The sequence below is a fragment of the Pelobates fuscus genome, chromosome 1 (genome assembly GCF_036172605.1).
Source record: "Pelobates fuscus isolate aPelFus1 chromosome 1, aPelFus1.pri, whole genome shotgun sequence".
In the NCBI taxonomy this organism is placed as follows: Eukaryota; Metazoa; Chordata; class Amphibia; order Anura; family Pelobatidae; genus Pelobates; species Pelobates fuscus.
This window is the reverse complement of record NC_086317.1, coordinates 262875084-263826825: the sequence shown is the minus strand read 5'-3', so window position 1 is coordinate 263826825 and position 951742 is coordinate 262875084. Positions and strand designations below refer to the sequence as shown.

At 41.6% G+C, this 951742-nt stretch overlaps 3 protein-coding genes across 3 annotated transcripts; 2 read left to right on the top strand and 1 right to left on the bottom strand.

Annotated features, from left to right (window-relative positions):
• The first annotated feature begins 27366 nt into the window (after nt 1-27366).
• On the top strand, nt 27367-750485 carry DOC2B (double C2 domain beta). Its single transcript, XM_063456994.1, has 9 exons — nt 27367-27897; nt 236871-236950; nt 410788-410862; nt 445912-446021; nt 540463-540589; nt 607141-607298; nt 737606-737687; nt 743498-743594; nt 750018-750485. Exons 1-9 carry the CDS (start codon nt 27579-27581, stop codon nt 750152-750154), a joined length of 1185 nt encoding a protein of 394 aa, XP_063313064.1. The 5' UTR covers nt 27367-27578; the 3' UTR covers nt 750155-750485.
• Nucleotides 36504-37884, bottom strand: LOC134612655 (eukaryotic translation initiation factor 5A-1). Its single transcript, XM_063457071.1, has one exon. It carries the CDS (start codon nt 37860-37862, stop codon nt 37398-37400), a length of 465 nt encoding a protein of 154 aa, XP_063313141.1. The 5' UTR covers nt 37863-37884; the 3' UTR covers nt 36504-37397.
• A 72129-nt stretch (nt 750486-822614) lies between the features above and the next one.
• On the top strand, nt 822615-887201 carry LOC134593451 (pinopsin-like). Its single transcript, XM_063444584.1, has 5 exons — nt 822615-823005; nt 858094-858276; nt 859025-859170; nt 885876-886115; nt 886961-887201. The coding sequence occupies exons 1-5, from the start codon at nt 822666-822668 to the stop codon at nt 887093-887095; spliced, it is 1044 nt and encodes a 347-aa protein (XP_063300654.1). The 5' UTR covers nt 822615-822665; the 3' UTR covers nt 887096-887201.
• Nucleotides 887202-951742: the final 64541 nt, after the last annotated feature.

The following is a 951742-nucleotide window of genomic DNA, read 5'->3' as shown; positions in this document are numbered from 1 at the left end:
CCTATGACTGAAGATAAAATATGGGTTTTAGGTAGAGGGCAGTAATACACATATTTCTTTAACCCCTTAAGGACACATGACGTGTGTGACATGTCATGATTCCCTTTTATTACAGAAGTTTGGTCCTTAAGGGGTTAATAATATACATTAGAGTGAGAAATCGATTTAAATTCAAAATTAATTTCAAATTTAAAGGGACACTATAGTCACCAAAAAAACTTTAGTTTAAGTAGTTGTGGTGTATAGATTATGCAATCTCATTGCTCAATTTTATCACATGACAGGAGGCTTCATATTTTGCTTTACTCTCTTTACTAAAACTCCACAGCAGTAAAGAACGTGAAAAAGTTTTAACCAATCAAAATGCAAATAGGGAGTATATTATCCCAGTCAACAGGCTCCTCCCCCTCTTTCTTTACTGCTCCATCGCAGACAGGTCAGAGTTTTTGGCTCTTCCCTATTATAACCTATTGAATGTTTATGCTTCTTATTTCCTTATACATATTTATACTTTATTACCTGTTTTTTTTTTCCAATTATCTATCTAGTACTAACTTCTATACCTCTACTGGGTTTCTCTAGTACTATCCTCGATCCTAGAGACCACCAGGGTTACTCTCTCCCTTGTGGTTATTCATTTGCCCCCTTTCCTGCCTACCTAGTTTTCTCCTTATTCCCCTTTTTCTCCACCTTACCGCCGCTCGGCGGCTTCTTTTTCCCGCCGAGATTTTCGTGGTTCTCTTTTCAGCCGCAGCCTTTTTCTTGCGGCGGCCATCTTTAATCTCGCGTCTCGCGAGATTACGGCCGCCATTTCGGATCGCCGTAAATTGCCGCGAATCTCTCAGACATCAGGCTAACGGATTCTAAACAAGCATACAGACGGTCTGCAAAGAGGTCAGTCAAATCTGTTAAAGGCACATCAGGTATTAACCTGTGCCTGACTGGGGTGCTGCCCTATACTGTGCTGCTAAGGAGGTCGCTTTGTGGCCACCTCTATCATACTGGGTGAGGCCCAGAACATACAAAAAAATCCCAACAAGTGGTCTAATTGCCCTGCTGGGGCTAAAGTGGAATACAGTGCCTGTTACCAAGCCCTTTGGCACTATACACCATGCTGGGGTGATTATATATAATTCTCATTATTACCCTGCTGGGACACAACCCCTGCAGACCACTACTCATACCCTGCTGGGGTATCATTTAATTACAACCCTGCTGGGGTTTATCTGGTTCATAACCGACCAGTTAATATACCATCTAGACCCTGCTGGGGTACTCGGTTTCTTATTAAACACCTACTATACCCACTGGGTATAATTATACAACTACTAACCCTGCTGGGGTTCCTATTGTACTCTATATAACTATCAAGGTTATTGCACCCTGCTGGGGTATTGCATAGAGACATCCATACAGTCTATATCGACTGAAATACAGCAGACTGACCTCTACCACGCCCTGTGCCAACAAACATACCCAAACATTATGGAGACCTCTCAAACCACAGATCTCCAAAATATGGTGAACGAGGCCGTTTCCGCCTCAATGGAGAAAGTCCTCTCCAAGATGATGGCCTCTTGTTCCGACAAGAGGAAACCATCCAAAGCCCACCCATCCCGCCATGACTCAGATTCTGAGGCACCAGAATCTCGCAAAAGCCCTGAAACACTCACGGGCAAACGCCATTGGAAAGGCGAAAAGGGCCACCCATATAAAGGCAAAAACCCCGCTAAACGCTCTAAACCCATTTCTGCCACCATCACGAGTCCTCAACACGACTACTCTTCGGATGAAGAAGAGTCCCAAACTAAACCCATGGCCATATTAGATGAGTGGCAAGCGGACGACTCAGACTCCAATGAAGATGTTTGGGGCTCAGTCTCCGGATCCCAATCATTTTTTCCGCAACACACATTCATGGGAGAACCCCAAGACCAAGATAAGGCGGAAACCCCGCAAGAGGATGAAGACACCATCCTTGACCCACTGGGACAAAAACTTTTTGACCCAAGAAAAATTAGACACCCTCGCTCAAGCGATTGGACACCACCTGACCACCTAGCGAGGTTTATGCACCTCTGGCTACGTAAGTCCATGGACAAGATGGTCCGCAACCGTTTGAGGTCAGAATGCCCACGGCCCTTTCTACCCGACCACGTTGCGGACACGCCAGAATTCGACCAAGTGATGACAACTTTTATGTCACGAGGTGGCCGTGACCCACGAAAAGGTGTGGAAAAGGGGTTTAGAGGGGTACAAGATAAACTTCTGGACTCGGTGGGACCACTATCCAGAATTATGTTCTTGGCTGACGATGCCCTAGCCAAAGCCGATCAATTTGACCCTACTATGGTGCGCGAATGGGCGCATGACATGCGGGAATGGGCTCAAAGGTGCTTTTGTTTTGTGGGTAATGCCAATGTCGCCTTATCATCTGAGCGACGCAAAGCAGCACTTCTCCGCATTGACGGGAAATTGGTGGAGTTGGGCACCAAGGAATTAGGTCCTATGGCACAGGGCAAACTTTTCGGAGAACCATTTCTTAAAGAATTAAGCAGACATGTTAACGTCTACACATCCCTGAACAAGGCTCAATCATCAATGAGAAGAGTCTTTAGACAAAACCCCTCTAGGGGTGTTTTTGGACGGGCTGGCCGCCAAAGGGGCCGTGCTGCCAGACGCTTCTGGCCCTCAGGCCCCAGAGCTACAAGACCACAGCCTTTTTACCCAGAGATGGGATACCGACCATCCTCCTACACACGAGGCGCAGACAGAGGTCGCGGACGACGCACTCGAGGCAGAGCACGTTTCTCCTCAGGTAAGCAACCAGCTCACTCATGTTTCCCTTCCAATGCATACAGCAGGTCGCATATCTCTTTTCTTCCAGGAATGGACCTCCATCTCCACGGACGCATGGATCCTACAGACAGTACGAGGCTACGTCATAGACTTCGTAGACCAACCCCGACAGACGGAACTACCACGTCCCATCAACTGCTCAAGAACAGACACATCTCTCATCAACGACGAACTACAAACCATATACTCAAAAGGCGCGATAGAACCCGCATCCGACCCTCGAGGTTTCTTCAGCAACATCTTCTTAGTCAAGAAGAAAACGGGCAACCTACGACCAGTCATAAACCTACGACAACTCAACCAATACGTCACTTACAACCATTTCAAGATGGAAGGCATACATCTTTTAAGAGACCTCCTACAAGACAAGGATTGGTTCACGAGACTGGACCTCAAGGACGCGTATCTATCAGTACCCGTCCATCAATCCTGCAGACAATACCTTCGATTCCACTGGCAAGGCCGTCCCTGGCAATTCACGTGCCTCCCCTTCGGCCTCAGTTCGGCCCCATGGTGTTTCACCAAACTGCTGAAACCCGTGGTCACACATCTTCGAGCTCAAGGCATTCGTTGCATTATATACCTGGACGACCTCCTTCTGTTCTGCTCAGACAGACTCAGACTGATACAACACACGCTACACCATGGATCTCCTATCATCCCTGGGCTTCACAGTGAACTTTCAAAAATCAGCTATCTCCCCATCACAAACAATGAAATTTTTGGGATTCGAGATAGATTCCACCTCCAGCACTCTACGGCTACCGTCAGCAAAAATCTCAGCCATTCGCAAGGAATTACGCAGGGCCATCCGCTCCCACACCATTCCACTCCGCACCCTCGCACGCATCGTAGGGCTTCTCTCTGCTTCCATTCAAGCTATATTTCCAGGTCCACTTCACTACAGGGCAATGCAACGCCTCAAAGCTTCCTTTCTCAGGGAAAACCCCTCATACGATCAGCCAGTCCCGATGACAGAGGAAGTCAGAGACAAACTCAGATGGTGGCTGGACAGCATGGAGGCATGGAACGGCCGAGCCATCTTCGGGAAAGCTCCCGACATGATATTAGAATCAGACGCCAGCCTCTGGGGATGGGGAGCGACGAGCGAAAATGTATCGACAGGAGGCGCTTGGACATCCCAAGACCTCAACTTACATATAAACTGCCTAGAACTCCTAGCCGGGTCTTTCGCGATCCGAAGCCTAGCAAAGGACAAGTCGGACTGCTGCATCCTACTCCGGATGGACAACATCTCCGCAGTCCGTTACATCAACCGCCTAGGCGGAGCCCGCTCACGTCTCCTGTCAGAAATAACGAAAGAAATTTTCGTCTTCTGCCTACCACGCAAGATCTCCCTCATGGCGGAACACCTCCCAGGAGAGACAAACCTCACAGCGGATTGGTTCTCACGCCACTGGCGGGACACCAGCGACTGGAAACTAGATCCACAAATCTTCAACTGCATGGCGGAACGCCTAGGTCCACTCCACCTGGACCTGTTTGCGTCCCGCAACAACAGACAAACGAAATTATACTTCAGTTGGCTCCCGGACCCGGAGAGCGCAGCAGTGGACGCATTCCTACAACATTGGCCGATCACAGGAGCCTACGCCTTTCCTCCCTTCGCCATGATAGCGAGGACCATACACTATCTGAAGAATCAGCAAACCTCACTAGTACTCATCACTCCACTATTGAGGGGACAACCATGGTTCCCAGATCTCCTAGCTCTATCATGCCACAATCCCCTTCTACTACCTCATCATCAATACATTCTAACAGATCCAAAAGGCAACCCTCATCCACTAATCCTAGACAACCATCTCCATCTGGTGGCTTGGACACTTTCAGGGGCTCCTGGCAAGTCGGCGAACTATCGCAGGCTGCTAAAGAACTGCTATGGAACTCATGGGCCCCCGGAACCAGAAGAGGCTATCTATCCGCTTGGAATTCCTGGTCCACTTGGTGTCTGGAACGGAACTTCGATCCATTTACGGCCCCTGTTTCAGCCATTTTGAACTTCCTTAATGTATCACTTAATGTAATTCGATCAGCTATTTCAGCGGCCCATGTCCCCATACAAGGGATTCCGGTTGGCAAAGAACCACTTGTATGCCGACTGAGAGGCATTCGATTACAACGTCCCCCAGGGCCCAAATATTCTCAATTCTGGGACGTCGACGTAATCCTCCAATTCCTGAAAGACTGGCCAACTAACGACAGACTCTCCCTCCGTCAATTATCAGCAAAACTCACAGTCTTGCTCTGCCTGGTCTCCTTCCGCAGAGTGTCAGACATTCGAGCACTGGACATAGACGCTTTTTCAATCTCTCCAGAAGGAGTTACATTTCGGATATCTCGCCGCACTAAGACGGACTCCACATCTGTGTTTTATCCTTTCTTCCCCACAGAACCACAACTCTGCGTTGTCTCCACACTACAACAGTACGTGGAAACCACCCTACCTCTCCGGTCTACACCATCAGGTCAACTCCTAGTATCATACGTCAGACCACATGTCCCCATCACTTCCACCACCCTGGCAAGATGGGTTCGCTGGTTACTATCACTAGCCGGTGTGGACACTACATTCGGAGCCCACTCAGTACGCGGAGCAGCAGCATCCTCAGCCTTCATGGCGGGTGCTTCCTTAACGGATATCCTACGCTCCGCAGATTGGTCTAGGGAATCTACATTCCGCACCTTCTATTTCCGTCCGAATTCCGGTGCTGCCATGTCTCTTATTCTACAGCGTTAAAAATGCAAAATATGAAGCCTCCTGTCATGTGATAAAATTGAAGATTATGCTAGCGCTAGTGTACTTATAATCTTAATTTTAATAATGACAGGAGGCGAGTATTTTCCCACCCTTCCCAACCGGGGAGGAGGGGAACCACTCTATTCATGCTCTAATCATACTTATCTACATTTCTTCATTTTTCTGTTTCTTCATAACTCCTTGAATCACATGTTGACATAAAGTATTCACTGTTGTCATTAGCCTATTTAACTACTAGTAGTCTATACACTGAATATACAAATTAAATTATTGCAATGTAATCAGATGGATCACTGTCATGACTACAAACAGTTTCAAGACCGGTGCCTAACCTTTCTCATATTCTCTTTTCAGTTTAAGTGTGAAAGAATTTGGAACATCTACGGCATGACCATAACTTTATTGTTCATCATATAAAGACCAAGCATCGGATGTTCTCCGGTTGGTGCCTGTTTTCCTACTCAACCCAAGAAGTTCATCATTCCCGTTGGATTCCATTTCTGATGTTCGTTACAGACTTTATCACTATTTTCTTCCCTGTTCCGATGTTCGCTTCCGAAAGAGGGGGAGGAGCCTGTTGACTGGGATAATATACTCCCTATTTGCATTTTGATTGGTTAAAACGTTTTTCACTTTCTTTACTGCTGTGGAGTTTTAGTAAAGAGAGTAAAGCAAAATACTCGCCTCCTGTCATTATTAAAATTAAGATTATAAGTACACTAGCGCTAGCATAATCTTCAATTATCTGCCATTTAGGAGTTAAATCACTTTATCTACACAGCTCTAGTCAAACCTCCCTGCATGTGACGTGCGCATGCTTCCTAAACACTTCCTATAAAAATAATCTTATGTTTACACTTCCTTTATTACAAATTTCTTATCTCCTGCTCTGTTTATAGCTTGCTAGACCCTGCAGGAGTCTCCTGTATGTAATTAAAGTAAAATTTACAGGCCAGGAGATAAAAACTTTCAAATTAAGTTACATCTGATACTCACAGCCAGGAGAAGCATATGGCTGTGAATTGAGCAGTGAAACTTCAGAGGCATGATTTATACACAAAAACTGTTTCATTAAGCTAAAATTGTTTTGGTGACTATAGTGTCTCTTTAAGGCCAAAATAGCTGATATGGAAAGATTCTCTCAGTTAGCTATGGTGTCAGTTTAGCTATACTGGCCTTAAAGGAACACTATAGTGGTAGAAATAAAAAATATGTATTCTTAACGCTATAATGCCCCTAGTCACCATTTAGGCCATAGAGCCTGTGCTGTCAGTTTTAAAAAGGTAGTTTACTTACCTTTTTTCCCTCCCAAACACAGTTCTCCTTGGTGTAGCTCCAGCTCTTTGGCTGAGACCTTCACTGTTGATTATTTCTGGCAATCCAATCCAATCCAGCAAAATGCCACTCTATGCCAATCAGATGGTCTCTATGAAGCCATCTGATTGAAATAGCATAGTTTTAAAATAGCAGAGTTCATGTCAATAATAGTTGCTAAAGGTTTATTATGATATCAGTAATAGTTGCTGGAGACTATTATGATGCCAGTAATAGTTGCTGGAGGTTTATTATGATGCCAGTAATGGCTGCTGGAGGTTTATTATGATGTCAGTTATAATTGCTGGATGTTTATCATGATGTCAGTAATAGTTGCTGGAGGTTTATTATGATGTGCCTGTAGTGCTCCTTTAAATATCCTATAGTGTTCCTTTTAATTTGAAATTCACTTTGAATTCTCGCTTTAGTAAATAACCATGTTTGTTCTGAAAAAAAAGTCCCATAGTGGACTATATATTTATAAACTATAAATATACAGGGTCGGTGCAGGATTTTTGCCGCCCTAGGCAAACAAAAATGTCCCCCCCTCATATGCTCTGCCCACCATGTAACATCACAATGCCCCACCCATATAATCTGCCATATGAGCTAACGCTAGTGCTGCACACAGTGTATTTTATCTAATAAGGCAGTGTATTTACATTAAAACGCCTGCAGGGGAACAGGCTATAGACACCAGAACTACTACATTAAGCTGCAGTGGTTCTGGTGACTATAAAGTCCCTTTAATGTGAGGTAAATTAGAGATTAGTGCCACTAATAATATACTGGATTGCCTACTTACCACCAGATGAGGACAAGAGGTTGATGATGGGCTCAGGCTGCAGTCTGACTCTTCCTGTCAGTCTGGCCAGGTACAGGAAGCTCCCTTTACTGTGGAACGCTCCGCTCTGCCACGCTACACTGAGTGACAGGTAGGAGGGAGCAGCAATGTGTGCTTCCCTCCTGCTGGGTCACTCGTATCTTGCGCCCCTAGAGCCAGTGCAGGGCGCACCGGCTCTGGGGGCGCCGTCCCTGGCTTTGCTGCCTGAAGGTGTGGCATAAGGGGCACTGTGCTGGCAGCGCAGGGCGCCTCCTTCAAACTGCGCCATGAGGTGACTGCCTAAGTCGCCTATTGGAAGTGCCGGCCCTTTATATAGTACACATTTAATGTGAAAAGGAGACACCGCATTGACAGAGCATCTACAGAATGAAAGTTAGACTTGTATTTCTTTTCACATTGCTGGGTACAGAAGATAATATTTTAATTTAATTCTAGAAACACTTACAGCAATCACAAATGTTGTGTTAGTGATTTAAGAAAACGTAAAAGCCATGTGCCGTGTTCTCAAGACATTTCTTACTTCTGCCTGTGTCAAATAACAGGATTGTAGATATCAATCATCTCTGTCTTGAATATTCTAAACTGAAAAAAAGGAAGAAATTGTCTTAAGAACTGATTCAGTGTTTTGAATGTGACTACACATTAAGGTCCATATTTAATTAAAGCCTATTTCATTTACATAATCTGCTTGGATTTCCACCAGTAAATTTACTGACTACCCCACAAAAAAGTAATTAAAATAATATGTTTAATGAATCAAAACAAACATACTATAAATACTCGTCTATAAGTCGATCTCTTCTATAAGTCAAGTGCAGTTTTTTGACCAACAATTGTGAAATATGTTATGACTCGTGGATAAGTCGAGGGTACTGCATTCAAATGGACTTGTTCCCCTTCTGTTCGGTTACCGTACTGCATTTGAATGGAATTGTTTCCCTTCTGTTCTGTTACCATACTACATTTGAAAGGGAAATGTTCCCCTTCTGTTCGGTTACGGAACAGACTCTGTGTGGTCCCCCTTGTTAACACCTCTCAATCACCGACCACCCCTGGCGGTTAACCACAAACAAACATTCCCTGGGTGGCTGCCATTCAGATATACAAACACACGTGTTCAAACAATCTTGTCTCCCGAACACAGGCAGCGGTACATGGTTGTCAACGGCATGGATCTCTGAGTCGGCTACACAAACCTGCGAACCCCACTGAAACTTGTACTCCTGCCCGTTCGACTTCCCGAACAGCTAGGAGAACGGCGTTCGGGAGTCGAAATTCTATCTAAACTAGCATAAGTCGGATAAGTCGGCTCTGCGTTTTAAAATGCAGTTTATGACTAAAATGTCTCAACTTATACACAAGTATATACAGTAGATTGCATGTATCTAGGCTGCCGTGAAGAACTAATTTGTACATTTTAGAAAATAATAGCCAAGGTGAAGAAAAAAGAAATTAGGAAATTCTTCCAAAACAACTGTTACGTCCTAGAATCTACACTTTCCTTTGTCTGTTCTCCACAATTCCTAATTTAGGTAACCTAGGTCTTGTTTTAAAAGGGGTTGCTAAAAATCATCTGCACGCTCAAAGGTATTTTCAGTCTGCCATTACAGATACTCATACCACACAATATTTCAATTGGGCAAAGTAGGACACATTCATTTTAGTTATGTGAGTGGGGGTGTGGCCAGGGGTGGGAGCAGTTCTGAGAAATTGTAGGTGACTTATTAATAACAATGTATGCAACAAAAATTTAATTTAGAACAAGAACAATGTATCTTATTTAAAAAGACTGATTTCTTAACACATAATTTGAAGTTTAAGGATAAATTACTGTGACTATTATTGCTGTGCAGCTCTTTTTTTATTTTTACATATTTAAACACAGCAACAATATGGTACTCCTAGAAAAAAAAGGAACATTGGGATGGAAAAGAGGGACATATGGACTTAGGCCCCAAAAAAGGACTGTCTCTACTACATACGGACACATGGAGGTATAGATACTGTCTGCTTCTGAGAGCTCAGCTATTAGGAACTTAAACTTAAAGCACTAAAACATGCACTTCCCAAGTCATCAATGTTGCAACCACAGCTGGACATGATAAAGGGCTCTTAGTCTTAGTCTCTTAGTCTGCACACTTCACCAGTAATTATCTGAGCATGCTGGTCATGGGATAGTAACAGTATTTTATATGTATCCATGTGCAGAACCTGATCAGAGGATTCTTCTACTGATAATTCATATATATTTCTTAATTAATTATGGGACATTAGTGTCTCTGTCCATTATAATTTACCATGCATAAATGCTTCCCTTCACGTTCATATTCATGCCATTTAGTCCCCTCCATGCTAAGACCTGACTATCTATATATCTCCTCCTTGGTAGTCAATCAGACAGGCAGGGAAATGTTCTTCTTCTTCTATTAACCCCACTGAGCTAAAAGAAGTGGCATGCGCACTAAGTTAAAGCGTGCCTGCCTTCCCCCCTTCTCAAAGAGCTGAACTTCCAATCATTGAGAAGCCTAGAAAAGCCTAATAGAAGCCTTTGATTGGTGTATTCCATGCCACAGAAAAAAAGACCGTGCCTGTAAAAAAGGGGCAAGCTTGCAGAGGCTGCATACAGCAATTCTGCAGCTTTTGAAAGCTGTTTTTTCATATAGCACCAAATAAAACAAGCAGAAAAAAAATGCATGCACATTTTATTCTGGTGTTTATCAAATTGTAAAATAAATAAAATAAATTAAAATATCTTTGATGTTTCAATGTTTTAATGTCTCCAGGAATCACTAGGTACAAATGTGAAGATTCTTATGGAAACAGCCACAACTCACTGATGCTATCTATACCTAGTGATTTGTTTTTTTGTCGGTAATTTAGTGACAACATTGGAAACCTTGCCGAATACCCTAGTAGTGTATATCTGCAGACAACAGAGTTCCTGTATTATAGCCATGGTTGTTCATGTATTACTAATTGCAGAAGATTAGTTATTCTTCAATCTACCATCCATCTTATCTATCCACCACCATCCATCTATCAAAAAGGAGCATTTTCATCTAAATCAATGTTTTTCAATTTGTACAATAACCTTCTATTTGTAACCTTTTCAATACAGATTCTGTTTACTATAACATCCTGATGCAAATGTCTACTGTTCTTCGTAAAAATAAAATGCGTTAATTTGGCTTGATTTTCCTTTTATAACTCATGCTGATTTTGACTAATGACATAGTTGTTAAAAATAAATTTCTGAATATTAATAAACCTACAACTAATTTCCCAACCACAGATGTTAAGCTCATGACTCTATAATTTGTGGGCAGATATTTCCATCCCTTTGTAAACACCTGGTCGACATCTGATTTTAAACCAATCTTTTGATACAATTTCCGAAAGGATAGAATCCTGCAAGATTAAAGGAACACTCCAAGCAACATAACCAGTACATCCCTCAGCTGATGCTCTAAGCTAATGAGTGTGGCTCAGTGAAGTGCCGCCCTTGAGACACTTTAAGGTGGCAGCATCATAAAAGAAAACTCAGCAGGACCATCATATCGAGCTCCACCCCTCCCCCCCCCCCACTACAGTACTTTCACCCAGACAATACTATTGCCCCTTATACTACAGACTTTATCAGCCCCATATACTACATTCCCCCACACTACAGTTGTAATCTCCCCACATTCTACACCCGCTATCTCTCCATATGCTACAGTTCAGATCCCCCCAGTATACTACAGTTCTTATTTCTCACAATATATAGCCTGTTTTCCCCACAGATACACTACAGCCCCTATCCATGCATACTCTGGTCTGCCTCCACAGACATTACACTTCAAGCAGAATTCTCCACAGACCAGGGCTGGACTGGCCCACCGGGATACCAGGAAATTCCCCTGTGGGCCGGTGCACCTGGGGCTGGCAGTGCAGCACATTACTCCTATTTTCATCCTCTGACTCTTTGTTTGTGCCTGGAGCCTGGGGCAGAAAGCTTGCTGGACGACCACAGTGAGGCTGCCAGAGGCCACAGGTGGCAGCTGGTTTTGCAGCAGAGAGGAGTGAGAGAGCACTGAAAGGTGACACCTAGTTTGCAGGAGAGAGGAGTGAGAGAGCACTGAAAGGTGACAGCTAGTTTGCAGCAGAGAGGAGTGAGAGAGCACTGAAAGGTGACACCTAGTTTGCAGCAGAGAGGAGTGAGAGAGCACTGTATGTCTCTCTCACTCTCTCTCTCTTACAAAAGCACCTTCTTAGTTTCTAGCTCTTCATGGACAGTCTGGCAGATCCAGCCCACGCACTGGAGCTCTGCCCCCCAGCCTCATACTGGTGACCTTTCATACAGAAAGTGGAAGAGCTTCATGAAAAAAAACTCATATTGCACCTGAAGTCCAGTTACAGTGAAGTTACAGGTACTTATATATCCACTAAGCAGCCCATGATCGATAGTGTGTGTGTGTCAGTGAGTTTGTAGTGAGCTTATGTGTGTGAGAGAGAGTTTGTAGTGAGCATGTCTTTACTGTGGTTGAGTGTGTGCCAGTGACCTTGTGTGTGTTTGGGAGCTTGTAGTGAGCTTGTGTGTGTCAGTGAGTTTGTAGTGAGCTTATGTGTTTGTGTGTGTGTGTGTCAGTGAGCTTGTAGTGAGCATGTCTGTACTGTGCTTGAGTGTGTGCCAGTGACCTTGTTTGTGTCAGGTAGCTTGTAGTGAACTTGTGTGTGTCAGTGAGTTTATAGTGAGCTTATGTGTTTGTGTGTCTGTGTCAGTGAGCATGTCTGTACTGTGCTTGAGTGTGTGCCAGTGAGCTTGTGTGTGTCAGTGAGTTTGTAGTGAGCTTATGTGTGTGTGTCAGTGAGCTTGTAGTAAGCATGTCTGTATTGTGCTTGAGTGTGTCAGTGAGCTTGTAGTGAGCATGTCTGTACTGTGCTTGAGTGTGTGTCAGTGAGCGTGTGTGTCAGTGAGTTTGTAGTGAACTTGTGTGTGTCAGTGAGCTTGTAGTGAGCATATCTACTGTGCTTGAGTGTGTGTCAGTGAGCATATATTGAGCTTGTGTGTGTCAGTGAGCTTGTGTGTGTCAGAGCTTGCATGTAGTGAGTTTGTCTGTAGTGAGCCTTTGTGTGTGTCAGTGCGCTTGTAGTGAGCATGTCTGTACTGTGCTTGAGTGTGTCAGTGAGCTTGTGTATGTCAGGGAGCTTGTAGTGGGCGTGTGTGTGTCAGTGAGCTTGTGAGTTTCTCTGTATTGTGCTTGTGTGTGTTAGTGAGCTTGTAAGTCTGTATGTAGTGAGCTTCTGTGTGTCAGTCAGCTTCTAGTGAGCATGTCTTTAGTGAGCTTGTGTATTGGGTGAGCTTGGGTCAAAGAGCTTCTGTGTGTGTCGGTGAGCTTGTGTTTGTCGGTGAGCTTGTAACAAGCTTGTGTGTGTAAGAGCTACTGTGTGTGTCAGTAAGCTTGTCTGTAGTGAGCTTGTGTGTATTTGTGTCAGTGAGCATGTCTGTAGTGTGCTTGTGTGTGTGTCATTGAGCTTGTCTGTAGTGAGCTTATGTTTGTGTCATTGAGCTTGTTTTTAGTGAGCTTGTCTGTGTCAGTGAGCTTGTCTGTAGTGAACTTGTGTGTATCAGAAATCTTGTCTGTAGCAAGCTTGTATTTAGGTAAGAGAACTTGTGTGTGTCAGTGAGCTTGTCTGTAGTGAGCTTGTGTGTGTCAGCCTGGATGGTGGCCATTACAGCACTGTAATACCCATGGATCATCTGGAATGAGTAGCTGCAGGTAAGAAACAATATAACAGCTTCCAAAGCACATTGATATAAAAAATACAAACACTATGTGACACGATAAAATATAGGGCTGGAATAATTTGTTTTCCAGTGCTGCTTTCAGTTCCTAGTCCAGCCCTGCCACAGACACACTACACTGATTAAAAATGTATATTTTGGTCAATATGACCCCCATCCATCTATAGGAAGGTTTAATATCTCCCATTTAACCCAAACCACCATGCCATGAGTGGTGGCATATCTGCTAAACAGTGATTAGTTGGTGTTTGTTAATAAAATGTGTGACTATGCAGCTATTACATAAAAACATAGAATGTGACGGCAGATAAGAACCATTCGGCCCATCTAGTCTGCCCAATTTTTTAAATACTTTCATTAGTCCCTGGCCTTATCTTATAGTTAGGATAGCCTTATGCCTATCCCACACATGCTTAAACTCCTTTACTGTGTTAACCTTTACCACTTCAGCTGGAAGGCTATTCCATGCATCCACTACCCTCTCAGTAAAGTAATATGTCCTGATATTATTTTTAAACCTTTGCCCCTCTAATTTTAAAACTACTCTTGTTGTGGTTGTGGCAAACCTAGCCACTTCTGGACTCTAAAGATTGAGTACATATGTGAATTCCATTTTCCGTCTGTTATTTATTTTGTGTCTGAGCTTGAGAGCATTTGTATGCTAGCAAAGCGAAACGGTGAGCATTCGTATGCTAGTTTCACGAACAGTATTGGAATACACTGTTCGTGAAACAAATCAAACTACCGAATGGGAGACCACACAAGGGAGTCGTGTGTCTCCCATTAACGATGTAGCAACAATGTATCTGTTGATAGTTAATGGTTTTGGATAGTTAAAGGGACACTCCAGGCACCCAGACCACTTCTGCCCATTGAGGTGGTCTGGGTGCCAACTCCCACTTCTCCTAACCCTGCAAGTGTAATTATTGCAGTTTTTTATAAACTATAATAATTACCTTGCAGGGTTAACTCCACCTCTAGTGGCTGTCTACTAGACAGCCACTAGAGGGAACTTCCTCCTTCACAGCACAGGAAACCTGTGCTAGAGCGTCGCTGGACATCCTCACGCTGTGTGAGGACCTCCAGCGTCGCTCATTTCCCCATTGGAAAGCATTGAAATAATTTTTCAATGCTTTCCTATGGGGAGCGCTAATGCGCATGCGCGGCATTAGGTCTCCTCGGCCGGTGGGCGGGATCGTCTCGCCCACTAGCCGACGCAATGCAGAGGAGGAGCGGCGCGGAGGAGGAGACAGCGACGAGGGACATCGCCGCTGCCTCAGGTAAGTGACTGAAGGGGTTTTCACCACTTCAGTAACCGGGGATTGGTGGGTGGGAGGGAGAGGGACCCTCCAGTGCCAGGAAAACGGATTGTTTTCCTGGCACTGGAGATTCCCTTTAATGGTTTTCGCCACGTATACCGAAAACGTGGCGGCGGCCATCTTTTTCTTCCGAAAGCCCAGCGGTGTTTGGTCATCGAGTGCCTGGAACCAAAATCGGCTACTCGACTTCACGAACACCGATGGACTTCCATGTTATTCGTTTAAAATGTTAATTCGAATTAATCAGCCACTGTCTATTAGAGCATTGTAACATGTGTTCGTATGACTTTTCATTCTAATGGCTTTCGCATTCTAGGTAAGGGATCTGAGCGGTATTTCACCAGATGATGCACTCAGATCCCAGCTATGCAGTGAGAGGTCGGCGAATTCCGAGCAATATTGCACCAGTTATGTATTTTTAAGTGAAAAATGTATATTTTGCTGTACAGAGAGATAATGTGATTAATAGTGTACTCTTGCGCAATCATCTCTCCTGTACAGCAGTGTATTATTGGAAAAAAACTTGCAGGCTAAGTTCCCCACACAGTCCACTTAAGTAAAGCCCCTGCAATGTCGGTTTGGAAACCCCTTGCATGGGCACTTGTATAAATATGGTGACATTGGAATAAAGGCTCAGTTGACTCCCAGACTATGTGTCGTCTAGTTCTTGAGAAAGAGGGATATTTACTATGCTACTTGTGATATATATGCTGATTCCTGACTACCAGCGGAGATACTGTGGATTGTACTACTACTCCGCTACAGTGGTAGTTTTTCTTCTTTCAAATATAGTCTCCTCCTTTACTGTGTTGATTCACTTTATGTATTCTAATGTTTTTTTATCATATCCCCCCTGTCTCGTCTTTCCTCCAAGCTATACATGTTAAGTTCCTTTAACTATCCCTTGTAAGTTTTATCCTGCAATCCATGAACCAGTTTAGTAGCCCTTCTCTAAACCCTCTCTAAAGTATCAATATCCAAGTTCTGGAGATACGGTCTTCAGTACTGCATACAATACTCCAAGTAAGGTCTCACCAGTGTTCTGTACAATGGCATGAGCAGCTCTTTCTACTTCTGATACCTCTCCCTATACAACCAAGCATTCTGCTCTGTAAACTCACATGTAACAAATGACTCATTTGTCCTTTTTCTTAACTGAGGCCCCTTCACTTAATTTTCATCTGTAAATACTGAACAAAGCCTCTTTCTGCCTAATCTTATAGATCATTCTGTCTCCCTCACTCAGTTTTTTTTTTAATAATTACTAAATGCTAACTTTTAGTTTTTTACTATTTTGGCCACATCTGCGGAGTACCACAGTGGTTTCTTGAATTTTTTGCTTTCACTGACAAGCGTAATGCAATTTTCTGTAGCCTTCAGCAGTGCAACTTTTAAATAATCCCATTTCTCTTGGACTCCATTTAAATTGCTCCAGTCTGATAATGACTCCTTTACACATATTCTAATTTTAGAAAAGTCTGTTTTTCTAAAGTCTAAAACTTTTGTTTTTGTGTGGTGTGACTCAGTCACTGTTCTTATATTAAACCACACTGACTGATAATGACTGATTCCTAAACTTTCACCTACAGTAATATCGGATACCAAATCTCCATTTGTTAACACTAAACCTAGTATGGCCTCTTTACGAGTTGGCTCCTCAACGACTTGTTTTAGAGACAATCCCAGTAGGGAGTTTAGAATATGTGTGCTCCTGGCACAAGCAGCTATTTTGGTTTTCCAATTCACATCAGGAAGATTAAAGACACCCATGATGATAACTTCCCCCTTAATTGTCATTTTAGCTATTTCCTCAACTAGTAGATTATCTAACTCTTCTATTTGTCCTGGGGGCCTATCAATCACACCTACACGAGGTACTGTGTGCTTACCGAATTCTAACGTAACCCAAACAGACTCTATGTTCGCCTCAATAACTTTTATTAAACTAGATTTTATGCTATCCTTCACATACAGGGCCACCCCTCCCCCTTTCTTGCCTTCCATGTCTTTTCTATATAAAGAGTACTCTGGTATTGCTATGTCCCAGTCTTTTTTCTCATTATACCATGTCTCAGTAACAGCGACTAAATCTACATTATCAGTTGCCATTATTGCCACAAGTTCATGGATCTTATTCCCTAAACTGTGAGCATTTGCAGACATGACTCTAAACTTGTTGTTTTTTAACACACTTGCTACAGGCACCTACTGTCCTTGTTTGGGGGGGCAATTGGATTGATGTTTTATCACCCTTTTGCCCCCCCCCCCACCCCCCCTCCCCCCTCCCCTTCTAGTTTAAATACATCCTAGCAAAACCTCTGAACTGCTCACTGAGAACATTTGTTCCCTTTTGAGACAGATGCATACAGTTTATTTCCATTCCAAACAGCTACCATGAGAAATAAAGCCAAATCCGTGCTCCTGACACCATTCACCAAGCCACAAGTTAAATTCCCTAATAGGCATCTGCCTGTCATTCTGAGTGTTATGCACAGGCAGCACTGCAGAGAATTACAGCATGGAAGCAATTTGCCGTATATCATTTGCAAAAACACTAAAAACGTCCTTTACCTCTGAAACTTCATTGCAAGCCAAGTCATTTGTCCCTAGATGGACATGTACATCCAATTCCCCTTCCTGCTTTGCTCGCTTAACAATATTACAAATATGTCTCCTGTCTTTGTGAGCAGTAGCTCAGGAAAGACATCTCACAAGACCACCATTATCCATCTCCACACCTCTTATGATAGGATCCCCCAACAACAACTGCTTTCTATTAGGCCTCGCAACACCACTACACTTGGTGCCTGAGCCTGTCTCCACAACACCACTACCCTCAGTGCCCGAGCCTGTCTCCACAACACCACTACGCTCAGTGCCTATCTCCATAACATAACACCTGGTGCCTGAGAATGTCTCCATAACACCATTACACTCTGAAAGTGCAGAAAATGCTCAGCTGCCAAAAAATGCCCCGTGTTAATGGGATGGGGCCAGTAAATCTGTGTGTATACAAAACTTTTGTACCATGCCATTGATATAAACACATTTTGAGCACAAGGAATTAATATTGCTTGCCATGCTTTTTTATGTTAGAGATTAACCATCTGAGTGTCAACAAGGTGGTACACTTGGTGCACACTTGGGTTTCCGCTTCACTAATAGTACAGGCTCTCTTCACCTTCTGTTCCCATCTGTCAAATGTGTTTTGTTAGAAGTGTTTGTCTTGGTTTATCTATTGTACAGTGCTGAAGAATATGTTGGTGCTATAAAATAATTGTAAATGTAGTTGTAATGATACCGGAGAAACTGACGGAAGCCAAGCACAGAGAGATGGACACAGGTTTCTTCAGGAAGGAAGAGATTCTTTATTGGATCACCGATCGGGACTCAGAGGGACTAGCGTCACCAAAATACAGCAAAGTCTGAGTACTGAATACATAGAGTACATTCCTTATATAGCACTATAGCTCCTCCCACAATTAACTACACCCACACATACCCTTAACCTATTTAATGAATAGAGTCTAAACTCATCCATCCGGTCTAACCACGTGGCTCATCTGATACAAAGGAGAGGGACGCGTAATTCCAGTTCTTACATTCCTGCACCTGGTCAGTACAGTGATGACAGTATCTTAGCTACGTGTTATTAACTAACTGATACTACAAACACATATACATACATATGCCTTGTGGCAATCTTAGCCTGCTAAACTTGTATTTTACTGGAATTACATCACATTCCCCCCTTTGATGCCTCTGATATTTCACAATTACTTGAGGCATCACTTAACCTTGGTTTGCATATACCTCAGGTTACCTGTTCTCGTAGTCTTAATGCATACCTCACAGCTAGGAGTGTCGGTACCTCTACCTTCCTGAATATAAAAACACATATAAATAAACACAATCAAAAGCACATCTTTCGCCGTCATCCTCAGTCTTCGTCCGTGCGATGGAACCTCAGCTTCCAGGATGTGAGGGCTGCAGGGAATGGAGTTCTGCTCGTCTTCACAGGTGTCCCTTCGAGACTTTCCTGGCTTATACACTATGTGTTGGTAAGCGGACAGGCTTTATTATGGCCTTCTCACTCACACCTGTAACAATAAAATTTGTAATCCACAATAATTCCTCGTTACTCCGACTGAGTAGTGCGTTTCAACCGGATCTTGCAGGGATTCTCTGGATCTGCTGTAATTTGCCAAGAATCGACTGCTGCTGGTTTAACCCTGGAGTGATGTATCCACGGAGTTACTTCGGCTACTTTTATCGCTGTAGGGGTAGACAAAAGAACAACATAAGGACCTCTCCACTTGGGCCCTAACGGTACATTATTCCACTCTTTAATCCACACTTGGTCTCCTGGATGATAACTATGAACAGGGGGATAAATATTCACAGGTAATCTATCTTGTACCCATTTCTGTACCTCCTCCATAGTCTTACCCAACTCTACAACCTGCTGCCGGGTAATTCCTTCTCCCAACTGACTCAAGTCCCCCCTTAAGTTACCAAGTACGGGAGGTGGTCGCCCATACATGATTTCAAAAGGAGAGAGGCCCATCCTTCTGGTAGGGGTACTGCGGATTCGCAATAAAGCTATGGGTAAGAGAACGTTCCACTTAAGTTGGGTTTCCTGACACATTTTAGCCAACTGGTTCTTTATAGTTCTATTCATTCTCTCTACCTTACCAGAACTCTGGGGTCTATATGCAGTATGAAGCCTCCACTTTATACCAAGCATATGAGTCAGTTGTTGTAGGCACTGATGAACAAAAGCTGGACCATTGTCCGATCCTATAGAACAGGGTAGTCCATATCGGGGTATTATTTCTCGTAGCAGGAATCTTACAACTTCTCCTGCTTTCTCTGTACGAGTAGGACATGCTTCTACCCAGCCTGAATAGGTGCACACAATTACCAGCAGGTAACGATGTCCACCCGATTTAGGCATCACTGTAAAGTCTATTTGTAGATCGGACATGGGGAGTCCCCCCATAAACTGAACTCCTGGTGGCTTTACTGGTCCTTGTCTTGCATTATTCTTAGCACACGTTACACATCTGCGTACAATGGCCTGAGTCAAGTTGGACAATCTTGGTATGTAGAAATGTTTTCTAAGAGATTCTTCAGTACGGTCTCTCCCAGAATGTGTCCCGTTGTGATAATTTTGGACAATTTCTACCGCTAGCGATGCTGGTATAACTATTCTTCCATCTTCTAGCTGATACCACTTGTTCTCCAGATACTTTCCCGGTTCAGTCTTTAACCACTCCTCTTCTTGAGCTGTATAAACTGGAGTCCATTGGGACAGTGGAGTTGGTATAAGAGCAGCTATATGCCCTACATACTCCTGTCTTCCTGATTCAGCAGCACGCTTAGCTGCACTATCTGCCATCCGATTTCCCTTGGTTACATCACCATCTCCTCTCAGATGCGCTCGACAATGTATGATACCGACTTCTTTCGGCTCCCACACTGCTTCCAATAGTTGTAGGATTTCAGCTGCGTACTTGATTTCTTTGCCTTCTGAATTCAGTAGTCCTCTTTCTTTATACAAAGCTCCGTGGGCATGAGTGGTTAAAAACGCATACTTAGAGTCCGTATAGATATTTACTCTTAAACCTTCAGCCAATTGTAACGCTCGTGTTAGTGCTATTAATTCTGCCTTTTGTGCTGATGTTCCTTTCGCCAGTGGCCGAGCTTCTATCACCTTGTCTATTGTTGTCACTGCATATCCTGCATAGCGGATCCCTTCTTTCACATAACTACTGCCGTCGGTGTAATATTGAACATCGGGGTTCTGGATGGGAAAATCACGAAGATCTGGTCTACTTGAGAATACTTCATCCATTACTTCCAAACAATCATGTTGACTTTCAGTAGGTTGTGGCAAAAGGGTAGCTGGATTTAAGGTGTTTACAGTCTCTAAATGCACTCTTGGGTTTTCACACAACATTGCTTGATACTTGGTCATACGGCTGTTACTAAACCAATGATTTCCTTTGTAATCCAACAACGTCTGTACTGCATGTGGGACTCGTACATAAAGTTCTTGACCCAGAGTGAGTTTATCGGCTTCAGCTACTAGCAGGGCGGCTGCAGCTACGGCTCTTAGACAAGGTGGAAGTCCGCTGGCCACTGCATCCAGTTGCTTAGACATGTAGGCAACAGGTCTTTGCCATGATCCCAAGTACTGTGTCAATACTCCCACAGCCATTCTTCTTTGCTCGTGTACATATAAGTAGAATGGTCGTGTGTGATCAGGTAGACCTAATGCTGGGGCACTCATCAAAGCCTTCTTCACATCTTCAAATGCCGTTTGCTGTTCTTGGGTCCATAAGAAGGGGTCGTGCTCTGTACCTTTGATAGCTGCGTACAGAGGTTTTGCTAGTATCGCATAACTGGGAATCCATATCCTACAGAAGCCTGCTGCCCCCAAGAATTCTCGCACTTGTCTTCTATTCTTGGGTATTGGTATTTGGCAGACAGCTTCTTTTCTCTCTGGCCCCATAATTCTTTGACCTTCAGAGATATGGAATCCTAGATACTTGACAGTTGGCAAACACAACTGAGCCTTCTTCCTGGACACCTTGTATCCTGCCTTCCAGAGAATATGTAGTAGATCGTGCGTTGCTTGCTGACATTTTTCTTTTGTAACTGCTGCTATCAACAAGTCATCTACATATTGTAACAATACACATTCTCCTGGGATAGACTCGAAATCCAGTAGATCTTGACTTAGAGCTGAACCAAATAGGGTAGGTGAATTTTTAAACCCTTGGGGCAGTCTTGTCCAAGTCATTTGGCGTTTTGAGCCCGTTACAGCGTTCTCCCATTGGAAAGCGAAAATACATTGGCTTTCTGCGGCAATTCGGAGGCAAAAGAAGGCATCTTTGAGATCTAAGACTGTGAAGTAAGTAGCCCCGCCCGGAATTAAAGCAAGCAGGTTATATGGATTGGGTACAACTGGATGTATGCTAACAACCGCATCATTGACTGCTCTTAAGTCCTGTACAGGTCGATACTCATCTGTACCGGGCTTTTGAACAGGCAGCAATGGGGTGTTCCAGGGGGAAGTACAGAATTTTAGGATACCATACCGTATGAACTTATCCAGATAGGATTGGATGTTCTTCTTAGCCTTCTGCGGAATGTGATATTGTCTTAGGCTCACTGGATAAACCCCATGTTTCAGTTCAATTTTTATTGGTGGAATATTGCGGGCCAGTCCTGGTGGGTTGTTCTCTGCCCAAACTCCTGGTATGTTAAACAATGTCTCATCACTCCTAGGGTTTTGGCTAGTCAACACTGTATAAAGTCGCCACTCTTCTTCCTTTGGTACGGATAAAGTCATAATACCTGAAGGTCCATTAAACTTTAAAGATGTTGTTCCATCTGGTAGGAACGTAATCTGCGCTTGTAATTTGGATAGCATATCACGTCCCAGCAATTGGACTGGACATTCAGGCATATAAAGGAATTGGTGTTTTACTACGTGGCCTCCCAATGTACAGAGTCGACTTTTAAGAACCGGTCTTTCAGCACTTCTTCCAGTTGCTCCTATCACAGTAATAGTCCTTCCAGATGGAGGAGCAACTAGATTAGTCACCACTGAATGTTCAGCACCAGTGTCGATCATGAACGCACTCCTTTTCCCCCCTATTGATACATCGACCATAGGCTCCGCTCGACCAAGGGGGATGGAGCCCGGTCGGTATCAATAGTCCTCCATGACCGTGTCAGCCAATCCTACAAAGTCCCTACCTTCTCTATCGCGAGACCTTTGCGCTGCTGGAATATACCTGTCTTCCCTAACACTTCCTCTGTTCCCATTACTCCCTCTATAACCATTACTCCCTCCGGGACCTCCTCTACCTCTCGCTCTGCCTCTAAAGTTTCCGTAGCCTGCCCTGGGTTGGTCTCTCTCGTACTGCTCTCTTTGCGGACATTCGTTCCTCCAATGCCCTTCTTCCTTGCAATACGCACACTGATCCCTACTCAAAGGCTCCCTACTCCATCTATTATTGCCTCTATCTGGGCCCCGTTTATCTACGCCTGCGATCGCTACCGCTAGCATATCAGCCTTTTTACGCATCTTGCGCTCCTCCTCTTTCTTGCTTTCTGTTTCCCTATTCATATAGACCTTATTAGCTACCTCCATTAGTTGGGAGATTGACATACCTGCAAACCCTTCTAACTTTTGTAGCTTGCGCTTAATATCTCCGTAAGCTTGGCTGACAAAGGCGGAGTTAACCATTCGGGAATTGTCTGCGTCTTCCGGATTAAAGGGGGTGTACAAGCGGTACGCCTCCAATAATCGGTCATAAAAGACACTGGGCGCTTCATCGCTTTTCTGGATCACCTCAACTGTCTTCGACATGTTAATGGCTTTCTTTCCTCCGGCTTTCATGCCAGCAATTATAGCGTCTCTATAGGCTCTGAGTTGAACCATATCAGCACCATTTACGTTCCAATCGGGATCGGTGTTGGGATAGTGTGTCGCGGCCCATGCTGCTGGATTGGCTTGGTTCAAAGCACGGGCTCTATCCTCTAATGCTTTAATGGCTGCTTGATTTATTCTTGTCCTTTTCTCATTGTTAAATAAAGTCATTAATAACTGCTGGCAATCAGCCCATGTCGGATTATGTGTCTGTACTATTGAGGTGAACAGATCAGTCATAGCTTGTGGTTTCTCAGTATACGAGGAATTATGGGTCTTCCAGTTTAAAAGATCGGTTGTGGTAAATGGGACATATACGAAGACTGGGTCAGCGTGTGCCATTTGACCTGCGGCATCGATATAAGCTGACCCGGGATTCAGACGAAGAGGCATCTGATAGTGCTTTAATTGTTGGGCACCAGTCAACTGTCGGGTTTGGATGGGGCTACGTAGAGAGGCGTCAGTCATGGGTTCCGGTCGGGGAGAGATAGGGTATGGGGATGTGGGAGGTCGGTTTTGGGAAAAGGTCGTAAATAAAACACTTCGAGCCGAGCTAGATGAAGCTTGACCGGAAGTCTGAAGTGGCGCCAAATCAGGATATTCGTTTCTAATGGGGGTGGATTCTGGTTCCGGAAGGGGAGATTTAGTACGAGGGGGGTGGATCCTGTACTGGAGGAGGAAGCGGAAGTGGATGAGGGTAATGAGGGGAGGGGTGCAGGACTTCCTGCGTTTGCGTCACTTCTTCTTAACGGAAAGTAAGGGGGCGGCAAAGGGATCTCGGACTCAGGGGGCGTGTCCAAAATGGGCCTAACACCAGTCCTAGTGGACGAGCAAGTCCTAGCTACCATGAGGCGACACTGCTCCTCGTGGCATGTCTGGAGCCATTTTGGCGAGTCATTTACGGCCTGTCTCCAACAGTCAATATAAGGAAACTGGCCGTAAAGTTCAGGCCTACCCGATACAGCCACGTGTAAGCGCTGTACCAGAGTTGGATCCAAACTGCCACGTGGCGGCCATGCCGCAACCAAAGTAGGCCACTCCCTAGTACACAAAGTGACCAAACGTACAGGAGACATCTTTACCCCAAAATCACAAACTTTGAATCCCTTTTTAAAATTCTTAACCATACATCCTAAGGGATCCGGAATCGTTGACTGCGACGCACCCATATTTAACAGTGGAACGTCGTCGACAACGATTACTATACACGCGTACTATTCAACAGTCACACCCGTTTCCTCTGGCAACAGCACCACGTGGTACGGTTACCAAGTGAAACGTACACAATAACAATAAACACTCAGGGAATTCCCGTACACACACAGCTGCTACACCAGTCACTATATAATCAATATTATGCCCTTTGGCGTAACTACACAGTCACCCACGCTATAATTCTCTATATACGAATTACCCGTCTATAACACACCCCAGTAACATCGTCTTTTACAAATAGCGGTTACAGTACGGTTAGCATAGGTCAAAGCACAAGTTAAGGTCACAATACAATTATTAGTGGTTATGGTGTTAAACATGCAATGGACGACAATGATTAGTACTTATTATATAATGTCAGTAAATATACAGGGTTATGGTACCGTGCACTATAATACAGCAACACACTATTAACACTCTCGCTAGACGGCTGAGCTCGCGCTATCTAACAAGATATACACTTTACTAAAACAATCGTTAACACATTTACAATTCCCAACTAAACTATTGGCCAGTACCTTGAATGGACTACCTAAAACTATATACACCCGTTTTGGTTAGCCACACTGCCCAATCACCACATATATAGCGAGCTAGAGAACCGAATTTACACAGGCGCCTCTTAGTCGCACTATCAAAAGTCTAGTGGGTTCCAAATTTACACGCCTTCCCACTTAGCCCAGATAGGATGAGAACTAGCGAACCGAATTTACACAGGCGCCGCTTAGTCTCCCGGTCCCTCCGACCTAGCGAACGTAATATACACCCTAGAACGCTAGTCTAGACAAGACACCGGTGTCCGGCTAGGGCTATCTTACACCAGGACCCCGCCTGACTAACCAAATCAAACGGTCTGACTAAAGAGCGTTCGATCGAGCGGTGCGCCTTCGCTCCTTCCCTCCGACAGAGGGGGCAGATACAGATTCAAAAACCCCTTTGGGCCTACCGCACAATCGGTATACCCCTAGCGGGTCCTGCCGTCTAAAACAGCAGTTATCTTACCTCCTCGTTCCTGAACCTGAGTTCACACTCATCGACGGGGACACCCCAGCACTTCTCACGTAGAGGCCGATGATCTCCTGGACAACAGACCAGTGGCGCCGAGACGAAGGGAGGTCCACGCAGAAGTTCAGGGGTGCAGCCGTAGAGAACGTGGGCAAAGATAGACCGTCTCACGCCTCTGCCTCTCAGCTACCGTTGAACGATGAGCTTCCCGGCCAATGCACCAAATGATACCGGAGAAACTGACGGAAGCCAAGCACAGAGAGATGGACACAGGTTTCTTCAGGAAGGAAGAGATTCTTTATTGGATCACCGATCGGGACTCAGAGGGACTAGCGTCACCAAAATACAGCAAAGTCTGAGTACTGAATACATAGAGTACATTCCTTATATAGCACTATAGCTCCTCCCACAATTAACTACACCCACACATACCCTTAACCTATTTAATGAATAGAGTCTAAACTCATCCATCCGGTCTAACCACGTGGCTCATCTGATACAAAGGAGAGGGACGCGTAATTCCAGTTCTTACATTCCTGCACCTGGTCAGTACAGTGATGACAGTATCTTAGCTACGTGTTATTAACTAACTGATACTACAAACACATATACATACATATGCCTTGTGGCAATCTTAGCCTGCTAAACTTGTATTTTACTGGAATTACATCACAGTAACTGCTTACCTTTGGAAACTATTTTGATAATGCCATCACCCTTTTATCATCAGCCAAAAGGTTAACCACGTTCTACATATAGTGCATGTGTTTGATCCAAATAAATATTATCACGTGATACAAATGGGTTGGTACTGGGGCAGCAAACAGCAACTACTTGAAACACAACAGATGAAGCGTCAGTTATCAAAGATAGATCTTTATTATTCTACCCGATAGCCACATTTCATACACGTGTTATTTTAATTGTATTCAATTTATTCAGTTCAAAGAAGTTTGCACTTTCCACCGGCTGCATTTGTCTTTTGTTTGCAAATAAATCTGTTTCATATATTCTCTGCCATCTAATCCATTGTGTACTTTCATTTTGCCTTGCATTGCTCACCTTCCTGACACTCTGTAGTTTGTTTTTGTTTGTTTGTGGTTTTTATTTCTTTTTGTATAATCTTATAATATTCATCTAAATGATCTAGCAATATATTATTTCTTTCCTTAGTAATATGCAGATTTATTTCTTAGAGTGAATTCTATAATCCAACGGCCACTTCCTGCATTGTTATATAAAACACAATCACTCTGTGTATTACATGCACAGTTAAGCCCAGCTAAACCATAAAAAAGGACTACACAAAAGCGCTGAAATGATGTCTCTCCATAGTAATTCAGCCATTGCTATTGATATGCAATATCATGTCGCTGAAATATTAACCCTTTCAGGCAACACACAGGGACTGATGATGCAATGTGTTGCTGCACCGTGGCTAGAAGAGGCTTGAAGAACAAGTACAAGAGAGCAAAAAAAAAAAAGATAACAAAAAACTCTAGATGACTGAATAATGAAAGGCACAGCAGGCAGTTTCAGCTATTGGCTTCGTATGGTAGCCTGGTTAAGAAATAGCATTGCCCCTTGCCTTGATCAGTTTGACAGGCAGTGTTTGTAATTATGATGCTGGCAGGTTGAAAAGTAGGGAGCTGCAGAGTGCACCTGACCCATCCCTCATTCCTTTGCTTCCTGCATTCTGCTTGGTTGCCAACAAGTGACATCATCCAGGGCACACCTCCCCTCCTGCCTGTCAATTCTTCTCTCCCTCACATTCATGCTTAGGCTCAGCAGCAACACTGGGAGGATAAAGACTGTTTGTGGCTGCCGGAGCTACAGGCAGTATGCAAAAGGTGTCTGAAAGTCTCAGAGAGAAAGAGACATAGTCATCAGGAGCCTGTTTGACCTTCCATTACAAAGGTTACATTGGCTTCTTTATGTAGCTAAACTTCAAGAAGCCACTGTCCCTGCAATCCATTCTCTGGTTTGGGTTTCAGAGCAGAATCGCATGCATGACACTCCGAAAAGGAGAGAAAATGACCATAAGCATCCAGGAGCATATGGCTATTGACGTGTGCCCAGGTCCTATCAAACCAATCAAACAAATTTCCGACTATTTCCCCCGTTTCCCCCGTGGTATTCCCGCGGCAGTTAGCCGTAGTAACTCCTTGAAATCGAATGTGAGCCAGCCTTCTGTCAGTCCTTCTGAAAGTTCCAGAGAGGAAGAGGAGGATGTGGACAAATTATTTGGAGCATACGGAGCAGCTTCCACTGCCCCTTCTAAGCACGACGAGGAAGTGGACCTTGATGGGTACGATTCAGATGATTGCAGTAAGTTATCTGGATTTCCACTTCATTAAATACTTTGTTGCTCGATTTTGTTGGCTGATATACATGACACAAACAAAGACGTATATCCCACTGTAAAGCGCTATGGAATTTGTTGGTGCTATATAAATATAATAATAATAATAGGTTGATCTGATCAGCAAGGTTCTCTTGCACGTTGTCACCTGTGTATCATTTGCTTTGCTGTGCATGCCTTCTATTCCAAACAGTTGCAATTGAAGATTCTTGCTGTGTAGATGCTATGGTACATAGCTACTCATCAATCAATGCATTGTATCAACTAACTTCCACAATTGGTTTTTAACCCTTGCTATAGCATGTATAGCACACCATCACTTGTGTATGTGAATCAAGCACAACTAAAAAAAACATGCTAAAAAAATTTCTTTAAAGCCAGTATTTTGTTAAATTTTCTCAATTCATAGCATCCTTGCAGCATCATTCCTAGAATCATGTAGGTCAACAGATTTGGCAACATCACTTAGTATTTTAGAATTGTATAGTAATCTTGGTTGATTGTGTGTTAAGAGTATGTCAAAGAAATACCCATGTAAAGGCAAAGAAGATACAAATATTTTAATTATTTTTGCAGTGTGATATTGTGATTAGCTAACGTTTATATGTTTTACTTCCTTGTTTTGTTATCTATAAAATCAAATGAAAAAATAATAATATATAAAACAAACCTCATACTCTTCTTATGGTAGAGATCACACAGACAGGCTCACAAGCTGTGGCAGACCCACCAGTTGCTGCTCATTCTTATGATAATGAGAAAAGGATGCCTGTATTTACCCCGGCTGCCGAAAGGTTTTCAATGTCACATTACAGCCGTCTTAAACCTGCTGATCAGCTAAAGGTGCTTGTCTGTCCTTTTCCGTATAAATCAGCTCTGCCTTGTCATACAGCAGGATCTGGTGTCTATTGTTGTGCTGCCTGAGCAGTATATTTCTATCAGCAACTGTTAAATGCCATGATAATAGATGCAGTGATAATTAGCTATTCAGATGGTGTTATTGGGATTTAAGAGTGATGTACGGTTACAAGGTAACAGAGAGATTAAATATGTCTAAGTTCTATTTTTCTCTCTCGTATTATACTGTCTCGAGGAAAAGTATATGCCTTCTTGACTTCTTGCCTGCTGACTAACATTTCCCTTTGCGAAGCAAGGCTTCACGTTCACTGCTCATTTGGAACCAATGCCTACTATGCATTTTAAGATGTGGGCTGTTCAAGGTAAACCTAAATATAGGCAGAGCTTTGTCGAATTTGGAGCTGGCAAATACTTGTGAGTGTTAAAGAGATGAATATATGTATTGACCTGTAAAATCTGAGCTATAGTTTCTGATCACGCTTTTAGAGAGTTGACTTCACAGTATCTGATGTGTTCACATTGCAGCATGAAGACTTTACTCATTGATTATATGGCCCGTCTATTCAATATGGGATTCTACACAGCATGCTTTCTCTCATTGCTTTTGAGGTGTATATATTCGAGAGAACAAGAAGGTTGTGATTTCGGTAGCTGAGATAGGGAGCCGATTCATCTGTCATTTTCTCTACACTTTGATCATTGAGGAGTTTTTGAGCCTGTGCCTGTACAACTCTAATATCTTCTTCTCTGTTAACCACTTTCTTACAGCACCTTCAGGATATCATAAAGGAGTTGGAACATATCCTAAGAGAGCTGAAACTATGGTTATGCAAGCTTACATGGGCTTCTTAATTTAGCTTCACAGACAGTCCTGCCCAGGATGACCTAATCCTAAGAAACTAAACTTACACATTTACTTCTACACTCAGTCATACTTGATTCTCCAAGGGCTTAATATTGTTATGAAGCATTTAATAATCCACATCCTTAAAGAGTATGCTGAACATTGTCCTGCCAAGCCAGGTACTTCAGTTCTTAAGGTCAATATCACTGATTCTGCACATTACTACATGAATCTCGATCATAAAGAAAAGAACAAAAACGTCATTGGTCCCAATGGCCCCAAATCGGCCCAGACTATGTTGCTTTTGGGGTCCTGTTCAACTGTTATGGGTTTGCTCCCTAATGTGCTGCATCTGGAGACACCAGGGAAATTTCACCAGCAAGAGTAAACACTAGATGCAATGCGCCAAATTCTCTCAGGACATTAAAATCATAATCAAAGTCCATCAAGACAACTCTGCCCTGAGTGGAACCAACTTGGCTATCAGCCAGTTAACATACATTGCTCATGCACACATACTTAGGGATACATATAACTTTGCCATAGTTATGAAAATGCAAGAAAAAGGTTGCCCTGCAGTATATATAATGCATATTCTGCAGGATTCTTAATAGCCTAATTACTTAATCTTATAAACCTTCCTTTGAATTCTACGTACTACAGGGAAACCCTTTTCATGTGCTGCCCATAAATATGCATATGTGATATGCGTCCCTGAAAACATGGTGGACCCGATAACCCTACACATTCCAAACGGATGCACCTATTTTTAGGTGGACAATCCACTTTTTTGGGTGGGTCAGACAGACCCTCATCCCCACCCCTCTGTCAAAATTAGGACTTATGAAACAGAGCACATTTTTACCTGAATATTATTCTAACATTTGATTTGATACTCAGAGTATAGTGCCTCTCCTTTTTGAAATGCAAACTGAACTTCATCCTCTTTCCCCTTTACTGCATCTGCTTAAATTATTCTATTATTCCATCTCTTATAAAATGCATGCCATTAGAAAATTATTCATGGAGATAATACAAATTCAGTACTGATTTATTTTGATTAAATGTCAATAACTTGACTGAGAGGCCCACCTAACATTGAATGCCATATAATTGCAATGCTATTTAACTAGGTCCCTTTAATTCACTTATAATTACATTGTTAAGGGTTGACATGATCAAATCTACTGGAGACAGAATAACTGAAAACAAATGGTCATTTAGGATACTAGGATCTACATCAACTGTACCCTGAGAAGGTTTTGACAGATACACCTAGGACTTGCAAAAAGATGGCTGGTGCAGTTTGCAATTACTTCCATGTCCCTAGAGCAGAGCTCTGCAGTGATCTCCATAGTCCTTTCGTGGATCTGCTTTTTCAAAAAGAAGATTATTTTTTTTTTTCACGGTGCGTTCTGTATCATTAAATAGCACTAACCAAGATACTTTAGGAAATATCTGTCGGTGAGCACAGCTATATCTCTTCTATGATTGTATCGCCCATGATTATGAGAATGAGATGGCTCTGTACACGGCAAGATTTGTATTTTCAACTCCCGGGTTTGTTATTACCTGAAGGCTCCTAACAGCTGAGCCACTTCTAGATGAAAGAATATATATTTTCATTACAATTTGTTTTGCCATTATTAATATTTTTTTCTTTTGTGCAAAGGAATAGAATCCCTAGGCTTTTCATACCTTCAAGCATAAATATCCCCTTTGGATCTTCACTTTCCCAGTAAACATTTGGTTTTTTATTCAGCTCAATGATTTGCCACTTGTTGAGTAGGTTAATCCTGGTTTAATAAGATAATGTATTGGAAAACATGCTGATAACAAATCTCCTGTTTAAATTGTACATCACCCAAAGATCCACATGTGGAGGGACCTGCAATGTATTGTGCCACCTGCCAGACACAGCAGTTATTATTGTCAGTTTGTATTGAATGTATTGTAGATGGTGGCAAGGACAGCTATGATTTTCCTGCCTATAATCATTCCTGGCCACAACATAAATACTTCTGTCTTTATGCACAGCACATTTAATTCGGTCGGCTGCATACACAATCAAAAGGTATTTAAACATTCTCACATTTATCGTATAGTAAAACATAAAAAAATAATTTGATTTAATAATCAAATTTATATTAGCATGTGTTTTTTTTTGTTATTTTTTAATTGCCATCAATTTTAATTCTTAAAAATGTCAGGTAGCACAGGTAGGCATCTAAATGCAAAATAGATAGGACAAACTGACACTTACAGAATATTGGGCATAACTGGCACTCGTCTGTGCCTTTATACTACTCTCATTAAGGAGAGCTCATTCAATATGTGAACCCCTAAAAAAAAACAAAAACAAAAAAACATAAACTACAATTTCTGGCTCATTTACAGTGTTATTTACTAAAGTGAGAACTAAAAATAAATTGTAAGGCGCTTAAAGTGCTGCCCCATTAACAAAATAAGAAAACAAACAAGCAAACAATATATGCGACATGTGAATGAATTTATCTGGAAATTGCAGGCATAAAACATCTAAAAATCATATATTGGTATTGATTAATAAATATGTGTGTGTATATTTGTAATGTGTGTGTGTGTGTGTGTAGGTTTGTATGTGTGTGCATATCTCTGCTTGTTATGTATTGGGTGTGAATCTGTGAGTATAGTGAGTGTATGCAAATATGGAAATGCATGCAGGGTTGAGGATAATGTTAGAAATTGGAAGGGAAATTGGAGTTTAAGGTTTGAGAGGGGTTAACATCACAGTTAGTTTACCTACAGTGTTTAGTGTTAAAAGGATTATAAGATTAATATGAGTTACTGTTGTATGAAGTGTGTTTAGAATGATTCAGTTTAGGATTAGAGCTGGGTTAAATTTAACAGTTTAATAACTGTTTAATGACAGATTCTTGCATTTGTGCCTGGAAGTTTATAATTTGGGTTTCAATTTAATATAATTATGAGTTTAGTAAATAGATTCTGGATGCGAACTCTTGAAGCTAAAGGTATATTTAATCTTTTACATGAAGGAGATAAAGAGGCTGGCAAAAGAGATGCAATATGCAGGAATTCGTAATCAGAAAACCATATATCAGAAATGAGCCAACCTTTAAATCGTCTATATTATTGAAGTCCTTTCTGTTTAAAATGTAAATTACAAAGAGCATATTTTTTTTATAGTTTCCCTTTAACTTTTCACGTGGATCAGCATTTTGAAAATCAATGCAAGCTGTTTGCAGCTTCTGGAAACACATTAATGAGAAAAACCAGACAAACAGATACGTAAGCACCAGCACTAAGAACAGTGACATAAACAGTCTCTCGCCAGTGAGCCAGCCCCTGCTAAAAAAACAAAAAAACCCTGTCCATGCTATTTCCACATTTGTAGGAATAAATCCACAAATGTATTGCACTCACAGAGTACTCTACAGACAGGACCATCAGTTAAAAAATAAACAAAAATATTAGTAATACACAAATAAACTAATACATCACGAATAAACTGTATAAAACATATGTAATAAGTACACATAAGAATGATATAGATAATGTAATTAAAATATGCACAATTTTTTTTTTTTTTTTTTTAAAACATTAGATTTAAAGAAAGATACTCACTGCCTTAATATTGTGCAAATATCCAGTAATTACATGATCTGCCCCAAGCTTTACCCTCTCCGGACATTGATTGGTCAGTCATCACACTGGTCTGTTAAGTCTGGCATTTTGGCACAGCACTGCAAGAGTTAAAAGGACACTATATGTCATTGTATGTCATGTCATTTAAGTGGACTGGATACAGTGTCCCTTCCCCTCTTAGTCCTGCAATGTAAATCATTGTCGTTTTTGAGAAAGTGTAATGATTACATTGCAAAACTAAGACTGCCTCTCGTGGCTTTCTATCAAACAGCCACTAGAGGCACTTCCTGGTGGCAAACCATTTTTTGGTCGCCTAACTGACGCTGGACATCATTTCGCTCTAAATGGAGACATCCAGCATCATTTAAATCCCTTAGGAAAGCACTGAGGCAGTGACAGCAGAGGAGGCAGAGCGCCGACCCAGCGCTGTCGGAGATTGGCGCAGGAATCGGGTGAATAAACAATGGATTTTTAACTCTTCACATGCTGGGGTAGGCTTGAGTGATGGGGCCGGGTAGAGTGAACTATAGTGTAAGGAATACCTTTAAAGTATACTGGAAGCTTCTGATTAGCAGAAATCAAAACTCTTTTTTTTCTCTGTGAAGAGTCTCTGTTCTGCTCAGTGCAGGTGTTTATATCGTTTGTAGTTTTGGTCTCGGCTTTTTGTTTATGTAAACTGTTAACTGAAGTGCATCTCCCTGAATGCTTTGATGTGCATCCCATTATATTTACAGCTGTGTTTTTGGAGTTAGGATTGGCTGCTTTATAGGTGCTAGTAAGAAAGAAGTATTGAAGAATAGAATAATTAGCAGAAAGGAGGCAAAAAATGAAATGGGAAATCTATATTGGAAAATGCATATTAAAAGAAAAGAAAAATCTCTTTTGACATTTTATTACCTCTTTTTTTTATCTTCTTCTCTGACTCCTTCAGGTTGTAGTACGTTATTTATTCAGCATTGGAATGACACGCACAGACAAACTATGTTGATAGACAATACTTGTTATAAATCATTTTGATAATTTCATACTTCTTAATGAAAAAAATAAATTTTAAAAAATGCATACATAATTGAATTGCATCTGGCTCCAATATTTTCCCTGGCATGTACATGATTTTGCTATCTGAAATGCACAATTCATGTTACAATTCACACTTTTTCCATATGCTCAATAAAAATGTTTTGTTTTTTTCCTCAAATAACATGCATTTATTTGAATGTATATGGGTTTTTATCGGTCCTAATACTCCACTACTTTCATTACACGGTTACCCCTTAACCACAGCAAAATTCATACACTACATCAGAACTCTGTTCATCAGACTCGGTCTTGACCCCACAGGATTTTCTGGACACTCATTCAGAATTGGAGCCGCTTCGGCGACTTCAAGCCACAATGTCCCAACTCACATAATTAAAAGATTAGGGCGGTGGAAATCTGCTGTATACACCACTTACATTCCACAATCAGAACAATAATTAAGATTAGCATTTAAAGGTCTAGCAATGTAACTCATGTTCAATAAAGTTATTTGTTTACTCCAACCTTTTTGCCCTCTTTTATCACAGGCCTACCCCCTACGTCGGTTCCGGCACACCACAACCGACGTTATATTCTTATGTACTTATCATACCTTACGGCTTTTGTCCCCGACTACAAATAGAAAGGCGTAGCCTGTAACCCGGCTATAAAAGCTCAGGCCCCCTTCTAATCAGAACCGGTATCGCTGGGTTCATCCCTCCCACCTCAACCCTTTATCACTATTTATGGGTAGGCCCTCTTTTATTACAAGCCGGTTCCGGCACACCACAATCCCACAATCGACTGTTATATTCTTTTTTTTTTTTTTTTTTTTTTTTTTACCACTTTAAATTTGTATTTACAAAACAAGTGTACATTTTATGATGCAAAGTAACTGTAGACCACAGAGGTAACATACATTAGCAAGAGCAATCATTAGCAAGAGCAACTTAACATTTAACTTGAATCTGAAATGTATGCAACAATCAAATAAGCATTTTAACAGTTACAGAATTAGCCATTTAAACCAACTTTCACATGGTTTGTAGGTTCTATGCTTAAGTGAAGCTGGGCAAGAGGGAAAAGCACAAATTAAAGTCACACAACACATCTGCTATAATCGTGTTGGTCATTTCAATCCTTATGTGCAAAGGACGGTCATCCCCCCAGAGTAGATCTATACATATTACTTTCTGCAAAATTACCAAGGACATCTAGATCACAACGGGAGACTAGAAACCAAAATGTAGCCAACAGATTGATGGCCATGCACAAAAAGAAAAAAAGTATAAGGACATAATGAGTAAAGAATTATTTTTTTAACCAGTTTCTAAGTAACTCCATGTTTTCACACAAGTTGACAGTTTAGAGAGACTTAAGCGGTTTCTTTTTGAAAGAACACATTGAGTGAATAATAGAATGGCAGTGCATTTTAGAGCAGTAACCAAACTCTAGCCCTTAAAGATCACCAATGGGTCAAAAACGAACCATTCACTAATGTGTACTCAGTTGGGTGAATATTCAGGTTTTCATTAAGAAGCGACAGATGAGTAGAAACATTTGTTTAGTGTCACTTTAGACTGCATATTCTGAATGCATGCAGAGAATAGAAGCCAGTGTTAGTCAGCACATTTACAATTTTCCTAAACCTTTCAAGAAAGTCAAAAGATTACAGTAACCAGCATTCCTGCACTAGGTGTCCTTCAAGATGAAATACACAAACTGACCAAATGTAACACTTAAAAGTTCACACAAAGTACATGAAAAAAATTGTGGGATTTCTACGTAGCGGTAAGAAGTGTACGCAAATTATCCAATTTAAGCCACATCTAGCTTTAAAGACATCAGAAAGATGTTCAGTTGTAGGGCAGGTGCTTAAAGTAAGTAGGCACAAGAGAGGAGATGTTATACGTCAATATTACACAGAAATGTTGTGCTGCACAAACTATGAAGATCTTACTTCCCAGAATGCATGTGAGGGAAGAGTGTTCCGCCAAGGTTGGTGGGCGAGGTAATTGGAGATTAAATCCAGAACTGTTACCTTACCAGCTTTAAAAAGGTACCTTAGATATATTAACACAGTTAAATACATAAGAGGGATTTGACAGCTTTGATAAAAGTACTCGACGATTGCATGATCATTGTCCACATTGTCACAAAAGGTAGAATCCACAAAATAAAAAATCACACTGGAAGCACTGCAAACCGATTCCCAGGTAGGTCTTTACTCAGTTTAATATTTCAAGATAAATACAAGGAAAAAAGCAACTGAACTGCATTTTTCTATTTTTATTTTTTTTTCAGTCTGATGACAAAGGCCTCAAGTGAAAATCTGTAGCGTTAACAACTCTAACTCTCATTTGTGCCATGTATGCCCACTATGTAAATCATACAACATACAGAGTGCCTGTCTAAACTTTAGGCAGGCTTTGACACCAGTTTATAAGGTTACAAAATGCAAGCCAACATGTTGGCATAGGAGAGTACAGAGGTAATACAATTTTGTTTGCACATGGCCATCAGGACTTTTAAATTTGTTTTATAATGATGGGACAGGGAAGTTGCAAACAAACTGGCATTTCTAAATCACTTAAGTTACTCAGTCCAAGCTGTGAACTTTGTACTCCAGACATAACATGCATAAGGCTTAAAACTTTATTTTTTAGTTTTAGAGTTCTAGGTATCATTTTGTTCTAAGATATACTAAGGGGTACTTTAAAAATCACACTGCCCAGTCAACTGTCCTTTTATCCTAGGTGTATGTAACCAGTATTTTTCATCAACACTTGATTTAAACTATGCATCTGGAGCAGATTTGATGCAACAAAACTAATGCCGTCAGTTCAGATGGACCTTCAAAATGAACACCTGCAAGGATATCAACACCTAAAGCATTCAAACTGAATCTAACTGCAGTGATTTGGAAAATAGCCAGTTAACCTGCATAGCCCATTTCCGCTTCGAGCAAACACATGAAAACAATTGGAAAAAAAAAAATAATGAGGTTTTGAAAAGGCCATATGCTTTGGTGACAATCCGAACCAAATTTAAGATCTGTTTATCTTGACCTGAGCACTTTGCTCGAGCCTGGGAATATGTTTATTTGGTCATGGCCTTGATGGCAACGGCACACTCCTCATTCATAGCACACAAGACGGAGATCATAATCTCTTCTCCGCCTTCAAATCTAGTTTCTATTTCTTTTCCCAAATCACCATCTGGCAGCTTAAGATCATCACGAACATCACCACTGTCAGTCAGAAGGGAAAGGTATTTGTCGTTGATCCCAATCAGTTGATAATCACTTCTTTTAATATTTGGAACATCCATGTTGTGGGTAGATGGACAAATATCTTCATACTTCTTACCACTGAAAATATCAATACCAACAAGGTGAACCTTGGCATGACCATGTTTGCCGGTCTTAGAAGTAGACATTTCAACAATTTTACAAGGACGTCCCTTCAGAACCACAAAGCCGTTTTTGCGCAGGGCAGAGCACTGCATGGGGAAAGTGGTGGAAGCTCCAGCATCTCCAGTGGTGAAATCGATATCATCTGCCATGTTGCTGGGTGTCTTGCAACAAAAAAAGCGACTGTTATATTCTTATGTACTTATCTTACCTTATGGCTTTTGTCCCCGACTATAAATATATATATATATATAGTTACTATGTAAAAGAAATAACATTTCCATCTCGTAAAAACCTTCAACTATCATTAGCTGCAGCTTCTGTAACTTCTGCAGCTGATGATGATCTGCTTCCTTTTTTTCCATGCATAAACTTTCAAATTAAAGCTGGGTATCTAGATGTAGAATTTCGACCATTTATGATGCAGTAAAACTATTTATTTATGAATGATTGTGCAAAAACTATACAAAATTGAATTTAAAAATATAGCTAATTATTTAGGACAAATGCTATAAAAACACAAAAGATGTGTTGGAGGTAAAACTATTGTAACACATTTTGCAAGCTAAAAATAAAATCACCAACATCAAGGTGTATGTCCATACATTTTAAGCTATTCTTTTATTTAAAAAAAATAATAATTTTTAGGTAACAAAAAAAGTATTTATCTGAGAAAATAGGTGCAGCAAAGAATATAAGGTTCAACGCGTAGGAACATGACTTGGAATGCATTAGTATTATTTTTAACATAGATATATAAAATGTAGTATCATATAAAACATACTCTGAAGTTAAAGGGCTACTCCAAGGACCATGACCAATTCAGTGACTTGATGTGGTCATTGTACCTGGAGTCTGTATGTGAAGCTTTTCAGGTGAACCCCTTCACTGTGCTTAGTTAGCCAGTCACTATTGTTCCGGGCTGGCTGTTGTCAATTATCTGCAAATTTTCATGTACAGCGTGCCATTTATTGTCTGAGCGCAGTCAAACTAATGGCAACTATTAGTAATAAACAAACTAATGGCAACTGGATCAGTTTCCAGATTCTGCAGCTCTGTAGACAGGGCCGCCATCAGTGCATGACAACCATGACGGTTGTCATGGGCCTGGAGGTCCTGGGGTGCCTGGACTGCTCTGGGAGTTCCGGGCCCCACATTGCCTATGTACACATATATATAGCGATTTTCGCTATATATATGTGTACTTGCGGGCCCCCAGCTACCTGTTAATTGCAGAGGGGGCCCACAGCACACTCTCACTTCACTTCCCAGCAGCTACCTTGTCTAAATCTCACGAGCCCCATGACCATCAGAGCGTTTACACAGGCTACCATGGCAACGCTCCCCGTGGCACGCAGGCTGCAAGAGTTAGACAGTGAAGCTGCTGGGAAGGGATGTCAGAGTGTGCTATGGGCCCCCTCTGCAGAGACCAGCGGCTGGCTGCAAACACCATGTCACTGACCACCAGGGTCTCTCCCACCTGGCCAGGTAAGAAGCTGGGAGAAGGTACTAAAACCAAATGTTAAAAAATACAATATTTTAAAAACATTTTTTTTAAAATAAAAATGCCCCCCCTCCCCCCATTTTACACATACACTGCATTCACTATACTATACACACACTACATCCACTGCACAAACACACACACTGCATTCACTATACACACACTACACAAACACACACACACACACTGCATTCACTACACAAACACACACACTGCATTCACTATACACACACTACACAAACACACACTCTGCCTTCACTATACAAACACACTCTGCCTTCACTACATAAACACACTCTGCATTCACTACGCACACACTACATCCACTACACAAGCACACACTCTGCATTCACTATATACGCCACATTTAATACACACACACACACACACACTACATCCACTACACAAACACACACTCTGCATTCACTATACACACCGCATCTAATACACACAAACACTACATCCACTACACAAACACACACACACACAACATTCACTATACACACACACACACTAGATACACTATCCAAGCACACACTCTGCATTCACTATATACACCACATTTAATACACACACACACACACACACTACACAAACACACACTCTGCATGCACTATACACACAAACACAACATCCACTACACAAACAAACACACACTCTGCATGCACTATGCACACGGCATCTAATACACACAAACACTACATCCACTACACAAACAAACACCCACTACACAAACACACACTCTGCATCTAATATACACCTCATACATTACACAAATATACAATCTGCATCCACTATACACACTGCACCCATTACATACACACACCGCATCCAATTTACACATACACTCTGCATCCACTACACACATTCCACATCCACTATACACACACCACAATCAGTACAGTCACTGCATCCTTGTGGGCAGCCATGTGGGCGGACTCGTTCGGGGGCCCCATGGGCGGACTCGGAGGCTAGAAATTGAGCTGTGTCAGGGCCCCCAAAATTCCTGATGGCAGCCCTGTCTGCAGAAGTGGGTAGCGTGTCACCAGTGCTGAAAGAAGCTAGATGGTTTGCCCCATTACCAGGAAACTGGGCAAGGGTACTCCTGGCATCAAATCTATTAGACAAATACATGATGTTTTAGAGTAAAACCCCTGTTAGTTCCTGCAGTCACACACAGTTACAGAAAGACAGTCACACGCACACAGTCACATGCAGACAGTCACACATACAGTCACAGACAGTCACACACACATTTACAGGCAAACAGTTACACACACAGTCAGTTACAAACAGTAACACACAGTCAGTTACAAGCAGTCACACACAGTCACCCTCCTGCACCTAAAAGGTAGGAAACAGGAGGGTGACTTAAACATTGTGTGTGTGTGTGTTTGTTTGTATGTAGGTGTGTGTCTGTATGTATGTGTCTGTTTGTCTGTCTGTGTGTGTGTGTGTGTGTCTTTCTGTCTATCTGTATGTGTGCCTGTATGTTTGTATGTATGAGTCTTTGTATGTATGTGTGTCTTGTGTGTGTGTCTGTATGTGTGTGTGCGTCTGTATGTATATGTATGTCTGTCTGTATGTATGTGTCTGTATGTATTTGTGCCTGTCTGTTTGTATGTATGTGTCTTTGTATTTGTGTGTGCCTGTCTGTGTATGCGTGTCTGTCTGTATGTATGTGTCTTTGTATGTATGTGTGTGTTGTGTGTGTGTGTCTGTATGTATGTATCTGTCTGTGTGCCTGTATGTATGTATGTGTGTGTGCATGTCTGTGTCTGTGTGTGTGTCTGTCTGTATGTATGTATGTATGTGTGCCTGTCTGTTTGTATGTATGTGTGTGTGTCTTGTGTGTGTGTGTGTATGTGCCTGTATGTATGTGTGTGTGTCTCTATGTATGTATGTATATGTGTCTGTTGGAGGAAGTGGGGGGAAGAAGGGAGGAGGGGGGCACAGATCAGTTTCACACAAGGGCCCCATGCGTTGTGTGTACGCCACTGCAAACAGAAATCACTATTTGGTAGATATACCCCTAATGAATACAAGCATGTATTTTCATGTACCGTATTTATTCGAGTATAACGCGCATTTTTTTTAACCGATTTTTAATTTAAAATTAAGGGTGCGCGTTATACTCGAATAAATATACCTTCCAGGACCGCCGGGCTCATTACAAGCCCGGCGGTCCTGGGGGGGTGGACAGCAAGCGTTTACTCACCTCCGTGCAGCTCCTCCAGCTTCCCAGTGTAAATCTCGCGAGACCCGCGGCCAGCTCTGACACTCTGACTTCGTCAGAGCTGGCCGCGGGTCTCGCGAGATTTACACTGGGAAGCTGGAGGAGCTGCACGGAGGTGAGTAAACGCTTGCTGCCCACCCCCCCAGGACCGCCGGGCTTGTAATGAGCCCGGCGGTCGGTATTATTTATTCGAGTATAACAAGCACCCTAATTTTAGATTAAAAATCGGTATAAAATTTTATACCGATTTTTAATCGAAAATTAGGGGTGCGCGTTATACACGTGTGCGCGTTATACTCGAATAAATACGGTATATATGCATTAAGGGTATATCTTAAAACAGTTTGCAAAAGCTGCAGTTCTTATAAACTGCAGCCTACACAAGCCCTTATATTTTTTCCATGAAGAGACTGAGTCTTCTCATTAAGAAGTCTCTGAAGCTCTGTGATCACTCTATGATCAGTCATGTGAGCCCCACCTGCATGGACATCTGCTGACAGTGATCCCAGCAAAGATTAAGACAGGCAATACTATATCCAATAGATGAGTAAATTGGTGGCGACACTTGATAAGAGATATTACACTATTGGGAGTTTCTACCTTGCAGATTCTGTATCCAAAAGACCTCTTAACCCCTGGAGTGCTGGGTATCACTGGAGGTTGTTATGTACCTGAATTTTGACTGTGATTGGAATTCCTATGTAACTCAGACTATTATTCTTGCACAGAACTAGCTCAAGTGTGATTTATATTAATATATTTTTTAGGGTATTTTTGATGGTTTATATATATATATTTACAGTGCATTATCTTAGATATTAATATATTTATTTTCTATACAGTACGCTAACTCACTAATGCAAAAGTGTAATTTCTGAATTATCTGGGGGAAAATTAGAGGACAGCAGCACTTTCTGTCTTATTATATCTGATAGTATTCTAGTGACAGTGTAGCAATTTAAAGGAAAAGCGCCTCAGATTTGAACATTAATCTGACTATTTGACTAACAGCCAGGGGGGTGTTTCATTAATCATTTATAAAAAGGAACATTTCTAATAGAAATAGACACGTTTATAAACTGTCATTATTCTGGGAGACTGCTCACCCACAAAGCATTTCAGCACGCTATAGTGCCATATGGGTGTTCAATGGTCCTTTAAAAGGAAACTGTGCCTTATCTGTAATTTACAACAAGGAATAATACAAACACTAAAAATCACCCATAACATGTTAAAAAAAAATTTCATGAGATGTATAATTTAAAAAAAAAAAGTATTTAAAAATGTAGCAAATTACATCAAATTTCAGTTCAAACAATGCAAAACAAGGACACACATTGCAAGTGAAGTGGAGAGATGGGTATTCTCTTCTCTGTATACATTCTCCATGCTGACTGCCAGGTGCAAAGCAAAGGGCAGCATTTGTAACAAAGATTGACATTGAGCTACGATGAAGGAGCCCATTTTCAGTGATTTTTTTTCCATACATTATGAACAATTATTTTTTTAAAGCAGCACTATGGCAGTATACAAACATGTATTCCTAGCACTGTAGTGTGATTGTACAAGGGTTTGAAGAGTGAGGTTTACATACCTTTTAGTCCATGCCGCACAGGTCTGCATGAAGACATCCATTCCTGTTTTTGCGACACATACAAGCTGCTGCAAGGACCAATTATTGAGGGATGGGGCAGGATTTACAAGTGCCAATATTGGAGAGAATGGGCATTCCATAAGAGCACCCACAGTTATATCCCCACATTCCTGAGTTATGTACATGTTGCTTCTAACAGGTAGCAGCAAAGACTGATCACAGAGTGGGAGGGAAGAGCGTTAGAAATGATGCCGCTACTGTCAATCAAAGCATCTACTGGAAGTGCAGCAGTAATGGTTTCCACACTTCATTTACTACAAGCCAGGGATTAAACGGACAATACAATGCCTAAATGAGCAAAAAAGTATAAATCACTGTTTATTAAATATACACTTAATTAATCTGTTGGCGCTATATAAATGGCAATAATAATAATAATAATAATAATAATAATACTACATGCATGTATTCGTCAAGGATATACAATAGCTTGCAAAGCTGCAGACTTTATGAACTGCATTCTTTGCAAGCCCTCCTTTTTTTCTCTGGGACTCTGGGAAGGGACTGAAATAACAAATCAGATGCTTCTCAATAAGAGGCACATCTGAGAGGTCTGAGAAGAAGCTAAAGATGAAGATCGGAGGTCTGAGGCGCACTCAAATAGAATGCGCCTGCCACTTCCGTTAGCTTGGGGGAGCTAACGGACGGGGGCAGCAAACTCCCTCGCTGTTTGATTGACAGCCAGAGGTGTTCGATAATTTATATATAAAAGTGCCGATATCTCATAGAAATCGGCACTTTTATAAACTGGGGTTAAAATAGGATACTCCTCACTCATGAAGCATTTGCAGGGCAGTGCTCAGCAGGACAGGGACACTTTAGATATAACAAACGTATTCTCTTGCCAACCACATCAAAGCTACAAAGTTGCCATGCTAAGAGTTAATATATCTAGCACTGCAGAATATGTCAGAGCAATAATAATAAATAGATAAACATACTGCATCGATACATGTTTGATAAATGAGATAGGTGATTAATATTTTCACATCTGTAACAGATGCACATTTTAGTTGGTGTATTGGAAAATTGTGACATTTAGGCCAGCAGTTTCAGCTATATCTTTCAGAAATCATTCAGCTAATTCACTTAGGGCATTAAACATTTTAACCTTAGCCATCCACTTTCATATCCATAAAAGTAATTTGTTCTTCTCCAGACTGTTTCTATTCTCTGTAACAATAGCCATGGTCTATTGAAATCTGAACAAAATCAATAGACCGTGGGCCATGTTCAAGAACACATACAGTTCCTCTCTTTCACAATATGACCTGCGTCAATCTGTTTTCTCCTGTCACCTGCTGTGCCTACTCCATTCTGCCTTACCTTCCTTCAAGTATCAAGGATGCAGCAAGCATATTATCAGCAAACCATGAGTCAGGAACAGACACCATGGCAAAGAAGTATGGGACTAACTTCTATTAAAAATGTAAAACGATTTTGCTTTTTTATTTATTTTATTTACTGACTCTTTTAAACACTTACATCAAGACTGTGATTATGTTTTAACTCACTATATACAAATGACATGTTTGCTAATATCCCAGTCTGGTCCATAGAGAACCTACAGTATATGAGCATAGAATATCCAGGTTGTTTGTTCTGGAATTGAAAGGTCTGCACAGCTCCTAGTTGTTAAAAAAAAATGGGATGTTCGAAGTAGATTCTTTTTGAAGACTAAATTGTAATGACATGATTATTCAATTGATAACCCTTAAAGGAACACTTCAAGCACTATAACTACTATGGTGCCCTGTAGGTTGTTATGGCTCACCAGGCATTGATAAAAAGCAAACAGAAGGATCAAATAGAAAAGAAAAGGCTGCAGCAAACCTAAAAGATGGGGTTCCCTCAAAGACCCAACATAAATAGAATAATGCAGCAAAACAGGGAAAGGTTGCACCAATTATGAACACATGGGTTTAAAATATAAAAAAACTAAACAAATAAACAAAGAACAAGTAGCAAATATAAAAGTCCAAAGTCAGCGTGCAAACCTGCAAAGGTAGCAGCCAAATCCCATTGAGGAGTCTTTTCTTCCTTTTCTATAGGGATACCGGATCCAAAGTTGATTGGGAACCATATAGATAAAACAAAATAAAAGAAGAAAGCCAATAGTGCAATATGTTCCAATATTTTGTGGTACTTTTAAAGTGTACGTCTTTTATGGTCCTACTTATGTTTTATAGAGCTAAGATCAGCTCTAGTATGATGGGCGCACAGTGGTATATTCCCCACTTGTAGAATACATGTAGTAGTGTAGTCAGCAGTGCAGTTTTCACAACAATATAGGAACCACAAGCCGAAAAATGAAAAAAAGTTACAACAATAGTTCTCACTGTGTACACTAAACCAGGAGTAATAAATAAAAATAAATATACTCACATTTAATTGAGCAGACACACCGCTTAATGAATAAGGTGTGAGTAGTATAATCCCCACCTTGGATTCTTTCGTGAGATCCTCTCTGGAATGATGAACAGGATGACTGGCAAAAATAAAAAAAAGCAATAAAAAGGAAAATGTCACAATCCTAGTACAAAAGTAGCCAGAATTACTTTACTTAAACAAGATTATTTAATAAATAAATAGTAAATAATGATTTTTATATATTGTATTTGCATTTGGGCAGTGGAGTGTCCTTTCAACTAGGTTTGCATCACCTGCAAGTGAATTATACATTATAAAAAACACATCTATATGAATTATAAAATACAAGTGAATTGGATATTACAGAGACTACAAATCTATGAAATAAAAGTTAAATCAGTAAACATAAAAATATTCACATTTGAATTCCCTTTGTATGTGCAAGAAGAGTAACTTGTGAAACCATATGCGCTACAAACATGTGAAAATGAACGGGTGCTGCCAACAATTTCTTAGGAAATAGTAACAAATTATTATTTGTTTTTCCATAACTGAGAGGTTGAAAGCGAGTTTATGTACTACAATACATTTCCCATAGACCTTTGCTGTGCTCCACTTGAGTGAGAAATACTATGAAAGATGTTATTAACAAAAATTGTTTGCTTTTATTTTGTTTAGTTTTGATAGTAGTGTAGCATTGCTCTCCAGATGTGAGTTAGCTAATGTTGAACTCGTATGAGCAGTAATCTGCCAATCTTTTTATGTCAGTTCTGGGGCTGATTTCAGAAATCCTTCTAACAGTGGTAATGGTGCGTAGCTGAAGCATGTGTTCTATGCTGTCAGACTAAAGTAATAGTTCACTGCAATATTTCCACTGGAAAATTCCCCTTGGCAAAGCCAATTAATAAATAATAAAAAAATAAAAAAGATTATTGTCTTTAACCCATGATTATTGGCCTATAAATATAAAGACACTTTGTTAATCTAATTAATTTGTCTATTGTCTGTGTAAAGAAACTGTCTAACCTATAATGGGCTTGCTATGTAAAACTGTCGCAATGTGGGGTTGGTTGGTTTCACTATCGTTCATGTAAAACATCTTTTTTTTTGTCATATTTATTGAAGCATTTTACAGGTAAAACATTACACAGTGTCTTTAACACACAATTATTAAAAGATGGTACATACATTAGTAAACATGAGTCACGCATAGCTTGATAATGTTATGCATCAGGGTATATTGGCATCACAATTCTTACAAGCAAACAGTGGAAAAGGCCCAAAGGAGATAACGCAGCTTAGCGGACAAGGGCACATGTATGAGTGTGGGGATGGATGATCTGTGATTGGCTGGAATGTTTGTGTGGGAGTGTTTGTATAGTATTATTGGTTGGTGGCTATTAGCTTACTTCACTACCACTTAGGATCCAGGTCAGCAACAGCTTCCCTTCCAGCCTCCCTTCTTTTTATGGGTCCTGGTTTGTTTTTGGCATGGCAGTGGTTTGATCATATGCAGTTGGTTAGTAAGATTGGCAAGGACATTTTTGATTACATTTTAATTAGGTTACATACGTTATAACACTATGTGTTATTTATAATTTAATTTATTGAACTGTTTGTTATATCTAAAAATTGATAAGTTAAGATATGTGTTATGCAGTATTCATATGCTTTAAAATGCTGTGGCCTGTTTCATCCAACGTTGGTGTCTGTCGTTATTGGTGGGTTTGCGTGTAGTTTATGGTAAAGACCAACCCCCAGAGCGAATAGGGAGGGAGGGGGGAGGGGGGCATGACTGCTACCCTGAGGGGCTGGCATAGCAACCAAATGGATACAGTTGGTTTGACAGGAAATTCTGGGAAAATTACCAGACTACTGGTGAACACGGCCTAAGGGAGCCTGGCAGTGTCTTTCCTGCCCACCCTCCCAAATTGTTCTGCCCTGGAATTGTTGTTTTGTGTTGTGTTTTCCTTGTTTTCTAATTTTGTCTCAGCTGCAAGTTTCCTGCGCCAGCAAGCTTGGTAAATGAATAATGCCCGGATGGGCTTGGGGAGTCGCAGCCTGAATTTGGTTGATGATGAAGAACAGGCAGAAGAGGGCCTGGAAGAAGTTTAATGTGTACTTGTCTGCTGTTGGTAAAACCAGCAGTTGATAGTATTTGGTTGTGCTGGTTTAAATAAAGCTGTGGCCGTTGCCCTTACCCACTTAACATGGTGTTGCGTTACTTATTGGGAATGGAAGGGTAACGGGATTTGGTGATCGAAGAAGTCAGCAGTCATGTGTATTTCATCTAGTGCCCACTACGTACATACATGTCCCAAGTGTCACAGAAACATAATAACAACCACATCTGATGAAATGCATTTTCAGAAGTGGAGTAGGATGAAGTGTTGGAATGGTACCTTGGGGTCCTCAATATAATAATAAAACAGGATAAAGGGGGGAGAAGGCAAACAGTCTCCGAAACCAGTCTGTGGGGGCACCCTCAGTGGAGGGTGGGGGCACCCTCAGTGCACTCTAGTGCCAGGAAACCGAGTATGTTTTCCTGGCACTAGAGTGGTCCTTTAAGGATAAGGGACTAAATGCCAAGAGCACATAATCAAAGCATATTGACAGTCTGCAATAGCATAATTAATTTGAGCCAATGTAACTTTATTTATAGCATTATGCCCACAATGAGAATTTATGTTTACATTTTGCAATGGGAATTTGTATACCAACAAACACCAGTGGATTCCTTATAAATGTCTAATCGACATTTTTCTTTTATTTTACTGGGTCAAACCTTATATAGGTAAGGTTTATAGGTATCACTTGACAGAAAGTATGTACACAAAATCAAATATCAAATTGCATATTATTTTCTTTGGCAATCATTAGTGTGGTGGGTTAACTTTAAACAAGAAAGTTAATGCTTAGATTTTCTGTCAAAATACGGACCTTGTATCAGTAAAGTTTACTAAGTGTATATGTAATTTACACATATATACAATGACATTCCTATAACTTGAATCTGAGAAAAGTCAGTGTTAGCATTGGTCACGACAAGTGACTATCACTCAGACAGCCACTAGAAGTGCTTTCTATTGCTGACTCACAAACATTGTGGGATTGATGTTCGGTGTCCTCACTTTCTACATGAAGACTCCCCATAGAGGTGCACCGAGCTAAGACTTTAAAAAAGGGATGCTGATTAGTGCAGCATGGCAATTGCCACAAATACACAGTATCCCCCAAATGCTCCCCTGTGGTAAAATATTGGATATGTTGAATTCATTGTGAGATGAGATGAGCCGTGGCGGTTTGGGATATAAGGTAAGTAAATGTTCTTTATTCAACTTTTTATAGTGTCCCAGTATTCTAAATAGTTAGGGCAACACTTTAATGTTAGAAACACGTTTGTTAAAATATTCCTTTACACCGGAACATTAAGCCTTAGGCAATTCCACTCTATAAATAAGTTTAACAAACACAAACTATTTGAAGATTGTCGGACCAGTTCATTAAATTTGCGTTTATACACATATATCTGTACAGATACAGTAAGTAAGTACCGCAGACTTTCTCTTAATATGATATTGTTTCAGAATGTAATGGTATTTGCCATTATGTATACTTCATGAATAAAATGTTTACATAAAAGGTACTTAGTTGGAAAAATATCCTGACAGGTTAAAAAAAAAAAAAAGCAAACTTTCCTGAAACAGTTGCCTTATTCCGGAAGATGCAACCTTCATTTTTAAATTCTACTTCACAAGAAAATCTGTTAACTAACCACCTAATTTGAGATAATGATCTCAACTATTTTATTATATACACCTCTGCCCTTATTCCCATTGCTCAGCAATTACAAAAGCCTTAATATCTAGTGCTAATTACTCTCATGGGTACTGTGTTAATAAATGTGGCAGTTGTCAAACAGTAATGATCTAAAGTGCATCTAAAATCACCTAACCATTAAGATAATTATTTTTTATGTCTATTATTGTTCATACCCTTACAGACTTACCTTTGGTTCTATCCACCCACCATTACGTCTGTCATCCTGTCCTTTCCATCCGTTTTTCCATACGTCTATCTTTCCGATGTTTTGATAACCGTCCGTTCACCCGTCTTATTTGTTTCACATAAACCACATGAAATTGCAAGGTTAGTCAATGTGCAACGTCTGAAAAAAAAAAACCTTTTTCAAACATTCTCCATTTAGTAAATATAATTCATGACATCAAAGTCAATTAATGTGGTTTATACATAGACAGCTGGTGTTTTTTTCCCAAAGATTCCAGCTGGTAAAGCGCATCTTACAGAATAACAGGTGTTGTTGGAGCAGTCAGTGGTAATTTACCAGATGTGGATGTTTTTCAGGACAGATATAGGTGTGTTGCTGCTGTTTACAACACTGGGTCAGCATTTGTTAAATTATAACCCTGCTAGCGCTATAGAGTATTAACAAGTCACAGCTTTACAACACAAGGTAGAACATACACGTCACCTATGATACAGTCCATACCTTATTAAAAAACTGTATTATATTATACGAATAGTTCCATTCATACATAGGGAAGTACTGTTATCCCAGAATTATTCTACAATAAAACCACATTCACAATTTTTATTGTTATTACTATAGTTTGCTAAGTTAAGTTCCAAAGAGAGATCTGACTGCCATTTTGGGGCCAAGAAGGCTTTTTTTTTCTAGTTTGTGCAAAATTGGAAGCGCTTCAGACTGTTTTTTTTTTTTTTTTTCACGCTGTTACGGACCGTTTCAGCATAAAAGGGGAAAAATCCGTTTAGGCGATAATCCCCTTTTCCCAAAAAGGCACAGCTACTGTAAGAGCACCAAAACTCACGAACTGGATATGGATGAATAAGGTAGCACTCCAGCTGGAACCTCACGAATAGCTGCTAGCAGACGAACAGGAAAAGCAGACATCAGCTTACACTCCTTAGCAATCAATCTCCAACAGCATACAGTGAATCCCCCCAAGAACGAGACAAGGCTCCGTGTTGAGGGTCAAGCAGTGGTCTGAGGTGCTGGGCACCCAGCCTGGTTTTTATTACATGAGTACACATACAGGCCACACCCAGGGGGAGGCATAAAATAACCAATCACATAGATGTTACCTCCCACACATCCCCTACCCTTAGTGTGACACTTAACCCCATTATGTGTACAGTTCCAAATATACTTTTCCATAACTTTCATAACTTTACAACCATACATCGCATCCACATAACAATCACATATTCGGACTCAGCATACTTTAAACATAACCACTCTCAAAAATCATACAGATCCCTCCAGTAAATAAAAAGTTACACAAAAGTCCTTTTATGACCGACCGCAAGCACCTTTTCTTGCCCAAAACAGTTCCATGGATTTGGGCTGTGCGGTCGGTCACTTTCTAGCATAAAAACGGCTAAGTCCCGTTCGAAGTATGGCCGGTACTTCGACTTTAGTCGAAGTGTCGAAATGAAGTCGATGGTACGGGTCGGCGGTGTCCGAGTTAAAATGGCCGCCGCCACGTGGTCCTTTGTCCGATGCCGGTCACTTCGACGACTTCGACAACTTCGGGAACTCCGGCACTTCGGTAACTTCGGCACTTCGGCTGCATCCGAAGTGTCCTATAAAAAGTGTCAATTCTTCTCCCATAGTAATAGAAGGGCCGAACACTGTTTGTAAAGGGTCCAATCTCCCAGGGCCATAGTCCAAAGGCAGCAGGCGGGCAACCAGGCTCCTCCAATACAATGTGGCGAGATTGGTTTCGTCACATCTCTCCCCCTTTCCAAAAAGACTAACAGGGTACCTGACCTCCTGCCGGTCAGTGCCCTTGTTAGTCCAGCAACCCACCCACAAAGCAAAGCAAACAGTACAGCCCACCCACAATAAATAGTTACTACACCTGGGTAGAGGAGAAGTTTGTCCATGTCCAGGTGCCTCACCACGGCTGTGTAGGGGACTGATAGGCTGCCTTGGTGGGTTGCTGAGTGGGCAGAGACCAGCGGTACTCTGTCCTGGTGCCAGCACTACCACCGGAGTAGTCTGGTTGGAGCCTGGTTGCTGGAGACGGACTGTCTCCCCCTTAGTTGCATAGCTCTGCTGCTGAGTGGGGAGACCGGTTGTCTCCCCCTTGGATACACAGCTCTGTCGTGGAGGGGTAGGACCGACCATCCCTACCCCCTGTGTGGCAAGTGCAGAGACCACGGTCCCATCTGCACTGGTGGGGGGTTTACAGTCTCCCCCTGGTACATTAAGCTGCCGCTGGGGAGAGGGGGTAACAAGCTCCTCTCCCGATAGAACACTCTGTACATTAATGATCCGCCGCTGGGGAGAGGTGGTAACAAGCTCCTCTCCCATACATACTTTCAGTCTTTGCGGAGGGAGACCGACTGTCTCTCCTCCCAATACAGAGTCCGGCTGCTGGGGAAAGGAGACAGGGCTCTCTATTCCCTGCTGGATACTCTGCTGCTGGGGACTGGAGACTGGGCTCCCAATTCCCGACCAATAACACTGCCGCTGGAGAATGGAGACTGGGCTCCCAAGTCCCGGCACATCACACTGCCGCTGGGGAGGGAGGACACTGCTCTCCTCTCCCTGTATTTCCCACCGCCTTCCTGGCATACCACTCTGCTGCTGGGGGGCAGGAACAACTACCTCTGCCCCTTGTAACTCAGCCTGCCGCTGGGGAGGGAGGACACTGCTCTCCTCTCCCTGCACTTCACATTGCCTTCCTGGCATATCACTCTGCTGCTGGGGGGCAGGAACAACAACCTCTGCCCCCTGTAACTCAACCTGCCGCTGGGGAGGGAGGACGCTGCTCTCCTCTCCCTGCACTTCACACTGCCTTCCTGGCATATCACTCTGCTGCTGGGGGGCAGCAACAACAACCTCTGCCCCCTGTAACTCAGCCTGCCGCTGGGGAGGGAGGACGCTGCTCTCCTCTCCCTGTAATTCACATTGCCCTCCTGGCATATCACTCTGCTGCTGGGGGGCAGGAACAACTACCTCTGCCCCCTGTAACTCAGCCTGCCGCTGGGGAGGGAGGACGCTGCTCTCCTCTCCCTGCACTTCACACTGCCGCTGGGGAATGGAGACTGGGCTCCCAATTCCCTGCCGGACCGGTGGAGAGACCTCGGTCCCATCTCCACTGGCCACCTGGGGTTCTTCCCAGTAAAACTGTACAATATCTTCCCAGCTGAAGGGGTCTGGATCTGGGTCTGCGCTTCCCTGCTGAGCCTTCTCACTGGAGTGGAACAGATTTTGGTAGCCCTGTTCCAGCTCCATCTCTCGGGTTACTAGGTGGACCAGGTCTTGCTCTATCTCCTGAGTGTCGTCCCAGTCATACCTGCTCTCCCTCCACTCAAAGAGATCACTGAACCGGGCTTGTGTGGGGCTCCCAAATTCCGGCTCTGAGAAAGACTCCCATAACAAGCCAGGACCATCCAACTCCTCTCCCTCTGGCTTGTCATGCTCGGCTGTCCAGGGCAGGTACTGTGCGACATACCACCAAAGCGCCTGGTAGGCATCCTCCAGCCACATCTCCTGCCATACTAGGTGTTCCAATTCTCTCACCCATTCCTCCAGGGGCTGCTCTCCCAGGAAGGGCATCCGCAGGGCTACTCGCTTCTGCAACCGCTGCTCTTCCTTGGGGAATCTCCCGTCCTGCTGGTATTCCACCATACCCAGTGCCTGGTACCAGATGCCTTTGCGTACTGCATCTCGGTCATCCATGTCACCCTCCTCGAACTCTACTGCTGGTTCCATGCTGGTGCTGTCAAATTGTAAAATCCAGAGCAATGGTGTCTCCTGTAGCTGTCCTTCTGGCTGTAGGAACGATCCCGCCGCTTGCCACCAATTGTTACGGACCGTTTCAGCATAAAAGGGGAAAAATCCGTTTAGGCGATAATCCCCTTTTCCCAAAAAGGCACAGCTACTGTAAGAGCACCAAAACTCACGAACTGGACATGGATGAATAAGGTAGCACTCCAGCTGGAACCTCACGAATAGCTGCTAGCAGACGAACAGGAAAAGCAGACATCAGCTTACACTCCTTAGCAATCAATCTCCAACAGCATACAGTGAATCCCCCCAAGAACGAGACAAGGCTCCGTGTTGAGGGTCAAGCAGTGGTCTGAGGTGCTGGGCACCCAGCCTGGTTTTTATTACATGAGTACACATACAGGCCACACCCAGGGGGAGGCATAAAATAACCAATCACATAGATGTTACCTCCCACACATCCCCTCCCCTTAGTGTGACACTTAATCCCATTATGTGTACAGTTCCAAATATACTTTTCCATAACTTTCATAACTTTACAACCATACATTGCATCCACATAACAATCACATATTCGGACTCAGCATACTTTAAACATAACCACTCTCAAAAATCATACAGATCCCTCCAGTAAATAAAAAGTTACACAAAAGTCCTTTTATGACCGACCGCAAGCACCTTTTCTTGCCCAAAACAGTTCCATGGATTTGGGCTGTGCGGTCGGTCACTTTCTAGCATAAAAACGGCTAAGTCCCGTTCGAAGTATGGCCGGTACTTCGACTTTAGTCGAAGTGTCGAAATGAAGTCGATGGTACGGGTCGGCGGTGTCCGAGTTAAAATGGCCGCCGCCACGTGGTCCTTTGTCCGATGCCGGTCACTTCGACGACTTCGACAACTTCGGGAACTCCGGCACTTCGGTAACTTCGGCACTTCGGCTGCATCCGAAGTGTCCTATAAAAAGTGTCAATTCTTCTCCCATAGTAATAGAAGGGCCGAACACTGTTTGTAAAGGGTCCAATCTCCCAGGGCCATAGTCCAAAGGCAGCAGGCGGGCAACCAGGCTCCTCCAATACAATGTGGCGAGATTGGTTTCGTCACACACGCCTTTTGGATTAACAGCAAAAACATATGTGAGAAAGGCTGAACTTGATGGACGCAAATCTCTTTTCAGCCTATGTAGCTATGTATGTATCTAAGTTGAGTATAAAGTCAAATAAAGTAAAATAGTAATTAGTTCTATACAAACTTACTATCCTGCGGTTGACAAACACAACACAAACATATACATGCTGACACTGTAGGATCATGTCTGTAGCAATAGATACTTACATGTGATCTCTCTTTCTTCCTTTGTCACTCTCATCCATTTCTCTTACTTTTATCTCTTTGTTAATTTTTTTTCTCTTTATCCAAAAAGGGTAATTGAGGTAATTGAAGCACAACCCGTAGAAAGAAAGGTTGAAGTGAGCAGTAGTGGCTGGTGAAATCGCAAGATGGTGGTGTGCTAGACTGTGCCCCAGAATTCCACTCTGCCCACTTAACCTTATGTACTGAATCCCTAACCCAGTGATAGTCCTAGAGTACAGGACAATGCACAGGCCTGTAGTTTATACTGTAGGGGATCTATTGATCAAATGTAAAATGGGTGAAACCGGAAATCTTGTTAGAGCAGGCTATATCTGAGGGGACAATACCCGAAAAAATTACCGTTAAGTTGTTGTTTTTTTGTTTTGTTTTTTTCAAATCTCCCAAAATGTTAACATAACTATTTGCTTAGCCTCTCAGCAACATCTCTGCCCATCAGTAAAGGGAGGGGGAGGACTTTGCCACACTAACAATGACAGACACAGCATGTTTTTTTTTTCTTATACACGCTTATCTCTAGAAAGGAAAACCGGAGGCTTCCCTGTCCCTGAAACTAAAGAAAGAATCAATGTTTCTTACCAGGTCCGCTTTGATCTTCAAAATCAGGTTCTCATCCTGAACGAGCAATTAAACAAGGAGTTGCCAGCTCCCATATTGGAAATTAATCATTAGTCCTTACCATGGTAGTAGATTATTATTATTATATATTGTTTTTAAATACAACAAAACCTGGTATTAGGCAGATACAGAATGCATGACAAATCAGGTTTGTTATCCTTTATAAATAGTTACATTAACCAAGTGAGGGGTCACTTAATTCAAATAAAACATACCAGCCTGCCGACGGGCCTAAGCAATTAAAAACTTGCATGAATCCTGAGATACATTATCCTTTGTTAACTGTATTAGGAATTAATACTCTGACCACGGCTTGTTCTTTATGACATAGTTGTTTAAATATGGATGTACGATGTGCAGAAATAAGTGTAGATTTAGATACCTTGCAGGTATAGATACAATAAGGAAATATTAATGGTCTTCTAGCCATCTGTAGCTATGCACATAGTTTAGGGAATAAACTCCCTGGACTAATTTCCATAATAGTGAGATCAGTGGCTAAAACGGAAAAGTTATAATGAAAATAATGGCTGGTATACTGGCATAGCCAGTTATAATGTTATAATTATCTCAGAAAGGAAAAAATAGAATTGGTTATTTATGTAAAGATAAAATAAGCAAACAAATAAAAAGAGAAAGCCAATGTTCATAAGTAAATCTATAACAATACAAGACAGGCAGATAGAAAGACCCACCATGTTTCCATCATATACCGCTAATACAAAGAATGCAGATGTTACATAAGGGAAATCAATTAATTTATCACTGAGATATTCTGCAACATTAACATAAAAAATGACACGTATACAGAAAAAAATGGTGGAAAGAAGACACAAAAAATAAAGTGGTGTCTACATTACATTTTTATAATAATAACATTAAAATGTGCAACATTAGAAGAACATTAGCATATATAAGTTCATTAAACAATTTAAAACAGTCGAGCTATTATAAGTTATTTTTTCTGCTCAGTTTTTATAGTTCTACATAAGAACTTAAATCAAAACAAGGAGCGTTTCTAATTAGGGAGAGTGAAACAATCTTTTCAGATAGTTTTAGAGCTCCTTAAATGAAATATAGATAAGCCTATGGTACCAGAGGGCCTACTCCTATTTAATATGCTAACATTTGAGCTCACAGCACCACTGGTTGACCTTTCTCAACCAATTCTTAGTACGGGAATAATATATATAATTTTTTTAACTTGATTGGACAAGTTGTGCCACTTAATAAAAACGATCATAGAGAACAGTCAAGCAATTACAGAAAAGTAAGACCCCTTTAAGGACAGAAGCCTAGCAAAACATGTAATTAACATAAAGCTACATAGGCATTGCCCAGTGTTACATTACTGTTGTCCCCTGTTATAAAAGATTTATTCGGTCCCATACTTTTGGTGCTTTGGACACTGTTCTGACGAATTTACAGTCCTCGTATGGTCCAGCCCGAACCCGCTATGTACACCTAGAGGTGGCCGCCATTTCGGGACTTTTGCACGTGGTCGCGGCCATCTTACCTACAATCAGCGGTGGTCGCCCAGAATCATCTGGAACCAAAAACGGAGACCCACCTAGGCGAACACCGCTGAGACCTCCAGGATCACAGAACTCAGTGTTGGACATACCGAACTATTCACCGTTCAGTAAAGCACTTGCCCTGCACCTGGGGATTACAGCGACCCCAGGAAGGACTACGGAAGACAAAGGGTTGTGGGGTTTTTACCGTCCGAACGAAGACCGACCGCAAGGCCTAAACGTATGGAACTATTTTCGGCTGAAAAGTCCGTGCGGTCGGTCTAAACTTTAGGAGCCCCTAACTCCCGAACCGCTCATTCGATCCGACCAGTTTTTGGATATGTTGGCCTCCAGAACAAGATCTATCTAGCGATGCAGGGTGTATGGGTGTACCCCCTGGTTTTGGGGTACATCCAGAATGTGGACAAAAGTATGTGTAATATAATTGTGTTACTTGGTTATCTGAGGGGAGGGGACATGTGGGTTGAACCCAATATATGATTGGGTATTTTATGCCTCCCCTTGGGAGTGTCCTCTTTGTATGTATTGCCAATAAAAAGCAGGCTGGGCATCCCAGTCCTGAGTTCTCATTTTGACCCTCAATTCGCAGCCTCGACTCGTTTTGTGGGGGGAAAGAATATCCTAGCTGCACCATAGCTAGGGGGAGATTCTACACTTACAGGTCTCTACCGAGTATCGCTCCATTCTACTCTTCAAGCCAGGAACCAGGACATCCAAGCGATCAACCCTCCTGCTAGACAGGGGGCAATCGTAACAATTGGTGGCAGCGGCGGGATCATCCTGGAATTCCTAGAAGAAGTACAGAACGGATGGAGAGGAACTACGACAAATTGAAACGCACCACGTTAAAGGACTTACTGGAGAGCCGAGGGGGACACGCGAACAGCCGCCCAAGGAGAGAGCTAATCGCGGAACTAACAGAAATGGACCAGAGCCTTACCATGGCCGAAGCCACTGCCACTTGCACCGATGAGAAAACCCGGTTGGTCCGGGAGAGGCTGCCCCTGTATGGGCCAAACCCCTCCCTGGAACTCATACGGCAATTGATGGCCGAGGCTGAGGCAGATGTCGAAAAGGCCAGAGCCCACGAACACAAAATGAAACTCGCCGGCCGAACCCCCCCGGAGACAACGGAAATCCCAAAGATTCCTTTTGCAGCATTTAAGCCGTTTGTGGAGAGTGAAATGGGGGTTGACGAGTTCTTGGCCGATTTTGAACGGCAATGTGCACTGCACCAAATCCCCACAACAGCTTGGCCCAAGATACTAGCCGGGAAACTGGCGGGTCGAGCTATGGAAGCTTTTCGGACTCTCAGCCCCGAGGAAGCGGAGCAATATCAGACGGTAAAAGACACCCTACTTAAGAGATATGCCGTAACCCCCGACACTTATCGCAGACAATTCCGCAACACCAGTAAGAAAGTAAATGACACCCATGCTGAATGGGCTCACCGCATGCGGAGGGCGGCTACCCACTGGATGAATGGGTGCCGTGCCGTTACCGCAACCGAAGTGTTGGAACTGTTTTTATTAGAGCATTTTTATGACGGGTTGGCCCCAAAGGACAGAGAGTGGGTAAAGGATCGGCGTCCGAGCGATCTCAATGCGGCAGCCCGACTAGCTGACGAACATCGGGACGCTCAAGTTCACGAATACTCCCACTCTCGAATAGCCACCCGGCCCGAACTCCGAGAAAACCCTAGACCAAACCCCCGACCCGAGTTTCGTACCCCAGTGCCGGCCGGACCTACTCGATATGCCGGGCCACCCAGCCAGTACCCCCAAGAGCGTACACGCCCCACTTGCCACAAATGCAAGCAGCCGGGGCACTTCATTTCCAACTGCCCCCTAAACAACAACCTCCCGGGTAACAACCGCCCCGCCCGTGCTTTTTGTGTAGACCAAGCAAATACTATGGAAGAGTATCTGGGACCATTACATGAAGCTAACCCTGTGTATGCCGCAACCGACAACCGACAGCACCATCGACAGGAGGTACTGTTGGAAGGCCGCCCGGCACAAGGATTGAGAGACACAGGGGCCACCATCACCCTAGTCCAGGGGAAGCTCGTACCACCACATAAACGCTCCACAGACACGGTGGCAGTCCGAGTGGCTGGAGGGGACATATACAAATTACCCACAGCAAAAGTACATCTTGATTGGGGTGCGGGAAAAGGACTTGTGAGGGTGGGGATCATGGACAGTTTACCCGCTGAGGTCTTACTGGGCAACGGCCTGGGCCCTATGACTTCGGCATTTGCCCCCTCCTATAACTCAGAGGCATATCCGGTTACCACCCGGTCCCAGGCAGGACGGGCTCGAGAGGCTTCACCGGTGCGGGAGACTCAGGTAAGACCGATCCCGACTGTACCTACCTTCCCCGACCCATTACCCTGGGATACCCCTACCGCCTTCGAGACTGAGACTAAAACTGACCCCACTCTCCAGAAATACCGAGAGCGGGCCGACACTGGGACGGGGGGATCCGACCAAGAGATATTTGTATGGGAACAGGGGAGACTGTACCGACAGACGGAAAAGAAAGGGAACCGTAGGAGGCAGTTAGTAATCCCTCACAAATATCGACGAGATATCCTCCGGATAGGCCACGACATCCCCCTAGCCGGACATTTGGCCGTAACCCGGACCCTTAAACGTATCACCCATACCTTCTTTTGGCCAGGGGTACATACCGATGTGCGTACGTACTGTAATACGTGCGAAGTGTGCCAGAGGGTCGGCAAAAGAGGAGACCACCCCAAGGTACACCTCATAAACATGCCCCTCATCGAAGAACCGTTCAGTAGAGTGGCCATTGACCTGATAGGACCCCTCGCCACTCCCAGCCCCTCCGGGAAACGGTATATCCTCACTATTGTGGATTACGCTACCCGCTACCCGGAGGCGGTGGCACTATCTAATATCCAAGCAGACACGGTAGCCAATGCGCTGGTCCAAGTCTTCTCTCGTGTAGGATTTCCCCGAGAAATCCTGTCCGACCGGGGCACCCAGTTCACGGCGGAACTAACGCAACAACTATGGCAGGTCTGTAAAATAAAATCCCTACTCAGTTCCCCATATCACCCCCAAACCAACGGACTATGCGAAAGGTTTAACGGGACCCTTAAGCAAATGTTAAAGACGTTTACCCAGGAATATAGGGACTGGGAACGTTTCTTGCCACACCTCCTATTCGCTTATCGGGAGGTGCCGCAGGAAACTACCGGATTCTCCCCGTTCGAACTGCTGTATGGGCGCAAGGTCCGGGGCCCCCTAGACCTGATCCGAGAGCATTGGGAGGGGGAGACGGAGAACACCGGAGTCCCCATCATACCATATGTCCTAGAGCTTAGGGACCGCATGGAGCAGCTAGCCAGGTCGGTCCGGGCTAACCTCCAGGCGGCCCAAAGGCGACAGAAGGTCTGGTATGATAGGGGAGCACGGAAAAGGAGCTTTGAGATAGGGCAAAAAGTAATGGTTCTTAAACCCGTTAAAACAGACAAATTACAGGCAGCCTGGCAAGGCCCCTACCAAATAATAGAAAAGAAAGGAGATACCACGTACGTGATTGCCAGCTGCCACGACCCAAGCTTAAAGAAACTGTTCCATATTAACATGTTGAAAGCATATCTCCAACGCCCCGAAGATGTGCTGGCCATATGTAGTCCCGCAGCCGAAGACCCCGATAATTTACCCATTCCCGACTTACTTACCCAGGACCAACCGGCCGATATAGTGGGCCAGGTACAGATAGGCGAGCGGCTTAACCCAGTAGAGAGGGAGCAATTGCAGCAATTGCTCCGAGAAAAACAAGCAATGTTCTCCCAAAAGCCAGGGTTCACCAACCTAACCACCCACCAGGTAGATACCCCTGGACAGCAACCCTTGAGACAGGCCCCCTACCGCATCCCCGAGGCGGTCAGAGCGGGTATGAAACAAGAAATCACGGAAATGCTGAACCTAGGAGTCATTGAGTCCTCCGATAGTCCCTGGGCATCCCCGGTAGTACTCGTACCCAAAAAGGACGGTACTACCAGATTCTGTGTGGACTATCGGAAACTTAATGATAAAACCGTGACAGACGCCTACCCCATGCCCAGGGTAGACGAGTTACTGGATCGCATAGCCCAGGGGAACTACCTAACCACCATTGACCTGTGTAAAGGTTACTGGCAGATTCCCCTGGCCAGGGAGGCTATCCCCAAGTCGGCATTCGTCACCCCGTTTGGCCTATATCACTTCAAGGTTATGCCATTCGGGATGAAGAATGCCCCGGCCACGTTCCAGCGCTTGGTGGATAGACTCCTTGATGGCTTCCAGGGTTTCGCCTGTGCGTACCTGGACGACATAGCGATCCATAGCGCGTCCTGGGAGGAACACCTAACCCATGTAGGGATGGTCTTAGATCAGATTCGGGCCGCCGGCTTGACTCTGAAACCAGAGAAGTGCCATTTTGGCATGGCTGAAGTGCAGTATCTGGGGCATAGGGTGGGATGCGGGAAACAACGACCAGAACCTGCCAAGGTAGAGGCAGTTGCCAATTGGCCCACCCCCACCACCAAGACACAAGTACTAGCCTTCTTAGGTACCGCAGGGTACTATCGGAAGTTTGTGCCTGACTATAGTGCCATTGCCAAACCCCTGACAGACTTGACAAAGAAAAACCTTCCTCGACAGGTCCTGTGGTCTCCCCACTGTGAAATAGCGTTTCAAACCTTAAAAACTGCTCTTGTGAATGCTCCCGTGTTGGCCGCCCCAGCCCCTAACAAACGTTTTATCGTCCACACAGACGCTTCCATGTTCGGGCTGGGAGCCGTCCTCAGCCAAGTAGGCGAAGACGGAGGGGAACACCCTATTGCCTACATCAGTCGTAAGCTCCTGCCACGCGAAGTTAGCTATGCCGCCGTGGAAAAGGAGTGCTTGGCACTGGTGTGGGCACTAAAGAAACTGACTCCTTATCTGTACGGGCAAGAATTCACTCTGGTAACGGACCACAATCCCTTGGTATGGTTAAACCGGGTCTCTGGAGATAATGGCCGGTTGTTACGATGGAGCTTGGCTCTACAACCCTTCAATTTTACCATCACTTATCGACCCGGGAAACAGAATGGCAATGCCGATGGATTGTCCAGGCAAACCGATATCAGCCCAGCCTAACCAGAAGTCTGGACAGCCTTAGTCTACCCCGAAAAGGGGTCAGACGGTGTCTGCCAGAGTGTTCCACAAGGAGGGAGCACTGTTACATTACTGTTGTCCCCTGTTATAAAAGATTTATTCGGTCCCATACTTTTGGTGCTTTGGACACTGTTCTGACGAATTTACAGTCCTCGTATGGTCCAGCCCGAACCCGCTATGTACACCTAGAGGTGGCCGCCATTTCGGGACTTTTGCACGTGGTCGCGGCCATCTTACCTACAATCAGCGGTGGTCGCCCAGAATCATCTGGAACCAAAAACGGAGACCCACCTAGGCGAACACCGCTGAGACCTCCAGGATCACAGAACTCAGTGTTGGACATACCGAACTATTCACCGTTCAGTAAAGCACTTGCCCTGCACCTGGGGATTACAGCGACCCCAGGAAGGACTACGGAAGACAAAGGGTTGTGGGGTTTTTACCGTCCGAACGAAGACCGACCGCAAGGCCTAAACGTATGGAACTATTTTCGGCTGAAAAGTCCGTGCGGTCGGTCTAAACTTTAGGAGCCCCTAACTCCCGAACCGCTCATTCGATCCGACCAGTTTTTGGATATGTTGGCCTCCAGAACAAGATCTATCTAGCGATGCAGGGTGTATGGGTGTACCCCCTGGTTTTGGGGTACATCCAGAATGTGGACAAAAGTATGTGTAATATAATTGTGTTACTTGGTTATCTGAGGGGAGGGGACATGTGGGTTGAACCCAATATATGATTGGGTATTTTATGCCTCCCCTTGGGAGTGTCCTCTTTGTATGTATTGCCAATAAAAAGCAGGCTGGGCATCCCAGTCCTGAGTTCTCATTTTGACCCTCAATTCGCAGCCTCGACTCGTTTTGTGGGGGGAAAGAATATCCTAGCTGCACCATAGCTAGGGGGAGATTCTACACTTACAGGTCTCTACCGAGTATCGCTCCATTCTACTCTTCAAGCCGGGAACCAGGACATCCAAGCGATCAACCCTCCTGCTAGACAGGGGGCAATCGTAACACCCAGTGTAGCCAACACCAGTGGCGTGCGTACCGCGGTCGCAGGGGTTGCAGCTGCGACCGGGCCCGGCACTCCAGGGGGCCCGGCCACCCTGCGGCCCCCCCCTGCGACCGGGTAGCAGCTGCCACGCTTTGCGGCCCCGGCCCGTGCGGCAAACCGCCGGGGCCGCATGTTAAGGGGTCCATCAGGTGGCCCATGCGGTCAGGGCCACCCGATGGACATGGATTTTAAAGGGGCCCGGTCTCCTCTGAGCGCTATAAGTGCTCAACCGGGCCCCCTGTGATGAGATCATCACACACTGGGAGGAAGTGACTGCACGTCACTCCTCCCAGCATACTGAGAGCCCGCGCGGGAGGAAACAGAAAGGAGGAGGGAGTCAGAGTGGGAACTCTGACTCCCATCAGGCTGAGCCACCACTGGACCCACACATGGTAGGAAACATTTTGTGTCTCTGTATGTATGTATGTATGTATGTGTCTCTGTATGTGTGTATGTCTGTGTCTCTGTATGTGTGTATGTATGTATGTGTCTCTGTATGTGTGTATGTCTGTGTCTCTGTATGTGTGTATGTATGTCTATGTGTGTATGTATGTCTGTGTCTGTGTCTCTGTATGTGTGTATGTATGTGTCTGTGTCTCTGTATGTGTGTATGTATGTATGTGTCTCTGTATGTGTGTATGTCTGTGTCTCTGTGTGTATCCATATGTATGTCTGTGTCTCTGTGTGTGTGTGTGTGTGTGTGTGCCTGTGTCTCTGTGTGTATGTATGTCTGTGTATTTGTCTGTGTGTGTGTGTGTGTGTATCTGTATGTATGTCTGTGTATGTATGTTTGTGTCTGTGTCTCTGTGTGTGTGTGTGTCTGTTTATGTATGTGTGTATCTGTATGTCTGTGTATGTGTGTCTGTGTCTCTGTATATGTGTATGTATGTGTGTGTCTGTGTCTCTGTATGTGTCTGCATGTGTGTGTGTATGTATGTATGTGTCTGTCGGGGGTATGTGTTTGTGTCTGTATTAATGTGTCGGGGGGAGGGGCCCACAGTCAGGGGGGAGAGGTTCATGGTAGGGGGGGCAAACAGATCAGTTTCGCACCGGGGCCCCATGGAGTGTGTGTACGCCACTGGCCAACACTGTGTAGATTTCAAGCATCTAAATGATCTGTGGGTTTAATCCCTGAATACTGAGTCTTAGTGGCTTGAGAAAACGAATTGCAAAATCTGGACAAAAAAAGCTGCATTGACAAAATGATCAAACCCAGCTAAAGCCATATCACAACCATAATAGCCAACATTTTACAATTCAGTTCTAATTCCAATACAACCTAGCTTTTCGAAAAGAATCTACCTTGCATGAATATGCCGTGTATATAAACTTACATAGGCTTATCCCTTTAAATGTTACCCATCAGAATAAATCTTTGTACTGGCAAGTGTAACTCCACATAGAAACAAAGAATGTGATGGCAGGTAAGAACCATTCAGCCCATCTAGTCTGCCCAATTTTCTAAATACTTTAATTAGTCTCTGGCCTTATCTTAAGTCTAGGATAGCCTTATGCCTATTCCACGCATGCCTAAACTCCTTTACTGTGTTAACCTCTACCACCTCAGCTGGAAGGCTATTCCATGCATCCACTACCCTCTCAGTAAAGTAATACTACCTGATATTATTTTTAAACCTTTGCCCCTCTAATTTAGGACCATGTCCTCTTGTTGTGGTCGTTTTTACTTTTAAATATAGTCTCCTCCTTTACTGTGTTGATTCCCTTTATGTATTTAAATGGTTCTATCATACCCCCCTGTCTCATATTTCCTCCAAGCTATACATGTTAAGTTCCTTCTATTGGGCAATACTGTTTAAGTACTTCCCAACAACATGCAAGTCCTACAGTTGTCCAGGAAAACGAAAACACGAGCAACTAAACAGGCAGTTCACATAATTTAATAAAAATAAAAAAAAATAAACGTGTGATACAGTAATATATAAGTAAGTAATAGGTATTAATTATGTTAATGTGTAAATTTATACCAATGTTTTCATTTTCACTCTCTGCCAGGCATTCATTTAGATGCTAGTTGGCTTCTGGATTTAATCATGCTTGCATATCACGCAGGCAAAGGTAGAAAGCTCCCTGCTAAGTTTTTCCATGTTTCCTACTTTATGTACGCTGGGAGGTGCAGAGACTTAGTCTGAGAGCTCCTTGTCTTCATTTTGACACGCTTGCCTCAGAACCCAGCAAGGATGTTTGCTGCTGAGCCAGGATGTCAGCTGTCTGCTTCACACGCACACAGCAGGTAAACCAAGTTTTAATGTGGATGTAAAAGCAGTGGGGTCGTTTTTTACATCACTAGTGTTTTTGTGTGAGGGTCAATATATTCATGTAATGGTCAAGACAATTCATGTGTTTGTTTAGGGTAAGGAGATTTATGTGTGTGCTTTGTTGTGCAAGACACTGTTTATACATGTGAAAGAGAGTTGTTTAAGAATGTATTTGTAGCTGAGAGAATTTTCTGTGCATGCTTGTGCACATTTCCCCTCCAAAAGTGGTGTATTTCACATGTTAGGTTTGTGGTCAGATCAGGTAAATTCAGGTTTAATATGGGGTGTTATATCATGAATATTTGAATTTATACATTTGCATTGAAGTATACAATTTTGTTTGTGTATTTGTGTATGGGAAAGCTATTCATGCTTTTGTCATGATTCTTTGTCGTTGCTAGTTTGGCACCAGAATTAAGGATGTTTTTTGTGTTAGAGTGTGTGATTGAGGCTAGGTGGCAGTTTTTATTTATGTTTATGTTGAAGACAGTTTTGATTTATGCTGTAGAGTTGTTTTATAGCTTCGTCACTTGGTATATTTTTTATGTAATTTTTGTTCCAAAATATACCTCTCACATATATTAAATGTACCTTCCTGACAATTTTAACTAGTTGCAGTTACAAGACATTGTGATATGTTTTCTTATGGAAACTTTGTATGCCTAAATTTTAAGACATGATTAATTATTTTCTGGGTTCTCCCTTTTCAGGTTCCCAATAGCAAAATGTAATTTTATTCTGGAGTCCCAGAAATAATTAATCATTAATACAGGGGACCACAAGGTGAAGATGCTACCTAAGTTTCAGAGTACTTTACGGCACACTCTTATATCAATGGACTTAAAGATAGACATTACCCCTCCAGTCCCAAGTCCTTTAATTTAAAAATATATTTGAAACATGTATAGCTAGAACATAAATTCTTATGGCATACCATAAAAGGTTACACTATATACATTTCCACAATTTTCTTTTTACATCCTGCACAGAAATATTAGGAGGATAGAATTTCTTCCGAGCCTTCAACAAGCAATGAATTCTTGTCAGTTATTCTGATAGCTCTGTGCCATCTCTTCCTTCCTCTGTATTGGCTGTTAAAAAGTAGCCATAAAGTTTAAACTACAAAGAGTGCTCTAAAATGTAGTGAATGGGATATCATTTGCTATCCTTTTCCATGTAAATGCTTGACGGGGAAACAAGAGAAACTTCTATGGAAGGGGAACCAGCAAGGATGGGTATAGATGCTTGATAAAGACCTAGTGAGGTCGAAACATTGCAAATAAATCTGCCTGGAAACTTTCACAGTGAGTGCCTGAGGTTTTTTCTTTTTATGCATATCTTGTGTGGTTTCTTGCTGTCCCATGCTCAGTAGCACCCTGGATTGAAATATTGTGGCTGAGTGCGACCCTGGCTTTTTTCTACTGGGTATAGATGGCCTAACATTTCTCTAAAGAGCAGCTTGATTTTTTTAGTTTTTTTAATTTTCCTTTTTTGAGCAATTTTAAAATGAAAATGAAAACTATAAGATTTAGCTCAAATTATGAAGGCTCTTTGATGTGTCCCTACCTGATTACATCTTTCATCTCCCAACTTGGCTAGGAAAGAAAGGGATTTCAGTTTGGAAAAATGCACAGGCATTTATAAATTGTATTCACTCCCACACAGACACTAAAAAGCTCTCTCATATATTCTCTGCTTTCTATTCTATCATTCTCCTTTGTATGTGCATATAAGACGTTTTTAGTGTCATAGGGAAATAGTACATGGCAGGAATAACATGGGATGTCAGAATTCTGATTTAAAAAATCATATAAGAGGCATATAATCCAAGTTAGTTTGTCTAATTGCATGCTTTAATATAACATTAACCCTTTTGCAAGTGATTTAACTCCTGTTTTCTAGCAGATAAAGCAGAGTAGGAAAATGTTTGACTGTGAAAGACATATGGGGAGCAAATGCCATTGAGTAAATATATTTTGGTAAATAAGGGTCAGAACAGCAATTACCTTTTAGTTTACTTGACTCTATGATTGGTGACCTTATATTTTACTTTTAGAGCTATTCTATAATGAATTTACTCCTTGGTACAAGCACTGCCAGACAAAGCACCATAAACTCTGATCTCTCCTTGTACAGATTGTCAAGGTGAATTTTATTACCTAGAAAAGCTGCATCAACTCTCTTGATGCTTTATGGACAATCTAAATACAATTGCTGTGCTAATGCCATTTACTGTGATGTCCCCGCATGTCCCAATGCTTAAATCCAGTAAGTGGCTTCTTGAGGACAATGATAACCGCAGAAATACTGATAATTATGGGCCTTGTGGTCCATCAGCTGCTGTGTCATGTGAGCTCAGCCCTGTTTTTATTTGGTAGCCAACTAATAAAGGCAATGGTGTTGTAGCTATTTTTCTGTCCAATACTTATGACAGTAGTAGCAGTTACTAAGTCCTGTGTTTTACTGTTCAATAGCCAAATCCATTTGTTTTGCCAGTTTTATTGTATTTTATTTGAGACAGAAACTGGAATGTCAGTACACTAATAAAACAGAAGCAGGGCCGGACTGGGGATACAAAACAGCCCTGGAATTTTTTTTTTTATGCCAGCCCCATAAGTCATTGCGCCATATATTGTCGCATGTAATATGTAAGGCTATGTCTTGCCACCCCAGATGATTGAGTAATTTTATATATATATCAAGTATATATTGCTTTTTCTGATATAAAATATTGGTCCTTTCAGAGTAAAACATTTACTTATACAGTAAGCATATTCACATGCAGTCAGACAATCTCACTGACACACACAAGCTCATTGATACACAGCCTCATAGACAAACAATCTCACTGATATACATAAGCTCATTGACATAAAACACAAGCTCACTCACTAGCAGGCACACACATGCAAGCAAGCTCACTCACTAGCAGGTGCACACACACACACAGCTTAATGTAGTGGTTCTGGTGTCTATAGCCTGTCCCTGCAGGCTTTCCAATGTAAACACTGACTTTTCAGAGAAAATCCAGTGTTTACATTGCTTCCTAGTGACAAACACTCAGACGGTCACTAGAGGTGCTTCCTGTGTCAGTGCTGCACAGTGTGTAGCACCTACATTCACAGCTGCACAGTGTGTAGCACCACACTCTGGAGGCGCTGAACTTTCCCCATAGAGATATATTGATTTAATGCATCTCTATAGACATAGAAACATAGAAACATAGAATGTGACGGCAGATAAGAACCATTCGGCCCATCTAGTCTGCCCAGTTTTCTAAATACTTTCATTAGTCCCTGGCCTTATCTTATAGTTAGGATAGCCTTATGCCTATCCCATGCATGCTTAAACTCCTTTACTGTGTTAACCTCTACCACTTCAGCTGGAAGGCTATTCCATGCATCCACTACCCTCTCAGTAAAGTAATACTTCCTGATATTATTTTTAAACCTTTGTCCCTCTAATTTAAGACTATGTCCTCTTGTTGTGGTAGTTTTTCTTCTTTTAAATATAGTCTCCTCCTTTACTGTGTTGATTCCCTTTATGTATTTAAATGTTTCTATCATATCCCCCCTGTCTCGTCTTTCCTCCATGCTATACATGTTAAGATCCTTTAACCTTTCCTGGTAAGTTTTATCCTGCAATCCATGAACCAGTTTAGTAGCCCTTCTTTGAACTCTCTCTAAGGTATCAATATCCTTCTGAAGATAGGGTCTCCAGTACTGTGTACAGTACTCCAAGTGAGGTCTCACCAGTGTTCTGTACAATGGCATGAGCACTTCCCTCTTTCTACTGCTAATACCTCTCCCTATACAACCAAGCATTCTGCTAGCATTTCCTGCTGCTCTATTACATTGTCTGCCTACCTTTAAGTCATCAGAAATAATCACCCCTAAATCCCTTTCCTCAGATGTTGAGGTTAGGACTCTATCAAATATTCTGTACTCTGCCCTTGGGTTTTTACGTCCAAGATGCATTATCTTGCACTTATCCACATTAAATGTCAGTTGCCACAACTCTGACCATTTTTCTAGTTTACCTAAATCATTTTCCATTTGGCTTATCCCTCCTGGAACATCAACCCTGTTACATATCTTAGTATCATCCGCAAAAAGACACGCCTTACCATCAAGACCTTCTGCAATATCACTAATAAAAATATTAAAGAGAATGGGTCCAAGTACAGATCCCTGAGGTACCCCACTGGTGACAAGCCCAAGCTTCGAATATACTCCATTGACTACAACCCTCTGTTGCCTGTCACTCAGCCACTGCCTTACCCATTCAACAATATTGGAATCCAAACTCAAAGATTGTAGTTTGTTGATAAGCCTTCTATGTGCAACAGTGTCAAAAGCCTTACTGAAATCGAGGTAAGCAATGTCTACTGCACCACCCTGATCTATAATTTTAGTTACCCAATCAAAAAAATCAATAAGATTAGTTTGGCATGATCTCCCTGAAGTAAACCCATGTTGTCTCTGATCTTGAAATCCATGTGATTTTAGATGTTCAACAATCCTATCCTTTAACATGGTTTCCATCACTTTCCCCACTACTGAAGTTAGGCTTACTGGCCTATAGTTGCCCGACTCCTCCCTATTACCTTTCTTGTGAATGGGCACAACATTCGCTAACTTCCAATCTTCTGGGACTACTCCTGTTATCAATGATTGGTTAAATAAATCTGTTAATGGTTTTGCTAGTACACCACTAAGCTCTTTTAATAGCTTTGGGTGTATTCCATCAGGTCCCATTGACTTATTTGTCTTTACTTTTGACAGTTGAAATAGAACCTCTTCCTCTGTAAACTCACGTGTAATAAATGACTCATTTATCCTTTTTCTTAACTGAGGTCCCTTTCCTTCATTTTCATCTGTAAATACCGAACAAAAATATTCATTGAGGCAGTCAGCTAGACCTTTATCCTCATCTACATACCTTCCTTCTTTTGTTTTTAATCTAACTAATCCTTGTTTTACTTTTCTTTTCTCATTTATGTATCTAAAAAAGGTTTTGTCCCCCTTTTTTAATGACTGTGCTATTTTCTCTTCTGTGTGTGATTTGGAAGCTCTTATAACTTGCTTAGCCTCTTTCTGCCTAATCTTACAGGTCATTCTGTCTTCCTCACTCTGTTTTTTTTTATAATTACTAAATGCTAACTTTTTGTTTTTTACTATTTTGGCTACATCTGTGGAGTACCACAGTGGTTTCTTGAATTTTTTGCTTTTACTGACAAGCCTAATGCAATTTTCTGTTGCCTTCAGTAGTGCAACTTTTAAATAATCCCATTTCTTTTGGACTCCATTTAAATTGCTCCAGTCTGATAATGACTCCTTTACACATATTCTAATTTTGGAAAAGTCTGTTTTTCTAAAGTCTAAAACTTTTGTTTTTGTGTGGTGTGACTCAGTCACTGTTCTTATATTAAACCACACTGACTGATGATCACTGGATCCTAAACTTTCACCTACAGTAATATCTGATACCAAATCTCCATTTGTCAACACTAAATCTAGTATGGCCTCTTTACGAGTTGGCTCCTCAACGACTTGTTTTAGAGACAATCCCAGTAGGGAGTTTAGAATATGTGTGCTCCTGCCACAAGTAGCTATTTTAGTTTTCCAATTTATATCAGGAAGATTAAAGTCACCCATGATGATAACTTCCCCCTTCATTGTCATTTTAGCTATTTCTTCAACTAGTAGATTATCTAACTCTTCAATTTGTCCTGGAGATGCTGATTGGTGTAGCGTTTTACATCCAATCCTATGGCAAAGGATTGGATTGGCTGAGATCCTCAAGCTTGATGATCTCAACCGGCAAGTCGAGGGGATACCAGCACGGCGGTGGAAAAAAGCTGAGTAAAAACACAATTTTTAAACACACAGACACACACATACACCATGACAGACACAGAAACACACATATACCATGACACACACACACACACACCATGACACACACATATACCATGACAGACACACACACACCATGACACAGACAGACCATGACACAGACACACACCATGACACAGACATACACACACCATGACAGACATACACACACACCATGACAGACATACACACACACCATGACATACACATATACCATGATAGACACATACATATACTATAAATAAAAACAAATACATAAAATACACATAACCCATTTCCCACAAATGCAAGTGTCACTCTGTAGCAATCTTGCCTGTCTCCCCTTAATGGACCAATGATGATCTATGTCCTGATAAGATTCAGCTCCCTACTAATCCTGTTCCAAAACTGAATGACACCAGGGCCACTTAGAGCTGATGATACTCAATAAGCAGGAATTCCCAGGCTAGCATAATCTCTTTATGGAGTAGATTGTGATGACAGTGAAGAATATAATTTGGCTTTAAGAGGTTAACAGTTCAACATTGGGTTGTATATGATATTCTTCAAAACCAAAGCTTTCTTATAAATGCAAATCAGCAAATTAGGAAGTTATATAGTACACTTCACACCAAACACATTGTGCATTAAAACTAATTCTTAACCCTTTTGAGTAATTTTGGCTTTAAAATAAATTATAGTAGTAGAAAGTTAGGATAACTATGTTAAATTGGGATTAATACATTTAGTAAAAATTATCAGGCTTATGTATATTTTCTTTCAGGGACACCTACAATGTTACAAATACATGTATCTACTAAGTGAGGAGCTACTCAGGAGCAAAGGGGACGTTGGGAATGTTTTGTTTTTTTTTCTCTAATTTTATTTTAATAAAAAAATAATTTTTCATTGCTTTGAAGTACAAAATGGCATATAGGAAGGAAGAGATATGTATCATTCTTTCAAATTTGCAAGACTAACAATGTACCAATGATTTGTTACACAATATCAATGCTGAAAATATCAAGCAAATAAATCAGATCTGAAATGGCTATTTAAATATATTTTTATATGATTTAATATGTTTGTATTATTGTATAAACAAATCAGCCACGTTTATGGAATTCTTGTTAATTAGTTCAATACCTACAATCAATATGCTTTATAAAAACGGGCTTGCGGATAATATATATATATATATATATATATATATAAAGCAGTGTATATGCTGTCAAGTAAATAATGGATTTTCAAACATTTTTGTTGTTCTTTCAATACGTTGTCAAAGATATAATCACTTTTGCACTGCAATTCAATCTTATATGTTCTATAAATGTATCTTTTAATAGGTTTTATGGAGGAGCTTGTAATTCTAAGTGTTGCCGATGCTATCTCAGTTGGGGCTTTTAGTGAATTGTAGTAAGGAGGGGAGGTTACAGCCTTTCATAAATTCCTTCTTATCAGTTGGCGCAAGTGCATTATTGGGCTTTTTATTGAAGAGGCATTTTGCAGGGGTAATTATCGCTGCCAATCTTCTGAAATGTCATCTTTCCGATTCTTCTAGTTCTATATCTACTGCAACATTTCATATGAACGTGGGTTAAAGGTCTTTTCTGTAGAATACAGTCTGTTTAGAGCAGTTATTTATGTAATGTTTGAAAGAGACTTAGCATGCACAGGATTTTTTTTTTTTTTTTTTTTTACAAGACATTTTAAAAGCAGAAGGCAGACCCAATAAATAGATAGTATAGTTCCTTTTTAATACACTTCATATTCTAAGTGGAACATGATTAATGGGTGAAGTGAATCTATTTTTATTCTTTGCAAGATGCTGATATTGAAGGCTAGAATTAATAATACTGCTAATATATCAAGTACTTATAAAGAGAAACATAAGTGTATATGTTTTTTTCTTTATTTTTTTAAAATGACACTGCAGGTACTATAACCATTTCATCACATTGAATTAATCAGTCCATGTCACTGCCTCTCCATTCCGTGTTAAGCCATTTTTATGCAGTTTAACAGTGAGTCAGATTCCATGGCTCCCTTATCCTAGCCTCTACTGGAGGGATGGCTAAGGCAGAGATTACACACGTCCTTCTAGCCATACCAATAAATTCCTTCAGTTGGCACTGTAATAGGCTGAAAGCAGTCCACTGACACTCTGAGATGATCACAGCCATCCATGCCCAATGCTTCATCATTAGTCCAACAGCATATTGAGGATGATGGGTTGATAGAGACTCTTGTTTAGTATGAAAACATTAAAAACTGTTTCAGATGTGAGACGTTTACATTTAATCAACTGTCTTTATAGATATTGTAATACTTAAAAAAGATTGAAATGACTCAACAAGTACATTTAGAAGGATAAGTAACGTTAAAACAGAGGTAATCCATCCATCTCCCCTGTACTGTAACAGTATATAAAAGCTAAGGCTTAGGATACAGGCATACAGACATTCTAGCATGTTGATAGTAGAAATTACAGCATATTGTTTTTTCAGACATCTGCAAATTTCAGATGTTGGGAGGTACATGAATCGTACTGCCTGGTGATATATAGAATTCACACAATGTCTGAAGGAAGCAAATAAATAATCAGACAGGGTTATTCACTGTTCAACGTGAATTCAAAGTAAATTTCTAATTTAATTCCAAAGTTGCCAAACTGGAATAACTCTTGTATGCATTGGAACAATTACAGTAACCATTCTCTTTCCATATATTCAAGAGTACTATAACATACCCCCTGGCATTCTCCACACTGGCACTGTGCGTACCCAACCAGAATAAAGGCTGGACTACCCAAAGAACTCATTTTCAGCCTAGTGTGATTGTCTGCAAAACTACCTGCCATTCATACACAGGCTAGCCCACTGAGGGCAGAGGGCACTGTTTCAGTGCTTTGTGCAGGTTCCTAGTGCCCTTAGCATGTCTAATGATAGGCTTACTCCAATGGCGTGCTACAGTGTTGGCAGGAGGGTGTTCTGCCCCAGATAGTAGGCTGCAGGGGGGGGGGGGGGAGCACAGTGCACCTACTCCTGCCAGACAGGCAACTACCTATCAGCACCTTGTTTGCGGTGGTGCCGTGCAGCAAGTGCCTGCTCTGGTTGTGTGTTCGTGGTACTTGCTGAGGCACCGACTAAGCTGCTGGTATCATTGTACACTGATTTTCTCATGTGCAGTGTACTGTTGCTAGAGCTGGAATATGCCATCATCCTACATCTGTCATCAGTAAAGAGCTGCAGGGAGCTGGGAAGTCAGGGAGGCTGGGTGGACTTCTGTGTAGCTTAAAAAACAAAAAAAATATTTCTTACTTTGTTATTTATTGAAATAAAAATGAATTGTGCTTCTGTGGATGTAATTATGAGCATGTGTATATGAATGTCTGTATATGTATATCCATCTGTGTGTATATTAATGTGTATATATGAATGTATGTGTGAGTCTGTGTGTATGTATATTAATTTGTGTCTGTAAATATCTCCGTGTATGTATATGCATGTATGTGTCTGCATGAATGCAAGTATGTTTGGATGTGAATGTGTATGTGCATATGAATGTCAGTGTGTGCAATTTCCCTAACAAAAGGTGTTTTGGAGTGATGCAGAGGGAGACCCAATAACGTTTTTTAAAGTTAGAAGATGGGGGGCAAAAAACATTACCATGCTGGGTGCCCTGTAAGCTAAATTCGCCTCTGCCTCATGTTATGCTTTTCCCTGTTGTCCCTAATAGCAGGACATCAAGAAACAAACCCAGGATGATGGGACAGATTGCTAATATTGTGACTATCTTGCCGAAAATTGGGATTATTGGGAGGCATGCTATGACTATGCATCAGATCTACATCATTCAAATAAAATAAAATAAAAAAAAGGGTATTATTATTATTATTCCGCTGTAGCAACACACAAAAAAGCATTGGGAAATACTTAGGAGCGATAGATAGACAAACAGATATTTAGATAGACAGCTGGTATTAATAAAAAAAAATGTGTTATGTTAGAATATGTTAATATGTTAAATACAACCAAATAATACTATCAATGTGGGTATTTTAATCATTGACATTTTATTTATTTTTGCTTTGGAGAATGACAGCAGTGTGTCATGAAGGATAATTTGCCTCTTATCAGTGGTGCCAAGTTGGAATTTTTCCCAGCATACACATTCAGACAACAAATCTGTAACAGGTCACAGTCTCATGTTTTAACAGGTGTCATATATTTCTATGTCTGAATAAATCTGACAAGTCATGCTGCAGGTATATTGCGATCCAGTCCACACCAGGTGGTTAATACGCATTACCCATCTTAGCTCTGTTCCAAATTGTGAAGATCCCAGTTATGCGAGTATTTCTAATTCATTCAGCCCCTGCAATGGGACTGCTTCCTCCGCCAAGCTATTTGGGTCTGCCTCTCTGACTTACTAGGAGTAAAAACAGCTTGAACAGCTTGCTATGCATGGAACTGATGGTGACTGATTCATTAAAATGCAAACATGCAAAGGATTAGCCTTTTACAGAAGCAAACGATTATATGCCATTAAAACACCCAGGTCTGCGGAGTTTTGAAACCTGTGTAATGTCCCTAGTATACTCAATGCTTCCCTATTGTCTAGCAGAAGTTCAGCCAGTGTGAGGATGGCAAGCAACAGGCCTTCTGCCAAACATGCTAATCCTTAAAGGTTGAGTAGGCTAATTGGTAATAATCCAGATGGATTTTTTTTTTTTTTACAAACACAAGGCATTTCCCAGTAGCTCAAATGACAATATTGTGTATGCACTCCTCTCTGCTGTACCAGTTATATTACAGACCTGAAACACAAAAGCATTCTGGGAAGTCTATTGTTTTGAATGGAAATTGGATTGGACATAGACGCCAATAAAACTAATTAATCCTCTGAGTGCCTAGTAGAGTGCTACATATATCCCTCGCCAATGGATAAATAATTCCTTGCTCTGCTAAGAAGGCAGATGCCAGTCTCCTGAGTTTTTATTAATCTATTCCGTATACTTAGAAAATGAGGGTTATTTTCCTATTTGCAAAATGGAAGATTGTCATAAACACAATTTAATATGCAGAGGGAAGATGTACTGTAGACTGAAAAAAAAACACAATTTATGCTGGCACGTGCTGGCAAAGACATTTGTTAGTGTGTGGGCAACAATGCCATGGATGTATATTTCCATATTTGCGTTATAATATATCTACATTTCTTAGTCACTTTGTGCAGTTGTAAATGCACAGCTTTTGCTAATTATATGTACTTATGCTTATTCACAATAAATATTCATGACTGATCATGTTTATATATGCTCATTGCTTCCTGATTATTATGATGTTGGCATATGACAATTACTTAGCAGATTGATGTGTGCAAATTAACAAAAACAGGTTGACACTTTGGGAGTTGTACATGTCATTTATGCTAAAAGTGTGGGAACAAAATTGTGTTTTGTTCAGTTTAGCTGACATTTACTTGCTAGCAGTCAAATTAAAGGAAATATAATGGAAAAGAATAAAAAAAAAAAATCACCTCGAATGGGGTATGGATTATCTCCCTAAAAAAACAAATAAAAATAAATAAATAATTAAAAGGCTGATAATGGCAGCAAGCATATTGTAATTTATTATTAAATCAATAGAAGAGTGGGGCTCCCTAAGAAAAAGCAAACTCTAAACATTAAGAAAATCAAAACTAAAATAAAGTGTAGGTATTTTAAAATGCCCTGAGTCCTCAGCCAATAGGAGTGGCTAGGATGTTCCAGCCAATCACATAGCTCTACTGATTTCATGCCAGTGACCCGTATCCCAGCTCCACACACCTTTCACACAACTTTAGGGAGGAAGAAGAACATAAGCTTGCTTTCAACTGCATAGTATGGTATCTTGGGGATGACTGCTAATATAAAACCCTTGGGGTAAGGGAAAAAGTTATGAGCTTCATGCTGTGTATTATATAAAAATCTCATTCCACTGCATATGAATTAAGAAGATACAAAACATCCCAAGAATCCCTGTTAATTTGTAGTTTGCCCAAGGGACCATCCACATTTATTGACTATGTCCTCTGTCCAATAAGCCATAATGATCTCAAACAAAATACTAAGTCAATATTGTATTTGCTCATGAATAGAAAGGTGACAGGTGAATGGCCTTCAGTGACCTAGCCAATGTCCAAACCTCATACCAATTAAAATCTCTGTCACTATTTCTCTAATCAGTCTGAACAAAAAAAAAAAAACTATTCTTTTTTTCTCATTAGCTTATTAGTCCAAATTATATATTTAGACATTCTGTGCATAAATACATAAATAAATCACAATCCCGATTATATACATTTTATTGTCAGGTTGTAAAAAGACAAAATGTGGACACATCCGAGAGAGAAAAATAATAATTTAAGGCACTGCACTTCAGCAGTGAAACAATAAAAAACATTTCCCTAAAGTAAACACATGAATTCATTAGCTTTACACCAAAATTCATACTGCCTTATGTACATGTTGTACGTTCTGCAAGAACATAGTGATTTTCTATACTTTTGGGCAGTGGGAAATGACTAGAGAGGGATCTATAGCCCTAAAGTGTGTTATTTTTTTTTTATTATTATTGTATAGGTCACAATATAGAACTACAGGGTTATTTACTAAAGTCAAAGTGAATTTTAAACTTAAGACAAGAATAGCAGAATGGAAAGGCATAGCTGACTTAGAGATTTTTTTCAGTTTGGCTATTTTCACCTAAAATGTGCAATTCTCTTTGAATTAACATAGAATTCTAACTTTAGTGAATAATCCTGACATAGATGTATTCCTTAGGGTGATATGATATGACATCTGAATGGCATGATTTCCAGAAAAAAATGTGAATTAGGGAATTTGTTTATATTACCTATTTGTCTACATAATTGTGCAATGCTGCTATTAATTTACTATGACACTCTGTTTAGTGCATATTCAACTCCGTATTTATTGCCAATGGGTGCCTTTGGGTTGTTTTTATCTTATTTAGATCAAAGGAAGAAAAATGGGTGTCTGTTCAAGCCTAAATTAAAGTGGCATTATGTACCATTTTATCTGCTCTGATTCTGTGTGATAAGGGGACTCAGATGACATTTACTGTAAAAGGCAGTGCTGGCTAGTTATGTTCAAAGTTAGTGGGGTTTTGACTTTACTCATGGCTTCACTCTGCCTCCACAGTTGTTGGGCTCTGTCAATTCCACCCTGTATACTAAACCCTTGAACCATATAAGACAGCATGCCCTCTTTAGCACCATAAACATAGAGATACACATATTTGGGAAACAACAACTATTTAAAAAAAGTCTAGCTGCACATCTTGATGCTGATACCTAATGGGAGAATTTGAAAAGAAAACAATACGTCTTTTAGGGTGTCCAGGACTTGGTGATCTAATGCAAAACCAATGGGCTATGTCACAAATCCTGGTAGAGAGCAGAAAATAAAAATAAAATACATCTTGTTAAAGAGGACAATGCATGTATGAAATATCAATACTCGGGAAATGGGATATTCATGGTTCATTTCTTTTTTCTTTTTCAAAAAACCCTTTAAATCTTGACATGATTAGTTGCCCTTTCAACAGCATCTCCAACCATAAACATGGTAGGTGATTGGACTAAACTGCAGAACTAATCATGGTGACACAACTTCCCTTTTTCTAACTCATATTATCATTAGTCCTTACCACAACATTAGTCAAGACTAAGATAAAATGACTGAACACAGAAATATTTGGATTTAGTATATCAAGAGCAGAACAACAGTGTTCATTTTTGTGATTTGGATTTAGGAAGCGGAAGGCTATATTTTAGCCGAGACATTTGATTACTCCATTACTCAACTTCCACGGACACATAGCAGACTGGCCTTGTTTGTCTGCTTGCATGGGACGTGTGATCAGCATCCTGATTTTATCTTCAGAACTTAAGAACGAGAGTTCCAGTGTAGGTGATAAGTACAATTTAAAGGTACTATTAATATAAATATAATATGAACACAATTATAATCGCTGCCAGTTATTCCTGGCAGTTATAATCATAATATCTAATAGGAAAGCACAATAAAACAAACTGGAAAGCATAGTATTAACACAACAGATGCTACACACAGTATTGTTATTGTAAACACCACACCACATGTATGTACGTAGTGGGCACTGGATAGCAATAGCGATCCTACCTTAAACTACCCGCAACCTCCTCCAATAACAACAGACACCAACTCGGATGAAACAGCCCACAGCATTTATTAAACATATACATCCTTTATTATAAACTTATAACTCTTTGTTAAATATAACAGCAGCAATAAATAACACAGTGTCATACAGAAAGACCATAATTAACCCCTGAAGGACACATGACATGTGTCATGATTCCCTTTTATTCCAGAAGTTTGGTCCTTAAGGGGTTCAACTTTAGTTAAACACCCTTGCCAGTCTCAAAACGACCAGATACATATGCTCATAACTCCCACCAGGTTCCCACCTCCTCCCCTTGTCCGACAATTTCCTTTTAAACTTTAATGCCAACCACTAGCTGACTTTTGGCTCAGTGGGCACGTCCTTTTAATGTCAACCACTAGCCACCTTTTGCTCAGTGAAGACGTCCAAATTGATAACCTCACCATTTACCATATGTTGACAGGGGAGATTGACACCTGGCCCTTCCATTCTTCAAGTTAACCCTCTTCCTGTAAACTGCCTCCCCACCTGGCTGGCAAGGACACACCCCCATCAGCTGTGACAAAGTTTAACGAGACCAGAGAAAACGGCAGGGTGGGATGGAAGCTGTTGCTGATGAGAAATCTAAAATGGCTCTAGGGTCAGTTAGACTAGCTACCACCCACTCATCTTACAAACCACTCCCCAACACACACCAACCAACCAATCACACATATCCATATATGTGCCCTTGTCTGATAAGTTGCGCTATCTCCCTGGGCCTCTTCCTCCATCCCAAAACTACTTTATAACTTTGGTCAAAAACTTCACTTCTCTCCTTTGGAAAGATCACATGAGAACAATATACTTAGTTTTTTTTAAAAGTCCTACATAATTTGTGTGTGAATTTCCACCCATTTGACTATTATGCATGTGAAATGTCTGCAATTCTTACTCTAGTAGTGGTCCCACAGTACATAAAAGATGCAAATCACTGGGTAATTTGCAGTCATGATGTGCCTTTTCGAATTCTCATTAACTAGTAAAAAAAATTCAGTGGATTCTATTTTGCATTTAAATATCTGTGAGCAGTAAAGCTGCCAATCTTGTCTATTTTACCTTTTGAGTCATTCCTAGTGTTTGCAGTCTACGCACTCTCCATCCTCCTCTCTCGACCCTGGCTGATAAACTTCAGCAGTAAACATTTACCTAAAATGTTGCAGAATAGTATGGGAATAGGTAGGGGGTTGCAGAGGAACGGATTAGAGGTCTGTTAGAGGAATGTGTTTCTCTGCAGTGTGAAAATCCCCAAGGTTTGTAGTCTATTATGTCTAGTGAACCATGATCAGGGCCAATGCAAGGTTTTTTGGCTACAAAGGTGAAGACACATTTTGATGCCTTCCAAAATGAGACTTCATGTTTATAGGCCTGTGTGATTCTTGACCTCCGTTTGCCCCTGTTATCCAACCTTTTGCCCCTCATGTTTTCCCCACCCCCTTTTTGTGTCTTTTTTTCTCCACTTGAGGATTGTTTCCTTCTGTTGTCATTGTTATAACCACTTTTGTGTTTTTATCACCATTTGTGGTCTTTTACCACCTCATTTGTTTCCCCCATTTTGGATGTTTTACCACCCTTTAGTACACCATGCCTTTTCGAATTCTCATTAACTAGTAAAAAAATTCAGTGGATTCTATTTATTTGCATTTAAATATCTGTGAGCAGTAAAGCTGCCAATCTTGTCTATTTTACCTTTTGAGTCATTCCTAGTGTTTGCAGTCTACGCACTCTCCATCCTCCTCTCTCGACCCTGGCTGATAAACGTCAGCAGTAAACATTTACCTAAAATGTTGCAGAATAGTATGGGAATAGGTAGGGGGTTGCAGAGGAACGGATTAGAGGTCTGTTAGAGGAATGTGTTTCTCTGCAGTGTGAAAATCCCCAAGGTTTGTAGTCTATTATGTCTAGTGAACCATGATCAGGGCCAATGCAAGGTTTTTTGGCTACAAAGGTGAAGACACATTTTGATGCCTTCCAAAATGAGACTTCATGTTTATAGGCCTGTGTGATTCTTGACCTCCGTTTGCCCCTGTTATCCAACCTTTTGCCCCTCATGTTTTCCCCACCCCCTTTTTGTGTCTTTTTTTCTCCACTTGAGGATTGTTTCCTTCTGTTGTCATTGTTATAACCACTTTTGTGTTTTTATCACCATTTGTGGTCTTTTACCACCTCATTTGTTTCCCCCATTTTGGATGTTTTACCACCCTTTAGTACACCATACACACGTTCTTTAGTGCATAGAACGATCATGTTTTAAGCTCTTAAGTGGACAGCTGAATCTCTTACTCAGTGAGACAGCCACTAGAGGCTGGATTAACCCTCAGTGTAAACATAGCAGTTTCTCTAAAACTGCTATGTTTTCAGCTGCAGGGTTAAAACTAGAGGGACCTGGCACCCAGACCACTTCATTGAGCTGAAGTGGTCTGGGTGCCTATAGTGGTCCATTAAGAGTCTATACACCAAAGAGCAGTATGGTGAGCTTACAATGATTTTCATAATCAAAGCCAACATTGATGGCATAGTAACATTATAGGCATATGTTTGCCTGTGGTTTAAAAGTCTTTTGTCAAATGACACAAATTGGTGCTCATTGAATAAAGCACTTAGTAAGTCTAAGCTCCTAATGTCAACACCCCTTAATTACCCTTAATTACATAGTTACATAGTTACATAGCTGAAAATAGACTTGGGTCCATCAAGTTCAGCCTTCCTCACATATGTTTTTTTGCTGTTGATCCAAAAGAAAGCAAAAAAACCCAGTTTGAAGCACTTCCAATTTTGCAACAAGCTAGGAAAAAATTCCTTCTTGACCCCAGAATGGCAGTCAGATTTATCCTTGGATCAAGCAGTTATTACCCTACATTGAAATATTATATCCTTGAATATTCTGTTTTTGCAAGTATGCATCTAGTAGCTGTTTGAACATCTGTATGGACTCTGATAAAACCACTTAATGCAAAATGTAATTCTGTAATCATCGACCCCTAAGGTAAAACATAATATATAAGCCTCATAATTATAGTTTTATTGTAGCCCAATAAAATATTTTTAGTTTTTATTGATTTTGATATGATTAAACCATTTGATGACGTCAGTGAGCAATACACACACTGGCATCACAGAGTCATTGCCTATGCTCTTTGTCAGAGCTAAAGTTGACATGAATAAAAAACAGACTGACCTGTGAGACTCTATAGGTTAGTAGCACACATCATAATCATTTCACAGAAACTACATCTGAACTGAGCTTCATGCAATATGCTTAAAAACTAATGGTAAAAAAAAATGTTCCCATAATTTTTATCATATTTTTTTCAGAAGGTTACATAACATAAGAGACGTTTCACAGGTGAAATACATCAAATAATGACTGTGGCAAAGAGAGTAAAAGGTAGACATGCAGTATAATTCACAGCACATGCAATAGCAAGTGACCTCCAAAGCATTACCCACTAAAGGAAATCTAATTATCATGTAAATCTGATTGCTATTGAACCTCTGTGACGGACCGCCTGGCACCCCGACCGGGTACCTCCGTCAATCGCTGCTTCCTAGTAATCCATGTGTTCCATAAGCACTGCACCAGACACCATAACCACCATAAACCCAACAAACCACAACAGCTTGGTTGGGTTCTCGCTGTCCTCCTCTTCCCACCCTGGACCGAAGACCAGGATCCAGCTTTCAGTGGGTAGACCTCTCCTTGTCCAGAGAGCAAAGCAGGATAGCTCTTACAAGAGCTAGTGATTATAATTCCAGGGAGTATAAGGAGTATAGCAATCCCCAGAGTGTGAATATAGCTCCCAATCCTCCAAACATGAGCCTAGACTTCATGAAGGGTAAAGCAAATTTCTCTAATGGCAGCCACAACTGGCCTTATATGCAGGTCCCCATGCAAGGGGCACTTCCCCCTGGGCCTGAGAGTAGACTATAGTAAACACATACACACGATTACATTGGCTCTCAGGTCCAGGACACTCCCATACAAAATAGATGAATCCCTCCCCTGTGCCTGGGAGATAAGTGAGTCAGCACTGTATTAATCTCAATTATCTCCAGGCACAGAAAACATAATTTTTTACAAAACCCACAAAACATCTTTAAACACACAAAATCCCCACAAAAGTTACACCCCCTGATAGTCCTGATCTGAGTGACCAACATATCCAAAAATCACCCAGATTGGTTAAGGGGTTCAGGAATTTCCTGGAAGTCATAATTTGACCTACCGCACCGATGGTCCCATGCCCAAAACATAGTTACATAGTTACATAACTGAAAAGAGACTTGTGTCTTCAAGTTCAGCCTTCCTCACATATGTTTTTGCTGTTGATCCAAAAGAAGGCAAAAAACCTAGTCTGAAGTGCTTCCAATTTTGCCACAAACTAGGAAAAAATTCCTTCTTGACCCCAAAATAGCAGTCAGATGTCTCCTTGGATCAAGCAGCTATTACCCCACTAATTAGAAATTATATCCCTGTATGTTATGTTTTTGCAAGATTTATCCAATTGCAGTTTAAACATCTGTAATGACTCTGACAAAACCAGAGAATTCCATATCCTTATTGCTCTTACTGAAAAAAAAAACCTTTTCTTTGCCTTAAATGAAATCTCCTTTCTTCCAGCTTAAAATGCGTGACCTCATGTCCTATGTATAGCCCTGTTTATGAATAGATTTCCAGAAAAAGGTTTGTACTGGCCCCGTATATATTTGTATAATGTTATCATATCCCCTCTCAGGCGCCGTTTTTCCAAACTAAACAGATTCAATTTTTTAAACCTTTCTTCATCACTAAAATGCTCCGTTCCTTTTATCAATTTTGTAGCTCGTCTCTGGACTTTTTCTAGTGCCATGATATCTTTCTTTAGAACAGGCACCCAAAATTGCACAGCATATTCAAGGTGTGGTCTTATCAGCGATTTATAAAGAGGCAAAATTATATTTTCATCCCGAGAATTTATGCCCCTATTTATACATGACAAAACCTTACTTACTTTAACAACTGCAGATTGACATTGCATATCGCTGCCTAATTTGTTGTCTATAACAATTCCCAAATCCTTCTCATGTGTGGTTATCCCTAGTTCACTACCATTTAGGGTGTAAATTGCTTGTGCATTCTTAACCCGAAGTGCATAACTTTGCATTTCTCTACGTTAAATTTTATCTGCCATTTTAGTGCCCAGTCCCCCAATCTATCTGAAATCCCTCTGCAGCAAAGCAATATCCTGCTCACATTGTATTACTTTACAAAGTTTGTGTCATCTGCAAACACTGATACATGGCTTTCAATGCCTATTTCAAGATCATTTATAAATATGTTAAATTGAAGTGGTCCCAAAACAGAACCCTGAGGGACACCACTTTTGTCCAGCCTGAAAATTGACCATTAATGACAACTCGTTGTACTCTATCCTTAAGCCAATGTTCTACCCAAGAACAAGAATAATCATCTAGACCAATTTCTTTTAGTTTGAAGACTAACCTATTGTGAGGAATCGTATCAAATGCCTTGGCAAAATCCAATTAGATCACATCCACTGCAACACCCTGATCTATACTTCTACTTACTTCTTCGTAGAATGCAATTAGGTTAGTTTGAAAACAGTTCCAGAGAATCAGGGCTTGTGGTCAATCTAGTTCGGCAGTTTAAAAACCGAACAAACTACTGAACACATTGAAGAGTCTTACCCTGAAGCTTGTTCCCCTTGTTCATGGGAACGTTTCCACCGAACAGTGTCTTCTTAAGTGTTAAAACACAGGTGATCATGGAAGCGTTCGGGAGTTTCAGTGTTCGAAAATAGTTCCATGAACTCGACGACCAAACACAGCTGCCTGTTTTCATGTGAATAAGATAGCCACCACCTCATGGTCGTCCATAGGAAATGCGGCCACCCAGACAAACACTTAGAACACTGCGGTGGAAATTACTACAAAAGTAGCAATTTGGCTTAACAAGCTTCAGGGTGGTCTCCGGATCGTGCGGCTGTTCGGTTCTCGAACCATATAGTCCAAATACACAAACAGAGACTTTTCAGTGTATATTACAGGGCCTATAGTCTGTGGGCAGGAGGCTGGCAAGCAGGCTCCTCCAGGAGCTCGTGGCAAACTCACTTGGAAAGGGGAGTTTGTCACAACCTCCATCCACAGAGAATGCAAACCTGCCATTAAATTCCAATTACATAGTATTGACACTACCATAATCAACCAGGAACTACTGCTGACACTGGTAAAAGAGGCATCACCAAAATCTTAATGAATAAAGAAAAAATGGTAATCCCAAATAACCCTACCAGGTTTAAACTCATCACCTTCCTACCTTTCATTGCTAAAATTATAAAACAAAAAACATCATCACAAACCGGTTCCAACAACACTTTGCAGATATCAACATTCTAGCTGCTTGAAAATCAGGATCCAGGGCCAAACATGCCACCAGATCAGTACTGGTAAAATCACTGTGACCTGTACAGTTTAAAATCTGTATTAAACTTCTTATTGCAGACTTCTTCACAGATAAAACACTATTCTTTTACATATCCCTTGACAACACGCACCTCTACATTGGAGTATTGAAGGATTATAAAACACATGCATTCACAGCCATATCCAAGGGCATCAACAAAACAATAATAGCAACGTTATTTAAGCTCAATGCTGAAATAATTGCACTAATAATAATGAACATATGATCACGACTTGCTCCCACCAGCATACATAACTGCTAAACTAAGGTCAGCAACAAGTAGTAAAAGCATGCAATCCATTTTTACAAACAGGTATAAACATATGACATATTCTACAACTAGTGGACCCCAAGTATAAGAAATCATGACCCTCTTTCAAGGATATTCTTTTAGGGAATGTGTGACAAATAAGACACAAACACAAGTGTATAACAAAATGTATTGTAAATATTAATTTAGGATACTTGTGGCGAAACCAACTTCGCCACTGTGAACTGGAGAAGCCTGGTTGCTAGCCTCCTGCCCTGCGACTATGGCCCCTGGACATATTTGGGGCATATTGTATTTTATCGTGCGACTGCTGGCCCTTTAAGTACAGTGAATGGTATTTTATTGTACTGCTGCTGGCCCTTTAAGAACTGTCTGGGGACCTATTGAGACTTTGGGTAACAATACCCTTTAAGACTATGGCCCCTGAAAATGTATGGACTTTTATTGGTGTGTATGGCCCTTTAAGAACCGTCTGGGGACATATTGTGACTTTGGTGAACAATGCCCCTTTAAGACTATGTCCCCAGACCTGTAAAATAACTTGTTCCTGGCTTTCCCCCACTTGGTTCAGTAAATAGGGCTTACTGAACCAAGTACCACACAGGCGGACCACCCAGAAGCTAAAGTGTGCAGGCAATTTACCTCCCAGGCTGTGAGGTTACTGCCGGTTAATTGCACGTGGCGGCGGCCATCTTTGTTCAGTCGAACGCGGTCAGCGGTGTATGCTAAAGATTCTGTGGAACTAAAATCGGCTACACATTCTGCCGAACACCGCTGACCCTTACCTTCTCCCATACGGAACTTGCAGCTCCAGAGTCCCGTTCGAAATGGGACTTAGTCGTTTTTTCGGCATGAAATTGACCGACCGCACAGCCCAAATCTATGGAATTGTTTTGGGCAGGAAATTGTGCTTGCGGTCGGTCATAAAGGACTTCCAGCTAACTTTTGATCCACTGGAGGGATTTGGCTGATTTTTGGAAGGGTTTATGTTTGATGTATGCTGAGTCTGAATATGCAACTTTTATTGAAATTGAATGTATGGTTTTAAAGTTACAGTGTGTGTGTAAAAACTGTATTTTTATTGTATGTAATAATTGGTTTAACTGTTAATCTAAGGGGAGGAAATGTGTGGGAGGTACATTCCTGTGATTGGTTAATTTCATCCTCCCCCTGGGAGTGTCCTGTATGTACTTGTTTGTAATAAAAGCCAGACTGGGTGTCCCAGTCCTCAGTTCCTGCTTAACCCTCAAAATGAAGTGTCGTCTCGTTCTTGGGGGGAATTGGATTGTAAGCTGACTGCCAAGAGTGTAAGCGGATTGTATGCTTTTCTTGTTCAGCTGTTCCAGTTCGGAGTGTTATTTCGTATCCAGATCGGGAGTTTGGTGTTCTGCAGTAGCTGTGCCTGTCTCTAGAAAAGGGGATTATCGCCTAAATTGATTTTTCCCCTTTTATGCTGAAACGGTCCGTTACAATTGGTGGCAAGCGGCGGGATCGTTCCTACAACCAGAGGGACAGCTACAGACAACACCATTCCTGGATTACAAAGTGAGGGCAACGCCAGTACCCGTACAGCGCCCCTATCTTCAAGGAACCAACTGCAGCAGAGCAAGCATGGCACCCAGTTACACTCAAGAGGCGTATGACAGAGAGGTCACCGCGATATTGGCTTTATGCGGACCCAACCTCTCAGAGGATATAGTACAGCGTGTGAAGAAAGCAGTGCGAGAGTACTTGCCGTGGGAATCAGAGAGGGCCAGGGGGTTTGCAGTCCTTCCTCCCCAGCGGCAGTGTGTAACCCAGGGAGCTGATGGTGTCGTCCATCCTCCCCAACGGCCGTGTGTGTCCCAGGGAGCCGAAGGTGCAGTCCTTCCTCCCCAGCGGCAGGCTGAGTTACAGGGGGCAGAGGTAGTTGTTCCTGCCCCCCAGCAGCAAAGTGATATGCCAAGAAGGCAGTGTGAAGTGAAGGGAGAGGAGAGCAGCGTCCTCCCTCCCCAGCGGCAGTGTGTGCCCCAGGGAGCTGATGGTGTCGTCCATCCTCCCCAGCAGCCGTGTGTGTCCCAGGGAGCCGAAGGTGCAGTCCTTCCTCCCCAGCGGCAGGCTGAGTTACAGGGGGCAGAGGTTGTTGTTCCTGCCCCCCAGCAGCAAAGTGATATGCCAAGAAGGCAGTGTGAAGCGAAGGGAGAGGAGAGCAGCGTCCTCCCTCCCCAGCGGCAGTGTGTGCCCCAGGGAGCTGATGGTGTCGTCTTTTATTGAAATTGAATGTATGGTTTTAAAGTTACAGTGTGTGTGTAAAAACTGTATTTTTATTGTATGTAATAATTGGTTTAACTGTTAATCTAAGGGGAGGAAATGTGTGGGAGGTACATCCCTGTGATTGGTTAATTTCATCCTCCCCCTGGGAGTGTCCTGTATGTACTTGTTTGTAATAAAAGCCAGACTGGGTGTCCCAGTCCTCAGTTCCTGCTTAACCCTCAAAATGAAGTGTCGTCTCGTTCTTGGGGGGAATTGGATTGTAAGCTGACTGCCAAGAGTGTAAGCGGATTGTATGCTTTTCTTGTTCAGCTGTTCCAGTTCGGAGTGTTATTTCATATCCAGATCGGGAGTTTGGTGTTCTGCAGTAGCTGTGCCTGTCTCTAGAAAAGGGGATTATCGCCTAAACGGATTTTTCCCCTTTTATGCTGAAACGGTCCGTTACAATTGGTGGCAAGCGGCGGGATCGTTCCTACAACCAGAGGGACAGCTACAGACAACACCATTCCTGGATTACAAAGTGAGGGCAACGCCAGTACCCGTACAGCGCCCCTATCTTCAAGGAACCAACTGCAGCAGAGCAAGCATGGCACCCAGCTACACTCAAGAGGCGTATGACAGAGAGGTCACCGCGATATTGGCTTTATGCGGACCCAACCTCTCAGAGGATATAGTACAGCGTGTGAAGAAAGCAGTGCGAGAGTACTTGCCGTGGGAATCAGAGAGGGCCAGGGGGTTTGCAGTCCTTCCTCCCCAGCGGCAGTGTGTAACCCAGGGAGCTGATGGTGTCGTCCATCCTCCCCAACGGCCGTGTGTGTCCCAGGGAGCCGAAGGTGCAGTCCTTCCTCCCCAGCGGCAGGCTGAGTTACAGGGGGCAGAGGTAGTTGTTCCTGCCCCCCAGCAGCAAAGTGATATGCCAAGAAGGCAGTGTGAAGTGAAGGGAGAGGAGAGCAGCGTCCTCCCTCCCCAGCGGCAGTGTGTGCCCCAGGGAGCTGATGGTGTCGTCCATCCTCCCCAGCAGCCGTGTGTGTCCCAGGGAGCCGAAGGTGCAGTCCTTCCTCCCCAGCGGCAGGCTGAGTTACAGGGGGCAGAGGTTGTTGTTCCTGCCCCCCAGCAGCAAAGTGATATGCCAAGAAGGCAGTGTGAAGCGAAGGGAGAGGAGAGCAGCGTCCTCCCTCCCCAGCGGCAGTGTGTGCCCCAGGGAGCTGATGGTGTCGTCCATCCTCCCCAGCAGCCGTGTGTGTCCCAGGGAGCCGAAGGTGCAGTCCTTCCTCCCCAGCGGCAGGCTGAGTTACAGGGGGCAGAGGTTGTTGTTCCTGCCCCCCAGCAGCAAAGTGATATGCCAAGAAGGCAGTGTGAAGCGAAGGGAGAGGAGAGCAGCGTCCTCCCTCCCCAGCGGCAGTGTGTGCCCCAGGGAGCTGATGGTGTCGTCCATCCTCCCCAGCGGCAGTGTCTGTCCCAGGGAGCAGAAGGTGCAGTCCTTCCCCCCCAGCGGCAGTGCGTGTCCCAGGGAGCAGAAGGTGTCGCCCTTCCTCCCCAGCGGCAGTGTGTACCCCAGGGAGCTGATGGTGTCGTCCATCCTCCCCAGCGGCAGTGTGTTCTGCAGGGAGCAGAGACAGTCAGTCTCGCACCCCAGCAGCCGGACAAGAGAATGAAAGGGGAGACAGCTGGTCCCCCTTTCCACCAGCAGAGAGAGTGGCAGGGAGAGGAGCCTGCTGACCCCCCTCCCCAGCGGCAGTTTACCGTCCAGAGAGAGGAGCTTGTTACACCCTCTCTCCAGCGGCAGCCTAACCCACCAAGGGGAGATGTTAAGCCCCACATCTGTGCAGATGGGACCGTAGTCTCTGCACTTACAGCACCAGGGGTAGGGACGGTCGGTCCTGTCCCCCAGCCACAGAGCGATATATCTAAAGGGGAGACAGTCGGTCTCCAGCAACCAGGCGCCAACCAGACTACTCCCGTGGTAGTGCTGGCAACAGGACAGAGTACCGCTGGTCTCTGGCCCCTCAGCAACCCACCAAGGCAGCCTACCAGCCCCCCACACAGCCGTGGTGAGGCACCTGAACCCGGACAAGATCCTCCCTCACCCAGGTGTAGTAACTACTTATTGTGGGTGGGCTGCTCTACTATTTCTGTTTTGTGGGTGGGTTGCTGGACTAACCAGGGCACTGACCGGCAGGAGGTCAGATACCCTGTTAGTCTAATTGGAAAAGGGGAGAATTGTGGCGAAACCAACTTCGCCACTGTGAACTGGAGAAGCCTGGTTGCTAGCCTCCTGCCCTGCGACTATGGCCCCTGGACATATTTGGGGCATATTGTATTTTATCGTGCGACTGCTGGCCCTTTAAGTACAGTGAATGGTATTTTATTGTACTGCTGCTGGCCCTTTAAGAACTGTCTGGGGACCTATTGAGACTTTGGGTAACAATACCCTTTAAGACTATGGCCCCTGAAAACGTATGGACTTTTATTGGTGTGTATGGCCCTTTAAGAACCGTCTGGGGACATATTGTGACTTTGGTGAACAATGCCCCTTTAAGACTATGTCCCCAGACCTGTAAAATAACTTGTTCCTGGCTTTCCCCCACTTGGTTCAGTAAATAGGGCTTACTGAACCAAGTACCACACAGGCGGACCACCCAGAAGCTAAAGTGTGCAGGCAATTTACCTCCCAGGCTGTGAGGTTACTGCCGGTTAATTGCACATGGCGGCGGCCATCTTTGTTCAGTCGAACGCGGTCAGCGGTGTATGCTAAAGATTCTGTGGAACTAAAATCGGCTACACATTCTGCCGAACACCGCTGACCCTTACCTTCTCCCATACGGAACTTGCAGCTCCAGAGTCCCGTTCGAAATGGGACTTAGTCGTTTTTTCGGCATGAAATTGACCGACCGCACAGCCCAAATCTATGGAACTGTTTTGGGCATGAAATTGTGCTTGCGGTCGGTCATAAAGGACTTCCAGCTAACTTTTGATCCACTGCAGGGATTTGGCTGATTTTTGGAAGGGTTTATGTTTGATGTATGCTGAGTCTGAATATGCAACTATTGAAATTGAATGTATGGTTTTAAAGTTACAGTGTGTGTGTAAAAACTGTATTTTTATTGTATGTAATAATTGGTTTAACTGTTAATCTAAGGGGAGGAAATGTGTGGGAGGTACATCCCTGTGATTGGTTAATTTCATCCTCCCCCTGGGAGTGTCCTGTATGTACTTGTTTGTAATAAAAGCCAGACTGGGTGTCCCAGTCCTCAGTTCCTGCTTAACCCTCAAAATGAAGTGTCGTCTCGTTCTTGGGGGGAATTGGATTGTAAGCTGACTGCCAAGAGTGTAAGCGGATTGTATGCTTTTCTTGTTCAGCTGTTCCAGTTCGGAGTGTTATTTCGTATCCTGATCGGGAGTTTGGTGTTCTGCAGTAGCTGTGCCTGTCTCTAGAAAAGGGGATTATCGCCTAAACGGATTTTTCCCCTTTTATGCTGAAACGGTCCGTTACAATACTGTTACAGATTTTATAAGGATATACACATTACATATTGTAAGCATATCCAGTACATAATCAAAAGATACATAGTAAAAGGGCAATACTTAGAAATTTAAATAAAGATCTTCCCCTTGCGCCCTTATCTTGGGTGGTCTGGGATAGTCTCTCTTTCAGTTCACCATGGCACCGGTGCTTGCTGCGCTGTCCTCTCCAAAAGAAAGAAAGAGAGGAGAGGAGCCCAACCTCCTTGGCTGTTGTTATTTTAAAGGCTGGTTCTTGCAGTCCAAGAATTTCTTTTCCCTCCCAAAAGTGGTTTATCCTGCCCTCTTTTCACAGAGAGTTTCATCTTTACACAAGTCCTTTTCTTTGATCTATTCCCTCCAGTTACACTACAACACTCTGTAAAAAGTGACCAGTTAGGGTTGGTTTCTGGGTAGATTGGACAGGATGGCTTGGGAAAACACAAACTTCATGGTTACACCTAGATATTAATTACTCTGAACTTCTGATCTCCTGATAACATGACCCTTGAAACCTTTATAGTAAAGATTTGTATTCTTTGTACCCATTGATGACAACCTAATTTAAAATGTAAATGGAATTCCATTGTGAAACCAGATAGCTTATTACACAAATGACCTTCACAAAACATATGTCAATATATTAAAATAGAAAATATCATTTTTAAAAACACCCCATTTCTTACACAAGCACATGAAAAGTACCATAAAATCCCATGCACTGTTGCAGCTTGACCAAAATAATCCATTTAATATTAGGATTCCTTAGAACCTTATTTCACCCCTGGAAGCTATGCAGAACACTGCAGCATGCATGATTCATGGACAATGGATGTCCACATTGTAGAATTACACTGGTCGTCTCTCAAATTCAGGAAGTCTACAAAGGTTTAACAAATTACTGAAGAGCACTCCTCACTGGCGGGCCACAATACCTATAGATGGCTTTAGGCCTTCAGAATCCAAATTCTTTTGGATTACGTTTGTTTCCATGATATAAAAAAAAATTGTAAACTGCCTTTGTGCAGAGAAGGCAGCACATAACACACTGCCCTTTAATAAATAACAAGGACCAATCCTACATTTGTGATAAAGTGAAGAGTTTGTTAGAAAAAGACTAATATTTGTTAAGGTGCATTTTGGGCTAGTACTAGCCCACGGACAGCTATTTAAAAAGTAATAAATATTTACATATGTTTTACATGATGAGGAGTCCACCTTTAAGAAAGTGAATGATTTAAATTTAACCAAAGAGCTCTCAGTCATGTGACTAAGAATTCATTTCTTTATGTGAACAAGATATGGTCCATGTGTATTTTCTAGCTTGTAAACTTGTTGGAAAAATAATCCTCTTTATTGTTAGCTGCAGAACCTTTGTTGTATACACGGATGTGTCAACTTTCCTGCACCCTGCATGGCTAATATTTACTTGTGACATAGGAATGTGGGAGATTAGGATATATTTGTTACAAGACTCTGAGATTTGTTGAGTTATAAGATGCATTTTATCCAAATGTGGGCCAATCAGGTGTTCAAATTTCCAAATTCAGGGACTAAATGTAATTGAATTATGAACCAAACAAACTACGCAATGGACGAGCATCTCTGTTTTCTTTGTTTTGAGCCATGATTATGAAAGCCTACCCATAGCATAATAAAAAGAGATGGAATAGATAATAGATAGATTAATGGAATAGAAGATGATTGGTGGTTAGGGGACCATCATCGAATGTTGATTTTATTAACAGATCAAGCGTAAAGAAACCAATAGAGGGGAAAAAGGAGATAGAGATTTTGTCTCCTCTTTTTTTTCTTTATTGGTTACTTTTTCTTGGCCTGTGAACCAAACGGCAGGAACAGACACCTATCCGAGTACTGTAAAATATAATAGAGATTTTCATGGGTGAAACATTTGTTTTGATTTTTTTTTATTCTCAAATTCGTACAAAACAAAATTCAGATACATTTTGAAAGTGAAAGCGAAAATATAGAAAAACAATTGTTCTGCCTATGTACCAGGGCCGGATTAAGAGCCCAGTGGGCCTGGTGCTGATAATTATGATGGGCCTAATTACAAAATCTTATTGACCAAAAACACTAAAACAGTCCTACCTCCTAAGCGTCATGTATCTGATGGAGATGATGCTGTAGGGAAACTCATAGGATGCAACTATGAGAAAACACATACCCTTTGCTAATCTCATGCTTTCATCTTTCAAGTAAACCCATACCCCCTAACAGCAGTGTCCAGTAAAGCAGGAAGTCTATGGATGCGGTAAAAGGGTGGGCTACTGACACAAATCACATAACCAGAACGTCCGAAAGGGCGAACATACACAAAAAGGGGGAATGTCTGTGTCCCTATGTCTCCCAGTCCCTTAGTGTTTGTGTCCTCATGTCTCCTAGTGTCCCCATGTCACTAGGGGACATTGAGAGACATTGGGACACTGGGAGACATGGGAACACAGATACTAGGGAACACTGGGAGACCTGGGAAATCTGAGACTCTTGGGGACACTGGGTGACAGACACGAGGGGACACAGGGAGACATGGGGCACTGAAATACTGTGATATATAGGGGACACTGGAGACTTGATAAAAACCTGGGTACAGGTCAAAATGTTGTGGTGTCCAATAAACCTGCTTAAAGCTATCACAGTGAGTGCCTGAGATTTTTTCTTTTATACTAGGGGACACTGAGACACTACGGGCACAGAGACACTACGGGCACAGAGACACTACGGGCACAGAGACACTATGGGCACTGAGAGACATCGGGCACTGAGACACTGATACATAGGGGACACTGATACATAGGGGACATTGGAGACTTGATAAAGACCTGGGTACAGGTCGAAACGTTGCGGTGTCCAATAAACCTGCCTAAATCTATCACATTGAGTGCCTGAGATTTTTTCTTTTATACTAGGGGACACTGAGACACTAGGAGACATGGGGACACAGAGACATTGGGAGACTAGGGGACTTTTGGAGTCTAGGGAACACTGAGACACTAGGGACACTGGCACACTACAGACACTGAGAGACACCAGGGACACATGGCGATACTGAGATACTAGGGACACTGGCTGGGAGACATGGGAACACTGCCATGTCTCCTATGTCTCAGTCGCCCAGTGTCCCCATGTCTCCCTGTGTCTCCATGCCTCTCAGTGTCCCCATGTCGCCCAGTGTCCCCTAGTGTTTGTATCCCCATGTCTCCCAGTGTCCCTTAGAGTCTGTGTCCTCATGTCTCCATGTGTCCTGATGTCACTAGGACACTAGGGGACACTTAGAGACATGGGGACACTGGGAGACATGGGGACACTGAGACACTAGGGACAGTGGCTGGGAGACATGGGGACACAGACTAGGGGCCACTGGGAGACATGGGGCCACTGTGTCCCTAGTGTCTCAGGGTCATGGGCATCCGAATGGGGGGGTAAAGGGGGTACTTGGCCCCCCCGGATTTTTCAGCTTGTGCTGCTATTTTTCGTTTTAGTGTGAGAATACAGTGCAATACCAGCGCTGGCCAGTAGGTGGCGCTGTGAATGGAGAAAGGCAGGAAGCTACATCCCTGCCTCTCTCTCATGACTGAAACCGCAGGGGAGCAGCACAGAGGCAGCCTACAGAGCAGGTAAGTGAGGGATGGGGGGTGGGGGAGACCGCATAGAGGAAGGTAAAGTAGAAGGAGCAGAAAGGTTCTGCAAGGGGCAGGAGGGGCCAGCAAGGAATAGAAAGGGGCAGCAAGAAGCAGGAAGGGGTCGAAAGGTTTTCAAGGAACAGGAGGGTAAAGTAGAAGGAGCAGCAAGGAGCAGGAGGGGTCAGCAAGGAGCAGAAAGGGTCTGCAAGAGGCAGGAGGGGTCAGCAAGGAATAGGAAGGGGCAGCAGGAAGGGGTAGGGACGGTCTGCAAGGAGTAGGAAGGGTCTGCAAGGAGCAAGAGGGGTCAGCAAGGAGTAGGAAGAGGCAGCAAGGAGTAGGAAGAGGCAGCAAGGAGCAGGAAGGGGCAGCAAGGAGCAGGGAGGGGCAGCAAGGAGCAGGAAGGGGCAGCAAGGAGCAGGAAGGGACAGCAAGGAGCAGGAAGGGGCAGCAAGGAGCAGGAAGGGGCAGCAAGGAGTAGGAAGAGGCAGCAAGGAGTAGGAAGAGGGAGCAGGGAGGGTCTGCAAGGAGCAGGAAGGGGCAGCAAGGAGCAGGAAGGGGCAGGAAGAATCAGAAGGAACAGAAAGGATCAGCAAGGGGCTGCAAGAAGCTGGAAGGGGCAGAAAGAAGCAGGAAGGGCAGTAAGAAGCAGGAAGGGTATGCAAGAAGCAGGAAGGGCCATCAAGAAGCAGGAAGGGCCATCAAGGAGCAGAAAGGGATCAGAAAGAGAGCAGAAGGGCGCAAAATAAGCAGAAAGTAGCAGAAAGGTAAAGGAGCAGAAGGAGCCTCAGAAGGCAAAGAAGACTGTGTCAAATGAAGGAGAAGAAAATGAGATTGGAGCACTTCATTCTGGACACCACATCATTACCACATCGTTACCACATCATCACCTTCTCATCTCTCCAGGTAAAAACAAACAATATCAGTGTTAATGTGTTCACTTTTATTTACTGAGTGTCAGGAAACACAGAGGGCCGCTGGGTAGGGGTGCCGCTGATTGGCTAGATGGGTCAGCTAGCACTCTACGCCAATCAGTAGCTCCCCATTCATAAAAACGTAAAACATTTTTATGAATCGGGAACTAGCGATTGGCTTAGAGGGTCAGCTGACCACTCTAGCCAATCTGCAGCACCCATGCCTGACGTCAATCTGCACTTCCTGACACTCTGTTTCAGAAGTTGAATACCACTGAGCGACCTGGAGATCTGGAGCTGAAGGAAGCCTTTGGGGGTAAACCATTTGAGAGCGGTTTAACCCCTTCAAAGAAAGAGCACCCAGGGGCCTCCTTGCATCACATCATTTTCATTTAGATAAAGTTGTTATGGTGACCAGAATGTTCCTGTAATTTGATGAAAGGAACACTATAGTGTAAGGAATACAAACATATATTCCTGACACCATAGTTGTGAAAACGCTATTCACCCTGGCTTTATGTGAAAATGACTATGCTCCTTCCCTTTCATGACACTGTCAAAAAGGGGCCAAGCATGGATGTCATTACAATTATGTCCCCCCTCCCCCCCCGGAAAAATTCCTGCGGACGTCCATGCTCAGGGTCCCCATGTTACCCAGTGTCCCAATGTCTCAGCGTCCCCATGTCTCGGAGCTGCTGTCTGGACTCTCTGTGCAGAACTGGTCCCCGCGGATCAGTGAGTAGAGAGATGCAGGGAGGGAGATGCCGTAACTTCTTATCACTGCCTCTCTCCACACAAACAGCGACCCCTACTGGCCGGCGCTGGTATTGCAGAATAAACTATGTTTATACTGAGACAGACATTTGTATTGCCGGTATTACTGCAATACCGGCACCGGCTAGGCAGCCTCAAATACCTGAGAAATACTTCTGAGAAATACCTGGCAACCCTAAGAAATACATGAGAAATACCTGGCAACCCTAAGAGTAGTGTGTAAAAAAAAAAAAAATGTAAAAAAAAAAAATGTTTTTTTTTTTTTTAAAACCAATGGGCCTATTCCATGGGCCTGGGCCTGGAGCTGCAGCTCCATCAGCCCCTATGTTAATCCGGCCCTGCTATGTACTGCGGCTAATGCCACTTACACCCATTTTGATTCACTGATTTATAATAGCTTTATTGATTTCAAAATATTTGTAATTTTTTTTTTTCTAGTAAAAGACAGCTTTGATTTGCAGTGTGCTTCTGTGCCTCTGTGTGTGCTTTGGGAAGATTTATTCTAGCCAGGGTGGAAGAGTTGAGTAAGTGTTCAATTGCCAACTGACTTCTTTTTTTTTTTACTTTTTGTACAAATCCCCTATTTTTTTTTATTGAAATTACTCCTGTTTACCGTTACGATCAATTATTATAAAACTAAGTTCTCTTACATCCTATTTTTTATTAATACAGATATAAAATAATCTAATTTTGGTAACACGGAATTGGCATTGCAAAAAAAAACTAATATTGCATACCTATTAGGCCAGACAAAAATTGTGCAGTTTTTGTGTGCCTGCATAGTCATGTGCAGCCTTTTTCCTGCTTTTGTAGCGGCCCAAATTGCCATACTAAATTTTTGGGGTACTGAAATTTTGGTCAAACCGAACAGTGGAAAATATGTCGTTTTTCAGCCGAAGTGGTTAAAAACTTAATTTTTTCACCCTGCACAAGTCTGATATTGGGTTTTGAGCTTTTATAAATAGAAGCAGGAGAGACATAACTTCTATGTTTGTTTGCCACAACACTTACTGAACAAACCTTTCATCACACCAAATTAAAAGAGGTTAATATATACAGTAGCATTCTTTACACTTTGGGTGAGATTGTAAAAATCAGAGATTTTATTACCACTTTTAATATATGAGCTGCTGTTTCACACCACATCTTCTTTTGCTTTGCTGTCAGTAAAGGAACCTGTGGTATATCACAGGTCACATGCAGGAGCAGATGCTGGGTAGTTATAGTCTTGTTGACAACCGATAAATCTAGATATCTAGATTTGTTCTTCTGATTAAAATATCATTAATATTGTTGTGTATTGGACAAATAATTTGGGAACATGTAGATATTTAAATTTAGTATATTCAGTTAATATCTCAGAAAGTGAAGGCTAAGTTTGAGATAAACATTTATACAGTTGTATGCAAATGTTTGGGCACCTCTAAAATAACATGTGTGAAAAGAAGTTAACACTCTCTCGTCAGTGAAAAATACAACAAACGTTACACTCTACATTTACTGCACATTTCAATCAACAATAGCTATCTATTTGCTAAACTGATTTTTTAAAAAAATGTACCAGTGATTATGACATGTGCAAAACTTGAGGCACCTTATCAGTCATACCTCTCAATTCTGGCATCCAGTGAATTGGTACGCTGGGGTTGGAGGTAAAGGGGGCGGACCAGTAACACGGTTACATCACTAGCCATGGCCCCAAAGTAGCTAAACAGCTCTTGAAAGCCATGCCGAATTATTGGCAGGTCACTGGTGCGTATGCACACCAGGATGCATGTCCATCACTTAAGCCAGCCCACTGAGGGCAGGGCTTGCATGGAGCCCTCTTACTGCAGGGTCCCAGTGCACTAACATAGCATGAGTGCGTCTAATGATGCTTGATGGGGAAAGTTTGTATGGGTGCTTACATACAGCTCATTTGACAGGAATCTCATCCTCCAAATAGGTTGTGTAAATTTTGTCTTTGCTTTAGGAAACACCTTCCCAACTTTACAAAATACTTCTAGTTCAGAAATATTTTTAGGTTGCCTTATGCACTGTATGTTTGAGACCAACCTGGAGATTTTAATAATTTTCAAGTCTGGGTACTGTGAAGGTTATTTCAAGACCTTAATCTATCATTTTTTTAGGATGTTCAAGGCTGATTTGGAGCTGTGTTTTGGATCATTATCTTGATGCAATATTCCTCCCTTTTTCATGAGTTTCTTCACTTGCTATGGGACATTAGCTTCCAGGATTTGCAGATATTTATCAGAATGAATTCTCCCTTCTACTTTAACAATATTTCCTGTACCACTGACAGACGCACAAACACAAAGCATAATAACATAAAATCAAAGATTCACGTGTAATTGCACATCTATATAAGTCTTTGCAGAGGTGGACTTTTTTAAGGGTATAACAATGTTAGCATATGTGAGTGCATACAGTAAAAACAAAAGAAAAAGTTACCTGCACTCTCCTTAATACCTATGTATATTTAAACAAATAGAGGTCATTTAGTTACTCCAATGGCCATTGGAAGGAATGCCCTCCAGCCAACGTCAAGGCAGACCCCCCTAGGCGGGTCCTACACTGACCTTTCACCTTGCTTCCTTGAGCTTCTGGCAAAGATATCTCTAATGAGACAGAGAGGGGTATTTTTTTTTTTATATACACCCCTATATACTTATCAACCCTTAATAGGGAACACATGGGATGGGCGGCAGCATTGTAAAAAAAGCTGTGTGAGGGGGGCGTGGCTTGGAGGTCCGAGAAGATGGCAGCCTAATCCGTGAGCTCCCCGCAGGCTCTGCACAATACCTCACCGATAGCACAGCCTAACACCCAAAATGGGGAAAACTCACCGCACATCAAATGCCCAGCGGTCAGTGGACACACCGAAAGGAAACCCGACCCCATCAGTGAAGCACTTCTTGGTGCCACAGGCGGACCTAGACCAACAGGCCTCGAGCGACTCCACAGCCTCCGGCCTTTCCCGCCCGCACTCACCGCAGGGAGAGCTGACACGTGAGGTCTCTCCCACGCTCACACCGGAGCTGATCTCGATGCTACAACAATTACCCACAAAGGCAGACTTGAAGACGGCGAATGCCGAACTTCGCAACTCCATAACCTCTGAACTACATGCCTTGCGTGAAGAGATTCAAGGCCTAAGCCAGAAAGTGGCCCAGCTGGAAGCAGACAGCGACCACATGGCGGCAGCTCAGACGGCGAACACAGACAGACTGCAAACCCAAAATAAGGTACTACAGCAAATGGCGTTACACATAGAAGATTTAGACAACAGGGGAAGGAGACAAAACATACGCTTAAGAGGGGTACCCGAGGAACTGGACAAGAGAACACCGATACAGACCACGCTATCTGAGTTATTCAATAAACTACTTGTCCGGCCACTCCAGACACCCATACAATTTGTGCGAGCACACCGCGCAATGAGGCCTCCGGGTCCCCCAGAAGGCCCAGCCAGAGACATCATCTGCTGCCTGGAGAGCTTTCCCCTAAAGGAGGAGATCCTCCGCAAGGCTAGGGGCGCTGACAAAATACTACTAGAGGGCTCAGAAGTACATTTGTTTCCAGACCTATCCCCTGCAACCTTAACATTCAGGAGGGCGATGAAACCTCTAACAAGACAACTACAAACAGCTAACATGAGGTACCGTTGGTGCTTCCCCACGGGCCTACAAGTCGCAACGCCCAATGGCCCCTTTACGGTCCAAAGTGAAGAAGACGCCGCAGCACTCCAGAGGGAGCTCCACCTGCCACCAGAGTCACTGCAATGGCCGAATCCACTGAACTTTTACGCCTTCGGCCCCAGGCAACAGGGCACAGGCCCCAGGCCTCAACGAATCAGACCCCCCCGCACACAAACGATCAGACCGGCGGGGACGCCTAACTGAACACCGCGGGTCTCCTCATTCTTGAGACCATACCCCCAGCAAGACAGACTATCAGACAAATACCAGCTGCAGTGAATTGCTTTGACTACACGGAAATGTTGAGACCCCCATAATTGTACTTTCTATGCTTCTGGACCCCAGTGACACTCTGACCCTGTGCCTTATGTTTGTTTATCTCCCCCACCTCCTACAGATGCAAGGAACATGCACGCTCCTGAAATTAAGGACACTCAACTGGCACACTACCACGGACTGAATGCCCGGTTACCCCCCCCTTTTTTCACAGCAAGTACTGCCTGGGCTAGGATCAGAAGGGAGGGAGGGGGGTGGGTGGCGCTGGGACCACTAGAACCCAGAGGGAATACCTGTAACAGTGGAAAGGGGCAAGCACTACACCGGGCTTCTCGCTGGGAGAGGGGAGGAGGGCGAGCAAAGTCTTGAACCATCCCGAGGGTAGTTATTGGATTCTAATAGGGGGTAAAACTCTTATATCAAGAATTGATGCTCGTAGTCGGGGGGAGGGGGAGGTGGGGGGGGGAGATCAAAGGGGAAAAGGGAAGGGAGGGGGGTAGGTAGACGAGCCTGTCACTGGCCCACTCAGACGAGGTACACAGGGGGTTATGTTATGTTATGTTAAATTATATTGTTTATGTTATGGCTACATACCATGTTTAATTACCGTTACTTTTGGTGAGGTTAACACATATGTTACATTTTAGATGGACCGAGCCATAAGTCGGGGAGACGGAAGTTCCTGACTGGGTGGAGCCCCGAGAGACCACGGTGGTCTGCGACGACCGATTTGCGAGCGCACTTGGTCCCCTGGGCTTTGCCCACTTAGGAATTCTTGGACTCCTTCGACGACCCTACCGGAGCGAGCGACGAGACTCAGGTGAGCGGTACCCCTCCACCCCCTTAGTGGAGAGGGAGTTTTACTGCCCCCCGACGCTCTTCTCCGAAATCGCTACACACAGCGGTTATTCTTTCGGGACTGTGTAACACAGCCCCAGACCTTCCCCCTCCCGGTTGCCCCACACTTTCCCATACCCTATCCCAGTCCTACTCTTAGATCCCTTGACTGACGTGACAGATCACAACCACATCCGACTATAAGACACTGACCATGTCTATTGCCCCAGCACCTATCACGATACTATCCCTTAATGCCAGAGGCCTAAATAAACCCGAAAAAAGGTCGGGTGCCATGAGAGAGTTCCTATCCCATAAGGCATCGATAGTATTCCTCCAAGAGACCCACTTCAGAGAAGGGTCGAGACCCACACTGACCAACCACCACTACCCCATAGGCTACTACAGCGACTTCCAGGGAGGCAAATCTAGAGGTACGGCAATTCTCATACACAAACATGTCCCATTTAAAGAGTCAGGAGTGCTGACAGACCCAGAAGGCCGCTACACGTTTATTAAAGGGGAGATAGCGGGCGCGGTATACACGTTCGCTAACATATACGTCCCAAATCGTCACCAATACCGCTTTATAGCTCGGGTACTTCGCACCCTCCAGCGCTTCACAGAGGGCGTCATGATACTAGGGGGAGACCTAAATGTGGCCCTGGACCCTAAATGGGATTCCTCCCTAGGACACTCCCATATACCTACACAACATATCACAGCGATCAAAACCTTATTGGCCAAGGCACAACTGGTAGATAGTTGGAGAGCACTACATCCAGACGAAAGGGACTACACCTTTTACTCCCATCCCCACAATTCGTACACCCGAATCGACTACCTCTTCATGACACAGTACCACCTTCCACTGGTGCTCAAAGCCGAACAAGGTACCGCGTCGTGGTCAGACCACGCGCCGGTGACCATCACTCTGAAATCCCCCCTCTTCCGGCCGAAGGTTTCCAAGTGGAGACTGAACGAAGCCTTACTTGCTAATCATGAGGTAGCAACAGAGATAGAAACGACATTACAAGACTACTTCACACACAATAACGATCAGACTTCTCCCACCATACGATGGGAAGCCCACAAGAGTGTAGTCAGAGGACATTTCATTCAAAAAAGCACCCTACTAAAGAGACGGAGGGAGGCACGGATGACCACAATACTAACCGAAATACAACACCTAGACACCCTTAATAAACGCACCCAACTCCCCACACATCAGGCATCGCTCCTCTCCCTACGGAGGGAACTGTCTTCACTTATACAATCCCAACATCATAGAGAGGTTCTGCGGCATAGGGCATTTTTTGCCATAAACGGTAATAAAAGTGGGAAACTCCTAGCACGCATGATTAATAAAAAACGCCAGGCCACATACATTGACCGCATACGAGACAAGGGTGGGACCCTACACAGACACCCCACAAAAATACAAGAGGTTATCAGAGCATACTACGCAGAGTTGTATTCTATACCGAGACCACAATCCACAACACACACCCACAAGCTCCACTCCTCCATAGACGACTACCTCCAATCTCACGCACTCCCTAGCTTACCGACAACTGCGGTGAATCAACTAGAGGAACCCATAACCACAGAGGAGTTAGCCTTAGCGATCAAACACTCTAAAATGGGGAAGAGCCCAGGCCCGGACGGACTACCCATTAAATATTACAAGAGATATGCAGACGTCCTCTATCCCCCGTTACTGGCCATGTTCAACAAAATAAAGGGAGGGACATGACATCCCCAAGCAAACATTGACGGCGCATATTACCATAATCCCTAAAGAGGGCAAAGATAGAGAGCAATGCGGAAGCTACCGCCCTATCTCCCTCATAAATAATGACATTAAAATGCTGGCAAAAGTCCTGGCGACCAGACTCCAGACGCACATACCCAGACTGGTCCACGCGGACCAGGTGGGGTTTGTGATGGGACGAGAAGCCAGGGATAATACAATCCGAGCCCTCACGCTCATGCATAGATCGACGGGGGTGGACGGGGGCCTTCTCCTGCTGTCCACGGATGCGGAGAAGGCCTTTGACCGGGTCTGCTGGGAGTATATGTTCAAGACGTTAGCGCACATGGGAATGGGACCACACCTCCAGGGCTGGATCAAAGCCCTGTACTCCCAGCCGACGGCGCATGTCCTGGTAAACGGGGCACTTACGGAAGCCTTCCCAATCTATAATGGCACTCGACAGGGTTGCCCCCTGTCCCCATTGTTGTTTGTCCTGGCCCTGGAACCCTTTCTAAACACTATCAGACACCACCCCGACATCAAAGGAATCCATACAGGAGATACACATCACAAAATAGCCGCATACGCAGATGACCTACTGTTTTTTATAACTAATCCCGAAGTCTCTCTGCCAAATCTATTACAGGCCTTCCACACGTATGGGCTAATATCGGGACTGAAAATCAACTTCTCGAAATCCAGTATCTTAAACATAAACCTGCCCACACAAAGGGCCACCCGACTAAAACAGAGCCACACATTCCAATGGGCCCCAGACAAAATAAGGTACCTTGGCACCTGGTTAACGACGAAGGCAGCAAATCTATACGCTGCAAACTTCGCCCCACTACTACTCCAGTTCCAAAAAGATCTAAGAGAGTGGGCCTTCCCCCACATATCCTGGTTGGGTAGAGTACAAGTTGTAAAAATGAATTTCTTGCCGAGGTTGCTATACCTCTTCCAAGCTATACCCATAGTGATCCCAACCTCCTTCTTCAAGGCACTCAGGGGGGCAATGGGGGCGTATGTGTGGGATGGCAGGAGACCTAGATTAAGATACACACTACTCACGCAACCTAAAGACAAAGGGGGACTAGCCCTGCCAGACTTCACACTATACTATAAAGCATGTCACCTACAGCGCATTACGGAGTGGTCCAAAATGGGGGTCACCAAACCCTGGAAGAAGGCGGAGGAGGACATGGCGGGCGTACCCGCCCCCCTTCTCCCATGGCTAAACGTGAAAGGGGAGGAGAGGGAGGGAAGATACTCAGCCTACACCAAAGCCACACTGACGGTGTGGAGAAGGAGTATGGGCCGACATGGCCTCTCCTCATACCCATCCCCACTGCTACCTCTCACACACAACATGGACTTCCCACCGGGCCTAGACCCGCGAGCCCTTCGGGCCCTCGTGGGAGACCCTCTACCACGACTAAGACACGTCTGCACTAGACGAGGACTGAAGGACCTGACGGAGATGTGCGGGGAGACCTCTCAACCCTTCCTCATACAGTTTAGATATGAACAATTGCGCAGTTACGTGAGACTCCTCCCACAAGGAGCAGCTCTGACCAGAGACCTCACTGCTTTCGAACGGTTATGCACAGACCCAGATCCACTACCACACGGGGTGTCCCACCTGTACTCCCTCCTCCAGTCACAAACACCAGGGGAACTACCTAAATTTATGGGGCAATGGGAAGCATCCCTACACCAAACTTTCAGCACCCAAGAATGGGAAAAGATGTGCAACATAATACATCACTGTTCGGTTTTTAGCAAAAGCCAAGAGACAGCTTACAAGTTACTCACACGGTGGTACTACACGCCAGCCACGGCACACCACATACACACTAGCGAGACTCGTCTCTGCTGGAGATGCGGCAAGACAATTGGCACACTCATACACATATGGTGGGAATGCGACCTCATACAGCCTTTCTGGCGCTCTATTCACACAATACTATCCCGATTCTCAGATAACCCGCCGCCACTGGAACCGGCAGCTATGCTACTCCACCACACGACAACCCCGATATCTAAGTATAAAAAATCACTCACGATCCGAATCCTCAACGTTGCAAAACAGACAGTCCCACAGTTCTGGAAGAAACAAGAAACCCCATCCATACACAAATGGTTCGCCCAAATGGAAGACCTCAGAGCCATAGAGGACCTTACCATGCACGCGGCTGGCCCGCAAAAACAGACATACCTAGATATATGGACACACTGGATACTGACAACCGCTACACCCGAATTTCAGACCCTACTGACCGCACATGCACCTAGAGACACACAACCCACTGACACAGGGACCGAAGACTGACCCATCCCTCCTTCCCTATCTGTACCTACCCCCCCCCCCAACCCTACCATGTTCCGGGATCACCTACCGGAGAGGTGGGGATCCACGGACATGACAAGGGAACGATCTCATTGACAGGTCAACCTGTCCCACAACACGGATGACGTGCTCACCACTATAACACTATGTTTATCATAATCTGTAATTGCCATGCAAAGTTATGCTAGACACGGATAGTACACATAGTACACGACATAACTGGCTCTAGACCCACCTAGCTGAGCAGGGATACCCTATGTCAAACAGGGACATATGAGCTCAGTAATAATGTGGGCACACAGGCCCAAATGTACGCTCTCTGTTTCTATCCTGCACATACTGTGAACTGCCTACTGCAATAAACTACTATGTGGGTCCAGATAACCCAGGGAGAACTGTTATGTCCTAAAGACATGCTGCATTGCTAAAGTGTGAATAAGAATATGAAAACGACATAGTGGAAGCTAACAGTTAACTAATAATAATATGATGACTTAGAGAAACTTACTAGGGACCTGCAAATCCAACGATGTTGTGGGCCTGCGCGCCCAACTGTATTATAAATTGTACAATGTTATTCCTTTATACTGATTTGACACATGTTGTGTCCTGACTACTTTATACAACTGATACTGGAGACCTGCGAGTCTCACTATGAACCTTTCACTCAATAAAAATCATATTTACAAAAAAAAAAAAAAAAAAAAAGCTGTGTGATACAAACAGTGAATACAAATACAAAAAGGTAAGTACTGCGCAATTTGCTAATAATCCAGAATCTGCATTAAGGCTTGTGGTTAAACTATCAGACGATTTAATTACTTGCAGAGGGCAACCTTTTACATGAAATATCCCACAAATCATGGTATATCTAGGATTACCAGATCAACCATGCTTTCAGCGATCCATATAATGTATAGATATTGATGGGCAGCACATGAAAAGGGTTGCCCTATAGTATGTTGAATTCATAATGTGTAAAAGATTAAGTAATTAGGCAATGAAGAAAAATATGACAAAATTATATGTGCCCCGAAAACATGGTGGATATGGTAATCCTACGTATGTCCACTAAACAGTAAGCAGAAAAGAGTAGCAAACCAAAGTAGACAAGTGTCATCCAAACACACAGTCAGATATAGTTTGACATTGGCAGTTCTCTCAACAAGGAGAGAAAAGGTGACAGGGGACCCAACCTCAGTGAGTTGGGTAAATGTTGTCCCATGTGGGAATGCACCATGACACTGAGTGGTTTTGAAATATAATTTGACTTTTTGTTAATTTTAGGTTTTTCAATATTTGTTTTCTTTGTTGGTTCTGATTGAAAGTCTATGTAAGATTTAGATCAGTAACTTGAGGTGATAAGGCCTTAGGGGCTAGTGTGGTTATATATTCTAGACAATGTCGATAGCTTTATGGATTGATATGATGGATTTTAGGTTGGATACTCAGAATGCCGCTTTGTTTCTGGAGAGTTTGGAGGCCTTCCTCCTCTCGCTAGGGTCTCTATTCCTGCAATCATAGGCAGGTCTTGTTCAGGGGGTCACATATATACTTTTACATATATGTATATGTCTCCCCACTGGATTACCAAGAGGGGTCTGTTCCCCATCTTGGAATACTTTTTATGTTTCATGTATTTTATAATGTAAATGTTTATTATTTTTTCTTTGTTTTTTTATTTTTTATTTCTTTGAGACTCGACCTGGGGCACAATCAGGACAATAGGTGTTATGATGGCACTTAATGTGATTTCATGGAATGTTCAGGGTTTGAATTCACCACAGAAAAGGGGAGCGGTCTATAAATTCCTAAATGAGAATGATATAGACATTGCCTTTATTCAGGAGACACACTGGATTAATTCTCCAGAGAGACTCTGGAAATTTAAGACATGCCTGTTAATATTTTCTTCTAACATGGAGGGGAGTAAAAAAAAAAAAAAAAAGAGTCACTGCAATTATAATCTCTAGTAGAATCAATTTTGAAATGATTCATCTAACTGGGGATCTAATGGGAAGATATGTGATACTCATTTCAAAAATGAACGGTATTATATATACTTTGGTCAATATTTATGTACCAAATTCGTGCCCGGGGGACTTTTTGAATGAAATCATGGCAAAGGTTGACGTACTAGCATGTGGTAATATTATAATTGCGGGAGATTTTAATTGTGTATTGGACCCAACACGAGGTAAAAGTCATAAAAACATTAGAGATTATAAATCTGCAAATACCCATATTTCTGACTTTTCTGAATTTCTAGACAGGAATTCTTTATTTGATTGTTGGAGGACTTTGAACCCCGGTGAGAGAGATTATACATTTTTTTCACATGTTCATCAGACCTATTCTCGAATAGACATGTTTCTGGTGAAAGCTGGGTTTTTAAGTTCTATTATTAAATCCAATATTGGATCTATAGTTGTGTCTGACCATGCACCAGTATTCATTAAGGTTAAGTTAAAAGGTGGTCTTAGATCAAGGACAAGGTGGAGACTTAACGAAAGCCTGTTGAAATCAGAGTGTAACATTGATTTTTTGTCTTCTGAAATTGAAAACTTTTTGATTACTAATGATAATGGAGAAGTCCCCACGGCAATGGTATGGTGTACCTTTAAAAGTTATATAAGGGGGTTATTGATTAAACTAGGTTCTGAAGTTAAAAGGAAGAAGGGAGAATCTTTGCAAGAATTAAGAATAAAATTGGCAAATAAGGAACGTCTAAATAAAAATAGGGTAAATAAAGATTTAATTGGAGAAATAGCTAACTTAAGGGAAACTATCAAAGACAGAATTTATGACACGGTCAATAAAAATATATTATTCCTTAAGCAAAGATGGTATCATAATAACAATAAAATAAATAAAGATCTTTCTAATAAAATCAAAAATAACCTTAAAGATAAATCTATAAAAAAAATTGTCGTAGGAGATAAACATTTAACATCACCGAATGACATTGTTAATGCATTTGCAGAATTTTATAAATCCCTATATAACTTAGAGGAGGTAGGGAAGAGTAGAGAAGAAATGGATACATTTTTGAGTAATCTTAAACTACCAAAAATTAACCAAAGGCGGTTGGAAATGCTGAATGCCCCATTTTTACTACCAGAAGTAACCGAAGCAATAGATAAATGAAAACTGAACAAGGCTACGGGCCCAGATGGGTTCTCAACAATGTTCTACAAAACTTTATCTAGACTTATTTCCCCTATCCTTTTAGAGATGTTTACAAAGGTATCCGTAGATACCCCCTTCCCTAATGAGATGTTGTTGGCTTCAATTATTCCTATACCTAAATTAGGGAAAGATCAAACACTTACTGCTAATTATTGACCCATATCTCTTATTAATTTAGATATGAAAATATTCTCTCAAATATTGTCCAATCGCTTTAGACAGGTAATTGGAGAATTGATTGATGTTGATCAGTCTGGATTTGTGAGAGGGAGAGGTACTACTGATAACACACGTAGGATATTTAACTTAATACACAGAATAAATTAGCATAAATGGGGATCCGTCATTATGGCCCTCGATGCTGAGATGGCCTTTGACAGAGTCAATTGGAGATTCCTTGACTCTGTCATGGGCCAATTTGGCCTGGAGGGTCAGTTTAGACACAAAACTATGTTGTTATATAGGAGTTCTACATGCAAAATAGTTAACTCCTTTGCTGAGTCTGACCATTTTGAGGTCAAAAACGGTACTAGACAGGGTTGCCCTTTGGCTCCCCTGCTATATATCCTTACAATTGAACCTCTGGCCACTCTGATCAGACAGAATACCAATGTAAAGGGGGTCAAGTCTCTCAACGGGGAAATCAAGGTTTCCCTTTTTGCAGATGATGTCCTCCTTATCTTGACGGATCCGATAGTTTCAATTCCGTCGGTATTGGATGCTATATCTATTTATAGTAGTTTCTCCAACTATAAGGTTGATATGAAAAAAAAACACAAATCTTAGCCTCTTTTTTTATCTGAGGCTCAGAAAGATCTTCTGACTGCACGTTTCCAACTTCTATGGGCAAAAGATACTATTGGCTACTTAGGGATCAAAATATCCTATGATATAGAGAGGATGATACAAACAAACTATGATAATCTATTAAACGATTTGCAACAACAGGCAGATAAATGGAGGAAGATTGAGTCCTCATGGATAGGAAGATTAAAAATGATCAAGGCATTTTTGTTACCTAAATTTATATATTATCTTAGGGCGATTCCTTATAGATTGGGGAAAAGTACTCTTAACCACTTTCAAATCCTGATTTCCAAATGTATTTGGGCAAATAAACCACCTAGGATAGTGTTTGATACTCTTCAAAGAAGCTATCAGAAGGGAGGAATAGCATTTCCAGATGTTGATAAAATTCATGAAGCATGTATGGCGACTCACCTTTTACAGTGGTTAGATAAGGACCAGGGAAACAAATCATGGCTTACTCTAGAACAGGAGGATAGCCCCAGACACAAACTGTCTGTTCTTTTTTGGATGGGTATGTTGAATTTAGGTGAATTGGATACCAAGCATATTTTGAATAGAATTTTGATGGATATGATTAATACTTCAAAATCCCTAAATAAAAAATTGAAGTTGGAAGACAAATTATTATATAGAGTTCCATTAGTGGTCCTACAACATGTAATGGACAATATAAATGTTCAATCTTGGATACATCTAGGCATATTGAAGATCTCTGATTTATGGGATGGATTTAAACCTATCCCATTTACACAAATGCAAGAAAAACATAATCTTTCCCCTAGAGATCTTTTTCAATATTTAAGGATTAAAAATGTTTTACTATCTCGGACTATATTTAAAGATCACAATGTTAATCCTCTTATTGTATTATATAAAAAGAAGGGGGGGATTTCTATATTGATTAAATTGTTGGAATCAATGGAACAAGATTCTCATGTTACCTCCTTTATTAAATGGGAACGAGATATTGGGGAATCTTTTCCACTTCTGGAATGGACTAAAGCTACACTCCTAGTTAAGCGTTGTATACACAGCGTCTCTCTCTATGAAACACATCTAAAGATAATATATAGATGGTATATGGTACCGGCTAGACTCTATAAAATATCATCTGTATATTCTAGGAATTGTTGGAGGTGTGGAACTGAGGAGGGCACTATTTACCATATATGGTGGGAGTGTCAGGGTCTTAACAACGTTAAAAAACCCTAATGCTTGGTCTCGTTAACTCTATTTTCAAGGAGATAAAATAAATTAGCCCTCAACTTTTCCTCTTCAATATTGGTTTCACAAGATAAATATCAAAAATATATTTTGACCCACATATTTTTTGCCATTAAAATATGTATAGCGAGGGCTTGGAAATCCTCAATCCCATTAATATGGCATAATATTATGGAGCAAATAGAGTATCAGCATAGGATGGAATCAAACCCCTTCTTTGGCACTAGAGATATGGTTAAACTATGGTTACCCTGGACAAATAGACAGTATACATGACAATAAAGACTGTGATTCCTTTTGAAGCCCCATGTCGAGTCTCAGAAATGTAATCTATTTTTATTATAATGTTTTTCTGGGGTTTTTTTGTGATTATATCTATCAATGTAACAGCTATACTATGGGAATCCTTGGCATGAATTATTTTGATAGCGGCTGGCATTAGACAAATGTAGCGTGATTGAAGGAAAACACAGCGTGTAGGATGGTTTTTATTGAATGTTGTACTCTATGTGGAAACTCTAGGTGTTTAACGCTATACAATGCCTATATTAGAATATATTGCCAGTACGCTTTTGCTTAAAGTAGTTATATTGATGTGTATTTCCTTTTCTTTTTTTTTTTTTGGTATATATTATTTATTTATTTAATTTACTTTTTTTTTCTGATATAAATTGTGTATGTTCTAACATGTGTTTAATTGTTTCAACACGCTGGAGAATTGCCTTTGGGGTATCTCACACATGAATGTTACAAACTTTCACATAATTTAAAATAAAGAAATATATTAAAAAAAAAAAAGAAAGTCTATGTAAGTTGCTATTGAGGAGTAGCTTTAGCAAGGTTTACAGAAAAAATATAAAGACTGATACCGCACTTCAATGATAGATGCTCAAAAAATATTTTAATTCAAATTATTCACCAGAAAAAAAGAACTCACTTCTATATGAATATATCTACCACATCTCTCCACCCCACAAAGGGAAAAACAGGTAAATATAATTCCTTATACATAATACTATGAAATATTCATGAATCGTCTTGTTGGAAAAAACAAACAGCTGAAAAATAGAGGGCTGTACAGGTATATATCCCTATCTAAACACCTTCTAGTTTCCAATGAAAAAAAAAATAAAAAATAAATTTAAAAAGAAAAAAAAAACAAAAAGGAAAAAAAAGAAAAAAAGAAAAAAATTAAGTCAATATTCTGAGTACTCAAAAAAATTGAATAAATGTACCGTAAGTAATTTCTAGATCTCACCATTTCGGGTGTGTGCAGTAGCTGGAGTTGCTTAGATGTGTATTCCTGTTGTAATCCATGCAGAGTTGTCCACGAGGTGTTCATACAAGTAAGAGGGTAATTGTTTTCTTATAGGATACTTCTCCAATAAAATGATGCTGGCTGCAGGTCTCCAAGGGTGCTGGAGTAGTCCTGTTGTTGCAAGTTGATTTCGGGGGGGTTAGGTCACCAGGGGGCTGCGCGCTGCGGATCACCATCCCTTCAAAGGCCCTGCGAGTGCCAACATGTATTTATGTTTTGATTTAGAGAGGTTTCTCTAATGTAGCATCCTTTATCGCACGCTGTGCATTCTGTCATGTATACTACATTTGTAGATGTGCATGCATATGATTTCTTTATGTTGTGTCTTTTGATATTGTGCCTGGATGTGCTGCTTATATACTGACACAGTTTGTTACAGTGTTCACCTTTATTCTGTATTATTCTGTATGCATATTCTGGAGGATAGTTTACAAGTGTTTGCCTTAGGCTGTTTAAAAGCTGATATGGGGGATGTAGAAGTATTTCTATAAGTGTGGGGTGCTTTGAAAGCGGTGATTGCAGATCTTTTATAATTTTGTATATTTCCTTAATGGTAGGGTTAGGTGTCTCTTCTAGAGAGGTTCTTGCTGTGGCTTTTTTCTCTCTGTATTGCACATGGTGCTTGCAGGGTATATTATTTTTTTTAGTAACGTGCTTGTATTTTAGTCTCTTTTAATGAGTGACACAGTGTTATTGAGGTGTTTATTATAATCTTCACTATCAGAGCAATTTATATGGTATTGGTATATGATAGCCTGGCTATAAAAGTTAGCTTGTTTTGTGTGATTTGGGTAAAAGCTAGAGCTGTAGAAGTAGCTTCACCTGTTGTAGTTTGTCAATGTTGGTCCCAGTGAAGGATTATAATCTCACAGCAGGGCCTTTGGCAGACTGCTGGTTTGGACCCCCCTTGTGTTTCACATAGGTATGGTGAATTTGGCCAAGCTAGCACTGGAACCTAGTCAGCCGCCTGTAGTCAGCTTATGGTCATAGATAAGCAGAGCTTTCTTATGCAATTGTGATGGAGCATCGACTGGATTCTAGTATTTCAGACCTATTTCAAACCTTTCTGACAATTCCTATATGTAAAACCTTCTCTCTCACACTCTTAACCAGCATGTACACATGCTTCCTAAGAAACATAAATACATTCTAATATCTAGAGTGTTCATCTTGTGATGGCATTTATTTCATTTCAATAACGCACTTACATCTGCGTGAAAATAAAATGCACTGCCTCTCCTTCCTTTAAGCGATGCGGTGTGCTTCAGAATTAAGCACATGCTATCAAACAAATTGCAAATCATTTTAGTAACTTCTGTCCAAATATATTTATCCATTAATCATGCCCCTCAGCTTATTTGTTGTATAAAACGTAATCCGGCCATATTTTAAATAATGCTAAAAAAAATCCCAGTAAAAAATAGGGGTTAGTTTCTTGCTGGAAAGCTTATTGACGTTTTTTGCTGGTTGCTGAGGTAAACATTGCATAGATGGTTCTGTTTTGTTGTAAACGGGCTAATGAAGGCCTAGATTTAATATCTTTGAATCAGCCTTTCAAGTTAAATATCATATAATAAGAAAATATATCAAAACATATTAAAATATATTTTTTATATGAAATAATTTTAAAGGTTTATTCAAAAATATCAAATTATTTGAAAAGCTTATCCAAAAATATTAGGGTTAATATTAGGCCATAGTCCTTTCTTAACAACAATATCCTACATTATTTACTTAACATGAAACTGTTGGTAACTGACCAGGGAATTTTCGATTGTCAGAAACAGTTGTTTCCAGTTCACATATTTGGGTCTAAAATTTTTAATTCCTTGGCCCATTCCTGACAATTTCCAGTTCAGTATTTAACCTTATGGGATTTATTCAAAAACAGTGAACTGGAGTGAACTGAAAGTCTAATAGCAAAAGTTAAGTCAAATAGTTAAGTTGAAAAAACTTTCTTTAGCTCAGCTAGAGTTACAGTATGGCTATTTTTTAATTAAATTTTCAATTCTGTTTTCAATTCACTGCTAGGCAAATAAACGTTCTGTATGTGTACACTTATTGAAACATGGGCAGAGTAAGTGGCTATTCTTCTACTGAGGCAAACATTTTCCATACTGCGCTTTCACAAGAACATTTGTTGATCTAAGTATGTAAAAGAAGTCGTTCAACTGAGATTGTAAATAAGAATTTACCTTCTATTATCGGAGTCATTCCTTATATATGTCGGTGACATAACAAAGTTAATAATTTTTTTTCACAAAACAAATAAGGTGTGCAAAGCACTTTATACTATAACCTCCCATATTTAGGTTTGAGATAAGGATAACTATTTGCTCAGGTGCTCAGGCTTAACTAGCCTACTTTTTAAAACCTTTATAATAGGTAAATAGCCCTCATACAAATCTAATGCTTGAGGGTGATTGCAGCCTTTGCAACCTTTTGCCACAATGGAATCTGAAAATTTGAGCCCAACTGTGAGAATTGTAATTTTAAAAAATCTAATAAAAATAAGTTAAAGGGAAACTCCAGTGCCAGGAAAACAATCCGTTTTCCTGGCACTGGAGGGTCTCTCTCCCTCCCACCCACCAATCCCCGGTTACTGAAGGGGTGAAAACCCTTTCAGTGACTTACCTGAGGCAGCGGCGATGTCCCTTGCCGCTGTCTCCTCCTCCGCGACGCTCCTCCTTGTGATTGCGTCGACCGGTGGGCGAGATTGATCTCGCCCACCAGCCGAGGAGACCTAATGCGCATGCGCGGAAATGCCACGCATGCGCATTACGTCTCCCCATAGGAAAGCATTGAAAAATCATTTCAATGCTTTCCTATGAGGTTTTGAGCGACGCTGGAGGTCCTCACACAGCGTGAGGATGTCCAGCGACGCTCTAGCAAAGGTTTCCTGTGCTAGAAACCAGGAAGTGACCTCTAGTGGCTGTCTAGTAGACAGCCACTAGAGGTGGAGTCAGGGCCGTCTTTAACGCGGGGCAAACGGGGCAGCTGCCCCGGGCCCAGTTACTCCTGGGGGGCCCAAAGCAGCTGCCCTGTGGCCCCGCCGCCCATAGCCTGCATAAGAAAAATTCCCTCCCTACCCATGGGCCCGCGGTGCTTGTATTGCGGCTGCACCGGGGCCCATATACTCTAAGGGTGCTCACCGGGTGGCCAATACACTTAGGGCCACCCGGTGAGCACTTTTCAGCACGGGCCCGGTCGGATGCTGTGGCCGTTTAACAGCACGACCGGGCCTCCTGCTTTACGGCAGCCTGGGAGGAAGTGACGTCCGGGAGTCACTTCCTCCCTCAGAGATGATGACCCGCGCGGGAGGGAGTCTGAGCCAGGAGGCAGCGAGGAGGGGGACTGAGCAAAGAGAGCCAGTCCCCAACTCCCAACCACCCAAGGCAGCAGACTGAACCCCAGGGAAGGTAGGAAACTGGAGGGGGGGCTTTACAGTTTGCCCATCAGTATGTGTGTGTTTATTTCTGTCAGTAGGACTGTGTGTGTCAGTCTGTCTGTGTGTGTGTCAGTCTGTCTGTGTGTGTGTCAGTCTGTCTGTCACTAGGTCTGTGTTTGTGTCTGTCACTAGGTCTGTGTTTGTGTCTGTCACTAGGTCTGTGTTTGTGTCTGTCAATAGGTGTCTGTGTGTGTGTGTTTCTGTCTGTCACTAGGTCTGTGTTTCTGTCTGTCACTAGGTCTGTGTTTCTGTCTGTCACTAGGTCTGTGTTTCTGTCTGTCACTAGGTCTGTGTTTCTGCCTGTCACTAGGTCTGTGTTTCTGCCTGTCACTAGGTCTGTGTTTCTGCCTGTCACTAGGTCTGTGTTTCTGCCTGTCACTAGGTCTGTGTTTCTGCCTGTCACTAGGTCTGTGTTTGTGTCTGTCAATAGGTCTGTGTGTGTGTCAGTAGGTATGTGTATGTGTGTCAGTTTGTCTGTGTGCCTGTCAGTAGGTCTGTGTGTGTGTGTCTGTCAGTAGGTCTGCCTGTGTGTGTGTCAGTGTGCCAGTATGTCTGCCTGGGTATTAGTATGTCTGTGTGTGTGTGTGCCACTATGTCTGTCTGTGTGTGTGTCTGTCAGTAGGTCTGTGTGTGTGTCTGTGAATGTATGTCAGTATGTCTCAGTATGTGTCTGTGTGTGTGTCAGCATGTCTGTCAGTGTATGTGTCGGTATCCATATGTCAGTTTGTATGTGTCAGTTTGTCTGTCTATATGTGTCTGTATATCTGTGTGTCTGTATGTGTATCTGTATGCTGTCTTTGTGTGTTTCGGTGTATCTGTGTGTGTGTCTGTGTATCTGCATGTGTGTATATGTGTCTGTATATCTACATGTGTGTCTGCATGTTTTTCAGTGTGTGTGTGTGTGTGTATAAATATCTATGTGTGTGAATGCGGAGATGTATGCACATATACAAACACTACATACAAATGCACCCCGGCATTCAAACTCCAACACTACGTACAAACACACACCAACATTATATGTAAACACACCCCTGCATTCAAAAACCAACACTACACACAAATACATGCATGCAAGTACGCCAACACCACATACATTCCATACAAAAACCTGTTTACATTCAAACACATAAAAACAGCTTAGTGCTAAATACAAACCTTCAAACATGGGTAAATGGTAGAGCCCCAGCTGTCAATGCATTGCTGGAGTTGCACGACAGATGGGGAACTACCTTTTAATCACCCGTGCGATAGGGAGGCTCAAAAAAATTCTTGCACCTCTCTACATTAGGACTGCCACTGCGTTGGGGTGGAGGACGGGATTGCACACCTGGGGAGAGGGTACCAGGGGGCCCAAGCAAATGCTTTGCCCAGGGTCCAATCAATATTAAAGACGGCCCTGGGTGGAGTTAACCCTGCAATGTAATTATTGCAGTTTATGAAAAACTGCAATAATTACACTTGCAGGGTTAAGGGTAGTGGGAGTTGGCACCCAGACCACTCCAATGAGCAGAAGTGGTCTGGGTGCCTGGAGTGTCCCTTTAAAGGAATAATTCAAGTGACACTTACTGTAGTGGTTATAGTACCAGACGTGCACTTGCACCCCCCTCTGTCTCTCGCCCACCCAAAGAAAGTAGTCACATATAGTTAGAACAGTTTGACTAATTGACTGGAATCTGCCGGGCCCCATTCTTCCCTCCATTTTTTATCAGGAATCTCTCTTTGACAAGAACATGTCACCTACATATTTTTTAGCATCATTACATTTATTTTTCTAATATAGTTGTTATATTAAGTATTGGTCGAGGGAGTAACCCATTTTTCCCCTCTAAATATTTGGATTGATTTTTGTTTAAATATTAATTATATATTTGTTCATGTTTTAATTTTTATTTGATTTTCAAAATACAGGGTTTAAGAACAAGTTACATAGCTTAAGGGTGATTACAAGATGGAAGGGACCCCTCAATAGAATTACAGTAGTATAAATTCATGTTCATCACCACAAGAAATTCAGTAACAGTGTGGAGAATTTTAATACAAAGATCTCATACATTGATTAGCCACAACATTAAAACCACTGAATGGTGAACTAAATAACATTTATTAGATCATTACAATGGCACCTGTCAAGGTATGGGATATATTAGGCAGCAAGTCAAAAGTCAGTTATTGGATATCATGCGTTGGAAGCACGACAAATGCACAAGCGGAAATATCTAAGTGGATTGGGCAACTGATAATCAGTGATGGCTAGATGACTAGTCTCCAAAATGACAAGTCTTGGGGGAGTTCCCAGCATGCAGTGGTTAATACCTATTAAAAGTGGTGAAAGTAAGAACAACTTGTTCAGGGGCGCTGAAGATTCATTAATGCACATGGGAAGCGAAGGCTAGTCCGTATGGTCAAATCACATTAAAGAGCTACTATTACTCAAATGTCTGAAAAATGTAATGCTGGCTATGACAGAAAGGTGTCAGAACAAACAGTGGATCACAGTTTACTCTGTATGGGGCAACATAGCCGCATACCCATCAGAAAGCCCGTGATGACCCCTGTGAACCTCTGAAAGTGACTTAATGGGGAGAGGAGGACCATGGAGCAACAGAAATAGTTTGCCTGGTCTGATGAGTCGCGTTTTATTTTAGATCAGGTGAATGGCTGACTGTGTTTGCGTTGTTTGACAGTAGGATGTGACAGTAGGATGCACTGTGGGAATAATATTGACTGCATTGGCATTTCACAGAGTTAAAAAAGCCAAATGCAGTGAGGATTCGATCGTTCCGAATATAAACTAAATGCATCCAGCAGAATGCACATTCTCAAAATATAATTCACTTCCTTCTTGCAAGTGAATTGATATTTTAAAGAACAATTACGTCTTTCTTTCAGTCTCCATTTTACATGCTTTGCCATAACACAAGGAGAAAACCAGGGAACCTCAGACACTGGAATAGAAAAAGTTCTTACCCAGAGCCATCTAATGGGTATGCTCGTTATCAGTTGTATTGCAAATGTACTTTTTAGTTTTGCAAATATAATGCATATTGCATAAGGCAAAAGAATCAAAGTTGAAATTGTCTCTAAGTTGCTTTGAAGTAAATTAGGGCTTGCCCTCTATATGCTATATTGCAAATTATTGTTTTTTGACTCTTAGTGTGACCTAAGAAAACAATTACATGATCAATTGAACTTTTAAACATGCAAACAGTATTTGTATGTGAAGTAGGTTGACATTGCGTTGTTTTAAAAATCTTTGTAAGCATATATAAACCTGCTTGACCTAACACGTATTGAAAGAAGGCATAACAAGGAGCACACCTAACCTCTCACTTTCCTGGACTTCAGAAACCTGTTATAAAACAAGCTACACAGATTTTAGTAGACACATGATGTGCAATGAATATAAAAAGGCTGTAAAAAGTGAGATAACGGAACCCAGCAGCTTATTAACTAAAACTCAGAGGAAATAAAACACTAAGCATTGTAATTTGTAAAAGAGAATGCAGTCCATGATGATGAATAAACCAAATGAGTGAATCCAAAAAGTGAAAACTATCTATCTGATCTATCGATTAGCCATATTGGTCCAGTAGACAAGATGCCAAAATACCAGAGTAAGCTTGTCTTTTAAGTATTATGTAGGTCCGATAAAAAAGGTATCACTGTATACTGCAATACTCTAGTATTTTGGCATCTTATATACTTAGTTTGGTGCTAAAGCTAAAGAGAAACAAGTATACATTCTCCTTGTCAAAAGGAGTTCCTTTGATCAACCTTGAGTCCATACTATTTTACCAGGAGTATAGCTAGTCCCATTCAAAGTCAAATATAATATCTACTGCTCTCATCCCTCTTAATAAAATTAGTCATGGCGGTTTTCTTAATTTTATTTTAAAGGGGCATGCAAAGCACCAAAATCACTTCATCTTAATGAAGTGCGTTTGGTGCATACCCTTCTAATTTTACAATTTAAATCATTGTTTTTTATGAGAAATGTAAAACATTGTTTTTATGAGAAATTGTGTTACAGTGCTGGTTGAAATATACCCTAGTTCTCATTTTCAACTCAGACTTCTGCAATTAAATTATGATAATATCCCTTAGAGAATTTTGTATCCTCCTCAATCACCCTCACGTGGCCCTCCAAAGCTGAAATCTCCTCTTGTATAGTAGATAAATCTTCTGTAAATATTGTGAGCAAGGCTTTAATATCAGCCTTACTTACTGGAGTTGAATTCTTGTACATGGGGTCTTTGGTCTGTATCAACATCAGAGGTAGGTGTACCTTGGATGTTCTTTTGATATAGGCCCCTATAAAGCTGAAGGGTTCACTCCCCTAATAGTGGACCCTGGATAGTAATACCCATATATATAGTAAGTACAGGTGGATTTTTACTTGAGAGGTTTGCATCCTTTTGTGGAAGAAGATTGTCTGGCTCTTCCATAGTGCTGTCTTCCGAGTACTCAGGTGAAGGCTCTCTCAGAGGTGCCATCTTTGTTACATCCTACCTAGGAGTTAGTCAGTTATTTTACAGAAGAGCGGTCTTTCACTATTTTATCTTGTATCCCATGTTGAGTAGTTGTCACTGTGCTGTACAGGAGCTCGGCTCCAGACCCGGCAGGCGCACTTGGTTGCCGCACATTCATATTAGGTTCGTTGGAAAGCTGCTGGATATCTGCCTTACCTCAGCAATGGCTGTGTCTGGACGCATTAGAGGCATGCTTCAATGGCTCCATAGATCTTCTGATGTCACACGACCACATCACAGAGCCCTTCTTAGGCTAGTTAAACTAAAAAAAACAATCTTTCAGTGTCTTGTCGTTGTTTCCTGTTATCTAAGAGTGTGTTATTTCTATTGATTTGTGTGTATTTTGACCTTGGCTTGTTCTTTGACTATTCTGACTTCTGTATCCCTTGACCTTTGGCTTGTCTACTGTTCACGTGCCTTCTGTTTGACTGACCTCGGCTTGTCCTGTACTTTTCTATATTGACATTAATACATTTTAGGGTTTTGATTAATGTATTTGTTAACTTAAGTTCTGCATATTGGGTATTAGACTATTCTGACAGTAGTTCTCAGGGGAAAAGGTTTTTTTTACTTTAAAAATAATATACATAATATACATTTATATATATAGTACATATATCTGCTTTGCTTGCATCTGCTCTCCCCACAGTACATCACAAACACGGCACTCCTAAAACACACATTGCATCACTCACACACTGCATATCTCACACACACATTGTACCACTCACACACACATTGTACCCCTTACATGCACCTAGGAAAACAAATACAGGGCCTTTTTCTCGTGCAAGAGCTCTCCAGCAGTGCTCTGCACATGGTCAGCCCAGGAATTGCATTGAACCAACATGCTCACTTAGAGACGGGGCATGCTTGTCATTATCATCTGCCCCCACCCAGGCCAATTTTTTTTCCTAATCGGGCCCTGACAGAACATGAATAGACTACAGAAGAATTGCTTACAGGTAGAGCCCCAGCTGTTGTTAAGGTATACATCTCCTGACACTTTCCTGATCAAGGCCAGCAATGCATCATAGGAGCTGTTGTACAGCAGCTGCAGGGATCCATTTTGGTCATGTTTGAAATACAGACTTTTTTAGTGGGAAGAAGTATTTTAATTTATAAAAACGAATTAGAAGCTAATAGTAAAGACCATTATAATAGCAACATAAACCAAATCTAAAGTTGAAGTGATACTCCAGACCCATAAAGCACTTCAGCTTGATGAAGTGCTTTATTTGTGAAAAGTGTGTCCTTTTTTTATTTAAAAAAAAGTGTTGATTTTAATTGAAATTTACACATTTATAAATTAACTTGTTACACCCGCTGACTGACAATTAGCCAACTGGTCCTGCTACTTCCTGGTTTGGTTAGTTCCGTGGAGCAAAATTCAAGAGACAGGCAATTGCTCAGAGCACCTGCCTTGCAAAGACTTTTCATTGAGCTTCATTAGGAAGTCTGTGATTGGACAGCCACAGAAAATCTGCGCTGGGTTAGAAGGGATATATGTACTAAACAGTGATTTTAATTTTTATTTGGGCAGTGAGTATCCCTATAAAAAAAACAACAAAAAAACGTACTGCAATACTATATCATTTTAAAGGAAAAGTTAAATCTTCACTCCCTGATCTCCTTGTCACAAAACCCATTTGGAGGCGATTATATTCAGGATAAAATCACAGAGGTAATAGCCTAGCCTTTAAGCCTAGGGTCTCTTTTTTAAGTATTCTTTATAGCTTTTCCCATACACCACTGGGTATAATAAATCAATGTTCTGAATGTACAGTGTACATTTGGTAATAGAAGAAGTAAAACTGGTTTTATTCTTGGTAAACTTGAATTGTAATGTATTCCAGTCACATCTGGTCTCCCTGCAGTTTAGGATCACAGTGAGGATCACAATGACAAATTCAAATTCGATTCAAGAATGCTCCTTGAAGTGGAGTTAATGGCATCATGAAATACATATATGGCTAAAGGGACTCACATACCTGTGAGATTCATTTTATTCAGTATTCCTCTTCAATATTATGTTAATAAACATTGAAACGACAAAAGCACGTTGAGCATTTTCTCTGCTGATTATAAAGTCTACTGCAGGACCATCGAGTGCCTCTCATTGAGCTGAGGAAATCTGTGCTTTCCGGGTAATACCTGGCACATTTCTCTGTGATAAAAAGGTAATTGTTTGATTACATGCAGATTGGTGATGTTCTTACACTGTGGTAAAGAGTAGTTCTGCAAATGGATAGAAGAAACACATTATGAGCAGATGGAAACCTGGGCAACATCATCACAAGGAATCCACATAATATATCTTCTTACGAGGCCATTGATATCCCTATTAGACATAACATCCTGTTCTTCTAAATAAATATGGAAATGGAAGACACACAAGACATGGAGGCATTTTTAAAAATCAGTATGTAATGGTCAGTGAAGAATGCAACCCCACTACCCTTTACGCTATGTTCCATAATCATCCAACATCCAATGATTGAATCCATAACAGACCGTTGATAATCAAACTTTAATGCTGTTGAGTTAACTTTTTGATTATTTTTTTTGTTTGCCTTTTCAATACAGAGTTTTTCAAACATCCCATGTACTTAGTAATGAGGTGTTACTTTGACATGAAATTCTACAGGTATTAGATTCTCATGCTGTGGTCCATGCACCCTATTGACTGCTTTTGAATGAACCGTTTCAATACAGGTTCTGCTGAATGTAAAGACACAGTGGCTATTTTGGATACATTCTGGAAGGTGAAAATAACTAAACACTGACTTTACAGTTGATCTGTCATCCACACAGATATATTTATCAAAGCAATCTGTGGTTTGTGCTGTTTGTATTTCAGTAGGTGTAATTGTTTTACAAATATTGTATTTACAGTTTGAAATCTGTTTAATTCTGCATCGATTGGTTCTGTTTAGTGGAATGTTGTGTACAATCTGAATAACTAATAACTTCACATCAGGAACAAATTTGCATTCTAGTGGGGCACTGACAGAACTTAATATTCTGCCCCTATTCTCTGAATTTACAACATATTAAAATGTGATGCAAAGTAATTGTCCATAAAAATATACATTATTCTTCCATTTGCCTCTAACCAGCCCCCCCTTACGCAGTTGCTGTCTTCATTATTTTTAGTAATATGATCATTAAGTGATTGAATACCCCATCACTGAGAGATTTGTTAGATATATCTGCCACTATTAGGGTCACTCAATCTAATTTAGATAAATTATTAATATACAGAAATGTTTTCTCCAAATTAACTTTAGCTTGAAAAATAATCCCATAGGAGTAACATTTTTAATAAACATGAAACACAAGGGTCATATGTAGGCTATATTATGGAGGCAATAGCCATTTACAGTAGATACTGTTCAGAGGCACCTGAAAAACAAACGATAACATAAGTTTATAGATAGATTTTTTTTTAAATTAATATAGCATGGCTGGTGACCTTGGAGAATAAAGAAACAATTACACGATATTTATTAATTGTTTGCACATTTACAGAATTTTGTACATGAACAGGAAGACTCCATAGAAAGACCAGATGAAAAACACATACGTAATATGATTAAGAGACTTTTATCCTCTTCACTTAGACTTCCATCTGGGAAGGATAAAGTGTTGTGAACAGTATTGTAACATTGTCATATTATATTGAAAACCTATAGATAAAAAGTCAATACAAATAAACAGAATACCAATTTTCAATCATACACTTAAATATATAAGTACATACAATATGATTGTAGGGATTTGCAGTTAATCTTTTCGTACATTTGGAACATCAGATTCTCACAATTCAGTAGAATGTAAACTCCTGCATACAATAAATACAGTTTTGAATTTATATTTCTGTGAAATTACAATGTTTAATGGGACACTATAGTCACCAACACTGCTTTATCTTAATGAAGCAGTTTTGGTTTAGAGATCATGCCCCTGCAGTCTCACTGCTCAATTCACAACCATTTAGGAGTTAAATCACTTTGTTTATGCAGCTCTAGTTACACCTCCCTGGATGTGACTTACACAGCCTTCCTAAACACTTCCTGTAACGAGTAATCTAATGTCTACACTTCCTTTATTGCAAATTCTGTTTAATTTATATATTTTTTTTTATCTCCTGCTCTCGTAATAGTTTGCTACACCCTGCAGGAGCCTCCTGTATGTAATGTTCAATTTACAGAGCAGGAGATTAACACTTTTAAAGTAAGTTACATGTGAAAATAAGACCATTTTGTGCCATGGGAGGTGTGGCTGTGGCTGCATAAACAGAAACAAAAATGATGTAACTCCTAAATGGGAGAGAATTGAGCAGTGATCTATACACTCAAACTTCATTAAGCTAAAGTTGTTTTGGTGACTATAGTGTCCATTTAAATTTCCCCTGTTATTTGTTTAGTGTCACCCTTATCTTCTTATCCCTTTGCCTATCTGCTACTCATGTTCACCTATAACTTAAGCCTTGCAGGACCCTGTACGCTGTGGTGGAAGGAAAATGTTTATGCCATTCACAGTCAGTTGTCAGCGCAAATGATTGTAGTACTGGTGAGTGTTAGAACTAAACAGATAGAAAAAGTAAACAAGATATTTTTTGTTTACTTTTGTATTGCATTCCGAAATTCATGGCACTGGGTATGAAGAATATAACGCAATGGATTCATCTTTAAATTCCTGTGACATTTAGTCAAACTGGCCCAAGGTAAGGTGGATCTTTAATGCATAATTATAGGGTATTTAAACATGTAAACAGCATTACATAGTTTATTAAGTCAACAGCAAAATCAGGCATAATTTGGAAAAGTCTCTTTAAATACACTATTGATCACACTAGGATTGCCAATAATTATCTTAGAACATCATTTGTATGCAAGTTGACTCTATTCAAATCCCTGTGTATTTGCATCTGTCTTTTATTTAACATTGTGGGGGAAAACATACATGGCTAGAGAACTACTTTGTGTCCTTCAGCCCACTTGCATGGCATTGATTTTTTTATATTCTAGTTATCTTGACAAAGATGTTTTGCGCACATATCTATATGAAGAATTATATGAAAATACAAGGCACACTTGATAGGTGAAAGAGCCAGCTATTCAAAACTAACCCATCGGGCAGCTCACTAACACAATTAGCCTTTAAGGCATGAAACAAAGGCTCATGCTAATCTCTCTCTCTTCTCAAAGAAAAGGTATCACTGTGATCCGTGATAACCATCCATAGCTCTCCACATACACATTACTTTAACCCCTTAAGGACACATGACATGTGTGACATGTCATGATTCCCTTTTATTCCAGAAGTTTGGTCCTTAAGGGGTTAAGGGAGCAGCGACAGGTGTAGGAACACGTGACTTTGCAAAGCTAATGATTAATGTGGCTGTGGAAGAGAGGGAATGAATGTGGCTGATGGGAGGCTAGGTGTTAATGTAACTGTAGGAGAGAGGGAATGCTGCTATACAGGGTGTGGAAGTAAGGAAATGTGGCTATTATTAGGTTAATATGAGTCTAAGAGAAAGGGAATGTGACAGAATGTGGCTTTTGGAATGTTTATGCAGCTGTGAGAGGAAGAAAATATGGTAATGCCTCAGACCTCTAGCACTAACGGTGTCCAGTAATTGATAAGTGCCTCTGATCCCAATATAAGCAAGTATTACGCTGTTGGAATTCCATTATTGATGCCATTTATGCCTTTATTTTCTCTGAACTCTAGCCTAATGTGTTTCATTCATATGTAAGTTTCTTTAATACTGATTACAATGTTACATGGAATTAGAGCTGGTTTAAGATCCCCCTGGGCCCTAGGCAGAAAACCAAATTGTCTAGGCTCATACTGGGGCCAGGTTACACCATCCAAAATTAATTCTCTTTCTGTTCTTCTCTCTCTGATACTGTTCCAACCTCTACCCTCTTAGTATTTTTCTCATTGTCTCCCTCATAGTGTATATCTCTCTCATAATGTATCTCCCTCTGTCTCCTTCATAATATCTCTCCCTACCCCCAAAGAGTCTCTGCCTCTGTCCCCCACAGAAGACAGACAGACAGACATATATTGTTGATGTCCTACTGTGGTATTTTTACTCAACAAGACACTGTATAGTAGGATTTTAATATTTCACAAAAACATTTTATAGGTTAGATGATTTAGAGAAAAATCTGATGTTGCTTCGACATGGAGTAGGCAAGAATGCTTAGCACAGACCATTATGACAATCCTCAGTGGAATGTTGTGGATACAGACAGAGAAAGTTTTATTAGCTTTTTATGGAAGCCTACCTGCTGGCGTTAGCTTTATTGCTATGGTGTACTGGCCAACAAACCATATGCTATCAAGGACAGTTCCATATGAAAAGAGTTATGCTCGTGTGCCTTGCAGCCGTGATGTACGGAATTTTCAAAAAACAGTTAAATTGATAAAGAGTATGTGAATGAAGAATGAAAGAAACGTGTTTCCAGTCCTGGAAAACTGGACTTCAGTTATTTCTTTTAAATTAGACATATAAACTGTGCTCTCTGGGCCTTTTTTTAGATAGAAGATTGAAATTATGCCACCAATTTTGCAGATATATTAGAAATCTATGAATGTGTTTTCAGATTTATTTTCAGAAGTTGGAATGCATATATTCATACTATCTGCACAAAAGTAAGTACTCACATACCTGAGAAGAGATGTTGAATTTATCAGACTTATAAAGTTGAGTAATACCCAGTAGTTAAAGGGTTATTCCAACCCTTTTTATATAAATCTATTTTTTAGTTTGAAATGTCATGTTAGGCTTCCCCAGTTATAAACCTTTAACGTAAGAATAAACTTACTTGGTGAAGATCCCGCGCTGGTTTCCATGTCTCAACTGACATTACTGCCTCACTTGCAAGGTCCAATCAACCCTTCTCATATTCTTCCTAAAAGCAGAAGTGGTCATGGAATGGTTGTTAGAGTAACAGTTTAAATAAAGAAATAAATATATAAATAAATACAATTATATATATCACAAGTTCAAGCTCTGGCTCTCCACCTAAATTAGTAAACCAGAATAAATCTGCAACCATGCTTGTGCGTGATGACCTCATACACATGCTTGTTCATGTGAAATAAGCTGTGTCCATTGGAACAGAGTTTCTATTCTCCCTGGTGATAAATAGTGTAGGGAACCATGAAGAAACTAACATGGAGGCGAAGATACCACACCAAATAAAGAACAACCACAAGAGCAAAGGAATAAAACACTAAACATTGGGATGGTGAAACAGATGTAGATATGTACAAAATAAAAAAATAAAGTGACCAGCACCCATGAAATGGACAAAAAAATATGAAGTAAAATAAATGAAATAAAATAAAATCAAACAATAAAAAACAGTAAATACGAATTAAAAACATACAAAAATAATGAAGTATAAAAAAATAAGTAAATTATCTTAATAGAGTGGGTTTCCTCTCTTACTAGGGAAACATACAGGGTAAAATATAATTACAGTTGACAAAAAAATCCCTCCAAATAAAACTTAACTTTTATTATTAAAGAAACACTATAGTCACCTAAATTACTTTAGCTAAATAAAGCAGTTTTAGTGTATAGATCATTCCCCTGCAATTTCACTGCTCAATTCACTGTCATTTAGGCGTTAAATCACTTTGTTTCTGTTTATGCAGCCCTAGCCACACCTCCCCTGGCTATGATTGACAGAGCCTGCATGAAAAAAAAAACTGGTTTCACTTTCAAACAGATGTAATTTACCTTAAATAATTGTATCTCAATCTCTAAATGTAACTTTAATCACATCCAGGAGGCTCTTGCAGGGTCTAGCAAGCTATTAAGATAGCAGGGGATAAGAAAATCTTAATGAAACAGAACTTGCAATAAAGAAAGCCTAAATAGGGATCTCTTTACAGGAAGTGTTTATGGAAGGCTGTGCAAGTCACATGCAGGGAGGTGTGACTAGGGTTCATAAACAAAGTGATTTAACTCCTAAATGGCAGAGGACTGAGCAGTGAGGCTGCAGGGGCATGTTCTATACACCAAAACTGCTTCATTAAGCTAAAGTTGTTCAGGTGACTATAGTGTCCCTTTAAGCAAGCTAAATTAGCACGAGTGGACTCACTAACCTGAACAGATGAGCGATTAGATGCATTGCTGATACAATGTATCAAACGAAACAGACCTGAAGTCAGACTTTCTACTGACACAATAATATCAATTGACACCATAACAGTGTAAATGTCTCTTTACTGACATAGTCTGGTTAATACATCTCTTTACAGGGTGGGACAAAACAGTTAAGTGAGGATTAATTAAGATGGCCCTTGAACTTAAATGGCCGCTATATATACTCCCATAATCCAAAACCTCACCATCACTTTCTATAGCCAAACCCCCACATTAACACCTCCTATGCCTGTCTCCTAGCCATGTCAAGGCCCATTCCACTTAGCTGCGCTGCTCCATGGGCTACACAAATTAATGTACTTTAATCTAGGCAACCCAATTATTATTTATTTTTAGAAAAAAAAGGATTTATTTTAAACTTTACAACAGTTATATTATGTTTACTAATCTAATGTTATATTATGTTTACTAATCTAATGAAAAATCTAAAAATATAAAATTAAATAACAATATCCTAAGTGCCTCCATCTTAACTCCCAGTCAATTATTGTTATGAACTCTGTTTTGTCTGTCAGACAGCAGAGAGAGCATGGGGGGGGGGGAGAGGGGGAGGGGAGGAGAAACAAAAAAATCATTATTTCTTCCAACTAGCCTCACTTATCTCTCCCTGTCTACCCCCCTAATGTTCCTAATTCCTCCCCTCCCTGATCCCATATTTATCAAACCATCAATTTCTCAGACTGTCAAAATGGTTGAACAGCTCTGAAAGATGTATGAAGACATGCCTAGTTCTTAGGCAACATCTTACTTCTTTATGCCCTGTTACTTTCCCCAAACGTTCTGCTTACTTTATTTTTTTACACTTTAAATGGTGCTGTGGAAGGTGTCTGCATTATTTATCCATATGAGGGGCGTCCAACACTAATTTAAAATAAAATAAAAATAGCATGTTTTGTTCAGTGTTTAATTTTATATTACACTAATCACATCATTATGTATATTGTGGTTTCGATTTTTTACATAAACACACACTTGGGAAAGCTCTGCAAGCAATTTAAAAATTGTGAGGAAAAAACATAATTAGATTTAACAGGAGCTCTGTTTTAGACATTCACCTAGACTAATGTTCATCTCTTGCTTTTCAGGTGAATGTAAAATAAACAATAATATATATATATAAATATTAGCATATTCACGCATTGTTCCAAAGAACATGTCTTATATTGTAAAATGTAATATACATTTATCCTATTGTAAAATGTAATATAAAATAGAAATACTTATATATTTGTATTTTACAAGCCATTAATATAATTAATTTAAAACTGCAAACTTTTTATTTAATGATCAGATTGATTTGGTTTATTGGTATTTCTACATGTTGGGCATTGCAGTTGTGTATTGAATAGAAAATTCTTCTAAACCTCTAACCCCCTCACTTTAGTCTCTAATCTCCCACTACAACCCCTATCCCCCAATACTGCCCCTAACCCCCAAATATTGCTCCTAACCCCCAATACGCCCCCTAACTGCCCACTACTGCCCCTAGCTCCTCACTGCTGCTTCAACCTCTCACTATATCCTTTGGTACCCCCACTACAGCCTCTTCTTCCCCACTACAGCTCTTAACCCCCCACTTAAGCCTTCCCCACTACTGCTCCTATCGACCCAATACTGCACCTTAACACCCCAATACTGCTCCTAACACACCAATACTGCTCCTAACCGCCCACTACTGCACCCCCAACTTCTCACTAGAGCCTCTGACCACCCACTTCAACCTCTAACCCCCAATTCAGCCTCTAATTCCCCATTACAGCTACTAACCGTCCAACTTTAGCCTCTAAATCCCCACTACTGTCCCTAATCCTTGAACAATGCTCCTAAACTCCAACTACTGCCCCTGCCTCACAAATACTGCTAATAAATCCTCACTGCTTCTTTAAACCCCTGCTGCAACATCTAACCCCACACTTCAGCCTCTACTTCCTCAATGATGTTTCTAAATCCCCACTTTTGCTTCTATATATGTATTTATGTGTTCTTATGTATGTATACTTGTGTATCTGTGTGAATGGGTCTCTATGTCTCTGAGGGTGCATTATACATCTATTTGTGTTTGTATGTGTGTGCATCTCTAAATGAACACTTCAGTGACTGATTTCAGTCTCTATATGTTCACACTTATGTGGGTTAGTGCAGACTTCTTATTTATATTATTGGAACCTGAAAGAAAAAGTTGCATTTGTAAATTGTGAAAGCAGGCTACAGTGCCATAAAATGCTTAGGTCTATTTTAACGCCCAGTTCATCCCTAACAGCTACTCACACATAGCCACACAAATCACTCACAGCTACCCACACACAGCAATACACATCAATCAGAGCTACCCACAAATCACACATTGTCACACATTGTCACACACATAAGCCCAAACTAATCTCTTGCAGCTACCCGAGCCTGCAAAGGAGAAGTTCTTGTCTCTCTGTTCAAAATTTGTCAGAAATTCAAATTGAATTTCAAAATGTAAGCCAAAATAGCCAAATTGGAGAAACACTCTAAAAATTCAATTATGACTTTTTATTTGGAATTCACTTTGCATTTCCAGTAATTCTGACTTTAGTAAATAATCTACAGATATTACAATCTTAGCAAATCTCAGCACAGGAATGCAGATAAAATACTACAGATATTACAATCTTAGCAAATTAAACATATGGCAGCCCACAGTACTCGCTTCTCCTCAAAATAAAGTCAGGAAGCAGAAATATGCTTGGTCCAATGTCATCAAAATCCTTGAAAGAAGGAAGTGCGATTATGTGGACAGACCTGATCTAAAGTTCACGGCAGGTGGTGAGATGCTGTAATCCAGATAACAAGCAAAGGATTATGTAAACAGTGAACAGAAAAACAAAGAGCAAGGGATACAGAAAACACAAACATATCACTAGTGCAGTTTCCAGCAGGCTGGTATTTTAGGTACAGCAGATCCAAAAAATTAAATTACTGAAATACAGTTTTGCTTGTTGGGATGTCTGGAATTGAAGTCTTATCACTCTGACCAATCACTAATATAATTATTCATTTTGATACAATCTCAAGAGAACATCGTTTTTACATTCCCATCATGACAAAAGTAACTTTTCAATATTTCAGATTTAATGTTTTATTTTGTTCTTTAGATGTTAATAACAATTGGAATACAAGTTGCAGAGTTTCAGTCCAGTAAGTGTAATTGTCTTGACAACATATCATGTACTACACAAATAATCTTGTCAGTAATACGTAGATGCCTTTATTGAGTTCTATTCTTGTGAGTAGCACTCTTTGGAGCCAAACATTGCATTTGTGCTAATGGAAACTTGCCTTTTACTTCTATTTATAAAGAATTGTAGTTCCTTAAAAAAAAAAAAAAAACATGCTCTGAAAATAACACTTTAAAGCTAACTTCCCCTCATCTTTCCAAAAATACCATCATTAGTTTCAAGGACTTCCCGTACTGAAGTTGTTGGCACAAGTTTAAATAAACTGAACACCTTTAATTTGAGCATTCCTTTTTACATTGCTATCAGTGCAATATCATGTACTGAGATTACTTGGAGAGGGTGAGAGACCTTCTGTTATTATTTATCTCCATAATGTAAACCTCCATCAACCTCACAACTTGAAAGGTCAGTATGTCAAATGGAATTGTGCCAATCCTGCCATTACTTCCATGACACTTATTATACATAAGCCTGATAAACAGCTTTTGGAAGCAGTACTCTTGGGTCGTGGATTAGTCTTTTCAGTAGCAGAGCTGTGAGCAGTCTAATTTACAGTCACTCGGTATCAAGGTCAATAAATTAGTTATTTTCATTAACTCAACCAACAACTACCCTAATCAAAAGCTCCATAATATAATACCTTATGATCACGTCTATTTCCCTCTGTCTCTCTTGCTTAGTTTAATGTGTTTTTCTTTATTGCTTTTGTTAGAGGTCTGTATGGAGAATCTGCTACCCTTTCTAAGATACAGTATTTTGCACATTGCCCTTCTGTCTTCCACTCATATATAGTAAGAGAACCGATACTACAATTGATGTTTAGGAATAAATTAACACAGTCCATTAAAACTAGATACTAAACAACCAGTTTTTGTCTAGTAGAAGATAAGCAGACTGGTTGCTAGAGAGAACATATGCAAATACATTTTATCCTATTGAATTGTGCTTTGACATTAACACATTATATTACCCAGACCAGGGGAGCTTATGTCCACGTAGAATATTAGAGCTACCATTGTTTCTGACTTTACTTTAGAAGCAGTAGGAATCCTGGATGTAGGAAAGGCTGCCCGATGAGAATATACAGGCCCAGAATACAAAAACCAATGTGTAAGTAAAGCCACAAGATGGCCACAATGAACCTCACGATCTCACGAGATCTAAGATGGTCACTGCATGTGCAGGGCCAGTGAGACAAACTCCCATGGACCTGATAAAGCGAGCAAAGTCAGATAGAAGCCGCCCAGTCACTCTGGTAACTGGAGGAAAAAGACCCTAGCTAAGTACAGAAAGGAAGTTAGATATCGCACCACTGGCCAAGGCACGAGAGGAGAAGAAAAAAATAGGCAGAGAATAGAATACATATACAGCATGCAGAACAATTTGTTTAATTCTCTATTTACAACTACTCTCTGCACTCTGCAATACAAACATGTATTCCTGACATGTATTCCTTTAGTAGCTGTTTAGGTTACCGGCCCTCCCTCTGATCACAGTCAAAAGTTGTAGTGGTTCTGTTGACTATAGTGTCTCTTTAAGCCAGTGTTCTATCAAATAACACAATTTTTCATCTAAACCAACTGATTTCAGTTTTAATAATAATCTTTTGTTTGAAACTGTATCCGTAGTATGTATTCTATGCAAAATTTCGGTAGATCACATGTACTTAATCTTTCAACTTCTTTACAGAATGCATTTAAGTTAGCATGGCATGACTTGTCTTTCACAAAACAATGTTGATTCCTGCTAATGATTTTATTGTTCAAAATGAATTCTTGAATGTTATCCTTTAACAGCCCTTCAAATAATTTCCCAACCACAGATGTTAAGCCACAGGTTTGTAGCTTCCAGGATGAGCTTTTGAACCATTTTTAAATATAGGCACCACATCTCTTTTCAAACTATTTTTATTGAACAGTATTTAAAAAAAAAACAAATAACGGATTTTACATTAATTTGGTGTATAAAGAAATCAACAAGTGTATATAAAGAAATAAGTAGAAATAAGAAGGGAAGGGCAAAAAATAATGCTCAAAAATCAACAAAAAAAGGGAGGGGATGGATACTATCCAAATGTATAATAATAATAATAATAATAATAAAATAGTGGATTTTTTTTCCAGTCAAAATATAATACAGAGAGTAATATAACCAATTGTATGTCCAAATATATTGTATATCAATATGTAACAGGGTGTGTGGAATTGTCTAAAGGAGAAACTCTTTACTGATGTCATTTTCCCAGGCGTCTCAATGAAACTGCTAATTCACTTTTTGAGATAAATCAGTGCTTCCTTAACCCCTTAGTGACCGTGGACATATCAGATACGTCCGACAAAAATTAGCCGTTAACGACCTCGGATGTACCTGGTATGTCCGCGGCACATTTGAGCGATCACTTCCAGGTTGCCCCAGCAGTGAGGCAGAGCATTGAAAGCCATCAGGCAGGCTTCCGATGCTCTACCTGTGGGCTGAGTTCCTTGAGGGGTCGAGGCACTCAGTGAAGATAAATTAATATAACCTATTTTTTTTTAAATCAATTTCAAAAAATTATATATATATATTCATATATATATATATAAATATCTAAATCCCTCCCCAGGACCTCGGATGTACCTAGTACGTCCGAGGTAATCCTATGTACTTACCCAATCACCGCCGTTTCCCCGCCGACGATCGGTCTTCTTCTCTACTGGAAATTAGACCCCCACGGGCCATGTGATCGCTCTGAAAGAGCGCTCACATGGCTGTAATATGGCTGCAATATATGAGAAATATACATATATTATATCTATATAGAATATGTATATATATATATATATATATATATATATATATATATATATATATCTTATATATAACGTCATAATACGTGTATTTTTTATTAATATATACATATATTTATTTATTTTTATTATTTTTACATTTTTTGTTTATTTTTAATTAATTATTATGACTCTTGCATATCTTCACAAGACAGTTATGAGAACAGAGCTAGCTTTTTAGATAAGAGCTATTAACCGCGCAGATCTGGCATGACATTGTTGGTAGAACTGGAAAGCCTGGCCAGCTGGAGGTCCAATCCAACACTTTTGCAAGGTCTTTGCTGGGCTGCACTGATAAGAAGATTTGGTCGGAAAATACAGACTATTCACCCCTTTTGATTATTAAGTTTCTTATAAAAGACGAGAAAACTTGGCACTCGTTTGGAGTACTTCGCACCTGTAATATGGATGCGTATTGCTGGTTCTGCTGATTTCCCAGTAAGAGAGGGTCCCCTTCAAGCCTGACTGCCAGAAGTTCTCTCAGTCGAGTGCAGCAAGCCTTTCTTATGGTGATGTATACTTAAAGGGACACTCCAGGCACCAAGACCACTTCTGCTCATTGGAGTGGTCTGGGTGCCAACTCCCACTACCCTTAACCCTGCAAGTGTAATTATTGCAGTTTTTCATAAACTGCAATATTTACATTGCAGGGTTAACTCCACCTCTAGTGGCTGTCTATTAGACAGCCACTAGAGGTCACTTCCTGGGTTCTAGCACAGGTATCCTGTGCTAGAGCGTCGCTGGACGTCCTCACGCTGTGTGAGGACCTCCAGCGTCGCTCAAAACCCCATAGGAAAGCATTGAAATGATTTTTCAATGCTTTCCTATGGGGAGACGTAATGCGCATGCGCGGAATTTCCGCACATGCGCATTAGGTCTCCTCGGCCGGTGAGCGAGATTAGTCTCGCCCACCGGCCGACGTAATCACTAGGAGGAGCGTCGCGGAGGAGGAGACAGCAGCGAGGGACATCGCCGCTGTCCCAGGTAAGTCACTGAAGGGGTTTTCACCCCTTCAGTAACCGGGGATTGGTGGGTGGGAGGGAGAGGGACCCTCCAGTGCCAGAAAAACGGATCGTTTTTCTGGCACTGGAGTTTACCTTTAAGCTGTTTTTATTAAGCAGTTTTTATTAAGCTTTTTCTTTGAGCGGTTCCTTTAAGCTGAATATCAAACTGTTTATTTAAGCTGAATGATTACTTATTAATTAAGTCTTTGTTAGTCAATAAAGTTACATAGTTACATAGTTACATAGTTAGATAGCTGAAAAGAGACTTGCGTCCATCAAGTTCAGCCTTCCTCCCATTTGTTTTTTGCTGTTGATCCAAAAGAAGGCAAAAAAAAAAAACCCAGTTTGAAGCACAATTTTGCAACAAGCTAGGACAAAAAATTCCTTATTGACCCCAGAATGGCAGTCAGATTTATCCTTGGATCAAGCAGTTATTACCCTACATTGAAAGATTATATCCTTGAATATTATGTCTTTGCAAGTATGCATCTAGTAGCTGTTTGAACATCTGTATGGACTCTGATAAAACCACTTCTTCAGGCAGAGAATTCCACATCCTGATTGTTCTTACAGTAAAAAAACCTTTCCTTTGCCTTAGACGAAATCTTCTTTCTTCTAGTCTAAACGCATGGCCTCGTGTCCTATGTAAAGTCCGGTTTGTGAATAGATTTCCACACAATGGTTTGTATTGGCCCCGAATATATTTGTATAATGTTATCATATCCCCTCTCAGGCGACGTTTTTCTAAACTAAATAGGTTTAAATTTGTTAACCTTTCTTCATAGCTGATATGCTCCATTCCTTTTATTAATTTTGTAGCCCGCCTCTGCACTTTTTCTAGTGCCATGATATCCTTCTTTAGAACAGGTGCCCAAAATTGCACAGCATATTCAATATGTGGTCTTACCAGTGATTTATAGAGAGGCAAAATGATATTCTCGTCCCGAGAATGAATGCCCTTTTTCATGCATGACAATACCTTACTGGCCTTGGCCACTGCTGATTGACATTGCACATTGTTGCATAGTTTGTTGTCTATAACAATTCCCAAGTCCTTTTCGTGTGTTGTTATCCCTAATTCACTTCCATTAAGGGTATACGTTGCTTGTGTATTCTTTACGCCGAAGTGCATAACTTTGCATTTTTCAACATTAAATTTCATCTGCCATTTGAGTGCCCAGTCCTCCAGTCTATCTAAATCCTTCTGCAGCAAAGTAATATCTTGTTCACATTGTATTATTTTACAAAGTGTTGTGTCATCTGCAAACACTGAAACATGACTTTCAATGCTGTCTTCAAGATCATTTATAAAAATGTTAAATAGAAGGGGTCCCAGAACAGACCCCTGAGGGACACCACTTGCCACCTCTGTCCAGCTTGAAAATTTACCATTAACGACAACTCTTTGTATTCTGTTTTTAAGCCAATGTTCTACCCAAGAACAAGCATTTTCATCGAGACCGATTTCCTTGAGTTTGAACACTAATCTTTTGTGTGGAACTGTATCAAATGCCTTGGCAAAATCCAAATAGATCACATCCACTGCAACACCCTGATCTATACTTCTACTTACTTCTTCGTAGAACGCAATCAAGTTAGTTTGACATGACCTGTGCTTCATAAAACCGTGCTGATTTTTGCTGATAACCATATTCTTCTCAAGGAATTCTTGAATATTATCCCTTAATAACCTTTCAAATATTTTACCAGCCACAGAAGTTAAGCTCACAGGTCTATAATTTCCAGGCAAGGATTTTGAACCCTTTTTGAATATAGGAACCACATCTGCCTTCCTACAATCCTCCGGAACACTTCCTGAAAGAAAAGAATCTTGAAAGATTTAAAACAGAGGTTCACTTATTTCTACACTTAGTTCCTTAAGTACACGTGGATGGATACCGTCAGGCCCTGGAGCTTTGTTTATATTAACTTTCTTTAGTTGCTGCAGCACATTGTCTTGAGTTAACCAATTACAATTATTCTGCAAGTTTTTAGTAGCAATCATTTGCACATCTATTGCCATGGGTTCTTCTTTAATATATACGGAGGAGAAATAGTTATTTAGAATTCCTGCCTTTTCTTGGTCTTCATTAACTAACACCCCCGTTTCAGTTTTAAGTGCACCTATACTTTGATTTTTGTTTTTTTTTTAGAATTTTTATACTTAAAAAATGCTTTGGGGTTGGTTTTGCTCTCTTTAGCTATCATTTTTTCATTTTGAAGTTTAGCAAGTTTAATTGCCTTTTTGCACGCATTATTTGCTTTCTTATATCTTTTATAAGATGCATCTGATTTGTCTGATTTAAATGCTTTAAATGCCCTTTTCTTATTTGTAATCTCTTGTTTTACTTCTCTACTAAGCCACATTGGTTTTAATTTGTTTCTTTTATATTTATTTCCCAATGGTACACACTGAGAAATGTACCTTTCTAATATTTGTTGGAAGATGATCCATTTATCCTCAGTGTTCTTTTCACTAAAGAGTTTATGCCAGTCAATATATTGTAAAGCTTCCCTTAACTTATTGAAATTGGCCTTTTTAAAATGATATGTTTTAGTATACCCCATGTGCTTTTGTTTTTTTGAGTTTATTTCAATGGACACTATATTGTGATCACTATTTCCCAAGTGCTCACCTACTTGAATGTTGGTCAAAAGATCAACGTTGTTTGTTAAAACCAGGTCCAGACAAGCGTCCATTCTAGTTGGTGCTTGTACAAGTTGTGACATGAAGGTGTCATTTAACAAGTTTAAAAACCTAATTCCCTTTGCTGAGCTACTAGTCCCTATGTCCCAATTTATGCTCGGGTAATTAAAATCTCCAATAATTAAAGTGTTACCAAGATTTGCAGCTTTCTCGATTTGCTCAAACAGCTGTTGTTCCTCGTCAATATTAACATTAGGTGGTTTATAACATATCCCAACCAATAGTTGGTTTCCCTTCTTTTCCCCCAAGCAGATATTTACCCATAAAGCTTCCACATTTTCCTCATCGCATTCAATTTGCTTAAGATTTGGCTTTAAATCATGGTTGACATACAAACATACCCCACCACCCTTCTTGTTTTTCCTATCCTTCCTAAATAACATGTACCCATTTAAGTTAACTGCCCAGTCATGTGTCTCATCCCACCATGTTTCAGTTATGCCTATTATATCATATTGTTTAGTGTATGCTAATGCCTCTAGTTCCCCCGTTTTGTTATTTAGGCTCCTTGCATTAGTAAGCATACATTTAATATCATGCGTCTTTTGTTTATTTTGTGAATTACCAACATTACATAGCTTCTCTGTTCTGAGCTTGCCCCTCCCCCCGTCTCCACCCTCCTTATACTGTTCTAAAGCCCATCTCCTTTCTGTCCTATCTCCATTTTGTAGATTGCTATGACCCTCCCCCCCTACTACTAGTTTAAAATCTCCTCCAACCTTCTAGCCATCCTATCCCCCAGCACTGCAGACCCTCTTCCGTTTAGGTGCAATCCATCACTACTATATAAGTTGTACCCAATCGCAAAGTCGGCCTAGTGCTCTAAAAACCCCAAACCCTCCTTCCTGCACCAAGACTTCAGCCACGCATTAACCTCTCTAATCTCCCGCTGCCTTTCCACTGTAGCACGTGGCACAGGTAATATCTCAGAGAATACCACCTTGGAGGTCCTTTTCTTGAGTTTGCTACCTAATTCCCTGAAATCATACTTTAGGACCTTCCATCTTCCTCTTACTTTGTCATTGGTACCAACATGTTACTTGCGCTTTCTCCTTAATCCCTATGTATATTTAGACAAATGGAGGTCATTTAGTTGCTCCAATGGCCATTGGAGGTAAGGCCCGCCTGCCAACGTCAAGGCAGACCCCCCTAAGCGGGTCCTAACACTGACCCTTCAGCCTGCTTCCTTGAGCTTCTGGCAAAAATATCTCTAATGAGACAGAAAGGGGTATTTTTTTTTATATACACCCCTATACTTATTAACCCTTAATAGGGAACACATGGGATGGGCAGCAGCATTGTAACCAGGCTGTGTGATACAAAGTAAATACAAATTCAAAAAGAGAAGTCCTGCGCTTAGTCCCATTACTGCTGGGCCAGCTGCAATGACTACAATACACATCAGCCCCAATATATAGTAAAAACCAAAGTAAAGAAAATGTTACTTGCGCTTTCTCCTTAATCCCTATGTATATTTAGACAAGGTTTTTACTATATATTGGGGCTGATGTGTATTGTAGTCATTGCAGCTGGCCCAGCAGTAATGGGACTAAGTGCAGGACTTCTCTTTTTGTATTGGTACCAACATGGACCATGACCGCTGGGTCATCCCCAGCCCCTCCCAATAATCCATCCACTCTGTCAGCAACATGCCGGACCCGAGCACCCGGGAGACAGAAAACTGTCCGGTTGAGCCGATCAGAGAGGCAGATTGCCCTATCTGCTCTCCTAATGATAGAGTCCCCTACCACCACAAAGTCTGTATTGATTGTTTACAAGTACTTGATGTCAGTGTCTTTCCCTTTTTCAAATACTGAATTCACTCATCCCGAATAGGGTTTTGGTGCCCACCAATATCTTTAAAACCTTAGGGTAATTGATTATTGCTTTTTGATATTGGCGCTTCATGAATTTAATAATTAGGCACAACATATATATATATATATATATATATATATATATATATATATATATAAATAAATAAATACAAATAATACGAAATATACATATGTCCATATACATAATTACATAATTTCGTAAGTATACACGTAGACTTCAAATATATAAATATATATATATGTATATATACATATATACATATATATATATATATTTAAATTCTACGTGCATACAACCCAGGCAGAAAGTCCAGAGAGTTTAATTTGCTAGCACTGAATTTAACCCTGGAAATTTTCAAGACACCCTAAAACCTGTACATAGGGGGTACTGTTTTACTTGGTAGACTTCGCTGAACACAAATATTAGTGTTTCAAAACAGTTAAACATATCACAGCGACGATATTGTAGTTGAAAGTTAGGTTTTTAGCATTTTTCACACACAAATGGCACTTTCACTGATGATATAATTGCTGTGATATGTTTTACTATTTTGAAACATTTATATTTGTATTCAGCGAAGTCTCCTTAGTATTACAGTACCCCCCATGTACAGGTTTTGTAGTGTTTTTGAAATTACAGGGTCAAATATAAGGCTAGATTTTCTGTTTTTCCACATTAAAATTTGCCAGATTGGTTATGTTGCCTTTGAGAGTGTATGGTAGCACAGGAATGAGAATTACCCCCATGATGGCATACCATTTGCAAAAGAAGACAACCCAAGGTATTGCAAATAGGCTATGTTCAGTCTTTTTTAGTAGCCACTTAGTCACAAACACTGGCCAAAGATAGCATTCATAATTTTTTTTTTGTATTTTTACATTTGGCCAGTGTTTGTGACTAAGTGACTTCTAAAAAAGACTGGACATACCCCATATTGAATGCCCTGGGTTGTCTACTGTAAAAAAATATGTACATGTGAGGTGTGATTCAGAGATTTATGACAGATAACAGTGTTACAATGTCACTATTTATACATTTTAAAATGATATATTTTGAAACAGAAATGTCCTACTTGTACTTATAGCTCTATAACTTGCACACACAAAAAAAGCTACGAACATGTTAACATTGGGTATTTCTAAACTCAGGACAACATTTAGAAACTATTTAGCATGGGTGTTTTTTTGTTTGTTGTCAATGATCAGTGATCTTACTTACCCTTCCTCATCCTTTGAGTAGTGAGAAGGGGGGCAATAAATATCAAACAAATTATATCTTATCATCTGAAGATGCATAAAAGATATTGGGGTCAGAGTTAGAAAAATGGTATATAATATGTGTAGATACAGTAAATGAGTAAGAGGAAAATTACATCTAAACACAAACACAGCAGAAATGTAAAAGTAGTAGACTTCCAATAACAAGGGATGATCTACGTGGCCGCAATAAGAATGTGGCCTACCATGATTCTTTCAAATTTACTTGATGTCTTAGGGAGATTTTTGAATAAACCTACCTCTGGAGAGAATGTAATAATTAATCAGTGAATGTATTCTCTGACAGAACGGTTGCAATTTTGCACATATATATGAAAGAGTACCAAGGCCTCCACAACCCCTCCAACACCTATCTGAATATTTTGTGTTTATTTTATGAAGTCTCGAAGGGGCCAGGTGCCACCGGTATATCTTTTTGTAGTGATTTTCTATATGGTTGGAACACTGATGCCTTTGAGAGATGATGTGAATGCAAGCCATTCCTCCAGGTCCCATTGCTGACCTAAATCTTTTTCCCACGCTAGAATATAATATAATATATATAATATAATCTGGTTTCGGATCTTGATCTGAAAAAAATAAGAATATCAAAAGGAGATCATATATTTTAGATTTTTGGGAAATAAATAAATTTTTTCAAGGTTGAATGAAAAGTTTTTAATTTTTCACATTTGTGGTAAAGATTGGGGATGTCAAATTGCTCTTGAAGGAAATCAGTAATTGCGGAGTACCGGGGGGCCCAACTATCGTCCAAATCATATTTAATTTTTTAAATTTTTAACGACTTTAGCAAATCATTGTTGAAAAAAACTATGAATATTGTTTATGAATTTGGAGCACCAATCAGTCAAATCTATTTGTGGATAATAATGATTTAGGATAGAAAGCGGCATAGCTCTTGACCAAGACAAATTGGGTTTTAAACTTTTAAACAATACATCCCAAGCTTTTAATTAGATTTTGTTGATGGAAATATTGCAGATAATTTAGGTCTTTTAGAAATAGGGATCCAAATTAATTATTTAATAGAATATGGCACCACATCTCTGGTATAATTACAGATAGAAAATAATCCTAAAAAATTAAAAAAAACAATGACATGGAAATGTCTACGCTAAGCACTCGAAGCACGTGTGGGTGAACACCCTTTGGCTCTGGGACTTTGCTCACATTTACTTTATTTAATTTCTGTAACACTTAACCAGTAGCCTGTTTGCTGCAAAGCTTTTGTAGCAAGGATGTGCAAACCTACCGCCATAGAGTCTTCTTAATTGATGAAGGACAGATTATTTCCACCCCCTGTCCCCACTAGTTGCCAGCAAGTGGTGATAAAATACAGTAAAGCTATAAAAAGAAAGCCACAAAATAAAATGGGGGGCGGGGGAGGGTGTCCTTATGTCCCTCAGCCCTCACCCGTGGTAAGTGAGTGGGAGCAATGATAATATTCAGGGCGGAGGGCCTGCCCACCTTGCCCCCAACCATTGGCAGCTAATCAGGGGGTATGACTTAATGTCCCCCCCTTAATGTCCCCCCACTAAGCCTACCCTCTTTAAAATTAATATAGGGCACTAACCCACCATTGGTGCCCTATATTAATTTTAAAGAGGGAAGGCTTAGTGCTCTCCATTTGCCCCACCCATTTGTGGCAGATGATGGCCCTAATTATAATATTCAGGGGGTAGAACCTAGTGTCCCCTCTAATACCCACACGGGTGACGAGTGGGGGCTCTAATTAATTAAATAAGGAGGGTGGACATGCTATTGCTCTCCCTGCCATAATAGTGGCAAGTCCACACCCTCCCCTCCCCCCCAAGAATTGGGGACCCTAGCTAACGCTATAAAAACATAAATGATCTTACTTACCCTTCCTCATCCTTTGAGTAGTGAGAAGGGGGGCAATACCTATCAAAAAAATTATATCTTATCATCTGAAGTTTTCTTTCTTCTGTTTCTTCTGTTCTTTTTTTTTTTTAAATTCTTTATTTTTGAGTGCATAGAGAAAAAACGGTTACAAGTGCGTTTGACATGCCCCAACAGCATGTGCTCGCTATTTAACAGTTAACATCGGTAAACAGAGGCATGGCATGGAAATACAATGCACATTTTTATATATTATGACATGAAGGCTAGTTGTGACTATAGATGGTTATGAGTTGAGAAAAGTAAATGTAAATGTAAATACCAACTTAATATGTAAGTAGTTAGCATGATACACAGATTATACCAGTTTGATTTTATGTATAGTAAGATGCCTGTCAGGTACAGCTGTCTAAGTATTAACAAACTATAGGCTGGCATATGCAAGAAAATAGGTTAAACAAGGTAAAACACTGTTTCTACGATGTCTACATGTTAGTTGCATCGCTTAATGTAAGATTGCTATGTCTGGACAAATATGGAGAACAAAGAATCATCTTAGCTTAATATGCGGTCCTCAATTTTGGCTACGGGTGATGGGATTGTGAAAATGAAAAACACTGAATTGGAGGTAGGCTGAACATGAGATGAGAAGTAAGAGCATAGTGTCAGCAGTTCAGGTAGGGTTTGATGCATGTCAGTTAGACAAAATAAATGCATAAAATAAAGCAATAACTGAAATACAGAAAAGTTCACCCTATCCCCAGTTTCGTCTTCCATCCTACTTGGCTGTTGAATGTCCCAGTGATCCATAACTTGACACTCTGTATGCTCCAGGCTTCATTGGGAACCCGGTTCAAGCTTGGCAGGCTGCGTGTATCTCGGATACCGGTATGTCGATGCGGTTTGGTGTTTGCTGGGACTTGAGGTTTCTCCCTCCGTAGGTGCGCTTTGTGCTTTGGGGAACACCCCTTTGATGCTCTCAGCTTCGTTGTGGTGCGGATGGTGAGCAAGTGTAGTTGGGGTCGGTTGTTCGCGCCCCTGGGCCTGGATTGAATCTCCCGTGAAGAGGTGGGTGTTTGCTTGAGGTTGGGGATCGTTTTCTGCGGTTTCCTCCTGCTCGCCGCTTTGCGCAAGAGGGGAGCGTGCTTACTTCGCCGTTGAGTGGTTGTAGGCCCCGTCTGAGCTGCAAGCTGGCGCTGAGGGCCGCGTGGCGTTTGTCGAGGCGGACGGCGTACAGTGAGTGGTCGTGGGGCGCTTTGTTGCAGCCTGATTTCGAGCTTGAGCCAGAAGTTTAGAAAAATCCTGTCAATGCTGGACAGGGCGCTTAGTGGTGTCGCATGGCTGTCTGCTGGCCGCCACGTGGTCTCCGCCATTTTAGGTTGGCCGCTCACCTCTCCAGCCCATGTCTCGGTTGTTTCTCTCGTGTTGGAGGGGACCCTCATGGGTGGTCCGGGATTACCCCCACCGGACCAAAGGGGGGGGTTGCGGGGTGTCCGCTCGTGGCAGTTGGTCTCCGGTTGGATCCATGCTGGGAGATCGGCCGCCTCTCCCGCCCGGTGCCCACCAGGCCACATGTCCTCACGGGTGCATTCTGCCATCTGTAGTCCGCTCACAGGCCGCGTCACCGGTTTCCTGTAAGGGTAGAGGACTGGTAAGTTGCTTGGGGTCCTGTGGTGTGGTTTGTAGCGGGACAGGGGTGCCCTTTCAACCATTTTTCCAGGATTAGTGCGGAGCTCTAGTTAGGCACGTCTTCCCTCCATGACAGTCAGGCCGTTTCTTCTGTTATTTAGGCCACAAATAGTCCAAATGAAAATCAATCATTTCTGACCCAGCTAATGAAAAAAAAAAAACTGTTTTTCAAAACAAAAAGGTTTATAAAATTATAAAACACGTCGCAATGGAAACAATCTATCTTCCCCATTGAGGGCTTCACACAAACTGAACTCTGAAAGCATGGGAAATCGCTTATTAAAGGGACACTATAGTCACCGGAACAACTTTAGCTTAATGAAGCAGTTTTAGTGTATAGAACATGCCCCTGCAGCCTCACTGCTCAATCCTCTGCCATTTAGGAGTTAAATCCCTTTGTTTATGAACCCTAGTCACACCTCCCTGCATGTGACTTGCACAGCCTTCCATAAACACTTCCTGTAAAGAGAGCCCTATTTAGGCTTTCTTTATTGCAAGTTTTGTTTAGTTAAGATTTTCTTATCCCCTCCTATCTTAATAGCTTGCTAGACCCTGCAATAGCCTCCTGTATGTGATTAAAGTTCAATTTAGATATTGAGATACAATTATTTAAGGTAAATTACATCTGTTTGAAAGTGAATTTTTTTACTCTGTCACTTTTGTATGTAATTTAAATTTTTTGGTCCCTGAGGAAGTTCCAGATTGTGAACGAAACGCGTAGGACCTCATTTTAAGCCTGTATTCCAACTTTTATTGCTGGGTGATGTTTCATCCTTAATAAATTGTTTTATTTTTTCCACCACCTTGGAAGTCCTGTTTTTTCACTTATCGTTTGGAGCAAGTGGAGAAAGGCATCAGCCCCCCATTATTGTCGGGGGAGGCACCCTAGAACGCTATCTTTCATCTATATCTCGTGAGTGCATTTCATGATCACTTACTAAATATCAAATGTAGATTTACACTATGTACACTTTTGTCTTTCAATTTTAGACTTCTCAGCCGTATCCCAAATATTCCTGTTGTCTTGTGTTTGAAAGTGAAACCAGTTTTTTTTTCATGCAGGCTCTGTCAATCATAGCCAGGGAAGGTGTGGCTAGGGCTGCATAAACAGAAACAAAGTGATTTAACTCCAAAATGACACTGAATTGAGCAGTGAAATTGCAGGGGAATGATCTATACACTAAAACTGCTTTATTTAGCTAAAGTAATTTAGGTGACTATAGTGTTCCTTTAATGCTTTCCCACACCGTGTCAGCTATATAAAATATTGTAAAGTGCTGCGTAATAAGTTGGCACTATATAAATGTCAAAAATAAGAAGAAGAATTGCAAAGTGGGGGAAAATTTCCCCCACTATGCAATATGAGCAAGATTGATCAACCAACCAAACCACTCTGATAGCCAATTCTCAAGAGAAGTGAAACATATATTGCACCCAACTGTACACTTTATATAATCACATGTACACAAGCACTTATTTAACTTTATCTTATTGAATGAAATACATGTTTGCATGTTCACTGTGGTGGTCATTGGTAAATTTAACATGATGATTATTTGATTGCAACTGAAGGAGTTGTAGTACAAGCTGAGAACTATTCATAGTAATAAAATTAACGCAGAGCCTTTTTCCTACCACTTACAGTTGACTGGTCTGTTGGAGTCACATGACCAGGAGATTGGCAGCAAGGCATTAGTGTGACTTTGCTAGTTGAAGATGATGGACAATTAATGGAAGTAGAGAAAGGCAGTGATGAGACCAAAGTGGTGATGTGCAGCTATACATGAAGATTAAAATAAATTATATTAAAATGTTATGGTGAACAAACCTTTTTACAGTTTTCATGTCCCATATCCTCAGCAATACCAATGGACCAATCAATAGAAGCGCGGACATTAACCAAAACACTGCACAAAAGTCGATCGTGAATTGGTGACTGGCATTTCCATTGCCAGCTTAAGTGACTGTTTGACAAATACTCAAGTTAAGCAAAGATTTCTTTAACGTAGACCTTGTATTCCATAATAAGCAATATATTATTATTTATATTTTAATTATTTAATCTTTTCTGTGTCTGAGTAAGGCAATCCCAAACTCCCAGAGCAACTCTGTTATATTGTAGAACAAATACATCCCCCTAGTCTATACACACACATTAAAATACCCAAAGCTATGTTCTTAGAAATGAGAGGCAAAAGGATACTCAGACACATTTTCATTTCACAATTACACAGACACCATTGATTGATAGAGAATACAGCCTCCATCAATCATAACTGTCTGGTAAAGTTGGTCTTGAAAAGTCATGTACATTTCAGCTCTACACCCATTTAGTTTGCATTAGAAAACTGTATATTTATTCCCATTAAAGTGTCATTGTTGCTGACATTGGTAATGCCCTCTGTCATCTGTAGGTATTTTCCCATAGCTATTTGCAGCTCTATCAACCTTTGTATGACAGCTTAGATATTGCTACATTTTAACTTTTTAGAAATGTAGCTCAAGTCCATGTAAAATATTGTACATATGTCTTGCTCAATGACATTGTAAGTCAGTTTGCCTTATTATACAATGTTTTTTTCACACAAACACACACACACTCACTCTCTCTCTCTCTCTCTCTCTCTCTCTCTCTCCCTTCTTTAGCTATCTGGTACCCAACTAACAATGTATGCCCATCTCTCATCCCTTAGGCCCTTAAAAATGTGTCTGAGCCCAAGTAACCCAAGTTTCATCAAACAAAGTATGTATGCTTTGATCTCATTTGCATTCATCATTTCCTCATTTATTAGTAAATTGCTTCCTTATACAACTATTGCATATCAGCTTTCACTGTCCCCCTTTGATATTTTTTGGCCACTCTTCTCGTTCTTTTCCATTGAATACTGCCTAATTGAGACTCCCTTTACGGATCTGCTTTAAAAAAGTTCTCGATGTGTGCTGATCTCACCAATAATTGTGACACACAGTTGTGACATCAGTGTTAACTACTGATCTCATGAAACATCAAGCTTGTTAGCATGCATTATTTAAGTGGGGCTCTTGGATTGATACTATTGGCTACTCTCTAAATAGTCACTGAGCTCAACCTCAGAGGTCTTAGCAAGCCCTGATAAATGATAAGTCTTGCTTATCCTCACCCTTGAGAAGCTGAATGTATATATATGTGTATATATATATATATATATATATATATATATATATATATGTATGTATATAGAGTTATTACATTCAATTTGTGTACAAGAAGTTCCAAATTAATTAATTAAGTGCTACAGATGTTGGTCTCGGAATTCCACCTGAAGATGCTAAAAGCTCCAAGATCTATTGTTTTGGATTCTGTCTCAACTGTATTTGCTGTGTGTGCCTCAGGAGGACATACAGAAACATATTTTTACACTGCAATAATCAAGGCTACTGTAAATTTTAGACAATCAAATTGACAACCAAATTGAAAAATATAGGGCTGACAACTCAGCTAATTTGACATAAACTTTCCATTTTTTGCTGTCAGTTCACTACAATTCAGAGTTTAGTGAATATTCGTACGTTAACCAAGGTAATAGCTGTCATAGCAAAGCAAAAATGTTATATTATCAGCTATGACAGCTACCACCTCGAAAGAAAACCTCAGTGCATATGACCCAATTAATGGCCAATGCTCTTGACGATTAGCAAATTGGGATGCCAGAGCTCATATCAAACGTTCTGAAGTATTTGTGACATGAACTTAATGATGTTCAGAAAATTTAACTGAATATTAATAACTATGGGCATATAAAAGTATGGATTTAGTAATAGCTTTCTCTAATGTGAGCTAGCATTTGTTTTTATCAGAGAAATAGTAATTATGTTATACTTCTTTAACCCCTTCATTATGGGTATTATGTATACACAATTTCAACAACTGCAAATAAAATGTGTTATTGTAAACACATTTTATATTCAATTGATGTTCAGACAGCAGAGCCAGCATTAGCGTTATAGCACCAGCTCTGGTCCCCACAACAACATCCCCCACTAGCACTAGCTACAGCTACAAGATGGCAGCTATACTCACTCAGACTGCACCCAGGCATATGTAACTCAAGATGAAAAAGTCCAGCTCCACTTAGCAAACCTAGTGGCGGCTGGAAGAGCTTTTGGACAGCTTCTGGGCTGCCTTGGAAGCATGAAAGGAGGCCACATTGTCTCATCCTCGGGCGGAGGCTCGGGAGCGCAGGGCTCAGTCGAAGGGGGAGCCTCCTCTGGATAATTACTCTCCACCAACTAAAAATACCACAACTACTAACCCACTCAGGCCAAGGGCCGAAGGGGGCAAGACCTCGCTGCATCACTCACGAAGACGGAGGTCCTGCTGCCACCAGCAGCAAAACAACATCAAGGCCTTCTGTTTCCACGCTCCTGGGCAGGACTTGGCTCTTTGAGCGCCCGAGTCCGTGGAAGGAAAATGCCGGCCTGTAACCCTGGCCTACACTTGCCTAACTGCTGCTTCCCAATCATGGGCATAGGATGACCTTCTGTCCATACTCTGGGGCAATACCACCGCGTGCATACTGGGACTTACCCACAGGCAGTTATAATTATTCGGCTTCACATAGCCTCCTGACCGTTACAAGCATTATCACCTATGAGTATTCTGCTTCTGTTTATCTAGAATATGTCTATTTCTTTATTTGAATTTTTTACTTCTTCTTATCCATAGCTAGATGCAGACACGTTACCATCACCCAGTGGTTCTCAACTCTTTTGCCTGCTCTGTACGTCTTGTTTAATTCTGCTGAGTATTATGCTTATAGCCTTGACGTGTTACATATCTTGAGTTCTTTAATTCAATAATATAAAAAGAACAATACATTTTGACATATACTATTAGCTAACACTATTTGTTTAACCTGCATAGCTACATAATGTTGTAATATATAAAAGAGGCTGTACTACACTGGAGTTTCAGCACTGACATTACCTAAATTATGCTATGTGTATATGATGTAGAATTATTAAAAACCTGTATTGAACCTGTGTTGAATTTTTGCACTAGCTCCATTTTAACTACATTACCTGACAGATCCTCCATTTTAACTACATTACATGACAGAATTTCCTAACAAGCATTTAGTATAATGAATAAAGACTGTATTTTCTAGAAAGACATGACTAACAAACCGGAATTATTGAGCTCCTGTAACATGCAACAATGTATAGCCAAGGCCATGAGAAAGCTGGCCTAATGAAATGTTCTATTCATAAAAAGGACCCTGAATCTGACCACGAGTCTGACATCACTAACTACCCAAAATTACGCCTAAGCCCCCCTTCCCACCGAGTAAGCCTCGTACTGGGTAAGATGGCGCTTGAGCCATCTGTCCACACCCGTGTCCAGAACAATACCACCTCCCGGTGGGAGGACACCTAGCTAACCACTTAGTTCTTGAGCCAATTAATAATATTGATGGGTGGACATTGACATAGCCACTTAACACTTAATCCAATTAATGATGTTTATTTACTGATATCTTGATATTCAATGATGATGTAATTTTGCTCTTATAAGGGTCTGCGAGACCGCTTTTAATCAGATGCCATTAAATTTTCTCTAAGTGCTTTTAACCTGAACTTACTTCTGCGTATACGCAATTTAATCATCTCAGATTTGGACAGGAACAGATAGACATTTAAACATATTTGTTTATTTCTAAATTAATCTACATCATATATGTGTCTCATATGCTATAACTCCCTGATTTATATTCTGTACTGAATTAACTCTTGCCTCAATAAAAAAATATAAGCCAAAAACAAACAATAACAGAAATAATTCTCCGCCCTAAAAAAATTGATATAAATTATATACAAACATCCCTTCATTCAAACACCAACACTACACACAAAAGCACACCTGCATTTAAAATAAATCACTATATACAAACACACCGCCTGCATTCACATGCAAACACACTACACACAATTATACCACTGCTGTACAATGGCAACAGTACATACATATGCACCCCATACACTATACAAAAACACGGTTACATTCAACAGCACAAACACTACTCAAAAATACAACCCTGCAAGGTTGGACAATTATAGATCCCCAGCTGACATAGCATTATTGGAGTAGTACGACAGATGGGGTCTAGCTTTTGCTCACTCTTGCACTAGAGTCCAAAAAAACGTTCTTGCACCAGGACCCCCTCTACATTAGTCGCGCCACTGTGTAGGGTGGCTGGACAAAGAAATATATCCTCCTCATACAGAGTGCCATAGTCACATGCACAGCAAGGGCCAGATTTACATGTCAATTGCCTCAACAACAAAAAAAAGACACATAAATCATGTTTATTGAATTCCATAGACATTGCATACATAAAAATTTCTAAAAAAACATATCTTCAAATCTGACAACTGCAAATAGGTATATATGTTAGACTTGGACATTTGTTTTTGGTTGGACACGTTTTTGTTCGTATTTCGGCTGTTCATCCATTCGTCCGAAAAATAAATGAACGAATAGAAATCACAACGAATTAAATAGAGTCCCAAGGCTTTATGATGAAATGTTGTCCTGCAATTGTTTTAGTTTATAACAAGGTGGGAGCTTCCAGATCCCTCCTTGTAATATTTAAAAATAGAAGTGTTCCTCCTAACCCCCACTCATTGGCAGCAGGTGGAGGCCCTAAATGATAATGGGGGGATCTACATGTACAGCATCACGAATGATAGTTTACATTATATGTCAGAATAGGCATTTACAGCCTTCACATATGAGGTTGATATTGCAACCCATTCATAAAAAAATAATTAACTCCTGTTTTGTGCAAACATGCTGGAAATAGCAGCCTCCCTTTAGATAATTCTCTGCTAGACTAATCACAATATGGTGCTTACAGAGAACACTGCCTGCCAACTGCATTTAAATAATACAATTGTATGGCTGTATAGGTACACAGAGACAATGGCGAATTTGCATACCATAGAGGAAAGTAGTTTAACAAATGATGATTTCATATTAACTGATGTGATTATTTTTTGTTATATGTTCACTTTAAAAGAAAAACACAAATGAGTTTATTCTCAAAACAGTATATTCCAGTGGGTTATTATCTTAATAACAAAATGTGTGCAAAATTAAGTGATTTCGGGAAACTTTTCCAACTCAGTCATAGTCCCGAGTATTTTAGCCTACTTTTTGTTGGATTCAATTTGCTGTAATTTGGAGCTCAGTAAATAAACCTACTATGTGAGTCAGTCTAATGAAAAATGTGTAGTCTTGAATAACAGCTATATTAGTGTGAAAGGGGGCGATTTCAGATAGTTAAACACAGTTAGTTTCTGAACCACATTGCAATAATAGTTTTGACACCTTTGTACTCCTTAGGTTAAGCTGATTTTACAATTTTATTTTTATCTTAATTATCCCATGTAATAGAGATGATGTGGCAAAGCCAAGAAGGAACATTTTAGGCTTTTTAAGTATTCCATCTTATATTTTGCGTACTTCTTACATATTTGTTAGGACCTGCAGTGGTGATGGTGCTGCGGTCCCTTGTTCCTTTCCCAGCTGCTGAGTATTAGTGATTATAGCTCCAGCAGGGGTAGAGATGAATACAGCTTCCCAGACAATCCTTCCCAGTAGATAGAGTATTCTTTCCCCAAACATGAGCCCAGACTTCATGAAGGGTGTAACAGAACTAAAGCTTTATTGAAACAGGCTGACTTTTATGGGGGATCCTCATGCAAGAGGACCTCCCAAAACAAACAAACATATTACCAATCACTGTACAGTATTTTCTTAATACACGCCCTCCCTCTGCCCGGGAGATATTGAGATAAGTTAAGGAGTAAATAAATTATCTCCAGGCAGAGGACACACATTTTACCCAAAAGTTGGAACACCCCTTTCCCCACAAGGTATCCCCACAAAATACATATCCCCTGATAGCCCCGATCTGGGAGGCAAACATATCCAAATTTCACCCAGATCGGTTCAGGGGTTCTTAAAAAGTGTGGAAGTCTTGTTTTACCGACCACACACGAGGCTCCTGCCCAAAACAGTTCCACGTATTCAGCGTGTGCAATTTACTTGGCATACGGGAAGAAAAAGTATGTTAGCACATACTCACATTCACACACACACACACACATTCATATGCAAAAACATTAATGTACACACTCACTTTCATACACACTCATATTCATAGACACATTGATTCACAGGCACGTACATTCATATACACACGCTCACAAACATACACACACACACTCATATGCATACACGCGATTGTTACTTATTTTGTCTTATTATACATTGAGGTCTACCCAACCCATCTCTTGTCTGCCCAACCCCCCTTTGCCTGGGGAATACCTGGAGTGGAGCCTTATCTCTATGGTCAAGTGGAGAGTAGCTGGGATCACTTTGTGCACTAACAATGTATGCATATTTAAGTGAGTGTAGTTTTGATAGTTTATTGTTTTGCAAGTATATATGTGTTTGGGAGTCCAGACCAGCTCCCTTTGTTTTGTACCCTTTCCTTTCACAGATGCCTTATTCCAGGGCCCTTTTTAAGCTTTAAGAACGGGGTACATTGAAGTTGATGCAATGTATGATCATATACTGTAACTAAACTCCCATAATTTTTGCCTAAGGCAGGTGTTTCTAAAACTTAATTAAGTGGGCTTTGAAGTTTGTTCATAGTTGAGTGAAGAAAATCTGAATGGTGTGTGAATCAATTGATGAAGCCATCAGCACCCTTATAATGTATATATGTTTCAGTGAGTTCAAGCTTCCTGCTTTGTGTGTGTATATATGTATAAAATATTTCTATTGTGCTTTTTTGGCTTTCTTAATCTCAATGCTTTGGGCAAAGGTATCAAAAAGAATAATTAAACCTTTTATGCGTGTAGTTTAATTTGTCAGGTTTTAGAAGCGTAAATTATTTATTATGTCTTTACAAAATAAGCTATATTATCCTAACAACCTTATTCATTTTTTCATTTTTTGCTTCCTTATAAAAATTTTATGAAAGAAATTGTGATACATCTGCTCTCAATCTGCAATCTACATTAGCATTTAATACTGCCTTAACCACAGTCTGCAACATACCACATTTACTTTACATGCTTCTTTATTTTTTTTTGTATAACATTTGATTGAACACTAGAATACAATACAGTGTAGAATATTTGTGTACTGTAAAGAGAATTCCACTAATAAAATGCACAGACATTTCTAATTTATTTCTGACAGGTTACCAACTCTTTGCTAGATTGACATTGATTTACACTATGTATAAATTGTATAGTGCAAATGAAAACAATAACATAACAGACTTCAGCTACTTCATCAGGAAGAATAATTATAATCTTTAATCATCAGCTCACTGACTTGGTAACATTATTATTATTATTATTATCATTATTATTATTAATATTATTATTATTTAAACATACACTGTTTTAATTGTAAGCACCTTTAGTCTTAATAAGGTAATGGACAATGCAAGAGACCAATTTTATACTTTATACATTTGTTTTCCTAATTCAACCTCCAGCGCATTTCCTTTAAATATTACCCCATCTAAAGCTACTCTGCCAAACAGCCACATTCTTAATTGATTCAAAAAATTGATTCTGTTAAAGTTATCATGACATTGTGTGTTGATAATTTCACATATCAATGTAATTGAAGTGGTAACATAAGAAGGCCACAGAATAGTCATATGGATGTTAACACAGTTCTGTTTCACTAAGTATTTCATAATCATTATATATTTTTTCAAATCCCCAATATTGCAACCTGCAAGACAATATATATATATATATATATATATATATATATATATATATATTGATCTATGTGTCCCTTATTGATCCTTATGTCATAATGGTTAGGTGTTTTCATGAAATTATATTATGATACAATGTGTCAATCAAGCTAGGAAAGTGCATTTTAATGCCTTTTAAATCAAACGTTTTAAGGTTAATAAAAAGGGGCAATTGTATAGAATAAAAATAAATTTGCAGTTTGATAAAAGTTTTTGAAATATATTCAATACGTTTAATACAAATAGGGTTGTAAATCTAGTTCTAGTACAAATGAAGAAGTAGGTAAGTAATTCATTACTCCCAAATTTGAGTTGGAGGCTCCACCCATTTTGTGACGTCATTGTGGCAAATATGTATTCCAATGACATCTCAAAATGAGCGGAGTTTCTGATGCGAGGAAACAGCGACTAAACACACAGCATCTGTTTCTGAATCTGAAATATGGTAAGTATGACTGAAACCATATTACATAGCAAGTTGAATGTTCTTCTCAGTTTCAAAGAGAGGAACACAACTTGAATTTAGGAGAATTAAATGTAATTTATCATAGAAGTTAATATATATATTAAGTTGTGGTGGGGAAAAACATGTGGATGAAAACCTCTTCCACCTGAAGTAAGTGGATAGGTAATACATTGCTAAACACAAATACACAACAGTCAAGCCATACAACTTGTTTTTTCCCACAGATATCTCACTTTAACAGTGCTCTCACTACTGCAAGGGATTCAATAGCAAGCCAGAAACCAACCTCATGCTGATGAGTGGCATTAACAACGAAACAGCTGTCCATGAGTGGTTCGCTGGCTTTGTTCCTCTTCCTGAGTTGTGTTTCAAAGCTGTTGTATACAGCAGACACATACTCAAAGGAATCCATGTATAAAGTAGAATTAAGAGGCAAAAATGTGGTTCTTTGTTGTGCTCATTTCCATACGCCTACCCAGAATCCCTTGCCGTAGTGAAAGTGGGATTTCTGTGGGAAAAGCAAGTCTTATGGCTCTTGACTGGTGTGTGTATTTGTGTTTACCAATGTATTATATATATATATTTTTTTTTTTATTATTGTTCAATTGTTTCTGTGTTTTCAGGTCATTTTTACCTGTCATTTGATCCTTAATTGTTTGTTGTACATAGAACATTATATTAACAACCAAGCACACCACCTGCTCTAATTTGTTATTACAAATATGTATATTTGTAGAAATGGTAAAAACTATAGGGTCACTTCTCTCCAGGCCTGTAAGAGCTACTTTGTACATTTTTTGCCAAGTTTGCATCATTTACGCAGGCCACTCATTGTCTCTTTTTACTGGTTAATGTGTAAGTTCTATGGACCTGAATAAAACATGGATAGCTGATTTTTTGCCCTTTATCTTCGTTGACTTTGTGGAGTAAATACATTTTTTAATATAAGCTTTGCCTTTTAATGTCCCATTGGAAGTATAACCCTGTTTTATGGTCTGAAATAATTCCATAATGTATCAAATATCAAGTTATCTATGTATACATTTAATATGGTCAGGCAGGTTATGTAAATTATTAGTCTATAAATGGAACATCTTTACATCTTAAAAAGTAAAAAGTAACCTTTAAATTCCACTGCAATGGATTTGCAAAAAAAAAAAAAAAAAAGAAATACAAAACAAATTAAATATCTGTAGGAAAAAGTTACCTTTCAGCAACTCATTGGTTGCTTAAAAATGTCTCTTTTATGAATCACAAGAAACAAATGATTGCACAAACTAAAAAAGCTGGTCAAGTCTGGAACTCAGGTCGAAAGGGTAAAAATACCACTATTCTCAGCCATCAGGATTATATCCATAGGGACGATTGCCAATATTTGTAGCCCAGAGTAAGAGTAATAGTAATTAGAGCATTGCTTGCAAGGCATAGGGGGTTAGTCTGTGTCTAACATACTCTTAACTATGAATGCGCCACTCTCCAACATTTATATCCGGTTGAGTGTGAAAGGAGTTAGAGTCATTTGCATTTTGTTTACATGTTTAGAATATTGACAGGGTCTGAGAGCAGGGAGGGCATATTGATCCTGCTGACTGAATGTGTGGCTTGGTGGATAAAATGCATATTTTATTTCTGATAAGCATTCTCTTTTCTGTTGTTATACAGAGGAAAGGAAAATAAGGAACCCTTCTTTCTAATGAAAATGTTAAAATATTACTTGTTCTTTATGTTATATCATTTTGTCAACACAAACTATATTATTTAAAAGTGATCATATTTTTTGGTAGCTAAGTTCACTTAATAACTAGATCTGTGATTGCATGAAGATAGTACTATTACCATAACTGTAATTAAAAAATCAAATATTTAATTAATTTCTATTGATTTATTTATTTATTTATGAACATTAAATTTATGTCTGGCACCCCCTTATTCAAACTAAAATAGACTAAAGATAGTAGATTATATAACAGAATTTTGCTTGTTAAGATGTTTTCTTGTTAAGAGAGGGGAACACATTAGAGGGGTCTGTAAGTCAGTATCATGTCTTCACCTCCTTTCTGCCACATGTTTGATTGATTGATAAAGGTATTCAGTGTTTCACCAGTCAGTTGAAGATTAACCACAAAAGTAGCCTATCATAAACTTTCCTCGAAAGTTATAAGACGATATATGTTTTCCTTCTAAAAAAGTCCTACGGAATAGTCACAAGTATACCCCCATAAAGTCTGTTTGAGTAATGCAGTAGCAAGTTATATATTTAGACATAAACAAGGAGCTTTAATACTAAATTTAATATTATATTATTTGTATAAGTTAATATGTATTAAAGCAGACTCAAAAAAGATCCATTGCATAATAAGAAAGCAGACTGATCCACTGTACGTGACATGAACTTTAAATATGAATATAGTATTGTATATATTTAGCAACTATTATATAATGATTATTAGAGGTTCTGGTGCCGTTTTATGTGTCTTCACTTTATATCTAAGTGTCAGATTAGGACTATAACTGCCTTGCTCAGCAGTTCTTCAAGGATCACTGAAAGAATCGTCACATTTCAATGGCGATTGTGTGTAGAGCACACTGCAGTCAATCGAGGCTCTGAGACACACATCGAACTGCAGTAATTTGTAAAACTCACTGCAGGTCTAAGATAACCTCTCAAAGCTGTCAATGTAATTTTTGCAAAATTGGGCTGAGCTTGCTCTTTGCCCTAGTGGAATAAGTAGGATTTAGTAATATTCGCTTGTGATACTTCTCCAGTGACACGTTATAATTTGGAGGCAAGCAGACATGATGCAACCGCTGTTTGGGCAGCTTTTTACAATCCTTTATGCCCCATTCAAACAGAATCTAAAACAACCCCCCTCCCCTCTGCTGGTATAAATAATCATTCTAAGGATGAAGCTTTCAGAAGAAAAATTCCTTTGGATTACATGGAAAATGCTCATGTCTTTGCCTATAATTAAACTTGTATATATCCTTTAGTATAGGTCTGGAATCCAGCCCAGGATGATATTAACAAGTTGTCTATCGCAACAACAAAGTGGCTCACTTACACATTAGCGGAAATGTGGCTGGATAGAAAAGGATGAATATATATACATTGTTTATCTATCATTTATTTCCTAGTAGATCAGAATTAGGGAGGTAATGAGTTAACCATTCCATCGCATATATATATATATATATATTATTGTAAATTTAAATAAACCAAATAAATGTGCAAACATCTTTATTATGCATATTCCCTATAGATTGGGGTTATTAATGCGGCACTGCCACCTTCTGGGGACTTTGCCGAATTCACAAAGAACCCCAAGGGTGACATCGCTGCTCGGGGTCCTGTGGCAGGAGAGGCAGGTAAGGGTGAGATTTACTTACCTGGACCTGTCGCACTCGGTCATATTGTTTAGTCTGCTCAAATATCACTGTTGTACTCTTGCACATGCGTGAGAGTACAGCATTGAGGTCTCTGAAGGATTCTGGAGGATCACCCTATGGATGATCATCCATCTCTTTCCTGGGTTGTAATTTCAGGGAAATTCTATCTCCGTCATAATGAGTATTTCATAAAGAGGGAGGGGAGGGGGGATTAACTGTGCCGCTTTAAGCATATGATTTACAAGTATTTTAATGATATATGGCATTATTGTAGTATTCTAATTGAATGCATTTTCTGTTTGCATTTATAGATTTTCTTTTAAACCAGGCATTAGGTCAGGCACGGAGCACTCTACAGATTTGTCTTGTTTTCATTGTGCATATAAATATCTGCAGAGGCAGTGGTTTTATTTTCAAGAAAAGGAAACAAATATGACATTAGGTGAATCATTAAATCCTGAGGCAGAAGCAATTTAGACTATAAATGTATCTGTATTTGTTGCCAGAGTAAATAAAGATGTTTGGATTGTGATAGTAAAAGATCTAAATAAAGGGCATAGATATCTCTGAAAGCAATTTGTATCAGGACTCAGGCAATTATAGAATATATTCATTAATTTGTTTTAAAGACTAATACTCCACCATTGCATATAAATGTGATAATAAAGAATATTTCACTGGAAATTGTATCACTCAAATTTCAAAAACACGGAGTACTTTCTCACAATAAGACCCTTAGGGGGTTGTCTAAATCCGAGATGTAATCATTTACGGGCTAAAATGATTTTTTAAAGTCATATCGCTTTTTGGCAGTTACGTAAAGATCACGTGCAGTTCCCAGAAATTTGTAAAATATATAAATGCTGTTTTTTTTTCTTCTCATTTCCAGACAGACTTGGAGGCCAAAAATAACTCCTATCTACATCGTGTTTATGTATTCACCATGCAAGAACATACGAATGATACTTTTGTAATTAATGTTTTTTGAATACTGTAATCCCTGTAACTTCTACATCATATTGTAGGTTCTTTACATGTAGTCTATGTGTGCAGTTTCACCTGCTAAACAGTTTTTGTGTGGTTTGACAAAAACTTTTAACGAAGCTCTACCAAAATCTGTCCCCTCTGCTGCCTCCATGATTGTATACATATTTCACTTGTGCATTACCCATCAAAGTTAAGATGTCCACAGAACGCCCAGCCTATTATTGCCAGCCAAACTTGTCTTCAGTCATGCCAGCAGCATAGGGGCTAGGCTTTGGGTGTTTCCACATTGTTTCCACGTTTGATCATACCACTCCACAATGGATTGACAGAAAAATGGAGATAAAGCATGCAAACATGTTTGCACTATAATCATTACAAAAATATGTAGTGGTTATGGTATGTACCATGTCTCGGATCTATGTTATCCAGGCTCTGAAAAGTGACTGTGATAACATGCTAAATAAGAACTGGTTCCTGCTGTGTAATACAATTCCCAGCAGGGCCGGACTGGAACGAAAATTCAGCCCGGGCAGTTAATGGCAGAGCAGCCCACTGTGAGAGGCGGGTCCAAAAGGGTGTGTGTAAATTGTGTGTATATACGTATATAGAGTAGTCTGTGTGTGTATGAATGCATGGGGGTGTGGTGTGAATGAGGGATATAGAGGGTGTAGTGTGTATTTATAGAGGGTGAAGTGTGTGAGTGCAGGGGGTGTAGTGTGTATTTATAGAGGGTGAAGTGTGTGAGTGCAGGGGGTATAGTGTGTATTTATAGAGGGTGAAGTGTGTAAGTGCAGGGGGTATAGTGTGTATTTATACAGGGTATAGAGTGTGTGAGTGCGGATAGTGTATTGTATGTTTAGGGGGTATAGCATTTGTGTACTGTGTGTATGTGAATGATGAGTGTGTGTATAAGGGTTTTAGAGTGTGTGCAATGTGTTTGTGTGGAAGTGCAGGAGATGTAGTGTGTCAATAGGGGGCAGGATGGCAGAGTGGGTTAATACAGGGTAAAATGACGGGTTTAGTGGGTTAATAGTGTGTAAGATGGCAGGGAGTGTAGAGGGCTAATAGGGGTATGATGGCAGGGGGTGTAGTGGGTTAATAGGGGGTAAGATGGCAGGGGGTGTAGAGGGTTAATACGGGGTATGATGGCAGGGGGTGTAGTGAGTTAGTAGGGGGTAAGATGGCAGGGGGTGTAGAGGGTTAATACGGGGTATGATGGCAGGGGGTGTAGTGGGTTAATAGGGGGTAAGATGGCAGGGGGTGTAGAGGGTTAATACGGGGTATGATAGCAGGGGTTGTCGTGGGTTAATAGTGGGTAAGATGGCAGGAGGTGTAGTGGGTTAATAGGGGCTGTAGTGGGTTACTAGGAGGTATAATGGCAGGGGGGTAGTGGATTAATACGGGGTAAGATGGCAGGGGGTGTAGTGGGTTAATAGGGGGTAAGATGGCAGGGGGTGTAGAGGGTTAACACGGGGTATGATGGCAGGGGTTGTCATGGGTTAATAGGAGCTGTAGTGGGTTACTAGGAGGTATAATGGCAGGGGGTAGTGGATTAATACGGGGTAAGATGGCAGGGGGTGTAGAGGGCTAATAGGGGTGTGATGGCATGGGGTGTAGTGGGTTAAAATGGGGTAAGATGGCAGGGGGTGTAGTGGGTTAATAGGGGCTGTAGTGGGTTAATAAGGGGTATGATGGCAGGGGGTGTAATGGGTTAATACAGGGTAAAATGGCAGGGGCTGTAGTTGGTTAATAGGGGTTAAGATGGCAGGGGGTGTAGTGGGTTATCACAGGGTAAAATGGCAGGGGGTGTAGTGGGTTAATAGGGGCTAAGATACAATAACTAAATTACTTATTGCTAGTGTCCATAAATATATATGTCCATTTAATTTTATATTTAGAATGCCATGCAGCTTGTCTCACGAGTGGTTGTCCATAACACTCTAGACAACTATTTAGTAGACTATATATCTTAAACAGAAGCGTTATTAAATAAAAAATAAATAAAAAAACAGGATAAAGGAGTGAAGACAAGGGTACTTACAAAGTGCCAATACCCCTACCTGTACTGTACTTGCAGATCATGCAGACAGTCATAGGGCAGTCTTGTCTGGGCTCAGCTCTGTCTTGCAGAGCGTTCTGCAGATCTGGCAAGATGCCACCGCTACGCTGCGCTCTGTAGCAGGTGTTCTGTCAGAACACCGGCCGCCGCGCATTTGCTACTCACATCCGGCTCATGTTGATGCTGTTCACATCCGGCGGGCCTCGGCCGCTGGAGCATTGGCCGTGGCTCGCTGTGCGGCTGCGACAGGATGAACCAAAACAGATTTTTTTTTCCTGGCTTGTGGATAGGTGCAGCCACGCTGAAAGCGGCCCCAGGGCAGGCGGCCTACCGGGAAATATCCCGGTATCCCGGTAGGCCAGTCCGGCCCTGATTCCCAGAGCATGGGGGTTATTACACCCTATGTGCAATAAATTTTCAAGGGCTAAAGACTAAAGTTGCTGATTAACTTTCAGGTAACACTTTGATATGTTGTATTAGCTGAGTTGATCTCCAGCAGATGCATTAGTGTAATCTACAAGAAGCTCCCTGACTTGACTTTGCTGTCATCATGGCTGTCTATATCAAGATAAAACATGTGCTATTCTGGGTGCACACAGCAAAATGGGTTGTTTTTGCTCTTTATGTAGCACGTTGCCCTAGTACCTGATTTTGCCCTGTTAAGTCTCCAAAAGGATATACATTTTCGTGATGATAATAAAAATATATTTTATTTTTTTTCAATATATAGTGTTTATTGGTTTTATACAGAAAATAACAAAACACGAAGTACAGGAGTATTGTACAAAATGATACATCATGATACATCAATCATTGCAGCGTATGACACGGATTAAAGGTTTGGAGCATGAAATTGAGTCGGCTGTAGCAAATAAGATAACATTGTTGTTACATTGTACAGTGATGCGACAATGGAACAGGTTTACAGTGTGTACCGAGACATATTCGATAAGGGAGTTGCAAAAAGTACGAGATGTACGGTTAATATAAACAATATTCCAATTTACGTGCTCATTACGATAAATATTGGAGTAAAGACAGATATGTTACAAGATGCATGTGAGTCTGCGGACCAAGCCTATGGCGTCCCTTCCCAAACCTGACGGTTGCCAGAAAACAGTTGGCATGTGTAGCCACAATGTTGATCATTCCGCAGAGCTCATTGCTTTGTCCTTTAAGCCCGTGGGCAATGTGATCAATTCCAATCAGTGTACACTAGGCTATTGAGTTGGTTTGGATAGTGAGCAATGACGTATCACATAAATAAAAATATAAGAGGAAATACTCAAGTAGTTGAAAGGTGTGAAAAGTTGAGAACTAGAAAGGAGAATGGGGGTTTGGAACGAGGGAGCATTTTACGCCAAGGATGTGTAAGTGATATGTTTATTCTGGGTTAAGTCATGTAATGTGATGTGGTGTGATGTGACGTGATGTGACCCCGCCCTGGATCGCAGCTGTTGGCCAATGTGATCAATTTTGTGTTAGATGGGAACAAGGGGTGTCTATAAGTGGGCAGGACCTAATGTGGTGTTACAGTCGAAGCCATAAATGGTTCCCAGTTTTGCCACCTGTCCAGGAAGATGTTCATATTGCCCCTCTTTGCCCATTCTCTCTCATGGTGGTATGTGGAGTCCGTTCTACGGAGCACCTCCGATATTGTAGGGCATGTGATGTTTTTCCAGTGGGCTGCAATGCTAATTTTTGCTGCTTGGAGCACATTTAGCATCGCGTCTCTAGCTGGTATATCTTTTAAGCCTGTAATGATATGAAGTAAACAGTTCTCTGGTGTCAATGGGAGTTTATATTTACATAGTGCGTGAATTGTTTTTCGAATTTCCTGCCAGAATACTCGTATTTTATCACAGTACCAAAATATGTGCTCTATAGAACCTTTTTCAGTATGACATCTCCAACATAATGAGGAGGACTCAGGATAAATTTTGGGAATTCTGCTCGGGACCAAATACCACCTCATCAACATTTTAAAGTAAGCTTCCCACAGTGTGACACAGTTTGATGACTGTTTTGTGTAGGTAATGGCTTGTTCCCACTCGTTGAGAGTAGGATCTATTCCCAAAGTCGACTCCCATTTATGCATATAGGGCAGTTTAGTGGATGCATGTAGGTCAGCCAGCGCTGAGTAACATAAGGAGAGAGATTTGCAAGAAGATTGGGTTAATTTTGCATTGTATCACTTAAAACCCAATTAGCTGATTGATAGCGGATTGATAAACTTAATTGATTCGGAAAGTAAGATATGTTTGATACGTAAGTATAGGAAGATATCTCTGGGCGGTAAGTTATATTCTTCCTGTAGATCAGGGAACGGGCGAATGCCATCTTTGCTGAGTAGCTTATGTACATGTGTTATTCCTAAAGTCAACCAGTGTCGTGTATGAAGGTCGGGGGATATGATAGAAAGGGCTGAGAGAGGTGCGAGGTAAAGTGATTCCACTCTGGACCACAATATTGTGCTCCATGAAGTCCAGGATTTGATCAAAAAGTGTGATGCTGGGAGCATGGAGGGACTTGTTAGGGAGGATCGTGTCCACAGGGTATCAGAGAGGGAATGTATACCTCCGCAAGCGGCTTCTAATTTGACCCAAACTGGATTGGATTTGCCTGTTAGGATATTAAGGCCCTGCGCCAGTAATGTTGCCCTATAATAATGTGATATGTTAGGGACACTAAGTCCACCTTCTTTGAATGGTCGCCATAGAGAGCGAAAAGCAACTCTTGGAGCTTTATTTTCCCCAGATATGAGCATTTATAGCCATTTGAAAACGTTTGATAAGAGAGTTAGGTAAAGCATGGGGAGTGTTCTGAATAGATAAATTATATGGGGTAGAATCATCATTTTGATATAGTTTATTCTACCAAACCAGGATGTGTATAAATTATTCCAAGAATCCATTTGTTTGGAAAGCTTGGCTAGGACAGCGATATGATTTTCTTTTATGGTTAGTGTTATGGAGTGTGTTAATTTGATTCCTAAGTAGGAGATTGCTGTGGATTTCCATTCAAAGGGGTAAGTACTTTTCAGATCAGACACTACTTGTCCATCGAGTCGTATGGGAAGAATTTGAGTTTTACTAATATTGTTTTTATAATAGGAGATAGCGCCGTAGTTAGATAAAGTATGTAGAAGATGTGGATTAGATTCTTTCGGATTTGCGAGGAAGAGGACTACATCATCAGCAAAGAGAGCTAATTTCTTCTCTCCACCCGGAGTAACAAGGCCAGGTAGCTTTGCATCCAGTTTTATGTTTTGGATCAGAGGTTCCAAACACAGAATGAATATCAAGGGCGATAAGGGGCAACCTTGCCTAGTGCCGTTTGAGATTTGGAAGCTTCTGGAGTTGAAGCCAGAGTTGAACACTTTAGCAGAGGAGGCGGAATACAGGGCCATAACACTATTAAGAAAGGTTTTGGAGAAACCGAAGGCTGCTAGCGTAGTGGCCATATACTCCCGATTCAGGCGATCAAATGCCTTTTCCGCGTCTAACGCCATTATGACGCCACTTTTATTTTGGCTGTTGGCCCAGTCAATTAAATCCATGCAATATCTTGTATTGACCCCCACTTGTTTTCCAGGAACAAAACCAGCTTGTTCTTCCGATACTAGTGTGTTTAGGAGGGGTTTAAGTCTATTTGCGATCAGTTTGGCATATAATTTTACGTCGGCATTAAGCAATGAAATTGGTCTTAGATTGCCACAGAGCATTGGAGGTTTATTTGGTTTAGGTAATGTAATTATGTAAGCTTCCAACATTTCTCATGGGAATTTGCCTGTTAGTCTAATTTTATTGAACAGGCTGGTAAGGTGTGGAGTTAGTTGTGTTGACATTTTGATATAGTAGTAATTTGAGAGCCCATCGGGCCTGGGGGCTTTGTGTTTGGGCAGGGAATGTTTTGCTAGGGCTACTTCTTCTTCAGTAAATAAAGCATCTAAGAGATCGTTTTGATGTGCCGTGGTTTGTGGGAGTGTGATTCGTGAGAGGTAATGCGATATTTCTAATGAATTCGGTATATGCGTTTATTTGTTAGCAGCAAGGTTATAGAGGTCCTCATAGTAGTGGGATAGTTCATCGACTATGCCGTTGGGATTGTATATTCTGATATTATCTTTGGAAGAGATACATGGGATTTTCGTTTGTAAGTATTTTGTTTTTAGTTGATTGCCTAGTAATTTGCCTGCCTTGTTACCTTTTATGTAGTATGTTTGTTGGGTCTTAAGTACTTGTTTGGCATAAGTTTGGGCATGAAGATTTTGAATGTCCCCCTGTATTTTAGCGATTTGTTGGGATAAGGACTTGGAGGGGGCTTTTTTGTTGGAATTTTCTAGAGTACGAAGCGTCTGATGAAGTGTAGAATCTTTGGTGAGAAATTGTTTTTTGGCGGTGGATCCCAATTTAATGAGTTCACCCCTAACGACCGCTTTGTGCGCCATCCATTGGGTTTCTACCATAGTATTGTCGGTGGTATTTATTAAAAAGTAAGTATTGAGTGTCGTGGAAATTTGTTGGCTGTAGGCGGGGTAATCTAGAAGGGATTCGTTTAGGCGCCATTTACCCCTTCGTTTAGTTGGGTATGGCACTGTCAGTGTGATCAGTATAGGGGCATGGTCTGACCATGTTCTAAGCCCTATGGATTGGTCTAAAAGATGAGAAAGCGTAGATTTGTCAATCAGGCACAGGTCAATGCGTGTATAAGTGAGGTGTACCGGTGAAAAATATGTATAGTCTTGTGCAGTTGAAAACAGATTCCTCCATGTATCATAGAGGTCATGTTCATGTATGAGTTGAGAGAACAATTTACTGTTGTGAGTGGATAGTTTGCTAGGGGTCTTGTTTTTGATACGTTGGATATCCAGCGAGGGATCAAGGGTACAGTTACAGTCGCCACAGATAATTACATGGCCGTGTTTGATGGAGGTTACCTTTTTGATTGCTTTGTTGAGGAAAGAAAATTGTGCTTCATTAGGGGCATATAGGGAAGCCACTGTCACCAGTACGCCATTTAGTTCTCCTACTAGTATCAGTAGCCTCCCATCTAGATCTGTAAATTATTTGCGCAACGTGAATACCCAGTCGGGTATTCAGGGAAGCCACTGTCACCAGTATGCCATTTAGTTTTCCTACTAGTATCAGTAGCCTCCCATCTAGATCTGTAAATTGTTTGCGCAACGTGAATACCCAGTCGGTGTGAAAAAAGATTGCTACTCCCTTAGATTTACTCTGGGAATAAGCAAAGTACGCTGCAGGGTACTTCGGAGATCGTATCTGAGGAGGGTTTTTCTTTGCAAAGTGGGTTTCCTGAACACAAACGATAGCTGCCTCAGACCTGTGCATGTCTTTTAGTAGTTGCTTTCTTTTATAGGGGCTGTTAAGGCCTTTGGCGTTAAGGGAAAGAATTTTTTATGTTTGAGGGGGCATGGCTGTTGTTCGGTTATATGGCGGTGAGATAGCCATTCGTGCCCTAGGAAATATTGTTGCAAACGATTACCTTTAGGCAGATAGAATATCAGCCCTTCTGGTGGCATACAGTCGGTTATTTCGTCCAAATGTGTCGTGACGGTGCTGTGGCATTTGTTATCCTTGGGTGATGGGATTACCTGGGAGGTAGCATAGTTAGTAAAGTCTAGGCGGAAAACAAGAAGGGGGAGAGGGGGAGAGCAAAAGAAAGAAGTACAACAATAACTAAAGTATATACAAACAAAACCCTTTCTAGGGTTACCGAAATCGGTCAACTTTAGGGTATAAAAGGTTATACCCATAAGTGACTCAGGGAGGGTCTTTGAAGCTCCTCCCAACCCATGTTATGCTTTCACAACGTTACACAATCTAAAAAATTGTAATATCAACAGAAACATAAAATTTTGAAAATACTTATAAACCACCCACTGGGACTGATAGTGCTGGGACACAATGTCTGCAAATGATATCCGTATCGAGTGAGAATTACGGAATAAATTTGGTTATTATTACGCCACCTATAATCGCGGTTGGTGAAATTTGACATTGGATTTGGATACTGCCTGGACACGCGGTCTCCGAGATATGAGCAGAACAGCAACTGATCATGTCATGATTGCTGAGCTGTTCAGAATATCATGTATAAGACAAGTTGCTCGTCAGCATTTCCCAAATAACTGAATTACAGTGCAAAACATATTTAACATGGTAAAAATATACGTGTTTAAAAACAGTAAATTATGTACAAGTCACACGCAAAATAGAAATAGGGTGCAACTGAAATAGGGGTATACCCTTTGGCTTGTAACATGTGCGATGATGGAATATATATTTATACGGAGGAGTTATACTGGTCATAAGCTGCGAAAGCCTCGAGCATTTGTCGCCGGTGGTCGCTATTTTCACCAGTACCGACCCATAAGGACTCTAAGGCATGAGAGGTGAAATAATGTTGCAACAGAGCAAGTGGACAAAATTAAGTAAAGAGCCGATCTTGCGATCAGGGCAGCCAGAGACTATCAGGTGCCACGGGTATAGAACATTTTCGCCGAAAACACCCTGGAATGCATCAACATAATTTAAAATGCGACATAGAGCTAAGAAACATACATAGACAGTGGCACATGTAAAGTAATGGCCACAATACTCATTTGTATACCAACACGACCTTCATGTAGATATGCACAGCGAGAAAGTTCAGGGAGTCTTGGCTGGAGATTTTGCCATTTGCCAGTCCGCTTGGAGTCGTCGTGGGGAGGCTTTTTCGGACGTATCCTGATGAGTAGGCGACCCTTTCCATAGTCCCCAAGTTGTGATCAGCTTCATGCCTTCCGCCGAGTCATTCGCAGTGTAGTTTCTGCCTTGTCGCCATATAATCAGTTTGGTGGGGTAACCCCATCTGTAGACCACATTATTGTTTCTAAGAGTCTTAGTAACTGTAATGAATTCCCTTCGTTTCTCCATCGTGGCCGCTGTCAGATCAGCAAACAATGCAACCCGTTGGTGGGGTTCGGGAAGTGATTGAACTTTCCTTGCTGCTACCAGTAAAGTTTCTTTGTGCGCATAGTAGTGAAACGTCACGATAACGTCCCTTGGGACTTCAGCAGACAAACAAGCAGGTCGTGGTAGCCTGTGCATGCGGTCATAGGCCCATGCGGAATCGGGTATGCCCGGGACCAGGGATTTGCATATAGAGAGTATGTGGGCTGGAAGAGCGTCGTAGGATACATCATCCAGAAATCCTCTAAACCAGACATTCTGCCTTCTCGACCTGTCTTCCATATCGGCAAGTTTAGTTTTTAGTAATGAATTTTCTTCAGACAGCTTCTGAATCTTGTCCACTACTTCATTGTGGGCCACACATAATTCGTCAGTTTTATTTTCCAAGTGGCTGGTTCTATCACCAATATTGGAAATTTCTTTCCTTAAATCCCCATTAATACGGTGGAAGTCTGCGGTTATGGTTGCTCTGAGCTATTGCAGCATCTTATGAAGGCTGCGCTCCGTTATAGGAGCTTCAGAATATTTGGAGGAGCTCGATTCATAGTCGGACTGACCGTCTGATAAGTTAGATGTTTCATCGCCATCTTGGATTTCCTTGCGGCGCTCAGACTTCTTCAGTTTAGCTGATTCGGACAGCTGTAGTTGTTTTGTAGGAGGCATTATGTGCCCCTATACCCCCAGGGGTGATTAGGGTATGTGATTTGGGTGATTTAGTCGCTAGTCACTGTGTATAAAGTTGCTTTAGGTCGGGTAGACGGCGGAGCTCCTAAGCCATGCGACCGCTCTCACTGGAAGCTGGATACGCCCCCATAAAAATATATTTTACAAGTGTAGCTCTATATATCTCTGTAAATGTATGTTGCACTTCCAATTTAAGTGATAATATCATTTTTACATTTTTCAGGTGAAAGTTATAGCTGGCTTTACTAGTATTGATACAATTGAAAATCAGTCTGCTCTGTTTGAGCAGATCTTGATTGGGCAATGTTCAATCCCCTGCCTGATTTCATTGTCAGAGTCAACAAGCAGACATAAGATAATTATCATGAGCAAATGCTTAATTGTCTTTGTGACACTCAGTCATGGAACTTATATCCAAAGTACAGAAATACATATACATTCAGTCAGAGTATGCAGTCCTTGATTATACTGGGGTGTCCAAAAGCTAATTTGTGACCCCTGTGGTCTGAAAAAAACATGATGTAGATTGGTGCCTAAATTACTGCATTCATATTGTTGAAAGGCTCTCTTGTTTCCATCGAAATAATAATTTCAGAGGAGTAGTGGGTTGTTTAAGTAGACGAAACCACTTGTGAGTGTTAAAAGTGTTTTTCAGTAATATAGAAAAAAAACTATTTCTACACATATTAGTTGTAAAAGGGGTCAATGAAAAACACGAACATACCAAATGTAAAATATAATTGGTTGTCTAATTTCAGATGGGTAATCTGAATTGATAAAGTAATAAACATGGGCCCATCAAAGACATCTGTTAAATATGGCTAATGAAATAGGCATATACCTAATCTTCACCAAAAATATTAAAAACATTTTATATGAGTTTTACTGTTCTCAAATGTTCTGGAATACAAATTATTTTATTTTCTGTATTTGCATAAATCAAACTTGTTGGATTTGCTGCAACAATGCAGACAGAGTGTAAACAATATAGAAAAAAAAGTATCACCAATTTCAGTAGAAATCGGTGGTAAAATGGTTACAGAAAAAAAATTGTAAAACCACGTCACATGAATTACCCGCAGTTGTCTGTTTTCAGATAAAACAGGCTACTAAACAGTCCTAAGCATAGATGAAACAAAGCAATATGTGAAAAGATTGAAAATGGCAATAGGCAGGTCCATAAAATGTCATCTAAAAATGTACTTTTATGGAGTTGAATACAAATCACAGTTTCTGTTGTTTTGGTTTTTTTCATGAAATCGTACGCATTCAGTTTCGAGAATAACACATATGTTCTGGTTCTGTGCCTAAAAATAGCCTTGGCATGGTAGAAACAATAAACACTGAAATTGAGGCAAGTGCGGCTGAAATTAAAACAGAGATCCGTGGCTTAGTAAATAGATTGAACATCCTGGAGGAAATGTTTGAGAATATGGAGGAGAAAAATGATGTCTTAAAAAACTCACCAGTCTTTGAACAAAAGGGAATTGGAGTTAAAAAATAGGTGACTTAGAAGATCGTGCAAGAAGTCAATAAATTAATAATTTATTTCTATCTCAGGCTTATTTTCACTAAAATAAAGTACACAGTTTACACTAAACCAGGTCCAGTAATTGCTTGTTGTGGGTGGGCTACTCGACTAACTCAGGTACTGACCGACAGAAGATGTGTGATGAAGGCAACTTCACCACTGGTTTTTGGAGAGGACTAATGGCCAGCCTTTTGCCTTGTGATTATGGCCCCTGTGACCTATTTGGCTTGTGGCAGAAATGCCTCTGCCATGTGTTCCTAGCCTCCTGCCCAAAGACTATGGGCCCTGCAAAAAGACATGTTAAAAAGCGACTTCCATGGAAAAACCAAACCACTGAACCGATCTGGGTGATTTTTGTATATGTTGGTCACCCAGATCAAGGCTATCCGAGGATGTGACTCTTGTGCTGTTTCCATGGATCTTGGGGGTACTTTTGGGGTGTTTGTAAATTGCGTGTTTTTCTGTACCTGTAGATAATTGAGTTTGTACAGTTCCTGACTCAATTATCTCTCAGAGTGTATTGCTTGTCTGTGCCTCTTCCCCTTCCCCTTTTTCTTGTCCTGTTGTTTCCCCAGCCGGAGTTGTCCCATGGACACTGCCAGACCAGTTTAAACTCGCTGCTTTGTCCCTCCTCAATCACCCATCAGCCCTTGCTATTGTCTGACCTCACCCTTCCTTGTACTATAGTGCTCTATGTAATCTATTGTATGTAAATGAGGATGTTGGGGGTTTAAATGTATGTATAAATTGTAAGGGCTTGCTTGAATTAAACAGACTTGTTCTACCCTTCATGAAGTTTAGGCTCATGTTTGGGGGATTGGAGAACTACCTACACTCTGGGGATTGCTATAATCACTATACTCACCAGAGTATTATCACTAAGCTCTTGTAAGAGCTGTTCCTGTCCCTGCTCTCTGGATTAAGAGAGGTCTGCCCACTGGAAGCTGGATCCTGGTCTGGTGTCCAGAGTTGGTGGAAGATGGCGAGACCCCAACCAAGCTGCGGCGGTTTGTGGGGTCTGCGGTGGTTATGGTGCTCTAGCGCAGTGCTTATGGTACTCGTCAGTACTAGGAAGCAGCGATTGACAGAGGTGCCCGGTCGGGGTGCAAGGCGGTCCGTCACAACTATGTATTGTATTTTTCTCTCACCCCTAGAGTTCTAAAGTGAGAGAAGAGAAGAACAGAAGTCCTCGTTTTTGAATTACATATTCTGCCTATTTTACACATATGTTTGTGAGTGTATCTTAGTTTTTACTTTTGTATGGTGTGTAATTTTATCTGCACCATCTGTGGTCATTCTCTGTTTTTATTTATTTTAGGTTGTGTACTTTTATACAGGATGAGGCACATGCCTGGTTAAAAAAACAACTTATTTAACACCTGTCTATGAGAAAAAATATGCTAGGCTTAACACTATTGCATCAAAAATTCCTGACTGAAAATTTGTTAATATTTTAGAAAAATGGTCACCTGGCTATGCAGTAAAAAAAACAAAAAAAACAGTTTACACTCGTCTGTATAAGCATCCGAATTGACCTCCTCAGTTCTATCTGCTGCCACTTGTCTTATACTGAGTTTTGACATTTTCATGTCCTTGTCTTTAATATCAATTATGTCCTCTTTTCTATATATATTAAACAAAATCAAGTTATTTTAATAAAGTGATTACAATTTGAAATACAAATGTTAGAATTTTGATCTTGAGTAGTGAAAATATCAGTGTTATTTTCTAAGTAAATTTTAAAATGAAAGCCAAAATTAGGTTTGTTAAAGGAGCACTATAGGGTCAGGAACACAAACATGTATTCCTGACCCTATAGGGTAAAACCACCATCTAGCCACCCTGGTCCCCTCATTCCTCCCTAAATGTAGTAAACTCTTACTTGTATTCATGTCTGCAGCTTCTTACTTTGTCCATGTACTCTTTAGACCTGCCCACTGCCTGCTGACATCATCAGAAGTGGTTGCCTGATCTAATAACAACGCTTCCACATAAAATTGGCTGAGACTGACAAAGAGGCAGATCAGGGGCAGAGCCAGCACAATTCAAACACAGCCCTGGCCAATCAGCATCTCCTCGTAGAGATTCATTGAACCAATGAATCTCTATGAGGAAAATTCAGTGTCTGCATGCAGAGGGAGGAGACATTTAATGTTTGGATGCATTTTAGGCAGCAATGACCCGGGAAGGATCTCTAACAGCCATTTTAGGAGTAGCCAGTGAAGTTATCACTAGGCTGTAATTTAAACCCTGCATTTTCTCTGAAACAAGCAGTGTTTACAGCAAAAACCTGAAGGTAATGATTCTACTCACCAGAACAAATTCAATAAGCTGTAGTTGTTCTGGTGACTATAGTGTCCCTTTAAATTCCCAAATAATTCAGCATTTACTGAATAACACTGTCAATCTTGCATTCTCTCTCATTCTCATTCTGCTTGGTTGGAGAGAAATGGAATAACATGGTTCTTGTACAGTTAGACAAATTAAATTAGATTTGTAAAAGCAAAGCAAACATAATACTGCCAAGCTGAAAAAGTACAATTACAATACATTCATATGAACAACTATAAAAAATGCTTTATTTTATTATTTTAATTGAATTGAATCAATGATTTGGGCATAACTGTAACTGCAAGTAAATGAAATGTCAAGGTTTATAATATCATTGTATTTGTATCTTAGATTATGAAATGATTTATGATTTTATTTAATGATACAATAGCTAAATCCCTTTTTATTAATACACACTGCTTTTGATCCGTCATCTCTTGAAGATATTGACATTTTAAATCAATATGTTCTCCTCTATTAACCATTTTCTTATTGAAGCATTAACAAACACGACTTAAGGAATACAAGACAGAAAGACAGAACATTTAGAATTCTAAGTAATAACAAAGTTGCTTAACTTGTTATAAAGAGATAGCCTCCATGACAGAGTCTTGTGAAGCATGCACAATAACATGGGTAGATGTGTACATTAAGAGTGTAGTGGTGTTATAGAGACAGGCTCAGGCACTTAGTGTAGTGGTGTTATGGAGACATGCTCAAGCACCGGTAAAGGTTTAAAAATAGTATCCGGAAGTATTACTTTACTGAGAGGGTAGTGGATGCATGGAATAGCTTTCCAGCTGAAGTAGTAGAGGTTAACACAGCGAAGGAGTTTAAGCATGCGTGGGATAGGCATATGGCTATCCTAGCTATAAGATAAAGCCAGGGACTAATGAAAGTATTTAGAAAATTGGGCAGACTAGATGGGCCGAATGGTTCTTATCTGCTGTCACATTCTATGTTTTTAGGGACCTATGTAAGGGGTGGCTATAGGTATGAACCCCCAAGTCACCAAGGAAGGGGCATAGATGGATGTTACTTATTTAAATGAATGCAGGAGGCTGGGCATCTCGTGAGCCCTTTTTTTTAAGGCTGTTATAAACTCCCCCCCAAAAAATTGGAAAAGTCCTGGCCCCTATTATGGAGCAGTTAAAGAGCAGAGGATACCGTACATCTCTTTAGCCCCATTTATAGTTAAAATGGGACCTGGGAGCCAGGGCATTTTCATGGCCTCTTTACCACCGAGCTCCTAGTGGGGGGAAGAATGCGGTAGGGCCTCTTATGGAGCCCCTTAACAGGTATTACAGGAGTCCAGGGGACACCACACTGTTTTTAAAAAAAAAAAAAATATGAATAATTGTAGTAATAGAGATGGGCCATCAGTTTTCTGTATGTGAGTCAATCTCATTTAAGTGTTAATCTCTGCCATATTGAACATTGACCTGAAGAAGAAAGGAAAACCACAGAAATTTTGTATTTTAAATATTATTTCAGTCCAATAAAACAAAAAATGTATAATTGCACACTGGAACACAATATATAAAACCTGCCAGGTCCCAAGACAGGTCCCTAAATTATAAATATGTGAAATATCATACATTTATCTGCTTTTGGAGTTGTTATATCATTACTTAACTGCAGCTCCACTTCTCTCCAGCTGTCTCTGAAACACACAAATGCTCTCACCGACTGACATACAAACTTATTGACACACATATGTGCTCACTGACACACACATTCTCAATGAAACACAAACACAATCTCACTGAAACACACACTCTCATAGAAACACACACATGATCTCAATGAAACACACAGTCACTTTCTCACACTCTCACTGACAGACACATGTTCTCACTGATAAACATGCTCTCACTGTAACACACACCTCTGACAGGAACACACACATGCTCTCACTGAAAAAACACATGCCCTCACTGACACACACACTCTCACTGACACGCACAGTCTCATTCAGTTAAGAACGGGTCCATCTTTAACACAGTGCAAATGGGGCAGTTGCCCCAGGCCCAGTAAACCCTGGGGGGTTCAAGGCAATTGCACCATGGGCCCTGGTGCCATCAACAATGTATTTGTATCCTTCACTAAGGAACCCCATCGGGTCTCCCATGCACTTAGGGCTACTTGTTGGACATTTGTCAGCAGGGGCCTGGTCAGAAACTGTGAGCAGCGTGATAGGGCCCCTTTGCTGTTCTGCAGCATGGGAGGAAGTGACGTCTGCAAGTCACCTTCTCCCACAGAGAACACAGAGCCGTGATCCTAATTCTCAACAGCCTCTGGCACAACCACTGGACCCCAGGGAAACCACCACCCTGTGTCTGTGTGTATCAGTATGTCTGTCAGTGTGTGTGTCAGTATGTCTGTCAGTATTTGTGTCTGTGTGTGTGTCAGTATGTATCTGTGTATGTCAGAATGTCTGTCAGTTTATGTTTCTATGTATCTGTATGTTGTCGGTATGTGTATGTGTGTATCTTTATGCAGTCAGTGGGTGTATATGTAAATCTGCATGTGTGTCAGTGTTTGAGTGTGTGTCTGAGTACCTGCATGTGTGCTGTGTTCTGTTTATCTGTTGTGTATCTGTTTTTCTGTATGTGTATCGGTGTGTCTGCATCTGCATGTATGTCAGTGTGTGTATATGTGTCTGTGTATCTGCATGTGTCAGAGTGTATCTATGTGTATCTGCATGTGTGGATGTGTGTGTGTGTATGGATGTGTATCACAAACACAAATACACCCCTGCATTCAAACTTCAACTCGACATACAAACACACTCCTGCTTTTAAAGGCCAACACTGTATACCAATACACCAAAATTATAAATAAACACACCCCTGCATTCAAAAGTCAACACTACACATAAATGCATGCTTGCATTCAAACTCCTGCACAACATACGAATACACCCCTTTATTTACACAAACACACTCCATACAAAAATATGCTTACATTCAAACACTGCTCAGTGTTACATACCACCCTGCAAACATGGGAACATGGTAGAGCCCCAGCTGTCAAAGCATTGTTGGTGTTGCACAACAGATGGGGCTCTACCTTTTGGTCATGCTTGCGATAAGGGGCCCAAATTTTTTTACACCAGGGCCCTTTGGACTTTAGTTTTGCCGCTGCATTAAATGGGAGGGCGTGATTGCATTTAGAGGGGGGGGGGGGGGGAGGAGCAGGGTTCTGGGGGCCCAAGCAAATGCTTGCCCTGGGTCCAATCACTATAAAATACAGCCCTAGTTAAAGATAGCGATACAATATATTGAGCAGGACTGGGTGTTTGTGCTTACTTTGCATTTATTTTGGTTCATGGCCACTAATGTTAAACGCATCAGATATTTGCTTTTGTTTTCTAGAATTTTATTATGAGTTTAACACAGGTGAATAAAGATCATACCTTTTTTAAAGCTTCAATGGACCTCTGCATTTATAATAGTTGGATTATAGTGTGCAGATTGTCTTACTGCAATACTTTGTATCCTGTGTTTATTTTTAATATGCATTAACATTCCTTCAAGAAGCAAAGCGCTCATACTCTGAACTTTTACAGGGTTATTCACTGTGTGAATTATCAGGAAGTGTGATACAATATCTGTTTGGAATAAATTCTATAAGTTAATTATGTTTTCATGGTTTTCTACCATAAAAATGGACATTTACTTATAATTCATTTGTTTCAGGCTATGTTAACAAATTCCATCTTTACCTGGTACCCATTCCTCCATAGTCTTCACGCAACCCTAAAGTCAGTTACATCACTGTTAGAGATAATGGCTCTCTGTGAGCGTCATGTTTCCTAATTCCAATGACTTATTTTAGTGTACTGACCTGTAAAATTATCTCTCTGGAGGTGAAAACTTGCTGTTACTCCCCCATGGCTTATTATTGGAATGTTTCCAATTTAAGTAGGAATAAATATTAATGTATTTTTGCACGGTATTTGTGATTAAAAAATAAATAAATCTTGCTTAATACATAAAAGCATAGTAAATACATCTAAATTATAAATATTGGTAACTATTTATTTCTTTAGACATACAATGTATTATATACGTTTTTCATGGCATTAAATGGTCAGTCCTTAATAGTAGTCTAGTACAGCACCTGTCTAATTTATTTGCACTTTAAGTGAAACCGTGTTTCCCATGGTTATGTTGCAGGCTGAGTGTAAATGCCAAGTGGGAATGTCAGACCTAGCCATAGCAGCTGGTCCTCGGCAGTAGCACCGGCAGCCCAGACAGTTTCTTTGGTATTGCCACATGCTAAAACTGCTGTCTCTGGGATTTCTCCAGTATTATGTCCTCTAGCACTTGTTGGATTTCACCTTGACTCGGATGAAATTCTGTTCTTTTTTAAGCCTTGTTTACTTGCATGAATTCTCAGAGGTCGTTATAAGTTTAAAATGGCGTGATAGATTAAAGTCATTCTGTCTAAATGGTGCAATCATTATCATAGCATGTAACACCGGTTATGCCTGTCTTACAATTTTCCCATGAATAAACTGGAATTTATTTGATCACTACTATAAAAGCATCTCTTATTACCTTTCCAATGCTCCAAAATGTGTGCCCAGTATTTTATACATTTGCTTAGCTATAGAGAGTGGTCAGTGGTATGGTCAATGCTTATTTATTAAAGGGACAGTTTGGATTCCTAAAGCACTTCCGTTTGCTAAAATGCTTTATGTGCGAAGAATCGAATGTGTTCTGTTTTTTGTTATATTTTACTAAAAGTACAGATATCAATAAACATTGGCACTTTTATAAATTAACCTTGTTACACCCCTATGGCTGTCAGTCCGACAACCGGTCCTGTTACTTCCTGGTTGTTTAGCTCATTGGAACTAAACTTAAGAGGCAGCAATTGCCCAGAACACCTGCCTTTCAAAGCCTCTTCATTGAGCTGCATTGGGAAGTCTGTGAAAAAGTTTGGGCGGGCTTAAAAGACGAGGGTTTGCAAAGGCTCCAGGCAAGAGATCTGCAGTGTCTGCAAGCTGGTTTTTAGACATACCCCCCAATAAAAAAAAAAAACATAATTAAAGGCATGCATGCTTTCATTGGAGTCTATATAATAAAAAGTTGTATGTTTTTGTTTGTTTTATGGGGCAGTGGAGTGTCCATTTAAGGAAAGTGGAAGCATTATTTTCTTATGTCATTTTTATATATTTTTTTCTCAAGGCTGGGGAATCATTAATTATCAAAATCACATTTTTCAATAATTTATTATTGCTTAAATGATAACAATAGTAACAGTCTAATTGCAAAAAACAAGAACTCTGAACAGAACTCAATGTTTCATCCTACTTTGGGACTTCAAGCCTATTTATCAAGGTTACAATCCTTGAGAATCTGATATATTTTAAAACAAGCAGGCTGCTTGTTATATGCAGGAAATATATTCACACGCCAAATCATATGTTCTAATATATACCAATTCATCTCCCAAATTCATAGATTCACATGGATGAAGTCACTATTAGCCAATATCAGCTTTATTTTCTGATGAGTAATATAAAAGATACAGTGTTTTAACTTATTTTAAACATTGATTTTTGGATTGGGTTACATAGTTACATAGTTACATAGCTGAAAAGAGACTTGCGTCCATCAAGTTCAGCCTTCCGTACATATGTTTTTTGCTGTTGATCCAAAAGAAGGCAAAAAAAACCCAGTTTGAAGCACTTTCAATTTTGCAACAAGCTAGGAAAAAAAATCCTTCTTGACCCCAGAATGGCAGTCTGATTTATCCCTGGATCCCTGGCAGTCTGATTTATCCCTGGATACCTGTTTTCACATTTCTGCAGTGTTTGTGTTTAGCTGTAATTTTACTCTTACTCATTTACTGTACCCGCACATATTATATACTGTTTTTCTCACCACTAAATGGTCTTTCTAAAGATACCATTATTTTCATCATATCATATAATTTACTATAAAAATTATGATGAAAAATTGAAAAAAAAAAACTTTTTCTAACTCTGATCCCCAATATTTGTTACGCATCTACAAATAACACTCATGCTAAATAGTTTCTAAATTTTGTACTGAGTTTAGAAATACCCAATGTTTACATGTTCTGAGATTTTTTTTTGTTCAAGTTATAGGGCTATAAGTACAAGTAGGACATTGCGGTTTCAAAATACATATTTTTTTAATTTATCAATCGTGACATTGTAACACTGTCATAAATCTCTGAATCACACCTCACATGTACATATTTTTTTTAAGTAGACAACCCAGGGTATTCAATATGGGGTATTTTCAGTCTATTTTAGTAGCCACTAAAGTTGCCAAAATTAGCATTTATATTTGTTTGTGTGTTAAAAATGCAAAAAACAATTATGAACGCTAACTTTGGCCAGTGTTTGTGACTAAGTGGCTACTAAAAATGACTGAACATTCCCCATTTGCAATACCTTGGGTTGTCTTCTTTTGCGAATAGTATGCCATCATGGGGGAAATTCTCATTCCTGGGCTACCATATGCTCTCAAAAGCAACATAACCAATCTGGCAAATTTCAATGTGAAAAAATGGAAAATCAAGCCTTATATTTGACCTTTCAAAAACACTATAAAACCTGTACATAGGGGGTACGGTTATACATGAGAGAGTTCACTGAACACAAATATTAGTGTTTCAAAACAGTAAAACGTATCACAACAATGATCATCAGTGAAAGTGCCGTTTGTGTTTGAAAAATGCAAAAAAAGTCACTTTCATTGACAATATCATCATTGTGATATGTTTTACTGTTTTGAAACACTAATATTTGTGTTCAGTGATGTCTTCCGAGTTAAACAGTACCCCCCATGTAGAGGATTTAGGGTGTCATAGAAAGTTACAGGGTAAAATACAGTGCTAGCAAATTAAATTCTCTGGGCTTTCAGCCTGTCAGGCAGGTCCCTCAATAAAATTACTTAATTATGTAAAAATATTACATATGCACATAGAATTTAAATATATATACATATTTATATATTTGAAGTCTACGTGTATATTTATGAAATTATTTATGTAATTATGTATATGGATATACGGATAGGGGGACTGTCTGACAGCCCAGGCCGTTCCCCCTGCAGGCAGCACAATGGACGCCTATTGCGGCCATGTTACCGCTCTATCAGAGCGATCACATGGCCTGTGGGGGCCTAATTTGACGAGGGGGGAACTTTCTGGGCTGTTAGACAGTCCCCCCATACCGGGAGGAACACCAATCACCGGCGGGGGAACGGCGGCAATCGGGCAAGTACTAAGGAATACGTCTGCGATCCTTAAGGGCGGTTTATGTCGGACGTACCTAGTACGTCCGCGGTCCTTAAGGGGTTAAACTCACTGCATTATGACTATATCTCTTTGTAGTTTGCATGTGTTAGGATACTAAGAATGAGAAATGGAGGGTTCTAGTTGATCTTCTAGGATAACAGAGACCAGCAAAAGTATTTTGAAGAGAATAAACTTTATTCAAGGCATTTAACCACATTTTTTTGTTTGGGGCTCATTGACTATATATTTATATTTTTTTTACAGAACTTTCCTGTATATGTCTATATTTTCTGTTTTTCTCTAACTAATTCCTGTCTGTCAGATTAATACTTGATACAAGGTACTCTGCAGTCTGCACACAACTACTTCAGGCACCCACAACACTATCTAAAAAAAGGGGTTTAAGTACACAAAAATTCAAAATTATTAATTGGAAGTAACCATTTATGTATACTTTCTATATATTTCTGTACATTTATTTATAAGTGCTATAATAAGATATTAGTTAATTTACCCATACCTCCTAAAAAAGGTTTTCTCTGGATAAAATGAATTAGTTACCTATGGCAGGGAGGTGTGTTGTACAGACTTAAGACATCCCAAAAAAACTGAAACTGTGTATACTCGTGAACAAGCAAAAAATATTGGGTGCTGTCACTCTGTGCACATGAACAAGCCAAATTTAACTTAGTTACAACATATGACACTTTACCTTCTATTACATACACTATCAAAGTTGTTCACTGAAACATGAATTGTTATTGCAATACTTTGCAAAAATTGGAGAAAATCTCCAGACTTGCAAATTTTCTCTACGAAAGCAATTTCCTGATGTGTGTCCAACAACCTATGGTTTAGTAAATGACCCTGTTTCTTATGCTCAAACCTTGAAATTTCTATAACAGAGCAATATTCTACTAACACATTCAGCTCCCTTTTCTTCTGCATTATAATGCCTAACTAGTGATCCATGACCTTTTAAATTTTCTCTGTGCTAAAGGATAAAATGTCTTTGTCACAGGTACCTATCACTCTTAGTTATATGCTTACGTGGGTTTCGCTTACACACATATATTTATGCATAATTGCCTCCATAGTTTTGTATTTTCACATTAAATTACCTGTGTCAAACTGTAGTTTAAAAATGTTACATTTTGATTGAGAGCTAATAATGTTCCACTCTTGGTTGAACTTTCTAATAAGCAAAAATAATTAGTGAATAGGTGTTTTTGGTGTGTTGATGTGTATGCATTTATGTAAATAAACAGTAGTATTTCAGTTTTTAATAAAATATATTATATATTGATTTGATGATATAAGAAATGCTTGGAATATATTGATCTATCTATCTCTCTTTCCGTCTGTCAATCTATGAGTGTACAAACTATAAAAAGTGTATAAACAAACTATAAAAGTGTATACTGCTTTGAGATTTTGTGAGTGTACAGTCTATTGAAGTTAGCTGAATAATTGAAATGTTTGTGGAACCTTTACTGGACCTTCCCAGCCTTTTCCTTTGTAAGTTCAATAAAGCATAACAGTAGATAAACTTACAACTGCCAAGAAGGAATACACCTGATTAGTCTTGATTCTCTGATACTTTTCAAACCTTTTTTTTCAACCCATGTGTTACTATAGGACATGATGAATACATGTGCATGTAACATACACGGTTATTAAATGCAAAGCAAATTTCAAATTTAAAGTCAAAATGCCTGAACTCTGAAAATTCTTTAAGCCAGCTATGCTTCCGGTACGGCTATTTTAGCCTTAAATTTGAAATTGATTTTGAATTCTCACTTTAGTGAATAACACTATTAGTATTTTGAAGATATGTGATGCCTATCAACATGAAACAGGAGGAATCAGGTGAATTGAGAATTTGAATGTCCATGAGTTTAGCACCAGGCCCTTATTTGTCACTTACTGCCATTATTATTGCCAGTTATTTAGCGCCACATTATTCTGTAGCTCTTTACCATTTTTATGTTTTAATATGCTAGTTGGATAACTGAACTGTCTCCATCAGTACATCCCACAATGCAATACTTTTGACCCATTGTTGTGTTTTGTCCTAGATCAGTCTTTGTCATTAAAATCTTTCACTGCTCCTTATTGCTGCCTAGCCTTACAGAAGCAGATGAGACTTAATAAAGTACTTTCTTTAAGAAGGTCGACGTCAATGGATATATAGATACCTCTAGCTGTCACTATGGCCCATGGCTACATAATATGCCAAATAGCCAATTTTTGCGTTTATATAAAAACTGTAGTGACCCCAAACTATTTGAGGAACAGGCACAGTTTTTAAAAACTAGATTGATAGAAAAAAATTATGATGAAAAAACTTTAGACAATTTTATTAATTTTATTAATAAAACTAAAGAAAAAGAACGAAAGGAAATTCTATCACATAATAAGACACATAATGCAAAAAAGAATGAAAAGTTCTCAAATATTCCAATCGTTTTAAATTATAACGAAAATGCCAAACAGATTAAACATATTATTAATAAATATTGGTACATCCTCAAATCAGATCCAACTCTTGGCAACATCATAGGAGAAAAACCGACCATAGTTTATAGAGGTGCAAAAAATTTAAAACAACATTTAACGACTAGTTTTATTAAGGAGAAAAAAGAAAACACAAATGTCTTTAATATTGAGCCGGGTTTCTATCCCTGCAAACTATGTGTCACGTGTAAAAAAACCCTATTTAAAAAAACAAAAAAACACCTCCTTTATCTCCCATCACAATCATCGGACTTTCCCTATCCGTCAGGTTCTGACATGCCATTCCACCAATGTCATATACCTCCTCTGGTGCCCATGTGGCCTGCAGTATATAGGGATGACCACTAGGGCATTAAAAACGAGGATTGCAGAACACATGGGCAACATCCAGAGGGGCTATATGAAACACAGTGTGTCAGCACACTTTGCTAAAAAACATAGAAGCGATCCATCTGTACTGTCGTTTATGGCTATTCTTAAGAAAGAGAAAAATTGGAGGGGTGAAAATAATGTAAAGGAGCTGGCAAAGATAGAAAGTAAATGGATCTTTGATGTAGACTGCTTATTTCCAAATGGGTTAAATTTAGATTTTGAGTTTTCTCATTTTTTAAATTAAAATATTTTTTCCATATACTATATTTTCTTTTCTGCCATATCTGTCTATATTATATATATTTTTTTGATTAATATTTGACTACATATCCTTTTCCTTTTTGTTCCATTTTGCCAGCTCTTCCATCCTATTTAGATGTATTTTTCCATATATTGACTTTTGCCAATAATTGTATAGATAACTGTTGACAGCTTCTGAGCCACTTATGTGGCCGTTTATCTATTGTATTTTGTTTTATTTACACTTTCTGTCTTTTATATCATGTATTTGCTCTAAGACATATATTCTTTTCGATTCCGGAAATGATTGAACGCCGTTTGCGTTCCACTATGCGTTCCAACTGGCAAAACCGGAAATGACATCGCTCGAAAATACCGGAAGTGACGTATGCGGAAGGAAAAATGCACACAGGTGATCAGAAATGCCGGGCGCATTTAAACAAGCCATGAGGACTTGAGAAACAGCACTGGAAGAAGGCTACCGAGCCGAAACGCGTTTGCTGCTATTTCCACATTTGTTTGTATTTTATATATTTGTTTTATACCACTCCTAAGGTTAATACTGTTCGGGTAAGTGGATACCCCCCTTTTTTTATATTATTTATATCAGGGTTCCACTCCCTTATAACCAGGAGTTCACTTTATATTTTTATCTTCAAATAAATATACGTTTTTTCTACTACGGAACCTGTCCAGCCATTTCTTGGAGTGTTGTCAGCCTGAATTGGCACCCTTGAGCTTATTATACAGAGCCTGGTACGGCTCTGCCAAATGTGAGTGGCAGTCCACCTTTATTTCAGCATATACTTGTATTATACAGTACACACTATGTTATGTTCTGTTTTTTATATTTTGTAGATTACATTTTGCCAGCTGCCTATGTTTCAGGTTGTATGTTATGATTACTTATCACCATTACATTTGTTTTTGGGACTTTCACTCCCTATGTGGTTTTTGATACACATTTTCTATCTATACTTACTTTGATTTAGTGTCTGGGAAACACTGCTGTATCATCCACTACTGCTGTATATCCATTTTTATTCCATTTTTGGAAGCGCCTACTCACTATTGTATACTTTATATTAATAAAGTACTTAACTTTAAAATGAGAAAACGTATTCCCTTCTATTTTGTATATAGGGGTGGTAAACTAAATTCTGTAGAATAGGCAAATACTTTACATACTTGGCACTTATATTACAAATGTTGTAGAATTTAGAATCTTGCCAAAGTTAAATGAACTCTAAAGCATTAGGAATACAAATGTGTACTACTAATGCTATAGTGTCTGAGTCACTATTAAGGTGACTGCCCACCTGCCCACAAGGGTTACAAAGGTACAATTTTTACGAACTCAATTCAGTCAATAAAAAAGCATTGGGAGGCTAATGATCATGCGCGTCAAAATCCTGCGCTGTACCAATCAGATGAGATCACCTGATTGAAATAGCAGAGTTTCATTCAGCTATTCCCTGCTTTGTAAGAACAGCAATTTTTCAGTTGTAGTGGTAAAATTAGAGGTACATGGCATACAGACCACTTCATTGAGATGAAGGGGTCTGAGTGCCTATAGCAGGGGTAGGCAACCTTTTGGTAGTACTATGCCAAAACATGAATTTGGAAGTACCTTTGTGTGCCTGTCCAATTTTTAAATTTGAGGTGTTTCTGCTTGTGTTATTTATGGGTGCTGCAGTTGCTTTGTAACGTAATATTTGTGCGTATGTGGGATATTATATTGTATATGTTCATGATTAGTTTGTGTTGTTGTGTATGATACCTATGAATGGGGGCTATTTGTGGAATTGTGCATCTGCATGATATGTCACATTGTGTGGGGCTGCTTGTGGTATTGCTTGAGTGGCTACTTGTGTGCTTGTATGTGGATTGTCAGTGGTGTTGTGTTTGTGGGCACTGTGTGTTTGTGTGTGGGCTGTTTGTATTTGTATAAGGAGGAGGCTTTTTCTGCAGCTCTGTGTATATCTACCAGTGTGGATGGCTTTGCTGGGGTCCAGTGGGGACCTGGTTGGCAAGGTACCAGTCAAGTGCAGGAGCTGTGATAGCTGCTGCAGGCTGCTCTACTCCAGTGCAGATTCCCATTCACAAGTGCTGGGAGGAAGTGATCTGAGATCACTTCAGATATGTGCTGCAATGCGTGAATTGAGTGTCTGACATCATGCAATCACTGCTCGGTTTGCAGTAGCAAATATCTGAAGTCCCAGTGGGACTTCTGATAGGCCAGAGCCTTTTTGTCTCTGGCCACCTCGAGTGCCGTGCCAGGACGCCTCAAGTGCCATGCATGCTATAGATGCTATAGGCTGACCCCTGGCCTATAGTGTCCTTTCAAAGGGACAATAGAGGCACAAATACACTTCCAATGTATTTGACAGGTTATGGCCTCATTAATATTGTGTACTTTTTTGCATGCTCAAATCCTTATATCTTTAATATTTTGAAGCTTGTTGCATCATTGACTTTTCTCTTTAACCACGCCCACTCATGCCAGACAGCCTTCCTGATCCCCACAGCTCAGCCACTGACAGTATTCAAAAATATTTTTGTGAAAAAACTATAAAGATTTGAGCATTGAAAATATTAATAAATTCAAAGCCTAGCAGTTTTAAAGCTTTATTTGTGCCAGTAGATTCCATTAAACGATTCACATAATTATTTTAAGCTTAATAAAAGGTTTTGAAAGCAGTAGTGCTTATTCTCATTCTGTTTGTTGATACATGAATGAACCATGTATTATGGGACATGATGTTGTCTAGTGGTTTTGTTTATACCATGAAAAAAGGGTCAAGAAACAAGTGGTTTATGAATATTTTAAGATCTCTACATTTCATTATTTTCAATTATCTTTTAAATTACATTTTTTGATTGAGGACTGAAGTAAGGGCTGGTAAGGGCTGAAAGAAAGATTTTTTTCATACGTTTGAACTCTCACAGTTCAAACCTTTGAGATTGAAAGTTGTAGAAGGACATTTAGCATTAACATTCACCATTCACTTGTAAAATAGGAACACACAAAAATAAGCCAGGGTTAAACTCCCGCTATTCAGTAATGGCTAAAGTATTCACAAGTTCAATTATTTAAACAAAGTAACCTATACACTATCTCACCATACACAATGAAACAACATAGGTTTTTAGTATAATTGCAATGGTCATTAACGTGTAAACTAACCTGCCAACGTAAAGGCAAAACTCTCATATATGTCCTATGCGAACAATTCACATTGATACCTTCTCTAAACCTGAAATCTCCGGGTTATGCTGCAGCTGTATTTTATTCTTAACTCCTTCCCCATCCATTGTGCAAAACGATTCTTATGCCCAAATGATTTTGCATACAAAGATATTACAATCTTTCTGGTAAAGTTGGACACATTCCAGTAGAAGGGAAGGACAAAATGTGTCTACAGTAAAAAAAAATAGCACCTCTTTTTTTATGCAAATGTGTATTGATATACATTTTAGAAAATAAAATAAATGATGGCCAGATGTTTCAAGACTATTCAAGAGGTTTTAATGGCCCTTCCTTTCTGCACTGCTACTGTGTAATTGCTATCTCAACACCTGGCACAAAGAGAGGATTTATCGTTTTTGTTCTAAAAATGGTGCAAACATTGAAATAGGAAGAGTCACCAGTGGAATGTCCCTGTTGGTTCCACTGGTTTCCATGGTGATTGCCCCACTTTTAGTGCATTAGACCTCTTTTTAGAACAGAACACTTTGAAAAATCTCCCCCATTCAATACGTTATTTCCATACATCCATAGCAACACAGTCCTATTTGAATGCCTGAGATTTGTACTATGCTGCCTGAAAGTTTGGAAGCTGTTTAATTTTCCAATTTATACTTGCTGTACATCACAAATACTTTGCTATACTTTGCATGCCTCGTCATATCAATTTAGTTTCATTCTACTTGGCACATTGTTGCTCAGGTTTGTTGAACTTTGCATGATGACTACATTCCTCAAAGAGGCATCCCCCCATGACATCATTGAATCTACCTAAGCCCTTATGCAGATAATCTCAAGTTTACCTGTGTTTAGGACACTCACACAGTGAGCATGAAGACTGCACGCAAACAAATTTGGCTAAATTAAGCAGTTTTTGTGTATAGAGTTTGAGTTCTCAATTCACTGCCATTTAGGAGTTAAATCCCGTTTGTTTCTGTTTATGCAGGCCCTAGCCACACCTCCCCTGGTTGTGAGTGACAGAGCCTACATGAAAACAAAATTGTTTCATTTTCAATTAGATATAGCTTACTTTAAAAGTTCTTATTTCCTGCTCTGTAAATTGAACTTTAATTACATACAAGGGGCTCCTGCAGATTCTAGCTAGCTGTTAACATAACTGGAGATAAGAAATTCTAAATTAAACAGAATTTGCATTAAAGAAAGTATAAACATTAGATGACTCTTTATAGGAAATGTTTATAAATGCTGTGTTAGTCAATTCTCTGCCATTTAGGGGTGATTTAACCCCTAAATGGCAGAGAATTGAGCAGTGAGACTGCAGGGGTATGATCTATACACCAAAACAGCTTCATTAAGCTAAGGCTGTTCTGGTGACTATAGTGTAATTGAGGGGGGGTCGTCAGGCCCCAGAACAAAAGGACAGGTAGGGCAGAAGAAGGGGTGCTCTGCCCTGATGCCAGCTCTTCTGCTGGGCGGGTGTCAGTGGAGGCCGTAGTTCCCTCTACTGCAGCCGGGACACGGTTGGGAATTGGGCACTGGGGAGAGGAATCGACTACCCCCTCTCCCTGGCATTCCCGCTGTGGCTAGGGAGGGATGACACCCAGGCTCTCACCCTGCTCATGGGAAATACTGCTGCTGGCATCCTCATCTTCCGCAGTTGGGGATCTGGGAAGGCTGCCCAGCATCCCTGTAAGGCTGGTGCAGAGACCTTGGTCCCATCTGCACCATCCATGCCAGGGGGTTTGTCTCAGGACAACGGGGGGTGGGGGGGATGGGACTGATTGTCCCCACTTCCTGTAATGCTCTCCCTTCATGATACACTGCCGCTGGGGAGAGATACCAACTGTCTCTTCTCCCAATAACGCACTCTGCCGCTGGGAGGAAGGACGACACACTTCTCTCCCTGTAACTCTGGCTGCCGCTGGGGAGAAAGACCATTTGTCTCCTCTCCCTGCTTGATAGAAGCCGCTGGGGAGAGAGACTGACCGTATCTTTTCCCGATAACCCACTCTGCCGCTGAGGAGGAAGGACGACACACTTCTCTCCCTGTAACTCACTCGACTATTGGGGAGGGGTCCCAAATGTCCCCACTCCTGACATCTCCATCTGGAGTTGGGGATCTGGGCAGGCTGCCCAGCATCCCTGGAGGGCCAGTGGAGAGACCTCGGCCCCATCTCTACCTGCCAACTGGGGGGCTTCCCAGGACTAGTCTGGGGCTGGTTGGGAAGTAGGTGGTACAGTACCGGGTCTCCGGATGACAGGCATAGCTGCTGGGGAGGAGGGACGAAACTCAACGCTCCTGGTGTGATACATTCTATAAGCCCCATCAGGTGGGAGACAGGTGATGTTACACTTTGGAGCAAACAGGAATAGTCCTGTTCGAGCTCGCACTCCAGGTTTACCAGGTAGGACAAATCCTGCTGTAATTCTGCCACCAATGTAAGTCCCAAGCTGTCTTCTAACTTGTCGCGGATGCACCTGTAGCAGGTACTGTCCAGGTTTTCAAACCCCAGGGGATCCTCAAAAGCCTCCCATAACAGCTCAGGCCCAACGTAGTCCTTTCCCTCGGGGAGCTGGTAGCACTGGGTAGAGGTGGCCTGCATGCCACTGCAAGGCCCGTTAGGATTCGTCCAACCATACCTTGATTTCGACCAACCACTCTAGTTCTCTTACCTACTTTTTTAGGGGCTGCTCTTCCAGAAATTGCATTCATAGGTCGAACTGGTCCCATCGGCGTTGGTTGGAATTTGGGAAAATTTCTCAGAGGACCCCTGTCCAAAGTTCGGTTCGGAGAGTCACCCTCCTTTTCTGTTGAGATAGTGTAATCCGAACTGTGCAGCACCTCCTGTAACTGCTGCTGAAGCTGGGTGTCGATGCCGAATACTGCCCAACGGTACTTGCCTTCCATCTTTGGAAGTAGTGCTGGTTTTCCCATGGCTAAAAAGCTATTCCACTGCTATCACCAATGTAATGGAGCTCCCTGTACCTCCGCCAAGGACTGCTTCCTTGCTGGAACAGGGGACAAACCGCAGCCCTTCTGCTTACAGTTGTTTAACTGGGGTCCTGGAACCACTCCCTCCCTCCAAATGGGGGACTCAATCTATCCACCCCCAGGCACTGGACAACACTTAGACCTGGGAGCTCCAATCCTTACAAGGACTTTCCCCGTTGAATCCTCCACACTGGAACAGTGATTAGTAATTAGCCCTTTCCCCTCACAGTAACCAGACGACACATAGTTCTGGGAGTACAAGCTAGAATGTTTTAATCTGGTCAGATGGCCTGCTTTTATACAATTTCAGACAAAGTTAAGCATGCCCCTGACACTCCCACTCAAACAGGATAATCCCTATCCTGGACCTGAGAGGGGACTAGTTACAAGTACAAAACTCCTCCTCTGTGCCTGAGAGATAATTGAGTCAGGAACTGAACTAACTCAATTATCTCCAGGCACAGAAAAACATACAAAACATTACAAAACCCCCCAAATACCTTTAAAACACATAGAAAATACCCAAATCACCCAGATTGGTTACGGATTTTCATGGAAGTCATAATTTTGACCGACAGTGCACATAGTCCTATGCCCAAAACAAGTTTGGTAGGTTAAAAAAACTAACAATTACCGAACAGAATCCATAGTCTCGCAGCTTCCCTGGAGCTTGTTCACCTTGTTTGTGGGAACGTTTCCACTGAACAGTGCCCTATTGAGTGCGATGATGGAAGACCAGCGGTGTTCAAGAGTTTCTGTGTCCGATTTAAGTTCCATGAACTCGATGACCAAACACCGCTGCCTGTATTCATGCGAACAAGATGGCTGCCACCTAGTGGTCGTTCATGTGAACAGTGACCACCCAGACGAACAATTAGAACACTGTGATGGAACGTGTTACAAACTATTAGGCTTAACAAGCTCCCGGGTGGTCCATGGTTTGTGCGCCTGTTTGGTTCCCGAACACAATAGAGAAAGGTCACGAACCAAGCCAGTTAACTAGTCTTTTACAGATTTCCCTGCATGGCCCATAGTCTGTGGGCAGGAGGCTGGCAACAAAGCTCTCTCCAGGAGCTTGTGGCAAACTCACGTGGGAAAAGGAGTTTGTCACATATAGTGTCCCTTTAAGGGTGTCCTCTACCTCCAATGCAGGCTTCTTAGCTTACAGGAGTTCAGCCTACTCACTGCTGTCAGTGGATGAGCTGTGTATGTACACTGATAAGGAAGTTTTCTGGAATAAGGCTTGGGTACTAAATTGTCCCATGATTTATATGAAAAAAATTTTTATTTCACATATCAATTACATATAATCTGATTAAGAATATAAAACATGTTTTAACCATTGAAGAAAGTGAGAGGACAGGTTTTTAGCCCTCTCGGTCATATGATCACCAGGATGAGACCACTTGGCAAGCGGCACACAGTAGAATAATAGACTATATTAATTATCAATCTCTGTAAGTATCAGAAGCTTGCATGTGGTGCCTACCTTAGCACCTTTGGTCAAATGTTAACAGCATAATTGGCTCACACTTTCAAATTTTCCCCAGGCCTAAAATGCTTTAAGAGATCCCTCTCTACACATCTCAAAACAGAATGCACCTGTCGTGGTTTATTATATATATTTCCTACCTGTTCAATGTTAAATGTTGTATATATTGTGTATTAATATTGTTTCTGTATTTTATTGTACCCTACTGTATCAATGAAATGTTTTGTGGACCGAGGACATACTTGAAAACGAGAGAAATGTCAATGTATCTTTCCTGGAAAAATATTTTATAAATAAATAAATGTTTTTTCATGAACACATCAATAATCATTTAATCAAAAATGATGTCACCATTCTCCAAAATAAAATACTGGTATGTATGGTTCCCATCAAAAACCCTGCAAAAAGCTCAGCTATGACCTTTAGAACGATGCGTAAATTTACATTTTAATCTGAACCTTTCGTAACTGATTAATTCTTCAATTTCACAAGAAGTTAAATAATTTATCAATACAAGCAGAAAACACGTATCCCAAATTTTATGTGAATGGATTGCTGATTTCCTTTGTTTCACTAAGCATGGTGTGCTGTACAGTACCGATCAAGACACCTCATAAAACCTAGACAAGGTAATTATAAACAGATCTATCACTTCTGCTGTGAGACTTCACCTCCATAAATTAGCTCCTCTCCTATTCAGTGTGACTATACTGTGTACACTTTCTTTTAGAACACAGTTTCGCAAAAACACAGATTTATAAATCATGTAAAATGCAATTAAAGCCAAACTACAAATAATGACGACAAATATGTCTTTATAAGAAATTCTTCTGACGTGTCCTCAGTCTTTTAATCAAGTGTAGTTGTAGTATTTTGAAAATTAGGCCAGGGACTAATGAAAGTATTTGGAAAGTTGGGCAGACTAGATGGACCAATCTGTTCAAATTTATGTTTCTATGGAATATCAGTACATATTTTACATGCCTATGCAAGAGCTTAGTTCATGCTCTAGTAACCTTATTGGTCTCCCCAGAAGCCGTACTGCCCCCCTACAATCTGTGATGAATGTTGCTGCCAGGCTGATATTTCTATCCTGTCGCTCCTCTCATACCTCACTCTTCTGTCCATCCTTACACTGGCTTCCTGTACCCTACTGGTGCCAATTTAAAATACTAACCCTTACCTATAAGGCCCTAACCAACTCTAGCCCCTCTTACATTTCTTCATTAATTCATAGGCATGCCCCCTCTCGGTCTCTCCGCTCTACTAGTGACCTTCTCCTGTCTGCTGCTCGCACCCTTACTGCAAATTCACGACTTACTGCAAATTCAAGACTTCTCACGGGCTGCTCCTTTATTTTGGAACAGTCTACCTACCCCTGTCAGACTCTCCCCTAGTCTTCAATTCAATAAGAAGTCCCTGAGGATTGCTTATGGCCTCTAAGAGTAACTTCTATCTCTCAAACCTTCCTCTTGCTCTCTCCTAAAGGGCCACACTCCACTCTCACCTCCAGTTCTGCTACTTTTTCACAATGTCTATTTGCTGTCTCCCTCAATACCCTTCCTTCATATTGTGTTTTTATACCCCACCTCATCTAGACTGTAAGCTTGTTTGAGCAGGGTCCTCATCTACCTATTGTTCCTGGTAAATTCCCCTCTTATTGTGAAGCGTGTGGAATAAGTTGGCACTATATAAATAATAACCAATAATAACAATAATATTAATAATAATAGTGCTAATAGATTTACATAGCACTTTACAGGTTACATTACAGTTAGTGGAAAATGCAATTTGTATAGTAGTTACTTTATATATGTACATATATAACGTGCGTGTATTTACTATTTACATACTTTTACTGGAGTTATATACTGTCTATATATTTATTTTACTAATACAGTTCTCACACAGATTACGTTACAGTGGAGGGAATGTACAGTAAGGGTCAGAATTTCCATTAGGTAGAATACCTGTCTACAGGTATCTGTCCATTAGGAGATGCCTGTTTCCAGCACTTATAACCAAGGACAGAATGGGAACTAAAAGCAGCCCTGGAAAAAAAAAAATTCTACACCAGCCCAATAATGCGTCGCACCAGCATAGTGTGCTGATAAAGAGGTGAAAAAGATAACTTAAAATTGAAAACTGTTTTGAAGTCTTATTAGTGTGCTCTTCACTTTGAATATGTTATTGTGCTGGAGTGTGCACCAAGCAACAAGACAAGCCCAATACGCGCTAATTACATTTATGTTTTATATAATAATAAAATTTATATGTGTATTATGTATATATACATGTATATTAAAATGTGTGTAAATATTATAGGCATAATTATATATATTACTAATACACACATTAATATACATTGATATATGGTGCATCTATTACTGTCAGAATCACATCAATTAAAAAGTCTATCTGTACCTTGTGTTAGCAGGATTGTTAGCAAAATGTATATATGGGAAGAAATACCTATTTATTAAGAGGTCTTTCTCTCCCCTGTCAATCAACTCTTCGACAAAGCTGTGCTGAAGAACTGAGTTACAGGGAGAGCAGGAGACACAGTCGAAGATGCATCCCCCTCCGTGCATTTTCTCCTGTGTTTCTCTCAACTCCCCTTTTGAATTTCTTGCCCTTTTTTCTGTTTCTTATCCCCTCTTTTGATTGTCTTACCCACTTTAATGTATTTTATCCTCTTTTTTCCCCTTTGTGTGTCTAATACCCATCTTGTGTGCCCCTTACAACCCCCTTGTGTATCTCTTTGGTCCTCCCAGACCTTTCGTTTGTCTCTTTTTACCCTTCTTCAGACCTACTGTTTATATTTCCCACCCCCAGACCCTTTTGTCTGTCTCTTAGCTGCAAGAGTACAGGACAGTAGTCCAGTGAGACCATGGGATCCCCCATAGATCAATAGATAGAGCCAATTGCATGTAGCCATCAAATGATTTACCCTTTTTGACAGCAGTAATCTCTACTTTACCTCAGTACCTGAGTATTTAAAAAAAAATTCTATCTTAATGAAATATTTATTTTGCTGGGGGGTTGACAGTGCCTCTTTGACTCTGCATGCACTCAATTTACTCACAGATTCAAACACAAAACACCCAGAGCATAAATAAGCATATACATACTTTTATACAGTTGTCAAATATGAATATCTGTATTTTTCAGATGTTTGTAGGTCTGCAATTTACGGTTAATAAATTAATTATAATTACTCTGTCTGCCTTTTTTGGGGAATTAAAGAATAGGGGGCACTTTAGATTGTGTGTCTACAGGCTCTGGTAGAGTACTCTCACTATATACAGCGAGATATATATAGTAGGATATCAATACCTTTCCTCTAGATATCACTACTTGCCTCTAGATTAAAATGTGCCAAAGGCAAGTTTCAAAGCAAGAAAAACAAAAAAATATCAAGAAAACAGCACAAGAATCCTTTCCAGAAAAAAATACAGGTGATAAATATAAATATAGAAAAATGATTGACTGGCTAAACAACATAACATAAGGCAGTACCATAGGTTCTGAAACTGCTTTTAAACTTGAGCAGTCAGTCCAGCAGTTCTTGGTAAAGACTGAATTACTTATAGAATTACATATAGATATACATATAGATTCTTGTTCTCGAAAGTAGTCATGTTACATATTTATATAGTTACATAGCTTAAAATAGACTTGCGCCATCAAGTTCAGCCTTCCTCACATATGCTTTTGCAGTTGATCCAAAAGAAGACAGAAAACCCAGTCTGTAGCGCTTCCAATTTTGCAACAAACTAGGACAAATTCCTTCTTGATCCCAAACTAGCAGTCAGATATCTCCTTGGATCAAGCAGCTAGTACCCCACTAATTAGAAATTATATCCCTGTATGTTATGTTTTTGCAAGTGTTTATCCAATTGCAGTTTAAACATCTGTATGAACTCTGATAAAACCACCTCTTCAGGCAGAGAATTCCATATCCTTATTGCTCTTACTGGAAAAAAAAACCTTTTCTTTGCCTTAAATGAAATCTCCTTTCTTCCAGCTTAAAATGCATGACCTCATGTCCAATGTATAACACTGTTTATGAATAGATTTGCAGATAATGGTTTGTACTGGCCCTGAATACACTTGTATAATGTTATCATATCCCCTCTCAGGCACCGTTTTTCCAAACTAAAGAGATTTACATTTTTTAACCTTTCTTCATCACTAAAATGCTCCATTCCGGGGGCGGAGCCTGGCAGCCATGCCGAGCAGTCGCATGCAACATGGGCTCCGAGGCAAAAATCAAAAAGCGAACAAAATATGCGAGACAAAGCCCTCAATTCTGCTCTCACGACAGCCCCAGCCTAAAGGGCACACCAAAGCGACGATACCAGCCACAAATTTTCACTGCCAGCGGCGGTCTCTTACCGGAGATCGACCTGAGGCCTACGGGAGGCAAAAGCAGGCGACGCGAGGGAAGCGGCCGATCCCTCTGCAGCAGCAGCCTCCTTGGACGAAGGTCTCCCCGGAGGACTCTGCCTCTCCCCCCCCCCCCCATGCCGGTGGGGGATATCCCGGCAAACGCAAACGACGACCCAGCACCAGAGAATCACCTTGAGACACCCGAGGTGGCCGCCACGTGTGAGACCCGACCCAGAATGGCGACTATCACACAGCCAGCAAAGACGGCAAACGAACAGCAAGAACCTGTCCTGCGCTCTGTAGACCGCTTGTTGCAGACTCTAAACGAGCACTTCCACCAGCTATGGGTCGCACTGGAAACTCACATACCCTATATGGCGCCGGCCCCTCGAGATGGCGGACGGGGTGGCAAGAACCGGAGAGCGAGGAGGACTCTCTCGGACCTAAAGCACTCAGACAAGCCTGCATTACACATTACTGGCCCACCTGGGCCGAGGGCCACCAAGGGTAAAACCCGGAAGCATCACCCACATGGACGGAGGGACGGCCGCCACAGAAGGCGGCAAAACATCAGCTCCCCCCGTTACTCCCTACAAGGCAAGGACCCAGCCCGAAGTGCAGGGGTCCGTGGAGTAAGGATGTTGGCCTTCATCCCGGCCCGAGGCTGGAGAGAGGACGCATCTCGCTCCCATCAACCAGCCACCTATGTACCCACACCTACTGCACGAGCAACCTGTAACGCTCAAGGGATAGTGCGGGACAGCAGCTCATATGGAACCCGCTACCAGCTCACCTTCTGGACTCTCAACGGCAGCAAATGTGTCTCACGCCATTCCCTCCACGCCACTGCTGCAAAGCGAGAAGCCACTAAACTGCTCACTTCACGGCATGCAGAGGGAGCGGACTCCCGGTCTAGAAGCGCACCTGTGATGAACACCACGGGCAAGACACAAGTAGCAGCAAAGGGCATCGGCTAAAATAGGACTAACTTGGTTCCTCATGAGCGGGCACACCTCTATGGGGACACTAAGCATCCATCAGTGTGACCTGCCAGTTTCCGTTCTGAGGGACACTACGGGACTTTTACTTTTCTGACCGTGCCTTTATGCCTATTTTACTGTCGTATCTAGCTACTCTCATTTCTCACATGCACACACTACTAGTTATAATACATACATCGACTTTTCAAACGGCAGTAAGTTACCAAATACACCTATATATTCGCACAAATTCCACTACCGTGGATATCGGCAAAAGCTATAAATAACCGTGCCATGCCTTGTTATGACAGGCTTACTGAATACACACGTGACAGCAAATGAAGTGATTACAGTCGCGCACAAGCTAGCATATATCTAAACAACGAGATTTAATTGTTTACCATAACCAGTCAAGCAATGACAAGCATAGCTGGAGGTTGTTTTTCATATGTTTTAATTTTGTTCTGCACTCGTCTACTCAATTTTACAATTGCTATTTTATACGTGTTAGTACCTTCTTGAAGACAGCTTGTTTAACATAAAATGAGGCTGCCATTCTTAGGTGATGTACTGTTGTGTTAACGTCTATTGTGAATCCTGTGTTTTACTCGCCCATGTGTCACCTGACGCCTGACTAACTTGACTTAGCGAGTTACCAATCCGGATCTTTTGATCCTTAGCTTGTATTTTCAAACTGAAGTTTAACTACAATATATATAAAAAAAAAATGAGGCATAGAAAATCTGGAAATGTAATCTGACTTTGCGTATTGATGTGCAAACCCTATACTGTAAATCGCTTAAACGTTTCCTCCAATTTCTCTTCTGTATCCCATACCATATGCCTTTAATAAAAGAAAGATTGACAAAAAAAAAAAAAATTAAAAAAAAAAAATAAAATGCTCCATTCCTTTTATCAATTTTGTAGCTCGACTTTGCACTTTTTCTAGTGCCATTATATCCTTATTTAGAACAGGTGCCCAAAATTGCACAGCATTTTTAAGGTGTGGTGTACCAGCGATTTATAAAGAGGCAAAATTATATTTTCATCCCGAGAATTTATGCCCCTATTTATACATGGCAAAACCTTACTGGCCTTATCAACTGCAGATTGAAGTTGCATAGTGCTGCCTAATTTGTTGTCTATAACAATTCCCAAATCGTTCTTGTGTGTGGTTATCCCTAATTCACTACCATTTAGGGTGCAAGTTGCTTGTGCATTCTTAACCTCGAAGTACATAACTTTGCATTTCTCTACATTAAATTTCATCTGCCATTTTAGTGCCCAGTCCCCCAATCTATCTGAAATCCCTCTGCAGCAAAGCAATATCCTGCTCACATGTTATTACTTTACAAAGTTTTGTGTCATCTGCAAACACTGAAACATGGCATTCAATGCCTATTGCAAGATCATTTATAAATATGTTAAATAGCAGCGGTCCCAAAACAGAATCCTTATGTTGGATAACAAGCAAATTCACAGAAGAATATATAATATATATATATATTCCCTAAACAAGGAATTCTAAGATGCTCAATTAGTAGGACTCAATTGCTAATTATAAGCATGCAACATATGTTGCACTGTCATTTCTGGAATTGAAATAATGGAAGCTTCTGCTAACATGTTGAGTTCCCATCACAAGTACCTGTAGGGAGAGATTTCTCAAGTTGCCTTCACCCCCGCGCTTTCAAAACAACAACAACAAAAACTTTTTTTTGTTTAACTAAATTAAAATATTGTTTTAATTAAATATTGTTAACTAAATTTAAATAGGTTTATATATAATGGGAGTGTATCTGTGTGAGCACATGCACATGTATGTGGATGCAGCAGTGTGGGAGAATGTAAACTGTAGATTTTTTTTTTTTTGCAGGAGTCAATTTTCTCCTGTTCACCTTTTTGGTTAAGAAATATCATCCATCGCTAGTATTAATACTCAAGACTTTTCTATCATTGACCTTCTTCCGAAGTCAGTCTTTTATAACGGGATCTCTTTTTAACCCCTTAAGGACACATGACATGTGTGACATGTCATGATTCCCTTTTATTCCAGAAGTTTGGTCCTTAAGGGGTTAATGTGAAAAAAAAAAGAACAGCAGTATAGCTGGCAAACCAAAGTCTTTCCCTGGTTTCATTGCATTTAATAACTGCGTACAGATCCTGCTCTTTTAATAATTGCGATAGTAAACTCTAATTCTAATGTATCTGTGCTGGATCTTGTGTGATGTATATATATATATTGATTAGTGCTGGCTTAATCATATGAATAGATGATGTATTTTTGTCTCTGTATCATAGTTATTAATTGGTAACAGTGCTCTGTTGTTGGTGTTTTGCTTTTTGTCACACTTTCAGTCTATATGGCTTAATGATATGATGTTAAAAAATAGGCTGTTTTGAGAAATTTCAGGTGACTTACTAATAACAATGTTTGTAATAAAACATGAAGAATGTATCTTATTAACACAGACTGATTTTTAAACATATTTATTGTAGTTTGAAGACACATGACTGAGTATTATTGCCCTGGTATACATACCAACAATATGGAGCTCCTAGAGGGGGATGTTAGGATAGAAAAGAGGGATAGATGGTTTTGGGCCCAAAATAAGGACACTTTCGAGGTTTCGAGTAGAGAGCGAGAGGGAGAACAAAAGTAAAGAACTACAAAGTATGCACACAGTTCCTGCATTTGAAGTCTCAAGTTGCAGACAGTGAAGGCTTATAAAGCAAACATATTTAATAGCAAAAATAATTAATATTTAAAAAACAAACAAGCATAAAAAAAAAAAAACAGCACAACTACTGGATCTACCAGAGTGCAGAGGTCGCAACTGCAAGTGGGCCTGGAATTTTGCCTGTCAGGACGTCCCAACGACAAAAGCAGCTCAGTTACATTGGTAGAGTCTGGAGACTCAGGACTTCTGCCGCTGCTCCTGCTACATCACTCCTATCAAGATTCTTCAGTGTCGGCACTGTGAGAGAGAGGATATGACTTTATTTTCTATCCCACCCACTCCTTCCAGCATCAGTCTTTTAGCTCAGCCACACTATGAAAAGGAAGGTGTGGGAAGAAAAGAATATAAAGAGAAGAACTAGGAGTGAATATAGTTACATAATTACATAGAAAAGAGACTTGCGTCCATCAAGTTCAGCCTTTGTCGCAATCGTTTTTTGCTGTTGATCCAAAAGAAGGCAAAAAAAAAAACTTCAAATGAAGCACTTCTAATTTTGCAACAAACTAGTAAAAAAATCCTTCTTTACCCCAGAATGTCAGTCAGATTAATCCTTAGATCAAGAAGCTATTACCCTACATTGAAAAATTATATCCTTGAATATTCTGTTTTTGCAAGTATGCATCTAGTTGCTGTTTGAACATCTGTACGGACTCTGATAAAACCACTTCTTCAGGCAATGAATTCCACATCCTTATTACTCTTATGGCAAAAAAAAACATTCTTTGCCTAAGACGAAATCTTCTTTCTTCCAGTCTAAACGCATGACCTTGTGTCCTATGTAAAGTCCGGTTTGTGAATAGGTTTCTACACAATGGTTTGTATTGGCCCCGGATATATTTGTATAATGTTATCATTATATAATATAGGATGCACACTATAACAACGTCAATAATAAGGTACAATACACCTTTATTAGTAAGAAAAATCATAATATCAGAAAAAAACACAAATAGATAAAGTAACAGAAATAGAGGCAAACAGTAATACAATAGTACTATACCAATAAACTCTTACAAACCCCAAGGCAGAAACACAAGTCACCAACTCCCCCAACGGTTTGGCACCAACTGGTTGCCTTTATCAAAGGTATCCTTACATAGAAACATAGAAACATAGAAACATAGAATGTGACGGCAGATAAGAACCATTCGGCCCATCTAGTCTGCCCAGTTTTCTAAATACTTTCATTAGTCCCTGGCCTTATCTTATAGTTAGGATAGCCTTATGCCTATCCCACGCATGCTTAAACTCCTTTACTGTGTTAACCTCTACCACTTCAGCTGGAAGGCTATTCCATGCATCCACTACCCTCTCAGTAAAGTAATACTTCCTGATATTATTTTTAAACCTTTGTCCCTCTAATTTAAGACTATGTCCTCTTGTTGTGGTAGTTTTTCTTCTTTTAAATATAGTCTCCTCCTTTACTGTGTTGATTCCCTTTATGTATTTAAATGTTTCTATCATATCCCCCCTGTCTCGTCTTTCCTCCAAGCTATACATGTTAAGATCCTTTAACCTTTCCTGGTAAGTTTTATCCTGCAATCCATGAACCAGTTTAGTAGCCCTTCTTTGAACTCTCTCTAAGGTATCAATATCCTTCTGAAGATAGGGTCTCCAGTACTGTGTACAGTACTCCAAGTGAGGTCTCACCAGTGTTCTGTACAATGGCATGAGCACTTCCCTCTTTCTACTGCTAATACCTCTCCCTATACAACCAAGCATTCTGCTAGCATTTCCTGCTGCTCTATTACATTGTCTGCCTACCTTTAAGTCATCAGAAATAATCACCCCTAAATCCCTTTCCTCAGATGTTGAGGTTAGGACTCTATCAAATATTTTGTACTCTACCCTTGGGTTTTTACGTCCAAGATGCATTATCTTGCACTTATCCACATTAAATGTCAGTTGCCACAACTCTGACCATTTTTCTAGTTTACCTAAATCATTTTCCATTTGGCTTATCCCTCCTGGAACATCAACCCTGTTACATATCTTAGTATCATCCGCAAAAAGACACACCTTACCATCAAGACCTTCTGCAATATCACTAATAAAAATATTAAAGAGAATGGGTCCAAGTACAGATCCCTGAGGTACCCCACTGGTGACAAGCCCAAGCTTCGAATATACTCCATTGACTACAACCCTCTGTTGCCTGTCACTCAGCCACTGCCTTACCCATTCAACAATATTGGAATCCAAACTCAAAGATTGTAGTTTATTGATAAGCCTTCTATGTGCAACAGTGTCAAAAGCCTTACTGAAATCTAGGTAAGCAATGTCTACTGCACCACCCTGATCTATAATTTTAGTTACCCAATCAAAAAAATCAATAAGATTAGTTTGGCATGATCTCCCTGAAGTAAACCCATGTTGTCTCTGGTCTTGAAATCCATGTGTTTTTAGATGTTCAACAATCCTATCCTTTAACATGGTTTCCATCACTTTCCCCACTACTGAAGTAAGGCTTACTGGCCTATAGTTGCCCGACTCCTCCCTATTACCTTTCTTGTGAATGGGCACAACATTCGCTAACTTCCAATCTTCTGGGACTACTCCTGTTATCAATGATTGGTTAAATAAATCTGTTAATGGTTTTGCTAGTACACCACTAAGCTCTTTTAATAGCTTTGGGTGTATTCCATCAGGTCCCATTGACTTATTTGTCTTTACTTTTGACAGTTGAAATAGAACCTCTTCCTCTGTAAACTCACGTGTAATAAATGACTCATTTATCCTTTTTCTTAACTGAGGTCCCTTTCCTTCATTTTCATCTGTAAATACCGAACAAAAATATTCATTGAGGCAGTCAGCTAGACCTTTATCCTCATCTACATACCTTCCTTCTTTTGTTTTTAATCTAACTAATCCTTGTTTTACTTTTCTTTTCTCATTTATGTATCTAAAAAAAGTTTTGTCCCCCTTTTTTACTGACTGTGCTATTTTCTCTTCTGTGTGGGATTTGGAAGCTCTTATAACTTGCTTAGCCTCTTTCTGCCTAATCTTATAGGTCATTCTGTCTTCCTCACTCTGGGGTTTTTTATAATTACTAAATGCTAACTTTTTGTTTTTTACTATTTTGGCCACATCTGCGGAGTACCACAGTGGTTTCTTGAATTTTTTGCTTTTACTGACAAGCCTAATGCAATTTTCTGTTGCCTTTAGTAGTGCAACTTTTAAATAATCCCATTTCTTTTGGACTCCATATAAATTGCTCCAGTCTGATAATGACTCCTTTACACATATTCTAATTTTAGAAAAGTCTGTTTTTCTAAAGTCTAAAACTTTTGTTTTTGTGTGGTGTTACTCAGTCACTGTTCTTATATTAAACCACACTGACTGATGATCACTGGATCCTAAACTTTCACCTACAGTAATATCTGATACCAAATCTCCATTTGTTAACACTAAATCTAGTATGGCCTCTTTACGAGTTGGCTCCTCAACGACTTGTTTTAGAGACAATCCCAGTAGGGAGTTTAGAATATGTGTGCTCCTGGCACAAGTAGCTATTTTTGTTTTCCAATTCACATCAGGAAGATTAAAGTCACCCATGATGATAACTTCCCCCTTCATTGACATTTTAGCTATTTCTTCAACTAGTAGATTATCTAACTCTTCAATTTGTCCTGGGGGCCTATAAATCACACCTACACGAGTTACTGTGTGATTACCAAATTCTAACGTAACCCAAACGGACTCTATGTTCGCCTCACTAACCTTTATTAGGCTAGATTTTATGCTATCCTTTACATACAGGGCCACCCCACCCCCTTTCTTGCCTTCCCTGTCTTTTCTATATAAAGAGTACCCTGGTATTGCTATGTCCCAGTCATTTTTCTCATTATACCATGTCTCAGTAACAGCGACTAAATCTACATTATCAGTTGCCATTATTGCCACAAGTTCATGGATCTTATTCCCTAAACTGCGAGCATTTGTAGACATGACTCTAAGCTTATCATTTTTTAACACACTTGCTACAGGCACCTTCTGTCCTTGTTTTGGGGGACAATTGGATTGATGTTTTATCACCCTTTTGCCCCCCCCTCCTAGTTTAAAAACATCCTAGCAAAACCTCTGAACTGCTCACTGAGAACATTTGTTCCCTTTTGAGAAAGATGCAAACCATCTTTTTTGTACAGTTTATTTCCATTCCAAACAGAGCTACCATGAGCAATAAAGCCAAATCCTTGCTCCCGACACCATTCACCAAGCCACAAGTTAAAGTCCCTAATACGCATCCGCCTGTCGTTCTGAGTGTTATGCACAGGCAGAACTTCAGAGAATGACAGTGTGGAAGCAACCTGCCGTATATCATTGGCAAAAACACTAAAAACTTCCTTAACCTCTAAAACCTCATTGCAAGCCAAGTCATTTGTCCCTAAATGGACAAGTACATCCAATTCCCCTTCCTGCTTTGCTTGCTTAACAATATTACAGATACGTCTCCTGTCTCTGTGAGTAGTAGCTCCGGGAAGACACCTCACAAGACCACCATTGTCCATCTCCACACCTCTTATGATGGAATCCCCCAACAACAACTGCTTTCTATTAGGCCTCACCATAGTCTTCAAGCCTCTCTGCACAACACCACTAGCCTCAGTGCCTCTCTGCACAACACCACTAGCCTCAGTGCCTCTCTGCACAACACCACTAGCCTCAGTGCCTCTCTGCACAACACCACTAGCCTCAGTGCCTCTCTGCACAACACCACTAGCCTCAGTGCCTCTCTGCACAACACCACTAGCCTCAGTGCCTCTCTGCACAACACCACTAGCCTCAGTGCCTCTCTGCACAACACCACTAGCCTCAGTGCCTCTCTGCACAACACCACTAGCCTCAGTGCCTATCTCCAGGACACCACTACACTCTGAAAGTGCAGAAAATGAATTATGTAGAACAACAGACTGTGCAATATGCCTTTTATCCACAACTCCAAGTCTACCAGATCCTACAGTAATCCATCTGCCATTCCTAGTATGTCTCTGCGGCAATGGCTTTGCAGCAGTTCCAGCCGGAATTTGTTTACCAGATAATTTACAAATCTCAGACTTCAAAAATACAATCTCCTGCCGCAAGATAGAGAACTGTCTACAGATTAGACAACAACCAAACCTCCAAAAAGTGGAACGTGAAACAAATGCAAAGCAACTATTACACTGAACTAAGTCTGCCATTCCAATGAGGCGAATAATTTAAATCAAACAAATTTTACCTTTTTTTTATTTATCCTCCTGAATACCTCAGATTACCTCCAGTTTATCTCCAGAATATCTCCAACCACACACACACTTAGAAGCAACACTCTCCAGAATATCTCCAACCACACACACACTTAGAAGCAACACTCTCCAGAATATCTCCAACCACACACACACTTAGAAGCAACACTTAGATGAAGCAACCAAGCTTATCCTTGATAAAGGCAACTAGTTGGTGCCAAAACTTTGGGGGATATTGTGATTTTTCTTACTAATAAAGGTGTATTGTACCTTATTATTAAAGTTGTTATAGTGTGCGTCCTATATTATATATAGATTCGGATATTTAAACACTTAAGAGAGTGTTTATATAGCTTGCACCTGGCTGATATAAATATAATTGTGTCTCTCCATGGGATTTTGGTTTTTATAATGTTATCATTATCATCAGAGAATGTGGAGATTTATAGATTGCAAGCTCTTTCTTGCATATTGTGGTAGTTTATATGCAAAAACTACAGGGAATGGCCCTAAATGCAAGTTTAGGTAAATATTATCAAGAGAAATGCAAACGAGTTAGAAAGCAAGCTCTTGGAATCAGTCTCTGCTTGTCCTGGTCTCCTTACGTAAAAGCTGCACAGAATAAGGCTAAGTGCTTGAAATCAAACTCAGGTTAGCATTTCTGTTTATAACCTTTACCTAAATGATTTAAGTAAAAAGTGCTAAGATAATGCTAACACATTTGATGTGTCATTTGTTGCAAAAAAGCCCCAACCAAATATAGTCGTATCAAAATCATGCTTTACTTTGGAGGGGGTGATTGGTCTTCATTGATTCTTGCACCCAGTCCCAGTTACTAGTTTTGCTCCTGTCTTCACACGTGTGGCTTGAGTGTCCCTGTGGCGAAACCGACCTCGCCACGTGTCCTTGGAGGGGGCTGATTGCCCGCCTCTTGCCTTTGGACTATGGACCAGACTTTATGGGAATGTGATACCCTAGATAGCCATACCATGGAGCCTATTCATATAATTAAAGACTATGGGAAAGACTTTAGCTCCATGGCAATTGTACTGTGTGAGTAGGATCTGCGCGCTATTCGGTAGTTTTGTGCGTGCAGATCCCAGCTATCTGGGGATAGGTGAAATGTCTGTGTGTTATGTGTAAATGTGACTTTATGTATTTTAAAGTGTTTTATGTTGTTTTGCAATCATGTGGTTAATGGAGTCTGCCTTTAGTCCTGGGTAATTGGATTACTTCTCCAATTAACTCCAGGGCAGAAGGGAGGAAACCAGGGTGCATTGTGGGGATGTTTTTCTGCCAGCCAGAAAGGGACAAAATATACTTTTAGTAACTTTTGAACCCCTGGTCTGATCCATGCCATTTTTTAATATGTTGTTCCCCTGAATGGATTGATTGTGGATATGTATTTTTATGTGAATGTGATGTATGGTTTTAAAGTTATGAAAGTTGTGTAAAAGTATATTTTACACTGTATGCATAATGGGATTATGTGTCACACTAAGGGGAGGGGATGTGTGGGAGGTAACATCTATGTCATTGGTTCTTTTATGCCTCCCCCTGGGTGTGGCCTGTATGTGTGAGTTGGAAATAAAAGCCAGGCTGGATGAGCCAGTCCAGAGTTCCTGTTTTACCCTCAAAGTGATGTGTCGTCTCATTATTGGGGGGAAGGATTTATGGCATGCTGTTCCAGTTGACTGCTAGGAGTACAAGCCTATTCGTATGGTTCCTATTCAATGGTCTACAGCATTCCTATGCTTGAGAAGGTTCATGTGCTGCATCGGTTCGGTGATTGTGGTGTCTGCCAGAGTGCTTGGAGTCCTCAGGAAGCACTAGGAGCATCCATTAACGGAGGTACCAAGTCGGGGTGCCAGGTGATCCGTTACAGTCCCTCTAATGGGAAGTGAGCTATTTGATTTTCATTGTTCTTTGTAATTTATCATATATTGAACTGAAGTGTAAAAGACTAAAACAGAAGCTTTAAATAAATACTCTGGAATTCATGGGACAATTTCATCAGATACTATGTACTGAAAATATTGAATTTTTACAGGGATTAATAAAGTCTATTCCTAATAATCAAACTGACTGACACTGGATATAAAAGTCTGTCTAAATTGGAAATAGAAATTATTGATTGGATTATCCTATGCATACTGAGTCTCTGCCAAGTCTGATTTATAACAGAAAATTAACTTAGGACACACTGAAGCACAGAACTTGATGGCAGAGATGAACCAAGCAGCTTTGATCATATTTTCTGTGGGCAGCCTTGTGAATAAGAATAAAGCTGGTTAACATAATCAGAGAGAAGAAACTTTTATGCAATTTACTTTTTATGGCATATCTTTATAATCTTAAATTGATCAACAACATATTGGAAGAAACAGTATGTAGTTGGCAAACACAGGTCAACTGTATATAATGTATGGCTTAATGTGTGGCTAACTAGTGAGCTATTGCATTGTTTAAAGGGACATTTTAGTAACTGTATCTGCTTATCACAGCACTCATTGCAGGTATGAATTGGTATTGTGCGAAGCAAGTGTGTAATTTCTGTGTTAGCCATACCTCCAGTAGCTTGACAAAGGCCATGTTGCTGGCCGAAACGTTGCTCTCATCTGCTCCAAAAAGCTGCTCACTTTGAATTTACCTTGAGTGCCTGGACCATCATTTATTTTTTTGTAATATATCTCCAATAAGGGCTGGGCTGTGGGTGGCCATTGACAATTATTTAGTGATTGACTCCCGAAAAGTGATTTGACCCTGAAAGGAGGTACAGTGCCCGGGGATTACGGGTGCTATTACCAATGTAATGAGGTTAAATAGTTATACTGCAAAAAGTGTCTCTTTAATGTTAATGCTTCACTGCTTCACTGCTTCACTTTGCAAAGATATGTTCACGCAATTTCTATATATTAACAATTCTTTACTCTAAATGCTGAAATGGCAACCCAGGCAGCCTCCCTGCAGAAACTCCGGCCCTCCAGTGCCATGTGAGCACAATAATCACATGGTTGCAATAGTAGACTTCAGTATTGCCTGCAGGGTACTGCCTGGGCTGTCAGTTAAAATCACGTTATAATAAAAGAATGCAATTAATATATTATACATATATTATATATGCATAATATATTTTAAAATAATATCAGGGTTTCTGACTAAGTGGCTACTAAAGTAGACTGGACATGTGTTTATGACTAAGGAGCTGGATTAACTGGACATAATCCATTTTGAATACCCTGAGTTATCTACTTTTACAAATGGTATGCCATGATGGGGGTGACTCATTTCTGGGCTGCTATAAGGTCTCAAATGCAACACAGGCCCAGCAAACCAACCTGGCAAATTTCAGTGTGTATAAACTGAAAAGGAGAAAGTCCTATATTTGACCCTATAACTTTCCAAAACCCCTTAAAACTTGTACATGGGAGATACTGTAACTCTATTTGCTAAATACAAATATGTGTATTTTATTGCAGTAAAAGCTAATTACAGTATTATGATATTCACAGTTAAAATGTCATGCAGAACTTAATTTCTCACACTTTTTTAGATTTTATTCATATTAAATTATGTTTCATATATAATTATTTCATGAAATGGAAGCTTTGTTTCTCCTGAATAAAATGATGTATAATAAGTGTGTGAGGTAATTATAGTTAAACAACACATAATTCCAATGTGTACAATTGCCTCTGTCCTTAAGGGGTTAAAACCATTGAATGGTACTTGCATTGATTGATTTGCTGCCTGGCAGTGTTAATTGTACTAGAGCACTTTTATTAAAGGAAACGTTTGGTGTTCTGAACAGCCATCTGTCCCTCTTCTATTCCTTGTCAAAACTGTCTAATCTATACTAATTCTCTATCACTCAGTCCATGTTGTCCTTATTACACCTTTACCTCCTTTTGCAAAGCTGTCTAATATGTTTAGCTATCAGCCCAATTCTTAGAAGCATTCTATTCATATTCTTCTATTATTTTACATGTGACTTTCCATCCCTCATATATTCCCCACTGTCCGTCTTTCCTCAAGTGGTAAATGCTATTATCTATATCTTATTCGCATACTCATTCTTCCCTCGTTATCTTTCAGTGAAACAGATCATTACAGTTTAGGTACTTCTACATACCTTGCCTTATACATTACAACCCAGATTTACTGTAGGGCCCTTCAACAAAAAGAGCTTATTATATTCTAATATAACACATGAAAACTTTCCCAAAAAGCCCTTCAACTCCTCTCTAAGCCATACTAATCATACTTGAAAAATAATTGAATGATGGAATAACGATTACAATTAACGTGAGGAGTTGACATATAGATGATGCAAGAAATATTATAGCTTTAGGGATTCCAGGTAAAAGAATTTCAACGGATTAATTATTTTATTGCATAACTTTTTCCACTCACATCTTTCACACGAACGAGCTCACGGACACGACAACCTAGTGCTCTTGTGGAAAACATGCACCCTAGCTGGGACCGGTCAGAAAGCACACAGACAGGGGGCACGATACTTACCTCTCTCGCACATACGCCGGCCTTCACTGCAGACACGGAGACCCATACACACACTCGGAGGGTGAGACAGTTAGAGTGGATGGACCGACAAAAAGGGGAGAAAGAAAGGGGGGAAAGGAAAGGGGAGATAGGACAAAAATAAATAACATAACCATAAAACACAACCAAAAAGCAACAGAACTCCGTATTCAGTGGCAACACACGCAGGCCCGTATATATCTGATGGAGGGTCTGGTCGCCACACAGAGCTCCTGAATAGACAACCTTATCGGCTCTGGCTCGGACCCTGATAGAATGTGACACCCCCACGACTGACACATGCGAAACACTCTGGTTTGCAGGATACACCCGCGACACGCAACACACTCTGAATTGGTCCAGGGTTATACACATTGAAGCTAGGCGGTGATATGTAATGATGCATAGTATAATGTACTACTTGTCGACCCATGTGCATGTGATTGAAACGACCGGTCTCTTCCAGTCTGGTGCAGTATTGTTAGTTAATTTATATACTAAATATCTGTATCCTTTGGCGGTTATGAAAATTGAGGACCTGCGAGTCCCTACTGTTGCCAATAATTGTATTGATTACTGCCGCATCTGACTTCTTGACACTTCAATAAACAGATTTAAAAAAAAAAACTTTTTCCACTCACTTCTAAATATATTTTATGATGGTGTTTAACAAAAAATAAAAGCAAAATATGCACTTTTAACATATTTATTTTACATTACCGATGTAACAAATATGGTAGTACCAGTGATCAGTGGTGTATCTTGGTTTTGTGCTGCCCTAGGCAGGACAAAACTCAGACACCCCCCCCCCCCCGCACGCGCGCGCGCCACCCCCACCCAACCCTCCCCCCCTGCCCCGCCTTCTAAATACACACACATTCACTGACAGATACGCATACACTAGCTAACAGACACACACAGTCGGACACACACACACACTAACAAACACACATAGTCGGACACACACACTAACAAACACACACAGTCGGACACACACACACTAACAAACACACACAGTCGGACACACACACACTAACAAACACACACAGTCAGACACACACACTAACAAACACACACAGTGAGACACACACACTAACAAACACACACAGTCGGACACACACACTAACAAACACACACAGTCGGACACACACACTAACAGACACACACTGTCGGACACACAGTCAGACACACACAGTCAGACACACACACTAACAGACACACACACACACACACACACTAACACACACAGTCACAGTCACAGTCACAGACACACACTAACAGACACACACACACACTAACACACACACTAACAGACACACACACACAGACACACACACACACACTATCAGACACACACAGTCAGAGACACACACACACAGTCACATTAACACGTTTTTTTTGTATTTACTCCCCCCCCCCTTACCTTTGGGAATGCTGGGGGTGGGGGGGTTCTCCCATTCCCTGGTGGTCCAGTGGCTGCAGGACGGCACTGGCAGGCAGGCTGGGCGGCCGGCGAGGGAGCTCTTCCCCTGAGCTCTCTGCTCAGCTCCCTCGCACGCCGCCCGCAGAGTGAGGCTGGGAGGCGGAGCCGGAATATGACGTCATATTCCGGCTCCCAGTCTCACTCTGCGGGCGGCGCGCGAGGGAGCTGAGCAGAGAGCTCAGGGGAAGAGCTCCCTCGCCGGCCGCCCAGCAACCAGCAACCAGCCCAGCCTGTCTGTTAGCCGCAAGGCTAACAAGACATTTGCCTTGGGCATTTGGGGGCAGCGTTTTTTGCCGCCCCCTGGAAAATGCCGCCCAAGGCAAATGCCTTGTTTGCCTCGCGGCTAATACGCCCCTGCCAGTGATAAAATTTTGATTTACCCTCTTTAAAATGAAATGCAAAGAAAATTTGTATTTATCCGAGTACTATTTTAAAGTTGTGCTTCTTGGATAGGGTATAGTGCAACGAGTTCACTTTGCACACATTTTCTTATAACTGTAGCAATTTGCAAAACCTATTTTACTCAAAGATATTACAGAGGGAAGTGTTAAACTATACCACACCACATCCTACACTAGCAGACTATTTTACAGCTTACTGTGAAGACCCATGAGCCTCTGCTTTCTGCATCTATCACCATGTGATTGTGTCTGAAAGCTCCACTCGCAAAACTATGACTGGGGATGTCTTTAAGTTGACAGCAATCACAGTACAGGTGCTGCAAAGCATGTAGACAGCAATTCCATTCATTTTGTCTGAGAAATGAGATTGCTGCCAAGTGCTAAGCAGTATGTCTCACAAACCATTGCTGTAATCTCCTCAATTTTTCAAAGGCTTACTGCAGGAGCTGCAAATTCCCAAAAGATTCCCCAAATGCAGGTTCAAATGTGAATATCATTACATTAAATGTTGTGCTTATATTTTTTGTTTGTTTTGCACATCATTTATTATATTGTTCTACACTGATCAGCCACAACACATACCGCTGAGAGGTAAAGTTAATAACATTACATTGGTTACAATGGAACCTGTTAATTGTTGGGTTATATTAGGCAACAAGTGAGCAGTCAGTTCTTGAATTTCATGTTTTGGAAGCGGGAAAAATGGAGAAGTGAAAAGATCTGAGTAACTTTAACAAGGGCCAAATGGTGATGGCTAGATGTCTGGGTCAGAGCATCATCAAAACTGCAAGTCTTGTTTGGTGTTCCCAGTAAACTGGCATTAGGGTCATGGGCACCCAAGTGGGAAGCAAAGGCTAGCCTTTCTGGTGTGATCACATAGAACTACTATAGCTTAATATGCTGAAAAACATGATAGAAACATAATAGAAAGGTGTGAGAACACACAGTGCATTGTAGTTTGCTGCATATAGAATGGCTAGGATGACTCCTGTCCACCTCCAAAAGCTCTTTCTATGGGGATGTGAGCATCAAAAATGGACCATAGAGCAATGGAAGAAGGTTACCTGGTCTAATGAAGCACATTTTCTTTTATATCAGGTGTATGCCTGGGCGTGTGTGATTTACCTAGGGAAAAGATGACAGCAGGATGCACTTTCAGAAGAAGGCAAGCTTGTAGAGGCAGGGTTATGCTATGGGCAATCTTCTGTTGGGAAACCTTGGGTCCCGGCATTCATGTTATTTGACATTTACCAACTACCTTGAGATTGATGGAGACAATATACATCCCTGTCCAAAAATAGTTTGAGGAATATGACAAAGAGTTCAAGGTGTTACCTTGACCTGCAAATTTCCCAAATCTCAGTCCAATTGAGCATCTGTGGGATATGCTAGAACAATTAATCTGGTCCATGGAGGTCCACTTCGCAACTTGCAGGATTTAAAAGATATGCTACTAATGTCTTGATGACAGATACAACATGACACATTTAGAGGTCTCGTGGAATCCATGCCTCGATGCATCAGAGCTGTTTTGGCAGCACGAGGGGGACCTACATGATATTAGTCAGGTGGTTTTAACGTTGTGGTTGATCAGTGTATAGAATACATTAATCAATGGAGATCATGTTGTGCAGCAGTGTCCCTTTGTCAAAAAAATCTCAAGATTTATTCTAAAATTGAAATTTTCTCTAGATATCTTAATATTTTCTAGAAATCTAAACAATGCAAAGATGAAAAACAATAGAATCATATGGAAGTTTACATGACCGCATTCCTTTTGGAGTTATTTCAAACTACATTTTCCTAATTACAAATCTTGTATTAAAGATTTCTTGCAAATTGAAAGGAGTCCACAGTTCTGTCTGGCTTTTTTAGCCTCACCTCCATATTAGCATTACTTTTCAGGTTTTTTTTTTTTGTCAAAATATAATTTCTGTAGTTTTTACATTAATTTTTAATCTATGCCACAGCAATCATTCTACTGTCTTATCTGGTTTCAATTATTCAAGAGTGGAGATCTATGCACATATTTCTAATCAAATTTAACTAAAGGAACACACCAAGCACTATAACCACTTCTAGTTCTCAGGAAAGGCAGGAAAGGCTGCTAAGCAGACTCCAGGTAAGAAGTCAAACTGTTCTGAAATGGTTTGACTCATTACAATCGGGGTGCACTAACACATATTAGCATGTTCTTTTAAAGAAAAAAAAACACAAGTCTGTTGTTGTTGTTGTTGTTTTTCAACAACTTTGGATTTAAATAATACCTTGATCATAATTAAGTTCCATAACACATATTTCAAAATATTAATACAAATGTTGAAGTGCAACTTTTATTTTAAACAACAAAGCCTTGTGATGTTATTGTGGTTATTATGTACTCTGAGTGCTTTTGACACTATGTGCAATCTCAATTAAATCATCTAGCTTGCTATGTTGGTACTTCAGGGCTAGGAGTCTCAAGAAGTGATTACTAAATCAGTGAAGTATTGTGTGCACCATAGAGAATAGAAATGGCAGTGGGAATATAGCCATACATTTCTGATTAGCATGCTACACCATGTCATAGCCACTTTCATAATTGAAACGTTAACCTGAGGGTACTTTTACGTTAAATCAAGGCTTGTTGTCAATGCCTCATTATAAATGATTAAAGACAGCACTGGATGAACTTGTCATTCTATAGGTCGGAGCACTACAAACTGTTATAATACATGGTGTGCAGTTTGGGTAGTGACTTCAATCTATAATGAGCAATAATCAGCTTCCTTCACAGTGATTTGTAAATATTGAGAAGCCATGGGCAATTGAACCTGGGTCTCCAAGTCATACCAGCCAGGCAATTATTTTTCATAAAAGGAACATATGTCTCACAGTGTGACAGATATATCTTGATGATATAGTTGTAACAAAGATAATGTTAAATAGTATTACATATTGTTAAGTAAAAACAGTTTTCAGCCATAACATTTAACATCAGAAAAAAAATGCATTCCATATTTTACAGCACACAATGGCCTGATGGCAAGGATATAAAATCAATCAAAATATATATTTAGTTTTTAAAATTATTGGTCTGCATCAATGCAATAGCAGATAGAAATATATGTATATATCAGAGATATATGTGTATGTATAAGAGATAAGATAGTATCAATACAATACACAATACACCAAAGACGAGGCAGCCTTTTAAGTAAAGACTATATCAGTTACTACTAGAAACATGTCATAATATGACATACACTGAACATGTCATAATGCAACATACACTGATCAGCCACAACATGAAAAATACTTGCCTAATATCATGTAGGTCCCCTTCGTGCTGCCAAAACAGCTTTGTTGTCCTGTGGTATCTGGCACCAAGACATTAACAGCAGATACTTTAGGTCCTGCAAGTTGCAAGGTAGGGCCTCTATGGGTCAGATTTGTTGTTTAAGCACATCCCACATATGCTCAATTGGATTGAGATCTGGGTAATTTGGAGGCCAAGGCAACACCTTGTCATGGCCCTCAAACCATTTGAGAACAATGTTTGTGTGGCAGGGTGCATTACTCTGCTGAAAAAAGACCACTGCCATTAGGGAACACCATTGCCATGAAGAGTTGTATGAGGTCTACAATAATCTCTAGGTAGGTGGTATGTGTCAAAGTAACATCCTCATGAATAGCAGGATCAAAAGTTTTCCAGTAGATCACTGCCTAGAACATAACACTGACTCTGCCGGGCTGCTTCATCCCATAGTGCATCCTGCTGCTATCTCTTACCCAGGTAAATGATGCACACAGCCATCCACCTGATCTAAAACAAAACATGATTCATTAGACCAGACAACCTTCTTCCATTGCTCCATGGTCTAGTTCTGATGCTCATGTCCCCATTGAAAGCGCTTTCGGCAATGGACAGAGCTCATCATGGGCAATCCGACAGACCTGCAGCTACGCAGCCCCATATGCCGAAAATTGCAATGCTCTGTGTGTTCTACCACCTCTCTATCATTGCCAGCATTACGTTTTTCAGCAATTGAGCTACAATCGCTCTTCTCTGTGATCGAACAGGAGGGACTAGCCTCCGCTCCCTGTGCATCAATGCGGGTGCCAATGACCTTGATGCCTGTTTACCGGTTGTCCTGCCTTGCACCACTTTTGTTAGGTACTAACCACTGCATACTAGGAACACCCCACAAGACTTGTTATTTTGAGATGCTCTGACCCAGTCATCTAACATAACTATTTTGCCCTTGTCAAAGTCGCTCAGATCTTTTTGGCCAATTTTCCTGCTTCCAACATATGAAATTCAAGAACCGACTGTTCACTTGCTTCCTGATATATCCCACCCATTGACAAGTGCCACTGGAACGATATAATTAGTTTAATTCACTTCGCCTTTCAGTGGTTTTAACCCCTTAAAAATGGTATAGAACACCTGCCGTCCTAAACACTATACTTTATGCTTACTGGCTCCCTGCCGTTCCCCCTCGATCGCGATCCCAGGCAGAAAGTCCAGAGAATTTCATTTGCAGATCTTGTATTTAACATTGTAACTTGCAAGACACCATAAAACCTGTACATGGTAGTACTGTTATACTCGGTAGACTTCCCTGAATACAAATATTAGTGTTCCAAATAGTAAAACATATCACAGCGATGATATCATCAGTGAAAAAGCTGCTTGTGTGTGAAAAATGCAAAAAACAAATATGAACGCTAACTTTGGACAGTGTTTATGACTAAGTAGCTGGACTAACTGGACATATCCAATTTTAAATACCTGGGTTGTCTACTTTTGCAAATGGTATGCCATGATCGGGGTATTTCTCATTCATGGGCTGCCGTATGGTCTCAAAGGCAACATGGCTGACGCAAACCAATCTGGCAAACTGAAATGGGCAAGCCCTATATTGACCCTGTAACTTTCCAAAACTTTCCAAAACACCATAAAACCTGTACCTGTACTGTTGTATTCAAGAGACTTTGTTGGAAACAAATATGAGTGTTTTAAAACATTAAAATGTTGGGTTGTCTACTTTTTCAAATTGTATGCCATGATGGAGTTAATTTTCAATCCTGGGCTGCTATACTGTCTCAAAGGCAACATAACCAATCTGACAAATTTTAATGTGCATAAACTGAAAATGCAGTGTGCTATATTTTAACTTGTAAGTTTTCAAAACACCATAAAACCTGTACTCGGGGGATATTTTTGTAGTCGTGAGATACTGCTGAATACAAATACGTGCATTTTATTGCAGTAAAAACTAACAGTGTTATGACATTCACAGATAAAATTCCATTCAGAACTAAAAAAAATAAAAAAATAAAAATTTCTAAAACTTTTTTAGATTTTATTCTTATCAAATTGTGTTTCATATATGAGTATTTGATGTGAAATAAAAGCCCTGTTTCTACTGAACAAAATTATATATAATTAGTGTGGGTACACATAATATGAAAGAGGTAAATTATGGTTGAACAGACATATAGTCAAATTCCAGGTTTTGTTTTGATTTTGTTTTGATCAGAACATGTAGAAATGCATCCATGCTTAGGGAGTTTATGTTGTAGCTGATAAGTTTACATATAGTAACAAGCAAAACAATAGACATGTTGTTTATATCTAAGACAAGGCTGCATGGTATGAGACCATTAAAGCACGTAGTAATCTTGAGATATATTAGGCACAGTGAAAAACGTAAAAGAATAACACAGCAGAAAAACAAGAAAGCCATATAAAAAGAATAGTTTACAATAGACTAAACATTCAGCAAATGCTGTAACTAGGCCACTTTGTAAAGCTAGCTCCAAGTCCACTCAGGCGAGCTTGGTCATCGCCATCTCTGCCCCATGCTGGAAAAGGAAAATGAATTGGTGTGTTGAGATCTGCAGAGTGGTTCCCCAATACCCCAACTCTCCAGACATAGGCTGTAGTGAGAACAATACCAAAAATACAACAATCCCTCTACTCCTGGTAATAGACATAGAGTCCCATATTGCAAAAATCCAACTGGGGATGTAAAGAGTCTGTAATAAATCCAACTGGGTTTCCAGCCCAGAGGGAGAGCTCTAGGCTGAGACATGATCTTGGGCCATCACAATGTTATGAAAAGATCTTGGGCCATCAATTTGAAAAGCAACCAATCACAGTGTTATGATTCAAATTACACAGCATGGAAAAATTCCAAATAACTTTCCCACGCTGTGTAAAATGACACAGAGCACTGATTTGTTGGATTTCAAGCCAACCAATCAGAGTACTGTGACAGGTAAATGTAGAGAGTAAGCTCCCTCCTTGTAATAAAGCAAATGAATGAATAAAGAGGTCTTTGTTAATTTGTTTGAAATTTCCATTCATTTATTCATCTGGGTTAAAAAAACAAAAACGAGATTTGGCCATGACAGTGTCGCTTTAAAGAGTGGATTTCCTCTATTACAAAGTCTGCGTCCGAGGTAAGTATGGGAAATATCTTGTCTTGTTGGTACTAGAATGGAGAAGCTACAGGGTAGTGCATCCATCTATCTTGGCCGTCAGGCCCTACCCCTCCCTTACACCTCCCCCACACAAAATAATCCGGCTAAATTCAGATAGACCTCATTAATCGTGTATGGTTCTCAATGGCATGTCTTATTTCAATTTAATTCTCTCTCCCCCTGGATGATCAAACCAATAAGGTTGTTATACAGAGGCATTTATCTTTCAAATATGATGAAAAAATGTGATTTTATAGTTTATCATACTCCATGCTCTGTGGTATATTGCATGTAATTTTTTGAATTCTAAAAATAAAAATCATAATGTTTATGCAATTTTACATTTATATCCAGAATAACTTAATATTTTACTTTAATTTTTAAGTGTCAATATATCAACATCTTGATATACGATGTCACCTAAAAAAAATTTTAATAAATGGGAGTGACTCCTTTTCTATAAACCCTAATATACTATTGCTATGCATTATAAGTAACCATGATTATATAGAGCCATCCCTGCATTTCATATAAACAAAGCCTGTGACAGCAGGTCAGGACTAGTTTACTTATATTGACTGCATTATGAGACCTCAGCATTATTTTGTGTAGTTGCTTTTAAGAATAACTTTAAGAACATCCCAATTACTCTTGAATTCCTTAATTACATTAGGCTGTGTTATATCTACTGCAATGCTATTCTGGCTGTGGATTACTCCATTGCTGGGCAAAAAAAAAAGTTCATGATACTTGCAACAGAGCATTTTTGTTGCACCTTTAGGTTTTGAAGTTTATAGAGTGTACTTGAAAGTACCGTTGTCAAGTTCCAAGTGGATTTTTTAGCTTGGTATTTTGTTATACAAATAGAAAGTTTAATGTGAAGCCGTGTGCATATTATTTATCAGAAAAACAACTTTTTTTCAGAAATATATCGAGGACAAAATGTCCTAATATAGGAAACATTAAGGTTTATGTACACTTGCTAAGATATAAAGTCATATACTGTGGCTTCAGTTGGAAAAGTCACTTGTTGGAACTTTTTTTTTTTTTTTACAAAGACCTCCATGAAGACCTTTATATTTCCATGTCAAGAAAATCCTCTATAAATGTTTTTGCTCACATGCAATGAGATTCCGTAGGCCAGGGTCCCCAAACTGCAACCTGACAGATGTTGCATCACTCCCATGATTCTCTGGCTATCCATTGCATTTAAATAATTTTGGGAGTTGTAGGCTATCTCCATCTGGAAGATCAGAGATCCTTGTTGTAGGCATTGTCTGTGGTTGATATGAGTTATCAAAGCTGCTTCAAATCCTTTTCCACATTTTGCCATAAATTGATACTTACATGAGACAAACAACTAGTCCCTATATCAGTTCATGTATATGTGTTGATTGTGTTGAAATCTCACTGAAATTGTATCTGTATGGAAAACTCAGACGTGACAGTGGAGTTTTAACCACAAAGATATCCTTTCCTGTGTATTTTAAAATTAGCCTACAAGGTACAATGACGTCTTTACAGGACATAAAATAGACAGCCTAACATGTCGTTTTAAACCAATTACTTATCTCATCCGATTAGCACAAAATGGCCTGACTCCCAATAAAGAGAAACGTAATTAGTAATAATGGCTAATCAAATCTATTGGGTGTATGCTTTACATTACAGACATGGTCTCTCATTTATAATGGAAATTGCAAAGTGTTCAGAGAGGCCTCATGATGCTTTCTATTTGCAATCAAAGTGATTAATTGGCCTATATGTAAAATTAGGTGTTTTAGCCTTGTGGCTACTAGCTAATGGTTGAAATTCAGCACGATGATGAATGGAATTGCCCTGAGGCCAATTTTTATTAGTAGTGACAAATTTTCCAAGTACATATATCTCCAAATTTGGCTTCATTATCTGAGCCAGAGGCATTTAATATTAATTTATGTAAACCGTTTTGGTACAATAAGTAAAAATATTAGCAATTAGTCATGATGAAAGTAAACTTCATATTTTGTTTCTTATTTGTTATAATACTTGCCTTTACAAATATGTAGTCGATTTAAACTAGGAAACAAATGTGCACTACAAATTCATCAGCTTTGACTGTTAGATTTTCTGTCAAACTGTATTTTCCCCGTTACCTATACCTGACCTCAGGGTCGGCGCTTCCTATATGTGTCTTAGGCCAGGAGCGCCGCCCCCCCTCATGCTGCAGCCGCCTGAGCGCTCTATAGAGAGCCTCAGGTGGCTGCAGCACTGCCTGGGCCGGCGCGTCCATGAGGGCACACCAGCCCAGGGCCGCAAGATATGAGAGATCAGCAGGAGGGAAGCGCACAGCGCTCCCTCCTGTTAGTCCCTCAGTGTAGCGTGGCCGAGCTCCGGTCCGGTCCGCGGTACAGGAGCTCACTTCCTGTCAGTCCGGCCGGGTACAGGAAATAGAAACTCCTATACCGAAGACCGGACTGGAGCTCGGCCACGCTTCACAGTGTAGGAGAGGGGAGGTGAGGAGAACGGGGGGAGAGATCACTAAAGGGGAGGAGGAGAGGATAGACCACTATGGGTAGGGGTTAGGAGATTTGACAATGAGGGGATAGAGGAGAGACCACAAGGGGAGGAGGTGGTGAGAGGAGAGACCACTAGGGGAGGGGGGGTGAGAAGAGACCACTAAGGGTGAGGGGAGAGGAGAGACCAATAAGGGGGAGGAGGGAGAGGAGAGACCACTGGGGTGGGGGGTAGGAGAGACAATGAGGGGGGAGAGGAGAGAATACTATGGGAGGAGGGAGAGAGAGGAGAGACCACTAATGGAAAGGGGGGAGGAGGGGAGAGATGACTAATGGAAAGGGGGGAGGAGAGACCACTGGGGGGGGAGGAAGAGGAGAGCAGAGACCACTAAGGGGGAGGAGGGAGAAGATAGATCACTAATAGAAATGGGGGAGAGGAGAGTACACTAAGGGATGCAGGGGAGGATAGTAGAGACCTCTGAGGGGGGGAGAGACCATTAATGAGGTGGGTGAGAGGAGAGACCACTAAGGGACAGGGGAGGAGAGACCACTAAGGGGCAGGGGAGAGTTCTATCGGGGGTAGGAGAGAGCATTAGGAGATAGGAGGGGAGAGCTCTAAGGGAAGGGAGGGGAGAGCAGTATGGAAAAGGAGGCGAAGAGATCACTAAGGGACAGGGGAGAGCACTAAGGGACAGGAGGGGAGAGCTCTAAGAGACAAGAGGGGAGAGAGGCTGAGGAAGGGGGGAAAGAGAAGCACAAAGGGGCTGGTAGGACTCAGCCCCTATCCTACCCCACAAACTCTCTCTTTCACACTACACACACAATGCTTCCCTATACATACACAGAAACACACAATGCATCCCTTACACATACAAACACAGATTCACACAATGCATCCCTTAAACACAACCAGAAACACACAAAACATCCCTTACACACAAACACACACTGCTTTCTATCCCTTACACAAAAACACACTGCATCCACTACACCCACACACACATTGCATCCACTACACCCACACACACATTACATCACCGACAAAAACTGGTATCCCTATTTACTACATTCCATAAGCACACACATTATATCCTCTACACTAACACGTAACATATCCCCTACACACTTCACTCCCTGTGAGCGAACTCATGTAGGTGGACTTATGGGGGGCCTTATGGGCATACTTACTGTCAAGCACTGGGGGCCCAGACCTTGAGCTGTGCAAGGGGCCCCAAAAAATGGAGCTGCTTCACGTACCCCAGAACATTACTTTTGTGGCCACAGTTACAAACAGCCGCCAGAGAGTCTGTTCTAAACAAGACCAGTGGAGCCAGACAGCAGCCAGAGCCTATCATCATCCTCATCTGGTTGTAAGTAGGCAATCTAGTATATTATTTGTGGCACTAATGTCTAATTTGAAAACAGTAGAAAAAAGGGGGAAAATGTAAGAAGTTGCTCAGAATCACCAAGTGTGTGTCACTCCAAATCACACAAAATACAGCAAACAAAATATAATAAACAATATGGTGAGAGCAAAGTAAGTGGTAAATAAACCAATAAAGGATAATATATAAAAGATGCAATTTTACCATCTGTATGTATCCTAGAAATATAAAACAAAAGACATAGTATAGCCTGAAAGTGGCTAAGACTATAAGCACCTTAATAAATAGATTGGAGACCAAAGTGCTGGAACCAGGATACAAAATGTCCACCGCAAATTCACCACTTCCCTTTTGGATAGCTTTCACAAATGCCAAACGAAGGGGTAGGTACAGGAACAAGTATCTTTAATAATTACATAAAATACAGCAAAATACTGGATCTCCAATAAAAGATGAACTGCACGAAGCGTCTGAGCTACTTTCAAACGGCACAGCACCACGTGAGTGAGATATTTTCTTCTCCATCATTTTTCAATTACCTTATACAGGCTATACTATGTCTTTTGTTTTATATTTCTAGGATACATACAGATACATGGTAAAAATTGCATGTTTTATATATTATCCTTGATTGGTTTATTTACCACTTAGTTTGCTCTCACCATATTGTTTACTAATCTCTAATTCACCTTACAGTAAAGGGACACTATAGTCCCCAGAACCACTGCAGCTTAATGACGTGGTTCTGGTGTCTGTAGCCGGTCCCTGCAGGCTTTTAAATGTAAACACACACTGTGTGCAGCACCGGCGTTAGTTCATATGGCAGATCATATGGGTGGAGCATTGTGATGTCATATGGGGGGGAAATTTTTATTTTGCCTGGGGCGGCAAAACTTCTTGCACTGGCCCTGCCTGACCTCTTTACAGAACATGGATAGTGCTGAATTGACACATCTGCATTATTCAAACAAATCAAATCAAATTTGGATGTCATCGATATACTCAAAGTGCTAGACTAAGCCCTATCACTCTCAGTTCAACAGTTTGAGGAGGGGGGGGGGGGGATTACAGATTTTCCTCATCTATTCCCTTACTATGTTTGATTGCAACTGGACACTCACTGGACTCTCCCCGACTGGTATTTGAAGGGATAAACAGCTATCATGCAAAATCTAAAACCCCATTCAGTACAAAGCCTCCAATTACACTCTATGTAATTTTAATGGCTGCCTAATAAAATCGGTTCATTTTCTGCAGTAAATCCAGGCAGATGGTGTGTCCTTTATATATCTTAAAAATTAAAAATAATAATGAGAAAAATAAACCCATTAGGCCTTTTCTCACATATAATATTAACGAAGAAGACCAGTACTATCCATCTCCCAAACTTGCTGTTTATATATTTTGTTTGTAGATGTGTATTGTGTATGGCTAAAGGCATTTACACATTCTGACAATTTATAGAGCAGATTATTAAATAAACAATAAGCCTGACTGGGTTGGAATTTCATTGACATATTGAAAGATGCCATAGCAATCCAAATATATTATAAGACAAAATAGAGACTACTTTGTCTTATGGACAAGACTGAGGTTGAAGAAAGGTGGAGCTTCACCATCAACTTTTGTTGAATCCCATCAGTCATCACAAGTGACGGCTATCGGATTCAGCATTGTCTTGCTTATTGTGAGATGTGATCTATGGATCCTCCATAGACCTTTGTGATGCAGCTCTTTGCTCGTGAAGCAACCAGCAGCTGAAGAGGGTCCCAGGATGAAACTGGTGAAAAATAGATTCAGGTAAGTACACCTATCTTACATTGCATCCTGGGGATCTTTGCAAAATATGCAAAGTCTCTTGAAAGTGACATATCCATTTTAAGGTTTAACTTTTCATGAAAAAATACGATTTATAAACTCTAATGATGAAACAGGTAAAGTGGATAATGTATAAATATCCTTTATTGAACATCAAAAGTAATATCAAAATTACAAAATATATTTCCAAAAATTACTAAATAGGCAGATATGTCAAAGATACATTAGCACCTATTGATGAACAGGTTAGGATTAGAGGCATTTCTAGGTTCCAGAAACACCTGGGGCTTGAACCCAAAGTATAACTGTGTATAGATTTTTCTGTATGTGTTTGTCAATGTGTGCAACAGTATGTGTTTGTTACAGTGTGGGTAGCAAAATGTGTAGTAGTGTGTGTTTGTGTTTGTGTGTGTGTGTGTGTGTGTGTAACAGTTTATGAAATAGCAGCATGTGTAGTAGTGTGTATGTGGACAGTGTGGGCAGTAATGTGAGTAGATTTGTGTGCGTGCATGTGTCTAATAGTGGGGAGAGCAGTGTATGTGTCTGTCATTTCTGAGTTGGCTTTCTGGCCCCAGTTCTCTATCCTCTCCCTCCAGGAGATCACCGTGGGAGGAAGGGCCATGCACAGCTCACTATGCTGCTAAATCTGGTTCTAATAGCTATTGAATCATAAGGTGTATTTCATTTTTCACATATGGCTTCTCTATTTTGACTATTTTTGTTAAATAAATCATGGCACAGTGTAATATGTCATGTGTTGTTGTTCATCTAAGGTTGTATTTACCTAATTTTAAGACCTGAAACAGATGATTGTCATTATGTCTTGATATGTAAAGCCATGGTATTCAAAGAAGGTGTACTTTCGTTTTCCCATGACTGTACTTAGTTCTACCAATAAAGATTCACAAAGATGACATAGTGAAATTCATTTTTGTCCCAAGATTCAGTGGTTAAAGTCTACTCCTAAATTATTTTTCTATCCTTTGCATGGTCTCTGTTCCTACTCGGTAACAGGACATCTTACATGTGCGATCATTCATAGTGGATGTGATGAGAGTCCCTCCAAAGTCAGCACACTGGAGCAGGTGAACTGCTCTAACATATGTGCAGCAGTGCACAAGCACATGCAGCACTGCCAGGTATTCAATGTGGACCCACCAAGCTACCTACCTAATAGAATGCTGTGCAGTAAAGTTTGATCCCCAGCTCCCCATCTATACAGTCACTTGGAGGGCACCAGGGCATCCCGTTATATAGCTTCGAGGCACACTGTGCTGCTGATTTTTCCAGCTGCCTCCCTGATATTAAAAAAAAACAAATATCCTTCTGTCCCACCACCAGTTGTGTAGATCCAGGTCTAAAAAGCCACACATTAAGGGTTCAGCCCACATCTGGTTAGCAACACATCTGGTTACATTATAATGAATGGGTTACAATATATTAAGCTTATAAACTGGATAACAATATAATGAAGGAAGTGATAAAATTGTCACTATCTTTGGTTATAATGTATTGGTTTGTCACATAGTCTATCAACCATTGAAATGTATACAGTGTAGGAACAAAGATTTGCCTTGTTCCTGAAATAAATGTGATTAAGTAAATATGTTATATTTGGCTACAAGGAATTGGTTTGTCATTAATCTTCCCCCTGGTGATCCATAGTGCAGAGTAATTTGGATTGGACCTCTATCCTAAATAAAGGTTATGATAGGTAAAATGAGTTTTTGTAACTAATAATTTGTAATCTTGTAATGTAATGTATATATTTCTCATTTTACATGGGGAGATCTGTTTGGATTGGTCTTTCTTGATGGGGACATATTGTTTTATTTTATTTTTTTATATTTTTTAATTTAGAATCTTAAAAAGAAGAAACTTATGTAAAACAGTAGGGCACCACTAAGCCACTATGGCAAACGTCAAGTGCCCAGTCGTAGCCTGCTGTTTAAAGTACCAAGTAGAGACTCCAGGTGTCTCTAGGGGCTTAACCCCAAGTGTTGAGTAACTGACATAGAGTAAAAAAAGGACGAACATTGCAGGTGGTCACAACCAAAAAATTGTATGTGACCCTCTGTATGACCTGGAAGGTAAAGTAGCCTAATAAGTTGAAAATATGTATATACAAAAATGTCTAGATACAAGAGGTAGGGTAGGGTATCTCTTGAAAGTGGTTCTCCATAGCAACATGATAGGGACAGAATAGTAGTCTCAAATAAAGAAATAATAAGTGTAAAAAATAATAAAAAGTAAAAGTAAAAATAAGATCCAAATGCTCCTATATATACAGGAGTATATAGATAATCAGGTAAATAGGTACTGTACAAATAGGTACTGTACAAAAAAAAGAAAATATATACATCAAAAAAGTAAATATATAGATCAAATCCTCCTCTGGATATCTAATCTTATACAAGATGCCGATATATCGGGGGAATGTTCCCTAGTATAGAGACTTAGTGTTATCCGAAAATCTCAAATGGTGTAGCATCTAAAATTACACCCAAAGTTACACTCTGTCAAAAAATTCCCAATTTTAAGGTAATGGGTACATATTATAGGTGCATTGTTAGACGGAGCTAGCAATCAGACAGAGGTACAGACCATTTTTTAGTTACATCTAGCAAATGGACATATCAGGATACATTTCTGTATCTATCCTCCCTCAGGATGCCCTTAGTATAAATACTTTGGATCCTTCTTCGGGATATTAAATGATAAAGTCGCGGAGGATATAGTCTGTCAGAAGATAGATAGTCTCAGGGTAAAGGGTGAAGATACAAAATAAACTGCTAGAAAAGCTAACAGTAAAGGATTAATTATGCAGCCTCTCTCCCTGGTAAACTGACTAGACAGAAATAGGAGCAAAAAAAGGTAGTAAGAAATCACATATTGGAAAGAAAATATGTGAGGCAAACTAAAGTGCTGTGTAAAGTGCCCATAGTCAAATGAAAGTAATGAACAAACGCCCGACGCCAGTTTCGGTGTTGTACAAGACGCACCTTCATCAGGGAAAAGCAAGCTACTGATTCAAAGTTTCTTATATACCCTATTTCCCCTTCGTGTGTGTCCCCTTACATCCAATGAGGTGCCTTCATCCATGGAGGGTGTGTGCATATCACACCTGGGGGTGATGATGAGCCACTCATGTTCTATTACGTAAAACCCAGTGTACTTATAGAATCTTAGCAATAAAAACTGGGTCAGCTTATCACATGAGTTATATTAGTAAAAAAAGAGCAGGTCATCGAAAAGATTTATACATTTAGGAAGTGATATATTAAGATGTTAATGAAAGAAGACGTTACATCTTAGATTGTCCAACACAGTCATTCATACTAGAAAAAAAAAAAACACGCTGATTTCAGGAATCAGTAATTATTTTCCTGTGTAACATGTTGTACATGTTTTCAATCTTTGATGCATGTAGGTGTTTGAACTGGATCAGGGAAAGGTTCATTCATTGTTAATGCATTGTTTCACATGTGAGTGTGTGTGTGTTTGAATATATATATACATGAATATTGGGCTAGTTCTGTATAGCTGCTGAGGAAGCATGCAGGAGAAATGTGGCATCGGATATGCATTGGTATGTGGTCTTTCCTATACCCCTACCCCATTTAGTTCTTAGATAACTTTGTGTCTTTGACATTTCCCCTAATATTTGTGATTTGAACTTATTTGAGTAAGTAATGATATACTTTTTTTTTCTTCAAATAAATGACTTTTTTTAAAGTTAATTACTAAAGTGAGAATTCAAAATTAATTTCAAACTTATCCATCCTCTCCCCCCACACCACAGACCCTCTTCCATTTAGGTGCAATCCATCATGGCTATAAAGAGATTGTACCCAAGCATATAATAAGCCCAGTGGATGTTTGCCTTGAAGTGGCAGGTGAGATTGCACATATTGGGCATTGGAGTGTCACTAAAAAAACTGTTATTAAAATATGCATAGGGATTTGAGATATCGCACACGTAACTCTTTTCTTTGATATATAGGTCAGATTAAACATAATGACATTATATAATATAGTAATGTAGGAAAACAAGCTTAAATGAAAAAGATACATTGGAATAACTGCTGCTGTCAGAGATATGCCACCCAGTATAGAAATTGACCACAGGAGAGCATCCCAAGACTTGCGCGAGCAAGAAGTAAATCTTGGAACATGCATCAGTCATTGGATCCAGAACGGGGTTGATATATCAGAAGCTATAAACATTCACCCGATGCCCAACCTGTTTAAGCTTAAGGTAGCGAAACTGAAAGCATAACTGACTTCAGCTATTTTGACCTTAAAGGGACACTACAGTCAACAGAACAACTACAGATTATTGCATTTGTTCTGGTGAGTAGAATCATACCCTTCAGGCTTTTTGCTGTAAACACTGTCTTTTCAGAGAAATTGCAGTGTTTACATTACAGCCTAGTAATAACTCCACTGGCCACTCCTCAGATGGCTGCTAGAGCTGCTTCCTATCTCAGTCTTGCCTAGTATGCATCACAACATATCAGTATCTCCTCCCTCTGCATGCAGAGACTGAACTTTCCTCATAGAGATTCATTGATTCAATTCATCTCTATGAGGAGATGCTGATTGTCCAGGGCTGTGTTTGACTCATGCTGGTTCTGCCCCTGATCTGCTCCTTCACAGTCTCAGCCAATCCAGCCATTCAGCCATTGTGATTTGCTCAGAATAACACTTGTGATGATGTCAGCAAACAGCTTGCTATTCCGCAGAGCCAGCAGCTTCAGGCTTGAATACAAGAAATATTTTACTATATTTAGGGAGGCAAGAGAGGGCCAGGGAGGCTAGATGGTGGTTTTAACACTATATGGTCAGAAATATATATATATATATATATATATATTTGTGTTCCTGACCCTATAGTGCTTCTTTTAAATTGAAATTCACATTGCATACTCACCTTAGATAATACCTTGTTTGTAAATTATCTACTTTTTTAGATTTCAGCCATGGAGTGCATACGCCATATTTTCTTTTTAATATGTTTACAGTATCTGTAACTATTATTGAAAATGCTCTTTTCACCTATGTAAAGCCCTAATACATGGTGTCAAGCAAACACTGGTAGAGAGACTGTTGCCGTTCAAAACAGGATCTGTAAGAATTACATCTTGGCCCATCTGCTAAATGTACCTCCTAAAAACAACAACATCACTAAGAACAATTATGTTTATAGTCAAGATGGGAGGACTAGACAACAAATAAAGGAGAATTACTGCTGCTTTTGCCTTGGAATGAAACCAAATTACAAAAAAAGAACTAATAAAAGTATGCCTCTTAGATAAGAGAATGTTCTGCTGGCATGTTACAACAGTCATTGCCTAATATTAATTATCCAAGGCTTAAAGTAACATTATCCTGACATTTCGATGTGAATTTGACATTGGCTCATTTAGAGTAGCCCACCCTAGAGGTACAGGGTAACAGCAATCGATTGCTGACCAGTTTCTTTGAGATTTCTAGCCAGTAGTGTTGCTGATATATATGTTCATTTTCTAAGCTTACATATAGATTTATAGATGGCCGGCACAAGGCATTCTTCAGTTTATGAAAAAATAATAATTCATTGCCTCAAACCATGTGCAGTGTGGTCAAAAAGGAGCAGGGAAAAAATAACAAACCCTCTTCAAAGAAGGTCACATCTTCTTTTTCCTGGAACATTTTACTCTAGGCTGGGTTCTTCTTAGTGTTGGGCATAATTCAAGAAGATGAAATGAGATGAAATAAATGAAAAAGATACATTAGAACAACTGCTGCTGTCACAGATATGCTAGCAAGTATCGAAATTGACCACCGTAGAGCATCCCAAGACTTGCGCGAGCAGGATGTAGATCTAGGAACATGCATCAGTCATTGGATCCAGAACTGGGGTTGATATATCAGAAGCCATAAACATTCACCCGATGCCCAACCTGTTTAGGAGTGGTACTGTTAAGTAGGCAGTTAGAAGTAGGATACTGCACCTTCTTCAAGGTAAAATAGGAGCATTCACCACAGATCCACAGACCCAATCACCTATGGTGTGGAGGTCCTTCCCCACATGGAGTCTGATAAGGAACCTGGTGAGCTGGAGGTTTCAGCATTACAAAGTCTTGCCAGGTGTTGATTTTGTGAGCAGGGTTTACCCTGTCTTTTTCTCCAGCCTGGTTATTTAGAATTTATTTGGATCTAATCTACTTTCCAATTGGAAAGGAAACAGACCCATAACAAGTTGGTGGACAGAGGACCAAATCCATTGCCGGGACATTCTTATTTGCTGCATATTGCAGGTCTTTTAGACCTTCTGATCATTTATAGCGGACCCATGTTTGGAAGTGCAATAATTTATCCTAATTGTATTAGTGGTGTTGGTTTTACACTATGTTATGTTTTTTATGTCTTTTATACAATATTAAATGATTAAAGATTTGGAAAGATGAGGAATTGAATCTTTATATATGTGATGTTCATGTGGATCCTGAGACACCAGATAGAATTTTAAGTACAATATTGTGATCCACCTCCACAAACCTGTCTATCAGCTCGTTATGGGTTCTTCCATGTGGCCCTCCAGGGTCGCCATTTGGTCTCCCAGCTCTTGCATCTCTTTGTGATGGTCTATTATAATAAGGATAAAATTTGCCTGTAATGTAGCTCTTGGGGATTACAGCTCCTTGTGGAGAGTGCATTTGCTAACTGGCAGGTCCAAGTGATGAGGCATATTGGAATCGGAATCAGGCGGTACCTCAGACAGTGGCGACGGGGATTCCACTGTCTCCTCCTCTCTCTTTTTGCATGCTATATGTTTCCACTGTGGTGCTCCAAAGTTGCACTCCCCAGGCATTCTGAGGGCTATGTGTGGAGCCCTGTCATTCTCCGGTGTATCAGATAAAGTTGTATTGCTATGTAGCTGATCTTATTCCTCGCCTGAACAGAGCTCAACTCACACGCGTCCAAATGCCATGGTAGTCAGGCAATGACCCATTTCTGATACTCTTTATCAAGACCAGCAATAATGTTTTTTTAATCAATTTTAGCTCTTCTCTATGTTTGGATCAGATGGGCTAGCCTTCGCTTGCCACGTGTATCAATGAGCCTTCAACGACCATGACCCTGGTGCCGGTTCATCGGTTGTGCTTTCTTGCATCAATGTTAGTAGGTACTAACCACTGCATACCAGGAACACCCCACAAGACTTGCCGTATTGACCCAGTTATCTAGCTATCGTTATTTGGCCCTGATCAAAGTCACTCAGACCTTTTTTGCTTGCCCATTTTTCCTGCTTCCAACACATGATATTCAAGAACTGACTGTTCATTTGCTGCCTAATATATCCCACCCATTGACAGGTGCCATTATAACAATATATTCAATGTTATTCACTTCACCTGTCAGTGGTTTTAATATAGTGGCTGATCAGTGAATGAATTATTTGTATATACTGTGAGTGAACTTGCAAGGAGAGGTCAGTATATGATGCCAGGAACAGCGGACAATTTTTCAGTGTAATTTAATAACTTACTATGTACTCACCATGTGTCCTTTAGCTATGGTAGATACATCACATATAACTATTCTATTTTTAGATAGAGAAGACAGAACATGTTTTAATTAAATAGGCCTGTTTTAGGTATTGTTTCCTGTAATGATTAAAGGTTTCTTTTAGTATGGACAAAAACAGGATTTATACCAAAAATCCTCCTCCATTATAATGCAGATTGTACAGGTTTGATCATGTCCCAATACAATGTTGTTGAATTGTGCCCCAGCCATTGTTTATTTTTACTGCAATTTCCATAATTCTCTTTTACCTGCAAGAAAAGCACACTATAATAAATTACAGTGGGGCTGTCATGTGGTCTGTAGTTTCACACCTCTGTTCTTGTGGGACGGGTTTGTGAACTTACAACCATACCTCACTATGTAATGCAACTTACTCCGTTTAACACATGGGATCCCAATGGCAATTCTCCCGTTCTCAGGACCTCCTGTCTCTTAATAATTCATTCCATCTCCTTGTGAGATAAAAAATATTTAGATTTAGTTGCTGAATCACCTTCCCCCTCTGACTATAAGAAGTTGAGCTTCAAATTTAAGAAAATGTTTTGAAGGATTTGAGTCAAAATGTATATATTCTTCTTTGAGAATATTTACTATATTTATTTTGGTGAATAATGCTTTTTGGTTCACTCTGTAATATCAAAGTACATGAAAATCCAATTGAAACACTCCTGATATTGAAAATTAATATACAAATACATTAGATTTCCTGTCCCTTGTTCTCTTATCCAATTAAATGCTATTGTACAGGCCAGTAATACAGCCGAGGTAAGTAAAATAAAAACACCTTGCCTTTCATTGATGCCTTAGGCACATTCATGCTCAATCTGCCAACTACAGAGTAATGATGTATGAGAGCATGCATGCTTGGAATAACACATTCTCCAGCACACCACAGGTTAATATAATTTAAATTCCTTTCCTTGGCTATGTCCAGACAGCCCTGCATGCCATGTAAATTAAGGTATAGAAAGTAGTGTGATTTTAAAAATATAAAAAACCCAAGCCGCAGATAACTTTTAATTAGCTTCCAGCTTTGGCGTAACTTTTTAGATGTGACAGTTCTGCTTTTAAAACCACATGAAGATTTAACTAAGGCCATAAACAAGCTTGCATTGCTCTAGCATTTCACATAACTATTGCAGACCTCTGTAATATATCTTATTTATGTTCAGTAGACAATACAAAATTACCTTTTTTTACAGAATGACTCTTAATAATCCAAAATAGTTTAATAAAAATCTGGGACCCCTGGCTAAATTAAGCATTGCTCATTAGTTATCTGCATGATTCCCATTTTAATTTCTCCTTCTCACAGCTCCATACATTGTGCGTCTACTGTGATTTTGGTTTTTTATTATGTTAATGTTACATGCTGAGTATTTAGTAAGGGGTTCACAGAACTGTTACAGCTATGCTGTGAGTCTCAGTGTGAAATCTTTTGATGCATACTAAAACTTACCCATTATAACACCTTGTCTATTATGTGATATTATTATATTATGATTTCTTAAGGAAAGTCCATTCATTAATTGTAAAAAGTATTTTTGAAGTTTCACATGCTGGTTAACCCCCCGTGCCCCCGCCTTCCCTCCCAGGATCCATTTCAATAGACATATATACAAACCGCACACTCCACTATTTCATTGGGAACTAGTTTAATATTTTCCATGAAAGAAAGCAGTACAGATTATACAAAAAATGTGAGCTGAATACAAATGTAGACATCAAGATAATGAGCTCATATCTCAATATCTCAATATCAATTTTCCTCTCCCATTCGACATTTGTACAAATGTAATTTATTAATTTAGGAATAAAAAATATGTATGTCTCGATAGAGCATCCCATTTACTGCCATTAAACATAACCACAGAGAAAAATTATAAATAAGTGAACATGAAATGTCAGACTATGATGGATAGATCCCAGATTAAAAATGTCAGACTGACCATGTGCTGACTACCAAGTAAGTAAACAGATAAATATTTGTCTATTTTCATAAATACATATATGCATTATTGGCATGTAACTTAAAAAATTGTTCTCAATTCAGGTTTCAGAAGCTCCCAATAGTCCCTTTCCAGAATCAAATTATCTCTAGATGAGGGAGCATCCATGGTTTTTAAAAAGGCAAAATATGCCCCCTTTCCGGTCAGCCATTGAGCACAACCATAGTGAAATGACATGCACGCATATTTCACTTTTAACTGTTAAATTGATTTTTCCTTCTATAATATAAGTACATATGTAAGTGCCATTTGAACATTGAAATTAAAGGACCACAAAAAGAACCCAGACCACTTCACCTCAATGAAGTGGTCTGGGTGCAGTAGCTTAGAAACATAGAATGTGACGGCAGATAAGAACCATTCGGCCCATCTAGTCTGCCCAATTTTCTAAATACTTTCATTAGTCCCTGGCCTTATCTTATAGTTAGGATAGCCTTATGCCTATCCCACGCATGCTTAAACTCCTTCACTGTGTTAACCTCTACCACTTCAGCTGGAAGGCTATTCCATGCATCCACTGCCCTCTCAGTAAAGTAATACCTCCTCATATTATTTTAAAACCTTTGCCCCTCTAATTTAAGACTATGTCCTCTTGTTGTGGTTGTTTTTCTTCTTTTAAATATGGTCTCCTCCTTCACTGTGTTGATTCCCTTTATGTATTTAAATGTTTCTATAATACCCCCCTTGTCTTGTCTTTCCTCCAAGCTATACATGTTAAGATCCTACCTAGATAGGTAAGGTAAAACTGTAGCATTAGAAATACATGTTTTTATTTCTAATGCTAGTTGCAGAACTACAGGGGTCGCTAAGGTTGTGAGTGTCCTGCCTGTCACATGGGGCCCAGGAGGTGGCCTTAGGAAATATATGGGCAGCTAGGGAGCTCTGATGTTTATAATGAAGTCTTTTCCAAGTGTGTGTAAAATTGCTATCCCTGTGTCCTGAGCTGTTAACTGCACAATATAGTAAAGACAAGAGCGTTTCCCAATACGCAGGCTTATGTCTCCCATACTGAAATTGTTCAGTTCAGTAAAAAATGGGATATTAATATTCTTTACCCAATTCCAATTACCAGAATGTAGCTAACTCTAGGTAATGTTTTGTGAAATATTTAATAAAACCTCAAAATAATGTTTGTACACTGGTCAAGCTATGAATTTATTATAACCGTTTTAACCAGTTTAAGATGGCAGCAAGATGTAAATGAGGAGGCAACGTTAGGTCTTTACAAAAGTCCAGAGTAATTTATATCCCCATGTGTTATTCATCTGATCCTGTGTGCAATGTAATTGACTGGTGGTATCCAATCATAAAGTATGTGTCTGTATTTTAAAATCTTAACCATGCAAATCAATGTGTGTGGGTGGGGAGTGGGGGGACGTTGAGCTGTTCATCTGCTTCATATCAGGAACTAGATGGCCATATTCCTGGCTACTGGGAGTTTCTGGAGATGCACTGAATACTTTTTTTTTAGATCCTAGTTACCACACATGTGACAGAGATAGGAGCCAGGAGCTCTGCCTGTAGTAGGACCTGGGGATATTTTGTTCTTTGTTTTAACCCCAGCTGCCCAATTGGGATGGAATTAGATAATGCTTTTTGGGGGTCTCTTTTGATTTTCATGGAAGCCAATACTTTAGTGCTCATTAGTTCTTAATTCTATTTTATATTTTTTGTTTTTGGAAGCGAAAACAAGAGATTAGGCTGCAGGCAGTCTACAGGCCTTTACTAAATGTCTATTTTATGCAGTGTCATTCTCTGGCCAAAATATCACAAGGCATCTGTCAAATAAAATTGCTCCGCTAACCTTCCAACAAATCCGTCATTTAGTCCAAATTTAGTTTTTTTTTAAAGATCATATTGTGCTGCATAAGTTCATCTGTAAGGCTGGTGGTTGGTGTTTGGAATAACCCTTCATTTTGTGAAAAGTTTAATGTTCTGGGGAACACAAAACTCTGGAAAACTTTATAAATACCATATAACATCTAAAAAGTAGATATATACAGGCGCTTGTGACTAGGATAGGGAGTAGAATAAAGTTGAAGTGAGTTCATTTATGCAATCCTTGATATACAATCAGGATTCATGTGGAACTTGAATTTTGTGCATCAGTGGCTTGAAGGGTCATGTCAGACAGTCAGCATGTGTTTGTGCATTAAAACTGACACGTTAAAGAGAATTTATTATACACTGGAGTCTATGGCTGTCAAACCTTCTGCTGAATGTTATGCTATATTTGTGAAATCAAAGTGTCACTGGCAAGAATATAAGGTTACACTGGGCACTGTTCCAGCTAATAATGCTATGAACTGGAAAGTAACCATTGATGTTTCAGAGTGATGTAGAATGAAGATAGGTAGGATTGAAGGACACATCCATGCTTAAAGGGACACTTTAGAAACAGTGCTTAGAACCAGTTTTGCTGTATAGATCATGCCTCTGAAGTCTTACTGCTGAATTTGCTGCCATTTAGGCATTAAGTCATTTTTGTTTCTTTTTATGCAGCCCTAGCCACACCTCCCCTGGCTGTGACTCACGGCCTTTAGGCTTCTTTTCTCCTGCTCTGAAAATGTAACTTTAATCACATATAGGCTCCTGCAAGGTAGTAGCAGAGTAAGAGATAAGAAATTCTAAATTACAGAATTTCCAATAAAAGAAGTGTTAGCATTAGACAACTCTTTACAGGAAGTGTTTAGGAAAGCTGTGTGATTCACATACATGGATGTGTGGCTAGTTCTGCATAAACACAGTGATTTAACTGCTAAATGACAGAGAATTGAGAGACTGGGGATATATACACCAAAAATGCTTATTTAAACTAAAGTTATTTTGGTGACTATAGCACCACTTAAATTTTACCAGTCAGGAAACCAGCAACACTGTATCTATCTGTAGCTAATGTTTGGCTGTCACCCTCCTAAAAGATAGATAGCATGTGACATGCGGCCCCGGCGGTTTGCCGCACGGGCCGGGGCCGCAAAGTGTGGCAGCTGCTACCCGGTCGCAGGGGGGCCGCAGGGCGGCCGGGCCCCCTGGAGTGCCGGGCCCGGTCACAGCTGCGACCCCTGCGACCGTGGTACGCACGCCACTGCCAGCATATGTTTGGTGAGTTTGCTTTTTAAAGAGAGATAGCATGCAATTGGTGAGGTTTCACTCCTGTTATCGATACATACTGATTTAACCTTTAACCGTATTAACCTTATATATGACATGAAATTAGGGATTTCCATTTTTGTCACATTTTATAACATCAATCTACTCTGTATAAGGACAGGATGGCCATCAAATGGTAAAAAGCAAAATGTACTTGTTATGCCTTGCTTTAACACCAATACTCTAGAAATCCCATTAGTATCCACGATGTCAGGACTGTCTCTATCCTTGGTCCTGAATGAGATTAATCGGCTACGGGGCTATAACAATAAAGCTGCAGAATCAGTTAAATAAAATCAGTAGATTTGTTTTCCAGTTTTTAGAGAGCTTTTTCGGTATAGCTGTTTGATAGCATTTTAGTGAATAATTTAGAGGGACTGTCTTTTTCCTGTGCACTGATGAATTTAAGGAAGCAATATCTGTGTTCATGTTTCAGTGACTGTTGCTTGACATCTCTCTTCCAAACGGTGTAGATGCATTAGTTTTCAGACATATCCGTCCTTGCCAAGTGCATTTGTTTTATGTGCACTATTAAGTACAAAATAATAGTTTTGTGGCTAAATATAATTATGTTTTCTTGTCTTTCTCAGCCACCCTGGGGACCCTGGATTTTAGCTTGCTGTATGATCAAGAAAACAATGCTCTGCACTGCACAATCAATAGAGCGAAGGTACGTTTTGCTCTGCTTTACATGAAGCATCAATTATTATTTGTCCTTGGGAAGGAGGCCTCAATTAACCCTCATACAGAACAGTTATTGTACACAGTGTAATACAATGTGGAAGTGCAATCATCTATTACCTTGGTATTTGTATTGTCACAGGTGTCAGATTGGCAAGAATCTGTTAACTGCTGTTACAAACTCCTTTCTCGGGTGCTCACCTACTTGTTTAAAGTTATCAATTAATGAAACATCGTAGGAAACCTCTACAACTATATGGCAAAGCAATGCCAAACTAAATTTACTCTATAAATGTATCTTCCACTTTTCTTAACTGGTGTTTTACTACTGTAGAAGACTACATTTCTCTATCAGGGCTCCACATGGATTGCAAATGGTTTTAATCTTCCCTTTTCCCTCAATATACAGTAAGTTTGTAGGTGACCGCCAAAAAACACCCATGCTAAATAGTTTCTAAATTTTGACCTGAGTTTAGAAATGCCCAATGTTAACATGTTCTTAGCTTTTGTTTGGAAAGTTATAGGGCAATAAGTACAAGCAGCACTTTGCTATTTGCAAACCATTTTTTTTTCAAAATTAAAGAAAGCTACATTGTAACACTGATATCTCTTAGGAATCCCTGAATAACCCTTCACATGCATATATTTTTTAAAAGAAGACAACCTAAGGTATTAAACTTGGGGTATTTTGACTCTTTTAATGCAACCATTTTACCACAAATCTAAAAAAAATAATAATAATTGGTGAATTTTTGACACACATAGCAATTTAAGAATACATGTACTGAGAACTGTAAGGGTTACTGCCAATGAACACCCCTATATGTGTTCAGCAACATCTCCCGAGTACAGCGATACCACTCATGTATAGCTGTGTCGGGTTCTCTGGGGGCTAAAAGACCTTATTTTGGAGGGTTTTCCATCTTGGAATTTTCACAGCTGGTCATCATGCACCTATGTCCTATTTGGGACATTTTTGAAGCCGGCCAATGTAATTTACCCCCAAAAAACCATATGTTTTTGAAAAGTAGACACCCTAGGGTATTTCAAATGGTGGTATTTTAACACTTTCCATGCACTAATTCTACCACCAGTCTTTGTCAAACATTAGGGTAGGCATGGTTTTGTGTTATTTTTCTCTAACATTGTACTTTAGGCATGGATTTGTAGTTCCTGTTATGTGTTACTGACAAAGAACACCCCAATATGTGTTAAGGAACATCTCCTGAGTACAACAGTTCCCCCAATGTACAGATGCTATGGGCTTTTGCAAACTTACAGGGGTCAAATGTGGGACCTTCCCCTTTTCCATGTTTGCACATTGAAATTTGCCAGATTGGTTTGCTGGACCTATGTTGCCTTTGAGACTGTATAGCAGCCCAGGAATGAAAATTAACCCCATCATGGCATACCATTTGTAAAAGTAGACAACCCACGGTATTCAAAATGGGGTATGTCCAGTCTTTTTTTAGTAGCCACTTAGTTACAAACCCTGGCCAAAATTAGCGTTTATAGTTTTTTTGCATTTTTCACACATAAACTGCCATTTCACCGATGATATTATCATTTTACATTTTACTGCTCTAAAACACTCCTATTTGTGTAGAGTAATGTCTCACAAGTACAACAGTACCCCTCAAGTACAGGTTTTATTGTGATTTGGAAAGTTACAGAGTAAAACGTAAGATTTGCCAATTTCTGTTTTTGTAAATTGCTATTTTCCATGTTGCCTTTGAGACGGTATGGCAGCTGAGAAATGAAAATTAACCCCACCATGACATACCATTTGAAAATGTAGACAACCCAGGGTATTCAAAATGGGGTATCTCCAGTCTTTTGTAGTAGCCACTTAGCCACAAACGCTTGCCAAAGTTAGCGTTCATATTTGTTTTTTGCATATTTTTTACACAAAACCTACACTTTTACTGGTGATTTCATCGTCGTGATAAGATTTACTGTTTTAAACACTCATATTTGTGTTCAGCAAAGTTTCCCAAGTATAAAAATACCTCTCATGTACAGGTTTTATTGTGTTTTGGAAAGTTACAGGGTCAATATAGGGCTTGGTCAATTCAGTTTGCCAGTTTGTTTTGCTCGGTCCATGTGTCTTTTTGTAACCATATGGTAGCCCAAGAATGTGAATTAACCCCATCATGTCATACCATTTTCAAATGTAGCAAACCTAGGGTATTCAAAATGGGGTATTTCCAGTCTTTTGCCACTTAGTCACAAATGCTGGCCAAAGTTAGCGTTTTTATTTTTATTTTTTAAACAAAACCTGCTCTTTTACTGGTGATATCATCGTCCGGATAAGTTTTACTTTTTAAAACACTCATATTTGTTTTCAGTGAAGTCGTTTGAGTACAACAATACCCCCATGTAAATGTTTTATAGTGTTTTGGAAAGTTACGGGGTAAATATAGGGCTTGACAATTACATTCTCTGGACTGTCTGCCTGGATTGTCCTTCGAATTATAAGTAATAAAATCAAATAATTATGTAGTTAATAGTTAAATATATAGTATAGTTAAATATATATGTAGAATATGTGTGTATAAAATTCCTCTTCCTGTCTCATCTGAGATTCTTGGCTGAAATCAGCAAATCTAATGGCTAGTGTAGGACTTTTGAGGCTTGCCTTGACGTGGCAGGTGAGCTTAAATTCAAATGGCCATTGGAATGAAACTAAAGAGCCTACATTTTGTTTAAATGCACATGTAGGGATTTGGGCAAGAGCGCAGGCAACTTTCTCTTTGATTTTAATATATATATATATATATATATATAAATATATATTTTTATTTTATATGAGATATATATATTATTTTTTTATATACACACACACAAACATATAATACGTGTGTGTATAATATGTGTGTGTGTGTGTTTGTGTGTATATGTATATACACACAGACACACACACACTTTTATTTCCTATATATGTATAATATATTATAAAATAAATAAATCGTCTTTGACAATTGTTTTTTTGTCGGACGTACCTAGTACGTCCGCAGTTGTTAAGGGGATACATGTAATTATAACGCCATTCTAAATGTTTTTAAATATATTTAAATATATATGTATATCGATATCAAAACACAGTTAGAACAAATTTAAACCTGTATATAATTTTTTTAACTTAATTAAATTTTTATTTTTATTTTATTTTTTCTATTTATTTATTGATTATTTTATATATATATATATATATATATATATATATAAAATTAATGCTATTCTAAGTGTACTTTAATATTTTATATATAAAATACATATATATATATATGTAATACACTTTTAATAATGATGTATGCATGTGCATGTGTATGTGCATATATATGTGTATATATGTTCATCAGGATAACATAATTATTAAAATAAGCAAGCTTATATAGGAAATATCTTAATTAAGGTACTTACGAATTCAGGTGATGTTATCCTGATGAAAGCTCCATGAGGAGCTGAAACGTTGATGTCCTGTATTGAATAAAGAAAACTGTAAAGATTGATAAAGTCCTGGAGTGCCGGTATTTATTTGGATATATCACTTTTGCTGCCAGAGCACCAGGTACCAACAAGTTTGTTTGGGTTGGAGTGCAAGAATCTTTTCTCATTTTTGTATATATATTTATTTATATATATACTGAGTAATTTTATTAACTTTTCTAAACTTTTGTTGAGGTTTTACAAACTTTGTAAAACAGTTCTGCAGGCATTAGGACGACTGCCTGAGAGCTCAGCCTGGCCCTCTTCAGGCACTGCACAAGCCGGATATTCCGGCCATGTGATCATGAGGACCTTGCGATCACATGGCCCCAGTTGGGGGAAGGGCAGGGGGGTGGAATAGACTGCCTGGGATGTCAGTCAAGTCCCCACATCACAATCGCTGACGGGGGATTGCCATCGATCAGGTATGTCCCTATTTGCTATCGGACGTACCAGGTACGTCCAAGGTCGTTAACAACCATTTTTTGTCAAACGAACGTGGTACGTCTGAGGTCGGGTAGGGGTTAACAAGTAGTGGTTCTAGAATAGGATGCCCATTAACAAGCAGTATAGAATAGCATGCTCCTTAACAAGTGGTGGCCCTTGAATAGCATGTTTTTTTAACAAGAAGTGGTTTGAGAATAGTATGCCCTTTAACAAACAGTATAGAATAGCATGCTTTTTTAACAAGTAGTGGCTCTAGTATAGTGTAGTGTGCTCTTTAACAAACAGTATATAATAACATGCTCTTTAACAAGCAGTGTCTCTAGAATATTATGCTCTAGTCTCTGTAACGGGTAGTGATTATGAAATAGAATACTTGGAGTCAGGTGACAGGGCGACATAGCACTGACACATTAGCCACCAGGGAGTTATGATAATTTGTGCAATAATCCCATCGGACTGGATGTCAAATCCTGCTAGTGTCAGTTAATTTAGGACAGCCATTCTTAAGCAACAGTCACTGGTTGATAGGAAGTCTTTTTAGACTTCTGATAGATGTGTTAAGGACATAATGAATTCTCATAGAGAATAAATGCAGAATAGTCAATATTCTTGGCAGATGGAGAACAGACAAATACAGAGGACATGTTGCCCATGTAATATAGACTATCTATGCTAACGATTTTAACTCCTTTCTTACAACAATGGTTACACACACAGAGATAATATATTAAAATGTAAGTAATAAAGACAGCCATGAATTGATATATCCAAAGCTCACGACTTGTTTTACATTTGTTAATATGTGAATGTTTTTCACAGTATCTTCATGATGATTGCAACCAACAGGGAAATGCTGAAAAAGTAACACATCAACAACAACAGCAATAATAATAATGCTTCAATATAATTAACCTTAATATTGTGGCTCAGTCCTCCAGGGGATTCCCTGGTGCTGTTCATACATGCCTTTCTTTCCCTGGCAGATTCTGTGCAATGCATAAACACAAAAGTAGCGAATGTCTTGAAAATATGGTCCATGAAGCCATGTCTACCTTTCTATTGGTTTCACATTGTTACTAAGGGCTGTCAGTAGACAGGCTCTATCTTTAGTCTAAAGTTTTAATGGGGATTCAATATTTACTTCCTGTAAGTTGCTGGTCTTTGAGGCTGTTAGTGTTTCTGTTAGATAGGCACACTGCTGTCTGAAGTGTTTATACCATTACATATTAACTATAAAGGAAGTGCTATTTTTTTTATAAGGTAAGAATAAAAATATGATAGGATATGGATTATTTATTTTATTCATTGTGGTTAATAAAACAAAATGCAGCACCTTCACACTGATTTGAATAGAGAGACAAATATTGTATCTTGCCATTTACAGAAACACTCTTCACACCATAACCATTACAGCACTCTGCAGTGATTATGGTGCCAGTAGCGCCCTGCACCAGAGCCCAGTGTCAGTAGTCCAGCTGTTTTAGAATGGTTTCACTTCCTATCTGGGTTCCACACTGGGTGATGCTCACCTCCTCTACTACAACTGACAGAGCTTTTGTTAATTATCCTGAGGTAAACCCTACAGTGCAGAGCTAGCTCATTGGCTGAGCTTCAGTGGATAGCTTTCTGACAATGAGTTAAGCCCTGTGCTCCTATGATTAACTCAAACAGAGAGCTTCTGGATCTTTAGAGGCTGTAGTTAACGTGGTCACTACTTGAATCATCATTACAACTTCAACTTTATTGTACATGTGATATTGCAGTGCAATACCATGAATAAAGAAAAGGTTTACAGACATAAATAGGAGGTATATTAGCTATTCAAATGTCAGAGTTCACTACCCCAGAGAGCTTACGAACAAAATTATGAATGAATACTGCAATTTAGAAAAAGGTCAGGTTCAAGCTATGGCACTTGTGATTAGATTACTGCATATTGTTCAAATAAATATCTTGCTCCAGAGCTACCTTTGGGATTTATGAAACTAGTTGAATACTAGTGTCAATGGACCAATATCATTTAACAATACAAATACATCAATATTTTTATTAGGAATTCATATTTGTATCGATAGAATGTTTTTCTAGCTCGCTGACTGATTGCAGCATAAAACTAAGTATTCAATAAATATTCATGTTCATAAATCAAATAAACTGCAGTTTTGGGACAGCCACATATTTGGAACAAAAACTAAAATTCCTACTTTTGCCGAGTTGAAGCATCTGGAGCGGATTTCCACCACGTTTTGGAAGAGTGTCTCGGGCCTCTCAACCAAGCGAGCCTGCAGCAGAAAGTAATTAATGGTTGCTGGGTCCAAATAAGCAGGAAAGCCTCCGAAGAAACTCTGATTAAAGGGTGGTATTAAAATCCAACATTTATTGCTAAATTCTAAATTTCAATATTGGAAAAATAGAAACAAAAATGGAACAAACATCAGTTACATTTTATGCCACATAGATCTGGCAACCATTTCTTCCTTGTTTTCTGGAGAACATTATCACTTTTTAGTTGTATTGTACTTTATCATGAGGTGATAGACATATGGTTATAACACTTCAACTTCAACAGAGAAAAAAACTAAAGTCAACATTAAGAATGAAAAACAACACTACATGAAAAACATACTACACAGGGATTATCATAAAAGGGTTTATAGTGAAAAAAAAATAAAAAAATAGTGATGTATCAAAGTGCTTCCATTGAGGTGGGGTTGACTCTAAGGGCTTCCAGAGTATATAAACTAATGTGAAAAGACAAAAGATGTTAATATATTTGCTTTTTAGCCAAGGATGCCTGTTGTATTAACATTCTCTGAGTATTGTGTTATGTGCTAACCACACTGTAGTAGCGGACATATCTGTATTAAGATTCAAGTGGAAATAACTCAAAACTCTGGGATCATTACCTCTCATCCAGGGCTATTCTTTAACCCCTTAAGGACACATGACATGTGTGACACGTCATGATTCCCTTTTATTCCAGAAGTTTGGTCCTTTTGTCCAATTGGACAAAATAAGGTGAACATGTCAGAATTCCGAGCAAAGTGCCAATTCTTATATTTACTAAAGCTAATTCTGGTTGGAATTCAACTATATAGAGATAGAATGCATCTAGCAGGATGCATATTTGCAAATTATCGTTTACTTGCTTTTATTCAAGTGAACAATAATTTGAAGTATAATTTGCCCACTAGCAACACTGGCAGCTAGCATGCAAATAGTTCAAAAACAACAAAACATTGACAGTGTGAGTGGTAATCATGTGGTGGCTGGCTAGTAAGTGGTGGCAAATTTATAAGTTTATTTTTTTTCTAAAGTCTATAGGGGTCAATATGACACTCACATTAGTAGAACATGGCACCTTACGGCAAAGAACTCTCTGAGGGTCTGAAAAAAAGAATTGTTGCTCTACATAAAGAAGGCCTAAGCTATAAGAAGATTGCCTGAAACTGAGCTGCAGCATGGTGGGCAAAACCATACAGCGGTTTCACAGGACAGGTTCCACTCAGAACAGGCCTCGCCATGGTCGACGAAAGAAGTTGAGTGCACGTGCTCATTGTGGCGAAACCGACCTCGCCACGTGTCCTTGGAGGGGGCTGATTGCCCGCCTCTTGCCTTTGGACTATGGACCAGACTTTATGGGAATGTGATACCCCAGATAGCCATACCATGGAGCCTATTCATATAATGAAAGACTATGGGAAAGACTTTAGCTCCATGGCAATTGTACTGTGTGAGTAGGATCTGTGCGCTATTCGGTAGTTTTGTGCGTGCAGATCCCAGCTATCTGGGGATAGGTGAAATGTCTGTGTGTTATGTGTAAATGTGACTTTATGTATTTTAAAGTGTTTTATGTCGTTTTGCAACCATGTGGTTAATGGAGTCTGCCTTTAGTCCTGGGTAATTGGATTACTTCTCCAATTAACTCCAGGGCAGAAGGGAGGAAACCAGGGTGCATTGTGGGGATGTTTTTCTGCCAGCCAGAAAGGAACAAAAGATACTTTTAGTAACTTTTGAACCCCTGGTCGGATTCATGCCATTTTTTAATATGTTGTTCCCCTGAATGGATTGATTGTGGATATGTATTTTTATGTGAATGTGATGTATGGTTTTAAAGTTATGAAAGTTGTGTAAAAGTATATTTTACACTGTATGCATAATGGGATTATGTGTCACACTAAGGGGAGGGGATGTGTGGGAGGTAACATCTATGTCATTGGTTCTTTTATGCCTCCCCCTGGGTGTGGCCTGTATGTGTGAGTTGGAAATAAAAGCCAGGCTGGATGAGCCAGTCGAGAGTTCCTGTTTTACCCTCAAAGTGATGTGTCGTCTCATTATTGGGGGGGAGGATTTATTGCATGCTGTTCCAGTTGACTGCTAGGAGTGCAAGCCTATTCATATGGTTCCTATTCAACGGTCTACAGCATTCCAATGCTTGAGAAGGTTCATATGCTGCATCGGTTCGGTGATTGTGGTGTCTGCCAGAGTGCTTGGAGTCCTCAGGAAGCACTAGGAGCATCCATTAACGGAGGTACCAAGTCGGGGTGCCAGGCGATCCGTTACATTGGTGGCAGCGGTGGGATGGCGTCCTAGTGCGAGGTAAAGCAGCTCGGAGACACAGTACATTTGGATTTACAAATTGAGGGCGACGCTAGTGTGCCTACAGCGTCCCTGTCTACACAAAGATTTGGGAAAATGGGGTTCGTAGACCCCTGGGCAACACACACACCTGAGGAAGAGAGTGAATTAGAATGGAGAGATAATGCCCGGAAAGAATTATGGTACGATGCCCTGGAGGAAGTCCAGTATCAACGGCAGCAGCGCCTTCCTGGTGTCGCATACCAGTTGGAGGAACAAATGGCCTGGCGGATGCCACTTCTGGGAGATCAACCTGGAGGGCAGCGGGTAAGACAACTCGAGTACCTCGTGGAAAGGGAACTGAGCCTGGACGCCTCATACCGGGCACTGTGGTGGTGCACTGTCCAGCCAGAGACGTGGAGGGCAGAGGGCATCCAGCCAGAGGGGGAGAACTACACAAGCCCTGGCCTGTTGTGGAAAGCCTTAGTGGAGGATGTCGACTTCGGCAGTCCAGCAGAGTCACGGTACTGGGCTTTCTTTCATTACCGAGGTGAGATGATACAGGGCCCGAGATCTATTGGACTGGGAGAAGACCTCCGCCGTTTCGCTGCCATGGAACGAGAGCTGGAGATGGACTATGTAAAACTATTAAATTCCTGCCAGCCGCAGAGCAGGGACGCAGACCGGGAAAACTGGGTGGCAGACCCAGACCTGCTAGCCTATAGCTGGGAAAACGCGGCAGAGGTACCCCCTGCTTCACTACCAGTTGCAGAAGTAGGGGACCTCATAGACTGGTCCTGGAGAGACCCACAGATGGCAGGTGGAGATGGGATCGAGGTCTCTCTACCGGCCCTACAGGGATGCTGGGCAGTCGGCCCAGATCCCCAGCGGCAGGTTACAGTTCAGAGAGAGGAGCTTGTTACACCCTCTCTCCAGCGGCAGCCTAACCCACCAAGGGGAGACCATAAGCCCCACACCAGCGCAGATGGGACAGTGGTCTCCGCGCCCAAGTTACAGGGAGCTGAAGGAGCCGTCCTCCCTCCCCAGCAGCAGTGTGATTTGTTGGGAATTGGGAGCCCGGTCTCCATTCCCCAGCGGCAGAGTATCCAGCAGGGAATAGAGAGCCCAGCCCCCTTTCCCCCACAGCAGGACTCTGTGCTGGGAGGAGAGACAGTCGGTCTCCCTCCGCAGAGACGGGAAGTATGCATGGGAGAGGAGATTGTTACCACCTCTCCCCAGCACCGGATCATTAATGTACAGGGAATAGAGAGCCCAGTCTCTATTCCCCAGCGGCAGAGTGTTCTAATGGGAGAGGAGCTGGTTACCACCTCTCCCCAGCGGCAGCTTAATGTACCAGTCTCTGCCCCCTCAGCAACCTACCAAGGCAGCCTACCAGTCCCCCACACAGCCGTGGTGAGGCACCTGAACCTGGACAAGATTCTCCCTCACCCAGGTGTAGTAACTGTTTATTGTGGGTGGGCTGCTCTGCTGTTTATGTCTTGTGGGTGGGCTGCTGGACTAACAAGGGCACTGACCGGCAGGAGGTCAAGTACCCTGCTAGTCTGGGGGGTAAAGGGGAGAAGTGTGGCGAAACCGACCTCGCCACGTGTCCTTGGAGGGGGCTGATTGCCCGCCTCTTGCCTTTGGACTATGGACCAGACTTTATGGGAATGTGATACCCCAGATAGCCATACCATGGAGCCTATTCATATAATGAAAGACTATGGGAAAGACTTTAGCTCCATGGCAATTGTACTGTGTGAGTAGGATCTGTGCGCTATTCTGTAGTTTTGTGCGTGCAGATCCCAGCTATCTGGGGATAGGTGAAATGTCTGTGTGTTATGTGTAAATGTGACTTTATGTATTTTAAAGTGTTTTATGTCGTTTTGCAACCATGTGGTTAATGGAGTCTGCCTTTAGTCCTGGGTAATTGGATTACTTCTCCAATTAACTCCAGGGCAGAAGGGAGGAAACCAGGGTGCATTGTGGGGATGTTTTTCTGCCAGCCAGAAAGGAACAAAAGATACTTTTAGTAACTTTTGAACCCCTGGTCGGATTCATGCCATTTTTTAATATGTTGTTCCCCTGAATGGATTGATTGTGGATATGTATTTTTATGTGAATGTGATGTATGGTTTTAAAGTTATGAAAGTTGTGTAAAAGTATATTTTACACTGTATGCATAATGGGATTATGTGTCACACTAAGGGGAGGGGATGTGTGGGAGGTAACATCTATGTCATTGGTTCTTTTATGCCTCCCCCTGGGTGTGGCCTGCATGTGTGAGTTGGAAATAAAAGCCAGGCTGGATGAGCCAGTCGAGAGTTCCTGTTTTACCCTCAAAGTGATGTGTCGTCTCATTATTGGGGGGGAGGATTTATTGCATGCTGTTCCAGTTGACTGCTAGGAGTGCAAGCCTATTCGTATGGTTCCTATTCAACGGTCTACAGCATTCCAATGCTTGAGAAGGTTCATATGCTGCATCGGTTCGGTGATTGTGGTGTCTGCCAGAGTGCTTGGAGTCCTCAGGAAGCACTAGGAGCATCCATTAACGGAGGTACCAAGTCGGGGTGCCAGGCGATCCGTTACACTCATCGTCATATCCAGAGTTTGCCTTTGGGAAATAGACGTATGAGTGCTGCCAGCATTGCTGCAGAGGTTGAAGAGGTGGGGGGTCAGCCTGTCAGTGCTCAAACCATACACCACACACTGGATCAAATTGGTCTGCATGTCTGTCGTCCCAGAAGGAAGCCTCTTCTTTTCTTTTTTTTTTTTTTCGATTTGTAGTTTTTTATTGGTTTATCACAGGAAGGAAAAGGACAGAAAGGAAAAAGGGGGGAGGAGGGGGTAGGCTGACATTCACAATTCGTGTTCATCATTTTGGGTTCATCATTACATGGTTAATATGCCAATTATCCACATCAAATCCAACAGTTCAGACTAGCTAACACAAATTGATCTATTCTTGGTTTTCCCGTTACATAACCTCACATAACCTTACAAGGATACTATACAAATGTTGTTCTGGTGTGTGCGTTATCTGACACATTGGTAATATGTTTGCGAAAGTGTACCTCCCACGGGTTAACTACTCTGGTGATGGGGAGTAGCGTAATAGTGGTTACAGAAACATAAACCTATATGTGTGACTATGTCCAAACAGACACTCTTTAAGTGTTACAAATCCCCACTATATGGCTGCTGTAGCCGTGTGAGAACCTTGGGGAAAACATGTAGAACGTGCACAGTATACATTAGATTAGACCACTTGGCTATCTCTGTTATGGTACAGGGTAACTTGGCTGTGCTAATATCTGTGCTTGACCTGTCTTTCAATGGACAATTGACACATTTTGACACTCAAGTGCGATATTCAATGTACCACATTACAGTTTTGCCTTACTGATGAACCATTGTTCCGTAGTAAAAGAGGATAAAAGGGGGGAGGGGGGGGCAACAAGGGTACAGAGATGGATTTGGAAGGAGGAGGGGAGGAGGGAGGAATGTTCAAGGGGAACAAACAGCTGTCATTCTAACTTGAGTCACCTTTCGGCGATGCTTAGGTGTCCTGTAAGCATTCCCTGTTTGTACTTAGAGCCTTTGTTCTCTATGGCCGCTCTCGGCCTATCATCCTTGTTATTATCTATAGGTATGCTCCATTGGGCTTTATCATGAATCGTGATCCTGCACACTGGCTCCCTTCTTTTTGTAACATTAAAACTATAAACTTTACAACTATGTACATGTGGGTTACTACTTTCAGTGGTCCACTATCCTCCGCATGGGCGGCAACCTCTTCTCATTATGTGTTTCACTCCCCCTCCTTGCCCACTCTTATCACCCATTGAGTATGGGCTAAGTTGGCAAATTTGTTCGAGAGACTTTGTCTGTTCAATCCCTTTTCGCATACCAGATTCATGGTAATTTGCTGAAGCAGGGCTTCTTTGGTGGGTGCAAGATCCTGCTTCCATGCCCTAGCTATTAGGGTATTTGCTGATATGAGGATATGAAATAGTAAATGGGAGTCCGTGTTGTTGAGCTCCTCTAAACCCATAAATAGGAGTCCGCACTCCGGAGTAATTGTGAGTTCTCTACTCAGGGCCAATCCCGCTATTTCCTCCACCTCCCTGCAGTATTTTGTCAATTGCGGGCATATCCACATATATGATACATTGTTCCCCTGTCTCCCTGACATCTCCGGCATAAACTAGAGGTATTTGGGTAGATTCTCGCCAATCAGTCCGGTACTATGTACCAGCGGTATTGGATTTTGCGCATCTGTTCCAAATGAGAGGCACAATTCGTCCTCTTTTTGTGTGCTACAAATGTTTTTCTCCATTGTAGTTCAGTGAAGGTCTTTCCTATGTCTTCCTGCCAAGCTACCTTAAATTTGTCTGGGGGGGTCTGTGTGCGCTTGGATCAACATATAAAAGGTGGATATCAGCTTTGTGGGCTGTTTTGTGGCTGTACACATCTGTTCAATGTGTTTTGTGTTGGCAGTTGCAGTGGTAACATTGGATCCCTGAAGCATGGACTTCAGCTGTAGGTATTGGAATATTGTGTTGTGTGGTAGCGTGTATTTCCATTGTAGGTCTGGGAAGTCAAGTAGTTTGTCGCTGTCATATAGGTGGCCGACCCTATTGCACCCCCTGCTTATCCAGGGGCGATAGTCAAAGGCTGGGTTTGCCAGATGAAGACTGTATAGGGGGGACGCCTGCACCCACCCCTAGTCTTGTCCCCATTGGTTCATGGAAGTGTCCCATGTTTTCAATAAAAGTCGTGTTGTGGGTGGCACGTCATGGTGAATTATTGTGTGTCTGTGAGGTATCCAAAATAAATATCTCAGTCCATTGGGGCATGCCCAGTAGGCCTCCATTTCTACCCACTGTAGTACTGCCTCACTGGCGTGTGTTTGTATAGCAATGGCCAGACAGCCGCTTTGTAATATTGTCTAACGTATTCTCTTGTGGCCTACACAGCACTTTCGCTGCTACTCTTACTTTTGAGTGTATGATTTCTCCGAGGATGTGTAATTCTCCACGTATCGTAGTGATGGTTTGTGTGTAGTAGGGTCTGGAGGGCCCTGCTCTGGCGTCTGAGGGTTTTGTATCTACCACTAGATCGTCTCAGGGTCGTGTCTATGGTCGGGTCAAAAATGTGGTTGAAGTCACAACAAATGAGTGTGACTCCTTGTAGTATAGGCGCTAGAATTTGAAATATTTTGTGTAGGAAGTTCCTCTGGTTTTGACGTCTGTGCCATGCTGTTTGAGCTCTCGGTGTAATAGGTGTCTCTTAGTGGGGATATTCAATCCCCTCACATTATGTGTGTATATTTTAATGGAGGGTCAGACAGGAAGGGTTGTGCTTTGCATTGAGAGTGTATGTTTGTTACAGGATGACCCGCTCCTCCCAGTGCCATCAAGCAGAGCGGGCCTATCTCTAATTTCTGTCCACGGGTGCCCTGGTAGTATGTGGTGTGTAGTGTTGCACCTCCGTGGATGAGAATGCGTGCTCCCTTGTGATCATTAGAACTGGGACTACCCACTCGGTCCCAATCCCAGTCCCCAGCGGTGCGGGCAACGGGCCCCCACCCACTGAGCCTTGCAACCTGAAAACATAACCAAACAACAAAGAAAGTATTTACAAGGTGGAACCATGCCCTGTTTAAGGCTCGGCACTTCATCCAAGCGCCTTGGGGGTAGAAGTGTATCACTTCTATGCCTGGGGGGGGTAGATGCGCTACACGCCGGCCTATTCGACTATGGCAGTATGCATATTTAGGTTAACAAAACGTTTTTTGTTTTTTTTGTAGAAATATTTAAGAAAACCTCAGTTGACCATTAGATTAGATGTCGGGGTTCCTATGGTTACCTCTTAGGGATCCCAACTGCGTCCCTACACAGGGTTAAGCCTCACATCTCCACCCATCATGCCTGCTCACTGGTGCTATACCCGCCCTGCTTACCGTACCCTCAATAAGGGAATTAACTAGGTACGGGCACATCCATGGGTAATCAATATTACAGTGTTATCAACATTAACTTAGCAATGATACTTGCGGCTCGACAAAGTCCGTGGTGTTAGGCCCTCTCAGGCACCTTGGGTATACAATCTATGTGTGTTTTGCACGTTTCCAGTCCGGTTTCAACCTTCTCGGCTCTGTTGACCGGTTGTTCTGTGGTCCTCTTTCAATGCCCCATTCTCTCAGTGCATCGGCACCTTCCTCCGGGGTTGTTATCACTTTGGTCTTTCCTGCTTTCTGCACCAACAGTTTAACTGGGTATCCCCAGCGGTATAATATGCGGTGTTCCCTTAACGCTGTAGTTATGTCTTGGAATTCTCTCCTTTTTTGAAGGGTGTATGCAGAGACATCCGCGAACAGCATGATGTTGTGGTAGTGGTCTCGTAAGTCCTTACGTGTTCTGCTGCTGTTTTTTAGAATAGCCTCTTTGGAGTGATAGTAGTGCATACACACCAATATGTCCCTGGGAGCGTCTTGGGGCAGGAACTTGGGTCTCGCCGTCCTGTGGATGCGGTCAAAGAGGAGCATGTCCTGTGGGATGTCTGGCACTATTGCTTTGAGGTAGGCTGTGACATGTGCAGAAAGGGCGGTTATGCCCACAGATTCTGCCACCCCCCTTAGCCGCAGGTTGTTATGGCGGCTTCGATCTTCTATATCAGCCAGCTTTACCGCCTGTGTTGTGAGGCGCTCTGTCAATTGCTGCAATCTGTCTGCTAATTCGTTATGCGCTTCCTCAGCGTCGGCCATTTTCTCCTCAATTCTAGAGGTTCTGGAGCCGAGATCCATGAGTTCTTTGCACAGAGCACCTATGGAGGTTTGTACACTTTTCATTATCTTGATCGACATTCCATCCAGCATGCTTTGCATTATTGCCTGGGTCAGAGGCCCCTGATCGTTGGGCGCACCAGGAGCTGCATTGGTGATATCGTCGGCGCCATCTTTTCAGTTTGTCTCTTGGTCTTGGGGTGAGACATTGTGGGTGTGGGATTTGTTTTCTGCCGTTCTTTTTTGTGGCAATTGCTCAGTTTAGGCCTGTTGGCGCGGAGCTGCATTCACATGCGACTGCTCCCGTCGGTGTCCAGGCCACGCCCCAGAAGGAAGCCTCTTCTAAAAACGATGTACAAGAAAGCCCGCAAACAGTTTGCTGAAGACAAGCAGACTAAGGACATGGATTACTGGAACCGGTGGTGCGAGTGTCATGGTCTGGGCCTGCATGAGTGCTGCCAGCACTGGGGAGCTATAGTTCATTGAGGGAACCGGAACCATGAATGCCAATATGTACTGTGACATACTGAAGCAGAGCATGATCCCCTCCCTTCGGAGACTGGGCTGCAGGGCAGTATTCCAATATGATAATGACCCCAAAATCATATCCAAGATTATCACTGCCTTTCTAAAAAAGCTGAAGGTAATGGTGATGGACTGGCCAAGCATGTCTCCAGACCTAAACCCTATTGAGCATCTGTGGGGCATCCTCAAATGGAAGTTGGGGGAACGCAAGGTCTCTAACATCCACCAGCTCTGTGATGTCATCATGGATGAGTGGAAGAGGACTCCAGTGGCAACCTGTGAAGCTCTGGTGAACTCCATGCCCATGAGGGTTAAAGGACCACTATAGGCACCAAGACCACTTCAGCTGAATGAAGTGGTCTGGGTGCCAGGTCCATCTAGGGTTAACCCTGCAGCTGTAAACATAGCAGTTTCAGAGAAACTGCTATGTTTACATTAGGGTTAATCCAGCCTCCAGTGCCTGTCTCATTGACAGCTGATAGAGGCGCTTCCGCGCTTCTCATTGCGAAAATCACAGTGAGAAGACGCTGCCGTCCATAGGAATGAATTGAGAAATGCTTTCCTATGGACTGATTGAATGGGCATGCGCATTCGGTGGATGATGTTGGAAGAGGGAGGAGAGTCCCCAGCCCCGAGGGAGACTGATGCTGGAGAAAGATAAGTGTTTAACCCCTTAACCCCTCTCGAGCCCAGCGGGAGGGGGACCCTGAGGGTGGGGGGGGGGGGGGAGTTTGTTTTCATGGCACTATAGTGGTCCTTTAAGGCAGTGCTGGGAAATAATTGCAGCCACACAAAATTTTTACCCTTTTTGGCCCAATTTGGACATTTCCAAATTGTACTCACTTTTGTTGCCAATGGCTTAGACATTTATGGTTGTGTGTTGAGTTATTTTGAGGGGACAGCAAATTTTCACTGTTATACAGGCTGTACACTTACTACTTTACATTGTAGCAGAGTGTCATTTCTTCAGTGTTGTCACATAAAAAATATAATAAAATATTTACAAAACTGTGAGGGGTGTACTCACTTTTGTGAGATACTGTATATATGCAATATTCAAAACTGTGAGTGGCAGTGTATGTAAAAGCCCCTTTATCCTTTCCATACAAGCAAACAATGAATAATAATACTCCTGCTTGTTAACTGAAACATCTCTCCCAAAATCTGCCAGAATCATCCTTTATTTATTAATTAATTTATTTATTTATTTAGAGCAGTAAAGAATAAAGCAACTCTAGATGAGTAACATTACATTTACACATACCTATCCTTTTTCTTCAGTAACTGTAATGTTCACCATAATCTTTTTTAGTAGCATACTATCACATCAGTTCTCTTATTGTTATGGGCTCTGTGAACATAACCAATAAATCAATTCAATTTTTTTTCCACAAGGCAAAACCATCTATATATTTTTCTGGCATGCACTCATTTTTATCTGGAAATGCAGTGTGATTATAACAATTTATAGACATATAAACTATGGATTAGTCACCGCAGAATAATTCAATTTTTAAGATTTACGAACAGAAGCATGCTTTCAGATATGATTTTAGCACCAAATTGTAAATGTATCACTATCGTATTCTAAAAACCTACACAACATTAAAACCACCTGCTTAATATTGTGTAGGTCTCCCTTGTGCTGCCAAACAAGCTCTGATTCATCAGGACCTCTGAACATGTTCTATGGTAACTGACACCAATACTTTAGCAGCAGATCCTTTAAGTCCTGCAAGTTTTGAGATGAATGGTATTTGTTGTTCCAGCACATCTCAAAGGTGTTCAATCAGATCGAGAGCTGGGAAATTTGAAGGCAAAGGCAACATTTTGAACTATTTTTCGTGTTCCTCAAACCATTTGTGAACATTTTTTCCAGTGTGGCAGGTTGTATTATCCTCCTGAAACAGGCCACTGCCATCAGGAAGCACCATTGCTGTGAATAGATGTATGTGATCTGCAACAATCTCTAGTTGGGTGGTACGTGTCAAAGTCACATCCATGTGAATGCCAGAACCCAAGATTTCACAACAGAACATTGCCCAGAGCATAATACAACCTCAGCTGGCCTGCTTTTTTCCCATAGTGCCCCTTACTGCAATCTTATCCACAGGTAAACGATGTACACACCAGACCATCCTCCTGATCTAAAAGAAAATGTGATCAGCCAAGAAACCTTCCTCCATTGTTCCATGGTCCAGTTTTTACACTCATGTCCCCTTTTGAAGGTGCTTTTTTTTTTCTTTATCGTTGTGTCTCTTTCTGTATCCCATGACCTTGGCTATTCCTGACTATTCTTTGGTACCTTAGTCCATAGTCCATACAAACATGTATTCCTCACCCTATAGTGTTAAAACTACCATCTAGCCCCCCCTGTCATCCTCTTGCCTCCCTAAATATAGGAAAATCGTACTTGTATTCAAGTTTGCAGCTGCTTACTTTGTCCCTGTTTCCTTTAGACCTGTCCACTGCCTGCTGACATCAGTAGAAGTGGTAGCCTGCTCCAATCACAATGCTTCCTCATAGGATTGGCTGAGACTGACAAAGAGGCAGATCAGGGGGAGAGCCAGCACAATTCAAAATCAGCCCTGGCCAATCAGCATCTCATCATAGAGATGAATTGAATCAATGCATCTCTATGAGGAAAGTTCAGTGTCTGCATGCAGAGGGAGGAGACACTGAATGTTTGGATGCATTTTAGGCAGAAATGACCCAGGAAGGTCTCTAACAGACATCTTAAAAATGGCCAGTGAAGTTATCACTAGGCTGTATGTAAACACTGCATTTTCTCTGAAACAAGCAGTGTTTACAGCAAAAAGCCTGAAGGTAATGATTTTACTAACCAGAACAAATTTAATAAGCTGTAGTTGTTCTGGTAAATATAGTGTCCCTCTAATAAAAAATGTCTCAAGTATGGTCTTAATCAGAATCAATTAAACTGAATATGGGAGACAACTCTTCTGGTGATATCCAGGTTGAAATAACAGGACATGTGTGCAGCTCATAGTAATGTCCATGAATGTGTTACATACAAATGCCACATAGTAGCTAACCGATGAAGCAATATGGGTGTATATACACTGAAGCACAATCTCAAAAATAAGAATACTTTAGGAAACCAACCTTTCCCAATACAAAAAACACCACTGGCTTAGAGTCATGTGTGTAGGAGTCAGTGTCAAAGATCAAGGATTGCTTGCCACAGTACAAGAAAACTCCCATTAGCCTCAAATCAGTTAATCTAGGATGCTTAACATTTAAATGGTATCCTTACTAAACGAATAATGCAATAATTAAGCATGGCTGTAGTATTCAGATACCCTAAACAGTGCCCCCAGTATCCCTAAGTAGTTCCCAATAAGTACAAGAAATAAAAAAAATAAAACATGTAATGTGCTCCAATAAATGTGTAAAAAAAATGAACAGACCAAATGCCCACTGCGGGTTTCGGCGCCAAATAATGCACCTTTGTTTGGGGCTTTAGGTAATACTCTGCTGGGTACCCAGTGGTCGTATGAAACAGGGAAGGGTGAGTTTTACTTCCCTGAACCTCTCCCTGCTAAATACAGTTAGCAGCAGAACCACCCCACCCCAACACTGGAGCTTTTGGGAGGAGCTCATAGGGGGCAATACATATTCTAAGGGGGTAAATTGTCCCACTCACTCCCCTGTAATGACAAAATGCTTCACATATACATACTTCAGGCACCATGATCAGTTCAAAACAGTGAAGTGATCATGGTGCTTGGAGTAACCCTTGGTTTTGGGCCCCACAGCACTGGGCCAGGTGCCTGTAAGATCATTAGTTCCCTGCAGCCTTCTGGGAGAAACTAAGTTCAAGTCACTTCCTCCCAGCAAAGAGCCACACAGAGGAGGAGAGGAGGAGGAGGCAGAGATAGGAGGTGGAGAGGGACTGAGAAAACTTGGTGCCTTAGACTCCCATGAGCCCTTGCTAGCCTGCTCCCACATTTTATGCACCCAAAACATTAGGAAACAAAACAATGGCTAATGTTTTTAGCAAATATTTAAATTGTGATATGTATTTGTGTGTCAGTTTTTGTATCTGTGTGTCTCAGTGTGTATCTGTTTGAATGGCAGAGCATACATCCCAATATTCAAACACCGACACAGCACACGAATACACCCATGCATTCAAACATCAACACTACACACAAATGTGAGCATAAAATAAAATCTTAACCTGGAGGCTGCAGGCACCCCAGCTTGCTGCCATACTTTTCGCATGCTTCTGATCTCTCCAGTAATTATTTTCATTTTAACATCTTTACTCTCAAAATTCACAAATATTCAAAGGATCAATCCAATTCCAAGAACTACACTTATCATACACCTGGATTTATCAAAAATGAATGGATGGCATTGCTAAACTGAGACACATAGCTGATTGAAATATAATTCCCTGGGACCTTCACCTGAACACCACAAACAAGATACATTGAAATTATAAAACTGACTTTCCTACATTTGTAAATTGGGTTATGGATTTAATCATCCTTTTAGCAATGCTCAGATTTCATTTATAAACATTCAGAAAACATATTGATGAAAAATATTTTGCTAAAGCACTTTAGTTTTAAACTCCAGTAAACTGACCTTCATGCATACTTTCTTACCTGTGTTATCTACAAAGCAGTCTGAAGTGCACAATTTCACACCTCACACAGGCATGCATTCTATAGAACATAGCAATGTGACCATCCTCAACTGCTAACATCCTTGCAAAACTCAGAAGCTATTTAAACCTCTTAAGTGTTGAGGGAATGGTCACCTATACTCCCTCATTATTATGTATTCTAGGCATGTGCATGGGGAAAATTTTCGGTTTGGTTCAGCATTCCGAAATTCAGAATTTTCGCAATTCGGGACTTCGGCAATTCGGAACTTCGGCACTTCAGCACTTCGGAACTTCGGCACTTCGGAACTTCGGCAACTATGGCACTTCGACACTTCGGAACTTCATAATTTCGGAATTTTGGGACTTCGGAACTTCGGGACTTCTATTGCAGCCGCTTAGTAGATAACTCCCTAATTCCCACGGTATTAGGGAGTTATCTACCAAAAGGCTGAAAGACCTAAATTGGTCTTTCAGACAAATGTACTAATAGTAAGTAAAAATGACTTAGTATTAGTAAATTTTGCCCCTACTCGCTATACCGCGAGTAGGGGCATGTCTAGTTAACAGTGAGCAGCCTGTGGCTGCTCACTGTTTTAAAAAAATAAATAAAAAAATAGCCCCCCCCACAGGTGGGGGCCCTTAAGTAAAATGATGGGGGGACCTATTGTCCTCCCCCCACCCCCTCCCCTGAGCAGTGGGTGGGGGCCCTAAATACTAATAAGGGGGGAGGACCTAATGTCCTCCGCCGTGGCCCCCACCCCTGAGCGGCGGGTGGGGGCCCTAAATACTAATAGGGGGGGGACCTAATGTCCTCCCCCCTGGCCCCCACCCCTGAGCGGTGGGTGGGGGCCCTAAATACTAATAGGGGGGACCTAATGTCCTCCCCCTTGCCCCCACCCCTGAGCAGTGGGTGGGAGCCCTAAATGCTAATAAGGGGGGACCTAATGTCCTCCCCCTGGCCCCCACACCTGAGCGGCGGGTGGGGGCCCTAAATACTAAAAAGGGGGGACCTAATGTCCTCCCCCCTGGCCCCCACCCCTGAGTGGTGGGTGGGGGCCCTAAATACTAATAAAGGGGGGGACCTAATGCCCTTTCCCTGGCCCCCACCCCTGAGCGGCAGGTGGGGGCCCTAAAAAAAATGTCCCCCCCAGGTGACTAGGGGTCCCCAAACCCCTAGTCACCACCTCACCCCCCGAAAAAAACATGATCTCCCTACCTACCCCCCTCACCCTAAAAATAATGAGGGGGGACCTTTAACTAAGAACCTGTAAAAAAAAAAAAAATAACTTACCATTCAATGTTTTCTTTCTTCTAAAAAACCATAATAACCAACGCAATAAAAAAAAAAATAATAATAATCCTTTTTCACCCATGGAGGGTTCCGCGCAGACTGAGCTCTGCAGGGCGGGGGGAGGCTTATAAAGCCTTGCCCTGCCCTGCAATTAGGCTCAGAGCACTCTGATTTGTGGGTTTAAGCCATCCAATCAGAGTGCTCTGACAGGTAAATGAAGAGACTGACAGGTAAGTCTCTCCATTTACCTGTCACAGCACTCTGATTGGTTGGTTTGAAATCCACCAATCAGAGTGCTCTGTGTCATTTTACACAGCGTGGGAAAGTTCTTTGGAATTTTCCCATGCTGTGTAATTTGACTCATAACTCTCTGATTGGGTGAAGAAGGATTTTGTTTTTTGCGTCGGTTATTATGTTTTTTTATTTGGCCTTTTTGGGGCTGAAAAAATAAGATTTTAGAAGAAAGAAAACATCAAATGGTAAGTTATTTATTATTATTTTTTTTACAGGTTCTTAGTTAAAGGTCCCCCCCTCATTATTTTTAGGGTGAGGGGGGTAGGTAGGGGGATAATTTTTTTTCGGAGGGGAGGGGGTGACTAGCAGTTTGGGGACCCCTAGTCACCTGGGGGGGACATTTTTTTTAGGGCCCCCACCCGCCGCTCAGGGGTGGGGGCCAGGGGGGAGGACATTAGGTCCCCCCCTTTAATAGTATTTAGGGCCCCCACCCACCACTCAGGGGTGGGGGTCAGGGGGGAGGACATTAGGTCCCCCCCTTTTTAGTATTTAGGGCCCCCACCCGCCGCTCAGGGGTGGGGGCCAGGGGGAGGACATTAGGTCCCCCTTATTAGTATTTAGGGCCCCCACCAACCGCTCAGGGGTGGGGGCCAGGGGGGAGGACATTAGGTCCCCCCCTTATTATAATTTAGGGCCCCCACCCACCGCTCAGGGGTGGGGTCCAGTGGGGAGGACATTAGTTCCCCCCCTTATTATAATTTAGGGCCCCCACCCGCCGCTCATGGGTGGGGGGCGGGGGGACAATTGGTCCCCCCTTAAGTTTAGAAGCATGGGTGGGGGCTTTTATTTTTTATTTTTTTTAACAGTGAGCAGCCAGAGGCGGTATAGCGAGTAGGGGCATAATTTACTAATATTAAGTAATCTTTACTTAGTATTAGTACATATGGCTGAAAGACCAATTTAGGTCTTTCAGCCTTTTAGTAGATTGCTCCCTAATACCGTGGGAATTAGGGAGTTATCTACTTATTCATTCATGTCATTACACTGACTGGCTAAGTAATTAACATTTTATATGAATGTATGTTACTTGATTGTTGTAAGTGTTGCAAATGCTTACAGGTGAATCCTAGCTATGTTTGTATACTTTTTTATTTAAAATTGTATACAATGTAACATTCTTCTTCTTTCACTGGGTAGATATATTAGTACTTAGGCAATACTGTGCTTCAGAACTTCGGCACTTCGGCACTTTGGAACTTCGACACTTCGGAACTTCGGCAACTTCGGAACTTCGGCACTTCAGCACTTCGGAACTTCAGCACTTCGGAACTTCAACACTTCTGAAATTCGGTAGTACCCGGATGTCCGAATTGCCCGAAATTCGTCCGAATACATATTCGGACCGAAACTAATTGCACATGTCTAATGTATTCCCTATGACCCCAAATAGCGGTCTCTCCACTCAGTGTCTCGAAAGTGGTTGCTCTAAAGTCACTTGGTATCTTTAAAGGTACTGGCAGAGGATGCCGTGAAAGAAAATTGAAACTTAAAGTCCAATCTCTTGATACTATCATTGCTGATCCACCACTTTTTATATCTGCAAACCCAAGTGAAGTGATTCAACCAAGAAGCCACATAAAGCACACAATCAAATCAAGGAAACATCTTTGTGTGATCCCCATAGGAAGAAACACCCTTTTCAAAATACAGAGCAAGAACTCAGGACCCCAAGACTGTCCTATCAGATCAGTCCTATTATCGCTGACCTTATTGAAACTTGTGAATTAGTGTGCATTACAGAAGCCTGGCTAGATGGCAATACAGGGCATATTCTAGAGGCAGCTGTTGAAGAGAATTATACAGTGTTCCTCCACCCAAGATAAGATTGCAACGGAGGGGGAATAATGATCAGTATCAAATCGTCCTTAAGCCCCAGGCCAGTATCAGGCCACTTTTGAATGCATGGCTGCCAGTGTCTGAATAGATAGAGGATTCCGGTTGTTGTTAATATACAGACCGAAATAAGATGGGAAGTGATTTCTCAGACCTTTTGACTTACACACCCCAGATGGCTTATATTGGGAGACCTTAACATATGGATAGATGATATACTATCCCAACTTGGGCAGAACTACTCGGCTGATAAGTGCTCTTGGCTTCATAAAAGTTGATGCTACTTCCACCAACAGAAAAGTTCATAAACTTGATATGGTGTTCCTGTCTGGACTAGAAGTGTAACTGTCAGTAACTGTAGTTCCAGCTGTTTTTTCAGACCATCACTCCATACACTAATCTATTCTATCACAATCAGCCAGACCCCAGCTTCAGAACCTGGTCAAGCACCGCTCATTAAAAGAAGTGATACCATTGGATGTAACATCACATATGGATCTAAGTGAACTAATAGGCATTTGTAAAGATCCCAGATCCTTAGTATGACTCTACAACAAAACCATGCAACCAGCAAACTTCCAAGATCCTCTAAAAGAAGTGGAGGTAAAACTCATACAAAAGAAACCTTCACTAGATTCAGACTATATGGCAAATTACAGAGCAGTATCCAACCTTTCATTTCTGGGGAAAATTGTTCAACAAGTAGTGACAACTCAACTGGAGGCCCATCTTTTAAGCTACAACATCTTTGATCCTGTCCAGTCAGGTTTCAGATGCTGCCACAGCATGGAAACAGCACTAATCCGCGTGATAAATGATCGGATTATGGTGATATACAAAGTTGATTACTCAATCATAATCCTCCTGGATAGCATTGACTATAGGAGTTTAATAGAGCATTTGCAGCATATCTGTGGTGTTGGAGGCTCAATTCTTAACTGGTTTAAATCTTCCCTCACTGGTAGATCACAGAGGGTGACATCTGGATCATACTCATCAGCACCAAGAGAATTGGCCTGCGAAGTTCCACAAGGTTCCATCTTGTCTCCCATGCTAATCTCAGTTTACTTGCTACCACTGGGGGACATCATCGGGCAACATGGTCTATGATATCATTGCTACACTGATGACACACAACTCTACTTCTCCTTTGCTCCAGATACTAAAGACCCAACATGCCTCATCATCAGTTACTTAGCAGAACTCATAGAGTGGATGAATGCCAGTTGGCTAAAAGAGAACCCGGACAAACAAAGTTACTTTTGAGAGGACCCTGGGCAGCAAAATACCTTGTGATAAACCAACTGGCCTCAAACGTGGAGGCTTTGAACTCATTAGTTCATAAGAGGTATGAGATCTGAGTGCTGATTGACTCTATGGTTTTATGGTTTTTTATTTGGCCTTGTTTGGGACTGAAAAAAGAAGATTTTAGAAGAAAGAAAACATCAAATGGTAAGTTATTTATTATAATTTTTTTTTACAAGTTCTTAGTTAAAGGTCCCCTCCTCATAATTTTTAGGGTGAGGGGGGTAGGTAGGGGGATCATTTTTTTTCGGGGGGGGGGAGGCGGTGACTAAGGGTTTGGGGACGCTGATTGACCATCATTTAAACAGCTAATTTCCTCCATAATAAAATCCGCCTTCTTTCATCTAAGAAACATAGCCAGGATACAACACGTATGACATGCCAACATTAATCCATGCATTTGTCTAGATTACTGTAATGTACTCTATTTGGGCCTCCCAGAAAAATAACTCCATTGCCTACAGACATTGCAAAACATTGACTTCCAAATTAAATGGTGAATATTTTTTTTTAAAATTGGCCTGCTGACCTTCAAAGTGTTAAACAATCAAGGCCCACAATACCTAAAAGAACTCCTGACACCGTATATTCCATCTCACTGACTTTGGTCAGCCAACAAATCCCTCCTGTTGGTGCCCATAATAAAGAACAAACTAAGGTTCCCAGGCATTCAGCCACTCTGCCCCTTGCCTCAATCAGAGAGGCACCATACTTACAGGCTTTAATAAAAAAACCAAAAAGCTTTAGTCAGGAATTCAGTCAGCTCATCTGACTATCATAAACTCTTAACTTATGTCTGCTTTATACACTTATAAAAGAGCTCACAGGGAGAAAAGCACTATATAAATTGCAAGTTATTATTGTTATTAACCTGATAAAGCTTTTGGCAGTGCAGAAAAATGCTCTTTGGTCATATGCAGACTTCATTATACTTTTCACAATAGACTTTTGTGACCTACTTTCCAATTAAAATTCCACTGGTTTTGCGAATATGTAATTCGAACTACAATAGTACTCCCTGCTCAGGGCCGGATTTGCCAGTAGGCATCGTGCATACATAGCCATCTACAGACTCCTGTCAACTATAGGCTTCTACTCTGAATACAAATGTAATTTGTTTGTTTTTTTGAAAATATTTTGACATATGTTTTGAATTTGATATGTTGTAATTGTGTTTTTTCCATACATGTAGGGTTCTTGTTTGCAATAGAGAACAGGGTTTTGGGGGAAAGAAGTGGTACCCGTGTGTTCTGTACTTACTGGGATGTAAATTCAGCTCTGCCTCTGCTGTATTGTGTGTTGTATGCTATTCTGCTGTTTGTGTAAAACAATTGAATTAGATTCAGACCTTGATAATTACTTTAAATCTCTATCATTATGTAGAACCAATAATGATTGCACAGGCAAATAGTTCTGGGAGTTCTGGCATCTACCTATTGCTCCTGTATTTTGTGATTTTTTTCTATTTATTGTAAAATTTCCCCCCTTTCATAATATTGTAAGGCACTGCGGAATAAGCTGGCTCTATATAAATACCAATAATAATAATAATAACAACAAAAAGGCTATTTTTTTTACTTTTTTAGTTTATGCCCATGACTAATTCAAAAGAGCTGAATGAATGATAGTATGAATATAGCAGTCGCCAAACAAATGACAGCAAAAACAGAACAGTAGCAGAAGGCATTGCCTCCATGTGGCCTGCCCCAGACTTTAGATCTTCATCGGGCATGCTCCACCACAGAAGGAAAGACTGGAATTTTAACAAAGCAATTTGTTTGTCGTATACATTTCTATTCTTGGCTGTCACACAGGCATGACTTCAAACGAATCCACAGAGAGGAGATAATCAGTAGGAGCAAAAATGTGAAACTAGTCCCAGAGCAATCAGCTTGAACAGTTTAGGGATTGAAGACCACATTTGTATAGCTGTTAGCTAATTCACATACTGAAACTAATCCAGATTTTTTTTTTTGTGAAGCCCACTTTCATTTTCACGTATTTGCTGAACCTTTTAAATTTAAATTTCCATACTTTGTATCACTATCAGTTTCCTAGTATTTTTTTTTTATTACTTTTCATTTTAAATGAAGCAAAAGTAAAAATAAAAATTATTTGCTTACTAATTCCAGTAAAATGGGAATTGCTTCTTTTTTAGACATATGGTGTTTTATTCTGATCACACTGACAATGGACTGACAGGTGAACGAAAAGACTGTGGTTCAACTAACAGCATCTGAATTATGCCAAAGTTAGTGTGTGAGACATTGACCTGCAGGATATTGCTAGCCCAGTGAGAGATTCGTTTTTTGATATTAACCCCTTTCTAGACACCTGGATTTTATTAGTGTAGGTAAAATAGAATTTACTATTGTCATCTCATTAATTCCTTGTTCTTTTAGCATAGGAAACTCTCCAAGTGACTTTTACCTGCAGTCGCTAGGCCCCAGATTTACTTATTTATAAGAAGTGTGTATTTTCACTGTTGGTACAGCAAAGGCACACTGGCAGTTTCTCTTTGATGAAAATAGAGTTTGTCTGGTGTATCTAATATGCAACAGGATTATTCAATAACGTGAGAATTCAAAGTGAATTCAAAGTGAATTTTAAATTAAATGCCAAAATTGCCCAACTAAAAAAAAAAATCTCTAAGTCAGCTATGCTTTCAGCTCGGCTACTTTGGCCTTAAATTTGAAATTCTCTTTGAATTCTCACTTTAGTGAATAACCCTATAAATGCTGTTAGTTTAAAGACTTTACACCAGGTCTTTCAGAAGAAATACAAGCGTAAATCTTCTTGTTGCTCAATCTGGCTTTTACATGCACTAATAAATCGAGCTGTAAATGTCTACATTGGATCCCTCTGTTAATTTCATGAACAACCAAGTCATTTACTAATCATAGCAATAAATGACTATCAACAATTGATCTCTTCTGTATATTTTATATTAAAAAGATGAAGTTATTCTGCTCAGAATAAAATGTATCTTTTTTTAAAAAAAAAGTAATTGTATCTCCAATTTACCTTGGTGAATCCAGTTTTCTTAGAGCAGGACTCACATAAGTTGTTTACCTTGACGCTGGCAGATATGCTCACACGTCACATTTTGTGTTGGTATTTAAATGGGCGTAGGGGTTTGGGATTGCGCACAAGTATATATTTTTAGTTTTTTTTATTTATATATTTGGAATGAATTCTATAGTTGTTGCTGCTGCCCAAGATTAGTTGGAGTCTGTGTGGTATTTTTTCTGTAACTGCAATGCTTTATTCACCCAAAAATGTATATTGTTATGAAAGTATGCATCCTAGCACTACTTTATTACTCTTTAATACCTATAAAGTGTGTTTGGTGGGGTGGGGGGTAGGGGGTGGGGGAGGGGGGTTTATTCACCAAACTCTGAGTTGTAGTAAATTGAAGAGTAAATTGCAAAGCTGTAGGAAAAATACTGTTGATTTTGAAGAAACTTCTGGCTTTGCTATAGTTACAGGTTAGCTATTTTAGGCAATTTGATTTCATTTCTCTATAATTAAGTTTTTAGTTAATAAACCTCAGAATGGTGGAGAGTACAGGATCTTTTTTTAAAAAAAATAAGCTGTGCTGTAAATTGTCTGTAGCTGGAGCCCTCAGGTGCTATTTAATTAATCACTCGGAATATGTGAGATTTCTTTGCAAATTCTTGTTACAACAAAGGCTTTTCTATCACCTTTTGATATTTATATACTCATTAACACATTTTTGTTAAAACTATTTTCCCAATTTATTTTTATACACCTTTCTATCTTAGCCATATGGAACAAATATTTTTATATGTACCTCCCAAAAAGCATAACAGAAATAGTGACTTTAACAGCTGTTTTTTTTTGTTTTTTTCATGGAATTTTGCATAAATTTTATTGTGTTCATTCTTTCTAACAGTCTGTATTGTACCAATTCCTTATGTTACTAGTGCTACATAGAGATCCACAGTGAGCTATTTTAGAAGATATATAATTACGCATTTAATTATGTTGTATAATTAAAGTGAGATTATGTATGCAGCCTGTGTACCAAGCTAAATACTGTTTTAATGGTACAGATGGGAAAAGTAGTAAATGCCTAATTTAGTTTAAGACTCATACATTTTACAGAATTATTTTGCTACTTAAGGTCTTTTTGAATAAAATATTACATATAACCTGGTTCTGCGTCTTTCAATACTGTAACCTGTCACCATAAAGTCCTGTATTGGGAGTGCACTCATGGGCATTCTCAATGTAAATGCTTACGAGTTTACTTAGTATACTCCCCTTGCTGTACATTTAATTTTCCAAACCTGTGAAATATGTGATAAAACTCAAGAAGTGTTTTCTTTGAACTTAGAATACTTGCTTAGTAAAGCAAATCATAGTATGCTTCCCTAATCCATAATAATAATAATAAAAAAAAAAAACGTGTCCTAAAGGAAAGGTCTAATAGTACCAAAATAATTAAGAACAGTTACATTTATATATCTTTGAGTCAGTGGAATGGGAAGCCTTAGGATGCATCGACTCTGAGGGTGCAATATTTGAGTGACCAGCAGGAAGGAAGCGCACAGCGCTCCCTCCTACCAGTCACTCAATGTTGCATGGCCGAGCAGAGTGGTACAGGAGGTTCTGATTCCTGTTACACTGAGTGTCACTGAGAGAGCACTTCCTGTCAGACTGGGTACAAGAAACAGAAGCTCCTGTACTGCAGTTCATTCCACTTGGCCACGCTACACGGGGGGGAGAGACACACTAAGTGACAAGGAGGGGAGACCGCTAAAGGACAATGAGAGGAGACCACTAAGGGATGGGGGGCACTAAGGAACAAGGAGACCACTAAGGGACAGGGAGCGGAGACCACTGTGGGACGGGGAGAGAGAGGAGACCACTAAGGGACATGGGGGAAAGAGGAGACCACTAAGGGATAGGGCGGGAGGGGTGATATCACAAAAGGGCCAAGACCAAAGTGGAAGAGATGACAAAGAAATGGGATAGGGGTGAAAAAAACACACACATGGGCTGATGGGGGAAAATGTGACACACAGAGGGGCCTGAGTGGGGAGAAATACACACAGAGGGACATGAGGGGGGATAAAGACATACAGAAAGGCCTGGGGATGAGAAAGCGACAAAGATGGACCTGGGGGTAGAGAGACACACAGAGAAGCTGGGGATATAAAAGACACACATAAGAGCCTGGGGAGGGGAAATACACACAGGGGCTGGGGGTGAAGAAGACACAGAGAGGATGGGGAGGAAATAGATGATCTGGGGTGAAAGACACTCACAAAGGAGATGGGAAGAATAAAATACACAAAGGGACTGGGAGAGAAGGAGACACACGAAGGGGCTGAGGGGAGTAAGACACGCAAAGTGTGGGAGGATGTAAGATACATACAAAGAGGGGGAATAAGAGACACACAGGGGGGTTGTAAGAGATACAATGGGGACAAATAGGGCATAACATACACTAAAAGGGGTAAGACATTTAAAAGAGGGGATAAAAGGGGGTTAAGAGGCACTCAGTTGAAGATGCTTTTTTTGGGGGGGGTGGGGGGAGACGGAAAAAGGCATCTTCGCCTGTGTAACTAAAATTCCTTGCACTGGCCCTGATAGGAAATACATCGTTAGATCTGTGTTAATTCTCAATCCATTACCTTGAAAACTAATAGGGATATTCACTAAAGTCTGAATTGCCCTGAGCGGGGCAAAACCATCCGACTTTATACAGAGTCATTTGGATTGCAAAATCAGGAGATTGTTCACGTTAATTAACAATGTCTGGATTTTGCTGACACGGCTCTGAAAAAGCCTGATTGACATCTAGTCCAAACACTGCTGGATGAAATCCAGAACCAAATATCTCAAATCTGGCACCGGATGTTTTAAAAAAATGTTTGACCTATTTGCTTATGGCTGTGCTAGCAGCCAGTGGGCAAAAAGTTCAAAACCCTATGTGATGACTGGCCATTACATAGTTAAATAAATAAATATAAAGCTTATGGGGGTCAATAAGACCCCCATATTACTTTAAGGGAGGTTTTAATTTTTTTCAAATGTGGACTAAAATTTGAAGAACTTGTGAACAATGTCTGGATTTTGCAGTCCGAATGCTTCATTCCGCTTGGACTTTAGTGAATAGCCCTGTTAGTGGCTGTCCCGTAGCCATCTTTTTTTTCTATCCGTCATCTCTTTTTTGTCACCATGGATGGAACTCCGAATCACAAATCAAGCTAACATGCTCATCTATTATGCAAGTTGTTTGTTCGATTAAACGTCCATAAATTCAAGCGAACTGCAATTAGTCTGAAAATGAATGCACAAATCTATTATTCATTGATTTTGTAGAAATATCACTAAATTGCTATGCAAATAAACCACATCTGCTATTCGTAAACAACTTAAACCTAACAACAAAATACATGCAAACTCTGTTCTCGAAGTTGGAAATTTCATGTTGGATAGTCCTTATAGCCAAACTCTGACTTGAAGAACTGTACATTTAAAAAGACAGCTTGAAGCTTTGGTAGATTGTTAAAAAAAAAATGGTAGATTTGAAAAAATATTCCAAGCTCTGCTTCACGTTCCCTTTGATCCTGTCTCATCTGACTTTTATTTCTCCTTCCACTTAGGGCTCATTATCATAGACTATAATGTGTTAGGTGAAAGTGGGAAACAAAGGGTTCAAGTCCCATCGGAAGTAAGTTTCCTGACACTCTGAGAGCATATAGATAGATGTCAAATGGATGTACATAGTGTAAAAAATGAAATGTTGGGGACCAGGCCTAACCACGAGATGGAGCAGACACCATTTCTCACAGCTCCGGCAGTACCCCTTCAAATTCTATGAAAAACACTATACTGCCCATCCAGCCGACATAAACCAACTACTCTTTTGAAAAAACGATTACTCACCTTCGGGCAGCTCCCAGTATCAGTACATGCCGTTCTTTCTGGGCTCTGGGTAGAAACAGCAAAGTAAAAGGTCTTCGGCCTACCAACTCCCTAAATGCCAGGGCCTGCATGAATTGTTGGGGTCTCCCCTGACACTGGGGGCACCGGAACTCGACACACGCTCTCCTACAGCTTACGAAACTCTGATATGGAGAGGCACTTACAGAAGCCACCACCAGGCACATCGGCCAATTCAAGAGACATTGAGGCTTAGCTCCAGCAGCGGGCCCAATCTAAAATGGCAGCCCAGGAAGACCAAGACACCCCTGCGGAATCACCGTACCCTCCACAAGATGACCCAAAGTCTCAGTCCCTGACACAGGAAGGGAGCTAATACCTCCTGGCTATCCAGATCTGTCAGTCCTTTCCTTTCTGATTTTTGGCAGACGCTGGCCACAGATATTGCTGCAATTCAAGCTGATGTGCAAATGGTAACAGACAGTGTAGGTGGCCACTGAGGAGGAAATCATAGACCTGAAGTGGGCTGTGTCCAATATGGGGGATTCTCTTTACAACATACAAGCTGCACAACATGCATTCACCACGCATCTTGCAGCACTGGATAACTGCTCAAGGCATAACAATGTAAAGATAAGAGGTGTACCAGACACCAATACTATAAAAGAGCTTCTACACTATGTGGAAACTCCCATTTGATGGCATCTTTTGCCTACCCAAGTCACCGGACGCACCATTATCCACTGTTAAGGATGTCGTAATTAGCTGTTAACTCTCTCACTACAAAAGTACATTCCTAGCTCCCTTCAAAGACAAGACACCATACTTCTTTGAAGGATCTGACCTCTCATTCTATCAAGACCTCTGCGGGTCCAGCCTGCAATGGCAAAGGTCACTTACTCCCATTACTAGCCAGTTGAGAACAGCTGGCATGGAGTATGGATGTGCGACACCGAGATTACTCACAGCATGGGACTATACACAGATTGTCTGCGGCCAATGACGAACAAGAATTGTTTCAGGCATTGGGACTGTCTGCACCTGACAGAGTACTGGGGAGATAAAAAGCCACCCATAGTTGGGATATGACTACAGTAGTCCCCTTCACTCTACGGAACCAGATCTGCAACACAATCTGTGACATTTCTAGGACCTGGATTGCAGAGAATGCTGGCAGCCCTGAGCTGCATGCTTCATGCATTACTCGTTTTGTTTGCAGTTTGAAATACTTGACAGGGTTTTCCTATATGTTATGGTTTCCACTAGATTGCACAAACCAGTGAGGCTCTTCTGCTGAGGCCTAGTTGGCTATGGTTCTGCTCCAAGTGAGTGCGGTATCGGCTAGGGGTAATGAAAGCAAGAGCCTTCCATTTTCCATCATGAGGTACTTCATGTTTGATGGCTCAAAGCCACATATCCTTGTAGCCTAGTCACATAAACTCAGATGCCCATACAGGATACATAACAACTCATAGCATGCCCAGAATTCCACTACGATAAACTTATATTTAGTTTTATTTTAGGACACCATGAACGCTCAACAGTTTAATTTGCCCTCTTTTCCTTGTTCCTCAATAACTACTGTGTACCTAGTTAACTCACATTGGTAGGCATGTTCCCAGTAATTTTCTAAGCAATCCCTGGTAACATCTGGCTATCATCACATGCTATAGTGGAATAGGATCAACATTATTTTAACTCTGTCCTCCTATGTTTACTTATGTTATTTTACTAAAAAACAAAAAAAAGAGGTATTCTTAGAGATGTCGCGAACATAAAATTTTCCGTTCGCGAATGGCGAACGCGAATTTCTGCAAATGTTCGCGAACGGGCGAACCGGGCAAACCGCCATAGACTTCAATAGGCAGGCGAATTTTAAAACGCACATGGACTCTTTCTGGCCACAATAGTGATGGAAAAGTTGTTTCAAGGGGACTAACACCTGGACTGTGGCATGCCGGAGGGGGATCCATGGAAAAACTCCCATGGAAAATTACATAGTTGATGCAGAGTCTGTTTTTTTTTTTTTTTAAATTCTTTATTTTTATTGTGCTTGGAATAACATAACACGCTTGTATTGCCACAATAGCAAGTACATGCTGAAGGAATAAACAAGAATATCAATAATCATGGCAATCAGTATCAGCACATTTTTTTTTTCTAAGACAAGAAGGATCAGGCTAGGTAGAATAATCTGCGACTTTACATGGCAAATATGGGCAGCTTAAACTTTCCGTCTGTGAGAGTTGTGGTACATGTTAATTTATTTAACATTGTTTAAACTAGTCTGTGGGCTTCACACCATATGCACATGAAGCAAGAATATTTTAGGCTGGTAGGCATATTTAGACATGTAGATTGCTCACTAGTCATAAATGCTTTAGGCAAAAACTATTTTTCGCATGGAGCAGTTGTGGGTAACAAGAAACATTAACAAGCTGGTGAGAGATCGATATTGGCATGGTATGCACGCTTAATGAAAACATCGAAATACAAAATAGAACACATGTCGTATGACTGCATAACATAGGCTGGTCACGTTTAAGAGTAAAGTGCTGCTAGGGGAACAACATAAAGGCTGAAGGCCTGTAGGTATGAGGCAGTAGAAACACAGGACTATGTTGATATGACACAAGGTGAATGGTAGGCATGCATCATAGAACTGTGGTAAAATAACAACTGGTTCTGCACATTCCTACCCTAGGTTATAGGCAACAAGCTAGGCACATATTAGCAGTAAGTAAACTGTGCTATAATTACAGGTTATTCTGGCATATCATGGTTGTAAAATCTTAGTGGATTAGCGGTCTAGTCAACCGATTAAAAGTAAGTAACTGCAAGTTAAGCTGGTAAGTACATCTTATACAAGCTAAAGATTCTAGCTAGATTGTCACCCTGGTTGATCTGAGTGTCCCAAGCCGCCTCAGTGTGAAAGCGTTGGTATCCTGGCGGGCTTAAGGCTTTTCAGCTAGGGTCAGTCCTGAGTGTGATCCGGTGCCTGCTCTGCTGTGTCTTATGTGCAGGGGGCAAGAGTCCTTCCAGGCAGGCGTCAAAGCTAGGTTTGTCCGTGGTTTATTCTGTAGATTTCGTTTGGTTCCCCAGTTTTGGCACTATATGTTTGCGGGCTTGCCTCTCTTGGTCATCCGTGGCTGGTGTCTGCTCTGATCAGGAGCTGGGTGTGTGCTGCTGCTCACCGGTCCGTCTTGGTGCAGGCTGGATTGTGGGTGAATGCCGGATCGGTCTCCCAGCAGAGGTGTTTGTTTGCGCGGTCTCTTCAGGCGAGTAGTTTCGTTTCTTTATGTGTCGTATGCTCAGTGTATCTGTTGTCTCCCGCGCACCTGACCCGTGCTGTTGTTGCCGACTCTCCGTGCGGTTCGAGTGGGAGGCATAAGCCACCTTGGTGGTTGTAAGTGCGAGCTGTAAGCCGGTCTTCCCTTCGCCGGATGCGCACATGGCGCCCGCCATTTTAGGTGCGGCGGTTGGGCTCTCTGGCCTCGATTGCTTGTGTAGGGCCACAGGGTGAGGACCGGGATCACCCCCACCGGTCCAAAGGGGGGGGAACGGGGCCGGGTTTGCGCCGGTCTGCACCCTCAGCTGGGTTCCGTGGTGCAGGATAGTGGGGCAGCGGCCGTCTGCCCCACTCACCGCAGGAGAAGGCCCCATTTAGGTCAGCGTGTTTTTCTCCCCCAGGGGACTGAAGCTCGACGAGCCAGCCTCTCCCCGGGTCCCTCAGTCTCTCAGCTCTGGGTGTCTGCAGTGTCGGTCGATTTTCGGGTGGAAAAACATGTTGTTTGGAGAGAATATTTAAGTTGGTTGCTGGAGCTGCACAGACATGCAACCGTCCAGCTCGGCGGTCCGGCCCCGCCCCCCCGCAGAGTCTGGTTTTAATCCATAAAGGGCGTAAATCACCTAACATTCCTAAATTGTTTGGAATAACGTGCTTTAAAACATCAGGTATGATGTTGTATCGATCAGGTAGTGTAAGGGTTACGCCCGCTTCACAGTGACAGACCAAACTCCCCGTTTAACGCACCGCAAACAACCGCAAACAGTCCATTTGCACAACCGAAACTCCCCATTTGCACAAGGTTGGATATCAAGCTAGCCATGTCCCGTTCCTTGTCCTCACTGATGTCATTGAAGGTCTCTTCCTCCACCCAGCCACGTACAACACCAAGCATCCCCGAAAGGTGACAACAAGCCCCCTGGGACGCCTGCTGTGTTTGGTCTTCCACCTCCTCAAAGCCACCTTCCTCCTCTGACTCCTCTTCTTCAGACTCCTCTCTCTGCATTGCCTCTCTCTGCATTATTATAAGGTGTGTTAAGTAGTACTATTCCAATCAGTTTAATCCCTGTTACGTCCCCTATCAGGGGACGTGTATATGGCATCGATTTTAGGAACCGAGAAATGGAAAAAGATGCTTGGTCGGTCCTCCTACTTCAAATTTGGGGCACTGCGCGTGCAATCTAATGTGCCACCAGATAGGAGTGGTGTGTTAAGTAGTACTATTCCTATCAGTTTAATCCCTGTTACGTCCCCTATTAGGGGACGTGTATATTGCATCGATTTTAGGAACCGGGAGATGGAAAAAGATGCTTGGTCGGTCCTCCTACTTCAAATTTGGGGCACTGCGCGTGCAATCTAATGTGCCACCAGATAGGAGTGGTGTGTTAAGTAGTACTATTCTTATCAGTTTAATCCCTGTTACGTCTCCTATCAGGGGACGTGTATATGGCATCGATTTTAGGAACCGGGAGATGGAAAAAGATGCCTGGTCGGTCCTCCTACTTCAAATTTGGGGCACTGCGCGTGCAATCTAATGTGCCACCAGATAGGAGTGGTGTGTTAAGTAGTACTATTCCTATCAGTTTAATCCCTGTTACGTCCCCCTCATCAGGCCTTTTTTAGTCGAATGTATCGCCCACTGTCAGTCCCTTCGGGATCCATCCCTCATTCATCTTAATAAAGGTGAGGTAATCTAGACTTTTTTGACCTAGGCGACTTCTCTTCTCAGTGACAATACCTCCTGCTGCACTGAAGGTCCTTTCTTTTTTTTTTAGTCAATCTTTATTTGTAAGTTTTTCAGAAACAAGCAATACATAAAGTAAGGTTCAAGGGATACGTTTTACATAAACATCGACAACATAGTTAAGGATAAACACTCGTCTCCCGGTAGGGTCTATTCCAGTATATGGTACAATTGTGAGGGGTAACCCCATTCGCCATTACATCATCCTTACATTTAGCGGTGTAAGACCCAAGATCGCATGGTTAGTTTATTTCACAAGCATGACAACAGAACCAAGTGAGTTAGCAGAAGTATCGGGAGGAAGTGTCAGCTTGGGACTATGGACAGCAGCGTAGGTGTCTCTCCGAGTTACCCATTCATCTGTCTTCCCATCTGTCGTCCCTGAGCTACACCCTTCTGTCCTCCTTCTTTATTGCTTTCCTATACTGAGGGGGGATAGTTGTCAGTCCGTAACTGATGTAACCTCATTGTGTTTGCTAAGTGCACCTTTGGGTAGCTAGCATTAGTCAGCGGCATTAGTACTTGTGTTCAGTTTGGGTTCACAGTCACCCTTCCCCCCTTCGTTGCCAGTGTTGTGGACTATAGGGTCTGAGCTTGCTAGCCGCCTGTGGGATGCATCAGTCTTGGCTGTTTGGGTAGTCGGTGGTGGTCAGCAGACAGTCTGTAACTTGTAAGGGTCTAGGATTCCTTATGCCTCTCTGCAAGCGCCATTGGCCCTCGTGTCCCTTGTACAGATAGCCTCTAGTCCCTGTTGTCCTCTATCAATTGTTCTCCCCGGGTCATGGTGTTTGTCCATGGTTCGGAGCTGATCTGTAGGGCCTAAGTGCGGCCCAGCCCTAACTTTTGCCAGGTGACATATAAGAGGTGAAAGCCTCGACATAGTATGTCTTAAGCCTGTACATTGCTCGAGGGAGCGGTGTGTTCAGGGGGAGAGGAGAGGGGAGGGGATGGGGTGGGCAGGGTGGGAGGGTGGTGGTGTGGCAGAGAGGGGGGAGGGGAGGGAGGGAAAGGCTCGTTCGCCAGCTAGGCCGGGGCCCCCCGCATTCCTCCGGACCGTCCAGCCGGGCACCCCTCCGGGGCCCGAAGAGGCTCCCCAAGGTTTGATCCCCAGGCACGTTCCTTGTTTCGATCTCACTTCGGGAGTCTGTGTTGGTATTTAGTGTGGTCTATTCGATATATACGTTATCCAGGGCATCCAGACATGCATGTATCTTTCTGTGGTGCCATTGAGAGCGGCGGTTAGCTGTTCCATCGCATGTATTTCTTCAACCCTGTCCATCCAGTGTTGCAGGGTGGGTATCTGTGTGGTGCGCCATCGTGTCGGAATAAGCGTCTTGGCAGCGTTCAGGAGGTGTTTGGTTAGAGTCTTTTTATATATCGAGATGGGTAGTGGTGTATGGTGAAGTAGCATCTGAAGTGGTTGCAGGGGGATAACTGTGCCCGTGATATGTTCGATCTGGGTGTGTACCTGTTGCCAGTATGGGGTTATCTTTTGGCACGTCCACCAAATATGGAGAGCTGTACCCACGTCATTGTTGCATCGCCAACATGTCGGTGATGAGTCCGGGATCATCCGTTGTATTCATCCGTTGTATCCGTTGTAAGGTATGATAGCTTTTCCTGACACCATGTAAAGGTATACTGTGATTTAAGGTGGGTGGTCATCGTATCGCCCGTTGTTATGGGAAGAGCCTCCGATTTGTCCGTGTTTAATTTTAGATTCGATATTTGTCCGTATTCCTCAAAGGCCCTCAGGAGACTAGGCAGGGAGACCAGTGGTTCGCTGATAAAGAACAGCATATCATCAGCATATGCCGCCACTTTGTGTTCCTGCCCTTGCATTGCAAATCCCCGTATGCCCCCATCCCGTCTGACCGCCCCCAGGAAGGGTTCCAGGGAGAGGGCAAACAGAAGGGGGGACAGCGGGCATCCCTGTCTCGTTCCGTTGCGTATGTGCACTGGGTCCGACAGTGCGCCGTTCACCCTGATCCTAGCAGATGGTATCGGGTATAAGGCGGAGACCCACGCCAGGATGTGTGGGCCGAAGCCCATTGTCTGTAGTGTCGCTAGCATATAGTGCCAGTCTACCCGGTCAAAGGCCTTCTCCGCGTCTGTTGAGAGGAGAAGGACCTTCTGCGACGACTGTTTTGAGGCGTGTATGATATTCAAGGCTAACGCGAATTTCTGCAAATGTTCGCGAACGGGCGAACCGGGCAAACCGCCATAGACTTCAATAGGCAGGCGAATTTTAAAACGCACATGGACTCTTTCTGGCCACAATAGTGATGGAAAAGTTGTTTCAAGGGGACTAACACCTGGACTGTGGCATGCCGGAGGGGGATCCATGGAAAAACTCCCATGGAAAATTACATAGTTGATGCAGAGTCTGTTTTTTTTTTTTTTTAAATTCTTTATTTTTATTGTGCTTGGAATAACATAACACGCTTGTATTGCCACAATAGCAAGTACATGCTGAAGGAATAAACAAGAATATCAATAATCATGGCAATCAGTATCAGCACATTTTTTTTTTCTAAGACAAGAAGGATCAGGCTAGGTAGAATAATCTGCGACTTTACATGGCAAATATGGGCAGCTTAAACTTTCCGTCTGTGAGAGTTGTGGTACATGTTAATTTATTTAACATTGTTTAAACTAGTCTGTGGGCTTCACACCATATGCACATGAAGCAAGAATATTTTAGGCTGGTAGGCATATTTAGACATGTAGATTGCTCACTAGTCATAAATGCTTTAGGCAAAAACTATTTTTCGCATGGAGCAGTTGTGGGTAACAAGAAACATTAACAAGCTGGTGAGAGATCGATATTGGCATGGTATGCACGCTTAATGAAAACATCGAAATACAAAATAGAACACATGTCGTATGACTGCATAACATAGGCTGGTCACGTTTAAGAGTAAAGTGCTGCTAGGGGAACAACATAAAGGCTGAAGGCCTGTAGGTATGAGGCAGTAGAAACACAGGACTATGTTGATATGACACAAGGTGAATGGTAGGCATGCATCATAGAACTGTGGTAAAATAACAACTGGTTCTGCACATTCCTACCCTAGGTTATAGGCAACAAGCTAGGCACATATTAGCAGTAAGTAAACTGTGCTATAATTACAGGTTATTCTGGCATATCATGGTTGTAAAATCTTAGTGGATTAGCGGTCTAGTCAACCGATTAAAAGTAAGTAACTGCAAGTTAAGCTGGTAAGTACATCTTATACAAGCTAAAGATTCTAGCTAGATTGTCACCCTGGTTGATCTGAGTGTCCCAAGCCGCCTCAGTGTGAAAGCGTTGGTATCCTGGCGGGCTTAAGGCTTTTCAGCTAGGGTCAGTCCTGAGTGTGATCCGGTGCCTGCTCTGCTGTGTCTTATGTGCAGGGGGCAAGAGTCCTTCCAGGCAGGCGTCAAAGCTAGGTTTGTCCGTGGTTTATTCTGTAGATTTCGTTTGGTTCCCCAGTTTTGGCACTATATGTTTGCGGGCTTGCCTCTCTTGGTCATCCGTGGCTGGTGTCTGCTCTGATCAGGAGCTGGGTGTGTGCTGCTGCTCACCGGTCCGTCTTGGTGCAGGCTGGATTGTGGGTGAATGCCGGATCGGTCTCCCAGCAGAGGTGTTTGTTTGCGCGGTCTCTTCAGGCGAGTAGTTTCGTTTCTTTATGTGTCGTATGCTCAGTGTATCTGTTGTCTCCCGCGCACCTGACCCGTGCTGTTGTTGCCGACTCTCCGTGCGGTTCGAGTGGGAGGCATAAGCCACCTTGGTGGTTGTAAGTGCGAGCTGTAAGCCGGTCTTCCCTTCGCCGGATGCGCACATGGCGCCCGCCATTTTAGGTGCGGCGGTTGGGCTCTCTGGCCTCGATTGCTTGTGTAGGGCCACAGGGTGAGGACCGGGATCACCCCCACCGGTCCAAAGGGGGGGGAACGGGGCCGGGTTTGCGCCGGTCTGCACCCTCAGCTGGGTTCCGTGGTGCAGGATAGTGGGGCAGCGGCCGTCTGCCCCACTCACCGCAGGAGAAGGCCCCATTTAGGTCAGCGTGTTTTTCTCCCCCAGGGGACTGAAGCTCGACGAGCCAGCCTCTCCCCGGGTCCCTCAGTCTCTCAGCTCTGGGTGTCTGCAGTGTCGGTCGATTTTCGGGTGGAAAAACATGTTGTTTGGAGAGAATATTTAAGTTGGTTGCTGGAGCTGCACAGACATGCAACCGTCCAGCTCGGCGGTCCGGCCCCGCCCCCCCGCAGAGTCTGGTTTTAATCCATAAAGGGCGTAAATCACCTAACATTCCTAAATTGTTTGGAATAACGTGCTTTAAAACATCAGGTATGATGTTGTATCGATCAGGTAGTGTAAGGGTTACGCCCGCTTCACAGTGACAGACCAAACTCCCCGTTTAACGCACCGCAAACAACCGCAAACAGTCCATTTGCACAACCGAAACTCCCCATTTGCACAAGGTTGGATATCAAGCTAGCCATGTCCCGTTCCTTGTCCTCACTGATGTCATTGAAGGTCTCTTCCTCCACCCAGCCACGTACAACACCAAGCATCCCCGAAAGGTGACAACAAGCCCCCTGGGACGCCTGCTGTGTTTGGTCTTCCACCTCCTCAAAGCCACCTTCCTCCTCTGACTCCTCTTCTTCAGACTCCTCTCTCTGCATTGCCTCTCTCTGCATTATTATAAGGTGTGTTAAGTAGTACTATTCCAATCAGTTTAATCCCTGTTACGTCCCCTATCAGGGGACGTGTATATGGCATCGATTTTAGGAACCGAGAAATGGAAAAAGATGCTTGGTCGGTCCTCCTACTTCAAATTTGGGGCACTGCGCGTGCAATCTAATGTGCCACCAGATAGGAGTGGTGTGTTAAGTAGTACTATTCCTATCAGTTTAATCCCTGTTACGTCCCCTATTAGGGGACGTGTATATTGCATCGATTTTAGGAACCGGGAGATGGAAAAAGATGCTTGGTCGGTCCTCCTACTTCAAATTTGGGGCACTGCGCGTGCAATCTAATGTGCCACCAGATAGGAGTGGTGTGTTAAGTAGTACTATTCTTATCAGTTTAATCCCTGTTACGTCTCCTATCAGGGGACGTGTATATGGCATCGATTTTAGGAACCGGGAGATGGAAAAAGATGCCTGGTCGGTCCTCCTACTTCAAATTTGGGGCACTGCGCGTGCAATCTAATGTGCCACCAGATAGGAGTGGTGTGTTAAGTAGTACTATTCCTATCAGTTTAATCCCTGTTACGTCCCCCTCATCAGGCCTTTTTTAGTCGAATGTATCGCCCACTGTCAGTCCCTTCGGGATCCATCCCTCATTCATCTTAATAAAGGTGAGGTAATCTAGACTTTTTTGACCTAGGCGACTTCTCTTCTCAGTGACAATACCTCCTGCTGCACTGAAGGTCCTTTCTTTTTTTTTTAGTCAATCTTTATTTGTAAGTTTTTCAGAAACAAGCAATACATAAAGTAAGGTTCAAGGGATACGTTTTACATAAACATCGACAACATAGTTAAGGATAAACACTCGTCTCCCGGTAGGGTCTATTCCAGTATATGGTACAATTGTGAGGGGTAACCCCATTCGCCATTACATCATCCTTACATTTAGCGGTGTAAGACCCAAGATCGCATGGTTAGTTTATTTCACAAGCATGACAACAGAACCAAGTGAGTTAGCAGAAGTATCGGGAGGAAGTGTCAGCTTGGGACTATGGACAGCAGCGTAGGTGTCTCTCCGAGTTACCCATTCATCTGTCTTCCCATCTGTCGTCCCTGAGCTACACCCTTCTGTCCTCCTTCTTTATTGCTTTCCTATACTGAGGGGGGATAGTTGTCAGTCCGTAACTGATGTAACCTCATTGTGTTTGCTAAGTGCACCTTTGGGTAGCTAGCATTAGTCAGCGGCATTAGTACTTGTGTTCAGTTTGGGTTCACAGTCACCCTTCCCCCCTTTGTTGCCAGTGTTGTGGACTATAGGGTCTGAGCTTGCTAGCCGCCTGTGGGATGCATCAGTCTTGGCTGTTTGGGTAGTCGGTGGTGGTCAGCAGACAGTCTGTAACTTGTAAGGGTCTAGGATTCCTTATGCCTCTCTGCAAGCGCCATTGGCCCTCGTGTCCCTTGTACAGATAGCCTCTAGTCCCTGTTGTCCTCTATCAATTGTTCTCCCCGGGTCATGGTGTTTGTCCATGGTTCGGAGCTGATCTGTAGGGCCTAAGTGCGGCCCAGCCCTAACTTTTGCCAGGTGACATATAAGAGGTGAAAGCCTCGACATAGTATGTCTTAAGCCTGTACATTGCTCGAGGGAGCGGTGTGTTCAGGGGGAGAGGAGAGGGGAGGGGATGGGGTGGGCAGGGTGGGAGGGTGGTGGTGTGGCAGAGAGGGGGGAGGGGAGGGAGGGAAAGGCTCGTTCGCCAGCTAGGCCGGGGCCCCCCGCATTCCTCCGGACCGTCCAGCCGGGCACCCCTCCGGGGCCCGAAGAGGCTCCCCAAGGATTGATCCCCAGGCACGTTCCTTGTTTCGATCTCACTTCGGGAGTCTGTGTTGGTATTTAGTGTGGTCTATTCGATATATACGTTATCCAGGGCATCCAGACATGCATGTATCTTTCTGTGGTGCCATTGAGAGCGGCGGTTAGCTGTTCCATCGCATGTATTTCTTCAACCCTGTCCATCCAGTGTTGCAGGGTGGGTATCTGTGTGGTGCGCCATCGTGTCGGAATAAGCGTCTTGGCAGCGTTCAGGAGGTGTTTGGTTAGAGTCTTTTTATATATCGAGATGGGTAGTGGTGTATGGTGAAGTAGCATCTGAAGTGGTTGCAGGGGGATAACTGTGCCCGTGATATGTTCGATCTGGGTGTGTACCTGTTGCCAGTATGGGGTTATCTTTTGGCACGTCCACCAAATATGGAGAGCTGTACCCACGTCATTGTTGCATCGCCAACATGTCGGTGATGAGTCCGGGATCATCCGTTGTATTCATCCGTTGTATCCGTTGTAAGGTATGATAGCTTTTCCTGACACCATGTAAAGGTATACTGTGATTTAAGGTGGGTGGTCATCGTATCGCCCGTTGTTATGGGAAGAGCCTCCGATTTGTCCGTGTTTAATTTTAGATTCGATATTTGTCCGTATTCCTCAAAGGCCCTCAGGAGACTAGGCAGGGAGACCAGTGGTTCGCTGATAAAGAACAGCATATCATCAGCATATGCCGCCACTTTGTGTTCCTGCCCTTGCATTGCAAATCCCCGTATGCCCCCATCCCGTCTGACCGCCCCCAGGAAGGGTTCCAGGGAGAGGGCAAACAGAAGGGGGGACAGCGGGCATCCCTGTCTCGTTCCGTTGCGTATGTGCACTGGGTCCGACAGTGCGCCGTTCACCCTGATCCTAGCAGATGGTATCGTGTATAAGGCGGAGACCCACGCCAGGATGTGTGGGCCGAAGCCCATTGTCTGTAGTGTCGCTAGCATATAGTGCCAGTCTACCCGGTCAAAGGCCTTCTCCGCGTCTGTTGAGAGGAGAAGGACCTTCTGCGACGACTGTTTTGAGGCGTGTATGATATTCAAGGCTCGGATGGTGTTGTCCCTGGCCTCTCGACCTGGGACAAACCCAACCTGGTCTGGATGTATCAGTTCCGGCAGAACCCAGCTTATGCGTGTTGCTATGACCTTCGTGAAAAGTTTCAGGTCAGCGTTCAATAGTGATATCGGCCTGTAGCTGGCACAATTGGTCGGGTCCTTGCCTTCCTTTGGGATTACCGTAATCGTAGCCGTTAGGGTATCCCTAGGGAGCGTACCCCCCTCCAGGAGGGAGTTGAGACCCGTCAGGAGCTTGGGCATGAGTATGTCTCCAAGCTCTTTAAAATACCGCACCGGTAGGCCATCGGGTCCCGGTGCCTTATTCGTCTTGGAGCCTTTCAGCGCTGCCTGGAGTTCCTCGATTGTGATGGGGGTTTCCAGTGTGGCTGTTTCTTCTCGGGTGAGGGTCCTCTCCACATGTCGTTGTAGGTATTCCGCTATGCGTGCGTCCTGGAGGCATCGGGCGTCAGGGGCGTCAACCCCCGGTAGGTTGTACAGATCGTTGTAGAACCCTTGGAAGGCGCTCAGAATTTTATCTGGTATCTGGGTGGTCGTCTGGTCTCTATTTTTAATTTTTGTGATCTGGCACATTCTGCGCCTCTTCTGTAGAACTCTGGCAAGTAAACGGCCGCATTTGTTCGAATACTCGTAGAAAAAGCGCTGGGATTTGCGTATCGTGTACTGGAGTTTGCGTTGGAGAATGTCCCTCAGTGCCCGTCTCGCATCTAGGAGGGATTTGTAGTCCGTGTCGGTCTGGGAGGCCTTATGTGTGGCTTCCAGGGTCGCTATCTGTGCCGTTAACTCGGCCACGCGCAGGCGCTGTTGTTTTTGTCTGTGGGTGCATATTTTGATGAGGTGTCCCCGGATGACACATTTGTGTGTTTCCCACACCGTCATGGCTGAAGTCTCTGGGGTTTCATTTTCTTCAAAGAATGTTGTTAGGGCCGTTCGGAGCTCCGCGACTACTGGTGCGTCATTGAGGATTGATTCATTCAACCTCCATTGACGGTCCCTCGGTCGAAATAGTGGGGATTCAAGTGTAGCCGAGACAGGCGAGTGGTCGGACCAGGTCATTGGCATAATCTCTGCTGTTATCAGCTTAGGCAGAAACTCCTGGGAAACCAGTATGTAGTCCAGTCTGCTATACGAGTGATGCACCGTGGAATAATAGGTAAAGTCCTTGTCTGCAGGGTGCATCACTCTCCAGCAGTCCACGAGTCCGGAGCCCCCGAGGGCTCTTCGGATGGTCTGCAAACTTTGGCGTGTGAGGGAGCTAACGCCTCTGGAGGTGTCGCTCCTCGGTTCCAGAGCCACATTCATATCCCCTGCAACCACCAGGAATCCCTCTCTGAATCTCTCTAGCTTAGTTAGTGTCTGTCGGACGAACCTGCCTTGGCGGGTGTTCGGGGCATATACGCTTGCGAAGGTATACGAGCAGCCAGCTATTGTGCCTTTTACGAATAGATAGCGTCCCATGGAGTCGGCAAGGGTGTCTGCACAGTCAAATGGTATCGTGTTTGCGAACAGAATTGCTACTCCTGCCTTCTTGGCTGTCTGGTGGTTTGCGAAGAAGCCCACTGGGTAACGCGAGTCTCTTAGCGTTGGATTTTCCGTGCCTTTGAAATGAGTCTCTTGGAGAAAGGCGACTGACACCCTGTCGGCCCATAGGGTCCGTAGCAGATGGGATCTCCGCTCAGGAGCGTTCAGGCCCCGGGCGTTACACGTCCAGAGGAGCGGGCGTAAACCCCGACCCCATGGTCCCGAGCCTACTGAGGAAGGGGAATGGGTTAGGGATAGGTGCAGGGGGGGGAGGGGGGGGGGGAGGTATGTCAGGCCCAATACAGACCTGTATGATTCGGCACCTGTGGCGGGGGTGTCGCGTGCGACGCTCAAGAGGTGCGTCCCACGCCCCCCCCGTCAACCTTTGTGTGGCGCCTGTCTAGGGGATCCGGTCCCTTGGAGCACAGTTGCAGGCAATAGACACTATACAAAAAGAGCGTGATCAAAAACTACTAGCAAGTGCTATTCTTAATTCCCCTTTCTGCGGGGTTACAGTAATAAGTAGAAATGTAAACCAACTATCACACACCCCCCTGGCCAGTGGTGTCTTGGCTTAACGGGAGGCATAAGGTTCCGAACAGAGAGATGCTGTTTTGTATGTTAGCGGTGAGTGAATGTGGGCAGTTGGCATGGGGATGGGTCCCTGAACTCCTGGGGGCATCTATCTTTCTCGGGGGGGGGGGGGGTAAGTTCACCGGGAGGGGTCAGGCGTGTCTGGAATTTTCTAGGCATGTGTGCATCTTGTCCCTGGGCTTCATCGTTGGAGTAAGGGGAGGCGCATGCCTTCTGCGTCGCGTAGTTGTGGGGGGTCCTAGGGGGCCTGGATGTACGGGACTTTGTCTCTCAGCTAGTGACTATAGATCATTGTTTCTCCCTACTCAGTCTCCCGTTCCCAAGTATATATGTATGTCTACTGTGGCCCGTCGGGTCCCCAACCTGCGTCATCGCCCTTCCTGGTAACAGTCATTTATCCCATGTGTGGGTCCCCTGATCTAGGACAGCAAGTCGTTTCGAGAAATATCATGCATTAGGACCTCTGCGACCAGTATACATTCCCTCCCCACTCTCCTGTACATCATAATATCACATAACCTTTCTGACATTGCATACACATTTTTCTTTTTCCCTTGGACCCTTCAGGGGCATATGTCTCTAGGAGCCATCTTGAGGCAGTCCCTTCCCCCTGAACTGTACCGATTCTAGGCCTTATGAGAGGAGTGGCGGCACGTCAGACACATTGGCAAGAGGGGCCTCGATCGGGCCTATACCAGAGAACATATTGAGCTGCTGCTTCGCTATCGGGGTTGTAGTAGGTCAGCAGATGTGCCCTCCCCAGGCTATATTGTCCCTTCGTCCCCCCACCCAAATCCCCCATCTAGGGGTTGCATGTGTTGGCCACCCAACTTGTGTCCTCCGTGCCCAGTGATGGCAGTTCAGGTTAGTAGCCTGCCAGTCTCCTGATTCCCAGTGTCTCCTCAGGGTCCGGGGAGACGGGGGAACTATCAGCGACATTAGATACCCTCGTCCCTCTCCCTCCCCAAGTGTCCAGTCCCCCCCTCCGTTGCCTTGTGGTCCCCATTGCCCATAAGTGTATATGTCCCCAGGTGTGTTCAGGACTCACCAAATCCCCGACCAATCGACCTCTCCTTGGAGCCTACTCTTCCGGACCCTCCGGGCCCCCTCGTCGACGTGGTGGGGTATTGTTGACGGGTATAGGTGCCTGTGGGAGCAGCGGTGTCAGAGGGTCTCGTCGTGTTGCCACAGCTTCTTCCAGGATCCAGTTCCTTACTCTAACGGATGGTAGGCCTAGTGTTCGTAGCATGCGTGGAATATCTTCTGGCCAGCGGGCCGTAAGCCATGTATTACCGTGTTTCACTTGGAGGCTGAATGGGAAGCCCCATCGGTATGGTATGCGTTTATCACGGAGGGTACTCGTCACCGGTCTCAGGGCCCTCCTAGCGTCTAGTGTGAGGCCGGACAAGTCCTGGAAGAGTGAAACTTCGACCCCGCGGAATCTGATGGGGGTCTGCTCTCGTGCAGCGGCCATTATTTGATCTTTCACTCCTGAAGAGGTTAGGCAGCATACTACATCCCTGGGGTTGCCATCTTGTCGTGGAGGGCCCAGTGCTCTGTGTGCCCTCTCAATACGGAGTGTTTCAGGGGCCTGGTCCCGCATTATATGTTGAAATAAGGCAATTAGTGTTGCCTGGAGCTGAGCTGCGTCCGCTTCTGGCAGGCCCCTAATCCGGATATTATTACGCCGGCTCCTATTCTCCAGATCTTCCACTTGCCTGCGGAGCGTTAGGAGCATGTTGCCCTGTCTTGTAACCGCCACCTCTGTTGCCCTGTGGTGTTCATCGCAACCCTGGGCTGCTGTCTTTATTTCATCCACTCTTTGCTCGAGTGCAGTCAGGTCAGAGCGCATTTCAGCGAGCTCACCACGCATCGCGGCTCGGATTTCCTGCACTAGGGTGCCAGTGTCTGCCTTGGTGAGCATGCTGGCAGAGATGTGTGCCAATTCAGCCCTGATCTGGGCTAGCTCACTACCCTGTGCGACTTCTGTGCGGGGCTCTCCCTCGTTCTCCGTGGTTGGAGAGGCGGGCGCCATTTTGTGCTCACCATGCTGTTTTCGCGTGTCGGGCGGTGTAGCGACGAAATCATCCATCGGTCCCGTGTGTCTTCTCGGTGAGGCTGTCTCTGCTGTTAGCTGTCTTTTATTGCGGACCATTTTCTCCCGTTTTTGTGGCTAATTTTCGATATTTAGGCGGCCAGGGGTGCGGAGCTCTTTCAGTGTGCGTCCTGCACCATGCTCGTCCAGGCCACGCCCCAAATCCCTCTGAAGGTCCTTTCTGACAGGACACTTGAAGCGGGGAGGGCCAGAAGTTCTAACGCAAATTGGGATAGCTCAGGCCACAGGTCAGTGGTCAGGTAGTCTGCTACCTGTCGGTCGAGTAGTTCTCTGAGGATGGACCCCGAAGGGCTGTGGCGATGCGTAGGACTTAAAAAGCTCCGCATGTCCTCCATCAACAACACGTCTGTAAAGCGTCCTGTCCTTGCCAGCGTGGTTGTGGGACGAGGAGGATTACTTTCACCTCTTCCCCTGTTAGATTCCCGTTGTGCTGTGACATCACCCTTATACGCTGTGTAAAGCATACTTTTTAATTTATTTTGGAACTGCTGCATCCTTTCCGATAATTCGGTAACATTTCAGGCACTTTCTGCTTATACCGGGGGTCTAGTAGCGTGGACACCCAGTACAGGTCATTCTCCTTCAGCCTTTTTATACGAGGGTCCCTCAACAGGCACGACAGCATGAAAGACCCCATTTGCACAAGGTTGGATGCCGAGCTACTCATGTCCCGTTCCTCGTCCTCAGTGATCTCACTGAAGGTATGTTCTTCCCCCCAGCCACGTACAACACCACGGGTACCAGATAGGTGACAACGAGCACCCTGGGATGCCTGTTGTGGTTGGTCTTCCTCCTCCTCCTCAAAGCCACATTCCTCCTCTGACTCCTCTTCCTCACAATCCTCTTCCAGCATTGCCGCAGGTCCAGCAAGCGATGCTGATAAGGCTGTTTCTGGTGGTGATGGTGACCACAACTCTTCCTCTTCACGCTCATCTATGGCCTGATCCAGCACTCTTCGCAGGGCACGCTCCAGGAAGAAAACAAATGGTATGATGTCGCTGATGGTGCCTTCGGTGCGACTGACTAGGTTTGTCACCTCCTCAAAAGGACGCATGAGCCTACAGGCATTGCGCATGAGCGTCCAGTAACGTGGCAAAAAAATTCCCAGCTCCGCAGAGGCTGTCCTAGCACCCCGGTCATACAAATAGTCGTTAACGGCTTTTTCTTGTTGGAGCAGGCAGTCGAACATTAGGAGTGTTGAATTCCAACGTGTCAGGCTGTCGCAAATCAAGCGCCTCACTGGCATGTTGTTTCACTGCTGGATATCTGAAAAGTGCGCCATGGCCATGTAGGAACGCCTGAAATGGCCACACACCTTCCTGGCCTGCTTCAGGACGTCCTGTAAGCCTGGGTACTTATGCACAAAGCGTTGTACGATCAGATTACACACATGTGCCATGCACGGCACATGTGTCAACTTGCCCAAATTCAATGCCGCCAACAAATTTCTTCCATTGTCACAAACCACTTTGCCGATCTCCAGTTGGTGCGGAGTCAGCCACTGATCCACCTGTGCCACGGATTGCCTTTTGTGCAAAGAAATTTCGTCCGGGTACCTTCCACTGCGGTGTCCCAATAGCTAAACATTTTTGGAACGCCTCAGGCTCCACCAGCTTGAATGGTAAAAGCTGGCGGGCTAAGAGTTCAGACAAGCCTGCTGTCAGATGCCGGGCAAGGGGGTGACTTTGTGACATTGGCTTCTTACGCTCAAACATGTCCTTGACAGACACCTGACTGTGGGCAGATGAGCAGGAACTGCTCAAGGCGAGAGACGGAGTGGCGGATGGTTGAGAGGGGGCAAGGAGGACAGCAGTGGTTGACGTGGCTGAAGATGCTGGACCAGGAGGAGTTTGTGTGCTGCTTGTACTCATGTGTTGATCCCATAGGTGTTTGTGATGTGCGATCATGTGCCTTCGAAAAGCAGTTATACCTAGGTGGGTGTTGGACTTCCCACAACTCAGTTTCTTTTGGCACAGGTTGCAAATGGCATCGCTGTTGTCAGAGGCAGACACACAAACAAAAATTCCACACTGCTGAGCTCTGCAATTACGGCATTCTGGTGGTGGCAACAGCATGCGTTGATTGGCGTGCTGTCTGGCTGACCCCGGGTGCCGATGCATGCTGTCTGACTGTGCCACTAGCTCCTTGCAACGACCTCCCCTGCTTCCAACTCGTCTCCTCCTCCTCTCTGTCTCCCCATCTGAACTTTCCCCCTGTTCTTCTTCTCTTCTAGCGGGCACCCACGTGACATCCACGGATGCATCGTCATCATCAACCGCTTCACTTGTACCTGACAACTCAGCAAAGGAAGCAGCAGCGAGTACAACAACATCATCATCACACCGTATGTCCATATGTGTAATGCTGCCTGACTGAGACATATCCCTGTTATCTACATCCTCTGGCAATAATGGTTGCGCATCACTCATTTCTTCCAACTGATTTGTAAATAACTCCTCTGACAGATCAAGTGAAGCAGCTGTGTTGGTGGTGGCGGCAGGCGGGCGAGTGGTAACTTGAGAGGTGCCCGAAGCTAAGCTGGAGGAGGATGGTGCGTCAAGGTTCCGAGCAGAAGCTGTAGAAGATTGGGTGTCCTGTGTTAGCCAGTCAACTATGTCCTCAGAACTTTTCGAGTTCAGGGTACGTGGCCTCTGAACACTGGGCATTATTCTAGGGCCAAAGGGAATCACAGCACCACGACCACGACGGCCCCTGCGGTGTGGCCTGCCTCTGCCTGTCATTTTCTTTTCGATTAGTGGTACTATGCGTGCAAGCTACTGTGACAACAGATATGAGTGGCACAGTGCACTGGCAGAAGTTGGCAGAGTAGACGCTGTAGGCCTGACACACACGCTTGCAGACAACTAACTGCTATTCAATCTATTACAGTCAAAATTGTATATATTTTTTTTTTTAATGTACACTACTGTTACACCAGATATGAGTTGCACTGGTGTGACCAGGGGCGTATTAGCCGCGAGGCAAACAAGGCATTTGCCTTGGGCGCCATTTTCCAGGGGGCGGCAAAAAACGCCGCCCCCAAATGCCCAGGGCAAATGCCTTGTTAGCCTTGCGGCTAACTGACAAGCCCTCTGGCCGGGCGATCTGCTGTGCGGCGCTGGCGGACGGCTGGCGAAGGAGCACTTCCTCTGAGCTGTCTGCTCAGCTCCCTCGCGCGCCGCAAAGTGAGGTTGGGAGGCGGAGCCGGAATATGATGTCATATTCTGGCTCACAGCCTCACTCTGCGGCGCGCGAGGGAGCTGAGCAGACAGCTCAGAGGAAGTGCTCCCTCGCCAGCCGCCCGCCAGCGCCGCCCAAAGGTAAGGAGGCTGGGGGGGTTAAATAAAAAAAAAGTGTGTATGTGTATATGTCTGTTAGTGTGTGTGGATGTCTGTTAGTGGATGTCTGTTAGTGTGTGTGTATGTCTGTTAGTGTGTGTATGTCTGTTAGTGTGTGTGTGTATGTCAGTGTGTGTCTGTTATTGTGTGTGTGTCTGTTATTGTGTGTATGTCAGTGTGTGTGTGTATGTCTGTTAGTGTGTGTGTGTATTTCTGTTGTGTGTGTGTGTGTAATGTTAGTGTGTCTGTTATTGTGTGTGTGTATGTCTGTTAGTGTGTGTGTGTGTATGTCAGTGTGTGTGTGTATGTCTGTTAGTGTGTGTGTGTGTGTGTCTGTTATTGTGTCTGTGTATGTCTGTTAGTCTGTATGTGTGTGTGTGTCTGTATGTCTTAGTGTGTGTGTGTGTGTGTGTGTCTGACTGTGTGTGTGTATCTGCTAGTGAATGTCTGTTAGTGAGTGTGTCTGTTAGTGTGTGTTTCTGTTAGCTAGTGTATGCGTATCTGTCAGTGTGTGTGTGTGTGTGTGTGTGTGTGTATGTGTGTGTGTGTGTGTGTGTGTATTTAGAAGGCGGGGTGGGGGAAGGGTTGGGTGGGGTGGCGCGGGCGGGAGGGGGTGGCGCGGGCGGGAGGGGGGCGCCTGAGTTTTGTCCTGCCTAGGGCAGCACAAAACCAGGATACACCACTGGGTGTGACACTGTGCCCTGGCAGGCCCTGAAACGCACACTTGTAAAGGAAACTGACTGCTATTATTTCACAGTCAAATTTCTAGTTTTTTTTTTTTAATGTACACTACTATTACACCAGATATGAGTTGCACTGGTTTGACACTGTGCCCTGGCAGGCCCTGAAATGCACACGTGAGCTATTGTGACACCAGATATGAGTGGTGGCACTGGGCAAGTGGGCACAGTATACGCTGTGAGCCTGACACACATGCTGGCAGGCAGGCAACTGTAATTAGATTACACACAAAAAAAGCAGACTGATGTTCTAGCCCTAAAAAGGGCTTTTTGGGGTGCTGTCCTTACAGCAGAGGAGATCAGATGAGTCCTTCAAGACTGTAGTGGACACTGAATACACTAGCCTAGCTATTGATGTCCCTATTAAATCAGCAGCAGCTACACTGTCCCTCCTCTCACTAAGAATGCAGCTTCCGGGGAGCGGGGCCTAGCTGTCATGGAGGAAAGACGCACTTTGTGTGAGCTCCCTCAATATCTCACTTTAAGCAGCTATCAACAAGCAAATTTCACCCCAGAAGGGGATGACCCAGCAATGTTGTTCCTACCTGACCAACCCGACATGCTTAATAGCGGTCAGCAACTTGGCAGTCTTACTTACCTCTGCGTGGCAAGTGTGGCCTGGTGCTCACCGGGCGAGAGAGGCGGCCGATCTCCCGATCCTGGGATGCCGAGGAGCAGCTACTTCCCGGCAGGAGCTCCATTACCCCCCCCCCCCCATCGGACCGGTGTGGGTTATCCCGGTCTACCCCTGAGAGGCTGTCTGGAACTAATGAACGCACAGAGCACAGCCACCCAGGCTGACATACTCATCTGCGACTCTCCCAATATAGCAGCAGCCGCGTGTCCTCCTGGTACCGGCAAAGCATGGCAGGATATTGAGTCTAAACTGGACAGACTCTTTAATCAATTTTGGAAGCAAATAACAAGCAGGAAGACCCAACAAGCTCCACCACAGCCCCAACAAGCTCCACCACAGCTAAGCGAAGCAGTCCCCATTAAAATCCCCCAACGCAAAAGGCGTCGAAGACGGAACCGGAGGCACAAACAGAAATGCAGAGACTGCCCCATGTCAAGCACTCGCCTCCACCTTAAGGCACCACAATCCCGCACCGGACGTGAAGCACCACCTGGACAGATCCGACCACCCGACAAAACAAGCTTCCACCACCTCAAGCCGCGAACCCGGCACTCAGCCAGAGACTTGCCTTTGTTGTTCCAGGTATCAGGGACTCCCAGGGTCTGCACCTGGCACCCAGAAGGGATCGGATGAGCACAAGCAGTAAACAGCAGCCTGCCAAGCATTTCCCACTATAGCCGATCCTCCACACCATGCCTTTGATCACATGAACTGCTCTCTGCACATTAACTAATCGTAAAGTAGCAAGCGTTTAAACATGTCATTATTTCACCTCCTAAAGAGTTTATTGTCGTAGTTCCTTACATGCCTTTATCTTAACCGTTCATGTATTATGTTATTCACTAGTCTCATATCATGGGGTGACTCACACTTGATTTATAACTAGTGGTGGAGCTGCTGATATAAATACACAGTTGATAACGTGCAAGCTACACCCTAAACATGACAGCCATCTTTCACAAAAATGTACTGCTATATACTCATACCCTCAGTGCAACTAGCCATGATATACGCACGTTCAGCCTAGCATGCTCAAATATAACACAATTAAAAAAAAAAAAAAATAACACTGCCTAAAAAAAAAAAAGAATGCAGCTTCCGAATGAATCTAAAATGGATGCTGTCCAGGAGGTGGGAGGATCTGGGAGGGAGGGTCTGCTGCTGATTGGCTGGATCAGGGTCAAAATGTACTCAATGATGACGAATAGGGGGCGGACCGAACATTGCATATGTTATCCGGGAACTATTCGCCAGCGAACTATTCGGGACATCTCTAGTATTCATGTATATTTTACCTGCTACAGACTAAACCAAATTGTGTACCTTGCTCTTATGTATTGCACAGTATGTTATGAAAATATATTTACCTCAATAAAAAAATAAAAAATAGAATTACAAAAAAAAAAATGAAATGTGGCGCCTTACCTGCATATCACCTGCATATCTTAAGTTGGACTTTGGAAAGTCCTACTTGGGTAAGAAAGTGACATGGATGGTTCCGAGTTGAGTTTGAACAGAAAAAAGAAAGGGCCTGTTTTTCAGGTTTTTTTTCTGGGGTCCAGCAGCATTTACTAGGTATTAGTCTGGGTTAGTGCATCTGTTTGTGACAGAACCTGCTGTGTCTAATAGCTAAAAAGGTGTAAATACAAGTCCATTAAATTATAAGCTTCTCCGCAAACTTTAGTTTCCATTTTAATACTTGAATATTTTATTGTGAGTGGAAGAAATGCATCTGAAATGTCCCCTTAAGCACAATGAAATCTTATAGATTATTACACTGAGACGTTATGAATAGTAAAAAAAAATATACATATAGATATATTCAAGAAAATGTAAACACCCACTTCTCATGATTGCCTTGAGCAATTCATTCTATATTCTAAATTACCACAAAACTGCTTGCTTTATTGGAAATTCATTCAGCCATTCAACAATCCTTACATTATTTTTGCAGCTGCAAGCATTTGATTTAAAAAGTGTTATTCCTGTATTCTCTAAAAGAGCTCAGTCATTTAAAAATAATTTACATAAACATGACTCAGAACTTTTCAAAATAATTTTTTATAATAGAATTAATGTTTCACATGAGCAGTTCGTCCAGCTGATATGTTACTTTGAAGGCCCATTCCATTTCACACCAATCATTGCAACTCTGATAGTTGCAAAAGGATTATGTGGGATTGGCGGTCTTAACCCTTTGTATATCCACAAAACCAAAAGATGGAATATGTTTTTTGTCATCATTCTCTTTCTCCGCCTGTCGTGCCCAAGCTCCTTCTGCTCTTGCTGGGTAAAATAGACTGAAATCCAGAGCAGGCTCGGTGCAATTAGGTGTAATTTCTGCTAATCAGTTTCCTTCAAGCGTAGTTCGGACTTCCTCAGGATCTGCGAATATCCTGTCCTCTTCCTGTTTAAATACCTAAAAATTGGTGCTGATTTCAGTTCATGCATGTAAAATGCCAGCCAGTGCTTCAATGACAAAATCACATGGGTACAGGAACACATGGCAAATTCACCTTAGCGCAAACAAAGTTTATTGATATGGCTCACTGTTCTCTTACACTACATCGTGGTATCCTCCAAAAAAGAATACAAATTATGTGTATGAACAAGCACACACGGCACACTTTATTTATTTATGTTTGTAGTTGAAATTTAGGCATTCAGGGGGCGGGGCTTAGCCACGGAACGAAGCAGGCACCATAGTCCGCTGCGCCTTAGCCCAAGACAAACAGGCGCTAATTGCTGCACTACAAAACCAAACTCCCTACACATTCGAGGTAACTGAACTATCCTTCTACCAGGACCTGTCAAGGCCCACATTAAAATGGCGCAAATCTCTTCTCCAGGCCACAAGCCAACTAAGACAAGCGGGAATACCATACAAATGGACTACACCACAAGCTCTCACGGTGATCCACAATGGGACCACAGGATCACCTTGGCTGAAGAGGCGCCTACATTGCTGCGGGCACTGGGACAGACAGCCCCTGATGAGGAGTCAAGAGACCTGAGGGCAACACCGACCTGGGACCCAGCCACAGTAGCCACCTTCTCCCCACGGAACCACTCGGCTACGGGCATCGGGACATGACTGGGTCCTAACTCCAAAGAGCAGCAGGCAGATACAGACTCCACTCCTCCTACAAAATGTTACTCTTGTTTTGATAACTCGTTATGCTTTTTGTTGTTCCCAAGGCTGGACAGGGTTACCAAACCTGGTGCACCCCCAAGAGGGTAGGAAGAGGGCCACACACCCACCACGACTCTGACTCCCCCCCCCCCCCAGGCAGCCACCTTGGTTAGGGACACTACAAGCCAAACCGGCCCATTTATTTGTCACTGCAACACCGCTTCTATCTAGGCTCCAAAACGGCCCACCAAAGTCAGAGGCACCAACAGACTGCCACACCCACAGACCTTTGCATACTTATACCCACACAACGAACGATTGACTGCAGCAACTCTAGTGGGCCCAACACAGTACCGCCCAACGCGGTACTCGACCACACCTAGCTAGCCTTCAGACAGGCACCACAGACCCATAAGCACAAGTCAAAGGGTTCCGACTGTAGTCATGACAGAGAGCTTGTCTTTCTGTCAATTATCAATATCTTTGGGTTTTTAATGTATAGGTTATTGCTTTTTATATCTCCCAAAAAAAGATTTCTACCGTAACACCTCCATATTTTCAGCCATATCAGATTTGACATATAAACATATAAACATACCCCTCACCAGGGCCGGATTAACATAGGGGCTGATGGAGCTGCAGCTCCAGGCCCAGGCCCATGGAATAGGCCCATTTAAAAAAAATAATAATAATATTTGACTGGGTCTCGCAATGTCTCCCAGTGTCTGTGTCCCATGTCTCTCAGTGTGCTTAGTGACCCCATGTGTCCCAGTGTCCCTATATGTCCCAGTGTCCACATGTCTATGTCCACAACTGTCCCCATGTCTCCCAGTGTCCCCAAGTGTCTGTCTCCCAGCCAGTGTCCCCTAGTCTCCCAGTGTTCCCATGTCTCTGTGTCCCTAGTGTCTTAGTGTCCCCAAATGTTTCAGTGTCCCCATGTCTCCCAGTGTCTGTGTCCCTAGTGTCTCAGTGTCCCCATTTCTCCCAGTTTCCCTAAATGTCCCAGTGTCCCCATGTCTCCCAGTGTCCCCGGGTCTCTCAGTGTCCCCATGTTTCACTGTGTCCCCAGTATCCTAGTGATGGGGACACACTGAGACATTGGGACACTGGGAGTTGAATACAAGTAATATTTTACTATGTTTAGGGAGTATATAGATGAATAAAATGGTATATAAAATAGAATAAAAGTAGTCTTACTCACATTTTTCAGAGCTAAAACCTAGCTCTGATATAGTGCACGTGAAGTGGAATAATCCCCACTCAAGGATATGTGGAGTAATGTTAGTTGGCGAGTATTATATATACCATTTTATTCATCTATATACTGTGCCATTGGAGTTCCTCTTGTATTTTTCTCCACATATTACTTCACTGGATTGCAAGTACACAATTGTGAAGACACACCTCACCTTTACGCCTCAGGATCCCTGTTTTTATACATGGCATCTACCATTACGGACTTATGATAAGTGTTTTGGACTATTGCCAATTATCCATTTATATTTCATTTAATATTTGATATTAAATTGTATTATTTTATATTACTTTTTATATACACTCTTATATGTTTTACTGTATATTTTAGGCGCAACCTTATTCTGTTCTGTTTTGTATCAGATGGAAAGATGTGTCTAGATCTTTAGGTTAGCACTGTTAATTGTGACTGCTAAGGTGTTTTGGATAGAATTTACAGATTTGCTCAGATAACCACCCGCTATTATCATCAAATGCAGATCTTTTTGCAAACACTGTTAAAACACATAGCTGGCATGAAAAATCGAAGCAATGATACGATAAGGGTAACATTTTCCAGAGCTAAGTAGTATGGAAATCGTCTGCAGCTGCTGTATATAAAAACATCCATCAATGTGATCAGGGAAAGCGTAGAAATATGTCAACCAGGCAACTGCTTTGGAAATCGTTCTTCATATGAATATTGTACTAGATCTACATGATTTCTGGAGGATATTGTCAACTCGCATTACTAAAATGCTATATAAAAATTGAAGGAAAATCTATGTAAATATCTGTTTGCATCTTGCTCGGATGTGCATTTGGAGTGTTTGCAATTGCATTTTAAACAAACGGCAAATGCTCGTGGTCTTTGCTTGCAATGGAATTCTAGCTCAATGAAAAGCTTTTAAGCATAACCTTTCTTCAGTACAAAGATCAACTAAGCTTATTAGACATAGTCCTATATCTGATTATTGCTATGGATTGTACTGTTATCTTCTATTCAAAATGAATTTAAAATGGGATTTCAGTCCCCATTGATGCTTTGAAAAAGACCGCTTTTAATTAAAGATTACGTGACTTCTCTGTTAAGGAGAACACTATGCATATATAGTTCTAACCATAATCACATGACATATGAATGTTATTCCCTGCACTATGAATTTGGCACTCAGTAGGAAAAGTAGTATGTTTTTCATATAAATTTATTGTGGCAATACCAGGAGGAATGAACTGGTGCTTATACCACTCACAGGTCCCTGTAACGATAAGTGGATTGTTTATCAGAACCAAACAGAAACTCCTGTGGTGAAAGCAACATAAAAAGAGACTTGTGTTCAATAGAATGTCGTTATAGGCTAATTTCTCTACAAAGCACAAATAAACAATGCATGTCTTGTTGGTTCTTTTATTTCCACGCAAGTTAGCAAATAACTCTTGCCTCTCACCTTATTTCTATTTCATATATATATATGAAACCACGATGCTGCACTCAGCTGAACATGCATACATATATTATAATATGCATTATTGTATCATAAGAGCGGGCATTAGGTTGCCAGAGTAGGACATGATTCGTCCTGAACCAATAAAAGGCTTATGCACAGATGATAAACTGAAAATAAAGAGTATTGATTCTAATTAAATTGTATAGAGCTTTTTTATATTATACTGGATGTTAGTCTTACGTAGCATTGTGAGATGCTATATACCTTGTGTACTGTGGGTTAATTCACTAAAGTGTGAAAGTCAGAAATTATAAGTTAAGTGAATTTAAAATTGTAGACCAACATAGCTCATTTGGAACTTTTCTGCAAGACAGCAATGGTTTGGTTATGGCTATTTATACATTTTACATTTACTTTGAATCCAGACTGAATTCCTAACAACTTACTATTAAGTCACTAACCCTTCCTATGTTTATGATAGTACATGTATTGTACAGGTTTGCTGACCATGAGGGCCATGTTCTAAATACCTCTTTTCAAACAAGGAATATTTTAAAAGGCTATTTTCAGCTGCTTATTTTCCTTGTTGTAATGGATCCCCTATACTCCGGCTGAGTATGTCCGTTATAAATCTCCCGAGTCCCAAGTGCATTAGTGATTATAGCCCAAGTTCCCCAAACATCAGCCTAGACTTGATGAAGGGTAGAAACTAATGTGTTTAATCTGGCCAACTGGCCCACTTATATACAAAATCAGGAGGCAGTAAAACACACCCATAACACTCCCACAAAATGCCCCCAAATTCCAGTGTCAGCATGACTCTGCATAAGTGACATAACATTTTAAAACACATAAAAATACATAATAAACATACAGGAACCACCACAAATTATAAATAACCCCGCCTGGATTAGAGAGCCCAAGTTGTCCAAATAGCGATCCCACGAATACAGTCGAATCTCCACCGGGGTAAAGTTTGGACCAATCGCTCATGAGGCATCTGCCCAAATCCGTTTCATAGTTTTAGTGGTTGCGGTCGGTCAATTTGGGGAGTTCCAAACCGACCAAAAAGATGAATGGTTCCCCTGGCTCATAGGTAGCATTTGTTTGTCTTGTTCATATGTGTGAACAAACCCACCAAACAGTGCTGTCCTGGAAGCCGGCGTTCGTATGGTTTCTACATTGTTCGCAAGGTCGAGTGTGCAACTTAGAGTTGCAGACACTCAATGACCAAGTATTGCTGCCTGCGTTCGTGCGACAAGATGGCCGCCATTTTCTCCAGCACATGGCGTTCAGTTATACGCACGGCGGCCACACAGAGAGAGCACTTAATCCTGTGGTTTCTTTGTAGTTAATGAGCCAGGGGGTGGTCAGTGTTCGGTAGATTTATATAACGAATGCAGAGAAAACATGAATGAGGTTTAGGCACTTGTTAATGAACTTAGGAGTAGGACATCTCCTATGTAGGCAAAATAGTGGGTTTTGTCACACCTTTCATCTTCAAATATCACACACGCATGAGTCATAAGCACATCCTCCCCTTTCCACTTCAAAATTGTTCATTATTCAGGGTTATATATTTACTTTTACCCTTGATTTTCTCATCAAAGAATTTGCATAATTAGAAACATTGTCTCTTTAGGTAATCATATTATCATATTAGTAGCAGCAAATTTACTACATTCTGCCCTCAACAGTTAAACCTTCTTATTTTCATTGATATAATATATAGTATCGAAACATCCAATCATCTACTATTCTCAGATATCGACATCCCATCTATTCAAAGCTGGCAATTATTCAGCTAGATTGGAATCACGTATCTGTTTGTTGAATATTTTTATATGCAAAATAATAGCTAATGCATGCTTAGCGATCACAGTACATAAGGTATAATATCCTTGAACTTTATATTGAATATATGTGTATATATAGATGTCTCCATTTAGTGTGAGATATGAGGAGCAATGCATTGAGACATATAATAAATCCAAATGGCCTCTTCTATTATATATTTATGAACCCTTTAAATGTAAGCAAGGAAAGAAACATCAAATCAGTTATTGAGTATGGCCCCAAAAAAGCTTTAATTTCAATTCATGTTTGAACTAAGCAGTGTGTTATTTTGAGCTCTCAACAGGGTTGCAAAATTTAGAGAAATGTATTTCAAGTTGGGAAAATCCCTACTACATTAAATCTACTTAATGTAGTTAGGGAGGTAAGTAAATGCAATAAATATACTATTATTAAAATAACAGGTATTAAAAAAATATATATCAGTAATGTAATTCTTCATTTAAATTGTGTCTATAATTTTCGGGAAATTATCATGGTCTGAAATAATGCTGAAAACTTGGTTTAAATATATTTTCTAGTTAGAGTTAATATTAGGGTTAGAGTTAGCATTACGGTTAGCATTAATGTTATGTTATGATTAGGGTTAGCTGGGGCCGATCTACTAAACAAATTTTTTATTTTTTATTTTTTTAAATTCTTTGTTAAGTATACATACGGAGTATCTGAAAAAGCTCTACCTACTCTTTAAAAACTATTATATGATACTTATGGGTGCACTTAAACAGATGTCATGATATTTCAGTGTAACATATAAATAGCAAAAGTGACAAAAAGGCCAGTTCTGTGTGAGTACAAAGAGTATTAGAAAACCATCAGTCATGAAGGGGTTACAAAAGGTTTATATGTAATCATCCGTATAAGTAAAAGTTAATCAGAATGGTTATTGTGTATAGAATTTCCCTTTAATAACCAATCTTTCAGATATTGTTTCATCCTTTCCTATTATTTTGTTTAAATTTAAAGACTTTCATTTTTCTTTTTCGATGACTAATTACGCATACTATATTACTGAACTGTTTAGTTGCATACTTAATTTTAATATGGATTCCTACATTTTGATGTATACATTGTTGCCATGGTGGCTGCTCCACTGTTCTCTTGGCAACATTTGTTAGATACTTTGCAGCTCTTGAACATCCTCAACAAAGGACATACAAATAATAATGCACATGTCAACTACAGCATACTGCCAGTGAGGCTTATAAAAGTATTGACAAAATAATGAATTAGACTTAGTTTCAGAAGTGAAGCAATCACTATGGAAACAAATTAAATGATATGGGTTGTCCAATTGATTCCATGGGGATTTGTAGTATTTGTATTATTCTCAGGTTATCTTGAAAGTTATGTAAAAACATAAAGTAACCCTAATGACTATGATGAGTATGTGTTCTGAATCATCTCTTTGAGAAATGTTATTTTGCGTCATGACTTATTATTATCTAATGCAACCAAGTATTGTGCTACAATACATATTATAGGAGCACTGACATCAAATATTATGTAGAGTCGGAACTTAGTTTTATACTAATATGAGGATTCAGTTCAACCATATGGCCATATGGTGGAACTGAACACCTATATATTTGCAGATATAGGTGATTTTAAGTAGACTTATAGAATTTAGAAATGTATTTTCTGAGTGCGCTGTTCCTTAATCTCTATCATGTATACATTTTGTTCACTACAGTAGCACCATTCCTGCAAAATGCATGTTCCGGGTGTGCCAACAAATCCCTTTGGTTTTTTACTATGTTAGTTTTATACCAGGCATGGTGACATTTTTACTCTTTGAACTGGTTTACGTAAGGAAGTTTTTGGTGACAGGAGTCCGCTGAAGAGTTGCTGCACTTCATATTTCAAAGTACTTGGACTTCTATTTAATACCTTCTCCAAATGTTAGAAAAAACTATCCAAATTATTTATCTAACACAGTTTTAAAGTCTATGGGATTTTTAATTAATTGGAAAGATTTTCTAACAGTATTGAATAATTTGGAAAGCGTTTTTTAAATTGAGGTCTTTGTACGGTAGTAGAGTGGGCTGGGAGACAATCAGTTGTTACTTGGGTGATCACAAAGTTTTACATTTCTTTATGATAATTGTAGATTATGCTAACGTAGTGTACAGATAATCTTAATTTTAATAATGACAGGAGGCGAGTATTTTGCATAAACTTTCTTTACTTTATGCCTCCAGCAGCACAAGTCAATCAATCAAATGAAAAAAAGTTTTAACCAATCAGAGTCCAGCACATACAGTATATAAGTCCCTGACAGACTCTCCATCTCCTCTTTCTTTGATGTATCCATGTCTGGAGAAAAACTTACGAAGCTGTGTTGAAGAACTTTGAACAGTAGAACTTGATAACTTGCGGTATAAACTGTGAATACTTGGAAACGGTGTCCGCTTTACCTTGCGATGTTAACCATGTGATGTCAAGCTGAAAAACATAGAAACAAGTGAAAGGTCGTGGAAAACCACTGTTGGCCGTACACCACATCTTCTATAACTGTCCACATGAAAATTACTGTAATACATTTTATTGTTGAATAATGTAAACCTGAGTCTACCGTATGATACAGATATAATCTGAGAATTGTTATGTCAAAAAGCTATCGTCATGTCAAATGTCCTTTGGTGTAGTTTTTACCGTCTTCTACAGTATGTGTCCCTCGAGTAATACTTACCAGTGGACACCCTAGCGTCCCCCCAAGAGTATAGGGCGGGAGAGCAAGTGGAGGGAAAATACTCGCCTCCTGTCATTATTAAAATTAAGATTATCTGTACACTACGTTAGCATAATCTACAATTTTATTACATGACAGGAGGCTTCCTATTTTGCATTTTTAACGCTGTGGTAAAAACGCAAAGGACGCGTGCGACGATTGGTGAAAATAATATACCCTGAAGGTACTCTCTCGTGTCCAATCTGCCGTACGCAAAATATCAGTCAAAGAGGCTCCCGTCATAAGGGCTCTAGATGCCGCTGCCCCCCTTACTGAGTGGGCCCCAAAACTAGTGTCAATTCCAGCTAACGATAGTAACCATCTTATCCACCTGGCTAATGTAGTTGTAGTAACCGGTTTGTGAGGTTTGGTGTATGAGATTAGTAATTGTCCGGATCCCGAAGCCCTTAGGGGCGCCGTGACCTCAACATACCTGAGCAGTGTATCGACGACACAAAGACGAGAAACTGTCGGAAAAAAGGGGTAGGACACGGATTGGGAGTCCGTCTTTGTCCTGCGTGAAATCAAAAACGTAACACCGACGGGGGTTATAGAGAACCCATCTACGTCGAATGCCCGAACATCCGAAACCCGACAAAATGATACTAAACATAACAACAAAGTGAGTTTGGCTGTCAATTGTCTGAGTGACAGGGTCGTGTTATCAGGCCAGTCCCTAATGAAACGAATGACCACGTCCACATCCCATAGACGTTGATATTTCGGAGCTGGTGGCCTGGCTAATTTTATGCCCCTTAATAGTCTGCACACTAATGCGTCTTGTCCCACTGGGGTACCATTGATAGGGATGTGCGCTGCTGAGATAGCGGAGCGAGTAACATTAATAGATCTGTATGAGTTTCCTTCGGAGAAAAGGTGTGCGGAGAAAAGGAAATTTAATATGGCTGAGACAGGTGCTGTAAAGGGATCGAGACTCCGTCCCAAACACCAGCTGTCCCAAACATTCCATGCTGCCATGTAGCTCCGTCGTGTACCCGGAGCCCATGAATCCCATAGGAGGTCTTTAGTCGTTTGCGATAGATCTGGGACTGTCCAGGATCCCCTAAAAGAGTCCAGACCGCTAACTCTAGACGGTCCTGCATTATTAGTGGATGAGGTTCCGCACCCGGGTTCGTAAGAATCGTTGGAAAAGTTGGTAATACTAGTGGATGGTCCTGTGACAATGCCAGTAGGTCTGGGAACCACGATTGGCTTCTCCACAGTGGTGTCACTAGAATCAACGATGTTCTGGACATCCGAAGTTTGTGTAGTACCCTTGCTATCATCGAAAAAGGTGGGAATGCGTATGCTCCTACCGATGGCCAGCGTTGTAGGAACGCATCTACCTCCTCGCTCTGCGGATCCAGTAGCCAGCTGTAATACCTTGGTAGTTGTGCATTCGTGCGGGATGCAAAAGGTCTATGTGGAGTGGTCCCCTGAGTGTTCTCACCATGTCGAAGATCGTTGTATTCAGCTGCCAATCGCTGTTGTCCCGCCAGTGACGTGAAAACCAGTCTGCTGCGAGATTGTTGAGACCTGGTATTCCGCTCTGAGTGTTATATTGCGTGGAAGACAAAAACGATATATGTCCTTGGTGGCCTCTGTTAAGGCCCGTGACCTGGCTCCCCCCAGGTGATTCACGTACTGAACCGCCGATATGTTGTCCATACGTAGGAGTATGCAACAATCGGACATGTTCTTGGCTAGGCTGCGGATAGCAAAGGAACCGACTATCAGTTCAAGGCAGTTGATGTGAAGTTGTTTTTCCTCTTCCGACCATGCTCCCCCCGTGGATGCGTGCGCGCAGTGGGCTCCCCAACCCCATAGGCTGGCGTCCGATTCCACAACAAAATCCGGGTTCGGACCGAAGATGGCCCTGCCGTTCCAAGCTTCCATGTGGAGGAGCCACCAACGGAGTTCCATCCGTACCTCCGCAGTCAATTCGATTTCCTGATCGTACGAGTGTCCCCGTCTGAGATGGAGAGCTTTCAACCTCTGCATGGCCCGGTAGTGAAGGGGTCCCGGGAAGATCGCCTGTATGGAAGATGACAGCAGACCTACTATTCTGGCCAAGAGCCTCAGATGGACCGTGTCTCTTCTCAGGAAACGTCGTATCTCCTTCCGAATGTTCGCGATCTTCACTTTGGGGAGACGCAGCGTGCATGACACTGAGTCTATCTCGAATCCGAGAAATTGAACAGTTCTTGCCGGGGAAGGTGATGACTTCTCTTCGTTCACTATGAAGCCTAAAGATTCCAGAAAGTGCACTACCGATTTCGTTTGTGATCGAAGTCTGGATTCGTTCTCGCAGAATATCAGAATGTCGTCTAGGTAAATTAGGCACCGAGTACCCAATGTCCTTAAATGTGCCACTGCCGGCTTGAGTAGTTTTGTGAAGCACCAAGGAGCGGAACTGAGTCCGAACGGGAGACATGTGAACTGACATGTTCGACCTTTCCAGTGGAAGCGAAGGAATGGCCGGCTGGATTGGGCCATCGGGACTGACAGATAGGCGTGAACCAGTCGTGATCCAGTAGTAGATCCCTGAGGAGATGGATGCCTTCCATTTTGAAATGGCTGTAGGCTACGAATGTATTGAGTTCTCGCAGATTGATGACGGGTCGGTAGTCTCCCGTTTTTTTCTGAACAACAAACATGTTGCTGATGAATCCCGTGTCGTCCGGAGCTAATTCGACCGCTCCTTTGAGGAATAAGGTCCGAATCTCTTCGTCTATGAGTTTGGCGTGTTCCGACGATGTTCTTATTGGTTGTGGATGGCGTGTCTGGAAATGAGTGTCCGTGAAATCTATCTCGTAGCCCTTGACCGTACTTAGGATCCAGGCGTCTGCAGAAATCTTTTCCCAGTTCTGTGAAAAAAGAGACAATCTGCCAGCAGTTAAGTGAGAATGGCAATGAATTGGTGTTTGAGTGCTCACCTGAATTGATGCGTCTGCGGCCACGGGTACGTGCCCCTCTGGGGCGAAGGTGCCTCTGGTGAACGGTGGTCTTGATGGGAAGAAAGCTTGCGACGTTTGAGTTCTGGGGCCTGTCGGCCAGAAGCGGCTGGTGGCTCGGCCCCGTTGGTGACCAGCCCTGCCAAAAAAAACCCTGTATATTGATGGTTTACGGAAAACTTGTTTGATCGAAGTTTGAGCTTTGCTTAAAGTGGTGAAGAGGTTCATGTGCTTCTTTAATTCGCCAATGAAAGGTTCCCCAAACAATTGGCCGTTGGCTTGCGGGCCCAACTCCTTTTTCCCCAGTTCCAGCAGTTTAGAGTCCATTTTGAGCAGGGCGGCCCTGCGTCTCTCTGTACATAGGGCTGCGTTGGTATTGCCCAGCATGCAGATCGCCCGTTGAGCCCATTCCCTAATTGCATGGGCGTCTAGAGTACTACCCCCAGTGAGGGCGTCATCGGCCAGATACAACATCTTTGCTAGTGGTCCTAGCATGTCTAAAAGCTTATCCTGAGACGCTTTGAGGCCCTTCTCGATGCCTTTACGTGGATCACGGCCCGCTCGTGACATGAACAATACTACTGTAGCGTCGAATTCTGGGGTATGGGCAATCTTGTCCGGAAGTATGGGTCTCGGACACTCGGCCTTTAGTCTTGCGCGTACTTCTCTTTCCATTGGCTGCCGTAGCCAGAAATGAATGAATTGGGCCAGATGGTCCGGGAGGCCCCACTCTGATGACCTTGGGTGGCGTATTGTGCGTGGGTCAAACATCGGTGTGCCCTGGGGGTCCAGGAACGCACCCTCTTCCAATCCGTCTGCCCGGATGCGGGGTTTCCTCTGCCCGTGACGGGTGTCTCTGTCTTCATCTGGGTCCGACCCAGAATCATCTTGGCGTGCCCGCCAGTCTTCCTCTTCGGACGGTGAATCCTCCACCTTCCATTCGTCCATAACCTCTAGTGCCGGAGGTGGGATATGCTCCTTTTCAGTGGAGCTTTGCCCTTCGATTTCCGTGGGGCTGGTCCATTACCTTTCCAATGTCTCTTGGAAGAAACCAAGTCCCCTGTAGACCGTTCCAGGTCTTTAGTCTCAGGATCCTCGCCTGAATTATGGGACCATAATTTTGCTATAGCCTTTTCCATGGAGGCCGCTACTGCGGAGTTAATCATTGACTGAAAGTCGGGTTGTGTGGGTTGAGAGGATTCGCTCATGATGCCACGGTCTGTCTGTGGGAGATAGGACAGGGTCAGTTACCGAAATACTGAGTAAACGGTAATGAGTATTGTGGCCTTCCACTTACGACTGGGGTTCCCCAGTGTATGAGAATGGACCCAAGCAGTTCGTAGACCGGTCCTGTAAGTGTTGCACCGTTGCTGCAATTATGGGCTGGTGAGGGGGTCACCCTCTGTGAGACCGGGGTAAGCGGTCATAAATTGACAGGTGAAATTCGTTTAGCCTGTGTCGTCCAATAATAAGTTTGTAGGACGTGTTCCAATAATGATAGCCCAATGGAAATATATTATCATAGATTTTGCCTCCGATGTCTGGAGGATTGTTATGGGTCACCCGAGTCGTAAAGTGGAGGGTGCCGGTTTCAATATCTGCAGCTTATGTATAGGGGGGTTACCCCAATGATTGTATAGCTTGGTGCAGTGGCAGCACACGCCTGGGGGTCACCCAGTGCAGGGGGGTCACCCCTTTAATAATAATAATCAGTGTGCTAGTGGGGGGTCACCCACTCAGAGGGGTCACCTCTGGAGAGTACACTTATGCTGAGAAAATCAGTGTGTCTCTTTAAATTGTATATTTAATTATATTCCAATATTTTATCTCCACAGACTTGTTTGAATATGTAGCAGTTGACTGTTCCTTTAAATCCAAATCTGTTGTTAATAATTTATTTCCACAGATTTATATGCACAGTTGAAATCCAACACTTTTAGGTAAGTATGAGCTTTACTGGTTGGCTGGGTGTATTGGGAGTAAGTGGCCGACCATTTGAATGACGGTTTGCCAGAATCCAAGATGGCCGACTTGGATTTTGCGGTCTTCCGTGAGATCCAAGATGGCCGCCGTTCGTGCCAAAATGCTGAGTGGTCCGCGGTCGCGGTGTTAGCCGCGATCGCGGCCGCCAGTTACAAAACTACAGAAAAAAATTCGGGTCTCCCCGCTCCCACCTCCCCACATGAATACCCCCCCCAGAGGTAATCCTCGCACCTAATGTTAAGCGCGATCGCGGTAGCTACCCGCGATCGTGCCGTGGGAAAATGATAGGAAACCGGGAGGGGAGTGACAGGGAGGGAAAGCAGGGGAAAAACCTGAAAGGGAAAGAACTCAATCTATGGAACTAAAAATTTGTTTAGACACTAAGATAAAACAAATTAAGAAGTAGCTATGGTTTAAATAAAATTATGAATAATAGCAATAGGGAATAGAATAAAACATAAATAAAACAGTATGACTAACAGAAAAAAACTCAACCAGAGAAACTGAAAAACGTTTAGACACTAGATAAAACAAAATAAGAAGAGCTATGCTTAAATAAAATTATGAATAATAATAATAGGATATGAATGAATATTATGACTAGCAGAAAAATTCAATACTCTGACCTGTGCCTTGGCTGGAGCAGCAAAGAAAGAGGAGATGGAGAGTCTGTCAGGGACTTATATACTGTATGTGCTGGACTCTGATTGGTTAAAACTTTTTTCATTTGATTGATTGACTTGTGCTGCTGGAGGCATAAAGTAAAGAAAGTTTATGCAAAATAGGAAGCCTCCTGTCATGTAATAAAATTAGAGACAGATATGCTGAGAGGCTATTTTAATCTCTGCAGCAGCAAGATGATTTTATATCCTTTATCTATAGAAAAGTTGCAGAATATATATACCCAGTGTGGTTGACGTGGGCAGTAGGAGATTAACAGTTGCAAATCTACGCTTCCTCCTATCAATGGTGTGTCTGATTGGAGCATCTTAGTTATAATGGTACAGCAGCTTCACATTCATTGTTTCTTCTATTGCACCACTAGCATAGGCAGAATATTTCTACTAGTTGGGTATTAAAGATTACTTTTCCAAAAATAATTTTAATGTTTCTTGTTTGTTTGGATATATGTAGGTACACGGTTTATAATGTTCCATATAAGCATTTAAATTAGCATGGCAAATAAATGTTAGAGTGTAGAACCAATTACCACAGCATCTGAAAAGTGCCGTGTCAATGCAAAATGTTTAAACTGATGACTGTAATTTACTCAGATCCAGAAGTACTAAGTAAAGATATTTATTTTGACAACATCGTTTCCCAGTTTAAAAATTTGATTTGTGCATATGCTCATCAAAAGAGAAATTGAAATCAATTTTATCCAAATGGAACCTGTGCAAACCCAAAGCTCTCTGCTACCATCAGAAGCTCTATTATGAGCTCTGCTGTGACTGAATGTGTAGGATATCCCATGCCAGCATAGAGTATTCAAAGACTACACTGCTACAGCCACATGATCATATTTGGTCCTTGAAAGAACAATCCGAGCACAATTTCCTGCTCTCATCCTCATGGTGCCTGGCATACCCTGGCACAGTCTCTTGGTAAGATTTCAAACAGTCATAGTTTGGTTTGACAACTTACCTGGATCTTAGACAGAGGTGTATCCAGACACTAGGGCAAAACTGTGTTTTGCCACCCTTCTGCCCTCTGTTAACCTTCCTTTTGTGTCTCTATTAATTCCTTCATATCTCCTTGCATGTCATTTAAACCCATTGTATGTCTCTCAACATTACTACATTGTGTGTCTTTTAACCCCCACTACCAATTTGATGTCTCTTATCCTTCTCTAGACATTTTACCCCCTTTTTGTATCACCTACAGCCCCTTTTGCACCTATTGTATTTCTTAAACAAGATGTGTACTATATATGTGACACAATAACAAACAGTGATATCACCTAAAAGAGTGTACCTCACATACACATAAGAATATAACAGCAAACAAAGTATAATTTATACGACTCCGTAGTGAAGTATAAACTAAAAAGTGGGATAGCACAATAAAATATATAAAGGATACAACCTGTACAACAGGATCTGTAAATATAAAATCACATATAGTGAAGTATACAGAGCTGAAGTGACTAAATCCAGGAGGTAGAAAACTTACTTGTTGATGTCCTTTATCCACTCAAAGTGGATTTACGTTTATTCCATTTACCAATGTTTAGACCAGTATATACTTGTCTTATTATTATAATTTATTTGGCTATACATACATTAGTTTGGAATTTTCAATACACTGAGATATTAGTAACCGTGATATGACTCCCTTGTTTGCTTTGTATGATCTTTTATTTTGATCATTATTATTTTTTGACCATGGGGGGCTTCACTAAACTTCCTTTCTAACTGTCAGGTTGATCATTAAATAAAGTACTACAATCCTTCCAAATGACTGAAAATAAAAACACGTACTAATGAACTGAGCACACCATTTAACAGGGGTGAATATCCCCTTATCCTATTCTTTTTAAGTGTAGCTCAATCCCATGTTGTAATGCAACCTGACGAATAGACCCATAACTAGAAAGTTTATGTTACGGTTCACTAGTTAAACAAGTGGCTTTACACCCCTGTCTTCGAAATGGACAGGTTTTGCTTCACTTAAGTGTTACCTAGGGAACGGTAAACACTATCAGTGAAGGGATTGGTGGAGCAGCTCCAGTACACGCCCATATAGGGTGGAGTTACGATCATGAGCGCCAATTGACGAGCCTAGAGTGGGCGGCACTGAACGATTAGAGTGGCACGCCCACATGCACGGCAAGTATCGAGCCTCTGATTTTGGCGCGAGGTACTGTACCCACCCATCTTCATCTATTGGTGGAGATGTGCTCTACCCCTCCCTCCCCTCTCATATTGTCAGGGTACCTGTGGTCTCTACCTCCGAAAGAGGTAGAGACTTAGCTGTTCCTCCATCCAGACGGTCTGATGGCTCCCTTCCCCGCGGTCTATCCGGTCATGCTAGGCCGGCCGCGAAGGAGTGACTGCCTTTTACAGCATCTAGGCAGGAAGTAGTCATCAGGAGACTCCCCCGGAACAACCTGTCAGTCAATGGCTGCAGGACCAATCAGGACGCCTTGGAGGCGTGGTTACTGCTCTGAACAGGGTATTTAACAGAGCTTCTTTCATTAGCTCATTGCCCTGTCGTGGTTCTAGCTTGTTCTAGTCACTCAGTGCTTGTGTATTCTATTATCCCTTTTGGTTTTGACCCGGCTTGTTTACCTTACTCTGCTTATCTCTGTTACCCTTGATTCGGCTTGTCTCTCGCTTACCTGTCTTCTGTTACCCTCGACCTCGGCTTGTCTTTGACCATTCTATACTGTACTACTTACGTTAGTCCGGCCATTCTAAGGTCCGGTATACGTATCTGGCTACTGTTTGTACTCTGCGTGTTGGATCCCTGTCCCGATCCTGACATTACGACAGGGCCAATGGATCCTGCAAGTACAAACAGTCAGCTGGCTGCTCCTGATCCTAGGTTTGAAGCCATGGATCACAGAATGGATCAGATGGCGCTTGCGCTACAGGCTCTATTAGCTTGTGCCAATAACCCACCAGAGGAGATACGTAATACCCCTGTTTCTCCTGTCTGTTCAGGTCTAGAGGTAACCACAGTGGGTGCTTCTTCTCGCATTACCCCCCCAGTACGCTATGGTGGGGCTCCTGAGAAGTGTCGTGGTTTTTTAAACCAAATTAGTATCCACTTTGAATTGCAACCTCGCTCTTATCCTACAGATAGGGCAAAAGTAGGATTTATTATCACCCTACTCATTGAGAAAGCTCTGAGATGGGCCAACCCACTATGGGAGAACGATAACCCATTAGTTTATAACTATAACGCATTTGTAGCTGCTTTTAGAAGAACATTTGACCCTCCAGGTAGAAAGGTTAATGCAGCCAGATTACTGTTGCGCCTGAGACAGGAGAACCGAACACTGGTGGATTATGCACTAGAGTTCAGGTCTCTGGCGGCAGAAATCAAGTGGAATGAGCAGGCGTATATGGATGTATTTTTGAATGGCCTATCTGATGTAATCCTTGATGAGGTTGCTACCAGAGAACTCCCTGTGAATTTAGAGGATTTAATTTCGTTCATCTCTCGTATAGATGAACGTCTAAGAGAGAGACAGAACACTCGAGAGAGGAACCAGAGACCTTCTTTTAGGTTAGCTCCTGCTTTTCCAAGTCCTGACTCCACAATATCTTTGCTTACTGAACCTATGCAGATAGGGTATACCCGCCTCTCTGAGGAGGAAAGACAGCACAGGAGAAGAGAGGGCTTGTGTATGTATTGTGGAGCCAAGGGTCATTTACTCTCGAACTGTTCTAACCGCCCGGGAAACGCTCGCACCTAAGTCCCTCTAGAGGACAGGCCTTGGGTGTTTCTATTTTGTCCTCTACTTCTAATTATAAGGATCACAGGCTTCTGCTACCAGTTTCCTTAACTTGGGGGAAGGAAGTAGTAAGGGCTATGGCATTGATAGATTCCGGTGCTGCTGAGAATTTTATCGACCAAGCCTTTGCTAGTAAGAACAATTTTCCATCCCAGCTAAGGGAGACACCTTTGGCCGTTGAGGCCATAGATGGTAGACCACTACTAGACCCTGTTATCTTTCGTGAGACCGTACCCATTGATTTAAATGTTGGTATCCTACACGTGGAGAATTTATCTCTTCTGCTCATTTCGTCTCCTTCCGTTCCCATAGTTCTGGGGTACCCATGGTTGAAAAAAACATAACCCTATTATCGATTGGGAGTTAGGAGAGATACTCTCGTGGGGCCAGGGCTGCCAGGATCGGTGTTTGTGCAAGGTTTCCCCATTAGCTAATATTAACATACCGGAGAATCCTACTCAGTCCACAGAAAGACAAATACCAGACCTTTACCTAGACTTAAGGGCAGTGTTTGACAAGAAGAATGCCGATTCTTTGCCTCCACACAGGTCATTTGACTGTAAGATTAAGCTGTTACCCGGCACTATGCCTCCGAGGGGCCATGTATATCCTTTGTCTGTTCAGGAAAACTCGGTTCTAGAGGAGTATATTCGGGAGAATTTAGAAAAGGGATTCATCAGGAGGTCTTCTTCTCCGGCCGGGGCTGGGTTCTTTTTCATTAAGAAGAAGGATGGCACGCTGAGACCTTGTATCGATTACCGAGGCTTGAATAAAATAACTGTCAGAAATGCCTATCCTATCCCACTGATTACCGAGTTATTTGATCGTCTTAAGGGCTCCAAAATCTTCACCAAGTTAGATCTCAGAGGGGCTTACAATTTGGTGAGAATCCAGCAAGGTCACGAGTGGATGACGGCATTCAATACCCGGTATGGCCATTACGAATACACTGTTATGCCATTTGGACTATGCAATGCTCCTGCAGTATTTCAAGATTTGATTAATGAGGTACTTAGGGAGTTTCAGCATGATTGTGTTATTGTTTACCTGGACGACATACTAATACACTCTAAGGAGATTGAGACTCACCATAGACAGGTCAGAAAGGTATTACACAAGCTGCTGCAACATGGTCTATATTGCAAATTGGAAAAGTGCAGTTTTGATCAGTCTCAGGTAGACTTTCTTGGATACGTGATTTCTGGGGAGGGTTTTAAAATGGATCCTGTAAAACTCCAATCTATTTTAGACTGGCCCTTGCCCAAAGGACTCAAGGCTATCCAAAGGTTTATTGGTTTTTCCAACTACTATAGGCGCTTCATTAAAGGATACTCCTCTATCATTGCGCCTATTACCAATATGACCAAACAAGGGGCTGATACTAAGTTCTGGTCTAAGGAAGCTCTTGGTGCTTTCAAGACTCTCAAGGAACTTTTTGCCTCGGCTCCCATTCTAGTCCATCCTGATACGACTCTGCCTTTCTTGCTCGAGGTCGATGCCTCTGAGACAGCAGTTGGGGCTGTTCTGTCTCAAAGGTTAGGGGTGGATAAACCGTTACACCCTTGTGGTTTTTTCTCTAAGAAATTTTCTGGGCCTGAGAGCAGATATGACATCGGGGAAAGGGAACTGTTAGCAGTCATTAAAGCCTTAAAGGAGTGGAGACATTTGTTGGAGGGGACCCTACACCCTATTACGATTTTGACGGACCACAAAAACTTGTCCTATATTGGGGAGGCTAAGCGCTTATCCTCTAGACAAGCTCGTTGGTCCTTATTCCTGCCGATGCATTATCTTGCCAATATGAACCTTCTACTGTACCTGAACCAGTTCTTTCTTCTATAGTTCCGAAATGCAATATCATTGCTAATACGAATCTCAGGATTCATTCTCCATTACTGGCCGAGATCATTAAGTTGCAACATCTAGCACCTAAACAGACTCCTGCGGGCCGTCATTTCGTTCCTCCTGCTCTTCAACTGGAACTTTTACAGTGTTTACATAATAGCAAGATGGCGGGACATCCTGGTATTCGCAAAACTTACGCGTTGATCTCTAAGGACTTCTGGTGGCCTGCTTTGCGGAGGGATATTGAGGAGTTCATCGCTGCATGTGAAGTTTGTACTAAAACCAAACAACCCCATATGCTTCCATGTGGATTCCTGCACCCGTTGGAGGTTCCAGAAAAACCATGGTCCTGTTTGGCCATGGACTTTATTGTCGATCTACCTATCTCTAAAAGACAGACTGTTATCCTCACCGTGGTTGACAGGTTTACTAAGATGGCACACTTCATTCCCCTGCCTAAACTCCCGTCTTCTCCCGAATTGGCAGAGATATTCGCTAAGGAGATTTTTCGCCTACATGGGATACCCTCTCAAATTGTATCGGACAGAGGCTCCCAATTTGTTTCCCGCTTTTGGAGGTCCTTCTGCTCTCAACTTGGTATTAAATTAAACTTTTCTTCTGCCTATCATCCTCAGTCTAACGGAGCTGCTGAACGTACCAACCAGAAAATCAAACAATATTTACGATGCTTTGTTTCTGAACACCAGGATGATTGGGTCGGTTTGATTCCTTGGGCGGAGTTTGCACACAACAATCTCGTTTGCGATTCTACTCATTCAAGCCCCTTCTTCATGAATTATGGTTTTCATCCGTCTATTCTTCCTTCGGATTCCCCTTCCCAGGGGGTGCCGTCGGTTGATGTTCATGTTGCCAATTTGAGGAAGTTGTGGGATCAAACTCGACAAATCCTTGTGCACAACTCTATGTTGGTCAAGAAACACGCTGATAAACGTAGAAGGGCGGCTCCGGTCTTTGTTCCAGGTGATAGGATATGGCTGAGCACGAGGAACATCCGTTTAAAAGTGCCCTCCATGAAGTTCGCTCCTCGTTATATTGGACCCTACAGGGTGCTGACCCGTATCAATCCAGTTGCGTATCGTTTAGCTCTTCCTAATACCTTACGCATCCCGAACTCGTTTCACGTTTCATTGCTGAAACCACTCATATGTAACAGATTTTCCTCCACAATAGCCCCTCCTCGCCCCGTTCAGGTGGAGGGTCAGGAGGAGTATGAGGTTAACTCTATTATTGATTCTCGAATCTCCCGGGGGAGAGTACAATATCTGGTTGATTGGAAGGGATATGGTCCTGAGGAGAGGAGTTGGGTACCTCAGGAGGATGTTCATGCTCCCCGTCTCCGCAGGGCGTATCACTCTCGCTTCCCATCTCGTCCCGGTTCATTCCGCCCGGTGGGCGTATCTGAGAGGGGGGGTACTGTCAGGGTACCTGTGGTCTCTACCTCCGAAAGAGGTAGAGACTTAGCTGTTCCTCCATCCAGACGGTCTGATGGCTCCCTTCCCCGCGGTCTATCCGGTCATGCTAGGCCGGCCGCGAAGGAGTGACTGCCTTTTACAGCATCTAGGCAGGAAGTAGTCATCAGGAGACTCCCCCGGAACAACCTGTCAGTCAATGGCTGCAGGACCAATCAGGACGCCTTGGAGGCGTGGTTACTGCTCTGAACAGGGTATTTAACAGAGCTTCTTTCATTAGCTCATTGCCCTGTCGTGGTTCTAGCTTGTTCTAGTCACTCAGTGCTTGTGTATTCTATTATCCCTTTTGGTTTTGACCCGGCTTGTTTACCTTACTCTGCTTATCTCTGTTACCCTTGATTCGGCTTGTCTCTCGCTTACCTGTCTTCTGTTACCCTCGACCTCGGCTTGTCTTTGACCATTCTATACTGTACTACTTACGTTAGTCCGGCCATTCTAAGGTCCGGTATACGTATCTGGCTACTGTTTGTACTCTGCGTGTTGGATCCCTGTCCCGATCCTGACACATATAAAATAACGCAGGAGTCTGAACAGATTCAATGCCTTTGATAAAGGCGCTTGAGCAGTGCCGAAACGCGTTAGGCATTATGGTTTATTTTATTTCACTTGTTTGGACACTTCACTTATAAGTTCTGCACGTTATGATTTTCTTTTTTTCTGAAGGCAAACCTGTCAGTGGAATCAGGATATAGATGGCGTTGTATTAGCTGTAAGTAGAGTTCCTGTTTGTAAGCCTAAGCCTCTTGAGTGTGAATGTCAGTTCTCACCTACCTCTAGTTTTCACTGAGGAGAGAGAGTATGTAACATTTATTTGGACTGGCAGTGGCAGAGGAGGTAAAACTATTTTGTTTATATAGCATGAACTAAGCGCCTCCCTATTTTGCAGTTTATGTAGCTCATCTTCTGACAGTCAACTATGTTAATTGAGCAAGTATGGCAGTTTAATCCTACCTCTAATTGATCGCTGAGGAGATAGAATCTGTTTCACTCATTACAAGACTGTTAGTGGTTGAGGTGGTGCAGATCTGCTAATTATTTTCGCTATACAGCATTAGTTGGGCATCATTATAGTCCACCATTCTGCTACCAATTCAGCTCTAGAGGCTCATGACTCATATTATATTGGACACTCTGCAGCTATTTTGTAGCCACAGTTAGCTTGGAACCCAAAGTAGTTAATCTGTATCTGTATGCATGTGGATACTGTATCAAGCACCTAAACCGGATCTGCAACAGGCATTCTCTCTATCTTTAGAGGTTCCACTAAGCTTTATTTCTCCTTACCTTTACTATGACAAGGTTATTTTGAGCTGTTTCAGCTCCCCTCCAAGAGATTCACGCTTGGTTATTTTTTTTCTTTTGAGTGTTTTAGTATTTATTTGTTTATTATTTTTGTCTTGTGTATTTTGGCAACCAATAAAGTAAGTTTTTAGATTAACCTGGATTAAGACTCTAATATATCCAGCCTATGATCTTGGGACTTGGTTTTTGGACCCATGATCATATTTTCTATTTACTATATGTTTAATTCGGGTTACCCCCTATCTGGAAATCCTTCACACATACATTCGCCCTATTAGGGGTCTGTGTTTTTTCTTTCGTTTCTGATCATCACTTCCCCTTCCTTTCCCCTTAGACCTGGCACATGATAACGGAGAACCTCTACCACAGTCTCGCAACCCAAGTCCCCTCTCCCCCCTCATTGGTGCACTATAGCACAGGACCCAGGTAAATTGTAAATTATACAACATTAATAATAATAACAACGTACTTTGGTTTTCAAGTACGTCCAAGGGATGTTACTTTTGCCCAACATCCATTGATTTGATATCTTACTGTGGGAAGGCACTAAGGCACGCCTGGCACCATAACCACTAAAGCAGACTGTAAGAAATATCAGTATGGTAATGATGTTAGATGCTTGCAGCAGAATTGGAAGCAACATTTTTTGTATACTAGAGTGATTCTTTATTTACATTTGTTAGAAATAGGGCATTCAGGTTAATTGAGAGCCTAATGTACAAATCCTCATTCATGAAAATTATTACCTATGGATTCAGTTGTGAATTGCTATTATTACTCATTTGTACACTGTAATTATATTATTTCCATTTTATGGTGATTTCTCTGCATTTCCCATATTTGTAAAATTTCTATAATCTTTTAATTTTATTTATCCAGTTTTTCATTTTATAACAAATTATTATTATAATAGTGAATGAAAACTAACCTGCATTTAGTCAGATTAATATTTGAGGTTTTATCACAGTTTCTCAGAATTTTTTTTTTTGTTGCAGCAAACTTTCTTGACCAACTTTGGGGCTTTTTAAAACCTTGTCACTGCTTTTTACACACAAGCTGCTACATGCTAAAATGCCTGTCACTACTTTTAGTGAGTGGCAGTTGGTTGGACTGCAAGATTTTAGCAGTAGCAACAAAGGGAGGCTTGTAAAAGCCATTATTTTTTATGAGAGTTGCAACCCACTACTTAGTGACTGCTTTACAACTGGTTTCCAATCTGTCACAACTCACTAATGGATACCACTAACTAAAAAAATAAAATCAACTAAGAACAGCCTCTGACCTAGTATAACGAGATTAACAACAGCTAAATCCTATACGTCCTATTGAAACAACTATTTTAATGGTTGTTACAGCAATCTACTACTTGTTTGTGTCTTCTGGACACACAGTGTAAAGTGTGTATGCTCACGTGTGCATTTCTCTGGTTTACCTTCCAACACTAATATATGAGCGATTGCCATCTATGTAGGTCGGATTAGGTACCCTTTGGAAGTCCAGATGTTCTGGTGTTGTGGACTACATCTCCCATAATGGTTCTACTGTTGCAGGAATGCAAGGCCAAGAAACACATAAGAGACTGGACACAGGTTTCTCAGGAAGCAAACGACCATTTATTTTGTAGCCAACTTCATCTCAGCAGACTTGTTTCTAAAAATGGCTGAGCCCCGAACCCCGAAAAAAAAATACCCTCACTGCATTTGTCAAACATAAAGACACATCCACTACACACACACACATAATCCACCACACAAACATCATTCACTTCACAAATACATACTCTGCATTCACTATACACACACTACATTCACTACATTCACTACACAAACATGCACTCTGCATTCACTATACACACACTACATCCATTACACAAATGCGCACTCTGCATTAACTATACACATGATTCATCTACTACTAGGGATGTGCATGATCCAAAAATTCAGTTCGGTTCGGAAATTCAGCAATTTGGGACTACAGCACTTCGGTTCGGCACTTCTGAAATTCCGGGACTTCGGCAGTTCGGGACTTCAGCAATTTAGGACTTCGGCACAATAGTTCGGGACTTCGGGACTTCAGGACTTCAACAATTTGGGGCTTCGGCAATTTGGAAAATATGTAGGGCTCCTTAACCCTACCCCTAACCCTAACCTAAGCCTACCCTACTCAAACCCTAACCCTACCTTAACACTACCCTAATCCTGCCATCATTCTCGTAATTTTCCCTCCCTCTCTTGATTTGACACTTTTCAGAAATCCAAAGCACTTTCGGCCTTCCAAAATTCAGGACTTCAGCAATTTGGCACTTCGGACATTGTTTCTGAATGTCCGAATTGCCCGAAATTCGTCCGAATTCACATTTGGACCAAAACTAATTGCACATGTCTATCTACTACACAAACACACACTCTACATTCACTATACACACACTACATCCACTACACAAACCCGGACTCTGCATTCCATATACACACGATACATTTACTACACAAACACACACTCTGTATTCACTATACACACTACATCCACTCTACAAACATACACTCTATCCACTACACAATCTGCATCCACTGTAAACACTGCATCCACAACACACGCACCACATACACTTTACTCAAGCACTTTGCATCCACTACACCCATTCTACATCCAATAAACACACACCGAATTCAGTACACACACTTCATCCTTGTGGGTGGCCTTAGAATGGTCCCTGTGGGGGGACTTGGGGGTGGGCCATGTAGGTGGACTCGAGGGCAGGCTGTGTGGGCAGGCTCAGAGGTGGGCCCTGGGGGCCCAGACTTTAGGCTGCTTCAGAAGCCCCCAAATTTTTAATTCCTGCCCTGCCTCCCTCCCGTCCCCTCCCCTATCTGTGTCAAAGCCTCCCTCTCCTCCCCTCCTGTGTGAAAGTTCTACCTCCCCTCCATGTGTCAAAGCTTCCCTTCCCTCCCTGTGTCAGAGCCTCCCTTCCCTCCCCTCCCCTCCTTGTGTCAGAGCTTCCCTCCTACCTCCACTGCCCTCCCTGTGTCAGAGCCTCCCTCCCTCTGTCAGACTCTGGGGGCCCAGACTTTAGGCTGCTTCAGAAGCCCCCACATTTTTAATTCCTGCCCTGCCTCCCTCCCGTCCCCTCCCCTATCTGTGTCAAAGCCTCCCTCTCCTCCCCTCCTGTGTGAAAGTTCTACCTCCCCTCCATGTGTCAAAGCTTCCCTTCACTCCCTGTGTCAGAGCCTCCCTTCCCTCCCCTCCCCTCCTTGTGTCAGAGCTTCCCTTCTCCCTCCACTGCCCTCCCTGTGTCAGAGCCTCCCTCCCTCTGTCAGACTCTCCCTCCCCTCCTCTCCTCTCCCCTCCATGTGTCAGAGCCTCCCTCCTCACTCCCTCCCCTCCCATCCCTGTGTCAGAGCCTCCCTCTTCCCCTGCTGACCTTTAATTGCCGATCTGTGGGTAGAGAATATTTTGTTTTCTCTACCTGGACTGATAGGTAGTGAGAACAATTCCTGTCAGTCAGGGTAGAGGAAATTAAATATCACCTACCCACAGATCTGCAACTACAGGAGAGGAGAGGAGAGGCAGGCTCTGACACAGGGATGGGAGATGGGACAGACGCTGCAAGAACTGACAGGCAGGAGGGAGTGCTTCCCCTCCTTCCCAGCCAATTCTTGCAGTCAATATTGTAAGGCAGGTACTGTCAGGGTTTCTCTGTGTTTTAAACAGCAACCCTTCCTCTCTCTTTGTCTGAGCTATTCAGCTGCTTTTTAATGATCAGCTCCTTCATTACTGTTTCCACGGTTACTCACCTGGTTGTTAGTAGCCAGCCCTGTTGCTAATCAGTGCAGCCTATTTAAGCAGCCATTCCCCATACCTCCTTGCCCTTGCATGGTTTCCTGTTTCCCAGAAGACTTCTTGTTTCCTGTGAATTCGGTCAACAACCACTTGCACTTGGGTACAGATTCAGAACTCCTTGTGACGCTCAATGCAGAACTACAAACTCCAGGCCGACTGCAAATGCATACCTGCACCTAGCATGTGCATCTCTAATATATTCCATGTTTCCCTCATGAGTAATCCCTACACCACCTCGGTGCCACATCCTGTTCTGGTTGATAATCATGAGGAATATGAAATACGCAGCATCATTGATTCACGAGTGTTCAGAGGACAGATCCAATACTTGGTGCACTGGAAAGGATACGGTCCAGAGCAACGCTCCTGGGTTCCAGTCTCTGATGTCCATGCCCCATCCCTCCCACGTTCTTCATGTCCACTTTCCAAAAAAAACTGGATCCACCCATGGAGGTGGGGGTGGGGGTGGGGGGTTATTGAAGCGGAGGTACTGTCAGGGTTTCTCTGCTGTTTTAAACGGCAGCCCTTAATTTCTCTGTGTCTGAGCTATTCAGCTGATTTTTAATGATCAGCTTTTTCATTATTGTTTCCATGGTTACTCACCTGGTTGTTAGTAGCCAGCCCTGTTGCTAATCAGTGTAGCCTATTTAAGCAGCAAGTCCCAGTACCTCCTTGCCCTAGTGTGGTTTCCTGTTTTCCAGAAGACTTCCTGTTTCCTGTGAATTCCTGGTTCCTGACTTCTGGCCTTGTTCCTGACTCCGCTGCTCTCCGTTCTCCTGATTCCGGCTTGTCCGACTACCCGCTTTGGTGTCTGACCCCTGCTTGCCTCCTGGTCTTTGCTTTTGGTTTATTTCATTTTTACTATTTATTAATAAAGATGTTTTGCATCTACATTCTGTCTCTATCTGGTTCCTGGTCTCTAACAGGTACGCTCTGCTAGAACGTGCATGCTACTTCCGTTAGCTCAGTGGAGCTAACGGAAGTAGGAAGTGAATCTCCCCAGCTGTTTGATTAACAGCTGGGGAGGCATTTCTATGTATTCACAATGAAATTGGAACTTTTATAAATGAGGATTTTAAAGGGATACTCCATATCTATGTAGCTATTCAGCAAGCTGAAGTGCTGTATGGGTGTGGAGTGCTCATTTAACCTCTCTTCCATTAGGAGATAAATCACTTTGTTTATGCAGCCCTAGTCACACTTCTTTGAATGTCTTATTTGCTGCTTGGTTAATAGCTTGATAGACTATGCAGGAGTTTCCTGTGTGTAATTAAAGTTCAAATTTATAGAGCAGGAAATAAAAACATCCAACATCTTATAACAGTTAAGATGAAAATAAAACCATGTTTTAATGCAAGTTGTCAGTCAGAGCCAGGGATGCTGTGGCTTGGTCTGCATAAACAGAACAATTGAGCAGTGAGACTGCAAGGGCATGATCTATACACCCAACCAACTTAATTTAGCTAAAATAGTTTTGATACCTTTAGTGTCCCTTTAGGAAAAACAGACAAGATCTCCAGACTCACCCCTACAATGAGTGACACACTTAATGCCCAGTTATCAACAGCAATTAAAACCGCCCCAAATGGTAAAATTCCCGGCCCAGACGGATACACTAATAAATATTACAAACGTATTTGTATCCTCAATTAGGACATCACATGCTAAAAGCATTTAACTCGATCTCGAGCACCTCCAAATTTGGCTCCCCAGCCTTAGAAGCCACAATAATCGTGATCCCTAAACCTAACAAATGCGGCAATTACAGGCCAATATCGTTAAAGGGACACTCTAGGCACCCAGACCACTTCTGCTCATTGGAGTGGTCTGGGTGCCAACTCCCACTACCCTTAACCCTGCAAGTGTAATTATTGCAGTTTTTTTTTTTTAAACTGCAATAATTACCTTGCAGGGTTAAGTCCTCCCCTAGTGGCTGTCTATTAGACAGCCACTAGAGGGAACTTCCTGGTCCCTAGCACAGGTTTTCTGTGCTAGAGCGTCGCTGGACGTCCTCACGCTGTGTGAGGACCTCCAGCGTCGCTCTATTCCCCATAGGGAAGCATTGAAATTCATTTTCAATGCTTTCCTATGGGGTGCGCTAATGCGCATGCGCGGCATTGCCGTGCATGCGCATTAGGTCTCCTCGGCCGGCGGGCGAGATCAGTCTCACCCACCGGCCGACGTAAGCAGAAGGAGGAGCGGCGGGGGAGGAGGAAGCAGCGACGTGGAACCTGTCGCTGCCTCTGGTAAGTCACTGAAGAGGTTTTCACCCCTTCAGCAACTGGGGATTGGGGGGTGGGAGGGAGAGGGACCCTCCAGTGCTAGAAAAACGGATCGTTTTTCTGGCACTGGAGTTTCCCTTTAATAAATAATGACATTAAGATATTCTCCCGAATGTTGGCCAAAAGATTAAAATCTCTTTTATATGAGCTAGTCCACCCTGATCAGACTGAGTTTACCCCTCAAAGGGAAGTGAAAGAAAACACAACCAAGATTATTAACATCATACATAAAGCAATTACTAAGCAAATCCAGACACTTCTTATAAGTATAGATGTAAAAAAAGCCTTTGACAGAGCGGACTGGCCCCTACTGTTTAATGTATTGGAGGAGATGAGGTTTGGAGAGAGATGGTTACAATGGATTAACGCCCTATACGCATCTCCACAAGTGCGAATAGAGATCAATGGCACTTACTCTGACACGCTACCCCTTCTACGGTATGAGTCAAGGATGCCCCTTATCCCCTCTACTGTTTCTTCTCACCATGCAACCCTTTTAAAATGCTGGCATGGCTGGCCACTGGAACCAATATAAAATATCTGTATATGCAGATGATTTACTCTTCACAATCTCAAAACCGGAGCATTCACTACCACACCTAATATCTGAAATTAACACATACTCCAAAGTATCTAACTTCAAGATAAATTATGAAAAGAGTAAGATACTACCGCTCCTAGTTCCATAACACAAATTACATGGTCTCCAATCCTCCTTTTTAGTTTAAATTTACCACTACTTATATAAAATATCTGGGGGTCAAGTTCACCCCGCAACTAAAACACTTCTTCTCCCATAACTATACTACTCTACTAAATATGCTAACCAAAGATGTAGCTAAATGAAACAAACCAAAATTTTCTTGGATAGGCTGAATGGATATCATAAAAATGAATATTCTACCACGACTACTTTATTTATATCAAACATTACCTATAGGAGTCCCCCCCCCCTTTTTTTTGCATCCATAAGAAAGTTATTCATCGACTATATATGGTTTGTACGTAGACCCAGACTATCGTTTAACACCCTGACTAGGCCCAAAGTGGATGGTGGACTGGGATTTCCAGATCCCTTCCATTACTATTTAGCAACGCAATTTGCTAGAATTTTTGAATGGTGCAACAATGGTAGCCATAAACAATGGAAATCACTAGAACAAGAGTGGACCGATGTCCCACTGGCATCATTACCATGGCAGTCGGAGCCACTTTCACACCTAATACCAGAATACCAGCCAACAATCAGTCCACTACTTCGCCTTTGGAAGAAATATGCAAAGCAATTCAATTTGATGGGATTCCCGTCACCCATATCACCAATCTCTCACAATCCTGCATTCCCACTTGAGAAAAATGTACTCAAATGGCCTAAATTATCCCAACTCTGTTATGTAACTTTGATAGAGATACTAACAGATGGGAAACGTAAACCTCTTTCTGAGTTATGTCCCAATACCATCCTACATTTATGGATGAATTTTGGTATCACCAATTTCTACAATATGCATCAACACTGAAAAACTTACATGCAATACCCCCTCCACCAAATTTGAAAACCTATGCATACGGCAACAACCCCTTAAAAAAAAAAAAAAAAACTCTCCATAGTATATTCCATTACACAAGAGATCGCTAGTCAACATCTACCTAAAAATACTAATGAATGGGCCAACGAATTAAATAAAAATATTACCAGATCAGAATGGTATAAGATGTTCTATCTTACACATGGAAGTAACATAAATGTATCCATTGGTAGAAACTAACTACAAGTTAATTACGAAGTGGTACTGAACTCTGGTAGGCCTACTTCAAATATTCCCCACAGGGACAGAAATGTGTTGGAGGTGAGGTAAAGAAAGGGGCACATACCGACATATCTGGTGAGAATGCCCAACTTTAACAGAATATTGGAATCATATACTGGCAACCATAACAACAGTTTCTGACATCCCAAGGCCACGCTCCTTTCTGGAGATATTTCTCCACCTATCCCCCAAACCTATAAAACTCTATTGGAAATCTATTGAATTCTACCTATTATCAGCAGCTAAAGATTTGACCTTCACTCAATGAATGGTACACCCTAGTAGAACACATTAGCAGCATGGAGGTTGGTTACTTTTTATCTGGACATAACACACAATACACAACAACTTGGGCAATGTGGATAGCGCATACGAAGAGCAGAAATGAACAAATACAAGCCAATCTCTCGGAACACATCTCAACTTCTGACATCACAAATCACACCCAACATATATGAAATCACTAATGATAGAACAATTGTAAACATAAGATGCATGAGAGGATTAAAGATATATGAAATCACTAATGATAGAACAATTGTAAACATAAGATGCATGAGTACATACAGAGAGTAATATCTTCTCACCATTAACTGCCCAATTTATGTATTGAACATATAGTACACACTTGAAAACCAACTACCGCTGAACATTATGACAAAACATGTTCATCTTTTCCTTAATATTTTCTCTTTAATTTTATCGTTTGTTTTTATTTTTCGATTCTATGTTAGTTCTTAATAACATATTGTTAACTATTATTCTCTGATGTTATTTTATTCTGTTACATAATAACCTACGTGAGTGATACTAAGTAACTTACCTACATAATCTTAGGTACAGGCAAAAGCACAAATGGGCATCATTATAAAACGCTACTCACATACGAAAGTTGTATGATATATTGCAACCGGACCAATCTAATGCCTTGAATGTATCTGTCTCAATGTCAAAAATTGTACTGATGTATTCAACTGTATCTTTATTATTGCAAAACAATAAAAAGAGAATAAACAAAATTAAATTAAAACAGAGAAATTTGAAGCCAACCTAAGAAAATTAAAGCCATGCAATCACCTATTTTGAGCAAAGAGAGCAGAAAAAATAAATATAGCGCAATAAAACAATAGCATTAACATCTAGAATGGAAACAATTTTAAAACGTACAGCTTAGTGAATAGATCCCAGTATGTTCCTTTTATGTATTTACCTTTCTTTTATGATTTATAAAGAAATGTTTTCTTTAGTAAAAACTCCATCCTACCCACATATTGCATACTATAAGGGCAAAGGAGCATATTTACAGCAAAAGAGGTTCTGCATGTAATGTATTAATAACATGTATTGTATTTTACCATCTGAGAAGGCCACAATTCTAAGCCTGTATTTACAACATTTATTCCACATTGATATTATATAACTGAATGACCTTCGTTTCTTTTGTTTGTTTTTTACATGTGTTGGAAAAAGAATAGTTCTGCAGGTTCATGTCTTTTCAGAACATTCTGAAATAATGTGAAGTATTTAGTCTATATTAGTCTTTAAAGAGGGATATTGGGAGAAGATATTCCATCCCTTTTTACAGAGTTTAATACAATGTTTTTTATTGAATTAAGTAACATGAAAGCTTCATGAAAATCCTGAATAGAATGTCAAACTTCAGCTAACATTGGCCACAATTTAATAGTTTTGGATACGCTTTTCAAATGATTTAATTTTTTGAAAAATATTTTATTAGGTGTGCATATCTTTTACAAACATTTCAAGCATTGCAAACAACTCAAACATTTCTTGTGCTATATCTATGACATTATTGTATGATGCCCTCGTAGGTGTGCGTTATTTGTGGTGGCGGTTCATGTGGCTCAGTGTACAACATAGATGGCGGGGGGGGATGGAGGGTGCTTAGTCGTTCCCTGTTGGGGAAATATGTGGGGGTAGTGTACCTGGTCTCCTGCTCATTTGAGGATGGTTTTTTTTTAGCCTCCAGTCTGGGAGGGTTAAGCGTACTGTGTTTGTTGCCAGTTACCTGGTTTAAGTTTGTGTGGGTTTGTTTTTGTCCCAGTTTTCCCATGACTTAATCTTGTGCAGATTTGTATGTTGTATGGATCGTGCCATGAGTTCGTATCTTTGATTCGTGTCTACTGCAGTGATGCATTGTGTGATTGTTGGGGGGGATGTATTTTTCCATAGTCTACTAATGACCAGGAGGGCTGCCGTGATGATGTGGTATGTCAAGTACAGTTGATGTTTTTTCGGCGTGCCTGGTATTAGGAGGAGCAGAAAGGTTTCGGGCACCAAGGGCAAGTGTAAGTTAGTGCATTTGGTTGCTAGGCTTGCTACTTGTTGCCAATATTGTTGGAGTTTCGGGTAATTCCACCATATATGTAACATTGTGCCGCAGCTTTTCTGGCACCTCCAGCAGGTATCAGATGTATTAGGGTAGCTATGTTTGAGGCGCATGGGAACTAGGTACCATCTGTAAAGAAGTTTGCGAGACAGTTCTATGTGGGTTGTGCATAGTGTTAGCGTTTTGTGTGCCTTAAAGATTTCTTGCCATTGAGCTGCAGATAGTTGGTGGCCTATATCTTTTTCCCATGCTAATATGAAGGATGGAGGGGATTTGGGGAGTCGATTATGTTCTGAGCCATAAATCATGGAGATGAGTTTCCTGGCTGGCTTAGCCGCTGTGCTAATTTGTTCCACTGTCTGCCAGGATGAGTCAGTTGCCGTCGTGAGTGTGTGTTTTAGCTTTAGAGTAAACCAGGATTGTAGTTGCATATAGGAGAAGAACGCAGTTGTAGCAGTGCAAATTCTTGTCTGAGGTCTGAGAATCATTTTAGTGTAGGTCCATGCAATAGTTGCGATAGTGTTTTCACTCCGTGTCTGTGCCAGATTTTGTAGTTAAAGTCCGAAATGTGGAATTGTATTGCGTCCAGTGGGAGTGCCGGTGTTATCGAGTTCGATTTGCCCATCTTTGTGCTGTAGCTGTCCCATATTGAGAGAGTTAAAGCAGTTGTGGGTAGCATATGAGTGTATTTTGGCCTCTGGCTGTTCGGTGTCCATACTAGTGTCAGTAGATTTACACCTTCTGTGAAACTCATTTCTATTTCGACCCACGCGCTTTGTTCCTGGTGGTGTGGGATTGTTAACAGTGGGGCGATGTGATCCTTGTACGTCCGGCATTCCCATTCCGCCGTTATTGAAGTGTCGGTGCATGGTGTCCTTCGCCACGCGTGGTTTTTTATGTTCCCATACATAGTCATACGGTTGTAGGTTTTGTATATATGTTTTCGGCAGTTTAAGTGGGAGTGTTCGGAATAGGTACTGAATTTTGGGTAAGATCACCATTTTTATGGAAGCTATTCGTCCTGCCCATGAGATAAATTTCCCTTTCCAGCTTTGTATTATGTTTTGGATTTCGCCTCGTAGCTTGAGATAGTTTGTTTTATATAATCTGGTTGGCGTAGGTGTAAAATGTATCCCCAGAAACTTTATATGGTCTTGCTGCCAGTCGTAGGTAAAGTTGGTTTTGAGGTGTTGCATGGCTGGTGCAGGGACATTAATGCCCAGGGCTAGAGTTTTTGCAATGTTTAGCTTGTAATAGGAGCATTGACTGTATTGGGTGAGAATTTTATGGAAGTTTGGGAGGGATATGTGTGGCTGTTCCAGCGTCAGCAAAATATCGTCTGCATATAGCGAAAGCTTATATTCCCTTCCTTTGGCTTGGACTCCGTGAATGTTCGGGTCGTCTCGTATTTGTTGGGTCAGGGGTTCCAGTGCCAATATGTAAAGCAGTGGGGAGAGTGGACATCCCTGCCTGGAGCCGTTAGAGATTGAAAACGGTTTGGAGATGAATCCCCCATTTATTACTTTGGCGGTTGGGGATGAGTAGAGTGCCTCGATCAGGGCCAAAAACTGGGGAGGAAATTCGAATTTTCGAAGGACAGCAGACAGAAAGGACCAGTTCAGCCTGTCAAAGGCCTTTTCCGCTTGGGGCCTTCCTCTCTTGCATAGCATATAGCAGGTTTAAGATTTTCCGTGTGCCATCTGCTCCCTGTCTGCCCCTCACAAACCCCACTTGATCCTCCTTAATTAGTGTAGGTATGATAGATGCCAGTCTGTTGGAAAAGATTTTGGCTATGAGCTTGACATCCGTGTTCAGCAGAGATATGGGTCTTAGATTTTGGCTTCTGTTCGGTGGTTTTCCTGGTTTGGGGAGTGTGGCAACATGTGCCATTAACATTTCCTTGTGCATGGCTTTCATGTTTAATGTGTGGGTGTATAGTTTCTGTAGGTGCGGAGCTAGCAGCTGTGCGAATTTCTTATAGTATAGGTTGGTCAGTCCGTCTGGGCCTGGTGATTTCCCAGGCGGAAGTGCTTGGATGGTGTCCAATATTTCCTGTATCGTGATGGGGTCTTGTATTACTTGTTTTTGGGCTGCTGATAGTGTGGACAATGTGGTCTTTTAAAGGTAAGCTGCTATTTTCTGTTCTGTGGGTTTGTGTAGCTTAGGGTCTTGTTTTAAGTTGTATAACGTGTGGTAATAATCGGCCATCTCATCATTGATATCCTGAGGGTTGTGGATTTTGTCCCCTGTGTGGGTGAATAGATAGGGGATTTTGGAGTTGTCTTGTTTTTGTTTCAATAATGTTGCTAGGTGTTTCCCGGCTTTGTTGCCTTGGGTATACGTTTTCATTTTTAGTTTAGTTAGTATATGTGCTGTTTTGTTTAGAGTGATAGTGTTAATTCGGCTAGTGATATCTACGACTTCTTTGGCCAGTGAGTCAGATGGTTGCAGGAGGTTTGTGTTCGTTACGTCTCTAAGTTTCCTTAAGAGGTCTATATATTCTTTGTCACGTTGTTTTTTAAGATATGTTGCGCGGCTTATTAGCTTGCCTCTCATAACAGATTTGTGTGCCTGCCAAAGTGTCGTGGCGGAAATCTCTGGTGTGTCGTTGAGCTGGAAGTATTCCTGTAGGGTCTGGGTTAGTTGTTTCAGGTATTCAGTGTCGTTTAATAGCGTGTCGTTCATACGCCATGGAGGTTTACCTTGGAGCTGGTATTGGTCTTGTATGGTCATAGTTAAGGGTGCGTGGTCTGACCACACTATGTTGCCTACGGTGCATTCTGTTATTTGGGGGAGGAGTGTCCCTGAAGTCAGAATATGATCGATTCTGGAGTATATTTTGTGGACCTGGGAGTAGAACGTGTACTCCTTTGTTGTTGGGTGTAGTGTCCTCCATACATCGTACAGACCGTGTGTATGCAACAGTTTTACTAGTGCTTTGTTGTGTAGTTTAAGTGTGTGGTGTCTGTTGGAGGTGTTGGGAGCTGTCGAGTCTAATCCGGCACCTATAGTGTGGTTAAAGTCCCGCAGAGTAATATGGGGGCATTAGTATCAGCGGGTAGTTTACTAAGGACCCTGTGTAAAAAATTATTTTGATTTTCGTTTGGGCTGTATATTCCGACCAGTATGAGAGGGTTATTGTTAAGTAGGCAGTGTAGAATTATAAAACGTCCTTGGCTGTCTTTTTTGATTCTGAGTGGTTCTAATGTCAAGGAGCTGTGGAAAAGGAGGGAGACTCCCCTGGATTTGGATGTGTGTGTAGCATGATATTGGAGGGGGTACTCCCGTGTAGCAAATGCGGGGATTCGTTTAGTTACGAAATGTGTTTCTTGCACGCAGACGATGTCTGCCTTAATTCGTTTCAGGTCATCCAGTAGGACACGTCTTTTATGTGGGTTGTTCAGCCCCTTAACATTGTGTGAGTACAGTTTCATTTGGCCAATGTGGTGGCGACCTGTTGTGATGGAAAGCTTGCGATGTCCCTGTAGAGTTGGTGGGGTGGATGGGGGGGGGGGGGGGGTGGATGAGTTTAGGGATCAGGGGTGACTTCTTGGTCTGGTGTTGTCCACACCTCGGGGGATGGAAGTATGGGGGAGAGAAAAATTCCAAACAGGTGGCTGTTTGGGCTCCATTCTATATTGTAGTTGCAGCAGAACAATAGTGTTTGGTGACATAAACCAAAGAACATTAACATGTAAACTTATAAACAAGGGAGTTTCCATACAGTTCAACATTAGATAAGTTTGTGTAAGCTGTAGTGGTACAGATATGAGTCGATTCGTGTGGGCGGAGGTTCGGATGGCATATTTGGTATTGTCAACCTGGGTTTTGGTTTGAGCGTTTGTCCATTTGCGGAGGCTTATGCTATGTGTGTGATGCGAGTGGGTGCAGTTTTAGTGTAAGACATTCGGGCTTTATAGGGTCTGTACTGAATCTCAATGAGCAGACTGTAGGGTTTAATTAATGGATTGCTGTTTTTGCCCCTATGCGTTATCTAGATGTTGATTCATCGGACCAGGTGATCACTGCTCATTTGTAGTGTGGTATTTCCACAGAATGTCTGTTGGTCCCTCTCTTCGTGTTCCCCACCCTCTGATTGTTTATTGGTCAAATACCACTATTTCGGGTGTAGTGTTTGACACGACCCATTGCCTTTGGTCCCTCACCTTTTGGGGATATGCCAGTCTTCCACGACCGGGGGTTTTCTCTCAGTCCGGCTACGGCCTCCCTGCGTATAGTGGGTAATATTGATGCTACCTACTAAGTAAGGGCAGTGTTGCGCTAGATATAGTTAGGGGGGCGCCGTATGTACTCGGCTTGGTTCCCCAGTTTATGTGTAGTTAAAAGGGATGCCAAGTGTGCTTGGGCAGTGTTGTGGCAGGTGCTCGTGTACTATAGTTCCCAGTGAACATTGTACCTCAGCATTGATTTGTATCATGTACATCTATAACAGTTTAGAACATAAAAAATAAACTTTAACATCTAAGTTTGCGGTCATTTAAACAGTGACCTATTGTCAGCATTTATCCCTTTTCAAGGGTTAAGATACTTGCGGCAGGTGTACTTTCAGGTTATCAGTCCACAGGGGGAGAGATGTCCCTTTCCTAGTGTGGTGTGTGTTGCAGTCGGTATTTTGGTGATTAGGCCCCATTTTTCCAGTTTCCTCATGCCTTCTTCTGGCGTAGAAATGGTCCTTGTTTCCCCGTTTCTCGTAAGAAGGAGTTTCGTGGGGAATCCCCATCTATAGCGGATTCCTTTTTTCCTTAATTCTGTCGTGATCAGTTGAAATTCTCTCCTGCGTCGTAGGGTGGACGCAGAGAGATCCGCCATAATCCGAACTGTAGGGAAATCTTCATGCGGGTCTTGCTTGTTACGGTGCGTTTTGAGGATAAGTTCCTTTATGTGAAAGTAATGTGCTCTAATGAGCACATCGCGGGGTGTTGCATCCGGCAGATGTCTGGGTTTCGGGACCCTGTGTAGCCTGTCTACCAGGAGCATGTCCGCCGGGATGTCCGGTGCATAGGCGCGTAGTAGGCCCGCAACAAAGACCGGTAGGTCATCAGGGAGTATGGTCTCCGGAATGCTGCGTAACCTCAGGTTATTCCTGTGGGCTCTGTCCTCATAATCCGCCATGCGGGTTTCCATGCTCTCCACTTGCTGCTGCAGAGCCTGTAGTTGGTTTGCTGTTTCTGTTTGCGCGGAGTCCAGGTCCTGGCAGTGCTGCTCTACTGAGGATGTCCTGGCGGACAGGTCCCTCACTTCCTTCTTTATCTGATCCGCCGTCACTTTCCAAGTTTGGATTAGTTTTGCCGACGTGGTTTCGATGGTTTGCTCAAAATATGTTTTGGTGAGACTCTCCGATTTGTTTATCTCATCATTCGGAATTGGGACGAAGTCTTGCTCCAAGTTCTCGGCGCCATCTTGTAGGGCGGCCCTGTGGTCTCCGTGGATGTTGCCGCTTTATTGGTAAAGAAGTTCATATTTTCCGCTTTTGCTGCGGACTTCTTGTTCTTCGGTTGTGCCATGCTGGAGCTTGCTAGTAGGGGCTGTAGCCCGTTGTATCTGTGTGTAGTTTGTAGTTTTAATGGAGCCCATGTGCCGGAGCAGATTCTTATGCGGCAATCTTGCTCGGCAGTCAGCCACGCCCCCATTTTATTTTATTTATTGCCACCTCATTGCAATGGGTAACTCCACCACTAGCTCCACTTAAGAACAAAATAGATTTAAAGATCCTTCATTGATTCCCATTAGAATTCCACGCAACTACTCAAGTGAGAGACAGGAGAAAAAAATTACACAAGGAAATGGGCTTTTCCGAGAAAGGACAAAGCGTCTTATTTCTTGAAACAGCCCCTTTCCTTTAGGCAAAATGAGTTGAATGGATGCCCCTATTAACACTGTGCAAATCCCTGATGGTTGTAGTAGAATATATGTACAGCTGACAAACAAGGTCAAAGTATAATCATACAATCAACAGCTCAGAGCATAACAATGTCTGACTCTCATCTTTTCTTATTTTTTTATTCACCCAAATTGTTACCCGGTACCCATTTCATAGCATTGAAAAAATATATATTATTAAGTGGAAATTAAAAATGTATATTGTCTGTGTTTTGTGTGTGGATTGCTTCTTTATTTCCTATTCACTTTTTGTTTATCCATGTAGAGTGTATTTTCTTCCATCCTGCCCCTATAGCTCAGTTTGCATAGGGGTAGTACAGATTAGTATATTTTGTTTTTCTTATCTATTTTTGCACTTTATAATAAATAGTTTGTCCAAAATGTAAATATATTGGATTACTCGTTCAAGATTAATCCAGTCTGGGGGATATCCATCCTTGAGGACTTTTGTGATATAGAAGTTTCTTGCAGAGCCCTTTAGTGTTGGTGTTCAAACCGCCAGTATGATGTGCATAAGGCTACTTTAACCTAACATTAAACGATGCGACTTTGTTATCAGTTTACCACCCATCACTGTTTAGTTAAAAAAAAATGTGTAACTTTTATATCTGTATAGAAATGAAAACTACTGCTGAAATGGTTTCAAACATTGCATTGATAAATTGCATAATGCATTTTTAATTACAGCCCAGTGAACAAAATGTTTTACAGGCAATCAGTTTTATTAAATGAAAATATGTAAGCAAAATAATTGATATAATACTAAATACAACTGTACAGTACAAAAAAGAAACATCAATGTGCAGTAATGACATAAAGGTATTTCAGCATAATTATACATTTAAAAAAAGTGTTGTGACTTAGTGTTTTTAATAAATAAAAAATAATTTGTGAATAAAATGAAAGATACATATGTATTGTATGGTGTGGTAGATACAGAAAAAAAAGACAAAAAGTAAAGATTTTTAACTGAATCATTTCTATTTTTTTTTTATCAAAAATGCATTGACAAAAGATGAATGTCATTCTCATTGCTTCCTAAGTATTTGATTTATGTGAAAATTACTATAAAAAATATATATACATGTGCAAAAATGCAGAAAAGTAATCAATGAAATAAATTACTTGAGGATAGGATACATACGTAACATATCCTCTGTTTGACGTTTTTGTATTGTCTTGTTTTGTCATGTCACCCGTCTACGTCACAACTCATTTCATGCCTTTTCTCTTCATTTTTTTTTGTGTCTTCTTTGTTTCCAATCTGCTTGCTTACATTTCATCCTTACCATCTACCCATTGATGAGAGAAGCTGCCAAAGGTTTACTGCAGAAAGGTAAGGGCTTCATTTCCCATACAAATTTTAGGCCTTATGTTGACCAATTAGCTCATATACCTCCATGAGTAGTTTGTACTCTACTTACCCTTCTGAAAAATAATGCAAAAATATATATATATATATATATACTAGACATGTAGAAAAATACATATTTTGTATATTGTCATACATTTACAATGCAGATAATGCTAAAGCAAATATACAACACAATGTTAGGAGGGCCCAGCAGTCAGTTCCCACGTATAGCTATGATAACCAGGTCTTCCTTCTGTCACCTGCTGAAAAATATAGAAGTCCTATGTATACAAATTAGATGTGACAGGCACTCAAATGTAGTGCTTGAATATTTGTTTGAAAAAACCCACAGACAAACTGATGCATTGTAAAATGGCATCCCAAATGGCCATAACTACTGAAATGCACTATTACAAAAATAAAGAAATAGCTTCATGGAAGAGCGATCAGTTGTTTGGTATTAAAAAAAAAAAAAGTGGTCATTGTTTGCTATCAAAATCAAATATCTGATCTGCATTGCTACCATGTTTTCTGATTGGCCATGCTAACTAGCTGCATTTTCAATGTGAGATGTGAGATGATATTAGAACTCAGTAGCTTAATACAGATCTGGATCCCTAATAGCACGGGTCATGTTGGAGTAAGCTAGAAGGGCCCCGATTTTGGTGGTTCTTTGCATTTCTGAATTTTCCCCTCATCCTGGTGCATCCCCTTTCATTAAACAAGTTGGCCCATATTATAATCCCTTGTTTGTAACCAATAGGTATCATTTTCTGACTGTAGGAGGCTATCAAGTGACAATTATTAAAGCGACCACAATCCACACTTCATAAACATTTTTCTGCCAAAACGCAGCCAACATCATAAAAAAATGATTGACTTAAATTCAAACAGCGATTTCATTGTTAATCTCATGGTGTTGTTAATATGTCAATAGAGAATATGAGATTTTCATTACACTATTTTATGTTTTGTGTGTGCTTGATATTCCTACCCTTTACTAAAAAGCATTTTCCTCTCTTCTTTCATCCTTCGTCCCCTCCCACCTACAACTTTTCTTATCTCCTACCCTCGCTCAAAACTATCCAACTTTTTTGGTGTCCATTATTGTTGCTATATCACAGCATATGATTGTCCCATGGAAATTCCAAAATATTTTGTTAACTGCAATATGTGTCCCTTTTTCTGTTGTCTGTAATTACCAAACCTAATCCCATGGAGTATTTTTGTCCTCTTGAGAAAATTATGAACACTACTCTGTGTTTAGGTATACCCTGTGCAATTATAAGCGACATGGAAACATATGACAAAAGCACAAGTGCACAAAAAATACTGCAGACTTTGGCTCAGATTGGCTTTGAAATGGTTGCTTGAAATACCGTGGTTTGAGTGACTTCACAAATTTGCTGTTGTTTACTTTGATTTAGCTGTCTATTAAGGTACCCCAGGTAAAATAATGACTCAACACATTAAACTTTCAATTTTAATTTAGTTTCTGTGATGGGTATGTTGAACTTTAACCTCTAAATCATGCACATATGTGCTATTGCTGGTAATATGGGGAGTTATCTCAGTGCATTTGGGTTTATGTACATGCAATTGCATAGAAATTGTGCACAAAATACTTAAACCACTAGACATTTGAGAAAAAAAAACATATCACAGCAAATACATACTGCCATTAACTTTGATGGAAACAACAGAGAAAATAACAGTGTGTTTAGAAATGTGTAAATATTGCTAGTGTAATATCCTGGGTTGTCTGGAATACTAAAAAACAAAAACAAAATACAACATAAATCTATGGAGCTTTCAAGCTTTTTAAATTGTCATTAAAACATTGTATGTCACAATTATGCTATCGTAATATAGAGGTTAAGCAGAATAAAGCAAAATAACAATTCACATTTACTTTTTAACAGATTCACATGCCAAAAAGATGGTAACCTTTTGCAAATAGATATTTCACAAGGTTGAGATAAATGGATATATATATATATATATGGATATATATACACTCAGATTAACTAGTTGTGTCCAAAGCATTGTAAACTGCACTGTATGCTATCCCACGATATATAGGAACTTGACAGATGGATGATCAAAAAGAACACATTGCAAACTGATACTTTGATGTTGACTTAACACAAAAAAATTTATTTTTGTCAAGCTTCACAAAGCGTCCTAAGCTCTTCCCACACATTACAATGATTTTCCTGAAAACACATCTATCACTTTCACTGTGGATTTATCTCATACCCTGCACTAAAAATTCCATTGTTGCCCGCGGGTATTTTATCTTCTGGAAACAAGCTAGGATTAAAATATACCTGAAGAATCTCCTTACAATACAACTGTCTAATTTGAAAATATATCTGTAGGTCTTTTATTCTACACAAGCTGATTATTCAGATTTCACCAGAATTCTATTTTTTGTTGTTGTTTGTTTATGAATACATAGAAACCGATTTATTAATTCCTAAAATATTCCAGCAATGGAAGCAGAGTACATTTGAACAAGGCGTAAAAATAAACAAATTTGCAGAATATGTTAAAGACAAGCTGGGAATAAATCTAAGTTGAACGTGTTTACTTATTTCAAGACAGTAAAAACAAATAAAAATGAAAGCAAAGCTTATCGCCATGCTTCTCTTTGCTCAAGTTATAGCATGCTGTAAAATCGAGATTATAAGTAAATGCAAAATATATATATATATATATATATATATATATATATATATATATATATATATATATATTCAGCTAAATTTGTGGAAATTGGATAAATTATTAAACTGCAACATTTGTTTTTCCAGCTAAATTGGGAATTATGGATAATTGGCAGTATAACAGACATTGTCTCCCCCTGGACCCTCAAAAGCAAAGCATTAGGTTTTAGAAAATGTGTAATATATGTCAGTTAACTAGTTTATATCATGATTCCATGAAATATACAGAGATGAATGTTATGCATTACTTTTTTATATTTTTCACTAGCAAAGAGAATTTGAAAATAAAATAAAAAACAATCAGAAAAATAAAGCTGTAATGACACCCAATCAGAAAAGAAACCCTGTACCAGTTGCGGTGTAGCCTCAACTGTAGGATCAAGAAAACACTTTTTATTAAACTCATCTGTAAAATTGAACATAGATTCTGAAGAATCAAAACTAGAAAATAAATTAGAGAGATGTGTTATATTCACATCCAGAATCATTATGGTTTATTTATTGTGTGTGCTATTTTTTTTAAGGATTGTTTAGGTCCAAACTGGTGTTTGACGCCCTCACCTCTATCGTGTTATATATTTTTAGGATTGTTTGGGATTATTTCTTAGAGTTGCAGCACTCACTAGTTATTTTGTGCTATCATACCATTTCAGCTGTATTTTCTTTCTTAGGTGTTGGGTCTGATTAATAATTTGTTCCACAGGGATGGATTTGAAAAAAACATTCAAACGTCCCTCTTTATCAATCAAACGTTTCTGTTTAGGAAGAGACAGTTTCCATATCTATGAGGAAGCCTAAAAATACCATTGTGCTGGAGGAAACTAAATTTGATTTCTCAAAGTTGATTCAAGAATCTGCCTCTGCGACAAGATCCAATGTTCACTGTATGTGGATATGAAGAGTTTCAAGATTTTTGGGTATAATAGCAAAATGTTATTTAGATAACTTATGTAACTAACATCTCTGTTTCAGAAGAGCACAACAATGGGTTTCATCAGTTTAGTTAAGCACCAAGAAGCCAATGATAGTCAAAGCAGGAGGGATATGTTGTGTTTCCCTATGAATTGGTCCTGGTTTCTTAGTGAGGTAGAAGACAGAATGGAATATGCCTTCTTCAAGTCTATTTTGGCCATTCAGTAATTTTTCTATAAAAGATTTCTGAGGCAATGCATCCCCTCGATTTTGATCATGTCTGTACCTTAGCTGAGAATTTAACCTTATTAGGTAATGTGACATATATACTATTTTTCTTTTGAACAAGGAATTAATTGTTGATATATCTTGACATATTTCAGTAAATAATTAGAATTTCATTTTTTGACATTCTTAGATTCTAAATTTATTGTAAAGCAATAGCTGTTGGAGGGCTAACACAATAAGTAAAGTCAAACAGGGTGAGCTACACTCCCAGCAAGCAACATGTTGGCTGAGAAGCAGTGCAGGTTTACATCCTGCTCCCACAAACAAATCCAAACAGTGGCTAGATCCTCTATAGCAGAAGGATGATGTCTCAATCAGCATATCATATTAAACCCATGTGTTTAATCCCTTCCTTAAAATTGTAGCATAATTCAATGGGTGGGGGGACACTTGGAAAGGCACTAACATGTTTTTGTCTAGATCTAGTTTTATTCCAATTTATCATTTGTATTTATGTAAAAAAAAATGTATGGGATTTGGAAGATATGATTGCAAAGGTGCTGGTACCAATTATATCTGCTACCACAGAATTGTGTGGAGAACCTAAGCCTTGGACCCTCATTTTGTCCACACACAGAAAGAAAAAGAAACTCACTTTTTTTTAGGAAGAAGGGAGGTAACTCTGAGAAAAGTTGTCTTGAACAAAAATTCTCTTCTGTCCACAGGCCCAACAAGAATGTTCAAATTGGGAAAGAATGGGCTCAAGTCCCTTGAATCTTGAAAGGGAGAAAAGGAGCCTTGATGTTCCAGCCATGTTTTGATAAACAATTGTGCAATATAAGGATCAACCTCAGGTGTGTTGCACATTTTACTGACTACAGTGGGATATGGACATTCTGCCCTAAGCTTGTTCCTAGTAAATATATCCAGGGGACAATACACCATATATTTAGAATATTTTGCAATGCGTTCTAACGGAAACTATTCCGGTAATCTGTCATGTTGAAGTTCACTGACTTAAACAGGGAATATCATGCTGTAATGGTTATGGTAACATACAGTGTTGGTAACAAACGGCCAGAAGAGAGCCATAAGCTCCTGCTAGGAATCTGTTAGCGCTCCTGAGCTAAGTCCTGCAGTGAAATGTGAGCTCTCTAGCCAGTTAGTTAACCCCTGAATCGATGAGTCCATGTCTCCCCATACAGCTTTCAGCAGGGACTGGTGCCCGTGAAACTCCAGGTATGAAGTAAAACTGTTACCAAACGGCTTGACTGCTTACATAAGGGTGGCTCCAGGTTGCTCATGGCACCATAACCACTACAGTGTCTTTTGAATGTTCTTCTGAGATTTTTTTGCACAAATACACAGTGGAACAGATTGTGACCATCAACCTGTCCATTATTTGTCATCAATTCTGACTATTATAAATAGATAATCTCTTCCTTATGTAAGTCAGCACTATGCATTTTTTGTGCCATGATGTTTTTTTTTTTTTTTTTTTAAATGTGAACGGGGGACTAAAGTTCAAGAGAGCATAAAGGCCCAGCGTCAAATTGTCTTGGATTACCTTTTGGAAAATAAGGTTTCCTACCTCACGCCAAACATGAGACACTTTTGAGCATGTCCACCACATATACACACGAGTCTCCCTTAGTGTGCCTGATTTCCAAAAGAGGGGATCTGAATGATTACACTGCTGTAGTATATCATTGAAGTATTGTTTTGTACAGAGAGTTATACCAAAAAATCAGTTTCCTATTGCTGCATGCAAGTCAGTCCACCCACTTTCATTAAACTGAGCTAAAGAGAGAGTAGATAGTGAAAATAAAGGCTTTTTAGATCAAACCTATTTACAAAGTCCATTGAAGTACTCCGCCCAAATGCTGCAGCTTTTTTTCTGGGTGAGTGGCATAATCTATGATCTGGAAATTTCTAAAATAATCTCTAGTTTAGAGGTTATATATTCTACTGCTTAGCACAGGGTTTCCCAATTAACTTTTCCCTTGCAACCCTTTGACATGGTATAGCAAAACTTTGGAACCCTCCCCCCCCCCTAAAAAATGTGTGCCATAGAGTAGTGCAGCACAGTGCAGTGCAGCACAGAGCAGCACAAACCTTTCAATGAGCAGAGTGTAATGTTGTCTTTTGCTGGAAAATTCTTTTTATATCTGCTTTAATTGTTGACAGTTGTCTGCAGTTGCGTCAAGTCGATTTCGATACTTTGTTTTTGTTGCAGAGTAAAGCCAGAATCCAATTTCACATAAGTATGTGCTGGCGAATGGCAACAGAACTTTGATTGCCCGCTGGGACAATTCTGGGTATTCTTCGCATAAATCACCCCAAAAAGCAATAAGAGAAACTTCTTTAAATTTTTGGCTTAGTTGACTGTTAGAAGTTATATCGATCAGATTCTCAAAATCTACATCAGAAAATTGTCTGGCTTGTCTTTTATGAATGGATTTCGAACCCAGTCATTATTGTTTTCATTCAAGAATGGAAAATACTGATTAATAGATGTTATTAGTGATTAAATGGCAAAGATGTTCTACAATTTCATTGCGAATTTCATCTTCAAGTTCAATTTCTGATTCTTCAAGAAAATCCTTAAGTTTTGGCAAAGAGTTCAAATTATTTTGCTCAACAGATGAGGTCCAAAACTGCAGCTTACGAGTCAGTGAAAATATTTCCTCTCTTGCATTAAAAATATTATTTATTTTTTTTCCTTGGAGTGATAAACATACGTAATTTATTTTGTGAATATGTCTGCAAGATATGCTACTTTGGATAGAGTGTTTGTTAATCGATCAGATAATCCAAATGTATGATCCTGCAAATATGCAAACAACTCTTGATGCAATTCCAACATTCTAACAAGGACTTTACCTCGTGATAGCCAACGGACTTCTGAATGCAATAGCAGAGCAGAGTGGTGACTACCCATATCTTCACATATTATTTTAAATAGTTATTACTGTAATGGTCGACAATTATAAAATTAATAATCTGGACCGATTCATCTAGCACAGTTTTAAGTGAGATTGAAATATTTTTAGCTACCAGTGCATGTTTGTGAAGAACACAGTAAGAACTGGTGCTGTTTTTTGCTACATTTTTTATTCGTGTCACAGCGCCTGCCACTTTCCCAGCCATTGCTTTGGCACCATCACTGCACACATCTACACATTTCTCCCAATTTATACTGTGTGTATTTATGAACTTCTGGATACAGTTAAAGATGTTCTCACCAGTGGTATGAGTTTTCAAAGTTTCACACAGAAGCAAGTCTTCTTCAATCTGTTTGTCAAAATTATATCTAACAAAAACCAACAAAATTTAAAATTCTGCAACATCTGTGGACTTGTTTAATTGCAGTGAGTACCCGTCACATTGATTCAGTCGAGAAATTAGTTCAGTATGGATGTCATCAGCAAGATCATGAATACAGCTCAAAACTGTGTGTCAGGACCCCGCGGGCGGCTGCAAGGGGAGGCTGCAGTCTCCACGGGGTCTCGGCGAGCGGCATCCCTCCAGCCTCGGATGCCGCCCGCATCTTCCTCCACGCCCCCCAGCGGCAGCATGCATGACGCTGCACGCTGGAGGACTGCCCAAGATATGTCACGCCGGGGTCAGTCACCTGACCCGGCATTAAAGGCACAGTGCCTCAATCACAGTGGGAGGTTTAGATATCTCCCACGTGTGATTGTTAATTCTGATTGGAAATTATCCAATCAGAATTAACCTGATGGTTTATATACTTACCTTTCCTGTTCCTCCCTGCCCTGTTGTGGTCTTTGCTTTATAGTATTGATTCTGAACGTGTGATTTCTGGTTACGTACTCTCTGGCTTGTTATACTGACTTTGTGACTTTCTCCTACCCTTTGACCTCGGCTTGTTTCTCGTTATTCTGTTTTCTGGTTCCCCTTACTCGGCTTGTCTCCTGACTATTCTGTGTGTGCTTAGCCCGGCCACTCTAAGGACCGGTACTGCACACTTTCTGTGTGTGTGTCTGTGTGTATGTTAGCGTGTTGGGTTCCCCGAATCGTGACATTACAACAGGGCCATAATGGAACCTGCTGACATATCACAGCTCCTAGTTAATCAGGAGGCTAGAATGGAAGGCTTGGACCACCGTATGGATCAGTTTGCTCAAGCTTTGCAAACCATACTGGCTCGCACTGCACACTTGCAGCCTGCCGTTCAGGAGGTTGCTGCTGCTGTGCCCGAGCCCATTCCCACTCCGGCACCCGTTCCTGCCCATGTAGTGCATATGACGCCGCCACAGCGCTACAGCGGTGACCCGGCATTGTGTCGTGGTTTCCTCAACCAAATTGACATCCATTTGGTGATGAATCCACGTTCCTATCCCACTGACAGATCTAAAATAGCCTTTTTGATAAACCACTTGTCAGGGAGAGCTTTAGCATGGGCTAATCCCATTTGGGAGAATGCTTCCCCAATGTCCTTTGCAGACTTTTTGACCGCTTTCAAACGCACATTTGATCAACCCGGCAGGGTTGCTTCTGCTGGCAAAGCTCTGCTTAGGGTCCGACAGGTTAACAGATCTGTAGCGGATTACACTATCGAATTCCGCACTCTAGCAGCTGAGGTGGTTTGGAATAATGATGCCCTCGTTACAGCCTTTCAGGAGGGTTTGGCCGCTTACATCCTGGACGAAATAGCCTCCAGGGAATTGCCTGTCCTTCTGGATGATCTTATAGATTATATCATCCGTATTGATAATCGTATTAGAGAGAGACGTAGTCAGAGGCGTATGTATACTCAGATGTTACCTGCTTTACCCAGTACTGCGTTACTGGCATTACCCCCTTCTAGCCAACCTCCCCCTGAAACCTTGCAATTGGGTGTTACTGGGTTAACTGAGGTAGAAAAATCATACCGAAGAAGGGAAGGGTTATGCCTTTACTGTGGGAAAAGGGGACATCTTCTAAGAACCTGCCCTGAATTGCGGGGAAAACTGCAGCACCCAAGGCCTATAGAGGGGTCGGCCTCGGGTGTTATGTCGTTTACCCCTCACGTCCCCATTACTAGACCGTTTATTACGGTTACCCTTTTTGTTGGTAATACTACCGTGATTACCAAAGCCTTGATAGATTCAGGGGCTGCTGACAATCTTATGGATGAGAGTTTTGCTAAAACCGCATCCTTGACTCTGATCCAAAAGGTCACTCCCTTGGCTGTGGAGGCCATAGATGGTAGACCACTGGAGAAACCTCTGGTGACCCATGAGACCAAAGAACTGGTTATGTCTGTGGGTGCCTTGCACAAGGAAAGATTGTCCTTTCAAATAATCAACTCCCCTACAGCCTCTGTCGTTTTGGGCTTCCCCTGGTTGGTTAAACACAATCCGATGATTGATTGGGGTTGTTTGGAGATTCTCTCCTGGGGGAAATCTTGTCAAAGGGAATGTATGACTCGTGTTTGTCCTGTTGGCTTGCTTAATGTACCCACAGCCAAACCACTTTCTGTTAATGTTCCTCCTGTGTATGCAGACCTAGCTAAGGTGTTTGAAAAAAGGGAGGCAGATAAACTACCCCCGCACCGTGAATATGATTGTGCCATAAACCTCTTACCTGGTACTATGCCGCCTAGGGGTAAGGTATACCCTCTTTCTGAAAAAGAGAACCAGGTAATGGAGGAGTACATAAAGGAAGCCTTAAGTAAAGGTTTTATCAGAAGGTCCTCCTCTCCTGCTGGGGCTGGTTTCTTTTTTGTTGCCAAAAAGGAGGGTGACCTACGGCCTTGTATAGACTACAGGGGCCTGAACAATATAACGATTAAAAATGCCTACCCTATTCCCCTCATCACGGAGTTATTTGACCGGGTCAAAGGTTCTAAATACTTCACTAAATTAGACCTCAGGGGGGCTTATAACCTTGTTCGTATAAAGGAGAATGATGAGTGGAAAACAGCATTCAATACACGTAGCGGACATTACGAGTATCTAGTCATGCCTTTTGGACTGTGTAATGCTCCCGCTGTGTTTCAGGACCTCATAAACGATGTCCTCAGGGATCTATTGCATGTCTGTGCCGTGGTGTACCTTGACGACATCCTTGTATATTCCCCTGATTTGCAGACACATCATAATCATGTTAGGATGGTGCTGAAAAGGTTATTACAGAACGGACTTTATTGTAAATTAGAAAAATGTTTGTTCGATCAGACCTCGGTGCAATTTCTAGGATATATAATTTCCGAACAGGGTTTCAGTATGGATCCTGCTAAGTTAGAAGCCATACTATCCTGGCCGCTTCCCCAAGGTCTTAAGGCTATCCAGCGTTTTATAGGATTTGCCAACTATTACAGGAAATTTATAAGAAACTTTTCACCACTTATCTCCCCTATAACGAAGCTGACTAAGAAAGGTCTACACCCTAGGGTTTGGACTCCTGAAGCCCTTAAGGCCTTCGACACTCTCAAGAAGGCATTTGCCTCTGCTCCAGTACTACGCCACCCTGATCCTTCCCTTCCCTTTGTTATGGAAGTGGACGCTTCTGAATCAGGCATGGGAGCAGTACTGTCACAGAGATCATCGTATGACGAACCCCTCCATCCCTGTTGCTACTTTTCAAAAAGGTTATCTGATCCAGAAAAGAATTACGATGTTGGGAACAGGGAACTATTAGCTATTGTGTTAGCTTTTAAGGAATGGAGGTACTTATTAGAGGGTTCTAGACACAAAGTTATGGTTATAACAGATCATAAGAACCTCTCCTATATAGCTGATGCTAGAAGGTTGTCCGCCCGGCAGGCTAGATGGTCTCTATTTCTTTCACGCTTCCAATACGTGATTACCTATAGACCTGGTTGCCGTAATGCCAAAGCTGACGCTATCTCTCGACAGTATGAACCTCTAGAATCTGTTAACCCGACCCCTGAACCTATTGTACCTGCGTCTCAGATAATAGCTGCTACCCGTTTGGTTGTTTCGTCTCTTGTTCTTGATAATATTAAGACATACCAAACTCAAGCACCCCCTGAGACGCCTGTTGGCAGACTATACGTTAAAGTGAATGACAGAAAGAAGTTATTAACTTTATTTCACACCGCCAAAACTGCTGGTCATCCAGGGGTTACCAAGACTTATAAGGGCCTCCTTCAACAGTTCTGGTGGCCTTCACTCAAGCGAGACGTGGTGGATTTTGTGCAGGCTTGTCGGGTCTGTACGCAGTGTAAGTCCCCTAATGTGAGACCCCAGGGTCTCCTGATGCCTCTATCGATACCCAAGAAACCATGGACCCACTTATCCATGGATTTTATTGTAGACCTTCCTCCTTCCGATGGTCAGACAGTGATATTAACTGTGACGGATAGGTTCTCTAAAATGGCGCACTTTATTCCGCTTAAGAAGCTGCCTTCTGCGATTCAGCTTGCTCAGGTGTTTGCCAAGGAAGTGTTCCGCTTGCATGGGGTACCTGAGGATATTGTATCTGACAGGGGTCCTCAATTCGTCTCTCGGTTTTGGAGGGGTTTTTGTGCTGAGATGGGGGTCTCCTTGTCGTTTACTTCCTCCTATCACCCGCAATCTAATGGTGCAGCCGAACGTGCTAATCAGTCTGTGGAATTGTATTTGCGCTGCTTCACTAATGCGCACCAGGATGACTGGTCTCGCCTCCTTCCGTGGGCTGAATTTGCCAGGAATACGGTCTCGCATTCGTCTACTGGCTTGAGTCCTTTTGAGGTTGCTTATGGGTTTCGGCCTTCCGTCCTTCCCGGTGCGTTCTCCGACAAGGGAATGCCCGCTTTGGACCAGCACCTCGCCTCTTTGCGGAAGATGTGGGATCAGGTCCATGTTGCGCTGTCCCGTTCAGCGGCTGTTCAGAAGAAGTTTGCTGATCGCCATAGGGGTGCGGCCCCTTCCTATGTTCCGGGTGATAGGGTATGGTTGTCCTCTAGGAACCTCCGCCTCAAGGTTCCCTCGATGAAGTTCGCTCCCAGGTTCCTTGGTCCCTACAAGGTGTTACGTAGGGTTAACCCCGTTTCCTACTCCCTGGACTTGCCCTCTTCCATGCGCATTCCGAACACGTTTCACGTTTCGCTTTTGAAGCCCTTGCTTTGCAACCGGTTCTCTCGTCCCCTCGGGCGGCCTGTTTCCCCTCGCGCTGTCCCCAGTGATGTGTACGAAGTGGCTGCCCTTCTCGACTCTCGTGTTTCTAGGGGTCGGCTGCAATATCTGGTGGATTGGAAGGGGTACGGCCCTGAGGACCGATCTTGGGTTTCGTGCTCTGATCTGCACGCTCCCTCTTTGATCCGCTCCTTTCATGCCCAGTTTCCTTTGAAGCCTTCTGCTTCCCGCCCTCTGGGCGGTCTTCGAGGGGGGGGTAATGTCAGGACCCCGCGGGCGGCTGCAAGGGGAGGCTGCAGTCCGCTCGCGGCACTCACCCTCCAGCCGTCCGCGGTCCCCTTCTCCACGGGGTCTCGGCGAGCGCCATCCCTCCAGCCTCGGATGCCGCCCGCATCTTCCTCCACGCCCCCCAGCGGCAGCATGCATGACGCTGCACGCTGGAGGACTGCCCAAGATATGTCACGCCGGGGTCAGTCACCTGACCCGGCATTAAAGGCACAGTGCCTCAATCACAGTGGGAGGTTTAGATATCTCCCACGTGTGATTGTTAATTCTGATTGGAAATTATCCAATCAGAATTAACCTGATGGTTTATATACTTACCTTTCCTGTTCCTCCCTGCCCTGTTGTGGTCTTTGCTTTATAGTATTGATTCTGAACGTGTGATTTCTGGTTACGTACTCTCTGGCTTGTTATACTGACTTTGTGACTTTCTCCTACCCTTTGACCTCGGCTTGTTTCTCGTTATTCTGTTTTCTGGTTCCCCTTACTCGGCTTGTCTCCTGACTATTCTGTGTGTGCTTAGCCCGGCCACTCTAAGGACCGGTACTGCACACTTTCTCTGTGTGTGTCTGGGTGTATGTTAGCGTGTTGGGTTCCCCGAATCGTGACACTGTGCTGTTGGAAATTGGCACAGCTTCAATTTGTTTACTCAACTTCTCACTTAAAATACATGACACTATTTATTTTGGTTTTATTAGTGGTTCCCAAATTGTGTGTGCTTCTCCTGCAAGTGATACGTGGTAACTCACTCTGTAAGAAGCCTCTGTGGCTTTTTCATTAGCATTTTGAATTTTTTTGCTCATAAATTGTTTACTCTTCTGATACTCCTTTAGCTTTCGCTTAAAAAAGTCAATGTCTTTATCTTTGTACTCTGCGGGGTTTTGCTCAAAAGGACGACGTACTATTTTATTGCAAAGTACGCATTGTGCTTCAGGACAATCTTAATTTCTGGCACTTGTGAATCCAAATGACAGTGTCGCAACTAGTAATGTGGTCCAGCACGCAGAACTTATGTAAACATATACATAAGTAAGAAAAGGAAAATAATAGGATAGAGCGTAAACCGGACCTTAGAATGGCCGGACTAATACGCTAGAGACAGAGAATGGTCAAAGGGAAAGCCGAGGTCAAGGAAGCCAGAAATACTCAATACCGATAAAACAAGCCAAGTCAGGGAAACCAGAGATCAGAATAACCAGGGAAACGCCAAGGATCAGGATACCAGGAAATCAGAAACACAGAATCAGCACTTTCAGGAAACCAGGAAACTGAAACCACGACATGGCAAAGTAATGGGGAAAGCTAGGGGTTTAAATACCCCTCTCTAGGCTATGATTGGTCAGAGGGCGACCTCTGACCCCAAAACGTGCGTGTGCGTTGACGTCGTGACGTCACGCACACGTTGGTATAATTCTCGGGGGCGGGGCTAGCAATAGACGCGACCACGCGGTCGGCGCCATCTTGGATCTGGGCGCGATGCCCGGAAGCACTACGTGCGCGGTTCCCGGCTCGCCGACGAGCAGGTAAGCTCGTGTAGTCGGAGCGGTCGTGCCGGTCGGGCACGACCGTGAGGCTCGGCGGGCTGGTGACCGCAACAGTACCCCCCACTCGAAGACCGCGCACCGGGCGGGAAGGATCCGGCTTAAGAGGAAAGCGGTTGTGAAATGACCGGATAAGACGGGGCGCATGGACCTGGTCAGCAGGAACCCAACAACGTTCCTCGGGACCATAACCCTTCCAGTCAACGAGATAGGACAAGACACCTCTGGATAATTTGGAGTCCATGATAGAATGGACTTCGTATTCTTCTTGATCACCCACTACCAAGGGCGGAGGAGGAGTGGATACCCTGGTGTAGCGATTGCAAGTAAGGGGCTTGAGCAGAGACACATGGAAAGTATTCGCTATTCTCATATGAGCCGGTAGTGCCAAGGAATAGGTCACGGGATTAATACGTTGGGTAACTCGAAAGGGACCAATGTACCGAGGGGCAAATTTCATGGATGGGACCTTAAGCTTGATATGTCTTGTGGAGAGCCACACCCTGTCACCTGGAAGATAGACAGGATTGGCGCCCCGTTTCTTGTCAGCTTGGACCTTTGCTCGGAATGAGGCTTTTTGCAGAGCTGAATGGACGGAATCCCAGGTATCATGAATCGATTCTAAACGGGTGTTCAAAGCAGGGATATCTGTGTCTGAGAATGCAGAAGGTAAAACAGTGGGGTGATAACCCTGATTAACAAAGAATGGACTGTGATTAGAAGATTCATGAGTGGCATTGTTTCTGGCGAACTCAGCCATGGGTAAGAGCTCATACCAGTTAGATTGATTGGCATTTATAAAGCAACGTAAATAAGCTTCTAAAGACTGATTCGCCCTCTCTGCTGCTCCATTTGTTTGAGGGTGATATGCTGACGAAAAGGAGAGTTCGACGCCCAATTGTTTGCAAAAGGAACGCCAAAACCTAGAAACAAACTGGGTACCTCTGTCAGATACTATGTTTTTGGGTACACCGTGCAACCGAAAGATCTCTCTCAAGAATATTTGAACTAGATCTTGGGCAGATGGTAATTTTTTAAGTGGGATGAAATGTGCCATCTTCGTGAATCTATCAATAACCATAAGAACTGTATTAAACCCGTTAGAACTGGGTAGATCCACAATGAAATCCATGGCCAAGTGGGTCCATGGAGCACTAGGTATGGGCAGTGGTTGTAACAGTCCAGGAGGTGATCTAGGAGGAACTTTAGAAACGGCACATATTTGACATGCCCCAACATAATCTTTGATATCGTTTCTAAGAGCAGGCCACCAAAATCTCCTGGAGACGGCTGAGAGAGTTTTATGGACTCCAGGATGGCCCGCTGTGAGGTTGTCATGGAACAAATCTAGTACCTTCTTTCGAAACTGAGGTGACACATACAGTTTGTCCGGAGGTTTTCCCACAGGTGCCTGAGTTTGATCTGCTATTATGGCACAGAAGAGTGGAGAAGACACTTCGGAAACAGTAGTGGCAATGAGGCATTCAGGAGGTACAATAGGATATATCACCTGTTCTGGTACTTCATCTGTCTCAAACTGCCGAGAAAGTGCATCTGCCTTGGTGTTTTTAGTACCAGGCCTGTACGTAATTACGAAATTGAATCGGGAGAGGAACAATGACCACCTAGCCTGACGAGAGGACAGTCTCTTAGCGTCCCCAATATAAGCCAAATTCTTATGATCAGTAAAGATCAAAAGTGGCTCTTTGGAACCTTCCAAGAGATGCCTCCATTCCTTAAGGGCAAGTACAATGGCCAAAAGTTCCCTATTCCCTATGTCGTAATTCCTCTCTGCAGGTGTGAGTTTGCGAGAGTAAAATCCACAGGGATGTAAAGGCGTATCAGGACTTTCTCTTTGAGACAGAATGGCTCCAACTCCTGTCTCTGATGCGTCCACCTCGAGGATAAATGGTTTGGATGGATCAGGATGGGTCAGGACAGGTGCTGAGGAAAATAAAAATTTTAATTGTTCAAATGCCTCTCTTGCTTCTTTGGGCCAAGATATACAATTTGCTCCTTTTTTTGTTAAATTGGTTATAGGGGAAATCACGGAGGAAAATCCCCTTATGAATTTGCGGTAGTAATTTGCAAAACCTATAAAGCGTTGAGTAGCTTTAAGGCCCTTGGGTAATGGCCACTGTAAGACTGCCTCCAGTTTGCGAGGATCCATCTGGAAACCAGACGGAGATATAACGTATCCAAGGAATTGTATCTCCGTTTGGTCAAACTGGCATTTTTCCAGTTTACAGTAAAGGCCGTTTTGTAACAGGGTTTTCAGTACAATTCTCACATGATCGTGATGTGTCTCTAGATCTGGGGAATAGATGAGAATGTCGTCCAAATACACTAGAACGAACATGTGAAGGTACTCTCTTAGGACATCGTTAATAAAATCCTGGAATACCGCTGGAGCGTTACATAATCCAAACGGCATAACCAGGTATTCGTAATGTCCCATTCTGGTGTTAAATGCGGTCTTCCATTCGTGACCGTCCTTAATCCTGACTAGATTGTATGCACTTCGGAGATCGAGCTTGGTAAAGACTCGAGCTCCCTTCAATCTGTCAAATAGCTCTGATATAAGGGGAATAGGGTAGGCGTTTTTAATGGTAATCCTATTCAAACCCCTATAATCAATACAAGGGCGTAGGTCTCCTTCTTTTTTAGAGACAAAGAAGAATCCAGCCCCGGCTGGTGAGGAGGACCTACGGATATGACCCTTTCTGAGAGCATCCTTAATATATTCCTCCAAACAAAGATTTTCCTGGGGGGACAAGGCATAGATTCCTCCCTTGGGAGGCATAGTCCCTGGTAATAAGTTTATAGTACAGTCATAAGGTCTATGAGGAGGTAACCCTTCTGACTGGACCTTGTTAAATACCTCTTTCAAATCCATATACTGCTGTGGAATTTGTGTGGTCAAGGGAGGTGTAACAGGAACATTGATGGTGCCAATAGGTTGTGGGATTTGCTTAAAGCAAACACCTTTGCATCTCTCACCCCAACTCATAATCTCTCCTTCAATCCAATCCAAACGTGGATTGTGTTTCAGGAGCCAAGGAAAACCGAGTATTATCGGCACTGTAGGTGAAGATATAATTTGAAAGGTCATTTCTTCAGAATGGAGAATACCCACTGAAATAGTGATTGGCAGAGTTTCGTGTGTGATGAAAGGCTGGGTAAGAGGCCTTCCATCAATGGCCTCGACTGCTATAGGTTTCTCTTTATGTCTTAAGGGCATGAGATGTTTTGCAGAGAATTCTTTGTCTAGGAAATTCTCCGCTGCCCCAGAGTCAATCATAGCCTCACACTGAACAGTAGTGTTCTTGAAAGATAAGGTTACTTTGACAAGGAAACGTTTCTTAGTCAATTTAGGGGACATATACATCACACCTAAGGTCGGTCCCCGTACGTGCCTTAGGTGTGCAAGTTTTCCGGCCGAACCGGGCATGACGATCTTAGATGTCCCTTCTTGCCACAATACATACATAACCCCTCGTTACGTCTGTGTTGTCTCTCTGCCTCAGTGAGTTTAGCGCTACCCAATTGCATGGGTTCAGGTTCCGGAAGAGGCGTTTGGCTACTCACCACTGGGTTAGAGAAACGAGGGGCTATGGACAAATTAGAACGTCTGTTACGTTGTTTGTTTTTCTCTCTCTCTCTGAGCCGGTTATCAATGTCTATCATGTATGCAATAAACTCGTTAAGATTAACCGGAAGGTCTCTAGCTGCAGTCTCATCTTGTATACTCTCAGCTAGACCCTCAGAGAAAGCAGCCACCAGACCACTATTGGTCCAATCAACCTCAGATGCTAATGTCCTGAACTCTATTGCATAATCGGCTACAGAACGACTGCCTTGCTTGATTCTCATAAGGGCTTTGGCAGCGTTCTTCTCCCTGCCTTTAGGTTCAAACGTAGCCTTAAAGGCCGTAAGAAAAGTATTGTAATCACGGGCTACTGCGTCACCACTTTCCCATAAGGGGTTAGCCCAGGTTAAGGCCTTTCCTGTTAATTGGTTCATCAGATAGCCAATTTTCGATCTATCTGTTGGGAATGAACCTGGGGAGGCCTCAAAGTGGTATTCAATTTGGTTTAAAAAACCTCTGAATTCCTTGGAATCACCTCCATAGCGAGGGGGCGGTGACAAGGTTATGGACGGTGGTTTATGTGGTACGGGAACCACTACAGGTGGCGGAACCACAGGTGGTACCGGAGGAACCTCTAAATAGGCAGTCCTCTGGAGCAAGGTCTGAAATGCCTGGGCAAATTGGTCTAACCTGTGGTCCATATCCTCCACCCTACTCTCACATGCGATCATATGCTTGCATAGTTCTGCAGGATCCATGGCCATGTCGTAATGTCGCAACTAGTAATGTGGTCCAGCACGCAGAACTTATGTAAACATATACATAAGTAAGAAAAGGAAAATAATAGGATAGAGCGTAAACCGGACCTTAGAATGGCCGGACTAATACGCTAGAGACAGAGAATGGTCAAAGGGAAAGCCGAGGTCAAGGAAGCCAGAAATACTCAATACTGATAAAACAAGCCAAGTCAGGGAAACCAGAGATCAGAATAACCAGGGAAACGCCAAGGATCAGGGTACCAGGAAATCAGAAACACAGAATCAGCACTTTCAGGAAACCAGGAAACTGAAACCACGACATGGCAAAGTAATGGGGAAAGCTAGGGGTTTAAATACCCCTCTCTAGGCTATGATTGGTCAGAGGGCGACCTCTGACCCCAAAACGTGCGTGTGCGTTGACGTCGTGACGTCACGCACACGTTGGTATAATTCTCGGGGGCGGGGCTAGCAATAGACGCGACCACGCGGTCGGCGCCATCTTGGATCTGGGCGCGATGCCCGGAAGCACTACGTGCGCGGTTCCCGGCTCGCCGACGAGCAGGTAAGCTCGTGTAGTCGGAGCGGTCGTGCCGGTCGGGCACGACCGTGAGGCTCGGCGGGCTGGTGACCGCAACAGACAGCTATTATCATATTTTCTTTTCTTTGTTTGAGAAGAAGATTGGCTAGCATTACATAGTTACATAGTTACATAGCTGAAAAGAGACTTGTGTCCATCAAGTTCAGCCTTCCTCACATTTGTTTTTTGCTGTTGATCCAAAAGAAGGCAAAAAAAAACAGTTTGAAGCACAATTTTGCAACAAGCTAGGAAAAAAAATCCTTCTTTATCCCAGAATGGTAGTCAGACTTATCCTTGGATCAAGCAGTTATTACCCTACATTGAAAGATTATATCCTTGAATATTCTGTTTTTGCAAGTATGCATCTAGTAGCTGTTTGAACATCTGTATGAACTCTAATAAAACCACTTCTTCAGGCAGAGAATTCCACATCCTTATTGTTCTTACAGTAAAAAAAAAACCTTTCCTTTGCCTTAGACAAAATCTTCTTTCTTCCAGTCTAAACGCATGACCTCGTGTCCTATGTAAAGTCCGGTTTGTGAATAGATTTCCACACAATGGCTTGTATTGGCCCCGAATATATTTGTATAATGTTATCATATCCCCTCTCAGGCGACGTTTTTCTAAATTAAATAGGTTTAAATTTGTTAACCTTTCTTTATAGCTGATATGTTCCATTCCTTTTATTAATTTTGTAGCCCGTCTCTACACTTTTTCTAGTGCCTGTCAGGGTACCTGAAGTCTCTACCTCCGAGAGAGGTAGAGACTTAGACGTCCATCCGTCTGGACGGGCTGTTTCCTCTGTTCCTCGCGGTCCATCCGGTCACGTAAACGCCGGCCGCGAGGGACTCACTTCCTTTTCTAGCATGACGTCCGGAAACCGACGTCATGACGCCAACCCGGAACGACCTGTCACTCAATCCTTCAGAGACTAATCAGGACTCGTCGGAGGCGTGTCTACCCTTCCGAGCCAGGGTATTTAAACTTGCTTCTCCCATTTGCTCATTGCCCTGTCGTGGTTCTAGTCTGCCTAGTCACACAGTGCTCTTGTATTTCTGTTATCCCTTTGGTTCTGACCCGGCTTGTTTGACTTACTCTGTTTATCTCTGTTACCCTTGACCCGGCTTGTTCCTCGCTTACCTGTCTTCTCGTTCCCTCGACCTCGGCTTGTCTTTGACTATTCTCTATATTCTCCGTACGTTAGTCCGGCCATTCTAAGGTCCGGTATACGTATCCTGTACCTGTTTGTACTCTGCGTGTTGGATCCCTGTCCCGATCCTGACATTACGACAGGGCCAATGGATCCTGCAAGTACAAACAGTCAGCTTGGTCCTTCTGATCCTAGGTTCGAAGCCATGGAGCACAGAATGGATCAGATGGCGCTAGCACTACAGGCGTTATTGTCTCGTGCTAATAACCCGCCAGAGGAGACGCGTACTACTTCTATTTCTCCTGTGAGCTCAGACCTAGAGGTAGTCACTGTAGGTGCCTCTTCCCATATTACACCACCAGTACGTTATGGTGGCTCACCTGAGAAGTGTCGTGGTTTCCTTAACCAGATCAGTATCCACTTTGAATTACAACCTCGCTCCTATCCTACAGATAGGGCGAAGGTTGGATTTATTATCACCTTACTCATTGAGAAAGCTCTGAGATGGGCCAACCCATTATGGGAGAATGATAACCCTTTGGTATATAATTATAATGCCTTTGTAGCTGCCTTTAGAAGAACTTTTGACCCTCCTGGTAGAAAGGTCAATGCAGCTAGATTACTGTTGCGCCTGAGACAAGAGAACCGAACTCTTGTGGATTATGCACTAGAGTTCAGGTCTTTGGCGGCAGAAGTTAAGTGGAACGAGCAGGCATATATAGATGTATTTTTGAATGGGCTATCAGATGTAATCCTCGACGAGGTTGCTACTAGAGAGCTTCCTGAAAATTTGGAGGATTTAATTTCATTCATTTCTCGTATTGATGAGCGTTTAAGAGAGAGACAGAACACTCGAGAGAGGAACCTTAGACCTTCATTTAAATTAGCTCCCGCATTTCAAAGTCCTGATTCCACTACCTCACTATGTCCTGAACCTATGCAGATAGGCAATACTCGCCTCTCAGAGGAGGAGAGGCAGTACAGGAGAAGGGAGGGATTATGCATGTATTGTGGAGTCAGAGGTCACCTACGCCTGAATTGTCCTAATCGTTCGGGAAACGCTCGCACCTAAGTTTCTCTAGAGGACAGGCCTTGGGTGTTTCTATTTTGTCCTCTACGCATAATTATAAAGATCACAGGCTTCTGCTACCAGTTTCTTTAACTTGGGAAAGGGGAGTACTAAGGACCATGGCTTTGATAGATTCCGGTGCTGCTGAGAATTTTATCGATCAAGCCTTTGCTACTAAACACACTATCCCATCCCAGTTAAGGGATACACCCTTGGCCGTTGAGGCCATAGATGGTAGACCTTTACTTGAGCCTGTTATCTCTCGTGAGACCATCCCAGTTAGCTTAACTGTTGGTATCTTACACGAGGAAAACATCGCTTATGCTTATTTCATCCCCTTCTGTTCCCATAGTCCTGGGTTACCCATGGTTAAAAAGACATAACCCTATTATTGATTGGGAGTTAGGGGAGATACTCTCATGGGGCCAGGGTTGCCAGGAGAATTGTTTACGGAGGGTTTCCCCATTGGGTGTAATTAACACACCAGGTAGTTCTACCCAGTCTACAGAGATACAGATACCGCCCCTGTACCTAGACTTAAAAGCAGTATTCGACAAAAAGAATGCTGATACTCTACCTCCACACAGGACCTTTGATTGTAAAATTAACTTACTACCTGGTACCATGCCTCCGAGGGGCAATGTATACCCCCTATCCACTAAGGAGAATTCAGTTCTAGAGGAGTATATTCGGGAGAATCTAGACAAGGGATTCATTAGGAGATCTTCTTCTCCTGCCGGGGCTGGTTTTTTTTTGTTAAAAAGAAGGATGGTTCACTAAGACCTTGCATTGATTACCGAGGTTTGAATAAGATAACCATCAGAAATGCCTATCCGATTCCCTTGATTACCGATCTGTTTGATCATCTGAAAGGCTCTAAAATTTTCACCAAGTTGGACCTCAGAGGGGCATATAACTTGGTGAGAATCCAGCAAGGACACGAGTGGATGACAGCGTTCAATACCCGTTATGGGCATTATGAATACACGGTCATGCCTTTTGGTCTTTGTAACGCACCTGCAGTTTTTCAGGATTTGATTAATGAGGTTCTTAGGGAATTTCAACATGATTGTGTTATTGTATACCTGGATGACATACCGATACACTCTAGAGAGGTTGAGACCCACCACAGACAGGTCAGAAAGGTATTACACAAACTCCTGCAACATGGCTTATACTGTAAATTGGAGAAATGTAGCTTTGACCAGTCTCAGATAGACTTTCTTGGATACGTGATTTCTGGGGAAGGCTTTAAGATGGACCCTGACAAACTCCAGTCCATTTTAGAGTGGCCTTTGCCTAAGGGACTCAAGGCTATTCAGAGGTTTATTGGTTTCTCCAATTATTATAGGCGCTTCATTAAGGGATACTCTTCTATTATTGCACCTATTACCAATATGACCAGACAGGAGGCTGACACTAAGACTTGGTCTAATGAAGCTCTCGCTGCTTTCAAGACTCTCAAGGATCTTTTTGCTTCTGCTCCAATTCTAGTCCATCCTGATACGACTCTGCCGTTCCTACTCGAGGTCGATGCCTCTGAGACAGGCGTAGGGGCTGTTCTGTCGCAAAGGTTAGGGGTGGATAAACCACTACACCCTTGTGGTTTTTTTTCTAAGAAACTGTCTGGCCCTGAAAGTAGATATGACATTGGCGACAGGGAACTCTTAGCGGTCATTATGGCCTTAAAGGAGTGGAGACATTTATTGGAGGGGACCTTACATCCTGTTACTATTTTGACGGATCACAAGAACTTGTCTTATATTGGGGAAGCTAAGCGACTGTCCGCCAGACAAGCTCGTTGGTCCTTATTCCTGACCCACTTCAATTATGTGCTTACTTATAGACCTGGTTCTAAGAACTCCAAAGCCGATGCTTTGTCTCGCCAATATGAACCTTCTACTATATCTGAACCGGTTCTTTCCTCTATAGTTCCGAAATGCAATATTATCGCCTACACGAATCTCAGGATTCACTCTCCGTTACTTGCCGAGATCATTAAACTGCAACATCTAGCTCCTAAACAGACTCCTGAAGGTCGACGTTTCGTTCCTCCTGCTCTACAACTGGAACTGTTGCAATGTTTCCACAACAGCAAGGTGGCTGGACATCCTGGTATTCGCAAGACATGTGCTTTGATCTCTAAGGACTTCTGGTGGCCTGATTTACGGAAGGATATTAAAGATTTCATCGGTGCATGTGAGGTTTGTACTAAGACCAAGCAACCTCATACCCTTCCCTGTGGATTTCTGCACCCCTTAGAGGTTCCAGAGAAGCCATGGTCCTGTTTGGCTATGGACTTTATTGTCGATTTACCTATCTCTAAAAAACAGACTGTTATCCTCACCGTGGTTGACAGATTCACCAAGATGGCTCACTTCGTTCCTCTGCCTAAACTCCCGTCTTCTCCCGAATTGGCGGAGATATTCGCAAGGGAGATTTTTCGATTACATGGGATACCCTCCCAAATTGTATCTGACAGAGGTTCCCAATTTGTTTCCCGTTTTTGGAGGTCCTTCTGCTCTCAACTGGGTATCAAATTGAATTTCTCTTCTGCCTATCATCCTCAGTCCAACGGAGCTGCTGAACGCACCAACCAAAAGATTGAACAATATTTACGTTGTTTTGTTTCCGAACACCAGGACGATTGGGTTGGTTTGATTCCTTGGGCGGAGTTTGCACACAACAATCTCGTTTGTGATTCTACTCGTTCAAGCCCCTTCTTCATGAATTATGGCTTTCATCCATCTATTCTCCCTTCGGCTTCTTCTTCCCAGGGGGTGCCGTCGGTTGATGTTCATGTTGCCAATTTGAGGAAGTTGTGGGATCAGACTCGACAGATTCTTCTGCACAATTCTATGCTGGTTAAGAAACACGCTGATAAACGTAGAAGGGCGGCTCCGGTGTTTGTTCCAGGTGATAGAGTATGGTTGAGTACAAGAAACATCCGTTTAAAAGTGCCTTCCATGAAGTTCGCTCCTCGTTATATTGGACCTTACAGGGTGCTAACTCGCATTTACCCAGTTGCGTATCGTCTAGCTCTTCCAACTGCCTTACGCATCCCTAACTCATTTCATGTTTCATTGTTGAAACCACTAGTCTGTAACAGATTTTCCTCCACATCATCCTCTCCTCGCTCTGTTCAGGTGGAGGGTCAGGAGGAGTATGAGGTTAACTCTATTATCGATTCTCGAATCTCCCGGGGGAGATTACAATATCTGGTCGATTGGAAGGGATATGGTCCTGAGGAGAGGAGTTGGGTACCTCAGGAGGATGTTCATGCTCCTCGTCTCCGCAGGGCGTTTCACTCCCGCTTCCCATCTCGTCCCGGTTCCTTCCGCCCGGTGGGCGTATCTGAGAGGGGGGGTACTGTCAGGGTACCTGAAGTCTCTACCTCCGAGAGAGGTAGAGACTTAGACGTCCATCCGTCCGGACGGGCTGTTTCCTCTGTTCCTCGCGGTCCATCCGGTCACGTAAACGCCGGCCGCGAGGGACTCACTTCCTTTTCTAGCATGACGTCCGGAAACCGACGTCATGACGCCAACCCGGAACGACCTGTCACTCAATCCTTCAGAGACTAATCACGACTCGTCGGAGGCGTGTCTACCCTTCCGAGCCAGGGTATTTAAACTTGCTTCTCCCATTTGCTCATTGCCCTGTCGTGGTTCTAGTCTGCCTAGTCACACAGTGCTCTTGTATTTCTGTTATCCCTTTGGTTCTGACCCGGCTTGTTTGACTTACTCTGTTTATCTCTGTTACCCTTGACCCGGCTTGTTCCTCGCTTACCTGTCTTCTTGTTCCCTCGACCTTGGCTTGTCTTTGACTATTCTCTATATTCTCCGTACGTTAGTCCGGCCATTCTAAGGTCCGGTATACGTATCCTGTACCTGTTTGTACTCTGCGTGTTGGATCCCTGTCCCGATCCTGACAGTGCCATAATATCCTTCTTTAGAACAGGTGCCCAAAATTGTACAGCATATTCAATATGTGGTCTTACCAGTGAGTTATAAAGAGGCAAAATGATATTCTCGTCCCGAGAAGGAACTGGCCTTGGCCACTGCTGATTGACATTGCACATTGTTGCATAGTTTGTTGTCTATAACAATTCACAAGTCTTTTTCATGTGTTGTTATCCCTAATTCACTTCCATTAAGGGTATACGTTGCTTGTGTATTCTTTACGCCGAAGTGCATAACTTTGCATTTTTCAACATTAAATTTCATCTGCCATTTGAGTGCCCAGGGCCCCAGTCTATCTAAATCCCTCTGCAGCAAAGTAATATCTTGCTCACATTGTATTATTTTACAGAGTTTTGTGTCATCTGCAAACACTGAAACATGACTTTTAATGCTGTCTTCCAGATCATTTATAAACATTTAAATAGAAGGGGTCCCAAAACAGACCCCTGAGAGACACCACTTGCCACCTCTGTCCATCTTGAAATTTTACCATTAATGACAACTCTTCGTACTCTGTTTTTAAGCCAATGTTCTACCCAAGAGCAAGCATTTTCATCTAGAACGATTTCCTTGAGTTTAAACACTAATCTATTGTGTGGAACTGTATCAAATGCCTTGGCAAAATCTAAATAGATCGCATCCACTGCAACACCCTGATCTATACTTCTACTTACTTCTTCGTAGAACGCAATCAAGTTAGTTTGACATGACCTGTGCTTCATAAAACCATGCTGATTTTTTGCTGATAACCATGTTCTTCTCAAGGGATTCTTGAATATTATCCCTTAATAACCTTTCAAATATTTTCCCAGCCACAGAAGCTAAGCTCACAGATCTATCATTTCCAGGCAAGGATTTTGAACCCTTTTTGAATATAGGAACCACATCTGCCTTCCTCTAATCCTCCGGAACACTTCCTGAAAGAAAATAAGAAAAGAATCTTGAAAGATTAAAAACAGAGGTTCACTTATTTCTACACTTAGTTCCTTAAGTATTCGTGGATGGATACCATCAGGCACAGGCAGGGCCGGATTAAGAGCCCAGTGGGCCTGGTGCTGATAATTATGATGGGCCTAATTACAAAATCTTATTGACCAAAAACACTAAAACAGTCCTACCTCCTAAGCGTCATGTATCTGATGGAGAAGATGCTGTAGGGAAACTCATAGGATGCAACTATGAGAAAACACATACCCTTTGCTAATCTCATGCTTTCATCTTTCAAGTAAACCCATACCCCCTAACAGCAGTGTCCAGTAAAGCAGGAAGTCTATGGATGCGGTAAAATGGTGGGCTACTGACACAAATCACCTAACCAGAACGGCTGAAAGGGCGAACATACACAAAAAGGGGGGATTTTGTGATTTATTTATTGCAATGTCCGTGTGGCAAACAGTACGTGGGAAAAACAAAAAGACCTCTAAAAATACGCCTCATGGAACATATTAATAATATAAGGAAAGGCATAACAACTCATTCAGTGCCAGTACACTGCAATACATGCCAGGCCTTTAATTGGAGAGATTTTAAGGGTTGTGGTATAGAACATGTGCCCGCCCACTGGAGAGGAGGAAATAGGGAATTGAAATTAGCACAACGGGAGACCTATTGGATATACCAATTGGATACCTTAATACCCAAAGGTTTAAATATAGATGTTGATTTGGCCAGTTTCATGGTATAAGGGTATTTTTTTCTAAAGATGTTCTTGGATCTAAGGGGGGATTTCCATCTTCTGCCACATAGTTTTTTTCTCTAGATTGATATATTTTTTTTTTTTTTTTAATATATATTTTTATTATTGTTTTTTGTTCTTATTTTTAATTTTAATTTTAATTTTAATTTTATTTATATTTATTTATTTTTACTTTATTTTATTTAACTGTTTATTATTTTTTATTATTACTATTATTATTTTTTTATCATATAATTAGTTTATACTTTTTCTTTTATTTTTATTCTTATTTTTATTTATTTTTTATTCTATTTTTATTTTTATTTTTATTTATTTATTTTTTCCTTTATTTCTAGTTCATTTTATTTTATTCATATTCATATTTATTTTTTATTTAATTATTTATTTATTTAATTGTATACATATAGTATTTATATAATTTTTCTTATTATATATATTTTTTGTAGTCTATGTATATATTTATACTATAGCAATTGGCAGAAGATGAAAGTCCTACAGCTCTATTGGATGATGATGTATCTCTTTGTTATTTATAAGTGTTTACTTTTAATTCGAAAGTCTGATGACTGATTGCGATTATTTTGAGATTATTTTCAGTCATTTAACTACTCGAGTGGCTGTTCCATGCTTGGAACGCATATGCCGCATTTGGAACGCAACGTTGACGTCACGACGTACGTCGCCGTCCGCAACCGGAAGTATGCGCATGGAACGCAACCGGAAACGGACATTTGGAACGCAAATCTAGATGAACTAGACGGACGAAAAACGGCTATGTCTTTTTGCCGCGAAATTACAGAATGAGAGCCATCTGGAGGCAATATACCCTGATGGGAGAAGTGGTTCCAGGAGAGAATTCTCCAATCAACACACGGACTGGTTGTATTTAAGGGACTCTGTTGGGGGTGGGATTATGCATGCTTTGTATTTTATGTGATTGTTTAAACTGCAGAATTTTCTCTGATGAAGTCCAAGTTGTTTGGACGAAACGCGTTAGATTGCAGTTATTTTTAAAATTTTACTGATTGAATTTTTCAAGGCTATTTATTGCCTTTTGAATAAAGAAAAACATTTTTTACATTTCAACTGGCATTCTTCCATTTCCTGTGAAAGACAGAGCAACCTATCCGTGGAAGGCAAATACCATTTTAGCCCATTTTGGGCTTAAAGGCGCATTACCCTACACCATCTCGTGAGTGCAATCTTTGTGGGTTTAATCCAATTATTGTTAATGTACTTCACTATGTGCTATATATTCTTTTTTTTCTAGTTATTCAGCTGTATCCCATTTTTTGTCTATATCCACAAAAAGGGGGAATGTCTGTGTCCCTATGTCTCCCAGTCCCTTAGTGTTTGTGTCCTCATGTCTCCCAGTGTCCCTATGTCACTAGGGGACATTGAGAGACATTGGGACACTGGGAGACATGGGGACACAGATACTAGGGAACACTGGGAGACCTGGGAAATCTGAGACTCTTGGGGACACTGGGTGACAGACACGAGGGGACACGGGGAGACATGGGGCACTGAGCCACTGTGATATATAGGGGACACTGGAGACTTGATAAAAACCTGGGTACAGGTCAAAATGTTGCGGTGTCCAATAAACCTGCTTAAAGCTATCACAGTGAGTGCCTGAGATTTTTTTCTTTTATACTAGGGGACACAGACACTACGGGCACAGAGACACTACGGGCACAGAGACACTATGGGCACAGAGACACTACGGGCACAGAGACACTACAGGCACATAGAGACATGGGGCACTGAGACACTGACATAGGGGACACTGATACATAGGGGACATTGGAGACTTGATAAAGACCTGGGTACAGGTCGAAACGTTGCGGTGTCCAATAAACCTGCCTAAATCTATCACAGTGAGTGCCTGAGATTTTTTCTTTTATACTAGGGGACACTGAGACACTAGGAGACATGGGGACACAGAGACATTGGGAGACTAGGGGACTTTGGGAGTCTAGGGAACACTGAGACACTAGGGACACTGGCACACTACAGACACTGAGAGACACCAGGGACACATGGGGATACTGAGATACTAGGGACACTGGCTGGGAGACATGGGGACACTGCCATGTCTCCTATGTCTCAAAGTCGCCCAGTGTCCCCATGTCTCCCTGTGTCTCCATGCCTTTCAGTGTCCCCATGTCGCCCAGTGTCCCCTAGTGTTTGTATCCCCATGTCTCCCAGTGTCCCTTAGAGTCTGTGTCCTCATGTCTCCCAGTGTCCTGATGTCACTAGGACACTAGGGGACACTTAGAGACATGGGGACACTGGGAGACATGGGGCCACTGAGCCACTAGGGACAGTGGCTGGGAGACATGGGGACACAGACTAGGGGCCACTGGGAGACATGGGGCCACTGTGTCCCTAGTGTCTCAGGGTCATGGGCGTCCGAATGGGGGGGGTAAAGGGGGGTACTTGCCCCCCCCCCCCCCCGGATTTTTCAGCTTGTGCTGCTATTTTTCATTTTAGTGTGAGAATACAGTGCAATACCAGCGCTGGTGAATTGAGAAAGGCAGAAAGCTACAGCTAATCCCTGCCTCTCTCTCATGACTGAAACCGCAGGGGAGCAGCACAAAGGCAGCCTACAGAGCAGGTAAGTGAGGGATGGGGGGGTGGGGGAGACCGCATAGAGGAAGGTAAAGTAGAAGGAGCAGAAAGGTTCTGCAAGGGGCAGAAGGGGTCAGCAAGGAATAGAAAGGGGCAGCAAGAAGCAATAAGGGGTCGAAAGGTTTTCATGGAGCAGGAGGGTAAAGTAGAAGGAGCAGCAAGGAGCAGGAGGGGTCAGCAAGGAGCAGGAGGGGTCAGCAAGGAGTAGAAAGGGTCTGCAAGAGGCAGGAGGGGTCAGCAAGGAATAGGAAGGGGATGCAGGAAGGGGTAGGGACAGTCTGCAAGGAGCAGGAGGGGTCACCAAGGAGTAGGAAGAGGCAGCAAGGAGTAGGAAGAGGCAGCAAGGAGTAGGAAGAGGCAGCATGGAGCAGGAAGGGGCAGCAAGGAGTAGGAAGGGGCAGCAAGGAGTAGGAAGAGGCAGCAAGGAGTAGGAAGAGGGAACAGGAAACAATATCAGTGTTAATGTGTTCACTTTTATTTACTGAGTGTCAGGAAACACAGAGGGCCGCTGGGCAGGGGTGCCGCTGATTGGCTAAAACATTGTTGGCTAAAACATTTTTATGAATCGGGAACTAGCGATTGGCTTAGAGTGTCAGCTGACCACTCTAGCCAATCAGCGGCACCCATGCCCAACGTCAATCTGCACTTCCTGACACTCTGTTTCAGAAGTCGAATACCACTGAGCGACCTGGAGATCTGGAGCTGAAGGAAGCCTTTGGGGGTAAACCATTTGAGAGCAGTTTCACCCCTTCAAAGAAAGAGCACGCAGGGGCCTCTTTGCATCACAGCATTTTCATTTAGATAAAGTTGTTATGGTGACCAGAATGTTCCTGTAATTTGATGAAAGGAACACTATAGTGTCAGGAATACAAACATATATTCCTGACACCATAGTTGTGAAAACGCTATTCATCCTTGCTTTATGTGAAAATGACTATGCTCCTTCCCTTTCATGACACTGTCAAAAAGGGGCCAAGCATGGATGTCATTACAATTATGCCCCCCCCCCCCCCACAGAAAAATTCCTGCGGACGTCCATGCTCAGGGTCCCCATGTTCCCCAGTGTCCCAATGTATCAGCGTCCCCATGTCTCGGAGCTGCTGTCTGGACACTCTGTGCAGAGCTGCTCCCCCGCGGATCAGTGAGTAGAGAGAGGCAGGGAGGGAGATGCCGTAACTTCTTATCACTGCCTCTCTCCACACAAACAGCGACCCCTACTGGCCGGCGCTGGTATTGCAGAATAATCTATGTTTATACTGAGACAGACATTTGTGTTGCCGGTATTACTGCAATACCGGCACCAGCTAGGCAGCCTCAAATACCTGAGAAATACTTCTGAGAAATACCTGGAAACCCTAAGAAATACATGAGAAATGTCTGGCAACCCTAAGAGTAGTGTGTAAAAAAAAAAAAAAAAAATGTAAAAAAAATAAATTTTTTTTTTTTTTTTTTTAAACCAATGGGCCTATTCCATGGGCCTGGGCCTGGAGCTGCAGCTCCATCAGCCCCTATGTTAATCCGGCCCTGGGCACAGGAGCTTAGTTTATATTAACTTTCTTTAGTTGCTGCAGCACCTTGTCTTGAGTTAACCAATTACAATTATTCTGCAAGTTTTTAGTAGCAATCATTTGCACATCTATTGCCATGGGTTCTTCCTTAATATATACAGAGGAGTAATAGTTATTTAAAATTCCTGCCTTTTCCTGGTCTTCATTAACTAACACCCCCGTTTCAGTTGTTAGTGTACCTACACTTTCATTTTTGTTTTTTTTAGAATTTATGTACTAAAAAAATGATTTGGGGTTGGTTTTGCTCTCTTTAGCTATCATTTTTTCATTTTGAAGTTTAGCAAATCTAATTGCCTTTTTGCACGCATTATTTGATACCTTATATCTTTTATAAGATGCATCTGATTTGTCCGATTTAAATGCTTTAAATGCCCTTTTATTTTTATTTTTAATTCTTTATTTTTGTGGATAAAGCATGGTGGTTACAATATCACATGTTAGCATAACTTTGAATACATAACATTAGTCTGAGTAACAATTATAACATGTTTGCGGGGACTATGCAATTTTTAAATGTTTGACAGCCTTGTTCGCCCTCTCTCGCCTGTTCCAGGTGGGGATTAGTGTTATGCCGGGGGCGCATGTTTAATGCGGTGGCTGCCCATTAGCACATTGGTAAGAGGTTGCGCACGGCATTAATAAAGGGCCCGTCTGGGACGGTAGGTGTCTGGCTTGGGTCCTCCTGGACCTGGGCGGAGCATACACTTAAACCAACGCCTTGTGATGTGGCCTAGCTCGCTAGCCGAGTGTGTGAGTAGCTATCAAGTTTAAAACTGGTTTTCACACTCATAGTACGTAAGGGGGGGGGGAATAACTTGACCGGGTAATTTGGACAGTAGCTGTTGGAGCCAGTGCGGGGAGGTTATATAGAAATTAACATCTTTGGGAACTGTTAATGCACCTGTTGTTGTAACAGGTAAAAGTACATGGAACCTGTGCAGCGGCGCTCGTATCAGGTAGGTAGGGCAGCCATTTGCAGACCCTCTCCTCTGGGCTTGAAGGGGGTAATATCTGCGACAGTCCAGGATGGTTGGGCTATTTCTTGAGTCGCCTGCGCCTGTATGCCTAGAGATCGTAGGAAGGTTGGCATTTCAGATGTATGTGTTAGCTTGTGTATCGTGCCAGCCTTGTCCACTTGCAGGCGGCGTGGTCCCCACTTGTATGGGATGGCTTGTTCCCATAGAAGTTGCGTGACCTGGCGAAAAGATTTCCTCCATTGTATGGTGTGTCTGGAATAGTCTCTGTAAAAGGCTAGTTGCGCTTCTTCGAACTGCACTGTGAGAGAGCCTCTTGTGGCCCCCATTAGTATTCCCCGGTCTGAGTCTGTCACGAATCTTATCAGTACATCACAGACTCCTACATGCGGCATGGAAGGTGCCCTAGAGAGTCTGAAGCAGGAATCTATGGTTACTTGCTTATCTTGCCGTGGTGTCAGCAGTGTGGCTATGAGCCTGTGGCAGTAATGAGGCAGTTCGGTGCCAGAAATTGTCTCCGGTACTCCCCGGACTCTTAGATTCTGTGCCTTATGCCTGTCTTCAATGTCGGCTAGTTAGGCATATTGATCGGCACATTGTTTGCGCCGGGAGTTTAATGCAGCATCCGTGGCGTTTTGCGCTAGGTTAGTACCCCTTATGCCTTCATCCGCCGCCACCCTGTTGGTGAGTGTAGCAACGTCTTCCCTCACAAGCACCATGTCCGCTTGGAACATGGTCTTTATTTACTTCACCAGGGCTTTTATATCAGCTTTGGTGGAGGGTGCTCAGTCCCCCTAATCCTGGGGTCCCTGGGGTGGCCGTCGCACTCGATTCTGGGTGGAGGGCTCTGTGTAACTGCTATCCTCATCCGAGGATTGTGAGGCATAGGCCTCGGGCGCCATCTTGGGAGGTACCTGCTGCGAGGCTGCGCGGTGGAAAGCCCCGATATCTCCGGATCCTGCGCTCGGATCTGCCCATTGTTTTTTGTTCTTTTTCTCCATGTTGTGGGGAGCCTGTGTGCCGTCTGTAACGCTCAGTGAGTCAGTTTATTGCGTCTCCGGGTGGCCGGTTACGATCCAGTGCGCAGAGCCGCAGTGATGTGCGACTATCCCGCTCGGGTGCTGGCTCCACCCCCGCCCTTTTCTTATTTTTAATCTCTTGTTTTACTCCTCTACTAAGCCACATTGGTTTTAATTTGTTTCTTTTATATTTATTTCCCAATGGTACGTACTGAGAAATGTGCCTTTCTAATATTTGTTGGAAGATGATCCATTTATCCTCAGTGTTCTTTTCACTAAAGAGTTTATGCCAGTCAATATATTGTAAAGCTGCCCTTAACTTATTGAAATTGGCCTTTTTAAAATTATATGTTTTAGTATACCCCATGTGCTTTTGTTTTTTTGAGTTTATTTCAAAGGACACTATATTGTGATCAATATTTCCCAAGTGCTCACCTACTTGAATGTTGGTCAAAAGATCAACGTTGTTTGTTAAAACCAGATCCAGACAAGCATCAATTCTAGTTGGTGCTTGTACAAGTTGTGACATGAAGGTGTAATTTAACAAGTTTAAAACCTTTAGTTTAAAAAATTCCCTTTGCTGAGCTACTGGTCCCTCTATCCCAATTTATGTCCATGTAATTAAAATCTCCAATAATTAAAGTGTTACCCAGATTTGCAGCTTTCTTAATTTGCTCAAACAGCTGTTGTTCCTCGTCAATATTAACATGTACCCATTTAAGTTAACTGCCCAGTCATGTGTCTCATTCCACCATGTTTCAGTTATGCCTATTATATCATATTGTTTAGTGTGCTTTTGTGTGTTTTTCTTTTTTTTTTGACTTGTCACTTGTCGCTGCTATTTGAGAAACAGTAGATATAACTATTTCCTAGATGTTTTCTGGATTTTTAGTTGTATCTTCTTTCTCAGTTTCTATAAGTGCCGAACAGGTAGAAGTAGTAATAAGTTTTATCTTTAGAGTTTATCTTACAGAGTCTTTCAATGTCCCTTACAGAGCCTTTTAATGTCCCTAACATAGAATTTCAATGCCCCTAACAGAGTCTTCCTATGCCCCTGACAGAGCCTTTTAATGTCTCTAACATAGAATTTCAATGCCCCTAACAGAGTCTTTCAATTCCCCTGACAGAGCCTTTTAAGGTCCCTAACAGATAATTTCAATGCCCCTAACAGAGTCTTTCAATGCCCCTGACAGAGCCTTTTAATGTCCCTAACAGATAATTTCAATGCCCCTCACAGAGTCTTTTAATGCCCTTCACAGAGGCTTTCAATGCCCCTGAAAGAGCATTTCAATGTCCCTACATAACAGAGAATTTCAATGTCCCTACCTAACAGACAATGTCAATGTCCCTACCTAACAGAGCTTTCTATGTCCCAACCTAACAGAGCTTTCTATGACAATAACAGAACTTTAACTATCAGGTCCACTGTCCTCCTCCTCTACCATGAATGATAGAAAATGGCTGATGGCAGGGCTGTCTGGCTGATGGCTGGGTGGGCTCTCTCACGTCTGAGCTAAGTGGCTGGTTGATGGCAGGTCGGGTGCTTGGGCGGGCTCAGAAGCCTGCATGTGCTGACGGCAAGGTGTGCTGACTGCAAGGCGGGCTGATGGCAGGGCGGGCTTAAGTTTGCACTCCCTCGATCTCTGCTGTTTCCGACCTTCCAGGAACAGAAGGTAGTGGCAGCCATCTTGAATGAGGCGAAATGCAGCGGAACCCCAATTAGGAAACGCTGGCTTAGCATACCACAGCTAACCATTCAACTACCTCATAGCCACAAATAAAACTGGGGCAGGTCTCTGAAACTAACATACTTGCATAACTGGCCCTTTTAGGTTATAATTTGGGCCAGTTGAGCAGATAGGTATTATAAAATCAAACTAGATATGCTAAGACCTCCATCTCTGCATCTTTTGTTATTCAATATAATTATCGCCTCATAGCAGCAGTTGTAACAAATGCATTTCTAAATCAATTCTACATCGTGTTTATTTTTTCAGTGTTTTGAGTCAATCAGAATTCAGCTTGATTTCAGACCATTGTCTATGACCAGAAACAACATAAATAAAGATAGGCTTAATAGCAGCTTCCTCTTTGAATGGATTGATAACAGTAAAAATACAAATATCAAACCTTTTATATTGGAAGCATTTATGTGTTAGCATTAAGGCTCCTTTAAAACTTCCTTTGTCTAACTTATTGGGTCACATACTATTAATGAATAAATCAATTCTTGAGGATTCAATCACATGTCAATTTTTTCCTATAAGAGACATCAGTCCAACTTGGACCTTTTGTGGTCCTTGAAGACTGATTTTATATACCATATACCATTCAATTTTAATATACCATTTCATTTTCCTAATGCACTACACAGGAACAGTACCTTGCAAAAGTATTCACCCCCCTTGACTTTTAACCAATTTGTTACATTAAAGCCTTAAGTTCAATGTTTTATTAATCTGAATTGTATGTAATGGATCAGAACACATTAGTCTAAGTTGGTGAAGTGAAATGAGAAAAATATATACATAAACATTTTTAAAAAAATAAAACCGGGCAAGGAGGGCATTAATCAGAGAGGCAGCACAGGGACCTAAGGTAACCCTGGAGGAGCTGCAGAGTTCCACAGCAGAGGCTGGAGTATCTGTACATTGGGCCTTATGGCAGAGTGGCAAGAAGAAAGCCATTACTTTCAGCAAAAAAACCAAAATGCTATGTCTGGCGCAAACCCAACACATCACATCACCCAAAGAACACCATCCCCACAGTGAAACATGGTGGTGGCAGCATCATGCTGTGGGGATTTTTTTCAGCAGCTGGGACTGGGAATCTGGTCAGAGTTGAGAGAAAGATGGGTGGTGCTAAATACAGGGATATTCTTGAGCAAAACCTGTACCACTCTGTTCGTGATTTGAGGCTAGGATGGAGGTTCACATTCCAGCAGAACAATGACCCTAAACACACTGCTAAAGCAACACTTCAGTGGTTTAAAGGGAAACATGTAAATGTGTTGGAATGGCCTAGTCAAAGCCCAGACCTCAATCCAATAGAAAATCTGTGGTCAGACTTAAAGATTGCTGTTCACAAGCAGAAACCATCCAACTTGAAGGAACTGGAGCAGTTTTGCAAGGAGGAATGGGCAAAAATCCCAGTGGTAAGATGTGGCAAGCTCATAGAGACTTATCCAAAGCGACTTGGAGCTGTGATTGCCGCAAAAGGTGACTCGAAAATATTGACTTTAGGGGGTGAATAGTTATGCACATTGACTTTTTTCTGTTATTTTGTCCTATTTGTTGTTTGCTTAACAATAAAAAAAAAAACATCTTCAACGTTGTGGGCAAAGTTGTTCTGTAAATTAAATGATGCAAATCCTCAAACAATCCATGTTAATTCCAGGTTGTGAGGCAACAAAACACGAAAAATGCCAAGGGGGTGGGGGGGGGGGTATACTATTGCAAGGCACTGTAAATTATATACTGTATCTGGCATTGAGGCATAGTGTAATCTTGTAGTATAATTGGGGTCAGGTGTTAAATTACAAAAGGCCACTAGGGAAGAGTCAACAGGAGAAGAAAACAAAATATGTGCATGAATGTTATTGCCAGTTGAGCTTCTCATTTCATTTTGCAGGTGTAACAATTCAATTAGCTCTCCTGAGCCCTTTTGCTAGAATAGTGATTGAGGTTATAGCTGGCTTACAATATCCAAATCGTAAGTAAGTGGAGATTGCTTTCCTTGAAGCCAGGTGCTGAAGATATAAATTCTATTTAAGCAGTCTTATTTTCTTTTTACTTCTGCTGGTCAGTCCCACTTGGCAGGTCGCTGTCAGAATGCAGTTAACAATGATAGAACATACATTCTATTGTCTGCTGGAACAATTTTCAAACCCTGCATATGTAAAATGAGGGAAAAAGAGGGAAGTGCAAAAAAATTAGCATTGTTCATCTTTCAATATGTTTTCCTTGTAGACTAGTATATATTTTGTAAAACTTTTTTTCATTGCTTTCTGCATTTTTCTTGCTTACACATGTCAACCCTTGTACTATGAATCCTTCAACTAGTATTCAGGTTTTTGGTTTTTTTATTGTCAGAATATTAAATAGTTTGTAGAAGAATATGTCGACCATGGAAATGTAACATATTCATCCTCACCTTGCGGTATTTGCACTCAGCGGCCATGCGTCTATACACCTGACTCCTGCAACATGTTGATGGATGCCGGCCGCTGCTGATCCACGCCAAATTATAGCCCAATGTCCGCCCACGTTGACGACGTCGGCGTGCGTGTGACATCACGCAGGAGACGCGCGTGCACATTCTAGGGTCAAAGGCCGATTTCGGCCAATCAGATTTGTAAAGGGCTTATTTAAACGCAATTTTACTTTTCCTCATTGCCCTGTCATGGTTTCCCTTAGTGGTTGTCCGAGAGTGTGTTCCTGCCACATATTCATCTGCACATAAAAATGTGATTAATGGCATTTACTGTCCTGACAGGAAAAGTTGTGCCGAGCAGCAATCAATCCACAGGAGGGTTTGTGCTGAGCAGCAATCATCCAAATAGGAACCTGGTAACTGCCTTTGGGGTCAAAGGCCGGTTACAGACAATCAGATCCACAGGCGGGGTATTTAGGCCCAGTTCTCCTCTTGCTCTGTGCCCTATCATGGTTTCCCTTGTGGTTGTCCGAGAGCGTGTTATTGATTCTGGTTATTCTGGTATTTTGTCTTTGGCATTGATTTTGACTTCCCTGTTTTCTGGCATCCCTGATCCCTGGCTTTTCCTTATCGTTGTGTCTCTTTCTGTATCCCTTGACCTCGGCTATTTCTGACTATTCTTTGGTACGTTAGTCAGGCCATTCTAAGGTCCGGTATAAGTTACCTATCAGTCTTCTGTGTTACATAATTCTACGTGCTGGATCATACTGTAATCCTGACAGTTCCTGGGCATTTATTTCTGGTTATTGACTTTGGCTTCGTTTTGACTTTCCCGTATTGTGGTATCCCTGACTTTTGGCTTTCCCTTATCGTTGTGTCCCATTCTGTGTCCCCGACCTTGGCAAGTATGCTGACTATTCTTCGGTACCTTAAGTCCGGCCATTCTAAGGCCCGGTGACAAGTTACCTTTTCGTCCTAGGTGTGATACAATTCTATGTGCTGGATCAACTAGTAATCCTGACAGTAAAGTGGGCTAGCTAAAATAGTAAATCACATTGATTGCCTTGGGAAAATTCCCTTATAGCATGTCTGTCCTGCAAGCAACTTTCATGAAGAGTTAAAACATAGTATAATGCCAGTGTAGTGAGTTAATAGATTATATTATTATTATTATAATACAGGGAGTGCAGAATTATTAGGCAAATGAGTATTTTGACCACATCATCCTCTTTATGCATGTTGTCTTACTCCAAGCTGTATAGGCTCGAAAGCCTACTACCAATTAAGCATATTAGGTGATGTGCATCTCTGTAATGAGAAGGGGTGTGGTCTAATGACATCAACACCCTATATCAGGTGTGCATAATTATTAGGCAACTTCCTTTCCTTTGGCAAAATGGGTCAAAAGAAGGACTTGACAGGCTCAGAAAAGTCAAAAATAGTGAGATATCTTGCAGAGGGATGCAGCACTCTTAAAATTGCAAAGCTTCTGAAGCGTGATCATCGAACAATCAAGCGTTTCATTCAAAATAGTCAACAGGGTCGCAAGAAGCGTGTGGAAAAACCAAGGCGCAAAATAACTGCCCATGAACTGAGAAAAGTCAAGCGTTCAGCTGCCAAGATGCCACTTGCCACCAGTTTGGCCATATTTCAGAGCTGCAACATCACTGGAGTGCCCAAAAGCACAAGGTGTGCAATACTCAGAGACATGGCCAAGGTAAGAAAGGCTGAAAGACGACCACCACTGAACAAGACACACAAGCTGAAACGTCAAGACTGGGCCAAGAAATATCTCAAGACTGATTTTTCTAAGGTTTTATGGACTGATGAAATGAGAGTGAGTCTTGATGGGCCAGATGGATGGGCCCGTGGCTGGATTGGTAAAGGGCAGAGAGCTCCAGTCCGACTCAGACGCCAGCAAGGTGGAGGTGGAGTACTGGTTTGGGCTGGTATCATCAAAGATGAGCTTGTGGGGCCTTTTCAAGTTGAGGATGGAGTCAAGCTCAACTCCCAGTCCTACTGCCAGTTTCTGGAAGACACCTTCTTCAAGCAGTGGTACAGGAAGAAGTTTGCATCCTTCAAGAAAAACATGATTTTCATGCAGGACAATGCTCCATCACACGCGTCCAAGTACTCCACAGTGTGGCTGGCAAGAAAGGGTATAAAAGAAGAAAATCTAATGACATGGCCTCCTTGTTCACCTGATCTGAACCCCATTGAGAACCTGTGGTCCATCATCAAATGTGAGATTTACAAGGAGGGAAAACAGTACACCTCTCTGAACAGTGTCTGGGAGGCTGTGGTTGCTTCTGCACGCAATGTTGATGGTGAACAGATCAAAACACTGACAGAATCCATGGATGGCAGGCTTTTGAGTGTCCTTGTAAAGAAAGGTGGCTATATTGGTCACTGATTTGTTTTTGTTTTGTTTTTGAATGTCAGAAATGTATATTTGTGAATGTTGAGATGTTATATTGGTTTCACTGGTAAAAATAAATAATTGAAATGGGTATATATTTGTTTTTTGTTAAGTTGCCTAATAATTATGCACAGTAATAGTCACCTGCACACACAGATATCCCCCTAAAATAGCTAAAACTAAAAACAAACTAAAAACTACTTCCAAAAATATTCAGCTTTGATATTAATGATTTTTTTGGGTTCATTGAGAACATGGTTGTTGTTCAATAATAAAATTAATCCTCAAAAATACAACTTGCCTAATAATTCTGCACTCCCTGTATAAGCCCATGATTGCAGAGCTGACCAATAGAGAGTCAACCAATAGTTGAGTTCTTTAGACCAAAGTGGTATCTAAAGGTAGGCGGTATTCACACGAGAAGAATAAAAGAACAAAAAAGGGTCATTAAAAATGTGAATTTCAAGTGTACGGCAAAAGTACTTGGGCCATAAATGAGAAAAAAAATAGAATTACGTACAATTCTCACTTTAGTAAATAACCCTGTAAATAATATAAATATGTTTTAAGTAGTGTCAAAAAGTGCTTGCTGCCATGAAAAAAAATGCATTTTGCTGCTTTACCTAGATTAAATATTTTAGTTGGTGCCAACCAACTGCTTCCAAGACATGAGAAAAAAAGGGCACCCACAATCATCTCTCTTCAACCAACATAAAACAAAACTGGTTTGGTCTTTGGACATGTACTGGCTGCATCTGGCATGATTGTGGTATGCTATGTGAGGCAGGGCTTATATATGGCAAGGAGTGATGTCACAATGCTACTCTATCCTCATAATACATAGTATGTGCAAGGAGTGATGTCACAATGCTACTCTATCCTCATAACACATAGTATCTGCAAGGAGTGATGTCACAATGCTACTTTATCCTCATAACACATAGTATCTGCAAGGAGTGATGTCACAATGCTACTCTATCCTCATAACACATAGTATCTGCAAGGAGTGATGTCACAATGCTACTCTATCCTCATAAAACAAAGTATCTGCAAGGAGTGATGTCACAACACCACTCTATCCTCGTAACACATAGTATCTGCAAGGAGTGATGTCACAACACCACTCTATCCTTGTGACACATAGTATCTGCAAGGAGTGATGTCACAACACCACTCTATCCTCATAAAACATAGTATCTGCAAGGAGTGATGTCACAACACCACTCTATCCTTGTAACACATAGTATCTGCAAGGAGTGATGTCACAATGCTACTCTCTCCTCATAACACATAGTATCTGCAAGGAGTGAAGTCACAACACCACTCTATCCTCAAAACACAGTATCTGCAAGAAGTGATGTCACAATGCTACTCTATCCTCATAACACATAGTATTTGCTAGAAAGTCACCTGTCCAAGATTGAGCAGTTGATTGGGTGAATATGTCTAGCAGTTATAAAGTATGGGGGATATGTTTGGGGACGATTAACTGAGGGAATTCGTCATTGGGGAAATTACTTTGGAGAATTACTTTGAAAAAACATATTATGGGAATAAGGGGGTAGGTAGTTTACTGGAAGTGTTAGGTTGATGATGTTCACTATATCCACTGTAAGGCAGGGGAAGAAGGAAAATCTTCTGTTGGGAGGTAACGTTTAACAAAGTGGTGATCCAGATGAGGGGACATTAACTTGGGAGGCAGTGAAAGAGGGTATCGAATATAGGGTAGCAATAGAGGAAGCAAAATATCAATTAAAGAAAGAGTAAATTATATTTTATACTGTTGTATGTAAAGAGTGTGGAAAGTATTTAAGGAAGGACTTATAAGAGCAAGATCAAGATGATATTTTAAAAAAATCAAAGAAAAAAGAAAAATAAGAAAAGGGTCACTGATAAAATGGAAACAGTGAGGATTTTTGTTACAAAATGTATCAATCAATATAAAGATATTGGAAGTATTCAAGATGATCAAAAAACCTGCAATGCCACTACTAGTTTGTACCACTCTTGCAGTTTAGGGATTAGATTAAATGAATTATTGTTTTATGAGCAATGCTTTGTTGTATAAATTTGACAGCGAAATTGTAAATGGATCTATGTTGGTTTAAACTCTCAAAGAGTGGAAGAAATGTTTAGAGATCACTGTAAATGCTCTAAAGGTAAAAGGGAATACACAGCTGCACACATTTTATACATCATAATAGAAAGGAACCCGAATGTTTGCCTGTTGTGAGATTTGAACAGGTTTCCAAGTAACTGCCTATTGTAAATAGGATGAGAAGATGGATGGATTAATACCGTAACTTGCTATCATCTCAAGGTCTTAATGACCAGTTGGATATAGGGGGCCACAGATAGCCTTATAAGAGTTTATTATATTTGGTCACATTTTTGTAAGTCTGTTTTGTCTCCAAATATTTATAAAGATTATTATACATTTTAGTTTTTTTTTTTATATATTTTTCTTTGTATGGTTAAGAGTTTAACATATATATTTAGCAATTGTTTGTTTGATTAGTGGTACACAGTGGGATGGCAGCAACAAACTCCACTCTTATGGCTCTTTAGGGATGTACATGTATTGTCAGTTCTCTTCTGCTCTAACATTAGTGGTGCATGTCTTCTTGAAAGCATCTTCTAAAGCAGGGCTTCCCAAACTTTTATGGGCCGAGACCCACTTTTCAAAATGGTAATTTTTCGGGACCCACTTGCTTTTAATGCGTATTTTAAAAAGTGAACACCATGGCAATCCGCTTCAGAGGCATACAATTGGCACACCATGGCAAACCGCTTTAGAGGCATACAATTGGCAAACTATAGCAATCCGCTTTAGATGCATACAATTGGGACACCGTGGAAATCCGCTTTAGATGCATACAATTAGCACACCATGGCAATTCGCTTTAGATGCATACAATTGGCAAACTATAGCAATCCGCTTTAGATGCATACAATTGGCACACCGTGGAAATCCGCTTTAGATGCATACAATTGGCACACCATGGCAATTCGCTTTAGATGCATACAATTGGCATACCATTGCAATCAGCTTTAGATGCATAAAATTGGTACACCATGGCAATCAGCTTCAGAGGCATACAATTGGCACACCATGGCAAACCGCTTTAGAAGCATATAATTGGCAAACTATAGCAATCCGCTTTAGATGCATACAATTGGCACACCATGGCAATTTGCTTTAGATGCAAACAATTGGCATACCATTGCAATCAGTTTTAGATGCATAAAATTGGTACATCATGGCAATCAGTTTTAGAGGCATGCAATTGGAACATCATGACAGCTTTAAATACATAAACTTGGCACACCATGGCAATCAGCTTTAGATGCATAAACTTGGCATATCATGGCAATCACTTTTAGATGCATAAACGTGGCACATCATGGCAATCAGTTTCAGAAGCATTCAATTGGCACACCATTGAAAACAGTCAGATGCATAAAATTGGCACACCATGGCAATCAGCTTTAGATGCATAAACTTGGTATATCATTGCAATCACTTTTAGATGCATAAACTTGGCACATCATGCCAATCAGCTTCAGAAGCATACAATTGGCACACCATGGCAATCAGCTTTAGATGCATAAAATTGGCATATCATGGCAATCACTTTTAGATGCATAAACTTGGCACATCATGGCAATCAGCTTCAGAAGCATACAATTGGCACACCGTGGAAATCCGCTTTAGATGCATACAATTGGCACACCATGGCAATCCGCTTTAGATACATACAATTGGTATACCATTGCAATCAGTTTTAGATGCATAAAATTGGTACATCATGGCAATCAGTTCTAGAGGCATACAATTGGAACATCATGACAGCTTTAAATGCATAAACTTGGCACACCATGGCAATCAGCTTTAGATGCATAAACTTGGCATATCATGGCAATCACTTTTAGATGCATAAACTTGGCACATCATGGCAATCAGCTTCAGAAGCATTCAATTGGCACACCATGGCAATCAGCTTTAGATGCATAAAATTGGCATATCATGGCATCACTTTTAGATGCATAAACTTGGCACATCATGGCAATCAGCTTCAGAAGCATTCAATTGGCACACCATTGCAATCAGTTTTAGATGCATAAAATTGGCACACCATGGCAATCAGCTTTAGATGCATAAACTTGGCATATCATTGCAATCACTTTTAGATGCATAAACTTGGCACATCATGCCAATCGGCTTCAGAAGAATTCAATTGGCACACCATGGCAAACAGTCAGATGCATAAAATTGGCACACCATGGCAATCAGCTTTAGATGCATAAAATTGGCATATCATGGCAGTTTTACACATCATGGCAATCAGTTTTAGAGACATACAACTGCTTACTCACAGACTCAGAATCAGAAATGTTGTTGTCCTGCTCTTTCATCCAGGCACCTCACATTGATTATCCTAGTGGTGGAACTAATGTAGAGAGGACCGTGGTGCAGTATGTTTTCTGGGCCCCCATCTAGTGAAAGTGTGGCCAAAAGGTAGATCTCCATCTGTCGGAGAACTTCAACAATAATATGCCAGATGGAGATCTACCATTTGCACATCATTGCAGGGTTATATTTGTGAGCAGTGTTTGAATGTAAGCATGTTTTTGTATTAAGTACAGTGGGACCTCGGTTTACGAATTTAATACGTTCTCCGCGACGTTTCTTATTGCGAAAAATTTGTAAACCGAAACGCGGTTTCCCATAGGAATGCATTGAAAACCAATGAATCCGTTCTGGAGGTCAGAAAAAAAGTCAAAATAAGCTGGCATGGAAACCAACCCACAATGCAGAACACACAATAAAAGGCATGCAAACGACAAAGCTCAGCTCCCTAACATTCCACAGCTTGAGAAATGCACCAAAAAGTCCCAAAACAAATGCAAACAATTTCCAGAATGGCTCCAAAACTCGATGCAAAAGCTGCTCCAACACTTCCACACTCGACCTGGAGAAGCTCCAGCATACAGGGGGCGGTGCTTTAAACCTCCCAAGTGCAATGCATTCTGGGGAAATTTGCTTTGTATTGCGAAAAACATTTGTTAACTGAGGCATTATTTTCAATGGATTTTTATTTGTAAACCGAAAATTATGTTAACCGAGTCGTTTGTAAACCGAGGTCCCACTGTATATGTGTGCATGTATGAGTGTATTTGTATGTACTGTTGCTATTGGAATGTAGTGGTGTACTTGTTTGTAATGTTTGCATCTGAAATTTGTAAATGTAGTGTAGGACTTTAAATGCAGGTGTGCTTTTTGTGTGTAGTGTTGGTGTTTGAATGAAGGGGTGTTTGTAGATCATTTTAGTGTTTTAATGCAGGGGTGTGTTTGTATGTAATGTTTGCGTTTGATTGCAGTGTGTGCGTGTGTGTAGTGGATGCAGTGTGTGTATATTGTGTTTATAAAATATACATATACACAATGTGTGTTTCAATGTAAGCATGTTTTTTTGTATGGAGTATGTGTGCAGTGTATACACACACACACAGACACACAAATACACAGCGATACACACAATGACACTTAGTTTCCCATACACAGACACTCATGTACACAGATACACACAGACACACAAATACACACACACTGACACAAAAGAACACACAGAGACAGGAGGTGAGGGTGACAGTGTGGGAGGGAGTGTGTGTACTGGTAACAGTGTGGGGGGCAGTGTGAGAAAGGGTTACAGTGGGTGGGCAGGGGGAGAAAGGGTTACAGTGGGCAGGCAGGGGGAGAAAGGGTTACAGTGGGCAGGCAGGGGGAGAAAGGGTTACAGTAGGCAGGCAGGGGGAGAAAGGGTTACAGTAGGCAGGCAGGGGGAGAAAGGGTTACAGTGTGGGGGGGGCAGGGGGAGAAAAGGCGACAGTGGGGGGGCAGGGGGAGAAAAGGTTACAGTGTGGGGAGAGGGGCAGGGAGAGAAGGGGTTACAGGGGGGAGGGCAGGCAGAGAAGGCGTTACAGTGGGGGGAGGGGGGCAGGCAGAGAAGGGGTTGCAGTTGGGGGGAGGGTAGGCAGAGATGGGGTTACAAGGGGGGAGAGGGGCAGGCAGAGAAGGGGTTACAGTGGGGGGTGGAGGGCAGGCAGAGAAGGGGTTACAGGGGGGAGGGGGCAGACAGAAAAGGGGTTACATTGGGGGGGCAGGCAGAGAAGGGGTTACAGTGGGGGGGAGGGCAGGCAGAGAAGGGGTTACAGTGGGGGAGAGGAGGGCAGGCAGAGAAGGGGTTACAGGGGGGGAGGGCAGGCAGAGAAGGGGTTACAGTGAGGGGGAGGAGGGCAGGCAGAGAAGGGGTTACAGTGGGGGGAGGAGGGCAGGCAGAGAAGGGGTTGCAGTGGGGGGAGGATAGGCAGAGAAGAGGTTACAGTGGGGGGGAGGACAGGCAGAGAAGGGGTTGCAGTGGGGGGAGGGTAGGCAGAGAAGGGGTTACAGGGGGGAGGGGCAGGCAGAGAAGGGGTTACAGGGGGGGAGAGGAGGCAGAGAAGGCGTTACAGGGGGGGAGGGGGCAGGCAGAGAAGGGGTTACAGTGGGGGGAGGGTAGGCAGAGAAGGGGTTACATTGGGGTGAGGGGGCAGGCAGAGAAGGGGGTTACATTGGGGTGGGGGGGCAGAGAAGGGGGTTACATTGGGGTAGGGGGGGCAGGCAGAGAAGGGGTTACATTGGGGTGGGGGGGCAGGCAGAGAAGGGGTTACATTGGAGTGGGGGGGCAGAGAAGGGGGTTACATTGGGGTAGGGGGGGGCAGGCAGAGAAGGGGTTACATTGGAGTGGTGGGGGGCAGAGAAGGGGTTACATTAGGGTGGGGGGGCAGAGAAGGGGTTACATTGGAGTGGGGGGGGCAGAGAAGGGGTTACATTAGGGTGGGGGGGCAGAGAAGGGGTTACATTGGAGTGGGGGGGCAGAGAAGGGGTTACATTAGGGTGGGGGGGCAGAGAAGGGGTTACATTGGAGTGGGGGGGCAGAGAAGGGGTTACATTAGGGTGGGGGGCAGAGAAGGGGTTACATTGGAGTGGGGGGGGGCAGAGAAGGGGTTACATTAGGGTGGGGGGCATTGTTTGGGCTCTGTGCCCTACCTTCATTAGACATCCCTGGTGGTCCAGTGTCTCCCTGGTGGTCCGGTGGGTTACCTCTCCGGTCTGAGCTCCGCCGGGTGCAGAGCTGCAGACCGTGTAATAAAAGCCTTGCGAGCTCCCAGAGTGTTGCCATGGTAACGCTCTGGGAGCTCGCGAGACTTCTATCACATGGTCTGCAGCTCTGCACCCGGCGGAGCTGCAGACCGGAGCTGCTGGGCAGACTGACTGGAGGGAGCCCGGTGGCATACAGGGCAAGCCACCGGGCTCCCTCCTGGTGTCAGTCTGCCTGACTGCCCGGCGGCCCTGGATGTGTGGGTCAGCGCGACCCACTGGGAATCGCCCTGCGACCCACCCGTGGGTCGCGACCCACACTTTGGGAATCGCTGTTCTAAAGCCTTGACAGGATTGAATGGTTAGTACTACATATCCTGTTTTTGTGATTGAGCACAATAGGAATAGATTGTGTAAAGGCACTGTTATTTACTTTTGAGTTATCTTCTAACGTTCACCTATGTTTTGAGATTGTTGGGTAGATAGATAGATAAATAGATAGATAGTTGTAATCAAAATTATTCAACCCGCATTGAAAATCAGGTTTATTGTCAAAATGTACAGACTTTCAGCTGTTTACAATGAACAAATCAAACATAATCAATGGGAATAGCTCAACACAATGAATGCTTCAAAGGGTTTCTCCAAATTCAACTGAAAATGCAACTTGGAATGACTTCTTCAGTCTCAAAATAAGTCAACCCCTTCATAGCAAGCATCTTTAGTTTTTAGTAAAGCACCCTTTTGCTGTTATGACCTGCTGCAAACGAGATGCATAGCCAGACACCAGTTTCTGGTAGCATTCCTGAGGAATCTTTGCCCATTGCTCATAAGCAGTGGCCGCCAGTTGAGTAATATTCTTGGGTTTGTGTGATGCAGCTGCCTTCTTCAAATCCCACCAGAGATTCCATGGGGTTTAAGCCAGCTGATTGTGATGGCCGCTGTGGAATTTTGCATTACTTCTTCTACAACCACGCCTTGATGAAATTTGAGGTATGCTTGGGATCATTATCTTGTTGAAAGGCTCAATGACACCCAAACTTCAGCTTCCTCACAGATGGCATGACGTTTTCTCCTAGAACTTCCTGATACTTCAATGAATCCATATTGCCTGCCAAATGCTGCAGATATCCAGTGCAGGTAGATGCAAAGCAGCTCCAGAGCATCACCGACCACCATGCTTAACTGTAGGCAGAGTGTTCTTTTTAGCATATGCTTCATTCTTCTTCCTTCAGACATACCGCTAATCCATTGGGCTGGAAAGTTCCAGTTTTGTTTCGTAGCTCCACAGAACAGAATCCCCAAATCTCTGTGCCTTATTTATGTGATTTTGAGCATATTGGAGCTGACTTTTCTTGTGCTTTTGGGACAGTAGTGGTGTATGTCTTGGAGTTCTGGCATGGTAACCTTCTGCATTTAGTACACGCCTTACTGTGCTCACTGAAATCTGAATGTCTGCTGCCACCAAGTATTGCCACGGATCTTTTGCATTCACTCAAGTTGTTTTTCACAACCTGTCTTCTCAGAAATCTGGTTGCAGCCATTGATAGCTTCCTTTTTCTGCCCAGTCCACGTAGTCAGGGGCGTATTAGCCACGAGGCAAACAAGGCATTTGCCTTGGGCGGCATTTTCCAGGGGGCGGCAAAAAAGCCGCCCCCCAAATGCCCAAGGCAAATGTCTTGTTAGCCTTGCGGCTAACAGACATGCTGGGCTGCTGGGCGGTCGGGCGGCGCTGGTGTGCGGCTGGCGAGGGAGCACTTCCTCTGAGCTGTCTGCTCAGCTCCCTCGCGCGCCGCAGAGTGAGGCTGGGAGCCGGAATATGACGTCACATTCCGGCTCCGCCTCCCAGCCTCACTGTGCGGTGCGCGAGGGAGCTGAGCAGACAGCTCAGAGGAAGTGCTCCCTCGCCAGCCGCCCGCCCGCCTGCTCGACCGACCAACCGCGCAGCAGCCACTGGACCACCAGGGAGAAAGATGACCGCCCCCCCCAGCATTCCCAAAGGTAAGGAGGCTGGGGGGGGGTTAAAGTAAAAAAAAAAGTGTTAATGTGAGTGAGTGTGAGTGTGTGTGTCTGTTAGTGAGTGTGAGTGTGAGTGTGTGTCTGTTAGTGCGAGTGTGTGTGTCTGTTAGTGAGTGTGAGTGTGTGCCTGTTAGTGAGTGTGAGTGTGTGTGTGTCTGTTAGTGTGAGTGCGTGTGTCTGTTAGTGAGTGTGAGTGTGAGTGTGTGTTAGTGTGAGTGTGTGTGTGTCTGTTAGTGAGTGTGTGTCTGTTAGTGAGTGTGAGTGTGTGTCTGTTAGTGAGTGTGAGTGTGTGTGTGTCTGTTAGTGTGAGTGTGTGTCTGTTAGTGAGTGTGAGTGTGTGTTAGTGAGTGTGTGTGTGTGTGTCTGTTAGTGAGTGTGTGTGTCTGTTAGTGAGTGTGAGTGTGTGTCTGTTAGTGTGAGTGTGTGTGTCTGTTAGTGTGAGTGTGTGTTTCTGTTAGCTAGTGTATGCGTATCTGTCAGGGAAGCACAAAACCAGGATACACCACTGCACGTAGTGTAACCACTGTTCCTTCAAGTTTGAACTTACAAACAATGCTTTCAAATGTGTGTCTAGGAACATTCAGTGTCCTGTCCCTGGTTTGTGAAGAGATATTATCTCTTCTGTTAACTTTTCATATTTCTAACATGCAGTGGAGTCAAACGTTACACTCAATAAACACATAGCTAGTTCAGGTATTTTAAGTGTTACATATCAAGCACACTTGGTGCAACTAATGAAGCCTTTCATGAGCTGCATCAGATGTGCTTAAGACAACACCTGTTTTGCACATTTGTGCTGTTGTGAGGGTTTCTATTCAGGGGGTTGACTGGAAGTCATTATAAGTTGCATTTTCAGTTGAATTTGAGGAAACCACTTAAAGCATTTGTTGGAATGAGCTTTGAGCTATTACAATTGTACAATTGCTTTTGTTTGATCTGTTCATTGAAAACAGCTGAAAGTCTAGAAATTTTGACAATAAACCTGATTTTCAATGAAGGTCAAATCATTTTGATTACAACTGTGTGTGTATATATATATATAAATAAATCCAAAGCTCCTGCACTCCAACTTTAAAAAAAAAAAAAAAAAAAATACCTGGTGCTCTGGTCACATAAAGTATAAATATTGAAAGAAAGAAATACCGGCACTCCAGGATTTGGTAAAAAAAAAAAGATAAGTTCTTCTTTATTCTTACAGTTCCAAACGGTCAACGTTTCAGCTCTTGTACAGAGCTTTCATCGGGACATCTGAGCTGAAACGTTGACCGTTTGGAACTGTAAGAATAAAGAAGAACTTATCTTTTGTTACCAAATCCTGGAGTGCAGGTATTTCTTTCAATTATATATATATATACATATTATTAATTTTTTTAAGGTTGCAGAGATGGTGGAAATGTCCCATTATCTCTTTGATCAGACCACAGGTTTATCAGTGTTCTATTACACTTTAATATACCACTAGATTCTGGTCAGCCTTTTGAATCACTTGAATTGATTGTTGCACTCCCAGACTTACAAAAATGATAAGTCACGTTTTGCATATGCAGACCTACTTTTGCAGTATTAGTCTGGAGATTTGATGGAAAGGGCCTTCCTTTCTCTGGCACAGATAAGTTATGTCACATCTTTGCTCTGGACCTTATAACTGCTTCTATTTAAGTCAACTATCATCAGACAAATGATCACTTCCATCTTCTTTTTTCTCCTTCTGTTACACATTTCTCTTTTAGTCCTCTTCTTATCCCCTCCCAAAACACCATATCAATTTGTGTGATAGTGATCATTGATAGTGCTATTTCTCAGCAACACCCTTGCTGGCAAACCTACATATTTACAATAACATGGGCCGTACACCATTTTGTTTATGGAAAGTTTATTACTGTCTAATCATTAAGATCAAACTTCATTGTTTGTTTGGTATTTTTTATGCAGCGAAATACTTTTCTTCATGTTAAGTCTCATGGTTATTTGCTAAATTCAAAGTGTCTTTCGAATTTAAAGACTTAGTAGCCAAACCGAAAGAATATATGTCTTAGAGAATTACTTCCATGTTGGCTATTTTGACTTTAAATTTTAAATTCATTTATTTTTTTATTGTTATTTTAATTCTCACTTTAGTTAATAACCATGTCTATGTTAATGCTGCTTGCAGGGCCGGACTGGGAAAAAAATTAGGCCCGGGCATTTTTCAATCAGAGCGGCCCCCTAAGGGGGCGGGGCCAGAGAGGGTGTGTTTTGTCATCACTAATTACAAGCACGCCCCCTCTCAAAGTGAGCATGTTGGTTCAATGCGCAGAGCCGCGCTGAAGAGCTCTGGCATTAGAAAAAGGCCCTGAATTTGTTCTGCGCAGCGCAAGCAAATTTAATAACATGCTTGCGCTGTGTTTGCTTTTAAATTGTCTCTGGTGTCTCCACAAGTGGGATACCAGAGGACAAAAGGGCCAGGAAAGTGTATGGTGCATGTGTTTGGAGCCTGCTTGAGGGATTGCGTGTGTGTACAGTGTGGTGTGGTATTGTGTAAATAGGTCAATTTAATTTGTGTTTGTGGTGTAATATGTGTGGCTAAGGGCTGTAGAGAGTGTATGTGAATAGAGGGCATAGTGTTATAGGTGTTGTAGCGAGTGTGTGTGTGTGTATAGGTGACGTAGTGTGTGTAGGGGTTGTAGAGAGGGTGTGTTTAGAGAATGTTGTATGTGTTTGCTGACAAGGAATGCAGTGTGTGTGTGTAGGAGTTCTAGTGTGTAAAGGACCCAGAGTGTGTATAGGACATTGTGTGTGTGTGTGTGTGTGTATATATAGGAGGATTAAGAGTGCATATAGGGTAAGGGATCTAGCGTGTATCTGGAGCGTAATGTGTGTAGTGGTGCAGTGTGAGGGTTGCTGTAGTGTATGTGTGTATGTGTATATATATATATATATATATATATATTTGAACGTATTGTATGTGTGAGGGGCGTAGTGTGTGTGTATGTAAGAGGGGTGCTGTGTGTGAGGGTGTTTTTATCTGCCGTCACATTCTAGGTTTCTAATTTTCTTTGTTAAAGGGACACTCCAGGCACCCAGACCACTTCTGCTCATTGGAGTGGTCTGGGTGCCAACTCCCACTACCCTTAACCCTGCAAGTGTAATTATTGCAGTTTTTTATAAACTGCAATAATTACCTTGCAGGGTTAAGTCCTCCCCTAGTGGCTGTCTACTAGACAGCCACTAGAGGTCACTTCCTGCATCATAGCACAGATTATCTGTGCTAGAGCGTCGCTGGACGTCCTCACGCTGTGTGAGGACCTCCAGCGTCGCTCTATTCCCCATAGGGAAGTATTGAAATTCATTTTCAATGCTTTCCTATGGGGTGCGCCAATGCGCATGCGCGGCATTGGGACTCCTCGGCCGGTGGGCGGGATCAGTCTCGCCCACCGGCCGACGGAGGAAGAAGGTGGAGCGGCGGGGGAGGAGCAGGCAGCGACGTGGGACATGTTGCTGCCTGAGGTAAGTGACTGAAGGGGTTTTCACCCCTTCAGTAACCGGGGATTGGGGGGTGGGAGGGAGAGGGACCCTCCAGTGCCAGGAAAACGGATTGTTTTCCTGGCACTGGAGTTTCCCTTTAACTCACTGAGGGTTAATATATATATATATATATGTGTGTGTGAGTGTGCTGTGTGTGTGTGTGAGTGTGCTGTGTGTGTGTGTGCTGTGTGTGTGTGTGTGAGTGTGCTGTGTGTGTGTGTGAGTGAGGGTGCTGTGTTTGAGGGTGCTGAGTGCGCGCGTCTGAGGGTGCTGAGTGCGCGCGTCTGAGGGTGCTGAGTGCGCGCGTCTGAGGGTGCTGAGTGCGCGCGTCTGAGGGTGCGGAGTGCGCGCGTCTGAGGGTGCTGAGTGCGCGCGTCTGAGGGTGCTGAGTGCGCGCGTCTGAGGGTGCTGAGTGCGCGCGTCTGAGGGTGCTGAGTGCGCGCGTCTGAGGGTGCTGAGTGCGCGCGTCTGAGGGTGCTGAGTGCGCGCGTCTGAGGGTGCTGTGTGCGCGCGTCTGAGGGTGCTGTGTGCGCGCGTCTGAGGGTGCTGTGTGAGCGCGTCTGAGGGTGCTGTGTGCGCGCGTCTGAGGGTGCGCTGTGCGCGCGTCTGGGGGTGCGCTGTGCGCGCGTCTGGGGGTGGGCTGTGCGCGCGTCTGGGGGTGCTCTGTGCGCGCGTCTGGGGGTGCGCTGTGCGCGCATATGGGGGTGCGCTGTGCGCGCATCTGGGGGTGCGCTGTGCGCGCATCTGGGGGTGCGCTGTGCGCGCATCTGGGGGTGCGCTGTGTGCGTTGTGCGCGTCTGGGGGTGCTGTGGGTGTTGTGTGTGTCTGGGGGTGCTGTGTGTGTTTGGGTGCTGTGTGTGTGTGAATGTATTTTGTATTTAAATTAAAATATATATTTTTGTATTAATAATAATAATAAAAAAAAAAAAGTTATATCCCCCCCTCCCTTCTTACCTTTAGCCGTTCTGCCATGCAGTGAGCCGTTCTGCCATGAGGGGGGGGGACCATGCTTCCTTCCCTGGTGGTCCAGTGGTGAGAGTGAAACTAGCCTGCAGGCTAGAGTTCACTCTCGCGAGATCTGAGCGTTGCCGCGGTAACCGCGGCAACGCTCAGACCTCGCGAGAGGACCCGGCGGAGCTGCTGGATAGAGCTCCGCCGGTCCTCTCTCCTGCCTCCCTCCCCAGCCAGCGGCCGCATGTCAGTGCCTGTGGGCCGGTGAGGGAGATCTTTGATCTCCCCACCGGCCCATGGAGGCACTATGCAGGGCCAGCGATCGGGTAGCGTGCTGGCCCTGCAGGGGCTGGCAGGGGAGATCCTGTGATCTTCCCTGCCGGCCTCGGCCCCACGGCCATCGCGGCCCACAGGGCATTTGCCCGGTGTGCCCGATGGCCAGTCCGGGCCTGGCTGCTTGGTATTTTATTCCCTTACAGTATGTTCTTATTGTTATTATCAATTTTTAATATATGTTTTGCATTTATTGTGTAGTAATTTACAGTATTATTATGGAGAAACATAACAGCAAATAACTCACAAATTAATGTAGCTGGAAACAAAAGGCGAAAAAACCTTGCATTCAAATGAGCTTGTATCTATATTTGCATTAAAATTTTATTTTTTAAAAATATTACTAACAGATCCCACCTTTGAATTCATGACTGCAGCTGAGAATAAGGAAAAAAAACATTGGTTCGAGGAACATAAACAAGAAAAAAAAAACATACACCCTGTGTTATTTAGTTAACTGGAAGATTTTCAACACCTGGACATATAGAACACATGTTTCATGGAAATGCAGCATTTTAGCAGACGACACACCTGTCCTTGAACAAATGCTGCAATAAGCCTCCAAAACAGTACTTTTATGAAGAGCTTGTCCTGCAAATGATCAGCTTATATGATAAAGTTATATGTGTTAAAGTGGGTTTTGTGTTTCTGATATCTGTAAAAGCCCCCTGTTCCCTGAGAGTGTTGAGTGCCACCCTATTCATAAACCATATATTATTTTAGTTTCTCCTTTAAAGAACACTGTAATCTTGTGTTCAACAAGGGAGTTGTTATTGAGAGCTTACTGAAGTGGCACAGATCTCAGTAGGCTACATTTCTAATTTTGCTACAATCACAACTTTAGCAACCAAGGATAGAAGTCTTACTTTTCAATTCTCTTGTGTACCATTGAGAAAATTGGTTTTGTTAAGTAAACCTATGCAGTCAAATTAAAAACTATTAGACTATTTGCATATCTAGGTTAAATGATATCTGGTATGGGTTATTGAAACAACCTTTTCTCGGCAGCTGTTAAAACCCCTTCCATTTTCAATCTAACCCATTGGGAGCAAGGTGCAAGAGCCAATCTCAGCTGAGCTGGCCAGCATCTCCATTACACTCAAGACTTCATTTGCATTGGTAGTAAGGGAAACAAATTGGATTTTATGCAATGAGATAAAAATCCAAATATTTCAAACGTAAAGCTCATATAAACATGGCTGTATAGAAATTACATTATTCCTCAAAGAATTAAGCTGTAAATAATTTAAGTGCAAATGTATGTGATATAAAAAGTCTTTAGTAACATTAGATAACTTCTGTTATATACCATTAAGAATCCTGTCAAACCAACTAGAAGTCATAGCGATAAAGAGAGTTCAAGAGCTGCGTTACAAGGAGAAAGCTCTTGAACAATGAGATAGTGTAAGAGCTACCATACATGCGGTATGTGATCCAAGAAGAATTAATCAATGTGTCCAACATTATATCTTCAGGGATATAAATTACTAGTAAAATGGTACTTGACAACAGAAAAAAACTGTACACATTCCAACAGGAATGGGATAGATGTTGACAATGATGATCCATAATATGATGATCCATAATATCTAAAATGATGCTTTTGGTAGAGACCAAAATGAAATAAGAATAAAAATTCTGAATATGACACAGGTTATAAACCAAATCATATAATCCAAAGATATTGGCCTAACAGTTCTGGTGCATCAATTAGCCTTGGGCACCCATGAACCTAAAGCCTGTTCAGCAATAGTCCTTCCTTCACCTTTTTTGGAAGGTACTAATCACTACATAACGGGGACACCCCACAAGATTTGCGGTTATTGAGATTCTCTGATCCAGTCGACTAGCCATCACTATTTAGAACTTGTCAAAGTTACTCAGATCTTTTTTGCTTTTCCTGCTTCCAACACATGAAATCCAAGAACTGGACTGTTCACTTGCTGCCTAATATATCCCACATAGTTTAAACAATTTTTTTCCAGAGAGAAGGATAGTGTAAGTAAGAATAGGATGGGCTCGCTGGCCGCTCAACAGGGAAGTTAATGTGCAGTTCTATGCATACATTTGCTTCAGGATGTGTCATTTATCAGTTACCATTGTCTGTTGTCTTAAATTTTTTACCATTGGTTATTAGTATTGTTGAATATGTGTAGGGCCTATGATATGCTGCTGGGCATTCGTATTAGGATTGTCTGAGTTCTCGGGGCTCTATAACCCCTCCTGAGTTTGTCATTCGCCCAGTGCCAAAAATATAAGGGTGGCCCTCTTAATGTAGAGGGATGAGAAATAGAGGCGTATGAGGAAGAAAGAAGAGAGAATGGCTCATGTCAGAGAGTCTCGAGTCCCCCATTACCTACCATGTATCATTCACAGTATCTACTGATCATCTGCCTTAAACATGAACCATGGTTGCCATGTTTCCGCATGCCTATACCCCCTTCCCGCCAGGGAAGCATGGAGTACCTCCGCTGCCTGGATGTCCTCGACCCTATGAATCTACTCCTCCCGAGTAGGGATCTCAGACCGCTTCCAGTAAACCGGTATTAGGGATTTGGCCGCATTTAATAAATGGCGTAAAATCGATTTATTGTAGCGGGAGAACGGCTGTGAAGATATGTGCAGTAAAGCTAGTACGGATGACCATTCGGTTTCATCTCCTAGGATTGTTCTCACATCCACTTTGATCTTTTCCCAATATGGAATAATGTCCAGGCACTCCACCAGAGATGTATTAGTGCCCCCCTTTCCTCTTGGCATTTCCAGCAGGTCAGGGGTACCGAAGGGAAGATTCTATGAAGTAGGACTGGCGTCCTGTACCAGAGAGATATCAGTTTATAGTTGACTTCTTGATAATGAGAGCTGATGGAACTTTTATGCTGCCACAAGAGCGCTTTTTCCCATTGTGACAGTTACAAGGATCTGCCCAGAAGTTCCTCCCATTGCCTTTGGAAGGTGTTGTTCACCAGATGGGATCCCACCAGAAGGTATTGGTATAGTGCAAACAAAAACAACAATATATGTGAACACAACCCAGTGAAAAAAATATATGGTTTAAAGCAAACCAGGACTTCCCTTAATGTTTTAGGTGAAGTATCCCGGTAACTCCCCGAAGACTTCCTCTTGTCTTCAATAGATATATGCACATAGGGTAGGGGATGATCTGCTAAATGTAGATACAATAAAGAAACATAGCGTTTAACTGTGTGGGGACTGACACTGGTATATAATCAAAATTGGTCACTCACAGATTTGCAGAATTAAAACAGCCTTGAGTGGTATATTTTCTTTCAGTGTCCAGTATATTGTCCCTCCTCACATGTTCATCATGAAGCAAATGTATATATCTCAAAAGAGAAAGATGTATACACAAATGTAGTACACTTCCAGAGTTAAGTAAAAAAGTATTTAATGACTTACATTTAAATATAAAACAAACAGCTTGTCACCATGCACGCCCTACGCGTTTCGTCCTAGGTGTGGACTTCCTCAGGGACTTGGTGCAGTAAAGTGAAATGAGAAGTAATAGCAGTAATAGGCTGCTATTACTTCTCATTGCACTTTACTGCACCAAGTCCCTGAGGAAGTCCACACCTAGGACGAAACGTGTAGGACGTGCATGGTGACAAGCTGTTTGTTTTATATTTAAATGTAAGTCATTAAATACTTTTTTACTTAACTCTGGAAGTGTACTACATTTGTGTATACATCTTTCTCTTTTGAGATACATACATTTGCTTCATGATGAACATGTGAGGAGGGACAATATACTGGACACTGAAAGAAAAGATACCACTCAAGGCTGTTTTAATTCTGCAAATCTGTGAGTGACCAATTGTGATTATATACCAGTGTCAATCCCCACACAGTTAAACGCTATGTTTCTTTATTGTATCTACATTTAGCAGATCATCCCCTACCCTATGTGCAGGTATTGGTATAGTGTTGAGACTGCCCTATCAAGCGTGTTGCCATGCACACAGAGGTCCTCAAACCATGCGAGGTCCCTGTGCAACAGTTCTTTATGCGGGAGCGAGTTATAGTAATGTGTTAGTTTCATATGTCGAAGAGACATCAGAGGCGTCCTTGGGCTACCCTCCAATAATGAGTCCAGTTCCTGTAGCGATCTCTCTATTAGGGCTTTGCAGATGGGGATATATTCTCCCTCCCCAAGAAATGACCAAGCACTTGAGGGAAGTCCTCCCCCATTGTTTTTGTGTGTCGCGCTTGTGCCATTCAAGGATATGCTGCAATGCCGTGGCCTGATGATACTTTTTGAAGTTGGGTAGCGCCAGTCCTCCCCTGTGTCGAGGCATGCATAACAGCTCGTGGCGTAACTGGGATCTCTCCCCTCGCCAAATGTATCAAATGATTGACATTTTCAGTGTGGAAAAAAAGGACGCTAGTACCTGGAAAAGGTACAGAACCTGGAAAAGGTACAGAACCCTCAGGAGCACATTCATTTTGAGCACTGCTATTCGGCTGTGCCATGTTACATGCGGGTTGTACTGTAATTGTATTGTTGCTCATTAATCTTAATTTTATATCCATAAAGCAATATTGCATATGCTTTATGTCTAAAAATATTATTGGTATATATTTTTGTTATTGTTAACGGTGATAACTAATGAGCAGATATAATGAACAAAACTTACATTACTTACTGGCATTTGGAAAAAGATAGTGTTAATGCAATTTGTGATTGTTGAGGCAGTAACAGATACACTAGAAATAACAGTATATATACCTATATTTCAAATGTTTATGTTAAAATGGTTGTACCACTAAGGGAACTCTATATAGTTAACCATGTCACGTCAACAATCGTGTATATACGATTGCCAGGGTCTGCACCCATACCCTGCAATAGTGTATACACAATTAGAATCATTGCACATGAAGTTCATTTACTGCAAACAAATTTAGGTTGCAATGATTTTTTCTGATAGCAGAGTCAGGCTACCTTTCAGGCACCAGCTCTGCTCCCTCCCAGTCAGAGACCGGAAGTGGGCATTCTGAGGGGTGTTTTCTGAGGTCAGATTCAGCTAGCAGCCCACCATACCACCAGGCAAACAGGATCCACGGGACCAACAGGGAATAAGGATCAGAGCCCCCCTCAATGTTAAAAGTGTCACGATTACTATATGACCTAACACGCAGAACTATGTAACATATAACAGAACACACAATGAACAAAGACAACGTATACTAGGCCTTAGAATGGCCAGATTTAACGCAAATAAGAATGGTCAAAATACTAGCCTAGGTCAGGGACACAGTACAAGCCAAAGTCAAATACCAAAAAGAACTAGTCAAGAACGCACTCGCTGACAACCAACTAGTGTAAACCACGACAGGGCACTGACAAAATGCTATTTTGGGTTTAAATAACCCTCTTGAGGTTGTAATTGGTTGAACCTGGCCTCTGACCCCAAAATGTGCGTGCGTGTCTATGACGTGACGTCGCACGCATGTTGGTGCCATCTTTTTTGTGGGCGAAAGTAAGTTTCCTATGTAAACCAGAACCACAGCGGCTGGCATCTCTAAGAACGCCGCACTTGCTGGGGACCGGAAGGAGAGGGGATCGGGCAGCGATCTGCTGCGACCCGGGTAAGTATAAAACATTTCCGTCGGCATAAAAAGTGGGAAATAGGTTAGCGCTAATAATACAATAAATAGGCAGCAACCTTACAGAGGGTCACCCTCTAACCCTCTGGAGTGAGAATGTACAAGAAAAAAGAGAGGTAAAGGCTGCGCCAAAAAAAATTAAAAAATTAAAAATGAAATAAAATACAGTAAAATTAGTCCCAATGTGATAAGATAAATAGATAGTAACATGTCTGTATCACACGTTCCAATGGTAGAGTGTTCTCTCTTTCTCTGATACTTCGGATCCTCCCGTGATATGGAAAACACAAAGGAAAAAACGACCAATTGTGCAGAGTGTATGGGATACGTGGCAGAAAAGTAATAAGATGTAATACACTCACATTTGCATGAGCTATAGCCAGCTCAAGGGTAACAGGTGTTCAGCAGTATAATCCCTGCTTATAGGATATGACGTATTCTTGTCCACTTTGGGTCTGGTGCTGTCCAATTCTCAGGAGAAGGGAACAAAAATTGGGACAGCAGATAGTGCTCTCTGATGGTAAAATGTGGTATAAATAAAAAGAGGAAGAAATATACTCACAATTTAAAGTGCAGATGACACTGCACTTGAGATATAGCGTGGGCGGTATAATCCCCACCTCAGGATATATAAAATGCCAGGAAAGGAAATAAAAAAGTGGTTGTAATAAAAGTGATAATAATAATAATATGAATGGCACAAAAGTATAGCCAAACTTAATTTATTATTTAAAATACACAATAAAATCCATTAACGCGTTTCACCACTGGGGTTTTATCAAAATGGAATGAAAATGGTTATTCCATTTTGATAAAACCCCAGTGGTGAAACGCGTTAATGGATTTTATTTTAAATAATAAATTAAGTTTGGCTATACTTTTGTGCCATTCATATTATTATTATTATCACTTTTATTACAACCACTTTTTTATTTCCTTTCCTGGCATTTTATATATCCTGAGGTGGGGATTATACCGCCCACGCTATATCTCAAGTGCAGTGTCATCTGCACTTTAAATTGTGAGTATATTTCTTCATCTTTTTATTTATACAACATTTTACCATCAGAGAGCACTATCTGCTGTCCGATTTTTTTGTTCCCTTCTCCTGAGAATTGGACAGCACCAGACCCAAAGTGGACAAGAATACGTCATATCCTATAAGCAGGGATTATACTGCTGAACACCTGTTACCCTTGAGCTGGCTATAGCTCATGCAAATGTGAGTGTATTACATCTTATTACTTTTCTGCCACGTATCCCATACACTCTGCACAATTGGTCGTTTTTTCCTTTGTGTTTTCCATATCACGGGAGGATCCGAAGTATCAGAGAAAGAGAGAACACTCTACCAGTGGAACGTGTGATACAGACATTTTACTATCTATTTATCTTATCACATTGGGACTAATTTTACTGTATTTTATTTATTTTATTTTTTATTTTTTATTTTTTTTTGGCGCAGCCTTTACCTCTCTATTTCCGTCGGCATGGCTGCTTTGTTTATGAGCAGCCACACCAACGAAAGAGCCGGGAAGCATGACAAAAAGTCACCATGTCACTCCCCACATATACCTCTCACAAACAGTGTTACTCTGTCGCACTTACTCTGTTGCAGTGAACCTGTCACACTCACTCAGTCACGGCCACCCTACCACAGTCACGCTCATAAACACACAAGCATCACTCATCCTCACACAATCACACCATACACATATAGCACAGCCCACTGTAAACACAAGACACACAGCAAGACCACAAGCAGTCTGCCCTTATACACAGATGCACATGGATACTCACTGCCAGACACACTACTAAACAATGCTAGAAATGCAAACACGGATATCAATACACAGTGTCAGACATACACTGTGATTGCGTGACTGTATATGTCAATGTATGCGTGTATTTCTATGTGTCATTGTATGGATTTGTACAGTGTGTTTGTCTGTGTATGTGCGTGTATTGAGTGTGTATCTATGTCCATGTATTAAAGTGTATATATGTGTGCGTGAATAAGTGTGTGTAAGTGCGTGAATACGTGTTTTATGTCCAAACACAACTTTTTGTTTTTGATTCCATTAAATAATGCGCTATATAGGCATATTGAAATGGAAAATATATTTGAACATTACTTTTCAGGACACCAAAACTTCTTTAATTCAATGGTTGTTTTTTTTTATACAGAAACGCGTATGAGTGAAGAGGTTAAGAAGCAAAACATTAAAAAGAATGGAATTTAATTTATTTTGAATACAAGATCCTGAAAGATATTTCTAAATATGTTAAATTAAATATATGAGATTCTTTTTTTCTTCCAGAAACAAAATTAAATTAAAAGTATAGTGTGTATGTATATATATATATATATATATATATATATATATATATATATATAGTAAAAATGAAAAAAACTTGTTTTCTCATATATATATATTATTATTAAAAAATAAAATAATTAAAAATAAATTGAAAACTGTAAAAATAATGTTCAAAAATTATATATATATTTATGTATTTGATATATATTTATATCAAAATACACTTAGAATGAAATTATATATATATATATATATATATATATATATATCCCCTTAACGACCGTGGACATAAAAAAAACAGTTGTTAAGGACTGCGGACGTAGCTAGTACGACTGCGGCAAATAGGAGCCCGGGACTTACCTGGACCTCCGATTTGCGGCAATCATGGTTGGGGGGGACTACAGGAGACCCCAGCAGTCCACCTATCAGTCACCATGATCACATCGCCACAATAGGAGTCAAGGAGCTGCCAGAAAGGGGACTGTCTGAGCTGTCAGACAATCCCCCAGGCTGCTAAAAAGTAAAAAAAATAATAAAAAAAAGATATATTATACATATATATGTATTATATATTATAAAATAAATAAAGCATTTTATAATATATTATACATATATAATGCTTATATATGATTTCATTATAAGTGTACTTTGAGATATGTACATAGATATCTCAAAATACACTTATAATGAAATCATATATATGCAATATATATGTATAATATATTATAAAATGTTTTTTTTTATAATATATTATACATAAATAGGAAATAAAAGTGTGTGTGTGTGTATATAAATAAATAAATATATAAAAAAATAAATATATACACACACACACACACATATGTATTATATATATGTGTGTGTATATATACATATATATACAGGGCCGGATTAACATAGGGGCTGATGGAGCTGCAGCTCCAGGCCCAGGCCCAGGGAATAGGCCCATTTAAAAAAAAAAAAAAATATATATATATATATATATATATATATATATTTTTTTTTTACACACACTACTCTTAGCTTTACCATCCGACTGGTATTTTACTGGTTTGCCACCTGACTGGTATGTCCCCATTTCTCCCAGTGTCCCCATGTCCCCCATCCAGTGTCGCTAGTGTCTCAGTGTCCCCACGTCTCCCAGTGTCTGTGTCCCATGTCTCTCAGTGTGCCTAGTGTCCCCATGTGTCCCCATGTGTCCCAGTGTTCCCATGTCTATGTCCACAACTGTCCCCATGTTTCCCAGTGTCCCCAAGTGACTGTCTCCCATCCACTGTCCCATAGTCTCCCAGTGTCTCCATGTCTCTGTGTCCCTAGTGTCTTAGTGTCCCCAAATGTTTCAGTGTCCCCATGTCTCACAGTGTCTGTGTTCCTAGTATCTCAGTGTGCCTAGTGTCCCCATGTCTCCCAGTGTCCCTATATGTCCACAACTGTCCCCATGTCTCCCAGTGTCTCCAAGTGTCTGTCTCCCAGCAAGTGTCCCCAGTGCCCCCTAGTCTCCCAGTTTCCCCTAGTCTCCCAGTGTATGTGTTCCCATGTCTCTGTGTCCCTAGTTGTCAGGATCCAGACAGGGATCCAACACACAGAGTACTAGAACAGATAGACGTATACCGGACCTTAGAGTGGCCGGACTAACGTCACATAAACAGAGAATAGTCAGGGGCGAGCCGAGGTCGAGGGAAGGAGAAGACAGGTAAGCGAGATCCAAGCCGAGGGTCAAGGGAATGAGAGAGAAGCAAAGTCAGAGAACACGCCAAGTCAATAACCAGAAAACCAAACATAAAGAACGCACTGAGGGAACAGGCAAGCTGAAACCATGACAGGGCAATGAGTCACTGGGAGTGATTGCCTTTTGTACCTTATCTCTTTAATTGGTACCCACGCCCCCAAAATGTCCTGGTTTGAATATTCCGGCGGGTTGTGACGTCATCGACATCGTCGGGATTGTGCCGCGTCATAAAAGGGGGCGGGGTTATCATGGCCAGCGTTAAATATGCCGATATTGCTGGAGGAAAGAGAGGTATCAGTGTCAGGTACCATGACACTAGTGTCTTAGTGTCTACAAATGTTTCAGTGTCCCCATGTCTCCCAGTTTCCCTAAATGTCTCAGTGTCCCCATGTCTCTGTGTCGCCCGGTCTCTCAGTGTCCCCGGGTCTCTCAGTGTCCCCATGTCTCACTGTGTCCCAAGTATCCTAGTGACATGGGGACACACTGAGACATTGGGACACTGGGAGAAATGCGGACACTGAGACACTGAGAGACTAGGGGACTGGGCAACATGGGGACACTGACACTGTGAGCAATCCATCTATACAGCAGAATCAAAATGTGAGTAGTCTGTTGGTGATTTTACAGAATTTTCTCTGATGTCACTCCTTGTGATTATACAAATGATTAAGGCTGGTATTTTTTTCCAAGAAAGGTGGCAACCCCAACTACTCTTCACATACTCTTGTTTAAAGGAGCACTGTATGGTCAGGAACACAATCATGTATTTCTGACCCTATTATGTTAAAACCACCACCCTGGCCCCTTCTTGCCTCTTTAAGTATAGTAAAATATAACTTGTATTCAAGTCTGCAGCTGCTGGCTCTGCCTCTGAACTGACTGTCTGCTGACATCATCAGAAGTGGTGGTCTGAGCAAATTACAATACTTCCCCATAGGATTGGCTGAGACTGTCAACTATGCATCAGGGGCATGATCAGGGGCAGAGCCAGCACACGTCCAACATAGCCCTGGCCAATCAGCATCTCCTCATAAAGATAAATTGAATCAATGCATCTGCATGAGGAAAGTTCAGTGTCTGCATGCCGAGGGTGGAGACACTCAATGGCAGTGCTGCACACTAGGCAGTACTGCCCCAGGAAGCACCTCTAGAAGCCATCTAAGGAGTGGCCAGTGGAGTTATTTTCTCTGAAAAGACAGTGTTTACTGCAATAGGCCTGAATGGAATGATTCTACTTACGAGAACAAATACAATAAGCTGTAGTTGTTATGGTGACTATAGTGTCCCTTTAAGTTTGGAAGCTTAAGAGGGATGTATGGGAACAAAACTTGTGTGGACTGGCTGACAATAAAATTAGTTTGGGTAATGCAGATGCTGGTCTCTCTAACACTGTGGCATGTCCCCTTTCTTCTACACTCACTACATACACCTTTTCTCTGTCTCAGACTACATACCAGGAACTTCTGCCTGCTAGTAAGAAGACAAGTGGACATGTGAGTGCTAGGGGACAGTCCTTAGAAAGCATGGAGTGAGCACATTTTAGGACGCATTTATGTCAAGCTCAGGGTGCTGCCTGCATAGTATGCCCTTAGTTGGACAGCCTGCAGGATTGGCTGGCAGCCTGACATGCATTCATGCCAGGCTGTCCTTCAAATTCTTTAGACAGACATGCCCCCTTTTTGGGAGGTATGACTGTTTTAGTGTTTTTGGTCAATAAGATTCCGTAATTAGGCCCATCATAATTGTCAGCACCAGGCCCTGTGTGCTCTTAATCCGGCCCTGTATATATATATACATACATACGCATGTATTATATATATATATGTTAGTGTGTGTGTGTGCATTTATATGTATGTGTGTATATACAAACATACTATAAATAATATAAATTGAAAAAAAAAACATTTATAATAAACAAATAAAAACGCTAACTTTGGCCAGCGTTTGTGACTAAGTTGGTACTGCAAAATACTGGAAATACCTCATTTGGAATAACCTGGGTTATCTACATTTGAAAATGGTATGCCATGATGGGGTTATATCACATTCCTGGGCTATCATATGGTCTCAAAAGGCAACACAGACCCAGCAAACCAATCTGGCAAACTGAATTGGGCAAGCCCTATATTGAACGTATAACTTTCCAAACACTTTAAAACCTGTACATGGGGGGTATTGTTATACTCTGAAGACTTCACTGAACCCAAATATGAGTGTTTAAAACAGTAAAACTTATCACAACGATGAAATCACCAGTAAAAGTGCAGCTTTTATGCAAAAAACAAATATGACTATAATATGCTATACAGTTTCAAAGGCAACATAGGCCCAGCAATCTTACAAATTTCAATGTGCAAACATGGAAAAGGGAAAAACCCTACATTTGGCCCCTGTAAGTTTGTAAAAACCCATAAAAACTGTACGTTGGGGGCACTGTTGTACTCGGGAGATGTTTCTGAACACATATTGGGGTGTTCTTTGTCAGTAACACATAACAGGAACTGTTATAAAAGTACAATGTAAGAGAAAAATAACAAAAAAATTACTACCCCCAAAAGTTTGAAAAAGACTGGTGGTAGAATTAGTGCATGGAAAGTGTTAAAATACCACCATTTGAAATACCCTAGGGCAGGGCCGGATTAACATAGGGGCTGATGGAGCTGCAGCTCCAGGCCCAGGCCCATGGAATAGGCCCATTGAAAAAAAAAAATATTTAAAAAAAATATTTTTTTTTACATTTTTTTTTTTTTTTTACACACACACTGCTCTTAGGTTTGCCACCTGACTGGTATTTTACTGGCACAGCCGGTATTTGAGACTGCCTGGCCGTGCCGGTATTGCAGTAATACTGGCAATACAAATGCAGGTATTTTTCTCAGAATAAGGGTAGATTTCTCTGCAATACCAGCACCGGCCAGTAGGGGTCACTGTGTGTGGAGAGAGGCAGGGATAGGAAGTTACAGCATATCCCCATAGACATATAATACCTAGACGCCGCATTGACCTCGGGGGGCCATGAAATGCGGGCACCCGGTGTGGTATTATATGTCTATATATTAGGACTTCTGTCCCTAATTTTTTTAATTTACTTTGCCTTAGTGACAAATCATATAATAGAGCTTGGTTGCTTCATCTAAGTGTTGCTTCTAAGTGTGTGTGTGGTTGGAGATATTCTGGAGAGTTTTACAGAAGCTTCAACTGTCTAAGAGTTGTGCTAAGAGTTCTTTTTTACTGTTACAGGTAAGATTCATCTGTAGGAAAAGGTTACTGACTGCACAAGGTTTGATTTCCTGTTGGTAATTATAAGGCATTTGATTGGATTAGGTAGCTACTTGCTATTGATTGCTATTTAAATTAGCTATTGTTTGCTAATAAGCAGAGGCCTACCCAGGTGTTAAACATTCCTAGTGGGAGGTGATTTTAGGAGTATATAAGGGTAGTTGTCATTAGCTTGGCTAATAGAGCTTGGTTGCTTCATCTAAGTGTTGCTTCTAAGTGTGTGTGTGGTTGGAGATATTCTGGAGAGTTTTACAGAAGCTTCAACTGTCTAAGAGTTGTGCTAAGAGTTCTTTTTTACTGTTACAGGTAAGATTCATCTGTAGGAAAAGGTTACTGACTGCACAAGGTTTGATTTCCTGTTGGTAATTATAAGGCATTTGATTGGATTAGGTAGCTACTTGCTATTGATTGCTATTTAAATTAGCTATTGTTTGCTAATAAGCAGAGGCCTACCCAGGTGTTAAACATTCCTAGTGGGAGGTGATTTTAGGAGTATATAAGGGTAGTTGTCATTAGCTTGGCTAATAGAGCTTGGTTGCTTCATCTAAGTGTTGCTTCTAAGTGTGTGTGTGGTTGGAGATATTCTGGAGAGTTTTACAGAAGCTTCAACTGTCTAAGAGTTGTGCTAAGAGTTCTTTTTTACTGTTACAGGTAAGATTCATCTGTAGGAAAAGGTTACTGACTGCACAAGGTTTGATTTCCTGTTGGTAATTATAAGGCATTTGATTGGATTAGGTAGCTACTTGCTATTGATTGCTATTTAAATTAGCTATTGTTTGCTAATAAGCAGAGGCCTACCCAGGTGTTAAACATTCCTAGTGGGAGGTGATTTTAGGAGTATATAAGGGTAGTTGTCATTAGCTTGGCTAATAGAGCTTGGTTGCTTCATCTAAGTGTTGCTTCTAAGTGTGTGTGTGGTTGGAGATATTCTGGAGAGTTTTACAGAAGCTTCAACTGTCTAAGAGTTGTGCTAAGAGTTCTTTTTTACTGTTACAGGTAAGATTCATCTGTAGGAAAAGGTTACTGACTGCACAAGGTTTGATTTCCTGTTGGTAATTATAAGGCATTTGATTGGATTAGGTAGCTACTTGCTATTGATTGCTATTTAAATTAGCTATTGTTTGCTAATAAGCAGAGGCCTACCCAGGTGTTAAACATTCCTAGTGGGAGGTGATTTTAGGAGTATATAAGGGTAGTTGTCATTAGCTTGGCTAATAGAGCTTGGTTGCTTCATCTAAGTGTTGCTTCTAAGTGTGTGTGTGGTTGGAGATATTCTGGAGAGTTTTACAGAAGCTTCAACTGTCTAAGAGTTGTGCTAAGAGTTCTTTTTTACTGTTACAGGTAAGATTCATCTGTAGGAAAAGGTTACTGACTGCACAAGGTTTGATTTCCTGTTGGTAATTATAAGGCATTTGATTGGATTAGGTAGCTACTTGCTATTGATTGCTATTTAAATTAGCTATTGTTTGCTAATAAGCAGAGGCCTACCCAGGTGTTAAACATTCCTAGTGGGAGGTGATTTTAGGAGTATATAAGGGTAGTTGTCATTAGCTTGGCTAATAGAGCTTGGTTGCTTCATCTAAGTGTTGCTTCTAAGTGTGTGTGTGGTTGGAGATATTCTGGAGAGTTTTACAGAAGCTTCAACTGTCTAAGAGTTGTGCTAAGAGTTCTTTTTTACTGTTACAGGTAAGATTCATCTGTAGGAAAAGGTTACTGACTGCACAAGGTTTGATTTCCTGTTGGTAATTATAAGGCATTTGATTGGATTAGGTAGCTACTTGCTATTGATTGCTATTTAAATTAGCTATTGTTTGCTAATAAGCAGAGGCCTACCCAGGTGTTAAACATTCCTAGTGGGAGGTGATTTTAGGAGTATATAAGGGTAGTTGTCATTAGCTTGGCTAATAGAGCTTGGTTGCTTCATCTAAGTGTTGCTTCTAAGTGTGTGTGTGGTTGGAGATATTCTGGAGAGTTTTACAGAAGCTTCAACTGTCTAAGAGTTGTGCTAAGAGTTCTTTTTTACTGTTACAGGTAAGATTCATCTGTAGGAAAAGGTTACTGACTGCACAAGGTTTGATTTCCTGTTGGTAATTATAAGGCATTTGATTGGATTAGGTAGCTACTTGCTATTGATTGCTATTTAAATTAGCTATTGTTTGCTAATAAGCAGAGGCCTACCCAGGTGTTAAACATTCCTAGTGGGAGGTGATTTTAGGAGTATATAAGGGTAGTTGTCATTAGCTTGGCTAATAGAGCTTGGTTGCTTCATCTAAGTGTTGCTTCTAAGTGTGTGTGTGGTTGGAGATATTCTGGAGAGTTTTACAGAAGCTTCAACTGTCTAAGAGTTGTGCTAAGAGTTCTTTTTTACTGTTACAGGTAAGATTCATCTGTAGGAAAAGGTTACTGACTGCACAAGGTTTGATTTCCTGTTGGTAATTATAAGGCATTTGATTGGATTAGGTAGCTACTTGCTATTGATTGCTATTTAAATTAGCTATTGTTTGCTAATAAGCAGAGGCCTACCCAGGTGTTAAACATTCCTAGTGGGAGGTGATTTTAGGAGTATATAAGGGTAGTTGTCATTAGCTTGGCTAATAGAGCTTGGTTGCTTCATCTAAGTGTTGCTTCTAAGTGTGTGTGTGGTTGGAGATATTCTGGAGAGTTTTACAGAAGCTTCAACTGTCTAAGAGTTGTGCTAAGAGTTCTTTTTTACTGTTACAGGTAAGATTCATCTGTAGGAAAAGGTTACTGACTGCACAAGGTTTGATTTCCTGTTGGTAATTATAAGGCATTTGATTGGATTAGGTAGCTACTTGCTATTGATTGCTATTTAAATTAGCTATTGTTTGCTAATAAGCAGAGGCCTACCCAGGTGTTAAACATTCCTAGTGGGAGGTGATTTTAGGAGTATATAAGGGTAGTTGTCATTAGCTTGGCTAATAGAGCTTGGTTGCTTCATCTAAGTGTTGCTTCTAAGTGTGTGTGTGGTTGGAGATATTCTGGAGAGTTTTACAGAAGCTTCAACTGTCTAAGAGTTGTGCTAAGAGTTCTTTTTTACTGTTACAGGTAAGATTCATCTGTAGGAAAAGGTTACTGACTGCACAAGGTTTGATTTCCTGTTGGTAATTATAAGGCATTTGATTGGATTAGGTAGCTACTTGCTATTGATTGCTATTTAAATTAGCTATTGTTTGCTAATAAGCAGAGGCCTACCCAGGTGTTAAACATTCCTAGTGGGAGGTGATTTTAGGAGTATATAAGGGTAGTTGTCATTAGCTTGGCTAATAGAGCTTGGTTGCTTCATCTAAGTGTTGCTTCTAAGTGTGTGTGTGGTTGGAGATATTCTGGAGATAAGCTGGAGGTAATCCGAGGTATTCAGGAGGATAAATAAAAAGTTAAGGTTTGTTTGATTTCAATTATTCACCTCATTGGAATGGCAGACTTAGTTCAGTGTAATAGTTGCTTTGCATTTGTTTCACGTTCCACTTTTTGGAGGTTTGGTTGTTGTCTAATCTGTAGACAGTTCTCTATTTTGCGGCAGGAGATTGTATTTTTGAAGTCTGAGATTTGTAAATTATCTGGTAAACAAACTCAGGCTGGAACTGCTGCAAAGCCACTGCCGCAGAGACATACTAGGAATGGCAGATGGATTACTGTAGGATCTGGTAGACTTGGAGTTGTGGATAAAAGGCATATTGCACAGTCTGTTGCTCTACATAATTCATTTTCTGCACTTTCAGAGTGTAGTGGTGTCGTGGAGAGAGGCACTGAGGCTAGTGGTGTTGTGCAGAGAGGCACTGAGGCTAGTGGTGTTGTGCAGAGAGGCACTGAGGCTAGTGGTGTTGTGCAGAGAGGCACTGAGGCTAGTGGTGTTGTGCAGAGAGGCACTGAGGCTAGTGGTGTTGTGCAGAGAGGCACTGAGGCTAGTGGTGTTGTGAAGAGAGGCACTGAGGCTAGTGGTGTTGTGCAGAGAGGCACTGAGGCTAGTGGTGTTGTGCAGAGAGGCACTGAGGCTAGTGGTGTTGTGCAGAGAGGCACTGAGGCTAGTGGTGTTGTGCAGAGAGGCACTGAGGCTAGTGGTGTTGTGCAGAGAGGCACTGAGGCTAGTGGTGTTGTGCAGAGAGGCACTGAGGCTAGTGGTGTTGTGCAGAGAGGCACTGAGGCTAGTGGTGTTGTGCAGAGAGGCACTGAGGCTAGTGGTGTTGTGCAGAGAGGCACTGAGGCTAGTGGTGTTGTGCAGAGAGGCACTGAGGCTAGTGATGTTGTGCAGAGAGGCACTGAGGCTAGTGGTGTTGTGAAGAGAGGCACTGAGGCTAGTGGTGTTGTGAAGAGAGGCACTGAGGCTAGTGGTGTTGTGAAGAGAGGCATTGAGGCTAGTGGTGTTGTGCAGAGAGGCACTGAGGCTAGTGGTGTTGTGCAGAGAGGCTTGGTGAGGCCTAATAGAAAGCAGTTGTTGGTGGGGGATTCCATCATAAGAGGTGTGGAGATGGACAATGGTGGTCTTGTGAGGTGTCTTCCCGGAGCTACTGCTCACAGAGACAGGAGACGTATCGGTAATATTGTTAAGCAAGCAAAGCAGGAAGGGGAATTGGATGTACTTGTCCATTTAGGGACAAATGACTTGGCTTGCAATGAGGTTTCAGAGGTTAAGGAAGTTTTTAGTGTTTTTGCCAATGATATACGGCAGGTTGCTTCCACATTGTCATTCTCTGAAGTCCTGCCTGTGCATAACACTCAGAATGACAGGCGGATGCGTATTAGGGACTTTAACTTGTGGCTTGGTGAATGGTGTCGGGATCAAGGATTTGGCTTTATTGCTCATGGTAGCTCTGTTTGGAATGGAAATAAACTGTACAAAAAAGATGGTTTGCATCTTTCTCAAAAGGGAACAAATGTTCTCAGTGAGCAGTTCAGAGGTTTTGCTAGGATGTATTTAAACTAGGAGGGGGGGGCAAAAGGGTGATAAAACATCAATCCAATTGTCCCCCAAAACAAGGACAGAAGGTGCCTGTAGCAAGTGTGTTAAAAAATGATAAGCTTAGAGTCATGTCTACAAATGCTCGCAGTTTAGGGAATAAGATCCATGAACTTGTGGCAATAATGGCAACTGATAGTGTAGATTTAGTCGCTGTTACTGAGACATGGTATAATGAGAAAAATGACTGGGACATAGCAATACCAGGGTACTCTTTATATAGAAAAGACAGGGAAGGCAAGAAAGGGGGAGGGGTGGCCCTGTATGTAAAGAATAGCATAAAATCTAGCCTAATAAAGGTTAGTGAGGCGAACATAGAGTCAGTTTGGGTTACATTAGAATTTGGTAATCACACAGTAACTCGTGTAGGTGTGATTTATAGGCCCCCAGGACAAATTGAAGAGTTAGATAATCTACTAGTTGAAGAAATAGCTAAAATGACAATGAAGGGGGAAGTTATCATCATGGGTGACTTTAATCTTCCTGATATAAATTGGAAAACAAAAATAGCTACTTGTGCCAGGAGCACACATATTCTAAACTCCCTACTGGGATTGTCTCTAAAACAAGTCGTTGAGGAGCCAACTCGTAAAGAGGCCATACTAGATTTAGTGTTAACAAATGGAGATTTGGTATCAGATATTACTGTAGGTGAAAGTTTAGGATCCAGTGATCATCAGTCAGTGTGGTTTAATATAAGAACAGTGACTGAGTCACACCACACAAAAACAAAAGTTTTAGACTTTAGAAAAACAGACTTTTCCAAAATTAGAATATGTGTAAAGGAGTCATTATCAGACTGGAGCAATTTAAATGGAGTCCAAAAGAAATGGGATTATTTAAAAGTTGCACTACTGAAGGCAACAGAAAATTGCATTAGGCTTGTCAGTAAAAGCAAAAAATTCAAGAAACCACTGTGGTACTCCACAGATGTAGCCAAAATAGTAAAAAACAAAAAGTTAGCATTTAGTAATTATAAAAAAAACCAGAGTGAGGAAGACAGAATGACCTATAAGATTAGGCAGAAAGAGGCTAAGCAAGTTATAAGAGCTTCCAAATCACACACAGAAGAGAAAATAGCACAGTCAGTAAAAAAGGGGGACAAAACCTTTTTTAGATACATAAATGAGAAAAGAAAAGTAAAACAAGGATTAGTTAGATTAAAAACAAAAGAAGGAAGGTATGTAGATGAGGATAAAGGTCTAGCTGACTGCCTCAATGAATATTTTTGTTCGGTATTTACAGATGAAAATGAAGGAAAGGGACCTCAGTTAAGAAAAAGGATAAATGAGTCATTTATTACATGTGAGTTTACAGAGGAAGAGGTTCTATTTCAACTGTCAAAAGTAAAGACAAATAAGTCAATGGGACCTGATGGAATACACCCAAAGCTATTAAAAGAGCTTAGTGGTGTACTAGCAAAACCATTAACAGATTTATTTAACCAATCATTGATAACAGGAGTAGTCCCAGAAGATTGGAAGTTAGCGAATGTTGTGCCCATTCACAAGAAAGGTAATAGGGAGGAGTCGGGCAACTATAGGCCAGTAAGCCTAACTTCAGTAGTGGGGAAAGTGATGGAAACCATGTTAAAGGATAGGATTGTTGAACATCTAAAAACACACGGATTTCAAGATCAGAGACAACATGGGTTTACTTCAGGGAGATCATGCCAAACTAATCTTATTGATTTTTTTGATTGGGTAACTAAAATTATAGATCAGGGTGGTGCAGTAGACATTGCTTACCTCGATTTCAGTAAGGCTTTTGACACTGTTGCACATAGAAGGCTTATCAACAAACTACAATCTTTGAGTTTGGATTCCAATATTGTTGAATGGGTAAGGCAGTGGCTGAGTGACAGGCAACAGAGGGTTGTAGTCAATGGAGTATATTCGAAGCTTGGGCTTGTCACCAGTGGGGTACCTCAGGGATCTGTACTTGGACCCATTCTCTTTAATATTTTTATTAGTGATATTGCAGAAGGTCTTGATGGTAAGGTGTGTCTTTTTGCGGATGATACTAAGATATGTAACAGGGTTGATGTTCCAGGAGGGATAAGCCAAATGGAAAATGATTTAGGTAGACTAGAAAAATGGTCAGAGTTGTGGCAACTGACATTTAATGTGGATAAGTGCAAGATAATGCATCTTGGACGTAAAAACCCAAGGGCAGAGTACAGAATATTTGATAGAGTCCTAACCTCAACATCTGAGGAAAGGGATTTAGGGGTTATTATTTCTGATGACTTAAAGGTAGGCAGACAATGTAATAGAGCAGCAGGAAATGCTAGCAGAATGCTTGGTTGTATAGGGAGAGGTATTAGCAGTAGAAAGAGGGAAGTGCTCATGCCATTGTACAGAACACTGGTGAGACCTCACTTGGAGTACTGTACACAGTACTGGAGACCCTATCTTCAGAAGGATATTGATACCTTAGAGAGAGTTCAAAGAAGGGCTACTAAACTGGTTCATGGATTGCAGGATAAAACTTACCAGGAAAGGTTAAAGGATCTTAACATGTATAGCTTGGAGGAAAGACGAGACAGGGGGGATATGATAGAAACATTTAAATACATAAAGGGAATCAACACAGTAAAGGAGGAGACTATATTTAAAAGAAGAAAAACTACCACAACAAGAGGACATAGTCTTAAATTAGAGGGACAAAGGTTTAAAAATAATATCAGGAAGTATTACTTTACTGAGAGGGTAGTGGATGCATGGAATAGCCTTCCAGTTGAAGTGGTAGAGGTTAACACAGTAAAGGAGTTTAAGCATGCGTGGGATAGGCATAAGGCTATCCTAACTATAAGATAAGGCCAGGGACTAATGAAAGTATTTAGAAAACTGGGCAGACTAGATGGGCCGAATGGTTCTTATCTGCCGTCACATTCTATGTTTCTATGTTTCTAATCTCACTTTAGTAAATAGTGATGTGATTGTTTGATTTCTCCTATTCTCTTTATGCTATCTCCATGCGGACTTCAAAGTGCAAAAGACAGAGCTCACAATAATAAAGAGTCGTAGATATCTACATTTTATTTTGCACTGTTCCAAAATCCATATTAGTTAAAAATAGGTGAAAAGTAAATAAATTACAAATCAGGCAAAGATCCAGTCCCAGTTTAAAACATGTATATTAAGATGATAGATTGTGGGGTTAGTTCACTAAACTTATAATTTTAGCAAACCTAAATCCAAATGCAACGCATAGTTTCAATCTGGAAATTCAAATAATTTCAATGTATTGAGTAAACTTAGTCGATAACGTAAATAACCACAGAGGTCTTAAAGCAGCAAATGTCAGTTAATTTTATTTAATATCCCAGGATTAAACATCATGCTACTGGATCTATACACCCTCCAGGTGGATTTTAAGACTAACCATGTTTACTTTCAGGACCTTGCGCTGCAGATCATAGACATATATATTCTATATATGTCTATGCTGCAGATCACACTGTGACCGATCCAAGATGGCGGCCCCACAGCTCATCAGCGCTAATAGGAAGTAGCAGTCAATGCGGCGTCTAGTATTTGATGTCTATGCATATCCCTGCCTCTCTGTACTACTCACTGATCTGTGGGGACCAGCAACACAGCACAGAGTCCAGAAAGCAGCTCTACAGCTCAGAGAAGTGAGGGATGGGGGGGAAAGGCAGCAGGGACACATGGGGACACTGAGACACTAGGGGACACATGTGGACACTGAGACACATGTGGACACTGAGACACTAGGGAACATATGGGGACACTGAGACACTAGGAGACACATGGGGACACAGACACTAGGACACACGGGGACACAGACACTGGGAGACCTGGGAACACTGAGACACTTGGGGACACTGAGACACATGGGGATGCTGAGACACATGGGGACGCTGTTTCTCCCAGTGTCCCCCATCCAGTGTCTCAGTGTCCCCAAGTCTCCCAGTGTCTGTGTCCCATGTCTCTGTGTGCCTAGTGTCACCATGTCTAAGTCCACAACTGTCCCCATGTCTCCCAGTGTCCCCAAGTGTCTGTCTCCCAGCCAGTGTCCCCTAGTCTCCCAGTGTCCCCTAGTCTCCCAGTGTCCCATAGTCTCCCAGTGTCTGTGTTCCCATGTCTCTGTGTCCCTAGTGTCTTAGTGTCCCCAAATGTTTCAATGTCCCCATGTCTCCCAGTGTCTGTGTCCCTAGTGTCTGTGTCCCCATTTCTCCCAGTTTCCCTAAATGTCTGTGTCCCCATGTCTCCCAGTGTCCCCGGGTCTCTCAGTGTCCCCAGGTCTCTCAGTGTCCCCAGGTCTCAGTGTCCCCATGTCTCTCAGTGTCCTAGTGACATGGGGACCCACTGAGAAACTGGGAGAAATTGGGACACTGAGACACTGGGAGACTAGGGGACTGGGCGACATGGGGACACTGACACTGTGATACATAGGGACACTGAGACACTGGGTGACTTGCGAGACTGAGACACTGGGAGCAATCCATCTATACAGCAGAATCAAACTGTGAGTAGTTTGTTGGTGATTTTACAGAATTTTCTCTGATGTCACTCCTTGTGATTATACAAAGGATTAAGGCTGGTATTTTGTTCCAAGAAAGGTGGCAACCTTAACTACTCTTCACATACTCTTGCTTAAAGTAGCACTATAGGGTCAGGAACGCAATCATGTATTTCTGACCCTATTATGTTAAAACCACCACCCTGCCCCCTTCTTGCCTCCCTAAGTATAGTAAAATATAACTTGTATTCAAGTCTGCAGCTGCTAGCTCTGCCTCTGAGCTGACTGTCTGCTGACATCATCAGAAGTGGTGGTCTGAGCAAATTACAATACTTTCCCATAGGATTGTCTGAGACTGTCAACTAGGCAGATCAGGGGCAGAGCCAGCACAAGTCATAGCCCTGGCCAATCAGCATCTCCACATAAAGATAAATTTAATCAATGCATCTCTATGAGGAAAGTTCAGTGTCTGCATGCCGAGGGTGGAGACACTGAATGGCAGTGCTGCACACTAGGCAGTACTGCCCCAGGAAGCACCTCTAGCAGCCATCTAAGGAGTGGCCAGTGGAGTTATTTTCTCTGAAAAGACAGTGTTTACTGCAAAAGGCCTGAATGGAATGATTCTACTAACCAGAACAAATACAATAAGCTGTAGTTGTTCTGGTGACTATAGTGTCCCTTTAAGTTTGGAAGCTTAAGAGGGATGTGTGGGAACAAAACTTGTGTGGACTGGCTGACAATAAAATTAGTTTAGGTAATGCAGACGTTGGTCTCTCTAACACTGTGGCATGTCCCCATTCATCTACACTCACTACATACACCTTTTATCTGTCTCAGACTATTTACCAGGAACTTCTGCCTGCTAGTAAGAAGGTAAGGAGACAAGTGGACCAGCGAGTGCTAGGGGACAGTCCTTAGAAAGCATTGAGTGAGCGCATCATTAGACGCATTTATGTTAAGCTCAGGGTGCTGCCTGCATAGTATGCCCTTAGTTGGACAGCCTGCATGATTGGCGGGCAGCCTGACATGCATTCATGTCAGGCTGTCCTTCAAATTCTTTGGACAGACATGCCCCCTTTTTGGGCATGTTCTCGCCTTTTGGCAGGTCTGGTCACGTGATTCGCACCAGTGGCCACCCTTTTACCCTGCCCATTGACTGCCTGCTTCACTGTACACTGCTGTTAAGGGTTATGGATTTAATTGAAAGATGAAAGATATAAATTAGAGAGAGATTAGCATAGAGTATGTGTTTTCTTATAGCTGCATCCTATGAGTTTCCCTCCAGCACCATCTCCATCAGATACATGACACTTGGGAGGTATGATTGTTTTAATGTTTTTGGTCAATAAGATTCCGTAATTAGGCCCATCATAATTGTCAGCACCAGGCCCAGTGTGCTCTTAATCCGGCCCTGCCCTAGGGTGTCTACTTTTCAAAAATATTTGGTTTGATGGGCTGGCTTCAAAAATGTCCCACATAGGACATGGGTGCATGATGACCAGCTGTGAAAATTCACCCTCCAAATGAGGTATTTTAGCCCCCAGAGAACCCGACACACCTATACATGGGTGGTATCACTGTACTCAGGAGATGTTGCTGAACACATATCTGGGTATTTGTTGGCAGTAACCCTTACAGTTTTAAGTACATGTATTCTTAAATTGCTATGTGTGTCAAAAAAATCACCAATTATTTTATTTAATTTTTACATTTGGCATAGATTGGTGGTAAAATGGTTGCATGAAAAGAGTCAAAATACCCCAGGTTTAATACCTTAGGTTGTCTTCTTTTAAAAAAATATATACATGTGAAGGGTTATTCAGGGATTCCTGACAGATATCAGTGTTACAATGTAACTTGCATTAATTTTGAAAAAAATATGATTTTTAAATAGCAAAGTGCTACTTGTACTTATAGCCCTATAACTTTAAAAAAAAAAAAAGCTAAGAACATGTTAACATTGGCCATTTCTAAATGTAGGACAAAATTTAGAAAGTATAGCAGTATTACGTGTTTGCAGATGCGTAACAGATTTTGAGGGTCAAAGTTAGAAAAGGTGTGTTTTTTTACATTTTTTCTTCATATTTTATAATGTTTTTATAGTAAATTATGATATGATGAAAATAATGGTATCTTTAGAAAGACCATTTAATGGCGAGGAAACCAGTATATAATATGTGTGGGTACAGTAAATGAGTAAGAAGAAAATTACAGCTAAACACAAACACCGCAGAAATGTAAAAAGAGCCTTAACGGTAAGAACATTTAAAAATAGTCTGGTCACTAAGGGGATAAAAAGTATTAAATATGTACACAACTATCAATCTACGTGTCTTAATGAGGGCAGTATTTGATGATGATAACTGTTTTTCATAAGTACTGATTTTAAAAAAATATATATATATTTTGTTGTTAACTGAGCACCATTTACATTATAATTACAATTGTTTCCTCTCTTTTAAAGGGCCTGAAACCAATGGACCACAATGGACTTGCAGACCCATATGTTAAATTACATTTACTACCAGGTGCTAGTAAGGTAAATATTTTCTTTTTCATATTAGAAACAATTTCTGAATAAATCTGAATACATTTTCTTAATTCTATTGCCTTGATACAAATAAAAAAATCGGAATATTTTTAAAATTACAGAAATGTATGTCAAGAGATCTAAACGTTTTGCTGTTCTGTACAGTGATTGCAACAATACACATTGCTATGGAATTTCAATATTTAGGAAACTTTTCAATATTTTTCCAGCTTTTGTGCCATATCTCACTGTGGAGTGTTTGCTTTGTTTTATGGAAAAAATGAGACACCCTTAATATAACAAGTCGATAAAAAAGCACAAAATGTATTATTTTTGCAAACATTATTATGTAATTCTTTACCATTTTGAGTTATGAAATCATTAAATACAACATATTCAACGGAGTTAAAGAAACAAAGATTTGGGCATATTAATTGCCACAACCTTAAAGTAACACTCAAAACACCAAAACTACTACAGTGTACTGTAGTGGTTATGATGCCAGGATTGCCCTTGAACCCTCCCAATCTAAGTAGTCCATTTACTAATATGTTGATGTCTTACATGGAGTCTGCCAAGCACAGCTTCCTGCCTCACTGCATTTGGCCCTCATAGCAGGAGCTTCTACAAAGAGTTGTACATACTGTCAGAATATATATAATAAATATTATATATATATTTTAATCTTTATATGCTTATTTATTTATTTGTATATCAGAGATATCAGCTATGCCTCACTGATGATGCCTAACAAGGTTGAAATGATTGTCTGGGGTTGCTGTATCTCTCGTGCAGAGGGAACTTGCTGGCATTTTGGATCTGGACTGCCTGTATGGGTGGGACCAGTCTGATATGCTTCAAAGATGTTCTCTCTGTAATGGCACAAGATGAGATAAAACCAGCTTGAGTTCTGAGCGAGGACCCACCGAAGGGCGGGCTATTTCAGCTGTTGTCCGTCCTCAGTGCACTCTTGCGACTTGTTTTTTGTTCTCCACAATTGTCAAAAAAGCCTGTTAAGTACAGCCAGTTTTATCCTGTATATATGTGTTTCTACTGCCTACTAGGAGTAGAAAAAAAAGGAATGTAGTGTATGACAGATGGAAAAATAAAATTATCCATCCAGGTCTGAATGAAAATGAAACCACTTTTCTGGGAATTACATAGTTACATAGCTGAAAAGTTCAGCCTTCTTCACATTTATTTTTTTGCGGTTGATCCAAAAGAAGGCCAAAAAACCCAGTTTGAAGCACCTCCAATTTTGCTGCAAACTAGGAAAAAAAATCCTTCTTGACCCCAGAATGGCAGTCAGATTTATCCTTGTATCAAGAAGCTATTACCCTGCATTGAAAAATTGTATCCTTGAGTATTCTGTTTTTGCAAATATGCATCTAGTTGCTGTTTGAACATCTGTATGGACTCTGATAAAACCACTTCTTCAGGCAGAGAATTCCACATCCTTATTGTTCTTACAGTAAAAAAAAACTTTTCTTTGCCTTCGACGAAATCTTCTTTCTTCCAGTCTAAACACATGACCTCGTGTCCTATGTTAAGTCCGGTTTGTGAATAGATTTCCACACAATGGTTTGTATTGGTCCCGAATATATTTGTATAATGTTATCATATCCCCTCTCAGGCAACATTTTTCTAAACTAAAGAGGTTTAAATTTTGTCTTCATAGCTGATATGTTCCATTAGTTTTATTAATTTTGTAGCCCGCCTCTAATATCCTTCTTTAGAACAGGTGCCCAAAATTGCACAGCATATTCAATATGTGGTCTTACCAGTGATTTATAAAGAGGCAAAATGATATTCTCATCCTGAGAATGAATGCCCTTTTTCATGCATGACAATACCTTACCGGCCTTAGCCACTGCTGATTGACATTGCACATTGTTGCACAGTTTGTTGTCTGTAACAATTCACAAGTCCTTTTCGTGTGTTGTTATCCCTAATTTGCTTCCATTAAGCGTATACGTTGCTTGTGCATTCTTTACACCGAAGTGCATAACTTTGCATTTTTCAACATTAAATGTAATCTGCCATTTGAGTACCCAGTCCCCTAGTCTATCTAAATCCCTCTGCAGCAAAGTAATATCTTACTCACATTGTATTATTTTACAGAGTTTTGTGTTCTCTACAAACACTGAAACATGACTTACAATGCTTTTTTCAAGATCATTTATAAAAATGTTAAATAGAATGGGCCCCAAAACAGAACCCTGGGTGACACCACTTGCCACCTCTGTCCAGCTTGAAAATGTACCATTAATGACAACTCTTTGTACTCTATTTTTAAGCCAATGTTCTACCTAAGAACAAGCATTTTCATCTAAACCGATTTCTTTGAGTTTGAACACTAATCTATTGTGTGGAACTGTATCAAATGCCTTGGCAAAATCCAAATAGATCATATCCACTGCAACACCCTGATCTATACTTCTACTTACGTCTTTATAGAATGCAATCAAGTTAGTTTGACATGACCTGTGCTTCATAAAACCATGCAGATTTTTGCTGATAACCATGTTCTTCTCAAGGAATTCTTGAACATTATCCCATAATAACCTTTCAAATACTTTTCCAACCACAAAAGTTAAGCTCACAGGTCTATATTTTTCAGGCAAGGATTTTAAACCCTTTTTTAATATAGGAACCACATCTGCCTTCCTCCAATCCTCCGGAACACTTCCTGAAAGAAAAGAATCTTGAAAGATTAGAAACAGAGGTTCACTTATTTTTACACTTAGTTCCCTATGTACTCGTGGATGGATACCATCAGGCCCTGAAGCTTTGTTTATATTAACTTTCTTTATTTGCTGCAGCACCTTGTCTTGAGTTAACCAATTACAATTGTTCTGCAAGTTTTTAGCAGCAATCATTTGCACATTTATTACCATGGGTTCTTCCTTGATATATACAGAAGATAAATTGTTATTTAACATTTCTGCCTTTTCCTGGTCTTCATTAACTAACACCTTCATTACAGTTTTTAGTGTACCTACACTTTAATTTTTAGTTTTTTTTTTAGAATTTATGTACTTAAGGAACGCTTTGTGATTGGTTTTGCTCTCTTTGGCTATAATTTTTTCATTTTGAAGTTTAGCTAATCTAATTGCCTTTTTGCATGCATTATTGGCTTCCTTATATCTTTTATAGGATGCATATGATTTGTCCTATTTAAATGCTTTAAATGTCCGTTTCTTATATTTAACCTCTGGTTTTACTTCTCTACTAAGCCACACTGGTTTCAATTTGTTTATTTTATACTTATTACCCAATGGTACATGCTGAGTAATGTACCTTACTAATATTTGTTGGAAGATGTTCCATTTATCCTCAGTGTTCTTTTCTCTAAAGAGTTTATGCCAGTCAATATATTGTAAATTTGCCCTTAACTTATAGAAATTGGCCTTTTTAAAATTTTATGTTTTAGTATACCCCATGTGCTTTTGTTTTTTATTTTTTATTTCAAAGGGCAATATATTGTGATCACTATATCCCAAGTGCTCACCTGTTGGTCAAAAGATCAACATTGTTGGTTAGAACCAAGTCCAGACATGCTTCCTTTCTAGTTGGTGCTTGTAAAAGTTGTGACATGAAGGTGTCATTTAACAAGTTCAAAAACCTAATTCCCTTTGCTGAGCTACTAGTCCCTCTGTCCCAATGTATGTCCGGGTAATTAAAATCTCTAATAATTAAAGGGATTCTACATTGCTAGGAAAACTTATTTGTTTTCCTGGCACTGCAGATTCCTGCAGTGCCCCTCTCCCTCCCACCACCCATCCCAAGTTGCTTCCCCTTCAGTGACTTACCAGAGTCCAGCGCTGATGTCCCTCGGGACTGGGTCAGGCTCCGCCTTCTCTCCTCCCCTGCTGACGACAGCCGGCATGGCCGCGCACGCGCCTTAGACCTCCCCATAGCAAAGCATTTTTCAATGCTTTCCTATGGGGATTTTGGCAATGCTGGAGGTCCTCACATAGCGTGAGGACGTCCAGCATCACAGAAAGCACTTTTCGTGTTCTATGAACACGGAAGTCCCTCTTGTGGCTGTCTAGTTGACAGCCACTAGAGGAGGACTTAACCCCGCAATATAAATATTGCAGTTTATGAAAACTGCAATAATTACACTTGCAGGGTTAAGTGTAGTGGAAGTTGGCACCCAGACCACTCCAATGGGCAGACGTGGTCTGGGTGCCTGGAGTATCCCTTTAAAGTGTTACCCAGATTTTCAGCTTTCTCAGTTTGCTCAAACAGCTGTTGTTCCTCGTCAATATTTACATTAGGTGGTTTATAACATATCCCAGCCAATAGTTGATTTCTCTTCTTTTGCCCCAAGCAGATATTTACCCATAAAGATTCCACATTTTCCTCATCACATTCCACTTGCTTAAGATTTGGCTTTAACTCATGGTTGACATACAAACATACCGCACCACCTTTCCTGTTTTTTCTGTCCTTCCTAAATAGTGTGTACCCATTTAAGCTAACTACCCAGTCGTGTGTCTCATAATGGAAGACTAGCCTTTATATCTTCTCACTATCTGTCTCTGACCACTATTTGAGTTGTAACACATTTTTGTTAACACATTTGTCCCTTTAGTATTCACTTCTGCTCTCCTTTGGTCAGGTTTATGTTGTGGAACTCCATGGAGCAAAAATTCTCCATGATAAGGTTGTCCCTACATGGATATCAGTTGCACCTTTCATAACTATATATATATCACTTTTAGCTTTAACCCCTTAAGGACACATGACATGTGTGACATGTCATGATTCCCTTTTATTCCAGAAGTTTGGTCCTTAAAGGGTTAAACCCTTAAGGACACAGCTTCAGAAGTAAAAGGTCAGCATGACGGAAAATTTCCGTCATGAGTCATTAAGGGGTTAATAAAAGGTACTCAGATTTATACTCAGTGCAGTTGATGGTGTGTTATTAAATCTGCTTCAAAGGGACATTCCAAACACCTAATGCACTGGAGCTTGCTTTTTTCATTTTACAAAAAGTGCAAATTTAAAAAGAAACTGGAACCTTTATAAATGAATATTATTACAACTGCCTGGCTGTCAGTCAGACAACTGATTCTGTTATTTCCAGGTTGGTTAGTTCAGTGGAGCTAAATTCAAGACACAATTTCCCAAAGAAACTGCCTTGCAAAGAATACTTATTGAGTTGCATTGGAAAGTCTGTGATTGGACAGTCACAGAAAGTCTGGGTGTGGGTTAGAATGGAAGGACATGCAAAGTCTGCAGACAATAGAAATGCAAATTTTGTAAGCTGTTTTTAGATATAACTCCAATGAAATTAAATGCAAAATTAAATATATGCGTGTTTCCATTAGGTTATATTTACTAAACAGTGGTAATATATTTTTATTTTTTTATATCTTTAATTTGGGCTGCGTTCTTTTAACCATGTGGTGTGAACTTGGTGTGAACATTATTATTTTTAAGATTAACGGAAATATTTTTGCAAAATGTGTATAGTCTAGGCTAAATTATAAATAAATAAAATGAACAAGTGAATGGAAATATAAAAATGGATAAATGATTGCAGACAGGTAATAGGAATTGTAACAGTCAATACTTGATGGACTTAGGTTTTCACTGTGAATGATTGTGTTACTTTGTGTTGTGATTGCTAAATTATCCATCAAGGCGAAACAGGATGGTAAAGTGATAAATGTGGAGACATTTTATATTGACTTCTATGGCGACTGATTCTCATTCACCACTCTATTACCTATTTGGACTTAAGTCTCCTCTCTTCTGTTCTGCAAGAAAGCAGCTACAGTGCCATCTAGTGTTTATGCACCGTGTTTCACATTATAAATCCAACCTTTGGTTCTTAGAAAAATGTTTTTTCCAAAGTGTAGAAAGATTAGTTTTATTCTTTGAGTTTATTTGTAAATGAACCTGTAGTTTAAATAGCTAAACACTTTAATTATTTGTTCATGTTATAACTTTTAAACCTTATGCCTCTATTTCTTATCCTATGCCCCCTGCTGCCAATCTCATTTCTTAGCAATCAATTTTTTTTTTCATTCTGTTGCCTAGTTCACTCACTTCCTCTCTACCCATAAACAAAGTGGCTTGTAGCGTTCTGCTGTTACCTTGACATCAAAGTGAAAGAGTGCAATCAAATAACCTTCAAGATCCCATGCTAGTTTGTGACATAAGATGTCATGACATTATGGCCAGTGGTAAGAGACAGGGAGGAGGAATAAACATAACAAAATAATAATAAAATAATGATAAAATGTAGAGCTGCCCTTCAGATCACAGCCACTATCCCATCACACAAATTTACACACATACTTCATCCACTATACACAAACACTGCTTCTGCTAAACACGTACACATATTGTGTCTCTTACACACACTGTGTCCACTAAGCACACAAACACTGCATTCCCTACACACATTGATTTCTTTACACTCACACTACATCCCCTACACACATACGCTACAGCCTATAAATGGAATTGCCATATTTAAGGATAGCAAAACAGGGAGCTATCTACTAAACACAGCTCCCTTCCTAATCTGGTATAATTAAATGACATGTATATATATGTATAAAAATATGTGTGCTTTATATAGAATGTATGTGCTGAATTTATACAGAATGTATATTCTACATGTAAAGAGCTCATATACGCTGCATGTAGGGGCATTTCTAGGGTCAAAAAACACCCTTGGCTTAAGCCCTGAAATAATTTGGTGACACCTACCCAAACTCCAACTCCCCCCCTCCACAAATCCATTACTTAACCCACTTCTCAGCACATTCTCAATTACTTTCAGACTCACACAGATACACATAAACACACTTAGACACAGGTGGGCAAACACAGACATGCACAAGCACACACAGGCACTGACACACACACAGATAGGCACAGACAATACACATACACACATATCACAGGCAGGCATACACAGGCCAGATAGGTCCACAGAAAGAGAGAGACATTGGCAGGTGCACACAGAGAGACAGGAAAACACAGGCACACACATACAGGTACACATTGTCACACATAGACAGGTACACACAGACACAGACAGGTATACACAAGCATATACAGACACAGATAGGCACACACAGCTATAGGCAATCACACACAGTTGAACACAGACATAGACAGACACACAGAGCCACTGGTAAGCACACACAGGTATAAATAGGCATAGACAGAAATAGTCAGGTACACAAAGACACAGTCAAACACACAATCTTAAAAAAGAGAATGTAAGAGTGTATCAACCACTCACACTGATGTGAGAGTGTTGGAACACCCAAGGTCAGAGTGGTGGTTCCAGATCCACCAGTAGAGGGCTTGTACCCGGATTAAAGTATTTGAAAAAGAAAAGAAATTCTAAACTGGTTTTTAAATACAATTAATAGGACAATAATAAATATGGTGACCACACCAGAAAGCACTGTACCATTTAAACCTAGAGATGCATCAAATGATATGTAGCATGATATAAGGAATTACATAACTCCAAAAAGTGGCTCAATATAAATAAAACTAACTTTATTAGTAAATAAAAAGGAGAGAGGACACTTTAAATGGAATGTAATAAATAGGACTGAATACAATATATCAATGAACTGTAGAGGCTAAATACCACTGAGCAAAAAATAAGGGGGTAAATTGCAGCTTTAACGAGGAGCAGTAATAAGTAAGTCCCCAGAGATAACAAAAAACAGCTCCACCTACTTACTCCTGAATAGAGAGTCCAAGGAAGTAACCCTATGGCTCCTGTATAAAGCACCTTCCAGGGTGCACTGAGCTGCCCTTATTGCTATATAATGGGAGAGAAAGACCCCCAATGAAGCAAGACAGTCAGTCACAGAAAAGAGTAAAAATAGAGAGCAAATATCCCTGTAACTCCTAAGAAAAACACCTTCGAGGGTGTTCTGTGCTGTCCCTATATGGGAAAACAGAGAAGAGATTTACACAAGCAGCTCCACCTACTTACTCCTAAATAAAGAGCCTAAGGAGGTAACCCTATGACTCCTAGTAAAGCAAGACAGCCTGCCACAAAAGAAAATAAATAAAGAGAGCTGATATCCCTGTAGCTCCTAAAGGAGACACCTTCGAGGGTGTTCTGTGCTGTCCCTACATGGGAGAACGGAGAAAAAAGCGGACTGTCTGCAGCTGAAATCCTTTCAAAGTAAATAAAACAGTGCTTTCAAAAAATAAATCAAACAACTAGTGCTACCATTGGTGTAGAAAAGTGATAAAATTAAACCCGACGCGCGTTTCGGTGCGTCTGCTGCACCTTCGTCAGGGGCTGAAAATACCTCTGTCAGTGGGAAGACTTTTAAATCCTAAGTAGCCAATCGTATGAACAGTCCCATCACCCGGTAAGTGTCAGCCGGTGTATGCACGGAGCATATTGTGGGAGGAGCAAGCGGCCGTCATCTGATGCTTCTAATGAACGATACGCCAATGTGTGCGTCTACACCCACGTGGGTATCCGGGGGCGGAGCCAGGAGCGGCAAAAAAGGAGGGGAGGGGGGGGTTTGCTCCTCCCTTACTCCAATCCGGCTCGAGTATGCCGAATAAGTAGGCGTACGAGGGGAGGTGGGGATAAAAGTACCGATATGACAACTATGGCAGATTACAAAGTGTTAGAAATATATTGTGCCGAAAGTTCGAAACAGCAATCCATGGAGTCATAATGAAAAATAAATAAAAATATATAGACCCAAGACCAGATATTTAGCCCGAATAGACTAGGCAAGATGTCATGTATCTAGGGCTAAGATGTCATGTATCTAGGGCTAAGATGCTGCATACGTATATGTGAAGAAAGTATATTATGAGGGTTCACCTGGATCTCTATAGATATATCATCTGGTGATTAACCATATGTTCTTTTTGAGGCAAAGGGCGAACCCACACATCACATATATCATATGTATGTCATATGTGGTCATAGGCATCTAGAGTTATCTTTAATTCCCATGTAGTATGACTAGAATAGGAGATGATCCCACATTGAATTCTAGAGGTAATATCAAAAAATAATAAACGTGATAACAAATAATGGTGATTAAAAATGGTGTGATTAGAGTGTCATGAAGTTTATTAAATAGAGATCCTATAAATGTATAGGTGGTGTTATTATGTTCAGAGATCACTAATGAAGGGGGAGTAGGAAAAACCTTCATTCAATCCCATAGGGGACAGTGTATTAAGGCAATAAATCCAAAATCGCCTCCTAAGGATTTTATCCAAATTCCCCTTCCTTTTGTCAAGTTTGACCAATTCTATACCCAAGAATTGAAGTACAGTATGGTCACCTTGATGAAAATTCTTGACATGTCTGGATACTGTGGTTTCAATATGTCTGCTGGTTTTAATGGAATTTATATGTTCCAAGATCCGTCTTTTAAATTGTCTGAAAGTCTTGCCCACATATAATTTGTTGCATTGGCATTTTATCAAATAGACCAAACCCTTAGAATTACAATTAAAAAATGAATTTGGATAGAAGGTATCGGTCTGTATACTGTTAGGGAAACTCTTAGAGTCTTTGCAGATGAAATCACAAGCTTTACATCTGCCGCATCTATAAGTCCCTAGCAGTTTGTTAGATAGCCAGTGAGTAGCAGTCTTCTTAGACTGTTTGAAATGGCTATGTACAAGGGTGTCTTTGATATTCCTACCCCTTCGTGCTATAAGGGCCACATTTGCGGGGAGGACTTCTTTAAGATGTTCATCTTGTTTAAGTAGGGGCCAGTATCTATTTAAAATAGATTTAACTTGCTCCCATCCTGCGTCATATGTAGCAATTACTCTAAAGTGTTTGGAGTTAAACGTGTTCTTACTTGGGGATAACGATACCTCTTTAATTAGATCTTTCCGATCAGTCATAAGGGCTCTATGGTAAGCCCGTTTAAGACATTTATGTGGGTAACCCTTAGCTCGAAACATTGCACGCAATTCCCTGGCTCTCACTTTGAAATCTTGGACATCAGAGCAGTTACGTCTAAGGCGTAAATACTGTCCAGTTGGTATGCCTCTCTTCAAAGGGGTAGGGTGGTGACTTCCCCAGTTAAGTAGGCTATTAGTAGCCGTATTTTTTCTGAAGAGGTCGGTTTTAATGGTGCCCTTTATGTTTGGAATCAAAGTGAGGTCCAGAAAATTAAGATTCGGCGTACCCATTTCTGATGTGAATCTTAAATTTAAGTCATTATCATTAAGTGACTGTACAAAGCTGGTAAAGTCTTCTGTGGTGCCTCTCCACACAATCATGATATCATCGATATACCTCTTCCAAGAGAGGATATATCGGACAAATTGATTGGGATTGGCTGTAAACACCATTTGTTCTTCCCACCATCCCAGGTGCAGATGGCATATGAGGGCGCACAAGACGTCCCCATCGCCGTACCCTGCACCTGGTGGTAATATATGTCATTGAATAGAAAAAAATTGTGAGTTAACACAAAGTGTAGCAACTCAATGACAAATTCACTGTGATGGTATAGATGTGGGCCTCTCTGTCTAAGGAAATACTGTACATGTTTTAGCCCTATGGTGTGAGGGATCGAGCTATACAGTGCCTCCACATCTAGGCTACAGAGCATGGAGTCCATAGGTATGGTCAAGGTATTAAAATGTGCCAATGCTTGTTTGGTATCTCTTAGATAGGAGGGAAGTTTCTCTACAAGGGGCCGTAGAATATGATCCAAATATATGCTAACATTTTGTGTCAGGTTATTATTTCCTGACACTATAGGTCTACCCGTAAGGTCTTGATACCTTTTGTGGATTTTGGGTAGGCTATAGAATGTAGATATGCGTGGATTCATGTTAAGCATAAAGTCATATTCTTTTTTAGAGATCAATTTATCATCAAGACCCCTTTGTAAAATTTGTTTCAATTTTAACAAGAATGTGTTTGTTGGATCTGTTTTTAGTATTTTGTAAGTTGTATTGTCAGAGAGGATTTTCTGGGTAATGGTGTCTAGAATTACTATATTTCCCCCTTTGTCGGAGGGTTTTATAGTTATTTCTTCCCTTGCTTGAAGACTTTTTAGGGCTTTTAATTCAGCACCGGAAAGATTAGAGTTTGGCTTATGAATACACTTCAAAGGGGATAATGCATTGATGTCCTTGCAAACCATTTCTACAAAAGTCTCTATGTATTTAGAGTCTCCCATTCTTGGGCAATATTCACTTTTACGACAGAGGTCTGTGAGGGGACATAATGTTCTTTCAACAGGATCGCTTTCTTCCAAGAGTCCTGCTAAGAGTAAAGTCAACTGATAATCCTTAAAGTCAAGACCCAATGCTTTTGCCTTCTTTTCATCATTTAGAACGTGTGTTTTATGAAGTAGCAATTTTCGGGCAAATAAGTGTATATCCTTAACCCAGGTGAACTTATCAAATCTGGGGACTGGAACAAATGATAGACCCCTTTCTAATAAGTCAAATTCTGCCTGGGTTAAGGTATACTTAGATAAATTCACTAGATAAATTCACTCTCTCTAAAATTGACTTCTCCGATATGATTGTCTCTTTTGTCTTGGTCTCAAGAAGGGGCGTTCTTCGCCCTGGTTCTTTTCTAAAAAAGTAACCCTCTTTTTAAGAATACTTCTATTTTGATCAGTTGAAGTGGATGGGACCGATTGTGAATCAGTATCCGAGCCACTTGTCTCATAGTCAGAGGTAGATAACTGGTCACTATCGACTCTTCTCCTCCGTTGGAATTTTTTGTAAACATTACCAGTTTTAAAATCCCTATGATCTCTAAGGAATTTTTGATGTTTCCTCTGTTTAATAATTATCTGGTATTTTTCTAAGTTATTCTGCAATTTAGTTTCATTAGAGACAAAGGTGGGATCTGTGTTAAATTGATCAATCTTGTCAATTTCTTTATCAACCTTGGTCTCTATGTCTAAAAGTTTCTTCTTTTCATATTTACATATGATTTCCATAAAGCGGGTTGAGCATTGACCTGCTGCTTCCTCCCACTCTTTAATGAAATCATCCTCATCAACATGATTAGAAGGAGTTGTGGGAACCCTCAAGCCTCTAGGTATAAGTCCTTTTTTAAGGTAAAAATGTACCAGAACCAGAATGTACATATCCGTGTACCACAGAACTCCACAGCTGTGTGTAAATAGATCTTTGTTTTGTGTTTGTGGAGTAGTACGTGTGTCTAGGCACTGTAAATTGAGATTTAATTCAGTGCCTGTGTATAGGGGATGCAGTGTTTGTATAGGATGGTGTGTTTAAATTATGCAGTGTGTTTAGGGGATGTAGTGGTTGTTTGCTGGTGAGGATGTGTATGTAGGTGGTGTAGTATGATATATGTATAAAACCCACAGCAACTGCCTGGAGCTCACAGGAACCTCTATACCAGTTCTCCACCTGGCAGAGTGGTGTGTGAGCAGAGGCTCTCTGGGCTCCCCTTTCCCAATATAATCTGGGTAATTGGTAGGTAAGGAAGATCTCTGATCTCCCCACCAGCCTATTGAGGCACCCCTTTGCATGGTCAGTAGTTAGGGTCGCCAGACCTGCAGAATGGGGTGGGGGGGGGGAGACCAAGGGTTATAGAGCTCCACTTTTTGGGACCCTAATATATTTACTCAACAGCTAAAAGATTAGCATTAAGAAAAGCTATTTTTCTTAATTTTGCTCTTTCAGTTGCTTAGTATATAAATCCCTAATTTGCTATCTTTATGAAAACAATTGGATCCAAAATAATCTGTTTCAATTGGTTCCAAATTTGTTAATTTTAGGTTCCATCAATTTGTAAATGTGGACGCTTTGAATTGCCAAATTCTGACAAATAGGATTCAGAACAAACCAAATTTCTCTTGTCTACCGTTCACTATTCCTAGAATGTCAGAACCTTTGGGGAAACTGGGCTTATAAACGTTGTAGCATCTTAAGACAATTATGCATGTCCTATTCTTTGGGATCTTATGTACACACTATGAAGATTGTCATCATAGAGCAAACTCTTACCAGTGATTTGACATGGACATTAGCCTAGACCTGTCCTAATTTATAGATTTCCATCTGTACATATACTTGCATAGTGTACATATACTCGCATAGAGTTTTACATTTGCAACATTTATTCATCAATTTACTACTTTCTTCTTTTGAGTGTGTTTGCTATGACGTCTTACTTAGTAACCTCTCCCCCTTTATTGCACCATGTTAATGTAGTAGTTCCAGTGTAGTTTCACTACACTCTAATTCCTCTGTTCTTTTACATATCTTTTTTTTTTTTTTTGAATTCTTTATTTTTGGAGTGCATGAAAATAGAACAAGCAGGCTTGTCATGCCCCAACAGCATTGACAAGTATATAATCAGACATATGGTAACAATTGGTCAGCATGAGGAAATATCAGCACAATTTTTTTTTATCATAAACATCAGTGGCATTTCTATTTTTGTGAAATATTCTAAGGTAGTGTTCTCAGGCTTTAGGAGCACGCTGGTTTGGGTGTCAGCTTAAACAATAATAATAAAACAAAAAGTTATGGTGGGGAGTTATCCTCGCCGTCTATAGTGTGGGTGAGTGTGTGTAAGCCATACTTTACATAGATTAACAGTGTCCACATTAGGTTTGTCAGGGTCCAGACCGGTGTTGGGCTTCAGTAGATGGGCCGTTGAGTATGTAATTAGCCGTCCTCAGCCAATGCCCTGTGCCTGCCATCGTGGAAAATCTGGTTCCCGGTCGGCTATAACGATGCCTCTCTCCGGTATGCGGGAGTGTGGGTTGCCGGGCTCGTGTTGCAGACGCTGTGTGCAGCAGAATGGGTCTCCGTCCCTACAGCTCCGGGCTGTTAAGGGAGCTATCGCCCTTCGTCCGTGGATCCGCCTTCGACGTGAGGTTGGATCGTGGGTCCCTGGGGTTTCCGATTTGTGGTCTTCCCCGCGGGTGGTTGGCATGCGGCCTGGAGGTTTCTCCGGTTGGGCTCCCAGCCCAGAAGATGGACAGGAGTCCGCTGCTGCTTGGCCGGTGAGTTCCGTTTCGGGAGGTTTAGGCAGGGATTCACGCTTGGCAATGCGGTCCCAAAAGGCTTGGCAAATAGCATCAAAGCGGGCTTCAAAGACCTCCGTCCAGCTCTGGTCTGTCTGGCTTGCAGGGTCGCACTGGGTTTGTGTCGCGGCGGCCATTTTGAGGTGTCGCGTGGTTCACCAGTCTTTCCCGTTCTGGCCTCTTGGCTCTAGATTCGTAGCTTATGTTCCAGGCGTTCTGTTTGGACCGGGATGTCCCCCGCCGGTCCAAAGGGGGGGGGGGTATGAGTTGCGAGGTGATAGCAGTCTGTAGGCCTGTTCTCTAGCGAGGAGAGCGGCCGCCTCTCCCCGTTTCGGTCCCAGGTAGGCCTCTGCAGGATTTCAGGGTTCCCGGTTAGTTTCAAGCTTGAGTCGGGTATCAGAGTGTTCCCCCGGGTGTCCCCTTTTTGCTGGTTTTCCTCCAGATCGTGGACGTGCTCGATATTTGGGTTTTATTTCACCCATATGGCAGTTTTGGTCGGGAGCTTGGTGTCTGCACGTCTGTTCAGCCTGGAAGCTAGGCTCCGCCCCCTACATATCTTTTTTGTATTATATTTTGTATTTTACAATTAAATGTACATCTTTTTAAATAGGTTCATTAAAACTTGTTTATTGATGTCAATGCAATTGTATGTGTTTTTTAAATATCAAAAACTGAGTCTCAAATTTGATTTTTGGAACCTTGAGGCTTTTTTTTTTTTTACTTTATCCTATTTTCATGTAATTATAAACTCAGAGAACGCAATAAATATTTACAAAGAAAACTAATCAAGAACAGAAGCTCCTACAAGTGGAAAGTAATTATCCAAAGAGTCATTCAGGGTAGAATTTTACGTGTTACTTGTTTACAAAAATGTGAACATCTATAGTAAGACTGATCAACAAATTTAGGCATAAAAAGTGGGGGAAAAGAAGGATTCTGCTGTTCACTATTGTCTGGCAAGCATAAAAATAAAAAAGCATATTCCCAGCACTCCCAACCAGTCAACACACCAAGGTTGGATGAATTTGATACTGACAATGTGGAAGTGTTATCAATATAGCCGTGATGGAGCGGGCCCTGGTGCCAGGAGGACCCCTTGATGTATTTCAAATTATTCTTTTTTTTCAAATTGACAATTTTTATTAAGGTATTGTGCGGATACAGAATAAAGAAGAGGGGGGTGGGTTAGCAGTGTCATTGTATACAGCATAACAAAGTAGCACAATAACTGTAATACACTTGCATGTAATTGTTACAGAATTTTTAATACATTTTTGTAACTTTACATAGTTATTTTGCATTTCTTATATATTTGGTATATTATCTGATTCAGTATGCATTATAAGGTTGCTAGATTGTCTTAAAGTGCACCTTCCGTGTCTTGTTATAGGATATTCACTGTTGTGAACTGGGTACCAACGGTATGTCTTTGCACCCAGAGTGCGCCTCAATAATCTAACATGGCCCGTATATAGTACCCATGTCTGCTGTCAATGATCACTGACTCCACCGAGGTGGCGCTTAGCTGCCTTGAAAGAGGGGGCTTGAGAGGGTAAACGTCAGCTGCAGTGTTCCAGGTACTCCTCTCATGTTCCCATCCTGTGGCAGAGCAGGCCGCCTTTATTCTCCTGTACAAAAGCTCCTGGTTGTCCCAGCTCTAATGTGTGTGTTTTGTTAGTTTTTTTCATATATGCATAGGTATTATACTCATGCTCGTGTTGTGTCCCTGTTTGGTGAGTCCCCTAGTCTGGGCACTATGGGTCAATGTGAGTCTCTGTGGTGCCTTAACTGGATGTGTAATTGTCCCATAATATTTTGGCCTCTTGTTAGGAGCTATATGGTTGTGTGACATGGTTTCATAATCCCAGTTTGTATTAACCTGAGCATGTATCACCTTTCTGCTTGGTGTCTGGGGTGTCTTCCATGCACTGTCTATCAGGGTGTTAGCTGCTATTATCACCTGGAATTTGATTTTAGAGTGCACTCGGGGTTGATTTCCCATGCCCATTAACAACAGGCATATTTCTGGTGTGAGTCGCTGTGGGATCTGCAAGAGGTCCAAGAGATCATTCTCGACCACCCTCCAGAAGGGTCGTATGGCTGGACAGGTCCACCACACATGCAGTTTCAAATGATTCTTGAATGGTTTGATATTAAACCTTGGAACAGTAAGGAGACACTAAACAACATATTCACTACTTTGATGTGGAGTGGCTTGGAATGTCTCTTTATGTGATCATAATGATTAACTGAGCACAAAGTAGACTCTTCAAAGCTTGTGAATTTACAGCTAATGCAGGGAATTTAATGTATTTTTTTATTTTATTGTTTTGCATTTGCTTTATTTCCTTATATATGTATATACTCAAGTCTGAAGTGTCACATTATCAATGTAACTGTGTCCTCGCAACCAACACATTTACAGTAGAGCATGTAAAATTATTTTAACATCATAAGTAATTGAAAACCTTTTATTTGTATTTTTATCATGCAGTTATATCACTACAATATATTAGGTTGTTAGGATATGAGGAAAAGAACCATGACATACCCAAATTCTGGTGTCTGTGGAAGCACCATGTGTTATTTAAAGGGACACTAAAGTCACCTGAACAACTTTAGCTTAATGAAGCAGTTTTGGTGTATAGAGCATGCCCCTGCAGCCTCACTGCTCAATCATATGCCATTTAGGAGTTAAATCCCTTTGTTTATTAACCCTAGTCACCTACCTGCATGTGACTTGCACAGCCTTCCATTAACACTTCCTGTAAAGAGAGCCCTATTTAGGCTTTCTTTATTGCAAGTTCTGTTTAATTAAGATTTTCTTATCCCCTGCTATGTTAATAGCTTGCTAGACCCTGCAAAAGCCTCCTGTATGTGATTAGAGTTCAATTTTGAGATTGAGATACAATTATTTAAGGTAAATTACATCTGTTTGAAAGTGAAATCTGTTTGTTTTTTCCATGCAGGCTCTGTCAATCATAGCCAGGGGAGGTGTGGCTAGGTCTGCATAAACAGAAACAAAGTGATTTAACTCCTAAATGACAGTGAATTGCGCAGTGAAATTGCAGGGGAATGATCTATACACTGAAACTGCTTTATTTAGCTAAAGTAATTTAGGTGACTATAGTGTTCCTTTAAGTGTTCTATTTAAAAAACATGACTCTGTAGATAATATTTTTCTTCTAACATTTCTAAGAACTGAGCTATGAAGTGGTGCTGAAAGGACAGCTCCCTGGTCATTAACTATATCACAAAGAATTGCAATAGCTCTAGACTCTATGCCTATTGTATTTGTTTTCGTAAAAAGAAATCTGTTGCTGTGTTGTTCAATGAATAAAACAGACTGGGGAGATTAATTGTAGGCATCCTTTCATGTCCATAAATTATATATATATATATATATATATATATATATATATATATATATATATATATATATATATATATATATATATATATATATATATATATATATATATATATATATATATATAGATATAGATATAGATATAGATAGATAGATAGATAGATAGATAATTAGATAGATAGATAGATAGATAGATAGATATCAGGATAGCACTCCAGGGACTTTGGATATATATATCCAAAAAATTGTCTTGCACTCCAACTGAAAGGTGTACTTGCTTTATCAGCATCAATAGAGAAATAGATATCAGGATAGCTCTCCAAGGATTCCCAAAAAGTATAAATAAAATGTAGCTTTTATTTGCTCAAAAAATAAAAGATCAACTTTTCAGTTTGTAATCCAAACTTTTATCAGGATAAAAAGTTTGGATTACAAACTGAAACGTTGATCTTTTATTTTTGAGCAAATAAAAGCTACGTTTTATTTATACTTTTTGGGAATCCTTGGAGAGCTATCCTGATATCTATTTCTCTATTGATGCTGATAAAGCAAGTACACCTTTCAGTTGGAGTGCAAGACTATTTTTTGGATATATATATAAATATATTCCTCGACCTTGAGGAAGACCCGAACGGGTCGAAACGTCGGTCATTTTTTTGTATACCCTTTGATGGATTAAACACTTTTGTCTACTATTTGAAAGACCCAAGAGTGCAACTTTTTTTTCTATTTACATTATATATAACTAGCGTGGAAGTGCACCAGGGCATAAAACTCAACATACTATCAGCAAGGGTGAGTGCCATTACACTTTTTACTATATATATATATATATATATATATATATATATATATATATATATATATATATATATATATATATAAATAATAAACAATACACAAGATCCAGCGCACTCTCCTATCTATTAAACAGCAACTTCAATGTTGACAGATTTTATTAGTTTTTAAAAGTTTTTTTAAAAACACCTAATCTAGGCAAACAAATATAATGGGGATTTAGTTACATTATATGATCATACATTGCATAAGCCTGCCACAACGTCAATGTACCCCATCTTTGGCAGGTCCTACTCTCACAGTCTAATGTCTGCTCTTATGAGATTAACCCACTTACTTGGGAAAAAAATCCATCTGAGGCTCTCTGCAGTACAAGGCTAAATAGGGACCCGAGATGAGGCACCTGTAACAGGGAGGGGTGCAAAACCAAGGAGGTGGCTAGACTCCCAAATATATATATATATATGTATGAAACATTGGGGATGGTTGCACTCACCTGAACATGCTTAAATGGGGTGCTGCTGAGGGCCATATTATACAATAAACAATACACAAGATCCAGCGCACTCTCCTATCTACTAAACAGCAACTTCAATGTTGACAGATTTTATTAGTTTTTGCACTCTCCTATCTGCTGTTTAGTAGATAGGAGAGTGCGCTGGATCTTGTGTATTATTTATTGTATAATATGGCCCTCAGCAGCACTCCATTTAAGCATGTTCAGGTGAGTGCAACCATCCCCCATGTTTCATACATATATATATATATATATATGTGTGTGTGTGCTTGGAATTTATCTAATACGTAATGGAATGTAGAAGGAGAAGCAAAGTTGGTTGAGGTGTGCCGAAACCAACGGACGAGTAGGCCTGTAAAAGAGGGCCCACAAAGGTGAATTGTTAATATAGATGTGTGTAGGTGGGTGGGGACAAACGGCTTGCACGACAAAGGTAAGTAGGGGGGTAGGGTTTATATAGGATCATAACTCCTCCCACAGGCCCACTGGCCTTCCAACTTAAGCTCAGAATTTATCTAATAAGTAATGGAATGTAGAAGGAGAAGCAAAGTTGGTTGAGGGGTGCCAAAACCAGCGTACGAGTAGGCCTGTAAAAGAGGGCAAAAAGAGGATTCAAAGAAAACACACATTATGCAAGTTAAATACAGCGTGGGTACTGAAAGCTTGTAAGGAGCTTTTACTATGATTGAGGTATATATGTAACTGCGCTGAGGATTAGCCGTGGCCCCATCACTTAGTGATGTAGACTGGGGTGTAAGAGCTTGAAGCTGCTGATGCAGCACTTTGCGACAGAAAGACCAGCGAAGGAAGCCATGATGTATCTCCACCTTAATGGAAGGTTTAGACTTGGAGTAGTGGATTAGGACTATTAGTGTGTGGTTGACCTTGGAGACATAAAGCGGTGTGACAGCATAGGAGGTTTAAGTAAGATGCTTGATTTGTAGGTTTGAAGAAAGAGGCAAAAAAAAAACCCAACATATTGTAACTGCAAAAGTCTTGATTCAAGCAAACTCTAATTGTTATATGTACAATATACAAGGCCCTGGCGTGAGTGATAGAGTAGTCATGAAACTGCGTGAAGCGTGCACACCTGTACGTGGTGAAATTGTGTGCTTAGTCCAAGATTAGCTCATGGGATGGTGGTAACTTGGATGGTATGTAGTGGATCGTAGGGAGTGCCTGAATGAAAACCTTAAATTTAGTGCGTGCAAAGTGTCAGCAGTTGTGTAGTGGGCACCAGGAATACAAATGTAGACTAGAAAGAACTTAGGGGTTGCTACCTGCCAAATCAGCCTGCGAATCAGCTACAGTGGCTGCGAGTATGACCGCCCTTGCTAATGAAATTGCAGGCTGCGGAGTTGTCAGAGCAGCATTTAACTGCTTTGCCGGTCCAAAGATGACCCCATGTGAGGGTGGCCACCATGTTGGAGTAGATCTCTGACAAAGTAGAAGTCTCTCTAAAGGCCGGCAAGGCATCCGTCACAGTGGCCCAGGCATCCCTAACCCGAGGTTGCCTGGTGACAGAGGGACCCCGAGTGTTGTGAAAAGGAGGCTGTGGTAGTTTGAACACTGTTAGGTGTTTGTGAACCTGCTAAATCAACCTGCTAAATCAGATAGTGTATGACCTGAATATTTTTAGGAGTGGCCAGCAGAGGGTTTGTGCAAAGATGTTGAATACTTAGGGCTGCTCCTAGAGCAAAACGTAGACAAGGTGCCATTGTGGAGAGTGAATAGGCAGTAGAAAATTACCCCCATGATGGCATACCATTTGCAAAAGTAGACAACCCAAGGTATTGCAAATGGGGTGTGTTCAGTCTTTTTTAGTAGCCACTTAGTCACAAACACTGGCCAAAATTAGTGTTGAGTTTAGTTTTTTTGCATTTTTCACACACAAACAAATATGAACGCTAACTTTGGCCAGTGTTTGTGACTAAGTGACTACTAAAAAACACTGGACATACCCCATTTGTAATACCTTGGGTTGTCTACTTTTGCAAATGGTATGCCATCATGGGGGTAATTTTCATTCCTGGGCTACCATTTGGTCTCGAAGGCAACATAACCAGTCTGGCAAATTTCAAGGTGTATAAACTAAAAAAAAATGTAATGTGCTATATTTGACCCTGTAACTTTCCAAAATACCATAAAACCTGTACATTGGTGGTACTGTTTTACCCATGCAAACAAATATGTGTACTTTATTGCAGTAAAAGCTAACAGTATTGTGACATTCACAGTTAAAATGCCATGCAAAACTAGAAAAATAACAACATTTCTTAATTTCTCATTTTTTAAAATTATTTATTCATATTAAATTATGTTTAATATACAAATATTTGATGTGACATAAAGGCCCTGTTTCTCCTGAACAAAATTTTATATGAAAAGTGTGGGTGCACATAATATGAAAGAGGTGAGTTACGCCTGAAAAGACATATAGCCCAAATTCAAGGTTTTGTTTACATTTTGATCACAACTTGTACAATTGGCTCAGTCCTTAACCCCCTAAAGATGGCTGGCGTCCTTTTTTGGGCAATCCTAAATGCCGGAGGGCAGCATAGAACGTCCCCGCCGTCCAGGGGACTTACCAGGTCCCCGCCGATCCCACAATGACGGTCGCGATCTGCGAGGCTGCCTGGGAGCTCAGACAGCCCCCTTCCGGCTGTCCAGGGCCATTTGATCGTGGGGTCCTTGCGATCACATGGCCGGAATAGCAGGCTAATTCAGTGCCAGCTAACAGTATTATGACATTCACAGTTAAAATGCCATGCAGTACTAAAGAAATAAAAAAATCTTAATTTTTTACATTTGTTTTTTACATTTTATTCATATTAAATTATGTTTAATATATATTTGATGTGACATGCAAGTCCTGTTTCTCCTGAACAAAAATATATATAATACGTGTGGAGGCGAATTACGGTTGGACAGACATATAGCGCAGATTTCAGGTTTTGTTTATGTTTTGTTTTTTATCACAACTTGTACAACTGGCTCAGTCCTTAAGGGGTTAATAATAAATTGTATTATGTATGTACACTATCATTAACTAATACCATAGGAGGCATTTTTATCACTTTGCATTCACAAAAGTTTTCAACGGTCATAGGGTGAATATATAGCATATTAAGAACCATCTTATGTAATCCTGATTTTTTACTGATTTATTTTTACCCACTATGTTTCTATAATGAAGAGGTTCTTGCCCACAATTAAGATGAACATCGGATCAACAAGGAGGACTTTTGATGATTTTTCCCACATTGAAGATGGTCACTGGATGAACAAGGAGGAGGTATATATTGACTAACAGCATCAAGACAATGGGAAAATGAAATAATTGACCCCTCACTTCTTCTGGGTTATGCATGAAATTCACGGACTAGTGGAGCTAAGCCGGATGGGACATCACACGCTACGGTTCAGTGTGCACGATGACATCACAATTAAATCATAGGTCACCAATGCGGAACAGCTGAGTGAGACACTCCCCCTGCAATAAGCGCTCGCAATTGGAAGTATCATGAATGCTGTCCCCCAATCAGTGCACACTGATTATTTAAGATTCAGACTGCAGCAGCACCTACACCGATTGAGAAAGCCGGGTTTTGACTGGCAAAACATGTTTTAGATTGAGATTGAATTTACCAGCACTTTTAATTTGTATGTATTCAGCTGTTTTTATTTTCTTTCTATACAATACATTTTTAAATATACATCACGAAAGTCATCTGGTGGGTAGTCTACAACTGCTGATTCTGCACAAAGAGGGAAAGTATCTCCCCTAAGTTTACATCTACTTTCAAACTTGGAGCCAAGTCTGGGCTCTAAGAAAGGTGAGAAGCAAACTGCATTTTAAAGTTATACCTTCACTGTAAGGATTTAATCCAATAGGGTTGGCACTGCTTCCCTGTCTTCCTTTTTTGTTTCTCTATCTATGAGGACATCATACATCATATCATACAAGGTTGAGTGTCACCTGAACACACTAAAGCAGAAGTGACTTGAGCCTCTCCTTCTCTCTCTCTCTCTCTGTGTGAGTGCTTCCATTGAGTACATGTTCACTTCATTATAGCAGGCTGTATTGAACTATAAGTGTTTTATTTTACAGCACTGTCTTTTTGTCTTAACCCATAGGGGTTAACTATTGGTGATTATTACTATTGATTACTTTTTTTTTTACTTTACAGTATTTGGTTTTTTTTTTACTAGATATCAGCATAGAGTCTATGACAATAGTCTGGATGCCAGTAGGGAGGCAGAGTGATTCTTGTTGTGTTTATGCACATTTAAAGGACTGGAGATTTTTAGTATTACTCCAATGGCCATTAAAGTGTAATCTCACCTGCCACATCAAGGCAAACAACTTAGATGGGTCCTGTCACATATTCATCTGCACATAAAAATGTGATTAATGGCATTTACTGTCCCGACAGGTCCCACACTAAGAATTAAAATACACTAACACTCAAAATACCCCTCTCTGTCTCATTACATATTTTGCCTTTTAGATGAAAGCAGGAAGGACAATTGTGCATCAGCAAATATAAATTAAGATTAAAAGTGTATTGGAAAGAAAGTATTAAATCATATTTTATCTACAAAATATAGTCATGCAGGTATAACATCTCCCCATTAAAAGTATGAAATCACTTTTTTTTTATTATTTTTTTTATTCTTTAAATGGTAAGTCGGTGTGATTTGGTAAATCACCTTTTTTGATAGCGTAGTCCCATTAAAATAATGAATAGTTGATGAATAAACGAAATCCACCTGTTATCATTTAAATAAGTTTGTCTGTGCTGTAATTATTCAGGAATTGTAGAGAAAAGGTTTGTTGAATCAAGTAATACCTAACAGGATGAGGGGTAGCTAGATTAGTTTAAAAATCGGTTCCAGTAATGGAGTTTTGAAAAGTGTTTATTAAAGTGCCTGAACGCTTTCATCATCCTTTTCATTAAAAATGAACCTTTTCCACTATAAAGAACTGCAAATGGAAGTCGCAGTTTGCTGTATTTTTCATTTTTTTTTATATGTTAGAAAATTCCGGAAACATCAAAGACTAGCGGAAATAAAACCTGTTCAAATAACCTGGAAACAGGCAGCTTGAATGTTGTGATTTACAATCATTAATGCTTCCGTATATATTACTTTTTCAAATAATCTGTCCCTATGTAACAGATTTGTCCCCAAGGATATATTTGAGGGTAAAAAAGGTTTGTTTTTAATGGTAATTGCTACATAATGTTTAATAATCCACATGTTGTTATTAAGCAGTGGAAAAAGTCTAGTAATCAAACTATTTTTTGTTTTCAACCAATTCATTTTACTTTGTCTTGGATATAAAAATTTAAAAGCAATGTGGCTAACAAAAAACAGAAACTTAAGGCTCAGACCATGTAATTTTTGTAATTTTAAAATATTATTTTTATTTAATAATATTAAAGAGTTTTGCATAGAATGTAAAGCACAACAATGGGAATCATCAGCAGACGTGACAATGAAACACAAATTAAAAAAAGTAAATACAAATGTAAAATCAAATACAAATAACTGGAACAGTGCATGGAGGAGTTACAGGTATACATTAGGTTATAATAATCTATGTATCTTTACAAAATAGCAACAACTAAAAATAATAAAATAGTAATTTATAGTAAACTAGTTTCAAACATTTTTGTTGCCTGGTGTAGTGTCCTCAGCATCAGCAGGTGGTGTAGATGGCTGCTGTGTCTGCAGGTTACTCCAGAAGCAATTGCATATTGCATTGAATGCCCTCTCAAAAGCTGCTTCCCATGTGCTGGTTGAGGTCTGCGCCTCGTGCATTACATCCCCATATTGAATGGACCACGAGGAAGCAAGCTGCACAGGAGTCGCCTAGGTGAGTAGAATCTGGCTTGGTCGGGACAGGGGTAACTCCCACTGGCCCAGAGGGGGTGGGAGAGTAAAAGGAATATCCAGTCAGCAGAATAGCCAGTGTAGCCTTGGCAGCAGAGATCAGCCGCATCCTCCACCAAGGGATCACACTAGGGCCGCAATGATTCAGAGGTCACAGCTGTTCAGCTGCACGTGCAGGTGGACCTGGAGCCAGCACAGATGTTGCCCACAAGGTACCAGGCTTGGGTGTCTGCAGTTTGGATCTGTTTAGTCTAGTCTGTGGAAAAGACAGGATTTGCCAGGAGCACTGGCTCGCTGTGCCCTCTCGACATGGTGGTCAGGCTTACTTTAATTTTTATTATTGTTTTTCAGATATATTTTTACCTTACCCAATAATCTAGTTTTAATTGGGTTAGAAGCACTATTCCCACTTATAATGCGTATCAGTTTGTCTTTCTTTTTTGGAGCATTCCTTATCTGGTCAGAGGTGAGTAATATATACATCCTCCCCTCGGATTCTGTCCATTTTTGCCATATTGGTCATTCTGATTGTTTTCTTTTTCGCTCTATTTTCTGCTACTAGAGCTTATTTTTGCATTAAGTGCTTTGGTTTTAGAGTCAAAGGGATGTTATACATTCTGTCTTTCCCAGTTGACTGGCAGATAGCTAAACCCTCTTTTGATATGGTCATGGTTTACGTGGCCCACGACCACCACACTGCTCCACCCGTTGAGCTCCCATGACATTGAACACCATTGATGGAGGCTTCACGGCACTTCCTATTTAGTCCAATTAAGTGATTTCCGAGTGCTTCAAGCTCCAATAAATGTGAGTGTGCTTCCTATTTCACTAAGTTTTATAATACCAATTGCACTTAAAATGACAACACAATATATTGTTCCTTTCCATATTAGTGGACTATATTTTGAGGTCAACGGATGCACCAGAATATCCTCAGGAGAGGATGATACTGCTCAGGCTCTATCCAGAGGAGCTCTTTAGCTCAATTTCTTTTTCTCCTTTACTTTTAAGTTATGTTAAATACTACACTATATTACTCCTATTTCCCCTGCCCTCCTGATCTCTGTTGCATATATCATTGGAGGATTTAGAAAGGCACTACTCACTCGCTTGCACACTTTTCCTGCTTCACACATGAAATTAGGACTGTTTACTTGCTGCCTAATATATCCCACCCCTGGACGGGGTCAGTTGTTACTATATACCGTATATACTCAAGTATAAGCCGACCCGAATATAAGCCGAGGCCCCTAATTTTACCCCAAAAAACTGGGAAAACTTATTGACTCGAGTATAAGACTAGGGTGGGAAATGCAGCAGCTACTGGTAAATTTCTAAATAAAATTAGATCCTAAAAAAATTATATTAATTGAATATTTATTTACAGTGTGTGTATGAATGCAGCGTGTGTGTATGAGTGCCGCGTGTGTGTATGAGTGCAGCGTGTGTGTATGAGTGCAGTGTGTGTATGAGTGCAGCGTGTGTGTATGAATGCAGCGTGTGTGTATGAATGCAGCGTGTGTGTATGAGTGCAGCGTGTGTGTATGAGTGCATTGTGTGTATGAGTGCAGTGTGTGTATGAGTGCAGTGTGTGTATGAGTGCAGTGTGTGTGTGTGTGTGTGTGTATGAGTGCAGTGTGTGTATGTGTGCAGTGTGTGTGTGTATGTGTGTATGAGTATGTGTGCAGTGTGTGTATGAATGCAGTGTGTGTGTGTGTGTGTGTGTGTGTGTGTGTGTGTGTGTGTGTGTGTGTGTTGCAGAGCCTTGGTGGGGAGTGGGCAATTTTTTTTTTAATTATTTTAATATTTTTTATGATTAATTTGTATTATTTTATTTTATTTAATTATTATTTTTTTAATTATTTTAATATTTATTTTTTATTATTTTATTTGTAATATTTATTTATTTATTTATTTTCGTCCCCCTCCCTGCTTTATACATAGCAGGGAGGGGGGTTCCTTCCCTGGTGGTCTAGTGGCATTGGTAGTTCAGTGGGGGGGAGGAGGGGCCTGTCAGAGAGTTTACTTACCTCTCCTGCAGCTCCTGTCAGCTTTCTCCTCCTCTGCGCCGGTCCGTTCAGCACCTCTATCAGCTCACACTGTAAGTCTCCGAGAGCCGCGGCTCTCGCGAGACTTACACTGGGAGCTGACCGAGGTGCTGAACGGATGGCGCGGAGGAGGAGAAAGCTGACAGGAGCTGCAGGAGAGGTAAGTAAACTCTCTGACAGCCCCCACAGCCCCTGTCTGTATTATGGCAATGCAAATTGCCATAATACAGACTATTGACTCGAGTATAAGCCGAGTTGGGGTTTTTCAGCACAAAAAATGTGCTGAAAAACTCGGCTTATACTCGAGTATATACGGTAATCAATGTTATTCTGTTTATCTGTCAGTGGTTTTAATGGTATGGCTGGTCAGTGTATATATTTTTACTTATACATTTCTTTATTATTTTATTTTAATGAATAAAAGGATTAACCATCAAAGAGAAAATAATATTATTATGCAGATGAGAATTGTATAAATGGATTAGAGAACAGAAATGCTGTTCTGCTGTTGACATTTAATGGTGTTTAATAAAAATGGATTAGATGCAAAGAGCAATACGCTTGGCAAACAGCCATTTAACATTGTACAAATACTCAATGGGATGTTTTGTTAACTCGTACCTTTTTTAAATTGTATTTTTGTAATCTAAGACTATCTAGTACATCTAAAAATAACAAGCCTATGATTTCATGAGCAGGCGCAGTAAGGCAATGTTTTGTGTTCAGTTTTATCTCGGTATGTTTTGGTGTTTGCCTTTTTTTCATAAACTTTTTTTTATTTAACCAATCAATGTTTTTATAATAGGAAATCTAAGTTGAGAATCAATACCTGTGAAGTTTTCACTCAACCTCGAAATCTGTAGTCCATCTACTCATGATAGATAACATATTACAAATACATAATAATAATAATAATGCAGGGACCCTCATCATCGATATTGCAAAGCAGAACTGTAAATTTTCTCCATAATTGCATCCCATTTTTCTCACCCCATTTAATCATATACATTTTTTACTGCTCCTCGTTTTTTCCCTCTGTTGGTCACTTCTCACTTGATCTGTGACTAAAATCAACATTTTTGTGGAGGTCCCCTCATCATTGAATACCTTTTTTGTTTTCTCGTTAGTCATCTCTTTTGTTGACATCAAAGACTGAACTCTGAATCATCAATCAAACAAATTCGCTCCTCCATTGTCCATTTTGATTGGTTCATGATTTTGTTTTATGGTGATTTGAGATGACTAAATTTGGACGACCCCCTTAATAGCCCAAAATTCAGACAAATCTCTATTTGTTTGAAACCAAATGCCCAAGTCAACTTGTTAGAGTACAAACTTGAGCCACGCTTTTTACATTTTCTTTTAAACTAACCATATTAACGCACCTTAATAAAACAAGATAATTATCGCTTTGTAGACTGAAAATATACATTTCTGACATATTTCTTTTGTTGGTTTAGGTTTCCACCTTTTATGTCCAAATAAAGCACTAAAATAATTTGATTGAACCAGAAATCCCTTTGCACCTCTAGACATTTTTCTGAATCTATTTATTTTTGTCTGTGTTTTACATTTACTATGAGACTTTGCAGTGTGACTTTGAGAAAGGCATCTTCAATAAGGGATCATCCAATTCCAACCAGCCAAACACTGTGCCTTGGGAGTACTCACATAAGCTATTCAGTGACTTGCTAAGCCTTTTATAGTTAATTAAGTTCAGCGAAGTAACAACGGTCAGGGTTATCCATTTTTGTGTATGACATTTATGAACAATGCATAATGCGGGGTAAATAAAACACGTGAAGCAGTAATAGAATTGAGTATTGTCTTGATTTTTGCAGCCGCTCTCCTATAACTTAATATCACAGTGAACACTCAATCATCAATGTGGCTTACTTACTTATCGTATGTGTTTCAGACATGTAACATATTATTTGCATCAGACTCATAAAGAAGAAGACATACTCAGTGTTGGGATGCTGGTATTATCTGAATCCTCAGAACTCATATCTCATTCAAGTAACAGCATTTTAGGGTTTAATTGCTAATTAGTAATCTACCATACACTGATTTACCAGCAACGTGGCAAATCTTAAAGGAATACTGCGCAGAAAAAAATAAATCAACATTATAGTGTATATACCCTCAAAAAACATATGTGTCATATTTTTTACTTACTTTTTTGAGGTGGAGGGGGGGGGGGAATAAAAAAGCTAGTAAAAAATGTATTTTAAGGCAGTGACCTAGTTACTAGTGTAACAACTCCATTTTTGTTCTCATTGAGCATTGCAGACAAATCATGCATACACATGGTTGGCCAATCATGCACTTTCCAAAGAACTGTATTATAGCTCATAGAGATGTGTATAAATAGCAAGCACTTGGATTGGAGCAGCCAGGAAACCCTCCCAGCTATCTAACTGATTGCCAGGAATGTGTCACAAATGTATTTTAATTACAAAAAAGCTTTACTTTGGCTAAAATTGTATTATTCAGTTGTCCATTCACCACCATTTGCTATGCACCGAACCACCATACTATGCACAATATTTTAGTTGCTCTGTTTTTTTCCCACACTGTAGTAGATGTGTACCCACTGTGATGTAGCTATACATTATGGTTAATCTATTTAGTTCCAGTGGGCATAGCCATCCGAGTTTGGCGTCATCACCTCCATCACTTGTTGATATGTGTGGCTTCTTTTAACTCTAAAACGGTTAAACTTGCAGGTAATATTTTTTAAATCAAATTCTTGAAGGTTTGGTTTGTAATCCTCATAATATGTAGTGCAAAACCTTTACCTATCGATCTAATCAAAAGTTATTAAAGTACGAATTGCCTAAGCTGTCAGCCATTGCACTCTTAGCCCAGTTGTAGCACAAATTGCCTAACATTCTGACTGTTCCTGCAGCTCTGATTTAATTAAACCCTGAGCAGAATTCATCTGGCTACCCCCTCTCCAGTTTCCATTATTGCGTTCTCTGAGTGATACACGTTCACAGTTAGTCAATGCTGTTCAGAGTTAACAAATTAACTGTCGGTTGGGGGGCTTGTCATTATATGATAGACAAACAAGAAATTGAAGAGCTGGGTGATAGATGAAACCTTGTTAAAATCAATTAAATTACATATGAATATGACATTGATTGCAGACTTAAGATATTATTCTCCAAATAAAAGTATTGTTTTATGTTGTCATATTTTCCGTTTTTGTAACTGTGTAGTGATTTACATTTTCCTTGCGGGCTTCTGAATGATTGTAAGTAAAGTCAGCATGTCGCAGGAATATGTCATACAATTATTTTAGATTTAATACACTAATCCAATGAAACACGGTGTGCTGCAGATGCAATTATGTAAACCACTAGCTAGATTCCAATTTACTTGTTAAATAAAAGTATACATTTCTAGTGGTCAGCCTTAAGTGCATGGCTGTGTCCAAACATAATGTGTTTTCATTGCCTTCATGTACAATTGGAATCATTATGGGGAAACAATATTGCAAGCATTTACACAGATCAGATCAATCTGAAATGTGTTTAAAACAAGATTTCTGCACTTTGAGCTGGCATATACACATTTCTTATATGTAAGGATCATAACTAATGGAGAGGTCTGTAGAGAGAGCCCTGGTGCAAGACTTGTTGGGACCCCCTCTAGAGCAAGACTAGCTAAAAGGTAGACACCCATCTGGTATACAACTCCCACAATGCATTGCCAGCTGCTGATCTACCATTTGCCATTTCTTGCAGGGTATAAGTTGTGGGCAGTGTTTGTGTGTTTCAATGTAAGCATATTTCTATTTGGAATATATGTGTATGCTGAATAAAGGGATATGTAATGTTAGCATTTTTATGCAGGAGTGTATCTGTATGTATTGTTTGTGTTTGCTGGTGTGCATGCACATATACACACATACACACTGACACAGATAAACATACACAGATACACACACTGATACATATATACACACAAACAGTTATACACAGATGTAAAAACTGACACACATATACACACACTGACATATACACACCAACATCCAAGTCATAACTGCAATGTTTGTGTATTAAGGACTTCAAGTAAATACTTGTGTAACTGCAGGTAAGTCTTTCCTATTCATTTAGAGGAATTCTAGCCAATCCCTCCTTACAGAATTACTTTTACTCTGCGACGTTCAAGGGCTTCCATGCATAGAGAGAACTGTTCAAGCTCACCCATAATGCTTCAATGTTATTTAGAGCTTGACTTTATATGAGAACAAATTACATATTTTGTATGTTCTGGTTAATAATACATTGATACATCTGTTGATATTGAAAGGGTTAATGTTACATGACTCATTATCAGGTCGAATTCAGCTGTTGAACAGATGACCTGACACTGTCCTCACACACATTGCATGGTTGTAGCAACAAAGGCATTCTGTCCAAATCATGACAATCCCACCACCGTCTTGCTAAGAATAGGCATTTTCTTTTAAATATCTTTGTTTGTTTTCTTCTGAGAAATATAACTTTTACCATTGAATAACCCTAATTTCATCAAGCCTTTCTACATAGAAGAGGAAATATATCCAGCTGTTGCAGTCTTACATCTCCCATATTGTTTTGCTGTCTTTGTTACAGAGCATCATAAGAGTCCCAGCTCTGCAACAGCAGGGGTCTGCCTTCTGGTCACTTTGCCATAGAATATTGTCCCAGTAATGTTCTTCAAAAATATAATGATTTTCTTCTAGCTAGACCCCCTTCAACACCATTCTTGTGCATTTATAGGGACATTAATATTAAAAAGAAACAATATATTAATTCACAATGTTAGTTAAATGTTAAAGAACAATAAAGAACTTAAACTCCGCTTTTATCCACTGCCATTCTGGTCTTGGCACTGCAGCCGCACCTGCTCTTCTGAGATAATTCTGATAAATGTTCTAAGGCCAATCTATAATGTTATCAAAATATTAGGATAGGCGGGGCCTGACTGGCAAGCCGAATGGACCGACAAGCCACAAAGCAACCACCAACCTCTCCTCAGACAGGGCATTGGATTCATCTACAAAAGCGAATGAAAAAAACTGCTAAATAGATTCAAAATTTTGTCCTGAGTTTAAAAATACCCAGTGTTTACATGCTTTTTGCTATTTTTTTGCATGTTATATGGCTATAAGTACAAGTAGGATATTGCGGTTTCAAAACATACATTTTTAAAATGTATCAATAGTGACATTGTAACACTATTATCTGTCATAAATCGCTGAATAACACCCCACATGTACATATTTTTTTTAAAGTAGACAACTCAGGGTATTCAATATGGGGTATGTCCAGACTTTTTTAGTAGCCACTTAGTCGCAAACACTGGCCAAAGTTAGCGTTCATATTGGTTTGTGTGTGAAAAAAGTAAAAAACTAAATTGAACGCTAATTTTGGCCAGTGTTTGTGACTAAGTGGTTACTAAAAAAGACTGGACATACCCCATTTGCAATACCTTGGGTTGTCTTCTTTTGCAAATGGTATGCCATCATGGGGGTAATTCTCATTCCTGGGCTACCATACGCTCTCAAAGGCAACGTAACCAACCTGGCCATTTTCAATGTAAAAATATTTGACCCTGTAACTTTCAAAAACGCTATAAAACCTGTACATGGGGGGCACTGATATACTCAGGAGACTTTGCTGAACACAAATATTAGTGTATCACAACTAATGGAAAATGTATCATAACAATTATATCATCAGTAAAAGTGCTGTTTGTGTATGAAAAATGCAAAAAAAGTCACTTTCACTGACAATATCATCGCTGTGATAGTTTTTACTGTTTTGAATCACTAATATTTGTGTTCAGCGAAGTCTCCCGAGTAAAACAGTAACCCCATGTACAGGTTTTAGGGTGTCGTAGAACGTTACAGGGTAAAATACAGTGATAGCAAATTAGATTCTCTGGACTTTCGGCCTGGGTTGGCAGACAGGTCCCTTAAATTGCAATTAATAAAATAACTTAATTATGTAAAAATATTACATAAATACGCACGTAGAATTTAAATATATATGCATATTTATATATTTGAAGTCTACGTGTATATTTATATAATTATTTATGTAATTTTGTATATGGACATATGAATAGTTCGCATTCTTTTTATTTATTTATATATACATAGATATATATACAATTTCATTCTAAGTGTATTTTGATATAAATATATATATATATTAATATCAAAATACAGTTAGAATAAAATTTCGTATAGATACATAATTTATTTAAAATTTTTATTATTATTTTTACATGTTTAATTTAATTTAAATTACTTATTATTTGTATTTTATAATATATATATATATACAATATATATAGTTATTATATATATTATATATATACATGTGTAATTTAATTATAAGTGTATTTTTATATTAATATATATACATATTAATATAAAAATACACTTAGTATGACATTATATATATATGATATATAGACATATATTATATAGGTATAATATATGTCTATATATCATTTATATATATACACATATATAATTATTATTTTTTTATTAACTTTAACTTTATTTTTTTCTTTGATTTTACAGTTGCAGGGAGACTGCCTGTCAGCACAGACAGTCCCCCTGCAGGCAGACACATGGACACCTATTGTGACCATGTGGTTGCCCTGTTGAGCGATCACATGGCCCCAGGGGTCCTAATCTGCCATGGGGAGACTGTCTGGGCTGCAGGCAGTCTCCCCACAACGGGAGCACCGCCGATCGCCGCCGGGGGAACGACGGCGATCGGGTAAGTAAATCTTAAAGTTAGGACGGTTCAGGACTGTCAGCAGTCGGCAATGGAAAAATGGCGATGACGGTCCTGAACCGTCCGGCGTCCTTAAGGGGTTAAATGTATATTTTGTGACATTATTTGCATATGTATGCTTGAACCTAAGCTCATAGAAGCTCTGATTCTTTCATAGCATGGGGCCTCACAAATTCACTACTATGGATATCACTTATAATTCATTTAGATTATTTCACCAGCAGTTTTTTATATTTTTTTTCTTATTGAGTACTCATAGTTTGCCTGATCTATGCATAATTCTGGATTTAATTTATAAAGGCTATTGTGAAAATCTGTTTTTACAATATACATTTAAAAATGTCTTCTTACCTGGGTCTTCCGCATGCCACTCTTTATCTCCACTAAAGTGAGCAAAGACCAACGGGGACAAGGCTTAGTTCATTGGCTGACCGTAATTCAATTATGGCATCTGCCAACGAGCTAGCCCTACAGTGCAGAGTGCTAACGATAGCTCCTGAGAGGAGTTTCTGTGTCTCACTGAGCTGTAGTGGAGGTCGGTGTGGTACTAGGTAAGAAGTCAAACCAGTCAAAACACTTTGACTGCTTGTGATGGGCGTGTGCCTGGGCACTCCAAAGAAAATAACCACTACAGCCCACTGTAGTGGTAATGGTGCTTGTAGTGTTCTTGCAACTTTTATTGTTTTTCACTATATAATATTTATTGAGACTCTTCGGTAGTACATAAGTGCAAACTATATTATTAATAGCCACTGCAGTGATGAAACATTTCCACATATATACACAATATATTTAAGCTCAACTATACAATTGGTTAGGGAACGTAAGTTTAAACTCTAAAACTAAGTTGTATTTATTACAGAGTATAGCACAGAGTCTCTATGTAAGTGTTTTTAATATCAATTGTGATAATGCAGTATCGGTGTAAGTTTTACACTTAAATTTCACAAAATTTCACAAAACAAGCTGTAAATGCAAGGCCGATGGTAAAATGACCAGTGAAATGTAATATATAATTATACCATATGTACAGAATTTTTAGAAATGCATTTTCAGCCTATCAAGACACCTAATTTATACCTGCCAAAAAAATGTTGTTAGCTATTTCTGAAGTGTCTTTTTCATAAGAATATTAACAACTACTCAGAGACCTTGCCAGTATGGAGCACAATTAACTTTGACATCATTTCAAAAGATATTTTTTCAAGAATCGCATGAAATAAATGTTGGCTAAAGATTAGACTAACTGTGCACCCTATCCTAAGCTTGCCATTGATTTATCTACTGTTTCCTGTGCAGTGATACAGACACCCCAGTGTAAATGTAAAAGGGCCTGGATTTATTTCCAGTTTAATTTTAAATATAATGTATTGAACAAGACACTTTAATACTAAAGATGTTTGTTGAATTAAAGTTTAACAGGTCGATGAGTTGAATCTGTAACTAATGATACAGTCATAGAAGAAAGAAATTCTGTGGTCAATTTTGACATTATTTCAAAATGTTTTTTTTCCCATGACTTCTATGCTTAGATAAAAAAAAAACAGAAAAACATGGATTTAAAAAAAATATATATTTTCCTTTTCCCTTAATACAGGCAAATAAATTAAGAACAAAAACTTTGCGGAACACGCTAAATCCTACATGGAATGAAACGTTAACTTACTATGGAATCACAGATGAAGATATGATTCGAAAAACATTGCGGTGAGTCAGACTTACAAAGTTATTCAATAAAGTGGAAAATTTCAGATTTCAAAGTGAATTTGGAGTGTTTTATTTTTTTATTTTAGGTCATGGTAGCTAAACTGGAAACTGTCTCCTATATTTTCTGTACAGTTATTTTTTTTTTAAATTCACTTTGAATTCCTTTCAGTTCACATTGATTAAATAATTGTAAATAACTGTAAATTAGACCAACATGGCTAAACTAGAAATTAGACTATTTTTGCAGATCGTTAATTTGACCCAAAAGTGCAATTCCTTTATCCATTATGCACAACGTTAATTTTCAAGTCATATGTGAAGCATGGCTTATGGGCTTTTTTCTGTTTTCTAAGGTTTTATCAAAATGTAGTGATGATATTATCTTTGTTTATTCTAAATCTGTGAATTTGACTTATTTGATGTCTAACTCCAATCTTCATTAAAAGTTAAAAACATGTCGTTTTTATTTTCCCACATATCAATTGATAAAATAAAACAGAAATGAGCTAAAGATATCTTGCAATGTGCTCAGTCTAAAGCAAGTTTGTGTTGCCGTGACTGGATAAAGTACTGACTTTCAATACATGGAATATTACAAAGAAATTAGATGGATCGTTTAAAAGTGGATACAAATATAATAATTCAATATTTCTAAAGTTCCATTCTAGAAATACTTCAACACTGATTCTTTTTTTTTTTTTTTTTTTTTTTAATAAAGTAGCTGTATCTCTAATTACAGAAACAATGTCACACCTGCTAATATTTCACATAATAGCTCATGGCTTTGTATATTTCTTCAAGAAGTAATTTTCTTTCTCTCTTTACACTAAGTAACTGATATTTCCAAGCACAAGGTTCTATAAACATGACAGAATTATGTTCTACCTATGTTCTATCATGTTGAAATCATCTTAATAAGTGAAATAAAACAAAAGTTAAAACAACACAAAATAAATTCAAAAACAGTACAAAGGAAAAAAAATCAGACTTCACAACTTACTACACTTGCTAAACAAAAAAAAAAAAGCAAGAATTCTACAATGATAAAAAATTAAGTTTTGTGTTGCTTTGTTGGGTTGTTGTTTTCTGTACAGTTTATCACAAATCCATCCAGAAGTATTCAGACTGGAACGTGCAGTCACTATTCACAAGATTTACCAGTGTTACAGAAAATGTACAAACCATCTCAGCCTGTTTAGATGCAATAGAACAGTATAAATCTGGAGCAAAATTAAGTCAATGCACAATTGTCAATGTCTGTCTACACATTTGATTTGAATGACGTTACATATTTTGGTTGAAACAAAACATTAATTTTAATAAAAATTATCCTTACAATTTGAAGGAAAATAGGGGCCAATTCCAATATAAACTATTATTGCAAGAAAGCTGTCAGTAGCACTCTTTTTGAGAGTTAAATAATAGGAGAATGGATTAGCTCCACAGTGGAGGTCTAGTATACACAAAAGTAAAACGTACTTATTTAAGATAATAAATGTAAATTGTGATTTTTTAAAATATTAATTACCATTTATTTTTATTATCAGGGCTAGTTTACGAATCTATGGGACCTGGTGCTGATGATTATAATGGGTCTAATTACAAAATCATATAGACAGAAAACACTGTAACTTCCTATGCCAATGTCAATTTCTCTCTTCCATCTCTCAACCAAGTCTATCTGTCCACGTTACAAGCCCCCCAGCTCCCATTTCCTCTCTCACTAATCATGAACTCTAAAATCCTCTCTCCTCAAGACTTACTTGTCCCCTCTCCTTCCCTTATAACTAGCAGACAGAATATCCTGGTATGCAACATGTGACAGAGAATGAGGAGGATGTAGTGATTGTAGCCAAATGGGGACATGTCACATGATGACAGGAGGATGTTGGACTGTTACAGAGATAGAAGCAGCTAGAGCAGCTGCAAAATAAGCTTTTAGTTAATTATCTTACAGCCAGGGACGTTTTGCATTTGCCTTGGGCGGCATTTTCCATGGGGCGGCAAAAAAACGCCGCCCCCAAATGCCCAGGACAAATGTCTTGTTAGCCTTGCGGCTAACAGACATGCTGGGCTGGCTGCAGGACAGCTGGCGAGGGAGCACTTCCCCTGTGCTCTCTGATCCGCTCCGCCCGCAGCGCCGCCCGCAGAGTGAGGCTGGCAGCCGGAATATGACGTCATATTCCGGCTCCGCCTCCCAGCCTAACTCTGCGGGCGGCGCGCGAGGGAGCTGAGCAGAGAGCTCAGGGGAAGTGCTCCCTCACCAGCCGCCTGCCCACCAGTGCCGCCCTGCAGCCACTGGACCACCAGGGAATGGGAGAACCCCCCCCCCAGCATTCCCAAAAGGTAAGGAGGCTGGGGGTGATAAATTAAAAAAAGAGAAGTGAGTATTAATGTGAGTGAGTGTGTGTGACTGTGTGTCTGATAGTGTGTGTGTGTGACTGTGTGCCTAATAGTGTGTGTGTGTGACTGTGTGTCTGTTAGTGTGTGTGACTGTGTGTCTGTTAGTGTGTGTCTGTTAGTGTGTGTGTGTGTCTGTTAGTGTGTGTGTCTGTTAGTGTGTGTGTGTGTCTGTTAGTGTGTGTGTCTGACTGTGTGTGTCTGACTGTGTGTGTCCAGGGCCGGCGCTTCCTATAAGGCGAACTAGGCAGCCGCCTAGGGCGCCATATAGGAGGGGGCGCCCTGCACCCCCATCGCCGGCCCTTTAAATGCCACAGCCACCTGAGCGCTCTATAGAGAGCGCTTAGACGGCTGCCACACTGCCTCACCTCCCCTTCCCTGTAGCGTGGCCGAGCTCCTCTCCGGTCCGCGACCCAGCCGGACTGACAGGAAGTGCACACTCTCAGTGTGCACTTCTTGTCAGTCCGGCCGGGTCGCAGACCGGAGAGGAGCTCGGCCACGCTACAGGGGAGGTGAGGAGAAGATTGGAGGGGGAGGGGTGAGAGTATTACAGGGAGGGAGTGGGGGAGAGTATTACAGGGATGAGGGAGGGGGGAGAATATTAGAGGGAGGGGGGGAGAGTATTGCAGGGAGGGAGGGAGAGGCGAGAGTATTACAGGGGGGAGGGAGGGGGGAGAATATTACAGGGATGGAGGGAGAATATTACAGGGAGGGAGGGAGAATATTACAGGGAGGGAGGGAGAGTATTACAGGGAGGGGGAAGAGTATTACAGGGAGGGAGGGATGGGGGAGAATATTACAGGGAGGGAGAGAGGGGGGAGAGTATTACAGGGAGGGGGAGGGGGGAGAAAATCTTTATTTTGCCTAGGGCGGCACAGCCCTGTGTGTGTCTGACTGTGTGTGTGTGTGTGTGTGTGTCTGACTGTGTGTCTGACTGTGTGTGTCTGACTGTGTGTGTGTGTGTGTGTGTGTGTGTGTGTGTGTGTGTGACTGTTAGTGTGTGTGTCTGTTAGTATGTGTGTGTGTGTGTGTGTTAGTGTGTGTGTGTCTGACTGTGTGTCCGACTGTGTGTGTCTGTTAGTGTGTGTGTCTGTTAGTGTGTGTGTCTGTTAGTGTGTGTGTGTGTGTCTGTTAGTGTGTGTGTGTTTCTGTTGGCTAGTGTATGCGTATCTGTCAGTGAATGTGTGTGTATTTAGAAGGCGGGGCAGGGGGAAGGGTTGGGTGGGGGTGGCGCGCGCGGGGTGGGGGGTGTCTGAGTTTTGTCCTGCCTAGGGCAGCACAAAACTAAGATACACCACTGCTTACAGCCACAAAAGATTTCCCAGCATCCTTTCTGTGGATTCACTTGCAAAATATCAGGAAATTGTTATTTTGATAATCCTTCTACTTGCTTCTGCTGATTATTGAAATGGAGGAAAGTTGAGTAAATCAATATATTTGACATTGAAGTTTAGTGATATATGGTATATATTAGTGATATATGGTATATTCAATGTATATGGGAGTGATTTCAGATAAGTGGATTTTTTCATTACAGGTTCATTTTAAAATGTCTAGGCAACCATATTTACACACCAGAGAGCATTAAAGCAGTAACCCAAGTGATTTAACCATTCTGTTTACTTTAGAATATGTAGTATTGCCATTTTAGGTGACATGAAGAAGCCTTTGGATCTGAGTTTCACATGAGTATATTTCTGTAGCGATGCACTTTAGCTGACACCAGTGGCAAGAACTTCTAGCAATCTCCTTCCTGCCAGGAGTCTGTGGCAGAATCACCTAGGGATTCCCTTTTGTTTGTGATTGTCAGATTCAGCTCCTCTAACCCTCTCATGGGCTGCTAGAAAATTCCAGTCACATTCTATCTTCTGCTTCACTTGTTTGTTTTCAGGCAGGTGCAAAAATATTTCTAATTTTCTTGTTTGCTTTGGAAAAAAAAAAAATCTTTGTCCCAGTAGTTTACCTTTTTGACAGCTGCAGATCACGAGGGTGCTTCTCGGAAAATAAGTGCATAGTGTATTGCAGAGGTGAGGAAATTTCACAGAGCTAAAATCTTAATTATAAATATTTAGTTGTTAGCCAACATTTCACCCGTAAAAAAAATGTTCCTGGTATTCTTTAAAAGAAGTTATTCCGTTTTTCTTGAATTGCATTTGATCTAATTAATAGTATTCTACCAACAGTACTATAGTGAATTTAATGTTGCAAAAGTGTATACCAATAGTTATTAATCATTTGTAATAGAAGCCCAAATTATGGCCTCTTCATGCCTCAGACCAGCATCCAGGAGTAAATTAGTTAATGGCCCAAATAAAAGAACTGCTGTTTAAATTTGACAGGAGCTACCACAATATGTCCTGAATAGGCGATGATATTACATGTTTATACTATGATAGTTCTTATAGTTCTCTCTAAAATGTTGTATATCTAGAAATATATAAATTACACACACACACACTCATGTGACAAGTAACCGCACCTATTGCTTATCTGTTTCATTTCTATTTAAGAGTATTTATATTAGTTTAGAGTGTGTACATATTTTATTACATACTTTTTCATTGGACTGTATGCAAAAGCAAAGTAGCTAATTTGGAATAATTCTCCTGCACAGCTAAAATCACAACTTGGATAAAAGTTAAAAACGTATTGTTACGTTGAAACGTTGTGCAGCATGTTGTGCGTACTCAATAAATCTAAGTGTTTTTTCACCTATTGATGTATGAGGGTCATTTTTCTTTTTGGATCCCAGAACCACAGCTTGGCATTTTAGCCCCATATTTTGCTCATGGATTTTAGTTTGCTAAAATTTGGAGTTTAGTGAATAATCTCGATAGTGTAGAGAAGTGCATCTAGAAATTAGTTTTCTTCTCACTCACTAACGTTCCTCTGAAAGCAAAGCACATACTTTATAGTAAATCTTTGTGCGTGTGTATCGGCTTCTGTGTCTGTGTTTCTCTTTGTCTATCTTTCAGTTTCCTATCTATCATCTCAGCAGTGTTGTGACAAACAATGTGATGGATTTTACCGATGATATGGATGAATATGCATGAGGGTAGAGAAAGGGAAATCAAAATGTCAAATGCAACCAGTGTGGTTTTCTAAACAAATTAATTCTTGTCAACTGTGTGTTGTTTTAATGGAGGCAATACAAGAAAAAATGGCTGTTGAACTAAGCAGTGAATTGAGATGAGTTGAATATCAAATTTATATATTTTAAGCCAAAATAGCTTAGTTAAAATAATCTCCAGCTTAGTTATTTAGTCAATATGACTGTTTAACCAGCATCATGAAAATGTAGATTTCAGTTCACCAAAATGTGCTATTAAGTGAATAAGTCCATTGGCATTGTCTATAAAACACGTATACTCCATATAATATTGAGGAAACATGTATTAGCTGGAAGCCAGATATCAGCATCTCATGGCTATTCAGGAGTCTGTTTTTGCTGAATATATGTTAATGTTTCCATGTGAGTAATTTATCCCCCACATTGTGCGACTCTGCAGCTTTTCTGTGTGTTCAAATTTCACTTATTTTGCTACAAAAACAACTTTCTATTGTTCTACAACATAACCTCACCCATTTAGCCGTACCTCCCATTTCACAAAGATTACTTCCTGTACATACACTGATCAGCCACAACTTTAAAACCCCCTGCCAAATATTGTGTAGAACCCCTCGTGCTGCCAAAACAGATCTTATGAGTTAAAGCATGGATTCCACAAGACATCCGAACGTGTCCTGTGGTAGGGCACCAAGACAGCAGCAGATCCTTTAAGTCCTTTAAGTTGAGAGGTAGGGGCCTCTATAGATCAGATTTGTTATTCCAGCACATCTGACAGATGTTTAATTGTGTTGAGATCTGAGAAATTTGGAGGCCATGGCAACTCTTTGTCATGTTCTTCAAAGCATTACTGAGCAATTCTTGTAGAGTGACAGGATGCATAACCCGGCTGCCTGTGGCCACCTTTGCCATAAAAAGGGTGCACATGGTATGCAACAATCTCTAGGTAGGTGGCATGTGTCAAAATAACATCAAAACAAATGCCAGGACCCAAGGATTCCAAGTAGAACATTGCACAGAACATAATACAACCTCAGTTGGCCTGCCTTCTTCCCATAGTGCATGCTGCTGCCATCTCTTCACTAGGTAAATGATGCACATGCACGTGGCCATCTACCTGATCTAAAAAAATGTGATTCATCAAACCAGATTCACACACATTCTCCTATTGCACCATGGTCCAGTTCTGACAATCACATCCCCATTAAAAGTGTTGTCAGCAGTGGACAGGGGTCATCATGGGCATTCTGACCGGTATGTGACTACACAGCCCCATATGCCAAAAACTGTGATGCTGTTCTGACAACTTTTTATCATGGCAACATTAAGTTTTTCAACAATTTGAACTGCAGTAGCTTTCCTCTGTTATTTGTGATACATTGGACCACTCGGGCTAGCCTTTTCTTCCCATGTGCATCAATGAAACTTGGGTGCACATAACCGTGCTGACGATTCACTGATTGTCATCAGTGACAATATGCTACGAATCATAAAAGGAGTTTGGAATTCTGTTCTGTGAAGCGATGAAACAAAACTGGAACTTTTTGGCTCAATGGATCAGTGGTATGTTTGGAGGGAGAAGAATAAAGCATACACTGAAAAGAATACCTTGCCTACAGTTAAGCATGGTGGTGGCTCAATTATGCTCGGGGCTGCTGTGCATCCTCTGGCACTGGAAACCTGCAGCATGTGTAAGGCAAGATGGATTCATTGAAGTATCAGGAAATCCTAGGAGAAAACGTCATTCTGTCTGTGAGGAAGCTGAAGCTTCTAGGTCATTGTACCTTCCAACAAGACAATGATCTCAAGCATATCTCAAATTCCAACAAGGCTTGGTTGCACAAGTCCTGTAAAATTCTACAGTATCCATCACAGTCACCTTGAACAACTTGAACTCTATCAAAAATCTCTGGTGGAATTTGGAGAAGGTGGTTACAGCACGTAAAGCCAAGGATATTACTGAACTGGAGGCCATTGCCCAAGAGCAGGAATTCTGCCAAAAAACGATGCCTGGCTTTGCATCTCATTTGCAGCAGGTAATAACAGCAAAAGGGTGTTCTGCTAAGTACTTAATATGCTTGCAACGAAGGGGTTGAATACTTTTGAGACTTGAGAAGTTATTTTAAGTTGCATTTTCAGTGGAATTTGGGAAAACCGCTTGAGGCATCTGTTATGTAGAGCTATTTACAATTGTTTTTGTTTGTTTTGTTCATTGCAAACAGCAGAAAGTCTATACGTTTTGACAATAAACATGATTTTCAGGTTTATTGGGGGTTAAATAATTTTGATTACAGCTGTATATCCCACCCTTTGACAGGTGCCCTTGTAACAAAATAATCCATGTTATTCACTTCACCAGTCAGTGGTTTTAATGTTGTGACTGATCAGTGTATGTATGCCAATGAGAGATCGGTTTACGCTAGCTGATGATATGACTCTACCCCACGACCATCAAAGACTATTTCTTGGGCGAGGAAAATTTATTTCAGTGTTGATATTACAGTACTAAGGTAAAGGAAGAAAATAGGACAGGAATTGGCTGTGGGTGTCAGCATTGCTCAGTATTGGCTTAGCAGTGTACATATGCTGACGTTGAGGCCAAAAGAGGAGTCATGTTTAAAAATGGTGGGTTATGCTGCAAAAAGTTTCAAAATTACGATTTTGTTATGGCAAAACTAAAGAGATTTCAATGTGGAGAAAAATATATCATGAATAAGAGACCAAAACATAAATGCCAGCAAATCGTTGACCAACTAGTTTAAGATTTATTTATTTTCCTAAATAGACAAGGAAATGCAATTGTATAGGTTTATATGTTTATCTCTTTAACTGTAACTATGTTCTTTTTTAAACCTAAAAATATAAAATGATTACATTTTGAGGATTATTGCTATACTGATTCACAAATATAGCTCACAAAATATTTATTTATTTATTTATTTATTTTGACACTCCGATTTAGAAATTATGAGCTTGTCAGTTTTTCTTCTTGTATATCATCATTGTGTCAATTCCTCAGTGATAAAATAGGTGATTCAAATATTTATGATACTGAAGGGAATTGATCAAAAGCGTTGGAAAATTAAAGTGACTGTTTTATTTGCTGCGATCTTTGTTCTTTTTCACTCCCTCCTTCCCTATTTCCCCTCCCCCCCTTTTCCCTCTTCCCCTCAGTTTCCCTTCCCTTTCCATTATCCAAAACTTATTTTAAATCTAATAAGGTGTTAAAGTGTAATTCTATTAAAAGTATCTATTACAAATACGCTGACGTAGAAAATCAAACTCTATTCACACAACCATTCATACCTGTCCCGGCGTGAGAGCGGAGGCGTTCGTTGGAAGGAGTCACAGGCAAGTCTGTAACCAGAGATAACAGACAGGAGGTGATCAGCGCTTAAGAATAAATATACATACAATTCAGATTATATTCTTAGTATATGAATCTATAAGTACAAAGAAAGAAACAGATTATGGTGCAGTACAGTAGATGTTTGTGAAGGGAGTACAAATGGGCAAAAGTGCACACTCACACTTTTTAGAGCTGTCTCAGCTCTATTATGAAGGCCTGGACGGAATAATCCCTGTCTATGGATGTACATGTGTATATTTATCTAGTTCAGTGATACCTTACAGCTCCTAAAGCTGGGGGAGTTTAAATTCTTCATTCCAGCCAGCCATCAGACAACTTGGGATAATCTTAAACTTTCTGAATACTTACATTATTACACACACAATAATGATAGTTTCAAAAAAGGGGAAAATACACTGACTATACACTTATATTGTTATCTTTAATGGCCTGGGGCCAAGTCTTGAACACCCTATGCAGGCAAGAGAACTTGTCATTGGTCTCATGTACTACAAAGTATGGGAAATCTATTTTGTCTTGGTGCTCTTCTTGCAAACTACATTGGGTGTTAGGGTATTTAAAGGATGATTAAGCCATGACCATGTCCTCAGCAAACCATTTATCAAAGTTGTCAGACTTGTCTTGTGTCATTCCTTTAACCCCTTAAGACCGCAGGACGTACTATGCCGTCCTTATTTAGATGGCTCTAAAATCCGCAGGGCGGCATAGAACGTCCTGCGGTCTTATGTACTTACCCGGTCGCCGGCGATCCCACGCCGGCGATCGCGGTATGGGGGACTTACCTGGGAGCCCAGGGAGTCCCCCTCCGTCCTCTTCGGCCCCCCAGGGCCATGTGATCGCGAGGTCCTTGCGAGGACCCCGCGATCACATGGACGGCATAGCCGTCCATGTCAATGCCAGCAGGGGGAGTGCCTGTAATGACAGGTACTCCCCCTGCTGTCTGAAATTCAAATAAAATCCGTTAAAACAGTGTAAAAATAAGATTATATATACTTAGATCATATATATTTATTATATATATGATCTAAGTATATATATACACATATACACATAAATATACATACACTCTCTACATGTATTTTAATATTAATATATACATAATTATATATATATTAATATCAAAATACACGTACAATGATATTGATTAAATATATATATAATTTTATTATATATATATATATTTATATATAATAAAAAATAAATAAATATATAAATACGTTAAAAAAATTTAAAAAAAATAATACAAAATAAATAGATAAAAAATATATAAACATGCGAAATTTCGTTCTAACTGTATTTTAAAATTAATATATATATATTGATATCAAAATACATGTAGAACGAAATAATATATATATCTATATACATAAGTATATACGTATATATCACTAAATATATACCTATATATAAATAAAAATAATAAAAAAAATATATACATATATATGCACACATATATATATACACACCTATATATATAATAATTCTACGCATATATTTATGTAATAATTTTACATAATTAGGTCATTTTATTAATTACAATTAGCGGGACCTGCCTGACAACCCATGCTGAAACTATAGGGAATTTAATTTGCTAGCACTATATTTAACCCTATAACTTTCCAAGACACCATAAAACCTGTACATGGGGGGTACTGTTTTACTCGGAAGACTTCGCTGAACACAAATATTAGTGTTTCAAAACAGTAAAATATATTACAACGACGATATCGTCAGTGACAGTGACATTTTTTGCATTTTTCACACACAAATGGCACTTACACTGACGATATAATTGTTGTGATACGTTTTACTGTTTTGAAACACTAATATTTGTGTTCAGCGAAGTCTCCTGAGTATAACAGTACCCCTCATGTACAGGTTTTATGGTGTTTTCAAAAGTTACAGAGTCAAATATAAGGTTTGCGTTTCAGTTTTTTCACATTAAAATTCGCCAGGTTGCCTTTGAGACCGTATGGTAGCCCAGGAATGAAAATTATCTCCATGATGGCATACCATTTGCAATAGTAGACAACCCAGGGTATTGCAAATAGGGTATGGTTTTTTTTTTAGTAGCCACTTAGTCACAAACACTGGCCAAAATTTGCGTTCAAATTAGTTTTTTGCATTTTCAAATATTAACACTAACTTTGGCCAGTGTTTGTGACCAAGTGGCTACTAAAAAAGACTGGACATACTCCATTTGCAATACCTTGGGTTGTCTACTTTTGCAAATGGTATGCCATCATGGGGGTAATTCTTATTTCTGGGCTACCATATGGTCTCAAAGGCAACGTAACCAATCTGGCGAATTTCAATGTGAAAAAACTGAAATATGTAACATGCTATATTTGACCCTGTAACTTCCCAAAACACCATAAAACCTGTACATAGGGGGTACTGTTTTACACGTGAGACATCGCTGAATACAAATATGTGTATTTTATTGCAGTAAAAGCAAACAGTATTATGACATTCACAGTTAGAATGTCACGTCGAACTAAAAAAATTTTAAAAAATCTTATTTTCTCTCATTTTTGTAATATTTTTTTCATATTAAATTATGTTCCAAACCTAAATATTTGCTGTTAAATGAAAGCCCTGTTTCCCCTGAATAAAATGATATATAATAAGTGTGGGTGCATTTAATATGAAAGAGGTGAATTACGGTTGGACAGACATGTAGCGCAAATGCCAGGTTTTGTTTACGTTTTTTTTTGGATCACAACTTGTACATTTGGCTGCGGTCTTAAGGGGTTAATGATTTTTTTTTATCAGGATAAAACTGTGTTGCACACTTTATATTCTTTTCTTCTATAAGTGGTCCTGACTACCTCCATCAGTCTTCTGTTATAGTTTCCCCCCCCCCCCCCCCCCCATTTATCTGAAATGTAAGAAAAGGCTACTGTACATTTTGTACAATTTTATTTGGTCTGTCTTCTCAGGCCCGTTGTCAAAAAAGTGGGTGTCCGTTTGGTTGCACATTTTCTTGCATAATATCCAACCAATAAAATGCCACTTTAAAAGATTATTACATATGCTCTAAGAAAAGCTTTACATACTAAAAGGTATAATAAAGTTAGTTGAGGGGCTAAAGATGCTCCGAAAAGCTTTTGCTGTGTTTCTTCCATCGTATTTAGTTCTTTAATAGGTAATTGAAATAAAGGTAATTAAAAAGGACCACCTGTAAACCTGTAAACGTTTTGATGTAGTCATCATGGGAGGCTGAAAACAGAAAAATATTTCTACCCACTTGATCTAGTGAAAGAATGATTAAGTAGAATGAAGGAAAAAGTAAAATGTGAAGATAACTCCTTAGCATCTGGTTGATGTTACCAAAATGAAGAGACAGAAATTGAAAAGAAACAAGTTTAGGAGGAGAGGTTTCACTCTGGAATAGAGGTGGTGTGCATATTGAAATATTTGTCAACATAAACATATGACACAGACAGCACATTTCCTCCATCACGCATGCATTCAGGGTTATTCTATAAAGTGTGAAATAAGTGGAAATTGAAAGTAATTGTTAAATTGTAAGCCTTAATAGCTGAACTGGAAGTCATAACTGTCTTGGAGAATTGCTACAGTTGGCCACTTAAATCTGAGTGTAATTTTGAATTCACTTCAAATATTTTTTCCCCCTCAAACCAAAAACATAGCACTCTGCAGTAAGCTGAGTTTTATTATGATTTCCTATGGTATTATTGTTATTAGAGCTTTTATTATAATCTCACTAAATGGTAAAATATATCTAATTACAATACTGGAGGGTACTAGAAAATGTGTTCTCCTAAATAAATCACAAACTATAGATTGAATGGCAACTGTACATAAACCTTATAGGTGTGCAAAAAGCAAATCTTCAGTAAAAAAAACATAACAGGCATTTACACAAAGATAAACCCAGATGAGATTGCAGAATAAAAGCAGACTATTTCTGATTTCCTGCTGTGAGTCATTCGGTGGAAATATGTGATCTATATATTAAGGTAACAGAAGGTAGCTGAATGTCACAATTTGGTGCGGTTTGTCACTTTTATTGCATTGAATGTTACAATAGTACTTCGAACCATCCATTTGAGAACCTTCCTCAATCGTTGGATTATCAGTCTCTTCCCTTGATGATGAATGAAAAGCCACCCATACTACTATTTGATGTTGGATTATTACACCTGTGATAACATTAACCCATTAAGGACACATGACATGTGTGACAGAAGTGCAAAAATAAAACACAGCCACAGAAAAACTGAATATCTCTCTCTGTCAGCAGAAAATTTACTGACAAAAACGTACACAGTCAAATTAATTCTGGAAGCTTCTTTGAATCTCACTTTAAACAATAGATTTAGTGGATCAGGGGATAAACCCACTAAAGAAAGCTTTAGGGTAATAGAGTCTATCCATTATTTTTAATAATTATAAATAAATGCAGTCTTTATTAGTTTTCACAAACACATAATTGTAAACAAAAAAAAACACACACACACAATACACTATTCGAATATTGTTCATTCTTGTATGTTGCATCAAGCACGGCAAAAGCAAAGAAAAAAGAGGAGACATTACAGAAATAAAATCGTTGCCAGGATAGACGAGGGAGCAAACCTTAAAATTAATGATTGAAAATGTTCACAGGGTGAGCTATATTAACACTTCTTTTTTTTTTAACCTAGTCTTCCAAATAGAATAATTTAAATATTTAAACTGAGCTCTAGACAAAGCTTTCTCTATTTATAGTTGGTACACTATTTGCATTTTAACCAAAGTCCAACTTAGAGATTTACCGTATATACTCGAGTATAAGCCGAGTTTTTCAGCACATTTTTTGTGCTGAAAAACCCCAACTCGGCTTATACTCGAGTCAGAGTCTGTATTATGGCAATTTGCATTGCCATAATACAGACTGAGGGGAGAGGGGTGCTGGCAGAGCTGTACTTACCTTTCCTGCAGCTCCTGTCAGCTCTCTCCTCCTCCGCGCCGTCCGTTCAGTACCTCGGTCAGCTCCCAGTGTAAGTCTCGCGAGAGCCGCGGCTCTCGCGAGACTTACACTGGGACCTGACAGAGGGAGCTGCACAGACCGCGCGGAGGAGGAGGGAGCTGACAGGAGTTGCAGGAAAGGCAAGTACAGCTCTGCCAGCCCCCCTCTCCCCCCCACTGAACTACCAATGACACTGGACCACCAGGGAAGGAGCCCCCCTCCCTGCTATGTATCAAGCAGGGAGGGGGGACGAAAAAAAAATAGAATAAAAAAAAAAATTATTAATAATTAAATAATAAATAATAATGCAAAAAAAAAAATAATATAAAAAAAAAATAATAATTAATAATATATTAAATGCCCACCCCCACCAACACATACACAAACACACACTGCATCACACACACTGCATCACACACACTCACACTTCATTCATATACACACACTGCACTCACACACACTGCACTCACACACACTGCACTCATACACACTGCACTCATACACACACTGCACTCATACACACACTGCACTCACACACACTGCACTCACACACACTGCACTCATACACACACTGCACTCATACACACACTGCATTCATACACACACTGCACTCATACACACTGCACTCATACACACACACACACACACACACTGCATTCATTATATACACACACTGGAAATAAATATTCAATTAATATATACGCACACACTGCACTCATACACACACACACACATTGCACTCATACACGCACTGCACTCATACACTGCACTCATACACGCACTGCACTTATACACACACTGCACTCATACACACACTGCATTCATACACACACTGCATTCATACACACACTGCACTCATACACACTGCACTCATACACACTGCACTCATACACACACTGCACTCATACACACACACACACACACACTGCATTCATTATATACACACACTGGAAATAAATATTCAATTAATATATACGCACACACACTGCACTCATACACACACACACTGCACTCATACACGCACTGCACTCATACACTGCACTCATACACGCACTGCACTCATACACGCACTGCACTCATACGCACACTCTGCATTCATTATATACACACACTGTAAATAAATATTCAATTAATATAATTTTTTTAGGATCTAATTTTATTTAGAAATTTACCAGTAGCTGCTGCATTTCCCACCCTAGTCTTATACTCGAGTCAATCAGTTTTCCCAGTTTTTTGGGGTAAAATTAGGGGCCTCGGCTTATATTCGGGTCGGCTTATACTCGAGTATATACGGTATGTTGTTTCCAATTTCTGGCAATCACCACTTTCGCATCAACAAGCAAATTAATAACCAGTCGGTCAATTATCCTCTAGTGGTAAAGTGAAGGAGGGCACATTCAGGGGTAAAAATGGTATTTGACATTAGTTAATTGCTCAATAAGAGCAATCATTTTTTTCCCATAATGTTTTCACATTGATACAATTCCACTATAAGTATGAACCCTCATTACCAACATTCTTGCTAATCTTATAGATACGCAATACCATCTGTTTGCAACTTTATATTGATATGAGATATAATATCAGCTAGGTAATTAGATCTCACACTAGGAAAACCTAGGCCCCTTTATACGTTTTTGTACTAACTGTTTTTCCTTGATTCTAGGCTTTCCCCTCTCCAGATGAAATTGGTAAAACTCTTGAATCATTGCCAACCAAATATATATAGATCTATAGATCATCTGAAAGAGATACTTCCATTTAGGTAGAATGTATGCATTTATTTTGTTTATTCTACCCCATCATGGGGACTCTAATGGTCTTTTTGTTTCTTTGAACCAATAATTTGTTGCAGGAGATCCAAAAGGTTCAATTTAATGAGCCTGTCTGGACATCTACAGATTTTTATTCCCAAAGCGTATTTATGACGGTTAGCCCAGACAAATGCATAATTTTGTTTTTATTTGTTCTTTCATAGTAGCCTCCAAATTCAGCTCTAACAGCATAGTTTTATTAATATTCATTTTGTAATTGGAGACTTTAAAATAATTCTTAATTTAAGTTGGGTCAATAACTGTAAGTAATATATCGTTGGCGTATAGGCTTATCTGCAGATTTTTTTTTCAGAGGGTAGTGATGTACCGAACTGTCCGCCGGCGAACAGTTCCCGGCGAACTTAGCGTGTTCGCGTTCGCCGCGGCGGGCGGACACATGCGCAGTTCGATCCGCCCCCTATTCGTCATCATTGGGCAAATTTTGACCCTGTGCCTCTCGGTCAGCAGACACATTCCAGCCAATCAGCAGCACTCCCTCCCTTCCACACCCTCCAACCTCCCTCCCAGCATCCATTTTCGATTCATTCTGAAGCTGCATGCTTAGTGAGAGGAGGGATAATTTAGCTGCTGCTGATTAGATAGGGAAATTGATAGCTAGGCTAGGGTATTCAGTGTCCACTACAATCCTGAAGGACTCATCTGATCTCTGCTGTAAGGACAGCACCCCAAAAAGCCCTTTTTAGGGCTATAACATCAGGCTGCTTTTTTTTTTTTTTTTTTCCTGTGTAATGTAATTGCAGGTGCCTGCCTGCCAGCTTCTGTGTGAGGTTCACATTGGATACTGTGCCTATTTGCCCAGTGCCACCACTCATATCTGTTTTAACAATAGGTTAAGCTTTACATTTAAAATAAATATATTTTTTTCACTGTAATAGAAGAGCAGTTGCCTGCCTGCCAGCTTCTGTGTGAGGTTGGATGCCTTGCCCATTTGCACAGTCAGTGCCACCACTCATATCTGTTTTAACAATTGGTTAAGCTTTAGATTTTAAATAAATCATTTTTTTCACTGTAATAGAAGAGCAGTTGCCTGCCTGCCTGCTTCTGTGTGAGGTTCACATTGGATACTGTGCCCACTAGCCCAGTGCCACCACTCATATCTGTTTTAACAATTGGTTAAGCTTTAGATTTAAAATAAATAATTTTTTTTCACTGTAATAGAAGAGCAGTTGCCTGCCTGCCAGCTTCTGTGTCAGGTTGGATGCCTTGCCCATTTGCACAGTCAGTGCCACCACTCATATCTGTTTTAAAAATTGGTTAAGCTTTAGATTTAAAATAAATAATTTTTTTCCACTGTAATAGAAGAGCAGTTGCCTGCCTGCCAGCTTCTGTGTGAGGTTCACATTGGATACTGTGCCCACTAGCCCAGTGCCACCACTCATATCTGTTTTAACAATTGGTTAAGCTTTAGATTTAAAATAAATATTTTTTTTCCACTGTAATAGAAGAGCAGTTGCCTGCCTGCCAGCTTCTGTGTGAGGTTCACATTGGATACTGTGCCTACTTGCCCAGTGCCACCACTCATATCTGTTTTAACAATTGGTTAAGCTTTAGATTTTAAAAAAATCATTTTTTTTCACTGTAATAGAAGATCAGTTAGTTGTCTGCAAGCATCTGGGTGTCAGGCCTACTTCAGCGTGTGCTCTGCAGACCTGTGCCAGCGTGCTTTGACAGTTGCCAATCATATCTGGTGTCTCTTTAGCGTGCTTTTACAAAGAAAAAAGGTTTCCAGTGTAAGCTAATAGCAGACAGTCAGTGTCCTTCAAGCGGCTCTGTCAGGCCTTCCTTCAGCGTGTGCCCTGCACAACCCTGCCAGCGTACTTTGACAGTTGCCACTCATATCTTGTGTCTCTATAGCGTGCTTTTACAACCAAAATTTTGTTTCCACTGTAATAGAAGAGCAGTTGCCTGCCTGCCAGCTTCTGTGTGAGGTTCACATTGGATACTGTGCCCACTTGCCCAGTGCCACCACTCATATCTGTTTTAACAATTGGTTAAGCTTTACATTTAAAATAAATCATTTTTTTCACTGTAATAGAAGAGCAGTTAGTTGTCTGCAAGCGTCTGGGTGTCAGGCCTACTTCAGCGTGTGCTCTGCAGACCTGTGCCAGCGTGCTTTGACAGTTGCCAATCATATCTGGTGTCTCTTTAGCGTGCTTTTACAAAGAAAAAAGGTTTCCAGTGTAAGCTAATAGCAGACAGTCAGTGTCCTTCAAGCGGCTCTGTCAGGCCTTCCTTCAGCGTGTGCCCTGCACAACCCTGCCAGCGTGCTTTGACAGTTGCCACTCATATCTTGTGTCTCTATAGCGTGCTTTTACAACCAACATTTTGTTTCCACTGTAATAGAAGAGCAGTTGCCTGCCTGCCAGCTTCTGTGTAAGGTTCACATTGGATACTGTGCCCACTAGCCCAGTGCCACCACTCATATCTGTTTTAACAATTGGTTAAGCTTTAGATTTAAAATAAATAATTTTTTTCCACTGTAATAGAAGAGCAGTTGCCTGCCTGCCAGCTTCTGTGTGAGGTTCACATTGGATACTGTGCCTACTTGCCCAGTGCCACCACTCATATCTGTTTTAACAATTGGTTAAGCTTTAGATTTTAAAGAAATCATTTTTTTTCACTGTAATAGAAGATCAGTTAGTTGTCTGCAAGCGTCTGGGTGTCAGGCCTACTTCAGCGTGTGCTCTGTAGACCTGTTCCAGCGTGCTTTGACAGTTGCCAATCATATTTGGTGTCTCTATAGCGTGCTTTTAAAACCAAAATTAGTTTTTCACTGTTATAGATTGAATAGCAGTTACTTGTCTTCAAGCAGGTGTCTCAGGCCTACAGTGTGTGCTCTGCAGAACTGTTCCAGTGCACATTGCCAATCATATCTGGTGTCTCTATAGCGTGCTTTTAAAACCAAAATTTGTTTTTCACTGTTATAGATTGAATAGCAGTTACTTGTCTTCAAGCGGGTGTCTCAGGCCTACAGTGTGTGCTCTGCAGAACTGTTCCAGTGCACATTGCCAATCATATCTGGTGTCTCTATAGCGTGCTTTTAAAACCAAAATTTGTTTTTCACTGTTATAGATTGAATAGCAGTTACTTGTCTTCAAGCGGGTGTCTCAGGCCTACAGTGTGTGCTCTGCAGAACTGTTCCAGTGCACATTGCCAATCATATCTGGTGTCTCTATAGCGTGCTTTTAAAACCAAAATTTGTTTTTCACTGTTATAGATTGAATAGCAGTTACTTGTCTTCAAGCGGCTCTGTCAGTCCTTCCTTCAGCGTGTGCTCTGCAGAACTGTTCCAGTGCACATTGCCAATCATATCTGGTCTCACAGTAGCTTGCACGCATAGTACCACTAATCCCAAAAAAAATGACAGGCAGAGGCAGGCCACCCCGCAGGGGCCGTCGTGGTCGTGGTGCTGTGATTCCCTTTTGCCCTAGAATAATGCCCAGTTTTCAGAAGCCACGTACCCTGAACTTGAAAAGTTCTGAGGACTTAGTTGACTGGCTAACACAGGACACCCAATCTTGTACAGCCTCCGCTCGGAACCTTGACGCACCATCCTCCTCCAGCTTAGCTTCAGGCACCTCTCAAGATAGCACTCACCCGCCTGCCGCCACCACCAAAACTAGCACCACAGCCGCTTTACTTGGTATGTCAGAGGAGTTATTCACACACCCGTTTGAAGAAATGAGTGATGCGCAACCATTATTGCTAGAGGATGTAGATAACAGGGATATGTCTCAGGCAGGCAGAATTAAACACACGGAGGTACGGTGTGATGATGATGATGTTGTACCCGCTGCTGCTTCCTTTTCTGAGTTGTCAGATACAAGCAAAGCAGTTGATGATGACGATGCGTCCATGGATGTCACGTGGGTGCCCGCTCGGCAAGAAGAAGAACAGGGCAAAAGTTCAGATGGGGAGACAGAGAGGAGGAGGAGGAGACGAGTTGGAAGCAGGGGGGGGTTGTCGCAAGCAGCTAGTGGCACAGTCAGACAGCATGCATCGGCACCCGGGGTCAGCCCGACAGCACGCCAATCAACGCATGCTGTGTCCACCACCAGAATGCCGTCATTGCAGAGCTCAGCAGTGTGGCATTTTTTTTGTGTGTCTGCCTCTGACAACAGCGATGCCATTTGCAACCTGTGCCAAAGGAAACTGAGTCGTGGGAGGTCCAACACCCACCTAGGTACAACTGCTTTGCGTAGGCACATGATCTCACATCACAAACGCCTATGGGATCAACACATGAGTACAAGCAGCACGCCTACTCTAAGCCGCCATCCTCCTCCTGGTCCAGCATCTTCAGCCACGTCAACCACTGCTGTCCTTCTTGCCCCCTCTCAACCATCCGCCACTCCGTCTCCCACCTTGAGCAGTTCCCGCTCATCTGCCCACAGTCATGTGTTTCTGTCAAGGACATGTTTGAGCATAAGAAGCCAATGTCACCAAGTCACCCCCTTGCCCAGCATCTGACAGCTGGCTTGTCCGAACTATTAGCCCGCCAGCTTTTACCATACAATCTGGTTGAGTCTGAGGCGTTCAAAAAATTTGTAGCTATTGGGACACCGCAGTGGAAGTTACCCGGCCGGAATTTCTTTTCACAAAAGGCAATCCCCAACTTGTACTCGATTGTGCAAAAGGAAGTCATGGCATGTCTGGCACACAGTGTTGGGGCAAGGGTCCATCTGACCACTGATACCTGGTCTGCAAAGCATGGTCAGGGCAGGTATATCACCTACACTGCGCATTGGGTAAACCTGCTGACGGCTGACAAGCAAGGAATGCGTGGCATTGCAGAGGAGTTGGTGACACCGCCACGAATTGCAGGCAGTCCTGCTGCCACCTCCTCTACTCCTCCTACTCCATCCTTTTCCATAACCTCCTCGGCTGAGTCCTCTTGTGCCGCTGCTTCTTGCTCCACATCAACGGCACCCCCCCAGCTCCCCAGGTACTATTCCACATCCCGGATACGGCAGTGTCACGCCGTCTTGGGTTTGACTTGCTTGAAAGCAGAGAGTCACACCGGACAAGCACTCCTGTCCGCCCTGAACGCACAGGTGGAAAAGTGGCTGACTCCGCAGCAACTGGATATCGGCAAAGTGGTGTGTGACAACGGAAAAAATTTGATAGCGGCATTGAAGTTGGGCAAGTTGACACATGTGCCGTGCATGGCACATGTGTGTAATCTGATCGTACAACGCTTTGTGCATAAGTACACAGGCTTACAGGACGTCCTGAAGCAGGCCAGGAAGGTTTGTGGCCATTTCAGGCGTTCCTACACGGCCATGGCTCACTTTGCCGATATCCAGCGGCGAAACAACATGCCAGTGAGGCGCTTGATTTGCGACAGCCTTACACGTTGGAATTCAACACTCCTAATGTTCGACCGCCTGCTCCAACAAGAAAAAGCTGTTAATGAATATTTGTATGACCGGGGTGCTAGGACAGCCTCTGGGGAGCTGGGAATTTTTTTGCCACGTTACTGGACGCTCATGCGCAATGCCTGTAGGCTCATGCGTCCTTTTGAGGAGGTGACAAACCTAGTCAGTCGCAGTTGTGTGTGCGTGTGTATGGCTGTGTGTGACAAGGTGAAGATTTCATGCAAATGGGTGTGACAGGGTGAAGATTTCTTGCACAGGGCGCCCAAAGGCCTAAGGCTGGCCCTGCGCATGGGTCAGTGGCTCTGCACCAGACTTCCCTCCAATTGATCAAAGTTAAAGGATTTCAAGTGGACTGATTACAATTACAGGGCCTCTAAAGAGTCCTGTATTGTTATTTGTCGTCACTACCTTCCCGCGTCGGGAGTGGGTCATTTGCGCCCCTGCTGCCTTCCTTGCATGTGGTAGCTGTTTGTCAGGGATTTGTCAATCCATATCTGCCAAGTGACCCTATGACAGGGTGAAGATTTCTTGCACATGGGTGTGACAGGGTGAAGATTTCTTGCACAGGGCGCCCAAAGGCCTAAGGCTGGCCCTGCGCATGGGTCAGTGGCTCTGCACCAGACTTCCCTCCAATTGATCAAAGTTAAAGGATTTCAAGTGGACTGATTACAATTACAGGGCCTCTAAAGAGTCCTGTATTGTTATTTGTCGTCACTACCTTCCCGCGTCGGGAGTGGGTCATTTGCGCCCCTGCTGCCTTCCTTGCATGTGGTAGCTGTTTGTCAGGGATTTGTCAATCCTTATCTGCCAAGTGACCCTATGTAGGGGTAACAGTCCCTATTCTGCTCTGTGTCAGTGTGTATCATGGTCTCTGTGGACAGGGAACAGTCTCTATTCTGCTCTGTGTCAGTGTGTATCAGGGGTTTTGAGGACAGGTGTCAATCCATATCTGCCAAGTGACCCTATGTATATCTGCTGTCAGTACACAGGAAAAGTTTAAATATTTCTTGTTCTACGTTCTCTGCAACTCCACGCACCGACTCATACAATACGTGAAGATCTGGGGTTTCTCTGACTCTCCTCAGTAATGTATCAAACAGAGTCTGCACTGTGGTAACACGGACATCTTCAGGACATAACTCAACTATTTGCAGATAGGCAGTCTGCAGCGTCTCTTTTTCACCTGTTCTCTTCTTTCTCTTATGCGTATTCTTGTCTATATGCAGGTGGTCTCTTGCCTTTCTTTTAACCAATTCGTTCCTTCATATGGTTTCAAAAGATCTCTGGCATCATTACTTTCAAAGCAAATAATGTCATCATAGTTAGTCTCCTTATTATTCACCAGGAAGAGAGTGTTTGCACTGACTACCCACAGCATGCTCTTGCCATTGCCTACTCCACCTTCAACGACAGGGTGCAAGTCCCAAGGAGAAGGATCATTCACTTTATTATCTGTCTTTATTTCACAAGTAGTACCTGGAACATCCTCATTGGTCACAAGATGTAAATCTGGACTAATGTCAACCCCAGGGTCTGGAAAATCATCAATTTGAAATTTTTCGAATAATCCCAGTGGGCTGCCACATTCTTCCTCCTCTGATGGTATTAAAGTTTGCAGAGATTCACTATGCGGTGGTGTCAAGCATTTTGGAGAACAATTAAGCATCTCCATCCCAATACATTTCAGATGTCCTATCAGCTCTTCCACCCTATGCGATACTATGGGCAGGCTACCCGTGACGTCATTACTCACGGCCCTATTTCACGCGGAGACTCTGTGTCAGTGTGTATCATGGTGTCTGTGGACAGGGAACAGTCTCTATTCTGCTCTGTGTCAGTGTGTATCATGGTCTCTGTGGACGGTGAACAGTCTCTATTCTGCTCTGTGTCAGTGTGTATCATGGTCTCTGTGGACAGGGAACAGTCTCTATTCTGCTCTGTGTCAGTGTGTATCAGGGGTTTTGAGGACAGGTGTCAATCCATATCTGCCAAGTGACCCTATGTAGGGGGAACAGTCCCTATTCTGCTCTGTGTCAGTGTGTATCATGGTCTCTGTGGACGGTGAACAGTCTCTATTCTGCTCTGTGTCAGTGTGTATCATGGTCTCAGTGGACAGGGAACAGTCTCTATTCTGCTCTGTGTCAGTGTGTATCAGGGATCATTAGGATAGGTGTCAATCCATATCTGCCAAGTGACCCTATGTAGGGGGACCAGTCCCTATTCTGCTCTGTGTCAGTGTGTATCAGGGGTTTTGAGGACAGGTGTCAATCCATATCTGCCAAGTGACCCTATGTAGGGGGAACAGTCCCTATTCTGCTCTGTGTCAGTGTGTATCAGGGGTTTTGAGGACAGGTGTCAATCCATATCTGCCAAGTGACCCTATGTAGGAGGAACAGTCCCTATTCTGCTCTGTGTCAGTGTGTATCAGGGGTTTTGAGGACAGGTGTCAATCCATATCTGCCAAGTGACCCTATGTAGGGGGAACAGTCTCTATTCTGCTCTGTGTCAGTGTGTATCAGGGCTGGGCTTTGAGGACAGGTGTCAATGTTAGGTGATTTCTGCCCTTTATGGATTAAAAGCAGACTCTGCATCAACTGTGCAATTTTCCATGGGAGTTTTGCCATGGATCCCCCTCCGGCATGCCACAGTCCAGGTGTTAGTCCCCTTGAAACAACTTTTCCATCACTATTGTGGCCAGAAAGAGTCCCTGTTGGTTTTAAAATTCGCCTGCCCATTGAAGTCAATGGCGGTTCGCGCGGTTCGCCGGTTCGCGAACATTTGCGGAAGTTCGCGTTCGCCATTCGCGAACCGAAAATTTCGGGTTCGCGACAACACTATCAGAGGGTAACCAGATATTTTTGAGTTGTTTATCACATTTGCAGCTAACAGTTCAATACATAATATATATAAGATAGGAGAAAAAGGACAACCCTGACTTGTCCCATTTGTCAAAAGAAAACAGGACACCCAAATATTTGTACCAATTGCTCTGTAGAACCACCCATGGATACCAATTTTTTTCCATGAACACAATCATAAAATCCTAGTTGACTCTGACACATGCTTTTTCAGCAACAACCAACAGCGTCAAAACTTATATATTGGACTTAGATGCAGAATCCAGAACATTAATTATGCATCATCTTCATTAAATGTAGAGGACCTTCCAGGGATGAAAAAGATTTAATCTCGGTGGACAAGAATATTTAGAGTTGGTTTTACCCTGTGGGCCAATATTGAAGAAAAAAAAAAGTTTAGTGTCCACATTGATAAGAGAGATAGGCCTATAGTTACTGAACATATTTTGGCTGTTTCCCCTGTTCAATTATAGGGAGAATATTAGCTCCTATCATCTCAGGGGAAAAAAAAAATCCTCTAGTGAATGATATTATTTAAAGTATCAGCCAGATGACTACTTAATACATTGCTAAAACCATCTAGTCCTGGGGTTTTATAACAAACCAATTTAGAGCTTGCTTCCTCTAATGTTATTGGTAAATTCAAGGGATCTCTTTAGGTTATATAGATACTCCATTATATCTGTTTTAGTGGTTTAATTTGTGAGATTTAACCAGTTTACTATAGTTTACTATAGAATTAATATCATTTCTGTACAAATCCATCTGGAGAGAGAGAGACATTACCTAGGTCTATTATCTTAGATAGTTTATTAGATGCCCTTATATTTCTTATACCCTCTTTCTTTTACATTTTATAAGGTATCCTCTAATTACTGATTTGAAATTATACCAATCATCACTATATGATGTAGCATTATGTTTATTTTCTTTAAAGAATGACTTAAATTGCAATTCTAATTATTTTAGGCTTTTTAAATCCTGCAAGTAGTCAAGTTGATCCTTTTGGATTTGGGAAATTAGCAGGAAAAATGCATATTATTACAGCGGTTTTGCCCTTCCTGACTGAGTCTTGTGGTGTCTGCTCCCAACATAGACTCAGGTGGTAGAAGCTGATAAGGCACTGTATTTTTTTTTTTTTTTTTTTTTACACTGAAGCATGGCCACGGACACTACAGACTGTTGGAATGCTTGTTCATATCAGTGTGGAAGGAAGGGATAGATGGGTGGTAATTTCTCCCACTGACTTTCCTTTCACTTTTCGATAAGTCCCTTTTTTCCCCAGCTCCCGAGTTTTTTATAACACAAGATAGCAAAAAGAAAACAATTACTTATACGTTCTCACTTCCTTTTTTTTTTTAAATCTACACAAGAATCACTTTTTTTTTGCCTGCACAAGTCTAGTAATTCCTTTTTCGGGGGTAAAGGAAAAGATGGAAGTACTCGGTCCAGATTTTGTAATATGAAATAAGACTGCTGTTTAGTTTAGCGTTGTTATTTTTTTCGCTTGTTTTCTAGTTAAAAATGGTATTCCAGACATGATTCCCCGATCCTCTTTTTTAATGGAGTAGAAAAATTACAAAAGCAATAAATTCAAAGTAAAAACATGCAACAAATACATCTAAGATAGTTAAAGAAAACTTATCTCTTACTTATCTCTTCGTTTGCTGAAATTTCCCAAGGTCTGCAAAAAGCAAGATATGGGGAGACTTTTTTGGGGCCCTGTAAACATTCCAATAACCCCTGTCCAGCAGTTCCAAAAATGTTAATTGATGACACACAAATTATTCTACTTTTCTATTTCAAGTACAAATCCACATTACCAAAAGTGTTAAAGGGTACATTGATGATTGTGCCTTTTTCCTATTACAATAAATTTGGCATATGAATGATTGTGTATTGTATATAAACTTACACTGCTTTATCCAGCACACAGTTGGTGTTGCAAAATTGGTTAGTGCTTTGGTGGATTTACTACTGTTACCCCTGGTAATACCCAATACGGCTGTAAGTTAAGCCTAGTCTATTACTAGAAACAATGGCACAAACTAGGAAAAGGGATTTTATTTCTATGTTATTGAACACACTACACTTCTTCAAAAGAATGATTTACTTTATCAACCAAGACGAAAGACAACTTTTAGCAAATGCATATTTAACCAAGTCTCTCACTACATAAAGGAAAAATGTCAATCTCCTATCTTCCACGCAAAGTTGTTTATTGCAAGGGTGGCCAAAAGGTAGATCTCAATCTGTCGTACAATTCCCACAATGATTTGCCATCTGGGGATCTACCATGTGCCCATCCTTGCAGGGTTGTAGTGAGCAGTGTTTGAATGCACGCATGTTTTCTGTATGGATTATGCGTGTTTGTACGTAGTGTTGGCGTTTGAATGCAGGCATTAACTTGTGTGTAATATATATATATAGTTGGTATTTCAATATATACTGAGGTGTGTGTGTATGTAGTGTTGACATTTAAATGCAAGGTTGTATTTGTGTGGTAGTGGTGGTGTTTAAATGCTGAGATGTATGCACATATACACATATATGCATACTGACACATATGCAGATAACAGAAGCACAGATACAAACACTGACACTTATACAGATACACAGACACAAACACATGCAGATATACACAGATACAAACATACTGTTGGCACACATACAGGTACTCGAGTACAAAACAGACACAGATGCAGATACAGACACAAACAGATAAACATATACTGAATCACAAGTAGATTCACAGACACATACTAGTCAAAATTTTATTCACCCTCTAATTTCCTACTTTTCTCATTCCGGAGAGGAGCTTCTGCTTGTTGAAGCTGTTAGGAGTTAAAGTCTGGTTGTAGCTCTTTGCTTCCTGCTCCTCTTTGCCTTCTCATCCTCTGTCTCAGTGTCTGTATTATCTGGGAGGAAGCGACAAGCTCTCACTTCCTTGCAGCATTGCTGCAGTAATGAGAGGGACCCAGTTGCTCTTAAAACGCCATAGCACACAAATGGAACATGAGGACACATGACCACCAGGTGGCCCCAAGTCTGCTGGATTCTTTTACTGCTTCCTTTCCCCCCCCCCCCCTCTATTGGTCACTAGGCACACGATCTGTGTATAAAAAACAACATTTGGTGGATGTTCCCAAATCATACATATAATTGCTACTTCTTGATTGGACGTTAGATACAGTGTTTATTGGGCAGACCTCTTATCCATCATGAAAACCTGACCTACTTATTTGCCACCACCACAACATTATAATCTGTTGGCATTAATGGCGTACAAAATAAAGAACCCCAAAGAGCTTGACGTGTATTGGTTAAGAAATCACAATTTCAGCCAATCAGTCTGAATTAGACAAATTGCAGCTTGATCCAGACCGAATCTGCAAGTCTAGAATACATCCATTTATAACAATGGGCCTACCCAAAAACAAAGTATTTTTTTTGCACTTAACTTAAATGTGCATTTCTGTGTTAATTATCAGTTCTGTAAACAAACCTATAATTATAATTTCTCATATATCAACACCTTTTTATTTACTGACAATAATTCTAAATATTATGTGAATTAAATGTCCTTTTAATATTTTTGATTAACACTATTAAACATTATTTTTCATTTAAAAGAATCAGTATGATCAGAGGTTGCTACAGAACTTAAACTGATATCAAGATAATAATCGAGGAGGTTTGACAGTTTTCTTTATCTTGAGTAGTCACAAAAATAATCTTGGAAGAAATATGTAAGTTGTTGGCAGCTGATCTCAGCAGGACCTTTTGATAGAGTATATCCTGTTGAGTACAATGCAAAATCCAAGATCAGATAGAAGTTTAGAACAGTAATAAACATGTTAACTATTTTAGCTACCAAGATCAAATTCTACAGCAAGAACAATGACTTTCTCCAAATTATTTAGGTCTGCATCCAATTTTTCAACTAACTTTTGAAGAGAATTATGTTAGAATAAACTTGCGTTAACCCCTGAAGGATACAACTTCAAAAGCCTATCTTACCGTTTAGGACACAAGCCACTTTTGCATTTTTTGTGGTTTGTGTTCAAACGCAATTTCCATCTCTGTCATTTATTGCACCAACACATTATATACAATTTTTAAGAGGGCAAAATTGGCTTTAATTTGATGCCATATATAGATAAATTATCATTAATTATAAAAAAGCCAAAACATGGAGAGGTGGGGGGACAAAAAAAAAACAAAACCTTTTTTTTCACAGTTTTGGCAATAATAGTGTCAGGATCTTACCTGGTGTGGAGTCCGACGTGCAGAGTTATACGCTCACCCTTGCAAATAATCACAGACCAAGGTGATCAGGCAAGAAGCCACCTGGGCTGTGAGTCTGTTCACGTGGGGCTATGCAGGAATAGTGCTCCAAGTCGCAGTACAGGATAGGATTACCAGAAGAGTAGTTTTGGAAAGCCGCAGTCAGGGGAAGCTAGAGGTCAAAGTAATCGCGGATATAAGCCAAGGTCGGAAGCCAAAATCAGTCCGAAAGAACACTGGATCAAGATACGAATATCAGGAAAGAAAACAGCAGAACCAGAGTCAATGAACTGACCAAGCTCCCAGGGCGAGGCAGTGCTTTTATACCCAGCTAATAAATGATCTGCTTCAGGTGTGCCAAGCATGAGCAGCCACAGGTAAAGTTCAGCCCCCAGTGCTGGAGATAAGGCAAGAATGGACATAGGCAAAATAATGAATATATGGGTGGCTCAGAGGAAAGAGAGCAGGACCAAAGCAGCCAGAGTTCAAATCCCCCCGAAGTGGCCTTCCACATGTCACGATGGAGATCATGACACATAGCGTGTGCATAATATGTCCAGATTAGTAAAAGAAATTCAAAATAAATTAATTTTTGTGTCTTGATATATAGTGTACATTATATGTATTTCGAAAGTTATAGGTCACAAAATACAAGGACTAAAATAAAATTTCAGTGTGAAACAATTTTAGAAGTTTGTCTATTAGTAGCCATCACAGAATACAAAGTTGTTAAACAAAAGTATATATTTAAAGTAGACATCACGGGCTATTTACCTGAGGTTATTTTGACAGTTTTTACGTAGCCATTTAATTGCCAATCTCTGCTAATTATTGGAGTAAAATTGTGTTTATTCTCTATTTTGGCATATACACATATAACAAGGTTTTTGTAATGTGTATTTCATAAAGCTGGTGTGCGCTATTCCTGTATTGTGTTCAGCTACATCTGCTAAGTATAACGATACCCCCATTGTATGCCTTTGGCACTATTCTGTGAAGCTACAGTGTCATATAAGAGACAAGGCTATTTTAGTTTCTATAGTTAGAATTTTCATAGATGGATTTAATGGGCCTATGTCTCAACTTGGGGTATTATAGCAGTTTGACTGTTCAAATAACGCCTCTAAGGACTTACATTTGATAAAGCATATATTGTGCCTTAACTTGTCACCATTTTTTCACCAATTTATGTCAATGTTTGTGGTGAGGGAAACAAATGTTGCATTTTTGCTGAGTATTCCTTATACTTGATATGTGCCACTGTCATAAAATCCCCCAAATTATGCTCAGGTACATCATCTGAGTGAAACAATATGCCCAATGTATATATTCCAACTACACCATAAAGGCATACTATGTCTTAAAGAAGACATCACAGGGTATTTCACAGGGTATTTCAAAAGGCATATTTTAAACCTTAGTGTGGGATCATTTTTCCGCTAGCTTGTACCATGTGTAGTGGTATTAAGCATTTTTTCTACCTTTTTGACACACCAAGTGAGTTTGCACGGTATATTTTGCAAATCTTGTGTGTGCTACAGCTGTATAATATTTCATATTTTGCTCAGCTATGTCACCTGAGTACAACAATACCCCTGTATGTACCTTTGCCAGGTATATGTGGATGTTGAAGGGGCACAATTGAGACGCAGCCATTCCGTTTTTTTCTAACTTTGAAGTTTTACGCTGTGTCCATGTTCCATTTTGGAGTAGTTTTGCTGGTTGGTTATTCAAACTACCCCACAAACACATACTATTTTTTATGAAATAAATCCTAGAATAATTCAAAAGGCATATTTTGAACCTTAGCGTGGTACCAAGTGTACTGGTCATAAGCATTTTTGCTGTATTTTTGGCACACACAGTGAGCTTCTACTGTATATTTTGCAAATCTTTGGGGGGCTTTGGCAGTATAAAACTGCATAGGCTGCTCAGCTAACAGTATGTTCCCCAATTTCCCATAACTCTCACCCACCCCAGATAGCAAAATATATAATTTTAAAATGTTTAATTAGATTACTGTAGGCAGTGATCATCTGGCATGTAAGGGGTTAATTTTTAATAGGACAGGGAAAAGTTTTTTTTTTCTTTTTTACTTTTTTAAATGAAAAAAAAAATTAAAACTTTTTTTATAACTTGTTAAAGCTTTGTTAAAAACTTTTTTTTACGTTAATGCCTGCATAGCGTAACACCAAATTCCCCAATTCCACACTAATTATTTTAAATTAATCAATAAAATAAGTTTAACCCCTGAGGGGTTAATTTTAATAAAGATGGGTGAAAGGAGTTTTAACTTTAACTTTATTTATTTGTTTACACAGGGAGAAGATCAGTGTTGATCCGTCTCCCTGCACTTCACAAATTGCGTAAGAGCATGGAGGTTGATTGGGATTCCCTGCAGCACATGTGCTCCCTGTCAGAGCGATCACAGCTGCAGGGATAGCGCGATTGGGTGCTCCCGGTCTGCCTCAGATACCGAAGGCAGACCCGGAGGAGTGTTAACCCTGCGATCGCGGTGATCTGGGGTTAACTTTCGTAAATGACGGAAATTTTTTGTCATGCATCCTAAACGCTAGGACAAGCATGACTGAAAATTTCCTTCTAGCATCGGGAAGGGGTTAAATCAGGCGAAAAGTCATGTTTTTATACTAATTGTAGAATATAGGAAAAAGTTACTCAGCTAAGCTGACCCTTGAGTGGTATGTATCTTCTGTTAAGTTAATAACAGGGAGGATTCATTATTATTTAATAATCATTCCTATGTCATATAAATGAAAAATAAAAAGGTTAATTATTTTTGAAAAATAATAACACAATCAATTTGTATGTAAAACCCTGTGGATAGAGCCTTTCTTCAGACCCAATGCCCGATCATCTTTAATTCCTTAAGAATATAAAATTATATGGCAATAAAACAGGAATGAGGGCTAGGGATTTTGTGGGAATTGAAAACACTGAAATCCAGAGATATATGCACCTATATTCCAAGCTGAAATTTATTCCTTTCCCAGAACGCCAGTCGAGGGCTCATATGGTCGCAGGGGGTTTCTTTAAATACTTCCAACTGTGAATTTCTGCAGAGAGGAAAGAGGACCATACAGCATCTGACACCTCTCTCATGTTTTTGAATGTCTCTATTCAGAGGAGATTACTTGCAAAAGTCCTATGTCCACACTAAATAACCACATTTGTGATAACTTAAACACTTTGTGGGCCCTGAAGTATTCAAAACAATAGAAGGGAGAACTATACTAAGAACTGAAGGGAGGTGAGTGGGAACAGATCTAGGAAGATGCATCCAGTGTTTCAATGTGTGTGACTCTCCAAGAGCAAGTCTATAAACCTATGTTTGCACGGTACAAAATGGCAACAAAATTGTTCTGTGGTATAATTTATGAAGTACTTCAATGACCCATAGATTTAGAACCCTGGCTCTTTACACTCTTGAAAGTAGTTGCTGATTTTTCCTCACACACCTGCAAACTGTATAGCAAATCAACTTTAGTAGCTAGCCGAGCATTAGCTCAACATCGGAGAAATTAAAAATCTTCACCTGTGAAAATGGTGATAGATAAAATCAGACACTTATTCAACGGACAAACTTAATGCTCAAGTGCGACACTCCATGAAATTTATTTTCATGAAATATGGAAACGCTGTTGAGAGCAAGACCACGGTAATGGAGTCTGTGCGGGACAGAGATCCCACCGAGAGAGATACCCCTTCCAACTCTCATTCCCTGTCTGATACCTAGGCATCCCTTATTCATACCAACTCTTTTCCCCCCATCCCATCCCATTCTTTTCATTACATTACGTTGTAAGTTTTACTGCAGGTAAGACAATTTTGAGGACAATAACATAACAATGCAGAAGATTGTATTTCTAAAATTAACATGTATTTAACTATTGATGAATTAAACTTAATGTATATTGTATGATTTGAAATTTATTTTGCACTTTCAAATAAATAATTTAAAAAAAAAAAACCACTGTGTGTGACGGTTAATGGTCAACTTCCCAAATCTAGATGTTATGAATCCACCCATGAAGCGCTCTGTGCATGGTCCTAGTGTCCTTTTCCTCCCTGCAGATTTGGTTCAAAATCCGGGACAGCAGGACACATTTTTGATGTGGTTTTTATGTGGGTCTTGGAAATCCACAATGCTATAATATATTTCATTGATGTGTTTTGGAGCAGATGTGAAAATGTTGCCAAAAATAAGTTAGCCGTTATCAGAAACAACCTGTTCAGTTATATGTAGCACCCCCCTGTGTAACACAATCTACCTTCAGCAATCTGGATTGTTGCACAATATTTAAACACTGTTTGAAACGTTACACTAATAACATGCTTTCAGTGCACTAAGGGGCTGCTTCCTGATTGATGGCTGAGAATATACATCTTGCACAATTTCTCCCAGTGTAAAGGTTTATTTGTCAGACTTTCTTAAGTACTACAATGACTTTTTAAATTATTGACTAGCATTTGGGAACAATATGGCTGCAAGCTGTTTTAGTGCATTTAATAAACTATAGTAAAGTAAGTTTTGGAGTGGAAAGAGAAAGTCTTTAATGTTCTTTTGTGATAGCCAAATACTACACATTCTCTCAAGCATAAATACAAATATAGCTCCCAACTCAGTGCCACCTAGGTATTACTCTGCAGAGTTAATAAATATTTAATAAAGAATGATTGGGCTGTACATCTAATTTATGCTTTGCTATGGAAATCTCACATCAGAAAGATGTTTCTTTTTTTCTATTTTATTAATTTAGAGCATAAATGAAATGTCAACATGTACCTCACAAATAATAAATTGTATATTATTTTTATCAACCCTTTTCTAAAAGATATTTAAAAGTGTACAATAAAGTCATTTGTCAAACCACCATGTCTCATTGTTTAGAGCAGAATTCTCCAAACTCTTTAGATTAGTTAATTCCATTTCTGTCTCCTGTCCTGTCTCCAAAGATTTGATGCGTTGGTCTATATCAGGGGTAGGCAACCTTTCATGAGTACTATGCCGAAATATGATTTTGAAGTCTCTTGGCGTGCCGATCCTCTTTTTTTTAAATTGAGGTGGGTATGTTGCGTGATTTAGCTCGTGTTATTTATGGGTGTTGCAGTTGCTTTGTAGCATTGTACTTGTGTATATGTGGGCTGTTATATTTTAAAGTATATGTTAACAGCACTGTATTTAGTGCGAGGCTGACAAGGCATTTGCCTTGGGCGTACATTCAGGGGAGCGGTAAAAAATGCCACCTCAAGCGCCCTAGCAGATGCCATGTCAGCCTCTTGTCCTGGGGGGGCCAGGAGCTAGCCGGCTGCCCCCCCCCCCCTGAGGCTGGTATCTACTCATGTGGGAGGTGGGCAGCAAGGGAGTGCTCTCTCTCCCTAAGCTCTTCCTTCTCAGCTCCCTTGCGTGCTCCACAGTGATGGCAGAGCCAGGATATGACTTCACTCTGGCCCCAGCATCACTGTGAGGTGCACGAGGGACCTGAGCAGGAAGATCAGAGCTCCCTCGCCACCTGCATTGACCACACGCCCAGCAGCTCAGCCCAGCAGCTCCACTGAACCCCAGGGAAATGTAGGTAGGGAGGCTGGGTGGAGTGAAATTTGAAATAAATAAATGAATTATGTGTGTTTCTATTAGTGAGTTTGTATGTGTGTCTGTCAAAGAGTGTATGTGTGTTTGCTAGTGAGAGTGTATATGTGTCTACAAGAGATAGAACATATATGAAGTTGAGTTGGAGTAGGGCTGAGTTAGGGCAAAGCCAGCTCAGGCATGTGAGGTGGGCTGCTAGAAATGTCCTGGAATAGTCAGCACAGCTACAATCACATTTGAAAGCAGTCTCACAAATTACTGTTGCTACAGCACGACATTTACCATCTCGATACTAGACAGTTGACATGCATTACTATGCTTTTGCATTTTTGCTTGAATCTGACATTTTTTTTCTACACTCAGAAATGGACAACCCACCACATAATAATGAATGTATTCATGAAACACATATATATTAAAAAAAAAAAAGCCAAACTTGCATAACTTCTGAACATGCAGGATTTTTTTAGTTTTTTGTTTTACCTTTTACCTTTTTATCTTTTATTTTGAGCTCTTGTTAAACTATAAAAAATGTAAAAAACTAAATTTAACTTAACTCCACAAGGCAGAAAATTGAGCGTGGGAGAAGAGAATTATTTTAATGACACTAAAGGGACTAATTTAGAAATGTTTTATGTTTTGGAAATTCTAATTCAGTATAAGACATCACCTTTCTAAAGGGTAAAACAATTCCTACTGAACAGCTGCATTTTAATAAATGTATTTTTAGATGAATAATACTTCTAAAGAAATAAACCAGAAGAACGCTAGGATTTAAAGGTAATGGTTTAATTTATTTCTAAAAAAAAGTTTGGCAAAATAAAACCTTACAGATTGTTAAGGCATAAGGGGAGAAATGATGAGCAACCTCCCCCCACCCCACCCCCCATATGTTGCAAAAAGTTAAAATACCAGTGAAAAATTCAAATACATTTTGCCGCAAACGTTTATTCAGTCTAAGGCAACATTTCTTCTGCATTGTTCCTTCCTGACTTTTGGTTAAGATGTTATTTGAAGGTTTATTGAAGAATAATATTCAGGAATTAATTTTGAAAAGACATGTCCTTAGTTATAACTGTGAACCAATGACAGATTTTAGGCTAGTGTAACAGAACTAAAAAAGTAACTAATTTAGAGAGATGGTCCTATATCCCATGCTGGTTCTCCAAAATAGTTTGTTTAATATAATTATCCAGGCTGTAAGTATTGACCAGGATTGTTTTATTGAGTTCTGGGACATATGTCATGACTAGCTAAATTTAATCCATGGTTAATCGTCACCTGCACTAATATATGTGCCTCACATCTATATTTACATTAACTAAAAAAGTGGGTGGGCTTCACAAAGAATTGGCTAAAATCCATATCAGGCTGCCCGCCAATCAGACCAAACCACGAAGGGCAGACCATGCAGGGAACTCTGTTTCGGTAGGGTCATTAGCATAGTGTGATCACATCTCATGATGTATTCGTGCTACTCTTTCTGGGAACAGGTTCCTGATATCCCCAATAGTCTGGACGGCAGGAAAGAACCCTAAAATGGTGACAGTTCTGCCAAAATCGACATTGTTAGGAGGCCTTCTGCATTCTTTAAAGTAAAACCTTACCAACAGATCCCACAAGCAAGTTTTTACATACAAGAGTACATTATCATTGATTTTTATTTACTGTTCTGTCACTGAAAGATTTAATCCATTTGTCATGGCGAGGTTTCCTAAATGTAGCCAAATGAGACGACAAATTGAACAGCTTTCTAATATTCTTATAAGAAAATACATTATTATCATCATATTGTAATTCTAATTATAGTTTATCTTTTAATATCTTTTTTTTTTTTTTTTTTTTACTTATAGAATACACAAGTGTATTGCAGCTAAATAACCTGGATAAATAGGAATATAAATTCAGCATTTTATCTTTTCTCTTTTCATCCCTTGTGAGATGTAACCTTGAAATAAACATTGTTTACAAGTCTTACACACTTCTGTAATTATTGTTCCAATGGTTTGTGATCAGAGACTAAAATATCTTTTGTTCCCACTGGGCAAAGGAAAAACTTGCTAAGTTATGGTTACAGTTAAGATCTATCTATTGCTCTGGATTAAGGTTTCTATTATTTCTATTCATTATTATAACATGACAATGTGTATGCAGAGTCAACCTGTCCACAGGGATGAGCTATCTAAAGGTGAACTCTGTAATGTGTTCTACTGTACAGCAGTGGAAGATCTTCTTCCTCTATGGTCTGACAGGAAGCTGGTTGCTGCTCATTCGCCCCCTCTAGTCACTGCAGTCTGTAAGGCCATTCAACTCTAGGGGCAAGAGACAAGAAGAGGGTGTTACGATTGCCTCCGGTCTAGCAGGAGGTTGGATCGTTTGGATGTCCTGGTTCCCGAACACGAAGAGTCGAACGGAGCTATAATCGGTAGAGACCTGCAAGTGTAGAATCTCCCACTAGCTATAGCTCAGCTAGGAAACCCTTTCCCCACAAAACGAGTCGAGGCTGCGATTTGAGGGTCAAAATAAGAACTGGCTTTACTGACACAGGACAGCGTTATTTATGCAAACATTCCTGGTCCAGGGACAGCCCCCTCTGGACCGGGTGGCATGTCGGGACAAAACATACAATCAACCAATTACAATACACTGTATCTTTTGAAATAAGTCCCCTCCCTCCTTGAGGATAATGAATCCAACGGCTAGTGTGCCTCGATTATCCCCAAGGGCCCAAAATCCCACGTGGAATATCTATACGGGAAAACAGTAGAGAATATATAATTAGAACATTTTACCAGGAATCCTTCACAACCCATCATTATATAGCTCAGGTCTGAGTGCATCATACGGGTGAATAGCGCTCAGACCTCACTAATAACATAGTCAGTCTCTTCGATACAAAGTCTTTTGTGTGTTCTTTGTCCCGAACACGAGGTGGCGGCCATGTTTTTAGCGGTGACAATAGGCAGTGGTACCTCGGCGTGATCTTATGGAACTCTCCCCGGCTAAGGTGATATACGAATCCCCGCTCTCTTTCTGGGTTTTATCACTGTTCGGTAAATAAATGGGGACCGCCATGAAGGGGCACTTAGTCTACGGTTAACCACAACATTCCACCTACTGATTGGGGCCACATGCCTGGTCGTAGGTGGTCCCCGTTCGTGTCCTGCTCGGTAGTTTCCATATCGGGAGATCCGACACGAACGGGCCTCGTCGAGAGTCGTCAATTAGCTTGCGGTTAACCGCAAACCGCAACTCCCTGGGTGATCAATTGGCCTCACACTTCCCCAGCCGGGTGGTCAGCCGTTCGGTACTTCCAGAGGTGGCCGGGGTTAAGTGGCGGCACACGCCAAGAACTGGGGGGTCCGTCGATCGTTTGCCGAACCTCGGTATAAATCCATTCGTGAGTTTTGTATTTCCAGTGTGACAACAGCTCTTTGTAAAGTATCCAGCATAACATTAGTTGTAGCAGTGTTATAAACAGTAACAGTGTAACAGAGGGGTAAGATACAAGGGGGAATAAGAGACACACCAGGGGATAAGAGAAACTGAAGACGGTTAATAAACACAAAAGGTGAGAATGGGTGGATAAGGTATACTAAAGGGGGGATAAATTAAAGTAAAGTAAGACATACTTAAGGGAAAATAAAAGACACAAGCATGAGTAAGACACAAATGAGGGAGTTAGAGACTAAAAAGGGTAGAAGATGCAAAATCCTGATTAAGAATGACTGAATATGGATACAATATTCAAATTAGGAAAGCAAAACAAAAAGTAGGCAAGATACACAACGTGAGAAAAGTATGTCTAAGAGTGGGCGGTTAATTGTCATATAGACCTACATAGGTGAAGGCGTTAGGGGGCATTTTTTTTCTGTATCCAAACATCCTTGCACCAGCTCTGTTAATTCCCCCATTGTTCTACTTGTGAGCACTTCCAAAGTAAAAAAAAAAAAAGCACTGTATATCTAAAACATTAAGGGGTCAGTTGAACCAATATTTCTGATGGATAATACTCATAATAGAGTTTTCATTTTTTTTTTTTTTTTGGGGGGGGGGAGAGGTGAGCAGGGAGTTGTATTTTTTTTTTTTAAATCAATGAAAGCACCAGTATCACACTTTGAAATAAATAGTCTTAACACTTACAAGCAAGCATATGATCACTATACCAATGCAGAAATATATCATCAAGGATGCAGGTATTGGGAGCATTGAAAAACATGCAATTTTATTAAATTGTTCATTTTATTTTAACAAAATGGTCTGCGGCATATTTTTCTCAATCCTTTCTAATCGGCTGCCTATTGAGAAGCAATTGTTTGATATTCAAATTTGCCTGCCACTGCTAAAATAAGTACTTTGTTATCGCCACTCCACTATGCAAGTAAAACTCTCAATAACTGTAAATTAATAAAAGTTATTTTAGCTCTTTTAGGGGCTATTAAACAGAATATTACAAAATGTTTTCATTGTTATATAGAATGACATCAGTCATAATATTAGAGAATTTACTACATGGCAATTGCTAAATTGTAAAAAAAAAATATTAAATGGACACTATAGGAGCACAACATTTGAAAGAGATACTGATTATGTTGCAAACTTATGGTAAAATGAAAAAATGTAGATGTTGTCATTGTTTTCGTGTCTGACATTTTTTTTTTTTGTGAGGTTTTATGACATTTCAAGATTGAGTTGTTTCTGATACTTTGAATATAAACCATGAATAAAAGATACTTTATTGCCAACGATTCAAAGTGTGAGATATTAAATTGATTATGCTGAAAGGATAACCTTGTAGACATAAATACAGTACATTGTTTGTTGTCATACTGTGAGATTTTTCCTTATTGTTTGCTGTTTCTTTGGCAATTTTTTTAAATCATTCAGACTGCATGGCCTTATTTTTCGTTTTAACAAATGTTTCTAAGTTTAGTATAAAGAACTTATATTTCCTCTCTGTTACCATAAAGCTGGTCTGCGTTCATATCTTACAACATATATTTTGAAAGGTTCTCTCAATGCTGTACTTATTGAAACTATTCCTATCCAAATAGAATATGTTTAACCCCTTAACCCCTTAAGGACCAAACTTCTGGAATAAAAGGGAATCATGACATGTCACACATGCCATGTGTCCTTAAGGGGTTAAGGACCAAACTTCTGGAATAAAAGGGAATTATGACATGTCAGACACGTCATGTGTCCTTAAGGGGTTAAAGGACAAATAAATAAATAACTCCAAAGGGGTATCTTACTATAATTGAAGCTATGTCAATATGTATTTCCTATTATAGCTGCAGTGTCTGCTTTTCCAATAATTGCCCCCTGTACTGCCCGAGTCAGTGGCTATTCTAACAAGCAAGTCTTTCAGAATGTAGTAACTCTAACATTTAAAGGTCTGAAATTCCAGCTAAGCCATATTATCAGCAGTTTAAAAAATTCAGTGGAATGGGTCCTTGATTAATTTTAAATTATGGTAGTGAGATTAGTTTGAAAAAAAGATCAAACAAATGAATTGTCACTGAGTTTTAACCAAGTGGCTAATGAATGTTCCTGAAATTAGAAAGAAAAATGCTGGTAAGGTTAGAATTGGATATGGGAAGGGGAGATAATTATGGTTGGGATATTTTATACTTAAGTTAATTGGGGAAGATTAGATTCATTGGTGCAAACCCCTGTCTTCAGCCAACAGGTAAATACAAAAATGAAACCATAATGGATTCACCCCACTACTTTATGCATACATAATTAGTTGTGCAGATAAGATGCCTTTTGAAACACATCACATATCATGTAGATTAGTGCTTCTCAACCTTTTTTCAACCAGAGCACATCAAAGCTCTTTGCAGAATTGTGCGGCACACTACAAGCAAACATATATATAAAAACGAGTGATAAAGAACAGTGTCATTTTGCCCCACTGAACAAGCTACAGTCAGTTTGCCCATTAAACATATGTCAAGCCAGGTGCCCATTAATAAATCACAGTTGGTGATATGAATACCTAATGGTAACACATCCAACGATACCGGTCTATTACTTCTTACCGAAAATTCACAAACATAAAATGAAACCACCAGGAAGACCCATCGGGAATAGGATCGATATCTGCCCCCTTATCGGAATATATTGACCAGTTTCTTCAACCCATAGTTAAAAGCACGAAAGCATACCTGAGGGATACGGGACACATTTTGCGGATCTTGGCAGATGTGGAGTGGATGGAGGGGGAGTTCTTAGTAACAGGAGATGTATCATCACTCTACTCCATTATCCCTCACCAGATCGGCATTGAAGCTGGGAGATTCTTTTTGACTAAAACTTATTTGACTCCAAATCATCAAGAATTTACCCTAGACGGTATTAAACAATTATTTTCATTTTTTGGATTCTTTCTACCTACAGATACTGGGGACAACGATGGGGACCAATCCCAATGTGTTTATGTCGTTTTGGAAAGCGACATATATTTATGGGGGGCATCGATCGGCACGAGATCTGGTTACCTATCGCTGTTTCATCGATGACTTGTTCTTCATCTTGAGGGGCTCTCAAGAAGATCTCCTCCTCTTTGTTAAATATCTCAACTAGAATACCTGGGTAGTTAAGCTTACCATGAACCATAGTGACAGTGAAGTACATTTTTTTATGGTCCCTGGCTGGATAACATCCCCAAGTTACAACTGATGAGGGTCAGGAGAAACTGTTCCAATGGGGATGAATATAAAGTTCAGGCCAAAAATCTGTTGGATGGTTTTAGAAAGATTATCTTAAAAATATATTAGAGAAAGCATCTAATGTAGTAGAGAAGATGGACAGAGGTGATCTCTTAAAAGAGTAAAAGTCTCATAAGAAAAATTGGCAAACAGATCAAGAAATACAGGATTTTAAATTTTTCAGGGAGTAATGGGAGTTGGAGGAAAATTATAAATAAATATTGGTTTGTCCTATCCGGAGATTCTCTCTTAAAGGAGATAGTCCTCATAAAGCCAAAAATAATCTATAGAGGAGATATTCTTTTTTTTCGTTGTTAATTGGTTAGTTTTTCCAAAAGTAGTTAGAGATACAGATATAAGAAATAGATAAGCATTTAAACAACAAGGTATGGTACATAAATTTGAATAAGTACATCCCTTAAGCAGCTTCCACCTAGCAAAATGTACATAATGGTTTTTGGGTCACAGGGTAAATTATTTCGCAATACCACAAATTATCCTATTCTCTGAGGCCCACTGCGCTGCCTTTGGAAGGTAGTTGAAGTATAGAGGTAGTATAATCCCATATTACTGCCAAGGTGCCCATTCCCTTGATCTTAGAGTTCCCCATGCCATTTCCCCGTGTATGTTTGTTTCATTTGCCGGGAGTCCCGGTGTTGTGTGGGTCATGGGAGTAGTCCGTCCCTCTCAGCTAAGTATATCCTGTTGTCTCCCCATATTGTCTTTCGTATGGATTATACCCCTTAAAGGTGGCATGGGTTAAATCCATCCTTCATGGATGTGGTGTGGATACCTCCAATCTGTGAACCCTAAAGAATAGCCCCTAGTGCAAGTCCGAGGCGTACATCGTCAACGCTTCCCATAATCTAGGCGCATGAAGGAAGAGCGAAATCAGTTTATTAATGTAGGTGTGTCAGCCATGGCTGGAGGGACAGAAAAGGTGGACGAACACTATTAGGCAAGTTTAGTATCCGCTGTACGTACAAGGAAGAGAAGAAAGAGGAGTGAAAGGAAGAGAAGAGGATGGGGGATAGGGGAGGAAAAAAGGGGGGGTTAAAGTAAAGAAATATAGGTAGGGGGAAAGGATGGGAGGGGAAAGGTTTGATTGCGCACCCCCAGTCCTAGTTGCCCCCGCCCACCGCATTTTGAGCATGCACAGAGCCAGTGTCTCCTACCGGGAGATGTTCCCCTCATTTTACTCATTGGGTTGGTTTCCAGGTACATCCATGTCCTCCAGATCTTGTGTTTCTCTATCCTTCCACTCACCGCTGTTATTTCCTAGGGCAGCACAAAACCAGGATACACCACTGTACATACGCATAAGTACCTGGAAGTTAGTGGGGAAACGTGCATCTTATTGATGGAACCCTGTATACTCGACATTGATACACAGTAATTAGATACTTTGGTATTTCACATATTAATATGAGTGAATAGAATTGTATCAAAATTTCTATGACCATTATAGCTTATATTTGGAATTCTCTATATTTTGTCTATACCTTTTTGAAACACTATGGACACTTGATTTTTTTAATGATCTAATTAAAAGCTATGTTTTAATTATTATTATTTTGGGTTGTTCTTTCTCTCATAGGGATTTTTCTATGTGCTTTTATCCCTAAGTCTTTCTCTCTTTTTTGTTTAAATTATTAGCAGTCAAAGTTAATGAGGTATTTATTAATTGGCAAACTTACTGTGAAATGTATTAATACCACAGTAAGTTTGTTCATTAATAAATATTACAGTCACTGTGCCCATTAATAAATATTACAGTGAATGTGCCCATTAATAAATACCGCAGTCAGCGTGTCCATTAAAAAAATGACACACTGATGCACAAATACATACACATTGACAATTACAAACATACACAATGTGTATGTATTATATGTTTATATCTAAGTATGTCTGTTATTGTTTACCCGTTGTGAGAGGAAATGTGGTTTGGTAGTTGATGGCATATATATTAGGCCTGATTTACTGAACAGCAGCCTGAGGTTTGAGTTAAATGTCCCAGGGAGAGATGTTAGGTTTGCACGATGCATTACTGGTACTCTGCAAACCACGGTATGGGTCCCTGGGGCGGAGCACTTGGAGAGCAGGGTGGGCCAGTGCTCCAATAGCACCAGCTGCTATGTAACAGTCGAACCAGAACTTTTATTGTGCTTAGTAGTATCACTTATGTCTAATTGCACCTCACCTGTATCTGATTAATTAGCTAGCAGGCTTTTAAAAAGAAGGGATCAGCATGCTGCAGAGTGAGGAGGAAAAGATAGAGGAATGGTGTCTTGTAGTTATACTTTTTGAAAATTGGCAAGTGGGAAAGCCACCCAATTCCAGATAGGGATTTGCTGTGTATAGTAAGTGCTCAAGCAAGAGCAAGGCATTTTGTTTTGTTTATTTTTCACTTTGAAACACCTGTATATATATATTTCACCAAATAAATCTGAAAACAGAGCTGGACGTGTCCTGGACTTTCATGACTCTAGAAGGCTGTGATTACAAGATCTGTGACAAAATCCTACCTGTAAAAGAGGTGATTTGTTACACCGTGTATGATCCTTGTATCCTTGTGTGTGAATGTACATCTCTGTGAGCATGTCTGGGGCCATGTGTGTGTGAATGATGACTGTTTTCATGGGATGGCTGTGACAGGGTGGGTAAAGGAGTATCTGTGACAGGGTGAGAGAAGTGAATTAAACAGTGTGTGTGAGGGGAGATAGTGTGTGGGAGGTGACAGTGTGTGTGGTGGGTGACAGTGTGTGAGAGAGGGTATCTGTGTGAGAGAGGGTGACAGTGTATGTGGGGGTGACAATAACTGTATGTGAGTGGGATGACAGTTTGTGTGTGAGGTGGGCTGACAGTGTGTGAGGGTGGTGACAGTGTGTGGGTAGGGGTGACAGTGTATGTGGTGGGTGACAGTGTGTGAGAGGGTGACAGTTTATGGGGGCAACAGTGTTTATTGGTGACTTATGAGGTAGGCTGACAGTGTGTGAGGGTGGTGACCGTGTGTGAGGGTGCTGACGGTGTGTGAGGGTGCTGACTGTGTGTGAGGGTGGTGACAATGTATGGGTGGGGGTGACAGTGTGTGTGAAGTGATATTGTGTGAGGGGAGGTGACAGTGTGTGTGGTCGGGGGTGACAGTGTGTGAGAGGGGTAAAAGTGTCTGTGGTGGGGTGACTGTGTGTGATAGTGTGTGAGGAAGGGTGACAGTGTGTGTCAAAGGTAACATTATGTGGAGACTGAGAGTGTGTGTGTTGGGTGACCAGCCTACCCACACAATACCTTTTGTGAAAAGCAGTAATCTATTCCCTTGTGGTCCAGAGGGCTAATTCTGGTCTGCAACTCCTCTAGGGACTGTAACGATTGGGTTTACTCTCTTTCTGGTAAGGAACCTCATAGTACCACTACCTATGTGATGCTTTTGCAGGTTGCTACCCAGACTGAGATATTTCACTGTTCCCAGCTGGCCTTAGTTTGCAATTATCTTCTCCCTTCTTCTTGGCCAGTTGACTAATGCTAATAATATAGGGGCATAAATTCTCTAAATGAAAATATAATTTTGCCTCTTTATAAATCGCTGGTAAGACCACACCTTGAATATGCTGTGCAATTTTGGGCACCTGTTCTAAAGAAAGATATCATGGCACTATAAAAAGTGCAGAGACGAGATAGAAAATTGATAAAAGGAATGGAGCATTTTAGTTATGAACAAAGGTTAAAACATTTAAATCTCTTTAGTTTGGAAAAACGGCGCCTGAGAGGGGATATTATAACATTATACAAATATATTCGGGGCCAGTACAAACCATTATCTGGAAATCTATTCATAAACAGGGCTATACATAGGCCACGAGGTCACAGATTTAGGCTTGAAGAAAGGAGATTTCATCTAAGACAAAGAAAATGTTTTTTTACAGTAAGAGCAATAAGGATATGGAATTCTTTGCCTGAAGAGGTGGTTTTGTCAGAGTCTATACAGATGTTTAAACTGCAATGGGATAAATACTTGCAAAAACATAACATACAGGGATATAATTTCTAATTAGTGGGGTAATAGCTGCTTGATCCAAGGAGACATCTGACTGCTATTTTGGGGTCAAGAAGGAATTTTTTCCTAGTTTGTTGCAAAATTGGAAGCGCTTCAGACTGGGTTTTTTGCCTTCTTTTGGATCAACAGCAAAAGCATATGTGAGGAAGGCTGAACTTGATGGACGCAAGTCTCTTTTCAGCTATGTAACTATGTAACTATGTAACTATGTAATGTAGTTTGTCTGGTCCTTTTGCCCTGTATATCTGAATTTGCTGCTTCCCTGAATGTCCTGCATTCCTTTGTTTCTTGTGCCAGCTGTCTATGTGTCGTTCCTGTGCCAGCTATCTTCCCTGTGGTTCCTGTGCCAGCTGCCTTCCTGTGTTCATTGCTTCCCTGTATACAGAGGTCCTGTGTTCCTTGCTTCCCTGTATCCATGGGCCCTTCTTTTACATTGAGTTATCTGTGCTTATTTTACTGTCTTCCTTGTAAATATCAATACACTTATTTTTTGTCTTAATTTGTGTGAATATGGGTTTCTTTGCATTCTGGGTTCCACTCTATAAAGGTTGCTGCACTGGTCAGCACCCCTTCATGACCAAACCCTTGACAGGGGCAGAGTCATAGATTGGCATTTAATGCGTCATAGCGTTGCTGTGGTAACCCGCAGCAATCCTCTGATTGGCCAGTACCAGAGCTAGATAGATAGACAGACAGACAGACAGACAGAAAATACAGGGCACTCCATGACAAAGTAGCAAGCCGCTTTCAACCCTTTACAGTTTATGAAAATACCAGGCACACTCTGATCGTACATTGTATAAGCATTCTACTCTATCGTAACCCAGTGACAGTTTTTATGTGATAAAATTACTCACATATGATATCCATTTTTGTGGGATTACCACAGTGCTCTCTTTACATCCCTACAGTCTGTCTGCCTCAAGCCTTTAGATAATTTCTGGATTGTCGTTGATGTTTAATGACACAGCATCAATTACTTCATTCTATCACAAACTAATAGATTTTGTTTTGATTTTTTTTCTTGCAAGGCTTTTACTCAAAAGGACTTTGTAACACAAATATTAAACAGTCTAGCCACGCAGGACTTCATTACAGTATAATAAAAAGACATTTGACTTTTAAGTAAGTCGTTTAAGTCTGGAGCTTAGAAATAGTGTAATAAAAGACTCCTAGTGTAATGTTGTTAGACTTGTTGGATAAAGCAATAATGGCTGTTGCGGAATAATTTTCATTTGAGAAGGCAGCATGTTTTTTTATTTTTCTCTGGAGAAGCTGAAGTAACTCACACAGTTAAGAATACAATACATCTAACAGTATGTCAACCTCGGTTGTACAGGAGCAGCAACTTGAATTTAAGGCTCTTTATAAAATTACTCCTTCCCAGACAAATTGTGCTAACCAGCCAGGCTTACAAAAACATTATCTATGACTGCTGGTCAACCATTTTGGCATTGTGTTAGATCAGAAATGTCACAGCAAGAAATAAAGATTCTATATAGTCTTCCCAGCGTACCTGGGAATTCGATTCCATGTTAATACATGTGAGTACACACAGGGCTTTTATTTGTAGTCAACTTTTCTAGGTACAGAAATATTTCTCCTATGAAAAAAAGTCCGCAGAAGCAACTGAAATGGAACGTAACCCCAATATTATGTCAAACGAAAAAAAGAACAAAAGGAAAACCTGCTGAATATAAGTGGTCTACTATAAATTGCATCTCAATAAAAAACATCAGAAAAGTTCTTTAAATTTTTTTGAGGACTTATCCGTAATCCATAGTTTCCAAAGAGCAATATGCGTGTCTATTCTGTATAGAGTATCAAATTAGATTCTCTCTCTCTCGCAGTCTTCCACATTGTTTAATAGGCTTAACGGAGGCTGGTTTTCCAACCCATGGCTGTTAGCCTCTTAACGGTGTTTAGCAGTCAAATTAGATTTTTTGTTTTTTATGTAGGATGCAAGAGTACAGCTGTGATTGAAGGAGGATTGTTTTTATATTTCATGAAAGCACAATGTATTTTCATCTAGAAAGATGCAGTGAATGGGTTGTCCCATCAGATATGAAACTAATTTCCTAGGGCTGCAAATCAAATTATAGACTGATGGTATTTAGAGCTGATTTCTGGACTTTGGTAGAAATTAGGAAGTGGAACACTGTAAGTGAAAATGGCCTTTCTAATTAGGGAATTAGTCTCTGAGATTACTCTTTTCTGTGGATGAGCGGTGTAAATGTGTTTTGAGAAGCGTATGGATTAATTCCATTTTCTTTGTGATTTGTTGTCAACATAGGCTATTCTAAAACTATTCCAGGTTTTAGGTCTGTACTCAGAGTTATTCAATGAATAACCTATGATCTTTTTGGTATGCATAGTACTACTTAAATTATATAGTTATGGATGATATTGACAAAGGGAGTAGCTGCAGAGCAAAAGAGAATAATATTTTAACATTTGGAGTATTTTACATGGATATATATTTCTATATGTTCCTTTTTTGCTGTTAAAATATAACACTTGTTCCTAAACTATAAAATATTTCTCAACCCTTAGCGTACAGAACAAATTGCAAAATAAAAGATGAGGGTGGGTTACAGCAGAAAAAATAAAATAGGCCACATTCACTCTGTGTCCCCGTGTCGATTGTTTTCAGCCCATTACTGATTCTAAACACACGTATAGTTTGTTACAACGCACAAAAAAAAAATGAAAGGTTTGGGTTTTACAGACATCAATAATGAATAACTGTGACCAGTATTTTGACTAGGTGTTTAAATAAATAGTAAATTATGACAAACTATTCAGAATTGTTAAGTCTGCAAATTAGTTCAGTTGGAGATATTCTTGTTCATGGTTTGTTGACATTTTGTTATACAGTTCACCATATTTCACTGTTCTACAATATGAATCACTGAGCAGAGTTCTAATGGAAACATAATTGTAATGAGTTAAATTAGTGTAAATCTATGTCACACATATTGAATACAACGTGTTCTGAACCCTAAGAATAAATGTAAATAATGAGTACATATCTTTAAAGATGAAAAAACTAAAAAAAATACTGTGAACTTTCAATTTACCTCATGCAAATTTCTATATTTTTTTGTATATCTTTTTATTGTCGAAACAGAGAAGACTTAAGCAGTACACACATTTCATCACTCATGTTGCATATTTCTATTTTAATATAATGTGTAAGCAAAACTTTTATGTCAGGGAAGGCTTTTTTTGGCACCTTGTATAAGTTGTCAGTTTCTAGGCCATAATATATTTTCTCAGTTGAATTTGTGCCACAAAAAGTGCAAAAAAGTGCAAAAGTCAAATAGCCAAATAGTAATGTCTGGACTTGCAATGTTTGTTATTGTTAATGTGCCAATGAAGTGTCCAGAGCTGTGTCTCAGGAACAACACTTTTTTCTAACAATTAACAACAGTTACGGTACAAAAGTCCTCAAATGTTTTTATGCTTTTCTAAAGTTACTTAACCCTTTCACTATTGAGGACTTTCTGATCAAGGGAAGCATAAACATGCAACACAGCAATTCTGTGTACACATTGCTTTGCAAACAAACAAACAAACATTTAATTATTAAATATTTAAATTATTTTGGAAATGAAAAGCTTTAGATAGCATACAGTGTCTTCATCTTGCAATATCACACAGGGTGTGTGAAATGTTAGAATAAAAGCAAAAATCCAATTTTTCTCACATACAGTAGGTGTAACAAAAAAAGATTAATACAAATGGCCAAATACCTTGCTTATAGATATTTGCAATGACCCTGGAAGCATTACTAGCAGTACAGATTACTAAAAAAGTAGAAAGAATGTCTGCATTCATGTATAATTCCCACATCCAGAAAATGCAATTAAATAATATATTTAAAAAAGAAAAATCTTTCTTAAAGGGACACTATAGGCAGCCAGACAACTTCATCTCATTGAACTGGTCTGTGTGCAATGTCCCTGTCCCTCTTAGTCCTGCAATGTATATAAACATTAGATCGCCCCCATTGGATGACATTGGAGGAGGTGGAGTGCCGACCCAGCGCCAAGGGACATCAGTTGGAATCGGGTGAGTAAATAGAGGTTTTTTTTTTCCTTTCTGTGCAGGGGGCGGGACCTGAGGGCACTCTAATGTTAGCAATACAGATTGTATTGCTAACAGTATAGAATCCCTTTAATATGTGGAATGCTAATGTAACATTGACGGAGTTAAGGGGTAATATACATGCATATATAGAAGAAAAACTCTCAGAAATCCACAAAATTAAGTAAAAGTATTACATTGTTTTATTTTTCAGTCACCCACACGCTCACACTTTAACACACATGACCAACAACACTGACCCACACACACAAACTACACATTTTTCATGTAAATACTGCACTGTCCTATTACTTATACCCCATAATATCAACCTTCCTGGCCTGGAACTGGGTCTGCAGCCTGTCTCCTTTCCATGTTATGCCCAGTTATTTCCTTTCATCTTTATACATGACTGTGTTCCAACAAGCAAAGATGACATGATCTATCCTGGCAATCTCCAGCTCTATGCATTTCGAGAACAGGGGCAGATCCAGGGCAATATCTCTGGAGTGGCGTTGTCAACTATTTTGACTGTATGGCAGATAGTAAGTATATATATATATATATATATATATATATATATATATATATATTGTTCAAACAGTTGTGTGATACAGTCTTAAGCAGTGCACAATGTACTGTGAGATGTATACTATACGATACTAAATATCTTTGTTATAGTAATAAGCTATGAAGCTTTGTTAAATAATCATAACTCACATTAGGGACACCAACAGCCTCACCACTCTGCCTGCTTTTCTCCAAGTCTGTCTCCAACTCTCCCCCATCCCAGCTACATCTCTCTCTCTTTTGCTAGCTCATCTCCCCCCAGCACCACTTTAATCTCTATGCACAGCTCCATCTCCATTTCACCCCAGCTCCATCTCTCTATCAACCTCCAGGCTCTACCTACTGGTCTCACTTACAAAAGGAAGCTCATGCAGGTGCAATAAAGATATGAGTGGTGAATCCCTAACCTGAAAATGAAAAACGTGTGGTCTTTGAATCCTGTGAGAAATTAGTGAGCATGCATGCATGCAAGCTCATATACACCTGATACCGAATTCTCGTAATGGATACCGATGATTGCCTGTGAGACATTACACAGCTTATGTCCTCAGAAAAGCTGGCAAAAGAAAGAGATACAAAGATAGTCCGAAGTTACTTAATGGGGCACTATAGCCATCAAAACAACTTTAGGTTAATGAAGCAGTTTTGGTGTATTGGTCAAAAGATGATTTTATTCACCTTTTTCCAACGCTGCGCAGGTCCACTTGCAGCTGGTCCAACCCACGCTCTGCCACCTTGGCTGAGATCATCAAACAATCCAATGCTTTCCAATGCATGGCAAATACCACTCTCCGCCAATCAGTATCTTCTCATAGGGATGCACTAACTCAATGTATTTCTATGGGGAGCGTTTAGCATCTCCTTGCAGAGCGTGAGGATGCTGAACGTCAGTCCTGCACACTGTGCACCACTGACACAGGAAGCACTTCTAGTGGCCATCTGAGTAGTGGTGTCCCTAGGCAGTGAAAATGCAGTGTTAACACTGAAAAGCCTGCAGGCAGGACAACAGAACAGGACAGACAGTAGACAACAGAACAACTGCTTTAATCTGTAGTTGTTCTGGTGACTATAGTGTCTTTGTAAACACACTGTGCAGTTAAGGAAGTTTAAACATTAGATCTCTCTTTACAGTAAGAAAAAACAAAGTGTTTTAACTCCTAATGGCAGACAATTGAGCAGTGAAACTGCATGGGCATGATCTATACACCAAAATGCTTCATATTAAGCTAAAGTTGTTTTGGTGCCAATAGTATGCCTTTCATTGTATACTATTATTGTTTCTGCTGTTAATGTGCTATAAATGTGTATTTTATAGTCTTAACTAATAATTCATTTAATAAATGGAAAGAATATCCACCCACAAATTCTCCTCTAAAGTATAAGCTGTGCAAAAAAAAAAAAACTGATGGAAACAGCAAAACCTGGAAGAAATACAGTTGTGTTCTCTGCACTAAAAATTCATCTTTTTTAACTCTGGTTAACTGATTTGCAGCACTCCTGTGAGACTAATAGCATCTGAGATACCCATTAATGGGCTAAACTTCAATGACAACACATGTCCCAGTTCTCTCATTTGTTGCTACTAGCAAACCGTTAGTAACATTAAGTCAATTTGCCAATAGCCAAATGTAATTCATTTCTTCCCCATTGATTGGCAATGTGCTGCAGCTCCATCTGGCAGACATTCACCACATGCATGTCAAGGCTGATTTAGAAAGTCAATAGTCACTGTTGCTTAAAGTGATTAAAGTGATTAGAATTTACCTAGTAAACCGTGCAGCTGCATAATACTTAAATTTGGTCAATTAATGTTCAGCCAATGAACAAGATAAGCTTTGAATTTCTACCTAGAAAGAGCTATTTTAAATGTTATCAGCAGAAGACACTTGCCTTATAATGTAAATGGCCATTGTGTCAAGGCAAAACAGCCTCTTTAAACATTTGGTGGTAAAATGATATCCTCTGTGACTATTCCAAAGATTTAGACAAAATTAGTCAGTAGCATTCTTTCCAATGTTTTTTTTCTTCTGATGGTGAAAAAGATTTTGAAATGAATTATATACATAATGCAGTAAAAGAGCACAAATAAAATAAAACAAAAAAATGGACTGTTGGTAAATGAAGTCTGCCAAACGATTAAACACCTGGCCTTAGGTAAAAGACCTGGCCTAGACAGCTTCACAGACAAATACTATAAGATAATGATGAAGGTTTTGGCACAACCATTCACAAACTTGTTTAACTCACTGATAACATCCCCTTCCCTGCCAACCTCTGCATTAGAAGCCACTATTGCACTGCTTCCCAAACCAGGTAAAGATCCCACAAATTATGAAGTTATGGACCCATTTCACTAATAAATATAGACCTCAAAATATTTACAAAATCTTGGATACCAGATTAAAAATTTAGATTCCTGGACCATTTGGGCTTAACGCCAGGTCGGGAGGCCAAAAATAACACTACCAATGTCATAAATCTGATGTACTGGGCACGGACGACCAAGATGCTGAATGCTCTACTCTCAATCGATGTAGAAAAGCCTGGTCCCTTATGCTAGCAAAAATGCAGTACATGGCTTTTTGCCCACACTGAATAAACTGGTTGAGCGCCATATATTCATCGCCCACCGCCAGTTTGCGTATCAGTGTACAGCTTTCCAGTCCGGTAAAAATCTCTAATGGCACGAGACAGGGGTGCCCCCTGTCCTCTATCATATTTATACTAGCACTTGAACCTTTCCTGAAGGGTATCAGGGACAATCCGCAGATCAGAGGCTTTCAAATGAAGGGGAAGGAATACAAGGTCTCTGCATTTGTGGATGATCTTCTATTCACAGTCTATTAAACACACTCCCACTTATTCTGATATATTGAGATGGATACATACAATGGGGTATCCAATTTTCAAGCTAACATATCTAAATGCGAATTAATACCACTAAACACTTCCCAAGACATCGAAGCATCATTGAAACAACACTTCCATTTTTCAAACACAGTCATCAAATATCTAGGTGTGCACCTACCGCATAGGATTGATCGATTGTATGAGCTTAACCCCCTTGCTTTTAGCTGCAATTTCAAAAGATTTGAAAACAATGCACAAACCACAATTTGGTTAGTTTTGCAGACTCAACATCCTTAAAATTAACATGTTACCCCACATACTGATTTGTTGTTAACGATTCACACAGTGGCCCCGAAAGCATTCTTTAAAAATACTGATGGTCTTCCTCTGGTCACACCAACACCCATGCCTGGCATATTCTCTCCTCACTAGGCCACAAATGGAGGGGGGACTAAGACTCCCCAATGTTGACCTATACCACAAGACCATACATATTGCAGGATGTATGAGTGGACAGATGTAAACTCAACAGCCCAATGGGTTAGGATTGAAGCATCATTTCTTGAGATCCCCATCCATACAATCCCATGGCACAAGTCTGGCCAAATGTTTGCAAGACCAAAACAACATCCAACCATCTCCATCACGCTCAAAGTCTGGGAGTCCATTACACAATCTGAGTACTTGTCCCCCTACCTTTCCCCTCTATACCCGCTCACACATAACCCTCTCTTCCAAGACGGGATGTCTGGTAAAAAGTACCAACCCTACCACGATATGCCCTTTCTCATGTGTCAAGCAGTCATACAAGAGAGCGGGAAAAAAACATTGTCCCAAATACTCCCATCATGACTCCCCACAGGCAACCAATATCTCCAATACACACAACGGGTCCACTTTATTCAATGCACTAATCTCATAATGGAGAGCAACAGGGATCCCACAAAATGTAAACGCTATGCCTACAACACCTACTGAAAAGGAAACTTCTTTCCTCCATGTATAACCTCCTACTATCAACCAAATTACAGGTTCTCCCACACTTCACAGAGAAGTGGTCATAAGAATTACAATCGAACTCCACACGAGTCAGTGGAATACGATATTCCTTCGGGCGCACAAAGCTTCCACGAATCTTCTCACTCAGGAACAGTGCCATCTTAACAGCATTACAGGCCTCAGGCAAAGTGGTGCACTGGGGCCCTGCCTACACAACCACTCACAGAAATAAAAATCTAAATTATCGATAAAATTAAGCTTATATATATTGGTACCTCTAACAAATGCAATGCATACATATACACACACATTTCTGAATTCACACAGACTGCTGGATACACACAGACAGACTGCTAAATACAGACACACTTCTGAGTACACACACACTGACTGGTAAGTACACGCAGAGACTGCTGAGTACAAACAGGCTAACTGCTGAGTACACACACATGGACTGCTAAATACAAACAGACCGCATTGAGGGGTGCAGTGTGTGTGTGTGTGAGGGGTGCAGCATGTGAGGGGATGCAGTGTGTGTTTGTGTGAGTGGGTGCAGTGTATGAGGGGGTGTACTGTGTGTGTGTGAGAGTGCACTGTGTGTGTGTGAGGGAGTGCAGTGTGAGTGTGTGTAGTGTGTTTGAGGGAGTGCAGTGTGTACAGAGGTGTAGTGTTTGAGGGAGTGTAGTGTGAGGGGTGTAATAAGTGTGTGAGGGAATGCAGTGTATGATGGAGTGCAGTGTGTGATGGTGCAGTGTGTGAGGGAGTAATGTGCGTCTGAGAGAGTAATGTGTGTGTGAGGGAGTAATGTGTGTGTGATGGAGTAATGCGTGTGTGAGAGAGTAATGTGTGTGTATGTGTGTGAGGGAGTAATGTGTGTCTGTGAGGGAGTAATGAGTGTGTGAAAGAGTAATGTGTGTGAGGGAGTAATGTGTGTGAGGAAGTAATGTGTGTGAGGGAATAAAGGGTGGACGGGAGTAATGAGTGCAAGAGAGAGTAATTAGTGTGAGAGAGAGTAATGTGTGTGAGGAAGTAATGTGTGTGAGATTAAAATGTGTGAGGGAGTAATGTGTGTGTGAGGGAGTAGTGAGTGTGTGATGGATTATTGAGTGTGTGAGAGAGTAATGTATGTGAGGGAGTAATGTGTGTGTGTGAGGGAGTAATGTGTGTGTTAAGGTGTAATGTGTGTCTTTGTCCACTGAGTATATATTGTGGGGGGGTCTGACAAGAGAGCAAAAAGTGTATATATGTATTTTTTTTATTTAAAAAAAAGTTTGTTGCCCCCCTGCTTCTTGTTACCTTTGGCCAGGGGGGACCGGGGACTCTGCAATCCCTCGAGGTCCAGTGTTGGCGTGATAATTTCAGCCTGCAACTCCTCTGGCTGCAGGCTTACTTCTCTCCTCTCGCTTCACACATCCTGCTCTTGAGAGGAACTATCTGCCATCCGGGTCCTCCCTCTCCTGCATCTTTGATCTCCCCACTGGCCTGGAAGGCAGATAGCGGCTTTGCGTGGGCCGGCAAGGGAGATGAAAGGATCCCCCTGGCAGGGCCGTCTTTAGCGTGGGGCAAACGGGGCAGCTGCCCCGTGGGCCCCGCGATTTGAGCAGCCCTCATGTACCCGGCGGTGCGACTGCACAGAGCCGCACCGGCCAGCACACTAAGGAGGCCCCCGGGTGGCCCATGCACTAAGGGCCACCCGGTAAGCATGTGTGAGCAGGGGCCCGGTCGGGCGCTGTGATGCTTAAACAGCGCGACCGGACCCCTTCCTGTACCGGCTGGGAGGAAGTGAGTGCCGCGCGTCACTTCCTCCCACCGGAGATAATAGCCGCGCGGGAGGAGAAAGGCAAGAGGAGGGGAGTTCCAGAGGAGAACTCCCATCTGCCTCAGCCTGCCACTGGACCCCAGGGAAACCACCCTCCAGGAAAAGGTAAGAACCTGGAGGGTGGCTAAATGTGTGTGTGTGTGTCAGTAGTATGTCTGTGTGTGTCAGTATGTTTGTGTGTGTGTGTCAGTATGTCTGTGTGTGTATGTCGGTGTCTGTGTGTTAGTATGTGTGTGTGTGTATGTCAGTATGTCTGTGTGTGTGTGTCAGTATGTCTATGTGCGTGTGTCAGTGTGTGTGTCAGTATGTCTATGTGTGTGTGTGTCAGTGTGTGTGTGTATGTCAGTATGTCTGTGTGTGTATGTCGGTGTCTGTGTGTCAGTGTGTGTGTGTGTATGTCAGTATGTCTGTGTGTGTCAGAATGTCTATGTGTGTGTCAATATGTCAGTGTGTGTGTCAGTGTGTGTGTATGTCAGTATGTCTGTGTGTGTGTCAGTATGTTTGTGTGTGTGTGTCAGTATGTTTGTGTGTGTGTATGTCGGTATGTCTGTGTGTATGTCAGTGTGTGTGTGTGTATGTCAGTATGTCTGTGTGCATCTGTGTGTGTGTGTGTGTGTCAGTATGTATGTCTGCATGTGTGTGTGTCAGTATGTCTGTGTGTATGTCAGTGTGTGTGTGTGTGTGTGTGTCAGCATGCCTGTCGGTGTGTATGTTAGTATGCCTGTGTGTGTCAGTATGTCTGTGTGTGTCAGTATCCCTGTGTGTGTCAGAATGTCTGTGTGTGTGTCAATACATCTGTCAGTGTATGTGTCTGTGTGTGTTTCAGTATATCTGTCAGTGTATGTGTCTGTGTGTGTGTGTTTGTATGTATGTATGTGTGTGTCAGTATGTCTGAATGTATATAAGTATATATTTGTGTGTCAGTGTATGTGTGTCATGTATCTGCGAATGTTTTAATATATCTGTCTGTGTGTGTATGTGTCAGAAGGTCTGTCAGTGTGATTGGGGGTTGGGCGTAATGGGGGGGGAGGAAGGGGCAGGGCCTAGGGGGCCCAAGAAAATGCAACTGCCCACCGTGCCCATGCATAAAGACGGCCCTGCTCAGAAAAGCAATTACAAACTCCTTTAAACCCCAACACAAATTCACAAACTACATAATACGGCATGAGTGTTGGAGATGAGTGTTGGAAGTACATACAGACACACATACAAGCAATCACATCATCAAAAATCCCGTTTTCCTCAGAATAGTTTCTCCTACCTACCCCGTGCCAAAAACACACAGGTCCAGTCTTATCACTCAACTACTCATGGAAGCAAACCAACTCATTCCAGCCCTTTGGAAACAGACTAACCCCACTTCAGTAAGGGACTGGATCAAACAAGAAAACATAAAACAAATGGAAGAGATTATCTTTCTATTACAACTCAGACCATTACCTGTTATACATAGTAGCCACACAATATATATGGCTTCCTTACTTGACCTGGTTTCTAAATGTATCCGGTAACCATGGCACCTCACTCTACACCAACATCTCCCTCCTGTAAATATTACTAACATCATTAGTATCCACTCAGACATACTACAACGAAATCTGACAGCGGTTGTGTCGATGGAAATTAATTAAAATTGAAAACACAGAATAAAGATGTTAACATTAATAACACTGTAATTGCTATTACCTTATTCGGAAAACCCACCTAGTAGTTGTAAAATAACCTTTACTACCGGTATATTTACTCCATGTCTTGTTTTCTATGCAACGTTTGCTTTATGAAACGTATACGGATTCTGTGTATCATTCAATAAGTATCTGGAATCCCTTATGCTGTACCTAGATAAATCCTTAAAGCATGTTGTTGCTACAAACGCAAAAGAGACATTTTATGTTTCTGTAACACAAATCGATGATGTGTACAAAGCAATGGTACCCTCTATCATATGTCAATATATGTAATTACAAGTAAAAAAGGAAAATAAAAACACATAAATAAATAAAATAAAAAAATGGTCTGTTGGATCTGATCTTATCCTATGTACATCGCTACACAAGAGGTTTATGAGATAAGCAGTTTATCCTCCAGTGGCCATTCCACTCCTCAAATAGCATTCGTGGAACGTTTCTGTATGCTGATAGCAGCCATGCTGAGACTTCTTTTAGTTTAGTTAAAGCCTGTTTCACAAAAATTGTCCACGGAAATGGGTAAGGTTTCTAGATCATTTCTAGCTGATTAAGCAAAGAAGGAAGTTAAAGCTGCTATGTATGAGCCAGTGGGCTGTGTGTTTTTTTTACAATACGCTGCAGCAGGGTCGGACTGGGAAAAAAATTCGGCCCGGGCATTTTTTTATCACAGCGGCCCACTAAGAAGGGGGCGGGGCAGAGAGGGTGTGTTTTGTCATCATTAAAAGTGAGCATGTTGGTTCAATGCTCTTCCAGGGCAGACCATGCGCAGAGCTCTGCTGAAGAGCTCTAGCATGAGAAAAAAGCCCTGTATTTGTTCTGCACAGCGCAAGCAAATTTAATAACATGCTTGCACTGTGTTTCCTTGCAACTTGTCTCTGGTGTCTCTATAAACGGATACCAGGAGACAAAAATGACAGGAAAGAGTATTGTGCATGTGTTTGGAGCCTGCTTGTGGTATTGTATGTGTGCAGAGTGAGCTGATTGTGGTGTGGTATTGTGGTGTGGTATTGTGTTATAAGGTCGGTTTTAGTTGTGTTGTGTTTGTGGTGTAATGTAATGCATAGGTGGCTAGGGGCTGTAGAGAATGTGTGTATAGGGGATGTAGCAAGTGTGTGCATACAGGCTATAGTGTGTGTGTATAGGTGATGTAGTGTTTGTAGAGAGTGTGTGTTTAGGAGTGTAGTATGTGTTTGCTTACAAGGAATCTAGTGTGTGTATAGGGGATCCAGAGTGTGTATGTTAGGAGTGTAGTGTGTGTGTGTGTGTGTGAATATATATATATATATATATATATATATATTATATAAATATGTTTGGAAGTATTGTGTATGTGTGTGGTGCAGTGTGTTGGGGGGGTTCTGTGTGTATGTGAGGGGTGCAGTATGTGTGTGTGAGGTGTGATGTGTGTGAGGGTGCGGTGGGTGCTGTGTGTGAGGGTGCTGTGGTGCTGTGTGTAAGGGTGATTTGATTTGTGTGATTGATTTGTGTGAGGGTGCTGTGTGATGTGGGTGATTTGTGTGTGTGGGTGCTGTGTATGATGTGTGTGAGAGTGCTGTGTGTGATGTGTGTGTGTCAGGGGTCCGCGGGCGGCTATGAGGGGAGGCTGCACGCAACTTGCAGCACTCACCCTCAGTCCATCGCCGCCCGAGGTCTCTCCTCCGCCGCTCGCCGCTCGCATCCTTCACGCCTCCCAGCGGGAGCATGTGTAACGATGCACGCTGGAAGGTCGTTAATTTATGCAAACGCCAGGGTCACGTGAGTGACCCGGCGTTAAAGCAACAGTACCACAATCACAGTGGGAGGGGTAGATATCTCCCACGTGTGATTGTTAATTCTGATTGGAAGTTATCCAATCAGAATTAAACCTAGGGTATTTATACTTACCTTTCCTGTTCCTCCCTGCCCTGTTGTGGTCTTTGCTTTATAGTATTGATACTGAACTTGTGTTTTCTGGTTACGTACTCTCTGGCTTGTTATACTGACTTTGTGACTTTCTCCTACCCTTTGACCTCGGCTTGTTTCTCGTTATCCTGTCTTCTGGTTCCCCTTACTTGGCTTGTCTCCTGACTATTCTGTGTGTGCTTAGCCCGGCCACTCTAAGGTCCGGTACGGTACCTTTTCTGTGTGTGTGTGTGTGTGTGTGTTAGCGTGTTGGGTTCCCAGAATCGTGACATTACAACAGGGCCATGATGGAACCTGCTGACATTCCACAGCTCCTAGTTAATCAGGAGGCTAGAATGGATGGTTTAGACCATCGTATGGATCAGTTTGCCCAGGCCTTACAAACCATACTGGCTCGTACTGCCCACTTGCAACCTGCCGTTCAAGAAGTTGTTGCTGCTGGGCCAGAACCCAGTCCTGATCCAGTACCCGCTCCTGCTCACGTGGTTCACATGACACCACCTCAGCGCTATAGCGGTGATCCAGCATTGTGCCATGGTTTCCTCAACCAAATTGATATTCATTTGGTGATGAATCCGCGTTCCTACCCCACTGACAGAACCAAAATTGCTTTTCTGATCAACCATTTGTCCGGGAAAGCTCTAGCATGGGCCAACCCCATGTGGGAGAATATGTCCCCAATGTCCTTTGCAGACTTTCTAACAGCTTTTAAACATACATTTGATCAGCCCGGCCGGGTTGCTTCTGTTGGCAAAGCTCTGCTTAGGATCCGACAGGGCAATAGATCAGTAGCGGATTATACCATTGAATTCCGCACTCTGGCAGCTGAAGTGGTTTGGAATAACGACTCTCTCGTAACAGCTTTTCAGGAGGGTTTGGCCGCTTACATATTAGACGAAATAGCATCCAGGGAATTGCCTGTTCTTCTGGATGATGTAATAGATTATATCATTCTAATTGACAACCGTATAAGAGAGAGGCCTAGTCAAAGAAGGATGAATACACAGGGGTTACCTGCTTTACCCAGTACTGCACTACTAGCATTACCTCCCCCTAATCAACCACCTCCCGAACCCATGCAATTAGGTGCTGTAGGCTTATCTGAAGCTGAAAGAACGTAACGCAGAAGGTAGGGGTTGTGCCTTTATTGTGGAAAGAGGGGGCATCTCCGAAGAAACTGTCCTAGTTTGCAGGGAAACTACAGCACCTAAGGCCTAGAGAGGGGTCGGCCTCGGGTGTTATGGTTTTTTCCCCTCATGTGTCCATCTCCAGACCATCCATTACGGTTACTCTTTTGGTCAATCAAACCACTGTAACAACTTGATGCCTTGATCGATTCAGGTGCTGCAGATAACTTTATCGATGAGAACTTTGCTAAAACCGCAGCCTTGAATCTGATCCAAAAGGCCACACCCTTGGCCGTTGAGGCCATAGATGGTAGACCACTTGAGAAACCTCTGGTGACCCATGAGACCCAAGAAATGGTTATGGCCGTGGGTGCCTTACACAAAGAAAGGATAACCTTCCAAATAATTGACTCCCCTACAGCTTCCATCATACTGGGCTTCCCCTGGTTAGTTAAACATAAGCATTGGGGTTGTTTGGATATACTCTCCTGGGGGGAATCCTGTCAACAAGACGGTATGGCCCGTTTACGTCCCGTTTGTTTACTTAATGTGCCTACAGCTAAACCACTTTCTGTTTCAGTCCCTCCTGTGTATGCAGACCTCGCATTGGTCTTTGAAAAAAGGGAAGCTGATAGACTACCCCCACACCGGGATTATGATTGTGCCATAAACTTGTTACCTGGAACGATGCCTCCTAGGGGCAAGGTCTACCCGCTTTCTGAGAAAGAAAACCAGGTCATGGAGGAGTACATACAGGAATCCTTACGTAAAGGTTTTATCAGAAGGTCCTCCTCTCCGGCTGGTGCTGGTTTATTTTTTGTTGCCAAGAAAGAGGGCGATTTAAGGCCATGTATAGACTATACATATAATATAACAGTTAAAAATGCTTATCCTATCCCTCTCATTACTGAGTTGTTTGACCATGTCAAAGGTTCTAGATATTTTACCAAACTAGACCTCAGGGGGGCTTATAACTTGGTTCGTATAAAATAAAACGATGAATGGAAGACAGCGTTCAATACACGCAGTGGGCATTACGAGTATCTAGTTATGCCTTTTGGACTGTGTAATGCTCCTGCTGTCTTTCAGGACCTCATAAATGATGTCCTTAGAGATTTACTACACGTCTGTGCCGTGGTCTATCTCGATGATATACTTGTATTTTCTCCTGATCTGTAGTCTCATCATGCCCATGTGAGGAAGGTACTTAAGAGATTGCTACAAAACGGTCTTTATTGTAAATTGGAGAAATGTTTATTTGACCAAAAATCTGTACAATTCCTAGGGTACATCATTTCTGAACAGGGGTTCAGCATGGATCCTTCAAAATTAGAAGCCATGTTGTCTTGGCCTCTTCCTCAAGGCCTTAAGGCAATACAGCGATTTATAGGCTTTGCCAATTATTATCGCAGGTTTATTAAAAACTTTTCATCAGTCATTTCTCCTATCACTAAACTGACTAAAAAGGGTTTGCACCCCAGGGTTTGGACTCCTGAAGCCATGAAAGCCTTTGAGACTCTCAAAAAGGCATTTGCCACTGCCCCTGTGCTACACCATCCCGATCCTTCCCTTCCCTTTGTAATGGAAGTAGATGCTGCAGAATCAGGTGTGGGAGCTGTATTATCACAAAGACTATCCTATAATGAACCCCTCCATCCATGTTGTTACTTTTCTAAAAAAAACTATCTGATTCGGAAAAGAATTATGACGTCGGGAACAGGGAACTATTAGCTATTGTGATGGCTTTTAAAGAGTGGAGGTACTTATTAGAAGGAGCCAGACACAAAATCCTGGTTATAACTGATCATAAGAATCTCTCCTATATAGCTGATGCTAAAAGGTTGTCCTCTCGTCAAGCCAGATGGTCCTTATTTCTTTCACGCTTTCAGTTCATTATCACATATAGGCCTGGGTACCGTAATGTCAAGGCTGATGCTATCTCCCGACAATACGAACCTTTGGAGTCTATTGCCCCCGCTCCTGAACCCATTGTACCCACGTCTAAGATAATAGCCGCTACCCGTTTGGTTATTTTGTCCCTTTTCCTTGATGGTATCAAGGCATACCAAACCCAAGCACCCTCTGAGACACCTGTTGATAGATTATACGTGAAAGAAAAAGATAGAAAGAAATTGTTAGTTTTATTTCACACCGCCAAAACGGCTGGTCACCATGGGGTTACCAAAACATACAAGGGTCTCCTTCAACAGTTTTGGTGGCCTTCACTTAAGCAGCACATAGTGGATTATGTGCAGGCTTGTCGTGTTCGTGCACAGTGTAAGTCCCCTACTGTTAAACCCCCGGGCCTCCTGATGCCTCTATCCGTACCCAAGAAACCATGGACCCACTTATCCATGGACTTTATTGTGGATCTTCCTTCATCCGATGGAATGACAGTAATTTTGACTGTGACTGATAGGTTCTCTAAGATGGCACACTTTATTCCACTTAAAAAACTACCTTCTGCGGTTCAGTTGGCTCGGGTATTTACCAAAGAGGTTTTCCGCTTGCATGGTATACCACAGGATATCGTATCCGACAGGGGTCCTCAATTTGTCTCTCGGTTTTGGAGGGGCTTTTGTGCTGAGATGGGGATTTCCTTGTCATTTACTTCCTCCTATCATCCACAATCTAATGGAGCTGCCGAACGGGCAAATCAATCTGTGGAGTTATATTTACGCTGCTTCACGAATGCACACCAGGACAACTGGTCTCACCTCCTTCCCTGGGCTGAATTCGCCAGGAACACTGTGACTCATTCGTCCACTGGCTTAAGTCCTTTTTTGGTTGCTTATGGGTTCCAACCCTCTGTCCTTCCCGGCGTATTCTCCGACAAGGTAATACCCGCTTTGGACGAGCACCTCACCTCCTTACGGAAGATTTGGGATCAGGTCCATGCTACTCTTCTCGTGTGGCTGTTACTCAGAAGAGATTTGCTGATCGTCGTAGAGGTGCTGCTCCTTCTTATGTTCCGGGTGATAGGGTTTGGTTGTCCTCTAAGAATCTCTGCCTCAGGGTGCCCTCGATGAAATTCGCGCCCAGGTTCCTTGGCCCCTACAAGGTATTGCGTAGGGTCAATCCTGTGTCCTACTCCCTGGCCTTGCCTCCTTCCATGCGTATACCTAACACTTTTCACACCTCCCTTTTGAAGCCCCTGCTCTGTAATCGATTCTCTGGTCCTCTCAGGCGTCCGGATTCCCTCCGCGCTGTCTCTAGTGACGTGTACAAAGTGGCTGCCCTGCTTGATTCTCGTTTTTCTTGGGGTCGCTTGCAGTATCTGGTTGACTGGAAGGGATACGGCCCTGAGGAGCGGTCCTGGGTTTCTGCCTTTGACTTGAACGCGCCCTCTTTGATCCGCTCCTTTCATGCGCGGTTTCCTTTGAAGCCTTCGGCTTCCCGCCCGTTGGGCGGTCCTCGAGGGGGGGTTATGTCAGGGGTCCGCGGGCGGCTATGAGGGGAGGCTGCACGCAACTTGCAGCACTCACCCTCAGTCCATCGCCGCCCGCGGTCTCTCCTCCTCCTACCTGTCGGCGAGAGGCGTCTCCTCTCCGCCGCTCGCCGCTCGCATCCTTCACGCCTCCCAGCGGCAGCATGTATAACGCTGCATGCTGGAAGGTCGTTAATTTATGCAAACGCCAGGGTCACGTGAGTGACCCGGCGTTAAAGCAACAGTACCACAATCACAGTGGGAGGCGTAGATATCTCCCACATGTGATTGTTAATTCTGATTGGAAGTTATCCAATCAGAATTAAACCTAGGGTATTTATACTTACCTTTCCTGTTCCTCCATGCCCTGTTGTGGTCTTTGCTTTATAGTATTGATACTGAACTTGTATTTTCTGGTTACGTACTCTCTGGCTTGTTATACTGACTTTGTGACTTTCTCCTACCCTTTGACCTCGGCTTGTTTCTCGTTATCCTGTCTTCTGGTTCCCCTTACTTGGCTTGTCTCCTGACTATTCTGTGTGTGCTTAGCCCGGCCACTCTAAGGTCCGGTATGGTACCTTTTCTGTGTGTGTGTGTGTGTGTGTGTGTGTTAGCGTGTTGGGTTCCCAGAATCGTGACAGTGTGTGAGAGTGCTGTGTGTGAGAGTGCTGTGTGTGATGTGTGTGTGTGTGTGAGTGCTGTGTGTGATGTGTGTGTGAGAGTGCTGTGTGAGAGTGCTGTGTGTGATGTGTGTGTGAGAGTGCAGTGTGTGATGTGTGTGTGAGAGTGCAGTGTGTGATGTGTGTGTGAGAATGCTGAGTGTGAGAGTGCTGTGTGTGATGTGTGTGTGAGAGTGCTGTGTGTGAGAGTGCTGTGTGTGATGTGTGTGTGAGAGTGCTGTGTGTGATATGTGTGTGTGAGTGCTGTGTGTGAGAGTGCTGTGTGTGAGAGTGCTGAGTGTGATGTGTATGAGAGTGCTGAGTGTGATGTGTATGAGAGTGCTGAGTGTGAAAGTGCTGTGGATGATGTGTGTGAGAGTGCTGTGTGTGAGAGTGCTGTGAGTGATGTGTGTGTGAAAGTGCTGAGTGTGATGTGTGTGTGAGAGTGCTGAGTATGATGTGTATGAGAGTGCTTTGTGTGATGTGTTTGTGTGAGTGCTGAGTGTGATGTGTATGAGAGTGCTGAGTGTGAAAGTGCTGTGGATGATGGCTGTGAGAGTGCTGAGTGTGATGTGTGTGAGAGTGCTGTGTGTGAGAGTGCTGAGTGTGATGTGTATGAGAGTGCTGAGTGTGAAAGTGCTGTGGATGATGGGTGTGAAAGTGCTGTGTATACATGTTAGAAGGGATTGTGTGTGTTTGGGGGGTAAACAAAACACAAAAAAGTAGGCATTATGTCCCCCCCCTCCCTTCTTACCTTTTAGCCTGGGAGGGGGGGACCGGCATGGTGGTACCTGGGAGGGGGGATCAGGCACTATCCCTGGTGGTCCAGTGGTGAGTGAACTCTAGCCTGCGGGCTAGAGTTCACTCTCGCGAGATCCGGTCGTTGCCATGGCAACGCGCCGGATCTCGTGAGAGGAACCCGGCTGAGCTGCAAGATAGAGCTCCGCCGGGTCCTCTCCCTCCCCAGCCGCATGTCTGTCCAAGTGGGCCGGTGAGGGAGAGCTTTGATCTCCCCACCGGCCCATCATGGAAAACCTCAGGGACCTCCCCTGCCGGCCTCGGCCCATGGCCACCGAGGCCCACCGGGCATTTGCCCGGTGTGCCCGATGGCCAGTCCGGGCCTGCGCTGCAGTTATAAGCCACTCTCAGAGCTGTGAGTGGGTGCAGCATGTTCTCTGGACCATGACGTTTGCAATAATAAAAAGATTATGGTAAACAGAATGACCCTTTGACAATGCGTGCAGGCAATGAGTCTGTAAAAGCATGGAAGAAATCACTGTGCAATATTCATTATTTCCCCAAATGTGTGAGCAAAATCTTAAAACATAACAGTTCCAGAAACTCAGACCTACATATAATAGGAACAATATAAAACTCACCAACAGAACTCGTTAAAAACTGGACAATTGGGGGCGGGGCCTGGCCGCCGGCGGGATCAGACGCGTCTGTCTGAGCTCCTGCTCCGGGACTGGAAAATCGGCGACAACCGCTAGCAATAGTCCACCCAGCTCACCGAAACAGCAACCAATCTGACCCCCATCTGCAGAGGTACGCGGAGACACCCGCCAAGACCGCCAGCACCGTCCTGATAAGGGCCTGGGGCGCATGGGAGCTTGAGCCGGGACGAGACGGCCGCTCGCCCGGGTCTCTAGCCGGTGCCTGGCCTCCCCCCCCCCCCTCTGGACCGGGGGGGTTATCCCGGTCTGCACGGGCAACCAGAGGTGCAGCAAGCGGGCATGCAAATCTCTACCCTGCCGCAGACCAAAGGGCATTCCTCATCAAGATGGCCGCCGCACACCAGCCATGTGCGCGACCTACCCGCAAGCAGAGCGAGGGAGAAGCCTTTCAACATCACAGCCGGCCCCAGTGATATGTCGGCTGATCACCATCAAAGAATGCTGACAAATGGGATTAAAACGGCGCTGAGACAGACCTCTTACCTACCTCCCACCCAGCCTGAGACAAGCTGACCCACGAACCGACGAACACAAGCTAGTGACACCAAGCACACCACAATGGCTGACCCAGACCCTCAGAGGACCAAGAGAGAAAAACCTATTGGCATGCAGCTGCAGCCCCAGAAACACCAACGAGACACTCAGAGGGACATGGCTGGACGATACTCGGATACCAGCTCTGGCGGACATTTGCCCCCAGCCACGCAAAACGGGCAGAGCAGGTACCATACAGGAACGGGACCCTCCCTGTGTATGAGGTGCCGGGACCGTCAAGACGTCGACTCCCCGCAGAGGCAGAAAGAGTGACCCCGGTCGGCGGAGAGGATAGTGCTAAAGCAACCTCTTTAAATTTAGCCTATGTACCACTTATAAGTAAAATGTACTAGCCTGTCTATATAGCATAATACTATACAACTTATCACACATTCAAGCGTGACTAAAACTGACGTTTTCACTACTAGCTTAGCATGCTTAATGTCATGTCGTTAAAAGCCTGATTTCATAGCCTGATTTCATAGCCTGATTTCATAGCTTGATTTAAAAGCCTGATTTAAAAGCCTGTTTTCTATGACTGATTTATGAGCCTGTTTTCTCAGCCTGATTTATATGCCTGTCTTCTAAGCCTGTTTTCTACGCCTGTTTTTCCATGCATATTTCGTCTTTACAAATAACAAAAAAGTGCATTGTCTATTTACCCCCTACTGTAACTAATGTCTTGAACCTGCATATGGATTGCCGTTGGGGTACCATATGTATGCCTGTGACTACGATACGCACTTCAAAAATAAAGAATTAAAAAAAAAAAAAAAACTGGACAATTAAAAAAAAAACAAAAAAACACACAAACGTGGTTAGTTATGCTAGTCTAAAAGTGGCAAAAGCATTCTGCTGCATACTAGGCCATTCGGACTACAAAATCCTAACATTGTTCAAGCTATTCAACAATGAACAGGCCAGAAATCAAATGCTTAAAATCCAAGACCGGACGCTTAATAAAATCTTAACTAGCAGGTAGGCATACAGTTATTTAATAAAAGAAAAGGGGGGCATCCTAATGTGGTCAGGAGCTAGAGGCTATTATAATATAAGGGGGCTGGATCTTGTGTCTCTCCCAGTTCCCACCCTTTGAGGGAACCTAATTATAATACTCAGGAGGAAGGAGCTACTGTCCTCCAACCAGCCCCCACAGATTTGCAGTGTGCGACGGCTCTAATTCTAATACTTAGGAGGGGCATGTGGGGGGTTCTAATTATGATATTCAAGAGGGGAGGACCTAGTATCATATCCCCCCACCCATTGTCCAACCCACAAATAGTGGGGGTATGATGCTAGGTCCTCATGATGGCTAGGGGTCTCCAATCTCCGAGCCACCCTTCATTTAAATTGAAAAACCTACCTGCCCACTCCACCCAAATAATAGTGAGAAAGAAGCCATTAAAACTAATACCTGTTAAATAAAAAGTCTATTTATCATCAGAAGTCTTCTTTCTCCTAACCCTTCTATGCTTCAGCCCTCCCCCTGACCACCTCCCCACCCCCCACCCCCCCCAAAAAAATAAATAAAAGTAATTAAAATCCATAGTTCCTGGCACAACAAATTGGAAGAAAAAAAAAGATTTGCAAAAACAAGTATGAAGACAAAAATAAAAAACGCAATAAAAAAAAATCCATCTTCATCCCAGACTTGCCTTTCAGAGCGCACTGATTGGTTGACTTACTAGCTCCCTTCTTGAATGTCATAACTAAGGCCCCCCAACCTATGCGGGGTGGACATGAGATCCTTCTCCGTGAATATTATAATTAGACCCCCAGCTGTTGCAAATGGTTGGGGGATTAAGGGGACCTAACGTCCTTCCCCCTTTAATATTATAATTAATAATATTATTACTTACCTTAACAAATATTGGAAGGGTACATTTCTCAGTATGTACCATTGAGTAATAAATATAAAAGAAACAAATTGAAACCAATGTGACTTAGCAGGGAAGTAAAGATTAAAAATAAGAAGAGAGAAGAAAGGAATGAACAGAACGACCACCATACAAAAAGATGTATGAAGGTGGGGGACTGCTCATCCAATGTTCTATACCCCTTAGGTAGTAGTATTCACAAGGAAAAGGGGAGAGCACAAACATAAAACAAAAAAGTATCCTAAGGAGATATACAATGAAAAAGACGTGGGTATTGTAACCTTTAATAGAACAACATCTATAGATAGTAGTAAAATTGGCTTCACTGTTAGCCAAAAGGCAATGCACCTAATGAGGTGTGTATGTGAGTGAGACAGAGACTCACGGGTGCTGAGTGAGTGAGGTAAGTGCTCACTAGTGTTAACTAGAACACGTGCAGTAGGTAAATGTTAGGGACCAGTAGGTAGAAAGGTCACTACAGAGATGCATACAATTATGTCATTCTCAAAGCATAGTAATATTACCAGGAATCTGGCCAAAAGGGCTGAGGGTTATGGTAAGTAGGGATATGGTATAAGCCCTAGTAGGTAAGGTACCCCTGGAGAGGGTAAGATAGTAGTTAGCACAGGCTACAATGCTAGTGTGGAAAAAGGCAGTGAGTCCAAATAGCTAATTGAGCAAGTACAAACGTGCCTCACGGGGCGTAAAAGTGTAACTTATTGCCAAGAGCAAAACTTCAGGAACATGCCAAACCAACACCTTGCATAGCCCTAAACTTGCTAACTATCTCCCTTCAAACCAGGGAACCAGAGAACACTACCTGCTGCTTCAAGGCAGCCTAAAGGCTATCCCTAACAATACACCCCACTCGCCCAAGGCATTCCTAGGTAGTCATAGAGCGGACTAAAGCATAGTAATATTACTAGGAATCTGGCCAAAAGGGCTGAGGGTTATGGTAAATAGGGATATAGTATAAGCCCTAGTAGGTAAGGTACCCCTGGAGGGGGTAGGATAGTTGTTAGCACAGGCTACAGTGCTAGTGTGGGGAAAGGCAGTGAGTCCAAATGGCTACTTGAGCAAGTACAAACGTGCCCCACGGGGCGTAAAGGTGTAACTTATTGCCAAGAGCAAAAAACTTCAAGATCACGCCAGACCAACACCTTGTGTAGCCCTAAACTTGCTAACTATCTCCCTTACAACCAGGGAACCAGAGAACACTCCCTGCTGCTTCAAGGCAGCCTAAAGGCTATCCCTAACAATACACCCCACTCGCCCAAGGCATTCCTAGGTAGTCATAGAGCGGACTGCTAATGGTCTAGAGTCATAGAAAGGAAAATAAACGTGACCAAAGTGAATCAAAAAAATAAACAAAACGAAATGAAACAGGAATGCATCGGCATTCTGTAATGCTCGACGCGCGTTTCGGCGTATGGATACGCCTTTGTCAAGAGCTGAGGGAAGTCCGCCTACCTGTCCGTGTTAAAAAGGTGGAAAAACCCGCCTCTAGGGCCCCGCCCGCCAATCGCTAACCTCGGCTCCGCCCATAGTGAGCACATCATAGTACTGCCTCCCGAGGTCCAATCAGGAGTAGGAGAGGGAGGGAGGGGGAGGAGACACAGGCGCGAGCCGCCCCACGTGGGTGGCGAGCTCGGTATCTATCTCAGGAGTGCCGTTTAGGGCCCGCCCCTCCAGGGAGCGTCATAGCTCCAGTACCCAATCATGTACTGGGAGACGCGAAGGGGGCAGAGCGTCTAGTCATCTCTGCAGGGGATGTTGCAAAAGTTCTAAATGTCATCTTATCTATCGCCGCCATGGGGAAAGTTAGTAAAAGTAAATATAATTATAAGCGTAAATATCATCTGGTTTTGAGGAAAGTGATCTTAGCCAATAAATCGGTAGTGTCATGTCCGAACCCAAAACCCACATGGTTGCCATTTATTGCGAAGAAACGGCTAGAAAATATCCATGCATATCAGAGTGTTAGCTAAAGAGACGACTAGAAAGTAACCTTGTGTATCAGAGTGTTAGCTGCAGATATCGTAAAAGTAATCTTTAGTAATGGGGCTGTAGAGCCCCGGTGAGGCAGCCCAACTGTAAAACTCAGAGAGGAGCTCTATATTCATGTAGGGGCCAAGGATGGCGGGTAGGAAGTTTCGAATTAAGTGTTCAACATACAGGGGATATCACAGTAGACAGCAGACTCCCTAAAAAAATGGTAATTAAATAGACACTAAATAAATAAAATAAAAATAGAAAAAAGAAAAGGAAAAAGAAGAGGTAATAATAGGGGAAACAGATAATGTATGAATGTGTGCCCCCTATAAGTTCTCTGAATACTATATGACATCACATTATGTGCAAGCACCAAAGGCCATTCTAACCTTGGTAATAGGAGGAAGACAAGAAAATGTAGGTACAATGGTGGAGAAGGGCACCTAATAAGGTTGGAGACACGATAGTCCTCAATGTATGCAGCTGAAAAGCCTGGGGGGGGGGGAGAGGAATGGGCGCTGACCATAGTTGGATATTGGGTCATAGCCTGTCAGTAAAATACATCAAAATATATCAAATAAAGGGGGAGAAGGAAAAACCTTCATTCAGGCCTTTAGGAGAAAGGGTGTTAAGTTTGTATATCCATCTGCACTCCCTTTGGCGCAGGGTTTTATCAAAGTCACCCCGTATGTACTCGCGTTTAACTAACTCAAGACCACAGAACCGTATATTTCTTGATGACCCGTCGTGGTGTTCTTTTAAGTGTCTCGAGATGGGGGTCTCAACGCGATTTTTAGTGCATCTCGCATGCTCTTTTATGCGTTCCTTAAGAGGCCTAAATGTCTTTCCCACGTACATCAGCTTGCAGCTGCACGTGAGGAGATACACCACCCCTGCCGAGTTGCAATTTCCCTCAGCTCTTGACAAAGGCGTATCCATACGCCAAAACGCGCGTCGAGCATTACAGAATGCTGATGCATTCCTGTTTCATTTCGTTTTGTTTATTTTTTTGATTCACTTTGGTCACGTTTATTTTCCTTTCTATGACTCTAGAACATTAGCAGTCCACTCTATGACTATCTAGGAATGCCTTGGGCGAGTGGGGTGTATTGTTAGGGATAGCCTTTAGGCTGCCTTGAAGCAGCAGGGAGTGTTCTCTGGTTCCCTGGTTGTAATGGAGATAGTTAGCAAGTTTAGGGCTACACAAGGTGTTGGTCTGGCGTGATCTTGAAGTTTTTTGCTCTTGGCAATAAGTTACACCTTTACGCCCCGTGGGGCACGTTTGTACTTGCTCAAGTAGCCATTTGGACTCACTGCCTTTCCCCACACTAGCACTGTAGCCTGTGCTAACAACTATCCTACCCCCTCCAGGGGTACCTTACCTACTAGGGCTTATACTATATCCCTATTTACCATAACCCTCAGCCCTTTTGGCCAGATTCCTAGTAATATTACTATGCTTTAGTCCGCTCTATGACTACCTAGGAATGCCTTGGGCGAGTGGGGTGTATTGTTAGGGATAGCCTTTAGGCTGCCTTGAAGCAGCAGGTAGTGTTCTCTGGTTCCCTGGTTTGAAGGGAGATAGTTAGCAAGTTTAGGGCTACGCAAGGTGTTGGTTTGGCATGTTCCTGAAGTTTTGCTCTTGGCAATAAGTTACACTTTTACGCCCCGTGAGGCACGTTTGTACTTGCTCAATTAGCCATTTGGACTCACTGCCTTTTTCCACACTAGCATTGTAGCCTGTGCTAACTACTATCTTACCCTCTCCAGGGGTACCTTACCTACTAGGGCTTATACCATATCCCTACTTACCATAACCCTCAGCCCTTTTGGCCAGATTCCTGGTAATATTACTATGCTTTGAGAATGACATAATTGTATGCATCTCTGTAGTGACCTTTCTACCTACTGGTCCCTAACATTTACCTACTGCACGTGTTCTAGTTAACACTAGTGAGCACTTACCTCACTCACTCAGCACCTGTGAGTCTCTGTCTCACTCACATACACACCTCATTAGGTGCATTGCCTTTTGGCTAACAGTGAAGCCAATTTTACTACTATCTATAGATGTTGTTCTATTAAAGGTTACAATACCCACGTCTTTTTCATTGTATATCTCCTTAGGATACTTTTTTGTTTTATGTTTGTGCTCTCCCCTTTTCCTTGTGAATACTACTACCTAAGGGGTATAGAACATTGGATGAGCAGTCCCCCACCTTCATACATCTTTTTGTATGGTGGTCGTTCTGTTCATTCCTTTCTTCTCTTTTCAATTCCCCCTGGGGTTAAGCCCCCTATACCCCTTGTAACCATGTCAGAGTTTGGGCGGCTGATCTTTCCCAGCATCCGATATCCTCTGTTTCTTTTTCTTAAGATTAAAAATAAGAAAAGGGCCTTTAATGCATTTAAATCGGACAAATCAGATTTTGCCAAGGCATTTGATATGGTTCCTTACAATAGGTTAGTGCTCAAACTAAAAGAAATTGGTTTAGGTGAATATTCTTGTTCTTGGGTAGAACATTGGCATAAGGGTTGTTATCAGTGGTAAATGTTCAAGCTGGACACAAGTTGTAAGTGGTGTCCCTCAGGATTCTGTTTTGGGACCGCTTCTATTTAACATATTTAGAAATGATCTTAACATAGGCATTGAAAGCCATGTTTTAGTGTTTGCAGATGACACACAACTTTGTAAAGTAATGAAGTCTGAGCAGGATATTGCTTTGCTGCAGAGTGATTTAGATAGATTGGGGGACTGGGCACTTAAATGGCAGATTAAATTTAATGTATAAAAATACAAAGTTATGCACTACGGGGTAAAGAATGCACAAGCAACTTACACCCTAAATGGTAGTGAATTAGGGATAACAACACACGAGAACGATTTGGGAATTGTTATAGACAACAAATTACCGTATATACTCGAGTATAAGCCGAGTTTTTCAGCCCATTTTTTGGGCTGAAAAACCCCAACTCGGCTTATACTCGAGTCAGAGTCTGTATTATGGCAATTTGCATTGCCATAATACAGACTGGGGGGAGAGGGGGGCTGTCAGAGCTGTACTTACCTTTCCTGCAGCTCCTGTCAGCTCTCTGCTCCTCCGCGCCGTCCGTTCAGCACCTCGGTCAGCTCCCAGTGTAAGTCTCGCGAGAGCCGCGGCTCTCGCGAGACTTACACTGTGAGCTGACAGAAGAGCAGAACGGACGGCGCAGAGGAGGAGAGAGCTGACAGGAGCTGCAGGAAAGGTAAGTACAGCTCTGACAGCCCCCCTCTCCCCCCCACTGAACCACCAGGAAAGGAGAGCCCCCCTCCCTGCCATATATCAAGCAGGGAGGGGGGACGAAAAAAAAATATAAATAAAAAGAAATAAAATAATAATAAAAAAATTAATAATAAAAAAAAAGAGGTATAAGGACCACTATGGGAGGGGGGGGGGGTATAAGGACCACTATGGGAGGGAGGAGGTGGGTTAAGGACCACTATGGGAGGGATGGGGGTATAAGGACCGCTATGGGAGGGAGGGGGGGGTATAAGGACCACTATGGGAGGGAGGGAGGGGGGGATAAGGACCACTATGGGAGGGAGGGGGGGTATAAGGACCACTATGGGAGGGAGGGGGGTATAAGGACCACTATGGGAGGGAGGGGGGTATAAGGACCACTATGGGAGGTAGGGGGGATAAGGACCACTATGGGAGGGAGGGGGGGGATAAGGACCACTATTGGAGGGAGGGGGGTATAAGGACCACTATGGGAGGGAGGGGGGGTATAAGGACCTCTCCCCCCCACTGAACCACCAGGAAAGGAGAGCCCCCCTCCCTGCCATATATCAAGCAGGGAGGGGGGACGAAAAAAAAAAATATAAATAAAAAGAAATAAAATAATAATAAAAAAATTAATAATAAAAAAAGGGGTATAAGGACCACTATGGGAGGGGGGGGTATAAGGACCACTATGGGAGGGAGGGGGTGGGTTAAGGACCACTATGGGAGGGATGGGGGTATAAGGACCGCTATGGGAGGGAGGGGGGGGGTATAAGGACCACTATGGGAGGGAGGGGGGGGTAAGGACCACTATGGGAGGGAGGGGGGTATAAGGACCACTATGGGAGGGAGGGGGGGATAAGGACCACTATGGGAGGGAGGGGGGGGTAAGGACCACTATGGGAGGGAGGGGGGTATAAGGACCACTATGGGAGGGAGGGGGGGATAAGGACCACTATGGGAGGGAGGGGGGGTATAAGGACCACTATGGGAGGGAGGGGGGTATAAGGACCACTATGGGAGGGAGGGGGGTATAAGGACCACTATGGGAGGGAGGGGGGTATAAGGACCACTATGGGAGGTAGGGGGGATAAGGACCACTATGGGAGGGAGGGGGGGGATAAGGACCACTATTGGAGGGAGGGGGGTATAAGGACCACTATGGGAGGGAGGGGGGGTATAAGGACCACTATGGGAGGGGGTGGGATAAGGACCACTATGGGAGGGAGGGGGGGTATAAGGACCATTATGGGATGGAGGGGGGGGTATATGGACCACTATGGGAGGGATGGGGGGGATAAGGAACACTATGGGAGGGAGAAGGGGGATAAGGACCACTATGAGAGGGAGGGGGTGGGATAAGGACCACTATGGGAGGGGAGGGGGAAGTAAGGACCACTAGGGGAGGGGAGGGTAAGGACCACTAGGGGAGGGGTGAGTCAGGACCACTGGGGGGGGGAGTGAAGGAACACGGGGGTGGGGAGGTAAGGACCACTGAGGGAGGAGGAGGGGAAGTCAGGACATATGGGGGGGGGAGGGGGCGGCAAAAATTTTTTTGCCTACGGCGGCAAATATCCTTGCACCAGCCCTGCACACACTGCATTCACACACTGCATTCATGCACACACACACTGCATTCATGCACACACACACTGCACTCATACACACACTGCATTCATACACACACGCTGCACTCATACACACACACATACGCACACACTGCATTCATTATACACACACTGTAAATAAATATTCAATTAATATATTTTTTTTAGGATCTAATTTTATTTAGAAATTTACCAGTAGCTGCTGCATTTCCCACCCTAGTCTTATACTCGAGTCAATAAGTTTTCCCAGTTTTTTTGGATAAAATTAGGGGCCTCGGCTTATATTCGGGTCGGCTTATACTCGAGTATATACGGTAGGCAGTAATATGCAATGTCAATCTGCAGTTGCTAAGGCCAGTAAGGTTTTGCCATGTATAAATAGGGGAATAAATTCTCGGGATGAAAATATAATTTTGCCTCTTTATAAATCGCTGGTAAGACCACCCCTTGAATATGCTGTGCAATTTTGGACACCTGTTGTAAAGAAGGATATCAGGGCACTAGAAAAGTGCTAGAAAAAGTGCAAAGACGAGCTACAATATTGATCAAAGGAATGGAGCATTTTAGTTATGAACAAAGGTTAAAAAATGTAAATCTCTTTAGTTTGGAAAAACGGCAACTCAGAGGGGATATGATAACATTATACAAATATATTCGGGGCCAGTACAAACCATTATCTGGAAATCTATACATAAACAGGGCTATACATAGGACACAAGGTCACACATTTAGGCTGGAAGAGAGGAGATTTCATCTAAGGCCAAAAAATTTTTTTATTTACAGTAAGAAGTATAAGGATGTGGAATTCTCTGCCTGAATTACATCATACAGATGTTTAAAAAGCAATTGGATAAATAGTTGCAAAAACATAACATACAGGGATATCATTTCTAATTAGTGGGGAGATAGCTGTTTGATCCAAGGAGACATCTGACTGCTATTTTGGTGTCAAGAAGGGTTTTTTCCCTAGTTTGTTGCAAAATTGAAAGCGCTTCAGACTGGGTTTTTTGCCTTTCTTTGGATCAACAGCAAAAACATATAAGAGGAAGGCTGAACTTGATGGACACAAGTTTCTTTTCAGTTATGTAACTATGGGTGAGGGGAGAAGCATTCAGTGCCCCCTATATTATAATAGCCCCCACCTACTGACTCAAAGTATTAAATAGCCCCACTGGTGGACATGGGATGTGGCAAAAGGGGTGGACAGCGATCTGTCCAGCCTACATTATTTATTTAAAATTACCCCACCCAGTGGGACTATCAAGGGACTGGGCAGCAATTGCTGTCCGGTTACTAGTCTTAAACATTTAGCAGATATGCTCCCACCTGCCACATGGCAAGTGTGGGGAATATCAAGGTTTTAAACATTCCTTATAGTACTATAGTAAACCAACAAGGGTTTTTAAATATTTGCTATTGTCTTCTAGCACTGCCAGCTTGCAAATAGTTCTAAAAATTGTCATTCACTTTCAAAATAACTTGTGAATGCACATGCTACTGGATGCATTCGGCTCAGAATTTTAAATAATATTGGTGCTTTGTGAATTTAACGAATCCTATACTTTGTATAGAATTTGGATGTGAAAGTACAGATTTTAATCTGGACACTGAATGCATCTGGGTTTCTAACAGGAGCTTCATTCTTACCATAACAGAGAGAGGCAGGAAGTAATGCCCAGTGGATTCAGGTAAGAAGTCAAACCACTTGGATATATACTGCTTTTTTAAAAATTACTATCACAGTCCTAAAATCCCCAGCATTTAAGATGTTAAATCATATTAAATATAGCAAACTGCCCACAGCTCAACAAATCCTACGCATCCTAATAACTACAGGGAGGTATCCAGAAATTCAATTAGATTTCTAATTTGCTATGTGGTATTGGAAGGTGAGATTGGCTCAATAATGCCTAATACTAAAGAGACAAACTAAAAATGAACAGTGAGGGTGTGGGCTATAAGGAGGGAATGCCACGTTAATAATAAGGCACAAAGGGCATTGTGTATGCCAACCTCAGTTAATTAGATGGACTTTTCATTTTGCAAACTTAAAGGAATCTTCCTCTCACAGTACTCTCACATAGGGAAATATTAAAGCTATGGCTTTAAAGTAATCTTGCAGCAATAATCCTTTTTTGTTCCCATTGTTTCAAAATGGATTATAAATTGCTATTATTACCTGCAGCGTTTAAGTAATTTTAGTATACTGTGACTTCAGATGGAAATAATTGTATTTCTTAAACAGAATTGCACATTATTCAGACAAATCACAAATCATGTTTAATTGGAGTTCATCACGGCTTTAATTTATTTGAGGTACACAAGCTTACCTTATAATTTTCTTTCCACGTCCAAAGCACTAATATTTTTATAGGGATATATATTGAACTCTGCAGCAGTATTTGTATGGCTTTATTAATGTTATTGACTTACACCTAATATATAAATTGGATATAATTTTAAAATGTATTATTTTATTTTTATTACAGATTTTTCATATCGTAACATCTCATATTGCCATGTACAAAAACATAATTTGTTCACTCGGTAGGGTGTATGTAGATAGTAGTCAAACATCGAAGTAGATAGCAGCAAAACATACCGTATTTTTCGCTCCATAATACGAACTTTTTTCCCTTCAAAAGTGAGGGGAAATGTCTGTGCGTCTTATGGAGCGAATATGAAGCTTTACTTACCTGTCTTGTAGCGTTGGCCGGCAGCACAGAGTGCACCGCGGTACTGGAACTTGAATTTCAGGTTCCGGTTTCCGGCGGGACTGAAAGGAAGTGCGCACTCAGCTTGTGCACACTTCCTTTCAGTCCCGCCGGAAACCGGAACCTGAAATTCAAGTTCCAGTACCGCGGTGCGCCCTGTGCTGCCGGCCAATGCTACAAGACAGGTAAGTAATTATGGGACAAGGGGAGGGGGACAGTATGGGAGAGGAGAGAAGAATATGGAGAGGGGGATGAAGTCTATGGGGGGGGGGGAGATGAAGTCTATGGGGAGGGGGGGAGATGAAGTCTATGGGGAGGGGGGGAGATGAAGTCTATGGGGAGGGGGGGAGATGAAGTCTATGGGGAGGGGGGGAGATGAAGTCTATGGGGGGAGATGAAGTCTATGGGGAGGGAGGGGGAGATGAAGTCTATAGGGAGGGGGGGAGATGAAGTCTATGGAGGGAGATGAAGTCTATGGGGAGGGGGGTGAGATGAAGTCTATGGGGAGGGGGGTGAGATGAAGTCTATGGGGAGGGGGGGTGAGATGAAGTCTATGGGGAGGGGGGGTGAGATGAAGTCTATGGGGAGGGGGGAGATGAAATTTATGGGGAGGGGGGGAGATGAAGTCTATGGGGGGGAGATGAAGTCTACGGGGAGGGGGGGAGATGAAGTCTATGGGGAGGGGGGGAGATGAAGTCTATGGGGAGGGGGGAGATGAAGTCTATGGGGAGAGGGGGGAGATGAAGTCTATGGGGGGGGGGGAGATGAAGTCTATGGGGACGGGGGGGAGATGAAGTCTATGGGGAGGGGGGGATGAAGACTATGGGAGAGAGGAGAAGACTATGGGAGAGGGGGACACTATGGGACAGGGGAGAAAAAAAATATTCTGAACAAACTGTCCCATAGTAAGAAACACTATGGGACAGTTTGTTCAGAATATTTTTTTTCTGGGTTTCTTCCTCTAAAAACTAGGTGCGTCTTATGGTGAGGTGCGTCTTATGGAGCGAAAAATACGGTAAATCATAGAGTGTAATACACTTTACAGCATAGGTTAATTTTCAAGTCTTAAGGTTAACATATATTAGGTGGGCTGGTCAACCTGAGATGTCTTTATTAACTCAGGTAGTTTTTGTATAATGTTTAAGTATATTGTATATGTAACTCAGATGTTACGAATCATAATAATAAAACAAAAAAATAGCCGCTGGTTTTTAATGAACACATAAACTAGTGTGTTTTGTATTACTTAAATTTAACCATACCTAAGAGGCTGGCAGTATAGCGTAGGCGTATGCGGTTCCTCTCCCTCAGTGGAAGAGCTGTTCATATCATTAGCTATCGGAATTGTCAGCAATGTAGCTGTGAAATTAAGTGAGTTCAGGCAATTTTAAAAGTAATTAGTAATCATGATGTCACGCTCTCACCATCCCCCCCTGGTCTCCTCCTCCCTTCATATATCTTGACAATGATTGCCAAATGGAGGTGTATCTGTGGTGTTTCTCCATACAGTTCCATCCAAGTTCTTCCAATACATGGATGTGGTCACATTTCAGGTACCAATCCCTTCTGGTGGGTTTCCTAAAGCCCTCCATAGCTCTGCTACTACTGCTTTAGCAGCAGTCAGCATAACATATACTAAGGAGTTTTTGAACTTCGCTGGTGAAGTCTTAACGTGAAGGAACAATGGGGTTTCTGGGTTATGTGGCAATGTACTCTTTATAAACATGTTCGGTAATGTCCCTGACATCTTTCCAGAATTAAGTGATATCTTGTTAACCCCTTAAGGATGGCTGGTGTGCTATGCTGTCCTTGGGGACCTGGCTCTAAACGCTGGTGGACGGCAAAGTACATCCCCGCCGTCCTATGCACTTACCTGCTCGCCGGTGATCCCACGCCTGAGATTGTGATGGGGGGACTTGCCTGGCATCCCTCTGCAGCTGATCTGGCCCTCCTGGGCCATGTGATCATGCGGTCCTTGCGAGGATCCTACGATCACATAGACGGAATAGCCGTCCATAGCAGTGCTAGCAGGGGGAGTGCCTGGATTGACAGGAAGTCCCCCTGCTGCCCGTAATAAAGTAAAATAAAGTTTTAAAACAGTTTAAAATAAAATAATATATACTTAGATCATATATATATATATATATATATATATATATATACACACTTACACATACATCCACATCCAAATATATATATCTATATATATATATATATATAAATATGTTAAAAATGAAAAATAAAAACATAATAAATAATTTATAAATATGTATATGTGTAATTTCGTTCTAACTGAATTTTGATATTAATCTATATATATTGATATCAAAATAACGAAATAATATATATATATACATAAAAATAATAATAATATATATATATATATATATATATATATTTTATATTTTTCATTCTACGTATATATTTATGTAATATTTTTACATAATTAAGTCATTTTATTAATTACAATTTGCAGGACCTGCCTGATAACCAAGGCAGAAAGTCCAGAGAATGTAATGTGCTAGCACTATATTTAACCCTGTAACTTTCCAAGACACCCTAAAACCTGTACATTGGGGGTACTGTTTTACTCAGTAGACTTCGCAGAACACAAATATTAGTGTTTCAAAACAGTAAAATTTATTACAACAATGATATCATCAGTAAAAATGCAGTTCTCTGCATTTTTCACACACAAACGGCACTTACACTATCTATTGTTGTGATACGTGTTATGGCTTTGAAACACTGGGCAAAATTGGCGTTAAAATTAGTTTTTTGCATTTTTCACACACAAACAAATATTAACGCTAACTTTGGCCAGTGTTTGTGACTACTAAAGTGGCTACTAAAAACACTGGACATACCCCATTTGCAATACCTTGGGTTGTCTACTATTGCAAATGGTATGCCATCATGGGGGTAATTCTCATTTCTGGGCTACCACAATAGCCACATAACCAATCTGGCGAATTTCAATGTGAAAAAAATAAAAAATTTAACATGCTATATTTGATCCTGTAACTTCCCAAAACATCATAAAAACTTTACATAGGGGGTACTGTTTTACATGTGAGACATCGCTGAATACAAATACGTGCATTTTATTGCAGTAAAAGCAAACAGTATTATGACATTCACAGTTAAAATGTCATGCAGAACTAAAAAAAATAAAAATGAAAAGATTTCTCAATTTTTTTGTATATTTTATTCATATTAAATTATGTTCCATAGCTAAATATTTGATGTAAAATGAAAACCTTATATCTCCTGAATAAAATATATATAATAATTGTGGGTGCACTTAATATGAAAGAGGTGAATTACGGTTGAACAGACATATAGTCAAATTCCAAGTTTTGTTTACGTTTTATTTTTATCAAAACGTGTACATTTGGCTCAGTCCTGAAGGGGTTAAATACTGAGAACAATGTCTAGAATTTGCAGTCCAAGTGGCCACATACTTAATCAAACAGTTTATCCCATTCAGTATTCGGACTTGAGTGAATAACCCTGTAAGAAACTCAGGTTAGTAGTTTCATAGAATGCAAATGTATAACTGATCAGACTTGTATTTGTATTTGCTATTTTGACCCTTAAACAAGGTCTGATCACTGCAGAGGATTTATAGTTGTTTATGTAGTGCAGGTATTTGGTTATTTTTGCTCATTTAAAAAAAAAAAAAAAGTATTTTTTGCTATTGTTACAAAAACACAATACCTATTTGCTAGTAAAGGGGAAAAGCAGGTTTCTTTTAAGCTTAAAAAAGATAGTACGCGGCTTAGTTGTACCTTTCTAAAATATCTCACAGACAGTCATTTTATTCCATTTGGAAATTTGGTTTTGTTGCTTAAAGTTATACCTTAAAATATCACATTCTGGGACCACAGAGAAAAATATTTAAAATAAATAATCATGTATGGCTTTCATATACTATATTATTTAAAGACCAACCAGGTTGGTGTAGTACCACATTACCATTGTAGCTGAAGACAGTAGATTATAGTGTCATTTTTTTATGTTTTTTTCTTTAGTGGTTATAGTGATTAAATTACCCCTTAAATTGTAGGGTCCCAGTGTGTGGTTAAAGAGTACATTTATAATGTTCCCAGTCATTATTAAAGGGTGTGAAGTTGTACCCACATAGTACAGGACTTACCTCCTATTTCAGTTACTCACATAACCATAAGACCAGGAGTGCAAACACAGTGTAATATCGACCATGCACCAACTCATATTACTGAACAAACATTTCAGAAAAATCTATTTAAACATGTATTAGCTACCAATAGCTCTAGCTACTGATGGTCACCTGGAAACAATAAAATATTTTATGGGGATTCTGTGAAAAATAAATACGTAAGATACCCATGATATAAAATATGACATTATGGGTCATTAATAGGCAGACCACATATATGGTAAGCTGTATTTATGCAATTATTCCCCATAATGGATTGGGAACAATACTCGGGTCACCCCCCATTATCCTGGGGCCCTTACCTGGGACATATATACCTTCAATTTATTTATGACAACTGAAATAATTGTAGCACGAGGCTGTAATTCTCACCAAGTTCAGGCCAACTGGTGCTATATGCTGCCCTTACAATAAACACTTCCCCTTAACCCCTTTACCACGCCAACACATTACACATTAACCTTGTCACTGAAAATTAACCCCTACACTACCATAACATATTTCACTAAACAGTCAGTGAGCATTAATCCCTACACTATCCTAACACACTATACTACACTGCACATAACACTTTTTACTACACTTTATTAAACATTAAAGTGCCATAACCAATACAGCTGTAGTGTTTATACTGCCACAAGGATGCTGTCATCACTAGATTGTAAATAGTCAAACCATTTTAGAACAGTTTGACTTCTTATGTGAGGTCTGCCTGGTGCTGCTCCTCATCACCACTACATTAGCCAGACAGCCGGTAGCTAACACTTGTGCCGTCTCAGGGTTCTGGAGACATCTATAATCATGGTTTGTGAACATCCAAAAATTTAGTTCTTCAAAATCGTACAGTCCAATAAAAAAAGTTTTTGTTGGTAAATTAGGGATTTGTCCATGTGGCATTTTGGTTCGGATGAATTTCAACCATGCGATTGTTTCAGGAAAAATGATTTGGACGAACCAAAAAGCTCCAAAATGGGTCAATCAGTGTACTGCGAAATATACAAATTATATATTATAAATATATAAATATTACTTTACCTCTATTGGTCACTTCTCACTGATCTGTGAATATAATCAACATGTAATGGCTGCCCTCTAACCATCAATCACAAGTCTGATAGTATATAATATATATAATATAATAATATGTAATATGTCTAATAGTATTTTATATAATTGTTAAATATATTAGATGTCAAACTATGGATGCTGGACAAATCCCAATTCTTGCTTAATTTCTAATGTCTTTCTACCACTGAGAGAAACTATCAAAATATATTTTTTTCTGGTTTCTAGCCACAGTGCAGTTGACGTTATGAAAACTAAGCATAGAGGCACAGTGCACTGTAATCTGTTTGCAGCTCCACCTGCCATAGCGGCAGGTGAGAGAGCAGAGACAGATACTGTTATTTTCTGCCACATTTGTTCCCCTTAAGCAAGTACAAAAGAAAAATGTAACTGTGTATAGAGAATTGAAATTCTAAATGGATGAGCTAATCAATAAACAGTTGTTCAATATTTAAGACACAACCAGTGAGACATCTGAAGGGATTATCAGTCAGTTATTAGTTTGAGTAAATGAAAAGGCAGTGACTCAATTTGTCTCCTAGAAAACAGGGGAATATGCATTTCTCAGTAGAGGTACAGAACAAAATATATAGTTTTAAGTTTTACAAGGCTACTTAAAATCATAAGTTTCAGACCACCCGGCAGCTCGCTGTTTACTAGACATGCCCCTACTCGCAATATAGCGAGTAGGGGCAGAATTTACTAATACTAAGTAGTCTTTTAGTAGATAACTCCCTGATACCGTGGGAATTAGGGAGTTATCTACTAAGCGGCTGCAAGATGCAGCTGCGGCACGAATAGGATCGGAGTTACATTCATTCTAATGAAATTCCGATACAAACAAAGTCCCGAATTGTGTCCTAACACGAATGGAGAAACAGTTCTCACTCTGTTAGGACGAAATTCGGCAGTTTCGCCAGCGTCCTGTCTAAGTGACAGGACATTTGGGAATACTGACAAGAAGCATCGCGGGCACAGGGAACAAGCTTAGAATTGTGGGGAAAATTTCTCTGACCACCAGAAATTAAGCACACTTTGCTCCTCCGTTGGTCAGAGATGGTCAGGCGTAGGAAACCTCCATAAGACAAATAGTCCCTACTTTGTCTTATGTTTTAAAGAAAACTAGAGCAGACAGGAGGAAATGAAGAACAGATCCTGATAGAAGGAGAGAAGAGGAATCGATTAAAGAAAGGTAAGTTCGGCATGACAGTGCCGCTTTACATTGATTTGTACTTCACAGCACAGTGGTATAAGCTCCCTGGTTTCCAAGTAAAAAAAAACTTCACAAGCTTACTTTAATTAACATATCTTAGCAAACAAATATAGAGATTCACTTGCACCAGTTTCTCTTCTGTTCTCAAAACTCTGAATAAGTCTGAACTATAATTTCCTACAGTCTTATTGCCTTTCCAAATAAATGTAATCTGATACAATTTCTTAATGGGACACTATAGTCACCAGAAAAACTACAGGTTAATGTAGTGGTTCTGGTGTCTATTGCCTGTCCTTGCAGGCATGTTAATGTAAACACTGTGTTTACATTACTGTCTAGGGACACTTCCAGTGGCAGTCACTCAGACGGCCATTAGAGGTGCTTCCTGGGTCAGTGCGCTTCATGGAGGCATTGAACGTTCTTCATAGAGATGCATTGAATACTCTATAAGAAGATGTTGATTGGCTCAGCATGTCATTTTGCCAGGCATGCTTGAAATGCTTTTTTTAACACCATAAGGTCTGGAATACACATTTGTATTCTTGACCCTATAGTGTTCCTTTAAATATACTGCTTCTTTTTCACTTGTTGCTTCTCTCTTCAGATGCAACAGATTTTTCAAACTTTACTCCATCTTTCCGACATAAAAAAGGTTTTGTCTTACCTATCTTTTTAAATTTGTGGTTATCTGAGGTATCATTTTCTGCAAAAAAACAAGCATTATTTATTATGAAGATATCTGTCACTTTTTAAAATCATTTTTAAAATACTTTAATGTATATGATAAAAATAATGATGAAATGCAAATGTAACTTTTCAGAACACTTTGATGGATACCTTTTATTAACCATCTTACAGGCACATAGTAAGAGTCATTGGGAAAATTAATCCTTAGTGCATTAGTAATTAGTTAATTACCCTATAAATTGGGCATGTATAAAATAACTCTTACTGTGTGGGATAAATTTGACTGTGACACTTCCCTATAGTCTGTTTTGCACGACCATTTTTATTGACAAAAGCACAAGGGATGTGCTGTAGCATTGTTTATCTTCTGTACTCCTCCTGAATAAAAGACTGACTCTTTGTAGAAATTAGCAGGTGTGCCTGGACGTTTCTGTTCACACCTATTTTATTAAAATTATGAATACCTCACCTTAAGCCTGTTTGGTTTATGAGGGACATCATCAGAAAACTAAAATGTAGTTTTATAAAATTAAATAGTAGTATAACATGTTAGATACATACAGAGGGGAACTGCTAGAGAAATCAAATAACAAGAAGCATATATAATATTCTTATGATTGCCTCACTGGAGACCAGAATGTTGACATTTTCAATATCTATATCTAATACACACAGAGGATTATTTAACATTGAAGTTATTAAAACTGGATATGAGTGAGATGGAATTTGTCATGAGGTTCCGAGTTTCCATTGTATGTCATTGTCTTTATTCATAATTCTGAATCTCTCTGGTGAATAATAATTCCCAGAATGGTGTTGGTGCCCGAGTACTATATATTTGTTTTGATCAGTGAAAAGTGAAATAGTATAAGACAGGAGTATTGCTTAAAAAGGAACACATTTTTAGTGTCATCCTAAACCCCGTATTGTCCTTGAGTTTTTTTGAGTGAAAATTTAATGGTCTTGGCATCAAAGGCTGGAAGACATTGTTTTGTTGGTAACTAAGAAAGGAAACTAGGGATTTCCTATAAGGATTTAGTATGCATAATGGAATTTTCTTAACTAGGCAACAGGGACTCCTCTTGTTTGTTCATTATAACTTAGTTTCCAATTAGTCCTCGTAATAAACGACTTAGATTGACTTTCATTGCCAGCTGTGTCTCACTGTTAACATGATTTATTCTTCATTACAGTGTTGTATTTACAGTGCACTTAAGAAACGGACTCTTGTGGTTGCTTCAGTCATTTATATTTACTGCTAATGATTCTGTTTTGCCTGGCGAGTGCCATTATTCCAAAAAAACAATTACTAACAGTTTGGGCATCCAGAATGGCTACTAAAAAAAAAGTCGTTAACAATATGCATTTTCATCATTGCTACTTCTGCTCCGTTTCAGTTTCATGGAGCCCAGTGACTTTTAGAATGTTAGTTGGGACACATCACCTCATAAAACCACCATTTAATCCCCATATGTTAACCCTTAATCTTACTCAAACAAATTGTTTATATGACATTGATGCAGTGTATTTATATAGTGTCAGCAATTTAAACTGTTATCAAAATACATATTTAGTTACTTGCTTTAGCTAGCTTCGTTTTTTTAATGTAAATTCTGTGGATGTTGGCATGGGTGAGGTGTTTTATATTTGCATTGTGGGTATATTGTATCAAATATTGTATGTGTACACAGCAAAATTTCTAAGCAGTGACAGACAGAAAAAAAACATCTGTGTTATTTAACAAAAGCTTTATGTGAAGCAGATGAAATTGCAACATAGATCACATTTTAGCAAATGTAATAGATTGCAGTTATGCAACTTTAGTACATAATCTCATAACTGAACTAAGGCCTTCCAAAGATGTTCTTGTGAGTTGGAGAGGTGGAACTTGAAAGATAAGTGAGACAGTGACCTGGAACTTGGGAGAAAGAAGGTCATCGTTAGCCAGCTATTCTTGTTCCATCATTGCCATCTTCTGGACAGCTCTTGCTTTTCTGTCAGTCACCAGTAAAATATGGCAATAAGAACACAAAATGGGAGGAAGATCACAATTTTTGTTTAAACGTGTCAGAACTAGGAAATGAAAAAAAGTATGCAGAAAGCAAGTAAAGGAAGTAAGTGAATTACTGTTTGTAATGAATAAAGCACGATGTAAGTTGTAAATGCTTGCTTACTTTGTGCCATGACAAAATCTAGCACTACCCGAGCCAATTGCCAACATTTATGAAAAAAGGTTATTTAAATTATGTTAAGTACAGAAATCCAGAAAGAAGATTGTGCAATTAAAACTTTTCATTAGACAAGTTTAGCTTTCATAAAAAAAATACATTTAAAGGAAAACTGAAATATTTATTTATGTTGAATAAAAGATTACATGTATTATAGCCTTTGTTTTTGTTATTTTCCAAATTTTTCATTTCAAAGTATGCATATGAGGCAAATGTTGGTGCATCATCTGATTTACCTTCACTCCATGGGAGAAGCCAGATTTAAATCTTCATGTGTCAGAAACTCAGATTATCAGACCAAAAACCATGCAGGCAAACATCAACTAGTGTTCCTGAATCCTGACACCAAATACAAGCATTTGGTGCATCAGATAGCTTACAATCTTCCTTTATCTTAGCAAATAAGTGGGTTGATTCCGCAGAGCGAAGATACACCATGAGATGCACTAAAAAGAGATATGAACTCATATATAATATGGTTTGCCAATTACATAAATACCTGCCAATAGGTCATGAAGTTAGTTATCTTAACAGACACATCGTACTTATGTGTTTCGGCTGCTGATGCCAACACAACCTGAATTACTAAGAACGTTAGAAAAATAATGGAAGAAAAATAATGCATAGATTGTTCTACAGCAATTATTTTATTTCATGCTGAAAATGGGCTTTTTCACTTTCAATGTTGCATTATCCATGAGTTCTCTTTTGTCTAAGAAACAAAAACCTGAGATATTTCATACTGATAACAGAGTGATTTGCATTTTGACTGTTTGTTTGAGTATTAGCTCTGATTTAATATGCTGTATCATCTCTTATCTCCATGAGTTTATTATAGCAGCTCTGTGCTGTCTAATGAGACTCAGGCCAAGACAGGAAACCTTGCTGGAAATTCGGTTCTTTGTTTGATCACTGATGGTATTGATTTCAATCCATCACAGACATGGGGATCTTTCACCTTAGTTACCTTTTGTGCTTTTTTTCTGAAGTCCATATGGCACCCGTTAATACGGGGATAAAATATCATATACTACATTCAGTATAAAGTAAACCATATAAAGATCACTGTAAGTGCTACAACAAATAGATAACTAAATTACCACTGACATTTCTTATAATAAAAGGAACAATGTGAATGTTTAAATAGGGTATTTTATAGTAACACCGGTGTTATTTGAATGTTTATTTTTTTTAGTACTAGGCTGAGAGCATATTTTTTTAAACCATGGACATGCAACAGTATCTAAACATATTCTTTTTAAATCATTTTTATAACATTTTGGTAAAATCCACTAGGGAAAGGGTTACAGAAGAAAAAAAGTGATAAAGGGGAAAACATTTCTCCAACCACAACTATATATATACATACATCTTAAACATACATGAAGCATGGTCATTAAACTGTAGACATTTTTTATATTATTCTCTGTGCTGGTTATAAGATGGACTAGATATTTCATCCTAACCTTAACATCTGAGGAAAGAGATTTAGGAGTAATTATTTCAGATGACTTAAAGGTAGGAAGACAATGTAACCGAGCAGCAGGAAGGCTGTGTAGGGAGCGGTATTAGCAGTAGAAAGAGAGAAGTGCTCATGCCATTGTACAGAACACTGGTGAGACCTCACTTGGAGTATTGCATGCAGTACTGGAGACCGTATCTTCAGAAGGATATTGATTAAAGGATCTTAAAGGATCTTAACATGTATAGCTTGGAGGAAAGACGAGACATGGGAAGAATGATAGGCACATTTAAATACATAAAAGGAATCAACACAGTAAAGGAGGAGACTATATTTAAAAGAAGAAACTACCACAACAAGAGGACATCGTCTTAAATTAGAGGGACAAAGGTTTAACAAAGGTTTACTGAGAGGGTAGTGCATGCATTGAATAGCCTTCCAGCTGTAGAGGTTAACTCAGTTTAAGCATGTGTGTAATAGGCATAAGGCTGTCCTAGATAAAAGAGACTAATGAAACTATTTCGGAAATTGGGCAGACTAGATGGCCTGAATGATTCTTATCTGCTGTCACATTCTATGTTTCTATGTTATAATATAGACAGCCAGATTGAGCTTCTACATAATACACAATTACTAACTGGCATAACTCAGCAGTGATTCAAAAAAATAAAAAACTTTCAACTGGCGATAAATCACTCCATAGGAAACCATATAAATCTCAATGCTTTTGTAAAAACACCCATGTTTTTGCTGTAAATGCTATGAGTAGTAAGACTGTGGATATTCTCTAGGTGAGTAGTTCAGTAAATGTAACCTTTCAGCAACACAGCGCTGATAGTGAAATGAAATATGGACATATATTTAAGGAACATATGGACTCCCAGTCCTTCCTACACCAGTGTGGAATGTAATATAATAGCCCCCCCCCCCCCCCCCCCCAACTACCTCTAATTATATAACAGGGTCAGAGGAATCCCAAATCCTCTGGCCTCAATATGAACAGAGCTAAAGAATATCCTAAATGTTTAAATATAAATAAATATATTACCAAGCAAGTCATATGCTAATAATAAATGATGTGCTGGGATTCTACTGTGATTGATGAAGAATTTGTATATGAAGTCTACCTGAATCTCTTAATCTGCTGAGCTCTCTAGCCCTTCCTGCTGGAGAATATTGGTATTTGCAACAATTTGCACTGCTACCACAAAAAACGTAGGATCCTGCTATGTGATACTTCCTGGTTTGAGGCAGAATTTACTGCACCACATGCAAAGCCTGGGTATTTGCTGCAAATGTAGGAACTTAATTTGCTGTATTTGAAGCAAATTACATTTCTGCATTAGCTGAATATCCCCAGAAACTTAAAATATACGTTTATTTTAATTCTCTCTAATATTTTATTTTTAACTCAACCTAGAATGTCTTTTTAACACATAAATGAATACGCTCCTGTCGCATCTAAATGAATGTATGAACTCCGGCAATATAAACTGACCTGTGGATTAAAACACACGCTGAGCTTTCCTGATAGTACAGCATCAACACTGCATGGTGTCAAGGATAAAGCATGCTATAATCAATAGTGGGTTTCTTTGAAGTATATGATGCAGACTCCCTTGCTCTGACACTGTGTCACCTTTAGTTTGAAATGTAAATTTCAAAGATGATTCATGACAAAGAATTAGACTCACATTATAGAAACTCCATGGGGTCTGGAAGCAAGCTTCATGATTAACAGACATTCAACCATTTAACTAATCAATAAAAGGCAGTAGCGGGTCATTAATTATTTGTTGTGAATAAGTTATTGACCCTTTAAGTTATTATCAATACCAGAATTATTCACAAATAACCACTGTAAAAGCTTTCCTTCTAGCTGGTCGGTTCTTTGTTTCTTAATCTTTAATTTATTTTCTATTAAAGGAAAACCCCTGTCCAAATGCAATAGCAATAAAAATCACTGTTTAGTTGGTAGATATACCCCAAAACATGCATGACTTTATCATTTTGTGTGAGTGTGTGTATATAAATATAGAGAGAGTTCAAGTAGAGATTGTAGCTGTATTAGTCCAGTGATGTAGATGTAAAAAAACAAATCAAATTCGTATCTTGTAATACCTTTTTTATTGGACTAACCAAATGTTTTAATGACAAACATTCGGGAGAACCTCCCTTTCTCAATTCTAAAGCATTTCTGAGCAAGACGACACATAGAATTCAAAGTTGAGTTGTGATACATGGGTTAAAGTGGCATGAGTGCAGATAAGACACAGGTTTAATATAAAATAGACACCATTCTCACAGAGGGTCGTAAATATCTAGTGTGAAGATCACAGAGTGAGGGGGGAGACAGAGGAAAAAAAACAAGCAGTGCATAAGATGGTGCTATAAGGGGAGAGTAAAAAATAAATAATTACTTATATTAAGAATGCTTGAAATCCTATCCAAGTTACAGGATATGCATGAAGGCCTATATCCAGCAAAAACACACACACACAAACACACAGACACACACACGTACATATACACAAGTAGTGTATATGTACAAGTATACCCAAGTACATACACAATATATACAAGTACATATAACAATATACATATAAATACAACAAAATGCACAAATATATGTACATGCACACTGTGGCAGAAATGCCCCTGCCACGTGTTCTTGGAGGGGCCTGCTTGCCAGCCTCCTGCCAAAAGACTATGGGCCCTTTAAAAAAGTATGTGATTTATGTACTTTTGTACTCCAGAAAGAGAGACCGACCATTGGCCCTTATTCCCTGGAACTGTTTTGGGCATAGGACCTTGTGTATGGTTGGTCAAAATTATGACTTCCATGGAAATCCCGCACCCCTGAACCAATCTTGGTGATATTTGGATATGTTGGTCCCCCAGATCGGGGCTATCAGGGGATATGACTTTTGTAGGGTTTCCATGTGTTTTGGGGGTCCATTAACGGTTATTGTAAAATATCTGTTTTCTGTGCCTGGAGATAATTGAGTTTAGTACAGTCCCTGACTATATTATCTCGCAGGCACAGGGGAGGGATTATCCTGTTTTGTGTGGGAGTGTCCAGTACCTGAGAGCCAATGTAATTACAGTGTGTACTTTGTCACAGTCCCCTCTCAGGTCCAGTGGGGAATATGTTATGGAAAACCCCTTGCATGAGGACTTGCATATAAGGCCTGTTGTGGCTGCCATTAAACAGTTCAACTTCACCCTCAACACAGAGCCTCGTCTCATGATTGTAGGGAACAGCTATACCAGCTATATCACTAGCTCTCTGGAGTAGGAGAGGTCTACCCACTGGAAGCTGGATCCCTGACTTGGATCCAGGGTGGGTGCAGGACAGCGAGACTCCAGCCAAGCTGCGGTGGCTAAGTGCTGATGGTCTACACTGCTGATGGTGTCTGGTGGAGTGCTTGGAAGTATTTGGAGGTACTCGGAAGCAGTGATTGGCGGAGGCATCCAGTCGGGGTGCCAGGCAGTCCGTCACACACACCTATACATAAATCCACACACAAGCACCAATACATGTACCTACACATGTACAAATGTGCCTACACATACATAGACCTATATATATATATATATATATATATATATATATATATATATATATATATATGTACACATACACTTATTCACATAGATACTCATGTATGTACACACTTTATACATACACACACACACAAATATATATATATATATATATATATATGTATAGGCATACACATACACACACACATGAACACATATACATACACATACATGTACATGAACTCATATACACAAATATAAATGCACAGTCACATATATAAGCATACATGCATATGAGTATGGGAAAGCATAGGTCTATACATAGTACTTTGTATATTGATAGAATAAACATTTCATTGGGATGCATTTTAAAATGTTGATACATATAACAGATCAGTAAGATAATGCTAGGGGAGTGTTCATATAAAGTGTTGGTAGTGGGACAGGAAACCCAAATCAATATTTAGTCCTCTATTCTTGCCTTTAAGCAATTTGATTATTCTGGCTTCAAGAGTTTTTCTTTCTTGGGTGTTTTTAAAACCTCCTTTCAGTACTTTGATTTGTAGGTCCTTGATTGAGTGGCCAGGCTGTGTAAAGTGATGTCCCAGAGGAGTGCAGTAGGATTCTTCCTTGTGTTGTTTAATGGAGTGTCTGTGCATATTTATTCTGCCATTTAATTGCTGGGTGGTTTCCCCAACGTAGCATCCTAGGTGGCATTTGGTGCATTGAATCATGTATACCACATTGCTGGATGTGCAGGAGTCTGATCCTTTAATGATGTAGGTTTTATTGTTGTGCATGGCTGTGTTGTCTGTGCATATGTGCTGGCACTGTTTGCAGGGAGGTTTTTTAGCATTGACCCATCCCATTTTATTTATTCTTACCATCAGTGGGTAGCTTCCTGTTGATTACTTTATGTTGGAGGTTTGATGGTTGTCTGAAGGCTAAAATGGGTGTTTCGTAGAAAATGTTTTTCAGAGTCTCATCTTCTCTTAACATTGGGTTGTATGTGACCACAAGTGGTACTCATGTAGATATTTTTTTCTCTCTGTACTGTAGCAGGCGCGTGCGTGGAGTTTTTACTGCAGAGTTGATTTTTTTGGTAATAGTCTTTGGTTTCTAGCCTTTCTCTTTGGGAGAGCAGATTCAGATGGGAATTACAGTCATTAGGGTCAGAGCATATGCGATGGTACCTATTTGCTATGCTGTAGATGATGCCCTGTTTAGTATGGGAGGGGTGGAAGCTGGAGCTGTAAAGGCAACTGCATCTGTCTGTGGGTTTTCTGTAAACCGAGGTGTGGATTGCGCCATTGTTACATGTCACAGTGGTGTCCAGAAAATTCACAAATCTAGTAGAATATTAAATTTTTATTTTAATTGATGGATGGAATGAGTCAAAAGAGTCATGGAATTGTATCAGTTTATCTTCGTTTTCAGTCCAAATTATGAAGATATCATCGATATAGCAATAATATTTGTATGGTTTGGTATGCTTTATTTATAGGATTCTCTGTTCAAATTAATATGTTCTGTAACTGCATGATCACTGTCACTTTACATTTTCCTAATTTCCGTACTACCACTTTAAAAATGTGAGTCCACTATATTCCTGCAAGTTTGATTCTATAAAACTGGTATTGATGCATTAGCAGTCACTTCATACTTTATAAAAGTGTCAAAATATGTTTCTTATTGAAACAATGATATTAATAAATGTATTCCTTTTCTCTTTTTTCTTACATTTTAGCTCCTGTCCCGATCCTGACACATATATATCTTTGTTTATTTAAATTGGGCGCGGTATATGCTATTTCCTTTGTTATACTATCATTTATGTTGCAAAATATAAATTAGTACATAACGCCTCACTTACCTACATATATACTCCAGGGATGGTTACCAGCTTGTACAAGGAATTAATTTATCTGCCAGGAACTCGTTCCACCCATTTAATGTCTGCAACTCTAATGAAAATGACAACTTCTCACACCTTTCCAAACTGTAAAGGAAACCGCAAAACCCACACCATTCCTTTTGACATGGAGAATGGAGTAGTGAATGAAATCTCCCATACACCTCTTAGCAATACTTTAGAAAAACAGAAAATAAAATGTTTTAAACTCCTTTATTTTATAAATATTTGATTTAACTCTACATAGTATATTATTGGTATTATTGGATATTATACTCAGATTCAGACTGAAATAATATTGAAAGTAAGATCTACTCATCATGGTTTGCAAGACAGACAATATACCAAAGCAGTAGAAGTAAACAGCAGAGATCTAAAAGATGTAGGAGTATATTGGATTCATTTGTACAATATGCGACCATTTTTATTAAGCCAAAGCAGAGCACTGAATCAATGCATCTCTATGAGGAAAATTCAGCATCCTACTGTGCAGCACTGAGCCAGGAAGCCCCTCCAGTGGCCATCTGAGGAGTGGCCACTTGGAGGTGTCCTAAGGGGCAATGTAAAGGCATTGTTTGCATGAAAATGCCTGAAGGCAATGATTATTCTCACCAGTACAACTACATTAAGCTGTAGTTGTTCTGGTGACTATAGTGTCCCTTTAAAAGTGGTCTCCACGTGAAGGTCTACAAAAATTGGAGCACTCAAAGCATCGTACTGTACTTGTCTGGATGCTGACGTAAAAAACGATATATTTTTAACAGGGTATTGATGCAAGATAATGTGCTGTACAAGGATTGTACAACAGTATATTGAACCTGACTAACAGCTTTTGTATTTATTGATTAAGGCGGTGGTGCACTAAACTAAGTGGTAGTTTAGTTTTGCTATAGATGATGTGGTTTCAATTTGTGTTACATCATGCTATCATCATATGATTGCTGTTTTACTAAATATGTTTCTTGCAAGCTAAATATTATTTTCTTTGTGATTTATGCATAGAATTTCTGTATGTGATGAAGATAAATTCCGGCACAATGAATTCATTGGAGAAACGAGAATTCCGTTGAAAAAGCTGAAACCTAACCAAACCAAAAACTTTAGCATTTGTCTAGAAAAACAGCTACCTGTAAGTAACTTTTAGATTTTATGGTGTCATACTATTAATTTCAATTTCAGTGCTGTGTAGCAATATTATATCATGCATAAATGTAAAATTAAAACAAAAGAGGAAACACTGCCAATTGGTAGAAAGTTGCACAAAGGGTGATTCGGTAAAACAAATCATTGTATTTATTTATTTACTTTAAATACATTAAATTAACAAAAACACAACCATAAGCGTCATGATGCATTGGTGTTCTCTTTGACTTCGACCTCTCCTTCAAGCCTCATGTTCAATCTATTGCCAAATCCTGTCATTTCCATCTCAAAAACATTGTGCGCATCCGCCCCTACTTAACGCCAGATGCGATTAAGGTGTTGGTCCATTCCACTGTCCTTTCTCGCCTTGACTACTGTAATTCGCTTCTCAGTGGTCTTACGTGCTCCCAACTTGCGCCGTTACAGTTCATAATGAATGCGGCAGCGAGGTTCATCTTCCTGTCCGCCCGCACCTCCCATGCCTCACTCTTCTGCCAGTCCCTACATTGGCTTCCTATAAAATATAGAGCTCAATTTAAAATTCTGGTTCCCACCTATCTATCCTCCCTTATACACAAGTATGTCCCGTCTTGGCCCTTATGATCTGCTGAAGACTTACGTCTATCTTCTGTCCGTACTCCCACCTCTGATGCTCGCCTTCAAGATTTCTCGAGGGCTGCACCATTCCTGTGTAACTCGCTTCCCTCCTCCGTTAGATGCTCACCCAGTCTCCACTCCTTCAAAAAATCATTAAAAACCCACTTCTTCATAAAAGCGTATCAATTAAACTGTTAATAGCTCCCAACTGATTCCTCTTCTGCAACTGTCACTAGTCTAATACTATCCTTGCCTTTTGTGTCATTTTACCCCACTCCCTCTAGCATGTAAGCACATTGAGCAGGGCCCTCAACCCCTCTGTTCCTGTCTGTCCAACTTGTCTGGTTACAACTACATGTCTGTTCGTCCACCCATTGTAAAGCGCTGCGGAATTTGACGGCGCTCTATAAATATCATAATAATAATAATAATAATAATTGGTTCTTGTATCGTGATCAGTCTTGAAAGTAAGTTCTGCATTTTCACATTCAATCAGTGTGATATTTGTATTTGTGTTGTAGGCTGGTATGCTATTTGATATAAAGATATGCTCCATGTGTTTACCTGTGAGTGCTGGGGGGCTGGTGTAAAAATTAGCATGTTTCTTCATCTGTCCTGAGATAAATATTCCTTAACTAATACAGTGATGTAAAAAAATATTAATTATCAGAATATGAAACTATTCATTTCAATAAATGTAACATACCTTAATTCTGTACTTTATTTTAGATTGTTTAAATAATCTTAGGTTGTCACCAGCATTGTATGTTAAAGGCATTTAATTATTAATTTCACTGGCGAGCAATCATAGCCTATTGCATAAGGGTGTGCACCCTAAAGCACAAACACACACGCTGCATATATATATATATATATATATATATATATATATATATGTATATATACATACATACATGCACACACACACATACACTGCTGTGTGTGTGTGTGGGCGATGTGTGTGTGGGGGGTGCTGTGTGTGTGTGAGAGGATGCTGTGTGTGTTTGTGAGGGTGGTATGTGTGTGTTTGTAAGGGTGGTGATTGTGTGTGTGTGTGTGTGTTAGGGTGCTGTGTGTGTGTAAGGATGCTGCTAGTGTGTGTGTGTGTGTGTAAGGGTGCTGTGTGAGTGTGAGGGTGCTGTTAGTGTGTGTGTGTGTGTATGTGTGAGGGTGCTGTGTGTTTGTGAGGGTGCTGTGTGTGTGTGAGGGTGCTGTTTGTGTGTGTAAGGGTGCTGTGTGTGTGAGGGTGCTGTTAATGTGTGCTGTGTGTGTATTTGTGAGGGTGCTGTGTGTGAGTGTGCTGTGTGTGTGTGAGGGTGCTGTATATGTGTGGGTGCTGTGTGTGCTGTGTAAGGGTGCTGTCTGTGTGTATTGTGTGGGGGTGGGGTGACGGTTTAGTTAACAGCCTCCCTCCCTTCTTACCTTTTGTAGGGAGGGGGGCCATGCTGCTGACATCCCTGGTGGTCCAGTGGTGAGTGAACTCTAGCCTGTGGGGCTGGAGTTCACTCTAGCGAGATCTGAGCGTTTTCCTGCGGCAATGCTCCGACCTCGCGAGAGGAACCCAGCGGAGGCACAGAGCGCAGGCCGCAGGGATTAGGGTGTGCCCAGGCACACCCCGTGCGTATGCCTATGCACACTATAATAATCCAATGTTTGAAGAAGCATAGCAACATAGAATATGACGGCAGATAAGAACCATTCGGCCCGGCCCATCTAATCTGCCCAAGGGCTGACCCAACACATTTTGCTGCCTGGGTTCAAGTATGTGATTGTACCTCCCCTGTCTGCCTACCAAACCACATCTCCTAAAGCCACATTCCCTACACATTTGACATTCTGAAGCAACCAAGTATTCTGTGGCTGGAGAGAAAGTAGCTAATGCACTGCCTGGCACTCTGGCAATATTATAATGCTTGGGGTAGGAGAGGCACAAGTGGGTCAGTGTAACCTCTTCTGAGGCTGCACTGCAAGTATGTAATAACACGGTTAATATTGTTAGAATTATTTTCAGTGGTGTCAGATGACGATTTTTTTCTTGTGGCGTAGTAGACTCCATTCATAGAACTTGATCCAACCCCTCTAACTTTGCCTCTAACCTGATGGACTTTGCCCACTTAATGTGCTAATACCTATATTCTATCAATATATGTTAAAGTTGTTTTTACTTACAGTGTCACCAAGTGGGTGATTTTCTTTATTTTATTACTTTATAAAATATTACTTTTTATGCTTCATGACCCTTATACATTAGCAGTAACAGTACAGTTCAAGTACATGCTATTTCTCAAGACACTTAGCCAGCTGTATAGCTGGCAGAGCCTCACATGAACTGTAGTCAGCAAGCACTGCAGTGCTAAAGGTAAGATATAGCTACTAACAGTTTAGATCAGTTTCCATATATGGAGAGTATCAGACAAAGTCCTACCTGGCTGGCTAACAGCTGTTTCAGTTCCTTCCTGGATGTGACTGCAGTGGAAAGCTGTCAGCAGAGGAGAGATTGAGGGAGGGATGGACTGAAAGCATGTAGCAACAGGAGGCTTATCAGAGACTACAGGGGAGAAGGTGCAGAGATGTATTGTATCTGTATGTATAGAATGGAGCTAGGGCTGTCAGTCACTGTCTCTTCACTTTTCACATTGTGCAGCACAAGCACCAGGCTTAAAGGACCACTCTAGGCACCCAGACCACTTCAGCTTAATGAAGTGGTCTGGGTTCCAGGTCCCTCTAGGTTTAACCCTTTTTAATATAAACATAGCAGTTTCAGAGAAACTGCTATGTTTATATAAGGGTTAAGCCAGCCTCTAAATCCTCTAGTGGCTGTCTCACTGACAGCCACTAGAGGCGCTTGCGTGATTCTCACTGTGAAAATCACAGTGAGAGCACGCAAGCGTCCATAGGAAAGCATTGTAAATGCTTTCCTATGCGACCGGCTGAATGTGCGCGCAGCTCTTACCGCGCATGCGCATTCAGCCGAAAGGGAGGATCGGATGCGGAGAGGAGGAGTAGAGCTCCTCGCCCGGCGCTGGAATAAAGGTAAGATTTAACCCTTTACTCTCCCCAGAGCCGGGCGGGAGGGGGTCCCTGAGGGTGGGGGCACCCTCAGGGCACTATAGTGCCACGAAAACGAGTATGTTTTCCTGGCACTATAGTGGTCCTTTAAACAATGCTGCATGTATGAAGTTAAAACGGAGGCTGCATCATGGGAAGTGGAGCCCTGCCAACTCCAGCCCTAATACTAGCAGCCTATGACAGCCGAGTAGGCCGGCCTGTCTTCTAGTGCAGCATATTTGCTATTCAAACTGAGACATTGGAAACAACTGGTGGCTGTCAGACAGCAAATTAGGTCTATTAACAAAACCTCTAATATGTTTAATCAGATTTTTGTTTTGGGCAAATGACAATAAATCTGGTCATGTTTTTTGTGTGTGTGTTGAACTGTCCATGGCAGCAATAGAGGGGCATGTCAGCTCATTAAGCTTGAACCTCAACCCCTCTGTTACTGTACATTGATTATGTGTATTTTAGTCCAGTGCTGCAGAATTTGTCTGCGCTTTATAAATAATAATAATAATAATAATAATAATAATAATAATAATAAGGTGGGAGGGAAACTGCAGTACTGATAATTATAATGGCATAAACCACACATTTTTGGTCAAGCAGACACTTTTCAAAGGTGTATGTTTATTCAAAAATAAAAAAATTATAACCTCTAACAGAAAATAATTATATAGTTTATTTTTATTCTAACAAAATGGTGGGAAGCTGCCTTTATATATGTGCCTCCACTGAATATTTTCCAAGGGGAGATATTTCAAAGGTCCAAAGATTTTTCTTCTACCTTTACTTCTTCCTGCTTCTTGTACGGAACCTGTAGAGAGCATATTGACGACAAAAAAAATAAAAAAAAAATAAATAAATGCACTGGTAATTGTTGGGAATTCAAAATAAATGTAAAAATAACCTAAAAGAAAACATAACCAACTTTTTTTTTTAGTTTGACTATTGTGATCTAAAATTTTAGATTCACTTTAAATTCACCTCTATATGAATAACTCTAACAACCTGTATCCATAATTTGTATATGTGGTCACATATCCTTAGTTCAGAGTTTCTAAATGTAAGGGTTTTTTTTGGTTTTTTTTTTTGGGGGGGGGGGGGGGGTTGCCAATAGGTTGTTCAGATAATCAGAAAAATAAAATAGTTATTTTTCAAATATATTTTTCAGCAGCCTGACATTAAAGCAGACAATGTATTGTGGGATGTTGAGACTACCAGTTGCCATAGATCATGTCTTTAGGGCCTATGCTTCATCTTTTAAATTGAATCTGTCACCTTACAGTCTTTGGTCTTCTTACATTTCACTTCTGAAATTTAATCTTATTTGTGACATTCGTTTTCAAACTTTGGGTTTCAATCATTCTCATATTTATTATTTAATATTGTGGACTTTATAGACACTTACAATGTTACACTGTCCACACCTTGCAATTGCTTCTCTTAGTGAAGGAAAGTCCCACGTTCTGCCTTAAATTGCTCTGTCCTTTTCATCTTAGAGCCCCCTATAGCTAGGAGGAATGACTGGTGTATATAGCAAAGCAATAGCACTTGTAGCTATAAGTGTTTCAAGGGAAATGCATGTATTTAGACATGTATTTATGCATAGGAAAACAAATACAGAGGTAGAAACATTCATTTTGATTGTAAAAAAAATGTTTATTTGAAGCAAAATTATACACAAGACTATAAAATAAGGTCATATGCATAGAAAAAAAGGCAAGCATAAATATGTCCTCAAGATAAACTGTAAATATCTGACCCAATAGATGGTTTCAAATGTCAATTAAATAACATTAACATTAAAAGGCATTTGCAAGATTCTCTGAGTCAATTTAGTTTGTTTATTTAACTAGGATGTGCGCGCCTGATTCTTTTTAAATAAACAACACCATTGCCAAGAAAATTATCATACTGGAGGTATATGTGTACCTGTGAATTTAGAAGACAACTAGACAACTAGTCACTAGAATTTAGCCACTGCCATCAGGCAACACCATTGCCATAAAGTGGTGTACATGGTCTGCAACAATCTCAACAATCTGAATGCCAGGACCCAAGATTTCCCAGGAGAACATTGCTCAAAGCATAACATTGCCTTTGCTGGCCTGCCTTCTTCCTGTATTACATCCTGCTGCCATCTCTTCCCCAGGTAAATGACACACACACCTGCCCATTCACCTGATTGTAAAGAAAATGCGATTCCCTGTGAGGGATTAGAAAAAATGGGATGGACCAGAGAACCTTGCTCCATGGTCCAGTTGTGATTCTAACAACCCTTATTGACACCACTTTCGCCAGTGGACAGGGTCTGCAGCAAACTGTGATGCACTGTATGTTCTGACACTATCAGCATTAAGTTCATGGTCAGCATTAAGTTTTTCAACAATTTGAGATTCACTGGCTCTTCTATGTGATCAGACCAGATGGACTAGTCTTTGCTCAACTTGCGCATCAATGAGCCTGGGGTGCCCATGACCCTGGCGCCTGTTCAGCGGTTGTCTTTTCTTGCACCACTTTTGGTTGCTTTAAGTCTTAAAGAGACTCATAAGGTAGAACCATCTACCTCTTCACAGAATTGACATTAGTCAGCCTGGTACAAGAATGATGCTGTCGGTGGTGGAGTTAAGATCCCGACGAGGTGGTTGCATTAATGTACCGAGCCTTGAAAAGTTTCTCTTCTTTAATGTGAAAATGAAGCTTGCAAATGTTATCATTTTCCAGTTTAAAGCCAGAAAGTCCTGGGTGCCCTTAAAATAATAAACTCATTATTTATTTATTTTTTTAAAGTAATGGCAGATGAAAGCCAAAAAGGCTGTTAAACAAAAAATTAAATCTAAACTACAGATTGTAGTGCCTTCCCCCTCATTATTAAAACCCATAATGTATTTATAGAACATAGTAATATGTGTGGACTGTGCCAGCAGTTGCATTCATAGTGTTTAAAATAGTGATCTCTAGCTCTGATACTCTGCCTCCTAGCCACCTGATGTCAGCTATATTGGGTAACCGCACCAGGGAGTGGACAGCATCTAGGTGGTTATTTTTTCTAAAATATAAATATCCAAGGTTTTGTCACGTATTCATCTGCACATAAAAATGTGGTTAAGGGGGCGTGGCATAGCGGCGGAACGGAATGGCCGCATGAACTGACAGCTCCTCCGACCTCACCCGCACATCGTGAGAAAGCTGCCACACAAACCAGCGATGGGGAAACACTCCAAACCCGGGAGCACCCCTAAACCCTCAGGGTCACGCCAAGCACAGACTTGAGCAATATTTCGCTGACAACGAAACACCTGACGTGACGCCCTTCTGCCTGTGGGAGGCCCACAAATGTGTGATGAGGGGACACTTCATTGCAACGGGAACAGCCATCAAACGCGCAAAAGCCGCCAGACTCACAACCCTACTGACTGAAATACAGACAACAGAAGACAAACACAAACAGACCCACCTCCCAGATGACGGGGCAAAACTGACAGTGCTCCGTAGAGAACTCTCTTCCATCCTCAACGCTAACTACCACAGGGTATACTTACGCACCAAGGCATACTTCTACACTAACGCTAACAAATGTGGTGCCCTCCTCGCCCGCATGATAGCCAAAAAGAGAGCATCAGCATACATCCCCAAAATTAGAGACAAACAAGGAAAGGTTCAAAGCATGCCACGAGACATGGCGGATGCCATACGGACTTACTATGCGGATCTATACGCAATAGAAACACACCGGACTGACATGGAACTAGCAGACAAGAAAACACGGATAGCGCAGTATCTAGAACCACGCATCGGCGCGTGCCTCACGCAGGAGGCACGAGCAGAACTAGACAAACCGATCACGATCCTAGGTGTGACACAGTTCTGTATGCTGGATCAATTTGTAATCCTGACATTACGACATGGCCATAGATCCTGCAGAATTGTGTCAGCACATAGCAGCTTGTGAGAGAAAGCTAGAGGAGAATGATCACCGTATGGATCAATTTGCCCAGGCTTTTAGCACGCTCCTTACTAGGATGCAATAATATGATGTCAGCGCTTAGTGAATATTTACCTTTGAAGTCATATAGGGATATACAAAAATAAAAAATATATCTAAAAAATAAAACAACATAAGTCTTATCCAATAATGTCCAAAGACAATAAAAGTCACTTGGGGAGAAGGTGGCAATATGGAACCAAATGGTGTACTGGATATACCTTTAAAGCATGAAAACAGAATATAGTATAACACTATTATGTTTATTGCCCCAGTTCAAAAATCCCTCCTCCCCCCCCCCCCCCCCCCAATAAGGAACTCTTACAAAATAAAAATGTGGTATTTATCACTAAGGACCACAATGTCAGCTTGAATAGCAGCAGTTTCTCTCAGGGTAGCAAAGGGGTTGCCCAGTTCTCCAGAGACGACAGCGTCTGCCTCAGCACAAAGGCAGGCTGTAACGATCTTCTAGCGGAGAAACGCTGGGGTTAAATCACGCTGGCTGCTGGAACCCTTTCAGAGCAATTAAGATATAGAGCTTGAAAGCAGGCACCTTTAATGCGTTTCGCCCTTCTTCTGAGGGCTTTTTCAAGAAAGGTGCCCCGGCCGTTGCTTGGCGGTTTTATACTTTACCGGGCAAGCAGATTTAAAAGTTCTTAAAGACATATACTCACATTATAAAAACTTATAGCATAAAACAGTAGTATGTATGTTACTAGAAATATATTGGACATTGGAATCATTATATCGATAATGGTCAAATTCATATACATGGTATCATATTAAAAGCTGTTCTACAGTACATTCTTGATGCTTTTAAAACAATTTAAACAATTTAAACAATCGTAAAGTGTGTTTCTTTTATACTTTAACTGTTAAAACACTTAAAATAATTTATAATAGATTCATTCAGTACTTTAACCTGTTGTTACTATTCGTGCTTATGCTTCTTCACACTAAAAACACAACGATACACATCAGACCACACTTGTCAACGTCTGGTTGAAACAATTGTAACAACATTGCCACAGCGTATAAAAGGGTGCTGTGTGTGTGGGGTAGGGGTTCTGCTGGGGGGTAGGGGTGCTGTGTGTGGGGGGATGGGGTGTGGGGTAAACGTTTGAAAAAAAAAAGTACATTCAATTATTTTCTCCCCCCCCCCCCTCTTACCTTTAATGAAGGAGGGGGGGGGGACACAGTCATCCCTGGTGGTCCGGTGGTGGCAAGTACTGCTTCCGGTTCGGGAGGCAGGGGAGGGATCTTTGAAGCAGCTCCCCTGTCCTCCCGCGCGATGCTCTGTGGAGCGTTGCCATGGTAACGCGCGGCAACGCTCCACACAGCTTGCTCGCGGGAGGACAGGGGAACTGCTTCAAAGATCCCTCCCCTGCCTCCCCCTGCCTCCCGAACCGTAAGCAGAGTAGGCGCCTGCCATTTTGGGCAGGCAGGTGCCTACTCTGCAGTGATGGCAAACCTATGGCCGAGTGCCCACAGAAAGGGCCCGGCGTGCCACCTGTGGCACGCGTGCCATAGGTTCACCATCACTGCTCTATACTGTTTCTTTTAAATTATCATTTACATGTACAACCATTAGTGTAAACTGCTCACTCCAGCTGCCAAGTGAGATGAAAATGGTTAATTTGCTAAAGCATGATTCTGTTGAAATAATACACACTAAGCATTATAAACAATTAGGAGGGTTCCATTAATATACCAGGATAATTACAGCAGCGCTGTGCCTCAAGCCTTTTTGATGCAATTTACTTAAAAAAAATGGATGCAAAAGAAAAACTGTTTAAATTACATCATATTGGACCGACACTTTGATAAATTACTCTAATCAAGTGTTTTAGCAATGTCACCGGTTACATCAACAGCAAATTGTTTTATTGAACTACTATGCATGTTTACTCTTATCTTCTGCTAGTATTTGATTATTCCAATGCAAATCGCTTTTCAAAGGACATTCATTTGAACCACGTTTATTAAAGAATAATTCACAACAAGATGTGTTATATCTAGCCTAGAGTATGTGGGTGACACTTACAGTAATTATACTTTACTATGACTGCAGGTAGATCTATCCCGGTTAAATATCCACTAATATCGCTATATCTACCTAATGCTGCATAAATATACATTTGTTTGTCAAAATAATTGCTAGCTTCCTCTTAATCTTAATAAATAAATAAGCAAGCAAACGTTGGAGTGAATTATTCTTTCATATGAAGTGTATTCATTCACTAAACAAAGAGTTCAGGTGAATTAAAAAAACATATAAAATGAAAGAAAATTCTTCAGCATCTCTATATTCTCAGCTAGGCTTCAATGGCATGAATTACGGAGCTTGTTTAACCACAACATGCTGTTTAGTAAATGGACAGCACAGGATCAATGTATTAATGCCAAGTAGGGTGATTTAACTTAACGCTGATCGTATTAGTGTTGCCATTTTAAAGTGGCTCTGTTACCTCTAACTTACCTTTCTCCTATTGTTCCCTCTGCTCTTCCTCTTTCAGAATTTGTTCATATTTTCTTAATTTCTGATCTATTTCTATTAAAACATAAAACAAAGTTTGGACTATTTTGTCTTATGTATTTTTCCTAAGCTTGACGAATCTTTACAAAAGGGGGAAGTTAAAGGGACGCTATTGTCACCAGAACAACTACAGCTTAATGTAGTTATTCTGGTGAGTATTGTCAGTCCCTGCAGTATTTTCATGTTATTACTGCCTTTTCAGAGAAAAGCAGTGTTTACATAGCTCCTAAGGGACACCTCTAGTAGCTGTCATCTAAGACGGCCACTAGAGGTGTGCTTCCTGGCTCTGAATGGAGGCACTAAACTTTCTCCATAGAGATGCATTGATCCAATGCATGTATTTGAGAAGATGCTGATTGGCCAACCCCCCTTTTCGCCTAAGATCATCAGAATTTATGATTTTTTCCCTTTTTTGGGTTCCATTAATTTGCTGAGAGTGTAGCATTATCAATGAAGGCAGGATGAACCTTAGGCACCTACAGGACTCAGGTAAGTGTCTAAGTGTACCGTAGTAATTCACAAACGGAGGATACCGCACTCACACTTAGGAATGCAGGTGCTTATCTATACCTATATAATTTTCATTTTGCCTTTTTTCCTTCAAATTGGCTCCCTCTTAGGTTCTCTACGTTCTTTTTCTGCACTCTTTACTTCAAAGTCTAAATTAAAACAACCCTCATAATCATGTCTGAATTTTACCTTAATTAAAGTGCAGCCTTGCAGCTACCAGATTTAGATTAACAAAATAGTACAAACAGATTAAAGGAATATTAAAACATGTTTGCTTTGCAAACACAGATGTGGAGAAAATTAGTAAAAAAATAAAAAAAGACAAGACAAACGTTGAGAAATAAAACCATTTTATTTTCCGCTAGACAATTGTCTTAGGGGAGAGAATAAGTTCAATAACAGGATTGAGTTTCTTTACTGAAAAAATGTAATACTATATGAGAGGGAATAACCGCTTTCATGATTATACATTATGTCTTTCTTAAGATTGTAACAGATCTGTACTCCAAAATAATGATTGTGAAATAATGTGTATTTAAAAGTATAATTAAAATAACAATGAAATGTGATGTAACTTTTTGGGGATGATGAGATAATCATTTTATCATTATATCTATAATTTGAATTAGTGCATGGCCAGGGCATTTATGTGTTTTGAAAGTGCAAGAAAAACTGGAAGTAGTGTTTTAATACAGAACCATAGCAGGAAAAAAAGGGGGCCAAGAAAAGTAGATTTTGGAGAAAAAAAAATCCCTGCTGAAAAGGTGGTCTAATTGTACTGTTAATTCTGCATTGAGAGTTTTCCTCTGTTGCACTGATGTTTATGAGAAGAGAGGTCTAGAGCTCTGCACCTTGCACAGACACATACATATAGTCACTGGAGACAACACTTAAAATATATCTAGGGAGAATGAAAGAGGTTTTACTAAAACTTGGCTACACCTATATGTACCATAAGACATACTCCAAAAATATATACATTAAAACAGATCTGTCACTTTTTGGCATCTTTGTATATTTTGCATAATTCCTGAAGGTAACATATTTGCTTATGTTTATGTGAACGTCGTCTCCAGTGGCATCTTCAGGATTCATACTAAAGGGGGACACATAAGGGGCCAGGGACAAAAAGTAGGGAGGCAGTTATAAAATGTGTATATATGATACACACACACACATACACAGGCTCGACAAATTCAATGCGCCAGGTCGCCATGGCGACTAGACATTTGTCAGCCCTTTGCTAAGCCACGCAGAAAACCATAAAGCAGGCCACCGCGGGGAGCATGAAGGCAGCACGCAAGGGAACAGTAATCTTCCTGTAGTTCCTCTCTGCTCCCTCGTGCAATGTTTAGTGCCATGACATCACTCCGGCCCCGGCATCACTACAGAGAGTGTGCAGGTGAGTAGAGAGACACTGCAGGAAGATTGAGAGGAGACACACTGGACGCCAGGGAAAGATCCTCTCAGCTCTCCCAGAGGTAGGGAGGCTGGGTGGATTTAAATAAAAATAGCAATTGGTGAGAAAATGTGTCTGTATGTGTATGTGTCTCAGTGTGTGTGTGTCTCAGTCAGTGTGTTTCTAAGTCAGAGAGTGTGTGCCTGTCACTGTGTGTCTACAGAGAAAGGATTGGGGGCACACCTGAGACCTGCATTTTGCATGAAAGGTGCTGCCGTAGTGACCAAACTTCATAAATGAGAAAATAAATAGTTGCGGCGCACTCAGACTACAAAAAATATAATACAAAGAAGGCTACTAAAATGCCTATCTAAGAATAAATATGGGGATTTGGTTCCACCATATGGCCATATGTTGTTAAGCCAACCACTACTTTCAAAGTACCCCAATATTGGTGGGTCCTATGCTAAAATGTAGGGGACAAATTAAATAGTACTAGTGTTAAAAATAAAAGGTATTGAATTAAATCCTGGTAAGAGCATAGTGAGTATACAAAAATAAGTGATGAAAGCAATTAAAAACAGTGTTAAAACTAAACAATTAACGTGTTAGTGCTAAAATGAGTATACTCACTATTGCAGATGATATCTGTACTAAATAAAAATAGCAATTTGTGAGAAAATGTGTCTGTATGTGTATGTGTCTCAGTGTGTGTGTCTCAGTCAGTGTGTGTCTCAGTCAGAGAGTGTGTGCCTGTCACTGTGTGTCTGTCAGAATGTGTAGATGTCTGTCAATGTGTGTCTCAGTCAGAGATTGGGGGCGGCGCTTGGGTACAGCAAAGCTGCTGCACAGTGGTGGAACTAACGTAGAGTGGGCCCTGGTGCAAAACCTGTTTTAGGCCCCTGAAGACACATGTCCATCAGGTGGCCATAATTGCATGGGCCACTTCATGGGCCCCGGTGCAACAGCAACACCAGCACTCCCTGTAGTTCCACTACTGAGCCTTCCTTATTACAGGCAAGACACCTTTTCACGGAAACAGGAAAACCATTTCAGGAGATGCAAGAGAATTTTTCATGGTGTTTAGAAGGGGCTGTGGTAAAGTGTGTATATATGAGTCTATTTATGGTGTGCTATGTGTAATTAGGGGCTGTAGTGTGAGCACGTACTCATGTACAGGAGCTTTTGAGATTTTGTGTGTGTGCTGAAAGGGCCTGCAAAGTGTGTGCTTGTGCATCAAGGGGCTGCATTGTGAGTGAATGCGTATTGGGGTTGCATTGTGTGCTTATCTAGGAGCTGTAGTTATTATATTATTATATATATGAGATTCAGCATGTATGTATGTATATATGCATGTATGCATGTGTGTGTGTGTGGGGGGGGTGAAGAGATGATGTGTGTGAGGGGTGCACTGTGTGTTTGTATGCAAATGTGTACTCTGTGTTGATGGGAGTGTACTGTATGTGGGGGTTCACTCAGGGCCGGTGCAAGGATTTTTGGGTACATAGGCGAAGATGTATTTTTCCGCCCCCCCCCCCTCCCCAAAATAACATCTTCACCTATGTGCCTCTTAACCAGCCCCTCTCCCCGTCCATTAGTGGTCCCCTCCCTTCCCTGTCCTTTAGTGTTCTTCTAACCTCTCCCCTCTTTTCCCTGTCCCTTGTTGTTTCTCTCCCCTTCCCTCCCTGTCCCTTGGTGCACCCCCCACCCCCTAAGTGGTCGCACTCCCCTTCCTGGTGTGCCTCCTACCTCTCTTGACACAGACACTCACTCACACACAGACACACATACACTCACTCACAGACAGTCACTCACAGACACACAGCCAGTCACTCACAGACACACAGACACTCACTCACAGACAGACAGACACTCACTCACAGACACTCACTCACAGACACACTCACTCACACACAGACACTCACACACAGACACTCACTCACACACAATCACTCACATACACACTTACTCACAGACAGTTACTCACAGACACACAGACAGTCACTCACAGACACACTTACTCACAGACAGTCACTCACAGACACACAGACAGTCACTCACACATACACATCACATACACTCACTAATTATTTTATAAATAAACATTTTCCACCCAGCCTCCCTACCTGGAGTGCTGGTGTGGATGATGGATCATTCCCTGTGGTCCAGTGGGGCTGCTGGGCGGCGTGTGGCAGTGCTGTGATCAGACGCGACGAGGGAGCTCTAACCTCTCTGCTCTGTTCCCTCGCAGACTGTCTACTGATGCCGCGGGATGACGTCATATTCCGGCTCCCGCGGCATCAGCAGACAGCTCGCGAGGGAGCAGAGCGGTGAGATTAGAGCTCCCTCGTCTGATCACAGCACTGTCGCACGCCGTGCTGGGGGTCGAGATGGTGGCCTGGCAGCCGGCCACTGAAATCTTGTGCCCCCGGAGCCGGTGCGCCCTAAGGAGGCCGCCTTATGGACGCGCCGGCCCTGGGTTCACTGTATGTGAGGGTGTACTGTGTTCAGTGGAGTGTAGGGAGTGGGATAAGCTTTACAAGTTTTACTTTAATAATTGTTAAAAAAAAAAAACCAGACTGACCCATACAAACCCACAGACTGACCCATACACACACTCACACAGAGACTGCCACCACAGACAGACTGACCCATGCACACACACAGACTGCTACCCACATACACAAACTGACCCATACACACACACACAGACTGACCCATACATACACAGACTGTTCCCCAACATACACAGACTGACCCATACACACACACAGACTGACCCATACATACAGACTGACCCCCCTCCCCCTCACACACACACACACAGACTGACCCATACACACATGGAGACCGATACAATACAAAGAGGTAACAGAGCCACTTTAATGTCTAATTCTTCATATATATACAAAATTCAATAGATGGTCAGTTCTCAAAGGTCTTTTCTTCAGCTATGGAAAAAAAAAGGACCTTTGAGTTCTGACCATCCTTGGATTTTTGTATATGGGAATACTGCCGGTTAGCATCAGGCATAAGTATTTGGATTTCTATGAGTTCTGAGATAAACACAGGTATACATATACGTATACACATACACACACATATTCTCTATGTGTTACTTTTGAAATTAAAAGAAATTGGTAGTGGGTAGGGGGTTATAGAGTATTAAAATCCATTTTTTTTTTTAAATTACATATTAGAATCTCACACAGACCTGATTCTAGTGGGACATTATTCAATGCTGAAAAAGTAGGCAAGTACTTTCGTATTACTGTTTTAAAAATAAGCATTCTGTGAATGTAATCACAGTAAGAACAGATGTTTTGAAGTTTGCCTGTTTAGTTATGCAAATGATGGAACTGGAATCCACAAAACATTGTGTCATGTATCTACCGTAGCGCAGCTTTGCATCCTTAAATGAAATGTAAATTGTTCAGATGTTTTGTTTATCTCTTCTTACTCTTCATTATTATCATTAAAAAAAAATCTAATTAAGCAACACATTTGTTTTCAAAACCTCCTGTTGTATTTTTCATTATTCCCTCCTAATTAAATACACTTGATTGTTTATGTATGTTTAGAAAGTTACACTGACTAGATCAATTGAAGAGACACTCTAAGCACCAAAAACACTACAGTAGTGGTTTTGGTGAATAAATGCTGTCCTTTGTCTGGCAATGTAAAACCTTCCCATTTTTAAAAAATAGCAGTGTTTACCTTTTGTCTGAAATATATCTCTAGTAGCTGTATGGGAGCTGCTAGAGGCACTTCTTCCGTAAAGGGACACTCTGCTGCCCAAATAAAAAATAAATAGAAATCACTGTTTGGTACATAAAATCCAAATGAAAACTTGCATGCATGTAATTATGCCCCTTTTCATTTGAGTTATATCTAAAAACAGCTTGAAAAACCTGCAAATCTTTTGTCTACTGCCTTTGCAAGCCCTCCTCTTCTAACCCTGCACAGACTTTCTGTAGCTGTCCAATCACAGAAGTCTTTGCAAAGCAGATGCTCTGTGCAATTGCTTCCTCTTGAGTTAAGTGCAAATAAGCTAACCATACCAAGTAGTAACATGAACTGTTGTCTCCTTGAAGAGCCAGAGGGGTGCAACCAGTCTAATTTATAAAAGTGTAAAATTCTATTGAAATCTGTACTATTTCCAAAATGAAAAAAGAGAACAAACTCTTCTCACATAAAGCTTTTCAGCAATGTAAAGTGCTTTAGGGGTTTGGGGTGTCCCTTTAACCTCGTAAGGATGGAGGCAATTGTATAAACCAAAATTAAACATAGAATTTGTGTTTGTTCAACCATAATTAAATTTACTTCTCAGATTTTTATTTTTTTTAAAAAAGAACAGAAATAACTTTCTTTTAATACCCTAAATGTATATGTACCTGACAAAAAAGTAAGTGTGAATAAAATGTAAAAAAATTAAATGAAAATGAAAATTTTGCTCATAATAATTGTGACAAACACTCCTTCCCACTGACGTTTGCCGCAAACTCATGGAAGAGTGTGGAAGCCAGCCTCCTGCCCACTGACTATGGTCCAAGTCTGGGACACCATTTGGGAGCTAACCCTGCCCAGCCGCCATTAGTAGCTTTCACTGTGTGCCCCTTTTTCGACACTTTCCCTTCATGCAAATGGAGCTGAATGCTAGCCTTCTGGTGGCCGTTCGCATTAACCAAACTCACAATAATCCTCAGCGGTGCATAGCCGCGACCGCTATGGAACAAATTTCGGCATGAGGATTTTGTGGGTTCCCGGTCACCTCAGCGGTACTTGGCCTCAAATGTTATGGAACGGTTTTCAGCATGAGATGACCGTATGGTTCCTGGACAACTTGGTCTGGGATTTTGAACCACTTTGAAATCCTCCAGGAGAGCACTTTTTGCCTGAGTTTAAGGGGAACAAATGCTACCTGAAAGCTAGGCAGAGCACCCCGTATTGCAGCTGCAGGAGCTCCCAAACGTTGACTGGCAAAAATACTGAACGCCCTGGAACTATTTTGGACATAGGACCACGTGTGCGGCTGGTCAGGATTTTAACACGGTGGCGTATCCCCTACACTGCATGGATCTGAGTGTTATTTGGAGAAATTGGGCGCTCAAGATCAGGGCTAATTGGGGATGTATAACATGTGGGATTATTTTATGTTTTTATTATGTTTTTGGGTACTTTTATGTTTTTATATGTTGTGTTTGTCTCTCATTCTGTAAATGTAATCACAGTAAGAACAGATGTTTTGAAGTTTGCCTGTTTAGTTATGCAAATGATGGAACTGGAATCCACAAAACATTGTGTCATGTATCTACCGTAGCGCAGCTTTGCATCCTTAAATGAAATGTAAATTGTGCAGATGTTTTGTTTATCTCTACTTACTCTTCATTATTATCATTAAAAAAAATCTAATTAAGCGACAAATTTGTTTTCAAAACCTCCTGTTGTATTTTTCATCATTCCTTCCTAATTAAATACACTTGATTGTTTATGTATGTTTATAAAGTTACACTGACTAGATCAATTGAAGAGACACTCTAAGCACCAAAAACACTACAGTAGTGGTTTTGGTGCATAAATGCTGTCCTTTGTCTGGCAATGTAAAACCTTCCCATTTTTAAAAAATAGCAGTGTTTACCTTTTGTCTGAAATATATCTCTAGTAGCTGTATGGGAGCTGCTAGAGGCACTTCTTCCTTAAAGGGACACTCTGCTGCCCAAATAAAAAATAAATAGAAATCACTGTTTGGTACATAAAATCCAAATGAAAACTTGCATGCATGTAATTATGCCCCTTTTCATTTGAGTTATATCTAAAAACAGCTTGAAAAACCTGCAAATCTTTTGTCTACTGCCTTTGCAAGCCCTCCTCTTCTAACCCTGCACAGACTTTCTGTAGCTGTCCAATCACAGAAGTATTTGCAAAGCAGATGCTCTGTGCAATTGCTTCCTCTTGAGTTAAGTGCAAATAAGCTAACCATACCAAGTAGTAACATGAACTGTTGTCTCCTTGAAGAGCCAGAGGGGTGCAACCAGTCTAATTTATAAAAGTGTAAAATTCTATTGAAATCTGTACTATTTCCAAAATGAAAAAAGAGAACAAACTCTTCTCACATAAAGCTTTTCAGCAATGTAAAGTGCTTTAGGGGTTTGGGGTGTCCCTTTAACCTCGTAAGGATGGAGGCAATTGTATAAACCAAAATTAAACATAGAATTTGTGTTTGTTCAACCATAATTAAATTTACTTCTCAGATTTTTATTTTTTTTAAAAAAAGAACAGAAATAACTTTTTTTTAATACCCTAAATGTATATGTACCTGACAAAAAAGTAAGTGTGAATAAAATGTAAAAAAATTAAATGAAAATGAAAATTTTGCTTATAATAATTGTGACAAACACTCCTTTCCACTGACGTTTGCCGCAAACTCATGGAAGAGTGTGGAAGCCAGCCTCCTGCCCACTGACTATGGTCCAAGTCTGGGACACCATTTGGGAGCTAACCCTGCCCAGCCGCCATTAGTAGCTTTCACTGTGTGCCCCTTTTTCGACACTTTCCCTTCATGCAAATGGAGCTGAATGCTAGCCTTCTGGTGGCCGTTCGCATTAACCAAACTCACAATAATCCTCAGCGGTGCATAGCCGCGACCGCTATGGAACAAATTTCGGCATGAGGATTTTGTGGGTTCCCGGTCACCTCAGCGGTACTTGGCCACAAATGTTATGGAACGGTTTTCAGCATGAGATGACCGTTTGGTTCCTGGACAACTTGGTCTGGGATTTTGAACCACTTTGAAATCCTCCAGGAGAGCACTTTTTGCCTGAGTTTAAGGGGAACAAATGCTACCTGAAAGCTAGGCAGAGCACCCCGTATTGCAGCTGCAGGAGCTCCCAAACGTTGACTGGCAAAAACACTGAACGCCCTGGAACTATTTTGGACATAGGACCACGTGTGTGGCTGGTCAGGATTTTAACACGGTGGCGTATCCCCTACACTGCATGGATCTGAGTGCTATTTGGAGAACTTAAGCGCTCAGATCAGGGCTAATTGGTGATGTATAACATGTGGGGTTATTTTATGTTTTTATTATGTTTTTGGGTACTTTTATGTTTTTATATGTTGTGTTTGTCTCTCTGTTCCTGGGAGATAATTAGCTTGCTGGTCTTTAACGCAATTATGACCCAGGCCCAGAGATTCCTGGGAGGGCCTTGTGTTGAATACAATGGAGACCCCCCTGCTGGGGTCTCTGCATAAAAGGCAGAGTTTGGCTCAATAAAATCAGTTGTACTCCCAGACCTATGTGTCATCTAGAGGGGAAAGGACTAATCACTGTTCCGCACCTTGTTCCAGCTCGTGAAGGATTTAGTGGGGAAAGTCATTATAAGGACTACAGCTCCCAGGTCTGTGTGTCATCCAATCTCTGGGAGGGAAAATAGCTAGTCCCCTATCCTGCACCAGGATGGAGAGGCTACAGAAGGACCCCAGTCTAGCCATGGCGACTGGATCTGAAGCACTGAGGTTTTCCACAGTTCCAGCTAGGAAGCGGTCCTTGGCAGAGGTACCCAGCCGGGGTGCAGGGAGATCCGCTACAATAATTTTTACACATCAAGAGCAACTCAAGAAAAATAACTTAAAATAAATTCCTGTATCATCCTGATTGTTAAATGCCTGATATGTCTACGGCCTAAAATAAATTTTGGTAGTTAATATTAACCTCTTACCAACCACTCATCTAACGTGGTACTACTGTAACCCTAAACCTATGCTTACACTAATGCTATCCATATTCCTATCTTAATCTTACCCTTAACCTACACTATCTCTAACGCTAAAACAGCATTAACCCATACCTTACTCTAACACTAACGCTTGCCCTATCATAATACTAACTCATAACCACAACCCTAAGCTTATCTTAAGGAAACCCACTGCTAAAATCAGTTCTGATAATACCAATGGGTTTCCTAGTTAAATCAATAGAGTGGTATGTGACCACCATCTACTGGCTGTTTACATAATTACATTCTCTGTAATTTTGAATGGAGCCTGCCTTAATAGTTGTGTACACTGTTACCAGTGCTGGGCAGCTGACAATCATTCAATGTTAAACTGCTTGAAAATGGTCAGACAGTAACAGGTAACTCTGCACTATAAAATAATTGAATGAGATGAAATTGTTAAAGTGCCTATATATGTACCTTTAAGTTCTTCACACTCAACGTCATCATGTACAGGATAATAATGTAAAAAACAGCTAATGCTTCTTACAGGGAAGCATTGAATTCAATTATTTTCTTTGAAATGCTTTTGATTGGCAAAGAGAAAAGATTCTTGATGACAGGGGGAGGCAACGTTTGCACTCAACATGTTGTGGACTACATCTCCCATAATGTTCTTAAAGCCACAATGCTGACAACGCATCAGGGAGATGAAGTCCACAAGATCTGTAGTGCTAAAGGTTGCCTACTGTGTGAGAAGCATCTGATTAGACAAGAGATCATAATCTCACAGAAGGCAGATTGAGTTGCAACAAGAAAACTGTCCCAACTCAGGATTGCAAGTAAAATCAAATAAAAAAATGTAAAAAATCTTTTTTTTAACAAGGCATTATTATTGAAGAACGCAATATAATATAATATTGAAGAACCCAAAGCACACCAAGTTAATCTTGCACATAAAAAATATTTTATTAGGTAGAGATTTGATTAAAATAGTACAATTAAAGTGCAAACAGTATATAAGGCATGCAAATAAAGAGTAACATACCTATTGTACATGTAAAATTCAAAGAAAAGTGCTTAATGAAATAACCCACATAACCACAATAACATAGGCATACTGACCCAGAGCAGGAGATACAGCAAATAACCCTGTTTTAGGGGGATCTAAAACGCTTTGGTCCCTGTTCCTATTTATATCCCATTGTTCTAAGGGTAAACATAATCTTTAACAGAAGTGTTATGGGGCCTGCGAATATGACCGATAGGTCTATTTTACAAGTGGGATGACTTCCGGGTTTCGAAATGCCGTAATCACATATGCATGACATCTAACGTCATCAACGCATGACGTTATCACGCGTGTGCCGTATCGGACAAAATTCATGCGTATAGGACGCGTTTTAGGTGTTAGATTACTACTACAATTGCCTCACTGTGTTACCAAATATTTGCAGACATTCCACCAACTTAATAAATTTTTAGATCCCAAAAAACTAATGATGGTCTATACCCTCTTTAAGGATCCTGTTCCAAAATGGACTTGACACACTTTTATAAAGTGCCAACATATATCACATCACTATACAAATGGGGGGGGGGGGGGGGGAGATTGGGGGTAGAAGACAGTACAATAGAGACATACAAAAACAAAAATGGATAGATAGATAGATAGATAGAGATAGATAGATAGATAGATAGATAGATAGATAGATAGATAGATAGATAGATAGATCTTAGAAACAAGGCCTTCACAGACTATGCTATGATGACAACAAGGACATCTAGTCCTTAAAGGGATACTCAAAGCACCAATACAACTTTAATGCAGCAGTGATGATAGTTGAATATCACAATAAAATAGCAGAAAGAAAAGAGTCCTAATGCACAACTTGCCAGGAATATAATCAACAGTCTGTGGAGAAGAATGTTCTTAGGAGGAGCCGGATGGGGACAACTTCTAGGAATCGTATGTGGAAACAGAAATAGGATAATAGTGCAATAGGTCCTATAAAAATCAGTATATAAAAGTATAGGATCTGATGTGGTCCTACTCATGTGTAGTAGAGCTTAAAACCAGCTCTAGTATGAATGGCATACAACTGTACAATCCCCACTTATAGGATACGTGAAGAGATGTAAATATCACAGCAGTGTGTAGACCATGAAAGGGTTAAAAAAGAAACAACAAATAGTGCTCACTGTATAAAAGAATAATAGGAGTATAAATAACAAAATGTATACTCACATTTAATTGAGCAGGCGTGAGTGGTATAATCCCCATCTCGGATTTCTTTGGAGTAAATACTCAATTGGAATAGTAAAATCTGGATACCAGATAGTAATAGTAATAAAAGTATAAACTAATTTAAAAAACAAAAAGTAAAATGGCACAATCAAATAGTTTAAAAAGTAGCCAAATACCTTTATTCAACACAATAATAAAATATCCACAACGCGTTTCCCCTATATGGCTTTTTCAAGTGGAGATAAAAAGACATGCCTGGTAGGGTACGGTATAGATAGGGGACTGATTGTAACACAATTTCAAATTTTGGTGCCCAAATAAAGTCCCAGGTAGAAATGTAACATATTCAAATTATAAAGAGAGTTATACATATAGATAGTGTAGATTATGTAGGACTTGTGGTTAATTTTGGACATAAAAATTAGGGTTTTAACAGTGTTAAAATTGATGTTAAATTACATATCGTGATCGGCGGCCATATTAGAGATCGGGATGTGCTGCTGAGAAGTATGGGATATGTAGTTAAAATTATGTGATTTTCTGCCTTTTTATTAGTCGTGTGTAGGATTATAAGGAGTGAGGTTTTACCTAGCTGCTTGGGTAGAGAAAGAAAAAGGGGTGTGTTTTTGCGGCCGTTGGTCATTGAGGGAATTGTAGTAAATTTTTTAATTTTTAGAGCAGATCAAACTGCTCGGGAAAAGGGTCAAGGTTATCGGCCGTTAAGGGGATTATGGGAAATGTAGTCAAAATGACTATGGGTCAGAGGGGTATGGTATTAGACCGGAGGTGGCTAATAATTATAGAACATAAAGTGATGATATTAATACGAAGGAAGTAAAAGGAACCTAAAGAAGGATACTTAAATAAGAGATATCTGGCTAGCCAATGGTGGCGTGGCCTGTGGGCATGGTTAAAATGATAGACAGAAGGGGAGGGGAATGAACATACATAATTATATAGTGGACAGTATAGGGAGATACAATACAACATATCATTAACAAATGTTTGAATACATATATCACAATGGCAAAACAAGTAAATAAAATAAAAAGTAATGGTATAATATTGGAAAATGCAGATTAAAATGTACATTTAATTATACAAAATGTAAAAGATCAAAGTCTGCATTTTTTTCAAGGGGAGATGGGCGGGCGGTACGTGACGTAACGGGAACCAGGAAGTGAGGCAGCAGTGATGCGGAGAGGCAGCATGAACGCCGAGCACGACGGCATTAAAAACTGAAATAGCCGGTAAAGGGGAGGCAGACTGGGATGACAACGAGCGCCATAAGATCGTCTACAATCCTCTGACTGCAGGTACCTGGGCTTCTTAACCAGAAGAGTGATTTTGGCATGGATATGAGGTACATGTGAGGGACATGTAAGGCACGCTGGAGACAGGAAGAAGAGAGGAAAACCAAAAGTGAAAGGAAAGAGAAAAAAAAAGAAAGAGGGGTATATAGGAGAGGCAAGAGGAGTTTACAAGTCGGGGACAGAGAATCTAGGGAATATAAAAACTAATACTTGAGAGCAAATTGAGAAATATCTATATATCTGCAATTGACTTGCATCTGCTACCTGTTGATATAAACAATTTATATTTATTTAAAGACATATTTACCCGCAATCTCCTTATAATAGTCACTTGCTGGACAAACAAGAAAGGAAAAGTGAAAGAAAGAAAAAGAAAAGGGAAAGAAAAAAAAAAGAGAAAAGAGTACTATTTAAATTAAAGACATATGTATTAAAGAACTATATAAATATATACCCCAAGCGAAAAGAACACAAATATAAAAGAGTATTACTTAATACCCAAAAGCAGCATATTATACACTTGAAATTAAAGTATAAGCTAAAGTAAAGTAAAGGGGTAAATGCAACGGAATTTTTCATATCGAAACAGAAGTTGCAGATTACACATGGCGCCTAAGAAAGAAAAAGCCTTAAACACTGAGAAAAAGAAAGCAACAATTGGTACATATTATTCACCTAAAATGGCTCCCACAGAATTAGAGAGGCAACGTAAATCTTTGCCATTAGAAAATGCTGAAAATGCTGAACTCTCTGTCCATCAAATGTCTAACTTATCAGAAGACGACTTTCCACACCTGCGAAAAACCTCACAGGGAATGACGCAACAATTATTAACTCAAATGCTGGACAACTTACATAAAAAAATTAAAAACGATATTGAACAAAATACAAACGACCTGAGGTCAGAGATTTCCATTCTCTCGGAGAAATTCTCAAGCCAAGCAATTATATTACAAAAAGTTCAAGATGAATATGAACATATTAAACTATCCAATACACAATTAGAGAAGAAACTGCAAGATATCGAGACCAAAATTACAAATTTAGAAGATCGTTCCAGAAGAAATGATATAAGAATCAGAGGCATACCAGAATCAATAACACAAGAAGATTTATGTTCTTATCTGGATAGCTTCTTCTCATATATTATGTCCCCGCAGACCTTGGGCCCTGAATCTTTTGAAAGATTTCATAGACTGTCCAAACCAAAGGGAATTGAGAATTCTTATCCAAGAGCTGTTATAGTTTGCTTTTTGAGCTTCCGGATAAAAAATCTAATTATGCAGAAAGTAAGGAAGAAGACCTTGGATACTGATGAATGGAGACATCTAAAAAAATTTCAGGACTTATCTCAAAAGACAAGACAAGCAAGAAGAACCTTTTTAGACGAGACGGCAATTCTCAGAGACATGGAGATACGATATAAGTGGTTGTTCCCGACAGCAATTATGGTCTTCTTTAAGGACCAATCATACATCTTTAGAGACAATATGGCACTAAAAGAGAAACTGATAACTTGGAAGCTTGTTTCAACCTCAAATTGAAAACTTATTTCCTTTTCTCCTTTTTTTTTTTGTGTGTGTCACATGACATAATGATTTACACTAAAGTAATGAATAAGGGAATAAGGAGGAAGGGTTAAAAACTTATATTATAGACTAGTTGTATTTAAAAGATTAAATTTAAAGAAAAAAAATGCACAATTTGAAAATGTATAAATTCTATAAATGCACAAGACAATAAATCTCCCCAGATTAGATGCACTTAAAAGCGGAAAAATATAAAGAATGAAGATGAGTGTTATAAATGCACAATTTAAAAAAAATTGTAGAAAATATGTATTATAAACTTTTTTTTTTTTCTGTTGTGTTTGGCCACAAAGGGAAAGAGAGTATAATGAAAAGGAAGAGTAAAGGGAAATGCAGAAAGGGGAGGGACAGGAAGAGGAGGAAGGGACTAAGGGAAAAGGGGAATACATTTAAAATATATCTATCACTTGTAGAAAATAGGAATTATATTGAGAAAGTTAATTGAGGAAGAAGGGAGAAAGGGAAAGGGGGAATACACTTAAAATATATTATCACTTAAACTGAATATGAAATATGTAGTCACTTTATTAAGTAGTTATAGTAGAATTGACTTGGAGGAGAAAACAGGAATTCTATGAGGTGAGAAAGCTAATTGAGGAAATTTTGGACACAATAACAATATGCAAAGGAAGTTGTTCCAGATAAATCTAGATAATTGTATAAAGGTTTAATTAAGGAGTAGTATGCAGTTAGCCGTGGAGCGAAAATAATATCATGGAAAATTAGTATTTTAGCGTCTTTTGCTAAAAGGAAAATAAAGGCCCACTATCCTGGTTCGGAGTCCTGCGATGGCAGCAGGGTTAAATATGAGGACTTCATGTAGAAGTTCTTCATATAATGGAATGAATGTTCAAGTAGTTTGTGTGCTGTGGAGCTTTTTCAGGAGGCCAGACATTAGATGGCCGATTGGGGAAGATATGAGAGGATTTGTGAGTTGGTTGCTATCTGAGAGGAGGTCAGAATGGAGGAGGGAGTGGGGGGAACAGTGGCAAGATGTCCCTTAATATATTATCTATTAATGCAAGGGGTTTAAATTCAGGACAGAAAAGAGGATATCTGTATAAATTACTGATGGATAGCAAAACGGATATTGGTTTCGTTCAGGAAACACATTGGGTTAACTCTATGACTAAGTTATGGAACTATAAAAAATTTCCAGTGGTCCATAGAGCTAACCTGTCTGGGAAAAATAAGAAAAGAGGAGTAGCAATTTTTTTTTTCAAGTAGCCTGAAGTAGAGTTTGTCTATGAGGAGGCTGACTCTGGTGGTAGGTTTTTAATAGTAATAGCTCGAATCAATGATATACTGTATACTTTTGTAAACGTATATGCTCCAAATCAACTTCCATATAGATTTTTGGAAAGCTTAATACAAAAGGTTGACCGCGTAGCGTCTGGTAGCTTGATCATCGGTGGGGATTTTAATTGCATTATTGATTCCAAGGTAGATAGGAATAGAAGTAATCCCGTAAACAAAGATGATAGTCAAAAAATAGGATCATCAATGATGCAGACCTTTCTAGCAAAGAATTGTTTGTATGACTGTTGGAGAACATTAAATCCAGAAGAGCGAGACTATACGTTTTATTCAAATGTTCATCAGTCATACACTAGAATCGATTATTTTTTGGTTAGGGCAGGTACGTTGGATCGAATTAATAAAGTGACAATTGGACCTATAACATGGTCTGACCATGCACCAGTGTGCTTAGTCATAAAAAATTATGCTGAATATAAAAGCAGAGACAGATGGAGATTAAATGAAACTTTATTGAAATCAGAAATCAATGTAGAAGAATTGAGTATTCAGGCTACAGAGTTTTTCGAAAATAACGATACCGGGGATGTTTCTAATGCTATGCTGTGGTGTACCTTTAAATCATATATGAGAGGATGTCTTATAAAATTGGGAGCTAATATAAAAAAAAAAGAAAGGAAGAGAACTGAACAAGCTTAATATCGATTTGGCAAAATTGGAACATCTTCATAAGATTACTTTAGATTATAACATCTTGGAGGATATTAAGGAGATTAGAAAAAAAATTCTAGTAAAAAATCAAGAAAAAATCAATAAAGCAATGTTAATACTAAAGCAAGGATGGTACTACGGAAATAATAAAACAGGGAAGAATCTTACAAATAAACTAAAAAACAAAAATAAACTTCAATCCATAAAATTTATAATAGCGGGAAATAAAAAATGTATTTCGCCAACTCAAATAGCTAATGCATTTGAAGAATATTATAAAAGTCTTTACAACTTAAAACTTAACAACCCGCTCGAAGGGGAAATACAGCAGTATTTGGACAAATTAAATCTGCCAAAAATAGCTAATGAGAAATTAAATCAGTTAAACTCCCCATTCTCCTTACAGGAGATCAGCAATACCATTAAAGCATTAACAGTGGGTAAAGCCCCAGGTCCAGACGGGTTTTCATCAATCTTCTATAAAAAACTCATTGACATAATTTCCCCATATCTATTGAAGACATTCAATGAATTTGCCACTCATAAAGCTATTCCATCAGAAATGCTCCAGGCTTCTATAATGCCAATCCCTAAACCAGATAAGGACCCAATATACACTTCAAATTAGAGACCAATTTCCCTTATTAATTTAGATATTAAAGTCTACTCAAGAATTTTGGCTGATAGACTCAAAAGAACTATATCAGATATTGTACATTTAGACCAGAGTGGCTTTGTAGAAGGTAGAGGTACGTCTGATAACATTAGAAAATTAATGAATGTTCTATATCATGCAAGCCAAAGCTCGTCCCCCTTTGCCTTGGTTACCCTCGATGCCGAGAAGGCCTTCGACCGAGTAAATTGGAAATATCTGGAAGAGGTTTTGAAGGCCTTCGGCATTGTGGGTCTATTTAAGGAATGTACAATGGCACTATATAAAGATCCTCAAGCTAGAGTCACAGGATTTATGTTTCAATCAAATTGGTTCCCAATCAGAAATGGGACACGTCAGGGTTGCCCTTTGGCACCCCTGTTATATATCCTTTCTATAGAGCCACTAGCAGCTGCAATTAGACAGAGTGAGTGTATCAGCGGGTTAATGGTGAACACAATGGAGAATAGAATCACACTTTACGCTGATGATGTTTTATTGTCTCTTACGGACCCTATTAGATCTATTCCAGCCACATTCTGTCTTATTAAAGAATATGGCAAACTCTCTGGCTATAAAGTAAATATAAACGTGTCACTGCAACGTGTCACTGCTTGCCTTTCTTCCATCTCTGACTGGATGTCCTCCCGCTTTCTGAAACTCAATCTCTCAAAAACTGAGCTCCTTGTCTTTCCTCCTCCTAATACTGATCCTCCTCTTTCGCTCTCCCTTCAAGTTTGTGGTACCAACATCAGTCCATCCTTGCAAGCGCGATGTCTTGGCGTCATACTTGACTCTGGTCTCACCTTTGAGCCTCACATCCAGCATGTTGCCAAATCCTGTAGATTCCATCTTAAAAACATAGCCCGCATCCGCCCCTTTCTTGCACCAGATACTACCAAGGAGCTTGTCCATGCTCTAGTAATTTCCCGCATGGATTACTGTAACCCTCTCCTGATTGGTCTTCCCAAAAGCCGTACTGCACCCCTACAGTCCGTAATGAATGCTGCTGCTAGACTGATTTTCCTCTCTAGTCGTTTCTCTCACACCTCACCCCTCTGCCAGTCCTTACATTGGCTTCCTGTATGCTATAGGAGTCAATTCAAGGTACTAACTCACACCTATAAAGCACTGAACAACTCTAGCCCCTCTTATATCTCCTCACAGATCCATAGGTATGTCCCTTTTCGGTCTCTCCGCTCTGCCCGTGACCACCTCCTGTCCGTTGTCCGCACTCGTACGGCCAACTCGCGCTTGCAGGACTTCTCGCGGGCGGCTCCCTTCCTATGGAATAGCCTGCCTACCGCCATCAGACTCTCCCCTAGTCTTGCATCTTTTAAGAAGTGCCTTAAAACCCATCTCTTTAGGAAAGCTTATGGCCTCCAAGACTAACCAATACCTCACATACCTGTCTCTTGCCCTCTCCTAAAGGGCAGTCCACCTTATTTGATTGCAAATTCCTGTCCTAATGTGTTTTACACCCCACCTCCTATAGAATGTAAGCTCGATCGAGCAGGGTCCTGTTCAACCTATTGTTTCCTGTAAGTTTATTTGTAATTGTCCTATTTATAGTTAAATCCCCTCTCATAATATTGTAAAGCGCTACGGAATCTGTTGGCGCTATATAAATTGCAATAATAATAATAATAATAAAGAAAACCCAAATTCTGACAAAGGGCTTAAGTGGGCCCGGGGAAAAAATGCTTAAAAAGGAATTTAATTTTGACTGGGAAGTTAGAAATATAAAGTATTTAGGGGTAAGATTATCTTTGGAATTTAGAGAAATTGGAGAACTTAATTATATAGAAAGGGCAACCCAATTTAGGAATACTCTAAAAAATTGGAGGGGGTTAGAATTGTCATGGCTGGGGAGAATTGAAGCAGTAAATTCCTATCTACTTCCTAAACTGACATTTCTATTTGGTAATCTCCCGCTGAGGGTCTCCTCCCAGACGATACGCGCTCTCCAGAAACAAATAACAGCAGTGGCGTACATACCAGGGTCGCAGGGGTCGCGGCTGCGACCGGGCCTGGCCCACCAGGGGGCCCGGCCGTCCTGCGACCCAGGTATGTACCCACAGGGCCAGCCTCTTCTGCTGGGGGACCCAGGAGCTGGCCACTTCCGGGCCCCCCGAGGCTGGCCCTGCTGTCACCCGGCTGGCTGTCGGGCGCGCGAGGGAGCACTGTCCCCTGGGTTCTCCCTCTTCAGCTCCCTCGTGCACCGCACTGAAACCGGAGCCGGAAGATGACGTCATCTTCCGGCTCCGGCATCAGTACGCGGCGCGTACTGAGTGTGTGTTAGTGAGTGTGTTAGTGTTAGTGAGTGTGTGTGTTAGTGTTAGAGTGTGTGTTAGTGTGTGTGTGTGTGTTAGTGTGTGTGTGTGTGTTAGTGTGTGTGTTAGTGTTAGAGTGTGTGTTAGTGTTAGAGTGTGTGTGTTAGTGTGTGTGTCTGTTACTGAGTATGTTTATGTGCGTCTGTCACTGAGTGTGTGTCTGTCAGTAAATGTGTGCGTCTGTTCATGAGAGTGTGTGTGTGTCTTAAGCACTTACCTTTCTCCAGCGCCGGACTCCCTTAACGCTGGGGATCTCCCGGCTGGCTGTCGGGCGCGCGAGGGAGCACTTTCCCCTGGGTTCTCCCTCTTCAGCTCCCTCGCGCACCGCGCTGAAACCGGAGCCGGAAGATGACGTCATCTTCCGGCTCCGGCATCAGTACGTGGCGCGCGAGGGAGCTGAAGAGGGAGCACCCAGGGGACAGTGCTCCCTCGCGCGCCCGACAGCCAGCCGGGTGACAGCCTGGCCAGCAACACCACTGGACCCCAGGGAATCCCCCCAGCTCTCCCACAGGTAAGGAGGCTGGGGGGATTAAATAAAAAAAAACGTTTGAGTGTGTTAGTGTTAGTGAGTGTGTTAGTGTTAGTGAGTGTGTTAGTGTTAGTGTTAGTGAGTGTGTGTGTTAGTGAGTGTGTGTGTGTTAGTGAGTGTGTGTGTTAGTGAGTGTGTTAGTGTTAGTGAGTGTGTGTTAGTGAGTGTGTGTTAGTGAGTGTGTGTTAGTGTTAGTGAGTGTTAGTGAGTGTGTGTGTGTGTTAGTGAGTGTGTGTTAGTGAGTGTGTGTTAGTGAGTGTGTGTGTGTGTTAGTGAGTGTGTGTGTTAGTGTTAGAGAGTGTGTGTGTTAGTGTTAGAGAGTGTGTGTGTGTTAGTGTTAGTGAGTGTGTGTGTTAGTGTTAGAGTGTGTGTGTTAGTGAGTGTGTGTTAGTGTTAGTGAGTGTGTGTGTTAGTGAGTGTGTTAGTGTTAGTGAGTGTGTGTGTTAGTGTTAGAGTGTGTGTGTTAGTGAGTGTGTTAGTGTTAGTGAGTGTGTTAGTTAGTGTTAGAGTGTGTGTGTTAGTGAGTGTGTTAGTGTTAGTGAGTGTGTGTGTTAGTGTTAGAGTGTGTGTGTTAGTGAGTGTGTGTGTGTTAGTGTTAGTGAGTGTGTTAGTGAGTGTGTGTTAGTGAGTGTGTTAGTGTTAGTGAGTGTGTGTGTTAGTGTTAGAGTGTGTGTTAGTGTGTGTGTTAGTGTTAGAGTGTGTGTGTTAGTGTGTGTGTCTGTTTCTGAGTATGTTTGTGTGCGTCTGTCACTGAGTGTGTGTCTGTCAGTAAATGTGTGCGTCATGAGAGTGTGTGTGTGTGTGTCTTAAGCACTTACCTTTCTCCAGCGCCGGACTCCCTTAACGCTGGGGATCTCTCCATCCCCATCCGCCTCTCAGCTCCGAATGCACATGCGTGGCAAGAGCCACGCGCGCATTCAAACTGCCCATAGGAAAGCATTACTCACTGTGATTTTCACAGTGAGAATCGCAGAAAATCCTCTAGCGGCTGTCAATGAGACAGCTACTAGAGGCTGGATTAACCCTCAGTGAAACATAGCAGTTTCTCTGAAACTGCTATGTTTTCAGCTGCAGGGTTAAAACTAGAGAGACTTGGCACCCAGACCACTTCATTGAGCTGATGTGATCTGGGTGTCTGTAGTGGTCCTTTAAGTGTATGTGTTTATGCATGCACTGGCATACATACCGCGGTCGCACGGGTCGCAGCCCTGCGACCAGGTGGCCGCCGCCATGTGTTGCGGCCCCAGCCTGCGCAGAGTAAGTGCTCGCGTGGGGGGAAGGGGGGGGCCCGGATCAGTTTTCGCACCGGGGCCCCATGGGTTGTGTGTACGCCACTGAATAACAGATTACATCTGGCAGGATAGGCGACCTAGAGTGTCATTGAAAATCTAGCAGAGAGATTCGAGGGAGAGGGGAGTATCTTTTCCGGACGTACAAAAACTATACATGAATAATATGGTTGTTCATTTAATTAAGTGTGATAACATCAAGACCAACTTGGTTAGATATTGAAAAATCGGATTTTGGTAATATTGAACCTTTATTTCTTTGGTGGTGCGATAGTGAATTTGTAAAAAATTTAAAATCTAATAATCCGATGAATAATACAATGATTTATATAGTAAAATATCTAAAGAAAAAATATGGCACTAATCATATATCAAGAAATGCCCCATTAACATGCTTAAAATATTATATAAAAGATATAAACATTCAAGAATGGGAAAATTGTGGAATCGCAAGATTCACGGAAATATTAGAGGATAATAAAATATTGCCATTCCCAATGCTACAGCTTAAATATAATCTCCCTCATAAAGAAATATTTAATTACTTAAGAATAAAATCCTTTATTATGGGAAAGACTTTTCCGGAAACATCTCCAATCGATCAGTTTATACTATCTCATAATAGGAAAAAAATTGCTTCCAGATTTAATCTATTCATAAGAAGACAAAACCAAGTAGATAAAGTGTCAGCAATGCATAAATGGGAGCAAGAACTCCATTTCTCTATGCCAGTTGAAGATTGGCTTTCGGGCCTACAATCTGTAAAAAGATATATACATGGGGTAAATGTACGGGAAGTATATTTTAAATTAGTATACCGATGGTACCTGGTGCCTACTCGTCTTCATAGATTTCAGCCCACACTTCTACCAGACTGTTGGAGATGTGGCAGGGAGTTAGGTACATTCTCTCACATATGGTGGGACTGTGAGGAGTTGAAATCTATGAAAAGAATTTTATCTGATTTGGTAAATCATATTTTGAACATACAAACTGTTATCACGGCTCAAATGTTTCTGTTTCATTTAGATATGCCAAGGGATAAGACAACATTTAAAATCCTTATGATACATATCTTTATGGCAATCAAACTAGTTATGGCCAGAAATCGGAGAGTTATGGGCCCGTTAGATTGGCATGATATTTGTATACAAGTAGAATACCAGGGTAGGATGGAGGCAGGCATTGTAATAAGTAATGTATCCAAAGAGAAATACGATGAGATCTGGACCCCTTGGAATAGATATTTTAGTCTTAAAAATTAAAAATCCCCTCCCTCCCCCAAATGGCAACCTCTCTGAGGCAAGTTGGCAACCGTATGTGGAAGTGTATGAAAGAGGTTAATGAATGTAATTTCTCTGTTTTGATTTTGATTGTAGTGTTTGTATCAAGTGAGAAAAAAAAAGGAAAAGATGGTTTCATTAATAATATGTATAATATTTAAGTTATTGTAATATATCAAACCTATTTTTTTTTTTTTTTTTTTTTTTGGTGGAGATGTGTTATATGGATGGAATTTTAAATGAAATGAAAAATAAAATATTTATAAATGTAAAAAAAAAGTCTGCATTTAAACCTTTTGGGGCAAGTGTTTTTAAAAGAAACACCCAATACATTTCTTTTTTACCTAATGTTCCACCTCTCCAAGGGAGTTTACGTTTCTGGATCCCAATACACTTAAGATATTTAGGATTTTTACCATGTTTTAAAAAATGTTTAGTGATTAGGGTATCCTTTTACAATTATGACAGTGCTCAGCCAGTCTAGTTTTTAAACATCTTAAAGTCATGCCTACATGTTGTAAGCCGTATGCGCACTCAAGTAAATATATCACATTTTTAGTATTACAGCATATGAGGTCTTTTATTGGGTAATATTTTTTTGTATTGTTGGATATAAAGTGGTGTATCTAGGTGTATCTGGGATATAATCTTTTTAAAATATTGTCTTGCTTTAAAATGTGCCAATGTTTGTTAATAATTATTTTGACAGTTTTACTTTTATTATTAAAATTGAATATGACAGGCATAAATGGAGAATCTTTCTTGTTTTTTGATTTGTATTCTAGGAGGTCTTTTCTGTCTTTATTGGTAACTATTTCCAATGTCTTATTAAGATTTGTTGGTGAGTACTTTTTGTTCAATTAATTTATTTTTTAGGGTTGTAGTGTATTTTTTAGCCTGTTCTTCAAAGTCTTTAGTGCTTGTACAATTTCTGCGGAGGAATTTACTTTTTGGAATTCCGTTTAACCAGGGTTTAAAATGACAACTAGATTGTTCAATTACCATATTTGTGCAGACCATTTTGAAAAAAAGTTTTTGTATTAAAAATACCATCTTTTATAAAAAAATCTAAATCTAAAAAATTAATATGATTGCTACTATGTTCCAAAGTTAAAATCAAGCCATGATTGTTAATATTAAGATGATTTAAAAATTGTGTGAGGGCGGTCTCTGAATCTTTCCAGATAAAAAAAAAAGAGATTGTTTATCTAAAATATGTGACCAGGTTTACCCGCCAGGCATGTTTCCCCAAATGGCCTCTGACTCCCATTCTGCCATGAAGAGGTTAGCATAGCTGGGGGCAAACCTAGTCCTCATAGTCATGCCTTGTTTTTGAATATAAAAATAATCTAAAAACCAAAAATAGTTGTTGTTTAAAATTACTTTGATCCATTGTATAATACAATCGATCTGTTCTCCTGGGATAGATTTGGCTTTCTTCAAGATATTAAAAACTGCTTCACAACCTTTTTGGTCGGGGATGATTGTATGTTACAGGTGACTAAAACACCAAATAATTTTTTTTGATAAACTGTGAAAAGTCATAGAGTCATTAAGATAAGATTTCATAACTTTAACTGATGGCTGTAAAAAAATATATATATGTATTTTGATAAATTGGACCATACAGAGGCTTTCTCCGAGACGATAGGTCTACTTGGGGGGCTATCTTGATTTTTATGTATCTTCGGTAGAAAATGAATAGCAGGATTTTTTGGGTTTAGTCATGACCGGCCTTAGGGGTGTGCGAGCTGTGCGCGCCATGGACCAAGGGGCGCCATATGGCCGACACAGCTCGCACATGGCTGGTGTCAGGGGAGCTAAAACAGGTACCCAGGTGAAGGATTTCATTATTCTCCACCCGGGTCTATTCAATTTTTTTTTTTAAATCGAGGCAGTGAGGGTGGGGCTTAACAAGTGGCGGGGGCTTAACAGGGGGCTTATACATACCCGAAGCCCCTGGAAATACCTATCCAAAGCTGCACAGGAAGAGGGAAGCAGGAAGGCGTCCCTGTTTCCCCAACAACCAACTGTATGCACTGCCCCTTCTAGCCATAATGGAAAGAGGTAAGTGTGTGTGTGTGTAACTGTGATTGTGTGACTGTGACTGCCTGCCTGTGTGTTACATGTGTCTGCCTGCCTGTGTGTGTGTGACTGTCTGCCTGCCTGTGTGCGTGTGTGACGGTCTGTCTGTATGGCTGCCTGCTTGTGTGTGTGTGTGTGTGTCTGCCTGCCTGTGTGTGTGACTGTCTGTCTGTGTGACTGCCTGCCTGTGTGTTTGTGTGACTGTCTGTCTGACTGCCTGTGTGTGTGTGTGTGTTTGTGACTGTGTCTGTGTGTGTGCGTGTGACTGTCTGCCTGCCTGTGTGTGACTGTCTGCCTGCCTGTGAGTGACTGTCTGCCTGTGTATGTGACTGTCTGCCTGTGTGTGACTCCAATTGTGTGTGTCGCTGTAGCTGTGCCGTTGTGTGTGCCTGTGCCTGTATGTGTGACTATCTGCCTTTAATTGAGTAAATGTGTGCCTATTGTAACAGATCACCTGTACTCCGACCGAGTACCTTCCATTGACGGACACTTCCTAGCTTGCGCCGACGACCACAACACCGCACCGGAACACCACAACCACTGCAGACCCCACAACCGCTGTAGCTTAACTGGAGTCTCGCCGTCCTTCTTCCACCCTGAATCAGCCTCTGTCCTCCAGGACTGTGTGGGAAAGACCTCTCCTCCAAGAGAGCGTATCAGGAACAGCTCTTAAAAGAGCTAAGTGATTAAAGCTCAGGGGAGTATACAAGGTATAGCAATCCCCAGTGTGTTTATAGCAGTTCCCCTCCAATCACGAGACAAGACTACGTGTTGAGGGTCAAACAGGAACAGAATGCACTGAGGCTTTATTGCTTCTTTTATACACATTTTCCAACAAGGTTACCACCCACATGGACCTTATTGGACACTGAAAGCACAAACGTAACAACCAATCATATACAGACACACAGTTAAACTCTAGTCACAAGGCAAGAGGCTGGCAATTAGTCCTCTCCAGGCACAAGTGGCGAAGGGCACTTCGTCACACCTATCATCGTGCGTGAGTGTCTGCATGCCTGTAACGGAGTATGTATGACTGTCTGCTTGTAATGGAGTATGTCTGCTTGTGACTGTGCATGTGACCAGGCCCAGACTGGCCATCGGGCACACCGGGCAAATGCCCGGTGGGCCGCGGTGGCCATGGGCCGAGGCCGGCAGGGGAAGGTCCCATGATCTCCCCTGCCGGTCTTTGCAGGGCTGGCACTATCCGAGCACCGGCCCCGCTGTTTGCCACGACGGGCCGGTGGGGAGATCAAAGATCTCCCTCACCGGCCCACTTTCATAGACCTGCGGCTGGGGAGGAAGGGAGGGAGGGTGAGGACCCGGCGGAGCTCTATCTTGCAGCTCCGCCAGGTTCCTCTCGCGAGATCCGGCGCGTTGCCATGGCAACGACCGGATCTCGCGAGAGTGAACTCTAGCCCGCAGGCTAGAGTTCACTCACCACGAGGACCACCAGGGATGATGTCACTGTGCCGGTCCACCCCTCTCACTCACTAGCGTGCCGGTCCGCCCCTCCCAGACTAAAGGTAAGAAGGGAGGGGGGGGACATAAGGCCTACTTAGATTTATTTATTTGTTTATTTGTCCCAAAACACAATCCCTAACATTTACACACAGCACTCTCACACACATCACCCTCAGCACCATCACACTCAGCACTGTCACACACATCACCCTCAGCACCATCACACTCAGCACTCTCACACACATCATCCACAGCACTGTCACCCTCAGCACTCTCACACACATCATCCACAGCACTATCACACACATCATCCACAGCACTATCACACACATCACCCTCAGCACTCACACATCATCCACAGCACTATCACCCTCAGCACTCTCACGCACATCATCCACAGCACTATCACCCTCAGCACTCTCACACACATCACCCTCAGCACTCTCACACACATCACCCTCAGCACTCTTACACACATCCACAGCACTATCACACACATCATCCACAGCACTATCACACACATCATCCACAGCACTATCACACTCAGCACTCTCTCACACACATCACCCTCAGCACACTCACACACATCACCCTCAGCACTATCACCCTCAGCACTATCACCCTCAGCACTCTCACACACATCATCCTCAGCACTATCACCCTCAGCACTCTCACACACATCATCCACAGCACTATCACACTCGGCACTCTCTCACACACATCACACACATCACTCTCACACACATCACACTCAGCACTATCACAAAACACATCATACACAGCACTATCACGCACATCACACACAGCACTCTTACACATCATCCGCAGCACACTCACACTCGGCACTCTCACACTTGGCACTCTCACACACAGCACCCTCACACACACCATCCACAGCACTATCACACTCAGCACTCTCACACACATCGCACTCACACACACATCACACTCAGCACTATCACAAAACACATCATACACATCACACACAGCATCCATCATACACACATGCTGCACCCCTCACATACACACAGAACCTCCCCAACACACTGCACCACACACATACACAATACTTCCAAACATATGTGTGTATATATATGTGTGTGTATGTGTCTATGTGTGTATGTATATATATATATATATATATGTATGTATATATACACACTCTGGATCCCCTATACACACACTAGATTCCTTGTAAGCAAACACATACTACACCCCTAAACACACACTCTACAAACACTACATCACCTATACACACACACACACTATAGCCTGTATGCACACACTTGCTACATCCCCTATACACACATTCTCTACAGCCCCTAGCCACATATGCATTACATTACACCACAAACACAACACGACTAAAACCAACCTTATTACACAATACCACACCACAATCAGCTCACTCTATACACACACACAATCCCACAAGCAGGCTCCAAACACATGCACAATACTCTTTCCTGGCATTTTTGTCTCCTGGTATCCATTTATAGAGACACCAGAGACAAGTTGCAAGGAAACACAGTGCAAATGATACCGGAGAAACTGACGGAAGCCAAGCACAGAGAGATGGACACAGGTTTCTTCAGGAAGGAAGAGATTCTTTATTGGATCACCGATCGGGACTCAGAGGGACTAGCGTCACCAAAATACAGCAAAGTCTGAGTACTGAATACATAGAGTACATTCCTTATATAGCACTGTAGCTCCTCCCACAATTAACTACACCCACACATACCCTTAACCTATTTAATGAATAGAGTCTAAACTCATCCATCCGGTCTAACCACGTGGCTCATCTGATACAAAGGAGAGGGACGCGTAATTCCAGTTCTTACATTCCTGCACCTGGTCAGTACAGTGATGACAGTATCTTAGCTACGTGTTATTAACTAACTGATACTACAAACACATATACATACATATGCCTTGTGGCAATCTTAGCCTGCTAAACTTGTATTTTACTGGAATTACATCACATTCCCCCCTTTGATGCCTCTGATATTTCACAATTACTTGAGGCATCACTTAACCTTGGTTTGCATATACCTCAGGTTACCATGAACCAGACCAGACTTATCTTATGATGTGAATCTTCAACATTCATCTTCTTGCATTGGTTCTCCCTGATCTAGAGCCTTATACTTATATATCGCCATTATCTGTGCAGCAGCCTTCCTCTCTGCTATACTTCCTATCAGGCTTTGCACAGACCTAACTACTAAGGGTATAAGACACGGTAGGAGTAGACACAACAGTAAAATCAGTAGGACTCCACCTACCACTGCCTTAAGCCCTCCAAACCACTCATACCAGCTACCAAACCAACTACTTGGATTGTACCCTTTCCATACCTGAGTAGGCACATGCGCTAGTTTAACCATATGGCTAGTAAGCTCAGCTATTGCTTGCCCTTCGTCATCTATTTGAAGACAGCAATTACTTAGGTTAAACTTCCCACATACACCTCCCTCTACTGCCAAAAGGTAATCCAAGGCTAATCTATTTTGGTAGACTGCTGTCCTCATCCTGGTGTTATGCTTCGCTAGAAGATTGAGCGCTTGTGATGTCTCATTTGTGATAATCTCAACCACCGCCTGTAATCTTATAATACGGTTGAGCATATAAATAGGGGTTCTATAACCAAAGGTACCATCCTCAGCCCACGTGGCTGGCCCATAGTAATCTATAATACGCTGGGGAGGCCATTCATCATCTTCCCAGGCGCCTATCTCTATGGGTCCCCTTTTCTTCCTATGATTCACATCATACACTTTAACACCTAAAGTCTCACCTGTTTCAATCGGTAACAAGAAGAAGGATGGTTTGAGCATACCCAACACACATGCCCCTTCCCAGTCCTGTGGCAACTCCGAATAGGCTTTCTTACCACAGATCCAGTACAAATTTGCTGGGGCTCTCCCAGTAGATGTGATGGATAGATCAAACCACACATCCTTTAAATTGGCATATCTAGCAAACGGGTTAGATGGTTCTGAGACATTTGAAGCCGACCACCAAGTTGTATTCTTTGTATCATCATCATAAGCTTTTTGCCCTAGACAAGTTAATTCTCCTACAGAAGTATTATACATTATTCCTTTCCTTGCTATGCAAACATAACCTATGATGGAGGTCTTTAATCTCCACTCAGATTTACCTCTAACACTCATATGATAATCGGCTTGTGTAGATATTAATTGGTCAACTGCCTCAGAACCGGACATTACCTCCTTTGCTTCCCAAGGCCATTGGTCTCCCATGTTAGTACCTCCACACACATAGCAGTTGGTAACATTAAGACTACCGGCAATACTTTCAGCTAAATCGATGAACAGGTTTTTAGCATTATGGGGGATCTTATTATCTATACTCATCTCTTCGTAAAAGGAATGGTATACTTGATGAGTCTGGGAGGATACCGTATCAGTCTCTATTCCTATAAACAATAATGTCCCAGGATCTAAACCCGTCCCGTATATTTGAAACCCAAATAAATTTCCATACTTATCTAAGAACTTGTCGGGGTTATTAATGAGTATATGGACTGGGTTGCATTCCATAGACTTACAATAAGGGCTAGTCGGCAACTTAGTCACTATCATGTCTTTGTCTACTGTCTGTCCCCAAGTTGCCCACCCCACACAAGACCAATATGGGCAAAAGTTATAATCTCTATTTGGGCATCTAGGACTTACATATTTATTTTTGCTACTGGGACAAATATATTTATCGTTAGACCCATACGTCCTCTCCCATCTAAGATCCCCACATACATTCCACGGCTTTCTACCACTCGATATCGCTTTACACGCATCAAATAGCAGAACACCCGAAGAATGTACGGATTCTAACACCGTTTTATTAATTAGGGTCCCCTGAGGATCTCCATTCCTGAGAGTCAACCAAATTGTACGAGGCTGATACTCCGGACTGAAGCACTTAGGTTCTCCTACTCCTAAATGGCACACACTATAATCTATATTTAAGTATCTACATCTCGATACATCTCCTTTACATTCGTATTGTGAATGCCAAATTAGGGTTTGGGAAATATGGTTACCTGTTCTCGTAGTCTTAATGCATACCTCACAGCTAGGAGTGTCGGTACCTCTACCTTCCTGAATATAAAAACACATATAAATAAACACAATCAAAAGCACATCTTTCGCCGTCATCCTCAGTCTTCGTCCGTGCGATGGAACCTCAGCTTCCAGGATGTGAGGGCTGCAGGGAATGGAGTTCTGCTCGTCTTCACAGGTGTCCCTTCGAGACTTTCCTGGCTTATACACTATGTGATGGTAAGCGGACAGGCTTTATTATGGCCTTCTCACTCACACCTGTAACAATAAAATTTGTAATCCACAATAATTCCTCGTTACTCCGACTGAGTAGTGCGTTTTAACCGGATCTTGCAGGGATTCTCTGGATCTGCTGTAACTTGCCAAGAATCGACTGCTGCTGGTTTAACCCTGGAGTGATGTATCCACGGAGTCACTTCTGCTACTTTTATTGCTGTAGGGGTAGACAAAAGAACAACATAAGGACCTCTCCACTTGGGCCCTAACGGTACATTATTCCACTCTTTAATCCACACTTGATCTCCTGGATGATAACTATGAACAGGGGGATAAATATTCACAGGTAATCTATCTTGTACCCATTTCTGTACCTCCTCCATAGTCTTACCCAACTCTACAACCTGCTGCCGGGTAATTCCTTCTCCCAACTGACTCAAGTCCCCCCTTAAGTTACCAAGTACGGGAGGTGGTCGCCCATACATGATTTCAAAAGGAGAGAGGCCCATCCTTCTGGTAGGGGTACTGCGGATTCGCAATAAGGCTATAGGTAAGAGAACGTTCCACTTAAGTTGGGTTTCCTGACACATTTTAGCCAACTGGTTCTTTATAGTTCTATTCATTCTCTCTACCTTACCAGAACTCTGGGGTCTATATGCAGTATGAAGCCTCCACTTTATACCAAGCATATGAGTCAGTTGTTGTAGGCACTGGTGAACAAAAGCTGGACCATTGTCCGATCCTATAGAACAGGGTAGTCCATATCGGGGTATTATTTCTCGTAGCAGGAATCTCACAACTTCTCCTGCTTTCTCTGTACGAGTAGGACATGCTTCTACCCAGCCTGAATAGGTGCACACAATTACCAGCAGGTAACGATGTCCACCCGATTTAGCCATCACTGTAAAGTCTATTTGTAGATCGGACATGGGGAGTCCCCCCATAAACTGAACTCCTGGTGGCTTTACTGGTCCTTGTCTTGCATTATTCTTAGCACACGTTACACATCTGCGTACAATGGCCTGAGTCAAGTTGGACAATCTTGGTATGTAGAAATGTTTTCTAAGAGATTCTTCAGTACTGTCTCTCCCAGAATGTGTCCCGTTGTGATAATTTTGGACAATTTCTACCGCTAGCGATGCTGGTATAACTATTCTTCCATCTTCTAGCTGATACCACTTGTTCTCCAGATACTTTCCCGGTTCAGTCTTTAACCACTCCTCTTCTTGAGCTGTATAAACTGGAGTCCATTGGGACAGTGGAGTTGGTATAAGAGCAGCTATATGCCCTACATACTCCTGTCTTCCTGATTCAGCAGCACGCTTAGCTGCACTATCTGCCATCCGATTTCCCTTGGTTACATCACCATCTCCTCTCAGATGCGCTCGACAATGTATGATACCGACTTCTTTCGGCTCCCACACTGCTTCCAATAGTTGTAGGATTTCAGCTGCGTACTTGATTTCTTTGCCTTCTGAATTCAGTAGTCCTCTTTCTTTATACAAAGCTCCGTGGGCATGAGTGGTTAAAAACGCATACTTAGAGTCCGTATAGATATTTACTCTTAAACCTTCAGCCAATTGTAACGCTCGTGTTAGTGCTATTAATTCTGCCTTTTGTGCTGATGTTCCTTTCGCCAGTGGCCGAGCTTCTATCACCTTGTCTATTGTTGTCACTGCATATCCTGCATAGCGGATCCCTTCTTTCACATAACTACTGCCGTCGGTGTAATATTGAACATCGGGGTTCTGGATGGGAAAATCACGAAGATCTGGTCTACTTGAGAATACTTCATCCATTACTTCCAAACAATCATGTTGACTTTCAGTAGGTTGTGGCAAAAGGGTAGCTGGATTTAAGGTGTTTACAGTCTCTAAATGCACTCTTGGGTTTTCACACAACATTGCTTGATACTTGGTCATACGGCTATTACTAAACCAATGATTTCCTTTGTAATCCAACAACGTCTGTACTGCATGTGGGACTCGTACATAAAGTTCTTGACCCAGAGTGAGTTTATCGGCTTCAGCTACTAGCAGGGCGGCTGCAGCTACGGCTCTTAGACAAGGTGGAAGTCCGCTGGCCACTGCATCCAGTTGCTTAGACATGTAGGCAACAGGTCTTTGCCATGATCCCAAGTACTGTGTCAATACTCCCACAGCCATTCTTCTTTGCTCGTGTACATATAAGTAGAATGGTCGTGTGTGATCAGGTAGACCTAATGCTGGGGCACTCATCAAAGCCTTCTTCACATCTTCAAATGCCGTTTGCTGTTCTTGGGTCCATAAGAAGGGGTCGTGCTCTGTACCTTTGATAGCTGCGTACAGAGGTTTTGCTAGTATCGCATAACTGGGAATCCATATCCTACAGAAGCCTGCTGCCCCCAAGAATTCTCGCACTTGTCTTCTATTCTTGGGTATTGGTATTTGGCAGACAGCTTCTTTTCTCTCTGGCCCCATAATTCTTTGACCTTCAGAGATATGGAATCCTAGATACTTGACAGTTGGCAAACACAACTGAGCCTTCTTTCTAGACACCTTGTATCCTGCCTTCCAGAGAATGTGTAGTAGATCGTGCGTTGCTTGCTGACAGATTTCTTTTGTAACTGCTGCTATCAACAAGTCATCTACATATTGTAACAATACACACTCTCCTGGGATGGACTCGAAATCCAATAGATCTTGACTTAGGGCTGAACCAAATAGGGTAGGTGAATTTTTAAACCCTTGGGGCAGTCTTGTCCAAGTCATTTGGCGTTTTGAGCCCGTTACAGCGTTCTCCCATTGGAAAGCGAAAATACATTGACTTTCTGCGGCAATTCGGAGGCAAAAGAAGGCATCTTTGAGGTCTAAAACTGTGAAGTAAGTAGCCCCGCCCGGAATTAAAGCAAGCAGGTTATATGGATTGGGTACAACTGGATGTATGCTAACAACCGCATCATTGACTGCTCTTAAGTCCTGCACAGGTCGATACTCATCTGTGCCGGGCTTTTGAACAGGCAGCAATGGGGTGTTCCAGGGGGAAGTACAGAATTTTAGGATACCATACCGTATGAACTTATCCAGATAGGATTGGATGTTCTTCTTAGCCTTCTGCGGAATGTGATATTGTCTTAGGCTCACTGGATAAACCCCATGTTTCAGTTCAATTTTTATTGGTGGAATATTGCGGGCCAGTCCTGGTGGGTTGTTCTCTGCCCAAACTCCTGGTATGTTAAACAATGTCTCATCACTCCTAGGGTTTTGGCTAGTCAACACTGTATAAAGTCGCCACTCTTCTTCCTTTGGTACGGATAAAGTCATAATACCTGAAGGTCCATTAAACTTTAAAGATGTTGTTCCATCTGGTAGGAACGTAATCTGCGCTTGTAATTTGGATAGCATATCACGTCCCAGCAATTGGACTGGACATTCAGGCATATAAAGGAATTGGTGTTTTACTACGTGGCCTCCCAATGTACAGAGTCGACTTTTAAGAACCGGTCTTTCCGCACTTCTTCCAGTTGCTCCTATCACAGTAATAGTCCTTCCAGATGGAGGAGCAACTAGATTAGTCACCACTGAATGTTCAGCACCAGTGTCGATCATGAACGCACTCCTTTTCCCCCCTATTGATACATCGACCATAGGCTCCGCTCGACCAAGGGGGATGGAGCCCGGTCGGTATCAATAGTCCTCCATGACCGTGTCAGCCAATCCTACAAAGTCCCTACCTTCTCTATCGCGAGACCTTTGCGCTGCTGGAATATACCTGTCTTCCCTAACACTTCCTCTGTTCCCATTACTCCCTCTATAACCATTACTCCCTCCGGGACCTCCTCTACCTCTCGCTCTGCCTCTAAAGTTTCCGTAGCCTGCCCTGGGTTGGTCTCTCTCGTACTGCTCTCTTTGCGGACATTCGTTCCTCCAATGCCCTTCTTCCTTGCAATACGCACACTGATCCCTACTCAAAGGCTCCCTACTCCATCTATTATTGCCTCTATCTGGGCCCCGTTTATCTACGCCTGCGATCGCTACCGCTAGCATATCAGCCTTTTTACGCATCTTGCGCTCCTCCTCTTTCTTGCTTTCTATTTCCCTATTCATATAGACCTTATTAGCTACCTCCATTAGTTGGGAGATTGACATACCTGCAAACCCTTCTAACTTTTGTAGCTTGCGCTTAATATCTCCGTAAGCTTGGCTGACAAAGGCGGAGTTAACCATTCGGGAATTGTCTGCGTCTTCCGGATTAAAGGGGGTGTACAAGCGGTACGCCTCCAATAATCGGTCATAAAAGACACTGGGCGCTTCATCGCTTTTCTGGATCACCTCAACTGTCTTCGACATGTTAATGGCTTTCTTTCCTCCGGCTTTCATGCCAGCAATTATAGCGTCTCTATAGGCTCTGAGTTGAACCATATCAGCACCATTTACGTTCCAATCGGGATCAGTGTTGGGATAATGTGTTGCGGCCCATGCTGCTGGATTAGCTTGGTTCAAAGCACGGGCTCTATCCTCTAATGCTTTAATGGCTGCTTGATTTATTCTTGTCCTTTCCTCATTGTTAAATAAAGTCATTAATAACTGCTGGCAATCAGCCCATGTCGGATTATGTGTCTGTACTATTGAGGTGAACAGATCAGTCATGGCTTGTGGTTTCTCAGTATACGAGGAATTATGGGTCTTCCAGTTTAAAAGGTCGGTAGTGGTGAAAGGGACATATACGAAGACAGGGTCAGCGTGTGCCATTTGACCTGCGGCATCGATATAAGCTGACCCGGGATTTAAGCGAAGAGGCATCTGATAGTGCTTTAATTGTTGGGCACCAGTCAACTGTCGGGTTTGGATGGGGCTACGTAGGGAAGCGTCAGTCATGGGTTCCGGTCGGGGAGATATAGGGTATGGGGATGTGGGAGGTTGGTTTTGGGAAAAGGTAGTGAATAGAACACTTCGGGCCGAGCTAGATGAAGCTTGACCGGAAGTCTGAAGTGGCGCCAAATCAGGATATTCGTTTCTAATGGGGGTGGGTTCTGGTTCCGGAAGGGGAGATTTAGTATGAGGGGGGGTGGATCCTGTACTGGAGGAGGAAGCGGAAGTGGATGAGGGTAATGAGGGAAGGGTTACAGGACTTCCTGTATTTGCGTCACTTCCTCTTACCGGAAAGTAAGGGGGCGGCAAAGGGATCTCGGACTCAGGGGGCGTGTCCAAAATGGGCCTAACACCAGCCCTAGTGGACGAACAAGTCCTAGCTACCATGAGGCGACACTGTTCCTCGTGGCATGTCCGGAGCCATTTTGGCGAGTCATTTACGGCCTGTCTCCAACAATCAATATAAGGAAACTGGCCGTAAAGTTCAGGCCTACCTGATACAGCCACGTGTAAGCGCTGTACCAGAGTTGGATCCAAACTGCCACGTGGCGGCCATGCCGCAACCAAAGTAGGCCACTCCCTAGTGCACAAAGTGACCAAACGTACAGGGGACATCTTAACCCCAAAATCACAAACTTTGAATCCCTTTTTAAAATTCTTAACCATACATCCTAAGGGATCCGGAATCGTTGACTGCGACGCACCCATATTTAACAGTGGAACGTCGTCGACAACGATTACTATACACGCGTACTATTCAACAGTCACACCCGTTTCCTCTGGCAACAGCACCACGTGGTATGGTTACCAAGTGAAACGTACACAATAACAATAAACACTCAGGGAATTCCCGTACACACACAGCTGTTACACCAGTCACTATATAATCAATATTATGCCCTTTGGCGTAACTATACAGTCACCCACGCTATAATTCTCTATATACGAATTACCCGTCTATAACACACCCCAGTAACATCGTCTTTTACAAATAGCGGTTACAGTACGGTTAGCATAGGTCAAAGCACAAGTTAAGGTCACAATACAATTATTAGTGGTTATGGTGTTAAACATGCAATGGACGACAATGATTAGTACTTATTATATAATGTCAGTAAATATACAGGGTTATGGTACCGTGCACTATAATACAGCAACACACTATTAACACTCTCGCTAGACGGCTGAGCTCGCGCTATCTAACAAGATATACACTTTACTAAAACAATCGTTAACACATTTACAATTCCCAACTAAACTATTGGCCAGTACCTTGAATGGACTACCTAAAACTATATACACCCGTTTTGGTTAGCCACACTGCCCAATCACCACATATATAGCGAGCTAGAGAACCGAATTTACACAGGCGCCTCTTAGTCGCACTATCAAAAGTCTAGTGGGTTCCAAATTTACACGCCTTCCCACTTAGCCCAGATAGGATGAGAACTAGCGAACCGAATTTACACAGGCGCCGCTTAGTCTCCCGGTCCCTCCGACCTAGCGAACGTAATATACACCCTAGAACGCTAGTCTAGACAAGACACCGGTGTCCGGCTAGGGCTATCTTACACCAGGACCCCGCCTGACTAACCAAATCAAACGGTCTGACTAAAGAGCGTTCGATCGAGCGGTGCGCCTTCGCTCCTTCCCTCCGACAGAGGGGGCAGATACAGATTCAAAAACCCCTTTGGGCCTACCGCACAATCGGTATACCCCTAGCGGGTCCTGCCGTCTAAAACAGCAGTTATCTTACCTCCTCGTTCCTGAACCTGAGTTCACACTCATCGACGGGGACACCCCAGCACTTCTCACGTAGAGGCCGATGATCTCCTGGACAACAGACCAGTGGCGCCGAGACGAAGGGAGGTCCACGCAGAAGTTCAGGGGTGCAGCCGTAGAGAACGTGGGCAAAGATAGACCGTCTCACGCCTCTGCCTCTCAGCTACCGTTGAACGATGAGCTTCCCGGCCAATGCACCAAATGATACCGGAGAAACTGACGGAAGCCAAGCACAGAGAGATGGACACAGGTTTCTTCAGGAAGGAAGAGATTCTTTATTGGATCACCGATCGGGACTCAGAGGGACTAGCGTCACCAAAATACAGCAAAGTCTGAGTACTGAATACATAGAGTACATTCCTTATATAGCACTGTAGCTCCTCCCACAATTAACTACACCCACACATACCCTTAACCTATTTAATGAATAGAGTCTAAACTCATCCATCCGGTCTAACCACGTGGCTCATCTGATACAAAGGAGAGGGACGCGTAATTCCAGTTCTTACATTCCTGCACCTGGTCAGTACAGTGATGACAGTATCTTAGCTACGTGTTATTAACTAACTGATACTACAAACACATATACATACATATGCCTTGTGGCAATCTTAGCCTGCTAAACTTGTATTTTACTGGAATTACATCACAAGCATGTTATTAAATTTGCTTGCGCTGTGCAGAACAAATACAGGGCTTTTTTCTCATGCTAGAGCTCTTTAGCAGAGCTCTGCGCATGGTCTGCCCTGGCCTGCACTTTGAGAGGGGGCGTGTTTGTCGTTTGTGATGACAAAACACACCCTCTCTGCCTCGCCCCCTTCTTAGTGGGCCGCTGTGATAAAAAAATGCCCAGGCTGAATTTTTATCCCAGTCCGGCCCTGCGTGTGACTGTCTGCCTGTGACTGTGTGCCTGTCTGCCTTTAACTGTGTGTTTGGCTCTGTGACTGTCTGCCTGTAACTGAGCATGTGTGACTGTCTGCCTGTAACTGTGTGTGTGTGTGTGACTGTCTGCCTGTAACTGAGGGTGTCTGACTGTCTGCTTGTAACTTTTTGTGTAACTGTCTGCTTGTGCCTGTGTGTGTGACTGTATACAGGCAACTTGGTGGGGGGAGGGGGAACGCCGTGAAGACTTTTTGCACAGGGCGCCTAATGGCCTAAGGCCGGCCCTGGGTATAGTATATTAAGATAGTTAAACTCTTTTTTGCTAAGAATATTAGTTTGAAGACCTTCAGATAAAAAATCTTTAAGTTTGTTTTTAATAGAAGGGGTGGGGTCTGAGGCTAGTTTCTAATAAACTGTGAGGTAATTTAGTTGTCTTAATGCTTCATTTATGTACATAGTTTTTAAGAGTATAACTAAGCCACCCCCTGTGTCTGCTTGTTTTATGATAATGGATTAATATTTTTGTAGTTCTTTAAGAGCTATCTGTTCTTGAGAGGATAAAATATGGTGGTGGTGTCTATATTTTTTTATTTTATCGAAGTCTTTTAGCACATTTTTTAAAACATAGCAAAAATCCCAAATACATTAAGTGTATAAGGATCCAGAAATGTAAACTCTCTTGGAGAGGTGGAGATATCAAAACATGTATTGGGTGTTTCTTTTAAAAACCCTTGCCCCAGAAGGTTTAAATGCAGACTTTTTTTTTACATTTATAAATATTTTATTTTTCATTTCATTTAAAATTCCATCCATATAACACATTGATCTTATAATTTTTTTATAACTAAATGTACATTTTAGTCAGCATTTTCCAATATTATACCATTACTTTTTATTTTATTTACTTGTTTCACAATTGTGATATATGCATTTAAACATTTGTTAATTATATTATGATGTTTTGTATCTCCCTATACCGTCCACTATATATGTATGTTCATTCCTCTCCCCTTCGTCTATAACTTTAACCACACCCACAGGCCACGCCACCGTCGCCTACATAGATATCTCTTATTTAAGTATCCTTCTTTCGGTTCCTTTTACTACCTCCATATCTTTATCATCACTTTATACTCTCTAATTATAAGCCACCTACGGTCTAATACCATACCCTTCTGACCCATAGTCATTATGACTACATTTGCAATAATCACCTTAACGGCCGATAACCACGCCACTTTTCCCAAGCAGCTTGGTCTGCACTAAAAAATTACTAAATTTCCCACAATTCCCTCAACGGCCGCAAAATACGCCCCTTTACTTTCTCTACCCAAGCAGCTAGGTAGAACTTCACTCCTTATAATCCTTCTCACGTCATTTTAACTACATATCCCATACTTCTCAGCAGGACATCCCGATCTCCAATATGGCCGCCGATCATGGGATGTAATTTAACATCAATTTTAACACTGTTAAAACCCTTGTTTTTATGCCAACAATTAACCACAAGTCCAACATAATCTACACTATCTATATGTATAACTCTCTGTATAATTTGAATATGTAAAATTTCTACCTGTGATGTCATTTAAGCACCAACATTTAAAATTGTGTTACTATCAGTCCCCTATATATATATATCCTACCCTACCCTACCAGGCATGTCTTTTTATCTCCACTTGAGAAAGCCATATAGGCGAAACGCGTTGTGGATATTTTATTATTGCGTTGAATAAAGGTATTTTGGCTACTTTTAAACTATTTGATTGTGCCATTTTACTTTTTTATTATTTTATTCTTATATTACTATTACTGTCTGGTATCCAGATTTTACTATTCCAGTTGAGTATTTACTCCAAATAAATCCTAGGTGGGGATTATAACACTCACATCTGCCTGCTCAGTTAAATGTGAGTAAACATTTTGCTATTTATACTCCTATTCTTTTGTACAGTGAGCACTATTTGATGTCTCTTTTTTAATCCTTTTATGGATATGTATCTTTCAAGAATAATGTGAAAACTCTGGGGATCCCTTATCTGGCCAATTTGTGTTAACTCCCATGAAAAGATTCACACAACATACCCTGAACTGTCCCTTAGAAGAACACCTAAACCCACACATTGAGGTTTAAGGATCTTACCCACACTGATCCCAGGTATACCGAGACGGACAAAAATAACCTCCCTGACACAAACACGCCTGGGGCATACCTTAATCCTTGGCCATATGTTTCAAGTGATGATGCACCTAAGGCACCCATCCTGAGATAAGCAGCAATGATTTGCCAAAGAAGGGCCATTAGTAATCTCGGGCATAACTCAGTTTGCATTTGTCATAGTCCCTCCCTGCACTCACTTTCGCTTAACATATTACGTCACAGGTCAATGGTGTATGTTTCAAGAAAGCTCTTGATTCCTTTTCATGTTTTTATATTCTTGTTCTATTATTTTTCTTTATGCTATTGCGTAATGTGGATTACCTCTCTCAACTGTCTAATATCACAAACAAGCAGTCACCCCACATACGTTGGCAGTCTTGTAGTTAATTAATAATATAAAAAGAAGCTTGGTCCCAAGTATGATCTGTTTGTCATTATGCATGTATTTCATGTATCTCACGTACCTATGTTCATACTGTAAGTTCTCATGCCTCAGCAATAAAAAGAGAATGAAAAAAAAAAAATATATATATATATATATATATATATATATATATATATAAAATCATCCTAACTAAATTAATATGCCTCCTGGCATATATAAAAAAAATTAAAATAGTGTGTGTAGATAGGGAGAAGGAAAGGAAGAAAGATCGGAGCGCTGCACCGACATTACATCACATGGTGCAATTGGGAAATATGGGAAATGTAGTGTGAGCTAAAAGAAGACGGGTCGCGGCAGACTAAATAGCCAAAGCAGTGTGTGAAGAAGTTCAGGGCTTGGTATACATGGTGGATGTGTATCCAGTTTAAGGGAGGGGAAAAACACATTGCTAGTGGGGCAGAGGAATGTGGAAATAATAGGTCACATGACCACTCACGGCGGCCAATTTGCAAGGAGAAATGTAAAACTGTAATACTAAAAAAATAATGGCATGTAGAATTGGCCATATTGTGAGGGAAAATGAGTAAAAACCATGTACATACAAGAAGGGATATAAAATAAAATGCTGATAACAATGTTAAAGGAACAGACCTAATAAAATTGGTTAAAAGAAAAACATGCTGAAAAATATATGAATTCAGTAAAATAGCAAATTTATATAAATCAGATTAAAAGGAATAGTGAGACAAATGGTAAAATTGATAGTATTATTAAATACTGGAATTAGAGTTTTCAAGTGAAAAACCCAGTGCATTTCATTTCTTCCTAAGATCTTTTTTTATATCCCCTCCTCTCCAAGGAATGTTGCATTTTTGTATACTTGTAAATTTAAAATATTTTGGATTACTTTGATGTGAAATAAAATGTTTTGACATGTGTGTGGTTTTATATATCCTTTTGTGATGTTGCAGCAATGCTCGCCTATTGTAGTCTTTAAACTTCTTGATGTCATTCCTACATACTGAAAGCAACAAGGGTACTCCAACATGTAAATCACATTGTTAGTGTCACACGTGACAATATCATTAATCTTGTAGGATTTTTTCATAACATTAGACATGACGTAGTAGACGTGGGTAGTTGGTTTATTTTCTGTAGTTTTGCAAACAATGCATTGTTTTACATTTAAAACAGTTTTTCATATTAGACAAAGTAGTTGTTTTATTATTTTAAATTCTGGTAAAGTTTTTGTGAGAAGCGATTTAAAATGTAGAGCTCACTGGGAATAATATTGTTGAGTATTTCATCTTGTTGCAAGATATGCCAATGTTTTTTGACAATCTTTTTCATATCTCTATTCTCATTAGTAAAGTAAAAAAAAAAAAAATGGCATACATATCCGTATATCTACATCTATATCTAGGGAATGCAAAGAGATAGTTGCACTCACGTAATTAAAAGTCCAAAGTTTAATGACACATAATTAAAATATCCAGGATCAACGTTTCAGTTCATGCAGACTTTCATCAGGATCATCTATAAAAATAAAAACTATTAAAAAAAAGTTATATCTATCTACAAAGTCTACATCTATATTTTTCATCTTTTCACATAATTATGTGATTTTATCATTTATAATTTGAAAAACGGCCTGACAATCAAGGCAGAAATTCCAGAAAATGTACTTTAAAGCCCTATATTTAATCTTTCCAAGACACCAAAAAATCTGTACATGGGGAGAACTGTTGTACTCAGGACTGGAGGCCTTGCTGAATACAAATATAAGTGTTTCAAAACAGTAAAATGTATCACGATGATTATATCATCGGTGAAAAGGCAGGTTTTTTTTGCTAAATATGCAAAAAAATATGAACTAACTTTGGCCAGTGTTTGTGACTAAGTGGATACTAAAAAAACTGGACATACCCCATTTTGAATACCCTTTTGCAAATGATATGCCATGGCGGGGGTAATGTCAATACTGGGCTGCCATACGGTCTCATAGGCAACATAACCAATCTGGAAAATTTTAATGTGTTGCTGGGCAAGCCTTATATTTAACCCTGTAATTTTCCTAAACCCCATAAAACTTAGATATGTGGGTCCTGTTGTACTCGTGAGACATCCCTGAACACGAATATGAAAGTTTTAGAGAAGTAAAATGTTTAATGCTCAGGATATCATTTGTGAAAAGGCATTTTGTTTTTGCTAACTTTAGCCAGTGTTTGTGACTAAGTGGCTACTATAAAGACTGGGCATACCCTATTTTGAATACCCTGGGTTGTCTACAACTGAAAATGGAAAATCTCTACATTTAACCCTGTAACTTTCCCAAACCCCATAAAACCAAATAGGAGTGTTTTAGAACAGTAAAAACTAACACTATTATAACATTTACAGTTAAATGCCACGCAGAACTAAAAAATGATGTCTTAATTTCTCAAACTTTTTTAGATTTTATTTATTTAAAATTATCTTTTATGCATAAATATTTGATGTGAAAGGAAAGCCCTGTTTCTCCTGAACACAATGATATATAGGTATGGTTGCACATTTACGGTGATTTACGGTTGAACAGACATGTAGCGTAAATTCAAGGTTTTGTTTGTTTTGTTTTGATCAGAACTTGTACAATTGCCTTGTTCTTACGGGGTTAATGTAAATGTAATTTGTTTAATAAATATAAAATTAAGTGTTTACTACCAAAATAGTATTTCTTACCTCATATAATCTAATCAATAATCATAGCCATGCAACAGTATTTTTTATTATCCTTATTGTAAAATATGCATGCAGCTTTTCTTGATCGTTTTATGTACATAATTAAGTAAATAAATAGCTAGAATGGTAATCCAACTGCTTAGTATACATAGCATACAAATAGTGGCCTTGTTAATGCCTGCAAGGTATGCAAGCAAGCCAGGACATTCTAAATGAAACTCAATGCAGCCCCATTATCACTTTTATCCATAGGCGTGCGCAGCCTATTGCATTAGGGTGTGCACCCTAAAGCACAAACACGCCGCATGTGTATATATTTATTCTATTTTTACTATATATATATATATATATATATATAATATATATACACATACACATACACACACATATATATATATACACACACATACACTGCTGTGTGTGTGTGCTGCTAGTGTGCTGTGTGAGGGTGGTGTGAGGGTGGTGTTAGTGGGATGTGTGGGTGAGGGTGCTGGTAGTGTGCTATGTGGGTGAGGGTGCTGGTAGTGTGCTGTGTGAGGGTGTTTGTGTGTTTGTTAGGGTCCTGTTACTGTGCTGTGTGAGGGTGCTGTGTGTGTGATGTGTGCGTTTGTGTGATGGTGCCGTTTGTGTGATGTGTGTGGGTGTCGTGTATTTGTGAGGGTGCTGTTTGTGTGTGTGTGTGTTTGTGAGGGTGCTGTTAGTGTGCTGTGTGTGAGGGTGTTGTGTGTTTGTAAAGGTGCTGTGTGTGTTTGTGAGGGTGCGGTTAGTGTACTGTGTGTGTGAGCGTGCTGTATGTGTCTATGTGCTGTGTGTGTGTGTGGGCTGTATGTTGGGAGGGATTGTGGCTATCTGCCATCCCTGGTGGTCCAGTGGAGAGTGAACTCTAGCCTGCGGAGCTAGAGTTAACTCTCTCGAGATCTGAGTGTTGCCGTGGCAATGCTCAGATCTCGTGAGAGGAACCTGGCAGAGCTGCTGTCTAGAGCTCCCCGGGTCCTCTCCTGCCTCCCTCCGTGTTGCTGTGGGTTGGTGAGGTAGATCTTTGATCTCCCCGCCAGCCCATGGAGGCTAAGAGCAGAGCCGGCACACAGATAGCGCCGACTCTGCGTGAGCCGTCAAGGGAGATCCGGACATCTCCAGAGAAGTCCTGGGGAATAAAGTGTGGGAACTCTTTTACCATTCCCCCCCCCCAAAAAAAAAATATACACGTGTGTGTGTGTGTATATATATACTGACACACAGATATATATATACGCATGCACACACATACTCAGACACACACATACATTCACAGACACACACAGACATTCACAGACACACACACACAGACACACACACACTCACAGACACACACACATACTCACAGACACACACTTACAGACACACATACACTCACAGACACACATACACTCACAGACACACATACACTCACAGACACAGATACACTCACAGACACACATACACATACCCATACACTCAGACACACACATACTCACAGACACACACTTACAGACACACATACACTCACAGACACACATACACTCACAGACACACACTCACAGACACACAAACACACACACATCCATTCACAGACACACACACATACATTCACATACACACTTACAGACACACACACATACATTCACAGACACACTTACAGACACACATTCACAGACACACATTCACAGACACACACACATACATTCACAGACACACTTACAGACACACATTCACAGACACACACACTCAGACACACTCAGACAGACACACACACATACATTCACAGACACACACACACACATACAAATAATTTTTTTTTTATTAAAAAAATGTCCACCCAGCCTCCCTACCTGGAGTGCTGGCGTGGACTTGTCCCTGGGGTCCAGTGGGTCGGATGCCTGTGTCCATCTCAGACGCGGTGAGAGAGCTGTGTGCTCTCTGCTTCCTCTCGCCGCGCGGGCTGTCTGCTGTAGCTGGGAGCCGGAATATGACGTCATATTCCGGCTCCCAGCAACAGCAAACAGCGCGCGGCGAGAGGGAGCAGAGAGCACACAGCTCCCTCGCGGCGTCTGAGATGGATACAGGCATCCGACTGGGGGGGGTGTCCTTCGCCTCTTTCCCCCCCCCCCCCACCGCCATGACAGGGGGAACATGGGGGCCGGAAGGGGGCATTTGGGGGCACTGTTCCTGCTCAAATAAAAGTGCAGGAACGCTGTTCCTGCAGGACTCAATACATAGGCGTGCCGCGGGGATTAGGGTGTGCCCAGGCACACCCGGCACACCCCGTGCGCACGCCTATGCTTTTATCCTTTTATCCTTTTACAATGAGACTGTTAGCTATCTCATGTATAGACTTCCTTACAGTGTGAGCTGTGTTTTATATTATATTTTATACTGTATTCCTTTAGTGTAATGTGATGAATGGATGTATTTGAACACTTAAAGGGACACTCCAGGCACCCAGACCACTTTGGCTCATTGGAGTGGTCTGGGTGCCAACTCCCACTACCCTTAACCCTGCAAGTGTAATTATTGCAGTTTTTTTTAAACTGCAATAATTACCTTGCAGGGTTAAGTCCTCCCCTAGTGGCTGTCTATTAGACAGCCACTAGAGGACACTTCCTGCTCTATACCACAGGTTTTCTGTGCTAGAGCGTCGCTGGACGTCCTCACGCTATGTGAGGACCTCCAGCGTCGCTCTATTCCCCATAGGGAAGCATTGAAATTCATTTTCAATGCTTTCCTATGGGGTGCGCTAATGCGCATGCGCGGCATTGCCGCGCATGCGCATTAGGTCTCCTCGGCCGGCTGGCGAGATCAGTCTCGCCCACCGGCCGACGTAAGCAGAAGGAGGAGCGGCGGGGGAGGAGGAAGCAGCGACGAGGGACCTGTCGCTGCCCCTGGTAAGTCACTGAAGGGGTTTTCACCCCTTCAGCAACTGGGGATTGGGGGGTGGGAGGGAGAGGGACCCTCCAGTGCCAGGAAAACGGATTGTTTTCCTGGCACTGGAGTTTCCCTTTAAAGTGCTAATAATTTATGAGGTAATGTGTAATTGATTTGAAAACTTACTAATAGAGTCAATAGAGCGGATAGCAATGAATAAATGTATGCTGACTTAAAGATAAAGCTAGAACTGGTTAGGGTAAAACGGGGATTTCAGGTTAGAGAGGGGTCAATGTTAGAGTTAGATTACATAAGAGGGGTTTAGTGTAAGTAAGATTAATAGCTTATGAGGGATCAAAGGAGTAGTATAAAGGGGTTTTAGGATTAGGGTTAAAGTTGGGTTAAATTTTAAATTGGCGTACATGAGATGTTAGGTTTTTAATAGTTGTTTAATAGTTGTTAATATGATTTTCTCGTTTAGGCTTTGAATGCTGGAGTTTGAAAAGTTATTTGCAAAGTAGTCTCCTTTGTTTTCTGCAGACCAGTCTCCTAAGACTGATATTATAGCGGCATGACTTGTTATACAGTGCGCATCATTGAGAGTTTCCCCTGCTCCTTCTGCAAGCTATTTCCTGTGTGAGAGGTTACTGGTAGGCAAAAGGGAAGTGAACCTTTCCACTTCCTGTCTAGTCTCACACACACACACACACACACACACATACTAGTGGAGCTGGGACAATACTGAGGTCTGATATTAATGCTGACTGGACTGCAGAGGGCGCTGGCCAAGGCTCCTAGTACTTATCTCTTCACCAAGTTATTTAACCCCTTAAGGACTGAGCCAAATGTACACGTTGTGAACAGAACAAAACGTAATCAAAACCTGGCATTTGCACTATATGTCTGTCCAACCGTAATTCACCTCTTTCATATTAAATGCAACCCCCCTTATTATATATCATTTTATTCAGGCGAAACAGGGCTTTCATTTAATATCAAATACTTAGCTATGAAACATAATTTAATATGAAAAAAATGGGAGGAAATAAGAAATGTTGTTATTTTTTTAGTTCTACATGACATTTTAACTGCCAATGTCATAATATTGCTTGCTTTTACTGCAATAAAATACACATATTTGTATTCAGCAAAGTCTCACATGTAAAACAGTACGCCCTATGTACAGGTTTTATGGTGTTTTGGAAGTTACAGGGTCAAATATAGCGTGTTACATTTGAAATTGAAATTCACCAGATTGGTTACGTTGCCTTTGAGACTGTATAGTAGCCCAGGAATTAAATTTACATCCATAATGGCATACCATTTGCAATAGTAAACAACCCAAGGTATTGCAAATGGGGTATGTCCAGTCTTTTTTAGTAGCCATTTGGTCACAAACACTGGCCAAAATTAGCGTTAGTATTTGTTTGTGTGTGAAAAATGCAAAAAATTCCAATTTTGGCCAGTGTTTGTGACTAAGTGGCTACTAAAAAAGACTGGACATACCCCATTTGCAATACCTTGGGTTGTCTACTATTGCAAATGGTATGCCATCATAGGGGTAATTTTCATTCTTGGGCTACCATAGGGTCACAAAGGTAACGTAAGCAATCTGGCGAATGAAAAAAATGAAACACAAGCCTTATATTTGACGCTGTAACTTTTGAAAACACTATAAAACCTGTACATGAGGGGTACTGTTGTACTCGGGAGACTTCGCTGAACACAAATATTTGTGTTTCAAAACAGTAAAAAGTATTGCAGCAATAATATCGTCCGTGTAAGTGCTGTTTGTGCGTGAAAAATGCAAAAAACTTAAATTTTACTGGCGATATCATTGTTGTAATACATTTTACTGTTTTTAAACACTAATATTTGTGTTCAGCGAAGTCTCCCGAGTAAAACAGTACCCCCCATGTACAGGTTTTATGGTGTCTTGGAAAGTTATAGGGTTAAAGATAGTGCTAGCAAATTAAATTCCCTATACTTTCGGCATGGGTTGTCAGGCAAGTCCCGCTAATAGTAATTAATTAGGATACCTAATTATGTAAAAATATTACATAAATATATGTGTAGAATTAATATATGTATATGTATATACATGTATATATATATATATATATATATATATATAATTTTTTTTAAATATTTGTATTTATATATAGGTATATATATAGTGATATATACGTATATATTTATATATATATATTATTTCATTCTACGTGTATTTTGATATAAATATATATATATATATTAATATCACAATACAGTTAGAACGAAATAACACACATCTATATATTTTTTAATGATTTATTTTTAATTAATTTTTTTATTTAATTTTTTTACGTATTTACATTTTTTTATATTATATATAAATATATATATATAACAATAATTATATATATATATTTAATCAGTATCAGTCTACGTGTAATTTGAAATTAATAGTAAAATACACCTAGACAGTGTATGTGTGTGTATGTATATGTGTATATATATATATATATATATATATACTTAGATCATATATATATATAATATATATATATGATCTAAGTATATAATAATTTTTTTTTACACTGATTTAACTTTTTTTTTTTTATTTGATTTCAGCCAGCAGGGGGACTACCTGTCATTACAGTTAGTCCCCCTGCTGGCAATGCCTGAGCCAGCTAACCCGGCCATGTGATTGTGAGGTCCTCGCAAGGACCTCACTCTCACATGGCCCGTGGGGCTGAAGAGGAAGGACATGCCGCGGGGGGCTCCCTGGGAGTCCCCCCAACCGCGATCGCTGGTGTGGGATCGCCGGCGACCGGGTAAGTAAGAAAAGACCGGAGGGTGTACAATTACGCCCTGCGGCGTTTAGAGACGCTCAAAATAGGGCGTAATTGTACGCCCTCCGGTCTTAAGGGGTTAAAGGAACTGTACTGTATGCATATACCTCCTCCCCTCCCCAACCAACAGTAAACCCACTGTCACTAAATGGTTTTTTTCCTCTAAATAGTTTAGAAATTATCTTTATAAATACCTGTTTTAATCTTTATTTTTATCAGATTTTCTGCTCCTCCTGTATTTCAGCTGGACTGTCCACCAATGGCCGTGCTCCAGCGATTCTCTGAGAATCAGTGATGACATGCCTTACTGAGCATGCTGGAACTTAGTAATGCAATTTGCATAATTTAACACATGCCCACAATGCCTGCCCAAGAAGTACTCAACCTAAGGTACACTAAAAATACAGCATTCAGACACTAGAACTTAGATACTACGTCACACACACAAACACTTCCTCAGAACATTAGGTATTATATAGTGCCATGTGTTTATTATAAATAAACATAGAGACAGACAAACTCATAAGTACCTATAGAGCTTTATGTTCTGTCTGTCTGTCCATCTATATCTATCTGTCTGTCTTTAATATATATATGTATTAAAGACAGACAGATATAGGCTGACGCTGAACTCTCTGACCATGCCACCCTCCTTTCGACAACTACATGCCTGATTATAGGACTCACAGTATACAAGGTTTTATTTCATTTAATTTTTCAAGACCTATTTTTTTAATGCTTTTCATGGGACAACATGGATAATACAGCTATGCAGATGACACTACAGACCTTGTTTAACCTGTTGGACTCCTGCTATAACTCTGCTCTCATGTACCTAAGCGTATGTCGTTTAATGTGTCCCATACACACCTCTATCTACGCTCAATATTAGACTTATATCTTGCACACTGCGCAGCGTACCAACCAGTACACTACACTATACTAGCAAGCACTAGGACGCATCTATTCAGACACCCAGGCATGTAACCCCCCCCCCCCCCCTTTTCTTAATTTTAATTTTAATTTATTTTCAAACATTTTTTTATTATTATTCTTATTTATTTATTTATCTTTTATTTCTATTAATTTTAATCTTAACGTCAGAATCCATTAACAAACCGAGGAACAATTTTGCAGCGCACTAAGCCCCTCACAGTCAAATCCTAGGTCCGAACAGGCATCGGGTTGCCCAATAAGGGCTGCTTACCTACTCATGGTCGCATGTCGCCTTTCCTACATACAGGGCAGCACCACGCTAAGCCAGATTTTACTTCAACCGAGTTAAACCGTCGCTGCTCGCTTCAGCCTATCGTTCTTACACGAAATCTGCAAACGCTCACACTAATCCCTAGTCCGCACGTTATAGAACAGTCTGAAATCATCACGCTTCTCATGATAATATATAGTGTTGTCGCGAACCCGAAATTTTCGGTTCGCGAACGGCGAACGCGAACTTCCGCAAATGTTCGCAAACGGGCGAACCGTGCGAACCGCCATAGACTTCAATGGACAGGCGAATTTTAAAACACACAGGGACTCTTTCTGGCCACAATAGTGATGGAAAAGTTGTTTCAAGGGGACTAACACCTGGACTGTGGCATGCCGGAGGGGGATCCATGGCAAAACTCCCATGGAAAATTACATAGTTGATGCAGAGTCTGGTTTTAATCCATAAAGGGCAGAAATCACCTAACATTCCTAAATTGTTTGGAATGCTTTAAAACATCAGGTATGATGTTGTATCGATCAGGTAGTGTAAGGGTTACACCCGCTTCACAGTGACAGACCAAACTCCCCGTTTAACGCACCGCAAACAGTCCTCTATATACAGAGTAAACATGGCTCCCTCTATATACAAAGTAACATGGCTCCCTCTGTATACTGTGTAAACATGGCTCCCCTCTATATACAGTGTAAACATGGCTCCCTCTATATACAGAGTAACATGGCTCCCTCTATATACAGTGTAACATGGCTCCCCTCTATATACAGAGTAGCATGGCTCCCCTCTATATACAGTGTAAACATGGCTCCTCTCTATATACAGAGTAACATGGCTCCCCTCTATATACAGAGTAACATGGCTCCCCTCTATATACAGTGTAAACATGGCTCCTCTCTATATACAGAGTAACATGGCTCCCCTCTATATACAGAGTAACATGGCTCCCCTCTATATACAGTGTAAACATGGCTCCTCTCTATATACAGAGTAACATGGCTCCCCTCTATACAGGGGCGTACCTGGAGCATTTGGCACCCGGGGCGGATCCTTTATTTGGCACCCCCCTCCCCAACTTTGAAATGTAAAAAACAGCTGCAATTTTTTTTTAAATGTATGTTTATGCAGTGTGTGTATAGTGTGTAAAGTGTGTGTATAGTGTGTACAGTGTGTGTATATTGTGTGTATAGTGAGTGTGTATAGTGTGTGTGTATAGTGTGTATAGTGTGTGCAGTGTGTGTATAGAGTGTGTATAGTGTGTGTATGCAGTGTGTGTACTGTGTGTATAGTGTGTGCATAGTGTATGCAGTGTGTGCAGTGTGTGCATAGTGTGTACAGTGTGTGTGTATATTGTGTGTATAGTGTGTGTAGTGTGTGTATAATGTGTGCAGTGTGTATGTAGTGTGTGTGTATAGTGTGTGCATAGTGTATGCAGTGTGTGCATAGTGTGTACAGTGTGTGTGTGTAGTGTGTATAGTGTGTGCAGTGTGTGTATAGTGTGTGCAGTGTGTGTATAGTGTGTGCAGTGTGTATAGTGTGTGCAGTGTGTATGCAGTGTGTGTAGTGTGTGTATGCAGTGTGTGTAGTGTGTGTGTGCATAGTGTGTACAGTGTGTGTATAGTGTGTAGTGTGTGTATAGTGTGTACAGTGTGTGTGTATATTGTGTGTATAGTGTGTGTATATTGTGTGTAGTGTGTGTATAGTGTGTGCAGTGTGTGTATAGTGTGTATGCAGTGTGTGTCCCCAACCCCTAGTCACACAACCAAATAAAAAAGCCCCTACCTACCCCCCTCACCCTAAAAAATAGTGAAGGGGGAATAAAATTACTACCCTGTAAAGTAAAATTCAACTTACTTTTTAACGTCTTCTTCTTCTAAAATCTTCATTTTTTTAGCCCCAAAAAAGGCCAAATAAAAAGCCATCATACCCGTCGAACTTAAAAATAAAATAAAAAACCCGAGCACAAAAAAAATTAATCCATCTTCACCCATGGAGGGCTCCGTGTCAGTGTTTATCAGGGATCCTTAGGATAGGTGTCAATCCATATCTGCCAAGTGACCCTATGTAGGGGGAACAGTCCCTATTCTGCTCTGTGTCAGTGTCTGGAGGGAGTATCTGCAGTAACACAGAGTGTCTGGGGGGAGTATCTGCAGTAACACAGGGTGTCTGGAGGGAGTATCTGCAGTAACACAGAGTGTCTGGGGGTAGTATCTACTTGTAACATTTATATGCACTAAAAAAAAAATAATAATACATTGAAAAAAAAATAAAAAATGGTTGCAGCTTCCCAATTAATCTAAAATGGATGCTGTCCAGTAGGTGGGAGGGTCTGCTAGGGAGGGTGTGCTGCTGATTGGCTGTAATGTGTCTGCTGACTGTGAGGTACAGGGTCAAAGTTTACTCAATGATGACGAATAGGGGGCGGACCGAACACCGCATGTGTTCGCCCGCGGTGGCGGATGCGAACATGCTATGTTCGCCGGGAACTATTCGCCGGCGAACAGTTCGGTACATCACTAATAATATACCATAAAATTGTGCTAGTCAATCGGATGCCATTTCAATCTAATGTTCAAGATAAGCCTGCAGTAGCTGTTGTGGCTCTGCAAGACCAAATGTTTGTTTTTCATATGCACAAGAAAAATAAAGAATTATAAAAAAAAAAGATACTGCAGAGTCCTAGGCAGAGGCCAGTTTGAGGCCCTTTTTCATTCTTCACATAGGGTTGGTTAATACTAGGGCCAAGCAAATTCATAGTTCCGGGGGCCTCTGTCAAATCCCTGAACCATAGACAGTCGCCTAGGGTTTCATAATTGTTAATCCTGAATGTTACAAAGTAACATTTTTATCAGACATACTCTATGTACATACTCTGTGTGAGCTGGGTTGCTGACATGACTTCCCCACACCTCTAATGACAGCCCTCTTAATATGTTAGCACAGCTTTGAAATACTATACTGATAATAAAATGACAGTGTTTCTCAGGATGGAGTACAATCGAAAATGGCAAAAATAATTGGAATAAGCAAGAGCATAACATACAGCTTGTTTTCTAGCAAGCAACGTGCCTTTTACCCACAGATAGACAAACAGAGAATACAGATACAGAAGAACAATTGTTTCTTTACAAAGTTGGTAAGATAAAAAATAATAGCAAGTTTTAATGGCAGTGAGTTCAGTCTGCACCCTTCATTTTTAACTCAATCAAGGAAGACTGTTTCTTTCTTCACTCTATCTAGCACTCTAATCTAAAATAGTTATTGTATGCAATATTTCATTAGAGGTACAACACCCTGTAGAGTGACCACAAATACATGTGATGCAACACTTCACACTTGAGTAGGAGGCATTCATTTTTCACACAGCAGTGGTCCATTTATGTGTACAAGGAACAATCATTTGCTTCCAGAGATGAAAAGAAAACATGTTGGAGTGCTCAATATACTGTTACATCCTTGTCAATAGATTTAAAGATTGGACACTGGAGGATTTAATACAAATCAATAAAGCATAAAATTGTTTAGGTCAAGAGCTTACGTTAAAAATGGCTTAGTTGTGTAAGACTGTCAAGATGGGCATTGCCAAGTAGGAGAAAACTGCTGTTTCCTTCCCCCATTTAGCACAAATACAAGAAAATGTAGCACTAAATTGCTATGCGTTATATCTCTACTGCTATTGAACACACTTAAAATTGCATGTGCTATGTTTCCCAGGAATAGAAGCGTAAACTGTCTTCGATAAACAAAATATGATTATGGTGATTACACACCTTGGTTAGCAAGTTAAGGAGGTCCATTGTGACAACAAACTTTACACGTTATGGCAGGGGATAATTATTCACTCTATTAGAGCATAGAACTACTTTCCCCCTGTCTGTTTTTCTTTTCCTACCTTCACTAGTATAATCCAATCTGTAGTTTTTGGATTATATATCTAACAGGTAAATAGAAATATGCAAAATAAGCAGCTAGTTAGTCAAACAGTTAACCGTATGTTAAACAAAAAGGGTTATCTGTTTGGTACAGCTGGCCCATTCCTTGTCTATGATAACTGTAGGATGTAACCACTTATCCACTTATCTTTAAAGACAAAGATTCTTAGATTCCAGATTCTTAGAGTCTTCTTTTGACCTATCCATGTGGGCAAAAAGAAGTGGGCTCAGTGTAGAGAGTAGGTATGAACTGTCTAGAACTGTAGAGAGTCACTGAAAAAGTGGAGATAGTGGAGCGACACTGGATGGAGTAGGAAACACAGCTAAATATTTATCTATCAAGATAAAGCCCAGGGTGCAGGCCATTGAACTACATAGCATGGAGTCCCTGGGGAAAACTAGAGAGTTTTAAAGGGAAACTCCAGTGCCAGAAAAACGATCAGTTTTTCTGGCACGGGAGGGTCCCTCTCCCTCCCACCGCCCAATCCACGGTTACTGAAGGGGTGAAAACCCCTTCAGTGACTTACCTGGGACAGCGGCGATGTCCTTCGCTGCTGTCTCCGCCTCTGCGACGCTCCTCCTTGTGATTGCGTCGGCCGGTGGGCGAGACTAATCTCGCCCACCGGCCGAGGAGACCTAATGCGCATGCGCGGAAATGCCGCGCATGTGCATTACGTCTCCCCATAGGAAAGCATTGAAAAATCATTTCAATGCTTTCTTATGGGGTTTTGAGCGACGCTGGAGGTCCTCACACAGCGTGAGGACGTCCAGCGACGCTCTAGCACAGGAAACCTGTGCTACAAACTAGGAAGTGACCTTTAGTGGCTGTCTAGTAGACAGCCACTAGAGGTGGAGTTAACCCTGCAATGTAATTATTGCAGTTTATGAAAAACTGCAATAATTACACTTGCAGGGTTAAGGGTAGTGGGAGTTGGCACCCAGACCACTCCAATGAGCAGAAGTGGTTTGGGTGCCTGGAGTGTCCCTTTAAGCTGTAGTAGCTCTGTTGATGTCCACCCTCTGCTTTCTTAAAACTGGTTACACCCCTCTGGCTTTCAATCAGACAACATGTCCTGTTACTTTCTGCTTTGGTTAGCTTAGGTGCACTGAAATGAGGCAGCAACTGCCCAGAACACCTGCCTTGCAAAGACTTCTAATTGAACTTCATTGGGAAGTCTGTGATTGTACAGCCACAGAAAGTCTGGGAAGGGGAGAGAGGGCCTTGCAAAGGCAGCAGCAAGATATCTGCAGTTTCTGCAAGATGTCTTTAGATATAACTGAAAAAAAATGCATAATTAAATGCATGCAAGTTTTCCTTTGCAGAATATTTACTAAACAGTGATATATATATATATATATATATATATATATATAATTTCTGTTTGGGGAGTGGGGTGTCCCTTTAAACTTCAGTGATGGGCTTCAGTGCGATAGGTAATGCATTATTTTGTCAAACCAGTTGAGAATAGTTTGACAAAAACAGGAGGGACAGGACTCAAATACTGTCATCTTGTGTCCCTTTAATGAATATATTTGATAACACAACTAGCATGAGGCTAAAGTGCATAATAGAGCAATTGTGGTATAGCCATTATATATATTTTAGAAACCAAACGCAGATTTGTTTTTCAGACTCTTAATATTTGGTATTCCTATCTATAATGCACCCCAATAATCAATTTTAGGTAGCATTATTAACTATTATTTCTATCCATAAAACAAATTACAATAAATTATTATTTCTTTAGAAAAGCTATAGTAACATAATATGCACTAATTATTATTTTGAGAAGCCATCAATTGAGAGAAAATAGGTAATAATTAAAACATGCGCAAAACAGAGGGCTGGCAAATGGAGAGAAATCTCAATGTATCTTTCCTGGTAAAATATTTTATAAATAAATAAATGTCAAGACATTTAATGTGCCTGGTAAATACATGGACATGTCTCCCTTGGATATTGTTCTTTTGTTGGAGGTTCATTAAAACATATTTTTACCCTATCATTAACATTTTGCATTTCCACCCACAGATAGATAAAACAGAAGATAAATCTTTGGAAGAACGTGGACGAATTCTTATATCCTTAAAGTACAGCTCACAAAAGTCAGGACTCCTTGTAGGAATCATTAGATGCGCTCATCTGGCAGCAATGGATGCAAATGGGTACTCGGATCCCTATGTAAAAACGTAAGTTCAGCATCTTTGATTTCAAACTAATTCAACCTCAGACAGATGGATGCAATTATGGTGGTGGAAATACTAGTGGTCCAGTTATGGAAGCAGTAGGATACAGAGGTACAGACAGTGACATTAATGGTGGGTTCATTTTACTGGACACCCTTGCCAAACAACAGTTATTATGCAAACATGCATTAATGTACCGTATATACTCGAGTATAAGCTTTTTTTTGTGCTGAAAAACTCCAACTCGGCTTATACTCGAGTCAATAGTCTGTATTATGGCAATTTGCATTGCCATAATACAGACTGGGGGCTGTAACTTACCTGTCCTGCAGCTCCTGTCAGCTCTCTCCTCCACCGCGCCGTCCGTTCAGCACCTCGGTCAGCTCCCAGTGTAAGTCTCGCGAGAGCCGCGGCTCTCGCGAGACTTACAGTGTGAGCTGACAGAAGAGCTGAACGGACGGCGCGGAGGAGGAGGGAGCTGACAGGAGCTGCAGGACAGGTAAGTTACAGCTCTGCCAGCCCCCCTCTCCCCCACTGAACTACCAATGCTGGACCACCAGGGAAGGAGAGCCCCCCTCCCTGCCATGTATCAAGCAGGGAGGGGGGGATGAAAAAAATATATAGTAATAATAAAAACAAATAATAATAATTAAATTTAATAATAAACAATAATAAAAAAATAATAATAATTAAATTAAATAATAAATAATAATAAAAATAAAAATAATTAAATTAAATTAAAATTATAATAATAATAAAAAAATAAAAAATTGCCCACCCCCCACCAAGGCTCTGCAACACACACACACACACACACACACACACCCTGCACTCATACACACCCTGCACTCATACACACCCTGCACTCATACACACCCTGCACTCATACACACACACACTGCACTCATACACACACTGCATTCATACACACACGCTGCACTCATACACACACGCTGCACTCATACACACACGCTGCATTCATACACACACGCTGCATTCATACACTTACAATGCATTCATACACACACACTGCATTCATTATATACACACACTGCATTAATTATATACACACACTGCATTAATTATATACACACACTGCATTAATTATATACACACACTGTAAATAAATATTCAATTAATATATTTTTTTTAGGATCTAATTTTATTTAGAAATTTACCAGTAGCTGCTGCATTTCCCATCCTAGTCCCAACCCAACAAAAAACCTATGCATAGGTGCTATCACTGTACTCAGGAGATGTTGCTGAACACATATTGGGGTGTTCTTTGGCAGTAATACATAACAGGAGCTGATAATCCATGCCTAAAGTACAATGTGTGTGAAAAATAACACAAAAATGTTTGACAAAGACTGGTGGTAAAATTAGTGCATGGGAAGTGTTAAAAAAACACTATTTGCCACCAACTCTGTATAATGACCGACACCACTTAACCCCCACGGCTGCGTGCCCTGACGAGAACCTCTGAAGTAGCCCTACTTTCATATGCGATGCACATACTCCTACCCACAGGCTAACCCCATATAGGCACAGTCCACGCTCAGTGCCCCAACTTAACATAGACTGCACGAAGACAAACCCCCCCACCCCCCCCCCCACCCAGTAGGGCACTCCACTACGCGCATGTAGACCGCTAGTCTTCTTTAATCCCCACTGGACGTCAGCCAATTGCGACCCATGAGTACACCCCGATAACTTCAACTGCGATAAAACTACAGGTCACATTGCTTTCTCCACACACCCACATTGCGAGATCTAACAGTGGCACTGTTTGCCAATGCTCCTTCTCTCCGCACAAAAACATAAAGAGTTAATACTACTAGTTATCGACAAGACTAGGCAGAAATATCAGTCTGACAGTTGTTAATATAACCTTCACTTCTCTGTAAAAAATAAAAATGTGCACTCCACTCAATGCCCAATACGATCCACAAATGTTACCTGAATGCGTGCTATTGTGGCACATTGTTTATGCTTGTTACTTTTATGCACAACTAAAATAAAGAATTAAAAAACAAACAAAAAAAAAACACCATTTGAAATACCCTAGGATGTCTACTTTTCAAAAATATATGTTTAGATTGGGGAAAATTACATTGGCCGGCTTCAAAAATTTCCCAAATAGGACATGGGTGCATGATGACCAACTGTGAAAATTCCAAGTTGGAAAACTGGAATGCACACCCTCCAAATAAGGTATTTTACCCCCCAGAAAACCCAACACACCTGTACATGGGTGGTATCACTGTACTCAGGAGATGTTGCTTAACACATATTGGGGTGTTCTGTGGCAGTAATACATAACATGATGCATGATGACCAGCTTTGAAAATTCTAAATTGGAATGCCCACCCTCCACCCAGAGAACTCAACACACCTATGCATGGGGGAGGGGGGTTTACTGTACTCAGGAGAAGTTGCTGAACACATATTGGGGTGTTCTTTGGCTGTAACCCTTAAAGTTATCTGTACATGTATTCTTAGATTGCTAGGTGTGCCAAAAAAATGACCAATTTGGTAAAATGGTTGCATAAAAAGAGTCAAAATATCCCAAGTTTAATACCTTAGGTTGCCTTCTTTTAAAAAAATATATACATGTGAAAGGTTATTCAGGGATTCCTGACAGATATCAGTGTTAAAGTGTAACTTTTTTTGGCGGTTGTAGAACATAACAGATTTTGGGGGTCAAAGTTCGAAAAAGTTTTTTTTTTTTATATTTTATATAATATGTGTGGGTACAGTAAATGAGTAAGAGGAAAATTTCAGCTAAACACAAACATCACAGAAATGTAAAAACAGCCCTGGTCCTTAACGGTAAGAAAATAGAAAAACGGTCTGGTCACTAAGGGGTTAAGCACATTTATCCAAAGTCTTACAGCAAAATCACTGCCACCAGGGTTAGACAAAATCACACTAGATGAATGTGAAAGGGTAATTTCAATGACATACTTATACATCTAGAGTGGTCTGGCTGACCTTGTGTTATTATTTCCATTGCAATTTCTTGTGTATTGGGAGGTAATTATATATTATTATAAAATTATATTTTTTATATGTTGAATATCAAAACATTAATATATGTATTGTTCGTTAATAGTTAATCTATAATAAAATCCACATTTTGTAACTCTTTTTTGCTTAGTGTCCCTTGCATAGTCAGGATATCCTTGTGTAAATGAGTATCACTGGGTGAATGGGTGGACCCCAAAATTTAAATATATAAAATGTATAACAAAGCAGAGAAGGAACTTTATGTCCTTTACCTTTGTAATTCTAATTTCTAATTGATGAACAGCTGTTGCTACAGCAATATTAACTGCTTTACCAGGTAGCCAATAAGTGAATGAATTGTCTGTTTTAACCTATGCTGTATGAATTTTGGCATATGCAAAGACCCACTTCATTATTGCAATTTATATAGTAAGCAAATCACACATCTCTTGCAGATCCATAACTTTGGTAAGGCCCTGAAATATTATCAGAGTTATAAAGTAAACAGCTGATTTTGTGAAAATGACTGAATTCTGATTGCAATGACAATTTTTATAGTTACTAAAGCCAAATATGGTCAGAATTCAGTCATTCTGAGTGAAACTGCAGCACTCGCCCAATTGCATACTGTGTCAAAGTACAAAGTATAGGATTCATAAAATGTAGAAACCACAGATTTTAATGAAATTGCGGACCCAAAGCATGCAGCAGGATGCACATTTGCAAATGATCATTCCTTTGCTTTAGTGAATGAGAACAATAATTGTAAGTACTATTTTCAAACTCTGCCACGGGCAAATAGTTAAATAACCCTCAGCATGCAAGAGTTTACCATGGCAGGAGCAGAGGACCCCAGGTGGGCCGCATACAATCGGACTTACATAACTGATCTAATGTCAAAGTTGCCAGACCTACATTTTGCTGACTAGACCCCCCCCAACACTCCTGGACAGACCGCGAACAGACCCTCCTCACCCCCCCACTCTCCTTTACTTCCACCTTTGTGTTGTTCCTCCTTTTTTTTTCTCTCTCTCTCCTTCTTTTCCTGCTTGCACGACCCTCGATTAACCATTAGCATGACGACAGGGTTTCAACGGGCGCCACTACAGCTCTCGACCAACAATATCAGGGGTCTCAACATCCCTGAAGAACATAAACAGCTCATGCGGACGATGTCGTCACACAGAGCATCGGTGGCATTCTTGCAGGAGACGCAATTTCAGGATGGGAGTGCCCCAACGCTAGGCGATAGACGTTTCCCACTGGGCTTTTTTGCAAATCACCAGGACGCCAAGCATTCCAGCGTAGCCATCTTTTTGCACATACAGTGCCATTCCAATGCACAGCTACGCAGGAATATCTCCTGGGACGATATCTTTCTGTCATGGGGACCATAGCAGACCGCACCTACACCCTTGCCAACATATACTGCCCAAATCGGGGTCAACACCTCTTCCTTGCACAGTCCCTCTACTGGTGACTTAAACCTGACTCTTGACCCACGCATGGACTCATATAGGGGAACTAGTGCAATCCCCTCACACTGCATACGCCAAGCCAAATTGGCACCGAGTAGATTGGGTTTGGTGGATTGCTGGAGGGTGGCGCATCCTGACACCAGGGATTACTCATTTTATTACGCCGCACATAACCAATACAGCCACATCTATATATTTGTTGCACAGGAATTCCTCCCTCTATTAATCTCTGCTGACATTGGGACGCATTGTGACACAGACCATGCCCCAGTCTCCATACAACTTAAATCGCCCCTATTTAAACCGAAGGAACTCCAATGGAGACTAAACGAGAATGTGCTGACTGACATAGAAAGCGCTGCGCTCACCACACAGGTACTTACCCAACACTTTGCAACCAACGCCTCCCCTGATGTGTCCCCGCTCATAACATGGGAAGCACAAAACTGCGTAATACGAAGACATTATATCATGGTCCGCACTCAATGTAAAAAAGAGAACGCTAGATAGGTGACAGAGCTGACCCGATGAATAGTGGACTTAGAGACTAGGCACAAACAAGATCTGACAGAAGAGGTCTACCTACAGCTAACAGACGCCTGCAGACGACTCAGGGACTTACTATCCCAGAAACTTCTCCACACGATGCAAAAGTCCAATAGATACTTCTTCAAATTCTCTAACAAATGCTGTAGGCTCCTAGCGTGAAATTTGCAACAGAGACAGAGGCAACGCCATATCCACAAAATTAAAGACCACCACCAGCCGAAGTCCTAAAGGCATTTCACACAGACCTATATAATTTGTCCAAAACAACCCGAGAGCCTGTGCCATCGCAGCGTCAGCAAAAGATTATGGACTTCATCTCCTCCAATCATGATACAATTAAGCTCACCCCAGAGGTGGCCGAAGACCTAGAGCAGCCCTTGAACCCTGAAGAGCTGGCCACAACCCTCAAACTATCCAAAGCCAAAAGGGCTCCGGAACCAGATGGGCTCCCAGTCAGCTACATACGTGCTTTCTGAGACACCCTATTACCACACGTACTGGGGAGCCTGAACTCTATCCTGACCGGATGACAGTTCCAGGATGACTCACTACGGGCAATAGCAACGGTTATACCTAAAGTGGGGAAAAACCCCTCATGTTGTGCGAGCTACCGTCCCATCTCACTACTAAATGCGGACCTCAAAATATTTGCCACATTCCTGGCTTTGCGCCTGTCCAGAGTGCTGACCAATCTTGTCCACCCTGATCAGGTGTGATTTGCTCCCGGCAGAGAGACGAGGGACAACACTATCAGAGCCCTCAACATCATCCACTCCGCTCGGTCACAGGGGAGGGAGCTGGTTCTCCTCTCCACTGACGCCGAAAAGGCCTTTGACCGTGTGGACTGGACATACCTTGACGCCACACTACAACATATGAGATTCGGCCCCATATATTCTCCCTGGAACCATTCCTGGAGGCGGTCGGAAGGGACAGGGGAATCTCAGGATACAACCTGGGGAACACGGAACATCGTGTCGCAGCATATGCCGACGACATGCTTTTCGGCATGGAAAAGCCACTGATCTCCTTGCCTAACCTCCTACACATCTTCCGAGAGTATGGGCAGCTCTCAAACATGAAACTTAATATGGAAATGTCAGGATCCTATCCTGACAAGCAAGACTTTTTTTCCATTGATACGGTTTCTTAAAAAAAAAAACAAATTCCTGCACGTATTATGTTTTAACACTAGTGGCCTCCCTTGCCTCTAGTTCTGGACACTCACCTTATCATCCTCAACTTTGGGGTTCCTACAAAAGGTAACGTCCAACTCACCTCATTGCCTTTGCATTGAAGTTGTTGATCTGCCTGAAACACTTCATATCCTGGCTCCTGTGAACTTATCTTATTTGCTTCAGAACTACTTGCTTCCATCCCTGCTTAATACCAACTGAACTACTTGATTACAAACCTGCACAATACCAGCCTGAACTACTCTGCATTCCTGTTTGACTTCTAACCTGCAAAATACCAACCTGAACTTAACAACTATCCAGCTTTATACAACCATCTTGAATTTACCTACTCAAATCCAAACAACCTCTCTGCTCTATACCTGCCTCATAACACCACTCCGGACTCTGCCTCAAAATAACTACATGGTGTTATTTTCCTGTTTAAGCAAACCTTATTCCTAAAGGGGGCTTATTAATGTAAGTTCTCCTTTTCCTGCAACCTTATTATTCTGCCTAATTTGTCCTTTTATGTAACCTATACTTTTATCTCTATATGATTTCTTATTATTTACTTCCATTTCTGATTGTGTTCTATTTGGGGCATATTGCCTAACTCCTGTTTTCGGTATATCTTCAACTTACTTGCTTATAATTTCTCTTATAGGTTATTCTTAATTCTCCAACCTATAACTTCATTTATAGGTTTACCTGTTATCCTGTTTCCACTTTGACCTTTTTGTCTAAACCCTTTATTTTCATAACCTTGTTATCCTTACCTGTAAATTCAGTTATTCAGATCTGTTTGCTGTCTCTTTCCTATTATTTAAATTATCGGATATACTGTTTATTTTATAATGTCCGAATCCAGCAATAAAAATCCTGATGTTAACCCTGGCAATCATCTCCTAACTGACCTGCTCAGGATCATGACAGGAAAAGTCTGAAGTTCTCAATATCAATCTCCCCCCAGAGACAGAGATGCACCTGCGGGCGCAGTTCCGCTTCTCGTGGTGTGACAGCTCAAGTACCTAGGCATATGGTTGATCAAAGAGTTATCCAAACTATACCAGGCAAACTTCCTCCCTATCCTCGCCACCCTGCAGGCGGATATGCACAAGTAGGCAGATCTATACATTTCAACACATCTATACATCCTCCGTCGCCTCCAATATCTGTTCCTAACAGTCCCGGTCATACTCCCTAGAGAGTTCCTTCAATCAATGACCACAGCTATCCGAAGGTTTGTAAGGAACCGGAGAGTCCCATAGATCAGTACAGCCCAATTGCAACTGGCCAAACATCGGGGAGGCACTGGGCTCCCATCGATTATTGGGTACTACCAGGACACATTTCTACTCAGAAGAACTGACTAGTATGCCCACCCAACGGCGAAACTGTGGGTACACTTCGAAAGGGCACAGACTGGAGGAAAATTCCCCTCATTACTGTGGCTAGGCAGTGTGATATACAACACCCTCTGAACTGGTAACACCTTGATTGACGCTACACTGACAGTTTGGTACTCCCTTTGCTACTCCAAGCAGATAACTACATCCCCCAATCTGCTGACTCCCATAACCCAGACCTCGGAGGGGGCATGGCTCCTGCAGACCTCCACAATTTCATACAGACAGACTGGAATTAAATGCACCAATGGTGTGATAGAGACAAACTCAAAACCTTGACTGACATGCACCTAGATTTTACTACCACCAAATCAAGACCTACTATTCCACCTCTCCCGTAAATGCCTATTACACATAGATCTCATTCTCACCCACTTTGAGACACTATGCAAGGCCAGGCAACGTAGGGAGAGATGCTATTATCTGGGGAGGACAGACCACAGCCAAAGTTCATTGCCCGGTGGGAGAGGGAGACCGGAGAGACACTAACTACACAGGAGTGGGGAAAAAAATGACATTTAAATTGCTGATTAACTGGTGCAGGACTCCTGACATCCTGCACTGCATCAGTGCAGACAATTCAGAGGTGTGCTGGTGGTGTGGGTCAGACTTTGGGACCATACTCCACATCTGGTGGTCATGCCCCACAATCTCCCCCTTCTGTGCGATGGTGAACTCAAAGATTAGGGAGATCTCAGACCCTGAACTGCCCCTCCAGCCTCTGCCCATGCTACTGCACCATACAAACATGACATTGAAATCCTACAAGTCTTTGACTAAACACATGCTGACCACAGCGAAATCGCTGAGACCCACGTATTGGAAACAGATGGGTGTGCAAGCCTTTCAGCAATGGGTTGATAGGGTAAAGAGATCTATGCCATGAAATCAATGACGGCTGCCATACAGGGCACAGAAAAATGTACCGGGACCTGGACCCCGTGGCTAATGTACATGGCCACTGGTGATCCAAGCACCTAACCTAATCATTTATTAAAATTGTTGTGTGTTTTTTTTTTTTATCTGCTTCCTCATATCAAAGGGGAGTAAACAAAAGATTAAACAGCACCTGTGGTCCTCAGTTGTGGTATATGCAAACAGCTAAATGGGTTATAGTGCCAATCCCACTCTACTTCATTGGAAATCTAACAGCACAAGCTATCTATGCCATAAAATAGTTCACTCTTAGTAATTGGCTTTTAGATTTCTATAGTATTGATTAGACTCCAAAAAAATTCCTTCCTCACCACTTTTGGTCTCCACGCCACTTTTTTTTTTTTTTTATTTATTTTTTTTTAAACCCTCCCTTTCTTCCTTCTTAATACTTATTTCTACTATGCCCTGTAGTGTCCAGCTGCAAGAGATGGGGAATGTTATCTATCAAGATGTCTGATATAATTCAATTCAGCAGTATTTAACCTTGCTTACTGTGATTTTTGAGTGAATTTCTATTATTTCTGAAAGACAGCAGCAAATTCCAATTTAGATGTCCATGGATTAACCCAAATTGCTCTCCAAAAGATATTATTTGTTAGGGTATTACATTAAATTATGTAAATACGGTAATTGTGAAGTGGCAAACATATAAAATATGGAGCAACAGCTAGTGCTTGTTGCTATGGAGATTGCTTCACTTTTAAGAGCTTTACCCAAAGAAACTCCATTTATCTCAGGAAATTGAAATCATAATAAATAATGTGTGCGGCATATTCAAGATTAATACAGTTACCATTACATGTCTTGCAGGTTCAATTTTCTTCTTTAAAGAGAAAGTATTGCCTAAATATTTAATAAAATGAAATGTAATCCTTTCCGTGTTATAAAACCCTGAACATCCCTGTGGCACATTAATTGTTAAATCTCATTGTTAAAAGAAATAAAAGCTAAGCATTAAAAAAAAATTCATTTAGCTGCTTCAAAAATGGACTTGTTTCATAAATGAAACATCTACTGAAATCCCAGAATAATTAATATTGACAGGAAGCTTTTTCTTATGATTGTTAAAGGTGCCAGCTTTCCTCTATAACACCAGAAGCAGAATGAATATAATTACTTGTGAATACAAAGAATCCCTGGAACTCGACAGGGCCTCTCTGGTCTGTTGGGATACAAAATGGATAATTGCACATCACTTTTCTATTAAATTCATATAGCAGATACAGCCCTTGAAGGCCTCTCAATCTAAATTCTTCAGGATTGGATAATAGCCCAAATACTAATTACATCCCTGAAGGGAGATACATGGTGTTCTACCAACTTCCAAACTGGAAATTGATGAATAGCAGGATGATGTTCCAATGAAACTTACTACATTTAATGTAATTATACGTTCAGCTGAGCATGACAACTAGCTTAGTCTAAAACATACCAATAAAGTCTTAATAATTTGTTTATTCAAATCTGTAAACATAAATAGCATGACCAATGTGGAATAACTTGGCTGTGGTGCCCTATATAGATTTTTTTTATGGGAAGTGGTTGACTAGGTTAAAAGAACTTTGTTACCTAAGTATTGTTTATTATGTTGATGCAAAACCAGAATATGCGAACTGTGAGAACGGACAAAAGCTTTGAGAAACTCAATAGCTTGCCCTTTGGTAAATCCCCATTCAAACTCAAAATTGGTTTTGTTCGCTTGTTCCATTACAGAGTGAAGTTAAATACCATTTGCACATCAGTCTTATCCCACCTGAGGGCAGTCCAGTTCCCGCTGCACGAAAGATACAGCAACCCCAAACAATCATTTTGGCCTTCCTTGGGTCTCATCAGCAAGGTGTAGCTGACACATTAGATCCCTGCTCATATCTCAAAATAGTATATGCTTATCTTAAACAACAGAGTGAACCTACAGTGAGGGAAAAGGGTATTTGATCTCCTGCTGATTTTGAACATTTGCCCACTGACAAAGAAATGATCAGCCTATAATTTTAATGGTAGGTGTATTTTAACAGTGAGAGACAGAATAACAACACAAAAAAAAAAAATCCAAAATAAACGCATGTCAAAAAAGTCATGAATTGAGTTGCATGTCAATGAGTGAAATAAGTATTTGATCCCCTATCAATCAGCAAGATTTCTGGCTCTCAGGTGTCTTTTATATAGGTGACTAGCTGAGATTAGGAGCACTCTCTTAAAGGGAATGCTCCTAATCTCAGCTTGTTACCTGTATAAAAGACACCTGTCCACAGATGCAATCAATAAATCAGATTCCAAACTCTCCACCATGGCCGAGACCAAAGAGCTGTCCAAGGATGCTAGGGACAAGATTGTAGACCTACACAAGGCTGGAATGGGCTACAAGACAATCGCCAAGCAGCTTGGTGAGAAGGTGACGACAAATTATTCGTAAATGGAAGAAACACAAAATAACTGTCAGTCTCCCTCGGTCAGGTGCTCCACCTCGTGGAGTTTCATGATCAAAGGTAAATCAGCCCAGAACTACACGGGAGGATCTTGTTAATGATCTCAAGGCAGCTTGGACCATAGTCACCAAGAAAACAATTGGTAAAACACCACGCCGTGAAGGACTGAAATCTTGCAGCACCCGCAAGGTCCCCCTGCTCAAGAAAGTACAAGGCCTGTCTGAAGTTTGCCAGTGAACATCTGAATGATTCTGGTTGAAAGTGTTGTGGTCACATGAGACCAAAATCAAGCTCTTTGGCATCAATTCAACTCGTTTGGAGGAGGAGGGATGCTGCCTATGACTCCAGGAACCCCAAGAACACCATTCGCACAGTCAAACATAGAGGTGGAAACATGCACCGTCAAATCTTGGGTGAGATCCTCCTTCCCTCAGCCAGGACATTAAAAATGGGTTGTGGATGGGTAATCCAGCATGACAATGACCCAAAACACACAGCCAAGGCAACAAAGGAGTGGCTCAAGAAGAAGCACATTAAGGTCCTGGAGTGGCTTAGCCAGTCTCCAGACCTTAATCCCATAGAAAATCTGTGGACGGAGGTGAAGGTTCAAGTTGCCAAACGTCAGCCTCGAAACCTTAATAACTTGGAGAGGATCTGCAAAGCGGAGTTGGACAAAATCCCTCCTGAGATGTATGCAAACCTGGTGGCCAACTACAAGAAACATCTGAACTCTGTGATTGCCAACAAGGGATTTGCCCCCAAGTACTAAGTCGAAGGAGTCAAATACGTATTTCACTCATTGACATGCAAATCAATTCATATCTTTTTTGACATGCATTTTCTGGATTTTTCTTTTGTTATTCTGTCTCTCACTGTTAAAATACATCTACCATTAAAATTATAGACTGATCATTACTTTTTCAGTGGGCAAACGTTCAAAATAAGCAGGATATCAAATACTTTATTCCCTCACTGTATAGTATGTTTGCACAGGAGACTGACTGTATATTGTGTGCCTGATGCAAAAATAAATGCTACTACTAAACTTTGATATTCTGTGCTAGCAAAACTGTCCAGAAATCAATTGACCAATACCAAATAGTTGATGGTACTTTCCTATTAAACGGATACAATAGTAGGTGGTTCTATCCTGCAGATGCAGTGTTGAGATTTTAATAGATAAGTAACTAACCGACAGCTAAAGCGATAGGAAACGTGTTTACTTTCACAAAACTATGGGCAAGTCCCAAAAGCTGTACATCTTTGAGGTTGCCAATGTTAAAAACAGATTGATGTCTAAAAACCAGTCAGAAGGAGAACACCAGAGGTCTAAAAGACTCTGACAGGGTATCTATGCATGCACCCCTTCTGAGTGACAGGGTTTGCCAGCTGCCCAGCATCGATCACTGTGTGTGTTATCAACAGGTATGATCAGCAGGGACAGCATGCCAGAGCTGCAGCATGAAAGGGAGCTCTCTGTGCTGTGTGAACTGGACATCCCTGTGTGAGTTACAGTTTACATTAGGATTGTAGTCAGCGTAGGGTAAGGGTTAATGCTAGGTTACGGTTAATGCTGTTTTATGGTTAGGGATAGTGTAGGGTTAAGGTTAGGGGTAAGGTTAGAATAGATGTACGGTTAGAGTTAGTGTAAGCATGCAGTTACGGGTAGGGTTGATGCAGGTTATAGGTTGATTTGGTAGAGCATTAGCTTTAATTAACACAAATTAATTTAGATCTTATGAATACGACACATTTAACAATCAGGGCTGGGTTATTTTGAGTTATTTTTCTTTAGTTGCACTTAATGTATACAAAGTATTATAAGCAAAAATGTGGCGTGGCTTTCTTTTCCATTATTCCAATTTTTAACATTTTATTCATTATGTTGAGTTAGGTATACATATAGGATATTAATAGAAAACCCTTCCTGTCCTTTAAAAAACATTAGACAAAATGTATGTGTGCATTATGAGAGAAACCCTTTATGTTGTTAAAAACATAGAGCACAAATTCTAGATGGCATCTTTGCAGGGCATGCACGGGAGCAGAGCAGGGAGATGACAGCTCACTCCCCTTCCCCCCCCCCCCCCCCCGGGTCTATTCCAAACAGCGCCCACTGGTCCGTCTCTGCCCTCCCTCAAGATGAACATGCTCTCTCCCACAGCTGGCCAGCCTCTTGCGCTCTCCCACAGCTGACTGGCCGCCTCCGCTCTCCCACGGCTGGCTAGCTGGCCTCCTTTGCTCCCCCATGGCAGGCCACCTGCATTCTCCCTTGACACTCCGGGCCAACATTCCTAGTCGCCATGGTGACCTGATGCGTGGGATTTGTCGAGTCCTGAGATACACATACATACACACACAGACACATACAGTGACACACAGACATGTACACTGACATACAGCAACACACAGACACACTGACACACAGACACATACACTGATGCACAGACAAATCCACTGGTATACAGATACACACGCAGACACACTGACGCATATACACATACACTGACATACAGATACACATAGATACATACAAGGATGCACCAACACATGCACTGACGCACGGACACATGCAGATACACAGACATACAGATACACTGACACGTACTGTGACACACACTGCAACATACTGTGACACACACGCTGACACATACAGTGACACACAGATACATACACTGACACATGCAGTGACATATACAGTGACACACAGACACATACGCTGACATACAGATACACACATGCAGATACACTGACACATATAGACTCACAGACATCCAGATACACACACACAAACACTAAACACATACAGATACACAAATCCTACCTTTTGGCTGACTGGGTCTGGTGGGAGTTGAGGTCCTGCTACTCTCAGGGTCCGCTCTAACTGCCCAGTCCCCTCCTCTCCCGCACGGCATGCTCTGTGTGCGACCTGGGAGGAAGTAGTTACAAGCTTTTACTTCCTCCCAGCTCTGGCTGCAGGTAACACAGGGGTCCGGTCGTGCTATTAATCCGCTGCAGCACGCGACCGGACCCCTGAAGGCACATGTGTATCGGGTGGCCCAAAGTGCACCCGATACACTCAGGTAGCGTTTCCCAGCCTGTGCGGTGGCCGGTACTGTCGCCATTACCCATTTTCGCATACCCCCAGGGGCACTGAATTGTACCCCTCGGTCTACGCATACCACGGGTTGGGAACTGCTGAACTAGAAAAACAAATGAACATACAGACATACAGATCAGACAGAGACCAACAGATAGATAGATAGATTTAGACTTTCACACTGCATCACTTCTCATGTCATTTTCGGAGCTACAGTATATGAAGATGTATCACTCACAGCCTCAGTGAATGTGCACACATAAATCTTAGTGCATATGGCAAGACAATAGTTGTCATTATGAAGAGAGACAATTACATGACAGCTATCAACAGCTATGAACTCAAAATAGAACCATGGTTTTCACATGACAGAATTGAAAAATGTTTTCTTTTTAGTATTTTCTTTCAATATCAGTATCCATCTCACTTAAAGGAACACTATAGTGCCAGGAACACAAACCTGTATTTCTGACACTATAGTGTTAAACTAATTATTTATGTCAGCGGCCCCACTTCGATCGCAGTAAAAGGTATTTTTTCCACATGCCGTGCCATTCTCGCTGCTGCTGGCTCTGCCTCCATTGCCGAGATCTTGAGTTTCGATGATCTCAACCAATTCAATGTTTTCCCAAAGCAAAGCATTGGGAGGCTATCACACATTCGTGGCAAAATGCAGCGCTGTGCCAGTCAGCATCTCCTCACAGAGATGCAATGAATCAATGCATATCTATGGGGAGCATTCAGTGTCTCCAGCAGAGTGTGGAAAAGCTGAACGTCAGTGCAGCACTTCGATAGAAAGCACTTATAGTGGCCATGTTATTAGGCAGTTATTTGCGCTGAAAAGGCAGTGTTTACAGTGCTCAGCTTGCAGGGACATTAAGCTATATGTAGTTGTTCTGATGACTGTAGTGTCCCTTTAAGTGTGCAAGCTGGTTTGCAATTGTGCTGGTCATGTTAATGTCAGATTTAACCTTGTCATATTTGGTAATTTACCTTTCATTGAAGGGAGTGTGATACAGCATAACACGTGAGTATACAGCATATTCAAAATATTTGCATGAGTTGTACTAGGATTTGAAAGAACTGCTGTCAACCCTTCCTGTGCTACTGATTGATACCAGCTCCCTTATTTGTGAGTTAAGTCTGTATGTGAATGCACATGAGATGTGTATATTGTCTCTGGACGCAGGATATATTTGTGACTTACTGGTATATGAGCTTGCCAATGAGATATGGTCTGAAGGAGACAGTTCTCTGCTGTGCTGTAACCCGGGACTTCAAGCTACCCCCAGTGTCAGGGTATGAGGAAGCAGCATAAACTTGTAACTTAGTCTTTATCCCATTGGGCCCATGCAACAACTGCTAGATGTTGGCAACTTGGTCACAATTCAGGAGGTATACATATTTGCTTGATAACCGGGGCATTGCTAGGTGGCAAAATACCCTGACATTGAGCTGGGTAACTAACTCAAAATATGGTACATTAAGGTGACACTGTCACAAATTGTCACAAATTTCTCATTATTACAGGGGACTCAGAGATAACAATTAAATGGTGGCAAAATTAGACCTTTGACTTGTCAGGACCTAGTCTCTATCAGCACCCCAATTAACATCACCCAGCTCAGTTCCATCTCTTTGCTTGGTGAATGTGATCTAGACCCCCCAATTCCCACTCCCATCTCTGCTCTTTGAGGTAAATACGTATTTTTGGAGATCTATAAAAAAAATGTATATAGGCAGAAGGCAGGAATGTCCCTGCTCTTGGGATCACATTGTTCACCACGAGAAACACATACTTAGGTATGCTTTTGTGTTTTTGTTTGATATGGCATTGAACAATAAGCTTTAACGCTAGCAATTTATTTTTCAACAACTCTTTTGTATATGTTTTTGTTTGTTTGCTTTTTGCAGAAACTCAAAACGCATTTATAAAAGGATAATGATACACAGCCAAACTACAATTAACAAGTACCTTTAAACAACAGCTGAAATGTACGCATGAATGGCAGGCTCTCTAAGCCTCTATCTATCCGTTAGAAAATGCTTTTCTATTTCTCCCCACAGTAATTTTACTGAAGCATGTTCAACGTGCATGTAGAAATAAATGTCCTATTTTAATATGCTTTTCATTCATTGTGAATGATTTTAATTCCCCTAAGGATGACACTCCACTGTTACAGTAAATCTCATGAGCTCCATTTATGAGAAATAAAGACAATGTCACAGATTTTTAATAAAACATGTTTGTGCTAGGCCTGTTTCCACAGCCTGTCACCTCAGTTCAATGTACCATGTAAAGCACAGCACATAGTTCACATGCGGAAAATAATTACTAGAGTGATAACTTGGAATTAAAATGAAACTCTTTGAAATATTAACTATTTCTTTTGCTCGACATACCTGATATTTCGAAGGTGCAAAGTACGTTCGTAATTAAGACATACATGTTTGACCAGTCCTCTCAAATCTCAGGTTGGATGAAGACTATTAATGTATAGCAATTTTGCACATAATTTAAATCAGACCAAAGCTCAGGATTTGACTAGGCCGTTGTAAAACATTGTCTTTTCATTGATAAACCTTTCCAGCATAGCTTTGGGTGTGTGCTTAAGGTCATTGTCCTGCTGGAAAGCCTTCCACCCCATTTTGAGGTGTCTTGCAGGCAACATAACATTAGCTAAATGAAGCAGATTTGGTGTATAGAATATACCCCTGCCGTCTCACTGCTCAAGTATCTGCTGTTTATGCTGCCCTTGTCATGCCTTTCCTGGCTGTAACTTACACAACCAACATGAAATAAATGGTTTTAAGGGAGACTAGAGTCACCAAAACAACTTAAGCTTAATGAAACAGTTTGTGTGTATAGATAATGCCTCTGAAGTTTTACTGATCAATTCACTGCCATTTAGAAGTAAAATCACATTTGTTTCTGTTTTTGCAGCGATAGCCACACCTCTCCTGGCTGTGACTGACACAGCCTGCATGAAAACAAAATGGTTTAATTTTCAATCAGATGGAACTTACTTTAAAAGTTTGTATCTCCTGCTCTGTGAATTTAACTTTAATTACATACAGGAGGCTCTTGCAGGATCTTACAAGTTATTAACAGAGCAGGAGATAAAAATAATAATAATCTAAATTAAAGAGAATTTGCAATAAAGGAATTGTAAACATTAGATCACTCTTTACAGGATGTGTTTAGGAGGCAGGGAAGTGTTGATACCGGAGAAACTGACGGAAGCGAAGCACAGAGAGATGGACACAGGTTTCTTCAGGAAGGAAGAGATTCTTTATTGGATCACCGATCGGGACTCAGAGGGACTAATGTCACCAAAATACAGCAAGATCTGAGCCCCGGACAATAGTGCAGGCTCCTTATATAGGCACATAACTCCTCCCATATTAAGCTCCACCCGCACATTCTCTTAACCAATCAACACAAATAAGAATTAACTTCCTGTTTGACCGCATGGCCTGTCCAGCACAATGGAGGAGGGGAATACTATATCCTGTATTCTTGCACATGCTCCGTACACTACTGATCGTATCTTGCCTCGTGCAACCAACTGATCGATACGTCAGCATATGCACGTACACATGCCACGTGGTAATCTCGGCCTACTAAATTTATTTTTACCGAGATTCCACCACATTCCCCCCTTTGATGCCTCTTGATATTTTACAATTACTTGAGGCATCACTTAACCTTAGTTTGCATACACCGCAAGTTACCTTGAACCAGACCAGACTTATCTTATGATGTGAATCTTCAACATTCATCTTCCTGCATTGGTTCTCCCTGATCTAGAGCCTTATATTTATATATTGCCATTATCTGTGCAGCAGCCTTCCTCTCTGCTATATTTTCTATCAGGCTTTGCACAGATCTAACTACTAAGGGTATAAGACACGGTAGGAGTAGACACAACATTAAAATCAGTAGGACTCCACCTACCACTGCCTTAAGCCCTCCAAACCACTCATACCAGCTACCAAACCAACTACTTGGATTGTACCCTTTCCATACCTGAGTAGGCACATGCGCTAGTTTAACCATATGGCTAGTAAGCTCAGCTATTGCTTGCCCTTCGTCATCTATTTGAAGACAGCAATTGCTTAGGTTAAACTTCCCACATACACCTCCCTCTACTGCCAAAAGGTAATCCAAGGCTAATCTATTCTGATATACTGCTGTCCTCATCCTGGTATTATGCTTCGCTAGAAGATTGAGCGCTTGTGATGTCTCGTTAGTGATAATCTCAACCACCGCCTGTAATCTTATAATACGGTTGAGCATATAAATAGGGGTTCTATAACCAAAGGTACCATCTTCTGCCCACGTGGCTGGCCCATAATAATCTATAATACGCTGGGTAGGCCATTCATTATCTTCCCAGGCGCCTATCTCTATGGGTCCCCTTTTCTTCCTATGATTCACATCATACACTTTAACACCTAAAGTCTCACCTGTTTCAATAGGTAACAAGAAGAAGGATGGTTTGAGCATACCCAACACACATGCCCCTTCCCAGTCCTGTGGCAACTCCGAATAGGCTTTCTTACCACAGATCCAGTACAAATTTGCTGGGGCTCTCCAGGTAGATGTGATGGATAGGTCAAACCACACATCCTTTAAATTGGCGTATCTAGCAAACGGGTTAGATGGTTCTGAGACATTTGAAGCCGACCACCAAGTTGTATTCTTTGTATCATCATCATAAGCTTTTTGCCCTAGACAAGTTAATTCTCCTACAGAAGTATTATACATTATTCCTTTCCTTGCTATGCAAACATAACCTATGATGGAGGTCTTTAATCTCCACTCAGATTTACCTCTAACACTCATATGATAATCGGCTTGTGTAGATATTAATTGTTCAACTGCCTCAGAACCGGACATTACCTCCTTTGCTTCCCAAGGCCATTGGTCTCCCATGTTAGTACCTCCACACACATAGCAGTTGGTAACATTAAGACTACCGGCAATACTTTCAGCTAAATCGATGAACAGGTTTTTAGCATTATGGGGGATCTTATTATCTATACTCATCTCTTCATAAAAGGAATGGTATACTTGATGAGTCTGGGAGGATACCGTATCAGTCTCTATCCCTATAAATAATACTGTCCCGGGATCTAAACCCGTCCCGTATATCTGAAACCCAAATAAATTGCCATACTTGTCTAAGAACTTGTCGGGGTTATTTATAAGTATATGGACTGGGTTGCATTCCATAGACTTACAATATGGGCTGGTAGGCAACTTAGTCACTATCATGTCCTTGTCTACTGTCTGTCCCCAAGTTGCCCACCCCACACAAGACCAATATGGGCAAAAGTTATACTCTCTATTTGGGCATCTAGGACTCACATATTTATTTTTACTACTGGGACAAATGTATTTATCATTAGACCCATACGTCCTCTCCCATCTAAGATCCCCACATACATTCCACGGCTTTCTACCACTTGATATCGCCTTACATGCATCAAATAGCAGAACACCCGAAGAATGTACGGATTCTAACACCGTCTTATTAATTAAGGTCCCCTGAGGATCTCCATTCCTGAGAGTCAACCAAATTGTACGAGGTTGATACTCCGGACTGAAGCACTTAGGTTCTCCTACTCCTAAATGGCACACACTATAGTCTATATTTAGGTATCTACATCTCGATACATCTCCTTTACACTCGTATTGTGAATGCCAAATTAGGGTTTTGGGAAATATGGTTACCTGTTCTCGTAGTCTTAATGCATACCTCACAGCTAGGAGTGTCGGTACCTCTACCTTCCTGAATATAAAAACACATATAAATAAACACTATCAAAAACACATCTTTCGCCGTCATCCTCAGTCTTCGTCCGTGCGAAGGCACCTCAGCTTCCAGGATGTAAGGGCTGCAGGGAATGGAGTTCTGCTCGTCTTCACAGGTGTCCCTTCGAGACTTTCCTGGCTTATATACTATGTGTTGGTAAGCGGACAGGCTTTATTATGGCCGTCTAAAACACTCACTTCACCAAATCCCTGTAACAATAAAATTTGTAATCCACACGATTCCTCGTTACTCCGACTGAGTAGTGCGTTTTAACCGGATCTTGCAGGGATTCTCTGGATCTGCTGTAACTTGCCAAGAATCGACTGCTGCTGGTTTAACCCTGGAGTGATGTATCCACGGAGTCACTTCGGCTACTTTTATCGCTGTAGGGGTAGACAAAAGAACAACATAAGGACCTCTCCACTTGGGCCCTAACGGTACATTATTCCACTCTTTAATCCACACTTGATCTCCTGGATGATAACTATGAACAGGGGGATAAATATTCACAGGTAATCTATCTTGTACCCATTTCTGTACCTCCTCCATAGTCTTACCCAACTCTACAACCTGCTGCCGGGTAATTCCTTCTCCCAACTGACTCAAGTCCCCCCTTAAGTTACCAAGTACGGGAGGTGGTCGCCCATACATGATTTCAAAAGGAGAGAGGCCCATCCTTCTGGTAGGGGTACTGCGGATTCGCAATAGAGCTATGGGTAAGAGAACGTTCCACTTAAGTTGGGTTTCCTGACACATTTTAGCCAACTGGTTCTTAATAGTTCTATTCATTCTCTCTACCTTACCAGAGCTCTGGGGTCTATATGCAGTATGAAGCCTCCACTTTATACCAAGCATATGAGTCAGTTGTTGTAGGCACTGATGAACAAAAGCTGGACCATTGTCCGATCCTATAGAACAGGGTAGTCCATATCGGGGTATTATTTCTCGTAGCAGGAATCTCACAACTTCTCCTGCTTTCTCTGTACGAGTAGGACATGCTTCTACCCAGCCTGAATAGGTGCACACAATTACCAGCAGGTAACGATGTCCACCCGATTTAGGCATCACTGTAAAGTCTATTTGTAGATCGGACATGGGGAGTCCCCCCATAAACTGGACTCCTGGTGGCTTTACTGGTCCTTGTCTTGCATTATTTTTAGCACACGTTACACATCTGCGTACAATGGCCTGAGTCAAGTTGGACAATCTTGGTATGTAGAAATGTTTCCTGAGAGATTCTTCTGTACTGTCTCTCCCAGAATGTGTCCCGTTGTGATAATTTTGGACAATTTCTACCGCTAGTGATGCTGGTATGACTATTCTTCCATCTTCTAGCTGATACCACTTGTTCTCCAAGTACTTTCCCGGTTCAGTCTTTAACCACTCCTCTTCTTGAGCTGTATAAACTGGAGTCCATTGAGACAGTGGAGTTGGTATTAGAGCAGCTATATGCCCCACATATTCCTGTCTTCCTGATTCAGCGGCACGCTTAGCTGTACTGTCTGCCATTCGATTTCCCTTGGTCACATCACCATCTCCTCTCAGATGCGCTCTACAATGTATGATACCGACTTCTTTCGGCTCCCACACTGCTTCCAATAGTTGTAGGATTTCAGCTGCATACTTGATTTCTTTGCCTTCTGAATTCAGTAGTCCTCTTTCTTTATACAAAGCTCCGTGGGCATGAGTGGTTAAAAACGCATACTTAGAGTCCGTATAGATGTTCACTCTTAAACCTTCAGCCAATTGTAACGCTCGTGTCAGTGCTATCAATTCTGCCTTTTGTGCTGATGTTCCTTTCGCCAGTGGCCGAGCTTCTATCACCTTGTCTATTGTTGTTACTGCATATCCTGCATAGCGGATCCCTTCTTTCACATAACTACTGCCGTCGGTGTAATATTGGACATCGGGGTTCTGGATGGGAAAATCACGAAGATCTGGTCTACTTGAAAATACTTCATCCATTACTTCCAAACAATCATGTTGACTTTCAGTCGGTTGTGGCAAAAGGGTAGCTGGATTTAAGGTGTTTACAGTCTCTAAATGCACTCTTGGGTTTTCACACAACATTGCTTGATACTTGGTCATACGGCTGTTACTAAACCAATGATTTCTTTTATAATCCAACAACGTCTGTACTGCATGTGGGACTCGTACATAAAGTTCTTGACCCAGAGTGAGTTTATCGGCTTCAGCTACTAGCAGGGCGGCTGCAGCTACGGCTCTTAGACAAGGTGGAAGTCCGCTGGCCACTGCATCCAATTGCTTAGACATGTAGGCAACAGGTCTTTGCCATGATCCCAAGTACTGTGTCAATACTCCCACAGCCATTCTTCTTTGCTCGTGTACATAAAGGTAGAATGGTCGTGTGTGATCAGGTAGACCTAATGCTGGGGCACTCATCAAAGCCTTCTTCACATCTTCAAATGCCGTTTGTTGTTCTTGAGTCCATAAGAAGGGGTCGTGCTCTGTACCTTTGATAGCTGCATACAGAGGTTTTGCCAGTATCGCGTAGCTGGGAATCCATATCCTACAGAAGCCTGCTGCCCCCAAGAATTCTCGCACTTGTCTTCTATTCTTGGGTATCGGTATTTGGCAGACAGCTTCTTTTCTCTCTGGCCCCATAATTCTTTGACCTTCAGAGATATGGAATCCCAGATATTTGACAGTTGGCAAACACAACTGAGCCTTCTTTCTAGACACCTTGTATCCTGCCTTCCAGAGAATGTGTAGTAGATCGTGCGTTGCTTGCTGACATATTTCTTTTGTAACTGCTGCTATCAACAAGTCATCTACATATTGTAACAATACACACTCTCCTGGGATGGACTCGAAATCCAGTAGATCTTGACTTAAGGCTGAACCAAATAGGGTAGGTGAATTTTTAAACCCTTGGGGCAGTCTTGTCCAGGTCATTTGGCGTTTTGAGCCCGTTACAGCGTTTTCCCATTGGAAAGCGAAGATACATTGACTTTCTGCGGCAATTCGGAGGCAAAAGAAGGCATCTTTGAGATCTAAGACTGTGAAATAAGTAGCCCCGCCCGGAATTAAAGCAAGCAGGTTATATGGATTGGGCACGACTGGATGTATACTAACAACCGCATCATTGACTGCTCTCAAGTCCTGCACAGGTCGATACTCATCTGTACCGGGCTTTTGAACAGGCAGCAATGGGGTGTTCCAGGGGGAAGTACAGAATTTTAGGATACCATACCGTATGAACTTATCCAGATAAGATTGTATGTTCTTCTTAGCCTTCTGCGGGATGTGGTATTGTCTTAGGCTCACTGGATAAACCCCAAGTTTTAGTTCGATTTTAATAGGTGGAATATTGCGGGCCAGTCCTGGTGGGTTGTTCTCTGCCCAAACTCCTGGTATGTTGAATAAGGACTCATCACTCCTAGGGTTTTGGCTAGTCAACACTGTATAAAGTCGCCACTCTTCTTCCTTTGGTACGGATAATGTCATAATACCTGAAGGTCCATTAAACTTTAAAGATGTTGTTCCATTTGGTAGGAACGTAATCTGCGCTTGTAATTTGGATAGCATATCACGTCCCAGCAATTGGACTGGACATTCAGGCATATAAAGGAATTGATGTTTTACTACGTGGCCTCCCAATGTACAGAGTCGACTTTTAAGAACCGGTTTTTCAGCACTTCTTCCAGTTGCTCCTATCACAGTAATAGTCCTTCCAGATGGAGGAGCAACTAGATTAGTCACCACTGAATGTTCAGCACCAGTGTCGATCATGAACGCACTCCTTTTTCCCCCTATTGATACATCGACCATAGGCTCCGCTCGACCAAGGGGGATGGAGCCCGGTCGGTATCAATAGTCCTCCATGACCGTGTCAGCCAATCCTACAAAGTCCCTACCTTCTCTATCGCGGGACCTTTGCGCTGCTGGAAAATACCTGTCTTCCCTAACACTTCCTCTGTTCCCATTACTCCCTCTATTACCATTACTCCCTCCGGGGCCTCCTCTACCTCTCGCTATGCCTCTAAAGTTTCCGTAGCCTGCCCTGGGTAGGTCTCTCTCGTACTGCTCTCTTTGCGGACATTCGTTCCTCCAATGCCCTTCTTCCTTGCAATACGCGCATTGATTCCTACTCAAAGGCTCCCTATTCCATCTACTATCGCCTCTATCTGGGCCCCGTCTATCTACGCCTGCGATCGCTACCGCTAGCATATCAGCCTTTTTACGCATCTTGCGCTCTTCCTCTTTCTTACTTTCTGTTTCCCTATTCATATAAACCTTATTCGCTACCTCCATTAGTTGGGTGATTGACATACCTGCAAACCCTTCTAACTTTTGTAGCTTGCGCTTAATATCTCCGTAAGCTTGGCTGACAAAGGCGGAGTTCACCATTCGGGAATTATCTGCGTCTTCCGGATTAAAGGGGGTATACAAGCGGTATGCCTCCAATAATCGGTCATAAAAGACACTGGGCGCTTCATCGCTTTTCTGAATCACCTCAACTGTCTTCGACATATTAATAGCTTTCTTTCCTCCGGCTTTCATGCCAGCAATTATAGCGTCTCTATAGGCTCTGAGTTGGACCATATCAGCACCGTTTACATTCCAGTCGGGATCGGTGTTGGGGTAATGTGTTGCGGCCCATGCTGCTGTATTAGCTTGGTTCAAAGCACGGGCTCTATCCTCTAGTGCTTTAATGGCTGCTTGATTAATTCTTGTCCTTTCCTCATTGTTAAACAAAGTCATTAATAACTGCTGGCAATCAGCCCATGTCGGATTATGTGTCTGTACTATTGAGGTGAACAGATCAGTCATAGCTTGTGGTTTCTCAGTATACGAGGAATTGTGGGTCTTCCAGTTTAAGAGATCGGTTGTAGTGAATGGGACATATACGAAGACTGGGTCAGCATGTGCCATTTGACCTGCGGCATCGATATAGGCTGACCCGGGATTCAGGCGAAGAGGCATCTGATAGTGCTTTAATTGTTGGGTACCGGTCAGTTGTCGGGTCTGTATGGGGCTACGTGGAGGGGCGTCAGTCATGGGTTCCAGTCGGGGAGAAATAGGGTATGGGGATGTGGGAACTTGGTTTTGGGAAAAGGTTGTAAATAAAACACTTCGAGTCGAGCTAGATGAAGCTTGACCGGAAGTCTGAAGTGGCGCCAAATCAGGATATTCGGATTTAATGGGGGTTGGTTCTGATTCCGGAAGGGGAGATTTAGTACGAGGGGGGGTGGATTCTGTACTGGAGGAGGAAGCGGAAGTGGATGGGGGTAATGAGGGGAGGGTTGCAGGACTTCCTGCATTTGCGTCACTTCCTCTTAACGGAAAGTAAGGGGGCGGCAAAGGGATCTCGGACTCAGGGGGCGTGTCCAAAATGGGCCTAACACCAGTCCTAGTGGACAAACAAGTCCTAGCTACCATGAGGCGACACTGCTCCTCGTGGCATGTCTGAAGCCATTTTGGCGAGTCATTTACGGCCTGTCTCCAACAATCAATATAAGGAAACTGGCCGTAAAGTTCAGGCCTACCCGATACAGCCACGTGTAAGCGCTGTACCAGAGTTGGATCCAAACTGCCACGTGGCGGCCATGCCGCAACCAAAGTAGGCCACTCCCTAGTACACAAAGTGACCAAACGTACAGGAGACATTTTAACCCCAAAATCACAAGTTTTGAATCCCTTTTTAAAATTCTTCACCATACAACCTAAGGGATCCGGAATCGTTGACTGCGACGCACCCATACTTAACAATGGAACGTCGTCGACAACGAATACTATACACGCGTACTATTCAACAGTCACACCCGTTTCCTCTGGCAACAGCACCACGTGGTACGGTTACCAAGTGAAACGTACACAATAACAATAAACACTCAGGGAATTCCCGTACACACACAGCTGTTACACCAGTCACTATATAATCAATATTATGCCCTTTGGCAAAACTATACAGTCACCCACGCTATAATTCTCTATATATGAATTACCCGTCTATAACACACCCCAGTAACATCGTCTTTTACAAATAGCGGTTACAGTACGGTTAGCATAGGTCAAAGCACAAGTTAAGGTCACAATACAATTATTAGTGGTTATGGTGTTAAACATGCAATAGACGACAATGATTAGTACTTATATACAGTGTCAGTAAATATACAGGGTTATGGTACCGTGCACTATAATACAGCAACACACTATTAACACTCTCGCTAGACGGCTGAGCTCGCGCTATCTAACAAGATATACACTTTACTAAACAATCTTTATCACATTTACAATTCCCAACTAAACTATTGGCCAGTACCTTGAATGGACTACCTAAAACTATATACACCCGTTTTGGTTAGCCACACTGCCCAATCACCACATATAGCGAGCTAGAGAACCGAATTTACACAGGCGCCTCTTAGTCGCACTATCAAAAGTCTAGTGGGTTCCAAATTTACACGCCTTCCCACTTAGCCCAGATAGGTTGAGAGCTAGCGAACCGAATTTACACAGGCGCCGCTTAGTCTCCCGGTCCCTCCGACCTAGCGAACAAAATATACACCCTAGAACGCTAGTCTAGACAAGACACCGGTGTCCGGCTAGGGCTATTTACACCAGGACCCCGCCTGACTAACAAAATCAAACGGTCTGACTAAAGAGCGTTCGATCGAGCGGTGCGCCTTAGCTCCTTCCCTCCGACAGAGGGGGCAGATACACAGATTCAAAACCCCTTTGGGCCTACCGCACAATCGGTATACCCCTAGTGGGTCCTGCCGTCTAAAACAGCAGTTGTCTTACCTCCTCGTTCCTGAACCTGAGTTCACACTCATCGACGGGGACACCCCAGCACTTACTACGTAGAGGCCGATGATCTCCTGGACAACGGACCAGTGGCGCCGAGACGAAGGGAGGTCCACGCAGAAGTTCAGGGGTGCAGCCGTAGAGAACGTGGGCAAAGATAGACCGTCTCACGCCTCTGCCTCTCAGCTACCGTTGAACGATGAGCTTCCCGGCCAATGCACCAAATGATACCGGAGAAACTGACGGAAGCGAAGCACAGAGAGATGGACACAGGTTTCTTCAGGAAGGAAGAGATTCTTTATTGGATCACCGATCGGGACTCAGAGGGACTAATGTCACCAAAATACAGCAAGATCTGAGCCCCGGACAATAGTGCAGGCTCCTTATATAGGCACATAACTCCTCCCATATTAAGCTCCACCCGCACATTCTCTTAACCAATCAACACAAATAAGAATTAACTTCCTGTTTAACCGCATGGCCTGTCCAGCACAATGGAGGAGGGGAATACTATATCCTGTATTCTTGCACATGCTCCGTACACTACTGATCGTATCTTGCCTCGTGCAACCAACTGATCGATACGTCAGCATATGCACGTACACATGCCACGTGGTAATCTCGGCCTACTAAATTTATTTTTACCGAGATTCCACCACAGTGTGCCTAGGGCTGTAAAACAAAGTGATTTAACTCCTAATTGGCAGAGAGTTGCCCAGGTACGATCGGTACACCAAAATTGCTTAATTAAGCTAAAGATGTTAAGAGGTACTATTGGCCACTTAGTTTCTTCTATCATTCTGCTAACAGAGTTTTGGTAGGCGAACTTCTCTAAGCAGTGTGGCAGTATGCCATATGCATTCTATATTGAATCCGTTAAGGATACATGATGAAACCTTTCCATAATGCTGTTTTTTTTTTCCTCTGAAGCTGTGTCCTTAAGGGGTTAAATTATGTATTCAACCCTGACTGATTTATCTCTAGATCTTCATTTTGAATTTGTTTTAAGCTTCAGAGAAAGGTGCAGTAAGTTTTGAGATTCTATTTTATTACTTTATTTGCACCCAGGCAGACTTTATTCAGAAAAAGATTGGGACTTCTGAAGGCAACTGCATGCAGAAGAGCCTGTTAGGGATTTCACATTAACAGATGAATATTATACAACCAACAAATGCCCAATTTGTATTGACTACATTTTATGCCACTATAACCCCTTAATGACCAATCAAATAATTATTCTGTCATGGTTGTCCTTTCCTTAATGACTCATAACGGAATTATTTTATCATGTGGTATTTTACATTTCATTTGATATCTGGCTATCTAATTTGGCAACTGGGGCCAGAATTAGTGGCCACAGACTGACCATTGCTCTCTTAAATCCATGTACACATCAGGGAGACCCAAATAGCAACTGACTCAACCCCATTCAACCTGAGATAAATTACATTTGTCAAGAAGACAGGTCCAATATTGCAGAATTCAGATGGGCAAAGTCACAGAAGAACTGCTGTAGTACATACAAAGTTGTTTCTACTATGACTATAGTATAGTATATAGTATAGTATGTACTTAGGATTGTTGTCTAAAATAAAGGGTAAACATTTGTAACATGTTGTAACACTACATACTGTGTTAAAAGTCAAGGAGGGCAAATACTCATGTAAATTCCTTTATAGTATTATAATTTATCATGTATAAATCTGGGTCTATAAAACCAAGAGACTTATATTATGAAAATACTGAATTATCTTAAACCTTTTTGCTGGATAAACTTACTTGGCTTTATAGCCCAAAAAATAGTATTAGTCTTGCACTTTAACATAACCCACTCTTACAGTATCCTCGTAGCACGTATAGGCAGCAAGGGAATTATTTATTTGATGCATTCTTTGTCTACTAGAACATTTCAGCAATGCTCAAGATTACTTTACTTTTTTCTCAATTATAATTTTCATTAATTATATGTAACACCTGCCAATTAAAATCAAAATAAGCATGCTTGAAATAATTGTTTGAACATGGAATTTTGTACAACATTACCACATTATAAATGGAAATTTCTAGTTCATTGGATTGGAATGAAAGAATGGAACTAAAAAAATATCACACAAAATCAGAAAGGTTGGTTGATTTAATGTAATCTCTTCATGGTGGGGCTTCCCTTTTTACACGGTTTGCTTTTCCTGCATTACATTCCTACATTTGCATTGATTTTGTAACCTCCCTATGATTATCTCTGTGTGTTCATGTTTACAAGAAGTTCACACGAAGTTAATATTGCAGCACCAATTATAAAAATGATGAAGACTGATCGTAATTATAATACTACAAGTAAAGGCTGATTTTTAACAATTTACGAATGCAACACTATACTTTCATAATAATGTATTTGTAGCCTTGAGTTAGAGTTTCAAACAGGTAACCTGGAAACAGGTGTATATTGCAGATTACTGTAAAAGTAAAAAAAAAAAAAGGAAACGTCCTATTTACCATAGTAGTGTAAAAAGGTTAATATATATAATAATAATACAAAGAAAACAGATAACCCAGGTGGAACAAACCACTATAGGTGTCTCTTAGTGGAGCGCTAAGAAAGGCAAACTTACCCCTATATACAATGGGGAAATATACAATAATATAATTCCTATATGATAAAGAGATATACACAATGGTGAAGTATATAAAGGTCCAGTAACATAAATGAGAAGATAGTAGGGACCACACTCACATGGTTAAGAGCCACATAAGGATCACTTCAGCATAGGTATATTAAGGTAATACCAAAACCTTCTTATGGTGTCCGGTCAGTATCCTCACCAAAAAAGGAAGAAAGACAAGAGAACTTCTTTGTGCAGTATTATCAAGAGATTAAATTGCAAATACCCGTATAATATGAAGTAATTGCTCACCTTGTGAGGAGCCAATTGTACTAGGCTCTTGGTGTAAAGGTAGATGTGCTATTAAAGAGAGCACAACCCCTCTTGATTCCAGGAAAAACAGCAGTCTAACCATGTGAGTGTGGTCCCTACTATCTTCTCATTTATGTTACTGGACCTTGATATACTTCACCATTGTGTATATCTCTTTATCATATAGGAATTATATTATTGTTTATTTCCCCATTTCACCCTATTACCTTTCTTAGTGCTCCACTAAGAGTCACCTATAGTGGTTTGTTCCACCTTTTCTTTGTATTATACTTTGCGTGTAAAATTTTGGGGTATTTATACGTGTGAGCTGCTCTTTTTTCACCTGCATCCATTGTCTGGTTTATCTACTAAGCGCCTTCTATACACAGAGCACTCTTTCTATATATAATTATAAACCTTTCCTTTTTTTATTTTCAAAAATAAGAACAATTTTTAAATGTACATACATTTACATAATGAGTGTGACAAAACTCATACATATAAAAAGAAGAAAAATCCAAATATAACCATAAAAACCCATTTTGTATGTCCTCGTTTAGCAAACCATAGACTGGCTTTATAGCGTGTCGGTATCTTGTCTTACATAATAACTATGGGCGATATTGTATTATTTGCATTTATGGCTTTCTATGGTTAAATTACATTCATACATCCATCCAACACATAATAAAACCTGGATTGGGTTTATATATATATATATATATATATATATATATATATATATATATATATATATATATATATATATATGTATCAAGCAGTAGAAAGTTTATATAGTTTGTCATTTAATTATATTTGTATCACATGGTTAATTTCCTCAATTAGAGTGTTATATATCTGTTCCATTGAATTATTTCTATGCGCATCATACAGAATTGTGCCTTTTTCCATCTCCAATTGAGTTATAATTTGGGCCTTTATTTGGCAAATATTTGGAGTGACTGTTTTTTTTTTCCATGATATAGCAATCAAAAGCTTAGTAGCAGAAAGGCAATGGGTGGCCAGGGTTTCATTTCTTTTTTTCTAGCTTATTGCTGTACAAATGTAATAAAGCTATTTCTGGGGTAAAATTTAATCTAACGTTACTTATTTCTGTTATTGTTTTAAATGTGAGATCCCATGTTGGTTTGATACTTGGGCAGTTCCACCATATATGTATCATGGAACCGTCCAAGTCAAAGCATCTCCAACAGTTTGGAGGATTGCTTTGGCAAATTTTGTTTAGCCTCCTCGTAACCATATACCATCTATAGCTAACTTTGACAACGTTTTCCAGTATATTTAAACAATGAAAATGTCCTTTCATTTTAAGAAATGTAAGGCACCAGGAGTTGAAATCTATCTTAATATCTATATCTCTCTCCCAATTTTTAAATGCAGTAGAAGTATTAGTTTGGTTTATAAGATTCAACAATTCAAGTATGATAGAGTATTTCTTGTACATAGTTTCTATAGAGAGGATCTTTCTAATTAAATTTCCTTTTTCTCCGTTATTGTTCATAAGGTGTATTTTTAAAAAGCTCTTTATACACAAGTAATTAAAGATTTCCCACGGAGGTAGGGCCAATCGAGCTTTTACAGTAGGATAATCCATTAGTTGGTCTTTCTCATATATGTCCCTAATGCGAATATCTGATTCGGTATACCAGTTTTTCATCTTCCATGATATTTTCTAAAATTTTAAGAGATGTTGTTTCTGGGATTAGATCAGTAATTCCCAATTTTTTTTTTTATATTATACCATTCATTTATTGTTTGCGAAATAATCATTGTTTTACATTCTGGTGTGTTACCCTTTTTCTTTACATTAGCCCAGAGTAGTATTTCAAAATTTGGCATGTCTTCTCAATATGCTTCTAATTTGTACCATGCTTGTTCTTTGCAGTCTGCAGCTTGTATATTTAGTGCATGGGACATTATAATTGCTTGATAAATATTTTTAATCAAAGGGTATCCTAAACCACCCCGATAAGCTTTATTCGCCAACGTTGTTGTGTTAATTCTCGGTTTCTTACCCCTCCATATAAAATCTGTAAAGCTGCTCTGTATTAAATTTAACCAATGTATTGGAACCTTAAAGGGAATCATACGGAACAGATAGATACATTTTGGGACAATATAGGCTTTGATCGTATTAATTCTGCCCCACCATGATATTGCATGGGATCTCCAATCTTTAAGCAATCTATTCATTTATTTTAGTTGTTTTAAGAAATTAATTTCCATCAAACGGGCAACATCCGTTGTCAGTAAAATGCTTAAGTACGGAAGCTGAGTAATTGACCAATTGAATGAGTAATTTTCCCTTAACGTTTGCAGTTTTTTTTTTCTCTATGTTTGCTGTTAACGCAAGTGTTTTGTTAATATTCATTTTAAAGTTTGAGACTTCCCCATATGTTATCTCTTGCATTAGCAGAGATTGTTCAGGATCTATAATAGTTAATATAACGTCGTCTGCATATAAACAGATCTTAAGTTCTTCATTGGGGATAGAGATCCCTTTAATTCCTATGTTTTGTCTTATTGAGCAAGCCAAAGGTTCCACTGAGATAACATATAAGAGTGGTGAAAGTGGGCAGCCCTGTCTCTTTCCATCATGAATTTCGAGCCATTCAGATCTTAAGTCCCTACAACTACTCTAGCTGACGGCACCGAGTATAGAGTCTCCACTGCGCTCATGAACCACCCATCGAAACCCATTTTCAGCATGGTTTGTTTTAAAAAGTCCCAGTTGACCCTGTCGAAAGCTTTCTCGGCATCAACCGACAGGGTCAACAAGGGCACCCTAGTTTTTTGGGCCCAATCCATTACCTCTATTAGTCTTCGATTATTATTATTTGATTGCCTTCCTGCAACAAAACCTATTTGATCTTTATGTATCATATCCGGCATAATTACTTGGAGTCTTTTTGCCAATATAGCTGAGTACAGTTTAACATCGACATTTATTAACAATATAGGGCGATAGTTTGATAATTCTGTTGAAGATTTGCCAGGTTTTAATATCGGACTAATATGTGCCCGCAATAGATCTGCCGAAGCATGGCCTGCTTTTGATATTTCATTAAATGTTTCAATTAGCATGGGGATAATTTGATTTTTGAAAGTTTTATAAAATTGGTTAGTATATCCATCGGGCCTGGAGCTTTTTTGTTTTGCAAGGTTTTTAATTGCCCATCCTAATTCGTCTGTTGTAAAAGGCTTATTTAAATTGTTTAACTGGTCCTTTGAAATTTTAGGCATTTTTATATTTGATAAATAACTTTTCGTGACTGTTATTGGGGGATTAAGTTTTAGATTATATAGTTTACCATAGAACTTCCTAAATGTTTCAGCAATATCTTCAGGCTTAATAATATTTTTATCACCTACTAAGATTTTTTTTTTTTTCATTCCAACGGTTTTTATTAGACAGGCATGGACATTTTACAAACATGTTTTTTGTTGCGGACATGAGAATGTCAAACGGGTAGGCATCAAATAAACACACATTGTTTGAAAGTAGTAAACAAGCAGAGTCAAGTTATGTCCGATAATAAGATGGCAGTTAACGCATTTTAGGCACATTGAGTAGGTTGACAGTAACGCTGTCGAAGTAAAGGTCTCATAACTGTAATTATTAATACTGTAGCTTAATGTGAGCACAGTTTTATAAGTTTTACAATAGATTAACCTTCCAGATTGGACCAATAGCCAAACTAAACTAGTGTGACATTTATACGTAAAACAGTTGTACGTTAAACTAAGGAGAGCGGATATTAACGTGTGACATGTTCACTATTGTAGTATATAAGAACTTGGTAAGTGTTAGAGGACATGTAACAGGTTTGCAAAAACGGTGCATCGGTGCCTACGTAGAGGCATAAAGCATCAATCAATCAAACAAGAGGAGACTTATGATGTATTTCGTAGTGGTTGCGGCCTCACTAATGGAGATCATTGCTTAACATTTGTCAAAGAACAGTTTACCCACGCAGGGGTAGTGTGGTAGGGTTGATAGATGGTTTGAGATGCGTTTTTGGTACATCTGTAGTTTTGCAATCTGAGCCTACGCAGAGGCTTATAACGAATTATCCCTGTGAGTTTTGAGGTCGACATTTCGTATCATTTGGTATTGTATCTTTCTCAAGTATTTTGGGTGTGTGTGGGCTCATGGGGTGTCGTCGCTATGGTAATATTGTTTTATGGTATATTGCATAGTGATCGGTGCTGCGTGCGTTCCAGAGGGAGTCGAAGAACCGATGATAGAGTGCTATATTATGTACCTAGGTCGTGTTTCGTAAAGGTGTAAAGCGGTATGTCTCTAGTGGTTGCCTTGTGGGGGTGTCTGTGGTCAGAACCCGTGTTGTGGGGTCCTTGTGTTGTTTCTCTCTATTCGGGGCCGTCTCCGGATTGGGGTCCGTCGGGTTAACTGCGTGTCGTACTAGTTAGGTCGGGGTGGTTCCTTGGGTGTCCTCCCTCCATCTCTCTACTTGGGTGTGGTGCTGTCGTTTGTGTCTAATGGAGGGTAGGACAGTAGGGGGAGGTCTGGTGTGTCATGTGGTACCGCTTGGGTCAGTGGTGGCGTGTCTGTGTTTGTTCTGTCTTTGTGTTTCGTGGGAGGGTATGTCATGTTCCTGAGGGGGTAGGGCTTAGGGGTGGGTTCTCCTCGGGGCGCCCGAGCCCCCGCGTCCCGCCAGCGCCCAGGCCCCCCCTCTGCGCAGCCGGTGCTGTGTGGTCTCGTTGCAGGTCTTCGGGTATCGCCGCCTCGGTCCTCATGTGCCCTGTCTCCGGGTGTGTGTGTCCCGGGGTCCGTGGGCCCTCACCCTTCGTTGTTCATCCATCATGGGCATGGTCCCGGGTTTTGTCTAGTGGTGAGCCATTGTAGCCAGTGGAACCACGTCGTCAGGTATGTCTGGGGTCTTCCTTTCGCCGTCAAGATCATTTCCTCTATGGTCCTTATGGCTTCTACCCTTGTTATCCAGTCCGTCAGGGTTGGTGTCGTGGTTTTCTTCCAGAATGTTGGGATCAGGCTGCGTGCTGCGTTTACCAGATATGGGGTGATCGTTTTTTTGTAGGCAGGGGGCTGTAGAGGTGTCAGATGTAGTAGGTAGTGTTCTGGTGTGAGATCTACGGCGTTGTCTGTGAGCGTCAGAACTACCTGATGGATATCATGCCAGAAAGGTTTGATCCGCGGGCATGTCCACCAGATGTGGTAGAGTGTGCCCAGTTCAGTTCCGCATCGCCAACATTCCGGTGCGCTCGTGTCATACATAGAGGCGAGTTTCTCCGGTGTTTTATACCAGTGCGATATCATTTTATATCCCGATTCTTGGAATCTAGTGCTTATGGAGGTTTTGTGTGTCATCGTGAATGCTGTGGTCCATTGGTCTTGGGTCAGCGGATGCCCAAGATCTCTTTCCCAGTATCTGGTAAAGTAGGGAGGTCGGGTGCCTCCCTGCGGTGTGGTCAGTAGCCGGTACAGGAGTGATATTGTATGCGGCGTGGGTGTGTCTTGCGTGCAGATGGTCTCGAACGTGGTCAGGGGTCTAGCTGCCGAGGGTAGGTTGGGAGTTCGCTTCAGTGCGCTCACCAGTTGGAGGTATCGGAATTTGGTCATATGATCAGGCGGGTTGGGTGTGGGCCTTTCCGTTAACGGAGGGATGGTCCCGTTCACTAGGACGTGGTGTAGCCTGCACGGGGAGGGCAGGCCTAAGTTAGTCAAGGTCCGGGGGTTGTTGAGCATGTGGAATTGTGTTGTGCCCGAGAGGTGGTATAGGGGGGAGATAGCTGGTGCGAGGTCCGGGTTCCCTGCTATCCTTCTCCACACCTTCAGTGTGGCCTCTATTGTGGGGTGTCTGATGGTGTACCTGCTCGTCTGGCCTGGGGGTTGCCATGGGAGCGAGCTCAGCGGGTCCGTTGAGAAGCTAGCTTCCATGGCTATCCAGAGTTTGTCTCTTGTCCCCTGGGTCCATTCAACTATACGCTGTAGGTGGGTCGTCTGGTGGTATTTGGCCAGGTCCGGGAGTCCCAGTCCGCCCTGCGGTTTGGCTTTTGTAAGAATGTCGTATTTTATCCTGGCCGGTCGATTCCTCCATACGTATTTCGTGAAGGCTGTGCGAACCTGGGTCAGGAAGGATTGCGGGATATGTATCGGGAGCGTTTGGAGCACATATAGGAAGCGTGGAAGGACGTTCATTTTAAGAACGTTTACTCTGCCAAGCCAGGTGATGTGTGGTACGTCCCAGTCTGCTAGGTCTTTGAGTACGCGTTCCAGGAGGGGAGGGTAGTTGTGTCTGAACAGGTGGGTTGGGTCCGCCGTGAGCCATACGCCTAAGTATTTGAGTTCGTCCTTACGCCAATGGAGCTGGAATCGTGTTTTGAGGGTCGTGATCAGGGTGCGGTCGCATCCCAGGTGTAGGATCTCCGACTTGGAGTAGTTGATGCGGAGGTTGGATAATGAGCCGTACGTTTCGAATTCTAGCATGATAGCTGGGAGTGCCATGTGCGGTTCTCGGATCGTGAACAGCAGATCATCGGCGTAGGCTGAAATTTTGCTTTCCCCCCATTTGCCTTTTATGCCCCCGATATCTGGGTTGGTGCGGATCGCGTTGAGGAAGGGTTCTAGGCTTAACACGAACAGGAGGGGCGAGAGGGGGCAGCCCTGCCGGGTGCCATTGTGTATTTGAAATGGTGTAGATAATGTGCTGTTCACGTAGACTTGTGCAGTCGGTCCATTGTATAGGGCTTCAATCCATCTCCTCATGTTCGGTCCCAATCCTAGGTGTCGTAGTGTTGCGAAGAGGAAGGTCCAATCTACCCTGTCAAACGCCTTCTCCGCGTCCGTGGAGATCAGTAGTGCGGGCGTCTGTTCGCTCTTGGCCGCCTGTATCAGGTTAATTACTTTGGTGGTATTATCTCTGGCTTCTCTGTTGCTGATAAACCCTACCTGATCTGGGTGGATTAGTTGTGGTAGGGTCGGTTGGAGTCGGAGTGCCAGAACCTTTGCGAATAATTTCAGGTCGGCGTTCAACAGGGAGATTGGCCTATAGCTCGGGCAAGTCATGGGGTCCTTGCCTTCTTTGGGCAGTACCACGATGTGCGCTCTCAGGGTGTGGTGGTCGAGGGACCCCCCTTGTCTGAGTGCATTGAGCATGTTGAGTAGGTGCGGGATCAAGGAGTCGTGGTATGTTCTGTAGTATTTGATCGTGAAGCCGCCTGGGCTTTTCCCATTCTTGGCCATTTTTAGGGCCCGTGATATTTCTTCCGCTGTGATCGGCTCCTCCATGGCGTCGGCCGTGTCTGTGTCCAGTGTGCTGGTAAGGTATTTGGTAAGGTACTCATTTCGTATGTGGGTTTTGGAGGCGTCAGACCCCTCCCCGGTGCCTTCCTGATTGCGGAGATTGTAAAGCGCTTCGTAGTAGGTGCGGAATCCTTCCGCTATTGTTTTCGGTGTGTTATGTGTAGTGCCATTATGTGTGATCTCAGATATGAAGCTTTTTTGTCTGGTTTTCCTCAGTGCTCTCGCTAGCAGTTTCCCGCTTTTGTTACCATATTCGTAAAAAGTCTTCTGCGTTTGCCTGAATTGAAATGCGATCTTCTGGGACAGGTGGGAGTTGAGCTTTGCCCTGGCGTTGACTAGTTGTGTGTATATGTCGTCTGCCATGGTGGACTTATGTTGTTTCTCCAGTTCTGCTACCGCTCGTGCAAGTTCGGCAGTTTCTTGGGTGCGTAGTCGCTTGCGCTGCGCGCCATGTCTGATCAGGACGCCCCTGATCACGCATTTGTGTGCTTCCCATATCTTTTCCGGGGGGGAATCCTGCTCGCTGTTTGTTTGGAAGAATTGTTCTAGGTGTGTTTTCACGTCTTGGCGAATTAGGGGGTCATCTAGCAGCGATTCGTTAAGTCTCCAGTTCCAGTGTTTCTGGAATGGGGTTGGTGAGGTGAGTGTGATGATGACCGGGGCATGGTCCAACCAGGTCATGGGGGTTATCGTTGCTGTAAGGAGGTCGTCCAGATGGCGGTGTTGGAGGAACAGGTAGTCAATTCGCGAATAGGAATTGTGGGGGGGGGAGAAGAAGGTGTAGTCCTTCTCTAGGTGGTGTAGGATCCGCCAGCAATCTGACAGCTGGTGTTCGTGGAGGTTGGCTTTCATGCCTCTGAGGACATGGCCCGGGAGGGTTGTGTGGCCTGTGGAGGTGTCCAGTTTAAGTTCTAGCGGCGCATTGAAGTCTCCTCCAAGGATTAGTTTGCCCTCACTGAAGGAGTCTAGTAGTGCGAGGGTTTTCGCCAGGAAGGGTTTTTGTCCCTTGTTTGGGAGGTATAGGTTGGCGAACGTGAATCGCGTGGTGTGTATAGTACCCTTCAGGAAGAGGAATCTGCCTCCTGGGTCCGCAAGCTCCTCTTCTTTGCGGAACGGTGTGTCTGCCGCAAAGAGTATTGTGACCCCCTTGGTCTTGGAGTCCGGGTTGGTGGCATGGAAGCTCAGCGGGTAGTGTTTATTTGTGAATTTGGGATGTTTGGTCGTCTGAAAGTGCGTTTCCTGGAAGAACGCGGTGGAGATGTGCAGGGATTTCAGTTCTCTCAGGGCTCTTGCTCGTTTCTGTGGGGAGTTGAGCCCCTTGGCGTTGAGCGTGTAGATTCTGAGGCCCGGTTGTAGTGTCCTTTGATGCCTGCAGGAAGGGTGTATCTGAGGGGGGGTCATGTCTGCGCAAACGGGCGCGCGGGCCGGCCCGACGCCCCGCGGTCTTGGAAGGGGGGGAGGGTGGGAGTGTGTGTGCTGAGTGGGGTCTCCCACGCACGCCCGGCGGGTCCCCTCTAGAGGGTCCCCTCATTAGAAGATCTCTTGTTTCCTCTCTACTTTCCATACTTTGTATTTTGCCATCTAATATGGCTATATCAGATTTTATATCCATAAATTTCTCTGTAAGGTCTTTCTTAATATATTTTACTGCTTCTTCCAGGCAAACTTTTAATTCCATTAAAGAGACAGATTCTTTATCTGACACTCTTTTGGGAGAAAGCGGTGAAGTGGATTGAGAGAGTTCCATAGTTAAGATTTCTGATATTTCTTGACTTGGCTGTGGGGAAAAAAAAGTTGAAATCCTTTTTTAATTTTTTTGACTGATTTTTCTCTGATTTGTCAGATTTAGTTGACATCTTTTGTTCTTGTGTTTTTTTTTTTTTTTTTTGCCACTATTTGGATTGTTGGTTTTAATTCTTGTGTTTTGTGTCCAATCATATACAGACTTTTAGCAGTCTTGGTGATCTTATAATCTTATAAGTAGTTCTATAGCAGAGCAATCTTTTCCGTTATTCTTTTTTTTTTCTTTTTTCTCTAACTAACTGTTGTATCCATTCATATATCTGTTCAATTTATATGATATTTAATAAATAGTATATAGTATTTATTATAATATGGTAAAATAAATACCTAATAAGAGTAGAAAGAATATAATGAATTGGTAGCGTGGCAATTAGGAATGTCAATCATTTGTGCTTAGCTTATACTTAGCTTGTCTTGTCGTATTATCTTGTGGTATGAAGCTGATTTTCTTTATATTTTTTATTTTTGCCACGCACAGTACAGTCTTTTGTATCGTGACTGTCAAGGTTGCGGCTTGCTATTTCTCCAATTTTATTTTCAGATCTGCTCGTTTGCTCGTATACTCTCCTCCCAGCACTTGCTTCCTCGCCGCTTTCACTGCTTCGTTTTTCATTTTTTCGTTTTTTCACCGTCCCGTCACTCACTTCACTCTCCTGCCAAACCCACAATCATCTTCTCCGCGGGTATTGCCTCCTCCCCTAATGGCGTGCGCATGCATGTCCTAGTTACGTGTCTCCCGTCATCACGTCAACCTTTACATTTTTAAATGAAATTATTCATTGATCTCAACACCCTGAGGCTAAAAGCTGGAAATTCATTGTATATATGCAATAATATTAACTCAATCATTCCCATGTCAACATGAAATATCCTACATATAAAAAATGGCCATACTATGAGCTCTGTATGCTTTACTATATAAAAAAAAACTGGTATTTTTGCCACAACTTGTATCCTCAGTGGAAGAGTCTCATCTAGCTGTTAGTTGAATACAAGAGCAGTGCCCAGGCAAGTAAACTCATAAGCATCACCAAGAGGCAGAGTTCAGTGAACACCAGTGTTAACTTTGGCAGAAAATTTCAATTTAGTTTTAGTCATAGTCTTTTGACTAAGAAGCCATTTTAGTTTCACTCGTATTTTAGTCTTCTGAATTGTTTTAGTTTTACTTGATAAAATCTCCAGTAGATTTTAGTCAACATGACTATACAATAACAAATTTAGTTAAAGCCTATGTTTGTCTCTTTTGCCCCTTCCCTAGCCCCTCTGTGTCTCTTTGTGTCCACCCAGCCCCTCTAGGTGTCTCTCTACCAAGCCCTGGTCTGTCTATTTTGACCCTTCCACAGCCTCTCTGTGCAGTGTTAATTTTAGCAGCAAATTTCAATTTAGCTTTAGTTATAGTCTTTTCACAAAAATGCCATTTTAATTTTAGTTCTATTTTAGTTATTTGAATTGTTTTACTTTAAGTCTAGTTTTAGTCAACTCAATCTCACACCAAATCTGCAGCACATATTATTACACCCTAAACGCATTAAAGCCAAGCTGTTGTAGCATTAATAACACGTTCTAACATCCTTAAGAGGTTAAAAGAACACTACGTTTAGGAATACAAGCATGTATTTAATGTATGGCTTTTTTACATGTTGAGGCCCCCCTCAGCTGAGATCATCATTACTGATATCTCTGGAAATCTAACACTTTCCCATATGGTGAAGCATTAAGGATCTAATGTGCATGCACGGCAGGTGCTGCGCTGCTCCAATCAGCATCTCCCTAGACATGCATTGACTTAATTAAGGATGCCAAATGTTGGTTCAGCAATCTTTGCAGGGCTTCATCCAGGAAGTCACTGTAGTTGCTGCCCAAGTGGCAAAAAGGCAGTTTTTGCACTGCTGATTCTGCAGCAACAATATCTTTGCTCCAGAAAAGCAATTTCCACAGAGATAAAGTTGGGGGCAGAGGTTTGCAGATGCCTTCTTATCATCAGGAGTTAAACTATTTGGAAATGGTACAACCCCAAAGTAAAGTATATTTAAAGCAACCAGGACTTCAGCCTCCTGGCTTCCTTTCTGTAGTGTAGTAAGAAGAGATTTAGTCTGTTGGCCGCTGACACTCGTAACCTATCAATGGATGTCCATTGACAAAAACATTACGTACAAATTGGCAAGACAAGGTAGCATACATCATAGGCAGTGGCGGATCCTAGGTTGTCAGTCCCCCCCGTTCGGGATCGACGGGCAATGTATGTATTCTGGGTCACAGGGAGCTGCAAACCGTTATGGTGTACTATGCTGTCGTCTCGGAATTTAAGACCACTTTGTGCAGGATGGCATTGTACGCCGTAACAGTGTTAAACAATGGATGTTGATCTCACTTTATTCCTTTTAGATTGTTTTGTATTCATTTCATTTAGGTCGTGTAAATGCAGAAGAGGTGTCCTACTGTTTTCTTTTTAATTCTGTATACTTTATCTGTATACATGCATTACACATCATTACACTGGCAAATAGCTACAGGCAATTCTAAATCTCAGGCACAAATTACTCCTGAGATTAATTCTGCATCGTGAGAAAAAAGCCTGCAAAGCATACTATAGTTCACCACAGCGCTGTTTATCTGACAAGATTGTTAACAGTACTATACTTTGTCAAGAGTAAAAATCAGTCTCACCCTGAAGCTGCATACAGAATAGTTGCCTTATCAACACTGCATTTATTATTTAATATTAAATGTATTGTCGCCCAACTACCTATTCAATATTCTACTATTCAAATTTATAGCAGCAGCATACTAAGAAAGCAAAATCTTGACCAGCATTTGGTTTTATACATTATAAACATTTAAGAAACAAAATTAAAACTGTTCTTTATTGGAGGCAACTACATAAAAAAAAATGTCAATTAATGATAATTAAAATAACACTCTAGGTAACCAATATATAAGAACAGAGCAGGGTTAAGGGGGAAATACAAAGCATTTCTCCATGAACAAGATACACAAGTCCAATGGTTACAGACTAGCATTCATTAAAAAAAATAATGAATGTATGTTACACAACTAGTGATTGGAAGTCCTTATTGGATTTCACTCATTTGACAAGGTGTATTCATATTTATTTATTTATAAAATATTTTACCAGGATGGATACATTGAGATTTCTCTAATTTTCAAGTATGTCCTGGGTCTTTGTCCACAAAACATTGCATTGTTACAATAGGATACAATATTACAAAAATACAATATGCAAACTCTATCTTACTATCTATCTATCTATCTATCTATCTATCTATCTAACTATATATATATATATATATATATATATATATATACACATATACACACACACACACACATATATAAATGTAATACATAACAGGTAATAAATATATTCAACTATGACATGTTCTTTAATGAAGGTGCATAACTGTTTATAGTGCTTGGAACGTCCCATTAAAGGTTTATTCCAGCCCAAATTGGGGGTTATTCTGTAAGTACCCCCCTCCCCAATCACTTTTAGTTTTTAAATAAGATTTACTTATCTTTATCCAGCGCCGTGTGAAGCTCCCATCTGACATCAGCAGCATTAAGTGGTCCAATCAAAGGCTTCCTATGGAGAAACCTTTGATTGGACTATTTAGCTGGTTCAGAGCGCATGCTTACTAGAGAGATGGGAGGGCTGTAAGAAGGACCACAGGCTCGGCTTGCAAGGGAGAATCACATAACACCTGTAGCTAGCGTGCTGTGCGCACTCATGACAGATGTATTTTATGCACATAATTGACATTGGCAACCCGGAATAGAGTTCTGGGCTGCCAATGTCACGTGTGCTGGGGGTGCAACTTGCCCCCAGAATAAAATTGCTAATTACTCTGGATATACAGTGTTTTCCACTGAAACACTGCACATCCAGACTCCAACCACCATGACCACTTCAAAAAGCCAAAGTGGTTATAGTGGTTGGAGTAACCCTTTAATTTGAAACAAGACCAAAATTAAAAAGGGGAAGGTAGAACTGTAGTAAGAGTGCAACATGAATTGATAGTGCAAGAGGTCAGACGTTCTCTAGCTATGCTCAATAGTTCAGGAAACCCTTTATCAGTGGAGTTACGTAAGTGAATTGTGTAACTGAGCACAGATTAGAGAAGATGAGATCAGCAGAATTACTAGAATGGTGCATGTCATACTAGTAAAACAAATCAATAGCATACATTCTAAGTGTCCCTATTTAGGAAAATAAGTCCCTGTTTAGGAGAATCAGTCCTTATTTCGAGTCCAAATCCCTCTGTACCTCTTTTCTAGGAGCTCTATATTGTTGTGCCTAGATTTATACCAGAGCTCCACAGCACACAATAAATGTGTTTAGAAATCAGTCTGTGTAAATAAGGTACAGTGTCCATGTTCTAAATAATATTTTAGTTACATACATTAGTAAGTCACCTAAAATTTCGCAAAACAGCCTGTCGCTGGTCATATCCTCACTCGCACCCATAAAATTAAAGTGTCCCTCTGTACATATGAAATGTTGTGAATAGAAGTGTTCACTTAAGCATGTGGTTAGAAAATAAATATGTGGGGAGCAGCAATCACGCATCAACATTTATAATGAGCCTATGTATTCCTTTGCAAACTGAAGGGTTTGTTTGTAATACACTTTCCATGCATAGCTGTTTCAATGCTAGAACTAGAGTTACCACATCTACACTGGATACGGATTGATGTTGTGTATTGATGGGCAGCACAAGACAAGTGCTGTCATTCAATCTGTAAAATTCAAATGCTGCAAGAGTGAAATTAACCCATTAATCATGTGAATACTACAGTCAAACAGATTTAATTTGCTGCCAATCATCAAGTGATGTTTGTTCAGAAAAACATGTTGGATGTGGACACGCCACTGCTATGTATTAAATATCCCCTGCACACCAAGATTAGGATGACAATTAGCTCATAACGAATTACACATGATGAGCATTTGAATGGACTTTAGAGTAATCCTAAAACTCTTTAAAGGAACACTATAGTCACCGAAATTACTTTAGCTAAATAAAGCAGTTTTAGTGTATAGATCATTCCCCTGCAATTTCACTGCTCAATTCACTGTCATTTTGGAGTTAAATCACTTTGTTTATGTTTATGCAGCCTTAGCCACACCTCCCCTGGCTATGATTGACAGAGCCTGCATGAAAAAAAAACTGGTTTCACTTTCAAACAGATGTAATTTACCTTAAATAATTGTATCTCAATCTCTAAATTGAACTTGAATCACATACATGAGGCTCTTGCAGGGTCTAGCACGCTATTAACATAGCAGGGGATAAGAAAATCTTAATTAAACAGAACTTGCAATAAAGAAAGCCTAAATAGGGCTCTCTTTACAGGAAGGCTGTGCAAGTCACATGCAGGGAGGTGTGACTAGGGTTCATAAACAAAGGGATTTAACTCCTAAATGGCAGAGGATTGAGCAGTGAGGCTGCAGGTGACTATAGTGTCCCTTTAACACTGCTGTTCTATTAAAAAAAATAAGTGCACATTTTAAAAATATACTTATTTAAAGAAATAGGTGCTCGGTCATCCTAACTAAGGAAATGAAAGGAAAACAATGATTGGTAAACCCATCTGCTCTTTAATGAGCTGAAAATATGCACACAATGCTTTATCACAGCTGAAAGCTGATTTATGGTTTATATTTCTCTGTCACAAATACACCTACTTTGTAGTATTTAAAAAAGCAAATCCAGCTGATTATTGGATTATGTCCCCAAGCGCCATGCTGTTGTCAGGCATTATTTTAAGTAGCATGATCTTATTTCCCTTTAAGATCTGACCTGACATACGGTGTCTGCATGACTTATCACTCTAAAATTGCCATTCAGTGGCGTCAATGGAAAATGTTGGTTGATCTTTGTCAAAGTACTTTTTTCCTGCTTCACAATTAGAACCCTTATTGAATTAGGTCCAAGTGATTAAAAGATTATCTTGTTTAATTAAAGGCCCTATACCTTGTGCAATATTTAGTTACAGTTATTTGCTTTCTGTAATTAAACATTTCTGATCCCTTATCATTGGCATCTTTAATAAATATGTGTTCATTACATGTACACATGCACACATTTACTGTTTAAATCATAAATGGAAACTGCATATTTTTTTTTAACACATATAATTAATCATCGCCGCTCACCTCTCGGCCTCATGTAAAGTCATGGCCTCCTATACGATGCTCCAATTCAATGCTCCTCATAGGGGAGCATTGAGAACCTTATGTGCACCGGTGGTGATTGCTGCGTGCACATTTAAGCTGCCCTATAGGAAAACATTGTATTCAATGCTTTCCTATGAACATCCATGTCATGTCATGTGACAGTATTTTTTCCCCCCTAAAAATAGTGTTAAATTCCTTGAGAGTAGGGAGGCAGAAGCTAGAAGCATAGCTGACTTGAAGAATGTTTCCAATTCAGCTATATTGGCCTTGAAATTAGAATTTCATTTAAATTTGAATTCCTGATAATTCACGTCATTAAATAACCCTGCCTGTGCAACTCACTCTGCCATGGCAAAAGTGGCACAAAACTGTTATTGCCATGCAGGAAATACCATCCCTACAATCTTCCTGTTCGTGCATGTTGGGGCAAGTTGGGGACTATAGCAGCAGGGTACCTGAGGCAGTAGCAAAAAGCACATTGATATGCCAACTGGGCTATAACACAGACCCTGATCTGGTCCAGAGACACCATAAAAACATTTGGAATCTATAAAAATGAAAGGTTCCCTAGCAGGAGTAATGCTCTAAAATGTGTTTTCATTTCCACAATGTTGTCAGGACTAGTGTTGTCGCGAACCCGGAATTTTCGGTTCGCGAACGCGAACTTCCGCAAATGTTCGCGAACCGGCGAACCGCCATTGACTTCAATGGGCAGGCGAATTTTAAAAACAACAGGGACTCTTTCTGGCCACAATAGTGATGGAAAAGTTGTTTCAAGGGGACTAACACCAGGACTGTGGCATGCCAGAGGGGGATCCATGGCAAAACTCCCATGGAAAATTGCACAGTTGATGCAGAGTCTGCTTTTAATCCATAAAGGGCAGAAATCACCTAACATTGACACCTGTCCTCAAAGCCCAGCCCTGATACACACTGACACAGAGCAGAATAGAGACTGTTCCCCCTACATAGGGTCACTTGGCAGATATGGATTGACACCTGTCCTCAAAACCCCTGATACACACGGACACAGAGCAGAATAGGGACTGTTCCCCCTACATAGGGTCACTTGGCAGATATGGATTGACACCTGTCCTCAAAACCCCTGATACACACTGACACAGAGCAGAATAGAGACTGTTCCCTGTCCACAGAGACCATGATACACACTGACACAGAGCAGAATAGGGACTGTTCCCCCTACATAGGGTCACTTGGCAGATATGGATTGACACCTGTCCGCAAAACCCCTGATACACACTTACACAGAGCAGAATAGGGACTGTTCCCCCTACATAGGGTCACTTGGCAGATATGGATTGACACCTGTCCTCAAAACCCCTGATACACACTGACACAGAGCAGAATAGAGACTGTTCCCTGTCCACAGAGACCATGATACACACTGACACAGAGCAGAATAGAGACTGTTCACCGTCCACAGAGACCATGATACACACTGACACAGAGCAGAATAGGGACTGTTCCCCCTACATAGGGTCACTTGGCAGATATGGATTGACACCTGTCCTCAAAGCCCCTGATACACACTGACACAGAGCAGAATAGGGACTGTTCCCCCTACATAGGGTCACTTGGCAGATATGGATTAACACCTGTCCTCAAAACCCCTGATACACACTGACACAGAGCAGAATAGAGACTGTTCCCTGTCCACAGAGACCATGATACACACTGACACAGAGCAGAATAGAGACTGTTCACCGTCCACAGAGACCATGATACACACTGACACAGAGCAGAATAGAGACTGTTCACCGTCCACAGAGACCATGATACACACTGACACAGAGCAGAATAGGGACTGTTCCCCCTACATAGGGTCACTTGGCAGATATGGATTGACACCTGTCCTCAAAACCCCTGATACACACTGACACAGAGCAGAATAGAGACTGTTCCCTGTCCACAGAGACCATGATACACACTGACACAGAGCAGAATAGAGACTGTTCACCGTCCACAGAGACCATGATACACACTGACACAGAGCAGAATAGGGACTGTACCCCCTACATAGGGTCACTTGGCAGATATGGATTGACACCTGTCCTCAAAACCCCTGATACACACTGACACAGAGCAGAATAGGGACTGTTCCCCCTACATAGGGTCACTTGGCAGATATGGATTGACACCTGTCCTCAAAACCCCTGATACACACTGACACAGAGCAGAATAGAGACTGTTCCCTGTCCACAGAGACCATGATACACACTGACACAGAGCAGAATAGAGACTGTTCACCGTCCACAGAGACCATGATACACACTGACACAGAGCAGAATAGGGACTGTACCCCCTACATAGGGTCACTTGGCAGATATGGATTGACACCTCTCCTCAAAACCCCTGATACACACTGACACAGAGCAGAATAGAGACTGTTCCCTGTCCACAGAGACCATGATACACACTGACACAGAGCAGAATAGAGACTGTTCCCTGTCCACAGAGACCATGATACACACTGACACAGAGAAATAGGGCCGTGAGTAATGACGTCACGGGTAGCCTGCCCATAGTATCGCATAGGGTGGAAGAGCTGATAGGACATCTGAAACGTATTGGGATGGAGATGCTTAATTGTTCTCCAAAATGCTTGACACCACCCCATAGTGAATCTCTGCAAACTTTAATACCATCAGAGGAGGAAGAATGTGGCAGCCCACTGGGATTATTCGAAAAATTTCAAATTGATGATTTTCCAGACCCTGGGGTTGACATTAGTCCAGATTTACATCTTGTGACCCATGAGGATGTTCCAGGCACTACTTGTGAAATAAAGACAGATAATAAAGTGAATGATCCTTCTCCTTGGGACTTGCACCCTGTCTTTGAAGGTGGAGTAGGCAATGGCAAGAGCATGCTGTGGGTAGTCAGTGCAAACACTCTCTTCCCGGTGAATAATGAGGAGACTAACTATGATGACGTTATTTGCGTTGAAAGTAATGATGCCAGAGATCTTTTGAAACCATATGGAAGGAACGAATTGGTTAAAAGAAAGGCCAGAGACCACCTGCATATAGACAAGAATACGCATAAGAGAAAGAAGAGAACAGGTGAAAAAGAGAAGCTGCAGACTGCCTATCTGCAAATAGTTGAGTTATGTCCTGAAGATGTCCGTGTTACCACAGTGCAGACTCTGTTTGATACACTACTGAGGAGAGTCAGAGAAACCCCAGATCTTCACGTATTGGATGAGTCGGTGCGTGGAGTTGCAGAGAACGTAGAACAAGAAATATTTAAACTTTTCCTGTGTACTGACAGCAGATATAAGAATAAATACCGGATCCTCCTTTTCAATTTGAAGGACCCTAAAAATCAGATCCTGTTCCGTCGTGTGGTCCTTGGTGAAATCACCCCACAGTGTTTGGTTCTAATGAGTGCAACGTAAATTGGCAATGTGCACTGGAACAGTTCTGCAGAGCACACGCTGAAGGAAGGACTGACAGAGTCTATAACAGTGAAAAACAAATTTTGGTTTTAAAAGCACGCTATAGAGACACCAGATATGATTGGCAATGTGCACTGGAACAGTTCTGCAGAGCACACACTGTAGGCCTGAGACACCCGCTTGAAGACAAGTAACTGCTATTCAATCTATAACAGTGAAAAACAAATTTTGGTTTTAAAAGCACGCTATAGAGACACCAGATATGATTGGCAATGTGCACTGGAACAGTTCTGCAGAGCACACACTGTAGGCCTGAGACACCCGCTTGAAGACAAGTAACTGCTATTCAATCTATAACAGTGAAAAACAAATTTTGGTTTTAAAAGCAGCCTATAGAGACACCAGATATGATTGGCAATGTGCACTGGAACAGTTCTGCAGAGCACACACTGTAGGCCTGAGACACCCGCTTGAAGACAAGTAACTGCTATTCAATCTATAACAGTGAAAAACAAATTTTGGTTTTAAAAGCACGCTATAGAGACACCAAATATGATTGGCAACTGTCAAAGCACGCTGGAACAGGTCTACAGAGCACATGCTGAAGTAGGCCTGACACCCAGACACTTGCAGACAACTAACTGATCTTCTATTACAGTGAAAAAAAATGATTTCTTTAAAATCTAAAGCTTAAGCTATTGTTAAAACAGATATGAGTGGTGGCACTGGGCAAGCAGGCACAGTATCCAATGTGAACCTCACACAGAAGCTGGCAGGCAGGCAACTGCTCTTCTATTACAGTGGAAACAAAATTTTGGTTGTAAAAGCACGCTATAGAGACACAAGATATGAGTGGCAACTGTCAAAGCACGCTGGCACAGGTCTGCAGAGCACACGCTGAAGTAGGCCTGACACCCAGACGCTTGCAGACAACTAACTGCTCTTCTATTACAGTGAAAAAAAAATATTTATTTTAAATGTAAAGCTTAACCAATTGTTAAAACAGATATGAGTGGTGGCACTGGGCAAGTAGGCACAGTATCCAATGTGAACCTCACACAGAAGCTGGCAGGCAGGCAACTGCTCTTCTATTACAGTGGAAACAAAATTTTGGTTGTAAAAGCACGCTATAGAGACACAAGATATGAGTGGCAACTGTCAAAGCACGCTGGCACGGGGGGGCGGGGCCTGACTGTAATGGCGCCCGGACGCATTTTCAGCAAGCTCCTCGAGCAATACTCCATTTACCCTAAAAACCAGCAGTATCAGCTATTATTCCGAGGCAAATCGAGCGGCTCAGGCACCCAGCATCGACTGTCCGGCTCGGGGTCGCTGTCAGCAGCCACATGAAGCCCTCCGGACGCAGATCCATAAGTATGGCCTGGTGTACGCCGGAGATGGGAGAGGCGGCCGATCTTCCTACCCGGCAGGAGCCGGCTACCATGCACACAGTACAAGCGCCCTGCAACACCCCCCCCCCGGGCCGGCGGGGGTTATCCCGGCCCGCACCCTGGGGACTGCCCGACTGAAAAAGCGGGCAGCACAGCTTCAACAAGCGACAGCACCTTAAGCAGCACTGCCAAGATGGCGGTCGCCACGTGCTCCACTGACCCACAGAACATATTATCCAGGCTGGACAGCCTTTTTGAAGCGTTCTGGAGGAAGCTGCAGAACAGACAGCTGAAAGCTACCACGCGAGTCCAAACCACCTACCCGCCGAAAACAACACTAAGAAGCCAGCAAGCCCGACGTGTGGTCCACAAAACCAGTATGACGCGCCGCAAATGGCGGAGACTGCAAAACTTGCGGCGGCAGGCACACAGGCCTCCTCCGGTGACAAGCATCTGGATAGTCGTGAACTCACACAGGGAACCGGAGAGGCTCTTTGCAGTCAGGCTGACAGCAGTCCAGTGCCGAACCTTTCGGATCCGCAGACTCTGGGGTGACTATGTCCTACCTACCACAGGCATAGGTTAAAGGGGACCAGGCTTCAACCTTATTGCCTAACACTGTTACCAATCCCCAAAGCAATCACTGTTTTATTCTCTTGTTTTCCTCATGTCTCAAACTTGTTATCACAAAAAAAAAAAATGTGCAGTATTTCTTGACTACCCATACAAATTGTTTATGATCTCATATGTTGAACAAGTCAGTATTTACGCCTGTAATTCACTCTCCATTAAAAAATAAAGAATTTAAAAAAAAAAAAAAAGCACGCTGGCACAGGTCTGCAGAGCACACGCTGAAGTAGGCCTGACACCCAGACGCTTGCAGACAACTAACTGCTCTTCTATTACAGTGAAAAAAAAATGTTTATTTTAAATGTAAAGCTTAACCAATTGTTAAAACAGATATGAGTGGTGGCACTGGGCAAGTAGGCACAGTATCCAATGTGAACCTCACACAGAAGCTGGCAGGCAGGCAACTGCTCTTCTATTACAGTGAAAAAAAATATTTATTTTAAATGTAAAGCTTAACCAATTGTTAAAACAGATATGAGTGGTGGCACTGGGCAAGTAGGCACAGTATCCAATGTGAACCTCACACAGAAGCTGGCAGGCAGGCAACTGCTCTTCTATTACAGTGGAAACAAAATTTTGGTTGTAAAAGCACGCTATAGAGACACCAGATATGAGTGGCAACTGTCAAAGTACGCTGGCAGGGTTGTGCAGGGCACACGCTGAAGGAAGGCCTGACAGAGCCGCTTGAAGGACACTGACTGGCTGCTATTAGCTTACACTGGAAACCTTTTTTCTTTGTAAAAGCACGCTAAAGAGACACCAGATATGATTGGCAACTGTCAAAGCACGCTGGCACAGGTCTGCAGAGCACACGCTGAAGTAGGCCTGACACCCAGATGCTTGCAGACAACTAACTGATCTTCTATTACAGTGAAAAAAAATGATTTCTTTAAAATCTAAAGCTTAAGCTATTGTTAAAACAGATATGAGTGGTGGCACTGACTGTGCAAATGGGCAAGGCATCCAACCTGACACAGAAGCTGGCAGGCAGGCAACTGCTCTTCTATTACAGTGAAAAAAAAATATTTATTTTAAATGTAAAGCTTAACCTATTGTTAAAACAGATATGAGTGGTGGCACTGGGCAAGGAGGCACAGTATCCAATGTGAACCTCACACAGAAGCTGGCAGGCAGGCAGGCACCTGCAATTACATTACACAGGAAAAAAAAAAAAAAAAGCAGCCTGATGTTATAGCCCTAAAAAGGGCTTTTTGGGGTGCTGTCCTTACAGCAGAGATCAGATGAGTCCTTCAGGATTGTAGTGGACACTGAATACCCTAGCCTAGCTATCAATTTCCCTATCTAATCAGCAGCAGCTAAACTTTCCCTCCTCTCACTAAGCATGCATCTTCCGAATGAATCGAAAATGGATACTGGGAGGGAGGTTGGAGGGTGTGGAAGGGAGGGAGTGCTGCTGATTGGCTGGAATGTGTCTGCTGACCGAGAGGCACAGGGTCAAAGTTTTCCCAATGATGACGAATAGGGGGCGGATCGAACTGCGCATGTGTCCGCCCGCCGCGGCGAACGCGAACACGCTAATTTCGCCGGGAACTGTTCGCCGGCGGACAGTTCGGTACATCACTAGTCAGGACATCTAGGAGTGCTCTAAGTTGTAGAGCAAGACCAAAGTAGTGTGTGGCTCTGCAATGCTCTCTGTATCTGTGTCTCACAGCCAGCATTGGACAGGAATCACCAGAAAGAAATTATAGCAAATTCTGCCATCCCTGTATGGCCTTGTGGTACACTGTTGTACCTTTAACTTAATTTGCCATACTTCAACTCAACATCTGCACATATGTACTCTGAGTTTTAGGACATTTCCCAATCAACAATGAAATAATGTATACAATACAGAATTTTATTTAAACAAGTTGATTTTAACACTAACATTTTAAATACTTAAAGATATTTCATTTTCAGCACAAAAGTATAACAGTGATTTTTTCTACAATTTTTGTACCAAAAATATGTAATTTTTTTAAAAATTATTGTTGAAATAAATGATAGTCATTTTTTCTGAAGGCTCTGCTCGACCCGGTCAAAATATTAATTTACTTTAGATGCCTAAAGAAAAACGATCAGCATTTTTGTAATTGTTAAATATAAAAGATTGTCAAAAAGCCTCTATTTGTATGTATGCATTACAAATAGTACTTACAGACATCTGCATTTGTCTTTAGTAGAACTTCAGAATGACTGAAAATGTTGTATTTTGCTCATTTCGTCAGATAAAGAATGCAAAATCGTTACATAGTGAATGACCCAATACCTTACTGCCCTCATGTCATTTGATCATTCGATTATTAGCTGCACACATGACACTGCAGCTCATATCAGTGCAGCAGTTTATTTTGTGATCATCTTCTGTCCAATCTTGTAACCACAATCATGGACCAATCATCAAGTGCTATTTGATCTTGATTGAGTGTTTTATCGGCATGTCTATTTCAAGTTCTTGTAAAATTAGACAAATCTTGAATTTCAAAGGGATGACTTTAAAAATCTTTAAATGCATTTTATGTAAAAATTGGATTTATTTTTATATATTTGTTTTTATTATATCTATTTATTAATTTAATTTATTTGCTGTTTTACAAACGGGATCCTGCTCATGTCTGTATCAAATGTCTGTAAATTTGACTGAACTTTGGTTGAACAGAATAGGTATGTGACTGAATTTCAATCTAACCATAAAGAAAGCATTTCTCTATATGAATGACCACAAATTCTTTCCATACACATCTCTACATATTTGTAAACAGCTTATTTCATTCTCCTGGTTTACCCTTGCCAGATGAGGCAGCCAACTTTAAAGGATCACTATAGGGTCAGAAACACAAACATGTATTCCTGACCCTATAGGGTTAAAACCACCATCTAGCCCCCCCCCCCCCCCCCCCCCCCCCTCAAGCCAGAAGCTGTAACTCTGCATGCTGTTTGCCTAAAAAAAAAAAAAACAAGCAGTCTGCTGACATCATCAGAAGTGGTAGCCTGATCCAATCACATAGGATTAGCTGAGACTGACAAAGAGGCAGATCTTGCCAGCCAGTACAAGTTCACTATTTCGGATGACATGCTAAAGCTAGGGTTCTTTGAAATGTTTGTTTAATGCAACATCCCTATTGCTCCTATTACTTGTCTGGCTGGAGATAGAGACTGGCTCAGAACTTTTTTTTTTTTAAGAACCCTAGCTTTAGCATGTCATCTGAAATAGTGAACTTGTACTAGTTCTCATTTAACCGTTTGGTCTTTTGACATGCAAGCTGTGCTTCTGACCAGTGAAATCTTAAAGGGACACTATAGTCACCAGAACAACTACAGCTTATTGAATTTGTTCTGGTGAGTAGAATCATTACCTTGTAGTGGTTACGGTGATAGGAATGTTATTCTAACACTTAGGAATCTGGAATGATAGCTGTACATTTAAAGAATACCACTTTAGCAATTGCATAGATCACATACAGGGAGTGCAGAATTATTAGGCAAGTTGTATTTTTGAGGATTAATTTTATTATTGAACAACCATGTTCTCAATGAACCCAAAAAACTCATTAATATCAAAGCTGAATATTTTTGGAAGTAGTTTTTAGTTTGTTTTTAGTTATAGCTATTTTAGGGGGATATCTGTGTGTGCAGGGGACTATTACTGTGCATAATTATTAGGCAACTTAACAAAAATCAAATATATACCCATTTCAATTATTTATTTTTACCAGTGAAACCAATATAACATCTCAACATTCACAAATATACATTTCTGACATTCAAAAACATAACAAAAACAAATCAGTGACCAATATAGCCACCTTTCTTTGCAAGGACACTCAAAAGCCTGCCATCCATGGATTCTGTCAGTGTTTTGATCTGTTCACCATCAACATTGCGTGCAGCAGCAACCACAGCCTCCCAGACACTGTTCAGAGAGGTGTACTGTTTTCCTTCCTTGTAAATCTCACATTTGATGATGCACCACAGGTTCTCAATGGGGTTCAGATCAGGTGAACAAGGAGGCCATGTCATTAGATTTTCTTCTTTTATACCCTTTCTTGCCAGCCACGCTGTGGAGTACTTGGACGCGTGTGATGGAGCATTGTCCTGCATGAAAATCATGTTTTTCTTGAAGGATGCAGACTTCTTCCTGTACCACTGCTTGAAGAAGGTGTCTTCCAGAAACTGGCAGTAGGACTTGGAGTTGAGCTTGACTCCATCCTCAACCCGAAAAGGCCCCACAAGCTCATCTTTGATGATACCAGCCCAAACCAGTACTCCACCTCCACCTTGCTGGCGTCTGAGTCGGACTGGAGCTCTCTGCCCTTTACCAATCCATCCATCTGGCCCATCAAGACTCACTCTCATTTCATCAGTCCATAAAACCTTAGAAAAATCAGTCTTGAGATATTTCTTGGCCCAGTCTTGACGTTTCAGCTTGTGTGTCTTGTTCAGTGGTGGTCGTCTTTCAGCCTTTCTTACCTTGGCCATGTCTCTGAGTATTGCACACCTTGTGCTTTTGGGCACTCCAGTGATGTTGCAGCTCTGAAATATGGCCAAACTGGTGGTAAGTGGCATCCTGGCAGCTGCACGCTTGACTTTTCTCAGTTCATGGGCAGTTATTTTGCGCCTTGGTTTCTCCACACGCTTCTTGCGACCCTGTTGACTATTTTGAATGAAACGCTTGATTGTTCGATGATCACGCTTCAGAAGCTTTGCAATTTTAAGAGTGCTGCATCCCTCTGCAAGATATCTCACTATTTTTGATTTTCTGATCCTGTCAAGTCCTTCTTTTGACCCATTTTGCCAAAGGAAAGGAGGTTGCCTAATAATTATGCACACCTGATATAGGGTGTTGATGTCATTAGACCACACCCCTTCTCATTACAGAGATGCACATCACCTAATATGCTTAATTGGTAGTAGGCTTTCGAGCCTATACAGCTTGGAGTAAGACAACATGCATAAAGAGGATGATGTGGTCAAAATAATTCTGCACTGCCTGTATATATATTTTATTCTGACCAAGATGTTGCTATGACAAATTAATTTCAACATAAAAAATTAACAGCAGATTTAATAAATTAAATTGCATGAACGCACAAATAAGATAAATTATTTGTTTCAATGTTTGTTTTAACCGTTTAAATCTGGACAATTCAGATTGAAATAACTATTGCTATCAAGGTAAACTTTAATTCAAGAGCAGCGTGAATTTGTTTTAAAGTCTGTATTATTTATGGACTCTTTCTTTATAGCAGATAGGTAAATAAAATATGGGAGCAAATTAATTGCTTCACGAGTAGCTGTTTGTTTTAGTCCTCACCCTCAGTCTTTTGAGTGTGTACATTAGATTTCACACATTGCTGAAGGGGCAATCGATGAGACTCACTTATTTACATAATGCACTTTTTATGTACATATGTATACATTTGTTAATTCCCCAGATTAAAGTGAAAATTCATTGTAGCTTGTTACAAATTACAAAGCCTTTTATGCTCCTGCTTCAAAGTATTTATTTAGTGTGTTTTATATTCCCCAAAAAAGGAATTGTCATATCCAATAGGTAGATCATCAGCTGCCGTACAAGTCCTATGATGCTTTGTCAGCTGTGGATCTGCTAATTACCTATTCTTGCAGGACACTATTTTAACGTACTCTGACTCACTAACTGAGTGCCGAAGCCGCCAAGGAGAGGATATGATAGAGGGTTACAGGAAGGGATGCAGTGCATCACATATCACCACTGGACCCTCAGGGTCCTGGAAAAGGGCAGCAGCAGGTGAGTGAAATAAAGTAAGCTGCATGCTGCCGCATCTACTGGCTGCCAGTTCTGCATCTACTGCGAGTCTGACAAGGCATTTGCCTTGGGCGGCACTTTCACGGGGGCAGAAAAAAAAAGTGTCTGTTAGTGAGTGTGTTAGTGTGTGTGTGTGTTAGTAAATGTGTGTCAGTGTCCATGTCTGTTAGTGAGTGTGTCTGTTAGTGAGTATTAGTCCGTGTGTGTGTGTGTTAGTGTGTGTGCCTGTGTGTGTGTGTGTTAATGAGTGTGTTAGTGTGTCAGTTTGTGTGTCTATTAGTGAATGTGTGTGTCTGACACTGACTGTACATAGGTCTGTCAGTGAGTGTGTATGTGTGTTTGTCAGTGTGCATCTGTCAGTGAGTATATGTGTGTCTCAGTGTGTGTGAGTGTCTGACAGTGAGTGTGTATTTGTCAGTGTGTGTGTGTGTCTTGTCAGTGAATGTGTATGTGTCTGTCAGTGAATGCGTTTCTGCCAGTATGTATGTGTGTCGGTGAATGTGTGTGTGTGTGTAACTGTGAGTGAGTGTAACTGTGAATGAGTGAGTTTGTCTGTAAATGTGTAAGTGAAAGTGTATGTTGGTTAAACAGTGAGTGCATGCATCAGGGTGTGTATCTATCAGAAGAGAAATTTGAGGGGGTACAGGGGTGCCGAGTTTTGTCATGTCTAAGGCAGCACAAAACCAGAATACACCACTGGCTGCTGCCTTGCTTGCACTTTTTTTTTATCTCCACTGGGCCCCTCTGACAGACAGAGCTCTGGGGCCTAGTCGCAGTTGCGAACTTTGCGACCCTGATTGTTTCACCACTGACCAAAATGCTAAGTAAATGTTTCTATTCAGTCTTCTGTTTTCTCATTTTGCATTGAGAAATATAATAACAGAGGCTGTCAAGTCACAGCTTGGTATGTGCTGTAAATTTTCATATAACGCTATGCATGTGAGTAACTGACAGGGTTATTCACACAAGTGAAAATTCAAGGTGAAGTCAAAGTGATTTTCAAATATATGGGTAAAATAGCCAAAATGGAAAAATTATCTTGATCAGCTATGCTTCCAGATCTGAAACTCTGCCGTTAAATTGAAGATTATACTAGCTTTAGTGTACTAATAATCTTAATTTTAGTAATGACAGGAGGCGAATATTTGCATATCTTTCTTTACTGAAAACTCCAGCAGCATAGAAACAGTAACAACCAATCAGAGAAAAGATATGGTGCCCATAAAAGGCCCTGTCTATGACATCACTTCCTCTTTCTTTGAAGCGAAACAATAAATAGCAACAATAAACATAATCATATTACGTCAACAGTTCCACAACATAGTAGAATAATCAACTCCAGTAGTTCCGTGATGTAGATTTATGGGAGGTGAGTCTTTGTCTTGAGGAGAAGACGTTCACGCTGTAAGAAAAAGAAAAAGGTGAAAGGACTCTGGCGTGATAACTTGTCCGCATACAATAAACATTAAGAATCTGATATACCAATGGATACTAGAATGAGTAACATATCCATATATATTAATTCTAAAGCAATGATATTTAAGAATCTATAAATACAACATAATTCAAGGTACATGTCTAATTATTCAACCTATACAAGTCTCTCAAGCCACATATCTAAGTAGCAAACATACAACCATAACGTACTTACCTTCCTGAACATAAAGTGTATATTCTGTTCAACACAAGAAAACATGGGAGGGATCCTATAGGGTGGGAAATATTCGCCTCCTGTCATTACTAAAATTAAGATTATTAGTACACTAAAGCTAGTATAATCTTCAATTTTACCACATGACAGGAGGCTTCATATTTGCATTTTTAAAGCTTAGAATTGACCAGTGTGAAGGAAGTATGAGATGTTTGCTGAAATAGAGCGTTCTAAACGTACCCTCTCGCGCTCAAACTGCGCATCGTGTAGTGTCGGTTAGGGAAACGTCGGCCGAAAAGAACTTGTGGGGCCACCGCTCCCTTGACCGAGTGGGCTCCGAAAAAGGTTTGACGCCCGCCAGATGCAATAGCCAGCGGCTCCATCTGGCCAGTGTAGCGGTAGGCACCTCTCCATGAGGTTCCACGTAAGAAGTCAGGAGTAGACCCGTTGCATGAATACGAAGGGGGAATGATTTCGGTATACTCCATTAGCGTTCCGACCACACCTAGTTTGGTGTCTGACACAAAGTATGGGTATGACACCGAAGATGAACTGGACTTAGTTCGTCTCGATATGGTAAAGGTAATCCCATCTGGTGTCATAGAGAAAACCATTCATATCGAAAGCCCTAACGTCAGTCACCCGTCTAAATAAGACGAGGCATAACAAGAGGGCTAGTTTGGCTGAAAGTTGTTTCCGTGACAAGCAAGGATTGTCCTGCTATTCCCTCAAGGAATCACAGCACCACGTCCACCTGCCAGAGGTGTGAATACTTGGGTGCCGGGTCTCGATAATTCGGCACCCCGTAGTAGTCGACAACCCCGTGGATCTTGACCTACTGGTCCGTCCTGTACTGGAACGTGTGCCATCGATATGGCGGATCCGATTACGTTGAGGGATCGATATGACCGCCCCAACGAGACCAGGTGTAACAGATAGTTAAGGATCGGTGGGGCAGGTGCGGTAAAGGGATCGGAATCCCTTTCCACCCTACAAACACTCCAGGCCGGTCAGGCAGAAACATAGCATTTCCTGGTGCCGGGGACCTGAGTCCCATCAGAGGTCTTAGTTGATGCAATAGGTCGTGGACATTTCAGGAGGCCCTGAAATCGTCCAGTCCACTAGTGCCAGTCATCCTTCCCTGACAAAGGAGTGGGCTTCCCCTGAGGTCCCGTCAAAAGCAGAGGGAAGGTAGGGAGTGGTAGAGGGTCTTCGCGAGATGTCCCCAGGCGATCCGGGAAATCACGGTTGGCATTGTCCGAGGGGTGTCATGAGTATGAGCGATAACCAGTGTGTGTGTGTGTGTGTGTATCAAAGCACCCTTGCCATTGTGGAGAGCGGTTGGGTCCGTTTGCATGGGTTCATCCGCCACTACGTATCCAGAGGAAGAGTCAAAGATCGATTGCCGATCCAAGTTTGCAAGTGAAGTAGTCACCATCGAAATTCCATCCTCACTTCTGCCGACAGTGGGATCCAGTGGTCGCATGAGTGACCGGCGTGTATGTATCTAGTCAGCAGTCGTATGGTCCCGTAGTGTAGTGGGCTAGGGAATCTCGATTGTATGGAAGAGGAGAGGGATCCCACCATCCGGTGAGTATTCTGAGATGAATCGTATCCAACCTTAGAGCGTGTCCGACATCCATCCGTATAGGGGTTATCTTGTCGGGGACCGACGCGGAACGTAGTTCTCCAAGCCGATGTCGAAACGAGGAACTGACCCAACACAGATGGGGGAGCAATTAGTCTGCGTACTACCAAAAAACCCATGGAGTCCAGAACGTGAACGCCACTTTGACTGCAAACGTAGCCTGGATTCGCAGAGGGTCAGCAAGTCTTCCAGGTACCCGAGACATCGCACGTCCAAATTCGCGGATGTGAGCCCTCACCGTCTTCAGTAGCTTTGTGGGTACCACGGAGTCGTAAACTGCTGTGTTAGTCCTCATCACTGGGATCGGAGGAAAATTAGGTAGTGTAGGGTAGCGGATATTGACAAGTATATGTCCTCGGGGTCCAGATGTGTAAACCAGTCGTTATCATTCAGGAGGTCTAGTAGAAGGTTGATTTTCTCTATCCTGAAGCGTTTGTATACCACGTAGGATATACCACGTTCCCTTGATGATAGGATGGCTCACTAGTAGATGAAGCGGTTGGTGGTTCGGTTCCGCTACCAACCAGTCTTCCCAAAACACCTTTCCCCAAAGGGGTGTGGAGGATTTGCTTCAGCGAGGTTTGGACTAAAGTTAGTGTGGTGGATAAGTTCCCGCTGTCAAATAGTAGAGCTTGTGCTTCAGGGCCGAATATTAGTCGTTCTTACATTCCACTTCCTCAGAAGGCGAGTTGTCTTCGTGTGAGTGATCTATTATTGTACAACGTGCATGGTGGATAGTAGTCTTCTTTGTCGGAAGATTGTGGTGGACCGGGACACAAATTCCCGGTGTTCCGTCTACTTGGTCTGTTCCATGGGCGACTTGCCTTAGACCCTAGTGGCAGGGGGGTTGGAGCCCTTCTCTTGCTGTTTTTACATGAAGGCTCGTGGGTCTGGGATTCGAACCCACGCCTCCAGAGAGACTGGAGCCTAAAACCAGCGCCTTAGACCGCTCGGCCACGCTACCTTGTTGCTGAGGTCTCCAGCAAGCAGTTTGGGGCAGAGCTCATAACAAGAAAACCTTCTCCACCGAGGCCGCTACTGCGTCGTTTACCAATGCCCAGAAGTCCTAGGGGGTTGAGAGTGTTCTTCATGACCCGTCAGTGGGAGTAGAGTTTGAGGGTCCGCACGTAGGGGTGCTAAACTCCTGGTAGCACTGGGGATCACCCAGGTAAAGCGGCTTGAATCGCCTGCATCAGATTGTCGGAGTGTATGAAATATTCGTGTCAATTGTAGAGGGGTCACCTCCATTAAATTAATCCGGCTATTGGGAGCTGTGGCGTAGGCACGATTGACCGGTAGTGCTGGTCCGGGTTCACCATAAATGCACGCCAGAGCTGTATGCACGGATGTAACTATACAGGCTTATTATAGAAACCTGTGGGACCTGTTTCCATAAAGTCTGCAGCAACAGGGCCCACGTGTATTCGACTGGGGTCATACCAGGTGGTGTGCCATGGTAAGCCCAGAGGACACCCACATTATAATTGTTTGCACTTTACAAGCATTGCATGCATGTCTGGGGGTCACCCCAGGCGGTGTGCCATGAGAATCTACTCAGAGGACACCCACGTTCAATATGTACGCCAGGTACGGTAAATGTACAGATATGTATCCCTGTGAAGGGTACTCCGCAATACACTCAGTTCACTCATGATCCTGTCTGCAAATCGTATCCAGCAAGGTGGTACTGTTGCTTTAATGTAGAACTGCCAGGCAGTGTTAAAACATCCATATATGTATGCAGTAATCAGTGATAACGTTGAGGCATAGGACTTTGTGCATTTCATCGGGGTTCACCCCGGGTGGCGTGCCGTGGTAATCCAGAGGACACCCACATCAACGTAATGGTCTATGAATGACCGTGCGTGCATATCTGGGGGGTCACCCCGGGTGGTGTGCCATGAAAAATACCCAGAGGACACCCACATCAACGTAATGGTCTATGAATGACCTTGCATGCATATCTGGGGGGTCACCCCAGGTGGTGTGCCATGAAAAAATACCCAAAAACACCCACATAAATTTGCACCGTCAGGTACAGTAATATAATATGACCCTTTGTAGGGTACAATAATATAATATAATATGCCCTTTGTAGGGTACAGTAATACAAAATGCCCTTGTGGGGTACAGTGATATAGTTGATATTGTAATAGGTACAGTATATGTTTTGTATAACAACTGTGATGTTGTATGGCTTCACAATAATAACATATAGTCATCCAGTGTAAAGCACCATGAGAGATATATCCCTGAAAATAAAATTTATAATTGTATCAATAAATGAATGTGCCCAGAGAGGGGAACCCCTGAAGGGGTTAATCCAGATGCAGGGCGCGGTGATCGGGTGATTCCTGTAGGGAATAGTAATATAGTATGACCCTGGCTAGGGTATAGTAATATAGAGTGACCCTGAGTAAGGTACAAAGACATAAAGATCCTGGGGTATAGGAAAAACATTGTGTCTCCTTTAATGCCTGCCTGTAAGTATTTGTTTGGCAGACACTGTTGGCAGGCATTGTGGCAAAAAATCGCAACAGGGGAATGTTAAAGAAAAATCAGCACACATGATCCTCTAGCCAGTGTGTAATTCCACAGCAGATTGAACTCTTGCTGTACAGGGGAGTTGAACTCATGGAGGAAAATTCCCAGTGCAAGCCTGTAACCCCTGAGCCACCATACAATATGTCATATCCTGCCTGTCATTTCCCATAGCACACCTTTCATGTGGGTAACTTCATAGTAAATTATCAAACGCAATCATATAGATGTCAAAATACTGCACTAGCATGATATACAAAGAGAGGCAAATGTATGACACGTAAAGGGGAAAGTTGTAATCTCTGATTTAACAGATTTCGTTTTATTAGCTTTAATCAGTGGTAGGTGAATGGTTAATTAAGCCAGACATTGCATTGTGTTGAAAAAAATTAGTTTGTCTCTTTAAATGCATGCGTGCATTGCAATTGAGGCAGAACAGTTGGCAGGCACTGAGGCAAATCCCCACAGGGGGAAAAACATGGAACAAAATAACTATAATTTTCTAATTCACTCCCTTAGTGTACACTAGGGAGGGTATACAGATGTGGAGCCCGGCGGTCGGGTGAGTTTCCGATCCGCCGAGCGAGCGGGGAAGGCGGCCGTCCGGTATCTCGCGAGCCGCGAGATCCAAGATGGCCGCCGCCCGCGTGAAGGTGCGCCGCGGTCGCTCGCGCGGCACGAAACAAAGGGAATTAGATACATGAAATAACCGCTGACCCCAGTCTCCCTCCACCCGTCCCCATACAGGCCCCCACGAAATTAGAAGGGGCCGGCCCGCGTGGCGCACGCAGCACTGAGAGCCGTTGTGCTCGCAGGTAACGGCAGAAAAGTGGGAACTAACAGGGGGGCATAAGCATAAAGTCACAGAATACAGGGACAGGGATAAGGGGACCAAGGTAGGGGCAATCGAAAAATAAATCAATGTACAGTGAAACAAACAAAGTTCATTAAACAACAAAGTATAGTAAGCAATTGCCAGAGAGGCAAAATACTCTGACCTGATCTTGGCTGCAGCAGCAAAGAAAGAGGAAGTGATGTCATAGACAGGGCCTTTTATGGGCACCATATCTTTTCTCTGATTGGTTGTTACTGTTTCTATGCTGCTGGAGTTTTCAGTAAAGAAAGATATGCAAATATGAAGCCTCCTGTCATGTGGTAAAATTTGTATTTCACTTTGAACTTTCATTTTAGTTAATAACCATGTAAATGTTCATGCACACATGGCATCATGTGAAGAAGCACAAGAAGACATGTACACTCACTACATATCTTGGTAAGATGTTCGTGCCAGTTCTGAGATTTGCTGTAGAGCAAAAATTTATTTTCACCTTTAAAATTAGAGTTGACTGAAAATGGAAATGTCCCAAGTAGAAGGTATCAGTGGTTTCTGAAATGCTAACAAATTATGTATATATATATATATATATATATATATATATATATATATATATATATAGTAACGAGATAGGTGAAGAACAAGATCTTAAATATCGGTATTGCAAATCAATCAATTAACTAATCAATCAATTAACTCCTTAATGAGCAATAACCGAATAGTTCTGGGATAACAAATCAATCTTTACTGGCCTGGATCAAAATGGCATTTTTCACTCCTTTAGGATGTTTAGGGTCCAGATTGTGATGAGCGTAAAAAGAAATAGCACTCATTGTATTCTTTTTGTGATATTTCATTGAACAAGCACCATTTAACTGGTTCAATAATGGATGACAAGAAGAATATTATGTGAGAACTGTATTTTGTTGTATGACAGAGGCTCAGACACATCCTTGCATCAATTAAAATATTAGTGGAAATGAAGAGCTTTATTGCCATTCTACATATGCAAATTGTGGTGTTGGCACAATCTCATTAGACCTGAAGGAGTTAAACAGCAGAGACTATGGAATTTATTTTATTGGCATTTAAAAACATAATAATAAAACCAGCTACTAAACTCTATGTATTATGAAAATAGACCCGGAATAGCTGCTGTGGTCTGTAAATGTCAGTGCTATCTCATGTTGCATACAGCCAAATTAATCATAGCGTGAACTATGCAAGGATCTCTGAAAAAAAAGAGACTAAAATTAGCAGCCATGGGAAGGTAGAATGTATATACCACAGCTGCCTCTGATGGGTTTTCCAATAATTATTTCCTGAACTCATCTTGCAGTAAGAAGCTTAAGAGGATGGGAGGACCGAGGCCATGACGCTTAGCTGTAATTATCTTCATGGGATTTTATTGGTATGATGAATAAATTGTCATTATACATCTTGTTTTTCATTCTACATAAAATCCACATACCAATTGCACTGAAATGTCCACATCATAATATCCCTTTATTAAGGGGCATTTATAAAAGGTAAATTTTGCATAAAAGTAATGCTTCTATGCAGTCACATTGGATGCAGGAATTTTCTTGAATTATTTCTTATGGCATGTGAGATGTGTATATAACAATCAGATTCAAAAGAAGTTGTCAAGGAATTGTTTTATCCTCTACCTTTCCATCAAAGTAAACCTGCTAACCCCTGAATGAAACATGGTGGAAAGTGTGATTATGCCGGCCTCTTACTTCTGAAGCTGTGTCTTTAATGGGTTAACTTTTGTTTTATTTTGAAAAGCAATGCAAAATTTAATTTAGGAGCTAACACTCAATACCATCCAGAAGCGTTGGTTTTAACTCTGTAAAAAAAAAAATTTATTTGCCAGGACCACATTCATAGCAGTCAGAAATACAGCACAGGAAAGAGATATAAAAGACTTTGAGGACACAGAGTACACAGTCGAATTCTTTGAAAGTAGCAGTAACATCCTGCAGTGTACATCACTGTTTAGCTAATTTGTATAACCACACTTCTTGTATTACACATAAACACATAATTGTCACATTCTAGTGGTATTTTTATTTTTACAAATACCCATAGGTAATGTATTCCCCCTATTTTAGTTATTTAATGTTTCAGCTAAAATACTAACATGTATTATTATTATTGCTAGTTTTGGCCTTTATATGACTCAAATTTATTCTGCAGTACTTTACAATGTTATTAGGGGGAAAGTTTAACAATAATTGAGACAATTACAAAATGTTACAAAAGCAATAGGTTGATAAGGACCCTGCTTAAATGAGTTTACAATCTACACCAGCAAGGTACACTCCACACACCTTTTAATTAACACTGCATATTAAACCTAGTCCAGTGTCTGCAGGTTGAGCCCCATGAGCTATTTATTAAGTATTAGGTAGAGCCTATTTATAAACTATGCTTAGGGAATGGGCCATGACCAGTGACATATGCATGGCAATCTGCACTCATCATCTTACGTGATGTATAATAAAGTGTTCATTATTTGAAAGCATCATTGTAAATGAACTGGTGCCCCCCCCCCCTAATTATCTGCATTCCAGAAAATATCAAATGACTTTTGGCAAACAATTCAAATATCATCACTATTAACCTATACATTGAATTGGATTTTCCAACCCAAACCTGTATACCAGGTATTGTAAAATACACGAATGCTGCCTAAAATCAAAGCATTTCTTAATGCAATTAAGTTTAATTTGACACTCTCATTGTGCTGGAATTAAAGTCTGTAGAACTGGATTTCTCCCATGGCACACGTTATGTCTTAGAGGAATACAAAAATATATACATGTTGTTTTCTTCCAGTAATTGATAGAAATTCTAAATAGCTCCCAGATCTGTTGCTCGTTCTCATATAGGTCATAATCAAGTTCCTATTCACCTATTTTTCTTCTCCTGACAGCCACCAGTAGATGAGCCTGCATTGTGCTGTCTCTTTTCCTGCTTTCTAAATTACTGTCATCTCCAGTGTGATTAATGCTGCACTTTACTTAGGTGGGGCACACAGTCATTAGATAAGCCAAGCTTTCAATACTGCTTATAAGCTTGAGTTGAACATGCTGCACAATCGGCTGCACCTTGTTAATGTAATGAAGCTAGACTGCTAGATTTGATTTTCCTTCATTCACCAGTCCATGATTGCTTCTCGGATTGGTATGCCTTTCGCTTAACCCTTCTGCCTCCAAAAAGAAAGTCTGACTAGGAAATTAATCATAGGCATGGTGTAGGTGCGTAACACCAGCTGATGTGACTACATTTACACAGATCCATTATCAAAGTGTTATGACCCATCTCTAAAGTCTATTTGCAAAGCTGTGGTTTTGTAGATGATCTGTGAAATAAACTTGTGTCTATGAAAGATTGTGTCAAGTTGAAAGGAATATTAATGTTTCAGAAGGAAAACACATGTTTCATAGTATTCCTATATAAATAGAATGCATTTTAGCCAGAATACTGAGCTGCAGTTTTGGTACTCTATTGATCTGTTTGCTTTTGGTGGTAGAGATAGTGGGTTTAGCTTTCTATAAGAGTCTGTGAAAAGTTTTGTCAAAGGTAATCTCCAAACACCATAGCCTGCTTTAATCCTATTATGGTGATGATGTTGTAAGAGGAATATGGGTGCAGTCCCTTTCGTTTTTGTAGAACTGTGCTGATGAGGTCTGGCAAAATTAAGAGGAGTCTTTGCACTTAAGGTTATCTGTCTTAGATATAATGAGAATGTCACGGTTTTCTTTTCAACTCTTAGACAACTGGCATTTTATGGTTTCTGTTAGCCTACAACATTTCTATACGAGGTGCGTTTGATAGTGTGGTAGTGTATTAGTCACATGGAGTTGAGTATATTTGCTTTTTTTTTTACTGTAAGGTACTTGGAGCATACAACGTGATTTTATTTTTATTTTCTCTCAAATAGGTATGTTGTGATGAAGAAAATAGAGCCTTCTCTCTTTTACAGGGACACTATAGTAACCCAGACCCAGCTCAATGACGTGGTCTGGGTGCCAGGTCCCCCAGGTTTCAACCCTTCAGATGTAAACATAGCAGTTTCACAGAAACTGCTGTGTTTACATTGCAGGGTTATTCCAGCCTCTGGTGGCTGTCTTCCTGAAATTCCCATTCAGTGTGCAGAATGTCCATAGGAAAGCATTGAGAAATGCTTTCCTATGGACTGTTTGAATGCGCGCGCGGGTCTTGCCGCGCATGCGCATTCCGCTCCACTCGGGAGCTGATGTCGGTGGGGGAGGAGAGGTCACCAGCGCCAAGGGAGATTAAAGTAAGTAACTGAAGGGGTTTTAACCCCTTCAGCGCCAAGGGAGGGGGGCCCTAAGGGTGGGGGGGTCCTAAGGATGCTATAGTGTCAGGAAAACAAGTTTGTTTTACTGACACTATAGTGATCCTTTAAATATTATTTTCCACTGGCTAGTTCCAGTATATGGATCTGATGGTTATAACTGGTAAAATGTAAAACAATGTGATATCACTAATATCTCACTCTTAAATACACATTAATAAAGGGTAATATTGCATGAGTATCTTGACTCGTACTTGATCTTTACAGAAATCAAAGAACAAATATATCCCAATATTGACACTAGTTTTGTTATGTTAAAACACCAGTAATTTAGCTGAATTCAGAATCAGTTGAGCTAATGTTCTTAATTAGGCTATGATGCTCATATGTTTTAATATATGTTGTGCTCGGAATTGGCAAAGAACATTTTTCTTTGCTTGTTTTCCAATGTAATGAGTTTATGGCAGCATTCCAAAAATAACACTGCATACATACTCACTCACACGGTTTCTTGACATGACTAAATATACTGTCCTAGTGATCATGCACTTCTTTATGCATACAGTAAATATGGGAGTGAGTCAGTCAATGTCAGGGTTCCATAACTTTCATTGGAAAGGAGACAAAAAGTATAGTGTTAGGAATATAAATGTGCGTTCCGAATGCTATAGTTCCCTGTTTCCCGTTCAGGTCTCCGACCCTCATCCACAGGGAGTTTTTCTCCCTCAAAGCACCAGTCTCAAGTGGGAAAGCACCTCCTTGACAAAAAATCATCAAGATCGATGATCTCAGGAAGTAGGAAAACATTGTGATGCTAATGCACATGCGCATCAAAATGCCAATCAGAGTCCATCTGATCGAAATAGCAGAACAGCAATGTTTTTAGTTGCAGGCTTAAAATTGGGGTAGGAGGAGTGCCACCCGAACCACTTAATTGAGATGAAGTGCTCTGGATGCCTATAGTGACCTTTTAACGTCATGGCTCTTATGAGAATTTTTAAATCAGATTGTTAAATATATTGATATATAGCAAAATAACTTTTTTGAGTTTTAAATCATATGATAAAATGTAAGATGCATGCACTGGCAAATTGCAATTTTCTATTCCTCAAATTCTTCATTTTGTGTTTTTTTTAAGATTATTGTTTGAATGAAAATATATAACTGTCAAAGTAAATGTTATTTCTCCATTCCCTAATCTTAGTTACTGTGACAAAAATGTATGCTGGATTATCCAAGTTACTTTCCCTGTGTTTGGGAGATAAAACTTCTGAACACCGACCACCTCCTGGCTCATTAAGTTCAAAGAAACCACATAGTTAAGTGCTCTCCCTGTGTGGCCACCATTCGTATAAACAAACAAAACGTGCTGGAGAAAACATTGGCCATCTTGTCAAACGAAAGCAGGCTGAGGGACTTGGTCGTTGGGTGTCTGGAACTATAAGTCGGACACTCGACCGCGCAAACACCAGTCAAACTTCATGAACGCCTGCTTTGTTCCACGACAAGCCAGGAGAGCGCTGTTCGGTAGGTTTATTCACACAAACAAGGCAAACAAACACTACCTATGAGCCAGGGGAACTGTTTGTCTTTTGGTTCGGTTTGGAACTCCCAAAAATGACTGACCACTGAAATTCTGGAACTGATTTGGGCAGACGCATATGAGTGGTTGGTTAAAACTTTACCCCGGTGGTGATTCGCCGGTATTCATGGGATCTGAGCGCTATTTGGCCAACTTTGGCACTCAAATCCAAGCTATCCGGGGATATGTATTATGTTTTATATGTATTTTTCATATTTCATGTTTTTATGCACAGTCATTGTGACTAAGAAATTCAGGGGCGTGTTGTGGGAGTGTCATGGGCGTGTATGACCATAATCCTGATGTGTATAAAAGCAGGCCATCTAGCCAAAATAACATTTGTGTTATTTTGTGTTGTACCCTTCATCAAGTCTCGACTGATGTTTGGGTATTTGACTGACAAACTGCTGGATTTACTTTTATGCACTTTGGTGAACGCGCTATAATCACTAAGTCCCTTCGGGAGCCAACAAACGAACAGGTATACGAAATACCAAGCATTCGTTACAGTCTCTTTTTTTATATATATATATATTTTTTTAATTTTTTGTCTGGCACCAATATGTTAAAAAGTACAATTTGCAGTGATATTAAGCAGTGACATAAAAGAAAACCTAAAGCATTGCATAGGAGCGGAGTATAGGACAATTGGACAAGAATTTTAGGAAACTATACTGTAACGGACACCTTCCGTTGACAGATGTTCCTAGCGCTTCCTGAGGACTCCCAGCACTGCAGACGACGCCACAACCACCGCAGACTCCACAACCGCCGTAGCTTAACTGGAGCCGTGACATCTTCCTTCCACCCTGTATGAACCTCCAGCATCCAGGACCGTGCGGGGAAGAAATCTCCTCCAAGGAGAGCATAACCGGAACAAACTCTCAAGAGCTAAGTGATTAAAGCTCAAGGGAATATGCAGCGCATAGCAATCCCCAGTGTGAATATAGCTGTACCCTCCAATCACAAGACAAGACTACGTGTTGAGGGTCAAGAAGAACTCTGGTTTAATTACACACACTCTGCTTTTATGCAATTCTCCCCTGCAAGGGAGACGCCCACATCCAATTAAACATTACCCAATCACACAATGGTTACATCCCACAGATTCCCTCCCCTTCGCCTGAGAGGTAACCCAATTATAGCGTACAATTTAAACATACATTTTACCCAACTTTCATAACTCTAAAACCACGCATCCAATATTACAACAGCCGTTCGGGAGATAGGTATAAGTCCTTTATGACCGACCGCAAGCACATTTTCATGCCCAAAACAGTTCCATGGATTTGGGCTGTGTGGTCGGTCTATTTTACACCGAGAAAACGACTAAGTCCCATTCGAATGAGCGTTCGAATCTTCGAACGGGACTTAGTCTCCAGCTGCAGTGTCGAACTAGGTATGGGTCAGCGGTGTTCGCGCATTTGGATAGCCGCAAACAGTTCCATAGATTTGGCTGCACACACCGCTGACCGCGTTCGAACAAGTTAAAATGGCCGCCACCACGTGTTTGTTTTTTCGATTGGCGGCCCCTTCGACTACTTCGGCACTTTGGCACTTCGACTGCATTCGAAGTGCCAGTTTAAAAGTTGTAACCCTGCTCCAAAGCATTTAAAGGGCCAGGAACAGCACTCAAAAATCCTTTATGCCCAAATGTAAGTCTCAAAGGGCAATACCTTCCAGGGCCATAGTCGCAGGGCAGGAGGCTAGCAATAAGTCTTCTCCAATGCCCAGTGGCAAATGGCAGTTTGTTACATATACAATTTATTATAATATGTAACAAGTTGCATGAAAGGAAAGGTCATCTCCCGCTAGCTAGTGGGAACCTTAAGAAGGAAGGTGTGCTAGGTAGGTACAGGAGCATGTGATTGGAAACTTAAGAGCCGGGTAGTGGCTGCTAATCATTGCGGTGTGTTGTCAGTATTCTCAGTGGTATGCAGGTTTTCTGGTTTCAGGTGGGCAGGCCTGATCTGTGAGGTGGCCCTGATTACCGTGTTGTGGGAAGTAGCAGGATTGCTAATGGTCCCCAATAACGTCTAGGCTAATTTGCACTTAGAATTTGCACTTAGAATCCTGCTGAGGCTTAGGAAGTTATTAACTAAAATTGAGAATCATAACAACAGTGGAAAGGAAAGAAAATATGAAAAGAAGGTTTGTCTGATCAGTGAGACGTTCCCAACTTCATCCACTACTTCTCTGGGGTTGGGTAATGACCAGGTGTACTTCTGGTTCAGTCAGCCATTTTCTTTTGCTGGGCGAGGCACAAATGGGACTATTCAGGGAAAGACGTCCCAGGAGCTGTCAGCCGAGTGGGCATTGGCTTTAGGTCGTGTTAGGCCTAGGGCCTGAAGAAAGGAATCAGAGTTCTCAGGCGATTATTTATTTAATTAAGGTCCCCATCCGCCGGTCATGGGTGGGGACCTGGGGGGGACATTAGGTTCCCCCATTATTTATTTCATTAAGGTCCCCACCCGACGATTTCATTAAGGTCCCCACCCGACACCCCACTGGCTGCTCGCTGTTTAGCCGACATGCCCCTACTCGCGGCATGTGGGAGGATTTAACCTCCCTTTTATTAATATGGGGGTCATAGTGACCCCCATAGGTTTTAATGTGGGGACGGGGTAGGAATTAATATTTATTACAAGGAGGGAGCTGGTAGCACTGCCAGCTACCTCCTTGCTTTTTTCTTTGCTCATGCGCAGTGCTATTTTCTCCGTGTTGTGAGGGTTAATTCCCCTGCTGCATGGAAGCTATTAAATAAAAGAAACAAAACGAAATGGTAATGCATTCGGCATTTGCCCTTTCGTTTTGTTTATTTGTAAACCGAATGCACATGTCTAACATACATGGTGTACTTCTGTTATAGTGGAATAAGAAGCAGGGACCATATAATTTGTCTGGGTATCACCAGATAATAGAATAAGACTTGAAACAAAGAGCTTTATTACAGTGAGTATGATTCGTTAATGTTTGGGCAACAATTATCCTGATATTCATACCGTTCATCCAATAAACAAAAAATAAGTTGTTTCACTGTTGGTAAATTTGCCTAGAGCAGTGATTTCCAATGGAGTCCTCAGGGCACACAAACTACCACGTTTCTATCAATATCTCCATTGAAACAGATTTGTGAAAAGCCTAAATCCTGGATCAGATACCCAGAGGACTGAATTGAGAACCATTGGCCTATACTCTAGACCAGGGGTAGGCAACCTTCGGCACTCCAGATGTTTTAGACTGCATCTCCCATAATGCTCTTATGCCCATAATGCTGGCAAAGCATCATGGGAAATGTAATCCACGATATCAGGAGTGCCAAAGGATGTCTACCCCTACTCTAGACTGTTGAACTGTGACCTCACATATCTACTCTCCACAATGCCATTCATACAGCCTGACTTGAAACCTGTGTGGTCACTGGTGTTTTACACAATGCCAACCCCATAGTCTCAACACTTTAGACAGTGATGATGAGAGAGAGCTATATGCCTATGGAATGTTGGCATGCACCCTTTAGTGCCATTTCTGTATTGGGTTCCTTGCAACAGTTATTTACTTATATTACATGTAAACAATGTCCTGCAGCTTTTTAAAGATCAATAACACTAAATTAACGTGCAGCACCAAAATAACATACCATCTGTTCTTTTCATCTTTCCCTTTTCCAGAGGAGTACATTAAAATAATAAAGTGCTGAACATATAGTGCCTGGGGTGCATTGCTCCTTAATATTGAATGTAGACTGAACATCTATAGGTCACTGTAAGCATCACCTTTACCTGCCTGGAAGTGAACCCTCCACAGCCAAGCTGTACAAAACAAACACTACTATACAGTGCAGCATACAGGAGTTCCAACACACATACTTAAAAATAATGAAGTCTCCTTCTTAGATTTAACATTATTATTTTTTATCTCTCACACACCCAACACAATGTAATCAAACAGATATATTAATTTTATATAGAAAAGTAGAACATACAGGATGTGAATCATAAGCAGTCATTTATAGTGAAATGACTTAATTTACCTTCAACGTTTCAGAACTGTGCGGCATTCAGAAACAACGCTGTTCAGCAGGTAATTACCACAGTGACAGTAATTAATTAAAACATATATATTTTCTTCCTTATTCATTTCCCTTAGCAGCTGCTGCAGCAAGAATGTGTGGCATTCATTAGTCTAGCTTACTTTTTCAGAGGAATATTCTTAAAGGTCTTTGTTTACGTTGAAATGTGTTTTGCACGGGCATATGACAGCTGTGATTTTTCTTGTTGCTGCTTTAGCGGTTGCTGGGATTAGCTGTGTCTCTCTCCTAGCCTGGTCCATGTCAGATTTCATACAAATCAGATCTTGACTTCAAGCTACTGGAAGACCTGCAGCTTGCTGGTGACAGAGAAGGAGAGAGACAGAATATTGTGCGTGCAATTGTATCGAACGTGTTAATGCCATGAAATAATTTATTAATGGTCATTATGTAAGTGAGTGATAGATGTATTGGGTGGTGTTTCTAAATAATCCAATTAACAACGTCATAGCACCCTAATAGCCTGGTTCAATATCATAGAGCCACCATGCTCACTGACATGTTACTGCAAATCAAGAATAGATGTTTTGATATCTACAGAAGAGACTGAATAATATAATGAATGAGACGGCAGAAGTGTCATAATAACCAAAGAAAAATAAGGTGAGGGGGAAAAATTGAGCACAGAGAATACGAAAAGAGTAACGAAAACCTAGGGATAGAAAAGTATTTAAAAAAAACTAAGGATGTGGGGCAGAATGGCAAAAGAGCAAAATATAATGGAGACAGAAGAAAAATGATGGAAGGTAAAATGAAGCAAGATGTAATGGAAATTGGATGAATGAGCAAAATACAGGTCAGATGATAAATGAATGGAAAATACATTTGGAGGGTTGGACGCTATTCTACTACAGAACAAAGGGTTAAAGTTTCCAGTGTCCCACATTTAAACCTTGGAACATTGGGGATGACTGACTGGATGGAATGATCACACGAGACAGAGTGATGAATGTCAAGCAAGCAAAGTTACAGAGTTTGAATGTGACCTTTGAGTTTAACAGAGCCTAAAATGTCATCTTTGGACAGTACTCCAGTAAGACTTCATGATAACCTTCAAATCCATGCCCTGACAAGATTGCAAAGGAGACCATTTTTTATTCTTCAGTAACGTATATTGCTAAGTTCTCTATTACTTCTAAAATTGGAAAAATATATACCAGCTGGATGGGTATTTTTAAACTTGACATGTCCGTAAATCATAAAGTGGCTGTGATAATTACAAAACATATGGAGGTCCCTCTACAATTCTTGCACTTTCCATAAAATAATAATAATTTGGGGGCGGAGCCTAACATCCACGCAGACTGGTCGCACACCATCAGAGCTCCGCAAAGAAACGCTCTAAAACTGCAAGAAAACGCGACTTATATCCTAACAATATAAAGTTAAAGCATCCTAGTGACAATAGGATTCCACGGTGGCTGATCTGTCATAGCCTGTAACCGAGGTTGGCGGCTGTTAACGGGGGCAGACCTACGGCCTACAAGAGGCTACTCACAGTTGGTGGGAGGGAGGCGGCCGATCCCTCTACAACCGGCTTCATTTTACCGCTGAGATCTCCCCTTCAATCCCCCCCTCCCCCCTGCCGGTGAGGGATATCCCGGCACCTCCTATCTGGCGAAGCATCAACAGTCTATCACCAGAAACGGCAATCCTGACGCTTGCAAAATGGCGGACGCCACGTGCGGACCCGCACCTTGGGACCAAATGCCCTCTGTAATGGAGAAGTTAGATGCGCTGTTTGCTGCCTTTTGGACCAAACTAGAAAAACGCCTGAGCGCTACAGAACCCGTCTCGCTAACACGGCCTGCACCTACCCTGTCTCCAACCAAGCGGCGATCTGAGCCTTCTTTCCTGAATGGTGGTGCCCACAAGAGGACAGCTACCCTGACAGTCCCTAGATGGAAGAAACAGAGGATGGTGACCCTGCGAGTCACTAGACGAATAAGGCAGATGGGGGTGACCCACAAGAGGACATACAACCTGAAAGTCTCCAGACGGGGGAAGCAGAGGATGCCACGATCCCATCTGCAGAGGCGGGTTGGGAGCCGAGGTCCTATCAACCAAAGTAGTGGTGATCGGGGTCCCTGTACAGGCAGGACGCGGAGGCAGTACTTGCCAACACCGCGGTATCACTTGCCTGTGACCTGTCTATCACAAATCTCTGGATCGATAATCTCCACTCGGCTTGGGACAGTGCCCCTATGGCGGATCACCGTGGTACTGAGCTGTGCTGTCTGTCCGGAGGGTATAGGGTAACCTAGGATACAATATTGAATGCGCTTGCCTGGTGTAATCTCTACCCACTTTCTCTCTAAGGGACATTGCCACTGCCACCACCTTTTCAATATATGCTGCCGATACCCCTAGCATGTGTTCAATGCATAGTTATTTGTACCTCTGCTTATGATCAGCATCATACTAACTGTTATTGGTTATGCTTTATCACCACTGCTATAATGTGTAGCTTGACAATTAATGCACAGTGTACTGTAATGCCTGATTTGCCTAGAGATTCCTTACCAGTAGACAGACACATCACTGTTAACACCATTAGTTCTCACCTGCATAGTAATCTAACGTTGAAATCTATATTTCAGTACCATTATTGCCTACTCTACACTATGCATACCATATATTTCATGTACTATCTCATGCTGATCTAGCTAGTTTTTCTGGTACTCACACTCAACAGCTATTTACTGTCTAGACATTTTACTTTTTTTTTTCCCAAAAGTACAATACAAGCCCAATCTAACTATGTTTCCTTAGCATGTCTATTAGCCTGTCATTCTAACTCTAAAATGTGTGCATGTTCTTTCCAAATGCCTTATCACATGTAAGAAATGTCTTTTGTTGTTCATGTCATTGGCTGTTGTGGCATGACTAGACTGTTGTATCCCTCTGCACAACAAAAATAAAGATTATTAAAAAAAATAAAAAAAAAAATAATAATAATAATAATTTGACATTAATCAATATCCCCAACACAGTGGCATTAAAATAACTTCACATCTCTGGTCTCTTGGAGTATATTACTTGATGCCATCGTTAGGGCATGTCATTATGTCCTGAATGGCATGGGCTTTAACGATGCTAGAGTGTAATGATACATCCTAGCATCAGTGCCAGTGAAGTCGCCCCGAAAAATACTTATCTTGCCGGATCCAATGGGGGAATGTCGGACAACATAGGCAGTTCTAGCGTTGGTGCCGATGAAAATATACCAAATTATACTTATCTCACCAGATCCATTGGGGGCATTGCAATCATCGAGATCACATGACTCGGATCTGCAGAATTAGCTGCAGTCAATCCTGCAGATCCCATGGCTCGGATTGGCCAGATTGCGATATTGGTTGCAGGGGACTGCCTGTGTTGTTATTATGACTAAACGAGCTAATCATATATAAATAATGCATATCTTACACGCAGAATTACATTTTATATATATAATATCATTCTAAGTGTATTTATATTTTATTTATATATAATTATTATTATTTTTTTGTTAATTGTATATTAGGGGACCTTCCTGACATGCCAAGCAGAAATACCAGAAAATGTAATTTGCAAGCCCTATATTTAATCCCGAGACCCCATAAAACCTGTACATTGGGGGTACTGCTGTACGTATGAGTATTTTAGAGCAGTAAAATGTTTAATGATGATGATATTATCAGGAAAAGTGCAGTTTTTGTGGGAAAAACTTAAAAAGACAAATACGAAGACTAACTTTAGCCACGATTTGTGACTAAGTGGCTACTAAAGCAAATAGACATACCCCATTTTGAATACCCTGGTTTGTCTATTTTGCAAAGGGTATGCCATTATAGGGGGAAATTTTCATTCCTGGACTTCTAAACGATATCAAAGGGAGCAACATAGGCCCAGCAACTGATAAATGACGGATAATGAGTAGTGAGAGGTGTGATCTATACACCAAAACTGCTTCATTAAGCTAAAGTTATTTTGGTGACTATAGTGTCCCTTTAAAATATTATTACTATTATTTTTTTTATATATATATATGATGATGCCCCCATGAAATTCACCTTTTTAGTTGATGTGTCTTTTATTTTTACTGTTTCCACTTGGTATTTGCTAAAGTGTGTTAACTTCTAATCAAATTCTTGCAACTATTGAGTGGTTACTTTGTATATTTAGTTGCAGTCTGGCTACTCTAACTATTTTAAGTATTTTTTATTATTAGCTTATACTGAGGATTATTTCCCATTTTTGGTGTCTTATTACTTGTTTTTTACTATAAACTCTTTCCACATTTTTAATATCACGTCAATGTGGTATTCAATAGTTAGTCGCTCTCTGTGTGTTTCTGCCCTATTTTCATTTCTTATTTTATTTGGTACTTATATATTTAGTTTGTTTAGTGTGTTTGTAAAGCTTATTCTTGTAACCTATGTAGCAATATTTTTTTTATTAATTACAAACAATCCTATAAGTTTACAATGACAGCCAAGAAATGTAAAAAACCCAGACAACCTTGACACTTTAAGACACAAAGCAGCAGACTTCTATCAATGTTTCTGAGGGTTTACGGGGATTAGAGAATGCTGGATGAAAGTTAAAGATTATATAACTCAACTATTGGGTAAACCATTTTGTATTTTTTCATCACTGGAAACAATAGGGGTGCTGGCAGAGAGGTTGGGACTCAGGAGAGGTTGGGGCAGGTCCCTAAACTTGCTTCATGTAAATGTATATTATACCACTGGATCTGTCCTTCCCTTCTCCTCTATCACTGCTTCACATGAAAATGTCCTACCTATTTTAAATGGAAATAAATAAATTAAATTAAAATGTTGAAATTAAATAAAAGCACTTTGACAAAAAAAAGTTTCTTCTCACCTGGCAACCTTACTTCAACTGTTTAGATAGAGTTGCCCAGTCCAAAATGAAAGCTACTTTTGAATTCACAGATTGGTACCTTACTAGACTGATTGTGCCAAGCCCCCATTGCATAACAATGTAATCACCTTAAAGCAGATCCACTCTGAGTGATCCCCATTCCTTCACCCAGGTGCTACTTCCAATTCTGATGGGTTAGAGCAGTGGTGTATCCTGGTTTTGTGCTGCCCTAGGCATATTCCAGCTCCCGGCATCACTCTGCGGCGCGCGAGGGAGCTGAGCAGACAGCTCAGGGGAAAGTGCTCCCTCGCCAGCGACGCCCGTCCGCCCGCCCACCTGGCTAGTCAGTTAGTCGCATGCTAACAAGACATTTGCCCTGGGCATTTGGGGGCGGCTTTTTTTGCCGCCCCCTAGCAAATGCCGCCCAAGGCAAATGCCTTGTTTGCCTCGCGGCTTATACGTCCCTGGGTTAGATCCAAATATTTCATTTACTTTGACTTTTACGTATACTATGTGAAAGAGAGCATATTTACTTTGTTTTTGTTTTTATTGTATGCGATGTTCTACCTTTGAAATTGAAAAAGTCATGTAAATTGTGAAAGTAATTATCTTATGTACTGTAAGCTACAGATGCACCAATAATGACTCTGCTGTTTGTGTTACCCTGTTGACTCCAGAGTTTAAACTAAAAAACATGTCCACATAGTAAGTGAATGAAAAGCAATAAAACAGACTCTAAAGAGTAGTTTGAAAATGGGTTAATCTGCATATTAGTTAATATACCATAAATACATGGTTTGCTCTTTCTTCTTATTGACTGACAACTACAAACACCCATTTAACAAACTCGCATCACTATAAATATTCCTGCCTCCAGACTCACAGCTCAATGATTTTAAAGACAATATCGATACAAGAAATTTGAATATCTGCTTCTTACCACCTGTGTTCCTAATGACATTTAATGTGGATAAGTGCAAGATAACGCATCTTGGATGTAAAAACCCAAGGACAAAGTTTAGAATATTTGATAGAGTCCTAACCTCAACATCTGAGGAAAGAGATTTAGGGGTAATTATTTAAGATGACTTAAAGGTAGGCAGAAAATGTAATAGAGCAGCAGGAAATTCTAGCAGAATGCTTGGTTGTACAGGGAGAGGTATTAGCAGAAGAAAGAGGGAAGTGCTCATGCCATTGTACAGAACACTGGTGAGACCTCACTTGGAGTATTGTACGCAGTACTGGAGACCGGATCTCCAGAAGGATATTGATGCTTTAGAGAGAGTTCATAGAAGGGCTACCAAACTGGTTCATGGATTGCAGGATAAAACTTACAAGGAAAGGTTAAAGGATCTTAACATGTATAGCTTGGAGTTAAGACGAGACATGGGGGATTTTATAAAAACATTTAAATACAAAAAGGGAATCAACACAGTAAAGGAGCAGACAATATTTAAAAGATGAAAACTACGACAACAAGAGGACATCGTCTTAAATTAGAGGGGCAAAGGTTTAAAAATAATATCAGGATGTATTACTTTACTGAGAGGCTAGTGGATGCTTGGAATAGCCTTCAAGCTGAAGTGGTAGAGGTTAACACAGTAAAGGAGTTTAACCCTTTAAGGACCAAACTTCTGGAATAAAAGGGAACCATGACATGTCACTAGTGATGTCCCGAACGGTTCACTGGCGAATAGTTCCTGGCGAACATAGCTTGTTCGCGTTCGCCACGGATGGCGAACATATGCGATGTTCGGTCCGCCCCCTATTCGTCATCATTGAGTAAACTTTAACCATGTACCTCACAGTCAGCAGACACATTCCAGCCAATCAGCAGCAGACCCTCCCTCCCAGACCCTCCCACCTCCTAGACAGCATACAATTTAGAATAATTCTGAAGCTGCATTCTTTTTTTTTATTCTTTTTTTTTTGTGTTTATTATACATTATCCTCCATAGCCAGTAACCTGTGTTTATTATACATTATCCCTCCCATAGCCAGTAACCTGTGTTTATTATACATTATCCCTCCATAGCCAGTAACCTGTGTTTATTATACATTATCCTCCCATAGCCAGTAACCTGTGTTTATTATACATTATCCTCCCCATAGCCAGTAACATGTGTTTATTATACATTATCCCCCACAACCAGTAACCTGTGTTTATTATACATTATCCCTCCCATAGCCAGTAACCTGTGTTTATTATACATTATCCCCCCCATAGCCAGTAACATGTGTTTATTATACATTATCCTCCCATAGCCAGTAACCTGTGTTTATTATACATTATCCTCCCCATAGCCAGTAACCTGTGTTTATTATACATTATCCTCCCATAGCCAGCAACCTGTGTTTATTATACATTATCCTCCCATAGCCAGTAACCTGTGTTTATTATACATTATCCCCCCCATAGCCAGTAACCTGTGTTTTTTATACATTATCCCCCACAACCAGTAACCTGTGTTTATTATACATTATCCCCCCATAGCCAGTAACCTGTGTTTATTATACATTATCCTCCCCATAGCCAGTAACCTGTGTTTATTATACATTATCCTCCCATAGCCAGTAACCTGTGTTTATTATACATTATCCCTCCTATAGCCAGTAACCTGTGTTTATTATACATTATCCTCCCCATAGCCAGTAACCTGTGTTTATTATACATTATCCTCCCCATAGCCAGTAACCTGTGTTTATTATACATTATCCTCCCATAGCCAGTAACCTGTGTTTATTATACATTATCCCTCCATAGCCAGTAACCTGTGTTTTATACATTATCCCCCCATAGCCAGTAACCAGCGTTTATTATACATTATCCCTCCCACAGCCAGTAACCTGTGTTTATTATACATTATCCCTCCATAGACAGTAACCTGTGTTTATTATACATTATCCCTCCCATAGCCAGTAACCTGTGTTTATTATACATTATCCCTCCCATAGCCAGTAACCTGTGTTTATTATACATTATCCCTCCCATAGCCAGTAACCTGTGCTTATTATACATTATCATCCCATAGCCAGTAACCTGTGCTTATTATACATTATCCCTCCCATAGCCAGTAACCTATGTTTATTATACATTACCCCTCCAATAGCCAGTAACCTGTGTTTATTATACATTACCCCTCCCATAGCCAGTAACCTGTGTTTATTATACATTATCCTCCCATAGCCAGTAACCTGTGTTTATTATACATTATCCCCCCCCATAGCCAGTAACCTGTGTTTTATTATACATTATCCCCCATAGTCATTTATCGTTGGACCTAGGCAGCATGATGTCTTAGGCCGGCCCAGAGAGTGAGTGAGTGAATAATATAATATATATATTCAGAAACATATTAGTAATATATGTAAATCGGGTTCATGCAAAGAGGGTGAAAAGGTATTAAAGAAAAACACACTTATTGCATCAAATTTACAAAGCCAAACTTTTAAAAGCTTTCCTCATTTCTTGAATATATCGGTTGTAGACTGAGGATTTCCATCTGCCCAATCTTTTAATAATATGCACTGGAGTGTCAGTGTTGAATGAGACCGAAGCTGCCCCTATTCTAAATGAAAGACACGAGAAATGGATACAACCCAATCTTAGGAGTAGTGTTCTGATGTAGAAGATGAATTTAGCCGTAGTCAGAGGGATTCAGTGAGAGTAGTGGTGAAATGTGTGTGGCATGACTGAGTGTGGGTAAGTAAGAGTCAAGTATTTTAACTGGGCACTATTTCTAGGTGGGATAAAGTGGTATAGCCGATGGATGAGTAGTTTGGTTCGTTTTAGAGGTTTGTAGAGAAAGTATATAGTGATCATGATTTTTAGCCAATTTGCTTTTAATGGGGTAGGACGTTAGAAAAGGTGTGTGATTGGGATAAGAAACAACTTTTCCATCACTATTGTGGCCAGAAAGAGTCCCTGTGGGTTTTAAAATTCACCTGCCTATTGAAGTCTATGGCGGTTCGCCCGGTTCGCCCATTTGCGGAAGTTCGCGTTTGCGAACGGAAAATTTTATGTTCGCGACATCACTACATGTCACACATGTCATGTGTCCTTAAGGGGTTAAGCATGTGTGGGATAGGCATAAGGCTATCCTAACTATAAGATAAGGCCAGGGACTAATGAAAGTATTTAGAAAATTGGGCAGACTAGATGAGCCAAGCTTCTTCAATGCCTTGTCTGTATGCCGGTTGTCCATTTTTATCCTGGTTGATTTTCTTCACTAGAGCCTCTTGAACTGGATTGTGTTTATGTCACTCTGAAAGCTCTTCTTCACCATTTTGTTGCTGGCATAAGAGACCAACTTTTTCGGTTGTAATTCATGATTTGTTTTGACCTTGATATCTTCTTCCAGTTTTCATTAGGTATCTCTCAAAAATGTTTATTTTTCTATTTCTTAACACAACTCTTATCCATGTCCTATTTGTATGGGTGACGTATTTCCTATGTTTGTTTGTTTTTTACATTGTACTATTTTTGTTTCTAATATATGTTAGACTATAGTATTGCATATACACCGATAGAGACAAATATGTATTTCCTCTCCTATGCTTCCAGATTATGCCATTGTGAATTAATCTTCAATCTTTAACTTGATGCATGTCTGCAACTTATAACTACTTGCATAAATAATAACTTCTTGTCTCATCATTTAACTACCATCCTCCAAACTGCATTTGTATAAGCAATTGTGAAATCTGCAAGTAATTTCCTTGGAAATCAGAATAATATTTCCACAAACAAACCAGAGTGAAACATCCGATGCTTTGTTTCATAGTTAATTAACATTAAAACATGCATACTCCAAGTGAGGTCTCACCAGTGTTCTGTACAATGGCATGAGCACTTCCCTCTTTCTACTGCTAATACCTCTCCCCATGCAATCGTATATAAAATCCTTAAATATCTAGAAATATTAATGTTTGCATATTGTTGTGTTTTATCATCTTACCATATTATGAAGATGTCCGGCCTAAAACATAACCTATAGCAGTGATAAAATGAGAGGAACATTTTTACATAGTTTTTCTATCATTTTTTTTTTTTAAAAAAGCTATGTATTCGGGTTTTATAATGATGTAGGTGGTCTTTATTTGCACTGTTCTGGAAGTGCTGCATTATAAACATGTTTTCCTCAAGCAATTACAAGAAGCCTTCTTACTCCACATCGCAACATATGTTGATGTGGTTGGAAGGATGTCTAGGTGGTTGGGCACCCACACCTGGAATAAAATGATTTCTTGACATCTGCTTGATCTGTATTCTTCTCTAATGTGCATGAAGCTAACAAGCTACTATAAAACAAGTGTGTCCGCATTGCAACACAGTTGCCCATTGAACTAGTTTGTCAGATATACTGCAAATTTGTGATACAGGTTTTGTGAAAGCAAAATAATTATAAAATGCTTGCAAAGTATATATATATATATATATATATATATATATATATATGTTAAAAGGCCTGAACTTGTGGAGGCCTGAATTTGTGGGAGGAGTAAGTCCCCTTCTTAAACTCCCAGCCCCTACTCACCTCTGCCGTTCAGCTGATTGTTTGGTCCCCATAGCAACCAGCACTTCCGGTTCCCGCCAGAATGTTTCTCGTGTTTCCAGCAGACAGACGTTCAGAACAAGTCCTTTGTCCGTTCGAGGCCTCCAAGCCGTTTCCGGTCGAGGTACCCGGCTTCCGGTCACGACACCGGCACGTACTCGTGAGTTAGGCGAAGGAAATAGCGTTTGCTATTTTCCCGCCGTTCGGGCCTAAAAACGTGGGGGTAGGCTCCCTCTAAACTTAATCACACTATTACATGCTCGTTTAAACAAATCAGCGCTCGCAACTGTTCAGACGATCGCTCGTCACTTTTTCTCCTCGTTTACATATTCATACATTATTTACCGGTTTATCTTATGATTCCATATACACTATAATATTACCGGTATGCCCTTATTACGTTCGGTCACCCAGGACCACCTTATTTCGTTTGTTTTAAATACAAACACTATGCTCCAACACATATTCGATTAAATCATATTGAAATAGGCTACTGTATGCACTTAGGCCTATTTTAAAGAATTCTACAAACTTTATGTTATTCCATGTTCAGGTTACTATTTGATACCAACTCATCCGTTTGGTGTTATATTTAACTCGTTTAAATACCAGCCTTTTGATTTTTCTATCATGTTAGCCAGCAATATTCATTTTACTACCATAAATACGTCCACTACTATTATAAAACATACGGTTCGCTACATATCTCCTAATTATCTGCAATACGTCACATATACTAATAAATACTTTGTCTAAACATAACACCCGGGACATTAAACACATGTACTAAGCATTTCTCATATAATCACGCCGCCACATATTTTTGACTTTACAGAGTACTTCGGTTTCTCACTTTCTGAACTAAAGTTGATAGTTTCAAGGTCTTTATTACAGGAACAGGTACGGTATTTCATCACTCTGAGTCTTCACGGTCTAAGTAAAAAATTCATTTAAAAAATATAAAAATTTATTACATACCATCGCACCTGTTGTTAACTATGTATATTTTGTTCGGTTAATCCTTAAGCTCCTGTATTAACCTAGGCTTCCACCGGTTCTACACTGGTAACCTACTACGTCTAAACGAAATTTCTGTACCAAGGTATAGTTCTCTATTTTCTACTTACAACTCTTCATACAAGACCTCACGTGGTCTCATTATCTCTTTTTCAAAGGCTTACGCCCACGATACGTTAACTCGTTATTTTATTTTCTACCCAGACATACGGTCATACGGCCTTCAGGCTCTGGAACAAACACCAAATCCTGACCCGGTACTCAGCCATACCTTCAGGTACTTACGCCCTTCCCAAATACGTCCATTGTCCAACCCTAGGCCTCATTCAGCCTTCTCAAAAAAATAGCTAAAATCATCCCAATCAAACACCATAAACCTTCCAGATCCCTCAACGCAGGATCACACGTGCCGCCCCTATCAAAAAAATAAAAATAAAAAATACAAATCATACGCCACCACGATACGCATAAATACATCAACATCTGTCTTAAATTCCCAGGATTCTTCCTCGAGGACAACAAGAAGACAAGACTCACTCTACATTTAATCTACCTAAAAGGTTCCAGAGACCATTTGCGTCCAGTCAAGGTTGGTATCCACACACCACTCCAGGCCACGCATTATACCCTTTAGTATACAATCGAACTGGCTACAGGGTCTAGGCCAAATGCCTTTAAGCTCATCCTATTAGGTAATCCTATCCTGCGAGGCCATCCATCCCCGCCCCACCTCAACACGGAGGTACGGCCCCACGCCCAAATCATAGTTAGAAGCCTTGCATACCCTACTATAGGGCTCTAGTCAGGGCCTCACCCGTCACGGCCACACGTTTTGATCTCTCTTTACTGTCACCGAGAGGCCAACATCCCGCCACCACGTCTGTGGCAACCACGTCATAAGCCAAATCATAGGTAGAGCCTCTCACCGCCACTTGGCATTAGCAGGGCCTCACCTACCCAAACATTCAACAGTTAAACTCTTCGCTTCGGCATCTAGCATTACAGTCCAGTTCTTCCATTTACTCCACCCCCCCCCACCCCCCCCAACTTCCTTACTCCCTCACTAATATATCTTCGCATAATCATTCCTTTTTAGAATGTCCCAAGAACCTATGCCAACTGAAGAACTGACTGAAGATATGCCATTCACGCCAACCAGACCCGAGTCTCGAGGCGATTCTCTCACCCTTTCAACCCCCACGTCCTTGAGAGCATGGACTATTCCCAAAATTACGGCCGAACTTAGGCTCAGGGGAATCCCCTTTCCGGCCACAGCCAGAAAGGCTGAACTTTATAGGCTACTGACCCACCAAGTCCCCGAGCCTAGGCCAGGCACTAGCTCTCAAGGACTACCACCAAGCTACAGCACGGCCAACCAGGATACCCTGGCAGAGATCTTGGCCAATCTACAGGCCCTCAATAACAGACTATCCAAGGTGGAGAGCGCCATCTCCTCCCCAGGTACTACCTCGGTAGTCCCAGCCCCTATCACGGTAGTCCCAGCCCCTATCACGGTAGTCCCAGCCCCTATCACGGCTGTACCCGTCATACCTACATGCCCTCCCATACCCCCCCCCCCAGCACCAGGCACATCCATTACACCATTTGAGTCACCAGCACACTCCGTCTCTGACTCTATCAAGAAAGATATCTTAGACGGGAAGGACGTGTGTCTGGTGTCTCTGCTCATAGCCTCTCAGGATGTTCTTGAGAACAAGGCCTTCAACTATGGTGACATTTCTGTGGTGCTCAAGACAAGGGATCCCAGGCTTAATAAGAAATTGTCAATCCCACAGTTTGTGATAGCCTTCGGGATATATAGAGATGTTATTTGCACGGTGTACCCCCACAGGAGAGAGGAATTAGACCTTTATCTGCACAAGGTGGTGGATCTAGGCATCAAGTACGGGGGCTCCTCTTTCTATGACTACCACAAGTCGGTGTCAGCGAAGGCGGCGACCCATCTGAAACAGTTCAATATTAAAATGAACTGGGGTCAGATGGACACCGAACTGTTCTGTCGCCACTTCGCTGGACTCAGGCCCCCGGCTTGTGCCATATGCAACTCGACATCCCACATGGCGGACTTATGTCCAGTCGAAGCAGATCCCACCACCTCCACACCCACCTCTCACTCTACTTTCACACCTCACTCCACTTTCACCCCCTACAGCAAGTCATCAGGTGGTCTTCGGGATAAGCTAGGTAGGCCCATCTCCTTTCTATGGAAGGCGCAGGTGTGCAATAACTTCAACGCAGGCTCCTGCAGTTTCAGCGCCTGTAGATTATTGCACATCTGCTCCATATGTTTCAGGGCACATACAAAGACCATGTGTCCAGCCTGATTGTCACCAAACAAATGACTAACCGACATAAACATCGACAACCTGTTTTTTTTATCTAAGGTCTCACCCTAGCAGGCATCTGGTAGATTATCTCACCACAGGGTTCACTAAAGGGTTTCTCACGGGTATAGTTGCCATTCCCCCAGGTACATTAGAATGCCCTAATCTACAGTCTGCACGTTTAGACCCAGTCTCCACAGACACCCTCATTGCCTCAGAAATCACCAACGGGTTCATGATAGGCCCCTTCACCTCTTCACCATTCTCCTCCTGGCGCACTAACCCCATTGGCATCGCTACTCACAAATATTCTAATAAAAAACGTTTAATTATTGATTTATCAGAACCGCACTCCTCTTTTGTTCCTAGCATAAACGCACTCATTCCAGCAGATGAATTTTCACTTCAATACGGAACCATCGACGACGCCATACGCTCCATCATATCATCTGGTAACCGACCCTGGCTTAGCAAAATGGACATTACTAACGTTTTTAAATTACTACCCATGCACCCCTCACTCTGGCACTTACACGGTATTAAATGGCGTGATAAATACTACTTCTCTACACGACTCCCTTTCGGTTCTCGTAGCAGCCCCAAACTGTTCGACATTTTCGCAGAGTCGTTATGCTGGCTGCTCCTGAACATCACCAGGTGTCACTCCGTTATCCACTACCTCGACGACTTTTTACTTATAGAGCCAGGGTCACCATCACCCACATCAATCAAAAGCACTACTGCACTATTTGCTACACTCTGAGTCCCTTTGTCCCCAGCCAAAAATATAGGCCCCACAACTAAATTGACCTTTTTGGGGATAGAACTGGACTCGGTTAACCTCAGAGCTAGCCTCCCTCACGACAAACTGGCACGTTTGAGAGGGGAAATAGACTTGTTCCTGCGGAATGATGTTTGCACTAGGAAGGAACTTCAGTCCCTTCTCGGATCCCTGAACTTCGCCATGCGCATCATTCCGCAGGGAAGATCTTTCATATCCAGACTTCTTTGCCTGATGCACGGAGTTCCAGACTCTGGCACAGTTTCTTTGGACCCCCACGCCAAGGCTGACTTAGCTATGTGGGGGAAGTTTTTGAAGGACTGGAATGGAATCTCCATGTTTATTCCCCCTCTCTCCACCTCTTCACCCATCATCCACACAGACGCAGCAGCCAATACCGGTTTTGCAGCCATTTTCGGGAACCACTGGTTCAGGGGCCATTGGCCCACTGATACGGATGCCTTGCCAGGATTCAGAGAGACCTCAGCATTATTTGAAATTTATCCCATTTTGGCGGCCGCACACACCTGGGGTCATCTCTGGTCTGGCAAGGCAGTCAAATGCTACTCTGGTAACTCGGCAGCTTGCGAAATCGTGAACAAAGGGCGATCATCTTCCCTGACCATCATGCGGCTGATTCGCAAGCTGACCTGGTTGGCAGCATCCGGCCAGTTTCACTTAGTTTGTTTTCACATCCCGGGTATTCACAACACGGCCGCTGACGCTCTTTCTCGTTCTCAATTTCAGGCATTTTCTCAGGCACTCCCAACGGCTCACCTACAACCATCCAGGACACCACGGTTCCACGATCTAATCCTGGATTAAACACACTCTTGAACCACGCTAGAGCACTCACTCACCAAGCATTATCACCAAACACGGCTATCACTTACAATAGGGCTCTTAATATATTTAATAAATTCACTGCAGAGTTCGGTTTACAAGGTGACTTCTCTATTCAAACCATGGTGGCTTTTGCCTCTTTTTGCCACCTACACCTAAAACTATCTCACAACACCATTAAACTGTATCTCACGGGGGTCCAGCACCACAGCCTCACCCTTTTTCCTAACAACACGCCTTTCCTTTCTTCATATCCCGTCAAAAAGGTTTTGAAAGGTATAACTAAGGTTTCACCTCCACTCTCTACCATTAGATTACCTATAGATGGGCCTATCTTCAGGTCACTTAGCAATCTCCTTGACACAGCCCCATTCGACATCGGCACAAATACGGTGATGAAATATGCTATATATCTCGCTTTCTACGGTTTTCTCAGACCTAGAGAGTTCACCGTAATTTGCCAAGGAGATATAAAGCTAAGTCTTAAAATATCACACTTCACTAAAATAGAGGATCACTACCAACTTTCGATCCCTACAACTAAAACCAACCGATCACTACACCCTACTATAATTCCTCTCTTCCCTACTGATAATGCCTGGTGTCCGGTAAAAGTACTAGACCACCTACGATCATCTCTGCACGGTCACCCACCGGACTCTCCGCTCTTAACACTACAAGGGCACCCGTTAACCACAGCAAAATTGATGGTTCATATCAGAATTATGTTATCTAAGCTCGGACACAACCCGACGGCATTCTCTGGGCACTCCTTCCGTATAGGAGCCGCCTCTGCAGCCTCTAGCACTAACACACCGGTCCATATCATCAAGAGACTGGGACGGTGGAAATCCTCCATATATACTGCATATATTCCACAGCCGGAGAAAGAGCTTCGCCAAGCTTTCAGGAACTTGGTTTTGTAAAAAAATGCAATAAAGTGTGTATTTCTCGAATTTATCTTTTTGCCCTCTTTTATTTATAGGCCCACTCGTACGTTGGTTTCGGCACACCACAACCAACTTTGCTCACAGTTACTATCCATTACGTATTTAAATTCCTAGCACAAGTTAAAAGGCCTGAACTTGTGGAGGCCTGAATTTGTGGGAGGAGTAAGTCCCCTACTTAAACTCCCAGCCCCTACTCACCTCTGCCTTTCAGCTGATTGTTCCCACCCACCTACACCCTGTTATAATTACATTCTCCTTGGTGGGCCCTCTTTTATTTACAGGCCCACTCGTACGTTGGTTTCGGCACACCACAACCAACTTTGCTCACAGTTACTATCCATTACGTATTTAAATTCCGAGCACAAATATATATATATATATATATATATATACATATATACATATATATATATATATTATTAAATATATATATTGTGTGTGGTTTTAATAATTAACGACCACTGGAAATACTGGACTTTTTTTTTTTATTGTTGTGTGGATCAATGGGGCTAATTAGCAGCAGAACTTGACTCTGGACTAAGACCAATGTCTTGAACCAAAAAAAACAGATGCTTAAATTCAGCTCCCGGATGACATTAGCCACTATTTAAAGCAGGCTTCCCTAAACTCCGGCCCTCCAGGTGTTGCGGAACTACAACTCCCATGATTCTCAGCCTATCTATTTAATTCATAGAATCATGGGAGTTGTAGTTCAGCATCATCTGGAGGGCCGGGGTTTGGGGAAGCCTGCTCTAAATAGTGGCTAAAGTCATCCGGGAGCTGAATTTAAGCATCTGTTTTTTTTGGTTCAAGACATTGGTCTTAGTCCAGAGTCAAGTTCTGCTGCTAATTAGCCCCATTGCTCCACACTACAATAAAAAAAAGTATATATATGAAAATATAACAGTATATAGCACAGTTGCCATATTTAATAATACAATTATAGTGTTTCATGTTTTCTACATAAATGTATGGCCTGGAGAGTTACTGCCCTCTAATTCATGTTAGTTATGCATTAACCCTTTAAGGAACAAACTTCTGGAATAAAAGGGAATCGTGACATGTCACACATGTCATGTGTCCTTAAGGGGTTAAATAAATTTATATTTTATTATCTGTTCAATATATAATATATATATCCTAAATATTTGGTTATAACCCCAATGAATGTGAGAGTTGCTGCTATCCCTTTAAAAACAGCACCCTTATTACATTTTATAAAGATGTCCAACTTTTTTTTTTTTTTTACATCATGCTAGCATAGTCTGAATATTCTTAATTATGAATGTACACATGCATAGACTTAGCTTTCTTCTAATTAAAATGTATTTTTAGTCACAGGTTTTTACAAATACTGAAAAGGAAATTACATGTGTGAGTAAGCAAAGAAAATTAATTATTGTGCCTAAATGGTTTTACAATAATTAAAATGTCTTACTTTTGTTCATATTAAAACTAACACTTTGGGATGCCTTGATATCACCTAAATACAAGTGATTTCCTAAAATACAATTCATAATGTACAAAAAAAAAAATCACCATTAGTACAAAACAAAAAATACATACATAACTAATAATAATAATTATTACTATTATTATTATTATTTATACACTTAATCTGTGACTAAAAAATTCTTGCAAGATCTTTTTGCCTTGGATAATAAAAATCTAACCTTTCCAAATCCCCATTTTTTTAATCTGAAAAAAATATATATTTTCTTTCCAGAGTAACCTCTTTGTGACTGATTTTTTTTTTTTTTTTTTAAGATTCTATGCTTCATGACCAAGGTATTTTTGGTTTTTTTTTTGCTATGTGCTATTTATAAAAAAAAAAAAAAAACACTGGTGGCACCATATCAAAATGTAGTTGTTATGGTGTCAGGAGGTCCGTGGTGCTGGCTTATCTTTAGAGGCTAAACCTTCATGAACATTATTAACCACACACTCTGTGACCCAGCAAAATCCCACTGTGCCCCCTGTTCTTCCACTTTCTGAAAATCCTTCATAACCCGAAGGCTCGCACAATGGCATCACAGTCAGATTCTAAGTGAGCCAAAAGCTCCTTATTAAAAAAAAAAAAAGGCTTGAAAAAGTAATTTACATTTTTCAAGCTATTTTTCTAAATGGGAGCTATTAATTGGCTTGGAATAAAAAAAGTTGGATATATAAAGTTATTAATGGAAGTTCCCCACCAAAATGAAATATAAACTGTCATCAAAGAAAATAGGTACAACCAGGGCCCAAGGATTTTGCTGCCTGGATCAAAGAATAAAAGGCTGATCCCTCCCCCCCTCCCCTTCTTATCCCCAGCAAAACCAAACCAAACAAAAACGCCCACATCCATTATGTTATGCAGTGTGTGTAGTGAATGCAGTGTCTGTGTAGTGGATGCAGAGTGTGTGTTTGTTTAGTGGATGCAGTGTCTGTGGATTGCATGCAGTGTGTGTAGTGAATGCATTGTGTGTCTATATAGTGGATGCAGCGTGTGTGTATTTTGTAATGGATGCAGTGTGTGGATAGCGAATGCAGAGCGGATTGTTTTCCTGGCACTGGAGTTTCCCTTTAATTGTGTGGCAGCCACCTATTGGGGTAAATACGACTAACATTACAATAAGGTTTAAAACCTGCTGCAGGTGAGGTCATATCTACTAAACGTTTAAAACTAGTAACTGGGTAGCCAATGGGTAGGCATTGGGTGGGGGTCTTTTAAATAAGTAATGTTAGGTGGACAAATCACAATCCACTCCCTTGACGCCCCTATTTGTTAAATAATTGGGGCTTCTTTATGTCCCCCTGATCCATGATTAGCAGGTGGAAACTATTATAATATTAAGTGGGAAAATCCTACTGCACCTCACCCCAGCTCCCACCCATTGGTAGTTGAGGGCTCTAATTATAATAATTAGGGGAGAGGGCTTAATGTCTCACTAATCTCGAGACTTGGCTTAGCATTGAAATGTCTATGTCATGGGGCTGATATGGATTAATTTTATTTTGTTCATCTTTTTTTGTCGCAAGATGATAAATTTTTATTTGTACAGTGGGACTTCAGTTTACGAATTTAATGCGTCCTCCGGGACGTTTCTTATTGAGAAAAATTTGTAAACCGAAACACGGTTTCCACAATAAATGTATTGAAAACCAATTAATCCGTTCTGGAGGTCAGAAAAAAGTCAAAATGAGCTGACATGGAAACCAGCCACAATGTAGAACACACAATAAAAGGCATGCAAACGACGAAGCTCACCTTTCCACAGCTTGAGAAATGCACCCAAAAGTCCCAAAACAACTGCAAACTATTTCCAGAATGGCTCCAAAACTCGATGCAAAAGCTGCTCCAACACCTCCACATTCGACGCCACGTGCTACCCACAGGCTCCAGCATGCAGGGGGCAGTGCTATAAACCTCCCATGTGCAATGCATCCTGGGGAAACTTGCTTTGTATTGCGAAATATATTTGTAAACCGAGGCATTATTTTCAATGGATTTTCATTTGTAAACCGAAAATTATGTTAACCGAGGCGTTAGTAAACCGAGGTGTGTATGTAAGTAAATTTTTAATGTCACAGGTATAACTTTTATTGCCCCCCTCACTATTAGGATGAGGGGAGGTAGGTAGGTACATTTATTATTATTAGGGGGTGGCTAATGGTTTGGGGTTAATGGGGAGAATGGCACAATAGCATGTCCAACCCCATCGTTTAATTAGAGACATAACCCGCTGCCCATGGGCGCGGCTTGTAGGGATTTCCTCTAAATAATATTATTATGACCTCACTGCTAACAATCAGTGGGGGCTAAGGTGGATGTTTCCCCCCTGAATATTCTAATAGTCACTTCCCGCTGGCTACGTCCACTATTTCACAGGCCTCATCCCAAATAAGCAATGACTGTCCATTTTTTTTTTTTTTTTAATTCTTTATTTTTGTTGTGCAGATTATTACAGTGTTGCCCGCAATGCCACAACAGCAGAGGCAAGCAAATCTTTGTCAATATAACAACAGCTGGGCATTTGCAAAATCAGCACAGTTTTAAATTGTAGTAATTAAACAGGCAAATATGTCTTAGCGGTAAACTGAATCTAAACAAATAGGCATTGTATAACATATAGGTATGCATGTTTCATATTGTGAAAGCCACTGGGTCGTAGTTAACTATACGGGTACCGTACTGCTTGTGCTTAAAGTGTAGTATCCTAGTGCGTGGACAGGACATTGTGTGTGTCCATGAGTGGTAAGGGATGGTTGAGTTAATGGCTCACTGAGTTAGCTGTCATGTTAGGTGCTTGAGATATTGTTAGGCGCTTAGATAAGAAAGAAAAAATGCTGAAATAAAACACTCAGTAAATTAAAGTGAACACATTAACACTGATATATTTTTTTACCTGGGGAGATGAGAAGGTCCAAAGTTTCCCTGCCAGGCCAAGGTACCAAAGCCTTATGATGTGGTGTCCAGAATGAAGTGCTCCAATCTAATTTTCTTCTCCTTCATTTGACACAGTCTTCTTTTTTTTCTAAAGGCTCCTTTTGCATAGGCGGCTCTAGACTTTAGGAGGCCTTAGGCGAAACTCAAACATGAGGCCCCACTAACAAAAAAGTGAAAAAAATAGAGTTGCAATACATGCACACTGTCACATATACACATTGATGCACATTTTACCTGTAGAGTGTGTCTGACAGAGAGTATCCTTGTGTGTGTGTGTGTGTGTGTTTGAATGTATGGAGGGGGGTAATGCTGAGGGTGTGAGAGGGGGTGATAGTGAGGGGGGTGGTGAGGGGGGGTGATAGTGAGGGGGGGTGATGCTGATGGAGGGGGGTAATTTTGAGGGTGTGAGAGGGGGTGATAGTGAGGGGGGGTAATGCTGAGGGTGGTGAGGGGGGTGATAGTGAGGGGTGATGCAGAGGGTGGTGATGGGAGGTGATAGTGGGGGTGATGCTGAGGGAGGGGATGATAGTGAGGGGGGCTGATGCTGAGGGTGGTGAGGGGGGTGATAGTGGGGGGGGTGATGCTGAGGATGGGTGATAGTGAAGGGGAGTGATAGTAGGGGGGTGATGCTGAGGGTGGTGAGGGGGGTAATAGTGCCCCCCATCCCTCACTTACCTGCTCTGTAGGCTGCCTCTGTGCTGCGGTTTCAGTCATGAGCGAGAGGCAGGGATAAGCTGTAGCTTCCTGCCTTTTAACATTCACAGCGCCAGGGGGGTAATGTTGAAGGTGTGAGAGGGGGTGATAGTGAGGGGGGGTGATGCTGAGGGTGGTGAGGGGGGGTGATGCTGAGGGTGGTGAGGGGGGGTGATAGTGAGGGGTGATGCAGAGGGTGGTGATGGGAGGTGATAGTGAGGGGGGGTGATGCTGAGGGAGGGGGTGATGCTGAGGGTGTGAAAGGGGGGCTGATGCTGAGGGGGGCTGATGCTGAGGGTGGTGAGGGGGGCTGATGCTGAGGGTGGTGAGGGGGGCTGATGCTGAGGGGGGTGAGGGGGGCTGATGCTGAGGGGGGTGAGGGGGGTGATAGTGGGGGGGTGATGCTGAGGAGGGGTGATAGTGAAGGGGGTGATGCTGAGGGTGGTGAGGGGGGTGATGCTGAGGGTGGTGAGGGGGGTAATAGTGCCCCCCATCCCTCACTTACCTGCTCTGTAGGCTGACTCTGTTCTGCTCCCCTGCGGTTTCAGTCATGAGCGAGAGGCAGGGATAAGCTGTAGCTTCCTGTCTTTTAACATTCACATTCACCTACTGGCCGGCGCCGGTATTGCAGTGTATTCTCACACAAACCAAAAATAGCAGTACAAGCTGAAAAATCCAGGGGGGGGGCAGACTGACGTCAGGCATGGGTGCCGCTGATTGGCTAGAGTGGTCAGCTGACGCTCTAAGCCAATCGCTAGTTTCCGATTCATAAAAATCTTTTACGTTTTCATGAATGGGGAGCTACTGATTGGCTTAGAGTGGCAGCTGACCCTCTAGCCAATCAGCGGAACCCCTACCCAGCGGCCCTCTGTGTTTCCTGACACTCAGTAAATTAAAGTGAACACATTAACACTGATATATTTTTTTACCTGGGGAGATGAGAAGGTCCAAAGTTTCCCTGCCAGGCCAAGGTACCAAAGCCTTATGATGTGGTGTCCAGAATGAAGTGCTCCAATCTCATTTTCTTCTCCTTCATTTGACACAGTCTTCTTTTTCTTCTAAAGGCTCCTTCTGCATAGGCGGCTCTAGACTTTAGGAGGCCTTAGGCGAAACTCAAACATGAGGCCCCACTAACAAAAAAGTGAAAAAAATAGAGTTGCAATACATGCACACTGTCACATATACACATTGATGCACATTTTACCTGTAGAGTGTGTCTGACAGAGAGTATCCTTGTGTGTGTGTGTGTGTGTGTGTGTGTGTTTGAATGTATGGAGGGGGGTAATGCTGAGGGTGTGAGAGGGGGTGATAGTGAGGGGGGTGATGCTGAGGGTGGTGGGGGGGGTGATAGTGAGGGGGGGTGATGCTGAGGGAGGGGGGTAATTTTGAGGGGGTGAGAGGGGGTGATAGTGAGGGGGGGTAATGGTGAGGGGGTGATAGTGAGGGGTGATGCAGAGGGTGGTGATAGTGGGGGGGGGTGATGCTGAGGGAGGGGATGATAGTGAGGGGGGCTGGTGGTGAGGGGGGTGATAGTGGGGGGGGGGTGATGCTGAGGATGGGTGATAGTGAAGGGGAGTGATAGTAGGGGGGTGATGCTGAGGGTGGTGTGGGGGGTAATAGTGCCCCCCATCCCTCACTTACCTGCTCTGTAGGCTGCCTCTGTGCTGCTCCCCTGCGGTTTCAGTCATGAGCGAGAGGCAGGGATAAGCTGTAGCTTCCTGCCTTTTAACATTCACAGCACCAGGGGGGTAATGTTGAGGGTGTGAGAGGGGGTGATAGTGAGGGGGGGGGGTGATGCTGAGGGTGGTGAGGGGGGGTGATAGTGAGGGGGTGATGCAGAGGGTGGTGATGGGAGGTGATAGTGAGGGGGTGATGCTGAGGGAGGGGGTGATGCTGAGGGTGTGAAAGGGGGTGATAGTGAGGGGGGCTGATGCTGAGGGTGGTGAGGGGGGCTGATGCTGAGGGGGGTGAGGGGATGATAGTGGGGGGGGTGATAGTGAAGGGGGGTGATGCTGAGGGTGGTGAGGGGGGTGATGCTGAGGGTGGTGAGGGGGGTAATAGTGCCCCCCATCCCTCACTTACCTGCTCTGTAGGCTGACTCTGTTCTGCTCCCCTGCGGTTTCAGTCATGAGCGAGAGGCAGGGATAAGCTGTAGCTTCCTGCCTTTTAACATTCACATTCACCTACTGGCCGGCGCCGGTATTTCAGTGTATTCTCACACAAACCAAAAATAGCAGCACAAGCTGAAAAATCCAGGGGGGGGGCAAGTGCCCCCTCTTGCCCCCCCTGCGGATGCCCATGGGTGAGGGATATCCCCGCACTCGCCCACTGCCTTCTACCTAGAGGCAGAGGGGTAACCCGTCAACAAGCGGCATACTGTGCAGCCTCAGACAAGATGGAGGACACCATGCTGGCCTCCACCACACAAGGCCTACTGGAGCCACTCGAGGTTCGAATCGACAGGCTGTTTGCAGAGTTCTAAAAAAGAAGCTTGAGAGCAGACCGAGCCAGGCGAGCCTGCCTGCAGAAAAACCAAGAACTGCAAACCCACCCCTTGCCTCACCTCACTCTCCCCGATGCTCACCAAGCTTGAACTGCCAAAAGGCCTATACACTCCCCCAGGAGCTGTGGAGGAGACGAGTGCTACCCACGGTGCACTGGCCACTCAAGCGGAGGAGTAAGAAACACCAACATAAATACAAGCCTGGTGGAGTTACAATGAGATCACAAGATCGCGGCAACATGGAGCAGGCACTGGAACAGGCCGCTGGCAGGAGGAGCATCTTACCGCCGCAATGCAGCTTGACTCACCCATGCAATACCTGCCTCCCTGCGGGACTCCCCACCGACAATCTCACCAGCCCTCACTCCCAATGCACCTGTCCAGCCTCCAGGGACGGCATCGGCTGAACAATAAGGACTGTGTCGGGGACTAGTTCTGATCCAGACCACCAACAGGAGAAGAGTCCACACAGATGACAATCAGTTTGATAAATATATATGCTCCTATGCCTCTTAGCTCATCCCTCTCTTTAGACTTCATAAGGGCAGTTATTTCTCTACTTGATTTAAAGCGACCAGTATTTCTTAGTACTTAAACCATCTAGCTAGGCATGTTAATCTGTATAAATTATCCTTCTGTTTACATTGATCTAATGCACGTCTTAGCAAGATAACATCTTAGTCCCTAGCCAGCCTAGATACCATACCAGCAAATGCATTTAATTAACTTAAAGGACCACTATAGTGCCAGGAAAACAAACTTGTTTTCCTGGCTCTATAGGGTCTTTGGGTGTCCCCCACCCTCTTGGCCCCCCTCCTGCCGGGCTGAAGGGTGAGGAAGGGGTTACATTTTTACCTTTCTCCAGTGCGGGGCTCCCTCGGCGCTGGGGACTCTCCTCCTCCTTCCGACATCATCGGCTGAATGCACATGCGCGGCAAGATCCGCGCGCTCATTCAGTCAGTCCATAGGAAAGCATTACCAATGCTTTCCTATGGACACTGGCGTCTTCTCACTGTGACAATCACAGTGAGAAACGCGGAAGCGCCTCTAGCGGCTGTCAATGCTATGTTTACAGCAGGCAGGGTTAACCCTAGATGGACCTTGGCACCCAGACCACTTCATTAAGCTGAAGTGGTCTGGGTGCCTATAGTGGTCCTTTAACCATACCTAGCCAGTTCAACAACCTGAGTATGACATGCTTTTGTTTTATAATTTGACTCTAATGCCAAGACTGTTACTCTCTGTCTTACATCTCAGTTAACAGACAGACTGGATGCCTTACTAGCAAGTGCTTGAAATTAACCCTGCCTAGCCAGTTACCTAGCTTGAGCACATCATGTTTTTATTTTGTTTTATAAATGTAAAAATATGTGCAGATGATACTAAGGCCATGTTTGTCATTAGAGGCATTGGCTAACTCTATGACCCTCCGAGACTGGCGCTCCACAACTGCAGACCACCCTTACCACTGTTTTGAACACACTCCAGTCCCACAGACCAGAGAGAGAGGCTGTGACGGACGGGGGGGGGGGGACATACTGTGCCCCACAACTGGGTACCAGGCTGATGTTAGCTTTTATTTTATCGATTGATAGTTATTATTACTCAGGTTCATGCCCACTTAAGGTAAGCTCTGTCTCCTATGCCCACACTGCAGTTATTTTTGTTATCAGTTACTACTACTAACAATGTGCAGGGATGCTACATAAATGTATGGTATAAGCATGACTACATTATATTAAAAAAATGTGCATTTCTCTTGTATGCCATGACATTGGATAACTGTTTTGAATATGTCGGTTTGTTTTGCTGTCGTGGCATTGCAGACTAGTTTGTAATTCACGGCACGAAAAATTAAAAAATTAAAAAATATATATATTAAAAGTAAAATGTGAACCACTACTAATTATCAGCTTTAATAAGCCAAGTAATGTAAAAATAAATTATTCTGAATTTAGTGTAAAACAGCTAGCTATGCTCAACGTAGCAATTTGCAACAATTTTACTTGAAACACAAGAGATTATTTCTCTTAATTATTTAAAAATAACTTAATGCAGAAATGTACAAAAGCAGCATTTGGACAAATATACAGACAGCCAATTAAAATTACAATTCCTGTGGCTGGGCTGGCGAATATCCAAAAAACAAAATGATTTTGAAACTGTTTAATTGAGCACAAAATAAGTCTTATAACTTGTATAATGACAAACATCAGGGATGTGGAATTAATATTTCTGGACATCCAGGACATGTTGTTCCGAGCACCAGGCATGCAGGTTTTCATGTTTTTGTTTTTTTTATCCATGCAAGTGAAAGGGCTACTATAAGGTCAGGGACAATGAGCATGTAGTCTTCTGCACCTCCAGTGAGTGCAGACCTCAGTAATCACTCTCTCCCGGTCCAGCGCTCACTACAAGGTTAAAGGGCAGCCGCTGGGATTCCCAGCATGCATTCTGATTCACTAAATACCAAGACCATGAGGGAGCCAGCTGTGTAGACCTGAAGCTAACCTACTAGACCACCATGGATCCAGAATCTACATAGACCACCAGGGAATATGACCCATCAATGGACTACCAGTGACCTAGGTAAATCCACTAGGAAAACAAAGCAGAAGGGTGAGGCAAAACAAAGCACCACAAACATTACATCCACCAGTACACACCACCTACACTACATAGAGCCAGGACACCTACACAGTACATACATACAGCTAGCACACAAATTACATACAGCCAGCACCACAGATGCGCCATTACACGCAACCGACACACACCACACACATTCATTACACCTAGCCACACACACACTTTGGGGAAGGACATAGCAAAAACAATAAACTCATCTCACAGGCACAGGGGAGGGATTTTGTGTGGGAGTGTCCTGGCCCTGAGCACCAATGTAATTACAGTGTATAATTTGCCATTGTCCCCTCACAGGTCCAGTTAGGAATGCCCTTGGAATATTTTACAGTAAACCCTTTGCATGGGGACTTGCATATAAACCGGCCATTTGGCCTGAATAAATTCATTCCTGTTGTACCCTTCATCTAGTCTAGGCTGATGTTTGGGTATATGTGTGATTTGCTTGGTGAATTGACTTGGATGCTGTACTTCTTCTGGAGAACATTCAAATCAACACCTGAACTGCGAGCTATAAATACTCAGCCTCTAGCAGTTCGGGAGGAAATGAACGAACAGGTATCAGAAATACCAGCGTTCGTAACAATCGCCAATTCAAAGTTGAAGAAGCAGTGGTTACATTACCTGGACGAGGCAGAAAAAGGAAGCTATCAATGACTGCAATCAGATTTCTGAGAAGGCAGGCTGTTAAAAATCCCTTGAGTGACTGCAAAAGACCTGCAGCAAGACTTGGTGACAACAGGCACTGACATTTCTGTGAGCACAGTAAGTACACAGTAAGTGTACTAAACACAGAAGGTTTCCATGTCAGAACTCTAAGACGTAAACCACTGATGACCCAAAAGCACAAGAAAAGTTATCTCCAATATGCTCAAAATTGTATAAACAAGCCACAGAAGTGTTCTGTGAAACGATGAAATAAAACTGAATCTTTTCAGCCTAATGGATCATCAGTATGTCTGGAGGAAGAAGAATCAAGCATATGCAGAAAAGGACACTCTGCCTACAGTTAGTCATGGTGGTGGTTCAGTGATGCACTGGAGCTGCTTTGCATCATCTGGCACTGGAAACCTGCAGGAAGGCAAGATGGATTCATTGACGTTTTAGGAAATCCTCAGAGAAAACATCATGACATCTGTGAGGAAGCTGAACCTTGGGTATCATTGGACCTTACAAAAAGACAATGATCACAAGCACACCTCAAATCCCACCAAGGCTTGGTTGCAGAAGAAGCCAGTCACCTGACCGGAACTGAACTCCATATAACATTTCTGGTGGGATTTGAAGAAGGCGGTTGCAGCACGCAAACCCAAGAATATTATTGAACTGGAGGCCATTCCTCATGAGCAATGGGCTAAAATTCTCAGGAACACTGCCAGACATTGGTGTTTGCTATGCTGCAAGTCATAATAGCAATAGGGTGCTCTACTAAGTACTAAAGATGCTTGCCATAAAGGGGTTGAATAATTTTGAGACTGGAGAAGTCATTATAAGTTGCGTTTTAAGGTGAATTTGGGAAAACCACTTGAAGCATTCATTGAGTTGCGCTATTTCAATTGCATTTGTTTGATTTGTTCATTGCAAACAGCTGAAAGTCTCTAAATTGTGTCAATAAACCAGATTTTTATTGGGGTTAAATCATTGTTATTACAACTGTAAGTGTACTAATTTTGTTCATAATAAGTGTTCCCTTATTAAGTTTGGATTTTGTCTGATTCATGTTATTGAAGAGTACTACTGTGGTTTCATAGATATATTTCCTAAATTGTGTTTTGTCAGTTTCAAATCTAATTTGGTATCCTAAGACACTTAATAAATTGTCCTATGTGGTGCAATATAGTCTGTAGGAAATTATGTGTAAAAGATATGTACTACACACTCACAAGGTATAGAGCCAGGTAGGACAGGCTCAAATCACTCAGGCAGATGTTTCCTTAGGTGACACAGACCCATTAAAAAAATGTGTCGACTTTCTTCCCCGAATCGTGCATTTCAGAAGAGATGATAACCTTTGAAAATATAATTATGCACGACTTGGGAGAGATAAAGGGACCCAATAGGTATGAATATAACCTCAACAATAGTGAAAGGCTGGCTTTAAAGGAATTAAGGGACAACCAAACTCTTGTCATTAAGCCAGCTGACAAGGGAGAGGGGATAGTTCTGATGGAAAAGAAGGATTATACAAAAGAAGCCCTGAGATTATTGAATTACAGTAACACATACAAGGTGTTAACTAAAGATCCAACCAGCGAAATGAAAAAAGACTACTATAAGCTTATAGATAAAGGGAAAACAATAATATAATATACAAAAGAAGAAGGAAGCTGAGTTTTTAACTGTATCACATTCTAAGATTCTGGTATTTTATCACCTGCCAAAATTACATAAAAATAAGGAAACCCCCCCCCCCGGAAGACCCATAGTCTCGGGCATCGATATATTATTGATATTTCACAGTATACTGATAGATGTATGCAACCTACTGTACAGAGATGTCCCAGTTATCTGAAATACACAATCAATATTTTTCAAATTCGTAAGCATTTAGAGTGAAGTGAAGAGTATTTTTTAGTAACGGTCGATGTGAATTCCTTCTACACCATTATATTGCACATGAGGCTGCACAGTTTCTGGAAACTCGGGTTGATTTTATTATAGGAGTGATCCAGTGGATCCTAAATAATAATTGTTTTTGGGTTGGTGGTCTTTTTTATCTGCAAATCTGTGGTATGGCGATGGGGACTAGGTTCGCATCAAGCTTTGCCAATCTGTTCATGGCCCTCTGGGAACATGAATACATTTTTAGCGATAACAGATGGAAAGTGAACCTAGTCACCCATCATCGATACATAGATGATACCGTTTTTTGTATGGAGAGGGGATGAACCCTCATTAATGTTTCTTTTACTCACCTGAATCAGAACGCTTGAGGAGACATACTTTCAAGCGATTTCAGTAAGTCCATAGTACATTTCCTTGACCTCAATATTTATGAGAAGTGTTTTTAAAACTAGCACTTACTTCAAAAAGGTGGATGTGAACAGCCACATCGAAGAAACTAGCTGTCACTGAACACATTGACTGCTAAATGCCCCTAAGGCACAGTTATTGAGGATCAAGAAAAATTTTAGGGAACAAGCACTTAAGTTTATGCATGGTCTTAAAGAGAGAGGATACAGCGAGGAAGTGATAGGGATAGAAACAACCAATCTACACTTTAATTGTTGTACTAAAAACTTTAGGAAGATTATGAACATATATTGGCCAATTCTGAAAAATAATGAAACACTAAATAAAATCCTTCTGGATAAACCTATAATGTGTATAGAGGGGTGCAGAGTCCAAAAACCAGCTGGGTACATAATCATATAAAACCTAAAGAAAATCTATTTTTTAAAGAAATCGAAAGGCTTCTATGGCTGTGGTAATTGTAGGGCATGCAAGAATACCTACAATAAGAAACACTGTATACAAAGTTTCAACCATCCACGTAATGAGGGATCAACATTCCCCATTAATAAAATAATAACCTGTTATTCTAAGAAAGGGAAATACCTAATCAAATGCCTGTGCGGGTTAGTCTATATAGAATGCACCACACGCATGTTGAAAATTAGGATACAAGAAAATATAAGGAACATCAAAAATGGGTATGAAAAACACAGCTTGTTACTTCACTCTATAATCTGACATAATTAAGAGCCCAGTGAACTTATCTTCATTGGAATACAAAAGGTATAATTTAACTGGAGAGGCGAAGACATGATTTAAAAAAATGGGACAAATGGAAATGAAATGGATTTTCATTTGGAATACCCTGACACCCAATGGTCTCAATAATCACTTCGAGCTTTGCCACTGTTTGTAATATATTCTTTATTTGGTTTCAAGTTTTTTTTCTCTATGTATATTTGATGATGTGGAGTGGCATTGTATAACACACATTATTGAGTTTAAAGTTGCCCCCTAAAAATAAAAATGTTTTTAATATTTTTAAATTGTCATAAATATTAATTCCCCCTTTTTAACATATATTAACCCATAGGTGTATATTGATGTATCTCTAATTAATAATATAAACATTTTATAATTTATAATACAATCATTTATTTTAATATATACATATTTAATGTACAAGTGGGGCTACATAAATATTTATATTTATTTTATTTAGTTTATTCTTTATTTTTGCAGTGCACGTGATAACAAACAAGCTTGCGATACAACAACTGTAATAGCAAGGAATTCAAAAACAGATATAATTAAACATTGGCATGGTATTAGAAACATTGGCACATATTTTAAGGGTAAGATAACATCATGTAGGGCTGACATGACTAGGAGATAGTAGTTTAAGAGTAATATCTAGAAATTAGAGGTGAAAGAATAAAGCCTAGTATATTAGTCTAGGTGTACTTGTCTGATCATATAGAAAGAGATATTCTAATGAACAATGAAAGCCCTCCAGATATGAAAGAGACAGGGTAGGTAGGTAAGTAAGAGATTAAACATGCTGAACTTGCTTATAAAGTAACATGCTACATCACAATAGCGAGTAACTATGAGTGAGTAGGGCCATGGTGGTAAAAACAGCGGCGGGGGAGAGAGAGTGACACAGGGAAAAGAGGGAGAAAGAGACGGAGGGGGAAGAGTGAGACACAGGGGGAGAAAGAGGGTGAATAGAGAGATGGTGGAGGGAGGAGAAAGAGACAGAGTGGAAGAGAGACACAGGGAAAGGGGGGAGAAAGAGACAGAGGGGAAGAGAGATGTGGAGGAGGGAGAGACACAGGGAAAGGGGGAGAAAGAGAGATGTGGGGGAGGGAGAGACACAGGGAAAGGGGAAGAAAGAGACAGAGGGGAAGAGAGACAAAGAGGGAGAAAGAGGGAGAAAGGAGAGAGACATACAAGGGGAGGGGGAGAAAGAGACTGGGAAGGAGAGGGGAGACATTGACACAGAGGAGCAGTGAGGGGCAGAAAGAAACATACAGAGGAACTGGGGGGAGACAAAAAGGCACACAGAGGGGCTGAAGATAAAAAGAGACACACATAGGGGCTCTCCCCTGCCGGCCGATCTCCCTCCCCGTTCCACAGGCACCGTGCGGGAAGCCGGTAGGGGAGGGAGGAAGAGAGGACCCGGGAGCTCAGCCTGCAGCTCCTCTGGGTCCCTCTCGCGCAAGCACAGAGCGTTGCCGCGGTTACCACGGCAACGCTCCAGCTCTCACGAGAGTGAACTCTAGCCCTAGAGCTACGGGCTAGAGTTCACTCTCACCACTGCGACCCTCCCGGGATCAGGCTCTGGATCCGCCACTGGTATATGACATGTATATTAATGTGTGTATTAGAGATATATAGAATTATGCCTATTATATTTACACATATTAATGTAAATTTATATATGCATAATACACAGAGAAATGTCATTAATATGTACCATATGTAATAAGCAGATATTGGCCCAGTCTTGTAGCTAGGTGCATACTCCAGCACAATAACATATTTAAAGTGAAAAGCGCACCCACAGGACTTAAAAATAAACATTTTTTACAGTTATGCCCTACATACATTCACCATTTCAGTCCCATTACCAAGCTTTCCTTAATATGTCAAGGTAGTTGGACTAAAACATTGATTACATGCAAAGGCACATCTACTTAAAATAAATCTGCACTTTTGTTTATTTTGAAGCCTATGAGTGTTCTTTTTACGTTGGAGTAATAATTTTTAATTTTAAGTTCTCTTTTCTAACTCTGTATCTGCACACTATGCTGGCGCGACGCATTATGGGGCTGGTAAATATTTTTTTTCCAGGGCTGCTTTTAATTCTCAGTCTGGCCCTGGTATCAATTTCTTATTATATAATGGTAAGTGTGAACAAGTTTAGAGCTCCACTTCCACTGGTGGTAGTTATAGCCACTCGATTATTGTTTTAAATAATTATATACATGGTTGTGCCAATATAAAGAGAGTTTATACTATACACAGTGAGTATGGTAAAAAATAAAATCCAGAAGCAGTGCTTTGCAATCACTATACTTTAAATGCAGAGAAAACAGAAGACAATAGTATACACCAAGTAAAATATAAAATATAAACAAAGGAGTTTATTAGATGCAAAAAAGTCAGAAAAGACTATTGGTCAGAGAAGGAAAGGTGGTGTTGAAGAGAACCTGAAGTTCAGGGTTGTGGATCATGGAGAGCTAGTGAGAGGAGGAAAATAGAGAGTGGGATTTGGAATAGTGACAGAGATGGTGGAGAGATGACGAGTACTATAGTCTTGGCTGGGTTAATCTGAAGAAATTGTGATGACATCCATTGGGCTATGACAGAGAGACATGTAGAAATCTGGCAGGAAATTATCTGGTTTGTTTATCCTCTCTACTGTTCTATACTAAGTACCAAGGATAATGTCACAGATTCTTACATGTTCTCATTTCAAATAAAGGTGTTGTGTGCATTTGAACAGGTCTTCATTTAGCTTCTTATATTAGCACTGCTGGATGCGTATGATGATTTCAGTACTATTATTACAATTTAGCAAGCTGGATGTTCATTAAACAGTGTAAAATATTCCATGTAATCCACTACTGAATGGAGCACAAATGATTGGCTATGCATTCCCTAAAGAGAAAGGGCGTTAGCAGTATACAGAATTGATTATTCTGGCAATTGTGCTGAATTTGTTGGGGGCTTATGCAGGGTAAATGACCTATCACTATCCTCCCGGGTTTGCATAGATTTGAAAAATTTGAATAAGCAGCATTTGGCTGAATATCTAGGTATGTCCACAAGCATAATTAGAATATGTTGCTAGTTGCACTAATTTGAGACACTGATACGTGCGCAGACTACATAGTATATAGCATCTCTTGAAATGGTATAGGCTGAAGCAGCTGCCAGTGTTCCACTCTAATATCAATGCTTTTATAAAAAAAATGTAATCAAATATATATATATATATATAAAAGTATATTAAAGGTGCATCTAATCAAATCTGAAGAACAAGGTTGCAGTAGAAAAGACAGACATAGAGAAAGTGCAAGGTGATATGAATAGTAAATGGAATTATATGCCCATTATACAGCGCTATGGAATTTGCTGGCGCTATATAAATAATAAAATAATATGTCATGGGTTCGAAATAAAACGTAAACATTTTACAAAATGAGCAGAGGAAAAAAAGGTAAATAATACATCAATTCCACAAAGAAAGTGCAGATTACCTTCAAATCATTGTCATTTTTGTTCCTTCTATGTTTCTTACTTAGGCGGACTACAGCCCCTCATGCCACACTAGAAAATAAGCAACCCATCGCTGTCATAGAGGTTGTCCGTCAATGGGGTTTTAAAAAGTTTTGTTTTTGTTTTTTAATACAAGAGCAATCTTGGGAAGGAATGATAGAAGGGTGATTCAGTGGATGTGAAAAATAAGCTTTCAGAAAAATCAATAAAGGACAATCAGAGAAGGTACAGCAATGAGAGAGAGAGAGAGAGAGCAACGGCAGGGAAGGAATATGTAATATAAAGGAAAGGAAGGTAGCAAGCAACGAAGGTGGATGAAAATGGAGGCTTGGGAATGGGATGGGAGATGGGGGAAGATGTCATGGAACGAAAAGAGGGAGACTAGAGGAAAAAGTAGGAGTGGAGGGAAAAGAGTGGTAGAGAGCATGGGAAATATAGATAAATATAAATGAAAGAGTTACTCCAAGCACCATCACCACCGCAAGGCTAGCCATTAGCGGATTGCACTCATTGGCTGAAAAAGCTCCGCTGACACTCTCAGCCAATGATTGCAGTCTTGCTTTCCTGTTGGAGAAGACCAGATACAGCAGATGTGGTGCAGACCTCCAATGGGTCCCATGTAACTTGTCAAACAATACTACAATACTAAACAATACTAAAACGGTTTGACACCTTACCATGGGACAGTGTCAGGGTACATCTGACACTATGATCACTACAGCTTGTTGTTGTGATTATTGTGGTTGAAGAGTTCCTTAAAAAAAAGAGAGAAAGAAAAAAATCCTTTTGAAAATTCACACACAATAATGTTCACTAATAATAAATATAAAGATAGAGCTAGTTATCTGTGTATGAAATATCTGCCCTTATAAAAGTATCTTGAAAGTTAAATAGAAGACACAAAGCAAAATTGTCTTCTTTAATGTTCTCAAACTAAGTGCACATTATATGTCAATAAAGCACTGCATATAGCCAGTTTTTTTTATAGAAATCAATAAATGTTGTGGTTTTAGAAAAACAAAAACCACATTGTGCAAGTACTGGAAATAAACAAAATGTGTCTCTCTTATTTATCCTAATATAACAAAATGTTTTAATGACTAATATATTTTAACATCATCATTTAATGGGCAATGCACTCCATCGGACATACAGAGGCCTTATATATAAATAATAGGATGAAAATATTAAGAAGAGTATTTGTTTTACAGTCACGATAGCAGACAGAGCAATCTTTGTTTTACGGCTTTTGTTTAGTTGGTAGACTTGATGAAGGCATTTTGCTTGGTTTCAGAATTTTTTTTTTTTTCAATATCATTTTTATTGAATTTTCATCGTTAATGATACAGTTTGAACCATGGATACAATTTTAGGTTGTATAGAGTAAAGGAAGAACAGTGTAAACCATGAATATACTATAATGTCTTACAGAAAAAAGAAAACATATGAAACATGAAGGTAAAGGTAAGGCAGGGAATGAGCACAGTTAGGAATCTTGCATCTGAATACATAGTTGTTCACAGAGTTAATGCACCTATAACCAAACTATCTTGTAACCTGTTAGTGCATATTGATTGGAAGATGCAAGCCTTTGTACGCATGCTGCACAGCAAACATACATAAAGTTACATACGACCATTAGGGGTGACTTCCCGGTGTCTGTCGTTTGTATATGTCTACCCATGTGGACCACGTTGTAGTGAATTTCAGTGCCTGATTGGGGTTGGACACTGTCATTCGTTCATAGATGTAGAATTGGTGTATTTTGTCCCATAGTTGGGTTTTGTTAGGGCATGCTGTTGATTTACAATTGAGAGCTAATAGACTGCGGGCCGCTAGGATGACAATAGCGCATAGTTGCCTGTGTGGGCCTGTGGTTGTCTGTGGTTGTCATGAGTAAATTTGTTTCAGTTGTGTTTTTGATATGTGGGATTGCTAGGAAGCGAAGTGTGTTGTGCACCTCGAGCAATAAAGGTTGGATTTTGGGACACGCCCACCAAATATGAAGGAGTGTGCCTTCTGCTGTAGAGCACCTCCAGCAAAGAGGGGTTGAGTTCGGGTATATTTTGTGAAGCCTATGAGGGGTTAGATACCACCTATAAAGTAGTTTTCTGTGTGCTTCTATGTGTGTGTAGCATTGGGTCCATGTGGAGATGTCGTTCAATGCATGTAGCCAATCCTCGTCAGAGAGTTGGATGGCACAGTCTGTTTCCCATAGTGTTTTGCAACGTGGTGTCACGTCGGGAGTGGTGTGTTCCCACGCTTTGTAGCATAGGGAGACAGTTTTCGGTTTTGTGGGGTTCTTCCAGCATCTTTCTATTATTGCTTTGGTCGCTGGTAGTGTTTGGGTGGGCTCGGTGTGATGGGTAAGTACATGTGTTAAGATGAGTCCCTTAATTTGTAAGTACATGAAAATAGCGTTATTAGGGATCTCCCATTGTTGTTGTAGTTCGGGGAATGTCATGATTCCATGTGGTAGTAGCAACTGGTGAATGTGAGTTATTCCCGCTTGGGACCACTTTTGTAAGTGTATGTCTGGGGAAACGGCCTTTAAGGCCAGTAGTGGGGCTTTTGTATGGAACGTGTGTTTTCCCCCTACGGTTTCTATGAATGCCGTCCAGAAATGGATAGTGAACTTTGTGGTGGGTAGTAGGTCCGTTTTGGGTGGTCGTAACCTTCTTGGTGTCCATAAGTGTGCTAGTGCTGAGAGTTTACCGAATTGGGCTCTCTCCATGTCTACCCATTGAATGGTCCCTTCAGTGGTATGCAGTAGTATCCCTGACGCTAAGGCTGATGCTTTAAAGTATAGGCTCACATTGGGTAATCCCACTCCGCCTTGTTTCGAGTGTTTGTATAATAATGTGCTTGCTATACGTGGTTTCTTGTTTCCCCAAATGAATGTGTTGCAGATGGTTTGCAGTGATTTAATAAGTGTCGGTGGGACGTGAAGGGGGAGCATTCTGAACATATAAAGTATTTTTGGTAAGATCACCATCTTGTATGCATTTATTTTGCCTAACCAGGAGATGTGTGATTGTGACCATTTGTGTATGTCATTTTTGCAACGTTGCGGGAGTGTGGAATAGTTTAACTTTATTATCTCCGCTATGGAAGATGCAATTTTTACACCAAGGTAGGTGAGCGAGGACGATCTCCAGTCAAAGAGGTATTTCTCTTTTAGAGTAGACGTGTGTCAGGATCGGGACAGGGATCCAACACGCAGAGTACAAACAGTAGCCAGATACGTATACCGGACCTTAGAATGGCCGGACTAACGTAAGTAGTACAGTATAGAATGGTCAAAGACAAGCCGAGGTCGAGGGTAACAGAAGACAGGTAATCGAGAGACAAGCCGAATCAAGGGTAACAGAGATAAGCAGAGTAAGGTAAACAAGCCGGGTCAAAACCAAAAGGGATAATAGAATACACAAGCACTGAGTGACTAGAACAAGCTAGAACCACGACAGGGCAATGAGCTAATGAAAGAAGCTCTGTTAAATACCCTGTTCAGAGCAGTAACCACGCCTCCGAGGCTTCCTGATTGGTCCTGCAGCAATTGAGTGACAGGTCGTTCCGGGGGAGTGTCCTGATGACAATTTCCTGCCTAGATGCTGTAAAAGGCAGTCACTCCCTCGCGGCCGGCCTTGCATGACCGGATAGACCGTGGGGAAGGGAGCCATCAGGCCGTCTGGATGAAGGAACAGCTAAGTCTCTACCTCTTTCGGAGGTAGAGACCACAGGTACCCTGACAGTACCCCCCCTCTCAGATACGCCCACCGGGCGGAATACACCAGGGCGAGAAGGGAATCGAGAGTGAAACGCCCTGCGGAGACGGGGAGCATGCACCTCCTCCTGAGGTACCCAACTTCTCTCCTCAGGACCATAACCCTTCCAATCGACCAGATATTGCAGTTTCCCCCGGGAGATTCGAGAATCAACGATGGAATTGACCTCATACTCCTCCTGACCCTCCACCTGAACTGAGCGGGGAGGGGCGATCGTGGAGGAGAACCTGTTACATATTAATGGTTTTAGCAAGGAAACATGAAATGAATTAGGAATGCGTAAGACATTAGGCAACGCTAAACGATACGCAACTGGGTTAATTTGAGACAGTACCCTGTGAGGTCCAATATATTGAGGAGCAAACTTCATGGACGGCACTTTTAACCGAATGTTTCTAGTACTTAACCATACTCTATCGCCTGGAACAAACACCGGTGCTGCCCTTCTACGTTTGTCAGCGTGTTTTTTAACCAGCGTAGAATTGTGCAGAAGGATTTGTCGAGTTTGATCCCACAACTCTCTTAAATTGGCAAAATGAACATCCACCGACGGTATCCCTTGAGAAGAAGACTCCGAAGGAAGGATGGAAGGATGAAAGCCATAATTCAAGAAAAAAGGGCTAGAATGCGTAGAATCACAAATGAGATTGTTATGTGCAAACTCCGCCCAAGGAATCAAACCGACCCAATCGTCCTGGTGTTCTGAAACGAAACAACGTAAATATTGTTCAACTTTTTGGTTAGTGCGTTCAGCAGCTCCATTGGACTGAGGATGATAGGCAGAGGAGAAATTCAATTTGATGCCTAGTTGGGAGCAGAATGATCTCCAAAAACGGGAAACAAATTGGGAGCCTCTGTCAGAGACAATCTGGGAAGGTATCCCATGCAAACGGAAAATCTCCCTGGCGAATATCTCCGCTAATTCGGGCGAAGATGGGAGTTTAGGTAAGGGAATGAAGTGAGCCATTTTAGTAAATCTGTCTACCACAGTGAGGATGACAGTCTGCTTTTTAGAGATAGGCAAATCAACAATGAAGTCCATTGCCAGGCAGGACCAAGGCTTTTCAGGAACCTCTAAAGGGTGTAGAAATCCGCATGGAAGCGAATGGGGTAGCTTGGTCTTGGTACAAACTTCACATGCCCCGATGAATTCCTTAATATCCTTGCGTAAGTCAGGCCACCAAAAATCTTTAGAGACCAACGCATAAGTCTTGCGGATGCCAGGATGCCCAGCCACCTTACTGTTATGGAGACAGCGTAGCACCTCCAGTTGGAGAGCGGCAGGAACGAAGTGTCGATCCCCAGGGGTCTGTTTGGGTACCAAATGCTGAAACTTCATGATCTCAGAAAGCAATGGAGAGTGAATCCTGAGATTCGTGTTCGCGATGATATTCCCCTTAGGAACTATGGAGGACAGAAGTGGTTCAGTTATAGTGGATGGTTCATATTGACGAGACAATGCATCGGCTTTAGAGTTCTTAGAACCAGGTCTATACGTAAGTACATAATTAAAGTGAGTGAGGAACAAGGCCCAGCGAGCCTGCCTGGCGGACAAGCGCTTCGCCTCCCCAATATAAGACAAGTTCTTATGATCCGTTAGAATAGTAACAGGGTGTAGTGTCCCTTCCAGTAAATGTCTCCACTCCTTTAAAGCCTTAATGACCGCTAACAATTCCCTCTCCCCGATGTCATATCTGCTCTCAGGCCCAGAAATTTTTTTAGAGAAGAAACCACAAGGGTGTAACGGTTTATCCACCCCTAACCTCTGAGACAGAACAGCCCCAACTCCTGTCTCAGAAGCATCGACCTCGAGCAAGAAAGGCAGAGTCGTATCAGGATGAACTAGAATGGGAGCTGAGGCAAAAAGTTCCTTGAGAGTCTTAAAAGCACCAAGAGCTTCCTCAGACCAGAACTTAGTATCAGCCCCTTGTTTGGTCATATTGGTAATAGGCGCAATGATATAGGAGTAACCCTTAATGAAGCGCCTATAGTAGTTGGAAAACCCAATAAACCTTTGGATAGCCTTGAGTCCTTTGGGCAAAGGCCAGTCTAAAATAGATTGGAGTTTACCAGGATCCATTTTAAAACCTTCCCCAGAAATCACGTACCCAATAAAGTCTACCTGAGCCTGATCAAAACTGCACTTCTCCAATTTGCAGTATAGACCATGTTGTAGAAGTTTGTGTAACACCTTTCTGACCTGTCTATGGTGAGTCTCAATCTCCTTAGAGTGTATTAGTATGTCGTCCAGGTAAACAATAACACAATCATGCTGAAACTCCCTAAGTACCTCATTAATCAAATCTTGAAATACTGCAGGAGCATTGCATAGTCCAAATGGCATAACAGTGTATTCGTAATGGCCATACCGGGTATTGAATGCCGTCATCCACTCGTGACCTTGCTGGATTCTCACCAAATTGTAAGCCCCTCTGAGATCTAACTTGGTGAAGATTTTGGAGCCCTTAAGACTATCAAATAACTTGGTAATCAGTGGGATAGGATAGGCATTTCTGACAGTTATTTTATTCAAGCCTCGGTAATCGATACAAGGTCTCAGCGTGCCATCCTTCTTCTTAATGAAAAAGAACCCCGCCCCGGCCGGAGAAGAAGACCTCCTGATAAATCCCTTTTCTAAATTCTCCTGAATATACTCCTCTAGAACCGAGTTTTCCTGAACAGACAAAGGATATACATGGCCCCTCGGAGGCATAGTCCCGGGTAGAAGCTCAATTTTACAGTCAAATGACCTGTGTGGCAGCAAAGAATCGGCATTCTTCTTGTCAAACACTGCCCTTAAGTCTAGGTAAAGGTCTGGTATTTGTCTCTCTGTGGACTGAGTAGGATTCTCCTGTATGTTAATATTAGCTAATGGAGAAACCTTGCACAGACACCGATCCTGGCAGCCCTGGCCCCACGAGAGTATCTCCCCTAACTCCCAATCGATAATAGGGTTATGTTCTTTCAACCATGGGTACCCCAGAACTATGGGAACGGAAGGAGACGAAATGAGCAGAAGAGATAAATTCTCCACGTGTAGGACACCAACACCTAACTCAATGGGTATGGTCTCACGAAAGATCACAGGGTCTAGTAGTGGTCTACCATCTATGGCCTCAACGGCCAAGGGTGTCTCCCTTAGCTGGGATGGGAAATTGTTTTTACTAGCAAAGGCTTGGTCGATAAAATTCTCAGCAGCACCGGAATCTATCAAAGCCATAGCCCTTACTACTTCCCTCCCGCAAGTTAAGGAAACTGGTAGCAGAAGCCTGTGATCTTTATAATTAGGAGTAGAGGACAAAATAGAAACACCCAAGGCCTGTCCTCTAGAGGGACTTAGGTGCGAGCATTTCCCGGGCGGTTAGAACAGTTCGAGAGTAAATGACACTTAACTCCACAATACATACACAAACCCTCTCTTCTCCTGTACTGTCTTTCCTCCTCAGAGAGGCGGGTATACCCTATCTGCATAGGTTCAGGAAGCAAAGATACCGTGGAGTCAGGACTTGGAAAAGCGGGGGCTAACCTAAAAGAAGGTCTCCGGTTCCTCTCTCGAGTGTTCTGTCTCTCTCTTAAACGTTCATCTATACGAGAGATGAACGAAATTAAATCCTCTAAATTCTCAGGGAGTTCTCTGGTAGCAACCTCATCAAGGATTACTTCAGATAAGCCATTCAAAAATACATCCATATACGCCTGCTCATTCCACTTGACCTCCGACGCCAGAGACCTGAACTCTAGTGCATAATCCACCAGTGTTTGGTTCTCCTGTTTAAGACGCAACAGTAATCTGGCGGCATTAACCTTTCTACCTGGAGGGTCAAATGTTCTTCTAAAAGCAGTTACAAAGGCGTTATAGTTATAAACTAATGGGTTATCGTTCTCCCATAATGGGTTGGCCCATCTCAGAGCTTTCTCAATAAGTATGGTGATAATAAATCCTACCTTTGCCCTATCTGTAGGATAAGAGCGAGGTTGCAATTCAAAGTGGATACTAATTTGGTTTAAGAAACCACGACACTTCTCAGGAGCCCCACCATAGCGTACTGGGGGGGTAATGCGAGAAGAAGCACCCACTGTGGCTACCTCTAGACCTGAACCGACAGGAGAAACAGGGGTATTACGTATCTCCTCTAGTGGGTTATTGGCACGAGATAATAGAGCCTGTAGCGCAAGCGCCATCTGATCCATTCTGTGATCCATGGCTTCAAACCTAGGATCAGGAGAAGCCAGCTGACTGTTTGTACTTGCAGGATCCATTGGCCCTGTCGTAATGTCAGGATCGGGACAGGGATCCAACACGCAGAGTACAAACAGTAGCCAGATACGTATACCGGACCTTAGAATGGCCGGACTAACGTAAGTAGTACAGTATAGAATGGTCAAAGACAAGCCGAGGTCGAGGGTAACAGAAGACAGGTAATCGAGAGACAAGCCGAATCAAGGGTAACAGAGATAAGCAGAGTAAGGTAAACAAGCCGGGTCAAAACCAAAAGGGATAATAGAATACACAAGCACTGAGTGACTAGAACAAGCTAGAACCACGACAGGGCAATGAGCTAATGAAAGAAGCTCTGTTAAATACCCTGTTCAGAGCAGTAACCACGCCTCCGAGGCTTCCTGATTGGTCCTGCAGCAATTGAGTGACAGGTCGTTCCGGGGGAGTGTCCTGATGACAATTTCCTGCCTAGATGCTGTAAAAGGCAGTCACTCCCTCGCGGCCGGCCTTGCATGACCGGATAGACCGTGGGGAAGGGAGCCATCAGGCCGTCTGGATGAAGGAACAGCTAAGTCTCTACCTCTTTCGGAGGTAGAGACCACAGGTACCCTGACAACGTGGTGGCTAAGGGGAGTTTGATAGGCAGGGCTTGTGTTTTGTCTTGATTTAGACGGTAGTGTGATATGTCCCCGAACTTGGTTAGGGTCTCCATTAGAGTGACATTTGAGGATTTTCTAACTTTATCAAAATATCATCAGCGAATAGTGCTAATTTGTATTCTTTACCTAGGGTTCGGACGCCTTGTATGCAGTGGTCGTTTCTGATTTTTTTGTGCAAGCGGTTCGAGGGATAGGATGTAGAGTAGGGGGGATAGGGGGCACCCCTGTCGTGTGCCGTTGGATATTTGGAAGGAGGTGGAGAGGAAGCCACCATGAGCAACTTTGGCTGCTGGAGCCTTGTATAGTGCCATAATGCCTGTGATAAATTCAACAGGGAAGCCAAATTTCAGCAGTACCTTTTGCATGTATGCCCAATTAAGTCGGTCGAAGGCCTTCTCCGTGTCCAGCGCTAGGAGCAGGCCACCCACCGATCCCCTTTCCATTGTAGCAAGTATGTTTAAGACTTTTCGGGTGTTATCAGATCCCTGTCGCCCCTTGACAAACCCCGATTGGTCATTATGCACTAGTTCACTTATTATGGATGTAAGTCTGTTACTTAAAATCTTCGCATAGAGTTTGGCGTCACAGTTCAGGAGGGATATTGGTCTGAAGTTTTTGCAAATGGTGGGTGGTTTTCCAGGTTTGGGAAGTGTCGAGATGTGGGCTAGAAGCATTTCTGAGGGTAGGGCTCCCCTATTGAGGCTATGGCGGTATAGGGTCAGGAGGTGGGGAAGTAGCAAACGGGAGAATTCCTTATAGTATCTATTAGGGAGGCCATCTGGTCCCGGGGCTTTATTTGATGGTAGATCAGCTATAGCTTTAGAAATTTCTTCGTGGGAGATCTGTTGTTTGAGTTGGTGTATTCTATCTGGTGACAGGGATGGTAGGTTAATGTTTGCTAGGAAGTTGTCAATATCAGTAACCGTGGGGACTCGTACCTCCTCATCTTCGCTCAGATTATACAGTTTGTGATAATATTCGGAAAATTCATTCACTATTTTGTGCGGGTCAATGATTTTCCGACCACTACTTGTGTTAAGGAAGGCAATCCTGGAGGCGACTGACCTTTGTTTGAGCTGCGAGGCTAGTTTTGCTCCCGCTCTATTACCAGATGCGAAGTATTTGTGTTTGTATTTTTGAAGTAGGTAGGTGGTTTTAGCTAGTTCGAAGTTTCGTAATTTAGCATGGGCATGTAGGAGAGCTGTTTGTGTCGTGGGAGAAGGCGAATATTTGTTACTATGTGTAAGGGTTGTTATCTCTCGAATGATTTCCAAATATTGGGCTTGGCGTGCTTTTTTGGCCTGACTGGCGTGTTTTATAAAACTGCCCCTTATCACTGCTTTGTGTGCCAGCCAAACAGAGTCCGGTGATTTGTCGGGATGGATATTTTCCATGAAATAGTGTTGAAGGTCTGATGAGATCTGGGACACTATGATCGGGTCTTTAAGCAGAGATTCATTTAGTCTCCAGGTAAATTGGCCATTGGAAGGGCATTGTTCAGATATGGTCAGTGTAGTAGGGTCTGACCATGATATGATACCTATATCTGCGCTTATCAGTCTCTCTAGTGATGTGGCCTTAATTAGAAATCTATCAATTCTGGAGTAACTATTGTGTGCAGCAGTGTAGCAGGTGTAGTCTATTTCAGCAGGGTGAGAAATTCTCCAAGGGTCTACATAGTTATGTGTTATCAATGTGTTGCAGATGTTGGATGTTTGTGTGTGTCTTTGTTTTGAGGTTGTTGTGGTTACCGTTCTCGCGGCTGAGGAATCCATGTTGACGTCTAGGAGGAAGTTAGTGTCGCCTCCAAGAATTACCTCCCCAAAACTGTACAGTGACAAGAGAGAGAATATATTAGTCATGAACACATGTTGGTTTTCATTAGGACTATAGACATTCAACAGAGTATATGGTTGATTATTAATGCGGCATTGTAATAGAAGATATCTACCTTTTTTATCGCTTATTTTACGGATAAGTTCAAAAACAACATTCTTATGTATTAATATTGATACGCCTCTTTTTTTGGGGCGATAGCACGTGTGGTAGTCAACCGGGAACCAAGGAGAATTGAACCTGGGTTTTGACCCCCACTGAAAGTGGGTTTCTTGAAAGAAAGCCACATGTGCCCCTTGCTTCTTGGCTTCTTGGAGAGCTAATCTACGCTTATTAGGTGAATTTAGGCCTTTAGTATTCAGCGAGAGGAATTTAAGCGGCATAATGTTTCCCTTTTTATTCTGTAGGTGGAATGGGAAGAGCCTTGGTGCAAGTGATTGGTACGTAAGCTGCGCGGAGATAGGCTATTCGGGTTAGTCGTGGGGTGTTGGAGGGGAGGGGGGGGTGAACTATATACAATTGCCCGTTAGCCACTCGGGCTTAATGCAATGTGTTGCAGATGGGTATATGGTGGCCTAACCAGTAGGCCTTGCGAGGGGGTTGGTGGTATTTGCGTGCAAGATAAAGAACAAATAAAAAGTTACAGAGAAATAGAAAGAGAAAAATAACAATTACAGAGTCAGCATTGGCTCATTGCCGATCATGGGCTAAATGCTTCGGGCCAGTGTTGCATTGGTCATACACATGAGGCCTATATATTCCGAAGCGAAATCAACCTGTTAAAACATAAAACCATTTTAGTTAACAATGTTACGTGTCCTTGTGTGTAACTGCAGAGGACTTAAGGTCGAGGATGTCTGTGATCCTGGGGAGTTGTCGTAATCCACGGTACTTGCTGACAGTCTCTAGCTATTTTGCGGGGTGGTGGTATGTCTGGACCTCGAGAGTTGTTCGTAGGGATGTCAATTTTCCTGTCTTCTAGAATTTTTCTGCCCTCATCTGGCGTTAGGATTGTTCGGTCGGTTCCATTTCTTTTAACGATCAATTTGGTCGGGAATCCCCATTTATATGCTATATTAGCGGTACGTAGGGCTGTCGTGATAGGTGCGAATGCACGCCTTTTAAACATGGTAGCTGCCGATAAGTCTATGAACAATTTAATGTCCGCATATCCCTCAGGAGGCGATTTGTTGAGTCTGGATGCCTGCATGATTTGGTCTTTGACCGTAAAGTAGTGGATTCTGGTAATGACGTCACGAGGGACTGTAGCTGCCAAATATTTCGGTTTGGGCAACCTATGTGTTCTATCCAGGCAGAGATCAGCCTCTGTCAATGATGGGATCATAGCTTTAAACAGTGTCTGTACAAATCGTGTTAGGTCATTAGGTCCCACACTTTCTGGTATTCCACGGATCCTAATGTTGTTTCTCCTATCACGGTCCTCATTGTCTGCTATTTTCCCCTCTAGGTATCTGACCTTGTTCTCTAGTGCCACATGTGCCTCAGCCAGGTCATTGTGTGCTTCCAGGATCCCCTCAGTTTTTTCTTCTAGGTGTGCTGTCCTGTCCCCCAGTGCCTGGATGTCAGCTCTGATATCTGACGCCATTTTGTGTAGGTCAGAACATAGTGCTGTTTTAAGTTTGTCTAGCATAGTGATGATTGATGCATCAGTGGCAGGGGTTATGACAGGGGCTATGACAGTGCTGTCAAGGCTGCTTTGGCTGTCTCCTACCTCAGGGTCTGGTGTGGGCGATCTGGTGTCTCCGGCGCCATCTTGGATTCGCATGGGAGTTATTTGCTGCATGTTTAAGTGTGATTCGATCGTCTTTTGTTTCATTTTTTTTTTGCGTTTTCGTAGCCATCGTGGTTAATGTGTATTCTGCTTCTGGTGGGGCCGTTTTGCGTGGCCGATTTGCTGCAAAAACACGCTGTGAAGCCCTCGATCCGGTGGAGCTCACTGCTTATGCGACTGTCTCCATGCGGTCCGTAGCCACGCCCCCGGTTTCAGAATTTTGAGAAAGATAGTTGCTAAAATCAGTGTAAAGTAATATTCTGTTTATTCTATTTGAACGGTTTGCCCTGTACCACTGAATGTGTAACAGCATCTAGTTAATCATGAAATAAGGAGCACAGATCTATTCTAATATATTCACTAAACAGTAAATGTACAGTGAGCTAAGTTTGCTTATTTTACTCATATTGCAGAGTTAGAATAAATGCCCACTGGGTTGAGTCTAGAGTTTACCAACTAGTGGAACCTACTATATATTATGGTCGAATTGTCCTGTCATCAAATTCTACTGCTTAGTATACAGATCACATCATTATGACTAATCAAAAGTATTTTAGAAAAACTCCACACACATAAAGTGCTTGAGCTTGCTTTATTATGCAATGAATCTTATCAAAACAACATCAAATGACAGATTCTCAAAATAATGTATCCAGTAGGGGATACTAACATAGGTGAATCAATTATAGTAAGGGACAAATGAACAAACAGTGGATATGCAGCACTAAAGATTATACTATTAACAGTACATGGTATATTCAGGCCATATGGCAGAGAAAGGTGTATTCCAGCATGCGTGCATCAATGGCGCCAGAATGCAGTAATTTTGCAGGCAGCAGGCGTATGTATGAAGTTTCCAAACAGCACAAGGTGAATGGATTTGTGCGCGCTCTCTCTCTCTCTTTCTCTCTTTATATATATATATATATGTGTATATATATATATATATATGTATATATATATATATATATATATATATATATATTTTGTGGCAAATTACATTTGTGAAATATTTTTTGTATACTGAGATGAACACTGTTATTGACTCTGATATATTAAAATGTTACTGTTTTCACTTAAAATGCTGCTTCTGTTTCCTACATATACTGCTGAGTAGAGATGTCCCGATTAGTTCGCTGGCGAATAGTTCCCAGGGAACATAGCTTGTTCACGATCGCCAAGGATGGCGAACATATGCGATGTTCGGTCCGCCCCCTATTCGTCATCATTGAGTAAACTTTTACCCTGTACCTAACAGTCAGCAGACACATTCCAGCCAATCAGCAGCAGACCCTCCCTCCCAGACCCTCCCACCTCCTGGACAGCATCCATTTTAGATTCATTCGGAAGCTGCATTCTTTTTATTATTTTTTTTATTTATTTTTTAGACAGAAGTGTGTTATATTTGAGCATGCTAGGCTGAACGTGTGTATATCATGGCTAGTTGCACTGAGGGTATGAGTATATAGCAGTACATTGTTGTGAAAGATGGCTGTCATGTTTAGGGTGTAGCTTGCACGTTATCAACTGTGTATTTATATCAGCAGCTCCACCACTAGTTATAAATCAAGTGTGAGTCGCCCCATGAGATGAGACTAGTGAATAACATAATACATGAACGGTTAAGGTAAAGGCATGTAAGGAACTACGACAATAAACTCTTTAGGAGGTGAAATAATGACATGTTTAAACGCTTGCTACTTTACGATTAGTTAATGTGCAGAGAGCAGTTCATGTGATCAAAGGCATGGTGTGGAGGATCGGCTATAGTGGGACATGCCTGGCAGGCTGCTGTTTACTGCTTGTGCTCATCTGATCCCTTCTGGGTGCCAGGTGCAGACCCTGGGAGTCCCTGATACCTGGAACAACAAAGGCAAGTCTCTGGCTGAGTGCTGGGTTCGCGGCTTGAGGTGGTGGAAGCTTGTTTTGTCGGGTGGTCGGATCTGTCCCGGTGGTGCTTCACGTCCGGTACGGGATTGTGGTGGCTTAAGGTGGAGGCGAGTGCTTGATGTGGGGCAGGCTCTGCATTTCTGTTTGTGCCTCCAGTCCCGTCTTTGACGCCTTTTGCATTGGTGGATTTTATTGGGGACTGCTTCGCTTAGCTGTGGTGGAGCTTGTTGGGGCTGTGGTGGAGCTTGTTGGGGCTTCCTGCTTGTTATTTGCTTCCAAAATTGATTAAAGAGTCTGTCCAGCTTAGACTCAATATCCTGCCATGCTTTGCTGGTACCAGGAGGACATGCGGCTGCCGCCATATTGGGAGAGTCGGAGATGAGTATGTCAGCCTGGGCGGCTGTGCTCTGTGCGTCCATTAGCTCCAGACAGCCTCTCAGGGGTGGACCGGGATAACCCCCACCGGTCCGAGGGGGGGTAACAGAGCTCCTTCTGGGAAGTAGCTGCTCCTGGGCATCCCAGGATCGGGAGATCGGCCGCCTCTCCCGCCCGGTGAGCACCAGGCCGCACTTGACACGCGGAGGTAAGACTCTGTCGAGTTGCTGACCGCTATTAAGCATGTCGGGTCGGTCAGGTAGGAGCAACATTGCTGGGTCATCCCCTTCTGGGGTAAAATTTGCTTGTTGATAGCTGCTTAAAGTGAGATATTAAGGGAGCTCACACGAAGTGTGTCTTTCCTCCATGACAGCTAGGCCCCGCCCCCTGGAAGCTGCATTCTTAGTGAGAGGAGGGACAGTGTAGCTGCTGCTGATTTAATAGGGAAATCGATAGTTAGGCTAGTGTATTCAGTGTCCACTACATTCATGAAGGACTCATCTGATCTCTGCTGTAAGGACAGCACCCCAAAAAGCCATTTTTAGGGCTAGAACATCAGTCTGCTTTATTTATTTTTTTCCTGTGTAATCTAATTGCAGTTGCCTGCCTGCCAGCATGTGTGTCAGGCTCACAGCGTATACTGTGCCCACTTGCCCAGTGCCGCCACTCATATCTGGTGTCACAATAGCTTGCATTTAAAATTAAAAAAAAACTTTTTTGACTGTAATATAATAGCAGTCAGTTTCCTTCACACGTGTGCTTTTCAGGGCCTGCCAGGGCACAGTGTCACACCAGTGCAACTCATATCTGGTGTGACAGTAGTGTACATTTAAAAAAAAAAAACTAGAAATTTGACAGTGAAATAATAGCAGTCAGTTTCCTTCACACGTGTGCGTTTCAGGGCCTGCCAGGGCACAGTGTCACACCAGTGCAACTCATATCTGGTGTAACAGTAGTGTACATTTAAAAAAAAAAATGCAATTTTGACTGTAATAGATTGAATAGCAGTTAGTTGTCTGCAAGCGTGTGTGTCAGGCCTACAGCATCTACTCTGCCAACTTCTGCCAGTGCACAGTGCCACTCATATCTGTTGTCACAGTAGCTTGCACGCATAGTACCACTAATCGGAAAAAAAATGACAGGCAGAGGCAGGCCATCCCGCAGGGGCCGTCGTGGTCGTGGTGCTGTGATTCCCTTTGGCCCTAGAATAATGCCCAGTGTTCAGAGGCCACGTACCCTGAACTCGAAAAGTTCTGAGGACATAGTTTACTGGCTAACACAGGACACCCAATCTTCTACAGCTTCCGCTCGGAACCTTGACGCACCATCCTCCTCCAGCTTAGCTTCGGGCACCTCTCAAGTTACTACTCGCCCGCCTGCCGCCACCACAAACACTAGCACCACAGCCGCTTCACTTGATCTGTCAGAGGAGTTATTTACACATCAGTTGGAAGAAATGAGTGATGCGCAACCATTATTGCCAGAGGATGTAGATAACAGGGATATGTCTCAGTCAGGCAGCATTACACACATGGACGTACGGTGTGATGATGATGATGTTGTACCCGCTGCTGCTTCCTTTGCTGAGTTGTCAGATACAAGTGAAGCGGTTGATGATGACGATGCGTCCGTGGATGTCACGTGGGTGCCCGCTAGAAGAGAAGAAGAACAGGGGGAAAGCTCAGATGGGGAGACAGAGAGGAGGAGGAAACGAGTTGGAAGCAGGGGGAGGTCGTCGCAAGGAGCTAGTGGCACAGTCAGACAGCATGCATCGGCACCCGGGGTGGGTCAGACAGCACGCCAATCAACGCATGCTGCCACAACCAGAATGCCGTCATTGCAGAGCTCAGCAGTGTGGCATTTTTTTGTGTGTCTGCCTCTGACAACAGCGATGCCATTTGCAACCTGTGCCAAAAGAAACTGAGTCGTGGGAAGTCCAACACCCACCTAGGTACAACTGCTTTGCGAAGGCACATGATCGCACATCACAAACACCTATGGGATCAACACATGAGTACAAGCAGCACACAAACTCAAAGCCGCCATCCTCCTCCTGGTCCAGCATCTTCAGGCACGTCAACCACTGCTGTCCTCCTTGCCCCCTCTCAACCATCCGCCACTCCGTCTCTCGCCTTGAGCAGTTCCTGCTCATCTGCCCACAGTCAGGTGTCTGTCAAGGACATGTTTGAGCGTAAGAAGCCAATGTCACAAAGTCACCCCCTTGCCCGGCATCTGACAGCTGGCTTGTCTGAACTCTTAGCCTGCCAGCTTTTACCATACAAGCTGGTGGAGTCTGAGGCGTTCCAAAAATTTGTAGCTATTGGGACACCGAAGTGGAAGGTACCCGGATGAAATTTCTTTGCACAAAAGGCAAGTAATGGCATGTCTGGCACACAGTGTTGGGGCAAGGGTCCATCTGACCACTGATACCTGGTCTGCAAAGCCTTCAATGACATCAGTGAGGACAAGGAACGGGACATGGCTAGCTTGGTATCCAGCCTTTTGCAAATGGGTAGTTTGCGGTTGTGCAAATGGGCTGTTTGCGTTTTTTTGCGGTGCGTTAAACAGGGAGTTTGGTCTGTCACTGTGAAGCGGGCGTAACCCTTACACTACCTGATTGATACAACATCATACCTGATGTTTTAAAGCACGTTATTCCAAACAATTTAGGAATGTTAGGTGATTTATGCCCTTTATGGATTAAAACCAGACTCTGCATCAACTATGTAATTTTCCATGGGAGTTTTGCCATGGATCCCCCTCCGGCATGCCACTGTCCAGGTGTTAGTCCCCTTAAAACAACTTTTCCATCACTATTGTGGCCAGAAATTCGCCTGCCTATTGAAGTCTATGGCGGTTCGCTCGGTTCGCCCGTTTGCGAACATTTGCAGAAATTCGCGTTCGCCGTTCGTGAACGGAAAATTTTATGTTCGCGACATCTCTACTGCTGAGGTATGGTGGAAGGAATGTACAAAAATGGTTGTCACATAAACATGTTATGAGATGTTCTTGGATGGTAAAAATATTGTGCAGTTATAATATATTGGTATCGGACCTCATATAGTTTTGTATAAGATACAATGTGCTGCAGTCACGCTCATGCTTTACTGAAAAATGTTTTTTTCTCTAGATATACTGACATGTTATTGAGTTTCTGGAAATGTCTTTATTCTCATGTGCAAAATAAATGTCTTTAAATGAAAGTGAGAAAATAGCTTGGTAAGTGTAGTGGGAAAATGAAGGAGAAGAAACAAGCAGGGCAATGTTGCATGGAAAGGACAGTGTAGCAACGAAAGAAAAACCTGTGAAAGTGTGGCAATGAAGGCAAAAATACCAGTAGGTGGCAGAGTGGCAAGGTAGGAGAAAACCCGTCTCATGCACTGTGGCAATGAAGGGGAAACAACTGTATAAGATGTTGTGGAAATGAGGGGAAAACCCTACAGTATGGTGACTTTGCTAATGGAGGGGAAAAGAGCAAGGTAAAGTGTGGTGATGAAGGGGAAAACCATTAGAAACAGTGTTTAATGACAAGAAAACCCTACAGAGAGTAAACAGGGAATCAAGGAAGGAAGGATGGAGCATTGCGTGAGATCATGTGGCTTCTTGGCAAAGAAAAAAAAAAGTGTATCTAAGAATAAGTAAGTAGAAGTATAGATCAGGGTGTTGCAGTGGATGTGATCTATTTGGACTTTGCCAATGCATTTGATACAGTTCCACACAGAAGATTAGTGTTCAAACTCAAGGAAATCGGTCTAGATGAAAATGCTCGTTCTTGGGTAGAACATTGGCTTAAAAACAGAGTACAAAGAGTTGTCGTTAATGGTAAATTTTCAAGCTGGACAGAGGTGGCAAGTGGTGTCCCTCAGGGGTCTGTTCTGGGACCCCTTCTATTTAACATGTTTATAAATGATCTTGAAGACAGCATTGAAAGTCATGTTTCAGTGTTTGCAGATGACACAAAACTTTGTAAAATAATACAATGTGAGCAAGATATTACTTTGCTGCAGAGGGATTTAGATAGACTGGAGGACTGGGCACTCAAATGGCAGATGAAATTTAATGTTGAAAAATGCAAAGTTATGCACTTCGGCGTAAAGAATAGGAATGGAAGTGAATTAGGGATAACAACACACGAAAAGGACTTGGGAATTGTTATAGACAACAAACTATGCAACAATGTGCAATTTCAATCAGCAGTGGCCAAGGCCAGTAGGGTATTGTCATGCATGAAAAAGGGCATTCATTCTCGGGATGAGAATATCATTTTGCCTCTTTATAAATCACTGGTAAGACCACACATTGAATATGCTGTGCAATTTTGGGCACCTGTTCTAAAGAAGGATATTATGGCACTAGAAAAAGTGCAGAGGCGGGCTACAAAATTAATAAAAGGAATGGAAGAAAGGTTAACAAATTTAAACCTATTTAGTTTAGAAAAACGTCACCTGAGAGGGGATATGATAACATTATACAAATATATTCAAGGCCAATACAAACCATTGTGTGGAAATCTATTCACAAACCGGACTTTACATAGGACATGGGGTCATGCGTTTAGACTAGAAGAAAGAAGATTTCGTCTAAGGCAAAGGAAAGGTTTTTTTACTGTAAGAACAATCAGGATGTGGAATTCTCAGCCTGAAGAAGTGGTTTTATCAGAGTCCATACAGATGTTCAAACAGCTACTAGATGCATACTTGCAAAAAACAGAATATTCAAGGATATAATCTTTCAATGTAGGGTAATAACTGCTTGATCTAAGGATAAATCTGACTGCCATTCTGGGGTCAAGAAGGAATTTTTTTCCTAGCTTGTTGCAAAATTGGAAGTGCTTCAAACTGGGTTTTTTGCCTTCTTTTGGATCAACAGCAAAAAACATATGTGAGGAAGGCTGAACTTGATGGACGCAAGTCTCTTTTCAGCTATGTAACTATGTAATAACATCACGGGCATGTTTCCTTAGAAAAGAAAAACCTAGGGCTAACTGGATGGCTACTCACTTCCTTAACCTTAACCTATCCAAAATAGAACCTCAGGTCTATCCTCCCTCGCCCTTCAAGTCAATGGCACTACCATCAGCTCTACCTCGCAGGTGTTCTCTTTGACTCCAACCTCTCCTTCACCCCTCATGTCCAGTCGATTGCCAAATAATGCCGCTTCCATCTCAAAAGCCCTCAGTGAGTACTATACCAGCAACCTACTCTTACCTTTTGTGTCACTATACCCCAACTCTCTCTAGCATGTAAGCTCATTGAACAGGGCCCTCAACCCCTCTGTCCCTGTGTGTCCAACTTGTCTGGTTACAACGACATGTCTATTAGTCCACCCATTGTACAGCACTGTGGAATTTGTTGGCGCTTTATAAATAATAATAATTAGTATTATTATTTTAAACATGTACTATTTATTATGTGTGATATGTGTCTGCGGTGCATAATTATGCGTACTGTATCTTGCTTTCTAGTTTAGTAATTACATGTTTCCATTATGTTAGACAACATGTGTATTATTCATATTTTACTAAAGTTTGTTTGACGCTCTGGCTTGGTCTCTGCTGGCCATCAATAGTAACTGTGAAGCTCAATTATTTCATTCAATGCACAGAGTGGTGTGAATGTTGGGATTATATTTCCGATTACTTTATGCAGCATGGCTGACCTCTATTGGTTGATTGTTGCAGTGCAGTTTCAAATCAGGAATGGTATGTCTGAGTATATTTTACAATGAAAGTGCCATCTGCAATGAGGCTTTATTTAATAACAAAAGTTTAGTACCCATTTGCAAGCATAATAGAGCTAGTAGTCATGTTTGATAGTGAGACGCACAGGAGCAGAACTCATTCTTTCACACACTCTGCATCTCTACCCCTTAAGGACCAAACTTCTGGAATAAAAGGGAATCATGACATGTCACACATGTCATGTGTCCTTAAGGGGTTAAAATAGTCTTCACACAAATAACTTTTTTTTACATACACTCTTCAATGTTCAGTTCATCATAAAACATTATAGTAAGATTTAGCTGATAGTAGATTTCCGTGACAGTTAATCATCAGTGTTACAAAATTGTAACTCAAATGTGTTCTCTGATACGGTGACCTGAAGCCTTATAAATGAAGGATCATATACTACAAATGATCTCTTAGGGTACCTGGCAGTCCCTTCCATCCACCCTTCCCAGCTTGAAAATATTTGAATTTATACTTCATTGAAATATAAAAGTGAAGGGAAATGGTGTGATTTAGAATGTGATTGCTGTAATATTGCTGATTTATTACATATGTTACCAGCTCACAGTGTGTACTATACAGGGCATAGTTATAATTTAGATTGTTTAACAATTTAAATACAATTTTGCTATTGTATTTATCATGCCAACATATGCATAGGATATTCTAGTACATATTGCAAGATAAAAAAATCCTTTTGTCAGCATTATACTCTGGTCATGAAAGAGTTAACAGAGATTGTTGTATTTAATAATCACTTTGTAAATTGTGTGAGGATTGTATAATAATTACCATACATTTTGAGTAAATTGACTCTGTACATTGGCTTTTAATTGAGATTTCATTTTTCCTACATAATTGCATAGTTTATTAGACTAAAGAGGTTTATAGTAGGTGTCATATCAATATAAGATAACTTTGAGATAGAAATGAAGATATACATGAGATTGTATATTGTTTCTGCAAATAGAATCTGAGCAATGCAAACTGATTTGATTATGTGAGCGCAAGGTATGTTACGTACTCCATCTATAAAATTTCAATTATACAGCTGCTTTATTTAGTGTGCTCCAGAATATACATTAATAAAAAATATTTAAGATTGTGCTTGAATAAGTTATTCTATATTCAGTTCTGTGGCTGCAAATTGTCAATATTTTATTATAACACAGAGTTTAAGTCAGCCCCTAAAAAAAAATAAAAAAAATAAAGACACTCATCTTTTGTCCTCTCACTTCATTTGTATGTCTTCACTTTCAACATTGCCTTTTTATCTGTATCCCCCATCTTATTCCTAATTTGTAACATCAAAAAGGGTGTGGAAGCAAAGGGGGTGTCAAACATTCTGTACCAAGTGATCATTTGCTCACCTCTTGCCTCCACCTATAGTAATGCTTTTCTGCCGCTTTCCTGATATCCATTGCAGCTGTGGAATTAATACAAACAAGACAATGGTCCAGAGGAAAAAAAAGAGTGAACATGGAAATTTTGGAAATGGAAATATCAGTCTAGCAATCTAAAAATACTAAGTATAAGAATGCATTTCTTGGTATTTGCATTAGCACGTGCACAGAAGAATAATTCTGCATAGTTTTTAATGTTAGAAGGATCTACAGTCTAACATTCACATTGATATTCCTAATGACAAGTCACCAGGATATGTGCATCATGCACTAGAATGTGACATCACTCTGACTTCCTGCTTCAATGCACAGATCCCACAGTTCCATGAGTGATCTGTGCAAAAAGACAATTGCTCCTTCATTCCCTACTAGTTGATAGGGACTAATGCCACCCCAGCCAGCAAAAGAGGGTATCTTCTTAGAAAACTAAATTATTCTAATTTAATTTTCCATTCTTTTTCCTTTCTTAAAATTTGTTGCTCACTTTGTTACATTCGGGAGATCAGGTGATATAAATCGAGATAATAGACTACTGTAACGGATCACCTGGCACCCCGACTGGGTACCTCCATTGAAGGATGCTCCTAGCGCTTCTTGAGGGCTCCAAGCACTCCACCAGGGACCATAACCACCGCAGAACCCACGAACCGCTGCAGCTTGGTTGGGGTCTCGCCGTCTCCTACCCACCCTGGACCTATGACAAGGCTCCAGGTTCCAGTGGGTGAACCTCTCTTTCCCCAGAGAGTGAAGCAGGGCAGGAACAAGCTCTTACAAGAGCTTAGTGATTATTCAAGGGAGCATGAAGAGCATAGCAATCCCTTGTAGCAGATTCCCCCAATAAGAGACAGGACTCTAAATTGAAGGTGAAGTAGAACTGAAGGTTTAATTCTAGAGCTGCTTCTTTTAAGCAGTATTTCCCCAAAAGGTTACCGCCCACGTGGACCTTGTGGAGCACAGGACACAAAGTTACAAAAGCCAATAGAAACAATAATTAACACCAAAACACTCCCACATACAGTCAGCAAGCCCTCCTCTCTGCCTGTGATATAATTAAGCTCGCTAATGGAATAACTTAATTTCCACAGGCAGAAAAAACATACATTTATACAAACCCCAAAAAGTACCCGAAAATACAACATATGCCCATAAATGTTATATCCCAATATACCAAAAAATCACTCAGATCAGAGCAGGGGTTAAAAAGTTCTATGGAAGTCACATTTGACCGACCGCAAGCATGGCTTTCATGCCCAAAATAGTTCCACAGAATTTGGCTGTGTGCAGCCGGTCTATTTCCAATAGTTTCAAATGCTAAGTTCCGTTCGAATGCACGAACGGGAGCCATTCGTGCAGATATCCAATGTTAACATGGTGTTTGAATATTCGAACGCACTTCGTTTTCTGTCGAAGTATTGAAGTTCAGTGGTGTTCATGCCGTCGCGTATCCGATTTGAGTTCCATGAACTCGACAACCAAACACCGCTGAATGTGTTCGACTGAATAGAAATGGCCGAAAAGGGCAGATCCTTTCCCACAGGATTTTAAAGGGGCAGAAAGAGTGTATTAAAGTCCCATAAACCTAAATAGGGTTTTTAAATGGCAATACCCCCAGGGGCCATAGTCACAGGGCAGGAGGCGGGCAAGCAGCCCCCTCCAAAAACTCATGGCAAACTCCATTAAAAAGGGGAGTTTGTCACAACTACTATATACAAAATTATTTGAGTTGGCTGGGTGGGGATCTGTACTTGTATCCTGTAAAGGGCTTTGTTGCTTTAAATATTATATGTAAGATGTATTTACAGAAGCAAACGTAAATTAATATATTTTTTTTCAACTGCTTTAACTGTGTTCAAATGACCAAATGCAGAAATAAAACACAAGATTGGTATATTTTCTCTATTTGTGTTTTAATTTGATAGTATGTTGTGTGCTATATTATATTTCTTGTTGTCTGTTTTAGATACTTAAAACCAGATGAAGACAAAAAATCAAAACATAAGACAGCTGTAAAAAAGAAGACCTTAAATCCAGAGTTTAATGAGGTAATTGTGTTGATACTGACATTGTTAAAGCAAATCATTCATTTGTCAAATCACAGTCTAACTTCAGGACTTTCACAGTCTAACTGGCAGAAATTTCAAGCCATACACGATAATAGCCAAGCCTTAAAATGTACTCATCATTAAAAGCCTGGATGATCCATGGCACACTCACAGGAGTGAGATTGTACTCAATGGGGATACATTTTAACTAGCCAATGGCTAGTAGTAAGTTGAAATGTTTAGCCCTGCTCACTTTTATTGATAAAGAGGAGGATGTATATGGTTGTGCTTAATGATGTATACTGAAATGGCTGAGTTGACTATACCAAAAATCAAGGTATTTGAGGTACTACAGCTGGTGAGCTGCCTTACCAACACTTCAATGCAGAAAGCATGATACAAAACTTCCCTTCCACCTTGACAGATGTCCACCATACCACGTGTTCACTATGAAACCTGTACTACCTATGGTGTAAATATATAAAATAAAGATCAGCATTTATCCATTTGGAGATAAAGTAGGTATTGAAGGCTCAAGCATCTGTGACTTGGTGGTCTATGTAAAAGGAAGCTATAGGATTGCATTTTTTTTTCCGTTGTGTTTTTTTATTGTGTTTATGCAAATGTCATTGGTGCTGACTTATGTCCAAATGTTTCAGTCTGTTGTTGCACCGTATGTACCAAAAGGCACTGATAAAATTATCTCTACAAACCTGACAAAATCTATGACTTTTTATGGCTATGGACATGGCATTAATGCACACCAAGTTTAACCTGCACATAGCCCCAGATACACTCCAATACTTAGGGGTAAAACTCACATCAGACCACATTCAATTATACGGACAAAACTATTCACCACTGCTCAATACTCTGATCCGGGACTTGGAGCAGTGGACGGATAAACCAATCTCTTGGATCAGAAGACTAAACACAGTAAAAATTAACATAATGCCTTGACTTTTATTCCTTTTCCAGTCACTGCCTATGGTGTAAATATATAAAATAAAGATCAGCATTTATCCATTTGGAGATACAGTAGGTATTGAAGGCTCAAGCGCCTGTGACTTGGTGGTCTATGTAAAAGGAAGCTATAGGATTGCATTTGTGTTTCATTGTGTTTCTTTATTATTGTGTTTCTGTAAATGTCCTTGGTGCGGACTTACGTCCAAATAGTTCAGTCTGTTGTTGCACCGTATGTACCAAAAGGCACTGATAAAATTATCTCTACAACCCTGACAAAATCTATGACTTTCTATGGCTCTGGACATGGCACACCAAATTTAACCTGCACATAGCCCGAGATACACTCCAATACTAAACTCACATCAGACCACATTCAATTATACTGACACAACTATCCACCGCTGCTCAATACTCTGATCCGGGACTTGGAGCAGTGGACAGATAAACACACTATAGACACTTTCATCTGGCAAAGAAAACGGCCTAGAATACCACGCACCCTATACCGACATGAAAACAGGGGTGGCTGGGGGTTACCGCACTTACATCGATACTATCTCACAGCACAACTGGCCCAAATTGTCCACTGGCATTCACTCCCAGAACAGAAATGTTGGGTAGATATCAAATCACTACTGATGGGAGCAGACTTTCCCCCAATTTTTATATGGGTACCCAAAACTATCAGGACCTTTCTTAGGACAACGTGTCTGGCAATACTTAACTCCATCAGGATATGGGACTTGACTGCATCCAAATATCTCCTTAGCAAACTGCCCTCTCTGATGACCCCAGTTCTCAGTAAGAGGGCATTCCCTCCGGGTCTAAATACAAGGGACTTCAGGGGGATTTAACACACAATCCTCCAACGATACGCACACCTTTAGATAGACAAGGCGATAGTCACTTATGATAGATTAAAGAAATAAGCCCCGACTTCAGACTAGGGATTTTTTCTGATAGCTACAGTTGCGTGACTTTGCAGTCCTCAAAGAGGTGTGCACAGTGGCCACGATCCCTATGCCATTTTTCGAGAATATGTGCTTTCTTGAGAAGTTACCACAGGGGTTGATTTCGCTCCTCTACAGTCCCATTAGCTCGGAATCCAATGAATGGGAGGACTGCGCTACACGGACCAATGGGAGGCGGACAAGGGGGAAAAATTAGAGGGTGGAATGGGAAGATATCTGGGAGGCATGCGCATGATCATCTATCTGTGTAACCCTTCAAGGACATTCATATAAGACTCTCTTCCGATGGTACACCAACCTGGTTAAACAATATCATATGAAGATCAGTTCCACAGATACATGATGGAGGCTATGTGGTGATAGAGGAGCTACACACATATGTGGTGGCAATGCCCCAAAGTCTGTGACTTCTGGAAAAAGGTAGTGGGACTAAGCTCCCGGATCTTGCAGAGGCCGCTAACAGTGGACTCCTGGGCATGCCTCCTTTCCAGACCGACTAAAGGCTTAACCAGACACAAACAGAAATTACTTAACATGATTTATTTAGCTGCCAGACGAGCCTTGGCCCAGAAATGGGTAACCCAGCGCTGCCCCCATTGTCCCTAGTCATAGCCAAGATAAAAGACAACTATCTCATGGACAAGCTGATAGCACAGGTGTGAAACTCTGTCAGGACCTTTCAGAAAGTGTGGGACCAGTGGGAGCAGTATATTGTATAGGACGGGGAGGAGAGGCAACACACGAACCATGGGAGAAACACAGAGGAGTGGAGTGTGGGGCCCCGAGTGCTGTGCGTCGATGAGTCGCACTTGGCGCTTTGAGAGCTCTTGTGGGGAACAGGTACACTTCAATTACAATTGCAGCAAAATACCTGTTGCGATTCACTCCATGGTGGCCGGGAGCACTACATGCCCCTAAGGCTCACGTAACATCCCAATGGGGACTTAAATTTGTGTCAAAAATACACTTCGGTAACCCACATTTTCTGTGGTGTCATTAGACAAGCAACGGTGAAGCCATACACTAGCAATTGCAAGTGTGCCTTTCTTACTTGTTCCTGTGTTGCATTATTACCGACATATCTATAGATAAAACTCTTAGGAGCTGCACCAATAAAATAGCCAAAATGACTGTCACGGCACCGCCCTAGCCCTGCAGACAGCAAGGCGTGGCTGCCCCTTTAAGAGACCTGGCTGGGTTTGAACTTACAGCTCCAGCATCCCAGTAAGGTTCTCTGCCGTGCTGTCCACCAGTGGGCTTCAGTTTCTGTTTGCATTTTTCTGCTTCCTGACCCCCTTGCCTGGATTAAGCAGCACTGACTCTGCCTTTGGATTTCCCCTTAATCTGCACTGCGCTTCTGGTTTTGCCTCCTTCTGTGCCATCTCCTGCAACTGGGCTCCAACTCCTGGTAAACTGTTACATAAGTCCCCAGGTTACTGTTACAATGACCCAACTTGGGGTTGCATGGTGGCGCCAATGCCTCCTTTTGTTGGAGCCTAGAGGGGTATCCGCAGTTCCGCTGGGGTATACCGGTGATACCGGTCGGGGTCATGGCTTGCGCCCACAAAGAAGCCCGGCGGGAGGTCTCTTGGAGGTGCCCATGGGTGGGTGGTGAGGGGGTTCCCAAGATAGAGGGAGGGCTGCCTGGCTACCAGGGGAAATGTCAAAAGCACAGCTCTGTTACTTCACTTCAAGTTAATTATGTTATGTTTACGTTTTCTTGTTCTCTTTACTTTCTACTTATAAAATGCAAAACTCTGATAGAATGCGTTCAAGCCATTTAACATTGTATGAAGTAATACATGCCTTAACAATATGACCTTCTTTTCTGTAATCTAAAAATATACATGTATTGTGACTTGGCTTTTGCACTAGCCTTACATTGTCGAAATGCTGCATTTTCTGTCAGTGCAAAAAAAAAAGAATTAACACAAAAAAAATCATCTCTACGGTTATTTCCAGAAATAGTTGGACACTGACACAAGTTTTGTTATTTTGGGTGTTTACAGTTAAATAATGAATATGGACATAAATTACAGTCTCTCAGCTTTAATTTGAGAGTATTGACATCCAAATTGGAGGTAGGGTTTAGGAATTACAGCTATTTAATATGTAGCTCTCTCTTTTTCAAGGGGACCAAAAGTAATTGGAAAATTGACTGAAAAACTGTTTCATGGTCAGATGTGGGCTAATCCTTAGTTATTTCTTCATCAATCAAGCAGGTAAAATGTCTGGAGTTGATTCCAAGTGTGGTATTCACACTTGGAAGCTGTTGCTGTTAACCCTCAACAAGTGGGCAAAAAAGCTCTCAATGCAAGTGAAACGGGCCATCCTTAGGCACAGATAGCAGGAACAATAGGAGTGGCCAAATCAACAATTTGGTACATTCTGAGAAAAAAGAATGCAGTGGTGAGCTCTGCAACACGGAATTACCTGAATATCCATGGAATACAGTGATGGTTGAGTCTAGGATCCTTTCAATGGTAAACAAAAACCCCTTGACAACATCCAGCCCAGTGAAGAACATTCTCCAGGAGGTAGGCATATCATTATCCAAGTCTCCATAAAGTGAAGACTTTACGAGAGCAAATACAGATAACTCAAAACATACTGTGAAAGCAACCCTGGAGTTTTTTGTTTTTTTAAGGCAAAGAAGTGTAATATTCTGCAATGGCCGACTCAGTCATCTGATCTCAACCTGATGGAGCATACATTTCACTTGTTGAAGACAAACCAAAGGCAGAAAGTCCCACGAATAAACAACAACTAAAGACTGTTGCAGTAAAGGTCTGGCAAAGCATCACAAAGGAGGAAACCCAGCATTTGGTGATATCCATGCGTTCCAGACTTCAAGCAATCATTGCATTCAAAGGATTCTCAACAAAGTATTAATAAGTAACATTTTATTTATGATTGTGTTCATTTGGTCAATTACATCTGAGCCCCTGAAATAAGGGGACTGTGTATGAAAATGGCTGCCCTTCTTCAACGTTTCATATAATATTTTTGTTCAATGCCTTGAATTAAAGCTGAAAGTCTGCACTTCAATTGCATTTCAGTTTTTATTTTTGTTTCAAATCCATTGTGGTGGTGTACAGAGCAAAAATTAAGAATATATTGTGTCAATGTCCAAATATGTCCAGACTTAACTGTATGTTGGAGAGGAAGGGTATCACTGAATAATCTATGCCTTGTATAGCTGATAGGCTTTTGTAAATTCTGCTTATTGCTTCTCCAAGGCTCCATTCCAACACTTTGTGAGAATAAAATTACTCTTTGATTGTAATGTCTTAGCAAGAATTACCTGCCAGGTGGGGTAATCATTACACTCAAAAAAGGAATGACAAAAAAGGGAAACTCCTCCTCTTTTTTCATGAAACCGTATATATATATATTAAAGATTATACTGTCTTACGGTTAACAACGATATCCATTGCTGTGAAGAAAGGAAAATGTATATTTTCCAACATATCCAGCCCTGGAGGAATTTTTTTGTACCCCTTTTCATTGATAAAGCTAAAGATAGTCTGCATGAACCACATCGTTTAGTTATTATCTCTTCCTCATCAATTGACTGGGGAATGTGCTGTGTGGGTGTTGGAATGTATGTATTCACTTTGAAATCCACTTAAAACTGTGACTATATAAATCTCACGCAACTTTCAGAACATTATATATAATCTAAAGTAGCAACATAATGTAAAATCACATTCTGATGGAAGAGATAAGTGTGCAAGTTAATATTAATTCCGCTCCATATACATTTCTTAACAAATAGAAGCACATTGTTAATGTCACAGTAAGAATATTTTTTTTTTATGTTTTTGCTATATATATGTGCATTTAAAGTGACTACATTTTCCCCTTTCTCAGGAATTTTGCTATGAAATAAAACACAGCGATCTCGCAAAAAAGACATTAGAAGTCACCGTTTGGGATTATGATATTGGGAAATCAAATGATTTTATAGGTAAGCATACACAAATTCTACTATTAATAATTGTCCATCAAGGATAGATGGACAATAATGGGAACATTTTCATCATATAAGGACTGTGGCTCTGGATATATATATATATATATATATATATATATATATATATATATATATATATATATATATATATATATATATATATATATATTCTTATGTAAAACTGTAAAACAGATTATCTGGTTTTAACAATTCTTTAACAATTCTTCCCCGTAATATTTATTTAACAGTGATTTACATAAAATATATATTTCAAACATTTGCAGAAATATTAAGATTTGGTTGTATACAGTTTAAGCAATTACACTGAATTTCTTGCCTTTCAATGTGCCATACAGGTAGGTAAAACATTTTAAAATAGCACAAATCAAATTAAAATTTTGCAACATACAGTATGCGAAACAAAAAAAGCAATAAAATTATTTCATAACCTGTTTATTGGGTATCAGTAAACAAACTTTATGTGAATGCAAATTTCAAAAATACCAGTCATGTAAGCATACTGTTTCTTAATAGGTAATCAAAGAGCTAATGTGCCTTCACAAATCCACATATCATGTACGTGGCATCTAAAAAATACAGATTAGGCGGCTAGGGCCTAGGTCATGGGGCCTTGGGCGGGGGGGGAAGCAATAACCTGGTGACCTGCAGAAGGGGAGAGCACAGCATAGTGCTCCCCTCCTGCCGATCTCTGTGTGTAGTGTGGGCGAGCAGGTGGATTGCGGTAGAGGAGCTTGTTTTCTTCTACCCAGACTGACAGGAAGTGCGCGCAGGGGGCGCAGAAATGCATCCTGTCAGACCGAGTAGAGGGAACAGGGTCTCCTCTACTGCAGTCCGACTGTTTTCCCACGCTATATGGAAGAGGCAGGTGAGCTGGCATGAGGGAGACCACAAGGGGAGAGAAGAGGCACACAGAGGGTTACCATGGGGGTGGGATGGCACACAGAGAGCTACTGGGGGGAAACAGAGGGCTATGGTGGGAGGAGGCACAAAGAGGGCTACTGGGGGGGGGAGGCACACAGAGGGATACTGGGGGGAGGCACACATATGGCTACTGTTAGGAGGCACACAGAACACTGCAATGGGGAGGCACACATAGAGCTCAGAAGGAGAGGAGAAGCACATAGAGGGATGGGGTAGAAAAGGTACACATAGGGGAGGGGGATAGAGGCACATAGAAAGCTGAGGGTGGGGCAAAGAGGCACACAGAAAGGCTAGGGGGGACAAAGGTAGAGAGGGGCTGGGTGGACAAAGAGATACAGAGAAGCTGAAGAGGGACAAAGAGACACACAGAGGGCTAGAGAGGGAAGAAGAGACCCACAGAGGGGCTGGGGAAAGAAAAGGGACACACAAAGGGTCCGGGGAGAGAAGGAGACATGAGGGATCTGGGGAACAGACTTACAGAGGGACTGTGGGAGAGAAAGAGACCCACAAAGGTGCTGGGGGAAGAGACACACAAATGAGTTGGGGGAGAAAAAGACACACAAAGGGGCTGGGAGAAGAATGATGCACGTATTTGGTCTCACAGAAAGGGGCTCAGGAAAGGGTAAAAGTGACACACAAAGGGCTTGCGTAACAAAGAGACACAGAGAAGGGATGTGGGGGACAAAGAGATACACAGAGAATGGGGTGGACATTCACAGAGGGGCTGTGGGTTAAAAGAGACACAGAGGGGCTGGGGGAAAAGAGACACACAGAGGGGCTGTGGGACAAAGAGACACACATAGGGCTTGGGGGACAACGAGACAAACATATGGGTTAGGGGGACAAAGAAACACACAGAGGGGCTAGGTGGAGAAGAGTGACACAAAGGGAGGGGCTGGGGGAAGAGACACACAGAGGGGCTGGGGGGAGAAAGAGACCCACAAAGGTACTGGGGGAAAGAGGCACACAAAGGGGCTGGGAGAGGAAAGCGACTCGCAAAGCAACTAGGGCGCAAAGTAGTATTTTACCAGCCCTGTAGCTACGTTGTGCTTCTAATAAAAGAGGGCTAAAGATGACTGACCTAACATAGCAAAGATTAGCTAGGAGCTAAACTAAACCATAAACACTATGGTTTGAAAACCTGGGGTCTGTCTGGCACCAATCATTTCTTGACCTGGAAGCTCCTTCTAGGAGCTTCTGTTAGCTCAGTTGAAATAATACCTGACATTCATGGCTGGTTCTTTGGCTAAATGCAAAGCACCACTGTGTTTAGTTTAGGTGCTTCTGAAGCAATAGAAGCTGTGAGTGTTACCCAGAATATTTTAGGTAAGTTTCCACGCCATATACAAACAGTTTGACTACTTACCCTGGGAATATCACAGGGCAGTGCTGCCTAGGCATGTGCATGGGGAAAATTTTCGGTTTGGTTCGGCATTCTGAAATTCGGGATTTTCGCCATTCGGGACTTCGGCAATTCGGCACTTCAAGACTTCGGAACTTAGGACACTTCGGAACTTCGACAATTCAACACTTCGGAAATTCGGGAACTTCGACACTTCGGAATTTAGGAACTTCGGCATTTTGGAATTTCGGGACTTCGGCACCTCGGGACTTCTCTTGCAGCCGCTTGGTAGATAACTCCCTAAGTCCCACGGTATTAGGGAGTTATCTACCAAAAGGCTGAAAGACCTAAATTGGTCTTTCAGCCAAATTTACTAATACTAAGTAACGATTACTTAGTATTAGTAAATTATACCCCTACTCGCTATACCGCGAGTAGGGGCATGTCTAGTAAACAGTGAGCAGCCTGTGACTGCTCACTGTTTAAAAAAAAAAAGTGCCCCCCCCCAGCCCCCACCCCTGAGCGGCGGGTGGGGGCCTAAGGTAAAATGATGGGGGGGACCTAATGTCCTCCCCCCTGGCCCCCACCCCTGAGCGGCGGGTGGGGGCCCTAAATACTTATAAGTGGGGACCTAATGTCCTCCCCCCTGGCCCCCACCCCTGAGCGGTGGGTGGAGGCCCTAAACAAGAATAAGGGGTGGGGAGCTAAAGTCCTCCCCCCTGGCCCCCACCCCTGAGCGGTGGGCGGGGGCCCTAAACTAGAATAAGGGGGTGGACCTTTTGTCCTCCCCCCTGGCCCCCACCCCTGAGCAGTGGGTGGTGGCCCTAAACAAGAATAAGGGACCTAGTGTCCTTCCCCCTGGCCCCCACCCCTGAGCTGTGGGTGGGGGCCCTAAATTGTAATAAGGGGGGACCTTGTGTCCTCCCCCTGGCCCCCACCCCTGAGCGGCGGGTGGGGGCCCTATAAACATATCCCCCCTCCCAGGTGACTAGGGGTCCCAAAACCCCTAGTCACCCCCTCCCCCCAATACAAATTATCCCCCTACCTACCCCCCTCACCCTAAAAACTAATGAGGGGGGGACCTTTAACTAAGTACCTGTAAAAAAAACATTCGATGTTTTCTTTCTTCTCAAATCTTTTTTTCAGCCCCCAAAAAGGCCAAATAAAAAACATAATAACCGACGCAATAAAAAAAAAAAAAAAAAACGAGCACAAAAAATAATAATCCTTCTTCACCCATGGAGGGCTCCGCGCAGACTGAGCTCTGCAGGGCGGGGGAAAGTTATTTGGAATTTTCCCACGCTGTGCAATTTGACTCATAACTCTCTGATTGGTTACTTAATCCACCAATCAGAGAGTTATGAGTCAAATTACAAAGCGTGGGAAAATTCCAAAGAATTTTCCCACGCTATGTAAAATGACACAGAGCACTCTGATTGGTGGATTTCAAACCAACCAATCAGAGTGCTGTGACAGGTAAATGTAGAGACTTACCTGTCAGTCTCTTCAATTACCTGTCAGAGCACTCTGATTGGATGGCTTAAACCCACCAATCAGAGTGCTCTGAGCCTAATTGCAGGACGGGGCAAGGCTTTATAAGCCTTCCCCCGCCCTGCAGAGCTCAGTCTGCGCGGAGCCCTCCATGGGTGAAGAAGGATTTATTTTTTATTTTTTTTCAGTTTTTCGGTTATTATGTTTTTTTTATTTGGCCCTTTTTGGGGCTGAAAAAGGAAGATTTTTAGAAGAAAGAAAACATTGAATGGTAAGTTTTATTTGTTTTTACAGGTACTTAGTTAAAGGTCCCCCCTCATTATTTTTAGGGTGAGGGGGGTAGGTAGGGGGATAATTTTTATTGGGGGGAGAGGTGACTAGGGGTTTGGGGACCCCTAGTCACCTGGGGGGGACATTGTTTTTAGGGCCCCCACTCGCCGCTCAGGGGTGGGGGCCAGGGGGAGGACCTTAGGTCCCCCACCTTATTAGTATTTAGGGCCCCCACCCGCCGCTGAGGGGTGGGGGCCAGGGGGGAGGACACTAGGTCCCCCCCTTATTTTACTGTAGGGCCCCTACCCACCGTTCATCTGTGGGGGCCAGGGGGGAGGACACTAGGTCCCCCCTCCATTATTTTTCATTAGGGCCCCCACCCACCGTTCAGGGGTGGGGGCCAGTGGGAGGACATTAGGTCCCCCCCCCTTATTCTGATTTAGGGCCCCCACCCACCGCTCAGGGGTGGGGGCCCGGGGGGAGGACAATAGCCCCCCCCCTTATTTTACATTAGGGCCCGCACCCGCCGCTCAGGGGTGGGGGCCGGGGGGACATTATTTTTTTAAGTAGACATGCCCCTACTTGCAGTTTAGCGAGTAGGGGCATAATTTACTAATACGAAGTAATCTTTACTTAGTATTAGTAAATTTGGCTGAAAGACCAATTTAGGTCTTTCAGCCTTTTAGTAGATAGCTCCCTAATACCGTGGGAATTAGGGAGTTATCTACTTATTCATTCCTGTCATTACATTTACTGGCCAAGTAACTTACATTTTATATGAATGTATGTTACTTGATTGTTGTAAGTGTTGCAAATGCTTACAGGTGAATCCTGGCTATGTTTGTATACTTTTTATTTAAATAGTTTACAATGTAACATTCTTCTTCTTTCACTGGGTAAGTATATTAGTACTTAGGCAATACTGTACGAATTGCACATGTCTAGTGCTGCCACCATAACCATTACAGTGCACTGTAGTGGTTATGGTGCTTAGAGTGTTTCTTTACCGTATATTCCAGAAGAAATATATTCCAATGAGGCTATATTACACGTAACCATTCATTTTCAATAATAAACTGATGGCAATTTTACTTTAATTCAGCCCATAGACCATATGATTAAAGGCGCAGAGGCTATCCATGAGGCCCCCAATCATTACAATATTGACCAACACTGCACAATACATAAGGTACAGAATTGGCGGAATAGTGTTAGTGTTCTAGGTGACCTCCACACATTTGTTTTATTGCCTCCCCCTTCATATTGTATTCTGTACTGGAAAGGCCACACCTGCTTTTGCAGCCTTCTAGTTTACATGGAGTTCAGGAAAGCCCAGTGTGTTTGTTTACTTTTACAGTTTGCCTAGTTGACATTATTATTATTACTGCCTGGACTTTTTTTCCTGACAGCCATCTTGGTGCCGATTAACTGGTCTTTCACTTCCAGGTTTGAGGGGTTGCCTACCAAGCACTACATAATAACAAATCAGCATCACAAGTATCATCTTAAACAAGACTACTATTAAAAAAAAAAAAAAACATCAATACAAAAGACACTTTCACAGCTAGATATTTAGCCAAACAAAAAAACGATATAACCAGAGTAGCTTGAATCACCTCAGACTATTGTCATATTTCTCAATTAGGATTGATGGCCCTAAATTCGTCATGCTTCTCAATTTGGCTATTCCCCTGTTTATTTCCTGTCTTTTGTATTGTTAGTTCTGGTAAGCAGGTATTTTGTTCTGGTAAAGCAATATGCAGGTACATAAACCTGTATTGCACATTTCTGTGGTGTTTTATATTAGACATGAAAATATGGAAACCTATTTTAGTGTCCTTGGTGCAAAATGTGTCCTTAATAAAATGTCATACCAAAGGAAGATTTATATAATTGACAAAAAAAAAATTAAAATATAAATAGCTCACATTTGTTTTAATTATAAAGTTGGATATCTACAAAAGCTAATTAGTGACACTGTTTTTTTTACAAATATGTATACAGTCATTTTGTTCAATAAAGTTAATTATATGCAGTATAAAAAGTACATGTGACAGTTTGTACAATAGAATTCTTCTCTTCAATGTGCGAACCATTTGGTAGTGCATACATAGATTAAATATTATAAATTTTAATCTAGGTTTGCTTTATACTTTGCAAAGTGCCACATTACAACATGGTTGCATGCTAAACATCACGGGAGCACATGACCAGGATTCATATTTTTCCATATAACCATACATTTTTGTTGAATATGTATAAATTAAATTACATCACATATAAACTGGTGCAATGATGGATTTTATATCATGGATTATGATATTAGCATAGTTGATTATATTTCTCTATATTTTTTTTTACTTTTTTTTAAGGTGGAGTGGTTTTGGGAATCAATGCTAAAGGAGAACGTCTTAAACACTGGTTCGATTGCTTGAAAAACAAAGACAAGAAAATTGAACGTTGGCACACTTTAACGAATGAGTTGCCGGGCGCTGTCCTCAGTGACTGATCTGAGTCTCACACTCCAAATTGTGGTAGCACAGCTATAAAGGAACAAGACACATGCTATGCCTTTGCCCTTGTCGCAGTTAACACTTTATAGCAGAGAAAAAAGGAAGAGGGGTGTTAACCTCCCTCCCCCATGGATTGATTTAATTCATTAGTTGCAGTAGTTCCAATCAAGGTCTAGTGCGCAGTGTTCCACTTCAGTGAATATAATCTTTAAAGTGATGGTGGCCTAATCAGCACTATGATGTTTAAAGTGTAATGTCTCAAGCTTTCATCCTTACTAAGGAAAAAACAACCAACTGTTCATTTACCTGTCACATGGTAATGCACAGGACCCCTATTTTAACCCTTTTGTGCAATCGTGATGCACAGTCCTTTGTGTTGCATCCCATTCTGTCACTCTAATATGTAAACCGTTATCTCAAGGAAGACATCTTTAGTTTCTGTTAGTCATTAGAAACTCGTAACTAGAGAGCTATTGATTTCTCTCGGATGCAGAATAATTCACAGTCACAGAATACACTATGTTATTAACTGTGAGGTGTCATTCTCATGATAACATGTACTGCATTTGGAATGAATCGTACATAGTCACATCGTACATAGTACATAGAAAGTGTCTTTTCTGGAGTGATCTTTAAGACTGTAGGTCTCAGTTTAGGGACTTATTCGCTAACACAGAGTTGTGGTTAATTAAAAATCTAATTGCAAAATTTAGGCTGAAAAGGCCATCCCGTGACTGTTATTGGGTTGGAGAATTTTCCCACAGCAGTTATTTTTCGCCTAAGTTTTACAATTTTTTTTACAATGCAGTATGATTATGTGTTTGGTGAATGAACTCCCTAGTCTTTTCCATTAGATCTTCTGCTAATTCTAAATGAGACACATTCAATGTCACATTTAAGGGTTAAATAAGTTATTTTGTTACTGCCATTTTAAATGAATTGCTTTTTTATGTTTGTTTTACCAAGCACCTATATGGAATTTGGAAGGAGTTTTGCCTATTTTTACCTCTGTTCTGCAAGACACAGCACACTCCTTCCACTTTCATGGCACTACCTCCTTTGGGTCATCTGACAAAGAGAACAGACACAAGATTAAAAAAAAGGATTTGCATACTGAGAGCAGGGATCTTGAGAAAAAGTTTACATAGTTGTCAAAAAAGTTCAAATTATACTTTAGTGTTTTATTTTATCATTTAAGAAAATGGAAAGTCCACTATGTCCTTTACATGAAGCAGTGCGTTAGAATACGAAAAAAATATATGTAAAAATCACTGTACGTGCTAAGGATATGTAATTGCCTCTTTCAAAGAATTTAGGAAAATCCCTTTCTTTTATATCATGTCTATTATGGGAAGTAAAGTATTGAAGAAGTAAATGTTGCACATGCTGTTTCAAGGGAGAGCCAGTTGTATTTCTGCTTGAGGGTGCACTGACTTAAAGCATCAGTAAAGCACTGTGCACCTAACAAGAGGTTATTTCTCAGTTAGTATCCATAGGTATTAATTAATACTCTCTAATTGGGGGGGGAGGGGGAGGACAAGTTATGACCATGGCAATGTCACATAGGATTGAATCAGCACACTCTGATGCTTGTTGTTTATGTTGAAGTAGACAATTTCTAGTAAGTTGAATACAAAACTTTATTGGTCAGTATACAAAAATACCAAACTGCACATTGCAAAAGACAAAAAAAGAAGTTGGATCGCGTGGAGGCAAATTTAATAGAAAATCTGTTTATTCCCTCAGCAGCTTTCATTAATCAGATCTCCCTACTCCCAAGTTAGAAATGTGCAAATATTCTCCCAAGTTAATAACGTGCAAATAGCAAAACATACCAGAGTGCACCACCAGCATAATCTTAAAGGACCTCTCCACACCCAAAAGCACTTCAGGTTGCCTTATGGGTGCGGAATATCTTAATTTAACCCCAGTTTCTAAAAGTGATTTATGAGAAATTTGTATGAGAAGTTAACTAGGAAACACTCCCCTGGCCGTCAATCAAACAGTCAGGGAGGTGTGCAGCCTTCTTCCGTTAGCTCCCCTAATGCCTACCTCCAACTCCTCCCACACAGGTCTCAGAGCAGCTCCTCTAATCTCAGACCAGATGTGCGTGCGCACGCAAATGGGTAACATTTCAGAAGTTTTTTAATGAGAAGCCTCTGATTGGTTATTTCCCTGAAAGTCTCTTCTGGGGAAAAAAGGGGAGGGCTTGCTAAGGCTGCTGTTCATGAGATCTGTAGTCTTTGCAAGCTTTTTTATCATATACCCCCAAGAGCAAGCAAACAACAAAAAAAGCATAGCTGAATCGTAGAGTTTTTTCCAGTTCGGCTATGCTAACCTAAATTTGAAATTCCCACTTTAATGAATTACTACGTATGTTTCCACTTAGGTAGGAGCTTATTTGCTAACATTTTCCACCTCTATTGCATTTCCAGCTCAACTAGTTTGCTTTAATTTTGCAAACTATTTATGTTTTCAGTAGACACCGTTTAGTAAATATGCTCCATAATCAGCAGGTAATAGTGTAATAAGGCTTGTAGGTAAAAATTATTATTTCTGTGTTATCACAAATAACTCCCATCTATTGCCATGGTACTTGAGTGATGGTTCCCTTCTGTTAGAGAAGAGAAACTGGAATTCATTTTTTTTTAAATCTTAAAATATTTGTCACAATCTTCCTATCATTCCTTTTTTAACCATTATTTACTTTTTAAAACAGAGACTTTTCAAGTAGTGTAGCAAACACAGCAGAGACAGTGAAAATTGAAATGCATACAAGCATAGTGACAACTACTTTAAGTCGCAAATAAAGTTCAGGACTAGAATTTATTTCCTGCAGTAAATGTGTCCATGAAGTACTCATTTTCCATAAACATCTGTAGAAACCTACAGCTCGAAAAGAAAATGTGTACATTGACTATAGTGACCATGTACAATAGTAGAATATGATTTAAAATAAGACACTCTGGTGTTTGAACAAAGGCAGGATAATATAATACACTTAAAGGACCCCCCACCCCATGGGTGAGGAGTATCCTAGTTTAACCTCGATTTATAAAAGTGCAGATTTTTCTATGAAAAATTTGCACTTTTGTAAATTAACTAGGGAACGCCCCCTGGCTGTCATTCAAACAGCCAGGGAGGTGTGCAGCCTCTTTCCATTAGCTCCCAATGGCTAACAGAAGTGGCGGGCACATTCTACTTGAGCGTGCCTGCTTCCTCCCACACGGACATTAGACCAGTTCCTCCAGACCTCAGACATGTGCACACACCAACCATCATGCATGTGAATTCCAATTCAGAGGCTTGTTATTTCCAGGGAAAAAGGATAGGGGTTGCTAAGGCTGCAGTCCATTAGAAGGGCTTGCAAAGGCTGCAGATCTAAGATATATGCCAAATAAATACATCCATGATCAATTCATGCATGCATTCATTGGGGGTATATCTACTAAACAGTCATTTTCTTCTTTCCTTTAAATTTTGTCTATTTGGGCACTAGAGTGTTCCTTTAATAGATGCTGAACCTAAATGGTTGTGGGAGCAAGAAAATGCACATTTTTTGATTAATTTGCAACCTGTTTATACCTTAATTATTACACATATGCTAGTGTATTTGCCAGATTCCCAATTCTATGAGTCATTTTATATGCATACACCACAGATATCCCTCAAACGGAGAGGGAACAGAGGCAGGCATTTAAAGTACTGGTTATGTAATGTCAACACGTACTAAGGATTAAACTGTTAAACTTCTTGCCCTCTTTTATAGGCCTACCTGAACGTTGGTTTTGGCACACCACAACCGACTTGTACCATCACTACTATAACTCAGCTTATTGTCCACGACTACAAGTGGAAAGGCGGAGCCTGTAGTTGTGGGAGGGGTTTGTACGGCCTATAAATTAAGACCTCCCCGTCCTCTGGGCTAAAACTTCCTGGTTCAGCCTACCCACCGCTCCCTTTATTAAGCATTCACTTAGTGGGCCCTCTTTTACAGGCCTACCCGAACGTCGGTTTTGGCACACCACAACCGACTTGTACCACCACTACTATAATGTGGCTTATTGTCCCTGACTACAAATATATATATATATATATATATATATATATATATATATATATACATATATACCTGAGTAAACATCTCATATATATTCCAGGGCTTTTATCAGGATCAGGTGATATATTTATACATCTGATCCTGATATAAGCTCTGGATGGGGACTGAAATGTATAAAAAACATACAAGATACAGCACACACACTCATCCACTAAACAGCTATTTCAAAGCTCTCAGAATGTAATCGTTTTATTTTTACTTTTTTAAAACACCTAACCTTAGCAAAAATAATTGTGGTTTAGTTATGATCATACATTGCTTAAGGCTGCCACTACATAAATGTACCGCATTTTTGGCAGGTCCTTCTCTAGTAACCTAATTCCTGCTCTTATGAGATGAATCCACTGACTTGGGAAATGCTTACTCCTGGGACTCTCTGCAGGTCAAGGCTAAATAGGGCTCTGGAAAGAGGCACTTGTGACAGGGAGGGGTGTAAATTATTCTGTATTTACCCATATAAACCTAGTATTTCCTTGGGAATACATCCTCTACCTTATCACTGCTTGAATTAATATTTATGCGCTGTAGGCCCGTTGGCTCTGATAAATGCTCCCTCAGCTGTAAATGTTCAATCATTTCAGCAGCTATCATTCATATGACCAGCCATGGGTAAAGAAAAACGTTATCAATTACCTGCATTCTGAAAATAGCTTATTTTATGTATATTGGAACATACTCAGAGATATATTTTTGTATATGTACTAATGTTATTAACATATAGAAATATATTTCATAGCTTGGCTGTGGTATGGATTTGCAGTCACCAGCTGTTTATAGCGGAATGCCCATGATTTCCATAGACTGCCGTTATTTGGCACTGCTCCCCACTAGTGAGTAAGATCACACCTGGCAACTCTCCTGATCTGCCCCTGAAGCTGTGGGTTTGCCATTATGGTTAGACCTTAACAAAACGGTATGATGATGAAACCCTGGACAATCTGCTGGTGCCAATTACAGCTTATTTACCACCTTTCCCAGTATTCCTAAGGGGAAGACTATGGTGAGAAGTAGATAAAACATATATTTGAGATTAAATTGCATCTGGAATTAAGTATATGACTCTTTTAGGTCCTCCCATGCCTTGATACATACTAGATGGCACAGGAATACATGTTTGTGTTACTGACCCTATAGTGATCCTTTAAACTCACTCACACATACTTCACACAGAAAAGTTACACACACTTGTGAAACACATACACCCTTTGTACATATGGCAACACACATGCATCAAATGCTTTAGCACAAAGTACCTCATTAACCAGCCAGGGTCCAAATTATAGAATGTCCATGGCTCAGGACATAGCATAGCTACATAGAGAAGGGAAAGTTTTGATGTGCTCACCATTGGCATTAGTACCTTGGCAACACTTTTGAAAGTATTCTATATAATGTGTATATTTTTCACTTGCGACCAGTCTTCTCTTTATGTTATATCTTTGTATGGAGGTAATGCTATTTTGGCAAACCTATATTAATGCCAGTGAGCACACTAAAGTACTCAGTGTCCATTTTAGTTATAGAAAAAATTGTTTAAAAAAACCCGAAACAGAATTGGAAAGAGAGGGAGCTTTTATGGAGTTACCTTGCTCATTTTGGATAATAATGGAGTTGTACATTATTGATGCTAACGCAGTTCGCAAGTGCCAAAAGTATTTGATTAATAGAATGTTTTTTTGGGTAGTCTGCTTGTAACAAATAGGTAAGCATTGATCTTTGCTGACTAAATATTAAGAGAATTGTGGTCATAGTGTCAGCTGGTACCTAAGAAATGCATTTTAGCATATACAGTGGTCACATGCTGTCATTAGGGCATCTACATTTAACATTCAAGTGGGGTATATTTGGAAATTCTACACAATGAGATTTTAAAATACCATTAAAATCCATTTTGCCATTGTTTTCACTCAAATAAAGACATATAGACAAAACACAATTAACTGAGGATAGTATGGCCAACTAAACATGATTAATCATTTATTTCACAAGCTGCTTCAAATTTTTAAAATGTAATGCTGTGCAAACATTGCCTTGTTCCCTTACAATCTTTAAATGCTCATTTAAAACTCTTATCTAAAAAGATAATAATTCAACAAATCTTTCACACCTTTAACACATTTGCACCACTTTTAAAGGAACACTATGGTCACCTAAATTACTTTAGCTAAATAAAGCAGTTTTAGTGTATAGATCATTCCCCTGTAATTTCACTGCTCAATTCACTGTCATTTAGGAGTTAAATCACTTTGTTTCTGTTTATGCAGCCCTAGCCACACCTCCCCTGGCTATGATTGACAGAGCCTGCATGAAAAAAACAAAAACTGGTTTCACTTTCAAACAGATGTAATTTACCTTAAATAATTGTATCTCAATCTCTAAATTGAACTTTAATCACAAACAGGAGGCTCTTGCAGGGTCTAGCAAGCTATTAACATAGCAGAGGATAAGAAAATCTTAATTAAACAGAACTTGCAATAAAGAAAGCCTAAATAGGACTCTCTTTACAGGAAGTGTTTATGGAAGGCTGTGCAAGTCACATGCAGGGAGGTGTGACTAGGGTTCATAAACAAAGGGATTTAACTCCTAAATGGCAGAGGATTGATCAGTGAGGCTGCAGGGGCATGTTCTATACACCAAAACTGCTTCATTAAGCTAAAGTTGTTCAGGTGGGGGCAAAATATAAATATACTGGGGCAGTGGACATGCCATTGTCCACTCCCCATCCAAAAATTATGTCACAAACCCCCACAAAAAATACCTTTCTTTTAAATATTTTAAAGCATTGAAAAAACAAAAATCACAATGCAAAAATCCTTCCTGATCCATCGATGGCTCTGTGCAGAATTATAGCATGGGAGCCCTTATAAGTACTTTTCTACACTGTGCAATTAGCCAAAGTGACTGAAATTACATAGTGTGAGTAAAGTCTTAAAACAGTTATGTGTCACAACTTTTTTTTGGCCACATAGACACATTGCAGCCTCTATCCACACACACACACGTCGCAGCTCTCACCCATGCACAATACAGCTTTTATTAACACTACTGTCCCTTTCCACACCCACATAACAGTCTCTGTCTTCATACACATTACACCTCAAACAGCCCCATACACATATACACGACACCACATGCAGCCTCTCCCCTTACACAACCACACAAGTAGCATCCTCCCCACATATGCAAGCCCACAAGTAGAATATCCACAAACACAACAACCACTCCCCCCATATACAGCATCCAAATGCATACATTGACAGAATCCCAAAACAAAAAAACATTTCCAGCATTATCCCCAAGTTACCAGCAAACAAAGATCAGGCAAATCATTAAATGAGGACATTATGCAATGATAAAGTGGCAACCTGAAACATCTATTCATATTAGGTCCTCCAATAAACACTTGCAGGACCTTTTTATTGTACTTTTGCATCTGATAGTGCTGCCCTTGTTTTTGTACTTTATTCCAACAAATCTAGAGCAAACATATCATTAAATTTACGCGTACTGTGCTACACAGATCATTTTTCCCATATGAGAGCACCTCAGCTAAGCTCTGCATGTGAGATGCCCTGGAAGGCACCAAACTGACATGCCCTATTAAGGGGTGGGTGCATGCCTCTCGTTAATGACATTCCCCTCTTTGGCCCTGGTCCCTTCTGTTGGACCTTCTGTTGGCCAGGTTCAATTTTTGTCTCCGTTTAGCCCTGGACTTACATATACACTCTGAAACATGAAAGGACCTCAGATGTTAACTTCAATGTTTTGTCATTTTCCTCAAATTTAGAATTGGATACTTTTGTAGGTGAATGATCTGGAGTCTCTTATCCTTATTCCCACATGTGGCATGCAGCCACAGGTAAGAAATTAAAGTGCAGTTAAGAAAAAATTAAGAAAAGGGAGTAAAAACATTCAGAAAAATTTAGACTTGCTACACATAGGAAAACATTTTTTGGGGGGGCTGAACTACTCAGGCCTCGATTAAATATTATTGGATAAGAAATTCAAATTATTTAATATTTTTAGATACATTGTTAAACTAATTTGTTATCAAGCTACCCCCAAAAAAAGAAAAAAACTATTAATACATATAAAAATTACAAAGTATCAAAAAATTAAAATGTTTTTCATACTATCAAATCATTTTAAAAGTTTATCCAAAAGTATTAAAACATTTGGATTGGTTAAACCATATTAAATCGAGGCCTTGTTCTGAAAAAAAAGAATTTCTGGAAGGCAGAATTTCATGCATGTCTCAGTTTGGCTTGACAGAATTTTGTAAACCAGCAAAGATTCGGGGAATCAAATCAGACAAACCAAAATGTTGCAAAATAGGCCATATAATGTTAATATTAAGCTTTAAAGTAATGCTGCTGAGTGATTCTAGCTTTTCCCCACACGCAGTGCTAAATATTAACATTATATACATGCATTATGTAGTACATTGATTGTTCATTTTTGTCATTTAGTTCACAGATTAAGAGAGAAAAAGTAACCAACAGAGAGAGAAAAAAAAAATTATATATATATTTGTGGCAGAAAAAGAGGGCAAAGTCGATTGTGGTGTGCCGAAGCATACATTTGGGTAGGTCTGTAAATAAAAAGGGCCTACCAAGAGGCATTGAATAAAGTTAAATTTTATAATGTAAATAAGGGGCTACTAGAAGAAGAGGAACAAAGCAGGGTATATTAACAAAACTCTTAAAGTCCATAGGAGAGCTTAAATATGCCCGGTAACCCCTCCCAAATCCATGCTCTGCCTTAAAATTTGTGGTCAGGGACGAAGGCTGACAAAAGAGTGCAACGTCTGTTCTAGTGTACCGAAACCGAGGTTTGGGTACGCCTGTAAATAAAGAATGCAAACTGTTTTTTTAAAAATGCAACACTTTACTACGTATAACATAACTAAATCCTTAAATTCTTGTTTTAATTCCGTCTTGGGCTGAGGGATATATCTATTACACACAGCAGATTTTCATCATTCTAGTATTTCAATTTATGTACTGGAAGGTTTTTACTAGATCCTGCCGAGGCTGTTCCAATCCGAAATTAATGTCCTGAAAAGGATGAAGGGTCGCAGCCAAGTCTTACAAAAAGTGTCCTGACATACAAGATAACTTATGTTGTGAGTGGGTTACAGTGTACCATTAACAGAGGTGTATTCCCAAGATGGTCTGAAAGTGAATGGCAAAAGTAATCAAGTATTTTTACTATGTACCATTATTGTCGGTAGGATTTCAGTTGTATGTCTGTAGGTGTGCCCATTTGATTTGTTTTTATAGATATATAAAAGTTTTTTTAAAAGTCAATATTTCTATATTACACAATATAAAAAATATAGATCTCTTCTACTGCTCCTCCTTTTTTGCCCTCTAATGCTCACTTCTACTTGATCTGTGAATAATATCAACATTTAGTAGCTGATGGCTAGCCAATCAATCATCTTATTTCCCATTAATCACATTTTGGGGAACCACTGGTAAAACTCCAAATTAAGAATCATGCTTGTCAATTGTGTGAGTAGTTTGCTTTGTGATTAGGTTATATGGCGTTTGGAAATTGTAAACTGAGATGATTACCCAATGGTGAATGCTAGATCTGCCATTTTTTTCTGGACATATTGATATTTATTCTGCATGTAGAACTCATATGCTGTTAAAGTGAAATTAATTCATAACTCAAGACACAAACCGATTTCACTCCTGTAGCTTATAAGTTCTTCATTCTGCAGAGTATTTCTGTGGATGTTAAAATTGTCCAGAAAAACACGGTGGAGGTGGTAGCCTGTGTACTAGCCCTTAAACTAGAATTTTTGGAACCAAACCAAAAAGTCCCACATTTTCCCAATTTCTCTTAATGTCTCATCTTCAGCTTATGCTTGTTTTAGTGTTTCTATGTTATTTTATATTAGTATCAGAATTTATTCTGCAAATAAATAAATAATAGACACTTTCAGTTAACAAATTACCATATTGCAGGGCAATACTTTCCATCAACTCCCCATCAGCATGAACCCATTATACAATAGAAAATAGTCATTTTTATTTTATTTTTTACTTTTTTTAATTTATTCTCAGTAAAGTGTGTACTGGTAATTAAAGGGCTGGATCATAAAAATACTTCAACATCAAGGCAGGTGATTTTATGATTTTATGTGTTATTTAGCTGATTTCATGTAACGGAGATCCTATCCTTTCATATGCTTAAAATAAACTTTATATCATGAACTTTTATACATAACACAATTAAAGCTGCATTTTTATACTACAAATAAGGGGCCACTAGAAGAAAAGGGACAAAGCAAGGGAAATTTACAAAACATTTAAAGTATTAGAACAACATTTCTCTTTCATCACAATTTAGGAGCATAGATTCTGTTGCTATTTGTACTTTTTACAGACACCTGCACTGAGAGATCAGAGCTTAGAAATTGTGATGAAAGCCCAGGCTAAATTATGCCTATGGAACACATCCAAACATTTTATGCATTGACTGTTATATTTAAATGAGAAGTTGGTGTCCAAAAGCTAAGCGTCTTAGCTTGCGAAATGAATTTCTCTTGTTGTAAGCATCATAAAACAACCCATTAAACAATAAAAAAAACAAGGGAATGTTAATTTAGCTGTGCGCAAATCTGCCATGTCATATCTCACAAAAACTTTAAACTACTAAAATAAAATTCTGAAAGAAAATATATAAAAAAATGTATAGGCACTCTTCGGTTATCAGTTATGGCGCTGGTATCAAGTTAGCCCACACAATAATACCTTAACCATATATAATATTAACGTATGATACCACACTCAAAAATGATTCAAAAGAATTTTGTATTTATTGCACAACTTGTTGATATTCTAATAGTCTGTTACTTCACAGTCTATTTCAATATAAGAATAAATGTATGAACATAAATTAGATTCAGACATCAAAATAGTGTCCATGAGTAGCTACAACAATTGTTGTACTGCTGGTGATATATAGGAGACAGTGGAATAAAATATCCCTAGTAAATATGCTTCCTATGGTATTCAACACCCCAACTGGAAATTAAATACTATAATAAAGATGAATACTGCATCTTTGGTACCAAAAACAAAATGCACAAATAAAAAAGGATAACAAAATGAAAAAGAGAAAAAGGGAAATAGTGAAAAAAATAAAAAACATTTTTAAAAAAGAAAAATTTCTCAGTCCAAGTGTGTACACACTAAACATCAAAATATGCTTAATCCATAGATAGGTCCTAATGGACAGATCTCACCCCATGTAGTCAAGAAAGTCCTTTCTCTGGTGTGGTCCAATCTCTGTAAGGTTGTTTGGTAGTTGACCAGGTGAATGTGCAAGATTTCAGCAGGTTGAGGCTGTATACAAGGGTCTCTGGAAGCAGCGTGTCTGGAAACCGTGAATAGGGATCTCTGGGCTACGCGCTCAGGACCTTATCCGACCCTTCAAAGGCCCCAAGGCCCCTCTGTAAGCTGTGTGTCTGTAAGCCGTGAATAGGGATCTCTGGGCTGCGCGCTCGGGACCTTATCCGTCCCTTCGAAGGCCCCAAGGGACGGATAAGGTCTTGAGAGCCGGGCAGCCCAGAAATCCTTATTCACGGCTTCCAGACATACAGCTTCCAGAGACCCTTGTATACAGCCACAACCTGCTGAAAACTTGCACATTCACCTGGCCAACTACCATACAACCTTACAGAGATTGGGGCACGCCAGAGAAAGGACTTTCTTGACTACATGGGATGAGATCTGTCCATTAGGACCCATCTATGGATTAGGCATATTTTGATTTGTAGTGTGTACACACTTGGACTGAAACAGCAATTGTTGTAGCCACTCATGGACACTATTTTGAAGTCTGGATCTAATTTATGTTTATACATTTATGCTTATATTGAAATAGACTGTGAAGTAACAGACTATTAGAATATTAACAAGTTGTGCAATAAATACAAAATTATTTTGAACAATTTTGAGTGCGATATCATACGTTAAAATTCTGAAAGGTTTGCCAGCAATGTTCAGTTCAACTATGTTCTGTTTTGTTTGAAACCTGGCATTGAATAGTTAAAAAAAAATATTTCACTCAATCAGATGATACAGTAGGGATTGAAATATTTTTTCTTCAATGCAAAGAACAGGTTGTGATTCAGTGAAATATTCTTTAACTGTTGCATAGATGGACATACTTAGCAATTACACTTTTTAAGTAAGTAGAAGACCTACCAACATGCAAATCATCAGAGCTACCAAATCACCATTTAGATCTCACTAAACATACCCCAACAAACTATCTTCTTTTAAGTAATTGCACAGGGGTTGTAGAGACTACAAATGAAAGGAACCTTGCTATTTGTAAAATTACTGCAAAATGCTGCATGTTTTCTGAACTGAGGCACTGTAGTGTCAGAAATTCAGGATCCTTTTTTCTCTCGCATAATATCATACATTGGGCCAAATTTTAGCAAGGCAAAATGTGAGCAATGTTTGAGCAAAATGAATGTTCTATATGTATAAAATGAAACATTTTACCTTTATGCTTTCTGATGATTCCTAACAATTTAGAACACATATTGCTGCAGTTTTACCTTGCTAACCAAGGGTAACTCTCTATAACTTTAAGTTTTTGATAATTCACAACCTAACCCAGGGGTAGGCTACTTTATTTAATCAAACTGGCACTGGGTTTCAAATATGTAAATCCTCAAGAGGCTTCTAAAATGTGCAGATTAACCACCACTGGTTTAGGAATTAAGTGGTAAATACCTTTTCTTTGTTGCGATTATTTTTTAAGATTCTGGGAGCTTCGGCAGTCTGAAGCATTAGAGGTATGAATGGATACATTCTAATTTATTTTTTACCAGAAATACTCTTGAAATCTAGTTTTATTTTTCAGAACAGTGACAAAAAAAATTAACCTTGTATTGAATATATTTAAAAACGTTTGTCATGTCTTATACATTTTGTAATATTTGTGTTATGTACCCAGAATATGCATGATTTATTTGAATGCGAAGCTTGTGTGCTTAATTAAGGGAAAAAAATATAAAAAAAAATCTTACATTACTTATATTTCTATCTGTTATGGAACTCTGATGTTTACAGTAATGCCAGATATGTAGGATTACATTAACAACAAAAATATAACAAAACAAAAAAACAAAGTGCTTTTGTAAAGAAAAAAAAATTATGCTATGCGTAAATTATTTTCCAGACTAAATTATTTTGCCGCACAGGATTATGTGCACAGTATAACCTCATTGCTCCTTGGCAACCATTTGGGCTTGAAATGCAATTCTCTGCTAAGCACTGACAGTCCTTATGGTGATCAGAGAGAGTTATAACTTATAAAGCACAATTCTCCTCGGAATTATTTATGGTTTGTTGTTGTATTTTTGGGGTGAGTACCTAAGATTTGGGATTCATGATTTACACTAGTTCAGGAATAATTAACCAACAATGCCTTAGTGAATGGTTTTTGATGTCCGTTGTCACTTTACAACCCTACTTAGGAGCACTGCTGGGTCAGCCCTTCTGAAGCTTCCTATGTACTATTTGAAGGATCAAATCTGCTCATGAAGAAGTTCTGCCCTGTAAGTGAGGTGTGCACATACTCTGTGGAAACGCGACCCACTGCATCCAAACATTCACTGAATGGGAATATTACGAGCTTAAATCAAACAAGAGCTATAGCTAGGCACCCATCTCTACCTAGACATTCAGGAAATTACAGAATAGTGTCCTTGGCAGGGCTGCCAGATCCACCATGTTTTCATTGATACTTCTTGCTGATGGGCAGCTAATAACATGTAATGAGTATGATACTGATGCAGCAGAAAATAAACCAATTAATTGATTACAATGGTTTATTCAGGATCCTGATTTTATTCATTCATAAATGTCCCTCGTGTAGCATATGAATTCTTGCAGGCTTATTCACGATCATGGTTATTTACTGAAGTGAGACTTCAAAGTGAATTTCAAATATAAGCTCAAAATAGAGAAAATTTAGAAATTCTGTGAGCTATGCTTTCAGTCCAACTGTTCTGGCCTAAAATGTCAAAGTCGCTTTACATTCTCACTTTATTAAATAACGCTGTAAAGTGTGAATAATAGGGAATATAGGGTGAATTCTCACAGGATTTACTACACACCGAACAAAGAATTAAACCCAAATGTCAAAACTGAGCTGTGGCGAAAGCCGAGTTTGAGAATGTCTCCAAATCAGCTATTTTAGCCTTGTTTCATCCAGTTTCAATTCAATAAATTGGTGTTCAGCGAGTAATCCTGAAAGTGAATTTTGGGTTAGGATTGTCAACCTGAAAAGATTGTTGACTTGGGCATTTTTCCCAATTCAATTATCTTGACCTAAAATTTGAAATCCACTAACTGAGTTATTTACAAGTGTGTGCATTGTCAGAAATGCAAAGTGAGTTCTAAAATTGGAAAATGTCAAAACTGCTGCCAAAATAGTGAAATTGAAATTAAAACTGATTTGAATTTTTTTTCTCCAAATTGTCTCAAGTATGGAGATGTTAACTCAAGCCAGCATTGCTTGTCAGCATTAGTACTGCCCAATCTTACTTGAACATTGGAGGTCAGTGGTTCCTGAACTAGCAGGTCGCCCCAGTTTAGGTAAATAGGAAAATGGCTCTATTTGAAGGAGGGGATTTTTGCTTTATGGATTTTGTCCACTTTCCACAGGAGCCTTTTTTTAAATGGAGTGTACATAACACTGCATGCAGAGTGTTGTTGTTATGCAATGACTTGTTAAATGTTTGATACTAATGTTTTGCTACGATGTGAAGGCTGCAGACTTATGTCACAACTGCATCCTACGGACTTTTGTATTTCAGTATTAACTACCCTGACTGTGTACTTTTTTGTCTGCTTTGTTAAAATATTTATAAACATGAAGGAATAAAAATAAATGTATAATAAAAAATATATATACCACTTTACTTGTATTTTGCACTTATTGATTATTACTGGATACTGTGTTCTATAAGTGTTCTGTAGTCAGGGCCGGCTTTAGGCCTGTAAGCGCCCTGTGAAAAAATCTTCACGGCACCCTACTCTGGCCACAAGCCCTCCCGGACCACACACTCCCATTAAATATAGCTCTATATAGGTGTCTCTTCCATTTGCAATTAAAATAAAAAAATAATAAAGATTTATTCACCTTTTTTCAGCGCCTCCCACAATGTCATGGAGGAGACATTGCCTACTGTGCCAATGTCCAATCCAATGCTTCTCATAGAGGACAAGCAAGTGTTGTGCACGCAGTAAAATTTTCCCATAGGAAAGCATTGAATCAATGCTTTCCTATGGGATTCCTGCATTACGTGATCGAGTTTTACTCAGTGCAGCAGAAGCACCTTTAGTGGCTCTTATACTGACAGCCACTAGAGGTGGACTTAACCCTGCAATTTAAACATTGCAGTTTCTCAAAAACACAGGCCCACTGCACTCAGACCACTTCATCTAAATGGTCTCGGTGACAATAGTGCTACTTTAAGTAAAACTACTTTAATTTGTTGTTTAAAAGGTAAGAAAAAAAACTATATATAGCAAATGGTCTATTTAAGAAAAGGATGCACACCAATCCTTTTCCAGCCTACATGGAATACAGAGGTAAGGGAATATATCATAGTGACAATATTGTTTGAGTTACTTAGAACACACAACACAGTCATCACTGTCACTGACACACTCAATCACACATACACATAGAACCACTGTCAGATGCACTTATCTACACCTACAATGATGCATACAATCAATGACACAAACACTGACGTGCAGTCACTGACAGAAACACACAGGCACTCATTGACACACATACACTGAGCAAGCTCTCACTAACACACGCATTTACTGCAACAAGCACTCACTGACACACACTGGCACAATCATTCACTAACACACATTGACACAAGAACTCACTGACACACACACACTGGCACAAGTACTCCGTAGCACAAATTGACACAAGAACTCACTGACACACACACACACACACACACACTGAGCAAGCACTCGCTTACACACACACACACTGACTCACACACTCAATGCCACAGGCATTCACTGTCACAAGCACTAACTGAAACACACACCACACACTGGCACAGACCCTAGCATAAACACTGTCACACAGACACTGAGAGTTGTACTTTATGACACACACAGACACTGGCATACAACAGTTTACAAATGCATATTTCTACTGTGTGGTTTACAGAGGTATTAGTTTGGCAGATCCTACAGGATTGTAATGGTTGGAGCCTGGCAGCATTGACAGAGATGGGGCACTAACAGAGAGTAAATAGAAATATCAGGTCATAGAGTACTGACCTGCAGCAGCCAATAGCTCTATCCTCAGCCATGTTCCCAGACAGGATTAGCTGATCTGCAGGAGGGTGTCACACAGCAGCAGGGGAAGGAAGGCTGTTAGGTCCCGGCACTCCTCCAAGGGGAATCTATAGGTAGCACAGAGGCCATGAAAGAGGCCAGTGCTATAAAATGCAGGCAAGTGACTGTCAGCCAAGGACAGGAGGGAGGGGGGCTGGAGGAGCATGCTTAGTGGATGAGTAAGCAGAGGGGCTGTCAGATTGGAGAGTGAGTGTCTGCTCCCTTACTGACTCCGCCTCCCTAGCTCTGCTGCCGCTCACAGCTCCTTAAAAACGGCATGCCTCTTATCAGGGAGTTTATCTGGGAGTTTCACCGAAATCAGGAATGTCCGTGATCCGTGTGCTGCTTCAGCTACAACTCCACGGCTCTCCTCTATATTAACCTCCTGAGTGCCACAGAGGCAGCAAGGGAAGGATTAACAAGCCCTAGTGTCCAAGCATGTGCGAGCTGTGTTGGCTGCATGGCGCCCCTGTTGCCATGGCGCCCTGTGCAGCCGCACAGCTCGCACACCCTAAAGGCCGGCCCTGTCTGTAGTAATTCACAAACGGAGGATACCGCACTCACACGTAGCAATCCAGGTGCTTATCAGAGCCAGGGTTGGTAAACCCCAGTTTAGTAGATAAAATAGATTAGGTCCAAGCACTCAGGATTGCTGCAGCAAGGCAGGTTTATTGAAATAAAAACTGCAGTGTTTAGGTTTATTGCTGCAGCAAGGCAGGTTTATTCAAATAAAAACTGCAGTGTTTAGGTTTATTGCTGCAGCAAGGCAGGTTTATTGAAATAAAAACTGCAGTGTTTAGGTTTACACTGAGGCCTTTATCATTCTTGATAAAGGCCTCTCTGTGTAGGCTGAAACGTTGCAGTTTTTATCAAGCTTGATAAAGGCCTCTGTGTAGGCCGAAAAGCTGCAGTTTTTGTTTCAATCAACCTGCCTTCCCACAGCAATCCTGAGTGCCTGGACCCAATTTATTTTATCTGCTACATGTGTTCTGTGACTGACAGCTGATACCTGGCTGCTGCCATACATGACATGATAAGCTGGCTGCCTCACTTGTATTTTTGTATTTATTTCTTTGTATTTTGCTCATATGTAATATATGATATGCATACATATAGGATATCAGACGAACGCGCTATCTGTATTTTTATAAACAATATATAATATTTAATATAACAATTCTTATATAACGCTCTCATGAGCAGGTGTCCTAAATGGGAAAGCAGGATACACTTGCATTTAACAATAGTGCAAAAAAACACTCACAGCATCATTAACCCCTTAAGGACCAAACTTCTGGAATAAAATGGAATTATGACATGTCACACATGTCATATGTCCTTAAGGGGTTAAACTAAAATGAGCATTCTTGGGAATTCAAAGCGAATTTCAAATTTAGCAAACTGGAAAAATTCCCCAAGTCAGTTAAGCCTTCAATTTGGCCTTAAATTTGAAACTCACTTCAAATTGTCAACAAATTCCCAACAATTCTCACTTTAGTGAATACCCCTATTTATTTGTAACACACAGAATTGTGAGTCCCTAAGGAGTTAACAGCAAACTGATTTATTGCACACGTCAAGGAAAGACATTTACTGTATGTTTTATTCTTCGTTTTAAATAAGTAAAATAAACAAACAATTTCTGAGCTATGGTTGAATGGCAGATCTTTCCAATCTCATATGCATAGCAAGAAATGTTACAATATTTATCAGATGCAATTACATGTGAGGCAGCCTGCATGGAATACAGAGGTAAGGGAATATATCATAGTGACAATATTGTTTGAGTTACTTAGAACACACAACACAGTCATCAACTGTGTACTCATCATTCACTCACCATGTAATCAGAGTATTGAACTCTCTCAGGCGAGCTCTCACAGTTCATACTAATTTACCTTTTGATTCATTACCCAGCTGGGTGTTTACCATTAATCAATGAAACTCCTGGAAATCCATATAATGTGTTGATAGAATGCATACTTACAATTCATTGTTTTTTGCCAGTTGAATGTGGTTTTTTTTTTTTTTAACCAGGAGGTAATTCATAGTGTCAAATGAAGATGCTGTGTTCACCTTCTTTCGCTTGTACAGTCACTCTTATTTTTGCTATGTGTTTATTCATTTTTCACACTATGAATCCTGTTTATGGACTTTTGCCTAGCACCTAGTTTAAACAAAAATATTAGAAAATAAATGGACTTATTCATCCGTGAAGATAAAATAATCATTAAGATGTCAAGAATTTACCTGAACAATAAAGCAAATAAAACAGCACTTTTAGATGAACGGAAAATACAATTTAAACTTTGAAATAGCAAACACATAAAATATATAGGCGATTGTAGGCTTTTAAAAATGAATAGGCTTGCGAAAAAATAATGTGAATCCATGTATCTTAGTGTAGCCTATTGATGATTCACCGATGTCAAAGCAAGATGACTTCAGCCAAGACGTTTTATTGTAATTCAAATTAAAGCCTTATCAACAAACAAATAAAAAACAAACATTTGTGGGTGTCCATATTAGCACCCCATGTCTGGTCTATACAAATAAACATACTAACACACAGCAGATTAACAGTTTCTAGGGCACCTGTTTTCAGTGTTTTTTTTTTTTATAGTGGTTTTGTCACATCAATGGTCAATGATGTAAGTGATTTGACTAATTGGAAAGCAGAAACATAATTCAAATTAATGAAATAAGACTAAATGAATAAGATATCATTGTTATGCATTTTAAACAATAATTTCAATATTTAATATAAAGTGTGTTGAGAACTGCAATCAAAAACTTCATACTTTCCAAACAAAAGACTCAACATATAGTGATGTCCCGAACGGTTCGCTGGCGAATAGTTCCTGGCGAACATAGCTTGTTCGCGTTCGCCACGGATGGCGAACATATGCGATGTTCGGTCCGCCCCCTATTCGTCATCATTGAGTAAACTTTGACCCTGTACCTCACAGTCAGCAGACACATTCCAGCCAATCAGCAGCAGACCCTCCCTCCCAGACCCTCCCACCTCCTAGACAGCATACAATTTAGATTAATTCTGAAGCTGCATTCTTTTTTTTTTTTTAGACAGAAGTGTGTTATATTTGAGCATGCTAGGCTGAACGTGCGTATATCATGGCTAGTTGCACTGAGGGTATGAGAATATAGCAGTACATTGTTGTGAAAGATGGCTGTCATGTTTAGGGTGTAGCTTGCACGTTATCAACTGTGTATTTATATTAGCAGCTCCACCACTAGTTATAAATCAAGTGTGAGTCGCCCCATGAGATGAGACTAGTGAATAACATAATACATGAACAGTTAAGGTAAAGGCATGTAAGGAACTACGACAATAAACTCTTTAGGAGGTGAAATAATGATATGTTTAAAAACGCTTGCTACTTTACGAATAGTTAATGTGCAGAGAGCAGTTCATGTGATCAAAGGCATGGTGGGGAGGATCGGCTGTGGTGGAGCTTGTTGGGGCTTCCTGCTTGTTATTTGCTTCCAAAATTGATTAACCCCTTAAGGACCAAACTTCTGGAATAAAAGGGAATCATGACATGTCACACATGTCATGTGTCCTTAAGGGGTTAAAGAGTCTGTCCAGCTTAGACTCAATATCCTGCCATGCTTTGCTGGTACCAGGAGGACACGCGGCTGCCGCCATATTGGGAGAGTCGCAAATGAGTATGTCAGCCTGGGCGGCTGTGCTCTGTGCGTAGCCTCTCAGGGGTAGACCGGGATAACCTCACCGGTCCGGGGGGGGGGTAACGGAGCCGGGAAGTAGCTGCTCCTGGGCATCCCAGGATCGGGAGATCGGCCGCCTCTCCTGCCCGGTGAGCACCAGGCCACACTTGCCACGTGGAGGTAAGTAAGACTCTGTCGAGTTGCTGACCGCTATTAAGCATGTCGGGTCGGTCAGGTAGGAGCAACATCCTTCTGGGATGAAATTTGCTTGTTGATAGCTGCTTAAAGTGAGATATTGAGGGAGCTCACACGAAGTGTGTCTTTCCTCCATGACAGCTAGGCCCCGCCCCCCGGAAGCTGCATTCTTAGTGAGAGGAGGGACAGTGTAGCTGCTGCTGATTTAATAGGGAAATCACTAGCTAGGCTAGTGTATTCAGTGTCCACTACAGTCCTGAAGGACTCATCTGATCTCTGCTGTAAGGACAGCACCCCAAAAAGCCCTTTTTAGGGCTAGAACATCAGTCTGCTTTTTTTTTTCTGTGTAATCTAATTGCAGTTGCCTGCCTGCCAGCGTGTGTGTCAGGCTCACAGCGTATACTGTGCCCACTTGCCCAGTGCCACCACTCATATCTGGTGTCACAATAGCTTGCATTTAAAAAAAAAAAACTTTTTGGACTGTAATATAATAGCAGTCAGTTTCCTTCACACGTGTGCGTTTCAGGGCCTGCCAGGGCACAGTGTCACACCAGTGCAACTCATATCTGGTGTAACAGTAGTGTACATTTAAAAAAAAAATACAGGGGGCTTGTTGTCACCTTTCGGGGACCCTTGGTGTTGTACGTGGCTGGGTGGAGGAAGAGACCTTCAATGACATCAGTGAGGACAAGGAACGGGACATGACTAGCTTGGTATCCAACCTTGTGCAAATGGGGAGTTTGCGGTTGTGCAAATGGACTGTTTGCGGTTGTTTGCGGTGCGTTGAGTTTGGTCTCTCACTGTGAAGCGGGCGTAACCCTTACACTACCTGATCGATACAACATCATACCTGATGTTTTAAAGCACGTTATTCCAAACAATTTAGGAATGTTAGGTGATTTATGCCCTTTATGGATTAAAACCAGACTCTGCATCAACTATGTAATTTTCCATGGGAGTTTTGCCATGGATCCCCCTCCGGCATGCCACAGTCCAGGTGTTAGTCCCCTTGAAACAACTTTTCCATCACTAATGTGGGCAGAAAGAGTCCCTGTGGGTTTTAAAATTCACTTGCCTATTGAAGTCTATGGCGGTTCGCCCGGTTCGCCCGTTCGCAAACATTTGCGGAGGTTTGCGTCGCCGTTCGCGAACGGAAAATTTTATGTTCGCGACATAACTATCAACATACGAAATAGTATAACAGACAGAGCTCGAGTCCTGCAGAAACGCATGGGAACGGCGTTCCTGCACTTTTTCCAAAGCAGGAACGCCGTTCCCGCTGGTGATCCTGCAGGACTCAAGCCCTGCTTACCAGCACACAGGGGGTGGGGGGGGGGAGGGGGGCAGCACACTCTGTGTTCACTCTCCAGCTGCTCACATTCGTGAGACCCATGGCTGTCAGAGCATTGCCACGGGTTACCATGGCAACGCTCCGCACAGCACGCAGGCGAGTTTTGCGAGAGTTAGAGCTGGAGAGGGAACACAGAGTGTGCTGGGCCCCCGTGTGCAGTGGCTGGCTCCCTCCACCATACCACCGGACCACCAGGCGATCTCCCCCCTCCCTGACAAAGTAAGAAGCAGGGAGGGGGGAATAAAATAAAAAATATATAAACGCATAAATTAAAAACAAAATGCTTCCCACCCTATCATCCAGCACACACACACACATCACCCATCACACACACACACACATAATCCAGCACACACACACACACACCATCATCCAACACACACACACATCATCCAATACACACACACACATGTCATCCAGCACACACGTCATCCAGCACACACACACATCTTCCAGCACACACACATCATCCAGCACACACACATCTTCCAGCACACACACATCATCACACACACATCATCCAGCACAGACACCCACATCATCCAGCACACACACATTGCATTCATTATACACAATCTGCACTCACTACAAACACACTACATTCACTACACATACTGCATTCATTATACACACTCTGCACTCACTACAAACACACTACATTCACTATACACACTCTGCACTTACTACAAACACACTACATTCACTATACACAATCTGCACTCACTACACACACTACATTCACTATTCACACTCTGCATTCATTATACACACTCTGCATTCATTACAAACACACTACATTCACTACACACACTCTGCACTCACTACAATCACACTACATTCATTATACACACTGCACTTACTACACACACTGCATTCATTATACACACTCTGCACTCACTATAACACACTACATTTATTATACACACTGCACTCACTACAAACACACTACATTCATTATATACAATCTGCACTCACTACACAATACATAAATTATACACACTGCACTCACTACAAACCTACTACATTCATTATACACACTCTGCACTCACTACAAATGCACTACATTCAATATACACACTCTGCACTCACTACAAACACACCACATTTATTATACACACTGCACTCACTACAAACACACTACATTTATTATACAGTCTGCATTCACTACACACACTACATTTATTATACACTCTGCATTCACTACAAGCACACTACATTTATTATACACTCTGCATTCACTACAAACACACTACATTCATTATACACACCCTGCACTGCACTATATGCATAGGAGTGTCATTTTTGTTTTTTTAGGGGGTGTGGGGGGTGGCGGGAATCTTGGGTGAGTTCCCACACTTTTTCCCCCAGGACTTGACCCCTGATAACAGATAAATCACCTACATTTATGGTGGATCACAAGTAATAGACATTGATTCAAGCTTACAGACGGTTCCAGAACACCCACCTGTTCATATCAATATTGTACATTGTTGTTTTATATGGATTCACGGTCTGCACTATACCAACGTTTGATTGGGTTTACTGGCAATGCAATGATAAGTCAATAAGCCAAATGATGCTGTTTCTGAATGCAATCTTTATTTGGACACAGCCCCAGTGCTTCCCCTGCCAAAAACTAGACAGATAAAAGAGGGCAAGTAAAGGACGTGTAACACATTATCACACTGTAAAAAGAGTGTAGTCTGAAAAAAATAGATTAACCATTTATTAATTTAATCAGTAACGTGTTCTCAGGTACTAGAACCCAAAGGGTGAGACGTCATCATCACCATGTGGATAAATTTATCAGTTAAGAAATGGACTAATGAGTGGCAGATGTAGAACAAACTGCCTCCAAAAAAGACCCAGTATCTATATGAAAAAAGCTCCTCTGCCTATGTAAATGTAAAAGTGGAACGCAGGGAGCAAAATACAAAAACTCTTTAATAATCCCTCATGAGGGAGAAACTCAAAACAAACATAAATGAATTAAAATAGGATCAAATAAATGGTATGCTGACAGATCACTGAAGTAACTTAGAATATATATGCAACGTTGCTAAATATAGCTACAGTTTCAATGATCAAAGGGATTAGATACAATAATAGTCGGAGGCAAAGGAGCCCTTTAGATGCAAAATCTATGAATAGAGGAGCAAGTGCACCAGATACAAAATAACTAGATAAGCATGTAACCTAAACGATGAACAAGCAAATACACCAATAGTACAGCTGTACCGAGCAAAACCTATAATGCTATAGGAGATTTGGGGGAAGGAGTCCCTAACATAGTGTAAGTAATAAGTTGGTATCTAATCCTCGATATAGCAAGTCAAAGAACCAAAATCATCCTAATTAAAATAATCCGCAGAAATACATGCCCAACGCGCGTTTTGGCGAAACAGGTCACCTTTCTCAAGAGCAAATTGCGGAGTGGATGGTGCCTCTTTTTAAATGTGCTTGAAGCTCCGCCTCTAGACATGACATCAGTGGATATCATCGAATCATTAGACTTCGTGAGGATAGTGGGTGGGGGAGCTGATAAGGCTCTAAAAAAATGAAACAAAGTTAACCCTCACAGGACGGGAGTCTCGCAAAAAATATCACACGCATTACAAGCAGAGATAAGGTAGGGCTGTGACATAGCGAATGTAAATAAATCGCATAGATGGAAAAAACGGCACATGAATACTGGGGCCGATAGGAAGTAAATAATAAACAGAATGAGACAGTGTAGAGAGAGATAGCGTCATAGTGATGTGATGCTCAAACAATAGTATGCACCAGATGCACGGCAGTACAGCAAATAAATAGTTGTCACACTGTCTCAATCTTATAATGAGGCACATACAGCTTTCAACTATCAGAATTTGCCAAGTTGAAAGAAGAAATAAGGGTAAACTAACCCTAATAGTGCCATTCCATGGTGTAATAAATACAATTAGCCCTTTTAAAGAAGCAACATATAAGAGGGATACACAAATAGATAAAATAAATAACTAAAATAATAATTGGGACACAAATTAAAATGCGCGTTGGGCATTTTTTTCTGCGGATTATTTTAATTAGGATGATTTTGGTTCTTTGACTTGCTATATCGAGGATTAGATACCAACTTATTACTTACACTATGTTAGGGACTCCTTCCCCCAAATCTCCTATAGCATTATAGGTTTTGCTCGGTACAGCTGTACTATTGGTGTATTTGCTTGTTCATCGTTTAGGTTACATGCTTATCTAGTTATTTTGTATCTGGTGCACTTGCTCCTCTATTCATAGATTTTGCATCTAAAGGGCTCCTTTGCCTCCGACTATTATTGTATCTAATCCCTTTGATCATTGAAACTGTAGCTATATTTAGCAACGTTGCATATATATTCTAAGTTACTTCAGTGATCTGTCAGCATACCATTTATTTGATCCTATTTTAATTCATTTATGTTTGTTTTGAGTTTCTCCCTCATGAGGGATTATTAAAGAGTTTTTGTTTTTTGCTCCCTGCGTTCCACTTTTACATTTACATAGGCAGAGGAGCTTTTTTCATATAGATACTGGGTCTTTTTTGGAGGCAGTTTGTTCTACATCTGCCACCCATTAGTCCATTTCTTCTTTGTATTTCTAGGGGTTAAGCCCCATGGTATCTTTCAACCATCACAACTCTGGTGTATGGATTCGTTCCATTTCTAGCCAGCGTTGTTTTTTCTAAACTTATCAGTTATATAGCGCCAACGTATTCTGCAGCGCTTTACAATTAGAAAATGGGGATATTTGGCAAGTGATTTACATTTGGAATATAACAGAGACAAAAAGTAAAGAAGGCCCTGCTCAAACAAGCTGACAGTCTCATCGTAAGAGAAATAAAAGCATGTCAGGGGGGAGGAGGGGTTGATGGATAAGATGCCTGTGTAAATCAGCTAGTAAAAGTAGTGTGTGAAAGTACCGAACAGTGGCAGGAGAAAGAGTGAGCTGGGCTATGGAGGTGAGGGAACTGATGATGGCAGTGAAGGAAGATGGTGTGTTTTCAGTGACTTCTTAAAGGGCTGGAGACTAGGGGAGAGTTTCTCATTGCATGGGGTAGAGAATTCCAAAGGATCAGCTTAATGCAGCCTGCGCTCTGGCCTAAATCCCCATGTACATTTAAACAAAATGGAGGCTCTTTAGTTTGAATATATAAGCTCACCTGCCATGTCACCTGCCACGTAACGTTCTCTTTGTTTTTACTATGTATTTTGAGCTGTTGGATACTAAGCTACTGCTGCTGTAAGAGCAGTGCTTTATCTTTGTGTTTGTATATGATGTTTGTATCACACAGTTATGTTACATTGCTACCAGCCACCCCATGTTTGTCTTATTAAGAGTTTCTAAGTATGTAGGGGCAGAACCCCTTCCTGTCTCAACAGAGAAATTTGCCTTTTAGCCGATACCAGCAAGGTGATTTGTATGTTTTATAGCCCTATTCATGGTTAATAAGTATGTAGGGGTTTATAAAACACCCATTCATGTCTCATTAGACATGTTTACACTTTGTCTGATACCAGCAAAGTTTATTGTATGTGTAGAAGCCCTATAAAGGGTTAAATGTGAAAGGGTTTATAAAATACCCCTTCCTGTCTCACTGGAGATTCTTAGCTGATATCAGCATATCTAATGGCTAGTGTAGGAACTCACCTATTGAGGCTTGCCTTGATGTGGCAGGTGAGCTTATATATACAAATGGCCATTGGAATAAAACTAAAGAGCCTCCATTTTGTTTAAATGTACATGGGGATTTAGGCCAGAGCACAGGTAACGTTCTCTTTGTTTTTACTAGAAATTAACGTATGTATACCAAAAAACAAAATTTGACAAAAAAGAAAGCATTACGCTCTGCTAATTAGAAGGTTTGTGCTACGGCTTTTTTGGGATGGTTCGATGATGTTGATACACTATGTCAAAGGGTTCCACAGAAAAAAATAACTAAGAATACCTGCTCTAAAGAAACAGCAATGGTGTGACTGAACACTATAAAATGAAAATATGTTACAATCTACATTGTTTAACAAAAAAGGTAAAATACACAAGTAAAGAGCAAAACATACGTGGTACAGATAGAAGTACAATATGTGGTACAATATGCTAATAACCAAGAAGACAAGCATCTGAAAAGAGAGAATTTGCCACGTTTCTCCATACACCCTTGGTTGACAGCTTCCTGCCGTCTATTCAACAAGATGCAGGAAATTCTTATTTCATACTTGTATGAAATGCAATACATTCTAATCAAGAAGCCCAGGAAAAAATCATGAATTCTCTAGTATTGAGAGAAGACTGTTTTGCCCAGAGGCTAAATAACGCATATGCATTGCCTTTGAATATCCTTGGAATAGCTAGACTGTCATTGAACTATTATGATTGTATGAATTCTCATTGCTATAAGCAGTCAGACAAAGCTGTTAACTTACTTTGTTACCATTATGATGCAGCCTACCAGGGTATGTATAGCAGCTATGGAATAACTACATATCTCAATGCTTTGCCAGCGTTACAATTTGGAAAGCATCATGAAAGATGCAGTTCTACAACAGCTGGAGACCGCCATACCTAGTCTAGAGTAATCTTACAGATTTGGCTAAAATTAAAATAAGCCATCTCTGTAGAAGCTCTACTTGAAATAGTACTGCTAGGAATCTGTACTATATAAAAATAATAGACCAGGAGTTGTAATAAGTCAAACGTACTCACAATTTTCTAAGCAAATAATCTGCTCAGTATATTCAGCGTAGCTGGTATAATCCCCACCTGGGATTCTTGATGAGATCCTCACTTAAAGACTTCTCTAGGGCTGCACCATTCCTATGGTACGCCCTTCCCCTCTCTGTTAGACTTTCACCCAGTCTCCGCGCCTTCAAAAAATCTTTGAAAATGTACTTATTCAGGAAAGGTTATCTGCTCAGGAAATTGTAAGTACATTTTACTTATTACTACTCCTGGTCTATTATTTTTATACAGTGAGCACTATTGTTGCTTTTTATTTTCTGTTTTGGTTTTATGTATACCCTGCTGCTACGATACTTGCTGACTGCACCATCTATTGATATCCTATAAGTGGGGGGGATCAAAACCACTACATGCGCATCACACTAGAGCTGGTCTTAGCTCTACTACATGTGAGTAGAAAATGTGGAATTATTTTATATCCTTGCACGTTATTTTAGACTTATTACACTATTGGAGTCCCTTTTTTTATTTTTCTCTTTTATATATCTACGGATCCCGAGCATCCCGGTGACTAGCAAGCTTAAGGAAGGAGAAAACCTAACTAGGTGCTTAGGAATTCTCACGTATACCTACCACAAATACTTTTTTTGAGACTGCTGCTATCACCTTTTGGGTACCTATTTTACTGTTTTTATAGGTTCCATTTATCTTGTTTTATTTACTTTTTTCTTTGCCCGTGATTGTTTTATCTATATATTGTCCATTTGACCTCTATCGGTTACTTTTTTTTTTATAATTCTTTATTTTTGGTGCAATAGCAACCAAACATTTGTGAGAATGCCACAACAGCATTTGCATGGGATATAGTAATGTTATGTACTTTCTGTGAGTTGGGCTGAGGTGAGCTCTGCACTTTTTTTTTTTTAGTATAATGGGCTAGTTGGTCGTATCGAGAGTGATGGCCGTGCCTTTGGTGTGGATAATGTGTAAGGTTAGTGCTGCCCCTCAGGGTCCTTGGGCAATGGTTTAAGCCTGGCACAGAGTGTGTGCTTGTGGTTTCCCTAACCCTTTGCATGGCGTTAGTTTCTTTTTTAATTTTGTGATATTGTGAGGGCTGGTTTTCTGTGGTTCATCTATGTGTAGGTATGTCTGGGTTAGGAGCCTGGCTATCTGAGCCTGACTTGGCTGCTGATGAGAGTATTACTACGCCCGTGAACCCGTCTAGTGGTTCATGTGGGTGCTCCATGTTTTGCTATGCCCTGTAACCCCAGGGCATTAATGGGGGGGGGGGGGGTAGGACTCTGTAATCTGCATGCATGGTGTCTGCCTCTTCACTACAGGGCCCTCTGGCCTTGTCTGACTCGTTAAATTTGTTTTGAGTTGGGAGTGTTATGTGTAATTTGGTGCAACAGTGGAAAAGAAACATGAACAAACAATATATAAACGTGATTCATGGCTTGTGGTCACTGCAGGCTTCAGGTCGTGGGTCCAGGGTGCTCTACGGGTGGAGCCGTGTCGTTGTTGGACAGTCCCTGTGTGGTCAGGAGGGCTGGGCCTTCTCCTGGGTTACTGAGCTTGTAATGAAGTTCCCCTTTGGTCACCCACAGCGTTCTGGGGGTTGCCCATCTGTATGGGATGCCCGCTGTTTGCAGTGTGGATGTGATGGGTTGCATGCTCTTGCGCCAGAGTAGAGTGTCTCTGCTCAGATCCTGAAAGAAGGTAAGTCGGTGTGTTTCGAATTCGTGTGGTGAATTCCCTTTAATGGCCGACATTAGGGCTATTTTGTCCGTTAGTGATTGGCATCTCAGGATAATGTCGCGTGGGGCTGCCTGTGGTGCTTGTCGGGGTTTTGCAATGCGATATACGCCGTCGAAAGTAAATAGTTTCGCCTGCCTATTGGGAAGGAGTGAGGCCGCCAGGCGCCTTACAAAGTGGGTCAGTTCTTCCAGTGGCACCGCTTCTGATACCCCTCTTATTTTAATATTCTTTCTCCTGCCCCTGTCGTCTAGGACGTTGACTTGTCTGTTGATATTAGCTTGTGCGGTTTGTATCTGGGTGACTGTGTCTTTTAGGGAGGTGAGGTCTTGGCGCAGGTCTCTCACCTCTTGTTCCGCGGCTTGGGTGCGGGCCGAGACCGTTTGCACCTCTGCTGCCAGCCCTTTCAGGTCCGCCTGCCACATTTGCTGCAAGTTTCTTTGGAGTCCGGTCAGCATTGTCTGGATGTCCCTCTTGGTTGCTGGAATTGAGTCTTCAGTTGTTTGTGTGCATGTGCTGTTTATGGCTGCTATAGCCGTGCTGTGTGTGGAGTCTCCATCTTCAGACCACTCGGGTGAGTCTGCCGTGGCGGTTCGGGTCCACATCAGTGAGGGAGTTTGTAGCATGCTGCCTATATCCTTGTGCGGTATGGAGGTACCTGGGGCTGATTTGTGGGATCTCCGTCCCATTTCTTCTGGGGTGTAGAAGTCCGCCTCAGTGCAGTATGGGCTCGCCCCGAGCCACGATGTCAGCTCCCTGGTTAGAGCCTGGGCGCGTGTGCGGTAGGCCCCTGCTCCTTTGATGCAGCGTTTTGTGCCCTGCCTCTGTACAAAAGGCATCTGCGGGTTCCGCCGGGTGTCAGGGGTTAGTTCCCTTCGTTTTTGTCGGCAGATGGGCTTTAGCTTTTGCGATTTTCGGTGTTTTACCGGAGCTGCTGGAAATAGCGCCCTTCTCCTTGCGCTGCTAGTTCCGCCCCCCGTCTATCTGTTACTTTTTGATGCACTCTATTACCTTTTTTCTTTACCATTATTTTTTTCAAATTCTTTATTTTGGTCATGCATAGATAAACAGGAAGCCTTGCAGTTCAGTAAACATAGAGAAACAGTGGTATGGCATACGACATTGCACATTTTTGTGATATAGTAAAGAATACATAAGAAAAGAAACAAGCTCTCTGCACATTTTTACGGTAACATCATGCTAGGCTAACATGACTAGGAGGTCGTTCCACAGGAGATATACTATCTTAATATCAGTGTCTAGACAGGTAAGGGTATATAATTAAACCTCAGTGTTGGGTTAAGTATACCCAGCTAGACAAGGAGTAGGTAGTTAACTATGTAACAGTGAAATCTGCTAGACATGTAAGAGGCATGAGAGAGAGCCTGGGGTGCACGTTTAAAACTTAGATTCAGTATGAATAAAAAAAACAACAATTCAATAAAATAACAGAAAGCTTATTCATGTAGGTAAATAGCTTGTCAGGGTTAAGCTGCATTTTTTCCTTACGTACACAGGATGATGCTATTAATTACGAGTAACCAAAAAAGATGATTTTCTTTGCTTGTATGTCATGGGTTTTGCTCTCATGGATGCTTAATCAAGGAGAACCGAGTAAGTATAGCAGTATGCTGGATGCTTTAAGACACGATATACATGAAGGTGGTAACACTTAGGTGTAAGTAGATGTAGCATAGACCTGTAGGTAAATGCACAAGTATTAATATACAGAAGTTACTGTAAGATAAGACTAATGTAGCTTAAAGACCACTGGAGCTGAGCTGACCATTGTGTTATTATATGTCTCTGTGTGAGGTCAGATGGAGAGATATGTTCAAGGATGGCACACTGGCTGTTGTATCACCTCAGGTGAGGCTGCTGTCCCCCAGGATATTCTTGTCTGGTTAGGCTTTTATCTGCGCTGAGCATGTTCAGAAAGGGCGATCTTCATTTTTGGGAGACAGCCACCGCAGCAGTTTGGCATAATGGTGATCCCCTGTGCTTCCAGAGGTCACAGGTACTCATCTGTGTGTAGTTGATAGCCCATTATCAGGCTTGATATTCAGTGCTTTGCAGGCGTGTGGATAATGTTGTGAGTCCGCTTGGCAGATCTGTGTTGCGGCACGGTTTCTCAACTCCCGTCTAGCGCCCGACCTCGCCAGGGGACGTCTGTCACAGGTAGATTAGATGATCCGGTGACTCTCACGGGCCCCTTCTCTCCCAAATAGCTTTACTGATGGACATGCGGGGAGGTTCTCCACCGGGGGCAGAGGCGGGACAAGAGCTTGCATAGGCTCCGTGGTGCATGAGCAGTTCGCGTAGTGCCATGAGTCGCCGCCATTTTACCTGATAGGCCTTGGGTGGTCCATGTGCCTTAGGCTCCTCTTAGTTTGAGCTCTCCCCAGTGGGGACCAGGATGACCCCCCCCCGCCAGCCAAGGGGGGGAATTGGACCGGCAGGTGACTCATAAAGTCGGCGTGTGGCAGTTTGAAAGAGAGGCATGGTGGCGGCTGTCCACTCTGCTCCTCTCCTGGGTAGGCTGCAGCCTCCAAAGCCTCGTACCCCCTCCAGGGGACACAAAACTCCCAATCTCAGGGTCTGCTACCTCTGCTACATCCATGTGAGTATCTCGTAGGTTGTTTTTGGTTTAAACGCTTTCATTTGTAGCCTAAGAGGCCAGATTTCTCCGGAGCCTCTCCTGCATGTGACCGGTCAGCATGGCGGGCCGGCTCCGCCCCCTCTTTACCATTATTTAAGGGTTTTTGGAGAGAATTTCCCTTGTTAGGTGTGCTGCCTCTTACCCTGTTTTTAGTGCTGCCCCATTTTCTCTTTTTTTTTTTTTTTAAAACAAGATATGCTGCATTGTATCTTGTTGATTGTGTTTAACCCCTGAAATGCTAGAATCAGGGTACAAGACCCCTTAAAACAAAATGGTAACTTTTTTGGAAATCATTACTGAATAAATTGTTGAAAATCACCTCCAACTTCTGATAACCATTTTATCATGCGGTGCTCTATTTTCTTGTAAAATGTATATTGAAGACTTAGCAAGTAACATTGCAATCCAGTTTAGTCCAGGCAAAGCAATGGCACACAATGCAAATTACGAGAACAGAAAGATTGCTTCACATTCTCCTGTTTTACTATGCTCAGTTGCAAAAAAGGGTAACATTTACAATGATAACTAACTGAGACCCAAGATGTAGGCAGTAGTTCAAGGATTGACTTGTGGATTTCTACATTTTTTTTTTTTTTTCGAGACCTCACAAAAACATATTTTCTAAATACAGGGGATAAGTACACAGAATTGAAAAAATCATGGAACATGACAGGTCATTATTAAAGCGGCACTGTCATGCCGAACTTTCCTTTTGCCAGTTGATTCCTCTTCTCTTCCTCTCTCAGAATCTGTTCTTCTTTTCTTAACATCTGCTCTAGTTTTCTTTAAAACACAAGATAAAGTAGGGACAATGTATTTTTCCTATATTTGACTTTCCTTGACCCAGGGAGGAGCTTAAGTCAGCTCCATTTCCTGTGTCAGAGAAAGTCTTCCCATCATAGTCACCTTCCTCCATGTTCCCGCGTAAACTCCACTCGTTGTGACTGAACATCCTGTCATATACACTAGGACGCCGGTGAAATGGCTAAATTTGTCCAAACCGAATGTCCACAGTTTGTCCATTCATGTTCAGATGAAATTAGGTCATTATATTTGTTTCGGAATTTCATTCGGCTGCATCCTACAGCAGTTTAGCAGATAGCCCCCTAAGGGATCTATCTACTAAAAAGCTGAAAGACCAAAATTGGTCTTTCAGCCGACTTTACTAACACTAAGTAAAAATTGCTTAGTATTAGTTATTAATGGAGTTTAAAATCTCCCTCCTGCCTGCTATGTAGCGAGTAAAGGCATTCCTACTAAACAGTGAAAAGCCACTAAAAAAGACCCCCCAAAATCCAATAAAGCTGATCCTAGCATAAGTCCCTGATGTCTCCATGTTGGGGCACCTACTAAAATAATTATAAAGGAGGGGATAGAGTGTTCTCCCAACCCCACCCATGCCCCTAGTTGATAATGGACCTAGTTGATAATGGAGGTCCAACCCAGCTGGCCCTAAGTGATAATAGGACGGGGACCTATTGACTCCCTCCCGGCCTCAACCCATTAACGACAGATAGGCATGTTAAAAAAAAAAAAAAAACAGATGCGGCCATGACAGAGTCACTAGAGAAAGTGATTTACAACAACCACGCATTTTTTTTTAATATTAGTACTGTAACATTTATACTAGTTAGCTGACAAGGAATATCAAAATGCAGCAATTGTAGATCATGCTAATGGAGTGTACCTATAATCTTAATTTTAGTAATGATAGGAAGCAAGTATTTTACATAACTTTCTTTACTCAAAACTCCAGCAGCACAAGTCAATTATAAAATCAACCAATGAAAACAAAGTAACATTCTCTATATAAGGCCCTGGCAGTCTAAACTCTTCTTTCTTTGATGCGAGGTAGTTAGACACACAATAGAACTGGAACAGGAAAGTAAATGGAAGAACTGAGCACCAATTCAAACTGAAAAGAACAGAAATAAGTGAAAGGCAATGGTAATGGCTTCATGTCAACATAACAGCGATAAACAAGTGCTATGCAATATTAATAGGCAAATAGGTAAATTATGAATCATAATAGGACAAAACATGAAGTACAATAACAGCAGAGATATAGGAAACATGTTGAAGTCTGAAAGAAAAACCGATCAAAAAAAAACAGAAACCCATAGAAGGGATGGAAAGAAGGGAGGGAAAATACTCGCCTTCTGTCATTACTAAAATTACCTAAGATTATAGGTACACTCCGTTAGCATATTCTAAAATTTTACCACATGACAGGATGCTTTGTATTTTGTATTTTTTACGCTAGGATTACAGTAAAGCGAAGGAAGCATGAGAAGAAGTACGGAAATAAAAGACCTGAAAGGAAGCTTTGGGAGAACAATCATGTAACCATGATGTCCGTAATAGATGCGCCAGCCAATAAAGCCTGCAATTAAACCACGCTGCGAACGGAACAAGCACCGAAACACAGTTCAACCGGTCAAAATAAAAGAAAAAAAGTTGACATGTCGACAGCCCCTGCAGTTGAATAGCTTGTGGAAGATTATCTAGCGTTGCTGCCAGTTACTTCCATGCCACCAATGACAAAAGGAACCAATATGCCGTGATGTTGGAGGTTCCCAAGACGTACTCCACTCGTAGTGTGATGTTGCGAGATAGGTTAAATACTGGATTGCTAAGACATTGTCCATGTGTAATGCAGTAGTCGGACATGTACAGGCCAGTTTGCAAATAGCAAAGGAGCTTGTGATCAGTTCCAGGCAGTTGATATGTAAATCGGTCACCTTGTCTAGCCACAGTCCTCTTCCGGATGAGTCCGTACAATATGCTCCCCAGCCCCAGAGGCTGGCATCCAATTTCACCACAAATACTGGAGAGAAACCAAATATGGCCTTTTTTATTCCATGCCTGCATATCAAGGAGCCACCAACAAAGCTACAAGAGGCCTGAACGCAGGTAGTGTGCCTTCAACAGTTGAATGTAGAGATCCAGGGTAGATAGCTTGAATGAAGGCAAAAAAGAGACCCATGAATTGAGCCAGAAGATGAAGAGGGATGTGGTCCACCCACAGTATTTCCCGTATCGCCTTCTGGATGGCCGTGATCTTTAATTGGGGTATGCAGGAGATTGAGTCGATCTTGAATTACTGAAACAGATACGACTTAAGTGGGTTCAAGCACCTTCATCAAGATTCACTACAAAACCCAGGGACTCTAGAAAACGTATGACCAGACGGAAATCTCCTGTCCTGTCTTCTTCAGGCCCAGAAAGGTAATGCCTAAGAAGCCTCCAATGTTATACTTACATATGCTGAAAAGAGACATGTGTCCATCAAGTTCAGCCTTGCTCATAAGGCAAAAACCCCAGTTTGAAGCACATTTTGAACAAACTGGGGGGGGGGGGGGGGGGGAATCCTTCTTGACCCAAGAATGGCAGTCAGTTTTATCCTTGGATCAATATGTCATGCGCATATTATACTGTACCTTTGGAAAACAATGACTGGATTTCCTCGTCTATGCAAGCCTTGTGTTCTTTGGAGACATTGAGAGGTATCATGATGTGATGTAGCCCTTTACTATCTGTACATTCCAAGTGTCTTATAATATAACTTCCCAATCCTCTCAGAAAAGTGACATCCTGCCTGCAATTAAAGTAGTGGAAGGACAATGGAAACATGAACCCACCTGTGGGAAAACTTCCTCAGCCTCTGCCCCAGGATCCTCACGACCTGTCTGTGCCACTTTAGAAGGACAAGGTCCATGATGAGGAATTTGGGAAGAATGAAGAGGTTGTCATGGTAGGCCTGGGCCGGAAGCCCAAACTCAACTAGTCCGTCTGCTGACCAGCTCACCCAAAATCACTGCAACCTGGAGGAGGGTGTAATACATGTCTCAAGGAGGATTGAGCCTTGTCGAGGGTCGTAAACAGGGAGACATGTTTCTTGAACTCGGAGATGAAGGAGTCGTCAAAGAGTAATCTATTGTTGGACAGTGTCGGCTCTTTAGTGTTCAAGAGCTCCAACTTAATCCCTGAGAGAGACTCTCTTTTTATCTCAGTTTACAATGCCACATCAGTGTTCTCCCGCATACAAATGGAGCGTTGGGCCCATTTGCGTATAGCACTTGGGTCAAGCTGGGTTCCTTGTGACAGTGCCAGGACTGCAAAGTAGAGTATACTGACTAACAGACCTAGAAAGTCAAGCAATTTATCCTGGGTGCTCTTTAACCCTTTCTCTATTCCTTTACCTGGGTCATGTCCTTTCCTTGACCTAAATATAATGACCGCCTGTTCAAATTCTGGCGTGACCGCCATTTTATTTTCTGAGAGTAGAGGTCGTGGACATTCCACTCATAAGTGATCTTGGACCTCGCAATCTATGGGCTTTTTTTATCTAGAAATGGACTAATAAAGCCAAGTGCGTGGGTATGCTCTCTTCAGAGGACCCTGATGATCCTGAGATCTAATAGTGAGGAACCCTGAGCGTCCAGGGAAAACTCTTCACTGTCCTACGGATGAGAATCCCAGGTGTCATCTTGTGGGAGGGAGCATTCTATGAACGACTCCTTAACATATCTGACACATTTTTCCAATGATGCTCATCATCCAATATGGAATTGTCTGCGCTCCACTCATCCAACATGCCTAAAGCGGATGGGGCAAGGCATCTTCCTCTTCTGAGGATTGTACCAGAGGGGGTAGCCCAGCTAACATCAAATATTTAGTGTATTCAGCTGATGCCATCCCTTTTAATCTGGGAGGTAAACTTGAGGCGCCCTTTTTGTGGATTTTGGCCATGGGTGGGAGGTCTCTGGTGGAAGCTAGGAAGCCAATGGCTTCCTCATCTATTGGAGGAGCAAGACTCAAGGTTTGGGTAGGGACCTCAGGAGGAGGATATGCCAATATCTTGGAGAGAGCCTTCTCCTCAGAAACTGCCACTGCAGCATTAATCATGGACTTGAAGTCCTGGGTTGGTGGTGGTGGTGAGTCACTCAATGTGGTGCATGAAATGTCCTGCGGTGTAATCACAGTTGGATAGTGGTACCGCAATTAGGAGGGCTCACCCCTTTAAATTCCCAGCAGGCACAGAGGCCAGGAGAGGGCGTAAGGGGGCTCACCCATATAGTGTAGCCAAAGGCTCACCCCTGCGTACAGATGTACCATACAGTCTGCACAAACAGGCACCAGAAAAGTTTAATCGTATACACTGTATACCACCCTCTTTAGATTGTCAATGGTATAATTCATGACATGACATGACAATGGCATAAAGTACATAAATGAAGTAAGCGCCTCCATCTGACACCCTTGATATGGTAGATAGTGTGAACTACAGAGGTATGCCTTTAATGAATTATTATTATTGTGACTCGCCACTCACAGCCGGTTGAAACAAGCGGCTAATATATGCAAGGGATTGGTACCCTTAATATGTAGTAAACTACTACTCACCCCTATATATTCCCATAATGATCTCCCCTATAGAATACCATAAGGCACGTGACCAGGATAGGATATATGGGTGCTCACCCCAAATGTAGCAGGGGGCTCACCCCTGCGCACAGTTGTACCAAGCAGACTGCACCATCAGGCACGCTATATGTAAGTAAACTTCTAGATGTAAGTTTGATAAACCTTCGCAATCTAAATTATAACTGTACAATTGATAGAGCACAAATAAATCCTTCTTACGTAGTAATAAAGGAAAGCACCTGAGAGAGGTCCTGTAGTAGATGTATGCAGTGTAGCAGTAGATCCAGGAGTGCAGGCAGACCAGTAAGTGAGAGTGTAAGTGAGAGTGAGAGTATCAGTGTAACAGGAGGATTCCTCGTATTCACAGGCAGTATGGATCAGTGTAAGTCTTATAGTGTATCCAGGTACAGATTAGTTACTGTTAAAACTCTGTAGATACTAACCGAATGGACTACAACAAGAAACAAAATGGCCACCGTGAGTCTCGCAAGATTACAGATGGCTACCGCACGCGAGGACCTGGCAGGAACAACTCCCACGGGCCCGAAGTGGAGACAGTGCTGTGAGCACGGCGCTGTCTGCCGTGGCACAGGGCAAAACAAATACAGGGAAAATGCAGGGAGTAATATCCAGAGGCCTAATGACAAACTAAAGCAAGAGAATACATGGAAAATACAGGGAGTAATATCCAGAGGCCTAAGGGCAAACTAAAGCAAGCAAATACAGGGATTAATCTCCTGAGGCCTAATGACAAACTAAAGCAGGAATATACAGGGTAAATTAAAGAGAGTAAAATCCAGAGGCCTAATAGCAAACTAAAGCAAGAAACTACAGGGGGTTATATCAAGAGTCTTAATGGCAAAGTAAATGTACGGAAACCTGGCAGGGATAGGCAAAACAGTGGGGAGCACAGTTGAAAGGGCAGTATAGAGTACAAGAAATCTTTGGAAACACCATGAAAGAGATATAAGTGGACATAGAAATACACATGAGTCCTACAGAAAACAGAAGGAGCAAATACTCTGACCTGTGCACAGCAGGAGCAGCAAAGAAAGAGGATAGGTTTTGGAATGTCAGGGCCTTATATAGAGAATGTTACTTTGTTTTCATTGGTTTATTCTATGATTGATCTGTGCTGCTGGAGTTTTGAGTAAAGAAAGTTATGCAAAATACAAAGCCTCCTGTCATGTGGTAAAATTCATTAATTATTCAAGAATTCATATATTCATTAAAAATATATACAGCAGTACTATAATGCTTAAGCATAGTCAAGTGATCAAATTGTGTTGGTCTCATTGTGAAATGTTGTCTGATGCAGGACATGAAGACATCATTTGGACTGTCATATTTGATTAAAGATTCAAAGGAGTTAATATGTTAAAAAAAAATTCTAAAATGTTTCATCTGAATCGATTTCTACAAAATGTTTTTTTTTTTAGTTGATTTGGGTTTAGTTCATGTGCTGTTTCGGTTTGGACAAATTTGTTCCGTGCAATAACTTCAGGAAAAATTATTTAGATGAACCAAAGTGGTGTAAAGATATTATGTATATATTTTGCAGTACACATTTTCACTCCATTTGGTATCTAGTGAGACGAAGTAACCAATTATCTCGTTTGTAATCTTGTTTGAGTCGATTCTTCATCTACCTATTGTTCCTGTAACCTTTCATAATTGTCTCATTTATTGTTAAATTTCCCCTTTTATAATATTGTAAAGTGCTGCAGAAAGAATTGACAAACATAAAGACACACACACACACACACACACGCACACATGCACACACGTACACACACTGAAATACATATAGATACACACACATTGACATACATACAGATACACATTCAGGTCAAAATATTCACTTTTATAACCACCCTCCAGTTTGCTACCATTTGGGTGCTAGAGGGTGACTTCCCGTTTGGGTGCCAGACATCCCTGGTAGTCTGGCAGTCTGCAGGGTGAGGCTGTTGGGAATTAGGGACAGGCTCTTGCAGCCTGCGCCCTCTCCTCTCCTGCTTTCTTCTCTGCTGTGTCCTGTTGTTTCTCTTCCGGCATGGCCCACTCCTCACTGCCTCCTCCCCCCTCCTGTGCGGCTTCCATCTCTCTGGTAGGAAGTGACGTGCTGCAAGGGAAAAGCAAGAGGCTCAGTTGCGCTGTTGAAGGGCCACAGTGCCTAATCAGGCAACTGCTGACACATGCCCATCAGATGGCCATAACTGCATCAGCCAACCAATGGGCCCCCTTAGTGTGCAGGCCCATTTTCGCAGGCTGCTTGAAATCCTTTGGCGAACGGAAGTCCCCCACGGATCGTATGTTGTGCAGGTCTGCAATATATAAATATATATTGATCTGTAAATTAAATCAACTTTTAGTGGCTGTCCTTAAACATCAATTATGGAGTTTTTTGGGCACCACAATGGAACTCTGGCTCACACAACAAACAAAACAATTTATCCACTGTCCATTTTTTCTGTTTCATGATTTATCCATATAGGATTTTATAGTTCTATATTTTGAGCAAATTGCCATTACCCAAAATTTGGATAACGCATAATTAATTTAAAACCAAATGCACATCTACTAAGGAGGTATAAAAATAAAATCTGAAAAAGTAAACATTGTACAGGATGAAGAGTTTGCACATTAACCATCAGATCTATCTAAATGACTATTCCTCTTTTTTAACAACCATCAAAGAATTGTTTTACGAGAACCAAAATATCTGCAATAATTTCCATTAGTTCATGTGAAAAATGTGATAAATATTGGTGCCAGAATATCACAAATGATAAAGAGATGTGAATCATTTAACATGGCTGGAGCTCTTATCTCTCATGACACAGCTAGTTTATTTGGCTTGATTTAGCAAAATTGGATTTCTCCCTGTCAATGTAATCTGGCACTTAAACTAGAATTATCAGCTCTGCAAACATATTCTACAACAGATAAAGAATGTCTTTGAGTAATTTTGGTAAGTAATGACTCATTCAATAGGAAGTATTTTATTAGGAGATATATGTTCACATAAATTTTAGGCTTGCTTAAAGGGACACTCCCCAACAAAAATGCAATATAAAAGAAAATTACTGTTTAGTAGATATACCCCAAATTTATGGGGTATTTAATTATGTATTTGTTTCATTGGGGTTCTAAAACAGCTGGTAAAACCTGCAGATCTTTTGTCTGCTGCATTTGCAAGCCCTCCCCTTCTAACCCCACCAAGCCTTTCTGCAGCTGTTCAATCACAGACTTCCCAATGCAGCTCAATGAAAAGTCTTTGCAGAGCAGGTGTTCTGGGCAATTGCTGCCTCTTGGGTTTAGCTCTACTGAGCTAACCAAACCAGGACGTAACAGGACCAGTTGTCTGTTTGAAAGCTAGGGGGGTGTACATTTCTGTAGAGTTCTGCAACTTTTGCAAAATAAAGTAAGAAGAGGATATACTCTTCACATATAAAGCTTTTCAGTAAGCTAAAGTGCATTGGGAGGTCTGGAGTGTACCTTTATGGAGACTTATACGAAACTGCTGGGGAGAGGGTGGATCTATGTATAACAATTTCAGAGTCGTCTTCCTGTCCTTTCTGCATGAGTAAATGTTGTCATGTTTGATCCTGGAAAGTACGTTTATCTTAGTTTATGCATAAATACAGCTGTGTTACTTTGCAGGTTTTGCTTTTAAATGAATTCCTCCTTCTTTTTATTTTTCTAATTTGCCTTGGGTTTTTAGTTATACTAGAGAAAAAATAGGGCCATTTTTTTGATGGGAAGTATGATTTGTGGCAGTGAGTGAAGCTTAACCCCTTAAGGACGGCGGCCGTGCTATGCCGTCCTTGGAGACCCGTCTCTAAACGCCGGCGGGCAGCATAGCACGTCCACGCCGTCCTATTTACTTATCCGGCTCACCAGCGATCCCACACCAGTGATCGCAGTGGGGGGACTCACCTGACATCCCAGGGAGTCCCCCTGCTGCCTTTCCGGCCCTCCTGGATGATGAGATCGCGAAGTCCTTGCGAGGACCTCACAATCACATGGACGGCTGTCCCCCTGCAAGCAGGGGGACTGCCTGGATTGACAGGTACTCCGCATGCTGCCTGAAAAAAGTAAAATAAAAGTTTTTTAAACAGTTTAAAATAAAATATATACAGCGGGACCTTGGTTTACAAACGACTCGGTTAAAATAATTTTCGGTTTACAAATGAAAATCCATTGAAAATAATGCCTCGGTTTACAATATTTAAGATTATTTATAGGGAAATCGCAAATTGGATAATTCTTGACACAGTTGTGGATGCAAACACACGTCCAATATCTTACTACACCATTTTCACCAATATCAAATTGTGCGCTATCATCCACATCTCTGACAACTACACTGAATTGTTCATACTTTTCTCTGTCTTCTATCCCACGTCTACAGTTCCTCCTCGTCTTGTTTTTCTTTTCTTTTCTCTCCCTGTAATACATACCTCACGGTTCCTATAACCTCGACTCGGTTGCTACATACATTACGTTCCACCCTCATCAAGCCCCCGTCTAGGGCTAGAGAACTGGATGTTTAGGGTTAGATTGCTGGCCTTAGTTGCACTACGGATCTGGTCCCGCAAGGCCAACTCCCCAATCTCAACGCTGAGATTTTGCCCTCGGCCCAAATCATAGTTAGAGCCTCGCATCAGCCCACCTATCGGGTTCATAGCTAGGGCCTCACCTGACACGGCCACACGTATTTGGATCTTTTACTGTCACCGAGAGGCCAACACCCCGCCACCATGCTAGAGGCACGATCCACACGCCCAAATCATAGGTAGAGCCTCTCACCAGCCGCTTGGCAACCAGCAGGGCCTCACCTGTCACGGGGTAGAGAGCTTTTTCGCTTCGGCACTAGTTAGCCAGCCAGTTCTATGCTTATTCAACTGTTTTGTTATTAATCAATGTTTTGTTGTTGTGATGTTCTTTTTCAGTACGTCCCAAGAAGGTAATATGGGAGACGAACCATTCCTCCCTAGTACAACCACTGAACCGAACCTGGAAGATTCCGGGTCAGGGACCAGCTCACAAGGAGAACTCTCTGCCATAATAGGAAGTCTAAACGCCATTCTGACCAATCTTCAGTCCTTCAATGATAGACTATCCATCTTAGAGAACACCAGCCCGGCTCGTACAGGCACTCCACACACGCTCACTCCCTCCACCCCGCAGAGGTGGCCCCCCGCATCACCTTTTACCCCCCCTCACGGTCTGGGTACTCACCCGCTTATTTGCAACAATTTTAACTCTGGCATATGTAGTTCTGCCAACTGTGGGTTACTTCACGTATGTGCCATATGCCTCGGGGCTTATGGTAAGACCGTCTGCCCGTATATGTTGTATCGAAGATTATGAGGTCAGAGCTTTAAAGTTCTTTGGGTGTCAAGTCCGTCCTGCACTTGGTGGTATATTCATTACACGGGTGCTACACTAGGTGGGGGTCATCTCAGAGTGCACTCTAGATGTTCCTATCTCCTCAGCTAATCATGTATTATTTAATGTGGGCCACCGGCATACTAATAAACATTGTCTCAGCATTATTCTGTCTGCTCCACTTTCAGTCTCATCCTCTGCCTTAAATATCATTACCCAATTCTCTCGATACCACATCACTAAGGATTGTAGCTATATTGTGGGCAGGTGTAACCACTTGGCCTAGCCGGACAGACATCTCCAACTCCTCCACGTTACCACTCATCCCTACAACTATTGGCTGAGGTTTGCCAATTAAGTGACGCTCAGTCTTCCCACCTATTGCAACACCAGCCTTAGTCAAACTTACCGATAGGGGCAGCAACATTAACGGACAGAACCCTGGTCAAGCAGGCCAGTTGAAGGTTAGGCCGACTGCATAGTAGTCTGCAACATATTCAATACAATCGTTCATCTTCTTTGACCTTTTGGGCAGATGGTTCACAGACGGTTTGACGGAGACAGTGTTAGAAGGTCCTTCAGCATGACATTCCTGATCAGGTAGGGGGAGTCATTAAAGCTCTGTATTGGGTTACGAGTTCATCCCACCTGGTTCCGACCAACTCCCAAATTGTACAGTAGAACCACTATCCTGGGTGGCGCATCCACATAACTATTAGGGATTACTGACCAAGAGTCATTTGGCCTTGTACCTCTCCCATTTGACAACACCCGATTCCCTGGTTACTTTACACACTTCATAGTCCGCATTTCAATGTCCTTATTCAGTCGCCCAGCTATTGGGACTCGACAACAATTATTACCTATAGCGTTATTCGATTGCACTAAAAATACGTACAACAGGAACATGACATTCTTCCATGACTCAGTGGCAACACAACATTCACAGGCATACCGTTCAAATTGTAGTCTATTCTACCATTTTTGCCACCTTTCATTCAAACCTTCATACAACACTATCGCACTATACCAATCTGACCTAATAACACCTTATGACAAGCCTTTCAAACCAGACCCCATCTTCTTAAATGCTTAATATAAATATCAAGGAATAAATAGTTGGTGCATCACTCTACAATAACATACATCCGCAGATGAGAATTCCGGGCAGTATCAGACTCCCTAACAGCATCCGTAACACACAAACCCAGTCTCAAACCTCTGGGCCTTCAACCTTCCAAAGGTTCCGGAGCACTACAACTTCACGATCACAGCTAATCAGACTGGCAAATCATGTCTCCTCTAGGAAGATGTAAGAAGGTACAGACACTACCTCATGTGACGCCAACTTTCAACCAGACAATCAAGACACTTGATCTACTAATAATCCCTAACTACTTCTAAATGTGATTCTACATTCATATTCCTTGCATTAGATTAGGTTGGGACCACTGGCTCTTGTTTAGAACATCATTTCAATAAGCACAGATCCAGTAGCAGTACGCCGGTACATAATAATTAGTCACAAAAAATCAGCTACATTATACAGGAACATTCCTAACGGATAAGAGGTAAGGCAATCGAATCTTATAGGATAATCATTGCAATAAGTGTGTTTTTTTTTTGCTTTTCCTTTTTGCCCTCTTTTTCAGGCCTACCCCCTACGTCGGTTCCGTTACACCACGCCAACTTAATTCCAATCACAAGGTATTTCACGATACAATATTAACCGACCACAAGTTTAAGGCCGTAAGGCCTGTATTTGTGGGAGGAGTTAGCGTTCCTATATAAACGCTACTCCCCTCTTCCTACCTTGCCGTATGCATGCTGTTCACCCCACCCACCTCTCCCTCTCATACAATTCATTTGGGGGGCCCTCTTTTTCAGGCCTACCCCCTACATCGGTTCCGGCACACCACGCCGACTTAATTCCAATCACAAGGTATTTCACGATACGATATTAACCGACCACAAATATATATATATATATATATATACATACATAGGTGGCCATTTCCTGTAAGGGGTTCAGCCATCTTAATAATCACAGCTTGGAACAGCTTCCCTCCCTCACTTTGAACTCATGGTTTGTGGTTTATTTGTGATTCTAACTTGTGTTTCTTGTCACAAAAGGTCCCTTGTCAATCAGCGTTGGTCCAGTGGAAAGGATGATCAGGGCTAATTATGGGTAATGTACATGCCCAGTGAGCCAGAGGCCAGCCAGTGGTTAGCAAGGAGTTAATGTTAGGCCACTTGTGAGGCCGGTTTGTGTATAGGACGAGGTGGGAGGGAGGCTCCCAGGATCAGCAGGAATGGTTGGCAAGGGTTTTGAGTTTGACATGTTTATGGTTACATTATGTTAATGTATTGTATTTAATGAAATTAATTATATTTAATGATATTAATAAAGCTGTGGCCTGTCTGTCACCATCAATGTCTTGCATCTGTTTATTAAAGGACCACTCTAGGCACCCAGACCACTTCAGCTTAATGAAGTGGTCTGGATGCCAGGTCCAGCTAGGGTTAACCCATTTTTTTATAAACATAGCAGTTTCAGAGAAACTGCTATGTTTATTAATGGGTTAAGCCTTCCCCCAAATCCTCTAGTGGCTGTCTCATTGACAGCCGCTAGAGGCGCTTGCGTGATTCTCACTGTGAAAATCACAGTGAGAGCACGCAAGCGTCCATAGGAAAGCATTGTAAATGCTTTCCTATGCGACCGGCTGAATGCACGCGCAGCTCTTGCCGCGCGTGCGCATTCAGCCGATGGGACGGAACGGAGGAGGATCGGAGGCAGAGATCTCCCCGCCCAGCGCTGGAAAAAGGTAAGTTTTACCCCTTTTCCCCTTTCCAGAGCCGGGCGGGAGGGGGACACTGAGGGTGGGGGCACCCTCAGGGCACTATAGTGCCAGGAAAACGAGTATGTTTTCCTGGCACTAGAGTGGTCCTTTAAGATAAGCTAAAGGGATAGTGACATCTACATGGTACCCACTACCCTTCACACATGACATAATCAATAACTAGCTTTTAGCTATCAAGTGACAGTTCCCATTTTAGGTTCACATGTCTCATATAAAGTCAATTATTTGGTCACCATTTATGAAAGTGTAATGCTAAAACATAACTAATATCCCAAAAGTACTGTAAAGGTAGGAATCATTAACAACTTCAGTTTATTAAAAAACAAAAAACCTGTTTGTTCATATATAAGTCTATATAAATAGTAAGCGTAGTGTTTAGGTTTCCAAAGTTGAACTTTTCTTTGTATGAAATTCCATACTAAAACAATTTGTAGTCTTTTTAAACAAATAAGGTTTATTTTTAAATCTGGTGGGCATTATTCATAAATTGCGAATGGCAAGTAGACCTGAAAATGTCAAATTTAGGCCTAAATAGCTGACCTGGAAACTTGTTCAATATAGCCCTGTATAATTTGCAGCTGTATAAAATCTTTCCAGACACAGGTGCAAGGATTTTTGGGTATGCAGGCAAAGATGCATTTTGCCCCTCCCCACCCAAAAAAAAATCTCCACGTGTGCCTCTTAACCCCCATTTTATGTTTCTTAGTGTTCCTCTCCCCTCACTTTCCCGTAGTGTTCCCCTCCTCTCCCTGTCCTCTCACTGAGCACTTTGTGTCAGTCCAGCCAGATATAGAAAACTGAAGCTCCTGTACTGCGGTCTGCTCCACTCAACCACGCTACACTGAGTGACTGGTAGGAGGAAGCACTGTGCGCTTACCTCATGCTGGTCACTTGAATCCTGCTTTAAAGGAACACTGCAGTCACCAGAACAACAGCTTAAAATAGTTGTCTTGGTGGGTATAGCCTATATCTGCAGGCTTTTTGCTGTAAACACTGCCATTTCAGAGAAAAGGCAGTGTTTACATTACAGCTTTGGGACACCTTCAGTGGCAGTCACTCAGACAGCCAGCTCTGCATGGAGACACTGAACTTTCCCAATAGATATGGATTGATTCACTGCATCTCTATGAGAAGATGCTGATTGGCTATGGCTGTGTTTGACTCCCACTCCACCTCCATGGCTGAGATCAGGGCTGGTGCTACCTGTTAGGCGGACTAGGCAGCCGCATAGGGCGCCCCTTGGAAAGGGGCGCTGCCAGGAGCGCCGGCCCCCCTCATGCTGCAGCCGCCCGAGCGCTCTGTAAAGAGCCTCAGGCGGCTGCAGCTTTGCCCGGGCTGGTGCGTCCATGAGGGCGCACCGCCCGGGCGCAGCCAGAGGAGAGGGGCTGACAGGAGGGAAGCGCTCAGCGCTCCCTCCTGTCACTCCCTCACTGTAGCGTGGCCGAGCCCTGTATGGTCCGCGGGTACAGGGAGCATCTGTCTCCTGTACCGGCCGGACTAACAGGAAGTGAACACAGAGTGTTCACTTCCTTTTAATCCGGCCGGGTACAGGAAACAAAAGCTCCCTGTACCCGCAGACCATACAGAGCTCGGCTACGCTACATCATAGGTAGGGGAGGGGGGAAAGAAAGAAACAGGGAGGGAGGGGGGAGAAAGAAACAGGGAGGGAGGGGGGAAGAAAGAACAGGGAGGGAGGGGGGAAGAAAGAAACAGGGAGGGAGGGGGGGAGAAAGAAACAGGGAGGGAGGGGGGGAGAAAGAAACAGGGAGGGAGGGGGGAGAAAGAAACAGGGAGGGAGGGGGGGGAGAAAGAAACAGGGAGGGGGGGGGGGAGAAAGAAACAGGGAGGGAGGGGCGGAGAAAGAAACAGGGAGGGAGGGGGGGAGAAAGAAACAGGGAGGGAGGGGGGAGAAAGAAACAGGGAGGGAGGGGGGAGAAAGAAACAGGGAGGGAGGGGGGGAGAAAGAAACAGGGAGGGGGGGAGAAAGAAACAGGGAGGGAGGGGGGAAAGAAACAGGGAGGGAAGGGGGGAGAAAGAAACAGGGAGGGGGGGAGAAAGAAACAGGGAGGGAGGCGGGAGAAAGAAACAGGGAGGGAGGGAGGGGGAGAAAGAAACAGGGAGGGAGGGAGGGGGAGAAAGAAACAGGGAGGGAGGGAGGGAGGGGGGAGAAAGAAACAGGGAGGGGGGAAGAAACAGGGAGGATGGGGGGAGAAAGAAACAGGGAGGGAGGGAGTCGGAGAAAGAAACAGGGAGAGAGGGGGGAAAATGAAACAGGGAGGGAGGGGGAGAAAGAAACAGGGAGGGAGGGGGGAGAAAGAAACAGGGAGGGAGGGGGAGAAAGAAACAGGGAGGGAGGGGGGAAGGAAACAGGGAGGGAGGGAGGGGGGAGAAAGAAACAGGGAGAAAGAAACTGACAGGGGGGGAGAAAGAAACTGACAGGGAGGGGGGAGAAAGAAACTGACAGGGAGGGGGGAGCAAGAAACTGACAAGCGGGGGGGAGAAAGAAACTGACAGGGAGGGGGGGAGAAAGAAACTGACAGGGGGGGAAAGAAACTGGCAGGGAGGGGGGGAGAAAGAAACTGACAGGGGGGGAAAGAAACTGACGGGGGAGAAAGAAACTGACAGGGAGGGGGGAGAAAGAAACTGACAGGGAAGGGGGAGAAAGAAACTGACAGGGAGGGGGGGAGAAAGATACTGACAGGGAGGGGGAGAAAGATACTGACAGGGAGGGGGGAGAAAGAAACTGACAGGGAGGGGGGAGAAAGAAACTGACAGGGAGGGGGGGGAAATAAACTGACAGGGAGTGGGGAGAAAGAAACTCACAGGGAGGGGGGGAGAAAGAAACTGACAGGGAGGGGGGAGAAAGAAACTGACAGGGAGGGGGGGAGAAAGAAACTGACAGGGAGGGGGGAGAAAGAAACTGACAGGGAGGGGGAGAAAGAAACTGACAGGGAGTGGGGAGAAAGAAACTGACAGGGAGTGGGGAGAAAGAAACTTACAGGGAGGGGGGGAGAAAGAAACTGACAGGGAGGGGGGAGAAAGAAACTGACAGGGAGGGGGGAGAAAGAAACTGACAGGGAGTGGGGAGAAAGAAACTGACAGGGAGTGGGGAGAAAGAAACTCACAGGGAGGGGGGAGAAAGAAACTGACAGGGAGGGGGGAGAAAGAAACTGACAGGGAGGGGGGAGAAAGAAACTGACAGGGAGGGGGGAGAAAGAAACTGACAGGGAGGGGAGAAAGAAATTGACGGGGGGAGAGAAATTGACAGCGGGGGAGTGACAGGGGAGGGAGGGGGAATGAGAGTAACAAGGGAGGGGGGAGAAGAGAGTGACAAGGGAGGGGGGAGAGATTGACATTCATCACACACACACACAATCACACACAATGCACCCCTTACACATAAAGACAATGCACCCCTTGCACACAGAAAAACACACAATGCATTACACACACAATGCATTACACACACACACACAATGCAACCCTTACACACAATGCATCCCTTACGCACACGGAAACACACAATGCATTTCTTACACACACTCAATGCACCCCTTACACACACTCAAAGCACCCCTTACAGACTCACACACTTCATCCCTTACATACACAGAAACACACCTTGCAGCCCTTACACATAGAAACACAAATTCACACAATGCATTCCTTACACACAAATCAGGACATCCCCTACACACTCCACCCCCTGTGAACAAACTCATTGGTGGACCCTGGGACCCAGACCTTGAGCTGTGTTAAATGCCCCCAAAAAATGGAGCTGCTTCCCGTTCTCCCAGAACATTGATTTTTGTGACCACAGTTCCAAACAGCCTCCAGAGATCCTGTTCTACACCAGATCAGTGGTGCCAGACTGCAGCTAGAGACCATCATCATCCTCATCTGGTTGTAAGTAGGCAATCTAGTATATTATTTGTGGCACTAATCTCTAATTTACCTCACATTAAAGAAACACTATAGTCCCCAGAACCACTGCAGCTTAATGTAGTGGCTCTGGTGTCTATAGCCTGTCCCTGCAGGCCTTTTAATGTAAACATGGCGGCACTGCAGCACTAGCGTTAGTTAACATGGCAGGTCATATGGGTGGGGCATTGTGATGTCACAGGGGGGGCAGCAATCTTTACTTTTGCCTAGGGCGGCAAAAATCCTTGCACCGGCCCTGGCTGAGATCATCAGAATTGACAATCTCAGCTAATCCAATGCTATGTGGAAGCATTGAATGGACTACGATCATCAATTCTAATGATGTTAGCCAAGGAGGCGGATTGGGTGCTGGGCCAGCGCCGGCAGGCCTGCCTGGTGCTGGATAGAAGGTGAGTTTTCAACCTATTTAAGTGGGGGCAAGGGTGACTAAACAGTGTTTTAAACACTATAGGGTAAGGAATACACATTTGTGTTCCTGAACCTATAGTGTTTCTTTAATGACTGGGGTTAATGAAATTAAAGGGACTCTTAATCTTGTTGTTTTGGTGCATAAATGATGTCATTTTACTTGAACAATGTGAACATGATTGCAGGCACATACCGTATATACTCGAGTATAAGCCGAGTTTTTCAGCCCATTTTTTGGGCTGAAAAACCCCAACTCGGCTTATACTCGAGTCAAGGTCTGTATTATGGCAATTTGCATTGCCATAATACAGACTGGGGGGAGAGGGGTGCTGGCAGAGCTGTACTTACCTTTCCTGCAGCTCCTGTCAGCTCTCTCCTCCTCCGCGCCGTCCGTTCAGCACCTCGGTCAGCTCCCAGTGTAAGTCTCGCGAGAGCCGCGGCTCTCGCGAGATTTACACTGGGAGCTGACAGAAGAGCAGAACGGACGGCGCAGAGGAGGAGAGAGCTGACAGGAGCTGCAGGAAAGGTAAGTACAGCTCTGCCAGCACCCCTCTCCCCCCCACTGAACTGCCACTGGACCACCACGGAAGGAGAGCCCCCCTCCCTGCCATATATCAAGCAGGGAGGGGGGACGAAAAAAAAATATATAAATAAAATAAGAAATAAAAAAAAAAAAATTAATAATAAAAAAAAAAGGGGTATAAGGACCACTATGGGAGGGGGGGGGGGGGTATAAGGACCACTATGGGAGGGAGGGGGTGGGTTAAGGACCACTATGGGAGGGAGGGGGGTATAAGGACCGCTATGGGAGGGAGGGGGGTATAAGGACCACTATGGGAGGGAGGGGGGGGGTAAGGACCACTATGGGAGGGAGGGGGGGGGATAAGGACCACTATGGGAGGGAGGGGGGGTATAAGGACCACTATGGGAGGGAGGGGGGTATAAGGACCACTATGGGAGGGAGGGGGGGGATAAGGACCACTATTGGAGGGAGGGGGGTATAAGGACCACTATGGGAGGGAGGGGGGGTATAAGGACCACTATGGGAGGGGGTGGGATAAGGACCACTATGGGAGGGAGGGGGGGTATAAGGACCACTATGGGAGGGGGTGGGATAAGGACCACTATGGGAGGGAGGGGGGTATAAGGACCAATATGGGAGGGAGGGGGGGTATATGGACCACTATGGGAGGGATGGGGGGGGATAAGGAACACTATGGGAGGGAGAAGGGGGATAAGGACCACTATGAGAGGGAGGGGGTGGGATAAGGACCACTATGGGAGGGGAGGGGGAAGTAAGGACCACTAGGGGAGGGGAGGGTAAGGACCACTAGGGGAGGGGTGAGTCAGGACCTCTGGGGGGGAGTGAAGGAACACGGGGGTGGGGAGGTAAGGACCACTGAGGGAGGAGGAGGGGAAGTCAGGACATATGGGGGGGGGGAGGGGGCGGCAAAAATTGTTTTGCCTACGGCGGCAAATATCCTTGCACCGGCCCTGCACACACTGCATTCACACACTGCATTCATGCACACACACACTGCATTCATGCACACACACACTGCATTCATGCACACACACACTGCACTCATACACACACGCTGCACTCATACACACACACATACGCACACACTGCATTCATTATACACACACTGTAAATAAATATTCAATTAATATATTTTTTTTAGGATCTAATTTTATTTAGAAATTTACCAGTAGCTGCTGCATTTCCCACCCTAGTCTTATACTCGAGTCAATAAGTTTTCCCAGTTTTTTGGGATAAAATTAGGGGCCTCGGCTTATATTCGGGTCGGCTTATACTCGAGTATATACGGTAATTCTAAGTCCCATAAAATCAGCTTAATGTATTTATTAACTGAACATATAAGGCATGAAAACATATACAATACATATGTTTATATTTGAATAATTGTATTGTGTTTCAATCTGTGATTATAGTGAGTATGTGCAGCTTTGGTGCAAAATGCACGAAATGTATGAATGATTAGCTATATTGTTAGGAGTGGTTGGGGTAAAGGGAGGATTAAGGTTTGAAAAAGGTTAACATCAGATTTGGACTTGTTACTTTGTGTGCTTGATGTTAAAAGGATTAAAAGCTTGAGAGGAGTTATAGGTGTGGTACAAGGGGTGTTTAGAATTATTCGGTTGAGTAAGAGTGGGTTATATATAGTATCTGGGTACAAGGAACATTTAGGATTATTGAGCTTAGAGTTATAGTTGGGCTAAATTTAGTATTGGGCCAAAAAGGGTGTTAAGGTAATGTTTTTTTCAGGTTTTGGCTTTTAGTGCTTTAATATGGAACTAAAGAAGCATTTTAAGAGACATTCAAATTAGGGTTAGGGGAAAGGGTGTAAGCCAGTCAGTCTCCTTAGATTGACATTAGAGCTGCAGTAGCTGTTATACAGTGGGCATCACTCAATATAGAGGTCAATGAAGCAATGTTGGAGTTGACTATTGGAATACATTGAATTGATTGAATATGATATGAATATGAATAGGGCAGCACAAAACCAGGATACACCACTGAGACCGTTAATTTAGCTATGCTTTATCACAGCTGCCAGTATAAATCACGATCTTTACTACTAAGCGACTACATACTGAATGCATGTCTCTTTGTACGTCTAGACCAGTGTTTCCCAACCCAGTCCTCAAGGCACACCTACCAGTCCAGGATTTAAGGATTACCCAGTTTTGTCTAAGGTGTTTTTAGAAAAAAAAGAAAAAACACCTTAGACACAACTGGGTCACCCCTAAATCCTGGACTGGTAGGTGTGCCTTGAGGACTGGGTTGGGAAACACTGGTCTAGACTACTTATTCACTGGCAAGATGTATAGAGTTAACCCGCTAAGGTTTAGCATAGGATCATGATGTTTTATTAAGCATACTGGTTATCTAAATTTATTCTTACAAAAATAATGTGCTGTTTTGTCAACTGCCCTTCACTGCTATACTTTGTATGTCAATATTCCTGCTACTGCTGTTGGGGCAGTACATGCGTGTTTGTAACTCTGAAGCACAACAAAAATAAAGAATTTAAAAAAAAAAAAACATCATCATTTGTACTTATTTATATTTCCTATTGGTAAATATAAAACTACATTACAAAAATAAATAAATAAAGCTAAAGATACCGATGTGGACCAAAGAAATAAAATAAAGAATAATAAAAAAAAGCTAATTCACAACAATGAGCATTATAATTGTGTAGGGATAGCATAAGAGAGTCGCTAAAAATCCTCATTTAATATCAATTCCTTTAATAAACTATTTAAAAATTATGATGTTTCTTTAAGGAATAAATATTGTTTTTCTTTTGACTTTTGTGAGGTGAATTAAAGGGACACTATAGTCACCAGAACAACTACAGCTTATTGTATTTGTTCTGGTTAGCAAGATAATTTCCTTCATGCTTTTTGCAGTAAACACTGTGTTTTTACATTACAGCCTCGGAATACCTCCACTCGCCACTCCTCAGATAGCTGCTAGAGGTGCTTCCTGGGGCAGTAACGTTCCTCATAGAGATGTATTGATTAATAGAGATGTTCCTCATAGAGATGTATTGTGCATTTGGTTTGCACTGGCTCTCCCCCTGATCTGCCACCCATAAGCTCAGTCAATCCAATGCTATTCTATGTGAAAGCATTGTGATTGGCTCAGAACACCACTTCTGATTATGTCAGCCAAGCAGGCAGATCAGAGGCAGAACAAGCAGCAAACTGGTAAGAATTTGCTATATTTAGGGGGAAGTGAAGGCCAAGAGGGCTAGATGGTGGTTTTAACACTATAAGATCATGTTTGTGTTCCTGACCCTATAATGTTCCTTTAACTGCTTAATTGCTTCATTAAACCCTATATTGCACATATATCTTTGCAATGTGATTGTTATTTGTGTGTATTTGTATGTGTACGATTTTCATGTATTGGTAAACGTTGCCTGCCTATTTGGATGGGCAAAATACCACCATTTCACCATTTATGCTGAGTTTTTACAAGGCTGAGTGCTGGAGTCTTATTGCTTTCATTATTTGGCGATCCATGGGAACAAGGATCCTGCGTTTGGCTCAACCCAAAAGGAATCTGGTCTGGACCCCAAATATACATAGTAAAAAAAGAAAAAACTACATACTATGTATGTTTTGAGACCAGTCCAGATTCCTTTTGGATTTAGCACCCCTTTCCTGTGGTCATCTCCAAAGGTGCATATGAAAATGGGGGTCTTCAGATACTCTTTGGAGGTGACCATGGGAAAGCATAAATTTGAGAAGGTTTTGGATAGCAATGTCGCTTTAACATTCATTTATCTTTTTAATTTGATATAGAACAGATATATGATATGCATTGTGAGAATATGCATCAAAGCACAATCACTGTAATTGTTTAGTTTTGCCACTTTATTTTTATGAATTGTGTTTTTTATCACAATAATTTTGCATTATATACAAATATATAGATATATATATATAACAATGCTCTTATAACATATTAATTAAACACACTTTAGTTTATTTAGCACTATTTAATTTGTCTCCCACATTGGAATTAGTGCAGGAGCCACCTACATTGGGGTACTGTGAAGTAGTGGTGGGCTTAACAAGATATGGCCATATGGCAGGGATGTATTTACCACAAGGCAAACAAGGCATTTGCCTAGGGCGGCACTTTCAGGGGGGGGCGCCAAAAAATTCCACCCCAAGCTCCCAGACAAATGCCTTGTTTGCCTTGTGTTCTGGGGCTGTCCACCTTGCTGTGAGTGAGTGAGTGAGTGTAGCTGTCAGTGTGTGTCTGTGAGTGAGAATGGGTGTGCCTGTGAGTGTGTGTCAGTGTGTGTATGTCATTTTATGTGTATCTGAGAGTGTGTGTCTGTCAGTGAGTGGGTGTGTCAGTGTGTGTCTGTCAGTGAAAGTGTGTGTTGGTTAAACAGTGTGTGCCAATGACTGTGTATCTGTCAGTGAGTGCATGTATCAATGAGGGCATGTGTCTGTCAGTTCAGAAAATTGGCCTTGACACGAATTGGGGGGGCAAATTTAGATTTTGGGGGTGCCCGAATTTAGTCGTGCCTAGGGCAGCACAAATCCAAAATACACCACTGCCATATGGTGTAACTGAAAGCCTATGTTTGTAGACGAAAGCCTATGTTTGTAGACGATTTTAAGTAGCCTTGTAAAATTTTAAATTATATTTTTGTGCGTGCGCTGTTCTTTTATTTGTATTTTGTTTAAGTGGCATCAGTGGCTTACTGTCCTGATTTGATACCTCCCAATGTTGGGTGGTATGCTACTGTGGCTTTGCACTTACAGCATATATAAGTAAATAACTGACTATTCTATGGGCCATTTGTTTAGCACTAATCAATGTCAAGTTCATTTTGTTGTAGTTCTTTATGTAAATCTTCTAGACGGCTGCCAAGCCTTTACAAAAGGCTAATGAAATTCTACCTCTTTGTACAAACTACCCAACTGTACCTGGAGCTTTTTTGCTGTATATATTGTAAATAACTACCAATACTGTTTTGTTTATGCATTATTATTACCACGTTAACTTCATTGTGTTTGGGCTCAAGCGTCACAATCTATATAAAAAGTGATAAAGTAAAGTAATTTTAGTTACTGCTTTAATTATTGTCTCCTCCAATTATTAAACCAACATAACGAGAAATTGTGACAGGTTCCTAATTTAAAGGGGGTGGTTAATTTTAGTTGGGTAATCAAGTTATGTTTGAAGCAAGCAATGTTAACAAATAACCTATTAAGGTTAATATAATATATACGTTTTTACATGAGAATTGTCATTATTATTTTGTGTTTATTCAAGATAGCCAGGCATTTACCAAATAAACAGTTTAGTTATAGTAACGGAAATCACTTTCATCCAACCATCAAAGCACTAGAAAAATGAACTTAAGTCACCTGCATCCTCTGTCCAAACCATCATTACCTTTGGATTGATCCCTGACGAAGTTTCTTCACGAAACAAAATGCTTTGGACCAGAGACCTATACTGTTTTTATATTATTTTATCTATATTTTATTTTTGCAACATCAAATAAATCATGTTATATTACAAACAGCTGTGAAGAGAGAATGTGGAGGAGATCGATTGGTTCAACAGATAGAAACACCTACATACACATGGGAGACAATCAGGAACAGCCCTATATAAGAGAACTCTCTTAGGGGATGGGTAGGACGACTTATTGTTAGTGATAATGTTTGATCATTGTAACTGTATTGAATTGGTCCCTGAGGAAGTTTCTTAATGAGACGAAACGCATAGGACCGGAGACTTATACTGTTTTTATATTATTTTATCTATTTTTTATTTTTGCAACATTAAATAAATGATTTTATGTTCACCTATCCGATTCCTGATTTCGATCCAGAAAGCCACACGCTGACTTAGGATCCCTCCCAATTGAGGGAAGGCAACTTTAAGGCGCTGAATTATTTGGAGTCTGTGAGTTCCATATTAAGTGGAGGCACTGCATATATAATCATACAGTGTTGCAATATAATTTTTTTTATTTTTTATCTTTAGGCACTCAGCTGTTTTCCATATTTTCAAAAACCATATCTTGTTTATATGAGGCCAAGGGATCTTGGGAAGCTGTTATAAAAAGCTAAGTAGCTTCATTCATATATTTGCACTATTTGGTGTTTAGTGGATATATTTGTTACATCATTACCTTTAGTAGGTCACTCATATGAACAGACAGAGAATATGAATTGGTCACTCACCTTTTCCTCCTTGTGTGCAGTATTACATGGCTAGAACGTCCAGATTTTATAAATCTCCAGAAGCTCTCAGTGTATTATGATGTCATGGTCAGCTCTGTGATGTCAGACTACTGAGGTCACTTGATTAATCTATTGCTAACCCAACACATAAGTCACTATTTAGATTAATCAGGAGGCCACTTAATGTTTCATCCTTAACATTTCTAGATTTGTTTACCTTCAAATGTAAACTTAAAGGTTACCTGTCATGACAATACAACTTAATCTTAAATGATAGAGAGTCAAATGTCATCTATACATTGTGCTAGCAGAATTTCTAGCAAATGTCTAGATTTCTGTAAAATCAAAGGTAAACAACAGCTTTTCAACCCTCCATGTCTCGGTCGGTTTAGTCTTTGCCATTATGCACAGAGATAGGAATGCTGTGCTCTGTTATTAGGGAAACCCTCCTCTCCTCTGAGTGTCTCTCTTTTGTTGCCACGGTTTAGACATGTATGGCTGTGTGTTGAGTTATTTTGAGGGGACAACAAATTTACACTGTTATACAGGCTGTGCACTTACTACTTTACATTGTAGCAGAGTGTCATTTCTTCAGTGTTGTCACATGACAAGATATAATAAAATATTTACAAAAAATTGAGGGGTGTACTCACTTTTGTGAGATACTGTAGGTACAAATTGAACCAATGGATTTTAACGACTAAACATGACTTCTCTAATCACTATTACTAAGTAGTGAGTAAAACCTCAATGCCAATGTAATGTCACTAAAAGTGTTACTTACCTTTTTCTTCCGTCTCTTTTCAATAGATGTTCAATTTGTTTCGTTCCAAATTTAAATTTCGTCAATTCAGACATGCGGATGCTTCCGAATGTCCAAATTGTCCAAGTGCCGAATTTCGGAAGTGCCGAACTGAACCGAATTGCCAAAGTGGCGAATGATCAAATTGCCGAATTGATGAAGTGCCGAATGTCGGAAGTGCCGAACCGAATTGACAAATTTCCGAATTGCCGAAGTCCCAAATTTCGGAAGTGCCGAACCAAACCGAATATTTTGCCCATGCACATCCCTACTTTTCAATATTTGCACCATTAGACTTCAAAATGCTATTAATATAAGCAAGAGGAGATTGATAAAGTATTCTCTCTCTTTTTTTTCCTTTTCTCTTTGACTAGGATCAAATGTCAAGGTTCTCAAACTCCACATTTTATAGGTTAACACCTCTTAGTATTCTGTGGTGTCATAATGAGAACAGCTGACCTCATAAAGCTCTGCAAAGCCAGCTCATGCTAACCTTGAAACCCGGGTTTCACTAGAAGTAACAAAGACCTAATGGGAAAAAAATATATATCTATAATCAAGGTACAATTCAGTTTTCCTGCAAAATTGCTCCTGCCAAAATAAAATCTATTCACAATATGTACTACTAGTATTTATAATAATAAAATGACAATAAATAACACAGAAAATATACATAGAGTCCCCTGTACTAATATTAGCATCATCAGTAAATATGAGCAAAGAAGGATGTGGAAAATTGTCTTTATTGTTTAACCTTTTGTTCACAAAATACACACAAAATACTCTGTTATCATGCATATCAAGCAATTGCATACAAAACACATATAATATATATATATATATATATATTACATAGTTACATAGTTAGATAGCTGAAAAGAGACTTGCGTCCATCAAGTTCAGCCTTCCTCACACCTGTTTTTTGCTGTTGATCCAAAAGAAAAAAAAAAAAAAAAAAAAAATACCCAGTTTGAAGCACAATTTTGCAACAAGCTAGGACAAAAAATTCCTTCTTGACCCCAGAATGGCAGTCAGATTTATCCTTGAATCAAGCAGTTATTACCCTACATTGAAAGATTATATCCTTGAATATTCTGTCTTTGCAAGTATGCATCTAGTAGCTGTTTGAACATCTGTATGGACTCTGATAAAACCACTTCTTCAGGCAGAGAATTCCACATCCTGATTGTTCTTACAGTAAAAAACCCTTTCCTTTGCCTTAGACGAAATCTTCTTTCTTCCAGTCTAAACGCATGGCCTCGTGTCCTATGTAAAGTCCGGTTTGTGAATAGATTTCCACACAATGGTTTGTATTGGCCCCGAATATATTTGTATAATGTTATCATATCCCCTCTCAGGCGACGTTTTTCTAAACTAAATAGGTTTAAATTTGTTAACCTTTCTTCATAGCTGATATGTTCCATTCCTTTTATTAATTTTGTAGCCCGCCTCTGCACTTTTTCTAGTGCCATGATATCCTTCTTTAGAACAGGTGCCCAAAATTGCACAGCATATTCAATATGTGGTCTTACCAGTGATTTATAGAGAGGCAAAATGATATTCTCGTCCCGAGAATGAATGCCCTTTTTCAAGCATGACAATACCTTACTGGCCTTGGCCACTGCTGATTGACATTGCACATTGTTGCATAGTTTGTTGTCTATAACAATTCCCAAGTCCTTTTCGTGTGTTGTTATCCCTAATTCGCTTCCATTAAGGGTATACGTTGCTTGTGTATTCTTTACGCCGAAGTGCATAACTTTGCATTTTTCAACATTAAATTTCATCTGCCATTTGAGTGCCCAGTCCTCCAGTCTATCTAAATCCTTCTGCAGCAAAGTAATATCTTGCTCACATTGTATTATTTTACAAAGTTTTGTGTCATCTGCAAACACTGAAACATGACTTTCAATGCTGTCTTCAAGATCATTTATAAAAATGTTAAATAGAAGGGGTCCCAGAACAGACCCCTGAGGGACACCACTTGCCACCTCTGTCCAGCTTGAAAATTTACCATTAACGACAACTCTTTGTATTCTGTTTTTAAGCCAATGTTCTACCCAAGAACAAGCATTTTCATCGAGACCGATTTCCTTGAGTTTGAACACTAATCTTTTGTGTGGAACTGTATCAAATGCCTTGGCAAAATCCAAATAGATCACATCCACTGCAACACCCTGATCTATACTTCTACTTACTTCTTCGTAGAACGCAATCAAGTTAGTTTGACATGACCTGTGCTTCATAAAACCGTGCTGATTTTTGCTGATAACCATATTCTTCTCAAGGAATTCTTGAATATTATCCCTTAATAACCTTTCAAATATTTTACCAGCCACAGAAGTTAAGCTCACAGGTCTATAATTTCCAGGCAAGGATTTTGAACCCTTTTTGAATATAGGAACCACATCTGCCTTCCTCCAATCCTCCGGAACACTTCCTGAAAGAAAAGAATCTTGAAAGATTAAAAACAGAGGTTCACGGGGGGCGGAGCCTAGCATCCGAAGCAGACGGTCGCATGGCCGCCTAGCTCCGGACCAAATAGCGAAAAAAAACCGTAATACCCGCACTTATTTTCCCAGCAAACCTCCCAAGGGGGGACCCCGAGACCCCACAAGCACAATGGGCAGAAAAACCAAAAAGGCGAAACCCGACAAACCCCGCCAGGGCATGGATATCGGGGAATTATGGCGGCAGGCGCACGATGCTGCAGGAGCCAAGATGGCGTCCCTACACGGAGGCTGCTCTGACTTCACAGAAGGGTCGTCAGACGAAGATGGGGGAGACCTCATGCTGCCCATGTCGACTCCGACCGCACCACGGACACAGCCACCCACAAAACCCCATACCCCAGTGACCATGGAGGCAATAGGGGCCCTCATGGCGGACCATCACAAAAAAATAGCAGAGGACGTGGCCCTGATCAGAGGGGACATTAAGGGCATTACCAACAGACTGGCTGCAGTGGAAACCACCTCTACCAGCCAAGCGAAGCAAATTGTAGACCTCCAGACCGCACTAAGGGACCTGCAACTCAAAACTCGGCAACATGAGCATCAACTTGCCGCCCACGAGGACAAGGCCCGACGGAACAATATAAAGCTACGTGGAGTCGCAGACTCCGTTCCCGAAGCCGAATTGCCACATTTTGTCAGGAGACTACTCACATCAATACTCTCCCCTAAGGCAGCAAGGGCAACCGTACTGGACGGCCTGTTCCGAATTCCACGACCTGCCTCGGCCCCCCCAACTGCAACGGGGGACCTGATCCTCCAGTTCCAGTCATTCAGAGACAAACAAGCGATCATAGAAGCCGTTAGGGGTCAACCTACTTACCCTTTCGAAGACATGTCCATATCGTTCTATGCGGACCTGTCGGGCGGAACATTAGGGTGGAGGAGGCAAATGAGCCCTCTCACGGCTCTCCTGCGTCGCCACCAAATCCGGTACAGATGGGGTCCGGGGCGCACCCTTACGGTAGATGTAGGAGGCAACAAGCATACCATCCGCGACCTGCAAGAAGCCACTGAGAAGCTGAGCCTGCTCGGCCTCCCCTTGAACGCAATGGCCCAGCCGAGACGACCAGCAAACCAAGTACACCCACCGGGGAGATATTCTGCTGAAGCACCGGAGTTCGTGCCCCGCAGCACACTCGCAGACCCATATGCCAGGGCCACGACCTGATAATGGACATATCCCGGAGGTTCAACATAATTTGTGGCACGACCCCGTGCATACCTTCAGATGACCCGAGGACTGAGATACACTGGGACTATGAGTCTCCCCACACTTGAGTACAATATGTTTTGTGCCTTTTTCCCCTTTTTATGCTTTAGTCGCAGCCCACCTCAACGACCAGGACCAGAGACACCAAGACGGCTACAACCGACCAACAACCCTACGCAAAGGAATATTGCATGGGAGCCTAAACGGGACTGTGAAATACCACAGGCAGGCGTTGGTTAAACGGGACACTTACCACCAACGATGAGTTGATAGATATATTGCTCATGCTGACTCCACCAGTGGCTGTTGGTGACCAAATCTCTAAGTTTGATTCCACGTTTGTTTGTTGTTGTTTTTTTGGTTGTTTTTTCTTTTAGTTTTTCACATCATTGAGCCTTGTGCTGGCTGTGATGGTATTTACACTATGAGGACTCTACCTATGTCTAAAGCCCTACAATGCTTTACAGTGCATATCCAATAATTGCATGCTTAAACCTGCCACTCTCCACAATCAGACACCTAGCTTGCAAAAATAGTGACACCGCCATGGCTCACTTCAACTGTCTTCCCCACAACACACACCATAAAGTCATACACGATACCATACTACACCAGACTATAGGACATGTGTTGTAATCTTACCTTTATTACAAGATAGCAGAGCCGGACACTATCCCACAGCTTGTATCTAACCTGCATATCATGCTACTAGCCTGTGACACACATTTGCTATACACGTAGTCTGCAACAATCACCTGGCTTAACCCGTAGATTCATAACGCGATTCACTACTATACTCCTTAAACATGTAAAACTTGTGCAACTGAAAACACTAACCAATGCTGGGAATAATATGAATAATAGTGTATTCCTGCACCAAAAACATGTAACAGCCTATTTTTCACTGTAATGTTAAGCTAGATTGAATGGGTTTACTATTTAAGTATATGTTAGATTTAGAATGAGATATTGTAGAATGGTTACGCAACCCGACCGAGTCCTTAACACGCTGTAGTCTGAAGCACCACGACTTTCACTACATCTCGGAATAGGCTGCAACAGCGCAGACAGAATGACTGTAGCCACTAGCCGGACTGACTATTCACACTAGCAGTGCCAGCTCTATACGACAAAATAGCGACGTTTTCACACTAACCTAATCTAGGCTATTAACCTGTTACCGTTTCAAGTTGTCATGTTAGACCTAAACCTGTATCATACCTTCTCAAATAAGCTGAACTGACAAACTACTTGATAAGCGACAATTATATATATAAAAATGTGCAGAACCCTATAATGCCTGACTATTGTAACACGATGTTTAAATACATGTTTTCCTTGCTGTTGTGGCATGATAAGCATGACGTGTTCAACCCTTGCACAAATAAAATAAAGAATTTAAAAAAAAAAAAAAAAACAGAGGTTCACTTATTTCTACACTTAGTTCCTTAAGTACACGTGGATGGATACCGTCAGGCCCTGGAGCTTTGTTTATATTAACTTTCTGTAGTTGCTGCAGCACATTGTCTTGAGTTAACCAATTACAATTATTCTGCAAGTTTTTAGTAGCAATCATTTGCACATCTATTGCCATGGGTTCTTCTTTAATATATACGGAGGAGAAATAGTTATTTAGAATTCCTGCCTTTTCTTGGTCTTCATTAACTAACACCCCCGTTTCAGTTTTAAGTGTACCTATACTTTCATTTTTGGGTTTTTTGGAATTTATGTACTTAAAAAATGCTTTGGGGTTGGTTTTGCTCTCTTTAGCTATCATTTTTTCATTTTGAAGTTTAGCAAGTTTAATTGCCTTTTTGCACGCATTATTTGCTTTCTTATATCTTTTATAAGATGCATCTGATTTGTCTGATTTAAATGCTTTAAATGCCCTTTTCTTATTTTTAATCTCTTGTTTTACTTCTCTACTAAGCCACATTGGTTTTAATTTGTTTCTTTTATACTTATTTCCCAATGGTACATACTGAGAAATGTACCTTTCTAATATTTGTTGGAAGATGATCCATTTATCCTCAGTGTTCTTTTCACTAAAGAGTTTATGCCAGTCAATATATTGTAAAGCTTCCCTTATCTTATTGAAATTGGCCTTTTTAAAATTATATGTTTTAGTATACCCCATGTGCTTTTGTTTTTTTGAGTTTATTTCAAAGGACACTATATTGTGATCACTATTTCCCAAGTGCTCACCTACTTGAATGTTGGTCAAAAGATCAACGTTGTTTGTTAAAACCAGGTCCAGACAAGCGTCCATTCTAGTTGGTGCTTGTACAAGTTGTGACATGAAGTTGTCATTTAACAAGTTTAAAAACCAAATTCCCTTTGCTGAGCTACTAGTCCCTATGTCCCAATTTATGTCTGGGTAATTAAAATCTCCAATAATTAAAGTGTTACCAAGATTTGCAGCTTTCTCAATTTGCTCAAACAGCTGTTGTTCCTCGTCAATATTAACATTAGGTGGTTTATAACATATCCCAACCAATAGTTGGTTTCCCTTCTTTTCCCCCAAGCAGATATTTACCCATAAAGCTTCCACATTTTCCTCATCGCATTCAATTTGCTTAAGATTTGGCTTTAAATCATGGTTGACATACAAACATACCCCACCACCCTTCTTGTTTTTCCTATCCTTCCTAAATAATGTGTACCCATTTAAGTTAACTGCCCAGTCATGTGTCTCATCCCACCATGTTTCAGTTATGCCTATTATATCATATTGTTTAGTGTATGCTAATGCCTCTAGTTCCCCCATTTTGTTATTTAGGCTCCTTGCATTAGTAAGCATACATTTAATATCATGCGTCTCTTGTTTATTTTGTGAATTACCAACATTACATAGCTTCTCTGTTCTGAGCTTGCCCCTCCCCCCGTCTCCACCCTCCTTATACTGTTCTAAAGCCCATCTCCTTTCTGTCCTATCTCCATTTTGTAGATTGCTATGACCCTCCCCCCCTACTACTAGTTTAAAATCTCCTCCAACCTTCTAGCCATCCTATCCCCCAGCACTGCAGACCCCCTTCCGTTTAGGTGCAATCCATCACTACTATATAGGTTGTACCCAATCGCAAAGTCGGCCCAGTGCTCTAAAAACCCAAAACCCTCCTTCCTGCACCAAGACTTCAGCCATGCATTAACCTCTCTAATCTCCCGCTGCCTTTCCACTGTAGCACGTGGCACAGGTAATATCTCAGAGAATACCACCTTGGAGGTCCTTTTCTTGAGTTTGCTACCTAATTCCCTGAAATCATTCTTTAGGACCTTCCATCTTCCTCTTACTTTGTCATTGGTACCAATATGGACCATGACCGCTGGGTCATCCCCAGCCCCTCCCAATAATCCATCCACTCTGTCAGCAACATGCCGGACCCGAGCACCCTGGAGACTGCAAACTGTCCGGTTGAGCCGATCAGAGTGGCAGATTGCCCTATCTGCTCTCCTAATGATAGAGTCCCCTACCACCACAACCTGTCTTGCCTTCCTTACATTTTGATCCCCACCCGTACTAGAGGGGCTGTCACCTCGGCTGTTAGAAGTAACAGCTTCCTCTAATACAGCTACTCCTGAGCTGATGCTCCCAACATCTTCCCTCAAACGGGCAAATCTGCTAGGTTGCACCAAATCAGGACTAGCTAGCCCTTTCCTCTTCCCTCCCCCCCTGCTTCCTCGCCCCACTGTCACCCAGCTACATGCCTGTAATTTTTTAATTTTTTTTTTTACAATCTTTATTTATATAATCTTTATTTTCATTAAAACACATCAAGGTAGGCATACCAGTAATACAGATACAATATAATAGGTAGAATGTAACGGCTGACCTGTAATCACATGTAGTTAGGGCTGTGGTGCTCCTCAATGACTATGCAATTGCATGGTTTATGTAAGCTACATGTGAGTCGCTTTTAACAGTGGGATCATGTTCCGAGTTACCCAACTCAGGTCGTATAGAAGTTCTACTTGCTATGTTTCAAATCAGAGTCTCCATCTGATAGAGATTCTCGGGGGGGAGATGACCCATAACTTGCAGTCATGTGGATTATTTGAGTTGAGGCCTCATGTCAGGGTCTGACTAGGTTTGTCGGGTATGTGATTCCATCCAGTGTTGTGTCTAATATTTATGATGTACATAGTAGGTGAGTGAAAGAAAAGGAGAGGGGCAGGTTATCGGGGGGAGGAGGGGGAAGGAGAGGCAGAGGTAGGAGAGAAAGAAGAGGAAAAAAGGGGGGGGAAGGGGAAAGTAAAGGAGGGTCTTTGCCACTCCGGGAAGAGCCCCAGCGGCAACTCCCCCACTTCCCTCCATGTAAAGTATGTGGTCCCATGTCGCGAGCTGTCCTGCTCTTGTGATGTTTTAGTTGGTCTCCAGTCTTGGGCCTGTGGCAATAATTCACCCCAGTGGGTGAGTCCATCCGATTGCATTATTATCTTAGGCGGGTCTACTGTCGTTGGCGGGGTGGGCGTCCGATGTTAGTGGATGGGATGCTGAGTCTTGGTGTGTAGGTGGCTGAGAGTCTCCCTCTCTTCGGGAGAAGTAAGCCAGGGAGTCCAGAGTAGAGCGTATCTTTTGGAGTTTCCCCGTACGTCAGCTGTGAGGCTTTCCATGCGGTGAATCGTCTCCACAAGTTCCATTCATTCCTTGATCATTGGTACATCTGGTTTACCCCATTTCACGGGTATGAGCGCTTTAGCAGTGTTTGAGAGCTGTCTCGTTAGTTTTTTTTGTATATTTATTAAATATATGTGTGTGGCACAAATATTGGCACCCTTTCAGTCCGTACTTTGTACTACCTCCCTTTGCCAAGATAACAGCTATGAGTCTTCTTCTATAAATGCCTGATGTGGTTGAAGAATACATGGTTAGGGATCTGAGACCATTCTTCCATACTACAGAATCTATCCAGACCCTTCAAATTTCAAGGTCAATGCTGGTGGAGGACTTTCCTCTTCAGGTTTTCTATTGTGTCCAAATTCGGGGACTGGGATGGCGATGGCCATGGCAGGACTTTTATTTTATGGTCAGTAAACCATTTTTCATTACCCATATTCTGAGTAGGTGCAGACAGCTAAAAAAGAATCAACTACTACTAGTTCTGAGTAAAAAAATAAAAAGCTAATATTTTTCAAATATTAATAAATAAAAACAATGAATATAACTTAATAAGTCCACATTCATATAAAGAGTCCAGAAATTTGTAGAATTTTATCTCAATAGTGATGAAAAAGTCTTGTAGTCAGCCCCAAGAGATTTCTGCTGCTTGTTAGTGATATTGTCCTTTACACACTCAGTAGAACCATTTAGTCAATATGCCTAAACAGCGCAAAATAAAAAGGCTGCCATAGTGTATCTTTATTAAAAATAAGTTTAAAACAACTATTCACACTCCCCCCGAGTTCTACAATATTAGCATTTTTTTTAAAACAGTCAGATACAGTCAATTGGAAATCTGTGGCAGTCTCAGTATAACAAAGGTAGTATATCTCTCGTATTGCTCTGAGCTGCACGCCAAGCCACAACAATTTTATTAGAGCGGTGAACATTTTTCTCCTACGCGTTTTGTGAGTATGCACTAACTTCCTTAGGGAGTATGAACATTGACCGACATGACTGCTGCATATATCAAAAACTATCATGTCATTAGCCATTCTCTTTAAAGATGGAGTTTTGGATTACTTCTCAATTATCTCCAGGATAGAAGACTCTGTGGAACTGGTTTTGGGCAGAAAAGCAACGCTTCATTTGGTCACAAAGGACTTCGATCTATCTTTTGAACCAATGGACCAATTTGGATGATTTTGACATATGTTTGTATTTGGAGTATGCTGATTCTGAAAGTAAGTTATGTGAATGTGATGCATACTTTTAAAGTTATGAATAATGTGGAAAAACAGTATTTCTCTGCCTGTGATAATTACATTACCCATTATGTAAGGTAATTGTATCACAGGCAGAGGGGTGGATTTTGTGTGGGAGTGTCTGAGTGTATTGTACATGTTTGTTGGTTGTTTTCCAAAACCCTGTGGGTGGTACTAATGTGTAAGGCTGTGTATATAAGAACAATAAACCCACAACTCCGTCTGTTCCTGCTTGGCCCTCAAACGGTGCCTTGTCTCGCTCTTGAGGGGATTTATTGTATGCTGTTCCAGTTTGACTGCTAGGAGTTTAAACCTATTCGTATGGTTTTTCCTATTCAGCAGTTTACAGCATTCTTATGTTTGAGAGCATTCATATGCTTCTCCGGTAGCTGTGCCTGTGTCTCTGGAAGGGAAGATCTACTAAACGGCTTTTAACCCCTCTTTATGCCTGGGGGTGCCGTTACATTTGTGATCACAAAAAAAAACAGTATAAAAACAACAAAAAAGACATGACATGGAGTGTTCTTTGTTAATAGTGCAGGAATAATATTTTTAATCCCAATGGTACAGCGCTACGGAATTTGCAAGTTCTATATAAATAATAAAATAATAATACTAATAACTATTTCATAAGCATGTAGCTAACATACACAACTGTATATAAAATATTTAGGCAGTTTTATAATATACTCACATTGTAATGCATATTAGATAAGTTCTTTACTTATTTACATTCACAATTAGAGCCATATATTCCATCTCATCATATAAAGATACAAGTATTATGTTTTTGTGATTATATTCTGGTGCACATCGATAATCAGAATTAAACAATATCATAATGTCTATCCTCTATAGGCTCTCTGCAACAAACAATATCAATCTGAGTCAGTTTAAATCTATTTAAATCAATTTCCAGATTAAAACCTGTATCCGATAGATAATCTTCCTTTTTATAAGCTCTATTATGCATTAGAAGATTATTTCAATAAATGAACATACTGAGACTAAGTCCCTGATGTTAAAGTAAAGTTGTATATATATATATATATATATATATATATATATATATATATATATATATATATATAATATCCATTGGCCTTTTGGGCTTAATGTATCCAATGTATGGATCCAGTAAGCCTCTCTTTTTTTCAGTTGACCCACACAGTCACTCTTCTTAATGGTAATACTTGGTCTATGACTTGGAAGCGAAATTGTGATATTGTGTGTTTTTGTTCTAAAAAGTGAGCAGGGATCGGTATTTCAACCTGTTTAGTTCTGATAGAAGAATCAATGGGAGAGTCTAGTCAAACTGCAGATGCTTTGACTAGCAAGGATTTTAATCTTTGGAGTCGCAGCACCTTCAATCCTCCACATTCACCAGAAGTAGAACTTTTTTCAAAACTCATTCATCAAGAAATTGAAATATTATGTTCTTCTGTTCATGACCACCACTGCCCCTCTAATCTGAAAAAAGAAAAATGAGAAGCGTTGTATGCTTTGAAAAATAATCACAGCCTTATTATAAAACTGGCTGATAAGGGAGGTGCCGTGGTAGTCATGAACAGGACAGATTATATTACAGAGGTAGAACGACAATTGAGTGACAGAGAAACGTATGAGGTTTGTACAGGGGATTATGCATCTACCCTAATAAGGAAAATATGGTAGAGGAAGCATATTCAGAAAAAAAATATAGATAAGACACTTAAAGTATATTTAATAAAAGAACATCCAGTTACACCTACATTTTATGTATTACCAAAAATACATAAACGATTGATGAACCCCCCAGGTAGACCCTAGTCATGCAACCTCTTTCTATTTTTTTAGATAACGTTTTACAACCTTTTGTTGGCAAATCTAAATCTTATATATTAGATAGCAGTGATGTAATACGAAAACTAGCCACATTAACTATTGATGTACCGTGTATTTTGTCCACATGGGACATTGTAAGCATATATACATCCATTCCAAATGAAGGAGGTTTGCGTGCCATTAGGAACACTCTCAATCAAAGGGACTATACCCATAAGCAAATTGAATTTTTAATGAGCATTTTATTGCATAACAACTATTTTTTATTTGGAGACAGTCATTATAGACAACTTTAGGTACCACGATGGGATCTAATATGGCCCCATCATACACCAACCTATTCATGGATGGGTTCCAAACCGCACACGTATATGCGCATGATTTATTCGTAGTGCATGGATGGGTTCCAAACCGCACACGTGTGTGAGTGGAGATTCATTGATGATGTGTTTGGCATATGGTGTGGGACCAAAGAGGAACTTGAGACATTTTTTATGCAATTGAATATGGTACATGGAGAGATCCAATTTACTATGGATAGCAGCGACACGGCTATCCGTTTTCTGGATTCGAGGATTGTACGTGAGGGAAATGGTTTCTCCACGGACATATTCTCAAAGCCAATTGACAGAAACAATTTATTGGAATACACAAGTTGTCACCTTAAGAGGACCATTGAGCCACTGGGGTAGTAAGAAATGTATCAGACACTATTATACGTTCAGGATTTTGGGAGAGATGGGTAAAAAATTTCTTAATCGAGGCTATCCAGTCAAAGAGAGAGATTCTCTTTTGACATCTAAGAGAAAAAAAGATGAACAACTCATTTAGAATACCCTTTGTATCCCAGTTTAATCCACATAGAGTCACAGAATAGCACATAAAAGAAAAACAAGTAAAAGTATGGCACTTAAAATTAAATAGAAATAAACTAAAAATATGATATAAGCTGCACCTTATAATGTGTAAAAGCTAGAGAAACACATGAATAGAAAAAATATATACAAATAACGTATGCTGTATCTTTAAAACACTGAATATATTGCAGAGTGCCAACAATGTATTCCACTCGATGATAACGTGCATATATATATATATATATATATATATATATATATTCACACACACTTATTTTTTTTGTGTATATTCAACTCACAAGTGTAGAGCGGGAAGCCTGCTCTAACTGTATAGGCTCTTCAATATAAACAGAGTGACTACTGTGGTACTGTGGTATTCAGCTTCACTTTAAAAACATGCAGGCTGGCAGGTAGACATGTGCTACATATAGCTTCTCCTCATAAAATTTAGCCGGAATATCGGGTTAGTTGCCGGTTTCTACAATGCTCATTCCGTGAGTCGGGCTTCTGACCAGCGTGGAGAACGCGATGACTCAGCTTACTCAGATCCGCCTTCCAATAGTCCACAGTCTCTATTTAAACCCATGATTGTGTTGGGCTCCGTAGTCGTGTTACTCCCCTGATTCCTCCTACCTTCCCTCTTTAGCCTCCTGCCTTGCTCCCTTGCATCCCTCTTTGGCTCCCATGCTTTTGCTCTGGTTTTTGATTGTTGGCCAACACACAGGTCAAGCTGTGGCTTTCCTGCAAATGCTGCATATGCCATATTGTATCACGAGGCAGAGCTCTCATGTGGGAACCTGTGTTCTTTAAAGCTTCTTAGAGCTGTATTGCCAGCCTTCCTACCAGCTCCTATTTTTTTAAGGTTTCTTTGGCCTAGTCTGCTAAGGGTGGGTGATGTACCCCTAGTTTCCTTGCCACTGATGCTGGGATTATACTCCTCCTGCTGCTCAGGTCTCTACTTGGACCCAATTGGGATTAGCTCTCTTCTGGGTGAGCCCAGGATCTGCATTGGGCTCTGAGTGTTTGGGCTATTAGCCCTGTGTGGTTAACCTCCATCTGATCCTAGTGAGGGTCTGCTCTTGAACCTGAGGGTAGCCCCTCTAATCTTGCATTTGAGGGTGACCACCTCTGCTTGTGTCTTGTGACCCCCACCCCCCATCTATGTCTACAAGGTGAATCCTGTTTTTTTTCTTCCATAGTTCCAAGCCTATATTCCTGCTTCGAAAAAAGAGAACAAGACAAATCTTCAGGCACTCATGGAATTAAAGCCACAGGCAGACTTATTGGACCAAAAAGGCAATGCAACATTTCAACCTACTAAGACGTCTTTATCAAGCTGCTTCTGTCTGTTTCAGTTGCTGATTGTGTGCAGGGCAGAAAGTCTGAGGGTGGTGCCTGAGGGTCTAAAAGCATGGTTATGCTATTCTCTGGTGACTCATTTCCCAAAGCTCTGGCTGCTCTTCATATTGGTTCTCATCCATCTGTTCTCTTGCAGGGTGACCCCCTCAGTCCAAGATGTGGTGGCTCAGACGTGGAGGATTCCCATCGCTTGCATCATTCAGTAACTTTACAGTATCATCGTTTCAGTCCTCATCTTGACTATCAATGTTACTGAACATTGGTGAATAAAGTTTGCAAATAAATACTTGTGAGTGCCCTTCTTCGAGTGTATGTATTGTAAAAAAGCTGGAGGAGCACCGTGGCAACTAAAACTGAAGCGTGAGTGCTGGACCATGCTTTTTGTTAGCAATACATATATATCAATACATTGTAAAACATAGATATGCACACACCAGTCAAGTCATAAGACTTGCTTTTCCCACAGAAATCTCAGCCATCAAACCCCCCACCCACTCCCCGTAGCAATGAGTTACAATATTACTTACACACAGTTTCTCCTCAACTCAGGAGCTTTATATCCCACAAACACAAAACTCAGCATTATGTATCTTTTATATTAGATGATATTTCAAATGTAGGATTATGACAGTAAAATATTGTTAGTTATGTCATAACCCTTAATTATGTATTTTAGAATTAGGAAGCGCACTGCTTCATAATATGAATCTGACAACTTTTATGGTATTTAATCTAATAACCTAGCAGTTGTTACTGAGCCCTAATTTTATTCTATTAAAATGCTATAAATAAAACAAGCTTAAATAATAAATAGAGTAAGCTTATGGTGTTTACTGTCCAATGTGACATGCAATAAATTTAAATTTATATAAACATACATAAATAAATACTGTTTACGTAGTGCATGACATGCAGTTTGAAATGACAGAATATTTCCCAATCTGCCATAATTTACCATAAGAAGAAATACAATGTATTCATTTGCATTATTGAATCGCTGTATAAAATAAATGAACATTGTAAATATGTCTCATGTTGCATGAAATGTGTCTGCTAGAGATTGCTACTGTACCACATCTCATTCAATCCGCTTGTGCACACAGATCTTGTTAAGAAAAGCACAACATTTGTATAGTCTTACTTTGTTAATTAGGTTATTTGCCTTATAGGGAGGTCACCTTGCACAATAGCTTCTAGTTTCTAATGATCTCTGTTTAAGTAAAGAAAAAGAGAGTGGATTACAAAAACCCCATAGTAAGGAAGCTTACAGTGTTTTAATAAAAAGATCCTCTTTGGACTAGTAAACCTCTTGGACTTTATAAAGAGGTTTTTTGCATCACTGGTGTCCAGCTATTCTTTGCTTTATCTCCTTGTATGCTGCAAATACGTTTGTTACCCAAAGCCTATATTAAATGCATTCCCCATCCAATAAGTCAGCGTATGAGGCGTTGGGACCATTCGATGGCCCGCAATGGCCTCACATTGCCCCTCGCAGCACCTTTATGATGATTGCTGTGCTCATGGGCATAGTGGTTTTCTTGGCATTCATTGTCAATGGCCTAGTTATAGTAGTCACCATCCGATACAAGAAGCTGAGATCCCCTCTAAATTATATTTTGGTTAACCTCTCAGTTGCCAACCTTCTAGTCACAATATTTGGCAGCAGTGTTAGCTTCTTCAACAATGTGATTGGATACTTCAAACTGGGCAAGACAATGTGCGAATTTGAAGGCTTCATGGTTTCCCTAACAGGTAAGATGAGACTTTCCTAAACAAATGCTTGCTAGTGGACACTGTAGTAGATAATTATGCTGTGATCAATGTAAATAACGTTCACGTGGTCTTTTTCATAACACCTAGATTTGATATAATGTGTAGATTGCTGTTCAAAGAAAACAAATCATGTCTATGTGTTCATGTATCTATTACAGAAATATTAAGGGTATACATTATTTGTGGTTATATCACATCCAGCGTCTCACATTCCAGCAGAAAAACTGCAAGGAACTCATTTTTGTATTATATGTAGAACTAATATTTAAATACACTGCTCCTTTTTTTGTTTTGTTTTTTAAACTACACTTTCTGTTTGGCATGTAGAATTTCAAATATGTGGCTGTATGTGGCAATAATGGTATATTCAATAAGAGAGCCAAGCATGCATGAAAAGGCTTTGCCTGTATTTATGCAGAGAATATATACATAGGGTTTCTCATTAACTAGTTTTTCTCTAGAATAGGGAAAAGAATGGAAGTGTTGGGAGAATTGACTGTTTTTTGAAATTTATTTTTTATCAGGTTGCAATGCTAAATGACACCAAGAATATGTATATACAAGGGCAGGTTCTATTAAATTTGACATATAGAGGTATAGTTTTATTTGTTAAACAATGATTCATGATTCAGCGACAACTCAGTTGCAATATATCGAATCCCGATGGCTACATTATTTATACAATTTATTTATACAACAGACTTGTGCACAAATTCATTTCAGCTGCGCAAAATCAGTCATATGGTCAACTTGGTTATCAACTAACCGCAAACCTCTAGAACACATTTCTTACAAATCAATCATGCAAAATGCTAAATAAAAAGAGGCCATGTCTGCTGAAAAATGTGACATTAAAATAATTACATTTAGTAATAAATTATTCACTCCCAATTACCTCTTATAGTGTGCTATTTAAAACTAATTGCATTTTTGTTATTAGTTGTAATCAGCAATTTTTTTTAAAGTATTACATTAGTTTATTCTTTGTGCTTATAATGTAACATTATTTAAAAATAATGGTTAAAAAAGTCACGTTAGGAGGTTTTTTTTTATTAATTATAATGAAAATTATGTGTGACTTTTTGTTTTTTTGTGATTTTTATGGTTTGTCCTTTTGGTAAAGAAGATTGTTCTTCAGGTGAAATTAGACAATTTTGTATGTCATATTGATAAATGACTAAAACTATATAATACTGCAAAAATAGTAGTTGCATGGAATTAGATATAAAATAGAAAAAATAGATATTTGTCCATAGAGTATGTATTTGTCTGTCTGTCTATTTTAATGTCTTATAGACATCTGTATATATAGCTGTCAATAAGTATATGTTAATATGGTGCTGCTAAAAACTAGCCAATACATATTAAAAAAGAAACATGGAATTTGAATGACACATTATGACCATAAAAAAAAACTAAACAAAAAGTAGGATTTCCATCCACCATGCAAATATCGACCACGCATTATTAATGATATATGTGAAATCTCTAAAAAAAAAAACCAAAAAAAAAAAAAACCTGCTTACAGTTTGATTTTACTGTACAGAGGGGTGGCACAGAGGTTTGTGGAGATGGAACTGAGGAGTCTTCCTCCCTGGGTAATTACACAATGAACCCAGCAACAGACTGTCTGCGTTACAGCCATGCCTGCATCATATAAATATAGAAATATTCAGCAAAATGTAGTGAATTATACTGCAAATTGCAAAACGGAGGCTAAAATGGGCAAGTTGTGTCTAAGCTTAAATGGAGAATTTTGCTAAATTAGTTATATTTGCCTACAAACCTGTGGCTTATTTCTTAAACTAATGAATTCAGTGTAGTGAATAAAAAAACGAACTACAAAGTTAAGGCAAACGTTACAGATTTGGAATTTTTGATTTTCTCCAATTTTTCCAATAGCCATTATGTCTGCTAATGGCTTGAATGCTTGAAAAAACAATTTGTTTTTTTTTACTTGGAGTATTGTACGCAGTACTGAAGACCATATCTCCAGAAGGATATTAATACTTTAGAGAGAGTTCAGAGAAGGGTTACTAAACTGGTTCATGGATTGCAGGATAAAACGTACAAGGAAAGGTTAAAGGAACTTAACATGTATAGCTTGGAGGAAAGACGAGACAGGGGGGATATGATAGAAACATTTAAATACATAAAGGGAATCAACACAGTAAAGGAGGAGACTATATTTAACCCCTTAAGAACACAGCTTCAGAATCTTGTCTTACCCGTAAGGACACAATCCATTTTTGCTATATAATCCAACAACACCATAAAGGCATACCATTTCTTAAAGAAGACATCCCAGGGTATTTCAAAAGGCATATTTCGAACCCTGGCATGGGATTATTTTTCTGCTAGCTTGTACCAAGTATAGTGGTAAAAAGCATTTTTTCTACCTTTATAATACTACATATGTTGCTCAGCTATGTCGTCTGAGTACAGCAATACCCCCGTATGTGCCTTTGCCAGTTATATGTGGATGTTGAAAGGGCACATTTGAGACGCAGCCATTCCAGTTTTTTTCAAACTTTGAATTTTTACGCTGTGTCCATGACCCATTTTAGAGTATTTTAGCAGGCTATATAATCCAACTACCCCATAAAGGCATACCATTTCTTAAAGAAGACACCCCAGGGTATTTCAAAAGGCATATTTTGAACCTTGGTGTGGGATCATTTTTCCTCTAGCTTATAACAAGTGTAGTCGTAATAAGCATTTTTTCTGCCTTTTTGGCACACAAAGTAAGTTTGTACAGCATATTTTGCAAACCTTATGTGTGCTACGACTGTATAATACTACATATATTGCTCAGCTATGTTGTCTGAGTACAGCAATACCCCGGTATGTACCTTTGCCAGTTATATGTGGATGTTGAAGGGGCACATTTGAGACGCAGCCATTCAGGTTTTTTTCTAACTTTGAAGTTTTATGCTGTGTACATGTTCCATTTTGGAGTACTTTAGCCCATTGGTTATTCAAACTTCCCCACAAACACATACTATTGATTGAAGAATACATCCTGGGGTAATTCAAAAGGCATATATATATTTTTTCAATTCTTTATTTTATTTGTGCATAGCGTTAACAATCATGTTGCACTGCCACGATAGCAGGTGCCAACAGTCATAGAAACATATGTTTTCATTTGAATGGCATTGAAAGACATTGCACAGTTTTTTTGTTTTTTTTATAGTCTTGTTAGGAAACATGTTAACGGTTAAACCAGCTTGTATGCTTAAACAGCCTGGTACAGCTTATCACATATTGTACTTTGTGTGTATTAATGATTGATATGCTAGTGCCCCCAGTAACTCAATGGGAGCAAGGCTAAATCTCAGGCTTGTTGTGCGCTATATGTAAGTGAGGAGAGTGAACATATGACTGAGGGCTATATTATATCCGGCTGTGGTGTGTTATTAAACAGGCCTTGTTCTAGTTTGCTTTGCTGCAATGTATAGTATCATAAAACCCTCGTATATCTCGTTTACTCTGCGTCTAGTAGCTATCAGTAGGAGCATAAGCTGTGTGTATTTAGACTTACCGTTTAGACGGCTAGCTAAACCTGGATAAGATTACGCTATCCCATTTGTGCTGTATTTGTTAAGGACGGTGTGAGTATTTCCAAAGGCTGTAGTGATATGTGTTGGATCATGTTAGGTGTAACATTAACACAATAATAGGTCGCGCTATACAGGAAATATTACAATAAATAGATAAAAATATATATTTTACTCACATATGATAAAAGGACAAACAGAGAATAAAAATAGATATGTGCATAATAGTCCCAATATATAGTAAACTTCTTGTGGGTTCCAATAGGCTAATTGAGACTTGATAGTGTAGTCAATGAGAAGCTGGATCTTCTATAGCTTAGGAAATCTTGACTCAATGACGGACATGTGAATGAAAAAAACAGAGAGACTCCAATAGTGCAAACTGTGTTTGAGTAGATAGAATAAAGTGTATGTTAGGGAGGTATTTCACTCACCTATTCAAGAGCATGTACTTGCTCAAGTGTGATTAGCATTCAGTGGCGTTGGCCCCCCACTGTCGGGATATAGGTGTAGATAATTCCTCGATATGAAAGAAAAATAGAAACCAAATATAGTGCTCACTGTATTAATAAAAGTAAGTCTGAGAAGTAGAGGGCGTACTCACATTTGAATGAGCAGGATTTACTGCTCAATATGATGGCGTGGGTGGTATAATCCCCACCTAGGATTCTTTGGATGATGGTCAGCTCCAAAGTGACGTATGACCAGGTTAATAAATAAATAAATTAGAATTATAAAATGAAATAGAATAAAAGGTATATGGCAAATAAATGGTAAAAAAGCCAATATTCCTTTATTAGTACAATAAAAATATATATAAAAATAGCCAAAACGCGTTTCGCCACACAGGGCTTTATCAACTGGCAATAATAGAAATTGACCTGGTACATAGAAGCTTATATAAACTTAGGAGATACATGGTTATTCAAATTTTGGCGCCAAAATGACGTCATCAATACAGTGAGAATAATCCTAGATGGGGATTATACCACCCACGCCATCATATTGAGCAGTAAATCCTGCTCATTCAAATGTGAGTACGCCCTCTACTTCTCAGACTTACTTTTATTAATACAGTGAGCACTATATTTGGTTTCTATTTTTCTTTCATATCGAGGAATTATCTACACCTATATCCCGACAGTGGGGGGCCAACGCCACTGAATGCTAATCACACTTGAGCAAGTACATGCTCTTGAATAGGTGAGTGAAATACCTCCCTAACATACACTTTATTCTAAAAACCAAAGAAAAGTATAACGTTACCTGCGCTTTCTCCTTAATCCCTATGTATATTTAGACAAATGGAGGTCATTTAGTTGCTCCAATGGCCATTGGAGGGAATGCCCGCCTGCCAACGTCAAGGCAGACCCCCCTAAGCGGGTCGTAACACTGACCCTTCAGCCTGCTTCCTTGAGCTTCTGGCAAAGATATCTCTAATGAGACAGAAAGGGGTATTTTTTATATACACCCCCATACTTATTAACCCTTAATAGGGAACACATGGGATGGGTAGCAGCATTGTAACCAGGCTGTGTGATACAAAGTAAATACAAATACAAAAAGAGAAGCCCTGCGCTTAAGCAGCAAGGACTACAACACACATCAGCCCCAATATATAGTAAAAACCAAAGAAAAGAAAAACGTTACCTGCGCTTTCTCCTTAATCCCTATGTATATTTAGACAAATGGAGGTCATTTAGTTGCTCCAATGGCCATTGGAGGGAATGCCCGCCTGCCAACGTCAAGGCAGACCCCCCTAAGCGGGTCCTAACACTGACCCTTCAGCCTGCTTCCTTGAGCTTCTGGCAAAGATATCTCTAATGAGACAGAAAGGGGTATTTTTTATATACACCCCCATACTTATTAACCCTTAATAGGGAACACATGGGATGGGTAGCAGCATTGTAACCAGGCTGTGTGATACAAAGTAAATACAAATACAAAAAGAGAAGTCCTGCGCTTAAGCAGCAAGGACTACAACACACATCAGCCCCAATATATAGTAAAAACCAAAGAAAAGAAAAACGTTACCTGCGCTTTCTCCTTAATCCCTATGTATATTTAGACAAATGGAGGTCATTTAGTTGCTCCAATGGCCATTGGAGGGAATGCCCGCCTGCCAACGTCAAGGCAGACCCCCCTAAGCGGGTCCTGACACTGACCCTTCAGCCTGCTTCCTTGAGCTTCTGGCAAAGATATCTCTAATGAGACAGAAAGGGGTATTTTTTAAATACACCCCCATACTTATTAACCCTTAATAGGGAACACATGGGATGGGTAGCAGCATTGTAACCAGGCTGTGTGATACAAAGTAAATACAAATACAAAAAGAGAAGTCCTGCGCTTAAGCAGCAAGGACTACAACACACATCAGCCCCAATATATAGTAAAAACCAAAGAAAAGAAAAACGTTACCTGCGCTTTCTCCTTAATCCCTATGTAAATTTAGACAAATGGAGGTCATTTAGTTGCTCCAATGGCCATTGGAGGGAATGCCCGCCTGCCAACGTCAAGGCAGACCCCCCTAAGCGGGTCCTAACACTGACCCTTCAGCCTGCTTCCTTGAGCTTCTGGCAAAGATATCTCTAATGAGACAGAAAGGGGTATTTTTTATATACACCCCCATACTTATTAACCCTTAATAGGGAACACATGGGATGGGTAGCAGCATTGTAACCAGGCTGTGTGATACAAAGTAAATACAAATACAAAAAGAGAAGTCCTGCGCTTAAGCAGCAAGGACTACAACACACATCAGCCCCAATATATAGTAAAAACCAAAGAAAAGAAAAACGTTATCTGCGCTTTCTCCTTAATCCCTATGTATATTTAGACAAATGGAGGTCATTTAGTTGCTCCAATGGCCATTGGAGGGAATGCCCGCCTGCCAACGTCAAGGCAGACCCCCCTAAGCGGGTCCTAACACTGACCCTTCAGCCTGCTTCCTTGAGCTTCTGGCAAAGATATCTCTAATGAGACAGAAAGGGGTATTTTTTATATACACCCCCATACTTATTAACCCTTAATAGGGAACACATGGGATGGGTAGCAGCATTGTAACCAGGCTGTGTGATACAAAGTAAATGCAAATACAAAAAGAGAAGTCCTGCGCTTAAGCAGCAAGGACTACAACACACATCAGCCCCAATATATAGTAAAAACCAAAGAAAAGAAAAACGTTACCTGCGCTCTTAGTCTATAACATTAAAACATTGTGAAAGTAATTAGAAGGAGACAGCAGATCAGCATTACTTAACAGACTGAGAGTTCATGTTGAAGCATGGAAAGCTGTGCTCGGGTGAGGTTCTTGGGTCTCAGTCCTTAGGGTGGCCTGTGTTCATCCAACCTCGCTCTGTGGTGCCGCTGGGGTTGCGTGTAAGCCGCTCGGGCCGGGAAGTGCAAGCTCATTGCGAATAAAGTCCCGCTGCATATGCTGGTTCTCTGTGTGTCGCTTGGGGAGTGAGTCCCGGTGGCCTCCTGGCGTGTGTGGGGTGTCGCAACCTTGTCTGCTCTGTCTCGCCGGACCCTTCTTGAAGCCCATGTGGGGTGTTCGCCGCTCCGGTTGGTCTCACTTTTGGGCTGTGCTGTTCCCTGCTGTGGGTGCCCATGGATTTGCCGCTGGGTGCGGTAAGTGGTCGGGAATGGGTGGGGACGGTTGGTACCTCGGTGCTCTCGTGGGGTCGTCCCTGTGGCTGCAGGTGCCCGGATCGGGCATGTGCTTGATTTGTGCTGTGGTCTTTGCCTTATTACTTTGCGTGGTTGAGGTGCTTGCCTACCAATCCGCCGCTGTTGTTTAGTGCTATGTCTCGCCAGTGCAGCTTTCCATTGCTGAGGGCTTTTAGGTGGCGGCTATCGAGGTGGGTGGCTTGAGCTGGGTGGGCGAGTGTTGCTTTTTTGTAGTAGTTGCTCAAATTTAAGCCAGAAGTCCATGAATATGCGGTCCAGGTTGGACTCGGGGATGAGCTGGGCCTCGTGGTTGCTTGGAGGCCCACGGCCATTCTCTACGGCGTTGGCTCTTTGTCAGGGGGGAACCACTGGGGTGGACCGGGATCACCCGCACCGGTCCAAGGGGGGGATTGCGGGGTGTCCGTTTATGGCTTTTAGCCTCCGGATGGCTCCAATGGTGGCATTAACACTATAGGGTCAAGAATACTAGTTGCACTGGTGACTATAGTGTCCCTTTAATATTAGTTAAGAGGCATCAAGAACAGAGGTACATTGATAAATTTCACATACGTATATTTTATGGAGTATGTTTAAAAATGGCAAAAATTTCATTACTACCCCTCTCAAACTTACGGAAACACCCATATTCAATGTAATCAAAATGTGGGACTTTTCCACTTTTTCGGATGATTGCCATCTGGCTGGTGTTTTACTGGCACAGTTGGTATTTGAGACTGTCTAGCTGGTGCCGGTATTGCAAAAATATCAGCAATGCAAATGCATTTTTTCTTACTGGACTGAAATCATTCCGTTCTGCAATACCGGCACCAGCCAGTAGGATTGTGTTCTGTGGCCTCTTCTGGACAATACTTTTGCTGTGTGTGGAAAGAGAAGGGGATATTGGAAATAATTCTTACTTACCTGTTTTGTCCCACCCTTCCTCCCCTTCTTGTTTTAGCTTCCGTTTGGTTGCGGCGGCAGGGGATGGATTGATAAATTGGGGTGTAGGTTGTTTGTCCTGATGTAAAATAATTTAGTTCGCTAAGAACAGTTAGGTTTGGAAGGGTATTGGTAGGTTCAAGCTCATTGGTTGCTCCGAACCTTGTGTGTAGGGTGTATCTCTGCATACCCCTACATGGAAAAAAAACTGGAAAATCATGCCCTTGGTGGAAATGGTTATGTTTATATGTTAATTGTATGTTATAATGTGGTTTTATTGATTGTGATGTGGATCATTGTCTGGGGTAGTGTTGTTAATGGAGTTGAGCTTGATATGTTATGTTTAATAAATGAACAATGACCTTTAAATTTCAAGTATTAATTATATTATTAAAACTGTGATAATTTCCCCCCCAAAAAGGTGTCTTTGGGGTCTTTGGTTTTTTTGGGGGGATTTGTTAATCATATGCCGAAAAAGGCCACTATGCATATGTCAAGCTTAGTTCTGTGACAATTACTATCAAAATCTTTGGACAAAGAAGCAGGAAAATAGTGATTACTCTCCCCTCAATCCCTAACATAATCCTAAATCCAGTTTATCCAATGGTCTCCTAATCTGCCTGCTAATGGGGCAGGCCAGCAGCAGCGAGAATATTAGGAGATAAAAAACACACTAACATCATTCCCAAGTTATGTCAGTCACCTTCCTAGTTAACCAATGTCAGCAGTTGCCGAACTGGCTAAAAACATACCAACCTGGTCCACATATAGTGTTAAGAATGTGATGAAGACCATTAATTTAATTCCATTTCACAACTTTACTTATATACTGTGTGTGTATATATATATATATATATATATATATATACATACATACATTCAGGACATACATGTAGTAGTTTGCCCAAGATTAGTAGTAGTTACACTCTCAAGCAGTACCTGGAATGGAATGAAGCAGCCACCGCCCAGGACTGTAACTCCCACCAATCTCAGGTGGCACTGAGATATTTTTTTTCCAGCGCAGCTCATACAATCATATTTTCCCCTTAACCCTTCACTTTCATAACACATTAACACCTGCACTACCCTAACAAACTTTACTACACATTAACCACACTATCATTAAACATCAACCCCTACACTAAACTAACACTATCACTAAACATTAACCCCCACACAAAACTAACACTATCACAAAACATTAACCCCCACGCTAAACTAACACTATCACTAAACATTAACCCTCACACAAAACTATCACAAAACATTAACCCCATGCTAAACTAACACTATCACTAAACATTAACCCCTACACTAAACTAACACTATCACTAAACATTAACCCCCACACTAAACAAACACTATCACTAAGCATTAACCCCTACACTAAACTAGCACGATCACTAAATATTAACCTCCACACTAAACTAACACTATCACTAAATATTAACCTCCACACTAAACTAACACTATCACTAAACATTAACCCCCACACTAAACTAACACTATGAATAAACATTAACCCCCACGCTAAACTAAGACTATCACTAAACATTAACCCCCACACTAAACTAAGACTATCACTAAACATTAACCCCCACACTAAACTAAGACTATCACTAAACATTAACCCCCACACTAAACTAAGACTATCACTAAGCATTAACCCCCACACTAAGCTAACACTATCACTAAACATTAACCCCCACACTAAATTAACACTATCCCTAAACATTAACCCCCACGCTAAACCAAGACTATCACTAAACATTAACCCCTATATTAAACTAACACTATCACTAAACATTAACCCCTATATTAAACTAACACTATCACTAAACATTAACCCCTATATTAAACTAACACTATCACTAAACATTAACCCCCACACTAAACTATCACTAAACATTAGCCCCCACACTAAACTAACACTATCACTAAACATTAACCCATACACTAAACTAAGACTATTACTAAATATTAACCCCTACACTACACTAAACTAACACTATTACTAAACATTAACCCCTACACTAGACTAACACTATCACTAAACATTAACCCCCACACTAAACTAGTTATTGATAGGGGTTAATGTTTAGTGATGGTATTAGTTTAGTGATAGGGTTATCACTAAACTAATACCATCACTAAACATTAACCCCTATCACTAAACTAACACTATCACTAAACATTAACCCCTGCACTAAACTAACACTATCACTAAACATTAACCCCTGCACTAAACTAACACTATCACTAAACATTAACCCCTACACTAAACTATCACTAAGCATTAACCCCCATACTAAACTAACACTATCACTAAATAGTGATGTCCCGAACGGTTCGCTGGCGAATAGTTCCTGGCAAACATAGCATGTTCGCATTCGCCACGGATGGCGAACATATGCGATGTTCGGTTCGCCCCCTATTCATCATCATTGAGTAAACTTTGACCCTGTACCTCAGTCAGCAGACACATTCCAGCCAATCAGCAGCAGACCCTCCCTCCCAGACCCTCCCACCTCCTAGACAGCATACAATTTAGATTAATTCTGAAGCTGCATTCATTTTTTTTTTGTGTTTATTATACATTATCCTCCATAGCCAGTAACCTGTGTTTATTATACATTATCCCCCATAGCCAGTAACCTGTTTTTTTATACAGTATCCCCCCATAGCCAGTAACCTGTGTTTATTATACATTATCCCCCCATAGCCAGTAACCTGTGTTTATTATACATTATCCTCCCATAGCCAGTAACCTGTGTTTATTATACATTATCCCCACCATAGCCAGTAACCTGTGCTTATTATACATTATCCCCCCCATAGCCAGTAACCTGTGCTTATTATACATTATACCCCCACAACCAGTAACCTGTGTTTATTATACATTATACCTCCATAGCCAGTAACCTGTGTTTATTATACATTATCCCCCCATAGCCAGTAACCTGTGTTTATTATACATTATCCCTCCCGTAGCCAGTAACCTGTGTTTATTATACATTATCCCCCCCATAGCCAGTAACCTGTGTTTATTATACATTATCCTCCCATAGCCAGTAACCTGTGTTTATTATACATTATCCCCCCATAGCCAGTAACCTGTGTTTATTATACATTATCCTCCCATAGCCAGTAACCTGTGCTTATTATACAGTATCCCCCCACAACCAGTAACCTGTGTGTATTATACATTATCCCCCCACAACCAGTAACCTGTGTTTATTATACATTATCCCCCCATAGCCAGTAACCTGTGTTTATTATACATTATCCTCCCCATAGCCAGTAACCTGTGCTTATTATACATTATCCTCCCATAGCCAGTAACCTGTGCTTATTATACATTATCCCTCCCATAGCCAGTAACCTGTGTTTATTATACATTATCCCCCATAGTCATTTATCGTTGGACCTAGGCAGCATGATGTCTTAGGCCGGCCCAGAGAGTGAGTGAGTGAGTGAATAATATAATATATATGTTCAGAAACATATTAGTAATATATGTAAATCGGGTTCATGCAAAGAGGGTGAAAAGGTATTAAAGAAAAACACACTTATTGCATCAAATTTACAAAGCCAAACTTTTAATGGCTTTCCTCATTTCTTTCTCGGGATGAGGAATATATCGGTTGTAGACTGAGGATTTCCATCTGCCCAATCTTTTAATAATATGCACTGGAGTGTCAGTGTTGAAGGAGACCGAAGCTGCCCCTATTCTAAATGAAAGACCCGAGACATGGATACAACCCAATCTTAGGAGTAGTGTTCTGATGTAGAAGATTAATTTAGCCGTAGTCAGAGGGATTCAGTGAGAGTAGTGGTGAAATGAGTGTGGCATGACTGAGTGTGGGTAAGTAAGAGTCAAGTATTTTAACTGGGCACTAGTTCTAGGTGGGATAAAGTGGTATAGTGAATGGATGAGTAGTTTGGTTCGTTTTAGAGGTTTGTAGAGAAAGTATATAGTGATCATGATTTTTAGCAATATACAATATTTTTAAGGTAGTCCCAGTGCCACCACTCATATCTGGTGTCACAATAGCTTGCATTTAAAAAAAACAAAAAACTTTTTTGACTGTAATATAATAGCAGTCAGTTTCCTTCACACATGTGCGTTTCAGGGCCTGCCAGGGCACAGTGTCACACCAGTGCAACTCATATCTGGTGTAACAGTAGTGTACATTTAAAAAAAAATACAGGGGGCTTGTTGTCACCTTTCGGCTACCCTTGGTGTTGTACGTGGCTGGGTGGAGGCATAGACCTTCAATGACATCAGTGAGGACAAGGAACGGGACATGGCTAGCTTGGTATCCAACCTTGTGCAAATGGGGAGTTTGCGGTTGTGCAAATGGACTGTTTACGGTTGTTTGCGGTGCCTTAAACGGGGAGTTTGGTCTGTCACTGTGAAGCGGGCATAACCCTTACACTACCTGATCGATACAACATCATACCTGATGTTTTAAAGCACGTTATTCCAAACAATTTAGGAATGTTAGGTGATTTATGCCCTTTATGGATTAAAACCAGACTCTGCATCAACTATGTCATTTTCCATGGGGGTTTTGCCATGGATCCCCCTCCGGCATGCCACAGTCCAAGTGTTAGTCCCCTTGAAACAACTTTTCCATCACTATTGTGGCCAGAAAGAGTCCCTGTGGGTTTTAAAATTCGCCTGCCTATTGAAGTCTATGGCGGTTCGCCGGGTTCGCCCGTTCGCGAACATTTGCGGATGTTCCCGTTCGCGAACGGAAAATTTCATGTTCTCCACATCACTATCACTAAACATTAACCCGCATACTAAACTAACACTGTCACTAAACATTAACCCCCATACTAAACTAGCACTGTCACTAAACATTAACCCCTATATTAAACTAACACTATCACTAAACATTAACCCCTACACTAAACCAACACTATCACTAAACATTAACACAGACACTAAACTAACACTATCACTAAACATTAACCCCCATACTAAACTAACACTATCACTAAACATTAACCCCCACACTAAACTAACACTATCACTAAACATTAACCGCCACACTTAACTAACACTGTCACTAAACATTAACCCCTATATTAAACTAACACTGTCACTAAACATTAACCCCTATATTAAACTAACACTGTCACTAAACATTAACCCCTATGTTAAACTAACACTATTACTAAACATTAACCGCTACACTAAACTAACACTATGACTAAGCATTAAACCCCATGCTTACACTAATACTGAACATTAATCCCCACACTAAACTAACACTATCACAAAACTAACACTATCACTAAACATTAACCCTGGAGTACTCAAAAACAAACCATTAATTCCTACATTACACCGACACTAGCCCTAACCTAAAAAAAATATAATGTAATATAAAAGAAAAATAGTGATGAAGTGTGTTAGGTGAAAATAACTCCACAATGAGGTCCTGAAGACATTTATAAACTCAACACATATATATATGCCAATCTCAAACTGTGTAATAATGTCTGCTCGAAACCGTGGGTGGTAGGATTGAAAATACAGCATAAAGAAACCAAAATACAATGAATAAGGTGAACCTGAGAGAAGGAAAAAATAAAACAGAATTCCTCTCCTATTGAGGTAGAACATAAATTATGTACCATAGGTGACAAAGGTTCCTTATTTTATTTCTTCTTATACCTGGGAGGTGGATGAGTCATCTTATTATTGGTACTGCAAGTGGTACGAGAGCAAAAAGAAGTTTCAGGATGGATGTACTACTCACCTATTTCTAACCAAACTACAGGAAAAGCAGCTTTTTAAGTTTATTCATTTGAAACTGAGCTGCTAAAATTGCCTATTTAAAAGAAATCAAATATGAATTGGTGCCTTTGTTATGAATTTACATTCAAACTGACTCAGTATCAATATTGCACCATTTGTAACGAAATACATTTAAAAGGGGGCGATTAGGTGTATTGTTTTTTTAATGCCTCAGTTAAAGAGAACATTGAGGCACCATAAACACTGAAGATCACATGTGCTGTCCCACTGCACCTCCCATTGTTGCTCTGGCAGTGTAGTGAATAACATTATTTACTACACTTTATTTGATATACAAACAAGCAGAAGTTAAAGACAAGTTGCATTGAAAAAGGGAATACCCAAAACATCTGCTTGTTTGTAAATAACCTTTGAATAAATTTGAGAAGCACTTTGGGTGCACATTGCAACTTGTTGCGCTGCCCTCATTCTTTTGTTTTAGCCTGAGCAGTAACGGGTAGCAGTTATAGGCTGAGAATTTTAGATTGGCACTCTAAGCCTATCATAACCACCTATTGATAGTATGCGTTGGTATGGGTAATGTTCTAATCTGTATTAACTAAACCCCCTGGTGGAAACTGAGCTGAGGTATGGGTACATTGCATCATTGGGTTGCTCCAGGCACTATATCCACTTCAATGACTGTCAATTTGTGTTAGGGACAGGTTTATTGTTAAGTGCTGTGAGCCAGGGATGTGTACACCACTAGGTTGACTAGACTTGGATCTCTGAATGGAGAGGACTGCGTGTGATGTTTCTTGTATTTGAGAGCCACCATCTTCCTACTCTGTTAAAAGGCTGTTTGCTCACCCTTCTCACTGGTCACCTCTTGTACTACTGTTTCCCTTCCGCCAGGTGGTTTGCAACAGATGGCTTCTGCTTGAGTAGACTCTGCTAAGTCCCATACTTCACTGTTTTATTAGAATAATGTATGGTGGTTATGAGAATATTTTCTGCCCTCACATCTAAAGCCAACTTGTTTCATGCTCTTCTTTTTCAATAGCAACGTGCTGAAAGAATGCATTAGGATCATATGAAGACACATTATTTGTACATGCTCACATATATGGGAAAAAAGTTTGAAAACGTTTAAACTTTTAAGGTCTTACTAAAGACCTATATACTAGCATGGGATATATCTGGTTTCATGGCAAGTGCAGATCTATACAACCCAGCACCCTAGCACCTTAAAATGTAGTATGTTCTGGAATTATTCCAATCATTCGTCCTTACTATTGGAACACTCCAAGCTGCTAGTGGATTTGATTCATTGTCCATTGTAAAATATGGTTACATAATGTATAATGTATTCATTATTTCATTGTCAAAATATGGGTAATTAATTAAATGTGTTTAAATATGCATGGAATAGTCACCCAATAGAGGTGGTATGATTACTTACAACATGCTCTGGGCAATTGCTGCATCTTGACTTCAGTGCAAGCAAGTTAACCAAACCAGTAAGTAACATGACCTGTAATCTGTTTGTTTGAAAAGCCAGAGGGGTGTAATCAGGTTAATTTATAAAAGTGTCAATTCCTACTGAATTCTGCACTTTTTGCAAAATGAAAAAAATAGGACACACTCTTCATATATAAAGCTTTTCAGCAAGCTAAAATGCTTAAGGGGTCTGCAGCGTCCCTGTAAGATAAGCTAGGTGATAGTAAAAGCTGGTACAGTGTGAATAGACTGAGATGGTGCTCTCAACATATAGAGATGTCACCAGGCTTAATCACCCGATACCACAGAAAGGCCATAATGGAAAGTCCAGCTCCACGCCGGGCTCGCTTTCCCCCTTCTCCTTTACAAGATGTTTCCGGATTTGCTAAGTGTCCCACTACGTGTTATAAATAGATCTGGAGTGCCACTGGTTCCCGTACCTTTGGCCCCTGGCCTTGAAGAAGGTCAATGCCCCAGTTCCATGAATCCCCTACTTCCCAGTGAGAGAATAATTAGCCCACAGGCTCTCTCCAAAACATGGACAACTCCTTGGGTGTTTGGATGACAGCGTGGAGGTGTAGTGTAGGGATCAAAGGTAAAAGCGCACACACAATACCAGAAAAATTTTAATATATACAGTTATGGTAACCAATAGTAGATGTTCCTGGTATATACTTGTAAAGGACGTATATGATGGTATGTATTACCTATATAAAAATATAATCAAACAGCAAAAACATAGTGTAATCTGTTTAAAATATAATAAAAGTGAATATTGAAGCTGAAACCACTCACAATTTGTTGAGTCGATTAAAAGTTGTCTCAAAACGTATACAGCATGCATGTCTCATCCATGGACATAGATGAAACTTTCCTTTAGATGGACTCTCTGGACATTCAGGAACCAGGGATTTGGAGTAGAGAAAAAAGTCTTCCCTTGGATAAATTCTCTGATTATTGTCCAATCTCATATAATGAGATATAAAGTCAGGAACCAGAAGTAGGAAATATTCTTTAAAAAAAAGTTCATTTCTTTACATAAATAAAATAAAATAAAAATATGCACAACGCGTTTCAACCATGTGTGGTCTTCCTCAGGTGATGGTCAACATCAAAGTAAGTATAGAAACAATTTATAAAGGGTACAACATTAAGAATACAATTAATTGCGCATGTGAAAATGGAGACACCCATTTCTTTATTTGGTCACAACCTGATGTACATCGCCACCTCCAATATGGCCGAACATCCGGTTTCGGACATAATTTGGGTGCCATCTTGGTATCCCAAAAATATAAACTATGCGAAGAGAGAGAAAACAATTATAGATAGCCTGTTGCTGTCTATGCTGTTCGAAGGATATATAAAACGATCACACTGAGTCCGTAACGTCACTTCCGGTGACGTATTGGTTCGTCCGTCACGTCACTTCCGGTTTCGCCGGATCGTTGAGGGATGTATCTTTCCTCCTTCCGTACTTGTAGTAGTCCATATATTATAGTCTTTATACTCCGGCAAAGATGCCATTTTTAAACATGGCAAACCAAGTCTCATATTGAATAGTAGTAATATGTAAAAATGTATAAAAAGAAACAAAAATAAATATGATTATCACCACATAAAAAACATTCTAGTAAATTCTAGATCAAATATATCAAATATATTAAATATATAATATATATATATATATATATATATATATATATATATATATATATATATATATAAAGGAGAAAGAGAGAAAAAAGTGCCTATAGTCATAATTAATGAAATGCCCCACTAAAAAAAAAAAACTTTTAAAAGAGAAACAACCACGTCTAAACCATATCTTATAAAAAATACAATGAAGAGAGATCTCGATAAAAAATATATATAATCTAAAAAGGGATAAAAAAATAAAATATATATAAAATATATATATATATATAATAATAATATATATAAAAACAATAAAATATTTCATAAAATATTATTAATTTCAAAATCGATGTTAAGACCTTTAGGGGTTAAGGTACATAATTCAAAGATCCACTTGGATTCTTTAATGCTTGGAGTCTTTGCTATGTCTCCCCCTCTCCAGTTTCTACTTATTTTTTCAATTCCATGAAAACTCAGATATTTTGGATCTGAATTATGGTGTTCATAAAAATGTTTGGACACACTGTGCTTGGAGGGCCCCCAGCTGAGAAGAGGGATGGGCATCTGATTCTGGGTGCTGGGATATCTGTGTGGCTTGAGGAGTAAATAGTCCAGATCAGATGTTGATATGGTGCCATAATCTCTGGCAGATTGTTTTGGACCTGGTATTAAAAAGGGCTGTCCACCCATGGGCCTTTAGGTCTTTACGGCAGCGTGAGAGTTATGACGCAATAGCCATTTTGGTCATGCCACGCAGTTTCAGATAACAGGCTTGCATGCTTCTATAGAGGTGCGTATGCTGCCCTGTGGGGACCGGGATATCATCAGTAGTCCAGAGGTCTTCAGGTATCCCTCTACAATGATTATACCACAACACGCTGAAAGCTAGACGGACACTCAGGCCAGTGGCAACGGTGCTACGAGACCGCAGTATCACATATAAATGGGGATTTCCTTTTGCATTACTGGTCCACCACCAGAATGGATGGGCATCGGCCCGTTTGCCTAAAGAAGTGCCGCAGTTCCTGGAGGAACTGGGTCTCCCACCTATCCCAGTCACCAATTGGGTTCTGGGGTCCTTGGGAGCGAGGCTCCCAGCATGATACACTACCTGTGGTTTACTAGGGGTTGAGGCGCATAGACCTTCCATGAGGCGCAAGATAATTCTGACAGGGGAAGGAGGTCAAGTCTCTCCTTCTCTCGTACCCATATGAGTTTCTTGGCGGTACCCAGGAACTGATGATGGGGGGGGGGGGGCATGTACGGGTTTGGAACCCCTGGAGGAGAGGATAAAGTAGACTGGGGGGAATTGGCACCCCTCCTGAGGCTGAGACCAGCCAGACGACAGTCGAGAGCCCGACCCTATGCAGTGAGAGCTTGGACCGGAGGGGGGAGTTGTTGAGGGGTGGAATCTCCCTAGAGGCCTGGTTGTTTGATGGGGGGGGAGAAAGGGACAATTTAGTTTTGTTACGTTTATACTCATCTTGATGGTATGTCACTCATGCATGTTTATGGTTAATATATGGTGCTATTTTTAACGCTGGATATTAGCACCGAAGGAGTATGATGTGGAGCGGACCTGTTCCGGATTTATATTGTTGTAATTTTCTTTGGTGGAGCCTGGGTCGCGTTCCTTGACCCACACTCGTGCAAGGCTTATTATGGCAGGGCTCTAGGAGATACCGCGTCTTGGTCTGGTTACCAGCGCGTGTCCCTAGTGCATCTGTCGTAGCATGAGTCCTCTTACTTAGGGAGGGGGAAGTTTCAGGACACCTCTTGTCCTGTTAGGAGTTCCCCTTAGTCTTGGGCACTCGTCTCCTTTTTTATTATTTTTTCTTCTCTACTCTTACTTTTCTCCTTTTCACTCTTTTCTCTCCCTATACTACCCTTCCCTTCTTCTGCTCCTTTTATTCTCCCTCCTTATTGGTCTGCGCCAGGGGGATGGGGCTGTCCCTGAGCGGCCGTCACAGGGGCCGGGGAGCGTGAGAAGCAATTGAGGTATCTTGGGCTAGTGCTAGTCCTGGGACCGGGGCCGCCATGACGTATCACCGCGTTCCCCTGTCTGTCCTCACTCTTAATTGTAGGGAATTGAACATCCCGGAACGCAGAGTCCACCTCCTATGGGAACTGAAGAAGAAACATGTCTCGGTTGCGATGCTGCAGGAAACACATTTTCGAGAAGGAGTGGCCCCCAAGCTCCAGAATGGATCCTATCCAGCCAACTACTTCTGCAACCATCCCAACTCGTACAGCCGGAGTCACCGTCATACTCGCAGCAGAACTGGGGTTTCAGGAGCTAGACAGTTTGCGTGATTCACAGGGGTGCTTTCTCTTCCTGAAGGTCACCATTGCCGGTAAGCTCTACACATTCGCAAATATCTATGTAACCAACAGACGGCAGGCACAATTTCTCAGGGGAACGCTGGCTAAGCTGATAGGTGCCTTGATCCTAGGGAGGGGGGGAGTTCAATGCTCCGCTGGACCCGATACTTGACTCTTCGTCAGGACACAGTAGCATCTCCCAAATAAGCATTCGCTCCATACTTAGATCTCTGGGTGACATGAGCCTAGTGGATTGTTGGAGGGCCCATAAACTTAACGTTAGGGACTTCACACATTATTCCACACTTTATGACCGATACTCTCATATAGACTACCTTTTAATCAGACAGGAGGGCCTTTCCCGCTTATTAAAAGCCACCATAGAGCCTTCCACCTGGTCGGATCACGGCTCGGTTAGCATTGAGCTTGAGTCTCCCCTTTTTTGGCCCTCAAAATGGACATGGAGGCTCAATGAGGCCTTGATCTTGGAACCCGAGGTCTGGGAGCACGTCTCCCAAGCACTGGACCTTTACTTCCAGGAAAACGGTATGCCGGGCATCTCACCAATCTCGATCTGGGAGGCCCATAAGAGTGTCATTCAGGGCACACTCCTATGCATCCCTTTCCATAAAAAAAGGTAGCTCTAAGGGAGATGGCTGACCTCTACCAATCAATCTCAACTCTTGAACTCCGACATGAACGATATCCGTTGATGGAAACTTACAGGGAGCTGATTTGAGCTAGAAGACAGCTAAAGGAACTCCTAACGGGACGGTATCTTCGCTCTCTACAGCACTCAAGGGTTTCGTCTATGCCCATGCCAACAAAGGGGGTAGATTCCTCGCTCGTCTTCTGAAAGATAAAACCCTATGCACGCCGCTTCGTAAATTACACTTATCGACGGGCACTACATCATCTTTTCCAACCGACATAGCGGAAGAATTCAGGACATACTATTGATCCCTATACAACCTGGCCACACCAGGTGGAGACAACATGTCAGCAACAGAGACCATTCACATACATGACTATTTACACTCTAATGTTGCGAGACAGGCAAGCCCGGACACGGCTGCGATACTGGATGCCCAGATTAACATGAAAGAATTCTCAGCTGCTTTAAAGACAACCAAAAGGGGCAAAGTACCGGGCCCCAATGGATTCTCTATGGGACACTACAAGACCTTCTCAATGGAGCTCATACCCTACCATAGCCCTCAACACTGTTGTGGAGGGGGGGACCTTTGGGGTGTTCTTCCAAAACCCGGAAAAGATCAGCTGAACTGTAGCAGCTACCGCCCGATCTCACTGCTGAATGTGGACACCAAGCTCTTCATGAAGGTGCTGGCGTCTAGACTCCAGTCCGTGATGCCATCTTTGATACACATTGACCAGAGAGGGTTTATTCCGGGACGAGAGGCGCGAGATAGCACACTACGGCTGTTCTCAATACAACACCATGCGAGGAAGTCACGGCAACGCCTTCTTTTTCTCTCAACTAACGCTGAGAAGGTGTTTGACTGTGTGAACTGGTCTTATATGTTCGCCACCTTGAGAAAAATGGGATTGGGACAGAGACTCCTTGCCTGGATCACTGCCTTGTATAGTAAGCCTGTATGCGATAAGGGTCAATGTGGCCCTTACAAACCTCTGCTCCAGGCACTCCACCAGCACCCAGATATCCACAGTTAAACCTGGCAGGGGGTGGAACATAAGCCCGGACAACGTTGCCCTGCCTCCTCTCAGAATTTGAACGATTCGGCAAATTCTCAGGCTTTAAACTTAACCTATCCAAGTGTGAAGTGCTGAACATAACACTTCCTATTGAGGAATATACTGCCCTGGACCCGCTGTTCCCGTTCCGCTGGTGCTTTGGCAAAATTAAGTACCCTGGGATTTGGGTAACATCAGACCCAGGAGACATGTACCAACATAACTCCATTCCCCTGCTGAAGACACTACTGGCAGACCTCGACAAATGGGCATACCCACATGTGTTGTGGCACGTGTGAATAGCAGTACTTAAAACTTCAGAACCTCCTTCAATTTTAGCCAGGCAGAACGTGTGGTGTGTGGAGGAGGAGTGGAGACATGCTGTCTGCATACTGAAGCTGCGCTGAGCTGTGACAGGGCCAAACCGGGAAAAGCGGCAGACTGTGTGTTTCTGTTTTGAACCCTGCAGAATGGGTAAGTAATTTAAATGTAACATATAAATGTGTTTTTTTTATTTTATTTTTTTATAAATTCTTTATTTTTGTTAGTGCATGAAATAACATTTCGGTTCTCTGAACCACAATAGTTGCAGAGAGCCTGTGAGTAACATTATTACAATAAAGAGTAAAAATGAAACTATGAGTGGGCATGAGCGAAATTGTCAGGCGTTTGAAATAGTGATTAAAGACAGTGTATAGGGTAAAGTAACTGTTGGTAGGAGGGCTTATGTCGTATCTTATGCCAAAACAGTGTTATTGTAGTTGTAAGCTCGGGTCTATCTAAGCGGGTTACTTATTGACAAACAATTACAGTTAATATGTATTCTTTTCCAAACCTTAGTTTGTATATCAACAGGTATGCAGAAGAAAACTTAGTGTGGCTTGCGCAGAAGCCCATGCTTTTGTGGTTGTTAGAGCGGTGTAACAGAAAGGAAGGTTTGGTTAGTAGCATGTTTATCGATTCTTGGTATCGTACAGTTGGCTTGCGCAGAAGCCATTTCTGTGGGCTCATATAACCTTGCCCGCTATGGGTATTTATTTTCTTGTTGGTTTGATTTCCATTATCGAATGTACCTGTGAAGGCGTTTGGATGCGGTGTCTAGGTTTCGTCGGGGGGGGAGGGAAATAGGTAGGATAACTCGGAGGTGGGGGGAGGGTTATAGAGTTTGTGAATGGTAGTCGTATGTTCTATCGTCGGTGCTACGTCACCACCTCTTGTCTGCTTCAGGTGCTATAGATATCCATCTTTTATGTGGCTTTTAGTCGCTGATACGACAGTTTCTGTTGTAACTCTGGGGGTTGGGGAGAGGGGTACAGAACTTGGTCGAGGGTAGGGTAATTCTCTGTCTGGCGACGTAGCCGGGGAGGTTTGGGTCTAGTCTCCCACGGTTGTGTGGTGTATCTGTTGTAGTAGTTTAGTGTTGTTTCTTAGTCGCTGTTGTTGGGTGTGGGGGGTAGGGTGTGAGGTGGGGTTGTCGTGTGTGTATGTGTTCGTGGGTACAGTTGGTTGTGTTTTTGGGGGGTGGTGGTGTGGGGTCTGTCTCAGCGGGTGGTTCGTGTGGGTTTCGATTTGGGTCGGGGAGGGTAAGTGTTGAGTGGTATGTGTCGTATGTAGGAGTGTGGTGGAGACATCCGTCTCATCGGTGTCTGGTTGGGTAGGATCCCTCCTAGTTGGGGTTCTTAATGTGGCCATGCCTGGGTTGGGGGGGATGTGTGTATGTCTGTCAGTTTTTATCCGTTGTAGGTTAGGGTGGTGTTTGTGGTGGGTTGGCTGGTGGGTTGTTGGCGTGTGGTGTCAGTGTGGTAGTGTTGCAATGTTGGGGTAGGCATGGTTGAAGTGTGTGCTAGGGGAGGGGGGAGAGAGAAGGGGGAGAGAGAGAGAGGGATAGGGGGAGGAAGAGTAGGACCAGAGAGGGGGTAAGGTCGCGCATCCTCCGCCTCTCCGCCCCCCCCCTCCCAGGGGAGGAGCGGGGGGTTTGGGTGGCAGGGGTTATATGTGGAGGAGGTTATGGCAGTGTTGCCATTCTCATTATCCAAGGGTCCCATACCTTGTGGAAAGATTTAGTCGTGTCATGGATCAGGGCTGATAGTTTATCCATTTCTACGGCATCTTCTATGCGCCTTTGGACTTCGGGCATGGAGGGGGTGGTGTTGTTGCCCCAGTGTCTGGCTATGGTTCGTCGTGTGGCTAATGCCACCCGGGCTGTGAGCTTATTTTGGGCGCGTGTTAGGGTGTCGTGTGGCTTAGAGAGAAGCCATATCCAGGGGTCTAGTGGTAGATTGCTGTGGAGCATTCTGTTTATCATCTGGGCTATTTCTCTCCAAAGTGGGGTGATTTGGGGGCATTCCCACCAGAGGTGGAGGTAGGTGCCCTGCTCCCCACATCCCTTCCAACAGCGGTCTGAGGTGGAGAAGCGCATTTGCTTCAACCTCAAGGGGGTGATGTACCATCGGAACATCATCTTGTACGCTTGTTCCTTGTGTTTGACACAGATTGTGAGCGAGGCCGTAGCGTCCCATACTTCTTTCCAATCCGATGGGTCCTCTGGTTGTCCTATATCTCTTTCCCATGCTGCTGTGTATGAGAGAGCTTCATGGGAGGTGGAATTGTGGAGTATTCCATAGATAGTGGATATCTGCCCTCTTTGTATTGGGGAGCACATGCACATTTTTTCAAAGGTCGTGGCCGGCGTGATGGCCGCTTGGTGGTTAGGCGGTTGGGACAAGAAGCTTCTGATTTGCAGGTAGCGGAAGTGGTCGAACGTGGTAAATGGTGTGGTGTTCGGTAGCTCCGGGAAGGGGAGTAGTTGTGATCCTCTGAAAAAGTGGCAGAATCTGATCAATTCATTATCTTCGAACCGTGCAAAATCCTGTGGGGTCATTCCTGGTTCGAATTGGGTGTTGCGTATTATGGGCGTCAAAGGGGATGGGGAGTTGATAATTTTATGTTTGCGGGTGACTTGGTCCCAGAGTTGTATGGAGTGTGTCAGTGCGGGTGTTGTGGGGGGGGTCTGTGGTCTGTCTTTTTTTGGTAGCCAGAAGAGTAGGGAGGGGAAGTCCCGACCGAGCAGGTCATGCTCCAAGTCTACCCAGATTTTTTGTCCCGCTGGGGCGTGTAAGTTCTGTATTTGTGCGAGTTGTGCCGCCTGGTGGTAGTCCCATAAGTTGGGGAGGCCTAATCCCCCCATTTTATGTGGTACGTACAGTGTTGCTCTTTTGACCCGTGCCTTTTTCCCCGCCCAGATGAATTTGTCTATACGTGTCTGTAGAGATCTGAAGTCTGCTTTGGATATGGGTATGGGCAAGGCTTGAAACAGGAATAGGAATCGCGGTAGGAGGTTCATTTTTATAGATGCCAGGTGGCCCAGCCAGGAGATGGAGAGATGTTGCCAAGTCTCCAAGTCTTGTGTCGCTTTGGTTAGTAGTGGGCGGTAGTTAATTTGATACGTCATGTTTAGTTCTGCCGGTAGTCGTGTTCCTAAGTACTGTATGGACTGTGGTTCGTATCGGAACGGGTGTTTTAATTTAAGTGCCTCTAGAGCGTCGTGAGGGACGTGAATTGGTAGAGCTTCTGTCTTGCTGAGGTTCAATTTGTATCCTGACACCGTTGCGTAGTCTTCCAGGAGGGTCAGTAGTGGGGGGAGGGATGTCGTGGGATCTGTCAGCGTCAACAGGAGGTCGTCCGCGTAGGCCGCCACTTTATAGTCTGTGTCCCGATTTTTAATGCCGGTTATGGTTGCGTCTTGTCGGATTGCCTGTAGGAGGGGTTCCAGGGAGAGGGCGAAGAGGAGAGGGGAGAGGGGGCAGCCTTGTCTTGTGCCGTTGTGAATCGTGAAGGTGGGAGGTTGGGTGTTCGGGATAAGGAGATTTGCTGTGGGTTGGGAGTACAGTCCTTTGATCATTCCGATAAAGGTCGCGGGGAAGCCCATTTTGTCGAGGGTTGCGAATAGGTAGGGCCAGAGGATGCGGTCAAATGCCTTCTCGGCGTCTAGGGAGAGGAGGAGTGTGGAGTGTTTGCGTTTGTTTGCTAGCCAGATGAGGTCAAATGTTCTCCTGGTGTTGTCGCTTGCCTGGCGGTGTGGGATGAAACCTACCTGGTCCGGGTGTATCAGTTTAGGTAGGAATGGGAGAAGACGGTTGGCAAGTAATTTCGTGAGGATTTTGATGTCGGTGTTGAGTAGTGATATGGGTCTGTAGTGGCCCGGGTCTTGGTGGTCCTTATCAGGTTTCGGTATCAGGCATATGTTTGCCCTTAACATGTCTGGGGGGGATTCTCCGTCCATGATAGAGGTGAATAGTGTTAGTAGGTGCGGGAGGAGTTCCGTTGGGTAAGTTTTGTAATAGAGGCCGGAGTAGCCGTCGGGGCCTGGGCACTTATTCGGTTTTAGGGATTTTATAGCTTGTGCAATTTCCTCGGTGGTGATTGGTGTGTTGAGTGTTTGACGGCCTTCTTCTGTTAGTGAGAGCAGAGGGATGCGTTCCAGGAACGCTTCTATTTTCGTGTGTGTTAGGGTGGGGTTCTGTCGTAATTTGGGGGTATGGTCGTAGAGTGAGGCATAGTATTTTTGAAAGGCGTTCGCGATTTGGTGTGGTAGCGTGTGTATCTGTCCGTCGGGTGTTTTTATCCGGGTTATATGTTTGGCTCTCTGCCGACGGCGCAGTCTGTGGGCCAGTAATGTGTCCGCCTTGTTAGACTTTTCATAAAACATTTGCCTCGTCCATTGGAGTGCTTTTTGGGAGTCTTGTGCCATAAATTTTTGTATGTTGTTTCTATGCGTTTGCAGTTGGGCTGCCAGGGCAGGTGTAGGATTTGTTTTGTGTAGAAGTTCCGTCGTCCTGAGGGCCGTGAGGTGTAGTTCGAGTTCCGCTAGTTGTTTCTTTTTATGTGCTGTGGCTGCTGCTATCAGCTTGCCTCTAATAACGGCCTTATGCGCCGCCCATAGAGTGCCCGCCGAAGTCACTGAGTTTTTGTTAAGTTCAAAGTAGGTTTTAATGTCCTGTCTGGTGGCTTCTTTAATGGATGGGTTGTGGAGGTGGGTTGGGTTGAGTCTCCAGGACCATACTTTGGTAGTGTTTGGGATAGTGAGTTGAAGGAGGATCTCTGCGTGGTCTGACCACGTGATCGACCCTATCGATGCTTGTGTTATATGTGGGAGTAGGGTGGGGGAGGTGAGGAACATGTCTATGCGTGAGTACGAGGTGTGGGGGTGTGAGAAGAAAGTGAAGTCTGCCGTGGTGGGGTGTATTGTCCTCCATATATCTACTAGTTGTGTTCGCGTGGTGAATGCTTGTAGCAGTTTGTCTGTACGGGCAGTTGGTGGGGGCTTTGTGCCTAGGGTATGAGTCCGTTTCCTGTCTATGTCCGGGGCCAGGGTCGCATTGTAGTCCCCACCTATGATCATATGGTGTGATGAGAAAATTCGGAGGTGGGTCTGGAAGGTGTCCCAGAAGTTAGGGTCTGGGAGGGTAGGGGCATAGATGGAGGTTATTGCGTACCTATGTGTCCTGTTACTGTGACGTATCGGCCACTGTGCGTATAATCGTGAGTGGGCAGGAGGTGCGAACCAGTATGGCTACCCCGTTTTTCTTTTCGGCTGGGGAGTTCGCTAGGTGACAATCCCTATAATATCTATTGCGGAGGGGAAACGCTCTGGAGTTTTCGTAGTGCGTCTCCTGGAGCAGGATAATGTCGGCTTTGGTTCGGTTCGCCCATCTAAGCAGGCGGTGTCTTTTGGTCGGGTTATTTAGGCCTTTACAGTTTATGCAGGTGAGGTGTTTAGGCTTGGGTTTGGGTTTTGGTCCTGGATTGTTGACGGGTCCCTCTGGAGGTCCGTTTGTAGGGCTCCGCGGCATCTGGAGGGGGGAGCGAGGAGGAAGAGGAGGCGCGAGGTGGGAGTGGGTGGAGAGACGAAAGCTGAGAGAGATGGGAGGAGGGAAAGAGGAGTAGAAGAGAGGAGGTGGGGGGGTATTAGGTAGTGTATGTGGTGTGTGTGTAGGTGTTTGAAATGAGGAGTTGTCTGCACGGTAGGCCTGGTCTTATGACAGGGTTGCCAGGTTGTATTTGGGGGTGGCCGTGGACGTGGGGGCCTCTGTCCTTTCTGTGTGGACCTTTGGTCCTGTGTAGGGGGTGAGAGGTGGGCGAGGAGTGGTGCCTCCCTCTTCCCTACTTAGTTTTTGTTTTATGGGTTACGAGTTGTTCGTCACATGTTAGAAGGTTGGCGACGTGGGTCTCTAGGGGTTTTGCGGTCGTCCCATGTGGGTAGTGTTGGGTGGTGTCTATCTTGTCCTGTCCTCCAGTGGTGGAGGTGGGGGTTTGTCAGGGGTTAGTGGTGTAGGGTGCGTCGGGAGTGCCTGCCTGGGTTGGGGGTGTGCTCCGACCTGAGGTTAAGTGTAGCAGTCAGGGTAGTAGTCTAACTGTCGTGTCAGTGGGACTGTGGGGTCTCATGGACTGTGTAGTGTAGTTGGCGGTCTTCCTACCTGTCTTTGCGACCAACGGTGATTCAGGGGGGGTTGGGCGCGTTGTATATCAGTGTCTCCATGGGTCATTGAGGTGTGGTCTGTGGTCCGGGGGTGGGCGTCTCTCTTGTCCGAGCTTGTCTCTTCTCAGTGTCTTGTGGATGGTTGTCGGAGTGTCATTGGGGGGGGGGTCGTGGTACCTAGGGGTCGAGCCTCTCCCTTTCTTATGGCTCTAATACCATGTCATGTGAGGTGCTGCGGAAGGTGAGACAGATAAATGCATTAATTTTGACAAATAAACATTACATATAGCATGAGGAGATTACTGGTTGGTGGAGGGGTTACGTAGTAGGGTAACCTCTGTGGGGGGGGGGGGTGAGGGTTTGGGTCCCTTAGTTGTATAGGCGTGGTAGTGCGGCATGACATATGAGGATAGGACATATGAGGATATAGCGTATTCGTGACAGTGCCGATGATTTCGGTTCCCCCGCCCCTTGTGTTACCGGGTTCCCTCCTTAATTGTTGTTTTCTACAGGGCCCTGGGTTGTATGCTTGGGGTTGTGGGCGGGTAGACGGGGCCCAGTGTTGATCCCAGGCGTGGTTGGATTGTTTTACAGGGTGGTTGTCACCTGGGAGCCGGATGTATTAGCAATAGTTGGGGTCCCTCAGAGTACCTAGCGTTGATTATGGGTATGAGGGGCGGGAGAGGGAGGCATCAACACTGTCACCTTATCTCGTGCCGGGATAGATGATTCCGTGCACTGTAGTACAATACATTGTTATGCAATACCATGTAGTACAACACAATATAATACAATTCAATATAATACGATACCCCTCCGAGGTCAACGTCTGTGGGTAGGTGACTTGCACCGTTTGTTAGAGTCTCTAGTTCTTGGTGCTATTTGATCGAGGGTGGGTCCGGTCGGTGTTCGTGTTCGGGTCCGGGGATGGTGTCGGTTGGGGTCTCATTGTCCAGGTTGTTGCGTGAGGGGCATCAGAGTGGGAGCATAGCGGGGCTGTCCGGGAGGGTGCGTCCATTGGTCTCCTTGAGCGGTAGGGGTGATGGTCCGGGGAGCCCTGGGGAGGGGTTTATGTTCTTTGGGTGTCTCAGGGTGGTTTCCAGGTCTCTGGTATTAGCTTGAGGTCAGGGGGGGGGTGCCAAGTTGGTTCGTCTAGGGTAGCAGTTGTTTGCGGGTGTGTCGGTCGGAGGCACATGCAGGAGGTGGCAGGGCTGTGTTTAATTCTGTTCTTCAGGCCTCATGGGGATCCTCTTCCGCGATGTTCGGCGGGGGGAGTCTGAGAACCTTTCACGCTGAGTGCGCGGTCTGCTCCTCGTGTTCATGGAGTTTGTTTGCTGGGCCGGTAGGAGGGTTGAGTCCGCAAATGGGGTCATTTCCGCAGCGCTTACCAGAATATGCGTTTGGCCATCTTTCCTGACAATCAGTTTGAAGGGGTGACCCCACATGTCGCGGATTCCATAGTGATTCAGTGTGAGGGTGAGTTGCTTGAGGTCCCTTCTTTTCTTTAATGTGGATGGGGCTAGGTCTTGGAAGAAGGCCAATCGGGCCCCTTGATATTGAGGAGGGTTGTCCCTAGAGAGGTTGAGGATCTGTTCTTTTATCGCAAAGAAGTGCATGCGGACAATAACGTCTCTGGGGGATTCGGAGTTGAGGGTCGGTGGCCGGAGTGCTCTGTGGGCCCGGTCCATTAGGAGGTCTTGTGGGGGAGCCTCCGGTAGGATAGTGCGGAACAGGTCCGTTAGGGTGGCGTGAAGAGCATCCGGTGTAACCTTTTCAGTTAGGCCTCTGATCCGAATGTTGTTGCGTCGTGACCTATTATTTAGGTCTTCAATGCTTTCCTCCATAGTTTCAATCTTTGCGTACAGATAGGCAAGCTCTTGGGAGTGTTCACGGGATTTGGAGGTGAGTTCCGTGATGTGTTCTTCGGTGTCGTCTGCTCTCTGAGTCAGGGAGGTGATATCCTCACGGAGGCCTACGAGCCTCTTATCGAGCTCCGTTGCCATGTGGGATTTAATGTCTGCCGTGGCTTCGTGGAGCATTTGCCGCATTACTTGCAGGGTGAGAGGGGCGTCTCGCATAGGGCTGCTGGGGTCGGCCGTGTTTCTATCTCTGTCTGCCGTATTTTTGTCTGCCATGTTGTGGCGGGAGGACGGCCCATCAGGCTCCGGTTGTGAGCGGAACATCGTGGCGACGGACGGAGTCTGTTCTTTGGAGTCTTTTCTTTGCTTTCCGCCGCCCATTTCTCTGTTCCGTGTGAGGGTGCCTAGTATAATGTTGTCCGGGCTGTCTGTGGCGTTTTGGGCGCTCGTAACTGCGGATGTTTGCGGATTCGAATAGCGGGGAAGAGGGAGCTACAGGATTATGCTGCCATCTTCCTCGGCGGTCAGGCCACGCCCCCGTGTTTTTTTTATTTTAATAGCAATAAATCCCCAATATATTTTTTGGGGGCACGGTTTAAAGAACAAACCCCTTATTCCCAAAACTTGTTTTTTATAAGTCTTTGGTAGTAATGCAGTTTTTTTTTCTTTATTTTTTTTCTTTATTATTAATTTTATTATGGTATAATTATAATAAAATGTAATTTATAATTATTATATAATTTATTTTATTATGGATTTTTTTATTATTACTACTTTTGTGTTAAAAATTTACTGTCCTCAAAAGTCACAATAGATTCTCTCCTGATTGCACCCATGCTATGTCTGTTGATTTTCACTGTCGCTATGTCGCTTGATTTTCACTGACGCTACATCTGTTGATTTTCACTGAACCTGTCGGTTGATTTTTATTCGCCCTATGTTGATTTTCACTGACGCTATGTCTGTTGATTTTTACTGGCGCTATATCTGCTGGTTGATTTTCACTGACGCTATGTCTGTTGATTTTTATTGATGCTACGCCTGTTGATTTTCACTGGCGCTACATCTGTTGATTATTATTGACGCTATGTCTGTTGATTTTTACTGATTAGGATTTTTACTGATGTCTGTTGATTTTTACTGATTAGTTTAGTCTCGCCTAGGGCAGCACAAAGCCAAGATACACCACTGCATGGCGACCGTGGTTCGCATTTGTGTCGTGCGGCCTGTGACATGTGGAGAGTCCCCGGAACCGGGGGGCACGCACTGGGGGACCTGACCTTTCCTAGCAATAACCGCACCATCTTCTTTTCTACTTGCTACTTCTATACCTATACTCTTTATACTATATCATGACACAGATTCATTCCCTGTAAACTGAGGCCGGATAGGGGGGAGAGCTGAAGGGGATATTAAACTTTTGACAGAACGTATACTATTTAGTGAAAATTTTCCTTTATTTTCCTCTTTTACATTTTTTATTTTTTATATATTTGACTGAATCAGGAGGTTCTGCAATTTAACCTGCACTGTTCTCATTCTTGACTATGTCTGTTGTAACAGATAATACAATAACTGAGCTAACAGTGGAATATTTACCAAAGTACATGTATGCACGTAGTGACAAACCTGTGTGACGAGAAGCCTGTGAATTTGCTTTTGTAAAAAAACTGATAGTGTAGATATAAAGGCTTACTCTGAGGCTTAGCTGGACACGATTACTGTTTTTAAGCCAGATATTGCTAAATATGATGTATAATTTTGCTTCAACTGTTATCACCTCAACATTCTGGATCTCTGTACACTATACATTTTTTTCCTGGGGGACAGGGTGGATTTTTTTCTGGGGGACAGCGTGGGTTAGGAAACAAACTATAATGCAAGATATGTTTTTTTTTAGTTTCTCTTTACATGGTGGAGAACTTATATAGGAGTCATGCTATGTGGAACAGCACCTGTAAAAATGTAAAATGAGTTCCATCAAGGTTTTAGATTTCTTCAGAATGGGATACAGCATGTTTAGCCAAAATCTAATTTGTGTGGTATGCTCATTATGGAAATGCAGACAATAGAAAATGATTGAAATTGATCTAAAAAAGAAAAAAAATGGTTAATTTATACTTTTTCTTGAGGTGGGTGAGGGGGCCAGATACAGGGGCACATGAATATCCCCCTTTCATCTGTCTCCCTCCTTTCATCCATATCTTCCCACCTTGCCAACCTCCCCCCTTTAATCCATATCCCCTCCCCACCCTGTGAAATTCGTCCCTGGGGATTATTCATGGCTGCAGACTGTGCTTGGAACACCAACCAGCACAAACACACCTACGAGCAACTCGGGAGAATTGACTGACACACAACACAGTCTGAAATCATATCTGGAAGTTTATTGGCTTCAGTCAGGGTTTATATAAAAAACTGAAGATGGTTACTGAGCACTACGTCATATTACACAGAGTCAGCAATTCAGTAAATATTTTGGATCATTGACAGAAAAATTAGTTCATGGTCACAAGGTAGACAGGTCATTGCCAAAGCTAGACATCACTTGATAAGATGGCATATCACTACTTTCAAGAAATATAATTGTACATCTTTCATTTAATTTTAGACATTGTTTCATAATATATTTGATCATCTTGCAGAATATATATATTTCTGATTCTTCCTCAAAGTATCTTGCTGGACATGTACTTCCCCTTTTAGAGTTTTAGAGAATATCTGTACGTAGATACAACAGAACACTTTAATTAACAAATAAATAATACTTAATATTTTATTCTGTCCTTATATAAGATAACAACTTTTTAGCAATACACTAGAAAAATAGAACCAGATTTAAAATGGCTAATTCTTATGAAATGGCGACTGACTTAAAGGGCAGCTGATTATAAAATGGCTGCCGGTTATAAAATCAAACTTAACAGTCCCTTATTTTATTCTGTGTAAGAATAACTAACAATTCAAGGAATATGATTAGTAGATATTATGTACAACAGAGGGTGCAGGAGGGGGCTTCAACATTACTATCAGTTTTGATCATCCATGTCTCCCCCCCCTTAATCCATCTCCCCCCTTTCATCCATATCTCCCCCCTTTCATCCATATCTCTCCTACTTTGCCAACCTCCCCCCTTTCATCCATATCTCACCCCCCTTGCCAACCTCCCCCTTTCAGCTATATCTCTCCCCCCTTGCCAACCTCCCCCTTTCAGCTATATCTCTCCCCCCTTGCCAACCTCCCCCTTTCATCCATATATCCCCCTCCTTTTATCCATATCTCCCCCTTTAAGCCATATCTCCCCACTTTCATCCATATCACCCCCTTTGCCAACCTCCCCACTTTCATCCATATCACCAACCTTGCCAACCTCCCCCATTTCATCCAGATCTCCCCCCCTTGCCAACCTCCCTCCTTTCCTCCAAATCTCCCCTTTATCCATATGTCTCCCCCTATCATCCATATGATCCCCCTTTTATCCATATCTCCCCAATTTTCATCCATTTCTCCCCCCTTTTATCCATATCTCCGCATCATTTCATTCATATCTCCCCTTCATCCATATTCCCACACTTTCATCTATATCTCCCCCCTTACCAGCCTCCCCCTTTCATCCATATCACCCCCCTTGCCAATCTCCCCCATTTCATCCACATCTCCCCCCTTGCCAACCTTCCCCCTTTCATCCATATTCCCCCCTTTTATCCATATCCCCCTTTTCATCAATTTCTCCCACCCTTTTATTTATATCTCCCTATCCTTTCATCCATATCTCCCCCCTTCATACATACCTCCCCCCTCTTTCATTCATATATCCCCCCTTTCATCCATATTCACCTCTTGTCATGCGTATCTCTCCCCCTTGTAAACCTCCCCCTTGTTATCCATATCTATCCCCCTTGTCAATTTCATCCATATCCCTTCCTCCCTTGCCCACCTCCCCCCTTTCATCCATATTTCTCCCTCCTTGCCAGGCTCCCCCCCTTTCATCCATATCTCTCCCCTTTGTCAACCTCCCCCTTTGTATCCATATCTCTCCCCCTTGCCAACCTCCCCCCTTTCATCCATATCTCCCCTCCCCCCCTTGCCAACCACCCCCCTCCTCTCCATATCTCCCCCCTTTTATCCATATCTCTCCCCCCCTTGCCAACTTCCCCCCTCCTATCCATATCTCTCCCCCCTTGCCAACCACCCCTATCTACCTACCAATGCAATCCCCATCCAACGCAGCACTCAGAGAACCAGCGGCCCAGTGCAAGGCTCTCCTCACTTGCTTTCCTCCCTGCCGTTTTGCCTGGCATATACATTTTTTTGTATTATACTACATAAGAGAATCTGAAGTGGATTGAACCTCTTTTCTATCTAAGGAAGCTCTTTAGATATATTTATATGTGGTGTTCTGCTACCCCCCATTCTTCCCCTTCCACTGTCAAATTAGAGTAACTATTTATTACTCCCTATGAGTTTATACAAGATCAATTTAACTATGTACTCCCCTTTATAATCTTTTTGGAGTGTATGTGTAGAATTGATGAATGTACCATCCATTTATGGATATACAAGCTAGAGGTGTCAATTTCCACACTTTATATATCATGCATACACAGGACTTTTATAACTTACATATTGCATCATTGTAATCAATTTAGCTACTTACTTTGTAAGGATTTCTAACTCTCTATCTGATATATCTAACGCTAATTAGCTATACTATTTTAAGGATCTATGTATCACATCTTTTCACTTTAATCACTTGTAGTTCACTGATTGTATGTCCATTATACCAATCAGGAGTTCATAAAATATTTATCATTATTTTGTATGTATTTATGTGGGGGGGTTTACTATTGTTTTGCTCTTTGAGCTTTCATTGTTATATCTACTGATGTGTGGATAATTCTATTGGTATTGTATCCTCTTTTTTGAGGCCTGATCCAATCTAGCTATCAATTTGTATGTTGGGTTATGCCCTTAATTACCCTACAACCAATACAAACTTTGTAACAGTTTTCTTGTGACTCCATCACGTAGTTTTGTCTTATATCAATTTAGTTACCTTAAATGATCATACATTGCATAAGCCTGCCACAACGTCAATGTACCCCATTCTTGGCAGGTTTTACACTAGCATCCTAATACCTGCATTTATGAGATTGACCCCCTTACTTGGGAAATGCACACACTCACTAAGTAAACATAAAATGCAAATTTCTCCAAAAGCACTTGACTTGTGCAAAGTCACGCACACACACATATAGGTTTTTTTAATGAAGATTTGTTTATTGGACTTGGATGAGTGCCTTAGAATAATGAGTCTAAATGCCCTCCAGATGTACATCTTGACCTGCACACTGAACTAATAATGTTTGTATTAATAATAAAATTGAAAAAAGTGCAGAGCATTTACATCATGATGTCATGAGAAGATACACTATATTGAAAAAATGATGTTCCCTGCCTGAAACTTTGCAGAATTACAAATAACAGAATGATTCAAGTGATAAATATTGATATTGTTGTTTTACGATTTAAATATTATACCACTTAAACAAACATTGGTATGTTGCTTTAGTAAATACGCTCACATGTAATAAAACATATTATAAGGCTTGCTAACTCCATTCTGTTTTTTTCTAGGTATTGTAGGTCTTTGGTCTCTGGCAATTTTGGCCTTTGAGAGGTATTTGGTAATCTGCAAACCCATGGGGGATTTCCGCTTCCAGCAGCGACACGCAGTCCTTGGGTGCGCTTTCACTTGGGTCTGGTCTTTCATTTGGACATGTCCACCTCTTTTTGGATGGTGCAGCTATGTTCCTGAAGGTTTGCTTCCTTAAATACCTTGAATATTAAAGAACAGTGAATAAATATAGAAATATCTATTGTTTGCTCCATCTCTTTGTCTGTATGTCTAACAACACCTAGCAACATCATTGGGGCTTGATTAGCCAGTCTGGAACAAGAGTTCTGGACTGACTTATGTCAATTCTGTTCATATTGGACTTCAGTCGTCATCACACACAGCATTCTGGCAACAAACATCCAATGTCCTCCCCTCAGTCTGTCCTCCCCGTATATCGCCACCCTGACAGCTAGTAGGAGGGTCTTAAACTACTGTTGTTTTTTGGTTGGAGTAACCCTTTTACCACTAAATCAGACCTCAAATCCCCTTGCTTCCCCTTGTGGTTCTCCAGTGGTTAAAAAACAGGCACATCATATTCATCACCACCCAGGCAACATCCCACAATAAGTTGTTTACTGTAATGGAATCAACTTTCTCAGTAAAGTAGAGGTCCAACTGACATTGAAAGGAACCAAATTAAGGCATTTTCCAAAGGCTATTGAAATGTTAATTATATTAAAGATTTGGTCGCTAGGTTCCTATTGTAAACATAATTTGGGTCTAGCCAACAATAAAAGATTAAGAAAGACTGATGCTATAACATTACAGCCTTACTAAAACTATGAAGGATCACATTACATTTTGAATTTTAACAATAAAGATCTTTTGAAAAGTTAGTTTTGAAAACTAATTAGATTATATCAGTAACTGTAATATCTTATTCTTTAGGACTGCGGACATCTTGTGGACCCAATTGGTACTCCGGTGGTAGTAATAACAACAGTTATATCATGGCATTATTTACAACATGCTTTATCATGCCTTTAAGTACCATCATTTTTTCCTATTCAAACCTGTTAATGGCACTGAGAGCTGTAAGTACAAACATATTAAACGTGTAAATGCATATCATAACTATTTTAGTCAAGTTTCAGGGTTATTAACTAAAGGGTGCATAGTTGCGATTCAAGCTAGATTGCAAATTTTAGGCCACAATAGTGGATAATAAAAATTCACCAAGTCTCTATGTTTCGGGTTTGACTATTTAGTCCTAAAATGTCAAATCCTATTAGAATTCTCTGTAAATCCGTGAATCACAATAAATTCATCACAGCTGTGGAATCCCTGTGGAACATTGTATCATGTAATAAGCTTTGCTAATTAAATGGCAAGCTAAGTTTTTGATTGAATTACATTGTAAAAAACAGGTGATAACTATCAACTGTATTTGATTGGGTTCTTTGTCCTTCAGAATTTCGGCTGGATTTAACCTCTATTGCGGCCAAGTGATCGCTCTTTAAGAGTGATCACCTGGCCCCCGGGGGCCTTATTTTTCTGTGGGACGACTGCCTGGGCTGCTAGGCATCCCTCCCGAAGCAGACCCCTGAGAAGGTTAAGATCCTGGGTGCTCCAGGCAAAAAGCTGTTACAGCGGTCTATGCCGTCCCGCATTTAATGGTCTCTAAAGCTGTTGCGGCGGCATAGAACGCCGTAACAGCTTTTTGCCTGGAGCACCTAGGATCCTTACCTTCTCAGGGATCCGCTTCGGGAGGGATGCCTAGCAGCCAAGGCAGTCCTCCCACGGCAAAATAAGGCCCCCGGGGGCCAGGTGATCGCTCTTAAAGAGCGATCACTTTGCCGCAATAGCCAAAAAAAGAATTATTCCACACATTAAAATAATTATATATATATATATATATATATATATATATATATATATATATGTGTGTGTGTGTGACTTCTTACCTAGTGTATTTTAATATTAATATAATTACATATATTAGCATTAAAATACACTTAGAATGATGTTACATATATACGATATAAATATATATTATATATATAATATATATATATATTATATCTATATACACATAATTACAATAGTAAATAAATGAAATAATTTAATAAAACAAATTAAAAATAAAAAAATTATATATACATTTGTAATTTAATTCTAACTGTATTTTGATATTAATAATATATATATTATAATATATATTATTGATAATAATAATATATATATATATATATTGGTAACAACATTTACTTAGAATGACATTTTATATCTATCTATCTCTATATAAATAAATGAATTGCAAATATATATAATGCAAAGAATTGCAAAAAATAAATATATATATATATATAATTACATAAATGATTACATAAGTATACGCATAGAATTTAAATACATATATATATATATATATATATATATATATATATATATTACAATTCTATATGTATATTTATGTAATCTTTTGACATAATTATGTGATTTAAGTGGTTCAAATTTGAGGGACGTGACAACCCAGGCAGAAATTCCAGAGAAATTCATTTGCAAGTACTATATTTAACCCTGTAACTTTCCAAGACACCATAAAACCTGCACATGGGGGTTACTGTTGTACTTGGGAGACTTTTCTTAACACAATTATTAGTGTTCAAAAATAGTAAATTGTATTACAACAATGATATTGTCAGTAAAAGTTATGTTTCTTTCATTTTTTTAACACACAAACGGCACTTTCACTGACGATATTTATGTTGTAATATGTTTTGCTGTTTTAAAACACTAATATTTGTGTTCAGTGAAGTCTCCCGAGTAGAACAGTTCTCCCATGTACAGGTTTTATGGTGTTTTGGAAAGTTGGAGAGTCAAATATAAGGCTTGCATTTTAGTTTTTTCACATTGAGATTTGCCAGATTGGTAATGTTGCCTTAGAGGCCGTATGGTAGCCCAGGAATGTGGATTACCCTTACGATAGCATACCATTTGCAAAAGAAGACAAGCCAAGGTATTGCAAGTGGCGTATGTCCAGTCTTTTTTAGAAGCTACTTAGTCACAAACACTGGCCAAAGTTAGCGTTTATATTTGGTATTTGCATTTTCACACAAAAACAAATATGAATGCTAACTTTGGCCAGTGTTTGTGACCAAGTACCTACTAAAAAAGACTGGACATATCCCATATTGAATACCATAGGTTCTCTACTTTTGCAAATGGTATGCCATCATAGGGGTAATTCTCATTCCTGGGCTACAATACAGTGTCATATGCAACATTACTAATCTGGCAAATTTCAAAGTGTAAAAAATAAAAAAAATGGAACATGCTATATTTGTTTTCTTTTGGTTTTTTAAATGTTTCTTATTTTATACAATTTTACATTCTCTTAGGGTACAATGGAAGTTTTGATTCATTCATAACATTTTACACTTTCATCACATCATATTACTCATCAATGAAAATAATCTCATTCATGTGTATAAATCATAATATCCCCAGAGAAATAACAATAAGATATAACCAAAATATAAATGAAAAAACAAAAATTAAATAATTAACTCAACATTGTATTCTAAGCTCTAAACTCTAGGCTGTTTATTAATATCTTGATAATTGTACTCTTCAATTAATCTAATTCTCACTCCTTAACTAACTCGATAGTCAAAAATCCTAGTTCATAGATTGCGGTTCCCGCTCGGAGATGCCAACCCATATGGAAATGAAAACTCATACTTAAACCTAGTTAAGCTTTCGTGCTTATAAGTATCTTCATAATGCCTCATTAAAAGTATCTAATCTTTTGTGTTGGGATTTATCCCAATTTATTAGGTTATAATTCCATTTTGAATTCACTCAACCCTTAGTAGGTGCCCCTACTTCCCTTTCCCTGAGTTCCAATAAGTAATCCAGGGATCCCATATTTTTAGGTATCTTTGTTTTTTATCTGCTCCCCAATGTAATTCTTACATCACTCTTCTGTTCTCAACTCTGCCTACCCATTGAACCATAGTCGATATTATTGTCTTTTTCCAAAGGGTAGGTATTAAGGCATTCGCTTTATTTAGAAGGAACCATAAGAGTTTCTGCTTAGTAATATTTTGGCCAGCCCAACAATATCTGAGAAGGTGATAAAGTGAAAGGTATGGGTAACACCAGTTTTATATAGTCAATAACCTGCCGTCCATATACTTGAATTTTAGGGCAGAACCACCAAATCTGTTCATAGGTTCCAGTTTCCTGTCTACACCTCGAACACTCCTTATCTAGATTTGGAAAATATAAATTAAGTTGTGCCAGTGTTTTATACCAGTGTATTACTCTTTTTGTAAATATTTCCCTTTTAGCTTGACTTACTGAATTATGCATGACTCTTTGAAAAATAAAAGACCAGTCTTTAATTTTAATTTGTATATAAAGGGCTGCTGCCCACTTTTTCGGAAAGTGCCTTAATTTTTCTTCAGTTATCCCAATCTGTATCATAGAGTATATTGTAGATGTTGCCCTGAACCCCTGTTTTCCAGAGCTACATAACTGTTCAAATGCGGAAAATTGTCTAGGTTTCCATTTTATTAAAACGGTCTTCCTTAGGAAGCTGGAAAGCTATGAATACTTAAGGAGATCCATAAAGGTTGGAATTCTAACGGATCCCAACAACCCATGAAGTCTTTCTGGAATAGAATTTCCCTCTAATATAGTATATATATTTTTTACAAGTCTTTTGTTTCATAAGTTTTTTGGGGTGACCCTAAAATCTAAATAAAATAGTAGCTGCTCGACCATTAACCCCTTAAGGACCGGCCTGTTTTTGCAATGTTGTACGTTAAGGATCAGAGCGGTTTTAACACTTTTGTAATGTTTGTGTTTAGCTGTAATTGTCTGTGCTCTCATTTACAGTTCCCATACAAATTATATATTGTTTTTTTCAGGACAAGAAGGGATTTCTTTACATACCATTATTTGTATAATGTCATATATTTTACTTAAAAATAAATAAATAAAATATGGTAAAAAATTTAAAAGAAAAACATGTTTTTGGACTTTTACTTGAAAAATCTTTTACTTATCTACAAAAGCTAATGAAAAAAACTGCTAAATAGATTCAAAATGTTGTCCTGAGTTTAAAAACAACTAGTGTTTACGTGCTTTTTTTGCAAGTTATAGGGCTATAAGTACAAATAGGAAATTGCTGTTTCAAAATATATATTTTTTAAATGTATCAATAGTGACATTGCAACACTATCACACCCCACTTGTACATATTTTCTTAAAGTAGACAACCCAGGGTATTCAATATGGGGTATGTCCAGTCTTTTTTTTTTTTTTTAATTCTTTATTTTGGGTGTGCACAGGATAAACAAATAGCCGGTATGCGCCACAACAGCGACATCCAGTAGAATAGTTAAACATTGGTATTACATGTCATGGCATTCGTTATATGGGCACATTTTCATAATATTAGTACAGTAGTTTAGGTTCACGTGTAGTTTTAAATATGTTAGCTTAATACACGTCATGGAGAAATAGGTAGAGGAGAGACAAAGGAGGAAAGCATGGTTTGTGCAGCGAGTGTACATATAAGATTATTCTAATAATGGACTTGGTGGTGTTACATCTCACTTGTCTGCCTACCAGTGATGAAATGGTTGCTTAAACTAATTAGTGAGCTATATGTGAGCTGCAAGTACAGGCTTAATTAGGCTACATGAAAAACATACATCTTTATACTGAATATAACATATTGTAAAGTAAGCTTTAAACCAGGTCTAAGTTAAACATATATGAAAGACCAGTGAGATTAGTCCCTCCAATGCCATCAGCTGGTCAGGGTTTTCTGTTCTGCCTCAGTGGGAGGGGGTTGGCATTCCGGTGCGCCCGTGGCCCTTCAGGCAGGGGTAGTCCCGTTTTTATACGATGCTTGCTCTGTTGTGTCTGAATAATTGGGAGCAGGTGTCTGTCGGAGCAGGTATCTTTGCTTGTTTCCCCCGTGTGGTGTTCTGCATGGGTCATCGGGTACCTCCGGTGTAGTTGGCTTGCCATCTTCCCCTGCTGGGCTTCATTAGGGAGAGACCGCTGTCTGGGCAGTCCTGCTGCTTGCTGGATAGTAAGTGCTCCTTTCCCTCTTGTCAGCCGCAGTTTCACGCTTGTTCGGGGCGTCCGTGTCTCCCCATGCTAAGTGGCTAGTTAAGTGGCTGCGGGAGCTAACTCTGCCCTTCGTGGTGGGATCTGTAGGTAGGGGCTGCTGTTGTTGGAGGCACGGGGAGGTATAGGGTTCTCCTCGTGCTGCATGCGCACATGGCGTCTGCCATTTTGGAGGCAGCGGTCGGGCATCTCGACCTCACGATCAGGGGCACCGGGCGTGGACCGGGATCACCCCCCCGGCCCAGAGGGGGGGGGGGACCGGGGCCGGGTCCGCATAAGTGTAGCTTGGCTGTTGGGCTCCGGTAGGCAGGATAGTGGAGCGGCGGCCGTCCACTCCACTCACCGCCAGGGAAGTTCCCGCTTGTTGCTGCAGAGTTCTCCCCTACGGGGGACTAGAACTCAGGGAGTAAGCCTCTCCCCGGTTCCGGTAGCCCTCCTCCATCGAGGGTCGCAGTCATGGGTGAGTTGAGCGCTTCAAGTCTTTCTTTTTAGGCTTTTTAGTGTCCTCATTTGCAGGAGCTGAGCTGTCCTGCGACCGCTCTGCTCGGCGCCCGGCCCCGCACCCCAATGTCCAGTCTTTTTTAGTAGCGACTTAGACACAAACACTGGCCAAAGTTAGCATTTATATTTGTCTGTGTGTTAAAAATGCAAAAAAAAACTTTGCCCAGTGTATGTGTCTAAGTGGCTACTAAAAAAGGCTGAACGTAACCCATTCGCAATACCTTGGGTTGTCTTCTTTTGCAAATGGCATGCCATCATGGGGGTAATTCTCATTCCTGGGCTACCATACGCTCTCAAAGGCAACATAACCAATCTGACAAATTTCAATTAAAAAAAACAAAATCAAGCCTTATATTTGACCCTGTAACTTTCAAAAACACCATAAAACCTCTACATGTGGGGTACTGTTATACTCTGGAGAATTCGCTGAACACAAATATTAGTGTTTCCGAACAGTAAAATATATCACAGCAATAATATCATCAGTGAAAGTGCCATTTGTGTGTGGAATATGCAAAACAAGTCACTTTCACTGACAATATCATCACTGTGATATGTTTTACTGTTTTTGAAACACTAATATTTGTGTTCAGCGAAGTCTCCAGAGTAAAACAGTACCCCCCATGTACAGGTTTTAGGGTGTCATAGAAAGTGACAGGGTTAAACACAATGCTAGCAAATTAAATTCTCTGGACTTTCGGCCTGGGTTGTCAGGCATGTCCTTTAAATTGCAATCAATAAAATTACTTAATTATGTAAAAAAAATACATAAATATGCACGTAGAATTTAAATATATATACATATTTATATATTTGAAGTCTACGTGTATATTTATATAATTATTTATGTAATTATGTATATGGACATGTATATTTTGTATTATTTTTATTTATACATAGATATTATATATATTATTTCATTCTAAGTGTATTTTGATATAAATATATATATCAATATAAAAATACTGTTAGAATAAAATTATATATATATAAGTTGTTTTAAATTATTAAAAACATTTTTTACATTTTTACATTTATTTTTATTTACTTACTATTTATATTTTATAATAATATATATACAATATATATAGTTATTATATATGTTATATATATATATATATATATATATATATATATATACGTGTGTTATTTAATTATAAGTGTATTTTTATATGAATATATGTATATTTAAATATAAAAATACACTTAATATGACATTATATATATATAAGAAATATATACATATTATATATAGATATAATACATGTGTATATATATATTGTATATATATATATATTCGCATATATTATTTTTTTTACACTTATTGCTTTATTTTTAAACTTTATTTCTGATTTTCTACTTGCAGGGAGACTGCCTGTCAGCACAGACAGTCCCCCTGCAGGCAGATACACAGGCACCTATTGCGGCCATGTGATCAAGCGATCATATGGCCGCAGGGTCCTGATCTGCCGCGGGTAGACTGTCTGGGCAGACAGGCAGTCCCCCCAGACTGGGTGAAACGCTGATTGCCGCCAGGGGGTCCGACGGTGATCAGGTAAGTACCCCAAGACCGTTATGACGGTTCAGGACCGTCATCGGTCGTCAAGGGGATGTTACCGATGACAGTCCTGAACCATCATCGGTCGTCAAGGGGTTAAAAAAATCCGGATTGCCCACAATTGGATATAGAGGCGATAAACCTGGTGATAACTGCCATAGATCTTTATCTCTCCTCCATAAAACCAATATGTTAAATATTATAGGATGTAATAATGGGTTTAATCTTTGCATATGGTATGTAACCCATGGCAATGACTGGAGCGGTACGTCTGTGAAGCTCTGCTCCAATGAGTACCATGTTTTTTTGTTTTTTTTTTAAAGTTCATACATTCTTTAATTCTAGTGATGACTGCTGCAGCATAATAATGGAGCATATTGGGCAGTCTCAGCCCACCTACATCTCTATGGCCAGTTAAGATATTATATGCTAGCCGGGGTTGTTTATAGTTCCAAATAAAGGGAACAATGATTTTCCATAAATTTATGAATATGGATCAGGGAATAGCTATCGGAAGTGTGTGAAATAAAAATAACATTCTAGGCAGTATCCTCATTTTAATTATATTTATACGCCCCATCATGGTGAATAGAGGTTTATTCCATCTAGCAAGTCGCCTTGAATTTCTAATATTGGAAAATAATTAGCTTTGATAATGTTATTAATTAAGGATGTTAAAATGATCCCCAAATATCTAAGTCTACCCTGAGCCCACTTAAAATGAAATAAACTAGAAATGTAACTTTTTAAAATTTTAGAGATCACAACCCCCAGCATTTCACATTTGGATACATTTACTTTGAAATTAGAGACATCTCCATATGTATTTAATTCAATATTCACCTATATTAAGAGCCAAGGAGCTCTTAGGATCAGTTACTATTAATAAAACATCATCAGCTAATGCTGATATTTTTAATTCTCCTCCTGAAAATCCAAATCCTTTACTTTGAGGGTGTTCTTTTCCTTATTGACTGTAATAAAGGTTCATGGCCAAAACAAAGAGGAGAGGGGATAAAGGACACCCCTGCCTAGTTCCAATTTTGATATAAAAGGGATTGAAATCTTGCCCATTCACCTTGATACAATCTGTGGGTTCAAATCTACACCTCTCGCCAAGCCTAATTGCCTCTAAAATGCTGAATAGATAGGACCAATCCACCCTTCTCTGCATCTATGGCAAGCAGGACTGTAGGCATCCTTGACAGTGTTGCTCCATGTATTACACTAAGTATCTTAGTGGTGTTATCCCTTTCCTCCTTGCCTGTCACAAAGCCTGCCTGATCAGGGTGGATTAGTCCAGGCAAATAGGGCATTAAGCATTAGGCCAACATCTTTGCAAAGAGTTTTAGGTCTATGTTTATTAAGGAAATTGTCCTAAAACTCCCACATTTATAAGTATCCTTCCCTTTTTTGGAAGCACTGTGATTGAGGCTCGTAACATGGGAGGGGGTAAAGCACTTTCAGGGCCCATAGAGTTGAATGCATTAACAAAATATGCTGCTAATTTTGATTGAAAAGTTTTGTAATAAAATACTGTGAAGCCATCTGGCCCTGTGCTTTTCCCTCGTGGCATATTTAAGTGTTCTTGCATAGCAAGACCACTTAATGTTATCTCACATATATATTTTTATTCTATATATAGCCAAATTTACCACCCTAACTCCTCCCACAGTTTTTACACTACATAGACAGTAATATACCGAAACGTGCGGATTGTTGGTGTGCTATTACTTTGTAGAACGTTTCGCCGAATGGTTCACGGAATATCATCGTTCTTCTTGCGAAATTGGTCCCATAGGAATGAATGGCAAAATGTTCAAAACTAGAGTGGGAGCTGGCAACAGCTGAAAAATCAGGACATGATTTCTAAACTGCCACCAAGCCCTCATTTTCAAGCCCACCTACACAAATCTTAGATCAAAATGTTCAGCTATCCCTGCTGCCACTAAAAATGGCTAAGCCATAGTCCTGATAGTTTTCACAATATGACCATTTGTTTGCAACTCACGCCGTCCATTGACATTCATTGAAACTCATCTCTAGCCAGCTCAAACTTGAAGGTCAATTTCTAAACTGCGACCGTGCCTTCATTTGTAATACTTCAGAAACATACTATGCATCAACGTGTAGGTCTGGGTCTTGTGATTCTCACAATATAAAGCTCTTCGCTGTAGGATGTATATTTTTAAAAATATGACCGTTTGAAGATGGCAACCGCCAAAATACTCTGACCTGTGCCAGGCTGGAGCAGCAAGTGATGTCATAGACAGGGCCTTTTGTACACCTGCTAATGTTTTTATAAATGTATGTTTTAATGTAACTGTGAAGCACTTTGGGCAACAACGCTGCAATTAAATGTGCTATATAAATAAATAAAATTTCAAATGCATTTCTCACTCTATCAAGCTTGCCATGTGCAGTTTTTAAATTTGGTTAATCAATTGGTTAGTGTAATATTTACTATCTTTACTCACTCCAAACACTCCACACAGTTACTCTGCCCACTCCATAAAGTTACTCTGCCCAGTCCAACCACACAACAGTTACTCAAGCCACTCCAGTTGTAGACTACTGGTGGAGGCAAGAACACTTCACACAATTTCCCCAGAAATTGTAGCTTTTCTAGTTTTTATAACCCTTACAAATTCCTCTGTTGTTAATGGAATCTCTAAGCTATTAATCTGATCGTTCAATATTCTCTGAGGTACATTCAAATTTATATATTCATACCTAAAGTCCTTTTTTTTTTTTTTAATTCTTTATTTTTCGCAGACAAATCGGTGATAGACATTGCGTATAACATAATCTTCAGAGCAAAACATTTCGATTAACAATATACATGCATTTGTTAGGGTCTCATTGTTGACTGTGGATTTTATTTTAATAAAGTAGCTTTTTACCGCCATATACATGCCTCAAGTCTTTGCTTTCATAGCTGTAGATGTCTAAGGCATATTTGGCCTTGTGGTAACAAGAAATGAAAATGGTGTGTATCTAGAGCGGACTGGGTGAATAGAGCTCCACAGAGTTGAGTGGGTGTATGTTGGTACTAGCATGGAGCTTGGGGGGGGGTAGGTGGTATAGAAGGAGCTAGTGTAACTGGGGTTATCACGGTCGTGGCCCCTTAGGCCTGAAAAGTAGCAAGGGTGGGCAAGGCCCTTCCCTGCAAGTAGTGCATAGCTTATTATATAACGTGGTACTTAAGTGGTGCATAAACAAAGGAAAATTCAACATTAAACTGTAAACTTATGCTTCATCAAATATGCATATGCAAAAGGCTGGCACCATGGGGAGTATGGGCCTTAAAACATAAAAAGGTAAAACTTAAGAATAATCGCCAAAGTCAAGTAATCGCCCGGCTGGATAAGTTCCGATTCGCCAGGATGAATGGGACGATGTTAACTGGGTCCCACTCTGTAGGTGCAGGCGTTGCTGTATGGTTTAGGCCTAGAGTAGTCGGGGCCGCCTCGATCTCCAATGCCTCTGTCACCCTGAGCTCCGTGTTCTAATGTTGGATGAGGAGGAAGCGTGTCGGACCCAAACGGTATTTGATACCCTTTGATGTCAGTATGGACGTGAGGGGACGCAGTGTTTTCCCCCACTGTAAGGTCGGGCGGGAGAGGTCAGAGTAAAAGGTAATGTCCATCTCCTCTAACCGAAACGGGGGTGTTCCTCTTACTGCACTCATGATGGCAGCCTTGTCCTGGCCATTTTGAAATTTGATCAATAGGTCACTGGTGTTGGAGGCGGCGGCTGATGGAGGCTTAGGGAGATGGAACATCCCATCCAATGTGATACCCCTTGCTTGTTTGGGAGATAGAAGGGCTGTAAAGAGCCTGCGCAGAAGGTGTGGTAGTTCTGCCTAGGTGATGCTGTCTGCGAGACCCCTATTTTTCAGGTGTTTCCACCGTCTTCTATCTTCCATGGCTGCAAGCTGGTGGCTCAGCATGTTGTGAGCAGTGGTAAGTGTGCCTATCTGTTGCTGCAACTCCAGAATGAGTGCTACGTGCGTTATGGTGGTCTGTTCGACTGCGTCCAGGCATCCATTGAACCCCTTGAGGTATTTTCTGACCTGTGAGATTTCTGATGAGAGGTTTTGGCGGAGGTCCGCCAGGAGGCCGGTAAGGATTTCCGTGGTGAGTGGCGATGACCCCTTGTTTGCTGGCAGGGTAGGCCTGTGTGGCTTTAATACCAAATCCTCCATATTGTGGAGGTCACTGGTTGTCCTCTGATGCATCAGAGATTTCTCCCTGATCCGCCGCCATGTCAGATCTCCCTGCACCATGCAGCCCTCTCAAGAGGTCCCCAATATTGGCGCAGAATCTGGGTCGATCCAGTCGGTGCTTTTTAGTTTTCCGCCCCATCGTCTGATAACACACGGAATACACCCCGTATCTACACTTATTTTAGTTGTTTTTCGTGATGGGCTATCGGAGCTCAGGAAGCCTGCGGCCGTTGTGGTTAAGAGCTAGCTCCACCCCCTAAAGTCCTTTTTAATGCGCTAGGGAGATTGTATAATTTTTGATAATATGAAAGGAAAGCATCCGCTGTTGCGTCTGTCGTCATATGCAACTTCCCTGAGTCATCTATAATTTTTTCTATGTAGTTTTCTATGTAGTTTTGACATTTACATACTATATTGACAAGGTAACTTTCCAAAACACCATAAAACCTGTTAATGGGGGGTACTGTTGTACTTGTGAAACATCGCTGAATACAAATATGTGCATTTTATTGCAGTAAAAGCCAACGGTATTATGACATTCACAGTTAAAATGCCACGCAAAACTTAAAAAAATGTAAAAAAATCTTAGTTTCTCACACTTTTTTAGATTTTATTCAGAATAAATTGTTATATATATATATATACATGAATAGTTGATGTGAAATGAAAGCCCTGTGTGGGTGCACTTAATATGAAAGAGGTAAATTATGGTTGAATAGACATACAGTGAAAATTACAGGTTTTGTTCACGTTTTGTTTCGATCAGAATGTGTACAATTGACTCAATCCTTAAGGGGTTAATGTCAGACGAAATGCAGGCAGCTGAACCTAATAAATGGGTGTGCAACTCAACATAAAATCTCTGATAAATGTGCATCAAAAGCACAATTATAGACCCTTTTTAATCATTTACCTTGTTGGTCATTAAAAAAGAAATTCAAAAAAGCCTAGGGGGTCAAAAGGACCCCACACTATAGTATGCTGTGGGCAGGTATGTGCACAAAACAGTGAGCAACCAGTGGCTGCACATTTTAATAAAAACAACTAGCGACTGGGTAGCTATTGCTGCCCACTCACTAATAAAATGAAAAATATTCCCACAAAAGTCTCAACAAAAATGCATCGAGTGGGAAACTCCTTAAAAATGCTTTTCCTGCCATGCAAGTTAATTCTACGCAGAGCCAGTCACTGCTAAACTTAAATTAATGTTTAATGCTCTGTGGGGTCTTTCTGTTGGAATGTACATCTTCCTTATATATTTTATTAATACCACCACCGATTGCCCCTTGGTGGGAGCTGTGGGTCTCCCCAAATTAAGAGATTATCAGCCACACCTACTGCCCATGGGTGTGGGCCGAGGGGCCATTAGGTCCCCCCTGTTATTTATTTATTAGCATTATCTTCCTGAGTCTACCCCAGTTATTATATGTATTACCCTGCCAATTCCCCTCACCCTAATAATAGTGCAATCAATACATAGAAGCAATAAACTAAATATCTGAAAATGTAAAAATGTAATAATTACCATTAGATGTATTTTTTTCTAAAAACTTTTATTTTTTTCAGCCCAAAAAAAGGCCAAATAAAAGTCCATAAAGCTCATCTAGCTAATAAAATGTTAAAAAAAATTTTTTTAAAATGCTAGCCGGAAAAAAATCCCGACAATAAAAAATAACCCATCTTCACCCATGGAGGGCTCCGCGCAGAGTGACCTCTGCAGGATGGGGAAAAGGCTTATAAAGTCTTCCCATGCCAATCAATTTGATTCAGAGTGCTCTGACAGGTAAATCTTGAGCCTTGCAGAGCTCCCCCCACTTCTATTTTTTACATATTACAAGGAGGGAGCCAGTAGAGTTCATACATAAGCATTTTTTGTACATTCATAGAAACATTAGGATAAGAGCACAAATGGCAGTTTATATTACATGTTTAGTATTCACCTACTGGACAGCTGATCACTGTTTACATATGGAGGGGCAGTATCAGTAGATATCATTTTAACTCAATATCACACGTATCAAGGGGACAGAAACAGTGCCAGTGAGTATAAAAGAGATTCCGACTGACATCCCAATTGGCTATTACCTTCAATTGGGGTAGAAATTTTAAACAGACGATAGGATGGAAGAAAACAAAAACAAACGAAAAAAACAGGTTGACCTGGGTTCCTGCAACCCAGACTCCACAGCCTATCCAGACAAAGCTTGACAAAGGCCTCTGTTTAGGCCAAAATGTTGCTTCTTTGTTCTTATAAATCTGCCTTTTGCAATATCCATTGTGCCTGGACCTAAATTTCTTCCTACCCAGACAAAGATGGCGCCTGGAGAGGTCTATTAATTTGATGACTATGGCATGAAGGATCATCCTGTGGCTTTACTACTACTATGGGTGGGAACATCTTCTTTTCCAGCCCAAGGGGATGTAGCCCCTTTAACTAAGTCATATATTAAAGCCCTGCTGATAGATATACAAGCCATGTTCCAGGCTGGCATGGCTGTAGTTAGAGAGGAGGTTGCCATCATAACAGGCAGTGAAATAGACATGGGGAGTACCAGAGTTGCCCAAACAGCAACATATAGGCCTTACATGCATTTCAGAAGAATTACACTGCTCTGCTCACACAAGTGGCAAGGTGCAAGCTAGCAATGTTCACATCAGAGTCTAGCACCAGTATAGGTTTTAAGTTTTACGCTCATATAATAAACATTTTTGTTGCTTGTAATTTCCTTGTGTTATAATGAGGCATGGCTAAACTATTTAGGTTACCATCTATAGCTGATATTTACTTAATTAAATTCCAAGATTTTACTATTAACATGACGTAAAGTCATGATTTTATTAATGACACGGAGGCGAGTACTATGCTTCTCTTTCTTTAATTTTCCCTCAGCAGCGAAGAGAAAAAATTTATGTAAAAGAGAAAAAACAACATAACATTAGCATATTCAACAGTGCTACTAATCAGTATCCACCCCCTTCAGTATATAAGGTGTAGCACTCTCTTCCTCTTTCTGTAGCGATCCGAAGGCCAGCCAATAACCGAACAATAAACTTGAACCGGAACTTCAACTTTGGACAGCAGTCATACATTCCTTCCTTATGGGAAAAACGGTAGAGTTGTCCTTTAAACCTTCTTTATCACCCCGATATAAGTATTCAGGCTAAAAGAGAGGAGAAATATGGTAAAATCTTAACTGACACCTGGTTGTAACATACCACAATAAATATAAGGTTACCTAGGTGGAGAAAAAACCATAGTCATAACAACATCAGACATGAAAAACCCATTGAAAAACTAGCATGATCAGCTAAGCTTTATAGTCAATTTTTTCCAATACGAAAACAAGAAAATTCAACCTGTTAGGTAGGAGGGTAGAGGTAGACCTAGTCTAATACTGACAGGCATGGGAGTCCCACAAATTCCACCCAGGGAGGGTGGGCGGGAATAATACTCGCCTCTGTGTCATTAATAAAATCATGACTTTACATCATGTTAATAGTAAAATCTTGGAATTTTATTAAAGACACGGAGGCTCCTATTATGCTCTTATAAAGCTGAGCTATAACCCTTTCTGAGAAGTGCTGTATAGGTTTAAAATAAAAATTCCAGAATGTGGATTCTGTAGACCAATCTGCGGCCTTCAAGATGTCTTCCAACCGACATCCTAACGTCGATGCCTTAGAGGCCATAGTGCCCCTGACTGAGTGGGGTGAGAAAACCGAGACGTCTATCCCGGCCAAAGCCAATAACCATTTTACCCAACGCGCAAGCGTAGGTGTAGTTACAGGGAGATGTCATTATTATTATTATTATTATTGCCATTTATATAGCGCCAACAGATTCCGTAGTGCTTTACAATATTATGAGAGGGGATTTAACTATAAATAGGACAATTACAAATAAACTTACAGGAACAATAGGTTGAAGAGGACCCTGCTCAATCGAGCTTACATTCTATAGGAGGTGGGGTGTAAAACACATTAGGACAGGAATTTGTAATCAAATAAGGCTGCCCTTTAGGAGAGGGCTAGAGACAGGTATGTGAGGAAGGGGTTAGTCTTGGAGGCCATAAGCTTTCCTAAAGAGATGGGTTTTAAGGCACTTCTTAAAAGATGCAAGACTAGGGGAGAGTCTGATGGCGGTAGGCAGGCTATTCCATAAGAAGGGAGCCGCCTGCGAGAAGTCCTGCAAGCGCGAGTTGGCCGTATGGGTGCGGACAACGGACAGGAGGTGGTCACGGGCAGAGCGGAGAGATCGAGAAGGGACATACCTATGGATCTGTGAGGATATATAAGAGGGGCTAGAGTTGTTCAGTGCTTTATAGGTGTGAGTTAGTACCTTGAATTGACTCCTATAGTATACAGGAAGCCAATGTAAGGACTGGCAAAGGGGTGAGGTGTGAGAGAAACGACTAGAGAGGAAAATCAGTCTAGCAGCAGCGTTCATTACGGACTGTAGGGGTGCAGTACGGCTTTTGGGAAGACCAATCAGGAGAGGGTTACAATAATCCATGCGGGAAATTACTAGAGCATGGACAAGCTCCTTGGTAGTATCTGGTGCAAGAAAGGGGCGGATGCGGGCTATGTTTTTAAGATGGAATCTACAGTATTTGGCAACATGCTGGATGTGGGGCTCAAAGGTGTGACCAGAGTCAAGTATGACGCCAAGACAGCGTGCTTGCAAGGATGGACTGATGTTGGTACCACAAACTTGAAGGGAGAGCGAAAGAGGAGGATCAGTATTAGGAGGAGGAAAGACAAGGAGCTCAGTTTTTGACAGATTGAGTTTGAGAAAGCGAGAGGACATCCAGTCAGAGATGGAAGAAAGGCAAGCAGTGACACGTTGCAGGACGGCAGGGGAGAGGTCCGGGGAGGAGAGATATAGCTGGGTGTCATCAGCGTACAGGTGGTAGCGGAATCCAAAAGAGGTAATAAGTTTGCCAAGAGAGGCAGTATAAAGAGAAAATAGAAGGGGACCAAGGACGGAGCCTTGTGGGACACCAACCGAGACAGGACGAGGGGAGGAGGTATCATTAGAAAAAGAGACACTGAATGAGCGTTGGGAGAGATAAGAGGAAAACCACGAGAGGACAGAGTCACAGAGACCAAGCGATTGAAGAGTTTGAAGAAGGAGAGCATGATCAACGGTGTCAAAGGCCGCTGAGAGGTCAAGAAGAATTAGTATGGAGTAGTGGCCTTTGGATTTAGCTGCGATTAGGTCGTTAGTAACTTTGATAAGGGCAGTTTCTGTAGAGTGGAGAGGGCGGAAGCCAGATTGGAGGGGGTCAAGGAGAGAGTTGGAATTGAGGAAGTGAGACACACGGGTAAAGACAAGTCTTTCCAGAAGCTTTGAGGAAAAAGGGAGCAGGGATATGGGACGGTAGTTAGAGGGGGTGGATGGGTCGAGGGATGTCATTAGACGGTCGCAGAGCAGAAGTGCGCAATTCATATTCTTTCAGACACAGAATCGGGCATAGATTGGGTTGATCTGTGATTCTTGGGTAGAAGACCTGTTTAGTCGCTGATTTTGTTCTCCGCGAGATATCGAATGACACTCCTTCTGGAGTGAACCTGCGGGCTTGCCAATCCAAAGCTCTTACATTGGACACTCGTTTACATGATAGTAGACAAAACAGCATAAGCAATTTTGCCGACAATTGTTTCAAGGACAATTCCATGTTAGGGGGCCATTCGTCCACTACACTACGTTGACATCCCAAAAGGATCTGTATCTAGGTTTAGGTGGGCGTGAGAAACGAACACCCTTAAGCAGACGACAGACCAAGGGGTTCTGTCCGAGTGGGAGTCCGTCTACCTTATCATGTCCCGCCGAGATGTGTTAGGATGTGTTAGGAAGTCCAGAACCATCTTCACAGATGCTGATACAGGATCCAACAATTGTTCCAAGCACCAATTGGCCCACTGTCTCCAAGCTGCAGTATAGGCATGTCGTGTTCCCGGTGCCCATGCGTTTGCCAGGAGTTGTGTAGTTGTTCTCGAAACTTCTGTGATTTCCCAGGGTCCCCGGAAAGGAGCCACGCCATGAGACGGAGGAGTCCTTGTTCTATCAGAGTGTGCCTCTCCTTGTCTCCTCGATCGCCATTTCCAATAGGTGGGGAAACCAAGGCTGGGACCTCCAACAGGTTATCAGGACCCTCGTGCTCTTGTAGAGCCGGAGGTACGCCAGGGATCGAGCAATCAGATTGAATGGAGGGAAGGCATAAGCCCGGCCTTTGGTCCAATCCTGAAGAACCGAGGTAGTTGCGTTTTTCAGTCTGGACGCAAACAGGTCCATATTCAAAGGTCCCTATAATTGGGCGATCTTGCTGAACACACTCGGTAGAAGTCTCCAATCTCCCGAGTCCCTCAGGTAACGGGAATTCCAATCCGTGGTGTAATTGTCCAGGCCTGGAATGTGTTCTGCGGTAACTGACACACTGTTCTGTAAACAGTAATGCCAAAAGTCTCGAGCCAAGACCGCTAAGATGCGTGACTTGGTGCCTCCCAGATGGTTTATATACCGTACTGCCGAGACATTGTCCAGTTTGAGTATGATCGAGCATGAGATGCCCTTGGGTGAGAGGCCACGGATGGCAAATGAGGCTGCCAGTAGTTCCAGAGAGTTCATTTGTAGAAACGATTCGTCCGCAGACCATCTGCCTCTGGTGGATATGGAGCCGCAGAGCGCGCCCCAGCCATGTAAGCTGGCGTCCAACTCTATCACCAGGTCCGGGGTGGAACCGAAGATCGCTCGTCCGTTCCACGCTTCCATGTGGGTCAACCACCAGTTCAGTTCTTCTCTGGATTCCACGTCCAGAGTACTGCTGGATTCGTATGAGTGGCCATTTCTTAAGCAGGCCGCTTTCAGCCTTTGTAGCGCCCGATAGTGAAGTGGTCCCGGAAAAATCGCCTGGATGGAGGCCGCCAAGAGACCAATGACCCGTGCCAATTGTCTCAGGGAGATGTCCGGGCGGTTCATAAGTCGCCTTATCTCCTTTTTGATGTTGGACATCTTTTCTGCCGGGAGGCATAGAATCTGTTGAACGGAGTCGACTCGGAATCCCAGGATTTCCACTTGTTGTAAAGGTCTTGGAACTGATTTCTTCCAGTTCACTAGGAAACCGAGGTTCTGAATGAGATGCAGGGTCCATGATAAATGAATCAACAGTAGGGACCGTGTCCCGGAGAGCAGGAGGATATCGTCCAGATAAATAATAAGCCGGACCCCGTGCAGTCTGAGAACGGTAACCATGTACAACAAGAAAGAGAAAGGCTGCGCCAAATGACAATAAAAAAATAAATACAAATAAAAAAGTAAAAATACAAATAAAAATGAATTGTTAATAGAAATTGTCCCAATAAATATCAGAGGGTAAGTTGGCTTTTCCACAAATTCCGCTGGTAAAGTATATTCTCTGTTTATAGTAGTTCTGACCGTCTCGTGATATGAAAAACACAAGAAGAGAGGACCAATCGTGTGGAGGGTAAAAGCTGAATAATAATAAATAAATAATAAATATTACACTGACATTTCAATGAGCTATAGCCAGCTCAAGTGTAACAGGCGTACAGCGTAATAATCCCCGCTTGTAGGATATATGGATGCTCTTTCCGGAAAATGATGATGTCCAACTCTCAGAAGAAGGGGGAAAATAAAACAGCAAATAGTGTTCTCTGATAATACGATGGAATAGTTGATAAAAATGAGATAAAATATACTCACAAGTGGAGTGCAGATATCGCTGCACTCTGGATATAGCATTGGTGGTATAATCCCCACCTCAGGATAAGTAGATAAGTAAAATGCCAGGAAAAGGATAAATAAAATAAATATGTGTATAAAAATATATATAGTGGCACAGTAATATAGCCAAAATTATTTATTATATAAAATACACAATATTTAAAACCATTAACGCGTTTCACCACTAGGGTTTTATCAAAATGGAATAACCAATTTCTTTTATCTCTCCTGTATTTTTTTATTTTATTTTTTTTTTAACTCTTTATTTTTCATGTGCACAGATTTACAACAGGCATGCAGAGCCACGACAGCTTCTGCACACTTTTTATACCATTTTGCAGTGTAGCCAGCACATTTTTTTATATATATATAACATGAAGATTACAGGTGTAGGAACATAAAGGTAGTATGGGTTAGCCTGAACATTCAAATAACAACGATTCCGTGCTTCCGTCAAACTCATTGCTTAAATGCTTATATCAAACACAATGCTGGTTTCAAACGCTATGTATATATCAATCGCTTTGCCTATATCAAATGTTATGCTTATATCAAACGCAGTGCTTATATCTAACATAATGCTTATTACAAAACGCGATGCTCATATCTGTTGCAATGCTTATATCAGGCGCAGTGTATGTACCAGCACCGTGCCTATAACAACCTCAATGTTTACTTCAAACTGAAATGCTCGCATCTAAAGCAATACTTCTATCAAACACAGTGCTAATATTAACTGCAATGCTTATTCAGTTGATGGTATACTTTTGTGTTGCATGCTAAACCGCTGTATATAGATATGAAAATACATTGACAGACAGCAAAATTAACAGTAAGGATATCAATATGCTCCACGGGATGCCATCGGGACCACAAGGGTAGTTAGCTGAGTCCAGGCCACGGTTGGCGTGAATCAGTCATGGTCTAGAAGCATGGCAGCGACTGAGATGCCCAGATAGCGCTTTATTGGAGTGTCATACTGTCCCCTGCCTTGGTGCCTGATCCCCTTGGTGAGCGATAGTCTCAATAATAGTCTGAGTCTCTGGCTTGTGTGTCCGTCGAGCCTCCGTGTGAGCGGTATGGGTGGTCGGTTGTGGTAGCGGATTCAATAACCGTTAAGTAGCACCGGTCTCAGAGGGCCAATCAGTCAGCCGATGCCCTGTGTTTGCGTTTCCCTTCAGCCTATGCCCAGCAGAGGAAAAAGCTTTGTGTCCCTGGTTGGGGTGCTCCCCTGATCTGCTTCCGTCCCATGCGGTTGAGTAGCCGGTCGTTGGGGTAGTGGGTGATTCCCCCTCTGTCGCCATTTTGGGGTCCCTTGTGCTGTTGGGATCTTGGGTTGTTGCTGTTTGCTTCGCTTTGGGCTCCCATCCTCCCGTTCACCTGGTATTGACTTATTCTCCCTCCTTATCTTACTCTTCCATTTCTGCCTGTGTGCACACCCAGCTCCGTATTTTGCGCTGCGGCGCGGCTGTTTCCGGCGCCATTGTATCTTGTTGCAGGCTTCGTCCCGGTGCCACGTGTGCTGCAGGGGGTTCTGATGTGGCGGAGTCTGGGGTGTCTCTGGCATAGCCGGTGAGGCAGGTTGTGGGATCGGTGGGGAGCTCCGCTGTCTCTCTTCGATGCGAAGCCAGAAGGCTGTGAAGACCGCATCTAGCCGTGTGAGTAGCGAGCAGGTGCTCGTGAGTTGAGTGGGTCCGTCTGCGCTTCCCGACATCTTTGGTGCGGCTGGCCTTGCGTCCGCAGGGTACAGGGATGGCTTCCTGGGACCGGGATGACCCCCACCGGTCCAGAGGGGGGGGGGAACGAGGGCCCCGAGTCAGGAGTCCAGCATTGAGTGGTGTCGGAGGAGCGGCCGTCCCCTCCGCGCCGGTCATGCTTGTAGGCTGCATACTGTGCTCGGGTAGATCTCGCTTTGAGTGTGGCATTTTTGACACCCGTTGAGGCACCTGAATTTCGTTAGTAGTTTGGTAGCCATTATGCATCTTTGCACTTTCTGTAGGTTGTCTATTTTTCATTATATTTGCTGGCCAAAGCAGGAGCTGTATCTCCGTGTGTCCGCTCTGCTCGGCGGTCAGGCCCCGCCCCCCCTCTCCTGTATTTTAACCAATTTCTTTTATCTCTCCTGAGAACGGTAACCACTGGTTTCCGTACCTTTGTGAAGCACCAGGGAGCGGAGGACAGTCCAAAGGGAAGGCATGTGAAACGCCATTTCTTTGTCTCCCACCGGAATTGAAGCAGATCTCTGTGCTCTACCGCTATGGGGACTTTCAGATAAGCGTCTTGCAAATCTAGTTTGACCATCCAGTCCCCGGGGAGTATAATTATTAGACAACTTCGTTTCCTTTGGCAAAATGGGTCAAAAGAAGGACTTGACAGTCTCAGAAAAGTCAAAAATAGTGAGATATCTTGCAGAGGGATGCAGCACTCTTAAAATTGTTCTGAAGCGTGATCATCGAACAATCAAGCGTTTCATTCAAAATAGTCAACAGGGTCGCAAGAAGCGTGTGGAAAAACCAAGGCGCAAAATAACTGCCCATGAACTGAGAAAAGTCAAGCGTGCAGCTGCCAAGATGCCACTTGCCACCAGTTTGGCCATATTTCAGAGCTGCAACATCACTGGAGTGCCCAAAAGCACAAGGTGTGCAATACTCAGAGACATGGCCAAGGTAAGAAAGGCTGAAAGGCGACCACCACTGAACAAGACACACAAGCTGAAACGTCAAGACTGGGCCAAGAAATATCTCAAGACTGATTTTTCTAAGGTTTTATGGACTGATGAAATGAGAGTGAGTCTTGATGGGCCAGATGGATGGGCCCGTGGCTGGATTGGTAAAGGGCAGAGAGCTCCAGTCCGACTCAGGCGCCAGCAAGGTGGAGGTGGAGTACTGGTTTGGGCTGGTATCATCAAAGATGAGCTTGTGGGGCCTTTTCGGGTTGAGGATGGAGTCAAGCTCAACTCCCAGTCCTACTGCCAGTTTCTGGAAGACACCTTCTTCAAGCAGTGGTACAGGAAGAAGTCTGCATCCTTCAAGAAAAACATGATTTTCATGCAGGACAATGCTCCATCACACGCGTCCAAGTACTCCACAGCGTGGCTGGCAAGAAAGGGTATAAAAGAAGAAAATCTAATGGCATGGCCTCCTTGTTCACCTGATCTGAACCCCATTGAGAACCTGTGGTCCATCATCAAATGTGAGATTTACAAGGAGGGAAAACAGTACACCTCTCTGAACAGTGTCTGGGAGGCTATGGTTGCTTCTGCACGCAATGTTGATGGTGAACAGATCAAAACACTGACAGAATCCATGGATGGCAGGCTTTTGAGTGTCCTTGCAAAGAAAGGTGGCTATATTGGTTACTGATTTGTTTTTGTTTTGTTTTTGAATGTCAGAAATGTATATTTGTGAATGTTGAGATGTTATATTGGTTTCACTGGTAAAAATAAATAATTGAAATGGGTATATATTTGTTTTTTGTTAAGTTGCCTAATAATTATGCACAGTAATAGTCACCTGCACACACAGATATCCCCCTAAAATAGCTAAAACTAAAAACAATCTAAAAACTACTTCCAAAAATATTCAGCTTTGATATTAATGAGTTTTTTGGGTTCATTGAGAACATGGTTGTTGTTCAATAATAAAATTAATCCTCAAAAATACAACTTGCCTAATAATTCTGCACTCCCTGTAGTCTGCAACACCCAACTGTCAGATGTGATCATAGCCCAGGCCTGATAGAACAAGGCCAATCTGCCCCCCACATTTATATGGGAAAAATGGGGAAACAGTGTACTCACCATAAGGGCGTTTTCCAGTGGATGCTCCTCGACCGCTGCGGGCAGTCCAAGGTCTTCCACGTGAACGGAAGAACGGAGTGTAGGAACGCTCTTGGTTCGGTCTCTGAGGATTGAAGGAGCCTCTGCCCGGTCTGGAAAAACCTCAGGGGTTGCGGCCCGATAGACGGCTCCTACCTCTACCGGCCCCACCGAAAACCTTCTGGTTGAAGATACGCTTGATGGATGACTGGGCTTTGTCCAAGGCCGTGAAGGTCTTCACGCAGGAGCCCAGGTCCTTTACGAAGGACTCACCGAACAACAAGCCTTTTGCGGAGGCACCAGGCTCATAGGGAGCCATGCTAGCCAGTTTGGGCTTGATTTTGAGCAGGATGGCTTTCCTGTGTTCGGGAGACATGGCCGTGTTGGCGTTGCCGATCATGCAAACTATGCGTTGGAGCCATCCAAACAAAACATCAAAATCCAGTGGTGCCTGCAAGAAAGAAAACAATAAATATGGAAAAGGGTGCAGGATTGCTTAATCCAAGCACAGGTAGGTAGCAATACAACAGAAAAATAGTAAATACCCGGGTCCTGGGTGAAAACCAGCAGAGTGGCGTCGTGTGCAGTGTCAAGATCCGTTTAAAACCGCAGCACGTGTCAAAATGGCCGCCGGCATAGGGCGGCGACGGGAAACCAAAAAGATGGCCGCCGCGAGCGTTGTGGGCATGCGCGGCACTCGCGCGTGGCGAAAATGGATAAAAGCACTGACCGCCGCGTGAAATTGGCGGGTAGGGAAGGGAGCCGAGAATGGGGCCGGGTGGGGTCGGAGAAGGCCCTCTAAGGTACTCGGTCGGGAGAGGGCCTAGGGGGCGAAGCACTCGCCCAGAGAAAAAAACAAAAAACCTGAACTGCCAGGCAAGGCAGACCTGTTGGACACCACAGGACCCAGGGGAACACAACACAGTAAAATTGAATAAATATATTATTAAAACTGAGTTAAGAAATCCTACTAGTAAAAGTAAACATGTGGGAGCAAGACATAAGCCCCTAAGTGAATAGGGATAATATAAACAGTCCCACAGCAATAATATCACAAAGCAAGTAGGAGAAAATGTACTTAGCTGGTCTGAGGGAGCAGCGAAGAAAGAGGAAGAGAGTGCTACACCTTATATACTGAAGGGGGTGGATACTGATTAGTAGCACTGTTGAATATGCTAATGTTATGTTGTTTTTTCTCTTTTACATACATTTTTTTCTCTTCGCTGCTGAGGGAAAATTAAAGAAAGAGAAGCATAATAGGGGCCTCCGTGTCTTTAATAAAATTTGTTTTCTCCTACACATTCATTGTTATATATATATATATATATATTTATTTCATTTTGTCTTATTATTTCAAAACTGTGTAATCTACCATTTGTCCGTTCTTATGAAGGAGTTCAGGTTCACTCAGTGGCGTACATACGAGGGCCGCCCCTGTGACCCGGTATGTACGCCACTGGGCCAGCCTCTTCTCCTGGGGGGCCCAGGAGCCGGCCACCTCCGGGCCCCCCCGAGGCTGGCCCTGCTTACACCCGGCAGGCAGCCAGGCTGGCTGGTGCGCGAGGGAGCACTCTCATCTTCCGTCATCTTCCGGCGCCGGTATCAGTACGCGGCGCGCGAGGGAGCTGAAAAGGAAACACTCAGGGGAGAGTGCTCCCTCGCGCACCGGCCAGCCTGGCTGCCCGCCGGGTGACCGCCCCCCCAGGAGCCCAGCAGCACCACTGGACCCCAGGGAATCCCCTCAGCACTCCAAAAGGTAAGGAGGCTGGGGGGATTAAATGTTAAAAAAAATGTGTTAGTGTGTGTGTGTGTGTGTGTGTGTTAGTGTTACTGTGAGTGTTAGTGTGTGTGTTAGTGTTACTGTGTGTGTTAGTGTCTGTGTTAGTGTTACTGTGAGTGTTAGTGTGTGTGTTAGTGTTACTGTGTGTGTTAGAGTGTGTGTTAGTGTCTGTGTTAGTGTTACTGTGAGTGTTAGTGTGTGTGTTAGTGTTACTGTGAGTGTTAGTGTGTGTGTTAGTGTTAATGTGTGTGTTAGTGTTACTGTGAGTGTCAGTGTGTGTGTTAGTGTGTGTGTTACTGTGAGTGTTATTGTGTGTGTTAGTGTTACTGTGAGTGTTAGTGTGTGTGTTACTGTGTGTGTTAGTGTTACTGTGAGTGTTGGTGTGTGTGTTAGTGTGAGTGTCAGTGAGTGTGTCTGTTGAGTGTGTGTCTGCTAGTGAGTGTCAGTGAGTGTGTTACTCTGTGTGTCTGTTACTGAGTGTGTTTGTGTTAGTGAGTCTGTTTGATGTCTGTTAGTGAGTGTGTGTTTGTCAGTGAGAGTGTATATTTTGTAAGTGAGTGTGTATGTATGTCTGTCGCTGTCAGTAAATGTGTGTGTCTGTTAGCTAGTGTGTATGCGTCTGTTCGTGAGAGTGTGTGTGTGTCTTCAGCACTTACCTTTCTCCAGCGCTGGACTCCCTTGGCGCTGGGGATCCCTCCGCCTCTCAGCTCCGAATGCGCATGCACGGCAAGAGCCGTGCGCGCATTCAAACCGCCCATAGGAAAGCATTACTCAATGCTTTCCTATGGATGTTCAGTGTCTTAGAATCGCGAAAGCTCCTCTAGCGGCTGTCAGTGAGACAGCCACTAGAGGCTGGATTAACCCTCAGTGAAACATAGCAGTTTCTCTGAAACTGCTTTGCTTTCAGCTGCAGGGTTAAAACTAGAGGGACCTGCCACCCAGACCACTTTATTGAGCTGATGTGATCTGGGTGTCTGTAGTGGTCCTTTAAGTGTGTGTGCATCTGCATGCACTGGTGTACATACCGCGGTCGCAGCCCTGCAACCCATGCGACCAGGTGCCCGCCGCCATGTGTTGCGGCCCCGGCCTGCGCAGAGTAAGCGTGCGGGGGGGGGGGGACCCACGGATCAACTTTCGCACCGGGGCCCCATAGGTCATGTGTACGCCACTGGGTTCACTTATGTTCTGTTATTATGCTGATATTGTGTGGATCATTTTGCTTGTTTATGACAATAAACCTGTTGTTTTAATGCACACAAACAAAATTAAAAAAAATATCACACATTTACAATCTCAAATAGACAGAATTAGCTTGGCGTTTTGCACTAATCAGATAATGCAGCTCCTGGTTTCAAAGTATTAATATGGATAGATATGAAATGTTAATATAGTGTTAAGACCAAACATAATATCCGTAATTAAAGCCACTGAGCAAATAAGAGCAAAATTTACCTCCGAAGGAGTTCTTTCAGAAATATTGTTAATTAGTCACTGTCTCTGCTAGCAATTGCAATTAAGAAAACAGTTCTTCATTACTGCATTTCCTTAGCTAGATATGCATCTCCTATTGGTAATGAATTTATAATTCTTCATAATTCTTATTAAAATTGTCCTTGACAAGATGCTATACCCACCTTCCCCCCCTTTATTTCTCATTTGAAGAGTTGATTTAATATTTTATTGTCATGAGAATGGAGTTTGAAACTTGATGCAAACTAAAACTGGCTTAGTAGGAGATTTATATTATTAACCAGATTTTCTCCTAATTAATAATGTATTCCTTGCACATAATAACTTCCTTTGATGTTGACATGCTCTCTAAGTTGCTGTATTTGTACAAACTTTATACCGATCAGCAGGCCATTTGGGAGTTCAACAGTTTTGTTCAGTTTTAGCTAAAAATATTTTAATTGTTTTCACATGGACATGGTCCATTTCAATATGTTAATTGTCCTGAGATCCTTATGTGATAGAAAGATATTAATGTAATCAATATACTTTATATTTAAACATTTCTATAGGTAGCAGCACAGCAGAAAGATTCAGAAACAACTCAGCGGGCTGAGCGAGAAGTAACCAGGATGGTTATTGCCATGGTGCTAGCATTCCTTATCTGCTGGTGTCCCTATGCTGCCTTTGCCATGGTGGTAGCATCCAATAAGGACATTGTAATTGAACCCACATTAGCCTCAATGCCTTCATACTTCTCAAAAACTGCCACTGTGTACAATCCAGTTATCTACGTCTTCATGAATAAGCAGGTCTGTATGAACTGAGGATCTGACTGCTTGCCACTTTGTAGGTTGTAAAAACTATATAAATAATATTAAGAATGAGCCTTAATGCAAACCTTGACCAATACTTGTTAAAGTACACTGTAGGCACATTAACCCCTTAAGGACCAAACTTCTGGAATAAAAGGGAATCATGACATGTCACACATGTCATGTGTCCTTAAGGGGTTAAGTGCTTCATCTCATTTAAGTAGTTAAATATCTTTAATATTTTAATGCTAAACGAGAATCCCCAGAATCCAATCCTCTCCGTGCTGCTTAAGATAATGAGGACGCGTTTGCCTAAACAGCATCGGCCGGCTGTGATTGCCTGAGACTAACAGATGATTGGTTTCAGCCTATCACAGCACCCATAGCTAATATGAATTGGTATGGTTTGAAGAAAGTCTGTAATCTCTACCTAAGCCATACTTCCAGGGGGGACTAGGCTTTGGTGGCCAGGGACCCTTATTCAGTGGTAACCTGTTCAAAAAATAATTTAGCACTGAATGGAGGGACAGTGCCAGGGGATTCTAGGCACTATAACCAATTCAATGAGATGACATGATTATAGTGTCTAAAATGCCTCTTTTACTACAAATTCAAAAACCTGTTTTTTTCTATAAATCTGGGTTACCAACAGGTAGACCCCAGGGATTGTAGAAATACTACGTCTCAACACAATGCCAGACTTTAGTTAGCAATGCAGAGGACTTTACCATGAACTTCAATTTTGTTAGAAACCTAGCATTCATTTTATTGATGAGTTTGGTTTTGTTCAAACTCAGAATAACCTCCACATAATAACCTATAAGGTCTATCTTTCTTTGTAGTTCCGAAATTGTTTAATGAGCATTTTGTGTTGTGGACGCAACCCGTTTGGAGATGATGAGTCAAGTACAGTAAGTGGTCGTACAGATGTCACTTCAGTGTCTGAAGGTGGTGGAAATAAAGTCACACCAGCATAAGCCTACTGATCTCCAGTTCCAGACTACCAAAAATCCTTTAGAAGAAGACAGAAAAAGTGTTGTTTTTCTTTTCTAATTATTGCAATAAAGCAGTATTTGCATTATATGTATTTCTTTCAATTCTCATTATATTCATTATGAATTAAATTATATTATTCACAACAACAGTCTGAAGGAGAATTTGTATACATATGTTAAACCACATTTCTATCAGTGAATAGCCTTGTCATGATACTTAAACTTGACTAATAAAACAACTTAAAAGACTCATGGAAAATAAGTCCCTTTTATAATGATGTGTGTTTCTGCTGATACATTGCACTAGCCAAAATTATACTAGCCAGATGTTTATCAAATGTATAGATTCCTCCATTATTGGTTATAGTGATATCCTCTGTGTTCATGCACCTAATCTGATATGAATTGTAATCTGTCCATGTTCAATGCCTGTGAGCACAGATCATAAAATATTCCTGCATACATGCATACACAAAAAGCATCCATGTTGCCTGTAAGTTTGCAGAGTGTGGACAGGTGATTCTAAATCCCCTCCGACTTTACAAGTTACCCAGCAAGCATTTGTAAATTTGTTAGTCTAAAAAATATTTTTTGCAGGTATGCACCAATAGCATCTGCTTCATTTACACTAGCAATCTGGTTAACAATCTTTTCATGATGTTGCTTAATAATGTGTACGGAGAACATTTTAAGCAAAATTACGAATGGTAGCTGTATTAAAAAGAAAAAGAAAAAAACTCTAATTAGGAATGTATTTTTTACACTTTCTGGATAATGTTATTGAACAGTGCTTTGCAGTCCTTTGCATTTCTAATAATGAATAATGAATTATATTGATGGAAAATGGGCAAAAGATAAAGGCAAAGGTTTCTAACTAACTTTAAAAGAGACTCCGGAAGTATAATGTTGGCATTTTAGGACTGGGATGGGAATCACTCATCTAAAAATCAACAAGGTCTGATAGGTGAAACAAAGTTATTTTTGTCAGTATAACCAGAGCTTGCTTGATAGTTGGAATATTTCTGTTATGTGAGTCAACACCTTTTTTTTCTTCTTAATACTTTGGCCTCAATTGCATTTGTTTGGATCAGCTTAAGGAATTCTCACAATCTGTTAGAAATACTTTTCAAATTATTTAGCTATAACAAGTCGACAGATTTTAATGGCGACTTCCACAGATAATAGCAAGCTGAAGTGTTTTTACATGTCTGGTGTCCCTTTAAAGAAACTCTCCACTGCTCAAATACAAAATATACGCCTATTGAAAATATGCATCTCGTGTCTGAAGCCTTTGCAAGCCCTCCTCTATTTACCCTGCCCAGACTTTTTGCAGCTGTCCAATCACAGACTTCCCAATGCAGTTTAATGCAAATTCTTTGCACAGCTGATTTCTGTAATTGCCTGCTTCTGGGGAAACATTTCTCAAGCTGTTTTGCAAATTGGAAGCCACTGATTGGCTGATAGTGTCAACTGATCATTGTTACTAACCACATAAATTGATTATTGTTTTCCACCATAAAATAGGGATTTTTAGGGATATTTTTATATCCCTTTATATAACAATAAAATGTGTCCTCAATAGCGTAACTGCCAGTGGTAAAGTCGGTGTGGCTTCATCAGAGTCCACAAGCTAGAGGAGGGTCAGCATCAAGTAGCCGTTACACCTGGGCCACAAAATAGGCATCACTGATCAGGGGCCATTTTAGATTTTCTTCAGTTCACTTCCTCAGCGCTTGCAGAGAACTGCTAGGATGGATAGGTGGAGAAACAGATAGGGGCATTAAATAGGGGTGGATGCACGCTACGTTTTTGAGAAGGAAGCGGCAGGATTTGGCGATTGACTGGACAGGAGGGCCGGAAGAAGAGGTCGGAGTGAGCCTGCAAGGTAGAGTTGATGGTAACGCTGTTGACTTGGAGGGAGACAGACACTATAGTAGCAACACTAAGGGGAGGAAAAACAGAATTTCAGTTTTGGACAGGTTGAGTTTAAGGAAGTGAGCAGCCAACCAGTTGGAAATAGCAGAGCGGCAATCAAGAGGGGCGGAGATAGATCAGGAGAGGACAGGTAGATGTGCGTTTAATACGCATAGAAATGATATTGGAAGCCAAAGGAGCTGATAAGTTTACCAAGGGAGGCAGTATATCAGTGGTGTATCCTGGTTTTGTGCTGCCCTAGGCAGGACAAAACTCAGGCCCCCTCTCCCCCCCCCCCCCGCGCGCCACCCCCACCCAACCTTTACCCCGCCCCGCATTCTAAATACACACACACACATTCACTGACAGATACGCATACACCAGCTAACAGAAACACACACTCGCTAACAGAAACACACACACTAACAGACACACTCACACTCAGTAACAGACAGACAAACACACTCACTAACAGACACACACTAACAGACACACACTCAGTCACTAGCAGACACAAACTAGCAGACACACACACTCACTAACATACACACACACACTCACAGGCAAACACACTAACAGACACACACACTAACACACACACACACACACACACACTAACAGACACACACACACTCACTAACATACACACACACACTCACTAACAGACACACACACACACTCACTAACAGACACACACTCACACTAACAGACACACACTCACACTCACTAACAGACACACACACACTCACACTCACTAACAGACACACACACTCACACTCACTAACAGACACACACACACTCACTAACAGACACACACTCACTAACAGACACACACTCACTCACACTCACTAACAGACACACACTCACTCACTAACAGACACACACTCACACTAACAGACTCACACTAACAGACACACACACACTCACACTCACTCACATTAACACTTTTTTTTTTTTACTTTAACCCCCCCCAGCCTCCTTACCTTTGGGAATGCTGGGGGGGGGGGGTCATCTTTTTTCCCTGGTGGTCCAGTGGCTGCTGGGCAGTCGGGCGGCGCTGGTGGGCGGCTGGCGAGGGAGCACTTCCTCTGAGCTGTCTGCTCAGCTCCCTCGCGCGCCGCACAGTGAGGCTGGGAGGCGGAGCCAGAACATGACGTCATATTCCGGCTCCCACACTCACTGTGCGGCGCGCGAGGGAGCTGAGCAGACAGCTCAGAGGAAGTGCTCCCTCGGCAGCCGCCCACCAGCGCCGCCCGACCGCCCAGCAGCCCAGCATGTCTGTTAGCCACAAGGCTAACAAGACATTTGCCTTGGGCATTTGGGGGGCGGCTTTTTTGCCGCCCTCTGGAAAATGCCGCCCAAGGCAAATGCCTTGTTTGCCTCGCGGCTAATACGCCCCTGCAGTATATATCATGAACAGTAGGGGACCAAGGAGAGAACATTGGGGAACACCAACAGAGAGGGGTTGGGAGGAAGAGGCAGAGCCAGAGAAAGATACGCTGAAAGAACATTGGGAGAGGTAGGAAGAGCATCAGGAGAGAGCAATATCACATAGACCAAGGATGGAGAATGACCCACAGGTAGTATGAAAGGAAAAAAATAAAATTGCGTAAGAGAGCGTAACAATGAAAAGGAGATGATGCCCTACCTTTAATACTTTTAAGGACGAATGAATAGCGGGTAAAAAAAATTGTGTAGAGGGAGAATTACACTTATACAGCTGGTAAGGTATATGTACGTATGAGCTAAGGTCCAAACAAACAGACATATATTTTTCTAAATTCATTTTTTAATTTTGATAAATCTAATCTATGTATAACCATGCACCTTAAGAACTAGGTAGCAGGATTATGCAGCTGAGATATTTATATGGTTTATTATACCATCAGAAAAGTTGATTTAGGTAATAATCAATTTTTTCAATCAAATAGAAACCTAAGCATCGCCCTCCCGCTCCTACCCCCCCCCTCCTGTGACGATATCCAATCATAACAGAGGGGTTTTTACATACGGCTGAAACCCTCCCCCTCTATCTAGATTGTCAATACAATTCACCAATGAATAGAGATTGGAAGGGAATATACACACCAGGGACGTGTCTATCGCGAGGCATACAAGGCCTTCGACGGCACCTTGCAGAGGGCGGCAAAAAAATCCGCTCCCCAAACACCCAGGCAGATCCCCTGTTTGCCTCGTGTCCTGGGGGGCTCAAGAGCTTCCTGCTCAGCTCCCTCCACTCCGCTTAATGAAGCCCGAATATGACGTCACTCCGGCTCCTGGCATCACAAAGCAGCGCGCGAGGGAGCTGAGCAGGAATATTAAAGCTCCCTCGCTGCGTACTCAGCCTGTCCACCCCCTGTCTGCCCAACCAGCAGCCCCACTGGCAGGGGAGGGCTGGCAGCCTTAGGCCTGGGGGGCAAAACCAGTCAAGTGGCCCATTGCGCCACCAAATCAGTTCACCATCCATGCCCACCTTTTTCTGGTTTTATAACGGATATTGATGTTATGCTAATCAGTAGCTCTATGCCATACCCGCTCCTTCACGGCTCTGACTTTCAATGTTGTCAGAATCTCTGAGCCTGTGCTCTGACTCACTAACTGAGCGCCGGAACCACGAGGGAGAGGATATGATCTGACTGCACCTACTGCTGGTGCGCACCAGTGGACCACCAGCGAATTGTTTAAATTAAATATGCTGGTGTACCCAACTTGTGAGCTGTGTTGGCCGCCGGGCACCTCTGTTGTCATGGCACCCTGCGTGACCGCACAGCTTGCCCACCCCAACGGCTGGCCCTGCTGACACACACTGATGTTACTACTTAGACATCCCTCAATATTAATACAGAGATGAGAGTAAACACCAATAAACTGTGGAAACAGAGCTGATCCCCCCAAATTTATAAAGGTTTGCTTAGAGGATTTATTCAAGATTAAATCATGCCTCCTCCTCTCTCCCCCATGCGCTGCTCTGTAGGCTGGGAGGAAGTGAAGAGTAATCACAGTCTCCCAGCACAACGCCACCTGTGGCTGCATGGGGAACAGCTGTTTAATGTAATGCTTGCAGGATGGCCAGCTGCCGCAGAACCTCTTTGTTTCCGTCTCTGCAAAGGGCTCCAGGCACTGCTTGTTGTGAGTGTGAGCCACTGTAAATTAGGGGCAGAGGGCACTTGCACTGCGGTCAAGACGGGTCTGGGCAGGAGGAGAGTGCAGTGCAATCAGTGCACTCCCCTCCTGTGGGTCACCAGTAGACTGGTGCACCTGCCCAGGATCAGAGCCGGTGCAATGATTTTTGCCGCCCTAGACAAAATATAAATTTGCCGCCCCCCCCCCCCATGTGACATCACAATGCCCCACCCATATGATCTGCCATATGAACTAACGCCAGTGCTGCACACAGTGTGTGTTTACATTAAAAAGCCTGCAGGGACCAGCTATAGACACCAGAACCACTTCATTAAGCTATAGTGTCCCTTTAATGTGAGGTAAATTATAGATTAGTGTCACTAATAATATACTAGATTGCCTACTTACAATTAGATGAGGATGATGATGGGCTGCAGTTTGGCTCCACTGGTCTGGTGTAGAACAGGACCTCTGGAGGCTGTTTGCAACTGTGGTCACAAAATTCAACGTTCTGGGAGAATTGGAAGCAGCTCCATTTTTGGGGGGCCTCTTACACAGCTCAAGGTCTGGGCCCCAGTGCCTGACGGTGAGTATGCCCATAAGGCCCACTCATAAGTCCACTTATATGTTCCACCCACCCATGAGCTCGCTCACAGGGAGTGGAGTGTGTAGGGGATGTGTTATGTGTTATCTAATATGTGTGCTTATGGTATGTAGTGTATAGGGATACCAGTTTGTGCAGGTGATGCAGTGTGTTTGTGTGTAGTGGAAGCAGTGTGTATTTGTGTATAAGGGATGTATTATGTGTTTCTGGTTATGTGTGAGGGATGCATTGTGTGAATCTGTGTTTGTATGCATAAGGGATGCAAGGTGTGTGTCTGTATGTGTGTGCATTGAGTGTAAGAGATGCATTGTGTTTCTGTGTGTATGTGAGAAAAACAGTGTGTGTGTTTGCATGTGTGTGTAAGGGTTTGCATTGTATGTTTCTGTGTATGTGTGCAAATGATGCATTGTCTTTGTGTGTAAGGGTTGCATTGTGTGTGTGTGTAATGGATGCATTGTGTGTTTCTCTGTGTGTAAGGGAAGCATGTTCTGTTTCTGTGTATGTATAGGGATTCATTGTGTGTTTCTGTGTATGTATAGGGATGCATTGTGTGTGTCTGTGTATGTATAGGGATGCATTGTGTGTTTCTGTGTATGTATAGGGATGCATTGTGTGTGTGTGTGTGTGTGCACGTAGTGTTAAAGAGCTCCCTGTCTTGCCCCCTGTCCTATAGAGCTGTCCCTTAGAGCTCTCCCCTGCCCCTTAGTGGTCTCTCCTCTCCCCCACCCTCCCCTAGCGGTCTCTTCTCACACTCACCCACCCTCCCTGTGCTCTTCTCATCCCCCCTCCACCCTCCCTGTGTTCTTCTCACTCCTCCCTCTGTGTGTTCTCACCCCCCCTGTGTTCTTCTTACCCCCCTCCTCCCTGTGTTCTTCTTACTCCCCCCTTGTTCTTCTTACCCCCTTCTTCGTATTACTCCCCCTTCTTCTTACCCCCTTCTTCTTCTTAACCCTCCTACTTCTTCTTAACCCTCCTTCTTCTTCTTGCCCCTTCCTTCTTCTTCTTACCCCATTCTTCTTCTTAGCCCCCTTCTTCTTCTTACCCCCTTCTTCTTCTTACTACCCCCTCTTCTTCTTACTCCCCCTTCTTCTTCTTACCCCCTCTTCTTCTTACCCCCTTCTTCTAATTACTCCCCAATCTTGTTCTTACTCCCCCCTTCTTCTTCTTACCCCCCTCTTATTATCCCCCCTCCCCTCTTCTTACTCCCTCTCTTCCCTCTTCTTACTCCCTCTCTTCCCTCTTCTTACTCCCCCCTCCCCTCTTACTCCCCCCCTCCCCTCTTATAACTCTCCCCCCTTCCCTCTTCTTACTCTCCCCCCTCCCCTCTTCTTACTCTCTCCCCCCTCCCCTCTTCTTACTCTCTCCCCCCTCCCCTCTTCTTACTCTCCCCCCTCCCCTCTTCTTACTCTCTCCCCCCTTCCCTCTTCTTACTCTCCCCCCTCCCCTCTTCTTACTCTCCCCCCCTCTTCTTACTCTACCCCCCTCCCCTCTTCTTACTCTCCCCCCTCCCCTCTTCTTACTTCCCCCCCTCTTCTTACTCTCCCCCCTCCCCTCTTCTTACTCCCCCCCCTCCCCTCTTCTTACTCTCCCACCCTCCCCTCCCCTCTTCTTACTCTCTCCCCCCTCCCCTCTTCTTACTCTCTCCCCCCTCCCCTCTTCTTACTCTCCCACCCTCCCCTCCCCTCTTCTTACTCTCTCCCCCTCCCCTCTTCTTACTCTCCCCCCCTCCCCTCTTCTTACTCTCCCCCCCTCCCCTCTTCTTACTCTCCCCCCTCCCCTCTTCTTACTCCCCCCCTCCCCTCTTCTTACTCTCCCCCTCCCCTCTTCTTACTCCCCCCCTCCCCTCTTCTTACTCCCCCCTCCCCTCTTCTTACTCTCCCCCCTCCCCTCTTCTTACTTTCCCCCCTCTTCTTACTCCCCCCCCTCTTCTTACTCTCTCCCCCCTCCCCTCTTCTTACTCTCCCCCCTCCCCTTACTCTCCCCCCTCCCCTCCCCTCTTCTTACTCTCTCCCCCTCCCCTCTTCTTACTCTCCCCCCTCCCCTCCCCTCTTCTTACTCTCCCACCCTCCCCTCCCCTCTTCTTACTCTCTCCCCCCTCCCCTCTTCTTACTCTCCCACCCTCCCCTCTTCTTACTCTCTCCCACCCTCCCCTCTTCTTACTCTCCCCCCTCCCCTCTTCTTACTCTCCCCCCTCCCCTCTTCTTACTCCCCCCCCTCCCCTCTTCTTACTTCCCCCCCTCCCCTCTTCTTACTTCCCCCCCTCCCCTCTTCTTACTCCCCCCCCTCCCCTCTTCTTACTTCCCCCCCCCCCTCCCCTCTTCTTACTTCCCCCCCCCCCTCCCCTCTTCTTACTTCCCCCCCCCTCCCCTCTTCTTACTTCCCCCCCTCCCCTCTTCTTACTCCCCCCCCTTCTTCTTACCCCCTCCCCTGTAGGTGGCCGAGCTGCACTCCGTCCGCGGTGCCCGGCCGGAGTGATAGGAAGGTGCTCAGTGTGCACCTTCCTGTCAGTCCGGCCGGGTACAGGAAACAGAAACTCCTGTTCCGCGCGGAACAGGAGTTTCTGTTTCCTGTACCCGGCCGGACTGACAGGAAGTGCACACTCAGTGTGCACCTTCCTATCACTCCGGCCGGGACCGCGGATGGAGTGCAGCTCGGCCACCTACAGGGGAGGGGAGGGAGGGAAAAGCTGCTGCAGCTGTCTGAGCGCTCGGCTCGGCGGCTGCAGCATTTAAAGGGCGGCCGGTCCTAAAGGAATTTCGGGCGGCCTGGGGGGCAATTGCCTCCCTGCCCCCCGGCCCAGCCCGCCCCTGCCCACTGGACAGGTAAGGAATCCACTCCAGCTCTCCCAGGGAGGCTGAATGGATTTAAAATTAAATTAAAAAATAAAATAATAATAATTAATAATAATTAAAATAATAATTTGTGAGTGTTGGGGAAATGTGTATGTGTGCATGTGTCTGTAAGTGTGTGTATGTGTCTGTAAGTGTGTGTGTGTGTCTGTAAGTGAATGTGTTTGTGTGTCTGTTAGTGTGTGTCTGTGAGTGAATGTATGTGTCGGTCAGTGAGTGCGTGCGTATGTCATTGTGTGTGCGTCTGTCAGTGTGTGTCCAAGTAGTAGTGTGTGTGTATGTCATTGTTTGTCAGTGTATATGAGTGTGAGTCTGTCAATGAGAGTATGCGTCTGTCAGTGAGTGTTCGTCTGTCAGTGAGACAAGGTACCACTGGAAAGGTACAGAGACATCTTTTTTATTATAAATATGTATGCCTGTGTGTTTGTTTGTGTGCTTTCTGCCTGTCTGTCTATGTCTGTGTACCCATGTGTTCTGTGTCTGCCTGTCTTTGAGTGGATGTCTGTAAGTAACTATGAGTGTGCTAAGAGGTGTATTAAGTAGTGGACTTGGGGAGGGGCAGAGGTGGGGCTTTAGGAAAGAGTCACCAAATTGGTTTGTCCCACCAGTTTCTGCCCCCCTAGCAATGTCCCTGCATGCAAATATGGACAAATGATGATCCTCAGCTGGGAAAGCATCGTGAGAGTTTTAGGACAGGTGAGGTTATAACTTTTGGCAACCGTTACATCAGAAGGGAGCCCAAAGAAAATGATTTTACCCAGCCTTTTCTAGATTAGTTCCGACACTGTCAGTGTTATTAGTAAAGTGAGAATTAACAGTGAATACTGAATTGAAAGTGAATTTAAAATTTAAGACCAAAATTGCATTTGGAAAAAGTCTCTAAGTCAGCTATGCTTCAAGTTCGGCTGCTTTGGTCTAAAATATTACATTCTATTTGAATTCCCACTTCACCAAGTAACCCTGAGCGTGTCCTCTGTAGTGTAAGTTTTAGCTGCTAGAGACTTTTCCTAATAAGTGACTGGCATATGCTTTGTTTTTAGTATGTTCATGTTTTACATTGTTAAAATTGCTTAGACACATATCTTGCTTCCTCACTACTGTAACATATATAATAATCTGTCACAGGATGTCACACGCAGGCCCTGGGTAATGAGCTGTCAGGGTTTTGAAATGCTGTATCTTGTTTCTAAAGTACTCAATTCTCATAAAAGCAAACAGTGTATTTTCGATATACAGTACTTTAAGGCCCAATGCATGACTTCATCAATAGGCTTGTTCCTAAGTCTGTTTGTCAGCTACATATAATAAAGTCTGTTTGTGATATAGTGGAGAAAACAAATCATGTAATATAACAGCGTTATTGATCTCAAGAGAAATTCTACCATACGAGATCTTCATGCTTCATTACACTGAAAGAGGTAATACCTCACTGGGGAGATCACTGTGTTCTGCAGGGTATGACAGCATGGTTAAGCAATGTGTCTATATAAATATTTTTACTCTGTGTAAAGCATACATATGCCATCTACTGGTACTGTGTTGTACTATAAATACATGGATACAGATATTGTTTAAAATAAAACTGCTGCCTTTTTTTCCACAGATAATACCAGAGCCATAGTATACCTTAAAGCAAAATCTGCAAAGGTGGGCCCCAAAACATATTTCCCTTTTTTGTTTTTTTTATAGTAAACAATCATTTATTATTATTATTATTACTACTAAAAGGTGAATGCACGGGGCTCAGACAACCACGGGGGGCAGGCATGAGCCTTTTAATGCAATGTAACTTGTAGGTGAGACTTAACAGATCACAACGTGGAATTCTCACAGTCAAAGCCCTATAGCAGGGCTGCATTGAAAGATCCCATACTACCTCTTCTCAGCAGTGTAATGTAAGAACATTTTATCTCACTGCATGGAGACATTTGTGCAGCATAGGAGTAGATTACATGGTTTGCAGTCTGATCCCCAGTGGACCCCATGGAAGTATGTAGTACAATGTCATATGTACGATGCCTGTTTGCATATGTGTGTTGTCAGGTCCCCCAGAAGGTAACGAAATTTCTCTGGATAGCGATTTAAGGAACCAGGTGTAAGTTTAAAACTTTTATTAGGGCTGCTGGCATTGGTTGCTGTAAATACTGCAATATATATGCTCAGTGTACCCTGTATGCCACTGCAAAAAGTTCTCTGCTACCACTAAACCTAAGATAAGTTTCATAGCTCAGCACTACTTCATCACTCTTATGGTGAGGCTCACCCCCACGACCCCCACCTTCTGCGACTGAGCCCATCTTGGCGCACGTTGGCTCACAGATGTGGAGTCCTAGAGGGCATGTTGCCCACGAGTTTGTTATCCCCCTCCAGTTTGCCCCCTGTGTGTGTTCCCCTACCCCTCTGACACCCAATCTCATAGAACGCATAACATACATTTCACTGGCCTTGCTAATTACTCTAAATTAATCTTCCTAACATGGATCATAATATACCAAGTGCTGACTAAAAAGCAGGGAGTTCCCATTTAGGGGCCATATCATAAGCGAATGTTATCCACGGTTAATATAACATGAAACTTGTTTCACATAATGTTAAGGGTTTAAATACCCAGGTAAATTATCATAACATAATAAACAGAATAAAGCCACTAAATACCTGGCCTCTAGACTCCACAACAGATACTCCATCTCTAAAATTGGCCATATTATAGGAGAAGACAGCCTTAAAAAAAGTTACCCCCTCCGACATTAGCCAAGAATTCGCGGAATTTTACTCCAAATTGTATAACCTGAAAACCTCAGGGGATACCCATGATGCCAGTGAGGAAAAAATTGATCAATACCTGACATATAATAAAGAAAAGGAGATGTAATACAAGAGGGTTATACTGAGTTAATACATTACGTGGGGAAAAAATTCCATCTGGGGCTCTCCGCAGTACAAGGCTAAATAGGGCCCTGGGATGAGGAACCTCTGACAGGGAGGGGTGGAAAACCAAGGAGTTGGCTAGGCTCCCAAATATATATATATATATATATATATATATATATATATATGTAAAACCTAGGGCTGCACTCACCTGAACATGCATAAATGGGGTGCTGCTGGGGGCAAAATTATACAATACACAAGATCCAGCGCACTTACCTATCCACTAAACAGCAACTTCAATGCTGACAAATTTTATTCGTTTTTTTAAAAGCACCTAATCTAGGCAAAAATAATGGGGGTTTATATAATCATACATTGCATAAGCCTACCACAACGTCAATGTACCCCATCTTTGGCAGTGTAACCACGTCTATAAAAGCCCCAAGTTTAAGCAATTTGCTGTCTCAAGCATTCAGGTGTGTATTAACACAATGCCAAAGGAGGAAAGACATCAGCAATGACTTAAGTGAAGCAATTGTTGCTGCCCATCAAACTGAGAAGAGTTATAGTGCTATTTCCAATTTAAAGTCCATCATTCTACAGCGAGAAAGATTATTCAAAAGTGTAAAACATTCAAGACAGTTGACAGCCTTCCAAGGAGTGGACCTCCCAAGATCAGACTGTGCAATGCTCAGAGAAATTACCAAAATCCCATAAGTTAAGTTTAAGACGCTACAGGCCCCAGTTAACATGTTAACTGTTCATGACAGTACAATTAGAAAAAGACTGGACAAGTATGGTTTGTTTGAAAGGGTTGAGAGGAAAAATCCTCTTCTCTCTAAAAAGAACATGGCAGTTGGTTTGCTAGGTTCTGGGATGCAACGAATCACACCAATATGAACTTTAAAAATTTATTACCTAGGGGCGGAGCCTGACCTTCATGGCAGCTGGACGTGCATCGAGTGAGCTCCGAGCTCAATCTGCTAATCGAGCTGAAATAAAAGCACTCCAGCCAGCCAAGATACACAGAAACGCATGAAACTTCAATCGACTTACCTTAGAAGCCAACCGATGTGCCCCGGGTCTGCCGCCTGCGGGTGCACGGAGTGTCCGACAGGAGTGAGGCCTAGCAGTATTGTCGGATGGGTGAGGGGGCCGATCCCCCGCTCTGCGCGACCTAGTGCCCTCCCAAGCGTGCAACACAGCCCTATTCCCCCCCCCCCCCCGGTCCGGTGGGGGTGATCCCTGTTCGGCCCAGCTTGTACCTGACACCAAACGTACTTAATTTAATCACCCCAGCTGGGTGAGGTGCTCCCTCAGCTGCCACGCACAAGATGGCGACCCGACATAACAGACAAGACGAAAATTCCCAGCACTCCGAGCCAGAACCTCTGAGCCCGACACAAATAATTCTAAGGAAGCTGGATGAAATCTTTCACCACCTCTGGGCAGAGTTGGAGGCACGCCAAAAAGCAGCAAACCCTAGCTCACTGGAACAGAGAGTCACGAGAGCACACCTCCCAAGATCCCCCCCGCAGGTACAGCGGAGCGGGCCCTGCACGAAACGACCGACCACCCAGAGCCTCCTGTACCTAACGGAGGCTGCTACCAAGGGCCGTCCTGAATGCCTTCCTGGGCCGAAGACCACACGGATCACAGATCCAAGGCACCGACCACACCGCCGAAGGTTTGGCCCCGGCCTCATCGAGACACCGAGTCAGTGGAACACAGGTGCAGGCCTTCACAACGACCTGGGGCCAGCAGATGACCGCCAAATACTCGCACCCCGCTGCCCCCCTGTGGTCTTGCTTGATTGGGGGGGGGCACCTTGCCCAGCAGGGGCATCGTCTAAGCATGGACTCTCGACCTCATAGACACTACACTGCTAGACCAGCCGTGATAAGCTTAACGGACAAGCACATAACTACCACATGAGTGAATACTGCAATGATCTAGCTAGCATATAAATTGTTATAAGGTTATAAATGCACTAATCTAGCTTTATAGAGCACTAATTGTTTGTCTGTTCGCAACATATTATTACTCTGATAACTTAAGGCATTGACTTCTCTATGTCTATACATAACCATGACACTACAGACCAGCATGTTTTTCTATACTCAGCATATCGGTAGGCCTTACAGTAATAGCCTTTGTCCACAGCTAGCATGTTTACTCCTCACTATATGTGTTCAAACAAGTGCAGTTTAAGTAATCTGTCAATACTCTTCATCTTACGCTACAGTCGAACCTAGCCTGTATGATAATGTTTAATTAATATTGAATCGAAAGGAGAGTGAATGGAGTTGGACTAGCCAGCTCCACAGACTCCGGGTAGGTTACAAGAGGTATATTAGGGGCTTAACCCCAAATAAAGTCAAGAGCAAAAAGGGATGAGAACGAAAATGGAGAAACAATCCCATACAATGGGTGTAGCCCAATCTCGTTTTCAGATATATACCTCTAAATGTAAAAGTCACATAGAAAGAGGGGAGGGTTTTTTTAACCTTTATTTAGAAAGAAATATAAGTATGATAAAAATTGGTAAACACGTTACCAACAGGTGATTAGACCTAGATGGTGGGTAAATAGAGTATTGTACAGTAATGCTGTTCATAAGTAAAGGAGTGTCTCCAGGGTATGAATACCTGAGTAACTTGTGGAAAGGGAGAGGCAAGAGAGGGGAGGAGGAATGCTCATATGTATAATGTGAACATATACGCCCAAAGCATTGCCACAAAGATATAGAGCACTATGTACATATAAATAAAGGGGGGAGGGGTGTGGGGTGCCTGGCAGAGGTAGATAATCTCACAGAAAGTCAGAGAACTGTAGTCACTATAGATGGCAAATATAACCAAATTAGTGTATAAAGGTGTACATATATTGGGGTAGTATACAGAGATACCTCTAGTATAATATAGAATACCTGCATAAAAAATATACATGCGCAGATTAGAGGGTAGTTCCCCAATATAAGGGGGTATTTCTGCTGAAAAGTACAGACAGGTAAAATATATGTACATAGTGCTCTATATCTTTGTGGCAACGCTTTGGGCGTATATGTTCACATTATACATATGAGCATTCCTCCTCCCCTCTCTTGCCTCTCCCTATCCACAAGTTACTCAGGCATTCATACCTCTGTCGCCTCCTCCCGAGCAGTCTGTTTGCTTGGAGTAAGTGACCGGCTGTCACTTCCTCCCCTGAATACATATCGCCATTGGGTGGCCCTAAGTGCATGGGCCACCCGATGTGCACTCTCAGCGTGTGCCACGCGGCCCCGAGCTGGTAATTTCACGGGCTGGTCTGCACCTTGATGTCTGGAGGGCCGCATTTGTGTACTTAGGGTGCAGCTGCTTTGGGCCCCCTAGGAATAACTGGGCTCAGGACAGCTGCCCTGATTACATAGTCTTACACATTGTTACGAAACATCCCATAACATACACATGTTCTTGAGAGAAATACTGTTTGGTACTCCAGTCCCCTAAAGAGCATATCCCAAATCGCTTCTCTATAAAGCAATGTTGGTATTTCCCAACACTGGAATAAAAGTGTATTTGATTAATGTGAACCCTTTCTGAGCTGAAACTGTATGTGGGGGTGGTAATCTTAAGAGTTTAAGGAACACTTTAATGATATATATTATTTTTTTAATTGGTGTGTTACATTAAATGTAGAACAAAGAATGTGAAGAGGCAGTTATTGCTACTGTATTATCAAACGTCATCCATGTCCAACTCATCTCTTTACAGGTCATGCTTTTTTCCCCCTCCTTGAAGTGACTAGCTTTAAAGGAACATTCAAGGCACTGTTACAACTTCATCAAAATTAAGTTGTTATGGTGCTCGAGATCACTGGTGCCAACTTATATTTAGGGGTAAAACAAGTTAACAAACTGTTGAATGCAGTGCCGGAAAGTTCAGCTGATACTTTACACCAATAAGTAGCTCATTATTCACAAAACAGCTTGAGAAATACATATACATTTTGTGAATGGGGAGCTACTGATTGGCTCAACCAATCACTGGTGCCCTAGTCCGAGGCTTCCTGATTCAAGTCTCAGACAAAAGCTAAAGGAGAGGGGTGGAGTTAACTAATGCTGGATTCAACACTATGGGGTTAAGCTATTTATTAATAGTTTAACCCCTAAAGGTAAGTTGGCTTCAGATACCCATCATAACAACTTCATTACAATAATGTTAATTATTTATTTACGAATAAATAAATAAAAAATAGGTGAGAAGGGAAACTAATAAGTGATGTTTTCATTTTTAGATTCCACTTACTTCAGATGTAATTCACCATATAAACTATTTTCTTCTGTAAAATGCCAAATTTATTTTAGGATATGCTGAGCAGCTGAATTTGAGAGAAAAGTTCAACTTTAGAACCATTGAAATCTGTTTAATGAGTGGTTTGCCTGATTAATTAAAGATAACATTTGAATTGTCTTTTGATTTACTTGAAAAGAGAGAAAAAAACACATTTCACATTGTAAAATGTTAAATGAAATGCAGGATTGAAATTAGTTTTCAAATGACTAAAATAATCGTGAAAGACACACATTTGCATTATTATCTGTTAGTTCTCTTACTACTAAGAAAAAATTTAACTTCTTAAGGACCAAGGATCTTTTGAGTGGCAAACGTTTGTGACCAAGGTCTTTTTGGCAGTTTTGCCATGCATTCATTCTACCACAATTTCCCCCTTTCTGTTCAATGCAAACCATATAATTTTAAAGGAAAAATGTGAGTTTCTTTTGATATCCTATATGTATATATAGCACAGTATTAAATAGGAATAAAATATGAAAAAATTGGAAAAAAATGTTTTTTCTCAGTTTTACATTTAATAACTTCTACACTAAAGCAGACTAATGCAAAAGGCAAGCTTCCTCATCATTGGCTTCAAAGTTACACTTTAGGATCTCCTTTTCCAAAATTGAATACTTGATAAATAATGAGGGTATAAAAATTACTCATCCTAGAAAAATGAGTAACATGTTTGCAAATTATTATAAAAAAACTCTATAATTTGGTTTCTGATCCCAATATTATACAATCCACATTTAAAATTTTTTGCACTTTTCCAGATAAGGTTACTCAAATTTCTAAAGACAAATTAGAATCATTAAAGGAGCACTATAGGGCGGCTTGCTCCCCCCCCCCCACCCCCCCAAAACCGTAGCCCCCTTAAAAGCATGAAAAACTCACCTTATTTCCAGCGCCATGCGGGTCTGCCTGTACTGGCCCCGCCACCTTGGTGACATCACCAGAATTGCCAATTTTTAGCCAATTGGCTAAAGTCGGCAAGGGGCAGGGCCAAACAACGCCATTTTGGCCAATCAACACCTCCTCATAGAGATGCATTTAGCCAATGCATCTCTATGAGGAAAATTCAGCGTTCCCATGCAGACCGTGGGGACGCTGAACGGCAGAGCTCCCTACTGTGCAGCACTGAGCCAGGAAACACCTCCAGTGGCCATCTGAGGAGTGGCCAGTTGGAGGTGGCCCTAAGGGCAATGTAAACACTGCCTTTTTTCTGAAAAGGCAGTGTTTGCATGAAAATGCCTGGATATAATGATTCTACTCACCAGAAAATTACATTAAGCTGTAGTTGTTCTGGTGACTATAGAGTCCCTTTAAATTCTCCTATACCCCCAAGGGAAATCATAGATGTTATTAGTATGATTCCTATAGGCAAGGCCAAGGGTCCTGACGGGTTTACCATGTCTTATTACAGATCTTTTTCTGACATTTTAATCTCATATTTAACTCAATTAATTAATCAGTATTGGGAGACGGGTGGAATGCCGGAAGAGAATTTGAATGCTCAAATAATTACATTACCTAAGGCTGGCAGAGCATCCATTGCCTGCTCAAATTGATGTCCCATATTATTGATAAACAATGACACGAAAACATTCTCAAAATGGATTATCTCAAATTTTACCATCATTGGTTGGCAATGATCAAGAGGGATTTATTATGAACCGTCAGGCACACGCCGATTTAAAAAAATGTGATACACCAAATCCAAGTGGATCACTTGCCTTCTCTGCTTCTTTCTTTAGATGTCGAGAAGGTGTTCGATAGAATTAATTGGGATTACCTTAGGAAGGTAATGTCGCGTTCCAATTTGCCTGATCCTTTCATACGGGTTGTGTTTGCATTATATTGCAGGCCTACGGCTAGAGTTTCGGCGGCTGGATTTATGTCTGAAAAATTTGAATTGTCTAACAGCACGAGACAGGGATGTCCATTGTCACCACTTTTACTTGTACAAGGATAGATAGGGGCTGCACCACAGGGAGTAATAAAATATAGTCAATGACAGGAAGTCCATTTGTATAAAAGGAAACCTTTAGGTTCACTCCAGATGGAGTCTTTATAGTATATTCAACGAGAGATGTGGATTCCTAAGGCTTAGGAATGGTATCAGTAATCATTCTCTCTGATATTCAATCATATGAAACGGAGAGAAGAAGAAAGAAAGGACCTAATAGTGCAATAAGTATCATACAAAGTAGTTATGCTGAAATAATAATAATGCACTGACATTTGACAGAGCTATAGGCAGCTCTAGCGTCTAGCGCAGGGGTTCTCAACCTTGTCCTCAAGGACCCCCTACCAGTCCTGGGTTTAGGGGTTACCTGGGTGTGTCTAAGGTGTTTAGAAAAAGAAAAAAAAACACCTTAGAGTCTAAGGTGTTTTTTTCCCTTTTCCTAAACACCTTAGACACACCCAGGTAATCCCCAAATCCTGGACTGGTAGGGGGTCCCGAGGACTGGGTTGAGAACCCCTTATCTAGCGCTTGTAGTGGTACAATCCCCACTTCAGGATATAATGTAGGTGTCCTCAGTATTGGGGTTAACTGGAGCTCAAACGACAACAGTGCTCTCAAGAAGATAAAAACAATGTATAAAAAGATATATAAAATATACTCACACAACGTAGAGCAGGCTAACTGTTCTATGGTATCAGCTTTGGTGGTATGATCCCCACCTCGGATTTCTTTGGAATGGTGATAAAAAGCCAGGTGAAAAATAAGCAAAAAGAAAAACACTTTGAAATAATGAAAAGGAACTTGGCACAAACCTAGGTATATTTGTCCAAAAGGATTCCTTTATTATAGTAAAACATCCAATAACAAAGTAAAACATCCAATAACCGTTTCACCGGTGTGGCTTTTTCAAATGGGGTAAGAAACATACAATCTGGCTACATGGGGTTTAAATAGGCATATGGTCATTTAAAATTGGAACCAAAAAATCAATCATGGGCTGTCCTCCAATAAAATACAATCACTAAGGTGCAAATATGAGAATTATAAATATAATGTGATACATCTTTTATGGGAAATAAAGATATATCATTGTATTGTAAAAATCTAGTGTATTAAATATAGTAGCGGCTTCTAAAGCCGGGACATGTGACCCGCGACGTATGCGCGTCATAGTATCGGCCGCTATGCCTTCTGGGAGCTGTAGTTTTTAATATGATGTATGCAATGTCGACGAAGTTCACATATTGCCCGACATCATAATAGAGCCGTAAGCCCTTAATTAGTGTATTGTGCAGATAGAGGATGATGGAATAGGGTGACTACACCGTAGGGGTAGTTAACAAATTGGCTAAATAATAAGAAATAATTAAAAATAGCCGTGGTGGCCATCTTGGTAGAGGAAAATGTAGGGGAAAGGGAAAGAGTGGCTGCGGCCATATATAAAAAAGGAAATAGGTCATTGTAAGGTGGCCACATTGGGAGGGGAATAACATAAACATAATATGAAGAGATAAACATGTAGAAGGGGGTAAAAATTAAGAACGGGGTAAAAGAATGCACACAATGTAATAAAACAAGATACATAAGAGTCTAATATAGATGTAAGCATAAGAGAGATAATATGAATAATCTGCAATATAGCAGATATTCACATCAGGGTATAGTTTTCCAAGTTGACAAATTCACAGCATTTGATAAGACATATTCCAACATTTGATAAGACATATTCCAACATTTGATTAGGCATATTTCAATTAACATGGGTTCAGATATATTTTAAAAACATCTTAATTGGTATATAACTAGGCTCTATGTCTGTGCCTCACATGTCATCTAGAGTAAAGTGCTAGATCTGTGGGTACCTGTGGTTGGATTTCGCTTTACCTCAGGTTGTGACCTGGACATGTATGTCTCTCTGTGTGGTCTCGTGGTTGGCTTGTGAGTATGTGTGTGTGTATGTGCATGTGTGTGGGCTTCTAACTGGGGTATTACTGCACCGCGGAAACTTTTATTTGTATTATAGGTGTCCTGCGCCTCTGAGTTGTGTTAGAGTGTGGTTTAGTAACGTTCACATTTTGCAGACTCCCAGTCTATGTATCTTGGTCCCGGTTCGCAGTTTGCCTTCCCCAGTACGCCGCTTCTCCTTTTCTTTGCAGCTACTCATGTTCATTTCGGTCGGTGGGGCTTCTTTGACTAGGCTCTGGAGTAACATCTCAGGATCATCCGCTGAGGTGATTATGGTGGTCGTTCCTCCTTTTGTCACAATCAACGCTCCATCTGCTCCCCATCTGTACCGCATTGATTTGTCTCTTAATTGTTTGGCCACTGGAGCCAGTTTCCTTCTTTCCAGTAGTGCAGTGAAGGGGATGTCGTTGAAGAATGAGATGACGGCTCCGTCCAGCTCCGCGCCCCCTAGCTCTCTGGAGCGGGCCATGATGGCTGTTCTGACAGCCGTGTCCCTGGTTACTAGTATAGCATCTCTCGGGGCTTCTTCCGGAGCTGTCGTTGCCTTCCTCACTCTGAAAACAGTGAGTATCATTCCAGGGTCTGCAAGGCCTATAGCTGTCAGTAGCCGGCGGGAGTATGGTAGCAGCTGCTCCCCCTTCACCTCCTCAGGTATCCCCCGCAGGCGTATGTTGCGGCGCCTATGTCGGGTTTCCAGGGAACAGATTCTGAACCTGCAGCGTGAGAGTGCTGACCTTGGTTTCGGTGGTTTGCAGCCGGGATTCTCTCGCCACGTCTCTTCTCTCTACTTCTTGGAGCTTTGACCGCATGTCCCCCATGTCTCGTCGGATTTCCTGGAGATCCGACCTCCACGTTCTGCGCATCTCCAGAAGCATTTGCTTTATATCCCCTCTGGTTGCTGGAGCCTGGTCATCCTCCGAGTCATCTGCCCCATCTGAATCGCCTTGTCTAGAGGATGTAAGTTCATTTTCTTCTTCCTCCAGGGATTCCTCCGAGGTCTCGACTTGGCGAATCTCCCCGGGCGCCATTTTGGGGGGCGCCGGCGGTGTAGGCCGCCCAAATGCCAGCCTTATATCTTTGGTGTTGGAGGTGCCTGGTCCCTGAGGTTTGCGTTTTTTGCGCCCCATGTTATATTTGGTGGGGTGAGGTTGTGGGTGGTCCGCTTCGGTTATGCTGTCAATGGTTTTTTGGGTTTAATTCTCTGGGTGAAGCGGAGCGCCGCAGAAGCACGTCTTTTCAGTCTCGTGGTTGGCCACGCCCCCCGTAAAACGTTTTTAAAGGACACAATAGTGAATAAAATAAGATAGCTAAATAAATAGCAAAGAAAAGGTTCTAAGATCTAGATTAATAGAGTCCTTTAGGCAGGTTATATGAACAGTGTCTAGGATAACATAATGCATCAGAAAAAAACGATCTTACATTTCTTATCTGGGCATCAATCTGTGCAGGAATTTGTCCAAGATGCATAGATGTAATTTAGAAAATGTCTGGTCCAAACTCAGGGAACATATTGAGAGATGGTGTGGTCTCGAAATCTCTTGGTTGGGTAGGAATAATTTGGTCAAAATGACTTTTCTTCCCAAAATTGTATATATACTTAGCACAATTCCCCTCTCTATACCTTTATCCTTTTTTTTTTTTAGAAAAGTCCACTCTGCCCTTGTTTCATTTATTTGGAACAAAAAATCTAGTAGGATTAAATTATCTATTTTACAAAAACCCAGAGTTGGGGGAGGTATGGGTTTGCCAGATTGTATTCATTACTACTATGCTACTAATGAAGCAATGGCACTTAAATTTAATTTAGATAACACCAGTGGCTTGAGATAAGAAAATAAGATTTTACCTTGTTCCATTAAAGATTTATTATGGTTGCCTTCATCTCAACACCCTAAGGTGGCAGACATGTTTCCCTCTACTAAATTAACCCTTTAAAATGTGGAACCTATTATTCAAACAAATTCAACCTTTTGCCACATGGTCCAGAGCTACACCATTATCAGCAGTATGTCATACTTTACCTGAATTGGATATAGAATACCTGACCTCCCATTCGATTGTCCACATTAATGATCTATTATCTTCCAATGGCCTTCTGCCTTTCGATCAATTGAAGGATAAATTTGATTTAAGTTTATTTGATGCCACAACACATGAGAGATTTGTGAAAACAATTAGAGAACATTTTGCTCTTTCCGATCAGGATCCGAACGTGTTGAAATTTGATATAACAAAATTAGAAAAAAATCTATTTATTAGATCCTGGTCAGAAACAAAGCATCTCCTTGTGTTACAATATTTTTGCAGGTGACATGTGTGATAAATGAATTACATGTTGAGGTGGGAGTGTAAACTGGGTGAGATATACACAGTAGAGGAGTGGAATGAATTTTTATGTGTATAAGTTATTACATATATATGTTGTATGATATGTGAGTCATAAAGAGTCTATCGGTATACTCCTGTGCTTTGTCGTGTTGCTATGGTGTAGGACAGGCTTCCCCAAACTCCGTCCCTCCAGATGTTACTGAATTACCACTCCCATGATTCTATGAATGAAATAGATAGGCTGAGAATCATGGGAGTTGTAGGTCAGCAACATCTAGAGGGCCGGAATTTGGGGAAGCCTGGTGTAGGACAATCTGTGGCTTTGGGCATGTTTGTGGGAATGAGCTGCAGTATATATATTTCTGGTATCTTTGGTAGATCAACAGTTGTTGCCTGTTGAATAAGGGTGGATGACATGATTGAGATCTCCACATATCAACAGTGGAATTGTCTGCTGTGTGGGGATTTTGTTGAGTACTCTATAGAAGAAATTCTGTTGGTTCGCATTTGTGCCATATATGCCTACCAGTGTAGGTAGCATCATTAATTCTACAGTAAAGAAAGAGATATTGTCCCTGGGGGTCTTTTTTGATGTGTAGGAGCTTGAATGTAAGGGATTTGTGTATTAAAAAGGATACTCCTCTAGTTTTGGAAGAATATGAGAAGGAGGGGGTGATGAGAGGGAGGGAGAAGGGGGGTGATGAGAGGGAGGGAGAGGGGGGGTGATGAGAGGGAGTTGATGAGAGGGTGATGGTGAGAGGGGGTGATGGCGAGAGGTAGAGGGGGGTGATGCTGAGGAAGGGGGTTGATGGTGACGGAGGGGGGTGATGCTGATGGTGGGGGTGATGCTGATGGAAGGGGGTGATGCTGATGGAGGGGGGTGATGCTGAGGGAGGGGGGCTGATGTTGAGGGAGAGGGTGATGCTGAGTGAGGGGGAGGTGGGGGTGATGGTGAGGGAGGGGGGTTGATGGTGAGGGGGGTTGATGCTGAGGGAGGGGGGTTGATGCTGAGGGAGGGGACTTGATGGTGAGGGGGTTGATGGTGAGGGAGGGGGGTTAATGCTAAGGGAGGGGGGTTGATGCTGAGGGAGGGGGGATGATGCTGAGGGACGGGGTGATGCTGAGAGGGGGGTTGATGGTGAGGGAGGGGGGTTTATGTTGATGCTGAGGGAGGGGGGTTGATGGTGAGGGAGGGGGGTTTATGTTGATGGTGAGGGGGGGTTGATGGTGAGGGAGGGGGTGATGCTGAGGGAGGGGGGACTGCATATCTTAATTTCCCTGGTGGTCCAGTGGCCATTACTTCCAGTCTGCAACTCCGAAGAGCTGCAGACATGTAATCTTGCGAGATGTCAGAGGGTTGCCGTGGTAATCCACGGCAACGCTCTGATTGGCGAGTTTACGCGAGAAACATGGTCTGCAGCTCTGCTCACTGCGGAGCTGCAGACCAGTGTCTGCGATGGTGGCCGGGTAGACAGGAGGGGCCTCGCACACGGCGGCATACCGGGCAAGCCGCCGGGCCCCCTCCTAGTGTCAGGTCCTCAGTCACTGACCGAGGACCCGACACAGTCTGCCCTCAGGCGGTTTAGGGGCCACGAGAGCCGCCTCTGTGTATGCTTCCTTGTTGTGTGGGGTGTTAAGCCCCCGGACATTCTGGGAGTGTATTTTTTATAATGCAATGTGTTACATAGTTACATATAGTTACATAGTTACATAGCTGAAAAGGGACTTGCGTCCATCAAGTTCAGCTTTCCTCACATTTGTTTTTTTGCTGTTGATCCAAAAGAAGGCAAAAAAAACAGTTTGAAGCACAATTTTGCAACAAGCTAGGAACAAAAATTCCTTCTTGACCCCAGAATGGCAGTCAGATTTATCCTTGGATCAAGCAGTTATTACCCTACATTGAAAGATTATATCCTTAAATATTATGTTTTTGCAAGTATGCATCTAGTAGCTGTTTGAACATTAGTATGGACTCTGATAAAACCACTTCTTCAGGCAGAGAATTCCACATCCTGATTGTTCTGACAGTAAAAAAACCTTTCCTTTGCCTTAGACGAAATCTTCTTTCTTCCAGTCTAAACGCATGGCCTCGTGTCCTATGTAAAGTCCGGTTTGTGAATAGATTTCCACACAATGGTTTGTATTGGCCCCGAATATATTTGTATAATGTTATCATATCCCCTCTCAGGTGACGTTTCTTTAAACTAAATAGGTTTAAATTTGTTAACCGTTCTTCATAGCTGATCTGTTCAATTCCTTTTATTAATTTTGTAGCCCGTCTCTGCACTTTTTCTAGTGCCATAATCTCCCTCTTTAGAACAGGTGCCCAAAATTGCACTCCCAGGTATAGGATCCACAGTTGTTCCATACTGGAACCCTGGAAAAGACTCCACTCCAGCTCTCCCAAAGGTAAGGTGCCTGGGACTGGGTGGAATTTAAAAATAATTTGTGAGTGTATGAGAAAATGTGTGTTTGTGTGAATGTGTCAGTATCAGTGTGTGTGTCTGTCAATATCAGTGTCTGTCAGTGAGCGTATGTGTCTGTGAGTGTGTGTGTCAGTGAGTGTGTGTCAGTGAATGTGTGTCTGTCAGTGAGCGTGTGTTTCTGTCAGTGAGTTTGTGGCTGTCAGTGTATGTGTGTGTCTGTGAGTGTGTGTATTTTTAATAATGTGTCAAATCAGTGAGGGTGTGTATATGTCAGTGTGCCTCTGTTAGTGAGTGTATGTCAGTGTGTTTGTATCTGAGGGTGTGTGCCTGTCAGTTAGTGGTTGTGTCAGTGTTGTCTGTCAGTGAAAGTGAAACAGTGTGTGTGCCAATGACTGTGTGTGTGTCTGTCAGTGAGTGTATGTCAGTGTATGTACCAGTGAGGGTGTGTGTCTGTCATCCAAAGTGTCTGTTGGTCTTAAACAGGAAGAGGTGTGAACTTGACAGGAAGAGGGAGCAAATTCATATTAGGGATGTGCTTGTGTTTAGCCATGCCTAGGGCAGCACAAAACCAAAATACACAACTTCCTTCATGTATATCTTTTGCCCTTATCCTGCCTCTAATCCTACCCCTAAAAGGTATCTCTAATACAACTCTTAATTCAATACTTAAACCAACCTATAATCCTACCCATAATGGAAAAAAATGCAGAAAAAGCAACATTTAATTTGTTCCATACAACCGGCAATAATCAGTGTGGGTTTGTGCGGTTTCCTTGAGAACAAATTTTGTAAAAATCCTGTTGTAATCCCCATGTATCCCGGATGTACCAACTAAGGAAACAGTGCTGCTTCAGCAAACAATTGTGGGCAGTTTCCTGGGACCTGATAAATATAATGATGTAACCCTGTAAATCCAACCATTTTGGATAGACTGAAATATCATTGGATTTAATTTCAGGGCTTGATCCTGGGGCCAAGAACCACTGCACTAGATGAATGTTCATCAATGCAGATGTTGATTAATGAAGGTATGCACATATTTACAAAATATGGGAGCATATGGTTAATTTAAAAAATAGATTTGGGTTTATTCACAGAAATTGGAATTTGAAAACAAGGGAATGGAAAAGTTGAAGTCACCCTGGCAAAAATAGTTTAATCCTGAAGTTTGGCTATTTTGGACTAACATTGGCAATTCGATTGTTTATAATCCACAAATCCAGTTCTAGTGACTGACCCTGACAGCAAGAATATCACTGTTTTTGAAAGAAATGTGTGTGTCATCCAGAGAAATACATGTGTCTATGCATCAAAGAACCTTCCTATCAGTTTGTGCCTCTCCCTTTCTACTAACTGATTATGAGATACATCGGCACCTGCATTTCCAGGGTCCTTAATGTCCCACTTGTCAAAGCATTTTTCCTGATTAAATTAATTACAGCATTAAATTGTTTTACTTTGGTTTCCAGTCTGTGAATGGAGAACTGATTACATCAAAATAGTTTAGCGAATTGTATTAAATCTTTTATATGTGACATAACATTGGGAGGACACATTGCTTATTCTTTAACAATGGTAGTGGACAATTATTTGCAGCATTTTGGTCTTCAAGACTCTATGCCTGCCTGTAACATGGAACATAACCAGTGATATATTCTTCTCATGAATCAAGGTCATAAAGCAATACATGTTATAATTTTATTTAATATGCTATTGCACTTTTGGCCCTGACTGAATGCAATGAATATGTCAGTTTCTACAAGAAAAGTAGGAAATGTGTTTTCTTACTGCCCATCATCATTCCGTGTATTACAGTAGAATGAAGGGAATAAAATACTGAGCTGAAATACCAGTCTGCAATATGATTATAGTTTGACATTTCCGGTTTTAATGCAGAGCAAATATGGCTTTATTTATATTTCTTTCTGACTTGATCTGCTGTACTACTAGGTGGTTGTTTAGTTCAATAAAATAATGTTATGATGACTATAATAAATAGTAATCACTTGTCTGCTTCAAGATTTAGATGGGGTCTTATACTGACAGTGTGACAGTGAACCTTTTTTACAACCTTTCTGATTGGTTACTTTTAACCCCTTACTAGCAAGGGGTTTGCAAAAAAAAAAACCCCAAAAACCCCACAAAACTAAGTATTTTGGGTTTCCTGGAAAGTAATGTCTAAATGTATCTTTCATTTCAATATGCCTAGACAGCACAGTATGTAATGGAACTATTAAAAATGTTGTTCCCATAGAAAAACTTAATTTACCAAAACCCACCTAACTGTCAGGGTACCTGTAGTCTCTACCTCAGAGGAGGTGAGAGACTTAGACGTTTATCCTCCCAGAGGGGTTGTTTCTTCCGTTCCTCGCGGTTCTCTTGGCCATTTACAAGCCGACCGTGAGGGATCCACTTCCTTATATGACTCGACGCTCAGTAATCGATGTCATGACGCCAACCCGGGTCGACCTGTCAGTCAAGTCCCGAGCACTAATCAGGACTCGTCGGGGGCGTGATTACCCTCTAGAATCAAGGTATAAAGTAAGGCTTTCGGCATCTGCTCATTGCCCTGTCGTGGTTCTAGCCTGTCTAGTCACTCAGTGCTCTTGTATTCTAGTTGTCTCTTTGGTTCTGACCTGGCTTGTTTGTTCTACCCTGTTTATCTCTGTTACCCTTTGACTCGGCTTTTCTCTCGCTTACCTGTCCTCTCGTTCCCTCGACCTCGGCTTGTTCCTAGACCATTCTCTACTTACTCCTTACGTTAAGTCCGGCCATTCTAAGGTCCGGTATACGTACCTACCACCTGTTTGTACTCTGCGTGTTGGATCCCTGTCCCGATCCTGACATTACGACAGGGCCAATGGATCCTGCAGGTACAAACACTCAGGTTGGTCCTTCTGACTCTAGGTTCGACGCCATGGATCACAGAATGGACCAGATGGCTCTAGCACTACAGGCGTTACTATCTCGTTCTGGTAATCAACCAGAGGAGATGCGTAATACTTCTATCTCTCCTGTGAGTTCAGGTCTAGAGGTAGCCACTGTAGGTGCTTCTTCCCGTATCACTCCACCTGTACGTTATGGTGGTTCTCCAGAGAAGTGTCGTGGTTTCTTAAATCAAATAGGTATCCATTTCGAATTACAACCCCGCTCCTATCCTACAGATAGGGCGAAGGTTGGATTTATTATCACATTACTTGTTGAGAAAGCTTTGAGATGGGCCAATCCATTGTGGGAAAATGATAATCCGTTAGTATATAATTATAATGCCTTTGTAGCTGCTTTCAGAAGAACTTTTGACCCTCCAGGTAGAAAGGTCAATGCAGCTAGATTACTGTTGCGCCTTAGACAAGAAAACCGAACACTTGTGGATTATGCACTAGAGTTCAGGTCCTTGGCGGCAGAGGTTAAGTGGAATGAACAGGCTTATATAGATGTATTTTTAAACGGGTTATCAGACATAATCCTTGACGAGGTTGCTACTAGAGAGCTTCCTGAAAATTTGGAGGATTTAATTTCTTTTATTTCTCGCATTGACGAACGTTTAAGAGAGAGGCAGAACACTCGAGAGAGAAACCGTAGACCTTCCTTTAAACTAGCTCCTTCATTTCAAAGTTCTGAATCCACAACCTCACTTTTTCCAGAACCTATGCAGATAGGCAATACTCGCCTCTCAGAAGAGGAGAGACAGTACAGGAGAAGGGAGGGGTTGTGTATGTACTGTGGAGTCAGAGGTCATTTACGCCTAAATTGTCCTAATCGCTCGGGAAACGCTCGCACCTAAGTTTCTCTAGAGGACAGGCCTTGGGTGTTTCTATTTTGTCCTCTAATCTTAATTATAAAGATCACAGGCTTCTGCTACCCGTTTCTTTAACTTGGGAGAAGGGAGTACTAGAAACTATGGCATTGATAGATTCCGGAGCTGCTGAGAGCTTTATCGACCAAGTTTTTGTTACCAAACACGCTATCCCATCCCAGTTAAGGGAGACACCCTTGGCCGTTGAGGCCATAGATGGTAGACCTTTAGTTGAGCCTGTTATTTTCCGTGAAACCATACCCGTTAAATTAACTGTTGGTATCTCACACGAGGAAGACATATCTTTATTGCTTATTTCTTCTCCTTCTGTTCCCATAGTCCTGGGGTACCCTTGGTTAAAAAAACATAACCCTATTATTGATTGGGAATTAGGGGAGATAATCTCATGGGGTCAGGGTTGTCAGGACAGGTGCTTACGGACAGTGTCACCGCTTTGCGCAGTTAACACACCGATTAATTCTACCTACTCTACAGAGGTACAAATACCGCCCCTGTACCTGGATTTAAAGGCAGTATTTGACAAAAAGAATGCTGATACTTTACCTCCATACAGGTCTTTTGATTGTAAGATTAATCTACTACCTGGTACTTTGCCCCCCAGGGGTAATGTATATCCTTTGTCCACTAAAGAGAACTTAGTCTTAGAGGAGTATATTCGTGAGAACCTTGAAAAAGGATTCATTAGGAGATCCTCCTCTCCTGCCGGGGCTGGGTTTTTTTTTGTTAAAAAGAAGGATGGTACACTAAGACCTTGCATTGATTATCGAGGTTTGAACAAAATAACCATTAGAAATGCCTACCCAATTCCTTTGATTACTGAGCTCTTTGATCGTCTAAAAGGCTCCAAGATTTTCACCAAGTTAGATCTCAGAGGGGCGTATAACTTGGTGAGAATTCAGCAGGGACACGAGTGGATGACGGCGTTCAATACCCGTTATGGGCACTATGAATACACAGTAATGCCTTTTGGCCTCTGTAATGCACCGGCAGTATTTCAGGACCTGATCAATGAAGTTCTTAGGGAATTTCAACATGACTGCGTTATTGTATATCTGGATGATATACTTATACACTCTAGAGAGATTGAGACTCACCACAGACAAGTCAGAAGGGTATTGCGCAAGCTTCTTCAACATGGCCTGTACTGCAAATTGGAGAAATGCAGCTTTGACCAATCCCAGATAAACTTTCTTGGTTATGTGATTTCTGGGGAAGGGTTTAAGATGGACCCGGATAAGCTCCAGTCCATTTTGGATTGGCCTTTACCCAGGGGCCTCAAGGCCATTCAGAGGTTTATTGGATTCTCCAACTATTATAGGCGCTTCATTAAGGGTTACTCTTCAATTATAGCTCCTATTACCAATATGACCAGACAGGGGGCTGACACTAAGAACTGGTCTACTGAAGCCCTTCTTGCCTTCAAAACACTCAAGGAACTGTTTGCTTCTGCACCAATTTTAGTTCACCCTGATACGACTCTGCCTTTCCTACTCGAGGTAGACGCCTCAGAGACAGGTATAGGTGCTATCCTGTCCCAAAGGTTAGGTGTGGATAAGCCCTTACATCCATGTGGTTTTTTTTCCAAGAAACTATCAGGCCCTGAGAGCAGATATGACATTGGTGACAGGGAACTACTAGCAGTTATCATGGCTTTAAAGGAGTGGAGATATTTATTGGAGGGCACCTTACATCCTGTTACTATTTTGACAGACCACAAGAACCTGTCCTATATTGGGGAGGCCAAGCGCTTGTCCTCCAGGCAAGCTCGTTGGTCTTTATTCCTCACGCATTTCAATTACGTGCTCACTTATAGACCTGGTTCTAAGAATTCTAAAGCCGATGCTTTGTCTCGACAATATGAACCTTCTGCGATATCTGAGCCGGTTTTGTCTTCTATAGTACCCAGGTGCAATATTATCGCCAACACAAGTCTTAAGATTCACTCTCCGTTGCTTGGTCAGATCATGAAGTTGCAGCATCTGGCGCCTAGACAGACTCCTGGGGCAAGGCATTTCGTTCCTCCTGAACTCCAACTGGAACTCTTACAGTGTTTTCACAACAGTAAGGCGGCTGGGCATCCGGGTATTCGCAAGACATGTTCCTTGATCTCTAAAGATTTCTGGTGGCCTTCTTTACGGAAGGATATTAGGGATTTCATCGGAGCATGTGAGGTCTGTATGAAGACTAAGCAACCTCATACGCTTCCATGTGGGTTGTTACATCCCTTGAACATTCCAGAGAGACCATGGTCCTGTTTGGCTATGGACTTCATTGTAGATTTGCCTGTTTCTAAAAAACAGACTGTGATCCTCACGGTGGTTGATAGGTTTACTAAGATGGCTCATTTCGTGCCCTTAACTAAACTCCCAACTTCTCCTGAATTGGCGGAGATATTCGCGAGAGAGATTTTTCGCTTACATGGGATACCTTCCGAAATTGTTTCCGATAGAGGTTCCCAATTTGTTTCACGTTTTTGGAGATCCTTCTGTTCTCAACTAGGCATCAAATTGAATTTTTCTTCTGCCTATCACCCTCAGTCTAACGGAGCTGCTGAACGTACCAATCAAAAGATTGAACAATATTTGCGTTGTTTTGTTTCTGAACACCAGGACGATTGGGTCGGTTTGATTCCTTGGGCGGAGTTTGCACACAATAATCTCGTTTGTGATTCTACTCGTTCCAGTCCCTTCTTCATGAATTATGGCTTTCATCCTTCCATTCTTCCCTCGGTTTCTCCTTCCCAAGGGGTACCGTCGGTTGATGTTCATGTTGCCAATTTGAGGAAGTTGTGGGATCAGACTCGACAAATTCTCCTACATAATTCCATGTTGTTCAAGAAACACGCTGATAAGCACAGAAGGGCGGCTCCGGTTTTTGTTCCAGGTGATAGGGTATGGTTGAGTACTAGAAACATTCGTTTGAAGGTTCCTTCTATGAAATTCGCTCCTCGTTACATTGGCCCTTACAGGGTTCTGACTCGAATTAACCCAGTTGCGTATCGCCTAGCTCTTCCAGCTGCCTTACGCATTCCTAACTCCTTTCATGTTTCTTTACTGAAACCGCTAGTCTGTAACAGATTTTCCTCCACTATATCCTCTCCTCGCTCTGTTCAGGTTGAGGGTCAGGAGGAATATGAAATCAACTCCATCATCGATTCTCGAATCTCCCGGGGGAAGTTACAATATCTTATTGACTGGAAGGGATATGGTCCTGAGGAGAGGACTTGGGTACCTCAGGAGGATATACATGCTCCTCGCCTCCGCAGGGCTTTTCACTCCCGTTTTCCATCTCGTCCCGGTTCCTTCCGCCCGGTGGGCGTTTCTGAGAGGGGGGGGTACTGTCAGGGTACCTGTAGTCTCTACCTCAGAGGAGGTGAGAGACTTAGACGTTTATCCTCCCAGAGGGGTTGTTTCTTCCGTTCCTCGCGGTTCTCTCGGCCATTTACAAGCCGACCGCGAGGGATCTACTTCCTTATATGACGCGACGCTCAGTAGTCGACGTCATGACGCCAACCCAGGTCGACCTGTCAGTCAAGTCCCGAGCACTAATCAGGACTCGTCGGGGGCGTGATTACCCTCTAGAATCAAGGTATAAAGTAAGGCTTTCGGCATCTGCTCATTGCCCTGTCGTGGTTCTAGCCTGTCTAGTCACTCAGTGCTCTTGTATTCTAGTTGTCTCTTTGGTTCTGACCCGGCTTGTTTGTTCTACCCTGTTTATCTCTGTTACCCTTTGACTCGGCTTTTCTCTCGCTTACCTGTCCTCTCGTTCCCTCGACCTCGGCTTGTTCCTAGACCATTCTCTACTTACTCCTTACGTTAAGTCCGGCCACTCTAAGGTCCGGTATACGTACCTACCACCTGTTTGTACTCTGCGTGTTGGATCCCTGTCCCGATCCTGACACTAACTAAAAGTATATCGTTCTAATTTTGAAAAACACAGTTTAGTGTGATGGATAAACAGTGAGAAAAATGCTAGTATACTTTCCTACAATTATATCTACATAATTATATTAAAACAAATTTGACCTAACTAATTTTTAGAAAGTACTGAAGAGAAAATAAGTAGTAGGGTGTAGGTTTACAAATGGTTAATGCAATATTTTGAGAATCTACCCTCACAAGAAATGACAAGATTCAGATTAATCTCATATTAAGTTAGGCTACCTTCTTATCTGAATAACACAAAAGAAACTCTCACATCTTGAATAAATTCTGAAGAAGTGCTTTTATGTAACCTTAACAAAGTCTCTCTAGATCAGCATAGGCCATGAAGAAGATATTGACCATACTCAACACTTTCTTATGAGAAGGGAAGCAAGATTTAAGGAATGTATGAAGGAATTTGTACTAAAATACCTTCGCTATTTAATGGAGTAATTTTCCACCAGGTGCGGTGGAATGTGAGGGGGATGGCATCTGTCCCATCATATGCCAACCTGCACCTGGGATGGTGGGAAGAACAAATGGTTTTCCATTCTGCAATGGAACCTTTTTGTAATACATCTACGTGTGGAAAAGATACATAGGTGACATTTTGAGTATATGGACTGAAACAAGCCAGCATTTCAGCAAGTTTGTGACCTTTTTTGAATACCCATACTTTGAATCTACATTGACATCTGAAATAAATAGAGACAAACAACACTTTTTGGACATCACAATATACAACAATGAAACTGATAAACTGGCTATTATCCTGAAAAGTATGTTAACTAAGAACCTCTTGACCCTTTAAGGACTGAGGCAAATGTACAAGTTCAGATCAAAGCAAAATCAAAACAAAACCTGGACTGTTAGCTATATGTATGTCCAAGGATAATTTACCTCTTTCATATTATGTGTACTCACACTTATATATAATTTTGTTTCAGGAGAAAGAGGGCTTTAATTTAATTTCAAATACGTATTTAAATCTGAAACATAATTTAATATGAATAAAATCTAACACAGTTTGAGAAATATAGGAATCTGCATGCCATTTTAACCGTGAATGGCATAGCACTGTTAGCTTTTTTTTTTTTTTATTCTTTATTTTTGCATTTAAGTACGATCTGACCTATATTGCCACAACAGCAAAATCAGTCATGTTAAACCAACACAATGTCATGGCACAAGATCGAACTGCACATTTTTAGTTATAGTAAACATGTTCATTTCTTTTAGTTATATTAGTTGAGTTAGTAAACTTAATAAAAACAATGAGTAACTTACAGGCTTTATCAGGCTTGTCTCGCATGTCCGTCAAAGTACTTATACTGGGTCTGATACTGTGCAATCCATACTGTCAGTGACAGGTTACGATGAACCTTGCTTAAGGCTTGGTAAATAAATGACAGACAGTAGGACATGCATGTAGGTGGCTGTACAGATTGGTGGTAAGCACATACGACAAGGTATCATACCTGTCTATAGGGAATCAACAGAGAGGCAATCTGTGCGCCTTACTACCTGACAGCAAGGATGAGAAAAATAAATAAAAACAAAAAAGGAAATCATGATAATACATGGATTTTGGGAGTAATCTATCTGCCTATGCTAGGGAGGGCAAAACAAGCTTAACAGAAGCATGGTGCCTAGCTTATATGACAGACTTAGAGTAATTAATACCACTGGGTGCTGCATGGTGGAATGGTGCATAACAGTTTGCAAAATATATGGAGCAGAGAAAATCATAAACTCCCCAACAAGAAATCAGATATTTATAGGAGCAAATGTGTGTGTTCAACCAGTACCCAGCATGTCATGGACATTGTCCCAGTAGCGTTGATGACTCAAGTTATAGCTGAGGGAGAAAGGTGTCCTGGGAGGCCACTTATAAAGAAAAGAATATAACACATCACGTATAAGACTAACAGACCTAGCTGGGCTCAGAGAGCAAATAGGGCGGGAGTGTGTTTCGGTGACCAGGACCGGGGCTCTCCATGCCTTATCAGGCTTGGTGCAGAGCTGTGGCTTGCTCCATGTCGGTTCCCGCCTTCGTGTCGCCTATAGTTTTGTTTGGCTCTGCTGATTGCGCGTCCACCATGTTGGAGCCTTCACCGTGGGTGTGCGCTTCTGCACTGTCTTGAGCTTGTAGGAAGCACGGTGTATGTTTCTGCCACTGGTACAGTTGCAGACTTTGGAGCTCCCACTTAGGGAACCATGTAGGCGGATATCTACGAACCGACACCTGTGTCCCTAACGCAAGAGAAATGAATATAGTATTTTTTAAAAAGAGAAATGAACATTGTAATATTATGTTGGTTAAAACAGCAATGAAGGCCAAATATAAGCAAAAGCGTTTACCCTTTTGTGGATGGGTAACTTTGCATCTTAGCGAGGCACGTTTACCGATCCGAGGGGGGGTAACAGAGTTCCCGTTTTATGTTGCTTACCATCGAGCATTTCCGGCCCAGAAGATAAGCACTGTTAGCTTTTCCTGCAAAAAAATACACATATTTGTAATGAGCAATAACAAAGAGAAATAGAATTTGGGATGGAACAGCGCTACAGTACTGATCACGGAGGTGAAAGGAGCTGCACACCTGAGGGGAAGGACAACCCTCAAACCCTTCAATAAATCTGGGAGCAGGAAACAACAAAAATACAGGGTGCGTTAGGTGGAATGGGAGGTAGTAAAAAGACAAGTCTCTGAAAATACACAAGGGGGTCTTGGGTAGGTCTTCTTAGGTTCTTGATGAGGTCCTCAGTGGTTGATATGAAAAACAAAATTAGACAAAAAGGAAGACCAATAGTGCACAACCATAAAGGATAGTGTCACGGACAACACGGAAGAGAAAAATGCCAACTCACAATCAGTAGAGCTATGCCCAGCTCTAGGTAAAACAGCATACAGTGGTATTTGAAACTCCCCACATGTAGGATATAGCTGGACAATAGGTGATTCTTCAATACTTTGTAGAACGACTCAAATGCGTGTCAGCATATAAAAAACATAAGGGAAAAAAGCGGACCAATGGTACAATAACGTAAGACACCTGCAGCTACAGACAAACATTGAAGTCCTGAGAGTGCTAACTTACAATAAAAAGAGCTATAACCAGCTCTGAGTAAAACAGCATACAGTGGTATTTAAACTCCCCACATGTAGGATATCCTTCTGGTGATGTATGGAGTGCAGGATTTATGAAAGACAAAAGCACAAAAGAGGGCCCATAGTGTTCTCAGTGAATAAAATAGTGCAAAAGGTAAAAATGAAACGTACTTACCAGAAATAGAGCAGCCACACTGCTCTATGAACCAGGCGTGAGTGGAATAATCCCCATCTAAGGATTTCTTTGTAGTACTGGATCTTTAAAACAGTAGAAAACAGCCAGGATAAAAGTAGCAAAAAATAAAAATAGAAGGACTGACCATAAGAATATAGGTAGTCTAAAAATACTTTAATAATAACAAATTTGTAAAAACACAACGCGTTTCGCCCAAAATAGGCTTTTTCAAGTGTAGACAGATACTCCTGGCTGGTTACATTATATAGGCAGCAGTAATGGCTTGAATTTGAAAATTGGCGCCATAATGACGTCATTAGCATGTGATCACATGACATGTACACATATACAAAATAAACATAAAAAATACAGAATGATCGTTTTACATAAATGAATACTTAAAATGGTTACAAACCCTTGTATAATGCTTATAGACTGTTAAAAATGACGTTTTATTTGACAGAAAAAGAGAAAGATATAAATGAATCCAAAGGTGAAAGGTCGCGAAAACGCGGCCTTGAGTGGGGTCAGATGTAAGAAATGACCGAGATGCAGTATGGGGAGTGAGGTTGTGATCGCGTCCCACATAAAGGGCGTGATCTAAAAAAGGGGGCGGACCTCGCGGCGAAATAGGGGAGTATGGTGTGATCGTGGCGGCCATCTTAGTTGTGGGCAAAGTGAGGGAAAGTGTATTTGGTGCTATTTGTAGCAATGTGGATGTGTATAATAGGTTATAGCATTTATATAATGAAGGTGAATGTTAAATAAACTTATAAAATGTAATAATATTATATATACAATTGATGTTTAAATAACATGTAATACAGAGCAGATATAGAGTTTAAAAATGGTATTTGATGATTGTTAAAATATATCCTAAGGTTATATAACATTATAAGTGGAAAAAAGTAGCAGAAGAGAACAAATATTTATAATTAATATATATTAAAAAGTTATAGTTATTAATTAGGAAAATTTATTTTAAAATTTATAAGAAATTAAAAAGGTCAAACTCTGCATTTAAACCGTTAGGGGTAAGTGTCTTGAGCTTAAAAACCCATTCCATTTCGGATTTACCTAAAATATTCTTAATGTCCCCACCTCTCCATGGGATTTGGATGGGGTGAATTTGAGGACACTTGAGTTTTTTTGATGATGTGTTAGAAAGTGTTTTGAGACTGTGTGATTCTCAAAACCATTTTTGATATTGCGACAATGTTCGGATATCCTGGTCTTTAGATTTCTGGATGTCATACCCAGGGCCGCCACCAGAAATTTTGGGGCCCTTAACTCAGCTCAGGGTCTGGGCCCCCTGGGGCCCGCCTCCAAATATGCCCACTGGGTCAGTGGCGGATCCAGAGCCTGATCTCGGGAGGGGCATTTGTAGATTATTTAACTAAATAATCCAGACACAATAACCACTACAGCTCAGTGTAGTGGTTATGGTGCCAATAGTGCCGGGACCCCCTCCCAGAGTAAGTAGTCAAACCGTTTAAGAACAGTTTGACAACTTACCTGAGGTCTGCTGGGAAATGGGGCTGTCATAGGGCATATGAGCAGCGGTGTGTGTGAGTGGTGCAGTGTGTGTGTGTGTGAGGGGGACAGTGTGTGAAGATTGCAGTGTGTGAGTGAGGGCGGCAGTGTATGTCAGGGGTGCAGTGTGTGTGTTAGGGGGCAGTGTATGTGTGTGTCAGTATGTGTGTGTGACAGTTGCAGTGTATGTGTGTATGGGGGGGCAATGTGTGTATGGGGCAGTGTATGTGTGTCTGGGGCAGTGTGTGTGTATGGGGGCAGTGTGTGTGTATGGGGAGCAGTGTGTGTGTATGGGGGGCAGTATGTGTATGGGGGCAGTGTGTGTGTATGGGGGCAGTGTGTGTGAATGGGTGGGCAGTGTGTGTGGATGGGGGGGCAGTATATGTGTGGGAGGGGCAATGTGTGTGTAGGGTGTGAGAGTGTGTTATAAGTGTGTTTTTATAATATGCTTTTTTTTTACATTTATTTAATTAAAATAAATATTAATTATGTCCCCCCCCTCCCTTCTTACCTTTACTGGGAGGAGGGGGGACATTTCTTGATTCCTGGTGGTCCCAGTGGGATTCATTGGTGGTTCCAGTGGGGGGAGTGAACTCTAGCCCGTAGCTCCAGGGCTAGAGTTCACTCTCGCGAGATTTGGAGCGTTGCCGTGGTAACCCCGGCAACGCTCCAAGCTCGCAAGAGGAGGACCCGGAGGAGCTACAGGCTGAGCTCCCGGGTCCTCTCTCCCCCCCCCCGCTGGCTGCCAGCATAGTGTCTGCGGACCGGGGAGAGAGATCTCTGATCTCCCCTCCGGTCCGCAGGCACATTGCAGGGCTAGCAGCTGCATGTGCTAGCAGGGGAGAGGGAGACCGTCGGTTTTCTCGGAGGGGAGAGGGGGGGCAATTGCCCCGCTTCCCCCCCCTGAATCCGCCACGGCACTGGGTCCGCCTCCAAATACCGCCCACAGGAATACACACACAGACACAAACACACACACTGATAAAAAAGGACACAGATACATACTAACAGACACACATACTGAAACAGACATACACGCATACAGGCATACATACTGACACACACATACTGGGACATACACACAGGCATACATAGTGACAGACAGACACATACTAACATACATACAGACACACACGCACTAGGACATAAAGATACATACATACAGACACCGACATATATACATACTCACACACATTCATACAGGCAGACATACTGACAGACATACAGACACTGACATCCATACACACATACATTCATAATGGCATACAGACATACATACATACATACATACATACATTCAGACTGACATACATTCAGACTGACATACATGCATATATACAGACATACATGCATACAGACATCCATATACACATACACACAGACATACGTTCATAATAATATGCAGACATACATTCATACTGACTTACAGACATACAGACATACATATATACATACATAGACATACCTACAGACAGACATACTTGCATACAGACATACATACATACATCCTTAGACATACATTCACACACAGACATACATGCATGCATACAGTCAAACAGACATACCTACATACATACACACAAACATGCATGCATACAGACATACATACAGACAGACAGACATACGTAGACATGCATGCATACAGACAGACAGACATGCATACAGACATACATGCATACAGACAGACAGACAGACATACATACATATATACAGACAGACATACATGCATACATACAAGGACATACATACAGACAGACATGCATGCATACAGACATACAGACAGACATACATACATAGACATACATATATACATACAGACATACATGCATACATACAGACAGACATGCATACAGGCATACAGACAGCCATACACATACATGCATACAGGCAGAAAGACACTCACAGAGCTCATTTTCCAGCCACCCTCCTGTCTCTTACCTTTTCTTTGCAGGCGGGTGGCTGGGGATGATGGGAGTCGGCGTGGCTGCCTCTTCACTGGCGCGCACGCTCCTCCCGCATGGAGTGTGCTGGGAGGAAGTGACCACTTCCTCCCAGCAGCACTTGCGGCTGCTTTTTTTTTTTTTTTTTTTTAAAGGGGCCCGGTCGGGCTATACAACGGCCACAACGCTGACCGGGCCCCTGAAGATATAGGGCCCATCGGGTGGCCCTAAGTGTGTGGCCGCCGGGCCCGTGACAACCGTTATGGTTGTCACCCCCTGATGGCGGCCCTGCCCCCCCCTGCATATATATTGTTCCTAGCGTCGCTATGATGTCTGCATGTGTGACTGTGTTTGTGTGTATATGTATCTGCATGTGTGTCTATGTGTATCTGTGTGTGACTGTGTTTGTGTGTATAGGTATCTGTATGTGTGTATGTCCGTGTATGTGTATATGTGCAGACATCTAAAAATCTCGCCAACACTACACACAAATACACTCATGCATTTGAACGTCAACACTACATACAAACCCCACCATCAGGGCCGCCATCAGGGGGTGACAACCGTGACAGTTGTCACGGGCCTGGGGGGCCCGGACTGCTCTGGCAGTCCTGGGCCCCACTTTCTTTCTCTGCACACATAGATAGCGAATATCGCTATCTATGTGTGCAGCCGCGGGCCCCCTGCTCCCTGTTACCGCAGAGGGGGCCCAGGCAGCACACAGCCTCTTCTCTTCTCCTCCCTGCTAATAACTCTCGCGAGACCCGGTTGCCATGGCAACGCTCCGCGGGTCTCGCGAGAGTTATTGGAGGAGAGAAGAGGAGAAGCTGTGTGCTGCCTGGGCCCCCTCTGCGGTATCAGGACGCCGGGGGGCCCCACCATGCCACCGGACCACCGAGGATGGAATCTCCCCCCTCCCTAGACACAGGTAAGCAGGGAGGGGAGAGAAACAATTTAATTAATTAAACACATTTTTTTTTTAAATAATGTTAAAATGCCCCCCCTCCTCATTGGACATTTACACACACACACTACATACACTGACACAACACACACACACACTACATACACTGACACAACACACACACTATATACACTAACACAACACACACACACACACACACACACACTGCATACACTGACACAACACACACACACACACACTACATACACACTGACACACACACACACTGCATACACTGACACAACACACACACGCTACATACACTGACACAACACACACTACATACACTGACACAACACACACACACACACACTGACACAACACACACTACATACACTAACACAACACACACACTACATACACTGACACAACACACACACTGCATATACCAACACAACACACACTCTGCATACACTGACACAACACACTCTGCATACACTAACACAACACACACACTACATACACTGACACAACACACACACTGCATATACCAACACAACACTCACTGCATACACTGACACAACACACACTGCATACACTGACACAACACACACTGCATACACTGACACAACACACACTCTGCATACACTGACACAACACACACACTGCATACACTGACACAACACACACACTGCATACACTGACACAACACACACACTGCATACACTAACACAACACACACTCTGCATACACTGACGCAACACACACCGCATACACTAACACAACACACACACACACCTCATACACTAACACAACACACACTGCATACACTGACACAACACACACACTGCATACACTAACACAGCACACACTGCATACACTAACACAACACACACTGCATACACTAACACAACACACACTGCATACACTAACAACACACACTGCATACTCTAACACAACACACACTGCATACACTAATACAACACACACTGCATACACTAACACACACAGTGCATACACTAATACACTGCGTGCAGAATTATTAGGCAAATGAGTATTTTGACCACATCATCCTCTTTATGCATGTTGTCTTACTCCAAGCTGTATAGGCTCGAAAGCCTACTACCAATTAAGCATATTAGGTGATGTGCATCTCTGTAATGAGAAGGGGTGTGGTCTAATGACATCAACACCCTATATCAGGTGTGCATAATTATTAGGCAACCTCCTTTCCTTTGGCAAAATGGGTCAAAAGAAGGACTTGACAGGCTCAGAAAAGTTAAAAATAGTGAGATATCTTGCAGAGGGATGCAGCACTCTTAAAATTGCAAAGCTTCTGAAGCGTGATCATCGAACAATCAAGCGTTTCATTCAAAATAGTCAACAGGGTCGCAAGAAGTGTGTGGAGAAACCAAGGCGCAAAATAACTGCCCATGAACTAAGAAAAGTCAAGCGTGCAGCTGCCAAGATGCCACTTGCCACCAGTTTGGCCATATTTCAGAGCTGCAACATCACTGGAGTGCCCAAAAGCACAAGGTGTGCAATACTCAGATACATGGCCAAGGTAAGAAAGGCTGAAAGACAACCACCACTGAACAAGACACACAAGCTGAAATGTAAGACTGGGCCAAGAAATATCTCAAGACTGATTTTTCTAAGGTTTTATGGACTGATGAAATGAGAGTGAGTCTTGATGGGCCAGATGGATGGATTGGTAAAGGACAGAGAGCTCCAGTCCGACTCAGACGCCAGCAAGGTGGAGGTGGAGTACTGGTTTGGGCTGGTATCATCAAAGATGAGCTTGTGGGGCCTTTTCGGGTTGAGGATGGAGTCAAGCTCAACTCCCAGTTTCTGGAAGACACCTTCTTCAAGCAGTGGTACAGGAAGAAGTCTGCATCCTTCAAGAAAAACATGATTTTCATGCAGGACAATGCTCCATCACACGCGTCCAAGTACTCCACAGCGTGGCTGGCAAGAAAGGGTATAAAAGAAGAAAATCTAATGACATGGCCTCCTTGTTCACCTGATCTGAACCCCATTGAGAACCTGTGGTCCATCATCAAATGTGAGATTTACAAGGAGGGAAAACAGTACACCTCTCTGAACAGTGTCTGGGAGGCTGTGGTTGCTTCTGCACACAATGTTGATGGTGAACAGATCAAAACACTGACAGAATCCATGGATGACAGGCTTCTGAGTGTCCTTGCAAAGAAAGGTGGCTATATTGGTCACTGATTTGTTTTTGTTATGTTTTTGAATGTCAGAAATGTATATTTGTGAATGTTGAGATGTTATATTGGTTTCACTGGTAAAAATAAATAATTGAAATGGGTATATATTTGTTTTTTGTTAAGTTGCCTAATAATTATGCACAGTAATAGTCACCTGCACACACAGATATCCCCCTAAAATAGCTATAACTAAAAACAAACTAAAAACTACTTCCAAAAATATTCAGCTTTGATATTAATGAGTTTTTTTGGGTTCATTGAGAACATGGTTGTTGTTCAATAATAAAATTAATCCTCAAAAATACAACTTGCCTAATAATTCTGCACTCCCTGTACAATACACACACTGCATTCACTAATACAACATGCACTCTGCATACACTACACCAGGGGTAGGCAACCTACGGCACTAGTGCCATGCACGGCACTCGAGGTGTCTTTGCACGGCACTCAAGGCTGCTAGAGCCAAACAGGCTCTGACCTATCAGGAGTCCCAGTAAAATTTCAGATATCTGCTAATCCGAAAAGGTAGTGAAGGACAATCCTCAATTTATGCATTGCAGCACGTCGAGGAAGTAATCTCAGATCACTTCCTCCCAGCACTTCTGAATAGGAATCCACACTGTAGTAGAGCAGCTCACAGTTGCTGTTGCAGCTCCTATCCTTAACATTCCTGTGGCCGGCCTAGTCCCCACTGGAAGGCACCCACACTGCTAGATATACACAGAAATGCAGAATAACCCTCCCCTCATACAAAAAATACGGACAGCCCACACACAAACATGCACACAATCCGCACAAACAAAACACCACTAACAATCCATATACATGCACACAACCCCACATGCAATACCCCAAACAGCCCCCACACACTACCAAACACACAATGTGACATATCCATCCACACACATACACAATTCCACAAGCAGCCCCCATACACAGCCCACATTCATATGTATCATACACAATACCATAAACTACTCATGAACATATACAATATAATAGCTCGTATACGCAGGGCTGTCTTTAACGCGGGGCAAACTGGTCAGCTGCACCGTGAGCCCTGCTGGCCTCAACTATTTCTTACCCTCTGGCCGGTAATCCGCACACTAAGGAGGCCCACAGCGTTGCCCATGCGCAAAGGACCACCCGGTGGGCTTCTGTCAGCAGGGGCCCCATCGCACGCTGAGGCGCTTTAACAGCACGAGTGGGCCCCTTGCTTTTCGGCAGCAGGCTGGGAGGAAGTGACGACCGCGCACTATTTCCTCCCACAAAGAGAGGAGCGCGCGGGAAAGAAGAGTAGGCTGATTGGAGGGGGGCTGGCTGAGAGCTCTAGACTCCAACTCCCAACACCTTCAGCCACCAGCAGGAAAGGTAGGATACTGGAGGGTGGGTTTTAAAGTGTATGTCTGTGTCAGTATGTCTGTCAGTGTGTGTGTGTTAGTATGTCTGTGTGTGTGTGTGTCTTTGTGTGTCAGTATATCTGTGTGTGTCAGCATGTCTGTGTGTCAGTATGTGTCAGTATGTCTGTGTGTGTCAGTATGTCTGTGTGTGTCAGTATATCTGTGTGTGTGTGTGTCAGTATGTTTGTATGTCAGCATGTCTGTGAGTGTGTGTCAGTATGTCTGTGTGTGTATCTGTGTGTGTGTGTGTGTGCATTTCAGTGTGTATAGATCTGTGTGTGTGTGTGTATATGTGCATACATCTCAGCATTCACACACTAACACTACACACAAATACACCCCTGCATTCAAATTTCAACACTACGTACAAACACATGTCTGTGTTACACACCAAAATTATATGTAAATACACCCCTGCATTCAAAAACCAACACTACACAAATACATGCTTGCAATCACGCCAACACCACATACAAACATATTCCATAAAAAACCTGTTTACATTCAAACACACAAAAACTGCTTAGTGCTAAATACAGACCTGCAAACATGGGTAAATGGTAGAGCCCCAGCTGTCAATGCATTTCTGGAGTTGCACGACAGATGGGGATCTACCTTTTAATCACCCGTGCAACAGGGAGACCCCCCAAAATTCTTGCACCTCTCTACTTTTGGTACGCCACTGAGTTGAGATGGAGGCCGTGATTGCATGCCTGAGGAGGGGGGACAGGGTCCAGGGGGCCCCAAGCAAATGCTTTGCCCAGGGTCCAGTCACTATTAAAGACGGCCCTGCTTATACGCACAAATGCAACGATACAAAGCAATTACAGTAAAAATAACACAAGCAGAATACAGCAGCATACACCCCTCGATTAAAAAAAAAAAAAAATAGGACCGGCACGCTACAGGACATCACAATCCTGTATCGGCACAGTGCTGCTAAAAGGTTGCCTACCCCTGCACTACACACTAACACACGCACTGCATCCACTATACTGACACACACTCTGCATTCGCTACACATTACCACACTCTGCATTCACTACACTAACACACACTCTGCATCCGCTACACACTAACACACTCTCTGCATTCACTACACATTAACACACTCTCTGCATTCACTACACTAACACACTCTCTGCATTCACTACACTAACACACTCTCTGCATTCACTACACTAAGACACTCTCTGCATTCACTACACTAAGACACTCTCTGCATTCACTACACATTAACACACTCTCTGCATTCACTACACATTAACACACACTCTGCATTCACTAAACTATGCACACACTCTGGATTCACTATACTGACACACACTCTGCATTCACTACACTAACATACACTCTGCATCAACTGTACACACAGCATCCACTACACAAACATCCTGTATTCACAGTACACACACTACATCCACCACAAATTGAAACACTCTGCATTCACTATACACAGACACTGCGTCTGATACACACACTACATCAACTACAGACACTGCATCCACTAAACACATTTCATCTAGTACATACAAACACTACATCCACTACACAAACACACACTACATCACTGTACACACACTACATCCACTACTCAAACACACTCTGCGTTCACTATACACACTGCATCCGCTACACTAACACACTCTGCATTCACTGCACAAACAGTATCTAATACACACAAACACTACATCCATTACACATATTCTAATTCACTTCCACTATACACACCACATTCAGTCCCGCATCATTGTCAGCGGACTAGGTAGGGCGTGGGCGGGCCCGGGAGGGAGGGGTCGGGGGGGGCGGGGTCGGGGGGGCCCAGACCTTGTGCTTTGTCAGGGGCCCCAAAATTTCTGATGGCAGCCCTGGGGGGGGGGGGGGGGGGGCACATAAGATACCACAGTCAAAACAGGAGGGGAAGAGGGAGCAGTAAAACTTCTCACTAGGGGATGGGGTAATATGCTGCCATTGGCTGTCTGATGCCAGCATGCTGTGTTCTGCATGCTGGCATCTGACTACACATTTGCATATAATTCACATTAGCCACCCAGATTTCTTGTTGTGGGCTGACACCTTAATTTCAATCTTTTTTTTAGCAGATAACTCCTCTATTTGCTATCCTTTGTGGGATTGCCATATTTAAGGACACCAAATAAGGTGCTAAACAGCACCCTCATTTGGTATCTTTAAATATGGAAATCTCACATACGGGCACCAATTCAGGGAATTATCTACTAAACAGCTAAAGGAATAAAAAACAAAACGCCCTTTTCTTATTTCCAGTTGTTTAGTAGATAAATCCCTTATTTGTTATCCTTATGTGGGATTGCAATATTTAAGGACAGGAAATAACTATCTACTAAACACATACGCATAGATACACACAATCACAGATATACACAAACACAATCACTGACCCACACACATACAATCACATACATACACAAACGTTACATACATACACACATTTAATAATTAAGAGGTCCACCCAGCCTCCCTACCTTGCTCTAGAAGGGCTGGAGTGGATCCTCAGTCCCTGGTGGTCAGTGGTTGCTGCTGGGATCTCTGTGCTCTTTCTGCACAGGTCCATCGCACGCCCTGTAATGACGTCGAGGCCGCGATGACATCATATCCTGGCTGCCGGCTCACTGCAGGGCGAAGACTGTCAGACACAGTCAGATGCACACACAGTTACAGGCAGAAAGTCAAACATGCAGGCAATCACACAGGCAGACAGTCACACATACACACACAGATTCACAGACAGTCACACACACAATCACAGGCAGACAGTCACACATACACACAACATAGTCACAGACAGTCACACACACAAACACAATCACAGGCAGACAGTCACTCACACACACACCCACAATCACAGGCAGACAGTCACACACACACACACACACACACACAGAGTCACGCAGACAGTTACACACACAATCACAGACAGACAGTCACACAGGCAGACACAACACAATCACAGACAGTCACACACACACACAATCAGAGGCAGACAGTCACACAGTCACACAAAGTCAGAGACAGTCACTCACACACACACACACCCACAATCACAGGCAGACAGTCACACACACACAGAGAATCACAGGCAGACAATCACACACACAGTCACACAGACAATCACAGGCAGCCAAACACACACAGGCAGATAATCACACGCATTTGAGTCGTTCTACAAAGTATTGAAGAATCACCTATTGTCCAGCTATATCCTACATGTGGGGAGTTTCAAATTACACTGTATGCTGTTTTACCTAGAACTGGGCATAGCTCTACTGTTGCAACACCCATCTTCTGTTGAGCTTTAGCTGGTAGACAGATGGCCTTAAGTTCTCCTGCAAAATGTCTTGATAAACTTGGGAATTCATTTTTCCTTCGATGATAGCAATCCGTCCAGGCCCTGACGCAGCAAAGCAGCCCCAAACCATGATGCCCCCACCACCATACTTCACAGTTGGGATGAGGTTTTGATGTTGGTGTGCTGTGCCTCTTTCGCCACACATAGTGTTGTGTGTTTCTTCCAAACAACTCAACTTTGGTTTCATCTGTCCACAGAATATTTTGCCAGTACTGCTGTGGAACATCCAAGTGCTCTTGTGCAAACTGTAAACGTGCAGCAATGTTTTGTTTGGACAGCAGTGGCTTCCTCTGTGGTATCGTCCCATGAAATCCATTCTTGTTTAGTGTTTTACGTATTGTAGATTCGCTAACAGGGATGTTAGCATTTGCCAGTGACTTTTGTAAGTCTTTAGCTGACACTCTAGGATTCTTCTTCACCTCATTGAGCAGTCTGCGCTGTGCTCTTGCAGACATCTTTACAGGACAGCCACTCCTAGGGAGAGTAGTAGCAGTGCTGAACTTTCGCCATTTATAGACAATTCGTCTTACCGTGGACTGATGAACAGCAAGGCTTTTGGAGATACTTTTATAACCCTTTCCAGCTTTATGCAAGTCAACAATTCTTAATCGTAGGTCTTCTGAGAGCTCTTTTGTGCGAGGCATCATTCACATCAGGCAATGCTTCTTGTGAAAAGCAAACCCAGAACTGGTGTGTGTTTTTTATAGGGCAGGGCAGCTTTAACCAACACCTCCAATCTCATCTCGTTGATTGGACTCCAGTTGGCTGACACCTTTATTTACATTAATTTTCTTTAACTGCTATAGCACCTTGTCTTGAGTCATCCAATCACAAGTTCTGCAAGTTTTTGTCAGCAATCATTTGAATATCTCTTGCCATAGGATCCTCATTAATATATACTGTAGAAAAAGTTATTTAACATCCCTGCCTTTTCCTGGTCTTCATTAACTAACAGACCCATCTCTGTTTCCAGTGTATCTACACTTTCATTTTTGTTTTTAGAATTGATGTACTTGAAAAAAGTTTTGGGGTTGGTCTTTGAATATCCATTTCTCATTTTCTAGTTTAGCCACTTTAATTGGCTTTTTTGCAAGCATTATTGGCTTCCATATGTCTTATATAGAATGCCTCTGATATGTCTGATTAAATGCTAATAATGCCCTTTTCTTATTTTTTAATCTCTTGTTTTACTTCCCTACTAAGCCACATTGGTTTCAATGTGTTTCTTTTATATTTATTACCCAATGGTACATACTGAGGAATGTACCTTTCTAATATTTGTTTGAAGACATTCCATTTATCCTCAGTGTTTTTTTTTCACTAAGGAGTTTATGCCAGTCAATATGTTGTAGAGCCACCCTAATCTTACTGAAATTGGCTTTTTTTTAAATTATACGTTTTAGTGTACCACGTTCTTTTGCTTTTTTGAGCTTATTTAAAAAATAAATAAAAAAACACGATATTGTGATCACTATTTCCCAAAAGCTTCCCTACTTGAATGTTGGTCAGAAGATCAACATTGTTTGTTATAACCAGATCTAGACAAGCATCCTTTCTAGTTGGTGCTTGTACCAGTTGGGACATTAAGGTTTCATTTAACACATTCAAAAACCGGATTCCCTTTGCTGAACTACTAGTCCCCCTATCCCAATTTATGTCCGGATAATTAAAATCTCCAATAATTAACATGGTACCCAGATATGCAGCTTTCCCAATCTGCTCTAACAGCTCTTCTGTCTCATTAATATTAACATTAGGTGGTTTATAGCACATCCCAAACAATAACTGACTTCCCTTCTGTCGCCGCAAGCAGATATCTACCCATAAAGCTTTCACATTTTTTCGTCACACTCCACATACTTAAGATTTGACTTTAACTCATGGTTGACATACAATCTGTACAAGATTATTGACAGAATACTGTTTATTTATAGACATGTTAAATTATTCGAAAATGTAATGCACCATGGAAGGTACCATAGTAATGTACCTTATGGAAGGTACCATAACCTTTGAGTATGAGATTTATTTGCTTTTCACTGTGGACATGTAGAATGTTCAGAAATACATATTTTCAAGTTTCTGATTTTCGAGACTTAACAACAGTTTATATGGATATATTTTGGGAAATTATTTCCTTAGACCTTTAAAAAACTAGGTAGCAATTCCCTCTAGGATCATAATTTTTTCTATTGACATATGAAATTATAATGTCAATGATCATCTATTTGGGGTCAGAATATCTGATTTATTTCATGATATCCCTCTAACTGAAAGGGATCTCAGGGATTAGTTGGATAGTTTGAATAAAATATTAATATATCTGGTAGTAACTGTTTCTTCTTGACCTCTAAAACAAATCTTACAGTCAGTGTTTAGGATTTCAAAGATATATTTTAAGACCATACAGGTATTCAAATTACTTAAAGCCACATTAAATGAAAGGCAGATAACATCCATTAAGTTTGGAACAGTGTTCTGATATTAGAGAATACCCTCCTTTTTGTCTTTAGGTATTCAAATTTACTGTTTTCAGATGCTTTAATTCTCATTTGTGAACAAAGAGCTGCAGAATAAGCTGGCACTATATAGAAACCAATAATAATAATAATAATAATATTTTTTCTTTCTTTAGTGATGTTCAGCATCTTAGAGGGCGGAGCTATTGGAATAAAACCTCCCTACTAAAATGCTGATCTAATCAGATCAGATGGGAGAAAATGAACCGCATCTCTCTCTCTTCTTTAAATTCCCCATAATTTCAAATTAAGTCCAGAACGAAGCCCTCACGGGTGAAACGTGTGTCAGAGCTATGCTAGTTTAACTAGCAATTTTTTTCTGTTTTTAGAAGTACATGTGTTTCTTGTCTCATGCATAACAGGGAGGAATACTTTGGGCATGCTGACACAGACACAGACACCAAAACAACTGTAGCTATAAGAAGCAGTTTTAGTGTATAGCTTATGTTTCACTGTTCAATTATCTGCCATTTAGGAGTTAAAATCCCTTTATACAGCCCCAGTCACACCGCCCAGCAAGTCATTTGCAACGTCTGTAAGCCTCAAGCCTTAACGGTGCGCTGATCTGCTGACATCGGGATCGGTCGGACCGCTGCTCCTACACCAGGTAAGGCTGCATTACGCATCAGGCAGGCCGGCCACAATGCACCTGCCCCTTTTAAGGAGGCAGCGCATGCGTACCGGCGCCATGAGGTTGAAAGAGCTCTAAACAGAGAGCTCAACGCACACGTACCTTTTGGGGATGTGGTTATGATAAGCATGCCCCCAATTATATAAAAGCCCAGTCTGCCCCAAATCACTGTCCTGTTGTGGTTCCTAGTGTGCCTTATATCCCCTCAGTGCATTTCTGTATCCAGACTGAACTGTCTGGTCCTCATTTCGTGGCCCAGCGGCTTGCCCATTATGATGCCTGGTTCAAGGCCCATCCATTCAGTCTACAAAGGGGGGAGAGAGCCAGCGCTTCCAGTCTACAGTTGCTCCAGGTGCAGAGTTGCAGACTTAAGTGTCTCGCGACCTCCAGCCAATCAGAGTGTTGCAGCAGGTTACCACGGCAAGGCTCTGACACTTTTGGAGATTGCGAGACTCCTATCACGTGGTCTGCAGCTCTTCACCCAGCAGAGCTTCAGACCAGAAAGCCATTCCACCATCGAGAGAGACCACCATGGAATTTATAAACAAATCAATTTATTTATGACCCCCTCCACACACTGTCACCTCCCAACACACACAGTCATCCCCTTCAAATTCTATCAACCCCAACACACACACTGTAACCCCCACACAATGCCAATCCCCTCCACACACTGTCACCACCAACTCACGCACTCGGTCACCCTCTCCACACACACTGTCACCCTCTCCACACACACTGCCACCCCTTCTAAACACAGACAGCAAGTGAGGAATCCAGATTCAGAGATTCCAACACTCTGGTTTGCCTCACCTGAAAAATATAACTAATTGCAGGTGCTGTTAAGTACTCCCCTGCCAAGAAGGAAATCAGATTTTATTTTGCTACTTCTGAGGTGTAAGAGTAGCAGCTGACAGATACTGAAAAGAAAGGTAGCTATTTCTGTTGGGAAATGGACAAGCCATCCAACCCAGTCAGTTTATTATTTTGTTACATTACTGCTCAGAAGAGCAAGGATTTTGCTTTGCTTTAGTTTGTTATACTTTGCTGTGCCTTATTAAATTAAATTTTAAGTTAAATTGTGGAGCAACAATAAAAAGACTAAAAGACCAAGTCATTTTACATTGTCCAGCATGTGAAGTGTTTGGAATGCTAGGATGAGAAAAAATACTTTCCTATAAATGCTGAAATCCAAAGAAATCTACTAAACAATTGGCAGTGCTTAATCCCTTAAGGACACAGGCAATTGTTCTGATCAAAACACAATGTAAACAAAACCTGGGATTTGACTATATGTCTTTACAACCATAATTTACCTCTTTCATATGAAGTGCACCTACACTTCTTATATATCATTTTCAGGATAAACATGACTTTCATTTCACATCAAATATTTATACATGAAACATAATTTAATATGAATAAAATCTAAGAAAATGTGAGAAATTCTGTTATTTTTGTAGTTCTACATGGCATTTTAACTGTGAATGTCATAATACTGTGTGCTAATACTGCAATAAATAAACTTATTTATATTCAGTGATGTCTCATCAGTACAACAGTACCTCTCATGCACAGGTTTTATGGTGTTTTGGAAAGTTGCAGGGTCAAATAAACGTTACATGTTTCAGTTTATACACATTGAAATTTGCCAGACTGGTTATAATGTCTTTGAGACCAAATAGTAGCTCAGGAATGAGAATTACCTTTGCACAAAACAAATATTTCACACACAAACAAATAACAAAACAGCATCCTTCCACCTAGAGATACACTTCTCTATAGGCCCACTGCTGGACAGAGCAGTCAGAAGACATGGGTGAACCGGAGCAGAGTTAAAAAAAACTTCTAATGTACATGGCAATATTAGTGTGTCTATGTAGTATGGGCCTCTAGCAGGCATTCCAACCGTGAAATGGAGGAAAATGTATAGTGAATACAAGAACTATTTTGGAGTGTGCTGATACTACTATTATGAATCACAATATGAAGCAGATGATGTGCTTATAGAAACTTTATGAACATTGTTGCAAAGTGTATTGGTTGATACTGGTTGTATCCATATGGGATATCTATATCCCATTATTATTCTTATTTTCTTTGGCATTTACATATTTCTCAGAGCTTGTACATGTTGCCACATTACTGTGACACTACCCATACCATTAGTAGCAGAACTAACATAGAGAGGGCCCTGTGCAAGGATTTTTTTGGGCCCCCCATCGCAACGGTGGCCAAAAGGTAGATTCTGCCTGTCATACAAGTCTCATATAAGTCTCACAATGCTTTGCCGTCTTGGGATCTATCATTTCATCATCTTTGCAGGGTTGTAATTAGCACTGAGAAGTGCTTGTATGTGTGAATGTAAGTATGTTTTTGTATGGAGTGTGTGTAAATGTAGGGGTGTATTTGTGTGCAGTGTTGCCATTTGAATGCATTTGTGTGTGTTTTGTACTGCTACCATTTGAAAGCATTGGTGTACTTATGTGTAGTATTTTCATTTGAATGTAGGGGTTTGCTTGTATGTAATTTGGTGTTTGAAGTCAGGCGTGCATTTGTGTGTAGTACCTGTTTTGCAATGCAGAGGCGTGTCTACATATAATGTTGGTGTTTTAATAAACAGATGTTTGTTAGAAGTGTTGGCATTTGAATGCTAAGATTTATATATACATATACCCTGCCACAGGCACACATGTGCAGATAAACAGACACACATTGACTTACATGCAGATACACAGAATCAAACACTGACACACAGATACACAAAATGAAATACAGGCACACACAATTACATACATGCAGGTACACAGATACAAACATACAGATACACAGACACAAACTGACAAAAATAAAGATATACAGACACACCAATACAAACACTGATACACTGACACACATACAGATGCACAGACACACAAGGACATACATACAGATACACATAAACACACAATGACACTCATACAGATACACGACACACAAACACAAAATGGCATACATAGAAACACACAATGGCATACGACAGATACACAGATAAAAACACTGACACACATACAGATACACACACACACACAATGCTATTCTCACAATATGAAAGGGCCACAGAGGCCCACCATGCTTCTGGTTAAATATACCCATCGGATGTCCCCAATTGCATGGGCCACCCGATGGGCCCCCTACTTTGACGCATACCATATCATCCACATTGCAGCTATGCTGTAATGGTTCTGCTATCTGGGACTCCAAAGGAAGCAAATTGCAAACTAATTTTGCTTGCAAAAAAAACCCAAAACCCAACGTTATTTACAAAAGTAAAAACACATGATGCTGGGGTATGGGTGCATTCCCTTGTAATCGTGAATGCAAGAGTCTCATAATGAAGGGGTCAAGCAATTACCTTTTTTACATTGGCTGTCAAGTTGAAAGACAATCTGACTGAAAGGTGGGTTAAAAAGCAAATGTTTGTGGAAAAAAAACGTATATAAATTCATGGACTGATGTATGTAGAAATCTAAAAATTAGCAAGTGGAAGTTCAAGAAAATTAAGCTGTTTTACTGCACGATGAAAAAAAAACCCAATATTAAATACAATACTCAGTCTTTTAATCTGAACATTCATGTGAATCCATGATGTAGCAGTACCCTAATATTTAATAATAGATATCACTTTCTAGAGACATTAATATTGCTACTCATTTATATACTTTAAGTGACTTTGAAAATGCACAGCAAAATCTCCAGGTAACAAATGTGATTTAAAGATGGATAATGTTTGTCAGAACAATAATGTAGTATCATATTTTGGTAGAAAGGAAAAGATAGCTATTAAACCTTGGCAACATTTTATTTCTTGAAGCAATCAAAGAGGGATAAGAGAGATAAAAAAAAATCTTCAATGCATAGTGACAAAAGTTCCAGTTGTCATAACAATTATAATGTCTTTTAAATCTTCCTTTGCCATCATTCCATGAACATCCTTCTCCATAGTAACAGAATACATATTATTTAATAGGATAAATAATTTCTGCTGCTCCCCATGTAGTAATTTCTCCATATCAGAGTGTAAGGTCTACTCATTAAAAGTCACACTAAATGGAGATTTGGTCTATTTACTAAAAACACTCCTAGCCGAAAAAAATCACGACTATGAAGAGAGACTTTTATGACAATTGCTGCAAATAAAGCTTGAGCATTTATTTAAAAGAAGGATACAGGACTGAGCTTCTGCAAGGGCCAGGGGATTATGAAGCAGTAGACATGCCAGGAGCTTATGAAACAAAACCAAAAGGCCAGGGTGCTGGCATAAAGGCAGTTATATAATTTGTCTGGAGAAAGTTCAAAACTCTGGATACCTGGAAGGACTTCCATCTATAGACATGGGAACCATACTAAATTATCTTGATAAACCATAAGGAAGATGTAAGGTGAAACAAGTGAGCAGGTCAGCATAACATGTCAATGACTATAACAGAGAAAACCCCTTTCTTAGAACAAGATGATCAAATGTTATATGTCAAAGACAGGAACCATGCCTCAGAATGGGCCCTGAATCAAAAGACGTGTCAAAGGATATGACTTGGACATCCTGATCAGACTGGCATACCATGTCCTGTGAAGTCATACAGGGGCTTAGTATCACTGGCAAAGAGTGATTCCTGGCCACAATGCTCTGGAACATCGAGAACAGGAGAAAAACAGGATGATCAGATTCATCCCCTGAGCTCCCACTTCTGACGGGAAGCACATCCCCACAAGTGAAACACCTAGTGGTAATGGAAAACAGCTTCTTAACTGTATACTCTCTGTATGAGCATTGTGGAGATAGTGACTGCACAGCCCATGCCCTGTTTGGACTGTGCATAAAATGGAAGCTAGAATGGTATCCCCCTTTTCACCCTGCAGATTGACATAAGTCACAGCACTTATTTGACCAAACTCAGAGCATGAAACATACCCAGACACTGTCTAGAAGACTGATTGATATTGCTAATGTTGTCTCCAGAGAAGACCAGGTATTCTGAGCCCACAGCAACACCTATATTGTACTACACACCAAATGGACTCATTGTTCCAATTAACCACAAAGGCCTAAGAAATGAGCAGTCCTGGGTCAAAAACTGGTAGAACTTTAACTCTAAAGAAAGGACCTAACCAGGATAATTTTCTGCAGAGTCCTGGCACCATTACCTGGCATACAATATTGCTTCCAAGGATGGATGCTACCATGAGACTTAAGCAGAGAAAAACAACACGACTATTGGGTACTAAAGAGCTTTTGGTTAAGCAGCTATGTTCTTACTGGGGTAAAGCAAACAAAAGGCTGTACATAATAGTTACAGAAAGCAACATACAAGATCTGTCCGGAAAGTATCCAGCCATGTAATATGAAAAACAGAGACATTTATTAGATAAAAGATGAAGGAAGCATTGTACAGAGGACAATGACGCCTCAGATCCCTTCAAAGTAGGCAGCTTTGGACCACAGAGTTCTCCCAGCGTCTCTTTCACTGTTCAAAACACTCTTTGTTGGAATCGACAGCTGCCGTGTCGTATTTACCTGAATCTCATAGATGGTCGGAAATCTCTTTCCTTTCAAAGGTTATAATAGTATTGGGAAAAGCCAGAAGTAGCAGGGCACCAAATCTTTCAACAGATTATCGAACATCTTTAAAGATTTTGTGCCACATTTTTATGTGCGCTGCACTCATTGCATCACCGCCGAAAGACTTCTTAATCATCTGAATAGATTCCACGGAGGAATATTCAAGCTCAACGCAAAACTTGATGCAGATTTGTTGCTCTACTCACTCACTCATTTTGAATGGGATGTAGACACAGTACACATGCTCACTCAATGGCGTCTAGCGCCCCTACTGACTACTACAGTGAATTTGTCATTGTTCATGCATGTGCATTGCTGTCCTCTCTCCTTGGCTGCCAGGTTACATGGATGTCGCACAAACTATTCTCGTTATATTAAGAATGGCTGGACCTTTTCCAGACAGACCTCGCATTCCCAGATGCATAGTCCACAAGGACCGTGTCCAAAGCAGACGTCTCAAGAGTAGGTGTCTTTGAAGCACCCAGGATTTATAAAATGCACATCTCCAGCAGAATTTAGTGTATATGCTCAATGTGGAATGCACATTGGGATGCACCAGAGTTTTACTTGGGAGACCTCCTGATGGGGTTGACCTCAGAGATGGCAACCTCCATGGAGACCATCTGAGAACTCAATAAGTGTACATCAGTATCTTAGTCCTTAGTGACCAGTAGCATTTCTGAAGCAAGACAGGTCTGGGTAATTTATACAGAATAGCCTGGGCTGGCAAAAGAAGACTTGGCCTGAAGAACCTCGGGTGAGGGGCATGACTATGGCAGGAGTATCTCCCAGGAGCCCAATGCCAGGGGCATGGGGAACTGCTACCAGGTGCAGACTAAGACATGGCAAACAAGTAAAACAAAAAAAAAAAAGCCACACAGAAGTATTTAAACTCACACTACTTTTGGGTGGCAGTAATGGCTATAGTATTCATCAGCCTAAATATATACACAAAATAAAAATAAATAATTAAGTAACCGTTGGACATTTAAAGAGAAACTATATTATGCTTTTTTTGTTTAATTTTAAATTTGTAGATAAAGCATTTGGAAAGCTTTTCTAACAATATTGAATCACTTGGAAAGCTTATTAATCGAAACCTTAACTATTAATGTAATATTTCTGGATAAATGTTTAAAATATTTTTTTCAAAATACTAAATCATTTAAAAAGCTTATCCAAAAATATAAAATCGGGCTTGCAAGCTGCAGGAATAAAATACTGATGGGGCTGTCTGTGTGCGTTGATGGTAAATCAGGTGGAAGGAACACAGACTGAATTTCCTCTCTAAAACTCATATCTTTCTTCAAACACTCAGCCTTAGTGACCAACAGCTCCTTCCACATGCCTCTACCTTGGCTCCTTAATGGGACATTGATAACGTTGAGCCATTTACACCAAGACAAGCAATAGAAAATGGATGAAGAGCATAGGAGAGCTGTTCATCTTTGATCCAGTTGGGTGGTCACCACTGCTCTCATAGTTAACGTTATATTTCTTTCATTGTTTGGTTTTCTTGTTTGTCTTTGTTGAGTTTAGTGTTTTAGTCATCCCTTGACCCCTGGGAGTTTTTATTTTTTACCCTTATCAGATATTGCAATGCTAATATACATAACAAGTAATGTCTTTTTAAATGGCTTCTACAAGCTTTATTAATAACCCTCCCCCAATGTTCCAGGGCTATAGGGTATACTAGCATTTAGGCTGTCTTCTTAGTGACTTCACCTAAGTTTGTGATCTACCAACTCATTATTACTGTACTCAAAAGTGTACAATGAGTGAACAAATGACCCCTGTAATTATAATTATATATATAGCAGATCCCGGGTAACCCGGCTGGTTACCTCCGCTAATTCAGCCATTCAGGAACCATATCGGAATATCAAGAGACCCTTTTCCCTCACCCCAGTAGCTGGACGACCCATAGTTCTGGAGGTACAACACAATTTTATTGCCACACACGGCTTTTATGCATAGTGGTTATCCCAGGATTCTCCATGCTTGGGGGTCGCTGTCCATTTGTCTCCCAAATAAGGAAGAGCCCACCAATGAGTGAACAAATTACCCCTGTAATTATAATTATATATATAGCAGATCCCGGGTAACCCGGCTGGTTACCTCCGCTAATTCAGCCATTCAGGAACCATATCGGAATATCAAGAGACCCTTTTCCCTCACCCCAGTAGCTGGACGACCCATAGTTCTGGAGGTACAACACAATTTTATTGCCACACACGGCTTTTATGCATAGTGGTTATCCCAGGATTCTCCATGCTTGGGGGTCGCTGTCCATTTGTCTCCCAAATAGGGAAGAGCCCACCAATGAGTGAACAAATTACCCCTGTAATTATAATTATATATATAGCAGATCCCGGGTAACCCGGCTGGTTACCTCCGCTAATTCAGCCATTCAGGAACCATATCGGAATATCAAGAGACCCTTTTCCCTCACCCCAGTAGCTGGACGACCCATAGTTCTGGAGGTACAACACAATTGTCTCCCAACACAATTGTCTCCCCTTTTCCCTCACCCCAGTAGCTGGACGACCCATAGTTCTGGAGGTACAACACAATTGTCTCCCAACACAATTGTCTCCCAAATAGGGAAGAGCCCACCAATGAGTGAACAAATTACCCCTGTAATTATAATTATATATATAGCAGATCCCGGGTAACCCGGCTGGTTACCTCCGCTAATTCAGCCATTCAGGAACCATATCGGAATATCAAGAGACCCTTTTCCCTCACCCCAGTAGCTGGACGACCCATAGTTCTGGAGGTACAACACAATTGTCTCCCAACACAATTGTCTCCCCTTTTCCCTCACCCCAGTAGCTGGACGACCCATAGTTCTGGAGGTACAACACAATTGTCTCCCAACACAATTGTCTCCCAAATAGGGAAGAGCCCACCAATGAGTGAACAAATTACCCCTGTAATTATAATTATATATATAGCAGATCCCGGGTAACCCGGCTGGTTACCTCCGCTAATTCAGCCATTCAGGAACCATATCGGAATATCAAGAGACCCTTTTCCCTCACCCCAGTAGCTGGACGACCCATAGTTCTGGAGGTACAACACAATTTTATTGCCGCACACGGCTTTTATGCATAGTGGTTATCCCGGGATTCTCCATGCTTGGTGGTCGCTGTCCATTTGTCTCCCAAATAGGGAAGAGCCCACCACTCAGTCGAGGGGGTGTCCCGCCCAGGACGACGACGACTTCATCCCATGAGCCTCTGTGCCTGGGAGCCAAGGTGCGGGAAAAGAGACCATCCCTTTGTCTCCCAGTCACAGAAAAGCCTTCCAAACTAAACAGTGCCCCAAAAGTGTCCCCACCAACCTCAGGTGACCTCACACTGGCACATCCTCCAAGCAATATCCGTTTGCGAGATTCCTGTGCGGAAAACTGCAAGGGAAGTGTCTCCTTTCGGGTTACGAATAATCCCCGTTTGGCGCTCGTCTATACAAAATAGCGGCCACCCAGGGGAGCACTCATTAATTACTTCCCATCCGGTTTCACAATTTTGTTGCCAGTGCGAATGTTGCAGTTTCCCACTTGCTGAGAGAGCCAGCGTTCAAATTAATTGGTGGGAGCTTTCTAATAGGAACCCTGGGGTGGTCCTCATTCAGGAGATGAACAAGTCGGGAAACAATCCACGAACACCTTTCCTGGCTGGCGTTCGTCTATATGAAATGGTGGCCACCCAGCGGAGCACTCATTAATTGCTTCCCTTGCGGTTTTGCAACTATGTCAGAGGTGTGAACATTCTAACCAGCGTTCTAAATGGGATAATGGGGTGGTCCCCATTAGGGAGATGAATGAGATTCTTTCGTATGAACACTCTCAAATGGGGAACAGGGCACAATACATGAAAACTCATAGACATACATGGGAAACAATCAATACCAGTGGAAAGTACACGAACAAGCAGTGGTTCTGCCACACAGCTCCCACTTAACCACAAGCCTGTAATGAATGGTAAAGTCGTATGGCTGTAGTGCAATGCTCCACCGAAACAGCCTGGCATTGTCCCCAGCGAACTGGTTAAGACACACCAATGGGTTGTGATCTGTGAGTATGGTGAACTGCTGCCCGTAGAGGTAGGGCTGCAGCTTTTTGAGTGCGCACACCACTGCCAGACACTCATTTTCGATGGCAGCGTAGCTCACCTCCTAGGGTAGCAGTTTCCTGCTGATGTAGGCTACAGGATGTTCTCTGACATCATCCCCGACCTGGCTATGTACTGCTCCCAATCCAAACATTAAGGCATCTGTGGACGAGAAAACGCTTGTTTCGGATAAGGAGCAGCCAGGACAGGAGCATTTAACAAGGCAGTCTTTAGCGGACTTGGAACGCCTGCTCACACTCTGGGGTTCACGCTATCTGTCTGGGCAAGGTATTTTGGGTCAAGTCGGTGAGGGTCTTAGCAAGAGCACTCTAGTTGGGGACAAACTTCCTATAAAAGGCAGTAGTCCTTAGGAAGGCCATCACCTGGGTCTTAGTGTGGGGCCTAGGCTACTGCCTCAACCTTGGCTGGCTCCCACACCTCACCCAGGTACCAGGTACTGTACTTCCGCCATCCCTAGGTGACACTTACTGGGTTTCAAGGTTAGTCCTGCCTCCCTGTTCCTTCATGTACCAGATGCTCCTCCCAAGTGTCGCTGTATATGGCTATGTCGTCCAGGTACGCACAGGCATAATCAAGCGTTTCAACATGGGGCTATAGTCTAAAGGCAGCAGGCGGGCAACCAGGCTCCTCCAATGCACAGTGGCAAGATTGGTCTCGTCGCAACGTCTATCTGGGGTTGCCTCTCTTGTCCTTTAGTTTGCGTGTTGGGGAGCTCAACCTTGACAGTATGCATCCGAGACCATCTTGTTGTTGAGCCTCCTGCAGTATACACAGAACCTGGTGGTTTCGGGACCAGCACTACTGGGGAGGTCCAAGGACTCTGGGATGGTTGCACAGGCCCTTGCTGGAGGATCTCTTGGATCTCCTGCCTCATATTCTCCCACACCGCCTCTGGTATTCCGTACTGCGTTTGCCGCAGAGGTTGTGGGTCAGGGGTCTCTACCCTGTGGGTGGCCAGTGGGGTAAACCCGGGCAGGTTGGAGAACGTCTCCCTCTTTGCAGACAGCATCTGCTATGCCTATCTGCGTTCCTTCTCGGTCAGTCTGTCCCCTAAGTGGACCTCATCTATGGAACCGGCCCGAGCTCCATCCTCCAGGATGTCAGGCAATGGAAAATTATCATAATCTCCCGAGGCTGGAGCATATATAGCGGCGACATCCGCTCGTGGTAGGGCTTCAGCATGTTAACATGTAACAGGCGTCTAGCCCCGGGTCCCGAGCAAGGACCGATCACATAGGTAGTGTAACATTTCCGTTCCACTGCCCAGTATGGGCCCTGCCAGGCAGCCTGTAGCTTGTCATGCCGGACGGGTTTCAAAACCAAAACCTTTTGACCGACTTGAAACCTACGGCTCCTGGCTCCCCGATCATACCAAGTGCGCTGGCGCCTCTGGGTCACCTGGAGGTTCTCACGCACTAGGTGAGTGAGTTCTTCCAGTCGGTCCCTGAATTCCAGCACATATGGGATGATGGGGGTTCCCTTCTGTTGCCCAGCTCCCTCCCAGTGCTCCCGGACCAGGTCTAAGGGCCCTCTAACTCTCCGTCCAAATATAATTCAAACGAAGAGAAACCTGTGGATTCCTGGGGCACCTCCCCATATACAAACAGGAGATGTGGCAGGAATAATAATTCAAATGGAGAGAAACCTGTGGATTCCTGGGGCACCTCCGTGTGACGAAAGCACCTTCGTCACTGGGATTTGGAGAGGCCTGCTTGCCAGCCTCTTGCCCTGTGACTATGGCCCCTGGGATATATTGCCCTTTAAAAACACTAGTTGGGCATATTGGATTTTAAAGGCACTGTTTCTGCCCCTTGGACTTTTAACTGGAACAGATTCAAACATGTGGCGGCGGCCATCTTGGATTGTCCAGCAGTGTTTTGCTGTCGAGTGTATGGAACGGGCATGGGACCATGTGCACAGTGGGGCAAAAATGGGACTTCCAGAAATCCCTGAACCGATCTGGGTGATTTTTGGATATGTTGTTCATCAAGATTGGGTGAATATGTTGTATTTTGGACTACTTTTTGGGGTTTGTAAAAATGTATGTTTTTTTTCTGCTTAGAGTTAATTGAGTTAGTCAATTGTCTTAGTTAATTGTATCACAGGCAGAGGGGAGGGCTTGTGGGCTGTATGTGGGAGTGTCGGACATTGTTGTATTGTTCTGATTGGTTTGTGTGCCTGTGTTCCTTCAGGCCCAGGGGGTGTGCCTCTGGCCTGAGGAATTGTATAAATTGTGAGTGCTGGCTTGCATTAAACAGACTTGTTCTACCCTTCATGACGTTTTGGCTCATGTTTGGGATATTGGAGAACTACCTACACTCTGGGGATTGCTATAATCACTATACTCCCCAGAGTAAGCTCTTGTAAGAGCTTGTTCCTGTTCCTGCTCTCTGGACTAAGAAGAGGTTCACCCACTGGAAGCTCTCTGGACTAAGGAGAAGTTTACCCACTGGAACCAGAGTGAAACCCCAACCAAGCTGCGGCGGTTCGTGGGGTTTGTGGTGGTTATGGTGTCGAGTGCGGTGCTGATGGTACTTGGCGAGCACTAGGAGCATCGGTCGATGGAGGAACCCAGTCGGGGTGGCAGGCGGTCCGTCACACTCCCGATATACAAACAGGAGCTGTGGCAGGAATCTTTCCCAATCCTTGAGGGTCGCTGCAAAGGTACAGAGCATCTGCTTCAACGTACCACTGAAGAGCTTGCACAGGCCATTAGTCTGGGGATGATAGGGGGAGCTTAGGATTGGTTTAATGCTGCATAACCTCGACAGTTGGTTAGTCATCTCGGCCGTAAACTGGGTGCTGCGATCGAGGTTGTCTCTCGGGGAAAACCCATGCGGGAGAACACTCGCATAAGGGCTTCGGCCACAGTCTCTGCCTAAATGTTGCTCAGGGCGACTGCCTAGGGGTATTGAGTCATGTAGTCCACAATGGTCAGAATACATTTCTTCCATAGGGGATAAGCTTAGCCAGGGGACCTATGTTGTCGACAGATACTCTGCTTAAGGGGTCTTCAATGATGGGTAGGGGCTGGAGCTTGGCCTTGCGCCAGTTGCCCCGCTTCTCCACCCTCTGGCAGACATCACAGGTCTGGCAATACTGCCTCAAGTCCTTTGAGATGCCTGGCCAGAAAAAGCTTTGGGTGAGTCGATGCTTAGTACGACTCACTCCAGTACGAAATGCCCTGCCAAGGGAATATCGTGAGCTATCTTCAGCAGCACATGCTGCTGAAGATAGGTAGGAGCTGTCCCCGACCTTCCTCGCTCCCAGGTAAACTGTTCCCGTCTACCCCCTAGCCGGGGTTGAACTAGAGTCAGGGTGGCTCTGGTGTCTCGCAGACCCTGTACAGTGTGCCTGTTCCGGACCGTCTGCCTGAGGTGGTCACGGTTGTCGGTGGCAGCTTGGAGGGGGTTCATCTCATACAGGAAGGGCCAGGCTTCTTCGTTGTGGGTCGTGGTGTCCGTTGGGGCAGCCTGGTAACAGAGGGATGCTGCTCGCGGGGCAGGTGGGGCCTGGACTGGGGCCAATCTCTCTTGACGTGACCGGGCTGGTAGCACTGAAAGCAGTGTTGGTGGGTCGCTAGCTGTGAAGGGCAGCGGTGTTGGGGCCATCGGGTATCTCCGTACTCGTTGGCCCGCTGGGCTGCTTGCGTTAATGTCTAGGGCTGTCTGTCTCTCACCCATTCCTGCACCTAGGTAGGGAGTCCATTGTAGACGTGCTCCTGCATAAACAGCTGGAGGATCTCTTCAGACGACTTTACCCTCTGTGAAATCATCCAGTTCTGGGTTGCTTATGTTATGCGACAAGCCCACTCCGCATGGGAGTCCTTCTCCCCATTTCTTTGTCTCCCTGAACTTCCTGCGATAGGACTCCAGGGTTACAGCATACCTGGCTAATAGGACCTGCTTTACAAAACTGTAATTCCAGAGCTCGTCTTTGGGTAGGAATCCGCCACCTTCCCCGCTAGCTTCCCGGCCAGGTTGGGGACCCAGTCTGTGTGGGCGACTTTGTATAGAATGCGCAGGCGTTCGAAGTACAATACCCTCCTCTGCTTCCTTGAAGGTGCCATAGGGCAATTTGGGATTTCGTGGAGGGGTTGCCGGACTCCCCGAGGACCTCTCTCCACATCGGGCTGTGTGGGGTTCGCCCTATTTCTCTGATCCAAGATATAGGATTGTACCTCTGAGAAGAGCTTGGTCAGAGTTTCCACTTTAGTAGGCCAAGCGCCGCGCCATTTCTCTGTCAAGGTCATCCTTTTCGCCCTCTGGCTGTGGTACAGCTGCCTCACCGCTTAGACGATCGTCTTCCACGAGGGCGGCAATCAGATCTGCCTTGGTGTGAGTGTCGGCTGATTGCCCTCTGGCTTCCAGCAAATCCTGCAGTGTTTGCCTCTTTAAGGTCTGTTTAGCTCACGAACGCTGGTTCCGTTTGGCTGGGAAGTGCGATCCTGCAGTTGTAGCGGATCCCGGGTAACTCGGCTGCTTACCTCTGCTAATTCCCCATCTTCAGCCATTGAGGAACCGTTTCAGAATATCAAGAGACCCCTTTCCCTACCCCCAGTAACTGGATGACAGACAGTTCTGGAGGTACAACACAATTTTATTGCCACACACGGCTTTTATGCATTGCCCCATGCAAGGGGCCCCCAACGCACATAAACAAGGGTTGTCCCAGGATCCTCTATGATTGGGGGACGCTGTTCCTTCATCTCCCAAATATGGAAAGCTCACCACTCAGGCGAGGGGGTCTCCCACCCAGGAAAATGGGGGGTCTTTATCCCATGAGCCAAGGCGCGGGAAAAGAGACCGTCCCTTTGTCTCCCAGGAACAGAAAAGCCTGTCAAACCAGCCTACTGTACCTGTTATCACTCATGGAAAACATTACTTGTGTGCACTTACCTCAATAAAAATTGATTGGCAAAAAATGTAAAATATTGATTAATTTTCTCATAGA

What these genes read in the sequence shown, in the direction of transcription:
- LOC134612655 (XM_063457071.1), bottom strand. Translation starts at nt 37,862, where the DNA reads ATGGCAGATGATATCGATTTCACCACTGGAGATGCTGGAGCTTCCACC.
- DOC2B (XM_063456994.1), top strand. Translation starts at nt 27,579, where the DNA reads ATGACACTCCGAAAAGGAGAGAAAATGACCATAAGCATCCAGGAGCAT. An exon ending in GCACAATCAATAGAGCGAAG is followed by an intron (nt 236,951 to 410,787) that starts GTACGTTTTGCT and finishes TCTCTTTTAAAG; the next exon opens with GGCCTGAAACCAATGGACCA. An exon ending in GAAATCAAATGATTTTATAG is followed by an intron (nt 743,595 to 750,017) that starts GTAAGCATACAC and finishes CTTTTTTTTAAG; the next exon opens with GTGGAGTGGTTTTGGGAATC.
- LOC134593451 (XM_063444584.1), top strand. Translation starts at nt 822,666, where the DNA reads ATGCATTCCCCATCCAATAAGTCAGCGTATGAGGCGTTGGGACCATTC. An exon ending in TGTTAATGGCACTGAGAGCT is followed by an intron (nt 859,171 to 885,875) that starts GTAAGTACAAAC and finishes ACATTTCTATAG; the next exon opens with GTAGCAGCACAGCAGAAAGA. An exon ending in ACGTCTTCATGAATAAGCAG is followed by an intron (nt 886,116 to 886,960) that starts GTCTGTATGAAC and finishes CTTTCTTTGTAG; the next exon opens with TTCCGAAATTGTTTAATGAG.